General features: G+C 42.7%; 3 protein-coding genes, 1 non-coding gene and 3 pseudogenes across 5 annotated transcripts; 4 read left to right on the top strand and 3 right to left on the bottom strand.

Moving 5' to 3' along the window:
- Positions 1-7,831: 7,831 nt before the first annotated feature.
- Positions 7,832-7,996, bottom strand: LOC126163311 (U2 spliceosomal RNA; annotated as a pseudogene).
- A 24,947-nt stretch (positions 7,997-32,943) lies between these two features.
- On the top strand, positions 32,944-33,026 carry Trnaa-cgc (transfer RNA alanine (anticodon CGC)). Its single transcript has one exon. It is a non-coding gene; the product is annotated as a tRNA-Ala (tRNA).
- A 133,949-nt stretch (positions 33,027-166,975) lies between these two features.
- Positions 166,976-190,320, top strand: LOC126161689 (uncharacterized). The gene is made up of 4 exons (XM_049917705.1): positions 166,976-167,199; positions 170,998-171,177; positions 171,259-171,412; positions 188,203-190,320. The coding sequence occupies exons 1-4, from the start codon at positions 167,128-167,130 to the stop codon at positions 189,426-189,428; spliced, it is 1,632 nt and encodes a 543-aa protein (XP_049773662.1). The 5' UTR covers positions 166,976-167,127; the 3' UTR covers positions 189,429-190,320.
- Positions 190,321-339,747: 149,427 nt separating this feature from the next.
- On the top strand, positions 339,748-815,604 carry LOC126161688 (uncharacterized). 2 transcript variants are annotated; one of them, XM_049917704.1, is made up of 15 exons: positions 339,748-339,836; positions 573,034-573,110; positions 685,685-685,822; positions 727,820-728,016; positions 748,384-748,525; positions 753,105-753,201; positions 765,616-765,792; positions 774,022-774,186; positions 774,276-774,491; positions 779,097-779,337; positions 794,927-795,110; positions 799,108-799,295; positions 801,347-801,450; positions 806,850-807,044; positions 813,642-815,604. In XM_049917704.1, exons 3-15 carry the CDS (start codon positions 685,692-685,694, stop codon positions 813,822-813,824), a joined length of 2,220 nt encoding a protein of 739 aa, XP_049773661.1. In that variant the 5' UTR covers positions 339,748-339,836; positions 573,034-573,110; positions 685,685-685,691; the 3' UTR covers positions 813,825-815,604. The 2 variants fall into 2 exon arrangements, with proteins under 2 accessions (XP_049773661.1, XP_049773660.1); XM_049917703.1 differs by having other exon boundaries at positions 801,347-801,627.
- On the top strand, positions 346,347-346,464 carry LOC126163453 (5S ribosomal RNA; annotated as a pseudogene).
- A 126,483-nt stretch (positions 815,605-942,087) lies between the features above and the next one.
- On the bottom strand, positions 942,088-1,118,006 carry LOC126153601 (uncharacterized). Its single transcript, XM_049916082.1, has 5 exons — positions 1,117,992-1,118,006; positions 1,103,973-1,104,127; positions 967,733-967,931; positions 960,346-960,577; positions 942,088-945,678 (listed from the first exon to the last, which is right to left on the bottom strand). Exons 1-5 carry the CDS (start codon positions 1,118,004-1,118,006, stop codon positions 945,350-945,352), a joined length of 930 nt encoding a protein of 309 aa, XP_049772039.1. The 3' UTR covers positions 942,088-945,349.
- LOC126164319 (5S ribosomal RNA) lies at positions 1,027,221-1,027,338 on the bottom strand (annotated as a pseudogene).
- Positions 1,118,007-1,153,433: the final 35,427 nt, after the last annotated feature.

Below are 1,153,433 nucleotides of genomic sequence, written 5' to 3'. Positions count from 1 at the left end.
CAGTACCGCCACTGGACAGCGGATGACGGGAACAGAGTGATTTGGAGTGATGATTCACGCCATCCCGTGTGGCAGTCCGATGGAAGAACTTGGGTTTTGCGAATGCCGGAAGAATGTCAGCTGCCGACATGTGTATTGCTACCACTGAAGTAGTGAGGAGGTAGAGTGTGGGGCTGTTTTTCGTAGTTAGGGTGTGGTCTCTTTCTTGCGCTTAATAAAAAGCCAAATGCGCAAAGATATGAACAAAATTTACATTATAGTGTACCGCGTACAATAGAGCAATATTCGGAGACATTGAATATTGTAGCACAGTGACAATACATCATGTCATAAAGCAGACAATGGTTTGTGGACAATAACATTCCTGAAATGAATTTGCCTGGCCACAGTCCCTACCTGAACGCAGTGGAATAACTTTGAGATGAGTTATAACGTCAGTTGCGCTCCATATCCCAGTGTCCAGTATCACTAACTTCTCCAGTTTCGGCTCTTGAAGAATGCGCTGCCATTCCCCACATGCATTGAGACACCAATTGAAGGTATCCCCAGCACATTCCAAACCGTGATAAAGGCGAAGGATGGACACACGCCCTAGTATGTCCTCTAATAGGTGGCTGTACACTTTTGATGAAATAGCGTATTTGAGTACGCTAGTGTCGGCAATTTTTCCATCAAATAGGACCGTTCCACATTGTCATTTCAAGGTGTTTAGAAATAGTGGAACGAAGTTCGTTCTGCGCCACTTTTGATATCAAACTGATATCAAATTAATTGTCTAATTAATTAAACTGATCAATTGACTAACCCCCCTCCCCCTCTGGGAAATCCCGAGCGCACCCCTCTGGGAGATTAAACCTGTGTGCCGGACCAGGACACGAACCTAGGATACGTGACCAGAAGTGACATCATGATCATGACGCCATGATAACGTAAGCAGAAGCGTCAGCATCATGGACCTTTGGAGTAGGCAATATATAACGGGAGCTTTCAAAGCAGGTCGCTCTACAATATACTGGATGTCTGAGGGTATTGTGGAGGTGTATCGATGGGTCGAGCCATTCTATACTTGTAACCTGTGCAGAATGCAGATACCCTCACATTCATCTCCTGAATCATCATCGTTATGCAGTTCAACATTTGCTCAACGTTAGCGCACCCTAAATATAGAATACACGATGGGAGGCTGGCATCTTTCAAAGGTTGGTCTTTATCTATTAAGCAACGTCCTGACATCCTATGTGAAGCTGTATTCTTTTACACCAGCGACGGAGATGGAACCATGCGTTTCCATTGTGGTGGAAGGCTCAAATATTGGGATGAATCCAATAACCCATGAGTTGAATATGCTGTGTGGTTTTCCAAGTGCTTGTTTGTGCTTTTTGCGAGAGGTAGGGATTTTGTGCATAATATTTGTCAGAAGAGAAATGCAAAAATTGCAACAAAGTTTGCACCCTAATATTAAACTTCCATCAAATCTTCTGAAAGCAGCAACAAAACCCTATGTGACTGTGAGAGTTTCTGACAATGCCCACCTATATAAAATCTACTTCCAGGTAGAAGTGGGAGGACTATTCTTTCCCTGCAAGCATACTGCTGCTTGCCTAAATTATGGACCTATCCTTTACTCGTGTGCTGTGTGTCAAAGACCTATTTCAGCTACAGTAAGAGTATTTTTGACGAATGCAACGATTTTGTAAGAAGTACTATTATTTAATGATGTACCTTTTATACTTTGTTAATATATATTGTGAAGATCGTAGCTTTATCTTTAAAATGCTCTCATTTCTTGTTTTTTCCCTACATCAATCATACTTAGGTCTGCTCTTGATATAATAGCTATGATTACACTGTGATATTAACACCTCCTGACCTCTGTTGATTTTTTAGTGTCGAAGCATGGAATCGACTTCAGTGCCACCGTTCCGTCAACATATGCAGTCTTCCACAGCGTTTAAAGAAAATAATTTCATCCCCCAGCAGGGCACTACCGTTAAGATCTGTTCTATGATGTTCCATATGATCCGGTAACAAATGCTTTGCGATACGTACAGCCCACTAAGCTAGTAGCGACTAGATTCTGTCCTGCGGTGGATTGTAGGGAGAAAAAGAAAATGTGAGTGCTACCTACGGCCATGCGTCATATTAGTTTAGTATAAAACGTTATACAGTTTTCTCCTCTTATTGCGAAAACATTCTGTTGGCACCCACCTACATAGGGAGAAATGATCATCACGATAAAATAAGAGAAATCAGGGCTCGCACGGAAAAATTTAAGTGCTCGTTAATCCCGCGTGCCGTTCGAGAGTGGAACGGTAGAGAGACAGCATGAAGGTGTTTCATTGAACCCTCTGCCAGGCACTTTTTTTTGAATAGCAGAGTAATCACGTAGATGTAGATGTAGATAGCAGATGTAATCAGTATTGGGGATTGAAGGTGCTTGGTTTCTTAATTACGCATTATATGCTGGATGGAAGGATGATATCATACATCAATATTTTAATAGCAGGAAGTCTATGCACACTTGAGACATCATACCATAGTCCACAGTCAGGAGCTTGGTGTATATTAGGAGAAATTGCTATGGATGCAGCAGGAATGTACAACATCAATCTAAGGAGGAACTGGTTGACGTTGAAATGGACCATCAGCCTGTACCTTGACAATGACCTTCTATAGATGCCTACTAGCTTATGGATTCGGATAATCAGAATGGATAAGTGTGACTCCATAACGTTTGGGATAATCATTTACATCTTCCTTCGCTAAAAAGAACCTGGCTTTTAAGCCTTGATTTACAAGAATGAAAATGGACTGTTCGAGTTTGATCCTGTCTAAGTGATAGCGATACGGAAGTACATTTAAAAAACCAGTATGAGATATATATGGCGTAGAAGACTGTTGTTTTAATGGAACATCTGTTAATTATAGAAGTGAGTACCACACTCAGCAACACTGTGCTTAAATAGTCATAAAGTCGTTTGGGACCTACGTTACACGGATCTCACTCTATTGTATTGTTGGATTACTGGGTATTTGTTTCTTACTAAGTAAATTACATTTCGAAATCAGGAGGGGTTCTGTGTGGGTGTATATGGTACAGAAGACTGTAGTTGTAATGGAACATTTGTTAATAGTGGGAGGGAGTACCACACACAGCATCGCTGCACTTAAATAGCACTGACCAACGTTTGGAGACTATGCGACAGTATTTTGTAAATAATTGTTTTTGTATGTTTTGAATTCCACATTTATTGCCTCCAAAACCCGTTGGGGAAGGTATGCCACCGTGCATTGAACTTCCGTTGATCTTAGAATGATTGATTGACCGAAATCACGAACAGCACAGCTCCATCTCAGCGTTGCCGCTATCGTAAGCAAGACAAAACCACATATCTACTCTCGCCCCACTGTAGCACATACCGCTTCCTGCAGACCACGTAAGTGCATGACACTTTGATGCCTTAGGAATACGTCCTGTGATGACTATCGAGCTGTTAATTTTAACGTAGCAACGCCAAACGCAATGAGTAATGACTCACTAACACTGCTGATGTCGAAGACGGGGAATGCTGAGAAAGCATGCGTCGTACTTAGCAGTCATCTGCCCCTTGGTACACACGAATGTCTGTTTGCCGCACAGCTTCTCCCATTCTATCTGAATGAGCTTCACCTTCGTACCTTATGATATATTCTCAGCTATAACTTTTATGTCATTGTCCGCTGCTATCCCGACAGTAACAGGCATACACCAATTGTGGTTACATGATATGTACTGGTGAACAGTAACATCGATTCGACAGCTCAATACTACATTGTCGATGTCGATGTGAGCTCACATCAATTAGTGTTACATGGCTGATCCGCAAAGCAAAAGCATCGTGTGGATGCTGCTAGGATCGTATAGTCTGGCAGGCTCCATTCGCCTATGTAAGGGAAATAAAACTCTAGGAAAGACGACCTATTTCTCCCGGAAGGTTTAGGGTGGATTAGGGATGTTTGGAAGTATATGGACAATCATTTTTTTTTACTTGATCAGTGTGTGAGATTGGGATGGAAGGGTAGTTGATAATTCTGGTACGATGTATCCACCATCATGCACTATATAGCGGCTTGCGCCGTATTTGTTTTACATATAGGATGTTCACAGATGATGGAGTTGTCTGCAAGTAGGCGGGAAGACCTACGGTGTGGCTGGAAGTTGACCTAAACGTAACTAAATCTATCGCGCATTAACAGGACTAGAAATCTCGTACGCTGTCATCGGAAGCGTTAACCGCAGTAAGATGTCTAGCAGTAAGCATCTGGAGCGAGCTGAAGAAGAATGCATATGTCGGGGTAAGATTCATTTGCTGGAATCTTAAGGGAAACAACCCAAACACTGAGGACTGAAGATTGGTGAGCTAAAGAAGAAAACGTTAGGCTGAAATTCATTTGCATCGATTTTTAAGGGGATGCAATTCACCCACAAAGAAGTGACAGCGTAGGAGGTGAGTGCCCGAAATTTCCGTCGGCATATCACCTGGGTACTGTGGTACTACAATTTGAATCGAGTTGTAAAACGCACTAAGATGACTGATGTTGCTGGACGAAACATCGACATTGATTTGGTCTGCCTTGTACGTGTTGGTTAACTGGCTCTCGATGTACGATAGTCGGATGAAGTTGTAAAGTTACTGGGTTTGCTTCTAAATAAATAACTACACTGCACATTCGCATTCTACCATGAGGATATACTTCGCTCTACAATGGATACGGTATCAAGGTCGGTCCTCTTCCAAAGAGCGCGTGGAGGAAAAATGAACAATGCTATGATAGCAGTAGCTCTGAATTGTGCGTTGAGGTGTTGCACCAACGTAAATGACTGAGTGGGTAGTGTGCGTGTTGGAATCTCTGTGATACTGTTACAATTGTAGTGTGGAAGTATATCCCAATTGAAAAACTTGTGCCGGCCGGAGTGGCCGAGCGGTTCTAGGCGCTACAGTCTGGAACCGCGCGACCGCTACGGTCGCAGGTTCGAATCCTGCCTCGGGCATGGATGTGTGTGATGTCCTTAGGTTAATTAGGTTTAAGTAGTTCTAAGTTCTAGAGGACTGATGACCTCAGAAGTTAAGTCCCATAGTGCTCAGAGCCATTTGAACCATTTTGAAAAAATTGTGATGTATTTCCCATGAAACACTAAGCTGTCAATGGTCGCAAATCTAGTGTAATGACCACTTGAACACGATAAAGGACATTAGGACACGTACAGGGATATATTTGTAGACAATTATTCGATATCGATGAATTGCAATATATCAGATCGATGAATTGAAATATATCAGATTTTCTTTGTGCTGTCCTCGTATAGTAAAGATGCAGTAGAAAGGCTTCCTTGGCCATTAAAAGACCTATATCTAGCGTAGCCATCATAGAGGAGATTAGGGTGTATACAGAGGCATACTGGGATTCATTTTTACCCGATCATTACGCATGTGACTCGAAGAAGACAGAGAAATCGATAATACTGCTACGACATAGTCTACACCGTCTAGTGGTTTGCGGAACACGTATTTAGATGTAGGCTCTTGTCTATAGCAGCGTTGTGACATCGGTAAGCTATAACGATTTGCAGGGGATTGAAGACTGGTAGGAGCTGGAGCTTAATGTAGATAAATGTAACTGTTGAACTTAAAGTAGCTGAGAAGACTTGCTACTGTTCCGTTTCGTCACTGACTACAAGTCACTAGAAGCAGTACCAATCGTAAAAAATATCTGTACGCGAGCATCTGCAGGGTGCTGAATTTCTCCCTGAACGTTAGTGTGCTACTTTTTCTCGTTGTGATACTTCTCTACATAGCCAGTGACAGGTAGAGGGCTAGAGAGCTTCAAACTAATGGAACAGTGCTTTCGCAACGTGATGGGATTTCGGGAGAATTAGTGGGAGTCGGTGACTTGACTGGGCATACATATGACAATATATCGAAGACTGGAAGATTCGTGCAAATATGGAGGGAAGCGATACTCTAAGAAATGGGAGGCTGCGATGTGTCTCTTTAGCACTTCTTCTAATTGTTGTGAGTAAATATGTTACTCCCCCCCCACACACGTCTCGTGAAGTGACTGCAATGAGAAAATTAGTGCTATATGTCAATTGATCGAGGAAGTATAGAAATGTTCACGGAAAGGCGGCAATACGGCTATATAAATACATAAATGGGAAGTACAGTGCAGTCTTGGCGGTATAGCTTCAGAAAAAAACATGTGATGTGCTATTTTTCTCGTTGTTATAGCTCTCTTCATAGTCTGCGATGGATGGGGACTAGACAACCTTCTAATTACTGGAACAGTGCTGTCGGAACGTAATGGGATTTCTAGAGAATTAGCAGAGGGTCTGTGACTTGGCGGGGGACATCTTACTCGTCAAAATCAGGTGGATTCAAATGCTATGTTTCCAAAAAAGAAGATTCGTGAGAATATGTCGGATAAGCTATAATCTGACAAAAGGGAAAGTGAGAGGTGACCTCTATACCACTTCTTAAACTGGTTATGAGCAAACATATCACAGCCGCTCACGTACGTCTCGTGAAGTGAGTACAGTGAGAGAATTAGAGACTTATACAAAAGTTTTTACTGTAAGAAAATCGGCAGCATATGTTCCATCTTTTTTTTTTTCTTGGTACATAAGATACAACGTTTCTTCCGTGAGTTTAGCGTGCCTATAAATGGATAGACTGACATCTTAATAGGTAGACTAAATTGACATCTACTTCTATATGTATACTTAGCAAACCATCGTGCGGTGGTGGCGGAGGGTATCTTGTACCATTACTAGTCATTTCCTTTCCTATTCCACACGGAAATAGAGAGAGAGAAAAAAAAAGACGGAAATAGAGAGAGAGAAAAAAAGGCTATCTATGTGCCTCCGAATAAGCATTTATTTCTCGTACCTTATTTTCATGATGTATACGCGAAATTTTTGTTGGTAGCTGTAGAATCCTTCTGCAGTCAACTTCAAATGTCGGTTCTGTAAATTTTCTGAGTAGTGTTCAAAAATGGCTCTGAGCACTATGGGACTTAACATCTATGGTCATCAGTCCCCTAGAACTTAGACCTACTTAAACCTAACTAACCTAAGGACGTCACACAACACCCAGTCATCACGAGGCAGAGAAAATCCCTGACCCCACCGGGAATCGAACCCGGGAACCGGGGCGTGGGAAGCGAGAACGCTACCGCACGACCACGAGCTGCGGACACTGAGTAGTGCTCCTCCCTCCCGGGATTCCCATAGTGCAGTCCAACTGCAGGAGAAAAATTATTCACCATTTGAAGGGACTTTCATGATAAATTTAACTAATTAGTCAGTCAATGACGTGCTGCCAGGCTGGTGGAATCGAGGGCGAGAGTACCAAGGATATGATTCGTAAGTTGGAACGGTAATCAGGCATTTTTTCGTTGCAGCGAGATCTTTTAACTAAATCTCTATCTCCTACGTTCACAGGGAGAGATGGCCATCATAATAAAACTACCTACGTTACTGGATTTATGAAGTGTTACATGGTATTAACCTGATTTATACAACTCCTTTGTGCTGCTATTTAACTACCTCAAGAGAATATGTAAGTGATGAGGCATTTGACTACCTTAAGAGAGCTCGAAAGTGAGGAGCCATCACGTTCAAAAATGCCTCTGAGCACTATGGGACTTAACATCTGAGGTCATCAGTCCCCTAGAACTTAGAACTACTGAAACCTAACTAACCTAAGGAATTCCCACACATCCATGCCCGAGGCAGGATTGGAACCTGCGACCGTAGCGGTCGCGCGGTTCCAGACTGAAGCGCCTAAAACCGCTCGGACACAACGGACGGCGAGGCATCGTGTGACAGAGGTTGAGCACACTATTACCACTCTGTCATGATCCAAAAATGAGTTTAATATTCTAGTTATGTGATGCAAGACGTAACAGATATTAATCTGATAAGAACAGATTTCACACTAAGAATCTGTGATGTGAAAACGCGTGGATCCTGCGATTTCTTCTGTCTTCGACAAGAACGCACGTAAAAGGAAGGAATCTGTATTTCACATGAGAAATTTGCGGTGTGTGGACAATAACATCCCCGTCTTGGACTGTGCAAAGTAGATTTTTTAAACTGAGAAGTCTATGTTGGGGGTTGAATTGCAGTTAGAACTCTATGTCCAAGCCGTGCCTGCTTGTTTCGCAGTGTGCTAGGAGTCAGTGATGCTGGTCCATGGCCAGCGGCGTGCATTGTCACAAGGGTTCGGCCGACCAGAAGCTGCAGCTTAGCTTGTCGCAACTTGTAGGAACAAAGAAAGGCTCCAACCTGTCGGCTCTTCAGGCGTACAAACTCAGTGGATGGCGCTGGACTAGACTAGAGGTGACTGGCAAGTTTTTTCATCTTGAGATGCCGAAAACAAGTACCAAGCATTGCACTCATAAAAAAATATCATACGTTGTATTATCCATGATTCTGTTCGCTAGGATGCGACTTGAGACTAGTAAATAGATGCTGTTGCTACATGATTCCTGTATATGGGGAGCATGGATTTATAGCAGTTCTAGGACAGTGGTCCTAATATTATTACTCCTCCTTAAATCCTTCCCAGCAGCTATTTCCCTGCACTTCAGTGATAGTTTACCATTCTGTTATTATTACCAATCCTTCCAACGTAGATTGGCTGGAGCAACCCACTAGTGCTTGACTAATAATGGACTGGCTACAGCTACTTTCCAGTGCACAGTCAATGGCAGCTACCTCTCCCCAACTTCTATGCTTCACAGCCACAGGAAGAAATTTGAATTTTACCTCTAATTTTTTAATTTCTTGCCGATAGGAGGAAGGGAATCAGACTGCACCTATAGTCTGGGTCGGTCATCTTAGATTGTGGCGTCATAGACTGCACCAGTATTCCAAAGATGATGAAATAAAGACAGTACCTTAATCTTTCCACACCAGCGATAAGAAAATTGGATTTTCAAAAAAAAAATGAATGTGATATTAATATTAATTATTATTATTGTTTTTATTATATCCACTGCAATGCAATTTAATTAGCATTTGAATTCACTCGGAAAATCCGAATTTCCGAGAAAATTTGGATGTCCTGATGGTTTTGAATTTCCCAGTGGGTGATGGAGGGAGTAATTAACTGTTCAATTTAATTAATTTGATGTCAAAATTTGACCAGAACTTCTTCTTCTACCTTCCAATCTTCAAAGGCAAAGATCCCAAGTTTGAAACCTGGTCTAACAAACAGCTTTGATCTCCCAGAGAAGGGGGCTGAAAATATCCCAAAGGGAGAAGGGGCAGGGGCTCCCCCATGGGCGGGGGATTTGCCACAGGAGTCAATTAATGTTTTATCAATTCGATATCAAAAATGGCACGGAATGAACTTTGTTCTGCTACTCCAGAAAGAGATGTATACACTGAACAGATGTACTCACAATAGATTGAAATTGTAGTATAAAGCCACAGATAGTCAGATGTTAACTGAAACGCACTCAGCTACAAGAAGGAAATGTGTGAAGCTCTCAGTAACTACCATAACATACTACTACTTTGGATATACACTACAGGCCATTAAAATTGCTACAGCATGAAGATGACGTGCTACAGACGCGAAATTTAACCGACAGGAAGAAGATGCCGTGATATGCAAATCATTAGCTTTTCAGAGAATTCACACAAGGTTGGCACTGGTGGCGACACCTACAACGTGCTGACATGAGGAACAGATCTCATACACAAACAGCAGTTGACCGGCGTTGCCTCGTGAAACGTTGTTGTGATGCCTCGTGTAACAAGGAGAAATGCGTATCATCACGTTTCCGAGTTTGATGAAGGTCGGATTGTAGCCTATCGCGATTGCGGTTTTTCTTATCACGATATTGCTGCTCGCGTTGGTCGAGATCCAATGACCGTTAGCAGAATATGGAATCGGTGGGTTCAGGAGGGTAATACGGAACACCGTGCTGGATCCCAACAGCCTCGTATCACTAGCAGTCGAGATGACAGGCATCTTATCCGCGTGGCTGTAACGCATCGTGCAGCCACGTCTCGATCCCTGAGTCAACAGATGCGGACGTTTGCAAGACAACAACCATCTGCACGAACAGTTCGACGAAGTTTGCAGAATCATGGACTATCAGCTCGGAGACCGTGGCTGCGGTTACCCTTGACGCTGCATCAGTGACAGGAGTGCCTGCGATGGTGTACTCAACGACGAACCTGGGTGCACGAATGGAAAAACGTCATTTTTTCGGATGAATCGAGGTTCTGTTTACAGCATCATGATGGTCGCATCCGTGTTTGGCGACATCGCAGTAAACGGACATTGGATGCGTGTATTCGTCATCGCCATACTGGCGTATCACCCAGCCTGATGATATGGGGCGCCATTGGTTACACGTCTCGGTCACCTCTTGTTCTCATTGATGCCACTTTGAACAGTGGACGTTACATTTCAGATGTCTTACGACCCGTGGCTCTACCCTTCATTCGATCTCTGCAAAACCCTACATTTCAGCAGGATAATGCGTGACCGCATGTTGCAGGTCCTGTACCGGCCTTTCTGGATACATAAAATGTTCGACTACTGCCCTGGCCAGCACATTCTCTAGATCTCTCACCAATTGAAAACGTATGGTCAATGGTGGCCGAGCAACGCTCGTCACAATACACCAGTCACTACTCTTGATGAACTGTGGTATCGTATTGAAGCTGCATGGGCAGATGTACCTGTACATGCCATCCAAGCTCTGTTTGACTCAATACCCAGGCTGTTATTACGGCCAGAGGTAGTTGTTCAGGGTACAGATTTCTCGGGACCTATGCATCCAAATTGCGTGAAAATGTAATCACATGTCAGTTCTAGTATAATATATTTGTCCAATGAATACCCGTTTATCATCTGCATTTCTTCTTGGTGTAGCAATTTTAATGGCCAGTAGTGTATTACTCCTCCTTAAATCCTTCCCAGTAGCTATTTCCCTGCACTTCAGTGATAGTTTACCATCCTGTTATTATTACCAATCCTTCCAACATAGATTGGCTGGAGCAACCCACTAGTGCTTGACTAATAATGGACTGGCTAGAGATACTCTGCAGTGCACAGTCAATGACAGCTACATCTCCCTAACTCATATGCTACAGAGCCACAGGAAGAAATTTGAATTTTACCTCTAATTTTTTAATTTCTTGCCAATAGGAGGAAGGGAATCAGACTGCACCTATAGTCTGGGTCGGTCATCTTAGATTGTGGCGTCATAGACTGCACCAGTATTCCAAAGATGATGAAATAAAGACAGTACCTTAATCTTTCCATGCCAGCGATAAGAAAATTGGATTTTCATAAAAAATGAATGTGATATTAATATTAATATTAATTATTATTATTGTTATTATTATATCCACTCCAATGCAATTTAATCAGCATTTGAATTCACTGGGAAAATTCGAATTTACCACGAAAATTAGGATGTCCTGACTGTTTTGAACCTCCCAGTGGGGATGGAGGGGGTAATTAATTGTTCAATTTAATTAATTTGGTGTCAAAATTTTGCCAGAACCTTCTCTTTTACTTTCTAAACTTCAAAGGCAAAGATCCCAAGTTTGAATCCTGGTCTAACAAACAGCTTTGATCCCCCACAGAGGGGGCTGGAAATATCCCAGAGGGAGAAAGGGCAGGGGCTGCCACATGGGCGGGGGATTTCCCACAGGAGTCAATTAATGTTTTATCAATTCGATATCAAAAATGGCACGGAACGAACTTTGTTCTGCTACTCCAGAAGGAGATGTACACACTGAACAGATGTACTCAAAATAGATTGAAATTGTAGTATAAATCCACAGATAGTCAGCAGATGTTAACTGAAACGCACTCAGCTACCAGAATGGAATTGTATGTAACTCTCAGCAACTACCATAACATACTACTATTTTGGATGTATGTCAGTTGCACAAAAATCGGTGTCTGAATACAAGAATGTAAACAGAACATAGTTATGGTACCTATAACGCTGTGGTGTTGTAATAGATAGCATACCTGTCTAGTAAACAAGTTGGCCTGGGCTCAATTTCTGGCCACAGCACAATTTTTAATTAATTTCTTCAGCTTCCCTCATTGTCGTAAAAATCAAAATATTGCATTCAGTCTTCAAATGTCCACTCACAAAGGAAATTTAGAATTTTTTTCCTCACTGAATTGTGCTCCTGTGGAAAGATGAATGACGCAGTAGTAAGTATTAGTGGCGCAACTAAAATCACTAAAGGTCAATAATGGTATAAAACCTGACAAAGTCTCCTTCAGATTTGATGCAGAATTTCCTAGTTAATTAATTATATTTTTGACCATAATTTGCAACTGTTTCTGGAACAGAGGTATGTTCTCAGGGTTTTAAAGAGTACGAGTCACAGCTATCGTCACAAGTACTAACCTACGTCATTCACAACTACTTATAACAGAATCCTGTAACATCTGAGTTCAAATATAATAACGTTATTAGAAAAATATAACCTTCTCCGAGGAAATCATCAAGGGTTTCGAAAATATCGATCGTGTGGCAGGAAATATCAGCTGCTCCCGCATCATTTCATCAGTGGATGGGTAGAGGAAACCGGCTTGACCCGATGTTTCAAGACTTTCGGTAAGCTTTTGATTCAGTAATATACCGACGCCCTCAAAAGCATATTTGATCCTGTGCAGTATCCAACAGCGTTTACGACTGAATTGAAAATGTCGAGAATAAACGCAGTACGTTATCCTGGATGGATAGTCGTGCATAAACCTTGTTGTACTACGTGATGTGCACCTAGGGCGTGAATAATATGACCGTCAGTGACAATGTTATACATTAACGACCTGTATTACTTGCAAACTCAAAGTTGCAGTTGGCTATGAGGAAGCTGTATCCGGTGTAAATTGTACTAATATTCAAATTAATCCCGACAAATTATTAGTCTGGGAACTAGCTTTCAATGTTGAGAAATGTTTATTTGAGGATTTGCCAGGACGTAAAATTACGGCATCCTTCGATTAAAGATTAATGGGGTACATCTAGAGTAAGTTACAGCGTGGGGAGAAATGAAGGGAGATGACCCTATAGGTACCGTTGTAGATAAAGAAATCAACAGTCTTCGACTCGTTGGTGCCGTATCGGTAAACTGCAGTTTGGAAACATAAGAGGATGCATTCGGAATACGTGTACGGCCCTACTTGAACGCTACCCGAGAGTATGGGACCAATATCGGGTCGGGCTAAGGATGATCTTCGTCGTATATAAAGAAAGGCGGAGCGAATGACCACATGTTTGAGTAGAGAAAGAGAGTACAACAGGAACGTTGAAAAAAGGTTCACCGGCAGACACTCTGAGAATGACGTCATACTGAGAGGGAACGCCTATTAGGTCAGTTAATTGGTTACATTGAAGTGGGGATGTGGTAGACGACGAGAAGATGCGGCGAGGATAATTCGCTAGTGGCAGGTAGTGGCAAGAAGGCTACGAGTGTCCAAATCACTTATTAATTGCACGGCGTGAATAAGAGTCCACACTGCTATATAAAAGGGTGCAAAATTTCAACACTTCAGACTAAGTTGTCTGTTCATACGGCACTTTAATTTTTTCCCATTACACACACACCAAAAAAAGGTTTGCATCACCCCAGTTCCCAGAACTCCTGAAGATAGACGTTGACTGTGGATATTGTATCACAGACACAGTCCCTTTGACTGCTCAGAGATGTCACTAAACCCGCCCAAAGATGTAAACAAGCACGCATGAGCAGCGCCTATTAGACGGAGGGGGTCCGACAACCGATCACTACTAGTCATTCCACCAGGTAGGAGGTACACGGCTCGTGTTGTCTGTAGTTCAACCATGCCTAGACGGTCAGTACCACGGTTCGATCGCTTCCGCATTGTTACTTTGTGCCAGAAAGGTCTTTTGGCAAGGGAAGTGTCCAGGCGTCTCGGTGTGAACCACAGCGATGTTGTTCGGACATGGAGGAGACACAAAGAGACAGGAACAGTCGATGACATGCCTCGCTCAGGCCGCCCAAGGGCTACTACTGCAGTGGATGACCGCTACCTACGGATTATGGTTCGGAGGAACCCTGACAGCAAAGCCACCATGTTGAATAACGCTTTTAGTGCAGCCACAGGACGTCGTTTTACGATTCAAACTGTGCGCAGTAGGCTGCATGATGCGCAAATTCACTCCCGAAGTCCATGGCGAGGTCCATCTCTGCAATCACGACACCATGCGGCACGGTACAGATGTGCAAAACATGCCGACTGGACCACTTAGCGATGAGTGTCGCATATGCCTTCAACCAGACAATCGTCGGAGACGTGTTTGGAGGCAACCCGGTCAGGCTGAACGCCTTAGACACACTGTCCAGCGAGTGCAGCAAGGTGGAGGTTCCCTGCTGTTTTGGGGTGGCAATATGTGGGACCGACGTAAGCCGCTGGTGGTCATGTAAGTCGCCGTAATGGCTGTACGATACGTGAATGACATCCTCCAACCGATAGTGCAACCATATCAGTAGCATATTGGCGAGGCATTCATCTTCATGGACGACAGTTTGAGCCCCCATCGTGCAAATCTTGTGAATGACTTCCTTCAGGATAACGACATCGCTTGACTAGAGTGGCCAGCATGTTCTCCAGTTATGAACTCTATCGAACGTGTCTGGAATAGATTGAAAAGGACTGTTTATTGACGACGTGACCCACCAACCACTCTGAAGGATCTACTCCGAATCGCCGTTGAGCAGTGGTTCAATGTGGACTAACAGTGCCTTGATGAACTTGTGAATAGTATGCCACGACGAATACAGTCACGCATCAATGCAAGAGGACGTGCTACTGGGTATTAGGGGTACCGGTGTGTACAGCAAAATGGACCACCACCTCTGAAGGTCTCGCTGTATGGTGGTACAACATGCTATGTGTGATTTCATGAGCAATAAAAAGGGCGGAAATGATGTTTATGTTGATCTCTATTCCAGTTTTCTACCCAGGTTCCGGAACTCGCGAAACCGAGGTGATGCAAATTTTTTTTTGATACGCTTATTTCATTCGTAGTATATCACATTTATTTTAGAATACTTCACGCGAGTCTGCTATAATCGGTTTCGATTAATTGCTCGGCCACAGAAGCAGTTTTTTGTCTCTTGAGAGCAGATTGTTTTCGACCAATAAGAAGCTCAGACCATGAGGTCCTGCATGCTCGAAAAAGAATTCGCCTTTGCATTACGACTGGAGTCTAGTCTGTGTGCTGCTTCCGGTTCAGTTGAATGTTTGTTGGTGCAGCTATGTTTAGAGGGAAGACTGTTTTGTCTGGTGGAGGTCCACGCTGTTTCTGAAGATTCTACAATGAATGAAGAATTGGGTGACACCATTTCACTTTACTTGCTGTGGTGACGCTTAGCTATTTTGACGAGGTTACATTCGATTCGCATTGCTTGGTTGTGAGCTGGAATTGGGCAGTGTGCTTGCGGATAGTAAAATAGGCGCTCATAGATGTTTATACTTGGTTGAATGGAAACTGATTATAGCATTATAACATAATATTGTTACTCTGACGTGATACAGATTCAATTATGTTACCCTCTCCTGAAGTATAACACAGTTTTTACTTGTTCGAAAACTGTCATAAGAGATTAAGATTTTCCTCTTGCTTGTCATGAATTTGAATCTCGTAGGTTTGAGTACGCATGTAGGGTTGTAAAATCGTTTCCTTGAGTTCAGTTATAATGTAACCACTCGTAAGTCCATTTCTTTGGGCTTTATTTCAACACATACCCAATCATTCTCTGTATTAAAGCAGAAGAGTGTGTCACGTTGTATGGGCGCAATCTTGTGGAACCTTGTGGCATCGCTTTACTACCACAACCACTCTGCGTACTGGAAATCGATCACTGAATTCCGATCTAACAAGACATTAATGATAAGCGACTTTTCGTATTTCTAGCACGCTGGGATGTTGAAAGGTGAGCAACTTGTAATACACTATTGGCCATTAAAATTGCTACACCAAGAAGAAATGCAGATGATAAACGGATATTCATTGGAAAAAAATATCATACTAGAATTGACATATGATTACATTTTCAAGCAATTTGGATGCATAGCTCCTGAGAAATCAGTATCCAGAGCAACCACCTCTGGCCGTAATAACGGCCTTGATACACCTGGGCATTGACTGAAACAGAGCTTGGATGGCGTGTACAGGTACAGCTGTCCATGCAGCTTCAACACGATACCACAATTCGTCAAGAGTAGTGACGCGTATTGTGATCAGCGAGTTGCTCGGCCACTATTGACCAGACGTTGTCAGTTGGTAAGAGATCTGGAGAATGTGCTGACCAGACAGCAGTCGAACATTTTCTGTATTCAGAAAGGCCCGCACAGGACCTGCAACATGCGGTCGTGCATTATCCTGCTGAAATGTAGGGTTTCGCAGGGATCGAATGAAGCGTAGAGCCACGGGTCGTAACACATCTGAAATGTAACGTCCACTGTTCAAATTGCCGTCAATGAGAGCAAGAGGTGAGCGAGATGTGTAACCAATGGCACCCCACCCATCATGCAGAGTGATACGCCAGTATGGCGATGACGAATACACGCTTCCAATGTGCATTCACCGCGATGTCGCCAAACACGGATGCGACCATCATGATGCTGCAACCAGTACCTGGATTCATCCGAAAAAATGACGTTTTGCCATTCGTGCACCCAGGTTCGTCGTTGAGTACACCTTCGCAGGCGCTCCTGTCTGTAATGCAGCGTCAAGGGTAACCGCAGCCATGGTCTCCGAGCAGATAGTCCATGCTGCTGCAAACGTCATCGAGTTGTTCGTGCAGATGGTTGTTGTCTTGCAAACGTCCCCATCTGTTGACTCAGGGATCGAGACGTATCTGCACGATCCGTTACATCCATGCGGATAAGATGCCTGTCATCTCGACTGCTAGTGATACGAGGCCGTTGGGATCCAGCACGGCGTTCCGTATTACCCTCCTGAACCCACCGATTCCATATTCTGCTAACAGTCATCAGATCTCGACCAATGCGAGCAGCAGTGTCGCGATACGATAAACAGCAATCGCGATCGGCTACGATCCGACCTTTATCAAAGTCGGAAACGTGATGGTACGCATTTCTCCTCCTTACACGAGGCATCGCAACAAAGTTTCACCAGACAACGCCGGTCAACTGCTGTTTGTGTATGAGAAATTGGTTGGAAACTTTCCTCGTATCAGTACGTCGTAGGTTTCACCACCGGCGTCAGCTATGTGTGAATGCTCTGAAAAGCTAATAATTTGCATATCATAGCATCTTCTTCCTGTCGGTCAAATTTCGCGTCTGTAGCACGTCATCTGCGTGGTGTAGCAATTTTAATGGCCAGTAGTGTACTATTTCAACATGACAAAAAGTCAGAGTTTGCAAAACAGCTTACGTACTTGCATTGTATTCATTTTTACAACGACTGTCATGGTTTTTTGCTAGGTAGAGTAATATTTACTGTGGTTGGACGGATTATTTGAGAGTGCGTTATGAATAAAGACACCAAACTAGACATCTTCAAGCAATAAAATAAGCTATTTTGCAACCTTGGCCGTTTGTCGTATAGAAGCAGTGTCTTTTCTTTCCATGCTGTTACATTCTTGCCCGCGCCCAAGTAAACGAACGGCCGCTGTTTCGTCCGTTCCTGTTGGTTATATATCGTGCAGATAAATATCGCCCATTATTATTTGCTATGTTATACAGGGTGTCCCATTTATCTTGGCCACTCTAAATAACTCTTTGTCCAGATGCAAATTACAAAATGTTTCAAGCAAGTGTTCTTTCGCCGTCAGGGGGCGTCAATCAGCGTGATTGCCTTCGTTGTAACTTTGTTTTTTACAAAGGTATGAACAGCGATATGACTTTTTTAAATGGCACCCTGTATTTTTTATTCGGTAATTCATTTCCTCACCTGAAGATCTAGTCAAAAATGTATCATAGTGTACCATTCACTGAAACACAACATTATTAATCACATAACACAACATTGACGTTGAGGCTCCCAGCGCTTAGTACAGGCAAACGGGGTAAAGGAACACATCCACATGCTGATGTTGACAGAGGACAAATGTAAACATAAGCAGAATGCATACCTGTCATTCCGTCAACCATCATCCATTGAGGAGTTGTGTGAGTAGAATGTACACCAACGAAGAGAAGGTAAAAGTACTACTCATCTATGGGGAATGTATGTTAGCAGAACAGTAACTGTGATACTACTTTCTTATGTACGAGTACATTTAGTACAGTAGTTTAGTCCTTTTAAATACCGTTCTGTAGAGTAGGCCTACAATAAAGGCTGTCCTTCCTACAAACTGCAAAGACATAACGTTTCTTTTATTATTGTTGAAGGTAGGCGGAATGCTATGCAGGCAGCGAAACTGTACAGAGAGCAATATCCTGACAAGAACCCATCTTCCCGACGGATGTTTTCTCGTCTTCTTGCGACGCTTCAGGAAGCGGGAAGTTTCAGCCAACGACAACGCAATCGACGTAGTACTCGCACAGATGAAGCTGCCGAAGTCACTGTTCTCGCTTCTGTTGCTATGAATCCACATGTGAGCACACGACAGCTTGAGCACGAGATTGGAATTCCTAAAACCAGTGTACATCGTATTCTTACACGTCACCGGTTCCATCCTTATCATGTACACTTACATCAAAAATTGCATGGGAATGATTTCCAGAATCGTGTACAGCTCTGCCAGTTGGCACAGCAGCAAATTCTCGCCAGCCCGAACTTCTTCTCCAAAAAAATGGTTCAAATGGCTCTCAGCACTATGCGACTTAACTTCTGAGGTCATCAGTCGCCTAGAACTTAGAACTAATTAAACCTAACTAACCTAAGGACATCACACACATCCATGCAGGCAGGATTCGAACCTGCGACCGTAGCGGTCACGCGGTTCCAGACTGAAGCGCCTTTAACCGCACGGCCACACCGGCCGGCCTTCTTCTCCAACGTTCTATTTACGGATGAATTTTCCTTCTCAGACAAAGGACAGGTAAATACAAGGAACATGCATTATTGGTCCAGCGAGGGAAAAAAAAAGGTTCAAATGGCTCTGAGCACTATGGGACTTAACATCTGAGGTCATCAGTCCCCTAGAACTTAGAACTACTTAAACCTAACTAACCTAAGGACATCACACACATCCATGCCCGAGGCAGAATTCGAACCTGCGACCGTAGTACAGAGAGAACCCACGATGCCTTAGACAGGTGGAACATCAGCGTCGATGGGAAGTTAGCGTCTGGTGTGGAATGCTTGGTACTACAGTTATTGTCTCTTATTTCATCAATGGTAGTCTAAACGGCACGGCGTATGCCAGCTTCCTCAGACGAATTCTTCCTCCTCTTCTGGATGAAGTGCCGCTAAGGACCAGAATGCTTATGTGGTATCAGCACTATGGGTGTCCAGCACATAATGCCTTCCGTGCACGTCGTTTTCTGAACCGAAGGTATCCTGCCAGATGGATTGGTCGAAGAGGAACGGTTACTTTGCCTGCTAGGTCTCCTCATTTAAATCCTCTGGGCTTTTTTGTTTGGGGGCGCATTAAAGACGTTGTCTATCGCGGTATTCCAACAAATCCAGAGGACATGCAGGAACGTATCGTGCTTGCTTATAATTCTCTTCAGCAGGCAACACTGGAAGCACTTAATAATTCTTTCATTCCACGAGTGCACCAGTGTATCGGCGTCCAGGTTCACCACTTTGAGCATCTTTGAATGTTCTACTCCTGGGCAATGGTACAGGAGAGTCAAAGATAATTTTTTGTTATGTTTTTACTTGGTTTTCATTTTTTTTCCTGATAACTCCAGCAAGTGGAAGAGTTTGTGATCCTGGGCTCAAAGTCAGTGTTGTGTTATGTAGTTAATAACGTTGTGTTTCAGTGTATGGTATACTGTGATACATTTTTGAATAGGTCTTTAGGAGAGGGAATGAATTACCGAATAAAAAATACAGAGTTCCATTTAAAAAAGTCATACCGCTGTTCATATCCTTGTAAAAAAACAAAGCTACAACGAAGGCAATCATGCTGATTGATGTCCCCCTGACGGCTAAAGAACATTTGCTTGAAACCTTTTGTAATTTGCGTCTGGGCAAACAATTATTTAGGGTGGTCAAGATAAGTGGGACACCCCGTATACCGTGCAGATAGATCTTGCTAGATTTCGCACATTATTATTTGCTGTGTAAAAGTGCCATTCATGACTTACATTGTGAGTCAGATGGTGTACAGATTCTTTATGTATTCAAGCAGCAACAGCAAGATTGAGGATACAGCCTCGTCGCACTGCTGGATGGTATAGGCAGAAAGCTAACCCATGTTCAGTTTAATTCACTATCTTTACGAATCAGCACTCTGCAACATTCAAGCATTTATTGTGCAAGCCCTTTTCCGTTGCGCTGAATAATGAAAGTGCGCACATGTGTGCATCTGTAAGTGCGAGTGTGTGTATGTATGTATGTGTGCGTGTGCGTGTGCGTGTGTGTGTGTGTGTGTGTGTGTGTGTGTGTGTGTGTGTGCGTGTGTGTGTTCGTGTCGATTTCTGTTCAACTTTACGTGTCAGATAGCGTTTCCAAATTGTTTTTCTGGGGCATGCGAATTTTACATCTTGCATTGCTTTAAGGTTTCAGGGCTTGATTGCCACTACTTACGGGAGCAGTCTGTGATTTTTAGCACAGCGCACGTCTCTCAACATGCTTTCTGGATGCGGCCACGAAAAGTATGGCTTCCCTGACGTCCCCTCCCGTGTACCATCCAGACAAGGCAGTTAGCGGCGTAACGGGACATACAACCTATTGTGAAATCTAACGATCCAATAGCGCGAATTAAGGGGGATTTCGGTCTCGTGGTTTCAAGAAATCGTTTTCTGTACATTTTGACTCCTTGTAATTTTATCAATAAGTAATGAAAAGAATTTTGTCGGTAAATTACTCTTTGAACAAAAAAAATAACGTGTCAATGGAAACGCGCATACGCCCGCTCTGGCCGCTCTCGGCATTTGGGCGGTTTGCGACTCCAATCAATATCCCTTTCTCTTTAAAGCTACTGTATTATTCTAGGTCTTTCAATTTAAACTCTATCTTTAATTTTTCGTACTTATCCCTCAAAATAAACCATTCTGTTTTTTCACAAAAAACTGAATTATACCAATCACTATCATATAATACTGCACAATTATAAGGCAGATTGAATTATTTTTCAGTCAGCGTAGCAACCCTTTTATTCAATAAACTCAAACTATTACAGATTTTCGTAGATTTTAAAGCGCTAGTGCTGTGATCAAAGTTAAACACCTTTTTCCACAATACGGTAAGAGGAAAACAACAAAAAAAAAAAATCCTAAATGCCACCGCCACTTTGGACAATAATCTTACGTTAACACTTATTCAAAATTTACAAAACCAAACCTCTTCAGGGATTGGCGATACGCGTCCCTTTATAATCCTCAGTGAAACTTTTAAAGACGATATCGTTTTTTATTAACTTTTAACTCTCAGTATAACTACGTGCTTCATACTGATGGTCCCTTGAGTTCTGTCAACTTTCAAACAACCGAATCTGGGAAAGGTACGATTTCAATTGCTTTCGGGCAACAACTTGAACGCAAGCCAAGCAAAATCTGTGAATATTTCTGTTAGTGCCACATCCCAATCACAACCGCTGTCGAGACATCACTTCGCTTCATGCATCAATACACCACACTATCCAATAACATAAACTTCCAACCTGCCAATAACCTCTGGAAAGGCGAAAAGGCGAACAAACAGTTCATCACAGAAGCTCGGACGATTCTGATATCCTACCTTAAAATACCACTCCAATAGCAAACACTAACTCTTGATCTTCCTAGCCTGAACACGTGACCCTTCGTCACCCCAAAAATTAATGTACCCACTCAGCAACTCAAAATCTAACGCATCGCCCTTGCCACGATTAAGTTATCTCGTAGGAGCTGAACTCAATTTTTGGTACTTAGCCAAACAAAAATTAATCGTCGGTCTTCACGAGAAATCATTCAGTGTGACTAAAATCGGCGGTTGTCATCTGGACCTTCCATCACCACACAGTAAATCTGTACTATAACTCGTCTGGCCCTACCAGATGTCAACTCCAGATCTCTGTTGACCTCACGCCTATCATTAACGATGCATGCAATACTCCTACGACGCCAGGCTCCTCTCTCGTGCAGCTCTAGCGGCCAATTTCCTAGCGTCCATGTAAAATTCATGAGTGAACCATCAAAACTGACAATGCGTAGCGCAAGTTCGACTTCTGACAGTCCATTAATTGCAGTACTCAGCCGTCGGTGATCTCGTGTAGTGGCCAGCTGCTCCGCAGTGTCGTATCATCTCTGGAGTCTGCGCTGTCCAGTGGCTGAGTTCTGCTACGTCTTGCGTTCTTACAGTGGAAAAAATACAATGCACAAGGGTGGTGGATCTAGAACACTTCCACATACATATATACATTAACAATTACACATACCATAATATTCATAGCACAGCGGTTTTTCGCACGCAAGTGACAGCGAATCTTACGTGGTCAGATTCCAGTCCGTTATTTAACTTAATAAAACGCTAAATGTGGACGAATATGAGCACATTTTATTGCAGTGTGTACTGCGTACAGTAGGAACAGCTTCGAGACTAGTGTTGTTTCCATCAGAACGACACTGCACTCTTTGATAAAGCAGCATCTGTAAGGAAGTAGTCTATGGACAATAGCGTCCCTGAAATGGATTGGTTTGCCCATAATCCCGACCTGAACCCAATGGAACACCAGTTGGGTCAATTAGTACGTTAACTTCGCTCCAGACTCCAGCTTTCTTGTTTCGGCTCATGAGGAAGAATGGACTGCCACTTCTTCACAGACATTAAGAAAGTTTACCGGAAGAATCCCTAGTAGAGTTACGGCCGTCGTAAAGGAGAAGGGTGGACGCACCCCATATCAATGTCCAGAATTAGGTTGTCAGGATGATCAGATAATGTACTAAACACTGACGTAAAGAAATGTTTTAAAACAATAACAACATATTATTATTATTGTTGTTGTGGTCTTCAGCCCTGAGACTGGTTTCATGAAGCTCTCCATGCTACTCTATCCAGTACCTACAGCAACCTACATCCTTCTGAATCTGCTTACTGTATTCATCTCTTGGTCTCCCTCTACGATTTTTACCCTCCACGTTGCCCTCCAGTACTAAATTGGTGATCCCTTGAAGCCTCAGAACATGTCCTACCAACCAATCCCTTCTTCTAGTCAAGTTGTGCCACAAACTCCTCTTCTCCCCAATTCTATTCAATAGCTCCTCATTAGTTATGTGATATACCCATCTAATCTTCAGCATTCTTCTGTAGCACCATATTTCGAAAGCTTCTGTTCTCTTCTTGTCAAAACTATTTATCGTCCATGTTTCATTTCCATACATGGCCAAACTCCATAAAAATACTTTCAGAAACTACTTCTTGACACTTAAATCTACAGGGTGTTTCAAAAATGACCGGTATATTTGAAAAGGCAATAAAAACTAAACGAGCAGCGATAGAAATACACCGTTTGTTGCAATATGCTTGGGACAACAGTACATTTTCAGGCGGGCAAACTTTCGAAATGACAGTAGTTACAATTTTCAACAACAGATGGCGCTGCAAGTGATGTGAAAGATATAGAAGACAACGCAGTCTGTGGGTGCGCCATTCTGTACGTCGTCTTTCTGCTGTAAGCGTGTGCTGTTCACAACGTGCAAGTGTGCTGTGGACAACATGGTTTATTCCTTAGAACAGAGGATTTTTCTGGTGTTGGAATTCCACCGCCTAGAACACAGTGTTGTTGCAACAAGACGAAGTTTTCAACGGAGGTTTAATGTAACCAAAGGACCGAAAAGCGATACAATAAAGGATCTGTTTGAAAAATTTCAACGGACTGGGAACGTGACGGATGAACGTGCTGGAAAGTTAGGGCGACCGCGAACGGCAACCACAGAGGGCAACGCGCAGCTAGTGCAGCAGGTGATCCAACAGCGGCCTCGGGTTTCCGTTCGCCGTGTTGCAGCTGCGGTCCAAATGACGCCAACGTCCACGTATCGTCTCATGCGCCAGAGTTTACACCTCTATCCATACAAAATTCAAACGCGGCAACCCCTCAGCGCCGCTACCATTGCTGCACAAGAGACATTCGCTAACGATATAGTGCACAGGAGTGATGACGGCGATATGCATGTGGGCAGCATTTGGTTTACTGACGAAGCTTATTTTTACCTGGACGGCTTCGTCAATAAACAGAACTGGCGCATATGGGGAACCAAAAAGCCCCATGTTGCAGTCCCATCGTCCCTGCATCCTCAAAACGTACTGGTCTGGGCCGCCATTTCTTCCAAAGGAATCATTGGCCCATTTTTCAGATCCGAAAGGATTACTGCATCACACTATCTGGACATTCTTCGTGAATTTGTGGCGGTACAAACTGCCTTAGACGACACTGCGAACACCTCGTGGTTTATGCAAGATGGCGCCCGGCCACATCGCACGGCCGACGTCTTTAATTTCCTGAATGAATATTTCGACGATCGTGTGATTGCTTTGGGCTATCCGAAACATACAGGAGGCGGCGTGGATTGGCCTTCCTATTCGCCAGACATGAACCCCTGTGACTTCTTTATTTTTTTTTTTTCTTTATTGTAATTTTTATCACCTTACACAAGGCGGGCTGTCAGCAGCTGAGTACGCCGCTCTTCAGCCTCGAGAGTTACAATAAGTAAGAAATACAGGGGACACAGAGAATACAATCAAAAATGGTGGGCAAAACAATGTAGACACCAAAAAACAAAAACACGGAGCCGTTCACGCCTGACGAGAAAACAGCACTGACACTAGGGGACACAGCGCACAAAACAGGGATGATGGCGATGGTACACGTGAACAGTGGCGGCGTTTCGGCGAACAAACACTAAACACAAACGAAGGCACACACACGAGACACTAATGGCGACGATCTCCGGCGCGCGAATGTTCACAGAGCATGTGCGAGTCCGGGGACCTGCCAAGAGAGGAGGAGGAGGAGTGGGAGTGGGAGAGGGAGAGGGGAGAGCAGAGATGCCATGGGCAGGGGAGAGTGGGGGAGGGGGGAGGGGAAGCCCGGGGGAAGAGGGGTGGAGGACAGGGGAAAAAGGAAAGAGAAGGGAGGGAGGGTGCCTAAAGGAAAGGAAACAGGGAGTGGGGGGGAGGATCAAAGTTGATAGGAGGGGTAAATGGAAGGGAGGAGGACATCATCAGGGAGGGGGTGCTGGCGGAAGCCACCTCGGGAGAGGGTAAGGAGGGTGGAGAAATGGAGACCGGGTGGGACGTGGGAATACAGGCGCGGCAGCGGGCGGGGGTGGGAGAGGAGCGGGGAGACGAGCGGCTGAGGAGGATCGAGTCCTGTGACTTCTTTCTGTGGGGACACTTGAAAGACCAGGTGTACTGCCAGAATCCAGAAACAATTGAACAGCTGAAGCAGTACATCTCATCTGCATGTGATGCCATTCCGCCAGATACGTTGTCAAAGGTTTCGGGTAATTTCATTCAGAGACTACGCCATATTATTGCTACGCATGGTGGATATGTGGAAAATATCGTACTATAGAGTTTCCCAGACCGCAGCGCCATCTGTTGTTGACAATTGTAACTACTGTAATTTCGAAAGTTTGTCTGCCTGAAAATGTACTTTTGTCCCAAGCATATTGCAACAAACGGTGTATTTCTATCGCTGCTCGTTTAGTTTTTATTACCGTTTCAAATATACCGGTCATTTTTGAAACACCCTGTACACTCGATGTTAACAAATTTCTCTTCTTCAGTAACGCTTTCCTTGCCATTGCCAGTCTACATTTTAGATCCCCTCTACTTCAACCATCATCAGTTATTTTGCTCCCCAAATAGCAAAACTCCTTTACTAGCTTAAGTGTCTCATTTCCTAATCTAATTCCCTCAGCATCACCCGACTTAATTCGACTACATTCCATTATCCTCGTTTTGCTTTTGTTGATGTTCATCTTATATCCTCCTTTTAAGACACTGTCCATTCCGTTCAACTGCTCTTCCAAGTCCTTTGCTGTTTCTGACAGAATTAGAATGTCATCGACGAACCTCAAAGTTTTTATTTCTTCTCCATGGATTTTAATACCTACTCCGAATTTTCCTTTTGTTTCCTTTACTGCTTGCTCAATATACAGGTTGAATAACATCGGGGAGACGCTACAATCCTGTCTCATTCCCTTCCCAACCACTGCTTCCATTTCATGCCCCTCGACTCTTGTAACTGCCATCTGGTTTCTGTACAAATTGTAAATAGCCTTTCGCTCCCTGTATTTTACCCCTGCCACCTCTACAATTTGAAAGAGATTATTCCAGTCAACATCGTCAAAAGCTTTCTCTAAGTCTACAAATGCTAGAAACGTAGGTTCGCCTTTCCTTAATCTATTTTCTAAGATAAGTCGTAGTGTCAGTATTGCCTCACGCGTTCCAATATTTCTACGGAATCCAAACTTATCTTCCCCGAGGTCGGCTTCTACCAGTTTTTCCATTCATCTGTAAAGAATTCGCGTTAGTATTTTGCAACCATGACTTATTAAACTGATAGTTCGGTAATTTTCACATCTGTCAACACCTGCTTTCTTTGGGATTGGAATTATTATATTCTTCTTGAAGTTTGAGGGTATTTCGCCAGTCTCATATATCTTGCTCATCAGATGGTAGGATTTTGTCAGGACTGGCTCTCCCAAGGCTGTCAGTAGTTCTAATGGAATGTTGTCTACTCCCGGGGCCTTGTTTCGATTTAGGCCTTTCAGTGCTCTGTCAAACTCTTCACGCAGTATCGTATCTCCCATTTCATCTTCATCTACATCCTCTTCCATTTCCATAATATTGTCCTCAAGTACATCGCCCTTGTATAGACGCTCTATATACTTCTCCCACCTTTTTGCTTTCCGTCCTTTGCTTAGAACTTATTATTATTATCATTATTAAAATTTCAGGCATCCGTGGCTTTCTAAGATAAGAGTGAGGGTGACCAGTTATATTGGAGGGTGGGGGAGGGGGGGATGCGTATCACACTGTGACCGCCCCAGAACCGAAACCTAGGCAGACACCCTAACCCTGGCAGCGCTGCCTTGAGAGTGGACAGGAGCTGAGACTTCTAGAGAGTGGGGCGGTCCAGCTCGCTGCGTCGGTACCTGGCGAGATGGCTCCATCCGAGGCAGCGCGCCGGGTCGGCAAGGCCGTGCAGCGCGAGATTACACGGGCTGCGCCATTAGGACCGCCCCTCTCTGATTAACTGCCTGCGTCGCCCCTGCCGGTTTTTCTGCGACCGTCCCTTCTTGTGCCGTGCTATATGCCGACCGGGGGACACCTGCCAGGTCAGCGCGCCCTGGTCCAATGTGACGCCGCCGAAGGTGACTTGCAACGCTCGCGGAACCGTACATGCCACCTGACAGTGAGGGGGCCGGTATCCTACAGGACGCACCTGACGTGTACAACTCAGGTGTACACTAGAGCTGTTGACAAAGTATCGATGCATCGATATTCCTCCACAAAATATCGATATAAATCGACTACACTTCCTTCGCCGATATATTGCTACTGAAATTACAAATTCCCGTACTGAAACATATATTTTTTTCGAAATTTACGGTAAATATTTGAAACTGTTCTTTTGAATTTGTTGTAGAACATAATCTTTTCTCACTGTGTGAAGGAGTCTTACTACTTTTTGAGCTTTCATCACGTCCAGTCTTTCTCTTTGTTTCAGTGAAGCAAGTATAGGTGGCACAAAGATGAAATCAAGATTTCTGATGTGAATAAACAGCACACTGGTTGCGTTAAGGAACAGTTTTAACGTAACTAGTGTGCTGTTTCTTCACATCGGCGTTTGTCAAAAACAGTTGCTGAAACTGATGAGCTAAAATCTATATGACAAGACTGGCCTTTGCGGTGGGCGGAGAGATGTAAGGGGAAATGCTGAAGTGATCGGCGCTCGGCGCTACCAACGGAAACTGCAACGTTTTAACTGCACGACGAAATTTTGACACAGTAACTGCTACTACTCTGGTGTTTGGAGAAATGAAGAACAGGGAAGTCGACGTGAAGTGTTGCACACAAATGCGATATGTGACGAACCTGAACGACGGACCTATCGGTCACCTTTTGTTGTACCACTTACATGTAGTAACCATTGTTAGCAAAGTGGTTATCGCCAACCTTGAAAGTGCATCGTTTCCCTTTCATTCTTGCTCTAAGAGACATAAACAGGCTGCTAGTTTGTTGATGTACACGATGTCTAATAACAAATCAGTACTTAAGTATACAGCCCTAAAATATGCATTATATTTACAATGTGCAGCCAGTGTTTCTAAAGGCCAGTATATCGATATTTTTTGCCGTCATTCATCGACATATCGATAATCTTTTCGGTAAATCGATCTCCGGTAATTATATTTTCTTTAAATGTCGTGGTATTGGTTCACGTTATGTTTAATGTATCAACAGTCCTAGTGCACACGGCTTACCATGTATCAGCAGAACGTTTGAAGCTGCAGTTTGAGAGACGGTTCATCCGCCGGGCCGCTCTGTTCTGTGGATCCGCGCATGCGCAATAGAAATGTATAAACGCAAGCGCAGAACGCAGCATTTCGAGCGGGCTTATGCTTGTTATTGTTTTCACTTGTGGGCAACAGACGTGACATATGTCAGCTCCTGTTGGCTACTGGGCGGGATATTCTGCACATTTTACAGAGAGCAATTTTTTTTATAAATACAAGAAAAAGCAAATGGAAACCCTCGTTTTTGTATTGCCATTGAGAAAAGCTATATAATGAAAGCTTCTTATTGTAGATATGGAATGAGACAAAGAAAATATAAGCGTGCTAATTTAGGTATTTAGCAAGGAAAGGTGACTATATGATGCACTAGATACGCTCCACCAGAATGAGGTAAGTCTACAAATGTTTAACTCAGAGTTCATATGTTTTACGTAAATGGCCATGTAATTTTACTTTCCATATGAGTACTTACACCTTAACTGGTGAACGCACGGCGCGTATTTGATGTAATTGCATCTTTTGTATTATTTCAGCAAGCCAGAAAGGATAGTGTTGAGAGAACAGTCACGAGAGTCAGAGCAGTTGTACCAGCCGGGACCGGTGAGGATTGTGAAAGCCGTCTTGCATCTTTTCTGTCGCACTATCGTGAAACAGCTTCCCTCATTACTGTGTAATTCTAGGGGGTCCCGTCGTATTAAAACAAAGCACATCCATTCTAACGAAGTTCCTAAATTCCTTTGGGTCTTCGGGCCTGAGCTCCTTCATTTTCAGGAAGTATTATGTCCCTGTCTTCACCTTTTCTTCCGAGCCAGGGTCGAACCCGATTTCTACTCCTGGCATTACGTTGTCGTTCTGGCCTTCTGCTGTTCCTACGCCTGGCGTTACGTCGCCCTTCTGGCCTTCTCGTAACAACTACGACGGATTCCGTCAGGAAATATGCTGAAAAATAATTCCGTCGTCCATGTCTAAAATGCTTTGAAACGTAAACATAGTCATCTGCCAGTACCAACGTGACATACAACGAACACTTTAGTCCATAGTTCTGCATAATCATAAAGCAATTTCATTCTAACTGCAGAAGATAACCATAACTGCTGAATAAACACGAACCTAGAATTCTCAGAAGTTTCAGTATGAGTAAATAGTAATCTTACAAAAATATCAGCTTTAGCGACGTAAACAAGCCTGGAGTTACGAATATCACCCTTGGTGTGCTGGTGAGAACTTACATGTTAGGTGTATCACGTAATAGGAATAGTTGGTAGTGCCAGACTTGTACGCTTTGGGCGCTGGTGAAGACTTTCAGCTTGGCTACCCTGCAGTCATATTTATTTCGTTCCTAAGGGATCTACACTGCTGTATTCCTGTCTTTCCCTCGACATTTTACTTCCTTCTTTCGTAGATCAGTTGAAATATTTCTTCTGTTACCTAACGTTTCTTCGCAGTTACTTTCCTGGGACATGTCTGTCCGACATTTTTGGTTGTCATTTTTAGAGCTGGTCTACTTCTCTGCAACTGAATTGCCTACTGTGGTATACGTTATTGCAATATGCACGACCTTAGCGAACTTCATATAAGTCTTATCATTCCTCAGTACTTCAGTAACTCACTTCCTTCCACACTGATCTCGGGACGATTCTTTCAAATTTCAGTCTACTCTTCATCGATACTAAATTATGGTCTGAATCTGTCTGCTCCTGGGTGCGCCTTACAATCCAATGTCTGATTTCGGAATATCTGTGCGACCATGATGTAATCCAGCCGGAATCTTCCCGTGTCTCCAGGTCTTTTCCAAGTATACCTCCGTCTCTTGGGACTCTTGAACAGAATAGTCGATCTTACATCTGAACTTTATTGTATAACTCAATTAGTCCTTCTTCCTTCTCATTCCTACTGCACAGGTCATATTCTCCCACAACCCTTTCTTCTATTGCGTCCTCTACAACAGCGTTCAAATCCCCCATGATTAATAGATTATCATCTCCCTTTATATCCTGAACTACCCATTCAATATCCTTATGTACTTTAGCTAGCTCTTCATCTTCTGCTTTCGTCGTCGACATGTAAACCTAAAATATCGTTGTCGGCGTTGGTTTACTCTCGAGTCTGATGAAAACAATCCTGTCACTGAATTTGTCCCAGCAGCTCTCTCCCTGTCCTGCGTTGCTATTCATAACGGAACCTACTCCCATTATACCATTTTCTGGTGCTGTCGACATTACTCTTCATTCGTATGACCATATATCCATATTTTTTACCCCATTTCACTTCACTGACACCCACTACAACTAGACTTAGCCTTTGTATTTCCATTTTCAGATTTTCTAGCTTTCCTACCGACTTCAAACTCCTGATATTTCATGCTCCGAGTTGTAGAATGTGATCCCATCCTTGGTTATTCCATATTTTCTCATGTTCACCTGCCCCTTGGCAGTCACCTCCCACAGATCCGAAATGGTGGACTAGTCCAGTATCTTTTGCCAATGGAAACACCACCATGACACTTCTTCATTTATAGGCTACATGTCCTACGGATGCACATTATGTGTCTTTAAAGCAGTGGCTTCCATTGCCTTCTGAATAGTCATGCTGTTGATCATTGCTGTTTCTTCCGTCTGCTAGCGGCAGTTTCTCACCCTAAGGGCAAGAGAGTGCCTTGGATCTCTGTCCCCTCCACCGCCCCCTTTGACAAGGCCTTTGGCAGAATGAGTGTGACTTCTTATGCCGCAAGTCTTTGGCCGCCATTTCTGATGATTTTTATTCAAAATTTTTAGCCCTGGCTAGGTTCGAACCCGAGACGCAGTAGTTTTGATAGCTAGATAAAGATGTTACCCCTAGACGACGGTTTCATCCTCGTAAATAGTAAATAGTTAAAAAAAAGATTTCTCAAGTAATTAGAAGACCCATCTATCTTTTCCTGCTGCGAGTGTTAATAACGGAACACAAGTAATACGCAGTTTTAGCGAACTTCAGCTGGTCAAAATGAAGCAACGAGAGAGATAACAGAGTTTGCTCTACGTTGGGTGGTGTTTTTGTCTTCGGGCACGAGCAACAGCGATTACTGGTAGTTGACCCACATGCTTGTCATTCATTCATGCTTGTTTGTGTCTGATGTCACGTTTGTTCGTCTTTCCGACTGCTGCGTGACCTATGTGTGGTCTCTTCGTTCAGGTGCGACTCATATACTAAGCGCAAATGTTTTCCGATTACGGAGGCACTCCTTGCATCATTTCCGTAGTAACTCTATGCAGATTTGAAACACAACAGGGAATAGAAATGAATTAGAATTCCTTTCTTGCGAGCGGAGTGGAGGAAGTGACACATTCTACCGCTAGATGCCTCTGCTACACAGTGTTTCGCATCAGTTGACCACCGCCGTCCTTGCGGAAGTGTCCTCTTTGTTGGAGTGCTTGCTTCCACTAGCGCTGCTTCACATTGTGGGATTCTTTCTCCGATTCACGCAGTGTTTTTTTATTTTTAAAATAGAAAGAAATTTTGATGATAATTTAAAAACTCTGACGTCGGTGATAGAAGAGTTGTGATACAATACTCCAAGTTCTGCAACTGGCGAAATTCGTTGGTTGTATCCGTCGCTGGCAGAGGCCACAATTTGCTAAGATCCAATTACCCTCTGCACTCTAAATATAGCGAGTCCACCCTGCCAATGCAGCGTTTATGTTGTTTAAAGTGTCCATCTCTGAATTCTAGGCGTGCACTATGACATAAAATCTTCGTGGTACAGCTAATTTAATAAACCAGGGGACTGCAGATATATACAGGATGGTCAGAAATAGTCTGAAAAGTTTTTTAAGGTTGTTGGATAGTAAGTTGCCCTGAGAAGTAACTAATAAGAAAAAAAATTCGATATGTTAAGCCGTTTCCAAATTATTTAGCATAGAAGTTAGCCAATCAGGTCGCCGCGAGCACAAATTCAAGCAGCTTGTCAGAGACAGTGTCGCCAAACCTGCTCTTCGTTTGAGTTCCTGAAACCTAACAATCGTTGTTTTTCCTCACGCAACTTAAATTTAACACTTCCGAAAAAGGTTCATTTTAACTGGTAATGAGTATTTGAACAAATGGTAACTCACGGACACGGATGTCTGCATATTACCGCATATCACCGCTTGCACGTGCTTGAACCAGCATACTTGAGTATGTAAAAATAAGATGCACAAAACCGTACAGCCAGGTCACTAGTTCCTTTAATAGCACTGAATAATCATTAACTGTCCGAATGTTATAAGTATTGAGAATTCTCGAAGTAACAGGATATGAAATCCGTCGCCATGCCAGAGGCTGGACCGAGCGAGGTGGCGCAGTGGTTAGCACACTGGACTCGCATTCGGGAGGACGACGGTTCAATCCCGTCTCCGGCCATCCTGATTTAGGTTTTCAGTGATTTCCCTAAATCGCTTCAGGCAAATGCCGGGATGGTTCCTTTGAAAGGGCATGGCCGATTTCCTTCCCCATCCTTCCCCCTCCCGAGCTTGTGCTCCGTCTCTAATGACCTCGTTGTCGACGGGACGTTAAACACTAATCTCCTCCTCCTCCCTCCAGAGGCTGGACTCCAAACCATGGCCTAGCGACAATATACCTACACCAAAACTAATGCCCATCGTGTCAGACTTTTTCCACGACTCTAGGAGTCAAACTACGATTCGATAAAAGAGACTTCAGTTCACGGAAATTGGATGAATGTGGGAAGAGAGTAAAGGGTAATCAGCCTCTCGTCGGTGTGTTATGCGAAAACACAGTAACGAGCCAAAACGTGACCACTGCCCACCGCAAGTTTGAATGCTGCCTGCAGGCGTGGCGTGGCGTGCACGTGACGCCGTAAGGGAAGTACACAGGGTATTCGGAATTTCCCCTAACAAACTTCAAGGACTTCTACATCTACATCTATACTCCGCGAGCCACCTTACGGTGTGTGGCGGAGGGTACTTATTGTACCACTATCTGATCCCCCCTTCCCTGTTCCATTCACGAATTGTGCGTGGGAAGAACGACTGCTTGTAAGTCTCCGTATTTGCTCTAATTTCTCGGATCTTTTCGTTGTGATCATTACGCGAGATATATGTGGGCGGTAGTAATATGTTGCCCATCTCTTCCCGGAATGTGCTCTCTCGTAATTTCGATAATAAACCTCTCCGTATTGCGTAACGCCTTTCTTGAAGTGTCCGCCACTGGAGCTTGTTCAGCATCTCCGTAACGCTCTCGCGCTGACTAAATGTCCCCATGACGAATCGCGCTGCTTTTCGCTGGATCATGTCTATCTCTTCTATTAATCCAACCTGGTAAGGGTCCCATACTGATGAGCAATACTCAAGAATCGGACGAACAAGCGTTTTGTAAGCTACTTCTTTCGTCGATGAGTCACATTTTCTTAGAATTCTTCCTATGAATCTCAACCTGGCGCCTGCTTTTCCCACTATTTGTTTTATGTGATCATTCCACTTCAGATCGCTCCGGATAGTAACTCCTAAGTATTTTACGGTCGTTACCGCTTCCAATGATTTACCACCTATGGCATAATCGTACTGGAATGGATTTCTGCCCCTATGTATGCGCATTATATTACATTTATCTACGTTTAGGGAAAGCTGCCAGCTGTCGCACCAAGCATTAATCCTCTGCAGGTCTTTCTGGAGTACGTACGAGTCTTCTGATGTTGCTACTTTCTTGTAGACAACCGTGTCATCTGCAAATAGCCTTACGGAGCTACCGATGTTGTCAACTAAGTCATTTATGTATATTGTAAACAATAAAGGTCCTATCACGCTTCCTTGCGGTACTCCCGAAATTACCTCTACATCTGCAGATTTTGAACCGTTAAGAATGACATGTTGTGTTCTTTCTTCTAGGAAATCCTGAATCCAATCACAAACCTGGTCCGATATTCCGTAAGCTCGTATTTTTTTCACTAAACGTAAGTGCGGAACCGTATCAAATGCCTTCCTGAAGTCCAGGAATACGGCATCAATCTGCTCGCCAGTGTCTACGGCACTGTGAATTTCTTGGGCAAATAGGGCGAGCTGAGTTTCACATGATCTCTGTTTGCGGAATCCATGTTGGTTATGATGAAGGAGATTTGTATTATCTAAGAACGTCATAATACGAGAACACAAAACATGTTCCATTATTCTACAACAGATTGACGTAAGCGAAATAGGCCTATAATTATTCGCATCTGATTTATGACCCTTCTTGAAAATGGGAACGACCTGCGCTTTCTTCCAGTCGCTAGGTACTTTACGTTCTTCCAGCGATCTACGATAAATTGCTGATAGAAAGGGGGCAAGTTCTTTAGCATAATCACTGTAGAATCTTAAGGGTATCTCGTCTGGTCCGGATGCTTTTCCGCTACTAAGTGATAGCAGTTGTTTTTCAATTCCGATATCGTTTATTTCAATATTTTCCATTTTGGAGTCCGTGCGACGGCTGAAGTCAGGGACCGTGTTACGATTTTCCGCAGTGAAACAGTTTCGGAACACTGAATTCAGTATTTCTGCCTTTCTTCGGTCGTCCTCTGTTTCGGTGCCATCGTGGTCAACGAGTGACTGAATAGGGGATTTAGATCCGCTTACCGATTTTACATATGACCAAAACTTGTGCAGACTTGTAGAGGGGGGTGAGTACGTAATATTTTGAATAGGAAGAAATGTCCAGAAACGTCATCCAAAGACGCTACAGAGCGTTTACATATATAGGATGACACACATCCTTTTATTTCGTGCCGGCCGCTGGTGGCCGAGCGGTTCTGCCGGCACGGTAGCTCAGCGTGTTCGGTCAGAGGGTTTAGCTATCCTCTGTAATAAAAAAAGCTGAGTGAACCAATCAATGAACAACTAGAGCAAGTGTCATAGGACGTCAGCCACGAACAAAGTCAACGCTTCAGTCTGGAACCGCGCGACCGCTACGGTCGCAGGTTCGAATCCTGCCTCGGGCATGGATGTGTGTGGTGCCCCTAGGTTAGTTAGGTTTAAGTAGTTCTAAGTTCTAGGGGAATGATGGCCTGAGATGTTAAGTCCCATAGTGCTCAGAGCCATTTGAGTCATTTTTTATTTGTTTATTTCGTGAACGGTTGCACATATTGAAATGCGGATTTCGGAAAACCTTAAGAGAGCATCGTGAGGCACATAAGTTTATGTCAGGTTAATGTTTTTAGCGGAGACATTAAAGCAAGTATGTTTTTTAAATGGAAGAGCAAACTTTTTGTAACTGCGTTCGATAGTTCTTGAGAACACAGTTACAGTGATCAAGAGAAGTCAAATCGGGAGGCCCTGCAGGCCATTTGACAACAGAATTTCGTCCTATCCAACGTTCAGTGAAGTTTTCATTCAATATTTGCGTTGCAACTTGGGACGAGAGTGAAGTGAACAATCGTCGTATTGCAGCCCCATACACTGTAGAATATCCAGTGGTACCTCTTCTAAAAGAACCGGCGGAATGTTCGTCGGGATATGTCAGTACGAAAGTCCATTTAGAACGCCTGAAATGAAGTAAGGTCCCACAATGTAATTTCCTCTGTTGCCGCGCCGTATGTTTACGCACCACGGCTGTTGGTGTTGCACTTAACGAAGCCAGTGTGGTTTTTTGGCTGCCCAGTAGTGCATGTTATGCAAATTTACACTAGCGTGCTTAGTAAACAGTGCTTCATCGGTAAAGAGCACACGTTGAAAAAAGGTAGGGTCGTCTAAATGGTTCAAATGGCTCTGAGCACTATGGGACTTAACATCTGTGGTCATCAGTCCCCTAGAACTTAGAACTACTTAAACCTAACTAACCTAATGACATCGCACACATCCATGCCCGAGGCAGGATTCGAACCTGCGACCGTAGCGCTCACGCGGTTCCAGACTGAAGCGCCTAGAACCGCACGGCCACACCGGCCGGCTAGGGTCGTCTCTCCGTTGCTAAAGGGCAAACCGACAAAATTCTGTACGACGTTCGAAATCACGGTCGTCGAGTACCTGATGTAGTGGCAGGTGATAGGGATGGAAATTCCGTCGCCACAGGATGCTAATGACACTCGTCTGGCTGATACCACGTTCTTTGGTAATATGTCTCGTACCACTGAGCGGATTAATTAGCGACGTTGCCAGAACAAATTCTTTGCGTTCTCTGTCAGTTGCAGTCCTCTCTTTAACGTTCAAGCGGCCTGTCTGCACTAGCGTCTTAATAATTCGAGCAGCTTGCGGGCTTCAAAAAATGATAAAAAGAAATGAAATGACGTGGCCCCCAACTACGTACCCTCCGACTCAACGTTCAAATATTAAAAGTTTTGGCTGGTTTCGTTGTCTATGGGCTGGGATACGTAGTTGCCACGTTACAGACCAAATACTGCTGAGTCTACAGTATACGATACGAATATACACATTAACCGAATAGTCGAAGGTTTCTATCACTCGGCAGTCGCGAATTATGAATGTAATATATAAATTTATAAATGAAAGATTGCAATTAAATAAAATCTGCAGATACTATCTTAACGACTTTAAATGATGAGTACGATAGTAGAAGTACTTTTGAGACTGTGGTATATTTCTGCAAAACACTTATTGGTGTCGATGGCCCAGCAATTAAATAAAATATAAGTTGAGTAACAGGGAAACAATAGATTCCTACCGCATGTAATTAGTTATGAACAACATAGCTCGCGAGATATTCACTTGTAAACGCGCACTACGTCTTCACTGTAGAAGCCACGGAATCTCACAAGTGTGCAAGTCAGCACTATGAAATATTTCTATCTGCCGTGACCACGCGCAAACCGCTCCAAACTCTCCAAGTCCCTCTCGCGACTGTACGTCCGTTGCGCCGTACTGTCCAAGACTCCCGTGTCCTGTGCCATACTGTCCAGAACTACCCACTGCTCAGAGCTACCTCGTGTCCTCTCCGGAAACCATGCTCCTCTCCCCCTTCCATCCAGTCTCCCCTTCACGAGCGCTGTCATTGGCTAGAACGCTCCCAAAATGTCTTCAAGCCAACGCACATTCACAAACGTAATGAAACAGTTTCGGAATACTGGATTTACTTTTAAATAACTTGAAATTAAATTCCTACGGCTGGACCATAAAAACGCTCTAACATACATTATTAAATACATAAACAAATTGAATAAACATATATCAAAGGAATAGCAAGCAAAAGTAAGCCAGTAGCCTAATGTCCCTGTGCTTTCTAAAACACGGTAAATATTTGACCAATTTCTTCGTGAATAGTATATATCGGATATAAACAAAGACATAGACGAATAAATATATTTATAAACATGCTGCTACCGTTTTTTGTGTAACTGTGGAGTACTTACGGCCCGATGCGATCAACAGTAATTGGCCACTTTGACCTCCAATAACTCATGTACTATTCAAGTTACATGCCTGTAATTTATACCAATTTAGGTTTACACTAATAGCTTTCTAAAGACACGCTGATCGACGAAATCGGATGAAGCGTTGGGATTTTGGTAATTCGTTGCTGGGTGTTGCTTGTATAATTTACCGTCAGATACTAAACTTTAAACTAATAAAGATGTTGAAAATCTGATTACACCATCAGAATCGCCGTGCAAATAATAGTAATGTACAGGTTTCTTTTTGAGGTATCATGATTCATCTGGCTACTATTAATTTCTACACTACCGGCCATTAAAATTGCTACACCATGAAGATGACGTGCTACAGATGCGAAATTTAACCGACAGGAAGACAGGAAGAAGATGCTGTGATGTGCAAATGATTAGCTTTTCAGACCATTCACACGAAGTTCGCGCCGGTGGCGACACCTACAACGTGCTGATACGAGGAAAGTTTCCGACCGATTTCTCATACACAAACAGCAGTTGTCCGGCGTTGCCTGGTGAAACGTTGTTGTGATGCCTCAAGTAAGGAGGAGAAATGCATACCATCACGTTTCCAACTTTGATAAAGGTCGGATTGTAGCGTATCGCGATTGCGGTTTATCGTATCGCGACATTGCTGCTCGCGTTGGTCGAGATCCAATGACTGTTAGCAGAATATGGAATCGGTGGGTTCAGGAGCGTAATACGGAACGCCGTGCTGGATCCCAAAGGCCTCGTATCACTAGCAGTCGAGATGACAGGCATCTTATCCGTATGGCTGTAACGGATAGTGCAGCCACGTCTCGATCACTCAGTCAACAGATGAGGACGTTTGCAAGACAACAACCATCTGCACGAACAGTTCGACGACGTTTGCAGCAGAATGGACTATCAGTTCGGAGACCATGGCTGCGCTTACCCTTGATGCTGCATCGCAGACAGGAGCGCATGCGATGGTGTACTCAACGACGAAACTGGGTGCACGAATGGCAGAACGTCATTTTTCGGATGAATCCAGGTTTTGTTTACAGCATCATGATGGTCGCATCCGTATTTGGCGACAACGCGGTGAACGCACATTGGTAGCCTGTATTCGTCATCGCCATACTGGCGTATCACCCGGCGTGATGGTATGGGGTGCCTTTGGTTACACGTCTCGGTCACCTCTTGTTCGCATTGACGGCACTTTTAATAGTGGACGTTACATTTCAGATATGTTACGACCCATGGCTCTACCCTTCATTCGATCCCTGCGAAACCCTACATTTCAGGAGGATAATGCACGACCGCATGTTGCAGGTCCTGTACGGGCCTATCTGGATACAGAAAATGTTCGACTGCTCCCCTGGCCAGCACATTCTCCAGATCTCTCACCAACTGAAAACGTCTGGTCAATGGTGGCCGAGCAACTGGCTCGTCACAATACACCAGTCACTACTCTTGATGAACTGTGGTATCGTGTTGAAGCTGCATAGGCAGCTGTACCTGTACACGCCATCCAAGCTCTGTTTGACTCAATGCCCAGGCGTGTCAGCGCCGTTATTACGGCCAGAGGTGGTTGTTCTGGGTACTGATTTCTCAGGATCTATGCAGCCAAATTGTGTGAAAATGTAATCACATGTCAGTTCTAGTATAATATATTTGTCCAATGAATATCATACCATCATTTGAATTTCTTCTTGGTGTAGCAATTTTAATGGCCAGTAGTGTATATGAACTGTGAAATGTCTGCCATTAAGGTTTCACAAAGTCCGCCATCTTTGGCCCTCCCGGCGCACAGCGTCACCAAGGAATTCCCTCGATGGACCGCGTGTTCCGGCCATTGTGAGACGACGCGGATGCTAACGAGCTCGGCCCTGCCGCACGGCCCGAGCGGTGGCCGCCAACACTGAACTAAGAATATCCAGGTCGCCGCAACTCGCCCTTTACCTCACAAGCTGCCTGGTGCGTCGGATATTGGCGACAGGGATAGATAGTCCTATATCGCTGTAGCCTACCGTTCTTACGGAATTTCTTTTACATTCACCATATAAAAGTAGAATATCCAACTTCTCGTCATTGGTGAACATGCCTGCACGCAACGAATGTTGAAGCAGAAATGAGCGGTCTGCAGTGCAAGTAAACAGGCAACTGTGTCGACATTCTGACACAGCGTAGTACGAAAGCTCTGCTTGGCGATGTCTGCACCGCTAATGCCGATTCCGGCCACCGTACCCTCAAATGCTAGGACATTTCTCGAATTTTCCGGCCACCGTACCCTCAAATTCTAGGACATTTCTCGAATTTTTGTACAGCAGGTTTCAACGTCAACGTTAACAAACGCTTTATCGTTGTAATTTTCTTATCAAGAGCTATCGAATGCAACTATAGAAATAGTACGATTTATAAAAATACGTATTTGCTTCAACATCTCCGTTGATACCAATGCCAAAAACATTAACGAAACAAAAAATAAGCGCCCCTCGACGCTCTAACATATGCCAAAAACCGCGTTTCGATATGTGTAACCGTACACGAAATAAAAAGGGTGTTACATCTTACGTGACTCACCACGTATACATGGTGATTCCTTGATGATGTTACAAACGTTCAAAGACGATGGAGACGAATAAATGTATCGATTGCAGGTAAGGGTCGCTACTTCGGAAGCGAACGAGTCGAAAGCTACAAGCGAAAATCATTCTGATACCTCTGAAAGTGGAATATATAGATCGGTACTGTTGTTGCGAAGAAGGTAGGGTATGCAGCTTTCAGAGGTGCTATTATGGAACAAAACAAGAAAAAACGTCTAGTAAACATGGGCTCTAAAATGCATACCTGAGGAGCTATGAGCAGTTGTTCATCTTCGTTAGTGTGAAACATCTTCTCTATTGAACAAGTGGTCATAGCTTTTAAAGTGTGCAGTTTAGAGACCACGTTTACTGGGCAGTTTTTCTTGTTTTGGTCCATACTACCTCTTCGGAAAGTTGCATACCCTATGTTCTTAGCAACAACGGTACCGGTACATGTATTCCACTATCAGAGGCATCAGAACAGTTTTTGCTTATAATTTTCGACTCCTTCGTTTCCGGTACAGGAACCCTCATCTGAAATTGATAAATTTATCTTTCTCCATCATCCTCGAAAGTTCCCTGCCTCAAATTGATAAATTTATCCTTCATCCTCCTCGAATGTTTGTAACACCATCACCGAATCGCCTGTAACTTTGACGCCCTGTAGCGGCGTTGTATGACGTTTCCGGACATAGGTTCCTATTCAAAATATTATTTACTCACTTACTCCACTAGTCCTAAAACTCTGTAACGAGAATTTCCTAACATCCCGTATGAGCGGAACGAGATGAATGGAGAATCGTTCTAGCGACAGTACGAGCCGGAAATGGGAAAACCACTGGAAAATAGACTGACTGGCCCGAGCCGGCCAGTGTGGCTGAGCGGTTCTAGGCGTTTCAGTCTGGAACCGCGCGACCGCCACTGTCGCAGGTTCGAATCTTGCCTCGGGCATGGATGTGCGTGATGTCCCTAGGTTAGTTAGGTTTAAGTAGTTCTAAATTCTAGGGGACTGATGACCTCAGATGTTAAGTCCCATAGTGCTCAGAGCCATTTGAACCATTAACTTGGTCATTCCAGCCTCTGTCGTCTCATTTAAGAACGGATTCGGTGAATTGTGGATAGTTAACTGTCGCCGAGAACCGCAGATCCATCCAAGAGGCTTGTCCGTAGCAAAAGCTGAACCGTTAGTTGCCGAACCGCAGAGCGTCATAGAAACTTCCCATGCCGAGTCTGTGGGCAAAATTAGAGCTACCACTACGGGACAAGATCTTCTAGCTGGACTATCGCCAGATCTCACTAAGGAACAACAGAAGAAGCTACTTGCCATTCTTCAAGTGTTCTCTGAATGCTTCATTTCACAGGTGAAGAGCAAATTAGACAAAGCAATGGTGAAGCACCGGATTAGCACTGGAGACCATCACTCAATAAGGCAGGAGAGGGTACCGTGTGCCAGCAACGGAACGTCGAATAATTCGCAACGAGGTAGCGAAATAATGAAGAATGACATCATTCAGCCTTCGCAAAGCCCATGGTCGTCACCAGTGGTTCTCGTCAGGAAGAAGGATGGCAGTTGGCGCTTTTGTGTTGATTACAGGATTACAGCGCTAGAAAGGTAACTGTCATGTGTCACGCTATGCATCAACCCATGGATCTTGAAATGGGATGTAAGAGAAGCATACCATTGAAGAATAACTTGGTCATCGCCGGCCGCAGTGGCCGAGCGGTTCTAGGCGGTTCAGTCTGGAACCGCGCGACCGCTACGGTCGCAGGTTCGAATCCTGCCTCGGGCATGGATGTGTGTGATGTCCTTAGGTTAGTTAGGTTTAAGTAGTTGTAAGTCTAGGGGAGTAATGACCTCAGATGTTAAGTACCATAGTGCTCAGAGCCACTTGAACCATTTTTGTTATGGCCCGGCTCCTGGGAAAGAAGATGTCGGAAACGGCGAAACCATGTCGTCTGTTCGTCACGGGCATCTATGAAAAGTGGTTAAGGGATGGTGAGAGCACAAGCAAGTGGCGAGGTGCTGGACGCACACGACTCACCATGCGACTTGGAGCTCGCGATTTGTTCGTCCTGTAAAGTAGGATAGGCGGTGTCCGTGTCACTGTGGCACAGGCACAAGTGTTTCGGAACACGCCATTCAGCGTGCATTATTTAACGACTCTGCTATTAATTAAAGAAAATTTTACACCAGACGCGTTTCGTTTCTATTTACATAGCATCATCTGTGTTATTCTGCAAACATTGTACATTTTGATCGTTATTGATTAAAACAATATTTCTTCATGGAGTTGACGTGCAATTTACTTACGGCGCTTCTGCCTATTGTTCACATATTCTGCAAATCACTGTTTTTTCCGTTTTTGATAGCGGAGGTTGAGGTCGAAAGAAACTTCGTTGTACATATACACTTCGCAGTTTTTTCGCCTTTTTTCACTTTGTCGTACGCTGCATTGCCATTATTTGCGTATCACCTCACTTTTGGAAACAGAATTGCTATACCATGTCTTCAAACGAAACACTGTATGATATGTTCATTTTTTGTCGTGTAGGTTATGGGCTTTGCCAACCTGTGAAGTATTTTTAAATAATGTTATTTCATTCTCGTGTGTATGTGTGTGTGTGTGTGTGTGTGTGTGTGTGTGTGTATGTGTGCGTGTGTGTGTAGGGGGAGGTCTGAACTCTCAAAAGTAAGCACAGGCTCGATAGACTCATTACAGTACCGTTAAACACACAAAACTACCAAAAGGAAATTCCATAGTACAAATAGCGACAAACAACGGATAAACAAAAAACTTACTAACAGAGCTGAACAATAAAATCAAGAAACATAAAAGAGCAAAAACACCCAATTATCGCCGACACGAGTACAGAATAGAAAACAAACAAACAAACACACAAAACACAAGAATAGGAACAACACAAAGCGAGAAACAAGTAGAAGACAAAAGATGGTACGCAACGACATACAACCATACACACACAGAATATCCAATATTTAAAAAAAAATAAAGGTGTAAAAATAACTCACTAAACCAACAATTCCATTCAAAAATACTTTCCAAAAAATGACAGGAAAAACTGACCTATACTAGAAATTAGGAATACATCAACTAAAATGTAATACATGTCATAGAAGATACATAGGTCAAACTAGGACTATTGTCACCAGCTACAGAGAACATGTAAGAGTTTGGAAGCATATCATAAATCACTCAATTTTACAAGAGCGCTTATACCGACATAAACATAAAATTACAATCAGAGACACAAACATGCTAAGCACCTATAATAAATGGGATTGATGTTGCTGGAACAACATGAGAACACGTGTGGGTTGTCTGCTGCGGAGCACCGCTTTAAACAATGTACACTGAAAAGACAAGTGGCTTGGTCTTACCTTGTGGCGACTTGCAAGTGGTGTGAAGAAATGCATTTTGTAATGGCCATTATTTTTTAGAAAACGAGCAACTTTTAATAATTTTGGCTACATAGTACCGTTCTTCAGTTACCAATTCCTCTCACATGCTTTATATTGTGCCCAGATATGTGCTAGCTCATCCATTCACAATACCTTGTCACGCTTAAAACACCATTTCGAGAACACTCTCTATGAAGTCTCTGGGCGCCGCCACTTTGCGTCCATACTTCACTGCAAAAGATTAGCAACTCTCCCGCTCTGCTACTGACTCTGCCCGAGCTCGCGTCCAACGATATTATTGTCAATTCCGAAACAGATTCTTCGAATTCTACGAACTTCCCTGACTTTTCCAGCGTTTCTACTGCACACTTTTTACAATACTATTTTTCATAATTACATTACAGTTTTTAAATAAAGAATTGCTACATTATAGGATGACACCGAGGCGCAGTGGTGGTTATAATTAAACTTTCTCCCCAAGAAAAAACGAGTGATGGTAGGACAGTGAAACATTGTGGAAACATTTGTAAAAGTATGCGGGAGAGGAATTACGAATAAACCATTGAAATAAGCACATTTGTTACCTACGTACCATGTTTACGTTCCAGGTTACAGACGTTGCTCAGTGTGACGACCATCTGCAACCACGACGCCTGGAACCGCGCTAGAGGTACCATTTCACAATTCCTCGCAGCACTTTTCGAACGGTGGAGCATGGAATGTTCTGGTGTCGTGACAGCTCGTGCATTGCTTGAAGATAAAGCATTGCGTCCAGTATTTTGAGCAATGCCAACAGTAGCTCTTTCAACAATTTTTTGGCAAAGTTGGCCGTCGGTCTCTCCCAGAAGCAATACCCAAGAGCAATTCCCAAATCGGCATTTAATTCGAACTTCCTAGTCATGTTCTTCAACCCCAGTGCGGAAAGAGGGCCTCTTGTAATCTTTTAATGTGGCGATACTCGCGAAGAGTGGCAGCGCTATTGTTGTTGCTTCGATAAAATAACTTTATGAGTAAAGCAATGCTCACCTCGTCCAGACTCATGTTCACTGTTGCTGCTGAAATGCACACAGGTGTTTTCGTTTCAACCATGCCAGTACCTGCGCCTAAAGGGGCGTCATGACACTGACAATGCATATCCTGCAGCACACAGTCTGAATATCAGGCGTATCAAGTTTGGCATCCATACGGCAAATACTTCTCTGCAATACCTATACGTCCTGGCGCCACGTTAACCGAGTACCGAAAACGCTCACTGTTGTTCCATTGCAATAGAGTTTCGTGGGGGTGGACGGGTAGCAGGTTGGTCAGGAGGCTCCACCGTCTGATGAAGTTGGCTAACGTCTACACTGTAAAGCCGTCGGCACACGGACCGTGCTGTCGAACGTTGACGTTGAGCGTGAAAAGTTCAACGTGCTGCTGAACGCTCAGGAACGATGCGACTTGTGCATACGGTACGTGGGCCCGAACGTGGTATAAGCGATCGCAAAGCACTCCACCGGCAGTTGAGGGATGTTTCTAGTTCGTAAATCACACTGTTTACTCAACGGGCGCGCGTAAATTTCTCACCTTAGGTCTATTAAAACGCACATTTCCTCCATCGTCCACGAAAGGGAAAGTACCACGTCCAATTAATAAGGACACAGGCTTATAAAAGTTCCTTTACAAATAGTGCGATACAAATTTGGAAACTTCTCCGCACAAGATAGACATTATTTCATCATTCCCACATTTTAGTAAAGCCCCAAGGTCAGTCTTACTTGATCACTGTTCCCACCCAGTATCAGAATCCTTGCAACATGTGAATTACGAAGCGTAAAAGAAAAAGGAGCAAAATATATGTATACAAGTAGCGCAAGCTGTCCTGTAGATTAAGCCAATTGAACAAAGTCACCCCTCAAAAAAGGGGAACTTCAATTTACATAACAGCAAATATTATAGTCTATACTTATATTAAACTAATAATAAAGTATCAGAACCTAATAAAAACGCGAATGTTAGGGAAAAAAAATTGGTTGTGTCAGGACGCGAACCACCGCCCCAACAAAAAAACTCATTAATATACAGTGACGCTATTCATTGCGCTTTTTTTTCTCTCTTTTTTTTTTAATCTTTTGGAACAAAAAAAGTTTCGCAAAGTCAAAATCAAAGTTCTTTTTCCTTTAAGAACAAACTATGAGGAAGAAATAAGGAAAAGCTTTTTAAGTCGTCATGCGACTTGTAGTTAAAGTCCAGTTCTTACAGGAGCTCCTGAAGTGTATCCGCCTACAGCATGCCAGCTCGTCCAAACGTGTCTTCTCATGGCGTAGGCGTGAGTTCTGGTTGGCAGATCTATTCAGTTCGGTTCGTTTTATACAGTTTTCAGCTTCTCAGGGCTTGGACGTTCCAGCTACTAGGTGGGTCATCGAAAGTGCTCCGTAAGAAATTAGAAAAATATTGTTTATAGCGTGGGTTGCGTATCAGGACGCAGTGTCGTTCGTTGAGATAAGTCCAATATCCTAGCGTAGACTTGTCGCCTGAAGTAAAAAGATAGCGGATCGTGTGGCCACAGATCCAATTCACAGAGTTAGTTTTGGCGGAGGGGTAGAAAGTCTTATCGGGGTACAAAAGCATGTGGACGTCGATCTGAGCCGGTGTCTGGCGAGTAAGAAACGCCAAAATTCGCCGCGCAAGTGTCCAGACGTCTAGCGCTGTGCCACAGTGGAACCGGTGGACATCCGTGTCATCCACGCCACAGTGGGTGCAGAGGGATGAATCGGCGAGATGGATGCGGTGCAGACGATCTCGGTTAACTTGTTTGCCATTCACGGTGATGTACCACGCTGATAGAACGTCTGATTCGAGAAAACGCGCATGGATCGCCTTCCATATGTGGCGCCACACGTACTGTGGATACTTACGTTCGATGGGGTTGGACGGGCGGCACTGTTGTAACAATTCGGAGACTGTTTTCGTGAGGTACAAACGTGTAAGTGGTAAGGACCGGTAGATATAACTGAACTCCAGGAAAAATCGGTGGATGTAATAAAAGGGGGTTGGAATGGTCGATATCAGTACTGGGGCGGACAAGGAGGCCGGTGCAAAGTTGTGAAGCAGGAGGCTAGTAAGGCTCTGCGGGCAACGATGCCAAAGTTTGAGTTGGGAGCTGACGTATAGTGCCTTGACACGAGTCGGCACGTGGATGAGTCCCACCCCGCCACGATCTCGTGGCAGTGCAAGGGATTCATACTGCACCTTGAATAACATCCCCGAGCTGACGAAGGAGCCGAAAGCCATCAACAGTCGTCGCGCAAGGAGATTTGGGACTGGTAGTACTTGAGCCACGTGTGGTATACGGGAAGCATGATACATGTTCACGTATTGCGCGCGTTGGATAACGTCGAGAGCTCGTAGTCGGTGATCGGCGAGATTTGCCCTGATTGTCTGTAGCAAGCGTCTACCATTGATAGCCGCTGAGCGGCGCAGGTCTGCTGTGAAATCAAGTCCAAGACACCGTATGGTGGCGGCGACACTAAGGGGGGCAGCGCATCTCTCCGGCAAGCCCTCACCAATGAGCAGAACCTTGGATTTTGACACGTTGAGGCAGCTCCCCGACGCTTCGCCGTAAGTCGCCACCCATGTCAGTGCTGCTCGTACTTCATCTTCACTGCGCAGATATAGTACTATGTTGTCTGCGTAGGCTGTACAACAAAAACGGTGGCCTTGCACAGCCATGCCTTCCAAACGTTGGCGCATGCCCTGGAGCAGGGGTTCCAAGGCGAAAGCATACAAAATCGTGGAAAGAGGGCATCCTTGCCGTACAGATCGTGCGATGACCAGGGACGGTGTAAGACGACCATTGTACATGATTTTAGAGGTTGCACTACTCAACAGACGCATAACCACTGTTACAAAACCGCCAGGAAAACCCATATGCTGAAGAACTGTCCGTAAATAGAAGTGGTCAACACGGTCGAAAGCCTGGCTAAAGTCCAGTGAAGCCAAGGCACCAGGGAGACGCTGATGATGCGCTAATGCCATCATGTCTCTGTAACGGCAAAGGGCCGTACGGATGTTGTTGTCGCCTCCTAGGGAAGTCTGGTCGCAGGATGTGACATAACGTGCGACCTTCTTGAGTCGCGATGCCAGTAGCCGTGTGAATATTTTCATGTCGCTGTTGAGCAAAGTAATTGGTCGATAGTCCTGGACCCTCGATAACCCGCGCGGTTTATGTACGGGGATAATAATTCCTTCTAGAAAGGCGCTCGGGACCACTGTCCTCGGTGACATCAGCTCTTGTGCGATTGCCGTCCACGTGGAAGCCAACAAATAGTGAAAACTTTTATAAAATTCGATGGGTATACCGTCAGGTCCAGGAGACCTGTTATCAGAACCCACCTTGATAGCATCTACCACTTCATCTGTGGTTACGTCGTCTCGGAGGTCATGCACTGGATCCTCCGGAAGAGTGTTCGTAGTGAGCTGAGCGACTTCTGTGATCAGTGCTGCAGAATGCAGTACGGCTGCGTATAGCCCGGCAAAATGAGCATGGAGAGCACGACCGATGCTTTGTTGGGTGTCGTGCCGGCGCCCTTCCACATCAGTGAGGACTTGGATCAGAGCTCGTCGTCGTCGTTGTCTTTCCTGAAGGAGGTGGTACATCGACGGACGTTCTTGAGGGATTCGATTAGAAGCTCGAGAACGGACTACAGTGCCTTCCAAGTTACGCCGCATGATCAAGGAGATCTGTGCCTTCGTGCGATGGACCATCGACTGCCGGGCTGGCGAGAAAGGCATCGTCGCACAGTCACGTAGAATGGTGTAGTAGAAGTGCAGGGTATTAGTTTGCCACGCCTTTAATTCCTTCCCAAAACTCATCAGAGTCTTCCTGAGGGTCGGCTTTGCACAGGAGAGTCACCATGATAAGGTGGAGTCATAGGCTTCTCGACGATGGTGGCAGCGTGCCCACGCTTCTTCGACCATACGGTGACAGTCTGAGGAGGTCAGGTGAGCGACATTGAGTTTCCACAGACCACGACTATGCCACACTTGCTGTCGGGCGAGAGTGACGTCACAGAGGTATGCATCATGGTCTGAAAAGGCCAAGGGCCAGACTTCCGCATGACGTGTGCCATCAGCAAGGGAGCGGGTAACTTAGATGCGATCTATGCGGCTGGACGAGTGAGAGGTGTAGAATGTATAGCCTGGTTGAATTCCGTGGAGCTTCTTCCATGTGTCAACAAGTCGGAGACGGTCGATGACCACTGAGAGAGATGCACAAGGGGAATGTCGCGGGAGTTGGTCCGCGGGCTCTTGTGTCGAGTTAAAATCCCCACCGAGTACCAAATCGTCCTGCGGACCGGTGAAGAGGGGTGTGACGCTTTCGGCAAAAAAAGTTTGTCGGTCATGACGGCGGCCAGTGCCGGACGGAGCGTAAATATTAATAATACGCACGCCGAACAGTGTGAGGGCCATACCTCGCGCAGTGGGGAGGTAGATGACGTCCTCTGCAGGGAGTCCGTCGCGTAGCAGGATGGCGACGCCGCTACCGGTATCGGATGCGGGGGAAACATGGGCGTTGTATCCGGTGGGAACTAGGAAGTCAGCCACAAACACCTCTTGTAAGAGTGCTATATCCACATCCGCCGAGTAAATAGTGTCTCTGAACGTGGCCAGTTTATGGGGGGCACGAATGGTGGCAAGATTCATCGTGGCGATATGATAGTGCTGTGTGCGGCCATCCTCAGTATTTGCAGAACGTGCGGTAGAAGTAGCCGGCAGGTGGAGACCTGCCGGTGGTCCCGCAGTGGTGATAATTACTGGCGGGGCGCCAGCCCCAGTGTCGCCGAGGTGGACTCCTGTGCAGACACGCTGGCAGTCTGTTCCGCTTCTTCTTCAACGTCATCGGCCCAGGAAGCTGACGACGTGGACATGTGACGGTCACGTACTTCCGGGACGGGTGTTGTGGATTCCGCAACATGAGTGGCAGGGGGACCGCCGTCATCATTCGTTGACAACGGCGAGGACACGTCCCTGGCTGGGAGAGTAGGCGTCACAGGAGGGGCTCCTGTTGCTGCCACATCGCGTGACTGGACGCAATGTGGGAGATCACCGTCAGACCTCATGTCGACTTCTCGTGGGGCCGTCTGAGAAAGGGCGTCATCGGAAGGCGTTCGTCGTCGTTTCCTGTGTTTGCGAGGCGACCGCTGTTTTCTGATGTGGCCTTCTGAATCAGAATGTGGTCGCCCGTCGTCTGACGCCGAACCCGTCTGGACAAAGGCAGACGTCGGCACGACACCGAGGTCGACGTCCATGGTTCCAACAGGAACATCGGTTTCGGTCTGCAAACCGGACGGTCCTGAAGCGAGCACTGGAGGTGACGCCGTGCGTGTGTCCTCGGCGCGTTGTGCTGCGGCGGGTGGCGTTGACGATGCTGCTGGCGCAATCGAGATTGGTACGACGGGGTCCTGTGCAACCTTGGCGTAGGTGATGTGTAAGGACGTGACCGTCGAAGCCTGGGTCTCTTCACGTAACGGCGTCTGTATTAAACGGCGGTGTAAGCATTCGGAACGTACATGTCCCTCCTGGCCACATCCTGCGCACGTTCGTGGCTGTCCATCATACATGACGATGGCCCTCACACCGCCAATCAGCAAGTACGATGGGACATGTTTCGTCAGCTCAATTTTTATTTGCCTGACGCCATTTAATACGGGGTAGGTCGTAAATGTTTGCCACTTCTCCGCGACGTGACCCAAGACGGTGCCATATGGTTGGAAAGCGGCAATGACCACATCCTGAGGCACCTCGAACGGGAGTTCAAACACCCGCAATGTCCGGAGACCGAAACCAGCATGGGTGACTGTCACAGCACCCATATGTCCATCAGAGTGTTTAAATTTCAGTCCGGTGGCATGACGGTGAATTATGTCATTGCAAATTTCCTCCGTCGACATCTTGATGTAGACAACACTTCCTGTGATGGAAAAATGTATGCCGATTACGTCCTGGGGGTTCAAACGTAGATCCTCACGTATGAACTGTTCGACTTCGAAAGCTCGGGGTCGTGGATGTTCGGCCTGAAACGTTACTTTGATCGTTGCACGGCGGTACGAGTGCGCCATGGTGTACGTTAGTACTGGACTCGATAGACACAAACACCGCGACGCGGAAGTAAACACCGCCAAGAGCGGAGCGTCACACGGCGCGCGGAGCAGCTCCGCACGCTAGCACGGCTGCGAGCCGACTAAAGCGCTAAACCAACATCAGAGCTTTATTACTTTTGATAGAATCTTACCTTTTGTTAAAAACCTTAATCGTAGTTATGTTACTAATTGAAATTTAATTATAACACATTGTACCAAGAACAATGCGTTTTGGGTGGATCTTCAGTGTGTCGCTGCCTTCAAATAGCCTACTCTCATAATACGCAAGTTACAACTAATACGCTAGTTACAACTATTCTTTTGTTACAAATACGATGTTTCTCATTATTTTATTGCAACGAATCACAAAGTTAACAACGGGTTTTCCAGTGATTCTCAGTTTGGTGGTGCTCAGAAACGGCGTATATACATATAGGCTTGAAATGAATGGCAATATGACGCCTCACAACTCTGTACTGAAGGAGACGGCGAGCGTGTGACGTGGGTGGCGTTGTGCCATCTCATTGGCCAACGCTCAGACGCACGCCCAGAATATCTGACATGCCAGATATTGCTCTGCACGTTCGGAAAGACTCCCGAACGTGCTATTCCACGCTATGACGTCAGAAACTCGGCAGCTCAACGCTCAACGTTCGGATGCACGGTCCTTGTGCCGACGGCTTAAGGCAGCGACACTTCATAGTCCAATATGTAGTTATGCACTGAGATGGCAAATGTCATGCACGTATACAGATGGCGGCAGATCGCATACAGAAGGTGTAAAAGGACAGTGCATTGCCGGAGCTGTCATTTGTATTCATGAGACTCATGTGACGGCCGTACGATGGGAATTAACGGACTTTGAACGTGGAATGGTAGCTGGAGCCAGACGCACGGGACTTTCCACTTCGGAACTCGTTAGAGAATTCAACACTCCGAGATGCACAGTGTCAAGAGGGTGCGGAGAATACCAAACCACGGACAACGCATGGGCCGACGGCCTTCACTTGACGACCGAGAGCAGCGCCGTATGCGTAGAGTTGTCATCGATAACAGACCAGCAACACTAAATGAAATAATCGCAGAAATCAATGTGGGACGTACGACGAACGTATCCGTTAGGACAGTGTGTGGCGAAATTTGGCGTTATTGGCTATGGCAGCAGACTACCGACGTGAGTGCCTTTGCTAACAGCACGACAATGCCTGCAGCACCTCTCCTGGGCTCGTCACCATTTCAGTTGGCTTCGTCAGATGAGTCTCGAATTCAGTTGGTAAGAGCTGATAGCAAAGTTCGAGTGTGGCGCAGACACAGTGCGAATTTGTGCTGGCAGTTTTTACCTATCGACAGAAGCTCTTCTGCAAACCCTTTGCTTGATCAATGTGACAAAGTCTTTCACGAATCAGTTTGCTCTCGGCCAGTCGTATTCGCTCGCGGGCGTGGGACGTGTGGTCCTTCTCGATTGAAAGTAGTGTGCCATTGCTCTCGATCTCTTCTTATTCGGCATTGGCATGGCAAAGTCGCAGTGACACTTTGTGCTGTGCTATTATGTTGAGAAGGAAAGCACTGCCTTTGTCTGACAGAGGTCCATGCCGATGAGCAGACACTGCAACGCTTAAGGAATAGAGGGAAAACAGTTCAGTTTATTTACTATGAGGGTTAGTTTCTCGGGGCAAGTTCAGTTTGGAAATGTTTGCTTGTATTAGACCGCTCTTAGGTATCCGAACTCGTGTTTCCGCGCAGTGTAATAGGTGCTGTTTACGCTTAATCTACATCTATACTCCACTAACTGTCTTCTGATCCCTCCTTCCCTGTTCTACTCGCGAAAGCCGCGTGGGAAAAAGTCGGAAAGCCTTTGTATTAGCTCCAATTTCTCGAATTTCTCGTAGTGATCATATCGCGGGACGTGTGTGGGAGGAATTATTATGTTGTCCTATTCGCGTATCATATCTGCCACACTCTCTCCCCTTCTACGTGATAACACAAAACGAGCTGCCCTTTTTTGCACCCTTTCGATGTCCTCCGTCAATCCCACCTGGTAAGGATCCCACACCGCGCAGCAATATTCTAACAGATGATGGTTCAAATGGCTCTGAGCACTATGGGACTTAACTTCTAAGGTCATCAGTCCCCTAGAACTTAGAACTACTTGAACCTAACTAACCTAAGGACATCACATACATCCATGCCCGAGGCAGGATTCGAACCTGCGACCGTAGCGGTCTCGCGGTTCCAGACTGTAGCGCCTTTAACCGCACACCAAATTTTAGGTTCCAATCTCTGTTTTTTAACATTTTAGATGTGCATCATGGTTTCACTGTCGTTTATACTGATGGCTCCAAACAGGAGACTTTCCTTGGCTGTTCTGTGGTGTTCCCTGATCATGTTACCCGGATTCGCCTCCCTGCTGAATATACCGTTTTCGCAGCGGAGCTCCACGCGATCCTGACGGCACTGGAGCAGTTGCATCGTATTCGGGGCGATCGATTTCTTCTCTGCTCCGATTCTCTTAGTGCCTTACAGTCGCTGCAGAACCTGTACCCGACTGAAGAGATGGTCCAGCTGATACATGACCAACTGTACTTGCTCCAACGGCGGGGTAAAGAGGTATCCTTCTGCTGGGTGCCTGGTCATGTCGGCATATGGGGCAATGAACAGGCTGATCGGGCTGCCAAGGAGGCCTGCAGAGAGCAGGATGTGGTCCAGTGTCCCATCCCCTTGCAGTCAGTCATCGCTGCACTCCACAGGAAGTGCATGGAGTTGTGGGAGGACGAATGACTGGCGGTGACGGCCAATAAACTGCGGTTGGTAAAGTCAACCACTCGGCCGTGGCGTTCCTCCTGCCGGCTGCTCAGGCGGGAAGAGGTGGCGCTCACACGTCTTCGGATCGGGCACTGTCCTCTGACACATAGCTATTTATTACGGCGGGAGGATCCTCCGTTTTGTGATGCTTGTGGTGTGCACATCTCTGTCCGGCACATTTTAACAGACTGCATTTTATACCGTGATGCAAGGGCAGAAGCACAAGTTGATGGGGATCTGCCCTATGTTTTAGCTAACGATGAGACGTGTGTGTCTAGGGTTTTTAAGTTTTGTGATGCGTCTGGACTCTGGCCTAAACTTTTAGGCTGGAGGTTTTAGTGTATTGCAGAGTGGCTGACTCCTCCCTTTTTTCCTTGCGGTCAGCCAGCCACTTCCATCTGCTACATTGTTTTAGCACCCTCTACCTTTTTCTTCCCGTGTTGTTCATGTTTTACTGTTGACGCCCTGCTTCATCCCACGCTTCGGTGTGGGTGAGCACATGTTTTTCAATGATTGTTCCCCGTGTTTTCTGTTCCGTTATATGTAAATGTTCTGAGTTTTTTTCTTGACACCCGTCTCACTATGATACTGAACGGGCGCTGAAGACCTTGCTGTCGTGCGCCCACACAACCCTTCTACTACTACTACTACTATTTAACCGCTTGGCCACTCCGGCCGGCCGCTAACAGAGGACGAACGAGTGTAGTGTAAGCTGTCTCTTTAGTGGACTTCTTGCATCTTCTAAGTGTCCTGCCAATGAAACGCAACCTTTGGCTCGCCTTCCCCACAATATTATCTATGCGGTCTTTCCAACTGAAGTTGTTCGTAATTTTAACACCCAGGTACTTAGTTGAATTGACAGCCTTGAGAATTGTACTATTAATCAAGTAATCGAATTCCAACGGATTTCTTTTGGAACTCATGTGGATCACCTCACACTTTTCGTTATTTAGCGTCAACTGCCACCTGCCACACCATACTGCAATCTTTTCTAAATCGCTTTGCAACTGATACTGGTCTTCGGATGACCTTACTAGACGGTAAATTACAGCATCATCTGCGAACAACCTAAGAGAACTGCTCAGATTGTCACCCAGGTCATTTATATAGATCAGGAACAGCAGAGGTCCCAGGACGCTTCCCTGGGGAACACCTGATATCACTTCAGTTTTACTCGATGATTTGCCGTCTATTACTACGAACTGCGACCTTCCTGACAGGAAATCACGAATCCAGTCGCACAACTGAGACGATACCTCATAGGCCCGCAGCTTGATTAGAAGTCGCTTGTGAGGAACGGTGTCAAAAGCTTTCCGGAAATCTAGAAATACGGAATGAACTTGAGATCCCCTGTCGATAGCGGCCATTACTTCGTGCGAATAAAGAGCTAGCTGCGTTGCACAAGAACGATGTTTTCTGAAACCATGCTGATTACATATCAATAGATCGTTCCCTTCGAGGTGATTCATAATGTTTGAATACAGTATATGCTCAAAAACCCTACTGCAAACCGTCAATGATATAGGTCTGTAGTTAGATGGATTACTCCTACTACCCTTCTTAAACACTGGTGCGATGTGCGCAATTTTCCAATCTGTAGGTACAGATCTATCGGTGAGCGAGCGGTTGTATATGAGTGCTAAGTAGGGAGCTATTGTATCAGCGTAATCTGAAAGGAACCTAATCGGTATACAATCTGGACCTGAAGACTTGCCCGTATCAAGAGATTTGAGTTGCTTCGCAACCCCTAAGGTATCTACTTCTAAGAAACTCATGCTAGCAGCTGTTCGTGTTTCAAATTCTGGAATATTCCATTCATCTTCCCTGGTGAAGGAATTTCGGAAAACTGCGTTCAATAACTCCGCTTTAGCGGCACAGTCGTCGGTAACAGTACCATCGGCACTGCGCAGCGAAGGTATTGACTGCGTCTTGCTGCTTGTGTACTTTACATACGACAAGAATTTCTTCGGATTTTCTACCAAATTTCGAGACAATGTTTCGTTGTGGAACCTATTAAAGGCATCTCGCATTGAAGTCCGTGCCAAATTTCGCGCGTCTGTAAATTTTAGTCAATCTTCGGGATTTCGCGTTCTTCTGAACTTCGCATGCTTTTTCCGTTGCCTCTGCAACAGCGTTCGGACCTGTTTTGTGTACCACGGGGGATCAGTTCCATCTCTTACCAGTTTATGAGGTATGCGTCTCTCAATTGCTGTTGCTACTATATCTTTGAATTTGAGCCACATCTCGTCTAAATTTGCATAGTCAGTTCGGAAGGAATGGAGATTGTCTCTTAGGAAGGCTTCTAGTGACACTTTATCCGCTTTTTTAAATAAAATTATTTTGCGTTTGTTTCTGGTGGATTTGGAAGAAACGGTATTGAGCCTAGCTACAACGACCTTGTGATCACTAATCCCTGTATCAGTCATGATGCTCTCTATCAGCTCTGGATTGTTTGTGGCTAAGAGGTCAAGTGTGTTTTCGCAACCATTTACAATTCGCGTGGGTTCGTAGACTAACTGCTCGAAATAATTTTCGGAGAAAGCATTTAGAACAATCTCGGAAGATGTTTTCTGCCTACCACCGGTTTTGAATAAGTATTTTTTCCAACATATCGAGGGAAGGTTGAAGTCCCCACCAACTATAACCGTATGAGTGGGGTATTTATTTGTTACGAGACTCAAATTTTCTGTGAACTGTTCCGCAACTGTATCATCTGAGTATGGGGGTCGGTAGAAGGAGCCAATTATTAATTTAGTTCGGCTGTTAAGTATAACCTCCACCCATACCAATTCGCACGGAGTATCTACTTCGACTTCACTACAAGATAAACCACTACTGACAGACACAAACACTCCACCACCAATTCTGCCTAATCTATCTTTCCTGAACACCGTCTGAGACTTCGTAAAAATTTCTGCAGAACTTATTTCAGGCTTTAGCCAGCTTTCTGTACCTATAACGATTTCAGCTTCTGTGCTTTCTATTAGCGCTTGAAGCTCAGGGACTTTCCCAGCACAACTACAACAATTTACAACTACAATTACGACTGTTCCTTGATCCAAGCACGTCCTGTATTTGCCATGCACCCTTTGAGATTGCAGCCCACCCCGTACTTTCCCGAGGCCTTCTAACCTATAAAACCGCCTAGTCGACGCCACACAGCCTCCGCTACCCGCGTAGCCGCCAGCTGAGTGTAGTGAACTCCTGACCTATTCAGCGGAACCCGAAACCCCACCGCCCTTGCCTAAAGTGCTCTCGCGAAATTTCAATAGTAAACCTCTTGTAGTGCCTGCCACTCGAGTTTGTTGAGCATATCTACAATGCTCTCGCGCTCACTAAACGATCTTTTGACGAAACACGCCGTTCTTCGCTGGAACTTCTGCGTCTCTTCTAGCAATCCAAGCTGGTAAGAATCCCAGATGGATGAATAATACTCAAGAATCGGACGAACAAGCGCCTTATAAACGACTTGGCTTGTGGATGAGCCACATTTCCTCAAGATTCTTACCACGAATCTCTGTTCGGCATTGCTTTCCTACTATTTGTTTCATGTGGCAGTTACACTTAAGGTCCCTATGGATAGTTGTTCCTAGATATCTTACGGTAGATACTGTTTCCAACAACTTGTCATCAATGGTGTAGTTGTACAGTATTGGTTTCTTTTCCTGTGTGTGCGCGTTTGTTACATTTATTTACGTTCAGGGTCAACTGCCAGGGCTTGCACCAGTAATCAATCCTTGGGGTACTCCGGAAATTACCCTCACATCGGTCGATTTTGTTCGTTAAGAACGACATGCTGAGTTATGCCTGTAATGAATTCCGATATGTGGTAAGCTCGTATTTTTTTCATCAAATTGTTGTGAGGGACGGTGTTAAATGTCGTCCTGAAAAGTCAAGGAACACGTCATAAACCCGAGTGCCGTTGTTTATAAAGCGTCATGGAGGACCAGAGTGAGCCGAGTTTCGCAAGAACTCTGTCTGAGGGCTCCATGCTGATTTTTATAGCAGGGATTTTCGTTCTCCAAACACTTCATAATACGTGGGCACAAAACAGGTTCCTTAATTCCACACCAGACTGACGTCAGCGATATAGGCCTGAAATTATGTGCTTTCGTCCTACGATTATCCTGAAAAACGAGAATGACCTGCGTTTTTTCCAGTCGCTAGGTACCTTTCGTTGCTCCGGTGATATACGATAAACTGATGCTGGAAGGGCAGGAAGTTCTTTGGCATAATTTTTGTAGAATCTTATAGGTATATCATTTCATCCTGATGCCTTTCCACTACTACGCGACTGCAGTTGCTTTTCTATTCTGCGATGTGTTGTCTCAGGATGGTTGTCACTACCTGTCTTGAAACAGAGGTGCCCTGCGTTTCTTTCCAGTCGGTACGTACCCTTCCAGTCGCTAGATTCCCTTATTCCATCACATATTGCTCTACTTCACTCCGTGCTGCTATGAATTAAAACATGTCAACCTCTTCTGAAGTGTGAAGGTTAATTTTTCAGGGAATCAGAATCGCATTCTGCAGCCGATGTTGCTTTAGTTTGTATAACTGAACCTTGAATCTGCAGGTTGAAATATCCCTATGGGGCTGTAAAGTGTTCCTCTTGTGTTTAAGGACAGTGCATCGCCTTTAAAACTCCAGTCTTACGAATTCATTAGCCAAAACCATATCATTGTTTGAATGTGCCACGCTAGCTGGCTGCCACTTTGTTGTCTTACGTAAGTTAACTACGCGACTCTCAGTCACTCTGATGAACAGCCACTCAACTACAGAGCTGGCACTGAGAATTACAAATAATGAAAAGTAGAATTTCTCTGCGCGGTTATTAGGTTCCATGTGCTGATGCAAGGTAGATCAGCATGTGCTGGACGGCTGACTGCTGCTATGAGTCACCGTGTTGCGTCACCTCACTTATCTACTACAGTATATTGCTTCAAGGGAATTAAGATTTTGAATCATCACTCCGATGTTAACTATTTATCTGTGTGCTCACAAAAGGGGAGACAGCCCCACTGCGCAGCTGGACGCTACAAGAAGAAGGCTAACAGGCTTTCAACGTAATTTATTGCCTTAATCAAATGAAACTAAATAGTTCCAGAGACCTTTATAAGTCTCACACATATATGATGTGATATATGCAGACTGAAGCGACGAATGAATATTTGTACCATGACTGGGATTCGAACCTGGGTCTCTGTAGACTAGGCAGATGCGTTAACCACTTCGCCCTCTGCTCCGGTCGCAGGTTCGAATCCTCCCTCGGGCATGGATGTGTGTGATGTCCTTAGGTTATGAAACGTCCCCTTAGAACAATTATACATGACTGGGCTTAAACTGACACACAATATTTTTTTAGCGCAACGCAATCTGACTTTCAATAATCCCTACAAAACAATGGCCCTGACTAACATTAACCTATACCTTTCACAAATCACTTACCTCACAAAAATCTTCGTTACTCGAACTACTGCAATACAGCGAGCGCCACTACTGCCAGCTAAATAACAGATTCACACTACGGAAGGCACTAACTACTGATAGGCATAAATAGCAAATGAAAGATTTTTAATATAGAACAAACAATGTATTTACCTTAATATTCATAATTGACATCCAGTCTTACAAATTTCAAAACTCCGCCATCTGTCTCCCCACATCCACCACTGCTGGCGGCTCACCTCCAACTGCGCAACGCTACGCGCTGTTCACATCCAGCTGCCCAACACTACAATGGCTGACAACAATGCAAACTGGACACAGACTGCACACAGCACAGCCAGTGATTTTCATACAGAGCGCTACGTAACGTTGCCAATAAGAAAACATAAACAGCCTACTTACATAGCCCCCATGCTCCCCACAAAAAATTTTACAAATTGTTTTGGGCAGTGGCCAATAATGATTTGATAAAATTTTTCATAATTACAATAACAAAGATATCAAATGCACACACTTATGAATACAATGTTGGTCAAAAGCTAAAATTTTCTCACAGTCCATAAAGACAGTCCTGATCATTCATCACAGTAAAACTGCCGTTTCTTTTCTCAACGTCTGAGCAGTAAAAGACAATGCTCACGGAAGTAGTGGATTTCCATGCAGTCGTGAAGCAGTAGTGTTGTCCTTCCAACGGAAAGACTGTGCTGACTCTTGACATGCTGACAGGTAAAGGGCCACAACAGAGCAAACCCACAACAGAGTCATTCGACGTTTTGAAGAATATTGGTAGGTAGGTCATCACAGAGCAGACCCACTGTAGTCCTGGTAGAGATTACGGTATTGGTGGGCCACCAGAGGTGCAGACCCACTGCAGTCCTTGTAGAGATAATGGTATTGGTGAGTCATCAAAGCTGTAGACCCACTGTATTCCTTGTAGAGACGGCCAGCAGCCATCTGTTGCGACTGTGCAGGTGCATAATCACCATCGAAGAGTCTTGCAGAGAAGATAGCAAGTCCATGAACCAACACTTGTGCACTCACTAAGTTTTTGGAATTGTCCTTAGAACCAGCAATGCTGTTATCCAGTCCCTTGCTGAATTATTAACACATGTGCAAACACTATCAGTCCCTACTTCTCACATATTGTCCATTACTATGACCAACAGAAATGTGTGCAGTGAAATGAATGCTTACAAGTTACTTAATTTGATGAACTGGTGTCAATTACAATTTTATAACATAAGAATACAATAACAAAAGTACAAAATACATCATTAAAGAACATAACAATACAGATAACATTTGTGGTACAGGCTTTACAAAAGAATCAAACTAACATATACATCAGTGTTACAGGAATTATGACATAAGTAAATACATAAAAGATCTGAATAACTTTTGAAACATCAACTTTATACATGAGCATGAAAACAAAACAGAATAAATAATGTCTAAGCATATTTACAAGGCAAATAACATATTATTAATGCCAATTATATTTGAGGATAACAGTATTCCTCATCATAGTGAATGTAGCTTAGTATTAGAAGAAGAAAAAATTCTATGAAACTGCACAGAGACAGGAAGAAAACAAATACACAAGGGTACACAAACACATAGTGGGATAACACAAAAGGAAAGGACAGGGTTCGTTTTCAGTGTAACATTTGGTACTGCAGTCCAACCCAAAACTTCATTCCATAGATCTTTCATCTTATTTCGATATTTGCTCCAGCCAAAAAAAATCCTATCCAAGCATGCTTACTGTATTTTTCTCGTATAACCTCTCAGTGCGTTTCTTCAAATTCATCGCAACTCATTCTCTTATATAGTCTACCCCTTCTTAAGCTAACTTAAATACTTAAATCTACTGAGCTCAGATGCTAAACTAAGGGACGAGGCAATGCAGCAGCACAAAACAATTACCACAAACATCAATGACAAAAAATTTAAATAGGCAAAGCAATTGCAATATTACAACTAATATAAGGCACTGTGCAGCAAACAAGAAAAATAAATCAGTAGTAAAACTAGATTAACAGAGTAATACAAAGTGAAATTCAGTAGCACTATGCCTGGCAAACAGCAGCAGAAAATGTAATAAGTTATATCTAAACATGACATAGCTCAAGCAAAAAAAAAAAAAAAAAAAAAAAAAACATTACACTAAAGACAATAATGCAGACAAGGGAAATGTATATTCACATCTTAATGTCTATGTAATTAAAGTGGTGCACCACAAATTATTCTACAAAAGAAATTACCAAGTACTTGAAAAGAAAATGCTGTATGCAATTCCTGTGAAGGGAAATGTGTTTTTGTGCTCCTTCGTTTTTTTTTTAAGTACATCAAAGTTATTCTTTTTTTCTGGATCTGTAGACATAAAATATTTATATTAGTACATCTATAAAATTTTATTTTAACCAATGCTGCAGTGCAGCTAGGAACTAGATATTAAAGAAAATGAACAAATATGTACAAAGGAAGGCATGAAACATCATTCATTAGCCATATGGCATTTCATAAGGTAGTAAAAAAAATCTCTCAATTCTCGTACAAAGATACTTGTCATAATCAGGTGTGCAGATGTAAGAATGTTTCCAAGTAATGAGCGTGTCGTATTTGCGGTGCTTTCTATAAAGGAATGTCAATAGCAAGATTAATGGCCTCCCCTTTTTTTTCTACCTGTGCCTCTCAAAAGGACACACTAATGGCTTTTTCTCCAGCCGTCTGACACAGCTGGGTGCCCACGACACGTTACGTGCAGGTGGTCACTTAACTTTCTTACGGAAATATAGTTTCCGCTACAGTGACAGTCTCATATAAAAATATTTCACAGGTCAAGAATTTGCGTTGCAAATGTGTAGAAACAAAATCTTATGAATATAACAGTGTCCAAAAATTTTTGCCGGCATTGTGATACATTCACGCATATGCACACACATTTCATAACTCTTAAAGTACGATTCTTGGTTTCCAACATCCTTTATCACAAGTCAGAGTCCCTAACCACTACTCATTACTCCTTACATTGTTACACACATAGACATATTCGTTGACACTTCTTCAATATTTCATCATAAGAAATACGTAGCATAATCAAATTCCTCATATACGGTAGCATCATCTTATTGATCATAAACATACCTCAACAGCATAATACACATCGTCGTTGTAAAAATATCATAACAGCTCAGTCAATTCTCAAAATCGTCGTAGCTTCCTCCAATAATTTCAAAACCTAAAAAAAAATTCTCTGCTGATTTCAATAGCGTCATCTACCTTAAACGTACTTTAAAATCATGCTCTCTTACCAAATACTTCATTCAAAGCTCTCATAGTATCAAAATGGTTCCGAAAAATATGAAGGGTTCACTCAGTACAGACAAAATACAATTTCATAAGTGTGAAGTTATCCAGCTGTGTAATTGCATAAATATCTGTCACTGACATAGTAAAAAAAATGTTTGTCTCTCTCAGTTAAATGATCGGATAGCTGGGTAATTTATGTGTTAGAGAAATATGGTACCGACGTGTAAAGTTGTATAAGCAAATACCATATTAGCTAGGGCTCCTTGTGCTTGCCAAACACATGATACACAAAGTAAGCGTGTACCCCCCCCTGAGGATTAATGTAATTATACCCTCAGGTGTTATAGATTATAGCAATAGAATGAAATGTATCACGGAAAACTTTCTTTGTAATTCAAAAATCTTGAAACATAAATGGTTTAAGTACAAAATTAAGCACTCAAATGCATGTCGTGTAGCGCTAAATGTGCGTCTTGCTGTAAGATAATTCTGTGCAAGTGTCGTAGTTATCGTCCTCTGTAAGCAAAGTTCTGCTGAAGTCAATGTACTTACCTCATCATAAACGAAAGTGAAATGCTTTGCGTATAGATATCATAGTTATTACGTACCTTACCGTGATCAAGAAAGTACTATAATGTAACGTATTGTTGTGCTATGAAAGAGGCTGTCTCATTGTAGCTATACCACAAAAATTACTACTAAAACATGTTTTACTTTCCAGAAGAATTCAGAAAACCTGTGCAGATATGAAACAGAAACACCGCAAAAGCAACATTGTAAATTGTCACTCATTAGTAGCGTCGTGATAAAATCGTGTAGCTGTCACATAAACCAACCACTGTCTCATCTGGTATCTCACAGAAAGTACTTTAAATCCAGAATGTATTTTCAAGTAAACCAAAATGTTGCATTAAAATCTCATTAGCAGTACCAGTATATGTTCTAAGTATGTGAGCCTTATAGTCGTTACATAATCGTGCAACTAACAAGCAAGAATGTACACATACAATAACACTGTGTCATCTGTTCACTATAACAATGCATTTGTAATTACTGTTTAAATAAGTTCTCTTGGTTCTTGACTGGATATTTAACTTCAAACATTGTTGCATGGTAACAGTTTCTAAGTGTGACAAAGAGTACTAGTAACGTGAAGTGAAAAATTTTATAGCAAAGACTAAATTAAAAAAGTTTATCTCTCAATAAACGGTTTTACATGTGAGATGTGGTGTAACTCTTTGCTCTTCTCAGTACGCAGAGTTTCAACTTGAATGCAATTATCATGTGGTATTCGTCCGTAAAGAATACTGGAATTTTGCTCAAGGTTAGCGTCAATGTTATTTTTCCCTGAGCCAGCAGGCGCAAGTGGCTGCCTGCGGTGCGAGTCATTGTCTGTTTCTTTGTTGGCGCGCGTCGTTATTGGGATTAGGAGACCTAACTTCTACAATTTCACCGTGACAAGAGGGCCCTGCCCTGTTTAAATCCCGCCAGTTCTGATGCAGTTCAGGTCTGTCGTTACGATCATATCGTCTGTCGTCATGTCGGTAGATTCGATAGTTTCTTTCTTGTCGGTCACCGGGTGGAGAATTTCTCCCTGAGTCATAACTGCGCACTGGACCGTTGCGTCTAAAGTTATTCTGTCTCCCTTGATAATAATTGTTCTGTTTCTATGATTGTCTCTGTCATATTCATTACTACGAAAATGCAATCTTTCTCTGTAACTATTACTCTGCCAGTGGTTGTCATACGGGTGGTGTCTCTTTTGGTCACTATTTTCGTTGTAAGAATAGAATTGTCGTGTCCAGTTATTGTTTCTGTCGTCATGGAATTGTGACGGATGTGACCTGTAGTCATTGTTTTCCTGTTTTTGCATCCTGCGACTGTCTGTGTCAATTTCTAATTCTTGTAAGAGTCCCGGAAAAGCTTCAATGTCGTCTTTGCAACGTCCTGCCAAAATAATATGTCGTAAATGTTCAGGTAATTTGATTAAGCAAATGCGGATGAGTTCTGAGGGGCTGTATGGGTTTGACAGGTACTGATTCTTGTGCAACATCTCTTCAAAATATTTCACAAGACTGGAAAATTCAGATTGTTCGAAATGTTTCATCATTATGATGCTATGTTTTACTCGGTCTTGTGCAGTTTGAGACCAATATGCTGAGAAGAACGCATGGTAAAATTCTCCTTCACTGTGGCAATCGTGAATGACCGATCGCATTCTTACAGCTGGTTCATTCTCTAAATAGCCACACATGAATTCTAACCTGTGCTCCAATGACCAGTTGGGAGGAAAACAATGAGAGAATTGATGGAGCCACGCTTGTGGATGAATGTCGTTGCCAGAATTCTTAAATGTTTTAAATTTACGTGTAGTAATGAACAGCTTATAGTCAAAATCATCATGTCGGCGAGTCGCATATCGGTCATTGTTACGTCGTTTCGGCGGTTCCATTTCAAAATTCGGTGCACCTTGCCAATTTCTTTCATAATCTCCGAAATGCCCTGTGTTATTATTTTATGGTTGTTCCGTATTTCTATGTCCCTCTTCCATTACTGGAGCGCGAGTGTCCTCTGAAATATGTAATTCTTGTATTACCTGCGTCAACTGATCTTGTACTTCCCGGATTTCTCTTTTGTACTGTGTATTGATTTGATTTTGATTTTGTTTGAATTTTCTAATTTGTTCATACTCTTCTGTGTCAGTGAAGGCTACAGGTCTTGTGTCATTCAGATCATCATCTACCTTTGTAGATAAGATAGTGACCTGATCCGAAAGTTCGGCTACTTCCTCCGATAGTGAACACATTTCCTCAGTGTGTTTTTCTGAACCAAGTTTCAGAGTGTCCATTTGTGTTGAAATCGAATCTACTGTGTCCTTTAAGTTTTCCTGAGTTTTTGCAAGTTGCGTAACCGAATCGGTAGATGCAACTGAGCCAATTTTAGCCCACAAGGTCTCATGATTTTCATGAACAATGGTTTGCAGTTCTTTTATGGCTGCTTCGTGATTCTGTAATGCATTTTCATGCCGCGAAAAAATAGGTTGAAAATGCTCACAAATTTGTGTTTTTACGTCATTACAGACTTTTTGACATTTCGATTCAATGTTATGTAACTCAGTAGTTAAATCTTCACGTGTTTGTTCAAGTGTGGTGTCTAACTTTTGAAGCCTTTGCTGTGTTTGTCTCTGATTTTGTTCCATTGTGTCTAACTTTTGAAGATTTTGTTCCATTGTGTCTAACTTTTGAAGCTTTTGCTGTGTTTGTCCCATTTGTTGTATTAATTGTAATAACAATGCATTAGTGTCTGGAATCTGTTCCTCTACTCTTTTCGGCAGTGCATTTGCACCGGCAACATTCACATTTTGACAAGCAGAAAATGTGTCTTGACTTATTTGAGAAAAGGGTGAGGACGCAAAACCTGAATCTACAGTATTTGCAAGATTGTGTCCTGTCATTTCGTTTTCCTGAGGCAAGCTGTTGCCGACCGATCGATCGATAATGCTTCCCTGTTCACTAATTGTTTCACTGCCTACGCCATTGTTTGCTGCCCGCTCCATTTCCTTATGCAGAATTACCAAATTACTATGTTGAACATTAGTTAATTCATTACACGGTGGCGCTAACACACTACTTTCGTCTTCACTGTCATTTCTCAGTTTACTTTGGAGCCTAGTATTACGTTTTTCACACGCCATTATTGTCACAATATTTCACACGACAACACAGAAAAACACAATTTGAAGAGGAAAAATAGGGGAACACATTAACATAGCATTGAAAATAATATCTAGTTAATTGCAAGCACAGCTGCGAAATACTTGGTGCAAATCTACATGCATGCCACACCCCCAAAATCATACGTTTTTCATATTAGTTGCATTGTGCTGCCACCTACTGCCAGGTGCTCCATATCAGCGACCTCACTAGTCATTAGGCATCGTGAGAGAGTGGAATGGGGCGCTCCGCGGAACTCACGGACTTCGAACGTGGTCAGGTGATTAGGGGGCCAATTGTGTCATATGTCGGTACTCGAGATTTCCACAATCCTAAACATCGCTACGTCCACAGTCTCCGATATGGTAGTGAAGTGGAAACGTGAAGGAACAAATACAGCACAAAAACCTACAGGCCGACCTCGTCAGTTGACTCACAGAGACTGCCGACACTTGAAGAGGGTCGTAATGTGTGATAGGTAGACATCTATCCAGACCATCACAAAGGAATTCCAAAGTGCATCAGGAGCCACTGCAAGTACTATGACAGTTAGGCGGGAGGTGAGAAAACTTGGATTTCATGGTCAAGCGACTGCTCATAAGCCACACATCACGCCGGTAAATGCCAGACGACGCCTCACTGGTGTTAGGAGCGTAAACACTGGCCGATTGAACAGTGGAAAAACGTTGTGTGGAGCGAAGAATCACGGTACCCAATGTGGCGATCCGATGGCATGGTGTGGGTATGGCGAATGTCCGGTGAACGTGATCTGCCCACGTGTGTAGTGCCAGGAGTAAACTTCGGAGGCGGTGAGTGCTATGGTGTGGTCGTATTTTTCATGGAAGGGGCTTGCACCCCTTGTTGTTTTGCGTGTCACTATCACACCACAGGCCTACATTAATGTTTTACGTACCTTCTTTCTTCCCACTGTTGAAGAGCAATCCGGGGATGGCGACTGCATCTTTCAGCACGATCGAGCACCTGTTTATAATGCACGGCCTGTGGCGGAGTGGTTACACGACAATAACATCCCTGTAATGGACTGGCCTGCACAGAGTCCTGACCTGAATCCCATAGAACACCTTAGGGGTGTTTTGAAACGCCGACGTCGTGCCAGGCCTCACCGACTGACATCGATACCTCTCCTCAGTGCAGCACTCCTGATTGAACGTATGCCTGCGAGAGTGGAAGCTGCCATCAAGGGTAAGGGTGGGCCAACACCATACTGAATTCCAGCATTACCGATGGAGGGCGCCACGAACTTGTAAGTCATTTTCAGCCAGGTGTCCGCATACTTTTGATGACAAAGTGTATATATGCAGACTAAACTGAGGACTGAAAGTTTATACGAGGTGCATTCAAGTTCTAAGACCTCCGATTTTTTTTCTCCGGACTGGAAAGAGATAGAAACATGCGCATTGTTTTAAAATGAGGCCACGTTCATTGTCAATACGTCCCAGAGATGGCAGCACCGTACGGCAGATGGAATTTTACCGCCAGCGGCGAGAATGAGAACTGTTTTAAATACTTAAAATGTCAACGTTTTCCTTACTTGAGCAGAGTGCAACCATTAGTTTTCTGAATTTGCGTGGTGTGAAACCAATTGAAATTCATCGACAGTTGAAGGAGACATGTGGTGATGGAGTTATGGATGTGTCTAAAGTGCGTTCGTAGGTGCGACAGTTTAATGAAGGCAGAACATCGTGTGACGACAAACCGGAACAACCTCGGGCTCGCACAAGCCGGTCTGACGACATGATCGAGAAAGTGGAGAGAATTGTTTTGGGGGATCGCCGAATGACTGTTGAACAGATCGCCTCCAGAGTTGGCATTTCTGTGGGTTCTGTGCACACAATCCTGCATGACGACCTGAAAATGCGAAAAGTGTCATCCAGGTGGGTGCCACGAATGCTGACAGACGACCACATGGCTGGCCGTGTGGCATGTTGCCAAGCAATGTTGACGCGCAACGACAGCATGAAAGGGACTTTCTTTTCGTCGGTTGTGACAATGGATGAGACGTGGATGCCATTTTTCAATCCAGAAACAAAGCGCCAGTCAGCTCAATGGAAGCACACAGATTCACCGCCACCAAAAAAATTTGGGGTAACCGCCAGTGCTGAAAAAATGATGGTGTCCATGTTCTGGGACAGCGAGGGCGTAATCCTTACCCATTGCGTTCCAAAGGACACTATGGTAACAGGCGCATCCTACGAAAATGTTTTGAAGAACAAATTCCTTTCTGCACTGCAATAAAAACGTCCGGGAAGGGCTGCGCGTGTGCTGTTTCACCAAGACAACGCACCCGCACATCGAGCTAACGTTACACAACAGTTTCTTCGTGATAACTTTGAAGTGATTCCTCATGCTCCCTACTCACCTGACCTGGCTCCTTGTGACTTTTGGCTTTTTCCAACAATGAAAGACACTCTCCGTGGCCGCACATTCACCAGCGGTGCTGCTATTGCCTCTGCGATTTTCCAGTGGTCAAAACAGACTCCTAAAGAAGCCTTCGCCGCTGCCATGGAATCATGGCGTCAGCGTTGTGAAAAATCTGTACGTCTGCAGGGCGATTACGTCGAGAAGTAACGCCAGTTTCATCGATTTCGAGTGAGTAGTTAATTAGAAAAACAAAAACGGAGGCCTTAGAACTTGAATGCACCTCGTACCAACGCCTTAGAACAAATTTTGATTTGTCGCTTCAGTTTGCATATATACATTGTAATTTTTCTGCATTTACTTACACATACAGGATTATTCAAAGTGATGCAGACACTTTCAAGTGATTGTAGAAAATGTTTGTATTAATGTTAGATCCTATATGGTTATATGTGTCGAAGGTTCAACTCAAGAAGTTTTATGTGCCATGAGAACAAACGTTCAGTGTGTGAACCGTTAGTCACACGGCACACATCCAGTCTACAGTACAATTCGGCCTACAATCGGCCTAAATGTTCACATCGACGTTGGTCACAGGTGCCCTCGTAAGTCAGCGATGTTGTGGGGAAGTGGATGTTGACTGATTCATTGTTTTCTTTTAGGTCGCAAAAACAACTGTCATGCACGCCCATGTGAGAATCGTAGAATACTAACGACGGGAGGCCACGACGTTGGGATCACGGATTTACTTCAAACTTTGTACACCTTTAGTAGGTCATTAAAAGAACATAACGTTCAAGAAGTAAGGCGCACTACTTTGGCAATTCCGAGAAAATCACAAGGGAAGATTTACACGTCTACTACGTAACTAATGTATCTATGCGTAGGTACCAGAAGTAAGGAATCATTTTGGCCAAGTGGTTAGCCTACGCAGTTAGCAACAGAGTCGTTGACAAGGTAGTGGTTCGAATCCAGCGAATACTCACTTTCTAACATAAATTTTTTTCGTCACTGGTCATATTATTTAATTTTTATGACATTTGATACGTAATATACGCCATTTATATTTTTATGAAGTTGTAGTGAATTTCATATGTTATTTGACTATTTACTGTTTGTAATTAAGTTTTCAAGGATGAAGGACAGGCTTGGAAAGCACAAGTCAAACCTCGACAAACAATGACGCGAATGACATTATTCACAATCAGTAATAAGACCTAGATAAATAATGATGCGAATGACGTTATTCACAATCGATAATATACAGGGTGGAGAAAACTTGTGTTCCAAATTTTAACCCTGGATAGCTGATTCCACCATTTTTTAACTACGAAAACTTGGCGCCACGTGCTCCGATTGGCCGCGGGATTGCCCTGTTGCCGGATGCTCTGGACAACGCACGACCGCGAATGCTTTGCCTACCGGAGATCGTGATGTGCAGGGTGTACATAAAGTCAGGTAGTTATTGCACAAGAACTAAACATTGTACAGATATCATACATATGTCATTTTGAAGAGAAACTCTGGAAGTTTTTTTTCATATATACCGCCACAGCGTAGTTTGGTAATTTGCCGATAGTCAGCACTAGTCGCAAAAATGTCGAGTTTAGGTGCGGGGCGGCGAGCTTTCTGTATATTGGAGTTCGACAAAAACGAATGTGCTACAGCTGTTCAACGGATGTTTAGAACCAAGTACGGTAAGAAGCCACCAACAAGGAAGGCCATTTACCACTGACACAACAAGTTCGTTACGACGGGCTGCTTGTACCTGGCAAAGAGAAGCGGACATCCCAGTGTGAGTGAAGTGAATTTGGAGCGCGCACGAGAGACATTCATAAGGAGTCCAAAGAAACCGGTGCGTCGTGCATATCGTGATCTCGAAATGGCTCAGATGACAGTGTGGGAAGTCCTGCTACAAAAGCTGTCTATGAAACCAAATTGGAGCTAATGCAGAAGCTCAATGAAGATGTTAAAGACAAGGCTTTTGAGTTTTGTTCGCAGTTACAAAAACTGAATGAGGATGGGGATGGCATTGTTGATCACTTAATTTTTAGCGCAGAAGTCACTTTTCACACTAATGGGAGAGTGAACAGGCATAATTATCGAATCTGGGGTACAAAGAATCCACACGAATGGATTGAATTTGGGCGTGATTCCCCAAAGGTAAATGTTTTTTGTGCCTTGTCACGTCGAAAACCGTACGGGCCATTCTTCTTGCCGGCCATTGTGGTCGAGCGGTTCTAGGCGCTTCAGTCCGGAACCGCGCTGCTGCTACGCTCGCAGATTCGAATCCTGCCTCGGGCATGGATGTGTGTGTTGTCCTTAAGTTAGTTAGGTTTAAGTAGTTTTAAGTCTAGGGGACTGATGACCTCAGATGTTAAGTCCCATAGTGCTCAGAGCTATTTCAACCATTTTGAACCATTCTTCTTCGCCAAGTGCACCGTCACTGGATATTCCTACTTGTACATGTTGCAGCAATGGCTGATGCCTCAAATTCAATCGGACTCTCCGTTCACCTTTCGGCAGGATGGGGCTCCACCCCCTTTTTCATCGTGAAGTTCGTTGGTACCTGAACACGAAGCTGCCGCATCGATGGATCGGCCATGCTACAGAAGGGGACAGCTGTTTCATGAAATGGCCTCCCCAATCACCAGATCTCACTCCGTGTGATTTTTTTCTGTGGGGACACATTAAAAATGTGTACCGCCTCTACCACGTGATGTAGCAGAGCTCCGGGAGAGAACACGGGAAGCGACTGCCACGGTCGACGATGCCATGCTGGGACGGGTATGGCAAGTATTCGATTACTGTATTAACGTCTGCCGGGTCAGTCACGGCTCGCATATCGAATTCTTGTAAAAAAAAAAAAAAAAAAAAAAAAAAAAAAACTTTCAGAGTTTCTCTTCAAAATGCAATATGTATGACATGTGTACTATGTTTAGTTCTTGTGGAATAAATAATTGAAAGTGTTCCCGGAATTTATGTACACCCTTTATGTGTGAACCGACAACCATAGCGCTGCCCGTCAACCGCCGAACGGCAACAGGGCAACCCCACGGCCAATCGGAGCGCGTGGACCCAAGTCTCTGCAATTTAAAAATGGTATGTTGTCGATCTACTGGCATCAGCTTTCCAGGGTTAAAATTTCGTGACACAATTTTTCTCCACCCTGCATTAAGTTACAATGTGTCAGACCACAAGAGTAATATACAATTACTCGTCGGGTGCGCTCTCGACATCACAAGTAGCAGGACGATATTTGTCATACAGACTTGGAAAACATAAATTGAAACTTCTTTCAATTACGTGTCTTTCTTCACTATATTATCTCTCAACTGTTATATAAATTAGATAATATGACCAGTGATAAAAAAGTTAATAATTAATTACGTCTGAGAGGGAGTCAAACCGTCGTCTCACATACGTTCCTCTTCCGAAGCTGGAACGCTAATCACTTGCCCACCAAAAACTCTAACGTCCAGCACCTACGCACAGACACATAAGGCACATAATAGGCGCGCAAATCTTCTCTCGCAATTTTCTCAGAATTGCCACGGTAGTGCACCTTACTACTTGCACGTTATTTGCCTTAATGGCCTACAAAAGATGTACAAACTTTGAAGTAAATCTGTGATCACAACGTCGTGGCCTCCCCATGTAAGACGAAAAAGGAGTTAAAAGCGACTGCACGTTAAGCCCAATCGACGGAAGGAAAGACAGTTAAAAACAGGGACTTGCTTTTGGAGAAAGGTCCATAAAATACGCCGTAGAGACAGCGGAGGTCCTGAAGTATAGATAAATGTCCTTCGCCATACTGCTAAGACGGATAGAAAGTAAAACACGGTCAAAAGCCCGCGCACCGTTAGCTAAAACGGCCGATAGCTCAGACGGCAAACATAAATTAGAACATAAGTGGTTAAAAGAATGGCATTCGGTCAGGAATTGACGAACCGTCAAATGTTGATGACAATCAGCACAAAGTGGTGGGGAATCATCACTTAACAAATGACGACGGATAAAACGAGAGTACCCAATACGCAACGTATCTAAAATGACCACCTCGCGGCGGAGGACCGAGAGGAGATCGACAATGCCGCTAGGAGAGATTAAATTCCCCGGAGCTTGTTCCCATGAAGGGAAGACCAGTGGTGTTGCCAAAGTGATACCACCTGTTGACAGTCGGCAACACAAGAGACCATCGCAAGGAATGGGAAGAATCAGCGGGCCGAGGTAGGAGAACTACAGCCTTGGCAGCAGCGACAGCAGCCTCGTTTCACGTCAGGTGTGAAAGCAGTGTCTCTGATGTAACCACACTGGTAAAAGGCACGCAGTGTCAGTCCACGGAACGTGGAGGCCATACCAGCAACTAAAGAGTGCCAGCTGACGCTCGAGCGATCCATCGTCGTAGTAGCAACTCAGCAGTATCCGAGAAGCCACAAACATCGCTGTGGATGTGCAGTGGAGCACCATCACATTGAAAGTATTATCACTCTCCTCTAGTTTTTGCGCCATGGACTACACGAAGTGCCTTTTTTATTTTGTTTTAGGGCTTAAAAACAAGTGAGGTCATAAGCGCTCATGCCGTAACCTTAGAACGCTAATACGAAAAAGTTAAAAGCGACTACACGTTAAGCCCAATTCACGGAAGGAAAGAGAGCTAAGAACGAGGTCTAGCAGAGTTATTCAACCTACATCTACATCTACATTTATACTCCGCAAGCCACACAACGGTGTGTGGCGGAGGGCACTTTACGTGCCACTGTCATTACCTCCCTTTCCTGTTCCAGTCGCGTATGGTTCGCGGGGTCTACCTGATGTAGACACTTTCAAGTGATTGCTAAAATTGTTTGCATTGTGCATGGTGTGGGTTTCTGTAGTCATGTCCTAGTTTATGAACCACGGGCAACGTATGAGTGGCCAAGTGGTCCCGACAGTCGGGATACCAGTTACTTTGGAATAAGGCTGGGCATCTCGGACATATTCTGAGTCGTGGTCACCTTTGTGCTCATACGGCAAAGACTACCAAATCCACCGGTTAGTCCCTCAGCCGTTAGGGGTAAAACCCAATGGGACTCGGGGCAAGTAAGGCTAGCAACCTGCTTCCCTGGTACGTTAAATATGATGCTGGCAACAATCAGAGCAAAATGCCTCGGACCTTTGGAGGTGACGGAGTCCCACCTCTAACTGACAAACCAGGGACTCCTAAGATACGACTTGGCAAACAAATGGTAATGAGATGGGGAGCTATTAATATCAATGGGGGCTACTCTGGGAAGAAGGCAGAGCTGGCAGAGGCTGCAAGTAAGATGGGGCTGGACGTTTTAGCTGTTAGTGACATTCGGGTAAGGGGTGAGAAAGAAGAGGAAGTGGGAGAATACAAGGTCTACCTGTCAGGAGTCAAAGCAGGAATAGCACAATGGGGTGTAGGGCTTTACATCAGGAAAGAAATGGAACCCAGCGTAGTTGCAATAAGGTATGTAAACGAACGACTGATGTGGATAGATTTGACAGTGTCTACAAGAAAATTAGGATTGTGTCAGTATATTCGCATTGTGAAGGGACAGATCAAGAAAAGATGGATAGTTTTTATGAGGCACTCAGTGATGTAGTTGTTAGAGTAAAGGACAAGGATAGTGTTCTGCTCATGGGTGATTTTAACGCCAGGATTGGAAATCGAACAGAAGGGTATGAAAAGGTTATGGGTAAATTTGGAGAGGATATGGAGGCCAACAGGAACGGGAAACAACTCTTGGATTTCTGTGCCAGTATGGGCTTAGCAATCACAAACTCCTTTTTTAAACATAAGGACATTCACCGGTATACTTCGGAAGGCAGGGAACCAGATCTGTCATCGACTATATAATAATAGATCAGGAATTCAGGAAGGCTGTGAGAGACACACGTGTATTCAGGGGATTCTATGATGACACTGATCATTATTTAATCTGCAGTGAAATTGGGATTGTGAGGCCGAAAGTGCAGGAGGTCAGGTCCATATGTAGGAGGATAAGAGTGGAGAAACTTCAGGATAAGGAAATCAGGCACAAGTACATAACAGCGATCTCAGAAAGGTACCAGTTAGTTGAATGTAGTCAATTACAGTCATTGGAAAAGGAATGGACAAGGTACAGGGACACAGTACTAGAAGTGGCTAAAGAATGTCTTGGAACAGTAGTGTGTAAAAGTAGGATGAAGCACACAGCTTGGTGGAATGACACAGTCAAGGCAGCCTGTAAAAGGAAAAAGAAGGCGTATCAAAAATGGCTACATACTAGAACTCAGGTAGACAGAGAAAGTTATGTTGAAGAAAGAAACAAAGCCAAACACATAATTGCAGCATCCAAGAAGAAATCTTGGGAAGACTTTGGAAACAGGTTGGAGACTATGGGTCAAGCTGCTGGAAAACCATTCTGGAGTGTAATTAGCAGTCTTCGAAAGGGAGGTAAGAAGGAAATGACAAGTATTTTGGACAGGTCAGGAAAACTGCTGGTGAATCCTGTGGATGCCTTGGACAGATGGAGGAAATATTTTGAAGAGCTGCTCAATGTAGGTGAAAATACGATCAGTAATGTTTTAGATTTCGAGGTAGAATGGGATAGGAATGATGATGGAAATAGGATCACATTTGAGGAAGTGGAGAAAATGGTCAATAGATTGAAGTGCAATAAAGCAGCTGGGGTGGATGAAATTAAGTCGGAACTCATCAAATAGAGTGGGATGTCAGGTCTTAAATGGCTACACAGGATAATTGAAATGGCCTGGGAGTCGGGACAGGTCATACTGGACAAAAGCAGGAGTCGGGACAGGTTCCATCATACTGGACAAAAGCAGTAATCACACCAATCTTTAAACATGGAAACAGAAAAGATTGTAATAACTACAGAGGTATCTCTTTAATCAGCGTTGTGGGTAAAATCTTCTCAGGTATTGTTGAAAGGAAAGTGCGAGTATTAGTTGAGGACCAACTGGATGAAAATCAGTGTGAGTTTAGGCCTCTTACAGGTTGTCAGGATCAGATCTTTAGCTTACGGCAAATAATGGAGAAGTGTTATGAGTAGAACAGGGAATTGTATCTATGCTTTATAGATCTAGAAAAGGCATATGACCGGGTTCCTAGGAGGAAGTTAATGTCTGTTCTACGAGAATATGGAATAGGAGGCAAACTTTTGCAAGCAATTAAAGGTCTTTACATGGATAGTCAGGCAGCAGTTAGTTTTTTTTTTGGTTGTGGTTTTAGGGCGCAAAACTTCATTGGTCATTAGCGCCCAGACTACGTTAGGAATGCACCGCCAGGCACAAGTTTAAAACATCAACTAAAAGGGAAAACACGATAAAAGACAGACTGACAGGCATAAGATTAAAAAAAAACAGCATAATCAAAGGTCCTGAGAGAGGTTGGTCAAGTTGATAAAATGAAGAACGCGAGCAGCTGCTCGTGGGTCATCCGCTAAAATGGCATCTAGACTACAGGGCAGGCCAAGATCAAGACGCAGTGTGTTAAAATCCGGGCAGGACGTTAAAATCTGGCGGACCGTCAGCAATTGCCCACATGGGCAGAACGGCGCCGGCGCAGCCGTCAGCAGATGGCGATTGCTGAACCGGCAGTGTCCAATTCGTAACCGGGCCAAAACGACCTCCTCACGCCTAGAAGGGCGGGAGGAGGACGTCCAAGCCACGGGAAGAGGTTTCAAGGCCCGAAGCTTGTTGTCTGTAAGTGCAGCCCAATCGGCGTGCCACAGCGATAAAATGCGCCGACAAATGACCCTGCTACAATCTGACGAAGGGACGCAACAAGAAGCTATCCGAGGCTGGAGGACCGCAGCCTTGGCCGCTGCATCTGCAGCTTCGTTCCCAGGGATACCGACATGGCCAGGAACCCACATAAAGCTAACCGGAGAACCGACGTCCACCAGCTGCTGAAGAGAGCGTTGGATCCGGTGCACGAAAGGGTGAACCGGATACGGATCACTGAGGCTCTGGATGGCGCTCAGGGAATCTGAGCAGATGACATAAGCAGAATGTCGGTGGCGGCAGATGTAAAGAACAGCCTGGTAGAGGGCAAAGAGCTCAGCTGTGAAGACCGAACAATGGCCATGGAGCCGGTATTTGAAACTTTGTGCCCCGACAATAAAAGAACACCCGACCCCGTCATTGGTCTTAGAGCCATCTGTATAAATGAAGGTCATATTAATGAACTTCGTTCGAAGTTCGACAAAACGGGAGTGGTAGACCGAACCGGGGGTAACCTCCTTTGAGAGCGAGCTGAGGTCAAGGTGAACGCGAACCTGAACCTGGAGCCAAGGTGGCGTGTGGCTCTCGCCCACTCGAAAGGTTGCAGGGAGTGAAAAATTAAGGTGTTGAAGGAGGCGACGAAAGCGAACTCCAGGGGGTAGCAGGGCAGAGACATCCAACCCGTACTGACGGTCGAGCGAGTCGTCAAAAAAGGAACGATAAGACGGGTGGTCGGGCATGGACAGTAGCCGACAGGCATACCGACAAAGCAGTATATCGCGCCGGTAGGTGAGTGGCAATTCGCCAGCGTCAGCATGAAGACTCTCGACGGGACTAGTATAAAACGCTCCGATCGCAAGACGTAAACCCCGATGTTGTATGGAGTTGAGGCAGCGTAAGATGGATGGCCGTGCAGAGGAGTATACGAAGCTCCCATAATCCAGCTTGGAGCGGACGATCGACCGATATAGACGAAGTAGGACGGTTCGATCCGCTCCCCACGACATACCACTGAGAACACGGAGGACAGTTCATGGTTCAGAGTAGTTACAGGGGTAAGACAAGGCTGCAACCTGTCTCCACTGTTGTTCATATTATTTATGGATCATATGTTGAAAACAATAGACTGGCTGGGTGAGATTAAGATATGTGAACACAAAATAAGCAGTCTTGTATATGCGGATGACTTAGTTTGACTTAGTTGTGATGGCAGATTCGATTGAAAGTTTGCAAAGTAATATTTCAGAGCTAGATCAGAAATGTAAGGACTATGGTATGAAGATTAGCATCTCCAAAACGAAAGTAATGTCAGTGGGAAAGAAATATAAACGGATTGAGTGACAAATAGGAGGAACAAAGTTAGAACAGGTGGACGGTTTCAAGTACTTAGGATGCATATTCTCACAGGATGGCAACATAGTGAAAGAACTGGAAGCGAGGTGTAGCAAAGCTAATGCATTGAGCGCTCAGCTACGATCTACTCTCTTCTGCAAGAAGGAAGTCAGTACCGTTCAATCTTTCGACCAACTTTTTTGTATGGGAGCGAAAGCTGGGTGGATTCAGATTACCTTATCAACAAGGTTGAGGTTACGGATATGAAAGTAGCTAGGATGATTGCAGGTACTAGTAGATGGGAACAATGGCAAAAGGGTGTCCACAATGAGGAAATCAAAGAAAAACTGCGAATGAACTCTATAGATGTAGCAGTCAGGGGGAACAGGCTTAGATGGTGGGGTCATGTTACACGCATGGGAGCAGAAAGGTTACCCAAGAGACTCATGGGTTCAGCAGTAGAGGGTAGGAGGAGTCGGGGCAGACCAAGGAGAAGGTACCTGGATTCGGCACCAATGTTAGCACTGAATAGGGGATCATGTAGGAATTTTATAAGGGGGCTATGCTCCAGACTGAACGCTGAAAGGCATAATCAGTCTTAAATGATGATGATGAGGCCAGGTATTAATGTATTGTACAGGGTGTAAATTTTAAGTTGACAAACCAGAATAACTTCACACAAAAAAAATGTGTAGAATCCAAAGTTGATTATTTTCGAGGGGGACATATGCTGGTTCTAAAATTAGCCCACCATCTCGGCCCCTAGTGGTGGAGTAGGAGGCAACTTTAAAATTTCAAACGGGAACCCCCATTTTTTATTGCAGAATCAGATTCTACATAAAAAACTACGTACATTTTGTCTTAAATATTTGTTTTTATTCTTGGTAGTTGGCGCTGTAACTCAAGAAAAACCATGTTCTCATTTTTGCGTGGGAAATGGTTACAGATAAATAGAAAATACTTATTTACTTCGTAAATTTTGATTCTCTAAAACTAAAACTCTCCCTCTCACCGTAGAGTGGGGTTTGAGAGAGAGGAATTAGTGTTTTACAAATGTTGACCCAAATATTAATTTTTTCCGCAGTTTCGGATAAGTTGCCTCCCGCTCCACTCCCAGGGGACTGGGGTGGCGGGCTAATTGTAGCAGCAGCAGATGTCCCTCTCGAAAATAATCAACTTTGGATTCTACACATTTTTTCGAGTGAAGCTTATTTTTCGAGTTATTCTGGTTTGTCAACTTAAAATTTACACCAAGTGTAATACATTAATACCTGGCTTCAATGCAAACAATTTTAGTAGGCTTCAATGCAAAAAATTAGTAATCACTTGAAAGTGTCTACATCATGTTGAATAACTCTGTGTTAGGTACACAGGCCACTATTTCTTTTTGTTGTGCTGAGTTTATGAAAGTACGTGTTGTGTGATTATTTTCTATTTATTTCTAGTCAGAAAGCGTTAGCAAATAGTTCTCTTGGGCATTAGAAATATACAAGGGGCAATAAAAAAGTTTTCGTTTGAGAACGTTGCTGCAGCGTATAAGCAACGTAGTGCGACTCCCGTATTGGTACATAAGCACAGGCGTGTAAGCAAGGGATTAGGGTGGCATTCGTGTCATTCCACGTACGTGAGGTAAATGCGAACACGTGAACTATGGCGACTTTATTACCAAATGTTTCCAAGCAGGACCAACGTCCTGTTGTTCTTTTCTCTGCCACCGAAGGACAAACACCGGTAGACGTCTATCGAAGTCTCAAGAAGTTCGAGAGCCAGCCGTCTGCAGAAAAGTAATGCTCACCCCGTTTTATGATCAACGGGGCCCATCGCTTATTGATTTCAAGGTACCTGGTGTTACCATCACTGGGGAACGGTACCCATGCGATTATCGCGCTTTCGGTCTCTTATAAAGGCCTTGAAGGGAAGACGATTCCTGTCGGCCGAGGATGTGCAGCATGGAGTTACGGAGTTCTTCGCGCAGCAGAATAGGGTATTTTATCAAACTTGTATCTTTCGCGCAGCAGAATAGGGTATTTTATCAAACTTGTATCTTCAACCTGGTGCGTGGGTAGGATAATTACTCTGTGATTTTTCCTGATTCGTGAACCGATTCTGCATTGAAAGGCCTTCTAACGGGATCTTTTTGATCGTCCCTTATACGAGCGTTCTGCATATCTACAAGTATCAGAGCTTATTTGTCACTACCTATGAGAATGATCTTCACTAGACACGCACAACTTTCAGGCTGAACAATCGGAAATGGCTGTGGATGAAGCAATATCAATCACGGTCCTGATGTCATTTTGTAAAAGTCCAGAGCGCAGTACTCCAACACCAGTAAACCTTGCACACATCAGGGAGCAGAGTTTTGACCTTGCACTCGCATTCCACTGTGTATGTCGGTTAGAGGGACTGGATGAAGCGGATAACGACCTCACGGCATACTGGAAAGGCACACCGAGCACATCGTGCAGCCTTTGAGTGTCATCACTACTATCTGATTTGTTCTGTAGAGAACGTGACATAACTCTGAGAATGAACAAAGGCTATACCCAAATGAGAGGCACCATTCTTTTTCTTGTCTACCAGTAATCCTCCATCTGTTTTGTTTGTCACTTGACACCTTTTACATCTGAAAAGTATGAGTTGCAACAAACATGGTGGCTTCCAAAATAGCCACTATGTTGGTAACGTAGCCTCACAGGCTTTCCACACTTTAATTTCATACTGACTGACTTTAGATTCATGTTTAGCAATCTGTTTTCGTTTTAGAAGATTGGTTTCACGTCTGTGGCTCACCATGCATTTATCAAGGATAATGCTTCAGTATGAAGGTCTTCTTGCTGTGCAAGAGAAGCGTCTTCAAGAGAAAGATTCTGGAGAACAGATTATTTGCAGTGGAGAGGTGCCGACCACTAACGCAGCTTTTTGTGTGACTGGAACGGGTTGCATTGACTTTCCATGAATGCTTCCATTTTCTGTACTCCATAGTGGGATCTCCTGCCGTCTACGTCTATACTCCGAGAGCCATTTTACGGTGCGTGGTGGAGGGTACTTTGTACCACTATAGCCATCTCCTTTCCTGTTCCACTAGTGGATAGAGGGGGGAAAACGACTTTCTATATGCCTCCGTATGAGCCCTAACTTCTCATATCTTGTATTAGTGCTCCTTAAGCGAAATGTATGTTGGCGGCAGCAGGATCGTTCTGCAGTCAGCTTCAAATTGATGATTCTCTAAATCTTCTCAATAGTGTTCCTGTAAAACAACGTCGACTTTCTTCCAAGGAATCCCATTTGAGTTCCAGAATCAGCTCTCCAACACTTGCGTGTTGTTCGTATCAACTGGTAGCAAATGCAGGAGCCCGCCTCTGAACTGCTTCGGTGTCTTCCTGTAGTCCTGATCCAAAACACTCGATCAGTACTCAAGATTGGGTCGCACCAGCGTTCTATATGAGATCTCCAACGATCTCCAACACAGATGAACCATACTTTCCTAAAATTCTTCCAATAAATCGAAGTCGACCATTTGCCTTCTTTGCCGCATTCCTCACATAGATGAACCATACTTTCCTAAAATTCTCCCAATAAATCGAAGTCGACCATTTGCCTTCTTTGCCGCAATCCTCACATAGATGAACCATACTTTCCTAAAATTCTCCCAATAAATCGAAGACGACCATTTGCCTTCTTTGCCGCATTCCTCACATGCTCGTTCCATTTCATATCGGTTTGCAACGTTACGCCTAGATTTTTAAACGAGGTGACTGTACCAAGCAGGACACTACTAATGATGTATTTCAACATTATGGGTATACTTTTCCTTCTCATCAGCATTAACTTCTATTATCCTACATTTGGAGTCAGATGCCATTTATGACACCAACTAGAAAATTTGTGGAAGTCAAGTTGCGTCAGCCTACAGTCACTCATCTTCGACACCTTCCTGTACATCATAGCATCATCAGCAAGCAACCGCTGCCCACCGTGGCTCCAGATCATTTACGTATAACAGAAAACAGTAGCGGTCCTATCACACTTCCACGGGGCGCTCTTAAAGACACCCATCTCCAATGAACACTCGCTGTGAGGACAACATACTAGATTCTGTTCCTTCAAAAGTCTTCGAGTCATTCAAATATCTGGCAACATATTCCGCAGGCTCGTCCCTTCGTTAACAGTCTGCACTACTGAGATGGAAGACCATTGTGTTTGGCGCAAGGTTCTGGGGCATAGTACTGATTCTACAGCAGCAATATGAGCAGCAGTTGGCACCACAGTGACAGCTGTTACAATTCGGTTACCTCCAAGGACAGCTCCGAGCCAACCGGCCTGTAGTGTGCATGCCCTGACCCCAAACCACCGAAATTTGCTACTTCAGTGGTGTAAAGCGAACTCTCATTGGAGAGCAAGGCGAAGGCTGTTGTATTTTCTGATGAAAGCTGATTCTGCCTCGGTGCCAGTGATGGTCGTGTCTTGTTTAGGAGTGCCCGCAACCACCCTTTTTTGTTTGTTATGGTTTTAGGGCGAAAACCGATACAGTCATTAGCGCCCGGTCTGTGACTTAGGAAAAGGTAAAAACGAATCTGGAAACCAGCAGCAATGGGAGCGAAACTCAAAAAATTGGGGAAACTAAAAACAGAAGGAGAGCTTAAAAAACCACTATAGAAGGGGGTTGCTTGTCCCCCAAAAAGAGCTTCAAATGACTGACGTCATCTCACTGGCAACTCGAGAACGCGATCGGCTGAGCGCGTGTCATCTGCTAAAATGGAAGATATATCAGGCGACAGCTGTAGACGGGCGCGTAACGGAGTAAAATAGGGGCACTCAAGTAAAAGGTGTCTCACCGTCCACAGCTGAGAGCAGTGGGGACAGAGTGGGGGAGGATCGCCACTTAAATTCATGTCTGCGTGCTAGGCACACTGGACCTACACCTGGTGTTATGGTGTAGGGTGCGAATTCGTATGACAGCAGTAACACTCTCGTGGTGAATCGACCTGTTATGCTGCCATTTAAGAACAGCATTCCAAGGTGTTATTTTCCAAAAGGATAGCGCTCCCCAACAAACCGATGTTGTAACCCAATATGCTACACAGTGAAGACATGTTGCCCTAGCCTGAGCACATATAGCTTCATCCACATAAGTCTTTAATCGAGCACATATAGCTTCATCCACAACCAGTATTAACCGTCCCCATATTGACCGCCGTGTCTTTAATCGAGCACATATAGCTTCATCCACAACCAGTATTAACCGTCCCCATATTGACCGCCGTCTCCATATTGACCGATCAAACGCAAGAGGTATGAAACTGTAGTACGTCAGCAAGCTTGTATTCATCATTCTGGCGGTTACACCGGTTATTAATGTATCATCCTTTCACATTTGCAACGATTTACCTCACGCTTAAATTAATCTGTGATCTTACCTAGACAAATGTGTTGCGATTATTCTTCTAGATTAGACTTGTCGTGTCTGCCGTAAGAGCTGATTGTCCTAGATATCACAGAGTAACGTACACGTAGTTAAATAGTTCACATTTTTATTGAGGCGACACACAAATTTGGTACAGGGTATTTTGATGGTGAGTGATGGCCCCCAGGCGGCCGGCTACTCTTGATGGGACTGCTCCTCCACGCCGGTTGCCCTCTGCGCGCCACCGGTTCCACCTCCGGCCGCGACGCCCACCCCCACCGGGACGGCGACGCCGCCCCCGCTGGGGGCGCGGCTGGCCTCCCGGCTCTGGCCGCGGTTGTCAACCCTGCTCTCCAGCGACGCCGCGTCGGACATGTCGTCGTCGTTGCTGCAGCGGCGGCGCCGCCTCCTCCTGCACGAGCGCCTCCTGCGGCGGCAGCTGCGCCGGCGCCGCCTGCACGACCTGCGCCGCCTCCGCCTGCAGCTGCGACGCCGCCTCCGCCTGCAGCTGCGGCGCCTCCTGCGCCTACAGCTGCGGCGCCTCCTGCGTCTGCAGCTGCGGCGGCGGCGCCTCCTACAGCTGCGGCGGCGGCGCCTCCTACAGCTGCGGCGGCGCCGCCTCCGACAGCACAGCTCGCGGTCGTTGGCGGCGGTCGTGGTCGTGGCCACCTGGTAGCGCCCGCTGCGGACAGTCAGTGCGCCGGCCTCCACTCCTTTCTTGAGGGTCAGCGCCAGACGAATCTTGTCGAACTGTCGAGAAATAAAACGGCTCGTGTTATCGACCCATCGACTCGCGTTATCGACCTCTCAACTCGACTCGCTGACTCACCTCTTTCCCCGCGGGCGCTTCGTCGTTGAGCCGGCCGAGGATCTGCTTGGGAGAGCTGCCGCGCACGTCTCCCATGTCGCGGACGGCCTTGAGCACGCGGGTCAGCGGCACCCTCCGGCGGCCGGCAGCGGCGCCTGCTGCTCGCTGGACGTCAGCAGGCATCGTTCACGGGTAGGATGTGCGCCTGGGTGACGTCACGTCTCGAGATCTAACTTCTCTCGTCCTGGATGATCGAGTCTAGACTGCCGCCGGTCACTGCCTCTGCTCTTTCATTTATAGACTCCCGACAATGAACTGGGTGATTTCCGTAGAAACGTAAGCTGACGTCACGGAAAGTCTTCTGTTGAGCATCATTGTTTCACATATCCTTTACGTAAAATTGCCACACACTAAATAACAAATTAGGAGCATCCCTAACACCTCTGACAGTAAAATGTAAACTGTCACCGCCTGAAATGCCACACTTAATGAAATATTCCAGGCTATTATGCCGGGGTCGATAGGATTTCACGTAAAAACCCGAAGTCTCGTCCGTGTCTGCGGAGGACTTTTCAAGGGGGATCGTAGCTACTCTGAGTGTCCGATTCACACCATTGCTCGCAACTGACTGCAGCAAAATTCCGTTTATGTGTGCTCTACATTCACATACGTTGAATACCCTAACGCGATTGGCCGTTGTCGATTGCCGCTGTCCGCTTATGCTATCGCTCTGTGATGGAAGACTTGCACACGTCTTCTTCGGCACCGGAATCCAGATGTCATTCAATTTCACGCACTCTTGCTTCTTACTGAAATTCCTGGGGTGTTTAACAGTCTGCATGGCCTAGCTCTATAGCCTTCCATGGTATCATCTTGTGGCCACCGGCAGTTCAGTCTTATCAAAATGAATGTGATAGTCTCCTGGCTGCAAAGCATGTTCGGGAACAGCTGATCTGTCAGTCTCTGACTTCTACAGTTGCCCTTCTGCTCTTCTAGTCGTTTTCTGACCTTTCTTTTTGTAGTACCGACGTACACCTGCCCACAGCAACACGGAATCCTATAAATTCCTGCTTTTTCCAGCGGTTAGCGAGTATCCTTGACCAATTTTTGGTGTTCTGTATCCTCGGGGTGGGTTTGTAGATTACCGCGATGTTTTGTTTTGTGAATATTTTTTCCTACGCGGTCTGTAACGTGCTTAATGAACGGCAGGAAAACTGCTGCAGTTAGCAGCGAGTCAGTGTGTGTATCGGATACTCAAAGAAGCTACTAGACCCCTTCTAAATATCCGCTGCAGATGGGGACGAATAGAGCACTCTACGCCATTCTTAACGAAGTGAAAATTTTCAGACGTAAAAGTAACTATATCCCTTCCCCAACAGAGTGCTGAAGGACCATTACTATCCGCTATCTATAGGAATGACCTGGTGAGGCTCTTTATGGGCGATGCTCTTGCAGGCAAGTCCCAATGCTAGAAGATTGAAATTAAATTTAGGAAGGCCTGCAGAGAATCGACGCTTGGTGCAGGGATTGCCAGTTGACCCTCAGCACGAATAAATATAACGTATTGCGCGTAAATAGACGAAAAGTCCTGTTACTAGGTGACTGTGTTATTCACAAGTGTTGTCTTCTTTGAAGGCTGGACTTCTTGTTGCCACGTCACGCGATCAATTTAACATTCTTTGACAGTAAAAGGACACAAGGCTATAGCCCTATTGCCTGCTGTGGTTCTGGTTCTTTTATATGTCCATGTAGGGTTTCTATCAAGGCTTTTGGTTGACCAATGCGGTGCCACCGTCCAGAGTTCACTGTTCTCATGTGCCGTAGATGTCGGAAGTCGGGTCTGTTCGACCTTTTCGAGCAGCTTCCTGGCGTGTTCCTATAATGACAACACTGAGTTCGTTATCTAGGTCTCTCGCTCTTGTCCAACGAGGTACTTTTAAGATAAGTCTTAAACAATGGTTTTTGATAACTTGGAGGGATTTAATTTTTTTAGGCATGATTTGCCCCAGGATGAAATGCCATAAGCCGTGCTTGGTATCATGAGAGCAGTATATAGTTTTGGTGTTCCTGTTGTCACATCCTAGTAACGGATACAAAGAATGAAGGAGTCTGATCAGTTTATCTCTATTCGTCTGTATGTGTAGCATGAATATGACTTTTTTGTCCAATATAACACCTAAGCGTCTGACTTGGTCAGTTCACTGACTCTCCATATTGTTAATTAGCAATCTATCCCACAGATCAGGTCTTCTTCTTGTGAACATGACTGCACGGGTCTCGTCTGCGTTGAGTCGAACCACTTACACTCTGTTGTTTCTGAAGTCGGATGATCGCTGCGTTCTAGTGAGCAGAGCTGTATCGTCCGCGAGCTGTGTCATCAAAACTTGCGGCAGTGAGGGCAGATCATTAACGTAAACGATAAATGGTGTGGGATATAAAACAGATCCGTGCGGAATTCCTTAGTCTTGGTACTTCGTGCTTGATCTTGATACGAAACTGTCTATTAATTTCAGTAGACAGTCAGGGACGATGGCCACAATTTTCGTTTTTGGCGTATCTTAGTCTGCCGCACTTTATGATAGGCCTTTTCTATGTCAAGGAATACGCCTGCTGTGTAGCAGACGCGATTCACATTATATCCAACATACTCTGTCACTCTTAACGACTGTAACTTTGAAGACAAATGTGTCTGGAATGCGAACTGTTCCGGTCTGATTACTTCGCTCTCCACAAGAGGCTGCCTAATCTGTGGAGAATAATCCTTTCAAATATCTTTGACATTATTAACAGGAGGCTTGTAGGTCTGTCATCTACGGGCTGCGTTAGGTTCTTAACAGACTTATGGATTGGTACAACTCGTGAGATCTTCCACGCAGTAGACAAGTAGTCATTTGTAAAACAGTTATTAAATACGAGGTTGGAACTTAAATAGTGACAACTATTTATTCACAACCGATACAAAAGAGTTACATGTTTGCACCTGTTACTGTCCTTCAAAGTAGTCACCAGTGTTGTGTAGGACCCGTTGTCAGCGATCTGGAAGGCGTAGTATACCGTTAGCAGAGCACGTTCTGTTGAAGGTGCGAATGGAGCGGTCTACTGCCTATTGAATCTCTGGAACAGTTCTGAAGAGAATGCCACGAAGTGGTTCCTTCATCTTCGGAATCAAATCAAAGACACAAGGACTTCAGTATTACTGTTCGTTTCTGGAGCATCTCCTGCGACCAGCTTTGCGAAAGAAGCGGTGACACTTTCTGCACAACCCACCCATTATTTTGCACGACAATGCGCGGGCGCTTACAGCGCAAGCTGTGGCTGCTGTGTTCGGTCGATGGGACTGGGAAGTACTGTACCATCCACCATACTCTCCGGACTTAAGTTCTTGCGACTTTGATTTGATTACGAAGATGAAGGAACCACTTCGTGGCATTCCCACCAGAACTGTTCCAGAGATTCGACAGCACTAGACCGCTCCGTTCGCACCATCAAAATGGTTCAAATGGCTCTGAGCACTATGGGACTTAACATCTGAGGTCATCAGTCCCCTAGAGCTTAGCACTACTTAAACCTAACTAACCTAAGGACATCACACACATCCATGCCTGAGGCAGGATTCGAACCTGCGACCGTAGCAGCAGCGCTGTTCCGGACTGAAGCGGTTAGAACCACTCGGCCACAGCGGCCGGCTTCGAACCATCAACAGAACAGGCTCTGATAACGGTATACTATGCCTTCCACATCGCTGGCAACGGGTTATACACGACGCTGTTGACTACTTTGAAGGACGAGAACAGGTGCAAACATGTAACTCTTTTGTATCGGTTGTGAATAAGTAGTTCCACTATTTAAGTTCCAATCCTCGTTTTCTCGTTAACAGTATAAGGGACCATCATGTCTATTGAATATCTCGGTACATGTACGAACCATTTTAAAGTAAAACAACCCCATAAAACTATTGGCAAAAAGGGGCCAGACGGATCCATTGGAAGAACACTTAGGAAATTTGGTCCACCCATAAATCACGTTCGAGTGTACCTCGCCATTCTGGAACCTTTGCGAGACTTGACTGACTACCTAAACAGAGAAATACAAAGAAGACAGCAGGTTCGTTAATTAAATACGAAATCATCACGAAATGCTCATGCAGCTCCAGGAACATACGTTACAAGAGAGAAGTGGTGCATCACAGCGTGGTTTACTGCGTACTCTGATCAGCCAGAAGATGATGACCACCGACCTTCTATCGATATAAACCGGTCCAGGCGACAGCAGCGACACCTGGCGAGGAGTGACACACGCGCGGGGCATGTAGTGTCGGTGAGCGTGCTGTCCGAGTGCAGAGTGGGGAAGGCGTGCGACCTACCTGAGTTTAACCGAGGGCTGACTGTGACCAACTGGAGGCTCGGCACCAGCATTTCGGAAACTATACGATTTGTCGGGTGTTCGAGGAGTGCTGTGGTGAGTGTCTTCAACACGTGGCGAAACCAACGTGAAATCACGCCCAGGAGTCGTGGGGTTGCGCGCAAACATGCAGTACAGATGTCAGATGTCGTAGGTTGGGCAGTCTGCTAAAATGGAACAGGTGGTGAAGTGTGGCGGAACTAACATCAGATTTTAATGCTGGGCAGACCAGGAATGTGTCTGAACACACATTGCACCGAACATTCCTAACGATGGGCCTCCGCAGGTGACGGCCCAACCTTGTGCCAACGTTGACACTACGACATCGGAAACCACGACTGAAATGAGCGCGTGACCATCGGCACTGGACGTTGGCGTAGTGGCAGAGTGTTGCATTGTCTCAGGCCTACGGGGGAGCGCGAATCTGTCGTCTTCCAGTGGAACAGCTCCTTGACACCAGCACTGCGGGACAGAGACAAGCTGGCAGCAACTCCATTATGCTCTCAGGAACATTAACGATGGCATCCATGGATCCAGTGGAGCTATGCAAAGCACCATCAAGGCAAAGGAGTATCTTACACTGGCTGCAGACCATGTACACGTCTTCATGACGATCATGTTTCCCGACGGCAGTGACATTGGCTCAAATGGCTCTGAACACTATGGTACTTAACATCTGAGGTCATCAGTCCCCTAGAACTTATAAGTACTTAAACCTAACTAACCTAAGGACATCACACACATCCATGCCCGAGGCAGGATTCGAACCTGAGACCGTAGAGGTCGTGCGGTTCCAGACTGTAGCGCCTAGAACCGCTCGGCCACACCGGCCGCCGGCAGTGACATTTTTCATCAACATAATGCACCAGGTCACAAGGCCAGGAATGTGGTGGAGTGGACATGGTGGCGAGTTCCAAATGGTCTGATGCCCCCCTCCCCCCCCCCCCATCCCACTCGCCAGATCTGAACCCGATCGAACACGTCTGGGATGTGATTGAATGTGGCGTCAGTGCTCATCGCCCCCCTCCCCGGAATTCACGAGAATTAGGTGGCTTATGAGTACAGATGTATTGCCAACTCCCTCCGTCGACCTGCTAAGGTCTCGCTGCTTCAATGCCACGAGGCTTCGCCGCTGCTATCCGTGTCAAAGGCGGACATACTGGCTGTTATGTAGGTGATCATAAAGTTCTGGCTGGTCAACGTAATTCCGTAAGTGTACTTTCCTAGAAGAATCAATAATTATGTTGGGTTGTCGGGTGTTCTGCCGGATATCAGCGTCGTACTTGCACGATATTTCGGTCACGTAGCTCGTGACCTCCATCAGGTGCGATCTGAGACTGCTCCTCGAGTGGACCTGGTCCAGTATTTATGCCTATGGCCTTCCCCCTCCTGCAGGCGCTTCCTCTGTGGTCCGCGCCCATTCCCTGCGACCTGCTGGAGCGTTGTTGCTCCGTTTTCCGTCCGCTGCGGTTCTAGGTGTTCCCTCTGCGGTCCGCGCCCACCAAAGCCGCTCCTGGGGGTTTCATCTACGGTAGATGAAACCCCCAGGAGCCGTTGGTGGAGGGGGAAGGCCATAGGCATAAATACTGGACCAGGTCCACTTTCTAAAAACTCGAGGAGCAGTCTCAGGTCGCACCTGATGAAGGTCACTAGCTACGTGACCGAAATATCGTGCAAGTACGACGCTGATATCCGGCAGAACACCCGACAACCCAAGATGTCATTAGATCGCCGGGAAAGCCTGAAGAGTTACAATAATTATGTTGATGTCTCCTGCGTATATCTTACGAAAAGACCACGAAAGTAAAATCAGAGTGATTCGGAGTTTCGCAGAGACTTACCATCATTCTTTATTGGGACAGGAAAGTGGGGAAGTCACAGTGGTACACAAAGTACCCTCCGCGATACACAATAAGGTGGCTTGCAAAGTCTAAGATTAGATATAGTATATGTTGCTCTAGATGTAGAACATATAGCTGGGGAGAAATTCTGAAACCCTATCCTTACACACGACTCGCAGGAGTACTATTCCACCTAACACACTGACAGCTACAATGGCTCCGATGGCCACAGCAGAGCCTCACACCTACGGCGTGATATGGCCTGGAGTGCGCAGATAAGGTGTTAATCATGTACCGCACGTGAATCACAGTGAATAAAAAATATGTCGCAGAGTGAAAAATTCTTCTTGGGAGGGAAGCGCGCTAGACTGAATTTTAGAGGAACATTTGTTTCAGTCGGCGTACTTAGATCTTGGTCTCACTCCAAGAGACACTGCAGAGAGATTTGGAATTTATTGTCAAGTGTAGTAATAAAAATTGTACCCCACCACTACCTAATTTTATCGGCCAGATAATGACGACGAAAACTTTTTCACTTCCAGACTCGCAGAATCGGAACCGGTTGGTTGGTTGTTTTGAGGAAGGAGACCAGACAGCGAGGTCATCGGTCTAATCGGATTAGAGAAGGATGGGGAAGGAAGTCGGCCGTGCCCTTTCAAAGGAACCATCCCGGCATTTGCCTGGAGCGATTTAGGGAAATCACGGAAAACCTAAATCAGGATGGCCGGACGCGGGATTGAACCGTCGTCCTCCCGAATGCGAGTCCAGTGTCTAACCACTGCGCCACCTCGCTCAATCTGAACCGGTCGAGCGCGAAGGCACAAGTTTGCATTAGAGTGACGTCAGTTGCTGGGCCTGTGAAATCGTGTTAATGTTGCATTTCTTCGGGAATGGTCGGCTGCACACCTTCCGACAAATCCATAGCACTTCCCACTTGAAATTTACGGGCAAGAACGTATAGTCCAATCGTACCACCATCTGTGAAACTCGCCAGACATTGATGCTGAAGGTATGTTCAAAGTGACGGAATAGCAGTCAGGGTTTACTACCTGCGAAAGAAAATGATCTCACAGGAGGATCCTACGAACGTTCCTTCACCGATTTGATTCTTATTGACAGAGTATATAGTGCACGACTAGCACTTCAACATACATGAACAGGAAGGCGGCGCAACTCTCAGCCATTTCCGAAAAAAAAATATAATTGCTTATGTACTTTGTATGATCACTCGTATTCACGGAGTCCGTAATATAGCGACTAACCGCTTCGTTTCGTACGCGGGAAGTCTGTGAATCGAAGCTCGCATCCGGTACCTTTTTCTCATTTTCATGTAATTCTAAAAATACAATTATTATTTGTGCATATTATCATCATTTAACAATTCATTTATTATTTCCATAATCTTTATCTTGATAAGCTGAAGTCAGTCGATGATGACCGAGAGAGCCACACAAGGGGAATATTATAAGGATTGAGCAGTAGGCCCTTATGTGGAGTTGAAGTCCCCACTGAGTACCAGATCTTCCAGGGGACCCTCGAAAAGCGGCGTTACCTCGTCAGTAAAGAAGGTGTGTAGTTTGTGATGTTGACTGGAGTCGAACTATGCGTATACATTGAGGAAGCAGAAGCCAAACAGCATTAGGAAGGTATACTACATCTTCAGCAGGGTGCCCTGTGTGGAGGAGGATGGCCACTCTGCTACCAGTGCCAGAGGTATGGGAGATGTGGGCCGTGTAGCCAGTGAGAGCATAGAAATCAGTGAAAATCACTTCTTGGAGAAGGACAATGTCGATATCAGCAGTGTAAATGCTGCTTCTGAACATTGTCAGCTTATGTGGAGCCCAAATGGTGGCCAGGTTCACAATTATGACGTATGGGGCTGTTGACGTGCTCCCCCTGTTGGCACATTTGCCCATGCAGAGATGTCCAGCTGGCGTGAAACATGCGGTGCAGCCACCATGGCTGTAATTAGTGAGTAAAAGCTGGGTCACCATGGGGCTCTCTCTGATATGTGGGCCAATCGTCAACATCATCAGCCCAGGAAACTGAAACCACTGGCAGGTGACCGTCGTCCCCATCACAGACTAGATGTGGTGAAGCTGCCACTGTGGGATCAAGGGAACCTCCCTCCTTGGGATCTGTCATTATTGGGGGGGATTGAAGGTGGTGGAATGGACACTCCCCAGATGGGACATTGGGAATGGTCACTCCTTTCGCTGGGGCGCTAGAAAGGAGTCATTGTATGATATCTGGCCCACTACCTATGGCGCCATATGGAGGAATATATCATCAGAGGACGTTTGACTACACTTCTTCCAGTTTCAGAGTGACCACTGCTTTTGGAGGTGGAGTTACATGTCAGAATGTGGCCGTTCACTGTCTGAAGTTGTGCCCATCTGAAAGAAAGCAGAGGTAGGCACCACACTTGGTTTGATGTCCATTGCAGAAGGCAGGCTGTTCGTTGAGCTCTGGAAAGTTGTTGCTCTCATCGGCATCAAATGAAATTGTACTGGTGAGGTCTCGTCCACTCTGTCATTCCCGAGGGGGAGTGCTGGCAGGAGAACAGGCGCTTTCAAACGCATCCAAGTCGCTCACTGCTGAGGCGTAGGTGGCTGGTAAAGAAGCTTTGGGAGCTGAACCACTAGTTGGAATCTGTAGCAAATGGAGACAGAGATAATCGGACCTAACCTGGCCCTCTTTTCCTCATCCTGCACATGTCCATGGCTGGCCGTCATACATGACAATGGCTCGCACACCACCTATCAGCAGATAGGATGGTTTTGGACAGTTCGATCTTGATCTATCAGACACCATTTGACATGTGGTATGTTGTTAACATGTGCTATTTTACCGCGTTGTGGCCCGCAACGTTGCCATAGGCTCAGAAGGCTTCAACGACCTTGTCTTGTGACACTTCGAAGGAGAGCTCAAACATCTGAATTGTTCAAAGACTGAAACCAGCATGGTCTACTGCCACCTCCCCAATGTGCCAGTCGGAATGTTTAAACTTAATTCCGTGTGCATGTTGTCAAACTAAGTCAGCGTGTGCTCCCTCCATCATCATTTTTATGTGGACGACGACGTTTACGGTGATAGAGAAGTGAATACATATCACTTCTTATGGATCGAGGCGTAGCTCTTCGTAAATGAATTGTTCGATTTCAAAAGTGTGTGGTCATGCATGTTTGACTTGGAATGTAGCTTTAAGTGTCAGTCGGCTGTAAGAGTTCACCCTGGGCTGCGATATTGATGGATGCTATACAAAACAAATACCACAACGCGGAAGTATAGAACTTCAATAGTGGACCATTGACCAATGCATGAAGCCGATGCACGACTGAAAGCCGACTGCTGACCATGCAGCTATCGAGGTGGACCCTTTTTGGTTACCCCATGATAGCACCGTTTCCCCATCTAGGGGTATTTTGCTATCCCCAGAATACATCAGTCTCGTGGGTTACAGCAATTTAAGGAACCAAGTACACTTTTTATATCCTGGGATGTGACTCATTAGATGCGAACACTGTCACAAGAATTCTATGCTGAACTTTTTAATACCTTGTCGAACAATGGGATAAGTGTTTAAATTTCCAAGGGGGTATGTCGAAAAGGATAATAAATTGCAAGCTGGTGCACGTGGCTCTGATTTCTCTATGCCAGTTTGCAATTTATTTATTGACTAACCCCCTGCATATTATCAACATCTAATGATTCTATGAATGTGTGGTGTCTGTTCTTTCGGACCTTCTGTGGGAATCAAAGTAACGAGCATGGAGGAAATGGACGGGGACTGCAGACAGGTGCTGCTGATGGGAATGTGGGTCAGCTGAGAGGCATACCAAGATAGTCCGCGCATTTGCGATAAACACCGTGTCTGAGTGGCACAGTGGTTAACGCATCTGTCTAGTAGGCAGGAAATCTCAGGTTCGAATCCAGGTCCAGCACACTTTTCCACTCGTCACTGCTGATTCCGCTTGTAAAGTCCCAATGCGGCTGACATCAATAGTCCTTCCCTTTCCTTTCTCCCCCCCCCCCCCCCCTCACCATCAATTTACATAATATGTAATGATTCAATTATTCAACTTGAGGTCGAAGCTGTTCTGTCCGTGTTTGCTTACAAATTGATTTGCTTTTTCCAAAAACAACTGAATTCATTTATTATTTCTGTAATCTTTTTTTTAAAAAAAGGAGAGAATTTATTTTTCATATGGAGTTTAGCAATAAGAAAAGATACAAATAACTTTCAGTTGCATCAGTTTAGTCATTTTATTCGTATTGTTGTATCTACATTTGTGACAAGTATGATGTGTAACCTATGGAGCACTGCACGAATCAGGATTTTATAGATCACAGTAACATTGAAAACAATAATTATAGCGACATATAGCACACATGACTGAACGCTGTATTTCTGCATGTGCGTGCTCTTTTTCATTAAGTCTGTTGCAAAACAAACTTCGTTTACATTCGTAAACAGTTCTCAGCCATCTCACGATTTTTATGTAATTCTTCTCTGGAAGTTATCTCTCTAATATGTTCATACGTGTAAAAAAAAAATAAAAAAATAAAAAAAATGATTAAGGCGGGAAATCTACGTTCGAGTCCCGACCCGGCACAAATTTTCATATATTTCCAGTACATTGTATAGCTGTTGTGGTACCGCATTCACAATCTGTGAACACATTTCATGACTCCATGAACTGCTGGAATATATCGACTGAGCCTTTAATTGTTTTGATGACCATATAAAGTTCTTACAGGGGTAGTGCCTCAGCTCGAAAGATTGAAACAAAGTAGTAAGTACGAGGGTAATTCAAGTGAAGTCTTAAAACTGCTATGACGTTTTTCATTGTAGCAGTGAACAAAATCCTTACGTATTAATTTTTGACGTAGCCTCCCTGACAAAGAATGCATTTGCTCCACAGCTTCGGAACTGCATAGTATAAAAAATAAAAAGAATTATTTTGATCCTGTGTGTAACCAGTGGTGTACTGACACCGGTTTTCATCTCTTTGCTTCTGAAATGTTGTTGTTGTTGTGGTCTTCAGTCCTGAGACTGGTTTGATGCAGCTCTCCATGCTACTCTATCCTGTGCAAGCTTCTTCATCTCCCAGTACCTACTGCAACCTACATCCTTCTGAATCTGCTTAGTGTATTCATCTCTTGGTCTCCCTCTACGATTTTTACCCTCCACGCTGCCCTCCAATGCTAAATTTGTGATACCTTGATGCCTCAGAACATGTCCTACCAACCGGTCCCTTCTTCTAGTCAAGTTGTGCCACAAACTCCTCTTCTCCCAAATCCTATTCAATACTTCCTCATTAGTTATGTGATCTACCCATCAAATCTTCAGCATTCTTCTGTAGCACCACATTTCGAAAGCTTCTATTCTCTTCTTGTCCAAACTATTTATCGTCCATGTTTCACTTCCATACATGGCTACACTCCATACAAATACTTTCAGAAACGACTTCCTGACACTTAAATCTATACTCGATGTTAACAAGTTTCTCTTCTTCAGAAACGCTTTCCTTGCCATTGCCAGTCTACATTTTATATCTTCTCTACTTCGACCACCATCAGTTATTTTGCTCCCCAAATAGCAAAACTCCCCTACTACTTTAAGTGTCTCATTTCGTAATCTAATTCCCTCAGCATCACCCGACTTGATTCGACTACATTCCATTATCCTCGTTTTGCTTTTGTTGATGTTCATCTTATATCCTCCTTTCAAGACATTGTCCATTCCGTTCAACTGCTTTTCCAAGTCCTTTGCTATCTCTGACAGAATTACAATGTCATCGGCGAACCTCAAAGTTTTTATCTCTTCTCCATGGATTTTAATACCTACTCCGAATTTTTGTTTCCTTTACTGCTTGCTCAATATACAGATAGAATAACACTGGGGAGAGGCTACAACCCTGTCTCACTCCCTTCCCAATCACTGCTTCCCTTTCATGCCCCTCGACTCTTATAACTGCCATCTGATTTCTGTACAAATTGTAAATGGCCTTTCGCTCCCTGTTTTTTACTCCTGCCACCTTCAGAATTTGAAAGTGAGTATTCCAGTCAACATTGTCAAATGCTTTCTCTAAGTCTACAAATGCTAGAAACGTAGGTTTGCCTTTCCTTAATCTTTCTTCTAAGATAAGTCGTAAGGTCAGTATTGCCTCACGTGTTCCAACATTTCTACGGAATCCAAACATCTTCCCCGAGGTCGGCTTCTACCAGTTCTTCCGCTCGTCTGTAAAGAATTCGTGTTAGTATTTTGCAGCCGTGGCTTATTAAACTGATAGTTCGGTAATTTTCACATCTGTCAACACCTTCTTTCTTTGGGATTGGAATTATTATATTCTTCTTGAAGTCTGAGGGTATTTCGCCTGTGTCATACATCTTGCTCACCAGATGGTAGAGTTTTGTCAGGACTGGCTCTCCCAAGACCGTCAGTAGTTCTAATGGAATGTTGTCTACTCCTGGGGCCTTGTTTCGACTCAGGTCTTTCAGTGCTCTGTCAAACTCTTCACGCAGTATCGTTATCTCCCATTTCATCTTCATCTATATCCTCTTCCATTTCCATAATATTGTCCTCAAGTACATCGCCCTTGTATAGACCCTCTATATACTCCTTCCACCTTTCTGCTTTCCCTTCTTTGCTTAGAACTGGGTTTCCATCTGATATCTGGATGTTCATACAAGTGGTTCTCTTTTCTCCAAGGGTCTCTTTAATTTTCCTGTAGGCAGTATCTATCTTACCCCTAGTGAGATAAGCCTCTACATCCTTACATTTGTCCTCTAGCCATCCCTTCTTAGCCATTTTGCACTTCCTGCCGATCTCATTTTTGAGACGTTTGTATTCCTTTTTGCCTGCTTCATTTACTGCATTTTTATATTTTCTCCTTTCATTAATTAAATTCAATATTTCTTCTGTTACCCAAGGATTTCTACTAGCCCTCGTCTTTTTACCCACTTGATCCTCTGCTGCCTTCACTACTTCATCCCTCAGAGCTACCCATTCTTCTTCTACTGTATTTCTTTCCCCCATTTGTGACAGTTGTTCCCTTATGCTCTCCCTGAAACTCTGTACAACCTCTAGTTTAGTCAGTTTATCAAGGTCCCATCTCCTTAAATTACCACCTTTTTGCAGTTTCTTCAGTTTTAATCTACAGTTCATAACCAATAGATTGTGGTCAGAGTCCCCATCTGCCCCTGGAAATGTCTTACAGTTTAAAACCTCCTTCCTAAATCTCTGTCTTACCGTTATATAATCTATCTGATACCTTCTAGTATCTCCAGGATTCTTCCATGTATACAACCTTCTTTTATGATTCTTGAACCAAGCGTTAGCTATGATTAAGTTATGCTCTGTGCAGAATTCTACCAGACGGCTTCCTCTTTCATTTCTTACCCCCAATCCATATTCACCTACTATGTTTCCTTCTCTCCCTTTTCCTACTTTCGAATTCCAGTCGTCCATGACTATTAAATTTTCGTCTCCCTTCACTACCTGAATAATTTCTTTTATCTCATCATACATTTCATCAATTTCTTCATCATCTGCAGAGCTAGTTGGCATATAAACTTGTACTACTGTAGTAGGCGTGGGCTTCGTGTCTCTCTTGGTCACAATAATGCGTTCACTATGCTGTTTGTAGTAGCTTACCCGCACTCCTATTTTTTTATACCTGCCTACAATTGTTTCTTTGAGCGCAGGAAACAGATGAAAGTCGCTAGGAGCTATGTCTAGTGAATAAGAAGGATGGATCTGACATTCAAATTTAATTTCCTGAATAGTCTCAACTGTCTTACCGGCTGTGTGTGTTTGGGCGTTGTCATGCTGTAGCAATACTCCTTAAGTCAGAAGACCTCGTTGTTTACTTGTGATTGCAGGGTAAAGTTGATTTTTCAGCATGGGTGAGAATTACTGCTTACGGCCACTCCCCTATCCATTCAATGCTCTGAAATCACTCCATTTGGAACCCAGAAGAGTATGAGCATGACTTCTCAAGTATTAATTACAATCACCCTACATACCCATTCCCCTTGTACGCTCTGGACGCCGTCCGCACCCAAGAGCGCGCTTTGCGGCTGAAAAAGAGACTGCATCGCCGTTTGTGACCTGTGATCCCTGCGAGGCCCCCCTGCTGCTGCAGCGTCGATACAGGCACTCCGTCCGCCCTGGTCGCCAGCTTACTGTGTTTCCTGAGTGACTTCTTCATTACACCCAGTACTGGTTCACAGGCTTTGCTAAGACTACAACCGCAGTACCAGCTGATGAAATAGTCTGTGGTGCATATCTTGATAACCTCTCTTATGTTTCTATTCCAGTATTTGGACGTTTGTTCTAAAATCCTGCCTCTTGATCTTTCATGGTGCGCACTATTCATTCAATACACACTGAAGAGCCAAAGAAACTGGTACACCTCCCTAATATCGTGTAGGGCCTCCGCGAGCACGCAGAAGTGCCGCAACACGACGTGGCATGGACTCGACTAATGTCTGAATTACTGCTGGAGGGAATTGACACCAGGAATCCTGCAGTCTGGCTATAAATTCGCAAGAGTACGATGCGGTCGAGATCTCTTCTGAACAGCACGTTGCAAGGCATCCCAGATATGCTCAACAATGTTCATGTCTTGGGAGTCTCGTGGCCATCGGAAGCGTTTAAACACAGAAGAGTGTTCCTGGAGCCACTCTGTAGCAATTCTGGACGTTTGGGGTGTCGCATTGTCCTGCTGGATTTGCACAAGTCCGTCGGAATGCACAATGGACATGAATGGATGCAGGTGATCAGACAGGGTGCTTACGTACGTGTCACCTGTCAGCGTCGTATCTAGACATGTCAGGCGTCTCACACCGTTACAGATCGTCCATCAGCTTGAACAGTCCCTTGCTGACATGTAGGGTCAGTGGATGCATGAGGTTGTCTCCATACCCGTACGCGTCCATCCACTCATTACAGTTTAAAACGAGACTCGTCCGATTAGGGAACATGTTTCCAGTCATCAACAGTCCAATGTCGGTGTTGACGGGCCCAGACGAGGCGTAAAGCTTTGTGTAGCTCAGTCATCAAGGGTACACGAGTGGGCCTTCGGCTCCGAAAGCCCATATGGATGATGTTTCGTTGAATGGTTCGCGCGCTGACACTTGTTGATGGCGTAGCATTGAAATCTTCAGAAATTTGCAGAAGGACGATACACTCGTGAAATGGTAGTACGGGAAAATCCACACTTCATCGCTACCTCGGAGATGCTGTGTCCCCGACTATAACACCACGTTCAAACTCATTTAAATCTTGATAACCTGCCATCTTAGCTGCAGTAACCGATCTAACTACTGCACCAGACGCTTGTTGTCTTCTATAGGCGTTGCGACGGCAGTGCCGTTTTCTTCCTGTTTACATATCTCTGTATTTGAATACGCATGACTATACCAGTTTTTTTGGCGCTTCAGTGTGTGTGGTTCCACAATGGCGCAGAATCTGGTATATCCCTGCATTCGGTAAACCAAAACCATCTTTGACACTCCCCAATAATGCTCTTCTTTTATTGTGCTGGAAGAAGACAGTCTTTGGTAAAAAAGCACTGAGTAAGAACTTCTTTTTGCTGGTTCTGTAACAAATTTAACACTTAGACCTTTACCTATTTTCTTAAAAATTTGTTGGAGGGCTAGTCTGAAAGTAAGGAACGAACAGTCATGAAACGGGAACCACAGTGAAAACCCAATGAAACATTGCACAGATTTATTTTTCAGTGTCTCTAGTACACTCGTAGATAGCATCACGCCGCTCTTCTTAGTTCTGAGCGCACAGTGAGCTAGTAAAGATGTCTATAAAATAGTACCTCCAGCCAAATATGGGTGCCTGCCGGGAGATTTCGCCTGATGTCACGCAACATCACGTAACTTACCTGTCATTGAGTTCCTTCTTCACGACAGTTTAGGGCCACACATTGCAGGGTCAATGAGGATCCTCCTTTAGCGTTTTCGATGGGAAGTGTTTGATCACTCATCGTACAGACGGGCCCTGGCTCCCTCTGATTTTCATCTCTACTCAAATGAACTGATGGATATGAACAGAACATTTTGGCACAGAGGATAAACTGTAGTCCAGCGTGGAAAATTGTCGAAAAACGCAGGAGGCTGCCTATTATGACGAGGTTATTGAAAAGTTGGTACAACGGTACGACAGTTGTCTAAGTCGGAGGGGCAGTAATAGCTAACTGTTGAAAATAAAACAGTTTTGATTTTTACTGTAGTTTCCATTTCGCGATCGCTCGTTCCTTACTTCCCGAATAGCCATCGTATTTTATTTTAAACGACTGTTATTTATCTTCTCAAAGACGCTGGAAAAAGCGACTGGAAAAGTACTTTAATCCAAGTATATCAGAGCAGTAATAAAAATGCCGAATATAATGTTTGTACGCAATTGGCTAAATATTGTGTCTATTTGGCCACTATGAACCGGTGGAAGTCCCGTGGACTGTTTCGTCAACTAACACGCCGGGAGAAATTAAAGGAACACAAACAAACGAAAAACTACGTGACAGTATTTTTTCAGTGTAATAATCGGAACTTCATGACTACCTTTCGTAATGTTCCATTCCGCTCTCCACACAGCGGCTGACTGCAGCAGCTCCGCAGCCGAAAACTGAATGAAAATAATAGTGCTCTTGGCCCCTGATCTTACGTACTGTATGCTGTTACAAACTACTCAGGTCTGAAAACTATAACTGCAGGATCACGTATATTTTACAACCTGTTAACAAAATTCGTGTATGTCATTCTTAAATAAACTGTCTTATGATTGGAAGCATCACACAAACTGTGAGTTGCTGTCGTGTGACATTCGATGTATTTAAAATCCCATTTGAGGAAAATGCACTAATGTGAAATGAATGGAGTCAATGGGAAGTCATTAATGAAATGGAGTCGTATTAGTTATATCAGTGAAATCCACTTTGAAATGTAGAATCTGCAATGTAAAGAATATTGTCACAATGAGTTAAAATTTGCTCTCGATCAATATTACACTGAAGTGTCTGTGGTCTTACAATATTTTCGTGGCCGAACGCGAACTCTTCCGATTGCGCATCTGTTATTTCCGTTGCTTTTTTGATGAGGTTACTGATAGGAATACAGTTTTATCGGTGTCATTTTCAGAAAAGGCTTCTGTCCCCTGTTTCTCGACAGTGAGAGTCGTATTCAATAACACATGTCACTGCTGTTCCTTATTTATAGTGCAGAGTATTCTATTTCACAGACGAAATCCGTGCCTGACACCATAGTTTATTAGTTCCCAACTCTATCCAGCGTCAGTAGATTTAAGATAGCAGTACTGCTGTACGGGTCTTCGATGGGTTATGTCTAAGGCTTTTGCTGTTTTTTTTTCCATTTCACATTCAAAGATAGATTACTTTATCAAAGGCTTTGGTGTATGCTACTGAAAGTGTATGTCTGTCTAGGGTAAGGTGCTTTTACACAGGTCATATTTGGCGGCAATATTTGGCCGCAATGAAGTTCTTCACGTCAGTTTTGGGCCGCACACTGCAGGGTCAATGAGGATCCTGCTTTAGCGTTTTCGATGGGAAGTGTTTGATCAACATAACTCCAATCTGGCTTCAGTAGACGGCAATTTTGTGGTGTGGCTGGGCAATATTGCTGATGTTCCAGGGCCGGCCGGGGTGGCCGAGCGGTTCTAGGCGCTACGGTCTGGAGCCGCGTGACCGCAACGGTCGCAGGTTCGAATCCTGCCTCGGGCATGGATGTGTGTGATGTCCTTAGGTTAGTTAGATTTAAGTAGTTCTAGGTTCTAGGGGACTGATGACCTCAGAAGTTAAGTCCCATAGTGCTCAGAGCCATTTTCTTTTTATTTTATTTTTTTATGTTCCAGGTAGTTGCCGACTTATTGCCGAGGGGTAGCCAGTGTTTAGCATCAAGGGTGAAGAATGTTTCGTATCGCAGGGCAACATCTATTTCTTTCCTTGCTGTAAGTGCTTCCCTATCGCCCTCACCTTTGTTCCATACTTCCCTCACTCTAAACCATGGTTCAAGCGAAAATGCCGGCAATATCGTTTCATTTTTGTTGGAAAGTTTGGGCTTATAAATACAGTATAAGCCATGTGTCCGCCGCTCGTGGTCTCGCGGTAGCGTTCTCGCTTCCCGAGCACGGGGTCCCGGGTTCGATTCCCGGCGGGGTCAGGGATTTTCACCTGCCTCGAGATGACTGGGTGTTTGTGTTGTCCTCATCATTTCATCATCATCCCGGAAAGTGGCGAAATTGGACTGAGCAAAGATTGGGTAATTGTACGGGCGCTGATAACCACGCAGTTGAGCGCCCCACAAACCAAACATCATCATACAGTATAAGCCATGTGTTTTGTAGTTGTTGGCTGTCGTGATTTTGTTGTGTATAGCAATCGAAAAGCGGAGAAACGAGGAAACTCTGAATTCTATAAATGCGATTCACCTACAGACAGAGCTATGGTACAGCGAAAGTTATGTATATAAACATCGTAACCTGAAAAAAAAAAAAAACAGTTAGCAAGCTGTTGCCCATGAGCTCGGAATTACGCTTGATGAAGCACACAACAAATTCCAAAGTTTGCTAACCTGAGCCAAATGCGAGGCAAAAATATTACATAGGAAGAGCGGAAGTGCAAGTGCCTCGTTATCCAGAAGGTTTGCATAAGGTTCCCATAATGTGTGCATACTATCTGAAGACGTACCTGAAGCAAGGATTGATTGCATAAACAGTGGTGTGTGCCGGTGGACAAAAATAAAATAAAAATTATATTCTTATTTAAAACTTCATTTAATGAAACGTTTCAGTCCTAGCAAAGCATTGCGTACTTGTGATACCACGAGGCTGTGAATAGTGAACTTTAATGAGGTGCATTTAACTTCTGTGCAAATCACCAGTAGCTAAAAACCATTGATTGATCGTCAGTCGGGCTGTAACTGGTGCCCACTGTCTTATACTTGTATCGGTTTTAGCAATTATCGGACCACTTGCTTGTACGAGATATTCGATTTAGTATTCCGACATTGTGCTAAAATTCTGGAACTTCAATGTATCCAGCAAATGCTCACTACCTAAATTTTCCGAAGCATTCCGCTTACTTAAAAAAGAACACAATCACAAAGCCCGATTACTCTTGTTCTTCCTAGCTTGATTCCTTGTGAATTATAAAAATTGTAGACCCGCAGGCACTTCCACTGGCTCGCTTTCGTCCATTTTGTACCAATAGCGTGGCCCCTCATAAACAAACACTTCAGAAACGTATTGCTGCAGACATTGCCGAGTAATCGCTGTCGGTTATGTTGTAGTACAAGTGACTGCAATTCTGTGTGGCTGCAGTGTTGCCCGACAACATTGTAGGACAATACTGCAGGCAGTATGCAGTTTGTATGTCCCATGTAAACGTACCTTTACAAATCTGTAGCTTTGTTTGACTAATAGTAGAGTAGCTGCAGCAAAACACAAATTAGATTATTGAAGCCATCGAGCCAGATGGCACTGCGATAAGACGCTGGACTCATATTCGGCAATCCAGATTTAGGTTTTTCGTGCTTCGCCTAACTCGCTGAAGAGGGTGTTGGGTTGGCTCCTTGGAAAGGACATGACCGATTTCCTTCCCCATTATTCACCGAGTTGGTGCGCAGTCACTAATGACCTCGCTATCGGCGGGACGTTTGTCCTAACCTTCTTTCTTTTTTGCGAAAGTCATGTTGCTCCTCAAATAGTGATCGCCGAGCACATCACGCCCTGCACACTCCGCATTGTGAGGTAACAAGGAAGGAACTAGATAAACCACGACGCGGAAGGTCTGCGGTAGCCAACACTTCTCTCTAGAATGATCGCTTCCCTGTATCCAAAAAAAAATGTATGTGAAATCTTATGGGACTTAACTGCTAAGGTCATCAGTCCCTAAGCTTACACACTACTTAACCTAAATTATTCTAAGAACAAACACACACACCCATGCCCGAGGGAGAACTCGAACCTCCGCCGGGACCAGACGCACAGTCCACGACTGCAGCGCCTGAGACCGCTCGGCTAATCCCGCGCGGCCCCTGTATCCAGAACGGCCGCGGACACCTGCGTTGTTTCCTGAAGGCCTCTGTGTATTTAGCACATGTGGATATTACAGATAATGAAATTTGTTAATTTTTTTAGTTGCATTGTGTAAAACTTGAAACCCTCCTATCAGTTACAAACCGCGCTGTACGTTTCGAGCCGCCGTTCACCTCGATGACAGCGTTTGCGGAGAAGACCACCGACCTAGAATAGCAAAAATGTGATTCACCTGAAGAGCCGGCACGTTACCATTGATCGACGGTGGAATCCCGATGGTCGCGTGCCCATTGAAATCGTAATTGAAGATTCCATCGGGCCAACATGTGAACACGTAGGGGTGGTCTGCAGCGGAGCTCCACGTTCAACAATGTGCGATGAACCTCGTGATCCGAAACACTTGTGCGAGCACCAGCATTGTGCTCTTTCGGCAGAGATGGCACTGATCATCATCTATCCTACTATACAGAGCAGAGAAGTCTCCTCTCCGAACCCCACGTTCTGTGTAGAGTCGTGGACGTCCAACCATTTAGCGCCTAATGATGGTTTCACTTTCCTTCCACCTCTTTCCATAGATGCAAACGACGAATGTAAGTGAGTATTCGACCAGCTTCACCGTTCACGAGATGCTCGTTCACGGGCTCTGCGTAATAATAATCTTCCCTTTGTCAAAGTCGCTTATTTGAATGGATATCCCTATCCGCAGCTTATATCTTGGCTAGGGAGATCACCTGTCCATGTCCGCACACACTTTTGCTATCGCATCATGTGCCCCTAACGCTGCGGTGGGCAGCCATCATAACGTTTCGGCTGATTAGTGTATGTACGTATGTACATATGTATGTTCCACATCTCCTCCTAAAGCACTGGATCGATTTCAACCAAACTTGGTACACATATCCCATACTGTCGGACAACAATTATTGTGGGAGCAAGAACGAAATACCTGTCATAGTTCAGGAGATATGACGTCATGAACATTGAGCTGCGTGAAAATTGCCACATTGTGCATGACGTTTAAATTTATTTATTTTCAACTAATTCCATTCGCAATACATTTTTCAAACAATATCCACATATTCTCCTGAGTATATCTACAAAATTATATCATTATATGCCACATAGATCAGGAAGTATGAAGTCATGAACACGGAGATTCCTGAAAACTGCTGCATCGTGCACAATGTTTAAATTTATTACTTTTACGCTACTAACTCTGTCCACTACATATACGTATACACAAAGTATCCACATAAGCCGGTGAATATACCTACACAAATATATCATTGTAAGACACGTAGTACAAAAAATACTACGTTATAAACAATGAGATACGTGAAAAAATGCCATATCTTTTATTCTTTACTACGAAGACACTCCTATAGTCGAGTCAACTTGCAGACAAGTGGCAGCGCTTTTCATAGCTTTCATCTGCGAAGGACAAGCAGTTGCAGGTGCAAATGATAGCCGTCTATAAAGCTTTGGAAATGCCTTGGCATAGAGACGTTTGCAAAATCGTATTGTAGACACGCGAAACAGCTGCGCCCAGTGTACAGAACTTGTCCGAGATCGTGATTCTTTATTTGGATACTGTACTTGTGCGTTTGTACATTAAGCATATTTCTTTGTACGACTGTTTCATAATTTTAAAGTGTTTTCACGAATACGTGAAAATGAAATTTTCTCGATACTTCACTTCAAACACAGTTAATTTTTTTGCTTTCGTTTCTAATAGAAAACTGGCAAAGTGAATACCTGAGCAATGCCGATTTGTCAGTTAGAACAAAATAAATGAATTTTGAATTATGAAATATATGAGACAAGCGAAACAACTTCGGACTTCAAAAGTAGAAGTTTCAATTCCAAACAAAGCAGGTGCTGACAGGTATTATAGAACTACCAGTTTGATAAGTCATTATTGCAAAATGCTAACAGGAATTCTTTACAGAACAATGGAGAAACTAGTAGAAGCTGATCTCAGTGAAGACCAATTTCAATTCCGGAGGAAAGTAAGGGCACAAGAGGCAATACTGACCCTACGACTTCTCTTAGAAGATAGGTTGAGGAAAGGCAACTCTACGTTTATAGCGTTTGTATACTTAAAAAAGGGTTTTGATAATGTTGAATGGAATACTATCTTTCAAATTCTGAAGGTAACAGGGGTAAAATGCAGGGAGGGAAAAACTGTTTACAATATGTACAGAAACCAGACGGCAGTTGTAAGTGCCGAGAGGTATGAAAGTGAAAAATGGTTGAAAAGGGAGTGAGATAAGGTTGTAGCTTATCCCCGTTGTTATTCAATCTGTACAGTGAGCAAGCAGTAAAGGAAAAGAAAAAAAAATTGGAGTAGGAATTAAAATTCATGCAGAAGAAGTAAAAACTTTGAGTTTTGCCGATGAGATTGAAATTCTGCCACAAAACTTGGAAGAGCAGTTGAATGAAATGGTCAGGTGTCTTGAAAAGAGGATATAACAAAAGCAAAAAAAGAATAATGAAATCAAGTAGAATTACATCAGGTGATGGTGAGGGAATTAGATTAGGAAACGGGATACTTAAAGCAGTATATAGCCCGCCCGGCTAGCCTTGCTGTCTAACGCAGTGCTTCCCGAGCGGGAAGGCGTGACGGTACCCAGCACGAATCCGGCAGGCGGATTAATGTCGAGGTCCGGTGTGCCGGCCAACCTGTTGTTGGTTTTTAAGGCGGTTTTCCATCTGTCTCGGCGAATGCGGGCTGGTTCCCCTTATTTCACCTCAGTTACACTATGTCGGCGATTGCTCCGCAAATACTGTCTCCACGTGCGCGTACACCATCATTGCTCTACCACGCAAACATTGGGGTTACACTCGGCTGGAATGAGACGTTTCTGGGGGATCCACTGCGGGCCAAACCGCACAATAACCCTGGGTTCGGTGTGGGGTGGCGGTGGGTTGAGTGCACTGCTGTAGCCTGTTGTGGGGTTGTGTACCACTGAGGGCTACGGCGGTGACGAAGCCTCTTCGTCGTTTCTAGGTCCCCAGTTCAAGACATACATACATAAAGTAGTAGGTGACTTTTGGTATCTGGCCAGCAAAATAACTGATGATGGCCGAAGTAGAAAAGAGATGAAATGTAGATTGGCATTGGAAAGGAAAAGCGTTTCTGAAAAACATAAATTTCTTAATATTGAATATAGATTTAATTGTTAGGAAGTCTTTCCTGAAACTATTTGTATGGACTGTCTCCGTGAATGGAAGTGAAACATGAACGGTAAACAGTTTAGACAAGAACAGAACAGAAGCTTTTGAAATGTGGTGCCACAGAAGAATGCTGAAGATTCGATAGGTAGACCGCTTAACTAATGAGAAGGTAATATATACCAATGGGGAGACAAGAAGTTTGTGGCGCAACTTGACGGAAAGAAGGATTCGGTTGATAGGACATATTCTGAGACGTCAAGGGACGTAGAGAGAGACCAAAAGTAAGCAGATGGAGAAAGATGTAGGTACCAGCTCTTATTCAGAAATAATCATAGAGTAGAATAGTTTGGAGAGCTGCATCAAATCAATCTTTTTAAGACAACAACAACAACAACAACAACAACGATGAATGTATGGTATTACAGTAATATCAGTCATGTCAACACTGAGTTAAGTAATTTTCTCATAACATAAAATTAACTTTGCGTATAAGCCTTCCGTCTGAATTCTTCATTTAACCTGAAATAGATACTTTAACTCACCCCAGTAGCCAGCTGGAAAGACGAGAAGATATTAAAGTGTATTTTCAAGGCGCATACCGTGTATTGCAGAATTTTCGCTGGTATGTAAGAATTCTCAGCGAAAAGATAAGGAAGGCGACAAACAGAACGAAATGCGATGTAGAAAATGATTACAGACCAAGAGTTCCCTACCAACATAGCCAGAAGATAGCGCTGATCAAATACTGAAATTCTGTTGCTGGCATTCGGACCTTCCAATGCCTATAAGGGAAGGGGGGATGGAAGAATCATTAGGGCTTAACGTGTCGTCGACGTCGAGATTATTAGAGACTCAGCACTAGCTCGGATTGGGAGAGAGCCGGAAGGAAAATCGGCAGTGTACATTTCACAGAAATCGTCCTGGCTTTTGCCTTAAGAGATTTAAGTAAATTACGAAAAACCTAAAACTGGGTGGTGGCCGATGGGAATTTGAACTGCCCTTTTCGCGGAGGCGAGTCCAGTGCTTATCACCGCACCACCCCTCTCGGTATGTGTACGAGAAGTCCATTCCTGGAAGTTTGCTTATGTTCAGATCATACACCTTGTGTGTGTATGTGTGTGTGTGTGTGTGTGTGTGTGTGTGTGTGTGTGCGTGCGTGTGTGCGTGTGTGCTTGCGTGTGAGCGCCGTTTTATTTCAGACAATTAGACTTAGTTTACGGGGTTTATGCCGGATAAGTTCGAATTCCCCCGACAAAATTTCGAAGGTTCTTCAAATGGCACTGTGCACTATGGGACTTAACATCTGAGGTCATCAGTCCCCTAGAACTTAGCACTACTTAAACCTAACTAACCTAAGGACATCACACACATCCATGCCCGAGGCAGGATTCGAACCTGCGACCGTAGCGGTCGCGCGGTTCCAGACTGAAGCGCCTAGAACCACTCGGTCACAGCGGCCGGCTCGGAAGTTGTTCAGACAGATTTTACGAGGAACGCTGAATAAGTAATGCAACACATTTTGTTCTGAAAGCAGGTTGGTTTTATTCAGGATTCCAATACATCATATTATTACCCACTCTTTTGGTTACAAAACCCTATTTTTTGATATCGACTCCGTTCAATGCGATGGCCTTACGCTACTGGTCGACGTCGTAGCCAACGTTTTACCGCATCAATAAATTCCCCGTAATCCATGTACGGTTTCCCGCGGAGTGTATCGTTGGTTGGGCCAACCAGATGAAGGTCGGAAGGTGGGAGATCCGGGCTGTAGGATGGATGGGGAAGGACGGTCCAGTGTAGTCCTGTGTGCTCCCCTCGCTTGCGCAGACGTGTGCGAAGCGTTGTCATGGAGAAGGAGAAGTTCGTTTGCATGTTTGTGGCGATGAACACCTTGAAGTTCCGATTTTCGGCATGATTGTGTTCCGGCCGCGAGTGTTAAGGTCGATATTGGCCTCGCCACAGATACTGGGGCGCCGAGTTGGTGGCGAGTGGCCCTCTGGCGACGAGGAGAGGAGGATGCTAAGTTCACCCAACCTGGATATGATATGACGTCATTATGACGTATATACGCTTTACTCGATTAACACACCTATCGACTTTTACGAACGTTCGAGATTCTAAACTGTCGTCAGCTAGTGGTTTGTTTTGACACGTGCGATTCTGAAAACAGCTGTGTGGCAGCGTATATGTATTCCGCCAAAATAAAAGTAAAAGAGCTGGATATTAATAGAAATATTCCTGACCGTGGCCTTGAAAACACCACGGACAACACGTTTCGTAAAAAAGTGAAGTCTTCTTATGTCCCGACCAGATTAGATTGTGTGATTGTTGTATTGAATGCTTAAGCCGAAAATAATATTTATTTATTATCAACATTTTAGTATGGTTTCATACAATTGGTCTTGTCAGTACATATTAGATTGTAGCAGCATACTCTTGCTGACTTCTTTTTCTTAATTTATATAGCTGAAAGAGAACTCGTTCAAGTTTCTTAGCTAAGTAATTTACATGTCCATCCGAAGATGGTCTTTTATCAACCATAATTCCAAGTAATTTTACACTCGGACCGCAGAGACAGGTACCTTAGTGTCCAGTAATGACTGGTGTGTAGAATGATTGAATTTCGAACTTAAAAAGAAAAATATGAGGCATTGTTGAAGAAAAATCGTCGACCGGAGATAAAATACGAGGGGAAGTGGATTTCTCAATGTAATCTTAACCAAAGGTTAGTGTCTAGTACTGATTGACGTATGAAATGATTGAATGCAGCGTCAAAGCATTCCATGGTGGTATGATAAACCAGACGTACCGTATATTATGTCATGTATACAACTACAATAGTTTTAGCATGTACCTGGCCATGTCAATGTGCTTTATGTCAGCAGTATAATTTGCTAAGACAAGATTATGCAAAATACGAATTGCTTCAAAACATGAGCGGATAGCCACAATAATTAGAGACGTTCAAACGAAAAACAACGCACAGGATACAAACACAGTGCAATACACGATTTAAACGCAAGGAACGCAAAACGCATTGAAACGAATGGCGCAGAGCACAGCGCTACCCTGTCACAACCTCTCGAAAGTTCACAAAAGTCGAATAGTCGATATACGGTTTCTATCGTTTTCGATGTAGCGTGTATACGTCATAATGACGTCACATCGTTTCCAAGTCCGGTGAACTTAGCATCCTCCACGAGGAGAGGAGGGTTGGAGAGTACCGAGCGAGAAGGACAGAACGGCAGAGTGTTGGGGTCCGGATCGCCCGAACTGTGCATTAATAATTTTGGCACTCTGTGGTAGTGAACTGATGGTGAAACCGAGACGCTTTGGAATTCAGGGCTGCTGTGGAACGATAAGCCGTGGGCTCTGCATTTGTATGGACGCAATTTACGGCGAGCTGTGGCCGATGTCGTTTGTGGGTGTTTTTCCACGGCAGATAAACAAGGCAGCGTGGGCCCAACATGAACACGCTGTGCTGTAGCATGTTCGCCCACAATAAGGATGTCATGATATTGGAGAAGAAAGCAGTGGAATACGGTATGTGTATTAACCTTCAGTGACTTCTGCAGTTTACTTAACTGTGTGTAGATTGAGCAGTAACTGTCACTTTTCAACGAAATTTACGATTGTGTAAAAGTGTGGCCAATGCCGGATGGGCGTTGTCATAAAGTTATTACATTTCTCATTTGTGAACATAGTTTTCTGTTATCAGGATTACTCATTGGACAGATCTGAAATTGTCAGTTCTGCGCTGTAGTTCAGCGGGTTATAAATACTGGAATGTGACAAATATGATAACTGTGAGTTTTGGATATGTTTTTATATCTCTGTGTTAAATGAAAGTGAATTTTGCAGTTTGTAAGGTACCTTTCTACCATTACGATACTGTAAGTTTTTATTTGGAAGTGATGTTTGCTACTGTTATTGGTTCAGAATTTATTACCCTATTAACCAAAGGAACAGTTATTTAACCAGCCTTTCTATGAAGTGTTTTAAGACTTGCTTTTCAGTGAACTATTATTAATAAATTACGTAAATCGCTAATGTTGTGTAAGCACTTATTGAAGATACCCATCTCCATTAGCCAATAAACCATGACTATTTGTAAACGGGCATTGATGTAACATTAGGGGACTAGAGGCTATTTGTTAAGTTGTGGCAACGCCAATCAAAAATGGCTCTGAGCACTGCGGGACTTAACTTCTGAGGTCATCAGTCCCCTAGAACTTAGAACTACTTAAACCTAACTAATCTAAGGACATCACACACATCCATGCCCGAGGCAGGATTCGAACCTGCGACCGTAGCGGTCGCGCGGTTCCAGACTGTAGCGCCTAGAACCGATCGGCCACTCCGGCTGGCGCAACGCCAATCCTGTTGTTTGTTGTTCTTGTTGAAGTGTCTAGTCCCCCCTAAATTAAATACTAATTCCGTACAGAATAACACAGTACGATTCAGAGTTGATTGTTACACCACGAGGAAGGACATCGAACAGAATAAGCTCTTCGCAGTCTCATAAGACCGTCGCCATGGCTTTACCGTCTGAGCGTATGAAGATGGTATTTGTTCTTCGGACATGTCCGAAAGAACAGATACCATCTTCATATAGTTAAAGCTAACCGGCCATTGACCTTCTTCTTCTGTGCTGGATGCACACGCATTGCCCGAACTCTTACGGGGATCGGTAAGATTGTCTGCCGCGAATAATGAGTGTAATGGGCAGGGGCACTACGAATGTAGTGTGTGTACATTAAGTTGGGAATGTGAGTCTCACGGGGAGCGTGGAAGGGATAAATCACTGCGCTCGCACTATCTTCTGTGCCCTCAGTGGCTCAGATGGATAGAGCGTCTGCCATGTAAGCAGGAGGTCCTGGGTTCGAGTCCCGATCGGGGCAGACATTTTCAACTGTCCCCGTTGATGTATATCAGCGCCTGGCGACAGCTTAGAGTCTTGATTTAAGTATCTTTCATTCTAAGAGAGCTGCATGGTCACCGATGGCACCTGTTCTTTCGCGCATGTCCGAAAGAACATATACGATGTTCATATAGCTAAGACTAACCGGTCATTGACCTTCTTCTGTGCAGGACGCACATGCATTGCCCGAACTCTTACGGGATTCGGTAAGATTGTCTGCCGCGATTAATGAGTGTAATGGGCAGGGGCACTATGAGTGCAGTGTGTGGTCATAAAGTTGGGAATGTGGGTCTCACGGGGAGCGTGCAAGGGATAAATCCCTGCAGCCGGCACGGTAGCTTAGTGTGTTCGGTCAGAGAGTTAGCTGCTCTCTGTAATAAAAAAACTGGGTCAACGGCTCAACACTGAATATGAACGGGTGTCATGGGACATCCGCACCGAATAAATGCAACAAACAAAATCGAACAAAATGAGAATAATTAAAAAAAAATGAGCGTCTGCCATATAAGCAGGAGGTTCCGGGTTCGAGTTCCGGTCGGGGCACACATTTTCAACTATCTCCGTTGATGTTTATCAACGCCTCTCGACAGATTAGGGTCTTGATTTAATCATCATTTCATTGTGAGGGTCCAGCGTTGAATTTTTCGTCGTAGGAGAGGCAGTGTGGCCTCTTCACGGATGGCGTTGCGTTTTCGGTTCGAAGTGGTGAACTGATGTTTAATCGCCAGTGACAATATTCGACAAAAAATTGCTCATTGTCAGACTCTTGAAGCGCAAATAATTCCGTACAGCTGATCCTTCGTTGCTTTTTATGGTCTTCGATTAGGCGGCGAGGAACTCGTCGGGCACACGCCTTTGTGTACCCCAAGTAGTGGACGAGGCTGTCAACATTACCGACAAAAACGTCGCATACCTCTAATTAGAGTGTTCGCACCCTCTAACACTGCAAGAGCCATTACTGTGTGCGGCCGGCCGGCATGAGGGAGATCGGACAGATTTGCGCCATCTTGCTACGATGGTGACAGGCGCCTCGCTCAACGACTCACCGTGCTTTTGTTCACTACCACGTCTCTGTAGACGTTCTGCGAGCGCCTTTGAATATCTGCGATGGTCTGGTTTTCAACCAAAAGGTATTCAGTGACAGATTTCTGCCTGGAACGCTCCTCCATTACCGACGCCATTTTGAAAGCTAGTTGCCGGCCGCTGTAGTCGAGCGGTTCTAGGCGCTTCAGTCCGGAACCACGTGGCTGCTACGGTCGCAGGTTCGAATCCTGTCTCGGGTATGGGTGTGTGTGATGTCCTTAGGTTAGTTAGGTTTAAGTAGTTCTAAGTCTAGCGGACTGAAGACCTCAAATGTTAAGTCCCATAGAGCTTAGAGCCATTTGAACCATTTTTTGAAAGCTAGTTATAGAGCCACCGGCCGTAGGAACTTCGTGGAAGTATACGGGCTGAAGCGAGAATATTTCACGATGTCCCACAACAAATTCCGCGTCGTGCAACCGAAACTGGTCGAGAAAAAATCTGTCGCATTTCTTACTGAACGCTCCTCCTATGAGTAAGAGTGATTTGGAGTATGCGAACCGCGGTCTCAGGTAGCTTATTACAGAGTAATAATGCAATTCTGATTTATTCCCTTGGTTAACGCTGTTACCTTTGTTCCTCCGAAAATACACTGAATCGGCAGCGAAACTGGAATATGCATGCATATTCAAATACAAAGATAGGTAAAAAGGCAGAATACGGCGCTGCGGTCGGCAACGCCTATGTAAGAAAAAAAGTGTCTGGCGCAGTTGTTAGATCGGTTACTGCTGCTACAATGCCAGGTCATCAAGATTTAAGTGACTTTGAACGTGGTGTTGAAGAAGTGTGATAGGAGCGTTGTTTCTTTTTTTCTATATACATAAATGATCTGGCAGACAGGGTAAGCACTATTATGCGGCTAATGATGCTGTGGTGTATGGGAAGGTGTCGTCGTTGAGTGATTATAGGAGGGTACGAAATGACTTAGAGAAAATTTCTGGCTAATGTGACGAGTGGCAGCTATCTCTAAATGTAGAAAAAATGTAAGTTAATGCATATGAGTAGGAAAAAGTGACCCATAATGTTCGAGTACAGCATCAGCTTAACACGGTCACGTCCTAGACGTAACGTTGCAAAGCGATATGCAGTCGAATGAGCATGTAGGGATAGTAGTAGGGAAGGTGAATGGTCGACCTCGGTTTATTGGGAGAATTTTAGGAAAGCGTTGCTCATCTGTGAAGGAGAACGCACATAGGATACTAGTACGAACCATTGTTGAGTGCCGTTCGCGTGTTTGGGATTCGCATCAGGTCGGATTAAAGGAAGACATCGAAGCACTTCAGACGCGGGCTGCTAGATTTTGTTACCGGTAGCTTCTAACAACACGTAAATATTATGGTGATGCTTCGGAAACTCAAACGGGAATCACTGAAGGGGAGACGACGCTCTTTTCGAGAATCACTCTTCAGAAAATTTAGAGATCCGGCATTTGAGGCTGACTGCAGAACGATTCCACTGCCACCAACGTACATTTCGCGTAAGGACCATGAACATAAGAATAGAGGGATTAGAGTTCGTATGAAGGAATACAGACAGACGTTTCCCACTTTCTTTTTGCGAGTGGAACAAGAAAGTAAATGAATAGTAGCTGTACAGGGTACCCTCCGCTACGCATCATAAGGTGTCTTGCAAAGTATGTATGTACGAGGGCTGTTCAGAAAGTAAGCTCCGATTGATCGCGAAATGGGAACCACAGTGAAAATTAGAAATGTTTTATTTTTAACAGTTAGCTACACCATCCAGCTACTTCTCTACGTAGTTGCCGTTCTGACTAAGACATTTGTCGTAGCGTTGTACCAACTTTCCAACACCCTCATCATAAAAGACAGCCGCCAGTGCTTTCCGCCAATTCTCTACGCTGGCCTACAGCTCGTTTTCTGTGCCAAAATATTGTATTCATAGCCAGCGGTTCATGTGAGCAGAAATGAAACGCTGGGGGAGTCAATTACGGGCTGTATTGTGGGTAGTCAAACATTTCCAATTGAAAACGATGCAGGAGCATCTTCATTGCCCCTTCAGAATGCGGCTGAGAATATTGCCTTGTAGAAGAAACTGCACGACAGTTATGTAATGTTGGCTGTATAGCTTCAGGCGAAATTTCTCACCAGGTCCTCGTACTTGGCGGGAGACACTATTCTCTAGACAACTTTACGCGATCACTGTGAGCTCAGAAATGAGAGGAGTGACGTGATGCTATCTAGGGTCATACTAGAGACACTGCCCAACACATCTGTGCAAAGCTTTATCGCATTATCATAGTCGTTTCCATTTCGCGATCAATCGGAGCTTACTTTCTGAACAGCCCTCGTAAATGTAGGTATTGATCCTGTATAAATCACTTTTGTAAACGGGTATCATGTACAGCTCACAAAAAATGAGAATTTCCGGATAAGAACATATAAATAGTTAACTAATTGGAAAAGTATGTAACTGACTATCACTGGTGCCCTGTACCGTCGTATGTATAATATACTGCAAAGATGATTAAAATTTATCCTAGCTTCCTTTTTACACAGTTAAGTCACCAATTATTGTTTACCGCCTCCTGTAGCGGCTAGATAACGACAATTATCCTGTTCACCATTAGGATTGGAAAAAGCAACCACAGCTTGTCAGTCACCATGCTTCAGTATCCTTTGCAATGTGTGCGGTTTTTATCTAAGATACACCCTCTTTAGCAATCTACAGTGGTTTGATAATACTTAGTCTGACCAGAAAAAACTTTTCCGCTACCTAGTAACGGTTAATAACAAAATCTTTCTTTCTTTGGCTCATCTCTTGACAGAGTGAAGAAATACTGTCGTCAGCGAATATTAGCCACTGCTTATTTCCTCACCAAGATCTACGTTTTCCTGATGTCTGTTCATGCTTGTCGATTGCAATGCACTTCTCATTCGCTGCTCTGTAATGCAACGAAGGAAGTATAACGCGATAGATTTGACCTAGGAAGGGAAAAATTAAGGTTTTCGTCAGCAACGTTTGCCGTTCATAAGCGTAGAATCAGCAGCACGCTACGAGAAATTTACTAACCTCAGGATGATGCAATCAGTCGTGCCGCCATTTACTCCCGCGTCTCCTTGAGTAACCAGCTGGTCCGCTTCCTTTCTCTAGTTGCGTATAACGGTAGTCTGTTATTGCTGATCTGTTGCATCACTAATCGGTTTAGTGTTCTCTTCCAGCATTATTTACACATCGCGTTACAAGTGCTTGTTCTGAACTCCACGCATGTTTAGTCTACAAAAATTTTACTACCTCTCAAACCCAGACCCGGTCATACCGATTTAGGTTTCAATATGTGATTTAACAGAATGTCCGTATAGTTCCACGGCAAAATTTCATTCAGATTCTTCTCTATTCCAATGCCATGGCTCCACTCCAGTGATAAGATTTTAAAGCCTAATCATCTTCTCCTCTTCACTTTAAGGATTATTCCCCTCTCCTGCTCCAATCTCAGTCTGACGATCTCTTTCGTGGTCTCCAGAAATTTTGTTTTTCCTGTGGTTTATAATACGATACTTGTTTCCATAGTCTTACTTTTGACATCCTGTCGCTATGTTGTAGCCATTTAACTCTCTTTTGTTTTGTTAATTCCTTAACTGAATAAATTCCCAACACAGCTCCTATGTCTTCATTCCTTATTCACTAGGATATCACTTCCTTAAGCATTGCACAAACAAGTGTGCACTGTTCAGCAGGTGCCGTTTTCAATAGGTTTCTAGAAGAGGTGAAAAATTTTAATGATAAACCCCAAATACTGTAATCCAAGTTGAAAGGTTTCCTTGCGGCACAATCCATCTATTCCGTGTGGTTGTACCTCACAGTAGTTTGGAACTTTCCTCTGTAGCGTATTATTCATTCATATATTTCCTACCAGGTTCTTCATGTTGTATCAATTCCTTAATCATTTTGTTTATGTATTATATAATCAGTATTCTATAAACCATGTACTGGGTCGTTCCATGACAAAGTAACTTTGTATCGCCTTGTCCCACGGAACCTGACAAACAACCAAGTAAATATAATCGGATTCCTACTACTGCAACCCTTCGTGCATCTCAGATTTCATTTCAGTTGCTACACACGTGTTAGGTCTTCGTTTTGTAATGTCCACGACTGTAAGTCGTATGTCAAAAGCTGGTATAGCACTCTGCATGTACAAGGATTAGAAAAAATATACACGTGACGCGATAAATGCATGCTAGCCAAACGTGCGATGATGTATTTCATCAGGATCGGCACCTGTGCATTGTTGTCAATACGTTTTAAGTGTCAGTCGTGGCAAGAACAGTGTTCTGTGTAGCTGTGAGTGCGTTATTGGAGATAAGTGAATTCGAACTGGCCTGTTGGTGCCTCCGTTACCAAGGGAGCCGAAGTGTTTGGTGTTTCAAGAGTCACTGTATAGGAGATTTATATCGCATACAGGGAAAGCGGGAAAACATCATCCTCTAAGTCACAAAGCGCATGAAATGGTGTGTTGGCTGATCGTGACAGACGGCCATTGAAGAGGATTCTGACGAAAAATAAGAGGAACATATCTACAAAAGTCATTGCAGAAATGAATGTCGCAAATACGAACCTTGTTATAACCAAAACAATACGAAGGGAGCTCCCTAAGCAAGGAACTGCATTGCCAGCTGGAATTCCAAATCAAAACACCAGTGATGCAAATGCACACAAATGAAAAACGTGGCGCCGAAGCGATAAAATCGGCACTGCGGGGCAATGGAAGAGTGTGATTTGGTGGGCCGAATCTTGTTTCGCACTTTACATCACGAGAGTGGCACATGGTGGGGGTTCGATGATGTAGCCATATCGTCGTATTCCATGGGTCCCATGGTTACTCTGCGAGGTCGCATTACTCACAAGGATTATGTGACTGTTTTGGCTCTTCAGGTCCGTCCCGTGGTACAGTGTTTGTTTCCTAACGGAGATGTTGTGTTCCAAGACAAATGGTTAAAATGGCTCTAAGCACTATGGGACTTAACATCTGAGGTCATCAGTTCTCCAGAACTTAGAACTACTTAAACCTAACTTAACCTAAGGACATCACACACATCCATGCCCGAGGCAGAATTCGAACCAGCGCCCGGACTGAAGCGCCTAGAAGCGCTCGGCCAGAGCTGTTCGAAGGCGACAAGTACCCTGGTGACACGGTTCGCATCGTCCAGGATTGGTTTCGCGGGCACGGGGACGAACTGTGACATCTCCCCTGGCCGGCACAGTCACCAGATCTCAGTATTACTGACACTTTGGTGTTACTTTGGAGAGGAGGATGTGTGGTCGTTATTCACCCCCATCGTCATTACCTACTTTGCCACTACAATGGTATGAGATTCCCTTGAAAACCGTGCAAGACGCATATTTATCAGTTCCGATACGACTGGAAGTCGTTTTTAATGCTAACTGGTTTCCTACCCTGCATTATACATGTTTTGTGCTTTATTTTTGGTACTTCCTTTTTTTTTTTTAGAACACCTGTAATTTTTAGGCTTGTAGCGTAAGTAACAACCTTAGAAGTTAAAAATCCAAATGTATTCTAATACATGACCATTTATCACTAGCTTGGAACGTATAGGGTCTTTTCCTGCAAAAGCCATAATCTTAGTAATTGCTTGAGAAATATTAAAATCTTCTTCCTTGCATATCTGTGTTAGGCGAAGTAATGCCCTCTACAGATCGCCCACGCTCTCTTGCACTATTATTTATCTTGTTAATGGTGTCAATCCATTTATATGTTTCAGTTTTAATGCCTTGGCTCACTTTCGTTTTCTATTGTGTAACAATGTCGTCAGTATAGATTTTAAAAATTGTGGAGGACAGGCTACACCTTTGATTAACACGTCTATCAGTTGTCACAGTCACAGTTTTATTCCTAAGTGAGATTTTTCTCAAATATTCCCTCCCTTTTCCTTCCTCTGAGCTGCCCTCTTCTCCTGGCATTGCTAAAGCATTGCATAGCGATGATGCTCAGAATTAAGGTAACTGGTTCAAACCTTGGTGTAGAAATACACTAAAAATTATAAACTTTTTATGTTTACAGAAGACAATATCATCATCATCAAGGACTCGGTATCCGCTACTGGATAAAGGTCTCATTACTGTCCTCAGCTGCTCCCAATCATGTGCTCTTGCATGTTTTCTAACAGCGACGCACAGCCTTCTGAAAGGCCTTGGCAAGCTGTGAGAGTAGTGCTGCGTCAGTCAACTGCTGGAAGAAAAGCAATGTTAACTGTACCATACATCGATGCTACTCTCTTCTAAACTTTCCCGGAACCGGCGGAAGATGCTAACGGCGATTGCATGTCCTCCTACTTAAAACTAGCCGCAGGAGATGGTACAAAGGGGCGATAATGTCATGGAAGCTCATGTACTAAGTGAACATTCATTTATTTGAGATCATTAAGTACACACATCAAAAAATGTTTTGCATCACCCCAGCTCCCAGATCTCCTGAAGACAGACGTTGACTGTGGGTGTTATATCACAGACACAGTCTCTTTGACTGTTCAGAGATGTAACTAAACCCGCCCAAAGATGTAAACAACGGTGCATGTGCAGCGTCTATTACACGGAGGGAGTCCGACAGCCGATCAGTTCCAGTCATTTCACCAGGAAGGAGGTACACGGCTCGTGTTGTCTGTAGTTCAACCATGCCTAGGCGGTCAATACAGCGGCTCGATCGCGTTCGCATTATTACTTTGTGCCAGGAAGGGCTTTCAACAAGGGAAGTATCCAGGCATCTCGGAGTGAACCAAAGCGATGTTGTCCGGCCGTGGAGGAGATACAAAGAGACAGGAAATGTCGATGACATGCCTTGCTCAGGCCGCCCAAGGGCTACTACTGCAGTGGATGACCGCTACCTACGGATTATGGCTCGGAGGAACCCTGACAGCAACGCCACCATGTTGAATAATGCCTTTCGTGCAGCCACAGGACGTCGTGTTCCGACTCAAACTCTGAGCAATAGGCCGCTTGATGCGCAACTTCACTCCCGACGTCCATGGTGAGGTCCTTATTTGCAACCACGATACCATGCTGGGCGGTGCAGATGGGCCCAACAACATACCTAATGGACCGCTCAGGACTGGCATCACGTTCTCTTCACCGATGAGTGTCGCATATTCCTTCAACCAGGCAATCGTGTTAGACGTGTTTGGAGGCAACCCGGTCAGGCTGAACGCCTTAGATACGCTGTCCAGCGAATGCAGAAAGGTGGAGGTTTCCTGCTGTTTTGGGCTGGCATTATGTGGGGGCGACGTACGCCGCTGGTGGTCATGGAAGGCGCCGTAACGGCTGTACGATACGTGAATGCCATTCACCGACCGATAGTACAACCATATGGGCAGCATATTGGCGAAGCATTCGTCTTCATGGAGGACAATTTGCACCCCTATCGTGCACATCTTGTGAATGACTTCCTTCAGGATAACGACATCGATCGACTAGAATGGCCAGCACGTTCTCCAGACATGAACCCTATCGGACATGAGTGAGATGGACTGAAAAGGCCTGTTTATGGACGATTTGACCCACCAACCACACTGAGGGATCTACGCCGAATCGCCGTTGAGGAGTGGGACAGTCTGGACCAACAATGCCTTGATGAACTTGTGGATAGTATTCCAGGACGAATACAGGTATGCATCAATGCAAGAGGACGTGCTACTGGGTATTAGAGGTACCGGTATGTACAGAAATCTGGACCACCACCTCTGAAGGACACGCTGTATGGCGGTACAGCATACAATGTGTGGTTTTCATGAGCAATAAAAAGGGCGGAAATGATGTTTATGTTGATCTCTATTACAATTTTCTGTTCCGGAACTCTCAGAACCGAGGTGATGCAAAACTTTTTTAGATGTGAGTATATACCCCCTTAATGTAAACCTGCAGTATCCTTTGGCCCTAGCGGAGACAATCGCAGTGAGCTGTAGGCTGTCGAGCATTGCTACAAAGATTTCCGAATCGAGAACTCACTCCACTATGGTAAGAAACGAGAGAATTTCTCTTATTTAGTTGCTGTCACACAGATTTAATTAATTTAATCAGAAAACAGAACACGTTGGAACTGTATAGAGTGAAAGCACACAATTTTTGTACTATTTGTGGTATCACTTATCGATTCTACCCCACAGCGTATCAAGATTTGTAAGAGAATAGTAAGTTTGCGTGTGATGCCAATAGCAGTCACACAAGACCTGCTGGACCCAACAGTGCATGTCTACTGTGCCACACCTCCAGCAGCTCTGCACTATGAGCGTCCTCTGCTGTCACAATATAGGATGGCTGGCGGCAGCCACTCAGCCCACATGCACTTGGAACCACTATGCCATGGCACCTTCGTTCATGCTTCTTCCAAGTGATATCGATAGCTGGACTTTATTTCTTGTTGCATCACTTATAAGGAGTCTTCGTACATTTGGAGGTATACAATTGAAGTAAATCTCCAGTTTCTTGTGTTACTTGTTCATTAATCATTTCCGCTCCTGTCCAGCTTTCCTACGACTACAGTTCCCACACCATGCTGTAACCCACCAAATGGCTCTGAGCACTATGGAACTTAACAGCTGTGGTAATCAGTCCCCTAGAACTTAGAACTACTTAAACCTAACTAACATAAGGACAACACACACATCCATGCCCGACGCAGGATTCGAACCTGCGACCGCAGCAGTCGTGCGGCTCCGGACTGACCGCCTAGAACCGCTAGACCACCGCGGCCGGCTGTAGCCCACCTTTCTTTATCTTTGTGTACAATGTCATGCACAACGTTGTTAATGGTGAACGTTACCGTAATAAGGAGCGCAAAAGCTGTTTATCACGATTTATTGTTGAAGTCTGAACGGGTGCTCCAGTTGTTTGCTGTATACGTCCCAACTGTGGTTGGAGGACCTGTGGAGGCAGATAGCAGAGACGTAAAACGGATGACTCCTTTCCCTGACCGTGAGGTTCGTTCTCCCCTCTGTTCGTAAGGGTGGGGGCCTATACAACCTTCCTTGCACTTTGACAGCTGTCACATTCACATCCATGTGTAGTAGTCACATCTGAACATTTGATAAAGTAATATACTCTTGTGAGGCAACTATTACTAAAAAAATTTATAATGAGTAAATCCACTCCAGTTGAATTTGACAAATCCTTTATTTGGATAAAACCTTACACAAAACCCATGTTTCAAGATGTAAATCCCATATTCAGGCACTTGAATGCTTACGAGAAAATCGCACCAGTCATGTAAGAAATCCATCCAGCATGCTACTTGATAAATTTGCCGGATTTTTACGTGACTGGTAGGATTTTCTCGTATGCATTCATGCGCCTGAATATAGGATTTACATCCTGAAACTCGTGTCATGAATACAATTTTATCCAATTAAAGGATTCGACAAGTACAACTGGAACGGATTTATTCGTCATGAAAAAATTAATAGTGTGATCTAGGTCTTCTACAATAGTCCAATTCAATTATATGTTGATTGACGGCTGTCACCTTCCGCCACGGCTTTGCCACATCGACTGCCGGCTGCCACTCGTTTATAGGCGATAGCATTACTCCAAAAGAGGACGGACAAGCGTAGTGCAGGCAGTCTCTTTAGCAGAACTATCGTATCTTCTGAGTGTTATACCACTAAAACGCAGTTTTGGTTCGCCTTCCTTACAACATTTTCTGTGCGTGCTTTCCACTTTAAGTTGTTTGTAATTTTAATTTCTATGTCTTTAGCTGAATCTGCGGCCTTTAGATTTGACTGATTTATCGTGTCACCGAAAATTTAACGAATTCCTTTTAGCACTAATAAGGACGACCTCACACTTTCATTATTCAGGGTCAATTGCCAATTTATGCACCGTACAGATATCTTTTCTAAATCGTTTTGATCTTCTGATGATTTTGCTAGAGGTAAACGATAGCATCATCTGCAAACAACCTAAGATGGCTGCTCAGTCGTGAAGGGTAGCCGCTCGGTCTGAGGCGCCTCGTCGCGGTCCGCACGTCTTCCCACGTCGGAGGTTCGAGTCTTCCCTCGGTCATGGGTGTGTGTGTCGTCCTTAGCGTAAGTTAGTTTAAGTTAGATTAAGTAGTGTGTAAGCCTAAGGACGATGACCTCAGCAGTTTGGTCCCATAGGATCTTACCACAAATTTCCAAAAATTTCCAAAACGGCTGCTCAGATTGTCTCCTAAAAAGTTTATATAAATAAGAAACAACACTCAACACTTCGTGTGAGGAAAGAGCTAGTTGTGTTTCACAAGAATGATGTTTTCTAAATCCGTGTTGACTACGTTTCAAATGGTTCAAATGGCTCTGAGCACTATGGGACTTAACATCTATGGTCATCAGTCCCCTAGAACTTAGAACTACTTAAACCTAACTAACCTAAGGACATCACACAACACCCAGTTATCACGAGGCAGAGAAAATCCCTGACCCCGCCGGGAAGACTACGTTTCAATAGATCGTTGTCTTCTATGTAATTCATAATGTTCGAACACAATATATGTTCCAAAATCCTGCTACATATCGACGTTAATAATGTGAGCCTATAATTTAGTGGATTACTCCTATTGCATTTCTTGAATATCGATGTGACCTGTGCAACTTTCCAGTCTTCGGGTACGAATCTTTCGTCGAGCGAACGGTTGTACATGAATGTTAAGTGTGGAATTATTGCGTCAGCATACTCTGAAACAAAGGTAATTGGTGTACAATCTGGGCCAGAAGACTTGTTTTTATTAAATGATTTAAGTTGCTTTCCTGCTCCGAGGATATCTACTTCTAAGTTACTCATGTTGGCATCTGTTCTTGATAAGAATTCTGTAATATTTACTTCGTTTTCTTTTGTGAAGGAATTTCGGAAGGCTGTGTTTAGTACCTGCTTAAGCAGCACTGTCATCGATAGTATTTTCATTGCTGTCGCACAGGGAAAGCATTGATTGTGTCTTACCGCTAGCATAATACACATACGACAAGAAACTCTTTGGATTTTCTGGCAGGTTTTAAGACAAAATTGGTGTGGAAACTATTATAGGCCTCTCACATTGAAGACTGCACTTAATTTCGAGATTGTGTAAAATATTGCCAATATTGAGGATTTTGCGTTCCTTTAAATTTGGCACGCTTTTTTCGTTGTTTCTGCAACAGTTTTCTGACATGTTTTGTATACCAAGCAGGGTCAGCTCCGTAGTTCGTTAATTTATTTGGTGTAAATATCTCAATTGCTCTCGATAATATTTCTTTGTATTCAAACCACATGTGATCTACACTTGCATTGTTAATTTGGAAGGAACTGAGATTCTCTTCAAAGGAACCTTTGTCTGCTTTTTTGAATAGATATATTTTTCGTCTCTTTTTGATGGATTCGGGAGTTACGGTATTCAGCCACCTTGTGTTCTCTAGTCCCTGTATTCGTTTTAGATGTAGACATTTAAAGATATTTGCATTGGCCTGTAGCATAACATATTTTAATGCTTATATTCCTTTTGGCACCGTCAAAAGCAAAACTCCATCAGCAAACATGGGTTGTCAAAAATAAAAGTCTTCCTAGAACATTACGTGTTGAAGTACAGTTGTAAACTACAGGCAGCAGCTTTCACCTACCAAAGATAGTACCTTCTGGCAACGCATACGTCACAGTTCACAGCGTTGTTACTATCACAAAATCTGTGAACGTTGTATGTCAAGTGCAGATAAATTCTAAAAACCAATACTACATCTATACTACAATGTGTGCGTACATAAGAATGACAAACCGAACACCTAACGTCGGTGATTCGAATAAGTTGGTAGAAATGGAAATGCCGTGTGGCTAGGGCCTCCCGTTCGGTAGATAGTTCGCCTGGTGCAAGTCTTTCGAGTTGACGCCACTTCGGCGACTTGCGTGTCGATGTGGATGAAATGATGATAATAAGAACAACACAACACCCAGTCCCTGAGCGGAGAAAATCTCCGACCCAGACGGAAATCGAACCGGGGCCGTTAGGTATAACATTCCGTCGCGCTGACCACTCAGCTACCAGGGGTGGATAATAATTTCGAAGCTACTTCCCAAAGACGACATGCCTAAAGTGGACCCAGAAATGCACATTGGACACTTCTGTCTTCTCTATTTCCACTGAATTTGACGATAACCACTCTTTATTCTCAAAGTGCATGTTGTCTGCAATGTTTCCTAAACAATGCTGCTCATTGTCGCTACCACTGAGACCACTCTCTTCATTATTATGCTCTTCAAACCGTACTTGAAAGTTTCTTCGCGTTTGCCTGACGTATTCATTTTAAAGTGAAGCCGATCTTTAGCAGCCCAACAAATATGTCGTTCACCTTGACCATCAAGTCATAATAAGGAGACACAGATGGAACTATTTCGGGACACAGGGTGGCCTCATCCTGCCTAAGAGATATCCTAGAAGAGAAACTACGCAGTACGGTTCCCAGTTGTATGCCTTCTCCCGGATTCTTCAGAAAAGTCACCTGGTCCCTTTATCTCCCCACGGTCTGCCGTGCCACCATGGATAATGAAAACTGGTGAATAAATGAAGCCGCCGGAGTGGCCGAGCGGTTCTAGGCGCTTCAGTCTGGAACCGCGCGACCGCTACGGTCGCAGGTTCGAATCCTGCCTCGTGCATGGATGTGTGTGATTTCCTTAGGTTAGTTAGGTGACCTCAGATGACCTCATGACCTCAGATGTTAAGTCCCAAAGTGCTCAGAGCCATTTGAACCATTTGACTAAATAAATGCCTTACAGTTTCCAGTTTGACCACCTGAACAGTTTTATTCACTATGACGCCAATTTAAAATTCCAATGCGTCTCTATCTACTTGTAAACTGGATATATTAAAAGTCGATTAGAAAAAATGTCGTCCCACGGCTCACGGCTTGATTCCAGTCTTTCAATTGGACCCCACCTGGGCGATTTGCGGGTCCTTAAAACTAATGGGACCCCACTTTTCTCGGACATTCACCCATCCAGCTACTACCCAGCTGCTTATATTTGGTGATCGACTGGGAACCACTGTCACTTTGATAAGAAAAATAGCTATTTGGTTGCATAGGGATTCGATATGCAAGTGTGGGACATATTGTCGCCCACACAGCTTGAGTCGTCTTCTTGATCTTTCCTGATCACTTGGAACCCAGGAGACTGCTTTCTTTGTCCACATCAAATGAATTCACAATTGCGAATAAGGACTATCATCAACTGTAGAATGTAATGACGACAATGAAACGAATCCGCATTTCCCTCTTATCGCGGGCGGTCGTCTTACCATTTGGTAATCCGTGCACAATCCACGGCCAGACCCAAACTTCCATATGTCGTCAACCATGCGCCTACTTATGGTAGAAGCATGGTTGACGACATATGGAAGACGTAATCAGTATAACACAGGCACTGCAATATCGCTTTCTTTGTCCGTCAACCATCCATTCGTTTAGATGCATGTCGCGTCCACCACCAAAGTCAGTTATCGTTCCAGATTTCTCTCTACACGCGTCACGAATTTCTTTTGATACTCCATATTACCTGTGAATTACGTGCCCTTACTCCTTTTCTATACGGGTAGTACAGTTCCGGTTGTAAGTATATTATAGCAATTGCTCACTATTATCATACCAATCTCATTTTCCGTGCATTCTTGACGTTTTGACACTAGAGTGCAAAATCTGTCTAAAATGCTGTTTGTTTCATTTACCCAGCGCGTTGTAGCAAGATTATAGTTTCTCAAAGATTTTCGTCCGCTATCTCTCGGGTCTCCATAGCCGACAAAATGAAACGGATTCGCTCTACGTTCTTTCGATTTCTTCTTTTAAATCCGTTAACTGTATTTCATGAAAGCCTCAAACACTCAAGCCCTCCTTTAAAAAAATGAGTAGCCAAAATGCACTGCATAGCGAATGGTTCATTAATAGAAGTTAGTGGTAACAGCAGCATAATATAACCCTTTCTTGACTGATACACAGGAGATGAAGAGCAAGAGGAAATATGTGTTGCTCTTCTTGTGACCAGATTATTAATTCAATACATGAGTATCCACAAGCAATTAGTAAGATTTCTCTGCGTTCAGAATCTTATAATAATGTGCTAAAAAGAGCAGGTACAGTGTCACAAAATATTCTCGAATGTCCTTAAAACCTCTCTTAAATGTTGCTGTTATCCAACGAGCACTGCCTAGCATGTTGCCAGCCTCTTATCTGTTAAACAAAGACTTTAAGAGAAAGAGATAAGCAGGATTAAACTCCACGCTGGGGCATTCTGACTCTTGATTTCTCACTTCCTTTCTTAAGAGAAACCAGAAGTGAAATTACGATCGCTGTCAAACACATTTTATGTACAATGCAAGTTGGAAACGTTACTAAATTGGCTTTTTATACAAAGTTCTGCGCTCAGATTTCACATCCGGTGAACAATCGATCCTCGATTGTAATTTGGCATACGGCAAGTAGTATTAAATGGGAACCTAAAGTGCCAAAACATATTGTCGAATATTGATGGCATGATAAAATGGTGTGCCCAACGGTGAATCGAACTAGAGCCCTGTCTGCAGTGATCACCGAATTTATCAGTTGAGCCATCCGAAAACGTCTGATAGTGTGTGTAAAGCTTACGTATGACTCTGTCTTTCATTCCCAAGTTTACAGTGAAGTGACAGAATTAGCCCCATCCTCAGCGATGTTACAGAAGGCAGGCTTGGAGACCGTTGCCCTGAACTGTCGTGAGTGTTCAACGAAGTAAATATTATGCCATGAGTAAGAAATATTCAGGTCATACTCTTATTATTGGGTTGGTGCATAAGTTCACAGCATTTTTTCTTACGTTTATTAAACGCAGCAGATAAAGATAACAGAGACTTTAGTAATCAGTAATATATTCTCCTTCAGTATTTACAACAATCTGCCAGCGCTGCGTAACTTTCCCATTTCGCGATTGTAGAAATCACGTGGTTTTGAGCGAAGATCTCGTCGAGCCATGTTCATAGTGCGTTTTTGTCCGTAAAGGAAAGTCCTTGAAGGTTGTTCGGTAGAGAGCGGAACAGGTGAAAATCTGAGGGAGCGAGTTCTAATGAATAAGGTAGGCGCGGAATAACTTTCCAAAGCAACTCATTATAGTGTTTTGTGTCACTCTGGTAGTATGTGGGCGTGACTTATCATGTATTAGCATCACTTCACGCAGTCTGCCTGGCCGTTGTTCTTCGATTGAGTCTGCAAGACATCTCAGTTCTTGATAATAAATGTCAGCAGCGATGGTTACACGTCGGAAAAGCAATTCGTAGTACTCCAAACCGTCGCTGTTCCACCAGATGCATAACGATATCTTTTGTGGATGCACACAGGCTTTTGTAAATGGAGTTGCTACTTCGTTTGGGCTCAGCCATATCTTTTTCTTCATTGTGTCAGTATAAAGCCAACATATCTCGTCACCAGTAACGATACAGGATACGAATGGTCGGTGTTGTTCACGAACCAATTGATGACGAGCAAGCAGGGACGCACATACGGACACTCGCTGATTTTTGTGATTTTGGCTTAGACATGCGATACCCACACACCTGATGTTTGAACCTTCCCCATTGCATGCAAATGTCGCACGATGGTGGAATTGCCAGTTCTAGAGCACATTAACTTGGATCAATGTGGATTAATGCGTTTAAACGATCTTTCATCAAACCTCGCAGGTCTTCCTGAATGTGGATAGTCACTGGTGGCAAAAGGATCGTCCTCAAAACGAGAAAACCATTTTTTGCCGTGCTCTGTCCAATAGTATTACCCCACACACGGCGCAAATGTTTCTGGCTGTCTCCGCTGCTGTCACCCCTATACTGAACTCAAACAGAAGAATACACTATGTGATCAAAAGTATCCGGACACCCCAAAAAACATATGCTTTTCATATTAGGTGCATTGTGCTGACACCTACTGCCACGTATTGCATATCAGCGACCTCAGTAGGCATTAGACATCGTAAGAGAGCAGAATGCGACCCCCCGCGGAACTGACGGATTTCGAACGTGGTCAGGTGATTGGATGTCACTTTTGTCATACGTCTGTACGCGAGATTTCCACACTCCTAAACGTCCCTAGGTCCACTGTTTCCGATGTGATAGTCAAGTGGAAACGTGAAGGGACATGTACAGCACAAATGTTTACAGGCCGACCTCGTCTGTTGACTGACAGAGACCGCTGACAGTTAAGAGGATCGTACTGTGAAATGGGCAGACTTGTTTCTAGACCGTCAAACAGGAATTCCAAACTGAATCAGGATCCACTATAAGTACTATGACCGTTGGGCAGGAAGTGAGAAAACTTGGATTTCATGGTCGAGCGACTGCTCATAAGCCACACATCACGCCGGTAAATGCCAAACCACGCCTCGCTCGGTGTAAGGAGCGTAAACATTGAACGATTGAACAGCGGAAAAACGTTGCGTGGAGTGACGAATCACGGTACGCAATGTGGCGATCCGATGGCAGGGTGTGGGTCATATGGCGAATGCTCGGTAAACGTCATCTGCCAGCGTGTGTATAGCCAACAGTAAAATTCGGAAGCAGTGGTGTTATGGTGTGGTCGTGTTTTACATGGAGGGGGCTTGCACCCCTTATTGTTTTGGATGGAACTATCACAGCACAGGCCTACATTGACGTTTTAAACACCTTCTTGCTTCCCACGGTTGAAGAGCGATCCGGGGATGGCGACGGCATCTTTAAACACAATAGAGCACCTGTTCATAATGCACGGCCTATGGCGGAGTGGTTACACAACAATAACATCCCTGTAATGGACTGGCCTGCGCAGAGTCCTGACCTGTGTCCTATAGAACACCTCTGGGATTTTTTGGAACTACGACTTCGTGCCAGGCCTCACCGACCGACATCAATAGCTCTCCTCAGTGCAGGACTCCGTGAAGAATGGGCTGCCATTCCCCAAGAAACCTTCCAGCACCTGGTTGATCGTATCCCTGCGAGAGTGGATGTTGTCATCAAAACTAAGGTTGGAGCAACACCATATTTGATTCCAAAATTACCGATGGAGTGCGCCACGAACTTGTAAGTCATTTTCAGCCAGGTGTCCGGATTCTTTAGAGCACATAGTGTATGTCGGCAATGTTCCGATTTCCATTCTCTACTTCAGAGTGACATAATCATTACATGTAAACTCAGATAGTAATTGCCGAAACCAAGGAAACTCATCAACTTTTAAGATGTTCCTCCAAAGTGTGCCACAATTAGCCAGAGTACTGTATCACAACAATATATTCGTTGTTCTGAAAGAGATAATCTCCTCAATCTCTAAAGACGTAGTTGCTTGGTTTATTCATGTTCGTCTGCTCTTTTCTCTCTGTGCTAGACAACGTGATCAATAGCAAATACAGAAACGATTTGTTTCACAATGTTCCTATCTGCATTCGACGCATACCTGTGACACAGTGATCATCTTGACCTCTCCTGTTATAAGTTGTACTCGCGAAAATCTGTAACCTAAAGTCAGAACATAGCGCCTCAACCTGATGTATTGACCAAAGTATTCACCGCAGAAATTTCTTCCGTCCTGTTTCTACACTGAATAATTTTTATCACTATTCTGACTGATTTGATGCCACATGAGACGATTTCCTCTCCCGCTCCAAGCTGTCTTCTTGATTATCTATTGGACATATTTCACTCTTTACTTTATCTTTCGATGTTACCCTCCACAGTTTCCTCTAGTACCTTGGACTCTATTCACGTAAGTCTTGGCATCCTAATCCTTCTTTTAGTTCTTTTCCTTGTTGATTCTGCAGAGAATGACGTCATTTTCTGCGTAGTCAGTCATCTCAAACGCATAGATTCTTTTCTGGCTTTCCTTCAGTCCCCGATTAACTTCCACAGACGTACTAGATTCTCAGAAATTTCTTTTTCAAATTAGGCCCATGTTTGATGCTAGTAGCCTTTTTTTGGCGAGGAACCCCGTCTTTGCCTGCACTAGTTTACTACTTACGCCCCCCCTTTCTTCTTCCTTCATACATCACTATGCTTCCAAGGTAGCAGATTTCTTCACTTCGTCTGCTACGTGGCCCCCAATTTCGATGCTACGTTTATCGCTAATTTCATTTCTGCTTCTCCCCATTAGTTTCATCTTTCTTCGGTTTACTCTCAATCGATAATCGGTGATCAGTTGACTGTTCATTCTATTCAACAGGTAGTGTAATTCTTCCTCACTCTCACTAAGGATTGTAAAGTAATCAGCGAACCTTATCAATGATGTGCTTTCGTTATGAATTTTAACTGAACTTCTGAATTACTATTCTATTCATTGCTTCTTCGCTAAACAAATTGTTAGTAACTTGTATGCATGAGCTGTCAAGTTGATAGAGAAACATTTCTTGCCTTTATCTACTGTTGATGTCTACCGGATTATATGGAAGATATTTTTCCTAAGGTATTCCGATGTCTTGTTACTGGTACTTTCTGCCTTGTTTGACTGAAAATCTTCCGAAGCGCTACGAAACATTGACTCTAATGCTGGATCCCCTTTGTCTTCTATGGCGTCAGCAGGTAGTTCCTGCCGGTTGTAGAGGCTCTACATGTACTCTGTTCAACTGTCTGTTCGACCCTCTACGTTTAGCCGTGGGGTTCCTTATGAATTCTTAATCTATTTCTATATCTGCATCCACAGACTGCAAAACGCTGTGAAACTATAAACGTTATAGAACAACAGTTAAAATGCAAGAAATTCCCAGACATACAAATAAATGAAATCTCATCCATTCTTAGGCTAATCGCAGAACAAAACTACTTCACTTTCAACAACAACTTCTATTTGCAACAAGAGAGGCAACCCATGGGTTCCCCCATCAGTGGAACCATAGCCAACATTTTCTTGCACCATATAGAGAACATGGTATTCAATAACATTGTAAAACAAGGAAGGTACAAAATAATCTACTGGTACCGATATGTGGATGACATAATCTGTCTTGTAGATGAAACACATAACAGGGTAGAAGAGAGCTACACAGTAACATCAGCACAGTACACCCACAAATCCACTTCACAATGGAAATAGAAAAAAAAAACAAGAAACTAAATTTCTTGGATCTTACAATCATAAGAAACAACCACCAACATGAATTCCCCATCTAAAGAATACCCACATCCACAAGCACTGTTATCCACAGCTCATCCAACCACCCGACAGTGCACAAATATGCCAGTTTCACACACATGCTCCACGGGATAAACAGAACACCTCTTAAACCAGAAAACTAGACACAGGAACTAAATATAATCAAACAAATTGCTGTTGAAAACGACTACAAATCAGACGTCATAAACAAACTCAACAACAAGATAAAACTGAAACATGCAGTACACACAGACAACACAGCAGACCACACCACCTCAGGAAAAAGAGATGGTACACACTAACATACAATAACAAAATATCACATAGAATAGGAAACATCTTGAAAAAGCAAGGGATCCCAATAACATTCAGGACAAACAATATAGTTCAGAAAAGACTAAGACCAGTCAGAAAAACCTCAGACAAATTCTGCAACGCTGGAATATATCAATTCACTTGCAACTCCTGTCATGCCCAATACATAAGACAAACAAGCAGAAACTTCCGACTGAGGTACACAGAGCATATGAGAGCTCTAAAGAGTGACAGCACACATTCAACTTTTGCAGAACATCTAATGAACAAAAACCATAACCCCACTAATACCGAAAACGATCTACACATTCTGACAAACAGCAACAGTCTATACCGACAACTAACAATAGAAGAAAATTACTACATGCAAAAGGCTATAGCCGAAGGGAAAAATGTAATAAACGAAAACACAACACTTTGCAACAACACACTCTTTACCGCTCTGAGAGAACCGACCAAGGACACAGAACAGAAAGCACACACACACGCAATAAGAACCACTTCCCCATCACACACAGAGACATAAATAAAGAACAGAAGTCGTCGTAATTCGCGCTACAGTTTTCATAGCCTTCCTCGCTACATGCAATACACCTCTCGCGACACACGCGAACAGCAAGATGGCGTAATATTCTTGATCATAAACAAAGTACGGAAGTTTTGTTTTTATGTGTATAGAATCAGATACTTACCATCCAACGAACGTGAGTACACGAATAGCTAAGTAAAAGCTCAGCACACACCAAATAACTGGATTCCACAACACTACCGCAACCCCAAGTGTGTATTGCTGACATACGAAGTTCACCTTTAGTATTTTGTTTACTAACAGCCGCTCACACAGTTGCAGATGACATGATGTTCTCTGAGTAAAAATGGCGACAACAAAAAAAGCGCACAGAAAATGTGCCGCAAACAGCGACAATAATTCTCAAAAAACATGCTGCAACATACAATATATAAGGTAGTATGAAAGTATCCATAGAAAACTATATTTCAAAAAACGAATAGTAAAAATGTAATAATGTGCCACTCTGTATAACGATGCTATTTTCTGCATGTTTTAGATTAAAGAACACACTGATGATGGTGATATTTGTAGCCGAAACTAGATTGAGAAAATAAAGAAATAAATGCATAATAAGGTGTTTTGCATCAAGATGGACTCAATTTCTGATATTGTTGCTGTGAAAGGTACTTCCCAATGTGTTTCGGGACACATTGTTCAGTGTATATTGTTCAACATGGGGTTCCGCAGTAGACGACGCCTACGTATTCCCATGTTACCACAAAGACGTCGTCAATTACATTTGCACTGTGCATGGCCCCATAGATGTTGGACAGTGGATCAACAGAAACGTGTGGTCTGGTAGGAAGAATCATGTTTCCTTTAAGTCAATTGTCGTGTTCGGATACGCCGCCATTCAGGCGAACGGCAGGGCCAACGGCGTGTACGGGCCCTGCAACCAACCAGTGACGTCACACTAGTCGGCATGTACACCACACTTCGTGAACGCCGTCTCCGCACAGGGCCAACGGGAAATCAATATTTAATCAAAGAGATACGCACAAATGGTCTTAATTTGTTGTGTGGTATCGAGAACCTCAATGCATTTAAACACGCATTCAAAAATTATTAAACTCATCTGAAACTGTTACATACACCCCGCAGGAAACTGCTGCTGTCCGCTAAGACCTGCGGGGTCACGTGCTGTGGCATACCCGCCTCGGCCTGTTTTTCTCGTGGGCCTCGGGCGAAGGGCTGGTCAAAACACGCACCGGACGCAGTCCGGTGAGGCAGTATTATGCTATGGAGGACATTCACATGGGCTTCCATAGGGTAACAGATAGTAATTGAAGGCACCCTGACAGTTGGGGACTGTGTGAACATTATTCCGCACGAAGTGCTTCCGTTCAAGCTCGATGTCTTCCCCGTCGGTAATGGCATCTTCCAGCAGGATAATTGCCTGTATTACAAGGCCAGAATCGTGCTATAGTATTTTTAAGAGGACTATAGCGATGACTCCGCCACCAAATTCGCCTGCTCTGAACTCGATGAATCTCATATGGGACGGTATCAGGCGCAGCTTTACGTCTGCAGAGCATAGACCTATAATTCAACGGAATTGCGTGACCTGTGGTCAGAACTATGGTGCCACATTCCTCTGAAAATCTACCATCGACTTTTCGAATTCATGCCACGTAGACTCGCTGCTGTTTGCGTCCAAGGCGGACTTACAAGCTATTAAGCAGACGGTCATAATATCAGTGTATATTTCCGTATTCCAACATTTTCTTGGAAACTGCCATATATTTCCTTCTTTAGTCGATCAGTCGAAATATTCGTCTCTTAAACAAGACTTCTTCACAATTACCTTCCTTATATCTATGCTTGCCTGTCCAAATTTTCTGGTTGCCCATTTCTCAACTGAATTGTCTACTGCAGTATTCGTTACCTTTATATCTGCAGCCTCAGGAACTAGACCATAACTACTTAATTGGTTGTTCAGTCTATATCTGCTTTTGTGGACGTTTTTCAATCTTATATTTAATTGCATTGCGTTATCCAACTGATATCTGGGTTGGGGATTTTCTCTGCCCGGGGACTGGTTGTTTGTGTTGTCCTCATCATGCCATCATCATTCGTGAAAGTGGCTACATTGGACTGCGTTCTGACCGGGAATTTCTACGGGCGCTGATGACCACGAAGATGAGCGCCCCATAGACCAGACATCCAACTGATATCTTCCCGTGTCTCCTGACCTTTTCGCAAATGTACCTCCTCCTTTTGTGAGTTTTTAACAGTATATTTGCTATTAATAGCTAAAACTGCAGAAATTAAAGAATCTTTCTCGTCTCTATTCCTATGCAGAGCCCAAAATTTTGCGGAGAGTTAGATTTTCGAGAGCTACTCTTACACGTCTGAAGAAACAATAAATGACTGAAATATTTGCTTGCTGTTTTCAATGACAAATAACTGGTGTTTAGTGGTTTCCCAGTATCGATCAAGGTGCTGCTATTGTTAAAACTTTCCGGGTTCCCGGGTTCGATTCCCGGCGGGGTCAGGGATTTTCTCTGCCTCGTGATGACTGGGTGTTGTGTGATGTCCTTAGGTTAGTTAGGTTTAAGTAGTTCTAAGTTCTAGGAGACTGATGACCATAGATGTTAAGTCCCATAGTGCTCAGAGCCATTTGTTAAAACTTTGGACCCGTATACGTGAAGCTGTGGGTCCAAAACGCCGTCCAACCACACTGATTTATAGTTACCCGACATTGTCAATCTAGGGACCCAATCAATTATTTCAATGAAAATTGATTTACTAACCATAATCGCATTTAGAAACTTTGATAACAAGTGTCAACAGTTACCGATCACCTTCAGATCTGGAAGGTATTGAAATAGATGTTGCAGCACAGGAATTACATTCTACATCAACAGTACTAACAAAAAAATAGATAAAATATATGTATCAGCTGTCAAACAAATGACGCTAAGACTAACATCGAAACATCGTAACGTAGGTCTACAACTGCCACGAATGATAAGAAGTAGCGTGAAAGATACATGGAAAACATACACTAAAAGCTTAGCTTCAAACTCGTAACAAGAATAAATCGTAAGTACAGACAAGCACTCTCCTGTAATTCAAAGTGACAAATACAATTCCCATCCTGCCTGGCGACAGCCGAAGTTTCCATGACTGGTCTTCCACAGGCTCCGATGTTCACTGCCCAGGCTGAAAGGTGAAAAGCCGCCAGGTGGTGCCAGCACAGTATACTACAATTTCAGTTAGTATAGTATGTATTATTCAGTTAAGTATACAATGGAAAAAAGTTAGATCAAAACTGTTGTAATGAAATTAACAGAGTAAAATAGACAAGCTGCGTGAATGTAAATATGAGGCTGCATGGACAGAAGCTCTTGCAGATGGCGTAATGTTACAAGACATTTTATTAAAATAGCAGGACTAATGATACACTAACCTGTACACATCTATATACAAAACATTTTTCGAATGTACAGATATGCACGTTTTATGTGGTTTTCGTACATCAATTGACGAGGATATCCTAAGATTTTCCTACTAATTTGCCTTCTTTCGTATTGTCTGTACTTTACGTTTCACTTTTTAGAAAATGAATGGTTAATAATGGTTGATGACATGTATGTTGTGCAGATCTGACTGTTGGATACGTATCGCTGCGGCGTTTCGTTTCAGTCACGCGTTTTTCATAATTTTTTTTTCGCTTCATCAAATCAACGTTTTTCAGTCGTACGTGGCTTGGACGCAAATATGGAAACATCACCGTGTCTAATACTGTGTAGGAAAACCGTTAGTTAAAGACAGCTTCCAGTCTCTCGCAATGGATATACACACAGTTCGTGTATGGTTTCCAAAGGATTCTTACACCATTTTTCATGCAAAATAGTAGCAAGTTCAGATAAAGATAATGGAGGTGAAAAACGATCACGCACCGTTATCTCGAAAGTAGATCGCAAAGACTCCGTAACATAGAGGTCTGGTGACTGTGGTGACCAGAGAAGACACGACAATCCATCCTCGTACTCACAAACCAGTCGTGGACGATGCGAGGTGTGTGAAGAAGGATCCCAGAGTCTTGGAACACAGCTTCGCCTTGGGGAAAAAAGCATTGTGCCATGGGATTGACCCGATCAGACAAAATGGTCACATAATCCTTGGCAGTAACCCGACCTTGTAGACTAACAATGCGGCCCATGGAATACCACGAATGGCTGCCCCAACCATCACTAAATCTCCGCCAAGTTTCGCTCTTGGGACGTAAACTCGGCCAGAAATCGGAAGCATCTGAAACAAAACTTATCCGACGAAATGACAGTCTTCCATTCTCCATAGGCCATGTTTTATGGCTTCTACTCCACCTTTTTCGGTTATGGGCATTTGTATCACTGATAGTGGTTTTGGAGCTCTAACACGCCCTGCCGTTCCCTGCTTCTAGAGCTCTCTTCATGTTGTTTCGGTGCTGACAGGCTTCGCGAGTGTGACATTCATTTGTGCAGTGACTTTTTCAGCTATCGGCCTCTTATTTTTCGTGCAGTCCTCGTCAATGAGCGTCCGTCACGATCACTCAATACGCTTTCGATACAATATTGCAATGCCTATGTTATTCTGATTACAATGCAAAGGCATTGCGGCGACTACAGCCGTTATGAAATACGTCAAATGTAGTCGCAATTGCGAATAAGGACAACCATCTGCTGTAGAATGGAATGACGACTCGAAACCGGATTTCCTGTTTATCGCGAGCAGTCACCTTATCATTTAGCTGTCCGTGTACGACTTACGGCCAGACGCACGCTTCCATATAAGGAACTTTGCATCGTAATCAGAATAACACAGGCACTGCAATATCGTATTTATCTGCCAATACAGGACAAGCGACTTTCAAGTACGTCTGACATGTACGGGAATATACATAATGGATATACGAGGACAGGTCGTAGACGCATGGTTGACGACATGCGGAAGTTTGGTTCTCGCCGTGAGTCGTGCACGGATAGCCAAATGGTACGCCGGCACCGTAGCTCAGCGTGTTCGGTCAGAAGGCTGCGTGCTCTCTGTAATTAAAAAAAAAACCTTTGTCAAGGCATCAATGATCAACTTGAACGGATGTCTTGTGACGTCCGCCCAGACCAAACGCAACGAACTATATCGAAGAAAATGAAAAAAAGGAAAAAAATGGCAAGGCGACAGCCGGCGATAAGCAGGAATTCCGGGTTCGAGTCCCGGTCCAGCACAAATTTTCATTGTCGTCATTCCATTCTACAGCTGACGGTTATCCTTATTCGCAATTGCAAATAAATTTAATGTACAAGACACTATCGTCCGCGTTGTGACGTAGCGCTTTCCCTGTAGGCGGCGTAAATCTTCGGTATGGTGTCTTCTGAAATACCGAACACTTTTGCTATCTTGTTATGGAAAGTACACACCATTCGAGCGCCAAGAATTTGCCCACGTTCGGATTCATTTAGCTCTGACCCAATGCTCTCACAAAAACATTGAATACTGCTCTGCTCACGACTAATACTTGCAACTACGGAAAACATTGCACATATGTAAGTCATGGTCAAATACAACAGTGCAACCTGCAGGCATGTCTAGTGTATGCATTTATGTCCAAACATGCATTTCTCGCTCCGTTTCCATGTTTTTTCCCAGGCCCCTGTAGCTCATCTGCTACTTGAAGAGAGACGAAAATGAGAATTCAAATTGGGCAAATGTATTTTGGACTGTCCTCAGTTTCGAATACAAAGCCAGTCTGTTTAAAACGGTGCTAATTCATTCGATTAATTCCTAGCGTACGATACTGCTTTGAAAAGAAGTTATTTAATTACGTAAAAGGCTAATTCTACATTGTTCATTCATTTTGCAGCTTCGGAAGTAATTTTTTTTCTAAAGAAGAAAAAAAGGAAGGAAAAATCATAGAGAAAGTATTAATGTGTTATATGGAATGAACATTGGCGGCCGAAGACTTCCGGCATAATAAGTCATCCTCATTCTGCCAACGGCCTTGCCAAAAAAGGGCAGAGGAGCGGACAGAGGTTGAGTGCACTCTCTTGTCCTTGTGGTGGGAAACTGCCCCTAAAGGAGGAAAAATCAGCAGTGATCAACGGCTTGAGGATGCAGAAGGCAATAGAACCCACTGCATTAAAGACACATAACGTGTATCCACAGGACACGTGGCCTGTAATTGAAAAAAAGTGTCATGATGATCTGTCCATTGGCAAAAGATTACGGAATAGTCCCACATTCGGATCTCCGGCGGGGGACTGCCAAACGGAGGCGACCATGAGAAAAAGACTGAATAATCAACGAAAAGACAACGTTCTACGAGTTGGGGCGCGGAATGTCAGAAGTTAGAATGTAGTAGTGAAACTAGTAATTCTGAAAAGGACAATGCAAAAAGGATTTCTGGTCAGATGAGTATAGGGTAATATCAACAGCAGCAGAAAATGGTGTAGCGGGAGTAGGATTCGTTATGAACAGGAAGGTAGGGCAGAGTGTATGTTACTGTGAACAGTTTAGTGATAGGGTTATTCTTAGCAGAATCGATTGCAAACCGATACCGAAGACGATAGTTCAGGTATACATGTCGACGTCGCAAGCTAAATATGGAGAGCTAGAGAAAGTATATGAGGATACTGAAAGGGTAATACAATGTGCAAAGGGAGACGAAAATCTAATACGTCATGCGGGACTGGAAAGAAGTTGTAGGGGAAGGGATAGAAGTAAAAGACTCATTGAGTTCTGTAATAAATTTCCGCTAGTAATACTCTGTTCAAGAAACACAAGAGAAGGAGGTATGCTTGGAAAAGGCCGGGCGATATGGGAAGATTTCAGTTATGTTACATCATTGTCAGACAGAGATTCCGAAATCAGATTCTATATTGTCAGGCGTATCCAGGAGCAGATATAGACTCAGATCACAATGTAGTTGTGATGAAGAGCAGGCTGAAGTTTAAGAGATTAGTCAGGAAGAATCAATACGCAAAGAAGTGGGATACGCAAGTAATAAGGAACGGCGAGATAGTTTGAAGTTCTCTAAGGACAGAAAAACATAGGTTACAAAGAAGGTAACCGTAAAGAAACCAAGGATAACAGAAAAAATACTTCAGCTGATCGATGAAAGAAGGAAGTACAAAAGAGTTCAGGGAAATTCATGACTACAGAAATACAAGTCGCTGAGGAGTTGCAGGGAAGCTAAGACTAAATGGCTGCATGAGAAATGTGAAGAAATAGAAAAATAAATGATAGTCGGAACGACTGACTCAGCATATAGCAAATTCAAAACAACTTTCGGTGAAATTAAAAGCAGGGGTGGTAACGCTAGAGTGTAACAGAAATTCCACTGTTAAATGCAGATGAGAGAGAGGATAGGTGAAAGAGGACATTGAAAGCCTCTATGAGGTGGAGAGGGGGGAGAGTTGTCTGATGTGATAGAAGAAGAAAACACGAGTCGAGTTAGAACAGATAGCGGATTAGAACCAGAATTTAAAAGAGCTTTGGAAGACTTAAGCTCAAAAAAGTGGAAGGGATAGATAGCATTCCATTAGAACTTCTAAAATCATTGGGGGAAGTGGCAATAAAAAGACTTTCACTATGGTGTGTAGAACGTATGAATCTGCGACATACCATCTGACTTTCGGAAAAGCATCATCCACACAATTCCGAAGACTGTAAGAGCTGTCAAGCGCGGGTGGTATCACACAATCAGCTTAACAGCCCATGCAGCCAAATTCAGCTTCAGGAGTGGAATTAAAATTCAAGGTGAAAGGGTATCAATGAGATGTTCGCTGATGACATTGCTGTCAGTGAAAGCGAAGAAGAATTACATGATCTGCTGAATGGAATGAATAGTCTAATGAGCACAGAACATGGATTGAAAGTAAATCTAAAAGAGACTAACGTAATGAGAAATAGCGGAAATGAGAACAGCGAGAAACTTAACTTTAGGATTTGTGGTCACGAAGTAGATGAAGTTAAGGAATTCTCCCACCTAGGCAGCAAAGTAATCAATGACGAATGGAGCAAGGAGGACATCAAAAGCAGACTAGCACTGGCAGAAAGGGCATTGCTGGCCAAGAAGTCTACTAACATCAACAATAGGCCTCAATTTGAGGAAGAAATTTCTGAGAATATACCTTTGGAGGACAGGATAGTATGGTCGTGAAACATGGACTGTGGGAAAATCAGAGCAGAACAGAATTGAAGAATTTGAGATGTGGTGCTGCAGACGAATATTGAAAATTAGGTGAACTGATAAGGTAAGGAATGAGGAGGTTCTGCGCAGAATCGGAGAGGAAAGGAATATGTGAGAAACACTGTCAAGTAGGAGGGTCAAGATGATAGGACATCTGTTGAGACATCAGGGACTGTAGAATCTAGCACTTCGTTCTTGGTCTCGTACATACTGTTTATAACCCATCTTGCCCTGTAGCTTACACCAATTTTTCGAATGTCTTGCATCATTTTACACTGTCGAACGCTTTTCTAGGTCAACAAATCCTATGAAGGTGTTCTGATGCTTCTTAACTCTTGCTTCCATTATCAAGTGCAGCGGTGAGAACTGCCTTTAACTTTCCGAAAGTCAAACTGATCATCATGTAACACTTCCTCAATTTTCTTTTTCGCTGTTCTTTAAATCGTTGTTGTCACCAACTTGGATGCATGAGCTGTTAAGCTTGCACTTATCTGTCCGTGGTGTTTTAGGAATTACCTAGATGATCTAGATGATATTTTCCGAAAGTCTGATGGCATGTCTCGTGTCTCATAGATTCTACACAACAGCTTGGTTTGGTTGTCACTTCCCCCAATGACTTCAGAAATTCTGAAGGAGTTTTATCTATCACTCTTGCCTTATTTGTTTGCAAATCTTTCAGTGCCCGTGGTTTCTACGTTGTTACCGTCTTTGCACCCATGTTTGTTTGTGTAACATCAGTGATTATCTTTTCTAAAGATATCCGTTCCTCTTCAACTGAACTCCCTGCTGTGATATTACTATCGCAGTGTCCAGAGCCTTAGAGAAATTCAAACACATGTCATCGTCCTCAGTATTTCAGTATCCGACTTCTTTCCACATGATGTAACCGAGTTGTAATCTTCCCGCACCCCTGGGCGTCCTCCAAGTATACGTTCTCCTCCCGTGATTTTTTTTACTATGTATTCGCTATTACTATTTGAATTTTATTGCAGAGCTCAGTTACTTTTTCTCCTCTCTCATTCCTAGTACCAAGCTCTTATCCACCAGTAAATATTTCTTCAGGGCCTTTCCTTGACTAGCGTGTGGAAATCCCCGGTGATTACTAGGTTACCACCGCCCTTTATATTCGGAATTACCGATCAGTAGCCTCATATACTTTCTCAATATCTTCATTTTCTGCTTGCGATGTCACCATGTAAACCTCAACTACTGTTGATGGAGGTTTGCTGTTGATTCTGACGAGAAAAAACCCATCACCGAACAGTTCACAGTAATTCACTCTCTGTCATACCTCCCTCTTCATTACGAATGCTACTCCCGTTATTCCACTTCCTGCTGCTGTTGATTTCATTCTATATTCATTTGAACGAAAATCTTTATCTTCCTTCCATTTCACTACACTGATCCATTAGATTAAGTTTTCCATTTCCTTTCCAGATTTTATAGTTTCCCTACGGCTTTCAAACTTCCGACGTTCCACTCTCCGAGTCGTAGAATGTTACAATTTCTTCGGTTATTCAGTCTTTTTTTCGTGATTTACTCCCTCTTGCCCCCCCCCCCCCCCCCCAGAAACACGAGTAGGGGAGAAATCCCGAATCTTTTGCCAGTGGAGAAACCATAATGACACTTTTACAGTTACATGCCTCTTGTCCTGTGGATACACATTATGCATCTTTAATGACGTGGGTTCCATTGCCTTCTGAATCACTCTGCAGTTGATCATTGCTGTTTCTTCCACAACGCGAGTGATCGATTACCACTGCTGATGAGTTTTTGTTCAAAATTTAAGCTGCGGCTGATCTCAGAACCCAGGATGACTTGGTTACTAGTCAAAGACTTCAGTTCTTCTTCTTCTTCTTTTTTGTTTAACTTTATTCGCGTTTGAAACAGAAAAAAGGGGAAAGCCTTAGGACTTCTGGATTAGGATATTCATTCTGGTCGACTGCAGACCCTTAGCTCTCCAAGAGCGTCGTTGGTCCTCGTCAGATTCTAACATGTACTCCTCATGATAACAGTATTCAGCCAACCATAGTTACAGGACCTTAATGACCAAATATGAATGTAACTAACGCCTGAAGTGACGCAAATATTCTTGAAAACTGAATTATTTTAGTACAAATCCTTTTGTCGGTTTGTGACACTTTCATCGCTATCCATATAGCATGTCGGAATGGTGCAAGTCTACAGTTCATTACCCAACGTAGAGTGACATACCGTAAATCTAAGCGTAGACTTCCGCGGCCATTGTCACAGCCAATAAATTTTTTCTGGGTTTGTGACCGCATTGTCAATAAGTAAAACTACCGACGTTTCGGTCACTGTTGTTTACTAAACAAAAACACCCTGAAGAAGGTCACTTGTTTACTAAACAAAAACACCCTGAGCAAGGTCACTTGCAACAGTGACCGAAACGTCGGTAGTTTTACATATTGACAATGCGGTCACAAACCCAGAAAAGTTTTATTGATTGAAACCGTAATTCGTTCGAGAAGGGTGTTTTCCAGAGTTCGGTGTACGAACGAAATTCTTGATCGCCTCTCCGGCACGGTATAATACACGACGTCTTTTTCTTTCAGTAAATCCAGAGAATTTGCGAAGAAGCACGCAGGCTCTGAAAATCAACTTTCTAGCTTCCGTTTACTACTTACTCATACCTAAAACAACGTATTTCTCTCGAGCTACCTTAGCAGCGAAACTTTTCTCTCCTTCGGCCTATAATGAGCGTCCGTTTAACTGAAACTCGCTAACTTGCTCAGTTAGTTCAGTCCGGAACTAAGTTACTCGTCCAGTAGGAAAATTCAAGGTTCCGGAGCAACAAATTATTGACGCTGATCGTTATATGAACAATATGACTTACAAATTTCTTTTCTTTTGTTCTTACTTTTATCTTTAGCACTTTGCTACCTAATTGGAAATCCAAAATCCTACCAGTAGAACATGGAATATTACAATTGGTCTCTCTCGTAAATTACAGAAATTTTAAGGAAATGCATGTTTTCAGGTGCATTTATAATTTCAGAATGAATCTTTCACTCTGCAGCGGATTGTGTGCTCTTCTGAAATTTCTTAGTGGAGTAAAACCGTGTACCAGAATGAAATCCGAATTAGGATACTTATCTTTCGTAGGCAATGCTCTTACCATCTATGCTAGCCAGGTACGACTCAGGACCCGCCCTCACAGATTCTATCCTACCACTATCATTTTTCCCAGCTTGACAGAAGATCTCATGCACACTTCACTGAACGAGCACTCCTCGAATGAAAGGATATTTTAAAGAAACGGCTTAGCCACTGTGTAGATGTTGTTCCCAGAAACAAATGCTCAACAAGTAGACTACAGTGGAGTAAGCGCTGTTTTGGAACTTCCTGATAGATTATAACAGTGTGCCGGAACATTACATTCGTGATATACTAGTTTGTTTCCGGCACATTCCTTGCAGATGGACATCGATTTAGCTTCGTGTGTTATTTCCAATAATGTTAGAAACTTGATATTTGTTTTGTCTGAGTCATCACTTGCAAGTCTATGCGATATTCTGGGTCATTCCGTGGCCCGTATCCGGCCGATCTGTCGACACCTACTGCAGTCTAAAGGAAAAAAAATATAGACTATCTGAAATAAAAAAGGAAGCGATTCGAGAAAGAGTACAAAAAAGCAGCCTGCAAAGTTGCAGCCGTAAGAAGCAATTGTGACATTTAGCAAGGCGTCTCCAAAGCAGTTAACCAAAATACGAACGTTTTTACCGTAATCGTTGTGAGAGTTCTCACTGTATCACAAATGTCAACGACTCTATTCATACTTTTATATGCAATAAAAAAAAGAAAGAAAGGAAGATTGGTGTTCACCGTCCCCTCAACAAGCTCGCATTAAGGGAGGATGGGGAAAAACACCAGCCGTGACTTTCAAATGAACCAGCCCGGAATTGGCTCCAAGCGATTTAGGGAAATCACAGAAAATTTAAAGCTAGATGGTCAGACGGGGATTAGACCCATCGTCCTCCCGAATGTGAGTCCAGTGTGCTAACCATTGCACCATGGTTCAAATGGCTCTGAGCACTATGGGACTCAACATCTTAGGTCATAAGTCCCCTAGAACTTAGAACTACTTAAACCTAACTAACCTAAGGACATCACACACACCCATGCCCGAGGCAGGATTATAATCTGCGACCGTAGCAGTCCCGCGGTTCCGGACTGCAGCGCCAGAACCGCACGGCCACCGCGGCCGGCCATTGCACCATCTCGGTCGAGTTAAGTAATAAGGTAAGTCCTGTGGATAAGGTGGGATGCCATTCCGTCATGTTGCTGTGATCTTGTATCCGAAGACTGGTTTGATACACCTCTCCAATTTCGCGTATCTTGTGCAAGCCTTTCCATCTCAGCATAACTACTGTAATTTACATCCGTAAGAATTTGCTTGCTGCAGCCAAGACTTGCTCTCCCTCTATAACTAATTTTTGCCCTCTACACTTCCCTCCACGAGCAAATTAACTATTCCTTAATGCTTCGGAATGTGGAACTTCTAGTGTTTCCAATTCGATTCAGCACCTCCTCATTAGTTACGCGATCTGCGCATCTAATCTTTAGCGTTCATGTATAGCGCCAGACTCTAAAAACTTTTATTCTCTTTTTCTTTGAACTGTTTATCGTCCATCATTCACTACCCTCCGAGGCTACACTCTAAACAAGTACCTTCAGAAAAGACGTCCTAACACTTAACTTTATATATTAACAAATTCCTCTTTTTCAGACATTCTTCTTTTTCTATTGGCAGTTTGCATTTTATAACCCCTTAACTTTGGCCGTAGTCAATTATTTTGTCACCCAAATACACAAAACAACAAAAGTTCTCCGTCACACCTTTATTTCGAAATTAATGACACAGAAAACGAAAATTAGTTCTGAGGCATCGGTATATATTTATTTGCAAAGTGTCCAGATCACAGAATAAAAAAATCGTATGTTTAAGGTCAAAATCGTATGTTTCCCAGGGGGAATTTTTCAAAGCACTGCTGAGCAACATCAGTATATGGTAGAATGTGCATTTTCTCGAATGCAGGCTTGAATCCACCGTGACATACCAGTGAGATCATCAAGACAGCCTTGGTCCAAACTATCCCACTCTTCGATGGCGATTCTGTGTAAGTCGCGCAGGCTACGCTCGTTTCAGTCGTTTTCCATTGGATTTATATCCCTCGAACTGGCAAGCCACTCCATCCTGTGATTCTAGTATGTTCAAGAAACGTGAGCACACGAGTTATTCTCATTCAGTATGAAATTGTCACAAAAATATTGGCGATATGGTCCCACTACTGGTAGTACAATCTCGTCCTTGAATCGTAGAGCAGTGTGATTCCCTCAACAACCACGAGAGGTATACGATGGCCCCATGTAATGTCACCCCGGAGCATCACTCAACCATCACTTTGTTGCACATGTTGGACACAGCATTGGAGGCGTTAGATATTGGCTGCTTGTCACCAGACACGTTGTCTGCGATTATCAGGCCACAAAGAGTTTCGTCTGTAAACAACACCAGACCCCAATCCCGAGGGATCCATTCTGCATGCCGGCATTAGCCTTAAGCGATGTAGGGAAATCGCTCTGTACAGCAGTCCATGATGTTGTTGTGAACGAGGTGGTGCTCACCTGGTCGTTGGGAATGGAGATTCGCATTATGCAATCGTCTCCTGACACTTCGATGCGATGCACGCTGACATGCAGCCTCTTAGAACATCAAATTCAGTTCTGGAGCACTCAGTCCACGATTCCTTTGACTTAGAAGTCGTAGATATCGATCATCCAGTGCACCACTCGAACGTGGACAGCCTGTGCGGTGTAAGTCGTCAACACTACCTGTCAATTGGAACCGATTCCATGTCCGCACCACATCAGTTTGATTCTGGTGCACAGGTCGATCAACTTTCCTCGTTTACAAGCCCTTCAGCAGGTTACGTGATAAGCGGAGCCAATCATCGGCAGCGATTGTTCGAGGCATGATGAACGTTCATTCTACTGTTCCACAGACTCTAGTGCGTCCCTGCTAGTGCTTTACTTTCAACTGAAATACTGCAATTCATTCAAGAGTGCGGCGTTCTATTCGTAAATAGCGCTCATGGTATCTGGGTGTACTCGTATGTTTACAAACAACATCAGGAGTTGCCTTCCGGTCGGCACAGAAACAGTCACAACAGCAACTCACCCGCACGACATACTGCAGTTATCCAACATTTTTGTTGATCCATGCAGCAAAACTCATCTACTAATTTTAGCATCTGATTTCCTAATCTAATTCCCTTCAGCATCGCTTGACTTTGTGGTAATTTCCTATGGGACCAAACTGCTGAGGTCATCAGTCCCTAGGCTTGTAAACTACTTAATCTAACTTAAACTAATTTACGCTAAGAGCAACACACAACCATGCCCGAGGGAGGACTCGAGGCGCGCGAACCGTGGCAAGACGCCTCAAACCGCGCGGTTACCGCGCGCGGCCACCGCCTGAGCTGATTCTACTACATTCCATTACTCTTCCAAGACGGAGAGATGTGGCATAATGGTTAACAGAGTGGATTATATTCAGAAGCCCAGCGGTTCACATTCCCGTCCGGTAATCCATATTCAGGTTTTCCGTGGTGTTCCTAAGAAAAACAGGAGAATTACCCTTTGAAAAGAAGCAGCCGATTTCGCTCCCATCCTGCCCATTCTGAATTGGTGATCTTCTCAATGGCCTAACCGGCGACGGGACATTAATCCCTCGCCTTCCTTCCTTTCCCATCTGGACTTTCCGAGCTCTTCTCCGCCTCTAACTTAATTACAATATCAGTTTACCGTGTTCTTGTAAAACATTTACTGTTCATTAGCTATATCTAAAAATTCACAGATAACTGAGTTAAAGTAGAACCAAATGATAGTGCGTATTAGCGAAGTATACAAAAATAAAACGCATTGTTAATAGTGGTTTTCTATATATTGATGATGTATCAACTGCGAAAGTATATCTTATAGACGACAGCAAGTCGGCTGTTGTGCTTGTGCTGTTGTGGAATGAAAGGAAAGGAAAGAGCACCTGGTATGACTTTGAAGACAGTTTTTTTTTTTTTTTTTTTTCCTCAGCCTAGTTTCGAGACGCCAGTTTCCTCCTCACACGTTACGCAGTACTTTCGCAACTTCGCCCACTGAGGCAAGACGATGTAACACCACCTGTGTTATCGGTTCAGATTTCCGCTTTAAGACGACCGATTCGCTTCGTTCCAGTATTCACTCGATTAGATGCAGCAGAGAGCGCACTCAGACAAGACTACATTGTCCATTCTACGCTGTGAGAATCCTTGCGTTCGGCAGACGGCCGTGTACACTCTTCGTTCGCGGCCTTCGCTCGGGCGCACTGGCTCTTCCGCTAGCAACGGGATGTGACATCACAACATCCTCTTAAAGAAGCGCAGATTGCTGCGGCTGTGTTGTATCCGGATTCTCTACTTCAGTGGCGGGTCGTTAAACGCTACTTGGGAAGGCGTTTACTGACGGTTACTATCACATGGCAGCCGCAAACTAAACTTAATGTCGTTCCTTACCTCCACCATCACAAATAAAACTAATTCATCCGTGCAAGGAGTTGTAAGCTATCCATACGTCGTTTCATGTCTTTCTTTAACTTCTGTCGAGCTTTAAGTATCTAACTATAAGAATTACTTGAACCATACCAGAAATAATACCTTGCATTCACAATTTTCATTATCCATAAACTTTTGACTATTCTTTTTCATGTAATATTCACCTTGACAAAGATATTTGTAATTACTGTTGAAATATAAAGCCTATTTATATACTATTCCATTCAAAGCTGAAGTATATCATTGATGTTACGCTGTATTTATCTTTCTCTTAGCCGGACATTTCGAAATGAGTTTGAAATCAGAGATTTTGACTCAAATCGGCTTCCTAATAGAATGGTGAGAGAAGAAACATGCCTACAAAAATTAAGAGCATAAATATCGCGTTACTAAATACAGGGTGCGGCAGCTTTCATAGTACGATATTAGAAACACACCATCAGGCAGTAACTGCAATTTATTTATTACCTCTTATGTCACTTAATAGTTTAAGGTATGCCATTTACTAATGTGTAAGGCATTGTCTATTTCATGTATTGCTTTTTGAATATGACTCCTGTCAAATGATGCCCCTCTGCACAACACATTCATCTAGGCGGCGTTGGAAGCTTTCCATAAGTCGGCGTAACGTATTCCCTGGGACATTGCGGATGGCAGTTCTCGTGTCAGTGTGGTGTGGCGTTGCTTCCTTTGGGATTATTGGCCCTTACTTCTTTGAGGATATCAGCGGTGTGGCTGTAACTGTCACCAGTGAACGCTACCTAAAGATGTTGCAAGCCTTCGTTCTTCCCCAATTAGGTATGGTCGATGTGTATGTGGAACAATTATGGTTTCAACAAGACGGAGCGACCTCGCATACACTCAGAATTTGCACGGATTTCTTGCGACAGACACTTCCCGGTAGAGTAATTTCCCTGTTTGGTGACATTTCCTGGCCGCCTCGCTCACCTGACCATTCATGTGCAGACTTTTTCCTTTGAGGCTATCTGAAGCAAGAAGTGTTCCGAACACGTTGTGCCACCATTCCTGAGTTGAAGGATCGCATCAGAACTGCCGTCGGCAATGTCCCAGGGAATACGTTACACCGAGTTACGGAAGGCTTCCAACGCCGCCTCGATGAATGTGTTGTGCAGAGGGACATCATTTGATAGGAGTCATATTCAAAAAGTAATCCACGAAATGGACGATGACTTCCACATTAGCAAATGGCATACCTTTAAATATTAATTGAATTAAGAGGTAATAAGTAAATTACAGTTACTTCCTGATGGTGTGTTTTTAATGTCCGTCCTACTGTGAACGCTGCCGCACCCTGTAGAATGTTTTTAGGTCGAAGCCAGGGAAGAAAATTTGATTCAAAGTGTGATAGGACAAAGGAATTTGAGGAGAGGAAATTTTGAGAACAATGCGTGTGAAGTCTATAGATGACCTGGGCTCTGAGTTTTATGGTGATGTTTGGGATTCTTGAATGAGGTTTGCAAGGACATGAGTTGGTCTGTGGTTTCGGACTTCAAGTGACACGTATCACCTTGTACATGGTTAGTCTGAGATGAAGCTAGTGTGATAGAGACTGCTGATGGTCAAGTTGATGAGAATAAAAAAATGTGCAATAGTGGCTGTTGCTGCTGGTCCCGATAGTGAGTCTCCGTGGTCTTGATGGCAGTTGTGTGATGTAAGATGGTGAAGTAGTGGCTGAAAAACTAAAAACTGGCACAGTTATTGATTGCGGGATGGGAGGAGGTAGGCAGGTAGGGGATAACCAAGTGGTGGACAAAGCTGATTAGGTCAGTTTCGAATTAATCATTTTTTTCATTTTTGACGTTTTGTTCCCGTGTCAATTCGAAGAGTCAATGTTTCAACACATATCGATACATGTGCTGAAACACACATTTTGCGATAAGTCTGTTCTTAAAAAATATGTTCCATTAAGTTTCAGCAGGTGCTCTTCCAACTGTCTTCTTGTTGAAGGCTAAGGTTTCTCGCTGATAAATTTGTGCACACTTCATTTATTTACCTATTTTTTTAACCTGATATGATGAGGACCGTCAGGCCCTCCCTTAGATCAGATCAAGGTTTCACACATACGCTATCTATTTCATAATAATTACGTAAGAAATAACAGTTTGAATATGACAACTAGTAATAAAACGAGTTTAGTGTCTGAGTAAATTATACTATGAACTAATAAAGTTGATACTGCCAGTACTTGTACTACTGCAACTGTGATACTAATAGTGATAATAGTAGTAGTAGTAGTTGTTGTTGTTGTTGTAATGACATTAATAACAATAGTGATATTGGCAGATATAAAAAAATTAGGTATACAAAATAGATGTTTTCTGATATAGCATCGGCTAAGAATAATGGGAAACGAGGAAGACCAGGTTGGAAATGTCCAAGGCTAAAGAGTGCGTACAGGGACAATGGTAATCCTCATTCTCGCTGAAGCTGGAAACGTTATTCGCTCCTCCAATATAATGAGAAAGGTTCTTCCAGAGTCGGGTTCCTGCTACTGGGAAGGACTTCGAGAAGGTCCTTTATTGTATGATTATATGATAGCGGAACAAACACTGGTAGCAGTTACTTCTGTAAAATATCTGGGAGTATGCGTGCGGAACGATTTGAAGTGGAATGATCATATAAAATTAATTGTTGGTAAGGCGGGTACCAGGTTGAGATTCATTGGGAGAGTCCTTAGAAAATGTAGTCCATCAACAAAGGAGGTGGCTTACAAAACACTCGTTCGACCTATACTTGAGTATTGCTCATCAGTGTGGGATCCGCACCAGATCGGTTTGACGGAGGAGATAGAGAAGATCCAAAGAAGAGCGGCGCGTTTCGTCACAGGGTTATTTGGTAACCGTGATAGCGTTACGGAGATGTTTAACAAACTCAAGTGGCAGACTCTGCAAGAGAGGCGCTCTGCATCGCGGTGTAGCTTGCTCGCCAGGTTTCGAGAGGGTGCGTTTCTGGATGAGGTATCGAATATATTGCTTCCCCCTACTTATACCTCCCGAGGAGATCACGAATGTAAAATTAGAGAGATTAGAGCGCGCACAGAGACTTTCAGACAGTCGTTCTTCCCGCGAACCATACGCGACTGGAACAGGAAAGGGAGGTAATGACAGTGGCACGTAAAGTGCCCTCCGCCACACACCGTTGGGTGGCTTGCGGAGTATAAATGTAGATGTAGATGTAGATGTAGGCTGAACGATGGAGTGGGACAAAAAGGTTTCACCCAAATACTGCCTCCCGCACGGTCGCAGGTTCGAATTCTGCCTCGGGCATGGATGTGTGTGATGTCCTTAGGTTAGTTAGGTTTAAATATTTCTAAGTTCTATGGGACTGATGACCTCAGATGTTAAGTCCCATACTGCTCAGAGCCATTTGAACCATTTTGAAATGCCTCCCGCGGAGTGCATCTATCATTGGGTCAAACAGATTGAAGTCGGAAGGTGCGAGATCCGGGCGGTAGGGTGGTTGGGGAAGAACGGTCCAATGAAGTTTTGTGAGCTCCGCTTGGGTGCGATGATTTGTGTGAGGCCTTGCGTTGTCACGGAGAAGACGTTCGTTTGCATGTCTATGGCGACGAACACGCTGAAGTCGTTTCTTTCAGCGACTTACCTTTCAGAGTTGATCGTTGCACCAGGAGGGTGGACACCAAACAGAATGAGACCTTCACAGTTTCAGAAGACCTGGGCGGCTGTGAACTTTTCCTTCAGAGGATAGGTGGTGTGGCGCCACTCTATGGATTGGCGTTGCGTTTCCGGTTCGATGTGATGAGCTGATGTTTCATGGCCTGTAATGATGTTCGACAAAAAATGGTCACGATCAGCCTCGTAACGCGCAAGCAATCCCGCACAGATGGTCCTTCGTTGCTCTCTATGGTCTTCTGTTAGGCGGCAGGGAACTTAGCGGGCACGCATCTTTGAGTACACCAACTGGTGGACGAGTCCGTCAGCATTACCAACAAAGACGTCCAGTTGCACAGCGAGGTGTCTGATTGTGATCCGTCGATCACCTTGAATGAGAGTGTTCGCACCTTCCAACAGTGCACGAGTCACAGATGTGTGCAGCCAGCCGGCAATCGAGAGATCGAACAAGGTTGTGCGACCTTGCTGCGATGATGACAGACGCCTCGCTCAACGTGTCACTGTGCTTTTGTATATGCCAGGTCTCCCTAGCTAGCCTACAAGCGCCTCTGAATGTCTGTCATGCTCTGGTTTCCCGCCAAAAGAAACACAATGACAGCACTCTGCTTAGAACACACTTGTATTACAATAGCCATTTTGAAGGCTACATATAGGGCCACCACCTATCGGAACTTCGTAAAAGGATAGGGGCTGAGGCGGGAATATTCCACGATGTCCCATAACAAACTCCGCATTCTTCCACCGAAACTGGCCGAGAAAAAAAAGTGTGCAACATTACTTCTTGAACGCCCCTTGTATAAATGTTGTACAAGAGAGAAGAGATTTTTATCTTTTTGTAGGACATGGGGAGATACTGATGCTTCCTTGCACACTGCAGTTACGTGCTCAGTTCAGTTTACATTTTCATCTATTTTTACCCCTAGACTTTGATGTTTGTCCCTCTTAGGTTTGAAGACGGTAGTAATTCTCGTATTTCGGGCCAATAAGCCTAGAATGACCAACCAGTACCGCTTGGGTTTTGGTTGGGTTGACGTTTAGCCCTATACCCTGTGCCCATTTTGATAGTCTACACTGCTCGATACTGATATTCCCTATAGCTGTCTTCAACTTTATTGGTTTTACATTTGGATACACCCAGAGGTCATCGGCGTACGTGTGGCATTTGCAGTGGGACAGAATTCATGACACATCATTTACATACAATTAAAAAAGTGTAGGACCTAATACTGAATCTAGGGAGACTCCTGATACTGACTGACTCCATTGTGACTTTATGGTGCCAGACATGACTGTTTCGTCATGTTTAAGGTATTATATAAACTGAGTGGCAAATGTGACAGGAAGGATTGGCCCATTTGAATGTGTGCCACGTATGATGCTCGAATGTTGTGGCTAGATGCGGCTCATTGTGCGATGTGGACACGATAGCAGCACGTCGCGAGTTGGGTTACTTTGAACTTGGTATGAAAATCGCTGTAGAACACATTGTATTTCTTTTTTTATTTACATGTCAAGTCCAAGGACCAAATTGAGGAGCAAATCTCCAAGGTCATGCGACGTGTCAGTACATGAAATTACAACATAAAAGTAATAACAGATAAAAAATAAAATGTTTATGAACCCGAAAAAAGTCAAGCCATAAGTTTAAGCAAATGAAATCGACAATACAACAAGAATCAGGTTAATTTTTCAAGGTCATAGGACATCAGAGAACAATGAGGATCCGATTTTCGTGTACTATAATGTCTACCATGGATCTTCACTATCAGAGAAACAAAGTTTCTACATGTGTAAACTGCTGCGAGGATAGCCACAAGCGTTTGAGGAATAGGTGTCACGTCGCTTCTGCAGAGCCATAAGAGCCAACTGACGGTCTACTCTCATTCGAATCGCCACCGATTTGAAAATAGGGCGTCATGAATCCATGTCTGGAAGGGTAAATGCACTGCATAGGCTCTGCAGCTGACGACCAATATCGCATCCAGTGCTTTCTCATGGCAGTTGGCCATTCTGACGTATAACTGATCTTAACAACTATTCGTTAGTGTTCAACATGCTCGATCAGCCACATGCTCAGATGTCCCTCTTCCTCCATAACTTTGTTGGTTTCCTGTCGTCACTTGCTACAGTCACATATAACTAGGATCGAGCTTAAGAATACAATTTCTGTCATTCGAACACTTTTACATTAAAACTGTATTATCATCAAACGCTTCAGAAACCTATTTTTTTCGCTGAATATATGTTTTATATTTAATTTGAGAATGAATTTAAAATTGTGTGCCTCTCGACTCTTGGGTTCACCATGGTTTCGGCGTGACTGTTCAAGATTAGCTTGCACAAAAACTCTATAACTCCTGAACTTAAATGGAGAACCAAGATAAATGCACGATGCTGTCATCAAGGAAAGCTGTAATCCAGTATCAAAAACCTCCCACAAGTTTCAAGCCCAGATGGCGTGCAGTTTCGATATCTAATTGCCATACCTATACATCAACTGAAGCTGATCCACTGGTTCCCGTCAGATCACCAGAGGTAGGCACCATTGGGAGTAGCATGTACTTGTATGGGTGATCGTCCGGGTAGTCCATGCTCTGTTGACTGTTTTTCCTTTGCCTTTACGACAGAGGAGACAGGAAGGGTGATGCCTAAAGCACCAGATCACCAGTCTTTATGGCAATGTCGTGGATTAAATTCCAAACCTCTCCACGGTGTTTCATGGAGTGAGGTCATGAGACACTATTGGTGGTGATCTGTCTGTCAGATGGTGACTTTAAGCTCAATGGCCTCCTTGGTGCTCTTTGAGAGGAGTAGGCTATGTGCCAGCACTGGGTTTCATTCACTGCCTTCTATACTCATCTGTAACACAATCATGACGCTACACTACGAACGTATCAATTACAATCACCTACACTTAACAGATACATTTACATACACAGCTCTCATACTTTGGGGAAGAATGGTGCCTGCGGGTGCGAAGGATAGGGAAAGCCTTCCCAACTAGTCGGTGCTCCTGTCCTTCTGGGTCTCGCAGCTATTCATGCCATATAACTTTGATTGTAAGTGATGTAGCGGAAATAGACAAAGTTTTGCGCCGAAGCACAAATTCTGCATTTAGGTCGTTATCGTAGATCGTTCATGGGACGTCGAGAAACCGATTTACATTACAAAATACCACATAAACCTTCTAGGACTTCAATTAAAAATTTCTTAGAGCAAAGCGCATGTATTGACATCTAGCGACAGATGCAATTACACCACTTTTGAAAGCCATTGTCTGTTGCTGTATCTGGAATATTTTGACTTCAACTGTCAGTACAAAGGAAGCAAGGAAGGTTAAGGTCCAACGTCTCATAATCAGAGCATTGATTCATTTGGACAAAAATGTAGCAGCAATCTGTTCAAATGAACCATCCCTTAAGTTGGACTGAAATGATTTAGGGAAACCACAGAGAACAGAAACCTGACTTATGAGCGCAGATATGAATTAGAGAGATTATTAGGGTCTGACATCCTTTTAATGGCGAGGGCAGTCGAGAATGGTACAACCTCGAATTAATGAAGGATGGCAATGGAAACTGGCCATGTCCTCATCCGTTGAATCATCCCAGAGTTGATCTTGATCCGTTTAGGGAATTTGTAGAAGTTAAATTTGGGAGGTCAGATGATGATTTGAACTGTAATTTTCACAAATGTCAGTCCAGTGTCTTATGATTTTGTCACATCTCTATATAAGAGTTTGGCTCAGATCCCATGATGAGTTTCAAAACTTGTTCCTAGGCCACATCTTCCCTGTGAATGATATCACTATCTTAAGGTGAGCAGTCATTGTCATTTAAAGATCTCAGAAATGGATACTAATAGCTGCCTTATCACAGATGAACAAGATACATTCGCAGTAATAAGGAAGAGACGAAGTAATGAAGATACGGTGTGCAGTTACATACACAAACTTCAGAGAAATTTCGAATTTTAAATTGAAAATACCAGACATATTTAATTAATAGTCAATTATGCAATGTAGTATGGATATTTTATTGGTACTTTTAGCTGATTACCGTTTCCTCAAATATTAACGATTCTAGGGCAGTGCATATAAAAAGTTACAAATGTGCATACCTTTATTCTCAAACATTAAAAATGCAGAAAATAATTAAAAATGTATAGCGATACACCTATATGTAGCATTAGTACCTATTAAATAAGGCCCGAATAAATAAATAATCTCAGGTTGATGTTATCGATTTAAAGATGTTACATTTGGATAAAATACAGTTACAATTCATTAAAGTTGTAGAGGAATTTCAGGATTCAATGATTAAGCCTTGATGTATGCTCCATTTGATAATAAATAGAACAGTGCGAGCTCCTGTTACAGTTGGAAAACCATAACTAATAAAACTATTGTGCAATCAAGACCATCACCTTGTTCAAAGATCCTGTTAACTGTGACAGAGCCAAAATGTCCTGACAAAGATTTGTTGTTCCTGAATGTCAATGAAGTTATATGACTTTAGTACTTTATTTAGATTAAATCAGTTTTTTGCAAAATATGCAACAACATAATTAGTGTTTTTCCATTAAGAATAGACTGATAGTTTGCACCTGAAAACTTCTACATTGAACTATCACAATAGATATGCAGTAATGGTGCCTGTTTTTATCAATGCAATATGTATAATATGCTATTTTGATTGGATTTCTCTTAATGATTTGCACAAAAGGTATTCCTCATCAGAAGTGTGGCCTACTACATATTGTCATAATTGTTAATAAGGTTTAGTCTGATATTCAGACAAAAGATTTTTTAATTCAAGAAGTAGTGCATCTTCTTGATTTTATATGTTCATGCTATATACAACAGACTGAACTTTTGATTTGTAATTCTCTGTACTTGAATGGAATGATGCAGTTAACATTTCAATTAAACTGAGAATGCAGTGACTGTGGAACTGGAAACAACACACAGTACATATAAATAATAGCATTATTCATCACTTAGATTTTTTGTGTTCAGGCCAAAATCATTTGTATCTCTTTTTAGGCTGATGAAATGATTATATTACCAAACCAGGTAACTTAAAGGGTCCCATCCATGAGTGACTGATCATAGCAATCCATTGCTATATCATGTGATCTGTCTGTAGATTGCAATTGTGTAGCAAATTGCAGAGAGATTTGTTGATTGCATCGATTTCTCATGCAGTCTGATGAATCACATCCTATGTGTGCCAACATGGCTGCCTGCTCGCAACTTGTCTACCTTTTTGTTAAGCAATGTTGTGTAGTTATGTTTTGTTTCATTTTCTCCATGTTGAGTAAGAACTTTGCTTTAGAATTTAGAGTTATTCTGTGATCAGGGACCACTCTGAGTAGTGATGCTGAGGCTAGAGTTACCATTTATATTAAGAAGTCATGCAAATGTATGAACAATGACACTGTATTAGGTACTGTAATATTAAGTGGCTATTTTAGTTGAAATGTTTAAAACAAATCCGTTATACAGCTAAACCAAGTACCCTGTCATTTCATGTAATTTAACTCTCCCTCATACACTTTATAACAAGACTTATGGTAATCAGCAGAGGGGCTACTGACAACATTTCGTAGGTATGTCGAGACTGCAGAACAAATTACATAAATGCTTGCAGCTAAACTACGAAATTAATGAATGAGAAAGGAACTGTGGACTAATAAAAGAAAAATGAATTGTATTGGCAGACTGAAATGATGTACACATCACACATGGTATAAGTGAAAAATGTAATATATTTTATAAAAGAACCTGCAGTTACCACGAAATCAGTTTCAAAATAAGTATAATACACTATACTTGCCAGTTTTTTAAATTTATATTTCTGCAAACATTCGTGGAGATACAGAGATAAAGTGCCACTGCTGCTAAACTTAGCAGTTCATAATAGACTGTCTCAACACAATGGTGTTTGCAATACTGGTTTAAATGGCTTGGCAAATCACTTTTGTGCGGTGAGGCCAAGGTCAGTGAATGATTGCAGTGACATCGATTGTGATGGATAGCTGAATTCCAACACTCATGTGCATGATCCTCAAAAGTACTACATTACTAATTGTGCCACCATAAGCTGTTTGTCATTGGTTAGTTGGTTTTGGAGAGGGGACCAGACAGCGAGGTTATTCAGTCCTTTTGGGTTAGGGAAGGAAGTCAGCCATGCCCTTTCAAAGGAACCATCCAGGTATTTGCCTGAAGTGGTTTAGGGAAATCACAGTAAACTTAAATCAGGATGGCTGGACGTGGGTTTGAACTGTCATCCTCTCGAATGCTAGTTCAGTGCGCTAACCACTGCAACACCTAGCCCAGTGTCTGCCATTCTTGACAGAAAATGTTACACACTTAGGCAGACTGATAATTTGGTGGAGTTTAAGACTGAATTAAAGAAAATTTTGTTGGGCAACTCATTCTGCACCACTTTGTTCAGAAACTCTTAAATGTAATGTTTTATGTTATTTTATAATTATAATTAGCACTGTAATACCATAATTTTTTAGTATTTAGTTATTTCATTGTCTTGCACTTAAATTAATGTACTGCTTTGATCTATTCCCATATCACAGAGACCACTATCCATAGATGTGTGGAATATAATTAATTTATTATTATACTAAAAGTACTGCTACTATACTGCATTTGAAATGTAAAACGAGTTGCATCCAGAGTTGATGGAATTATCTCGAACTTGGCAGCTGGACTACATTTTCAAAAACATTGCAATGATTAGACAGATGTGACAAAATGATGTGATTGTGTGATTGGCTGTGTCTCATTGTACACTGCTACTTCCCATTGCATATCGTTCCACTATCCGCCTTCTCATGTACACATCACTATAACGGAATTTCAAGGAAGCTCATGATCTGCAGTATTACCCTAAAACTGAATGTGGTCCGTTCGGACTGAGACAAGTGAAACGACTGAACCAGAGGCTTTAAAGCTAGACCTGGCCTTATGTCATAGGTTTGAGAACTGTGTCACCGCCCCCCCCCTCTCCCAAATGGCTCAGCGAAGCACTACACATCAGAGGCTGCTACCTAGACAGCACACTATGTGTGGAGTGTAGACAAGGTTTTTTTTAGATTATGCGACTATCCATCCACTCCAGATAATGAGAGCTGTACGAGACCTGAAAGCATTAGTGTGAGACCCAAGGAAGTAACCCTCACTGATGAGACCTAAAATCCCAGTTACCAAGTGCTGAATCATTCATAACAAAGTATCCGAGTTCGAAGCACTACTGAAAAGTTATGTAGAAGCTCTTGTAATGTTTCAGACAGACAGGCAGCAGTGAGATTTTTGGAGGAAATTTAAGCATATGTCCAAGATTAGGATGGTGGGAAATGGAGGCAGTGTATCTGACAAAAACTTAAATCAAAGAAGAGTTGAAGCTGCATGTGACCGTGAGACAGTCGCATCAGAAAACTCACTAAAGTTCGAAAGACAATTAAAACAAGTAGAAATATTTACATGTTCAATAAGTTACGTGAGCCGGCCGGTGTGGCCGTGAGGTTCTAGGTGCTTCAGTCTGGAACCACGTGACCGCTACGGTCGCAGGTTCGAATCCTGCCTTGGGCATGGATGTGTGTGATGTCCTTAGATTAGTTAGGTTTAAGTAGTTCTAAGTTCTAGGGGACTGATGACCACAGATGTTAAGTCCCATAGTGCTCAGAGCCATTTGAACCATTTTAAGTTACGTGAAGAGACTGTTGTGCTACATCCCAAAGAGGAACTACAAAATTAAGATCTGGGCAGGATCCTGTAGATGAAGTATGGCTTACATTTAAAAGAACAATTGATCAAGCACTGGACAGATACAGTATCTAGTAATCAGAACACTTCACGATGCGAGTGTCCCTCTACAGTATACAGTAACTGCAAAGAAACTTCTAAAGAAACAGAAACTAACTGCTCTACATATGCAAAACAAAGCATAGAGCTATTGTCAGAGAAACACTGAATGAAACGGCTTTTGATGTCGAAGGGGCAGTTAATTAGTGATCCCATAATGACTGTCGTAGTAGGCTCTCATCGAAACTCTCTCTGTCAAATCAGAAACATTGTGATTAAATTCAAACGCTGGCAATAGCTCCAAATTTAGTCTCCAGACGCAGTTGAGATAACCACCCTCGTCACCTTAATAACTGTAGGACAGTGCCTTTAAGAATATGTGCATCTTTTTTACAAGAATGTTAGCAGAAGTGATCCACAAAACTATCTTTCAATACCATTAACATCCATTTGTTGTAGAATCTTAAAATATTTTCTGAAGTCAAATGTGATCACAGTTACGATGGGTTCTGAAAACTCAACTCGTGCTTCTCACATGACGCCCTGTGGAAATCCATATTATATTTTAAGGTGATACAAGAAGTGGAAATTCGTAAACTTCATAAAATGTACACATTCAAGCCACAGCTGATTCGATTAAATCATACAAATACCGTGGTATAACAATTTGTGGAGATATCAGACTGAATGATCACACTGACTCAATCTTAAGGAAAGCAGGTGGCACATTTTCACTCATTGGGAGCATAGGCACAAGGAAAATGCTGTTAGTCTTAAAAGGAGATTGCTGCAGTCAGGCGACTAGCACTAGTTTTGGTATTCTCGTAAATATAAGTAATTTTAGATTATAATAACATTTCGTTTAGAACTGATTACGTGGTAAATTGGTGTATTAGAGTGCTTTTAGGCGTACCATTAAAGATTTCACTTTTCTTTACGTAATATAGCAGAAAACGCGAAAAGATTGTACAGTCGGGTTACAGTCGTATTTTCTGTTTATGTTTTGCCGCAGCAAATTTATAGAGTTTCGTTTAATTGTTCTTTGCTCTCTCCAGCAATTTAACTGCAGCGTACTTCTTCATTATTTAACTCACATTTCCGGGAAGTAGCGTAAAGTTTAAGTTGTTGTTTCAGAAACTTTGCGCTGTTGTTTTTGTTTATGTTCAGTTGCGTATAGGCCAAATTTGTGGAATCATATTTTCGCGTTTATCTGTAATTTAACTGACTTATTCTTAATAAACTCTTACGTTTATCATGAGTGAAAAGTGCTTGACTTGCTGTAGAATTGTTAGGTCGGGGCTTTGGTTTGCCAGGTGCTGTAATTTTTTCCACGTGGGTGATTGTAGTGGCGTGGGAATAGAGGAGGTAAATGAGACTCATCAGTGGTTTTGTAGGATATGTAGTAGAGATAGGAAGATACTAGAACAGGAGGGGAAAACTGCCGCCATTCAGGCTGAGTTAGACAAGGCCAGGGGAGATCTTGAGGGGTTAAGGAGGGAGAAGGGTAAAGAGAGGTGGTAAGTGGCAACAGGCAATAGGAGGAACAGGCCTAGCACTTTGTCTGACAGCTTCGTGGTGAATGTGGAAAATAGATTTGATCTGTTGCTTCAGTTAGAAGCTGGTGATCCTCAAGCAGTTGCAGGTGTAGACAGGGCACAACAAACTTTCAGCAGCAAATTGAAAAGTAAGAAAGCAGGGAAATCAGTAAAGAGAAAGAAAGTGTTGTTGTGAAGTAGTTCCCATCGAAGAGGTGTTGACCAACTTTTGAGGGATGAGCTAGGATCAGAATACCAGGTCACGAATTATTTTAAGCCTAGTGTTGGTCTGGAGAAGGTGACAGAGGATTTAGGATCACTTTGCAAAGATTTCACTAAAGAAGACACCACAGTTATAGTGGGTGGGCCAGGTAATAGTATTGGCAGAGATCCTGGGTACAGTATAGAGTGTGACCTGGCAAAGATAGCACCAGCATTGAAGCACACTAGTGTTGAGTTTGTATCTGTTCTTGGGCGCCATGACCGACCTCATTTGAACTCTTCTGTCAAGAGAGTTAATTTGGAGTTGGAATGACTGCTTATGTCAGGTGCAGGGTCACACATTCGTGTGGTTCCTGTTGATTCTCTCAATCGGTAGGATTATACAAGCATGGCCTTCACATCAACAGTAAAACAGGGTAAACTGCCTAGGAAAATAGCAGGAAAGTTAAAGGGGGAGACACTGTTTCAAGTGATAAAATACCAGTGGTTGTAGGGTTCAAAAAACAACCATTTTTAGGGTAGGGAGGACAGAAAGGAACCAAGTTTTAAGAGGTTAGGATTGAGACAAACCTCCAGTTTGAGAGAGAAACCAAAAAACATAATCATAGCTTATTACATTAGCATAAACAGTTGTTGGTTAAGAACTTTCAACAATCAGCAGAAATTTCAACTATACCCAATTTTAACTCAGTCAGTGCGAAATGTCAGCTATCTTTATTGCATCAAAATATTTGAGGATTGAGAAATAAAATTAATGAATTAATTATCTGCATAGCTGACATAGTCTGCCTCTCTGAACATCAGGTGATCACTGGTATAGAACTTTTAAGTGGTACAGGATTTAGGTTAGCATCTCATTTTTGTAGAGCAGTAATGGAGAAAGGGGGAGCTGCCACACTCATCAGGAACTGTTACAAATTTAAGAACATAGGCATTCATAAATTTTGCCTAGAACAGCATATGGAAGCATGTGCAACAGAAGTAGAATTTCAGAAAAAGTCCTTCATAAAATTAAGTGTATATCAACCACCTGCAGGTAACTTTAATCTGTTCATAAACCACCTTGAAGCTGCACTGGCCCATTTAACAACCAAAAACAAAGAAATCGTGGTTGCTGTTGATTTCAATGTAGATTTCCTTAAAGACTCTCCCAATAAGAACTTATTTGAGTTGGTAAAGCTATCATTCAACTTAATTCCCACTGTAAAGTTCCCCACTAGGGTAGCCAATTGCTCACAAAGAGCCATTGATAATATCTTTATAGAATAGTCCAACGAACAAAATTATATTACAAAACCAATTGTCAATGGCCTCTCAGACCATGACATGCAGCTCCTTCTGCTAAATGTTAATACTGAACAGGGTATAAAATCTGTTATTCCTGAACGCAAGAGGGTAATCAATAAGCCAAAAATTGATTATTTTAGGACACTCCTCAGATACATTCACTGAACTGATATTTACAGGGCTCATGGCATGAAAGAAAAATATAACACTTTTGCTAATAAAGTGCTTACCTTATTTGAACACTGTTTTCTGTCAAAACTAACCAAGGCTAGAGCAAAGTCTACAAAGAATCCATGGATTACTCAAGGAACAGAGGTATCTTGAAAAACAAAAAGAAAACTGTATCTGTCAATCTGAAACAGTTCTGATGTTGATGCTATAGCACATTACAAGAAATACTGCAAAATATTAAATATTCTAAACAGACATCAAATGGTTCAAATGGCTCTGAGCACTATGGGACTTAACATCTGTGGTCATCAGTCCCCTAGAACTTAGAACTACTTAAACCTAAGTAACCTAATGACATCACACACAACCATGCCCGAGGCAGGATTCGAACCTGCGACCGTAGCAGTCGCGCGGTTCCGGACTGAGCGCCTAGAACCGCTAGACCACTGCGGCCAGCTAAACGGACATCAAAGCAAATATATTACAAGGAAAAGATAGTCATATCAAATAACAAAAGAAAGACAATATGGGATATAGGGAAGTAGGAGACCAGTAGAACCAGACATGAAGAGGGGCAAAAGCATTAACAGTAAATGACAAATTGGTGAAAAAATGTGGTGTTGCAGAACTCTATAACAAACATTTTTAACTGTTACTGAAAAGATGGTCTTGTTGGGTTCTCTAGATGCTGCTATGGAATACCTCAGACCAGACATTTCAAGTAACTTCCATAACATGAATTAGACCCTCACTACCACAGCACAAGTAATGTCCATCATAAAATCTTTAAAATCAAAAACATCTAGTGGGTATGATGAAATATCAACAAAGTTAATGCAAGAATATGATTCTGAGTTAATTAACACATTAAGCTATCTGTGTAACCAGTCGTTTATCAGTGGAATGGTTGAAGTATGCTGAAGTTATGCCACTGTTTAAAAAGGGACGTAAAGAAATAGCTTCAAATTTCTGTCCAATTTCACTGTAGCCAGCATTCTGAAAAATTTTAGAAAAGGTAATGTACAATCGGCTATATAACCGTCTTATCACAAATAACATACTGTCAAAGTCACAGCTCGGATTTCTAAAGGATTCTGGTATTGAGAATGCTATCTACATTTACAGTGACAATGTACTTAATTCATTAGACAAAAAATTGCAGGCAACTGGTATATTTTGTGATCTGTCAAAGACATTGGACTGTGTAAATCACAATATCCTTTTAAGTAAATTAGAATATTATTGTAACAGGAAATGCTGCAAAATGGCTCAAATCTTATATCTCTGGCCGGAAACAAAGGTTGTTATCAGGAAAGAGACATGTATTAAGCTATCAGGCATCATCCATCTCGGAACTAATTACATGTGGGGTCCCACAAGGTTCCATCTTAGGGTCCTTACTTTTTCTTATGTATGTCAATGACCTTTCACCAGTAACATTACCAGATGCCAAGTTTTTTTGTTTGCAGATGATACAAACATTGCAATAAATAGCAAATCAAGTGTAGTCTTAGAAAGTTCGGCTAATAAAATAGTTTTGGACATTAATCACTGGTTCCTAGCCAATTCTTTGTCACTAAACTTCGAAAAAACACACAAATCTCTATTTGCAATGCAAATGAAAAAGCTGGCATACTATGTTTACTTTCATTCCATGATGTCATATGGGATTATTTTTTTGGGTAATTTATCAAGCCAAGCTAAAATATTCTAGGCACAAAAACGTGCAATAAGAGTTATAAAAATGTGGTGTGAACTCAAGAACATCCTGCTGAAGCCTGTTTAGGAAACTAGGGATACTAACTGCTGCTTCCCAATATATTTATTCCTGAATGAAATTTGTCATTTAAAATATATCACTTTTTCTAACCAACAGCTAAAATCACGGAATCAACACTAGAAATAAGAATAATATTTACAAGGATTTAAAGTCACATACTCTTGTACAAAAAGGTGTGCATTATTCAGGAACACACATTTTCAATAACTTGCCAGCAGCCATAAAAAGCTTAACAACCAATGAAATTCAGTTTAAGGGAATCCAAAAGGATTTATTGGTGGTCAACTCCTTCTACTCCAACTGATGAATTTCTCAGTAGAACCAACTGATTTGTGTGTGTATATAACTACAATCTAACTTCTGCACCACCTCAGTGCAGTAATATGTTCATTGTAAATAAGTTTTGTAGTAGTTCTATTATATTTTTATTACCTTATAAAAAAACATTTTTTAAATTTTAAATTCGGTGTACTAATGCGATCTTAAAAAATGAGTATTTGTAAAATGATTCTTTCATATAGTGTGGATGGCACATCAGCTTATTTGTTTCAGTTGTAAATATTTGTCATATATTATTGTTTTTCTGGCATGTTCTACATCCTGGAGGACCTCCTTACTACGGATTAGTTTGAATGAAAGTAAATCTAATCTAGTCTAAGCACTCACACGAACCATCCTGGAGTAGTGCTTAAGTGTGTGCGAGACATGCTAAATAAGAGTAACCTAGGAAATTGAACATATACAAAAAAGGCATCAAGAATGATCATATATGTGTATGATTTACTGGAGGCTGTCATGGAAAAGCTGAATAATCTGTACTGACAGTCTCTTGAAGAGAGATGCCAGCTCTTCCGTGAAAGACTACTTAAAAAGTTTCAAGAACCAATATTAAGTGAAGAATTTTGCAATACATTTTAACCATCTACATATTGCTCCCGAAGGGACCGTGAACACAAGAGTATACTAATTACAGTGCCGTATAAACACCGGGTTTTAAGTAGTAGTTCTGCCCTTGCTCCATGGCGAATGGAACGAGACAAATTCTTAATACTTGGTATGATAAACTACCCCCTGCCATGCACTTCACTGTGGTTTGCAGATAAGCATGTAGATGTAGATTGTAATATATCAACACACACTAAACAGCCCGCCAAACTGTGTTTTGCCTGAGATCGTAAATGTATGATCTTTGGCTGTAGAGCAGTATGTCTTTGGAGTTACATGTGCGATTAAAGTAATTGTGTAAGCAGTTGTGGTGCGGTGTAGGAAGATATTTGTTTTGATAAGATACAGGTGACAGATGGATTTGTCAGTGTTATGTGTTCAAGCAGTGACTGTGCAATGAAGTAAGAGAGACTGCCTGCAAATGACATGCTTTCAAATAAGAGTTTCCTATGGATGTTGAAAAGCCGTACAAGGAGGGATTTTTGTTGTTCCCTCCTCAAGGAGTGTTGGGACAGCTCAAGGTAACAGAAATGTTGACGTAATTTGAATGGCATATTTACGTTAGTTATGACTATTTATTTGTCTGTCTTCCGTACTGGGAGGTTACGTTTCGTATGTAAATAATGCGACTGAACATCATCCTTTGTTTGCATCCAGTGTGTCACACTCGCCTAGAATTTAGATGAGTTATTGAGGAAGATATTTAATTTAAATGACAGTACCTTGTTATTGTTGACTTAAATGCAACAGAATTACTGATATTTTGTCGCGGCGATAGATCTGAAAATACTGGCGTTACTACAAATAATTATATGAAATGTTTACGATAGTAGAATAAAAATACGAAGTTAGGTTGGAAATTTGAGAGAGACCTGTCAGTTTCTGCGGCGGAATTTAGTTCAACGTCGCATGAAAGTTTATACTTCTTGTTGAGAGAGTAGTGCCGCATGTAAACTATTAAATATTGGGTACCAACATTTACTTTCTATTCATGTTTCCTTATTGTATTAGGTGTTCTGTATGTAAGTAGCAGTTTCTTTCAATCATCATAGATACTACGAACATTTTACACCATTCTGCATTAAATGTGCGTGTTTTGTAACAATTATTGACATACCATGCACTATACATATGAGATTTTTGTGTAGGAGCACATAGGTAAATTTGGAGACCTTGTATATTATACTAGTTTGTTCTGCATTAAACATTATTGTAACTATTATCACTAATATATTATTAAAGAGACCATTTTGCCCTCTAACATTACATTCCCAGTTTGATAGCCATTGTTTTATGTCACATTGAGCCCATTAGAGACAGAATATTAGCAGAGCTGCTGATGATTTTTTAAAATGAAGACAATGTCCGAATGAATACTTGGGCTAATTGATTGTACACCAATTGCTCAAATGTGAATGAATGTACATTTTTAAACTGGTTTATTATATTCAAAAACTTTTTTTCATTTGTTTCTTTGTATAACAGTACTATGAATATTGTTCATAAAACTCATAAAAATACTGTGCAAAGTAATTGGGTCTGCCTGACGTGGATTAATGCATGCTATCTTTGAACACCTGCACTGAGATGAGCTGACACCTAACAACCTGTGAAATGAAATGTAGGGAAAACATTAAAATGGAGAAATGCTGTGGATTATTCATTGCACTGGAGGTGTTGGTTATTTTTCTGTCTTTTGTATCTTCCCACATATTTTACTGATCGATTATTCTAGGTGGAGAGGAGTAGGACCAACTTGTAATTGAGATAAATTACATTTTACTCCCAGTGCCTATATCTTGATATGACATTATGTTATTTCCCAAGATAAGTCTGATAAAATTAAAAGTTGAGTGAATTAGAAGGAGCTCTGACATTTTGTGGTAATACCAGAAAGTGTAATTTCTAAATGTTGAGTTTGTTTGACTATTTAGTGCTCTTTGCTTGTGTAAGTTGTTCCTCATCTGAGGAAATAGGTAAGTGTGGATAAATAGCAAATTATAGTGAGTCTAAAAACTACTTAATTACTGATAATAGCATGCTTATTTATATTGACTGTATTGCCATAGTTGGACTTCAGATATCATTGAGCCTTGTGTTTTATATGTAAGTATATATCATATTGCTCCCACTCTGAAGAAAACAATTTTATTTGTCATCACTTGTGCTGCCTGCTTCTCAAGTTCACTGATTATTTACTCTAACAGAACTTCATTTGATGTTTGCACCAGTGCTAATTTAAATTGAACATTTTACAGAATGAAGAAAGAAAAGAGTATCTTGATTTGTAAACTTGTGTGTAAGATTGACTCTGATTCTGCAACTAGATTTTTGTTAGTTGAATAGTTCAGTGGCATAAAATTAAAAGACCCATATAACCAGAGCCAATTTGTGGAACAGAAAGAAGGTGGATATGTTCAAAAACTCTGCAAAATGTGATTAAATTACATTCAAAATGTGCTAACATCATTAACATAAGAAGTCATTTTAGAAAGTGAATGTAATATGTCAAAGGAGAATCATTGTTGTCAAAGCTATGAAATTCCCTGCTGTTGAGTGAGAGCGGAAAAGAATTTATTGCCAGCCATGAATAATTTTCAGATGTACAGTTTGCAGTTCTTTGAATGAAAATGTTGATGAAACATAGTTTTGGAGAACAGGGCCCAAGCAAATACAGGCTCATAGAGCTATAACACTGCTTCCAAGAATTGCCTTGCACTGGTCATTAAATGATGTCCAGAAAGAGTTTCATGGATCACCATTTTAGTCATGGTTTATTTGTGTCAAATAGTCAAACATGTGTATGAGTTGTTACCAAGTAACTAAATGCACACAAAATAATACTATGCCATAGGTGTCTTGTTAATTTCCAACTTCTATTGAACATTACTATGGGAGATTCAGATCTTAAAATCGCCATCCTGGAGATCACAGTCAACCGATTTTATAAGCCCTCATTCCATCAGAAGTTCCAGTAAGATTTAACCTAATATGATATCCCTCAATGTGACTCTAGGAATTTCTTTCAGCAGTATGACTCAGATAGGGTACTTCCATGTCAAGCATTACCTCTCTAATATTTGTCAGATATTTCGAAAATGAAGGACAGAAACATTGTGTTCCATTATTAAGAGTAATCTGCTATGGAAGATACTGGTAAACAAGACTGCAGTAACTGCAGCTGAACTCGTTGGTACATCATCACATTTGTTGGCTTTGCCATCTCACAACAGAATTGTTACCTTGAAACCTAACTTAAACCTTGGGTTTCACCACAGTGTGCATTAAAAGCTAAATAAAAATGTATTGCAGTTTAGGGCAACTTTTCATGAACTGGCACAACCATGAATATTTTGCAAAAATTGTTAAATGGTTCATTTTTGCTACTCACCATATTTCTTGCATTTACCCAGCGAGGTGGTGCAGTGGCTAGCGCACTGGACTCGCATTCAGTAGGACAACAGTTCAAACCTGCATCTGGCCATCCAGAATTAGATTTTGTGTGATTTCTCTAAATCATGTAAGGCAAATTCCGGGATGGTTCCTGTGAAAGGGCATGGCAGATTTCCTTATCCGTCCTTCCCCAATCCGAGCTTGTGCTCAATCTGTAATGACCTTCTGGTTATGGGACATTAAACACTAATCTCCCCCCCCCTCCCTCCCTCCCTCCCTCTCTCCACATCCCACCCACCTCTCACCTCTTGCTTTTTCTCGCTTTCATTGGTTACCTCAAACTATCTTTTCATTGATTACACAAAACAGTGGTGTTGTCAACTGTACATGAAAAGTTCTGTGATTGATAGAGCTTCTGTTGTAGACTTTAGCCACTTACCCCTATTGAACACAAAAAAACATTGTGGCTGTAGTGTTAATAGGTGATTTGTGAAATGTAACATATGATTGATGTACCGTATGTAGTATGGGAATTCGGAACTTCACTCTCTTATCAGGTCAGTACTTTACTCTGTTGTCAGGTCAGTCTTCAGCTTATCTTGTAAGCTATGTGCATTCTCTCTCAGTGTTTGTCGTGAAGTTCTCAAAGATAGATTAATTAAAAAAGAAAAGGCTGTTGTCTGCTGTTATGCAGTTTTTTTGTTTCAGTGACTGAAAAGACCTCCCCTGCCCCACATAGTGTTAATTACTGTGACTGTTAACAGCCTACGGAGACTAGATGTAGTGAAGTAAGAAGATTAGAGATCTACCACTGATTTGCTGTCATAAGAGCAATTTATTTCTATTGTCTTGCTTTATTTGTTCGTTTTAATGTCTTTACAATGATTGCGTCTCATGTATTGTAACAACACATTTTATCTTTTCAGAAAACTTGGCACAAGAAGTATTGCCAGCTATTCAGGGCTAGCAAACATGGGATAGAAAGACTTGAAGTATTTGACAGTGAGGAAGATGTTACGAAGAATTTGTCTGATAGAATTATTACTCTTGAAAATTGTGTGAAAATTACACAAGATGTACAGAAGCACCACCCCAATAGTTTCATTGTAAGTATAAATTGTAAGTCCACGTTTTATATTGACTGATGAGTTCACAAATTCTTTCTTTAAAACAATGTTTATTTACAGGTTGTTACGAAGACTGTTACATACCATTTTGCAGCTGTCAATGAAAGTGAAATGATGCTGTGGTTGTCTGCATTCCAGTCGGTTGCATTCAAGGATGATTGCTCGAAACAAACAATTGAAGAACATAATGATCTTTATGATTCATCTGGAGAAGGTACATAACAGACTTTAAAATATATTAAAAATTTGATCACCTGGTATAGGTATTTCTGAGGAACACCCAAAATGGGGCTTTTTAGTCCTCTTAATCTCATAGAGATCACTATCATTTGTTGCTACCAGGTGGTTGCACATGCACACATGTACTGTTTTTTGGCGACAGATTTGAGCAAGGTGGGGCGGTGGTTAGCGCACTAGACTCAAATTTGGGAGGGTGACAGCTCAAATAAATCCACATCGAACCATTCTCATGTAGGTTTACTGCGGTTTCCTGTAATCGTTCCAGGCAAATGCTGGCCAGGGCACAGCTGATTTCCTTCCCCAAACTTGAAACAGTCTGAGCTTGTTGTCGATGGGATATGAAACCCTAATCGTCCTTCCTTTTGATGCCGGGAAGTGTGCAGCACTGTTTAGTGCTCCCGCAAATAAAATGAATAAGGATCTTCCTCAAGGCTCTGTCTTAGTCCCTATTCTCTTCAGCTTGTATATTGCTGACATGCCTGCAACAACATCTCTAAAATTCAGATGTTCTGATGATTGAATAATAGCTAATCAACACAAGAAAATTAAAAAAAAAAGTTGTTTTAATAAATGGTTTTGTTACAGCTCGTAACAATTTCCATAAACGAAGACCTCAGCCCAGCTCACAAAAGACAGAGGTTTCATGCTGTCACCTGAACAGTAAACTTGTAAACATTTATGATGACACCTACATAAACGCTCTGCAAGCCACCATGTTGTGCATGGTGGAAGGTATTTTGTACCACTACTAGTCATTTCCTTTCCTGTTCCCCTCACAGATAGAGGAAGGGAGAAATGATGTCTGTATTCCTCCAAGTGAGCCCTAATTTCTTATGTGTTATCTTCGTGATCCATACATGAAATACATGTTGGTGGCAGTAGAATCGTTCTGCAGTCAGCTTCAGTGCTGGTTCTATAAGTTTTCTCAACATTGTTCCTCAAAAAGAATGTTGCCTACCCACTGAACATAACTTCCTATCTCATCTTTGCAAAACATGCACAGTAATGACATGCCCAAAAAACCTTTGACTGGGTTACCAATTATTTTCATGTGCAGGTGTACTTGCACAATAAAATTTTCAACGAATATCACACTCTCTCTCAGTATATATTAGTTATTAATGTTGCAATTAAAAAATAAATAAACCATTCTGAATCTAAGGTTTCCTTAGTCTCCTGAGATTTCTTTACTATGCACCAAGTAGCATGTGTGAGGAAAAAATTATCAAAATATTGAGAAATGCACTATCATTACACACTTCTCTTTAGTTTGATAATAGCAAAAATCATATTGTTCGTTCTCTTCCAGGCTTCTGCTTTATTCCTTCCTGTTTGAGGGTGTTCTGTGATTATGTTGTATCGTAATTGTTTTGAGGTTACGACTGTAACAGCTGAAGGTAATGTGGTATGGCAATACTTTGCAGCTTATGGAACTTTAGATCCTCATGCATGGTTGTCGGGTTCTGAAAATTTTGGAAAAAATTTAAATTTTATATAGTTGGTATGGCAGCAGCATTTATTAGTGGGGATTTATGCAAAGAGTTTTCAGTTAGACACGTGCAAAATTACCAGCATGTACTGCTGAAATATTTCAAAGTTATTATTGTTTCATCCTTTTATAAGTTTTCTTATGAAGTATGAAAACTCTTCAAAAATATTGAAATTGCTTCATATTAAAGGACATGAAACCATACCTTATGCCCTAAATTCTGGTTTACAGTTTTACATGATACTCTGGCTGATTAAATTGCATTTTTTTTTTCCGATACTTCTGATCTGTTTCAAATGTTGAAATATGTCATCGTCTTGATATTCGTGCTGTGTGCAAGTCAAGTGAGGTAGTGTGGACTCACTTTTGCAATAAGCTTCTCAAATCCCTATCTACCCATCCTTATTTAAGTTTCCCATGACTGAAATAAATCACTAATGCCAGAATGGTTCCTGGAACAAAGAGTAACCAATTTAACTGGTCACATCTATCTCAGATAGTTTCCTGCCTCTGAAGATTCCACTGCCCTGTGTTGTCAGTACGTGCTGTTATCTTTTGCACCTACCAATTGAGTGGCTCTACCTCATGGTCCATCGTAGTCGGGTTGTCATGTACCCTCTTGATGTCAACCCCCTGACAATACAGGAATTGCACTGCCTATGCCTGAGCTGTAACATCCCCATTTCAGCCAAGGTGTAGGCGCCTATCACCTTTGGAGTGCCGGGACTTGGTAATAGCTACTATGGCAGGTGGCCTTTGCCTTGCCTTGGTGGCTCCCATGTTGAGAGCCTCTGATGAGTGTGGCATCAATGAAGATGATCTGCAATGAAATAGATCAAACTTAATAGTGGCCATACAACACAGCAATTTCAAGAATCAGGAACAGTGATTTTAATGCAGAGGTTTGTAATCCTATGGCATTTTTGCCTTTGAACATGCTTAAAGGTGAGAGCCAGGTAAGGAGAGATGGAAGTAGACAGTTTGCTGAGTTCTTGGTGGGAGAGCTTTCACTACAATGAGACCACTGTTTCTCATTGAAAATCGGTTTGGGGAGGTTGCAGCACTAGAAAAGTTGAGAAATGGATCTTTGCTGATCAAAACATAGCATGCCAACCATTCATGGGCACTTCAGGCCTGTGTAAACATAGGAGATATACCAGCCACCATTGCTCATGATAAAGAGCTCAATAGAATTCAAAGTGTTTCTTCCATTGGGGCCTAATGCTACAAACTGATGAAGAGCTGTGTATTTATCTGCTGCATTGTGGAGTCCATTTTGTTTGCCACATACAGGAAGGTCCCGAAGATAATAGAACGGACAGAGCATATTTTCCTTGTCCGATGAGATTTTGTAGGTCCTAGAGGTTTGGGCACGTCCTCCTGCTGTTCCAGTGAGGCATGTGGACGGGCATCCCACGATCTTTTGCTCAACCCCCTCAATGTGTTGACTGTCTCGAACCGCATCATCCTCATTCATCGCAGTGCTCAGTGCTTAAGAGGGAGAAGAAAATTCAAGAAAATAAAACACTTGACTGCCTGTCTTATCAAGATGCTAAGAAAAAGTTGAAAGACTTCATCTGACTGGTATGGTCTGAAACTTTGCGACTGTTGTCACCAGTCTGTACCTCGTATGTTGACGAAGTCTCGCACACCCCTCCTGGCCATGGTATTCTAGGGCTTACCCCACAGTTGGGGGAAGGAATGTCAGCTCCCATGCCCCCTATAGCACTGGTGGTTCACACACTGTCAGTGCAGCCAGAGATGCCCAGTCATCCTCTGACGTCATCACCTGTCAAGATGCCCCTCCCCTCAAGATTATGCGTGAGCTGTTGACTGTTTTACTTTTTATCCGCCAAAGCAATATGACGAAGGCCATTTAACTTTGTTTCCGACTTCCATTTCTGTATAGTGTCTTTTTTAGCCCTTTTCCATGTGCCGTTTTTCAGCTGTCTTCTATTATGTCAATTGGGACTGACGTATAGTCATTTTTTAACTCCTCTCTGTCTTTGTGTTCTGTAGTTTTGACTTGGGTGTGTATGACCTGAGCTGTTCTTGTGCCCTAAAGTATAACAAAATCAAACCTCCCCTCAAGACAACGACCAGCAGCCACCGGCTGCAGGTCGAAGAAAAGTACGGTCCTCTTCAATTCTAGAAGATAAAATGGGAAATTTTCACAGAAATTGAAGTTTCACAAGGATAAGAAGGATAAATGGAAAGATAAATTACTTTCTGAGGCTTCGGATGTTCAGCTCCTCACCCCTGCAAAGGTTAAGCATATGCACCTTGGTGATGTACCACACAATCAGGTGGACTGTGACCTGGTAGTGAAGTAATCATACACGTCTTCGCTGTTCACCACATTCTCAGGCCTGACGCCAATGCTTCAATGGAACTGTAATGGCTACTATCACCATCTGATCGAACTCCATTTTTACTTGCTACTTATTACGTAATTGGCATAGCACTTCAGAAAACACAGCTTACGGCAACACATCTCCCTGCACTGAATAACTACAATCCTTTCTGTACCAATCATGTTAATTTGAAAAATGTGTCCATTGGGATTTGTACCCTCATACAGTCTGATATTTTCAGTGCGCATGTGACCCTAATCACTGAACTGGAGGCCAGGGCCGCTAGTGTCTACAAGTTTTTATGACAATATGTAATGTTTATCTACCTTCAGACAGACCTTTCCATTATCATGAGCTGTGAGAGTTAGTGGAACGGCTACCTCCCTCCTCCCCCCCCCCCTTTCTTCTTCTTACTAGGGTGACTTAAATGCCCATAATCGCCTGTGGGACAGTGACGATATGTTTCATAAAGGCTGGGTACTAGAACACCTCCTTTCAGAATTGGACATCTGCCTACTCAACACCGGGATTTGCAACACATTTCAGTCTGGCACACGTAACATACTCAACTATTGATCCCAAAGTTTGCGAACAGACTATATTACTCCTGATTCAATGATGCATCCATGGCAATCTTTGTGACAACGCCCATTTTCCTATCAGTCTCTCCCATTGCATGCACAGACATCTGGTACATGCTCCACGTTGGTTGCTTCGGAAAACTGACTGGCAGGCTTTCTCCTCTGCAGCTGCTTTTGCAGCCAGTCATGCGATGGAAATCGACAAAGTAGTACAGGATACTATAGATATTATTATTCGTGGTGCCGCAGCAACAATACACTGCTCCTCCAGCTCATTCTGACGACCACCAGTGCCATAGTGGTCGGAAGATACAACCAGAGCTACCAGGGAACAGTGCAGGGCACTTCAATGACACAAGTGCCACCCCTCTATCGATAATTTAATGCATTCAAGAGACTCCGGGCGATTGCACAGTGTTTATTAAAGCAAAGGAAGCAGGAGTGTTGGAAGCAATATGTATAATCTATTGTGATCCCACACCTCATCGTCCCAAGTATGGACTAAACTCCACCGTATTTGCAGCCAACCATCGCCTACAGCCCTTTCTGGCATCATTGTCATTGGTAACATCTGCACTGATCCTGTTGTGGTACCCGTTAAATGTTTTACGACACACTTCACTGAAGTGTCTCCTTGTTAATTACCATCCTCATTATCTGATTCGAGCCCGCCTTCGGGTATCGGTGTGTGTGTTGTATTTAGCATAAGTTACTTTAAGTTAGATAAAGTAGTGCGTAAGCCTAGGGACCGATGACCTCAGCAGTTTGGTCCCATAGGTACTTAACACATATTTTCCATTTCCAGACCCAGAAATATCACACCGTGCACCACCCACTATCCTTCTATCAAGATGGTTCTCTGCCATAGAATGTCCCTTTTGGCGAATGGGAGTGTCGCGGTGCTTTGGTAGTGTGTCAGGATATGGCCCCTGGGTCTAATAAAATCCACAACCAAATGCTGAAACATCTTTGTGATAACAGCATGAAACATACCCTCGGGCTTTTTAATGGTATTTGGCAGGAAGGAGAATTTCCGTCTCAGTGGTGGGAAACTGTCCTGAAACTAGGAAAGGACCCACATATTTTAACTAACTATCGATCAATCTCTCTGATAAATGGGCTGTGTAAGCTATTGGAATGTATAGCCAACCACCATCTTTGTAGATACCTTGAAGCCAGAGGGCATATATCACGATTCCAGAGTGACTTTCGGCCTTTCCGGTCCACCACATGTCATCTGGTTCATCTGGAATCTGCATTGTGCAATGCTTTCGTGGATCACCAAAATCTGATTGCTGTGTTCTTTGATCTGTAAAAGGAATATGATACCACCTGACGACATCACATACTACCTACACTGCATGAGTGGGGTTTCTAGGGCAGTTTACCCATTTTTATCCAGAATTTCCTATCTCTCAGACCTTTTCTGGTCCAGACAAGTTCGACTCTCAGCATTCAATATGTACAGCATACTGGAGTCCCTCAGGGAGCAGTTCTGAGTGTAATGCTGTTCACTATTGCCATCAGTGGTATTGTAAATGCAGTGGCCCCACAGTCTGTGTTGCTGTATGTGGATGATCTTTGCCTTTACTGTACCTCTTCATCACTGCGAAAACTTCAGGGGACTGCCTGGAGAGCACATGGATGAGCCCTGAATCACGGCTATCAATTTTCTCCTGCAAAGTCACGAGTTGTGCCGATTTTGGATTGTGCACCTGCGCCCAGAAATTTACTTTGGTAACCATTTACTTGAAGTAATTGAAACTTTTCAATTCTTGGGTATTTTATTTGACAGCAAGCTAACTTAGCTGCCACATGTCCTCTGGTTCAAGGCAACTTGTACGAAAAAGCTAAATGCTCGCCTTTTCTGTAGTAGCTCCTCACAGGGCACAGACTGCATAGTTTTTCTAAGATTTTACAAAGCACTGATGTTATCCCACTTTGACTGTGGATGTGTTGCTTATGGGTTGGCAGCACTGTCCATATTGAGCTTGCTGGACCCTGTTAACCACATTGGTGTGTGGTTCGCAACTGGGGCATTGCGGAAGCTGATGCCCAAGAGCTGTGGGTTAGACGACAGCAGCTTCTGGGTAATTATGTAGTCATAGTCTGTCAAATACCTCACCCATGTCACTCAACTCCATAACCAAGAGTTCAGATTGTTTGCACGTTGCCCAAAAGTGGTAGATCAGCTGGAGTCTAACTTGGTACTCTACTGAAGGACCTCCAACAGCCTCCTGTAGTCTTTGTTCCGAGGTGTCCCTCTTAGCACCTCCTATGGCCTGTACCTGTTCCTGTGGTATGGATGGACCTCTTTTGTGGCCCCAAGAATGACACTGATCCTGCCCTTCTCTTACTCCTTTTCGTTCAGTCCTCAGTATGCATCTACACAGATGGATCAAAAGTCAGTATTAGGATTGGTTACGCTTTTGCACATGCAAGGGAACATGAGAAGCACCCGCTGCCGAGTGCCTGCATTGTACACACTGCAGAGTCAGTTGCCATATCTCTGGCTTTGCAGTACGTCAAATCCCAGGCCATGACAAACTTCCTGATCTGTAGCGGTTCCACGAGTTGCTTAAAAGGCATAACCTTAGAGTGACCTTCCTCTGGACACAGAGCTACATAAGCATTCCAGGAAATGAACTTGCCGACCATCCAGCCAAAACCGCAACTACAGATCATTTCTACGTCGGAATACTGGGCACAGGCTTAAGATTGCAACTTTGATGCAATATTGTGAGGCTCTGGGAATTTGAATGGCAGGCTACAACAACCCAAAACAAGTTAAGAATGATTAAGGGGTCCACTGAGCTGTGGCATACATCGTTCCTGGCACCTCAGAAAGATGCTGTTGTGTTTTGTCGACTATGTGTTGCCCACACAAGATTCGCCCCGAGTTCCTTCTGCATCAGGAGGATCCTCCTCACTGCAGCTTAGGTAGTCTGCTGACGATCGTGCATGTTCTTGTTGTTTGTGCCCTGCTGGCCAAGCTGCTGCGGCATGCTCTCAGGTTACCTATTTCACTACCTCAGATGCTTGCAGATGATGAGACAGCCACTACCAGCGTGTCACATTTTCCGAGAGAGAGAGAAGAGAGAGGGGGATTTTCAACTTCTTGTGCCTTTATAGACCCTCTTGTGCATGATGCTGCCTGGGTTACCTTAATTTTCTTTTTTCTGTTGTGTTACAACTACCATCATGCCTTTTGACTTGCTTATATAGTTGGAGCAGCCAAGTCCCCACTTTTTCGCTTTTTACTTTTTCGTGTGTTTCTCTCGTGGAATGGAGGGACTGATGACACAGTAGTTTTGTCCCTTTAAACACATAATAATAATAATAATAATAATAATCGTTGTCATCTAAAGGTTCCACTTATAATGAAAGCATAAACTTGAACATTCTAATCTACTGTGTGCATGGAAGTAAAGACCGTATGAAAAAATAAATAAATAAATAAATAAAATAAAACCCACTAGGAAATAAATCCCAACTGGGACCAAAATCATATCCACTTTTTTGTTGTTGTTTTGAGTCGAAAGAAGGGTATGATACAGCTTGTCACATTACTCTATCCTGTGCAGCCTCTTTGTCTTGGAACAACTACTGCCAATTACATCCTTCTGAGTCTGCTTATTGTAATCATTTCTTAGTCTCCTCCTGCAGTTTATCTCCTCCTCCCCCTACCATACACACTTCCCTCCAGTATTAAATTGGTGTTCCCTTGATGTCTCAGATTGTGTCCTATCAACCGATCCCATCTTGTAGTGAGGTTGTATCTCGAATTTCATTTCTCCTCAGTTCTGTTTAAGTACCTCTTCAGTAGTTACGTGACATCTAATCTTCAGCAGTCTTCTGTGGCACCACATTTCAAAAGCTTCTATTCTATTTTTGTCTAAATTGTTTATCGTCCATGTTATCACTTCCATACAGGGTTACACTCCATACAAGTAAAATGTCTTTTGGGAAAAATAATTTTTATTCTAATGACAGAAAACTGAAACATACATTATTTCTCTATATAACCTTCCTGCGTTTCAACACACTTTATGCAACATTTCACATGTTTCTTGATTCTGTCAGAAACACGTTTTTTGGTTGTACATGTAACCAATTTTGCACCACATAAATTACTTCTGAATCTGCTGAAAATCTTCCCCTGAGCACTTCCTTCAGTGGTCCAAGTGTATGGAAATCAGTTGTAGGCAAGTTTGGACTGTCTGACAGGTGTTCCAGCAATTTGAATCCCAACTTCTTTATTGTTTTGGCCATCCCTTTGAAAGAATGTGGCTGAGCTTTATCTAGCTGTAGGATGACACCTTTTCACAGTTTTCCACGACATTTTTTACAGTTTTGCCTCTTGGGGTGAAATGAACGGCCACCACAATTTCCATCTCTCAGAATAGTGTTAGCATAATCCTACCAGCTGATGGTTGGCGTTTAAATTTCTTAACTTATGGTGGTGATGGATTTTTCCAAACCAAGCTCGCAGCCTTACCTTCCAGTTTGTGATGGTGCACCCAAGTTATGGCTACAGTAACAATTTGCTATAAAAATAAATCTCCCTTGCAATGATAACGGGTCAAATGTTTACGAGAGATGTCCATCCTTTGTGCCTTAAGCTGCACTGACAATTCATTTGGTACCCACCTCGCACAAACTCCGAAAATGTAGCATGTCATGTAAGATGGAATATGCCGAACCATGACCGATTTGTAAAATTTAGGCAGTTTCGTCCATTGTTATTCATCTATTTTACATCACCATACCCTCAGTGTTTCCAAATTGTCTTCAATTGTTGATGTCGATGGCCTGCCCAATCTTTCTTCGTCACACAGAGAAGTTCTTCCCTGTTTGAAACATTCTATCCGTAGATCTTGCTTAGAGATAAACAGCTGTCATCATAAAGCTCTTGCATTCGACAAACAATTTCTGCAGGTTTAACACCTTCTGTAAATAAAAGGCTAATCACTGCCCTCATTTCCTCCTTTGTGCAGATTGACAATGGAGCTGTCATGTTTCACAGTCTGCTACAATATGACTACTAACACGGGAATAAGAGTGACACATTACATAGAATTGTTGTGGATGACAATTCTTCAGCCCTGGATACTAGCAGTGTTGCCAAGGGCACAGTGAGAATTTGCAAAAGTTTCTTTACTTTTTGACTTCCCCTTGTACTTTCAGAAAAGACTTCGTGATACTTAAATCTATATTTCATTTTAACAAACTTCTGTTTTTCAGAAACAAGATTTTATATCCTCTTCATGTTATTCATCATCAGTTATTTTGCTACCCAAATATCAAAACTTGTCTACTACTTTAAGTTTCTCATTTCCTAATCTAATTATCTCAGCATCGGCTAATTGAATTCAACTACATTCCATTATCCTTGTTTTGCTTTTGTTGATGTTCATCTTATATCTTCCTTTCATCAGGGACAAGGAGTGTCCCAGGGAAGTGTGATAGGATTGCTGTTATTTTCTGTATACATAAATGATTTTATGAATAGGGCAAGAGAGCAGTCTGTGGCTCTCTGCTGATGATGCTGTGGTGTGTGGGAAGGTGTCGTCATTGAGTGACTATAGGAGGATACAAGATGACGTGGACAAAATTTCTAGTTGGCGAGCTGGATGGCTACTTGTTTTAAATGTAGAAAAATGCGAATTATGCACCTGAGTATGAAAAACAAACCTGTAATGTTGGAGCACAGCATTTAGTAGTGTGCTGCTGGACACAGTCACATTGATTAAATATTTAGGCATAACATTGCAAAGGAATTTCAAGTGGAATGAGTACGTAAGGGTCGTAGTAAGGAAGGCAAACGACGGACATCATTTGATTGGGAGAACTTTAGGGAACTGTGGTTCATCTGGAAAGGAGACTGTATAATATACTGGCTCAACCCATTCTTGAATACTGTTCAAATGTTTGGGATCTTCACCAGGTCAGATTAAAGGAAGACATCAAAGTAATCCAGAGGCAGGCTGCTAGATTTGTTGTTAGTAGGTTCAAACAACATGCAGATGTTACGGAGATGCTTTGGGAACTTAAATAGTTGTCAATGGAGGGAAGGCAGTGTTCTTTACAAGGAGCACTATTGAGAAAATGTAGAGAACCAGCATTTGAGGCTGACTGCAGGAAGATTCTACTGCCACCAAAGTACATTCAGATAAGAAGGATTAGGTTCTATATGGAGGCGTCTAGCCAGTCGTTTTTCCAATGCTCTACTTGCGAGTGGAAGAGGGAAGGAAATAACTAGTAGTGGTACAAGGTACCCTCAGCCACGCACCATACTGTGGCTTGCGAAGTGTGTGGGGTATACATAGCTGTGCTGTCAATTCTGTTTAATTGCTCATCCAAGTCCTTTCCTGTCTGATAGAATTACAGTGTCATCATCAAACCTCAAAGTTTTTATTTCTTTTCCCTGGAATGTAATTCGTACTCCAAATTTTTCTTTTGTTTCCTTTACTGCTTGCTCACTGTACAGATTGAATAACATTGGGGATAGGTGGCAACTTTCCATCACTCCCTTCTCAACCACCACTTCTATTTCATGCTCCTAACTTGTGTGTTGTTTCTGTACAAGTTGTAAATAGCATATTACTCCCTGTATGTTATACCTGCTGGGTTCAGAATTTCAAAGAGTGTGCTCCAATCAACATTGCCAAAACCTTTGTCTAAGCCTACAAATGCTTTCTTAATATATCTTCTGAGATAGGTCGTAGGGTCAGTACTGCCTCGCGTGTTCCTGCATTTGTCCAGAATCCAAACTGATCGTCTGAGAGGTCAGCTTCCACCCATTTTTACATTCTTTTAAAGAATTTGTTTTAGTATTTTGCAACATTGACTTGTTAAATTGATAGTTTAGTAATATTCATGCCTGTCTGTACCTGCTTTCTTTGGAAATGGAATTCTGAGGGATTTTTGTGCATCTCGTATATATTTTGCGCACCAGATGGAATAGTTTTGTCATGGCTGGCTCTCCCAAAGCTATCAATATTTTTGACAGAACGTTGTCTACTTCAGGGACCTTGTTTTGACTTTGGGTCTTTCAGTGCTCTGTCAAATTCTTCTCTCAGTACCATATCTCCCTTCTCATCTTCATCTACACCTACAGCCTCTTCCCTTTCTGTAATATTGCCTTCAAGTTCATTTCCCTTGTATAGCCCCTCCATATACTCCTTCCATCTTTATCAACCAAGGTGGCGCAGTCGTTAGCACACTGGACTCGCATTTGGGAGGACGCCGGTTCAATCCCGTGTCCAGCTGTCCTGCTTTAGGTTCTCTGTGATTTCCCCAAATCACTTCAGGCAAATGCCGAGATGGTTCCTTTGAAGAGGCATGGCCGATTTCCTTCCCTAATTCGTGCTTGTACTCCGTCTCTAATGACTTCATTGTCGACGGGACGTTAAACACTAATCTCCTTCTCTTCTTTCCATCTTTGAGCTTCCCCTTCTTTGCTTAGGACTGGTTTTCAATCTGAGTTCTTGATAGTCCTATGGCTGCTTGTTTTTTCTCCAAAAGCCTGTTTAATTTTCCTGTAAGTCGTATCTTTCACCTAATGACATATGCTATCCTTAAATTTGTTCTCTAGCCATTCCTGTTCAGCTATTTTGCACTTCCTATCAGTCTCATTATTTGAACTTTTGATTTCTCTTTCGTCTTTGTAGTTTGCTGCATTTTTATATTTTCTCATTTCCTCAATTAAATTTAATATATCCTTTGTTATCCAAGGATTTCTCCTAAGCCTTGTCTTTTTACCTACTTGATCCTGTGCTGCCTTCATTATGTCATCCCTCAGAGTTACCTGCTGATCTTCTCCTGTTTTCACTGTTTTTGTCAGTCATTACCCAATGCTTCCTCTGAAACTCTCAACAATGTCTGTTTCTTTCAGCTTATCCAGATTCCATCTCCTTAACTTCCTACCTTTTTACAATTTCTTCAGTTTTAATCTACAGTTCAAAACTAATACATATATGGTCAGAGTCCATGTCTGGCTGTGGAAGAGTTGTACAATTTAAAATCTGGTTATGATATATGTCTTACCATCATATAATCAGCCTGAAACCTTCCAGGTATCTTCTGTGTATACAGCCTTCTTCCATGATTCTTAAAGGAAGTGTTAGTAATGATTAAATTATGATCTGTGCAGAATTCTATAATGTGGCTTCGTATTTCATTCTTTTCTCTCATTCCATATTCACCTTCTATTTTTCCTTCTCTTTCTTTTTCTGCTATCGATTTCCAATCCCCCATCACTGTTAAATTTTCATCTCACTTAACTATCTGAATTATTTCTTTTATCCCATCATATATTTCTTCAGTTTCTTCATATGTGTAGCTAGTTGGCATATAAACTTTTACTACTGTGGTGAGTGTGGGCTTCATATAATCTTGACTGTGATAATGCTTTCACTATGCCATTCATAGTACCTTATACTTGTTCCTGTTGTGTTATTCATTATTGAACCTACTACTGCATTATCAGTATTTGATTTTGTATTTGTAATCCTGTATTCTCCTGACCAGACGTCCTGTTCCTCCTGCCACTGAACTTCATTAATTCCCACTATACTGAGCGAGGTGGCGCAGTGGTTAGCACTCTGGACTCGTATTCGGGAGGACAACGGTTCAATCCCGCGTCTGGTCATCCTGGTTTAGGTTTTCCATGATTGCCCTAAATCTCTTCAGGCAAATGCCAGGATGGTTCCTTTTAGAAAGGGCACGGCCGACTTCCTTCCCCATCCTTCCCTAACCTGATAAGATCGATGACCTCACTGTTTGGTCTCCTCCCCCAAAACAACCCAACCCATTCCCACTATATCCAACAGTAACCTGGCCGTTTCCCTCTTTAAATTTTCTAAACTACCTACCCAATTAACAGACCTAACATTCCAAGCCCCAACCTGTAGGCCACCGGCTTTGCTTTTCCTGATGACAATAACCCCTTGCCCAGAGATCCAAATGGGGTCTGTTTTACATAAAAGGATGCCATTTTTATTTAACCATATATTAGAGATGCATGCCCCCCGGAAAAATTATGGTTGTAGCTTCCTCTTGCTTTCAGCCATTTACAGTACCAGCACAGCAAGGCCATCTTGGTTGATGCTAGAAGGCGAGATGAGTCAATTCTACAGACTGTTTCCCCTGCAACTATTGAAAAGGCTGCTGTGCCGCTTTTTGGAAACCACTTGTTTGGCTGGCCACTCAACACATACCTCTCTGTTGTGGTTGCAGCTATAGGATGGCTACCTGTATTGCTGAGGCATGCAAGCCACCCCACCAACGGCAAATTTCATGGTTAGGGTGAGGGGATATTCACTTCAAATTTGACAAAATAATTTTTGTTGATTGTGTTTCACAGTTTTTATAAGTTGTAGAAATGACATTGTGTAACATCTGAAGCTGCTATTCAGTTTATTGTTTGATGTTAAACTGGTTTCAGTGAGACCATTTTCCAGCATGTTCTCAACACACATCATGGGCAAGGAAAATTAATTGAGCAGGTAGCTTAGAGAAATTAAAGAGAAAGAAGAGTTGATTTTTTTATATAGTGGGAATCAGTGAAGTGCAATGGCTTGAAGAGCAGGATTTCTGGTCAGGAGAATATGGGGTTATCAACACAAAATCAGATATGGGTAATACTGAAGTGGTTCTAATAAAGAATAAGAAAATAGAAATGTAGCTAGGCTACTGTGAAATGAAGACCTTATCATGGTCAAGATGGAGACGTTTAGTGCACACTGCTTCACTCACAGTCTGTGTGGTCTCCATAGATTTTTTTCCTTTCATCAAATTTTTATGTTATTCACAAATTGCAACACCTTCTAAACTTCTCATGCTAATTAAGGCCATAGAAGCATGGTCTTTGCAAATGTACTTCTGACCAAAAAGCAATTTTGAAATGCATAGTTTTTGTTAATCGTGCCTTTTGCGTTCTTATGATGTTATTTACTGGGAACTTCCATCCTCTAACACACATTTCTTTAGGTCTAACTGAGAAGTGAAATGCCAATTTTCATAGATCTACCTTTTTTTTTTTTTAATATAACAAAATATATTCCAGAAATTTTTTACTCCCTATATCCTTCCCTAAGGAATTGAACTTCCAAAAATTGTGAAACATGTGTTTTTGAATGTGTAACAAACAAGCCAAACACAAATTTTCATAGATTTAGCTGTGAAAATGTTTTCATAATGAAATGATTTCATTAAACTTTTCATTCCCTATTTCACTCTCTTAGGGGGCTGCATTGCCAAAACCACTTGCCAAAAACCACTGAAAACACGTATTTTTCTTATTTCTAAGTGAGAAGTCAAATACCAGTTTTCATAGATGTAGCTTTAAAAATTCTTAGCAGTTCTTTAATAATGAGTTATTTCCAAAAAATCTTTAACCCACTGCGTTACTCCCTCAGTGGTTGAATTTCCAAAAATGCTGAAACATGTATTTTTTTGTTCCTAGCTGAGAAACCAAATACCATTTCATAATTCTGTCTTCAAAATTTCCTTTACAGTGACATATTTTCAAAAAAGCATTTCACCTCTATTTCACCCCTTTTAGGAGTGGAATTTTGGACAGTCCCTCCTTAAACTGTATCTACAGTACTAAGATCTTCATCCTCTCCAAATTTCAAGTGTGTATCCCTGGTGATTTGGGTTGGGCAATGATGAATTGGTGAGTCAGTCAGGACATTGTCTTTTAGATATAGAGATCAGCTTCGCGTATCTTGACGATATTGTCGGAGTATATGATATAAAAGAAATTATTCAGTTTGTTAAGGAAATGAAAATTTAATTTTGATGGGGGACTGTAATTCTGTACTAAGCAAAGAAAGAGAAGAAAAATAATAGAACACAAAAAAAGGGGGGGGGGGGTGAAAGCCGCCTGGTAGAATTTTGCACGGAGAATAGTTTTATTGTTGCTGACACTGAGTTTGAGTGTTACTGTTCAAGCTGCACTATATGTTTCCATTAGTGGGTAGTCCGTGTTTTACGGAAGTCAAGGAACCCGGCTCATTACACGTTTGTTACAAGGGTGTTCATGTTGATATTTGATAAACTCTTGCAGATATGGAGTATGGCAATAAAACTGAAGGAGGGAAACAATCTGTTGTTCACTCCTTAAGTTTATCAATTGGTCTAATTCAAAATTAAAGTATCAGAATTTATTGGAGATGCTGAGTCGCAGATAGGCACAACAAAAAGACTGTCACAGATATAGCTTTCGGCCAGTAAGACCTTCATCAAAAATAGACAACAGACACACTTACATACTCACACAGATGCAACTCACACACACGACTGCAGTCTGATGCAACTGAGGCCGCACCCCTTTCATAATATGTTACATTCCACCCTGGATTTTCCATTGTTTGAAAGTATCAGAATTGTTAGTTCATCTGATGTTTTATGTGTGGGTGAGGGGGAGAATCAATCTTGACAGTGTTACAGGATCACTTGGGTACTGGCGTTGGTAACAGCTCATGTGATGAATGATTGGAATGGAATATGGGAGATTTGTCTCTTATTGGTAGTGAGTCATAATGTTCGTTGATAATTTCGTATGGTTTATAACTAAAGTTAGCTGGTATTTTGTTCTTTTGGGTTAGAATTTAACCACATCATCAGAATCTTTAGGAAAATCTGGAATAAGAATACAAGTAGGTTATTGCAGTGATGAAAGTATATCATGAGCTCTGCTACACATGAATCTATTACAGCAATTGTAATTTCTTGTTGGGACCTATTTTCTTTGCCAGCTTACAGGCTAATTATCACATTCCACTCTAATGTATACCTATGTTACAGGTTAGTCTGTCAGCACATCTTTTTCCTTTCATATTGAAAGCAAATGTAATCAGTTTGTATATTCTGTTGAAAGAAGTCATTAGATTCAGTGCTTTTCATTGCCTACCGTATAATGTTACTCAGTTGGCTATTAACATCATCATCGAATTCTCAAAATCAGCACATTATGCAAGAGCTGCAGACTCTATAAATGCACTTTAGCCACAAAAATTATCTGTTTTGGAATGGTTCACTAATGAACTGCTATAATGGTTCGATGTATCTGACTTGATGAAGACTGTACTAAAATAATTTTTCATTCAAAGATTTAAAAGCAGTCATGTGTTCTGATAAAGCTTGTTTATTCTTATAATTCAATATGTTTCTTATGCATTGTTATATTTGTCTGTTTATCTACTTGCACCTTGCTTTCTGATTCTCATTTTTTTTAATGGTTAAATTCTTATCTCAGGTAAACAGAAATTCAAGGAAATGTTTACCCTTTGTTTATCTAATTTTAATTTATTTTAATCTTTTTTTGTTGTAGGTGTTTTTACTGTGTGGCTAGTTCCATCTGAAGCCAGTGAAAGGTGTGGTTTGGAACCAGGTGTATATACACTTGTAGTTGCCTCCGCTGTGATCCAGCTTCGGAGTAGCACAGACAACAGTATTCTCTTCACGTGGCCCTACCGTTACATTAGGCGGTATGGCTATCGTGAAGGGAAGTTCATATTTGAGGCTGGCAGAAAATGTGATTCTGGAGAAGGCACATTCACATTGCAGCATTCTAATCAGCAAGAGATATTTCGTTGCCTTTCCTCCAAAATGAAAAGTATGCGGAAATTGCTATCTGGTGAAACACCTGTAAGCCCTGTGATAATGTGTGGCGACAATCAATTCCAAGCAGCCCTGAGTATGGAGGCACGTTCTCGTAGCCCCCTTCCCCCATCTCCAACAAGTGCGACTCTTTTTGATACAGATTTTAGCACAATTTCACAGCCTTCGAGCAAATTTCTTGGTACTGTTGTTGCAGAAAATGAACATTTTGTTGTAAATAGTTTTTCACATACCAGCAGACCAAAACCAAAGCCTGTAAAACCTCCCCGCAAACAAATTCAGTCTGTAGAAAATATTTCAACAGAAAATGAATCCATCTCTACTGAATCTTTAAGCTCTGGTCGTTTCAAAGCTTCTAAAGGAAGCAGCCTGTCGCCAACAACCCCAGTGCTTGTGACTCCTACAGATAGTGCACAAGATTATGATGATGTGGAGGTTCGAAAAGATGCTTGGAGGACCCTAGGTGTTGATGACGTACGACATACAGAAAACCAGTGCAGTGATGAAGAAGACAGGCCTGCTCAGTTTTCCACTGCTTCGACTGTTCAGGTTGCTGAACAAAGTCCAATGCCACAGTGTTCAAAAATTCTAGCCACACAGATTTCCATGAAGTCTGACAGCAGTGAAGACTATGATAAATTGCAGCACTTCCGCCCACCACCTAAGCCAACTGCTGGAGGCTACAGCCATGTGCCTGTGCCTTCTGTTACTTCTCAAATACAACTTCCTCCTGCTCCAGAGGAATCTCCAACCAGCTTTAATGACTATGAATTATGTGAAAAAATACAAGCTTGTAGGTTAGCAGATGATTCTCATTATGGCTATGGTATGATCCGTAAAAAATCAGTACCAACTGATAACTCTTTATCTGGACCTGAACATCAATTTTACAATGACCAGGAATATGCTGTTGTGCAAAAACCAAAAAAAGTCTAGTCCCTTTTGCATGTGATATTAATTATAAACATTGAATTGTGATCATTTCATCTCCATAGATAGCAATCTATCTTCCAAACTGAACATAAAATCTTTTTACTCATTTATAGTATTCATTAAATTCATTCATTTTTAGATAAACTTTGTAAAATGAAAGTTGTTCACTGGTTACCAGGTGATTCATCATATTTACATGTTTTTGAGGAACTTTCGTAAATGTGATGCATACTGATGGATAAGTAATTGTTGCTGATTGAGGGTGTTAGCCTTTCATGTATAATCCTCAATCATAGCAAATTAGAGAATTTTTAAGCATCTTTTAAGAAAGTGGACTATTCTAAATACAGATGTTCTACTCCTTGAGTGACATGCCATGTTTGAAATGCAAATCTTGTTGTCCAATCTTAGAGACATAGATTAATTTTGCACAACAGTTGATGTAAACATTCCCATTTTCTGTAAGAAATAACATAAAGACTTGTAAGCTACTTGTTGAAGATTTTATTTACATTTCAAGTTCAGTATATTGAGTCTGCTCATAACTATCACTCTATAAAAGTAATTACCATTATGGTCTACCATTACATAACTGAATTTTGTATCTGGTAGGCTTTTGATATTAATATTGATTGTAATATAAATGTTGAATATATTTTAAGAGAATATTTATTCAACTGCCGTTTACTGGGTACCATTTGCCCATATGAATAGACTGCAAACTTGACTCATGAGCTATGTTTACCTGTAAGTAATTATAAGCATTTATGGGCATACTAAAAAGCTGTTGCAACTTTATTTTTTTCTAAATTTTATATATGTTCTATGGATTTTACCTGCAGATCCATAAATAATATGTTTATGTTGTAACTGAAAGTGTTGTCAGTAGGTTTATTTTATGTCCTTTGTTAAATTTAAATGTGTGTGATACATTAAAAACTATTATTTGTTGAAAATTGTAATTTATGAATGGATTGATGCAAGAGAGTAATTTGTTCTAGTTAAATATGTAGTGTTAGTATTTTGTGGAATACATGGCCAGTTTCCAAAATTACTAAAAGCTATTTGTATGCAAAACACAGTGAGATACTCACACTGGACCAGTGCTTCTTAATTTAGTTCTTGAGTACCATTTCACAAATCTCTCTTCTTAGCCATGCATTGTGTTTTAAAATGACTTTTATGCATTGAGTGACATTGTCTTGGTGACCAAATTGGCAGACTCTTTTCATTTGTGTAGTGACTTCAGTGCTCACTGGGTTAGCATTATTTTTATGGAGAGTCACACAAATGATTAGCAGGAGGTAACTGGAATACTTAATGTAGAGTACCTACTTAGTAGAGCATTGTACAATATTTTGACAACAAATTGTCCTTATCTGGCTCCATTGGAATATTGTTTGTGAAGTAATCCAAGTCAGATTTTCTCAAGATTTGTATAAAGCACTTGTTACAGTTAGGAAATTTCCATTCATTACAGTGTCAGCTGACGTATTCAAGACAATGTATGGATGAATCTGAGAGGAATGTTTGCTGATGAAGGTTTAGTAATTTCTGCCTCTTTTTTGTGTCAGGAAGCTTGAAGTGGCTGCTTATCATCCCATTGATCATTTACCACCAGTTTATATACTGATTCTTCTTCATATCCTTTGATGGTTGTTTGTAATCACTTTTTACTTAGCTTTCAGCTTGAGAATGCTATTATGGTATTGTAGTGATAGCTATCACTTAACGTGTTATAACTTCTGCTTTGTCTTGGCTCATATGAGAATTGATTTTCCTGGGCATTCTAAATGGACAACTTTCAATCATCTTAGCAGTTAACTTCAAGAAGAGAAAACACACTAATTTGTACTTTGACCAGTTATTTTATTTTATGTGTATACAAGGTGTACTGATAGAATCAAATTAGAGTTTAATTACCCACTCACTGTAAATGCCTTCTATATTATCACTTCCTGGTCCGAAGTGCTCACATGTTTCATAAAATGCTTTTGAAAGTATATTATGTGGGAGTTGGTTTCCAAAAATAATTTCAGATTAATAGATCAACAAAAATAATCAATTTTTGAAAATATAATGTAATTGTATAGATAAAAAATCTGCTCAAGTGGCAGCATGAGACCACACATATAAAGATACTTAAATTTCGTAGCTGTAGGAGGCAGTGGTGCCTCCTCCTAGTAGAATGGGTGAAGGAAAAGGACTGGTGAGGCTTAGCAAATTGAGACAGTTCAGAAAAGTCACCCAGAAGCCCTGGTCAGGGGAGACATACAGGATGGGATGAGAAGGAAAGACAGATTGTCTATTCTTCTCATCCCATCCCGGGGTTGTAGGTAATGTTTATGAACCTGACCAGTCCTTCAGTTTCCCCTCTCTTCCTCCTCCTTCAGGCTTCTGCCAGGAGGAGGAGCCACTGGCTCCAAAAGCTAGCCGATTTAGAAACCTTTATATGCATGTTCTTTTGCTGCCACTTTGTAAGATTTTTTTCCATCCAGTTATTTCAAATCAACTGTAAGATCAATTTCTCATGACAATGACTGGAATTGCAATAGAGCAAATTAATAACTTTTAATGTCGAAGGTAGTGTGCCTTAGAAAATAATAGTAAGAGGATTCATCCAGTAGGGCTATTACTGGTTCCTGGCTCCATTATAGTGAAACTAAGATAGTGTTTCTTCTCTTGTGATCTTGACAAGTGATGGCGCACTTGATACTGTGTGGGGGTTATATTCTACCACTTATTTGCAGATCAGTAGAATGGTTAAACATTTTGCATCTTGTAAATACATTGCATTATCTTTTTCAACAGCACTCTATGCATTACAGTCTTCAGTTAACTTAATAACATAAATGGTGATAGGTCACACCTGTTATGCCATGTACTGTGATAGTTTTCTGCAGCTGTAATACAATATAAACACACATAACTGGGAAGTGAACACTGCTGTATCTTTTCACATGATCAAGGACAGTTTGTGCAGCAGATAGGTCTACATTTGACTTTGTCAATCATTGTTATTCTGAAATCATTAAAACTGTAGCAGGATCTTAATTTAAGGTGGCCTTACGAACTTAATTTTTTTAAAAACAGAATCATCTTAATATGTTTTGTAATGACCTTACTAAACTGCATGAACTTTCTCATCTGTGTGTATATGTGGTATTAATGACCCCTAAACCATAATGCAATAATTTTACAAATTATAATTAACTGTTTTGATTTAATACTCAACTGTCATCAATAAAATTGTTGTTGGGTAATGAAAACTAAATATAAATTAATATTACTTCAGAAACCACACAGATACTGAACAAAGTGACTCATAGTAAACTGTTTGCTTCTCTTAACTACACATTTTTTTGTAGTGCTATTGTGCTATTGGTAAAATGGTAATACATAAGCCACTCAGGGCATATTACTGGCAGATTATTCTCTCACTCCATTAGTATTCGAAATAATTTGTATTTTAACAAAATTTTAATTGATCGGCACTATGTTCCTGTAGGATGTCAGTTGTTAATGATGCCGTAGCATTTTTCATATCTGACTGCACTTCCTTTTATATTGTTTGTTCTGGAATGTTGCATACTCGTAAGTATGCAAGGTACCTGTAGTGAACACTTATTTTGGTAGAGTGTACTGGGCTGCAGGCCTTAATTGTTGACTGACACACACCCATAACTCTTAAGGCTTTAGTAAAGTTAATAGTTACCAGAAGTATTTATGTAGATATACTGACTAGTGGGTTTTTTCTAATTATTCCCAACTGTTGTGCTTAACTGTAGCTGCCAAATTTTTTAAACGGTCAGCTAAATAAGTTTAAAAACTGCAGTTCGGGGTTATTGTGGATATTCAGAATATGTTGGCTTCTTTTGATTATGTTTCCACGGAGAAATACTAAGAACTGTGGTTTTATTTCTTAATCACAAGTTTGCATAGTGCCTTGGTTGTGTGACACGTACTTACCATCATGAGCAACATATTCTTGTTGTCTGCCTGTAATGGTATTACCTTTGATGCAGCCATTTCACTAAACTAAGATGGTCACATGGTGATTATATAACGAAGAGTTTCTTTACATACAGGCAGATGTACTCTGATACTGTAGACAGGTTGATTGTTAATTGCAGTCCTCGGATGTGATCTAGTATGAACTGTGTTGACTTGTTGGTTATAACAACACTGTTCAGTTTGATGTGATTGATTGTTAATTTAGCTGTTCTCCCCACCATTTATCTGCAGATAAGTGGTCGTCGTTTTATTTTCTGTGTACTTCTGTCTCAGAATTTACATTGTTGCAACAATACTCTTTTATTGTATTGTACAATCTTATCACCCCTTTCTGGTATAATTTGCATCAATTATCCAAATACTTTAATTTTTACGTGTGGTCACTATGGCTTTTTCATATATATGAGGATTGAAGTGAGTAGATGCCGTAAATCATTTTCCTGTCTGTACGCTTATTCTTCAGAAGATAATGGAAGGAGTAAGTGTAGGCTCACTGTGTAGTTGATGTGTTGAACAGTTGACAGATGTATGAGCAAGATGGATTTTATTTTGTTTGCGTGCTTATTGACCACTCAGTGCCTCAGCTATATTATCCACCATTACATCTGATCTTCCAGGACTTTTCAGTATGGCATTCTCCAGAAGTGTGTTCTTTCATATGCAGTTTCACTTTTTGAATTAACTTTCACCTCCTGATTGTCTGCAATTTGAATTCTTTTGTTCCATATAGTTTTGACATTCTGCTTACTTACAGTGTTCTATTCAATTAAGTTGGTTAAATACTAATTGAAGTCACCAGAGCCTATTGGTATTTTATTATTTGCATGAATCACATTCTTGTGATGCTATCATGAGTGATTATGCACTTATTTTGCTAACTAGCATTCTCATTAAAGAACTAACATAGCTCTCTGTTATTAAACGGTTTTGTTTTATTTCACTTTTCCAGATTTTGAAAAAGGATAGACTCTAGTGTAATATCAGAATAATGAGCCATGTCAAGTTAATGTTCATCCTAGTGCTTTATCTTATTACATACATTTATTCTCTGGTTACTAGCTGCCTGATAGTTATTCATTTACAGTTCTTACGTTCTTTGTTGAACAAAACATTAGAGTATCTGAACAGCACAGTCTTTACTTTTTGTCCTGTGCAAAAAAAATAATCATTTAGCTCAGTATTTAGAGTTATGATTTTTGATATTCTGCAGAATATTTTATTGTGCACAGTTAATATTTTATTGTGCACAGTTATCACCTTAAATCTATAGCAGAATAAGAATATTCATTGATATCTCTGATTGTTATGTACCAGTTCTTAAGTGCTTCAGACTTAATGATATCTACAGTAGAAAGGGAACATACTTTTTTTACAAAACAAGTGGTTTTCCACCATACTACACAACTGAATGTAACCCACATAATACAACTACTAAGCACTCTTATTTTATTAATCCAGTTACATTGTAATTTCAACAAGACTTTTTTTGTCTAATTTATCTGGTTATGTTATACCACATGAGGAGGAGGCGAAACTCCAAAGAAATTACTGTTTCTGTAGAAGATATTAAAAACAAGAAACATGTTCCTGTTATGAAATTTTGATAAACAGTTTTAAGTCCTAGTCGCTTTCTTCTTTCCTCTCCCTGTCATTTGCAGTATGAATATAACTTTGTTGAGTCTTTTAGTGGTTGTTTTTAATGCCGAACAGACTTAAAAACTGTGGAACATTATATAAATTTAAAACTTCTGTTTTTAAAGATGGAGAGATAAAACTAGAATATGCTTGAAAGAAAAGTCTGATAAAATAATACTTTGAAATGACTATTCAGATTGTAATACAGGTCCCGATGATTATCATTTTCTTGCAGTTACATTGTGAATAAAATATTATTATTTTTATACTAATATTGAGCTCATAAATTAACATTTTTTATGTGAAATAAATAGTTACCACTATGTTTTCAAAAATTGTCGAAGACTTTTCACAGCTTCTAGCAATGTGAGATGTGTTTCTTGCACACAAAAGTATAGACACCTAGAAACTCTCGCTCCTTTTCATATAACGGCTACAAAAATGTGTTCTTTCAAATAATTTGAAGAAACTTACTCATTAAACATTACTTTATTCGGGAAAAATACAGATGTTAGTTCACATCATCTTGCAAACTTAGGTATGTAATCATAAACATGCATCCATATTTTAAAATAAACTAAAGTATTCTTACACAGATTGAAACCTTATTCAGTACTGTGATGAGTGCATCTAAGCACTGAACTTGAGAGATTACATTTTCAGTTTTAAAAACTACAAATTTATGTATGTACACAAAGAAATTTTATATTTATCTGATGTCTGTCATATGTCCTGAGAACTGTATTAAGCTTCATGATTCTGTGCCCACTGCCTGCCTGCCTGCATACCCGCCTTAGTCCGCAGCCCTTTTTCGTTTACTTTACATAATTGTCTAATTTTGCTGGTCATCTGTGGATTGTGTATTCTTTCAAGCAACTTAAAATTTCAAAATCTTTTTGCCAAATTTAAGAATACTTTATCGTACTTGTAAAGACACAAACACCATTTTAAAAAGTTCACCGTTAGTCACAGTTTCATTTTTATTTTTTGTTGTATGTATGGAGTATTGTCAGTTGGCATTTCCTTGTGATTGCTTGTGTGAAAGATGACAGGCCTTTAACCTTTACACAACTGCTCCCATAAAAATTTACTGTTTGTCCTACTCTAAGGTTTTTACAGGTAATGAAATCAAATATTAACTGACTGATAAACTGACTGATAATTATTGCTGAGAATTAAAGTAAGAAGTTTATAAAATATACAAATTATATGAAACAGTGATTAAAATACAGATATAATCAAAAATTGAATATGTCATTAGTAAGTTTCTAGTACTGACTGAAGCATATTCATAATGGTGTCATAAGTTTTGTGCTGCATTTATAATAGAAATAGTGTGTCTATCTTCAGATTTGAGAGTTATCAGTTCAATGCCTTTGTTGCCCCCTCCATTTGGTACTTCTGTTTGATATTTAATTTAATTTTGCAATAACATATATATTTCACAGTCCTCTATTACATATTAGCAAGTTTCTTCATTCAGTTATCTCTTGGCCCCTTCTCCCATTGTTCCTCCATTTTGTGTTCACTGTCTATGGGTAATATAACTTTTGGCTCTTCTTTGTGTCCTTGCCTCTATTGTGGCTAACTTGCAGGTATGAGACTTTCACATTAATCTTACTTTTGAAGATCTCATTTTCTGTCTTCTGTGCTCCCTTTCCCATGATGTGGCTTTTGCAGTACTATTATCCTGCCTTCATTTTGTTTGTTTTATGAATATCATTCAGAGGAACCTTTCTGTACTGCAAGTGATAAGTTTTTTCCATAGTTGTCATTGGTGCATTGTTATTAGTGTTTTTATAATTTCAATATTGAGCATCTTTTATTATAATCTGTCTCTCTGTCTCAGTGAGTGTGTGTGTGTGGGGGGGGAGGTTAGATTAAAAAAAAATTCTTTTTGCTAAATTGGAATGACCCCCAATGCTGTTTCAAGATTTTATGTTTAAAACTGTGCCTTTTAGTATTGCTTTTTAACCACAAATGTAAGTGTGTTCATCTTTCCACAAAAATCTGCTTTAGGAGACAGTACTTTCTTTAATAATTGTCGTAAAGCCCATGTCAGCTCTTTAGCTGCTATTATCAGAATTGTTGCAAACAAGTAAAAAGAGATCTAATTTGAGACTGGAAATTGGTGAGCACATCTGCCTGGCTATCCATCTGTGTGTATGTAATATAACTAGAATGTGGTTGTTACTTAATAAATTTCTTACTGTTATTGAACATAATTATTTTTATAAGCTGATATTTTTGAGATGTGATGTATAGTCTATTACCCAGGAATCATAAATAAAACAGATATTTAAATTATGGAACTGTTGTGTGAAGTTTTTTGTTCCTCATGTGCACATATTGATGAGAAATATATGTCAATCAATTTTATATATTGCACTTTGGTAAGAACAGTGACACGACTCGAAAATGCAATACTTGAGAAAAATCAGTGTAAAGAGTTCTATGAAACTTACACAGACATTGTACAAACACTAACACTGTAGTAATGAGTGATATTAAAAATTGCATTCAACTTACCTTATGCAAGAAAAGTGTCACAACTCAGAATATACTTGTTCTACTTGAATGGCTATGGACACCTGCCAGTAACAATGCTGAAGTGACACTGTTCTCATTAAGTAGCCTACAGCAAAACTGAAACAACTGCCCTGAAATGGATAAGTTGCGAGATACAGATGTGACGTTTCTCATGGATGTTAGGCCACTTAATACATGTTTTTCGGCGACAACTAAAAATTGACGTCATTTTTCTTGCCTGGATGAGATGGTGGAATGCTCTTGTGCAAGTATTTCACCTTTAGAAGGAACTATATAATGAAAGATTATTATCTTTTTAAGGAAAAGTCATCAAGCTGTTTACTTGTGTTGTTAAGCTTTAGATCTTCAGCATCATGAAGTATTATGTTGTATGGTAGACGCATGTGCAGCATGTTGACGAATATACGAGAGTAAGTACATAGACCTGTTTATTTCTACAATGGTTTACATCAGTTTAAAGCTTGAACATTTAGCTATTTTTTGACATAATCACCATTTATGTCGATGCATTTTTGTAGACGCTGTGGCTGTTTTTGTATGCCCACGTCATACCAGCTTGCTGCCATGCTGTTGTTCTTTCACCTCGCTGTCGGAGCTGAATTGCTTTCCGGCCAAATGTTCTTTTAACCTAGGGAACAGGTGATTGTCACTGGGCACCAGGTCAGGACTATAGGATGGGTGGGTGATTATGTTCCACTGAAACTGTTGCAGGAGAGCAACGGTTTGCTGAGCGATGTGTGGGTGAGTGTTGTCATGGAGAATGTGTACCCCATTGCTCAACATTCCTCTTCTCCGGTTCTGAATTGCCCGTTTGAGTTTTCTCAGAGTCTCACAGTACCTGTCAGTGGTCCCAGTGATTCAGCTCCGACAATGAGGTGAAAGAAGAGGTTCATAACTTTCTGAACAGCATGGCGGCAAACTGGTATGACATGGGCATACAAAAACTGCCACAGCCTCTACAAAAATGCATCAACAGAAATGGTGATTATGTCGAAAAATAGCTAAATGTTCAAACTGTAAACTGATGTAAACCATTGTAGAAATAAACAGGTCTATGCACTAACAAAAAAAAATAGGAGACCTTACTTTTGGGATTACCCTCGTAGATGGAAGTTTACAACAGCCACCTACATCTACATCTACATTTATACTCCGCAAGCCACCCAACGGTGTGTGGCGGAGGGCACTTTACATGCCACTGTCATTACCTCCCTTTCCTGTTCCAGTCGTGTGTGGTTCGCGGGAAAAACGACTGTCTGAAAGCCTCCATGCGCGCTCTAATCTCTCTAATTTTACATTCGTGATCTCCTCGGGAAGTATAAGTAGGGGGAAGCAATATCTTCGATACCTGATCCAGAAACGCACCCTCTCGAAACCTGGCGAGCAAGCTACACCGCGATGCAGAGCGCCTCTCTTGCAGAGTCTGCCACTTGAGTTTGTTAAACATCTCCGTAACGCTATCACGGTTACCAAATAACCCTGTGACGAAATGCGCCGCTCTTCTTTGGATCTTCTCTATCTCCTCCGTCAACCCGATCTGGTATGGATCCCACACTGATGAGCAATACTCAAGTATAGGTCGAACGAGTGTTTTGTGAGCCACCTCCTTTGCTGATGGACTACATTTTCTAAGGACTCTCCCAATGAATCTCAACCTGGTACCCGCCTTAGCAACAATTAATTTTATATGATCATTCCACTTCAAATTGTTCCGCACGCATACTCCCAGATATTTTGCAGATGTAACTGCTACCAGTGTTTGTTCCGCTATCATATAATCATACAATAAAGGATCCTTCTTTCTATGTATTCGCAATACATTACATTTGTCTATGTTAAGGGTCAGTTGCCACTCCCTGCACCAAGTGCCTATCCGCTGCAGATCTTCCTGCATTTCGCTACAATTTTCTAATGCTGAAACTTCTCTGTATATTACAGCATCATCCGCGAAAAGCCGCATGGAACTTCTGACACTATCTACTAGGTCATTTATATATATTGTGAAAAGCAATGGTCCCATAACACTCCCCTGTGGCACGCCAGAGGTTACTTTAACATCTGTAGACGTCTCTCCATTGATAACAACATGCTGTGTTCTGTTTGCTAAGAACTCTTCAATCCAGCCACACAGCTGATCTGATATTCCGTAGGCTCTTACTTTGTTCATCAAGCGACAGTGCGGTACTGTATCGAACGCCTTCCGGAAGTCAAGAAAAATAGCCTCTACCTCGGAGCCTGTATCTAATATTTTCTGGGTCTCATGAACAAATAAAGCGAGTTGGGTCTCACATGATCGCTGTTTCCGGAATCCATGTTGATTCCTACATAGTAGATTCTGGGTTTCCAAAAACGACATGATACTCAAGCAAAAAACATGTTCTAAAATTCTTCAACAGATCGACGTCAGAGATATAGGTCTATAGTTTTGCGCATCTGCTCGACGACCCTTCTTGAAGACTGGGACTACCTGTGCTCTTTTCCAATCATTTGGAACCTTCCGTTCCTCTAGAGACTTGCGGTACACGGCTGTTAGAAGGGGGGCAAGTTCTTTCGCGTACTCTGTGTAGAATCGAATTGGTATCCCGTCAGGTCCAGTGGACTTTCCTCTGTTGAGTGATTCCAGTTGCTTTTCTATTCCTTGGACACTTATTTCGATGTCTGCCATTTTTTCGTTGGTGCGAGGATTTAGAGAAGGAACTGCAGTGCGGTCTTCCTCTGTGAAACAGCTTTGGAAAAAGGTGTTTAGTATTTCAGCTTTACGCTTGTCATCCTCTGTTTCAATGCCTTCATCATCCCGGAGTGTCTGGATATGCTGTTTCGAGCCACTTACTGATTTAACGTAAGACCAGAACTTCCTAGGATTTTCTGTCCAGTCGGTACATAGAATTTTACTTTCGAATTCACTGAACGCTTTACGCATAGCCCTCCTTACGCTAACTTTGACATCGTTTAGCTTCTGTTTGTCTGAGCGGTTTTGGCTGCGTTTAAACTTGGAGTGAAGCTCTCTTTGCTTTCGCAGTAGTTTCCTAACTTTGTTGTTGTACCACGGTGGGTTTTTCCCGTCCCTCACAGTTTTACTCGGCACGTACCTGTGTAAAACGCATTTTACGATTGCCTTGAACTTTTTCCAGAAACACTCAACATTGTCAGTGTCGGAACAGAAATTTTCATTTTGATCTGCTAGGTAGTCTGAAATCTGCCTTCTATTACTCTTGCTAAACAGATAAACCTTCCTCCCTTTTTTTTATATTCCTATTAACTTCCATATTCAGGGATGCTGCAACGGCCTTATGATCACTGATTCTCTGTTCTGCACATACAGAGTCGAAAAGTTCGGGTCTGTTTGTTATCAGTAGGTCCAAGATGTTATCTCCACGAGTCGGTTTGATTGCTCGAGGTAATTTTCGGATAGTGCACTCAGTATAACGTCACTCGATGCTCTGTCCCTACCACCCGTCCTAAACATCTGAGTGTCCCAGATGACATTGAAAGATTATCCGAGCAAAAAATTGTGTGATGGTGATGTGGTGGAGTTCAAGTTACAACTGTTCATAACACAGCATTATGACCGGGTGGGGTTGGAGTCATCCATATACACATAATTAGTGAGATTTTACTTGTTTATTTCCAAAAGTAGCTTTGAGATTGGGACTTCATCGACCCAGTTATACACGTGGATCTGTACTTGGCAAGTCACTTACAGTGTGTGGTACAGAGTATTTCATGTAGTACTATCATTTCCACTACAATCAAAAAAGTTGCACAGAAACGATAATTTCCGAGTGACCTCCAATTCCTCTGACCTTGCTATGAATCTTGTTCGTGGAATGTGCATTATGGTATAAAAGTATGCTGTGCAGTCAAATCTAAATGTGATAAAATGGTACTGGAATTGGCCAAAGAAATGTAATAAAACTGTTAACTATACCAGTATGACGTAAAAACAAAATATAGCCAAATACCACCAATTTAGTATTACACAAAAATGTCCTTTGCATGCTATTCATAACTTTTCTAACAAATTGTTCAGTTCAGGTACAATTGTTCCACAGCAAAATTTGATCTAAAACCTCCCTTATTCAGTGGAAACCAAAATATTAACTTATGCTGAATTAATAAGTTTGGACAGGTAGCTGTTTAGACAAATAACTCTCATAAAGACCGACAACAGTGACCATGTGCTTCTGTGTAAATGGTATAAACTGCATTTGTAATACCAGACTACAACATTATTAGATAAAGAACAAAGATTAATACTACAGCATTTTTTACAGTGTTTGTGTGAGAACTTGGTGTAGAATAAAGGTATCACAATGATATAACCTGATGTGACACTAACACGTCTGGCTAATGTCCAGGAGCAAGTAACGGTGTCCAGTGTAGGCCCATAAAGATCAGATTAATATGTTGTCTGCTGCCTACTGTTTGTGTTTTTAGTGTTGCTCATGGCAGCATTGTTAGATCATTACCAGTAACCATTCTACAGTATCATGCTTCACCATCTCCCAGTGGAATAATTTCTTAATGCTAAGAGTTGTCTTCACCTTTTTCTTCGTGTGATTGCCTTAGTGAAATATCTGCTTTTCCCCCTCTTCTGTTTGTTTCCTGTTCTAAAGACAACACATTGTGTTTGACTGCCGTTGCCATATCATCAGTGTGTGCATTTACAACCTCTTTGTTATAAGGAGGGTCACTGATCAAAGAATTACATTAGAGAAATTTTGCTTGTATGCTGCAATTAGATATTGACCGAAATGTTAATCTTGGGATATCCTACTGGCTGCTACTGCCACCACCACTCCACACCCATTCTGTTAACAACCTTGACAAAGAGGACAGAGGTTCACAGCACCTACTTGCCCTTAGGGTGGGAAACAGCCCATATAAGGCAGAAGAATTAGCAATGATCAACGACGTTTGGAATGCAGAAGGTACTGGAAACCAGTGCATTGATGATATAAAGTACGAGGGTCACTCCAAAAGAAATGCACACTATTTTTGTAAAAGTACAGTTTTCATTCTGCATGTGTGAAAGTTTTAAAGTGTGTAGATACATCCTTCCCACCTGTTTTCAAACTTAGTTCAACCTGTTCCCATGAGTGGCGCCATCACAGCATGTCTTCAAGATGGCTCCTACACTTGACGTTCGTCAGAAGCAATGTGCTGTCATTGAATTCCTTTGCTGTGAAAACGAGACAGTGGGAAACATTCACAACAGGTTGAAAAAGGCGTATGGAGATGTTGCTGTCGATCGCAGTACAGTTAATTGGTGGGCAAGCAGGTTACGTGATGAAAGTGGGCACGGCAATATTGAGGATTGTCCTCGCAGTGGCAGGCCTCGTACTGCTCGCACTCCAGACAATGTGCAGAGAGTTAACGAATTGGTGGCTGCTGACAGACACATAACAGTGAACGAATTGTCACATGTCTTTGGGACAGGGGAAGAAAGTGTTTGCAGAATACTGAAAGCGTTGGCGTTAAAAAAGGTTTGTGCCAGGTGGGTTCCCAGGATGTTGACAGTCAGTCACAAAGAAACAAGAAAAACGGTATGCAGCGAACTTTTGGAACAGTACGAGAATGGTGGAGATGAATTTCTTGGAAGAATTGTGACAGGTGATGAAACATGACTCCATCATTTTTCACCAGAGACGATGAGGCAATCATTGTAGTGGCATCATGCAAATTCACCTAAGAAAAAAAAAATTCTAAACCACACCTTCTGCTGGAAAAGTTACGGCTACGGTGTTTTTCAATTCTGTAGGACTCTTTGTTATGGACATCATGCCAAGTGGAACCACCATAAATTCTGATGCATATGTGATGACACTGAAGCAAGCTCGACTGAGTCGTGTTCGGCCACATCAGCAAAAGCAGGATGTTTTGCTGTTGCACGACAATGCACTGCCACATGTCAGTCAAAAAACCATGGAAGCAATCATAAAACTTGGATGGACAACACTGAAACACCCGCCTCATAGTCCTGACCTGGCTCCATATGACCATCATCTCTTTGGGAAACTGACTCTATTCGTGGTACAAGGTTTGAAGATGATGACCCTTGTGCACACTGCCAAACAGTGGCGCCAACAGGTTGGTCCAGAATTTTACTGTGTGGGTATACAGGCGCTGGTTCTAAGATGGCGTAAGGCAGTTGAGAGGGATGGAAATTATGTGGAGAAATGAAAATATTGTTCCTAAAGGATGTATCTACACACTGTAAAACTTTCAAACTTGTAGAATAAAAGATGGATTTAAAAATAAAATAGTATGCATTTCTTTTGGAGTGACCCTCATATATCCACAGTACAGGTGGCCTGATGATTTCTGCATTGGCAAAAGGTTCTGGATTAGTCACAAATTGGATGTCCAGGTGGGGACTCCCAAGGAGAAGGTGATAGCGAGAAAAAGATTGAATAACCAAAGAAAAGGTAACATTCTACAAACGAGTTCGAAACATCAAACATTTTAGAAGAAACATGACGCTGCCTAATAACCCAGAAGATTTTAAATTTATTCAACATTCAACAAGTTGGAATGTGGAATGTCAAAAGCCTCAATTTTGTAGGAAATCGAAAAAATTGGGAAAGGAAAATGCAAAGGCTCAGTGTAAATATAGTCGAGTCAGCGAAGAGAAATGAAAGGACATATAACGATTTCTGTCAAACAAATATAGGGTAATATTAACAGGAGCTTAAAATGGTGTATCAGGACTAAGATTTGTCACCAATATGGAGATAGGTCAGATAAACAGTTACTGTGAACATTTCAATGAAGGGATTATTCTCATCACAATAGACAACAAACTAGTGGCAACAGCAATAGTTAACGTATACAAGTAAACATCAGAAGCTGAAGATGAAGAAATAGACACATCGTATGAGGATATCGAACATGTTATTCAATATGTAATGGGGAATAAAATTCTAATAGTCTTGGGTACTTGTAATGCTGTAGTAGAGAATGAATAGTAGGCATAGTCACAGGAGAACATAGGCATCGTTTTAGGAATGAGAGAGGAGGAAGAAGGCTAGTAGAGTTCTGCAGAAAATTTCAGCTTGTAATAGTGACCACACTGCTCAAAAATCTAGAGAATGAGATATCCTTGGAAAAAGATCTGGAGATTGGAGATGGGAAGATTCAACTTGGATCACGTCATTGTAAGACAGATTTAGAAATTAGATACTGAAATGTAAGGTGTACCCAGGAGCAGATATAGATTTGGACCACAGTTTACTAATATGAAGAGAAGGCTGAATTTTAGTGACTCATCCAGAAGAACCAGTGTGGTAAGAAGTGAGATACTGAAGTGCTAGGGAATGATGACGTGCATTTGAAGTTCTCTGAGGCTATAGATGATGTGATAATGAATACCACTGTAGGCAGCACAGTGATGAAAGAAGGAAGTAAAAAGATGTTTATGAATACAGTAACATATGTCACTTTGGGAACAAAACAAATAGGAAGCACGGGGAACCCAAGGTGAAATGGCCACAGGAAAATGTAAAGAAATCATAAAAGAAATTGTGGGTCAAATGGACTGATTCAGCATATAGGAAAGTCAAAACAGTCTTTGCTGAAATTAAAAGTAAAGATGATAACATTAAGAGTGCTAGAGTAACTGCACTTTCAAATGCAATGGAGAGTGTGGATAGGTGGAAAGAGTACTTTGATGGCTCAAAAAGAAGAAGAAACTGATGATGTGGTGGAAGAAGGGATGAGAGTCGATATGTGAAGGCGTAAGATCATTATAATGTTTTAATTGATTCAACTGTGGGTTCTTGGTGGGTAATTGCATTAACTAAATGGAAATATGTTGTTAGCCTTGTTTCGTAAACTTTATCATTACTGTACAACCTAGGTTTTGGTTTTTGAGCCCATTTTCTGGTACATAACTGAACCCAAAGATGAGAACTGAGCAAAGTTTCCAAAATTCATTAGCACAGCATTTACAATATGTATGACTAAACATTCATTGCAGTGGAGCTGTGCACAGGAGCAGAACGTTTTTGTCATGAGAATTAAGGCATCAAGATTTTTCTTCTATGTAGCAGCTGCAATATTGTCTAAAAGAGGTAATAATTGAAAGGAGTTTGTTCATTCATTAATAAGTGTTGGGATACACACATCAGTTTCTTAATTTCTAATCGGGTGAACTTAGCCCACTTTCCCGCTATGTGTAGCACTTTTGTATCTATTATGTATTTGTGGTTTTCGTTTATGCATTGTTTGGCCAAGGATGAAACTGATTTCTGTAATCTCCAATATCTGTGGTGTTCTCAGAATCCAGTGCAGATTGGAAATTTATTTATTTATTTGTCATTAGCTAACATAAGTTGAAATAGACAATTACATACTTAATAGTTGATCACATTTGATAGTTTACATGTTTAGCTTTACTATATACATTCAAATTCCTTAATGCTATACACACACTTATCAACTAACAATTTGTGATGTGCTTACGGAAGGTATCACACGGTAAGTCTCTCACTGGTGGTGGTAGCTTGTTATATAATTTTATCCCTATTTGTTTAAAGCTACTTTGGACCTTACACAGTCTTGTAAAATCTACATCTACATTATTTCTGTGTCTAGTTTCATGTGAATGGATGTCTGTTCTGCAAGGTAGTGCATGTATTCATTTTTTTGTAGAGAGAAGACATGTTTTAATGTAAAGGGAAGGTACAATCAAGATGGCGAGGTCTTTAAAATGCTTTCTACATGATTCTTGGTTTGTAATGCATGTAATTGCTCTTAAGGCTTTCTTCTGCCACAAGAACACTGTCTGAGCACCATGAGAGTTGCCCCATACATTTATTGCATACTGCAGGGGACACTGAAAGAAGACAAAGTAAGAAGTTAAAGTTGTTTTTTGCTGACTAATGTTTTTAATTTCTTTAACAAGAAGACTACTCTTGATAGTTTGGTACATAACTGTTCGGTATGGCAGTTCCAATTCAGTTTATGATCCAGACCTCCCAGTCTGCCCAATGCAGCGATGCTGACACTTTTGACAGATGATCTTCTAAGCCCCACTTTTCATGATGTCTGGATGTTTATATTTTGAATTGAAGGGACAGCTGCCTATCATTTGTGGGATAAAGAAAGTCACAAAGAAACCTTTCGCTTTTAAAATGTTGCGTATCCAACTTGAAGTCATACCTATAAAAGGCTGTATGTCCTTTTTGGTCTATCTAGAGGAAATGGTGCAGTTTGCCTTTTCTACGGAAAATTTCAGATAGGATAAGCAATATTTTAAAAGATGTTCTCAGTGTTTTTCTATGTTCCTCAGACAATAGGTAGAGGTCTCTTCAGCTCAAAAGATAAATAGCCAAACATTGTGAAAAGTGAGGTTCAGAAGTTCATCTGCTGAGAGTGTCATTGTTGCTCCACTGGACAGATTGGGAGATTTATCTGCAGTGAGTTCAGGGAACACCATGGAAGTTAGAGATTAAAGAAGCTAAATTCATCCTTCGCCAAACATTGCATAAATGAAAACCACAAATTCATAATAGTTGTAGAAGTCCTACACATAGTGAGAAAGTGTGCAAAACTCACTCACATAGAAATTTTATAAATTAAGGAACAGGCATGTGCATCCCTCCATTTATTACTGAATGAAGGAACACATTTCAGTTGTTCACTGCTTTTAGTCAATATTGTGTACATAGAAGAAAAACTTTGGTGCCTTCATTCCTTTGACAAAAAATTCTATTCCTGTGTATAGCTCCACTCCAATGTATGTTTAGCCATAGGTACTGTGAATGCTGCCCTAATTAATTTTGTAAATCCGTATGTAACTTTGACAAAATTGTCAACAGAAATAATTTTAACAGCTTAAGTCAAGAACTGATAGACAAAAAAGTTGACATGTTTATATTGGCATAGTTTTCATCTTTGCACTCAGTTGTATACCCGAAACCTAGAGTGTACAGTAATAATAAAGTTCTTGAGATGGGGCTAAAAAAAAGTGTTTTGTTTAGTTAATACTATATTAGAGCTAACAGAGCTTTAGTTGACTTGTGATCAAATGAGGCTGAAAGTATAAATCACATTTCTTGGGAATTTCTAGACTCAGTAAAAGAAATAACGATCAAACAACTGTTCAGTTTCATTTGTACTGTCTATAAATCTGGAGACATGCCATTAGACTTTGAGAAAAATATCATCTACACAACTCTGAAGATAGCAATGGTAGGTACAAGTGACAAGTATCACACAATAAGCTTACATTTCGTGCACCGGAAGAGTAGAAAAGAAAATTTAAGATCTGTTAGATAATGATCAACTTGGCTTTGGAAAGGTAAAGACACCAAAGAGGCTGTTCTGACTTTGCATTTGATAATGGAAGAATCACTTTTTTGACATAGAAAAGTGGTTTGGCAAATGAAAGTGCTGCAAGATGTTCAAAATTCTCAGGAAAATAGGTGTAAACTGTAGGGAAATATTGGTAGCATATAGTATGTATAAGAAACAAGAGAGAAAAATGTGAATGGAAGACATAGAATGAAGTGCTCCAATTAGAAAAGTTGTAAGACAGGGATGTAGTCTTGTGCTCCTATTGTTTAATCTATACACTGGAAAGCAATGTTGGACATGAACGAAATGTTCAAGATTGGGATTAAAATTCAGGGTGAAAGAATATCAAGGATAAGATTTGTGATAACATTGCTGTTGTCAGTGATACCAAGGAAGAATTACAGGACCTGTTAATGAAAAGAACACTTAAATGAGCATATGGTAGGGACAGATAGTAAACTGAAGAAAGGCAAAAAGTAATGAAGAGTAACATAAATGAGATTTACTATCAACTGCACATCAAAATTGGTGACCACCAAAGTGAAAGAATTCTGCTATCTTGGAAGCAAAAATGATACAAGGCAAATGAAGGAAGGAAGACATAAAAGCAGCTTAGAACAGGCAAAGAAGGAACTTGGTACAGCAGAAACAAACACAATTTATGGAACATAGTGCTTTACAGAGCAAAATGTAAGACACAATGAAGTACTGGTTGTGCATAGCACTGAACACATTGACTGGACAACAGTAGTACAAGTCACAAAATAGGCTTAGCATTCATTTGTGATCGCTTAAATAAAACTGTTTGTTTGGTGGCTCACCAGAGCGCGCCAGGGGGGCTGACCCAGTTGGCCTCTATAAGTCGGCCTATGAACTGTATGGATGCGTGATCTCTCAAATTGCACGCGTCATGAGAGAAGCTATATGACTCATCCCTTTTTGGGGGTGGAAAACCACATACATACATAAAAATGTGTGGTACAGAAAAAATGTATAGTACAGAAAAAAGCACTGGTACTGAAAAAGCACTGGTACCGAAGAAGCACCGGCACCATGTAGGGGGGGAAAAAAAAAAAAAAGCACTGATTTCACAAGGCACTGAGATTACGAGTCATAGAAAATACCGAATAACAGCACTGACATCCATTTCGTTGCCCAACGATGGCAGCTGCTGCAGAATGTGGTGGCTGGCAGTCACTGGCGAGTAGGGGCAGAAATGATGAGGAGGTGGATTTGCACACTGTCCCCCCCCCCTTCCCCCTTCACCCTTGTCAGACGCCTTAGGGCAGGACCCAGGACCGGCATCACCATAGTGACATCCTGGTTGTGGTCAGTAGTTGGCACCAGGGTGTCAGCAGGTTTGTGGGAGATGATGGCTGCACAGGAGCCAGCAATGGAGGTGGCAACCATTGTGTCGTAAGGTGTAGTGGGTGCTGCATCAGCGACAGCAGTCAAAGAGTGGCGGTTGAGGCAGAAACTCCAGACAGTTATCTGCCAGGCAGCGACATCTGCTGTGGTGCAAACTGGACATTCTGTGACACAGGAACATGCATTGGCCGGCATCGGATGCAGCAGGTGAAGGAGTGTACGTGGTGATGTCCACACGTAGCAGGCTCTTGTCCACACGTAGCAGGCTCTTGTCCCTCACTGGAATGAAATGGTCAAACTCAAAAATTACTCTGAAGTAGCTCCAGGGGACTGCGCAATACATAATTCTGCATCTATGCTTCAACTGTCTGAACCATGCATTTGATCTCACCATTAGTTTGAGGATGAAATGGGGGAGCTGTGAGATGGCGAACACTACTAGCCTGCCAAAAAAAAAAAAAAAAATAGAAATGCAAATTCTCAGGAAACAAACTGGGTGCCATTATTGGTAACCATGGAAGTCCCTCAATTGCAAAAATCTTAGACAGGGCCAAAATAGTGGCCACTGTGGACGTGGACAGACAATGCACCATGTAAGGAAACTTGGAATAGGCATCCACTACAACGACCCAATACTGTCTTAGGGATGGCCTAGCTAAGCAAAATCATCGTCTAGATGCTCCTGCGGGTGCTGCAATGTCAGCCACAGGAAAAAGGATGTCCGCAGGACCACCTGTTGCTAAACACAGTGAGTGCAAGCTGTGATAAGGTGCTGCATAATGCCCCCATCTATGCCCAGCTAATACACGTGCTCACAGGCCAAAGCTTTATTGTGGGAGGTCCCCCAATAACCAACAAGTGGAAGCCTCAGTACATTATGGAATAAGGAAGTGGGATTCACAACCCAGGGAGTATTGGCCTCCATAGCTAACAAAAGAACCTCATCAAACACACAAAGGTGATGCTGGAGGAAGAAGTAATTATGCAAGAGATCTGTGGCACGGCCTGGGGCTTTTCTGGCCAACAGTGCTGTATAAAAGAGAGGACATGACTAAGTACAGGATCCGTGGCGACAGCCGATGCTACTGTGGCACTAGTGATGGGAAAATCATTGACGATGATCTGCTTCTCAGTATCTAGAAAGAAACAACACCATTTGTCCTGATCGAACATTGGGTCCAGCCCAATTGGAAGGCAAGATAAAGCATTGATGATGGCATATTGCAATGTCAGTCACTAAAGATTCTGAAAATGATAATGGGAGATGAGAGAGCCCACCAGTGTAAACAGTGTACTGCTTTGTGGCACGGAAGCCGAAGGGTTAAAAAGAGTAACCAGCAGCTTGTGATTTGTGATTAAATGGAACTTAGAACCATACAAGAAGACGCGAAATTTCTTAGGGCGAACACAACCGCTAAAGCCTCCTTTTCGGTCTGGGAATATCACTGCTGAGTAGGAGTTAAAGTCTTAAAAGTGTAAGCAAGGGGTCATTCAAACCTGTCCATGTATTTGTGCTCCAACACCAAGCCAGGACCATACTGAGAGGCACTTGTAGCCAACAGAAGATGCTGACTCAGATGAAAAGTGGTCAGACATGGAGCAAATTGAGGCTTAGATTTAAACAAAGTGAATGCTCAGTCACAGGCTGTGGACCAGAAAAAAATGGCACATTTTTATGCAAAAGTGTGTGCAGGGGCTGAACAACAGTGGATGTGTCCAGTAAAAACTTATGGTAGTAAGTAATTCTACCTAGAAATTCCTGCAGTTCTTTAATGGGGGTCAGTCGTGTCAAAGCCACAATTGCGTCAACATGGTGACGTAATGGCTTGACCCCTGTGTGAGAAACCTCAAAACCTAGGTACTTAACTGACGGCTGAAAAAAATTGAGGTTTCACAAGATGGCACTTTAGATTCGTGGACCGCAAAACAGAAAATAACGATGAGAGATTTCTAAGGTGGTCTTTGATGGAAGAACCTGAAATAACAATATCACTTAGGTAACTGATGCAGCCGGGCACATAGGCTGTCAGCTGTTCTAAAAAATACTGAAAAATTGCAGGCATGTAAGCGACACCAAAAGGAAAGCATTGATATTGGTATAGGCCAAAAGGTGTATTGACAACAAGAAGGCACCTAGTGCCCTCATCCAAGGGGAGCTGGAAGTATGCTTCTGACAAATCAACCTTGGAGAAGTAGTGGCTGCCTGATAATGTTATGAGCAACTCGTCAGGATGGGGCAAAGGGTATGTAACTATCATGGACTGTGCATTAATCATGACACTGAAGTCACCCCAGAGGCAAAGCTTACCTATCAGCTTCTTGACAACGACGAGAGGTGTAACCCGTTCACTGGGAGAAATAGGCAGAATGACATCGAGTGAAGTCAAATGATTTAAATTGGCCATGACAGAGTTGCGCAGCGTGACATGTACCAGGCCTGAGAACTGGTAGCACAACCGAGCCCAGGAGAAAACAGACGAAAAAGCTGAGCGAGAGACTCCAGTTGTTTGTACAAAACTTGATCCGACACTAAATTTAACTCATCAGCAATGGAGGAACCGAAAGCATTAAACACATCTAACCTGAACAGGTTGTCGGTATGGGAATGATACACAGCAAATTAGGTGAGAGAGCTAACAACAGATTTGTAAGAGATACGAGCAGAGAACTGACCTAGGATCGGAATCTGCTGTTTATTGTAGCTAACCAACTCCCATGAAACCTGTGTGAGGGGAGAGAAGCCAAAGTCCACATACTTTTGTGCATCTACTGAAGCCGCACCAGCTCCTGTGTCCAATTGCATTTTGAGTAGTTTATTAAACTCATGCAAGTTAATAAACAATTTGTTTGGGGGAGACAGTCACTGTAGAGATACAGTTTATGTCCATCAGTATTACTGTGTCTGCCATGTTTGAAGAGGAGTTACCCACTGATCCAATGTGGCCTGTCTTTTGACTCTTGGTACAAACAGCCCAACACTTAGGACATGCAGCACTCTCATGTTTGATGAAGCATTATGGGCAAAGCGGAAGGAGGGCAACCAGCAACTGTTGCGACACAGCCTGTTGCTGTGTGGCCATAACCAATACTGCCCCATGTGATGCTCGAGTCAAAGCTTGCTCTGCTGCAGTGGCTTCTCTGTCATCCTGAATGCTTGCAGTGTACCTAACAGGGGTTGACTGAGCAACTTCTGATACCTCCCCTCATACAGCAATCTGATTGCCTGCAGTCCATGACACTTCAAAGGGCTGTGCTATATTGAACACATCTGTAAGTGTCAGATTCTCACATTGAAGTGCTTTTCCACAGCTTTCCCTATCCAGGGCCAACAAATAATAACAATACACACCATGTGATCAATGTAGGATTTGTGATGGGTAGTAGTAATAAATGTACGATGACAGCTCAACCTGTGTAATTCGTAATTTGGCTGCCCAGGCTTTGTAAGATTGTTTTGGACATTTCTGATAATGGTGGAATTCTACATTCATTCCAATGACATGCGTTCTGTCACAGTAATAGATTGCAGAAGCTTGCACGTTCCATCAAATGATAAGCTGGCCAGTTCTATCAAAGGCAAACGTTGGCACAACTGGTAAATGCACATTAAAAGCCAGGAAAGGAAGAAAGAAGATCTACTCATGTTTACTTCACCCGCATGAAAAACCTGGAGTTGTTGGCGTAACGGTGTCACATAGGAGCCCCAATCTTCAGTCCATCGACCATATGCCAGCAAGGGCAACAGTTGCACTGACAGGAGAGTAAGCTGCAGTGAATACGCAGATGCCACTTTATCGAGAGGGGTGTCAAGAGCCTGTTGTTGTTCTGTGAAAGCTTGCTGCTGTACAGTGATATATTGAAGTATTTCTTCCATCGAGATGTTTGCTGGGTGACTTAACTCAGAGAAAACATTGCCAAGTTTTCTCTAGTAAGAACAAACATGATTTATGGAACACAGTCATTTATAGAGCAACATGCGAGATATGATGAAGTACAAGTTGTGCTGAACGCAGTGACTGGGCAACAGTAATACATCTTATAGAATAGGCCAAGCACTCGTTTGCGATCACTTAAATAATGCTGTTTCTTTGGTGGCTCACTGGAGCGCACCAGATATCTGACCCAAGTGGCCTCTTTAAGCAGGCCTGTGAACTGTGTGGACGCACAATCTTTGAAATCATGTGCGTCAAGAGTGTATGTACATCAGGCCTGATGGCTAGAAGTAGTTTACTAATATCAAACATCAGCCTTAGTTTGAGGAAGAAATTTCTGAGAATTTATCTTTGGAGCACAGCATTGTATGGAAATGACTCGTGAACTGTAAGAGAACCAGAATAGAAGGGACCCAAAGAATTTGAGATGTGGTTCTGTAGAAGAATGTTGAAAATTAAGTGGTGTGATAAAAAACGATGACTTTTTCCATGGAATCAGCAACAAGAGGAATATGTGAAAATTACTGAAAAGGATGATATGACATATGCTGAAAGACATCAGGAAATTACTTCCAAGGCACTTGAGTGAGATGTAGGGGGTGAAAACATTAGGGAAAGGCAGAGATCGAAATATATGCAACAAATAATTTAGTGTTGCTCTGAAAAGAAGAGACAGATATGAGAGAGAAATTCGCAGTGGGTGCATCAAGCCTCTCAGAATGATGATGAGAGAGAGAGAGGAAAAAAATACTCCAGCCTCTGTTAAGAAATTTACCAAGTGTGGTTCTTTCAAATGGTTGGTCACAATATATGCAGGCAAATGGAGACTCTCACACATATTAATGCATCGGTATGAGGGGCAGTCAAGGTTTCAACTGTCACCTTGCAAAAATAAAGCTAAGTAATTAATTTTTTGACATATTGCCTGTTGGTTTCTGTCTTGTGGTCTTCAGCTGCCAATTTGTGCATGGAAGTTCTGGAGATGATAAATCATGTCATAGGAAACAACTATTGTTGGAAACAAAATGTTTTCCAATGCTTTCCAGTGATACAAGGAGACTTTTGTTATCGGTCATGTACCTGTGAGGTGGTGGGTTATATGCACTGTGGTTTGTGTACACAGTGTGTGTTGCCTTTAATCCAGTGAAAGGTCAAAATTAGAATTCCCGAGTTGTTTCTGAAATATCTTTCTTAATTTAGACACACTCACTCTTCAGATATTCTTGTTAAAAGTTACTCTGTCAGTTTACTGGGGTAGGCAGTATGCAGATGCAGCACACCTGGTAAGTAGAGGCTGCTGGTTTGGTGAAATCTTGTCTTCCCAGGGGTGGTAAATTTAGAACAAACATGCATAGCGCCACCAGGAAGAGTTGGTGATCTGTCAGATGTTTGATGCAAAGACTTTGAAAGAGTGTGTGTGTGTGTGTGAGAGAGAGAGAGAGAGAGAGAGAGAGAGAGAGAGAGAGACTGTTGTGAGGTCCCACAAATGAGACTAATCCTTTCAACCTCTTCAGCAGTCTCCACAAAGGGCCAGGAATTGTCTCAGATCTCAGACAATGAATGTGATTGGTGATGCAGTGAGAAACAATCCAATGATCTGCGGCTAACTGCAACATAAGTTTTTGATTTCTCTTTGTGTGACCTATTCCACTTGGTGGTCAATTCCTCCTGGGATGCATGCCATGTGTGCACTGGTTTCTTTCCTCTCTTGTGTTACTGTTTCCTCAAAGCAGGCCACCATGTGTCTAGTGTGGGAACCACAGGTGGAAATGCCCACTCGTTCCCCCTCTGTGACCTCACACACTTGATGAAGGTGAGGCTACTTCAGGCTCTGTCTCATTATCAGCAGAAGGCATGCTTGCAAACTGTTTGTTAGAGGTATTTGGGCTACCCTTTTGGCCTTTTCTTACCTAAAACTTTTTCTTAAGAATAGCTTCAGGTGTAGGCACAACTCACCAGCCATCTTCAGGTGACTCATGAGTGTTAGATCAGGGATGTTTGTGAACCTCATAAACACAAGGAGAGATTAGCAAGTTTTGTGACCCGTTCATAACAGCAGTAGTTGGCCTATGGTTCAGTCAACAATCCACCACACAGTAATCATATTTCGTTGTTTGACAGTTGACAGAGTTTGTGGACAACAATCAACTTGTGCTCAAATGTCGCAATGCCTAGTGTGACGTCTCTTCCCTCCTTCTGCACTCGTCGGGAGGAGACGCGACTTGTAATGATGTTCGTCCCCATCAGTATTACTTGGAACAGCAGCTGTAACTCTTGTAAAACACAGCTCCTCGCATAGTTAAGAAATATTCTATTGTTCGTCCATAACAGTCTTATCAGTTTGTCTTAACTGATCAATTGTTTATCTTTTATCTTATGCCCAGTTAGTTTCGTTGAGCAGTGAAATCTTGGTTCTTAATCCTATCATTAAGGTTATTTTTCACATCATCCTAAGTAAGGATTAATAATTGCTGTTCGTAATTCCATTGCTATGCCGTTGCTACATCAAATTATTAACAACGGTCCAACGTAACTCCAGAGATCACTTATGTTGAAGTAATGTCCTTGTAACATGCCATAATGCTGATTTTTATATTATTTACCTTTCACTGTCTGTTATTCCTGTCTTCACGCAGTCACTTAAAATGTTTAAATGACTCAATCACTATCATGAACATATGTAATATTATTCCTTGAATCATGTAGGCAACACATCTGATTTATCTCTTGACTAATAGTTTATTAATCTTTTTGTAATTAATTGTTTGTTCCTACCATGCACACACACCATTATGTAATTCAAGATTAACTTCTCATCAGTCCAGTAATCGTGATATTGACAACAACTTTTGATTGAACGGCATATTGATTTTTCTTCATGACTTTGTATTATTGTGTCTTACTCAAGACTACAAATAGTTTTTGAGTCACTGATCCATTACTATCAAGTTCACAACTGTGCTTCAGTCTGAAGGTTAAGTCCAGTAAATCAGTATCACTCAGTTAAAATCACCGTCGGGTTGATAATGGTAAAGATTACTTTATTCAGTCGAATGACTGAGTATGGCTTTAGTCTCTCTCTCCCGAACTATTGAACGTTCACAACTGAAACAATATAATAGTGTTTGCTTCCAGAAGATTATCGCAAAAGTACTCTAGAGTGACTCAAGAGCAACTAACTAAACATTTCCATATCCGAGTTGCATTGTAGGCACATTGAATTTCCTTTTCAATGCGGCTACAACTCTCTTCCATGGTAAATGTTATCTTTGACCAAATTACCTCCTTGGATTTAACCTTCATTCATATGAATTTAAATTTATTCTATAGGTGTTTAAAAGATAAAGCATGAAAACCTTTCCTTTTTATCTCCTCTTTTGTATGTTACTCTCAGTATTTAAGTGTTATAGTTGTTAATCAAAACATTATCAGTGTAATTAATTTTTTTTATTTTTTATCATCAATAGTTGTTGTCACTCTCAAGATGACTCACTTCCCTACTTTAAGTTTCCACAAAGTTTGTTAACTGGGGTTTTCTGTCCTTGGGGCATTACACGTGCCCCCCCAGATGATGATTTGGGTACGTGACCTCCCGCTTCATCATCCCTAGCCAGTTCAGGTCCTTTTTCTTATTTTTTCACACACATTCACACACACACACACACACATACACAAAATTGAATTGTTACATAATGTGGTACAATCATCTGAACGTAAGTTTCACAACTTCTAAAATTTCATTATCATTGTTCAGTTTCTTTCCGACACATCCCCACACTGACACTGCGTCTGCACCAAGCCATGCGAGCTGCAAACATGGCCCAGTTAGAAGCCAGTTTCTTCCTCTCAGGCACCATGGTGAGGCTGCTACAGCATCATATCATATAAGGTAGCGAGTACAATCCAATAACCCGTGCTCATCTGGTGACCTGCGTTGTCCAGTGGCTGCTCTCCTGGTAGACTGCACTAATAACTCAGTACAATCTACTGTAAGATGGTCCACATCACCACTGTTACTTGGCCTGCAACAATTAATTCACTCTTGTCTTATGCACATACATGACATTACATGTTCATTGTTTTTATCATGGTATATTGTTTCCACACCTAAGTGATCACATTTGTATTTAGTCTGATTAAGCTTTTGTCACTTCACACGTGTCTTATCAGTCTATTAACCAGTACAGTTTTTAAACACTGTCACTACTGTATTATTAATGTTTTCATTGCAATGACTTTCTCCCTTTCTAAATCTATTAGTTGATCAGTTTATATTTATTTCCCTTTCCTCATTATTTCTTTCACTTTTCTCAAAATAAGTGATCTTTTCCCTTTTTTAATCAATTTCCTTATCCCGGAATGATCATGACAAGATGTTTCAGTGTGCTTGCATATTTGATGCCTCATTTATTGTATAACATGATGAGGCATGTTAGCAAAGAATAACCAACAAACATTAATATTTAACTTAAAATAGGCACATACATAACTATTTAATAACTTCTAATAAAAGCTGTCATCTTTCTCAATGGCTTATTAAGCAAAGCTCAATGAACATGTTGCTATTACTCATTAAACTCCTAATGGAACTCATTATCTTCTTTGATGGCTTAACATTTACTTAAGTGTTATAAAACTACTACTATTGATTAATTGTATCCAAATACTACATAGAAAATTTCACAAACATTGTTCATGTCTTCTTGCTTCCTATCTTATTCTACTTTATACATACAAAAAATTAAATTCTTGATCAATGAAAATATTTCTTCAATTCTGTATGAGGATATACTCCTTTTATCTTCTTATCATCTTCATCTTCCAGAAGGTAACATCCTGCGTGTGGGATTTTAATAATCCTGTATGGTCCTTTACATAAGCTACACCATTTTCTATTTAATTATTTTTTTCTTTGAAGATTTGGGGTGATTCTTTAATAATACACAATCCCCAACTTTATAGCTAACTCCTAACCCTAGCTTCTTATCCAAGAATTTAATCTGATTTCTTCCAAATTTGGATTTCACTAAATTAACCATAACTCCATACTCAAGGAATTTTTCGAATACATGACTCATCAATTCAATATGTTCTTTCCGTGTCTCTGCGGCGATCAATAAGTCGTCAACATATACCGTGACCCACTCTAGTAGCTCCGGACCAAGCACTGTATCTAAAGCAGTTATAAAAACACCACCATTAATATTCAGCCCAAACGGCATTACTTTAAATTGGTAACTACATCCTAGATAAATGAACGCTGTATACTTCCTCGATTCTTTAGATATCTTAGTTTTCCAATATGAGCTTCAGAGTTCAAGGGAGGTCAAGAACTTCACCCCATGAAATTACTGTAACAGTTCTTCTAAATTCTCCGGATGAGTCCTTACAGGCTTAATAATATTAATATCATGAGTGTCTAAGGCTAACCGAATGTCACCATTAGGCTTAGTCACTGTCAATAATGGGCTTGAATATTCAGACGTGTAAGTCTCAATAATTCCCCAGTCTCTCATCTTTTTTATCTCATTAGTTATGCCTTCTCTCTTTGACCAAGGGACTGAATATGTAGTTTTACAAAAAGCAGAATGAGGATGTGTTTTGATACTATATTGAAAGTCTTTAATTACACCTGGCTTTTTATTAAATACCGGCAAAAATAATTGCAAGACTTCTCTCAATTCAGTTTGTTGTTGTGGTGATAAATATTCTGATTCTCATACCATTTCAGTGATACTCGATACATTGATCTCATTATCAGTTTGCCTAACACAATCATTATTCTTAAAATGCAAAGCATTAACAGGAAGACAATTAATGGTTAGGTTCTGGCAATATTTTCCTAAAATAATTTTCTTCTTCAATAAAGTTACCTTGAGTGGTTTGCCTTCAACTACAAAAGTACACACACCTTCCTTCATATAAATCACTGCACCATAATCATATAAAACATCCATAACCCAAATACACAGCATGGACATTCTAGACACTATCAAGAAAGTGCACTCTAAGGCTACTCCTTGTAGTTCCATTTCCACCCATATCTGCTTAATTACTCGTTGCGCTTTCGCGCTAAATGCCCCTGATACGGTGCAGTCTTTTACTGGTAAGGTGAGTAATTTCTGTTGCTGACTAACCTTATTCAAGCAACTCGTTAACATCACAATAACTGTCGCCCCTATATCTATTAGTACATTAACTGGTACATTATTTATCTTTGCTACTACAACCGCTTGCAAAGTATACCCTTCTTCCTTCATCTCATTCCCTGGTTCTTTCATGAGATCTAGCCACCTGAGGAAGGCCTAAAATGACTGGTACTAGTTTGACTGTCTGTCACTCAGGTTCCTTGGCAGTTCATGTACCTCTACCAAATGAAATTCAGTTCCTGTTTGGGGTTATGTATTACCCACAACTACATTTCTCCCATCTGTCAGTGGTATGGGTCTGGTAGCTCCAGAAGACGTACCTGTCGTATTAGTATTTGTCCAATCTGCGTTATTCGTTTGATACGTTCCGCAATTTGCTTTATTCGGTGGCTCCATAGGAGCGCAATTATTTCTGCGACCATTGTCGCAACATGTATTGTTTGATAATTGCCGCCCCCCAAACTTTCTTTTCCTATTCGTAGTCACAACGTTCACCCGTTGAAAACCTCCTGCTCCTGGTACTTGACTATGATTTCCTATGAAATTCCCTTTAGTGTATTTGTAATTCGTATTCCAGTTTTGATTATTGTTTTGTGAGCAATCCACCTGTCCACTATTGTTCTTAAAATTATTGTTACCTTGATTAAAGCCTGGAGAATGGCCATTACTTCAATTACTATTATTCCATTGATTGCTACCCATGTTATTCCTAGAATAATAATTACTATTATTATTCTGCCATTGTCTCACATCTTCCATCAGCATATCAGTCAAATCTATTGCTGATAGAAATCGTTCTACATCACTGTCAGGTACATGAATAAGCTTCTCTCTAATCTCAAAAGGTAATCAGCCCTTTAATATTCTAATAACCTCCCTACTCAAAATCGGTTCAGTCCAATAACGTGTCTTGTTAAAATAATGTTCAAAATATTGTCTCAACTTTTCTGTTTTGAATTGTAAAATTCAGGCTGATAAACCTCTTTACATAATCTCTCTTGTCTACTTATTGACCAATATTTTTCAAATTCGGAACATGTATTGCAGGTTTCACTTATCTCAGTGGCCCACAATGCTGCTTCTCCTACAATTTTTGATACTATGTATTGTAATTTGTCATACTCTGTCCAAGTACTTGGAAACATCCTTTTAAAAGAATTAATAAATACCTTAGAATTAATGTCATTCTTTTCACTCGAAAAAATAGGAAATTGTCTACTTTTGAAAATACTATGTTCTACCTTTAATGATGAAATACAACTTCTTTGAAAATATGGGTCATCCTCTCCATCCAATTGGCTGTTTACTTCCCATGGTTCACCTGTATACGCGCTCTGTTTTACTCACAGACATTTTCTCTCGCAGTTAGATTTCATATCACTACATATTTGTTCATTTTCTGGCTTGGCATTACTACTTGATTGTTGCTTAGAAAACCAGGCCTTAGCCAATGCATTAACAATTTCAGTCATAACCCCAAATTGTTCTGAAAAATTACTAACACATTTTTGTATCTTGTTTACATGGTGAGTAATTTTAACTTCTCCCTTTTCTCAACTAACTTATCTGGATTCTATATTACTAATTTTATGATCCACATCAACTTGCTGTTGACTAAAATTGTCCTCCCAAGCAGTGATCATTTTAGGCTGTTGTTCTGCAAATTTATTTTTTGAAGCCTGTTGTTGATCCCTAAATTTTGCATCGATGGATGCTTGGTGCTCCATTATCCTAGCACCGATGGCAGATAATCTAATTTCTAACATCTCCCACTGTCCAGAGAATTTAGTATTTAAAGTTTCTTGTTGTTCACAGGATTTAGTATTTAAAGTTGCTTGTTGTTCAACTAAAGTTGCTTGTTGTTCAGCTAACTTAGTATTTAAATCACCCAACATATTTCAATTTGATAATATAGCACTAAGTACATCTATATGTCCTGAACTGGTTTGTGCAACATTCATCATGCATTCGTTGCCTGCTTTCTCGTTGGAATCAGAGTTATTATCATCTAGTTCCATAACTTTACTTTCAGAGTCTTGCTAAACAACAGTTGTCAATGAAGAAGAAAGACAAGAATGAAGTGTAAAAGTTTTGTAAAAAGTATGAATTAAGACTCCACTCAAATCCAATGCCTGTGGTTTGGTGTAAAATAAATGTTCATCCTTATCTAAATAGCATAGTACACTGATTGCATCTGGTAATAAAGACACGAATTTGGCAGTGAATTGCAGCAGCACCAGCCCCAGGAAAGTGTACGTTACAAAGTGTAATACAGTCTCCTCATTGTTGTGAGCCAACCTGTCCTGGCAGGGTGTAAAAACAGTTGACAAAGTAGTACCCAAACTGTAGTTGCCATAGTCCTTTTGACACTAGCAACCACAGAAATGTTTAGAGTATGTGCTGCAAGATTAGCAAAGCACAAACAAGAGCAGCTCAAAATCATATAAATACGTAACCATTTACACTAAAATCACTTCTGTTAGTATCACAACTCCATTGCTGTAGGACTGTGATGTTTGATAGTTGTCTGGAATTCTGCTGGTAGACCACAGTTTGACTTGCATCGGGGCAGTCCACCCTGAGACTGCATGATCTGGAGCTGAAGCCACAATGGGCTAGCAACAGCCCTCAGAAGCAGCTTGATGGCTATTGACTCTGGGGCAGTGAGTTACAGCCATTATATTGCTGGCCTGCTACCTTCTGCACAGTGCAGGGTGCACAAACTGTACCATAACCCATGCGATCACGGCTAGCCGAGGCTGCCCAGAGCTGGAGTCACTGCTGACAGAAGCAGTTGCATCAGGGGCCATTGCCCAACCGATGCTGTGCTCTGTCAGCATTGAGGGGCAACAACTAGCAGGAGGCCACTGAATGCTGATACCAAGCTGCTGCTTCTTCTACTGAAGTACAGCAGGGTGCCGTAATAAAGCATTTGAAATTATAGGCTGTGTAATTGGTGCTGCATGGTACTCCCCCCCCCCCCCCCCCTCCCCAGCCCATCTCCACCTGTCATTTACAACTTGTGTGAGAGTTCTGGCATGTCCTTTACAGTGCAATGTTTGAACCTATGACTATATTATGGAGACTCAAGAAATTTGTTTTTGCCAGAGTGTCTTTGTCATGGGAAAGAAGCTTGACTACCATGGTTTTTGTAGGGTGAATTTTGTGAAAGGTAAGGAACCAGTGGATTTGTCAGACTTTAGAGATAAAGTGCAATTTGACTGGCTAGTATCTGTCAGATGACTGAAGTGTAACTTCGAAGGTCATTCAGCACCATGTACAGAATCAGTAGCAGTAGTGCATATCACATGTAAGCATTACAGGCACATAGCTAGACAGTGCTGAGCATCAAAATGGCTTATGAGTAAATTTAAAGATTAAATTGATTTATTTTGAGTGTTTTGTAATTGTTGGTGTTCCAAAATGAGTACTGAGCAGGGCAAGGCTTTGGCAGCACCATGGACACAAGCAGTATCAGAATCAGAGATAATGTGTATATGACTGGGAAGGGTAACACAATTGACAGCAGACATATTGAGTTAGGTGCTCAATTGGGAGTGCTGCAATATACAGATTTTTCAGTTGTGAGTTTAGATGCTCCATTCTTTGGTAAATCAGATTGACTCTCCACTTCTGCCTTCTGCTTCATCATGTTGAACGGAAATGGCATTTTCCCATACACAATCTCGAATGGTGCCAATCCTGTGCTAGTGCGTGCTTCGGAGTTGTGCGCGCTGAATAAAAAGGACAAATACATGTCCCAGTTCAAATAATGTGCATTTACATAGCAACTCTTGAATTATTCCAATCAGCTGATGAATTCAGACCAATCTTACATTAGTCTGGTGGACATATCCTTAACATTTTAACTCTCAGTAATAGACACAACTCCTTCATTAGATCTGACATGAAGTTTGTGTCTTGCTCCATGTCTATTGTTTCCTATACTCCAAACTTAAACATTCGCATATTAACTAATGCTTGTGCAAACGTAATTGGTTGCTGGTCCGACATGGCCATCATCTGGTGTAACAACATAAATGACCTATTATGGTTAGTACATAACAGTTACCTGCCGGTATTTGGTTGAACAATCCTAACATGTCTACCTCAGCAAAACTAAATAGCTCTGATGCTTCTGGCAGTCTTTCCAGCAACACCAGTTTTCAGTTCAAATCTGCATGCTATGCACACTGAATACAATTTCTCGTGTACTGATTGACATTATTTTTCCTTCCTCCCCACCAGTATTTTTCCACCAATCTGCAATTAATCACTCTAGAACCTCCATGGCCACACAACACATGATCTTGCTTCTCATGTACCACTTCCTTCTTTAACTTTGCTTGGGCTACCAGTACTGGCCCCAATTTCATCTCTCTACACAACAAACCATTATGCATGCTGTGCCATTGCTATCTGTCAAACTGGTTACATTCTTTTTGGAACTCTGTGCTGGCTGCCATTCCTCAAGGTCGTAACATAGTGTCTGCATTACTGCTACTTTTCTGCTCAATCTTTCTGCATTTCCCTGGTTTGCAGTTTACTTCATAATCAAATTCACTGAGTTTCAATGCCCATCTCATAAATCTACTGGATGGGTCCTTCAAACTTAGTAATGATTTCAAAACAGCATGGTCTGTAACCACATTCAGTTTCCTCCCATTTAGGTAACACTGAAAATATGTTATTCCATACACCACACTCAGCATTTCCCTCTCCACTGTGGATTCTTTCCATCCCATTTACCTGTCTTGACGCAAGAGCTACTGGATGTTCCTAACCATCCATTTCCTGAGTTAAGACACACCCTAGAGCATGATTCAATGGATTTAACGATTATCTAAAATTGTTTTGAAAATCTGGAAAAACCAACACCATATTTGATGTTAATACCATTTTCAGCTCTTCCAGTGTTACCTGGCATTCTTCTAACCACACAAACTCTATGCCATTTCTTAATGTCTGTGTAAGCAGTCACGCCACATCTGCAAATCTCTTCACAAACTTCCTATAATAATTTGTGTGACCAAGAAAAGAAGATTGCAACTTCTTAGTTGTTTCAGGCACTGGAAAATCCTGTACTGCACATACTAATCTCAGATCAGTCCACACACCATTCTTACTGATAACATGGCCTAAGTATTTCATCTGTTCCAATTCAAAATGACATTTTTCTGTACTCATTGTTAAATGAGCTGCCTGTAAGCTGTTAAACACTTCACTTAATCACTGCTGTTATTCCTGCAAATCCCTTGAAATGACAATTATGTCGATACAACAAACATTGACATGATTTTAATCCTTTCAATACCTCGTGTAATAACCGTTGGAATGTTGCCTGTGCATATCTTAATCCAAAAGACATTCCTTTGTATTGGTAGTGTCCCCATGGTGCTGAAAATTCAGTCTTTGGTGTATCCTCTGGAGCAACTTCTAATTAGTGGTACCCACTTCACAAGTCCATCTTAGAGAAGTACAGGCATTGTTCAAGAGTATCTATTGCTTCAGTGTTGTTCAGGTGAGCATCTATTATGGTTTTGCTATTTAAATGTCAATAATCACAACAGAAGCAATACGTCTTCAAACCATCTGTAGACTTCTTGGACATGATTACAGTTCTCCTTGGGTATTTCATCTCTGATACATGTTAAGGCTGTATATTACGTTTTATAATTTTGGGGGTATTCTGTTTTTATTGTGTGTGGTATAGGGTTTTGTTTTGTCTGTGTTGCATTGTTTCAGATAAGACTGTTTGTTTCTGTAGGGTGGAATTTAGTTGTATTGTGGTGAGTTGTGCTGTTCAGAGACAGCAGGCTTCCAAGGGTAGGGGAGGTAATAATAGTCCCTGTCCTCAGGTTGTCTTATGGAGAAGTCAAGAAAAAGAAGAATTCTTGTTGTGGCAATGCTGTACCTCTTCACTGGCTGTGGAGCAGGAACACTGGAGAGCCATCATGTTGACAGAGGAGTTCTATTTTCCAGGCAACAGGATGTAGTATTATCAAGTCAAACATGGTCTTCGAGTCTGGTATTTCATGTGTGAGAGTTGCAGAATTAGGTTAAGAGGATTGCAGAAGGTGCAAAGGAAACTGTCACTGGAATTACAATTGGTAGCAGATCTGAATAGGCAGAACCTGCCATTCTACTCTCATAGAGCAATGACAGATGTGTCGATGGATAAAATATGTAGCAATAAAGATACCAGTAGCAGGCAAGCATGTGATACTCACATGTTACATGGTGCACATCTATCCGGTGAATCTGGTAGTGATTAGGAAATCTGTACAAGTAAGGGAAGAAGAAGTGTTAATGGAAGAAGATGGGGATCAACACATGGTAATGTCCAATGACAAGCTTCATAAATGCTCGAGTGGAAGGCTCACCATATGTGCAACACATGAAGTTACAACAGGGGAGGGGGGTTGTGGGATGTACACGCATTATGCACTTGTTCAGAAATAAAGATGAGGGGCGTCCTTGTCAAAAGGAGATAACTGAGCCTAAACTATATTGTTGGGGGGCATGACTACATTGGTTGTACTCAGTATATGACAATTAAGTGCTAGGTGCTAGTTTCTACATGTGGCATAAACTCATGGGAGCAGTAAGTTTAGAATTGCAAGGTTGTTAATTAACAGGACTAAGTGTGACATAAAACGACACGAATTTCATTTACCACCTATCATGAAAGGAGTTACTGTATTGAATGTGACAAAGTGACAGCTATTATGGTCAGATGAACTCTTGGAAATGTTATCCAAGCAGAACCTTGCATTTCCTTAATGACACCTGGGAACAGAGCCTGGACCATTCTTTAAGACAGGTGAAAGGCACACAGGAGGGGAAACTCAGTAATTGTTGCAGCATGTAAAACAGTATCAAGATGAGAGACCTTGAGTGACAGTGTCCTTGACTGTTGTAATTGCAAGCACCTTAGTGATTCTGATAGTCTGATCATACTTTGCCTAGCCTTCGTGTATCTGAGGTGATAAGCCAGACACAGAGGAAATCCAGGGATGATTGGAGTTCCTGTGAATTGGGTTTCTCTAGCTAAGGATGGAGAGTAAATTTTTAGATTCAGTTTTAACATAATAAGCGCATAGTATTTACGAAGAAATTACTCTGTAGTAATACTACTAGTTTATATGCTGAAAAGCCAAAGAAACTAGTACATCTGCCTAATCTCGTGTAGGGCCTCTACAAGCACACGGAAGTGCTGCAACACGATGTGGCATGGATGCGACTAATGTCTGAAGTAGTGCAGAAGGGAATTGACACCATGAATCCTGCAGAGCTGTCCATAAATCCATAAGAGTAGGGGTAGAGATCTCTTCTGCATAGTGTGTTGCAAGGCATCCCACATGTGCTCAATAATGTTCATGGGTGGGGAGTTTGGTGGCTAGCGGAAGTGTTTAAACTCAGAAGAGTGTTTCTGGAGCCACGCTGTAGCAATTCTGGATGTGTGGGGTGTCACATCATCCTGCTGGAATTGTCCAGGTTCGTCAGAATGTGTAATGGACATGAATGGATGCAAGCGACCAGACAGGATGCTTATGTATGCGTCACCTGTCAGAGTCATATCTAAATGTATCAGGGGTCCCATATCACTCGAACTGCACATGCCCCACACCATTACAGGGCCTCTACCAACTGGAACAGTCCCCTGCTGACAAGCAGCGTACATGGATTCATGAAGTTGTCACCATACTTGTACACATCCATTCCCTCAATACAATTTGAAATGTGACTGATCCGACGAGGCAACATGTTTCCTGCCATCAGCAGTCCAATGTCAGTGTTGACAGACCCAGGTGAGGCGAAAGCTTTGTGTCATGCAGTCATCAAGGGTACACGAGTGGGCCTTCGGCTCCAAAAGCCTATATTGGTGATGTTACATTGAATGGGTTGCACTCTTGACACTTGTTCATGGCCCAGCATTGAAACCTGCAGCAATTTGCAGAAAGATTGCACTTCTGTCATCTTGAATGATTCTCTTCAGTCACCATTCATCTTGTTCTTGCAGGATCTTTTTCCAGCTGCAGCAATTTGAGAGATTTGATGTTTTACTGGATTTCTGACATTCATGGTACACTTGTGAAATGGTCATACGAGAAAATCACCACTTCATCGCTACCTCAGAGATGCTGTGCCCATCACTTATGTGCCGACTATAACACCATGTTCAAACTCACTTAAATCTTGATCACCTGCCATTGTAGCAGCAGTAGCCAATCGAACAACTGCACCAGACACTTCTTGTCTTATCTAGGCGTTTATAACCACAGCACCATATTCTGCCTGTTTACACATCTCTGTATTTGAATAAGCATGCCTATACCAGTTTCTTTGGGGCTTCAGTGTAGATTGGGAGATTTCAGTGGAGAACCAGGTAAAAGTAAGATACGAGAAGCTGGGTCTTTTCTGTGGAGGAGGAAAATGTAATACTACAGTTATAAGGAATGGTAAGTTAGCCACAAGAAGGATTCCAGTAGCCATAATGGGATGGAAGCCGCCTGAGTGGTGACATGAAAGACAGTTTAAGCAGACAGGCAAGCGTGTTGTGTAAATAGTGAAGGCAGCTGCCCACAACAGAAAACAACATAATGCAGCAATAGCTGCCACAAAGGTTGAGGCAGTGCCATGACATCAGGGTTGGTGTGCATTACAAATGGCATGACTAGCTGTAAGATTTAGGGAAACAAATGTGCTAGACAGTGGTAAATATAGTGCTTCATTTTTAGGCAGGGCAGATTCATCTTTGACTCATTATGCAGTCAACTTTTCCATATTGGTGCTGAGTTCTGCAGCACCACCATGATGCTGGGCCTCACCAAGTCACTGGAGATGGAGCATCAACAGCAGCAGTCATGGGATCGAATCCAGGCTGCACCTGCTGCCTTCAGCACAAATTTACTGGTGGGACTTAGTGTCTCAGTGCCACCAGACTGTCGCCATTGCCTACTGCTGCCTGCACTTAGTTAAAAGGGGCGCTCAGTACCATAGTGCCAGCTGCTGTCTTACTCCTGGCCAGGAGCAGTGGCTCAAGTTCTGAGCAGAGCAATTTCCATGCCCCACCACAGTGAATGCTCATGGGCCAGAGCAGGCCGGCTAGATGGTCTTCCATCGTCACAGAGAAGCAATGCACTGCTGACATCATAACTGTGGCCTAGTAGGCTGCTGGCTGATCATGGGCCTTCCATCAGCATCACCATGTGCCAACACAGTATTCTGGGTGGATGTTGCAGCCCATACATCATCAGCAGCCAGGGTCAATGAGAAGAGGTGTGTCTGCCTAAATGAGCCACAAAGCAATACATACCAAAACTAATAAAGACATGGGTTGTTGTAAAGTCTTTGTACTGGGTCGGTTTGACCCCATCACTCACCAACACACCCTTCAAGGATAAGTATTTTATCGAAGTAGGCCTAAGGTAGGATAAGCAAAACAATACCTCACGTGTAACTTTAATTTACTCAATAGATCCACCGGATTCTAAATTTGAAAGAACTACTGAACTCGGTACATTGCAAGCAGTTGCTTCTGTAACAACAGAGATTTTCCTTTAACAGTCAAACAGAAGAGATGGTTTTAGAAAAAGACACCTCAGCCACATCCCTTCAGCATTGAAACATTCATTTTGGATGAGCCAGAAGGTATTCGTGGGTCTCAGGTTCATATCTCTAAATTCTCAAAGTGTCAAAGCAAGCTCATCTCAAGAAGGCCTTATAGGTGTTTGAAGGGAATCTGGGAGGGTATAACTTTTTAGACAGGTTAATGGTCAGTTCAGTAAGAAGTGTGGAAGGGTATCAGTCACTGTGTTAACTGTGCTGTGTATCAAGCTCTTCATTGACATTTTCCATGTTCAGCTGGTGGATTATAAAATTTGTAATTTAATTAACAAGCATTAAGATAGAATCTTTGAAATCTATACTTGTACAATATCGTAATGTCTGACTTATATTCTTACAGTTAGCAAAGAAAAGAAATGTTTTTAGCAAACCATAATTATGACCACCCTTGCCATACACAAATGTTCAAAACTAATAGATTACAGAGAAATTTAAATATGAATAGTACTCAATATACAGTGTTTTGGTAATGCAACAACTTCTGAATAAGATCAAAAAAGACATCTTAGCTATTACTGTTTGTTAATGAAACATAATTTAACAAAATAAATAACTTGTGGATTTGCTTATTTCTTAAGAGTAGTAACCTTTTTAAAATCTGTAGTTCATTAGAAAGTTTAGGAAATGGTGTATCCAGACTGCATTTTATTTCTTGCCCAACATACTAAATAGAATGGTTATCAAAACTTGAAATATTTAAATTGCACTGTAATTCAGAATTTCAAAGCACACCTGATGTGTTACAGTATTACACCAGAATTCTGTTGGATTTTTACATTGTTAATGTGCTCAGGAAAATTAACTATGAAATGTATATTTGTCGAGCAAGTTTCAAACCAACTACTATGTTCAAATTACCTGTACTATTAAATCCGGATACTGAAGAACTATATTTTCATAAATAATAGTCACTACATAGCTACCACATATATGCAAAAAATCTGTGTCACTGAGTAACCCCTGCACCCTAATTTTAAAGGGGGAACAAAGAAGAAATATTAGCTATAATTTGTGTTTTACTTACAAAAAAATTACTCTAACGCAATGATTCTATTAATCATCACTTTCACCATCACCACTGGCAGGAGAATTCATGTTGCATTTACAGAAAATTATTCTAACACAATGATTCTGTTCATCATCAACTTTATTGTCATCACTAGTGGAAGAATCATTGTTGTAGCTAACATTTTCCCAAAGAGCATCATCCTTGGTTCCATCCATTGAATTTGTGATCCGCATTTCTTGATGGATTTTTCTATGAGTGGTAGTGGAATGGAGTTCCATTCACATTTCTCCCACTCACAAATCTGCAACAAATATGGCTGCTTTATTTTTCCACTCAGTATGTACTTACAGTTTTCATCAGCCATCCATCGAGTATATTTTTGTTGAAGTGCAGATTTGAATGCTAATTTGTACACACATCTAGTGGTTGGAGGATGGATGTCAGATCTGCAGGTATAATGACCAAATCTGTTTTCCCTTTTTGTCTCTCACTTCCTCAGTTGTATGTCCACAGAAACTGTTCAGGACCAACATATTACAAAATTCAGTGATGCACCAGGGTGAAATTGCCAAATGTGGGTCACCCAGTCAACCACAAGGTCATTGTCCATCCACCCTTTCAGATTCGTCCTCACCTATATGCCTTTCACCAATATTTTTGGAATGGTTTTCATTTTAAATATCACATAAGGTAACAGTTTCCATCTGTCAACAGATGTCAACTTCTGCCACTGTACTCCTTTGTTTCTCTTTGCCACCAGTTCATATTATGATGCTGGATTCTCCTTTTCTGTTCATGGTGTTGTTGAGTGGCACCTCAAAATAGACTGGTATTTGATCCACATTACTGATTTGCGGTATTATATAGGAATGTTCATGGTGCAAATTTATCACTTAGAGATGAAAAGTCACTATTTTTTCCTTGTAATTACCTGGAAGCCTTTGAGCAATGGTAGCTTTCCTCTGGCAGCCTAATCCATTTCAATTGAAAAACTCGATAGCCAACCGCAGGTAACTTTAAAACTGGTGAAGCCTAGTTCTTTGACAAAAGCTAGTGCTTTGAGTTGGCACATCTCACTAACCACTATGCATCCTTATTGTTGCTCCTCATCTATATAATCACAGAGCCTTTTTTCAACATCCAGATGCTTCACTTTTTGCCCGCAAAATGCCTAGCTATTACCATTTGTTTCCTGAGAACTTGTACCATAATTAACAAATTAACTCATGGTTACTACTTCATTTCTAACATGCTACATCCATCATAGACAGGCTGAAACAATGCTAGAGTATTATAGGATATATTGTTGGAGATGGAGCAGTGCCAACCTTTTGCAGTCAATCTGCACACCCCAGTTTTTTATCCTTAAATATAGGAAAAAATATGTACAGATTATTTGCAAATATATAGCATATAATTTGTTGGTGAAAATCATTAACATCTAATCTGTTATTATTGCAGATATTGTTTTCTATTTATGGTTGACATAAGTAGGGCAAAATGTAATATGTCCTATGGTCTCAGGAGTAAGTCAACCATTTTGGAAGCTGGGACATGAAAGGCGAGTTGGTTTTCTGGTGTAATGCTGAGCAGATGTATTTGTGACATACTCTTTGTGCCAAATGCATTATGGTTGAAATAGTGAAATGTTTAGTTTCTGTGAACTGGTATTAGTCAACTAACAGAATAAATGCAATTCATTAACTGAAAAATATGACCAGTTTAATTTGAAATTCCACAAGAACTTATTAGACAATAACTGCACAAAACATAATTGGATCCTGGAGCAATGAATAACACTTTTTAATGCCTATGAGATTCTTTGAACTTACATCACTTTTCTCACAAATTAGGAGTTTGTTGCGCTAATATCACACAATGTGTGATAGCACTTACGGATTCAAACTGAGAACTGCAAGTGACATTTCAAAGTACCATCTTCATTCCCCAATAATTGATGATGAAAAAGAAAAAAAAAATTAAGCAGAAATAAACTTCCTTATGCAGTTACTTCAGAAAAATGGAAAGGATATTTTGAAGCTTTAAGAACAATCATAGATAATAAACAACAAAAATTAAAAAGGAAGACAATGGAAAAAAAACCTTGAAACAAAAGCAAAACTGATGTATCCCTGGAAAAGCACATTCTCAGAAAAGTGAGGAAAGTTGAGAAAGATACTTCAGCTGATTAGATTAGATTAAGTATTCATTCCGTAGACCCATAAAAGAGCGAATCCTCCTGGGTGTGGAACATGTCAGATAAACACATGAAGTTATAACACCCTTACACAATTCAGATGAGATTTTAGGAGATATGTTTCACACAATCACATGATATGATGATTTGTTCTCCAATTACAATGACAGAGATGTAAAAGTAAATAAAATCTATGTAATTGTAGTTTGTGAAGGCAGATATTTTCTAGGCACTGTTACTGATCTATGACAATATGTGGACCAACACATTGGAAATGGTCTAAGAAAGAGAACCATATTTGGTATCAGAGAGAGGAGATAATAGAGATTATTTCATATCCTATGGTAGTCTGTTGAATGTATTTATGCATATCTCAGATTAACTTTGTTGAGAAAATGAAATATAGAAGCCATAAATAAAATATGCTGTATAAGGTTTATCAACTTTATGTTTTATCTGTGAAGCTAAATAGCCTTAAATGTTGGGAGGCTCCCAGTACCATGCTATCAACTGCAAAACTTATTCCCAAGTTATAACCCAGCGTACGTCAAAAATTGCAGCACAAATCATCTCAGAAGGGAGGAAACATTTATAGCTAAATTAAATGGATGCAGCGGTGTTTTGATTCTTGGAGATGTGTATAAAGAGCAATGAGTTTAACTAAGAAAAAAAGTCATCAAAAGTTGACTTTTGATAACTCTGAGAAAGGGTTTTTGAAAAAGCTGGTCTGAAGTGGAGCAGACTAGAATTAAGAGCGAATTTCTAAATGGACCGCATCACAGAGAGCAGAAGTAAGGCATGAAGGAGGTTTGCAAAGCTCAGTTAAAGAAGCCATTTCATTTGAGTAAGACTTTCGATGATTTAACACACATAGATGCAATAAAGATGATGATGATTGAAAGAATGTGATGGAGTTTGGTGAATGGACCTTTATAACTCCATTGTCCAGTTCTTGAAATACACTCCTGGAAATGGAAAAAAGAACACATTGACACCGGTGTGTCAGACCCACCATACTTGCTCCGGACACTGCGAGAGGGCTGTACAAGCAATGATCACACGCACGGCACAGCGGACACAACAGGAACCGCGGTGTTGGCCGTCGAATGGCGCTAGCTGCGCAGCATTTGTGCACTGCCGCCGTCAGTGTCAGCCAGTTTGCCATGGCATACGGAGCTCCATCGCAGTCTTTAACACTGGTAGCATGCCGCGACAGTGTGGACGTGAACCGTATGTGCAGTTGACGGACTTTGAGCGAGGGCGTATAGTGGGCATGCGGGAGGCCGGGTGGACGTACCGCCAAATTGCTCAACACATGGGGCGTGAGGTCTCTACAGTACATCGATGTTGTCGCCAGTGGTCGGCGGAAGGTGCACGTGCCAGTCGACCTGGAACCGGGCCGCAGCGACGCACGGATGCACGCCAAGACCGTAGGATCCTACGCAGTGCCGTAGGGGACCGCACCGCCACTTCCCAGCAAATTAGGGACACTGTTGCTCCTGTGGTATCGGTGAGGACCATTCGCAACCATCTCCATGAAGCTGGGCTACGGTCCCTCACACCGTTAGGCCGTCTTCCGCTCATGCCCCAACATCGTGCAGCCCGCCTCCAGTGGTGTCGCGACAGGCGTGAATGGAGGGACGAATGGAGACGTGTCATCTTCAGCGATGAGAGTCTCTTCTGCCTTGGTGCCAATGATGGTCGTATGCGTGTTTGGCGCCGTGCAGGTGAGCGCCACAATCAGGACTGCATACGACCGAGGCACACAGGGCCAACACCCGGCATCATGGTGTGGGGAGCGATCTCCTACACTGGCCGTACACCACTGGTGATCGTCGAGGGGACACTGAATAGTGCACGGTACATCCAAACCGTCATCGAACCCATCGTTCTACCATTCCTAGACCGGCAAGGGAACTTGCTGTTCCAACAGGACAATGCACGTCCGCATGTATCCCGTGCCACCCAACGTGCTCTAGAAGGTGTAAGTCAACTACCCTGGCCAGCAAGATCTCCGGATCTGTCCCCCATTGAGCATGTTTGGGACTGGATGAAGCGTCGTCTCACACGGTCTGCATGTCCAGCACGAACGCTGGTCCAACTGAGGCGCCAGGTGGAAATGGCATGGCAAGCCGTTCCACAGGACTACATCCAGCATCTCTACGATTGTCTCCATGGGAGAATAGCAGCCTGCATTGCTGCGAAAGGTGGATATACACTGTACTAGTGCTGACATTGTGCATGCTCTGTTGCCTGTGTCTATGTGCCTGTGGTTCTGTCAGTGTGATCATGTGATGTATCTGACCCCAGGAATGTGTCAATAAAGTTTCCCCTTCCTGGGACAATGAATTCACGGTGTTCTTATTTCAATTTCCAGGAGTGTACGTAGACCAGCCAAAAAGGGCATTTGAGAGAACTGCTGGACAAAATTTTTACTATGGGAGGCAAAATTGGGGAAATAATAATAATAAGGAAGTTGGCATATGCAAGGAAACCAGAATATTAATGTAATGGCAGTAGACTGTTTGAAGATAGAGGCAGACCATGTCAAGGGCACTGTCAACTACAACAACCCTTTAGACATAATGGGAGAAGGACTGATTAATTAAACTGAGAATCTCTCCGTAGCAAGCCACAATATGAGAGCTTATGATGATTTTGTGAGGACCACTGATAAAGATGAATGTTTAATTTGCAATTGTGATGAGAATGATAACAGAGTGACAGAAGTATTTCACATAAATTTTGAAAGATAACTGAGAAAATCAAACTAATAAAGAGACAATTGGCAATGAGTTTCATTTGGAGGAAGGGGATTTACAAAGGTTGTTCGGTCAAGATTTGGGGAGAGTAAGGTGAATCGGGAGAAAATGGGAATGAAAGACTTAGAAAAATAGAGGTACATGAGCAGAAGTATGAATGTGTAACAGGCAATAAGGTAACTGGTGTTTTCCTGAGGGATAATAAGATAAATAAATATGTTGCAAAGTTGAGAGAGGAAGAAGAAGAAGTAGTGGGTTATTAAGTTAGTTTAAATGGTGTTTCTCTGGGAGAGGAAGAGAGTGAAGTCTTAGATATAGTGGAGCTTGTAGGTGCTCTAATGGGCAAGGGGGGATGGGGTAGGGGTGTATTAAGATGATGTGGTAAGTCTGTTCATCTGTTGTGTTGAAATTGACAAATTCTGCTTATTGCTCCAATAGTAATTGAGCTGAAGATCATTTAAATACGGAACAAAACTGTTGTTGTTGTTGTGGTTTTCAGTCCTGAGACTGGTTTGATGCAGCTCTCCATGCTACTCTATCCTGTGCAAGCTTCTTCATCTCCCAGTACCAACCGCAGCCTACATCCTTCTGAATCTGCTTAGCGTATTCATCTCTTGGTCTCCCTCTACGATTTTTACCCTCCACACCGCCCTCCAATACTAAATTGGTGATCCCTCAATGTCTCAGAACGTGTCCTACCAACCAATCCCTTCTTCTAGTCAAGTTGTGCCTCAAGCTCCTCATCTCCCCAGCTCCATTCAATACCTCCTCATTAGTTATGTGGTCTACCCATCAAATCTTCAGCATTCTTCTGTAGCACCACATTTCAAAATCTTCTGTTCTCTTCTTGTCTAAACTATTTATCATCCACGTTTCACTTCCATACATGGCTACACACCATACACATACTTTCAGAAACGACTTCCTGACATTTAAATCTATATTCGATGTTAACAAATTTTTCTTCTTCAGAAACGCTTTCCTTGCCAGTGCCAGTCTACATTTTATATCCTCTCTACTTTGACCATCATCAGTTATTTTGCTCCCCAAATAGCAAAACTCATTTACTTCTTTAAGTGTCTCATTTCCTAATCTAATTCCATCAGCATCACCCAACTTAATTCGACTACATTCCATTATCCTCGTTTTGCTTTTGTTGATGTTCATCTTATACCCTCCTTTCAAGGCACTGTCCATTCCGTTCAACTGCTCTTCCAAGTCCTTTGCTGTCTCTGACATAATTACAATGTCGTCGGCGAACCTTAAAGTTTTTATTTCTTCTCCATGGATTTTAATACCTACTCCGAACTTTTCTTTTGTTTCCTTTATTGCTTGCTCAATATACAGATTGAATAGCATCGGGGATAGGCTACAACCCTGTCTCACTCCCTTCCCAACCATTGCTTCCCTTTCATACGTAGGTTTGCCTTTCCTTAATCTTTCTTCTAAGATAAGTCGTAGGGTCAGTATTGCCTCACGTGTTCCAACATTTATACAGAATCCAAATTGATCTTCCCCAAGGTCGGCTTCTATCAGTTTTTCCATTCATCTGTAAAGAATTCGTGTTAGTATTTTGCAGCTGTGACTTATTAAACTGATAGTTCAGTAATTTTCACATCTGTCAACACCTGCTTTCTTTGGGATTGGAATTGTTATATTCTTCTTGAAGTGTGAGGGTATTTCGTCTGTCTCATACGTCTTGCTCACCAGTTTTGTCAGGACTGGCTCTCCCAAGGCTGTCAATAGTTCTAATGGAATGTTGTCTACTCTGGGGGCCATGTTTCGGCTTAGGTCTTTCAGTGCTCTGTCAAACTCTTCACGCAGTATCATATCTCCCATTTCATCTTCATCTACATCCTCTTCCATTTCCATAATATTGTCCTCAAGAACATCGCCATTGTATAGACCCTCTATACACTCCTTCCACCTTTCTGCCCTCCCTTCTTTGCCCAGAACTGGGTTTCCATCAAAACTCTTGATATTCATGCAAGTGGTTCTCCTTTCTCCAAAGGTTTCTTTAATTTTCCTGTAGGCAGTATCTATCTTACCCCTAGTGAGATAAGCCTCTACATCCTTACATTTGTCCTCTAGCCATCCCTGCTTAGTCATTTTGCACTTCCTGTCGATACCATTTTTGAGACGTTTGTATTCCTTTTTGCCTGCTTCATTTACTGCATTTTTATATTTTCTCCTTTCATCAATTAAATTCAATATTTCTTCTGTTACCCAAGGGTTTCTACTAGCCCTCGTCTTTTTACCTATTTGATCCTCTGCTGCCTTCACTATTTCATCCCTCAAAGCTACCCATTCTTCTTCTACTGTATTTCTTTCCCCCATTCCTGTCAATTGTTCCCTTATGCTCTCCCTGAAACTCTGTACAACCTCTGGTTCTTTTAGTTTATCCAGGTCCCATCTCCTTAAATTCCCACCTTTTTGCAGTTTCTTCAGTTTTAATCTACAGTTCATAACCAATAGATTGTGGTCAGAGTCCACATCTGCACCTGGAAATGTCTTACAATTTAAAACCTGGTTCCTAAATCTCTGTCTTACCATTATATAATCTATCTGATACCTTTTAGTATCTCTAGGGTTCTTCTAAAACTACAGTGTGTAAAATCAGATGCTGCTATAGGGAAGAAATAAAAGCTTCCTTATAAAATTTGGATGAGTTTAGGAAATGTCACTTGTAACTGTTTCTGTTGGGAAAGCTGGCAGTAATAAGTAAACAACTGCAGACCGAATGGTGGAAAAGTATCAGAGTGTGTTTTATAAATAGTTTACAGAAACATTAAGTTATCCTCTCCAAAATTCATTAAAGACAGATGCACTGTTAAAATGGTAGTGATGAGGTGAGAGAGCGCATTTCTGAAGTGAGCATTAAACTATATGAAAGAGTAACTGATGTTAACAATAGTAAATGGCTTGAATTTGATAACTTAGAATGGAACTTGTCAGAAGAGCCTGTTGATAATACACCCTGTGAGTCAACGGGAAGCCCTTCTGTCAATACAATGGTTGGAGCATGGGAAGGAAGATGCCTAATAGACTGAGGGAGTCAGATCTGTGGGATTTCAGAAGTACTTAGCAAAGAACTTAGAGAAGAGTCAAATCAAGGGGAGGGGGAGGGGGAAAGGAAGTCACCAGAGGCTGCAGCTTCACATGACCAACAATGCCATGGCTGGTTGCTATGCGGGGCGTGTTTGGAACATTTCTCACTGAAAGGGAGGATAAAGAACATGGTGTTGTGATTCCCACCTTGTTTCAATACAGGTGGTATTGGCTGAGGTAGGGTGGAGTTCGAAAGGAGTAGCTGTAGTGGAAGTGTTGGTCTGTGTTGATTTGTGACAGTCACTCAGTAATTGTGAATGTTACTCAAGTATAATGCATGTTGAAGGTGCTTATGAATTGGTGTCCTCAGAAACCATGTGTGTGTCATATACAGATTTTCAGCTGTTTCATGTGTTCCTCATCTTAAATATGGGGTAAGATGAAAGTGTTGGAGGAAATCCACCCATAAAATTGGTTCATGAACATTCATGACCAAATATTACCATGTAACTTTTTCATGGAGGCCAAAGTCTATGGTGTATGTTTCAGTTCCATAGAAGAATTGTCGTAGCATGCAGTTGGATGGCTGGTGTTGAGAGGTCCTTCCTGGGGATGGTACAGGCTTCTGAGCCAGTGTCAATCAGAAAGTATTGATTTGTTAAGAGAACCAGCACATATAGTCTACCAATGTCACTTATGATCTGAGCAAAACTGGTTTGGACCATATGTTTGAGATATGGGCACTGTCGTGTGCTGCAATCTACGTGTATCACCTCTTGCATTTGGGAGTTTGCACATGTACAGCAATTATGGACTTTGTTGCTGAAGCAAGTGTGGACCAACACAATCAAGATTGAGTTGACGTACCTGTTGACTGAATGTGGTCGCTAGGCAGAGGTGTGTTTGTTGTGGTTGGCAAAAGGTCAATGTCCTCATTATTGGAACTAGTGGTGACACTCTTATACGTGTACAGAATCAATTGGATTGCATCAGCTCCTAGCCTGGTGCAATCAAAATGATTCTGTACACTCATGGGGGCAGCTTATTGTGCTAGTGACGTCCCTGCCATGCAAATCCAGAACCACTTAGGTCTTAGCCGCACACGGGTGCTGCTGGAATAGTACTTCAGCAATTTACTGGTGGTGACTATTTTTGTTCAGTATATTTGCATACTGTTTTTGTTGCAGAATCACAAAAAGTTTATCAGCCAGAACTAATCTGTGTTTCACATTATATTTTCATGCAAAATCATTCCCATCTGGATGTGTGGTGGTATAGTCTGGGAAATGACTTTTTGGTTCTGTCAGCTCAGTAGCATCATTCCATTGTCTAGCAACTGCAGGTAGCCAGTCAATGATGGACTGCACTTGATCGGTAGCAGGAACCACATTGCCACTCTGCAAACCTGATGCGTGTGTGTCAGAAATGTACCAGTGAGTGTCTCATGTGCAACCAGTGCTGTAGTTTCGTCATTTGTGTTAATAATTTAGTTCATAGTTTATTTCATTGTTGTTATTGTTAGTGTTTACTTTCTTTTGTTTCCTTTTAAACAATGCCCACTGCAACAAGTAGTGCTAGCCAAACACATGAAGGGAAATGGAGGAAAAAAAGTGTGCTACAAAGCCAGGCATGCGAATTCATGTGTTCATTGAGGGACTGATTTGAAAAAAGAAAAGGAAAAAGTTGAGCCTTTATTTCCTGTTGCCCAGGTTGTTAAGAGCACTCAGCAACATCGAGAATAAGCAAGAATACTGTTGTAACAATAGGGGCGTGAGAGTGGCACAACAAGGCTGCACGCACTAGGAAGGAAGCGGCTGAGGAAGAAACAAGTGACAGCTTTGGACAATTTCCAGAAGGATGCTGTTTGTTGTCATATATATGGCCATTGTAAGAGAAGGAGACACCCCACTCTATCTAAATTACTTGTATCACTTCAGAAATATGATCTGTTTAAAGGAAGCAGATTTTGATTACATGTAGTGCTGAAAGACAGAGCTTCAACTATTCAGTGTTTAACAGACCCAAAATATTGATGGAAAGAACAGACATAGTTGCATGGTGGTGCAGATTTCTAAGCAGAATCATGGGTCTGAGATTCAAAAATATAGTATGGCTAGCTGAAGCTAGGGTTAATGCTAGCCATTCATTACACAGAGGTTGGAGTGACAGAATGCCTAAGGGGACCGTGGCAGTGCCTGTTGGAAAAGGGTGGTGAATTATTGTTTTCCATGCAGGTACATTGGACGGTTCTGTGCCAAACTACTTGTTAATGTTTCGTTCAAAAAAGACAAGTGATTACCACAAAGAGATGAACAGTCTGGTTTTTCAAAAGTGGTTTAAAACATTACTTATGATGAATCTGACAAGTGCATCAGTGATCATCACAGACAATGCCCCTTATCATTCAATTGCTCACAGTAGGACAGCAACTTTGGCATTGAAAAAATATCTTATTCAGTGGATGAAATGACAGAAAGTGGATTTCAGAGAAGATACAAAGATGTCAGAATTACTCAAAATTGTGGCACAAAAGAAACCACAATTTCTGACATATGTAATTGACGAGATTGTCAAAAGGCACGAACAAGAAATTGTTTAGCTTCCTCCATACCATTATCTCTTCAATGCAATTGAAGGGGTACAGTTTCAAATAAAAAATTACATTGCTGCAAACAATAAAAAGTTCACAATCTCTGAAGTTGAAAATCTTCTTGTAGCAGCTGTCAGTCAAGTGACAAGCAAGACGTGAACAAAACTTGTGAACAGTACTGCAAGTGTCATTAGATAAGCAGACAAAAATGAAGACATTGCAGAAGAATGCATAGAAAATTTAATTGTACAACTGGGAGAGAGCAGTGGTAGCTTGAGCAGTGCTGAAGAAGACTATTTTAACTCAGATTCTGACATTAATGATAGTGGCGTTTTTCCATTAGCCCAACTACAGCACACTCAAGAATGTAAGGAGTGAACAAGCCATAGATTTATCATCATATTGTGAGTACCATCTTCAGATTATAATTGTTAATATACTGATAAATTATTCAGTCACTCATTGTAGAACTAATTAATATCACTAATATTCAACAATGGAAGCAAAAACTGCATTATGTTCAACAATTTGAGAAACTAGTTTTCATTTATATTGTGAAATTTGACAAATTACTTTATGATATTTCAGCATATTAGATAGCTCTTTTCAGTTTTTTGAGATTATATATAACAAATAGCAGCTCTAAATAAATGCGCATGTTCAAATACAACCAGCATGTTATCGACACTTTTGTTTCTGCTGCTAGATAATGTGTACAATTAGAAACCAGGTGTGGAATGCTATAAGCCACATTTGGCGACATTGCCTTCTGCCTGCCTGAACAGTCAAAACCAATCACTTCTCTCATAGACTATAGATTGATGAGCAATAATATCCAAAGTATAATATCTGGTATAAGTGATGAGGAGATATATGTATGGATTTGCCTTCAAAGCTGAGACAGCATACTGTTGCCCAGTGTGCCCTTGTAAATCACCTGTCACATGTGTTAACAGGGAAATAAAAAGTGCCAACAATCAGTTTGCAAAAATCTGCAGACATTTTAAAAACGTGAAATGCGTTGATATAAGCAGATTCCACACGCAACACGGACTTCACCTGAATGGCTTGGGGAAAGAATATCTGGCAAACCTGATAACCAAGATAATAAAAAACCACCAAAATAAATTCAAAACCAAAATGTTAATTGCATTGCCATCGCCTGATTCCATAATGAAAACACTTCAAAAAAAGCTAAAAGTGTTAGAAACATCATCAGCACCAGCAAAACATGTAAAAAATGATGAAATTTTAACAGAAAGAACAGTGGACATCGATTTCAACGACAAAAGAGCTACAGTTCCTCATCATCCAAATATTATTTTAGACGACAATAAGAAAAATGAGAAGACTCCAAGTTCACAAGGAAACACAGCAGTAGTGGCGGAATCAACATTTGAAGTGTCAGAAACAGCATCACCATCGACAACAAAAAATAGAAGGCTGTTGAGCAGAAGAAATGCTGAGCCTCCTCCTCATCTCAACGATTTTTTATGTGTGAGCCTGAAGAAAAAGAAGGGACAACAGTAGGTGGTGTCAAGTGTCTCCCCTCTCCTGTCTCAAGGCAGACTCCAATGGATTCTCAGTCAGGTAACAGCACTAACAGAATGAAAAAGCAAGAGGAAGGCATCTCTTTCTTTCATCAAAATATAAGGGGCCTCTTAAACAAAACAGATCAACTTCTTACTAACATTAGTGAAAAGAACAGTATAAATAATGCTCAGATTTTGTGCTTAACTGAGCACCATGTTACTGATAAATGTGCCTTGCCGTCTATAGTAAGTTATAGTTTAGTAACATACTACTTAGGGAAAGTAAAGACAAATGTGGAGTAGCAATTTATGTTAAGGATAGTGTAGCATACAAAGCTATAGATATTAATAAATATTGTGTGGAACTACAATTTGAGGCATATGACACAGAAATAATAACTAAATTCTACCCAATAATAGTGTTGGCTGTCTACAGGGGTCCTTCGGGTGACATAAAAACTTTTCTGCATTCAATGGAACTCCTTCTGTCAGGGTTACTTTCAAAAGCAAAGGATATTTTAGTTTTAGGTGATTTCAATATAAACTTTATGACAGAAAATAAAAATAAAATTGACTTTGAGATTGTGATGACCTTACATAATCTGACATCAGCAATAAACTTCCCAACAAGAATTACATACGAGTGCCAAACTATGATAGACAACATTTTTTTTAGATGTAAGTAGACCTCAGAATTATACTGTCTGGCAGGTTATAAGTGGGCTTTCAGATCATGATGGACAAATTCTCACTCTTTATGACGTTAATCTGTTCAAAAAAGAATTTCCTCAATGGAAATTCATAAGAGTAATGAATGAAGGGGCAAAAGGAAGTTTCAACCACAGGTTGCAGCAAATGGATTGGTCTTTAGTATATATCCATGATGATATTGATACTAAATTTAACTGTTTTATAAATGAATTCTGTGCTCTTTTTGAAGAAATATTTCCCAAGAAATGGGTCAGAAACAGTGCTTCCAATTCTGTAAGTAAGCCGTGGATTACAAAAGGTATAAAACAGTCATGTAAAACCAAAAGGGAAACTTATGCTGCAATAAGATTCTGTAAAGATGTACAACAATGGGAACACTATAGATTGTACTGTAAAATTTTGAAGAAATTAATACGGAAATCAAAAGCCCTTTATTATGAGAAGGAAATAAATAATTCTAATAATAAAATAAAAACAATTTGGAGTATTGTAAAAAAAAAAAGAAACAGGAAGAGATACAACAAGTAAAGAAGATGTTAATAAAATCAGATATGAAGGTACCCTAGTAGATAACCCCAAAACGGTGGCTGAGATTTTCAATAAACACTTCCTATCAGTAACTCAACAGATTGGTTGCAAGCCCAATGTTGATGAAGCTGTAACTCTTTGTCAAGCAGTATATTCAAACACAATTTCAGAAATACACCTTAATCCTATCACTGTAGAAGAAATTCTAAAAATCATCATGTCTCTAAAAAGGGGTTGATAATATATCAAGTAATTTATTTAAATATTCTTGTGTGTGGATAAGGGACATTCTCTATCATATTTTCAATGCTTCCCTTCAGAAAGGTGTTTCTCCCAGTAGACTTAAGTATGCCATTGTGAAGCCCCTGTACAAAAAGGGCGATAAAGCTGAACTAACTATCGACCTGTCTCTTTGCTAACAACTTTCTCCAAAATTCTAGAAAAGCTAATACATGTAAGAATTACTGATCATTTCACGAAGAATGGAGTTCTCAGCAAGAGCCAATTTGGCTTTCAAAAGGGCCGTTCAACAGAAGAAGCAGTCTATGCACTTGAAAATTAAGTCCTAGAAACCCTTAATGAAAAAATGCTAGCACTTGGTGTCTTCTGTGATTTATCCAAAGCGTTTAACTGTGTTGATCACCAGATTCTCTTGCAAAAAGCAAAATTAGTAGGAATAAGTGGTGTTGCAGGCAATTGGCTACAGTCGTACCTCCAGGACAGAAAACAAAAAGTTGTCTTGAATAGCTCAGGTGGAGTATGTGATGCTTCCTCAGATTCTTAATGGAGTTCCATTACATGCGGAGTGCCTCAGGTCTCAATTCTTGGGCCACTATTATTCCTGATTTTTATTAATGATCTACCATCATGTACAAGCCTCTCGTGTAAGTTTACATTATTTGCTGATGATACCACAATTTTTATGAGCAGTAGAACAGACAACAATCTTGAGGAATTCATTAATCACATACTCTCAGATGTGGTTAATTGGTTCAAGGTGAATGGTCTCTCATTAAATTCCAGTAAGACCAGCTTTATTCAATTCTGTACAAAAACAGAAAAAGAGAGAGAGATAAGTGTGACATGTGGTAATTAACCAATAGAAAGAATGGAAACAACAAAATTTCTTGAAGTGCACATTGACAAGAAAATGAACTGGTCTTCACATATTATTGATCTCTGTAAGAGGCTTAGCTCTGCTACCTATGCTTTATGGGTTGTCACTACATGTACTGAACCTAACACTGCAAAAGTAGCTTACTATGGCTATTTTCATTCTCTCATTGAGTACAGAATTATTTTTTGGGGCAACCAGCCATTAGCAAGGAAAGTGTTCATTGCACAGAAACGAGCTTTAAGAATTATGGATTGCACCCAAGAGACTCGCGTAGAAATAGTTTTCGTAAACTTAAAATATACACAACTACTTGCCAATATATTTTTTCTCTCATGTGTTTTGTTTGTAAAAATATAGAGATATTTCAACCAAACAGTAATTATCATGAGCATAACACACGGAGGAAGAATGACATACACAGCGAGCTCAGAAATTTGAGCTTGGCGCAAAAGTGTGTCCACTACACTGGAGCAAAACTCTTCAATGCTCTTCCTCCTGAAATAAAGACAGAGATTCATAACAAGAATAAGTTTAAGAAAGCACTAAAAATATTTCTGCTAGAAAAAGCTTTTTACAGTCTTGATGAATTTTTAACTAAATAAATTGTAATATTTTAATATTATATAATACAAGTTGACATGATGCCACTAAGAATGTTATTTAACCTGAGCTCTGTATCTGTGTGCGCTCTGTATCTGTTTTCTGTAGTGTTTTAATGATTCTAAGAAAATATGTATTTTCTTTTTCTGTATTGCTGCCCAAAGAATTTACTGTATAAATTTGTATATAATTATGTACTCAAATTTCTGTATATGCTATAAGATTATCAGATTGTATTTGAAAAAAACTGACTCGTTCCACGTCCTTGTGTATCCAACACAGTTGGACCTATGGAACACGAAATAAATCAAATCAAATCAAATCATTGCTCATCTCAAACCAGCACTTTCCAAATCATTGCTCTGGCATTTTTATGAGATGGTGGAGCAGCACCTGTTTCGTGGTGGCGAATTTGCTATTAGCTAGGGGTGCTGTAATGACATCACTCATAATGTGTGTTTTCTCTCCTCTTTTTCTCTGTTGAGTGACAAACTTGAAAGTGTTATTGAAGATGCTGTCTCTGTAGAAGAAAGTCAATGGTTGTGAACCATATTGCTAGGTGATCCGGCTGGAATGGTGGTAGCTTGGGATAAAATCTTTCTCACACATACATCCAGCACAAATTTTGTTGTTGATGTGCTGGTTCGTGTGGCAGATGGAATCACTATGACCATGTGTGGAACAGATGGTAAACTGAGAATTTTGTTACATGGACCATCTGGCTTGGCTGTGCACGGATGGGGCCAGAAAGTGCCCAATGCAGGTGGACTCATAAAATCTGATGATTCAAAGTTGCACAAGTGGGAAATAGTCTGTAGAACATTGTCTTGTTGTTGGGAAGCTTGATTAAACTCATCACTGAAATCACCATGGAGATCAAAGGTCATCTGCTAATTGCTCACACACATAGGTCACTGTTACAGTCAACAATATAGTATGTCAGTTTCGCATTTCTCATGCGAGTTGGTTGATCCGTGTGGTGAAAAACATCATACAAAGTACCATGAGAGTGATTTCCTTGTACTATTTCTTCACACAACCAGCAACTTGTAATCTCTCCACGGAAATTTACCCTCTACCATGCAATAATTAATAATGGTCAATCAAATCATCCACATTTATTCACTTTTAGAAAGTATCTGATCGGATTTCTAGTAATATATGCGCCGACAGCCCGTCGACGCCAAGGTATTTTTCTAGTAAGATTATTCTTTGGAATAACAGAGATACATAGATGTATTCTCCATGGTTATTATAGACAGAGAGAGAGAGGGAGTACAGCTTCGGAAGTATCTGTCGGAAGATTGTCGAGTTGCTAAAAGAGATATTTGCTCTTCTTCTCGCTAAAACGAGCTAGTAAAGTTTGTGCCACTAGCGTGTTATTGGTGGATAGAGAAAAACGGTAAACGAAAATTACGTAAGACTTGGAATCAACAGAAAACGGAACATGTAATGGAGATGGATTGAATATACTATTTTCCTCAGAAATAAGGTTTGTGACCCTTTTATTCTAGAGTGAATGACGAATGAGTTCTCTGTCTGAATCATTGATGATTGTCTTGGCCCTGTAATTAGTGGGGAAGTTTCAGCTGTGACGAAGAGAGCCTGCTGTCTCCGAGTTTTGATAAAATCGTCCAAAAAGGCTTCGTCCACATCTGAAATTCTAAATCTGTCGTAAAATGAACGAATTGTTCAAACGATCGATTTTTCCCAACTGAATGCAGCGCTTAACAATAATAACAAATGTAAAGATCTTTTCCAGCAAACCAGCCGCTGAATATTAAGACGAAGGGCTCCACCAGAGATTCTATTGGGCTGATTCCATGTAAATAAAGTAATATATTTAAAACTGTACACAGATAAAGGACAGAGAGAGAGAGAGAGAGAGAGAGAGAGAGAGAGAGAGAGAGAGAGAGAGCGAATGAAACTCGAGAAAATACTCAGAATCCTCAATTAGCATAATTGTTTGCCTGTCTTATCACAGATAAGCCCAAAAGATAAAACAGGAGGCCCTAACTGTATTGTACCGATTTATGTGTGAGAGTGAAGGGGTAATAAAGGCGACAGATACACCTCTGTACAGACAAAACATTACACCAAGTTAGCGGCAAGCTGCATTCACATACTTTCATCAATTACAGTAGAATTCATTATAAACTGTGACACAGCTCCAATGTCATACTAAGACAGTCAGATGAAATACACTGTGGTTGTTCATTGCATGGTCACCACTGTTAGATTTCCTGGGGGAAAACCTTGCAGTGAAACACAGAATGTAGATTTAGGCTGTTGTAATATATTTTATTGCAACATAGAGATACAACTTGAATATGTGTGCACTGCACAATTGTTCATAGGGAATTCCAAATACCAAAGGCAAACCCTTCATAGGAGCTCAGCCACTGACCAAAGAGTCTTAACTCAACACTGTAGTGTATAGGAAGAACTCAAATGTTTATGTACTCAGAAAACGTTTTAGTATCTGCACTGGTGTGACAACACTGCTACACTACACTGTTGGCATGGGCACTTCATGGGCTGACAGTGGCTTTATAGTGGCCCGGCAACATAAACCCATGAGAGGAAATGAATACTCGCCACGTAAGTCAATCTATGGGAAGCAGGAAGTCCATACCACCTTAAGGACAGGCACAAGGATAACTCAGCATACATCTGGCACAGTGGCTGTTGACTGAGCACTAGGCAATAATACTCAACATGATGTGCAAGGTGAGGCCAACGGTAGTTGCTTCAGTGTAAGCATTGGATTGCTCAGCTAATGGTTGACCCCAGGGAAACATCTCAGTCAGTGGGTCTGCTCGTACTACACACACTTGCACCCTCCATGGTAGGTTTTCACACTATTCAGCAGTGCTACCCAGGCCAGCTCATTTTCTCCATTGCAATGTCCACTAGTAGGGATACTAACTCCCTCCACCCTGAGCAGGACAGGTATGGTCCAAAATGTCCATACTTGGGCTGCGACCTCTGATGCGGAACTGGAGAGGTAACCAGACCAACAAGTAGTGGGGACGTGTGGAGGAAGGGTTCCACTGGCAGCAGTGGAAGTGAGACAACCTCCTTTAGTGGTGGGAGGGTGGGGGTAAGGAAGGGGGGGGGGAGAGCAGGAGGAGAAGGAGGAGGAGGAGGAGGAGGAGGAGGAGGATGGTGAACCAAAATCCATGGGCTCTTCCTTGGCAGGTGCAGGTGCAAGTCTCACTCAAGCCTGTGGCTGCAGGTGACAGGAGGACAACAGAAGGCACGGAGGAGGCAGCAATGGAGAATAATACCACTCCAAGTGGGAGCCCACACCCAGAACAATTTGTGACCATCCTTGTCATCTGGATGATCAGAAGGCTGCATCAGTGATGTTTCAGCAAGGTACAGGCACAACTGGGTCCTTACCAACATCCACCACAAGCAACTGCCCACCTTGTGGCCCACCATGACACCCAGCAGCCACCTCTGCTACCGGCTGAAGGACTGGGCCTAAATGGCAGCCCTAGGAGGAAAACACAGCAGGTCACAGTGGTCTGTGGTCTGCACAAATAGAGGTAGACACTGACTTATTCATTTGGGTCTTGAATGTATGCATAAAGCACTGCATCTCTGAGTTAGAAGCCATGTGAAACTGTCCAGTGGTCAGATGCTGAACACCCTCACAAATACAGAAGTCTTCAGACTCCCGCAACACAAATTGCCTACCATTTTTCGATACAAGGGTCCTGAGGGATATTTCAGTGGCAAAAATAACCGACAATGCATGGGCAGTGGCAGTTAATTAGGGGGAGGGCAGCTTGGCTACACAAGCGAAACTGAACAATGTGTCGACCACCAACAACTACATGCTACCCAAAAATGGGCCTGCAAAATCTACATGCACCCTTTCCCAAGGGTGCTCCAGGACCATCCAAAGAGAAAACTGGTGCAGCCTGGTTCTGTGCACAAGTTCCACACCAGGCATTTGATGTCAAAATCAATCGCTGGCCCGTAGACATGACATCAGGCCAATGCCTTCATAAGAGTCATACCCCAGAGTCATGCATGTAGCGACTGGAATATGTGAGGGCACAATGTTGGAGAGGTGACCACTCACCAGCATTCCTCATCTGTGTTAAGCTTTCAGATCCCCTGGGCAATGCTGAGTTGATCATGTAGGAGAAAGAACGTAGACCAGCTGGATCCACACCGGAATACAAGAGCCTCCTCGCTATTGATCTCTGGATTATGCCCCTTGAAGCTGTTTCCAAATTGGCATGCTGGATGGTGGAGTGGAAACACATGTTGTAACAATAGTTACTGAGAAAGAGGGCCAACCTCTACAATTGCTGGGCAGTTCTACCAGACAGCTTGCCTCAAATGGGGACCAAATAAGGAAACCAGCAGCAGCTTGTGGTCAGTGATAACGAGGAACCCAGACCCATATAAGAAAATGTGCAACTCTTTAACTCCAAAAATAACAGCTAACAGCTCCTTTTCCACTTATGAATAGTTATGCTGCATGCAGAAAGTGTCTTCAGTGCAAAGGTGATGGACTGTTTGGTGCCATCGGGGTTCCAATGGGACAGGACTGCACTAATGCCATTCTAGGACACATCACAAGCCAGCGTTAAAGATTTACCCAGTGTAAAAGAAGCCAGACTGGGACTGAGCACAAACACTGCCTGAGGGAGTGAAAAGCCCACTGATAATCTGCAAACCTAACAAACTTAATGTATTTCTGGCAAAGCCAGTTAAGAGGATGGTAGATGTGCATGGCCCAAGGGGATAAACTGCTGATGATACAAAGTCCTACTAAAAAAAGGCAGGAGTTCCTTCATGTTCTTGAGCACTGTGAGATTGGTAGCTTTGATGTGGTTGTTCATCAGGACAAGGCCATCTTTGTTAAGCACAGGTCCCAAAAATTTACCTTTGGAGAGAAGAAAACTGTACTTTTCCAGCTTGCAATGAAGGCCATTCCCCAGAAGGCATTGGAAAACCGACTGAAATTTCTGTAAATGCACCTCTCTGGTAGGACCCATTACCCAGACATCATCAAGGTAATTGCTGCAATAGGCAATGTCCTGAATCAACTGCTGCAAATACCATTGATAAATTCCTGGCATGCTCAACGAGCATAAGCATTACAACAGAAGGACCCAAAAACCACTGCAGTTGGGAATTGCGTTGCTGTGACTGACGTAAACCAGCCAAGCTCAGCAAAGTTAAAGTCATGCAGTGTCCTGCTGCCACTGTAGCAGACTTGTCAATGGCATCAATACATGGCATCTCAGTGGGAGATGAGGCATCTGGCAAGGGGGCGGGGGGAGGGGGCAGGGGGGGGGGCAATACAGGCTGTCTACTATGGACATGTAATTCAGCCAACTGCCAATTGTCGGAAAGAACGTATCATGCCACCCCTGTAATTTTATGTGAGTCCACAGTATGGGCAACGTCAGCTAAAGAAGAGTCGGACAATTCCAACACCCTAGTCTCAATCTCAGGATCAGTCTCTAATGTGACAGTCATGTCCCGAATTATTGAGTCTGCTTAAGATGCAATATGTTTGGGACACTCAAAATGACACTTGCATGAGAGACCCTGCAAATCAGAAATCCAGGCTGCATATGACCAACCATGGCTCTTGTGCTGGCTAACTGCTACTGTGCCTCCACCACATGGGTTTGATGTCTGAAATACTGCATAAGAAACTGACAAAGCTTGTCAAAGGGGACTTTTTTGCAATCAGTGGATGGCTTCAAATTTTGGGCAACTTATATAAACCTGCAGTGCAGGACATCATCACGGTAGCCTTATCAACGTGATCGACAATATGCTTTACCAATCAGTGCAGCAAACACTGACACAGGTGATTCTTCCACCTTTCCATAGGCTCATCAAAACTAGTAAATGACATCAAGGGCAGAGAAAAAAACTGCACAACAAGCATCTGGCCTGCTGCCATTAGAGCAAGGGTGTTAAGCAGCTCAGCACTTTGGTTCATCAGCACCTACATCTGTTCGTCTGGCTGCTACTGTTGTTCGTTTTGTAGTATCAACTGTTCCTACAGCATTACACAAATGTTGAGTCCATGGTGGCCCAAAATTAACACTAGGAAACACTTTTAGAACAGACAGTAAAAAATCATTCTCCACGGTACTGAGAATGGCTATGATGTGGGTCCGAGTGAGACATTGTTAAATGGGGCACACCCTAGGTTATGTTGTCTAGTATTACAGGTGGTTCTAAAATATTTCTGTTTGCTGATAACACTAGCTTTGTAATAAAGGATGTTGTGTGCCACACTGCCACTGTTTCAAATAGTGCAGATCAAGACTTAAGTTTAGGGCTTGCAGAACTGCCACTGTTTCAAATAGTGCAGATCAAGACATAAGTTTATGGCTTGCAGAATCACAGTAAGACTCAGTTGTACAGTTTCTAATATACTATTTGACAAAACCTGACGTTTTAATTACACAAATTGGACACATGATTAGCAAGACTGAACAGTTCAAATTTTTAAGTGTTCTGGTAGATAGTAAAGTGTCATAAAAAGCACATGTTCAGGAACTTGTTCAAAGACTTAATGCTTCCAATTTTACTATTACAACTGTATCTGAAGTACATGATAATTTGACTTTTCTTACATTCATTCACTTATGATGCATGGTATTATATTTTTGGATAACTCTTCCCATTCTCAAAGGGTATTTGTAGTACAGAAATAGGTGGTTTGGGAAGTAAGTTCGCAAACCATTTGTCAACCTGTATTCATTAGTCTGGATATTTTGACACTGGCCTCTCAATATGTTTATTCTTAAATGCCATTTCTTGGTAACATTATCAGCTTATTCCCAAGAATTAGCAGCTTTCACTCAGTTAATACTAGGCAGAAATCCAATGTGCATTTGAATCACGACTCCTTGAGTCTTAGCAGAAATGTCTGCATCCATTTTCAATAAGCTACACAAAATTCAAAAATCATAACAGTAATCCACACAGTTTCAAATCTAAACTGAAGAGTTTCCTCATGGATTATTCCTTCTATTCTGTGGAGGAGTTCCTGAAAAAATTAAGCTGATACCTGTGTTATATTGCTAATTGCATTTGTATAAACTTATAGTTTGTTGCTTTTTAGGTTTCATAAACATTTTACTTTATTTATTATTACTTTTCTGTTGTAATTTCATGCACTGACACATTCCATGACCACAGGGATTTGCTCCTCAATTTTGTCAAATATAAAAAAAGAAAGAAATGGCCAGGGAGGGGAGGGGGGAGGGGAGGCTGGCGTCACTCAAGAAAGAACACTTTTTTCCACCACTTTAGAATTTGCCATGGTGTGACAATGCCACTAGACTAAACTGTTGTTGCGGGCACTTTATGGGCCAATGGTGGCTCAATAATGACCGGAGAACAGAAGCTATCAAAGGAAATAAATACTCACCATGTGAGTCAATCTATGGGAAGCAGGAAGTCCAAACACTCATAGAGATGTGCAGTGGGATACCTCAGAATGTAGCTGGTAGGGATGGCTGTCGACTGAGCCCTGGCAACAAGACATGGCACTATGCAAAACCTGAGGCTCGTGGTAGCTTCATTCACCATAAGCACTGGCCTGCTTGGCTTTTGGCCCTGCTGGTATACCTCTCTATCACAGAGTCTGCCTTTCCAAGACAGCTTTCCACACTATTCTGCGGTGCTACCCAGGCCTCCATCGTGATGTCTGCAGATGGGTATACTAAATATCTTAATCTATAATATTAAATAATTTTGCAAATATGTTTGAAAAAAAATTGATTGAAGAACGGTAGTACCTAGTTTGTGATGTTACAAATAAGCTTCAGAACAACATTTAATACATTTTACCATTGCATTTTATTTCATATGCTTAAATAATTCTTACATGCACTAATTAGTCAGGTTTGCAAGGACAAAACTTAAGTGCTTTCCTAAATTTTAACTTTACTCATTTTTGAATATATATTCAAAAATGAGTAAAGTTAAAATTATATATATATATATATATATATATATATATATATATATATATATATATATATATATATATATATATAAAAAGAAAGATGATGAGACTTACCAAACAAAAGCGCTGGCAGGTCGATAGACACACAAACAAACACAAACATACACACAAAATTCTAGCTTTCGCAACCAAAGGTTGCCTCGTCAGGAAAGAGGGAAGGAGAGGGAAAGACGAAAGGATTTGGGTTTTAAGGGAGAGGGTAAGGAGTCATTCCAATCCCGGGAGCGGAAAGACTTACCTTAGGGGGAAAAAAGGACAGGTATACACTCGCACACACACACATATCCATCCGCATATACACAGACACAAGCAGACATTTGTAAAGGCAAAGAGTTTGTGCCTCGGGACGGAAGTACAGAGGCAAAGATGATGTTGAAAGACAGGTGAGGTATGAGCGGCGGCAAATTGAAATTAGAAATTAGCGGAGATTGAGGCCTGGCGGATAGCGAGAAGAGAGGATATGCTGAAGGGCAAGTTCCCATCTCCGGAGTTCTGACAGGTTGGTGTTAGTGGGAAGTATCCAGATAACCCGGACGGTGTAACACTGTGCCAAGATGTGCTGGCCGTGCACCAAGGCATGTTTAGCCACAGGGTAATCCTCATTACCAACAAACACTGTCTGCCTGTGTCCATTCATGCGAATGGACAGTTTGTTGCTGGTCATTCCCACATAGAACGCTTCACAGTGTAGGCAGGTCAGTTGGTAAATCACGTGGGTGCTTTCACACGTGGCTCTGCCTTTGATCGTGTACACCTTCCGGGTTACAGGACTGGAATAGGTGGTGGTGGGAGGGTGCATGGGACAGGTTTTACACCGGGGGCGGTTACAGGCGTAGGAGCCAGAGGGTAGGGAAGGTGGTTTGGGGATTTCATAGGGATGAACTAAGAGGTTACGAAGGTTAGGTGGACAGTGGAAAGACACTCTTGGTGGAGTGGGGAGGATTTCATGAAGGATGGATCTCATTTCAGGGCAGGATTTGAGGAAGTCGTATCCCTTTAACCGCACGGCCACTTCGGCCGGCTGTGTCTATCAACCTGCCAGTGCTTTCGTTTGGTAAGTCACATCATCTTTGTTTATATATATATAAGATGTTGTTTATGAAAGATTGCTAATTTTTTTTATTTCAATACTTCTTTACATTTAATATTCTTATGTAATATCTGTGGTTCTTATGAAAAGGGGGGTGAGGTTGATCTGCCCCAAGTAAAGAACTGTGTTCATTATCTGAGGAGGACTTTCATCTCAGCATTTCTTTTTACTTTTAGACATGTTCCTAGGCTTTCAGTCACTTTCAGAAAGTGGGAAATTTTAATTTTACATTTGTAGCTAGGGTATTCTGGGTTCTGTTGTTGATAAAGCATTCCATTATTGTAGAAAAAATTATGTCTGGAAAAATCAAGCTGAAGACAGGATGCTTGCTGAAACCTTGAATGCAAGAATGAAGAGCATGAAGTAAGACATGCAGAATCAGAATTGATCAAGAGTCCAAGGACTGGATGAACAAATGATGCTGAAGGAAGGTCATATTATTAGAAAGCAAAAACATCTCAAGTGGATTACTTTGTAAATTTCTTATATTCTTCAAAGTTCATTGAAAACTTTTTTATTCATATTCACAACTTTTATACGTACCTAATTTTTTTAAATATCACTTTAATACTTGGTATTTTCAGTATACTTTTGTGGCATTGTCATATGTAAATACACTGACAAAAAAACTGCAGTGTCAAGAAAGAGACATACAACAAAAACAAATGTTGGTAGGTGCGTTTTACATCTGGAAGGCAATGCCTGTTCCAGTTTCATGCCAGCCACATAAGAGTCATGCTAGTAGTGCCACTATGAGAATGCAAACTAGATTTGCTCTAAATACATGCTACAATGGTCATGAGCATTAGTTACTTTTGAGATTGGACCTCACGAGTGGGTGTTAGTCAAGAATGCATTTAAGATGACAAAGACATCATTATCAGCACCTCACTGAGTTTGAAAGAGGCTGTGTGATAGGGCTAAGAGAAGCTGTATGTCCCTTCTGCAATATTGCAGAAAGACTTCGCAGGAATCTAGCCGCTGCACACAATTGCTGGCAGCGGTGGTCATGAGAATGTATAGTCACAAGAAGACTGGCTCTGGATGTCCACATGGTACTACAGAGAGGTAAGACCATCATGTTCTATGCACGGCTCTGGTGCATCACACTGCATCTAAAGCAGCAATTTGAACATCAGTTGGCACCACAGTGCTACAACAGACTGTTACAAATCGGTTACTTCAAGGACAGCTCCAAGCCAGTTACCCTGTAGTTGACATTCAACTGACCCATAACCGCTGCTATTTGTGACTTCAGTGCTGCCAAGCAAGAGCTCATTGGAGGTGGAGGTCTGTTGCATTTTCTGATGAAAGCTGGTTGTGCCTTGTTGCCAGTTATGGCCACATTTTGGCGAGGAGGAGGCCAGTTGAGGGCCTGCAACCAACCTGTCTGCTTTTTAGATACACTGGATCAACACCTGCAGCTATGGTCTCAGGTGCAATTTCATATGACAGCAGGAGCACCTCGTTGTTATCCCACGCACCTTGACTGCAAATTTATACATCAGTCTGGTGATTTGACCTGTTGTGCTGCCATTCATGAATAGCATTCCAGGGGGTGCTTTCCAAAAGGGTAACTCTCACCAATATAATGCTGTTGTAACCAACATCCTCTACACAGTGTCGACATGTTTGCCTTGGAATGCTTGATCCCCAGATCTGTTTCATCAAGTGCATATGGTACATCATCGAATGATAACTCCAACATCATTCAAAAACAGCATTAATGTCCCTAAATTGATGGGCCAAATGTAACACACATGGAACTCCATCACACAAACTAACATCTGGCACCTATACAACACAATGCATTCATGTCTGCATTCAACATTCTGGTGATTACACTGGTTATTAATATACCAGCATTTCACTTCTGCAATGACTTACCTTGCACTTACATTAACCTGTGATTTTGCAATGCTAATCACTCAAATATGTTACCTAGGTAAATGTACTACCAAAATTTCATTGCTCTACCTGAATTATTTTTTGACATTGTGATTTTTTTCCATCGGAGTATTTACACATACTCTAAAACAAGGAAAAAATTAAAAAAATTCTTTTTAATATTCTTGATGTAACAAACATGGTTCTATTCTTAATTAAGAAAATTTCTAATTTATACTTGGGCAAAATTTGTGGAATTCCATCCATAAGTACAGATTTCTATGGGAGTGTTATAGCACTTTAGACAGGGTATCAGTCAATTCTAAAAGGGGTCTGGAAAGGTATTGATCACTGTGTTAACTGTTTTGGATATCAAGCTCTTAGCTAACCATTACATTTTCCTCATTCAGTAGATGACGTACAAAGTTCGTATTTTAATTAACAAATATAGGATATTATCTTTGAAGGCTATACTTGTACAGTATGATAATATCTACATCTACATGGATACTCTGCAAATCAAACTGTGTTCTTAGAGCTAGCTAAGAAAAGAAATGTTTTTTTAGCAAACAGTAGCTACAACCATGCTTAGAAGATGAGTACCCAGAATGCATTTTATTTCTTGTCACATGAAATTTAGAATTTCAAAACATACTTGGTTTTTACTCCTGTTAATACCAGAATCCTGTTTGGATCTTGGCACTTTTAAATCATTACACAACACTTAAATTCTCGTACTCTGAGAAGAAATAACTTCGAAATGTACATTTATTAAGCAAGTTGAAGCTTTGCACAGATGTGTTGCACACTCCTTAGTATGCCTGTCAATCAAGACACATCACACTTTTAGATTCTGAGAACACAGGGAGCATGTAGAGATGACTAAACAATGGTGTCTCTGGCCATGTGTGAGGCGCATGCTGAGCGTTCTGCCTGATTTCATGAAGCCCACATAACATACCTGTCAGATGCAAAAAAAGATGTTTCTACAGCATTTTTGACTTGGTGTGTTTGATCACCCTCCACAGACTTGGTTCCCACTGATTTTCATACCCTTGCTCACATGAACTGCCGACTATGACAGCATTTTAGCACAGACCATGAGCTGCAGCTCAGCATATGGAATTGGTAAAAAGCACAGGATTCTGAGATGAGAGTATTTGAAAGTTGGACCACACTTTGACAAATATCTAAGTTGGAGCAGTGACTATGTAGAGTAGTAACTGGAAGGTGTAGTTAAATGTTACAACAAAACATTTTTTACTTTAATTGCAGTTTCCTTTTGGCCACTGATAGGAGCTTTAAAAGAGAAATAGCACTCATACGTTCAAATCACCTGCACTGCTAAAAAAAGAAACTAAAAAAGTGTATTACCATAAATAATGGTCACTACACAACTGTATAATTTATTCATGGATGTGTTTTATGGCAAACATTGTTTTCTATTTGTCACCTGTGTAAAGCAGGGCAAAAAGTTATCACTTCTGTGGTGTCAGGAGCATGACAGCCAATTTGGATGCTGACACATCAAAGGGGAGCTGGTTTTCTGCTGTGATGCAGTGTACACTTATTTGTGATATATTCTCCTATGTCAAGTACTATGTAATTATGGCAGCCATTGTTAAATGATTTGTTACTATTAACTAGTGTTTATTGACCAGCAATCACCTGAATAATATGGTCAATTTTATTTGAAACTTCACAAGAACCTATTATACAGTAACAGGACAACATATAATTGTACTCTGGAGCAATCAACACATTTTCATCACCTAGAACCTCCATATGACAAAAGGGAAGTACATTCTACTTTGAAATTACCTCACTTTTCTCGTTACATAGATGATAATTGTGCTAACTTCATGCAGCGTGTGACAGCACTTACGGATTCAAGCTGGAAATTGTGAGTGACATTTTGAAGCACCATCTTCATTGGAAAATAACTAATATTTGATATTTATTGATCATCCATTTTATCATACACAATGATACAGAACTTGTCATACGTTCATACAAAAAAACTTAGTAAAAGTGTCTATATACAAATCATACGGATAATAAATACATAAAGAAAAACAGGGTGTCTACATGGACAAGGAAAAATAATTCCCGGATTTTTCCCGGATGAAAATACACTTTTTCCGTGTTAAGTGACAGTATACTTTTTCTCGGCACTTATCAATCCTTTTATGGTTTTATACACCTGTGTAGAATTTCCCGGCACTTTAGAAAATGAAACTCAGGGGGAAAAACACGTTTTGGAAAGGTCTTTGATGTGCAGCAACATATGCACTGCATATTTCCGTGTTACGAAGGTATAAATTCGAATTCCATCAAACACCGTATGTTGCTTTCCAACGCATTAAAATCGAGATCGCGACGCGTTTTTGTAAGCGAGTCACAGCTCATGTCACCTGATCTCGCCAGCTGATGACAGCATTTGACACGTGATGCAGTCAGATCACTCTTAAGTAGCGCGAACACACAAATAAGAAAAATTAATGGATTAAATTAATGTACAATTGTTGCTACACGAAAAGCAAAGCTATCACATATAATATTGGTCTCTAAGATTAATAAGCTGCAAGAGAAGCTAAGCTTCCACATGTATTGTTGATCTTTTTTGCGCGTCATACATCACATAAATGTGACAGTAAATTTTTTTAATAACGACGTAAATGTCTGATCTTCTGGGCTCGAAATTCTTCATACGGTCGTCCCCAAACAGTTGATTTTTAAATGAGAGTCAAACGCTCTGCGATTTAAGAAATTCGTCGTACACTCTCTCACATAGTTTATCTTACATAAAAGGAAATTTACTTTGAAAGTAACGCTTTTCAAAGCAATATTCGCAATATTTTTCCGTGACCTGTTAGAAAGGTACGTTTCAGCAGTTGCCAGAGAGCGCCAGATAACAGGCGTCACCGCGCTTGCGCAGCTACGATGACGCAGGAAGCCCACATGTTCGTGCGTGTGAAACATAAAAGATCTTGCATTAAAACGAATCTAATGTAAGAAACTGTCACGTCACGCTCATTGGAGGCAATTTGTTGTTAAGAAGCACTGCACAGTCTTCCTAAAGCCTTTGACACACTTTGCTGTTGGCAGACGCTTGTAAGAGCACTGTCTTTTGTTGTTGTATATGGCGCATTTTCTTTGCGACTTAAGTTTTATTTTCGTTTTTTTCTCTCGTTTATGTTTTGTTGTTGCAGTATTATTCTGCAGAAGCGGGATACGGTAAATTTTTTTGTTAGAGTATTGGTTCTTACCAGTCAAAATCACAAATATATAACTGAAAACTAAAACAATGAAAAATTCCTGGAACTCAAAAAGATTCCCGGGTTTTTCCCGGTTTTATCCCGGATGAAAAAATTCCCGGGTTTTTCCCGGATCTCCTGGTTGTCCCGGGTCGTAGACACCCTGAAAAACAAATCATACAGATACAGATCATACAGATAACCAAACACATAAACCAAACAAATTGTAAGTTTACATTATATTCAGTATATCAATGACACATGGCTATGTTTATGTATGTTCTCAAATTCATAAAATTTATGTACTCATCAATACTGTAAAAGCTTTCACTTATAAGCATTTTCTTATGCTCATTTTTAAAAGTGTGCAGCATGGGTACCTTTTTTAGTTTTTAAGGGAAGATGAGAGGAAAAGAAAAGAAATATAAGTAAACTTTCTTATGCAATTACTTCAGAAAAATGGAAAGAATATGAAAAAGACTTAAGAAAAATCAGTTATTTCTATCATTAAGAACTGTTCAATACGAAGCTCGCGCCAGAGTTGCCAGCACTGACCAAGATAATGGAAAGTCCTCACTACGCGCCTCTACCGTCAACGTATACTTTCGACATCCGCTCTCGTTAAGGCTCAAAGGCTAAGAAAACGTAACACCTGAAACGTGACAGCTAGCGACTACATTCCCATGAACATTGGAGTTACGTCTGGATCCTGGTAGGGAAGTCTGAAAAACATGTGACAAAAGTGGCACATAAAACAAACAAACTCACAGAGAACTAAATGAAAAAGTTACAGTTACTGACACCTACTAAAAACGGGACTATTAGCGTCCCTTTAAATGTTTTTTTTTCGGGACAACGGGACGTTTGGTCCACTGTACTAATAACCACTATATGTTGTTGTAAAGTTTCGTATTGAAAAATAGTATGCAGGATTTCGTCTGAGTTATGATGCATTATTTACTTGCAGGTATACCTAGTGACGTCGCTAGGTAGTTTGGCATCCAGCTTTTAACTTTCATCCGCGACCCCCACCTCCACCAACCCCCAAAAATGTCAATTTTTTTTTTAATTTTTGTAAAGGGCGAAGCAATTTTCTGATACAAGTCGTTAATAAGAAAAGTACAATGTCAGCTACTGTGTAAAGAATTTTTATGAGTGGAAAAGAAATGAATGAGACGCAGTTTTATAAATAACAGTTTAGGTATTCATGAAGCATTACAAATAACCTAAGATATTCTTAGAGAAAAATGATTTCTGCATGTAGCATAAATCGGGGTATCAAAATCGATGTATTTAGCTACAGTATTTTAGACTGACAAACGAGGGAGTTGTGCTGCACTCAAAGTGGACCTACGGCAAGTCCTAATTATTCTGTATTTTGAAAAATTCCTCCCACATGACACTACCGAAACACACAAATTAAGAAAAATCTTAACGACCAAATGAGTTTGGCAACAGCTTCGGAAAATTCATTTTCAACCACGAACTGCAAGAATCTTATAGTCGTCCATACTTGTTCAATCAAGAGACTCTCTTTTTGAAACTTTGGCAGCTTGCAGAAATCCTATTAGGCATGGATTTCTGCAAGAATACCATCTTCAGAAATCCCATTATGATTATCAGCTAAACCTTTTTGCAATCGTGAGAAATTCCATTACTAATTGACCTTACAAGTTCATTGTACAAAATCAGCGTCACGTCTGCAGTCTTCTCTCCAAGCCTCATTTTCTTCTATCCGATAATTATACTTCTTTTCACAGGAATGCCCATCTCGTCCATTTGCCCTTCGCAATTCAAAGTGCTTCGTCAACAATGTAATTTTTCTTGTCTTTCAAAAAGAACTTTAGACTCTTCATCTTAGTAACAAGCTTTTCGAAGCTGACTCCAAGAATCTGTAAATACTTTTGAGCATGGTTGTCTTCAAGACAGTAATCTACGAACACAAAAGCGAGAAATCGCACGAACTAGGAAACAAAGTTTCAGCAGCTCCTCTGGTTTCCATAGTTTCCGAACACTCAGACAGTTCCTCAGTGGCATCGATAATCTTCTTAAAGTGCACTACTGGCCATTAAAATTGCTACACCACGAAGATGACGTCCTACGGGCGCGGAATTTAACCGACAGGAAGAAGATGCTGTGATATGCAAATGATTAGCTTTTCAGAGCATTCACACAAGGTTGGCGCCAGTGGCGACACCTACAACGCGCTGACATCAGGAGTTTCCAACCGATTTCTCATACACAAACAGCAGTCGACCGGCGTTGCCTGGTGAAACGGTGTTGTGATGCCTCGTGTAAGGAGGAGAACTGCGTACCATCACGTTTCCGACTTTGATAAAGGTCGGATTGTAGCCTATCACGATTGCGGTTTATCGTATCGCGACCTTGCTGCACGCGTTGGTCGAGATCCAATGACTGTTAGCAGAATATGGAATCGGTGGGTTCAGGAGGGTAATACGGAACGCCGTGCTGGATCCCCACGGCCTCGTATCACTAGCAGTCGAGATGACAGGCATCTTATCCACATGGCTGTAATGGATCGTGCAGCCACGTCTCGATCCCTGAGTCAACAGATGGGGACGTTTGCAAGACAACAACCACCTGCACGAACAGTTCGGCAACGTTTGCAGCAGCATGGACTATCAGCTCGGAGACCATGGCTGCAGTTACCCTTGCTGCTGCATCACAGACAGGAGCACCTGCGATGGTGTACTCAACGACGAACCTGGGTCACGAATGGCAAAATGTCATTTTTTTCGGATGAATCCAGGTACTGTTTACAGCATCATGATGGTCGCATCCGTGTTTGGCGACATCGCGGTGAACGCACATTGGAAGCGTGTATTCGTCATCGCCATACTGGCGTATCACCCGGCGTGATGGTATGGGGTGCCATTGGTTACACGCCTCGGTCACCTCTTATTCGCATTGACGGCACTTTGAACTGTAGACATTACATTTCAAATGTGTTACGACCCGTGGCGTTACCCTTCATTCGATCCCTGCGAAACCCTACATTTCAGCAGTATAACGCACGACCGCATGTTGCAGGTCCTGTACGGGCCTTTCTGGATACAGAAAATGTTCTGGCCAGCACATTCTCTAGATCTCTCACCAACTGAAAACGTCTGGTCAACGGAGGCCGAGCAACTGCCTCGTCACAATACGTCAGTCACTACTCTTGATGAACTGTACACGCCATCCAAGCTCTGTTTGACTCAATGCCCAGGCGTATCAAGGCTGTTATTACGGCCAGAGGTGGTTGTTCTGAGTACTGATTTCTCAGGATCTATGCACCCAAATTGCGTGAAAATGTAATCACATGTCAGTTCTAGTATAATATATTTGTCCAATGAATACCCGTTTATCATCTGCATTTCTTCTTGGTGTAGCAATTTTAATGGCCAGTAGTGTATTGAAAAACAGACTTAACAGTTTCGTAGTGAGAACCCCATCTCGCCTCTGAAGGATCGTAACTGTAACTCCAACGTTATTCAGAAGGATCGTTCATCTCTTTGCAGAAGCTGAGGAAAACACACACAAAACTGCTAAAGTTCCAGAACAGGTCACACATTATGGAATTGTTGCACAAGCGTATAATCTGCACAGATTGAGTGAGTGGTTTGCACAGGGTACAAACAGTGCCTTAGGATGAAGCTCACAAATTTTTACTTGAACTCTTGAATGCACTCCAGCCACTGTAGAAGCATTGTTCAACCGTGTCTACGGCATATTGTTGTATCCAGATCATTCTTTTTGATAACCTGTAAAAATCTTGCGTTTGTTAATGGCTTTCTTCTCAGTTTGCTGAAATACTTTTGAAAGTGCCCCTTTATTTCTGCTTCTTTATTCCACAAATGATTTCACTCACGCAATAATTTTTGTGCGAAATGCCCGGCGTGCTGTCGAAGATGATAAAAAGATACTTCGAATTTTTTATATTTTTTGGAACATTTTCCTTAATGGTTTTCTCCAGAACCGAGATAAAAACGTTTGATAATCACTGAAGTATTGTCAAGAGAGATTCCGCAACTGTTTACATTCTTTAAGATACTTTCTATAACAGTTGCTAATGGTCGCGCTTGATAACTAGTTTAGATCACATTTGATGATCATCTTCAAATCTGATTAATCAAGATTTGTGAGAAGTCAAAATTCTTAAAAAAAAGATCGTAGTCGTAAGCAGTAACATAAAGGGAACAGCACTACAGTACATAACGACAACATTCTGTGTAACAGATTACGACTACGTCCTTTTTTAAAGAATTCTGACTTTTTACAACTCGTGGCAAATCAGATCTAAAGACGAAACTTCATGTCTTTCTCACAGAGTAAAACTGTGTGCTGGACCGAGATTCTACCTCGGGACCGTTGCCTTTCGCTGGCAACTGCTCTACCGACTTTTTTCTGATCTTCACCATAAAGAAACTGACTCCATTTCCCCGAAATTACCACTTTCTTCACTAATAAAATGACATGTCCCATTCACTCGTCATTACATTACCGAGTCCCAGCATCGACTGACTCATTCATTTCTCATTTCCTCCTGAACAACTTAGCACAGATAAAACTTTTCCTAACGAACCAGAGCGTTTTCTTTACACATAAATTGCATTCAGTCAAAATTAGATAAAACGTTACATTGTATTTATAGAACACATTAAATCTAATTAACACTTTAATACAAAGGAACTAAACGCATCTGTCGCTGGGGTCACCGTTGTTCACTCTACAGTCTTCTGCATTGTAGTATGTTCATTGTCTCCCACCATGGATGATTCGGCTGCGTGGCAAGTTGTGTAGTGCAATCCAAAGGTAGTTCGAAAAATGTTGTCTGTTTTTGGAATTCCTATCGCACAATGCCATTTAGTTCCAAAAATCAAGTACATCCTTTGGGCCATTACTGAATAAGTAATGGACCACATAGCCTTGGATACATGTGATGGCGTTGGTCTTATCTCTGGATAATATGTCTCATCCAGAAGAAGAAAAGTTTAAGCGCTGATATGTGTCGGTGCTACCCGCAAACCATCGCGGCCTCTCCGCAGCTAAGGCGGAGTTCAGCCACGTCAATCACATTACATTGCATTCAGCTCAACTCCACCATGTGTTTTTTATGTAGACGTTCTTGTGTAGTTTGCTATTGACTGTCACACATCAAGTAGATTGGACACCAGAGTAGAGCATTGCTCCGTGGACTGTCTCCCACACGAAAGGTCATTGTTTGCTGCGGTATCAGTTTCTACCACATTTGGTTATCGTCTCTGTTGCAGGGCACAATAGATCTCCCTCGCCGTTGCCAAGGGTGGAGCCAGGAAAGTGCCTGTGTAAGCAAGTTCCAAATAGAAATGACCAAGGTAGAAGAACGGTGCTGGGATGTTTTGTAACGACGCTGGGGACTCGAGGGAGACCAGCACTAGTGTTTCCAACTGCAAGCTCATATGTCTCAACTGTAAATGTGAATGTAAATAACTATAAATGTGAGCTAACAAACAGCACCCCAACTCTACTGTAAACGTTTACTAGCTCTAGTCCTCTCCTGTCCTCAGGCAGGGCGAGGGATTCATATTGCCTCTGTGACGTGTGGGATGCGAGACGCTAGGTAGAAATTCGCATACTCTATCCTCTGGAGGATGTTCGAAGTCTGCGGTTAGTGATCTGCTGTCCTTGTTCTAATTTGATGCAGGAGTCGCCTGTAATTACGGGACGACATACGGCATATATCGTGCATAAAGTCTAAACCCATGCATCTCATCTGGTTGCTGACCTGTCATGTGGCAGTCTCGTCCCGATACGCGTTAACAACTGACTTTTCGACGTTAATGCAACTACGTGAGGCTACCCCATACGTCGTGATCCATTCCACGGCAATTTTCATATCTTCGCTGCCACAGAGGAACAGCATCAAGTTGTCCGTGAACACACTGCATTGGAAGACGGTGGTACTGAGTGTCATCTCAGTCAATCTATGGCGTAGACCACATAACAAAGCTTCTAAGGCCAACGTGTATAAGACGAGGGTAGTCCCAAAAGTACGGTCTCCTACTTTTTTATAAGTACATATACCTGTTTATTTCTACAATGGTTTACATCAGTTTACAGCTTGAACATTTAGCTATTTTTCGACGTAATCACCATTTATGTCGATGCATTTTTGTAGACGCTGTGACAGTTTTTGTATGCCCATGTCGTACTAGCTCGCCGCCATGCTGAAGAAGGATGCCGCCACTATCGTGATTGTTGCTTGTTCTCAGGTGTAATGTGGTACGCCCAGGTTTCGTCACCCGTGACATTTGAGTCCAAAAATTTGTCCTGTTCGGCTGCAAGGCGGTGAAGAAATGCGCGGGAAGCATCAACTCGTTACCGCATGTGGTCCTCAGTCAGCATGTGTGGCACCAAGCTTGCGCACTCCCTTCCGGTAGTTCAATGTTTCCGTTAAAACTCTGTGAGCAGTGCTTCGGGAAACGTCAGGAACCAACGTGCAGAGATCATCCAGGGTGATCCGCCGGTCTTCACGCATACTTTGCTCAACCTTCAACACTGTCTCCTCAGAAACTGATCATCTCCCGCTCCTTTGTTCGTCGTGAATTTCGGTCCGACCACTTACGAACATTTTTGACATCCATGCACGATTCGCCACACACTTCTGTCAATTGGCGATGGATTTCAATCGGCGCAGCGCTCTTTGCTTTCAAAAACCGAATAACTGAGCGCAATTCGCACTTGGCGGTAACATCCAACGGGAGCTCCATTCTCAACGGCTGCCAAGCCAAGACTGAGCGCCTCAGCGCGGCGTGCGCATGTTTACACACAGGGCGTGAAGCACTTTTCATAACAGTGTGACCAACTGCCACACAAACAGAGTTCTGTACTTATAAAGAAATAGGAAACCTTACTTTTGGGATTACTTTCGTATCATTGATAATGGGCAGCCTTGGCACACTGAACGGAGAAACTGGACGGAAGTCGGTAAATGACCGTTAACGAGCACTCTCAACCATGCATATGAAGTAGGCACATCATCACTTCGATAAAGTGGTTCGAGTATCGCACGCTCCAGAGAACTGCAATCAAGAATGAGTGGTCAATTCGATCAAACGCTTGATTAAAGGCGATGGTTGCTAGCACACCTGGTGTGCATCGAACTTTCACCAGGATTATCATGTCATGGCTACACTTGCACAGAGCTGCAAATATGTTGTGGTGACCGCCCAACGATGCTTTATCCTGTGAAAAAATTACATTCTGTATGTACTCCTGAAACGTGTGGCCATAAATCTGGTGAAAATGTTCATGTCACTGTTCAGCAATGTCAGGGCTCTGTAATCAGGAATATGAGACCCACCATTCGATTTATGAAGAGGCACTATCAGTCCTTCTAAGAAGGTTAAGGGAGTGGTACACCCAAAGTTCTTGGCATATCTCTGTCAAACATGGCATCGACAGCTGGTTGAAGCCTGACAAAATTCCAAAGGAAGCCCTCTGGTCCCAGGGTCTTGTTGGCTGCTTCTCTATCAATGACATCAGGCACCTACTCTTCTGCCATGTTCCCTATCAAGCCCTCCACCAAAAACTGTGGTATGAGGCCGTGTATCAGCCCTGAGACCTCTGTAAAGAATGCCAGAACTGGAATTGTGCTGAATACAGCCGAGCATAATGATCATGAAAACCCTTGCCTATAACATGTAGCTCATTGAGACATTTACCTCCTCCATATCGATAACGCGGACCAGCGCCCATTATCGCCTTTCGCGCTCCGTGAGTATGTGATACTTTAAAGGTCGTTCCATGGACAGACTGTGTTGTGTGCATGCATGTACTACAGCTCCTACTACCAATTGGAGGTGTAAGAAACGATCTTTGCTTTGGCACAGCTAACTGAGGCCTGTCTGTCTGGCGAGGATGTCTGATTGGAATGACTGGAATGATGGAGTGCCTGTACCACATAGCTGCTTCTCCACCAAACGCCATGAAGGTTCGCCTAAGGACCAGTTTTGCACAGTTAGTCTTCATAGGGTCGAGGGGTAAGGACCGCAATGACAGACACAGTTATCCCATGTATCTTCTATGGCTACTCGACGGACTGGGAAGGTGAAGTGGGCAGTGTTGAGCTTCCATGGGCTGATGCTTAACCATACCTTGAGGGGATTGAGAGATATGGCACAGATGTAGGCTGACTGAACCGAAAAATCTGTTGGCCATAGTTCTGCATCACATATTGTCATCTGGAGTGAGCAAATGACATAAGTACGTTCGAGTCAGCTGGATAAATGACTGGTAAGGTGAGTATAACCGTCTGTCACCATGGATGTGGTGCCATGTGCCCACCAGTTGAAGATTGCAGATTATGTCAAGCTCAGTGCACAGGAAATGATGCCGGAGCTAATCCAAAGGTGCTTGTGTGCAATTGAAGCGCCCACCAATCACCAGATCGATTAGTCGACCGTGACAGAGCAGCGCAGTGTGCTCTGTCAAGAAGCTGGAGTGTTTCAGCCATCAATCTGTATCAGAAATGTTACAGACATTGATGAATTGGACACCATTCACTGTGGCGCCATGCTCCGTTCATTGGGGAGATATTGAACATCTTCGGCTACTTACCTCTCTCTTAGTAGGGCGATGACACCGGGTAAAATATGGGAGACATTATCTGTGAAAATGAAAAGGTCGGGGAAGCTGGCTATATGGACCTCGTGCAGGAGTGCGATGTCGATGTATGCAGCATTAAGCAATTATTGCAGCATGGAGAATTAAGGGCGTCTTCTAATAGTGTTGAGGCTGATTTTTGCCAGCCAAAATGTTTGTTGTTTTGTCTCCGCTTATGATCGTGTCATCATGGATAACAATGGAACGGGATATCGTCACCTAAACGCCACTAGCTCACTGTCATTTACTTGGTCACCACAGTGGTAAGGGTACACTGGGTGTCACCCATATTTTCCTCCCTATCTTCTGTTGACACATCACACTCAACATCTTCTGCCTGTGGGCCGTAAGCTGCCAGCTGCTGTTGTGTAGAAGTTCTGAAGGTCGGGTCCAGTATCTTTTTCCAACAGGCAGCTGATGGAGGGTTAGCTTCCCTTCATGTCATGAGAGGAGATGAGGAGACCGCGCCTTGAGCATGAAAGGTGTCAAGTCAACCGCCCCCACTGTTGGTGTGTCCTCTATGCCATCTGCAACACATTCACTTTCCTGTTCCACCGTGCAAAGGAGGCAATTGGCAGAAGGTGTGCACTGTCCTTTTTTATGCTTGTAAGGTGATTGTAGGTTACAGACATGAGTTCCCATGTCAGAGTGTGCATGTTGATCGGTCACTGTCATGCCCTCAGTAAGGAAGGCTGAGGTCTGCACAGCCCTGCTGTTGATGTCCATCTTTTCTTGAGATTCGCCCAGTAATGGCAGTTGGGGGTGTCACAGGGTCGTAGTGGCATGACCTGGGTTGTGTCTACACTGGATTCACAGGGCGTCAGCACCTGCAGATGATCAATGGTTTCTTCGTCCATGGAGGATGTTATCTCCGCTTTGACGAAGGTAAGGGGGAGGATCGTCGCCACCGCTGTTGTTTCAGGATAAGCAAAAAAAATTCTCTCGGGTAATTTTGATCCGAAACGAGTATTTATTTATTTTCATTACATAATTAAAATGTAAAACAGATCAGGAAAGAGTGCCGCATCCAAGAAGCGCATGGGAGGTACATGACTTAACAAACATAACATCCGTGTCTTAGTCGTAAACACAAACGACTGATTAGAGAACCTGATCTTAAAGGAAGATATAATTTTAATGTAGTTACATCGGTTCATTACATCCAGCTACACGTTTCGCTGAAAATACTTTTTTAATCAAGGAAACCCTAAAGTGAATATCTCCTCAATACACAACCTCATTTTTTTTACGATCACAGGCACTTTTGCTAATAAAATATCAGTTTTCTTATTTTACAATCTCAAATCTCTACTTACCACAAAATAACAGCAGCACGAAATCCTTCAGAGGATAACCAAATCGTAAAAACAGTTTAGTGACTGACCAGCTATGTTAATAGCGTCCCTGTGCAAAAAGGTGGATAGGCTATATACCAAACTAAGATTATTGACATCACTCTTTTCCAAATCTGTATTGGCCACTGCCCAAAACAATTTGTAAAATTTTTTGTGGGGAGCTTGGGGGCTATGTAAGAAGGCTGTTTAGGTTTTTATGTTGGTAACGCCATGTAGCGCTCTATATGAAAATCACCGACTGTACTGTGTGTAGTCTGTGGCTGGTTTGCATTGTTGGAATTTGCTATTGTAGTCAGAATGAGATTTTCACTCTGCAGCGGAGTGTGCGCTGATATGAAACTTCCTGGCAGATTAAAACTGTGTGCTCGATCGAGACTCGAACTCGGGACCTTTGCCTTTCGCGGGCAAGTGCTCTACCAACTGAGCTACCGAAGCACGACTCACGCCTGGTACCCACAGCTTTACTTCTGCCAGTAGCTCGTCTCCAACCTTCCAAACTATACAGAAGCTCTGCTGCGAACCTTGCAGAACTAGCACTTCTGAAAGAAAGGATACTGTGGAGACATGGCTTAACCACAGCCTGGAGGATGTTTCCAGAATGAGATTTTCAATCTGCAGGGGAGTGTGCGCTGATATGAAACTTCCTGGCAGATTAAAACTGTGTGCTCGATCGAGACTCGAACTCGGGACCTTTGCCTTTCGCGGGCAAGTGCTCTACCAACTGAGCTACCGAAGCACGACTCACGCCTGGTACCCACAGCTTTACTTCTGCCAGTAGCTCGTCTCCTACCTTCCAAACTTTACAGAAGCTCTGCTGCGAACCTTGCAGAACTAGCACTTCTGAAAGAAAGGATACTGTGGAGACATGGCTTAACCACAGCTTGGGGGATGTTTCCAGAATGAGATTTTCACTCTGCAGCGGAGTGTGCGCTGATATGAAACTTCCTGACAGATTAAAACTGTGTGCTCGATCGAGACTCGAACTCGGGACCTTTGCCTTTCGCGGGCAAGTGCTCTAGCAACTGAGCTACCGTTGGTAAGGCAAAGGTCCCGAGTTCGAGTCTCGGTCGAGCACACAGTTTTAATCTGCCAGGAAGTTTCATTGCTATAGTAGTGTTGGGCAGTTGGCTGTTAACAGCGCGTAGCGTTGCGCAGTTGGAGGTAAATGGAAATGGAAATGCCGTGTGGCTAGGGCCTCTCGTCGGGTAGACCGCAGTTGGAGGTGACCGCCAGCAGTGGTGGTTGTGGGGAGGGAGATGGCGGAGTTTTGAGAGCGGATGATCCGGACGTGTGTCCATCAGAGACAGTAAATTTGTAAGACTGGATGTCATGAACTGATATATATATATATATACACTCCTGGAAATGGAAAAAAGAACACATTGACACCGGTGTGTCAGACCCACCATACTTGCTCCGGACACTGCGAGAGGGCTGTACAAGCAATGATCACACGCACGGCACAGCGGACACACCAGGAACCGCGGTGTTGGGCGTCGAATGGCGCTAGCTGCGCAGCATTTGTGCACCGCCGCCGTCAGTGTCAGCTAGTTTGCCGTGGCATACGGAGCTCCATCGCAGTCTTTAACACTGGTAGCATGCCGCGACAGCGTGGACGTGAACCGTATGTGCAGTTGACGGACTTTGAGCGAGGGCGTATAGTGGGCATGCGGGAGGCCGGGTGGACGTACCGCCGAACTGCTCAACACGTGGGGCGTGAGGTCTCCACAGTACATCGATGTTGTCGCCAGTGGTCGGCGGAAGGTGCACGTGCCCGTCGACCTGGGACCGGACCGCAGCGACGCACGGATGCACGCCAAGACCGTAGGATCCTACGCAGTGCCGTAGGGGACCGCACCGCCACTTCCCAGCAAATTAGGGGCACTGTTGCTCCTGGGGTATCGGCGAGGACCATTCGCAACCGTCTCCATGAAGCTAGGCTACGGTCCCGCACACCGTTAGGCCGTCTTCCGCTCACGCCCCAACATCGTGCAGCCCGCCTCCAGTGGTGTCGCGACAGGCGTGAATGGAGGGACGAATGGAGACGTGTCGTCTTCAGCGATGAGAGTCGCTTCTGCCTTGGTGCCAATGATGGTCGTATACGTGTTTGGCGCCGTGCAGGTGAGCGCCACAATCAGGACTGCATACGACCGAGGCACACAGGGCCAACACCCGGCATCATGGTGTGGGGAGCGATCTCCTACACTGGCCGTACACCACTGGTGATCGTCGAGGGGACACTGAATAGTGCACGGTACATCCAAACCGTCATCGAACCCATCGTTCTACCATTCCTAGACCGGCAAGGGAACTTGCTGTTCCAACAGGACAATGCACGTCCGCATGTATCCCGTGCCACCCAACGTGCTCTAGAAGGTGTAAGTCAACTACCCTGGCCAGCAAGATCTCCGGATCTGTCCCCCATTGAGCATGTTTGGGACTGGATTAAGCGTCGTCTCACGCGGCCTGCACGTCCAGCACGAACGCTGGTCCAACTGAGGCGCCAGGTGGAAATGGCATGGCAAGCCGTTCCACAGGACTACATCCAGCATCTCTACGATCGTCTCCATGGGAGAATAGCAGCCTGCATTGCTGCGAAAGGTGGATATACACTGTACTAGTGCCGACATTGTGCATGCTCTGTTGCCTGTGTCTATGTTCCTGTGGTTCTGTCAGTGTGATCATGTGATGTATCTGACCCCAGGAATGTGTCAATAAAGTTTCCCCTTCCTGGGACAATGAATTCACGGTGTTCTTATTTCAATTTCCAGGAGTGTATATATATATATATATATATATATATATATATATATATATATATATATATATAATGACTTTTGAACACTATTAAGGTAAATACATTGTTTGTTCTTTATCAAAATTTTTCATTTGCTAACTATGCCTATCAGTAGTTAGTCCCTTCAGTAGTTAGAATCTTTTATTTAGCTGGCAGTAGTGGCGCTTGCTGTGTTGCAGTAGTTCGAGTAACGAAGATTTTTGTGAGGTAAGTGATTCATGAAAGGTATAGGTTATTGTTAATCAGGGCCATTCTTTTGTAGGGATTGTTGAAAGTCAGATTGCGTTGCGCTAAAAATATTGTGTATCAGTTTAGTGTTGATCAGAATAAGTAAAGAGCGAAATGTCTGAGTACGTTCAATTCCGCTCAGCTGTTTGAAAATCAAATAATATGAGGGGTTTACCAGCACAGTAATTCAATAATTTTTTCAAGGCGACGTTTCAACTCTCTTAATTACTGTGTGAGCACGCTATCTTAGCGGTAAAAAGTGCGTACTTATGCAAAAGAATTAGACTCAGTCCATAAGCTTCAGTTTACCGCTTGCTCCATAACTGTCAAAAATGAAAAGACAAAAAAATTACAACTTGTGCCGTTCGTGCCATCCCTACGGAGCTGCCCGCAATCCCTTAAGGCCTGGCCAGACTGAAAGCGGTCTAGCGGTGCGGTTCATGCCACAACGGTTGGCGTCTTTCAGCGGCGACGGACGCCACACAAGAAGCGGTTCCCATAGAGCAACCGATGGCCGTACACAAGAAAAATGAGCTTTCCGAATTTCTTGCTGTAAAAAATACTGTGTGTAAATGAAGCAAAACTACTTCAACTCCTGTAGTTATTTTTTCGCTAGAGATTCCTGTCTTCTTTTAAAAATTTAAAAACCACTTCTTTCGGATTTGTGCGTTTTCGTCATTATAAAATACTCCTAATTGGTACAAAAAGTTTATATTTGCATATCTTATAGTTTCACATTACAGCTTGATGATGAAGTTCTGTTACGGTTGTGGCTACTGTGATAACTACTTTCCAAGCACTATGTAGCATAAATTTCGAAGGGTTTGCAGTGAAAGACGTAATCACTGGCTACTTTACGTTTAGTTCGTTTTAGGTGATATGTTGCTGCGAAACTAACTGTAGCTAACATATCGAAATTGTTTTTGAAGTTGGAACGAAAGCCATATCTCGTGTACAGTACGGAGAAAATAGAAGTCAAACTACTTTATTTGTGCGCGCTGGCACCGAGTGCGCGGCCTGAACGCCATACTGCCAAGTACCTTAGCATTCAACTCAGTCGTGACCATTTCGTCGAAATGCACTCTCCTTTTTCAGATTAATGATAGCGAATTATTGTTGTACTTACTACTGGAAGAAAATGATGAAGAAGAAGACATTCTGCTTCAACAGTTACACAATGGAAAAATTAAAACACGTCCTGTCTTTAAGACAAGGATTGACAAAAATTTCGTTTACGACACTTATCAGTCATCATTTATTAAACCAAGACAAAGTTCCTTGAGTTATTCAGGTTAAAAATTTCCCAGTTCAACTATTTCCTAGATCTGGTCAAAGAAGCTTTCGGAAAGAATTCAACAGATAGATATTTGTATCCACTGACACCTGACGCGAAGTTAACCGTAAGACCAAATAAAGAAAAGTGAAAATACTTTGAAAACGACAGTAGTTTACTTATTATATAGTCTGTTGTGAATGGCGCTTTTCCACGTACCTGGCAAATACGAACCAAAGCAGAACAGCATCAGTTTCACTTCAGGTAGAACGTTCTACTGTTTCCAAGGCAGTAAAGCACGTTTGCATTGAAATACGGCACGTTTGCACAACTACATAACACATTATCTGAATTGGGTCAACACTTACCACGCTGAGCCTGTCGTAGCCAGAGAGACGTTCTCTCTAGTATCTCATACCACAATTATCTGCACACCTAGCTATTATGTTGTATTTTTAATAATGGGTAGTTTCGTAGACTACTACAGTGTACATTTGAATAAATGAATACCTTTAAAGGAAAGAGCACCAAGCGACACATCTGCAAAACTAATTTCTTTTTTGTGCATCCAAACATAAGTCTACGACTATGCTATGCAGACCGCTGTCAAGTGCATGGCAGTGGGTATTTCCTATTGTTCCAGTTGTAACGGCTATATTGCGTTCCATTCAAGTATGGAGCACGGGAAAAAGACTTTAAATGCCTCTGTGCATGCTGTAATTAGTCTAACCTTGTCCACACGGCCCACATGGGAGCGATACGTAGGGGGTTTTAATATATTCCTAGAGTCATACTAGAAGGTATCAGATAGATTATATAATGCTAAGACAGAGATTTGGGAACCAGGTTTTAAATTGTAAGACATTTCCAGGGGCAGATGTGGACTCTGACCACAATCTATTGGTTATGAACTGTAGATTAAAACTGAAGAAACTGCAAAAAAGTGGGAATTTCAGGAGAAGGGACCTGGATACACTGACTAAATCAGAGGTTGTACAGAGTTTCAGGGAGAGCATAAGGGAACAATTGGCAGGAATGGGGGAAAGAAACACAGTAGAAGAAGAATGGGTAGCTCTGAGGGATGAAGCAGTGAATGCAGCAGAGGATCAAATAGGTAAAAAGACGAGGGCTAGTAGAAATCCTTGGGTAACAGAAGAAATATTGACTTTAACTGATGAAAGGAGAAAATATAAAAATGCAGTAAATGAAGAAGGCAAAAAGGAATACAAACGTCTCAAAAATGAGATCGACAGGAAGTGAAAAATGGGTAAGCAGGCATGACTAGAGGACAAATGTAAGGATGTAGAGGCTTATCTCACTAGCGGTATACAAGGGCGATGTACTTGAGGGCAATATTATGGAAATGGAAGAGGATGTAGATGAAGATGAAATGGGAGATACGATACTGCGTGAAGAGTTTGACAGAGCACTGAAAGACCTAAGTCGAAACAAGGCCCCGGGAATAGACAACATTCCATTAGAACTACTGACGTCCTTGGGAGAGCCAGTCCTGACAAAACTCTACCATCTGGTGAGCAAGATGTATGAGACAGGCGAAATACCCTGAGACTTCATGAAGAATATAATAATTCCAATCCCAAAGAAAGCAGGTGTTGACAGATGTGAAAATTACCGAACTATCAGTTTAATAAGTCACAGCTACAAAATACTAACACGAATTCTTTACAGACGAATGGAAAAGCTGGTAGAAGCCGCCCTCGGGGAAGATCAGTTTGGATTCCGCAGAAATGTTGGAACACGTGAGGCAATTCTGACCTTAGGACTTATCTTAGAAGAAAGATTAAGGAAAGGCAGACCTACGTTTCTAGCATTTGTAGACTTAGAGAAAGCTTTTGACAATGTTGACTGGAATACTCTCTTTGAAATTCTAAAGGTGGCAGGGGTAAAATACAGGGAGCGAAAGGCTATTTACAATTTGTACAGAAACCAGATGGCAGTTATATGAGTCGAGTGGCATGAAAGGGAAGCAGTGGCTGGGAAGGCAGTGAGACAGGGTTGTAGCCTCTCCCCGATGTTATTCAATCTGTATATTGAGCAAGCAGTAAAGGAAACAAAAGAAAAGTTCGGAGTAGGTATTAAAATCCATGGAGAAGAAATAAAAACTTTGAGGTTCACCGACGACATTGTAATTCTGTCAGAGACAGCAAAGGACTTGGAAGAGCAGTTGAACGGAATGGACAATGTCTTGAAAGGAGAATATAAGATGAAGATCAACAAAAGCAAAACGAGGATAATGGAATGTAATCGAATTAAGTCGGGTGATGCTGAGGGAATTAGATTAGGAAATGAGACACTTAAAGTAGTAAAGGAGTTTTGCTATTTGGGGAACACAATAACTGATGATGGTGGAAGTAGAGAGGATATAAAATGTAGACTAGCAATGGGAAGCAAAGCGTTTCTGAAGAAGAGAAATTTGTTAACATCGAGTATAGATTTAAGTGTCAGGAAGTCGTTTCTGAAAGTATTTGTATGGAGTGTAGCCATGTATGGAAGTGAAACACGGACGATAAGTAGTTTGGACAAGAAGAGAATGGAAGCTTTTGAAATGTGGTGCTAAAGAAGAATGCTGAAGATTAGATGGGTATATCACATAACTAATGAGGAGGTATTGAATAGAATTGGGGACAAGAGGAGTTTGTGGCGCAACTTGACTAGAAGGAGGGATCGGTTGGTAGGACATGTTCTGAGACATTAAGGGATCACCAATTTAGTACTGGAGGGCAGCGTGGAGGGTAAAAATCGTAGAGGGAGACCAAGAGATGAATACACTAAGCAGATTCAGAAGGATGTAGGCTGCAGTAGGTACTGGGAGATGAAGAGGCTTACACAGGATAGAGTAGCATGGAGAGCTGCATCAAACCAGTCTCAGGACTGAAGACCACAACAACAACAACATCATTTAAAACCGGTTGCTGAAAGTTTGTAAGTAGGCTTTCTCGGACTAGTTTATGAGTATCTTCAAGTGTCTACCTGTTCAGTTCTTTCAACATCTCAGTGACACTCTCCCGCAGGTCAAAAAAATCTGTGACCATTCGTGATTCCCTTCTCTGTATACGTTCAATATTCCCGGTAATTCCTCTTTCGCATGGGTTCCACACACTTGAGCAATATTCTAGGATATGTCAGATGAGTGCTTTGTAAGCAATTGGCGTTGCAGACTGATTGCATTTCTCCAATATTTTACCAATAAAACCAAGTCTGATATCTGCTCTGCCCTAACCATGACTGGACCTATGTTATCGTTCCATTTCATATCGCAACAAAGTATTTGTACGACTTGGGTGACTCTAACTGTGACTCGTTGATATTGCAGTCGTAGGATACTTTGTTTTATCGTTTTGCGAAGGGCACAATTTTACATTTCTGAACACTTAAAGCAAGTTACTAATGTGTACACCATATTGAAATTTTAGGGACTCCTCAGTGAATATTTACGCAGCTCCTTTCAGACAGTACTTCATAACAGATAATTACATGATTTGTAAACATCTGAGGCTACTATGAATATTGTTCGCAAGGCCAAACATACACAACACGAACAGCGAGGGTCTGAACACACTTCGTCGGGTACATCTGAATTTACGTCAATATCTCTTAATGACTCTCCATCCACGACAGCTTGTTGCATCTTCGCTAACAAAAACTCCTCAATCCAGTCACAAATTTCACTTGTTACCTCATACGATCGTACTTTTAATAATAAGAGCAGGTGTGGTACTGAGCCAAATGCTTTTCGGAAATAGAGAAATACTACGCGTACCTCACTGCCTTTATTTATGACTTTCAGTATGTCATGTGAGAAAAGTGCTAGTTAAGTTTCACATGATCGTAGCTTTCGAAATCCATGATGGTTGGCATGGAGGAGGTCACTCACTTCGAGATACTTTTCTATGTTTGAGCTGAGAATGTGTTCCAAGATACAACAAATTTACGTGAAAAATATTGGACGGTAGTTCTGTGGATCACTTCTACTACCCTGCTTGTAGATGATGTGACCTATGCTTCCTTCCAATTAGTGGGAACAGTTCTTTGTTACAGGGATCTATGACAGATTATAGTTAACAGGGGGCCTAAATCAGCCGCAGCATAAAATTTGATAGGGATTCCATCGGGCCCTGGCTATTTGTTCAGTTTTAACGAGTGAGTAAACTTTTTACTGATTTAAAATGTTAAGCATACAATTTCTCGTAAGATATGAGGTATTGCTTTAAATTGTATTATAAAACAAGTGTATGGAATAACGTGTCCGATTCTTGGCGTCAGAAACAAGAATGGAAATAATTCTTTTTGACATCAGAAATACCATGTGAAGCTGTACAATTTTCGTTTAAATGCGACACGTAATTATCTTATATAAGTTCGATTTTCTACGTGTTGCTTTCCGTTTTGATCACAGGGTGCTTACATACTTGCTGTGATATCTTTCAGGTGCTTTAAGATGTAATATATGTTCACTGATTTCCAGTGCTGAACACTATACTGTATTTCATTTTATGTAACTTTTTGCCTGTGTGAAAATTAAAATCTTTGCAAAAATATTTCCCATTTTGAACCATTTCAGCAGCTATATCCCTCTATGCTTCGGCCTTCCAAAATGTTCTTGTAACCTGCATCGCCTGTCTCGTACAAGAAGTTGTACTTCCTCACCTGTTCGATAAGGTTTTTCTGTTTGCATGATTTCCACTGAGTACGCTGCACGGCCACCGATAGGACAGATCTGCCTGCGACTGCTGCTGGCTCAGCCGTCGGCGTGAGAAGAAGGCAAAAAATGCGACTGCAGGCGCTCACAGCCGCCGTCCGCGGCGGCGAATCTGCATTTTGAGACAGAGTGGCGCTCGCCGCGGCGGCCGGCCGGTCGCCGCAGTGGCAAGACCGCACTCTGTGTGACCGACAGACACGATGCAACAACACGCTTGTCAACGACGCGGGCTGTCCGCCGCTGCTCGAGGTCGCAGACCGCGCGGCCACGCGGCGTTCTGTGTGGCCAGGCCTTGAAGCTATGTCTCTGATATAAAGGGTGATCAAAAAGTCGTTCGAAGGGCGCACAGTCCATAATCGGTATGGCAATCAGGCAAAATCGCCATGAGCATTAAGGCAACTCAGCCGTAGTAAAATTTGCTGTTTTGAAGAGCGCGCCACAGCGCGTAGTGTAAAGCAGTCGCCCTCCGTTTCTGGCAGGGGCGCCGCTGTGGCGATCGCAGATTTGGTGTCTCCCTCTGGTGGAGAGGGGGGAAAGTTGCCTGTTCACGTGCATTTAAGGGGCGCTATGAGCTCGCCAGTCGGGCAGTCTGCGAGTCACTTGATTAACCGGTTCAGTGTCGGGCAGTCAGTGTCTGTCTGTCGGTCGGTCTGCCGTACGTTAAGAGAGCCAGTCGGAGTGAGGCTAGGCGTCTCGCGGCACCAGGTGCTGGTCTGTGTCTCGTTTGCATTTGTGCGGCAGTTAGTGTCTGTCTGTCGTTGGAGTGCTAGTATGTCTGTCGTTTGGATCAGACCATAAAGCCAGAAAATGAGAGTCTTGCCTCTCCGCCAGTGACAGAACTCAGCTAGTGGTCGCCCAGTCGGGGCTAAGTTCCTGCATCTGAGTCTGCGCGTTAGGCCGCCAGTCTGCTCGACTTGCTCGGGCAACGGTCATTGGCGGTTGGATTGGTCGATTGGTTGGTCACGCACTGAGACACGAGATGACTGGTCCGCCTTGAGTGTCGGCGCATGTGAGGTCCCCACGTGAGTCCAGTGGGCAGCGTCTTATAGAAAAGGGTAGTGGCTTCGCGGTTGGCAAGAGAGCAACAGGAGCGAAACCACGACATCGGGCTGGCCGGGGCGAGCTGCGACGCCGTGCGACGGGAGATCGGCTCGCCTTCCTGCGTCCGTTGAAGCGGTTGGCAGCGGGCGGTTCGGGAGAGTGTTGGGGGTGCTGCGCCAAATCTTCGCCAGAAATCGCAGTTTATTAGAAGTTAAGTGATTGGAGATATGTTGTCTCATTTACTTGTTAAATTCTACTTGTTTTCTTGGTGAGGTCACCAGCCGCTTTGTTTTGGGGTCGTCCCACCATTCTTCTCGGTTTGCCCACCCGCGGGAAGATGGTTATTGTGAATTGGGTGGTCCGTTTTTCCCTTCTGGAATTGGGAAGGTTTAGAGCAATCTGCGGTTCGGGTTGTTTAGTAACCCCCCCCTGTCAATCTGACATACATCAATAGTTACCTCTGTCATGTTTGTTCGATTCGGTGTTGACGAATTTATTGCTTAAAGTCCGAATTCTTGAAATATGTTTCTATCTTGATTAACATCTTGCGAGGTGGTCTGTGTGTAATGTTGAGCATGTTGTACATTTTATTTAAGTCTGCATTTTATGGGTTTTATTTAAATGGTCATTTTAGGTTATAAGCTTGCCACCCTTCCACCGCAAGAATCCTTAAAAAAATTGCACTTTCGGTTGTAAGTAGGCTGTTTAGATTTTTATATGGGTAATCCCACGTAGCGCTCTATATGAAAATCACTGGCTGTGCTGTGTGCAGTATGTGGCTAGTTTGCATTGTTGTCTGCCATTGTTGTCATGAACTGCTATAGCTGGATGCGAACAGCGCGTAGCGCTGGGCAGTTGGAGGTGAGCCGCCAGCAGTGGTGGACGTGGGGAGAGAGATGGCGGAGTTTTGATAATCTGTAAGACTGAATGTCAATTATGAATATTAAGGTAAATACATTGTTTGTTCTCTATTAATATCTTTCATTTGCTAACTATCCCTATCAGTAGTTAGTACCTTCAGTGGTTTGAATCTTTTATTTAGCTGGCAGTAGTGGCGCTCGCTGTTTTGCAGTAGCTTGAGTAGCGAAGATTTTTGTGAGGTAAGTGTTTTGTAAAAGGTATAGGTTAAAGTTAGTCAGGGCCATTGTTTTGTAGGGGTTATTGAAAGTCAGATTGCGTTGCGCTAAATAATATTGTGTGTCAGGTTAAGCACAGGCTTGTATAATTGTTCTAAGTGGACGTTTCACATGTAAAATTGTTCAAAGGGGACATTTCATATGTCGACCCTTAGCCTAGGATACCTCACTGGAATCTTCTGATTTTTTTCTTGTAGTTTGTGTATTTAGTGTAGCTTTTGTTTATTGCTAGCGCGTAATTGTAGAGAGAATCTCCTTTGTAGTTGCAGTCTTTCATTGTTGTACAGTAAAACAGTTGTGGCATGCATGTAGCTTTGCGCCAAGTATTTCGCTGCTGCAATTAACTAGATATTATTTTCAGTGCTATGTTAATGTGTTCTCTTGTTTTTGCTATTCAAGTTGTGCTTTTCTGTGTTGTCGTGTGAAATATTGTGACAATAATGGCGTGTGAAAAACGTAACACTAGGCTCCAAACTAAATTGAGAAATAATAGTGACGACGAGCGTAGCTTATCAGCACCACTGGGTAGTGAATTAACTAATATTCAAAGTAGTAATTTGGTAACTGTGCATAGGGAAATGGAGCGGGCGTCAGACAATGGCGTAGGCAGTGAAACAGGTAGTGAACAGGGAAGCATTGTCGATCGATCGGTCGGCAACAGCTCGCCTCAGGAATCCGAAATGATAGGACACAATTTTGCAAATACTGTAGATTCAGGTTTTGCGTCCTCACCGTTTTCTCAAATGAGTCAAGACACATTTTCCGCTTGTCAAAATGTGAATGTTGCCGGTGCAAATTCACTGCCGAAAAGCACTGAGGAACATGTTTCAGACACCAGTGCATTGTTATTACAGTTAATGCAACAAATGGGACAAAGGCTACAAAAGTTAGACACAACGCTTGAACAAAATCAGAAACAAATGGGACAGAATCTTCAAAAGTTAGACACAATGGAACAAAATCAGAGACAAACACAGCAAAAGCTTCAAAAGTTAGACACAATGGAACAAAATCAGAGACAAACACAGCAAAAGCTTCAAAAGTTAGACACAATGGAACAAAAGCTTCAAAAGTTAGACTCAGTGGAACATATGCTTGAACAAACACGTGAAGATTTAACTACTGAGTTACATAAAATAGAATCGAAATGTCAGAAAGTCTGTAATGACGTAAAAACACAAATTTGTGAGCATTTCCAACCTATTTTTTCGCGTCATGAGAATGTATTACAGAATCACGAAGCAGCCATAAAAGAACTGCAAACCATTGTTCATGTAAATCATGAGACCTTGTGGGCTAAAATTGACTCAGTTGCATCTACCGATTCGGTTACGCAACTGGCAAAAACTCAGGAAAACTTAAAGAACACAGTAGATTCGATTTCAACACAAATGGACACTCTGAAACTTGGTTCAGAAAAACACACTGAGGAAATGTGTTCACTATCGGAGAAAGTAGCTGAACTTTCGGATCAGGTCACTAACTTATCTACAAAGGTAGATGATGATCTGAATGACACAAGACCCGTAGCCTTCACTGACACAGAAGACTATGAACAAATAAGAAAATTCAAACAAAATCAAAATCAAATTAATACACAGTATAAAAGAGAAATCCGGGAAGGACAACACTACTTCTTCAAGACTGCATGGAAATCCACTACTTCTGTGTGCAATTTTTTTTACTAATGAGACAATGTGAAAAAAACTGTAATTACTATTGTGATGAATGATCAGGACTGTCTTTATGGACTGTGAGAAAATTTTAGCTTTTGACCAACATTGTATCAATAAGTGTGTGCATTTGATATCTTTGTGATTGAAATTATGAAAAATTTTTTCAAATCTGTATTGGCCAGTGCCCAACACCATTTGTAAAAATTTTTTTGTGGGGAGCATGGGGGCTATGTAAGTAGGCTGTTTAGATTTTTATATGGGTAATCCCACGTAGCGCTCTATATGAAAATCACTGGCTGTGCTGTGTGCAGTATGTGGCTAGTTTGCATTGTTGTCTGCCATTGTTGTCATGAACTGCTATAGCTGGATGCGAACAGCGCGTAGCGCTGGGCAGTTGGAGGTGAGCCGCCAGCAGTGGTGGACGTGGGGAGAGAGATGGCGGAGTTTTGATAATCTGTAAGACTGAATGTCAATTATGAATATTAAGGTAAATACATTGTTTGTTCTCTATTAATATCTTTCATTTGCTAACTATCCCTATCAGTAGTTAGTACCTTCAGTGGTTTGAATCTTTTATTTAGCTGGCAGTAGTGGCGCTCGCTGTTTTGCAGTAGCTTGAGTAGCGAAGATTTTTGTGAGGTAAGTGTTTTGTAAAAGGTATAGGTTAAAGTTAGTCAGGGCCATTGTTTTGTAGGGGTTATTGAAAGTCAGATTGCGTTGCGCTAAATAATATTGTGTGTCAAGTTAAGCACAGGCTTGTATAATTGTTCTAAGTGGACGTTTCACATGTAAAATTGTTCAATGGGGACGTTTTACGGTGGCAAATAATTTGAGGGTTGTACCATTTCGATTCCTCTTACGGGATGCATAGTTTACATGTTTGTGTGAGTTGTTAAAAATTTTTGTTTAAAGTAATCTGATGTGTTGCAGATTTGCACCAGTGTACTCTTTCAGAGGTTGTCGTGAGCGGTCATGACCACGGCCGTATTGAAAGGGAGCAGGCAAGCTTCTCAGCGGAAGGCTCCTACTGTTAATATTGTTCTTTGCCTCTAAATAAAACTGTAACTTGATATTTCGAGGGTGCTTTTCTGCTTATAATTTTAAATCTGTTTTGAAAAGACTTTTACGAATAAAATTCACATTTGTTAAATTGTGACTTGATATTTCGAGTGTGCTTTTCTCCTTATAATTTTAAATCTGTTTTGAAAAAGCTTTTAGGAATAAATTCACAGTTGTTAAAAGTAATTTTCCATCAGTTACTTCCTGGCAACTACTTCCCCGCTCACCTAGTGTGATTAAATGTGTCAATGTTCTTGATGCATCGCTAATGAATAAAAATTTTGAAAGTAAATTCACGGTTCAGCAACCATCACACCGACGCGCCAAGTTGAAGATACCCATTTGAACATCGTCACTTGCTGCGTGGAGAAGTCCGCAGCTGCCTTCGTTTGACAGGAATCGTCCACCCTTCAAGACCTTTTTTTGAGGGACCGAAGGTGCGATAATCGCATAGCGGGAGATCAGAACTGTAGGGCGGGTGCTCGGGTGCCTCTTACTTGCGTTGGCGAAACTTCTGCATTACGATATTTGCGATGTAGGGACATGAGTTATCACGAAGCAGCGACATATTTGTTGCAGTTTCCCCGAACGTTTCGCCTAAAATGTACGCTGTGATACAGGTTCTTCATTCTCCGATGGATATCTACTGGTGATTGTCTTTCGCTAACGGAAAAAACAGCATGTTGATCCCGTTTGGGCGCATTTGGTAATAACGGCGCCGTAGTTCACGTTTCCGCATTTATCGCGCGCGCGTCGGAAAGAAAAGAAAGCAACACTAATCCCTTGCCTACATGTCGTTGCTTATGTACGCGCATCGGAGTCACACTACGTCGCACATAAGCTGCAGTACACCCTCAAACGGAAACTTTTTATATCATGTTCTTCTTCTCTTGGAAACTGTGGGCGACACCGTTGTACACCAGAGTCCCACATTCACACAGGCGCAGCCCTGTTTGGGTTTCCAAGATTTCGCCGCTCAGTGATACGATACGCTACGTGCTCGATTGCTTACCTTCCTGCTCACAATAGCATACCTATGTGATGTATTTTACGAACTGGTAAGGTTATTTATGACGTCGAGATAACATGAAAAACGTGTGTAATTTTCCCTGCCTTTACATGAGTATCTTTTCCGTAGAACCTGCTAGAAATTAACAACTTTCCGTTGATATAATCTTGCTCCAAGTTCCGCACTCACTTTTTACTGCGGAACCTGGTGGCGGTGATTGGAAGTTAGCCGTGCTTCCCGGCGCTCCAGTCGCTACGTGTATAGCCCGTTCAGATAACATCAGTCCTTTCCTGAAGCGTAAAGTGCAGTGAGCGGGAACTTCCGAATTTTGGTGATAATGATGAACAATCGTAACGTTAATCCATTAATATTGTATAATATAGCATTTATCAACTCATATAAGGACTGGTTTTGAACTTAAATGATTCCATTAATTTTGCTGCTGCTTCCAGTTTATACTGGGTAAGCAGCACGTACCTTTCACCCGTTAAATTCGCACCAGTGTCTTCACGGCTGCACTTTGATCATCAGTCTGGACCGTCTCTGTAGTGGTGTGCACGTAAAAGGGCGGGTGATGTGGCGACGCACAACAGCGTGAGACAGTGTACAACATGACGCAGCAGCCAGTACCATCATTCTGTCATGCCTGTTTGCAGGGTGCGTTTCTAGGTAATCTAGGATGAATAAGAAGCAGAAATGATGGCCCAACGTGGTGTAGGGAAGCAGCCTACTCACGCCGTATAAAATTCACATCAGTCTTTCCATTGTGTGCCAGCCTAGCTCTGACGTCATAAATATTGCGCAATACTTTAAAAATCAAGTAAATAACCTGAAACGGTTCTACCATGTCAGGAGTAATACTAAATTACTATGTGTTGATTGTCAGTTCGATAACTTTAACCATTTTCGAAATATGGACGTTTTTCTGTAAAAATCATTGGCGCAACAGAAAAGAGCTAGAGACTTAAAAATTTATATTTAGATTCCTTTTTCATAATAATTTAGTAGGGACAGTACTTTGGATCTCACAAGTTAAAATTTTAGTGGAAATTCATAATTTTCTGGTTTTTGTATTGAAAAATAAAGGAAGGAAGATAGATTAAGTAGGCTAATAAATAAGGCTAGGATGTTTATATTTAAGTAGAATGGAGATCCGCTATAATCATAAAGATGTGAGAAGTTTTAATTGAATAACTATAAAACTATAGCGATAGCGTATCTCCAAAAGGCAAGTTCAGAGCTCGTTTACTGCGTGTAGTGTAATTAAATTAATTCTCTCGCCCAAAATAGTTTACTTAGCCACGTCAGACTTTTATTATGATTACTTACCTGTGTGCTGAATGCACATTTAAATTGAGAGCTTCATCGGCCATCAACAAAGGAAGCGATGATTTATTCAATAACTTAAAGTGGTGCATTACTAGCCCAGCGGCTAGTTGGGAGAGCCGATTTGATCAGGCGTTCCCTTAGCCGTCCGCACCGCGGCTTTATACTGTATATAAGAACGCTGCACGAAGAAGGAAGGCCCCAGTTCTCTCCAGACGCTGAACAGCACACCACCTGTGTCGGAAGTCGCGTCGCGTCGGTATCATTGCTATAAACAGCCTCGGATGCCGTATGAAGTTACTCGGGATACGCGTAACCATGAAATAGTTTTCGAGTGAAGTGTAAATTCTGGGATGACTCTAATGATATATCTCCAGTTTGCGAATGTCGTATTTTCACGTGCCGCCGCGGGACAGACATTCTACCATTATATAGCGTGGCGTTTGATGAACATTATCATAAAATTATGGCGAGGATTCACTTAGACATTTAATTTGAACAGTTATAGTTCTATCAGCGCATTAGACTCTGAACTGCTCTGTTAGTTGGATTGTGTGGATTCTTTTTTTTTCATCTGTGACTTTCAGAATATATCGAACGTTTTTTCCACGATCGTTTTTGATTATGAATCCCAGACAATCTCCTAATTCCTCAGAGCTATAAGCTGTAGCTATAAGTGTATTTCTCAGATGAAGTGGGCACTAGGAATTCTAATTACAGGCTTCACGTTTTGCTAATCACTTTCTGGTTGCCAATATTGTAGTTAGAGAGCCAGTGTTGAGAATGGCAAAAGACAGCATAATTAATAGGACCATTTATATAACAATTAATTCTACCTGCCGCCCCACATATGGTTAAACGGCTGGGAAATGCATTTCTTTTCTACATTACAATTCTACAGTTATATAATAAACAATAATTTCCACACAGCCGCCCCACAGTGGGGCTCACCAAAGTGTTGCTGTTTACCAGGTTTGGCAGTAGCTGGAGAGGGCGATGTGTGACATTGCAGGAACCACCCTGACGATTCCGCAATTTCCCCAGCTCTGTGCAGAACGCATCACGCAGATGCCTTCCTATGAGTGCACCACTGTAGGGTTAATAGAAGACATAGGAAAGATTAACAGCTGAGTTGTACGTTTCTACATGAGTTCGTTTAGTGAGTGTGAGAACGTCGCGGAAACGCCCATACAACTCCAATGGAAGACACTTAAATTTCCGAGAACGCACAGTCCAAGAAGATTCAGGTAGCATATTACTTCCTCCTACATATATCTATCAAAAGACTGTAAAAATCAAAGAAATTCATGTTCATGTAGAGTATTACAGACAGTTGTTCTGTCTGTTCTATCACTCCGGTATGAAAGATGGGGAGGGGGGGAGAAAATAATAGTATACACTGTACCAACTGCCGTACGCCATTGTGAATTTTAGAGTTGGCCTATAATCAGCAGTAGACTGAGACAGGCTAAAATAGAAGAAGAAGAGGACGAAGAAGAAGGAGAAGAAGATACAAAACAGGGATGATGGAGAATGACAAACGTGTGAATTTGAGATATGGAACACTAACCCGGAAATGGCTGAGCCGGAAATTATAGGCGGAAAACGAGAAAATTTCGTATTTACCGTTGATCTACTGATGACGATAAAAATTCAAGTAGACACATTTCTTTTAGAAGCCTTATTTATCGGCAACACTTGAACAACGTGTTATATTCACAATATGTGTACAATGTGGTATCCCACATGACATCGTCACACGAAGTTTTAAAGTTTCTCTTCGAATAAGCCTGGCGTTGTTCGGAAAATCTCAAAGGCAGAGAAAATTGCAGAAGGTCCTCTTCAGGCTCTACGTGTGTGTCATACAGAAGACCTTCCACATGAGCCCACGAGAAGATACCAAGTGCATTGAGATAGTTGAACTAATTACTCACGAAACAAAATCTGTATTTGTCACCCACCAGTAAGAGAAATTCTGACTAGTGTTCACGAGTAAGATGTGCAAAGAGATTTGGGGCTTCACCAACTTGGAACCACGTACGTGTTCGAAGACAAGCGCGATGTCTTTCAACAACATGGGGAGTATGCCTCACAAACACGGTTTACATTTATGTTGTTTAGCAGGGAGGAAACAGATATGAGCTTATTAACCGATGGTCGAAAGCCGCGCGGGATTAGCCGAGCGGTCTGAGGCGCTGCAGTCATGGACTGTGTGGCTGGTCCCGGCGGAGGTTCGAGTCCTCCCTCGGGCCTGGATGTGTGTGTTTGTCCTTAGGATAATTTAAGTTAAGTAATGTAAAAGCTTAGGAACTGATGACCTTAGCAGTTAAGTCCCATAAGGTTTACACACATTTGAACATTTTTTTGATGGTCGAAAGTCCGCAATCCCAAACTAACGGTGTGGATGTCTCTTCTCAACTTCAGCGTGAAGATTTTCAGCGTCCTTTATACGACTGTTGCCACTGTTGAGTATTCCGTGTCTGGTAAAAAAGAATTCATCCAGTAAAACATCAACAGTGCCGAAGGATGATCATAAAGCACTACTGTTCCTGTTGACTCAACAAGTGATCCAAAGCCAGCAGGATTTAAAGACTGGGCTGTTGAGGTTACAGGTGCTATTCCCGTATTAATTTTCACACGGAACTGTGCGACAGTAATTAATTTCACTTGCAACAGATCGAATGCTGATTGAAAACACCTGAGTTAAAGCAAGCAAGCACTGCTTCTTTCAAGTGATAATCTGCACATTTCGTTCTTCTCCTCAGTCGTACTGTAGTAGCATATACTCTGATTCCCTTAATCGCTAGAACTGTCCTGGAAACATGATCTGAGTAAGATGTCTCCTATCAGGGTATGTGGCATGATACAACGATTCAGCTTCTCTACAGTTTTAGTTTGATTGTTCATACCTGAAACTCACGTCTACTAATTCCGTAACCGGTTACAACTAGGGCTGATTGATTATTTACTTCTATTTGCAGAAACACAGTGCAATTTCACCGATATTTCCATCGTACCTGGCCGGCAGGAGTGGCCGTGCGGTTCTAGGCGCTACAGTCTGGAATCGAGCGACCGCTACGGTCGCAGGTTCGAATCCTGCCTCGGGCATGGATGTGTGTGATTTCCTTAGGTTAGTTAGGTTTAATTAGTTCTAAGTTCTAGGCGACTGATGACCTCAGAAGTTAAGTCGCATAGTGCTCAGAGCCATTTGAACCATTTGAACCATCGTGCCTGACTGTTGGCACTGTACACATGATGCCCTCTGTATCGAATCGGCATAGTTTCCTGTCCCTACCACTCATGGTATAAGCGTGCATGTTGGTCGGCTCTGTTAACTCCCACTATTTTAGGGAACATCTGCATAATCAAATGTTCAAATGTTTGTGAATTCCTAAGGGACCAAACTGCTTAGGTCATCGGTTCCTAGACTTACACACTACTTAAACTAACTTATTCTAAGAACAACATGTAACGCCGGAAATGCATATCCTCCTATTTCCATCTATTGTATAAGAATTTTTTTCCTTGTTTTGTTACCTCAAGATATGACATTTCTGTGTCTTTATATATTGTAATTGTTTTACTATTTGTGTATATATATTTATGCATTTATGTTGATGTATAATTTGTTGTTTTGTAAATATTATTTGTATTTTTACGCTGGGTCTTGCCTAGGGAAAACTATGCTATCGAACGAATACATCAATAGGTCGTGTGGAGAACGAAAGTGTTTAGGATCTTTGGTAATGTTAACTCTGCCGCGTGGAGCGAGAGAAGACAGGGAGTCTGGCTGGGGTGGTGCAGTGGAGCAGGTGTGTTGTGTGACGCTCCCGCGAGTTGCCGCGCTTTCAGGGTTGGGCAGCATGTAATTGCGCTCGACTTGCTATGATAGTTTCTGACACGGTGTCGCGGACGGGAAGCATTAGCTGGCCCACATCAAGAGCCCGTTTCGCCTGGTAACCGTGTCGAGAAGAAGGCGAGCCAACATCCAGCTTCTGCAACAGCGACAGCCGACAATGAGTGACTGTCGCCACCTCCTCGATCGACAGCTTCAAACCTTCAATCAACCAACAAGGAAGACTGGAAGCACGTAAAGTTTTAGAACTGTATGGCAGACCTCAGCTTTTCAAACTGTTCAATTTGTCTCACAAAATTACAACAATGTAGCATGAACCTTTGTTGCTCATTGTCCCAAATGCATTACCAAGCAGGGTCCCTTCCTTTTCCGGAATGAACCCGAGTGTCGTTGAAATTCAAACGCCAGCATCATTCGATTTCACTGCTTTAATTTCAAAGTTCGGTTAAGGTATTCATAGCTGGCTACAATATTTAGATTACACAAGCACAAATTAAGAGTGCGTGTTTTATTACCGTATTTTAGCTTACGTGTGACTGCAACTCAGCTTGGTACGTACTAAATGTTACTATTGTTAATTGTTCAGAATCCTTTAATTCAAGTTCAAAGTTAAATCTCTTATTTCTAAATTGCATAGATTCAAGTAGCTTTTGAAATGATTGTTGATGTAGTCCAAGACTAACCGTATTTTACTGAATTTCGATGTGCTTCAGAAAGAAAGCTCACTATTAACTTCAGTCACTAAATTAACTTTCGATTTTCCGGTTTTATTAATTCTTTTGCTAAATTAAGTCAGAGTGTAGCGAAATTTATTACTTCTGACAAACTTTCAGTTTTCACACTACACGTGTCAACCTTCAGTTGCCACGCTTCTAGTGCTAATTGTATGTGCAATAGCCTTTCTTTTTCAGTTACTATAGTAATTGTCCTTAGCACTGGCGACCGTAATTTTCCCAAAGTCTCAAATATCTAATTACCGCTAGTTAATTGTTAACGTAACGGCCGCACATTTACTTTTTTTTTTAACTTTGCCCCTTTTCAAAATTAATTTCCACCAGTTTCATTTGCATTTTTCCTTTCATTTAGATGTAACCTTTTCCTCCCTCTTTACCGACAGATTAACTTCGGTGACGATTGCTTTTCCCAAATTTCCATTAGGTACATGCGGTTTAATTTTTCACTGTCATCAAGGTCGATAAGTGAGGGGGAGGTTACAAACACACACATCCAACCCGAGGGAGGACTCGAACCTGCGGCTGGAGGAGCCGCGCAATCCGTGACGTGAGGCCTCAAACCGCACGACCACTCCCCACGGCTCTACATAATCAATCAGCTTTTTAAACTGGTTGATAAAGTGCAAAACCTGCAGTACAGCGTTTAGCAACAATGCTCGCATGAAGTCCGAGTCTCGTATACTGTCTTCCACTATCCATAATACACACTGAAGCGCCAAAGAAACTTGTAAGGCTTGCGTATTCAAATAGAGAGATAAGTAAACAGGCAGAATACGGAGATGCGGTCGGCAACGCCTATATAAGACAAAAAGTGTCTGGCGCAGTTGTTAGATCGATTACTGCTGCTACAATGGCAGGTTATCAAGAGTTAAGTGAGTTGAACATGATGTTGTAGCCAGCACACGAGCGATGGCACACAGCATCTCCGAGATAGCGATGAAGTGAGGATTTTCCCGTATGACCACTTCATGTGTCTACCGTGAATATCAGGAATCCGGTAAAACATCAGATCTCCGACGTCCCTGCGGCCAGAAAAAGACCTGCAGGAACGGGACCAACGACGACTGAAGAGAATCGTTCAACGTGACAGAAGTGCAACCCTTCCGCAGATCGCTGCGGAATTCAATGCTGGACCATCAACGTGTCAGCGTGCAAACCATTCAACGAAACATCATCGATATGGGCTTTCGGAGCCGAAGGCCCACTCGTGTACCTTTAATGACTACACAACACAAAGCTTTACGCTTCGCCTGGAGGCGCCAACATCGACATTGGACTGTTGCTGGCTGGAAACACGCTACCTGGTCGGACGAGTCTCCTTTCAAATTGTATCGAGCGAATGGAAGTGTACGCGTATGGAGACAACCTCACAAATCCGTGGACTCTGCGTGTCAGCAGGGGATTGTTCAATCTGGTGGAGACCCTGTAATGGTGTGAGGCGTTTACAGTTGGAGTGATGTGGGACCCCTGATACGTCTAAATACGACTCTGACAGTTGACACGTACGTAAGCATCCTGTCTGATCACCTGCATCCATTCACGTCCATTGTGCATTCCGACGGACTTGGGCAATTCCAGCAGGACAACGCGACATCCCACACTTCACGAATTGCTAGAGAGTGGGTCCAGGAACACTCTTCTGAGTTTAATATTCAGAAGAGATCTCCAGCCCCCTCGTACTGATACGGATGGACAGCCCTGCAGGGACACAGGTAATATAGAACGTGTACAGGAGCCAAAAGGAAATAATAAGAATGGAAGACCAAGCACGAAGTGCTCGGTTTAAAAACGGTGTAAGACAAAGCTTTAGTCTCTTGCCCCTGCTGTTCATTCTATACATCAAAAAAGCAATGATGGAAATAAAAGATGGGTTCAGGAGTGGAATTAAAATTCAAGTTGAAAGGATAGATATTGCTATCCACAGTGAAAGTTCTAACACATAGGGTTTTAGCTGAAAATGTTCGATTAACATCCTCGTAGATTACTAGTCTGTGTTAAGTTCAATGAAATGCTTCGAGTGTGTACTTATCTCGTCGGTTTCGACAACTTTTCTCCACCCGTTCAGTGTTAATTGGGATGTGTAATATTAATTGCTTCACTGCAGAAATATCAGGAGTCAATGTGAAAGGCCGATGATATTAAATAATTTACACCAACACACAGTTTACATTTTATGTTAATATTTATATTGTTCCAGAACGTTCGTACAATCCACAGCTCAAAGAAACTGACTTCACAGATCATATATCCGAACTAACTAAAAACAACTGCCACTCTGCTGCCACACTACTGCCACTCCCGAGCTCTTAGCTCATTGCTTATACAGTTTCTTAGCAATACAAGGTCTTTGAAGGTATTGATCAACAAAGTCACATTAGCTGAGTTACACTAAAAATCAGTTGTTTCATGAGAAACTACAGTTACACTTTTGAAGATAATAAATGACTGATTATAACAAATGTGATTTCTAAAATTGCTTTTCAGATTTAGTGTCTAACAATACTTGGTATTAAATAATTAATATCTGGTTAATTACAACAGAAATTTTGATGCTAATATACTTTGGAGTATTTTACATAATGCTGAAATAGATTTGGAGGTTCAAATTTTATATAATAATATCGTTTTGACCAAATGATCAAAATAATAGTTTGTTTATGACATAAAGTGCTAGAACTCGTAATAACAGAATTAGTTACAATGAGTCTGATTTGAGTTTCTAATTACAATTAATCTGATTTGAGTTACTGTAAAGACATAATCTCTTAAGAGTGAACGTAGCTCTCAGGGCATCAGTTAGCCAGAGATCTAAGCAGAACGTTAATTTTCACATTTTATGAAATAATCATATTTTGACAATTATTTCCCGTTTAATGACTGTGCTGATTTTAACGCTAATATTTCTACGTGATAATTTTCTGATAGTTGCACAAATGAAATAATTAGTTTTTCTGTAAATTCTGTAAAATTTATGATTACAAAGAGACACTTTTTAACTAATTAAAGGTTCCTGTTAGCTGTATTTTAATGAACTGTAGTTGACTAACTGGGTGTGCTACGTTTCAAATATCTCTTGTACAATGCTACTTGATACTACACAGAACACCAAAAGTTATATTTTAACATTTACTGTACTGTGAAATGTGTGTCATATAATACGTAAAAGTACGGTACCGAATACTTCATATAACGGTCCCCAAAGTATGTCCTATTACAAAGTGAAGAAGAATTACATGATCTACTGAATGGAACGAACCGTCAAATGAGTAGAGAATATGGATTGAGAGTAAATCGAAAAAAAAGTAATGAAAGTAGCAGAAATGAGAACAGCGAGAAACTTAAGATCAGGGTTGATGCTCACAAAGTAAATAAAGTTAAGGAATTCTACTTGTTAAGCAGCAAAATAACTGATGACAAACGGAGCAGGGTTTCATTCTATACGGTTCCTAAGAACCATGATACATATGTAACAGCACATTACAGGAACATTTAATTAAAATTTTCTTGTAGGGTACAGAAATTTACTGAATAACCTTTCTTTTCAAGGACAAAAATGGATAGTAAACAGCAGAAGAGATGATCTACTGCAGAAAGGTGTAGTATATCAAAACAGTAATTGGAAGTTTTGTTGACTACACTACGAACCGAAACAGTTATGAATGCGTAAAAAAAAGAAACAGGTATGGAATCCAGTACCTACATTATTTAACGTACCATATAAGCCAACACAGCTGTATCTGAAGAGGAAAGTACGAAGCAAGCGAGTTAACAAAACAACAAAAACAATAAAACAGTTTCCCAACTCAAAAGAAATCTGTTTTCATTCGTTGTTTCATCAGGGCCACAGACGTCAGAAAGTGTCAAAACATCCGTATTAAGGATAACTAACTACTTAAAAACATTCGTGAGCTGGAAAGCGAGTGCAAGAATGTGTAAATCTGTAGACTCGGTGCAAAACAGTTGCTGGTCAAGAAAGTGCCTATCATTATCAGAAAACTCACCATCAGGAATATATCCTTCCTATACATATAAGGAGCATTCAGTTGAAAACAAGTCCGAAGGGAGAAAAGTAAGTAAACCGTTCATTATTTCAAAAGTGATCGCCAACTGTTAATATACACTCTTCGAAATGGAAAAAAGAACACATTGACACCGGTGTGTCAGACCCACCATACTTGCTCCGGACACTGCGAGAGGGCTGTACAAGCAATGATCACACGCACGGCACAGCGGACACACCAGGAACCACGGTGTTGGCCGTCGAATGGCGCTAGCTGCGCAGCATTTGTGCACCGCCGCCGTCAGTGTCAGCCAGTTTGCCGTGGCATACGGAGCTCCATCGCAGTCTTTAACACTGGTAGCATGCCGCGACAGCGTGGACGTGAACCGTATGTGCAGTTGACGGACTTTGAGCGAGGGCGTATAGTGGGCATGCGGGAGGCCGGGTGGACGTACCGCCGAATTGCTCAACACGTGGGGCGTGAGGTCTCCACAGTACATCGATGTTGTCGCCAGTGGTCGGCGGAAGGTGCACGTGCCCGTCGACCTGGGACCGGACCGCAGCGACGCACGGATGCACGCCAAGACCGTAGGATCCTACGCAGTGCCGTAGGGGACCGCACCGCCACTTCCCAGCAAATTAGGGACACTGTTGCTCCTGAGGTATCGGCGAGGACCATTCGCAACCGTCTCCATGAAGCTGGGCTACGCTCCCGCACACCGTTAGGCCGTCTTCCGCTCACGCCCCAACATCGTGCAGCCCGCCTCCAGTGGTGTCGCGACAGGCGTGAATGGAGGGACGAATGGAGACGTGTCGTCTTCAGCGATGAGAGTCACTTCTGCCTTGGTGCCAATGATGGTCGTATGCGTGTTTGGCGCCGTGCAGGTGAGCGCCACAATCAGGACTGCATACAACCGAGGCACACAGGGCCAACACCCGGCATCATGGCGTGGGAAGCGATCTCCTACACTGGCCGTACACCACTGGTGATCGTCGAGGGGACACTGAATAGTGCACGGTACATCCAAACCGTCATCGAACCCATCGTTCTACCATTCCTAGACCGGCAAGGGAACTTGCTGTTCCAACAGGACAATGCACGTCCGCATGAAGCCCGTGCCACCCAACGTGCTCTAGAAGGTGTAAGTCAGCTACCCTGGCCAGCAAGATCTCCGGATCTGTCCCCCATTGAGCATGTTTGGGACTGGATGAAGCGTCGTCTCACGCGGTCTGCACGTCCAGCACGAACGCTGGTCTAACTGAGGCGCCAGGTGGAAATGGCATGGCAAGCCGTTCCACAGGACTACATCCAGCATCTCTACGATCGTCTCCATGGGAGAATAGCAGCCTGCATTGCTGCGAAAGGTGGATATACACTGTACTAGTGCCGGCATTGTGCATGCTCTGTTGCCTGTGTCTATGTGCCTGTGGTTCTGTCAGTGTGATCATGTGATGTATCTGACCCCAGGAATGTGTCAATAAAGTTTCCCCTTCCTGGGACAATGAATTCACGGTGTTCTTATTTCAATTTCCAGGAGTGTATTTATCCCTCTATGGGACCGAACGACAACCAAGGTCGTCCCCACTCAAATCATGTGTGTCGGCAACGGTCGGGCGAGTCATGGCTGTCCAGACCTCACTGTTGCTCTGTCCCGACTGAACTCACGACACACGACGTCCCGGAAATACTAGCGGTCGCTCCAGAGATACACTATTGGCCATTAAAATTGCTACACCACGAAGATGACGTGCTACAGACGCGAAATTTAACCGACAGGAAGAGGATGCCGTGATATGCAAATGATTAGCTTTTCAGAGCATTCACACAAGGTTGGCGCCGGTGGCGACACCTACAACGTGCTGACATGAGAAAAGTTTGCAACCGATTTCTCATACACCAACAGCAGGTGACCGGCGTTGCCTGGTGAAACGTTGTTGTGATGTCTCGTGTAAGGAGGGGAAATGCGTACCATCACGTTTCCGACTTTCATAAAGGTCGGATTGTAGCCTATCGCGATTGCGGTTTATCGTATCGCAACATTGCTGCTCGCGTTGGTCGAGATCTAATGACTGTTAGCAGGATATGGAATCGGTGGGTTCAGGAGGGTAATATGGAACGCCGTGCAGGATCCCAATGGCCTCGTATCAACTAGCAGTCGAGATGACAGGCATCTTATCCCCATGGCTGTAACGGATCGTGCAGCCACGTCTCGATCCCTGCGTCAACTGATGGGGACGTTTGCAAGTCAACAACCATCTGCACGAACAGTTCGACGACGTTTGCAGCAGCATGGACAACCAGCTCGGAGACCATGTCTGTGGTTACCCTTGACGCTGCATCACGGACAGGAGCGCCTGCGATGATGTACTCAACGACTAACCTGGGTGCACGAATGGCAAAACAGTATTTTTTTCGGATGAATCCAGGTTCTGTTCACAGCATGATGATGGTCGCATCCGTGTTGGGCGACATCGCGGTGAACGCACATTGGAAGCGTGTATTCGTCATCGGCATACTGGCGTATCACCCGGCGTGATGGTATGGGGTGCCATTGGTTACACGTCTCGGTCACCTCTTGTTCGCATTGACGGAACTTTGAACAGTGGACGTTACATTTCAGGTGTGTTACGACCTGTGGCTCTACCCTTCATTCGATCCCTGTGAAACCCTACATTTCAGGAGGAAAATACCTGACCGCATGTTGCAGGTCCTGTACGGGCCTTTTTCTACCCAGAAAATGTTCGACTGCTGCCCTGGCCAGCACACTCTCCAGATCTCTCACCAACTGAAAACGTCTGGTCAATGGTGGCCGAGCAACTGGCTCGTCACAATACGCCAGTCACTACTCTTGATGAACTGTGGTATCGTGTTGAAGCTGCATGGGCAGCTGTACCTCTACACGCCATCCAAGCGCTGTTTGATTCAGTGCCGAGGCGTATCAAGGCCGTTATTACAGCCAGAGGTGGTTGTTCTGGGTACTGATTTCTCAGGATCTATGCACCCAAATTGCGTGAAAATGTAATCACATGTCAGTTCTAGTATAATATATTTGTCCAATGAATACCCGTTTATCATCTGCATTTCTTCTTGGTGTAGCAATTTTAATGGCCAGTAGTGTAGTAGGACAGTGCTCTTATCGGTAAGCGCTGCTGCTGCCACTCATGGACAGGCAAGCAAGCAACTTAGTGACGCCAGTAAATCGAATAAGAAACGGGACGGCAGTACTGCAAAGACAAGATGCCAAGCAATAAACGGCACTAACACGAGCCGCACACGGCTCACTGGGTTACAGTGCTCGAACCTCTCTTCGTAAGCCGCAGTTTTCTGTGGCCAGTCGTATGCGACACTTGATGTGGTGTAAAGAGTGCCGCCACTGCACACTGCTTGACTAGAAACGAGTGATCTGAAGTGACGAATCACGCAATACCCTGTGGTAATCCCATGGAAGGGTTTCGGTTTGATGAGTCTCTGGAGAACGTTAGGACTACCTGCCATCACGCTTAGTGCCAACAGTGAAGTGCGAAGGAGGTGCTGTTACGGTATCAAGGTGGTTTTCGTTGTTACTGTGCTTAAGGAAATGAAAGAATATGATCACATTTACACCATCGTTGCTGCGTACACTATAGGAACAGTTAGTAGACGATCACTGTATCAGCACAACAGTGCATCCCGTCATAAATTAGCTGCCACACACACACACACACACACACATGGACAAACGCAGAGAGAGAGAGAGAGAGAGAGAGTTAGAGAAACACAGAAAAGTAAACAAAATCCAAATTCGGTGTCAAACTCACTTGAGAACAAGTGAATGCCGACTGAGAAGGTCACACAATAACAAGAATTACTCAACGTGTTGGCGAAGTGAAAAGTGTTTGTTACAAACTAAATTCGACTGAAAATGCGTAACATGTTTGCGCGTTTTTGCTTCTCAATAACTGATTTGAACATGAAAGACAACGGATCTACCAAAGGAAAATGTTAGTAACTGTAAGTATGTGCGCGAAATATCTTGGCACAACAAAATTAGGTTTAAACATAAACTAAATGCACATTAACATCGTTTGCTTGCTGATAACACGCAACCAGTACATCACAATGAGCGTATGGTCCTGTTGAAGAGTATAATGTAAAATTTACATAATGACAAAAACAATCAAAAACCGTTGCTTACACATAATTTTCATAGATTTGGTATCACTCAAAATAAGTTCACATTTCAGAGATTTTTAATAAAGAAAACCCACCGATGATGGAACGGAAATGCGAAACGTGTTCGAATCATACGAAAAAACTGTGTTATGCATGATAGGCGGGCCATGTATCATATAATTTTTCCTACGTGAAAGGTCAAGAATCTGTAGGACATAAAACTTCATCTTTCGCCCTGTTGGCAACTACAGAAGACGGTAGTATTAATCACTTGCAGAAAATTACCGTTAAAAATTGGCAAACATGATTGTTTTGTAACAATGCGAGCTATTTAAACCGTTATTATATCTATACCATTCCAAAAATAGTCAAGGGAGAAATAATACTAACATTGCCATGTAAGGTTATCGTGTGAGAATACAGCATACTTAATCCCATGAATTTCGTTTCTGTCTCTACTTCAGGAGAAGTAACTGTACAGAAAATCAGAGGATTAAGTTTTGCTTAAAGTACACAGAACGTACTCCAAGATTATTTAAGAAGCAGTATTCTCACGACGAGGAGCACCATTTCAGGAAAAAAAGCAAGGAAAGGTATCGTCCTCGATTGGGATTTAACACGCGAACATGAAACTGAGAGGCCGATACGCTGATTGCGCTGCCACTGGCCTCAAAATAAGAATATTATTACTGAAGTTACCATATTTTAGCAGAGATATAAGTAACGATGGCCGAAGTAGAGAGAATATAAGGTGCAGAATGGCAAGCAAGAAAATCGTTTCGGTAAAAGAGAAACATTTTTACATCTAATATAAATTTAACTGTTAGGAAGTCCTTCCGAAAATGTTCGTGTAGTGTGTAGACTGACAGCCAAATGAAACGTGGACGATAAACTGTACAGACAAGAAGAGACTAGAAGTTTCGGAAATGTGGTGTGGCAGGAGAACTCTGAACATAAGACTGATCAAATGACTCCATAAAAATTATAAAAATGGATATATGTAGACCTATGGATGTATGTATGTATCTATGTTGCACATCTCATTCTAAACCACGTGACCGATTTAAACCAAACTTGGTACACGTATCGTTTACTGTGGGGTCAAGAACCACCCACCTCTCAAAGGGGTGGGAATTAAAAAGTAGTGTAGCCCACAACGCGAGAATACCCATATTTTAGCTATCCATTATTTGAGAATGAGAGTACTTAGAAACTTGGAACAAACTTTAAACATAATTTCAAACATTTATGAAACATTTTGTCGCTGACAACCCGTACAAAATGAATGAAGGGAAAAAGTTTACGGTTTACTAAATTTTCGCTGTTCATGCAGTAAAACTGCCATATGAAGCATGCCGTTTTAATTTATTACTTGCTTACAAACAGTTGTGTCCTTGACAAAGTTTGCAGACATTATTCACTTATACCACTGAATGCACTAGAAAAATTACGTCCTTGTACGATGCTTAGTTCTGGAGATATGATGTTATGAACAGTGAGATGCTTGAAAAACTACCGTATCATGCAAGACGTATAAATTTATTACTTCTTTTCTACTAACTTCATTCGAAACACATTTTGCAGACTGGATGTACCTGCAAAGTTATATGATCGTACAGCACTGGTTCAGAAGATACGATGTCATAAAGATTGAGCTGCGTGAAAATGAAACTGCAGGGCGAAGCCCGCTGGTCGTATAGGTGAGATATGTGTATAAATACACACAAAATGTATTAAATAAGTGTGAAATATATTTGACATGTGTGCATGCGGGCAAAGCCGCAGGTTAGATGCTCAACCTAAATCCGTTGAAAGATTTCAATGAAATTTGGCACACATACACTGATGAGCCAAAACATTAGCACCGCCTACTTAATAGCTTGTTTGTCGGTTTTTGGAAAGATATATATGTAACTGATTCGGCGTATCGGGGATCCGACAGTTTGTTTGTAGTTTTGTGGAGGTATGTCGCGTTAATGTCTAAGCACAGGTCACGTGATTCGCGTAAATAACGTGCCTCGGATTTGTGTACGCGGCAATGCCGCCCGATAGAGACCCAGATTGGTCCCAAAGGATTTAGATCAGGCGAATTTTGTCGCCGAGACTTCAACACGAGTTCACTATACTGCCCCTCAAACCACTGTAGCACGGTTCTGGCTCCGAGACACGGACAATTATGCTGCTGGAAGAGAGACATCGCCGTCGGGGAAGACATCTAACATGAAAGGATGCAGGTGGTTCGCAGCTGTCAGGTCCCATGCAAGCGCAGGAGAATGGCTCCCATAGTATAATATTGCTCCCAACAGCCTGTGTCCGTGCACGCTGCACGTTTCGAGCTGATGTTCACCTCGATGAGGGCGTTTGAGGAGACGACTGTCGACCTACTGTAGCAAAAATGTGATTCACCCGAAGAACAGACACGTTTTCATTCACAGACCGTTGAATCCCGATGGTCCTTCCCGATGGTCCTTCGCCCACTGTAATCGTAATTGACGGTGTTGTTGGGTCAACATTTGAACACGAAGGGGTGGTCTGCTGCGAAGTTCGATGTTCAACAATGTACGATGAACGGTGTGCTCCGAAACACTTTTGCGTGCACCAGCGTAGTGCTCTTTCGGCAGAGATGCCACGGGCCACTATCTATCCTACTTGACAGAGCACACAAGCCTCCGAAACCCACGTTCTGTGAAGAGTCGTGGACGTCCAACAATTTAGCGCCACTGTCCTTCTACCTCTTTCAGTAGAAGCTCACGACAGTAGCACGTGACCATTCGACCAGCTTCGCCGCTTCCGAGACACTCGTTCACATGCTCTACGTAATAGTACACTCCTGGAAATGGAAAAAAGAACACATTGACACCGGTGTGTCAGACCCACCATACTTGCTCCGGACACTGCGAGAGGGCTGTACAAGCAATGATCACACGCACGGCACAGCGGACACACCAGGAACCGCGGTGTTGGCCGTCGAATGGCGCTAGCTGCGCAGCATTTGTGCACCGCCGCCGTCAGTGTCAGCCAGTTTGCCGTGGCATACGGAGCTCCATCGCAGTCTTTAACACTGGTAGCATGCCGCGACAGCGTGGACGTGAACCGTATGTGCAGTTGACGGACTTTGAGCGAGGGCGTATAGTGGGCATGCGGGAGGCCGGGTGGACGTACCGCCGAATTGCTCAACACGTGGGGCGTGAGGTCTCCACAGTACATCGATGTTGTCGCCAGTGGTCGGCGGAAGGTGCACGTGCCCGTCGACCTGGGACCGGACCGCAGCGACGCACGGATGCACGCCAAGACCGTAGGATCCTACGCAGTGCCGTAGGGGACCGCACCGCCATTTCCCAGCAAATTAGGGACACTGTTGCTCCTGGGGTATCGGCGAGGACCATTCGCAACCGTCTCCATGAAGCTGGGCTACGCTCCCGCACACCGTTAGGCCGTCTTCCGCTCACGCCCCAACATCGTGCAGCCCGCCTCCAGTGGTGTCGCGACAGGCGTGAATGGAGGGACGAATGGAGACGTGTCGTCTTCAGCGATGAGAGTCACTTCTGCCTTGGTGCCAATGATGGTCGTATGCGTGTTTGGCGCCGTGCAGGTGAGCGCCACAATCAGGACTGCATACAACCGAGGCACACAGGGCCAACACCCGGCATCATGGCGTGGGAAGCGATCTCCTACACTGGCCGTACACCACTGGTGATCGTCGAGGGGACACTGAATAGTGCACGGTACATCCAAACCGTCATCGAACCCATCGTTCTACCATTCCTAGACCGGCAAGGGAACTTGCTGTTCCAACAGGACAATGCACGTCCGCATGAAGCCCGTGCCACCCAACGTGCTCTAGAAGGTGTAAGTCAGCTACCCTGGCCAGCAAGATCTCCGGATCTGTCCCCCATTGAGCATGTTTGGGACTGGATGAAGCGTCGTCTCACGCGGTCTGCACGTCCAGCACGAACGCTGGTCTAACTGAGGCGCCAGGTGGAAATGGCATGGCAAGCCGTTCCACAGGACTACATCCAGCATCTCTACGATCGTCTCCATGGGAGAATAGCAGCCTGCATTGCTGCGAAAGGTGGATATACACTGTACTAGTGCCGGCATTGTGCATGCTCTGTTGCCTGTGTCTATGTGCCTGTGGTTCTGTCAGTGTGATCATGTGATGTATCTGACCCCAGGAATGTGTCAATAAAGTTTCCCCTTCCTGGGACAATGAATTCACGGTGTTCTTATTTCAATTTCCAGGAGTGTATTTATCCCTCTATGGGACCGAACGACAACCAAGGTCGTCCCCACTCAAATCATGTGTGTCGGCAACGGTCGGGCGAGTCATGGCTGTCCAGACCTCACTGTTGCTCTGTCCCGACTGAACTCACGACACACGACGTCCCGGAAATACTAGCGGTCGCTCCAGAGATACACTATTGGCCATTAAAATTGCTACACCACGAAGATGACGTGCTACAGACGCGAAATTTAACCGACAGGAAGAGGATGCCGTGATATGCAAATGATTAGCTTTTCAGAGCATTCACACAAGGTTGGCGCCGGTGGCGACACCTACAACGTGCTGACATGAGAAAAGTTTGCAACCGATTTCTCATACACCAACAGCAGGTGACCGGCGTTGCCTGGTGAAACGTTGTTGTGATGTCTCGTGTAAGGAGGGGAAATGCGTACCATCACGTTTCCGACTTTCATAAAGGTCGGATTGTAGCCTATCGCGATTGCGGTTTATCGTATCGCAACATTGCTGCTCGCGTTGGTCGAGATCTAATGACTGTTAGCAGGATATGGAATCGGTGGGTTCAGGAGGGTAATATGGAACGCCGTGCAGGATCCCAATGGCCTCGTATCACTAGCAGTCGAGATGACAGGCATCTTATCCCCATGGCTGTAACGGATCGTGCAGCCACGTCTCGATCCCTGCGTCAACTGATGGGGACGTTTGCAAGTCAACAACCATCTGCACGAACAGTTCGACGACGTTTGCAGCAGCATGGACAACCAGCTCGGAGACCATGTCTGTGGTTACCCTTGACGCTGCATCACGGACAGGAGCGCCTGCGATGATGTACTCAACGACTAACCTGGGTGCACGAATGGCAAAACAGTATTTTTTTCGGATGAATCCAGGTTCTGTTCACAGCATGATGATGGTCGCATCCGTGTTGGGCGACATCGCGGTGAACGCACATTGGAAGCGTGTATTCGTCATCGGCATACTGGCGTATCACCCGGCGTGATGGTATGGGGTGCCATTGGTTACACGTCTCGGTCACCTCTTGTTCGCATTGACGGAACTTTGAACAGTGGACGTTACATTTCAGGTGTGTTACGACCTGTGGCTCTACCCTTCATTCGATCCCTGTGAAACCCTACATTTCAGGAGGAAAATACCTGACCGCATGTTGCAGGTCCTGTACGGGCCTTTTTCTACCCAGAAAATGTTCGACTGCTGCCCTGGCCAGCACACTCTCCAGATCTCTCACCAACTGAAAACGTCTGGTCAATGGTGGCCGAGCAACTGGCTCGTCACAATACGCCAGTCACTACTCTTGATGAACTGTGGTATCGTGTTGAAGCTGCATGGGCAGCTGTACCTCTACACGCCATCCAAGCGCTGTTTGATTCAGTGCCGAGGCGTATCAAGGCCGTTATTACAGCCAGAGGTGGTTGTTCTGGGTACTGATTTCTCAGGATCTATGCACCCAAATTGCGTGAAAATGTAATCACATGTCAGTTCTAGTATAATATATTTGTCCAATGAATACCCGTTTATCATCTGCATTTCTTCTTGGTGTAGCAATTTTAATGGCCAGTAGTGTAGTAGGACAGTGCTCTTATCGGTAAGCGCTGCTGCTGCCACTCATGGACAGGCAAGCAAGCAACTTAGTGACGCCAGTAAATCGAATAAGAAACGGGACGGCAGTACTGCAAAGACAAGATGCCAAGCAATAAACGGCACTAACACGAGCCGCACACGGCTCACTGGGTTACAGTGCTCGAACCTCTCTTCGTAAGCCGCAGTTTTCTGTGGCCAGTCGTATGCGACACTTGATGTGGTGTAAAGAGTGCCGCCACTGCACACTGCTTGACTAGAAACGAGTGATCTGAAGTGACGAATCACGCAATACCCTGTGGTAATCCCATGGAAGGGTTTCGGTTTGATGAGTCTCTGGAGAACGTTAGGACTACCTGCCATCACGCTTAGTGCCAACAGTGAAGTGCGAAGGAGGTGCTGTTACGGTATCAAGGTGGTTTTCGTTGTTACTGTGCTTAAGGAAATGAAAGAATATGATCACATTTACACCATCGTTGCTGCGTACACTATAGGAACAGTTAGTAGACGATCACTGTATCAGCACAACAGTGCATCCCGTCATAAATTAGCTGCCACACACACACACACACACACACATGGACAAACGCAGAGAGAGAGAGAGAGTTAGAGAAACACAGAAAAGTAAACAAAATCCAAATTCGGTGTCAAACTCACTTGAGAACAAGTGAATGCCGACTGAGAAGGTCACACAATAACAAGAATTACTCAACGTGTTGGCGAAGTGAAAAGTGTTTGTTACAAACTAAATTCGACTGAAAATGCGTAACATGTTTGCGCGTTTTTGCTTCTCAATAACTGATTTGAACATGAAAGACAACGGATCTACCAAAGGAAAATGTTAGTAACTGTAAGTATGTGCGCGAAATATCTTGGCACAACAAAATTAGGTTTAAACATAAACTAAATGCACATTAACATCGTTTGCTTGCTGATAACACGCAACCAGTACATCACAATGAGCGTATGGTCCTGTTGAAGAGTATAATGTAAAATTTACATAATGACAAAAACAATCAAAAACCGTTGCTTACACATAATTTTCATAGATTTGGTATCACTCAAAATAAGTTCACATTTCAGAGATTTTTAATAAAGAAAACCCACCGATGATGGAACGGAAATGCGAAACGTGTTCGAATCATACGAAAAAACTGTGTTATGCATGATAGGCGGGCCATGTATCATATAATTTTTCCTACGTGAAAGGTCAAGAATCTGTAGGACATAAAACTTCATCTTTCGCCCTGTTGGCAACTACAGAAGACGGTAGTATTAATCACTTGCAGAAAATTACCGTTAAAAATTGGCAAACATGATTGTTTTGTAACAATGCGAGCTATTTAAACCGTTATTATATCTATACCATTCCAAAAATAGTCAAGGGAGAAATAATACTAACATTGCCATGTAAGGTTATCGTGTGAGAATACAGCATACTTAATCCCATGAATTTCGTTTCTGTCTCTACTTCAGGAGAAGTAACTGTACAGAAAATCAGAGGATTAAGTTTTGCTTAAAGTACACAGAACGTACTCCAAGATTATTTAAGAAGCAGTATTCTCACGACGAGGAGCACCATTTCAGGAAAAAAAGCAAGGAAAGGTATCGTCCTCGATTGGGATTTAACACGCGAACATGAAACTGAGAGGCCGATACGCTGATTGCGCTGCCACTGGCCTCAAAATAAGAATATTATTACTGAAGTTACCATATTTTAGCAGAGATATAAGTAACGATGGCCGAAGTAGAGAGAATATAAGGTGCAGAATGGCAAGCAAGAAAATCGTTTCGGTAAAAGAGAAACATTTTTACATCTAATATAAATTTAACTGTTAGGAAGTCCTTCCGAAAATGTTCGTGTAGTGTGTAGACTGACAGCCAAATGAAACGTGAACGATAAACTGTACAGACAAGAAGAGACTAGAAGTTTCGGAAATGTGGTGTGGCAGGAGAACTCTGAACATAAGACTGATCAAATGACTCCATAAAAATTATAAAAATGGATATATGTAGACCTATGGATGTATGTATGTATCTATGTTGCACATCTCATTCTAAACCACGTGACCGATTTAAACCAAACTTGGTACACGTATCGTTTACTGTGGGGTCAAGAACCACCCACCTCTCAAAGGGGTGGGAATTAAAAAGTAGTGTAGCCCACAACGCGAGAATACCCATATTTTAGCTATCCATTATTTGAGAATGAGAGTACTTAGAAACTTGGAACAAACTTTAAACATAATTTCAAACATTTATGAAACATTTTGTCGTGACAACCCGTACAAAATGAATGAAGGGAAAAAGTTTACGGTTTACTAAATTTTCGCTGTTCATGCAGTAAAACTGCCACATGAAGCATGCCGTTTTAATTTATTACTTGCTTACAAACAGTTGTGTCCTTGACAAAGTTTGCAGACATTATTCACTTATACCACTGAATGCACTAGAAAAATTACGTCCTTGTACGATGCTTAGTTCTGGAGATATGATGTTATGAACAGTGAGATGCTTGAAAAACTACCGTATCATGCAAGACGTATAAATTTATTACTTCTTTTCTACTAACTTCATTCGAAACACATTTTGCAGACTGGATGTACCTGCAAAGTTATATGATCGTACAGCACTGGTTCAGAAGATACGATGTCATAAAGATTGAGCTGCGTGAAAATGAAACTGCAGGGCGAAGCCCGCTGGTCGTATAGGTGAGATATGTGTATAAATACACACAAAATGTATTAAATAAGTGTGAAATATATTTGACATGTGTGCATGCGGGCAAAGCCGCAGGTTAGATGCTCAACCTAAATCCGTTGAAAGATTTCAATGAAATTTGGCACACATACACTGATGAGCCAAAACATTAGCACCGCCTACTTAATAGCTTGTTTGTCGGTTTTTGGAAAGATATATATGTAACTGATTCGGCGTATCGGGGATCCGACAGTTTGTTTGTAGTTTTGTGGAGGTATGTCGCGTTAATGTCTAAGCACAGGTCACGTGATTCGCGTAAATAACGTGCCTCGGATTTGTGTACGCGGCAATGCCGCCCGATAGAGACCCAGATTGGTCCCAAAGGATTTAGATCAGGCGAATTTTGTCGCCGAGACTTCAACACGAGTTCACTATACTGCCCCTCAAACCACTGTAGCACGGTTCTGGCTCCGAGACACGGACAATTATGCTGCTGGAAGAGAGACATCGCCGTCGGGGAAGACATCTAACATGAAAGGATGCAGGTGGTTCGCAGCTGTCAGGTCCCATGCAAGCGCAGGAGAATGGCTCCCATAGTATAATATTGCTCCCAACAGCCTGTGTCCGTGCACGCTGCACGTTTCGAGCTGATGTTCACCTCGATGAGGGCGTTTGAGGAGACGACTGTCGACCTACTGTAGCAAAAATGTGATTCACCCGAAGAACAGACACGTTTTCATTCACAGACCGTTGAATCCCGATGGTCCTTCCCGATGGTCCTTCGCCCACTGTAATCGTAATTGACGGTGTTGTTGGGTCAACATTTGAACACGAAGGGGTGGTCTGCTGCGAAGTTCGATGTTCAACAATGTACGATGAACGGTGTGCTCCGAAACACTTTTGCGTGCACCAGCGTAGTGCTCTTTCGGCAGAGATGCCACGGGCCACTATCTATCCTACTTGACAGAGCACACAAGCCTCCGAAACCCACGTTCTGTGAAGAGTCGTGGACGTCCAACAATTTAGCGCCACTGTCCTTCTACCTCTTTCAGTAGAAGCTCACGACAGTAGCACGTGACCATTCGACCAGCTTCGCCGCTTCCGAGACACTCGTTCACATGCTCTACGTAATAGTACACTCCTGGAAATGGAAAAAAGAACACATTGACACCGGTGTGTCAGACCCACCATACTTGCTCCGGACACTGCGAGAGGGCTGTACAAGCAATGATCACACGCACGGCACAGCGGACACACCAGGAACCGCGGTGTTGGCCGTCGAATGGCGCTAGCTGCGCAGCATTTGTGCACCGCCGCCGTCAGTGTCAGCCAGTTTGCCGTGGCATACGGAGCTCCATCGCAGTCTTTAACACTGGTAGCATGCCGCGACAGCGTGGACGTGAACCGTATGTGCAGTTGACGGACTTTGAGCGAGGGCGTATAGTGGGCATGCGGGAGGCCGGGTGGACGTACCGCCGAATTGCTCAACACGTGGGGCGTGAGGTCTCCACAGTACATCGATGTTGTCGCCAGTGGTCGGCGGAAGGTGCACGTGCCCGTCGACCTGGGACCGGACCGCAGCGACGCACGGATGCACGCCAAGACCGTAGGATCCTACGCAGTGCCGTAGGGGACCGCACCGCCATTTCCCAGCAAATTAGGGACACTGTTGCTCCTGGGGTATCGGCGAGGACCATTCGCAACCGTCTCCATGAAGCTGGGCTACGGTCCCGCACACCGTTAGGTCGTCTTCCGCTCACGCCCCAACATCGTGCAGCCCGCCTCCAGTGGTGTCGCGACAGGCGTGAATGGAGGGACGAATGGAGACGTGTCGTCTTCAGCGATGAGAGTCGCTTCTGCCTTGGTGCCAATGATGGTCGTATGCGTGTTTGGCGCCGTGCAGGTGAGCGCCACAATCAGGACTGCATACGACCGAGGCACACAGGGCCAACACCCGGCATCATGGTGTGGGGAGCGATCTCCTACACTGGCCGTACACCACTGGTGATCGTCGAGGGGACACTGAATAGTGCATGGTACATCCAAACCGTCATCGAACCCATCGTTCTACCATTACTAGACCGGCAAGGGAACTTGCTGTTCCAACAGGACAATGCACGTCCGCATGTATCCCGTGCCACCCAACGTGCTCTAGAAGGTGTAAGTCAACTACCCTGGCCAGCAAGATCTCCGGATCTGTCCCCCATTGAGCATGTTTGGGACTGGATGAAGCGTCGTCTCACGCGGTCTGCACGTCCAGCACGAACGCTGGTCCAACTGAGGCGCCAGGTGGAAATGGCATGGCAAGCCGCTCCACAGGACTACATCCAGCATCTCTACGATCGTCTCCATGGGAGAATAGCAGCCTGCATTGCTGCGAAAGGTGGATATACACTGTACTAGTGCCGACATTGTGCATGCTCTGTTGCCTGTGTCTATGTGCCTGTGGTTCTGTCAGTGTGATCATGTGATGTATCTGACCCCAGGAATGTGTCAATAAAGTTTCCCCTTCCTGGGACAGTGAATTCACGGTGTTCTTATTTCAATTTCCAGGAGTGTATATCTGCCCTTTGTCAGACTCGCTTATCTCAATGAATTTCCCCATTTGCAGCCCATATCTACGCTAGGGTGATACCCGTCCGTGTCTACTCAGCTTGCACACTTTTATAATTTTGTTAGCACATCACAAGCCCGCAACGCCACCAGACGGCATCCAACGTCATGTTGGGCAGTGATCATAATGTTTTGGCATATCAGTGTATTAGTTAGAATCTGGAAAGAAATACTGTAGGGGTAAGAACCACCAACCTACTATTGAGGTGAGTGTGATAATGTGGAAAAAGGAGGGAGAACGAGGAGATGAACACAAAGCGAAGGGAAAGAAGGAAAAATACACAGACAGGAGGAAGAAGAAATGGACAAATATAGGAGAGAGGCAAATGGACAGAGAGAGAAGGGACAGGAGGAAATGGACACAGGAAAGAAAGGGTAGGAGACGAAGAGAGAGAGAGGGAGAAAGAGATCGAGAAGGAGAGGATGTACCAGACGATGGAATTAGAGGAGGAGGAGAAGATGAAAAAAAAAATGGTTCAAATGGCTCTGAGCACTATGGGACTCAACTGCTGAGGTCATTAGTCCCCTAGAACTTAGAACTAGTTAAACCTAACTAACCTAAGGACATCACAAACATCCATGCCCGAGGCAGGATTCGAACCTGCGACCATAGCGGTCTGGCGGTTCCAGACTGCAGCGCCTTTAACCGCACGGCCACTTCGGCCGGCGAGGAGAAGATGAACAGAGGAGGAAGGAGCAGATGGACAGAGAGGATGGACCAGACTGACAGAGTGAGGGGGGCGGGGGAGATGGACACTGAAAGGAGAGGCCGGAGGTGAACATAGAGTAGGGGGTGTAGGAGGTGGGCAGGGAGAGCAGTTGGTGGAGATGGACATAGGAGGCGGAACGAGGAGATAGACTAAGAGAAGACTGGATTAAATACAAACCTGGGCAATGCTGTGTACTCAGCTACTAATTAATGAAAAAGTACTGAATAGAATTGGGAGAAAAGTAGGAAACTTAAAGAAGGGGTCGGTTTATAGGACACACGCTGAAGCATCAAGTAAATGTCAACTTGATTACGGAGGAAGTGAATGTATGTGGGGGAAGGGGAAGGGGCGGGAATTGTAGAGGGAGATCAAGGTTTGAGTACAGTAAGCAGGTTCAAATGCTGCAATAGTTGTGCACAGAAGAAGACTCTTGTGTAGGATAGACCAGTCTTCAGACTGAAGACCACCACTACAGCATATTATCTACTCACCCCTGCACCGCACAGGTAGCACTAAGTATCTGAGGCCGGACGACTTGCGTAGCGGTAATAAATTATACACGTAATCTTCCTCGCGAGAAAGTCTATTAATGGAAACCGTATCACTACGGTAGTTTCTGTGACTGACCTTCGCACACAGACAGAAAAACGCGGCACGACATTTTATTTTATAATACGTGTCGATTAACAGTGTTAAATAATTAAGCGTTTCAGAAACACCACTACTTCGCGATAAACGATATTCCAAACACATAGTGGAGACACTGAAACTTCTATTATTAATTGGATACTAATAATTAATTACAGAATAGATGGATGACGTAAAAAAAGATCGTTCTGTCAGTCGGTTGATGGATGATAGGCGGCGGGAAAATGGAGCGTAGTCTTGTGTGAACTCAATGGTCCGTTCGTCGCTTTAATTGGGGAGCAGGAATCAACGTACGATATATCGGTTGTATCGAGGTCACTAGAGACAGCACTAACTGTATTGACAGGAATGTGACAAGAATTCGACTGTAGTTTTGCTGAAGGAACCAAGCCAGTGTTCTTCTAAAACTACTAAGGAAATATTGATATTCTAAAATCGGAACATCTGTATGGTCATATAAGAAAAATAGGGAGGAAGGGTTTGTCATCTCGTCAACGACATTAGAGGTGGATCTGCGAGTCCAATTAAACTCCTCTATTAATCAATGAGCCGCTCTCCCAGTGACTTGGCAAGACTTTCATAGGCGATTAATAAAGGCACAGTCAATTAATACAGTAAACTTGAATCTAAATTTCAATCTTCTCACTGTTCACACTTTACGTCCATCTTCGGAATTCTCTGCCATATGAAGAAATAAACTGAATATCAGACATTAGGTAGGCTCTATACTTTTTATTTGAATGTGTACCGTTTTATTCGCTCTAAAGTGGATCGATGAAGAATCATTTGTTACAGTGTGAGAGTTCGACTCGCTTTTTCCAAGGTTTAATCAGATTTTTCAGTTTTCAGTTACTCTAAAACTTGTACCGATTTCCTAATTATTACAACTGCGATGTTATGATAACTTTGGGCGACTAATCTCGTAACTTTCTTCTATCTGTCCGAAATTTTTCGCGAGATTTAAATTTCGTTTTAGAACACAAGACACGAGACCCTACGAATAAACTAATAGCAATTTTCTTTCGTTTTTGTGTTCTGATAGTCTTTTGAGAGTGTGATGTTGCAATATAGCTCGAATAGTGTCTTATACAGAATGTTCAAGAGAAGGCTTTCCAATGAGGACTTGGAGTTGTTCGAAGTTATGCGACCCGCAACACAGACGCGTGTCTCGATGCCTACCCAGCAGGCGTCGATGAGTGTCGAAAGAGAAGGAAGAAGTAGGTGCAGGTTTAATGATCGGTAGACGACTAGGTCATTAGAGGCGGAGCACAAGTTCGAAGAGACCATACTGGCATTCGACTTAAGCCATTTAGGGAAATCACAGGAAAACTACATGTAGAGAGCCGGTCTGGGATTTGGGCCGTAGAATAGCTGTCCTCCCGAATGTAAGACCAGTCCAGCCGTACAAGTTTTGATAAATAGCAGTATTTAATTTGATGTTTTAACTGGGAAAAGGATAGACAATTACCACTGAAGTATAACCATTAGGATCGCTGTAGTGTGGATAGACCCTATTAGACTGATTTTACACAGGCGAATCGCCTACAAGTTACACCGCAAATATTGCGGAAATGAAAAGTGCCATTGATGTGTGCTGTTTTCACAGAATGGATTGGTTGGCAAGGGCTCCATTATTAGCAAATAATCCGATATAATACATCGAAAGCGTGTTTTTTGTGCAAGAACTCTTTGAAACGGAACAAAGCCTATTGACATTAATAAACTAACAGTAGGGTAAATTAGAATTTTAGTGGTTTTTGTTGCAGGATTTTAGTGCGAGTCTTTATGAGGTACCGAATTTTGAGAAGTTTCCAGACCGACACTTGTTTGTACCATTCAACCTGCGTTTATGCTAGGTACTATGTTGCTATATCTGCTTACAATGTGCTTCTGTGTTCCTTGAGTACATTGCGACTCGCTAGTCATTCAGTGTGCAGCAGTCCAACACGTGGGTCGTGAGTGGACGATGGGATTTACCAACGCAGAAAAAGCCGACACGATCATGGAGATTGTAGAAAGTATGCAGTTCGTTCTCGTATGGTGTATGCTGCAAGATATCCCAATAGACGTCAACCATTTCGGCAATTATTTACCAACCTCTTCAATCACTTACATGAAAGTGATAGTGTAACACCCAGACAACATAACAGTTACTGTTGCAGTTGATCCGCACGTTAGCTCCCTCACAATTACTCGAGGAAGTGATTGAGCCAGGAAAGTGTCCTAGGTATTCTCCATCGAAATGGGTTCCATACCTGTCCGGCTCTCTCCATCAAGAGCTGCATGGAAACCATTATGAGAATCGTGTTAACTTACATACGTGGGCGTTAGGACAGGATATTCCAGATGTATCATGTATTTTGTTTCGTGTTGAAGCCACATTTACCAATCATAGGCAGATAAACCGCCGGAACATTCACTACTGGTCTGTTAACAATCCCCGTTGACTTCTTCATGTGGAATGTCAGCGTCCATGGAGTGTAAATGCGTGGTGTGGGAAAATGAACCATCAGCTCATAGGCTCGTTTTTCGTAGACGGAACACTGAACGTGCACAAGTACTGCAGTCTCCTAAAAGACCATATTCCACGGGTGCTAGAAGATATTCCTCTGCAGACTAGGAGGAATCTATGGTACCAAGATGATGGCTGTCCAGCCTATAGTGCACGAAGTACTACAGCACGTCTTGACGAATTGTTTCCAAATCGTCAGATTGGACGCAGAGGACCCGTACCGTGGCCTGCCCGTTCCCCGGAATTGACCCTGTAGAGTTTTTTCGGCGAGGAAAGCTGAAAGACGCTGCCTACAAGAACATACCAGCTACACCCGATGATATGCAATGAAATATTGTAAGTAGGCTGTTTAGGTTTTTATGTTGGTAACGCCACGTAGTGCTCTGTATGCAAATCGCTGACTGCGCTGTGTGCAGTCTGTGGCTAGTTGGACTCATTGTTGGAATATTCGCTATTGTAGTGTTGGGCAGTTGGATATGAACAGCTCGTAGCGTTGCGCAGTTGGAGGTGAGCCGCCAGCAGTAGTGGATGTGGAGAGAGAGATGCCAGAGTTTTGAGAGGTTACTATAAGCAGACGACCTGGACGTGTGTCCGCCAGAAAAAGGAAAGTTGTAAAGATGGATGTCATGAATTGATACATATATGATTACTTTTGAACATTATTAAGGTAAATACATTGCTTGTTCTCTATCAAAATCTTTCATTTACTAACAGTGCCTATCAGTAGTTAGTGCCTTCAGTAGTTAGAATCTTTTATTTAGCTGGCAGTATTGGCGCTCGCTGTATTGCAGTAGTTCGAGTAACGAAGATTTTTGTGAGGTAAGTGATTCATGAAAGGTATAGGTTATTGTTAGTCAGGGCCAATCTTTTGTAGGGATTATTGGAAGTCAGATTGCGTTGCGCTAAAAATATTGTGTGTCAGTTTAGTGATGATCAGGATAAGTAAAGAGAGAAATGTCTGAGTACGTTCAGTTTCGCTCAGGTGTTTGAAAATCAAATAACGTAGAATTTTACCAGAAGAGTCATTCTTAATCTTTCTAAGGACACGTTTCAACAATACTGTATCCTGTTTGGAAGTCTTCGCTGAAATGCTAGCACGTGTGCAGGAGTCAGTTTCATACTAGACTGGAAGCTTGTGTTGCGCTGCCGGTCGGTCATTTTGAACAAAAACTGTGACTCAGTTGTTTGATTACTGGTAAGAATCCACATAACTGGCATATGCACTTGTGTTGTTCTTTAGTATGTGCTATCACAGGTATTGTACAAATGTCGGTGTGGGGACTTTTCAATCTACCTTATCTCGTGGACGACTCGCACTATAATCCTTCAACGAACACCACTGACATTCTAATGTATCCTACATTTAGTTTGTTAATGTCAATAGTCATTGATTCATTTAAGAAACTGTAGTTTTCACAAAAAATGCGCTTTGTAAGTGTTATTGCAATCTGTTGATTGGCTAACAGTACCAACACCTCACTACCAATCCATTCTGTGAAAACCGCACATTAATAGCACTTTCCATTTGAGCAATATTTGCGGTGCAATTTTTCTGTGATTCACCCCCAGTTTTCGGAACTCTACCTCTTGGCCGTATTGCTGTCATCTTGTTTGTTTGTTCGATAAGTCTTTTCATAATCCAGTATAGCTTAAGGCCCCTAAGTGGAACCTCCAGTCTCTAACCTCTTCGTCATTGAATCAAATTAGGACCTGAATTTGTTTCTGTGAGTTCCTAGGTAGTTTTTGTGCAAGTCCACGAAGCATGAACAGTAGTTACTGGAGACCGTGACTTACAAGCCACCGACCAACTACATCACAAACTGTTTTGACGGGACACATTTCAGGCGAATAACCAAACAGGTGAAGTAATGGAATAGGCTGTTTTTGATGAAGGGTAGCACTTCTCTGGCCTGAGCATTGTCCTGGTGAAATTTGGCACGTTTCGTTGCCAGGGGAAAGTGCAGTACTTCAGATGCTAAAAATTTCCCGCTATAATGATTATCATTTAGATTGCTATTCGACATGTACTAGTAATCTAGATCGCATGTAGCACTACAAACCGTGACATATGACGTTTGTCTATTATGACGCCCAACAATGCAGGCAGCCTCACTGTAATCAGTAAGGAAGAGTCTAACACATATCTGACACCTCTAAACAGAAACTGTCACTGGACACCGCATCTCGCCGTTTGGCACTATTACAGCTCTGTGTACGTGGACATTTATACAGTCAATTGTGGATTTTAAAAAATGAAACTTAAGCAATACCACACGTGTTATCAGTTCAAGCGGCAGATTAATACGTCGAATGATCGACGTGGACTGGCCAACACCCACTGCAGTGCACCACTGTCGCATGAAAACTGTATGACGTCACATGGTCTGATGCAGTCGTGGGTCAAGATGTCGGCGGCATTGTCGTATTGTATAATTGAGTGGCCACTCCAGGTTATGCACAATACTTCTTTGGTTCCGCAGACGGATCACAAATCAGGGACAAGTGTGCGACCTGAACCGCTGCGGCATAAGAAGACTGTTTCCAGGAGACCGATCATTCCCCGTCTAAATTCCCATACAAGCTGATATTGAATCCTGTGTGGTATACGAAGTGCGTGTATTCGCGCTAGCACACTACTCTTTCCGCAGAGCCGTTGACTCAAAAGGACACGAATTGGTTTCCCTTTCACCTCCCTTCCCCAAACACTGCGTGTTAATATTTCGGATGCAATATTGAAGTATTCCTGTCAGTACAAAATTTATTAGGTAACTACTGATACTCAGCTTAAAAATTCTCACTGATGAAATGGACACATTCATTATGCTTTATAATTTGACGATGGTTTCATACACACGCTAGTGTCTCAGACTCATCACCGTCCGTAACATCTATCACGCCGTGTATTTGGACGTGTTCAACGACGGAAACAACGTAATATGTATCGGAATGCAAGGTCAAAATGTACAAATAAATGTAACAATGTAACTAAAGTCGAGAAATATTTGTGTCCAACTGAGAGTTGTGGCGAATAAATATAATAAACGACATAATAACGGTATACGATTTCCAGTAGTTGAAGCTTTTGTAAATGATCAAACAAGCAACAAGTTAATAGTTTCTGCAAAGATTTGGCGAGAAATGCATTGAGTTTGGCACTCAACAAAATAACGTTGGCACAGACAGACAAGGGATGGGTTTCACAGCAGTTATATTTTCTCCAGCATTTTTCACTGATGGAAAATGCTTTGCTTCAGAGGAATAGTATGCATAAACGTTGACTACATTTCAGAACTCAAGAAAATTTAATTGTAGCCACTGCTGCCAACGTTGCGCGACTGTATTTCTTACGTAAAATAGAAAAATAGTCACCTTCAGTCACAAATCATGATTTTTATTTCAATGCACGGTGTGTTTCGAGCCATGCGGGCTCATCTTCGGGTGATCGATCAGTTTACACCATTTCTCGAATTTGGGTTAATACAGATCCTGTTGAGAGTACATAGGTATATTACAAGATGGAGCACTGTGACGACAATTTTTACAAAACAAAGACGAAACTAAAAATTTGCAGTAATGGTTGCAAAGGTTTTAGCACAGTACGAGTAGACACATTTATATACATACGAGGGCTATTCGGAAAGTTATATCAAACCGGTCTCGAAATGGAAACTACAGTGAAAATCAAAAATGTTTTATTTTCAACAGTTTGCTACACCTTCCAGCTACTTCTCTACATAGTCGCGTCTCCGACACAGGAATCTGTCGTAGCGTTGTACCAACTTTCCAACACGCTCGTCATAGAAGTCAGCCGCCTGTGCTTTCCGCCATTTCTCTACGCTGGTCTGCAGTTCATTGTCCGTGCCAAAATGTTGTCTTCATTGGCAGCGGTTCATGTGATCACAGGAGAACATCAGAGGGAGCCAAATCTTGGCTGTAAGGGGGTGATCAAAGACTTACCGATGAAAACGCTTCAGGAGCGTTCTCATTGCCCATGCATTGTGTAGGCGAGATTTGTCATGCAGAAGGAAAGGCATGAATGGTATGTACTGTGGGGTTGCGTGAAATCAGGCGAAATCTGTCAGTTAGCACCCATATTTGGCGGGAGACAGTGTTGTTCTAGGCATCCTTTTGTGCTCACTGCGTGCTCAGAACTGAAAACAGCGACATCATGCGATCGACAGGCATACTATAGTCACTACCTAACATATCTGTGCAAAACTTCAGCGAATTTTCACTATCGTATAGTATCCATCTCATGAGCTATCGGACCTCACTTTCCGAAAGTCCTCGTATACACAGTTTCCGTCCCACAGCACATTCGTAAACAAAATTCATACAAGTCAAAGAATTTCCAAATGTAAGGATGTTACATATACTCAAGTGTTGTTATTTATAAAATGATGCAAAGCTGTTACATTATTACTTATTCATAGATATAACTTTTAAAGCAGTTATGTGAGATGTGACCTCATGTTATGAAATTTACTACTGTAACTATAAGATAACTGCGTCTATAGAGAAAAAGAAAGCTTTTGAAATTTCTCGTAAAACTGGACTGTTAAAGTCTGCTTGTTCATTTAAAATGTTTTCGGAAAATCTATGTAACAGTATTCCTGACTTCAGAGACGGCGTTTAAACTGCCTTGTAATGGATATTGTTATAGAGATGTTGCGACAATGTCGTCCGTTTGCATCAGTGCGCAACTGCCATCCACGAGCTACTGATTGTCTACTACACAGGTGTTTCACGAATAGTGCCTGCAGCTTCAGCCAAACGGTCCGCCAACTCTTCTGGAGTGTCTGTCGATGTCTCGTACACCAAACGCTTCATCTTTCCCCAAGAAAAAAGAAAAAAATGGAATGCCACTGGAACTGGCTCACCGAATCCCAGTCCAATGACTGGGGAAAACATTGTCTACAGGTTCTCTGACATCAACGGCAAAATGAGGTGAGGCCACGTCACACTCGAACCATAATCGTTCCCTGACTGACAGTGGGGTGTTTTCAAATAATGCTTTTAGTTCTTCAAGGAGAAAGGCACACTAATTTCCACCACGAGAATGTTACATAGAAGACATCGGCCCGTGAAATGCTCGCGAGCAATACCAGTTCATACATTTATGGTAAATCTCTGTTGCTTTAAGATTTTCCAAATTTCAGACGTGGCTATTGTATGTGCTGAATATTTCTTCTCTTGTGAAGACAGCCTCATCAGTAAACAAAATACACGTTTAGAACTGAGACATGTTTACAATGGAATGTAGTTACCATTGGCAGAATTTCACACGCTGGGAAAAGTGATCAGCTGATAGGTCTCATACCATCTTACGTTAAATGGGATACAAGTCCGTTTCGAGCAGGACATTCCACACGCTGGCACTGGAGATATTTAGTTCCTTTCCGATGGATCGTGCTGTGGCTGTCCGCAATAATTCTCTGGAACCGAGCTTCCTCCAACTGAACAGTTCACACACTGCGAGGTCTACAAGTTTCCCGTCGGTCTGGTTTAAGGCATCCTGCCTCACGAAGACGGCTATCAATACTTCGAAAGTGACATTATTTGGCAACCCCCTCCCCGAAAATCTTTCTGCATACAGGGACCTCGCTGCTCGACTACTGCATCGTGCTTCCCCATAAATGAGACACTTGTCAGCTAATTCGGTTATAGCGTAATCAGCTATTTATTTTGTTACCTGAAGATACAACATTTCTGTGCCTTTATGTATTGTAATTGTGTTACTATTTTATTTACTATGCATTTATGTCGATGTATAATTGGTTTGTGTTGTAAATATTATTTGTATTTTTACGCTGGGTCTTGCCTAGGGATAACTATGCTATCGAACGAATATATCGATAGGTCGTGTGGAGAACCAAAATGTTTAGGATCTTTGGTAGCGCGGGCAGAGGGGAGTCTGGCTGGAGTAGTGCGGTAGAGCAGGTGTGTTGTGTGACGCTCCCGCGAGTTGCTGCGCTTTCGGGGTTTGGGAGCATGTAATTGCGCTCGACTTGCTATGTTAGTTTCTGACACGGTGTCGCGGACGGGAAGCATTAGCTGGCGCACATCAAGAGCCCGTTTCGCCTGGTTCCGTGTCGAGAAAAAGGCGCGCCAACGTCCAGCTTCTGCAACAGCGACGGCCGACAATGAGTGACTGTCACCACCTCCTCGATCGACGACTACAAACCTTCAATCAACCAACAAGGAAGACTGGTAGCACGTAAAGTTTTAGAACTGTATGGCAGACCTCAGCTTTTCAAACTGTTAAATTTTTCTCACTAAATTACAGTAACGTAGCATGAACCTTTGTTGCTCATTGTCCCAATTGCATTAGCAAGCAGGGTCCCTTCCTTTTCCGGAATGAACCCGAGTGTCGTTGAAATTCAAACGCCAGCATTAAAGTAATATCATTCGATTTCATTGCTTTAATTTCAAAGTTCAGTTAAGGTATTCATAGCTGGCTACAAAATTTAGATTACACAAGCACAAATTAAGAGTGCGAGTTTGGTTACCGTATTTTAGCTTACCTGTGACTGCAGCTCAGCTTGGCACGTACTAAATTTTACTATTGTTAATTGTTCAGAATCCTTTAATTCAAGTTCAAAGTTAAATCTCTTATTTCTAAATTGCGTAGATTCAAGTAGATTTTGAAATGATTGTTGAGGTAGCCCAAGACTAACCGTATTTTACTGAATTTCGATGTGCTTCAGAAACAAAGCTCACTATTAATTTCAGTCACTAAATTAACTTTCAATTTTCCGGTTTTGTTAATTCTTTTGTTAAATTAAGTCAGAGTGTAGCGAAATTTATTACTTCTGACAAACTTTCAGTTTTCACACCGCACGTGTCAACCTTCAGTTTCCACGCTTGTAGTGCTAATTATATGTGTAATAACCTTTCTTTTTCAGTTACTATAGTAATTGTCCATAGGACTGGCGACCGTAATTTCCCCCAAATGTCAAATATCTAATTACCGCTAGTTAATTGTTAATGTAACGGCTGCACATTTACTTTCTTTATTAACTTTACCCCTTTTCAAAATTAATTTCCACCAGTTTCATTTGCATGTTTCCTTTCATTTAGATGTAACCCTTTCCTCCCTCTTTACCGACAGATTAACTTCGGTGACGGTTGCTTTTCCCAAATTTCCATTTCACGCTGGTTTAATTTTTCACTGTCATTAAGGACGATAAGTGAGGGGGAGGTTACACGTGGCGACCTGGTGACAGGACAATCTTCAGATTTGAGGTTGTTCTGGACACGAATTTTGTATGGTGCAAATCTCGTAACAAAGTATTGGTTACGAACAGGTCGTTACGTCAGCGTGATTAAGTAGTGGGAGGAATCCTAATTAGATTTGAGATTTGTCATTCATATTGAAAATTAGTAAAATGAGTGAAGGGAACAATTAGCAAAATTTGGTAGACTTGGATACGGAACAATCGGTCGAACAGTGGGAAACGCGCACCGCGGTACCCATTGTTCAGGGGCAGGCGGCTAGCATGAAAGACGCGACCGCCGAAACGCAACAAAGAGCAGAAATGGAATTCCAAACTTTAGAAAATGTTTCGGAATCGGAAGTGAAAATCAAATCTGAACCCCTTGATGACGAATACGGGGGGACAATTCAAGAGGAAGCCGCTACGGAAGTAAAACCGGTAGTTTCCGGGAATTTAACTGATTTATTGAATGTTTTGATTAACGAAATCAAGAGTCAGTCGGCAGAAATTAAAGCTCAGGCTGCCAAGCAAGAAGCTCAGTCTGCCAAGCAAGAAGCTCAGTCTGAAAAAATTGAACGGAAGCTAGACAATCAGAACAAAGCTATTAATGTTGTTAACAACAATGTTGGAGTTGTTAACACAAAAGTTGATAAAATCAAAGAAGATATTGTTGTAATTAATACCGAAATCGGTAATCTTAAACAGGAAATGATAGGCGTTCATGCGGAAATTGCGAGCATAAATACTAGTTTTAATTCCGAAATCAGCAGAATCGAGAAAAGTATAGGAGAAGCAGTTGCTCCGATCATCGATAATAAGGTGACGGAACAAATTCAATTAGTGAAAAAAGAGGATCAACAGAAGGTGGAAACTTTAAAGGTTTTAGTATCCGAAGTAGATACCAAAGTGAGGAAGCAGGCTAATACCTGCGAAGAGAAAAAGAGGGAAGCGGAAACGCTTGCGACAACCACTTGCCAAGTAATTACGAGAGTTTCGGAATTAGAAAAGAAACTTGACGAAAAACAGAGCTATGTGCCAATCTGTGCACCCAGTTCAGAATTGTTGACGAAAGAGGAGCGGTTCGACCCCTTGAAAAAAGGCGGTATACACGCGACGGATTTCATTAAAAATTGTGAAAGAGTTTTACCCAGATCATGGAGTAATGAGAGAAAAATTAATGCGGTTATTGACGTGTTGGCTGGTGATGCCAAGCGTTGGGGCTTAAACCTCAACATTACGAACCTGACTTTTGACGAGTTTAAAAATTTGTTTCTGGCTGAATACTGGTCAGAGCAAAAACAACAAAGTGTCTGGCGCGAATTTGTCGTATCGAGGCCTTTCGATGCGAATTCGCGCGGCTCGATGAAGGAGTTTTGTGAGGGCTGGATCCGCAAGTTGGAATATTTGCGTGATCGCCGCACGGAATCCGAAATAGTCTGGGAACTCTACAAGAAACTTCCAGATGATACAAAACGCTATGTAGGAAGCAATTACAGGACAATCAATGATTTCCTGGAAAGAGTTGAGGACGAGGACAATTGGCGCAATAATCGCGACAGTGGTAGACGCCGTGGTAACAACAACGGGTACCACAGCAACCACAACAATGATAACTATGGGAATAATGCATACCGCAATCTTGGCAGCAATAACAATAGTGGTTCGGGCCGTAATGACAATCGGTACAATGCAAATAATAACAGGAATGACGGAAACCAGTATCATACTAGCGTGATACGGGCATCGCAGAATAGAAATAACGCCAGAGGGTGTGATCAGCCGCCTCAGCAGCATCCGGGGAGCGTATCTGCTGGGACGAGACAAGGAAACCATTAGCCGCGCCGGTGAGGGGCCGACCGAGCGTGGAGAAATTTTGGCGGCCCAATAACAGTAGAAAACCAAGGTGTCGTCGTTATGAAAATTCCGTATGGAATAATCAACGGAGGGAGAGTGTGCCAGTGTAAAGAGAAAGGAGTGCGCCCACAAGTAGTAGATCAGCTGTAGACACGGCAGCAGAAAATACATTCACTGTCAGTGAGAACAATTTAAGCAGTGTTCCGGAAAACGATTATAAAGTGGCAGCTGTAACACCCACAGCGGAACTGGAGATTGAGTTTAAGAATGATTCGCAAGCGTTGAGAGAAGATCAGATGTCGGATAAAACGTCCGTCATAGAGCGAGGGGATACAGAGAGGGATGAGGTCTGGTTAAGGCAGTTCGGTCGCTTATACGACGAACTAAGAGATTATAGGGGCCTGTATGGGGGAAGTGTTTATGGGGAGCGCGTGCAGGATTTTCCGCGTCTCGTCCCGCAGGAAGATAGTGTTTGTGAAATGATAGAAAGTTCTGGCCGTAACCGGCAGGCTTTACCAGAAATAGTTGATGTTAATGGGGAGCACGAGCAAGATTCGTCGTGTTTCATACCGCAAGAGTTGGATGTTGAACTGGTCACGTAAAGTTCTGGCCCTGACCGGCAGACTTTACCGAAAGTTATAGTGTTAGAAGTGGCCGACCCATCCGACGCAAAACTCCAGTTTAAACATTGCGAAAGTACTAAGGAGAAAGATTACGAGAATTTTAGTGATAGCCGGACACGATTGGTAGAAAAGCACGTAGATTGCAGCGTATATGAGGTTAGAGCTGACGTTATACGGTCAGACGGTAGCAGTGTGGGTTGCGCAGATCCAGAGGAAGTAATTGCAGATACTACTGGTCATATTCCTCCAGGTAGATTGGCAGATGAGATCAATCTGGCCAAAGAGGAATCAACGAAGGTGACAATTAGTGAATTGATAGCAGAGCAACACTCACTAGTTGACGAGTTACAGGAAAAGGTTTCGGTATTGGAGGCGGAGCTACAAACTAAGCCTCAGGACAAACGTGTTGAAATTAAAACTGTATGTGAACAGAGGCTGAAAAAGCCGCCAGATAAGCCGGATTTAGGATCAAAGCCGGATGGTTTTTTTCTGGAATGACCTGGATATAGACGAGGATTTACTGTGGGAAAATAATGAAACAGTCGAGGACAAGTGTAGACAGATAGTAGTGTCTGTTAATATGCACGACCTACAACTAAACGTGTTGATTGACACCGGTGCAGAACTGAGTGCTGTGTCTGGGAAAATATTTGAGTTACTGAAAGACAGACCTGGGATCGAAGTTATGCCAGCAACAGGAGTGAAAATTATCGGTGCTACTGGGAAGGCCAGTAAACCGGTCACAAAACAGATTTTTGTCAACTTCGAGATATGTGGGGCACGATTTGAACAAGAGTTTGTCGTCGTGCCAGACTTAACTACAGAAGCAATTATCGGGTTAGATTGGCTATTAAAGTACCGTGCAGTGATTAATTGCGAAAGCAAAACTTTGGCATGTACGTCACAAGATAAAACAATAGTAGTTAGTTTTGACGAGGCAGGAGACGGTGTGCATAGGCAATACCAGCCTACACACATTGTTAACTGGCCGGATGCTATTGACGTAGGTATGAATTTGAACTACTGCAACGTAAGGAATCTCGGCATTGACAATAGTGTAGAAAGTAAATTGCGAAGTATTGTAGACGGTGTGTCAAACGTAACACACGAACAAAGACGATGCCTGTATGAACTAATAATGAGGAATAAGAGAGTGTGTTCAGACAAACTGGGACTTGTGGAGGAGATAAGCAAATTCCCTCCACGGATTGACATTAGTATTGGTGTGAAAAAAGATCGTTTGCGAGAAGTAATGAAGCTAAAAGCCGAAACTCGCTTACGTCGTCATGACGCTAAAGCGCGTTTTGCAAGTTTGCAATCTGAGAGTTAGTACTTGTAAAAGCTCATGAGAAATCGAGCGAGATAGGCAATGAAATCTCTTAATTTAAGTTTGTTTATAATGGACCATATAAAGTCATTGGTATACCCCACACAAATGCTTATTGCTTAGAGTATCCAAGCTCTGGAAAACTATTAGGTATACGGAACATTGTAGACTTGAAATTGTACCAACCTGGGATTGATTAATACCACAAAATGGGTAATTTGTACAGTATGTAAATATAGAGTGTAAGATTTAAGGATTTGCTAGGTCGCAGGTTCGAATCCTGCCTCGGGCGTGGATGTGTGTGATGTCCTTAGGTTAGTTAGATTTAAGTAGTTCTAAGTTCTAGGGGACTGATGACCTCAGAAGTTAAGTCCCATAGTGTTCAGAGCCATTTGAACCAGCCATTTGCTAGGTTGCCATGCTTTTGCCTGACCAAGAGGTCATTAAAGAAGTCGTAATTAATAATTAATTTTGATTAAATGATTTAAGATTAACTGATTATTAATCAATTGAAAAATACAAGCTGCTAGTTTAAGTTTTCAGCTGAGTCACAGTAGATTAAGATGTAAATATGATTTTGTAACCAGCTGTAAGATTTCATAAATATGTGATTTACTAGTCATTGCCGATGTATTTAGACGCTGTTTTAAGTTTCAGGCTAGTACGTGTGTGTGATGATGGACATTGTTGAGTTATCCACTGTGATAGTATTAATGGACTCCTTGAGATTACTCCGGAGTGAGTTTTTCCGAAAGAATTCAGTGAAATGCACGTTCTGGAAGTGCCGTTACAAGGGCGAGTGAGATCAAGCGTGCCGCACAGGCGGACGCAACAATACTGGCGAGGCGGAGTCGCTGTCGGCTCTTGTGCCGCTGCTCGGCTCTTGTGCCGCCGTCGGCATTATTTGTACTTGCGGGTACGGAAGGCGGAGTAGTTTTTCTTCCCGGACAGCTGATGTGAAAGAATTCTGCTGTCAACAATTCTGTTTTTACCGATCTGCTGTATATTATTTTCTTGTTTAGCGTAAGTGGACTCTCATGGCGAGAGTATTAATTATGAAAAGGTTATATAAAATGTGTATTCTATGTAATTAATTATTAATTTGCGTATTTTGATATACCTGTTGTAATATTGTAACTTTAATTTGGTATGCTGATGTGTAAGGTTGTAACTTTAATTTTGGTATACTGAAATCGGTGCTAATTGACAATGAAAGTGGGTTAAAAGCCGTGATCTGTCTGGGGACGTTAACCGTGGATTACTGGGCAACTGTTTCATCAGATATTTAGTCTAGGTTTACCGAGCAGACTAACATTAATGATAATCTTTTAATAGTCATACAAAACCGGTAAAATATATATATAAAAAGGAGAATTTAAATAAAAAGAAAGAAATCAGTTTATATTTGGAAATTTATTTTAAGATTGTTCATTGAAATTTCAGCATATTATACGTGAGTTATAACTGAGCTGGTGCCTTATTTACGATTGAAAAGAATGTGAGATTGTAATCTTACGTAACACATAAAATATGGAGCCAAGATTTGGAAAACTGCATACAACACTCCATTCATAAAATAACACACGAAGAACATTGAAACATAAGCAAGAAGAAATTAACCACAACCAACAGATTCAGTTTTTACCCAAAGAAATTACGTTCATACCACAATCCTGTCCGTCATGTAATTACCACACACTGGTATACTAAATTCATATTAACTCTTTGTGAAGTCTTCGCAAAAAGAATAGCTGAGGGCTACTTTGATGATTACACCACATGCTCCACGTGGTCAACTTGGTTTACACAAAGCGTACAACTCCACAATAATTTTGATAATTAAAATACATTAGATCGAAAAGCAATTGACAAAAGAAAAACCTTGAACTGGTTACTAACGTCTTACTATTAACTGATGGGTCAAACAGTTATATAAGCACGTGGTACTGGTCTCGCAAAGTACACCCCACGTGGGTTGAACATAAAGAAAAGTATAAAGAAAAGTTGCTATATTAAAAAAATATTCTCAAGACGAGACGTTATAATCACACAAACATTCGCATTTAAGATTGATGAACTTAGTTAGAGTTACTGATCAACACGTGGTTCCACTTTACTCACAAAGTAGTAACAAAGCAACTACCGCAAAATAATCTGAATTTAACACGAGAATTACACTCCGCTGCACTTTAAGATAGCATTAGATATTTTAGAGCTAAACCTGAAATCAAGGTGATTAAATTTTCAGTTAGGCTGAACTTAAGAAATCCATTGTCCTACGGACTTAACAGACACGCGCTTAGCCGGAGATCTTACCACTTCAGACGCTCGCCACGGCCACACAGCAACTGCCTACTGCCGAGCGTGCTTCCTGAGGGGTGGCTCACAAAGACCAACGGAAGTGGCCAGAGGGGCAGCTTCCTATACCAACATGACAACGGACGGACAGGACCATACTAAGAATAGAAACCTCTTTGCTTTTAGGAAGCGTAGCTACCTGTTCCGACGTTGGTCCTACTGTTCTCTAGCAGACAGCCTTGTCTGCTACCCTCAAGCATGCAACTAGAAATACAAATGCTCATTCATCCTCTCACACAAAAGGGAAGGGGGATGACAGTATCTTATCATATACAGTATATAAAAGAAAGCGGATGTAGGTTCCGTATGAGACTGTGTGACATGAATTACATATAAGAATTACATATAAACTGTGCTTTAAAGTGTAGTAGTGTGACAGATCGTTCTTGTTTATGTGTAAAAGTAACACGTTCCACTGCTCAGTCTCCTCCCAGATAGTCAGAAACGCCACAGTACATTTAGAAGAGGAATTTATTCCATAAATGGCAACAGATTTAAGAAATTAAACATGAAAGGAATCCAACAGAGACCTTTCATAACCCCAACGCTCCGGGAAAAGACTGTGCAGGGAATTTTCTAGCCATGCTAGGACATTCCCAAGCAGGCTTCTCACACCCTACTTAAACCAAAAGTGTAAAAGAAAAGGCAAAAGGACACCAGCTACTTGCTAAAACACAATAATTTCAACACATCTTTAGAATCTACCAATTTCAAACAGAAAAAAAAGAACACAATCTGTGACACCTATTTAAAAGGTAGTGTAGACCTAATTCGGTCAGCAAGTAAAAACAATGGTTCCTGTGTCATTAATATGAAAACAATTTCTGGTTGTTACCCTTATGGAGTTCACCAGTATTTGCTCATTGCAAGAGCCAACTGATCACAGGAAAATTTATGACTGTTTATTAACAAGCAAAATTTATGAAAATAGCAAAGGTGCCACAGCAATTAAAAAAAGAACATCAAATAACATCGGTATTAAAAAGCAGAACATAACAATGCACAATCTGCAAAAGCAACAAAATGATAAGAGAAAAAACATGTTTTACAAAGTGGTTATCGCAAAAAAATTCTATATCGTATAAAACTAATAATTTGTAGAATTAAAATAACTATGTGGCACTCATTTAATCACTCTACTATATTTCAATTAGCTAGCAAACAATGAGCACTGTGTCATTATACTGAAACTACAATAATTATGTGATTGTTACCCTTAAGGGGTTCCTCACAGTAAATATGCCCCATGCAAAGGCTAATCGATCACAGTTCAATGAGAATAAAAAGCTATCTGACTGATAAACGAAGCAATGCCACAGCAATGAATTTACGAAACAAAATATCACAAATCTAATACATCACACAAAAACAAACATTGATAAATAAAACAGTACAATAGTCAACATCTAAAACAAAAAAAAAAACACCTATAAATAAAACACCTGCAAAAAACAAGAGTCAAAGACTAAAAAAAAAGATAAATAGAACACCTGCAAAATACAAGAGTCAGTCTAATAAACACCAATAAATCGAACTCCTGCAAAACACACGAGTCAGAGTTTCTCTGACAGAAACACACGTATATGCACTGGACTAAGAACCGTATAATCACTGTTCACTGACACACTCAGTAGTTCCACTGCTCCGAGGCACAATATAAGGGAAAGGGGGGGGGGGTTCGTCGCCGCAGCTGTCAGTAGGGATTTTTGTCCATCTGTTGCGTGCGATCCCGCCGTCTCTGCCCTCTCATGAAGTTTCTCTCGTGTCACGTATATCTCGATTTGTTTCCATGTTTGTATTGTCAAATTCGTGCGGTATCCTCGTTTGACACGCCAGGTTGATATTCTCGGGCAAGGATGACACTTAATGGCTCTTCTTTTGTGCCACCCTTAGCGACCTGAGAACATCGAACCATGATTTACTGTCGCTTGACAGTGGGCATCCGTCAGGAGATGTTGATAGGCGTCGTTGACGTCTGCAAGTTTCTCTGGGCAGTACCTGTCAAAAGGCTCCACGCCCCTTGTGTTGTTTCACCGCGGCCGTCTCGTCACGGTCGCGTGTGTGTGGTGCGTTGCCAGCAGATGGATTTCCGCGCGGTGGACCGCTCGCCCATCTCAGGTCATCGCCTCGAGGAAGGGTCGCCCGGGGCGGCCGCCCATTAGCTCCAGGTACAAGGGAAAGTGTTTGCCGCTTACTCTCCTTTTGTTGTCGGCCGCGCTCCCAAAGTGGCCCGGATGACAGCGGGGCCCCGCCGGGAAACCCGCCAGTTTACAACTAGTCCGGCTGCTCCCGCTGTCTCTTAAGAGTTTTGCCGGTTCGCTTTCATGTTCTCAACTGCATTCACAGAAAATTTTTTTATCATCCTTATGTGATTACAAAATGTCATACATAATACCACTTAGTATTGTCTTTCACAATTTTTAAGAACAAAGTGAGACTTAATATTTTGTTTTAAATAAAAAAATTAGATCGAAAAGCAATTGACAAAAGAAAAACCTTGAACTGGTTACTAACGTCTTACTATTAACTGATGGGTCAAACAGTTATATAAGCACGTGGTACTGGTCTCGCAAAGTACACCCCACGTGGGTTGAACATAAAGAAAAGTATAAAGAAAAGTTGCTATATTAAAAAAATATTCTCAAGACGAGACGTTATAATCACACAAACATTCGCATTTAAGATTGATGAACTTAGTTAGAGTTACTGATCAACACGTGGTTCCACTTTACTCACAAAGTAGTAACAAAGCAACTACCGCAAAATAATCTGAATTTAACACGAGAATTACACTCCGCTGCACTTTAAGATAGCATTAGATATTTTAGAGCTAAACCTGAAATCAAGGTGATTAAATTTTCAGTTAGGCTGAACTTAAGAAATCCATTGTCCTACGGACTTAACAGACACGCGCTTAGCCGGAGATCTTACCACTTCAGACGCTCGCCACGGCCACACAGCAACTGCCTACTGCCGAGCGTGCTTCCTGAGGGGTGGCTCACAAAGACCAACGGAAGTGGCCAGAGGGGCAGCTTCCTATACCAACATGACAACGGACGGACAGGACCATACTAAGAATAGAAACCTCTTTGCTTTTAGGAAGCGTAGCTACCTGTTCCGACGTTGGTCCTACTGTTCTCTAGCAGACAGCCTTGTCTGCTACCCTCAAGCATGCAACTAGAAATACAAATGCTCATTCATCCTCTCACACAAAAGGGAAGGGGGATGACAGTATCTTATCATATACAGTATATAAAAGAAAGCGGATGTAGGTTCCGTATGAGACTGTGTGACATGAATTACATATAAGAATTACATATAAACTGTGCTTTAAAGTGTAGTAGTGTGACAGATCGTTCTTGTTTATGTGTAAAAGTAACACGTTCCACTGCTCAGTCTCCTCCCAGATAGTCAGAAACGCCACAGTACATTTAGAAGAGGAATTTATTCCATAAATGGCAACAGATTTAAGAAATTAAACATGAAAGGAATCCAACAGAGACCTTTCACTGTTTTTTATGACCATGTACTCTGATTAATTTTGTAAATAGTATTCCATTTCTTGATACTGTTAGGAATTTTGATTTTTTGAATAGCTAAACCATTTTCTATGTTTTCTTGAATTTTAATATGTTGTCAACCTGTTTTCCTTTGTGTAAGATGACAGAGTGGAATAAGATTAGGAGTGTCTCCACTCAATTATTATGGTCTAAAAATTGGTTTATGGTTAATTTGCCTAATGCTAAATTTTCTTGATGTTTTGAGCATATGTATTTCCTTTTTGGGACATTTTCTGAGTCTGTTTAGGTTACACGAACATCCTCAGACAATGTGGGGTACGTGTAACGCCGGAAATGCATATCCTCCTATTTCCATCTGTTGCACTGCAAATTTTTTTCCTTATTTCGTTACCTGAAGATATAACATTTCTGTGCCTTTATGTATTGTAATTGTTTTACTATTTTATTTACTATGCATTTATGTCGATGTATAATTGGTTTGTGTTGTAAATATTATTTGTATTTTTACGCTGGGTCTTGCCTAGGGATAACTATGCTATCGAACGAATACATCGATAGGTCGTGTGGAGAACCAAAATGTTTAGGATCTTTGGTAGTGTTAACTCTGTCACGTGGAGTGCGGGCAGAGGGGCGTCTGGCTGGAGTAGTGCGGTAGAGCAGGTGTGTTGCGTGACGCTCCCGCGAGTTGCTGCGCTTTCGGGATTTGGCAGCATGTAATTGCGCTCGACTTGCTATGTTAGTTTCTGACACGGTGTCGCGGACGGGAAGCATTAGCTGGCGCACATCAAGAGCCCGTTTCGCCTGGTGCCGTGTCGAGAAGAAGGCGCGCCAACATCCAGCTTCTGCAACAGCGACGGCCGACAATGAGTGAGTGTCGCCACCTCCTCGATCGACGATTTCAAACCTTCAATCAACCAACAAGGAAGACTGGTAGCACGTAAAGTTCTAGAACTGTATGGCAGACCTCAGCTTTTCAAACTGTTAAATTTTGTCTCAACTAATTACAGCAACGTAGCATGAACCTTTGTTGCTCGTTGTCCCAATTGCATTACCGAGCGGGGTCCCTTCCTTTTCCAGAATGGACCCGAGTGTCGTTGAAATTCAAACGCCAGCATTAAAGTAATATCATTCGATTTCATTGCTTTAATTTCAAAGTTCAGTTAAGGTATTCATAGCTGGCTACAAAATTTAGATTACACAAGCACAAATTAAGAGTGCGAGCTTTGTTACCGTATTTTAGCTTACCTGTGACTGCAGCTCAGCTTGGCACGTACTAAATTTTACTATTGTTAATTGTTCAGAATCCTTTAATTCAAGTTCAAAGTTAAATCTCTTATTTCTAAATTGCATAGATTCAAGTAGCTTTTGAAATGATTGTTGAGGTAGCCCAAGACTAACCGTATTTTACTGAATTTCGATGTGCTTCAGAAACAAAGCTCACTACTAATTTCAGTCACTAAATTAACTTTCAATTTTCCGGTTTTATTAATTCTTTTGCTAAATTAAGTCAGAGTGTAGAGAAATTTATTACTTCTGACAAACTTTCAGTTTTCACACTACACGTGTCAACTTTCAGTTGCCACACTTGTAGTGCTAATTGTATGTGCAATAACCTTTCTTTTTCAGTTACTATAGTAATTGTCCATAGGACTGGCGACCGTAATTTTCCCCAAATCTCAAATATCTAACTGAAAAAAAAAAATGGAAATGAAGTCCCATGCTTCTTTACAGAGCGTAGGGGAATGATGCGGGTGACCCACACCGCCTTACTAGGCAAGGTCCTAATGGAGGTGGTTTGCCGTTGCCTTCCTCCGACCGTAATAGGGATGCATGATGATGATGAAGACGACACAACAACACCCAGCCATCTCGAGGCAGGAAAAATCCCTGACGCCATCGGGAATCGAACCCGGGACCCCGTGCCCGGGAAGCGAGAACGCTACCGCGAGACCACGAGGGGCGGACCAAATATCTAATTACCGCTAGTTAATTGTTAACGTAACGGCCGCACATTTACTTTCTTTATTAACTTTACCCCTTTTCAAAATTAATTTCCACCAGTTTCATTTGCATTTTTCCTTTCATTTAGATGTAACTCTTTCCTCCCTCTTTACTGACAGATTAACTTCGGTGACGATTGCTTTTCCCATATTTCCATTAGGTACACGCGGTTTAATTTTTCACTGTCATTAACGTCGATAAGTGAGGGGGACGTTACAATGTGTTGTAAGTCAGATTCTAACGTCAACATGTTGCATACGAAGCGGTCGAAACAACTTGGCGTCAAACTCTTGGAGGACTGTTAGTGCAGAAACAGTTCATCTTTACATGTGTGTCACATAACGTAAGTGTTTCTCTGTCTCCTCTAATAATTCTACAAATTTGTGTACGTAATTTTTTACGGCCTGTATAATTCTTGAAAGGTAATCAACAAGTATCCAAAATAAACAGATGATTGCCTACACTTATCCATGGCCATCGAAATCTAAGCACTGCTTTGAACGTAGTTTCGTTTTCGCTGTGAAGTGAGGGCACTCGTCCTATTCACGGCGCGGCGAATATCGACTCTTTAAGATAACCCTAAAGTCACTGAAGAATTCACTTTCACCGCTGCTTTTGGTTACAATTCTGTTAATGTAGAGCCTATCTTACACTATGTTTTCTAGCAGTTTATTGCTCATGTAAAATATACCGTACCCTTTTCTTCTAAAATGCCATTGGCGTCGGAAGTTTCAGACACTTTTTTCCAATTAGTCAGTGCCATACTGTGCATTTCCTAGGTGTTTTGATTTGTGGCTAAACTTCTATCACGTCGTCCACGTGCACATCTGAAAGATGAACTTTTGTTGGTTATTAACTGTCAAAACTGATTCTACGAAGCCACAGTATTCCAGTTAATCCACTAGGACGAAACATTCGTAGAAGACCTCTTCAAAAAGCCATAATATCCAAAATAGTCCGTAGGTCGAATTTATTTATGTTCAGTTTGCGCTAATTCGCAGCGAATACCAGATGTTGTAGTCTTCAACCTGAAGATGGCTTTGATGCAGCATTCACGCTAACAATCCGATCCACACATCTAATGTTCGGCATTCTTCTGTAGCATCGCATTTCAAAAGCATCTATTCTTTTCTTGTGTCTACTGTTTATCATTCACGTTTCATTTCCACAGAAGGCTGCACTTCACACATTTCGGACAAAGCCTTTCGTAAGATACTACCTAAAACACTTACGTTGTATACAGATAAATTTCTGTTTATCAAGAAAGCTTTCTTCACTATAGCCAGTCTGCATTTTATATGAAACTTACTGGCGAATTAAAAGTACATGCCGGACCAAGACTTGAATTCAGGACTTTTTCTGTGAAAGGCAAAGGTCCCGGTTTCGAGTCTGATCCAGGACACAGTTTTAATCTGCCAGAAAGTTTCATATCAGCGCACACTCCGCTACAGAGTGAAAAATTCGTATTATTTTATGTATCTTTAGTTCTATGGTTGTCAGTAATTTTGCTGCTCAAATGCCAAAAATCGTTCATTATTTTTAGTGCCTCATTTCCTAATCCAGTTTCTCGACGTCTCTTGTCTTGATTTGGATACACTCCGTTACCCATGTTTCACTTTCACGGAGCTCCCTGTTACAGTCTCTATTCAATACACTTCCCAATCCGTTCAAGTGATCTTCCAAGCCCTTTGCCGTTTTCGACAGCCGGCCGGGGTGGCCGAGCGGTTCTAGGCGCTACAGTCTGGAACCGCGCGACCGCTACGGTCGCAGGTTCGAATCCTGCCTCGGGCATGGATGTGCGTGATGTCCTTAGGTTAGTTAGGTTTAAGTGGTTCTAAGTTCTAGGGGACTGATGACCTCAGAAGTTGAGTCTCATAGCGCTCAGAGCCATTTGAACCAACCGTTTTCGACAGAATCACTGTCAAACATTAACACTTTTATTGACTCTCGATGGGGCTTAATTACTTTGCAAATGTTCCATTGGTTTGATCTACAGCGTGCTGCTCGTAAACATTGATTAACGATGTGTTTAGGCTACAACCCCGTCCCACTCGCTGCCTCCCGTTCTTCACTCTCTTCCAGCTGAAGCTAAGCGATGTGGCACAGTGTGTAACAAACTGGATTCTTAATCCGAAGAGCGGCGGTCTCATCGGCACGTTGAATCCTAACATTCTTCGCTTTTTTCATTTTATGGCTGCATATAAATCATAGATACGGTTTCACGCCCTATATTTTATTCTTTATAACTTCAGAATCCTAAATAGTATAAAACAGTTAACAATGTCAAAAGCTTTTTCTAAATATACTAGAATAAAGAAAGTAATACTTCGGAGATACCAACACCACGTTCTGGGCAGGAGGAGAGATTTTCACCGATAGTAATACTGGAAAAACATACAACTGTAAAAGTTTTAGATAATTTCTTCATTTAAGTTGTGTTCGACAACTTTTATAAATGACATTATATACACGTACAGCGAAGCGGTTAAAATCTTCCTTGTTCAGAAACTAGTTGTGACAGAACCACCTTCATTTAAAATTCTAGAGTCTACGAGACGGTGACGTATTTTCATTGCGATAGTACGTCATCGTTTAAAATTCTGGAGTTTGATAGACGGATCTGTGCCTCGTGACGACTGGGTGTTGTGTGCTGTCCTTAGGTTAGTTAGGTTTAAGTAGTTCTAAGTTCTAGGGGACTGATGACCATAGATGTTAAGTCCCATAGTGCTCAGAGCCATTTGAACCATTTTTTGATAGACGGAGATGTATTGTCGGAACTACCTGAACAACGAAGATGTAAGCAGCTTTGTGGGGTTTATACATAAAAATGCTGCCAAGTCAACTACTGCTTTATGAGATGTTGCATGAAAACGCTTTTGGTACCTTGGAGCATTTATATACACTCCTGCAAATTGAAATAAGAACACCATGAATTCATTGTCCCAGGAAGGGGAAACTTTATTGACACATTCCTGGGGTCAGATACATCACATGATCACACTGACAGAACCACAGGCACATAGACACAGGCAACAGAGCATGCACAATGTCGGCACTAGTACAGTGTATATCCACCTTTCGCAGCAATGCAGGCTGCTATTCTCCCATGGAGACGATCGTAGAGATGCTGGATGTAGTCCTGTGGAACGGCTTGCCATGCCATTTCCACCTGGCGCCTCAGTTGGACCAGCGTTCGTGCTGGACGTGCAGACCGCGTGAGACGACGCTTCATCCAGTCCCAAACATGCTCAATGGGGGACAGATCCGGAGATCTTGCTGGCCAGGGTAGTTGACTTACACCTTCTAGAGCACGTTGGGTGGCACGGGATACATGCGGACGTGCATTGTCCTGTTGGAACAGCAAGTTCCCTTGCCGGTCTAGGAATGGTAGAACGATGGGTTCGATGACGGTTTGGATGTACCGTGCACTATTCAGTGTCCCCTCGACGATCACCAGTGGTGTACGGCCAGTGTAGGAGATCGCTCCCCACACCATGATGCCGGGTGTTGGCCCTGTGTGCCTCGGTCGTATGCAGTCCTGATTGTGGCGCTCACCTGCACGGCGCCAAACACGCATACGACCATCATTGGCACCAAGGCAGAAGCGACTCTCATCGCTGAAGACGACACGTCTCCATTCGTCCCTCCATTCACGCCTGTCGCGACACCACTGGAGGCGGGCTGCACGATGTTGGGGCGTGAGCGGAAGACGGCCTAACGGTGTGCGGGACCGTAGCCCAGCTTCATGGAGACGGTTGCGAATGGTCCTCGCCGATACCCCAGGAGCAACAGTGTCCCTAATTTGCTGGGAAGTGGCGGTGCGGTCCCCTACGGCACTGCGTAGGATCCTACGGTCTTGGCGTGCATTCGTGCGTCGCTGCGGTCCGGTCCCAGGTCGACGGGCACGTGCACCTTCCGCCGACCACTGGCGACAACATCGATGTACTGTGGAGACCTCACGCCCCACGTGTTGAGCAATTCGGCGGTACGTCCACCCGGCCTCCCGCATGCCCACTATACGCCCTCGCTCAAAGTCCGTCAACTGCACATACGGTTCACGTCCACGCTGTCACGGCATGCTACCAGTGTTAAAGACTGCGATGGAGCTCCGTATGCCACGGCAAACTGGCTGACACTAGACTTGGCCACTGTTTCTATGTTTCGATACAGTGTATCGATACCTGGAACTGTTTCAGTATTTCTGAACGGCTATGGTTCACTGTTTCGAAACAGTGGTGTTTCATTCCGCCCTTGTCTCGGATCTCGAGCCAGACACAGAAACTGTATCGTTGTTTCAAAATAAGACTGTTTCAGTCCACCTGCGCCAGGAACGGACTAATTGTATCGAAACAGTGATGTTTCATTCCGCGCTGTGTCGGACGAGATTCGGGCTCGGCACAGGTACTGAAACACAACATACCACTTCATGAAACACTTTCAAGAGTGTCGAAATCTTTTGACAAGAAATAGCATGAAGCTCAAGGTATCCGAAAATAAAGCTTCGTATCTAGCTGACTGTCCTATTCCGAAATGGCGTAACATCTGCTTTATAAACACTAACCAAACAATAAAACAACACATACTATTCGCATTCAAAATAATAAATATGTGAAAATCATTCAGTTAAATTACACTTTTTTTTATAACATACGCTTCTCTGTTCATGTACAGTAATCATATTAAGAAACGCAAGTAAGACTACAACATTTTAAATAAAAAAAGGCGTAGAGTGACAGTTATTAGACATGTATATAAATTTGATGCAGGTATAATTGCAAACAATCTGTTTGACATATCACTGATAGTGTAATGGTGAACGGGAAGCATCGTAAATTCATAGTAACGGTTCGAAACACCTTGAAACACAAAATTTTTTTTCTGTTATATTTTGTTATTTATTCGAATTATTTGGCGTTATTTGTGAGTCTATAGTCACTGTGTCTATTATCCACAATGATTCCCTTTGTGTGCATGGAAATCATCAGGATGGGTATATTAGCCATACTAATGGAATGTGGGAATCCCAGTAGCTTATCTGTTGTTTCTGCAGTTTGCTCCTACCTCCAGTTCCGTTCATGGTGGTTCTTCTGTCTTCAGCTAAGGCTTTCCTCAGCCAATTGAAAAGTATGAAAGTCACATGACACAAAAGCAGCGCATTTGCTGCAGGAAATACGAAACTGCCAAGACGCCTAAGTGATAGTTTCATACTTCCTGCGATATGATTAGCGTTCTCGCACCTCATTTGTGTTTGTCCATATAAACAGTAGACATTCAAGATGATATTCTCCGCCTCCCCTCTCTTTGCCCCCTTCTCTCCCCCGCGTCCTTTTACATTTCCCTCCTCTGCCTCCTCTCATTCACTCTCGCGTCGGCCCTTCTCCCCCTTTATTAGTCCTCTCCCTCCTTGGTTCCCCCCCCCTTTTCGTTTTTTCCTCTCCTCCCTCCTTGTTTTTCCCCCTACTCCAGGTCCCCCCCCCCCCCATCTGCCTTGGGTCGGGAGTGCCATCTTTGTGCCGCCTTTTTCATGCAGTGTTTTACAGTGTGTTTTTCCAGTGCGTGCTCCGTGTTGTGTCTTTTGGGAAGTGTAGCGAACAGCCATCATACTGTCGCTGGGTGTGCTTTTTATTACTTGCGAACAGAAACCAGACTGTCGCCATGTTTTTTAATTGTGTGTCTACTGTGTTACTTGTCTGATTCCTGTGTCTTTTATCTACTTTGCCAACCCCTTTTGCTTTCTGTTTTAACTTTCCGCAATTTTACGCCATTTTTCACTTTAAATCGCCATTTTATCGCCTGTTTTTCTTGTTTCTTTCTTCTTCCTTTATTTACAAAAAGTCTGTAGGCTGTAGAGCAGCGTAGTAAGCTGCTGCCTGCCCGCCCCTTACGGGGGGGAATTGAAAATCAATAAAGAAAAAAAAAAGATGATAAAATGTGTAGGTTTATTAGATTGCAAAACAAACTGTTTCACTGTTTCGAAACACTGTATCGAAACATTACATTGTACTGTTTCATTTGTTTCGAAACACATTTACGTGTTTCAGTTTGCCCATCTCTAGCTGACACTGACGGCGGCGGTGCACAAATGCTGCGCACCTAGCGCCATTCGACGGCCAACACCGCGGTTCCTGGTGTGTCCGCTGTGCCGTGCGTGTGATCATTGCTTGTACAGCCCTCTCGCAGTGTCCGGAGCAAGTATGGTGGGTCTGACACACCGGTGTCAATGTGTTCTTTTTTCCATTTCCAGGAGTGTAGAACGTTTCCTGAGAAGAAAAAAGAAATCTGCTATATGACAAAAAAAAGGGTTCAAATGGCTCTGAGCACTATGGGAATTAACATCTGAGGTCATCAGTCCCCTAGAACTTATAACTACTTAAACCGAAGGACAGCACACACATCCATGCCCGAGGCAGGATTCGAACCTGCGACCGTAGCGGTCGCGCGGTTCCAGACTGAAGCGCCTAGAACCGCTCGGCCACACGGGCCGGCTCGGCTATATGACATCTGTGGCGCCACGCCTTAATAGATGTCCACATTTTTAATGCAGCTCTTATTGGATTGGAGTGCATTGTCTATGGAACTGTTGGTAAACTGTAATAGTAGCGATAAACCCTCATGCCCCCGATTTTTTAAAGAAACAAATTCCCATGTGTAAAGCGCCTTATCTCCCGAACTACACGTTGTAAAAAGCTGGTACATTCCGTGGTCTGTGTGAATACTGTCTTCAAACTGTGTTGCGAATAGAGTTAGTAGTAAGTAAGTAGTAAGCTGAAACGTCTGGTCTGATGCTGTAGTTTACTGCATGAACAGGGTAAATGTAAGAAGCGATAAATATATTTCCTTTCTTCATTTTGTATGTGTGTGTGTGTGTGTGTGTGTGTGTGTGTGTGTGTGTGAGGGGGTGTCAGAGAGAAAACTTTCGTAAAGGTTTGAAATTATGTTCTAACTTCGTTGAAGATCGCTAAATGCTCTTTTTTGCAAATACTGAGTGAATATAGTCTGGGTAATATGAGCACCATGCACAGTTTGGAACTGTAATACCAGAGTTAGTTTAAGGCTCTTAATGAGTAGATTATGATGGCATTTTAAATTTTTTTAAATTCGGTCAATAACTGTATGAAATATTAAGAATTATTTTCTTTTGTCCCTTGAAACCGTCAGATACGCAACCTGCAACTGAATCCACGTCGCGGATCAGCCATTTAGCAACATAGATCTGAAAATAAATAGACGGATATTGCGACAAGTCGCCAACCGTAATAACACAATATGACACCTCTGATAGAGATAACATGCACGCTAAGTGGCAGAGTCGAGCACAATAGCACTGCGTGATGCGGACGGACACAAAGAACGGTGGAGGGCGGCCGTCGGTATTTTGGAGGCGGCGGGTTGGCAGCGCCGGCGTGCGCGCGCAGCCCGCTATTCCTGTCGGCTGCTGCTACTGCTGCTGTTGCGCTATCTTGGGACTGCGCTCAGTTTGCCTGTCGCCGGCAGCGCGTCGCGACGTCTGCGGGAGAGTCGGAGAGCCGCGGTCCGGGATACGAACAGGTAGGAGCCGCTCCGCGAGCCTAATACCACGTAAACAGGCCACAGTCCCATACGGCCTATTATGATACCCGGTCTCTATCGTTACAATAAAATTTGCGCGTATTTTAGCGTTTTTTACTGTCGTCGAATACATCAACAATTCAGATATAATACCCACGGATAAGAAAGCGGTCATATATTGCCGCTGTCCAAATGTTGGAAAAAGGCAGTTATTTGTGTACAGGTTGGCAACTGTCTGTCGGCCTGTGCTGGCGTGGAAGGTGAGAAATAACCGTTTGGGACTTCGTCCTGTCTCTAAATAATAGTAAAGAACAAAGGATTTGAATGCGTCGGTCACTAACTGCAGCACGGGACTTCTTAGGGCGCCGGCGTCAACTCTGAGGGTTCCGTAAACACTCGAAGGTTATGTGTCATACTTCTGTTTGATCCGCTCATTTCAAATATTAGTAATGATTCTCGCGGGCCATCTGTTGCTGAAAGGGGATGTGGACAAGTTCAGCGTGTGGGGTTCGTTCGTCAACTGCATCTGTGTAGAAGACCATCGGTGAACCACTGAATAAATTGTGACTGTTACTTAGTCATAAATTATTAATTTTCAACGCATGTGAAGTGAGAACAAAATAATTTTTTGTTTGATATGGCAGTACCCCCTGTCGGAGGTTCGAGTCCTCTTTCGGGAATGGGTGTGTGTGTTGTCCTTAGCGTAAGTTAAAGTTAGATTAAGTAGTGTGTAAGCCTAGGGACCGATGACCTCAGCAGTTTGGTCCCACAGTCCTTACCACAAATTTCCAAATTTTTTACAGCAGTAAGCTTCTTCCATCTAGATTGCTTTGTTCCTAAATAAATTAGCCTATTACTTCATCCATCGATGAATCTTCTCCTATAAAAAGTTTTAATTGCATCACAGCACTTCCTCTCTTTTCAGCTATTTGTATATGTGTATATAATCATGTTTCTGCCGCTAGCTAGTTTCGGACTCGGGGGAATTTTCATGTGATACAGAAGTCGCGTACCAGCGCCACTTTTGTAACAGTCTGAACCATTTCGCACACATATGCGACAAAAACTCTGTTAGAATAAACAGACAGGTCCGTCAAGCAGACGAAGGAACTCAAAGCGAGTAACGTGAGCAGACCGCTTACGCGTGTCGGAAGAAATGGGTTTTTATCCTTGCCATATTTTTGTTGGCTGAGGAACCCAGCAGAAGAAACTAGGTGAACCCTATGTTGGCGCGCAAGCGAAATTTGGGACCGAAGCCAGGTACCGCAGACTTATTGCCAAGGACGCTTCGCTACAAAGAGCCCCCGCATCCCGGGTAGCTTCTCTGGTTCAAAGCTATTAAAAAAAAAAGGTCCGCATAGACCACACTTCCACTAAAGCAATTTTCTTCCATTCGGTTCTTCTCTGTCGGCCTCAACAAATAATTCTGTGGACCGAAAATTGGCCTCTCGTGTGATTTTTCTTTTGTTTCATAATTTTTGTATTGTCTTTTAATCGGTTTTCATTGTTTTCAGTGTGTACACATGGGCTGGCTGAGGGTATCTTTGCAGTGCATATACGCGTAAAGTACTAAACCGTCCGGTACTTCAATAAACCGAACTAAGATATTCCACAAGTGATCGGACCTACAAGGGAGAGAATTTACCTATAACTTTCTTCTGTCCACTAAGATATTGAAGCAAGTATGTCTCTATTATTCTTCGTATTTATGGAACGATGTTCTTCGTAAGGATATTCCAGAGTTCTGGAAAAGCTTAATGCACTCATATACAACCTTTCATTGTTTGCAGTGAAATTCTTCGCTAACAACATTATGTAAGATTTAGGCCAAGATTTTAACATCAAACTGTTTTCATCTATTGTCCTGTAAACATAGCGTCGTACAACTCTGACGGAGGCATAGGCCATTACATTTAGGACACTTGTCGGTACACTTCCTTTTTTCTCTCTCTCTTTCTTTTAACAAGCGCTACTGAGATCAACAAATGTAGTATCTGTTACTAAATTTCCTGAAGGAGAACAGCTTCAAAAATATCACTGCTTGAATATCTGCTAAATTAAGTTGAGATCATATTTGCCCCTTCACGTGAAATAACAAGTCGAATCTCCCTTTCTGATTTGGTGTTATACAAGGTGTCCCAGGAGGAACGGCCAATATTAAAGGCTATGGCAGGAACGATTATTTGAGCAAGAAACTTCATATGGACATATGCCCTATTCCGAATTGTTTCCGACACTGTCATGAAGTCGTTATTTATTTTCTGTATTATTCAATACATTGCCAGGTTTGCGCGTATACAACAATAAACATTACAAATGAGTTTTACACAGTCTTTGTTTTTCTAACACATCTACGTCTAAGCGTTATCATACACGTCACACTACAGCTGTTGAACAGCTTACAATAAATGTTCGAATATCCCATAGTCAACTTCACTACATTTGTGCATTCTTGATAGAACATGTGTTGCTTGTATGAGTGCCTCTGCACTTGCCGTAATGAGAGAAGCAGTGCCCATGATGTGACCGAGCAGTTCATTTCTCGCATTAACCTTCCTTTTTACGCTCAGAGTTCATCCAACATCATGAACAAAGATCGTCTGGCATAAGATCTGGCGATCTTGGTGGCCCATTAACTGTACTACCAAGACCAATCTAGTAATAAAGGTAAGTGTAGTTGAGGTGTTCCCTCACACATTTGGTAGTACATTGAAGGAAGAATGTTGCTAAAAGTACACTCCTGGTAGTACACTGCAGTCCACGTTGCCAAAGGAACTTCCTCAAGCTGTTCGAAAAACGAAATTCTCAAAAAATGTAAGTAATTCTATCCCGAGATTCGCTCCTTTAAAATGACCGGATCTATGAACATGTTGCCGATCATATCGCACCAAACATTAATCCGAAAACAAACCGCACCTAACACCGGTGGGAAAACAAAATTGGAAATTGGTTTCCACAATAGCGTGTGGATTTTTCGACAACCATCGATGATTATTAAGTGTGTTGTTGATTCCATTCCGTGTAAACAGGCTTAATTAGTGAATAGTACAAATCAAATGACGACTGTGATTTAAGCTGAGACAAAATTCAAGTTGTGTAACATTGTCAGCAATGTAGAGATTGTGAACACGCTATATGTGAAATGGGTAAAAGTTTTCCGGATGTACACTACTGGCCATTAAAATTGCTACACCACGAAGATGACGCGCTACAGACGCGAAATTTAACAGACAGGAAGAAGATGCTGTGATACGCAAATGATTGGCTTTTCAGAGCATTCACACAAGGTTGGCGCCGGTGGCGACACCTACAACGTGCTGACATGAGGAAAGTTTTTTCGCGTCGTTCGTGTCACTCTTTTCTATTATTATTATTTGCGTAACAACGCATATATGAAAAGAGCCGCGAAATATCTTTTAGTAATGCTGTGCTATGAATTTCTTTACCATCATTACTTTTTAACAAAACAGAATATATTGAGTTCTTATTGTTCTGTATCTGGCCTTCTATTCAAGGAACATTTTTCGTGACTGTAACTCATTCTAAAAATCAACATATCTTCCCTATTTTATAGTTATTGAAAATGAAATTTACTTTGTTATGAATACTGATGTTCCAGTTCGTATGATTGTTCAACAACAAGATTTTGCAGTGGATTTTGTTTCTCGGTAAAACACCATTCAATACCACGACTAGCACAAGAACATGAGACTCTTATTGAAAAAATACGTTTTCACTATAAAGTTTGCCAGATCAGAACCGAGCACAGCAAGATTCCTATTAGATTTTGAAGGTACATATTATCTTTTTTGTACTGTTAGCTATATATTATCAGCAGCCCGCGTCAACCTGCAACACATCATAAAATCTGCTGCTCTGCACTGCAAGTCCGGAAGCTAAAAGAAATAATATTATTTCACTATTACTTTCCCGCTTCCTTGCGGTATGATAGATTCTATTTGAAGTAGTTTGAATGCTCCGCGGCAGCGGCTCTTTCGTTCGCCGCGCAGCTCGGCACCACAGATAATATTTAAATAACTGAAAAATGTCTCAACAGGATGGGATAATATGCAAGTAAGCTATAACAATTAATAATGCAAGTTTTCATTTAAATAACTCTATTCAAACATTTAAATACTTTAACTGTTACACACCTTTAAAATGCGCACGTAATGGCGTACATTTTTCAGTCTTGACAAAAGAATGCTACGCTAGCGTACAACACAACGTCACAGGATATCCTACTCGCTTAACTCCAAGAAGAAGAAGACAGATAAATTAATGTTCGTCATGTATTATATACTAGTTACATCTTCTAATCTTTGTTTGATATTTATCGTCTGTGGCGGTTTATTACTCGCCGACGCAGATATTCTCTAAAATAAATAATAATAAAAAAATACATAATTTTATACAATAACACAATATTATACATATAATTTTCTTGTTACTAAATAATATGTTTTTTATCTACTAGACGTTACAGTTTCCAACCGATTTCTCATACACAGACAGCAGTTGACCGGCGTTGCTTGGTGAAACGGTGTTGTGATGCCTCGTGTAAGGAGGAGAATTGCGTACCATCGCGTTTCCGACTTTGATACAGGTCGGATTGTAGCCTATCGGGATTGCGGTTTATCGTATCGAGACATTGCTGCTCGCGTTGGTCGAGATTCAATGACTGTAAGCAGAATATGGAACCGGTGGGTTCAGGAGGGTAATACGGAACGCCGTGCTGGATCCCAACGGCCTCGTATCACTAGCAGTCGAGATGACAGGCATCTTATCCGCATTGTTGTAACGGATCGTGCAGCCACGTCTCGATCCCTGATTCAACATATGGGGACGTTTGCAAGACAGCAACCACCTGCACGAACAGTTCGACGACGTTAGCAGCAGCATGGACTACCAGCTCGGAGACCATGGCTGCGGTTACCCTTGACGCTGCATCACAGACAGGAGCGCCTGCGATGGTGTACTCGACGACGAACCTGGGTGCACGAATGGCAAAACGTCATTTTTTTCAGATGAATCCAGGTACTGTTTACAGCATCATGATGGTCGCGTCTCTGTTTGGCGACATCGCGGTGAACGCACATTGGAAGCGTGTATTCGTCATCGCCGTAATGGCGTATCACCCGGCGTGATGGTATGGGGTGCCATTGGTTACACGTCTCGGTCACCTCTTGCTCGCATTGGCGGCACTTTGAACAGTGGACGTTATATTTCAGATGTGTTACGACCCGTGGCTCTACCCTTCATTCGATCCCTGCGAAACCCTGCATTTCAGCAGGATAATGCACGACTGCATGTTGCAGGTCCTGTACGGGCCTTTCTGGATACAGAAAATGTTCGACTGTTGCCCTGGCCAGCACATTCTCCAGATCTCTCACCATTTGAAAAGTCTGGTCAATGGTGGCCGAGCAACTGGCTCGTCACAATACGCCAGTCACTACTCTTGATGAACTGTGGTATCGTGTTGAAGCTGCATGGGCAGCTATACCTTACACGCCATCCAAGCTCTGTTTGACTCAATGCCTAGTCGTATCAAGGCCGTTATTACGGCCAGAGATGGTTGTTCTGGGTACGGATTTCTCAGGATCTATGCACCCAAATTGCGTGAAAATGTAATCACATGTCAGTTCTAGTATAATATATTTGTTTATTGAATACCCGTTTATCAACTGCATTTTTTCTTGGTGTAGCACTTTTAATGACCAGTAGTGTAGTTCGTCACACACGCGTTCGTTGAAGATTGATAAGTGCAGAAGTCGCCTTGCCGTGGTAGTAGAACTACGCTGCACCATTTCAACAAGATGTTACTGTTCCTGCGCGGGTTGTTGAACTACATGATGAGAATAAACATGGGGAATTGGAAGAATGCCAGTTTCACGCAATGTGCTGAAAACTCTGGTAAACACTCTACGATCAGGAATTCGGTGTGTTGGAAAGCGCCGACGGTATTCTTCGACAGTGTCACAGAGCAACCATCGCAGAAGCCGTAAACATTCACCATTTACGCATATTCTCCATTAGTGTAGATGTGCAGCATGTTAGCCAACGCGTGTACAAACACAGTTAAACGGTGGTTCCCTCTGATATCCTCTCAATGTCTCGTACTACTTCACTTATAACAGACTGTGGACAATGTGCGCTCAACGGGCAAGTTTAATGACAGAAAGGCATCCCGGGCAATGAAGTTGAAAACAACGAAGTAGGTTGGGCTAAAATAAAACTTCAAAGAGGTTGGGTGGGTAAGTCGCATTCGTGTGAGTCACTGGCCCAAAATCTATCTCAGAGACCATTCGGAATAGGGCTATATGAAGTTTTTTGCTTCAGATCGCTGAAATTGATCATTCCTCCTTTGACACCCTGTCGGTGACCGTTACGTGGCACAACGATGATACAACCTACTGAGTGTGTCTTCCGGGATATATTCAGGGAACTTTCCTGTGAATTTTTCGTAGATATTTTTAATTTATTTTATGTACTGCCTGTGCGTGTTTGCGTGGCAACGGCCTTGCCTCAGTGAATACACCGGTTCCCGAAAGATCACCGAAGTTAAGCGCTGTCGGGCGTGGTCGGCACTTGGGTGGGTGACCATCCAGGCCACCACGCACTGTTGCCATTTTTCCGGGTGGACTCAGCCCCGTGATGCCAAATGAGGAGCTACTCGACCGATTAGTAGTGGCTTCGGTCAAGAATACCATCATAAGACCGGGAGAGCGGTGTGCTGACCCCACGCCCCTCCTATCCGCAATCTCCACTGAGGATGACACGGCGGTCGGATGGTCCCGGTAGGCCACTCGTGGCCTGAAGACGGAGTGCTTTTTTTTCTGTGCGTGTTTGTGTGGAGTTCCTCTTAACAAAGTTTTCCCGTAGATATACACCAGCTTCGTTCTTGTTAGAATAAACTTTTTAAAGTGTAATTGTAGATACCTAGCGATATTCATTTATATATCTACATCTATACTCTGCAAAACACCTGCCGGTGTTTGGCGGAGGGTACTTTGTGTACCATTGTCACTTCCTCATTTCCTGTTCCAGTCCGAATGGTGCGCTGGAAGAACCGTTGTTGATGAGCCTCTGACTGAGTCATAGTCTCTCTAATTTTACCTTTATGTCCTTTTATCGAGAATATTCATAGAAGGAAGCAATCTGTTGGTTGAATCTTCCAGAAACGTTCGCTTTCGGAACTGTGACAGTAAACCACACCTGACGCAGGACGCCTGTCTTGCAAAACTTTTGCTAGAGTTAACTGAACATCTCCGTGACGCTATAGTGCCTACGAAATGTGCTTGTAACGAAATAGTTACTCTTCTTTCAATCTTCCGTATTTCCCCCATCAATCCTAACTGGTAATGTTTTGGAGCCACGAGCAATATCAGTCGAACGAGGTTCGTTCGTTGGTGGACTACTTTTGTGAGGATTCTTCCCATTAATCTGTCTGGCATCTGCCTTTCCTACCGTAAGTAAGTATTACGTGATTATTGTACTTTAAATCGCCAGTTATGCATACTACAAAATATTTGAGTGTCACTTTCTCTGGCGACTGTTCGACAGTTGGATAATCATAAAATAACTGGTCTTTCAACCTATTAAGTGCAAGGTGTTGTATTTATGTTGAGGGCCGACTGCCAATCCCTGCACCGATGGTCGATCCTCTACAGATCTTCCTGCATTTCACCACAATTTTCTAACGTCACGACTGCTCCAAATACCATAGTATCATCCGTGAACAGCAGTATGGAGCTTCCAACGTTATTTACTATGCGGTATATATACAATAAGGGGTGTAGAAGTGGTTATCTCCTCTCGGGTGCTGGAGCAGCTGCAAGGCGTCTCTCAGCTGAATTGATGTCGAAGTCTCTGACAGTACATTTTTGACGTGTTCAGCAGAAGTGTGTAGGTTGCACCAAAGACATTGCCGAACTGGCGGGTCTTATATGGATCCTTTGATGATCTACTAACGCACTTGTCAATGTTGCATCCGTACATGATCGCGCCACGGAAGGGAGCGAAAGAGTAGGGCCGAAAAAGCGTAAACACCCATTGTTGATTCGGATCACGGTCAAATTTCATAGAATGGTTTTGAATGGTCCCTAGTGGTTCCACCCTCTGTACCATGAAACGTCCCCCTAGAAAAATTAAGAACGACTGTGCTGGTAAACTTCTACCTTATTTGATTTCCAAACAGCTGAGCAAAACTCAACGTATTCAAACAGTTTTCTCTTTAGTTCTCCTGATCATCACTAAACTGATACACAATATTTTAGCGCAACGCAGTCTGACTTTCAATAATCCCTACAAAAGATTGGCCCTGACTAACAATAACCTATTCCTTTCATGAATCACTTACCTCCCAAAAATCTTCGTTACTCGAACTACTGCAATACAGCGAGCGCCAATACTGTCAGCTAAATAAAAGATTCTTACTACTGAAGGCACTAACTCCTGATAGGCATAGTTACCAAATGAAAGATTTAGATAGAGAACAAACAATGGATTTACCCTAATAATGTTCAGAAGTCATCATAATATATCAATTCATGACATCCATCTTTACAAATTTCCTTTTTCTGGCGGACACACGTCCAGATCGTCCGCTTATTGTAACCTCTCAAAACTCTGGCATCTCTCTCTCCACATCCACCACTGCTGGCGGCTCATCTACAACTGCCCAACGCTACGCGCTGTTCACATTCAACAGCCCAACACTACACAAGAAAATATTCCAACAATGAGTCCAGCCAGCCACAGACTGCTCACAGCGCAGTCAGTGATTTTCATACAGAGCACTACGTGGCGTTACCAACATAAAAACCTAAACAGCCTACTTACAACCACAGCAAACAACTGAGGTCGCACTACACGACAAAGGAATCAGATCGCTTTCAGTTGGGCTGCAGCCACAAGATGTCCTTAGAGTAGGACTAAATCATCCGGGGGAGTATCAGCAGTGTCGATCATTGTCAAGTACATCGTACTGTCGCTGATAGCACAGTAAACTGTCGTTTTCGACTGCTAAGTGTGCGGGAATCGAGCTCCAAGGGAAGCGGTGGTTTCATTGACGCCCATTATACCACATCTTGAGGGCTTCTCGTGTAGATTCTGATCGACGGAGTGTCTGAAATGTTTTCCTCGTCCACTCATAAGAAAACTGAGTGACTTCGACCCTGGGCGTTGCAGTTCTTATCTCCATCGCAGAGACGTTAGAGGAAGGGGTGATATGTGGGTAAGATGCGGTATGATAACCATCCCATCGTGTGACACATCCACAGAATGTGGCAGAAGTTTGGTGAAATTTGGTACTAATGTGACATCACTAACCACCTCATATCTCACATGAAGCTTCCGTGTGTTGACACCTTGCTGTTTAAAGTGTCGCCGAACCCGAGTGTGACGTCGCAGGGCGCTACGCCTTTGCACCTTTATAGAGGAAGGTTGTAGACATCTTTAAGCCAAATTTTAAACTCATGCTTCACAATGGGAGACAATAACGGGGTTTCGGAAAGTGACTACTCTTTGGCCCTACAATACTTCCTTGGGGTAGGCACGAGATTAACTTTACGTTTGAAGATTTCTTCCCATTAATAGTTACATGCTATTTTTATTTGCTTATTCAGCTAAAGGACATTTGGTGACGGTGACAATAAAAGACGATGAATATCTGCATTTTCAGCAGTGACTAACGCTAGTGACACGAAGCATGTGGTGTGATGCGTTCTGCTTTCTCAGTCACTGCAAAATGTTTCCACTAAAATTAGGGCATAGCACGAAAACAGCCGTCTTTGTTTGAACTGACTCCATGTGCGCATATAAATGCCGAAACTATCTTCCGAAACATCACTGAAAAGACACCTGACGCCCTGTTTGACAGACAACTTCTTTTGAAGACGAGGTCCTTAGATACGAACAGGAATCCACTATTGAGATGACTGAGAAGAAAAATCCCGGCGAACTTAAATCTAAATTTTCACTTCCGTAGTTGACGCCAAGTCCTAGCAATTCCTTCAGTTACATGTCCGTATTAGAGGACTTACAAATCCACGCTAGAAACATATATATTACACAATTCGCTCTTGGAAGCTGCAATATACATTTCATAGGGGTGAGCTCAGTGAGATTCACAGTTTAGGGACCTACTTATAACTCCATATCACCTTCGATTCAGAATGCACTTCTTCTACCTCGTTCTTCAGTAATTGTTATGGCATTTTCAATTCCCAGCAGGAGAAAGTGTTAATTTGTACATCCTTGAGGTTGGAAATCATCACGTGAACAATATCAACGTCACACAAAGGAATCAAAAAACAATGGTTCGCACCTTACAGTGTGTTTTTTCTTTGTTATAATTTACCACATATCCAAAATAAATGGGTAACGGGAAGCTATTTTCAGACCCCGCGACGTATCTCGTGGCTCTTTCAGAAGACAAGTAGACTAGTTGTTAACGTATTAAACTTTTATGTGAATGTCGTCCCCAATTTCATACAAACGATGTTTATATGTAATAAAATAATCTAGTGATCTTCGACTCTTCTCTGAATAGCTCGTTACACAACAATTCCGAATTTATGGCTAGCAGAATGAATATTAAAATATTGCTGTAACAAATGTGTGCCGTAGCGAGAAGGTCAAAGGCAATCCCGCCTGGCGAAAATGTCACTGGGTAATGCTCTAAGCGGGATATATATATATATTTAATTTAACGTTTTCGTTTGTTTAATTGGAGTTTAAACGGATTACCGTGCAAAAAAGGGATCGAGGAGGGAAAAAAGACGCAGTTTAGCAAAACTGCGTCAACATTAAAAACTGGAAGAAAATTATTGCATGAGATCTGTGAAAAAGTTGTCCTAAAATGTTTTAGACTTCAGTTGCCAGTTCCAGAGAAATAAACTTAGAAGAAGATTAGCAGACCGCAGTGCAAATTTATGAACACACGACGCTCCTGTCTGTCTGCCCGTCCACGTTGTTGCTAAAGGGCTCCGCACAGTGTACTTTGTCCTTTTGCATTTCCTATGAAGGATGCGGTGCAGTGTATGTGAGATACTACAGGCGACCGAATCGGACTGTTTGAGCAACGGTTAAATACAGCAGTGGAAATCATTATAAAGGCAAGGTTCCTAGTAAAGTAATAGTATAATATCTGAATCATCGGTGAGTTTAATTTGTTATGACAGTAGTAAACACAAAGACAAACAATGATGACGGAATTACATAGTTTCTTTCATAACCCAGTAGCAAAATAAGATGTTTGCATACCCGGGATGGAAACTGGTATAAAGGCACTCACTGTGTTGTTGCATTGTTAGTGCTTTGTCCAACCTCCGTTCTGTCCGCCCCAGTAGCTGAGTGGTCAGCGTGACGGATTGCCGTCCTCCGGGCCCGGGTTCGATTCCCGGCTGGGTCGGAGATTTTCTCCGCTCAGGGACTGGGTGTTGTGTTGTGTTCATCATCATTTCATCCCCATCCGGCGTGCAGGTCGCCCAATGTGGCGCCGAATGTAATAAGACCTGCGCCAAGGCGGCCGGACCTGCCCCGCGAGGGGCCTCCCGGCCAATGACGCCAAACGCTCATTTCCATTTCCACCTCCGTTCTTCCTAATCACTTCAAAATTTTTCTTCGGCATTGATTTTGTTAGGGTTTGTAGTTCGTGCAGTGAAATTGTCGCCTACTCTTCTCGTATCACATATGGCCTCAAATTGCTTTCCATTACGATGAACTCTCATTAAAAATATTCTGCAAGATTTTCCACGGGTTCAGATCCAGGCTACGTGCAGGCCTGGGCAAGACATCGATATCTTTATCTTCAAACCACGTTTTCGTTGTAGCAGAAACACGCAAAGATGTATTATTTTGTTGAAACATTAGATTTTCGTCCCCTAGGTCCTCATGCATTCTAATCAATTCCGTTTCTAGCATCTCAATGTACATGTTAGAGTTCTTGCTAGAGTTCAGCCAAGTAATGCGCACTTAACTTTAGTGCAGAAGTCTGCCCAAATCATAACACTTCCTCCACCAAAATTTCTGCTCTTTCTTATCCGATGCTCTGTTCTCAGATCATGCCACTAATACTGAAATCCATCGCACACCGAAATTAAACTTCTTCTCTTCAAAGGAGGTCACTTTGTCCCATTCTGAAGTCTATGTCACATGTTTTTCAGCAGACTTCAATCTAGCATGTTTATGTTTGGGTGTCAGAGCTGGTTTCTGTAGTCGTTTCTTGAATCCAGGCCGGCCGGAGTGGCCGTGCGGTTCTGGGCGCTACAGTCTGGAGCCGAGCGACCGCTACGGTCGCAGGTTCGAATCCTGCCTCGGGCATGGATGTGTGTGAAGTCCTTAGGTTAGTTAAGTTTAGTTAGTTCTAAGTTCTAGGCGACTGATGACCTCAGACGTTAAGTCGCATAGTGCTCAGAGCGATTTTAACCATTTTCTTGAATCCAGAATGTTTTTCATGTGACAAAATTTGTCGTGCATCTCTGGCAGTTAATGGTAACTGTAAATCGACAGGCCGGCCAGAGTGGCCGAGCGGTTCTAGGCGCTACAGTCTGGAACCGCGCGACCGCTACGGTCGCAGGTTCGAATCCTGCCTCGGGCATGGATGTGTGTGATGTCCTTAGGTTAGTTAGGTTTAAGTAGTTCTAAGTTCTAGGGGACTGATGACCTCAGCAGTTGAGTCCCATAGCGCTCAGAGCCATTTGAACCATTTTGTAAATCAGCAACAAACTGAGAAAAATAATGGTCTGTGGCCTTTGCTTTGCGCAGAAGTAACCGTTTCGATGCCTCAGATAACCTTCTACGAGTACTTTGCCCATATTTTCTGTTCTCTCCATATCGTACGGGCAGTCTAACGAAATTATCAATCACTGTACTTGAGCGGTCAGCTTCTTGCCAATTTGACGATCAGATAGTCCCATTTCCTTGTAAGCATCGATTTTTGCTTTTGCATCACATAACTGTTCTCCGCGTGCCACTGTCATAATCGTGGTTTATGTACACAACACGCACTGTCGCTAATGGTGTCTGTTTCCTATCTGTAGTAAAGGCACGTATGCACACAATAACACTACACAGAGCCGACTGCCCATATACCGAGTTCCACCCTCCACCACCTGAATGTGTGATGTCTCGTCGTATACTGTACTACTGACACCAGATGCGATACCATTTGGCTTGATTTGTCGGTGCACTGGACCTCATACTATTGCATACAAACTATGCACAACAATTCCAACCTTCACTGTTAATTTTCCTACAAATATCAGTGCCTTTACACTGATTTCCACAACAGTACCTGCGGCAGTCGTTTAGCGGCGAATGATGGACAGACAGACCCGCGATTCCATACGTCAGAAACAGCAGAAGAAGCAAGGGAACAGCTTCGTCGCCTTCTTTCTTGAGACAACGTCTGAAGCAAGAGGTGGATGATGTGAGGGAAGAGAAGCTTGTTTTGATGATGTGGCATATTCTAAGCATGAAGAGCATGTAGTGAAAGATGAATGATTGGAAATAAATAGTGACGAAGTAATAAGAAAGCAATAGATCATTGTTCAAGAGATTGGCAGCTGACTCTGAACGTAAGTAAATGTAATGTAATGCGTGTAAATAGACAAAATACCCGATATCGTTTGACTACGCGATCGATGATCACTAACTGGCTTTCAGTGATTACTTTGAAGTGTCTGGGAGTATCTGTTTGGAACAATTTAAAGTGGAATGGCCACATAACCACATAAATCTAGGCATGAAGCAGGAAGCAGGCAGACGCTGGACGCGGATTTACTAACAAGACAGAAAAGATTAAAACAGGACGAACCTGTACGAATTACCATTTGCTACAGCTTGTTTCAGAAACTTTTGCTACTTGAGAGTTCCCCCCCCCCCTCCCCTCATGAAAATTAGTAATCTAGTGCAATGAAACTTTGCGGAAACATTTGTGAGGACGTGCGGAACAGGAAACACGAATATACTCTTCATGGAAACAAGCTTTAATTTCCACATGAGAGGCAACATTGTTGATTGCGTATCATTTTTACGTTACAAACGTTGCTCAATGTGACAACCATCTGCATCCCAGCCTGGTAGATTGTACAAATACCATTTCACAGTTCGCAGCACTTACCGAACGTTGGACCTCACAATGATCAGCTGTCGGGACACAGCTCGTGCACTGCCTGAAGATCGCACATGGCCGTGCAACGGTAACTTCCTACTAGCGGTTCTAGGCGCTCAGTCCGGAACCGCGCGACTGCTAAGGTCGCAGGTTCGAATCCTGCCTCGGGCATGGATGTGTGTGATGTCCTTAGGTTAGTTAGGTTTAAGTAGTTCTAAGTTCTAGGGGACTGATGACCACAGATGTTAAGTCCCATAGTGCTCAGAGCCATTTGAACCATTTGGTAACTTCTTCAACAATCTGTGGCGCAGCTGGTCGTCGGTCTCTCCCAGGGCCAATTCTCAAATCTCCGGTTAATTCGAAAATCCGAATGATGTTCAATGCCGGTGCGAAAGGAGGACCTCTCGGTATTCCTTTAACACGCCGATACCCGCAGAGAGCAGCGGCACTATTACTGTTGATTACATTAAACAGCTGTACGAATAGAGCCCTGCTCACCCTGTCCAGAAATGGTTCAAATGGCTCTGAGCACTATGCGACTTAACTTCTGAGGTCATCAGTCGCCTAGAACTTAGAACTAATTAAACCTAACTATCCTAAGGTCATCACACACATTCATGCCCGAGGCAGGATTCAAACCTGCGACTATCTACAGCTGTAATGCACACTGATGCTTGGTTTCGCCGTACCAATGCCGGCGCCTAAAGGCAAATAAGTAATGACGCTAACACCACCAACAACGCAAATCCGGCAGCGCACAGTCTGAACATCATTCCTACAAAGTAGGGTACCCATCCGGTAAATAGTTTTCCGTCTACGTTTGCTCAAGCAGCGGAAGTTTAATTATAACCACCCTGCAAATCGATAATTTTTATGGCATGTAAAGGATCACACATTAAACTAATGAGTATCATCCAGTTTCGTGGTTCAATGAACGTCGTAGTGTAACGCTCACCTACATGCCACAAGTACACATATGACAACTCTCCCATATCCACAAAGGAACGGGCCAACGTGAGCGGAGGAAGAACATCTCTTTCCGCTCGACGGCTGAGCCCAACTCGTGGAATACCCCAGCCAACAATGCCCTACGACATGTAACACGAATCCAGAAGACATTGCAATTGAACATCAAAAGAGGACAGACTATCATCAGATAATAATGTGCAGAAAGTTTTGAGCTAATACTCTGTCGTTTGAAGCAGATGTTTCACCTGAATGATGAGAAACAGATTCAGGTGAAACATCTGCTTCAAACGGCATAGCATCGGTTTCCCGGGTTCGATTCCCGACGGGGTCAGGAATTTTCACCTGCCCCGAGATGACTGGATGTTGTTGTGTCGTCTTCATCATCATTCATTCCCATTACGGTCGGAGGAAGGCAATGGCAAACCACCTCCATTAGGACCTTGCCTAGTGCGGCGGTGCGGGTCTCCCGCATCGTTCCCCTACGCTTCTGTCAAGAAGCATGGGGCTTCATTTCCACGCATTTCCACTAGATTTCATGTACGTTTTAAATTTTTCAGTCAAACTTTACCCAAAAATTTAAGTTTGTTTAGTAGTAGATATAATTTTTCCCAGTCAATGTAAGGGCCCCACTTATACGTCAGAATCTTTTAAAAGGTATATTGAGAGTAAAAGTTCATAACAATGAATGAAATATGCATTTCTTAATTTCCTCTGGTAGTCATAAAGTAACCCTCCCTCAGTAGTACAAGTTATTGAAAGTACGTTGATATTGTTAAGTGTGCTAACAGATATTTTCAGTTTCTGGTCCATACTTACACATCAGTACCTATTTAAAAAGTGTATTGTTAATATAATACAACAACAAACGAATTTCGTTCTTTTGAATTTGTTTTCCCCTTAGTAATGCGCCTTACGGAAAATGCATTGGTACTGCTGGGTTAAGGTTCCTTGGAAGACATCGTAGCATTAGTTCAAGTTTCGACGGATAGGGTATTTGTCAGTTATTATGATATCGTTTCATTTATTTCACGGAATGTACTGGAGTGCTTGTTTCGTTTCGTTGAGTTGTTTCCGTTGTTCATACGGGAAGTGACCACGTGCAATCAGCCTTGGTCTCTCTTTGCTTGAATATCTATTGTGTTCTGCTTAATAATAATACATCTTTTCAATTCTCGAGAATAACGATGCTGATTTAAATCATTTTTGTGTTTTAACCAAATATAGATTTCAGTATGACGAACCGTGTGTGAAGAGTAGTATTTAGCTTATACCTGTTTATCGGAGTTTTTGCCTTCAGCAGTCTCTAGTATTATTGCCATGTAATGACACGAATCAGATCATGGAATTGTATTTCCTAGGGTTGCTAGATGTCCTGGTTTTCCGGGACGGTCCCGGTTTCAGATTAAAGAAATCGGTGTCCCGAAAAATACTTTCGGATTTCAGAGAAATATTCTCTTACTATCTGTTTTTTCTCCAAGTTCTTGCGCGGATCTATATTTCAGCTCCATCTGTTAAGCTAAATACCGAAAGTTTTTATTATCGCTGATGACTGAGTCTCTTGAGGCGTATTATTGCGGGGAAACGCTGAAGAGTTTCCATCATTAGCCCTTATCTCTGTCCAGTTTAAACTCTGCGCCGAAGTGGTTCTCTGTTTCTCTGTCTCAAATGTATCGCGGTTAATTTGTTATTAAAGTGTTTGATTGTTTCAAGTTAACTCAAAATACCAAATAGGAAGCGTTCGTTCCAAGAAAAATACTCAGAAAACTAGTTCTTCATAAAACGAGGGAGATGTGGTTATGAAGTAGACTGTGTAATTTGTGTTACGTTTCACTTGCACGTGAGGGAAGAGCAGATATTAAGTATCATTTAGGTAGCGTAAAGCATAAATCAAACGTGTACTCTCGCAGCATTTAAATAATGAGCAGCTATTTTGTTTCAAATTCATTTAAAGGCGGAAAATTAGGAATAGAAGCGGAATAAGTAACAAAATCAACGGAAATTGTGAAATCAACGCGCGGCGCTGTCAGACAAATATGCGATGATCTTTCAAACGTCCGTTATTTTAGAGTAGCTACAGGCGGTAGTAATCACAAACCGAAAAGTATTTCCATTTATTAATTTACTTTTTTAAGATTAAGAGAAGTGTTTTACGTTTCTGTTTCTCAAATTGCGTCCATTTTTAGTCAGCTTAAGAGAAATGTCCCGGTTTGTCACACAGAAATTATGGCAACCGGTTTTCCATTTCTGAGGTATGACCATTGGTGTGGCTTCACCGCTGTGTGTTAACGAAATAACGGTATTGCAAGCGTAGGCCATCCGAATGCGTAGCTTACTTATTTCTACGCGGATCGATCTCCAATTTGAATAAAGTGTTCGAACTGAATGAGGGTTAAAGTATTTATCACTTTTAGTGGTAAGGCTTTGACTTTAACAGCCCTGTCTCCCCTGTGTAGTTTCAGTTGTGGTGGAATAAACCTCATGAATAAACTGTTTCCTTAACTTGTTAAGTTACTGTGGTTATTTTTGAACATCTATGTAGGATTGCTCTTCTTTTGTGTAGTTTCCAGTTTTTCTTGTCTCCGTCTTTGAATTCACTATACTGGTTTCCCTAGCAATCTTTTTTCCAAACTTAATCATTGTACAAGTAAGGGACTGAAACTTCACTGCTAATTCGTGGTCAGTTAATATATTTGATGTGGAATGTGAACCGCGCTAATAAATTTCTAGGATCAGTGGTAGCTGCTTTATAAACATTTCACCTCATCTCATGCTCCCCTTTCCTGTAATTGTTACCCTCAAAAGATAAAGAGAAGGCACATTAGATTCAGTGTGCTAAGCATTGGAATTTCTTGTGTATGTGTTGCACACCACGTCTCTGTTTAGTCGGACCATATCACGGAGAGCGTACCGTTACGCTATTTAAAATCAAGGTTCCTTACAAATTGTGCTGATCAGCTGGCACTGCACGCATGGTAGACGAGGGTGAGGCGTAACTCATGTGAACTACTGGGAAGTAATAAAGTCCATGATATACGGGAGCTTGTCAAGTCCACTAATAAACCGTTTACCGATTTCTAAACATATTCTGCCGGCAAGAAAAAGAAACGACTGGTAAATTGCACTTGAAAATGCGTAATATCATTTTGACTGAAGATCGACAGAGCAGCAGTCTTGCAACTGGTATACCATTTATCTCCACCACACAACGTATTGTGCCTTGCGGCGGAGGAGGGGGGGGGGGGGGGGCAGTCAGCTGCATCTCTAGATGTTTAATAGCTGTGAACGACACGTTCCTCTCGTTTTTATGTGTTTTCTCAAATTGAAAAATGTGAAATTAATCATCTCATTTGTCCATTGTCTAATTCAAACCATATTTGGTCTTTTGCTTTCTGATACAAAGACGAATAAATTTTATGGTTTTCCGAACCGCGAATACGCTGTGTATCGTTGTCCGTGTGAGAAACGCTATTCTGTTAAATTCACTCAGGAACATTGAAGTGTTTGCCACTGTGTCTTGTTAAGTCATACACTACGCTAATATTGCCTGCAATAGGAGTCTTTTAAAGCTGGATGACAAGTTAGTTGAAATGAATAGATTTCGCGGAGTAAATACTGACTTGCCTTTTTCTTTCCCGGTTAATAATTCAGCTTCTATAATGTTGTTTGGTCTCGTTTGTGACGAGAGCACCTTCATCGGCATACATACTCCGCATGCCACCGTACAATGTCCCAACCACGAATAGACATTTCTTTTCCTATACTACTCGTAGATGAAGGAAAACGAATGTCTACATCCCTCTGCACGAGCTCTAATTTCAGTTATCTTGTCCTTGCGCAGTATGTACGTTAGCGGCAATTGAATCGTTCTGCAGTCAGCTGCAAATTGCCATTCTTTAAATTTTCTCAATGGTATTTTTCGAAGGAACGCTGTCTTCCCTGTAGGGAGTCCCATTTGAGTTCAAGAAGCATCTCCGTAACACTCGCGTGTTGACGGGATCTGCTTGTAACCGAATCGGACTGCATACTGGAAACAATGAGTGAATTTAGGAATTCTTTTGGAAAGTTTACGCTTTCTTCTTGGTTCATCATTTTATTTAAATATCTTTTCTTCCCTTGCTGTCATATTCTGTAATTGCTTACTTGTATACTGCATTTTTGTTGTTAAAATTGTTCGCTGACACAAGAATTCTTCATTTACGTAGTTTCTCTCTATAAGCGGTTACACTTTTTCGATAACTTGTTGTTCCTTTGCCTTTACTTCACTGCATCTCATAAGTCAAAACGAGTTTGCTTGATTCCGGACCCATTCGATTTGTATTACTTCCAAGATGATTTGTTGAAAGTTCGAGAATATTCTAAAACAGTGATCGACAAACATTTTTCCTCAAAAGCCAATACTGACATTGTGGTGCGCATATGTATCGGTTTTAGGAAAATTTGGAAATTTATGGTAAGGTCTTATGGGACCAAACTGCTGAGGTCATCGGTCCCTCAGCTTACACACTACTTAATCTAACTTAAACTAACTTACGCTAAGGATGACACACTCACCCATGCCCGAGGGAGGACTGGAACCTCAAACGGGGGAAGCCGAGCGGACTGTGACAAGACGCCCCAGACCGCTCGGCTACTCCGCGTGGCTATCGGATTTAGTATTAAATGGTAAGCTAAATAAATTAGTATGTTACGAGCCTCCTGTGGCTTGGTCCCAACCACTGACCGTTAAGTTGGCGCCATTCGGAACACTTCATATCGACTGTCGTTTGTTTTACATTGCTGCCACTGTCAGCGACCCCAGAGTAGTGGCATGGTTACTGCGTGACGAAGTGCCGAGGTCTCTGTGAGCGGACGATTGATTGACAACCAGCAGTAATTGCACTTTAATTTAAATGCATTATGCAGTATGAGACACAATCAGTTTACTAACTATTGTGAATGTCTTTTTTCGCCTACTCATTGGGTTGTTTTACAACAGCCTTAGTTAATTTTATATGTACAAATATGTACCGCATTTGAAGATGACCGTCTCTATAACAGACTTTCACGAATCCTTGTTATTTCACTTCTATGTCATAATCTATACCATAACATCTGATTGGCACGAAGTGGCCACACCCTTGAGTTTCAGTACTGGAACACAAACAATAAAGCATTTCCCGCTCTTACATTCTTTAACACCGCTGTATGCACGCTACATACCCGTCTCCGCTGAGGTAAGCGGCCAGCTTAACTCATGACCGAATTCAGAGACGTCTTCCAAATTAATCGTTTCTTAAAATTTTATTGTTTCTGTAAATATTTTTGTTTGTTACTGAGCAGGAAAACTAAGCTCTTAAGAAGCTCTCAATGTATCTTGGATTGGGCTAAATGCATACTACTATAAAACACGGGTGAGAATCGCGGACCACACGAATACTTGATTCGGACTGCAGTTCTAAAACTTTCGAAAACATTCGCTGACATTCGAGAATGTCAGAAAAAGCTCGAAATCATTATAGCATTAGCTCGATTTTTTCCTCTTAAAAATACATAGGTGCCAAACAGGCAGAAAACATCCTGGTAACCACCACGATGTGGTGGTGACCGCCGGCTGCTGTGGCCGAGCGGTTCAGTCCGGAACCGCGCTGCTGCTACGGTTGCAGGTTCGAATGAATCCTCCATCGAGTATGGATGTGTGTGATGTCCTTAGGTTAGTTAGGTTTAAGTTGTTCTAAGTTCTAGGGGACCGACGATCTCAGATGTTAAGTCCCATAGTGCTCAGAGCCATTTGAACTATTTGAATTTTGATGGTGACCTCTTCACTCATATCTCGTCAACCACAACAGCTCCCATCGCAGAAGCACTCTAGTGTACAATGAACAACTAAGGGTAGCACCAGAGACAGAAACCAGTCACTGGCAGTGAATGGATTTGCAAGTATCGCAAACTCCACCCACAAACGCAACGGTTAGTATTGCACCACGTACTATCAACTGCAAAATGCACACCGCCTGACCAGGCCGGAGGCGATCTCACAACCAGCACATCGATCGAGATGTTCATGTAGCTTCAGGTCTGGAGAAACTGGTGCGAGGTGATGACTTCGACGTTTTTGATGTGATGATGCTCTAGCCGTTGGATAAGGTGCATGTTCTTCCGAAAGTCCCCATCCTTCTCATGAAAAACAATAGCTGCGTGTCAGTGGACGTGAGACCTTGTCAAGAATGCCTGTATGGATTCATAGTCTTAGAGCACACCACGGAAAGTTTGATCTTAAAGCTTTCCCCGTCGTTTAGCGTTTCCTCTTGTATCTAGATTCTTTCACAGCTGTTTGATCGAAAAACTCCTTATTTAAAATGGAAACACAAATGTGGAAGTCATACGGTATGCAACTTATTGCGCAGAAATAGGTTAAAAATACACTGTTGGACGATTTCACTATTAGCAACAAATCAAAGAAAATGGTAACTAACGTACAACACTTAGGATTGAAAATGCAGATCGAATTAAAGTGGAATGACTGCAAAAAATAATCTGTAGGAAAAGCGGATGCAAGCCAGAGATTCATTGGAAGAATGTTATGGAAATTCACATCATCCACGAAAGAAGCGACGTACGAAACACTTGTTCGATCGATTGTTCATCAGTCTAGGAATAGTGTGGCAAAGAGAGTGCAATACAACTTTTGATGTAAAATTGATATGCCTCCTGGGGACAATCCGCCCTTCTATAATCCCCCCCCCTCCTCCACTCTGGGGAATCCCAAACCCTCCCCTCCACGCCTCCTATTGGCGGGAAAATCAAAAATCGGCAGGAAATTAATTCCAGTTTTCATGGTAAACTCGAATTTTCTCTGTAAATTCAAATGCTAATTTGCAAAGGACAATAATAATAATAATAATAATAATAATAATAATAATAATAATAATAATAGTAATAGTAATAAAATTGTACTGTAGAGGACATAATGATTATTATTATTGTGTTGCAGAGGACATAATAATAATAATAATAATAATAATAATAATAATAATAATAATAATAATTATTATTATTATTATTATTATTATTATTATGTCCTCTGCAATGATAATGTTGACAATTATTATTATTATTATTATTATTATTATGTCCTCTGCAATGCCATGTAATTAATATTTGAATTTTCGGTGAAAATGCGAGTTTACCACGAAAGTTCGACTTTCCCACCAATAGCAAGTGGGTTGGAAAGGGCTAGGTATTACCCAGGGGGGAGGGATGGGGAGTTTCTCAGGAGGACGGATTATTCCCATGGGTCACAAATCAATTAACAACACAGTAGGTTAAGGGAGTACATCATCAATTAGTTAATTAGTATATCCGTTTGATATGAAATTAATTAATTAGCATATCAATTTTATATCAAAAGTGGCGTCGTTCTCTTTTTGCCCCACTACTTATGTCCCTTACCAGGCTGAATTAATACAAACAGACAAGGTCCGAGGAAGTGCGGTGCATTCTGTCGTTGGATTATTTAGTCGGCACGAGAGCATTATGAAGAGGCTCAACAAACTGAGGTGGGAAACGCTTAACTTTATACACATGTGTCAATAAATGGGAAGTGGAATAAAGACATCCGAGAGAAATGTAGGTGGGAGAAAGAGACGGAAGCAAAGGTAGAGTAGAGAGGGAGGGCAAACCTATTCGCTGCATGCAGACTTGTCAGCTAAAATTTAAAATAAATGATCTTGCCTCAGTCGACCTTTTGGATGCCTGATTATATAGCAGCTTAGACTGTAACGTGACTAAGCAATCCGGACCACTCATTTTCGTAGCTTTCATTATTTGCATAAAAGAGGAAACATTTCGATTGACCTTTCTGTTAAAATGAGAGTGCCGTTAGTTATAACTGTATGACCTTTCGGGGTGCTGGGAGATAGGCGGAGGCCGAATTCAGGGTCGTAAAAGGGCGCCACTTGGGGGTAATAGCCACAGAGCGACACGGCTGTACTGAATCGAACTTTAAGCCTTCCAGTCGTTCCGTTCACAACGTCTAAATACCAGAGTGTATTCAAATTAAGGGTGCTTTCCGGAAAGTAAAGTCCGATCGGTCGCGAAATGGAAACCATAGTGAAAATCAAAACTGTTTTATTTGCCAGAGCTTGCTACAACTACCAGCTCTTCCTCTTCATAGTTACCGCTCCGACTCAGACACTTGTCGTAGCGTTGTACCAACTTTCCCATACCCTCGTCATAGAAGGCAACCGCCTGTGTTTCCGCCACTTCTCTACACTGGTCTGCAGTTCGTTGTCTGTCCCAGAATGTTGTCTTCATAGCCAGCGGTTCATGTGAGCAGAGACGAACATCAGAGGGATACAGGTCTGTGCTGCATGGTGGGTGATCAGACACATCCCATCGAAAACGTTGTAGGGGCGTTCTCATTGCCCTGCAATGTGTGGTCGAGAATTTTCATGAAGAAATAAGAGCTTGGCTGGGTGGTTGTGTGGGGTTAGATGAAATCAGGCGAAATCTAGCAATGCGCACACTAGTTGATGGAAGACATTGTTGTAGGCATCTTTACGTGCTCACTGTGTGTTCAGAACTGAAAAGAGATACGTGGCGCAATCGACAGGCATTTTAAAGACACTGCCCAACACATTTGTGCAAAGCTTAATTGGATTTTCACTGTCGTTTCCATTTCGCGACCTATCGAACCTTACTTTCCGAATAGCCCTCGTATCTTCACAGACTGTATAATTCGTCATGCCGACGCTTATAATTCATCTGACCCAGTCCCCTTAAGCACGGTGGAGGAAAGTAATTCAAGAAGGACTGAAGACGCTTTCATCGAATGTATTCAGAGGCATGCTAGTGGAAAAAATATTCACTTTCATAATCTGATCACCAGGAGGACGAAAAATGCTGCTCTCAATTCCCCATTACGAGAACACTTTTCAGTCTTCATCAGTTATTTGAAATCCACTGCTAGGCCGTTTTCGAAACGGTCTCGAACGAGGTGCAGCTGTACCACTCCTGCACGTTTCTAGCGCAGCCACTTCCATGACTACACTTTCCACCCAGATACATACAGAGCAATTCAGCTGCCCCTACCGATATCGTTTCATGCAACCCGCAGTGTTACATCTGCCCTTCTGGCGAGATGTTCGCCGGCCGAAGTGGCCGTGCGGTTCTAGGCGCTGCAGTCTGGAACCGCGAGACCGCTACGGTCGCAGGTTCGAATCCTGCCTCGAGCATAGATGTGTGTGCTGTCCTTAGGTTAGTTAGGTTTAACTAGTTCTAAGTTCTAGGGGACTAATTACCTCAGAAGTTGAGTCCCATAGTGTTCAGAGCCATTTGAACCATTTGGTGAGATGTTCATATTCTAAATGGTTCAAATGGCTCGAGCACTATGGGACTTAACATCTGAGGTCATCAGTCCCCTAGAACTTAGAACTACTTAAACCTAACTAACCTAAGGACATCACACACATCCATGCCGTAGCGATCGCGCGGTTCCAGACTGAAGCTCCTAGAGCCGCTCGGTCACAATGGCCGGTTGTTCATATTCTCTCGCTCGCTAGGCGCAAATTATTAATCCTACAGAAAAATGAACAGGACCTTATTTATAGGAAATTTGAAGTAGTTAAAATTGTACTGGGATACGTTTTCGACAGAGGACGTGGTTTTAGAGTTACTCAAGAAAAACGTTCAGAAGTGACCTTACAGTGCACCCCCTTCCCCACTCCCACACAAGCCCCCACCGGCTAGGATTCTAGAAAGTTGTTCATCGCAATCCCCCCTATCACTGTAGAAATATTTGCGACTGCACGAATTATGAATTATTTCCCACATGCGACGTTTTTTTGTCTTTATTCACTGGCCTTATTACTCCACCGGTTTAGCTGAGGACTTACATATTGTAAATTTCATCCAATAATTTTGTTAATTTTAACAGCATATAATATACAAATAAATTTTTACATTCGTCAGTGGTTCTGACTGCGAAGTTATTGTGCATGTAAGGGTTAAGTTTGTGTCAATGTAATTAGTTTTAGCGTAACGATTACAAAATTCGTTTTTCTTTCATTAACCTCTTGGCCATGTTTAAATTAATAACGTTAACGAAAGGGTCGAGTATGCTAGTACTAAAATAGCCCAATTAATAGAGACCAAGAAAGATCGAATAATAGTTCGCGTAGTCGAAAATTTTTGTACAGAGGTAGGAGGAAGTGCCTCGGACAACATACTAGAAATCCTGATTGATGAGTTATGAGTGTGGGGGTGGAGATTCATTTGAAGGTTTTGTACGTTTTTCTTGGGTAATTCGATAACCGTGGCCATTCCAGTACAAAATTTAAGTACATTAAATTTCCTACAAAACGTCCTATTCATTTTTTCTGTAGGTCTGAGTTTGCGCGCAGCGAGCGAGAGTGAAAATCTCAGGCATGATTTTTGAAGGCGAGATGCAACACTGCAGGTTGCATAAAACGAGGTCGATAGGAGCAGCTGAATCCTCCTGTGTAATTTTCGTTGCAGTTGTAATCGAGTCTTCTATCGTAGTCTTCTTCTGATACATTGGTTTTGTTCTATGCGTAATTTCCAACATAACATGTGTCCCACCATTCCTCCATTGTAGACAGTCTTTACGAAAACTCAAAATTTTTTTTTAAACATCGTGTCTAACAAACATCCAATTATTATCTTGAAAGAAGGCCGCTGCAGCGCGGGGTAGCCGCTCGGTCTAAAGGGCCTTGCCACAGTTCGCGCGGCTTCCCCTGTCGGATGTTCGAGTCCTCCCTCGGGCTGTCGTTAGCGTAAGTTAGTTTAAGTAGTGTGTAAGCATAGGGACCGATAACCCCAGCAGTTTGGTCCCATAGGAACTTACCACAAATTTCCAAAACGGCCGCTGTAACGCGAGCGTGTTCTACAGTCATGCTTCGCGCGTTATGTGTAAGTCACTTATCAACTCAAAGACGATCCGACCCAAGCCGGTTGTGTCTGTTGCAGCGGTACATCTTTGCTATAGGAATCGGCAGGTATCTCTTAGGGAGACGCAAACACTTTGACTATTTCCGTCCAACCAGTGCGCTAGGTGGGTATTTTTCAGTTGGACGCATCTTCACTTTAAGCACAAATCAGTCCCTTATGGCAGCACATCACGCAGACGTGATTTGGATCCTTGTCGTTACCAGACAGGCGCGTTTCACCAGGAAGTTTCAGCACTGTGTCGAGTTTTCAGCAAGAGTCAAGCATTCGGGTTATATTCTCGTTACCGGAATTAACGCTTGCGTTGGTGTTATATAAAATTGTGTCCTTTCCGTGTTGCATTTTTCATTCCAACATGTCGTGAAGAATGTTACTCCTGCGTTCTCGGTTTGAATCTCATCAGTAGGCTGGTCGGGTTGGCCGAGCGGTTCTAGGCGCTACAGTCCGGAACCACGCGACCACTACGGTCGCAGGTTCGAATCCTGTCTCGGGCATGGATGTGTGTCATGTCCTTAGGTTAGTTAGGTTTAAGTAGTTCTAAGTTCTGGGGGACTGATGACCTCAGAAGTTAAGTCCCATAGTGCTCAGAGCCATTTGAACCATTTTTTTCACATCAGTACACTTGGTAAACGCAATCAGTTTCATAGTTGACCATCTGCAAATTCGAGTGACTTACAAACAGCTACTCCCACTTGCAATATTAGAAGTATGTGATTTTGTTTTTGAATATTCTCGTGCTATGATATTCGGACGGCATGTTGGACGGTTTATTCCGATCCAAAATTAGTAAGTAATCTTTTATATATCGCTTACTCAAACATTATAGTTGATCGTCGCGTACTTATCTTGCACCTCTTACTCTTTTCACAAATTTCACCATGTATCGCATTTCTCCGTATGTGAATACTTAACAGCTGCTTCATAAAGCATGCTTCATTCACTTACATTACAATCTGTTGGTTGGTTGGTTGTTTCGGGGAAGGAGACCAGACAGCGAGGTCATCGGTCTCATCGGATTAGGGAAGGACTGTTAAATATTGGGGTATTCCAGGAGGAATGGTCAATATTCGTCTTATGTTCGGCTAATTAGAGACCATTTGGAGCCATCCATTGACTTCATATTCCAAAACAACGATACGCCGTGTCACTAGACCGCAATTGTTCGTGCTTGTTTTGAAGAATATTGTGGATAATGATTTGGCCAGCCAGATCGCCCGATATGAGTTCCATCGAATATTTATGAGACACAGTAGAGATTAGAATGAAATGAATACCCCTAGCTGAATACGGGCGTTGATATAAGTCAACGGGAACTGCTGAAAATGTGTGGCCCAATCGGAACTCGAACCCGGGATCTCCTGCTTCATGGCAGACGCTCTATCCATTTTTTTAAATCTCATTTTGTTCGTTTTCGTTCGTTGTATCTGCTCGGGGCGGACCTCGCAAGACACACGTTTCAGTTCGTCGTTGATCCATTGACTCAGTTTTTATATTACAGAGGGCAGCTAAACCCCCTGACCGAACACGTTGAGTAACCGTGCCGGCATCCATCTGAGCCACCGAGGATACAGAGGATAGTGCGACTGCAGGGGCTTATCTCTGGCACGCCTCCCGTGAGACCCACATTCCCAATTTATTGTCCCGCACTATATTCATAGTGCCCCTGCCTTTTATACTCATTACTCGCGGCTTTTTGCTGATTCCCGTAAGAGTTCAGGCATTTTGCACATCCGCACAGAAGATGGTCAAATGGCCGGTGAGCCTTATATATATATATGAAGATGGTATCTATTCTTTCGCACATGTCCGAAAGAGCAGATACCATCGTCATATGTATACACAGTCGAGAAGACAAATCGTGCGCAAAATCCTGCACCGGCAAGACTTTCGCAGTTATGACCGGCTGTAAAGGCAGTTTGGCTCAGTATTTCTGCAGGGGACTTCCCATGACGTGTTGAGTCTATGCATCGTCGAGGTGCTACACTACGCCGGGCAAAAGGTGGTCCGGCACCATACTGGGAGGGACCCCATGACTTTTGTCACCTCACTGTACTGTGTCTAGTGAGTAACATGACCCATAGCACCCTCGACGAACTCGTTTACCCGTCTGGTACTGGATCCACACTGCACTTGGAACGTAACTGTTTACTGCCGAGTGCGGAGCGACTGCGCTTCCGCGTCGTCGTAGTGTGTGAACACTCTCAGAAAACTCACCGCGCCCGTAGTAAACAGCCGGCTAGGAGGGCGCTATATGTCGGCCTATTAATAGCGAGCAGGCGGTGCGTCGTTTGTACTCGTCGTGCTGTCTCTGTCACAAGGCGAACGCCCTGTTGTCCCACGCGGTAAACAGCGGGAAGTCGGAGCTACTGGTCTTTCTCAAGTCCTTGCCAGGGACGTCTGCCAAGAACTCCTTTGATATTACGTCCCAGGCGACCCATACGGCGCTCAGATGCCAGGTTACAAGATGCCGCTCCCATCCTCGTCTCGCGGTCGTGATTCAGTTTCGGGACAAAATTTCCAGTTGGTAGATTTCTTTAAATGTGAGTAACGTAAGATAATATCTGTAACAAAGAGAATCAGTTCGATGTCATACATAGCGGCGAACACACACAGAACGCCCTAGTCATTAGGGTTGAATTCCCAAAAACGACTTAAGTATCTAGCTTCTATAATTGCTGCACAGAAATCTCTAATAGCCTGAGCAAAACGTGGCTCAAATGGCGTTCTGTGACTGATGTACTCTGTGACCGAAAGATTTCAAACAGGGTCAGGCCGAAAGTACACCGATCTGCAATCCGTCAATTTGCTCTGTATGAGGCTGAATGCTGACCTTCAACAAAGGAAACGGGACTACGACTTGCTGTCATTGAAATAAAGGTGCTCAGTTGGATGTCTGAATCAACAGTGTACGATCATGTCACAAATGATGAACTTCATAAGTTACGAGGGGAGTTCATTAAGTAATGCAACACATTTTTTCGCGGTCAATTTCGAATGAAAAAATGCGGAATTTGTTGTAGTATTCTCGCTTTAGTCTCTATGGTTTAATGAAGCATCCATAGGTGGCGGCACTAAAAATAGCTTTTAAAATGACACCTGTAACGAAGGTGCGTAGCCGGTAAAGTCATAGGGGACAGTCTTCTGGGACTCTGAAGGGCTATTCCGTTTGACGCGTCCCTTCATGGTGCGACGATTAACTCTGAAGTGTGTTGTGGTACCATCAGTAAACTGAAGAAACGATACCAGTGTGTTCGTCGCCACGAAAATGCAAATGAACTTCTCCTTCTCCATGACAACGCAAGGCCTGGCACAAGTCTGCGCAGCGAACACAAATCTTCATTAGACTGTTCTTCTTCATCCGTCCTACAGCCCTGATCTCGCACCTCCCGACTTCCAATGAAGGAAGCGCACCGCGGGAAGCATTACGTGGATGATGGGGACATTACTGATGCAGCGAGACGTTGACTCACCGGTAGAGCAGTATACAAATAGGCCTTTCCAGTAAGGTGCCGTAAGACCGGCACGTTGAACGAAGATTGTGTTGAAAAACACTGTCTTGTAGCCAAAGGAATGGGGAATAGTGTGGTGTAGTGGAATCCTGAATAAAACCAGCCTGGTTTCAGAAAAAAAAAAATGTTGCATTACTTACGAATGTCCCCGGTATTTAATACGCTTTTTGCAGTTTTTCTCACAAAAATCATTATCTTATGAAAATAATTTACAACATACAACATATTACAACATTTTCAGTAGGAAATAACCGGTAAAAGTGCTTTCTGCAGTGGCAGAAGTCAACTACGCTGTCGTATCATTTGAGGAATAAGCAATCGCTGGCTTCTCCATTACAACTGAAATGTCGTTTCTTCCATAATTATCTTCACCGGCTAAAAGCGCTCGGTTTCAGTTGCAGGTTGCCTATCTAAAGGCTTCAAGGGGCAAAAAAGTTGGTTTTCAGTATTTCATATAATTACTGAACGAATTTAAAAATTTAAAATGCTGTCATTATCTACTCATTAACAGTTATAACCTGACGCTATAGGTTTAACACAGTAAGACACTTATTACAAATAGAAATTATATGTATGTATCTTGAAGCAGCGTAACTCGCGGTGAACAAATTACCTAGAAAATATGCATCCAGTGTTTGAGAAAGGGCGAACCAAGCGACTTCAAACAAACTTAATACATAATTTTAAACTTTTCGGAAAGTTTTCTCGCTGACACCCTCACAAAATAATAAAAGGAAAAAAGTTCATCGCTTACACCAATTTCAGTGTCCATACATAAAAATTTTACTTGCGTAACGTCAAATATTTAATATGTTGGCTCAGTTTTAAAGTAAATAGCCATTTGAGCCTGTTTTGTACATGAGAGTCCGATTCTGTAAAGAATCGGGTGGAGGGGGGAGGAAGAGGGGGCTGTTACTGGTTTGAGCAGTTCATTGATGGGAAGAAGAAAACGTACAGAGTTATTTTGCAACATATCGGTGCGTGTCTGGTTTAAGAATTGTTGGTCATGGATTAGCGTAAGAAAAGGTGAAGAATTGTAGTAGTAAGGACCGAAACGTTTTTTTTCCTCGCTGCACATTTATTTTTGAATTTAGATGCGTTTCGTCTTTTTAAAAAGGCATTCTTAAGGGGTGTCCTGGAATATTACATGATTTTTCGTTTTCACATAAGTATTAGTTCTTAGACTGTGAAATGTTCACCCAAATATTTTATATCAAAATGAAAACGTATTTACTGTATAACGTCCAGTTAATTACTTGAACATAATGCTTTTTTGCTTATATGTAAAACCGGTTTAAAGTCGCACTTTTTCGCGTGGAATCACTGTAATTTCGTAATGTAACATTTCAACTGTCATTTTCGATGCCTAGTGTGTCGTTTCTTTTTGTAGAAGATGACAACTTTCCCGATCTATTTTTGTTTTTACTTGTTTTCTGCCTGCCTGTGTGTGCGTCTGTTTATGCAAGTGTGTGTGTGTGTGTGTGTGTGTGTGTGTGTGTGTGTGTGTGTGAACAAATGTAAGAGTTCTTTTTTTAATTAAGGAGAAGAGTAGGATTTGTGATCACATGTTTGGCTCTTTATCCACTATGTGATCAATTACAATTAGTGGAAAAAGTGATTTGCTTGTCACGTTCATTTGGTCTTTTCACAGTAATTTCTTTTCTACCTTTGTTTTGTATGACTTATAATGTTCTTATAAAATTATATGTCTTTCATTATTAATTAAGATATGAATACAAATCCATATCTGGACACACATGTTTTGTACATCAGCAATCAATATTTCAGTGTCGGTTCTTTTCAGTGCAAAGCAGTACTTTGCCCACACTCTCACAATGAAGAGCGTTAAAACACGAAGCGTCGCTCAATGACACGGCGTGGCACGGAATGGTGATAGTCAGCGGTAACGAACAAATTTCCAGGAGCGGCAAGGGATCATAACTTATAGAAGTCTTGTTAAAACTATACATGCTATCTGAACTTGGAATAATCACTAATAAGTAACATGATAGCCGAAAATTTCTTTTGCTAATACAGGTTCATGGAAATCCAAAATTCAGCGTGGAACAAGCTAGAATTCCCAGGAAATCTTTAGACGAAACTATGTCGTCACCTACTTATTACAATCGTGTTTTCCCTGTTTATTCTGGCAATCATGTCATCTTGCTAATATTTACCATTAGCCATATCCGATAATGTGTGTATATGTTAGTTGAACACATTTCTGCGTGTCTAACAAGTCTCTGCTGGTGTCTTTTATGGCGCAGAGAGATTAAATTGTCTCTCCATTATTAACTTTTGTAGCCTTAGTAGCAGCTAATGGAGTGGGATTATTGAACGAAACTATAGCATCGGCGCCCAGAGTCGGTGTAAGAGCAGATCGAATAACATGTATACCAACAAAATTGCGTTTTCGTGCTATTGTCGGACTCAACGCCTATGACGTCACGCACCCTTTATTGTGTAGCGCAGGCAGTCTTTGTGCTTTCGCCTCTGTGTGATCCCGGATATCGCACGTAGTAAACATCTTGCGACACTCTTTTAGCGAGGTCGTTACTATTCTGACGCACATGAGTACTTCTGTACCAGTTGCAGTCCTATCTTATTTCCGACGCTATGTAGGAACGCGCTTCAACTGCCTCTCCTCGTACTGGTATTTTACAGAGCGATAAGAATGGTCTACTTAACCGAAACTACTGTCGTAAATCCGCAACGGAAGCCTTCCGATGACGAAGTGCTTACTGGACGTGCGCAACATGTATCCACTTTCCGTTCCCTCTCTAAGCGAATTTGATTTAGGGGCATCCGGTCGTCCACGGAGAGCAAGATAACATTCAGATCTCGGAGCTTTCCAAACATGGGTACTGCCACAATGTGAATTGCTTTGATGAACTTCGCATATTGCTGATATGACAAAACGCCTGCAAAGTCAAATGCTATATAGAGGTCAAAACAGATGTCTCATGGACCGCATTGGAACTCTGGATGTGCCTTACGTCATTACGAATTGGTTGTTATGACGAACTTCATGAAATTACTTGTTTTGACGGTGGTATGCAATCACTTCCCTACTTTCAAAGTCGTTGAGCAAAACAGAACGGCCAATTCAGATTCTCGTCTATCCTCGCTCCTCTAGACATGTTTCCGCGTGCGGTGGATGAAGGCGACATGTTCACAACACTATTCACAGAATGTATATGATCTCAACTCGCACGACCGCGACAAAAGATAACTTCACAATTAAGAAGAAGAATACCAGCCCTTCTGCCGTCTGTGGCAACTGCACTTGAACCATCCCTTAACTAGTCTACTGCCCTATATTTAACCACTTTGATCATTTTTTTTTCACGTACTGCGAAATCTTAAATGAAACTGTATCAGAATTATGTTCCTAGAGGAACCTCAACCCGAATACTGAATTACAGACTTGGCATCGCACCTTAAGCATCTTCAAAAGAGGTATTAGCGGAACAATATGTCGTTGTTTTCCTCTTACCGACAGATTAAATTTACCACTTGTATCATTTTCTCTTTACTGTAATTTCATTCCGTTGAACCTTACGGGCTGGAATGGGCTGGCAGTGGAATAATTTCCCACCTTCAGACAAACTAGCTTGGACATCACACATTATTTAAATATATAAAGAGATAAAATAGTCAAATAGTCTTGCATGATACATGAGGTAAGCACATTGATGATACTTAAAAAGAACTGTAGTACTTTAAAACAATGCTGGAGAGGATGCCGATCAATGCAATAAAACGGATAGCATCAGCACTGAGAAAGAGTAAGTAGCGACAGGGAACATTGAGTAGTTATGTGGTGAACAAAGGATGGGTTAGTAATAGAAGTGCTGGGATCGTGTGGGGTGGAGAGGCAGGGAGTAATATTACAGCAACTTTGAATTTGTGGTAGACATAATTAGAAAGTGTATGCAGACGAAGAAAGAGGAATTGGTGGGAATGATGCAGGGAAGCTCTCACCAGGAAAGAAGAGCTGAGTGGTTTGGTTGTGACACCAGGAAGAAATGTCACGGCGGATTCATTTCTTGTGGAGTGGGGACGGGAGATGGTTTCAATTGCGAGAGGATACGGAGAATGTGGAAATATAGTACTGCAGGAATGTGTTTCGACATAGTGGGACAGAAAGTCACGTATGAAATACTGTGATGATTGGAGTAAATTTTGCAGAATTTATAGGATATTCGTAGGTGGTGATTCAGATAAGCTAGCAAGGTATTAGCGTACTTGAGGGTAATCAGGGGGAGTGCGTACCCTCCAAGAATGTGGAAGGAATGATAAAAATTCCAAGGGACGCTCGTTAGGGATTTTCAGATCAGGAGTGTGATCAAGGAGAGCAATCCACATAGCCAGCTGGTAATTAATTTTTGCACTTCCTGCTTGTTGTGGTTTTTATATTCGATGGTGGAGTTTCCTTGCTGGTTCATGCCAGAGGGTCGCGTGTAACACTGCGCTTATCTTTCGTGGGTTTATGTGGAATGAAAGTCGGAGAAATGGAAATTAAATGTTGATGCATAGCCCACTCCTCCCGAAAAGAAACTCATTGGCCGCTGAAATAAACGTTCGTATCCGAGATGACGATCTTGCGTGGCGGTGGGCTTTGCACAACTGAAGTCACGGTCAGCGGCTCGGTTATGGAAGGAAGCAGGCATCAACCACACCGTAATCAGTGTTCGTCCATGTTTGTAGTATGTTCTTTACGTTTTTCTTTGGGGCTAATTTTTTTGTAGTTTTCATACTTTATCCACATTTGCCTCGTGCAGTTTTAGTACCGATGGGAAAGACGTTCGTGTCGAGTACTCACATCACCATATCATCATCATCATCATCGTCATCATCACGGCAATCACCTTCTGATCATTGCCAAGAACTACTTGACCAAAACCTCGAGAAAATCAACCACTTGATCTGCCTTGAACTCTTAGAAATATTATTATATCGCCACGAGACTAGGCATTTGTACACTACCTTTCCAAAGAGCCTTCTGGAATGGTCTATATATCACTTTCGCACTACATCAATGGCTGCTTTTATGAATGTATAGATGTAACTAATAGTAAACAGAGGTTCTGCCAGACAGCAGCACCGTGTGGGGCTGTTCAGTTGAATGCAGAGAGAGAGCAGACGCATGGGGAGTGCCTAGCTTGAGACAAAGGTCAGAGTGTTACCGGCAGAGGCGATTGATTAAAAGCCGTAGTCTTAAAAAGTTTTCTGGAGCTTTTCCACACTAGAAATTTCAAACAGTTGGGCGTGGATCCTCGTAAATGGTAAAACGGAGATTTTGGTGTCCCGTAAGACACGCAAAACGGCAGCTATTTTGACATTATTCTGTTTCCTTAGATGATCGCTGTCATCCAGTGTCCGCAGTAAACTCATGCTCATTAAACATTGGACGGTCATACGGTTTGATCCCACGTTCCGTCAACTGCGTTAGAGACTATAGTTGTTTTGAAATAAGCGGTACTCAATAGATGACGAGGTCCTCAATTTGCATCAGTCGGCTCTATTAAGTGCTGCCGGCCGATGTGGCCGTGCGGTTCTAGGCGCTTCAGTCTGGAACCGCGTTACCGCTACGGTCGCAGGTTCGAATCCTGCCTCGGGCATGGATGTGTGTGATGTCCTTAGGTTAGTTAGGTTTAGGTAGTTCTAAGTGACTGATGACCACAGATCTTAAGTCCCATAGTGCGCAAAGCCAGCCATATTAAGTGCTAAGGTATGAATAAATAGCGACTGTGAAGCACTTATTGTCTGCTTAGTCATTTGCACCAAAGAATAACCAAATATCTTTCCAGTTATGCCACAAGAGCTTACGCTAATGTCATGAGATAACGATATGGACATATACAGATGGCAGTAGTATCGTGTAAACAAGATATAAAAGGGCAGTGCATTAGTTCGAATGGTTCAAATGGCTCTGAGCACTATGGGACTTAACATCTGATATCATCAGTCCCCTAGAACGTAGAACTACGTAAACCTAACTAACCCAAGGACACCACACACATCCATGCCCAAGGCAGGATTCGAACCAGCGACCGTAGCAGTCGCGCGTTTCCGGACTGAAGCGCCTAGAACCGCTCGGCCACTCCGGCCGGGTGTGCTCAGATGATTCCTGTGAAAAGCTATCCGACGTGGTTATTTATGGCCGCACGACAGTTAACACTCTTTGAACGCGGAATGGTTATTGGAGCTAGACGAATGGGATATTCCATTTTGAAAATCGTTAGGAAATTCAGTAGTCCGAGATCCTCTGTCAAAAGTGTGCCGAGAATGCCAGATCTCAGGCATTACCCATCAACATGGACAACGCAGTGGCCGACGACCTTCAATTAACGACCGAGAGTACGGGCGTTTGCGTAGAGTTGCCAGTGCTAACAGACAAGCAAACAATACTGCGTGAAATAACAGCAGAAATCTATGCAGAAATCAATGCGTAACATACGACGAATGTATCCGCTAGGACAGAGCGGCGAAATTTGTTAACGGGTAATGGCAGCAGCGGACCGACGCGAGTGCCGTTGCTAATAGACCGCATCTCCTGTAGTGCAACTCATGGGCTTATGACCATATCAGTTGGCCCCTAGGTGTCTGAAAAATCGTGGGCTGCTCAGATAATTTCCGATTTTAGGTGGAAAGAGCTGATGATTAGTGTTAGTGTGGCACAGATCCCACGAATCCATGGACCCAAGTTGTCAGTTAGGCACTTTGGAAACCGGTGGTGGCTCTATAATGGAGTGGACTGTATTTACGTGGAATAGACTGGGTCTACTGATGAACTGATCCGATGGTTCACTGGAAACGGTTATGTTTGGCTACCTGGATACCATTTTTTTTTTTTTAAAAAAAATTCTTTATTTCCAATACATATTAATCATACAATGTAGCCCACTACCTTATGTGATTAGTGGGCCGTAATATGTACATTTATTCATCTTATTGCAGCTATTTTACGTATAACTTAGTAACTAGTTAGTTTAAGCGCTATGTGAGAACTACAATGGGCATAGTAATATGTTCTTAAGTACTAAGTGGTATCTTACTAATTATGGACTAGTCACTAAAGCCTGCAACGTTACAGTTGTGTCAGCTGAAATATAAACCTACTATAAGGCCTTGCTCATTGAGCTAACCCCAATGAGCGTGCCCCTGACACTGGGCAGGCCATGGTGTTAGTCGCTGCAGGTTCCTATAACTAAAGTCTATAAACTAGGTTCTACAACTAAACTTATCCTAGGGTCAAGTTTGGGTGCGTTGTCTAATCCAGTTTATAAGTATACCCCACTCCCCCAATCCCGAGCGCGGCGGATTCTCGACTGAAGAAGTCGGCCTTTCCTCGCTCAGGCGGTTCGGGAATAGAGCGCTGACTTCATCGGTATTTAAGGTGTCCTAGTAGGGTGCTAGTTCGGTTCTCGCAGATAGTCCCTTAAGACTTTCTGTGATACCGCGTTTGCCAGGTCGTTGATAGTCTGAAAAGTGTCGCGTTGTCTCAACAGTCTGAATGTGTCATTATGGGGTAGTTGGTCGCGTAACTCAGAGGCTACATCATTGAAAAGGGGGCACTCGTAGACTACATGGTCAGGAGTACCCTCCGGAACACCACATTCACACGCGGGTGTCGCCTTTCTTCCAAATCGACATAAGTATGTCGGATAAGGTCCATGGCCAGTGAGAAGATGAATCAGTCCCCTAGTTGGTTCGAAATACTTCATTTCCATTCTTTCTCTGACGTCTGGTAAGAAGTTGAAGGTTCTTCGCCCTGTTTCTTCGTTTTCCCATGAATGTTGCCACAGCTGATCCCCTCTTAGCCTGATCTCAACTTTATTTTCAGTCCTACTTCCTAAAATTTCTTCTATTTTATCCGCGTTCCCCTTTTTTGCCCAGTACCAGGCAGCCTGCTCCCGAATTTTGATATCTAAGGGGCAGAGTCCCATTATAACTAGTAGGGCCCCTCCTGGTGTGGTCCTGTAAGCCCCCGTTGATCTCATAATCATGTTTCTTTGTATTCTTCTCACTGTCATGGCGGGCACCACCCTCGTGAGCCTGTGTGCCCAGACTCCAGAACCGTAACCCACTATGGAGGTGAGTATGCTGTTATGATATAGTTTGATAAGGTGTGGTGGGAGGTGGAAACGTTTATGTCCAATGGAGATGAGGTTGTTAAGTACTTGTAAGGCTCTTTGTGTTACGGTTTCAATGTGTCTGCCAAATGACCACCTTTCATCAATGATGATGCCCAGGTATCGAGTCTCACGTCGCCTGAGAACTGGCGAGCCCTCTATCCTAACTGTTGGGTTCCTGACTAGCTGTCCCTTTAGAAGGAGATATGTTGACTTAGTTGGTGAAATTGTCATTTTAGTTTTTCGGCACCAAAGTTGAAGTGTTCCTATTGCACGTTCTATTTTGGGTTCTATGTCTTCTCGGCTTCGGCCGCCAACCAGTAGGAGGAGGTCATCGGCGTAGGCTATCACCTCCAGCACGTCATCACTTTGCTGTAGTGTGTCTAATAGAGGTTCCATGTGGATGTCCCAAAACAGGGGACCTAATACGGAGCCCTGGGGACATCCCTTGGTAATTATTTTTGTTACCCTTGTGCTGGGGGATGATAGCCAGACCTCCCGATCCTCACAATAGCTCCTCAGACACCCATATAGCAGCCCTGGACACTCCTTCTCGCGTAAACAGGAGAAGAGCGAAGGCCACCACAGGTTGTCGAAGGCGCCACTTATGTCCACCATGATGCCGACAACGTACTTGTACGGGGTAGAGCCACAGTCCTCAGCCGCCAGGGCGATTGCATCAGATGCTGATCGCCCAGGCCTGAAGCCGAATTGTCTGCTGCTCATCCCGCACAGCACTCGGTGCGCAGCCAGTCTGTCAGCCAGCAGTCTCTCTAGAACCTTCCCAAGCAGATCGAGCAGGCAGATTGGTCGGTATGATTTCGTTTCTGCTGGGTCCTTATCAGCTCCTTTCTTGATAATTACTACATTTGCCCTCTTCCAAATTCGAGGGAATTTTTGTTGCCTAAGACACTCGTTATAGAGATGAGTTAGAGGGGCGACAATCTGGGGAGCCAGAAACTGCACCACCTCCGCCACAATGCCATCTGGCCCGGGAGCTTTCCCTATCTTCAGGGATTTTATATGGGCAGCTACCTCCTCTTCAGAGAAGGGGTAGACTGCCGTGTTGTTTCCATAGTCATTGCTATTATAGTTCTCCCGCAGCTGCTGTTGTTCGTCTGTTTCTCCATCCGCTGTATCATCAGGCAGCAGGGACTGGAGAAGGACCTCAGCAGTTTCCTGCCAAGACTCCGTCATCCCATCCCCGCGCCTGACGGTTGAAAGCTCCATCGGAGAGCGGATTTTTTCCCGGACAAGCTTATAGGGAACTCCCCAAGGGTCTAAAGCAAGTTGATTTAGAACAAAGTGTTCCCAGCTTTCAGATCTGACCTCACGTAGGCGTCTTTGGAAATTTTCTTTCGCTTCCCGGTATTGTTGCAGCCGTCTTTGTCTTTCTAGCCAGACGACACTGCGCTGGTAGTGCCTCCTGAGCCGTCTGACAGACCGGCGCATCTCTTCCAGTTCAGCTGACCATGGTGACGGAGAAGCCGCCATGGCCTTCCTCCTAGTTGGAACGGCAGCCTTCACCGCTCGAGTTATTATCGTCACCAGTTCCTCAGCTCTGTTGTCTATGTCATAGTCCAGGTGTCCGTCACCTTCTGGTAGTGCAGGAATGTCGCACTCCCTAGCCAGCTTCTCCCAATCGGCTCTTGTGTAATTGTATTGCACCTCCCACCCCATGGTCCAGCAGCTCTCCCTGTTTCCCACACTGAAAGTAATGAGATTGTGGTCACTAGTGGTGGCGTTTTCTACCACTTTCCATTGTTGAATTAGGTGTGCCGCGTTAGGTGTAGTTAAGGTCACATCTATGTTTGTGCCTTGGCCACCTCCCGCCACGTATGTCGGAGGGTTTCCAGGCTTATTTGCCACCACTAGCTGCAAGGCCATGATGGCCTCTTCTGCCTTCTCACCATTAGGGTCTCTTGTGCCACTGTACCATAGGGGGGATTTGGCATTTATGTCGGCAGTTATAATCACTTTTCGCCCCCGCAACGCCGTGATAACTGTGGTAAAGTGTGTCAGGTGTATTTCAATGTCGTCCCCATACTGGAAGTACATATTTATTAGAATAATGTTACCAGATGGGGCTTGCAGCTCCACGACGTTGCAGTGGCTTGTAGTGAATTGCGTCAGAACTATGGCTCTTAAGATTTTATTAGTGATAATTATTGCCGATCTTGGGTCTTCTCCTCTACTTATTACTTGCCATGTCGCGGCTGTAAAAACTAATTTTCCATTTAGGGAGTACGGCTCTTGCAGGCAGATCAGATCCAGTCTCCTCTCCTCCACTTCCTTTCGTAGCTCCTGCATCACAAGTCTGCTGTTATGGGCGTTAAGTTGTCCGATGTTGATTTTTGTCATTAGATTTTACGGAAAGTATGTATGGATTCTGTCATTTGGCCAGGTCTTGTTCCAGTCAAATGTGATACGTCCATTTGCTAAAACTGCTTGTTCATATATGTCGTTCAAGTCAAACTTTTCGCCACGTCTTTCAAAAACCTTTTTGAGTAAGTCTCGCAGGGCTCCGAAGTCAGTGGGGAGATTCACTGACTTAAGTTGGATTCTGTCTACAGCCTCCATTACCGAGAAGGTGACTCTCCTACCGTATTCATGTCCCACCCGGACCACGTGTCTTAAGGCAGTGGTCAGGGTAGTCGGCTGCTCCAATCTTGCTAACTGCGTAGTGAATTCTAGGTTTGGGTAGACTCTGACTGGGTCAATGGGTGGCAATCTCACAACAGGATCTTTCATGTTTAGTTCGCAAGAGCTGGATACCATTTGCAACCATTCATGGCTTCATGTTCCCAAGCAACGATGTAATTTATATTGATGACAGTGCGTCTTTTCACCGGGCCACAGTTGTTCGCGATTGGTTTGAAGAAGATTCTGGACAATCCGAGAGAATGATTGGCCACCGCCGGGCGCTATGGCCGAGTGGTTCTAGGTGCTTCAGTCAGGAACCGCGCGACCGCTACTGTCGCAGGTTCGAATCCTGCCTCGGGCATGGATGTGTGTGATGTCCTTGGGTTAGTTAGGTTTAAGTAGTTCTAAATTCTATGGGACTGATGACCTCAGATGTTAAGTCTCATAGTGCTCAGAGCCATTTGAACAATTTTTTTTTGTTTGGCCACCTAGCTGTGAATCCCATTAGACATGCATGGGACATAATCGAGAGGTCAGTTCGTACACAAAATACTGCACAGCCAACAATTTTTCAATTATGGAGCTCGTGACACGATATTAGGAGGTGTCCCACTGTTGCTGTCACCTAAGTGTATAATGAATGTCTTGAAAATTATAGCACGTCAAGCGGTGTACACAACAGTTTTCCAACGCACACTGAACTGACGATAGCGATTTCACCGTAGAAGTTTTTGGTGTCTCTGCTTTTGAAGCACTAGTAGCGTTCGTTTGATTATGCCACCAAGAAGTCTATCTATATCCGAATCAAGCTCCAGCTACTGCCGCGTCTGGGTGCTGACGAGTCCTCTCCATTTGGCCCGGTCCTCCCACCACTTTTCTTCCTTCACTTGCTGCCGGGTCACACCTCTCCTTTCTACAGATATTCTCACTCCAATTTTCCACCGTGTACTTGGTTGCCGTCTAGGTCTTTTCCCATCCGTCTTTAGTTCTTCCATAATTTTGGGGAGTCTCTGCCCATGCATCCTCTTAACATACCATCTTAATCTCTTTTTTCAATTTCTTCTCTCATACTTTATTGTTCAAGGTCCTTTCTAATCTCTACATTCCTTAGTCTGTCCATTCTTGGTTTTCCCTTAACTGCTCTGAGAAATTTCATTTCCCCTGCTTGCAGTCTGCTCCAATCCTTTTGTCATTGGCCATGTTTCTCCACCATAGGTCACAATAGAGAAGTAATAATTCTTATACATAAGGAGTTTTGCTTTTTCTGAAACTTCCTTATTCCATTATTATAGTTATTCTTCCATCCCTAGATATTTCACTCCCTAAATAAGTGAAACTTTCTACCACTTTGAGGGGTTCTCCATTCAAGGTAATATTTCCGTTGATCCCTTTCTCTCTTCCAAATACCATTACTTCACTCTGATCTTTATTTATTTTTAACCCATACCTTTATTTCTTTCCACACATCAAGCTGTAACTGTACATCTATCTCTTTATCACCCCATATTAGCATATCATCTGCAAAAATCATCTTTTTGTTTTTTTCTTTTACTGTATCTTTAACTGCCCTATTCATTCTCTCCATCACAACATTAAAAAGTGCAAGAGATAGAATACTTTCTTGCTTAAGTCGTTGTCTCATTTAGAAGTATTCAGAGTTCCCCAGTGGTGTTCTAATTCTAAAATTATCTCATCTGTACATTGTTTTTATTACATTAATGTATCCATCTTCTATATCTATCTTCTTCATTTCTTCCCAGAGTCTTTCACTGTTAACTGAGTAATATGCCTTTTCTATGTCTATAAAAACCACTATCACCCTTTTGTTATACTCACAACTTTTTACCATCAGTTGACGGATAGAAAATATGAGGTCGATCGTGCTTCTTCCTTTCCTAAACCCATGCTGTTCTTCACTCAGCTTCTTTTCTATCTTTTCACTTATTCGATTTAGTAAAATTCTTTCAAAAATCTTGGCTGTATGACTCATAAGGGTTACACCTCTGTAGTTTTTACAAAGTCTTTTATTGCCTTTCTTGAAGATGGGAACAATGTCCCTTGTCCTCCAATCGTCAGGTATTGTACTATTTCTCCACACGCTTGATAGTACTCTATACAGCCACTGCATTCCCACTGGACCTGCTGCTCTTATCATGTCCACTGATACTTCATCAGGTTGTGGGGCTTTCCCCTCATTCATCTTCATCAAAGCTTTTTCCATTTCTTCCCGTGTAATTTGTGTAAGTAGGCTGTTTAGGTTTTTATATTGGTAACGCCACGTAGCACTCTGTATGAAAATCACTGGCTGTGCTGTGTGCAGTCTGTGGCTGGTTGGCATTGTTGTAATATGCGCTATTGTAGTGTTGGGCAGTTGGATGTGAACAGCGCGTAGCGTTGTGCATTTGGAGGTGAGCCGCCAACAGCGGTGGATGTGGGGAGTAAGATGGCGGAGTTTTGACAGCGGATGATCTGGACGTGTGTCCATCAGAGAGAGTAAATTTGTAAGACTGGATGTTATGAACTGAATATATATATATATATATATATATATATATATATATATATATATATATATATATATATATATATATATTATGACGTTTGAACACTATTAAGGTAAATACTTTGTTTGTTCTCTATCAAAATCTTTCATTTGCTGACTATGCCTATCAGTAGTTAGTGCCTTCAGTAGTTAGAATCTTTTATTTAGCTGGCAGTATTGGAGCTCGCTGTATTGCAGTAGTTCGAGTAACGAAGATTTTTGTGAGGTAAGTGATTCATGAAAGGTATAGGTTGTTGTTAGTCAGGGCCATTCTTTTGTAGAGATTATTGAAAGTCAGATTGCGTTGCGCTAAAAATATTGTGTGTCAGTTTAAGCACAGTCATTTATAATTTTTCTAAGGGGACGTTTCATTTGTCCTAATTCTGTTTCCCAACTTCTCTCAATTTCTCCATTATTTGTTGTTTCCTCATGTACCTAATCCTAAGCGTTTAACAGCTTCTTAAAATGTTCTTTCCAGAGATCTTTTATATTCCCTGGATCTTCAACCACGGTATCGTCCTCTGTTTCCATCTTTACTGGTACTTCAGAAGCCAAGAAGTATGGATTTAAATTAGGTGATTAGTCACCTTACCCCGCCGTCAACTTGCCTCGGTCTCTCCTACACACAAAAGTTTCAAAATTACTAAATCTGTTTGGAACGAGTCCAATCATAGGGCAGTGTTAAGTTACCAAACTTAAGATGACTGAGACACGGCACTGAGTCTCCTAATAGTGTCTGCAAACGAAACGGACTGCCAGCCATCCAGTGACCTAGTTTCCAAGAGATAATGAGGCAGTAGTACGGCTGCCGTTGGAAAATCACGGAGACTCGCTGCTTATCTTCTACGCTGCAAGAGGCTGGCGCGCCATGCCTTATGCAGAGGCAGACGGCGGCGATTTTCCGCGAATCCCACGTGCGAAGCGCAACGGATACGTATCTGTTGCATGCGCGCGGCCGCAGTCCGTCCCTGGAGATAGAATTACCCCAGCCGACAGCTCAGTCGGCGTGGTGTCACGTTACGTCACATTACGGCCGCCGACAGCTCGCATTACACTCTGTTCAGCCCAGTTCGGTAACATGGCATAAATTTGACCCAATTAATCCAACTGGTTGCAAGCGTTCATGTTCATCTCTTCCTCTAGTCGAGGAATTTCGTTTTACATACGATTCTGCAAAACTAGAATTCTTTTTCACGGGAAGCGATATCATTTTAGTATTTAATCGGTTTTCCGAAATCACTTAGCCCTTAGAATAACAGATACCTCAGTCCAAAATATCTCTCACAGGTGAATAATTACTCTCCTGTTCAGAGAATCTCTTCCACCAGTAATCCTGAGCAGCAGAGATACCACCTTTCATTCTTCTGGAAAGAATCTGGGGATAATTCTGGACCATCGCCTAGACTGGACTGTACACACAACTGCAGTTTGTAACGAGGTAGCAGAATCACTTCATTCGCTACAGAAACTTGAAAATTATATCCGCTCGAACTTAAAAAGAAAGGGTCACTAATACTTCCAATCCTTCATTATGATGATCCTGTTTTCGAAGAACTTTCGTATGAGTGCTCACGTCTCGTGGAACTGGCGATGAATACTTCCGTGTGGCACATTTTTTATGTACGCTATTTCGACAATATCACTCCTGCCTATGAATAATTATCATAGCTACGTGCCCATAACTGTATGGATTATCATACCATCTGTTTGCTGTATCGTCTTCTCAATCATTGGACTCCTTCCTATTTATCTCGGACCCTTACACTACTAACTGAATAACACGGCAGAAATACTGGTTCTCAACAAATTAACATCCTTTCTGTACCACTACACAGTACTTCCATGTTCTCTAAATCATTTCTCTATTACGAACCCGACTTGGAACAAACTTCCTCGAAATATTAGAGATTTAATAAGCCTTGCAAACTTCAAAAGACAGCTAATGGCCCTCCTTCCACCGCAATAGCTATCTCTTCTTGTAGCTCACTCGCCTCAACCCACCCTCCCCCATCACTTTTCTCTCCCCATGTCTACAGAGTTGTCTATTGAAATTCTCTTGTTTCCAAGCAATCATTGTCACTTTAATTTCAGTTCTAAAAAAATGGCTCTGAGCACTATGCGACTTAACTTCTGAGGTCATCAGTCGCCTAGAACTTAGAACTAATTAAACCTAACTAACCTAAGGACATCACACACATCCATGCCCGAGGCAGGATTCGAACCTGCGACCGTAGCGGTCACGCGGTTCCAGACTGAAGCGCCTTTAAACGCACGGCCACACCGGCCGGCAATTTCAGTTCTCTCCTATTTCATTATCCCTTCCACTTCTTCTATTACCAAACAAGAATGCTAGATTAATCAATATCATTCTGTTACGGAGTTTATTGTGTAATAACTAATTAATATATTTTATATATTTTATCATTATTAAAAGTGTTACTATTATTATTATTATTGCCAATAACTTTTATTGATAATGCAAATTATCATTATTGTGGTTATTATGTAATTGTTTTTGTATACGTTGTTCCTGGTCAGATGTAAGAGATGGCCTTAAGGCCCTAATCTGGTCCGGTTAAATCTAAACATATTATAAAAAAGAATGTATGTATGCGTGTGTGTATGTTCCTCAACTCCTCCTAAACCACGGGTCCTATTTCAGCCAAACATGGTGCACATGTACCTTACTGTCAGGTAACAATCACTGTGGCGGTCATCTACCTATCAAGGGGCGGGGGGGGGGGGGGGGGGTTCGAAAAAGTGCATAGCCAGCGACGAATAATGAATTCCCAGACTTTATTCATTCAGTATTTGAGTATGAGGGCACTCAGCGACTTGCAACAAACCTAACATGTAATTTCAAATCTTTACGAAATTTTTTTCTCGCTTACAACCTCAACAAAATTACGAAAAAAAAGTTTAGCGCTTAGTACTTTCCGCTGTTCGTGCAGCAAAATTACCAAATGACGCACGACGTTATAATTTCTTATTTCTTTACTATTAACTTTAACCGCGACCCATTTTTCAGACAGTTTGCTCATGCACCACTGAATGTAACTGAATAATTATGTCATTGTATGACATAGTTCAGAAGATATGACGTCACAAACAGAGATGCGTGAAAAACTGTCACATCATGCATGGCGTTTAAATTTATTACTTCTGTGCTACTAACTCTATTCGCAATACATTTCACACATATGACGCTGAATGTATCCCCAAAATTATATCATTATGTGACACTTACACGAGATATGACGTGCTAAACATTCAGCACAAGGCCAGACGCTGCGTGCATGCATAATTAAATAACTCATCAACGCCGGGTTCCTCTGCTGCTAAGCAATAAATAAATAAATGAAATCATTTTACTAGCGGAGGTGTTCCACATCCCGAGTCGTAGAACTACTGATACCAGAACCTACAAGAGGCATTTTCTCGTACACTTGTCCTCATAAATTAGTATCCAATCACAGAAAGAAATAAAAATTGTAGCACCGCCGTCAGGCTCAGAGAACCACGCAATCCCGATCGACCATCGAAGTATCCTCCACCATACGGCCTCACTCAGATGCGGTATGGAGGGACATCGGGTCAAAACGTCATTGTTCTGGCAGTTGTCATCTTTCCAAACGTTGGAACCGCTACTTCTCATCCAAGTAATTCCCCTGCTGACCGCACCAAACTAAGTATACATACCAGAGGCTGAAAAATCCGCTTCAGTTGTAAGGTTCTTTTATTTAGAACACAACCAGTTTCGGACTCTTATACGCCCATCTTCAGTTGTCGTAACTTGGTGCTGTGACTCCGAGCGCCGCGATGGACGAGTACAAGACACGGTGTTCTACCAGCGAGCGCTCTCTAATCCGACAGGATTGTTTGAATCTACACAGTTGCAGCCCTTCCGCCAAGGCAAGGCCGAAGGAGTACCGGGAATTGAAACCGGGTTCTCCCCGTGATGGTTAGACACGCTACTTGTTCAGCTACAGAGGAAAAAAAAATGTAATTGAAGACGGAATACGTTGTCAACACAGTAATGATGCTCAAATCTGTGTATGCAATGGCGTCATTTGGATGTGGTATGGAGGGCCGTGTGGTCAACACAGCGCTCTCATGTTCTTTGTCGGGTTAGTAGACCTGGTGTCGCTACTTGCTATTCAGACGGCTGTTCAACTGGCATCACCACGCTGAATGTACCACGATCCACTCCTCCCATCAAGGAAAATTCTCTTGACAGTACCCGGAATCGATCCAAGGTCCCCCACATGACAATCAGCCGCGTTGACCACTCATCTATGGAGACGTGAAGTTCAGTTACTTTGTCAGCGTGGCCATTATACAAGTTGTCAGCTGAAAAAAAATGTGTTATCGAGGAAATATGTTTACTGGAATCATTAACGACAGTGGGTGCGTAGCGTCTATGCTGTAGCGTCCAGTCTCTTAACAGCTGCGCCAGTTCGCCCATTCTTTTGGACTGGAGAGGAACCAGTGGTGCTTTGATTTTATCCACGATGGATGCGAAGTTGTGAAATTCAGTGTTAAAATGAACGCTCAAGCATCGTACAGAAAGTAAAAGCACTGGAACTGACTCATTTCCTGTAAAAATCTTATAAAAACAATGAAATGTAAATACTAAAAATTTATAGTCACCAACCCTCTAACAATGTCTTCCAAACTGTGCTTCAACATCATTTGTCCAGTACGTAAAAAATATAAGTCGGCATATTCAGTTCGTGAACGTAGGCAGTGAGGTGGCAACAGCTATTTGCGAAGACGATCCGTATTCCTCCAGGAACGACACACCCCTATACAACCAGCATGCAGCGCGACTGAGCACATCGCTTGCATTATCAAGAATTCAAATGTTTTCGCCAATAATCAAAGACAAGAAACCCAAACTGTGATGCCAGGGACATCGAAACTCGTCACACACTGAATGTCAACGGCATAATTAAAGTAGCTGACCACAGACGTTGATAAGATAACCGACCTACAAAAATTTTTCAATGTTTGTGTCTTCTGTAGTCTGTTCATTTAATGTATTTTCGTTTTCCCGCCCTGTATTGTAGTCTCTGACTGTTTCAGTAGATCCATTTCTTACCCTCATGTTCTACGTGCAAAATTGTGAGAACTTCATTTGTTCCCAACAAAGGGTGACCAGTTTCATGGATGCGCATTGCTACGGCCGACTTTTTGAAATTATTAAGACGAAAAGCTTCACTGTGTTCCTTGTACCTCAACCTGAAGCATCCATGTGTTCCTTGTACCTCAACTTGGATGACCTACCACTCTGACTGAAGTACTTCACATTAAAGCTATTCCGCTGAATTTTTGTAAATATAAGATTTATCGTGCTTATTTTATTTATTTAATATTGTTTTAATTATTCCTCTACATTGTAACGTCTTGTTATTTTTAAATGCGTCTACAACCAAAAACAACTTGCAAATGTTAGCTACCTTCTGCGATAAATTACCGAAATACAGGATCGTGGCATTCCCATTTAGCCTCGGGTCTTTAAACGATTTGTATACTAGGCAGCAAAGGGTGGATAGTTTTTGACCATTTGGATGACAAGAGTCATGCATCAACCTCCTTTGTACTTTGAAGGCATGCCTAATATTTTTTTCTTGATATTTAGATTAAAGAGTGTAGTTTACCAATACGCTGTTGTTCCACGGTGAATTCAAGTGTATAGCGCAAATCATAAAATTTACTTACTATTTCCGTAACCCCCCTTGCTCCTCTATCACCAGTAACGTACCGTCCACGCAGATCTTATAGTACGTGATTTTATCGACCGGGTGCTATGGATGAGTGAAATTTTGTTTCCCAGGTAATCTGTGAGACAGTTCATTATAGTCCCGGATGTGCTGGAGACCATAGCCAGTCCGTCATTTAGTATATTTTGTATATTTGTATAAGGGGCCGCAAATGAAAACGAGGCAGATGGAAAAAGGTAAGTAAACTGTTTATTATTTCAAAAGTAATCGGCATAACTGGTCATACGAGGGTAAGTCAATTATTATCCGCAAAGTAGTTATAAAATTTTATTGTAATTGCATAGGAAACTTACAAGAACATCATTTTTCCACATAGTCTCCTTGCGTTTCAACGCACTTAGTCCATCGTCCTGATGCCCTCATAAAAGAAGATTCTCGGTTGAGCTACGAGCCAGAAATGCACCGCTTCTTTCACTGTTTCGTCCGAGGCAAATCTACTGCCCCTTAATGCCTATTTGAGTGGACCAAATAACTGATAGTCAGAAGGGGCAAGATCGGGACTATATGGAGGATGATCCAGTGCTTCAAATTTGTGTACCTGGTGCGTTTCAGCAGTGTGGGCAGCAGTATGCCGACGGGCATTGTCTTGTAACAACACAACACCTTTTGACAGCGTTTGCTTCGAACTGCAGGCTTTAGCCTGGCAGTAAGCATCTCACTCTAATGTACACTGTTTATTGTTGTGCCCCTTTCCCCATAATGTTCCAGTACTGGAACTTGTGCGTCCCAAAAGACCGTAAGCATCACTTTTCTGCGGACGGTTGGGTCTTGAATTTTTTCTTGCACGGCGAATTCGGATGCTTCCATTCCATACTCTGCCGTTTACTCTCCGGCTCATAATGATGGTGGGTCCATGTTTCGTCACCAGTAATGATCCTGTCTAAGAAGTTACCATAGCGATACAAATGTTTTTTGCAGATGTCCAAGCGCGTTTGCTTATGCAAATGTGTGAGTTGTTTTGGGACCCATCTTGCACAAACTTCATGAAACCCAAGTCTGTTGTGGATGATTTCGTAGGCAGAACCGTGACTAATTTGCAGACGATGTACCACTTCGTCAATAGTTAATAGTCTAAGAGAATCATTCCACGTGAACGCTCAATGGTTTCTTCATTTGTGGTGGTAAACGGTTGTCCGGCTCCTTCACCGCGCGTAACACTTGTGTGACCATTTCCGAACTTTTCAATCCATTCGTAGAACTCCGTTATGGCAAAACTCTGTTCCCGTACTGTACCGAAAGTCTTCGATGAATTTCTGTCCTTGATACGCCTTCCGACCACAAAAAACGGATCACTGAATGTTGCTCTTCTTTGGTGCAAATAGACAGTGGGGTAGCCTTGATTAACAGCACGGCATCGATAACGAAACTAACCTAGCAGCTTGAAAATTGCAAAGAAATAACAATAAAAAAAGCATGCGTCGTCAACGTAAAACGACAATACTACCAAAATAAACAAAAATGTAACTAAATTGGGGATAATAATTGATTACCGTCGTACATGTACCCCACTGTGAGACATGGTCAGTGCCTCAGTGCTGGAACCGCGCGACCGCTACGGTCGCAGGTTCGAATCCTGCCTCGGGCATGGATGTGTGTGATGTCCTTAGGTTAGTTAGGTTTGAGTAGTTCTATGTTCTAGGGGACTGATGACCTCAGCAGTTGAGTCCCATAGTGCTCAGAGCCATTTGAACCATTTTAGTGCCTCAGTGGAAAAATATTTGCAGCTGCCGACGAACCATGAGTGCACCCAGGAGTGTACCTCTTCGTCCGAAGCAAATCAACAGCTACGAATGTCAGGGCTCTAAACATATGGAAATCGCATGGGAAGAGGTCGGGACGGTGTGGAGGATGTGTAAGGGCGAAACTTCTGGATGGGCCCACACGCTGCCACGGTTGTTGTGACTACAATGTGCAAGTTCCGCTGTGAAGCCCTTACACATCCTCCACACAGTTTTGATCTCTCCCTAATCAGTTCCCATACGTTTGAAGCCCTGAATAAAGACATTCATGGCCGTAGATTTGCTTCGGACTAAGACGTATACGCTTGGGTACAATCGTGGTTCCGCAGGAAGCCGCATTCTTCAATGAGGGCACTGACCGTCTTGTCTCAGAGTGTGATAAATATTGTAACAGTTACAGCGATTACTTTCGAAAGAGTAAAGTTTACTTAGTTTTTCCCTCTTTCATTTTCATTTGGCTATCCCTTATATTTGTATCCGCCCGGGAAGCATCTTCCTTGGAGAAATACGGATCGTGCAATCGAATAGTTGTTGCCGCGACTCTGCCTGCGTGCACGAACAGCATAAACTGATTCATTTTATTTTATTTTACTGACTGAAGCACAGTTCAGGAAGACACAAATTTTAATATTTACATTTATATATTCATTAAGGCTTATGAGCAAAGCTTACTCTTTCGAAACGCTTCAGTTCTAATGCTTCATCTCCCAGTACTTACTGCAACCTACATCCTTCTGAATCTGCTTAGTGTATTCATCTCTTGGTCTCCCTCTACGATTTTTACCCTCCACGCTGCCCTCCAACGCTAAATTTGTGATCCCTTGATGCCTCAGAACATGTCCTACCAACTGATTCCTTCTTCTAGTCAAGTTATGCCACAAACTCCTCTTCTCCCCAATCCTATTCAATACCTCCTCATTAGTTATGTGATCTACCCATCTAATCTTCAGCATTCTTCTGTAGCACTACATTTCGAAAACTTATATTCTCTTCTTGTCCAAACTATTTATGTTTCACTTCCATACATGGCTACACTCCATACAAATACTTTCAGAAACGACTTCCTGACACTTAAATCTATACTCTATGTTAACAAATTTCTCTTCTTCAGAAACGCTTTACTTGCCATTGCCGGTCTACATTTTATATCTTCTCTACTTCGACCATCATCAGTTATTTTGTTCCCCCAACAGCAAAACTCATTTACTACTTTAAGTGTCTCATTTCCTAATTTAATTCCCTCAGTATCACCCGACTTAATTCGACTACAATCCATTATCCTCGTTTTGCTTTTGTTGATGTTCATCTTATATCCTCCTTTCAAGAACACTGACCATTCCGTTCAACTGCTCTTCCAAGTCCTTTGCTGTCACTGATAGAATTACAATGTCATCGGCGAACCTCGAAGTTTTTATTTTTCCTCCATAGATTTTAATACCTACTCCGAATTTTTCTTTTGTTTCCTTTACTGCTTGCTCAATATACAGATTGGATAACATCGGGGAGAGGCTACAACACTGTCTCACTCCCTTCCCAACCACTGCTTCCCTTTCATGCCCCTCGACTCTTAGAACTGCCATCTGGTTTCTGTACAAATTGTAAATAGCCTTTCGCTCCCTGTATTTTATGCCTGACTCCTTCAGAATTTGAAAGAGAATATTCCAGTCAACATTGTCAAAAGCTTTCTCTAAGTCTACAAATGCTAGAAACGTAGGTTTGCCTTTCCTTAATCTAGCCTCTAAGATAAGTCGTAGGGTCAGTATTGCCTCGCGTGTTCCAATATTTCTACGGAATCCAAACTGATCTTCCCCGAGGTCGGCTTCTACCAGTTTTTCCATTCGTCTGTAAAGAATTCGTGTTAGTATTTTGCAGCTGTGACTTATTAGCATACATCTTAACATTAACCAATGATACGTTGAAAGTCAGTCGGTCTGGGAGCAGTGTTCGGGTAGCTCAGCTAGACGCACAATTTCAGCGAAAGACTGATGTGCAGCTTAAGAGTCCTCGTCCAAGACAAAGTATTGTGCAAAACTCATGATGTGTACTGAGTTTGTCACTAACAATGGCAGCTCCTTTATCTGCAAAACTGCGATAGCAAGGTGAAATGTAACCCGCTGGCAGCTGCACGTTGTTTATGTAAAATGCACGTATCATTTGATGTTAACTTCTTTTCGATTAGGTCACTTTGTCCAGCGCTTTTACAGCCATTGATTCCATCCCTGTTGTGTAATTACATTATGGAAGATCTGTAGAATCTTGATCTGTGTCTTCAATGACCTCCATATTTAAATCATATCATGTTCCAGATACGTATTTCCTTGTAGGACTAAGTGGAGATCATTTGCTAAACAAAAGCGGATGCTACAACAGTTCGCAGTTCAAATCTCACAGTTTTCCTATCGCCACAGTACCATCGTGTTATCCTCCATTGTACTTACGTAAGATAACGCTCATACAGTCCCTGTCTCTTGAGTGATGAATCAACTAGTCAAGCAAGATGATTTGAGTTTTATCCGTCAACTATTGTTTTACCCTTTACAATTAAAACTATTAGCAGAAATCCTTCTTCATTTAAAAAATTACCTCCCATTACCTTTCCCGTATATGAAATTAACTTCGCTTCTTTACAAATATCCTTCTGCGATTTGTTTGCTTTTCGTCTGCATTCAACAAATGCAGCGCCTACACTGCACAAAACTATCTCATAGTGCATGCTTCATGTAAAATAGGCCACTTTATGTCCTGCGATATCCTTATATTTCACACGTCTTTAAACGCCTGACATCGAGGATCTGGAACGTCCTGTAAATGGATTACGTTCAAAAAAATCCCAGCCACGTCTGATTTCACCCATCTGTTGACAGTGCAGGAATCTCTTCTTTACATAGCACCTTAAGATGAATATCCGCTCGCAAGAAAGGAATTTTTTGACGGCTCGACATTTCATTGTACACATTTAAATGAGACATGTACAACCAGAATAATTTAAAATGTCTTAATAAACAACATTATTCCGCCGATCAAGTGATACACATACGACATACAGTATTTTGGAACATGGGGCAAAGCCAACAAAGTATCATTTGATGTTGTCGCCATCCGTGCCAGACCCAGCACTTTTTTTCTTTTGTTCCTTCCAGATTGGGGAATATGACGTACAATACATTTACTAATCTCTTTGAATAAGGAGATAAAAAGTGTAGTGATATGTCCGCTTTGTTGTTTAAAGACTTCAGAGAAGAGGTTGCAGGTAACCGGAAAGAATAACCGGAAAGAACGGAGAGCACGAAAATATTGAACCTACAGAAACCATCTTTCAGCAATGAGATCACCTAAGTGGTCGACAAGAACCGTTCACCAAAACAAACATGCATAAAATACACGCCACACAATATTTTTAATTATTCTCGTGATATTACGTACCATGGCTTTGCCACCTTGCTACCAAACTCTTACCTCTCAGCTTTAGCTTACTCTCAGGTGCAATACAAATGCCGCCACAACTAAGATTTCATACTAAAATTCATTGTCCTCGCCAACTCACAATCGAGCTGTCACCTTACCTAGATTTCGGGCTACGACGTAGATCGTCGTGTCGCAACAAATTATTAAGATTTCATATTGCAGTTCGCTGACTTCGCCAAATCAAAACAAGACGGCCACCTATAGGGTCTACTAAAAGAAATCTCGTACAAGAAAAGTAATATTGTAGTCTCTTGTTCTATCTCTGTTAGCGCACGTTGACGTCACACACCACAGCATCATTAAGTCACGCTAACTCACACGGCAGCAACTCTTAACACACTTACCTGATAGAACTAGTTGTTTCTAGCACGCCCACTTCGTAAGACGGTGCCGACAACTTCTGGAGTTTAATACCGGTCGACGGCGCGCAGTCTCGTAATTACGAACTTACGCTGCCCCCGTTAGTTCTCACCTGCGGCCCGAATGCTGATGATGGAAGTTCTTCCACCAAGGGGATTCAAATCAAATTACGCTGCCTCGAAAAGTGACACGCCCTTCAGTCTAGTGATTTGCGTTATGTAGGTTGACGTCACACTGCCTCATTCACTGGCTTCGGGCGACGAATATTAGACATCTACATGAAATGGGAACTGTTTATTCGTAGGTTATTTAGATGAACTATGCTGTGCAGCAAAATTTAATGCTGCGCAATGGAATGTATGGGAAAGCAATGAGTGATGCTTCTTTATAATATTACCATTTCGAGCCAGAGGCTGAACCAAAGTTTCATTTGCAACTTGCAATTATTTTCGAATACCATTCATCATCTGGCCCATTGTCTTTTTACATCAGCAGTAATTTTCGCAGAAAAAAATTGACGGTTTAAAAGCAGCAAATAATGAAAATATGGTTCGAGGATGCTGTCAATTCCTGCTTGTAGAAGCAAAGATTTTCTTGGGAGCCACGAGTAGTTTAAGATAAATCTTTAATTTTAGTATACCTTGAAGACCTTTTAACTCTTCTGCGTTTTACCTCTACCGACTATAATTTCCTGATCTTACGGTACTAGAACAAATTGGGAACAAATTACAGGTGATTTTCGACATACCAGTACAAATGTGCCACTATGAACTATAACATAATACCAAAGTACCGCTCACTGTTTTAGTATACCTGAGCGAATCCTGATCAGTTGAATGGAACCCCTGACTGTTAATAATGTTGAAACGACACAGTTTCCCATCGCGTAAGAATTAATTACTATGGGCCAGAGAACGGATGAACGCAACTGTTCCTATAGTTTGCAGCTCTAGTAAAGGCTACTCAGCCGCATCATATCGAATGGGACAATTATTATTGTTTTTGACTCTAGGATGCAGTCGTTTAAGTAAAATGGAGCACAAATCGGGAAATAACATTTTGAATTTTTCACATTTTAGAGCAAATATACGTTTTTCGATAAGTTAAAGAGATTCAAAGAAGTTCATGCAGACGCCCAATCGAACTATCGTGGACTGTAGTTAACGACGACCGGCTGCAAGCCCAAAACAGAATATTCAGTTCGCCGCGGAAATTTTGAAATTCACCAGTTAAAGAACTCTCTCTTTACATTTTGAACAAGTTGTATTACTTACATGCCGACTGTGTGCGTCTACTGTCGTACACGAGAATAGTTTCGTATAGAAAAATTAAAGGTGTGTCTCATAACCTCACAGCAAATAGTACGGACAGGAAACGAACATTAGTTGAGATATGGACCGTTATGTTCTTTGGAAGTCGTCTGTTTGTTGATACTGTGGGAGGTACTCGGTGGGTTACCTCTCACTCTCACACAGACTCCAGTCATCCTCTCATAATCACGAACTCGTGCTGACACACCTGTCTGCACTTTGATGTGACTACGCGCATGCTACGCTCGATCCTGCATCGTGTGATCGTGTGTACGTTGCCCATGAGTGTGGAATATATCAATACCTTCAAATATCCGCATAGCATGTCAGGAGAATTGAGAGGCCATGCTATGGGACCTTGTCAACCAATCCATCGATCATTAAAGTTTTGTGTTTTGTTCTGCTGTAGGAGGTGTAGGAAATGGGGTGGTGCAACCTCGTACGTACATCACATCCATTTTGTTTCTCCAAGGGTAACAGTCTGCAGTAAATCAGGCAAATTGCCTTTCAGTAACGGCTGATAACACAATTGTTAAATTGTACAGTGTCCTATGAGTTTATCACCAGAAGTTCCTGTTCAAATATTAATACTAAAACAAACTTGATTCGTTGCTTTCATGATCACTCGATCTGCATACACGCGGTTATAGTGGTAATGTATTATGTCACTCTGCGTGCATCCGCTTCATTCGTAAATATAAGGAGCGATCAAAGAGCTTCGGTTGGAGGGCGTTGCTGCAACGTTTATGCAGCGTAGCGCAACTCCGATGACATATTAGCACCGATGTTTTGGGCGAGGGATTCGTGTCACAGTGCGCGCAGTAAATGCGGGAACGTGAACTATGACGGCGTTATTACCAAATGCGTCCAATCAAGACCAACGTGCATCTTTCCTTTGCTGCCGAAGGATAAACATCGGTAGACATCCTTTGGATGTATGGGGCAGCATATGTGTCGAAAACCGTCGTTGTGGAATGGTGCGGCAAGTTCCTTGCTGGCTCTGCTCCTTCGTAATAATGCACGTCCCCATATCGTAAGTGTCGCAACGCCGCAGTTACGGGAGCTAAAGTGGGAGGCCCTCGAGCACCCGTCCTCATCTCTCCCATGCTATTACCACACCTCCAGGTCTTGAAGTGTCGACGAACCCTGTCGAATGAAGATGTGCAGCAGACAGTTACGACTTATTTAAGTCGCAGAACTCCATGTTTTACTGAATGGGTATCTTCAACCTCGCAGTTACGGACTTCTTCACGCAGCAACACCCAGATTTTTACCATATGGGTATCTGCAACCTGCTGCGACGGTGGGATGTTTTTGTCACTGCTCACAACGATTTTGTCTGATTGTCATACCGATTCCAGACTGTATGGCTTTCGAACGGAAACTTTTTGATCGCCCCTTATAAAATACAAATTGTGAATTCCGTATCCTGGACGCTCCGTCTTCGAATCCAAGTACAATTTCGAGCGGCGATTGTGTGACTTGGAGGCTCGCACACTCTGTGATGTGGATCAAGTAATTGCTTGTGTAGAAGTGCCACTAAGAGCATGGTTTATGCCTTCAGTTTCTCCAATTCTTCGTATACCTGTTTCAGGATCGTTTACTACTCGTCGCGGCACTTGCTTCACCGTATACGACATGCGAGCTGTGCATATTCTGCCACAATTCCTAGACTTTCGTGAGAATGGTCCTCGTCTGCAAGTCTCTGTTACAAACTGCGGAACATTTGTTTTTACAGATGGACTGCGGTGTTCAGAATGTCTCCGTCGTACATGTAAACGTGATTGTTGATCAACAATGTAGGCTAAAACGAGGCAAAATAACTGTGTCCCATTTCTTGCATGGAACAGTAGGCTGCTTATCATTGCACCGTTCACACTTCACGGATTCACTGATCTTATTCCGATACCAACGGGACCTGATAACGGTACGTACGGAATGACAACAGCACCGCAATCAGAACACTGAGTACAGAAGCAACCAATAGCAAATGATCAATGAATATCTACAGGAAAACAACCATCTACATCATTCTGTACTGACCGTTCTCGACACGTGTAAAATGGCCCGTGCTTCAACTAATACACTGCCCGATAAAACGAGTGAGGCATCCCTAAGTGGAGGAGGAGGAAACGAAATGAAACTTCACTGGTTGCGAGGGATTTTGATATTATTTCCAAGGCTACGAAATCGAATAATATTTACAAAGAAACATTGCAGTACGAGCCCACTTATCAGCATGGCGTTGCACCCCCTTGGCCTGGATACAGTGATTCGGTTGGAGAGGAAGTCATAAAGCTATTGCATTCTCACCTGAGGCAGGCTGGCCCACGACTGTTGTAACTGGTCCTTGATATCCTGGATATTGGAACTGGAACGGACACGGGAGTACCTCAACATCATACAGACAGTCCACACAGGCAGGTACAGTTGAAAATGGTAACGTGATAATATCGCACGAGAGGTAACACATGAGGACGCTGGATGTACGTGATATATCGTTGTACTGTCGGCATTTCTTCAGTCACTATCAGCTGCGAGCTGAAGTCATATCTAATGGCTACCCGTACACCATGGTACCAGGTTAACTCCGCCGTGCCTCTCTTAAACACTGGAACAATGGGACCTCTTCCCAGCCCACCGCCGTACTCGTTCGCGCTGGTTGCAGAACCGTGAATGGATGCAGAACCGTGAAATGGCTCTGAGCACTATGCGACTTAACTGCTGAGGTCATCAGTCGCCTAGAACTTAGAACTAATTAAACCTAACTAACCTAAGGACATCACACACATCCATGCCCGAGGCAGGATTCGAACCTGTGACCGTAGCGGTCACGCGGTTCCAAACTGAAGCGCTAGAACCGCAAGGCCACACCGGCCGGCCCGTGAACTATTACTGAACACACTATGACGCCTTTCGTCAGCAGTCCATATTTCCTAGTCATGTCACCACTCCAGACGCAGCCGTTTGTGTTGCGATTTTAATACCAGCCTACGTTTGGGACGGTAATAATGTAGTCCAGCTGCTGCTTGTCTCCTATCAGTGGTGCAGTATCTACATCTACATCATACTCCGCAAGCCACCTAATGGTCCGACTCCTCCTGAAAAGTGCTGTCCCGAAATTTCAATAGTAAATCTCTCCGTGGTGCACAACGCCTCTCTTGTAACGTCTGACAGTGGAATTTGTTTAGCATCTCCGTAACGCTCTCCCGGCAGCTAAACGATCCAGTCACGAAAAGTGCCGCTCTTCGTTGGAGCCGGCCGCGGTGGTCTAGCGGTTCAGGCGCTCAGTCCGGAACCGCGCGACTGCTACGGTCGCAGGTTCGAATCCTGCCTCGGGCATGGATGTGTGTGGTGTCCTTAGGTTAGTTAGGTTTAAGTAGTTCTAAGTTCTAGGGGACTGATGACCACAGATGTTAAGTCCCATAGTGCTCAGAGCCATTTGAACCATTTGAATCTTCGTTGGATCTTCTCTATCAGTCCTACCTGACAGGGATCGCAGATAGATGAACAATACTCAAGAATCGGGTAAACTAGCGTCGTATAAGCCACTTCTTTCGTGAATGAGTTACATTTTCTTAAGGTTCTTCCGATGTATCTGAGTCTGGTGTCTTTCCCCACTATCTGTTTTATGTGGTCATTCCACTTAAGGTCGCTCGGGATAGTTACGCCTGGATATTTTACGGCTGACGCTGTCTCCAGCTGTTTGTCATCAATAGTGTAGCTGTACAGTAGTGGGTTTCTTTCCCTATGTATGCGCAATATGTTACATTTATTTACGTTCAGGGTCAACTGCCAGAGTCTGCACCATTCATCAATTCTCTGCAGGTCGTTCTGCAAATTCTTACTATTTTCTGGCGTTGCTACTTTGGTACAATCAACTGCATCATCTGCGAATAGCCTTAAAGAGCATCCGACGCTTTCTACTAGATCATTTATATATATTGTGAACAGCAACGGTCCTATCACACTTCCCTATGGTACTCCGGATATTACCTTAACATCTGTCGATTTAGTTCCGTTAAGAGCGACGTGCTGAGTTCTATCTGCAAGAAAGTTTTGAATCCAGTCGCAGGTCTGCTCCTATACTCCGTAAGCTCGTATTTTTTTTTCATTTAACGGCAATGGGGGACGGTGTCAAATGCCTTACTGAAATTAAGGAACACGGCATCAACCTGATCTCCGTTGTCCACTGCGCTGTGGATCTCACGTAGGAACAGAGCGAGCTGAGTTTCGCAGGATCTCTGTTTGCGGAATCCATGTTGATTTTTATGGAGGAGATGTTCATTTTCCAAGAACGTCATAATTCTTGAGCATAAAATATATTCCATAATTCCATAATTCTGGCCTGTCTTTACGGCCTTTCTTAGAAACGGGAATGACGTGCGCTTTTTTGCAGTCGTTAGGTACCTTTCGTTGCTCAAACGATCTACGATAAATTACTGCTACAAGGGGAGCAACTTCTTTTGCATAATCTTTGTAGAATCTTATAGGTAGGATGATACAGACAGTTTCAGGTAGTCCGTTACTTGTTTTTGGATGGAAGGTGGAGATGTCCTTGGTGCACAATGCGGCAATCCCACCTCGTGTCAGCTAGACGCAGTCGACCGGAACCTTCACGACTAGTATGACTACCCTCACGTTCCCATGCAGTCCAAAATCAGGCCACTGTCACATCCGAATGGCTCACAAATCTGATTGTTACACGTTTAAACCAACCGGCCAAACGGAGACCCACAATGAAACCTATTTCAAACTATTAGGTATTGATAAAGCTGTATCACTTGAACGCGACATCTCCGTGTCCTTCACAGCGGTCACGCTGCATCTGACGCCGTTTATGTCGCGCACATACCCTATCAGACCTGGTAACAACACTAACGCATTCTGGTGGCCGTCCTACATGTCTCTGCAGATTGCAGCTCTTATCACTTATTTAGTGTGTACACATACGAAGCTACATTGAGAAACGGCCATACACTATGTGATCAAAAAGTATCCGGATACCCCCAAAAACATCCTTTTGTGTATTAGGTGCATTGTGCTGCCACCTACTGCCAGGTACTCCCTATCAGCAACCTCAGTAGTCATTAGACATCGTGAGAGAGCAGAATGGGGCGCTCCGCGGAACTCACAGACTTCGAACGTGGTCAGGCGATTGGGTGTCACTTGTGTCATGCGCCTGTACGCGAGATTTCCGCACTTCTAAACATCCCTAAGTCCACTGTCTCCGACTTGATAGTGAAGTGGATACGTGAAGGGACATGTACATCACAAAAGCGTACTGGCCGACCTCGTCTGTTGACTGACAGAGCCCGCCGACAGTTGAAGAGGGTCGTAATGTGTAATAGGCAGACATCTATCCAGAACATCACACAGGAATTCCAAACTGCATCAGAATCCACTGCAAGTACTATGACAGGCGGGAGGTGAGAAAATTTGGGTTTCATGGTCAAGCAGCTGTCCGTAAGCCACAGATCACGCCGGTAAATGCCAAACGACGCCTCGCTTGGTGTAAGGAGCGTAAACATTGGACGATTGAACAGTGGAAAAACGTGTGTGGAGTGATGAATCACGGTACACAATGTGGCGATCCGATGGCAGGGTGTGGGTATGGCGAATGCCGGGTGAACGTGATTTGCCAGCGTGTGTAGTGCCAACAGTAAAATTCGGAGGCGCTGGTGTTATGGTGTGGTCGTGTTTTTCATGGAGGGGGCTTGAACCTCTTGTTGTTTAGCGTGGCACTATCACAGCAAAGGCCTACATTGATGTTTTAAGCACCTTCTTGCTTCCCTCTGTTGAAGAGCAATTCGGGGATGGCGACTGCATCTTTCAACACGATTTATCACCTGTTCATAATACACGGCCTGTGGCGGAGTGGTTTTCACGACAATAACATCCCTGTAATGGACTGGCCTGAACAGAGTCCTAACCTGAATCCTATAGAACTCCTTTGGTACGCCTGCGAGAGCGGCAGCTGTCATTAAGGCTAAGAGTGGGCCAACGCCATATTGAATTCCAGCATTACCGATGGAGGACGCCACGAAGCTAGGTGTCCGGATATTTTTGATCACATAGTGTATCTCCTGGGTGCTACAGATTTTTGTTAGGCAGTGTACTTGTTCTGGGCATTTCCTTACAGGCATATTGGCAAGAAGAATATCAGACGCTTTGTGCTCATTTGCCGTGTTTTTTCTCTGTGAGCTTCGGCGAGAGCATTACTCTTCACTAAAAGGTTTATTTCAGTCGATGCTCACATAAATTATTTTGTGGTCGTATCGGTTTCGCCGGCCGCTGTGGCCGAGTGGTTCTAGGCGCTTCAGTCCGGAACCGCGCTGCTGCTACTGTCGCAAGTTCGAATCCTGTCACGGGCATGGATGTGTGTGATGTCCTTAGGTTAGTTAGGTTTAAGTAGTTCTAAGTCTAGGGGACTGATGACCTCAGATGTTAAGTCCCACAGGACTTAGAGCCATTTGAACCATTTTATATCGGTTTCAACAGATTAGTTACAAATTTATGGACTATTGCTAACGAATTACAAATATTGTATGAGAAAACGGAATATATTAAACATTAACGCAACAGACAAAAACGTATACAAACACACCACGAACATCAAAGACTTGATAAGTTTGGAAGAATGGATGTAATGAAATGGGGTAGATAACTCAACTAAAGAAATATCGAAGAAAATGGAATTAAAATACAAACTTACCAATAATCGATGTAATAAAAGATCAGTATCGTTTCAAGTAAAAATTAAACAATACGCAACAGTAATTAAACAGGAAGCACTACACGGATCTTAATGTGTAACACTGAATGAAAGAGGTGAACAAGAAGAACTGGAAAAGAAAGAAAAAGTAAAAATTCAGTAAAATTTTAGGACCACAAAACAACAAACGTAACTGGACGAAAACAAGAAATGAAGGTCTATGTAGAAACAACCACAGACACCACGAGGAAGAGGAGATTAAAGTTTTGTGGTCATGTTTAAAGAAAGAATGAGAATAGGCTAACGAAGAAAATGATTGACTTAATTTCCAAATTAGAAAAAAGAAAACAACACGGGATGGGTGGAAGGGACAAGATGGGATTTGAGAAAACTTAACGTCTAGAAGACGCCATAAAGGGCAGGGAAAATTTCAGGTCACTATCCAATAACAAAAACCACAACCTAGGAGGGTGATATTAAATAAACGCCGGGAGACAATGAGCCAACGCATGAAGAAGTTCCAGGCAGATAAGAAGAAACCAGCTGTGCTAAACGATCTTTAACAGGCCAAGTTCTGTAGTAAAAAATAATGAATAATCTGTTGCAACAGGTATAACAATCAAACAATCGATTTGAATACTGAAATAAACTTTGTGTGATGGGAAATGTTTCTTGAACACCCCGGATAGCGTTATTTGAGGTGTTATTGTTAACACTGACATAAGTTAGACAGTAAGACAAGAATGTCTGTCATTAGAGAGAGAGAGAGAGAGAGAGAGAGAGAGAGAGACAGACAGACAGAGAGCGAGAGAGAGGTGAGAATTTAATTTTCCACAAGCAGCAACATATTTACACTTTACGCATAATTAGCAGCGGCCAGTTTGCCCCGAGATAAGCTCAACACAAAAGTAGTCACACCCTGGTAGGCGGTTCTCACAGAGAAAATTAAGTCCATTGCTGTTAGAGCTGTTGTCGTTAGGCGCTTAGCAAATTGGTTTTCTTACTTGGCAGCCTACAGTAGCGCAGAGTCATCGCTTACGTCCTCACGGAGACGCAAATTAAGCAGATATATGGCGTGCTCCCTTATCGGACAGGAGGCTCTTACGAAGCGAGATAAGTGTTCTTCCTGTCTCTGGGTGCTCGTCTCCCCGTTGCACAGAGGCCTCAAACAGGCAGTTAAAAATAGCGAGTTCCACTAACTGTGGTAATTAATAACTACCGACGTAGTGCTAGTTACTATCGGCACAGCCATGTGCTAATAAATTAAGCAAACTGAGACTGTTTTTTAATTAATATTTTATCGTCTTTGTGTAGCAAAAAATGCAGCCATTACAGTTGCTTTGGTTAGTGACGTAAGTTAAATTTTAAATACGCATCTACTTTATAGATATATAAAATTACAAAATTACAGTTAAAATTCAGTATTTTTTATGTCAGAGCTATATCTCCGCCTCTTGTAGGTAACGTACTGTTAAACTATTGATTTTCAGGTTGTTCTCAATATTTAATATTTTTTATTTGTTGGTAAGGGAATATTCATTTTTGCAAGGTTTTTTCACAGTTTAGTTTGATGTGAAGCATATTTGGAACATCTCAAAATGATGTGGTAGAGATCTCCGTTGTCTCCCGGATGTTCACTGCATGCGAGAGGGTCTGTCAGTCCAATCCTGTAGAGGCGTACAGGTAAACATGAATGTCCCAACCTTGAATGTTGGGCTCCATAAGGTTCCCTTTCTGTGCAGTGAACGTGGAATACAAAATTACAAAAAATGTAGCAACCAGTCGCGGAAACATAAATTATTTATCTTGTTGCAAATCGATTTCGACTGATATCAGTCATCATCGGTGCATTTTTCTAACCGATACATGGCATAAGTAGAAGTACTGTCCTTGGCAGATTTCTATCATGCCTTCGTGATAGAATTCTGCCAAGGACAGTACTTCTACTTTCGCCATGTATCGGTTAGAAAAATGCACCTATGATGACTGATATCAGTCGAAATCGATTTGCAACAAGATAAATAAATTATGTTTCCGCGACTGAGTGCTACATTTGTTTATAATTTCTTGTCCCAACCTTGTTCTAATAACTTATGTTACGTATCTCCTTGGGGAATCTGTTTGACTGTACCAGTGTTTTACTGGTGTATTGCAATAGATTGAAGCGAACGAAAAGCCCTTTTTTTGCTGCAGTGTTTGTCACAGCTGTTCCCATTGAGTGTATGCCTCTTGTTTTCAAACGTGGAGAAAGAATATGGCAGGTTGAAACTAACTCTTTAATTGAAACTTCCTGGCAGATTAAAACTGTGTGCCGGGGCGAGACTCGAACTCGGGACCTTTGCCTTTCGCGGGTAAGTGCTCTACCACCTGAGCCACCCAAGCACGACTCACGCCCCGTCCTCACAGCTTTACTTCTGCCAGTACCTCGTCTCCTACCTTCCAAACTTTACAGAAGCTCTCCTGCGAACCTTGCAGAACTAGCACTCCTGAAAGAAAGGATATTGCGGAGACATGGCTTAGCCACAGACTGGGGGATGTTTCCAGCAGAAGCGCAAGGTACGCAGGAGAGCTTCTGTAAAGTTTGGAAAGTAGGAGACGACGTACTGGCAGAAGTAAAGCTGTGAGGACAGGGCGTGAGTCGTGCTTCGGTAGCTCAGGTGGTAGAGTACTTGCCCGCGAAAGGCAAACGTCCCGAGTTCGAGTCTCGGCCCGGCACACAGTTTTAATCTGCCAGGAAGTTTCATATCAGCGCACACTCCGCTGCAGAGTGAAAACCTCATTCTGGTAACTCTTTAATTATTTTTATTAAACAGTGACATACAGAATTTTCCCTGTCAAAGACAACTCAGACTTAACCTATTCATTTATTATCCACTATATACAAGCCCATCGAAATCTGACTGCTATACCTTGACAACATGACTTCCAATAATCAACACAAAAGAATGGCCCTGAATTGCAAGAAATCATAAGAATAATACAAATGAAAAATGAAATTAAAGAAATATGAAACTACCTCCAACTGTGTTAAATGCCTAAACTAATTTCAGTCACGAATCCCAGAGCAAACCCCATTATTTTTCATAAGTCACTTACCTCACAGAAAATCTTAATAACACGAACTACAACAATTACAGCAAGTAGCAACTACAGCCAGCTAAATAAAAAGGTTCTACTACTATAGACTAACTACTAGTAGGCAATATGGTTAGCGAAAGAAAAATTTTGTTGAAGAGCAAACAATGTATTTAGAAAATTTTTCCTTATTCATGTGACATCCAGTACCAAAAATTATATAGTTGTCAATAATTCCACTGCCAAACATTATCAACGAAACATCCGTCATCATATATTTCCGTGCGTATTTTCTTATAAACTTCATTTCATCTCACTTTACAATGCTTGTTCTGCCAACACAGAGTCTCCACTAAGAATATCATGTCAATACACTTCCCTATCCACTCGCTAACTGCTAGTCCGTCCAACCACAGAATCTCTTGCCGAGGGTGCAGGGTGCTGTCAGCGATATTAACACAATCTATAGCGCTGCCAACTTACAAACAGTCTACTTACAAAGTGTGTAAAAATAGGGTCCCCTTCTTTGATGCCATCTTTTGCAAGACTATGTACTACTTCGTTATGCCGAATACCGGAGAGTCCCTTTACCCACATGAGATGTATAGATTTATTTTCGTTGTTGGCTTTCATTATTAGTTGCCCGCATCTCGTGGTCGTGCGGTAGCGTTCTCGCTTCCCACGCCCGGGTTCCCGGGTTCGATTCCCGGCGGGGTCAGGGATTTTCTCTGCCTCGTGATGGCTGGGTGTTGTGTGCTGTCTTAGGTTAGTTAGGTTTAAGTAGTTCTCAGTTCTAGGGGACTGATGGCCATAGATGTTAAGTCCCATAGTGCTCAGAGCCATTTGAACCATTTTTTTCATTCGTAGTTCCACCACGTTGTAGACACAAGGGACTAAGGGAAGCCGGTTTTACGAATGAAGCCTTAGGCTGTCTAAGGAGATTATGATTTTCTCCAATTAGCAAACATCTAAAATATCTGTCAGCCCAGTTACATGTAGGTCCTTATGATAGCTCCAAATCGGCAACTCTTGTTTAGCGTTTCCCAGCAGTGGTTCCAATAGCATGAAAGATTGCGACTGTTAAACTCAATTATTTTGTTCATCGTAAAATAAAACTTGCTGTTATAAGTTACGCTAACGTATTTTATGTCATCGTAGACTGAAGGTGTGAGGTCATCCATATGAGTACCAAAAGGTAGCAGTTAAATTTTGGTTACACAATAATTCACGCAAATTTAACGGTTATCGATTCAGCTAAGTACTTAGGAATTAAAATTAAGAGCAACTTAAGTTGGAACCACTATACAGAAAAAGCTGTTGTGAAGGCGAATCAGTGACCACACGTTGCCGGCAGAACATCTACAGTGTCTAATAAAGAGACTGACTACACAACGCTTGTCCACCCTCTTCTGGAGTATTGCCGAGTGATAAGGGATCCTTACCAGTTACGTTTGAAGGAGGTCATCGAAAAAGTTCAAGAATGGCAGCTCGTTTTGTATTATCTCGAAACTGCGGAGAGTGTGTCATGGGTATGGTACGCGGGTTGGGGTGGCAATCATTAAAAGAAAGGTTTTCGTTGCGGCGAGAACTTTCATGGACTTTCTGTCACTAATTTTCTTCTACGAATGCGATAACATTTTATCAATTCACACCTACTTAGGGAGAAATAACTATCGTAATAAAATGAAATAAATCAGAGCTATACGGAATTCATTTTTCCTACGTGCTATTCGAGAGTGGAACGTTCGAGAAGTAGAATGTGATTTTCACTCTGCAGCGGAGTGTGCGCTGATATGAAACCTCCTAGCAGAGTAAACTGTGTGCCGGATCGAGACTCGAACTCGGGACCTTTGCCTTCCGCGGCCAAGTGCTCTACCAACTGAGCTACCCAAGCACGACGCACGTCCGTCCTCACCGCTTTACTTCCACCAGTACCTCGTCTTCTACCTTCCAAACTTTGCATAATCTCTCCTGCGAACCTTGCAGAACTAGCACTCCTGAAAGAAAGGATATTGCGGAGACATGGCTTAGCTTCTGGAAACATCCCCCAGGCTTTGGCTAAGCCATCTCTCCGTAATATGCTTTCTTTCAGGAGTGCTAGTTCTGCAAGGTTCGCAGGAGAGCTTCTGTAAAGTTTGAAAGGTAGGAGACGAGGTACGGGCGGAAGTAAAGCTGTGAGGACGGGGCGTGAGTCGTGCTTGGGTAGCTCAGTTGGTAGAGCACTTGGCCGCGAAAGGCAATGGTCCCGAGTTCGAGTCTCGATCCGGCACACAGTTTTAATCTGCGAGGAAGTTTCGTTCGAGAAGTAGTCTGAAAGTGTTTATATGAATCTTCTGTCAAACACTTAAGTGTGAGATGCGAGTAGATGTAGATGTATAAGTAGACTTCGTATGTTGACACAGAGACGAAACCAGCATAAGTGTTACTCTTTGGTTACGGAGAAAGTGAGTGGGGAATAAAAATTGTATAGAGAACCCAAGGCTTGACTGCCGTAAACTAGTTGTAATGGATTTAGGTTGCAGTAGTTACGTAGAAATGAAGGGACTTGCACAGGGTAGACTATTATAGGGAGATGCATCAAAAATGGTTCAAATGGCTCTGAGCAGTATGGGACTTAACATCTGAGGTCATCAGTCCCCTAGACTTAGAACTACTTAAACCTAACTAACCTAAGGACATCACACACATCCTTGCCCTAGGCAGGATTCGAACGTGCGACCGTAGCGGTCGCGCGGGGTTCCAGACTGAAGCGCCTAGGACCGCTCGGCCACACCGGCCGGCGGAGATGCATCAAATGAGTCTTTGAACTGAAGGTAACAAAATCAACAACATCAGAAATGATAGCTGATCACTTCCAGTCCTCCTGAGTGGGAGGATATAAACTACTGTTTTTGAAAATTAAAACACCAAGATGGAGACATATGATTATAATGAAATTTATTTCATATATTGGGAAGATGACAACTCACGAATCATTAGAATTACATAACTGTACATGTATCCTGACCGTCAGTATTCAGTAGGGTGTGATGCCGCTCGTTCTGTTCAAATGGTTCAAATGGCTCTGAGCACTATGGGACTTAACAGCTGAGGTTATCAGTCCCCTAGAACTTAGAACTACTTAAACCTAACTACCCTAAGGACATCACACACATCCATGCCCGAGGCAGGATTTGAACCTGCGACCGTAGCAGTCGCGCGGTTCCGAACTGAAGCGCCTATAACCGCTCGGCCACCGCGGCCGGCCCGCACGTTCTGTAATCAGAACCTCTAGACGTCGTGGCATGAACACAAAGGGTCTGTGGATATGCTGCTGAGGAACATACTGCCACATTACTTGAAGGCGCGTCAACAAAGCATTGATGCTGACTGCTGTAGGGCCAGAATGAACAAGTTGCCTATCGACCAAATCTCAGATATGTGCAACTGGTGACTCGTTCCACATCATTAGGAAATATCGTATTCATGATCCATGGAACTAGTATTAATCTAATCTAATCTAATGTAACCTAATGGCAGTTGAACGAGACGGCTAGGGAAACAATAGTGCCTGCTGTTCTTCGAAGATTGCTTGCACATTCCTCCCCAAATGGGGCTGACCATTATCCTGCCCCTTTGAAAGATGGCAAGTGAAGCTGTCTGTACGAAGGGCAGTGCCTCTGGGTCTGAAACCACCCTGATGTCGCGGCTGTTTTTCAGATACTCCCGCCACCTGCTTATGTGCATATCGCTATCCCATATCTTTTGTCACTATAGTGTAAAGCGGATTTAGTTACACTTTATAGAGAGGTCCGTGCTGGCCTGCTACCCGGCGTGCCCTCCCGTGCCGATGAAGTGGTAGGCGCTGCAGATGAGGTATTAATTACGGCTACCACGCGTCGGCGCCAGGCCGCGACGGCCGCGATTTATGGCGTTACGCAACGTGGTGGCTGGGCCGGCACCTGCTGGCGACAGGCGACATGCGTCGCACGGACAAGACAGAGCCTCTCTCTCCGCCCCCTGCTCCCGGCTCCACACGCAGACTCGCCGCTACCAGCAGCGAACCACGCGCGACTAAATTGAGAGTGGTATTTGAATGACTATTTCCGTCGCAGCTGCCCCGTCGCTATTAGCTCGCCGAGGATTTTTGAGCCCGGAATAGCCCGTCTGCATCTTTCGGACCCGATGTGAGCTGGCTTTACCGAAGATCGTAGCCGGAGTTTTGAAGTAGTATTTTGCGAAGATTCGGGGAGAGAATACAAGGTCACTTGTATTCAACACCTGCGCGATAACAACGGTGAAGTTACTGATGGCAGTGCCACTAAAACAGAGTTACTAAACACGATATTCCGAAACTCCTTCACCAAAGAAGACGAAGTAAATATTCCTGAATTCCAATCAAGAACAACTGCTAAGATGAGAAAAATAGAAGTAGATATCCTCGGAGTAACGAAGCAGCTTAAATCACTTAATAAAGGCAAGGCCTCCGGTCCAGATTCTATACCAGTCAGGTTCTTCTCAGAGTATGCTGATAAAATAGCTCCATATTTAGCAATTATATAAAATTTTCCTGGCATATTAAAACTGTGTGCCGGACCGAGATTCGAACTCGGGAACTTTGCCTTTCGCGGGCAAGTGCTCTACCAACTGAGCTACCCAAGCACGACCCACGCCGCGTCCTCACAGCTTTACTTCTGCCAGTATCACGTCTCCTACACTCCAAACTTAACAGAAGCTCTCCTGCGAACCGTGCAGAACTAGCACTCCTGAAAGAAAGTTCTGCAAGGTTCGCAGGAGAGCTTCTGTTAAGTTTGGAGGGTAGGAGACGAGGTACTGGCAGAAGTAAAGCTGTGAGGACGCGGCGTGGGTCGTGCTTGGGTAGCTCAGTTGGTAGAGCACTTGCCCGCGAAAGGCAAAGGTCCCGAGTTGGAGTCTCGATCCGGCACACAGTTTTAATCTGCCAGGAAGTTTCATATCAGCGCACAGTCCGCTGCAGAGTGAAAATCTCATTCTGGAAATTATATAAAATCACTCGCTCACAGGAAGATCCGTACCTAAAGACTGGAAAATTGCTTAAGTGACACCAATACCCAAACTGGGAAATAGGACTAATCTGCTGAATTACAGGCCTGTATCACTAACGTCGATTTGCAGTAGGGTTTTGGAACATGTACTGTATTCGAACATTATGAAGCACCTCGAAGAAAACGATTTATTGACACATAGTCAGTACGGTTTCAGAAAATATAGTTCTTGTGAAACACAATTAGCTCTTTATACTCATGAAGTAATAAGTGCTATCGACAGGGGATGTCAAATTGGTTCCATATTTTTAGATTTCCAGAAGGCTTTCGACACTGTTCCTCATAAGCGTCTTCTAACCAAACTGCGCGCCTACGGAGTATCGCCTCAGTTGTGCGACTGGATTCGTGATTTCCTGTCAGAAAGGTCACAGTTCGTAGTAATAGACGGAAAGTCATCGAGTAAAACAGAAGTAATATCCGGCGTTCCCCAAGGAAGTGTTACAGGCCCTCTATTGTTCCTGATCTATATTAACGACATAGGACACAATCTGAGTAGCCGCCTTAGATTGTTTGCAGATGATGCTGTCATTTACCGTTTTGTAAAGCCATCAGATGATCAAAACGACTTGCAAAATGATTTAGATAAGATACCTGTATGATGTGAAAAGTGGCAATTGTCCCTGAATAAGGAAAAGTGTGAAGTTGTTCACATGAGTACTAAAAGAAATCAGCTAAATTTCGATTACGCGATAAGTCACACAAGTCTGAAGGCTGTAAATCCAACTAAATATTTAGGGATTACAATTACAAATAACCTAAATTGGAACGATCACACAGATGATAATGTAGGTAGAGCAAACCAAAGACTGCGATTCATTGGCAGAACACTTAGAAGGTCTACTAAAGAGGCTGCTTACACCAGGCTTGTCCTCCCTATTCTTGAGTATTGCTGTGCGGTGTGGGATCCGCATTAGGTGGGACTGACGGATGACATTGAAAAAGTACAAAGAAGGGCAGCACGTTTTGTATTATCGCGAAATAGGGGAGATAGTGCTACAGACATGATGCGTGAATTGGAGTGGCAATCATTAAAACAAAGGCGTTTTCGTTGCGACGGGATCTTGTCATGAAATTTCAATCACCAGTTTTCTCCTCCGATTGCAAAAACATTCTGTCGGCACCCACCTACATAGCGAGAAATGATCACGATAAAATAAAAGAAATCAGAGCTCGGACAGAAAAATTTAAGTGCTCGTTTTTCCCGCGTGCCTTTCGAGCGTGGAACGGTAGAGAGACAGCTTGAAGGTCGTTCATTGAACCCTCTGCCAGGCACTTTATTGTGAATAGTAGAGTAATCACGTAGATGTAGATGTTTTCACTTGCAGTAAGTAATGGCTTGTTACAATTAAAGTGCAGCTGCTCACGGAGGTCCAGTGTGGGTCTTAACTATCGTATGGGCGTGAAACTTGATAGATACGCTAATGCGTTAATGCGGACCCGATTTACGCTGGAAAAAGTTAGTTTCTAGTTTGGCAGCATGTGCAAATCTGACGCTGTACAGCATTTCCTCGACGTCTCTGGTACTCATATTGAACGAATCGTGTAAGCGGTGATTAGTAATGGCTTTTTCACTTCTTTTACTTTTTCTGTCCATGTTCCTCTCCTGATCGATTATATATGGAAACATTTCTACACGTCTTTCTTGCATTCACAGAGCCAGATCTGTACCTTGTGGCTAAAATTTGAACTAATCTGTTTCCAGCGTAAATCGGGTACGCATTAGCGGATTAGAATATCTATCAAGTTTCGCTGTCATACGACAGTTACAACACACACTGGACATCTCTGGGTAGCTGCACTTTAGTTATAGCTACCTGGTATTGTGCATCGGTACTGTTCCTCAGAAGTATCCCAATAATGTTGTTAAACAGACAAATGTCGATGACGGAATCTTTATCAGCGCCCTTAAATATATTCCTTTAGCCAGGCGAATAAAGTCTTTTCTCGTAAGCAATATTAGTGGAACAGTGCCCCATGGTGACCTGTTAGAGACTTGAAAGACTGTCTGCAAATGTAAACACAGTCTACAATTGACTATCAGTGTATGAAAATTGATAAAATTCTCGCATGGATGCCTGCCTACCTACAAGCATATTCGTCCCCTCTCCTCACACTTTCATATCGCTGTAACGCAGTCACGACAAAAAATACTAAATAAAACCGGAATTATATGTGAATGTATGCTTTCCCGGCGTGTAATGCTGCTGAAATATTCTCGGGCTTCCACCCGCCTGGCTGCATTCAAATTCCGCGACGTTTCGGTGACTGTCATTCTCATCATTTTGTGGAAAGAATATGACGAGAATGACACTCATCGAAATGTCGCGAAATTTGAACATAGACACCCGGATGGAAGCCCGAGAAGATTTCATCGGCTAAAACCTGAATTATCTGAGAAATGTGCTAAAGCATTTCACCAGGTACATGCCGCTGACTGACCGCTGTTGGGCAAGAGAGAAGAATAAGTTAAAGTTTGAAACTTCCCGGCAGATTAAAACTGTGTGCCCGACCGAGACTCGAACTCGGGACCTTTGCCTTTCGCGGGCAAGTGCTCTACCATCTGAGCTACCGAAGCACGACTCACGCCCGGTCCTCACAGCTTTACTTCTGCCAGTATCACGTCTCCTACCTTCCAAACTTTACAGAAGCTCTCCTGCGAACCTTGCAGAACTAGCACTCCTGAAAGAATGGATACTGCGGAGACATGGCTTAGCCACAGCCTGGGGGATGTTTCCAGAATGTGCCCGACCGAAGCATGACTCAAAGGTCCCGAGTTCGAGTCTCGGTCGGGCACACAGTTTTAATCTGCCAGGAAGTTTCATATCAGCGCACACTCCGCTGCAGAGTGAAAATCTCATTCTGGAAACATCCCCCAGGCTGTGGCTAAACCATGTCTCCGCAGTATCCTTTCTTTCATGAGTGCTAGTTCTGCAAGTTTCGCAGGAGAGCTTCTGTAAAGTTTGGAAGGTAGGAGACGAGATACTGGCAGAAGTAAAGCTGTGAGGACCTGGCGTGAGTCCTGCTTCGGTAGCTCAGATGGTAGAGCACTTGCCCGCGAAAGGCAAAGGTCCCGAGTTCGAGTCTCGGTCGGGCACACAGTTTTAATCTGCCAGGAAGTTTCATATCAGCGCACTCTCCGCTGCAGAGTGAAAATCTCATTCAAGTAAAAGTTTGTCAATACACATCTCCATGGGCGCTAGAATTACTTAATACCTCAACAAACACACACACACACACACACACACACACACACACACACACACACACACACACACACACACACACAGAGAGAGAGAGAGAGAGAGAGAGAGAGAGAGAGAGAGAGAGAGAGACTATATTCTCTCCTAAAAGTCGTCAGGCGAATTCAGCAGATATTTACGATCTGGTTTTTGCATTGTGGAGCTGGAATCAACCGAAATAATTACTGCTCGTAGTATGTTTCATGCGACGCCCAGCGTCAAAAGAAAGAGTCGGTTTGTTTCCCGTTATAAAAGAAATTATTTTTATCGAAATTTGATTTCCCTCTTCGATAAGGAGCTACTAAATTAGTCTAGTCTGGTATTCGTTTTATCGATTTGTATTGACAGGAAAGGTGGAAGGAGTATATAGAGGGTCTATACAAGGGCGATGTACTTGAGGACAATATTATGGAAATGGAAGAGGATGTAGATGAAGATGAAATGGGAGATACGATACTGCGAGAAGAGTTTGACAGAGCACTGAAAGACCTGAGTCGAAACAAGGCCCCCGGAGTAGACAACATTCCATTGGAACTACTGATGGCCTTGGGAGAGCCAGTCCTGACAAAACTACCATATGGTGAGCAAGATGTATGAAACAGGCGAAATACCCTCAGACTTCAAGAAGAATATAATAATTCCAATCCCAAAGAAAGCAGGTGTTGACAGATGTGAAAATTACGAACAATCAGTTTAATAAGCCACAGCTGCAAACTACTAACACGAATTATTTACAGACGAATGGAAAAACTAGTAGAAGCCGACCTCGGGGAAGATCAGTTTGGATTCCGTAGAAATACTGGAACACGTGAGGCAATACTGACCTTACGACTTATCTTAGAAGAAAGATTAAGGAAAGGCAAACCTACGTTTCTAGCATTTGTAGACTTAGGGAAAGCTTTTGGCAATGTTGACTGGAATACTCTCTTTCAAATTATAAAGGTGGCAGGGGTAAAATACAGGGAGCGAAAGGCTATTTACAATTTGTACAGAAACCAGATGGCAGTTATAAGAGTCGAGGGGCATGAAAGGGAAACAGTGGTTGGGAAGGGAGTAAGACAGGGTTGTAGCCTCTCCCCGATGTTATTCAATCTGTATATTGAGCAAGCAGTAAAGGAAACAAAAGAAAAATTTGGAGTAGGTATTAAAATCCATGGAGAAGAAATAAAAACTTTGAGGTTCGCCGATGACATTGTAATTCTGTCAGAGACAGCAAAGGACTTGGAAGAGCAGTTGAACGGAATGGATGGTGTCTTGAAGGGAGGATACAAGATGAACATCAACAAAAGCAAAACGAGAATAATGGAATGTAGTCGAATTAAGTCGGGTGATGTTGAGGGTATTAGATTAGGAAATGAGACACTTAAAGTAGTAAAGGAGTTTTGCTATTTGGGGAGCAAAATAACTGATGATGGTCGAAGTAGAGAGGATATAAAATGTAGACTGGCAATGGCAAGGAAAGCGTTTCTGAAGAAGAGAAATTTGTTAACATCGTGTATAGATTTAAGTGTCAGGAAGTCAGTTCTGAAAGTATTTGTATGGAGTGTAGCCATGTATGGAAGTGAAACATGGACGGTAGATAGTTTGGGCAAGAAGAGAATAGAAGCTTTCGAAATGTGGTGCTACAGAAGAATGCTGAAGATTAGATGGGTAGATCACATAACTAATGAGGAAGTATTGAATAGGATTGGGGAGAAGAGAGGTTTGTGGCACAACTTGACGAGAAGAAGGGATCGGTTGGTAGGACATGTTCTGAGGCATCAAGGGATCACCAATTTAGTATTGGAGGGCAGCGTGGAGGGTAAAAATCGTAGGGGGAGACCAAGAGATGAATACACTAAGCAGGTTCAGAAGGATGTAGGTTGCAGTAGGTACTGGGAGATGAAGAAGCTTGCACAGGATAGAGTAGCATGGAGAGCTGCATCAAACCAGTCTCAGGACTGAAGACCACAACAACAACAACATTGACAGGAACAGTAGAACACGAAGAAAATACTGCAATCCAGCAGCAACACAGCGTTGCACGTTTGACGGTAGCAGTCAGCTCGGACCAGGGTGCTGTCACTGCTAGATTGCTAGTTATTCCTCTAGTTTTACTATCGCTGTTAATACGTATCGATAAAAGAAATCTCGCACTGGACTAATTTAGCAGAGCTCTGTTGAAAGCGTTGGGAAAATTCCACATTAAAAACATTTGATTTGCAACGGGAAAGACACCGACGCCTTCCGTCGACACTAGTAATCGCATGAAAGTGTTAATGAGCACTATTTGCTTGGGCAGACTCCAGCTGTACAACGCAAAAGCGAAATCGCAAATATCTGCTGAAGCACCAGATAAAACGACTCTTAGGAGGGACTTACGATACTACAGTGCATGTGTCATTCTAAATTACATGCAAAATTCCTTCAGACATGCATGCATGTTCAAACGAACTGGCACTCCGGCGACTACAGAAATTATGAAATACATTAAATGTATTCGCAATTGCTAATATGCACAACGATCGGTTGTAGAATGAAATAAGGACAGTGAAAATTTGTGCTTGATCGGGACTCGAACCCGGATTCCTCTTGGTGCGAGCGGTCGCCGTAACTGCTTTTTACCTTTTTTCTTTTCTGTACTTGATTTTTTATTATTATTAGGGCCTCCCTTCGCCCCTCATAGCCCAGCCATTCTCTCATCTGTTTAGCATTCATCGGCTACTTTCTAAGCTTTATTTGCAAGTAAATCATTAAAAGGCAGAAGTTCATTTATGAAGAAGGGAAAAAAATGAAGATTTTCTCCATATCTGTGATGGAAGAAGATTAACGGAAATATGTATTACTTGTAATCTTCTGTTAACCAATTTATTTGTTCTTTTCAAAGTAGTAACAGCAAAACGAAATGGTACACAAATAATTATCATTTAATTGTTGAAGAAAAATTGGCTTCCCGTCCCTGGATGGAAATGAAGTGTAAGAACACAAAATGGGAAATAAAACTGCCTTCTGAATCGTTGAACGTCTGCAATAATTCCTTAAAGATTCAAATATAAGGAAAGTCTCCGAAAGTAATTAAGGTTCGTACGTACATTGGCTATTCTTGTACGACTCACGGACAAACCCAAACCCCCATATGCCGTCGTTCCTGCGTCACAACATGTGCTTGTACACACAATGAAAGTGCTAATTTGTTTTTGTTGTATGGTAACGTATAGTTATATTTACCTTTTATTTTGTCTATTACGTAATGTGAAGCTAAACTCCTGATTAGAAGTACAGTTAGGCAACACCAAGAAGGACCTGTGCGACGTATCGCAACTACTGTGCATATTGGTGTACAATTACTGCCATCATCAAACAGCTACTAAAACAAGTTACAATCGAAATACCTACGGTAGGCGTGTTTCTACACCTGAAAGACCCTGTCTGTTCAAATTTCGCACCAGTAGCTAGTAGCGCCACTATTAGGACGCAGATCAGGTTTTCTTTGAATACACACTGCAACGGTGGTGAGTGATAGTTACCTTCGAGAGCGGACGTTGTAAGTTGATGTTAGTCAAAATGGTCTTTACGGCGAGACAGATCTCATTATCAACATCTCACTGACAAGGGGAGGCCGCCAATTGTGAAATTCAGATTCGATTCATACTGTGCATAATAAAAGCATATGGCCAGAGGTGTAATGTGGCAAAGCACCAAGATGCACTTCTCAGTCGTTGTCGAGAAAATCGACAGTTAAAAGAAACCGTTGCGGTGAAATACTCTCTAAGCTTAACAGTTTTCTACAGCGTCGTGGCGCAGCGGTAAGCGGTCGGCTTCGTAATCTGAAGGTCGCCGTATCGAATCTCTCGCCGTGCAACTTTTTTTTATTATTTGTTTTTTTGTAATTCAAATGTACACACACACACACACACACACACACACACACACACACACACACACACACACACACACATATATATATATATATATATAATCCATCGTCCACCACCAATTGTCTTCTCCGATTTTTGCCGATATGATACGATACGCGTGGTATACATCAAACCTGACGAACGATAGAACAATTTTTCAGAATGTCAATCAGGTGTGTTTCCCAATAGATAATTTAAAAAACAATTGTTCTTGTAAAAATGCATCGTTTATCAGATGTGCTCGATGTCGTGCTGTTTTCTGCTTTCCATGTTTCTATGATAACTATCACTCTGGTTCGTGCGATACTTCAGCTACTTCTGGTCACTAATTGTTAATTATGTGCGAGTGTATACCGAACTTTTCAGTAAATTCTATCCACTTGAATATTATTTGTGATATTGTGTTTTATTTCAAGTTTTATTTTTCCACGACAAACCACTTTCAACAACTTATTAGATGTGTAATTGTTGCAACTGATTGCCGGGAATTATATATATATATATATTTGAATTACAAAAAAAAACAAATAATAAAAAAAAGTTGCACGGCGAGAGATTCGATACGGTGACCTTCGGATTACGAACCCGAGCGCTTACCGCTGCGCCACAACGCTGTAGAAAACTATTAATCATAGAAAGTATTTCACCGCAACGGTTTCTATTAACTATCGATTTTCTCGACAACGACTGAGAAGTGTATCTTGGTGCTTTGCCACATTACACCTCTGGACATGAGCTTTTATTATGCGCAGTATGAATCGAATCTGAATTTCACAATTGGCGGCCTCCCCTTGTGAGTTTGAACGAGGTCGTGTAATAGGGCTATGATAAGCTGGATGTTCCTTCTGCGATACTGTATTTAAAGACTTAGCAGGAATGTAGCCACTGTAGACGAATGCTGCCAGCGGTGGCCACGAGAATGTACGCTCACAAGAAGACCAGGCTCCGAACGGCCATGTGGCAGTACCGGAGGGAACACCATAGTGTTCGGTGTGTGGCTCTGGCTCATAGTACTGCATCTGCAGCAGCAGTTGGCACCACTGTGGCACAAAGAACTGTTACAAATTGGTTACTTGGAGGACAACTCCCAGCCAGACGCCTTGCAGCGTGCATTCCACTGACCCGAGACCACCACCATTTGCGACTTCAGTGGTGTCGAGCTAACTGTAAGGCAGGGTGTGGGACTGTTGTGTTTTCTGATTAAAGCTGGTGCTGCCTCGGTGCTGGTGATATCCGTGTGTCGATCAGGAGGAGGCCAGCTGCAACCAACCTGTCTGCTTGCTAGACACACAGGACTTACACCTGGAGTTCTGGTCTGGGGTGCGGTTTCGTATGACAGCAGGAGCACTCTCGTTGCTATCCCACGCGCTCTGACTGCAAAATTGTACGTCATTCTGATGATTTGACCTTTTGTGCTGCCATTCATGAACAACATAGCAGGGGGTGTTTATAAAGAAAGACAAAGTTTGTCAGTATGTTCACCTTACAGAGTCCTTCTATAAGGCTGTGAAAACTGAACACTTGACAACGGACAACGGGTTCTTTAGAGGCAGTGAAGATGACTATGCGATGAAGATTACCGAGAAGATTATCTGTACGAGTAACAAATTCAGTGACGAAGTTTTAAAGAAACTGTAGGAGAGTAAAAGTCTTGTGACTGCTATTCAGATGAGGAATGCAGGCCGCGCGGGATTAGCCTAGCGGTCTAAGGAGCGCTGCAGTCATGAACTGTGCGGCAGGTCCCGGCGGAGGTTCGAGTGCTCCCTCGGGTATGGGTGTAGGTGTGTTTGTCCTTAGGATAATTTAGGTTAAGTAGTGTGTAAGCTTACGGACTGATGACCTTAGTAGTTAAGTCCCATAAGATTTCACACACATTTGAACATTTTGAGGAATGTAGAAAACTGTGATCGTATATTTACACTGAACAGCTCTTAAAAAATTTTAAGGCAAATCTAGGGGGGGGGGGGGGGGAAAGGCATGGTGAGATCACCGAAAATGTCACTCAGGATGTAACAGTAAAAAAAAAAAAATTGGAAATTTGTGGTAAGTTTCTATAGGAACAAACTGCCAAGGTCATCGGTCCCTAGGCTTACACACTACTTAATCTAACTTAAACTAATTTAGGCTGAGGACAACACACACACACACACACACACACACACACACACACACACACACCCATACTCAAGGGACGTCTCGAACCTCAGAGGGGGGGGTAGCCGCGGGAGCCGTGGCAAGGCTCCATAGACCTCACAGCTAACCCGCGTGGCTATAACAGTAAAAATGAAAAGCATACTATAGACAAGACATGGCTTTTAGAAGATTGGGAGGAGCGGTCCAAATCTCTAAATACTTACCAAAAAATAGTTGCTTTCTACCAGCAATTCAAGTAGCAATAGCTGCAACTGTTGTGCGGTAAGTGTGGAAAACGTAATCCCACCGTAATAAATGACAAATACTATATCTGAATGTATTAATATACGCCGAAAAGTATGTTTATTACAAGTTTAGCACAAAACCGTCTACTGGGGTGGCGAAAGAATGAGATTAAAATGGAATCAAAGAGGGAGGCTGTGCTCGAGTATGCGCTCCAGTCGCCACGGCGAATGGAATAGTCTGGCTTATCACGTGAGTGGGACGTCGTCAGACCATGTACTGGTCGACGGTATACCACTCGATAAAAGGATGGACAACACACTCGATAGCAGCACATTACATGAGAGTCCTACCGTCGGTGCGTGACACAGGGAATCATCCATTCCAGAAGTTGTGCAAGCACTGGGCGTTCCACGAGCTTTCGTGTCCACAGCGTACTGTAACACCTCGATACCGAGAAAAAATCTACCAGCTGAGTCTTCAGGTGTGTATAACGTATTGATGAAACCGGTTGCTGTTGAAACTGCAGTTTCTAGCAGCGAACAGATAAACCATACAGAACAAAATCTCCTGCTAATTCAGGACATCAAGAATTCAGATTCATACGATCTTCCTATTATGCGGTACAGAAGCTACCGACCGTAGCGGTCACAACATGCACAGGGTACGGATGGAGATGGGCGTAGGATCACTGCCTTTTTATGCTCGATGCGTGTAAAAAAGGTCTCGCGATATTTATTAATGGCTGAATAACTGTGTATTAAACTACGCGAGTTGACGCATACGTGCGAAGAGGCCACCATTCAAGAAGACGGTCGAGATATTCGTGTATGAGGGATGCTTATATTCCATGTTACTTGACGCATCAACCAAAGTTTCTCATCAGCGACAGATTGAGTCTACTGACCGATTAGTGCTTCCGGTTCATTACCTGTGGCACCTCAGAGGGTACATACACCTTCCCACTGAACGCGAATCTTGTCAGAATTTTATGAAACTTCCACCAGCATAAGGGCGTTAGTGTGAAGCCTCTGTCATATGAGCGCAAACACACTAAGCGCCTCTGAAAAGCTACAGATAGCGACGTGCACGTATTAGACGCAAGGCCGACCGATCTGTCAGTTGTGGTAGGTGATTGATCGGTCATGAATTAGAATCACAGTCCAACACATTCGGTGTCTCGCGGAGCGTTTTTGTTTTGCCTCTTTTTTTTAGGGTGCAAAGGTTCCTACTAGAGATTAGCCGGTTGTATGACGTCATTTCCGAAAACGTCGTCTCCGTACTCTCGGAGGCTCGATTCGTAAGGCTCTGCTACTGCCGCCCATTTAACTGAAAACTCTTCGCCTGAGTCTTGTGTCGGGTACAAGAGGACCAGACCAGCGTAGATAGGAGAGCAAGTACACGAGTTCGAAAGCAGAATCGAGAACTCGTGGCATTACAGCTACGTCCGCATGGGTATTACGGTTATTTTATACCAGTCCAGTTCCTTCTGGAACTAACGCAAGCTGTGACTGGACCATTCTCTTCCACACCTGTCTCCAAACGATGGGCGAGCAAAGTATAGAAGAAAGTAACTCGCAGTGATTTCTAGTCAGTTGTCGATACATACTCGCCTTGCTCTGTTGATGGAGCAAGATGCCAAGAATCGTGTTGAAGTTGTAAGCGAACTGCCCTTTCTGGCTCTGCTGAGTATGTGAAGTATCTATTCAAAAATATGCTTTGAAGACACGCTCTTTTCTACATAAAATTTACATCCAAGAAATGATTTTTAACAAAATCTCTATGAAAAATGTATTTAGGAGTACTGAAATGATCGAATGGCAATGTTGGCCGGGAGGCCCCATGCGGGGGAGTTCGGCCGCCGTATTGCAACTCCTTTTTAGTTGTCGAATGATGAAAATGATGGACACACATCACCCAGTGCCCTGCCGGTAACTGAACCCGGGCCCCTTGCGTGGTAGGCGGAAACGCTACCGCTACGCTACGGAGGTGGACCGAGAGTAGTGACTGCTTACTTTGTGCAGTGGAAAGATAAGAGGGCATAACTGAATATTTAAACGAATATTATGCTCACACTTACTTCCTGCAAGCTCATAATCTGATTTCAAGAACATGTAGACGACCCAGCCAAAGGGCGAGTTATATACGATGAGCATACACAGCTCAGTCTGAAAACCTCTCAGTTTTCTACCGAGAAACCTGTAACATATATACCCGAAACAAACAGTTCGAACACGATCTGATAAGCATCCGGCACTCTCGGAATCTCCACCCTGTCACCTTCAATCCGTAAGACATGCAAGGAATGGAAAAGCATTCCGCCGATTTAATTTCTTAAAATGTGTACACTGACTGCAATAGTGGCCCACTTTGACCAGAATTCCTGCTGAAGGCCGAGTACATATAATGGTACATATTGTAGTTAAAGTGGGGGTGCAACGTGCACACAATACCACGAAAGTCATAGAATCCTTAAACATGAATTTATCATTGGCGCGGGAATATGAATAGCTTTCAGAAGCTTCAATTCAGTGAATAATTATTTCGTCTCAAAACGTAGCCACTGATACAGGAGAGAGTAAGATTGCCCATACATGAAACAAGAGCCATCCTAAGGCACCACAAACGAAAGAACTAAACAAGATATTCTATATCCACTGGAAAAAGCTAAAAACATTTAGCTAAACGAGAGTGTGACTAATTTCAGCACGCCTATTATTCGGACGAATTCTGTACCAAGAGCCTTAAAACTAACCCTTTCACTAAACAACAAACGTTCACTCTGGGCGTAAGCAAATGCTGTAGTGTTATACCAAGCAGCGCGATGCTAAATGGTATCTCACCATAATTTTGTAATTCGTTGCACTAGAACGGCTATCAGAAACCAACTTCAAAGGAAGTTAATACGTTACTCGTCTATACAAGGGCTGCAGCAGATGACAATCCGGAAACGGTGGCAGGAAAATAACCAGACCAGACTCGACTAGATTCGACTAGACTAGGCCGCTTTGTACGACTCAGACGAGCATGCACGCAGAGAACTCTTGGCCGCACTAGTTCCAACTGGCTACCGCTTCAGCTCGCCAAAGCATATCACTTTAAGTTCGACTGAGCCCGCAGCATAGTACACGTCATAGTATGCCATTTTGAATGCGAAGGATCCAGGCTAACTGCAGTAAATTTAATATTCTTTATGCAGTTGTTTCGGCTTTATTTCCATTCTCAAGTAATCTTCAAATGCAACATAGGTGAGACCATCTACATATATGGTGGTTATCCATGTGAATAACTATACATTGTAATTTCACGTTGTTACTCATGTCTAGTTTGATTTGACATCCATATTGCATCTCCACAGTCTAGTTCGTAGTGATTATGTGATATATGGTAATTACAAACCTACGGAATGCGTTTCGACACGTGTCCGATAGTTCATTTACTACAAAGTACGATTTGACATATATATGAAAGTTAGTTTACTAGTAAGATGCTCTATGTTAACAAAGTATAATGAGCTAAGCAACGAAACATTATATTTCGCCCGCATCGCGAGGTCGTGCGGTAGCGTTACACGCTTCCCACGCCCGGGTTCCCGGGTTCGATTCCCGGCGGGGTCAGGGATTTTCTCTGCCTCGTGATGGCTGGGTGTTGTGTGCTGTCCTTAGGTTAGTTAGGTTTAAGTAGTTCTAAGTTCTAGGGGACTGATGACCATAGATGTTAAGTCCCATAGTGCTCAGAGCCATTTGAACCATTTTATTATATTTCACTGACTGGATTTTACTGTAAGTTAAATCTTTGGTCTGAGTATTTGTTGTCAAATGTACTATCGTCTGTCGTATTCCAGAAAATCAATGAAGTTTTCCAGATGTGTATTTATGTTTGCCGGCCGGAGTGGCCGTGCGGTTCAGGGCGCTACAGTCTGGAGCCGAGAGACCGCTACGGTCGCAGGTTCGAATCCTGCCTCGGGCATGGATATGTGTGATGTCCTTGGGTTAGTTAGGTTTAATTAGTTCTAAGTTCTAGGTGACTGATGACCTCAGAAGTTAAGTCGCATAGTGGTCAGAGTCATTTTTGAACCATTTATGTTTAAACTCTCTGAGTTCGTTTAATATATTTATATATATCTCCAATTCTTCAGTTATGTTCATAGTAAGTTCTTTTGGTATTCTGTGTAATATTGTAATGTAGTTTCAATTTTCCCGATTGTGTGGTACTGGTTTTTTTTAGAATCAGATTCAGTGAATACACCAGAAACATAGACAGTAATCAATCTAGCTTCTTCTTACATCTAAAAAGACCAATACCATACAGCCGAGAAACCCTGTCGTCCAAATTTAGATACTTTCATTATGCTGCCATCATCTTACATCATGCGTAGGGATGGTAAACGAAAATAAGAGTGATCATGGCACGTAGAGACTCTTATAGACAATCTTTCGAATGGAATAGGGCAAAAATATTTGTACGATGTTTCCTTCGCCAAGCACAGTTTAATGAATTTCTGAGTATATACAGGGTATTTCAGAGTCTTCACATCAAACGTCAAAAGGTAATAGAACATGTCATAATGTCAGGGAAATATTTTCTTAGAAATAAAATATTCACCGATGCTTTGTGGCGACGCTAGGCGTCTTTTAGTATTCACCGGCGCTGGTACGACGAGATTTAACCAGATAAGCAGAATCTACTAGCCAGGTATGCTGCATTCTAGCTGCCCCAGTAAACTGATTGATTTTTAATAAGAAAAGCTTAAGAATGAGTGTCTCTGTGGAGAAAGATACTTTAGAAGCGAATCAGGAACTTTAATTGGCTCAGTCCTACCCCCCCCCCCACCCACCCACCCACCCCCGCACCTTTCACACGGAGCAGATGACTGCATTATAGGCAACACACGTTTGTATACGCACATCACAGGCTGCCCGTGCCCTGCCGCTTCTCAGAGGAATAACCAATAAAAATGGGCGCCTCATGACGCGATCTATCATCCATAGATGACTCATGCAAAGACTGGAACACCCTGTCTACAGATGCAGACTCGTCTGGAAGGTGCTCTTCATCTGCTGTCTTCTTAGTGAACATAGTACACTGATGGAAAAAAGTAGTACACCTGGAAATAGACGTCATTTTTGGTCCAGTGGCGGCATATGCCACCTGAGGACATATGTACTGATAATGGTTTCAACGTCGTCCGCACCCAGACAGCTTAGCGGTATAGCTACCAGAGGACCATCTGCCGCCGGCCGGGGTTGCCGAGCGGTTCTAGGCGCTACAGTCTGGAACCGCGCGACCGCTACGGTCGCAGTTTCGAATCCTGCCTCGGGTATGGATGTGTGTGATGTCCTTAGGTTAATTAGGTTTAATTAGTTCCAAGTTCTAAGGGACTGATGACCTTAGAAGTGAAGTCCTATAGTGCTCAGAGCCATTTGAACCATTTTTGAGGACCATCTGTGTTTACTTTTTAATACAGAATGCTCACATCCAGAACACTCAGTGTAATGCAAACGTGTGAAGAAAGCAGAAACCATGCCACGGAGAAGCACTCGTGGTTCTTACAGCCAATTAAGAGAGATTGGAAAGGGTCAAATTGTGGCCTTCAGAGTGGCTGAATTGTGCTTACGGAGAACTGCCGCACGTTGAACGTGCTGCGTCAATTGGTCACGAGAACATTCTCACACGCGCAGACGGGTTTCTGGACGTCCACGCACCACAGATGCCCGCCGAGCCCGTCGTATTGTAAGGGCAGCAGTGACAGATAGTACAACTGCCACAGCACAGATAAGAGGGCTTGTGAGTCCAAATGTGTCAACACGAATTGTTGCGAACCGGTTTTTAGCAGTGTGTCTACGGCCACACCTCTAGCCCGTCTTCCACTCACGGCACAGCATCGACGTACACATCAGAGTATCACTTGGAAAATAGAACTGCGCACCGTGGTCTTCAGCGATGCAAGCAGATTCTGTCTGCACGCTAGTGGGTCGTTTATGCGAATGACGTAGACCTGGCGAGCGCTGTCCCATAGAGTACATTCGTCCAATACACACTGGTCCCATCCCAGGCCTTACTGACTGGGGTGCGATAAGCTAAAACTCTAGTTCACTTTTGGTTCAAAAATGGTTCAAATGGCTCTGAGCACTATAGGACTCAACTGCTGTGGTCATCAGTCCCCTAGAACTTAGAACTAATTAAACCTAACTAACCTAAGGACATCACACACATCCATGCCCGAGGCAGGATTCGAACCTGCGACCGTAGCAGCAGCGCGGCTCCGGACTGGAGCGCCTAGAACCGCACGACCACCCCGGCCGGCTCACTTTTGGTGTTTCTGGAGGCGACGCTAACAGCGCTCACAACGTGAAGAATGTTGTTAGGCTTGTTCATTTGCTGTTCTTGCAGCAGGAAGGTAATGTGTTGTTCCAACAGGATAACTGTCGCCCACGCACTGCCCTTGAAATTTAACGTATCCTGCAAGACGTGCAACAGCGCCCCTGGGCAGGACGATCTCTGGACCTGGCTCCAATCGAGGAAGTGCGGGATATGATGGGACGAGAAGTGACTCGGGCGACTTGTCAACCAACTCCTACCGAACTAGTTGAACAGGTCGAGCAGGACTGGCATGAAGTATTCCAGGACAGTATTCGCCCTCTGTGCAGTCACTTTGATGCCTCGGTCAGCGCCTGCATTGCCGCCCGTGGAGGATACACAACGTATTAGCACGGGTGTTTCAGGATGGGTCGCTACCTCGTACTTCAGAACCGATTGTGCTATTGGTCGTGCTCCATACGCACTACTGCAACAATAAACCTTGAGTGAATTGGAAACCTCTAGAAGGGTGTATTAATTTTTTCCGGCAGTGTAATTTAGTTCCAGGCAACGGCCTTGCCGCAGTGGATACACCGGTTCCCGTGAGATCATCGAAATTAAGCGCTGTCGGGCGTAGTCGGCACTTGGATGGGTGACCATCCAGTCGCCATGCGCTGTTGCTATTTTTCGGGGTGCACTCAGCCTCGTGATGCCAATTGAGGAGCTACTCGACCGAATAGTAGCGGCTCCGGTCAAAGAAAACCATCATAACATAACGACCGGGAAAGCGGTGTGCTGACCACACGCCCCTCCTATCCGCATCCTCAACCGAGGATGACACAGCGGTCGAATGGTCCCGATGGACCACTTGCGGCCTGAAGACGGAGTGGTGGTAATTTAGTTCCACACTGCCTTTACTATATCTGCTTGTCCTGGATATTTGTATCTCAAATTCTCATTCGACCCCGTAATTCTGCGCTAATTTCTAGTTTGTTTGGATTTTTTTTATCATCCTGTATTTAACTGTAAGAAGAATCCGATTTTCCCGCTGGAAAAGCTCCCCAGTTTGAGATAAACCTACATGACTTGAAGGGGGGGGGGGTGGAAGGTAGAGAGTTCACTTTTTTAGCTCCGATCAAAGAATCGGAATGAAAGCTTGGCTGTAGGTGCACTTGTCGTGAGCGTTCTTGCTGCTAGTGCGTGGGTGAAGTTGGCACGTGCTGCGTCCCGCGTGATCTCTGGCACGCTGTACGTCACCTGAGAATCAGACGCAAGTGACGTCGCGTGTGACGTACGGAGCGTCACACAGGTATTTTTAACAGGCTGAGTCCTAGGTCCCATTATTCAAAATACCAGGTACGAGTGCACCAGATGCGCACTAGCAAAGGGAGAAAGGGACCGGAAGACGCGCAGCTTAGCATCGCCCTCGAGAAAAGAGCTGTTGTAATTTGTTGTACACTCAGAGAGAAGACATGACGAGCCAATCTTCTGCACTTATCAGCAATCAAACAAAATAAGTGAACGAGTTAGCGCAGAGGTTAATGAACGGACGTTCATGAAAAACACTAAATCCAGAATTTTGAAAATACGCAATGTAATTTTATGCCGTGCATTACATGAGGTTAACACCTTTACTGCTAGGTTCCTCAAATTTTACGTTTTTTATGGAATTTAGAAATTTTATTTTCAAAAAATGGTGTATGTACCTATTTCCCAGAAGCTGTTAAAAAGATTTCTACAAAATTTTCTCTCTTTAATGTCTTTGCATATACTAAACTTCTCGCATGAGGCTTTACGAATATAACGAATAGGAGAATTTCAATAATTTTTTAATTATAATTCTGCAAGTACAACAGGAAAGTCAAGCAAAATTTCAAATACACTCCTGGAAATGGAAAAAAGAACACATTGACACCGGTGTGTCAGACCACCATACTTGCTCCGGACACTGCGAGAGGGCTGTACAAGCAATGATCACACGCACGGCACAGCGGACACACCAGGAACCGCGGTGTTGGCCGTCGAATGGCGCTAGCTGCGCAGCATTTGTGCACCGCCGCCGTCAGTGTCAGCCAGTTTGCCGTGGCATACGGAGCTCCATCGCAGTCTTTAACACTGGTAGCATGCCGCGACAGCGTGGACGTAAACCGTATGTGCAGTTGACGGACTTTGAGCGAGGGCGTATAGTGGGCATGCGGGAGGCCGGGTGGACGTACCGCCGAATTGCTCAACACGTGGGGCGTGAGGTCTCCACAGTACATCGATGTTGTCGCCAGTGGTCGGCGGAAGGTGCACGTGCCCGTCGACCTGGGACCGGACCGCAGCGACGCACGGATGCACGCCAAGACCGTAGGATCCTACGCAGTGCCGTAGGGGACCGCACCGCCACTTCCCAGCAAATTAGGGACACTGTTGCTCCTGGGGTATCGGCGAGGACCATTCGCAACCGTCTCCATGAAGCTGGGCTACGGTCTCGCACACCGTTAGGCCGTCTTCCGCTCACGCCCCAACATCGTGCAGCCCGCCTCCAGTGGTGTCGCGACAGGCGTGAATGGAGGGACGAATGGAGACGTGTCGTCTTCAGCGATGAGAGTCGCTTCTGCCTTGGTGCCAATGATGGTCGTATGCGTGTTTGGCGCCGTGCAGGTGAGCGCCACAATCAGGACTGCATACGACCGAGGCACACAGGGCCAACACCCGGCATCATGGTGTGGGGAGCGATCTCCTACACTGGCCGTACACCACTGGTGATCGTCGAGGGGACACTGAATAGTGCACGGTACATCCAAACCGTCATCGAACCCATCGTTCTACCATTCCTAGACCGGCAAGGGAACTTGCTGTTCCAACAGGACAATGCACGTCCGCATGTATCCCGTGCCACCCAACGTGCTCTAGAACGTGTAAGTCAACTACCCTGGCCAGCAAGATCTCCGGATCTGTCCCCCATTGAGCATGTTTGGGACTGGATGAAGCGTCGTCTCACGCGGTCTGCACGTCCAGCACGAACGCTGGTCCAACTGAGGCGCCAGGTGAAAATGGCATGGCAAGCCGTTCCACAGGACTACATCCAGCATCTCTACGATCGTCTCCATGGGAGAATAGCAGCCTTCATTGCTGCGAAAGGTGGATATACACTGTACTAGTGCCGACATTGTGCATGCTCTGTTGCCTGTGTCTATGTGCCTGTGGTTCTGTCAATGTGATCATGTGATGTATCTGACCCCAGGAATGTGTCAATAAAGTTTCCCCTTCCTGGGACAATGAATTCACGGTGTTCTTATTTCAATTTCCAGGAGTGTATTTTGGCTCATATCTCAGCTTAGACTCAGAATTTCGTAATTTACTCTTGACACAACATTTATTGGGTTTATAGCAATAAGTGTGCAAATTTCATAGCTCTAGCCTTCATAGATTCTGAGGAAATGCTACATAAACTTAAAAATTTCTTACGTCACCTCGTCGAAAGGCCCCAGATTTGTTCTCAGGCTATCTTTCCCTTCAAAGTCTCTCTTTCGGTTTCTTGTTTTTTGCCTCCTTCCCTTTACCAGATTTTCAACTTGAGTTTTTAGCTGCAGAGAGGCGCTGTAAATCTATTTTTCTCAAGATATCTTGAGTGAAATTTACTATATTAAATACGATTTTCCCTAATAGCTTCATTCTCTCCACGTTCCCATCATTAAATTCAAGAACTGCATCATAAGTCGCAATTCTGACAACTGTATCAGATGAAAATGTTGTTTTTGGGCATCATTTACATATAAGCAAATTTAGAGACTTTTTTGGGTGTTGCGTTGTGCCATGAACAAACTTTTTTAGAAGTTCAGGATGTACCAGAAACCGGTTAGCGGGCTTCATAACATTCAGGGTACAATTTGGAAACCTCGCCTTGAGAATGGAGTCGTTGTTCGCCGAGCTAGTATTGAAGTGTTCAAGAAGTGGATATAGCAAGAAAGTCACCTCACACATTTATTTTTCGGACACTTCGAACGCGACTTCATCTTTTCCACGAGCTCTATTGATAAATGGTTCAAATGGCTCTGAGCACTATGGGACTTAACTACTTAAACCTGAGCACTATGGGACTTAACTACTTAAACCTAACTAACCTAATGATATCGAACACATCCATGCCCGAGACAGGATTCGAACCAGCGACCGTAGCGGTCGCGCGGTTCCAGACTGTAGCGCCTAGAACCGCTCGTCTACCCCGGCAAGCCTACTGATAAATGAAAAACTAATTGAAAATTGACATTTTCGGTTAATTTCATGAACGTCTTCCCCTTAACGGGTGAACTTCCGATCAGAAGGACCAGAGATTAGACCCCCATCGGACTATCCAGGTTTAGGTTTCCCTGTTTTCCCTAAATGTCTCCAGGCAGGAACTGTGATGGTCCCTTTGGAAAGATCAAGACAGATCTTCTTCTTCTTCACCCTTCTGCAACTGATTTGTTGAAATGAATAAAATAAACAGTGACACATAATGAGTGTGTTTGACTATGGTACTAGATAAATTCTAGTAAAAAACGTAAGCATCGTTGACCAAATGTAAGCTCATCCATCTTTCACGAAACAAAAACACTAGAACTGTGAAAGGTGTTTGAACCTTTATTTTAACACTGCTTTTAATAAACGCGACCACGCTTCTACTACAGATAAAATCAAAACAAGGTCATATTAATCGCCAATGTTCGGAATAATGTGTACCTTTCAAATCTAGGAATGTGTCGCCACGTTTTCCTATGAATGTTGATCGGTCTGCTGATTGGTGTTGATGAGGCAGCAATGGTGTTCTCTCTTGTTGTGATCTCATCGTGTCTGAGCAACACCTACACCAAAAGCTCTCAATTACACTGACGGAAAAATACGCAACAACAAAAACAAGTGAACTTAGGATAAAGAAATTCCGGAAATACGTTTGTCTAGATAAAGAATATAAGTGATTAACATTGCAAGACCACACGTTCTGTAAGCACGAGATAAGTCATTGCAAATGTGCAATGCTGGTACATTAATAACCGTTGCAACCGCCAGAATGTTGAATGCAAACATACAAACGTCACATGTTTTGTATTGTGAAGGTGCCGGATGTCAGTTTGTGGGATGAACTTCCATGCCTATGGCACTTGCTCGCCTATGGCTTAGCCATGTCTCCGCAATATCCTTTCTTTCAGGAGTGCTAGTTCTGCAAGGTTCGCAGGAGAGCTTCTGTAAAGTTTGGAAGGTAGGAGACGAGATACTGGCAGAAGTAAAGCTGTGAGGAGGGGGCCTGAATCGTGCTTGGGTAGCTCAGATGGTAGAGCACTTGCTCGCGAAAGGCAAAGGTCCTGAGTTCGAGTCTCGGTCTGGCACACAGTTTTAATCTGCCAGGAAAGTTTCACAAGAGCGTACACTCCGCTGCAGAGTGAAAATCTCATTCTGGAAACAACCCCCAGGTTGTAGCTAAGCCATGCCATTGTATTTTTTGTAAAAAGCTGTATCTTCTCTTATAGTTTTTGCCTGATTTAGTGTCGCGGTAGGTATTCCCTGATGTTCAATACGTGTCCTATCATCTAGTCCGTTCTTCCAGTCGGTGTTTTCAATTAGTTCCTTCGCTTTACGATTCTGCAGAGAAATTCATATTTTATTACTTTATCTGAGAATTTAATTCTTCTCTGACATGACAAACGATTCGATTATCTTCGTTCATGCTCTCCTACAATGATTCGCTTTTGTGCAGTCTTTTGCTCGAGACCCACATATTATCAGTAATTCCTAACTTTCACAGAGGATAGCCATTTCATCAGCAAACTTATTATTGACACACACACACACACACACGAGCGAGCATGCTCCCACGAACTACTCAAATACACACAAACATTAAATATGGGATAACAAAACTGAAACTGTATTTGTAATGAAAAAGTATTAACAGCAATCAGGTCTGCTCTGCTTCCGTGAAACTTCTGGGTTGTATAGAGTGCATCATACCCTAAAATTTTGAACCAATGTTTCGGTTACTATCATAAGTGGCCTTCATTAGGATATGTAATAAGGAATCTGATTCTGGTGACGACAGCTTAAGAAAGTTTTTTTTTTTTTTTTTTTTTTTTTGTCATCAGTCTACTGACTGGTTTGTCTACTGACTGGCTTGATGCGGCCCGCCACGAATTCCTTTCCTGTGCTAACCCCTTCATCTCAGAGTAGCACTTGCAACCTACGTCCTCAATTATTTGCTTGACGTATTCCAATCTCTGTCTTCCTCTATAGTTTTTGCCCTCTACAGCTCCCTCTAGTACCATGGAAGTCATTCCCTCATGTCTTAGCAGATGTCCTACATCCTGTCCCTTCTCCTATCAATCAGTGTTTTCCACATATTGCTTTCCTCGCCGATTCTGCGTAGAACCTCTTCATTCCTTACCTTATCAGTCCACCTAATTTTCAACATTCGTCTATAGCACCACATCTCAAATGCTTCGATTCTCTTCTGTTCCGGTTTTCGCACAGTCCATGTTTCACTACCATACAATGCTGTACTCCAGACGTACATCCTCAGAAATTTCTTCCTCAAATTAAGGCTGGTATTTGATATTAGTAGACTTCTCTTGGCCAGAAATGTCTTTTTTGTCATAGCGAGTCTGCTTTTGATGTCCTTGCTCCGTCCGTCATTGGTTATTTTACTGCCTAGGTAGCAGAATTCCTTAACTTCATTGACTTCGTGACCATCAATCCTGATGTTAAGTTTCTCGCTGTTCTCATTTCTACTACTTCTCATTACCTTCGTCTTTCTCCGATTTACTCTCAAACCATACTGTGTACTCATTAGACTGTTCATTCCGTTCAGCAGATCATTTAATTCTTCTTCACTTTCACTCAGGATAGCAATGTCATCAGCGAAGCGTATCATTGATATCCTTTCACCTTGTATTTTAATTCCACTCCTGAACCTTTCTTTTATTTCCATCATTGCTTCCTCGATGTACAGATTGAAGAGTAGGGGCGAAAGGCCACAGCCTTGTCTTACACCCTTCTTAATACGAGCACTTCGTTCTTGATCGTCCACTCTTATTATTCCCTCTTGGTTGTTATACATATTGTATATGACCCGTCTCTCCCTATAGCTTACCCCTACTTTTTTCAGAATCTCGAACAGCTTGCACCATTTTATATTGTCGAACGCTTTTTCCAGGTCGACAAATCCTATGAAAGTGTCTTGATTTTTCTTTAGCCTTGCTTCCATTATAAGCCATAACGTCAGAATTGCCTCTCTCGTCCCTTTACTTCTAAATCCAAACTGATCGTCACCTAGCGCATTCTCAATTTTCTTTTCCATTCTTCTGTATATTATTCTTGTAAGCAGCTTCGATGCATGAGCTGTTAAGCTGATTGTGCGATAATTCTCGCACTTGTCAGCTCTTGCCGTCTTCAGAATTGTGTGGATGATGCTTTTCCGAAAATCAGATGGTATATCGCCAGACTCATATATTCTACACACCAACGTGAATAGTCGTTTTGTTGCCACTTCCCCCAATGATTTTAGAAATTCTGATGGAATGTTATCTATCCCTTCTGCCTTATTTGACCGCAAGTCCTCCAAAGCTCTTTTAAATTCCGATTCTAATACTGGATCCCCTATCTCTTCTAAATCGACTCCTGTTTCTTCTTCTATCACATCAGACAAATCTCCACCCTCATAAAGGCTTTCAATGTATTCTTTCCACATATCTGCTCTCTCCTCTGCATTTAACAGTGGAATTCCCGTTGCACTCTTAATGTTACCACCGTTGCTTTTAATGTCACCAAAGGTTGTTTTGACTTTCCTGTATGCTGAGTCTGTCCTTCCAACAATCATATCTTTTTCGATGTCTTCACATTTTTCCTGCAGCCATTTCGTCTTAGCTTCCCTGCACTTCCTCTTTATTTCATTCCTCAGCGACTTGTATTTCTGTATTCCTGATTTTCCCGAAACATGTTTGTACTTCCTCCTTTCATCAATCAACTGAAGTATTTCTTCTGTTACCCATGGTTTCTTCGCAGCTACCTTCTTTGTACCTATGTTTTCCTTCCCAACTTCTGTGATGGCCCTTTTTAGAGATGTCCATTCCTCTTCAAGTGTACTGCCTACTGCGCTATTCCTTATTGCTGTATCTATAGCGTCAGAGAACTTCAAACGTATCTCGTCATTCCTTAGTGCTTCCGTATCCCACTTCTTTGCGTATTGATTCTTCCTGACTAATGTCTTGAACTTCAGCCTACTCTTCATCACTACTATATTGTAATTTGAGTCTATATCTGCTCCTGGGTACGCCTTACGAACGTACGTTGCTCAAATGACGATTCCGACAAAACTGCAACGATCACCAACTATGAAGGAGGGAATTAAAGATCCTCACGTCAGAATACTATAAAAGAGGGCCTATGTTTTTATCCTTAAAATTTCTGTTGTACATGAGGTTAATATCTTTCTGATGAACCCGTACATAATGAATTTTGGACAGTGAATTGTGAGTGGTGTCGGGACATCTGAAACAGTAGTTTTTTTTCATTTCTTCAGATGGGGCTTAGTTCAACCTGTCTATTTACGTGAACTCACAGGACACGTTCGACTATACGTAAGAAAATGCTTGTCATTATTCCAGACAGTTGTTACAAAATGTTAGAATTAATGTTTGGCTTTCAATTTTCGTGCCATTTTCAGTTTGGTCACATAGGCTCAGAGGACAAAAAATTACTCACCCCGGTGCGCGCGCATAGATGAATCGTTAAAGTGTTTACAGCAAACGAGTCAAGCGCTCAACCGCCGGTGCACCGCTTCTACGTGAACATAAGGCAGTACCGATCAATGAGGCATTAATGTTGCAAGCGGACGTTGTACGTAAACACGGGTAAATGTAACGACGTGACAGAGTGGCAAATAGTTGCGGACATGTTTGGCCGTGACCAAACGTGACTACAAGAGGTGGTGAAACACACGTGGCCACGAAACACGACGTCAGAATTATTGCCGGAAAAAAGATACTAACTGAGAGGGACCGGAGACGCTTTTCACGGCTTGTGGCTCGAAATCGCTTCCAAACCAGGCAGGAATTTCTGCTGGCAGTAAACGAAGGCTCATCCCAGCCTTTTATCGGGAGAAAACTGCGAAGGTAACTGCTTGTAACGAACACTTGGAGTCGCTTCCCTCGCAAGAGGCCACTGCTCACACAACTACGGAAAGCTGCGCGCCTTCAATGGGCTAGCAGTCATCAAACGTGGACAGTAGCTGACTTGTGGAACATAATGTGGTCTGACGAATCGCGTTATTGACTACTGTATATTGAAATGACGCACGTCGCCGAGAGCAACGAAGGCAAAATGAAGCACTTCTTCCTGAATGTGTGCAAAGTCATGTTCTGGCCGGAGGTAGGTCTGTGATATTTTTCTTATACTCAATTGGCCCGCTCACTGAGCGCTAACATGAACCAGCATTTTTGTTTAATCATGATCAGGTGTTGCTTTTTGTCAGCATCTGCATTATGAGTATGCTGTTGATACTCCAACTTTTCAAGACTGTAACAGAAATATTCATCAGACTGCAAAAAATGTGACTGGTTTTCTGAACACGCTCCCATTCAATTACATCTCGATTGGCCTGCAAAATCACCTGACTTGAACCCCATAGACAATTTGTAGGACATTTTGGAATAGTGAGTAAAACGCCGACACTGACGTCCCCGCAACTGCGCGATCAGATCCTCGGCTAGTGGCTTAAACTGGATTCGACGAGTCTGCACAACTTTGTGGACTCATTTCGTAACCGAATTCATGCGGTTATCAAGACCAGGGACGGAATTACACAGTATTAAATGATGGTTGTAATGATTTCTCTAGGGGTGACTAGTTTTTTGTCCGGTGTGCTTATACACTGACGGAAAAAAATAGCAACACTAAGTAGAAGCTATGCAACATAAACGGAAGTTGGAAGGCGTGTTTCTACACCTGAAGGATGACACCTGTTCAAATTTCGCGCCAGTCGCATAAGAGAGGCGCTAGTAGCGCCACTATGAAGATGGAAATCAGGTTTGCTTTAAATACACGCTCTAACGGTCACGAGAGACTGGACATTGGGAGTTGATGTTAGTGAAATATGCCTTCAAGGCGATAAAGACGGCATTACCAACACCTTACTCAGTTTGAACGAGGTCGTGTAATAGGGCTACGAGAAGCAGGATGTTCCTTCTGCAATAATGCTGAAAGAATTGCCAGGAACGTAGCCACCGTACATGGCTGCTGACATCGGTGGTTACGAGAACATACGGTCGCAAGAGGACCGGGCCCCGGACGGTCTACGTCTACATCTACATCTACATACATACTCCGTAATTCACCATACAGTGCGTGGCGGAGGGTACTTCGTACCACAACTAGCATCTTCTCTCCCTGTTCGACTCCCAAACAAAACGAGGGAAAAATGACTGCCTATATGCCTCTGTACGACCCCTAATCTCTCGTATCTTATCTTTGTGGTCTTTCCGCGAAATGTAAGTTGGCAGCAATAAAATTGTACTGCAGTCAGCCTCAAATGGTGGTTCTCTGAATTTCCTCAGTAGCGATTCACGAAAAGAACGTCTCCGTTCCTCTAGAGACTCCCACCCGAGTTCCTGAAGCATTTCCGTAACACTCGCGTAATGATCAAACCTACCAGTAACAAATCTAGCAGCCCGCCTCTGAATTGCTTCTATGTCCTCCCTCAATCCGACCTGATAGGGATCCCAAACGCTCGAGCAGTACTCAAGAATGGGTCGTATTAGTGTTTTATAAGCGGTCTCCTTTACAGATGAACCACATCTTCCCAAAATTCTACCAATGAACCGAAGACGACTATCCGCCTTCCCCACAACTGCCATTACATGCTTGTCCCACTTCATATCGCTACGTCACGTCACGTCGCATTACCGAGAGGGAAGACCATCGTGTTCGGTGTATGGATCTGGCGTATCGTACTGCATTGGCACTGGCAATTTCAGCGGCAGCTGGCATCACAGTGACACAGCGAACTACTGCAAATCGGTTACTTCAAGTATATCTCCAAGCCAGACGTCATGTAGCATCATTCCATTGACACCAAGCACCGCCATTTGCGACTTGGGTGTTGTCAAGCGAGAGATCAGTGGAGGACAGGGTGGAGGTCTTTTTTTTTTTTTTTTTTTTTTGCTAAAACCTCGTTCTGCCTCGGTGCCAGTGATGGCCGTGTGTTGGTTAGAAGAAGACCAGTTGAGGGCCTGCAACCAACCTGTCTGAGTGCTAGACTCACTGGATTGGCCCTTGGAGTTAAGGTCCGGAATGCGATTTCGTTTGACTGCAGGAGCACTCTAGTGGTTATTCCACGCACCCTGACTGCAAATCCGTATGTAAATCTGGTGATTTGACTGTTGTACTGCCATTCATGAACAGCATTCCAGGGGTGTGTTCCAACAGGATAACGCTCGCCCACATGGCGCTATTGTAGCCCAGTATGCTCTACAGGTTGTCTACATGTTGCCTTGGCCTGCTCGGTCACCAGATCTGTCTCCAATCGAGCACATATAAGACATCACCGGGCGACTCCGCCAGCGTCATCCACAAACAGCGTTAACCATTCCTGTATTGATCGACCAAGTGCAACAGGCATGGATCTCCATCCCACAAACTGACATCCGGCAGCTATACAACACAATGCACACACGTTTGCCTGCTTGTATTCACCATTCTGGCGGCTATTTTTGGAAATTTGTGGTAAGGTCTTACGGGACCAAACTGCTGAGGTCATCGGTTCCTAAGCTTACACACTACTTAATCTAACTTAAACCAACTTACGCTAAGGACGACACACACACACACACCCATGCCCGACGGAGGACTGGAACCTCCGACGGGGAGAGCAGCGCGGACCGTGACAAGATCTGGCGGTTACACGGGTTAGTTATGCACCAACATTTCACATTTGCAGTGGCTTATCTAACCCGTACATTAACCTATGATCTTGGAATGTTATTCATTTACTTATGTTACATAGGCAAATGTTTTCTCGAAATGAAATTTCATTACTTTACTCGAACCGCTTTTGGTTTTGCGATTTTTTTTTTCCGTCGGGTTATATATGCGTCAGCACTACCCACGTTTCTGTTACAATGAAACAAAAATATCTCAAACATTTTACCTGGTAAGTCCAACAAAGTACAGTGCTGCAGCTGTCGGCATCGTCAGTCTGCAGAAAGATAAAAGTAAAGACTGAAGTAATATTAAAAGCCGGCGCAAGGGGGTTTGCTTTATATACGCTTCTCAAAGCGAGAGTTTTGAGATGTATGATCATGTAAAGCCAAGAGAGGATTTGGAAGGAATTCGACCGTGTTAAAGTGAACTGCATTTGCGTTAACTAATCTGGTGAAAGCGAATCCAACTTCTGTGCAACGTACTAATGTATGTCCTCTGTACTACTTGTCTGTATGGGAAGAGAAATTTTCTGCTCTAGTCAGATAGCTTAGAAAGCCACTAGCAATCTACGATCGTAGGGAAAGGGCGCTTACGCAAAACGGGTTAAGTAGATTATTGATGAATTTCCAAGAAACAGTTCAGCCATATGCGTACCATGCAAATCACAATCTTTCAGCTAGTTTCAAGATAACGGGAAACGCTAGCAACGTATTCTAATTAAAGTTTCTTCTCGTAACACTTCATCCACCTGTTCAGTTCTGTAAGACAAATAATGAAAAAACCGTGAATACCATAAGCAGACGACACAACATAAGGCCGGAAGAATCTACCGATCTGTTGTCCGCACGAGACAACGCCCCTTTAGCCTTTCTATTACATAACAATTCCTGGTAGAACGAGGTTCGTGAACAAGTTTCCCCGCCGAAGATCTACTGACCACCAGGTCATCTTGCTTTATATTTTATTTCCCACATTACAATCATAGGTCTTTCGACTGGCTTTGTGCTAACCTTAATTTTTACGTATATCATGCCAATATCATCCGAGTGCGCCTGCTGCAGCCAATTTTCTCGACAATCTGTACACCGCACTTCAGCATTTGTCGTCATTCGCGCTTAAAAGAGTGTTAGATTGCCAAATTAATTACCCGTGTCTGATACTGGCCGTGAAAAGGAAGCGAGTCTAGTTCGTGCTAAAGAAGTCTCTTGACATTTTTCTGAAATTACTCAGTGGAGAACGAAGAACGCTACTGCTTATGCGAGATTGTGATCAGCCCTCTTTCAGTTACTGCTAGCACGACTCCATCTGCCTTAGTAATCAGTTGCCACAATGATTTCAAATTCAGCATGATTTGATGAGTGTCGGCTGTAGAACGCACTGGGGAAATTACCGAAAGACACTGGGGAAATTACCGAATGACGTCATTTGCGGAACGAAGAATTTTGGCACGTGGTGAGGGTGCGACTCAGCCGTAGCAGTATTAGAAGGTTATGAGTCGTGCAGACAAGAATTCCAATGAGCTCCGTAAGTTTGTTCTCAGGCTGCCGGCTCAGCACGTGTTGACATCCGTGTTAAATTCATCGCCAGCAACACCTCAAATCTAGAAATGATCTGGCAGCAAATTTTGATTTCAATCTTCTTCCTACTGAACTATTCTTGGATATACACATGCTAAGTGAAACGGTATTTCAAATAACGCGGCCTGCCATTCGAAGCTAAAACTGCATGTGTAATGACAGCAATAAATACACTTTCTCAACTACTGCGTTTATGGAGTTCTTGTCTTCTTTTTGATTCTTTATGCTTAAACAGGAAATTACTTTCCTGTTCTTACCGCTCATGAGTTTCACGTCCAGTTTGCTCGAAGCTCCAGCTTGCTCGAAGCCGTTTTATGTAGTAAAATTAAGCACTGGTCGGGACTGAAGGAAATTTATCAACGCTCACACTGGATTGTAGTAGCACTTCTTGTGGATTATGCACAAACCAACTTAGCAACACCTCTTTCGGTAAGTGTGGATGTCGCGACGGACTGATCTTTAGCGTAGCGCGAAGTCTAAGGTTGGAATGTAGCAGTTTCGTCGCAGCAGTCACATTTACAATGATTGTTTCAAAATGTTGCTGGGATGTGTTCAGAATCTACGTTTTCGGCGGTGTGGTTTTACGTCGAACGAAATAACAATGTGACTGACCGCCAAGCTTGCCGGTTCACGTCTGTCTGTGAACTGTGTTCACAGCTCCTGTAGCAACAGCTAGGCGTTTCCGTTCTGGATGCATTGACACGCTGCCCGTTAACGTGTAATAGTGGTTTGCTTTACAGAGTGGTAATAGTTTTATAACTTTTCTTTACACTTTGGCAACTCGTTGAAGTTTCTCAGCCGGCCGTTGTGACATAGCGGTTCTAGGCGCTTCTGTCCGGAACCGCGCTGCCGCTACGTTCGCAGGTTCGAATCCTGCCTCGGGCATGGATGTGTGTGACGTACTTAGGTTAATTAGGTTTAAGTAGTTCTAAGTCTAGGGGACTCATGACCTCAGATGTTAAGTCCCATAGTGCCTAGAGCCATTTGAACCATTTTTTTGTTCTGCAATGTTCGATGTTGTGTACATATATAACAGCGCTGTCTCTGAAGTGTGAGTTCGTTCGATTTTTATGACTTTAGTCTTATTCGAAAATGAAACATTAAACTATATATTCTTCTTTGTCACAAATAGGTATTTTTCCGTATATGCCGCGATTTCCAAGGATCCACTAACACATCTTATTTCCGTAAAACTCGATGCGATCTCGATACTAGGCAGCAGTTGACAAATTGTTGCACAAGTACACGTCATTTTGACGTGACTTCCCAGTAACATTGAGATGAAGCTATCTTCTCCCAGGTAGCAGACAGAACAGAGGCCGTGACCAATCACATTCTCAGATTGGCAGTTGCTATGATAGTTATCCTGTAAACACATAGCTGTCAATTACCAGAATGAATTTTCGCTCTGCAGTGGAGTGTGCGCTGATATGGTTTTTTTTTTTTTTTCCTTTATTGTAATTTTAAACACCTATACAGGTGGGCTGGCAGCAGCATGGTTCGCCGCTCTTCAGCCTTAAGGGGAACAAACAACATGATAAAGAGGTGAGAGATACAATACAAAAAAACGGCGGGCAAAAAAACGGAGATACAAAAAATACAAGAAAACAAGAAGCCGTTCACGTTGGACGAAAAAAACACGAACACTTGGAAACATGGCGCACAAAGCACGGAGAACGGCAACGGCACATGTGAACAGTTGAGTCGGAACTGCACGAAACACAAAACGATGCACACACACTGAACACTGGTGGCGATGGTCTCCGGCGCGCGAATGTTCACTGAGCGTGTACGAGTCCGGGGACCTGCCAAGAGGGGGGTGGAGGAGGAGGAAGGGGAGATGGGAGAGGGGAGAGCAGAGATGCCACGGGCAAAGGAAAGAGGGGGAGGGAGGAAGGGGGAGGGGAAGCCCGGAGGAGAGGGTAGGAGGGAGGGGGAAAGGAAAGAGAAGGGAAGGGAAAGGGGGGGAGGGAGGGAGGGTGCCTAAAGGAAAGGACACAGGAGGGGGGGGGAAGGATCAAAGTTGATAGGAGGGGTAGATGCAGGGGAGGAGGACATCATCAGGGATGGGGAGCTGGCGGAAGCCACCTTGGGAGAGGGTATGGAGGGTGGAGAGATGGAGACCAGGTGGGACATGGGAGTACAGGCGCGGCAGCGGGCGGGGGTGGGAGAGGATCGGGGAGACGAGCGGGTGAGGAGGATCGAGTTTACGGGAGGTGTATAGGATTCGTATCCTTTCGAGGAAGAGGAGGAGGTGGGGGAAGGGGATAAGGTCATACAGGATCCGCGTGGGGGAAGGGAGACGGATGCGATAGGCAAGGCGGAGAGCATGGCGTTCAAGGATTTGGAGGGATTTATAAAGGGAAGGGGGGGCGGAGATCCAGGCGGGATGGGCGTAACATAGGGCGGATGAGGGACTTATAGGTGTGGAGGATGGTGGAGGGGTCCAGACCCCACGTTCGGCCGGAAAGGAGCTTGAGGAGACGGAGTCGGGAACGTGCCTTGGCTTGGATTGTCTGGAGATGGGGAGTCCAGGAGAGGCGACGGTCGAGGGTGACGCCAAGGTACTTAAGGGTGGGGGTGAGAGCGATGGGACGGCCATAAACGGTGAGATAGAAATCAAGGAGGCGGAAGGAGGGAGTGGTTTTGCCTACAATGATCGCCTGGGTTTTGGAAGGATTGACCTTGAGCAACCACTGGTTGCACCAAGCGGTGAACCGGTCAAGATGGGATTGGAGAAGGTGTTGGGAGCGTCGCAGGGTGGGGGCAAGGGCAAGGAAGGCGGTGTCATCGGCAAACTGGAGAAGGTGGACGGGGGGTGACGGCGGCGGCATGTCCGCCGTGTACAACAAGTACAGAAGGGGGGAGAGGACGGAGCCTTGGGGCACACCGGCGGAGGGGAAAAAGGTGTAGGAATCGGTGTTATGGATGGTGACATGGGAAGGACGGCGGGAGAGAAAGGAACCGATCAGACGAACGTAGTTAATGGGAAGGGCGAAGGTTTGGAGCTTGAAGAGGAGACCGGAATGCCATACTCGGTCATATGCGCGTTCGAGGTCAAGAGAGAGGAAGATTGCGGAGCGACGGGAATTGAGCTGTTCGGAAAGGAGATGAGTGAGGTGAAGGAGAAGATCGTCGGAAGAGAAGGACGGCCGAAAGCCACACTGGGTAACGGGGAGGAGGCGGTGCTGGCGGAGATGCTGGTGGATGCGGCGGGTGAGGATAGAGTCCAGGACCTTGCTGAAGACCGAGGTAAGGCTGATGGGACGGTAGGAGGAGACGGCGGACGGCGGTTTGCCAGGTTTGAGGAACATGAGGATACGGGAGGTTTTCCACAGGTCGGGGTAGTAACCAGTGGACAGGACTACGCTGATATGGAACTTGCTGGCAGATTAAAATAGCGCTCCAAACTTGGAGTCCCTTTCCGGTACACAGTTTTAATCTGCCAGAAAGTTTCAGCTGTCAATTACTTTGTTATTCTGATCTAGGTATACACAGGTGCCTATACATTTTACGCAACATTCGTTTTATATGACAGCATTCTGCACAACTACATTCTGTTCTTCCGACAAGTATTTTCATACACTTGACATCATGACGACGTTGGTCGAACGGTGTACTGATTCCGCCATCTGCTGTCCTGTATTTCGCATATTTTCTTGAAATATAATTTTCAACGCACTGTATGGCAATTTTTACAATTTATTTTACTAGATGTATTATTTAACTACATCCGACAGATGATTCTAATACATGCCGATCTCTTTCAGTTGGCTCCTTTGTTTTAACGATTTATGTGAGCTTCATGAACTACTGGTTTTAAAGGAATGTTTTATTGAATATCACATTTTTATCATTTAGAGACAATCACGATTGCCATAGTTCTTAAATGAATTTTTATTTCCAGCAGAATTACATTAAAGTCTTACATTATCCATTTCGACCGTCTAAAGGTGTCATTTTCACATCACTTGCGTTGTCAATTCAAGTATGGTCAACCTGTGCCGCACATTGATCTGAATATGGCTGTTTTAGACGATCGAAACCCATTATCTAGAAGCTGAGATGTGATAAACATTATTTTAAAAAGGTATGTTTGACATATTTCGCAATTTAGTCCAAATAACAATAATAATAAAAACTTACTTTCATTTTTCGTTCGAATAGTAAAGCCACAGTGGCGCTATTTGCGTTTTCTACATCTACATCTACACTCCGCGAGCCACCTTACGGTGTGTGGCGGAGGGTACTTATTGTACCACTATCTGATCCCCCCTTCCCTGTTCCATTCACGAATTGTACGTGGGAAGAACGACTGCTTGTAAGTCTCCGTATTTGCTCTAATTTCTCGGATCTTTTCGTTGTGATCATTACGCGAGATATATGTGGGCGGTAGTAATATGTTGCCCATCTCTTCCCGGAATGTGCTCTCTCGTAATTTCGATAATAAACCTCTCCGTATTGCGTAACGCCTTTCTTGAAGTGTCCGCCACTGGAGCTTGTTCAGCATCTCCGTAACGCTCTCGCGCTGACTAAATGTCCCCATGACGAATCGCGCTGCTTTTCGCTGGATCATGTCTATCTCTTCTATTAATCCAACCTGGTAAGGGTCCCATACTGATGAGCAATACTCAAGAATCGGACGAACAAGCGTTTTGTAAGCTACTTCTTTCGTCGATGAGTCACATTTTCTTAGAATTCTTCCTATGAATCTCAACCTGGCGCCTGCTTTTCCCACTATTTGTTTTATGTGATCATTCCACTTCAGATCGCTCCGGATAGTAACTCCTAAGTATTTTACGGTCGTTACCGCTTCCAATGATTTACCACCTATGGCATAATCGTACTGGAATGGATTTCTGCCCCTATGTATGCGCATTATATTACATTTATCTACGTTTAGGGAAAGCTGCCAGCTGTCGCACCATGCATTAATCCTCTGCAGGTCTTCCTGGAGTACGTACGAGTCTTCTGATGTTGCTACTTTCTTGTAGACAACCGTGTCATCTGCAAATAGCCTCACGGAGCTACCGATGTTGTCAACTAAGTCATTTATGTATATTGTAAACAATAAAGGTCCTATCACGCTTCCTTGCGGTACTCCCGAAATTACCTCTACATCTGCAGATTTTGAACCGTTAAGAATGACATGTTGTGAGGAAATAAGCATTTGCTTATATCCCATGTTTAATGTCTCTAATTTTATGGTAACAAAAGGTTCGGGAGGATGAAGGAATGGGTCATGCGGCATGTGATATGTGGATATGTTTAAGTATGTCTCAAGTGTTATAAAGCTGGTGGGAGAGCAATGAGTGTGTCATTTCCGATTTAATCGAATTCAAAGTCTAGTAGACAAACAAAAGCCGAATGAAGCAAAAACAGCTTGAGCGGAGCAATACGAGAAGCATTCAGTTAATTCGAAAGTAAAATTTTGCCAGACGATCTGACTAAAAAGCAAAGAGATAGTAAGAGGAGCTAAATCATCTGTTCAGCTACTCAGTGATCATAGGGCACCGAAACAGGTGCTTGAGAAAAGGCCGAAATACTGATTTCGGTCTCCCAGAAGCTCGTAAAATATATTATTCTTTGAATTATCACCCGAATGTCAAAATGGCATATATTAAGAGATCGCAAAACTCAAAGTCAACTAAAATAAAACTCTTCAACTACCGAAAGGCAACTGGATCGGGTGAGATAAATGTAAGGTTCTGTAGGCATTATCCGAAAATCTTGCTCGTCTTGTAGTAGTTTGTTGGACAAAGAAGGGTGCCTGGTGACTGGAAAAGTGCATGTCTTTCGCGTTATCAAGAAAGGTCGTCGAACGCATGGTCATAATTATAGGTCTACATCACCAACAATCTGTCGTATAATTATGGGACATGTTCTATGCTGCCGGCCGCGGTGGTCTCGCGGTTCTAGGCGCGCAGTCCGGAACCGCGCGACTGCTACGGTCGCAGGTTCGAATCCTGCCTCGGGCATGGATGTGTGTGATGTCCTTAGGTTAGTTAGGTTTAAGTAGTTCTAAGTTCTAGGGGACTGATGACCACAGCTGGTAAGTCCCATAGTGCTCAGAGCCATTTGAACCATGTTCTATGCTGCCTATTATGACTTTTCGGAGGGAAGATCTCGTCTATAAAAATCGCCATAAACAGTAACCAGAAATCTCGCGAAACACAGTTCGCTCTTTTGCGATTCCACGGCCGGTATCATCTTTGATAAAATAATATTAGCTATTGGGGCGCGTCACTGCAAACTACTATAAATACATTGTCAACGTTTCAGGTGACCGCAAGATTCGAGGTTTGTTGACTGCAGGTGTCTACGAACTGCGGTGTGAATGTGGCGAAATCTATGTTGGTGAAACTGGAACACCGATTAACATTCGAGTTTCGGAGCATGAACGTTGCGTGAAACTGGGATCGAATAACAAGACGACTGTAGCAGAACAATGCTAGAAATGTGGCCGTCCTACTAGTTTTTCGAAAACCGCGTGTGCTCGCTCGGTAGTCGTGGATACAACAACGAAAAATAAGAGAGGCTATTGAAATAATTAAACGCCCTAACAATATGAACAGCGAGGATGACCAGTTGCCGGCAGCCTGGCTGGCAGCGATCCCAGAACGGTGGACCGCGCGTGTTCGCCAGCGGGCAGCATCACCTGACCCGGGTTTAACAGTATAAACAGCGGCCGCGAGAGAACTGCCGTGCGGCCTTAACGGCTCGCTGCAGGAGAACACTATCCACTTGATACAAGCTGCCGATTTCAAGCGAGAGATTGAATACCAACCACTTACCAGAGTGGCGCAAGCTGCAGCCGGTGTGCTACCTCCTATCAATCAGCTGCTAGAGTTGCTTGGAATCAGGCAATAGCGTACCGTACAGCCATCTCTTCCATAACAACGTCTTCAAATTGTCCCATGACATCTCAGATATGCGACGTCGGCAGCCACTAGATAAAAGAAAATGACAGTATATAAAGGAAGACTGAAAGCTGGTAGTGAAGGAAGGCAGGATTCGGTTACAGTTGTGGACGGGACCGTAATCAGTTACTATTGGTTGGCTTTTCTTTCAATCACACAACATTTATTTAAAATCAACAACAAATGAAAATAATGTCAATAATTCAAGAATTTTTTCACGGCTGAAGGCCTTAAACGCCAAGAATGGCAATTATTAAAAAAATTTAACAAACATACATAAAATACAGACACAGCAAATAATGTTTTGAAAACAAGCCAATGTGGTCGCAGTTAGAATTTTAAGCCAAGTAATCAGTCACGGCTGCAGGCCTTTAACGCCAAGAATGGCAGTTATTAAAAAAATTAACAACATACAATAAAACAGCAAATATAATAACAAAGGTTAATTCAAAAGGACAAGCAACTGCTCACCAAACGGGTGAGACCAATGATAACTTGGTAATACAATAATAAAATAATAACACAATAAAAAAACACAAGGGCCAGTCACAGACAGTGCTCCAGGAATCGGCCTCTGAGTTGCTCAGGCCAAAAACACCTTCGCAGCAAGAGAAAGGAAGTCAAGAGTTGCATTCACACCACAAGATTGTAACGCAGCCTAGTGGCAGTCTAGCGAGTGACTAATGATAATCTTGGTGAGGCTACCTGACATCCAATAAACCAAATGCAAGGATGTAAAAATACGCCAAAGCTGAAACCGGCGGTCTGTACTCCGCCCGCAAAATACTGTGCTTAGAACGCCCGGAACAAGAAAGGAATCACTACCACCAAGGTAGAAGAATCGCCAACCAACCTACAACCGAGAAAGCTGTCAAACTCACACGCCTCGCCGGACAACGGCGGCAAGGTGAGGAAACGTACACTGCCGTTACGTACGCTAACCCCCAGGTAACTGGGACGTTAGCGGCCACCAGGCAGGAAAATAACGCTGGTCGAACTTAACAATTGTAACAAGCTGAAGGTAGTAAATAGTAATTAGAAGCCCAGGAAAGCTAATCAGATCCGCCTTCCCCAAGCACTCCACTCACTGCTCCCTGCCTCGGCGACACTACGAGCAGCAACACGAACCCAAGTCACTGGAGAATCGCGAGATTTAACAATGGTGGAGGTTTGTCAAATGCACTCGACTTAAAACTTGCAGGATCCGTTGTCGACGAGGTCGTGCACACTGTTGACCACAGCCCTTCGACCTGGCAGTCCATGCGCGCCGCCAGCGGTCCCGGCGTGTTCTCGCTCTGCGCGGACCTGGCTCCTCCTGAGTCCCCTACCGAACTGCTCACTCACACGAAACGGAAGATCAATCTCACCCCAAAGATAGGGCCACAGTTACCACATATCGATAACGCTGCTGCTGCCACTAGCGGACAGGCAATGCTTGCAAAACCAAGTGGCGCCATTCAACACAAGAAGAAGACAAACAACCGCAACCATGTCAACTAAACGATACAGTCTGGCCTCCAACAGAGGACGGAAATCTACAACAGCACCAACGCGAGCCGGAGCACGGCTCTGACATTCACCAATATACAGCAGTGAACCACTCTGAGAGGACTGCAGCTAGTCGATTGACACGTCAGCAGTTTATTTATTTTAGTCGTTTGCAATGAAGTGGCCCAATACCCAAAATTAGTTTATCCAAAACAGTTCACTCTGTTCGTCCGTGGAATCCAAGACACCATAGACGAAGTCGTCAACATTAGAGCCGTGGTTCTTGCTTTCAGAAACGCATTTATACAGTTACACACTGTCAAAATACGAACATACCTAATATCGATCCAGATACTTGACTGGATTCAGTACTTCCTTTCAAACAGAACTCAACCATCGTTCTTAGTGTAACAGAATCGACAGATGTAGATCTAAGGCTAATTTCAGGAGTACCACAAGGGGATGTTTCCCTTTGCGAATTACATTAATAATATATATCAGCATACTGAAGCGACGAATGCAAATTTGTACCAAGGACGGGATTCGAACAAGGGTCTGTTGCTCACTAGGCACATGAGCTGACCACTATGCCATCCTGGCACAGTGGCTTTGCACAACTGTACGGACTACCCTAGTACACCTCCGTCCTCAATCGAAATTCCTTTTTCACGCCCCAGTCCATTTGGTATTCCGTTTAAAGTCGAGCATCGTTGCACATGCTCTCCAACTTTATTGGAATAGCACATTAGCATCGAACGAAACGGGGGACTCTGTGTGAAGCCCTGGCACAGATGCTTTTCATCAAATGAAACTATATGATTCCAGAGATCCAAGAAGAAATGCAGATGATAAACGGGTATTCATTGGACAAATGTATTATACTGGAAGTGACATGTGATGACATTTTCAAGCAGTTTGGGTACATAGATCCTGAGAAATCAGTACCCAGAACAACCACCTGGGCATTGAGCCTAACAGAGCTTGGATGGCGTGTACAGGTATAGCTACCCATGCAGCTTCAAAACGATACCACAGTTCGTCAAGAGCGTATTGTGACGAGCCAGTTGCTCCTCAACCATTGACTAGACGTTTTGAATTGGTGAGAGATCTAGAGAATGCGCTGGCCACAGCAGCAGTCGAATATTTTCTGTATCCAGAAAGGCCCGTACAAGACCTGCAACATGCGGTCGTGCATTATCCTGCTGAAATGTAGGGTTTCGCAGGGATCGAATGTAGGGTAGCGCCACGGGTCGTAACACATCTCAAACATAACGTCCACTGTTCAAAGTGCCGCCAATGCGAACAAGAGGTGACCGAGACGTGTAACCAATTGCAGCCCATACCATCACGCCGGGTGATACGCCAGTACGGCGATGACGAATACACGCTTCCAATGTGCGTTCACCGCGATGTCGCCAAACACGGATGCGACCATCATGATGCTTTAAACATAACCTGGATTCATACGAAAAAATGACGTTTTGCCATTCGTGCACACAGGTTCGTCATTGAGTACACCACCGCAGGCGCTCCTGTCTGTGATGCAGCGTCAAGGGTAACCGCAGCCATGGTCTCCGACCTGATAGTTCATGCTGCTGCAAACGTTGTCGAACTATTCGTGCAGATGGTTGTTGTCTTGCAAACGTCCCCATCTGTTGACTCAGTGATCGAGACGTGGCTGCATGGTCCGTTACAGCCATCCGGATAAGATTCCTATCATCTCGATTGCTAATGATACGAGGCCGTTGGGATCCAGCGTTCCGTATTACCCTCCTGAACCCACCGATTGGTTCAAAAATGGCTCTGAGCATTATGGGACTTAACACCTATGGTCATCAATCCCCTAGAACTTAGAACTACTTAAACCTAACTAACCTAAGGACATCACACAACACCCAGTCATCACGAGGCAGAGAATATCCCTGACCCTGCCGGGAATCGAACGCGGGAACCCACCGCTTCCATATTCTGCTAACAGTCATTGGATCTCGACTAATGCGAGCAGCAATGTCGCGATACGATAAACCGAAATCGCGATAGGCTACAATCCGACCTTTATCAAAGTCTGAAACGTGATGGTACGCATCTCTCCTCCTTACATGAGGCATCACAAAAACGTTTCACCAGGCAACGCCGGTCAACTGCGGTTTGTGTATGAGAAATCGGTTGGAAACTTTCCTCATGTCAGCACATTAAAGGTGTCGCCACCGGCACCAGCCTTGTGTGAATGCTCTGAAAAGCTAATCGTTTGCATATCACAGCATCTTCTTCCTGTCGGTTAAATTTCGCGTCTGTAGCACGTCATCTTCGTGGTGTAGCAATTTTAATGGCCAGTAGCGTATATGTAGACAATCGATGAATAGTTGGATTTCACCTATGCTTTGGTTTCAGGCAGGTTCCCCCACTTCGTTCGATGCTGAGGTGGTATCCAAATATTGTTGGAGAGCCTCTGCAATACTGCTCGAGTTTAGATGAAATACCAAGTGGGCTGAGGCGTGAAGGGAAGCTAGAATAGTTCATACAGTTGTGCACTGGGTGGCGTAGTTGTTATTGCATCTTCCTAGTGAGCAGGAGACCTGGGTTCGAATTCCAGTGGTGCAAAAAATTTTCATTCGTCGCTTCAGTCTGCATATATACATTACAGATGGGTAAGGCTTGAAAAGGTGTACGGACCTATATAGTTTCATTTGTTTGTGTTAATAATTTAATGGATAACATCGGATGCGCCCTGAGGTGGTTTTTACAGATGATGTTGTTATCTGTAGTGTAGCTGCAACACCAGAAGACTCCAGCGCTCGTAAGAGGAACTGCAGGGGATCGACGAATAGTACAGGAACTGGCAGTTGGCCCTGAACGGAAATAAATGTGTCTTACTGCGCACAAATAGGCAAAGAGAACCACTACTGGTAGATTCCACAACTGTTCAGAAATCACTGAAAACATTAAGTACTAAGAAGTACTAGACAGAGTGACGACATGAAACGGAAACAAGACACTTGGCTGAGATAAACTGGAAGAATCTGAAGGGAATCTGCTTCAGTTAATGAAAAGCCTGAAAAATTGCCAATAATAACTTTATTATGTCCGCAATCGTCAAATGACGTTGCTTGACTACTGCACATCCCTGTAAAATTGTCAGTTCTAAACGCGGGAACCATTCCTGGACTTAATAGAGTTCTCATTAGAAAATTGAGTGGCTTTTTACCGATTGAACGTAGAATTTCGAAACTAGAACCCTCCGAATTTGGAGAAACTAATAAATGTAATTCATCCACAAGAGAAGTGGCTTACAATACACTCGTTCGACCAATTCTCCAATACTGTTCACTAGTGTGGGAACCTTATCAAGTAGTTGCAGGAGTTAGAGAATACGTGCTTGGAAATATTCGAAAAAAAAAAACCAGGAGATACGGCAAGTTTCTAGCTTGATTATGTCAAGGTCTGGCTGGGATTCCGAAATCAGATAATGGACTGTAGGGCTTACGCTGGAACAGATGTAGGCTCTGATCTCAATTCAGTAACGTTGAAGAGAAGACTAAAGATGAAGAGGCTCTTCTGGAACGATCACTCTGGATAGAAGTGGGATACGGAAGTAGTGTCACTGATAAATCGGAAAGAAGTTCAATATGCAACAAATATGTTCGATCATTTGCCCAATAACACAAAATGTCTGACAGGTAGCAAAGTAAATTTTAAATGTATCCTAATATCATTTCTCCTAGACAACTGCTTCTGTTCTACGAATGAACTTTCATTCCATAGTAAATTTGTGTCCCATGGTAAATTTGTGTCCATATTTGAAAATAGCTTTCTTAAAAGTTATCGAGAAAGTTCATTAAAAAAAAATAATCCATGGCTAACTTAAGGGACTAAAATCTTATGTAAGAGAAAAAGGAAAATTTATATAAAAACCACAGTAAGTTAAACTCCGATACTACTTGCATTGTACAAAAAAATTACTATGTCCATAAATGTGCACGTCCTGAAAGAAATTAATAATGCACATAATAGTATTAAAACTATACGGTATATTTTAAAACAGGAGACAGACGCAGACGCAGCACCGACGTCCATCACGGAAAATGTTAGAATTACAAAAATTCTAAAACGCCAAAGCTCATATGGTTTTCTTTGAATTTCAAACAGAATTCGAAAAAACTGTTCTAACTTAATAAAGAAACGTGACGTGAAAGACTTAAATAATAATCGTCCAATATCTTTACTGACGTCTTTTTCCAAAATGTTCGCAAAACTAATGTACTTAAGACTAATCTCACTTTAAAGTAGAAACAATTTACTTAGGAAATCACAGTTTGGATTCCAGAAATGCTTCTCATTTGAGAATGCTATTTATAAATTCACCCTCCAAATATTATGAGCCTTAAATAATAAAATAAGACCAAATGTACCTTTTGTGATATTTGCAAGGTATTTGATTGAGTAGCACATGTTACTCTCTCACCAAAATTTTAATTGTATGGAAGTAATGGCTTTACAAAACAACTCATTTCAATCATACTTAACAAACAAAATGCAAGAAGTTGTGCTGGATAATTCAAATAATATTGGAAAGGTAGAAAATTTTAGCGACAGAGGACAATGCACAAAGGGTGTCCCACAGGATCCAGTTATGGATCCATTCCTATACCTTACATATGTGAATGACCTCGCACTTAACATTTAACAAGCAGAACTGGTACTTTTTGCAAACGATACTTGTGCTATAATAAATCCCACCATTAGAGAGAAAACAACAGATGAGACAGTCAACAAAACTGTCCTGAGGTCTGTGACCGCTATGTCAATGTGTAAAACTTCCGACATAAGCTAATTAGTCAAAAAAGCGAAAGCGGATGTTCAGAAGGGAAGAGATTGTTAATGATATTTTTCAAAGCGTTATGAAGTGTTTCTCTGCGAATGGACTATCCATAAAGTCATAACATCAATTGATATAGCACATGAATAAGAGTCAATAAACAGGGTAGACTGCTCCAAATGTTTTGGTGTACACACTGGTGAAGACCTGAATCAGGAAAAGCTTATTACTGAGCTTCTCAAACAGTGACTTTCAGCTACCTTAGCTCTTCGTATAATTACTACTCTTGGAAACAAACGAATCAATCTTCTGACGTATTTTGCATATTTGCACTCGATAATGTCTTGTAGAGTAATTTTCTGGAGTAACTCATCACTTAGAAAGAAGTACTGATTACAATGTGATGTTCACCTACGGTCATCAAGTAGGTACCTCTTCAAGAAATTAGGCAATTTACTATACCATCACAATACATATATTCGCTAGAGAAATTCTTCCAAATCAGGGGTTCCCTACCTATCTTACATCATTACCCGTAAGGTTCCTTACCCATCCTTCCCTAATCCGATGAGGCCGATGACCTCGCTGTTTGGTCTCTTCCCCCAAACAACCCAACCCCCCCCCCCCCCATTTAAAATCAACCAAGTTAAAATGTGTTCACTTGATTGCTGCACTCCTTACTTTTGAACTAGTAGAAATTGGAAGACTTCAAGCTATTAATGTTATTGTCCGACCACTGCCACCAGTATTATTAGTAATAACAATAGTAATAATAAGGCGACGAAGAGAACAAATCACTAATAGGGCCAAGCCCCCTTTTATTGTGATTAGTTGGTTCAGGACAGAACTAATGAAGCCTCGGACAAGCGCTGTCGTGGTCGGGGACGACACTTGAACCCTGTGCCCGTCCACAATGGTAACGACACTGCTAGCCACATAGAAAATGATTTGAATCCAAATAGAGGTGTTTTGCAGGATATGCTTCCTGCAACCACTCTAGAAGGAAAACAAAGACAGAGGATGAGATTGTCAGATGAAGTTAACCGACACCTCATGTTCTGTTAATACCAAGCAACAAACTTAGGAACCAAAACAACTGGATACAGATCACAAGTATACACAACATTTATTACCAGATACCCAGAATTAAAGTTTTCTACAGAACAACGACTAGCTGATCAGATCCGTCTAATAATCAAAAATAACAGGATACCCCAGTCTGAATTAGAAAACATCAAACAACAAGTACAACAAATACTGGAACAAATTAATGTGCAATCAGAAAAAGAAGAAAATACAGTAATGGACTTAAATATCCCAGAGCAAACAAAGAACAACACGCATCAATTAAACAATAAGAGGAAAACGAAATCTTAAGACAGCCACCAGAACAAGCACAAATAGAACACGAAGTGACACACATGTTAGATATAGAAGAAAAATTTCAGCTTACATATATAGAATACAAGGACACAAATACAGACATTAGACCATTCTTGCATAGACCACCAAATAACACACAAGTCGAAACAACAATAACAACTATCAACACAATCATACACAACAAAATAAATGAAAATACAACTATGGAAGAGTTACAACTACTGGTTTATATCGGAGCACTCACTACACTAAATATACACACTAAGCAGAGATCACAACCAACCAACACACAGAAGAAACCCACAAAACCAGCACGGCAACACAGGCTACAGATCAGAATAGAAAAACTGAGAAAAGACATTCGACAGTTAACACCACTTATAAGAAATGAAATATCACACAAAAAACGAAAAAGGTTAGGTAAAATCTCACAACAAGAAGCGATAGAGCAATCAGATGAAAAGAAGCAGAAATTACAAGCACTGGCCAAACGACTTAGAAGATACAAAAAAAGTGAAAATAGAAGGAAAAAAAACAAACATTCAACACAAACCAAAATAAATTTTATCAGACAATAGATAACACACACATTAAAATAGACAACCCACCAAACATAACAGACATGGAACACTTCTGGAGCAACATATGGTCAAACCTGGTACAACATAACAGACATGCACGGTGGATACAAGCAGAAACAGACACATACAAGATGATACCACAAATGCCTGAAGTAATAATTTTGCAACATGAAGTCACCCGAGGAATTAATTCTACGCACAGTTGGAAAGCCCTTGGAAAAGATAAAATAGCAAATTTCTGTCTAAAGAAGTTCCCCTCAACACATTCACATCTAACTAAATTATTTAACTGTTACATTGCAGACCCATACACAGCCCCCGACACATGTACACAAGGAATAACTTATCTGAAACCTGAAGATCAAGCAGACACAGCAAACCCAGCTAAATATCGCCCCATAACATGCCTACCAACAATATACAAAATATTAACTTCAGTCATTACACAGAAATTAATGGCACATACAACAGAGAACAAAATTATAAATGAAGAACAAAAAGGCTGCTGCAAAGGAGCACGTGGATGTAAAGAGAAACTGATAATAGATGCAGAGGTGACATATCAAGCTGAAACTAAACAAAGGTCGCTACACTACGTGTACATTGATTACCAAAAAGCTTTTGATAGTGTACCCCATTCATGGTTACTACAAATATTGGAAATATGCAAAATATATCCTAAATTGATACAGTTCCTAAACATAGTAATGAAAAATTGGAAAACCACACGTAATATCCAAAGAAATTCAAATAATATCACATCACAGCCAATACAGATTAAGCGTGGAATATACCAAGGAGACTCATTAAGTCCTTTCTGGTTCTGCCTTGCTCTGAACCCACTATTCAACATGCTAAATAACACAAATTATGGATATAATATTACTGGAACATACCAACAGAAAATCACACATTTGCTGTACATGGATGAACTAAAACTACTGGCAGCAACAGATCAACAACTCAACCAATTACTAAAGATAACAGAAGTATTCAGCAATGATATAAATATGGCTTTTGGAACAGACAAATATAAGAAAAATAACATAGTCAAGGGAAAACACACTAAACAAGAAGATTACATATTGGATAACCACATCGACTGCATAGAAGCGATGGAAAAAACAGATGCCTATAAACATCTAGGATACAGACAAAAATAGGAATAGATAATACAAATATTAAAGAACTAAAAGAAAAATATAGACAAAGACTAACAAAAATACTGAAAAGAGAATTGACAGTAAGAAGCAGGCTATAAATACTTATGCTATACCACTATTGACCTACTCATTTGGAATAGTGAAATGGAGTAACACAGACCTAGAAGCACTCAATACACTTACACAATCGCAATGCCACAAATATAGAATACATCACATACATTCAACAACAGAAAGATTCACATTAAGCAGAAAGGAAGGACGAAGGGGATTTATCGACATAAAAAACCTACATTATGGACAGGTAGACAATTTAAGAAAATTCTTTCTAGAACGAGCAGAAACTAGCAAAATACACAAAGCAATCACTCATATAAATACATCGGCTACACCATTGCAATTTCATAACCACTTTACAACCCTTTAGATCACATAACATCAACAGATACGAAGATAGTAAATTGGAAAAAGAAAACACTACATGGCAAGCACCCGTATCATCTAACACAGCCACACATCGATCAAGACGCATCCAACACATGGCTAAGAAAAGGTAATATATACAGTGAGACGGAAGGATTCATGGTTACAATACAGGATCAAACAATAAACACCAGATATTACAGCAAGCATATTATTAAAGATCCGAATACTGCAACAGATAAATGCAGACTTTGCAAACATCAAATAGAAACAGTAGATCACAAGCGGATGTACAATACTAGCAAACACAGAATACCCCAGAAGACATGACAATGTAGCAAAAATAATACATCAACAACTTGCCATACAACATAAACTAATAGAACAACACGTTCCCACATACAAGTATGCACCACAAAATGTACCGGAGATTGATGAATACAAATTATACTGGAACAGAACCATTATAACAGAAAAACAGCACCACATAACAAACCTGACATGAACAGAACCATGATAACAGATAAAACAACACCACATAACAAACCTGACATCATACTCACCAATAAAAAGAAGAAATTAACACATCTAATCGAAATATCCATACTTAATACAACAAATACACAGAAGATAACAGGAGAAAAAATTGAAAAATACATCCAACTGGCTGAGGAAGTCAGACATGTGGCATCAGGATAAAGTTGACATTATACCAATTATACTATTAACTACAGGAGTCATACCACACAATATTCACCAGTACATCAATGCAATACAGCTACATCCAAACGTATATATATACAACTACAGAAATCCGTAACTATAGATACATGTTCATTACCTGAAAGTTCCTAAATGCAATGTAACATATACCATATAGTTAAAAGGAAGTCACGCTTGATCAAGGTCCGCGTCACTTTCCATTTTTAACAAGACATAATGTCTGAGAAAGGAAAGAGAAATAATAATAATAATAATAATAATAATGTGTACAGTACTATAGTACCATTATGTAGTCATTAATGTATCGTGCTGTCAATTAATTCATTTATCTATTTCGAAGCGAGTAATGTAGCAGTTTCTGGACTATCTGCAAGTACTATCGAAAACTTGGATAAGACATTTTCCTTAAGCATTTCTTACATATATGTTTCATTTTTATCATCAGCGATGTACGGGACAAAGCACTATATATGTGTGTAGTGGATGGAGTATGTGAGGAACCTGTAGCCTCCATCGCATTAATGCTGCTAACTGAGAAAAAGTAATTATTGATAACTTATATAATCAGTATTAGGGTCTTAGAAAATTGTAATAATAGTAATGACCGTTTGCAAATAATGAAGTTTCGTGACTGAAACAGAATCGAATCGTTTAGTTTTTACCGCTCAGAAAATTTCATTTTACCCCTCAGGGGGTAATTACCCCTTGTTGGGAACCACTGTTCTAAATAATCCATTGCAATTCGTGAAGAACAGTGTTCATAACTACAACACTAGAGGTAAAATGACCTTTATTACACATTATTAAAGCTAACAGTGGCTCAGAAAGGTGTTAAAAATGCAGCAATAAAATTTTTTGATCATTTGTCCAATACCATAAACTTTCTGACAGGTAGCAAAGTAAGTTATTTTAACTAACCTAAAATCATTTCTCCTGGATCAACTCCTTCTATTCCATGGACGAACTTTTATTTAAAGGCAGGTAACATGAACAAGGAAAATAACCCTTGTTTTTAAGTGTATTTGAATGAGTAAGACTAAAAAGTAACATGTTGATTAATGTTAACACTAACGATACATACGTATCCCGTAAAATGTGAACAGGAACAATGAGGTTCGAGGGCTTTAGGTACTGTGGTAATGAATATCACAGTATGCAATTCTGGTGAAAGGACTTCCCTCAGTTAATCGACGAACGAAGAAAATACTAAAATGTTCAAGACAAGACAGAAGTGCAATAATACAAGTCGCTTAGGAATGAAGTAAGTAGAAAGTATAAGGAAGACACGGTGAAACGGCTGCAGGATAAAAGTGAAGTAATCGAAAAAGAAATGAACGTCGGAAGGACTGATTCAGCATATAGAAAGTCAAAACAAACTTCGGTGTAATTAAAAGCAAAGACAAAGTCCACTGCTAAACGCAGAGCAGAGAACGAACAGGTGGAAAGTGTACAGTGAAGGCCTGTACGAGGTGGTGGATGAAGGAGCGGTACTTTGTGGGACACTTCTGAATTTCCTTGCGTCGCTGCCGCACTGTGGAGTTTGAGAGGACACGTAGTTGTGTAGGATCACTAGCCTTGTTCAATGAAAAAACGGTTCCCCTTGCACACCTCTTTGCTGTCACTGAGCTGAGTTACAGTGTCTCACTTCTGTATAGGGCATAGACCTTTCGCGCAAGTACGCATTTGTTTGCCGTGTTTGTGACATTACCACTCCACCACATTTTTATTAGGTTGCTTTTATATTCCATACTTTTATACTGGAGATTTTATTGTATTAGGGTGAGGCAGATCCGTCTATTACTCAGTTTTTAACCAGCAACGTTGTCTTTTAAGGTATTTTAGATGTCCTGATTTTCTCATTTCTATTTCTGTGGTGTACTTCACTAACAGAAACTTTTCGAAGCTTCACTACTTGTTTATGACTCTTGTTTAATTGGTATTTTTAAATGTATATTAATAACCCGCCACGTAATATTTTAGGCAGTGAACTAGAGATCAGGCAGTCTTACACCTAGAAGGTCCCCATCATTTATGGGAAGTCTGCCATGAATGTCGTGTCGCTTTGTCTCTGTTTTTTCTCTTTATCGTAATCACTTCCTAGAGAGAGTTCTTGTGGAGTCATTTATGATCTCAACTAATTAAAGAAAAATTTTGTTACTTAATTAGTTGTAAGAATCAGGATGTATCAATGGCCTTTCAAAAGAACTATCTTGGCTTTTATGTTGAGCGAAGAAATGCGTTTTTTATTGCGAAGTGCAGACACCTAAATACTTCCTCATATTCATTAGAAACGCAGCTAATATTTCTCTTTGACTGCCGACTGTATTATGCAGTGTTCTAGGCAAGCAATCTTTGGTCTCTGCCTTCTGTTTCTTTGCTGCATCTGTCTCTAAATAGTCTGAATAAGATCCTCTTTTATTTAATAGTTTCGAAATATTAATAATATTTAAGCATTCTTTGATGTCTCTCTAGCGCCTTCTGCTTACTGAAACTACCTCTAACTAGAATGTGTAGCCTCCTTTGATATTTTGTACTTATAAGCTTTATTTAATTAAATTTCAGCGCCAGTGCTATTAAAGACGAACACATACTGCTAGTGCAGTTTCATATTAATGTCATCGTCGCATGAACATTTTATTTCCTGCAAGAGAAACCTTATGCTGCTCTGCTTTGCATCTTATATCGTTAAAGAGTTGTTACTTACGACATGACATCGCAGTCTGTCGTTTAACAGTTCTGGCGGCACAAGAAGCGCAGACAGTACAGAAATCCTTGAAGACATTTCAGAAAGTGTGCAAATGCACGCTGATACTATTTACGAAATTTTACACGTTGCACTTGAAAGACAGGATATACAAAATTTAAGGAACGATATAATTTATTTCTTGAAAGTTTTTAAAGCAGGATTTGCTTTGATATCCATGGCATTCATTGAATAAGTTCTTTACCTTAATTTGGTACTAGATTGTTTCGCTGATTAATAGCAAAATTAGTGGTTTTTTGAGTTGATCTACTCTGCTGCAACCTTGTACCTTTACAGGAACTTCATTTCAGATTCATCCGTTTGCGTAATCGTTTTCTGACAAATGTTATCACCTGTAGAATTTTCTTACTCTTTCAATGTTCTTGCGATATTTCGCCATTTCCTCTGGAAAGTTTTATTAGTTGTATCTCTGAGCTGAAGGTACTGTCAATGTGACATTTCTTCCAGTGTTAACTTGTCGATGACTATTGTTTGACATAACTGGATAGTTTCCCTAGAAAGCTGTTAGTTTAGTCTTAATGGTTCAAATTTTTAAAGTTTGCAAAAACTTAGCTGATGCTACTTGGACACTGCCTTTTGCAGTTAGATACTTTCTTGGCTTAGGACTAGATCAGCCAAATAGAAGAGATTTAAATTTGGCTCTTTTCCTGACTGCCTCCATTGAGAGATTAGTTATGCATCACAGTGATAATACACTGTTCTGTAAGAAAATGATATCTCTTTATGGAATGTGATTTCGAGCATGAACATCTGAGGTCATCATTCCCCTAGAACTTAGAACTACTTAAACCTAACTAACCTAAGGGGATCACACACATACATGCCCGAGGCAGGATTCGAACCTGCGACTTTAGCAGTCGCTCGGTTCCAGACTGAAGCGCCTAGAACCGTTCGGCCACACCGGCCGGCCTGTCACTTACCATGCCCACGATTAGGCTCATGTCAACATTCCGTTCCACAGCCATACAAATTATTAGACCCAGGTAATTGTATGAACTGACTGATCCCAATTGTGATACTAGTTTTTTATTTACGTAGGATACTACTTGTCTGCTTTTTGTAAAGTGCACAAATCTGTATTTCTGATCATTTAAAGAAGTTGAAGCTTTTTTTAACACTTTGAGACGTTATCAAGGTTTGACTGGATATTTGTGTAATGTTTTTCAGATGCTGCTTTATCTAGATATTGGGTAGTTGGAATAAACAGAGGACTGACGTCTTTTACTGTGGGACTATGAATATGTGCTAAGGCACACCATCCATGCAGGTGGACGGTGAATCACAAACGACGTAATGGTAACGTGGTTAGATTATTGGAAAACTATTCTCTTTTTTCTCGCAGCATCAGATTGTCACAATAGCGCAGCGTAACAAGGACGTAGCGTCGCTAGGTGTATAAAGGTCCAGAACACAAACAAAATGCCCAATGTTTCCACAGCTAGACTGAAAGGAAAAGTAGGAACCACCGCCTCGTGACATCACCAAGATCCACAACATTAGCGCCATGGTGAGTACGCTGCCACGTCACAGACTGATCAGCATGCAGCACGCCGACGAAAGTAAACGATACTTAACATTGAACATTGATACATGATCGTCTCCCCCCCCCCCCCCCCCCCCGCCCCATTCTCTCCCTGACACACCACCACGGATTTTACGTGGCTGAACCAGACTGTGCCTCATCTCTTCCTTATCATATATGAGAAAGAGCACTGTATTATGAGACAGGACCAGCGTCCAGCCAGCTGTAATCACAACGTCGACCGAGAGCGACTTCTGCGCCGGACTTGGGCAGTAGAGGCAGTAGGCGACCAGGGTTCGTGGCCAGCATCCGGTGATCCCGACACCGCACCAGTACTCTAATTGTCGATGAGTGCGACCGGCAGGGGCGAAGCTATACGTGGCAACGAACGAGGCGCGATGTAGCGGCGACTCTCGTTCTGCAGGTATTAGATGGTTCAGATGGCTCTGAGCACTATCGGACTTAACATCTGTGGTCATCAGTCCCCTAGAACTTAGAACTACTTAAACCTAACTAACGTAAGGGCATCACACACATCCATGCCCGAGGCAGGATTCGAACCTGCGACCGTAGCGGTCGCTCGGTTCCAGACTGAAGCGCCTAGAACCGCTCGGCCACACCGGCCGGCTTGCAGGTATTGCCAGAAGATGGTAGCGAGGTGTGAACTGATGAAATACCGTGTTTCGTCAACGACTGTACTCGGATGGACGACCGAGAGCAATACAAAAACAATTATTATTTGCTATTGATTCTATAAAACACCCCTGTTGGTCATGCAAGATTTATATGCATCGACGCCCTGTAGTATAAGATGTCTGATATTACGGGCTGTGTTTTCGCATTACAGGATAATTCATAGGTACCTCCGGGCTTTCAGAAGACGAGTGGGCGAAAACTGGAAGATGTCTTAACCACAAGATAGTCTTTATTTAATGGTGGTCTTTTCCTTTTGAGTCTTATCTCCCTAATGTCTCCTGCCGTTGTGTCTTCCTGCGTTTTCCCTCCTAAATTTTTCCTTAAAATATTTTTTTATGAAGTCGGTACGTATCAATCTACACAGTTTTCTATATTCCTCTTCCAAATTGTAGCCAGCTAATCTTTGTGATAATCTTCTCTACAAGAACTTTTTCATCGCCTCACAAGAACCCCTTGTTCGTTGCCAAGTGTTCAGTTTTCACAGTCATACACAAGTACTCCATCATCAGTCTTCTGACTGGTTTGATACGGCCCGCCACGAATTCCTCTCCTGTGCCAACCTTTTCATCTCAGAGTAGCAATTCCATCCAACGTCCTGAATTATTTGTTGGATGTAATCCAATCTCAGTCTTCTTCTACAGTTCTTACTCTCCATAGCTCCCTACCATGGAAGTTATCCCCCTATGCCTTAAAAGGTGTCCTGTCATTTTGTCTCTTCTTCTTGTTCGTGTTTTCCATGTTTTCCTTTCCTCGCCGACCCTGCGGAGAACGTCTTTCCTCATTTCTTACCTTTATCAATCCACCTAATTTTCGACTTTCTTCTGTGACATCACATCTCAAAGGCTTCGATTATCTTCTCGTTTTCCCAGGGTCCCTATCTCACTCCAGCGTGAATGTATTACGAAACTGTATCTTCCTTTATATACTGACTAGCCTTTTGACCGCGGCTTCGCCCGCGTATGCGTGGTACATATACGCTATACACCTCCTACCCCTCCCAGTGTCCACCTCTTCTCCTTCTGTCTGTCCATCTCATCCTCCCAACTCTATCTCCTCCTCCTCCTCCTCCTCACTCTCTCTCTCTTCATATCCTCCTCCCCCTCTATTTGTCTACTTCCAGAACCCCCTCACTTTGACCATATCATACTCATTGTCTCTTCCCATTTCCACCTCCCCCTCTTCCTTCTCGAAGTGCCCACTACTCGTATACACTTTCGCCTGCGTGATTCCTCTCTCCCTCCTCCCCTTTCTCTATCCATTTTTCCCCCCTTTACTGTGCCCATCGCCTCCTCTAACCATTCAGTTGTTACCAACCATGCTCATCGGCTCGTGTAGCTCAATGTTCAATGTAACTGGTCGTTACCACTCCCACAAAACAACTGTCATTGAGAGCAGGCTACAAGAACACGGGCTAAGTCGATAAAGCAGGCCGATACTACAACAACACAACACGCCTGTCATTCGGGGCAGCATACATGTCGGTCGCAGAAAAAGGTTTCTTGTTCCTGACTAAGCAGATCGATCTGGGAGGCCGATAGTGTTCCCAAACAACATGCTTGTCGTGCCGGAGCGACCTTAAGCGGAATGACCACGTCAGGCAAATAGTAGAAAAAGCAGGTACGAGATGAGATTGATAGGGAGAATGTTAAGGCAATGTAATTCATCCACTACAGAAGTGACTTGCCAGGCACTTGTTCGACCGATTTTCGAATATTATCTGTCAATATGGGACCCTTATCAAGTAGGACTGATAGAAGAGAGAGAGAAGAACCAACTAAGAGCGGCGCGTTTCGTCACACATGGTTTAGCCGGCGCGAGAGCATTACAGACATTCTCAACAAAGACCAGTGTCAGACGCTAATAGAGAGGCATTATTCGCCAAGATGTTTACTATTCAAATTTTGAGAGCGTACTTTCCGGGATGAGTCGGACAACATACACTACTGGCCATTAAGATTACTACACCACGATGATGACGTGCTACAGACGCGAAATTTGACAGCAGGAACAAGATGCTGTGATATGCAAATCATTAGCTTTTCAGAGCATTCACACAAGGTTGGCGCCGGTGGCGACACCTACAACTTGCTGACATGAGGAAAGTTTCCAACCGATTTCTCATACACAAACAGCAGTTGACCGGCGTTGCCTGGTGAAACGTTGTTGTGATGCCTCGTGTAGCGAGAAGAAATGCGCACCATCACGTTTCCGACTTTGATAAAGGTCGGATTGCAGCCTATCGCGATTGCGGTTTATCGTATCGCGACATTGCTGCTCGCGTTGGTCGAGATCCAATGACTGTTAGCAGAATATGGAATCGGTGGGTTCAGGAGGGTAATGCGGAACGCCATGATGGATCCCAACGGCCTCGTATCACTAGCAGTCGGGATGACAGGCGTCTTATCCGCATGGCTGTAGCGGATCGTGCAACCACGTCTCGATCACTGAGTCAACAGATGGGGACGTTTGCAAGACGACAACCATCTGCACGAACAGTTCGACAACTTTTGCAGAAGCATGGACTATCAGCTCGGTGACCAAGGCTGCGGTTACCCTTGACGCTGCATCACAGACAGGAGCGCCTGCGATGGTGTACTCAACGACGAACCTGGGTGCACGAATGGCAATACATCATTTTTTCAGATGAATCCAGGTTCTGTTTACAGCATCATAATGGTCGCATCCGTGTTTGGCGACATCGCGGTGAAAGCACATTAGCAGCGTGTATTCGTCGTCGCCATACTGGCGTATCACCCGGCGTGATGGTATGGGGTGCCATTGGTTACACGTCTCGGTCCCCTCTTGTTCGCATTGACGGCACTTTGAACAGTGGACGTTACATTTCTGATGTGTTACGACCCGTGGCTCTACCCTTCATTCGATCCCTGCGTAACCCTACATTTCAGCAGGATAATGCACGACCGCATGTTGCAGGTCCAGTAAGGGCCTTTGTGGATACAGAAAATGTTCGCCTGCTGCCCTGGCCAGCACATTCTCCAGATCTCTCTCCAGTTGAAAACGTCTGGTCAATGGTGGCCGAGCAACTGGCTCGTCACAATACGCCAGTCACTACTCTTGATGAACTGTGGTATCGTGTTGAAGCTGCGTGGGCACTGTACCTATACACGCCATCCAAGTTCTGTTTGACTCAATGCCCAGGCGTATCAAGGCCGTTATTACGGCCAGAGGTGGGTGTTTTGGGTACTGATTTCTCAGGGTCTATGCACCCAAATTGCGTGAAAATGTAATCACATGTAATCACATATATTTGTCCAATGAATACCCGTTTATCATCTGCATTTCTTCTTGGTGTAGCAATTTTAATGGCCAGTAGTGTATTACTTCCTCCTACACATGACTCGCGAAATTACCACAACAAGAAAACTGGTGAAGCTAGAGCCAATACAAACACTTACCGACAACCATTCTTCTCCACGCGTCATTCGGGATTGGAATAGGGAAGGGGTGAAATGTTAAAGGTACCACGAGTAGCCACCACCACACACAGTTCGGTCGCTCGCTTGAGCAGTATTGATGTAGGTATTTTCCATATGATTTGTAGTCATCGCGCAGTCGTCTCCTGAAACGCCGGAGGTATTTATGAACAGCCCCTTATTTAGTAAGGTCGGTGTAGTGGGCGGCTCGCGTGCCACCCTCGGGCTGCGGGAGCCCGCGCCCGGCCTCGGGACCCGGAGGATGCAGGGGGCGACGCCGGAGCGCCCGGGGGCGGCAGCGGCGGAGGCGGAGGCGGGCGGCGTCGCACGTGCAGCGCGGGTCGATAGCGGCGTGAGTCGCGGCTCGGGATCACGGCGCACGTGGCCGCTCGATACGTTTGCAGCCGCGCCGCTTCCTCCTGGCGGCCAGCACCCATCGGAGGAGGAAGAGGAGCCAGGCAGGGGTTCCCAGACACTACAACGACGGCGGCCATTGTTGAATAGCTACAGCGCAGCGTTCTGCATTCACAGCTTCATAGAATGAAGTGACAGAAGTCATGGGATACCTCTTAATATTGTGTCAAACCTCCTTTTGCTGGGTGTAGTGCAACAAACCGACGTGGCACGGGCAAGTCGCTGAAAGTCCCCTGCAGAAAGCTTTGCCATACTTCCTCTATAGCCGTCCATAACTGCGAAAGTGTTGCTGGTGAAGGATTTTGTGCTGGAACTGACCTCTTGATTATGTCCCACGAATATTCGACGTGTGGCCAAATTATTCGCTGGAACTGTCGAAAAGGTTCTTCAAACCAGTCGCGAACAATTGCGGTCTGGTGATATGGAAGATTGTCAGTCCTAAAAATTTCATAATTTTTTGTTCTCCAAGCAGAAGCACTGAACCATTTCCAGTCAATGATCAGTTCAGTTGGGCAAGAGGACCCAGTCCATTTCACGTGAATACAGCCCACACCAATACCGAGCCACCACCACCTTGTAGAGTGTCTTGTTGACGGTTCTATGGCTTCGCCGAGTCTGTGCCGCACTTAACCCTACCACCAGCTGTTACCAACTGAAATCGGAGCTCGCCTGACCGGGATCGAATCGATATGGTCACGAACCCAGGAGAGAAGCTGTAGACGATGTTGTGCTGTTAACAAAGGCACTCGCGTCAGTCGTCGCTGCACTGCCCTAACGGATACGTTCGTCGTGCGTCCCACATTGATTTCTGCGGTTATTTCACACAGCGTTTCTTGTCTGTTAGTACTGACAACTCTATGCAAACGCCGCTGCTCTCGGTCGTTAAGTGAAGGCCATAGACCACCACATTGTCTGTGGTGAAAGGTAATGTCTGAAATTTGGTAGTCTCGGCGGACTATTGACACTGCGGATCTCGGAATGTTGATTCCCTAACGATTCCCGAAATGGAGTGTCCTGTGCGTCTAACTCCAACTACCATTCGGTTTTCACTTGACTGCCCTTGTAGTTTAATATTGTCTTCACGATCCCTAGGGTAGCGGTACAAAGGGGACTGAAGAACTCATGTTTCTTAATATAGGGCCGCCCGGTGTGGCCGTGCGGTTCTGAGCGCTTCATTCTGGAACCGCGTGACTGCTACGGTCGCAGGTTCGAATCCTGCCTCGGGCATGGGTATGTGTGATGTCCCTAGTTAGTTAGGTTTAAGTAGTTCTAAGTTCTATGGGACTGATGACCACAGATGTTAAGTCCTATAGTGCTCAGAGCCATTTGAGCCATTTCTTAATATAGGTTCTTGAAGTTTTGTAAGTAGTCTTTGGCGAGATAATTTGTCTCTGTCTTCAAGAGATCGCCAAATCAAGTTTTTTGACATTTCCGTGTCTCTCTCCTTTGAGTCACACAAATCTGTGAACGTTCGTGCTATCCTTCTTTGTATACCTTCAGTAATACTTCACAGTCCTAGTTCTGATGGATCCCACAAATTTGCTTGTTGTAAGATGGAACGCTCAAGTCATTTGTAAGTAGACCGTATGTAGACTGCATATTCGCAGTATCCTCCCACTGAACCGAAGGCTACCACCTAGTTTGCAGTTTTAATAATCAAAATTTAAGATGGTTAAACAAGTGATATCTATTAAATGGCTAGAGCGGTGTGATGTATATTCTTTTCATTATGGGGGCGTTATGCTCAGGAGTCGGGGTACATTCTGAACACAAGAAACGGCGCACCGCGAAGGAGTTATGAAAATTGGTCACAGATTGACATTCGTACAGGTATTGACGGAAAATACTAAACTGTAAACTTTGGCGGCTGACGGATAATTGCGTGACGCTGCGGCGCAGTTTCACTGCGCAGCTGGCAACGATGGTAAACAGATGACACGTTGATACTAGGGCATAAAGTCTTTGCGACTTGCATTCCATGTTCTCAGTTGGATAGTAACTATGCCTCGCAGACAGGGGCGTAAACAATGTACGCAGATGGTAGCATTTGAGAAAGGACGTATAGGAGGTCCTGAGGAAGCCGACTGGAGTAATCGGCGAATCGCTCGATATTTGAACAGAAGCGATGCCGCTATTCAACGACGTTGACACGAATGGGTGAGCCATGGTCAAACAAAGCGTCAAGAAGGAAGCGGTCGACCTAGAGAGGCGACAGAACGTGAGCACTGAGCGATCGTCATAGAGGCACTCAGAACTCCGGATTCTTCATTGTCATAGTTCCAACGTGCAACTGGTGCTTCAGTGACCACAACAGCCATTAATAGGCGACTCGCAGAAAGAGTACTGAGCATATAGCGTACCTTGCGCCGACTGCCATTGGCCCCTGTACACAAACAAGCCTGTCCGCAGTGGTGTCGGCCGGCCTGTGTGGCCGTGCGGTTCTAGGCGCTTCAGTCTGGAACAGCGTGACCGCTACGGTCGCAGGTTCGAATCCTGCCTCGGGCATGGATGTGTGTGATATCCTTAGGTTAGTTAGGTTTAAGTAGTTCTAAGTTCTAGGGGACTGATGACCTCAGATGTTAATTCCATAGTGCTCAGAGCCATTTTGCAGTGGTGTCCGGCACATTCGGCCTGAAATCTCATAGACTGAAGTAGAATTGTCTTTAGTGACCATTCCCGCTTCGAAGTGTGCCCTGATGACAAACGAAGACGTGTCTGGAGATGCCCCGGATTGGGGTGGAATACCAACCTGTTTGTCGCCCACCATACGGCCCGACAGCCACGAGTGATGGTCTGGGGTTGCATTTCGTTTCAGAGCTGGACCACTTTGGTTGTCATCCGCGTCTTTTTTACAGAACAGTGGTAGTCGACGATATTCTACGCCCCGTTTTGTTTCCCTTCATGGCAAGCTATCCTCGTCTTAAATTTCAGCAAAAGAATGCCAGCTCGCAGGAGGTGAGAGTTTCTATACTTGTCTTTGTATGTGTCAAAACCTACTTTGGCACGAAAGGTTGTCATAACCATCCCCTGGTCAAAAAGTTTGGAGTATTGTGGGCAAGACCCTCCAACTAGTTCGTAATTTTGACGATCTAACACGCTAGTAGGGCAGAATTCGGTACGATGATCCTGAGGAAGACATCCGACAAGTCTGTCAATCAATGCCAAGCCGAATAACTGCTTGCTTGAGAGCCAGATGTGGATCGACGCGTTACTGACTTGCTCAATTTGTGAAGCTCTTTTCCTCGAATAAGTCATCCAATGTTTCTGAAACTATAATCATTTGTTTGTGTGTACATGTACATCACATCTACCAATTTCCGTCCCACTCAGTTAATTCCTTCGTGGTGCGTTTTTTCTTTCTGTTTTGTTTCAGTGTGTACCTGTGAAGGGAAGAATATTATATGGAAAACGGTGTATTTCTATGGTGGAAGGAACCAATGTGATATGGGTGTTAAGAGATGAGTAGGATTCCAGCTGTTCAAGAGTAGGTTGTATTGAAACTTTTATTTATACATAATAAAATATGGCGTTTCAGTCTTCGATCGCTATTCTTTTATTTTCAATTACCGGTTTCGGGCTAGCTGCCCATCTTCAGATCATGTGTTGTAGTTACAGAGTAACTTGTCCGTGTTCTGTACGGACAAGTTACTCTGTAACTACAACACATGATCTGAAGATGGGCAGCTAGCCCGAAACCGGTAATTGAAAATAAAAGAATAGCGATCGAAGACTGAAACGCCATATTTTATTTCATGAACGATCGCGGAATTCCCAGTGAGACAACCATGTCCAGTTTTGATAAACTTTTATTTATGATCGTGGCCGGCTTGTGTGGCCGAGCGGTTCTAGGCGCTTCGGTCTGGAACCGCGTGACCGCTACGGTCGCAGGTTCGAATCCTGCCTCGGGCATGAGTGTGTGTGATGTCCTTAGGTTAGTTACTTTTAAGTAGTTCTAAGTATAGGGAACTGATGACCTCAGATGTTAAGTCCCGTAGTGCTCAGAACCATTTATGATCGTTTCGGAGAGGTAGGGTAGTTTGTGGTTGGAAAGAGGGGATAAATTTCAGGGATGAAATCATTGTTTGGGATAGGAAGGCGATTGAAATTTCTTTGGCGAAGGAGAGTTTCGAGACTACGGTAATGGAGACTTCTGGGCAACTTTACGGGAGATGTAGGGGAAGCGAAGGTGTTCTAGTTGTTTAAGAAGGTATGGGAGTTCAATGAGCTAGTACAGGATACGTGTGGGACAGGGTAGTCGAATACGTAAAGTGAGACGGAGTACATATCGATCTAGAGTTGGAGGGTATGGTAAAACTGGGGGAGGGGTGGGGAGGGGGGGCAGCGGAAGTTCATGTTACGTACACTGGAACAGCTAAGAATGGGACGCATGTAGTTCCTTACTTATTGCGATGGTCGTGAGATTTAATCCCATCATCGGCCGATTAACAGTTAATAAGGAAGGACAGGAAGACAACAATCAGTCGCAGTAACATTGGTTTTTTATTATTCTTGTATATCAAGATCTCAGCTGTAAATAGCCATCTTCAGTGGATTTGAGTGAGTTATAATCCAGCAAACTCCCATCAGTATGTGTTACCATACGACTTTATTGGTGTACGGGCAGAAGGAGACTGTGTTCCTATCCTTCCTTAAAATAACATACAGCCCCTGAGCACATCGGTTCCGTATGGAGTCAAAGTTGGTTAATAGTTTGTTTGATGTGGGCTTTCTTTTAGATATTGAGCTGAGGGTTCATAAATACAGACGATATTACAAACTTCAAGTGAGTGTCAACGGTAGTTAAGTTACATAATAAAGACATATACCAAAAAACCATATCAAAACTACTACAGGAACGCCTTTACATTCTAAAGTTCGTGTTGTTCAGCATGAGAACTGGATTTTAAAAAATCTCAATGTCTGTGTCTTTGCCCTTATCAATTCTTTATTCTCATTGATGAAATATTTGGCGCTGTCATCCTTTAGGATACTGTCCTGCCGATCGAGTGCTTCGTCTTCCGCCTAAAACATTAGATGTGTATATGATTGTCACGTGGTTCTTCCAACCATAACAACTCACTTCCCAGTCCAGAGTTGTTTGTTTCATTCAAGCAAGTGTCTCCTCAGTTGTCTTCAGGAATCCTTGCACCACTGTAAATCTCCGGCGGTATAGTGTATCGAACCTAGTCTTCAGACGAGCAGAAGATTCATTAACGAATGTTAGTACAGCGATCACTCAGTATCCGATGCAGTTCACACCCCTTGTGTAATTTATCGGGCCTGTTAGCAACAATAAATACGAACCAACAGTGTACTCTGGTGGTCATTCTGTCAACGGTAGTTAAGTTACATAATAAAGACATATACCAAAAAACCATATCAAAACTACTACAGGAACGCCTTTACATTCTAAAGTTCGTGTTGTTCAGCATGAGAACTGGATTTTAAAAAATCTCAATGTCTGTGTCTTTGCCCTTATCAATTCTTTATTCTCATTGATGAAATATTTGGCGCTGTCATCCTTTAGGATACTGTCCTGCCGATCGAGTGCTTCGTCTTCCGCCTAAAACATTAGATGTGTATATGATTGTCACGTGGTTCTTCCAACCATAACAACTCACTTCCCAGTCCAGAGTTGTTTGTTTCATTCAAGCAAGTGTCTCCTCAGTTGTCTTCAGGAATCCTTGCACCACTGTAAATCTCCGGCGGTATAGTGTATCGAACCTAGTCTTCAGACGAGCAGAAGATTCATTAACGAATGTTAGTACAGCGATCACTCAGTATCCGATGCAGTTCACACCCCTTGTGTAATTTATCGGGCCTGTTAGCAACAATAAATACGAACCAACAGTGCACTCTGGTGGTCATTCTGTCAACGGTAGTTAAGTTACATAATAAAGACATATACCAAAAAACCATATCAAAACTACTACAGGAACGCCTTTACATTCTAAAGTTCGTATTGTTCAGCATGAGAACTGTAATCATTTACATACACGGCAATGGTATGTAACGTACGACGTTACATTGATATACGGCCATGTCTTCTTGTAACTTCACTTTTTTGTCAGGCAGTGTATTTCTGATCAAACTGCGGTCGTAGTGCTAATTAGGACCATTGTTGCGTCCAGAGCCTTAGGAAGTAGCCTTTCAATTGATTCAGTTTCCTAGGAGCGCTGTTGGTGCTACATAGGCTTCTGCTAACTGTAATGTCCCCTTCCATAGCGTAGGGATGAAAGGTACAAAACTGTTATTTAGTAACTCGTCGTGAACCAGCAGCGAGGTAACTACCGGAAGATTGCATGTACCGACATACAATCTCATGTTCGCTCGTCATGGTGAGCGTAGTCCTAGAACAGACTGGTCATGTTCTTAGAAAGAACACCGATAATTGCAGGATTCACTCAGGCCATCATCACAAACAATCTGCTGTCGTCCTTAAAAAAATGGTTCAAATGGCTCTGAGCACTATGGGACTTAACATCTATGGTCATCAGTCCCGTAGAACTTAGAACTACTTAAACCTAACTAACCTAAGGACATCACACAACACCCAGTCGTCACGAGGCAGAGAAAATCCCTGACCCCGCCGGGAATCGAACCCAGGAACCCGGGCGCGGGAAGCGAGAACGCTACCGCACGACCACTAGCTGCAGATTGTCGTTCTTACAGCCTGGGTTGTAACGAGGCTCACCACTTGAGGACGGTAGTGGGAAACGTCTTTCTGTATTTTAGTTGCCGGCCACTGTGGCCGAGCGTTTCTAGGCGCTTCAGTCCGGAACTACGCTTCTGCTACGGTCGCAGGTTCGAATCCTACATCGGGCATGGATGTGTGTGATTTCTTTAGGTTTAAGTAGCTCTAAGTCTAGGGGGCTGATGACCTCAGATGTTAAGTCCCATACTTCTTAGAGCCATTTGAACCATTTTGTATTTTAGTTCAGCATGGTCTAATTCGATCGAAATTGGTAACTACAATTCCATGCACACTATGGCCTTTAACCTCTGCTTACTCCACCACCAAGCAAAACTTACACCCCTTTCCTTGCTCCCTTGCCACCAAATCTCCCCCTCCCCCCTTCCCTCTCTCAGAAAATCCTTGCATGGAGCGTGTTTAGTTGCAATTACTGCCATTGCTAATGATCCTGATAGGCCAGACTAATTTTAATAGATTACCCGGAACACTAAATCTACATCTGTTACCTGCAGACCACACTGAAGTTCGTGGCAGAATACTTCCCACTGTAACACATATTAAGATTTCTTCTCGTTCTATTACGTATGGAGCGCCGGAAGGATGAGTGCTTTAAAAGCTCTAGGCGATCTGAAAGTGACAGTATGTAGGGGATTCAGCACCTCAGTGGCATCTCCTGGGGGACAAACAAACCTGTGACCATTCTACTGCCCTTCTTTCTATACACACAATATCCCGTTACTCCTGCTGTGTATGAATTCCACTCATTTCTACAATATTACAGGCTGGGGCCTATGAGTGGTTTCAAAACAGCCTAATTTGCAGACTCGTCACATTTTCCTAAAATCCTACCAATGAACCGAAGACATCTGATCGCCCCATTTCATATGCGTACAAATTATTGCAATTTTCAAGCAGAGAGCCGGATAAGAAGAAATCTAGGAGGAAGACTCTGATGCTAAAATTGTAGAATACTCGGATATCAGACCGCGGTACGTTCTCCAGTATTCTTCGGCAAACAGACTTGCTTCAAGATTCTGTTTACTTTTCTCGAGGTTTGTCTGTAGTACTTCCAGAAAAGCGAGCAGTCTTGATGCTATCTGTACGGAAAACTGGAATACGGATCAACGTAAACATCATTTCCGCCCTTTTTATTCCTCATAAAAACCACACATTGCACGTTGTGCCACCATACAGCGAGACCTTCAGAAGTGGTGGTCCAGACTGTTGTACACACCGGTATCTCTAATACCCATTAGCACGTCGTCTTGCGTTGATTCATGCCTGTATTCGTCGTGGCATACTATCCACAAGTTCATCAAGACACTGTTGGTCCAGATTGTTCCACTCCTCAACGGCGATTCGGCGTAGATCCTTCAGTGGTTGATGGGTCACGTCGTCCATCAACAAGCCTTTTCACTCTACCCCAGGTATGTTCAATAGGGTTCATGTCTGAAGAACATGTTGGCCACTCTAGTCGAGCCATGTCGTTACCCTGAAAGAAGTCATTCACAAGATGTGCATAATGAGGGCACGAATTGTCGTCCATGAAGACGAATGCCTCGCCAACGTGCTGGCAATATCGTTGCACTATCGATCGGAGGATGGCATTCATGTGTCGTACAGTCGTTACGGCGACCTCCATGACCACCAGCGGCGTACGTCGGCCCCACACAATGCCACCCCTAAACAGCAGGGAACCTCCACCTTGCTGCACTCGCTGGACAGTTTGTCTAAGGCGTTCAGCCTGACCGGGTTGTCTCCAAACACGTCTCCGACGATTGTCTGGTTGAAGACACTCATCGGTGAAGAGAACGTGATGTCAGTCTTGAACGGTCCATTCGGCATGTTGTTGGGCCCATCTCTACGGCGCTGCATGGTATCGTGGTTACAAAGATGGACCTCTCCATGGACGTCGGCAGTGAAGGTGCGCATCATGCAGCCTATTGCGCACAGTCTGAGTCGTAACACGATGTCCTGTGGCTGCACGAAATGCATTATTCAACATGGTGGCCTTGCTGTCAGGGTTCCTCCCATTCATAATCCATAGGTAGCGGTTATCCACTGCAGTAGTAGCCCTTGGGCGGCCTAAGTGAGGCATGTCACCGACAGTTCCTGTCTCTCTGTATCTCTTCCATGTTTGAACAACATCGCTTTCGTTCACGCCGAGACGCCTGGATACTTCCCTTGTTGAGAGCCCTTCCTGGCACAAAGTAACAATGCGGACGCGATCGAACCGCGCTATTGACTGTCTAGCCGTGGTTGAACTACAGACAACGCGAGTCGTGTACCTCCTTCCTGATGGAATGACTGGAACTGAGCGGCTGTCAGACCCCCTCCGTCTAATAGGCGCTGCTCATGCATGGTTGTTTACACTTTTGGTGGGTTTAGTAACATCTCTGAAGAGTCAAATGGACTGTGTCTGTGATACAGTATCCACAGGCAAATGTCTATCTTCAGGAGCTCTGGGAACCGGGGTGATGGAAAACTTTTTTGATGTGTGTAGAAACTACAATGAATTACGCCAGATTTCCAAATCAGCCGTGGCTCACTGTAGCACAAAAAATTGGCCACACTATACGCTACGACAAAACCAAGATAGGTAAACATCCTCTTTCTGGGACTGTGTGGTCAAGGAGGACATGAAGCTAGGATTGAAGAGCATATATACTTAAAAACAGTCAGGTATGGAACCGTGTAAAGAGTAGAGAAAAGGCAAAACGTTCCCCTTACGCTGAGGTCCGCAACTGAAGACAATGCCGCTGACATTGGAGGCTGGAGTTCGCAGCCAGGCGCTTCTACCCCGACCACTGCCGCCATCCACCAGATAGTGGCAGGAGCGGAGTGGTGGAAGAGGTAACCGCCGACGTATATAAACCGACACGGATAGAGAAGCAGTCATCAGGAACCACCCGAAGATGGCAGCAAATCTGTCTGCTGAAATATCGTGGATAACTTACGACATGACCGGGTCAGACACCCCAGAATTCGACAAGTTAAAAATACGCCGGGAAAACATCAAATTCCTGAAAGTTATCGTCACCTGCATGCACCACAAGGCGACACCATTTTTCCTGTCTTCCAAGGACATTTTACTTGGTGATACGGGATTTGGACATATCTGGAAACACTGAGAGAAACGCGTGCTTCAACATTAATGCAGATGCTAGTCAAGCCCGCAGGTTGCGCTGCTATATTCGACCACGAACGGCACCTGTGCAGTATAATCAGCGAGTTACAAATGTCAGTCGTGGTCAGAACAGTGTTCTGCGTAGTTGTGAGTTCATTACCTCTGTGATAAGTGAATTCTAGTGTAGGCAAATTGTTGATGCTCGTGCGGTGTGTGCTTCCTTAACCAAGGCAACCGAAGTTTTCGGTGTTTCAAATGCCACCGTTTCGGAGATTTATACCGCATACAGGTTGGTTCAAATGGCTCTGAGCACTATGGGACTTAACTTCTGAGGTCATCAGTCGCCTAGAACTTAGAACTAATTAAACGTAACTAACTTAAGTACGTCACACACATCCATGCCCGGGGTAGGATTCGAACCTGCGACCGTAGCGGTCGCGCGGATCAAGACAGTAGCGCCTAGAACCGCTCGGCCACTATGGCCGGCCCGCATACAGGTAAAGCGGAAAAATATCATCCGCAGGTCACAACGGCGTCAAAAGTGTGTGTTGATTGGTCGTAGCAGAGAGAATGTGACGAAAAATAACAATGTTAGCTGCAAAAGTCACTACAGAACTGAGAGTTGAATATCGTACTCGCGAATCCTGCCAGCACCAAAAAAATACGAAAGGAGGTCCACAGGCAGGGCGAGCTGGAATTCAAAGAACAGTCATGACTGATTAAAATGCCCGTAACAAGAAAACATGGTGCGGAAGTCTTAAAACCAGGTCTGTGGGAGCAAAGGGGAACAAAGTCATTTGCTCATGTGAGTCTTGTTTCAAACTGGTTCCAACTTCTGGCCGAGTTTACGTCCCAAGAGTGAATCATGGCGGCGGTTCTATGATCATTTGGGCAGCCATATTGTGGTTGCGGTTGATAATGGAAGCAAGACTGAAGAAAATCAAAACACGTTCCTAGGATTCGTCGACCTGTAAAATGGTGCAAAACGATGGAAATTGTGAGAGAAATAGGAATAAGCTATTGGGAAAGATGGCTAAAAGACAATATGCACAAGAACCAATCGGGAAAAATAATAGTGGAAGACTAAGAACGAGGTGCTTGGATTAAAAAGGGTGTAAGACGGGGGTGTAGTCTTTCGCCTGTATTGTTCAATGCATACATCGAAGAAGCAATGACGGGAGCAAAAGAAAGGTTCAAGAGGGGATTAAAATTAAAGATAAAAGGATAACAATCATAAGATCTGCTGATAACACTGTTATCCTCAGTCGAAGTGAGGTATGTCTACAGGATCTACAGAATGCAGTGAACAGTCTGATGAGTACAGAATATGGACTGAGACTGAGTCGAAGAAGAATGCAATGAAAAATAAAAAAGTAATGAGAAGTAACAGAAATGAGAAACTTAGCATCGCAATTGATGATCACAAAGTAGACGAGGTTAAGGAATTCGGCTACCTAGACAGAAGAATAGCACATGACGGACGGAGCGAGGAGGACATAAAAAGCCGACTAGCACTGACGAAAACAGCATTCCTGCCCAAGAGAAGTCTGTTAGTATCTCACATAAGTCTTAATTTATGGCAGAAATTTCTGAGCACAGCTTTTTATGATAGTGAATCACAGACTGTGGGTAAATCGGAAAAGAAGATAATAGAAGTAAATTTTTTTACATGTGGCGCTACAGTGGAATGTTGATAATTATATGGACTGATAAGGTAAGGAATGAGGAGGTTCTCCAAGGAATCGTCGAGAATAGGACTAAGTGGAAAACACTGACAAGAAGATGGTACAGATTTTAGGACATCTGTTAAGACATCAGGGAATAACTTCCGTGGTACTAGCGGGAGCTATAGAGGTTACAAACAGTAGAGTAAGACAGAAATTGCAATACATCGAGCAAATAATTAGGACGCAGGTTGGTAGGTTGGAACAGCTACTCTGAGATTAAAAAGTTGGACAGGGGAGAAATTCGTGGCGGACCGCGTTAAACTAGTCAGAAGACTGGTGTCATAAAAAAAAGAAAAAAAGTTGTATTCCATGGTCCTATGGTTACTCTGCAAATTTACAATACAGCCAAGAATTTAGTGACAGGTCTGACTGATCAGGTCCCTTCTATGGCACAACGTATGTTTCCCAGCGATGATTCAGCGTCCCAGGCCGACAGGGCCTCTGTTCGCACAGCTCTCACCTTCCAGTATTGAACGAGAATCTCCCGTGGCCACCAGTGACAAGTTTCAGTGATTTTGAGCCTTTGTGGTCTACTTTGGGGAGAGGGTTGCGTGGTCGATATCTACCTGCATCATTGTTAGCTGAACTTGCCATTATTTTTGGGGAGAGCATGGTATAAGACTCCGTTGTAAACCATAGAGGAGCTATGAATGAGATTTTCACTCTGCAGCGGAGTGTGCGCTGATATGAAACTTCCTGGCAGATTAAAACTGTGTGCCCGATCGAGACTCGAACTCGGGACCTTTGCCTTTCGCGGGCAAGTGCTCTACCATCTGAGCTACCGAAGCACGACTCACGCCCGGTACTCACAGCTTCACTTCTGCCAGTATCCTGTCTCCTACCTTCCAAACCTTACAGAAGCTCTTCTGCGAACCATGCAGAACTCCTTTCAGGAGTGCTAGTTCTGCATGGTTCGCAGAAGAGCTTCTGTAAGGTTTGGAAGGTAGGAGACAGGATACTGGCAGAAGTGAAGCTGTGAGTACCGGGCGTGAGTCGTGCTTCGGTAGCTCAGATGGTAGAGCACTTGCCCGCGAAAGGCAAAGGTCCCGAGTTCGAGTCTCGGTCGGGCACACAGTTTTAATCTGCCAGGAAGTTCCATAGAGGAGCTATATTTATCCATCCCGAAACGACTGATGGCTGTTTTGAATGCCAGTGGTTTTCCTACACGGTAGTGGGCATGGTAATGTGTTGTTTCATTTCTTTTGACAAATAGTATGTCATTGGATCTGTGTTTTTGGTGTTTCCATATTCTTGTCCAGCCCCAGTAAGTTAAAGAGTAAACGTAAAAAATGATAGGTCTCCGTTTGACAAGGAGTGCGCTGCCGGTCGGTTGCGGCGTCCTACAGCGGAGCCACTTCTCCCGCTATCCACGATGCTGGAGGGCCGTGTCAGCCGGTGCATTCCCGCGGCACGCCTCTCCCTGTCAGAGGCACTTGGCACTTTCTCTGCTCCTGAAATAACTTCCTGCCCTGTGGCACATATCCAGGTTACTTCTCGACAGTAATAAATGGTTGGGGAGTGCAGCAGTCGACGCGCTCTCGACATGTCTCCAGGTTCCTGACAGTTACTTTTTCTTCCACAGATCCTAGAGAAGAATTTGTTTAGTTCCGCCTGCCTTTAGCTTTTATCCTGCATTAGTATCTAGGTGAGATTCGAATTGTCCCGAATGCTGACAACAGAAGAAAAGAATGAGTGAGGCTGTGAACGTAGCCGCCGGCCGCTGTGACCGAGCGGTTCTAGGCGCTTCAGTCCGAAACCGCGCTGCTACTACGGTCGCAGGTTCGAATCCTGCCTCGGGCATGGATGTGTGTGATGTCCTTCGGGTAGTTAGGTTTACGTAGTTCTGAGGCTAGGGGACTGATTACCTCAGATGTTAAGTCCCATAGTGCTTAGAGCCATTTCAACCATTTCATTTTTGTGAACGTAGCCAAAGTGTTTCCATCCTTGTGGTCATCCGTGTGTTATGGAGAAGACCAAAAATGCAATGTATTTCTTTTGGATGCAAATATGCATCCGGACATGAATTTTATCACATTCTGTAGCCTACTAGTTAACTTACCCGGGTTTTTTAAATTACGGGTTTGAAAATCAGATAGCAAAAGTATCTAGTGATTTAATGACACGAGAATCTATGCAATTGAAAGATTAGCTTTATATACTGCAGCAGATACACGTACATACTCTGAAAACTAGTATAAAGTGCGTGGAGATGTCCTCCCTCCGGCATGGGTGTATTTGTTGTCCTTAGCATAAGTTAGTTTAAGTTAGATTAAGTAGTGTGTAAGCCTAGGAGCCGATGACTTCACCAGTTTGGTCCCATAAGAACTTATCACAAATTTCCAAGCGATCGTACTGAGCAAGGGCAGAATGTTTACACTACACGAACAAAAGTGTCCGGACATCCCTATGTAATGCGGAATTGTCCAATATACGTCACGAGACGCAGACCCGCCAGTATAAAAGGAGGCGAGGAGTATTCTGTTCATCGTAGAAAAGCAATAATTGCAGAATGGGTCGGCCGAGAGATGATATAAGTGTCAATACAACCCTGCTAAAGCTGCCCAAGCCGACTGTTGGTGACGCGACGTGGTGTGGAGTAGAAACGCGAAGACATAACTTCAGCTAAACCAAGACCAAGCAGATAGGGGTTTCTTCCGTTGTTAGGATGTGATCCTTCATTGCACTTGAGAAAACTCCAAATCCAGAAGAGTATGAATACGTTTTACAGCATTGTGTAATGGGTATGCCGGCCGCTGTGGCCGAGCGGTTCTAGGCGCTTCAGTCCGGAACCGCGCTGCTGCTACGGTCGCAGGTTCAATTCCTGCCTCGGGCATGGATGTGTGTGATGTCCCTAGGTAGTTATGTTTAAGCAGTTGTAAGCCTAGGGGACCGATGACCTCAGATGTTAAGTCCCATAGCGCTTAGAGCCATTTGAACCACTTTATACTGCGTATTGTAGATGAACAGTTCGGGGACAATGGCTGTATCAGCGTCAGACTGCACCGTGTAATAAAACAGCATCTGTAAGCCAATGGTTCGTGGATAATAGCACTCCTGAAATGTCCGCAGCTCGTGGCCTAGTGACTAGCGTTGCTGCCTCTGGATCACGCGGTCCCCAGTTCGATTACCGGCTGGGTTGGGGATTTTTCTCGCCTCGGGGACTGGGTGTTTGTGTTGTCCTAATAATTTCATCATCCTCACCATCATTCATGACAGTGGCTAGATTGGACTGTGTAAACATTGGGACTTCGTACGGGTGCTGATGACCGCGCTGTTGAACGTCCCACAAACTAAACATCAAACTCCTCAAATGGAATGGCCTGCCAAGAGGCCAGACCTGAACCCAATGGAACACTTTTGGCATGAATTAGAACGTCAACCTCGCTCCAAATCGAAGATTACTACTTTTCCTCGTTTCGTCTCTTACGGAAGAATGGGCTGGCGTTCCCACACAAATATTCGAGCGTCCACAGCAGAGGTGAAGCCGCTATAAAGACGAAGAGTGGACGCACCCCTTATTAATGTCCACTAACAACGTCCGGATACGTTTGATCAGACAATGCATATGCCCATATATAGCCCATAATCTCTTTTGTGGCAATCTGATGGTGTTCTATGCGAGACCTGCCATGATAGCAGCAGAATCGCCTTACACGTTAAGTTCACCAAGCACCTCTGATAGACTTTTATAGGAGTTATTCCGACCTTTACGATCATGCCAGCGCGTCGTCGAATTCGGCCGTCACTGCATTTATGTTCTATTGATAAGGACTGCAGTCACTAGAAAATACTAGAACTAGTCGGTGTAAAGGCTTCTGTGCAATTCCCTTGACAGATGCACCCTAAAACATACTTTCCGTTCGCACTCTCTAATACTGATTTTGCATGGTCGTCTTATTCACATAGCTTACGAGTATTCTTCGTTTCTCTTTGTAATGGGCACTATCTTACATTTATGCACATGCAAAGAAAACTCTGATTTACTATACCGAGTGTACACTTTGAGCAAGCCTTTCTGTGCCTCATTACGACGGTAGTTCTCTCCACACATCAGCATCTTCAGCGAACAATCTTATAGTGCTGTTGATCCTATCTGCTAAATTGTCAATGTATACTGAGAACATTAGAGGTCCTATTTCGCTTCCTTGGGGCTACAATCGATGAGTACTTTCGTTTCTGTTGTTTAGTGTAGAAACCTTCTCGTCTACTAAAATACGGTTGAAATCTTTACATCAATTGTTACGTTACAATAAATACATACGACCAGATTTAATCGAGGTAATGCAATTGAAATTAATCAGTGTCTTTGAGTGTTCAACACTTATATTCGTGGGCTCAAAATTGTAATTCTTGTACCCCAGGTGCAAACAGAAACTCACATAAAAAATCTAGAATGGGCTAACTGATGGATCAGAAGAAGTTACAGTTACCATAAGGTTACGTAGAAAGTACAGATAACTTGAAGCAAGTAGCGAAGTGAAGCAAGATAATAGCATTCAAAACAATAACATATATGTTGCAAAAAGAATTAAACATAACTCTAGTTTAGAGACACAAACGTCATAAGCTCTAAGCACAGATCAAATAACACAGAGCTAGGTGAAATATGACTCTGTATTTCCGAAAAAATGCTTAGTACCTTGACACTAAGAACTTGATATGTACATCAACCAGTGATTCATATAAAATGTCATATCTCAGAAGGTTTTGAGGCAGATGTCCTGATAATGAACCCGAAGAAGTACGACGTAGCCTGTTCTCAAAATCGAACGACTTGAGCAGTATAATTCGTGCCCTCGAAACATTAACTGGAAAAATACAGATGCATGGAGAATGAAACTGAAGCTAATTTATCTGAAGAGTTCGGATTAATTTAAAGAAATAAATAGCTTTCACAGTACTCGGGAAATCATTCAGCACTATCACTTGGAAGAAACTAATGGAATTTATGAAAATGACTGCAGTGTAGCGTATAGATAGAACTACAAAGAATTAACTATACAAAGAACGAACAGCAATAATGAAAATAGACAATACAGAAAATTTACCTGTTGCTACTAAAAGCAGTGTAAAATTATGTAATCTATCCACATTGGTATTCATCTGCTTAGAACAAGCGGTACACTGTAAACGTATCAAAATCAACATAGAAAGGATAAAGACGTTGATGGGTCTGCCTTTTTTCAAGTAAATAAATTATTGTTTTATCACCCAAAAATGTTTCACCACAGTCGTGACCTCCTCAGTGTGCTTTTTTCTTTAATTTTCTTTTATTTTACATATTAAATGAAAATAAGACAAAAACCCATTGAGGATGCCACAACTGTGGTAAAACTTGTTTGGGTGCCTAAACAATAATTTATGTACTTGCAAAAGAAGATAATGCTGGCCCACATCCTCGCTGTAGGACGCGAGCTGCGTCGCATGCATGTTGAGGTGTGTACACTGTTACAGACGCGGTGTTTGAAGCGCTTGCATGAGACCAACACGAACAACCGTAAGAAACTAGACGACGGTTCATGGAAAAAAAGGTCAAAGAGAATTGTAAACGAACCGTAGTCACAGACAATGCAAATTGTAAGTTAGTTTGAAAGAATAATTTCCGCAGCAGAAAGTATTTCATCTGTATGTCTACGATGTGGAGCAAGGAAACATTCATCTTAAGCTGAGTGCCGAACATCTATGCTTTCCGGAAAGATAATAACATTTGTCGTTCACTGATATCATTAAAAGCAAAACGCGCTCAGCTTCGTTAAAAGTGTCACCTGATTCTTTCCATACTATCTGCAACGAAGCGAACCCGGCTGAAACTTCCCTTCCTTTTTTTTTTGTTATCACTCTAAAATATTTACTACGCATTTTTTGTTGATACATATGAATGACTTAGCAATTACAGCACGCCAAATAGAATTTGTACGGACGTTTCCACGTTCACGGAGTGGGTACATTTCAGAAAGAGGCCATGGTATGCTAATAGGGCGGCCACTAGTGATATTGGTAAACTGTTATACGTTTGGGTTTCATTAATTCCCAATGAAATTTGAAATGCGCGATTTCCACCGAACAAATAGGATAAATATTCCTGACATGCAAATTTACTGGTAAACGTTTGGCATTGCGTTCACAAATACCGGAATGCGATGTTCCATAAAGCCGCCCCATTCGCTGTCACTAGCGTAACAAATGCTGTTGTTATTTCGTATTAATTGGGCGCTTTAGCGAAATGCTCTCGCATTCCGAAAGAGAAGAATTTAATTCTGCTCCGCAGACCATTGGTAACCATACAAATGTACGATTCCTACAAATTAGGGGACTGTGGGATACGTATAAAATTGGGTGAGCGAAAATATTTGGATATCTGTTTTTCAGAGGCAGATACCGTGTGATTTTGTATTTCACAGTTGAGCGATTGCTCGTAATTAGATTATCTCCAACGGTAAGCGAAGTCATGGAACGTCAAGGAAGTGTCAGTAACTAGAAGCGTGTTAGCATAGCCGGGTTATTGCCCAATCGGCAGATTCCGTTAAACAGCCTGTGTTTTCTTAAGAGCTGCAAAAAACTTCTTAGTTACTGTTTCAAAGTAAATGTGTAGTTAAACCTAACTTCAAAGAGTAAAGGAAAGGATGTACAACGTGTATTACAAAAGTAACGAGACTTGTTTTTTGTACGGTTGAATTTATTATCTTTACACGTCAAGCTTGCTCCCTTCAGCGTAATTCCCTTCGGTAGTTACTCAACGACAGAGGCTTATTTTCAGTGTTTGTGGCAGGTCTGGAAAGCTCTTGCTAAAGCCTTTCAATTTACTTTCTTATGGATATTGTCGAAAGTACCCAAGTGATTCCCTTTCAAGTGCCTTCCGAGCCGCGTGAGTAAAAAGAGATCATAATAATTGAGGTACAGCGAGTAGAAGAGATGATGGTTGAAGTGATCGCTATAGCAAAGATCTACTAATACCAGCATTACTGGCCCTAGTTTTCATCAGAACCGAGGTAGCATCTTCCTACACGTCGGTCAGGGGCCTGAAGATGGCGTAGTAAAACTCTGAAACTAGTAGCCAAATAAAACAAGTTTGGAAACTAGACGGCTGAAAGGTGTTTAATTTGACGTCCTCCTACAGGAATACTATTTGTTGCCAAAAACTCATTGATAGGTTTCGTCGTGTGTGTCAACGTGCATTGTCGTGGAGTAGCCTGCAAGTGCTTGCAATGTTTAGAAGCATTCGTGCCACTTCTTTCTTGAGGTTTTCAGTGGCTTCCCGATAAAATGTTTGATGGCATCCATTTTATGTGAACAATCCCCTGGCTGTCACAAGACAAATGAATATCACGTTCCTCGGAGGGGAAATGTTTGCAGTATTCTGCTCCCGACACTGGCGTTTTGTCCTGGGAGCCTTACTTGTGGCGAAACCGTGGATCCATCTGAAGACGGTCCAGAAGATGAAGACACATCCTTCCGATCGTACTTCTGCTCAGCTGTGCGGTTTCTTTTGATCCATTTTTGCGCAAAGTTTTCGCATGTCCAAATCCTGTGGACGTTAAACATATTCAGATTGATTCCCTACTACTCGCTCTCCCCGTTAATCAATAATATGATCTCTCGCAAGACACTTCCATCCTTCCGCTTAGTCATCCATTATTGACGTCGAAGGACTCCTCCAGACGAGACTCATCTTGCCTTTTTTCTCGGCCTGCTAAAAAGAACTTGTGCTATCAGAACACTTGCTTATGTTCTCCATAAGCCCTTTGCAAAACAACACCGACTTGATAGTTCAGGTATACACGTCCAGGTCGCAAACTAAAGATGAAGAGGTAGGGAAAGTACGAATATGAGGATACTGAACGGGTAATTCAGTACATAAAGGGAGATGAAAATCTAGTAATCACGAGGGACTTAAGTGCTGTTGTAGTGGTAGGACTAGAAGAAAGGGTTACGAGACAGGATTACGAGACACTATGAACTTGACATTAGGAATGAGAGAAGAGAAAGGCTTATGAGTTCTACAATAAATTTGAGCTAGTAACAGCGAATACTCTGTTCAAGCATCACAAGAGGAGGTGGTATACTTGGGAAATACCGGCAGATATGGAAGATTTCAGTTAGGTTGCATTATGGTTAGCATGAGATACGGGATTTTAAGGTGTACCCAGGAGCAGATATAGACTCCTATCACAATTTAGTAGTGACGAAGAGTAGGATGAAGTGTAAGAGACTAACCAGGAAGAATCAATGTGCGATGAAGTGGGATACGGAACTGCTAAGGAACGAAGAGATCCATCTGAAGTTCTCCAATGCTGTAGATATTGCGATAATGGATAACTCAGTAGGCAGTTCAATTGAAAAGGAGTGAACATTTCTAAAAAGGGCAGTCACAGAAGCTGGAAAGAAAAACATAGGTACGAAGAAGGTGACTGCGAAGAAACCATGGTTATTGAAGAAATACTTCAGTTAATCTTTGAAAGTAGACAGTAAAACAATGATAAGGGAAATTTAGAAGCACAAACATACACGTTACATGAGAATGAAATAAATAGAAAAAGTGAGGAAGCTAAGACGAAATGGCTGCGTGAAAAATGTGAAGAAATCGAAAAATAAATGATTGCCCGAAGGACTGACTCAGCATTTAGAAAAGTCAAAACAGTCTGCGGTGGAATTAAATGCAAGGATAGTGGAATGGAACTCCCATTCCACTATCCTTGCTTTTAATTTCAGCCCAGACTGTTTTTCCACTGTTACATGCAGAGGAGAGTGGCGATGGATGGAAGAGTACATTGAAAGACTCTGTGAGGAGGAGGAATTGTCTGGCGACGTGATAGAAGAAGAAACAGGAGTCGATATAGATGAGACTGGGAGTCCAGTATTAGAATCACATTTTCTTTGGAAAACTTAAGAACAAATGGTTCAAATGGCTCTGAGCACTATGCGACTTAACTTCTGAGGTCATCAGTCGCCTAGAACTTAGAACTAATTAAACCTAACTAACCCAAGGACATCACACACATCCATGCCCGAGGCAGGATTCGAACCTGCGACCGTAGCGGTCGCTCGGCTCCAGACTGTAGCGCCCAGAACCGCACGGCCACTCCGGCCGGCACTGAAGAACAAATAAGGCAGAAGGTATAGATATTCCATCAGTATTTCTGAAATCATTGGGGGAATGGGCAATAAAACCACTTGCGGGCTTTCAAATAACTACGCACCCTCCGACTCAACGCTGCGATATTAAAAGTTTTGGCTGGTTTCGTTGTCTAGGGGCTGGGATATGTAGTTGCCGCATTACAGGCCAAATATTGCTGAGTCTACAGTATACAATATGAATATACACATGAATCGAATGCTCGAAGGTTTCTATCACTCGTCAATTGCGAATTATGAATGTAACATAGACACTTTTAAGTGAAAGATTGCAATTAAATAAAACCTGCAGGTTCGATGTTAACGACTTTAAATGATGAGTACAATAGTAGAAGCACTTTTGAGAATGCCGTATATTTCTGCCAAACACTTATTGGTGTCGATGGTCTAGCAATTAAATAAAATATAAATTGAATAATAGGGAAACAATAGATTCCTACCGCACTTAGTTATGAACGACAACACAGCTAGCGAGATATTCACTTCAAAACCCACACTACGTCTTCACTGTAGAAGCCACGGAAATCTCACAAGTCGGCACTCCGAAGTATTTCTATCTCTCGCGACCACGCGCAAACCGCTCCACACTCTCCAAGTCTTTCCGTGCGTTCGACGCGCCTTCGCGTCCAGCACTCTCCATGTCCTGTCCCGTACTGTCCTTCGCGCCGCACTCTCCTGAACCACCTGGTGTCCTCTCCGGAAACGATGCTCCTCCCCAATGAGCGCTGTGATTGGTTAGAGCTCTCCCGCCATGTCTTCCTGCCAATGCACACTCACAAACATAAAACACTTTCGAAATACTGGATTTACGTTTAAATAACTTGAAATTAAATAAATATTCCTACGGCTGGACCATAAACACGCTGTAACACACATTATTAAATACATAAACAAATTAAATAAACATATATCAAAGGAATAGCAACAAAAGTAGGCCAGTAGCCTAATAATGTCTCTGTGCTTTCTAAACACAGTAAATATTTAAGCAATTTCTTCATGAATAGTATATATCGGATATAAACAAAGACGTAGACGAATAAATGTATTTATAAGCATGCTGCTACCGTTTTTTCGTGTAACTGTGGAGTACTTATGGCCTGACGCGATCGATAGTAATCGGCCACTTTGACCTCCAATGACTCATGTACTATTCAAGTTACATGCCTCTAATTCGTACCAATTTAGGTTTACACTAATAGCTTTCTAAAGACACGTCGATCGACGAAATCGAATTAAGCGTCTAAATTTTGAAAAGTCTTTGCTGGGTGCTACTTGTATAATTTGTCAGATACTAAACTTTAAACTAATAAAGATATTGAAAATCTGATTACACCACCAGAATCGTCGTGCAATTAATAGTAATGTACATGTTTCTTTTTGAGGTATCATGATTCATGTGGCTATTATTAATATCTATACGAACTATGAAATATCTGCCATGATGATTTCACAAAGTCCGCCACCTTTGGCGCTCTCGGCATACAAGTCTCTTTCATTGACACAGCGTCACTAAGGAATTGCCAGCCACGTGCTCGGCCTGGACCATGCGCTAGAGCTACTCCTCTTGTCCGACTAACGTTCGCTGCCGTGTCCCGGCTTGCCGAGCGACCCGTGCGGCCTCACCAACTCCGAACTTAGAATCTTTCCAGGGCACCACAACTCACCCGTTACCTCACACACTGTTCACGTTCGTATGTAGGATATATGAGTCTGACGATATACCATCTGACTTTCAGAAAAATATCATCCACACAGTCCCGAAGATAGCAAGAGCCGTCTAGTGCGAGAATTATGGCGCAATCAACTTAACAGCTCATGCATCCAAGTTACTGACAAGAAGAATACACAGAAGAATAGAAAATAAAATTAAGGATGTTTTAGATGACGATCATTTTGGCTTTAGGAAAAGTAAAGGCACCAGAGCGGAGGTTCTGATGTTGTAGTTGATAATGAAAGAAAGACTAAAGAAAAATAAAGCCACATTATAGGACTTTTCGATTTGCAAAAAGCATTCGACAGTGTCAAATGGGCGAGGTATTCTAAACTGTGAGGAAAATAGGGGTAAGCTATATGAAGAAACTGATAATATGTAATATGTAAAAGAGCCAAGGGGGAAAAAAGAGGAGTGGAAGATCAAGAACGAAGTGCTCGTATTAAAAGTGGTGTAAGACAGGGCTGTATTCTTTCGCCCCCACTGTTCAATCTATAAATGGAAGACGCAATAACGGATATAAAAGAAAGGTTTGTAAGTGAAATTAAAATTCACAGCGAATGGATATCAATGATAATATTCGCTGATGACATTGCTATCGTCATTAACAGTGAAGAAGAATTATGGGATCTGCTGAATGGAATGAACAGAATAATGAGTACAGAGTATGGATTGTGAGTAAATCAAAGAGAGTCGAAAGTAATGAGAAGTAGCAGAAATGAGAACAACGAGAAACTTAACATCAGGGTTGATGATCACTAAGCATATGAAGTTAAGGAATTCCGCTACCTAGGCAGCAAAATAAGCCATGACGGACGGGGCAAGGAGGACATCAAAAGCAGACTCGCACTGGCAAAAAGGGCATTCCTGGTCAAGAGAAGTGTACTAATATCAAACATAGGCCTTAACTTGAGGAAGAATCTGAGAATGTACGTTTGGAGCACAGCATTGTATGGTAGTGAAACATGGAGTGTGGCAAAGCCGAAACAGAAGAGAATCGATGCATTTGAGATGTGGTACTACAGAAGAATGTTGAAAGGAAGGAATGAGAAGTTTCTGTGCAGAATAGGAGAGGAAAGCAATATATGGAAAACACAGACAAGACAAAAAGAAGGGACAAGATGATAGCACATCTGTTAAGACATCAGGGAATAACTTCCGTGGTATAAGAGGGAGCTGTGGAGAGTAAGAACTCTAGAGGAAGACAGAGATTTGAGTACATCCAGCAAATAATTGAGCACCTAGGTTGCAATTGCTACTCTGAGATGAAAACGTTGGCACAGGAGAGGAATTCGTGCGGGGAAAAAAAAAGCCCATTGCTGCTTTTCATACGTCGCCATAGCAGTTGACGACATCTGACGAATACAAAACACCCTCAAGAGTCGTTTAGCGAGTACAAACTGAAGCTGTCAAAGCACTACTGCACAAAAGAGCAAGCAACAGCGCAAGAATGCTTCCAGGTCATGCACAGTATTGCTTGTCTTATTACCTTTCTAACATGCCTAATAAATAGATTGTTGAAGAAGTCGGCAGAATACTTTGGTTCTTATGAATCTTCATTTCGTCTCTCTGCGTGAAGTAAATAATCTCATTTGTTATAGGAACATTTTACTTGTTGCACCTTTTAGATCCAGAAAAAAACATTTTTCTATGTATGTTGATCTACGGCTTCTGTCACGTACTGGTGCAACGTATTGAATAATTGCTACGTAAATTTATGAACCATGATTTATTTCTCTATTCTACAATAACCCTGACATATCCATGTCCGTAGCCGAGGTCATTAACGTACTCCTGTGAGGTAGCGCTCGACCCGGAGGTAAGTCGGTTCGAAACCTGAGTGAGCAAAATTTAAGCTACTAATCCAGAATGAGATTTTCACTCTGCAGCGGAGTGTGCGCTGATACGAAATTTCCTGGCAGATTGAAACTGTGTGCAGGGGCGAGACTCTAACTCGGGACCTATGCCTTTCGCGGGCAAGTGCTCTACCAACTGAGCTACCCAAGCACTTGCCCGCGAAAGGCATAGGTCCCGAGTTCGAGTCTCCGCCCGGCACACAGTTTTTAAGCTACTAATGTTTGGCCGGCGAGGGGAGAGGTGATGGCGCAAAGTTCCTTTCACCAGTCTTTCCAACATTGTCCTGTATTATGATTCCAAAACTGTCGCCAGTGTCTCACGAAGAGAGAGCATGTGAAGATAACCGTTGATGATGATCCGTCTGTCTGATGGGGATGTTAAGCTTGGTGACCACCTTGGTGCTATTCGAGAGGAGCAGGCTATGCGCCGGAGCCAGTTTTCAGCTTCCATCTTCCCTTCAGCCATGACAACAGAAACCAACACTACGCTGCACAAGCGCTCAACACACAGTCATCCATACGACGTAGATACACACTTGACACTTCATAACAGCTCAGAGGAAGGCAACAGCAAACCAGTTCCAATATGACGTGGCCTAGAACGGCGAAGTCGGATTCGTCCAACTGCTCCCTAGCGGTGTCCGCAGCTTGTGGTCTAGTGGCTAGCCAGCACGATAGCTCAGCGTATTCGGTCAGAGGGTTATCTGTCCTCTGTAATAAGAAAAACTGAGTCAACGACTCAACACTGAACTTGAACGGGTGTCATGGGATATCCGCACCGAACAAATGCAACGAACAATATCGAACAAAAAAAAGTGGCTAGCGTTACTCTTCTGGATCACGCGGTCCCGGGTTCAATTCCCGGACAAGTTGGAGATTTTCTTTGCCCGGGGACTGGGTGTTTGTGTTAAAATCATCATTAGTGACAGTGGCTTGAGTGGACTGTGTAAAAATTGGGACTTTGTATGGGCGCTGATGACCGCGCAGTTGAGCATCCCCCAAACTAAATATCATCATCATCCCCTGAAGATGAGACTACTTTGATTTTTGGTAACCATGAGATACTGTGCTTATTACATGCGATGAACAAAATTATATGAAAATCCTGATCCAAACGCCTCATTCCAGGTTTTTGTTTTACGACTTACCTGAAACGCACCGACATTACATTTTACTCTCTCTTTATTGTATAAAATTTCTGGGAACCGTCGAAGCATTTAACACGTCTGTGCTTGTTGTGGTATGATGTTGGAATAACTTCAAGCCGGAACTTGCGGACTTCCAGTGAGGGCGAATTGTCTGTATTCTATTTCCCTGAGACGTGATCGATTCGGACTAGATATTTATCTTTAGAAGCGAAGTGGCGCAATTGTTAAGACATTGGCCATACTGATTTAGAGTTCCCGTGGTTTTACTAAATCGCTTCAGGCTAAGATCGGTTCCATCAACGTTCTTGTCTGCTGTGTCGCTAACGACCTCGATGTCGACAGAAAATTGAACTTTTTTTCCTGATTTTCCAGCTGCTGAGAGACCCTCAGTTTGGGGCATAAATCTTATGAAACAATTCTTCTGCACGCGTTTTGTTTTCTGAGCGGATATGTGAAACAGAGTTGAAGGCGTTTCACTTATCAATCCACCACGGTACCGCTGTAATTACACTAACCTACAATTCTTATGGCTGTTATACGTGAAGAATACGAGTTGGGTTCAAACTGCAGGCGTTTGTGATGCTATAATTTTAAAGTTGAGACACGGAGTGTTTTCATTTTCATACAACGGAAGTAGCAGCTTTATCAAGAAAAATCCTGTCAATACGACCACGACGTCTTTCACGATGCTCTCATTCAATAAAAAGTTCATTTGCAACATGATCAAATTTCAGACCCTCTAAATCATTTGGAAATAACAGCCAACCAACTGCAAAATACTGCTTTGTTAAACGCTGTACATGGTTTCGAAAGTTATAAAACTGTCTTCTTCAGAAGGTAGGGTACGTAGAATCATATTACCTGTATCCAATGTGGGAGTCGTCTTCGTCTAGAACATGTGTGTGTCATCCACTTAATCACGAACATGTACTAGACAGAGTCAATGACCCCCAAATCGTGTAAAGTTAATATGTAATTCCGTATACAACATCTTCTGAAGAAGACAGTTTTAAAACTGACAAAACAATGGTCAAGATTTAAGAAACCTTTATTTTGCAACTGATTCTGTTATTTCCAATCCATTAAAGCTCTTGTACACACAATTGCTGTAACGTAGCCATGTTTAAAACCTTTCTAAAATTCCCTCATCGTCGTTAGGGAAAGCAGCTGATTGCATGGATACAGCTTAGAGCTCCTTGATTAACCCGCAAGTTCGCTAGTTATTAGTCGGTGTGATTTACGCGAGTCACTAATATGGATGGGTGGGGGATATATGGATATGATTCCGTAATGACGCTTATTGCGACTAGAGATTAAACTCGTACCGAAGATATATCTCTGTCATTTACATGTAAACTGTGGGTCGTTAGTCTACGCAGTGACATCACTAATGGATTCCTGATAGTATAGCTCGAATCTCCACTAACGCTGTTACTGTAAATTCTTCTGATTTATACAGATTCCTTGATGATAGATTCCAATAATTACAGCTGTTCCTTGAATCCTCTCCTGATCAAAAGTGCCGCTAAATGATGACTACAGAAATGTTTGATTTATTGATTTGAGAGGAGATGCTCGACCACTATACCAACTTTGGCTTTGACTTTAACTCCCGACACACAGTCAACGTGGTAGCTGGACTGCTGGTAGCACTCTGGAATCCACCAGTGTCTCCTTCCACTGATTTCATGATATTTTTTATAGCCTGTAGTATCGGAGCTTATCGATACTGTCAGAACTGGTGCCACAATGACGATTCTTGCGGACGCCACCAGCGACGCTTGGGACATCGGCACCAATAGAATGACCTGAGCAATGAATAACCTCCTTGCCGCCGATCAATGAAGGCCGCCAGGTCGGTGCTATCAGTGAAGGGCACTGGGCACCAGTCTTCTAGTTGAAGATTAGTCAGGTGTTGATAGTTTTTGCTATACACGGTACTTCGAGCCGTTGAGAGCTAGTTCTACCGGCGTAAACATTCAGTGTACATGGATGCACGCCGTGTCGGGCCTTTGCTTGTAGCTTGCCACGGCTACCACAAGTTGACATGAGTGTAGCAGTTCTTCAGCAACAAAGTGAGTAAAATATATTTATTTAATGTGCACTTTTGTCAACTAATCTTTAGCTTGCCTGTTCAGATTCCTGCAGTAACAGATTCCTCTGGCCGCCTCCACCCATTTATCATTAGCAACCAGGACATATCATTTGGCTCCTCGGAGCGTAACCGTTGCCAACTCGCATCATAATGTAACCAGCCTCTGCAATGTTTGACGGTCCGTTCGGTCAGTACATAAGGCCTGCCTGGTCTTGGTTAAGTTGTGGTTGTTTCTTCGGTTCTCCACCTCAAAATTACATCACCAGCTGTCATCTTGGGTAGCTTTAGAAGGAATGAAATTTCCCCGATGGGTTTGTTACTCAGGTGATATCCAATGACTTGTGTATGTTCTAAGTCACTGAGCTCTCCTGTCCGACCCATTCTGCTATTATTGCTTCTCTACTGACGACACAATACTCACTACCTCCTTTTATACGGGCGGCCCTGCGTCTCGTGACATCTAGCGGACAATTCATTACATAGGGATTTACGGATACTTTGATGAGATAGTGTTGAGCCGTGCCATCACATTTCTGCCAACTGATACCTCAGAACCTTTCCGCGAGTGCACTGCGACGCACGTTAACTCTGCCCGCGGCAGAAGGGAAGCAGTATTGGCCGGTGCGCGCCCTGTCACGAGTCTACCTACAAACGAGGAAGGGAGCACATGGCCTGCTGCAGTGCCTTGGGTAGAGCCCAGCGTGTGTATTGAAGCTGTGGCTGCGACAGCTGAAGACTGAGGGCAGACCTGAGCTGTGCCCGTCGATTGCAGGGTGTTCGTGTGCCACTTCTCGGTGTCATTTGTGGTGGACGAGCCCTGCATGGATGCACAGGAGTGACAGGCGTCACCTGCAGGTAGTCGGCCGGTCATTACCGCAGGTTTTTGTATGTCCGTCCTTGTGAGTGAAGGTATGGTAGGATTTCGGCCATACACGTATGTAAGAAAATGAAACACCTGCAGCCGTCCTTACAATATCATTTATTGTACGGCTACCAGTTTCGCTGCTTCAGTGCACCATCTTCAGGCCTAAGCTGATGCTGAGAGGGATAACACCACCCACGCATATTATGCAACAGTGGTCAACATCTATAACTGGTTTACCATCAACTGAAACTCTGTTGCTGGCCGAAGTGGCCGTGCGGTTAAAGGCGCTGCAGTCTGGAACCGCAAGACCGCTACGGTCGCAGGTTCGAATCCTGCCTCGGGCATGGATGTTTGTGATGTCCTTAGGTTAGTTAGGTTTACCTAGTTCTAAGTTCTAGGGGACTAATGACCTCAGAAGTTGAGTCCCATAGTGCTCAGAGCCATTTGAAACATTTTTGAAACTCTGTTGAAGTTGATAGTTGGAAACATAACATCGTGGTTACAGGAAGTCTGCTTAAACCAGTTATAGATGTTGGCCATTGATGTATCGTCTATACACATGGTGCTATGCCCTCAACATCACCTTAAGATTGAAGACGGTGCAGTGAAGCACCGAAAGTGATAGCCATACAATAAATGACATCATAAGGACGGCTGTAGGTGTTTGGTTCAAATGGCTCTGAGCACTATGGGACTCAACTGCTGTGGTCATAAGTCCCATAGAACTTAGAACTACTTAAACCCAACTAACCCAAGGACACCACACACACCCACGCCCGAGGCAGGACTCGAACCTGCGACCGTAGCGGTCGTGCGGTTCCAGACTGTAGCGCCTTTAACCGCTCGGCCACTCCGGCCGGCTGTAGGTGTTTCATGTTTTTTACATGTCATTACCGCGGTGCCGTGTTCCAAATGCGGCGCACAGATGCACAGTGTAGAGTCACCAGCAACGAGCGTAAGCTGCCGTTCTGCCATTTTCTCGCTTGCTGTGTGTGGTGTATGGCAGCCGGGGACATTAGCGTTGTTCTAAACTGAGGTTGCTAGAGATTGATGACGCTCCGAAAAAGGTTGGAGATATTAGAGTGTACCATGAGAAATATAAAGTGCGCATGGAAAATCAGTGTCCGAAACCGTCATACACTTAGACAACAGAGCATCGCATTCAAAGGAGACAAGGCCTGTTTACGTTGCAGCTAGTTGAATCTTCTCCCCTGGCAATCGTGACGATCACTCGCGATCACTGAAATTGCGAAGCGTACAAAAACACGTTTACTGCCGAAGGGGTGGCCTAGTGGGAGGTAACTTCGACGCTCCCTAGCGTCGGCGGATGACGTTTCCGGACATGGGTTCCTATCCTCGATTTGTTCCTCAAGACACTCTCTATAACTCCTCGTAGTTTCCTGTAACATTTGCAGGACATACTGTATAATGTGCACAAGAGATTACAACCATATATCTTGCTACTACATTCATGCTCATAAATTAAGGATATGCTGATACATGGTGAAACAACGCTCTGGTAGGCGGTTGGCAGGTTTAATTCACCTCGGGGTATGACCATGCGGTGCATTTAACCTGCGGTCGTCGCACGGTGGAGCTGGCAGCAGTCCACATACGCAGAGGTGTTCTGGTGCATGTCAGAGTACTGTGCAGCGAATAAGTGTACAGACGTTTTCAGACGTGCTAATGGTGACTGTGTGTTGAAAATGGCTTACAGAACACATATTGATGACGTTATGAGGCGTAGAATACTAGGGCGACTGGAGGCTGGTCAAACACAGCAGGTCGTAGTACGGGCCCTCCGTGTGTCACAAAGTGTGATGTCAAGATTATGGCAACGATTTCAGCAGACAGGAAACGTGTCCAGGTGCTACAGTACGGGACGTCCACAGTGTACAACACCACAAGAAGGCCGATATCTCACCATCAGTGGCTGCAGACGGCCACGGAGTACTGCAGGTAGCCTTGCTCAGGACCTTACCGCAGCCACGGGAACAGTTGTCTCCAGACACACAGTCTACAGACGACTGAACAGACATGGTTTATTCGCCCGGAGACCTGCAAGGTGCATTCCACTGACCCCTGGTCACAGGAGAGCCCGTAAAACCTGGTGTCAAGAACACAGTACTTGGTCACTGGAACAGTGGCCCAGGTTATGTTCACGGACGAGTGCAGGTATAGCCTGAACAGTGATTCTCGCCGGGTTTTCATCTGGCGTGAACCAGGAACCAGATACCAACCCCTTAATATCCTTGAAACGGACCTTTATGAAGGTCGTGGTTTGATAGTGTGGGGTGGGATTATGATTGGTGCACGTACACCCCTGCATGTCTTTGACGGAGGAACTGTAACAGGTCAGGTGTATCGGGACGTCATTTTGCACCAGTATGTCCACCTTTTCAAGGGTGCAGTGGGTCCCATCTTTCACCTGATGGATGAAAACGCGCATCCCCACCGAGCTGCTATCGTGAACGAGTACCATGAAACAGAAGATATCAGGCGAATGGAGTGGCCTGCCTGTTCTCCAGACCTAAACCCCATCGAACACGTCTGGGACGCTCTCGATCGACTTATCGCTGCACGTCTTCAAACCCTTAGGACACTTCGGGAGCTCCGACAGGCGCTGGTGCAAGAATGGGAGGCTATATCCCAGCAGCCACTCGACCACCTGATCCAGAGTGTACCAACCCGTTGTGTGGCCTGTGTACGTGTGCATTGTGATCATATCCCAAATAGATGTCAGGGTACATGCGCAGGAAACAGTGGCGTTTTGTAGCACATGTGTTTCGGGACGGTTTTCTCAACTCGTCACCAATACCGTGGACTTACAGATCTGTGTTGTCTGTGTTCCCTATGTGCCTATGCTATCAGCGCCAGTTTTGTGTAGTACCACGATGTGTGGCACCGCATTCTGCAATTATCCTTAATTTATGAGCATGAATGTATTTATAATATCAAAGATTAGTAGTCTTACAGCCAAATGCGCTGAAATGTATTTTGAGCTCAAACTATTGTGATCAGCCAGGATGAAATCGCTCAATCGCTGATGTGTGAAGATCAGATTTGGCTTTTATTAACATATGCTAGTTTGAAATGTGTCCAGTAAAACAGTCAGCATCCTCCACCTCCCGCTCTCCAGTCTATCTCCCCACCGTTTCAGGTGTATTTCCGGGGGAATATTGCCAACGCGAGGAGGAGAACATTCCTGGTTAATGGCAGGGCGGAAGCTCTTACGGTAGGAGTAACCGCGTGCCCCTCGTCCGGTGGCAGCGACAGCGTCTCTTTAAGGCGGGCCAGCGGCGGGCCGTGCGAATATTCGATACGCCCACGCACGGCGCGGCGGCCGCCGCCCCCGCAAGCGACGCCGCCCAGGCCCATAAATCGCGCCGTAGCCGCAGCCGGCGCTCGTAATCCCTCAGCGGCGGTGTCCATATTTCAGGCTTCCCGTCTGACCGACAAGGGGGCCGCTTCACTTTCGTCAGCAGCAAGCGAGCTGTCATTGGCAGAAGGCGTCACTGTCTGCTGCAGTGTACCGGGTGTCGCGCGGGCAACCACATCTTCTCGTATAAATCGCCTGACAAGTCTCTACCACCGGGAACGGGGGACGCGAGTGTTTGTCGACACAAATGTTGCGAACGCGTAGGTCGTGAAATAGCAGGTATAACAGCTTCGAACCTTTACGGTCAAAAGTATCCAGATTGTGGACTATCGCCAACTATGTAGAGGTAATGAACCAGTGTTCCGGAATAAGTGTTTTGTAACGAAAGTATGTTGAGCATTCCATTTTATCGGTTTGCAGCTTACAATCTGCCATAAGTGAGACGTCCTGCTAAAACTGCAGGACAGGACAGGTAGTTTAAGTTGTGGAAAGGGGCTAAAATAAGCGGTTGTTAGTTACACTCGAACATAAAACCTTTTATTTGGCCGGCCGAAGTGGCCGTGCGGTTAAAGGCGCTGCAGTCTGGAACCGCTAGACCGCTACGGTCGCAGGTTCGAATCCTGCCTCGGGCATGGATGTTTGTGATGTCCTTAGGTTAGTTAGGTTTAACTAGTTCTAAGTTCTAGGGGACTAATGACCTCAGCAGTTGAGTCCCATAGTGCTAAGAGCCATTTTTGAACCTTTTATTTGATCAAACATTACAAGAGCCAAGAAAAACTAAAAAAAAAACCACAGCTTGAGTTGGAACTTCATTAGCGGCTGAATGCGCCGTACAATCTCATGCCTTAAGGGCAAGACCACTTTACTTTAAAAATGGCTGAAAGCCAATAACTTAAAGCTCAACCACAATCAGAAATTTAAAAGGCAAAGCCTTATCTTAAAACAGTTCCTTAATTAGGCTCAAGGCCCAAATAATCTGACACTTTAAGAGCAAATAACTTTAATTCAAAATCGGCTGAAGGTCCAACACTTAAGTCTCAATAACATTAACTTCAAAAATGCCAAAGGCTTTAAGTAAAACAGTTCTTAAATTAGGCTGAAGGCCCAAACCATCTGATGCCTTAAGGGCAAAACAGCCTTAGTCTAAAAAAAATCGGCTAGAAGCCATACAAGTACAAACAACAAGAACAAACAAGAAAAGGCAGTACACCCAAGGGCGCTCAGAAGTTCCAAGGGTCGGCCTGGCTTTCCAATACTAACGCTCGCTTAGGTGACACAGGCAGTCGGCCCAACCACTGTCGATCTGACGACAACCCAAGCGACAGACAGTCAACGGACCCACCGACAACGTAACCTCTGCTTCACCCGACAAGCACACAACAGGGGGTTCAATGGAACAATGTAGAAGGTATTGGCGCCCACAACCAATTATACATTGAGCTGTCAAACTACACACCGTGCTGTACAGCGACAACACGATGAGGAAAATACACTGCCTGAATTTACGTCAACGGCCAGGGCAGGTAACCAGAACGTTAATGACCACACGGCAGAAGATTCCACTGGTGCACTTCAGTTCAAATAAACAAGTACAGTTAAACTCCACCGGAGGGTGGTTAAAATTTGTAAACTTTAAAACACACGTTATTGCTCGCAGGAATATCCCAAAAGCCGACAATTAACTCCAGACGAAACAATGTGAACAGTCGTGACTTGCTGGTAGATTAAGTCAAAACTCAACTTTCATGTCCAGGATCGGTGAACCACGTACCTCATAGCAATGGGAACAGCACTACACACTCTGACACCACCTAGAGGCTTCCAGCGGGCCCGGCTAAACAACGCGCTGCGGAGATTTTCTCGCTGCTCCACACCAATCGAACAAACGCCCAGGCCCGGAAATGGTGGAAGGACCAAGTATACGTCGGCCGATGGGACGACCAACCGAACGACTAACCAACGGTCGTTCCGTTCCAATCTCCCTCCGTCGGACAACTCATGTGTGTTGCCAGCAGTCGGCGAGCACTGGCTGTCGTAGCCTCAATAGTGCTCCATCCCCGACTTCACTGCTGCTGCGTCCAGACTGCACTGCTGGTCCGTCCCGAACTAACTAGCCAGACACACGACTATCGGTCGCTCCAGAGATGGTATGATAGTGCACTTATCGATACGCGCTGCTGCTGCCGCTCACGGGCAAGTAAGGCAGGAGGTTGGTGACGCCAGTAAATGGAATAAGAAAACGAGGCGGCAGTACCGTAATAGAAGACGACAAACAATAGATGGGAGAAACGCGAGCCGTGCACGACTCAATGAGGTCAGTACAATGCCATCATACAGCCAGTAATTACACGATCCAGACACTTTAATGTGAGCACCGCCTATGTTCTGCGTCAAGGTGCAATAACCACTCACAAACCGCAGGTGGCTGCACTAGCAGTGGTGGGTATATAAAGCGTCTCAGAAAGGGCATCGTCATTGGCTTTCGGGCGAAGGATGGAAGAAGTTCCGAAACGACTAAGTTTGTAAATCGTGGTTAGACTGCTGCATGTCAAAATGGCACTATCCAGAACCGGCGCCAAGGCAACAGCGATGCACCATGGGCCAGATGGTTGAGGAGATGTGTACAAGCGAATAGATATACAACTTTTGAGCGAATGACCACACAGCTGAACCAAGGGGCAACCAGCAGCGTTTTCTCAACAGCCATTCAGCAAACGCTGATGCGTGTGGGCCACCGCAGCAGGTGCCTGATTCACGCACTCATGCTGGCTGCTGTTCAAAGTCGCCGAAGGCTCCAGTTTCCACGCCAGTATCGTAACTGGACATGTGATTGGCTGGACGCTTTATACTCCATCGGACAGATGACCATCGGCGTGAATGGTGTGTATGCATATATGTTTGGGGACCATGTCAGTATTTATATGAAGTTTGTTTTTCCTTAACAGGATAGAATCTACCAGCAGGACACTGCAACATGTCACACAGCTCGGATTTAAACCCAATTGAGAATCTGTGGGACTGCCTCCATAGGGCTGTTCGCCTCGTCAATCATCAACCGAGAAACGTAGCGCAGCTGCCCACAGCACTGGAGTCTGTATCGCTCTGCATCCCTATATTACCTTCCGGAATCTTATTGAATCTTTCCCTGCACGTCTCGGAGCAGCCCCCGCTGCAGAAGGTGGTTATTCAGACTTCTGGCAGGTGGTCACAGTAATGTGACTGCCTGTTGTGTACATAGTTCCGCGTAGTCAGCGCGTACACAACTTTCCCACTACAGCTCGCCCCGCTAAGCACAACAGCGCAGGCGCAGCGCTCGTCCGTCTCCGCACTACGAGATGGCGCTGTCTTAGAGACGGACCAAATTCTGCTTCCGCCGATCCGCATATTAATATGTAACGCAACCAATGAGATTGCTTCTAACGTAGAACCTTTTCTCCTCGCGGATCACACTCGCGCAGTGATACCTGAACGCTCGAGGTATTATAACGAGTGTACAGACCTCCGATTAGTCAGTCTGCATTAGTCTGCATTTGTCTATAGTCAAGTTTCAGTCTGCGCCTAATAAGGTTATCATATTCCTGTACATAGCCATGAAGATAAATGAATAGACACTTTGTCAAGTATCAGAGATATGTGAGAATAAGATTAACGTACCAAGACCAAAGGAATTTCAGATTGTCAATTGTAAACAGCATCCAGAATCAAGTTATGTAATGTCTATATTTTTTATTATTTTAATAAATGTGTGTGAAAATTAATCAAGTTCTGTTTAAAGTTGGTCACCGTCAATCTGCTACTCTAAGCATGAAAGTGGCATTTCTATCGTCTGACCTAATGGCAGAAGATAAACACGCCACGATAAGACCACGAGACTTATTGGTGGCACTCGCCTGCTTCGTTAGAGCGAGAAGTCAAATAATCTGATGGTGTGTGTACCGAAGGTCTTACAGTACGCACACCACACTGCCCAGTGTAGAAGCTAGTTTCGAAAATCTCAGGGGAGAAGAGAGCTGAAATCTATATTTGTACTGAGTTGCACCAATCATGATTTAAACTCTTTCCAGGAAACAAATGGTTCAAATGTCTCTGAGCACTATGGGACTTAACTTCTGAGGTCATCAGTCCCCTAGAACTTAGAACTACTTAAACCTAACTAACCTAAGGACATGACACACATCCATGCCCGAGGCAGGATTCGAAACTGCGACCGTAGTGGTCGCGCGGTTCCAGACTGTAGCGCCTAGAACCGCTCGGCCACTCCGGCCGGCTCAACGGAAGCAGCCATGCTTAGTGAAAACAGTTTTATCTGTGAGTATGCTGCATAAGCACTTCTTGTCAAGCCAGTGACAGCTTACCATGTACTGCAAAGTAAGGAAGTCATCATGAGTGGGACTTTTCGTGATATACTGGCGTACTGAGTACTTCAAGAACAAGTACGTCTGTATGGCGTTAGTTGCAAAACGTTAACTTTCACGGGCTTGAATAACAATAAATCTTACACAAGTTCGTTACATGATAGCAAGTGAGGTTCTGGGAGCCAATAAAGCGGTTACTGAGGTTGGTAATGATGACAAAGTACTATGTAAAGAACAAATTCCTAGGAAGCAATTGGCAGCATAGGTGTAGTATTAATTGAGTGAGCAACTGAAATTTTTTTTTTAACCTCTGAAATGATTATACAGTCAGACTTCGCTTAGATTACAAAAGCAAAAGGTCCAAATCATATTCTTGAGCTCGGCAGTAATTTTGTGACTTTTTTTTGTTGTTGGAAAATGATAACTTTTCCAAATGGTAAAATTCAGTTACAATTTCCTAATAACCGTTGCCAGTACCCGAAAGGAAGTGCTCTGGAAGGAGTTCTACGAGTGCTACTAGTCAAAAAATCATTAACAAGCAAGAAAGCAGTGTAATTTCAAAACACTGAACGCGTTGTGCACATTTTTTCCCTCGATTATGGTGTCTGAGGTGCTTTCTACTCTGCTCTTCAAACAGTTCGTCAGTTGGGTTATGTCCTCAATGAAGTTCAATAATATAAGTATGGGCTTGTAATTTTAAAACTAAACACTCACAGATAAAGTCAATAGCTCAGGCATATACGATCACACATACAACTCTTGTCAGTATACATATGTGCAGTAACTTTAAAATAAGATATTCAGAACATCTCAGAGTTCTAGAAGTAATAGATCCATTAGCACATATGTTGACCATTTTATAGCCCAAACCCATCACCTAAAATAGTAACAAATTTAAATATCCTAAAATCCAGCCACATCCTATACTATAAACTTAGAAAGGAAAAAAGGGTACATAAACAGGAGCCATCGGCTAAAGGAAACAGATCGTTAAGGTAATTAACTGACATTGTCAGAAGGAGAACGATCTCTATACCAGTGTAAAAAACTTCCAAAATAGAACTTTTACTGTCCATACTGCGTTTGATATATATCGTGATTACTACTTTCAGCAAAGTTATATTGCCATCTTCACATCTGAACTTTACTGAAACTAGTAATAAGGATACATATCAACTGCGATATGGGCAATTAAATTTATATTTTGGAAGCTTTTTTATACAGGTTATAAAGGAGTACACTACACTACACTATGCAATGACACATTATTTAGCACATTAAAAGAGCTATACAGATACACAGACAGATAAAAAGAACGTCACCCACCTGTGTTTTGTGCAGTGATACACTGTAACCTGGCAGTGAAATTACTTAGTGTATGGGTTTCCACAACAGATGAGACTGCAGATGCGAAATTAACTGTAAGTAATCGCAAAATATAGATGCGAAATATTTTCTCACAGCCTCTGTCACAGTAACATTTGTTAATTGCAGATGACAAATTCCCGGTATCCATTAATGCAAAGAGGGTTCTGCAGAACGCCAAAATGTAGAAAAATTTTGGTAATAACCACAACAGACAATTTGTATTTATCCCAGTTTTGTTAGAATAATTTGTGCTTTAAACATGTTCTCATTTTACGGAACTGAATAAAAGTACCCGCGGTTGACGGCACAGACAGCTGAAACACGTTTGAGCATTTATAAAGTAAAGCTATTGGCATAATAGACTGATATGAAATCCTGTATATTTGTCTGGAAACCGACTACTAGTAACGCTTAGAACCCAAATAATGAGTGAAGTTAATATTGCTTCCAAGTCGCGTAAAACCGACAAAACATTTAGATTTTCTCTTTTTAAATGCACTGTTTGCTGACAGAAATTTCACGTTTCAGGTCGGTGTGAGCGACTACCCAGAGTTTCCTGCTTTTTCATCGAAGAACAGTAAGTTGCAGCGCCTGTGTAGTGAAAATCTATTGCTTAATGTAAAGGTGAATTTGCTTATATTAATTCAGTTTATAGTCATATAATGACGCACAGAATTTTTCTAGCCAACCGAATATTTTATGAGTATCTTCAAATACCTGAGTGCAGAGAAGCAATTTTGAATGATAAAACGGAGTACATTGTACTAAATCAATGGTTCCCAAGCTGGAGGTAATTATGCCGTGAGGGGTAAAATTTTCTGATGGATGAAAATGAAAGTGTTCAGTTGTGTTTCGGTCACGAAACTAAATTCGTTTCAAAATATCGTTACTATTATTACTATTTCTTAAGACTCTGGTTACAAGAGTTACTAACAATATTTTTTTTTTCAAATACAAACATTAATGCGTGACACAATGTGGTGGAGCTTATGGCTTGTGTAGCAGATGTGTAAAAAACACCTTTTTCAAGTTGTCTGCCCACTACACACAAACTTAGTACTTTGTACCATATATCAGTAACAGTAAATTTGAGACATGAACATCACATATGATTAAACATCTAATGAAACTGACTTTTCCAAGTTGTAAGTGGTTCTCGCAACAGATTCAAAATTGATTCATTATTCACTCCGCAACAGTAAATAAAGTAACTGACAGCACAATACAAGAGTAACTATGTAATGACTACTACATCGCTGCAGGGCCTGCACAGTGTTATTATTATTATTATTATTATTATTATTTGTGGAAGCGATCAGCAACAAAGGAACAGCAGCGTGAAGTCTTCAGATTTCTGCCAGTTCTTAAGTCAGCCCTCCAGCAATCAAGTGCTCTCATTGTAACTTTGTTGCACTTTCATTTTAAATAGGCGTGAAAGGTATGGGTGAAGCAAGTGTCGCTAACGAGAAGGGTGGATCAAGGGAAACATGTTTTGTAACAAGTGTCTAACCTCAATATGAACAGTTAGCTTTCTTTCTGAGAAGGAGTTGTAAGCAGCACTCGCGATGCACTGAATTAGAATTGCTTCAGAATTATTTTATCAGTCTATAAAAAAAGTCTTAGAAATAAGGAGAACCAGTTGTGTCACTGGGTCATTATTTCGTGTTTTAATACACTGTCTAATCACGTTAATGTGACCACCTGTTAAAAGCCTGAATAATCACGTTTTGCTGCGCGGACTGCTGCGAGAGGCGAAGGAAAATAGTGGTTGAGGTTCTGGGAAGTAATTCAAAATGTCTCAAATGGTCTGAGCACTATGGGACTTAACTTCTGAGATCATCAGTCCCCTAGAACTTAGAAGTACTTAAACCTAACTAACCTAAGGACATCACACACATCCATGCCCGAGGCAGGATTCGAACCTGCGACCGTAGCGGTCGCTCGGCTCCAGACTGTAGCGCCTAGAACCGCACGGCCACTCCGGCCGGCCGGCAGGGAAGTACGGTGAGCTCATCGTGGTGTTCTTCGCACCACGCACGTACACTGCGAGCTATGTGACACGTTGCATTGTACTGCTGGTGGATGCCATGGAGTCGAGGAAAAACAAACTGCATGTAGGAATGGACATGGTCCATAAAGACCTCGATGGTGAGTGTTCATCGGAGGTGAGCGTATCATCTGGAGTGCCCCAGGGAAGTGTGGTAGGTCCACTGTTGTTTTCTATCTACATAAATGATCTTTTGGATAGCGTGGATAGCAATGTGCGGATGTTTGCTGATGATGCTGCGGTGTACGGGAAGGTGTCGTCGTTGAGTGACTGTAGGAGGATACAAGATGACTGGGACAGGATTTGTGATTGGTGTAAAGAATGGCAGCTAACTCTAAATATAGATAAATGTAAATTCATGCAGATGAATAGGAAAAAGAATCCTGTAATGTTTGAATACTCCATTAGTAGTGTAGCGCTTGACACAATCACGTCGATTAAATATTTGGGCGTAACATTGCAGAGCGATATGAAGTGGGACAAGCATGTAATGGCAGTTGTGGGGAAGGCGGATAGTCGTCTTCGGTTCATTGGTAGAATTTTGGGAAGATATTGTTCATCTGTAAAGGAGACCGCTTTTAAAACACTAATACAACCTATTCTTGAGTACTGATCGAGCGTTTGGGATCCCTATCTGGTCGGATTGAGGGAGGACATAGAAGCAATTCAGGGGCGGGCTGCTAGATTTGTTACTGGTAGTTTTGATCATCACGCGAGTGTTACGGAAATGCTTCAGGAACTCGGGTGGGAGTCTCTAGAGGAAAGGAGGCGTTCTTTTCGTGAATCGCTAGTGAGGAAATTTAGAGAACCAGCATTTGAGGCTGAGTGCAGTACAGTTTTACTGCCGCCAACTTACATTTCACGGAAAGACCACAAAGATAAGATAAGAGAGATTAGGGCTCGTACAGAGGCATATAGGCACTCATTTTTCCCTAGTTCTGTTTGGGAGTGGAACAGGGAGAGAAGATGCTAGTTGTGGTACGAGGTACCCTCCGCCACGCACCGTATGGTGGATTGCGAAGTATGTATGTAGATGTAGATATGTAGATGTAGATAGATGCTTACTTGAGTTGGTCCAGTGTTCCTTCCAGAATAACGAGATCACCCATGGAATGCTGCGGAAACGCTCCTGAGATCGTAACTCGCCCTTCTCCAGCCTGAACCTCTCCGACGATTGTTGCATTGTGTTTGCTTTTAAACGTTTCACGCCGTATACGCCAACGGCCATCTGTCCAATGGTGCATAAAAAGTAAAAAATTTGAAAAGGCCGCCTGTCGCGAATCAGTGGACGTCCAATTGTGGCACTGGTGTCGAAATTGCAGCCGTCGTCACCGATGGACACCAGTCGGCACGGGTGCACGTATAGGCGCCCGCTGCAGAGGCCCTTGCAAAGTACCGTTCGCTGCACGTTCGTTGAGGACACGATTTTCGTAGCCCTTTAGTTCATTTGGGCGGTCAGCTGCTCAACAGTTGCAAGTCTGTTCGCCAACACACATTTCCACAGCCGTCGTTCAGTCCTGTCATCTGTGGCCCTTGGTGCACCGCAGTTGTCTCGGAACCGGTTTCGGATAACGCCATTTTACCATGCTCGTTCCGGAAACATTTCCACCCTTGGACCAAATGCCAGTGAACATGCCCTTTTGTACGTCAGGTAAATCGCTCTGTTTTCTTATTACAAGAACTACTGCACTGTTTTCCGCGTCCCCCGACCCTCAAATACTAGCACTGCCGCTTGAAGCGCGCGCGCGTGCGCGTTTGTGTGTGTGTGTGTGTGTGTGTGTGTGTGTGTGTGTGTTTGCGTGTTTGTGTGTGCGTCCATTTCACTTTGACCTCAAACATAGGCATTGGTCACATTAATTTGACTTGACTGTGTAAAACACATACAAAACCTAAATTACTTGCCTATCGTCAGTTAAAAATAAGTCTTCAAAGAATATTGTCGCAGAAGAAGCTGAGTAGTAGCGCCGTGTAGTGGTTATGATACTAAACTGTTGAATGGAGGATCGTGAGTTCAAAACTCACTTGGACTGTACCATTTTAATTTCTATATTCAGTTCGAGTACCTTCTAGAAGTGCCCACAAATGTCAACAATCATTGTACTGGAATGTTCTGTAGCTGTGTATATACTGTATGTGTTCTGGCCGCAGGCAGTTCGCTCCGCGCTCTTGTATGTGAAAGTGCTGAGTAAATGAATGGAAAAACTGGTAGAAGCCGGCCTTGGGGAAGATCAGTTTGGATTTCGTAGAAATGTTGGAACACGTGAGGCAATACTGACCTTACGACTTATCTTAGAAGAAACATTGAAGAAAGGCAAACCTACGTTTCTAGCATTTGTAGACTTAGAGAAAGCTTTTGACAATGTTGACTGGCATACTCTCTGTGGTGTGCGTACTGTAAGACCTTCGCTACACATACCATCAGATTATTTGACTTGTCGCTCTAACGAAGTAGGCGAGTGTCAGCAATATGTCTCGTGGTCTTATCGTGGTGCGTTCATCTTCAGCCGTTAGGTCAGACGATAGAAATGCCACTTGCACGCTTAGAGTAGCAGATTGACGGTGACCAACTTTAAACAGAACTTGATTAATGTTCACACACATTTATTAAAATAATAAAAAGCATATACATTACGTAACTTGATTCTGGATGCTATTTACAATTCACAATCTGATGTTCCTTTGGTTTGGGTACGTTAATCTTGTTCTCACATATCTCTGATACTTGACGAAGTGTCTATTCATTTATCTTCATGGCTATGAACAGGAATATGATAATCTTATTAGGCGCAGACTGAATCTTGACTATAGACTGGTACAGACTAATGTAGACTGGTACAGACAGGTGCAGATAAATGCAGACTCGTACAGACTAATGCAGACTGACTAATCGGAGGTCTGTACACTCGTTATAATACCTCGAGCGATCAGGTATCACTGCGCGAGTGTGACCCACGAGGAGAAAAGGTTCTAAGTTAGCAGCGATCTCATTGGCAGCGTTACATATTAATACGTGGATCGGCGGAAGCAGAATTTGGTCCGTCTCTAAGGCAGCGCCATCTCGTAGTGAGGAGACGGACGAGCGCTGCGCCTGCGCTGTTGTGCTTAGTGGGGCGCGCTCTAGTGGGAAAGTTGTGTACGCGCTGACTACACGGAACTATGTACACAACACTATCTTTTAAATTCTAAAGGTGCCAAGCGTAAAATACAGGGAGCGAAAGGCTATTTACAATTTGACAGAAACCAGATGGCAGTTATAAGAGTCGAGGGGCACGAAAGGGAAGCAGTGGTTGGGAAGGGAGTGAGACCGGGTTGTAGCCTCTCCCCAATGTTATTCAATCTCTATATTGAGCAAGCAGTAAAGGAAACGAAAGTAAAATTCGGAGTAGGTATTAAAATCCATGGGGAAGAAATAAAAACTTTGAGGTTCGCCGATGACATTGTAATTCTGTCAGAGACAGCAAAGGACTTGGAAGAGCAGTTGAACGGAATGGACAGTGTCTTGAAAGGAGGATATAAGATGAACTTCAACAAAAGCAAAATGAGTCAGGTGATGCTGAGGGAATTAGATTAGGAAATGAGACACTTAAAGTAGTAAAGGAGTTTTGCTATTTGGGGAGAAAAATAACTGATGATGGTCGAAGCAGAGAGGATATAAAATGTAGACTGGCAATGGCAAGGAAAGCGTTTCTGAAGAAGAGAAATTTGTTAACATCGAGTATAGATTTAAGTGTCAGGAAGTCGTTTCTGAAAGTATTTGTATGGAGTGTAACCATATATGGAAGTGAAACATGGACGATAAATAGTTTGGACAAGAAGAGAATAGAAGCTTTCGAAATGTGGTGCTACAGAATAATGCTGAAGATTAGATGGGTAGATCACATAACTAATGAGGAGGTATTGAACAGAATCGGGGAGAAGAGGAGTTTGTGGCACAACTTGACAAGAAGAAGGGACCAGTTGGTAGGACATGTTCTGAGGCATCAGGGGATCACAAATTTAGCATTAGAGGGCAGCGTGGAGGGTAAAAATCGTAGAGGGAGACCAAGAGATGAATACACTAAGCATATTCAGAAGGATGTAGGTTGCAGTAAGTACTGGGAGATGAAGAAGCTTGCACAGGACAGAGTAGCAAGGAGAGCTGCATCAAACCAGTCTCAGGACTGAAGACCACAACAAAAAACAATGCAATACTGTAAAAAGCTTTGTCACATTCCCATGTTCTTCAGCTGTGTTAATGAAATGATCTTGCATTATCATCACTAATCCGAGTGGTAACGTAGTCTCATATGATCAACAGTTCAAAAAGTTTCGAGACTGGATCAGTAAAAATTTATAGAAAATTTAAGATGGCGGTTTTAATACTTCAGATGTTCGTCGTAGTCTCCTCCCCCCCCCCCCCCAATTTTAGAACTTGTTTACAAAGCGCAAATCTTTCATACAACGATGTGAAACTGTCATTTCTTCTTTGGTATGTGGTCCAACTCGTGCCTCACATTGGCTTGAATATCGGTCATTTAAGCGTTCACCTTTCGTGTGACTTTCTGCACTTTCTCGATTTGTGGTAGGTTCGTGTCGATAACACGCAGTATCGTCACCCGTGATGATTTTTTCCAGAAAAGAACTATCCGTGTTTTTCATTACAACCAAGTCGCGGCAGGCAACCACAGAGCGTTTGATTTAGACATGTTGCTCCACAGCGATTTGTGATACAACAACATTCTATGCACGTCCACTTCTTAACGCTGCCTGCTCATAACACACACACACACACACACACACACACACACACACACACACACACACACACACACAATTATTCACAGGCATTAACTGTGACTAGGTATCCTGAGATAAAATATATGATCGTCCGCCTCAGTTGCTAGTAATTCCTTCCTTACTGCACGACCGGTTTCACTGCCTAAAGCTTCATCTTCAGCTGCCACCATACAGTTATGGAAACATGGGAGGTAGGACCAGCAACCGTGGCGCCCGCCTCGATAGCGCGACACGATTACTGGCAACTGAAGCGGATTTATTTATTCTACACTCCTGGAAATGGAAAAAAGAACACATTGACACCGGTGTGTCAGACCCACCATACTTGCTCCGGACACTGCGAGACGGCTGTACAAGCAATGATCACACGCACGGCACAGCGGACACACCAGGAACCGCGGTGTTGGCCGTCGAATGGCGCTAGCTGCGCAGCATTTGTGCACCGCCGCCGTCAGTGTCAGCCAGTTTGTCGTGGCATACGGAGCTCCATCGCAGTCTTTAACACTGGTAGCATGCCGCGACAGCGTGGACGTGAACCGTATGTGCAGTTGACGGACTTTGAGCGAGGGCGTATAGTGGGCATGCGGGAGGCCGGGTGGACGTACCGCCGAATTGCTCAACACGTGGGGCGTGAGGTCTCCACAGTACATCGATGTTGTCGCCAGTGGTCGGCGGAAGGTGCACGTGCCCGTCGACCTGGGACCGGACCGCAGCGACGCACGGATGCACGCCAAGACCGTAGGATCCTACGCAGTGCCGTAGGGGACCGCACCGCCACTTCCCAGCAAATTAGGGACACTGTTGCTCCTGGGGTATCGGCGAGGACCATTCGCAACCGTCTCCATGAAGCTGGGCTACGGTCCCGCACACCGTTAGGCCGTCTTCCGCTCACGCCCCAACATCGTGCAGCCCGCCTCCAGTGGTGTCGCGACAGGCGTGAATGGAGGGACGAATGGAGACGTCTCGTCTTCAGCGATGAGAGTCGCTTCTGCCTTGGTGCCAATGATGGTCGTATGCGTGTTTGGCGCCGTGCAGGTGAGCGCCACAATCAGGACTGCATACGACCGAGGCACACAGGGCCAACACCCGGCATCATGGTGTGGGGAGCGGTCTCCTACACTGGCCGTACACCACTGGTGATCGTCGAGGGGACACTGAATAGTGCACGGTACATCCAAACCGTCATCGAACCCATCGTTCTACCATTCCTAGACCGGCAAGGGAACTTGCTGTTCCAACAGGACAATGCACGTCCGCATGTATCCCGTGCCACCCAACGTGCTCTAGAAGGTGTAAGTCAACTACCCTGGCCAGCAAGATCTCCGGATCTGTCCCCCATTGAGCATGTTTGGGACTGGATGAAGCGTCGTCTCACGCGGTCTGCACGTCCAGCACGAACGCTGGTCCAACTGAGGCGCCAGGTGGAAATGGCATGGCAAGCCGTTCCACAGGACTACATCCAGCATCTCTACGATCGTCTCCATGGGAGAATAGCAGCCTGCATTGCTGCGAAAGGTGGATATACACTGTACTAGTGCCGACATTGTGCATGCTCTGTTGCCTGTGTCTATGTGCCTGTGGTTCTGTCAGTGTGATCATGTGATGTATCTGACCCCAGGAATGTGTCAATAAAGTTTCCCCTTCCTGGGACAATGAATTCACGGTGTTCTTATTTCAATTTCCAGGAGTGTATTAGTTCAAAAAATGGTTCAAATGGCTCTAAGCATTATGGGACTTAATATCTGTGGTCATCAGTCCCCTGGAACTTAGAACTACTTAAACCTAACTAACCTAAGGACATCACACACATCCATGCCCGAGGCAGGATTCGAACCTGTGACCGTAGCAGTCGAGCGGTTCCGGACTGAGCGTCTAGAACCGCTAGACCACCGCGGCCGTCAATTCTATTAGTATACTGAGATTACACTGAAGTAGCTGGAATTAGTTTTGCTGACTTTTTACTCGCAATGGGTCAGATGCTGCACGGACAAACTAGAGTAGATGGCTGATAGCTCGTAGCTGAAAAATCGCTGTTTAAAGATGAGAAAGAGAGAGAGAGAGGGGGGGGGGGGGATGGAGGGACGGAGGGAGAGGGTGAGGGAGAGAAGTAATTGCCATACTTCCACTGCACGCTAGTGACACACAAAAACTTTTAATTGCTACTCGCAATCGGTGCTATGCAGCGAGCAGCGACGAAAGGACCATTCGAATCTTTTTCCGGACGCTAAACTCTAGTTCACAGGTAAAAAAGAGACGCTAGGAACTTTTTCACGGTGATGGAGTTTCGTAATCACGCTGACCTGTCGGCGAGCGTTCTAACGGGTTCAACTGTGACCTTTGGCTCGCTTGATAATGTCACACAGTTCAGCCCTGCGGCTCTCCGCGTACGCGCTCGGGAGGGGGGGGGGGGGGGGAGGAGAGTGAATGTGAGAGTGATAACAAAAGGGCGCGAAAAGTTGTGCGAGTACGCGGTGCCGAGTGAAAAAGAAAGGCGCGAAGCTGCGGGCTCGCGGAAGTCGTTAGCGGGCGCTGGAAAGCGATTGTCGCGTGTCTGGCGTAGCGCGAGCGAACTCCTGTCGCGTGCTGCTAATCTCGCTCTGTATCTGCCGCGCTACAAGCGTGCCTCGAGAACTCCGCGGCCAAGTGAATACGTGATCACGCGCCGTGTAATTGTTATCAGATAACTATTAACGCCATTCTGAGAGAAACTTCTGGCAACTTCATACAGATTTTTTATGTGACGTTAATGTATCAGAAAATTGCTATTCATCTCTGTACACTCTTCTGATACCCACTACAATTACGGAGAGTTCCAGCTTAGAAGCTGATTGCGGCAACTAAAACAGGTGTAGTTCTATGAAATTGACCAGACCCACAGTCCCATGTACATTGACAAGTCATTGGATAGCGATATCGGACGAGCAAGCGCGACCTTCCGATGTTGGCAGACGTCTCGCCCAACGACTCTCCGTGCTTTTGTTCACTGCCACGTCTCCGTAGGTATTCTGCATGCGCCTATGAATATCTGCGATGCTCTGGTTTTCTACCAAAAGAAACTCCGTGACAGCTCTCTGCTCGGAATGCACCTCCTTTGCAGGCACCATTTCAAAGGCTACGATAGCGCCGCCACGATTCGGTACTTGATGAAACTATAGAGGCTGAGGCGAGAATATTCCACGACGTCCCACAAAAAAAGTTTCGCGTTTTTTTCAACCTAAATTGGCTGAGAAAATGTGTTGCATTACTTATAGAATGCCCCTCGTATAAATAAATATCTCATACATTTAGCACAGAAGTAACTGCTTCGAGAAAAGAAATTACTGTTTTCGTAGTTATACTACTGAACAGCGTGCGTGTCCAGTAGTCCTTTCTTCCGATTTTCACTACACTGATAACAGAGCTACACATACTAGCAGAAGCTATTTTTATTGAGGTTATGTGTATCGTGTTGCTATTTCCTACTCTGTACACGGCGCTGACATGCCGCTTCCCGGACACATACCGGCAGCCTGACCCGGATCGAATCCGGTTCGAGGGCGGGTGTGAAGAGCAACTAAGAAATGGTTTTTAGATGTTTTCCCACATACCAATAGCTGAATACAGGGTTGGTACCCACGTATCGCCTCCGATAAACGTTAAGCAAGCATTTAGAAAATGTTCACACAGTTGCACGTAGGATTAACTCTACATGCATACAGATGGGATACACAGCTTCCATCCTGGGAGGGGATGAGGGAATGAATAACAGATTGATAACCAGTGGTTATCAGCTAATCAGCAGCAGCAGCAACAAGGATTGTTGAATAAAATATTGTTTCAATTTATATCAAGATCTGAGGGTATTGTCACTTTCTTGCCTTAAATACACAGTAGAATATAGCGAGCAGTGCATCATTGTAGAGAAAAAGAAAGGAACGTTAGAATTCATACTGGCAACGTGAAGGGCATTAGAGAGGCTGTAATAGCTAGTCTGGACGAGGATGGTAAAGAAACGTGACCAAGGGTCTGTGGAGGAAATAATCGTACTATTCACTTAAAACGATTGTGGGCAAAACGCAAACCTCAGTCGAGAATATGAATGTAGATCACCACCACAGATGACAATTTGTGAACAATGCAATAACATGCTTTGGAGTGCCGATGTCTTTGCACTAACAGACTGTCATACAAACTACTGATGGTGAAATAAATTTTAAGCGTGATTACTAATTATATGGACACTTCCTCGAACCTCTAGTCATACGCACATGCTCCTTGAATAAACTTGAAAGTTGTATATGGTGTGTCCCAGATCTGACTCTAGGAGCGTAAGAGCAGTGATCGTTATAAAAGAAGTCTTTCGTAGTGAAAGACGAGCGAATGCACTCCTCGTTCTTTCTCTGAACTTTTGATATAACTGACCACTGAGTTTGGCAGCTGTATACAAGGAAACCACCGTCACAGATACAGCAATAAATTGGGTGTGCAATACGTCATTTTCGTTATTTTTGGGTCATATAACCACGAAAAGTCGCAGGGCAGTGAGGGGTCTTGTTATCTGAGACAAGACTGAGATTAACAGTTATTAATTGCTCTAATAACTGACATAAATCATAACAAAATTAACAGAGAGCTAAGTTCTTTGAAACTCAAACCACTTTACAAAATGACTAACACGGTGGCGAGGTACCAAAAAGTGAGTAAGACTGTGCGGACAAAGCGCAACATCTGCTCATTTGGCCAGCTCACGAAATGAAAGTTAACAGAGAGACTTCGCCAGATTTAACAAAATTAAGCTACACAAATTGAGTAGCGAAGTAAAAAGTAATTAGTTGCTGAGAATGTAGATCATATTGCCCCAAATTGCGATACTCGTATTTCTCCAAATCAGCTAACTTTTGCTAGTCAGCACCAGCTAGAGATGACACCCTGCACCCTGTCAATGATGCCCAGCTGCGAAAGCCCCCAATCTAAGTTCACAGCCCTCCAGGCTCTATTTTTCTTTTAACAACGACTTTAGATGGACGGGACGACTCAAAGCTGTTGCCAGTGTGACAGGTAACAATACCGCTAATTTCACGAAAAGAAAAGAACAGGCGAACATAGCAGAAACTTCTCACTCATGTAGTACAAAACGCACATGAACAAACTCTAGCCTGGAGCAGTGTTTCCTCGATTGTTCAGGCCCTTGACGTCAAGCATGGTAGTAGGACGACTCAATTCGATTGGATAACCAAAATTTTGGAGCAAAAGCAACTGCCATGTGGCGTTTTGGCCTTTGATGTCCATACAGAAAAGGCAAAAATGCCAACTAAATTATTGTGGTGGCATAGTGGTCCTCTGCCCGCAGCTAGGCCAGGGTACCGGCTCTGCCCATAGTAACAAAAAGCAGGTAGCAGCCACACTTCACCGAAAACTGTTTGGCTCCTTGCATCTCTCCTACAGCACCGTCACAGCGCGAAAAACGCAAAGCTTTTCTCCCTAGCAGACAAGTCCTGTACTAACAAAGTAATAACACGGAATAACGGCGGAGAATGTTACAATTCTGTGTAGCGATATGTGACAGTAATGTCACAATCTGATTGATTAATCTGTCAGATAGCTTACGTCTAAAAAGTGGGAAAAAGTTAATTAGTTCTGCATCTACATACATACTCGACAAGCCATCATAGCACGGAAGGCGGAGGGTACCTTACACCATAATGAATCATCCCCTTTCCTGTTCCACTCATAAATGGAGTGAGGGAAGAGCTACTGTCTATATTATTCCACACATGTCCTGGTTTCTCCTGTCTTGGGGGCTCTGACACAAGAAATACGTTGATGACACAAATGCCGGCTCTTTTAACCTGGTCAGTATTGTTTCGCGAAAAGAATGTCTTCTTCCCTCCAATGAATCACATTTGAATTTACAGAGCGCTGGCGAAATATTCGCGTGCTGATCGAAGATAAATAAATCTAGCAGCACAGCTTTGAAGCCGCGCGGAGTAGCCCGCGGTCTGCGGCGCCTTGCACGGTTCGCGCGGCTTCCCCCGTCGGAGGCTAGAGTCCTCCCTCGGGCATGGGGGTGTGTGATGTCCTCGGCGTATGTTAAAGTTACCTTAAGTAGTGTGTAAGCCTAGGGACCAGTGATTTCAGCAGTTTGGTCCCATACGAATTTACCACCATCTAATACCACACCTTTGAATTGCTTTGACTTTCTTTCCTGGTGTTAATTATTGAATATGTTAGTGGTAGAGGGTGGCAGGATGCCCTTCTTGTCACCACCCCTTTCCCCCTAGCACGGAATTTGTGTAACCCCCAAATGTCTGCATTTAGCGTTATCCCATATGACTGTGCACAAAATTTTCTAAATGTATGCGAATCGTACTGAGACAGGTACCATCCCGGTATTCGCCTAGCTGGACGTGAGAAATCGCCCAAAAGCTACATCCAGGCTGGCCCACACATCAGCCTTCGTCGTCAATCCGCCAGGTGGATTCGACTCGGGTCCGGAGCAACTCCCTGAATCCCGAAATCAGCGTACTAACGTGCACGGCTATACGGTTGGGTTCTTAATTGATTAGATGTCTTCTTTTAATTCGACCTGGTCGGATTCCAAACACTCGAACAGTACTCAAGAAAGGGTCGCACAAGAGTTCTGTTCATGGTCTCCATTATAAACGAGGCTCACTTTCCTAGAATTCTCGAACATTCACCTTCCCTACAACAAACCCTACGTGCTCGTTGCACTTCATGTCACTATCAACATCATGCCTAGATATTTAATCAAGATCACTTTGTCAAACAACACACCACTAATACCATATTCGAATCTGCCATGATTTTTCTTTTTTTTTTTTACTGATCTGCATTTACGTACAGTTGTGCACATTTGGAGCAATCTGCCTTCCATCACACCAAACAGAAAATTCTGTCCAAGTCATCCTGTATCCTCCTACAGTTAATCAAATACTGCACTTTCCCGTACACTACAACGTTATCAGCAAGCAGTTTCAAATTGGTGCTCACCCTATTCGTCACATCATTTATGAGTATAGAGATCAACAGCGGTCGTATCACACTCCCCTCGGGCACTTCTGGCGATGCCCTTAACTCTCATGAACACCCGCCGTCGAGGATATGTACTGGTTCTTTTCGGAAATCTGGTAATATGAACTGTGCTGTTGTCCTTTCAGCGATAGTTCGTATGATAAATATGGTACGGGAAAATGACAAGCCAATTACAGCACGAACGATACATTATGAATCTGTGCTGACTTGTGGAGAGAAGCTTTTCTCTGCCGAAGAAATTTATTGTGTTCTTAAACTTGGAATATGCTCAAGAATTCTGCAGTAAGCAGCTGTTAAGGATGATGGTCTGCAGTTTTTGGGTCCGTTACTTTAGCCATCTTATGTACGGCAGTCGCCTGCGCTTTTATTCAGTAGCTTGGAACTTTGTGCTGGGCGAGAGATATGCGATAGTGGAACTAAGTGAGGTGCCAATACTGAAGAGAACTCTCTAAAACCGAGGACCTAGCTGAGTTAATGCTGTAAGCCACCGATCGACTAACAACGTCAGTTGAAATCTAACGAATTAAAAGGGCATTTAAGTATTCCGATAACGTAATCTATGAACAGGTACAACCGGGAAACGCACATTATAATAATGACGCAAACAAAACACGTAAAATACGAAATCTGTAGTGCCGAACTTGGGACTACTGCTGCTACTGACAGGGAAACTCCCCATCGCACCCCCGTTAGATTTAGTCGTAAGATGGTTCAGAGGATAGCCCACGAAAAACTGAACACAGATCAAGCATTAAAACAGGAAGAAGGTGTATTGTTGTTGTTGTTGTGGTCTTCAGTCCTGAGACTGGTTTGATGCAGTTCTCCATGCTACTCTATCCTGTGAAAGCTTCTTCACCTCCCAGTACCTACTGCAACCTACATCCTTCTGAATCTGCTTAGTGTATTCATCTCTTGCTCTCCCTCTACATTTTTACCCTCCACGCTGCCCTCCAATACTAAATTGGTGATCCCTTATGCTCTCTCACGATGTCTAATGACTACTGAGGTCGCTGATATGGAGTAACTGGCAGTAGGTGGCAGCACATTGCACCTAATATGAAGAATGTATGTTTTTGGGGGTGTCCGGATACTTTTGACCACACTGTGTATTTGTTCTAGCCGGCCGCGGTGGCCGTGCGCTTCTAGGCGCTGCAGTCCGTAACCGCGGGACTGCTACGGTCGCAGGTTCGAATCCTGCCTCGGGCATGGATGTATGTGATGTCCTTAGGTTAGTTAGGTTTAAGTAGTTCTAAGTACTAGGGGACTGATGACCTAAGATGTTAAGCCCCATACTGCTCAGAGCCATTTGAACCATTTATTTGTTCTACACAAGTACCATGTGTTATGACGCTTACGTACTGCTTTGGAAGTTCTGGCTCTTGAATTCCTTTGTTGTAACATAGTTCACACTCGATTATTTGTTGTTTTCATTTCTGTGAAAGGTTTATGCGGCATCTCGCCTGCTCTCACTATTCATCACATTTTCTTGCGACGGCAATATATTCTTACCACGTGACTCATATTCTGTAACAAACGTGTAGTATGACAATTGCCAAGACTATAGGAGGATGACTGACACGTCAATGACCGGACGAACGGTTCATAATTTTTTGAAACCGAAGAAAAAAATTGGGGACGAGGGAGTTTTAAACACGGATGTGGCGGTTTGCATCCCAGTACAGCGATCATACAACGACAACGCTGTTTCTTCCAGCGCGTTCTATATTGCACTTCTTGAGCTTCGAGCGTTCACTGTTTCTGTTTTGCCTCTTTCTTCACAGTTCAGTACACCTCCTTCCTATATTCTGAGGAGGATGCGATGGGGATTTTCCCTTGTGAGGAATAATTATTCAATGACACGCGAAATACCGTTTCGTTACTGCCTGTAAGTTTCCTTTACTCGCATGTTTTCTTCTCCGCATGCAGTCCGTACCCGAATCGATAGTTTCGTATTCCTCCAATTTTTCATTCTCAGCGGAGCAAGCCGCTGGTGGCACATAGTAACGAATACATTTTGTCGGTCGCTACGTTTTCTCTCCCGCATACAATTCGTCTCTGACTCAGGTACAATTGGCAGCATTCGCAATTCCCCAATTCCATACTCAGAAAAACGTTCCACGCGTACAACACATGGCGTGAATAACTTGTGCGGGAATTTGTATAGTTTGTTCCACTGACCTACGTTTTTTGCTAAGTGTTCATTTCGATCATAAAATTATAATTGTCTTCTGAGGCGAGTGGAGAGATTAGAGGAATTTGATGAAATGGACAGGATCGTTCCTATCGATATTGTTGATAGGAAGAGAAGTTTCGTAGCTTTGTTGGTCATTAAAAAGGAGAAGATTTATTCCTCTATAAATGGGGTATGAACCCATTAGCTTTTTTAGCTTACCTTTTTACATTAAGGTGTATGATGCACATTGGTTTTTGATACTAAGGGAGGTAGTTTGTTTCTGTCTTATGTAATTGGTTTAATGAAGGTAATTTTATTTACTTGATTTTTCCTACCAAGGTAACCCTTTATTCAGGCACTTTATTTGTATTTAATATATAAATTTAAAGTTTTTTAGATTAGTTTATGTGTGATTTTATTTATGTCAAATTAATTTGTTTGAATTGGTCATAAATTTGCCAAAACTCGTTACACTTGTCGCGCGAATCCACATTAACATAATGTAGTGTATAATTTAGTTCTGTAGTCCGGATATCTGTGAACAGAAAGAAATAAACTGTGAGCTTTTTTTTTTTTTTTTTTTTTTTTTTGGAGGAGAGCCAGGAAACAAAGCTAAATCTGATTTATTCCAACAGTCATACTCAGTTAGAGGGGAATCTACAACAAATTTTAAAAAAATACATCGACCAGCTTGTGATGGTTTATTTCCGTCTACCTCAGAGTACCACACTTTCACTACCACTAGAAACAGAATATATATTTCATCACACCCAAACTCTAACACGAAAACCATCCCATACTGCACTTTACTTTCACAGTTGCGAAATCAAATCTGACTCCGACAAATAATTTTCCCCACGATGTCCGATATCCCAAAAAAATCATTTGGCCCATATCTGTCGGCAGGTACCGCTACGTCCACTGTTACACCATTCATTTGTGAACAAACAGCGGCGCGCTCATTGCTCAGTTGTAACGGCATGTTACAGATGCGCTATACATAATGAATCCACTAACGAGTATCGAATACTTCGTAACAGGTATGTTTCTTGACAATACCAAATACAGTAAAAGCTTAATCGTTACTTTTACACTCCTGCTTGTGAGCGTCTCCGCAGAGATTTAGGCCCGTGCACTTGAAAGTGGATACGCTAATGTGAAATGGGTTCGTTTGCAACGCTTGGTGTTGCGGAAGGCATGCTTCTCTTCTCGCCAGTCGTTAAGTGCCTGACGTGGCAGCCGCTGGCGTTGCTCGGTGCGTGGACAAACGCATCATACGCCTGCCGAGGCACGCACAATAGCCGTAGCCGAGCTGTGCGTCACTTAACGGTGACGGCTGATCGACGTGGCGCAGTCGTACGACACTAGACTTCTAACGATTCTCTTGAATTTCATCCTTCTGTAACGTCATTAATAAACTACGATCTGGGTCCAAATGAGGTGTGTTAAAAAAATAACAGTAATTTCCCTTGTTGTATTAGCGCGATTGGTGCCATTTTTCATCGTGTTGATAAACATGTCTGGAAAGTATATGTACACTGTTAGCCATATCAGATATTTGTTGTCAGCAGTGAAAAAGGTTACATGTGCTTCGATAGTATCGGCGTTTATTTATTTCGTTAGAAATGGATAGAAAAAATCTGTATTAAATTTTGCTATAAGAACGCAATTAAGTGCAGAAAAGTTTTAGAAACGCTAAATATTGCTTTCGATGAGAATGTTACGAATAAAACAAGAGTTTATAGGTGATTTGAGCGTGTCTGATTAGTAATCAAAACGTTCTCGATCCTGGGTTCTAATCCCATCACCGCTTAAATTTTCAGTAAAAATTATCAGTCATGGCGGCCGAAGATTCCGGCATAAGAAGTCACCCTCGTTCAGCCAACGGCCTTGTCAAAGAGGGCTCAAGAGCGGACGGAGGTTAAGGGCACTATCTTGCCCTTGCGGTGGGAAACTGCCCCTAAGGGTGGAAGAATCAGCAATGATCAACGGCATGACGACGCAGGAGGCAATAGAAACCAGTGCATTAAAGGCATATAATGTGTATCCACAGAAAATGTGTCCTGTTAATGAAAAAGTGTCATGATGATCTCTCCATTTGCAAAAGATTCCGAACCAGTCCCCCATTCGGATCTCCGGGAAGGGACTGCCAAGGGGAAGGTGACCATGAGAAAAAGATTGAATAACGAACGAAAGGATAACATTCTACAAATCAGGGTGTGGAATGTCAGAAGTTTTAACGTGGCAGGGTAGCTAGAAAATCTGAAGAGGGAAATACTAAGGCTGACTCTAGTCAGTGAAGCGAAATGGAAATAAGACAGGGATTTCTGGTCATATGAATACAGGGTGATGTTAAGAGCAGCAGAAAAATGGTATAACGGGAGTAGGATTCGTCAGGCACAGGAAGGTAGGACAGGAAGTGAGTTACTGTGAGCAGTTCAGTGATAGGGTTTTTCTAATCACATTCAATAGCAAACCAACACCGACAACGATAGTTCAGGTATACATGTTGACGTCGCTAGCTGAAGATGAAGTAGAGAAAGTATGTGAGGACATGGAACGGGTAATTTAGTAACTAAAAGGAAATGAAAATCCAATAGGCAAGAGAGCCGGGAATGAGTAGAGAAAAGCATTACAGGAAAATATGAATTTGGTACAAAGAATGAGAGAGGAGAGAGACTATTTGAATCCTGCAATAAATTTCAGCTAGCAATACCGAATGCTTTATTCAAGATTCACAAGAGGAGGAGGTATGCTTGGAAAAGGCCAGGGGATACGGGAAGATTCCAGTTAGAGTACGTGATGGTTCGGCAGAGATACCGAAATCAGTTACTGGGTTGAAAGGCGTGCCTAGGAGCAGATGCAGACTCAGGTCACATAGTAGTAGTGATGAAGAGTAGTCTGAAGTTTAAGAGGCTAGTCAGGAAGAATCAATGCGCAAAGAAGTGGGACACGGAAGTAATAAGGAAAGAAGAGATACACCTGAAGTTCTCTACGGTGACAAATTACTGCGATAGGGAATATGTCAGTAGGTAGTTCAGTTGACGAGGAATGGAGATCTATAAAAACGGCAATCACAGAAGCTGGAAGGAAAAACATACTCAGCATATAGAAAAATCAAGACACCCTGCGGTAAAATTAAAAAAAAAAAACAAGGGTGGTAAACTAAGAGTGCAAAGGGAATTCCACTATTAAATGCAGCGGAGTGAGCTGATAACTGGAAAGAGTGCACTGAAGGCCTCTGAAAGGGGGAAGCCTTGTATGATGACGTAATAGAAGAAGAAACAGAAGTCGACATATAAGAGATAGGGTATCCAGTATTAGAATCAGAATTTAAAAGAATTCTGGAAGACTGAAGGTCGAATAAGGAAGAAGGGATAGATAACATTCCATCAAAATTTCTAAAATTATTGGTGGAAAGGACAACAAAAGTACTGTTCACGATGGTGTGTAGACTGTATGAGTCTGGCGATACACCATATGACTTTCGGAGAAAACATTATCCAGACAATTCCGAAGCCGACAAGTACGAGAATTATCGGATCATCGGCTTATTTGAAGAAAACTCAAGACACGTTCATAGGATTCGCCGTCCAGAAAAAAACGTTCGACAAAGTCAAATGCTGTAAGACGTTCGAAACTCTGAGAAAAATAGGGATGAGCTGCAGGGAAAGACGGTAGTATATAATATGTACAGGACCAAGAGGGGAAAAATAAGAGTGGGAGACCAAGAATGAAATGCTCGGAATGAAAAGGGTGTAGTCTTTCGTCCCTACTGTTCAATCTGCACATAGAAAAAGTAATGTGGGACATAAAAGAAAGGTTCAAGAATGCAACTAAAAAGCCGGCCGGTGTGGCCAAGCGGTTAAAGGCGCTACAGTCTGGAACCGCGTGACCGCTACGGTCGCAGGTTCGAATCCTGCCTCGGGCATGGATGTGTGTGATGTCCTTAGGTTAGTTAGGTTTAAGTAGTTCTAAGTTCTAGGGGACTGATGACCTAAGATGTTAAGTCCCATAGTGCTCAGAGCCATTTGAACCATTTCAACATTTCAACCCAAGAGAAGCCTACTAGTATCAAACATAGGCCTTAATTTGAGGAAGAAATTTCTCGGAATGTACGTTTGGAGCACAGCATTGAAACATGGACTGTGGGAAAATCGGAAAAGAAAAGAATCGAAGCAGTTGAGATGTGGTACTACAGAAGATCGTTGAAAATTAGGTGCACTGATAAGATAAAAAATGAGGTTCTCCGCAGAATGAAATAAATGACTGTCAACGATCACCCATTCACAATCACAGAAGTCGCTGACAATATTGTCATCGCAATTAGCTCATTCCACGAAATTTTTTCAGATGTTTTGGGTATGAAACGTGGGACAGGATTCGAAGCTGCGAACTCATTCCAACCGAAACCCATAGACAGTGCAGTAGTAGTACACTACGATCCTGCATTTTGTGAAATGCACAGTTTCATATTTCTGGACATTTGACGCAAGTAGCCAATCTTTGTACAAGTTTGAAATCCTATGATCTGACTGAAATGTAAGGGTCTCAGCACACTTCCCTGGGGAACGCCGGCAATCAATTCTACATCTGTTGATGATTCTCTATGCATCGTAACATGATGTGTCCTCTGTGGTGTCACCGCCAGACACCACACTTGCTAGGTGGTAGCCTTTAAATCGGCCGCGGTCCGTTAGTATACGTCGGACCCGCGTGTCGCCACTATCAGTAATTGCAGACCGAGCGCCGCCACACGGCAGGTCTAGAGAGACTTCCTAGCACTCGCCCCAGTTGTACAACCGACTTTGCTAGCGATGGTTCACTGACAAAATACGCTCTCATTTGCCGAGACGATAGTTAGCATAGCCTTCAGCTACGTCATTTGCTACGGCGCCAGTACCAGTTACTATTGATACTGTAATCATGTACCGTCAAGAGCGATGCTCATCATTTATGGATTAAAGTTAAGTAGTCCAGCTACGTCCGTTTTTTGCTAAAGTCTAATTTCCTTGACCTGTTCCAGACCTCACGCCAGCCTGCGTGAGCTAAAACGCGTGCCTTTCGGCTTCCTCTAATATCACGGTGTTGGTTCTCCTGCCAACCCACAACATCCTCACTATCAAGAAATTTTCAGTCCACTCACATCATTGGAACAGTTTATAAGAGATCTCCCACTTCAAGTCGCTTACATCAGATGTACATTCCACTGAATGAGAGACTGTCCTGCGTAGCCCTACAAATCGTATGACGCTCAGAGCAGACGAAAGAGATTATTATTATTATTGTTTAATGCTGCTAAACTAATCCTGCAGTTGGTTGCCTAATGTAGGTTATATAGTACAAATTGTAATTCCACAAATATTAAAGCATGCGTTCATATTATCAGTAAACAGTCGTGAATAAATCTGCTGCAGCTAAAATAATCTATTCTAAGAAGCGACCACCTAACCCTTAAAACTAAACATCACAATTTTGTCATTTTGAACATATGTGACATTTTATATGGGGGATTATGGCTTGGTATTCCTTGAGGAACTGGTGCTCTGGCACTCAGAATCTATACGTAACTATTCAAGAAATACGAAATACAAGGGCTGATCAAGAAAGATTGAGACTGATTTTTTCTCACCAATGTTTACTACATCATTTCAATATTTACAAAATCTTTCACAAAGTACTCCCCTCCTACTTGAATGTCTCTGCCCGTGCTCGTACACATGGTGCAAGTCCCCCTTTGTCAGGTACTTGAGAATCTCTTCACTTTTCTTGACCACTGCTTCACAATTCTCAGATCGAATACCCCAATGGTTTGCCTTTAGTGATAGGTATAAAACAAATCAGAGGGGCCAAGATCAAGGCTATAAGGTGGGTTCGGTGTACAGACAATGTCGAATTGAGCCAGAAAGTTCACGATTGATTTACTACGTAAGGCCGCGCATTGTTATGATGAAGTCGCTAGCTAGCCGAGATAGCTTTGGTCGTTTACTTGGAATGTGCTTCTTCAGTTTATCCAATGCTAACGTGTAGTATGCTGCTCTTACAGTAGTGTGAGGGGAACTGCGTGCTGGTAATAGCAGCACCATCGCTTTCCTGCACATTAAACAACTTTCGCCTTTTTGGGGTGTTGGAGAACCTGGCGACTTTCACATTGTGCTGGCTCGATTTTCTTAAAGATAATAATGATGCAGCCATGACTTATCACAGGTGATAATCGATTCCAAAAATGCATCCCCTCCACCAGTAGAGAGACGCAGCACCTCACAGCTTGTCTTCATTCGGTATTCAACTGACGTGGCACCCAACGGGCACAAACAGTAGTGTATCACGGGTCATATGCAGATGGTCATACATAATCGCAAAGACATTGTATGAAATTCTCAACACTTCACTGAGGTAATGAAATGTTATTAGCCGATCCTCACAGAAAATCACAGCACCAGGTGCACCTTACTTAACACAGACAAATCGGCCTTCTTTGAAGTCCTCGAACCACCTAAACACTGTTGCGTGAGGTAGTGCATCTTGCCCGTACACTTGCTGCAGCTTTCCGAAGTTTCAGTGGCTGTGTAACGAACATGGCCAACGGCCTTGCCGCAATGGTAACACCGGTTCCCGTCAGATCACCGAAGTTAAGGGCTGTCGGGCTGGACTAACACTTCGATGGGTGACCATCCGGTCTGCCGAGCGCTGTTGGCAAGCGGGGTGCACTCAGCCCTTGTGACGCAAACTGAGGAGCTACTTAACTGAGAAGTAGCGCCTCCGGCCGGGACAGCAGTGTGCTGACCACATGCCCCTCCCTATCCGCATCCGGTGACGCCTGTAGTCTGAGGATGACACGGCGGCCGGTCGGTTACCATTGGGCCTTCCGAGGTCTGTTCGGACGGAGTTTAGTTTAGGTTTAGTGTAACGAACATGGAAGCTTATTTCCCCGTCCCGCTTCTCTTGCGTCACCTCCATTGGTTCAAATGGCTCTGAGCACTATGGGACTTAACATCTATGGTCATCAGTCCCCTAGAACTTAGAACTACTTAAACCTAACTAACCTAAGGACAGCACACAACACCCAGCCATCACGAGGCAGAGAAAATCCCTGACCCCGCCGGGAATCGAACCCGGGAACCCGGGCGTGGGAAGCGAGAACGCTACCGCACGACCACGAGATGCGGGCTCACCTCCATTGTTCGATGTGCGAAATGCAAAGAGCACCTACTGCCAACCTACTGATACGAGTGCGGCCGCCTATGGACATTAGACATAAAAACCCGCTCTTTTCGAATATTCATGGTACAAATATGAAGCCACAGGAAAACATCGGGTTTAGTTTTCGTTGATCAGCCGTTGTCTAGCTACTCACTACAATAATACAGAACAATGAGAGTAGCCTACTGATGACTTACTTCCGGTCGCAGGTTCGAATCCTGCCTCGGGCATGGGTGTGTGTGATGTCCTTAAGTTAGTTAGGTTTAAGTAGTTCTAAGTTCTAGGGGACTTATGACCTAAGATGTTGAGTCCCATAGTGCTCAGAGCCATTTGAACCAATTGATGACTTACTCTATCCTATTTTGCTTCATCGCGTCCACTGGAAATTTTTCATAGAAAAGTAATTTTTTTTTTCTCTGTGAATGTCAGATGACACACACACACACACACACACACACACACACACACACACATAGAGAGAGAGAGAGAGAGAGAGAGAGAGAGAGAGGGAGGGAGGGAGGTTGGAAGGGAAGGGCTCACAGCTTTGCTCTGGCCGCTGCGAGCGGTGTCGGCCGTTTGGCGGAGCGATAAGCATTCTGTCATCGACCGACGCGAGCTTCCTGCCCGCCTTGTGCGGCGCGCCGTATTGTCCCTGCCTTCGCTACACCAAGGTCGGCGCCGCCGCCGCGACGCCACTCTCCCGCCGCGAGGTGGCTGACGTCATCACCGCCGCTGCGCCAATGGGACGCCAAGGCGAGGGGACGCGCGCCGCCGGCCGTTGATTGCGGCTGACCACGCCGTCCCTAGCGGTCCTTCCGCTCCTCGCTTGGACGACGAGAGCCGGGCCGTAGTAATTGTCCGCAACAGTTATCTCAAGCAACGCCACAATCTGTTACCGTGTCAAGCGAAATACCTGTTCTGGATGGGCACCACAGCCCCGTACATGGTGGTTCAAAAACAAACAACAGATTTAAATTGTTTACTACAGGTAGTCTGCGAAAGACAGAAACATGTTTGGCTGCCAAACACTATACCATACACTCAACATGAGCACCAGACGTTTCTCGAGAAAATCGAAACAATTACTCATTCCATTTCACACACGAATCAACAGGTCCTTGTTTACTGAATCGACAGTTCCAATAATTCGATTTCGCAGCTCTAGAAGAGTGGCTGCCGTAGGTGGGACAAACACTATGTCTTTTATGTACTCCCGCAGAAACAAAATTCCAAGGTTTCAGGTCTGGTGACCTGGCAAGCCAAAAGCAAGGAAAAGGTCCTATTGTCCATTTCTCCCAATTCACCATTGTGGGATGGTGTTATTAACATAACGCCGCTCCTCAATGTGAAAGTTAGGTGGGACGCCGTCATGCGTAAAAATGAAATCATTAGAATCTTCGTGGAGTTGACGGGAAACCAAGTTCTCAGCATGTCCTGGTATGCCATTCCTATCACAGTTTCCTACACGGGAAAGACGTGTCCATAAACTTTGTGAACAGAAACTGCACGAAACACATTGAGTTTCAGTGAGTCTCTTTCTTGTTCGACGACAACGCCAGGATTTTGTGACCCCCAAATTCCACCTTGTAGCTTTTTACTTTACCCGATAGATGGAACATTGATTCGTCCGAAAAGATGAGTCCCGCAGAACTGAAATGTAAAATTCGTACCTTCTGCAATGGTCGCCGGGATGCAATTTCTGCATTAACTGTAACTTTTAAAGTTTCGTATGAATGCATCGTTTCAGAACACGCCACACTGTCGTTTGACGAAGTTGAAGTTTCTAAAGTTGAAGTTCCTGGTCTTGTGGACTTCTAAGGGCTGCTTGTAAGCGCATCTCGGATACGCTCGAAACTTTCAGCAGAAGTGCGTGGTCGACCAGAACTCTTCCCTTTGCATATGCCACCAGCTACCAAGGATTTTGTACGCCAGTCATACACTGAAACTGAAAAAGGTCATCTGATACCTCATAATATCGTGTTGGACCTCCTTTAGACTGCGTAGTGCAGCAAATCTACGTGGCGTGAACTCAGTCATTGGAGACCTCCTGCATAAATATGCCATACTGCCTTCGTAGCCGTCCATAATTAAGAAAGTGTTGCCGGTGCTGGGTTTTGTGCATGAATCGACATCTCGACTATGTCCCATAAATTTTCGATGGGATTCATGCTGGGCAATCTGGGTGGCCAAAACATTCGCTAGAATTGTCCAGGATGTCCTCCAAACCAATAGCGAACAATTGTGGCCCGGTGGCATCGCACATAAAAATTACATCATTGTTTGGGAGCAAGAAGTCGATGAGTGGCTGCAAATGGTCTCCAGGTACTCGAGCATTACCGTTTCCAGTCAACGATCGGTCCACTTGGACCAGAGGACCCAGTCCATTCTGTATAAGGGCACCCCACAGCATTGTGGAGCCACCAATAGCTTGCAAAGTGCGTTGTTGACAACTTCGTGGGGTCTGCGTCACACTCGAACCCTACCATCAGCTCTTACCAACTGAAGTCGGGAGTCATCTGATCAGGCCACGATTTTTCAGTCGTATAGGGTCCAACCGATATGGCCACGAGCCCAGTAGAGGCCCTGCGTTCGATGTCGTGCTGTTAGCAATGGCACCCACGTCGGTCGTCGGCTGCCATAGCCCATTAATGCCAAATTTCAACCCACTGTTGTAACAGATTGATTTCTGCGATTGTTTCAAGCAGAGGTCCTTGTCGGTTGGCACTGACAATACCACGCAAACGCCGCTGCTTTCGGTCCTTAAGTGAAGGCTATCGGCCACTGTGTTGTCCGTGCTGAGAGATAATGCCTGAAATTTGGTATTCTATGCACATTCTTGACACTGTGAATCTCGAAATATTGAGGTCTCTTTGATTTTCGAAATGGAATGTCTCATGCGTCTAGCTTCAACTACCATTCCGCGTTCAGGGTCTGTTAATCCCCGTTGTGGTGCCATATCACATCGGACGACTTTTCACATGAATCACCTGAATACAAATGACAGCTCCGCTTTCTTTTTTTTTTCTTTATTGTTATTTTAAAACCTGTACAACAGGCAGGCTGTCAGCAGCATTCTACGCTGCTCTTCAGCCATAGAATAGACAATGAGAAAAGGACAGAAAGAATACACATAAGTTACACAGCGGCTGGTAATAAAACAGTAGACACATAAAGACAAACACGGAGCCGTTCACACTCGACGATAATCCACACTACAAACTGTTGTCACGACGCACTAACACTGAAGATGGCGATGGCACAGGTGAACGATGGAGTGTGACGGTGAACACTGAACACTAAACACGACGGCACACACGAGACACTGATGGCAATGATCTCCGGCGCGCGAATGTCCACTTAGCGTGTGCGAGTCCGGGGACCTGCCAAGAGGGAAAGAAGGGGGAGGTGGGGGAGAGGGGAGAACAAACATGCCAATGGCTGAGGAGACGGGGGGAAGAGGAGAGGGACAGGGGAGGGGAAGCCCGGGGGAGGAGTGGGGAGAAATGGAGGAGGGAGGGAAGAGGGAGAGAAGGGTGGGAGGGTGCCCAAAGGAGCAAAAGCAGGAAGAGGGAGGGAGGATCAAAGTCGGTAGGAGGGGTTGATGGAGGGGAGGAGGGTATCATCAGGGTGAGGGAGCTGGCGGAAGCCACCTTGGGAGAGGGTAAGGAGGGTGGAGAGATGGAGACCGGGTGAGACGTGGGAATACAGGCGCGGCAGCGGGCGGGGGTGGGAGAGGATCGGGGAGACTAGTGGGTGAGGAGGATCGAGTTTACGGGAGGTATACAGGATCCGTATCCTTTCAAGGAAAAGGAGGAGGTGGGGGAAGGGGATGAGATCGTACAGGATCCGCGTGGGGGAGGGGAGACGGATGCGATAGGCGAGGCGGAGAGCATGGCGTTCAAGGATTTGGAGGGATTGATAAAAGGTAGGGGGGGCGGAGATCCAAGCCGGATGGGCATAACAAAGGATAGGGCGGATGAGGGATTTATAGGTGTGGAGGATGGTGGAGGGGTCCAGACCCCACGTACGGCCGCAGACGAGCTTGAGGAGACTGAGTCGGGAGCGTGCCTTGGCTTGGATTGTCCGGAGGTGGGGAGTCCAGGAGAGGCGACAGTCGAGGGTGACGCCAAGGTACTTAAGGGTGGGAGTTAGGGCAATAGGACGGCCATAGATGGTGAGATAGAAATCAAGGAGGCGGAAGGAAGGGGTGGTTTTGCCTACAATGATCGCCTGGGTTTTGGGCAGCTCCGCCAGTGCTCTACCCTTTTATATCTTGTATACGCGATACTATCGCCATCTGTATACGTGCATATCGCTGTCCCATGACTTCTGTCACCTCAGAGCAAATCTTTTTGTGCAGATGCTGCTTCTTGCTGAATCGACGACGGAATGCACGTTGCACTTGAACAAGGAGTGACTTCGCGCAAATTACAAATAAAAAATAATTTCTTTTGTGATGTAGTTGCCGTATTGCTACAAACAGGCAAAAGCGTAGCTGCGTCAAAATTATGAACCTTCCTCTATCCAGTGACATGCACAATGCGCTTCTGTCTTTTACAGTTTGTCTGTAATAAACAACTGAAATCATACAGTTAATAAAATTTTGCGGTCTATTATGCCGTGGTCGAATGGATTCTACTTGAAAACCCGACGTTTCGTCCCCATCTGCGGAGAATATTCTCGAGGGGAATTGTAGCTGTGTTGAATGTCCAGTTGACAGCCTGGCTCGCTACTCGCTCAGTATCTTCATCGTGGTGCGTCGGAGGGATGATTGCCTCAATTCTCATGGCGATTTCACCTCATTGGCATACCATTCTGGACTGTACAGCCTTCGAACGGAAACTTTTTGATCGCCCGTTATACTAATAACAAAAAATAATCCAATCTGATTACAAATTCAGGACGCTCTGGTGATTAACAACCCACTAAATTTTTTATATCGATTTCATTTTGAGTTCCTTTTATTTTCAATCGCTTTGTAACCCAATAGCAAAATTTCCAATAGAAAAGGGAGATTATTACAATTATTCCTCACGTACTGAGTAACCGAAATCCGCGGATGGATTCCGGCTGTGGTCATGTTGAGAGAAATTATTACTTGACTCAAAATAGCGGCGATTGTTGAAAACACCAAGTTTTTACAGTGAAGCTTAAAAACACAGTGAGTAACGCTGTCGGGACGATTGAAACTGAACCAGAATGTGAAACTTCAATCTGCGAAAGACGTGATCAGTGTCATAGCAAGCAAGTTCTTGGCCCTACCTCTCCACGAAAGTTTGCAACGGTCCTATTCTTTTAGGTTCAGTGGCTTAGTGGAGGGTGGCGTCTATAAAGCCATGAAAGATCTGAACGGCGCCACCTCAGCTTCTGTCCAGTTTCCTTCAGTATGGACCAACAAATGTAGATTCGTTTGCGTTGCGCATGGTTTCCTCTGCAGGCACTTGTCGCAGCCGGCCGATATCGCCGAGCGGTTCTAGGCGCTTCAGTCCGGAACCGCGTTGCTGCTACGGTTGCAGGTTCGAATCCTGCCTCGGGCATGGATGTGTGTGATGTCCTTAGGTTAGTTACGTTAAGTAGTTCTAAGTCTAGGGGACTGATGACCTCAGATGTTAAGTGCCATAGTGTTTAGAGCCACTTAAACGATTTTGAACTTGTCGTACTACATTTAATAAATCTACCTGTTCAACAACTCACACAGAACTCGACAATGTCGCTCACGTACGCACGCCGTCTCGTTCACACGGAGGGAGCGACCATTTTGCTGCTAAGACTACAAATTGACGGCGTCATGCTGTAAGATTATTCCATGACCTCCCCATTTTGTAACATGGGGTGGTATCTTGTGGTTCAGTACGTACTCATTCATTCACACACACCCTCCTTCCCTCCCTCCTCCCTCCCTGTCAGCGCGCGCTCTCTCTCTCTCTCTCTCTCGCTCGCTCCTCTCCTCTCTCCCTTCCTCACCCCCCCACCCTCACCCCGCCACCCAATCTCTTTCTCTGTCTGGCTTAAACAAATTCATTTCAGCATTCTCCATCTAGTACAGTGCTGCGGTTTGTATAGTGCAAGTAAATTACCACCGAGTTGTGCAGTTTCTAGATAAGTTTTCTGTTCGCATACTCTTCTTTAGTAAAGCATTAATGTAGGCTGTCCTCAGCTGAATATTGTGAACCTATCATCTTTGAATCCGTGTGCCCGACCGAGACTCGAACTCGGGACCTTTGCCTTTCGCGGGCAAGTGCTCTACAAACTGAGCTACCGAAGCACGACTCACGCCCGGTACTCACAGCTTTACTCCTGCCAGTACCTCGTCTCCTACCTTCCAAACTTTACAGAAGCTCTCCGGCGAAACTTGCAGAACTAGCACTCCTGAAAGAAAGGATGTTGCGGAGACATGGCTTAGCCACAGCCTGGGGGATGTTTCCAGAATGAGATTTTCACTCTGCAGCGGAGTGTGCGCTGATATGAAACTTCCTGGCAGATTACAACTGTGTGCCCGACCGAGACTCGAACTCGGGACCTTTGCCTTTCGCGGGCAAGTGCTCTACCAACTGAGCTACCGAAGCACGACTCACGCCCGGTACTCTGCAAGTTTCGCAGGAGAGCTTCTGTAAAGTTTGGAAGGTGGGAGACGAGGTACTGGCAGGAGTAAAGCTGTGAGAACGGGGCGTGAGTCGTGCTTGGGTAGCTCAGTTGGTAGAGCACTTGCCAGCGAAAGGCAAAGGTCCCGAGTTCGAGTCTCGGTCGGGCACACAGTTTTAATCTGCCAGGAAGTTTCGTATCAGCGCACACTCCGCTGCAGAGTGAAAATCTCATTCTGTATTACTTTTTGTTGCTAAAATTGCTCGCCCACTCCATTCCTTGTTTGTATAGTTTTGATGAGTTGTTCCTCTGTCTTTACTTTGTTGTGTAACTCATCGGGTAATAAGACTTTAGAGTGGATCAATGAAATCTGTACTGTTTGCAAGTTTTATGCTCGAACTTTCGAAAACATTCGTTAAGTTCGAGAATATTCGTTAAAGCTCCAGAACATTACAGAACAATTTCGAAATTTGTCCTTTGGAAATTATATTGTGAAAGACAAGGTATTCTTGTAACCTTATATCTATATATATGTGTGTGTGTGTGTGTGTTTGTTTCTTTAGAGGTCACAATACATGTGAATACATCATCCTTGTAATCCCGTCGCTCGCGCGATCTGAAGCGCCTTGCCACGGTTCGCGCAGCTTCCCCCCGTAGGCGGTTGGAATCCTCCCTCGGGCATGGGTGTGTGTGTGTCGCCCTAGCGTAAGTTAGTTTCAGTCAGATTAAATAGGGTGTAAGCCTGGGGACCGATGGCCTCAGCAGTTTGGTCCCTTAGGAACTTACTACAAATTTTCAAAATTAATCGCCGCTCACGCTTCTACACATGTGGCGGAATTGCAAAAGCTGAGGATATGTACAAATTTGTAGATGTCTGTTCTGACGTGTCACGTTGACGACCGCACCATGCGTCACTGTCATGGCACGTGGTTTTGGCAGAAGAACCAACACTGTGTTGCTATAGTAGGCCGAAATGCACGCGTTTAATTACACGTTGACTGACGTGATGTCTGGAACAGTTAACGGAATTAATAGTAGCAAATAAAGTACGTAGTTGATATAATACTTAACTTTAATCCACAGTTGGTGTACATCGCTCTTGACGGTACAGGCTTTAATATCTCAATATAAACTGGTAATGGCGCCTTGCTAGGTCGTAGCAAATGACGTAGCTGAAGGCTATGCTAACTATCGTCTCGGCAAATGAGAGCGCTATTTGTCAGTTCCATCTCTAGCAAAGTCGGATGTACAACTGGGGCGAGTGCTAGTACGTCTCACTAGACCTGCCGTGTGGCGGCGCTCGGTCTGCCATCACTGACAGTGGCGACACGCGGGTCCGTCGTATACTAGCGGACCGCGGCCGATTTAAAAGCTACCACCTAGCAAGTGTGTTGTCTGGCGGTGACACCACACTTACTTTGGTAACACTGGTTACAGCAGTTGTAGAAAGCAGGTTTAACCTGTCTGTCCCGTGTCCCGAGTTGGCTGAAGTAACGCAAACTAAACAATGTTCTCTGAACTAAAGCTGGAAGAAAATTAATCTTCAGTTTTCATGAAGTATTTGAAAAACAGATCCAAACAAAGAGTACTCAGTTCTAGGCAGGCAGTCTCTGTCCATACACGATACTTCTATTCACTGTTCTGTTTCTAGTAAGGACTAACCACTGCCTGTTTATTGGTTACTGTTTCTATCTCACTCGACGACTTGAAGGCTTGAAGATACGACGAACGTTGTGCAGGAAATCCCTAGCAAGACTCGGACTGACATACAAATTGCAACTGACAATTTCTGCTCGTATACAGTTACTTACGCGCGTCTGTCCTCCTGGTGGCGCTGCTGCTCCAGGGGGGGGGGGGGGGGGGGCGTCAATCTCGAGGCAGCGCGATTGGTCTTCGCGCAGCGACGTTCCTGCTGCGGACGGACGTCCACAGTATTTCTGGTACCAACTGTCACAAACTCTCCTTGTTCTGCATCTCAGTACACCGCAAATAGCGTTTTGAAGAACGATGTCATTCTTTAAATTAAACTAAATTAAATTAAACTGTGAATCTGCAATCTTGCCAGTAGAGACAGCGTGATTTGCCTACATGCTCTGATGTGCTTGATCCCTAGTGAAACTACACCACATGGCATGTTGCAGGTCGAAACTTAGAAACATACTCTGTCCACTGATGTAAAGGTGCACAGAAAATAGTGTCTCCCGCCAAGTATGAGTACCGGCTGAGAGCTTACGCCTGATTCCATGCAACCTGTATAACGTAACTGTCATGCATTTCCTTCTTCATGATAGTTCTCGGTCGCACACTGCAGGGGCAATGAAGAAATTCATCCAGCGTTTTCGACATGAAGAGTTTTATCACCCACCTTGCAGCCTGGCCTTGGCTCCCTTTGAGTTTCATCTCTGCTCACATGAAGCGCCGACTATGAAGACAGTATTCTTGCACAGACAACGAGTTGCGGACCAGCGCAGAGAATTGGCAGAAAGCACAGACGGCTGCCTTCTACGACAAGGCTAGTGGAAAGCTAGTATAACGCTATGACGAATGTCTAAGGCGAAGCGGTGAGTGTGTAGAGAAGTAGCTGGAACGTGTAGCTAACTGTTGCAAATAAAACATTTTTACATTTTTGATTCTCATTGTGGTTTCCATTTCGCAATACATCGGAAGTTAATAAATGAGTAGACTTGGTGTTACACACGGCCCCGTCGCATAAATCTGACCATCACAGTGGTTGATGTCAGCAATAACGAGGTGCAGACGGCAGGTATCAGCACCAGCAGTGGAGGGTGTATAAATCGTGTCCGTGGGGGGAGGGGGGGGGGGGCGGAAAACAGTGGATTCGTTGTCGGAATGCAGGATCGAAGCGATTTATTTGACGTCCCAAAGCACGTGATGATTGGCTTTCGGGGCATGGATGGAAGCATTTCCGAAACGGCTAAGTTTGTAAACTGCTCATGTGCCGCCGTGGCTATGGTATACCGTGCATGGCAAAATGGAGCTATCGAAAACCGCGGCCGAGGCAACTGTTTCGCACCACGGGCAATAGGCGACTGGGCTGAATGACGGCTACGGAGATTTTTACAGGCGAATTGACGTTCGACTGACCGCCCAGATGAACCAGCTGGCTACCAGCAGTTTTTCATCGACGACCGTCTAAGGCGCTGCAGACATGGACTGTGCGGCTGGTCCCGGCGGAGGTTCGAATCCTCCCTCGGGCATGGGTGTGTCTGTTTGTCCTTAGGACAATTTAGGTTAAGTAGTGTGTAAGCTTAGGGACTGATGACCTTAGCAGTTAAGTCCCATAATATTTCACATACATTTGAAAACCATCGACGACCGTTCAGCGAACATTGCTGCGTATGAACCCTCCGCAGCAGCTGCCTGTTTCATTCACCCATGCTGATTGCTGTTCATCGGCGATGAAGGCTGGAATTTTCATGCCAATACCGGAACTGGACGTTCATTAAGTGGTGACGGATCGCCTTTTCAGATGAATCTCGTTTATGCTCCGTCGGACAGATGATCATTGACGTCCGCAGCCCTGTAATAAACGTCGGAAGGGTCCAGACCGGAGGAGGGAGTGGCATGGTCAAGGGAACGTTTTCATGGCATTCCCTAGACGACACATTCTGGATGGCACGATGGATCAACACAAGTATGCATCTATCCTTGGGGACCACGTCCGCACCTACGTGCTGTTTGTCTTTTCCTCAGCACGATGGCATCTACCAGCACGACAATGCAACGAGTCACACCACTTGCAGTATACGTTCGAGATTCGAAGAGCACTAAGATGCAGTGAAGACAGCTAACCAGTCTATTGAAATATCGGAAGTCTAGATCTGCAGAAAAAATACTGACTGGATTTACAATTGATTGCTGATATCCTTTTCCTTTTTTGAAATGTACTACAGCCACACTGTGCGCAACTGTTCCGATGCAATAAAACTTGGGTACATTCGCTGATGAGCCAAAACATTATGACCACTTGTTTAATAGCTTGTTTGTCCGTCTTTGGAACGAAGTACATACTGGTTAAGCGTATCAGCGATTTTACAGTTTGTTGGTAGGTTTGTGGAGATATGTGGCATGAGATGTTTATGCACAGGTCATGTACTTCGCGTAAGGAACGGGCCGCTGAATTACGTAAGCGGTTATGGCGCCCGATAGCGACCGAGATGGGCTACATCAGGTGAATTTGATCACCGAGACATGAACGTGAGATCACTATAATGTTCCTCAAACCACTGCAGCACGGTTCTGGCTTCAAGACAGGCAATTATACTGCTGAAATCTGACATAGCCGCCAGGGAAGATATCAAGCGTGGAGGGATACAGGTAGTTCGCAACTGTCAGCGTTTGTTCGATTACTACCAAATGTCCCATGAAAGCGCAGGAAGATTTCTCCCATAGGATGATACTGCTGCCACCAGCCTGCGTCCGTGGTGCGCTGAAGGTTTCGAGCCGCCGTTCACTTCGATGACGGTGTTTGTGGAGACGACCATCGACCTAGTGTAGAAAAAATGATGCACCCGAATAACTGACACGTTTCCATTGATCGACGGTCGAATCCCAATGGTCCCGTTCCCACTACAATCACAACTGACTACATCTTTCGGTCAACATGTGGACACGTAGGAGTGTTCTGCTGCGGAAATCCATGTTCAACGATGTGTGATACACGGTGTGCTCCGATCGCTTTTGCGTGCACCAGCAATGTGCTCTTTCGGCAGAGATGCCACAGATCACCATCTATCGTACTCTACAGAGCAGACAAGCCTCCAAACCCTACGTTCTGTGAAGAGTCGTGGACGTCCAACTCTTTAATGAGTAGTGGTGCTTTGACTGTCCTTCTCCCTCTTTCAGTAGATGATCACGACAGTAGCACGTGAACATTCTACCACCTTGGCCGTTTTAGAGATACACTTTCAGAGGTTCTACGTAATAACAATCTGCTCTTTGTCAAAGACGCTTATCTCAGTGGATTTCTCCATCTGAAGCCGATATCTTCGTTATAGTGATACCCCATCCGTGTCTGCTCCTCTTACATATTTTTGTTACTGCGTCACGTGCCAGCAACGACACCAGGCGACAGCCGACGTCGCGATGGGCAGCGGTCGTAATGGTTTAGCTTATCAGTCCGTATGTGCGTGATATTGGCGGTTTAGGAATTCTTCCCGCGTACGACAAAGTGTTCTCCAACAAGATTGACGGCAGAAGTATACCCCACATCTCTCCTCTTCCCTTTCGTCAACGTCTGGCAAATACTAGGGCTTTGGTTGTAACTCCTATGTACAGTACTTGGCGATCTGGCAGTACGCGGCTGCGGAGGAGCGTGTAACGTCTCCTTAGAAAAATTAATGAATTACTGTGCTGATAAACCCTTTTATGTTATTTGATTTTCAAACAGCTGAGCAAAACTGAACGTACTCAGACATTCACTAAGCTGACACACCATATTTTTAGCACAATGCAATCTGACTTTCAATAATCCCTATAAAAGAATGGCCCTGACTAACAACAACCTATACCTTTCATGAATCACTTACCTCACAAAAATCTTCGTTACTCAAACTGCTGCAATACAGCGAGCGCCAATACTGCCAGCTAAATAAAAGATTCTAACTGCTGAAGGCACTAACTACTGATCGGCATAGTTAGCAAATGAAAGATTTTGATAGAGAACAAACAATGTATTTACCTTAATAGTGTTCAAAAGTCATAATATATATATCAGTCCATGATTCCAATATTACAAATTTACTCTTTCTGATGGACACACGTCCAGATCGTCCGTTTTCAAAATTCTGCCATCTCTCCTCCCACATGCACCACTGCTAGCGGCTCACCTCCAACTGCGCAACGCTACGCGCTGTTCACATCCAACTGCCCAACACTACAAATATTCCAACAATGCAAACCATCCACAGACTGCAGACAGCACAGTCAGTGATTTTCATACATAGCGCTGCGTGGCGTTACCAACGTAAAAATCTAAACAGCGGAGCGGGTGACTAACAACCGGTACGCGCGAAGTTTAAAAGCTGTACATTTAGAAGGTCATAGCTGCATACTGTCACACATAGGCCGAAATTTTCGCTTGGGATCGATCGCTGGGGCTGATGTCGATTTGGTGATGTTTCCTTGTGAGATGCGTTAACACAGACTCTTTTACTCAAAAAATATACGGCTTTTTACTGTATATAAAATTTAAGTCTCTTCGCAATCTCATGTTCTCCATAGTTGATATTATTATAGCAGTGTACCGTACGCGTAGGATGTGAAACCTTGCTGGAATAACTGTTCATGGAATTCAGCCTCGTTGTAGGAACTACCATTATGCTGCGCCGGAAGAATACCTGCCGTAACTTCGGTGAGACCTTGTCCCCGGAGTCGTTACTTCTTTTAAAACTTTTGCTCGGAGTCATGTCTACTGAGTTAAGGAACTAAGTTTCCAGCATAGACTATCTGTTCGAAGAGCGTGCGTCCCATTTAAGACACTACTACTGCAATTTCGTGAGTCCACCTCCGTTCCTCTACCGCAGAAGAGGAGTTCATCGCCGACGCGCACCTGAGACCTGGGTCTCTATATCTCGATGGTGTCAAGATCATACGTTGATAAACTGCTGCGCTTGAAACGAGTATTAGTGGATCTTCAACTTTTATGTGTTCTCCGTCTCTACCTCAAGTACCCGTTATTTCTTTTCTCAGTGGCTAGACAGTGCTAAGAGAAATATCATTTTTAATCTTTTCTGTACTGTTTCAGAAAAGCCACGGTAATACGTTTCAGACCTTAAAATACATTACAAAGTGATAGCAGCTGTCTGCCATACACGTCCCCATTTGTAATAATGTCAAAATGATGGGCTCTTGGTGGCTCACTGCGTTGACCTTGAAGACAAAGTAATTAATACTCACTACACCCCAGACCCAAAGACGTAAATAAGATAGCCGGCCGAAGTGGCCTTGCGGTTAAAGGCGCTGCAGTCTGGAACCGCAAGACCGCTACGGTCGCAGGTTCGAATCCTGCCTCGGGCATGGATGTTTGTGATGTCCTTAGGTTAGTTGGGTTTAACTAGTTCTAAGTTCTAGGGGACTAATGACCTCAGCAGTTGAGTCCCATAGTGCTCAGAGCCATTTTTTTGAACGTAAATAAGATAGAATGCGTTCTTCGATTCTACCTTTATGAATTAAAAAAATTACATTCATTGCTGCTTTTTTTCGAAATTAAAAGAAGGCCAAGGGTTCCCATAAAGAATTTGTTGTTGTAAAACAATATCGCAAATGAAAAGTGTCAGTTTCATAACAAAATCAACCAGGTTTTCGTTTTAATCATCTTTTTCTAAGTTTCTCCGTTTTAGCGTAGACGAGAGGTAAAAAGTGTTGCACCGGTTCCCGCGCAGCATGCGAAATATACGATTATGGCGGTGTAACCTGGCAATCCTGGAAATGTGACACAAAAAAGTTAAGGAAAACTAAGGACGTCAAAATTGATGCAAATGACAAACATTACTAACCAACAATAGTTTGTTTTGAGTAGTTAAAATACGCTGATGGGACAAAATATTATTATTGCTGCGAACTGTGAGATCGAACGTAGCGTAAGTGACGCCGCATGAAAGCTGACCAGTCACGGATTGAGAATCGTTGTAACGAAGATACGTCCGCAAGTGGGAAATTTCATTGGCATTAGCCACTTCAGCAAAGGACAGATACATTACGTGATCAAAAGTATCCGGACACCTGGCTGAAAATGACTTAAAAGTTCGTAGCGCCCTCCATCGGCAATGCTGGAATGCAATATGGTGTTGGCCCACCCTTAGCCTTGATGACAGCTTCCACTCTCGCAGTTATATGTTCAATCAGGTGCTGGAAGGTTTCTTGGGAAATGGCAGCCCATTCTTCACGGAGTCCTGCACTGAGGAGAGGTATCGATGTCGGTCGGTGAGGCCTGGCACGAAGTCAGCGTTCCAAAACATCCCGAAGGTGTTCTATAGGATTCAGGTCATCACTCTGTGCAGGCCAGTCCATTACAGGGATGCTATTGTCGTGTAACCACTCCGCCACAGGCCGTTCATTATGAACGGGTGCTCGATCGTGTAGAAAGATGCAATCGCCATCCCAGAATTGCTCTTAAACAGTGGGAAGGAAGAAGGTGCTTAAAACATCAAAGCACGCCTGTGCTGTGATAGTGACACGCAAAACAACAAGGGGTGCAAGCACCCTCCATGAAAAACACGACCACACCATAACACCACCGCCTCCGAATTTTACTGTTGGCACTACACACGATGGCAGATGACGTTCACTGGGCATTCGCGGTACGCACATCCTGACATCGGATCTCCACATTGTGTACCGTGATTTGTCACTCCACACAACGTTTGTCCACTGCTCAATCGTCCAATGTTTACGCTCCTTACACCAAGCGAGGCGTCGTTTGGTATTTACCGACGTGATGTGTGGGTTATAAGCAGCCTCTCGACCATGAAATCCACGTTTTCTCACCTGCCGCCCAATTATCATAGTACTCGTAGTGGATCCTGATGCAGTTTGGAATTCCTGTGTGATGGCCTGGATAGATGTCTGCCTATTACACATTACGACTCTCTTCAACTGTCGGCGGTCTCTATCAGTCAACGCTGTACGCTTTTGTGCTGTACGTGTCCCGTCACGTTTCCACTTGACTATCACATCGGAGACAGTAGACCTAGGGATGTTTAGGAGTGTGGAAATCTCGAGTACAGACGTATGACACAAGTGACACCCATTTACCTGACCACGTTCGAAGCCCGTGAGTTCCGCGGAGCGCCCCATTCTGCTCTCTCACAAAGTCTAATGAATACTGAGGTCGCTGATATGGAGCACTTGGCAGTAGGTGGCAGTACAACGCACCTAATATGAAAAACGTATGTTTTTGGTGATGTCGGGATACTTTTGATCACATAGTGTAGTTATGGTACGCCTACTCGAAATGAGCATCTCGGAAACGGCGAAGACGTTCCGCTTATTCAGTGCTATTGTCGTGAGCATCTGTGGAGTAGCATCACGAATAGGCGACAGGGTGCTCTAGACTTCCAAGCGCCATTATAATAGGCGTAGATCGAGACTTTTCCCCTCTCTAAAGCAGGGTAGGCGGCGATCTGTGGAACGTCTGAGAAGAGAACAATGCTGGAGCAAGTCTTTCAACGCACATTTATTGAACATGAGTTTCTTTAGCAGACGAGCCCTATGTGCATCCATGTTGACACAATGACATTGTCAATTGGGGCTGCATTGGGCACGGGATCATGGAGATTGGAACTTGTAATGGATACTTCTCACCTGATCGAATGAATCACGTTTCTTGTCCTGATACGCCGCCATCCAGACAATCGGCTGCTAGAAGCATGCACCACGCAATAGACATAGACTCGTCAGGTTAGTAGTACGCCCTGGGAGCAATGAACTGGATTCCATGGAACCTGCCCTAATAATCGAAGGACTATCGCAGGCTTGGAGTACGTGAACGTTATGGCGGGCCACCTCCGTCCCTTCATGCCTGATGTCTTCCACGACGGCTATGGCACCTTCCAGCAGCTTAACTGTCCATGTCGCAAGGCCAGTTTGCAGAATAGTGAACTGCGACGTCTTGACCACCAGATTCCCATGATCTGGACCCGATGGAACACATTTGGACACTTTCGGGTGCCTTTTCTGGGCCGACAAGCCATTGGCCCGTAAATTACGGTAACTGCCTGGCATAAACGTAGTACGTACTGGCACATACTTTCGCAGTCCTACCAAGGAGCTATCGAATTCATAATCTGCAGACTCTCTTCTGCATTGCGTTTCAAAAGCTTACCAACACGCTAGTAAGCAAATGGTGATAATGTTATGGCCCATCAGAATATCTGCAGTTTAACAGGTCCAAATGCGAAAATTTGCGTGATATGTGCGTGTGGTAACGGAAAGACTGTCAAATAAAGGCATAGAATAGTTTGGAAATACGTAAATGTCTAGAACTATTCGGCAAGGTGTTTAGTTTAATATTTTTGCTAGGTAATGTATATAATGTATAAAATGCCTAAATATTTTATAAAATGCGAAATGGGCTCACACAAAGCATAAAATTACGATGAAATAATATGTTCAGACTAAAAATTTATATATTTAATGTAAGTTAAATTAAAACATGAAAATTATCGCAATTTTCATAGCTGTATTCACATCCGTTGTATTTCCTTGAAGCAATCGTCTGTTATAGAAACACTCTTTCTTGAAGAATTACGCCTTATTATCTGTACCTCTCTATAAAATCTTCGTTTTATTGTATTTGCACATCAACCACAGAATTTTGACAGTCATCACATGAAGTCTTCATTTTAGCGCCATGTCTGCATGAAGATTTACTGCCTCCAGGTCGTTGTGCAGAGCGTCGGCCCATCGCTGTCTTGGTCGTCTCTTCGGTCTCTTTCTCGTGACTTCTACTGCGTTTGCTGCCTTTGAAGCGGTATCGTCCTCTGCGCGCAGCGCTTGTCCAAACAATCGCAGACAGCTTTCTCTCGTTTTCTTCCGGATCGGTGCGACCTAAGGACTTTCCCTGATAGTCTCGTTCGAAATGTGATCCAGTCGAAAGATACCATCTGTCCATCTAAGCATCTTATTCTCCACGGCTCCCAATCGTCGTTCTGCCACTTCGGCGCTGTAGAGAGCAACGTGAGGGATGACTGCCGGGTAGATCTTTGACTTTAGATGATCCTTAATCCGACGATCGTGGTGACGACCGTTGTCGTTCGCCACTTCATCTGGGCTACCTGCGTCCTTGCGTTGACCTCGTCCGTAAGCTGGCAATCGCTAAAGATTGTAGAACCGAGATACTTAAATTTTCATACTCTCGGTAGATCTTCTCCCTCAATTTTGGTGGTTCCAACTTCTAGTGGATCTGATGCCATCTATTCAGTTTTCTTTTGTTGCGCCGCAGGCCATATGGCGCAAGTCGGTCGCTCCACTCTTGTTTGTGAGGCTGGAGATCAAACTTGGTCTCTGCAGCCAATACGATATCATCAGCTCAGATAACTGTCCGTGGTAGTGGCATGTACAGGGCTATTACAAATGATTGAAGCGATTTCATAAATTCACTGTAGCTCCATTCATTGACATATGGTCACGACACACTACAGATACGTAGAAAAACTCATAAAGTTTTGTTCGGCTGAAGTCGCACTTCAGGTTTCTGCCGCCAGAGCGCTCGAGAGCGCAGTGAGACAAAATGGCGACAGGAGCCGAGAAAGCGTATGTCGTGCTTGAAATGCACTCACGTCAGTCAGTCATAACAGTGCAACGACACTTCAGGACGAAGTTCAACAAAGATCCACCAACTGCTAACTCCATTCGGCGATGGTATGCGCAGTTTAAAGCTTCTGGATGCCTCTTTAAGGGGAAATGTACGGGTCGGCCTGCAGTGAGCGAAGAAACGGTTTAACGCGTCCGGGCAAGTTTCACGCGTAGCCCGCGGAAGTCGACGAATAAAGCAAGCAGGGAGCTAAACGTACCACCGCCGACGGTTTGGAAAATCTTACGGAAAAGGCTAAAGCAGAAGCCTTACCGTTCACAATTGCTACAAGCCCTGACACCCGATGACAAAGTCAAACGCTTTGAATTTTCGGCGCGGTTGCAACAGCTCATGGAAGAGGATGCGTTCAGTGCGAAACTTGTTTTCAGTGATGAAGCAACATTTTTTCTTAATGGTGAAGTGAACAGACACAATGTGCGAATCTGGGCGGTAGAGAATTCTCACGCATTCGTGCAGCAAATTCGCAGTTCACCAAAAGTTAACGTGTTTTGTGCAATCTCAGGGTTTAAAGTTTACGGCCCCTTTTTCTTCTGCGAAAAAAACGTTACAGGACACCTGTATCTGGACATGCTGGAAAATTGGCTCATGCCACAACTGGAGACCGACAGCGCCGACTTCATCTTTCAACAGGATGGTGCTCCACCGCACTTCCATCATGATGTTCGGCATTTCTTAAATAGGAGATTGGAAAACCGATGGATCGGTCGTGGTGGAGATCATGATCAGCAATTCATGTCATGGCCTCCACGCTCTCCCGACTTAAGCACATGCGATTTCTTTCTGTGGGATTATGTGAAAGATTCAGTGTTTAAATCTCCTCTACCAAGAAACGTGCCAGAACTGCGAGCTCGCATCAACGATGCTTTCGAACTCATTGATGGGGACATGCTGCGCCGAGTGTGGGAGGAACTTGATTATCGGCTTGATGTCTGCCGAATCACTAAAGGGGCACATATCGAACATTTGTGAATGCCTAAAAAAACTTTTTGAGTTTTGTATGTGTGTGCAAAGCATTGTGAAAATATCTCAAATAATAAAGTTATTGTAGAGCTGTGAAATCGCTTCAATCATTTGTAATAACCCTGTACATATCTGATGTGACAGCCTCCTTCACTAGAATAAACAGCACTGATGATAGGGCCGAGACCTGGTAGACCCCTACTGTGTTGCGAAAATGGAGTGCTCCTGCAAGCGCTTGGACATGGCTCCCCGGCTCTAGATACAAAAGCAGTATCCATTTAACAAGGTGCTCTGGAATACCATGTTCTCGAAGCGCAAAAGAGATTAAACGATGCGGTACCCGATAAAAATCCTTCTCGAGGTCTAGAAAAGCGAGGTTCGGTGGCTTGCTCTCTTCGCGGTATTTTTCAATCAGTAGCCGCACAGCACGGATTGCGTCAGTTGTGCCACAATTTTTCACAAACTCTGCTTGGTTCCTTGTGATTTGAGCTATCTAATGAATCATTTTGTCGAGAATACGTTCAAGGATCTTCATCACGTGCCTCAGTAATCTGATGGGGCGGTAATTAGAGCACTCAGCAGGGCTCCTTTTCTTTTTGAAGTTTGTTGGTATTCTACCTTCTCTGATGATCTGGCTGAAAAGATCTGTTATCCAAGGCGCCGTACTCCACTTTTGAGAACACCATAATTCTGCTGGAAGATCACGGTGCTAATGGCTTTCCTTCTCTTCATCTCCTTCAGAGCAGCCTCAGCTTCGTCAGTGTTAATTTCCTTGACTGGTCCTTCAACAGTTAATATGGTTGGTATTGTTAGATGGGGGGGGGGGGGGGGGAGGGGATGAAATGGTCGTGTGGCATTGATGGCCGGAAGGTCCCATCCGGGGAAGTTCAACCGCTGAGTGCAAGTCTTATTTCAGGTGGCGCCGTATTGGTGTCGGTGATGATGAAATAATGGTGACAGCACAACCACCAGTTCACGAGCGGAGAAAATCTCCAACACGACCGGGAATTGAATCCTGGCCCGCAGCATGGTAGCCAAACACGTTACCATCCAGCTAAGCAGGCGGACGTAGATGGGGAAATTCTCTCAAAGTAGATCCGCCAGCAGCTCACCTGCTTCATCACTGATGCTGTAAAAGTGATAGGTGCGTTCCGTTTTCCGCTGTTCTGATTCGTCTACTTGATAAATGTCAAGTTCTTTTTCGCGCGTGTTAAGTATCATTTACACATCTGTTTACTTGTCTGCTTTTGTGACTGCAATGACCTTCGCCTCTCTACAGGCGTGTTTGTAGGCATCCCGACAGAATGCTGTTTTATCTGCAAGAAACATCCGCCACAATTTCTTCTTGTTGTGTACGCCATCCTTAACATCGTCATTCCAAAGCTGTGTGTCTTTGTTGACACTTCGGCGTCTTGGTTTCATTGTTCCGAGAACAGAGTATGAGACTTCATGAGCAGAGATCTTAAGTTTAGTCCAGCTGTCTTGAACTGTCGTATTAGGTGGCACTATAATTTCTGTCATACTGTCAGCCTCCTCCTCCTTGAAGCACCACCATTTTATTCTTCATCGTACGTTTCTGGCAGAGTACTCAGACCTTGGTGGGTTTATTCTAAGCTTACAGATGACCGGTGTTGCGTTGCGACATTTTCATTTGTGTCTAACACATCTTTGAGATTCCGACATCTTCATCTACATCTGCATCTACATTTATACTCCGCAAACCACCCAAAGGTGTGTGGCGGAGAGCACTTTACGTGCCACTGTCATTACCTCCCTTTCCTGTTCCAGTCGCGTATGGTTCGCGGGAAGAACGACTGCCGGAAAGTCTCCGTGTGCACTCGAATCTCTCTAATTTTACATTCGTGATCTCCTCGGGAGGTATAAGAAGGGGGAAGCAATATATTCGATACCTCATCCAGAAACGCACCCTCTCGAAACCTGGAAAGCGAGCTACACCGCGATGCAGAGCGCCTCTCTTGCAGAGTCTGGCACTTGAGTTTGCTAAACACCTCGGTAACGCTATCACACTTACCAGATAACCCTGTGACGAAACGTGCCGCTCTTCTTTGGATCTTCTCTATCTCCTTTGTCAACCCGACCTGGTACGGATCCCACACTGATGAGCGATACTCAAGTATAGGTCGAACGGGTGTTTTGTAAGCCACAATGGACTACATTTTCTAAGGACTCTCCCAGTGAATCTCAACCTGGTACCCGCCTTACCAACAATTAAATTTTATATGAGCATTCCACTTCAAATCATTCCACACGCATACTCCCAGATATTTTACAGAAGTAACTGCTACCAGTGTTTGTTCCGCTATCATATAATCATACAATAAAGGATCCTTCTTTCTATGTATTCGCAATACATTACATTTGTCTATGTTAAGGGTCCGTTGCCACTCCCTGCACCAAGTGCCTATCCGCTGCAGATCTTCCTGCATTTCGCTGCAATTTTCTAATGCTCCAACTTCTCTGTATACTACAGCATCATCCGCGAAAAGCCGCATGGAACTTCCGACACTATCTATTAGGTCATTTGTATATGTTGTGAAAAGCAATGGTCCCATAACACTCCCCTGTGGCACGCCAGAAGTTACTTTAACGTCTGTAGACCTTCAACTTGACGATGGAACACAGAAATTTCATCGGGATTGAATGAAACATGCACCATGACGACTTATGTCCAGTGAAGTAACGCTACAGTCGGGGTGTGGTTGGAAACTTTCCTGGAAGTCCCCCCTCTCCATTGAGAACAACATGCTGTGTTCTGTTTGCTAAAAACTCTTCAATCAAGCCACACAGCTGGTCTGATATTCCGTAGGCTCTTACTTTATCAGACGACAGTGCAGAACTGTATCGAACGCCTTCCGGAAGTCGAGGAAAATGGCATCTACCTCGGTGCCTGTATCTAATATTTTCTGGTTCTCATGAACAAATAAAGCGAGTTGGGCCTCACACGATCGCTGTTTCCGTAATCCATGTTGATTCCTACAGAGTAGATTCTGGGTTTCCAGAAATGACATGATACACGAGCAAAAAACATGTTCTAAAATTCTACAACAGATCGATGTCAGAGATATAGATCTATAGTCTTGCGCATCTGCTCGACGACCCTTTTTGAAGACTGGGACTACCTGTGCTCTTTTCCAATCATTTGGAACCTTCCGTTCATCTAGAGATTTGCGGACTTTCCTCTGTTGAGTGATTTCAGTTGCTTTTCTCTTCCTTGGACACTTATTTCGATGTCAGCCATTTTTTCGTTTGTGCGAGGATTTAGAGAAGGAACTGCAGTGCGGTCTTCCTCTGTGAAACAGCTTTGGAAAAAGGTGTTTAGTATTTCAGCTCTACGCGTGTCATCCTCTGTTTCAATGCCATCATCATCATCATCATCCCAGAGTGTCTTACAAGGACTCACTCAGTCTCAGTTGAGTTTGAGCCACTAAAGGCGTGATTAGGTGAGTTTCACGTTTTTTTGAATTAAGTGTTCCTGATCAATAGATTGTGGGTTTCCACATAGACAACGATTCGCTGGCCGCCATCGTTATTCTCTCCACATCCATGTCCACCATGGGCGTCATGATCTTTTCCTTGTCCGACATGTCCATTCATGTCACCAGAGACGACGAAGTAGTCTTCTGCTGGACTTAAAGTAGTCTGCTCGTCAAGCAGTGGCCAGAAGGCATCTTTGGTTTCAGCTCACAGGCCGGTTTGTGTGGCACAGATACAGAAGAAGTGAACTTTTCGTCTGTCTGCGGAGTAGATAACTTTTATAAGACGATCGTCGTAATGTTGTACCTCTGAGACAGAACCATCTAATTTCATTGAAATGACAATGCCGACGACGTTAATTGTTCTGAAACTGTTAAAACAATGTAATCCGTGTATCGTGTAAATGTCAAAGTATTTAAATTAATGTCAAAGTATTTAAATTACCTATCTCTAACACACTGCCTTAACCGTAATCGGCGTTCTTCAGATGTCGCATACTGGCGGCAGGGGCTAGTGTCGTGAGTGTTGCCTTCAACCGACGGGTGGGAATCAGTGGATGTATGTGCCTGCACTGAGAAATTATTGTAAGGCACTCAGCAAAAGTGTACAATTGGCATTCGGGGTATTGCCGAACGGGCTGTTCTTAGAGGGCCCCTTGCCGGTTTTATTCATGTGCTTTTCAATGTCACATCTCCCCCCGCCCCCTCCCCCCACCGCCCCGTACAAAAACATAAACGCCCTTTCCTGCCTTGAATCACTTTCAAGTTTCATCGAATGATTTTGAATGGTCCATAATAGTTCCAGAGCAAACCTTCCAAAGGGGTGAGATGCAACACCGTGATGTCCGTCGAGGAGGGTTGAACCGCACGGCGGAGTGACTTCAATGTCAAAAGTTGTCAAGAACGTCGTTCTGTTGCATATCGCATTGCAAACCGTCGTTTCCGGCCGAAAAGTGTGTGACAGTGAACATTCGAAGTGAAAAGGTGGTTACATTCACGACAGTGTGATTTTAACGCTGGGCGTCACGGTCCTGAGCACCTTCGCAGGCGCATCGAGAGGAGGGGCCAGATGAAGGTAAAGAGGGGGGGCTGCGACGGTATTCCCACCGTGTGAAACCATGCTAGCGTCGGACAGAATTGTGGTGAAATCTTGTGCCAATGTAACATCATTAGCTCGCCTTACACCTCACATTAATTGTGTTCTGGCCTTTATATGCACATGCCGACGCCACACTTTTACACCGTTACAGAGGATGGTTTTACGCGACTTCGTGTCAGATTTCAAACTTCTGCGTCGCAATGGGACGAAATGGCAGGATTTCAAAAAAGCGACCCTTCAGTTTTGTTGAGCAAGTTGAGTGTATTTATCCAGCAGATACTGACATAACGCAAAGCTAATGAAGTTGACCATTATTATTCCGGAAGTACCATCATGCTGATTTGATGGGATAATATATTTGATTTGATAATAGATTTACGTTGCTTGAATGTAAAAAAGTTAGTCACACAGTGTTGACGCAACGATAATGTATTTAAAACGATAACCACCCCCCTCGCCCACCCCCAGTGGTGATCCAGAGGATATCACAATGCACACTCGAAAGACTGCCTCATTTCTCTGGCGCACGTTCTTCTCAGCTGTGCACAGTGTGGCAGCTGGGATGCTTGCCTTTTTAGTATCCGTGATGGCGCAGTTTTGTGATGGACGAAAAGTTGTCAGAAAGCGGAATGGAAAAGAAGAAGCGAGATTGCGATGTAGGAGGAGGAAAAATATGTAGGAGGAAAGAAGAAATAGAAGGAAAGCGAGGAGGAGGAGGGAAAGGAGGGGAAGAGACAGAGATTAATGTTAGGGATTGACGAGGAGATGTGGATTCTACAGTGTCGAGCAACATTTTGATAAGACCTACCTCGTATGTAGATGCTTGTCACTTCCGGATAGTATGTGGCGGTATTCTCATTATGCTTAGTGAGACATCGCAACGAATGTGTAAAGAATATGTTTTATGTTTGTTGTTATACTCTTTACGACACTAGATTGTTTGGCAATGAAACAAAGAAAAAGGAATAGCGTTATTGTTACCAACAAAGCGATCTTCGGATATGTGGTTTCGATGTTTTATAATCGTATGACACAAAAATGTCGAAACGTACACATTTTACTTCTTTGTAAATTCGTGTAGATCTCAATAAAGGAATAAACAGGCTAAGTAGCGGCGGGGATTCAACAAAAAAAGGGTAGATATCGACAAGAGTTCAAATGTTCGAATGTCTGGTAGAAAGCACTATCAGTAACTGCATGATATCGGACTATTTTACTATTGTTTACGCTCTCGTCATTTCAGTACTGCCTCTCATCTACAAAATGTAGTTCCTTACTTGAGTCAGTGGTACTGTAACATTGAGGATTTTTAATATTTCTTAGATGCTATACCCGATGGATGGAACGTATCACCTGAAAAGTATCAGAACTTTTCAAATGTGAAGTAATTAAAGAAGGATTTCTATTGCATATTTGTAAAAGTAGGTGTAGAAACATACTTTGTTCAATTTGTTAAAATTTATAAAAGAATTGATTTGGTGTTTATTTTAGATTGATCAGAGATAAATATAAATTGTTTAAAGGCAGCAGAGGATCTGCTTTCACAGTGCTGAAGTAACAGCTATCCTCATTTTTCTCTTACTTGTCCCTTTAGGTCACTAGGTTATAAATGAAGATCTGAGCTAAGAAATCTGCTTTGTCAGATGTATATCTTATTTATTATGTACAATGAAGCCATAAGCAAATTGGTAAAATTACTCGCATATGTTTGTGAAAGAAAAGCTGGATAGATCAGAATCTCATAACATGAAATGTAACTATATTACGCATTCCTATCAATGGTGAATGATACATTTGGCAGAAATTTTAGGTGAAAGGTTCTTCCACTAATTTGCAAATATATATGTTATCAAATCAAATAACATACTGCTTACAAATGAAAACTATAGCACTTTTACAGACATAATATGGATTACGTTAAACGTTTGTCACAAGTTAAAACTTCATGTCAAACTGTTGCATGAGTCCGAGTCTGTGCCTCTCGTGCACAGAGATGCGGGTGATGTTTGCCATGGTGGCGTCGGCTAAGAGGTGACATTTAGAAATGTAACACATTGTCTTACTCCAGGTCATTGTCCCATTCTGGCACGCAGTTTTAATTTGTCATAAATGTTCATAGAAGTGTATACCCGCTAAAGAGAAAAGGAAAAGATTAGAAAAAGGTCATCTCATTACATTTATAACACTAACTGAATTTTCCGTCGATGCTTGGCAAAACATGATGATAATGTTAAATAAGGAAACACTTCCTAATGTTTTGCAACATTAGCTCTCTTTATTTGGTCACCAGCCGACTTTCGGCTTGCTAGGCCATCTTCAGATGACAACTTAATGTTGCAAAATTTCTGTTCTGTGCACATAATTTTATCTGTGTTGCGACATTCAGTTGTCACCTGAAGACGACCTTAGAAGCCGAAAACCGGTTCGTAACACTGCACAACATTGGGAAATGTTTTCTATTTAATATTTTTATACTAAAATTATATTGTTTTCCGATAGTTGTAAAACTTAACGGTGAGTGTAATATAATCACATTTCGTCACTAGCTGTCTCTAATGCGATAAAGTGAGCTAATCAACTTGTTCTCTCGCAAAAGGGCAATAATTATTTTAATTATTGTTGTCTGCTAATGAATCAGATTGTGAATGATGGAGTGAGTGGAGTCAGAGTTGTTATCAGGAAATAACTAAGGTATCGTTTCTTTCCTCCTTTGTGACATTCTCATTAATTTATTTGTTGTTCTCTACTGCAAGGGATATAGAAGGCAGTTGCAGACTCGGTTGGCTGAAGAGGTCCAGTTCTTTTCAAGCAAATAGCAGGAAATCTGGTAGAAAGGCAGAGGGAGTCCCACTGGGGATAAATGGGAGGGAATTACTAGTTAAACTCCCTAAAACTTTGGTTGGAGCTGGGGAACAGGAACTATTTTAATTCATTTGTCTGAAAATGTTCGCCATTCTCTCAATCAACAGTTACAATTTTGTGTTTGTTTATTGTCCGTTGCGTGTTGTGTTTGTGCATTTGCCACTGTAAGGAGTTTTTCTTCTTCTTTTGCATCTTTCGTTCTTAATCCTGAAGGAAGAGAGCGGCCTGATGATGGCGTTTACGTTCTTTTCAGCCATATGTTTCGTTTTTCCTATTTTGGCAACGTTTTCGTTTGGATGGGGAAGAAGGAGCATTTTCATTTACTTGTCTCTTTTTTGTTTTTCTTTTCTTGATTTTGTTTTGGTTTGAGGGGGTAAATCATAATCCCAGTGTTTACTTTACAGGTGCGGGAAACTCCCCTAAAACATCACCTGGGATTATTTCGTAAACGGTGGATTTGATAAGCATTTCGTAGTTTGTCTTCCTTGCTGGTTGGTCCTGTTTGCAGTCTCTGTTTCGTTGTGTTCTTCGTCGGTTTCGTTATGCATTGGGCTAATTTATGTGGCAGGTAGTTGTGCTCTAATCTCTGAAAATTGAAAATAATGATTGTATCCTTAAGTAATTCCGTCGTCAGTGCACTGATACAACGAACACGTTACTACAAAGTATTTTAAAGGCATGTGTTGGCTATTTCGTACATTACTATGTGTGCTAGATATTGTAGTTATTCCTAAAATTCCTTACCTGTGCTGATAATTTTTTTTGTTTTGGTTAGTTATCCACACACAGGCATATCATTTTCGAAAACTGGTCTCATACAGGGTGGTCCATTGATAGTGACCGGGCCAAATATCTCACGAAATAAGCATCAAACCAAAAAACTACAAAGAACGAAACTCGTCTAGCTTGGAGGGGGAAACCAGATGGCGCAATGGTTGGCCCGCTAGATGGCACTACCATAGGTCAAACGGATATCAACTGCGTTTTTTTAAATAGGAACCCTCGTTTTTTTATTAAATATTCGTGTAGTACGTAAAGAAATATGAATGTTTTAGTAGGACCACTTTTTTCGCTTTGTGATAGATGGCGCTGTAATAGTCACAAACGTAAAAGTACGTGGTATCACGTAACATTCCACCAGTGTGGACGGTATTTGCTTCGTGATACTTTACCCGTGTTAAAATGGACCGTTTACCAATTGCGGAAAAGGTCGATATCGTGTTGATATATGGCTATTGTGATCAAAATGCCCAACGGGCGTGTGCTATGTATGCTGCTCGATATCCTGGACGACATCATCCAAGTGTCCGGACCGTTCGCCGGACAGTTACGTTATTTAAGGAAACAGGAAGTGTTCAGCCACATGTGAAACGTCAACCACGCCCTGCAACAAATGATGATGCCCAAGTAGGTCTTTTAGCTGCTGTCGCGGTTAATCCGTACATCAGTAGCAACAAATTGCGCGAGAGTGAGGAATCTCAAAAACGTAGGTGTTGAGAATGCTACATCAACATCGATTGCACCCATACCATATTTCTATGCACCAGGAATTGCATGGCGACGACTTTGAACGTCGTGTACAGTTCTCCCACTGGGCACAAGAGAAATTACGGGACGATGACAGATTTCACCAACAGCGGTAATGTAAACCGGCGTAATATGCACTATTGGGTAACGGAAAATCCACGATGGCTGCGACAAGTGGAACATCAGCGACCTTGGTGGGTTAATGTATGGTGCGGCATTATGGAGGAAGGTTAATTGGCCCCCATTTTATCGATGGCAATCTAAATGGTGCAATGTATGCCGATTTCCTACGTAATGTACTACCGATGTTACTACAAGATGGGCCGGCCGAAGTGGCCGCGCGGTTCTGGCGCTGCAGTCTGGAACCGCGAGACCGCTACGTTCGCAGGTTCGAATCCTGCCTCGGGCATGGATGTGTGTGATGTCCTTAGGTTAGTTAGGTTTAACTAGTTCTAAGTTCTAGGGGACTAATGACCTCGGCAGTTGAGTCCCATAGTGCTCAGAGCCACTACAAGATGTTTCACTGCATGACAGAATGGCGATGTACTTGCAACATGATGGATGTCCGGCACATAGCTCGCATGCGGTTGAAGCGGTATTGAATAGCATATTTCATGACAGGTGGATTGGTCGTCGAAGCACGTTCACCGGATCTGACGTCCTCGGATTTCTTTCTGTGGGGAAAGTTGAAGGATATTTGCTATCGTGATCCATTGTCAATGAATGTGTGAACATTACAGAAGGCAAACTACTCGCTGTTGAGAGGAATGTCGTTACACGTATTGCCAAATGCATTGAGGTTGACGGACATCATTTTGAGCATTTATTGCATTGATGTGGTATTTACGGTAATCACGCTGTAACAGCATGCGTTCTCAGAAATAAAAAGTTCACAAAGGTACATGTATCACATTGGAACAACCGAAATATAATGTTCAAACGTACCTACGTTCTGTATTTTAATTTAAAAAAAACCTACCTGTTAATAACTGTTCGTTTAAAATTGTGGGCGATACGTTTGTGACTATTACAGCGCCATCTGTCACAAAGCGAAAAAAGTGATCCAACTAAAACAATCATATTTCTTTACGTACTACACGAATATGTAATAAAAAAATGGGGATTGCTATTTAAAAAACGCAGTTGATATCCATTTGACTTATGGCAGCGCCATCTAGTGGGCCAACCATAGTGCCATCTGGTTTCCCTCGTCAAGCTAGACGAGTTTCGTTCTTTGTAGTTTTTTCGTTTGATGCTTATCTCGTGAGACATTTGGCCCGGTCGCGATCAATGGACCACCTTGTATATTTGAACTAATGATTCGTTTGAAGCGCCGTTTATGTACCCTATAATTAGTTTTAAGAATCCTACTCATTGTCGTGCTGTTGCTCTGATTGAGTCTATGTGAGAGTTCCATGATAATGAAGTATACATAGTCACTCCGAGATATTACACGAATTCGCATTCATATAACAGATCCGCCTCGATGGGCAATGAATCCACCACTTCAGTGTGGATACAAAATTACGTCAGACCTCCTCCAGGGGTCTCGAGGTAGCTAGCATGGAGCACATGGACTGCGCTGGCGCTAGGTGGAAGTGTGGGTCAGCCGGGGGGGGGGGGGGGCGGAAGGAGGGCGGGGTGCTGAGATGGACCGCGCAACGGCGATAAACGGGTGGCACTGTGGTTAACGCAACTGCTTAGCACGCAGGACATTCCGGGTTCGATTTCCGGTCTGGCATACATTTTCACTCTCGCGGCTGATTCCACTTAAAAAACCCGATGAAACTGACATCAGCAGCCTCTTCTCTATCCTTTCCTTTCTCCGTCACCATCTTCACTTTACATACCAGTCCGCGATAATTAGCTCTCGTTTTTGGTGTTATTTATTGTCCGTATAATATTAACTTCTGGCGTTTAGTTTTGAGAGAAGTGGTGTCAAATAGAGTTCACATCATTCCATATGAGACATTGAACGCCGAATCAGCTGGGTGTGTGAGGGTCTGAAGCTGCGTGACCTGCCCTACCTCCCGAAACATCACCTGAGTGACGTAAGATGCGTGGCTGCCCGGACTAGCAGCCGGCTGTGGATTTCCGAGGCTTAGCGGCCTAGGTTGAGAGCTAAGTGGTTAGGCTGCCGGGAAGCCGTGGCGTGCAGCGGCCAGCTGATCCGTGCAGGCGCAGAGCGATAAAGCAGCTCGCTGCAACGCCGACGCGGAAGCGCTGTCGTTCGGGCTGGGGTAAGCCCTGCCTCGCCATCAGCAATCGGATTACACCGGGCGCCGCGACGAGCCGCGTAGCCCTTCAAGGGCGCACCCGCGCCCGCTCCGTATCGTACCAGCTCTGCCTCACGCTGCCCGCTACAGTTCCGCATTTCCGCGCGCTCTGCAGTAACCAGTCCAGTCATTGCCCCTCCACCGTGGTCATTATACACTACTGGCCATTAAAATTGCTACACCACGAAGATGACGCGCTACAGACGCGAAATTTAACCGACAGGAAGAAGATGCTGTGATATGCAAATGATTAGCTTTTCAGAGCATTCACACAAGGTTGGCGCCGGTGGCGACACCTACAACGTGCTGACATGAGAAACGTTTCCAACCGATTTATCATACACAAACAGCAGTTAACCGGCGTTTCCTGGTGAAACGTTGTTGTGATGCCTCGTGTAAGGAGGAGAAATGCGTACCATCACGTTTCCGACTTTGATAAAGGTCGGATTGTAGCCTATCGCGATTGCGGTTTATCTTATCGCGACATTGCTGCTGGCGTTGGTCGAGATCCAATGACTGTTAACAGAATATGGAATCGGTGGGTTCAGGAGGGTAATACGGATCGCCGTGCTGGATGCCAACGGCCTCGTATCACTAGCAGTCGAGATGAGAGGCATCTTATCCGCATGGCTGTAACGGATCGTGCAGCCACGTCTCGATCCTTGAGTCAACAGATGCGAACGTTTACAAGACAACAACCATCTGCACGAACAGTTAGACGACGTTTGCAGCAGCATGGACTATCAGCTCGGAGACCACGGCTGCGGTTACCCTTCACGCTGCATCACAGACAGGATCGCCTGCGATGGTCTACTCGGCCGACCGGTGTCGCCGTGCGGTTAAAGGCGCTTCAGTCTGGAACCGCGTGACCGCTACGGTCGCAGGTTCGAATCCTGCCTCGGGCATGGATGTGTGTGATGTCCTTAGGTTAGTAAGGTTTAATTAGTTCTACGTTCTAGGCGACTGATGACCTCAGAAGTTGAGTCGCATAGTGCTCAGAGCCATTTGAACCATTTGATGGTCTACTCAACGATGAACCTGGGTGCACGAATGGCAAAATGTCATTTTTTCGGATGAATCCAGTTTCTGTTTACAACATCATGATGGTAGCATCCGTGTTTGGGGACATCGAGATGAACGCACATTGGAAGCGTGTATACGTCATCGCCGTACTGGCGTATCACCCGGCGTGATGGTATGGGGTGCCATTGGTTACACGTCTCGGTCACCTCTTGTTCGCACTGAACAGTGGACGTTACATTTCAGATGTGTTATGACTCGTGGCTCTACCCTTCATTCGATCCCTGCGAAACCCTACATTTCACCAGGATAATGCACTACCGCATGTTGCAGGTCCTGTGCGGGCCTTTCTGGATACAGAAAATGTTAGACTGCTGCCCTGGCCAGCACATTCTCCAGATCTCTCACCAATTGGGAACGTGTGGTCAATAGTGGCCAAGCAACTGGCTCGTCACAATACGCCAGTCACTACTCTTGATGAACTGTGGTATCGTGTTGAAGCTGCATGGGCAGCTGAACCTGTACACGCTATCCAAGCTCTGTTTGACCCAATGCCCAGGCGTATCAAGGCCGTTATTACGGCCAGAGGTGTTTGTTCTGGGTACTGATTTCTCAGGATCTATGCACCAAAATTGCGTGAAAATGTAATCACATGTCAGTTCTAGTATAATATATTTGTTCAATGAATACCAGTTTATCATCTGCATTTCTTCTTGGTGTAGCAATTTTAATGGCCAGTAGCGAATGTGACTGTTTTGACTGATCAGGTAATACTGTTCTCAGAGACGACCCGCATTGTCCAGGATATGTTTTGTGAGCACGTGGATGAATTGTCGCATCTCCCCTGGCCACCAGCGTCAATATTACTGAGCCTTAGTGGTCAACTTTTCACAGAAGGATGGTTAAGGTTCATCCACTTCCACTATCTTTGTCTGAACTTACCACTGTTTCGCAGGAAGAATGGTGTAAGACTCCTTGAAAATCATGCAGGACATGTATGTATCGATTATGAGACAACTGGAAGCTGTTTTGATTGTCAACGGGTTTCCTGCACCGTATTAGGCACGGTAATTTGCTGTGTTCCCAATTTTTGTCCAAACTCTGTACACACTGACTAGGTGAATTAATACTGTTGGAACTTAAATTCGTGTGATATGCTTTGAAGAGTTGCTTTGTGTGTACAGTTGCATGAATTTTTGTTTCGATATGTTAAGTGTTATATGTTGTCCGTCATTATTTACTTGCTCCACAACTGTATTAGCGAGTTAAGATAAATAGGTGTTAAACTGTTGAATTCTCCAACAGTTTATTGAACGTAACTTCTTCTACAATACAATAGCTGGCTGTACAAAAGATGTAGACGTCCGTCGATCTAGCCGGAGATGTGGTTCCTCTCGGTCGGTTGGTACTTCGATCGGCGGTGCAGTACAGCGGCTTCGGTGATATCTTCTCGGAGACTCTGCTATAGTGGTTGCCATTAGCAGCGGACGAAGACTAGTCTGCTTTCGACCGGCCGGGCCTATATAGTAAGCTGGAGCCAATAGAAACCCAGCGTAGGAATCCGTGGCCGGATATGTCGCGGCGACTTCTGCAAGGAAAGGTTCCTATTAATTGACTGGAATCTTTGGCGTGTTTACCTGATGTCTTCGCCTGTTTGTCTGTTGGTTTGTTTCCCTCATAGCGTGGCTGTTATGCGATGCTGCCTGCCATGTAGGGGAACCCGATGGCAGACAGTACATAAACAGTTGATAGGCTTCTCTTGAATCCACAATGCAATTCTCCTGTAGGATGTTTAGCAGACAATATCTGCTTCAACAGACATAAAGCTACAATTTTATACATGATCTCCAAAAGGCGGTTGAGTCACGAGGGTCAAACAGAACAGAACAGTTATTGAACGTCATTTTTGAGCCTTTCAAGTTTGAGATGTTTTAAAGGTGACACCACCATATCTTATTAGTCTAGCTGTAATTTGATCTTATCTATAATTCTGATTTTTTATTATTTGTCTACGTGTCAAGGTTTTGGGATTCGTCTTCTTCTTCTTCTTCTTCTTCTTCTTCTTCTTCTTGCGTTACGGCCTCTGTAGGACCACGGGTAGCCCCTTCCTGGACTGCATTTCCCTCTTCTTCTCCAAGAACCTCTTCACTCTTCTTCTTCTTCTTCTTCCCTCCCGCTCTTCTTCGAGATCTTCAGTTTCCTTTTCTCCTGTCGGCTCCACTGGTGACACTCTAATCTTTTCCTGTATTGTTCTTCGTCATTGATCTCCGGCATATTGGTCGGTGTATATTTGTTCCTCCACAAATTTTCCTTTCCTTCGACCTCGATCCTCAGTTCCAACCTGTCCTTCCGAAGTTCAACAACCCACTTGGTTCCTGTCTTTCCCCTTGTCCTCCCTGTTGTTTCCCACAATCTCTTCGTCATTCTGTCCATACTCATCCTAACTACGCGTCCAGCAAACCTCCTTTTGAGTCTGATTTCTCCGGATTTTGGGATTAAAAATACTATTGGATTTTTTACACCCGATACTTGTTATTCCAATCATTTCACAATCAGTGTATAATCATTCGTGTGTATATTTATTTGTATTCTCCAGTTTCATGAAACGTTTATCATCGAATCTGTCAGCAGTTGCAGTACATATGTTTGGCGACTAGTTTCGAACCTTGCAGGTTCATCTTCAAGCCTAGCCCACTGCGTTTCCAAAAAGCAGTACCTGATTGTCATTGAACAGTGAATACAAAATCGTAATTACGATGAACAGTTCAAAAGTGACAGAAATTAATTATTTGGATTCATACATACTTCCACTGAAAGTACCTGGTCTTAATAATAAACATCAAAGTGGCAAGTTTGCAGAATGAATGTCACAATCCACACGTGCATCTTACCAAGTCAAAATCAGACTGGTGGTCAACATAGCAAACAGCACCAGGAAACTATCGATGACACTAACGTCGCTTCTCATGTGAAAGCGCACGTCCGCAGCCAATAGCGTGTCGCTTTTTAAATGTGGACGCGTCTAAGCACCTTTATTAATCTTGACTTCAATGTAGCAAATGACAATAACAAATGTACAGGTATTACACAAATACTAATGTAGTGCGTACATGTTACATATTTGAACATAAGCCAAGTGTTTCATGTCCAGATGCGATGGGCTCACCGAATTAAAAGGAGGACCATTGCAGGGTCTTTATTATCCAGTCACAATTAACATTAAGTATAATAAAATTACTAAATAAAAAGTCACATTTCTTGCTCCGTTACAGAATTTGCGTCACACTTGCTTATGGTTGTCTTCCAAAAGCATACAAACATAAATGGTTTGCATGCATAAAGCATTTAAAGAGCAATATATATTGTTGGTTTAGATAGTAACTTTCGTAAAAAACAGTAATGTAGTCGTACTAAAACAGCGTCTCATAGCACAAAATTATTACATTTCGTCATACGCGACCACTTTGAAATTGTCTCGCCCAGTATTCATAGTGTTTATCCGTTCGTGCGAGTCCTGTTGTTCTAAATTACAAAGGAAAGATATTAAAATACGGATACTCAAGCACATTACGTAATTTTAAATAATTTTGCGTTCCTGGTCATACATTCCGCGTGAACAGCCTTTTTCATCTAGCCGCTATGAATTACGGTACCTGTCAGATACAAAACATCGTGATCTGACATAATTTACAAACTGGACATGCTAATCCAATTACAGACGCACGTTAGCGCTCTCCTACGAAAAACTGTTTCACATTCAGATATCATGATTTGACATGGCTTGACATGCATATGTAATTACATATTATATTCAGCTGATATGATGTCTACTACAAAGCGCTCTCATACGTAACACTGTGCTAGATGCCATGCAGCCCGTAGAATTTCCTATTTATTTGCTGTGAGATCATATACACTATTTTGGGGGTATAATGCAGTAATTAAAAATTGGGAAAAGACCATTACATGTGAAAACCTACATATCGTCAACTAAAAAAATAAAAAACGTAAGTAAAATTAAAAAATTAAGAAATAGAATTTAAAAAGTCAAGAAATAAAATTCAGAAGTCAGATAGTTGAGTCTGGCCAACGTGTCAGAGCCTACTGCAGGTCATCTACATACTTTATTTAAAAACCATTTAATCCTAGAGATCGTGCCATACACACCTTAGCCCCTACTGATGTCCTTACATTGTTGGTTCCGTGTCGACAAAATACTTAAACTGAAAAATTTCTCTGGGTTGGTGAAATCGCGCTAGGCATGTATGCAAGAAAAAAAAACTGTAGGCTTCTGTACTTGTTCATCTGGTTGGTACATGAAATTAAAGAGCCATTCTCATTCTCCCAGAATTATACTCCTTACTGCCCAATTGTCCGAATAATGCTTTTTCTCGCTACTGATCTTGATTTATTTCATGTTGACATAATACTGTTGACAATATTCCATGACATATTTGTCCAACATTAATAACAAGGCAGTGTGCACAAAAAAAAATTCCTTTAAGTTCTTTTGTCCTGTCATCCACATTTACGAGAAATATTGCATTCATGATATGCACGTTACGTCCATTTACCTGCAACAATAAAACTTATTTTATGAAGTCATACATGTTCGCCTTCACTTTTTGAAAGTCATCATCGGTGGCGAGGTTGTTAGACGCTGCTCTACATGTGTACTTGCGTTGCTGGTGTTAAAATAGTTCCTTTTCCTTTTTTTTTTTTACCAGAACACGAAGAAAACGTGTGCCCATATTTACAGTGCTGTGCTAGTGAAAATTCGAGACTGTAAACAAAACAGGTTTAAAACCAGCAAAACAAGCACAGTTGTAGAGCAGCACCTACTAACCTTACCACTCATGGTACCTTCCAAAAAGTAAAGACTAAACATGTACGGCATGATAAAATTGAGATCATTCAGTTGCATGTAGACTGACCTAATGTGAAAATTAGCGATTCAGTTACAGAGTCTTTCCATTTCATAATCACTTAATGTAATGTGGAAAAATTATTACTTAAGTTTAACTCATGTTGTACCATTTCAACGCTTAGGGCCATTGCTCTTCATGTCTGTCTTCTTCTGTTCCGTTTCTCTGTCGTTATGAGAGCACTTTGTTGTCCGTCTGTCTGTCCGTTTGTTAAAACCTGTTTTCTTCCGGAAATGGAAAACGTATCAAGTTGAAATTTATATAAAATACTGAGGTCTGTGGTCCCCTGCCGATGTAAAAAAATTAAGTTTCTAATCTAAAGATACGGCCATTTATGTTACACACATTTATACAGCAGTCTCATTCATCAAAATCTGTTGGTGAATAATATATGTATGTTACGGCGTAAAGTCAAGGGCCGGTACGCCAGTTGGGAACGATAGAGGAGAGATGGCTGTGAGAAGACGTCAGCCAATCGCACGCTGACTGAACCCTCTCCAGGATGACAACGCCACAGCAGCGGCGTCTATGTGAAGAGGACATAAGCGCCGCATCCGACTGGCGACGCCCAGCTTCAAGACTAGCGACTTGGATATAAGCGTCAACGTTCGTTATTTCGCTTCTACACTCTATGTAGCAACGACTCCTGATTGTTTATTCTGAAGAATAATGCTTATTTCGTATGTCAGCCCTTTGCTTGCGACACTTCTGTGTAATCGTCAATGTTAAGTACTGCCTTTTTCCTTTTTGTAATACGATGTGTTTGATTTCATTGTCTATCGAACCGAGTACGAAGGATTCCTAGGCACCCCATATTTGACGAGAAGACTGTACGTAATAATATACATAGTTGAGTTTGTACGGAATCCTCAGACCGCGAACCCTGCTCACACTGGTCCGATTTTTCATAAAGAAATCATATTGGTGGCAGTCCCAATAAAAGGACAAAATACCACAAGTCTCTCAAGAGATACAGTTTGAAAAATAATAGTATGATGGTTCTACGTTAAGCAAAGCACCATGAGAGCTTTCATCGACAACTGAGCAAATAGGATAAGGTTCACGTTGCTCATATATTTTTTCCAACAAATCCAACAGAGCTTGTGTTCTGTGATGTTTATTCATCACAGTGAACACTGAAGAATGTCTAATATTACGCGTCATGGGTTTGGAACAGTCGTTTCACGACTATAAAAGACAGGGTTTACTGCTCAAGAGATTCGACCGGTGCCACAACAAACAAAACACCGTGGTCAACGTGAGTACAACACTGCGTCATCTAGTCCTTCGAAAGGAAACAGCTGAGGATATTCGTGCCTTCAGAGCAAAAGTAATATGAATAAACACTTCTTACATCACGTTTTAGTTTCTTCTATGGAGCAGGGATTTGAAAGAATAGCGAATAAACTTGCCTTGAGCACATAGTCTCTCAAGTCACGTAGTTTAAATTTCTGGGCATAACGTTGCAAAGCGATATGAAATGGAACGAACATTGTGGAAGGGAAGGCGAACGATCGATTTCGGTTTATTGGGAGAATTCTAGGAACTTGGGACTCATCTGTTAAGGACGGCCGGCCGGTGTGGCCGAGCGGTTCTAGGCGCTTCAGTCTAGAACCGCGCGACCGCTACGGTCGCAGGTTCGAACCCTGCTTCGGGCATGGATGTTTGTGATGTCCTTAGGTTAGTTAGGTTTAAGTAGTTCTAAGTTCTAGGGGACTGATGACCTCAAATGTTAAGTCCTATAGTGCTCAGAGCCATTTGAACCATTTTTTTTTTTTTTTTTTTGTTAAGGACGCCTCATATAGGACATTAGTGCGACCTGATCTTGAGTATTGTTGGAGTGTCTGGGGTAGCTACGATGTCGAATTAAAGGAAGACATCGAAGCAATTCAGAAGCGGACTGCTATATTTGTTACTGATGGGTTTTAACACCAAGCACGTGTTACGGACATGCTTCAGGAACTCCTGGAATCCCTGGAGGAAAGACGACACTCTTTTCGAGGAGCCCTATTGCGAAAATTTAGAGAACCGGCATTTCAAGCTGACTGTTGAACGATGCTACTGCCTCCAGCACACATCGCGCTTAGGACCACGAAAATTAGCGCACACACGGAGGCATGTAGATTGTATTGTATGTTAACCGGAGGCCTAAAAACGACGGAGAGGCTCCGTCCCCGCCGCAGCCGCAGTGGTCAACCACCCCAAGACGACTACCGCAGTCCACTTCACCCCTCTGCTGCCCCACACCGAACCAATCTTTCAGGGCTACTGTGCGGTTCGCCCCCCCACCCCCCCTACCCCAGGGAACGTCTCACACCAGACGAGTGAAACCCCTATGTTTGTGTGGTAGAGTAATGGTGGTGTACGCTTACGTAGATAACTTGTTCGCGCAGCAATCGCCGACATAGTGTAGCTGAGGCGGAATAAGGGGAACCAGCCCACATTCGCCGAGGCAGATGGAAAACCGCCTAAAAACCATCCACAGACTGGCCGGCTCACCGGACCTCGACACAAGTCCGCCGGGCGGATTCGTGCAGGGGACTAGGCGCTCCTTCCCAATCCGGAAAGCCGTGCGTTGGAAGGCACGGCTAACCGGGCGGGCCAGGCATATAGATAGCCGTTTTTCCCTCGCTCTATTTGCGAGTGGAACAGGAAAGGAAATGACTAGAGTGGTACGGGATACCCTCCGTCACGTGGCTTGCTGTGGACTGCGGACTATCTATGTAGATGTAGAAGTATTTCTAGAATGTGCCATTGTCTTCCGGGAGCACAGTTCGTTTGGGTTGGTGATTATTCACTACTTTATTATTTGATTGCAACTCTTCAAAACTTTGAGGCAAGTACGCTTTTCTCACGAATTATCCAAATTTAAACCGAAAATAAACAGAAAGACAATTTCTTCCTACTTTATACTGGAAAGAAAATTCTTCTTCTAAGGTATGAAAGAAATGCTACGACGTTCTCGACAACTTGGGGATAAGCTTCTGATCGCAAATATTGGAGTGGTGTTCTCATTTAATTTATCGTAGTTTTCAGCATACATTTTTTTTCCAAGATGTAATCTTGTGGGAGTTCTGTGGCTGCCTCAAAAGAAATAAAGGAGATGGGTGAGAAGTAAAAAGGAAAGGAACGCGAGAAAACGTACAAATTAGCTTTCGTGCCCAGTGAATCATATTTCCTTATTTCAGCTCTGATTTACGGTCGCTCTGCATAATGCAGCAGACATTGCCCACTTGTTGCTGTGCTCGTCGCAGAGCAGCATTACAGACTCCGCTGGCAGACTTCATTACAATATTTCGCATGCCGCTCATGTGGCCGCCGAGGAGAGGGAAAAGAATGGCGAAGAGGCAAGAAAGAGCGTGCTTCCGCTGTGTTTTTTTCGTGAAACTTACATATTACATTTGATGAAGGTGATTTGAAATTTCAAGCTACTGTACACTCAAACATAAACTAAAACACATAAACAAGTTTGTTTGTGAGGCCATCCTCCGAGGCCATCCTCCGCAGTAAGCATATAAATACTTGTTTTGTAAATGAAACTGCCTTTTCCTGCTGCTGGTTACTTTATTTATCCCATACGCATTTCGCCTTCTCCTGTTCTAAGGCATCATCAGTGGGATCTATAACGACACAGTTTTGGTAGTTTTAGATTATTAAACAGTTCACTTTTCGATTTTTTTGTAAAAAACTAATTACTTACGATTTGCTTATCTGCATTTCCTCACATCTGGTCTGGAGATCGCACTACCACTTTTATCACTGCCATATAATCACATCTTTGTGTTCTCGCCTTCCACACACTGTTCACCATCTTTATCACTCTTTTTGGTGGCGGACTATTGTTCTTTTGCCACTCGATACAACTATTTGGTCGTACACTGTTTTTCACAACGTAAGTATTGCACAGTATGTGGAAGGCGAGAACACAAAGATGTGATTATATGGCACTGACAAAAGTGATAGTGGGACGTCCAGACCAGATGTGAGGAAATGCAGATCAGCAAGTCGTAAGTAACTGCTTTTTACAAAAAAAAAAAACCTCGAAGTGAACTGTTTAATAACCTAAAACTAACAAAACTGTATCGTTATAGATTCCACTGATGATGCCTTAGAACAGGAGAAGGCGAAACGTGTTTGGGATAAATTAAGTAACTAGCAGCAGGGAAAGGCAGTTTTATTTACAAAACAAGTATTTAAAACACATTAACTTTCTGTATGATTCAGAAGGAGCATACAACGAAAAAAAGTGTATTATGTTTTTCTTTGATAGAATAATTTTAAGTTGTGTTTAGTGGGAGAATTTTTTTGCAGTTGTGTATTTTTAGACGTTTGTTTTTTTTTCTGAATTGTGCACGATTTTAACGACAAATTTTATGAGTCAGTAAATATATTTTGATATTATTGTTCATGTTCCTAATTTCTTCAGCATTTGTCTACCTTATTCAAGAGTAAGTGCTCTACATGTACGATTTTAACTAAATATTTTATTTGGATTTGCCTCAAAATATCATTACAAATGAAAAACGCAGATTACACTAACTCACATTTTAATCAACACAATCATCAAACACACGCATAATTTAACTTGCTGAAAGTTGTGGTGCTAGGTGATTTATGTGAGAAGCATGCTCGGGATGATCTCACTATACAGTTTGAATACGTGTGCTGATATCTCGAGGAATTTCTCAGAACTATCAAAATGGTTCAAATGGCTCTGAGCACTATGCGACTTAATTTCTGAGGTCATCATTCGCCTAGAACTTAGAACTAATTAAACCTAACTAGCCTAAGGACATCACACACATCCATGTCCGAGGCAGGATTCGAACCTGCGACCGTAGCGGTCGCTCGGCTCCAGACTGTAGCGCCTAGAACCGCACGGCCACTCCGGCCGGCCTGAGAACTATCGGCACACTACTAACGACTGCAAATGATTTTTACATTTTCCCTTTTTGAATGTGCAAATAACGGAATTTTGGTGTGACTGTTTTAGACTAAGAGACGCCAAATCTTGGTACAAATTTCATTCTTACTGGTCAATGTTTTCACGGCGGTGCAATGCATACTATACACGCACTCCACAGCGCACCCATATGTTCATATTCTTAGGTTCCTTTTTGTTATACGCAACGAATTGGTAGCACAGCATAATTATTACTTGAAATCCGATACTGTTTAGCTTTCACAGAGCTTTGCCGTCTCAGTCTGCGCGCTATAAAGAGATTCGACAGTAATGCAGTCGTATGCATTTTCATACCCAACTCCTGGTGTCACATGCTGTTTAAGTGACTCGTCACACAAAAGCTTGAGATGATAGAACAAGTGAACTCACTATTCCGCCGTGGTTTACCCAAGTGACTATTATCTTGTGATGTTGGATTATTTCAGTGTAATCTAGCATTTCATTGCCCATTGAGTAAAAAAAAAATAATCATAATTGCGGGGTTGTATTAATCGCTGCGCTGTAGGATTATACGAGGTGCATTCAAGTTCTAAGGCCTCCGATTTTTTTTCTCCTCCGGACTGGAAAGAGATAGAAACATGCGCATTGTTTTAAAATGAGGCCGCGTTCATTGTCAATACGTCCTAGAGATGGCAGCACTGTATGGCAGATGGAATTTTACTGCCAGCGGCGAGAATGAGAACTGTTTTAAATACTTAAAATGGCGACGTTTTCCTTACTTGAACAGCGTGCAATCATTCATTTTCTGAATTTGCGTGGTGTGAAACCAGTTGAAATTCATCGACAGTTGAAGGAGACATGTGGTGATGGAATTATGGATGTGTTGAAAGTGCGTTCATGGGTGCGACAGTTTAATGAAGGCAGAACATCGTGTGACAACAAACCGAAACAACCTCGGGCTCCCACAAGCCGGTCTGACAACATGATCGAGAAAGTGGAGAGAATTGTTTTGGGGGATCGCCGAATGACTGTTGAACAGATCGCCTCCAGAGTTGGCATTTCTGTGGGTTCTGTGCACACAATCCTGCATGACGACCTGAAAATGCGAAAAGTGTCATCCAAGTGGGTGCCACGAATGCTGACGGACGACCACACGGCTGCTCGTGTGGCATGTTGCCAAGCAATGTTGACGCGCAACGACAGCATGAATGGGACTTTCTTTTCGTTGGTTGTGACAATGGATGAGACGCGGATGCCATTTTTCAATCCAGAAACAAAGCGCCAGTCAGCTCAATGGAAGCACGCAGATTCACCGCCACCAAAAAAATTTCGAGTAACCGCCAGTGCTGAAAAAATGATGGTGTCCATGTTCTGGGACAGCGAGGGCATAATCCTTACCCATTGCCTTCCAGAGGGCGCTACGGTAACAGGTGCATTCTACGAAAATGTTTTGAAGAACAAATTCTTCCTGCACTGCAACAAAAGCGTCCGGGAAGGGCTGCGCGTGTGCTGTTTCACCAAGACAACGCACCCGCACATCGAGCTAACGTTACGCAACAGTTTCTTCGTGATAACAACTTTGAAGTGATTCCTCATGCTCCCTACTCACCTGACCTGGCTCCTAGTGACTTTTGGCTTTTTCCAACAATGAAAGACACTCTCCGTGGCCGCACATTCACCAGCCGTGCTGCTATTACCTCAGCGATTTTCCAGTGGTCACAACAGACTCCTAAAGAAGCCTTCGCCGCTGCCATGGAATCATGGCGTCAGCGTTGTGAAAAATGTGTACGTCTGCAGGGCGATTACGTCGAGAAGTAACGCCAGTTTCATCGATTTCGGGTGAGTAGTTAATTAGAAAAAAAATCGGAGGCCTTAGAACTTGAATGCACCTCGTATGACTGCCATGGCAACAGTATTTCGTACAGACTGATTTGTGAACATTCTTTTTGTTATAATGTACATCTGTACTACTACACGATCCACTCACATTAATGTCGTCACACACTACGTCCGATGTCAGCGTGCAATGACCAGTCTGTTGGCAGGTGGCAGCACTAGCAATGGAGGGTATGGGGAGCGGGGGGTGGAGTGGCGCAGAACATTGCAGTCATTGTCGTAATCTGCAAACGGAGCGATTTACCTGAGGTCCAAAAGGGCGTGACCATTGGCTTTCGGGCCAAGGGTAGAAAAATTCCAAAACCGCTAAGTTTGTAAAGCGTTCGCCTGCCGCCACGGTTAAAGTATACCGTGCACTTCAAAATGGCGCTATCCATAACCGGCGCCATGGTGGACCACGGGCTATAGATGACGGCGATGGACGACGGTTGCGGAGATGTATACGGGCGAGTGGACATCCAACAGTTGAGTAACTGACCGCCCAGATGAACCAAGGGGCTGTTAAAAGTGCCTCCTCAACGACCGACGAGCAAACATTTCTGCGTATGGGTATCCGCAACAGGCGCCTGATTCGTGTACCCATGCTGTTTATCATCGATGAAGAATAGAATTTGTGCACCAATACCGTAACTCGGTGTCCACTAAGTGGTGACAGGTGGCCTTTACAGATGAATCACGTTTTACGCTCCATCGGCGTGAAAGTCTGCAAGCAAACGTCCTGCAATAATAGTCGAAATATTCCAGGCCGGAGAACGGAGCATTATGGTCTGAGGAATGTTTTTACGGCGTTCCCTGGATGATCTTGTCTTTCTGGAAGGCACCGTTTAGTTCCTACATTCGTGCGAAACATGTTTGCTAGGTAATTTTGCAACGGGGTAGCCACAGGGGGATGCTTGCGTCGGACTTGCTACTGCATTTGACGTCTATCCTACGTCTATCTCACCTGCTTCGGGCCCCATTCACGTTTTTGTGAATGTTGGATATGGCGTGGAGTGTTGTAGGTGGTATGGATGTAGTTGTTGGTCGTCCATAACATACCAGACGGTGCTGAGAGCAATATCCTTTGCGCGCTCGGTTGCTCGTGTACTCGTTGACGGATTATCTTCAACATGATGCAGTACGGCCTCTTCCAATTCGGGTGTGCAGTGTCACCTTGCAGCACCATTGTCACGCTTACTGACTGTGAAGGTAGCCCTTTCTCGAAGCCGTTGCGTAATTGTGGCAAAAAGGGTATGCGATGGAGTTAGACGTTGTGCGTACCGATCTTGATAAAGCTTCGCAATACAGAAAGATCAGGTGAACTCTCCAAGCGTGCCCTCAACCATGTTTCTCTAACACTCAGAAGCAGGTGAATGAGGCTCGGCCAAGGTTAGAGAGGTAGGATACATGTCAAATGCCATCATCCAATTCAACGTAAGCAACCCCCCCCCCCCCCACCACCACCACCATGACTACCCTGTTGAAAATCTGTCTAGCAAACATGTTCCTAACTCCTGTAGCAGGGAAACGGAAATGGATTCCCATTCAAAAAATTATGTACTCACTCCCCTCTATAAGTTCTAGAAGTTTATAACGGGAGTTTCCAAACACCCTGTATAATTATACACAAAAATTGTATACACAACAATGTGCCTTTTTATTTTTAGGGCTAACTTGCAAACCAACCTTTTCGCAAATTAAAACTATGCGAGATATTGTCACTGAAGCTACCATCCTTACATATCCAGCAGTTGAAGAGATCTCCTTCATACGCCGCATACCAGTGGTCTCAACCGATTCAACCATTCATTTTAAGCGACTTAAATTTCCAACGAGGTTTCATTTGCAATAACAATAAACAAATCTCGAAAAACTCAAGTTCAGAAAGGGGGACGAGGGGGAAGAAGATGGAGAGAGAGTGGGGAGAAGGAGATGAACAGGGAGAACCGGGGAGGAGGTGATGAACAGAGATAAGAGAAGGAGGAGATGAGGATTTACAGCACATCCACTTCTGATACACACGTATTTAACAGTTGAGAAGCATTGTCGGATTCGGTAGTAGAGTACATTTTAAATTATACTTCTTTAATTGTAGATCGCTCTCAGTTAGATGTATGTGAAAGCACGTAGGGTGTAAAGAGATTCACATAGCACGCAGCCTGAGTAAATCTTGTGTACCCCCTACAAGTAAGGCAGCTAGGTTCAGTTCATCATATAGCAGTTCAAGAATTGATAGAGGAACGGGCGCCGAAACAAGAACTTCTACATTTGACAGCCACTGTCTGCAATGTATTCTTCACTTCCATTTGTTAATAAATGGCCGTGTGACCAGCTCGATGTTTATAAGTCATAGGGTCTTAAAAACGTGTAATACAAGCTTAATAAAGGGAGTATTGTAGTAGTTTACCTTACGAAAAATTCGAATTTACAGTCTCTTTGAAATACTGGGTTCAAATTGTATGTCAAACATCCAGTTTTGGGTTTCTGCAGTTGCTCTAAATCGCTTGAGGTAAATTCCGTTGACTTTGAAAAGAAAACAGCCTGCAGCCTTCCTCAGTCTCGACCAACCTAACATTCTGCTCAGCCTCAGTGTTCTCATCATAGACAAGACTGTAACTCCTATTCTTCCTTCCTGAATTTATTGAAGCGGAATCAGTTCTTTAGCGTATGGTGTGCTTTCGTGTCCCTCGTAATCTAACGTAGACAAGTAAATATTTCGGCAATGTTTCAGGTTGTCTAAAAACCGTTTTTACCCTAGCCTTAGGATGCTCAGGGCGTGTATTTTCTGTGTGAACTACGCAAGGAGAGGATGGATTCTTTCTTCTTAAATGGATCTATATGCTTACCTGATGGCATCCGCGGGCTCGTAGATACAGTGATGTGACATTTGTTGACGTTCACAGTGAAAAATCTTTAAAACCAGTCTGGAAAATCGCTGAGTAGTAAGCACTAGGCCAGAAGACTTGATATTTGATTAGCATCCTTGTCTTGAAAAACGCCGGTCTGAAAATCAATTCACCTTATTCATAAGTGTGGAATTCAAAAGTTACGACGGTGTGGAAGTGTCATCCTCATTCATTGAAAACAAAGTTACTGAACTGCTAATGTATGTGTATGAGTGCGAGAGCGAGTGTGTGTGTGTGTGTGTGTGTGTGTGTGTGTGTGTGTGTAAGTGTGCGTGTGTGTGTGTAAGTGTGTGTGTGCGTGTGACAGGAGGGGAGTGGCAATAAAAATAAGCCACGTAAATGCAATATGAATAACCTGTATTCCGCTAATGTGAGATGAGAAGCCGGCCGGGGTGGCCGAGCGGTTCTAGGCGCTACAGTCTGGAACCGCGCGATCACTACGGTCGCAGGTTCGAATCCTGCCACGGGCATGGATGCTTGTGATGTCTTGAGGTTAGATAGGCTTAAGTAGTTCTAAGTTCTAGGGGACTGATGACCGCAGAAGTTAAGTCCCATAGTGCTCAGAGCCATTTGAACCATTTGTGATGAGAACGAACAAAGATGGCTAAGACTTCAGAACTAACAGTGAGGTTAGATTTCCTAGTACACAAGATGGAGAGGGAGGGAGGGAGGGAAAAAAAATAAAGTGAGCCAAATGAAACAAATGACGTAATTTTTTGTTACAGGTTGACTGCCACCGTCGATCTTCGCAGTGCCAGAAGTGCGTCACCCGTTCAGTCAGCTGCAGCCGCTAACAGGACTGGTGAGTTCCTCTCCAGGCAAAATAGAATCTGTTGCCGTTCTATCCACGGACATGTCAATGACGCACCGCTCCGTGATCACGTCATTGCCGTTTTATACACGCACGTGTCAATGACGCACCGCTCCGTGATCACACCACGGGAGGGCGCGAATGAGGGAGTCTGAAAAAGCGTAAACAGTCTTTGCTGCTTCGGATGACGCTGATTTCGTCGAATGATTTTGAACGGTTCCTAGTGGTACCACCCTGTGTACGGGAGTAAAAATTGCGGTCGCGCTATACTGCGAAAAGATCAGATGGCGTTCAACTGGATTGCAGTCCCGCGATGTGCTTATAGCAGGGTTGAATCGTCTGGAGGGTGTCAGCAATAGCACAGGTGATCAAGAACGTCGTTCTGCTGCACATTGCACTGCAGTCTATTGTTTCGACTGCGGAAGGTGTGTAAATGAATACCCTTTATGACACTTCAAGAGGCCTTTTCGTGTCGAGTGTGAGCGACGGTGTGTCCGAAATGTTTTCGTCCGGCCATCCAAAAGAAAACCTTGTGATTTCAACGCTAGCCATCTCGTTTCCGTCTCCGAAATGTCAAGAGAAGGGGTGAAATGTGGGTAAGAAGATGGAGGGAGGGCGGTAACGAATTTCCCAGCTTGTGACCCGTCCACAGTGGCGTAGGGCATACTTATGGTGCAATTTAGTGCCAATTTGACATCATTAACCCACCTTACACCTCACACGAACTTCTGAACTCTGCATTTTTTTTTCATGTGTCGGCAGCTTGCTGTCTGAAGCGTTGCCGAACTATAAGGTGACGTCTCAAGAACCCACGCTATTGCATCATTACTGGTTAAAGTCGTAGGTACCTTTGAGCAAATTTTCAAACTTCTGCGTTGCAATGGGGAAAATTACGGGGTTCAGAAAAAGTGATCCTTTAAGTCTTCCACAAAATGTCGTATATTACCAAAAGCAATAGTCTTATAACATTCGCTTGGGCTACAACTGACGTTACATGTATGTCTGAAGATTTCTCTCCGTTGAGAATGACAGTGTGTTATCGTATGCTAACTGTTTGTGCATCATATTTTCTGAGGCAGAGATAGGGAATAGATTCAGATTCGTCTAAATGAGCGTGGAAAATCGCCTAAAAGCCACCCTCACGTTGGCTGGTGTAAAAGATAATGCGGATTTGATACATGCCTGCCCGTTCTTCCTCTTTCCGAAGCTAGCACACTGGTCGTTAAACTGTAGGAACATGACAAAACTCTTAGGCTAGCACCTAGCTTAAACGGTCACTCACTCCCAGTTGCAGGTTGCCTATCAAATGGCTACCAGAGACAACGAAACTTTGATTTTCAATACTTCATAGAGTTATCGACCGAATATAGGAATTTAAAATACTGTCATAAACTACTCACTGAGAGGTAACCTCATTAAGAGGTCTGAACAGATTATGTCAAGTATTAAAGATAGAAACTGTGTATATTTCTTCAGCCGGCGTATCTCGCAGCGTGCAGATTACCCAGACTATACTAAACGGACAAACTGCAAGGACGAATTCGTCACCGGAAATGGAGAAAAAAGGTGCTATCAACATGTATTCGGAAAAGCATCGTTGCCACGGTGGATGACGCCGACGAATGACAGTTCCTCTGACTACGTGTCAAGTGTTCCTTGTGTGTTGCAGGCTGAGCGAGTGACGCCAAGTACTGTAAGCAGGAGAATGGTCCGGTACTCGTGTTGGAAGTAAGCCGAGATGGTGTTTGTGTACGGCCGGCCAAGCAGATAGAAACGGTCGAGAGGCAGCGCTGTTATACCAAAACAGTTACCTTCCCAAACACCGACCATATCACACAACATTTCAAGCCCCTTTTTGGCGTTTGTGTGATCATGGGTCCTTTCAGACCGATGAACGTGCAGAGAGGCAGCGGACTGTGCGTACACCAGATGTGGAGGACCGGGTTCTACAGGACATTGAGACGAACCCTAATACAAGCTTCAGGCAAGCGGCCCGCCAACATGATGTAAGCCAGAGTACGATTATCTGACCCTGCATGATAACCGCTACTACCCCTATCACATGCACGAGTGCAGGAATTATCAGCAGCGGATTTCCCTCTACGCGAAGGATTTTGTAAATGGTTTTTGCTCCAAACCATCACAATTACGAGGTTTCTGTCACCTGTCCTCTTTACCGACGAAGCAGTTCATGATGCGAGGTCTGAAAGCGTGCATTGCATCCCACGGAGGCTACTCTGAACATCTGTTGTGGATGCGAAGCAGTTCTTTACTGTGCCCTGGTTCGATTTGTTGTCGTTGCACGCAAACCGTCAATTTTCGGACACATGTTCTCAGGACCTTTTTTCCTCCATTTTAAGTCAGGAATCCGGCCCTCCAGTTTTTCGGTTTCATTATGTTCACCCTGTATACAACCAGTATTACATGCTTAACGTCAAATATTCAACAAATTAAGTTACTTACGAAGTAATCAGGCGTTGGAAGGTGTTTTATGAAGGGGAGTTAGATTCTTTGAAGAATCGTGATTGGGTGGTAGAACTACTGGTTCTTCTTTAACGCTTAACGAGTTACCAGAGTTACCACTCATCGTTGTCACCAACTCTTTATGCATCTGTACAGCGATATTACCCGTAGACAGAGAAGATAGACAAGCTCAAAATTAGAACCGGGTTTATGTTTACCGTAGCAATTGGAAACCACTTTTGCTGAAGTCTCTGTTGATCAATTGTGGACGTGGAACTGTGGCTCATCAGATATTTAACAAAGAAATTCGCAAAACAGCTGTGCAAATGAGAAGTTATTTTAACTTATTTTCGCTACCAGTTTCGGCAATTCAATACGCCATCTTTAGGTTCCAAATTCTCGATATTGGCATACTGGGGCCATGTGTTTCTGAACGTTGTGAATTCTCAGGTGCTTCCTTCGAAGACCTGATTGCAGTCACCAGCCGACAAGAATCGATATCATAAAAAAATACGCGTCATACTAAAAAAACGAAAAATTCACGGAGAATATAATACACTCTTTCCTTTGGGGAACGGAAGAAAACATTCTTTTCTGTTATTAAGTTTAATTTGAATTTGTTGATAGAGTAATGTGGTGAATCTGTTAGGTATGATAGGGATTGAAAACCCATGAATTCAACATCGCAGATGAAACCTTTTTTTATGTGGCTGGATTACTAGTTTCGGCTAAGAATCTAGCCATTTTCACGTCATAAGACATTCTTCACAACGTCAACGAACTTGGTATTTTGATTAAGTATGTATTCCGTAAAAAAGCACGAAAAAGAAATCAAATAGAAATTAAATCTGCGCCAGCACTTGTAGAGGCAAACTACAGGAGGAGTCAAGCAGTATTTTCTGTGACGCCATATAAGAGATAAAAGGCACACTGCGTAAATTCAAAGCTACAAATGTGAGAGGCACAAACAACCTCTCAATTGACTCCATTCCAGCTATTAATATCGCCGCCGTTGTTCCATCGGTGAATATTTTTATGTCGTCCTACAAAAGGCAAAACTCGGTGCTTTTAACTTTGTCGTTCTACACTCCTGGAAATGGAAAAAAGAACACATTGACACCGGTGTGTCAGACCCACCATACTTGCTCCGGACACTGCGAGAGGGCTGTACAAGCAACGATCACACGCACGGCACAGCGGACACACCAGGAACCGCGGTGTTGGCCGTCGAATGGCGCTAGCTGCGCAGCATTTGTGCACCGCCGCCGTCAGTGTCAGCCAGTTTGCCGTGGCATACGGAGCTCCATCGCAGTCTTTAACACTGGTAGCATGCCGCGACAGCGTGGACGTGAACCGTATGTGCAGTTGACGGACTTTGAGCGAGGGCGTATAGTGGGCATGCGGGAGGCCGGGTGGACGTACCGCCGAATTGCTCAACACGTGGGGCGTGAGGTCTCCACAGTACATCGATGTTGTCGCCAGTGGTCGGCGGAAGGTGCACGTGCCCGTCGACCTGGGACCGGACCGCAGCGACGCACGGATGCACGCCAAGACCGTAGGATCCTACGCAGTGCCGTAGGGGACCGCACCGCCACTTCCCAGCAAATTAGGGACACTGTTGCTCCTGGGGTATCGGCGAGGACCATTCGCAACCGTCTCCATGAAGCTGGGCTACGGTCCCGCACACCGTTAGGCCGTCTTCCGCTCACGCCCCAACATCGTGCAGCCCGCCTCCAGTGGTGTCGCGACAGGCGTGAATGGAGGGACGAATGGAGACGTGTCGTCTTCAGCGATGAGAGTCGCTTCTGCCTTGGTGCCAATGATGGTCGTATGCGTGTTTGGCGCCGTGCAGGTGAGCGCCACAATCAGGACTGCATACGACCGAGGCACACAGGGCCAACACCCGGCATCATGGTGTGGGGAGCGATCTCCTACACTGGCCGTCCACCACTGGTGATCGTCGAGGGGACACTGAACAGTGCACGGTACATCCAAACCGTCATCGAACCCATCGTTCTACCATTCCTAGACCGACAAGGGAACTTGCTGTTCCAACAGGACAATGCACGTCCGCATGTATCCCGTGCCATCCAACGTGCTCTAGAAGGTGTAAGTCAACTACCCTGGCCAGCAAGATCTCCGGATCTGTCCCCCATTGAGCATATTTGAGACTGGATGAAGCGTCGTCTCACGCGGTCTGCACGTCCAGCACGAACGCTGGTCCAACTGAGGCGCCAGGTGGAAATGGCATGGCAAGCCGTTCCACAGGACTACATCCAGCATCTCTACGATCGTCTCCATGGGAGAATAGCAGCCTGCATTGCTGAGAAAGGTGGATATACACTGTACTAGTGCCGACATTGTGCATGCTCTGTTGCCTGTGTCTATGTGCCTGTGGTTCTGTCAGTGTGATCATGTGATGTATCCGACCCCAGGAATGTGTCAATAAAGTTTCCCCTTCCTGGGACAATGAATTCACGGTGTTCTTATTTCAATTTCCAGGAGTGTATTTCACACTATGTTCTTCTTTCTGGAACACATGCCATAGATGCAATTTCTGTAGTAAACATGGAGTGGAATTTCTGTTTGTATGTTGTTGGTGGTTTTCTGCCAAACGTTATATCTCTATGTCGTAAAAGATGGACCAAGCTAGTCTACTACATGCAGCAGAAAAAAAGACTGTCTTTATGTTCTTTACTTAACTATTTGTCTCCTGATATGGAATATTTCTATAGTGCATATTACAATCAGTGTAACGCTGGGGGCGTAATTCCAAGTCATGTTTCAGTACTTTTAACTTCAATCCGTGTGCTGTCCACAAGTTTGAGATGAGGGAACCATCATCATCAGACATTTTTCTACTGCTGGAGAAAGACCTCCTCCGGGGTTCCCTACCCGCTACGATCTTCACCTTCATAAATACAAATGCGCCATGCAGCACGTTCCGTGATGATGTTTACGCATCTTCCATAATGTCATCCTCTATGTCTTGCGTTATCACAAGGTACTCAGAAGAATAACACCCCAGTTCCATTATATCGTCTGCATACGTTACAAATCTATGTCAATTTCAGTCACTGTTACATCATTTCTTGTCTTTTTCTCTTAACCTCATATTTCTTGACTAGTAGGTTTTGTTGTCAATATGGTTCTTTTAATTCCTACGTGATAACTCCCAGTCTTTTCATGGCTTGTGCACATCACCACCGTATTCTAGATTTGGCACGAGGACAGGACAAAAGTAACGTCAGTTATTTTTTTTTAACAAGAAATCTTTTATGGATAAACAATGTTGCTAGTTACATCATTTCTCCGCACCTTCTCCCTTAAACTCTTTGCACTTGGTCCATCTCTTGACAAGTCCCCTAATTTCGCCCTAGAAGAAACTTTGTGGCATCATTGACACTCGCTCTTCCACAAGTCCACAACGACATCGTGGAAAGGTAGAAATCTCTTGAAGCCAGATCAGCATTGTGCGGAGTGTTACAGCAACTCAAAACCTAGATGCACTCGATTGTTTTCGCAGCTTTATGAGTGCGGACATCATCCTAAACCAAAATCACATATTTTCAAAGCTTTCCTCTTCTGTTTGTTTAGATTTCGTGTTTCCGATCTTCCAGTAGATGTCAGTATTTACTATTTGACCGTTAGGAGCGTGACGAATCAGCGACAAACCTTTCACATTCAAAATTGCTGTCAAATCAACTTTCTTGCGGAAGCTTCACTTTGGCACATGTTTGCTCTTGGCGGAGATGGGTGTTTCCAATTCTGCTCTGCCGCTTATTCTTTGATTCGTAGTGGTGGACTCACTTCTCATCAACTGTTTTTACGCAACTGAGAGTCTTCTTGTTCCTCTTCAGAATGTTTTAAATGTGATATTGAAATTTGAAACCGTTCCTTTTTATCTCTATCAGTTGAGACTGCACGCAACGATCACAAGCTTTGCGATGGTTTAGAAATTCACGGACGATTTCAAATGACGAGTTCAAATGGTTCAAATGGCTCTGAGCACTATGGGACTTAACATCTGAGGTCATCACTCCCCTAGAACTTAGAATTACTTAAACCTAACTAACCTAAGGACGACACACACGTCCATGCCCGAGGCAGGATTCGAACCTGCGACCGCAGCGGTCGCGCGGTTCCATGCTGTAGCGCCTAGAACCGCTCGGCCACCCTGGCCGGCTCAAATGAAGAGTAACTAATCTTCAATTCATATGAAATATCGTCAATTCTGGTGCGACGATTATCACGAATTATTCGTTCAGCTATCTCTATGTTCCTGTTCTTTTTCAAAATGCATAGCCTACTTCGTCGCAGACAGATACACGTCCTCTTTTAAAGCGATTTATTGTAAATGTTGCCTAGACTAAGATAGCTTTCAACATACTGAAGCTACATTCTGGTAATAATCTCTACAACACTAGTCACTTCATAATACAGACAACGAATGGCTGGGACTTAATTTTTCTTTGGTGCATATGCATCATGGATGCACGTAATAAAATATTTTGAAATCAGTATAGATGGAGCTATTCACTGAATCAATACAGCTAGTGCACAAGAGTAAATTAAGGCATGTCTTTTTATGATCAGTGTTGTCAACTTATGGAGCAGAAAAAAATTCTCTTCACTTATTAAAGTGGCCTTGTATTACACAGGGTGTTATGGGTATAAGTGCAGGTATTGTGATCATTCGCACCTAAATACACCATGTGATCAAAAGTATCCGGACACCCCCAAAAACGTACGTTTTTCTTATGAAGTGTATTGTGCTGCCACCTACTGCCAGGTACTCCGTAACAGCGACCTCAGAAGCCATTAGACATCGTGAGAGAGTAGAATGGGGCTCTCCGCGGAACTCACGGACTACGTACGTGGTCAAGTGATCGGCTGTCACTTGTGTCATACGTCTGTACCCGAAATTTCCGCACTCCTAAACATCCCTAGGTCGACTGTTTACGATGTGATAGAGAAGTGGAAACGTGAAGGGACACGTACATCACAAAAGCGTACAGGCCGACCTCGTCTGTTGACTGACTGAGACCGTCGACAATTGAAGAGAGTCGTAATGTGGAATAGGCAGACATCTGTCCAGATACTCACACAGAAATTCCAAGCTGCATCACGATCCACTGCAAGTTCTATGACAGTTAGGCGGGAGGCGGGAGGCGAGAAAACTTGGATTTCATGATCGAGCGACTGCTCACAAGCCACACATGACGCCGGTAAATGCCAAACGACGCCTCGCTTGGTGTAAAGAGCGCAAACACTGGACGATTGAACAGTGGAAAAATGCTCTGTGGATTGAGGAATGTGGCGATCCGATGGCAGGGTGTAGGTATGGCGAATGCCCAATGAACGTCATCTGCTGGCGTGTGTAGTGACAACATTAAAATTCGAAGACGGTGATGTTATGGTGTGGTCGTGTTTTCCGTGGAGGGGGCTTGCACCCTTTGTGGTTTTGCGTGGTGCTATCACAGCACAGGCCTACATTGATGTTTTAAGCACCTTCTTGCTTCCCACTCTTGAAGAGCAATTCGGGGATGGCGATTACAGCTTTCAACACGATAATGCACACATAATGCACGCCTGTGGCGGAGTGGTTACACGACAATAATATCGCTGTAATGGACTGGCCTGCACAGAGACCTGACCTGAATCCTAAAGAACACCTTTGAAATGTTTTGGAAAGCCGACTTCGTGCCAGGTCTCGCCGACCTCAGTGCAGCACTGCGTTAAGAATGGGCTGCCATTCCCCAAGAAACCTTCCAGCACCTGGTTGAACGTATGCCTGCGCCAGTGGAAGCTGTCGTCAAGGCTAAGGGTGGGGCAATACCGTATTAAATTCCAGCATTACGCATGGAGGACGCCACGGAATTGTAAGCCATTTTCAGCCAGGTGTCCGGATACTTTTGATCACTTAGTGTATGTACCCCCTTCAGTGTGTTTCTCTGCGTCTAAACGTCTTCCCACAAACAACTCACATAATTTACTACCTGATGTTTTCTGCACGATAGCAACTGCACCAGTAAGTGGACTATAATTGTCGGTACAGACTAACAGTTTTGTGTCCACGCGTCCACACCTGTCCACCTGCCGAGAGGAAAATAAGCATTAGTGGCTCGCTCTTGCTACATTTCCCAAAAGCACACTATTCCCGATAGCGGATATTATTAGTCTGCAAATGAAGTAATTTAGCAATGTTATGTTGTTCGGTATAGTGTTCTCAGTCGCCAGTACAAATGTACACCCCGTATACTGTTCATAGATTTGCATCAATCTGCATAAGGAAGTGCAGCCAGCCCATAATTTTTCCCATAAAACAAGCTTCCTTAATGGGAAGTAGCTCAGAGAAGTGTTACAAGACAGTCACTGTACACAATAAATTGGAATTGTCCTGTGAATAACTTCGGGAGTTCAATCAGGATGTTCGCAGACAATTCTGTTGTCTACAGAAATGTTGTAACGCCAATAGAGTGAAACTAAATGCATCAAGCCCTGCAGATGATTGATGATTAGTGCAGAGACTTGGAGTTGACTCTGAACGTAAATAACTATAGCGTGCTGCACATAAATCGTCAAAGAGATCAATTACCATCCGATAGTGCTATTGGCGATGAAGCACTTTAAACACAGATAGTTGTAGGATATCTAATAGTAAACTTCCACAGTGACGTGAAGTAGAGTGACTACATAAATTGTAGGAAAAGCAAACGCCAGGCTGAGATTCGTTGGGGGAATCATAAGGAAATGCATTATGTCCAATACAGTTGTGGCTTGCAAAACACTTATAAGACAGATCCTCGTTACGAAGATGCTTCACGAACTACAGTGACAGTCGCTATTGTAGAGTCGTTGTGCGTCAGGGAAAGGGTGACCGCTGAACTTCCGAAAGCTTACTTTCGGACACGTGTCGGGCACCACATTACTTGTTCCCATATAAGTTTTACGAACTGACCACGAGGATAAAATCAAATAAATTAGAGCGCGTATGCGGGCTTGTGGGCAGACGTTCTCCCACGCGCTATTCGTGAGAGGAACAGAAAAGGGAGAAATGATACCACCACTGGCCATGAGGAGGTTTTCAGAGTATTGTTGTATACGCTGAGGTGACATAAATCACGCGATAGCGATATGCACATATACAGATGGCGGCAGTGTCGAGTACACAAGGTATAAGAGGGCAGTGCTCTAACGAAGCTGTCGTTTGTACTCGGGCGATCCATGTGAAAAGGCATCCGACGTGATTATGGCCACACGATGGGAATTAACACAGTTTGAACGCAGAGTGGATGCTGGACATTCCATTTCGGAAATCGTTATGAAATTCAGTATTCCGAGATCCACAGTGTGAAGAGTGTGCCGAGAATACCAAATTATAAGCATTACCTCTCACCACGGACGACGCAGTAGCCGATGCCATTCACTTAACCACCGGGAGCAGCAGCGTTTGCGTTTGCTGTCAGTGCTAATAGACAAGCAATACCACGTGAAATAATCCGCAGAAATCAATGTTGGACGTACTACTATCGACAGCGAGGCGAAACTTGACGTTAATCGACTACGGCAGCAGATGATCACCCGAGTGCCTTTGTTAATAGCACGACATCACCTGCAGCGTCTCTCCTAGGCTGTTGGCCGTACATGTTGGACCCTAGACAACTGGAAAAGCGTGGCCTGGTCAGGTGACTCCGGACTTCAGCTGGTAGGGTTCGAGTATGGCGCAGACCCCTCCGAAGCCCTGGACCCAAGTTGGCACTGTGCAATCTGATGGTGGCTACATAATGGTGTGGGCTGTGCTTACAGAGAATGGGCTTGGGTCACTAGTCGAACTGAACTGATCACTGCCTGAAAATGGTTAAGTTGGGCTACTTGTTAACCATCTGCAGCCATTCACGGACTTCATGTTCCCAAACAACGACGGGAATTTTATGGATGACGATGCTCCATGTCACTGGGCCACAGTTATTTGCAATTGGTTTGAAGAACATTCTGGACAATTTGAGCAAATGGCCACCCAGATCGCCCGACATGGGACATAATTGAAAAGTCAGTTCGCGCACAAATTCCTGCATCGTCAACACTTTCGAAATTGTGGACGGTTATAGAGGCAGCATGGTTCAATATGTTTTCAGAGGACTTCCTACGACCTGAAGAGTCCATGCCACTACGCCGGTCAGGAGGACACGATATTTGGAGGTATCCCATGGCTTTTGTCACCTCGGTGGATACAGAATGAGGTGTTTATACCACGTCATCCATGTTATTTGAACCAGCGCCTGTACTATGCGACTGGGACTGCCGCTTCCTGGCGTATAAAACCGCAGGTCACGTGACGACGGCGTCACAACGCCGCGCTGCGTGGGTGCCGTCCTCGATGCACCGTGTCCGCCCTTATCTGACGCCATTACTTGATTAGTCGCTTATCTGTCTGGCCAGCCCGACCGTGATCTGCGGGGACGAAGGACGCAGCCCCGTGGGAAGTTACACCTGTACGACCGCCTCACCTGTTGCGGAAAAATGAGCACAACTAAGACTAGGCAAACCTCATGGACAAGGGACCGTCGAGTATTGCTTCCATAAAAACCGCCATGAAATCAGTGAAACGTATCGCTCGTGAGTTCTAAGTTCTAACAGTAGTTCAGGTAGCACAATGATAGTGTGTAGGGATGGGTTACAATGGTCGAGCACTCCTCATACACCACACATTTCTTTACTTACTGCTAGGTGACGATTGAGGTGGTCTAAATAGCAACGCCGCTGGTTGGTGTATAACTGTAAACGACTGATTAGAACTGATGAATCACGCTACAACCTGTGACAATCCAATGGATAGGTTTTAGTTTGATGAATGTCTAAAGATCATTACCTGCCATGATGTGTGGTGCTAACACTGAAGTACGGAGAGGTGGTGTGAAGGTATTTTGCGATTAGAGTGTGATTCCGTTACTGTGCTCAGAGAAACGTTAAATAATGGAGGGTATGGACATATTACCGGGTTGTATATTGCGTACAGTAGAGAAACGGTTCGGAGACGGTGCTCGTATCAGCATGACATAAAGCACCATCTGTGGAGCAATAGTTCGTGGACAGTAACATACCTGAAATGTACTACATGGGTCGGACAAAAATATGGAAACACCGCGACAAATTTGCTTGGACATAAATGGAGATGCTAGCTAAGCCTGCTGTATTTGACCACGAACGGCTCCTGTGCCAATGTCCTCGACATATTGCAGCTGACATTGTTGATCAGAACAGCGTACTGTATAGTTGTGAGTGCATTATGTCGGAAGTAAGTCAATTCGGAAGTGAGCAAATTGCTGGTGCTCGTAAGGTGGGTGTTTCCGTAACCAAGTGGGCCAAACTGCTTGACGTTTCACGGGGAACCGTATCGAAGATACCGCGTACAGAGAAAGCGGAAAAACATCATCCGATAAGTCACAACGCGGACGGAAGAGTGTACTCAGAGATCGTGATGGACGGTGATTGAAGAGAATTACGACGAAAAATAAGAAGACGACAGCTGCAAAGTCAATTCAGTACTGAATGTCGAAATCGCAAACTGTCACCACCAAAACAATACGAAAGGAGCTCCATAAACTGGGAATGCAAGGTGAGCTGGAATTCCAAAACCCTCATCAGTGATGCAAACTCCTGTAACAGGAAAGCGTGGTGCGAAGCTATAAGACTTTTACTGTAGAGCACTGGACGAATCTCATTCAGTCGGATGAGTCTTGTTTCACACAGTTTCTGGCCGAGTTTACGTCCAAGGAATGAAATTATGCATGAGGTTCCGTCAATAATGTAGGCAGCCATATCGTGGTATTCCAAGGGCGCCATGGTAACTCTGTAGTCACATTACTACCAAGCATTATGTGACCATTTTGGCTGATCAGGTCCATTCCATGGTACAATGTTCTTTCTCCAATGGTGCAACTGTGTTCCAAGAAAACAGGGGCCCTGTTCACACAGCTCGCATTGTCCAGGACTGGTTTTGTGAGCTCGAGGATGAACTGTCGCATCTCCCGTAGCCACCACACGGTCATCAAATCTTAATATCGTTGGGCCTTTATGGTCCGCTTTGGAGAGAAGGTTGCTTAATTGCTATCCAACATTGTTAGCTGAACTTGTCACTAATTTACAAATGAATGGTATAAGATTCCCTTGAAGAGCACACGGCACCTTTATTTATCCATTTCGAAATGGCTAGAAGCTGTAAGAAAGCTAACCGTTTACTACACCGCGTTAGGTATGGTAATGTATTGTCTTTTTCTTATTTTGACACCTATATTCCACTGCCTTAGATTCTCCAGTTCTTCCCGAACCCCTTAACTCCAGACCTGTGATCACTGGCTGACAGCTATATGGTGAATAAAGTGACAAATTTCGTGGAACTGTTCGTGGATGATGCTGTTGCATACAAGAAAGTCAGAGAGCTAACAAAACGCAAGAAGACCTGCAGGGAATCGAAGGCTGGTGCAGGGACTGGCAGGTGACCCTCAATACAAATAAATAAATAAATGGATTGGTCCGTTATTCTTTGTTACACTGTTGGCTGTCATCCATTGGAAATTTTAGTATGGACTATGCAACTGGAGATGCCTAAAATGCAAAGACCACATAGAAAACGTCGTAAGAAAAACAGATGTCAGGTACTTTCATCGGAAGTGAGGAAATTCAATCCAAATGCGAAATAAGTAGATCGCAAAACCGTAGTTCGACGATTTCCTGATTCTTGCTCGTTAGTGTGGCGCGTAAAAGCAAAAGAGTAATAGAAGACAGAAACAAGATCGGCAGAAGAGCGGCGATTTCATCACGCGTTCGCTTAGTGCGACGTAATTCATTGACATAAGACGCCAGGGACATACAAGAGCAAGACAAACGTTGTGCATTAAGGCGACAATTACTCAAAAATTTTTTGAAAAGGGTCGTTTCCAGACGAACAAGGCTACGTGTTAAAAGTAGACGATAAAGTTGTCACTTATGTTAAGGTTTTATTCACAATCAATTTCTACTCAATCACGATACGTTTTCAAGTATATAAATTTCCTTGTAGAAGACAGAGTTGGCACATAAAAAGCAAGTTAGCTATTATCTCCTTCTCTCTCTCTCTCTCTCTCTCTCTCTCTCTCTCTCTCTCTCTTTCTCTCTCTCTCTCTCAAGCGTTCATTCACTTCAGCCTCTACTTTTTCACTTCTTTCCTCCACCTCATTACCCAACACACTCTACCTTGCATATTTTACATTCACTGTTTACTACTTTATTCGTCTTAGCCTCGCCCCTCAGTTTACTCCCACACTATCCCTACATTTATGACGACCCACAGATGAAAAGAATATTTTCGTATCAAGCGAAAACCAAAACTAGCAGTTCGATTGACGACACTACATACACATTAAACACACAGAGACATGTTAGCGGTGCTGCATTGTGTCGTATTTCATCAGATGATACTTTCTGATGTAAGCAAAAATCGGACATACAATATCTCTAGTAAAGAAGAAAAAAGCCACACCTCAACCTCGTTTATAACGAAGTGTTTTTATTCAGAAAACAAATACTGTAAATATGTTTCATTGTAGGCCAGTGATGAGTTTTATGCAAACAAGAGGACTCGGTTTTGGTTTATATTGTCAAGTCTTAACCACAATCAAGTTCAAATTCGAAATCGGAACTATCAGAAAAGTACAACACTTGGTACTGAAACCACTTCTTTTTGCACCAAAGTACACACAGAACAGAACTGTTTCCTGGGCGGAGAGCGCTGCTATTTATAGAAACATCGAATAACTGCAGAATATGAAAACATGCGAAATTTCGAAGCAATGGCAGAAATAAAAGAAAGGTTCAACAGTGGGACTAAAATTGAAGGTGAAGGGATATCAGTGATAAGATACGCAAATGACACTGCTTATCTTCAGTGTAAGTGAGGAAGAACTACAGGATGAGTTGAATTGAATGAACAGTCTAGTGAGTACAGAACATGGACTGAGAGTAAATCGAAGAAAGACGAAAGTAATGAGAAGTTGCTGACATGAGAAGAGTAAGAAACTTAAGATCAAAATTGGATCACGAAACAGATGACGTTAAGGAATTCTGCTACCTAGGCAACAAAATAAGTCAACATGGACGGAGCAAAGAGCATAAAAACATAGGTCTTAATGTGAGGAAGAAATTTCTGAGAATGTACGTTTAGAGCACAACATTGCACGGTAATGTAACATGGCCTGTGGGAAAACATGAACGCAAGAGAATCGAAGCATTTGAGATGTGGTGCTACAGAAGAATGTTGAAAACCAGGTGGATTGGTAAGGTAAGAAATGAGGATAGGAAAGGAATACGTGGAAAACACTGACAAGAAGAAGGGAGAGGATAATTTAAAATGTGTGAAGACATCAGGGAAAATCTTCCAAGGTACTAGAGGGAGGTGTAGAGGGTAAAAACTGTAGAGGAATACATGCAGCAAATAATTGAGGACGTAAATGGCAAGTGCTGCTCTTACAGATGACTAAAAAAAGTTTAGAGAATCTTCTAGAGATGATAAATACTAAATTACAAATATTAACTGTTCATCAGAAGATCAAAACAAACTGCAAAGCGATTTATAAAAGATATCTGAATGGTGCGAGAAATGGCAGTTGACCCTAAATAACGAAAAGTGTGAGGTCATCCACATGAGTGCTAAAAGGAACTCGTTAAACTTCGGTTACACGATACATCAGTCTAATCTAAAAGCCGTAAATTCAACTAAATACTTAGGTATTACAATTACTAACAAATTAAATTGGAAGGAACACATAGAAAATGATGTGGGGAAAGCTAACCAAAGACTGTGTTTTATTGGCAGGACACTTAGAAAATGTAGCAGACCTACTAAGGAGACTGTCTATAGTACACTTGTCCGTCCTCTTTTAGAATACTGCTGCGCGGTGTGGGATCCTTATCAGATAGGACTAACGTACATCGAAAAAGTTCAAAGAAAGGCAGCACGTTTTGTTTTATCACGAAATATGAGAGAGATTGCCACAGAAATGATACAGTATTTGGCTGGACATCATTAAAAAAAGGCGTTTTTCCAACTTTCTCCTCCGAATGAGAAAATATTTTGTTGACATCGACCTACATAGGGAGGAACGATCACCACGATAAAATAAGGGAAATCAGAGCTCGTACAGAAAGATGTAGGTGTTTATTCTTTCCGCGCGCTATACGAGATTGGAATAATAGAGATTTGTGGTGGTTCGATGAACCCCCTGCCAGGCGCTTACGCGTGATTTGCAGAGTATCCATGTAGAAGTAGATCATATTTGAACTGACGATCAGCAGAACGCCAGTCAGCGATGTTAACCGCTATTCCACGATTGTATGCAACACAAATCGATTGACCATAATTTTTCTGGAAGTCGCGGAAAAAGAACGTAAATGCTTTTAATTATAGCGTGGATGTTTGTACGAAGACGTATATCGCGGTCAGCTCCCTTGGAAATAAGCTTTTTTCATTACTATGGTGTTCAGCATTTCATTCCACTACGTTTTCATATTCTGTGCTTGTCCTGCCGTGGGTACTACACTTCAGCCAACTGTCACATTAGACACGTCTCTTATTACGTCACTGGTGCACTGTAAAAGACAATAATTAAAGTATCACTTTGCTGAAACCCCGTAATTGTCTCCCATTGCTACTCATAAATTTGAAATTTTCAGTGCTCCTGTTTCACTGCTTTCTGTGGCATGACCACAGTTGGGCACTACATTGACACATGCGTGGCTAGAACGGCAAAGGATCGTTCTAAAGTCCCCAGTTCGCCAATAACCTCGTCGTCAAGCCCAAGGGTGACGTCACAGGGCGCCATTCTTTCGCACCGTTACAGAGAATGGTTGTAGGCACTTTTGAACCAAATTTCAAACTTACGCGTCGCAATGGGAGTCAATTACGGGACTTAGAAAAATTGATCCTTTAATTCTGTTCGTTGTGTAGTCTATGATTTCTTTTCTGCGCTGTGGAAATCGGTGTATACAGAGAAACGTCGCTGAATGCATCTTTCATCATGTCGGTCTGTGTCTCCTTACGAAGATCCGGTACGCAGCTAACATTATAAAGAAATTCCAGGCTGTCGCCTTTACGACTCTGTTGAAGGATGACTGCCCCAGGCTGTCGGATCGCCGGGAGACCAATATCGACAGCCATGTGAAGCGAGGAAGCGCGCTGCCGGCCGCTGCCTGCTGCAAAGGCACAGAGCAGTTTTTGCGCTTTTGTTGCGCTCACAGCGTCAGCCTTTGTTCGCCAGAAACTGAAATAGCTCAAAGGATCTAGGTGCTCGAGAAACTGCTCCATTCATATTAATATTGAGAAATAGCTGGGGAACTTTACAAAAGCGTGTGAGCTAACATCGGCGATGACGTAGTCTCGTTTTCATAGTTCTCTGAAAAGCTGCCCTGTCACCGTGGAACCCGAATTCGTAATGTACATTTCTGGACATTGTCAATAACACTTCAGACATTTAAAAGAATACAAGAATTTATTCGCAAAAACTCCGCACGAAAGGTGGATTATTGTTTTAGCAGGCAAATAGCTAGTCTGCACAAAAATAATTCTAGACAATGCATCTACTGAATAAATGTCATAACTCTAATACCTTGACTGCCATATAGCATACGAAGCAGATCTTGATATCGAACAATAACTGAATAACTGCTAGGGCGTAGGTGGAAGACTCCCAAAACAGTATATACTTAACGAGGGAAGGGACAAGAACGAAATTTTATGAAGTGACTGCTGCCCAGATTCACTGTACGACGGTGACGATTGCAACATAGTTTAATAATTCGAATACAGACATCACTCAGATAAGCGAAATGTCAATATATACAGAAAAACATCGATAGCCCTGCTGACAACTTCCCCTATGATTAACACAGACTACTCGTCTTTCCCCTGAAAATACACCGAAGCGTCAAAGAAACTGGTATAGGCATGCATATTCAAATACAGAGTATGTAAACAAAATACGGCGCTGCGGTCGGCAACGCCTATATAAGACAAGTGTCTGGCGCAGTTGTTAGAGCGGTTGCAGCCGTTACAATGGCAGGTTATGATTTAAGTGAGTTTGGCGTGGTGTTATAGTCGGCGCACGAGCGATGGGACACAGGATCTCCGAGATAGCGATGAAGTGTGGATTTTCGAGTACGGCCATTTCACGAGTGTACGGTGAATATCAGGGATCCAGTAAAACATTAAATCCCTCCTACCGGAAAAACATCCTTCAAGAACGGGATCAACGACGACTTAAGAGAATCGTTCAGCGTGACAGAAGTGCTACCCTTTCACAAATTGCTCAGATTTCAATGCTGCGCCATCAAAAACGGTCAGCGTGCGAACCATTCAACGAAACATCATCGACATGAACTTTCTGAGCCGAACGCCCACTCGTCTACCCTTGATAACTGCAGGACACAAAACTTTACGACTAGCCTGGGCCCGTCAACACCGACATTGGACTGTTGATAACTGGAAACATGTTGGCTGGTCGGAAGAGTCTCGTCTCAAATTGCATAGAGCGGATGGACATGTACGGGTATGGAGACAACCTCATGAATCCATGGGCGCCGCATGTCAGCTGTGGACTGTTAAATCTGGTGGAGGCTCCGTAATGGAGTGCAGTTGGAGTGATACGGGAGCCCTGATACGTCTGGATACGACTCTGACAGGTGACACGTAAGCTAGCATCCTGTCTGATCACCTGCATCCATTCACGTCCATTGTGCATTCCGACGGAGTTGGGCAATTCCAACAGGCCAGTGCGACACCCCACACGTCCAGAATTGCTACAGAGTGGCTCCAGGAACACCCTTCTAAGTTACACACTCCCGCTGGCCACCAAACTCCCAGACATGAACATTATTGAGCATGTCTGGTATGCCTTGCAACATGTTGTTCAGAAGAGATTTCCGCCCGCTCGTACTCTTACGGTTTTATGTACAGCCTTGCAGGATTCATGATGTCAGTACCCTCCAACACTACTTCAGACATTAGTCGAGTGCATGGCACGTCGTATTGCGGCACTTCTGCGTGCTCGCGGGGGCCCTACACGATATTAGGCAGGTGTACCAATTTCTTTGGCTCTTCAGTGTAGAAGAAACATAAGAAAGTTAATATCCCGCTGCTCGTATTTATTTACATTACTTGCTGCGCGGCTACGAGCTACATTGTTCTCAAAAGAATACACGAATATATCAACACGAAGTATTAAATAACAGATTACAGTATAAGAAAATGGTCGTGTTCCAAGCTAAAGATAGGGAAACAGTGAAATACAAAATACGTCGCAACGAAGCACAGTATCAGGGGAGAATGGGGGAATTTGGCGCAGCGGGTAAAATGACGCACATCAATATGTGTTCAACTGTGAGAGCTAGTATTATCTGATCGGTGTTGCTATCTGATGATCAGTTATACAAACAAGCGTACAGAACACAGAAATCATTACATGCCAAATGTTGGTGCAAGAAGTGAGAGTGCCTTTTGTCTTTGTTTCATCTAATAGTTGATATCTAGTTCTATTGTTTTAAAATAAATGTCTTTGTTGTTATACGTATATTTCCATATTAACGCTCACAGTTATATAAGTGTTATTTCTCTAAAGCAAAGCACGAGTGTGGAGCTGTAGTTTTACATAAGCCATGCTTGTTGGCACAATTTGACCCACAGAGGCCGAGTGCGTCATTTTACCCCACTTCAGTTTCACACTAATGAAAGTAGGTAGCTGAATGAGAAAAGTTAATGTATATTTAACGGAAGTCAAAATGACAGAGTGCATCATATTTATAAAAATGGATTCCTCTATCCAGATGCCGAGGGCCTGTACCTGTTAAACAGAGCTTCTAGAATTAAGAATTGCTGTTAGTCCTGTTAGATAGAGCACCATCAAGTGCAACATACCAAATGCAAAGATCTGTGTGTAGTGTGTGGTGAATTCGGCAAAAATGGCAGTGAATGGTCCCGATGGATCTCGTGTGCTTTTTGGTGTCATTCTCATTACAGTGAGTGGGACAGTCCTGGAAACTATAACTGTGATTTCTGTCTGAAGAAGCGTTAGTTATTTTACAGATACGTAAGAGACCAATTACTGAATTCACTTATACTCAAGTCTTCGCTCCATTTTTGTCACTATTTTATAAGAAAACTATTATTACTGTTTTTGTATCTATTCCATAGATGATTAAACTGATATTTTCGCTACTTTCTTTTTGTCAACTATGTTGTTCAATGTTTGGTTTAATAAACATAATGTTCAATACCTATCTTTTGTATTGTGAGATGTGTGGAATTAAACACATTGTACCATTACTTGCGCCAATTTACCCCACTTACAGCGTCATTTTACCCGAACATCGCTCTCCCGGCCGTTGTCAGTTTTCGTGACCGAAGCCGTTGTTTATCAATCAACTCCTTAATTTGCCTCACAAAAACTGAGTGCACCCCGCTTGAAGACAGCACTCAGCCGACCGGATGGTCACCCATTCAAATGCTAACCAAGCTCGACAGCGCTTATCTTCGGTGATCTGATGGAATCTGTTCTTACCACTGTGGCAAGGCCGTTGGCTAAGTATTTAATGGCTTACGAAAATCGTCCAGGCGAATTCTGCAATATTCCATCAACAGTCAATTCCCTCTACAATCTCCAAGTGAATTGATCATCCATCTCTTCTTCCTCGTTGCGAATGAAACCGTACCTTTGAAGCGCTTTCTTTCCTCTATAAATGTGAATTGGGAAAGGAGGAAGGCTTTCATGGCCAGCGTCAATTTGAATAAAATCATTTTGGACATTAGACCGCGTCCTAATGAAACACTAAATCAATTAAAATGCCGACGTTTCGACAGACTTTGCAATAGTCCTCCTCAGAACAACTACTAGGGCCGCTGCAAAGTTAGTGGAAACGTTGGCATTGTTTCATTGTTTCATAATGACGCGGCCTGATACCCAAAATGATCTTCAAATTCGAGTAACCAGATAGTTTGTGCTGGGAGATTTAACTGTTGCTTAATGTTTTACGGATTATAACGCTGCTGTTGCTGGGTAATTTAAAAAAAAAGTTTTCATATCATTTTACTAACATAGAACATGAGAATAACTGATCGATAATAGTAATCAAATAAAATGTAAAACAAAAAAATTTGCTGATAAGGCGTGATACGACGTCTGCCACTTGAAACACTGAGTCGCTATACCCTTAACTGTGCCCACATCACACTTCAAGAGCAGTTTTCCTTGTGATGAAGTTACTACAATTGTATCACAGTTCACAAAAAAGTATTACCTTTTTATGTAAACTGTATAAATAAAAATGTAAATATTCAAAATCGTGTATCTCCGAAAGTTTTTCACCGATTGCTTTGACATTTTGACACAAAGCTGCATTGTAATATAGGCGTGTTTTTAGGTACCTATTTCTTTAATATTGATAAATAATATGTATACATATGTAACTTTTTGAGATTTTTAACAACTTTTACCTACTATTAAATTTATAAAAATGTGTATTTACTTGTATTAAGAAATAAATAAATTATAACACGCGAGTATTCGAATACAACTTTGGGTCAAAATTTCAAAGCATTCGGTCAAAAACTTTCGGAGATTTACGATTAGGAACATTTACAATTTTTTTATAAGTATTCTATAAAAGTACAAACGTAGATATTGGCTTCTTTAAAAGCTCAAAGTTCTTCACGGATTGCTTTGAAATTTTGACCCACTGTATTGGAATACTCACGTGTTATTATATACCTGCTGGAACCCATCTGGTTTATATGTAATATATATGAAATGCCAAAAGAGGAAACGTAATAAAAATGTAATTGTTGGTTTTTTCAAAATCGTAAATCTCCGAAGGTTCTTGATCCGTTGCTTTAAAACTTTGACACAACGTTGAATTCTAATACTAGGGTGTTCTTAGGTATCCATTTCTTTAATATATGCATATTTTAATACATGTAATATATGAATATGTCTGTGTAATATAAAAAGGGAAAACATGGTTACTAAAAATCTCAAAATGTAACTTTACACTTAACTTCAAATTTTCATAGGTCAACTGTAGTAAACGTTTAGGTACCTATAGACTATATTCAAAACGTTGTTAGCAAACAAGAAAGTTGTATTAATGGCTTATTGGCTTACGATTAGACCACTACTACAGAATCTCAGTTTGCAATAACAATAAACAGGGCTCAAGGTCAGAGTTGGGAAAGAGATGTACACAGGGATGGGAAGAAATGGACGTAGAAAACGGGAAGGAGGAGATGGACAGTGAGAGGGGGAAGGAGGAAATGGAGGAGAGGGGGAGGAGAAGATGGATAGAAAGAGGGGCGGAGGAGGTGATGGACTGAGAGATAGGGAGAGAGAGAGGAGCAGGAGGAGATGGAAAGAGGGCGAATAGAAGATGGACAGAGAGAGGGGCAGAAGGTGACTGACACAGAGAGAGAGGGAAGGGGAGGAGATAACGAAAGGGGGGGGGGAGAGGGAGACAGGGCAGAGAAGAAGACTAGGACGTGTATCCAGTTCCCATTCATGTAAGAAACGTGTGCTTTCTCTTCCCTTTCTTTTCCATTTAAGCAAACTCAGCCACAGCAAAGTGTGGCCGGCTACAGCTAGTCATCTCATAAAAAGGAATAATTCCTGTGGTCAAATATTCACAATGCTTTTTATGTAAAACTAGCATGCCGCTCGCGGCTCCACCCTGCTAGCCCGATGTCGATGATGTCGATGATAATCTGTTTCATTTCTTCGCAATAAGTTAGCTTTTTTCCCTTCCATTGAATCTGACCGAAGGACTTCCGTTTCGTTTGAGCCATATTAATAGCACTTAGTTCGTTTCGAGAAAATGGCCTATCATTGACAAGTGATTCTCTTGTTTTACACTATGCGACTCCAGAGACGACGATAAATATATCTGTGTTAAGAGTCACGTCGAATGATATTTGTTCCTGAAACACGCTGACAAAATTATTGGCTCGCTGCAGTGTTCAGCCTCGCGACCTGGCTGACGCACTGAACAATACAAATGAAAAACTTTTCATATCAGCGCAGACTCCGCTGAAATGTGAAAAATCACTCTCGAAAACATTCCTAGTCAATGGCTAAACAATGTCTCCGCAGTATCCTTTCTTCCAGGGCTGCTAGTCCAGCAATTTTCGCAGGAGCACTTTTGTGAAGTTTGGATGGTAGGAGATGAGGTATTTGCGGAAGTATAGCTCTGAGTGCAGATCATGAGAGAAGCTTGGGTAGCGCAGCTGGTAGAGCACTTGCCTTCAAAAGGCAAAGGTCCAAGGTCCGAGTCCTGGTCCGGCATAAAGATTCTGTGAATCATCTATAATCAAATTTGGTTGAAATGTTTCCAGGCGTTCCTGAGTATGCTTCTATGTCACCTCTTTTCACCCTCACCACAGTCATACGCGTACTAGGAGAGTCTTACTGTCACAGATAAGAAGTGATACGAAGAACTGACCTAGCACGTAGAAAGGTCAAAACAACCCTCTATGAAATTAAAAGCAAGAGTGGTAGCATTAAGATTGCAGATTGGATTTGCACTGTTAGATGAAGAGGAGAGAGCGGATAGATTGAAAGAGTACACTGAAAGCCTATGAGGGGGTGAACTAGTCTGGTGACGTGACAGAAGATAGGGAAGAGGTAGGACCTCCAGTACTGGGGACAGAAGTTATAAAAGAGCTTTGGAAGACGTAAGGCAAAATAAGGCAGAAAGGATAGATAACATTCCATCGGAATTTCTAAAATTATTGCGGCAAGTGCTAATACAACGACTATTCACGATGGTGCGTAAAATGTATGAGACTGGCGGTATACCTTCATGCTTACGGAATTTCGAAGATTGAAAGAATCAACAAGTGCGAGAATTACCGCACAATCAGCTTAACAGTTCATGCATCCATGTTACTGAGAAGGATAATATACAAAGGAATGGAAAAGAATACTGAAGATCTCTTAGATGACGATCAGTTCTGGCTTGAGGAAAGGTAAAGGCACAAGGGAGGCAGTTCTGAAGTTCCAAACGAAGTGCTCGGATTGAAAAGGTTGTAAGACAAGGATGTGGTCTCTCGCCCCTGCTGTTCAATCTATACACTTCTGAGGTCATCAGTCGCCTAGAACTTAGAACTAATTAAGCCTAACTAACCTAAGGACATCACACACATCCATGCCCGAGGCAGGGTTCGAACCTGCGACCGGAGCGGTCGCTCGGCTCCAGACTGTAGCGCCTAGAACCGCACGGCCACTCCGACCGGCCAATTTGGAGCACGGGATTCTATGGTATAGAGCAGTGGATTGTAGGGAAACTGGAACGAAAGAGAATCAAAGCATTTGAGGTGTGGTGCCACTAAAGAATGTTGAAAATTAGATAGACTGATAAGGTAAGGAATAAGGAGGTTCTCCGGAAAATCGGCGAGGAAGTCTATGGAAAACACTGTCTAGAAGAAGACAGCTGTTAAGACATCAGGGAATAACATCCGTGATACTATAGGGAGCTGTAGAGGATAAAAACTGTAGAGGAAGATAGAGATTGGTAACAATCAGTAAAAAACTGATGACCTAGGTTGCAAGTGCTGCACCGAGGTGAAAAGGTTGGTACGGAGGAGGGCTTCGTGGTGGGCCACATCAAAGTAGTTACAAGATTGATGACCCATTAAAGAAAAAAGAAAAAAGAAATCAACGTGTGCTCAGTTGGGTTTAAATTGATTTAGGCGTTACAGAGATATATCCCTCTGTCTTCGCAACCCCACTCCCTCTACTTTCGTTATTCCACGATCAACTCAAAGAGCCTGTCACACAAGAAAACACAAACTCTCTAAACAGCTGCTAGCCATGAATCGCATAGCATTGTACCTTTGCGTTGTACATCGTCTTCCCGTAAAAGAAATGAGCGTTCCTAAGAAAACTTCAGTGGAGACGTATTAACGCAAGACTGTTTTTCGGTCTTATCCTGTGTGCTTACGCCGTGACAAACTCCGTAAAAATTGATCATCTCAGTGACAATCGATGAGCATTGTTCCTCCACCGCAAAAATGTGTGTACATGATCATTAAAACACGGAAGTTTAATGTGTGTACGACTGTTGCATTTTTTTTTTTTTATCATGTAGCAAGCAATTTCAATCTGTATTGGGAAATTCCGAGGCTGCCTGTAGTCACGAATAGAGGCGAAATAGGAACGATTCCAATGTAATTTTATCATTTTTAATTCGACGGTCTGATAACATCGTGATTATGCCGTACAACGTACGACATTCAACATGTGAAATCTGTGAAGTCTTATACAATGAGATGATGAAAGTCATGGGATCTCTCCTAATATCGTGTCGGACCTCCTTCACCCCGGCGTAGTGAAGGAACTAGACGTGGCATGGACCCAACAAGTAGTTGGAAGTCCCTTGCAGAAATATTGAGCCATGCTGCCTCTATAGCCGTCCATAATAGCTAAAATGTTGCCGGTGCATCATTATTTGCACGAACTGATCTCTCTGTTATGTCCCATAAATGTTCGATGGGATTCGTGACGGGTATTCTGAGTGACCAAAACATTCTCTCAAATTGTCCAGAATGCTCTTCAAACCAAATAGCAACAAATGTGGCCCGGTGAAATGGAGCATGTCATCCACAAAAATTCCATCGTTGTTTGGGTTCAAATGGTTCAAATGGCTCTGAGCACTATGGGACTTAACTACTTTGGTCATCAGTCTCCCTAGAACTTAGAACTACTTAAACCTAACTAACCTAAGGACATCACACACATCCATGCCCGAGGCAGGATTCGAACCTGCGACCGCAGCGGTCGCGCGGTTCCAGACTGTAGCGCCTAGAACCGCTCGGCCACTCCGGCCGGCCCGTTGTTTGGGAACATGAAGCCCATGAATGAATGAAAATGGTCTCCAAGTAGCCGAACATAACCATTTCCAGTAAATGATGGGTTCAGTTGGACCAGAGGACAGCACACACCATTTTATGGAGGCATCACCAGCTTCCGCAGTGCCCCGTTGACAACTTTGGTCCATGGCTTCATGGGGTATGCGCCACACTCGAACCTTACCATGAGATCTTACCAACTGAAATCGGGAATCATCTGACCAGTTCAGTTTTCCGGTCGTCATAGCTAACTGACGCCAAATTTCGCCTCACTTTCCTAACGGATAAGTTCATCGTACGTCCCACATTGATTATTGCAGTTCTTTCAGGCAGAGTTGCTTGCCTGTTAGCACTGACAACTACGCAAACTCCGCTGCTATCGGTCATTGGATGGCCTTAGGCCACTGCGTTGTCCGTGGTGAGAGGTAATGCCTGAACTTTGGTTCTCTCAGCACACTGTGGACCTTGAGATATTGAATTCTCTAACGATTTACGAAATGGAATGTCTCATGCGTCTAGTTCTATCTACCATTCCGCGTTCAAAGTCTGTTAATTCCCGTCGTTCAGCAATAATCACGTCGGAAACCTTTTCATATGAATCACCAGTGTACAAATGACAGCTCCGCTAATGCACTAGCCTTTTACACCATGTGAACGTGATACTTCAGCCATGCGCATAAGTGCATATCGCTATTAAATGACTTTGTCACGTGAGTGTTTACCATGGAGTGGTCTTATTGTAACGATACGTCTTGTATAATGCTCAGCTGATCATGTTTTGTGTGGAATGAAGACGGTCCGATATAGATAGAAGTCGGCTGCTGAATAATAAATAATAAATAAAATGAAATTCATTAGGTATCTTACAGCTGTCAACTATCAGTTACACAGAATATTAAAAAATAAGGAAAGAAATGAGGCACGCTGCAAATTTTTTAACTTACCAAACATATCCGGCTAGTGGCGGTTAACCTTAAAGGAGGAGCCAATAGAACGCACATGTGGTGCATTGGTTCCTTATACTGTTCATAACATTTCCATTTGTTTTCCACGATGTTGCGTAGCAGTGCATGAATACGTGTGGAATAAATTAGTCTACCGCCACCACTGAGTTGATGGGGCGGTGTATAGTGTGTGACGGCGCAAGGCTACGGTTCAGCATCGAAAATAGACGCGCACGTACCGGGTGATCAAAAAGTCAGTATAAATTTGAAAACTGAATAAATCACGGAATAATGTAGATAGAGAGGTACAAATTGACACACATGCTTGGAATGACGTGGGGTTTTATTAGAACCAAAAAAATACAAACGTTCAAAAAATGTCCAACAGATGGCGCTTCATCTGATCAGTATAGCAATTATTAGAACAAAGTAAGACAAAGCAAATATGATGTTCTTTACAGGAAATGCTCAATATGTCCACCATCGTTCCTCAACAATAGCTGTAGTCGAAGAATAATGTTGTGAACAGCACTGTAAAGCGTGTCCGGAGTTATGGTGAGGCATTGGCGTCGGATGTTGTCTTTCAGTATCCCTAGAGATGTCGGTCGATCACGATACACTTGCGACTTCAGGTAATCCCAAAGCCAATAATCGCACGGACTGAGGTCTGGGGACTTGGGAGGCCAAGCATGACAAAAGTGGCAGCTGAGCACACGACCATCACCAAACGACGCGCGCAAGAGATCTTTCACGCGTCTAGCAATATGGGGTGGAGCGCCATCCTACATAAACATCGTACGTTCCAGAAGGTGTTTATCAGCCAGGCTGGGGATGATGCGATTCTGTAACATATCGGCGTACCTCTCATCCGTCACAGTAGCAGCTACAAAACCAGAATCACGCATTTCCTCGAAGAAAAAAGGTCCGATAACGGTAGATGTGGTAAATCCAACCCATACCGTGACTTTCTCGTCGTGCAATGGAGTTTTCACGACAGTTCTAGGATTTTCGGTAGCCCAAATTCTGCAGTTGTAGGCGTTGACAGACCCTCGGAGCGTGAAATGAGCTTCGTCGGTCCACAACACGCTACTCAACCAATCGTCATCTTCCGCCATGCCCTCCGCAAATGCCCTCCGCTTCACTAAATCGCCAGGTAACAGTTCATGATGTCGATGGATTTTGTACGGATAGCATCGGAGCTTACGTCTCAGTGCCAACCGAACAGTAGTGTATGGAATTCCGGTGCGACGTGCGACTGCACGAGCGCTCACTTCCCCGTGCATAGACGAACCCGCTACAGTCTTCATTTCTTCCTGAACTGTCTCAGCAGCATTACGCCTTGTGCTCGGTCGGCCAATACCGGGTCTATCGTCTAAACAACCCGTGGCTTCAGACTTCGAAATCATTCTCGCCACAGTTGCATTTATCAACGGACCTTTACCCGTTCGAATCCCCTTCCTATGGCGATAGGATCGTAACGCTGAACTAGCACATTCCCCATTCTGATAATACAGCTTGACTAAAAGAGCCTTTTCAGGTAACGTCAACATGCTGCGACTGCTGGTGTATCTGATTCTCTCTCTCACATTACACCTCCTTTTGCCGACCGCGGTGGTCTAGCGGTTCTGGCGCTGCAGTCCGGAACCGCGGAACTGCTACGGTCGCAGGTTCGAATCCTGCCTCGGGCATGGGTGTGTGTGATGTCCTTAGGTTAGTTAGGTTTAAGTAGTTATAAGTTCTAGGGGACTTATGACCTAAGATGTTGAGTCCCATTGTGCTCAGAGCCATTTGAACCATTTTTGAACACCTCCTTTTATACACTATTGTCATGCGCACTCACTGACTTTTTGCTGACCAGCGCCCATGTCATTCCAAGCATGTGTGTCAATTTTTACCTCTCTATCTACATTATTCTGTGGTTCATTAATTTTTCAAATTTATACTGACTTTTTGATCACCCGGTATATGCCACGAATACTTCGCAGTTCCTTATTAAAGGTGTACAATGTCAGACGAGGATAGAGTTGTATGAGACAGCCAGAAGACGAAACAGGTGTATCGTGCACGGGATAAGAAAATGATACTTGGAACCGGAGGGAACAACAAAAGGAAAAAGCAGTAGTCACAGAAAGAGATTAGAGTTTATTGAACAATTATCGAAGATTTAGTGATAAGAGGTATGGATTAATAAATAAAGTAGAACAAGATAGGAAAATGTGGAGTACGAAAGACAGATAAGTGGAAACAAGAAGCCTGAGTTCATAGGTATAACACCCACTATGTCAGACGTGAATGAGAAGGGAATGAACGTACGTTTAGTGCGTATATTATCGATGTATTTCCTACAAGTGAACAAATGGTGTCATCTGGGAATGTGAGCGTAATTCCGAAAGGGGACGGACTGACTGTCTGTGTTCAGCCGTACCGCTGGGCGAGCAGGAGAGCCCTCGGTGTAGTCCACCGACCACTTAGCTAGCCAGACCCCAGCCGGCGGCGGCGGCGGATCCACTCAATCTGCCGGATTACGAGCCCGCCAGGGCACGATTCACTCGTCGCCCCCACTCGTCTCCCCTGTCCCACTGTCATTTGTTCGCCTTGACACGCACGGATATAAAAAAAGAGGCGAAAGAAGAACTGCCAGTCCTCCGCCCTTTTAATTAAATAGAGGGGAATTGACGGACACGCTTTCATTACATCAGTCGGGCAGGGTAATGACCAGTGCGAGGCGAAGGGTGGGGAGTAGACAGAGAGAGAGAGAAGATGAAGGAGAGGGAGAGAGAGAGGGAGGAGGAGGAGGAATAGCAGAGGACGAGCTCTGCGGGAGATCGATGTGGACGGAATCCGTTTTCCAGGGCGCTCGCTATGCTTGCTCAATTAAAACTGAAGGGGGCAGGAAGCACGAATCAGCGTGCAGTGGAAATTATTATGGTGTACTCCCGGGGACATAAAAACGAGCTCCTAAAATTTGTTTGAGTCCTTTAGAGGAAGACTTCTCAAAGGTTTCGTCGGCGAGCTCTTTTCTACATGCACATTTCTTTGCACCCTCACTCGCTGTTATAAACGTAATTAGTACTAACAGCGTATACAAACAACGTACATTCTATCTTCTACGCGTATTTTTCTGTCTCAGTTCTTCCAATGACCTTCATTGGCCAAAGCCGGAAATAAGTTTAGCCGAAATTTTTTCAAACTATCTAACAGTGTTAAGAAAGGATTGATTAAATACAGTTGGTGCTGGAGTATTTATTGCTATCAGAGGTAGTTTGCCTTGTAGAGAAATTGAAGTAGACAGTTCGTGTGAAATAGTATGGGTAGAGGTTATACCTGACAATCGGACTAAACTATTAATTAGATCGTTTTACCGACTCCCCGACTCAGTAGAAATAGTTGCTGAACAGTTCAAAGAAAACTTGAGTCTCATTTCAAATAAGTACCCCGCTGATACAATTATAGTCGGTGGTGACTTTAATCTACCGTCTATATGCTGGAAAAATTATACGTTTAAAGCCGGCGGCAGGCATAAAACGTCATCCGAAATTGTACTGAATGCTTTCTCAGAAAATTATTTTGAACAATTAGTTCATGAGCCCACTCGAAGCCTAAATGTTTGCGAAAGCATACTTGACCTTTTAGCAACAAATAATCCTGGCCAAATAGTGAATATTGTGACGAATACAGGGGTTAGCAACCACAAGACAGTTGCTGCTAGGCTAAATATCGTAACACCTACAACCATCAAAAAGAAACGCTAATAAAAGCTAATACAAATGCTCTTTACGCCTTTTTAAGAGACTGTCTTCACTCCTTCCGATCTGATAATGGAAGTGTAAAAAAGTGGTGGAATGTTTTCAAAGAGATAGTATCGACAAGGATTGAAAGATATATACCACATACATTAATGAGTGATGGTACCGATCCCCCATGGTACACAAAACGGGTCACATCGTTGTTGCAGAAGCAACGAATAGATCATGCCAAATTTAAAAGAACGCAAAATCCCCAAGATTGGCAAAGTTTTATAATAGTTCGAAATATGGCACTTACTTCAGTGCGAGATGCTTTTAATAATTTCCACAACGAAATTCTGTCTCGAAATCTGGCAGAAAAGCCAAAGAGATTCTGGTCATACATAAAGCACACTGGTGGCAACACGCAATTAATACCTTCACTGGGGCGATAACAACGGTGAAGTCACTCATGACAGTGCCACTAAAGCAGAGTTATTAAACACGGTTTTTCGAAACCCTTTCACCAAAGAAGACGAAGTAAACATCCCTGAATTCCAATCAAGAACAACTGCCAAGATGAGAAACATAGAAGTAGACATCCTCGGAGTAACGAAGCAGCTTAAATCACTTAGTAAAGGCAAGGCCTCATGTCCAGATGGTATACCAGTCAGGTTCCTCTCAGAGTATGCTGATAAAATAGCTCCATATTTAGCAATTATATACAACCACTCTTTCACAGAAAGATCCGTACCTAAGGACTGGAAAATTGCTAAAGTCACACCAATACCCAAAAAGGGAAGTAGGAGTAATCCGCTGAATTAAAGGCCTATATCACTAACGACGATTTGCAGTAGGGTTTTGGAACATATACTGTATTCGAGCATTATGAAGCACCTCGAAGAAAACGATTTAGTGACACATAGTCAGCACGGTTTCAGAAAATATCGTTCTTGTGAAACACAACTAGCTGTTTATACTCATGAAGTAATAAGTGCTATCGACAGGGGATGTCAAATTGGTTCCATATTTTTAGATTTCCAGAAGGCTTTCGACACCGTTCCTCACAAGCGTCTTCTAACCAAACTGCGTGCCTACGGAATATCGCCTCAGTTGTGCGACTGGATTCATGATTTCCTGTCAGAAAGGTCACAGCTCGTAGTAATAGACGGAAAGTCATCGAGTAAAACAGAAGTAATACCCGGCGTTCCCCAAGGAAGTGTTATAGGCTCTCTATTGTTCCTGATCTATATTAACGACAAAGGAGACAATCTGAGTAGCCGTCTTACATTGTTTGCAAATGATGCTGTCATTTACCGTCTTGTAAAGTCATCAGATGATCAGACCGACTTGCAAAATGATTTAGATAAGATACCTGTATGGTGTGAAAAGTGACAATTGACCCTGAATAAGAAAAAGTGTGAAGTTATTCACATGAGTACTAAAAGAAATCAGCTAAATTTCAATCACGCGATAAGTCACACAAATCTGAAGGCTGTAAATTCAACTAAATACTTAGGGAGTACAATTACAAATAACCTAAATTGGAACGATCACATAGATAATATTGTGGGTAGAGCAAACCAAAGACTGCGATTTATTGGCAGAACATTAGAAGGTGCAACAGGTCTACTAAAGAGACTGCTTACACCACGCTTGTACGCCCTATTCTGGAGTATTGCTGTGCGGCGTGGGATCCGCATCAGGTGGGACTGACGGATGACATCGAAAATTACAAAGAAGAGCAGCTCGTTTTGTACTATCGCTAAATAGGGGAGATAGTGGCACAGATATGATACGTGAATTGGAGCGGCAATCATTAAAACAAAGGCGTTTTTCGTCGCGACGGAATCTTCTCATGAAATCTCAGTTTTCTCCTCCGATTGCGAAAACATTCTGTTGGCACCCACCTACGTAGGGAGAAATGATCATTACGATAAAATAAGAAAAATCAGGGCTCGCACAGAAAAAATTAAGTGCTCGTTTTTCCGACGTGCCGTTCGAGATTGGAACGGTAGAGAGACAGCTTGAAGGTGGTTCATTGAACCCTGTGCCAGGCACTTTATTGTGAATAGCAGAGTAATCGGGTAGATGTAGATATAGATGATGATCATTGCTGAAATGCTCATCGAGAGCTCTTAGGCGCGTACATTTCAGACAAAATACTTGAACTATATAAAAATATCTTTATGGATATGTATCTTTAAAGAACTATTGCTGAAATAATGAATCGATGCCCCAACAACGTAAATGAATTAAAATAAGTACATAATGAATTTAAGAACTTCATGAATAATTATCACGTACAATTTGAATATAACAAATAATATTTTACTGACGGCTGGAGAAAGAGAACTCCTCGCTTAATTCTATAGGTGTGATACATCAGCTCAATGTCGGTCACTGCTCCATAGCACTGGAGATCTTCTGAAGGCCCGAGCTATATTTTGATTTAAAGCCCATCGTTCTTGAAAATGACGATTCACACACATAAATTGGTAGCTAGTGACAGAAGACCTGTCCTTCCCAAATCCAACAGTTTCCGAAATTTTGCCTTAACGTCAAGCCAAATAGTATTCAAGATTTTTTATTTTTTATTTTTATTTTTTATTTTTATTTTTTAACATCGTTTGTGGTTCGAACCGCAGGGCAGTTCTGCAAATTATTCCTGAGAAGAGTGCGAGATGATTCAAATGTTCCATTTCTATGACACAAGAATTTTGAGTCCAGTGTGACTGATTAGTATTTATCTAATTATTATGTCATGAGTATCGTCTAGTTTTGGTAGAAAACACTTCTGAAAACTGACAGGAGCTCACCAACAGTTAAACTTTGGCTTAGCTAGAAGTAACAGACGGGCCAACCACCACAATAAAACGTATATGAATGTTTATCATTACTAATTGTGACTGTTTGCTATAAAACTCGTAACCAATGCCTGTAACAGCGAGTGGTTACAGTTCTTCATATTTTACTGTACAACAACTATATTAAGTCTGTTGCCAAAACCGAAGGACAAGATTTAAAATGAAGAAAAACGGTTTTTTATAGCGTTACACCACCGCCAAAAATGTTCATTGGCGTCTGTCTATAATAACAGAAATAATTTATACAACGCCAACACAAGGCACAAAAATAATTTCATATAGTATTTGCATCGTTGTTCCGGACTGAGAGTTGGGTTCCACAGTGTGGTTTGATGGTCATCAATCACCCCTTACAACACAAAAAACAGTAAGTTGAGAGTCCCTATATATTCAAAACGAAACTAAACATTCCTTACTTACCATTCATTCACAAACTATTATCTGAGAATCTCATGCAATGACAGATATTTCTGTTAGCTACAGGGCAAGTAGCAATGCTCATTGCGAGCAAGTTCTATTCCTCAGACACGTAGATAGCTTACACAGTCATGGAAATATCGTTCTGCCTTGAGCAAAAACACAAATGGCTTTCGTTTAGTACCCAATATGTTGCTTATAGTGTGAACCTCGTTGAAAGGAATTCCGGTGTCTCTTTTTCAGCACCAGGAACAGCCGGAATGATTGGCACAAAAGCCACAAAATGTTTCATGCAACGCAAGCTTCTAAAGCGTAGTTACATCTGTGCAGTGAATATAAGACGGAGAAACGATCTGAATTTTGGCAGAATGTCCGTATCTATTGACTGAAGTGTACGTTATTCTGTGTCATAGGTTGTCAATAGTCTTTCCGCAAGAACTCGTTAATGACAAACCAAAAATTTTCAAACCTGAAGTTGAAGACTTTCCTCTCTGCACAGGATCATTTAATTTTATTGGCTACTAAAATGTAAGTAATTCTAAATATTCAGTCATGGTAACGAGGTCTCACGATTAACAACTCTTGCGATTATTAACAACTGAATGTTCCGTGACCTTCTCCAGTTACCCTGGGGGGAAGCCGGAGTAATGTCTAACATCTGGCCACGGCTGCCACCTTTCTCAATCCCTGTTCCTTATAATTTTAAATTTTATTATTAATATCATAAATTATTCTGCGTAATTCTGGTTCATTTCATGTAACAGAGGGTACCTTCAGCAGTGCTCCGGGGAAATTATTCTCTACTAGCGTAGCTTCGCTCGCGTAGACTGTATGGCCTCCAGAGATTTTTTTGTTTTCATTTAATCGTATTTTTAGGTTGTTTACAAATTGCCACACCTTCTGAGCTATCCACGATAATTAAGGCCATGTAAACATGATCTTTTCCTAATGTGCTTCTGAACAAAAAGCGATTCTGGCAATTGGAGTCCAAAATTTTGGTTAACCATGCTTTTTGCGTTCTTGTGGAGATATTTCCAAAACAACTTTCATTCCCTAACAAATATTTCTTTATATCTAACCGAGAAGTGAAATACTAATTTTAATAAATTTAACTTTGAAGTTTTTTTTATGTAACGGAATATTTTCTTAAACTTCATCCGCTATTCCTCTCCTTTAGGGGTTGAATTTCCAGAAACACTGAAACACATGTTTATTTATTTGTAACCGAAAAGTCAAATACCAGTTGTCATAGATGTAGTCTCAAAAATCCTTTAGTAGTTCCTTAGTAATTATTTATTTTCAAAAAACTTTCACCCACTTGTTTACCCCCTTAGAGACTGAATTTTCATAAATGCTGAAACACGTATTTCTTATTTCCTGACTGAGAAACCAAACGCCAGTTTCAATTGTTATAGCTTCAAAATCCCCTTAATAGCGGCGTACTTTTAAAAAGCTTTCATTCCCGATTTCACCTCCTTAGGAGTGGAATTTCTGATAGTCCCTTCGTAAACGATGACTACAGTGCAAGATCTACACCCTCTCCTAACTTCAAGTTTGTATCCTTAGCGGTTTGGGCTAGGCGATGATGAGTCATTGCATCATTCTGACTGTGTTTCTGCCCCTTAGGCGGCGAAGTTCCAAAAACATTGAAACACGTATTTTTTTCAGCTCTAACCGAGAAGCCAAATACCGATTTTCAAAGATTTAGCCTTAAAAATACTTTCACAATGAAATATTTTCATAGAACGTTTCATGCCCTATTTCATCCTATTAGGGGTTGAATTTCCAAAAACAGTGACGTGCATATGTTTTATATCTAACAGAGAAGCCAAATACAAATGTTCCTAGATTTAGATTCAAAAATGTTTTCACGATGCAATATTTCCATAAAAACTTTCATCCGCCCTTTCACTCCCATAGGGATTGAATTTCCAAAAAAGGTGAAACACTTATTGTTTATTTCTAACTGAGAAACCAAATTTAAATTTTCATAGATCTAGCTTTAAAAGGGCTTTGATAATAAAATACTTTCATAAAAATTCTCATCCCCTATTTCACCCTCTCAGGGGTTCAATTTCCAAAACATTGAAACACGTATTTTTTTATTTGTAGCCGAGAAGTCAAATACGTGTTGATAGATGTTGTTTTAAAAATACTTTAGTAGTTCTTTAATAATGATACGTTTCTTTCAGCCACTATTTCACCCCCATAAGGTTAACTTCGCAAAAATGCTGAAACGCGTATTTATGTATTTCTGACAGAGAAACGAAATACTAATATTCGTAGGTTTAGCTGCAAAATTGCCTTAATAGCGACATTTTGCAAAAAATCCTTCAGCCCGTATTTCACCCCCTTAGGGTCGGAATTTCGAAAAATCCCTTCTGCAACGTCGCCTACATTATAAGAAACACATCTTCTGCAAATTTTTATCCTTAGCGGTGTGGGCCGGGCGATGAAGAATCAGTCAATCAGCCAGTCAGTTGGGATATTGCCTTTCATATATGGAGATGATATAAATGGCCTGACGGGCAGTGCGAGCAGCAATGTGCGGTTGTGGTGTACGGCAAGGTCGTTGAGTGACTGTAGGAGGATACAAGATGGCTTACACCATATTTATGGTTGGTCTAATGAATGGCAGCTTACTCAGTGTAGAAAAAAGTGAGTTAATGCAGATGAGTAGGAAAACAATCCCATAATGTTAGAATACAGCATTAGCAGTGTGCTGTTTAACACAGTCACGCCGATTAACTATCAAGGCGTGACGTTGCAGAGCGATCTGAAATGGAACGAGCCCATAAGGGCAGCAGTAGGGTATGCTAATGGTCGATTTCGGTTTATTGGGAGAGTTTTAAGATAGTGTGGTTCATCTATAAAGAAGACATCGTGTAGAAGACTAGTGTGACCCATTCTTGATTAATGCTCGAGTGTTTGGGATCCCCACCAGCTCGGATTAAAGGAAGATATCAACGCAATTCAGAGGCGGGCTGCAAGATTTGTTACCGGTACGTTCAATCAACATATGAATATTAGAGATGCTTAGTAAACTCAAACGGGAATCCATGGAGGGAAGACGACTTTCTTTTCACGAACACTACTAAAAAAAATTCTAGAACCGGAATTTGAAGTTGACTGCAGAACGATTCTACTGACAGCAACGTGCATTTCTCGCCAGGACCAGGAAGATAAGAGAAATTAGGGCTCGCACGTAGGCATATAGACAATCGATCTTCCTTCGCTCTATTTGAGAGTAGAACAGGAAAGGAAATGAGTGGAAGTGGTGCATTCGCCGATAAACACTCTGGTTAACGAAGCGATGGCCCATTTTTCAATCTTTTTGGTATTCTAAATTGAAGGAAGGTGGGTTACAGTTTCCTGCATCATTTACTACGCGTTGTCTTCTGCTTGTATTTAGTGACTCATCAGCATGATGTGTGTTTCATCGTGTACGTCATAACTCTTTTTTTTTTTTTTTTGTTTTTGGGACAGAAAAAGCAGTGCCTCTTCAGCGGTAGCCGGAAAAGGCATGACTATTACGAATCTGGTAGAATCCCGGACGATAAACGGAAACGTACAAATGAATCTCTGGGTTTTGGATCTTAACTGTTTCTCTGTCAGAAGGGCCAACAATATGAAAAAGTGAGACGTAAAAATGACGGAAGAAAGAGGGAGTTATACCTCGCGCCCTGAATTGCGAAAGATGCAAGCTACAGGAATCGATTCCGGAGTAATAAGTGGAACTAGAGTAAAATATTACCAATGTCTCTGTTCTACCACAGTCTGAATTGTCACGACGTTCTCCCGTCCATAGCTCATGACGGCTTGTAATGCGTGCGTTAGTAGTGACACGACAATTCTGCCCTTAATCGACCATCGCTTACTTGCAGTTTTATACAATTCCAGGCCTTTCCCAGTAGTCTGTTACTATTTGTGTATTGTTTTGTACTGTGACTGACATGTCAAGACCAATACTCTGCAATAACCTTGGATCATCAGAACAGTTATATTACATGTAAGCCGAAATCAGTATACCTAACCTTTTCCGAAGTGCCCCATTATCCAAATCAGAACTTCATATTTCGGCGGTCCCTGTATCTCTTGAGGCTCCTAGTCAACAATTTCATCTCGTAGTTCAATTTAACTCGTATAGCTTGCTTAGGCAATACTAGCATAAAACGAAGCTTAACTCTGGCTCACTAATCAATCTCTACTAAACTGAACGTTTCAAATAAAAGTAATCCATACGGAGAACTGCTGATGCCAGGGCGAACAATTTATACGGAAAGGAAGGTCTAATTTCATTCATGTTTCATATAACCTGTAGGCAGATACTGGTGCCATGCATTATTTATAAGTTAATTACTTCCAGGAAACTTCATAAAGTCGATTGAACTGTCTTAAGTGAGTAATGTAATTTTCATAGCTCCCAAGAGAGTAAAGACTGCCCGAGATTAAGCGATGCTCATAATATTTTCATCGAAGCGTAAAAAGCTTTAAGAAGCTCATGTTCCAGCAAAACCTGGAAATAATTATTCTAAAGGAAATTAATCTTAACATGAACTTATAAGCAATTTCCTGAAATCCCCAGATTTTCTACGGTTATCACAATCGACTTAATGAATTCTAAATGTTAACTCATGTATCACATTCACTTCCTCGATTTCGTTTCCACTACGACGGGAAAAGTTTCGAAGATTCGAACTCAATCAGATTCTTACCGAAAATAGCTCTTTCCGTGTACCTGTTGCGAATAACACACAAAAGGAGTTAAACGGTAGTTGTGGACGAAGTACTTTCTACCACACACCGTAAACTAGCTTTTGAAATACAAATGTAAATATGGATCAAGCAGAATTCACCACATGCACTGAAAGATATCGCCAAAGTAGCTTTTGCAGGACTGCACGGTAAAGAGGAAACATTACTAGAACAAATATGTGGATATGGGAGGTGAGACGAAGATCAAACATCTGTAAGTGGAAAAAAAATCTTTTTTAAAGTTATTTTGTAAACACACCACGTACAGTGCAGTAATGATATATAATTGTTTAAAACAAACTGATGTGACGAAGCTTCAGACTGTAATGATTACATAGTCAATGGGATGCAGCGATCTCAGATCCGTTACCTATATAAAGACCAGCGGAATGCGAATATGTCGCTGTTTATTTAAAAGACTGAATGAAAAGTGGAATACGAGCTGCCTCATCCTACCTCCCTCAGCATCTTTAAAAGTGTTCCCAAAAATTTTGGCATGCGAACTAATTCGCGCCTCTTTTGACACGCAACTCATCTCAAACTCCCACAACGTCTCCCTATCGTAACTCCCTCACAGTCACTAGTCGCACATACCCATCCACTCTCAGTCGCCCTTTCTCACTCACTCATTCAGCCCAACTCATTGACATTATCTCTTTGTGTTTTTCTGTCATTGTCTCCTGTGTCACAGCCACAGTCCCCTTCTTTCCGTCTTCTCTCGCGCTTGCTCTCTCTTACTGCTAATATCTCATTCCTTCTTTCCTACTGCTGCTGTCTCTTCTCAGTGTCACTCCCTCCCTCTTCCTCGTTGTCATATATTTTATCTCTTATTAGTAATGGCTCTCCCCACTTCCATACTTTTTTTCCTTTGCCCTCTCACCTCCATCCCCACCTCTCTGGCATTGCCTCCTTCACTTTTTACTAACACTGTTCTGTCACCGTCAACTATGTTCCACTTCCACTGACCCCATTCTCTCTCTCATACTACCATTGTCTCCTTCGCTGTTTCTAAAAAATGTGTGTGAAATCTTATGAGACTTAACTGCTAAGGTCATCAGTCCCTAAGCTTACACACTACTTAACCTAAATTATCCTGAGGACAAACACACACACACACCCATGCCCGAGGGAAGACTCTAACCTCCGCCGGGACCAGCCGCACAGTCCATGACTGCAGCGCCCATAGACCGCTCGGCTAATCCCGCGCGGCCGCTGTTTCTGTAATACAACTTATTCTATACTATATTTATCACTTTTCCGTCTCTTTGCCACTGCCACTTTCTTCTCTCTTAGCATAAAAAAGCCCGAATATGTTTTCATGGCAAAAAATTTGGCAACATTTTTTTAAAGATGCTGATGAAGATAGAATGAGGTAGCTAGTATCCCACTTTCCAATCTAAACAGAAACTTATACGAATTTTTTGTGCTCCGATAGCAGCATTTTTTTGCTGGTTCCCTTCTTTCTCTGCTGCAGGGCATGTAACTCATATGAAGAGAAATGTATTCGTCAGTAAAATTTATATAGATTATTTATGTGAAATTGAAATAACGCAAAACTAGTTTTACACCTCAGACCGGATTTTACACTCAAAAAATTTTTGCGTGTGCTTCAGTAGTACAACGCGATGTTCCCCGGTGATATTGGAAACACATTGCAGCTTATTTCTCCGGGCTACCTCACTTTATAAACTACGTTTTCACCTCACACCGGGGTGTACGTGTACAAGTAGGGTAACTTTGAACCTCAGTATCTTGGAAACAGGTAAAGATATGTAGAAAATTTTCGAGTTTGTTTGAGATCGGGATCTTCGCAATACTTTGTAAAAATTACAGGCATTTTCTGTGCAGATCCGTCTTGGAATCCGCTGATGGGTTTCGGCACCCAAGAAAGAAAAAAAAGGTTTTCGGGTGTTTCTCAATAACTACTTAAGATATTTGGAAACGGGGAGATGGCTATTCAAATATATGCCTAGAGAACATACCGCTAAAATCTGAGCAAGTTACTGCAGTTAATTATTGTTTTGATTTCGTCTCATACCGGATTTTACGTGTAGAAGTAGGGTAACTTTGAACCTCTGTATCGTAGAAACGGATAAAAATTAAAAAATTGAGGTTTTTTGGAGATCAGGATCTTTACATGGTAAAAATTTAAGCCATTTGCTGAGTGTAGCCGTCTTGGAATCGTCGGCTGAGTTTTTTCCGCTAGTGAAGGAGAAAATAGAGTAAAAAAATTGTGGGGTTTCTGAGGTACCGCCCATTAACTAATGGTGCCTCCATAAGTCTCACCAAGCCCACCGTACACCACATCAAATGCAAAAAGACCCAACACATTTGCTCCATTTGTCTAAGCAGGCGAAAGTGCGTAATGCTCACATTCTGACTCTGCACTGTAGGATAGTGACACTAGGACGATCTTTCTGTCGGGCATACAAATGGTCTCTAAACCAAGGGATATCTAAAAGACTTGGCCCTAACTTTTTATCACGAATAGAAGCCGAGGTAGGAACACCAGAAAATTCCGTTTTATGCACGGCATGAAGTCGTATCATACCAATTTTCTGCCTCTATCGCAGAATCTGCTGTTAATGATACTACAGTGCATAATTTCATAGTGATGTGCTATTCGTAACCAAGCAATATGTATCTGATGATGGTGTATAAGGTGTTTCACTCGTGGTGAGTGGTAATCAAAACGTCCTTGGTTCCGGATTAGAACCTAGCCATTGCTTGACTTCTCAGTAAAAATCATCATCAGTAGCGTTCGAAAACTTCCGGCGTAAGAAATCACTTTTGTCTGCCAACTGCCTTGTCAAAGAGGGTGTAGGAACAGACAGAGATTCAGGTCATTCTCTTACCTTTGGGGTGGGAAACTGTCCCTAAAATGTGGAAGAATCAGCATGAGGATGCAGGACGAAATGGACACCGCAGAGTTAAAGACAAATAATGTGCATCCACAGAACACGTGGCCTGTAATTGAAAAAGTGTCATGATCTCTCCATTGGCAAACGTTTCTGGACTAGTCCAGCATTTGGATTTCCTGGAGGGGACTGCCAATGAGGAAGCGACCACGAGAAAAAGATTGAATAACCAATGAAAGGGCAACATTCTACGAGTCGGGGTGTGGGATGTCAGAAGTTTAAACGTGGTAGTGAAGCTAAAATATCTGAAAAGGGAAATGGTAAGGCTCATTCTCTGGACATTAGAGTCCAATATCTGCTTTGTACCTGTGTAACACTTTTTACTGTTTCCGTGGAGGACTTTATTCCACAGTTTCTGCCGTTTGACTTGAGATTCTTAGTCCATCACAAACGTTTACAAATTTAACGTCATGTAATTTATGTGCTTTTCATTCTGAAGAAGATACCCTTAGTGGTATTGTACCTGGTCAATCTTTTTACAATAAAGTTATGCAACCAGTTAGCTATATATATTTTGAACAATAATTCAGGTATACATGTCGATGTCGCAAGCAGATGACTAAGAGAAAATATATCGCGATATTAAACGGATAATTCTGTATGTAAAGTGAAATGAAAGTCTAATAGCCATTGGGGATTGGAAAACGGTCATAAGGGAGGAAGTAGGAGAAAGGGCTGCAGGAGAATATAGGGAATGAAAGAAGAGAAAGACTAACTGAGTTCTGTATTAAAATCTCAGCTAGTAATAGCGAATACTGTGTTCAAGAATCACAAGAGGAGGACATATACTTGGAAAAAGCCGAAAGATATGAGAGACTCCAATTAGACTACATCACGGTCAGCTTCCGAATCAGATGAAGCGTACCGAGGAGCAGATGTGGACTTCTATCACAATTTAGTAGTAATGGAAAGTTCTTTACTTTTTTATTTTTACGGTTTTCTTTATTTTTTATTTTTTTGAGTAATCAGTCTTCCGATTTAATTGATGCCGCCCGCCAAGAATACCTCCCCTGTGCCAAACTTTTCACCTCACAGCAGCAATTGAAGCCTACTTTCTCAATTAATTGCCGAATTCTCTATTTTCCCCTACAGTTTTTACCCTCTACAGTTCCCTTAGTAACATGGAGGTCGTTCCCTGACGTTTTGATACACGTCCTATCATCCTGTCCCTGAAGAGCAGATTGAAATTTGAGAGACTCGTCAGGAAGACTCAGTGCGCGAAAAGGAGGGGTTCTGAAGTAGCATACTAAGGAATGAACAGATACTTGAAGTTCTCTGAGGCTATATATACTGTGACAATGAATAGCTCTGTAGGAAGTTCACTTGAAGAGGAATGGAGGTCTATAAGGCGGACACTCACAGAAGTTGAGGAGAAAAACATAGGAACATCGAAGGCAACTGTAAGAAACGACGAGGAAGAGAAGAAATACTTCAGTTGGTCAACGAATGAAGTACAAGAATGTTCAGGGAAGTTGAGGAATACAGAAATACAAGGCACTTCGATATGAAACAAACAAGGAATGACAATATTAATGTGGTGATAGTAAACTGCAGGAGCGTCTATAGAAAGGTCCCAGAACTGCTCTCATTAATAAACTATCACAATGCCCACATAGTACTAGGGACGGAAAGTTGGCTGAAACCAGATGTAAACAGTTATGAAATTCTAAACTCAGATTGGAATGTATACCGCAGAGACAGGCTGGACAGTGAAGGGAGAGGCTTGTTTATAGCGATAAAAAGTGCAATAGTATCAAAGGAAATTGACGGAGATCCGAAATGTGAAATAATTCGGGTGAAGGTCACGGGTAAAGCAGGCTCAAACATGGTAATTGGATGTCTCTATAGGCGCCCTGGCTCAGTAGCTGTTGTGGCAGGGAACCTGAAGGAAAATTTGGAATATTTCGAGTAGATTTCCCGACCATGTTATAGTTCAGGATGGAGATTTTAATTTACCAGATATAGACTGGGAGACTGAAACGTTTGTAACGGGTGGCAGGGACAAAGAATCCAGTGAAATTTTTTTAAGTGCATTATCTGAATACTACCTTGAGCAGTTAAACAGAGAACCGACTATATATACGAAAACAGTAACTTGTTCTCGAAAGAACAGTTACTGTTGATGACCGTGCAGCTTTTCCCTCGAATAAATGATGACTAACTGAAAACCTCAGCTGCCGACAGGTGTTGCTGATATACCTCGATATGGACAGCTGAAAATGTGTGCCCCGACCGGGACTCTAACCCGGGATCTCCTGCTTACATGACAGACGCTCTATCCATCTGAGCCACCGCGGACACAGATGAATAGCGCGACTGCAGGGACTTATCCCATCACCCGTCGGCAGTTGAGGTTTTCAGTTAGTCATCATTTATTCCAGAGAACCGAATCGTGGCGATAACAAATTAGATCTTCAAAAAAATGTTCAAATGTGTGTGAAATCTTATAGGACATAACTACTAAGGTCATCAGTCCCTAAGATTACACACTACTTAACCTAAATTATCCTAAGGACAAACACATGCACCCATGCCCGAAGGAGGACTTGAAACTCCGCCGGGACCAGCCGCACAGTCCATGACTGCAGCGCCTTAGACAAATTAGATCTTCCTCTTGACAAACAGACCCGAATTATTTGAAACAGTTAACTCAGAACAGGAATCTGCAATCATAAAGCAGTTACTGCATCGATGATTTCAGCCCTAAATAGAAACACTAAAAAAGGTAGGAAGATTTTTCTGTTTAGCAAAAGTGACAAAACACAGATTTCAGAGTACTTGACAGCTCATCACAAAAGTTTTATCTCAAGGACAGATAATGTTGAGGATCAGTGGACAAAGTTCAAAACCATTGTACAGTATGCATTAGATGAGTATGTGCCAAGCAAGATCGTAAGAGATGGAAAAGAGCCACCGTGGTACAACAATCGAGTTAGAAAACTGCTACGGAAGCAAAGGAAACTTCACAGCAAACATGAACATAGCCAAAGCCTTGCAGACAAACAAAAATTACACGAAGTGAAATGTAGTGTGAGGAGAGCTATGCGAGAGGCGTTCAATGAATTCGAAAGTAAAGTTCTATGTACTGACTTGGCAGAAAATCCTAAGAAATTTTGGCCTTATGTCAAAGCGGTAGGTGGATCAAAACAAAATGTACAGACACTCTGTGACCAAAATGGTAATGAAACAGAGGATGACAGACTAAAGGCCGAAATACTAAATGTCTTTTTCCAAAGCTGTTTCACAGAGAAAGACTGCACTGTACTCGTAGTTCCTTCTCTAGGTTGTCGCACAGATGACAAAATGGTAGATATCATAATAGATGATAGAGGGATAGAAAAACAATTAAAATCGCTCAAAAGAGGAAAGGCTGCTGGACCTGATGGGATACCAGTTCGATTTTACACAGAGTACGCGAAGGAACTTGGCCCCCATCTTGCAGCGGTGTACCGTAGGTCTCTAGAAGAGCGTAGCGTTCCAAAAGATTGGAAAAGGGCACAGGTCATCCCCGTTTTCAAGAAAGGATGTCGAACAGATGTGCAGAACTGTAGACCTATATACCTAACGTCGATCAGTTGTAGAATTTTGGAACACGTATTATGTTCGAGTATAATGACTTTTCTGGAGACTGGAAATCTACTCTGTAGGAATCAGCATGGGTTTCGAAAAAGACGATCGTGTGAAACCCAGCTCGCGCTATTCATCCACGGGAGGGCCATAGACACGGGTTCCCAGGTAGATGCCGCGTTTCTTGACTTCCGCAAGGCGTTTGATAGAGTTCCCCACAGTCGTTTAATGAGCAAAGTAAGAGCATATGGGCTATCAGACGAATTGTGTGATTGGATTGAAGATTTCCTAGATAACAGAACGCAGCATGTCATTCTCAAAGGAGAGAAGTCTTCCGAAGTAAGAGTGATTTCAGGTGTACCGCAGGGGAGTGTCGTAGGACCGTTGCTATTCACAATATATATAAATGACCTTGTGGATAACATCGGAAGTTCACTTAGGCTTTTTACGGATGTTGCTGTAATATATCGAGAGGTTGTAACGATGGAAAATTGTACTGAAATGCAGGAGGATCTGCAACGAATTGACCCATGGTGCAGGGAATGGCAACTGAATCTCAATGTAGACAAGTGTAATGTGCTGTGAATACCTAGAAAGAAAGATCCTTTATCATTTAGCTACAATATAGCAGGTCAGCAACTGGAAGCATTCAATTCCATAAATTATCTGGGAGTAGGGATTAGGAGTGATTTAAAATGGAATGACCAGATAAAATTAATCGTCGGTAAAGCAGATGCCAGACTGGGATTCACTGGAAGAATCCTAATGAAATGCAGTCCGAAAACAAAGGAAGTAGGTTACAGTACACTTTTCGCCCACTGCTTGAATACTGCTCACCAGTGTGGGATCCGTACCAGATAGGGTTGATAGAAGAGATAGAGAAGATCCAACGGAGAGCAGCGCACTTCGTTACAGGATCATTTAGTAATCGCGAAAGCGTTACGAAGATGATAAATAAACTCCAGTGGAAGACTCTGCAAGAGAGACGCTCATTAACTCGGTACGGGCTTTTGTTGAAGTTTGGAGAGCACACCTTCACCGAGGAGTCAAGCAGTATATTGCTCCCTCCTACGTGTATCTCGCGAAGAGGCCATGAGGATAAAACCACAGAGATTAGAGCCCACACAGAGGCATACCGACAATCTTTCTTTCCACGAACAATACGAGACTGGAATAGAAGGGAGGACCGCTAGAGGTACTCATGGTACCCTCCACCACAACCGTCAGGTGGCTTGCGGAATACGGATGTAGATGTAGAAAGTGCTGGAAAACTAAGGCGAAATGGCTGCCGGAGAAAAGTGAAGAAATCGAAAAAGAAATGGGTGTCGAAAGGACTGACTCGGCATTTAGAAGAAGTGCAACTGGAATTCCACTGTTAAACACAGAGAACAGAGCGGACAGATGGAAAGAGTACACTGAGGGCCTCTATGAGGGACACGGCTTACCTTTTGGATCGATAGGTAAGAGATAGGGATCCAGTATTAGAATCATAATTTAGAAGATTTTTAGAAGACTTAAAACTAAATAAGGTATAGGGGATAGATAACATTCCATCGGAAGTTTTAAAATTATTGGAGAAGTGGCAACAAAGTGACTATACACGTTGGTGTGTAGAATGTATGAGTCTGGCAGTATACCACCAGACTATCGGAAAAAATCACCCACACAATTGAGAAGATTACAAGAGCCGATAAGTGCTAGAATTATCACACAATACGTTTAACAGATGACTATGTTGTTTTTTGTATGTGTGTTGTTTTCTGTTCTGTACGGCAAGTTGTGTGCTTTAATTGTGTGAATATATGTAGATCATTAAAATGTATGTTTCGTAGGCACGTGTACATATAGTTACACATCAAATGACTCCACACACACACTAAAGTGACACCACAACTTACCGTCGGCAAAGTACACAGTCTTTTTTATTAAAATATTATTTGAAGTTTTAATGCCCGCAATATGAAACACAAAAAGAGCGGTGTGAAGCACCATACTTGCTCGTATGTTAACAAAATATCTCAGGTTCTTTCCGAGTTTCAGTTTGATTGAAATTAATACTGCTTTAATGTCATGGGTTCGCGTACAGAAATGTTAATGTGTGGCACATTTATCGCTGATCCTTTCGGAGTGAGTTAATTTCTGTGAATTTACATGGCTGCGACAAAAGATAACCATTACGCAGAAAGCACGAGAATTTCATGATAATTGCTATCAATCTTTGCAAATAAATTAAAATGACACTGAAGTTAAATAATATAATTAAAATTCAAATTTTGTAAGTTATTTCCACGGCTCTGTGCCCGTTAGTATTGCCAATATTCAAATAAAACTTTGCGGCCATGCAAATAACGGACAGCAATCAATCATAGACTCGCGCTGTATTGTGCCTTATGATATACTGTCAAAATAAGTTACTGGTTTCCTAACATGTATGGATGCTAAAGATACAGAAATAAAGGTTTCGAGAGCAAATAAACACATATATTTAACTAAAATGCAAAATAAGCACACTTACGATGTGTCTCACGTCTATCTTCATCCAAGATCAAGACCAGACTAAGTAATTTCGTAAAATCATTCGACTGTATCACAATTATTAATATTTTTAACATATAACAAAGAATAATATACATAATAAATCGATATTGGTTTTAAATACAATTACTCGGAATGGTACATGTTTTTTCTGTACATTTTACGTACGTCTGTCAATAATCGTGAAAGTCTTAATTCATTACACTGTTCGTAATTCCATATGAATAAATATTGTTCTCCAGAGAAACCAGTGCACTACGCATCCAAGTTGCTGACAAAAAGAAGGGGAAAAAATTGAGGATTGTTAGATGACGATTAGTTTGGGTTTAGGAAAGGTAAAGGCACCAGAGAGGCAATTCTGATATTGCGGTTGATAATGGAAGCAAGATTGAAGAAAAATTAAGACACATTCATAGGTTTTGTCGGCCTGGAAAAATTGTTCGACAGAGTGCAATGGTGCAAGATGTTCGGAACTCAGTGAAAAATAGCGGTAAGCTATAAGGAAAGACGGGTAACATACAATATTTACAACAACCAACAAGGAAAGGCCGATAATGAAGAGTTCGGATTAAAAAGAGTGTATGAGAGGGATATAGTTTTTGGCCCCTACTGTTCAATGTATACATCGAAGACACAATGACAGAATTTAAAGAAAGGTTCAAGAGTGGGGTATCAGTGGTAAGATTGCTAACATTAGTGAACTTGAAGAAGAATTACAGGACCTTTTGCATGGAACGAACAGTCTAATGAGCATAGGATATGAACAGAGAGAAAACTGAAAAAAGTAATGAGAAGTTGCAAAAAGGGGAACAGCGAGAAATTTAACATAAGAATTGGGTATCACGAGGTAGACGAAGTTACGGAGTTCTGCTACCTAGGCAGCAAAATAACGCATGACGGAAGGAGGAAATAAAAAGCAGACTATCACTGACAAAAAGGCATTCCTTGCCGAGAGAAGCCTACTAGCATCAAACATGGGCTTTAGTTTGAGGAAGAAATTTCTGTGAATGTGCGTTTGGTGCACAGAACTGTACGACAGAGAAATGTGGACTGTGGGAAAAACTGAACACAAGCCCGTCCCTGATTACCACTAGGACAGCCCCTTCGCCTACGGCACAATTCAGGCACAACAGTTGTTCAACATATGTCTAAGGACAAAGAAGGTCGCCAAGGCTTGCTCAGACTACATTGAAGAAGACTGACGAAAGCGGTCTTGCTATACTGCTGTATGTGCTTCTTTACTTCATCTATGGACATAAATGTGTTGCGCCCTTCACAATCTGTTTGTCGTGCAAGATAGCGCGGTATGCAGCCATACAGATACAATTTTTGCGGTCCTGTTGACAAGGCTGGTCAGTAACCTGTAAACGTGGAAAGACGAGACCACCTTCAGTCCCAGTCGATTCTACCGGCAAATTTGATGGTTGTTTTCGAAACTACTAAACGTTTAACTCATCGAATCCTGGGCGTAGGTCACTCTTATGATGTGTCTTTCAAAAAATGTTTTCTTCAAATGTTATAATGCCTGTCAGCATTATGAAATGAAGACCTGAAGATCCATTAAAATGGTCAGATATAAAGTTATATAAGCAATAAAAGTGCTATAAACAGCATCAAAGTTAAATAATGGCTTATTTGAGTTTATTTGCTGTTTCTCCAATTTGAGGAATATTTATTACTATCATTAGTTGCTAGTTATTTTTGTTGATATTGAACAGGATTTTCTTAATCAATGTGATTTTTTGTCCATTACAGATTTTTAATTTCCAAAGTCAACGAGGATATTGCTATGTGAACGGAAATATAACCCCCTCTTGAATAAATATCTACTGATCCCTATGCCCAGTTTAGTTTCCATTGTATTGATTGACTTTGAAAACTTAGATAACGTTTAATTTTAAATTTTTCGCAGTAAACTAAATATTCAAAGACGATTTTGGTTTGCTGTTGATCGTCGTGAACGGCAGTCCGCAATATTTCAATTCTGTGCCTGCCAGTCACCATGAAGATGATTGGCAGGACCCGGTCGAAATATCGTGGAATGCAGTTAACGATAACCGGCAGCCACCCCAAAATTTCTTGTGTGATGTATTCAAGTAGGTGTTGGCTGTATAGAGAAGTTGGTTTGAGTTCTTAATTTGGTTCTTTTCAAGAAGATAATTTGATGATGACTTTCTAAGAAGTCGAAACCGGCCATTGCTCCATTTGTGTGACGCTAAGATGGAAAAAGACACTACAAATTTTTTGAATTCATTGCACTTTTAAAATTTCTATTTTAATTATTTACCAACACCTTTAACCCAAAGGAGAAGTTGTCTAACATTTTTGTTACTGCTTACTTGTCTCCTATCCGTGCGAGAGTAAGATCAAGTTGTGGATAGCGAGGCCTTCCTAACGCGTTTTCAATGGGTCCTTTTCTCGTCGGTCTGTCTGTACCGTGCAGATTTTGCAGTTGGTTGTAGACTGTCTCCACGTAACCATTGCAACAGGGGATGGATGAAAGTGAAAATGGGGTAACAAGGAACGCTGTCGAATTAGAGTTCCTGCAACATGGTTGTGCCTATCAGATTGCGTAACAGCCCCTACAGGCGCAATGTGCGTAAGTTATCTGCAGCAGAAAGAGTCTGTGATAACTCAATCGAATTTTGGGTGCACCTTTGTAACGTCTGAGGCAATTTCTAACGAGCTGGAGTCTTGTAATAATTTGTCTAGACAATATACCATTTCGGTTTTGTAATACTCTGACCAAACGGGATCGCTTGATATACATCACGATTAGTCTGTTTGATTTTTATTTTGTTAGTTTAGCAGTGATTTTTGCTTTGCGTGTTTTTGGACCTTCCATTCACTCGCAACCTGGTTTTACTGATACAATACAAACAGAATTCGCATGAGAATAGAACCTGCAGTTGCGATGGACTCCGCCGGCCCGTGTGGCCGTGCGGTTCTAGGCGCTTCAGTCTGGAACCGCGTGACCGCTACGGTCGCAGGTTCGAATCCTGCCTCGGGCATGGATGTGTGTGATGTCCTTAGGTTAGTTAGGTTTAAGCAGTTCTAAGTTCTAGGGGACTGATGACCACAGATGTTAAGTCCCATATTGCTCAGAGTCATTTGAACCATTTTTTGTGTTGGACTCCAATATCATTTAGATGCACCAAATTATAACATCAGTATCAAGCCATCAGTATAATTTAAAATTACGTAAAACTTAATTCGCAAGAGACGTAGGGCTTATCTACCGCCATGGGAATGATGTCACAAGCGACTAGAATAAAAGCTGCAGTTTCAGCTGAAAGGGAGGGAGAGAGGAGGGAGAGGGGGGGGAGGGGCTACTTGGGCAGTAATAGCAGTTGTGGGGACAGCCACGCACGCTATCGACGTGTGTGTCATGCGGAAGCTTTCACAGCTAAGATGTGCGCGTGTTTTCAAGATGGCACTGTTTTGTTTTTGAAGGTTACAACACTGATGCATAGAGATAACTGAATACATCCTGACTAGCGTTGTTGTTTTTATTTTGGAAGCCAAATAAACAAACATTACGCGTGGTATTCATTCGTTATTTCTACAGTTGAAAAACGTCTCAGTCGATATATGGAGAATGTAAATGGGAAAGTTTCCAAAGTCACATCTCACATTTGTCGGAAGAATCGAAAAAGCCTCTCGTTTTGTACATAACTTATCTGTATCCGAAACCTGAGAAGGTAGTCTGATACCGCAGAATTATGCTGCCCACTTCAGTACTACAGAACATGAGACAAATTAGAAAATAAATGATTTATTAAGAATGTTCGAAGTGCCATAGCTGGAAACTGAGTGGTCCTGAGTGTCAGTAGAAAGGTTTTTGTTCCAAGTATCTTTCTACAGAGGCGCTACGTTTTATGATAATTCAGGTACAGAAATACGGCACTATTATTTTAACTAGCAGAACTGTAGTAAAAAATTCATTTCACATTTCTTTTAAATTTTTTACAAATCTCAGAACTGACTTCTGTTTGCTACACAACTCCATTCCTGGGATGAGGTGTTGAAAAGTTTACTGTAAAATTACGCTTGGTGTTGAGGAAGAATGAAATAACGTCAACACGTCTGTTCTGTAACTGATAAATTTGGCTGGTCTTCCAGGTAAAGAGCGGCACGATATAAATCTGCCTTGGTCATCCTCCTTTGAATACAATGAAATTTTTCCATTATCCTGTTTCAGAGTAAAAAGTTCTAATAGCTATTTGTAATGGACGAGTATGAGACACTTTGATCATATTGCATTTGGCGATCTTTGACGCCAGCGTTGACAACAGTGTTTCAACAGCTTCTTTAAAATAAAAAAAGTGCTTGTGTGCGTTGGAATTTCATGGTATGGTTCTACAGATCGACCACGGCAACTTAGCCCGGAAGATTTTACTGATAAAGACGCCGGCCGTGAAAGCCTACATGGAATGATTCATGGTATGGGTTCATAGCTTCTACTGATTCAAAAGTATTGTGTAAATCTTGTGGAACAAAGGCCTTGCTAACATCTCTTCGTTTCTCCATAATTGCAAAATCTCTGTCACAGCTAAAAAAGCTGTGTCCAGTCACCAATAACCAGTATCTCTCTCTTCGAACCATCCCGGGCTAAATACTCGTAGAGGGGACCGTGGCGTATGACACTTGGAACTCCATTTGGAGGCACAGCTTGGCGCAACGACCGTGCACTATCTACACTACTGGCCATTAAAATTGCTACACCACGAAGATGACGTGCTACAGACTCGAAATTTAACCGACAGAAAGAAGATGCTGTGATATGCAAAAGATTAGCTTTTCAAAGCATTCACACAAGGTTGGCTCCGGTGGCGACACCTACAACGTGCTGACTTGAGGAAAGTTTCTAACCCAGTTGACCGGCGTTGCCTGGTGAAACGTTGTGATGCGCCGGCCGGAGTGGCCGAGCGGTCCTAGGCGCTACAGTCTGGAACCGCGCGACCGCTACGTTCGCAGGTTCGAATCCTGCCTCGGGCATGGATGTGTGTGATGTCCTTAGGTTAGTTACGTTTAAGTAGTTCCAAGTTCTAGGGGACTGATGACCTTAGAAGTTAAGTCCCATAGTGCTCAGAGCCATTTGAACCATTTTTGTTGTGATGCCTCGTGTAAGGAGGAGAAATGCGTAACCATCACGTTTCCGACTTTGATAAAGGTGGGATTGTAGCCTATCGCGATTGCGATTTATCGTATCGCGACATTGCTGCTAGCGTCAGAATATGGAATCGGTGGGTTCAGGAGGGTAATACGGAACGCCGTGCTGGATCCCAACGACCTCGTATCACTAGCAGTCGAGATGACAGGCATCTTATCCGCATGGCTGTAACGGATCGTGCAGCCACGTCTCGATCCCTGAGTCAACAGACAACTTGACGCTGCATCACAGACAGATGGTGTACTCAACAACGAACCTGGGTGCACGAATGGCAGTACATCATTTTTTCGGATGAATCCAGCATCATGATGGCCGCATCCGTGTTTGGCGACATCGCGGTGAACGCAGATTGGAAGCATGTATTCGTCATCGCCATACTGGCGTATCACCCGGCGTGATGGTATGGGGTGTCATTAGTTACACGTCTCGATCACCTCTTGTTCGCATTGACAGTACTTTGAACAGTGGACGTTACATTTCAGATGTGTCACAACCCGTGGCTCTACGCTTCATTCGATCCCTGCGAAACCCTACATTTCAGCAGGATAATACACTACCGCATGTTGCAGGTCCTGTACGGGCCTTCCTGGATACAGAACGCCGGCCGCGGTGGCCGTGCGGTTCTGGCGCTGCAGTCCGGAACCGCGGGACTGCTACGGTCGCAGGTTCGAATCCTGCCTCGGGCATGAGTGTGTGTGTGATGTCCTTAGGTTAGTTAGGTTTAAGTAGTTCTAAGTTCTAGGGGACTTATGACCTAAGATGTTGAGTCCCATAGTGCTCAGAGCCATTTGAACCATTTTTGATACAGAAAATGTTCGACTGCTGCCCTGGCCAGCACATTCTCCAGATCTCTCACCAACTGAAAACGTCTGGTCAATAGTGACCGAGCAACTGGCTCGTCAGAATACGCCAGTCACTACTCTTGATGAACTGTGGTATCGTGTTGAAGCTGCATGGGCAGCTGTACCTGTACACGCCATTGGCTCTGTTTGAGTCACTGCCCAGGCGTATCAAGGCCGTTATTACGGCCAGAGGTGGTTGTTCTGGGTACTGATTTCTCAGGATCTATGCACCCAAATTGCGTGTAAAATGTATACATGTCAGTTCTAGTATAATACATTTGTCCAATGAATACCCGTTTATCATCTACGTTTCTTCTCTGTGGCGCAATTTTAATTGTCAGCTGTGTATTAGGTCTCTTTATTCTAACTTGAACAAGATGAAATTCTTTGAAACAATCAATGCCCACAGAACTGTCTATGTATATTTGTTACTGTCACTGAACACTAACATATCACTTGATGCAGTACAGAGTAACAGTATCTTCTTTCAACGTACAACATATAACTCTCGCGCTGCTAGATCTGTAGATCGGCGATGACTGCAGACTGGGCCGTGCAACACTCCGCTCTAACATAAGACAGCATGCTGCTGCGGTGGCGTATAGAAACTCTTGAGGGCGTATCTGCGCCGACGTCTCTCAAAATGGTTCAAATGGCTCTGAGCACTATGAGACTTAACATCTGAGGTCATCAGTCCCCTAGATTTAGAACCACATAAACCTAACTACCCGAAGGACATCACACACATCCATGCCCGAGGCAGGATTCGAACCTGCGAACGTAGCAGCAGTGCGGTTGCGGACTGAAGCGCCTAGAACCTCTCGGCCACAACGTCTCTCACTCGTTGCTATGCTTAGTTGTGTTTCCGTCGTGAGGTACCAACTTCTTCTTGTGCCTCGTTCTTCGGACGACACCAGAGAGGAAAAAAAAGGACTGAGAACTTTTTTCATTTCCACTCTTGATATGAAACCGTGGACCTGCAATCCTGGACCGCTAGACACCATATATCCACAAGAGTTCGGATTCTGAATTACACTCCTGGAAATGGAAAAAAGAACACATTGACACCGGTGTGTCAGACCCACCATACTTGCTCCGGACACTGCGAGAGGGCTGTACAAGCAATGATCACACGCACGGCACAGCGGACACACCAGGAACCGCGGTGTTGGCCGTCGAATGGCGCTAGCTGCGCAGCATTTGTGCACCGCCGCCGTCAGTTTCAGCCAGTTTGCCGTGGCATACGGAGCTCCATCGCAGTCTTTAACACTGGTAGCATGCCGCGACAGCGTGGACGTGAACCGTATGTGCAGTTGACGGACTTTGAGCGAGGGCATATAGTGGGCATGCGGGAGGCCGGGTGGACGTACCGCCGAATTGCTCAACACGTGGGGCGTGAGGTCTCCACAGTACATCGATGTTGTCGCCAGTGGTCGGCGGAAGGTGCACGTGCCCGTCGACCTGGGGCCGGACCGCAGCGACGCACGGATGCACGCCAAGACCGTAGGATCCTACGCAGTGCCGTAGGGGACCGCACCGCCACTTCCCAGCAAATTAGGGACACTGTTGCTCCTGGGGTATCGGCGAGGACCATTCGCAACCGTCTCCATGAAGCTGGGCTACGGTCCCGCACACCGTTAGGCCGTCTTCCGCTCACGCCCCAACATCGTGCAGCCCGCCTCCAGTGGTGTCGCGACAGGCGTGAATGGAGGGACGAATGGAGACGTGTCGTCTTCAGCGATGAGAGTCGCTTCTGCCTTGGTGCCAATGATGGTCGTATGCGTGTTTGGCGCCGTGCAGGTGAGCGCCACAATCAGGACTGCATACGACCGAGGCACACAGGGCCAACACCCGGCATCATGGTGTGGGGAGCGATCTCCTACACTGGCCGTACACCACTGGTGATCGTCGAGGGGACACTGAATAGTGCACGGTACATCCAAACCGTCATCGAACCCATCGTTCTACCATTCCTAGACCGGCAAGGGAACTTGCTGTTCCAACAGGACAATGCACGTCCGCATGTATCCCGTGCCACCCAACGTGCTCTAGAAGGTGTAAGTCAACTACCCTGGCCAGCAAGATCTCCGGATCTGTCCCCCATTGAGCATGTTTGGGACTGGATGAAGCGTCGTCTCACGCGGTCTGCACGTCCAGCACGAACGCTGGTCCAACTGAGGCGCCAGGTGGAAATGGCATGGCAAGCCGTTCCACAGGACTTCATCCAGCATCTCTACGATCGTCTCCATGGGAGAATAGCAGCCTGCATTGCTGCGAAAGGTGGATATACACTGTACTAGTGCCGACATTGTGCATGCTCTGTTGCCTATGTCTATGTGCCTGTGGTTCTGTCAGTGTTATCATGTGATGTATCTGACCCCAGGAATGTGTCAATAAAGTTTCCCCTTCACGGTGTTCTTATTTCAATTTCCAGGAGTGTATTAGTGAGGGCTCGTATTTATTCCACGCAGAGTAAACTGTAAGTACATCTCAACACATCAGACATTTCATTTGATTCAGGGACACATGTTTCTCCTCTGTTCCCTCGCTTTTTGAGTGCCTTCCTTTAGGCGTAAACAGTTCGTGTCTTAGCTACAGGCCCTTGTTTGCGTACTGGGACGACAAGTAAAGCTCGGGAAGTGCGGCTGGTGGCGAATCGATGGTAAGCGTGTCGCTCGTCAAATATTCATGGGCAGCCGAGCCGTAGCGGACAAATACTCCTATGGCGAGAGGTCGGGGGCGGCGGTGGCGGTGGCGGTGGTCGTTAGCGGCAGCGGCCTTGGCCCACCGCCGCTGTGTTGCGCGGCCTTGCCACTTGTGGACTGCCACCGGCTGCCACGAGCCCTCGCTACGCGAGAGGGCCGCGGCAGTCGTAAGAGGCGGCCAGGTCAGAGCAAAGCGGTCGCCACGCGGGACGAGCTAGCTGATGCTGACGCGGCACTCTGTGAGTTAGTGACGTCACTTACTGCGATTCGATGCCTGTGAGAAAGACAGGCCGCGGCGCGTACGTCACTAAGGTAGGCCTGCGCTCGCTCACTCGCTCACGTCAGCAGATAAACTACGTTTCTACACCTGTTAACTCGTAGCTAGGCACGTACGTACAACCGCAAACTGAAACTACTTCTGGGATCCGCTATTATGTAACCTTACTGTTATTAGTCCTATAATGATCGGATGTCATAGGCCTACTTTTAGTTTGTTAACGCTGTACTGGCGTACAATGAAATAAAATCATTCTACAATGATTATCAGTTGCATAAGGCATCACTTCTTGTATGTAATGAGTACTCCAGAATGAGATTTTCACTCTGCAACGCAGTGTGCGCTGATATGAAACTTCCTGGCAGATTAAAACTGTGTGCCGGACCGAAACTCGAACTCGCGACAGCTGCCTTTCGCGGGCAAGTGCTCTACCAACTGAGCTACCCAAGCACGACTCATGACCCGTCCTCACAGTTTTACTTCAGTCAGTATCTCGTCTCCTATCTTCGAAACTTTACAGAAGCTCTCCTGCGAATCTTGTAGAACTAGCACTCCTGAAAGAAAGGATAATTGCGGAGACATGGCTTAGCCACAGCCTAGGGACTGTTTCCAGAATGAGATTTTCACTCTGCAGCGGAGTGTGCGCTGATACGAAACTTCCATGCAGATTAAAACTGTTTGCCGGACCGAAAGGCAATGGTTCCGAGTTCGAGTCTCGCTCCGGCACACAGTTTTAATCTGCCAGGAAGTTTTGTAATGAGTACTGTTCAGCAGAAGAGACTAAATGCTACAAACAAGCCGTTATACCATTTACATCCAGTATTGATGGCTTGGCTGGTTCAAATGGCTCTGAGCACTATGCGACTTAACTTCTAAGGTCATCAGTCCCCTAGAACTTAGAATTAATTAAACCTAACTAATCTAAGGACATCACACACATCCATGTCCGAGGCAGGATTCGAACCTGCGACCGTAGCGGTCGCTCGGCCCCAGACTGTAGCGCCTAGAACCGCACGGCCACACCGGCCGGCGAGTATTGATCTTAAATTAATTTTTGTTGTAGTACTGCTAATCCGTAATACTTCATAATAGCAGATTCCAGTTTGTTGTTTGTTGTGGTCTTCAGTCCTGAGACTGGTTTGATGCAGCTCTCCATGCTACTCTATCCTGTGCAAGCTGCTTCATCTCCCAGTACCTACTGCAACCTACATCCTTCTGAATCTGCTTAGTGTATTCATCTCTTGGTCTCCCTCTACGATTTTTACCCTCCACGCTGCCCTCCAATACTAAATTGGTGATCCCTTGATTCCTCCGAACATGTCCTACCAACCGATCCCTTCTTCTGGTCAAGTTGTGCCACAAACTTCTCTTCTCCCCAATCCTATTCAATACTTCCTCATTAGTTATGTGATCTACCCATCTAATCTTCAGCATTCTTCTGTAGCACCACATTTCGAGAGCTTCTATTCTCTTCTTGTCCAAACTATTTATCGTCCATGTTTCACTTCCATACATGGCTACACTCGATACAAATACTTTCAGAAACGACTTCCTGACATTTAAATCTATACTCGATGTTAACAAATTTCTCTTCTTCAGAAACGCTTTCCTTGCCTTTGCCAGTCTACATTTTATATCCTCTCTACTTCGACCATCGTCAGTTATTTTGCTCCCCAAATAGCAAAACTCCTTTACTACTTTAAGTGTCTCATTTCCTAATCTAATTCCCTCAGCATCACCCGACTTAATTCGACTACATTCCACTATCCTCGTTTTGGTCTTGTTGATGTTCATCTTATATCCTCCTTTCAAGACACTGTCCATTCCATTCAACTGCTCTTCCAAGTCCTGTGCTGTCTCTGACAGAATTACAATGTCATCGGCGAACCTCAAAGTTTTTATTTCTTCTCCATGGATTTTAATACCTACTCCGAATATTTCTTTAGTTTCCTTTACTGCTTGCTCAATATACAGATTGAATAACATCGGGGAGAGGCTACAACCCTGTCTTACTCCCTTCCCAACCACTGCTTCCCTTTCATGTCCCTCGACTCTTATAACTGCCATCTGGTTTCTGTACAAATTGTAAATACCTTTCGCTTCCTGTATTTTACCCCTGCCACCTTTAGAATTTGAAAGAGAGTATTCCAGTCAACATTGTCAAAAGCTTTCCAGTGGAAGATGCAATTCTCGTTAGTACTTACACGCCCAACATTTTGTCTGCTGAGCTGAGCGAGCGAGCGAGTTCAGGACTACCTTCGTGACGTACGCGCCGCGGCCTGTATTTCTCGTTGGCCTCGCTGCGATTTCACGCTGAGCAGCCATTTCGTAACGTGAAACACGAAGTAAGTTCTGTTATATTTCTGCAACGTGCCATGTAAAGTAGAACCAATAAGAGGCAAGAAGGCTTTCCAAGCCACAAGCAGAACTTACGAGACGCTATGCTGTATTTGTCGCGTTCAACTGATACCCATGTTTGGGTGGAGTTTTATGTTATAGCTTATAGCCTCTGAATACATGCTCACCAGCACAGTGACGCCGGCCGAGGTGGCCGAGCGGTTCTAGGCGCTACAGTCTGGAACCGCGCGACCACTACGGTCGCAGGTTCGAATCCTGCCTCGGGCGTGGATGTGTGTGATGTCCTTAGGTTAGTTAGGTTTAAGTAGTTCTAAGTTCTAGGGGACTGATGACCTCAGATGTTAAGTCCCATAGTGCACAGAGCCATTTGAACCACAGTGAATTTCTCGAGAAGGCGTCGGTACAGGCAGGATTTGTTGAAACAAAATGAAGGGAAACGTCATACTGGTGGTCAAGGAATTTTCGTATTTAGTTATTTTCGTATTATAGCTCCCGTGTTAATGAAAGTACGCCGTTTTAGGACAAAGGTACAGGGAAAATTCATCAAATATGTGTCGTTTTTACTTTTATAGGAGTTGGAAAACGTAACTAAATTTATAATATCCTGTACAAACGTTATGCATCGGAACTACTTGTAATAATTACTCAGAAACGTTGAAATGCGTGCCACAAGCATGAAAAACATAAATAATTGAGGTACGCCTCCAATGTCTGCTCTCTCATCACAGCCAATGGAAAAAGCTACGAAATCAAATGATTTCGCTTTGATCTAAATACTTGTCGGCCATATCAATAACGCTTTCCGTCACTGTATTTTCAGACAAAGTAATCGCTTGAAAAGCCTGATTATTTCCTGGACAAACAATTTCTACAATTTTTATTAAACAGTCTTTTATGAAAGCATCTTCAGTAAAAGGTTTCGAGTGTTTAACTATCTCCGAGAAGACTAATTTGTGTGGACCGCCACTTCACTCTACTGTGGTATTGGTTTAAGAATTAACCGTTGTTTCTTCAATCACAACGAGCTCTTTCAACTTTTCGTATCTTATGAAGCCCTCGCATAGCGACGACTAATGTTGTTTAGTTTTGGTACACTAATAACAGGATTGCCTATCAAGCAGGTTATTTTATTATTTACTTTTCAGCGAAAGAACTACCATTCCCAGTTTTCTTGGAAGTTTCAGTGATCATTTGCAATTGCAATTTGCAAATTGTTAAAACAACAGAACATTACAATAAAAGTCAATATAATTGTTGAAAAAAAACTTACCGAATACTGCACAATTGCACACATTGATAACCGTTTTCCAAAGAGAAATATAAGCTCATTGTACAAACCCAACAAGTAAATTCGTACAAGACTAACGTCTATCGACGTAGTTCAAAAATGGTTCAAATGGCTCTGAGCACTATGGGACTTAACATCTCAGGTCATCTTAAACCTAACTAACCTAAGGACATCACACACATCCATGCCCGAGGCAGGATTCGAACCTGCGACCGTAGCGGTCGCGCGGTTCCAGACTGAAGCGCCTAGAACCGCTCGACCACCAGGGGCCGGCTCGACGTAGTTGTGTGATTGGGCGAGGAACAAATAAAATTCGACCTCTGCGGGGTCTAACAGGATGAGAGGGGGGGGGAGTGTTTATCTTTTTATCCTGCAGTGCTACCAATTCAGGCGCCACAAACCATCAGCAGCTATGGTAGAAGTGGCACAGGGATGCAACAATGTTCCGTGAAAGCGTATTACAGGGACATTCATGTTGAAATATGTTACTGATTTTTGGTGACATATATGACCCCGATGGACCAGGAATAGCTACATCGCTAATTGCTGCATTAATATTGGACATCCGTCTCCCGAGCAGCTACAATACCACATGTGTTTGAACGCTGCTTTTGGCAGCATTGGAAAACGCCGTAATCACGAAGGCTGCTGACTTGTACTTATATGTCGAGCAGACCTAGGGAGCAAAGTGACACGGCTACAGCCACAAACAGTATCGACAAATACTACGGTCGAGATCAACCTATTGTTTGTGCTTGAATGCGCAGCAGTGCACTCTTCTGTTTTTCAAAGCAAACACTGTTGCTCCACGGACCCGACTAGAGCAAATGCCGAAGGAGGAGCCTGCAAAACACCAGACTGGAATTTCCTTTTATACTCTGTGGGTCTGTTAAGTGGTGGTCGCCTACCAAAATATTCACTTCTAGTCGAGTTTGGTGCGAGTGCTCGTAAGGTGACACGTTATTTACCTACCGTTATATTGGCGGAGAGGGGCGCGAGTTCGGCACTCTTGACATAGACAATAGTTTATTCATTGGCGACTCCATGGAGTGCTATGTGCACAACGACCATATACGTGAAATTAGAAGGAAGGTCAGCGCTGACCGTAATATTGATGGTTTATTGATAGCAAAATCGATTTTCAGTCACATAGTGAACATCTTGAGTGCTGTGGTGTACAAATTAAACTCTGATACGGAATAATAATATTGTGATCGTTTCTTAGCTTTGATTACTGATAGTAACTTGATACCAGTGCCTACGAGTTTAATTTGTACACCACGGCACTGAAGATGATCACTATGTGATTGAAAATCGATTTTGCTATCAATAAACCATCAATATTACGGCCAACGCTGACCTCCCTTCTAATAGACAATAGTATTTATCTCGTTCTGTTTTCGAGTCTCATGGGAAAGGGAATGACCAGCAGTGGTCCAAGTTACCCTCCACTGTATTGTGGCTTTCAGAGTAATATGTAGATGTAGTTTTAGAGGCAGACCCGATAACTTGGTCGACCTCGTACTAAACATGCAGAGAAGCTAGGTACATTCCAATATTAGTTAAGTGTGTGTGCCCATCTCGGACAACAGGTAAGAGAAATGAAGTGAATACGGCACTTAATTGTATCTTTAGAATCAACTACGCACGTCGTCGTAATAGAAGTATTTATCAGTTGTAGCATAAGTTTTAATAGTGACGAGTAAATAGCTCACTAGGGTCTCCGAGAGGAGTAAGTTGTTTGGCGGCATGGTGTCATGGAGAAAAAGCTACAATCAACATAAGCTCGCTCCGTATGACACCATCAAGCGACCTGGAATACAATCCAGCACACTGAAGCATAGTTCGGTGCTCTTCTTTCCGGCAAAATTGCGATGGAGGAAAATTTATTCAACTAGCAGGATTTCAGTCCGTTACTACCGGGTCGAAAGCCATCAGAATAGTCTGCGTTAAAGACTTCCTTTTTATTGAGATGTATAATAGCTTTATAAAGGAAGTATGGTATGAAGAAATCGTGTGGTGTATTAAAAGGAAGAAATTCAGTACCAGCTGAAAAGGCTTACTAGTTTTAATAAAGGAAGTAATGCATTGCTCGTTACGAGCAACTACATTGCTCTTCTGATTACTCATAACGGAAGCGTCAGAAAACTTTTTAGAGAGCGTTCTTCTGGCAGACTATCTACTTGGAGTTTAATTTCAGGAACTACTCTCTAAGCCACAGATGCATATTAAGTTACTTAATGGACTTTTCATTTGGAGAGTCAGGGACTAGCGGCGACATTAAAGCAGTGAATGATGACTTCATAGAATGGATTTATTATTACATTTAAAACAAGGAGACTGCTCTATGTCATTTCTCTGTAATGCTCAAAATTTACCTCACAGTCAAATTTTAACTGCCACTTGATTGTTTATCTGTTTGAATTCAGAACGTGCATACACTGTTCGTGATTAAATAGTTCTATCGACGCGAAGATATTGTATTTTGAATGTAATTTATGATGAATTTTTTTAAATTTTTTTCTCGATTATTGTTGCGGTTACTTAACCTTTTCAGTCACGGAAATACAATTAAACACGACAAAATTTAACTATTAAGTATGGAAGAAAGGTCGATGGTACATAAAAGTTAAATTTTTTTTGGTGTTTATTTTATTATTGCTGCTTCTGACGAGATGTAGTGCAACTTTGCTGACCATGCACTGTTGACGGTGTTGATGATCAAGATAGTGGTGGTGTTCCATTACTGCTGGTGCTGACGAGATCGCTTTGGAGAGAGAAAAACGAAGCTGATGATGTTTGGTTTGTGGGGCGCTCAACTGCGCGGTTATCAGCGCCCGTACAATTTCCCAACCTTTGCTCAGTCCAATTTCGCCACTTTCCTGGATGATGATGATGAAATGAGGAGGACAACACAAACACCCAGTCATCTCGAGGCAGGTGAAAATCCCTGACCCCGCCGGGAATCGAACCCGGGACCCCGTGCTCGGGAAGCGAGAACGCTACCGCGAGACCACGAGCGGCGGACAAAACGAAGCTGATCAGTGCTAGGAAATCAGATCCCTACATCAAGCGTTGCTCCTGCATTTCGTTGCAAAGTTTGGCATCGGGTCGCCCCTTCACACGACAGCATCACCGCCGAATAGTCTCATATAGCTTCCAACTGTAACCGCTACATACACTCTAAGACAAAAGAAAAGGACACACGACGAAGGAATTATCCAAATGGGAAGGAAATCGGTAGGTGTGATGTTGATGTACAGGAGCAGACAAACAAATGATTACAATTTCAGAAAAATATTGGACAAGTTTTTCAAGAGATAGACATATTTTAGCAAAATAATCCCCGCCCACACATGGTTATGACTTACTTAGTTTGCGGAACTTGTTCCTTTGAATAAATCATCGAATTTTTCAGTAATTGTAATCATTTGTTTGTCCGTAAATGTACATAAAGTCTACCGATTTCCGTCCAATTTCGATAATTTCTTCGTGGTGCATCGTTTGCTTTGGCTTAGAGTGTATATAACGTCCGTACAAGATGGACTAGAGGTGTGCGCGCACGTAGTCCCTTTATGCTTTGTGATGTGTTTCCAAAAATTTTCAAAGTCTGTTTTACATGAGATTGTTACAAACCCCTTAAATTTTCGCAAATTGTTTTCCCGTTATGTTCCAAAAATGCTTACGCATGTCCGCAAAACGAAGTGACTTTGTAGCGATTTGACATTTCAATCCAATACAGTGATCAGGGAGGTGTATTGTTAAACATATTTGTGACAGTTGAAGCCTGAGTTTTTCATATCGCTCCAGAATCAAAACTCCAGTCGATGCAGTGAAGCAACTCACTACCCCACAAAAAAAAAAAAAAAAAAAAATCAAATCAACGTTGACAGCACGAAAAAACCATGTTCACTGTGTTCTGGGACAGACTGGGTACACAGTTTTTTGAGTTCCATCCCAGAAGCGAAACCGTCAATGCGGCACAATACTGTGAAACGTTGAGAAAAATTGGGGCTGCATTTCAAAGCAAAAGGCCTGGAACGCTTAGTCAAGACATTCTGCTGCTTCATGACAACGCACAATTCGGTTGGGAGCAGTTCGATCATCCTACTACTATTTGTTCTTGAACTTGAAGCTTCGGTTTGGAGGAAGACGTTTTGACTACGCAAAAAACGGTGTTCAGCGTTGCCTGTCTTCACTGGCAGCGTCTTTCTGTAAAGGGGGCACAGAACATTTGGTTCCCACTAAGACCAATGTCTGACCAATACCGGCAACTATACAAGAAAATAAATTTTGGTTTAAAAAATAACTTTCTTATGAGCTTTTTCTTAAACGGTACTTACTTTCCGGACATGCTTCGTACAATCAGTGTGACCATTCAGTCCAATAAATAACTGCCATTGACGAATGACAACACGGGTGAGCTTTTGACAAAACTTCTTAACATCTTTCATCAGATCGATCCAAATGTTTTGAAGCCGGCTGCTGTGACCGAGTGGGTCTAGGCGCTTCAGTCCGGAACCGCGCGACTGCTACGCTGTCAGGTTCGAATCCTGCCTCGGGCATGGATGTGTGTGATGTCCTTAGGTTAGCTAGGTTTAAGTAGTTCTACGTCCAGGGGACTGATGACCTCAGATGTTAAGTCCCATAGTGCCTAGAGCTGTTCGAATTTGTTGAAAGATTCTCGTATCGCTCTGTTCTTTTTCGATTCGTTCAGCGTTTCTCGTCTACAAGGCTCTGAATTCAGATCGGTGATGAAACTTTCGAACACAGCGTATCTTTTCCATGTGTCGCAATCTTCCTCGGACAAAGTATCTCAAAATTTTAAGGCCTTTATTAGATTTTGGTACAAAGCTCGTGTGCTGCCGAGTGCAAGTGTAGGAAAACGCTGTTCAGAAACCCTGGGAGTCCGTGTCTCCTATCGGCTGGTAGCGAGTGCGGGTGAACAGCGAGGGCTACGCCCAGCCTCATTCACATGAGCGGAGCTCGGCCGTAACTCCAGCTGTTGCAACTGTGGCTGACGTACCGAGTGCCCGGGAGTACGAGCTTATCGATCACCACGCGGACGCCCCGCTGGCCGCTTCCCACATTATCACAACCGGCTGCAGCTCCATAGTGCCCATCTCAGCCTGCGCTCTACTGGAAGCCGCAGCAGGCGGTCGAAGAGGCAACTGTGCCGACATTTTATGTGTCGGAAATACACTACCCAAAAAAAATTAGTACACCTCGCCAGACGACGTCGATTTTGATCCTATGACAGCGTATGCCACCTGGAGAATAGTACAATCACGCTCATAAATTAAGGATAATACTGATACATAGTGAAACAACTCTCTGGTGGGAGGTTTGCGGGTTTAAATTACCTGGGGCTATGATCATGCGGTGCATTTGACCTGCGGTCGTCGCACTGTTACGCCGGCTGCAGTCCACATACGCAGAGATTTGTTGGTGTCTGTCAGAGTACGGTGCAGCGAGTCAGTGTGCAGACGTTTTCAGACGTGCTAATGGTGACTGGGTGTTGAAAATGGCTCAAAGAACACATATTGATAACGTTATGAAGGGTAGAATACTAGGGCGACTGGAGGCTGATCAAACACAGCAGGTCGTAGCACGGGCCCTCCGTGTGCCACAAAGTGTGATCTCAAGATTATGGCAACGATTCCAGCAGACAGCAAACGTGTCCAGGCGTTACAGTACGGGAAGTCCACAATTTACAACACCACGAGAAGACCGATATCTCACCATCATTTCCCGCAGACAGCCACGGAGTACTGCAGGTAGCCTTGCTCGGGACTTTATTGCAGCCACTGGAACAGTTATCTCCAGACACACATACAGAGGACAGAACAGACATGGTTTATTCGCCCGGAGACCTGCAAGGTACATTCCACTGACCCCTGGTCACAGAAGAGCCCGCTAAGCCTGGTGTCAAGAACACAGTACATGGGCATTGGAACAGTGGTCCCAGGTTATGTTCGCGCACGAGTCCAGGTATAGCCTGAACAGTGATTCTCGCCGGGTTTTCATCTGGCGTGAACCATGAACCAGATACCAACCCTGTAATGTCCTTGAAAGGGACCTGTACGGAGGTCGTGATTTGATGGTGTGGTGTGTGGGATTATGACTGGTGCACGTACACCTCTGCATGTCTTTGACAGAGGAACTGTAACAGGTCAGGTGTATCGGGACGTCATTTTGCACCAGTCTGTCCACCTTTTCAGAGGTGCAGTGGTTCCCACCTTCCTCCTGATGGATGATAACGCGCGGACTCACCGAGCTACCATCGTGGAGGAGTACCTTGAAGCAGAAGATATCAGGCGAATGGAATGGCCTGCCAGTTCTCCAGACCTAAAACCCATCGAGCACGTCTGGGATGCTCTCGGTCGACGCATCGCTGCACGTCTTCAAACCTCTACGACACTTCAGGAGCTCCTTCAGGCACTGGTGCAAGAATGGGAGGCTGTACCCCAGCAGCTACTCGACCACCTGATCCAGAGTATGCCAACCCGTTGTGTGGCCTGTGTACGTGTGCATGGTGATCATATCCCATATTGTTGTCAGGGTACCTGCGCAGGAAACAGTGGCGTTTTGTAGCACATGTGTTTCGGGACGGTTTTCTCAATTTATCACCAATACCGTGGACTTACAGATCTGTGTCGTGAGTGTTTCCTATGTGCCTATGCTATTAGCGCCAGTTTTATGAAGTGCCACGTCGTGAGGCACCACGTTCTGCAATTATCCTTACTTTATGAGCATGAGTGTAGGTGTACTGGTAATGGTTTCAGTGTGGTCGCCGGCCGGGGTGGCCGAGCGGTTCTAGGCGCTACAGTCCGGAACCGCGCGACTGATACGGTCGTAGGTTCGAATCCTGCCTCGGGCATGGATGTGTGTGGTGTCCTTAGGTTAGTTAAGTTTAAGTAGTTCTAAGTTCTAGGGGACTGATGACCTCAGAAGTTGTCCCATAGTGCTCAGAGCCATTTGAACCATTTTTTTCAGTGTGGTCAACCACCAGACGGCATAGTGGCGTAGCTACCAGGGCGCCATCTGAGTCTACCATTTAATAGAGAATGCTCACAGCCAGAAAGCTCATTGTGGTGCAGATGTGTGAAACTAGCAGGCAACTATACCACTGAAATGTATTCATGTTTTCTACAGCCAACTGAGTGAGTCTGAAATGGGTGAAATTGTGGCCTTGCGAATAGCGGGATGGTCCTTTCGGAGGATTGCCACACAAGTTGGACATGCTGGGTAAGTTGTGCAACGATGCTGGTTTCAGTGGTCATGTGATGCGATGATAGCAGGTTCTGTCTGTACACAAGGGATTGTCGTTTGCGCGTACGACATAGACCTGATGAGTGCTGTCTCGTGGAGTGCATCTGTCCCAGACAAACTGGTCCCAAGAAAGGCCTTATGGTCTGAATTGTGGTAAGCTACCAATTCAACTTTGCTTTCTGGAGGTAACGCTAACCACCGGTCGGGTCGTGTAGAATGTTGTTAGACTCGCCCTTTTGTCGTTCTTGCAACAGGAAGGTGATGTATTGTCCCAACAAGATAATGCTCGCCCAAAGATTACATATGAAACTCAGTGCGCTCTGCAAGACGTCCAGCGACTTCGTGGCCAGCAGGATCTCCGAACTTGTCTCCGATCGAGCATGTGTGGGATATGATAGGACAAGAGGTGGCTCTTGGGACTCATCAGCCAACAGCTGCCACAGAACTAAGTGAAAAGGTCGATTAGGCGTAGAATTACGTATTCCGGGGCAGGATTGGCCACCAGTACGATCGACTGGATGCCAGAGTAAGCGCCTGAATTGCTGCCCGTGAAGGCTACACAACGTACTCAATGGGTGTTTCAGCATGGGTCGATACCTGGTACCTCAGAGCCGCTCTTGCTAGTGACCTCTAAATGTCATCATTTCATGTACTCCACATGCGCTGCTGCAAACATTAACTCTTGAGGGAATTGGAAGTCTCTAAAAGTTGTACTAATATTTTTTCCCGTACTGTATCTGTAACCTTCCCACTATCCGACTATACAGGAAATATTACATTTAGAGTATTTCACCTGCATCTACAAAGACAGTACCAGTACATTCCAACGCGTTGAAGCTGCAACAGACTAAGTTTCTGCAGTATGATTATTTGAAAAATTTTGTAATGCAATGCTTACTGTTCGAATATAGTATTATTCATGTGCCGCGTCGTACACACACATCTATTAAACATACTGAAGAGCCAAAGAAACTTGTACACCTGCCTAAGAGGGTATCATGTACAGCACCCGCGAGCACGCAGAAGTGCCGCAACACGACGTGGCATGGACACGAATAACGTCTGAAGTAGTGCTGTGAATCCTGCAGGACTGTCTATAAATCCGTAAGAGTATGAGGCAGTGGAGACCTCTTCTGAACTGCACGTTGCAAGGCATCCCAGATATGCTCAATAATGTTCATATCTGGGGAGTTTGGTGGCCAGCAGAAGTGTTTAAACTCAGAAGAGTGTTCCTCGAGCCACTCTATAGCATATCTGGACATGTGGGATGTCGCATTGTCCTGCTGGAATTGCCCAAGTCCGTCGGAATGCACAGTGGACATGAATGGATGCAGGTGATCAGACAGCATGCTTACGTACGTGTCACCTCACAGAGTCGTATCTAGACGTACCAGGGGTCCCAAAACACTCCAACTGCACACGTCCCACACCATTACAGAGCCTCCAGCAACATGAACAATCCCCTGCTGACATGCACCGTTCATAGATTTATCTACATCTACATCTATACTCCGCGAGCCACCTTACGGTGTGTGGCGGAGGGTACTTATTGTACCACTATCTGATCCCCCCTTCCCTGTTCCATTCACGAATTGTGCGTGGGAAGAACGATTGCTTGTAAGTCTCCGTATTTGCTCTAATTTCTCGGATCTTTTCGTTGTGATCATTACGCGAGATATATGTGGGCGGTAGTAATATGTTGCCCATCTCTTCCCGGAATGTGCTCTCTCGTAATTTCGATAATAAACCTCTCCGTATTGCGTAACGCCTTTCTTGAAGTGTCCGCCACTGGAGCTTGTTCAGCATCTCCGTAACGCTCTCGCGCTGACTAAATGTCCCCATGACGAATCGCGCTGCTTTTCGCTGGATCATGTCTATCTCTTCTATTAATCCAACCTGGTAAGGGTCCCATACTGATGAGCAATACTCAAGAATCGGACGAACAAGCGTTTTGTAAGCTACTTCTTTCGTCGATGAGTCACATTTTCTTAGAATTCTTCCTATGAATCTCAACCTGGCGCCTGCTTTTCACACTATTTGTTTTATGTGATCATTCCACTTCAGATCGCTCCGGATAGTAACTCCTAAGTATTTTACGGTCGTTACCGCTTCCAATGATTTACCACCTATGGCATAATCGTACTGGAATGGATTTCTGCCCCTATGTATGCGCATTATATTACATTTATCTACGTTTAGGGAAAGCTGCCAGCTGTCGCACCATGCATTAATCCTCTGCAGGTCTTCCTGGAGTACGTACGAGTCTTCTGATGTTGCTACTTTCTTGTAGACAACCGTGTCATCTGCAAATAGCCTCACGGAGCTACCGATGTTGTCAACTAAGTCATTTATGTATATTGTAAACAATAAAGGTCCTATCACGCTTCCTTGCGGTACTCCCGAAATTACCTCTACATCTGCAGATTTTGAACCGTTAAGAATGACATGTTGTGTTCTTTCTTCTAGGAAATCCTGAATCCAATCACAAACCTGGTCCGATATTCCGTAAGCTCGTATTTTTTTCACTAAACGTAAGTGCGGAACCGTATCAAATGCCTTCCTGAAGTCCAGGAATACGGCATCAATCTGCTCGCCAGTGTCTACGGCACTGTGAATTTCTTGGGCAAATAGGGCGAGCTGAGTTTCACATGATCTCTGTTTGCGGAATCCATGTTGGTTATGATGAAGGAGATTCGTATTATCTAAGAACGTCATAATACGAGAACACAAAACATGTTCCATTATTCTACAACAGATTGACGTAAGCGAAATAGGCCTATAATTATTCGCATCTGATTTATGACCCTTCTTGAAAATGGGAACGACCTGCGCTTTCTTCCAGTCGCTAGGTACTTTACGTTCTTCCAGCGATCTACGATAAATTGCTGATAGAAAGGGGGCAAGTTCTTTAGCATAATCACTGTAGAATCTTAAGGGTATCTCGTCTGGTCCGGATGCTTTTCCGCTACTAAGTGATAGCAGTTGTTTTTCAATTCCGATATCGTTTATTTCAATATTTTCCATTTTGGCGTCCGTGCGACGGCTGAAGTCAGGGACCGTGTTACGATTTTCCGCAGTGAAACAGTTTCGGAACACTGAATTCAGTATTTCTGCCTTTCTTCGGTCGTCCTCTGTTTCGGTGCCATCGTGGTCAACGAGTGACTGAATAGGGGATTTAGATCCGCTTACCGATTTTACATATGACCAAAACTTTTTAGGGTTCTTGTTTAGATTGTTTGCCAATGTTTTATGTTCGAATTCGTTGAATGCTTCTCTCATTGCTCTCTTTACGCTCTTTTTCGCTTCGTTCAGCTTTTCCTTATCAGCTATGATTCGACTACTCTTAAACCTATGATGAAGCTTTCTTTGTTTCCGTAGTACCTTTCGTACATGATTGTTATACCACGGTGGATCTTTCCCCTCGCTTTGGACCTTAGTCGGTACGAACTTATCTAAGGCGTACTGGACGATGTTTCTGAATTTTTTCCATTTTTGTTCCACATCCTCTTCCTCAGAAATGAACGTTTGATGGTGGTCACTCAGATATTCTGCGATTTGTGCCCTATCACTCTTGTTAAGCAAATATATTTTCCTTCCTTTCTTGGCATTTCTTATTACACTTGTAGTCATTGATGCAACCACTGACTTATGATCACTGATACCCTCTTCTACATTCACGGAGTCGAAAAGTTCCGTACTATTTGTTGCTATGAGGTCTAAAACGTTAGCTTCACGAGTTGGTTCTCTAACTATCTGCTCGAAGTAATTCTCGGACAAGGCAGTCAGGATAATGTCACAAGAGTCTCTGTCCCTGGCTCCAGTTCTGATTGTGTGACTGTCCCATTCTATACCTGGTAGATTGAAGTCTCCCCCTATTACAATAGTATGATCACGAAACTTCTTCACGACGTTCTGCAGGTTCTCTCTGAGGCGCTCAACTACTACGGTTGCTGATGCAGGTGGTCTATAGAAGCATCCGACTATCATATCTGACCCACCTTTGATACTTAGCTTAACCCAGATTATTTCACATTCGCATTCGCTAATAACTTCACTGGATATTATTGAATTCTTTACTGCTATAAATACTCCTCCACCATTGGCGTTTATCCTATCCTTGCGGTATATATTCCATTCTGTGTCTAGGATTTCGTTACTGTTCACTTCCGGTTTTAACCAACTTTCCGTTCCTAATACTATATGCGCACTATTTCCTTCAATAAGAGATACTAATTCAGGAACCTTGCCCTGGATACTCCTGCAGTTTACCAATATTACGTTAACTTTTCCTGTTTTTGGTCTCTGAGGACGGACGTTCTTTATCAACGATGATAATGTCCTCTCTGGTAAGCCGTCAGGTATTTTATCGTTTCGCCCAAGGGGGGTCCCTCTAACCTAAAAAACCCCCGTGTGCACGCCACACGTACTCTGCTACCCTAGTAGCTGCTTCCGGTGTGTAGTGCACGCCTGACCTGTCTAGGGGGGCCCTACAGTTCTCCACCCAATAACGGAGGTCGATGAATTTGCAACCATTATAGTCGCAGAGTCGTCTGAGCCTCTGGTTTAGACCCTCCACACGGCTCCAAACCAGAGGACCGCGATCGACTCTGGGCACTATGCTGCAGATATTAAGCTCAGCTTGCACTCCGCGTGCGATGCTGGTTGTCTTCACCAAATCAGCCAGCCACCGGAAGGAACCAAGGATGGCCTCAGAACCCAAGCGGCAGGCGTCATTCGTTCCGACATGTGCTACTATCTGCAGCCGGTCACACCCAGTGCGTTCAATAGCTGCCGGAAGGGCCTCCTCCACATTACGGACGAGACCCCCCGGCAGGCACACCGAGTGCACACTGGCATTCTTCCCCGACCTACCCGCTATTTTCCTGAGGGGCTCCATAACCCGCCTAACGTTGGAGCTCCCTATAACTAATAGGCCCGCCCTCTGTGACTGTCGGGACCTTGCCGGAGAATCGGCCACTGGCCCAACAGGCGAGGCATCCTGTGGTGGCTCGGAAACGATGTCATCACCACTAGGAAGCACCCCGTACCTGTTGGAAAGGGGTAAGGCAACTGCCACGCGGCCAGATCCCACCTTCGCCTTTCGGCCAGGCACGCGCGAGCCCACCACTGTCCGCCATTCACCCTGGAGTGATGGCTAACCGGTAAGATGCTCACTGCCGGAAGACGCAGCGACATCAGGGGTTCCATGTGATTACAAGGCCACCGAAGTAGGCATAGGTCTCACCACAGTTGCCCCAACGCCACTACGAGCCGACGCCTGCGCCTCGAGCTCGATGAGCCTAACAGACAAAGCCTCCACCTGCCCCCGAGAGTGGCCAATTCTCCTTGCGTCCGCTCACAACAACCACAGTCCCTACACATGACTATGTTTACCCTACCCTATACGGTGACAAATTCCCAAGATAATCTTCTGATGAGCTACTCTGATAATCAAGAAACACTCACTGAAATACGAGACGCGAAAACTACGCTAGGTTTTCCCAGAAAAACTATTTAAAAGCTAAGCGCAGCAAATAAGTACAAAAACGCTTTATACAAACGGTACTCGCTGCTGCTGGTGCTCTCGCTCTGGCTGTCACAAGACAACTGCTGATTCAAGTGAATAGTGGCTAACGGCCGCGAAACAAACAAAGACGGTTTTAGGGCGCTTTCTGTTCTAAACGATCAAAAAAACACTAAGAAATCTAACACGAAAACTACGTAAAGTTTTATCAAGAACTGTTAGTTACTATGCAGAGCAGATAAACACAAATAGAGTCCCTTCCTTAGTGGAAGGTCGTAAACAAAATGCAAAATAAACGCTTTATACAAACAGTACTCGCTGCTGCTGGTGCTCTCGCTCTGGCTGTCTCCATACCCCTACACGTTCATCCTCTCGATACAATTTGAAACGAGACACGTCCGACCATCAACAGTCTAATGTCGGTGTTGACGGGCCCAGGCGAGGCGTAAAGCTTTGTGCCATGCAGTCATCAAGAGTAGACGAGTGGGCCTGCGGCTCCGTAAGCCCATATCGATGACGTTCATTCATTCATTTATTTATTGGTCCATTTGATTCATTACATACTTAAACAGTACATTGAATATAGGACAAGTCAAAATTGCGAAAGGAGCAGAAACACACACACACAGGGAGAGAGAGAGAGAGAGAGAGAGAGAGAGAGAGAGAGAGAGAGCGCATGACAAAATTAATTGCAGATAACAATCATAAGTTACAAGTGACAAATATAGCAATTTGAATTTAACCATTATTACATAATCATTGTTTACAAGGCTATTTTTTGTAATTTAAAAATTCTTTTACAGAGTAAATACATTTTTCCACTAGAAATGACTTAATATTATGTTTAAAAAAATTTTATGTTGCTGCGATTTTAAATCACTGGGTAGGCTGTTATTAGCTGAACTGTTATCTGCGATACACGTTTTTGGTACAGTTCTGTTCTACACTGTGACATGTGGATATTACTTGTGTTTCTTGTGTTGTGACTGTGTATATGCTTATTTTGTTGAAGATGTCCAGTTTGGTTTAAAAGATACTCATTTGCGAACGGGATACGCTCATACATGTAAAGACTCGGTAGGCTCATTCTCACACTTGTTGATGGCCCAGCATTGAAATCTGCAGCAATTTGCTGAAGGTTTGCACTTCTGTCTCTTTGGACGATTCTTTTCAATCGTCTTTGGTCCCGTTCTTGCAGGATCTTTTTCGGCCGCAGCGATGTCGAAGATTTGATGTTTTATCGGTTTATGATATTCACGGTACACTCGTGAAATGGTCGTATGAAAATCCCCACTTCTTCGCTACCTCGGAGATGTTGTGTCCCATCGCTCGTGCGCCAACTGCAACACCACGTTCAAACTAACTTAAATCTTGCTAACCTGCAGTTAGTTTGGATCAGTTTGGATTCCGTAGAAATATCGGAACACGTGAGGCAATACTGACCTTACGACTTATCTTAGAAGAAAGATTAAGGAAAGGCAAACCTACGTTTCTAGCATTTGTAGACTTAGAGAAAGCTTTTGACAATGTTGACTGGAATACTCTCTTTCAAATTATAAAGGTGGCAGGGGTAAAATACAGGGAGCGAAAGGCTATTTACAATTTGTACAGAAACCAGATGGCAGTTATAAAAGTCGAGGGACATGAAAGGGAAGGGAGTAAGACAGGGTTGTAGCCTCTCCCCGATGTTATTCAATCTGTATATTGAGCAAGCAGTAAAGGAAACAAAAGAAAAATTCGGAGTAGGTATTAAAATCCATGGAGAAGAAATAAAAACTTTGAGGTTCGCCGATGACATTGTAATTCTGTCAGAGACAGCAAAGGACTTGGAAGAGCAGTTGAACGGAATGGATAGTGTCTTGAAGGGAGGATATAAGATGAACATCAACAAAAGCAAAACGAGGATAATGGAATGTAGTCGAATTAAGTCGGATGATGCTGAGGGAATTAGATTAGGAAATGAGACACTTAAAGTAGTAAAGGAGTTTTGCTATTTGGGGAGCAATATAACTGACGATGGTCGAAGTAGAGAGGATATAAAATGTAGACTGGCAATGGCAAGGAAAGCGTTTCTGAAGAAGAGAAATTTGTTAACATCGAGTATAGATTTAAATGTCAGGAAGTCGTTTCTGAAAGTATTTGTATGGAGTGTAGCCATGTATGGAAGTGAAACATGGACGGTAAATAGTTTGGACAAGAAGAGAATAGAAGCTTTCGAAATGTGGTGCTACAGAAGAATGCTGAAGATTAGATGGGTAGATCACATAACTAATGAGGAAGTATTGAATAGGATTGGGGAGAAGAGAAGTTTGTGGCACAACTTGACCAGAAGAAGGGATTGTTTGGTAGGACATGTTCTGAGGCATCAAGGGATCACCAATTTAGTATTGGAGGGCAGCGTGGAGGGTAAAAATCGTAGGGGGAGACCAAGAGATGAATACACTAAGCAGATTCAGAAGGATGTAGGTTGCAGTAGGTACTGGGGGATGAAGAAGCTTGCACAGGATAGAGTAGCATGGAGAGCTGCATCAAACCAGTCTCAGGACTGAAGACCACAACAACAACAACAACAACCTGCAGTTGTAGCAGCAGTAACCGATCTAACAACTCCGCCAGATACTTGTTGCGTTATATAGGTGTTGCCGAACGCAGCGCCATCTTCTGCCTGTTTACATGTCTGTTATTATTACTATTATTTATTATTATTTATTTTATGGCCTTCATTGGACCACTGTAGTTAAAAATACAAAGTTGTAAACAAGTTGTTACACAGGGATACAATTTGGCTCAACAATAACTAAATATGATATTTAAGTAATATAATTATTCTTATATGAAAGGTGTTTTGCTCTTCTGTCTGCCCAATATTTCTTCATTCTTTCAGATTTTTCTTTCTTTCTTCATTTGAGACCACTCTTCCTGTACTCCTTTTATTGATTTTCATTTGTAGTCTGGTTTGCGGGTCATGCAGTACTCTGGTTTTCTCTGTCCTGTTTTTTAGGTCATCTACTGTAATTTGGAGTTCTTTTATATCTTCCTTAATTTCTGTGATCCATTTAATGTCGCTTCTGTTATTCCACAATTTCTGTATTATTTTTTTGCTAATTCTGTTTTCTGGAGTTCTCATCAGATGTCCAAAGAATGAGATGCGTTTCTTCCTGATCGTGCTCATGACTGGTTTTATTTTCTTATATACTGTTTCATTTGATGCTATTCTCCAATGTCCATTTATTTTATACTGTTTATTTATACATGTCCTAATTATTCTTCTTTCTATTTTTAGTATTCTGTCAATTTCTGTTGTATTAGTTGTTTTGAAGATAGTTTCAGCTGCATACGTTATTTCTGGTTGTGTAACTGTTTTATAGTGTTTTAATTTTGCATCTATAGATAGGCTTTTTTTGTTGTATGTAGTTTTGGTAATGTAATTTGCGTAGTTCAGTTTTTTTATTCTATTCTGCCATGATGGCTTCTCATTTAGATTGTGTGTTATTATTTCGCCTAAATATTTAAATTTATCGACAATTTTGATTTCCTATTCTCCTATTGTAAATTTGTTTGCAAGTGGTGGATCCGTTAGCATAATCTCCGTTTTTTCAAATGATATTCTAAGGCCTACTTTCTCTGCTATTTCTTGTAGTGATTTCACTTGTTGCTTGGCTTCTTGAACGGTGTTGGCTAGGAGAGCAAGATCATCAGCGAATCATGTCTCTGTATTTGAAAACGCATACCTGTATGAGCTTCTTTGGCGCTTCAGTGTAGAATATGTGTGATGTTTATCATTTACAACAATGCAGCGCGCACACAGAAGGAATTATGGAAAACAGCTGCCATGTAAACACAGTGTTCTGCGTTGGTATCGACAGTTAAGGAACACTGGATTTTTCTGTAAACAAAAAAGTACCGGTCGACCAAGTGTGCCAGATGTAACCGTGGAGAGGGTGAGGGAAAGTTTCTTAAGTAGTCCCGAAGAGTCAACCGTCCTCGAAAACTATGAACTTAGAATACAACAGCAAACTGCGTGCAAGATTTTGAGACGGCGATTACATTTCAAGTCGTACGGTCTGCGCCTTACACAACAATTAAAACCGCAAGCTTGTAGCCCGCGGTTGTTGCATCAGATTGCTGGAAGCACTTGAGGATGAACATTTCGATTCGAGGGAGATTCAGTGACGAAGCAACCTTCCATTTATCTGAAAAGGCTAATCCCCATAATGGGAGAGTGTGGGGAACTGAACAACGCCATGAAACTGTAGCGCATGAACGAGTTTCGCCGAAGGTTAACGTCTGCTGTGCAATGTACGGGCCGTCGTTCTGATATGAGAAGACTATGACCGGTACCTCTTACTTGATATGTTACAATTGTGGTCTTTTCCACAACTGACTGCTTATTCCGAAAATTTCCCTTCCAACAAGACAGGCCACCGCCTCATTGGAGTATCGATGTTCATCACTACCTAAACGAAGAACTTCCACGTCGCTGGATTGGGCGTAATGATGAAGAAAATGTGGCTGTGTTCCCTTAGAACCCCCCCCCCCCCCCCATGTCGCCTGACCTAACTCCTAATGACTTTTTCTTTGGAGCTGCAATTAAGATCATATTTACCTGCCCCACTGCCAAGAGCACTTGAAAGCTCAGAAGACACATCATTGCTGCTATGATGACCATTGACAGATGATGCTACGTAAGGTATGGAACGAACTTGACTACCGCTTGAACGTGTGTCGTATGACCAGAGGGGCACTCACATGTCAACAAACATTTGTAGAGTGCAAAATGCGAATTTCCTGAGTTTACGGTTCTGTTCATGAATCGATCATATTTGTACACGTAATACCCCGGAAAATATAGAGTTTTGAAAACAAATGAATCATTCATAGTAGCCCTGTATTTATTGGCAGCAACATCTGTATTGATTAGTCGACTGACTACCGTTACTTTGCAAGGTTTCAGCGGTAGTATTGCACGTGACACACCCTGTATTTGAGGGACGGAGTGGTTCCCAAAAACATATGAGTGCATCCGCTTAAACAGACTTGTCGAGAAAGCCGTGTAACGTTGAACTCAGATGAAGTAGATTTGTGTGCTGCGGCCATTCAAAAGTTGTGGGAGTAGAGACCTGTACCATAGCGCCACGGAGCAACTCACAAACATCAAGCTCTGTTGTAATATTTTAAAAAAAAAAATTGACCGAGTCGCAAGAGACGCATGCAGTGTTGGTGCAAGTGTACAAAATAGAAGCAAGCGTGATCTTTTAACAGCGGCAGCGATGTCGGAGATTTGATGTTTTACCGGATTTTTTATATTCACGGTACACTCGTGAAATGGTCGTACGGGAAAATCCCCACTTCATCGCTACCTCAGAGATGCTGTGTCCCATCAATCGTACGCTGACTATAACACCAAGTCCAAATTCACTTTAATCTTGACAACCAGTCATTGTAGCAGCAGTAATTGATCTAACAACTGCGCCACACACTTGTTGTCTTATATAGGCGTTGCGGACTGCAGCGCCGTATTCTGCCCGTGTACATATATCTGTATTTGAATACGCATGCCTATACCAGTTTCTTTGGCGCCTCAGTGTAATTATCATGTACAACCGTTCGCTCGACGAAAGATGTGTACCTAAAGACTGGAAAGTTGCACAGGCCACACCAACACTTAAGAAAGAAAATAGGAGTAATCCGATAAATTATAGACCCATACCACTAAACTCGATTTGGAATGGGATTTTAGCATATATGCTGTGTTCGAACATTATGAATTACCTCGAGGAAAACGGTCTGTTGACACAGAGTCAGCACGGAATCGACAAATATCATTCTAATGAAACATAACTAGCATTTTATTCTCACGAAGTACGGAGTGCTGTCCACAGGGGATCTCACGTTAAATCCATTTTTCTATATTTCCAAAAGGGTTTTGATACCCTTCCACACAACCGGCTTCTAACCAGATTGTGAGCCATTGGACTATCTTCTCAGTTCTGCGACTGGATTTGTTATTTTCTGTCAAGTGTCGTAGTAAGTGACAGAAAGTCATCGACTCAAACAGAAGTGATACCTGGCGTTCCCCAAGAAAGTGTTACAGGAACTCTGCTGTTCTTAATATATATAAATGATTTAGGAGACAATCTGAGCAGCCCTCTTCGCTTGTTTGCAGATGATGCTATTATTTACCGTCTAGTGAAGTCATCAGATATCAAAATCAGTAATTGCAAAATGATGTGCCCAAGATGTCCGTTTGATGTGAAAGTGGGACTGGACGCTAAATAATGAAAATTGCGAGGTCATCCACATGAGTACTGAAAGGAATCCGTTAAATTTCGATTACACAATAAATCACAAATATATTAAGGCTGTCAATTCACTAATTGCCTAGACATTACGATTACGAGCGAATTAAACTGGCACCAAGTATTTTATATTCTGAGCGTCTCCAGCTGTTGAAGGGCATGATGTTAAGACGAGTTCCGCTGACAGCTGGTAAAACTGATGTTTTATTGATATACATCCGGTATCGAGGCCTAAAGCCGCATCATCAAGTGCAAGAACGTCAAAAGGTCGTAGTAGTACCCATCGCTCCCAGTCAGGATATATTATTTTGTGAATATTGTCTACATTTCGTCACATTTTTGTCTCCCTTCACTCGACATTGTAATGTAGACAATATTCACTGAATAATATATCTCGATTAGGAGCGATGGGTACACCTATGACCTTTTAACATTGTTGCATCTGAAGATGTGGCTTTAGGCCGTGAAACCGGTCGTGTATTAATGACAAGTCAGTTTTATCAGCTGTCACTGGAATTCTTCTTAATATCAAGCAACTTAAATTGGACCGATGACATATGTAGTGTTGGGGGGAAGGTAAACGAAAGACTGCATTTTATTGACGCAACACATAAAAGATGACAGGTCTACTAAAGACACTGGCTGCCTACACTTCCCTTGCCCATCTTCTGCTAGAATATTGCCGTGCGGTATGGGATCCTTACCAGAAAGGATTGACGGAGGACACTGAAACATTTAAAAGAGGAGAAGCTCGATTTTTGTTATCACGAAGTAGCGAAGAGAGTGGCACGGACATGATAAGTGAGTTGGGGTACCAATCATTAAAACAAAAGTGCTTTTCGTTGCAGGAGATCTTTTCGCGAAATTTCAGTCTCCATCGTTCTCCTCCGAATGCGAAAATACTTTGTTGACACCCACCTAAATAGGGAGCAATGATCATTGCAATAAAATAAGAGAAATCAGTGCTCACAGAGAAATGTTAAAGTGTTTGTTTATACCAAGCACTGTTGGAGAGTGGAAGATATAGTGTGCAAGTCATTCTGCCAGGCACGTAAGTGTGAATTACGTAGTAATGATGTAGATGTAGGTTGCTGAGAGTAGTTTTAGTGATCTGCTATCTCCTTTTTGAGGCTGCTCTTCGGTTATGAATTTCTCACCATCCTGGTGAAGAGTACTAGGAGTGGGTAGGATTGTTCGCAGGGTGTATTGTAAGTAAAAGCGAAAACTGACACGGGTGACTATGTACGATAACAGAAGCAAAAGCTTTCCAGTCGGTCCTCATAAGCGTTTACGAGATATTTAGAAATGTGTGCTCACGAGTCATTATAATAAAAACGTGCTCTAAACGCAAACTTTTCAACCAAATCTTCTTGTAGTTCCGATCAAATAACGCCCCATAGCCCATGGTTGTGGAATTTGGTAGCTGCATCTTGGGGTACCGACACATTATGCTCTGATGTAAGACGTCATCGAAAGCGTGAATACACGAGGGGTGTTCGATAAGTACTACCCTATATTTTTTTCGCGCCCAATTTCGGGTGAACAAATGCGGAATCTGTTGCGGGACATCGTGGACTATTCCCGCTCCAGCCCCTATCGTTTCAGGAAATTCCGATGGGCGGCAGCGCTATACGTAGTCTTCTAAATGTGTGTGACGGAGATGCGCTCCGAGCACAGAAACGTCATTGAGTTTCTTTTGACGGAAAAAAGAGTATCCCAGATATTCAAAGGTGCTTTCAGGATGTCTACGGAGACCTGACAGTGAACAAAAGCACGGTGAGTCGTTGGACAAGAAGTCTGTAACCTTCGCAACACGCTCGCGCAAACCTGTCCGACCTCTGGGTGCCGCCGAGCCGCACACAGCTGTGACACCTGCAGTGCGGGAACGAGCGGACACTTTCAGTCGAGGTGATCGACGCAGCACAATCAAACACCTAGCTGCTCAACTGGACGTCTCTGATGACAGTGATGACACACTCGTCCACCAGTTACGGTACTCAAGGGTGTATGCTCGACGGGTTCCTCGCCCCCTAACACAAGATCATAAAGAGCAATGAATTGCTTGCATGTTACGAGGATGATCGTGACAGATATTTGTCGAACATCGTCACAGGCCATGAAGCATGAAGTCATCACTTCGAATAGGAAACAAAATGGCTATGTATGTGAGCCGTGCTGCGGCTCGCGTTGGTTGGTTCGAATGGTTCAAATGGCTCTGAGCACTATGGGACTTAACATCTATGGTCATGTCCCCTAGAACATAGAACTACTTAAACCTAACTAACCTAAGGACAGCACACAACACCCAGCCATCACGAGGCAGAGAAAATCCCTGACCCCGCCGGGAATCGAACCCGGGAAATCGGGCGTGGGAAACGAGAACGCTACCGCACGACCACGAGCTGCGCTCTGGTTTCTGCCAGACTGTATCGTTTAGTTGGCATGGTTGCGTTGTCGTCTTCTTCTCGCGTTCACTGGCGCCACTCGGTTTCGTAAGCGTTGCCTGTCCGCTAGTGGCAGCAGCGGCGCTTATCGATATGTAGTTCTGCTGCCCTATCTTTGGGGCGACCTCGTGTTTCTTCCGTGTGGTGTGAGTGTGGAGTTCGGTTGGGGACGCAGGAGCAGCGAGGTTCGTGCAGAGTGACAACACGCCGGGACCGCTGGCGGCGTGCAGCGTGTATGGACTGCCGGATCGAAGGGCAGTGGTCACGAGGGTGCACGATCTCGTCGAAACCTAATCCTGCATGTTTAAGTTGAGTGCATTGCAATTCGCATAGAGAAACCTCCACCATTCTGAAATCTTGCGATTCTCCAGTGACTTGGGTTCGTGTTGCTGCTCGTAGTGTTGCTGAGGCGAAAAGCAGCGAGTGGAGTACCTGGGGGAGGCAGATCTGATTAGCCTTCCTAAGCTTCTAATTACTGTTTACTGTTTTCACCTTCTTATATTGTTAAGTTCAACCAGCGGTATTTGTCTGTCTTGTGGCCTCTAACGCCCCAGTTACCTGCCCTGGGGGTTAGTGTAGGTAACGGCTGTGTACATTTCCTCGCCTTGCCACTGCTGTCCGGTGAAGCGTGTAAGTTTGACAGCTTCTTGATTGTAGGTTGTTTGGCGTTCTTTTACCTTAGTAGGAGTCATTCCTTCTTGTTCCATGCGCTCTGAGCACAGTACTCTGCAGGCGGAGCCCAGACCGCCGGTTCCAGCTTTGACATAATTTTACATCTTGCATTTGTTTTGTTGAATGTCAGGTAGCCTCACCAAGATTATCATTAGTCACTCGTTAGACTGCCACTAGTCCCAGTTAGCCACTAGTCCCAGTTACCATCTTGTAATCTGAATGCAACTCCTGGCTGTCTTTGTCTTCGCTCGCGAAAGTGTTTTTGGTGTGACCTACTCAGAGGTCGATTCCTGGAGCACCGTCTGTCACTGGCCCTTGTGTTTTATATATTATTAAGTTACCATCATTTGTCTCACCTGTTTGGTGATCTGTTGTTTTTTTTTTTAATTAACTTTTGCTATGCCATTCGCCGTTTGACAGTATATGTGTTAAATTTTTTGTAATTGACATTTTGGCGTTAGAGGCCTTCAGCCGTGATTGTGGTTACTTGCTTTAAAATTCTGATTGCGACCACACTGGCTTGTTTTCAAAAATTATTGGCTGTCTGTATTTTATGTATGTTTGTTTGATTTTTTTATAATAGCCATTCTGGAATTAAAAGCCTTCGGCCGTGATTACGGTTACTTGCTTTAAAATTCTGCTTGCGACCACATTGGGTTCTTTTTCAAAATTATTGGCTGTCTGTATTTTATGTATTTGTTAAACTTCAAACAGTTGCCATTTTTCGCGTTTAAGGCCTTCAGCCGTGATTGTGGTTACGTTCCTTAAAAGTCTGATTCCGACCTCACTGGCTTGTTTTCAAAAATTATTTAGTAAAATAAATGAATGAAATTGCAAAGCAATCTAATAGTAATTGATTCGGGCCCCGTCCACAATCGTAACTCAATCCTGCCTTCCTTAATTACCAGGTTTCAGTAGGTAGTGGCACCACGCCACATTTCCTCCGAAGAAAAAGTTCCCAGCTTCACCCTCAGCCGTGCATGGCGACTATCTTCTGGCACTGTGAAGGGGTTATTCTGTTCAGTGTTCTCCCTCATTGTGCAATGATCAACTCTGAAGTGTATTGGGCTACCCTCTGGAAACAGAAGAAACTTCAGCGTGTTTGTCGCCACAAAAAATGCAAACGAACCTCTCCTTCTCCATGACAACGCAAGGCCTCTCATAGCTCTACGCACCTGAGAGGAGCTCACAGAATTTCATTGGAATGTTGTTTTTCATCCACCCTACAGCCCGGATCCGGCATCTTCCGACTTCCATCTGGTTGGCCCAATGAAGGATACACGCTGCAGGATGCAGAACGTGGATGCTGGGGAGGTTATTCAGGCAGCAAGACGTTAGCTCCGTCGTCGGCCAGTAGAGTGGTACCATAGAGGCCCTCCCAGTAAGACTGCGTAAGGTCGTTTTGTTGAACAGAGATTATGTTGAAACATACGATTTCGTAGCCTAAAGAGTGGGGAATAATGTGGTGTAATGGAATCCTGAATAAAACGAGCCTGCTTTCATAAAAATAAGTGTTTCATAATTTATTGAGCGCCCTTCGTAGTCCAACATGGATAGAGCGAGTGCGGCAGGTGCGTAGATCACCTGACCTCAGTTCTTTCAGTCTGGGGTCATTTCAGAAGTGAAGTGACAGGTTGATAAAAATATTTTATATTCCGGGCAACGCAGCTGTTGAAAGGCATGATGTTGGGAAGAACTTCGCTAACAGCTTGTAATATTGTTGTTTATTAAAACACAACCGGTTTCGCGTCCTAAAACCACATAATCAAGTGTAACAACGTTAATAGATCGTAGACATAATATCCATCGCTCCTAGTCAAACCAACGAAGACGTGCTCCATTCTTTAACATTTGCCTGCATCGGCGACGGCAGGGCCGGACAAAGTAAAAGCGGCCCTCACGAACGACAAAGAGAGACTGCCATCACACCAATACAGGCAAATTTTAAAGAATGGAGCACGTCTTCGATTCTTTTCGCTCGCCACAGTATTGATGACATTCACTGAACAGTAAATTTTGTGTTTATCTTTTGACGATGCCGCTATGGCTCCATTATATTATGACATGTTTTTAATATAGATATGAAGCTGGTCATTGCTGACAGAAACTGGTAGTCTAAGGACCTAACATTTTGTGATCATAGACGGAAATAAAGACGTTTATTCCAATTGGAATTTGTTGAATTTTATAACTATGTATCAGTGTCCCTCTGGCAAAGGGAAGCCTACTAATGATTAGCAGAATTCCTATAATTACAGATTGTATCTGTAGGCTGTGCTGTTCTCAAGTTTCATTGTTAACTCTCGTCACCACAGTGTCATATAGAACTAATTCGCACCTGCAAATAGGCAACACAATTACTAGATTCGTAAAGCGACTGGCTTTGCGCCTTTCCGGACACATTGCGTCAACGACTTGCACCTATGAATTGGCGCTCGCCATATCACAAACGAAGCCCATATTGAGTACCTGTAGTGTGAGTTACAAACTTGGAGAGATGCTCTGTCCAGTGACGTGTGTCTGTTTTCAATATGTCTTGTAGGTATTGTATAATCGTCTTCTGAAATCCTGGACGTCCTTATGAATAATCCTCTACGTCCATCCCCCCCCCCCCCCCCTCAACCCCCATGGAAAACAGAAACGGCGGGATACATTCTTTTCATATTGTTACTTCTAAGACATTACTTAAAATTACTATACATTAATGTTTTTGAAATAAAATTGGTATTCAAGGGGTCAAGATGGGCAACAAAACTTTTTTCACCCGGCCTGGGTGTGGATGATGTAAGTTGTGATGCGTATTTTATATTAATGGAGCATACGCATACAGTTGAAAGTACACGATACTAGAAGCAAAAAAGTTTCAGTAAACACAGGGTAAAAAATGCATCTTCGATACTGTGAAGCAAATCTCTTCTACTGCAAGCTCTTTGATTTCTACATTTTGAGAGGTAGTAGTATGGACCAAAACAAGAAAAAAATATCCAGTAAACATGCGTTCTAAAATTCATACCTTAAGAGCCATGAGGACGTGCTGACCTTCGCTACTTGGAACACAACTCTTCTAATGAACAATTGCTCATAACTTTTAAGGTATGAGTTTTAGAGCAAATGTTTACTGGACATTTGTTCTTGTTTTGATCCATGCTACTACTTCCCAAAATGTGGAAAGGAAAGAGTTTGCAGTAGAAGCGTTTGCTTCACAGTATCGAAGATGAAAAATTGCTACTAGCTCTTAAATTACCCATTTTCGACCCTATGTTTACTAAGACTTGTCTGCTTCTAGTATCGTCTACTTTCAACTGTATGGTTTACGCCACTATTTACACTCTGATTATATATAATTTTTTTGTTTTGTTTTTGGTTATCAGTCTTCTGACTGGTTTGATGCGGCCCGTCACGAATTCCTCTCCTGTGCCAACCTCTTCATCTTTTAGTAGCACTTGCAACCTAGGTCCTCAATTATTTGCTGTATGTATTCCAATCTCTGTCTTCCTCTACAGTTTTTGCCCTCTAAGCTCTCTCCAGTACAATGGAAGTGATTCCATGATGTCTTTACAGATGTCCTATCATCCTCTCCCTTCTTCTTGTCAGTCTTTTCCACATATCCTTTTCCTTCCGATTCTGCGAAGAACCTCCTCATTCCTTACCTTATCAGTCCACCTAATTTTCAACATTCGTCTATAGCACCACATCTCAAATGTTTCGATTCTCTTCTGTTCCGGTTTTCCCACAGCCCGTGTTTCACTACCATACAATGCTATGCTCAAAACGTACCTTCTCAGAAATTTCTTCCTCAAATTAAGGCCTGTTTTTGATACTAGTTGACATCTCTTGGCCAGTGCTAGTCAGCGTTTGATGTCCAAATGTTCAAATGTGTGTGAAATCTTATGGGACTTAAATGCTAAGGTCATCAGTCCCTCAGCTTACACACTGCTTAACCTAAATTATCCTAAGGACAAACACCCACACCCATGCCCGAGGGAGGACTCGAACCTCCGCCGGGACGTTTGATCTCCTCCTTGCTCCGTCCGTCCTGGGTTATTTTGCTGACTAAGTAGCAGAATTCGTTAACTTCTTCTACTTCGTGATTATCAGTGCTGATGTTAAGTTACTCGCTTTTTCATTTCTGCTATTTCTCATTACTTTCATCTTTCTTCGATTTACTATAAATCCATATTCTATACTCATTAGACCGTTCATTCCACTCAGGAGATCCTACAATTCCTCTTCACTTTCACTCAGGATAGCAATGTCATCAGCGATCGTATCATTGATATCTTTTCTCCTTGAATTTTAATTCCACTCCTCAACCTTTTATTTTCATCATTGCTTTTTCGATGTATAGATTGAACAGTAGGGGCCAAAGACTACATACCTGTATTACAACCTTTTAAATCCGAGCATTTCATTCTTGGTCGTCCATTCCTGATATTCCCTCCTGACTGAACCGTGAATTTACTTTCAAAACCTTTTCTAAGAATTTACTTTATTTACTAGCGATTCATCACCCTGATTATACATAATTTTTTGTTTTGCTTTTGGTTATCAGTCTTCTGACTGGTTTGATGCGGCCCGTCACGAATTCCTCTCCTGTGCCAACCTCTTCATCTTATAGTACCTCTTGCAACCTAGGTCCTCAATTATTTGCTGGATGTATTCCAATCTCTGTCTTCCTCTACAGTCTTTACCCTCTAAGCTTCCTTTAGTACAATGGAAGTGATTCCATGATGTCTTTACAGATGTCCTATCATCTTCTCCCTTCTTCTTGTCAGTCTTTTCCACATGTCCCTTTCCTCCCGATTCTGCGAAGAACCTCCTCATTCCTTACCTTATCAGTCACCTAATTTTCAACATTCGTCTATAGCACCACATCTCAAATGTTTCGATTCTCTTCTGTTCCGGTTTTCCCACAGCCCGTGTTTCACATTTAATCACACTATGTGAGCGTGGAAGTAGTCGCCAGTGGGTAACTGATGAAAACAAATCAAATTTCTTTCAACAAATGGATATTTTATTCCTAAAAGACTTTTTTTTAAACATTTAAAATTATAATCAGAAAACACCCTCTAAATATCAAGTTACAATTTATTCAGAGGCAGAAAGAACAATTTTTGACTGTATGAGCTTTCGGGCTGAAAACCTTGCCGCTCCCTTTTGACATGGCCGTAGTCACGACGGCTCAAAACAACCTCTGAAAGACTACACTGGTGCAAATCTGCAACACACCAGATTACTTTCAACTAAAAATTTTAACCACTCATACTAGCACATAAACTATGCACCGCTTAGGAGGGATGGAAATGGTACAAAACATTAACATTAAAGGGTTAACTTGCTACCGAAGGTGCAACTTGTTTTTTAAAAAGAAATCTTACGGTGGAAGGGTGGCAACTTTATATACTAAAATAACCATTTAAATAAAAACCCATGGAATGCAGTCTTACATAAAATATACAAGGTTGGCCGCACATGCTCTACATCACACATATATCGCCTCTCAAGATGATAGGCAAGATATCAAACATATTTCGGGAATTCGGCCGTTACACTTCAAGCAATAAATTCGTTAACACCTAATCCGACGAACATGACAGAGGCAGCTATTAACGTATGGCATACCGACAGACACTAACTGCCTAACAAATGCGCACGAGAGACAGACGAACAAGCTGGGGACGAGAGACTGACCAAGAAAACAAGTAGAATTTATCAAGTAAATGAAACAATATACCATAAATCGGTTAACTTCTAATAAACTGCGATGTCTGGCGAAGACCTGGTGCAGCACCCCCAAAAACGCTCTTCCGAACCGTCCGCTGCCAGCCGCTTCAACGGACGCAGGAAGGCGCGCCGATCTCCCGTCTCACGGCATCGCAGCTCTCACCGGCCAGACTGATGTCGTGGGTTGACTCCTGTTGCTCCCGTGTCGGCCGCGAAGCCACTACCCCTCGCTATACGGCGCGGCCCACTGGACTGACGTGGCGATCTCACATACGCCGACGCTCAAGACGAACCAGTCATCTTGTGTCCCAGTGCATGACCGACCAACCGATCGATCCAACCGCCAATGACCATTACCTGAACAAACTCGAGCAGACTGGCGGCCTAACACATACTAGCACTCCGTTCGACAGACAGACCGTGACTGCCTCACACTGACCCGGCTGACCAACTCACCATACTCGCCACCTAGCGAGCTCATAGCGCCCCGTAAATGCACGTGAACAGGCTACCTTTCCCCCTTTCACACCAGAGGGAGACATCAAAGCTGCGATTGCCACAGCGGCGCCACCGCCAGAAACGGAGGGCGACTGCTTTACACTACGCGCTGCGGCGCGCCCTTCAAAACAGCAAATTTTACCACGGCTCACTGGCTTTTGTACATATTGTATATTACTCGTCTCTCCCTGTAGCTTACCCTTATATTTCTCATAATTTCGAACATCTTCCACCATTTTACACTGTCTAACGCTTTTTCCAGGTCGAAAAACCGCGATGTTAGAATTGCCTCTCTGGTACCTTTCCTAAAGTCAAACTGATCGTCATCTAACACATCCTCGATTCTTTTCCATTCTTCTGTATATTATTCTTGTGATAACTCTGATGCATGAGCTGTTAAGCAGATTGTGCAATAATTCTCGCACTTGTCAGAGCTTGCAGTCTTCGGAATTGTGTGGATTATATTTTTGCAAAAGTCAGATGGTATGTAGCCAGGCTCATACGTTCTACACACCAACGTGAACAGTCGTTTTGTTGCCATTTCCCCCAATGATTTTAGAAATTCTGATGGAATTTTATCTATCCCGTCTGCCTTATTTGATCTTAAGCCCTTCAAAGCTCTCTTAATTTCGATTCTAGTACTGCCTGTCTTAAGGTGCACGAAACATTTTCCAGGCCAGTTTTATTTTCCCATCCTGTATTTCCTTGCCATAAAATTAATTTCCCCAGATTATTCGAGGTGAATATCGGGACAGGTACCAACAGAAAACAAAAAGCTCTTTCTGTACACAGTTTCTCTCTAGTCAAAACGAGAAAACAAGCAAAAGAGTACTCATAAGGAAGGTTCCACAATGTTTGGAGCGCCGAGTCCACCGGCCTCCTGGGGACGGCAGCTGTACGACTGCTTTCTGGACAGCCCACCCCTCTCGTGGGCACGGTGGGCTGTCGCGTGCGGCGCTCGCGTGTCGAGGCCTCCCCCCGTGGGCCGGCGCCCCTGACCGCCCGTGCCCGTGCGGCGGGCGCCCATTGTCTCCGAATGAAAAGAGCCCTTGGCCAGCTTCCAGGCGTCCTCCTCGGAACCCGAATGCACCTCGCCGGCTGAAACCATTTCCCTGATGATCCTCAGAATGGCAGAGCTTAGCTCTCGTTCCAGATAACTGCTCGCTCGACAGGATTCCAAAAGGCGTTCCGCACCGTACAGCGTCGCCCACCATTAACATCGTCGCAAATATGCGATTGGCTCCAGCTATCTCTGACTATTAGAATCCGTTTGAGAAGCGTGACAGGACCTTTATGTATTCAGTATACCTAAACTATATATCACACACGATCAGTACCACTGTAACATATTGTGCTGACATGCTATTGCGTACAGGAAGGAGTCGGTTCCCGCAGAGAGACTTGCATAAAATTCCACAATATGAATGACAGCTCTCTATAAACGTAGATAAATATACAGTAATGGCTACAACAAACAGAAAGAATATTATCTCGCAAGTTGCGATATAATCGCAGTAAGGTTCTCCAGCGATCCATAAATTTATTTATTTTATTACGAATCCAGTTGTGGACCACAAATGTTTATTATTCATGTTATTAATTTCGCTAAACAGTGACCATCTTTATATCTGAGCAAATGCAGTGCAGTATACTACACAAACAACTAATTATGGGCACCATGGAATCAAAAATTATAATTACTTTAAAGAAGTTTGTGTGGCTGATTATCGTGACTGTTCAATTAAAATACGCAGTGACACAAATTGTGTAGTATACACCAATTATTCAGGTCGGCAAATGGTCATCGTTGATGGAAATTACGCAAATTTGTATTGCGAAATTGTCTTGTAATAATTTCTAAAAGCCATCCTTTATAACACTTGGACATGTACACGATTTTTTTGTCTTCCTGTTCTTATTTAAAATATTGACCGCAGCTGCAAAACACTGGCAAGACAGTTTGCTGAGGCAGCTACTTAGGTAAATTCTACATTTAAGTACAATTCTTGTCTTTTCTACTTATTGTAAAATATTAGATGGTACATATTTAGTTTTACTTTGTTTTGGATCTGAAGATTATGCAGAGTGATCGAAACATGTAATCTAATTAAAAATGTACAACTGGGACGGAACAATAAACGAGAATTATATTGAATATCAATACAGTCGCCGAATCTCTCAAGACAATTATGTCGACTACAGTAGAAATAGTACATTTAATTGCAGCAATTTACAATTAGGCAATTTAATGCTCTTGAGTGTAGCATGTGCAGTCAGTCAAATAAAGGGTTACGGTACCAGGATCGTAGCATCTACAGTCATTCAGCTCTGATATAATGCCATGAAACCTTTTCGACGCTAGGAGAAAGCAATAGGGTGGACATGCTGTGCGTCGCTGGTCACTCAGGAACCAGTGGTAGCTGATAGGCTCCCTAGAGCAGGAGCGAGGGCTCCACTTATTGTACAGGAACCTGCGCTAACGATCATTAAGGCGATTGTAAAGTCTGAAATACGTAGCTGGTCAGCAAGCAACACGTCGGACATTAGACTAAATCCCAAAAACAAAAACATTGCAAGCTAACGATGCCGAAATATTATTTAAAGAGAAGTTCAGTAATTCTGAGCGTGAACAGGAGGAAAATTCAATTCATGGTAGGTCCAATGACTGGCAACGGAAACTTTACGAAACACTTGAACGTGATGGTCATGGACAAAGAATTTGCTAAGTGCAGACCATTTTGCACGGGGAGGAGGGGCGAAACCGCACCCCATTTAATCTTACACTGCGAAGTATTGGAGGCCAAAAGACGCAAAATATTTTGATCACTAATTTGTGAAGAAATTGTGGCTATCAGGGTCCTATTCAAGGGACTCATTTTATTGTTTAAGAATACTGGTTGGTTTTAGTAGTACGGCAGGGAGGGATACCACACAATGAATTTAATTTTGGTGTGGACAGCATAGAGTTAAAATCACTGTTATTTTATATCCCTGGTCAAATCAAAGCCAATCAAAATCTAAAGGTTAGAAGCATCAAATATAGGAACACAATTAAAGCACAGTACAGCTAAATTAATAGTAGCCACCCACAAAATTATTCAATACATTACCCTGAAGTATTTCAACCAAAGCTATTAACATTTACGTAAACTGAGATTTTGAAAGAGCAGTATGCCTGTTCTGTTAATAATTACCGTGGGTCAGTTCGCTGGGTGCTGGTACTAATTACTTTGGTACAAATGGAACACTAACAGACGAACAATTACTGGAATGCTTTAGTATGCAAAATTTCTACGCAGTTGTATCTGTGTTGGTTAGTGCGCCATAATGTGGCTTTCATGCTGTGTGCGTGACATGGCGGCCTGTTGGCATGGGCAATGTTTCCATGAGCGTTGTGGTAGGACTGGCTTGGATGAAGCGTTTAACAGCAATGACTCGGGTTCTGAGTCCTGTCAATCGAATTATTTGTTAGAAACTTCCATTGCTCTTGAATAAAGCCGTCTTTCCCCTCGTAGACTACATAAAAAAATACTTGCCAAAAAATATCCTTCTAAAAGCACTCCAGAGTAATGCGCAGTTTGCTGATATCTCTTCTACAATCTGATAAATCGTTAGAGGGGATGTCGAGATAGTTGTTTGGAATGGGTCACAGTCCATTTTTCCCCACTTTGTTCCGACTCTGCCTGTTCAAATGGTTCAAATGGCTCTAAGCACTACGGGACTTCAACATCTGAGGTCATCAGTCCCCTAGACTTAGAACTACTTAAACCTAACTAACCTAAGAACATAACGCACATCCATGACCGAGGCAGGATTCGAACGTACGACCGTAGCAGCAACGTGGTGCCGGACTGAAGCGCCTAGATCCGCTCGACCACAGTCGTTAAGTGAAGGCCGTCGGCCGCTGCGTTGTCCGTGGTGAGAGGTAATGCCCGAAATTTGGTATTCTCGACACACTCTTGACACTGTGGATCCCCAAATATTGAACTGCCTACGATTTCCGAAACATAAAGCTCCAACTACCAATCCGCGTTCAGATCTGTTAATTTCCGTCGTGCGATCATAATCACGTTGGAAAACTTGTCACATGAATCGTATGATCAAAAGTGACGGCTCCGCCAGTGCACTGTCCTATTATACCTTATGCACGCGATACCTCCGCCATGTGTAGAGGCTGACAGTTATTGAACTGTATGAAATAAAATCGTCATCATGTCTGAACAGTTTGAGTTAGGACGTTCAAACTGCACGGTCGGCCGCGGGGCATGATGGGAATTAGTATACACATGACGGTTTGGTTTAGCGATGAAGCCCACTTTCATTTGGATGGGTTCGTCAATAAGCAAAACTGGCGCATTTTGGGGACTGAGAATCCCCATTTCGCGATCGAGAAGTCACTTTACCCTCAACGGATGACTGTGTGGTGTGCAATGTCCAGTCACTGAGTAATCGGTGTGGTATTCCTTGATGGCACGGTGACTACCGAAACGGTACGTGAAGGTTTTGGAAGATGATTTCATCCCCATTATCCAAAGTGTTATATCCTAGCCAGTAATGCCAACCGAGCCCGCTGCCAAAAGGTTGGCAGCATCAAAGTCCGGACGCCGTCCGCATAAGCAGCGCCAGCGATACAGGAAATCGCCGCAAGTCTGCGCGCGCCACCGCTGGCTTCTGGCTTCTTAAGCGCTGGAGTCGCGAGCGCTAGGACAGTTCTGTATTCGCCGCTCAGTTGTATACTCGCCACCGATTTGTGTACTTGCTAGTCAGTTGTGTGTTCATCGCAGCAGAGTTGTTGTTTGTCGTCAGCCGACGCTGACCTAGCCGCTCCGACTCGAACTAGACAGATTTCTGTAGACACGGAGTTCACTACTGTGTTTCTGTATCTTCGTTAATAAAGATAAGTACCGACTTTTATTTAATCAGAGTGTTTGGGTTTTCATCTTTCTGTTCACTGTTCCAGCGGACCGGTCGGCCCGCTATTAAAAGTGTGGCGGTGACTTCGTAAGCCGTTTCTACAGCGAAGTGTTTGTCGCTACGAACGCCGCCACAAAACAAAGTGACCCTGATTTCGACAAGATGTGGTTCATGCAAGTCGGAGCTCGACCCCATTGAAGCAGGAGAATGTTTGATGTCCTGGAGGAGCACTTTGGGGACGTCATTCTGGCTCTGTGGCCACTGCCATGGGCCTCAATTGGCAGCCATATTCTCCAAGTCCTAACACATGCGACTCCTTTCTGTGGGACTATAGTAAAGACAAGGTGTACAGCAATAACTTCAAAACCATTGCTCAGCTGAAAACAGCCATTTAGGAGGTCATCGACAGCACCGATGTTCCGACACTTCAGCGGGTCGTGCAGAATTTCGGGCCTGGTCTGCGCCACATCATCGCCAATGACGGCAGGCATGCCGAACAAGTAATAACCTAAATCCCAATATCTGTAACGACTTTTACATATTTAGTTACGTGTGTGCACGCTGTAGTCTATAACTAATTTACGTTTTTTTCATATAGTCCAATAATTATCGCCTTGTATATGTTCATATTATTACCCCATGACTTTCATCACTTCATTGTACTTGTTCATGTTAAGTCTCGCACATTACTTACCGTTGCCATGTTTAACTGTTTAGAATACACCCGAGTAATTGTAAATACGTAATAATCATTTTAATAAAATTATTTCTTATATTTCCAGAATGAGATTTTCACTCTGCAGCGGAGAGTGCGCTGATATGAAACTTCCTGGCAGATTAAAACGGTGTGCCGGACCGAGACTCGAACTCGGGACGTTTGCCTTTCGCGGGCAAGTGCTCTACCAACTGAGCTACCCAAGCACGACTCACGCCCCGTACTCACAGCTTTACTTCTGCCAGTACCTCGTCTCCTACCTTCCAAACTTTACAGAAGCTCTTCTGCGAACCTTGCAGAACTAGCACTCCTGAAAGAAAGGATATTGCGGAGACATGGCTTAGCCACAGCCTGGGGGAGGTTTCCAGAATGAGATTTTCACTCTGCAGCGGAGTGTGCGCTGATATTTCTTATATTTGTTTGTACCGACGCAACTTGCAATATTAGGCAACACGGTTTATGAACCTTTTTATTTGGAATATGACCATATCCTTATAGCCATCCATTCAAATGGTTCAAATGGCCCTGAGCACTATGGGACTTAACATCCGAGGTCATAAGTCCACTAGAACTTAGAACTACTTAAACCTAACCAACCTAAGGACGTCACACACATCCATGCGCGAGTCAGGATTCGAACCTGCGACCGTAGCGGTCGCGCGGTTCCAGACTGAAGTTCCTAGAACCTCTCGGCCACTCCGGCCGGCATTGAACATCCATAGAATGTCAGTAATTATGTGACTGTACCTTCTATTAATTACAACAATTCAGCTGGACAAGGACGGAGATGAAATTAGGTCGTGGCTTAGGCGAAGGAACCATCACGTCGTTTGGCTGAACTGATTTAGGGAAACATCTAAAAACCTGTAACAATATAACGGACAATGATTTGTAATTCAGTCCTCCCGATTGCAATATTACTGAGCTAAACACAGCGTCACTTAGTTCCATTTTCATGGGGCCATTCATTTATTTCGATGTGTTAGTATTTCATGAAGATCATTCGCTCGTATATCTTAGTGTGTAAAGCGCTATCCTATGCAATATTATCCATTTAGTGTAATTACTACATAGTTAGGTCCTCAGAGCATATTAGCGTTAATTCATTTCGAAAGGAAACGTGTTACTATATTACACATTGAGCGAAGAGGCTCCGTCGAGGCTAAACTCTTATTACGGAGCTGCTGGGTTCTGCCGTGCTGGGATGGTTCCTTTGATGAGGCCTTCCTCGATTCCTTCCACCATCCCCTTCGACGTGAAGCAGTGTTCCATCTAAGTTATATCGTCAACGAGGTGTTAGCTGCTAACCTTCCTTCCTTTTTACGTTAATATATCAGAAATATTTTTCTAGTGCCTCTACTACTGCATGCTAAACATTTGCATGGTTGTCCTCTTGAACGCTTATCGAAAGTTTTACTCAATTTTGAGTTTATCGTCACAGGAAAAAGCATGCATCTTTGTATGGAACACATCTCTTCATGTGAAAGTAAGGCCTCGAAAATAAAAGTATAAACAGTTAAGACAACTACATGTATTTAGACGATTGGGTACGCGCTGTTACTCGAGGAAGAGTTGAGAAGAAACGTTAGAATTTGGCTCCTGCTAGATGTCGAGTTCACTAGAGAAGAACATTAACTTCCGGTGGATAAGTATGAGGGGAAGAAGCGGGGTTCGTTTTATTTAAGAAACCACCCATCAAGACGCCTGAACTAATTGATGGAAATCAAGTAATCTAAAATTGGATAGATGGATAAGAGGCCGTTAGGCCGTGCTTCCTGCCACAGAAATAGGTACCAGATGAGCGATAAGCAGAACTCATCAGACAGTGATCCTGTAAAATAACATAACGGCAGAAAAAAGACAGCAGCTTTTCCTGGTGACCAGAATTTGCCACTTGGAACTTTCAGGAAATGCCACAAAAGATTACGTTCTTGTGTTATTGTTTGCAGGACTATACGAGGTGTGTTAGAAAAATAACGAGAGAGATTTTTTGTAGCAAAAATTTTATTCTTTATACGGGTCAACGTATCTGCTTCAAAACAGATGTCTTCGGCAGTTACACAGTAACGGTGGCCTTGTCTTCAGCTTTCGTAGCAACTCTGGAAGGCTTTCAGTTCGTTGTAGTTTTTTGAACTCTATCCAAAGTACCAAAATGATGCCCTTTCAAGCGATTTTTGATCCGGGAGAGTAAAACGAAGTCACAGATGACAGGATATGGTGAATTGGGAGGCGAAGAAACCACAATAGTAATATTTCTTATCACATTTTCATTGATAGAGGTTGCCGTTCGACAGGGCGCATTGCCACGGTGCAGCATCCAAGTGTGCAATGCCTTGTCGCACACGTTGCACTCTTTTCGTTAGTCTCAAGCGACATATCTGTGAAGAATTGGCCTGTGTGTTGGATACTACAATACTGTTTAGGTCGAGTGTCGAAAGTTACAATACTGTATGCTGTGTATCGGTTACTATAAAACTGTTCTGCGCGCTCAAACCTCGGCAACTGAAACCTATACGTGAAGAAAAACATATCAAACTACTATCTTTGACATTTGCGCTTACAGAATTTTATAATGTCCAATTTCTATTCTGACGTATTGTCATTACAACAACGTTTATACCATCTACATTTCGAAAGATGAGTCTTGAGCTCTTGAAAAGGAATTAGTGACTAATGCTTGATTCGCTTCGACAACGTCCTCATCTTGCTTAAAACACTGAAGAAATTTTGAAAAATTTATTACCTTTCATTAATTTAAACCTCAGTTAAAAGCCTCCAAGAGAAAGTAAACACAGCACATTTTCGATTATGTCAAAACTATTGCGCTGAGATAAAATTCAAGTATTAATTACGTAAACTGCATTCAGATCGAAATCCTGACACTCGTTTACTTCATATAAATAAACAACGTTTGAAACTTAGAAAATCATGGTCATAAAAAGGATAACATTAAATTCTAATTTTGGCTTTATGAGTATCCACAACAACCACCGTGATCAAGTTTCTTGTTGCAAATAGGACAGCTAAACGGTATTTATATAGAATGTGACCATTATGAAGAAGTGGATATATTACTTTAAAGTTACCATCTGTTTAAATTGATTTGAACAATCATCATTTGTCTGTTATCATTGACCTGCATAAGAAAGTCTATATGTAAAAGTTGTGTTGGCTTTGAAGAGATGCACCATTTTTGGCACGGAGAAACGGAGAAAATGGTCACCTTTCAGGTGTGTTATGAAAACAACGTGTTTTTTAATTCCTACGTATGTTAAAAAGGTGCACAATGTTAGCGTCCATACTGAAACTTTAATGTGTTTCGCACATAAAGGGAGCAAGAAGTAAACGAATAAACCATGAAGATTACTGAAACTAACGGTCTTAATTTGTTGCAGTTAACGTCACAAAACCCATTATGCAAATTTCTGTAAAGCTGCCAGTAAGAACCTGGAGATACTAACTACGTAGTTTCGAGCTCTATGAGATCATAAAAATCCAACTAACAATAGCTGTGCTGAGCACCCTCATTTTCTCGAGCAGGAACAGAGTTTTAAGTGCTGAGCTCACATCAGGCATGACGGCAAGTGCTAATTCGAGTCGAGAGCTCGAACAAGCGGTCACAACTGGAGTCATAAATTATTCTGTGTCCGATATCCTGACTCTAAAAGACGGACAACGAATGAACATCGAATTTATCTGGGACTGCTCATTCTCGCTTTCTTCATACAGGAAGAGTGCAGTGTGCCACTTCCGCCTCCGTGGTACGTCATGTGTGACATAATAACGTGGTTGAACGATTGTGGCTCTTCCCTGAAGATCAATAGTGAGGTTCTTTGGAACCCTCTATGCTAAATTTGTGTCTCTGGAGCCATTCACTTTAGTGCAAGGATACATCAGTCGAAAAGAGTTTTAGCTATTAAGCAGAACTGAATCTACCAAGCTGAAGCTCTTCAGCTTTGCTTCCTGCCCGCGTCCAAACTGGGGCCTATTTTTCTGGCAATTCTTCACAGTGATGACCACAGATGGATACAACAACTTACTTCTTCAAGCGAAAGAAAAAACTGGATGGACGCTCCTTTTTTCAGAAAATGATATAGAATATACTAGTACGAAGAGTGAATATCATGGATCCTGATCGAAAAACCTGCACCAAGTAACAACAGACAGATAGACAAAGGAAGTATCCCAAATCGAATGGCTAAACCGAAAAAAATTTCTCTAAAAAGGGGAGTTATGTCTGTCCTACAATCACTGACATCTTTTGCTTGTAAAAATCTAAATTTTTAGAGCCTATAGTACCACAAGTCACTGAAAAAAAGAAACAATGGTATATGACTAACAAATACGACCAGGAGATTCACAATGCTCGTAATTGAGGTGCCGTTTTACAAAAGGCTAAACATCTGCTTGAAACAATATGTATTAACATATGCAGCACTTCAGAGTAGTAATTGGATGTGTTACCACAAGATTGGGTTAACTGTGATAGCGAGCGAAGCTCTGAAGATCTAACGTGTTCCCAAAAGGTGTGGAAGCTAGCGATGAGCGAAATTAATAACAATCCAGTGCCGGCCGCGGTGGTCTAGCGGTTCTGGCGCTGCAGCCCGGAACCGCGGGACTGCTACGGTCGCAGGTTCGAATCCTGCCTCGGGCATGGGTGTGTGTGATGTCCTTAGGTTAGTTAGGTTCTAAGTTCTAGGGGACTTATGACCTAAGATGTTGAGTCCCATAGTGCTCAGAGCCAACAATCCAGTGACCCTCTCACCCACAATTCTTTAGTCGATCTCTCATGTATAAAATAGTTTCAAAGTCAGATGCTTTACAAATGATTTAACTTGTTAAATATTTGCGGCTAAACATGTCAAACCTTTGTTTGAATAGGTAAAACCAAAATTATGTTGCTTTTTTTCGTTTTGTTCCTCCATAGACCTCTGAAAAAGTTTGAAAAAGATTTGATATTACGTTTAAAGTTCATTGGAAGTTACTAAGTGTTCTCTCTATCGAACACTGGATAGGTACAGCTGGGATAATTAAGGCTCCGTTTTAAGAAAAGCATCTCAGTTCTTATGACGTCATTTCACCTAAACTGTTTGTCGTACAATGACATAATTTTGCAGTTACTGTCAGAAAAATGTTTTGCAAATAGAGTAGCGAAGAAATTATAAATTAAAACGTCGTGTCTGATGCTGAAGTTTTAATATGCAGGAACAGCGTGGTATGTCAGCGAAAAAAATTATAGAAACGTTTGAAATTCAATGCAAAGTTTGTTGGATATCGCTAAGTGCTCTCATTCCGAAATGCTGAATGAATATAGTCTGGGTCAATTGTGCGCCGTGAGCTACCCTGCCTCTACATGCACATAGTTTCTTATTTTAATACATTTGTGTCAAAGCTTAACGTAAGATTCTACCTCTGAATAAGTAGATTATGATCATTTTAAATTTTTAAATCCCGTCAGTAACGATGTGAAATGCTGGAAATCAAATTTTTATTACACCCGGAAGCCGTTAAATAGGAACCTGTAATAGGGTCTTTGCACTGATTTAGACGTTTAATAGCGTAGATCAAATAACAGGCGCCTGTAGCGGTTTAGGTGTACATTTTTATTCGGCTTTAGCAGTGCGAGCTGCAGTACTCCCCTTGTGAAAGGAGGGGCTGCTTCCTTCTAAAGAGCCTGGATGTAGAGTACCAATTTCTTGGCGGAGTTAGCAACCCTTTCTAGACATTATCTTGTGAGGACGCAGCACGACTACCGGCTTTTATGAAAGAGCAGTTGGGAAAACTACCCAACAGAGGACGCAGTGGAAAGCCCAGCTGTAGTGCATCTAAGCGCACACACAAAAGATGCTCAAAAAGTACTTCTGTAGAACGAGCGTGGAGACGGCCGCATCTTAGATTTAAGAAATTATTTAGAAAATAGAGTATGCTGACTCAGATAGCAAAACAGTTGGCTGCGGCGAAAGAAGGCGCTACTGATGCCGAAGGATTAGGGCGAGCAGCAGAAAGCTGACCACGTTCCTGTCAAGACATGTGCTAAATGAAACGTTTCTCGTTAATTGTTTGTTTAAAGGAGAAACTGCCGCTATGGAAAGCGTTTTATACGGAATCGAACATATTCTCAGTTCGAATATAATGAATTTCCTTGCGACAGGGAGGTTGCTGTCCATGCATCAGCATGGCTTTAGAAAGCATCGCTCCTGCGAAACGCAATTTGCCCTTTTTTTCACATGATATCTTGCGAACCATGGATGAAGGGTATCAGACGGATGCCATATTCCTTGACTTCCGGAAAGCGTTTGACTCGGTGCCCCACGGCAGACTCCTAACTAAGGTACGAGCATATGGGATTGGTTCCCAAGTATGTGAGTGGCTCGAAGACTTCTTAAGTAATAGAACCCAGTACGTTGTCCTCAATGGTGAGTGTTCATCGGAGGTGAGGGTATCATCTGGAGTGCCCCAGGGAAGTGTGGTAGGTCCGCTGTTGTTTTCTATCTGCATAAATGATCTTTTGGATAGGGTGGATAGCAATGTGCGGCTGTTTGATGATGATGCTTTGGTATACGGGAAGGTGTCGTCGTTGAGTGACTGCAGGAGGATACAAGATAACTTGGACAGGATTTGTGATTGGTGTAAAGAATGGCAGCTAACTCTAAATATAGCTAAATGTAAATTAATGCAGATGAATAGGAAAAAGAATCCTGTAATGTTTGAATACTACATTAGTAGTGTAGCGCTTGACACAGTCACGTCGATTAAATATTTGGGCGTAACATTGCAGAGTGATATGAAGTGAGACAAGCATGTAATGGCAGTTGTGGGGAAGGCGGATAGTCGTCATCGGTTTATTGGCAGAATTTTGGGAAGATGTGGTTCATCTGTAAAGGAGGCACTTATAAAACACTAATACGACCTATTCTTGAGTACTGCTCGAGCGTTTGGGATCCCCATCAGGTCGGATTGAGGGAGGACATAGAAGCAATTCAGCGGCGGGCTGCTAGATTTGTTACTGGTAGGTTTGATCATCACTCGAGTGTTACGGAAATGCTTCAGGAACTCGGGTGGGAGTGTCTAGAGGAAAGGAGGCGTTCTTTTCGCGAATCGGTACTGAGGAAATTTAGAGAACCAGCATTTGAGGCTGAGTACAGTACAATTTTACTGCCGCCAACTTACATTTCGCGGAAAGGCCACAGAGATAAGATAAGAGAGATTAGGGCTCGTACAGAGGCATATAGGCAGTCATTTTTCCCTCGTTCTGTTAGGGAGTGGAACAGGGAGAGAAGATGCTAATTGTGGTACGAGGTACTCTCCGCCACGCACCGTAGGGTGGATTGCGGAGTATGTATGTAGATGTAGATGTAGAACTATAACGACGAATTTCAGTATATCACCTGAAGAAAAATTTACCTAAGGGGAGATGGTACGCCCTATGCTGTCAATATGAAATAATTTGTAAACCGTTATCTCAGAAAATTTCTAAGACACCATTTCCCAATTTCTCACAATCAATGAATGTACTTTTGTAGATATACTGCAGTAGAACCATCGGAAAGATTGTGTTATGATACGTGTTACGATATTTTTCGCAAACTCTTAATTTTCCTGGCAGAATTTTGTAATTAAATCAACATAAAAACTTAAGAACAAGAGATATTTTTATTTTTCTGGTTTCCTGGTGTTGAATCTTATTTCCTTCGCATTCTGTAAAAGTTTTACGATTCTACCTTCAGTACATTTTGAGATAATGGATCATTTATAACAAAAAAGTAATTTCGATCTATTGAGGTTCAAAGCTTTTTGGTTATAAACTTTTATACAGACTTACCGTTCTAACTCTTTCATGAACTACAATTGTCCTGGCCCATTATGTGTATCCTCTTCAGTGTCATAATCGCCCCGTTCTTGCCTTCTTCCCTTCTTTGTCGCTTCTTTTGTCATTTAGTAATCAGTAGACTCTGATTGGCCTACACAAAGCACATCAAGTTATCGTAGACCTCTAGCTATGTTCTCTCCTAACCTCACCCCTATCTTCCCCAAAACCTTCACACTCTTATAGTTCCCACTATCAAGAGTCATGATGCCAAAGCACGCGCCACCACACAACATTATTGAAGGATTCATTCACATTCTGCGTCTTAATGTCACTGGATTTGCCAGCTCGTTCAATATATGTTTGATTGCAATTATTACTGCCAAAGGTAACCAGAAAATCTAGCTTCCTTTTTACATACGCTAGTGGCCGTGGTTACTTCAGACCTATTATTGTGGTTATTTTTCACTTCCTTCACTGATCACATGTTTTCAACAAATTTAGACACAACTTTTCACCTGAAATATCTGTTATCTCAAAATTTGCGTTACTTTAAGTAATTCTACACTTATCCATATTATATACGTATAAATTAGAAATATATGCGAGTACACTACAGATATGTCTGTCAAGCACACTACTTTCGTGTAAACTACTGCCAGAAACAGAAGAATTGTTTATTTGTAATGCAAATGCAGACCTTTGAGTCGTAGAAGTGGCATGAAAACAAGACAATTCACAGCCCAAGATATGACTGTTCACTATGGAAATATACACAAGGTGCTAAAAACCGTCAAATTTAAAATTATTGTTTGAAAGTCTTAAAATGGTCTGTTTTTAATGTTGAGCAGACTCTAAAGTACATTATGAATAGAAAACAAAGATAGTCAAATTTCATCTAATTCACATATACACGATGCCATATTCAGAAACGTATTACACAGGGTGAACCCGAACTCCACTGACAAAATCTGGTTGTTCAGGGATATTTTCTGAGCATTCTGGGATATGGTACCTTTGGCCTCCAATGCTTCATTACAGGGTGCTAATGTAATTATGATTTATTCGGTTTGTTTCCCCAATTACATTGGTTTCTCTGAAAATACCTTTCCAACAGTGAATAAACACTGTAACATGCAATCATCAAAACGTATAACACAGAAAACAGAGAAACCATCAACACTGAGGTGCCACAGTTCTGAGGTTGGTTGCCGTAGCTGCGGGAGCAGCTCACCATAGTGTCGTTGTGCCGCTCTTCCCTTGCATTCAGCGAACCCATGAACGACATTCATGTCTTCCAGCTCTCCATCACCTTAAACCTGATCACTCTGTTGTGTATCACAACATGCAACTAACTGTACCGGAAAAACAAACCCGAGCAGAACCAAACAGTAACAAATGCAAACTTGAGAGAGAAGAATACACACCATCGATGAATGGAATAAGTTAGTTTCCAACCAAGACACACAGAACTTACCGTTGACATTTACTTTGTACTCAGTTCAGTTATTTTTCGTGTAATTTAGATAGAAAGATGAATAGGGATAAGAAATGATATTAAATACAATTGCTCAGTAAAATGCTGAGAAAATGCCCCTGAACGAGCTTTAAAAACTTTCCTGTGAACTTTCTAGCTCGTCCTGTGTACCGTGTAACTTTTTCCGTTTGATAAGGGTGTTTGATGTAATGTATGGCGCATTGTTCTTGCGGCATGTTACGCGAGTATGTTCGTACTCTAAGCCTTTAAATTTGTTTGCTGATACCTGAGTATCATATCAGCTCGTTTCCTATATTGGTTCTGGATGATTAACTAGCTACGCATTCTTTATCTATACTTTGTAAACCACTGCGAACTTCACGGCAGAGGGTACGCCCCAGTTACCAGGTATTAAGGCTTTATCCCGTTCCATTCACATATGGAGCGCGGCAAGAATGTTTGGTTAAACGACTCTCTGCGCGCTGTAGTTATTTTACTCCTGTCTTCGCCACCCACACTGGAGCGATACGCGGGTGGTTGTACTGTATTCCTAGATTCATCGCTTCAAGCTATCTCTTTGTAAGAAGACGCTCAAGGTCTAACTTGCGTCGATCTTCATGCGTTTTCCAGTTCAGTTCTTTCACCATCTTCCTGACGCTCTACCAAGGGTCAACCAAACAACTTCTGACTATATGTGCTGCTGTTCTTTGTACCTGTTCAATATCCCCTGCTAGTGCTAGTTGGTGCGGGTCCCACACTCTCGAGCAGTATTAGGGTAGGTCGCACGACTACTTTGTATGCAGTCTGCTTCGTAGACTGACCACATTACTCTAATATTCTACCACTGAACCGCTGCCTGCCACGTGCCTTACCTGTACAGATTATGTGACAGCTCCATTCCGTATCCTTACAAATTGTTACACCTAGGTTATTTGTATGAACTGACCGATTCCTATTGTGACTCGCTGATACTGTTGTCATACGATCTACTTTTTTCCCCTTGTGAAGCGCAAAATTTTATACTTCTGAACATTTAAATCTTGTTGGCAATCTTCGCACCACTTTGAAATCTTATAAAGATCTCACTGGATATATACGCAGCTTCTTTCATACAGTACTTCATTATAGATAAAGGTTTCAACTGCGAAAAGTCTGAGGTTATTACTGATATTGCCTTCAAAGTCATTAATATCCAACAACCACAAGGGTCCCAACACACTTCTACACCTGTCCTTGGCACTCCATCCAAGATAACATGCTGCGTCCTACAGTGTAAGCTTTCACGGCTGGTACTGTCATCATTTAAAACTTCCGGGCTGTTAGGCCGTGATCGATGTACAAAACTTTCTCCTAACTTTCCTTTCCGACTGAGGGAGATATCTTCAGAGGTAAAATGGCAGTTCGCCCTTTTTTCCTCTGAAGATATCTCCGCAGTCGGAGAGGAAACGTCAGGAGAAAGTTTTGTACGTCGATCACATCCTAACAGTTCGGAAGTTTTAAATGATGATGCTGCATTCTGTCCACAAAGTAATCCTCAATCCGGTCACAGATGTCGCTTGATACACATTAAGATTCTACTGTCGATAATTAGTGTGTATGTGGCACTGAGTTAAATGCCTTTCCGAAGATACATCGCATCTTTGTGACTGCCTTAATTAGTGGCTTTGAAGATACCATGTGCGGAAAGTGCGAGTTGTGTTTCATATGGTCGATGTTGTCAGAGTCATGCTGGTTGGCATGGAGGGAGTCGCTCTTTTCGAGTTAACTCATGACATTGGAGCTTACAATCTGTTCTATGATTCTACGACAGATAGATAGCAAGGATGTTGAACAGTAGATATGTGGATCACTACGCTGCGCTCTATGTAGATAAGGTGTGATCTGTCTTTCCTTCGAACCACTGGAGTATTTTGTTCGAGGGATCTTCGGTATATTAGGGCTACAAGAAAGGATGATTCAGCTGCAGATTTGGTACAGAGTCTGACGGGGATCCCATCAGCCCGTAGAACTATATTCACTGAAAAAAATAATGTACAACAAGAAAAGTCTGCGGGTGAGACGTGAACGGCATTGCTTATCGGCAGCAACGTATAGTTTTAGAGGTAACTTACTACTTCTATTTTTTCAACTCTTTGTCGACCGTGGTGTTCATAGAGCTACCTGAGGTTTGACGAGGACCAGAACTCAAATGTTTCTGGCTCTTACATAGAAAGTCCTCTAGAATTATTCTCTTAGCGTGGTGCTAGTGAAGCTCTGGAAAACCTAACCAATATGGCAAGGCTAGAATTACAACTACGTTGCTCCAGACAATTTCACTAGCACCTTGCTGTATGGTCAGCATCTACATCTACATTTACATCCATACTCCGCAAGCCACCTGACGGTGTGTGGCGGAGGGTACCTTGAGTATATCGGTTCTCCCTTCTATTCCAGTCTCGTATTGTTCGTGGAAAGAAGGATTGTCGGTATGCCTCTGTGTGGGCTCTGATTTTATCCTCATGGTCTCTTCGCGAGATATACATAGGAGGGAGCAATATACTGCTTGACTCTTCGGTGAAGGTATGTTCTCGAAACTTCAACAAAAGCTCGTACCGAGCTACTGAGCGTCTCTCCTGCAGAGTCTTCCACTGGAGTTTATCTATCATCTCCGTAACGCTTTCGCGATTACTAAATGATCCTATAACGAAGCGCGCTGCTCTCCGTTGGATCTTCTCTATATCTTCTATCAACCCTATCTGGTACGGATCCCACACTGCTGAGCAGTATTCAAGCAGTGGGTGAATAAGCGTACTGTAACCTACTTCCTTTGTTTCGGATTGCGTTTCCTTAGGATTCTTCCAATGAATCTCAGTCAGGCATCTGCTTTACCGACGATCAACACTATATGCTCAATCCATTTTAAATCACTCCTAATGCGTACTCCCAGATAATTTATGGTATTAACTGCTTCCAGTTGCTGACCTGCTATTTTGTAGCTAAATGGTAAAGGATCTATCTTTCTGTGTATTCGCAGCACATTACACTTGTCTACATTGAGATTCAATTGCCATTCCCTGCATCAGAACGAATGTTAAAAGCTGATTTTTTCTTTTTTTTTACAGTTTTAACTTTGTAATTGGAAAATGAGCTTAAAAATTTTGTTCCTGTGTCCAAAGCCGGCATGCTGCATAACAAACATGGAAATGTGATTCTTGTGAATAGTCATACCAACAGCGAGATTACGCCAGGTACGCTCATGTGTAATGGATGGTTGGTAGCTTTTGGACATACAGAAGCCTCCTTACGTTTGGCACATTGAAATGACACGCAGACTTGACAGTTTTACAGTGTGCTGTAGCCTATACTTGATATAAGAATACCGCTATTATCTGTCAGTAACCGCAGTAACGATAACAAACAGGGTGTTTCAAAAAGTATATACGTATTACAAAGTATTATTTGTCCTAATTTTCGATCGCTGCGCCTCGGCTCGGCTATTGAAGAAACGATTACATGGTCTAGTTTATATTAAGAGCCGCTATATGCCAGTTGTCTCCTGTTTTGCGTGGTAACCTTCATATGTTTAAAATGGCTACTCCGCAGCAGAAATCATTTTGTGTTCTCGAGTTTGCGAAGTACAATTCCGTGATTACATAAAGAAGTTTCAGGCTGAGGTACCAAATCGATCCTCCGAATGGGCGGAACATACGCAGATGGTATCGACAGTTTCTAGGTACAGGATGTGTATGTAAAGGAAAGAGTCCAGGTCGCCTTCGTGATCCTGAAGAAAATGTTGTACGAATTCAAACTGCTTTCCAACGTAGTCCTTAAAAATCAACTCGTCGTGCCAGTCGGGAGTTAAAACTGCGTACAACAACAATTTGGCGTGTTTTGAGACGTCGGCTGGTTACGAAGCCGTACAAGTTACAGCTGTTACAAGCTCTGCTTCCTGATGACAAACGCAAACGTGTGGCACTTTGTAACGAGTTTCTTGACGCTATTGGCAATCATAACACTTTCGCACAGCGCATCGTGTTCAGTAATGAAGCGACTTTCCATGTTAGTGGTCAGGTAAAAAAACACAATGTTCGAATCTGGGGCCTACATGCAGCCATTGAACATGTACGAGATTCGCCCAAAGTCAAGGTGTTTTGTGCGATGTACCGATCATCTGTTTACAGCCCATTCTTCTTTGATGGAAACACGGTTAACGGTCAGCAGTATCTAGCTATGTTTCAAAACTGGTTGTTTCCGAGGCTGCACGAAGAGAACTTCATTTTTCAACAAAACGGGGCATCAACTCAATGGAGTCGCCAAGTGCGTGAATATCTGAATGAAATTCTACCGAACCGTTGGATTGGTCATCAAGGAGCTAACGACTTAGCATGTCTCAGCTGGGCTCCACGGTCACCGGATTTGACACCCCCTGACTTCTTACTGTGGGGTTTCGTTAAAGATAACGTTTATGTACCACCACTCCCACAGAACCTGGAAGAGTTGAAGAACCAGAACCATACGGCCTTAACATCAGTGACGAAGGACATGCTTGCGTGAGTATGGGAGGTGTTTGAGTATCTATATAATATTGTTCGTGTCACTAATGGAGCACATGTTGAACATCTGTAATCTGAACTTAAGAGGTTTCATATTCGTAGCTCTTAAAATTTAATAAATATACGCATTCGAAATACGTATATTCTTTTTGAAACACCCTGTATATCACACAACTCTCTTTTTCCGTTGGATGCTGCGATATGATCGCTGTTCTCGTTGTTTCTTGGTTTCATTTTATAATTCTTTACCATTATGTAATAATTTATTTTTACCCGATAATTAAATATCTACAAACTCAAAGCTGTCGCTATTCTTCAGTGATAAGTCCTGATTCGAACTGAGACACGATAAACGGCGGACAGGTGTCTGGAGAAGCTGCGGACACTGCTGGGATAGCAACTTCACAGTCCCCGCCATATAGCCCGACATCCGGGGAGTGAGTGTGTTGGTAGACATTTCATTTCATAGCAGGACCCCTCTGGTCGTCATCCGTGGCACCTTCACATCATAATAGTACATCAACGATATTCTAGGCTGCGTTTTGTCGTCCTTTATGGCAGGCCGTCCTGACTGCATTTCAGCAAGATAATGCCCGCCCGCGAGAGCTCCTACTGCTTGTCTTCGTGCTTGACAGGTCTAACTTGGCCAGAAAGGTCACTGGATCTCTCACCAATTGAGAACGTTCGTAGCATTATTGGCAGGGCCCTCCAACCAGTTCGGGATTTCGACGATCCGACGCGCCAATAGGACAAAATCTGGCACGATATCTCCCAAAAGGACATCCAACAACTCTGTTCCAACAACTGCTTGTATGAGGGCCAGAGATCGATCAACGCATTATTGACTGGCTCAGTTTAAGAAGCTCTTTCTCTTGAATAAATCGTGAAGTTTTTTTTTCTGAAATGTAATCATTTGTTTCTTTTTACATGTACGAGTACATCAGCTCTACCGATTTCCTTCCCATTCTGACAATTCCGTAGCGATGCGTCGTTTTTTTGTCTTAGAGAGTACTTTAACATCTATCTAAGTGAAGCATCTCATCGTTGAGAGACGCATAAACTTCAAGGCGGTAAAACAGCCAATCCACTGCAAAAATAGAAAATCTGAACTTTCATTGTATTTCTACTTGTAATCTGTTGTCAGAACTATGCAATACTTGTGTGATCGAATTGTCTTCCGACAAAAACATCTGTCTCTCGCTGTTTGTGAATTCATTATTACAGACTCAACTGGTTGTATAATTTATTTTAATGTAATACATTTAATATCTGCTACATAAGAGAGAATGTAAGAGATAAATCTGGAATATTTGTCGATAGATATAGGTTCTCGAAACAAGCGAAATATTCCGTTTGATTTTTGCGAGTAGTCCTGGATATATTAGTGTAATTATCATTTTTTATCACAACGTTCCCCAAAACACAGCTCCATGATTCATGTAGTTACATGATTCATGTAAATCTAACAAAAAATTTTAATTAAATTCATATTTTGTTTTTATGAATCAGCTATAAGTTAATACTTAATTTCAGTCATCGTTTTTGTTCTTTTTTGTATTTTATCTATAACAGTGTCTAATACAACAGAAGTTTGATGTATTTTGCATATTATAAAACATGGAACTAGTTGATTGTATAATTGTGAAGCAGAATACATTTCAGTACTTTATTATTTTTGAATTTCAGCATTTTGTACATTTAAAGCCAGGAAGGAGTTACTGACTCTTCCTAACCCTCCCCCTCCCTCCCCAACCCTAAAAGTAATCCTTTTTTTAAAATGTTGTATTGGACACACTAACCAACACCATTAATCGTAATTAATAGAAGCATAAAACTCAATGTCGTAAGAACATATCTTCGTTGCTTTATTATAAATTTTCCAAGCTTTTGGTTATTTAAATTTTCGAGGGTTGCATTGAACATGAAAGTGTAACATGTAAGAAGTCATAAAATCATTTTTGTCACAAAAAGGCTTTTGCGTGGACCATAAATAAGCATTACAGTAACGAAAATTTAGGCTACACATCTTTATACTGAGTTTCCATGTCAGGAGAGAGGTGAATAAGCAAAATTTTGAAATCATTAAGTTTTTAACAGAAGAAGCCTAAATAAAAATACTAGTTTAACCTTTAGCGAAAAATTTGTAACTTTTATTTATCATATTGTTTTTTGACACACAGAATAACAATACATAGAATGCAGAGCATAATATACATAAAATAAAATCTTATAAACAGACATCTAGAGCATTCTGTCTGTATGGACACAATGTTCATGGGCCCAAACCCTCACAGATGTGACACTGAATACATTATTCTTTGAAGGTTTCGTTCATCGTACAATATCATTCTTATGTGTCAGTCAATGTCCTTGCAAAAAACTTATTTTCTAAAAAGGTTTCACCTCTTTGTTTACCCCTAAAGACAAATGGTGCAAGTGGCTCTAAGCAGTATGGGACTTAACATCTGAGGTCATCAGTTCCCTAGACTTAGAACTACTTAAACCTTACTAACCTAAGGACATCACACACATCCATGTAGGAGGCAGGATTCGAACCTGCAACCGCAGGAGCATCGTGTTTCCGGACTGAAGCGCCAAGAACCGCTCAGCCACCCCCTAAAGACAGCCTAATGTACTTCTTAGAACTGACAATTTCTCATTCGATTTACTGGTTATCATTGAAAAAGTTGATTTTTTATGGCTTCCTTCATGTTATTTTCATTCCGTTTATGTTGTAGCTTCTCAGTATTTGCCTGTTGAAGAAATATTTAAAAATTTAAGATTGTCCAGTACAACATAAAATTACTTTACCCAGTACAACCAAAACATACAGCTGTGGTAATTTAACATTCCCATCGTTACTACTGGGGCTAAACTCTGTCACAGCCTGTAACACAGAACAATGTCAGTTATATCTATAACACAATAGAAATACACTCCTGGAAATGGAAAAAAGAACACATTGACACCGGTGTGCCAGACCCACCATACTTGCTCCGGACACTGCGAGAGGGCTGTACAAGCAATGATCACACGCGGTGTTGGCCGTCGAATGGCGCTAGCTGCGCAGCATTTGTGCACCGCCGCCGTCAGTGTCAGCCAGTTTGCCGTGGCATACGGAGCTCCATCGCAGTCTTTAACACTGGTAGCATGCCGCGACAGCGTGGACGTGAACCGTATGTGCAGTTGACGGACTTTGAGCGAGGGCGTATAGTGGGCATGCGGGAGGCCGGGTGGACGTACCGCCGAATTGCTCAACACGTGGGGCGTGAGGTCTCCACAGTACACCGATGTTGTCGCCAGTGGTCGGCGGAAGGTGCACGTGCCCGTCGACCTGGGACCGGACCGCAGCGACGCACGGATGCACGCCAAGACCGTAGGATCCTACGCAGTGCCGTAGGGGACCGCACCGCCACTTCCCAGCAAATTAGGGACACTGTTGCTCCTGGGGTATCGGCGAGGACCATTCGCAACCGTCTCCATGAAGCTGGGCTACGGTCCCGCACACCGTTAGGCCGTCTTCCGCTCACGCCCCAACATCGTGCAGCCCGCCTCCAGTGGTGTCGCGACAGGCGTGAATGGAGGGACGAATGGAGACGTGTCGTCTTCAGCGATGAGAGTCGCTTCTGCCTTGGTGCCAATGATGGTCGTATGCGTGTTTGGCGCCGTGCAGGTGAGCGCCACAATCAGGACTGCATACGACCGAGGCACACAGGGCCAACACCCGGCATCATGGTGTGGGGAGCGATCTCCTACACTGGCCGTACGCCACTGGTGATCGTCGAGGGGACACTGAATAGTGTACGGTACATCCAAACCGTCATCGAACCCATCGTTCTACCATTCCTAGACCGGCAAGGGAACTTGCTGTTCCAACAGGACAACGCACGTCCGCATGTATCCCGTGCCACCCAACGTGCTCTAGAAGGTGTAAGTCAACTAACTACCCTGGCCAGCAAGATCTCCGGATCTGTCTCCCATTGAGCATGTTTGGGACTGGATGAAGCGTCGTCTCACGCGGTCTGCACGTCCAGCACGAACGCTGGTCCAACTGAGGCGCCAGGTGGAAATGGCATGGCAAGCCGTTCCACAGGACTACATCCAGCATCTCTACGATCGTCTCCATGGGAGAATAGCAGCCTGCATTGCTGCGAAAGGTGGATATACACCGTACTAGTGCCGACATTGTGCATGCTCTGTTGCCTGTGTCTAAGTGCCTGTGGTTCTGTCAGTGTGATCATGTGATGTATCTGACCCCAGGAATGTGTCAATAAAGTTTCCCCTTCCTGGGACAATGAATTCACGGTGTTCTTATTTCAATTTCCAGGAGTGTACTTTACCCAGTACAACCAAAACATACAGCTGTGGTAATTTAACGTTCCCATCGTTACTACTGGGGCCAAACTCTGTCACAGCCTGTAACACAGAACAATGTCAGTTATATCTATAACACAATAGAAATATAATACTGTTTATTTCCATATAAAACAAAACACTCGAAAATCAAGTTCATGCACCGAAAAATATAACTTGCGGCCACTCAAAAACATACTGATCTTTTGATTCAAAATCGACTGAACAGTCTTATTCTTCCATGCACTGCAGTGGCACTGGTGCTAGAGTTTACAAACAGCTCTTGTTCAATACAGTGCGCTGCCCAGTATTGCCCAACCTTCCGTTAAGAGATGTTTTACAATTTCTGAGACACCACTGTACTTTGGTTTGCAAATCTTTCACCCATTCCTATACTGACAGTACCATAGCTGCCATAATGGAACGAATAGTTGACTGGCTTCGTGCCCACAGCAGTGTCAGTGCTCTGGTGATGCTGTTAGGCGCACTGTGGCGGCTTCCTCCTTTTCCTTAATGTCCGTGTCCGCTCACTTCCAGCACGGCGACTTGACTCGCTCAGCCACCATTTTGTGCCCGCAGCAATGACATGGCGCTGGTCATGCTGCCGTGCGACCTGCCGTGGTGGCCGACGGTGCAGCGCCACCTGACGCAGCTCGCCCTCGCCCGCACGCCGCAGGAGCTGGTGGATGGCATGCAGAAGATACACACCATGTGCAAGTGAGTATCGCTCCGCTAGCAGCTTTAGTCTCTTTGTTCAGTACCGCCCTTTGTGCAAGAACATTGCTGAACCATGTGGAAATTGTAAGTACATCAGATTGAAAAGTCAGCTGCTGGAATTTTGGTGGAAACTATGTGGAGAAGTAATGTCAACATGTAAGTACAGATTGTACAGTGTGTAAAAAAGACCTATTATTTCCTTGTTTAGCCAGTTGAGGTTAACTTATGAATAGGCCTCGTAAATATACTGATTCGGGTTGGTTCAAATGGCTCTGAGCACTATGGGACTTAACATCGATGGTCATCAGTCCCCTAGAACTTAGAACTACTTAAACCTAACCAACCTAAGGACAGCACACAACACCCAGCCATCACGAGGTAGAGAAAATCCCTGACCCCGCCGGGAATCGAACCCGGGAACCCGGGCGTGGGAAGCGAGAACGCTACCGCACGACCACGAGATGCGGGCAATTCGGGTTGATCATAACCTGGAGGAATGTACACAAGTTATACTATGAAAAGCATCTCCAAAACATCACAGAGAATCCTCCACACACCACATTTTAAACGCCTCATTGGACTGTCGGTGCACCAGATGACTCACATCTTTTGAAAAGAGGCAAAATCGCAACTCGTCGGTCCATAAATCACGTCTCTAGTCATCTGACATCCAATTGCTGTGTTGTGCAGCCCACACTTCGGGCAGTGGCCTTCCACAAGGTACCTGACACCAAATGTCCATTGCATGCATTTCACTTCAGTGTTCGGTCAGAAACAGTTTGAGATGAACCTGCCTTCACTGACAGATGCATTTCCTCTTGGGTTTGAAACCGATTGTCGATGACAAGGCATGATACCCATCTGCAGTCACAGTTGGTTTAGTTCTTCTTACAAACATTGTTCTTAGGCCGTGGTATGTGGCTGCAACAGGTAAACCATTTCTTGTAGACATGTTGGACAGTCCACATTGATACACAAACAAAGTGGGCAGCTTCAATCAGTGTGGACATGGGCATGTCCAAATATGATAACTCCATTCTGTCATGTATCCACATTGAACCATCTTCCTGCGGTGACTCCATAAAATTGACTGGTAAATACAGACCGCGGCCACCACGACAGGTCGCACGGCAGCATGACCGGCGCCATGTCACTGCTGTGGGCACAAAATGGCGGGTGAGCGAACCGAGGTGATGGAGGGTCAGGTGACCGCCTGTTACCTGTTCGAACCAATCTGCAGCACTCCAAACTGACCATTTTGGGACACTTTACTTCTTTTTATAGTGCGGAAAGGTGATACGAAACTGCAACTTTAATAATAAAAAGATTTAGAAGTAATAAAAACAGATATATATTCTTAAATCTGAATGGAACAGCATACATTGTAGCCAAAGGCTGTCTTCACCGACATTACGCAAGCAGGAATCGACAATGAAAACAATTATTGAACCATATCTATACATACGCAACTAAGAACATATCGAAGAGAGACTGCTGAACCATGAGAAGCGGATCCTGGTGACAAAAGAAGAGGGGGGGGCGAGAAGGGGGGGGGGGAATGGCAGACTTCGATGCATCTTACCGTATGGATGGCGCCGCCGCTCTGCCGTTACATTGCAATATACTGGCGATCACGAAACGACCTAAACGGCGAAACCGAGCAACACTGTTCAGCTCTGTTCAGTGCAATAGACAGTTAAGTGTGCCACAGCATGTCGTTGAATGCGTGTAACAAGACCTGGATGCTTATTCTTTATCTTTCCGCTATTGTGCCGATCGTTTCGGTACTCAAGAGCACCGAATGGTCTAGTACCCGAATTAAGAGCCCCAGCATTATTCTGTATGCATCTCGGAAGCGATACCGTTCGGGTCTAGAGAACCGAAGCGCTGTTGTCGGTTCGCGTCGCGTAAGCCAATCAAAAGCAAGGTGCCGCAGATCCGTGCATGCGCACTGCAGAGCGCACAGCGTCACGAACACAAAGCGGCTAGCACACGACACAGGCGCGCTATTCATCCAAGTACTGAAAAGATAGCGTATTTGACTGTATTCTGCAGATTGTCGTAAATGCCGCACTATGTCGTCTTATTCTCATTCAAACTGACATCGTGTTTTGGATTTTACGTTTCGGAAAATGAGTTACGAATAGTGTATAGTACCACATTGCACTAATACATTTATAAAAACACCCGAAAAATGGATTCTGAGAGTTTCAAAGAATAAGAAGATAAACAGAATGTGGTTATAACTCGCTCCTAGATATCCAAATGATTAAGTAGCCCACTTCCCTATATGATACGTCAACGATTTGGGTCTTAAAAACAAAATTGAAAAAAACGCGTTTTCGACAGCTCCTGCAGTTCGTCGAAGTTTATAACATGCGTTTCATGAGTGAAAATGTTTCGTATATGGTGCTACAGTCTACTGTTGTTGAGTATTCGATCGCAGATAAATACTTGTGACAAGCAAGATTATGAAGATTGCCGGCCGCGGTGGCCGAGCGGTTCTAGGCGCTTCAGTACGGAACCGCGCGACTGCTACGGTCGCAGGTTCGAATCCTGCCTCGGGCATGGATGTGTGTGATGTCCTTAGGTTAGTTAGATTTAAGTAGCTCTAAGTTCTAGGGGACTGATGACCTCAGCAGTTAAGTCCCATAGTGCTCAGAGCCATTTGAACCATTATGAAGATTACTGCTGCTAGTTACATTCCCAGTAAATTAAGTTGTGCTCTTAGATTCCTGTCTAACCGCATACCCGGAAATCGCTACATACTCGGAAAAAATGGTGAATTATTTCTGACAAGAAAAAATATAAAGGTCACTGTCGGTTGCTTCACTCACAGCAATTTCATCTCGAGCATTTTCATATTTCGTTTTTTAAACAACAGGAATCACGAAATCATTATTGAGGAAGCACGCTCTTAGATGTAAGTAATAACGAATATTGCCGAAAAATCTTAACTTACACGAATAACAATGTCTCAGAACGCGTTGCATATATTAAGAGGAAAAAAAAAAAAAAATGCATCCATCCGTGCGCGAACCCTTGTCCATATGTATAACACTTTAGCGCGCTAACTACTTTTTTAAAAAAAAAAAATCTCATTTTGTTCGCTTTCGTTCGTTGCACCTGCTCGGGGTGTCGTAAGACACCCATTTTAGTTGGTCGTTGAAGGATTAACTCAGTTATTTATTACAGAGGGCAGCTAACCCTCTGACCGAACACGCTGAGCTACCGTACCGGCACTACTTGGCCACGCTAAACAACAGCTACGTATTGCTCAATTCTTATACTATTGCTGAGAGGAACGTAGGCTGAGTTCGTTGCCAGACGATATTGCGTAAGTCAGAAATGCGTAATAGTTTGGAAGGTTTCCAATATCAGGCTTCACATAATTGCTTTCCATTGTTACTTGAAAGTTGTAAACATGTTTCGATAATTACTTACTGAAGCATTTGTGGGAAAAGTACACAAAGTCACTAGTAACGTCAGTTCACACTCATGTAATATACGTAAGCAGAGCCGATGTCTTGATATTTAATGATCTTTAAACTCTTATTTGCATTAAAATAACACGTATTTTGAGAGAATATTGACCGAAAACGTTTTCTTTTTGAATGTAATCATTCACAGTAACAACCTAACCATATTTCTTACAAAGGAAAATAGTCTACTATTAACTCACTTTCCAACCAGATGCGTCCTCTGGTGATTCTTTAGTAACACAGTCACTAAATCCAAAGCTAAAACCGATAAATATGTTTAAAATAACAAATTTTAACAGCTCACCAATCGACAGGGCCACACCGAAATCCAAAACCTCTCGGTACAATTGTAAAAATCGGTGGGAGGACCATTCGGTAACAGGTCTCAGAAGCTTACTGAATGGGATATTTCGGTACAGAACCGAAAATGACGTCACTACCGAGACAAACCTACTACACCGATCGGTATGAACGATACAGAATAGGGTCCCTGGTCGCGAACGATAACGAGGCCGCAGATGCGAGTCATTCTCAGCAGACTGGACAGTCTGGGTAGATGTAGCTGTAATCACACCTTTTAAAGGCGGACGTGTGCCACATTCTGATAAGCTGACGATTTCAAAAATTAGCACCTGTGCCAACCTAATGGACGGGTGGTTGACTAGCCCTCACCTCCTGGAACATTGAAACTGTTCACCTCCTTTTCTCCCATAGGTTCCCTACCTTTGCACAGTCTCAGCCGTCGGAACGGCATGCTTTGCTGTATTCCTACGCGTCTCATAAACGGTTCTTTAATTCTTAAATCGTTTTTACTAGTTGCCACCTTCTTGAGAAATTATTTGCACCTGTCAAGATGACAGCAACCGAAATCTCTTTCCAAATATCCATCCCATAGTATGTCAAGAATTATTACTAGCGATTAAAATTTTCAGTACTTCGAAATAAAATTGACACTTAAATTATGAAGCCAACAGAGGGTTGTTCACCATCGAGGGGTCCCTAGTCTGTCACTTGATTTATTACTAATCGATTTCCGTTGGACTCGTCCTTTGTTTTCGGCCTTGTGCGGCAGGCTGCAGAGCGTATCACGCCACGTGGTGGCCTTGAGAGGGTTCGTAACACGTGGTGCTGAAATGTGTTCTACTGTTATCTTGTTGGAAGATAACGCCAAAGAGATCTCGCGGATAGGACATAGCCATCTGGTGCCGGTTTTGTGTCCAGCATTGTGTTTGGGCGCCCTATTGCCTGTGGGCCTCTTTCTGCTGCTGTGTCAAGGCAACATCACCTCGATTAGAAGCCCAGTGCGCTGAGCAGTCCACCTGCCAAGAGTAGCCTTAAAAGTCTTGTCCACATAACAGCAATTTCTACTGGTAGGAGCTTCTAGAAACGCCTTTTTCTGGCTACATATTGTACTGCTAGTGACTGCATGACTATTTTAATAAAACAAGTCATATACCAATTACACACTGAAAGTTATCTGTTTAAATTTGTTTTAAAGTAAGTTGATGTGGAATGTTGACTGTCTTTTTAAGTTAAATTATCTGTTATATGCTAAACGATGTGGAATGTTGACTGTCTTTTTAAGTTAAATTATTTGTTATATGCTAAACTTTGGGCTTCCTCTGGTGCACAGACCAGACCTAGCAGATTCTTCTGTAACGACTGTTGGTAACAAACTTCAACTGCGAGAATGCGTAGAGAAATCTAACTGCGAGAATTCTAAGAAAATCTTCCCCTGTCTTAAACTTATTGTTATCACAAAATGTGACAATGAAATTTGATGACGTACAAGCTGCTCTCGTAGCTACAGCGCGTCTCGGTAACAAAGCTGCAAAATCTAACTAATGAGATACGAAAAGGTGCAATACGTTCTCTAAAAGATATTGCTATCACTCGTGGTTCATAATTTTTAATAACGGTTTTCAATAAATTGAAAATTAATTGATTCTTGGGGTGTGGACAATGACTCTGGGTTAAATGAACTCAGTATCAATCTCATACCATTTGACTTAATAACACTTGATGGAACTTCAATAACAGTTAAGCGTCTTCCGAAATCACGTAACTACAATCCAAGAAGTTCAGAAATTAAAAACTTCACACGTATAATCTTTCCTTAAATAAAATTCCAAAATCTAATTCTTAAATACATTTCTCTCACAATGGTAGATAAATTCTAACAAAAAAGCATAAAGCAAGAAGGTCCCTGATCAGTATGTCCGACAAATCAAGAATGGTGCATTATCAAATCGCTACTGCAAATACACTGAAGAGCCAAAGAAACTGGTATAAGCTTGCTTATTCAAATACAGAGTACGTAAACAGAAAGAATACGGCGCTGCGGTCGGCAACACCTGTATAAGACCTCAAGCGTCTGGCGCAGTTGTTACAGCGGTCACTGCTGCTACAATGGCAGGTTATCAAGATTTAAGAGTTTGAACGTGGTGTTGTAGTCGACGCACGAGCGATGGGACACAGCGATGAAGTGGGGATTTTCCCAGACGACCATCGTTCAACGTGACGGAAGTGCAACCCTTCCGAAAAGTGCTGCAGATTTCAATGCTGGGCCATCAACATGAGTAAGGGTGCGAGCCATCCAACAGAACATCATCGACGTGGGCTTTCGGAGCCGAAGGTCCACTCGTGTACCCTTGATCACTGCACGACACAAAGCTTGACGCCTCGCTTGATCCCGTCAACACCGAAATTGGACTGTTGACTGGAAACATGTTGCCTGGTCTGACTAGTCTCGTTTCAAACGGACGGACGTGTACGGATATGGAGACAACCTCATGAATCTGTGGACCTTGCGTGTCAGCAGGCGACTGTTCAACCTGGTGGTGGCTCTGTAATGGTGTGGGGCGTGTGCAGTTGGAGTGATATGGGACCCCTGATACGTCTAGATACGACTCTTGATAGGTGACACGTACGTAAGCGTCTGGTCACCTGCATCCATTCATGTCCACTGAGCACTCCGACGGACTTCGGATATTCCAGCCGGATAACACGACACCACACACATCCAGAACTGTTTCAGAATGGCTCCAGGAACACTCTTCTGAGTTTAAACACTTCCGCTGGCCACAAACTCCCCAGGATGAAAGTCATTGAGCATATCTGGGATGCTTGCAACGTGCTACTCAGAAGAGATCTCCACCCCCTCATACTCTTACGGATCTATGGACAGCCATGCAGGATTAATGGTGTCAGTTCCCTCCAACACTTCTTAGTGCTCGCGAGGGCCCTACACGATGTTAGGCAGGTGTACCAGTTTCTTTGGCTCCTCAGTGTAAAACAGACTTAATCATTACCTGTAATCCATTCTTCAGAAAGAGTATAGTCGTACCAATATAAAAATCAATTCTTTTTCCGTCCGCAGTAAATCTTCCATTAATCCAAAATCTAATTCCTTAAAATATCTATTGTTTGATACTTACTGCTACTAAAACGAAACTCAACTGTTCACGTCTAACACCAAAGCTCATCTGTGTCTCCTCTCCTCTCGTCGCGATCAACAGATAAATGTGGCACGCATCTCCGCAGAGCAAAGATCACCTCACATCTCTGTGCAGCGATCTTCTCTGTTGAGGCTGCGCGCGCGTGTCTAAGCAATTCAGACCATACGAGCGCGAAAAAATGTTCAAATGTGTGTGTAATCTTATGGAACTTAACTGCTAAGGTCATCAGTCCCTAAGCTTACACGCTACTTAATCTAAATTATCCTAAAGACAAACACACACACCCATGCCCGAGAGAGGACTCGAACCTTCGTCGGGACCATACGAGCGCGATTCCCGACATACAAAACAAGAAAATTCCTACGAAAATTTACACACGCACACACACACACACACACACACTCATGTGCAAGTGCTCTTAATCAATAACAAAACAGGCAGAGCACAGAGTGATACTTTCATGTTCTGTATCAGACTTCAATTTCACGGTAAGCAAACAATTAAAATTGAATAGGAAAGAACAATGCGTTGTAAGCAAAACTTCGCCGGCCAATGTTACACGCATAACCTAACAAGAAATTGGCATTTAGTGTCCTGCAACTTCTGTGAATTCAACGACAATGTATTGAAACATTGGTGGAAAATCAAATTTGCGAACTGACATGGATTAAATCCTTACAAATAGTTTATCTAGAGCACTGGACGCTCTTCACGCACGGTGTTAGAGTTGTATTTCCCATTACAAAATTCAAGATACACGGGAACATTTCCACAATCCAATAAAACTAGAAGTGATGAAGGAAAGAAATTACATTCATAGTAATTGAAACCTTACTACTTTGCCATTTACTAAACATTGATGGTATTTATCATTTTTTAAAAAAATTACTTCCTTTAATAGCGTCCTCCTGTACGAATACATTCTTGAAATCTGTTGTTGAGATTCGTCATTGACCGCTGCAACATCTCAGCTGGGATACTGTGAATTGCATCCCGAATTCTCTGTTTTCACTCATCCAGGGTTCTTGGTCGAATCGTGTAGACTTTGCTCTTCTGGTAGCCCCACAAGTAAAAATCACAAACGGATAAATGTGGCAATCTAGGGGGGCAGGGAATGTTACCGAATCTTGAGCTCACACGGTTGCCAAACAATTCTCGCGTATATGCCATTGATTGCCGTGCAGTGTGTGGCGTCGCTCCATCTTACAGAAGACTTTTTCCACGTTTAGAAAGTTGTTCAGTGCAGTTGAAACGAAAGTTCGTAGCATCTCCACGTAACGATCGGCATTGACAGTTATTGTGTTTCCATGTTCATTTGCGAAAAAATTCTGTCAGATAATCACATGTGTAACGTCCCGTTTGAAAAATTATATATGACTGTGCTTAAACTGACACACAATATTTTTAGCGCAACGCTATCTGACTTTCAAAAATCCCTACAAAAGAATGGCCCTGACTAACATTAACCTATACCTTTCACAAATCACTTACCTCACAAAAATCTTCATTACTCGAACTACTGCAATACAGCGAGCGCCACTACTGCCAGCTAAATAAAAGATTCAAACTACGAAAAGCACTAACTACTGATAGGGATAGTTAGCAAATGAAAGATTTTAATAGAGAACAAACAATGTATTTACCTTAATAGTGTTCAAAAGTCATATATAGCAGTTCATGACATTCAGTCTTACAAATTTCAAAACTCCGCCATCTCTCTCCCCACATCCACCACTGCTGGTGGCTCACCTCCAACTGCGCAACGCTACGCGCTGTTAACATCCAGCTGCCCAATACTACAATGACAGACAACAATGCAAACTAGCCACAGACTGCACACAGCACAGCCAGTGATTTTCATACAGAGCGCTACGTAACGTTGCCAATAAGAAAACCTAAACAGCCTACTTACACATGTAATGAAACACTACACCATACTGTAACTTTACTAGCGTGTAAAGGGTCTCGTGAACGTCATTAGGATTTGTGTTTGTCCAGAAACGGTATTTCTGTTTATTCACATATCCTGTGAGATGAAAATGTGCCTCATCTGACATCCACAACTTGTTTAGAAATTCATCGTCATTGTTTATTTTTGTTATCATTTGTTGACAGAATCCTAATCTTAACTGGTAATCGTTGTCCCTCAATTGTTGCACCACCTGTAGTTTGTACGGATGAAATTTTAAATCAAGGCGAAGAATTCTGCGAACACTCTCCCGGGACATTCCAACCACTGCTGCTTGCTTACAAATTGAATGCCGTGGGCTCCGTAAGACACACTCGCGTACAACATCAATGCTTGCTGGAGAGCGCACACTTCTTGGTCGTCCTATTGGTTTCTTATTGAGGGCAGATTCAGTCTTTTCAAAGTTATTAATCCAACATTTTATCGCGTGTTTCGACGGAACGGCATCATGACGTCCTAAATTATAAAGCGTCGAAACTTCCTCTGCGCCGCTATCAAACTATCATTGTTTTTATAAAACTTTTTATGGCCAACGCACGCTGTTGCTCGTTCCACTGATCCATGATTACTTAAATGGGAGACTGTTTACTCGTTAAGTGTCACGAACCCGCTGTGCTGACACCTGTCCCTGGCTACCACTACTCATTTCAAACATTCCCGTTATTCTGTGTCACCCTGCATTAATGACAATAATTTGAGGGTGGTCCAATAAGCAAGTTTCCATATTTTATGTAACTTCATATAGACTGTAACTACGACATATGAGGGCTGGCGAGTTCGGCTGATATGGGGCTGACAACGCTCCCACCAGCTTACTACGCAACCGCAGCAGCATCTCGTCAGTATGCTCCCAGATAACTTGGAGTTAACCACTAGAAAGTGCGTCCGCACATGAGCTGCGCTCTGTCATTCGCCTTTTAGCAACAGAACAACTATCCGCTGTCGACAGCCATCAGGAGTTAACCTCTGTTTATGGGGAAGGCAGTACGAGCATTCAAATGGTCCGACTTTGGGGTGTACAGTTTGTAAAAGGGCGCGGAGCGACACATTTTATGAGTAACGTCCGCGAGCAACAACAGAAAATTACTGTCGGAATGTTTCTAGAAATCCATCAGAGAGAGGGAGATTTGCTCTTCAAACGGCTTCTGTCTGAGGATGAGACCTGGATCCATCACCCGACTTCTGAGACAAAACGTCAGAGCTTGGTGTGGCGAAAGTGCCCTAAAAAGGCAAAGGTCACGCATTCAGCAGGGGAAAGTTAAGAAAACTTTCTTTTGGAACTGTCAGGAGGTTTTTCTCGTTCTCTACAAGCCTCGCAACACCATAATGAATGCAGAGAGGTCTGTAATATCTTGAGGAATCTGCGAGCTGCTATCAAAAGAAATGTCCTGGTCTTTTGTCTCCTAAGGTTCTCTTTCTTCATGACAACAATCAGCCTCATGCAGCACTAATGACTCAAGCGGACCTTGGAAGATCCAACTGCGAAGTGTTTTCGCAATCTTCATATTCACCAGATCTTTCTCAAAGTGATTTTCACATGTCCCCCCCCCCCACTCCCCCACTCGAAGGTTATTTTGGAGGTAAGCACTTCAACACCTATGATAAAGTCACATGAACAGTGAACAGCAGGTTACAAAACTAGTTTTCGAAAACTTGTCTCACGTTACCAAAAATTCCTGCAAAACCATGGCGGCTATGTAGGAAAGTAACAGAAGCATTGTACAATGTCAAATTACTTGAGCATGATAAATTGTGTGTAATATTTTTTATAAAATAGGGAAACTTACTTGTTGGAGGCCCCTCGTAATAATATAATATATAACGCAGTAAGTGCTAAATTACGTCTAAATTTAAGGTTATACTTCATATTATTTACTTCCTGCAACATTATAACCATAAAGGAACTTAAATGTCTTATCTTTGCCGTAATGCTGATAGCTAAATTTTCCCTTTCCGTTTCCATTTTTCTAATAACTGTTCTTGGTCCAAAATTGAAAAAAAACCGCATATTCGAGCATGTCAGATAATTACATCCGGACACACAACATCCATAAGGGATTTTGTCTGTTACCAACACAAGTTTGAACTGTGCATCACATAAACAACACTAAAAATATTCTAAAGCAGTCACACTGTGCAACATTTACACATTCCCAATCTCAGCACAACGTTACACAACAATAGTCGTTTGCTGTCGTTATGTGTACCTCTTGGTATACCTATCATACTGTTCGCAGACAGCGCGCAGGCCTTCTTAATCTAGGTAGCGTTGGTCAAGAATGGTATGCAATTTTTTTTAAGGAATTGTTGCAGAAGTGCTAGGCGAATAATTGTTATTGTGAGACTGGATTTATCAAACAGTCAACTATACGAATCAAAAATTTTATAAGTGACCAAAACTGTGTACCGGACATGAAGTCTTGCATTTAGTAGCAGTGCCTTTGCTGACCGAGCTATCCCAGCACGCCCCACCATCACGGCTTCCATTACGCCTGCCCCTCCTCTACTTTCACAAATGCTATTCTGCATACGTTGTTGGATTAGCGCTCCTGGAATAACGAAAATAGTGAAGTGTGCGCTGTTTTCAGACTTTCTCACAGGCTAAAATTCTGTGCTGGTTTGATACTCAAACGCGGAAATTAGCCTTTCTCAGGTAATTTTCCTGCCGACCGAAATCTTCTGGCACGCAGTTTTCACTCAGTACAGTGAAATACGAAAAACACAGGCAGTAAAGGCAAGATCGCTTTTTGTCAGTCAGTTTATGCTTCATTCGTGTTACATAAGTGTACAAACGAACAGCTAACTTCAGAAAGGGAACAAGTCCACTTTTACATGGAGAGACAAAAAACTTCTTTATACAAAATCCCTCAAGCAAAGCTTTTCTATATTTTTTCTAAAATTCGTTGTTGTACAGTGCTTTAGATTACGTAATTTTTATCTAACTTCGTGTTACAGGTAGCTTTCTTTTCCAATTCGTGGTCAAATGCTCTCTATCCGAAACCTTGGCTTACTTGACCTCATTTATCTTGTATTTGTCAGCATTAATGATTCCCTTCTTCCTTTTTCTGACGTCAGTACCTTCTTCTTCCGTTGAACCCATTTGAACAGTAATAACTTACTGACGAAACTAACAATTCAGAAAACAAATTAATGAAATACGCTACTCAGTATTATGAGGTTATGTTATGGCTGCAAAAAGATCAGCTGTTTCAAATACTGCGTAATCAGATGTTTCCAGAACCTACCGGTCAGCGGTGTTAACAAACTTGCCCTCGCTATAGGAAATACTGTTTATTGCAGAACTGGAACACGTCTAGGACATGTTCCCTTTGTGCCGTAAGCGGTGAATTATACTTGCTGCTGGAGGTGCTTTACTGACTGTGGGCGGATCCCAGATGTGCAGTAAATCATGGGCCTAGCCAGTTGCTCTTCTGTCTTACGATAAAACAACTTTGTAATTTTTTATATGTTTCCTTTCTCCAGTTAGCGATTCAAATACTTTACAGATGATAGACGTAAAAAAAAATGGTCAAATGTGTGTGAAATCTTATGGAACTTAACTGCTAGGGTTATCAGTCGCTAAGCTTACACAATACTTAACCTAAATTATCCTAAGAACAAACACACACACACACACACACACACACACACACACACACACACACACACATGCTCGAGGGAGGACCCGAACTTCGCCGGGATCAGCCGCACAGTCCGTGACTGCAGCGCCGAGACCGCTCGGCTAATCCCGCGCGCCGATGGACGTCAGTTACAGAAATATTGACAATTGCAATACACATGTACAGGGGTAAAAGCAGGTAAGTTTAGCGCATATTGGAGAAAACTAGGCACATCTGGAAATGTCGCACTGTTGTTGCTGTCGTTGTTGTTGCCTTCATCCGAAGTCTGGTTTGATGCATCTCTCGGTGCTTCTATCATGTGCAAGGCTCTTTATCTCGAAACAACAACTAAAATCTACATCCCTCTGAATCTGCTTGCCGTATTCATATCTTGGTGTCCCTCTACGATTTTTACCCCCCACACTTCACTCCAATATGAAATTGGTGATGCCTTAATGTCTTAGAATATGTCCTATCAATCGATCCTCTCTTCTAATCGAAGTTGTGCCACAAATTTCTTTTCTATCCAGTTCTGTTCAGTACTTTCTCATTAGTTAAGTGATCTACCCCTCTAATATTCAGCATTCTTCAATAGCACTACTTTCCAAAAGCTTCTATTCCCTTCTTGTCTAAACTGTATGTTTCACTTTCATACGTGGCTACGCTGCAGACAAATATCTTCAGAAAAGACTTCCTAACACTTGAGTCTATCCATACTCGATGTTAAAAACTTTCTCTTCTTCAGAAAAGCATTAACTATTTTTAAGTGTCTCGTTTCTCAATCTGATTCCCTCAGCGTCAAGTGATTTAATTCGACTACATTCCATTATCTTTGTTTTGCTTTTGTTGACGTTCGTCTTCCTCTACTGCTTGTTCAATGTACATACTGAATAACAACGGGGATAGGCTACAACCCTTTCTCACTCCCTCCGCAACCAGTTTTCCTTTCATGCCCTTGAACTCTTATAACTGCCGTCTGGTTTCCGTACAAGTTGTAGATAGACTTTCGCTTCCTGTACTTTAAATCTACTAACTTCAGAATTTCAAAGAGTGCATTGCTGTCAACATTGTCAAAAGCTATCTGTAAGTCTACAAAAGCTATAAACGTAAATTTGTCTTTTCCCTAACATATCTTCCAAGGTAAGTCGTAGCGTCAATACAGGGCTATTACAAATGATTGAAGCGATTTCATAAATTCACTGTAGCTCCATTCATTGACATATGGTCACGACACACTACAGATACGTAGAAAAACTCATAAAGTTTTGTTCGGCTGAAGTCGCACTTCAGGTTTCTGCCGTCAGAGCGCTCGAGAGCGCAGTGAGACAAAATGGCGACAGGAGCCGAGAAACCGTATGTCGTGCTTGAAATGCACTCACATCAGTCAGTCATAACAGTGCAACGACACTTCAGGACGAAGTTCAACAAAGATCCACCAACTGCTAACTCCATTCGGCGATGGTATGCGCAGTTTAAAGCTTCTGGATGTCTCTGTAAGGGGAAATCAACGGGTCGGCCTGCAGTGAGCGAAGAAACGGTTGAACGCGTGCGGGCAAGTTTCACGCGTAGCCCGCGGAAAATTGGCTCATGCCACAACTGGATACCGACAGCGCCGACTTCATCTTTCAACAGGATGGTGCTCCACCGCACTTCCATCATGATGTTCAGCATTTCTTAAACAGGAGATTGGAAAACCAATGGATCGGTCGTGGTGGAGATCATGATCAGCAATTCATGTCATGGCCTCCACGCTCTCCCGACTTAACCCGATGCGATTTCTTTCTGTGGGGTTATGTGAAAGATTCAGTGTTTAAACCTCCTCTACCAAGAAACGTGCCAGAACTGCGAGCTCGCATCAACGATGCTTTCGAACTCATTGATGGGGACATGCTGCGCCGAGTGTGGGAGGAACTTGATTATCGGCTTGATGTCTGCTGAATCACTAAAGGGGCACATATCGAGCATTTGTGAATGCCTAAAAAAACTTTTTGAGTTTTTGTATGTGTGTGCAAAGCATTTTGAAAATATCTCAAATAATAAAGTTATTGTAGAGCTGTGAAATCGCTTCAATCATTTGTAATAACCCTGTATTGCCTCGGGTATTTCTATGATTCTCCGGAATCCAAACTGATCTTCCTCGAGGTCAGCTTCTACCACTTTGTCCATTCTTCTACGTCTATATCTACATGTATACTCCACAAGCCAACGTAAGGAGCGTGGCGGAGGGTACCCTGTGCCACTATTTGTCATTTCCTCTCCTGTTCCACTTGCAAACAGAGCGAAAGAAAAACGACTGTCTGTACGCCTCCCTATGAGCTCTACTTCCTCGTATTTATCTTCGTGGTCCGCATGGGCGATGTATGTTGGCGGCAGCAGAATTGTTCTGCAGTCAGCTTCAAATGCCGGTTCTCTAAATTTTCTCACTCGTGTTTCCCGAAAAGAACGCCGCCTTCCCTCCAGGGATTCCCATTTGAGTTTCCGAAGGATCTCCGTAACACTTAAGTTTTGTTCGAACCTCCCGGTAACAAATCTAGCAGCCCCACTCTGAATTGCTTCGATGTCTTCCTTAATCTGACCTGGTACGAATCCCAAATACTCGTGCAGTACTCAAGAAGATGGTTGCACCAGCGTGAACCACTGTTTCCTAAAATTCTCCCAAAAAACTGAAGTCGACCATTTGCCTTCCCTACCACAGTTTTCACATACTCGTTCCACCTCATATCGCTTTGCGACGTTGTGCCCAAATATTTAAACGACTTGAATGTGTCAAGTTGGATACTAGCAATTCTGTATCCGAGCATTACAGGTTTGTGCTTCCTACTCATCCGCATTAACTTACATGTTACCACATTTAGAGCTAGCTTCCATTCATCTTACCAACTGGAAATTTGTCTGAGTCGTCTTGTATCTTCCTATAGTCACCCTACTTCGACACCTCACCGTAAACCACGGCATCATCAGCAAACAACCGCAGACTGCTGCTCACCCTGTCCGCCAAAACATTTATTTATATAGAGAACAATTTCTTCTGTGAAGAATTCGTGTTCGTGGTTTACAATCATGACTTATAGCGTTAAACTAATAGTTCGATAATTTTCACACCTGTTAGCGACTGCTTTCTTTGGTATAGCAATTATTACATTCTTTTTGAAGTCTGATGGTATTTCGCCTGTCTCATAAATCTTGCACACCAGAATCAAGAGTTTTCTTATGGCTGGCTCTCCGAAGGCTATCAGTAGTTCTGTCGTCTATTCCCCGGGCCTTGTATCTGCTTAGATCTTTCAGAGCTCTGTCAAATTCTTCCCGCAGAATCATATATCACATCTCGTCTTCATTTACGTCCTCTTCAATTTATAAACTACTGCTTTCAGTTCATCTCCCTTGTATGGACCCTCCATATACTCTTCCTCTTTTCAGGTTTCCCTTCTTTGCTTATGACTGGTTTTCCATCTGAGTTCTTGACAGTCATACAGCTGCTTCTCTTTCCTCCAAAGGCTCTTTGATTTTCCTGCAGGCAGTATCTGTCTTTCCCCTAGTGAAATATGCTTCTAAATCCTTATATTTGTTCTTCAGCCAGTCCTGCTCAGCCAATTTGAACTTCTTGTCAGTCTCATTTTTTAAACCTCTGTATTCCCTTTCGTCTGCTTCATTTGCTGCATTTTTATATTTTCTCCTGTCATCAATTAAATTCAATTCGTCTTGTGTTATTGAAACATTTCTACTAGGCCTTGTCTTTTTACCTATTTCATCCTCTGCTGCCTTCACTATTTCATGGCACAAAGCTATTTATTCGTATTCAAGTATATACCTTTCCCCTGTTCTAGTCAACGGTTGCCTAATGCTCCCTTTGAAACTCTCCACAAACTCTGGTTCTTTCAACTTATCCATGTCCCATCTCTTTAATTTCCAGGCCCCATCTCGTTAATTTCCTGCCTTTTTGTGATTTCTTCGGTTTTGGTCTGTAGTTCAAGAGTCCACAATTGCCATAGAAAATTTCTTGCAACTTAAAATCTGATTCCGAAATTTCTTACTATTATATAATCAGTCTGAAACCTTTCATTGCCCACAGATCTCTTCCACTTATCGACCGATCAAATATCTATAATTAGTGACAGAAGAATGATAGTGCATCACAACAATAAGGACAAACAAGATTAAAAGCTGAAACAAAAAAGGTCGGAACAGAAAAACTTGCTTATTTTTTGTAAATAGAGCTGTAGTGCTACCAAATGAGAAGAAACGCAGATGCCAACTAAAAACGCGAAGAACAATCCCACTGGTGATGCCTTAAAATGAAAAATGGCGAAATGTGCCAGGGAGAAATAAAATACAGTGCAGCGAGAGAAGGCCTTCTTTTATTTACAAAACAAATATTTCGGTGAAACTTTCGGGCAGATTAAAACTGTGTGCCGGACCGAGACTCGAACTCGAGTTCGAGTTCGAACTCGAGTTCGAGTATCGGTCCGGCACACAGTTTTAATCTGCCAGAAAGTTTCATATCAGCGCACACTCCGCTGCAGAGTGAAAATCTCATTCTGGAAATATTTCGATGTTTGCTGCGGAGGATGGCCACGCAAAGAAATTCAAATGTATTAATATTCAGTTGTTGTTGTTGTTGTTGTTGTTGCTGTGGTCGTGGTCTTCAGTCCGAAGACTGGTTTGATGCAGCTCTCCAAACTACTCTATCCTGTGCAAGCCTTTACATCTCCGAGTAGCTACTGTAACCTAAATCCCTCTGAATCTGCTTACTGTATTTATCTTTTGGTCTCTCTCTACGATTTTTACCCCCTCCACCACGTTTCCTTACAGTACGAAACTGGTGATCCCTTGATGCCTCAGAATGTATCCTAACCCAACCGATCCCTTCTTCTAGTCAACTTGTGCCACAAATTCCTTCTCTCATCAGTTCTATTCAGTGCCTCCTCATTAGTTATGAGATCTAATCATCTAATCTTCAGCACTCTTAGTTTCTCAATATTAGTCCCTCCCCCCCACCATCACCCTCCTAAATGAACCATGGGCAGTACTGTACCGTAGATGCAACACAATGAAGGGGTATCTGTCGAGAGACCAGACAAACGTATGGTTCCTGAAGAGGGGCAGCAGGCTTTTCAGCAGGTGCAGGGGCAACAGTCTGGGTGATTGACTGATTGGTCTTGTAACATCAACAAAAACGGTCTTGCTGTGCTGGTACTGCGAACGGCTGAAAGCAATGGGAAAGTACAGCCGTAATCTCTCCCGAGGGCATGCAGCTCTAATGTATGGTTTAATGATGATACCGTCCTCTTGATTAAAATATTCCGGAGGTAAAATAGTCCCCTATTCGGATTTCCGAGCGGGTACTACTCAGGAGGATGTCGTTAGCAGGAGAAACAAAACTGGCGTTCTACGAATCGGAGCGCGGAATGTCAGATCCCTTAATCGGGCAGATCAGAAAATTTTAAAATAGAAATGGTTGGGTTAAAGTTAGATATAGTTGGAGTTAGTGACGTTCGGTGGAGGGAGGAACAGGACTTCTGATCAGCTGAATACAGGGTTACAATTACAAAATCAAATAGGGGTAATGCAGGAGTAGGTTTAATAATAAATGAAAAACAGGAACGCGGGTAAGCTACTATGAACAGCATAGTGAATGTATTATTGTAGTCAAGATAGACACGAAGCCCACACCCATCACAGTAGTGCAAGTTTATATGTCAAATAGCTCCGCAGATGATGAAGAGATTGAAGGAATTTATGATGAGATAAAAGAAATTATTCAGATAGCTAAGGGAGTGAAAATTTGATACACATGGGGGACTGGAATGCGATAGCAGGAAAAAGAAGAGAAGGAAAAGTAGTAGGTGAATATGGACTGGGGGAAAGGAATGAAAGAGGATGCTGCCTGGTAGAATCTTGCACAGAACACAATTTAGTCATAGCTAGAATCATGAAAGAAGGTTGTATACGTGGAAGAGAGCTGGAGACAACGGTAGGTTTCAGACTGATTGTATAATGGTAAGACAGATTTAGAAACCAGGTTTAACATTGTAAGACATTTCCAGGGGCAGGTGTGGACTCTGATCACAATTTATTGATTATAAACTGTAGAGTGAAACTGAAGAAACTACAAAAAGGTAGGAATTTAAGAAGATGGGATCTGGATAAAGTGAAAGAACCAGTGATCGTAGAGAGTTTGAGCGCGAGTATAAGGGAACGATTGACAAGAGCGGGGGAAAGGAATACAGAAAAAGAAGAGTCGGTAGCTTTGAGAGACGAAATAGTCAAGTCAGCAGAAGGTGAAGTAGGTAAAAACAAGAGATATTAAAGTGATATTAAATTGATGAAAAGAGAGCGTATAAAAATGCAGCAAATGAAGCAGACGAAAAGGAATACAAACGTCTAAAACATGATACTGACAAGAAGTGCAAAATGGCTGAGCAGGGGTGGTTGAAGAACAAATATAAGGATTTAGAAGCATATTTCACTAGGGGAAAGACAGATACCGCCTGCAGGAAAATCAAAGAGGCCTTTGGAGAAAAGAGAAGCAGTTGTATGACTATCAATAACTCATATGAAAAACCAGTCGTAAGCAAAAAGGGAAAGCTGAAAAGTGGAAGGAGTATATGTAGGGCCATACAAAGGAGATGAATTGAAGGCGGTATTATATAAACTGAAGAGTGTGTAAATGAAGATGAGATGGGAGATAAGATTCTGCGAGAATAATTTGACAGAGCTCTGAAAGACCTGAGCAGAAGCAAGGCCCCGGGAATGGACGACAGTCCTTCAAACCTACTGGTAGGCTTGGGAGAGCCGGCCATATGAAAACTCTTCATTCTGTTGTGCAAGATTTATGAGACAGGCGAAATACCCTCAGACTTCAAGAAGAATGTTATAATTGCTATTCCAAAGAAAGCAGTCGCTGACAGGTGTGAAAATTATCGAACTATTAGTTTAACGCTATAAGTCAGGGTTGTAAACCGCTACCACGAATTCTTTACAGAGGAATAGAAAAATTGGTAGGAGCTAACTTCGAGTAAAATCAGTTTGGATTCCAGAGAATCGTAGGAACACGCGAAGCAATATTGGCGCTACGACTTATCTTAGAAGAAAAGGCCAACTTACGGTTATAGCTTTTGTAGATCTAGAGAAAGCTTTTGACAATGTTGACTGGAATGCACTCTTTGAAATTCTGAAGGTAGCAGGTTTAAAAAACAGGAAGCGAAAGGCTATCTAGAACTTGTACGAAAACAAGACGGCAGTTATAAGAGTCGAGGGGCATAAAAGGGAAGCAGTGGTTGAGAAGGGAGTGAAACCAGTTTGTAACATGTCCCCGATGTTATTCAATATGTACACTGAACAAGCAGTAAAGGAAAGCAAAGAAAAATTTGGAGTAGGAATTAAAGTCCGAGGAAAAAAAAATAAAAAGTTTGAGGTTTGCTGATTACATTATAATTCTGTCAGAGACAGCAAAAACTTGGAAGGGCAGTTGAACGAAGTGGACAGTGTCACGAAGAAGAATATAAGCTGAATGTCAACAAATGCAAAACGAGGAGAATGGAACGTGGTCGAATTAAATCATGTGTTGCTGAGGGAATTAGATTAGGAAATGAGACACTTAAAGTAGTCTATGAGTTTCATTATTTGGCCAGAAAAAATAAGGTACGATTATCGAAATAGAGAAGATGTAAAATATAGAAATATAGACCGGCAATGGCAAAGAAATCGTTCCTGAAGAAGAGAAATTTGTTGACATCGAGTACAGTTTTAGGCGTCAGGAATTTTTTTTCTGAAAGCATTTGTATGGAGTGTAGCCATGTACGGAAGTGAAACATGGACGATAAACAGTTTAGACAAGAAGACAATAGAAAGTTTTGAAATATGGTACTACAGAAGAATAGTGAGGAACTTACAAAAAGTACTGTGGCTAACAGCGGCTGCATCTGCACACAGTGAAGGTGCAAGGTTCCATTGGGATGGCATTCAGTGTTCGTCAGCCTCATAAAGCTGTTATTATTTAGCGTTATCTACCAAGTCCACCATCTGTCGTGTTAGCCAGCTATCTGACCGCGCCATTATCGGTAGTAGTAGGTTTATGAGAAACAGTTGTACAAAGTACATGAATTTCTGAATTGTGAGTTCAGATACTTAGCACTCCTTATTCTTGGAAAATGTAGTAAATGAGCTATTGTGAGGATTTAAAACTGTCCGTTTTAAGGGATTAAGATACTGAGTACAACATAAGTATTTCGTTGATTGGCGACTCCATGGAGTGCTGTGTGCACCGCGACCACATATGTTATGCACTCCTGGAAATTGAAATAAGAACACCGTGAATTCATTGTCCCAGGAAGGGGAACCTTTATTGACACATTCCTGGGGTCAGATACATCACATGATCACACTGACAGAACCACAGGCACACAGACACAGGCAACAGAGCATGCACAATGTCGGCACTAGTACAGTGTATATCCACCTTTCGCAGCAATGCAGGCTGCTATTCTCCCATGGAGACGATCGTAGAGATGCTGGATGTAGTCCTGTGGAACGGCTTGCCATGCCATTTCCACCTGGCGCCTCAGTTGGACCAGCGTTCGTGCTGGACGTGCAGACCGCGTGAGACGACGCTTCATCCAGTCCCAAACATGCTCAATGGGGGACAGATCCGGAGATCTTGCTGGCCAGGGTAGTTGACTTACACCTTCTAGAGCACGTTGGGTGGCACGGGATACATGCGGACGTGCATTGTCCTGTTGGAACAGCAAGTTCCCTTGCCGGTCTAGGAATGGTAGAACGATGGGTTCGATGACGGTTTGGATGTACCGTGCACTATTCAGTGTCCCCTCGACGATCACCAGTGGTGTACGGCCAGTGTAGGAGATCGCTCCCCACACCATGATGCCGGGTGTTGGCCCTGTGTGCCTCGGTCGTATGCAGTCCTGATTGTGGCGCTCACCTGCACGGCGCCAAACACGCATACGACCATCATTGGCACCAAGGCAGAAGCGACTCTCATCGCTGAAGACGACACGTCTCCATTCGTCCCTCCATTCACGCCTGTCGCGACACCACTGGAGGCGGGCTGCACGATGTTGGGGCGTGAGCGGAAGACGGCCTAACGGTGTGCAGGACCGTAGCCCAGCTTCATGGAGACAGTTGCGAATGGTCCTCGCCGATACCCCAGGAGCAACAGTGTCCCTAATTTGCTGGGAAGTGGCGGTGCGGTCCCCTACGGCACTGCGTAGGATCCTACGGTCTTGGCGTGCATCCGTGCGTCGCTGCGGTCCGGTCCCAGGTCGACGGGCACGTGCACCTTCCGCCGACCACTGGCGACAACATCGATGTATTGTGGAGACCTCACGCCCCACGTGTTGAGCAATTCGGCGGTACGTCCACCCGGCCTCCCGCATGCCCACTATACGCCCTCGCTCAAAGTCCGTCAACTGCACATACGGTTCACGTCCACGCTGTCGCGGCATGCTACCAGTGTTAAAGACTGCGATGGAGCTCCGTATGCCACGGCAAACTGGCTGACACTGACGGCGGCGGTGCACAAATGCTGCGCAGCTAGCGCCATTCGACGGCCAACACCGCGGTTCCTGGTGTGTCCGCTGTGCCGTGCGTGTGATCATTGCTTGTACAGCCCTCTTGCAGTGTCCGGAGCAAGTATGGTGGGTCTGACACACCGGTGTCAATGTGTTCTTTTTTCCATTTCCAGGAGTGTATTAAAAGGAAGGTCAGCGTTGGTCGTAATATTGATGTTATTGTGATCGCTTCTCAGTTTTGGTTATTGACAACTTGATACCAGTGTCTGAGTTTAATGTGTACAGCACCGAAGATGATCACTATGTGATAGAAAATCGATTCTGCTATCAATAAAACATCAATATTACGGCCAAAGCTGACCTTCCTTTTAATATAAGTATTTCGGGTATACATTTTACGCTGTATAGTCGAAACTACATGATTAAGAGCAGAATTATCTGAAGTTACCATTGAAATAAGCATCAGCGGCGATGAACCAGTGTTGTCATCCTTCAGTATTGGGCGCGAAACTGCGGGCGCAGGCGTAAATTTTTCGGGCAGTCATATCCCCTCTAAACATTCTGCGTGGTGTCTGTTCGTTCTATATCGTGTCTCCCTACCACTTTCGCGCAACGACGCTCTGAGGGTGTTTTTTAGGGAATTGAATAGTTTGAACCTGGGACCTGTTGCTGGTAAGGAGACGCCAGATCACACATGACATGTAGAATTCAGAAGTGTTCAGTGAGACAAGCGATGATATAACCAAATACTTAATGATTTCAGCGTCAGCTCCACTGCACTCCCTGTAAAAGAATCTTAATACTAACTAAATTTAGTGGAAGGGGTTCAAGGCTTTCCTATTCTTAATTAGCTGGTAAAATAACGTCGAAAAAGCAGTTAAGTTTACCATTGGAAATTTTATTCTACTCACAAAACATCGTTTATAAATTGCACTATTGATAAAAGGAAATGTTTTAATACAGGATGGTAAAAACCAACTGCGTTCAATAAAAATGTGAAAGAATATTCCCTGAATGGGTTTCCAAGTTCTACAATGGATCGAAGGATGACCTATGCCATATCACATCTATAATCTAGGTTTAAATTAAGTTTCACAAAAAAGAAAACTATCAAAATGGTCTACAGTGACCCTCAATTATCTTTAATTACTTATCTAACTTGTCGTAAATTACAGTGGCTGATGTGGCTTATCAATAACTATATAACAGAAAAATCATCGCGTTTCAGATTTTTACTTCAAGTGGCAAATGTGAACACCATGAGCTTTAATTGACGATCGACACTAGTATTACGTAAAGGGGATGTACCAGATGAGACTGCTGTAGTTCTGAGTGAAGCCTTATGCGCTCAAAAATGCGGCATCGCGTGTGTTCATTACCTTGTTGGTGTTCGTCAGGGGGCAGCGGACAGCACAGCTCCGTCCAGCTCGCCCTCTCGGAAGCAACTCTTCTTAACTTCTCCTTACTACAATTTATCGAAGTTGGTTTAAAAAAAACTATCTGGCTGTGTTTTCATCTGACCAATCAGGGTCTCAATGTTAACCTTAAGCTCCGCCTACAAAAATTCTGTCTATCCAATGAGAAACGTTATACTTTATGTGGTGGGGCAATGTTTTTAAAGTTTGCAACGTAACAGAGACGTGAAAAAGTCTCACGCTAAAACTTGCAGCTGGTGTGGTCCTTTTAGCGTTATCGTAAGATCTATACCGTTCTTCTGGAGGGCTCTATCTTTTAACATGGGCTGGGGGGTGGTCCTAACGTAACAGAGATGCGAAAAAGTCTCACGCTAGAACTTGCGGGTGGTGTGGTCCTAGCAGTTAGCTGGCGACGTGGGTGTTCGTCCGTCCCTTATCGTAGGGCCTTCCAGCTTAACACGGTTCTGCTCCCGGCTTCTCTTCTCGTTCCTCCCCTCGGAACTGCGTCTGTCTCACGGTGGGAAGCTATGACATGCATTTAGGCATTCTTGTGTTAGTCTATGGTATTCCATTTGCTCACTCGTTACTCGTATTACTTTGGTTAATTTAACGTCACGATTTATTCGGAACTATGTGACATACTACTGGATTTGCTTATCATGTCAGGGTTTTCATGGAAGGTGTTGGATTTGCCTGACACCTTACACCCCATCTGATGCGCATCGCTACCTGGCCATCTCTTTCAGAAATCTGCATTAGGTGGGATTACTACGCTTCTTATGTAAATGACCCTTCACGCAGCAAATAAAAGTTTGCCATGACGATGCTTCAAATTCTACTGCAAATAAATTTGAGGACCTCCAGCCGCAAAATTCTAATGCCATCCACTTTAGAGTAGTAGTTTTATGCAGAGATGACGGAAGTCGCCGGACAGCAATATGCACATATACCTATGGAACAGTATACTCGTAGCAAACGCGACGTATAAAAGGGCAGTGCATTAGTGGAGCTGTCTTTCGTATGCAGGTGATTCATGTGAAAAGGTTTCCGATGTATTAAGGCCGCACGACGGCAATTAGGATTTTTAACGAGGAATGGTACTTGGAACTAGACGCATAGGATATTACATTTCGGAAATTATTCAGTATTTCAAGATCCACAGTGTTGAGAGTATGCCGACAAAACCACATTTGAGGCATTACCTCTCACCACGGACAACGCAGTATCTTATGGCCTTCACTTCACGACGAGAGTAGTGAAATTTGCGTAGTGCTACCATACAAGCAACACTACGAGAAATAACAGCAGAAATCAATGTGGGATGTACGACGAACGTATCTGCTTGGACAGTGCGGCGAAATTTGGCGTTAATGGGCTATGGCAGCAGACGACCGACGCGAGTGGCTTTGCTAACAGCACGACATCGCCTGCAGCGTTTCTCCTAGGCTCATGACCATATCGACTGGATCCTAGACGACTGGAAAATCGTGGCCTGGTCAGATGAGTCCAAATTTCAGTTGGTAAAAGCTGATGGTAGGATTGGAGCGTGACACAGTCCCCACGAAACCATGGGCCCAGGTTGACAACAAGAGACAGTGCAAGTTGGTGGTGACTCCATAATGGTATGGGCTGCGTTTACATGGAATGAATTGGGTCCTCTAGTCCAACTGAACCGATCACTGACTGTAAATGGCTATGTTCGGGTACTTGGAGTCCATTTGCAGACATTCTTAGTCTTCATATTCCTAAACAACCATGGAATTTTTATGGATGACAATGCACTATGTCAATGGACCACAGCTGTCTGCGACTGGTTTGAAGAACAATCTGGACAATTCGAGGGAATGTTTTGGCCACCCAGCTCGCCCAATACGAATCCCATCGAACATTTATTGGACATAATCGAGATATGGCTATAGTACCAATCGATTACTGCTAGTGTAGCGCTCTTCCTAAACAGTATCCTCGCATTCGGGAAGACGACGGTTCAATCCTGTCTCCGGCCATCCTAATTTAGGTTTTCCGTGATTTCCCTAAATCGCTTCAGGCAAATGCCGGGATGGTTCCTTTGAAAGGGCACGGCCGTTTTCCTTCCCCATCCTTCCCTTACCCGAGCTTGCGCTCAGTCTCTAATGACCTCGTTGTCGACGGGACGTTAAACACTAATCTCCTCCTCCTCCTAAACAGTATCCCATACGAGCGAACCAGTTGAGTCTTTACTTGAGGTTACTTGTACTTTAGCTACTGGGGCTATGCAAAGGTGTGTTTAAGAAGAACAGCTCGATGTAGTCATAGTGTCGAGCCGCGCACATCTGCTTTCATGCCCTGCAGATAACTCGGTGCAAATAATAATCTGTAGCTGTGATCCTGCAGTCAAATAGTCTATGCGTTGATTGGATTTGGGAGTTAATAAATTACACAGAAATACAAAATAAAAATTAAATGATTAATTGAATAACAATGGTTCTATTCTAACACCTGTAAGTGATATAGACTACAGAGCATTGTATTGAGTAATGACTATTCAAGAAAGGACATCTCAAATAAACGGGAAGGAGTCCTACAATATTCAGTTAAAATACAGACAGCAAATACCCTTATCAAATGCAGTAAAGTTATGTTGAGAGTGTTACGAGAATGTTTAAAGAAAAAAAAAGCTAAATTGTCATTGAAGACATGCAAAAACTAAGTCTATTTTGTAATCACTGTACACGAAATTTCACCAGCTCAGGACAGTTCAGAGTTCAAAATGATGGTTCACAAATTAACACACACGATTCAAAGAATAATAACTCATACTCTGTCTGTTCTCACTTCCATAAATCAAGCGGCTAATGTTAGAGTCCTACTCTGGAACACATTCAAACCTTTCGAAATCTAAGTCCCTTCAGAAGTTAGCAGCCGTTCACCACCTAGAATCAACTAGACGATCGAATCACTCACGTTACTGCAAACAGGTCTGCCTTCTTCCAGAAGTGGCATAAATGTCCCGAATCGCTCCATTGATCTCTTCACTCGAAAATTCCCAGTCTGCACTTGACTCCCGTGGTGGTCCGCTACTATCTGCTTTTCCATTGGCTGAAGGCCATCCTCACCAAAAACACATCGTTCTAGACATGATTTGACTCATCTTGACCACTTTCCCTCAATAAATATATAACAATAATATTTAAATAAAATAAATTTCCAACAGTCAATCGCAGACAATGCACAATGAATATAAGTGAAGGTTTCTTCATTAATAAGTAAGCAAGAATTATTGAGCAGTGTGCTCATGATAAATTACAACAGACTGTCATTAAATATATTTTAAACAACTATTTATGCCTTCTTGGCAGGAACGTCTTTTGGTTCTCTTTTCAATTGTGGAGTTCACTAACATATGCAGTTGACCAATTTTAAATTATCACTGTTTTTTAATATCACTTACAATCAACATTTAAAGTACTAAACTGCTCATTAAATAAATCCACAACTATGACAAAGTATGAGGTACTGATGCTGTGTTCATTTGCTGTGTAAATGTGAATACTACGTTCTGACAAACGTTTGCATAGTTAAAAACATCTAAAAGGCGTCGTATATCAATAAATAAAATAGTTACAGATACGTAACATTCAGGGATGATAACCATAGTGCAGTGCTATAATTTGAGATATCGTTTGTTGAGCTCGCAGGAAGCTATTAAATCTTACTGATTCAAAGGTTCATTGTGTAAATGTTATTCGCTGTGAAATATTAACTTCTGTGGTTTTAAAGATATTGAAATATCGACTTGCAGCTGTATGTGCCTCGTTGTTCTGAGATCACAGATGCATTCAGATTCGCATTAATATCTGATTTTGAGTTATTATAGACTCTCCAAGCGCTTTAAGACGTCATCTTTCAGCTCATCTCAGAGTCCACCTTTGCTAGTCATTCCACATTCTGCCAGCAAGAGACCGTTGTCCAGCTCTCTTGTTCTGGGCTCTATCCACATCTGTTCTTCGTCCTGGGCCGACCTGGAGCGGCTGCTGCGGTCCGCCCTCAGCTGTAGAGGCAGGCAGCATCGCTCATTATTTTTGCAGGGTACTTCCAACGACTTGTTGAGTTGATGCCACGGCGAGTGGCTGCACCGCCCTGAGCAAAAGGTGGTCCGACACGAGATTAGGAGGTATTCTATGACTTTTGTCACCTTGGAGTAATGTGGGAAATTAGAATTTTGCTAAAGAATTGGTGATAGGGGAAGGAATGGCTGAAAATCGAAGCAACGTCACAAGTTAATATAGGCCTACATCCAAATCAACAATAAACACGTCACATTAATTAAATCATTCATTCTGTAGATCCTGTCTAAAAAGAGAACCTTCAGCGGTGTGGAACAAGTCTATGTAACACCAATATTTATTTTCAGGCCCGCTTTATAACGTGGTCTGAATAAATTACTTTACTTTGGCTGTTTATCTTGATTATTATCCATAGGTTCACCACAGTGGCTTACATCGTCAAGAGTTAGCATGACAATAAAACACAACCTTGCAAGCTATTCAGGATTTTAATTATTAGAATCACAGGCCTTTCTCACATTTAACTTGATTTCTCAAAGTAAAAACACTGGTTTAACCCACCTAGTACTAGCTGTAAAAGCAAGTAAAGGCCCTGTGTGCATCCTTCCACCTTAGTCCCTGACATTGTCTAGTATGATCTGTACGATCACGAAAAGTAACGAATTGCAGTAGGTTTCTGTTGGTTAGCAAGGTACCTCGGTATCATGAAAACGACATTAGAAGTTCGTGCGGCGATGGTGTTCTGTAATCACGGTCCCATCACCAGAGAGTAGTATAAGCCATCATGTAGACAGTCCAGTACAAATTAACAACCATTCATGTCAAAACCTGGATTGGTTCAAATGGCTGTAAGCACTATGGGACTTAACATCTGAGGTCATCGGTCCCCTAGACGTAGAACTACTTAAATCTAACTAACCTTAGGACATCACACACATTCATGCCCGAGGCAAGATTCATACCTGCGGCCGTAGCAGCAGCGCGGTCCAGACAGAAGCGCCTAGAACCGCTCTGCCACAACGGCCGGCTAAAACCTGGATTCAAAACCAGAAACCATATACAGAAGCTCGGAAATTCCCGTTACAAACTTGCAGAAATTATAAAGCGTATTAAGTAAATATTTTGTTTAGGAACCCATGCTCAGAAACGGAACGGAAACGTCCGTTCTACGACAGTCTCAGCTCGAGGGTTTAACTCATCCACTTCTGCTTGAGGAACTGAATGAGGCGTGACAATTATTAGATAACAATTCGATTGGAAACATTCATTTATCACTTAAGTAGATTTGTTTGTATTAACAGCTAAACTTTGCGTATTGAGGCTATTCCAAAACAAAAAAGAACCCAGCCTACTCTACCCACAGAACAGTACTGATCCATTACAACAGCAGCTCGAGGTAGAGATCGCCAAAGTTGTTACAGACATTGTACTTATGAAGCATGTTTTGGTACACATTCTCCATCCCACCTGGTGTCTTCAGCTTCTAGTGCAACGGACAGAACTCAATCTTCCTCTGTCTCTACAGGAGTCTAGTAAATTAAATTTGCAAACGAGCCAGCAAACAGTAGTACAGGTCATCCTGTCTACCCTACTGCATACCAGGACAAGCAACTCTGACACTTTTCTCTTTCCTTCAGCAGACGTAGACGTGATGAAACCATCGTAAAACGTAAGCGGTACGTTTCGGGATATGGATTCCTATTCAAAATGTGACGTACTCACTCCGCTCTACAAGTCTTAGAGCTGCTATTGTAATGCATCAGGACTGTTCTGTGGGTACAGTAGGCTGGGTTCTTTTTTGTTTTGGAATAGCCTCAATACGCAAAGTTTAGCTGTTAATACAAACAAATCTACTTAAGTGATAAATGAGTGTTTCCAATCGAATTGTTATCTAATAATTGTCACGCCTCATTCAGTTCCTCAAGCAGAAGTGGATGAGTTAAACACTCGAACTGAGACCGCCGTAAAACGGAAACGATATGTTTCTGGGCATGGATTCCTATACAAAATATTTACTTATTACGCTTCATAATTTCAGCAAGTTTGTAAACGGGAATTTCCGAACACCATGTATTATTACACCCTGTATTAATGAACAAGCTTAACGTACTCGGCAGGTAAGGAACTGCGTGCACTCGCCGATACAGAACAAGAAGCAAGTTTCTTAATCTGCCTCACAGATGATGTAGATTGTTAATTTTTTCTTCTTTGGCCATCAGACTAGCGTTTGCAGCACAACGCAACACACTTTCCTGTGGCAAACTTTTCATCTTACAAAACTTCCTTTGTTATTTGGCGGATATACACACATCAAAAATGTTTTGCATCACCCCGGTTCCGAGAACTCCTGAAGATAGACATTGACTGTGGATATTGTATCACAGACACAGTCCCTTTGACTGTTCAGAGATGTCACTAAACCCACCCAAAGATGTAAATAACCAGGCATCAACAGCGCCTATTAGACGGAGGGGGTCCGACAGTCGATCGGTTCCAGTCATTCCACCAGGAAGGGGGTACACGGCTCGTGTTTTCTGTAGATCAACCATGGCTAGACGGTCATTACCGCGGTTAAATCGCGTCCGCATTGTTACTTTGTGCCAGGAAGGGCTCTCACCAAGGGAAGTGTCCAGGCGTCTCGGAGTGAACCAAAGCAATGTTGTTCGGACATGAAGGAGATACTGAGAGACAGGAACTGTCGATGACTTGCCTCGCTCAGGCCGCCCAAGGGCTACTACTGCAGTGGATTACCGCTACCTATGGGTTATGGCTCGGAGGAATCCTGACAGCAACGCCACCATCTTCAATATGTTTTTCGTGCAGTCACAGGATGTCGCGTTACGACTCAAACGGTTCGCAGCAGGCTGCTTAATGCGCAACTTCACTCCCAACGTCCATGGCGAGGTTCATCTTTGCAACCACGACACCTTTCAGCGCGATACAGTTGGGCCCAACAACATGCCGAATGGACCGCTCAGGATTGGCTTCACGTTCTCTTCTCCGATGAGGGTGGCATATGTCTTCAACCAGACAATCGTCGGAGACATGTTTGGAGGCAACCCGATCATGTTGAACGCCTTAGACACACAGTCCAGGAAGTGCAGCTAGGTGGAGGTTCCCTGCTGTTTTGGGGTGGCATTATGTGGGGCCGACGTATGCCGCTGGAGGTCGTGGAAGGCACCGTAACGGCTGTACGACACGTGAATGCCATCCTCCACCCAATAGTGCAACCATATCGGCAGCATATTGGCGAGGCATTCGTCTTCATGGTCGACAATTCGTGCCCCCATTGTGCACATCTTGTAATGACTTCCTTCAAGATAACGACATCGCTCGACTAGAGTGGCCAGCATGTTCTCTAGGCATGAACTCGATCGAACATGTCTGGGATATATTGAGAAGGGCTGTTTATGGACGAGTTGACCCAGCAACCGCTGTGAGGGATCTACGTCGAATCGCCGTTGAGCAGTGGGACAATCTGGACCAACAGTGCCTTGATGAATTTGTAGATAGTATGCCACGACGAATACAGGCATGCAGCAATGCAAGAGGACGTGCTATTGGGTATTATAGGCACCGGTGTGTACAGCAATCTGGACCACCACCTCTGAAGGTATCGCTGTGTGGTGGTGCAACATGCAATGTGTGGTTTTCATGAGTAATAAAAAGGGCGGGATTGATGTTTATGTTGGTCTCTATTCCAGTTTTCTATAAAGGCTCCGGAGCTCTGGGAACCGATGTGATGCAAAACTATTTTTGATGTGTATATAATAGTCTCCGTGTCTCCCTCTTGTTTTTACTCTCTACAGCTTCCTCTAGTACCATGAAGTTAGACCCTGATGTAACACGTCCTATCATCTTCTCCCTTCTTCTAGTAGAATTTTTTCCACACATTTCTTTCCTCCCCGATTCGACAGAGAACCTATCCATTTATTATTTTTCAAATCACTTAATATTCACCGTCCTTCTGTAACATTGAAACGGGTCAGTTCACCACTTTTCCGGTTTTCTTACAGTCAATTACTTATTTGCATACAACGCTCTCTCCAGATGTACATTATCAGATATTTCTTGTTTAAATTAAGGCCTATATTTGATACTTTGGAACGCTTTTGATCAAGCACTGCAGAGAAGGGTAGTCAGTACGATCGTAATTTGAGGAATATCAGCCACACAGTCCCGAAAACAGTCAAGTGGACAGATTGTGATAGGTTCAAAAATGGCTCTGAGCACTATGGGACTTAACTTCTAAAGTCATCGGTCCCCTAGAACTTAGAACTACTTAAACCTAACTAACCTAAGGACATCACACACACCCATGCCCGAGGCAGGATTCGAACCTGCGACCGTAGCGGTCGCGCGGTTCCAGACTGTAGCGCCTAGAACCGCTCGGCCACTCCGGCCGTCGATTGTGATAGGTGTTAAACTTCTTTTTATCGGAGGTGTCTTTGATATTAGAGATGATGGTATTTTAAGTATCTTTGATATCTTTGGTAAATGTCTCAACATCTCTCCCAAAATACCCACTACAAGTAGCTTCCAAACATCTGACAGCAGTCAAAGCGATTTTAAGTACTCACGATCAGTAGCTAACCATCTTGTGCCTGAGAACAGCAGTCACAATTGGACTGCGTCCTGACTGGTGTAGTGTTAACCAAACAATTAACTGTAAAATTGTTATAGTTTCAGTATTTACCACGCTACAAGGATAACAAGTTCCATTTCTGATCTGAAGCTGCAGCACCCAGTCATCTATTAGCTGTGGTGTGTAATAGTGCCTCATTGCAAAGTAAAAGTTTGCAGTATTTATTTGGATTAAATCAAGCGCTGAATGCGACACCCGATAACAGTACTGAAGACGACTCAACTTCAGGGAAGAAAATGAACCAATAGACATCAGAATAAAATATATAAGCTGCATTCACAAAGAAACGAACCAGAGGTTATAAAATGAAAACTGCAGAAGGGATCGTAATGCCATTTCCTATGGAAGAAGAGGTGGTCGCTATAAGAAATCTCAGGTCCCAAACCCACCGCTAGAAGCTCATGGACGTACAGCCACGTGACGAAAGAGCGAGCAAGTGCATGCGTCGACCGTCCACTGCGCTTAGTCGCGCTGAAAACGGTGATATGGAGGCTTCAAAAGAAGATAAAAGCGGTGTAGTGCTTTTCCTAACAGCAAAAGGAGAGCAGGGGACAGAAATCATCAAAAAATGGCGCTCAGAATAACGTGGCCGGTAGATGCGCATTAGGCAAGGAAAATGTGGGGAGAGCATTAGTGGTGGGGGTTGCGGGCAGACACTGTAGGAGAAATGCCAACTGCTGGAGGGGAAGTGCTGTTCTAAACTGAAGCCTATGCTCACATTTTTTGTAAGTATTAAGTGGAGCCCCTCCACGCCCACACTTGCATGGTGACCATTCAAAAAGGTCTATCATCTCTGCTTTGGTTAATATATGAAAAGAATTCCATTGAAAATGCAGCGATTTATTTTCACCTGGCATTCTAACCATTTGCAACTTTCAGAGAAACGTCATGAGCGGCGAATTTTGAGTAAAACCTACATTTCTCTTCTTGCCATGCTATAATTTGCTTCTTTTGCCAAAAAAAAAAACAGCGGAGCTTGCATGGTGTCACCTTACTAACACGTTGTGTAGGCGTAATTGCTAGTGAATTCTGAAACAGCGGTTTATTATATTTTTTAGGTGAGGAACTCAGGAAAAGAAAGGTTAGCAGATTGTGAAGAAGCATATCCTTGGTACAAAATAGACATGTAATGTTTTAACTTATGTTGTTCCAAAACTCAAAACATTTCTCGTTTCGCTAGCCTTCGACGGCTCTTAAAACTTGCATTCTTTCATAGAAAAAGTGTGTAGTTTGTGGAATAACACGGTAGATAATAAAGTTTTGCATAATAACCACGTGGAAAAATACTCTTCTCTTTGCATGCCATTAATTGCCAACATCTCATTTCGATATATCAAACCATTTAAGAAATATGAAGAATGTTGTTGATATTTCAAAAAATGGTTCAAATGGCTCTGAGCACTATGGGATTTAACATCTGAGGACATCAGTCCCCTAGAACTTAGACCTACTTAAACCTAACTAACCTACGGACGTCACACACATCCATGCCCGAGGCAGGATTCGAACCTGCGACCGTAGCGGTCGCGCGGTTCCAGAATGAAGCGCCTAGAACCACTCGGCCACACAAGCCGGCTGTTGGCGCGATCGCAAATGAGTTTACTACATCAAATCAATTATTTTGAGATTGGTGACAGAGACCTCCGCCGAAGTCTAAAGGAAAATGAAATATCTTAGATTAATTTCATATGCAGCAACATACTATGTTTTTGTATGTTGTATGTTAACCGGGGACCTAGAAACGACGGAGAGGCTCCGTCCCAGCCGCAGCCGCAGTGGTCCACAACCCCACGACGACTACCGCAGTCCACTTCACCCCTCCGCCGCCCCACACCGAACCCAGGGTTATTGTGCGGTTCGGCCCCCGGTGGACTCCACAGGGAACGTCTCACACCAGACGACTGTAACCCCCTATGTTTGCGTGATAGAGTAATGGTGGTGTACGCGTACGTGGAGAACTTGTTTGCGCAGCAATCGCCGACATAGTGTAACTGAGGCGGAATAAGGGGAACCAGCCCGCATTCGCCGAGGCAGATGGAAAACCGCCTAAAAACCATCCACAGACTAGCCGGGTCACTGGACCTCGACTCAAATCCGCCGGGCGGATTCGTCCCGGGGACCAGGCGCTCCTTCCCGCCCGGAAAGCCGTGCGTTAGACCGCACGACCAACTGGGCGGGCTAACATATTATGTAGTATGCACGAAATGTAAAATCATAACGACAACGACCTCTATTTTTCATTGCAAACTTTTCCGAATTTCGCGCAGTGTCTTACTTCCATGGAAATATGGTTCAAATGGCTCTGAGCACTATGGGACTTAACATCTATGGTCATCAGTCCCCTAGAACTACTTAAACCTAACTAACCTAAGGACAGCACACAACACCCAGCCATCACGAGGCAGAGAAAATCCCTGACCCCGCCGGGAATCCATGGAAATATCACAATAACTAAGATCCTTAACGAAATGATGTGCACATCATGATAAATCTGGCACACAAAGCTATAAGTAACGCAAAATGATAAGTTTTTTACCCAATAATTTCTGTAAAATCGTTTGAGAAAGACTGCAGGGCGTGTGCCTCAGTTCTCTCATTGCCGACTGTCGATAAGGTGGCAAACACTGCCAGCCTCCCATTCCAAACAAAAGAATTAACTCGCCCAGCGCTCTAGACGAAAACTGGTCACTGCCCATAGGGCACCGTATCCGGCACGGACTCCAAAAGGAGCATTGCATGTCAGTTGCAAAGGTCAAAATGTGGCACATACGAGGGTCACTCCAAAAGAAATGCACACTATTTTTGTAAAAATACAGTTCTCATTCTGCATGTGTGAAAGTTTTACAGTGTGTAGATACATCCTTCCCGCTTGTTTTCAAACTTAGTTCAACCTGTTCCCGTGAGTGGCGCCATCACAGCATGTCTTCAAGATGGCTGCTACACTTGACGTTCGTCAGAAGCAACGTGCTGTCATAGAATTCCTGTGCTGTGAAAACAAGACAGTGGGAAACATCCACAAGAGGTTGAAAAAGGTGTTTGGAGATGCTGCTGTCGATCGCTGTACAGTTAGTTGGTGGGAAAGCAGGCTACATGATGAAAGCGGGCACGGCAATATTGAGGATTGTCCTCGCAGCGGCAGGCCTCGTACTGCACATACTCCAGACAATGTGCAGAGAGTTAATGAATTGATGACTGCTGACAGACGTATCACTGAAGAAACTTCAAGCCCGACTGAGTAGTGTTCGACCACATCGGCAAAAGCAGGATGTTTTGCTGTTGCACGACAATGCACGGCCACATGTCACTCAAAAAACCATGGAAGCGATCACAAAACTCGGATGGACAACACTGAAACACCCGCCTTACAGTCCTGACCTGGCTCCATGTGACTATCATCTCTTTGGGAAACTGAAAGACTCTCTTCATGGAACAAGGTTTGAAAATGATGACTCCCTTGTGCACGCTGCCAAACAGTGGCTCCAACAGGTTGGTCCAGAATTTTACTGTGCGGGTATACGGGCACTGGTTCCAAGATGGCGTTAAGGCAGTAGGGAGGGATGGCAATTATGTGGAGAAATGAAAATATTTTTCCTAAAGGATGTATCTACACACTGTAAAACTTTCAAACATGTAGAATAAAAGATGGAGTTTAAAAAAAAATTGTGTGCATTTCTTTTGGAGTGACCCTCGTATGACACAAGGAAGGACGGGTGTCATTGGCCGATGACGCATGACCTGGCGTTCTGTTTCTGATCTGAAGCTACAGCACTCAAGAAAATGGAGATGCAACCGCCCCAGGCGTCGCTTTAGATGTGGCGTGTAGCAATGGCCCATTGCAAATTAACTTGCAGTACTCCACACCGCATTACCGCTGCCATTGTCCAGCGTATGGATGTCTCCATAATTGGAGACCGGAAAGTTACGGCGGCAGTCATTGCCCCAGGGATCAGATTGAGCGTAGGCATTACAACAGACATTCAGTGCTCTCCGTACACTTGTGCCATTCACCTACATCTACATCCGTATAGATACTCTGCAAATCACATTTAAGTGCCTGTCAGAGGGTTCATCGAACCACCTTGACTGTAATTTTCCATTAATCCAATGTCGAACACCGCGCGGATAAAACGAATATTGTATCTTTCCGTCGGAGCTCTGATTTCCCTTATTTTATTATTATGATTGTTTCTCCATATGTAGGTCGGAGTCGACAAAATATTTTGGCATTCGGAGGAGAAAGCTCGTGACTGATATTTCGTGAGAAGATTTCGGTGCAACGAAAAACGGCTTTGTTTTAGTGATGTCCATCCCAAATCCTGTATCGTTTCAGTGACACTCTCTCCCCTGTTTCGCTATAATACGAAACGTGGTGCCCTTATTTGAACTTTCTCGATGAACTCCGTTAATCCTATTTGGTAAGGATCCCACACTGCGGTACGTTACTTCTTTATCAAAATAAATCGTTGTAGTCTTATCTGTTTACAACTACAATAGTTTAAATCAGCATAAATGAAAATGCAAATGTTCGTTTGTTCAAAATCGTATGTTTCCGAAAGTTCTTGACCGACTCATTTGAAGTTTTGATACAACGTTGCATTCTAATACAGGCTTGTTTTTAGGTAATGTAAGACGTAACACCCCTTTTATTTCGTAAATGGTTAGACATATCGTAACGTGGTTTTTGGCAAACGTTATAGTGTCGAGGGCGACATATGGTTTTGTTTGGTTAATGCTTTTAGCGCTGGGATCAAGTAAGATATTGAAGTAAGTACTTTTTTAAAATGAAACCATGTAATTTTTATAGCGTCATTTGATAGCTCTTAAGAAGACAATGCCACGCGGGATTTTCCGAGCGGTCTGAGGCGCTGCAGTCATGGGCTGTGCGGCTGGTCCCGGCGGAGGTTCGAGTCCTCCCTCGGGCATGGGTGTGTGTGTTTCTCTTTAGGATAATTTAGATTAAGTAGCGTGTAAGCTTAGGGACTGATGACCTTAGCAGTTAAGTCCCATAAGATTTCACACACATTTTTGAAGAAGACAATTACAGCGATATTCCGTTTGTTAATGTTGACTATGAAATCTGTCATCATCATCATCATCATCATCATTTAAGACTGATTATGCCTTTCAGCGTTCAGTCTGGAGCATAGCCCCACTTATACAGTTCCTCCATGATCCCCTATTCAGTGCTAACATTGATGCCTCTTCTGATGTTAAACCTATTACTTCAAAATCATTCTTAACCGAATCCAGGTACCTTCTCCTCGGTCTGCCCCGACTCCTCCTACCCTCTACTGCTGAATCCATGAGTCTCTTGGGTAACCTTGTTTCTCCCATGCGTGTAACATGACCCCACCATTTAAGCCTGTTCGCCCTGACTGCTACATCTATAGAGTTCATTCCCAGTTTTTCTTTGATTTCCTCATTGTGGACACCCTCCTGCCATTGTTCCCATCTGCTAGTACCTGCAATCATCCTAGCTACTTTCATATCCGTAACCTCAACCTTGTTGATAAGGTAACCTGAATCCAACCAGCTTTCGCTCCCATACAACAAAGTTGGTCGAAAGATTGAACGGTGCACAGATAACTTAATCTTGGTACTGACTTCCTTCTTGCAGAAGAGAGTAGATCGTAGCTGAGCGCTCACTACATTAGCTTTGCTACACCTCGCTTCCAGTTCTTTCACTATGTCGCCATCCTGTGAGAATATGCATCCTAAGTACTTGAAACCGTCCACCTGTTCTAACTTTGATTCTCCTATTTGGCACTCAATCCGTTTATATTTCTTTCCCACTGACATTACTTTCGTTTTGGAGATGCTAGTCTTCATACCATAGTCCTTACATTTCTGATCTAGCTCTGAAATATTACTTTGCAAACTTTCAATCGAATCTGCCATCACAACTAAGTCATCCGCATATGCAAGACTGCTTATTTTGTGTTCACATATCTTAATCTCACCCAGCCAGTCTATTGTTTTCAACATCTGTCATTACAAAAATTCGAGGAATGTCCTGGGATATGAGAGCACATTGGCTGGAAACGGCTTTGCGCTGCAAACACAGCTAAACAGGCGTCTTGGATCAGACTGCATAGCTGCATACCGTTAGGTAGGCCTGTGCTACCAGAATAAAGCTTTATTTCCTCTAGAACCCACGTGCAACGTAGATCCAGATTCACCTATGAATATTGGATATGGAAATACGACATAGCCTGGAATCTAGCCTATTACAAAGAGCTTAGAAAAACTATTCAACATCTGTCTATCCTTCCATATTTACATGAGCTGAAATAGATAAAACAACAGTCCATTCTTTAAAAATAAACAGGTCTTATACGCTGCAAAAAGCAACTACTGCATTCAATATTTAAACATTAGAAGGAAGCTTTGACCTATCTTTTCCTGTACGTGGCTGTGTGCTTCTTAAAGGTAAAATACATGTTGTTGGACACCTGTCTCTACCTACACTGCTCTCAATTATACGGGGTGGTCCATTGATAGTGACCGGGCCAAATATCTCACGAAATAAGCATCAAACGAAAAAACTACAAAGAACGAAGCTCGTCTAGCTTGAAGGGGGAAACCAGATGGCGCTATGGTTGGCCCACTAGATGGCGCTGCCACAGGTCAAACGGATATCAACTGCGTTTTTTTAAATAGGAACCCCCATTTTTTATTACATATTCGAGTAATACGTAAAGAAATATGAATGTTTTAGCTGGACCACTTTTTTGCTTTGTGACAGATGGCGCTGTAATAGTCACAAACGTATAAGTACGTGGTATCACGTAACATTCCGTCAGTACGGACGGTATTTGCTTCGTGATACATTAGCCGTGTTAAAATTGACAGATTACCAATTGCGGAAAAGGTCGATATCGTGTTGATGTATGGCTATTGTGATCAAAATGCCCAACGGGCATGTGCTATGCATGCTGCTCGGTATCCTGAACGACATCATCCAAGTGTGCAGACCGTTCGCCGGATAGTTACGTTATTTAAGGAAACAGGAAGTGTTTAGCCACATCTGAAACGTCAACCACGACCTGCAACAAATGATGATGCCCAAGTAGGTGCTTTTGCTACTGTCGCGGCTAATCCGCACATCAGTAGCAGACAAACTGCGCGAGAATCAGGAATCTCAAAAACGTTGGTGTTAAGAATGCTACATCAACATCGATTGCACCCCTACCATATTTCTATACACCAGGAATTGCATGGCGACGACTTTGAACGTACAGTTCTGCCACCGAGCACAAGAGAAATTACGGGACGATGACAAATTTTTTGCACGCGTTCTATTTAGCGACGAAGCGTCATTCACCAACAGCGGTAACGTAAACCGGCATAATATGCACTATTGGGCAACGGAAAATCCACGATGGCTGCGACAAGTGGAACATCAGCGACCTTGGCGGATTAATGTATGGTGCGGCATTATGGGAGGAAGGATAATTGGCCCCATTTTATCGATGGCAATCTAAATGGTGCAATGTATGCTGATTCCCTACGTAATGTTCTACCGATGTTACTACAAGATGTTTCATTGCATGACAGAATGGCGATGTACTTCCAACATGATGGATGTCTGGCACATAGCTCGCGTGCGGTTGAAGCGGTACTGAATAGCATATTTCATGACAGGTGGATTATCGTCGAAGCACCATATCATGGCCCGCACGTTCACCGGACCTGACGTCCCCGGATTTCTTTCTGTGGGGAAAGTTGAAGGATATTTGCTCTCGTGATCCACCGACAACACCTGACAACATGCGTCAGCGCATTGTCAATGCATATGCGAACATTGGGGAAGGCGAACTACTCGCTGTTGAGAGGAATGTCGTTACACGTATTGCCAAATACATTGAGGTTGACGGACATCATTTTGAGCATTTATTGCATTAATGTGGTATTTACAGGTAATCACGCTGTAACAGCATGCGTTCGCAGAAATTATAAGTTCACAAAGGTACATGTATCACATTGGAACAACCTAAATAAAATGTTCAAACGTACCTACGTTCTGTATTTCAATTTAAAAAACCTACCTGTTACCAACTGTTCGTCTAAAAATTGTGAGCCATATGTTTGTGGCTATTACAGCGCCATCTATCACAAAGTGAAAAAAGTGGTTCAACTAAAACATTCATATTTCTTTACGTACTACACGAATATGTAATAAAAATTGGGCTTCCTATTTAAAAAAACGTAGTTGATATCCGATTGACCTATGGTAGCGTCATCTAGCGGACCAACCATAGCGCCATCTGGTTTCCCCCTTGAAGCTAGACAAGTTTCGTTCTTTGTAGTTTTTTCGTTTAACACTTATTTCGTGAGATATTTGGCCCAGTCACGATCAATGGACCACCGTGTATATAAGTAAGGCGTTAGTTTCTTCAAAATCTCAAATCTCCAAAAGTTCTTCACGAATCACTGAGATTTTGACACAACATTGGATTCGAATATTCAAGTATTTTTATGCATCTACTGGGGCGACAACTGGTACATTGTAATAAAAGGGCAAAAGTTATAAAAATTTAGATGTTGGGTTGTTCAAACTTTTTAATCCCCGAAAGTTCTTGACCGACAGCTTTGAAATTATGACACAACGTTGAATTTCAATATGGGCGTGTTTTTAGGTATAAAGGAAAACATGGTTGCCCAAAATCTCGAAATGTATCGTTCTGATTTACTTCAAATTTTTATAGGTTGCTGTAATAAACGTTTAGACGCATTATTTATACAATAATGAACCGCTGTTAAGAAACAGGAAAGTTTCATTTATAGCTTATTGATTTTTGATTAGAAGATTAGAATACTACTACAGACTCTGGATTTGCTACAACAATAAATAAGACTCAAGGTCAGAGATAGGAAGGAAGAGGGGTAATTGACAGAGGTGTGGGAGGAAATGAACATAGAAAATGGGAAGCAGGGAATGGACTGAGAGGGTGCAAGAGGAGATGGAGAGAGAGGGGGGGAGACAAGACGGGCAGATAAAGGGGGAGAAGGTGGTGGACAGAGAGGAGGACAGAGGGGCGGGGGGCAGGAGGAAAATGGGGAGATGGAGAGAGAAAGGGGGGGAGGAGAAATGGGCAGAGAGAGGGGGAGGAGGTGATAGACAGGGGAAAGGAGGAGATGGACAAAGAAAGGGGGAGGGGAAAATGGACAGAGACAGGGGAGAGGAGGAAATTAGAAACGTGCGGTTTCTCTTTTCTTTTCCATTGAATTAGACTGAGCCACAGTGAAGCATTGGCGGTACAGCTAGTGTTTAATATGAGAAATACAAGCTCGCAGTTTTACCTTCTAGCGTTTCCACCACTGGCATTTTTCTTGTTGGTTTGAACGCAGCTCACACCACTGTTTCTGCGTAAGTTGTGAAAAAATCACTAACGTGTTCATTTTTGTATCCCTTAGCAATGTAGAGTAAAGTGACAAAAAATTTGGAAAGAATTTAGTGTCCCTTCACAACAGAACTATTACAGAGTGGCACTTTTGAAAGAGGCACGGCCGATTCTTTTCCCCCATCTTAGCTGAAGTCAAGTTTCTGCTCTGCCTCGAATGACTTCATAGTCGACGGGACTTTAAATACTAATTATTCTTTCCTTTCTTTCGTTCCTCTCAACAAGGGAATATCCTTGGCATCAAAGCTGGATTATCTGTGTGTCACTCGATCTCATAAGTTGATAGAATCTGTAATTAGAACTGTGTGCATATTCCACGTTGCAGGATGCATCATCAATGTGTATTCATTTATGATTAACAGTATATTGTAACTTGTTATGTAATTTAGCTTACGAATGAGTTAACTAACAACATTATTTGTCTTACACAGCATCAGTCTAGATCCAGACGAAGAGGGCACGGATGATGGCCTGTTTGAAGGGCTGAAAAAGTTTCTGGAGGAGGACTTGAGTATCGAAGAGCAAAATCATTTTCTTGGAACAACGGCGCCGGCAATGGTACAACGAGCTCTTCAACTGAAACAGCTCAAGCCTCCTAGCGGACTACACTTCAGTCTCCAACAGCAAGGTAGCCGATTACCTAATTCCTCTTAAGCACAACTATCTCCTGAATTCTCTTAAACGCATTTTTTTCCATCTCTACGTTTCTGAAATGACTGCAGCTCATACCTTAAGCTTTAATTCAACATTTCACAAAAATCAGGTTAATTTCTACACAGTATATTAAAGCTCCCATCAACTGCCACACTTAAACTTTGAGGAGATCGGCAACACTTTCGGTGTTGAAAGAAACTGAAATTTCAGAGTTGTATTAACAAGTGCAAAAAACAACTTGAACACGTAGTTAACACTTGGAAGCTGACGTGTGTGATTCAGGGGCATCCTTAAGGAAAATAAAGAATGAAAAGCTGTTTCTTTTAGAACTTACGACAGATAACGAATGGAATAAAAGTATTAGTATTCTGCGTGATTACTTTCACGCGAACAGATTCCTCAACTCACCGGTTTGCTCTGTCTCATTTACAACGATTAGGGTAACTTCAAGAGCCATTATCGTTAACCTCTGGCGGTGTTCGGAAAACCGGAATCGTGTAACTTCTTTGAGGTGGAGAACGGCTTGGCGGTATTACGTAACTGTTCTCCGGTGGTATCTGGCCATTGTCAGAAGGTTAATGCAGAGCTTCTTTCTTCTTCTTCTTCGGCTTACCCACTTCATCATTCATTGCAAGGTTTACGTATTGCATGCCCTCGTTCATCCATTCTTTTTCATCGTGTCGTGTTGTACCTATAATGTCACTTCAGTTCAACAAGAGAAAAATATGTGTGTTGTCTGCTTGAGTAATATGTACACGACTTGTATATTTTCATATTTAAATCGTTATGAGCACATGTCTGAAGAGGGAAGTGGCACCAACCAGGCATTTGGCTGTTTTGAGTATAAAATAAGAACTTTCTGCTACACACTGGGATCGTTGTTTTAACTCTGGGCCTATCAATAAATAACTGACGACACTCAAAGAATATAGTCCTTTTTTAAGCAAAACTTCGAAGTGGAAGAGTAAAATGTGTTAAAAACCAAAAGCTTTTTCCTGTGCAGGGTCAAAAGTGCTCAGTCTCATAATTTGAAATGTTGTGTGCACCCTCTGTCGTCATTTACACTTAGGTGACAAAAGTCGTAGGATACCTACTAAATCGCGACGGAACTTCTTTTGGCTGGCGTAGTCCAGTACCCCGACGAGACATTGACTCAACAACTCGTTGGAAGTACCTTGCAAAATTATTGACCCATGCTCCCTCTATAGCCGTCCCTAATTGCGAAGGTATTGACGGTGCAGGAATTTTTGAACGAACTGACCTCTCGATTATGTTCCATAAATGTTCCATGTGATTCATATCGGGCGATCTAGGTGGGAAATCAAACGCTCGAATTGTCCAGAATGTCTTCCAAAGCAATCGCGAACAATTATGGCCTGGTGACAAATCGTGCATTGTCTTCCATAAACATTCCACCGTTGTTTGGGGGCATGAAGTCCATGAATGATTGCAGATTGTCTCAGTTGGTTCAGCTGGACCGGAGAACCCAGTCCATTCCACGTAAACAAGTGCTTGTTGACAACTTGGGTCTATTACTTCGTGGGGTCCGCGCCACGCTCGAACCCTACCACCAGCTCTTACCAACTCACATCGGGACTCATCTGACCAGGCCACGGTTTTTCCGTCGTCTGTTATCCAACCGATACTGTCTCACGAGTCCAGGAGAGGCGCTGCTGACGATGTTGTACTGTTAGCAAAGGCACGCGCGTCGCTCGTCTGCTGCCATAGCCCATTAACGCCAAATTTCGCCGCATTGTCCCAACAGATACGTTCTGTGGTTATTTCACGCAGCGTCGCTTGTGTGCTAGCATTAACAGCTCTACGCAGACGCCGCTGCTATCGGTCGTTAAGTGAAGGCCATCGGCCACTGCGTTGCCCGTGATGAGAGGTAATGCCTGAAACATGGTACTGTCAGCGCACTCTTGGATCTTGGCATACTGAATTCCCAAATGATTTCCCAAATGGAATATGCCATTACCATTGCTCGTTCAGGGTCTATTAGCCGACCGGTGTGGCCGTGCGGTTCTAGGCGCTTCAGTCTGGAACCACGTGACCGCTACGGTCGCAGGTTCGAATCCTGCCTCGGGCATGGATGTGTGTGATGTCCTTAGATTAGTTAGGTTTAATTAGTTCTAAGTTCTAGGCGAATGATGACCTCAGAAGTTAAGTCGCGTAGTGCTCAGAGCCATTTTTTTTTCAGGGTCTATTAATTCCTGTCGTGCGGCCATAATCACGACGGAAATCTTTTCACATGAATCACCTGAGTGCAAGTGACAGCTCTGCCAATGCCCTACCCATTTATACCTGTGTAAGCGGGAGAAATACGTACATATATGTACATCGCTGTCCCATGACGTTTGCCACTTCAGTGTATTGTACGCAATAACGAAGCGTAGAATAACAATCAGAAACAGAAGCAATGCAGTTTTCGGCAGCGAAAATCTACCTCTTCCCTCCAAGATTGATTGTCGACCATCAAGGCCGCAGTCCCCTTCAACAAACAGTCTATCAATAACCAGACTAAGATGTAAGTCATCGTAAACAACCTACTGGGACAAAATGCTGGTTCAAAATGGCTCTAAGCACTATGGGACTTTACATCTGAGGTCATCAGTCCTCTAGACTTAGAACTACTTAAGGCTAACTAACATAAGGACATTACACACATCCATGCCCGAGGCAAGATTCGAACCTGCGACCGTAGCAGCAACGCGGTTCCGGACTGAAGCGCCTAGAACAGCGACCGGCAAAATACTGGTCGCCCGCAGTAGACGGTAAAGAACTGGTACGAGGCAGTCATATGACCCAGGGAAAGTCTTATTATTAACTGGTAATCTGCATAAATTAAATTATCTTGTGAGCCTTCTATAGACTTAGGGAATGGTAAGCTGTAAGCTGGCTGCAAACCCCCCCCCACCCCCCCCCCCCCCCCCGTCCCTCTCGCCGTACACACACGCTACTGTAATGTTTGTTCAAAGTCAGAAGTATTTGGAACACATCGTGTCGACTGTTCTCTTTTTTCTGTGGGTGGATGAATAACTGATGAATAACAGTAATTGTCCCTATATTTGCGCTGAGGTGACAAAAGCCATGGGATAGCGATTTCCACATATAGAGACGGCGGTAGAATCACATATAAAAGATCAGTGCATTGGAGGAGCTGCCATTTGCACTCGGAAGATTTGTGTTAAATAGGTGTACAACGTTATTGTGGTCACACGACGGAAATTAACAGAGTTTGAAGGCGAACGGTAGTTGGAGCTAGACGATTGGGACACAGTGTGAAGAAAGTGCCAAGAATATCAAATTTCAGGCATTGCCTCTCATAATGGACAATGCAGCGGCTGACGGCCTTCATCTAACGACCGAGAGCAGCGGCGTTTGCATAGAGTAGTCAGTGCTAGCAGACGAGCAGTACTGCATGAAGTAGTTGCAGAAATCATTGTAGGGCGCACGATGAATGTATCCGTTAGAACAGTACGGCGAAGTATGGAGTTAATTGGCTATGGCAGCAGATGACCGACGTGAGTGCCTTTGCTAACAGCACGACATCGCCTCTCCTGGGCTCGCTATAAATTCAGTTGGACGCTAGACGACTGGAAAACCGTGTCCAGGTCAGATAAGCCCCGATATTAGTTCGTAAGAGCTGATGGTGGGGGTCGAGTGTATCTCAGGCCCCGTACAGCCATGGACCCAAATTGTCAACAAGGCACTGTGCAAGCTGGTGGGGGCTCCATAATGTTATGAACTGTGTTTACATGGAATGAACTGTGTCCTCTGGACCAATTCACCGGTCATTGATTGGAATTGGTTATGTTCGGATACCTGGAGACTATTTGCAGCCATTCATAGATTTCTTGTTCCCAAACAACGATGGAATTTTTATGGATGACAATGCGGCGTCTCACTGTCCACAGCTGTTCGTAATTGGTTTGAAGAACATTCCGGACAATTTGAGCGAGTGATTTGGCCACCCAGATCGCCCGACATGAACCCCATTGAACATTTATAGTACATAATCAAGAGATCAATCCATATACAAAATCGTGCATCATGAACACTTTCGCAAACATGGACAGCCGTGCATAGAGGCAGCACGGCTCAATATTTCTGCAGGACGCTTCCAACGACTTGTTGAATCCATGCCACGTCGCGCTGAATCAAATTATTTTGTCATCAGTCTTTCGGTTGGTTTTGATACGGCCCGCCACGGATTCCTCTCCTGTGACAACCTCTTCATCTCAAAGCAGCACTTGCAAACTACGTCCTCATTTATTTGGTGGTTGGTGAATGTATTCCTGTTTCTGTTTTCCTCTACAGCTTTATCCTCTACAGCTCCCTCTAGTACCATGTAAGTTGTTCCATGGTGTCTTAACAGATATCCTACCATCCTGTCCCTTCTTCTTGTCAGTGTTTTCTACACCTTCCTTTCCTTGCCGATTCTCTTGAGAACCCCTTAATTCCTCGTCTTATCAGTCCACCTGACTTTCAACATTTTTCTATAACACCACATCTCAAATACTTCGATTCGCTTCTTCTCTGATTTTCCCACAGTCCATGCCTCACTACCACACAATGCCGCGCTCCAAAAATATCTCAGGAATTTCTTTCTCAAATAAAAGCTTACGGTTGATACTAGTAGACTTCTCTTGGCCAGGAATGACCTTTTTGCCATTGCTAGTCTGCTCTTGATGTCCTCCTTTCTCCGACTGTCATGGGTTATTTTGGTGCCTATTTTGCAGAATTTCTTAGCTTCATCTGCTACGTGATCACCCACCCTGATGTTAAGTTTCTCGCTGTTCTCATTTCTCCTACTTCTCACTACTTTCGTCTTTCTTCGATTTACTATCAATCCATATTCTGTACTCATTAGTGTTCTGTATTCATTAGACTGTTCATTCCACTCATCAGATCCTGTAATTCTTCTTCACTTTCACTCAGGATAGCACTGTCAGCAGCGAATCTTGTCACTGATAGCCTTTCACCTTGAATTTTAATTTTACTTTCAAACCTTTATTTCCATCATAGCTTCATCGGTGTGTAGATTGAACAGTGGAGGACGAAAGACTACATACCTATCTTACACACTTTTTAGTCAGAGACTGCGTTCTTCGTCTCCCAGCGTTATTGCTCCCTCTTGGTTCACATTGCATTTCCCTAAAGCGTACCACTATTTTTCTCAGAGAATCGAACATCTTGCACCATTCATCATTGTCGAACACTTTTTCCAGGTCGAAGTATCTTATGATGGTGTCTTGATTTTTCTTCAGTCTTGCTTGCATTATCAACTGCAAAGTCAGAATTGCCTCTCTGGTGCCTTTATCCGTGCTAAACGCAAATTGATCCTCATTTAGCACTTCCTCAAGTTTCTTTTTCATTCTTTTGTGTATTATTCTTGCCAGCAACTTGGATGCACGAGCTGTTAAGGTGGTCGAGAATTCTCGCATTTGCCACCTCTTGTAATCTTGCGAATTGTGTGGATGACGTTTATCTGAAAATCAGATTTTATATCACCAAACTCATACATTCTACACAACAACATCAACAGTCGGTTTTTTTTTTTTTGCCACTTCCTCGAATGATATTAGAAATTCTGATGGAATGTTATCGATCCCTACTGCCCTATTCGATATTAAGTCTTCCAACGCTCTCTTAAATTTTAATTCTAGAACTGAATCCCCTAACTCTTCTACATCGTCTCCTGTTTCATCTCCTATCACGTTATAAGGTAAGTCTTCCTCCTCATAGAGGGCTTCAATGTACTCTTTCCACCTATCCGCTCTCTCCTTTGCATTTAACAGTGGAATTGCCATTGCATCCTTAATGTTAACGCCCTTCGTTTTTAATTTCACCAAAGATTGTTTTGACTTTTCTATTGCTGAGTCAGTCCCTCCGACAATCATTTCTTTTTCAATTTCTTCAATAGTCTTGCAGCCATTTCTCCTTAGGTTCTCTGTACTTCCTATTTATTTCATTCCTAAGTGACTTGTATTTCTATATTGTTGAATTTCCCTGAACATTTTTGTGTTTCCTTGTTTCATCGATCAACTTAAGTATTTCTTGTGTTACCAACGGTTTCTTTGCAGTTATCGTCTTTGTACTTACGTTTTTCTTTCCAACTTCTGTTATTGCCCTCTTTAGAGATGTCTATTCCTCTTAAACTGAACTGCCTACTGAGCTATTCCTTATCACAATATCTATAGTCTCAGAGAACTTCAAGCGTATCTCCTCACTTCTTAGTATTTCCGTATCCCACTTCTTTGTGCATTGATTCTCCCTGACTCGTCTTTTAAAATTCAATCTACTCTCCATCACTACTAAATTATGATCTGTGTCTCCTGGGTACTCCTTACAATCCAGTATCTCCGCCTGTCCGTGATGTAATCTAACTGGTATCTTCCCGTATCTCCCGGCCTGTACACCTAAACTATTGCTGTCGGTGTTGGTTTACTGTCGATTATGATGAGAACAACCCTATCACTGAACTCCTCACAGTAACTCACTCTCTGCCCTATTCAACTGATAACGAATCGTTCTCTCGTTATACCATTTTCTGCTGCTGTTGATATTACCCTATACTCATCTGACCATAAATCCTCTTCTTTCCCTTTCACTTCACTGACCACCTCACTATATCTTCACTTTTCAGATTGTCTTGCTTACCTATCACGTGCAAAATTCTGACATTCCGTGGTCCGTCTCGTAGAACGTTATCCTTTCGTTAGATATTCAATCTTTTTCTCGTGGTCACCTTCCACTTTCCTGGTGGCTACACCTGTTATTAAAGAAGAGATTGCTGTATGGTGTGGCAAGTGGCAGTTGACGCTAAATAAGGAAAAGTGTGAAGTGATCCACATGAGTTCCAAAAGAAATACGTTTGAATTCGATTACTCGATAAATAGTACAATTCTCAAGGCTGTCAATTCAACTAAGTACCTGGGTGTTAAAATTACGAACAACTTCAGTTGGAAAGACCACATAGATAATATTGTGAGGAAGGCGAGCCAAAGGTTGCGTTTCATTGGCAGGACACTTACAAGATGCAACAAGTCCACTAAAGAGACAGCTTACACTACACTCGTTCGTCCTCTGTTAGAATATTGCTGCGCGGTGTGGGATCCTTACCAGGTGGGATTGACGGAGGACATCGAAAGGGTGCAAAAAAGGGCAGCTCGTTTTCTATTATCACGTAATAGGGGAGAGAGTGTGGCAGATATGATACGCGAGTTGGGATGGAAGTCATTAAAGCAAAGACGTTTTTCGTCGCGGCGAGATCTATTTACGAAATTTCAGTCACCAACTTTCTCTTCCGAATGCGAAAATATTTTGTTGAGCCCAACCTACATAGGTAGGAATGATCATCAAAATAAAATAAGAAAAATCAGAGCTTGAACAGAAAGGTTTAGGTGTTCGTTTTTCCCGCGCGCTGTTCGGGAGTGGAATGGTAGAGAGATAGTATGATTGTGGTTCGATGAACCCTCTGCCAAGCACTTAAATGTGAATTGCAGAGTAATCATGTAGATTTAGATGTAGATGTAGACCAGCATTTCATTTTGCAACGGCTTATCTCGCGCTTACATAAACATGTGATCTTGCAATGTTAATCACATAAATGTGTTACCTAAACAAATGTATTTCTAAAATTTCATCACTCTGCATTAATTATTATTTGCTGTTTTGCAATTTTTTTCCGTCAGTGTATTTTGAATGTCATGTTTCTTTTGTTGACTGGATTTTATTACAACAGCGCTAATTAATTTAATGTCCCTTGCTACAAATAAGTACGGCATTTCAATCCGCATTCATGAGTGCTTGTTACTTCAATGTCAAAAATTATACAATAGCAGCTGATCGGTGCGAGTCGCACATACCAGTGTGTTGTCTGTATAGAGAGACAAACAATAAAACATTCCCTCTCACATCCTCCAATCCTGAAATGGCAGCTCTACTTACCTACCTGCCCCTGGGGTAAGTGGCGAACTTTACTTGTATTGTATTGTATTGTATGGAATTGGGGACCTAGAAACGACGGAGAGGCTTCGTCCCCCCCGTAGCCCTCAGTGGTTCACAACCGCCCAACAGGCTACAGCAGTCCACTCACCCCACCACCGCCCCACACCGAACCCAGGGTTATTGTGCAGTTCGGCCCCCATTGGACACCCCCACCCCCTCCCCCCCGGGAACGTCTCATACCAGACGAGTGTACCTCAAATGTTTGCGTGGTAGATTATGGTGTACACGTACGTGTAGAAAGTGTTCACGCAGCAATAGCCGACGTAGTGTAGCTGAGGCAGAATAAGGGGAACCAGCCCGCATTCGTCGAGGCAGATGGAAAACCTCCTTAAAAACCATCCACAGGCTTGCCGGCACACCGGACCTCGACTCTAATCCGCCGGGCGGATTCGTGCCGGGGACCGGCACGCCTTCCCGCCCGGAAAGCAGTGCGTTGGACCGCACGGCTAACCGGGCGGGCGAAATTTACTTAGGTCACGACCGAAATCACCGACATTAATTAAAATTAGGCGCATCATGAATTACCCCTTACTGTCTCTCTAAGTATGTTTGTTTGCTATTGAGCAGAACAATGCTCTCTTTAAGAAGCTCTTAATGTCAGTTGACTTTTCGATTCGGCTGTTAGTTGTTGAACGCATATTATTACAAAATGGGTGATATCCAGGGACCGAACGAATACTTGATACGGATCGCTGTTTGACGACCACTGTTCTGCATCATCATAATCAGTATGCTTGTACAATTCTGTCTTTAAAGACAACAGCCGTGTTCACAGAGCTGCACGGATATGTTTCTACTGTGACAAACACTCGGTCTGCCGGCCGGTGTGGCCGAGCGGTTCTAGGCGCTTCAGTCTGAAACCACGCGACCGCTACGGTCGCAGGTTCGAATCCTGTCTCGGGCATGGATGTGTGTAATGTCCTTAGGTTAGTTAGGTTTTAGTAGTTCTCAGTTACAGAGGACTGATGACCTCAGATGTTAAGTCCCATAGTGCTCAGAGCCATTTGAACCAAATGACGACAGAAGAGGGGGAAATTAATGTTCTTGCTCCGTTGCAGTTGATCGGCATGTTAGCTGCCGCGCAATCGCACGAGGGAATAGTTGATCAGGCAAGTGCCCTACGCATTCTTGGTCGTCATAGGTTCCGTACGTATCACGTCTCTCTCTATCACGTGGAAACGATTATGAGAATCGTGGTAACTTGCGTACATGGACGTTAAGATAGGATACTGTACGTGTAACGGGTGTCTTGTTTAGTGCTGAAGCCACGTTTACCAATCATGGCCAGGTAAATAAACCGCCGAAACATGCGCTACTGATTTGTTTACAGTTGCCATTAGATTCGTCAGGTGGAACATCAGCGTCCATGGAGTGTAAAAGTGTGGTACGGGATAGTGAACCATTAGGTTATTTATAGATGGAACACCGAACACACACAAGGATCGCAGTCTCGTAACAGACCACCTTCCATGGATGCCAGAAGACGTTCTGCAGATTATGAGGAACCTGTGATACCGACTCGATGTCTGTCCAGCCAATAGTGCACGAAGTACTACAGAATGTCTTCACTAATTGTTTCCAAATCCAGTGGCGACTCATGAGTAGTTAACAAATTTTCAGATTCAGATAAATATGAGGGACTGAAATTAATAGCATCTGCTGTATAACCGTTTTGCTTATCAGCGTATTTATACAACTATATCCACTGCCAATAATAGTAATAATAATAATAATAATAATAATAATAATAATAATAATAATAATAATAATAATCCCCGTGGAGGCCCGGGAAAAGAAAAAGATAGACAAAGACTAACAAGAATACTGAAAACAGAATTGACAGCAAGAAACAAGAGAAAAGCTATAAATACTTATTCTATACCAATATTGACCTACTCATTTGGAGTAGTGAAATGGAGTAACACAGACCTAGAAGCACTCAATACACTTACACGATCACAATGCCACAAATATAGAATACATCACATACATTCAGCAACAGAAAGATTCACATTAAGCAGAAAGGAAGGAGGAAGGGGATTTATCGACATAAAAAACCTACGTTATGGACAGGTAGACAATTTAAGAAAATTCTTTCTAGAACGAGCAGAAACTAGCAAAATACACAAAGCAATCACTCATATAAATACATCGGCTACACCACTGCAATTTCATAACCACTTCTACAACCCTCTAGATCACATAACATCAACAGATACGAAGAAAGTAAATTGGAAAAAGAAAATACTACATGGCAAGCACGCGTATCATCTAACACATCGATCAAGACGCATCCAACACATGGCTAAGAAAAGGCAATATATACAGTGAGACGGAAGGATTCATGATTGCAATACAGGATCAAACAATAAACACCAGATATTACAGCAAGCATATTATTAAAGATCCCAATACCACAACAGATAAATGCAGACTTTGCAAACAACAAATAGAAACAGTAGATCACATCACAAGCGGATGTACAATACTAGCAAATACAGAATACCCCAGAAGACATGACAATGTAGCAAAAATAATACATCACCAGCTTGCCATAAAACATAAACTAATAAAACAACACGTTCCCACATACAAGTATGCACCACAAAATGTACTGGAGAATGGTGAATACAAATTATACTGGAACAGAACCATTATAACAGATAAAACAACACCACATAACAAACCTGACATCATACTCACCAATAAAAAGAAGAAATTAACACAACTAATCGAAACATCCATACACAATACAACAAATATACAAAAGAAAACAGGATGAAAAATTGAAAAATACATCCAACTGGCTGAGGAAGTCAAGGACATGTGGTATCAGGATAAAGTTGACATTATACCAATTATACTATCAACTACAGGAGTCATACTACACAATATCCACCAGTACATCAATGAAATACAGCTACATCCAAACTTATATATACAACTACAGAAATCCGCAATTATTGATACATGTTCAATCACCCGAAAGTTCCTAAATGCAATATAACATATTCTGTACAGTTAAAAGGAAGTCACACTTGATCAAGGTCTGCGTCACTTTTATTTTTGACCAGGCATAACGTCTGAGAAAAGAAAGAATAATAATGATAATAATAACAATATGCATAACTTCTCTGAGAAAAGAAAGTACTGTTTTTGTGGAATTTTCTTGTTTTGTACGTAATAAAGTATAGTTTCGTTATTCTCCTTTTCGCATTTTTGAGTAAGTGGGAGTTTTTTTGTTTCTTTATTTTTTTTTCAGAGAATTGTACAAGATCCCTAACACAGTCATTTGTTAACGAATTAGCTTCTGGGCTGAAAATGAGACATTCTTACATGTCTCATTTACAGTCAACACCTTACACTCATTTTACACTTCTTTGTTAAATGTTCGCTTGTAGACATGCTTATTTGATTCCATCACTTTTTCTGGGAGGCCTTAGTTCCTTTGCGATTAAATTTTCCTGGTAATTTTCTTTTCTGTTAGCACTTAAAACAGTTTCAACGGAACAACCAACTCCAAACAAAAACTGTCATTCATGGAAATGATTAAATTCAAGTAGTACTGTCTACCAACATGGGCACTTGGCTAGAATGCAGATGAAGTTCTGAGAATCACAATGACCAAAAGCACACCACCTTCGATCCCACATTTAGGTTAACATCAGAGAAATCAGTGAGACAGCTTTTCATGGAAGTTTATGTGTACAATATGGGCCTACTGCACAGATAAACCAAACCCACGACATCATCAACAGATGCCAGATGCATGAATATATCGACGTTGATTTGCTTTGTGTTTCTCACCACCTCAAGAGGATTACTGTGTGATAAAATCAAAAAACTTAATATAATTTATCTCTCTCGTAATGTCAAAAAATACCGATGTCCAATCTAATTTTACTATGCAGTGAGTGAATTGGCATATGAGATGAGTGTGCTACCATCTAGCGCGATTTACGTTAAGCAAACGTCTGTTGCAGTGTGCTACTGCCTGGTGGCACTGACATAAATTTGTAGCTGAGTGCCTGGGGCTAGCTGTGCACGCCGTGAACCGTGCAAGTTGTTTATCAAATGCGTTTGTATTTGGCCCGTAAGGCAATTACGTCACGCCAGTTGTGCATGCGCAAAAGCTCCTTAAAACGTGCACAACTTAAGGTGTGCTCGCGACACTGTTGCCAAATTTCATAGGTTTAGAGAAATGGCAATGTAGCAAAACAATATAGCATACATAGCCGTGTATTTCAGATTCATCTATGTTGTGTTTAACAGCATTCATAGTAAAATAACCAATAAATCCGCAAGGTGTCAAAAGGTAGGGTGTTCACGTGCTCTTACACAACAGCCGCCACTGTCCAAATTGTTGGATTGGACGCAGGGGACATGCGCCTTGGCCGGCCAGTTCCCCGGATTTGACGCCTGCAGGCTTCTTTCTTTGGGGAAATGAAAGACACTGTCTACAATGTTACACTAATTACACCCGATTATATGCAACGACGTATTACTGCACGCTGTGCGGACGTCTCCACTGAAATGCTGCCACATGTGCAAGTCTTTCATACCAGGCTCGGGGCGTGTATTGCCGCTGCCGGTGGTCATTTGAACTCAACTTGTAACGGTCAGTTGCTCGTTACTGGTCAGAATCCACATAACTAGCGTACTCACTTATGTTGTTCTTTAGTGTACGCTACCACAGGTATTGTGCAAGTGTCGATGTCGGAACTCTTCAAAATACAATATACCGTAAACGACTCGTACTAGAACCCTCCAACAAACACCACTGACATTCTAATTTACCCTCATTTTAGTTTGTTAATGTCAATGAGCATTGCTCCATTTAAAAAAGTTTGTTTACGCAAAAAATAAACTGTGTACGTATTATTAAAAACTGTTTGTTGGCTAACAATGCGCGCCCCTGCCTACCAGTCCAGTCTGAAAACCGCCCATCGTTAGCACTTTCCATTCCAGCATCAGTAGAAAGTTTTAGGTGATTCAACCTTTGTATAGCAACAACTTGGTGGGTACAAAATATGAAATACATGAATCTGTTACTTTAGACGCTCCAGGTTTATGGAAAAGAACAAACATAATTGTTTTCAAAACTACAGTATCTTAAAAAATTGTGATAGCTCAGCTGTTGTTGTTTCAAAACATGAGTATTCTATGGCAGATCAGGAAATTGGTTCTGCTTTGTTCTCACTTATGCTTTCGTCGTTCATTCCATTTTCATGCAAAATAATACTGTGAGGTGCAGTGAAAATTGATAAATTAGATGATATACGAGGTGTGTTTTTTAAGTAAGTACCGTTTTGAAATTAAAAAAAGATGTGCTAAGATATCTCAATAATTTTATTTTTACATGAAAGCCTGTACCTTAATCTACTTTTCTACATAATTTCCGTCAATATTGAGGCACTTATGATAACGTTGTACCAGTTCTTGAATACCCTCCTCATCGAAGTCTGCCGCCTGACTTGATAACCACTGCACCAGCACTGTTTTGACTTCGTCATCGTCTTGAAGACGCTGACCACCCAGGTGTTTCTTCAAGCGCAGGAACAGATGATAGTCACTGGGAGCAAGATCGGGGCTGTACGGAGGATGATCTAGAGTTTCCCATCGAAAAGATGTGATGAGATCTTTGGTCTGATTCTCCACATGCGGATAGGCATTGTCCAGCAAAATGATGCCCTTGCTCAGTTTCCATGGACTGTTTCTTTGATTCTGGTGTGACGTAGGCTACCCATGTTTCATCGCCCGTAACACTGCTCAAGGAAAGTCAATGCACTGTCTAATTGTTTGGTTTTGTGCACATCCGTCAACATTTTCGGTACCCAACGTGCGCACAATTTTCGGTAATTCAAGTGCTCGGTTATAATTCCATACAAAACACTATGAGAAACATTAGGAAAGTCATCCCGCAAGGAGGAAATCGTAAAGCGTGTGTTTTCTCTCACCTTATTGTCCACTTCCTGCACCAAACTTTCATTAACGACCGAAGGACGCCCACTCCGTTGTTGACATGCACATTTGTGCGGCCATCTTTAAATACTCTCACCCACTTTCTCACCATTCCATCACTCATAATGTTTTCTACGTAAACTGCACGGATCTCACAATGAATATCGATCGCATTTAGGCCTTTAGCACTAAGAAATAACAGCCCATACTTCACAGTCGGCGGGACTCACGATTATCGGAGGCACTTTAAAACACTCAGTACACAGCGTAAACAAGGAAGAATCAGACTGTAATGGCGTCAGTGCGTAGATTAAGGTACAGGCTTTCATGTAAACATAAAATTACTGACATATCTTAGCACGTCTCTTTTTAATTTTAAAACGGTACTTACATAAAAAAAACACGCCTCGTATTAGCCAAAGTACATATAATTTGTAAAATCAGGCGTCTCTAACAATATCAGTGCCCACCGAAAATACCGACACCTTGTGCTCAGACATGCCTCAACTGACGTTAAACATTGCAAATGAAGTAAAAAAAAAATAACTTCTCATTAACTAAAAATTTATATTAAACTTTTCATAGGCATCTTCTCAGTCTAAAGCGAAATACATTTTTACATTCTTAGCAACATATCTGGAGTGATGCATTGCCTGCAACTTTTACGTTGATACTCAGTATAACACCGTAAAAACATTATAAGTGCAACAATGTGTTTCTCTCAAGAGAACATAAAATATCGAGTTTTCAGGAAAATTATTTGCATTTCTTGGTACAATATATGTGTACATACAATATATACGTGCAGACCTACAAGGTGATAGATTATGAATTCCCGGAATAATGTTACAAATAGCTGTCAATTTTCTGCAGGGTCTGCACAGTAGAGATATTGCACACAACATATTCCTGGAGCTCTAAATTTTCTGTTACCATTTGCAGGAACACTGCCACAAGAGATATTGTAAAATTTATAGCTTGTGTGAAGAAGTGTAGATTATTTTCTCATAGAAGAAGGATACTAACAGCCGTAATTTGTCCTACAATTTTTTTTTTTTTTGTTATTTAAACCTGAAGATGACACAAATGAAGCATTGAAACCAGTTGCTTAAATAATAATAATTAAAAATGAAAAATAGGAAGAATTACGGCTGTTGGCAACTTTTTCCTACAAGTCATTGATCAGCCACAGTCCTGCATCCACATTTATGTGATGGAGCTACAAAAAGTATATATTATTTTTTGTTTATGTGAGCACATCCAAATGAAGTAAGCCCAAACAGCAGAAATCGTTAAAACTGAACAAAGCTCCAGGCCCTGATAGAACTCCTGTCAGATTCTATACTGAATTTGCAGCTGAGTTAGCCATCTTCTAACTGTAATCTATTGTAGATCCCTCGAACAAAAAACTGCTTGGAAAATGAAAGGTAGTATAAGTGATCCACAAAACAACCATCCAGTATCCTTGACATTGATTTGTTGTAGAATCTTGAAAAATATTCTGAGCTCAAAAATAATGAGGTATCTTGAATAGAATGATCTTCTCAGTGCAAACCAGCATGAATTTTGAAAGCATAGATCATGTGCAACCCAACTTGCATTTTTCTCATATGACGTACTAAAAGCTTTGGATCAAGGCAACCAAGTAGATGCAGTATTTCTTGATTTCCAAAAAGCATTTGACTTAATGCAGCACCTATGCTTATTGCCAAAAGAACCATCGTATGTGGTATCAAGTGAAATTTGTAACTGAATTGAGGACTTTTTGGTGATAGGGTGGACACAGCATGTTAGCTCAGATGGAGAGTCATCAACAGATGTAGAAGTAACTTCAGGTGTTCTCCAGGGAAATGTGTTGGAACCCTTGCTGTTCATATTGTATATGAATGACACGGAGACAATATTAATAGTAAAATCAGGCTTTTTGCAGATGATGCAGTTGTCTGTAATGAAGTACTATCCGAGTGAAGTTGCATAAATATTCAGTCAGGTCTTGATAAGATTTCAACATGGTGCAGAGATTGAGAACTTGCTCTAAATGCTCAGAAATGTAAAATTTTGCACTTCACAAAACCAAAAATGTACTATTCTGTGACTATAATATCAATGAGTCACGGTTGTAATTGGCCAACTCATACAAATACCTGGATTTAACACTATGTGGGGATATAAAATGGAATGATCACATAGATTCAGCCTTGGGTAAAGACTTTGGTTTGTTGGTAGAATACTGGGGAAGTGCAATCAACCTACAAAGGAGATTGCTTGTAAATCACTTGTGTGACCAGTTCTAGAATATTGCTCAAGTGTGTGGAGCCCTTACCAACTATGACTTAACATATACCTACATAGAAGGGCAACGCGAATGGTCACAGGTTGTTTAATCTGTGGGAGAGTGTCACAGAGATACTGAAGGAACGGAACTGGAAGGCTCTTGAAGATAGATGTAAATTATCCCAAGAAAGACTATTAACAAAGTTTCAAGAATCAGCTTTAAATGATTACTTTAGGAATATACTACAACCTCCTATGTATTGCTCAAATAGGGATTATGAAGATAAGATTAGAATAATTACTGCACCCATGGAAGTATTCAAACAATCATTTTTCCCACACTCCATTTGTGAATGGAACTGTAAGAAACCCTATAACTAGTACAATGCGATGTACCCTCTGCCATGCAGCTCATGGTTGTTTGCAGACTACGGATGTATGTGTAGAACTGTAATATTGTTCACAGCTGACTGGTCCCTGTTTCAGATGTTGTTCCAGCTGATGACATAGAAGTTTATAACCAGTATTGATAATAAGAAAATAATTCCTAATCACCCAAAGACCAATCACAATTTTATGGCTAACTACAGTATGGCAGGTTTGCAGCTGACAAGAATCTGCAGGTATGCTGAACTTTTATGGTCACAGACCAGAATCCTGCATCTAGGTAATATGGAGATCAGTGGTCACAAGGTTCTGCTTTCAGTTGCTTGTACTTTCAGGTACCATTACCCCAGAGGCTGTAGCACACATCACACCAGGATAACTCTTCAAGAGATAAATTTTCAAATCTGTAAGTGGATTAGCAGATCACATATCTTTACTGAAGTCTCTGTACACTGGTTAGCAAGTACAACTGTTACCTTGCTCTCTGGACCTGGACTTGGATCTCTGCACTGTTTAAGACAGTTCTGGTTTTACTCATTGGTATTGATTTGAGCTCATGTTATTTGCAAACGTAACATTCACTTTCAGATTTTGACCATGAGCTTAGCTTTGATCTTGGGCTCCATATGCTACAAGGCTCATGCCAATGACCTTCTTTAGTAGTTTATGTCAGGCTACAGCACAAAAGAGATAATTGCTGATAAGCTGTGAGGAGTTACAAAACTTGATATGGAACAGCAGCCTCCACCTCTGTTGGAATTAAGATTACTTCTGACCAATGACACAAAACTGACAAACATTGATTTATGAGAAGGCACAGAAGAGGGGAGACAAAGCAATTAAAAGGATTTCACTTAGAAGAAGGACTCTTGTTTTCACTTACTCACTGATTTTCCTTGTCTTAGACTGTCTCGTTTCCTGTATCTTGAGCCTCCATCATCATTCACTGACAGTATTTTGTGGATGATTAACTTCTGTGATTTGCTAGTTGACTTTGTTATTGTCCATGTAAGTGTAACTGAGCTGATGAGAGCCTCAGTCGGAGGGGCTATTATTGCCATTGTTTGATGGTACAACCCCAAATGACTACCTGCCTCTGTGGCTGACGTCTCTTAACACATACTTCTGTGGTATCACTCAACCCAAGGTTAGATGGTTCAAATCCTGATGGTTGAAAAAATTTTCAGTGCCAGTCTTTTGCGGACAAGGGGAGGAGAGGTGGTGGCATAAAGTTCCTGATCACTAGACTTTGCACCAATGTGTTGGTTTAAATACCAAACCTCTCTGCAATGTCTCAAGAAGTGAGGACATGTGACACTGTTGATGATGATCCATCCATCAGATGGGGATGTTAAGCTTGTGCAGCTTCCTTGGTGCTATTTGTGAGGAGCAGGCTATGTGCTGGCACCAGGTTTCACTCTCTTCTTGTCTCATCATCATCATCGTCCTCATCTTACAATACAAACTGTTACACTATGCCCCCACCACCCCTGACACACACCTACACACACACACACACACACACACACAAACACACACACACACACACACACACACACACACACACACACACACACACACACACACACACACACAATACATACAATACATATTACATACAAGTATTGTAATGGAGCATGTTGTAAATAAACAAGAAAATCCCAAATGACTTCAAGTTGCCTGACATGCACTGTATCAAGATTCCAAAATCATACAGCTCTTGTCAGGGCATGACCCTGTAGCCTGACCAGAGACAACAGAGGCCATCAGCATCTGACTGACATGTTTACGATGTGTTGAGCATCTGTCTTCACCCCAGTCAACCCCGCCTGCCCCAAAGTGGATAACTTTTATCTGACTAGAGGACATGTGGTTCCTCACTGAAAGGATTAGGAACATACAGAATGTTTCAAAGTCTTCACATCAGACATCTATGGGTGGTAGATCACAGCATGGGGAACAACTTTTGTTAGACACAAAATGCTCTCTGACACTTCCCAGTAACACTAGCCATCATTTATTATTAATTATTCCGCTGAGAGCTGGCAGACCACATGTACTCTGTGACATTCATAAGGAATGTGTATTGCCTATGATCCAGTTTAGACACATTCATTTCTGAGGTTTTCTAGCTGAGAATCATTCTGTCAGTTTACTGTGGTAAGGTAGTGTGCAGATGCAGCATACCTGGTTAATAGAACCAGCTACTTTGCTGAAATCTCATCATCCCTGGGGTAATGAATACAATAAAATGAAGTCAAGCACCAGTAATCATCAGCAAAACTTGTTCCCCATAATGTGATCAATCACCACTATATGAATGATGCAAAGGCTTTGAAACGCCCTGTATATGTGTACAAAGTGTATGGCATTCATCTGCTTGCTTGAAACAACCAATATGCAACCAGTCTTCAACTCAGGGCACATGCTCTGACATGTACTGAGAAATGTTTTAATCTCCTCATTTGATTAAAAATGGAGAGTAATAATTAACATATATGTTTTAATGTATGTGCTTCTCTGATAGCAATTTTTCAGTTATACAACCTGTTTTCAATTCTCCAAATGTTATCATTTGTGACTTATGCAAGGCAGTCTGTCACCCAGTCATTAAAAAATGGGTTATAGGAGATGAGTGTTACTACACACTAAATGATGGAAATACTGGAGTGCTAGATGCAGCTCCGAGTACACTGGAGGTTGCTGGTATGTGGCCAAGTTTGTTGTTACTGTTGAGTAACCATTTCTGAGTGTCACTTATGCTTAGGCACAAAATGAAGCTCTTAGATACATCTCCAATGTTTTTCTAGACAAAGAAAGAAAAATTGAAGAAACTTCTTGTCCTCCTTATCCCATGTTGTGCCTGTGTATATGTAGCACTGAATTTCATTCACTTTACACTACTTCCTGTCTTCCTTATCCCACATTGTGCTTGTGAATGTGCAGCACTGAATTTCATGCTGACATATATGACTAGGAATCAGTTCATACATGTGAAAGTAATTGTTGTAATGGCTGAATTAATAGACTGTGACTGGCTGTAAGATAATATCTGCATAGAATATGAAGTAAAGATAAAATACTCACATAATGGAAACTACATGTAGGAATATCATCAATGTAGGAAAAAATAGATTGCTACTTACCATAGAGATGACACATTAAGTTCAGACAGGCACAACTGAAAGACACTTACACACAAACTTTCAGCCACAGCCTTTGTCAGTAAAAGAGTAACACGCATCATTCATTTACACAAGCAAGCACACCTCACGCATCCATGACCGCCATCTCCAGCAGCTTGGGCCAGAATGTCTGTGTCTTTTAATTGTACCTGTCTACAACTTAATGTGTCTTCTTTATGGTAAGTAGCAATCCATCTTTTCCTACATTAAAGATAAATTAATCATTCATCATCTTTCAACTGAGCTGTTTACAGTGAATTTATTATATGCTTACAAAATTTAAGAGATTTATTAATATTAGTGATTTGTAAATGTAGCATTTCTGACAATGAACTCGAACTATCTCAAGAAAACTAAGAGAATAAATGAAATAAAAGCAAAAAGTTCCTGTAGAGGTTGTTTCTGTAACTACCAGCTGTGACTGAATGAATATATATTTTGTATATTTGTGAAAGTAAGTTAGACTTAGCACCCTATGTAATGCTGTTGTTTAAAGTCCCCTTTATTGCTTTCTGTTCTAGCGGACAGAGTGGAACTGGACCGTAACTTTGTGGCATCACTACTTGCACATGCATTCTTCTCAACATTTCCAAAGAGGACTAGCAAAACCCATCCCACTCTGCAAGATTCTAATTTCACTCACTTTTTCAAGCACTTAAACAAGTAAGTATCATATTATATTTTAATAATATTTTAGAAAAAATATCTGAAAATAGAGCTTGCTATGAGCAAACAAAATTTCCATGTGTTATTTCATTTGTAATTCTGCCATCCTCAAGGATGACAGAATTCTCCTTAACAATAACTGAAAGAGAGAAACAGAAATGAGATGCTGAAATCAGACCCAACAGATCTACAGAGAGGTTTTCCATACTTCACCCCAAACATCAATATTGAAGAATCAATTTTTAAAGAGCCCACAAAAAATCATTGAGTCACTGAAAAGCAATAGGCATATCTGTACTAGTTTAGAGAACACTTCAACCAAAGTACTAAAGTCAGAGGCTGACTTTGTAGTATCATCGTTGAGTTAACTTTAGAATCAGTCAGTGAGCCAAGGAGTATTTTCTACAACAGTGAAGTAGTAACACCTATTAACAACACAACCGACTATATAACACTTTTGCTGTAAGTAAACTGAAAGTTTTTAAATAAAAATTCTTCTGTGGAATAGAGATGCCTGGAAGGAACTTCTACAGCTTACTTTCATTTACATGGATACTTTTCCTGGAAGATCAAAGAAAGCTTCAAAAACTGTAATGGTTGCTGATGACACAAGTACACTGATAAAGGGCTCAAACACATCCACACTAAACACAGCCTAGAGAGGAATGATACAAGTTTATACAGGGTGTTTCAAAAATGACCGGTATATTTGAAACGGCAATAAAAACTAAACGAGCAGCGATAGAAATACACTGTTTGTTGCAATATGCTTGGGACAACAGTACATTTGCAGGCAGACAAACTTTCGAAATTACAGTAGTTACAATTTTCAACAACTGATGGCGCTGCGGTCTGGGAAACTCCATAGTACGGTATTTTCCACATGTCCACCATGCGTAGCAATAATATGGCATAGTCTCTGAATGAAATTACCCGAAACCTATGACAACGTATCTGGCGGAATGGCTTCACATGCAGATGAGATGTACTGCTTCAGCTGTTCAATTGTTTCTGGATTCTGGCGGTACACCTGGTCTTTCACGTGTCCCCACAGAAAGAAGTCACAGGGGCTCATGTCTGGTGAATAGGGAGGCCAATCCACGCCGCCTCCTGTATGTTTCGGATAGCCCAAAGCAATCACACGATCATCGAAATATTCATTCAGGAAATTAAAGACGTCAGCCGTGCAGTGTGGCCGAGCACCATCTTGCATAAACCACGAGGTGTTCGCAGTGTTGTCTAAGGCAGTTTGTACCGCCACAAATTCACGAAGAATGTCCAGATAGCATGATGCAGTAATCGTTTCGGATCTGAAAAATGGGCCAATGATTCCTTTGGAAGAAATGGCGGCCCAGACCAGTACTTTTTGAGGATGCAGGGACGATGGGACTGCAACATGGGGATTTTCGGTTCCCCATATGCGCCAGTTCTGTTTATTGACGAAGCTGTCCAGGTAAAAATAAGCTTCATCAGTAAACCAAATGCTGCCCACATGCATATCGCCGTCATCAATCCTGTGCACTATATCGTTAGCGAATGTCTCTCGTGCAGCAATGGTAGCGGCGCTGAGGGGTTGCCGCGTTTGAATTTTGTATGGATAGAGGTGTAAACTCTGGCGCATGAGACGATACGTGGACATTGGCATCATTTGGACCGCAGCTGCAACTCGCCGAACGGAAACCTGAGGCCGCTGTTGGATCACCTGCTGCACTAGCTGCGCGTTGCCCTCTGTGGTTGCCGTACGCGGTCGCCCTACCTTTCCAGCACGTTCATCCGTCACGTTCCCAGTCCGTTGAAGTTTTTCAAACAGATCCTTTATTGTATCGCTTTTCGGTCCTTTGGTTACATTAAACCTCCGTTGAAAACTTCATCTTGTTGCAACAACACTGTGTTCTAGGCGGTGGAATTCCAACACCAGAAAAATCCTCTGTTCTAAGGAATAAACCATGTTGTCTACAGCACACTTGCACGTTGTGAACAGCACACGCTTACAGCAGAAAGACGACGTAAGAATGGCGCACCCACAGACTGTGTTGTCTTCTATATCTTTCACATAACTTGCAGCGCCATCTGTTGTTGAACATTGTAACTACCGTAATTTCGAAAGTTTGTCCGCCTGAAAATGTACTGTTGTCCCAAGCATATTGCAACAAACGGTGTATTTCTATCGCTGCTCGTTTAGTTTTTATTGCCGTTTCAAATATACCGGCCATTTTTGAAACACCCTGTAGCAATCAGCTTAACCTTTAATCTTACAGAAATTCGTCCTAAGTAATTCTAGTTAAAAATCTTACAGCTACAAGAAGCAAACATCAATGGGCACACTCTGAATGAAGCTCTATGTATGAGGTTCCTAAGCATCTAGATTCATAATAATCTGAGGAGGCAACAGTGTGTAGATAAGCTGTCCAAAAAATTCATTTCTGCCTGATTTGTGTGTATAAAACTCTCTCATTCTTTTGACCTGCTGATGGGATTGCTAGTAGAGTTTGAGCAAATTCACCGAAGACTGCCCTATAGCATAATCTTATGGGATAATATAGCTAAGATCAAAAAGGAACTTGTCCTACACAAGTATGCAGTAAGGATAGTGTGTAAGGTTAATAACTGAACCATCTTGCAGTTAAGCCTCTTCAGGAACTTGAGGATTCTTTACACTTATGTGTTCTTATATTTACACCCTAATGGTATTAGTGTTTAATAACATTAGTGAACTTGGGATGAAATGAGCAATCACAAAACTATCAGTAAAAATAATTTCCTTATTGGTCATTATGTAGGGTTTGTAATGAAGTTTTGGATTCTGATGGAATCTAAATTGTTTTGCTTGTTTAAAAAATAACAGAAAGCTGTACACCAAAACAAATATATGGCTATTTTGAAAATAATGGGTTACTGAATGCAAACCAATTTGGCTTTAGAATAAATCTGTCAGTAATAAAAGCAACATAAAATCAATTTATTTATTTATTTATTGTTTATTTTATTTATCCATCTGTTGACAATAAATATTGCATGGATGTTGTCAAGGGTACATGTAAGCCATTTCAAAGAAATGGGGCACAAAGGCATTGAAAAGAGACAAATCACTATGCTTATAGACTTGACTCCATGTCATAAGAGACTATAATAAAAAGTTAGCTCACTGTAGCATAAGAGGTAAGTAAGAGGTAAGTCATTAAATTTATTTTGAACCTATTTCTCTGACAGGCTACAACAAGCATATGCAAATAATCAGACCTCATAGTTGTTGAAAATAAAATATGGAATCTCACATGGGCTGATTTTTTGACCCTTTCTCTTAATTGTTTGTACAAATTATTCCTCAAGTCATACACCATATGAGAATGTCATTGAAATCATGCTGATAACAACAGTTGAAAATTTGCAAATTGCTCAAAATGACAACAAAGAAATAAATGAGATGACTGATCACTGATAACCAGCCAACCAACTGTTCATTAAGAAAACAAAAACTGAAGAATTGTATTTTAATCTCAGAGCAACTAATGCCAAGTCTGAAATTAAGAATGTGAAGTTACTTTGACTTGAGAATGATAAAATGCTGTCATGGGTCAGACAAATAAACTACTTAAGCAGCAAACTAGCAAAAGTACTATTTTTGTTACATAAATAAGCATGAATTGTCCACATGCTTAGCTGGGTGGTAACATGCTCGCCTCCCATGTAAGTGGGCCCGGGCTCAATTCCCGGCTGGGTGGGAGCTTTTCTCCGCTCAGGGACCAGTTGTAGTGCTGTCCTCATCATCATTTCATCCTCATCACCAGTGCGCAAGTTGCCCAATGTGGTGTCGACTGAAATAAGACTTCCACTTGGCGGCCGAACTTTCCCGTATGGAGCATCCCGGCCAACGATGCCATATACTCATTTCATTTTCCAGCACGAAATGTCAGTAAGAACCTTTTACCCTGCTCTGTGGGGAAATGCATCGTTTTCTAATGCCAGAAAAACCCATTAGATGTATTCTAAGTTTATCTCTGAGAGAGAATTGCAGAAGTCAGTTCAGATTACTTTACATAATGATGGTCCCCAGCCTTTGCATAAATAATTGATTAATTTATAACAAAGGAAATTTATGCAAACTCTTACACAAGTTTTAAAAAGTCTTTGAAACTTGGCTACAAAAGCATGAATTTTACTTGATGAATGAATTAATGGAGAATGATGTTAAAGAAATGTTCTTTAAGTACAGTAGAAGGAGGATGTGAATTGGAGAGGACTCCAACCAGAGGAAATGCTGAATGTTAAACTGTGGAAGAAAATGGAAGATTTTAAGAGACTTTGCCAATGCCCTAATAAGCAGAAACATTTCAGGAAGAAGAAGAAGAAGACTAATGTCCTACATTGCTTCATGTAGCCATAAGTATTTGTAAATGTGTATTTGCATTTTTGTACCAAAGTCTATAGCTGTCATCTATAGCTTGTCTCGTTGGAATTTTTATATGGAACTTAAAACACATAAGAACTTGTCAGTGTTATGTATGATAATTATGTTTAACTCAGTTTGAAAAGATATTATTACGAATGATATAATGTTTAACTGATGATTTTTCAGAACCAGTCAGAAGGCAAAACTCAAGAGCATTCTGCATTATTTTGACTCATTGGAAGGCAATGGTGTTCCAGAAAGCAATATGATATTTTCAAGAATGGTAATGATAATAGTAATAGTAATAATAATAATAATGATAATGATAATATGTCCTACTTTTCCAGTTTAATAGCTGTCACTTAAATAAGCAGTTTATTAATATCTGAAAGAAGTATTCTTCCTAATTCAAAGCAAATTTAAGAACATTTCTCATTAGCCACCACTTCTATACTATCTGGTTATAAAGATCCAAGGACTGTAAATTCCTCTTAGTTTCATGACTGGTACTAATGTTTACAAAAACACAACATGACAAGTAGTAGTGCTTTGTAAATTAGTACCTGTCTTACAGACATAGGTAGGTTACTATTTTGTGAGAAAATACCAATGTAATCACATAAACATTAAACTAGCAGTAGGTGATGAACCCTAGCTACCCTATGTGATTAAAGGTATCCTAACACCCCCAAAAACATATGTTTTTCACATTAGGTGCATTGTACTGCCACATTCTGCCAGGTACCCCATGTCAGTGACCTCAGTAGTCATTAAACATCGTGAGAGAGCAGAATGGGGCACTCCACAGAACTCACGGACTTTGAACAGGTGATTGAGTGTCACTTCTGTCATACCTCTGTACATGATAATTTCTGCACTCCTAAACATCCCTAGGTCGATTGTTTCCAATGTGATAGTGAAGTAGAAACATGAAGGGACACATACAGCACAAAAGCATACAGGCCGACCTCGTCTGTTGACTGACAAGAGACTGCCTAAAATTGAAGAGGGTGGTAATGTGTAATAGGCAGACATCTATCCAGACCATCACACAGGAATTCCAAACTGCATCAGGATCCACTGCAAATACTATGACAGTTAGGCAGGAGGTGAGAAAAATTGGATTTCATGGTAGTGCGGCTGCTCATAAGACCACATCATGCCAGTAAATGCCAAACACTGTCTCACTTGGTGTATGGAGCATAAACATTGGACGATTGAACAGTGAAAAAACATTGTTTGGAGTGATGAATCATGGTACACAATGTGGCGATCTGATGGCAGGCTGTGGGTATGGAGAATGTTCAGTGAATGTCATCTGCAGCTTGTGTGGTGCCAACAGTAAAATTTGGAGGTGTTGGTGTTATGGTGTGGTCGTGTTTTTCATGAGGGGGTTTGCACCCCTTGTTTTGTGTGGCACTATCACAGCACAGGCCTACATTGATGTTTTAAGCACCTTCTTGCTTCCCACTGTTGAAGAGCAATTCGGGGATGGTGATTGCATCTTTCAACACGATAGAGCACCTGCTCATAATGCATGGCCTGTGGCAGTGTGGTTACACAACAATAACATCCCTGTAATGGACTGGCCTGAACAGAGCCCTGACCTGAATCCTATGGAACACCATGGGATGTTTTGGAACACTGACTTCATGCCAAGCCTCACTGACTGACATTGATACCTCTCCTCAGTGCAGCACTCCATGAAGAATGGGCTGCCGTTCCCCAAGAAACCTTATAGCACCTGATTGAAATTATGCCTGCAAGAGTGGTATCTGTCACCAAGGCTAAGGGTGGGCCAGCACCATACTGAATTCGAGCATTACAGATGGAGGACATCACGAACTTCTAAGTCATTTTCAGCCAGGTGTTCGGATACTTTTGATCACATAGTGTCTTTTATATAACTGTGGAGGCAATATCAAACAATGGAAAGTCCAGAATTGAATAACAACAGTATTGTGAAAAGGGTAGATTGCCACTCACCATATATGGGAGACGTTCAGTTGCAGACAGGCATTACAGAACGACTTCTGTACATTTTAACTTTCTGTCAAAAGGCTCTCTTCTGAAGTAGAAAGCACACACACACACATTTACACAGGCACAACTCACACACACATGACCACTGTCCCTGGCCACTTTGACGAGTTCTAACTGTACTTGATGGGAGCAACAATCCATTGGGGGGCGGGGGCGGGGGGGGGGGGGGGGAGGGGTAAGAAGGAAGCATATGGCAGGGAGAGGAAGGGGCTGGAGGCTGTGTAGTGTAGCTTGTTGGAGTGTACAGGTAGTTGGGGGGGGAGAGGGAGTGGGAAGGAGACGGTGTTGGAGATACCTGTGACAAGACTGGAGGATTCATTGCAGTTGACAAAAATATTGTCTCTATTGAGGTCAATATTGAATATGACAGTGAAGTTTGCATGTAACAGGTCTATGGGAAACTAAGTTAAATGTTGAATTGGATAGATAAGAAAATCTGCTTGCCAAGCAGTGGCAGAACACGCGTGTGAAAGACGGTTGTAATTGGTAAGCTTTTGGAGACAGTGGCTCTTTCTTCAGGCAGAAGTCTAGAAGGGAAAGGAAGAGGGGTGGAGAGAAAAGACTGGAGAGATTCCAGAATTCTTTCAAAAAGAAGATGGTGTAAATATTCCAGAATTCAAATCAAGAACAGCTGCCAACCTGAGTAACTTAGAAGTAGATATCCTTGAAGTAGTGAAGCAACTTAAATCACATAATAAAAGCAAGTCTTCTAGTCCAAAATATCTACCAATTAGGTTCCTTTTGGAGTATGCTGATACAATAGCTCCATACTTAACAATAATATACAAACACTCACTTGATAAAAGATCTGTACTCAAAGACTGGAAAGCTGCACAGGTCACACCAATATTCAAGAAAGGTAGTAGGAGTAATCCACTAAATTATAGGCCCATATCATCAAGGTCAATATGCAGCAGGATTTTTGAACATATATTGTGTACAAACATTATGAGTTACCTCAAAGAGAATAGTCTATTGACATACAGCCAACACGGATTTAGAAAACATGTTTCTTGTGAAACACAGTTAGCTCTTTACTCACACAAAGTGAGGAGTGCTGTTGACAAGGATTTCAAATTGATTCTGTATTTCTAGATTTCCAGAAGGCTTTTGACACTATACCATGCAAGCCACTTGTAGTGAAATTGCGTGCTTAGGGAATATTGTCTCAGTTATGTGACTGGATTCGTGACTTCCAGTCAGAGAAGTCACAGTTCATAGTAATTGATGGAAGGTCATAAAATAAAACAGAAGTGATTTCTGGCATTCCCCAAGATAGTGTCATAAGCCTTCTGTTGGTTCATATCTGTATAAGTGATTTAGGAGACAATTTGAGCAGCCGTCTTAGGATTTTTGCAGATGAAACTGTCATTTATCATCCAGTAAAGTCATCAGAAGATCAAAACAAATTGCAAAATGATTTAGAAAATATATCTGTATGGTGCTCAGTGACTTTAGGAGGATATAAGATGACTTAGAAAAAATTTCTAGTTGGAGTGATGAATGGCAGCTAGCTCTAAATGTAAAAAGAGGTACACGAGTTAATGTGGATGAGTAGGAAAAACAAACCCATTGTGTTCAGATACAGCATTAATAGTGTCCTGCTTGATGCAGTCACATTGTTTAAATGTCTGAATGTATTACGAAGTGATATGAAATGAATCAAGCATGTGAGGATTTTGGTATGGAAGGTAAATGATTGACTTAGGTTTATTGGCAGAATGTTAGGGCAATGTGGTTCATCTGTAAAGGAGATCACATATAGGGCTCTGGTGTGACATATTCTTGAGTACTGCTTGAGTGTTTGGGATCTGCACCAGGTCAAATTAAAAGAAGGCATCAAAGCAATTCAGAGCTGGGCAGCTAGATTTGTTACCAGTGCGTTCAAACAACACACAAATATTATGGAGATGCTTCAGGAACTCAAATTGGAATCCCTGGAGAAAAGGCAACATTCTTTTCAAGGAATAGTGTTGAGAAAATTTGGAGAACTGGAATTTGAAGCTGACTGCAGAAGGATTCTATTACCATGAACATACATTCTGCATAAAGACCACAAAGATGAGATACAATAAATTAGCTCATATGGAGGCATATATACAGTCATTTTTTCCTCACTCTGTTTGCAAGCGTAACAGGAAAGGAAATAACTAGTGATGGTACAGGATACCCTCCACCATGCACCCTACGGTGGCTCACAGTGTATGTAGGTAGAACAGGTGGTGGTGGGAGGATGTATGGCACAGGTCTTGCATCTTGGTTTATTGCAGGGATATGAGTCATGAGGCAAGGGGTAGGGGGCAGGGATCGAGTAAGTATGGATAAGTGTATTGTGTTGGTTTGGTGGTTGGCAGTTTATCACTATGGGAGGGGTACAGCAAAAGGTAGCCAAAACCCTATCAGGAAATGTGATTCAATTGGCGAGCCCCAGGTGCTTTTGAGTTACAAGGGAAGTGCTCCTTTATGGTCAGTGAAGTCCTCAGTGAGACCCTTGGTATATTTGGAGAGGGTCTGCTCATTACTGCAGCTGCAATAATGACAGGTGTCTAGGCTGTATGGAAGAGATTTCTTGCTGTGGAACAGGTGGAAGCTGTTGAATTTGAGTTATTGTTGGTGGGTAGTAGGTTTAAAATGGGTGGAGATACTGATGTAGCCATCCTTAAGGCAAAAATCCTCATTGAGGAAGATGGATTGTTGGGTTGAAGAGGACCAGGTGAAGCAAATGGGGGAGAAAGTGTTGGTGGTTGGAAGAATGTGGACAGGGTGTCTTCATGTCAGCAGTGAAGCTGAACCAAATGAGGGGTTTGGGATTCTGCATTGTTATGAAGGATTCATCTAGATGGCCTATGAGTAGTTTAGCATCAAATGGTACCATGTGGGTGCCCATTGCTGTACCATGGAATTTTTGCAAAGGATGCCTTTAAAGGAGAAGTAACTGTGGGTGAGGATAAAATTGGTCATGGTGAGCAGCAAGGAGTTGTAGGTATGGAGCCAGTCAGGCATTGAGAAAGGTAGTGTTCAGTAGTGGCAAGGCCATGGGCATTGGGGATGTCAGTGTAGAGGGCATCAACATTGACAGGCTGAGTGCTGTGTGATTAAGGAACAGGAAATATGGAGAGTTCGTGAAGACAGTAATTGGTGTCTTTTATGTAGGAGCGTAGGTTATGGGTAATAGGCTGAAGATGTTGGTCCACAAGAACAGACATTCTCTGAGTGGGGGCACAGTAACTGACTATAACATGGTGTCCTTGGTGGTTGGATTTATGGATTTTAGAAAGCATATAGAAGGTAGGAGTGTGGGGAGTGGTAGGGTTGAGGAGAGAGATTGACTTAGACAGAATGTTCTGGGATGGGCCTAAGGATTTGAGGAGAGACTGGAGATTCTGTTGGATTTCTGGAATGGTTCACTATGGCAGGGTTTCTAGATAGAAGAATTTGACAGCTGGTGGAGTCCCTCCATGAAGCAATCCCTGTGGTTCAGGATGACAGAGATGGAGGCCTTGTTAGCAGGTAGGACTATAAGTTTAGGATCAGTTTCGGTGGATTGCAGTTCTGTCCGTGGATGTAGATTAGTTTACATGTTGAAGGATTTGGGGAATGATGGTGGGGCAAGATTTGAGGTTAAGATATTCTGGAATGTTAACAGGGAGAGATTTGGGGGGAGGGGGACAGTTGGGGAGATCATGGTTGGATGTTGCCACCCATTCCTTACCTAGCCACCTGTGGTCATCGCACCTGCAGTGATGAGTGGTCCCTCTCACTGAGGCCTTCAGACCAAAACTACCCGCCCAGCCTTGTACAGAAATATATCTCCCGTGCTTTGTCTCACCAGCCTCTTACCACCCCCCACACATCCACTGTCTGGCCACAAAGGAGCACTCCACTTGTGACTCAGTACCATCCAGGACTGGAGCAACTGAATCACTTACTCCGACTAGGCTTTCGACTACCTCTCCTTGTATCCTGAATTAAGGAATATCGTACCCACTATTCTTCATCCCTGCCACTGTGGTATTTCATCACTTACCAAACCTACACAGTGCCCTTGTGCAACATTGCTCCAGCCCTGTCCCCAGCCACTTGCCTTATGGCTCATATTCCTGCAGTAGATAAAGATGTAAGACTTGTCCCGTGCATCCATCCTCCATCACCTAATCCAGTCCAGTCACAGGCATCTATTATCCCATCAAAGGCAGGTCTGCCTGTGAGGGCAGTCATGTGATCTACAAAAAGAACAGCAATCACAGTGCTGCTTTCTACGTGGCTATGATGACTAACAAGCTGTCTTTCCGCATGGGTGGCCACCAACAAACTGTGGTGGCCGAGAGACAGATGGACTACCCAATTGATGAAGATGCTGCCCAAAACAATGTCCATCACTTCAACAGTTACTTCACAGCCTGTACCGTCTGGATCCTTCCTACCGCCAAAAACTTTTCTGAACAGTGCAGGTGGGAGGTCTCTCTGCAATGCATCCTTTGTTCCCATAGCCCCCCTGACCTCAACCTTCACTAGTCCCTGTCCTCCAATTTCCTAACCCTTCCTGCTCCCACTCCAGTACAACACAGCCTTCCATTCCACCAACGTACCCACTAGTCCTCTAGTCCTCTTCCCCCCACCCCCCACCCCTCCCATCCAATCTATGCCTCCTCCTTACCCCCACCACCCGACTGCTGCTCCCGCTATGTGCAGCTACAACTCAGTCTGGCCACAGCAGCTAAAGACAGTGGTCATGTGTGTGTGTGTGTGTGTGTGTGTGTGTGTGTGTGTGTGTGTGTGTGTGTAAAAATATATGCGTGCGTGCATGGAGCATGTGTGTGCATGCACTTTCTATGTGCTTTCTACCACAGAAGAAGGCATTTTGACCAAAAACTTATGTGTATAACAGTTTTCTTGTTGTGTCTGTCTGCAACTGCAACTCATATCCTCTATAAGGTGAGCAGCAATCTATAATTTTCATAATATTGTTGTGGAAGTAGCGTTTTTTCATATAAGTTAGCAAGTCTCCTTCTGTTAACTGATACAGGCACAAATAGTATTAAGCTATATAGTGATATTTTACTGTTAATACAGTGCAGTAGTTAATTTCTTATGAGTTACTTATCTTTGGTTTATGTATACATAGACTCATTCCTCATCCCTAATGGTTTTTATTACTGATGGAATATATAGAATATGAAGAATGAATTAATTTTATTTATTTATTTAGCCATTTTATATATTATTAACTAATTAACTTGAAATTAAATAGAATTAATGCTGATTTGATTGCTGAAAGCTATATTACAATCTGTTAAATATGTAATAGAAGACAATCACAAACAAAAAAAGTTTAAGATAACAACTACAAATTTAAAAAAAAGTCAGGGTGAATGTGCAATGTGACAGAAATTTGTTATTGAGGTTATTGAAGTTTCAAGTTTTTGGTGTTTTTGTGATCTTCAGTCGATTGTGATCTTCAGTCTGATGACTGGTTTCTTGCAGCTTTTCACATTAGTCTGTCCTGTGTAAGTTTCATTCCCTGCGCAACTACAACTTTCCTTTCCTACCCTTTTACTTTTATAATTGCAGTCTGGTTTCTGCACCTGTTATAATTAACCATTTACTCCCTGTATTTTATACCTGTTACTTTCAAAATTGTAGTCCATTCAACACTTTCAAAAGTTTTCTCTAAATCTACAAATGCATGTTTATCTTTCTTCATCCTATCTTATAAGATGAGCCATAAGGCCAGTATTGCCTGACATGTTCCTGCATTTCTCTGGAACCTGAACTGATCCTTCCTGCAGTTGGTTTCTACAAGTTCTTCCTTTCATCTGTAAATAAGTCGTGCCAATATTTTGCAACCATGACTTATTAAACTAATGCTTTGGTACTGTTCATGCCTATCTGCATTTGTCATCTTTGGAGTTGGAATTCTTACATTTTTCTTGAACTCTGAGGTTATGTTGCACACAAGATGGAATATTTTTGTTGTGGCTGGCCCTCCTAAGGGTCTAAATAATTCTGAGGGAATTTTGTCTGCTCCAGGGGTCTTGTTTCAGCTTAGGTCTTTCAGTGCTGTGTCCAGTTCTTTGCACTGTGCAATACCTCCCATCTCATCTTCACCTCCTTCCTCTCCCCTTGCATAATTCTGTCCTCAAGTGTGTTGCCTTATATTGACAATTTATATTTTCCTTCAAAAATCCCTTTAATTTTCCTGTAGGTGTCATATATCTTCCCCTCACCATGCATATTTCTACAGCCTTGCATTTGAGGTTTGTATTAAGACTAAAAGTATGAGTGTGTAAGTAAATGAACAGCTGCCTTGAATGTCTGGCATTCAAGAAAGCATTTCACCAATGTTTATTTACAACAAAAGCCTGATGGACAATTCAAGAACTGAACAGAATTTTTCACGATTTTAGGGTACCCTACTAAATGCACCTGTAATTGCACAGTATTTTTCTGGTGCCTATAGCAAGTGTTATCTAAGATTATGGATCTATTGCTGCTGTCACCTTATGTAGCAAGTTTGTTTTAATCTGACCAAGTACAGGGTGTGGCACATAAAACCAGCCTGTAAAGTTAACTCATGAACGTAACACAACTGACTCTTCTATTCTACCAAGTTTGAATAAAGTTCTTCCAGAACTGGCAAATATGTCACTGTTCACTGTTGTCTCATAGAATATGGGCTTATAACTTGTGTGGTGGAAATGGTACACCAAATACCAATTTTCTTATCATACAAGGGCACCTGGTGGATCTTGTGTGGATTTTCTGTCCACCAATACCAGTTATTTTAGGAATTTAAGTATCCAGACAGGTGGAACCATCCCTCATCATTCATGATAAACCTTAGTGGGTCCCAGACACCACTGGCAACATTTCTCAACAGCCATAAACAGAAATACACTCTCTTCTGCAGGTCAAGCTCCTTCAGCTCTTGCACAACACTTATCGGGTGCAGTTTTAATGTCAGTCCACTTAAAACACATCTGCAGCTTCTCTTACTCACATAAACCTGTTGGCTCAGTCCTCTGGTTGACTTATGAGGACTTCTTGTCATTATCTCCTGCACTTGCATCTTTAATTCAGGTGTGCAGAAAAGTGGCTGTCCCTTCCTGGGAGCCTTTTGCACTGATCATGCATGCTGCCATTTTTCAATCAATTCCTGTATGGTGCTTTTTCTGGCACAGAAGCCCTGGATATTTCTCTTGAAACACTTTGTTTTCACGAAAGATCCAGTTTGAATGAACGATTCAACAATGACAACATGCTCAGGTAGTGAATACAGCATTATCACACACTCACACCAACCTGGCTTCACACAACGATGCCTTTTTCTCAACTGGTTTTGACAAGTTTCACTGGCTGTGGCTGCAGCTGCTTTACATGACAACAAAGTTCCACACAGTGTCAGTACATCAGGGGAAATGGTTAATTCATGTGCGTCTGTTTGGATAGTGTTTCTCATTTTCCATTAGTATTGATTTGTGTGCACGCACTGGAATATCATCATTCCATATGTTGGGCCAGTTTTAGGTGCCACATTCTGTACATAGACATTACAGACACACACTAAATGAAACATTGTGGTTATAGGTAATAATCTAAAATAGTGTCACTGTATAGATTGTATAACCCAGAAGCTTAGTTTTATATGTTTTGCACATCAGAAGTATCTCTCATTGTATGCACTTGCTGTTTTTGCATGCTTTCATTTCCTGTAGTCATATGGTATTTCTGGGTTAATGTAGCCTTAAAGGTTAGTTTGAGCAAGTGATAACCCATTTTAACCACTTGTCAAGAAAGAATGCTCTTTGAAAAATGGCTGCTAGTTTTTGAAAATGAATGTTGTTCTTTGACAGTAATTCAGTTCCCAGATATTCAAGAACAAAGTAAAAGAAAGTCTTATTAGCCCATTCTCCTATAATTTATCAGAATATTTCAATTCTAGGATGTAAATTATCGCTCCCACTAATATTCATAGTATACACATTGTTAACTTTTTTAGTATCTCTACAGTTGCTAGTGTTTTCTAAAATCAGCAAAGTTATATAAATGGTTAGTATGAACTAGTAGATAAAAGCAGAGATTGATAAGTAAAGGAACAATGTTTCCTTTTTCACCTTTCTTTGACTTGGTTTCACATCCATCAAAGCTATTTTAATTATTGGATTTATAGAACATGATGTGTGAATGAATGGATGCATGAATGAACGAATGAATGAATGATTGAACAACTCATACAAATATGAAACAAGAGTCATTAGATCAACAACAGATACATGTGACTACAAAGTGGAAAATTTCAGCTTTATTAAAAAAAAATAGTAGTAATTCTATTATCTGCATCATCTACCAGTACTCATTCATTTCTTCGTAAATACAAATTATTCAGCAGATTAGTGGTATTTAATTGTTAATGCAGTCTGTTGATTTGCTGATAACTACTCTTCTTTGCTAAACTGCAGTTCAGCTTATTTCACAGTCCTGTAAGCTATATTTCATAATTGAATTACTAGAAGAACTAATATGTTGGCTTGTGGTACTTCAGTTTACATGAAGAGGAATGTACATTGAGATTACAAAGGTCATGAGACAGCAATATGCACATTTACAGATGGTGGCAGTATTATTGGAAGAAATAATATGTTGGCTTGTGGTACTTCAGTTTACACGAAGAGGAATGTGCATTGAGATTACAAAGGTCATGAGACAGCAATATGCACATTTAAAGATGGTGGCAGTATTGTGAGTATTGTGTACATGAGGTCTAAAACAGCAGTGTATTGGTGGAGCTGTCATTTGTACTCAGATGATTCATGTTTAAAAGTTTCTGATGTGATTATGGACGGACACTGGGGATTAACAGATTTTGAATGAGGAATGGTAGTTGGAGCTAGAGCATGGGACATTCCATTTCAGAAATCGTTAGGTAATTCTACAACCTGGGTTCTGCAGTGTCAAATTGTCAAATTTCTGGCATTACCTCTCACCATGGACAATGCAGTGGCTGATGGCCTTCACTTAAAGCAGCATTTGCTTAGAGTTGTCAGTGCTGACAGACAAGAAACATTGCATGAAATAACTACAGAAATCAATGTGGGACATGCGACAAACGTATCTGTCAGGACAGTATAGCAAAGTATGACATTAATGGCCTTTGGCAGGGGACTTCCGATGACTTTTTGACTCCATGCTGTGTGAAGTTGCTGCACTAAGTTGGGGAAAAGGAGGTCTACCATGATATTAGAAGGTATCCCATGGCTTCTGTCATCTCAGTGTATTTTAAACATTTGTAGAAGCGGTAGATATTTTCAGATAAGAGTGCCTTTGCTAACAGCATGACATCACCTGCAGCACCTCTCCTGCATTTGTGACCATATTGATTAAACCCTAGATAACTGGAAAACAACGGCCTGGCCATAGTGTCCCAATTTCAGTTGGAAAGTGCTAACGGTAGGGTTCGAATGTGGCACAGACTCCATGAAGCCATGAACACAAGCTGTCAACAAGGCACTGTGCAAGCTGTTGGTGGCTCCATAATGGTTTGAGCTGTGTTTACATGGAATGTCCTGGGTCCTCTGGTCCATCTGACCACTGGAAATTGTTATATTCATCTACTTAGAGACAGATTCAGCCATTCATGGATGTCATATTCCCAAATAATGGTGGAATTTTTATGGATGACATTGTGCCATGTCATTGGGCCACACTTCTTTGCAATTGGTTTGATGAACATTCTAGGCAATTTGTGTGAATTATCTGGGCACCTGGATTGCCCGAGATAAATCCCATCGATCACTTTTGGGACGTCACTTCATGCAAAAAAACCTGCACTGGCCACACCCACATTTATGGATGGCTCTAGAGGCAGCAGGATTCCTTATTTCTGCAGGGGACTTCCAGTGACTTGTTGAGTCCATACTGTGTTGCTTCACTAAGCTGGGCAAAAGGAGTTTCAGTGTGATACTGGGAGGTATCCCATGACGCTTGTCACCTCATTGTATTTTAAATGTTTGTAGAAGCAATATACATTTTCAGATCTATGTTAAAAATTTCTGCTTACTTTTAGTTTGTTTAAAAGTAGTTATTTCTGCTTAATGTAAATGCCATAATTCTATGGAATATGAAGAATTAATTAATTAACTCAAAATGTCTAAGAAACATATAGATAGGTGGCCCCAAGTTATAATATAATATACTTACTACATAATAGAAGACAATTAGTGAAAATAATTGTTTAATTCTGATATAACACAATTTTGTAATGAATTTGAATTAAGGCACCATTTTCTTAATATAATTTTTGTCTTAATCTGTGACTGAGGTGTGTTTGAATTTAAAAGTATGAAGTTGAAATGGAAGAAAATGTGGACAAAAAAATTAACTGATCTCGTGTAAAAAAAGGTCTGAAGGCCCTAATCTGTTTAGGTTTGATAAACAGTGTAAGACACTGTCATCCTGACTGATGTATATTCCATCATTTTTCTGTTTCTTCATTATCCTTATAACACTGTAATGTTTTACTACTGATATATTTCATTATTCATTGGCATCAGTAACTTTTCTTAATGAAGAAAATCATTGTGAAAACTTAATTGAAATTAATGTTTTTATTTTAGTATTCAGTTATGATAACTTGATTACTGTGTTTGTCATTTAGGTTATGACAAGCAAAGAGTGGCTAACAATAGAGGACTGGCTGGAATGTGGAGTTCCACTTATTCCTGTGGTAACAAAACATGAAGGAAGATTGGAAAGGTCGGAGCCTGAGACACTACAAGTGTGCTTCTCAAGCAGTCATTTAGGAGGTGATGTTCTACATGCAGGCTCTTCACAGGTGTCTCTCATCATGATTAATTTCACCTACACAAAATTTGGTTTTGATATCCTTATAGGTAGAATTTGTGCATTGCTGTTTGTAGTAATGGGAAAAATTAAATGTTTGCAAGTGATTCGTAAAGATTATCTCTCTGTCTAATTTACTTGTAAGGATTATGACGATCATTCTGTCTCACTTGTGAAACATATACTGCCTGTATTATTTGATACATGCTGTATTAAATAGCCAACATGAGGGTACATAACATTTGTTCTGTGGTTCACTGCAATTTAGCAACATGTTAGGCAAATATAATGGTTTTTCATTGAATAATTCTGTCTAATTACACCTACCCAAAAAAGGCCATTGCTGGCTAAACTTAAGTATTAGTCTAAGCAGGAGGAAGATTCTTGACTCTTAACTAGGTGTAGCGGCAGACCTCTTACAGAAATGATATGAGACAGTACAAATACAAGCTTGTGATACACTTATGTCTCATTACAAGTGGTTATTTATGTATGAAAAGAGAGAGAATACTGATGCTGAGAAATGTAACCACTTTACTAACATAAATAATTACACAACTCAAAACACATGTGTGAGCATAGGATGTACATAGTGCACAAAGACAAGACAGAAGACAGACATAACACAAGTATAGTTTTCTTAGTATTTAGTTTAACTCATTCATATTGACCTTTGTGGTCAATGTTGCCATAGACCCAGTGCCCTTTGTTGGTCCACAATGTTCACTGTTCAACAGGATGGTAGCATTGTGTATTTACTAAATCTTTAGAAATTATATGGTTGTCTTGATCACCAGATTGGTTTTATCTGTGACTGTGTGGAGGCATAATAAAGTGTTTATACTGATACCACAAAATGTAACCACTTTATTAACATAAATAATTACACAATCCCAAATACACTACTGGCCATTAAAATTGCTACACCATGAAGATGACGTGCTACAGACGTGAAATTTAGGCGAGAGGAAGAAGATGCTGTGATATGCAAATGATTAGCTTTTCATAGCATTCACACAAGGTTGGCACCATACCCAAACAGCAGTTGACTGGCGTTGCCTGGTGAAACGTTGTTGTGATGCCTCGTGTAAGGAAGAGAAATGCGTATCATCATGTTTCCGACTTTGATAAAGGTCGGATTGTAGCCTATCACGATTGTGGTGTATCGTATCGTAACACTGCTGCTCGCATTGGTCGAGATCCAATGACTGTTAGCAGAATATGGAATCAGTGGGTTCAGGAGGGTAATACGGAATTCCATGCTGGATCCCAACGGCCTCATATCACTAGCAGTCAAGATGACAGGCATCTTATCCGCATAGCTGTAACGGATCATGCAGCCATGTCTCAATCCCTGAGTCAACAGATGGGGACGTTTGCAAGACAACAACCATCTGCATGAACAGTTCGACGATATTTGCAGCAGCATTGTCTATCAGCTCGAAGACCATACATGCAGTTACCCTTGACACTGCATCACAGATAGGAGCGCCTGCGATGGTGTACTTGACGACGAACCTGGGTGCACGAATGGCAAAACGTCATTTTTTCAGATGAATCCAGGTTCTGTTTACAGCGTCAAGATGGTCGCATCCGTGTTTGGCGACATCACGGTGAACACACATTGTAAGCGTGTATTTGTCATTGCCATACTGGCGTATCACCTGGCATGATGGTATAGGGTTCCATTGGTTACACATCTCGATCACCTCTTGTTCACATTGACAGCACTTTGAACAGTGGATGCTACATTTCAATGTGTTACGACCCATGGCTCTACCCTTCATTCGATCCCTGCGAAACCTTACATTTCAGCAGGATACTGCGTGACCACATGTTGCAGGTTCTGTACGGGCCTTTCTGGGTACAGAAAATGTTTGATTGCTGCCCTGGTCAGCATATTCTCCAGATCTCTCACCAGTTGAATTTGTCTGGTCAATGGTGGCCGAGCAACTGGCTCGTCACAATACGCCAGTCACTACTCTTGATGAACTGTGGTATAACGTTGAAGCTGCATGGGCAGCTGTACCTGTACACACCATCCAAGCTCTGTTTGACTCAATGCCCAGGCGTATCAAGGCCATTATTACGGCCAGAGGTGGTTGTTCTGGGTACTGATTTCTCAGGATCTGTGCACCCAAATTGTGTTACAATGTAATCACATGTCAGTTCTAGTATAATGAATACCCGTTTATCATCTGCATTTCTTCTTGGTGTAGCAATTTTAATGGCCAGTAGTGTACCTTCACGGTCACAGTGAGAACACAGTGCACTAAATGAAGACAAGATAGAAGACAAAGACATTACACCTGTATAGTATTCTCAGTATTGAGTTTAATTTGTTCATATCTACCTCAAAGGGCAATGTCACCACAGGTGAGAACTTGAGTGTGAGTTGACAGATTTGATGACCATGACATCTTTACAAGCTCAGATAGTTATTAAATATTCAAGTATTCATTCATAAAATAAAGTGAGATCAGAGATTATGTACAGTTCACATGAATTTGAATTGTACCTTCAGTTCTATATGTACTACAGAATTACATTTCTTGTTGTAGTGCATGTCTTTAGAATTTTTCTCATTATGGACACATTTTTGTTTTGTGTCATGATGCTGGTAATATCACAATGACATATATTAGTGAATATTCTGTCATTAAAACTTCCATCATACTTATTCATACATCAAGTGTAGACTTTTCTGTCATATGCTGCTGGTAAAAGCTTCTCAGGCTTCCTTCCAGGTGGCTGCATTGAAATTCCGTGACATTTTGGCGAGTGTCACTCTTGTCATTTTCTTGAATAGTGCAAGTTTGTGTGGATCTCAGTATATATTGAGTGGTGGCTACCACTCCCAACACCTTCACCCTGGCATGAGAATCACAACCCATGTGGGCTGGCAGGAACTCAGATGAAGCCCCAGGGTGTCAGTGATAACAAGAACAGTTGTCAACCTGGTGTACAGTTAACTAGATGCTGCTACAACCTCACCCCTCTCCAAAGACCTGAACTTCACTCCTGTTCCAAATGCGTTACCAAAACATAACATTATCATCACTGTTGAAGAAGCTATCCATGGCCAACCTGTGAAAAAGGCAGAGGAAATCATGTGTGAAACCTGCAGGATTGTCCCAAATCCAACTTCCAGAACCAAATATGAAAACAGCAGAATGAAAAGCACTATGTGCTGACAAACGAAATGTGAAAGTTCTGCTGTGCATTGACAACTACCACCTTACGACAGGATACAGCCAACATAAAGCTAAAGAAAGACCCAACAGTAGAGATGGCAAGAAAAACAATAGCTCTGCTTCATGAGTCAGCTCTTAATGAAAGAAGATACAGTGATCTATCAAAAGGCATCAGCATCGCCATGCCTATATGGACTGCCTAAAATTCACAAATAAGGTGTACCACTATGGCTAATAGACAACACCATTAATACATTCACTTATGGAATGCTCAAGGGTCTAGCCTCACTTATAAAACCCATACTGGAACACTTCAGTCAGCATGTGAAGAAGTAGGCCAAATTCATGATCATGCTGAGAAAGGGATGTGGCTGCAGATGAATGACCCGATGTGAGCCATGACATAAAATCTCTTTTTACATGAGTACCATTTCAAGATGCTTTGGTAGTCTTAGCAGATCATTTTGAGTCCCAGTCAGTGAAGGTATTTGAAGATGTCCTCATTGCAACCTACTTCAGATGTGGTGGGGACTTTAGTGAAGAAGCTGATGGGTTAGACATGGGCTTTCAACTTGCCCCTTGGATTGCCAATCTCTATATGCAGCCCTTGCAGGAGGCACTAAAAACTGCATGGCATGAACCTAAAACTTCTTCTGTTATGTTGATGACACCTTCGTTGTGCAGCAACATGGTGGGGAGACCCTGCATGAGTTTCTGGACCCCTGGACCAGCAGCCATCACAAAATACAGTTCACAGTGGAGCCAGAACAGGATGGATGTCTTCTATTTTTAGACATTTTAATAAAAAGAAATGCAAATTGTACCCTAGAACACACCATCTGGAGAAAGCATATACACACAAATGAATATCATCAGCCGGCACAATGGTACCCTGTTCTGACAACTCTTGTTCACAGGGCACATGCTGTTTGTAACAGAGGCAGCCTCCCAGTTGAGATGCAACACCTAAAGGAGTGTTTTGCCAAAATAGGGACAGAGAAGCATCGTAGGATGAGGAAATCAGTCATTCAGCATTGGAAAAAGAAGAGGTAAAGAAATAGAAAGAGAAATTAGCCTTTATCCCCCAATTTTGGGCCTCCTCAGCCAAAAATTGCAAGAATCATTGGGAGGGGGGAGGAGGGGGGGGGGGGTCCAGAGCTGTCTGTCAACCTCTAAAAAAACAAAAGATATGCTGGGCTTGGCAAAGGACAAATTAAAACTTCAAATACCTGGTACATACATCATCGCTTGTGATTGTGGCCTCCAGTACATTGGCCAAACATAGTGCTGCTGCTTCCAATTCTGCATGGAACACACTAGATGTGTGTGTGTCTGGAGCAGTGCAAAATACAACCTCAGTGAAGGACACGTTTTAATTTGAGAAAAATGAGTCCTGGACTAGTGGCTTATTGGGAGCATTATTCAAGACTCAATTGAGAAAGGCTCCATGACAGTATCATCAACAGGAATCAAGGCTACTGGCTAAGTTTGATTTGGAATCCTATACTTGCAGTCAACACTTCACAAGTCTGGGCAAGACTGAATGCACCAAGAGTTGAGCAGCTGTCTTCCCTTTACTATGGGTTGCCAAACCCCACATCATTGGGAAGGGGTTGAGAGAGTTGAGCACCACTCAGGTATATTATGGGATGCCAGCATAATCTCAACACTTAGCCAGAAGATGATGAGTAACACTCATCAAAATGTTGCAGAATTTCAAAACAGCTGCCTGGATGGAAGCTCAAAAATATTTTATCATATTACCTGTGTTAGACTACATAATTTTCATCTTCTGTGTTGATGAAAAACTGTCACATTTGTACTTACATTTTTAACAATGTAGCATGTTTATGACAGTGTTATATGAATCAAATGACATATTTTTAACCTATATTTCAGTGATGTGAAAGAGTATTGACTTTCACATCATTTCCATTTACAAAGATTGCTGAAATAAAATAAGAAATTACTTAGTGGTGTGGGAGCTAAGAATTTTTGTTTTACATTCTTGCATATTAAACAAAGGATTTGACATGTTTATTAACATACAGAGCAACTCAAAACACTTGTTACAATTTACTGATTCTATTGCTAAGTGGGTATTTTATACTGTTGAGACTGTAACGTGGTAATAACACCATGTTATTTAAATTTGTGCATCCAAATGAAATGAAACAACCTACTGCAGAGTGACAGTGACAGGGTGGCTATTCAAACTTAAAAAAAAATGTTCCCTGAGAAGTGCAGATGTGAGGAGGAAGATAGTGTCAAGAAGCTCTTGGTAAATATTAATGGTGAGCAGGGGAGGGGGTTGGCTCTCAGCTTAGCTATATACCAGCCATAAGCAGTACTTTCACCACAGTTTTTAAACATCAGTAATTTATGTGGAATAATATTCATATAATTAACACACTTTGAAATGTTAAATATTTTAAAATTTGTGATTTATAAAACTCAGTAAAATTCAATTTCAGTGCAAGGCAAAAAATACAAAATTCCCTGAGAATTCCAGGTTTTCCTGAATTTACCCCCAGTGTGAGTACAATATGAGAGTTGGCTAGTGAGGGGGAGGGGGGGTTCAGGGAAAGCAGAGAGAGAGAGAGGGGGGGGGGGGGGGAGAGTAAGGGGAATAAGTTGATGTATTTGTATTTGAGACAAGGGTAAGGGCCTTGTGTTAATTACTGCTTCTGAGGCTGTTTTATTAAGAGACAGTCATTACTGAACACAGAAAGTAATCTGTTGTATTTGCTGTCTGCCTGTTCATTCAGCATGTAAGTGGGCCGGAAAATATGTTGCCTGTGTAATTCTAGACCCTCTAGTTTGATGAGTTTTGTGCTTGATAGTTGTCTGTGGCAAATACAAGTTATTACTTTCTATACTCAGTAATGACTGTCTCTTCATACAATGGCCTCAGAAGTAATGAACACAATTCCCTTATCCCTATCTGAGGTATAAATATATCAACTCATTCCATTTACCCAGGTCTCTCTCTCTCTCCCTCTCTCTCTCCCACCCACTCACTCACTCACTCACTCTTTGCCTTGCCTTTTGCCCCCCCCCCCCCCCCCCCCCTATAAACCAACCCTCATATTGGGCTCACTGTCAGTAGGTTTTTTCATTTCATTTGTATGCATAAACATAAATAACATCACATTATTACTAGGTTACATTCCCAGTAGTATAAATTACCCACTTGGAAAAGAAGCAGTAAAGTGTAATGAGTATTTTGAGTATGTTAATATGCATGTAAAATCTCATTTTGAATATAGAATGATGTTAAACAAAAATTGAACACTGGAAAATCCAGGGTGGAATGTAACATCATGAAAAGGATAGTTGCTACTCATCATGTAGCGGAGATGCTGAGTCACGGAAAGGCAAAACAAAAAGACTGTCAGAAAATTAGCCAGAAGGGTTATGGTAAAGTAGGATGTATTGCAGGAAGCTGGAAGAGCTCCCACCTGTGGAATTCAGAAAAGCTGGTGTTGGTGGGAAGGAAGTAACCCCAATGGCCTCAACTTTCATTACTCATAGTCCTTATTCATCTAGCCCCTTCCCTGATCCCATCCCAGCACTACACAGCCCTCTTTTCCACCAACACACCAAGTCCTTTTACTTCTTTCCTGCTACGCCCCTATTCTCGCCTCCTCCTCTCCCCCCCCCCCCCCCCCCCCCTTCATCGAAACACCCGACTGTATCTAGTTGGCCTGTTCTCCACCTCATCCCTGCACACTTCCAGCACCACTTTACTGTCCACCCCTGCCCTGATATCCTTCCCCCTTCCTGCTTCAGTTGCCTCTCCCATAATGCCCTGTTTCTTGCATTCTGACTACAGCTGGCAGAGACGGTGGACGGTGGTTGTGTGTGTGTCTGTTTTTGACAAAGGCCTTGTTGGTTGAAAGCTAACTTTCCAACAGTCTTTTTATTGTGCCTTTCTGCGACTCAGCATCTCCACTACATGGTGAGTAGCACCTATCCTTTTCATAATATTGTTAAACAGAAATTGTTAGTTGTCAGTCCACTAACTAATTTTTTACTTTATTTCAACAGCCTGTGTAAACAACATAACACCAAATTGCGTATTCCATCACACCACTGTAACATAGTTTAAGTAAAAATCATTTGAGTCATGTAGTAATAACATAAACATGCTCAGTTTTTTAAAAATTTAATTGCAAATGTGGAAGTTTTTCAGTAATACAGAAGATGAATATCATGTCATCAAACACAGGACGGACGGTATAATACTGTATCTTCTGTTATTAACCCCATCTGAGATAGTTTTCCCATAAAACTAACAACTGTATCTTCCTGTTACTGAGAAACTGAAGCAGATGTAAAGCCCATTAAGACTATGCAGTCTTTGAAAATGGAGTTGCTGCTCTGAAACACAGTGGAAAATCATTAGAAAATAAAAAATTGTGACTAAAGATGGAATGTTATTAATAAAATATATCCCTAACACAGAAGTTATAGTCATGGACAGCCCACAACTTATTCTCTATTATTAACATATTTATCAGCAGTATTTAGCATTTTGTCTTCTAAGGATAAGTAGTAGCCCCTCATTCTGCCCCTGCATAACTCCAAATAGTTTGGTATTTACAGTTCTGTATCATGTAAGTACTACATATTGTGATGAATTACTTACAATTTACCAGGTCAATGATTTTTTTTTTTATGGAATTCACAAATTTTATTTTCTATAAAATAGAAATTTCTCTTTATTCTGCAGCCTTTTACTTAATATCATCATACTAACTTAATGCCATTGAATATTAGTTTGTAGGAAGTTCCTAATTCAATAATACAAGCAGTGGGCGTACATCTATTACCCAGCATGTATATTTGGAAAAGAATGAGTTTCTGTCAAATAAATAAACTTGTCACTAATGACGGCAGCTTGAATCTGTTGCTAAAATGTTATGTCCTTAAATGTAATGATCTAGTCATTTGTCAGAAACCTTTTACATCATTTTCTGTCATTAATAAATGAAAACTCACAGTTTATTTTCCATGCTTTTTAGGAGAGCATCCAGTTCTGCACCCAACCTGAGCTCTTGGCACTCCTGTCATTTGTTGAAGCTCTGGAGGACAATGAGGTTGTAACAATTGATGGTGTTCAACAAGTGTCTCGCATACATGATCCTAAACATAGGTCTACTTTTGAGACTGCTTCTCAGCCTAGGATGGTGAGCATACACCCATTATAGGATACTGAAAATATATTATAGATGTGATTTTCATGCTTCTTTAACAGCAGTTATTTCTTCTTGAAAAGGCACATGTGTGCTGCATGGATGCTGAAAACTACAAGTTGTTACCAGTGGGTCAATTTGAGGAAGACAATGTCCTCAGAGAGCTGAACAAAGCTCTTCTTGCCTTCAGGCAGTTACCATATAAAGATGCTCAGCAATCCACAAGAAGACTGTCACCTATTGGTGAATCATGTAGCTCTACACCTCCTGAGACTACTTCAGAAAAGCTTCAGAAGCAGGTACCATTTGCTTACAACATACTGTGAACATATAAAATAATCAGCATTATGTTATAGCCATTCAATTTTAATTTAAAATAAGCTTAGTGGTTTAATTTAGCTGCTTGCACTCATTTAAAACAGAGCCATTATTGCATGAAGTGCCTGCAGACATCTTCTTGCATACACAATGTTCAATCTACAATTTTAGAATATCCTTGTTACAATAGCTGAGTGAAACAGAAATTATTCTTATACTTTAAGAATAGACATATTTTTGAATGGAAGTGTATGGTCAATATTATATGATGATTTATTACATCTAGATCATCTAATTACCACAATATTCTCATTATCAGTTTCACCAATGTATTGCCATCTTTAGATATGATTAATGATCCACAAACAGTTTTCTCATAATATATAAAAACGTAAGTTATATGCTTTCTGAACACAATAAACTGTTATAACACATTTCACTTGAGTATACATCATATTGTCACATGGTAAAAAGAGGCTATATGATATACATAATGACAAACATGTTTGTGGATCAATTGTAACAACCAAGGATTAATTTTTGAGAGCACTAATCTGAATATTGTAGTAATTAGGTGAACTCAACACAATAAATTATTATATTATAATTAGAATGAGATTTTCACTCTGCAGTGGAGTGTGCGCTGATATGAAACTTCCTGGCAGATTAAAACTGTGTGCTGGACTGAGACACGAACTCAGGACCTTTGCCTTTCGCAGGCAAGTGCACTACCAACTGAGCTACCCAAGCACGACTCACGCCCATCCTAGTGCTTGGGTAGCTCAGTTGGTAGAGCACTTGCCTGCGAAAGTCAAAGGTCCCGAGTTCGAGTCTTGGTCCGGCACACAGTTTTTATCTGCCAGGAAGTATTATATTATAATCGTTCTACAAAAGCAAGCTGAATGAAATTTGAATCTGATGCATGGAAATAGGGAAGTTGGGCATCCCAACTAGCGGTATGTGGTTTCAACAAGGTTACTCTGCTTCTTCACTTTAATCTAAGGGGAAGGATGTTCTTCACAAAGTTGTTTTGAAAATCACATAAGCTCTGTTTTTTGTGTCACAACAAGTGTTTGTTTGCTGTATTTATGAAACAAAGATTGGAAAGTAGTCTTCTGTTCATATAATAACAGGCATGAAAAATCACGTATGATCCACACCAGTAATGCTCTTATTAGGCTTAAGGGCATTACTACTACTACTACTACTACTAGTACTACTTGGACATGTGATCTAGTGCTTACACACCAAGCTGTCTTGCAAGTCATAAAATGATAATCTATATTATACTAGTGAACCTGGAAATGCTTCACAATTTCTAAATATGCATGGGAATCGGATATATGTCCTGTTCTCCTTTTTCCTCCCTCTCTATGTCCATTTCCACCTCAGCATTCATAAACCATAAGTACAACTTTCCTGTTTCCTGTTAAAATTGACTGTGAGGAAGTATACAATTTTTGGTTAAAATTATATACAAGGAGCAGGACTGTAGGGGGATAAGTAATTTATATAATGGTCTAAATGAGCTGTTATCGTAGTTAAACCTGACTGCGAGAAACAAAACAAAACCGGAGATTTTCACACCACAGCGTTTTCTCCCTCACCTGGACATTGTTGTTTAAAAAATGTGTAGCCTATATCCATCTGTCCATCTGTGTGTTTATTAGGGTACTGTGTAAAAATTTGAAGTAAATAGGTCAAGTATTTTTCAAGATTTTTGTTAACAACTTTGCCATATTGTGTGTGTGTGTGTGTGTGTGTGTGTGTGTGTGTGTGTGTATCTATTGATATGTACTTGGAGAATTCCAGCAATGTACAGATAGCTTGTGGTGTAGACAGGGATTTGAAACCTGCTTTTCAAGTGTACAGTATATGAATTGCTTAACTTAGCACCACTTTGGTTGTCATATGTACTGACCTTATGAAATACTTATCAGTATTATAAAAAGAATAGTTGCTACTCACCATATAGCAGAGATGCTGAGTCGCAGATAGGCACAACAAAGAGTCTGTCACAATATAAGCTATTGGCCAACAAAGCCTTTGTCAAAAATAGATGAAAAACACACACACAACTCATTTTCATGAGTGTGTTTGTGTGTGTGTGTGTGTGTGTGTGTGTGTGTGTGTGTGTGTGAGAGAGAGAGAGAGAGAGAGAGAGATCTATTTTTGACAAAGGCCTTGTTGGCCCAAAGCTTATTTTGTGACAGTCTTTTTGTTGTGCCTATGTGCGACTCAGCATCTCCGCTATATGGTGAGCAGCGACCATCCTCTTCATAAACATGTTACATTCCAGCCTGGATTTTCCAATGTTCGAAATATGTATCAGTGATAGACATAAAGTAAAAAGCCAATATTTTCTGGTTGTCAGAATAGAACATTCAGATATGTCTCTGCATTTATACTACTATATAAAGACAAGTTGTCATTTAACATTATTACCAAAAATCTCAAGAAGTTCTTGACCAATTCACTTCAAATATATTCAGTGACAAGCATTTCATAGGATCAGTACCAATGTGGTACTAAGTTAAGCAATTCATATATTGTACAATTGAAAAGCAAGTTTCAAATTCCTGTCTGTGCTTCCTAATTTACATTGTTATCAAACTGAGCTTGTACTCCATCTCCAATAACTTTTTTTTTAAATTATTCTCACTAGTAACTCTTCTCATATGTACTGTTACCTGCCCTAGCACAATGTCAACTTTGTATTCCAAGACAACAGCTTGCCAGATTTGTAAAGAACAAACTGGAACTCTGGAAATCCAGAGTATACCACAATCTATGCAAGTGTAGAAATGGTCACCAGTGAAACACCATATGGACAAGCTAGTATTAAACTGTCAGTGTCAAGTGCCACATGTACCTAAAACAGCCACAATGCCTTATCTCACCAGGATATTTCAACAAGGCAACACATTCTGAAACTGCATTGGAAAAGAATCTATGTCAGTTTGAATACAAAACATACTTCAGGATAAAGACACCAGTTAAATGGAGTTCTGAATCTCGCTGTAAGCTTACTACAAAAGAAAAAAACACAAACTAGAGACATTAAGGTGAAAATTGCCTCCCCACTCAAGGCAAACTTTGAATGCAAGGATAGCAATGTTGTATCTAACTGGGATTCATGACCCAGCAGTCCTCTTTTCTGCCACCTCACAAAAGGAACCATAACTGGGTTTCGCAGGGACATGATTGTCAACAGGAATTATGTATGAATAAACAGCTACTCAGAGAGAGACAGTCAGTCATCAGAACTGCCTGAAAATGGTACCATACCATGTTATCAAAATATCACAGAATATAGACAATACCAAATGGTTGAATTCACAATGATAGGTCAAAAGCCAATATCTGTTAGAGTTTGTTCGTTCTTCTTGCAAGTAGCTAAAATGTTTTATTTATAAATTTTATGACTTTATTGTACTAGGAGTTTGAATTAATGCTCACTGTTCATGAAGAGAGACAGTAGTTGTACTAGCATAGCATGGCATAGTGGCACAAACGTATTGAAGAATAGAAGCATTGTGCTTTCAGATCTGTGTGTGACTTCTGAGTGGAGTGAAAAGAACATACCTATTTAATGCCTCAAACATGTTGACCTTTGTACCTCTCCAAAACAACATCACAGAAAATATTACTTTTCTGTTTTCATCTCAAGAAATCTGATGCACAAAGTCATTGTTTGCTGTGGAAGCATATGGAGAACAAGCTCTGTTGGAAACAATGTGCAGAGATTGGCTTTGATGATTCCAGGACAATGGTTTTGAGATGCATGACAAAATGTATCCTGGTTGGTGTTGAGTACCATGAGCTGCTGTAACTGGATCAAACAAGGAATACTTAATGCTACAAAGCACAGTTACTCAATTTGAATTGCACACTTTGAGAAAAATGTCTGCAGTATGGTCAGCCACATGACAAATTTGTTCTGCTTCATGACTATACCAAACCAGATGTTGCAGACCAAATTAAGCAAGCTTGAAGGGACTTTGATGGGATGTCTTATCCCTTCCCTCCACCATGTTCACCAGATGTCAGTCTTGCTAACTACCATTTTGGTCCATGCAGCTTAGCTTTTCTGGACAACACTTCATGTCTTTTAATTGGCTCCATGAGTTGATCACCTCAAATTTACCAGATTTTTTTAAATCAAAAAATCAGTTTGTTACCCAAAAAATGGGAAAGGGTTGTAGCTGCTGAAGGACTACTTTCAGTAAATTATCGTATGTCATTGCATTAAAATAAATATGTGTTTTCTGTCCAACAAACAGTGAGAATTAATTCAAGTACCCAATAATCAGCAGGTCACTGCACTTCCTGAATGAAAATTTCTTATTGTTTTCTCAGTGATCCTTTCTCAAAGGACAATAATAGACCTGCTGTTTCATGCATGCAAGGCATTCAAAGCAATTTTCATTAATAACTAATATCTAAGATGCTACTCATGTGAATTAGTTAGATGAAATGGTTTTATTATTACTACCTACTGAAACTGCTGCTATTTTTTATGATGTAGATGTGATATTATGCTTATCATGCAAGTTGTACAGATAATATATTATATACAATTTCAGGAGACTGCTGTGCCTCAGCCACCGCCAACAGCTCCTTCTGCAGCATCAAAAGATTTGTTGCGACCGCCAAGCCCAGGATCACGTCGTGGGCGTTTTATAGTGCTGGGATCCTCAGGAGAATGTTTGCCAATCACACGGAATGTTCCACTAACATTTGGTAGTCACTATTCCAGCTGTCAGTCTGAGACAGAGTCAGAAGAATTTCATAGTGCATGCACATCTCTTGACACAGATGATACAGGTATGTCTCAAAAATCTTTTCTTTAACAGTCTACAAAGTCTTTTTGTTGTGTTTCAAGACTAATGTAGAAACTTATTTTTCATATGACCTGTAGTATTTCCTCAAAATGACTGTTTGACATCTTCAGATGGTGGTAGTTGCTGATGTTACTGCTTCCAGATGAAACTGGTGAGAATCACATGGTAGCATCAAATTTTATTGGGTCACAAGCAGGAATTACTCATACACAGAGAAGAGTTCGTCATTGAATGAAAGTTAGGCTCATAGTGTCCTGTACTGGGAGCTGAAGAGAGGCCTTCCATGTGTGTGCAGTGAGCAATGACTGAACTGCCAGACACTCCTGTGGTTAAAAACTGAATTAACTCTCTGCAACACATTAAATCCAGTCACAAACTGGAGATTCTTGTTGCTTCTGTTTTAACTTAATATGAGCCAGCACTGAATTTCAGGCAGTGCTTAGCTGAAATAAAATACCCTGTTGACACAACATTCTTGTATGGTGCTACATGTCTGCCCAATATAATATTTCCCACACTGGCATGGGATCATATGTGTATCACACTTGCTAAGGCCATGTCTGTCTTTAACCAAACACAACAAATTCCTCAATTTTGCTGGTGGACAAAAGTGAACTTAATGTTATATCTCCTGAGGACTCTTTCTATTCTTGAAGACATGTCATGAATATATGGAAAGAGGCCATTGCATTCTATGCTTCTGCATCTTCATTTACATCCTTACACTGTACTAACTTTGATCAGAATGTATTACATATCTGTTTATTAGAATAACCATTCTATTGGAACACCAGAATGACCATTCTATTGGAACACCATCCTTAGATATTGCAGCTCACTTGGTAGGCTGTCAGGATCTGAAACCACATGTGCTCTATGTAACCAGGTAGCATAAGACACTATCGTATTGTGCGCATTGATGATAGTTTTTGGTCTGCAAATATAATTGGATTGTGTTTTTTAGGAAGCCCTACATATCCATACAGCAGACAATCTTATGAGTATGGATGCATGTTTTCAGCCAAGCACTGCCTTGATTCCAGCAATGGGTGCCATTAAATTAAAACAGGAACAACAAGCACATCCAATTTATGACCTAATACAGTCCCTCCCCCCCATGAACCATGGACCTTGCCGTTGGTGGGGAGGCTTGCGTGCCTCAGCGATACAGATAGCCGTACCGTAGGTACAACCACAACGGAGGGGTATCTGTTGAGAGGCCAGACAAACGTGTGGTTCCTGAAGAGGGGCAGCAGCCTTTTCAGTAGTTGCAAGGGCAACAGTCTGGATGATTGACTGATCTGGCCTTGTAACAATAACCAAAACGGCCTTGCTGTGCTGGTACTGCGAACGGCTGAAAGCAAGGGGAAACTACGGCCGTAATTTTTCCTGAGGGCATGCAGCTTTACTGTATGATTAAATGATGATGGCATCCTCATGGGTAAAATATTCTGGAGGTAAAATAGTCCCCCATTTGGATCTCCGGGCGGGGACTACTCAAGAGGAAGTCGTTATCAGGAGAAAGAAAACTGGCGTTCTACGGATCGGAGCGTGGAATGTCAGATCCCTTAATCGGGCAGGTAGGTTAGAAAATTTAAAAAGGGAAATGGATAGGTTAAAGTTAGATATAGTGGGAATTAGTGAAGTTCGCTGGCAGGAGGAACAAGACTTCTGGTCAGGTGACTACAGGGTTATAAACACAAAGTCAAATAGGAGTAATGCAGGAGTAGGTTTAATAATGAATAGGAAAATAGGAGTGCGGGTAAGCTACTACAAACAGCATAGTGAACGCATTATTGTGGCCAAGATAGATACGAAGCCCACACCTACTACAGTAGTACAAGTTTATATGCCAACTAGCTCTGCAGATGACGAAGAAATTGAAGAAATGTATGATGAAATAAAAGAAATTATTCAGATAGTGAAGGGAGATGAAAATTTAATAGTCATGGGTGACTGGAATTCGAGTGTAGGAAAAGGGAGAGAAGGAAACGTAGTAGGTGAATATGGATTGGGGCTAAGAAATGAAAGAGGGAGCCGCCTGGTAGAATTTTGCACAGAGCACAACTTAATCATAGCTAACACTTGGTTTAATAATCATGATAGAAGGTTGTATACATGGAAGAACCCTGGAGATACTAAAAGGTATCAGATAGATTATATAATGGTAAGACAGAGATTTAGGAACCAGGTTTTAAATTGTAAGACATTTCCAGGGGCAGATGTGGACTCTGACCACAATCTATTGGTTATGACCTGTAGATTAAAACTGAAGAAACTGCAAAAAGGTGGGAATTTAAGGAGATGGGACCTGGATAAACTGAAAGAACCAGAGGTTGTACAGAGTTTCAGGGAGAGCATAAGGGAGAAATTGGCAGGAATGGGGGAAAGAAATACAGTAGAAGAAGAATGGGTAGCTTTGAGGGATGAAGTAGTGAAGGCAGCAGAGGATCAAGTAGGTAAAAAGACGAGGGCTAGTAGAAATCCTTGGGTAACAGAAGAAATATTGAATTTAATTGATGAAAGGAGAAAATATAAAAATGCAGTAAGTGAAGCAGGCAAAAAGGAATACAAACGTCTCAAAAATGAGATCGACAGGAAGTGCAAAATGGCTAAGCAGGGATGGCTAGAGGACAAATGTAAGGATGTAGAGGCTTATCTCACTAGGGGTAAGATAGATACTGCCTACAGGAAAATTAAAGAGACCTTTGGAGATAAGAGAACCACTTGTATGAACATCAAGAGCTCAGATGGAAACCCAGTTCTAAGCAAAGAAGGGAAAGCAGAAAGGTGGAAGGAGTATATAGAGGGTCTATACAAGGGCGATGAACTTGAGGACAATATTATGGAAATGGAAGAGGATGTAGATGAAGACGAAATGGGAGATACGATACTGCGTGAAGAGTTTGACAGAGCACTGAAAGACCTGAGTCGAAACAAGGCCCCCAGAGTAGACAACATTCCATTGGAACTACTGACGGCCTTGGGAGAGCCAGTCCTGACAAAACTCTACCATCTGGTGAGCAAGATGTATGAAACAGGCGAAATACCCTCAGACTTCAAGAAGAATATAATAATTCCAATCCCAAAGAAAGCAGGTGTTGACAGATGTGAAAATTACCGAACAATCAGTTTAATAAGCCACAGCTGCAAAATACTAACACGAATTCTTTACAGACGAATGGAAAAACTGGTAGAAGCCGACCTCGGGGAAGATCAGTTTGGATTCCGTAGAAATGTTGGAACACGTGAGGCAATACTGACCTTACGACTTATCTTAGAAGAAAGATTAAGGAAAGGCAAACCTACGTTTCTAGCATTTGTAGACTTAGAGAAAGCTTTTGACAATGTTGACTGGAATACTCTCTTTCAAATTCTAAAGGTGGCAGGGGTAAAATACAGGGAGCGAAAGGCTATTTACAATTTGTACAGAAACCAGATGGCAGTTATAAGAGTCGAGGGACATGAAAGGGAAGCAGTGGTTAAGAAGGGAGTAAGACAGGGTTGTAGCCTCTCCCCGATGTTATTCAATCTGTATATTGAGCAAGCAGTAAAGGAAACAAAAGAAAAATTCGGAGTAGGTATTAAAATTCATGGAGAAGAAATAAAAACGTTGAGGTTCGCCGATGACATTGTAATTCTGTCAGAGACAGCAAAGGACTTGGAAGAGCAGTTGAATGGAATGGATGGTGTCTTGAAGGGAGGATATAAGATGAACATCAACAAAAGCAAAACGAGGATAATGGAATGTAGTCGAATTAAGTCGGGTGATGTTGAGAGTATTAGATTAGGAAATGAGACACTTAAAGTAGTAAAGGAGTTTTGCTATTTGGGGAGCAAAATAACTGATGATGGTCGAAGTAGAGAGGATATAAAATGTAGACTGGCAATGGCAAGGAAAGCGTTTCTGAAGAAGAGAAATTTGTTAACATCGAGTATAGATTTAAGTGTCAGGAAGTCATTTATGAAAGTACACTCCTGGAAATGGAAAAAAGAACACATTGACACCGGTGTGTTAGACCCACCATACTTGCTCCGGACACTGCGAGAGGGCTGTACAAGCAATGATCACACGCACGGCACAGCGGACACACCAGGAACCGCGGTGTTGGCCGTCGAATGGCGCTAGCTGCGCAGCATTTGTGCACCGCCGCCGTCAGTGTCAGCCAGTTTTCCGTGGCATACGGAGCTTCATCGCAGTCTTTAACACTGGTAGCATGCCGCGACAGCGTGGACGTGAACCGTATGTGCAGTTGACGGACTTTGAGCGAGGGCGTATAGTGGGCATGCGGGAGGCCGGGTGGATGTACCGCCGAATTGCTCAACACGTGGGGCGTGAGGTCTCCACAGTACATCGATGTTGTCGCCAGTGGTCAGCGGAAGGTGCACATGCCCGTCGACCTGGGACCGGACCGCAGCGGCGCACGGATGATCGCCAAGACCGTAGGATCCTACGCAGTGCCATAGGGGACCGCACCGCCACTTCCCAGCAAATTAGGGACACTGTTGCTCCTGGGGTATCGGCGAGGACCATTCGCAACCGTCTCCATGAAGCTGGGCTACGGTCCAGCACACCGTTAGGCCGTCTTCCGCTCACGCCCCAACATCGTGCAGCCCGCCTCCAGTGGTGTCGCGACAGGCGTGAATGGAGGGACGAATGGAGACGTGTCGTCTTCAGCGATGAGAGTCGCTTCTGCCTTGGTGCCAATGATGGTCGTATGCGTGTTTGGCGCCGTGCAGGTGAGCGCCACAATCAGGACTGCATACGACCGAGGCACGCAGGGCCAACACCCGGCATCATGGTGTGGGGAGCGATCTCCTACACTGGCCGTACACCACTGGTGATCGTCGAGGGGACACTGAATAGTGCACGGTACATCCAAACCGTCATCGAACCCATCGTTCTACCATTCCTAGACCGGCAAGGGAACTTGCTGTTCCAACAGGACAATGCACGTCCGCATGTATCCCGTGCCACCCAACGTGCTCTAGAAGGTGTAAGTCAACTACCCTGGCCACCATATCTCCGGATCTGCCCCCCATTGAGCATGTTTGGGACTGGATGAAGCGTCGTCTCACGCAGTCTGCACGTCCAGCACGAACGCTGGTCCAACTGAGGCGCCAGGTGGAAATGGCATGGCAAGCCGTTCCACAGGACTACATCCAGCATCTCTACGATCGTCTCCATGGGCGAATAGCAGCCTGCATTGCTGCGAAAGGTGGATATACACTGTACTACTGGCGACATTGTGCATGCTCTGTTGCCTGTGCCTATGTGCCTGTGGTTCTGTCAGTGTGATCATGTGATGTATCTGACCCCAGGAATGTGTCAATAAAGTTTCCCCTTCCTGGGACAATGAATTCACGGTGTTCTTATTTCAATTTCCAGGAGTGTATTTGTATGGAGTGTAGCCATGTATGGAAGTGAAACATGGACGGTACATAGTTTGGACAAGAAGAGAATAGAAGCTTTCGAAATGTGGTGCTACAGAAGAATGCTGAAGATTAGATGGGTAGATCACATAACTAATGAGGAATTATTGAATAGGATTGGAGAGAAGAGAAGTTTGTGGCACAACTTGACCAGAAGAAGGGATCGGTTGGTAGGACATGTTCTGAGGCATCAAGGGATCACCAATTTAGTATTGGAGGGCAGCGTGGAGGGTAAAAATCATAGGGGGAGACCAAGAGATGAATACACTAAGCAGATTCAGAAGGATGTTGGTTGCAGTAGGTACTGGGAGATGAAAAAGCTTGCACAGGATAGAGTAGCATGGAGAGCTGCATCAAACCAGTCTCTGGACTGAAGACCATAACAACAACAAGAAAACAGTACATTGCAGAGAGTTAACTCAACCTTTAACCACAGGAGTGTCTGGCAGCACAATCAGTCACTGCTTACTGCACATGTATGGAAGACCTCTCTTTTGCTCCTGTTAGAAGGCACTGTGGGTGCCACTTTCTTCCAAGCCTCTATGTGCACACATAATTTCTGCTCCTGCACCAATAAATTTAGATTCCACCACACAGTTATCACCAGTACTGTCCTGCAGCACTAACAACAGCAACTACCACCAACTGAAGAGACTGAATAATTGTTTTGATGAAATACTGACAGACTTGCACAATTTTATTTGGTATAAAACTTAAGAAATGTATTTTCAACAGATCCACCAGGAAAGCTTGAAAAGCTGCATCTGATGCAGAGATGATTGAATCCTTTCTACTAAGGGGCAATGATGTTAATTAGTATAAATCCATTAGAAATATATTCACACTTCACCAATAACATATTAATCATACAAGAGTTTTTTTTAATAAATTCTGTAAGTTCTCTGAAGAACTTTTGCTGCACTGGGAGTACAATAAGTCTGCTGTTGTTCAAATATGCAAGAAAATTGCTTCATGGAGTGGAAAATGAATATTTGTGTAAGAAAGTGAAACTGTTTACCAGAGCTGGACTTAAAAATGGGTCTTTGCTTTTATGGCAAATGCTATTTCAGACAAGCTATCAATGCATTACTCATGATTTGATACAGTTTCAGTCCTCCAAGATATTTCTCTTACTTTCCAATGTCTACACAAGCTCTATGGTATAATTCAGTGAACTAACATGCCAGAAATCAGTCACGTATACATTTCTCTAAGGGGTGATAGTGCAAAATATGCAAGAGACCTGCTGCTGATTTTATTTGTAGAGAACTGCCTGCAAAGGGCAAAGATGTGAGTTCCAGTTTTGGTCTGGGTCACAGTTCTTATGTATCGGGAAAGTTCATTTCAGCACACAATCCTCTGCAGAGTGAAAGATAATTCCAGGTGCAACATGAGTTTTGGAATGGAGAACTTTTCCCTTTGAGTGTTAGCATTTTTGCAGAAAAAATGGACAAAAGGAAGTCTATAAAAAAAATCAGTATTTACTGACTTTACAAAGATTTCTCTAAATCTACCATAATAGCTGTTGGAGTGTGTTAATAAGAAGAAGATTTAAAAAATCATGTGATTAGTGTGTTAATAAAGAGAAGATTAAAAAATCATGTGGTAAGAGCTGCAATAGCAACCAAAAATAATAATGGGAAAAAGACGGAAACTGAAAGAGAAAAGGCGAACAAACGCCAAAATTACCATTACAACTTACCTACGAATCAAGACTGTGGTATCTCCTTTTAATAGGAACTTGATCCAAAGAATATGAGTCAGTACAAAGCTGGCAAAGTAGCTACCCCATAACAGAGCTTCTTTATAAACTGTGAAGTGAAAACTCATAGCATTTGGCTTGTATGCCAGATGACTGTCAGTATCTCCTACATATTCATGGATTGTAGACCTGTACCCACACACTGCAGATGTAGCAACATCAAATTTGTACTGTGAGTTAATCAATGAATGAGATCTTCACACAGGAATACTGCTTCAATTTCCTGAATAAGTTCCCCAAATTTTCATCTGGAGAGAAAATGTCTGTCAGCACAATCACAAGAACTTCTGTTTGTTGTTGGTGTGGGTCTTGTGTAGAGTGGTATCATGTTGGGTGGATGTATGGAGCTTCACATCTTCACTTAGTACCTGAAGAAAGTTGTTAGTGCCCATATGTTACTTACAAAAATTAAGTATTCCAAGTACTGTTGATTCAGGCGTACTCCTCGCAGATGATAATGTTCAGTTTCACTGACATCTTTTTGTGGGTTAATTTGTCATAGTGGAGATAACTACAGCATGCTATGGACTAGTCAGTCAGGTGGCATATGTATCACATCTCCATCTATATCTACATATATACTCCACAAGCCACCATACGGTGCAGGGTAGAGGGTACCTTGTACCACTACTAGTCATTTCCTTTCCTGTTCTTCTCACAGATAGAGCAAGGCAAATATGAAGATCTATATGCCTCCATATGAGTCCTAATTTACAGAATCGTATCTTCATGGTCCTTACACACAATGTCTGTTGGTGGCAGTAGAACTGTTTGGCAGTCAGTGCCCCTTTAGAATAACATTGGCTTCCCTCCAGGGATTCCCATTTCTATAACACTTCCGCATTGTTTGAATCTAGTGGTAACAAATCTAGCACCCCACCTCTGAATTGGTTTGATGTCTTCCTTTAATCTGATCTGGTGTGGACACTACAGATATTATGGGTTTGTTTTCCCTATTCATCCACATTAACTCACATTTCCAAACGATGGAAAATCGAGGAAGTGTGGCTACAGTTGCCTTCGACTGCAATTGTGTGTGTGTTGTGTTGTGTTGTGTTGTGTTGTGTGTGTGTCTGTGTTGTGTTGTATGTGTGTCTGTGTCTGTCATCTATTTTTGACGAAGGCCTTACAGGCCGAGAAAGCTTTATTTGTAGCAATCTTTTTTGTTCCTATCTGTGACTCAGTATCTCCGCTATATAGTTAGTAGCAACTTTCCTTTTCTTAATATTGTTAACTCACATTTTTCTACATTTAGAGCCACACCAACTATAAATGTTGTCTAAGTCATCTTGCATCATCCTTTAATCACTCAACTTCAACACATTCCCATATTTCACAGCACCATCAGCAAATAACCACAGTTTGGTGCCCACCCTATCTGCCAGATCATTTATGTATACAGCAAACAATAGCAGTCCTACCACACATCCCTGCAGTACTCCTGATGATACCCTTGTCTCTGATGAACACTCACCATCAAGGACAACATGCTGGGTTCTATCATTTAAAAAGTCTTCAAGCCACTCACGTAGCTGGGAACCTATTCCATGAGCACACACATTTAACAGTCTGCAATGGGGTACCACATCAAATGCTTTTCAGAAATCTAGAAATACGGAATATGCCTGTTGCCCTTCATCCATAGTTTGCAGTATACTGCATCAGAAAACAGCAAGCTGAGTTTCACACTATCAATGTTTTCTAAACTTAAGGTAATGTGTACTTCTGAAGGGAATCATCACTTTATGAATTAGATACAGTCCTACAGAGCATCTGTGCGATATATGTGCCCCTTTACCCCACTAGGTGCTGTTTTTGTAGGGATGGTTTTGTTGTTGGACTTGAAAAACTAATTTATATCAATTACATTTATTTATAAAAATTAACAGCACTTGAGTGCAGTGTTTGTAATTAATAATAAACAATTGGGTTTGGTGAACCAATTAAAATAAGAGTGCCTTACAATTGTTTAATTTTGACAGTAGCTAGCTCAATTACTAACATTTTTCCATCGCAAAAACAGAAAAAGAGATGATGAGTGCTAAATTATGTAAAGTAATTTCTGTTTATTTCACTATTGGTATTTACTGAATCATGATAAGAAGATAAAACAGTTTTTTCACTAATTAGGCACTTTTGTGACATAGATTTTGGTATACTATAAATTGAGTTATCTATGATCTTGTACATAAAGTATTCTGATTTTTGTGATGATCATAAATTCTTGCCTGTAGGAAAGTTCTGGTGGAATGTAATATTTTAGGAGTAAAGTAGACCACTCACTGAAAAGCAGATGCATTTAGTTGTTCGCTGGCACACACACACAAAAAAGAGAAAATATGGCAGCTTTCCTTTCTTGACCTAGACGTGGACTGGGTGGGGTGGGTGTGGGTGTGGGTAGAGGAAGAGAGAGATGGGAAACAAAAAAGGGATTGGGTGTGGGTAGCTAATGGTGCAGAGGGAGGCAGCTGGTTTGCTGGCTAGGAAGGCAGCAGGAAGGGGGTGGAAAGTCCACAGGCCAGGTATATAACGCAGAGCACCAAAAATGAAGACGATGTAGAGACATGAATTTGATCAGGGTGGGGAAACCGTTGGGTGAAGGGTGTGGAAACAGTGAGGTAATGAAGACTGAAGCCAGGAGGTTTAGTCGAATGAAGGATGTGTTGTAAGGATAACTCCCATCTGCATAGTTCAGAAAACTGGTGGTGGATGGGAGGATCCATGTGACCCAGGTTGTAAAGCAGCCACTGAAATCAAGGATGTTGTACTAAGTTGCATGTTGTGCCACCAGGTGGTCAACTTTGTTCTTGGCCACAGTGTAGCAGTGGCCGTTCATTCTGGTGGCCAGCTGGTTGGATGTCATACTGACATCAAAAGCTGTGCAGTGATACACCAACATCATGTGACCTTGCCCCTATTGAACACTACCTCTCCCAGTGTCCTCCAGACTCCAAACCCACTACCTCATTTCTCATGCACCTTATTAAATTTTCCTAACACATAACTGTTTCACATAATTATTTCACCAGATCCTCATAAAACCAACTTGCCACCTTCCTGAATGTTAACCACCAATAGTACCTGCATTTTGACAGCTGCCATCCCTTACACAACAAAAAAAACCTCCCTTACAGCCTGGACACCCAAGGACATTGTATCTGCAGTGATGAAAACTCCCATGGCCAGTATGTTGAATGTCTTGAGAGGGCTTTCACAGACAGGCACTACTACCAAAACTAGTCTGCAAACGGATTTCCAGCCATAAACTCAAATGCCCCCAATCCTTCCACTACCCAAGAATCATCTGCAAAGGATTGGCCCCCTTGTCACCTAATTCATAGCATTGAAAACATCTGTACCCTATCCTTCACTGGGGCTTTGATTATCCAGCATCACGTCATGAAACGAGGAACATTCTATCCAAGATTTTTCCGAGTCCTCCTAAAGTAATGTTCCATTCCTGACCCAACCCACACAACATTCTAGTCCATCCTTATGTTCCTCCAACTCCAATCCCCTTGTCACAGGAATCATATCCCTGTAGAAGATCCAGGTGCAAGACCTGCCCAGACCACTTACCCAGAACTTCCTATTCCACTCCTGCCACATGCTTATTGTTCCTCATCAGAGTCAGGGCCACCTGTTAAAGCATCTGTTTCATATGCCAATGCTGCTGTAATCACTGCGCAGCTTTTTATGTCAGTATGACAACCAACACACTGTCCACCAGAATGATTAGCCTGCGTCACACTGTGAGAACAAAGTTGAGCAGACAATGGCACAGCATGCTAGATTATAGTGGCCAACAGGCCATCTGGATCCTTTCCTCCATCAGCAGCTTTTTTAAACTACTTGAGTGGGAGCTATCCTTACAACAAATCCTTCATGCCCATAACCCTCCTCATTTCATTCTCCATTAGCCTACTGTTCCTGCATTTTGCACTGAACAGTTTCCCATTCCTTTGTCTTATCTGCTGCCCCCTCCCCCCCCCCCCACCCCCGCCCCCTCAAATTCATGTCTCCACATCACCTAGCAAACCGGCTACCTCCTTCTGAGCCACTGTCTATCCCCCCCCCCCCTCTCGCCCAGAGACCCTCTTCCCTTCTCTCTCTCCATTCACGACATAGCCTCCAGCACACAATAACCCATATGCTGAACTGCATTTGTGCCATTGTTCATCCAGCTGGCACTATGTAGGGGCACAGAGTGTGTGTGTGTGTGTGTGTGTGTGTGTGTGTGTGTGTGTGTGTGTACACAACATCTTTGTCAGTTATGCTAGATAATGGGCTAATAACCTGAAACTTAATGGTGCCAAAATAAATAATTAGTAAAACAAGTGGCAAAAAATGTATCTTCCATACAACTGTCTCAGTGTCACTTTACCAAGTTTTGCTTATTACTTCAAGGCAAACAGAATGTTGTCAGGTGACTTTTCATTGGATGTTGTTATACATTTCATACTTTACAGTTTATACAGTTTGCTCTGTATCCTCCTAATAGGAACATTTTCCTGCAAGGAGCATTATGTCTATGGCCACCATGTTGGAGGCTGAAAGGGAAAAAAGCCACCATCTACCAGCTGTGATTCTACCTAATAGCAACTGTATTCAAGATCAGAGAATTGAGTGACCTCCGATCAGTGGTCGAAGCATCTCACATCAGGTCTAGAAAGACTTGGCCCACTCTAGGAGTACCTCTCCCCTAACATTCTTGGAAATTTCCCATCCATGAAAATTTGCTATATATATCTGTCCATACATTGAAAAGGCCAGGTCAAATTCTTTGTCTTACCAGCTTAATTATTTGCTACCAATTTTTGTTGCTGTTTCTTAAGAGGACACAGTTGTGAAGGAACTCCAATAAGGAATCAATGTTAAAATGAGCAAACATTTTCTAACGAAACTAGTAGAGATAAAAACCCAAAACTCTTGCAGAATACAGATGAAACACCATGCTAAAATCATATAAAATTGATTACTGTATTTTATATATATTTTAAGTAATCCTTATTATGTCCCAAAAGGAAAGATTAAAACTCTTTTGAACAGCATGCAGTTTGTAAATTTGTTCTTGGTGTCAACACAGGTCCCTTTTTATCTGGTTAATCATTATTTTATTAACAAGAGATAATGAAAGTTTTATGTCTTTATCAGTGTTAGTTTTCTATGAAAGTGTACCACAATATAAAAAAATGTAGTTTTGAGAAAAACTGTAATGCACATTACCATACAGAAACATTGCAAGACTAGACTTTGGGTCAGCTTCATCACATCTGTCTTCTTTTCTTTGATCTCCTGACTATCTTGGTTTCCTTGGTAGCATTTCCTGTAGAAATTTCAGCATAGCGGACACAGTCCATGTTTGTGCTTTTCAGTCCTCCCTCAGGATTGATACCATCATCTGTTCCCAAGAGTCTTAACACAACAGTCTTCTTTGGTGCACCAACATTGAAGCACATCACTTTAATACTTCGACATGTCCTATATTACACGTACATTTACTCTACACAATGTAATCTTACAGGATCAAATAAAATTCAATTCAATTCAATTCAGTTCATCATGAACACCAAACTTTAGTGTTTCCTTTCCTGGTTTTGGTAGCCTTGTCACAATAACAGAATTCAAACTTTCATTTGCATTCTGAGTTTACCATGGAGACACTTTTTCAAGAGCTCTTTCTGAGCAACTAGAAAAGTTCCTCGAAAAGTTTATGCTTATGATTGGAATCTACAGCTGAGTTGAATTTACACCATTGATGGGTCCGTGTGGGCAAAGGTTATATGGTTTCTCATCCATTGAAATTTTATGAAATAAAACAGTCCAGGCAGCTTTTCTCGTTGCTTATGGGTCCTGTCTACTTCAACTTAACTTTCTTTTCCTTACACATCTGTAGAATTCATGATCCCAGTCTTTTCTTTACATGCTCTATGCACTCTAATTACCTAATTCTGACTGTAGGCCCATATTATTTCTCTCCTACCACTTTCTGGCAAGCTATACTATTACTACCCCCAAGACAGTCTTTACAAAGGACACCTCTTGACTGCTTAGCCCATCTGAAAATGTTAAGAACACCAGCCACTTCCATGCCTCCACTAGCACAATTGCAGTGACTACAGATGTCACAGAACTTAGTAATTATTTCAATATCCAGGACCATTCTAGTATAAAAAGGAGTTTCTGACACAATGCCATTTAGGGATGTATGTTCACATTCTGCCAACTGCCACCAACACCAGCAGCAGTATGCCTATGATTAGAGTTTGGATCATTCAACAGAACATCTAATTTTGCTGCTGTGGAACACAAATGTCTGCTGTACTGTAGTAAATGCTCAGCAAGACACAAGAAATGTGGGTGTGGCATCATGAAAGATATAATATCTCAGGATCTAATCATCAAATCTGAATGAAAGAAATGGTATATTATAGCCAGATAATTGGGACATTAATCAAGACTAAAAAAAATTATTTTTTTAAGCCAGTTTGTGACTTGTCCCCTTAATACTCTTTTTTCATTTACTTAAAGAAATGTGCTCTCATCAAGAAAGTTGCTTTCTAAAAGCATTTCCACATAGTCTCAGGTAATGTTTTATTTGGCAGTATTGGGAAGATTTTGTGTTTTGTTTAGTCATCCATTTGTCAGTCACCTCTATTGCAATTTTATTTCTGATTCTTCAGACAAAAGACACTTGCTGGGCTTCCAGCTGAACATACAACAGTTAGGTGGGTGCCTGTCTGGGATGATACTGTCCAATAACTTCTCTGTCTTTTTGGCCGAGCACAGGAGTTCACCCAGACTCAAAAAACATCATATGCATAAACTTTATCAGATATGGTCAGCAGTACTCTCATATTTAAAGTTATGTTTGTTGATGATGCTGTTGTCTGCAAGAAAGTCTTGGCACTGGATAATAATATGGAAATGCAGAATGACTTAGATAATTTTCTCATTTGTGTACCAAGTGTAACTCTAGATATCATTTCCACTTAGTTTATTGAATGGGAGAGTTTTTTAAATGTGGATAAATGCTAGGAGTGTGTATAATAAACAGGAAAATCTGATAATATCTTACTAAAAATCCAGTGATATGTTTGTGGTATGTAACAAATCACTTAAATATCTTACGGGTAGAAATGAGGTGTGATACAATATGAAATGAACACATGAAATTAGTAGTGGGTAATGGAAATGGAAGACTTAGAGTTGAAGGAAGGGTATTGAGAATAAAGAAAATCCCATACAGGAAACTAATTTTGCTAATTGTAGAGCATCATTCCATTCCTCTCCTACAAGCTATAATAGTAGATATCAAATGAATTTAGAAATTCTCTGCTGAAACACTGATTTAAATACATGAGGTGGTTCTCCATGGAATCAGTACAGAAAGGAATATGTGAAGAATGCTAATTAGAAAACAGAACAGGGTGACAGGACACATGTCTAGACATCGTGGAACCAAGAGGGCCCATACAATAATTTCAGTAATTTGTAGGGATGGGGGGGGGGGGGGGGTGTCAAGATTTGGGTGCATGGAGTATTTTTAATATTTTGGAAGATGAATGATGACATTTAAGTAGCCATAAACAATTTACATTTGCAACCCTGTTAAGAACCTATCTAATATTAACTTTAAAATCATTTCTAGAGGGAGCCATAAAGGGCAAACATTTGAGGCTAAAACAGGGATCAGAATATATACAAAAAGTAAGTGAGGAAATTGGGTGTAACTGCTACTTTGAGAGCAAGACATTAGCATGAGAGAGGAAATTCTGACTGGCTGCGTAATATCTAATCAGAACACTTAGAGGACGGAAGGGGGGGGGGGGGGGGGGGGAGGAGAACCACCTTTTATATCATAAAATATGTCATCTGTATTGTTCACTAGGATTACCTATTCTTGCTTTCAAGCAGATAAAACTTAAAACTACTGTTTATTTTTGCAGATACCATACCAATGCAAATCACATCATGCTGTCCATATCAGATCCCTGGTATATAGATGAGTGTTTATATAATACCACTTACATAGTAATAACTGTTTTTGAAACAAGACTTTATTTTGTTTTTTTGTCAGATAAAATGTCAGATAAAGTTTAATGAATGTGGAGGAGGAAAAGTCTTTCTTTATGCTCTTTGAGTTTACAGAACAGCTAGTATTTCTAAGATACATGGCGATAATAATCAAGACAATAAATAGTTTTTATTCTTTTATACAAAAAGGAGAATGACCTTTTTCTTTAACTTTACGTTAATCTAGAACTTAAATTCAGTTTAATTCAACATAATTATATAAAAACTTATGTACATAAATTATAAATGTTCACAGCAGTCTGATGCTAAACTAAGTGTTCAAAATCACTATGTTTGACAGAAAGTGAAGGATGTGCACGCCGCTACAGCTCACATCTTGATACTCCTGAAAGACGCCACACATTTGCTGCACGGCTGCGTGATGCTCTGTGCCGTGAAGCAGCAAGCAGTACATGCAGCACAGATTCAAGTTATGCAGTTGGAATCAGTGTCACAGGGTCCAGCGTTGGTGACAAAGACATAAGGTCTGCAATAGACAGTCGCAGTGTTAAGTAATTTACAGGTTTGCAGCTAAATTATTTATAATTTTATAAGAGTCTTAGTATTTTACAAATCCTAAAGCTGCAAGGACAAAATCTCATTTATGCATGCTTCTCAATTTACTTATATGAAATGAAATTTATGCTATGTGACAATTACACAAAGAAATAAGTTGACAGTATTTCTAATATCCAGAACCACAGGTTTCTTCTTCAGGACAGAGAAGAGGGAATTGTTGAAGGAGGATGCAGAGTGGGTGGTTGCACATATTTTAGAAGATGGGTACATAGGGACCTATCTTGTCAAAGGAAGAAAGGAGGCAAATATGAAGGAGAGTATGTGAGAGAGAATCAGTGCATGAGCTTTGCTAAAAGATGGTAGAAGGGAGTAATAGAAAGAAATGTGAAGACTGATACTGGAGAAAAGAAGGCAGCAAGAATAAGAATAAAGTACAATAAATAGAATAAAGTGTCAAACCATGAAGGAATAAAAATAATATGTAAAGATAATAAACATAAATAAAATGCCAACAAACAACAGTGGTGAAAGGGAGGGGGAGAAGGATGACTACATAATATGCTGAGTCTTGGAAGATGGCAGAAAAGTAAGAGTAGAAGTTCCTAGAATTTGGGGAAACTGCCACTTGGTGGGAGAAGACAAGTGTGTATTTTATACCGTACCATAGATCCATGCAGGGATAATCTCACCCTGGATGTGAAATTTATCAATATTATTGTTACAACATTGCCTGTAAGTTTCTTTCCAGACTATCATTGAATATACTATTGTATTACAAACACAGTAGCATGTGGCTCTGCCTTTGATTTCATTTGATTTCATAGATTGTACTTTGATGAGTGATGTATTCAAATCCTCTGATTGCAACTTGTTAAGAAATTGATAAAGCATCATTTGTGAACCTGAGTCTGAATGTTTTCAGGATGGTCACTGTCTTCCGGTAAGGCAGTCTTCTCGTATATGTAAGTTTGTACATTTTGTTTTTGGCAGAGCTGGAGTAGGTGGCAGTGAGACATTGCCAAGGATAGGCTTTACAACAGAAGAGGTTGAAGGATAGGGACTTGCAGTAGGTATGGAGTGGACTGTAGTATTATTTGTTTATTTTATACCCCCTATGTCCCCTTTCATTCTGCTTGATAAACTCTGTTTCATTCTGATTTTATTTTATCTTGTGCCCATATCTTGATTTGTCACTTTCTTTCATCATCCTTCAAATGAAGCAGGTAGAGTGGTTGATTTTTCCCCTCCCCCTCCCCCCTTCAACCTCACACTCTGTACAATGCCTTTCATTTTGTACCTGCCCCTTTTCCTTCTCAGGCAAGGTACAAAGTAGGTCGTTCTTAATCTGGACTCTGAGTGATCTAACTGCTCCCACCTTCGCCTGGCTGACTCAACTATTGATTCCTTTATGCCTTGAATAAACAGATATAATCATCACACACTGAAAGCTGTTAAGATCCTACACATATCTGAAGCCAGCACTTAAGTGAAAATGTGGAAGAACATTGAAAATTAATGCATTGTTTTAATATTTGATACTGGCCAAAGGTAATGTTACTAATAAGTAATGACCTGCTCACAATACCATGGGCTGTTAATCAGAGTGAACATATTAGCTGTCCGAAGCTATCTTAAGTGCTAATTCTGATTTCATTAATATTGAAAACCAGTAAAAGCCATGTTTATACTCACACATTATCACAAGTTAAAGAGCACAGTACGTACAAGAGACTAATGCATGGTACTCAGTTTCAGACTCACTCAGGTGTTAATCAGTTGAGGAAAGTAGGGAGAAGGTAAAAACTGGGAAGAGAAAGGTAAAAAGTGGGAAGAGAAAGTTATAGTTATGTTCTTAACAATGGACACTGGTAAAAAAGGAGCAGCCCATACAATTTGTGATATGGTGATAGTGATAAATGACAGATAAATTAGCATAAAATTATAATTAAGATAACATTATTTGGTCAAATTATTAAGTGGCTCTGAAGTATAATGGTGATTGAAGAAATTGAGAAAAAAGGCAAAGAGATACAGTAAAGACAAAAATGGTTCAAATAAAGAAAGCATGATTAGGGAGTCAGAATATTCACAGAAAACAGTCCATTTAGAATACTGACTTGGCAAAGAAATAGTCATGGGACAGGAAACAAATGGAACAAAAAGAGAAGGACACATAGAGAAGTGACCTATTGCTATTCATCTTCTCACACAATCAGCCATCAGCAACATGAGTTGCAAATCCAGAGATAAAAAAGAAAGCTTAATATTCTGTATTTAGTTCACATCAAACAAAATTCAAATTTTTTCTGCCGGTATTCATTCTATTGATAATGATATGTGCCATAAGTCTCTCATGAACACAAAACTTGTTTTTGTGGAAATTTTACTTGTACTTAACACAAAGGTGAGTTTTAATGTGCCTTCTTGCAACTGAAATTAGGCTAGTGTGAACTTTTATGGTATAAATTGATTGTTATTTTCTTCTTCTTCACTTTGCCACAATAACCACAGTGAATTGTCACCAAATTTTAAATGGTAAATGCAGTAAGCAGGCATTTGCTTGTCGGTCAGAAATACTTCTATAAGATCCATGGAAGGTAACATAGAATGGTGACGTGTGGGACCCACACATTCTTGTACACAAATGGAGGAGGGTTGGGTTTCTTTATCTTGCAGTGTTAGCTGTACATTAACAGTGATTCACAACAGTATGAATAGGTTTACTGATGAAGAGTTGACTGATATGCAACTCGGGTATGGGTTCACTGAATTCTGTGGAAGAAGAGCACAATGCAAAACCAGAATACACAATGTAGAGTAATGAACAGATGCAAAGGGCACTGGGACCTTTCGCCTGTCATGACTGTGCTTCTATGGATTATGTGCAATGGAACAATATGGAAAAATACAAGAATGACAAAACAAGTGAAACTGATTCCAGAATGGCTGTGATGTGGTTGCCATTGCTGTGGGAACAGTTTAGCGTAGTGCCATTGTGCTCTTCTTCCACTGAATTCAGTGAACCCATACCCGAGTTGCATATCAGTCAACTCTTCATCAGTAAACCTATTCATACTGCTGTGAATCAATGTTATTGTACAGCTAACACGGCAAGAAAAAGAAACCCAAGACAGAACTAAGCAGTACTGAATGCAAGCTTTGGGGTTAAGAATAAAGAGGGTGTTACTGTTATCAACAGGAAATACCTTGAGTGAATGGAACAGTCCTGATTCACTCCGTAGATAACATTATTAATGCACAGAATTTGAAAATACAGCAAACCTTGATGCTAAAGAAATTTAGTGTAAGATGCATGCATACAGACCACTTTATTTTTTTATTTTCTAGGAAGAACAGCGTGAGACATTTTGAATATAAGCTGTCACTCAAAAATGTTCCAGTTTTATCAAATGTATTTTAACATCATGCAGAAGAGTTCGCAAATTTCAGTAACTGCAGTAATTACAAAAAGGAAGGATTATTACAAGAATGAACAAATCAGAAAGTTGGTTCGAAATTTTTTGAAATAACAATTTTTTCTGCAGGAGTGCAAAAAATTGTCAGATCAGAGTTGTTTGTCTAAACCAGCACAACAAAAATGTTTTGGAGATATGATGATGTGCTTATGTAGTCATAAAAATGGAATACACCTTCATTAAAGTAGTAAAAGGTGGAGAACACATCAGGGTATAAATTAAAAGATTGTGCAATCTGCAATCTATGTGAATACTAACATCACTTGTTTTCATTTGTGAAATAATTTAAATTTTAAAATCGAAGCACTTAGTGTACTTCTAATTTCTACTTGAATCAAAAGGAGACAACATTCAGAGCCTACTAGTATTAGTCAGAACCGACAGGTACACATGGAAACATTGGTCACTGTCAAATCATTTTAATATTAAAAATGAAAATACTTAAGCTATTCCTCATATGAATTTTATAGTGATATTATAATTTTAGGGTAAGAAGAGGTGGATCAAGAGGATTCATGCTACAGGAGGATTCAATGGATGATAAATTTTTGAAAGAGTCATTGCAACAGGAGAAAGAATGGATAGACAAATTTCGAGCAAAGCGAGCTGGTCTTCTTGCTCGGAAAGACACAGGAGATTCCTCTAAATACAGCTTCAGTACTGATTGCAGTTCCGGTAGGTTGTGAGTTAGAACTCACACACACCTATTTATACAGGATACTTACTTTAGTTTCATTTCTGGAAAAATTTGAGAAAGAGGCATATTCATGTAATGAGCTATGCAACTTTATCCTCAGAATATTGAAGGCTTTATGCTAATAACCCAGTGATTACATTAATTTTTAACTGAGACTAATATTTTAAAATTTGAATGATTTGCAGCAGCCAACTCAATCAACAGGACTATATGGTATGTAAATGTACCAAATTGAGTATCTGTGTGATTATTACTTCATACTAAATAATTGTATATGTAGGGTACCTGGAAAATTTATTTATGTCGTGATAAACTGATGCTTATCTACTTAACTGCTCCTATATGTTTTCAAATATTTAGTTGATTTCTCTGTTGTCACATAGCCATTAGTGCCTGCCAAGATAGAACCCTAGTGTCATTCGGACACTAGCTGTAGCTTTGGGAGGAGATTGTTTGGAGTGGGAGAGAGAAAAGTAAAGTATTTATAAAAAATGTCTGTCAATGCAGAGCAGAACAGATGGTGTATGTTTCTTCCACCTTTTTTTTAGTTGTGAACAATAAAAATGGGATCCATATTTTGTTTTATGCAGATCTTTACCATTAGGAATGTTGCACATAGCTCATGGGAAGTTAATTGTTTCAAATAATAGAAGCTTAACTCATATATGCCCAGTGGGTCAAAAATGATCATGCTGCAACCTGACAAGTTCGCCCTCACTTAGGATGACCACACATGTGGTGGTGGGGTAGCTCTGCGCATTCAGCAGGTCTCCAGGAATATGGCAATTCTAGAACTCGGCATGGACCATGACAGCAGATAAGAATGGCTGTACATGTTTCTGTAAGAAAAAAATTAGCTCACTATATTATTTTCACTGGTCAGGTCACAAGAAGATGTGTGCTTTGTAAAAGTAACACTGTCAAATTGTGCCCCAAATGTAATGTAATTAGCATGAAGAATATCTGCTGAGTTTCATACACAATTATATTAATAGCCCATAATTTGTAATAATAAAGTCTCATTATGAAAATTCAATTAATAAATGCTGATAAGCATAAAATGTTTTATTTTGATTATTCCTGTTCCATAGTAGTGTACTATGGTGTCATTGTTGGCCCACTGTAAAAAACCTTCTTCCAGAACTGACAGCTACAAAACACTGTTACAGTTGCTATATGTAGTCATTAATAAATGATATATGTGAAAATCATACAACTCTGTGACAAAAAAGGTTCTGTAAGGGTTAAACTGCCTTATGAGTTGACAGATGTGCATAGTCTCTATAAAATAAAAAATGAAAAGTATAGACATTCAAAACATGTGTTATGATTGCTAAACTTCTAAGCAATTGCCAGATCACAGAGACTAGCAGTTTCTGAAGTACAATCTTATGTTAGCTGTGAACTAGGGAGTTTATGGCAAATAGCAAGTGTGCAGATCTACATTTCCAACAATAATGAACCAAAACAAACAAATTATAGTGCACCTTCTATCACAAATTTCAGAAATCAAAGATTCTGAATTTATTTTGTATATATTGTTACTCAGTTTTTTTTATCCAGTATGTTATTTCTAGTGGACTGTATGTCCTTATTATATAGGACAACTTGAAAAGGTAATATCAATTGATAAAGTTACTGCTGCAAAAAATTAGAATGATTATGCTTCATTGATTTTATGAAACAGTCAAATTCATTCAGGCAGTGGAGTAGTACTACCTACTACATGACCTGGAAAAAAAATATTTAAAAAATTATGAGAAGCTAAAAACAATTCAATCTCATGTACATTCTTCTTTAAATCATTCGAAAATCATAGTGTATGTGATGATTTGCGAAGTCGCTTCTTAGCTGGTCCACTGAATCCACTAAGTGATATGCTGTTTTATTTTGAACATTGAGACATTTTCTAACAAATGCAAGTAGTACTACAGAATATCTGTTACACAACAATTTCCTATTTATTATGTTCTATACTAATATTTTGTACTCTTGCATAAGTAATATGTCATTTATTAATAATCCACAGAAATTGAAGAGCTATATGAGCAGTACAGTCGCTGGCTGGAGGATGCAGGTGTGCCTGAAAACATCGATGAGATTCGGGAGCTGGATGCCCGAGACATAGCAGTGGTGCGATTTGCTGGCAGCCTACTTAAGCGCACACTGAGTGACTCATTTGCTGGAGTTTCACTGACTGAAGGTGCACAGGGCATTCCCCTGGAAGGGAGTCGTGCTAAATTGGCCATTGTTGCACGATCTCTCAGCTTGGAACTAGCCAGGCACAAACATAAGCTTGCTGCTCAGCTTGTGAGTCAATCAGTATCACTAACACATTCCACATACATTTTAATAAATATGGTACAGCTGTGTGTGTGTGTGTGTGTGTGTGTGTGTGTGTGTGTGTGTGTGTGTGTGTGGGCGTGCGCAAGTGCATGTGCAGTGTCCACAAATTATCCTTAAGACATGGGACTTTCCATGTGGTTTGTAATGTTACCGACCTGTTAATGTGCCTTCTAAGTCTCATAGATGTTAATCTTCATGATTCTTCTTCCAATGATTGTTGGTTGCTTAATCTCTTAAAATCAACTCTGAAGTTTACCTTTCACTTCATTTATCTTTATTGTTAGATACTAAGATCAGCTTGCTAGCAATATAAATTTTGCAACACAGATCTGTAAGCTATGATTGATCCCAATTAATTTCACAAGTGGAAGACACTGACATAGTAAGTATACAACTTGGCTACTCAGCTGTGACTAACTGAGTCACGTGATGTGTAATGAGTGACAGATCACAACAACTTACATAGCATTTGCACTAGTTGACTGCTTGAACCCAACTGGCCGCTAGTTTGTGCATGAAGCTTATATAAAGATGCACATAGTACAGAAAATGACAAAATGCTAAAATACAAGACTATTACATTTTAGGTACTAATATAAAAGATAACAAAAATAAAAAAAACAATCGTTGAAGCTACCTTGATTTACTGTCAGCTGTACAATGAAAAAACAAATGGCAAACTAATATGTACTTTTGTATGAAATGGAAGCTTTAATATGCACTGTGATTTTCAAGTTGTACCAAGAAATTTCTGACAATTTAAATTTTCTAATTGAATTATTTTACAAATTAACATATTATTTTAGGAAATATCTGCATTTTTAATCAGAAAAATCAGTGCTACAAATGTATAACAGTGGATTTTTGAAAGTATTACATTGTAAGATCCAGATATTCTGGAATATGGAAATTTTGATTGGTGATAACTTCTGGAGCACACAGTTTCCAGAAAAGTAAGATGTTTATTGCAAAGTAGAGAATGAGAGATTTCATTTTTTGTAAGTTAATCTCTAAACAATTAATTATTCACACAGTAAAATTTTGAGGAACAAGGGTTTTTGTTAATTGTAAATTAAGATTATTTAACCACAGAAAAAGTTTCCTCAAATGTTAATAATACAGTTATCTACAGTGATTATAAAACTATACATTGAATAATAAAATTAGTGACATATATCAGCAATAATTTAGCAATTCATTGTGTTCAAGGTACATGCATTATTTGTGTAAGGGACAATCATATGAAAATGAGAAAGATGGAAAAGAAGTAAATAAACTGTTTCAGTGGGAAGTCAGGGTTGTAATGTCACAATATTGTAAAAAGTATAGATTGCTACTTACCATAAAGATCATACGCTGAGTTGCAGATAGGCAGAACAAAAAGACTGTTACACATTGAGCTTTAGCCAAAGCATTCTTCAGAAGAGAAAACACATACACATTCACGCAATCAGGCACATCCCAAGCACACATGACTGCTCTCTCTGGCCACTCTGACACAGTGTGCCCCAATGAAAGAATTTCAGCCCTCACTGACCAACACTTCCAACCAATTGCCCATAATCAAGCCTCCCACTTCAAAGAAACCAATCACTTCCTTCATTGACTCTCCTCCATTCCCACTCTTTTATCTCCTGGATCCCTACTCATCACTTTGATGCCACTTCCCCATATACCATTTTGCCTCAGCCTCATGATTTTGTTGCTATTGAATACTACCTCTTCCAATGGCCTTCAGACTCCAAACCCACTACCTCATTCCTTATACACTTTACTGATTTTATCCTAACTCACAACTGGATATCCTTTGAAGGGGGGATACACAAACAAATCTTTGGCACAGTCATGGGCACCCACATTGCACCATCCTATGACAATCTGTTTGTAGGTCATCTGCAGGAAACTTTCCTAGCCTCCTGAAACCCCAAACTCCAAAGCCTAGGTCTGGTTCAGGTTTGTTGATGATATCTTCATGATCTTGACTCAGGATCAAGACAGCTTATCCTTTTTCCTTCACAACTTTCTCTCCCATCTGCATCATCTAGTCCTCCTCAACCCAGTGTGTGCTACCTTCCTGGATGCTGATCTCCTCCACTCTGATGGCTCCATCTGCACCTCTGCCCAAATTAAACCCACCAGCCACCTGCATTTCAACAGCTGCAATACCTTCCACATCAAAAAATTCCTCCCACACAGCCCGGCTACCAGGGGACATCATGTCTGCAGTGAAAATAACTCCTTTGGCCAGTTCACTGAAGGTCTCACAAACGCTTTCCAGTCAGGCAGTACCCCCAGACCTGGTCTGCTAGCAGATTTCCCACACTGTATTCCCACTCACCCCCCAGTCCTCCCACCATCCTAAGAACCAGCTACAAAGAAGTGTTCCCTTTGTCATCCAATACCATCCTGGACTGGAACAGCTGAATCACATCCTTCATCAGGGCTTTCATTATCTACCATCATGCCCTGAAATGAGAGACATCCTATACAAGATCCTCCCCTCCTCTATTAAAGTGATGAACTGGTACCCACCCAACCTCCTCAACATCCTAGTGCATCCCTGTACCAATTCCAATTCCAACAGTACCGTCACAGAGTTATCCTACCCTATCAGAGGCAGGGGCCCCTGTGAAAGCAGGCTAGTCATGTACCATCTCCGCTGCAATCATTGCACAGCTTTTTATATTCATTTGACTACCAGCCAGCTGTTAATCAGGTGGAATTGCCACTGTTAAACTATGGCTGAGAGCAAAGTGGACCAACCTGTGGTACAACATGCAGCTGAACATAACATGCTCAATCTCAACAGCTGCTTCACAACCCAGGCCATCAGGATCATCCCCTTCTCCACCATCTTTTCTTAACTGTGCAGATGGGAGTTATCCTTAAAACACATTCTCTGCTCCCATAATATCTAGGCCTCCACCCACTGTGTCTTATCACTTCCTCACAATTCACGTCCTCTCAACCTCATTGTTTGTCGCTCTCTTACAATGCAGCCGCTGGTTGTTTCCCCTTCTCTGCTCCTCTCCTTTTCTGCTCCCTGTTCCCCCCCCCCCACCCCCCACCCCTCTCTGTCACCCTCCCCCCCCCCCTTCCAACGCTGCATTTGGAAGGCTTGTGTAGCCCCCCATCTAGTCTCTGCACACTCTCCCTCAATGACTCTTCACCCACCAATCATACTGTGCTATCCCTCCTGTTTCCCCAGCCCACTCTGGATTGCTGCTTTTGTTCTATGCAACACTTGCATTCCGGCTGGAGCTAGCAGTCATGTGTGCATGAGGTGTGCTTGCCCTTGTTGCTTGTGTGAATGTGTGTGTAGTTTGTTTTTCTGAAGAAGGCTTTGGCCAAAAGCTCTATGTGTAACAGTCTTTTCATTGTGCCTGTTTGTAACTCAATGTGTCCTCTTCATGGCAAGCAGTAGTCTGTACTTTTCACAGTTTTGTTATGTAAACTGTTTATTACTTCAGAAGAATCACCATATCTGTTAATACTTTTGTACCACTGTGAGACAAGATGGTCAATGCCTTCATGGAAAAATATTTGTGGTTGCCTGAGGAACCATGAGTTTACTCAGGCGTGTTTCTCTCCTATGGAACCATGATTTTACCCAGATGTGCTCCTCTTCATCCAAAGAAAATCAACAGCCACAAAACGTCTTTCTTGAGGGCTCCAAAAGTATGGAAATCACATGGGAAGAGATTGCGACTGTATGGAGGATATGTAAGGATGTGTGGGCCTGCTCACATGTTGCTAATGTTGATACGAGTACACTGTAGAAATTTCACTGGGAAATTATGTTGTCCCAATCTCTCCTCATGTAATTTCCATTTTTTGGAATCATGAAGAAAGACATTTGTGGCTGTCAAATTGCCTCAGACCTAGAGGTGCACACCTACGTACAATTCTGCTTCTGTAGGCAACCACAAACAGCTTTTCATGTTGACCATCTTATCTAGTTATGGAAATTACTTTTGAAGTAATGAAAAGTTTATTCACTTTTTTCCATCTGTCTTATTTTCATTTGACTGGCCCTTATGAAACAGAAAACGAAATATAATATGTGAAACTGTACCGGGTGAGGCTATTTCACCTTGATGTGACTCAGGTTGCCCAGATCATGGTACAGCCTTAGAAAGTTAAGTACTCTATTCAATCTCCCATACAATAATAATTCTAAAAATATCATCCCATATTGTTTCACAATATATTCTGGAAATAATTTATTGAGACACTTCAACAAAATGGAGTGGAAGCTGCTTGTAAATTATTTTCAAAAACTTATGAGTAATTTGAAAGTTTTGTTGTAACATTGTCAAAAAATAGCTTCTGTTAATCACATCCAGACTGACAAGACTGCATATCAGTTAAATGTGACACAGGTTCCATTTCCAGAATAAGTGTTATTAGGGACAAAAAAATATTTTTTGTTAATTACCTTGCAGTTGAAAAATACTTTTATAAGTTAAAAATATTAATTTCTGGTAGACTGCACACACAGAGAGGAGGCCAGACATAGTTTTTTAAACACTAGTTGCATACAAAACTTAAGTTTTTATCAAAGTCATGCTGGGGAGCATGTCAATAGCTACTGAATGAATTGCTTTATTTCATTATTGGTTCCAATTTGTTGGGTAATTGCTAGGCACAAAATCTTACCTTAGCATATTATCTCAGCAAATTTGAACTTAAATGTTTTACACTAGAAATGTGATGGTAATTATCAAAATAATGATGGGCTATGCATACATATGTTTAGGTGATGTTCTGTAAATTGATGATCCTGTAAACTGAAATCCACAATGTAATAAAGAAATTCACTTAACAGCCACCAGTTTGTTTTCCAGAATGACTTTCGTAAAATATGTCACAGCTCTGGAGTATCACCTGTTAAAAATGTTACACTGTGTTTCTGGTTTATTGGCTTCAAAATGATATTTTTCAACATTTGAAAATAAAATTTTTACAGCTTTGCTTCTCACCACATAGAAGAGGTGTTGAGTTATGGGCAGGCCTGTAACTCAACATCTTCTGTATGTGGTTAGTAGCAATCTATCCTTTCCACTGTTGTTAGTCCATCTTGGACTTTCCATTTTTAGATTTTCACAAATTTTATGTAAAGGCTATAATTTATTATTCTTATCATCACCTGTAAATGAATTATAAAGTGGACACACTCTTTTCAGGTGTCAGTGCTTGGAAAAGTTGCAGCTAGCAATAGTGCTTCTGGAATACGTGCTGTTTCAACAGGGAACTGGGGTTGTGGTAGCTCCAAATGTGGAGATCCTCAGTTGAAACTTGTGATACAGTGGCTTGCTGCCAGTATGGCTGGTGTTCCATGTCTCCATTATTATACTTGTGCCAATGATAATTTGCTTAAGGTGAGCACACAGCAGCAGATGGAAAATCTGCAAATTATGCATTTATTTTAAATAAAGCATTAATCCTCATTTAAAACTGAAGACTTCCATTTTGCATGCATGTATGTTGTAACAGTGGATACTAAGTATAACTTATTGTATCCATAATACATATTAATTATTAGGGTCATTAAGTTTCAGTGAGTCACATTTGTTTAATCTTTTTCCTATACTACCAACAGCACAATGTCTCTTAATATGCACTTGTAAACTTGTTTCATTGTGTTCCAAAGATAAAGAAGGAGAATCATGATAGATGTAGACTGGAGCAAGATGTATACTAACAAAATGAAGCAGATGAAACAACATAATAACTAACTAATAGTAAACTAATATAAGTGTTTGCGCTTACTCTACCTAAATTTAAAACAGCAATATCTTAAGAAGAGTTGCTTTTTTGAAGAAAAGAAGAAAATCTGCTTCTTCATCTGTCATATCAAGTAGTTAAATGATTAATAGAAAATCTCATATAAAGATGTGAAACAAATACTAACAAAGAGATAGAGGGGCTGGCCAGTACTTACCTCAGCTCAGTACAGTCGATAGATGGCACAAAACAGAACAGAAAATTTACATTCCTAGCTTTTGGAACTTTGTTCCTTCATCAGGGAGGAGAGAGGGGGGAAAAAAGGGGAAGAAGGGAAAGTGGATTTAGTTACTCACAACCCAGGTTATGATGCAACAGGGAAAGGTAAACAGGGAGGGTAGCAAGGATGGAAGCCAAAGGATGGAAGCCAAAGATATTCTACTGTTAAGTACTGTGCCAGCTTCAAACCAAAGAGGGTGCATACAGAAGTAAAGAGGTATATAGTATAAAGATAAGCACAACTATGTAGGATGAAAAGATGCGTAAATGGCTAAAGAGGAGAGGTAAAAAGAAGAAGGCTGACATGCTTGCACTGCACAGCCTTTTACATTGGTATGATGACAACTAAACTGGCTGAGTGCATGAATGGGCACAGACAAACTGTCTGCCTAGGAGATGTCCAATACCCAGTAACAGAGCATGCCATCCAGCAAATTTCTAGGGACCTAGGAACCTGCTACAACATACGTGCCATTTGGATTCTCCCACCCAACACCAGTCCCTCAGAACTGCGGAGATGGGAACTTGCACTCCAACACATCCTTTCATCCCACCATCCCCCTTTACTGAAACTACGTTAACCAACCTCACTACTTCTGTATGCATCCTCTTTGGTTTGAAGCTGGCACAGTCCTTAACAGTAGAATATCTTTGGCTTCCCTCTGACAACCATGCCTCCATCCTTGATACCCTCCCTGTTTACCTTTCCCTGTTGCTTCATAACCTGGGTTGTGAGTAACTAAATCCGCTTTCCCTTCTTCCCCTTTTTTTCCCCTCTCTCCTCCCTGATGAAGGAACAAAGTTCCAAAAGCTAGGAATGTAAATTTTCTGTTCTGTTCTGTGTTATCTATCAGCTGTACTGAGTTGAGGTAAGTACTGGCCAGCCCCTCTATCTCTTTGTTAGTATTTGTTTCATATCAGGTAGTTAATGCTTTTCTTTCTATTTATAGCTTAACATCTACATCAACAAATTTAAATTAATTCCAGAGCAGTAGTTATCTGTGTACCACAAGAGTAAAGGTCTGTTTGCATGGTAAAAAGACTGCAGCTACAATCTTTGTTGCACAAAACCAAAATTATCACAAAACAGCATTAAAACCAATAAAAAGAAAGTATGTAATCAGTCTTAACTTTGCTTCTCTGTTCGGATTTATGGGATTGAATACCACCATCCCTTTTGTAGTAACCAAGTAATACACAAAACCAATCCATGTAACAACAATATGGCCTTATTCATAAACCTGTGAACAACAATGGAAATAAGACTCTCATGACATCACATGTAACAAGACAAAGAATCATACAGAATGTGCAATATAAGTGATATACAGAACAAGTGATGTGAGCAGTACGAACTAAAAGAACATAGTGAGGGTGAGTCAGCACAGTTCGATGTGTACATAGGTATCAGTCATCTGTAGATGGCATGGCAGAGACCGTATTGTTTGCAGGCTTCCTACAGGCAGACTCAAGTGGCTGGCATATACTGATACAGTTAGTGGTTGATTTAAGTATACATGCACAGTGACACTACAATTGGCACACTCACATGCACTAGTATCAGGATGCAGAATATATCCCCCTCAGGTGAAGAGGGTGCCCAGTGGCGCAACAAGAGACACATGTATCAGATCCGAAATGGTGGCAGCTAGTGCCGACGGCGGGCATGGGACGATGTGCCAGGCAGGCACTGGAGCATAGGGCCAAGATGCACAGAGACATGTGCGTGCCTGAGGGCAATGGCCACGCATGGCTCCTGACAACAGCACTGGGGTTCAAATGGTTCAAATGGCTCTGAGCACTATGGGGCTTAACATATGTGGTCATCAGTCCCCTAGAACTTAGAACTACTTAAACCTAACTAACCTAAGGACATCACACACATCCATGCCCGAGGCAGGATTCGAACCTGCGACCGTAGCAGTCGCGCGGTTCCGGATTGAGCGCCTAGAACCGCTAGACCACCGTGGCCAGCACAGCACTGGGGAGGAAGGTGCCATCACCATCTCTGCATCATTATCAGCAGGCAGGTCGCACTACAGAGGAGATGGGGCTGGTTCCACTGGAGATGGTGGCTGAAGTGATGATGGCTGATATGAATATGGCTAGGTGTCTGGTGGAGATAGCCCAACTGGAACAGCAAGCTGTGACAATGGTCCCGAAGCTGGCGACAGACCAGCATCCAGCAGTGGGAAGTGGGAGCCTCAGGGCACTGCATATGGAGGAGGCAGCCAGTGGAACAGGGTGCCTCACAGCAGGGGATGATTGGCGCAAGCAAGCCAGTAGCTTCCAGCAGCGAGCAGGGTGTAACTGATCAAAGTGGCAAGCCACCAGCCCATTGGCCTTATGGACATCACAAAGATGGCACGCCAAGTGGTGGACAACTGTGGCTAGTGTCCAGTTGGACTGGTGACAAAGCCCTCACACCCACACTGGCAATCCTGTTGCAGGGCACCAGGATGACTCTGACCAAGACAGGCGTGGCATAGGCTGCAGAAGTTGGAGGAGCGTGCGTGGCTGCCAACCGTGAAGCAACCCAGCCAGGCTCCACTCCCCCATAGACGTGAAATGGTAGGTGCTCAGAAAACAGAGAAGGGCATCATCTGGCGAAGAATCCACAACAAGCTTTTTCATTTGGGACTTGTATGTACACACTAGTCACTCAGCATTGCCATTTGTTTGAGGGTGGAATGACAGAGCCATAACAAGATTAATGCTGAGACAGGAAAAAAACAACTGAAAGATATGTGAAATGAACTGTGGCTATTATCTGACACTATGGTAAAAGGCAACACTCAGTAGGAAAAAAAAGAAGAGAAAAAAAAAGAAAAAAAAACATATATGAATTGTGACCTTAGCCTATGGCCTATGCTGATACACACCGGAGAATGTAAGGAAACCAGGAAAATGAATCCACAACCAAGGGCCAATAGGAATTCAAGAAGATACCCACAAAGTCTACAAGAATTCATCACCATGACTGATGTGGAACAGGCCAGGAGGACAGAGACGTCCTGGGAGCTGCCTGTTGTTGGATACACTCCTCACAAGCTGTGACAAAACTGAAAATTTTGCTATCAATCCCTGCCCAAACCAGCTAACAGTTTAGCGGGTGAAACTCCACAGTGCCCCTGGTGGAGAAGGTACAGAACCTCATGCCATAATGCAGCAGGAATGTCTACTCTTGGAGAGTTGGAGAGACATCTTCTGTGGACAACAGCAAAACACCATCAAAAACAGAGAGATGATACCATAAGGAAACATAGTTGCAAAGTGGGTCTGAAACCCAACTTATTGGTTTATCTGGCCAGCTCTGTAGAACTAACCCAACCACCTGGCAGAGAACCAGGTCAGCAGCAACAGTAGCTGCTTTGCATGAGCTCGTAGTAGGAAAATATTCAACTGCAGCCTGCATTTCATTATCAAGATGGAAGCAAATCAATTCTTCGTGATCAAGGTGAGGATCAGGACCCACAGGAAGTTGGGACAAGGCATCCACATTAGACACAGGTCAAAAATGGTTTTTGTAATTGTAGCAAGATTAGAACAGCACCCAGTGTTGTAGACAATATGCTATCTTATCAGGCAGTGAGGTGTGGGAATTAAACAAGGAAACCAATGGTTTATGGTCTGTAATATGGTGAGACTTGGAGCAATACAAAAAAAAAAAAAAAGAAAAGAAAAGAAATTTCTGGAGAGCAAAGACTATGGCAAGAACCTCTTTCTGCACCCGAGAGTAACACTGCTGTGTTGGAATGAGACATTTAGAGGCAGAAGCAACTGTTCATTCAGAGCTGCTAGCAGATTAGCATGCTATGACCGTGCTGAGGCCACACTGTGAGGTGTCAGTCACCGAAACTATGTGCTGGTCCAGAGGGAATGTAGCTGAACAAAGGACTGAGAGTAGTTTGGATTTCGACATTTGGAAAGCATGGTCACAATCTGGGCTCCAGCAAAAAGGTATATTCTTGCTTAACAAGGCATGCAATGGGTGAGCCAATGTGTCTGAAGCTGCTTTGTTGATAAAGGGTGAGGAATAGACATAATGGCAGAGATGTGGTCTTGCAGACAGTGAACCCTATCCCACGAGACCTCTAACCCCAAATAAACAATAGAAGATTGAAAAAAACTGAAATTTCTATAAGTTATGCTGTAAGCCTGCAGACTGTAAGACAGAAAAGAAAGTGCGCAAAGCCCTTGATAACAATATCATCCAGATAATTAATGCAATGCAGAACAGGAATAGCCAACTGCTCTAAAAATCATTGGAAAATAAGAGGGGTGCTAGCCACACCAAAATGAAGAAGCAAATAATAATAGAGACCAAAAAGAGTATTCAAAACCAGAACCCACTGAGACTCTTTGCCCACATGAATCTGCAGAAACACTTTGGACAAATCAATTTTAGAAAAGTACTGGCCACCTGATATTTTTGCCAACAGCTCCTCCTGGCATGAGAGAGGATATTTGTCCATGATCGGCTGTGCATTGTCGGTAGTACTGGAGTTGCCACAGAGGTGAAATTCACCCAACAACTACCGAACTACAAATAGCAGAGACGACTATTCACTACCCATAACAAGTAGGACATGACAAGAACAAGGCTAAGCCATGGGGCCAGGGGGGGGGGGGGGGGGGGAGGGAGAGAAGAAGAGGAAGAAGAAGAAGAAGAAGAAGAAGACTGTGCAATTATAAGTTGTAATTATTGTTGCAATTATAGCAATTATTGTTGCAATTATAGCAGAAATGGGAAAAAAGGAGAAATTGTAGAAATTCTGAAAGATTTGTCATTTTCTACTTCACCAGATGCTAGTAACAAAAAATGATACTAATATCATGTAGTTTTTACAGTTTATAATATCATGCAAAAAAACTGAAAGAAACTTCTTATTTCTCCCTAATTTAAAATGGGATTCCACTGGTATCAACATTGAAACACTTCTTCTTGACACTTTGGTGCCGTGTAATATTCCACTTAGTAACTATTTAGCCATATCTGTGATAATGCACCTGCAGTGAATGGAATGAAGAATGGTGTTGCAGGTTGTTGAAAAACATTCTGACCTAGTACCAAGCACCTGGACTATGCTACAGATAAGGGGTATGGAATCAACATCTTAGCTGGTTCTAGTGTTTTTATTTGTGTTTTTATAGCCGTTATATAACTTTGACATCAAAGGGAAAGACTCACATCAGTTGTCTCAGGGTTATACTGAAAATGACCCAAGTTTTTGATCATTTGTACTATCCAATTCTTAAAACTGGATCTCTTGATCTGTGGCTTTTGAAGGCTGTCAGGTATGCACCTGTGACCCTACATTATGCCAGCTTGACACAATTGCTGTTAAGACTGCATTTCATTAGGTTGATTGGGTGGCATTGGGGTTGTGTCAGTTAGGGTGGGTAGAGAGAGATGGCGGAAGAGGAGTTCAAATGGGTAGCTAGTAGCTTGGAGCAAGGCTGTAGATTGCTAGCTAGGAATTCTTGAGCGACTGGTGGCAGGTGCATGGGCTGGGTATGTGATATATGGTTACCATAGCCAGTGATGTGCTGTCTGTGGTGCATAATGAAGGTGAAATGAAGGTGTGGATTGGGAGAGGGTGACAGGAGAGAGGAAAGGGAAACTCTCTCTAATTTGATGGTTAAATTTAGCTGAAATCAGCAAGAATAACATTACTCAGTAGAGTGAAAATTTATGGTGAATAAAGTGAACAAATTTAGTTTCTTTGATATGCTTGTTTGTTGTCAATTTATGCATTGACTAATTCTTCATCCATGAGTATTGTTCTTCTTGATGGATGAATCAATGAATACACAGTATTTAATACAAAATTGTTCTGTTCTTGCATTTTGTGTAATAAACTTTTTTTCCTGCCATATACTGTTAACCAATCACATAAAAATGTTACAATCAAAGATTTGTTTTGTTAATACATGTATTACTTCCCTCTTAAGACATTTTCTGTTTGCAGCTGGACACTGTTGTAAGGGTCCTGTTAGACCGCCACTGGACAGTAGGTGAACTTGCTGCTGCCACTCTTCAGTATGCAGAGGCACTGTTGGACAAACATCATGCAGTGCATCCCACGAGTAGCCTATTTGATGAACTGATTGGTGTAGATAAACCACACACCAGTCAAGAGACAAATCTGTGATACTTGAATGTGCCATTCCAGATGCAAGAGTAGATATACTTAACAACCAAAGGAATATTTATTTGTTGTATTTATTCTGGACTTGGTGAATGAATTTTGATGAAAATGTATTTAGTGTATGTGATTTGGCTCTAATTGTTAAAATACCAACTTTTGAGAAAGGTGACTGGTTTTTTATACTTATATCAGTGGAAAAGTTTGCTATAAAAATGTATAAAATATATCCATTGTTAGTGTGCTTAAATAGCAAAATGAAACACTACATGAAACTGCCATACAGACAAACATCACCTTTTCAGAGATGAGTATGTTTTGTAAATTACTGAACAATAGCAAATACCAGGGAAATTTTCTTTCAGTGATGCTGTTATTCCAGAATGTGATAGTTAATGAGCAACATAATCTCCACATGAAATATTTCTGGGTACTATGTTACAGATTTTTTTCTGGCATATCTTTCTTAATTTTTACTTTTATTTGGCAAAACAAACATTTTATACTTGTGAAACAATTAACAGATTTTTTAAAGTATGTGAAACCATAGTTTTTGGACCAGTTGTACTTATTCAAAATATATGGCTGTTACTTTTGCTATAGAGGTGGTGTGTGAATCAATCTCCTAAATTACCATTCTACCATTTAAATAACAAGGGGAAACATCTGTACACAAAAGGCAGGGTGTTTAGTAGGCGTTATTACTATGTCCACTAATTTCATTTCACTGGATTTATGTCATTGTTCCAAAATTTACTTTGCACTTGACTATTGTCCACTAATATAACACTTTGTTGATTTTTTTTAAATTTTTGTTATATGTGTCATAAATGTTTACAATACTGAACTTCCATTGTAGGAGGATTTTAAAGGTAGTAGCTTTTGTATTTTACTGTTGTTCTACCATGATGACTTTTCCCAAATCAATTTTGCACACACAGTGCAAAAGATGTTGTACTGTTGACATAATTATTAGTGTTATATTCTCCTCTTAAATATACTCTGAAGTCACCTCTCCACTGCTGTGTGCTACGAAGAAATCTTTCAGATTCTTCATGAACTGAAAGTTTCTTTGGGACTCCAATGTTTCACTCATAGTGTTAACCTACCAGTTAGGGCCTATGTTCTTCAATTTTTGGAATCAGTATTTCATATTTGCTTTCTCCTGCCACAATCATTGAGCTACCTGAGACAGAATTCATATAGAATTCACCCTGTCTCTTTTTTTGGTGTCACTGGTTTGGAGGAAAGAGGAGGGAACAGTGAAGAGCTTAATTAAATTTTAGACTTGTACATTTTTTTCTGGTCTGTCTCTCCCGTTTTCTTGAAAGTAACTGGCCTTTGCCCTTCACCCACTTGTTAGCTTAATTCACTTTAGATTTAGTCAGGATGTTGATGACATATTCTTCCAGCCTTTCAAAGTTTGGAGGTTCTGAAGGCATTGCACCATACTTACCCAACTGTAAAAATAAATTTTCCCTAACTCATATTTAATGACGAATAGGGTCCTGTTATGGTTTCAGGTGAAGTTGTCATTGATGTTTTTGCATTGTATAATAGCTCTTACTGGCTGCTAAAATTAGTAATCAATTTTATGTTGTTTTCAAATTTAGTGCCGTTTCCAACTTTACTGCATTAGAATTTGTCAACCATAACAACCTTAAATATAATCAAAGCATTCAGTTTGTTGTAGTTGCCAAATTTATAATGATGGCACACTGTAGACATCAGTAATGTATTAAAGTAATGGAAATCACTTTAATGAGAGGTATGGATCTTCAGATTTGCAGTTCTTGAATTTTGATAAGCAGAATCTTGTGACAAGTACAGTTTTTTTTTTTTTTTCTTAGAGTGTCCTCCAGTTAAAATTTTTCACTATTTGTACTACACTCTCCTGCCAGTCACACAGTTCTGTCACAGTTCCCACCACCATTCTTTGCATATATTGTCCCTTTTTAATTTGGCCTGGTAAGGATTGTCACACACTTGAGTAATATAACTACTATTTGTAAGGAATCTGTTTCACAGGTAATCCGTAATTTACCAGCATCAAAAATCATAGCCTACCATTTGTTTTACGTTCAGTGGGTCAACTTGCGATTGAGATACAACTTTTTGGGTTTGACGAATGACATTATGTTTTAGTGACAGATATTAGTTTGTTTAGTTTCGAGGCAGAGATAATAAGGGGTTATCTTCTGTGGCAAAGTGTAATAATCATAAAAAAATAAATGAATGTATCATTAAGATATAGATATTGTGTACTCTTTTTGTCACTTATGGTAATTTTAAGTCATTTGTGTACACAATGTGCATCATACCTTTGTCTGATAATAAGTCATTTCAATTGCTGCTTCCTCTGCAATTGATTTGTATCCTGTGCTATGTAGGTCAACTGAAGGATGGGATACTAGTACTAGCAAAAATAATAATAATAATAATAATAACAATAATGAAATATGTAACACTGGCATCTTGCACCTCACTTGAACTACAAAGGTCAACTGAATTGCAGGATACAAATGTTATCCTTTTTATCCTTTTCACTTTTTACTCTTCACTAATACCAGAATCCTATTCTTCAGTTTACCTAAATAGATCAACTGAAATACAGGATACAAATTTCACATATGTCACATTTTTCACCTTTGCTAGTATTAGTATCCTATTTTTCAGTTGATTTATATCAGATGGCTGAAGTATGGGACACAAATTTTATATTTGTTGCTTTTTCTGCCTTTGCTAGTACTAGTATCCTATTCTTCAGTAGTCCTATATATGTCAACTGACGTACAGGATACAATCTGTATGTGTCAGCTGAGGTATTTCTGTCACTAGCACTAGAATCCTATCTTTCAGTTGACCTATGTAGATCAACTGAAGAATAGGATACTAGATTTTCTACTGCAAAAAAGCAATGTATGTAACATTATGTTCAAAATATGGATATATGTGGTATATATATCCACAATCTGCTTTCTGTGTACTACATTCCTTTGTTTCTCAACTTCCATCTCTGTCTTTGCAATGTATCATCTGTGGTAACTTGTGATGTTGTTTTTCAAAGCCGACAAGTTGTATGTCATTCTTGAATATTCCCCCTACAACTGATATTTTGGAACCATTTTGCTTCATAATATGTTATTCTTGGGTACTTGTATAATATGTCTTGATCTGACAGTGAATAATTAATCGTGTACCCACTCAAAGATGACTACATTTTTACATTTGTGAAATGCAGTACTTTACATTTACAACATCCTGAGTTATTTCTCATTGATTACATAAAATTGATAGTTTTTCGAGGTCTAACTGGATGTTACCATAATTTGTATTGCCCAGAATTTCTTTAGATACACCTGAAAAATGTGGGAGAAGGCTGAGATTTTAACAACTACTACTACTACTACTACTACCCTAAAGTCAGTAATGTGTAATAATAATTAATGTAGCACAAAAAGTGGTGGTTCTACTAAAATTTCCTTGTCCGTAAATGACTCTCCATCCAAAACGATGTTCTGCATTCTAAATGTCAAGAAATTTGCAATCCATATATGGATAGATACCGCATATAAATGCATTTTGATTAGTAAATATCATTGTGGCATTGACCCAAAACCTTTCTGGTATATGAGATGCACTAAATTCACCAAGTTATCTCTGTTCATGGCACCTAGGGCATCATATATAAGCTGCATTCTACATGAGCAGTGTTTTCAGGATCCATACTGGTTTCCATAGAGGTCATTTTGTTCCTCGTAGGCTGTATTTTTTAAACCAATTTGTTCCAGAATTCTATGGATCGGTTCTACTGGTATCCTCCTCCTAACCCCCCCCCCCCCCCCCCCCCGCCCTCATTCAAATAGAGAGATCCTGAATGACATGTCTAGAGACTAATTTTTGTGCCATTTATGATCATTACACATGGCAGTAACATAATAAGATGTTGAGAGGTATGCTGTGATAATATGTTACTGCTGTAACTACAGGCATCACACATAGTCCTTGCGGGAATCAAATATGTACTGAATAACATCTGCCTTTTGGATACATAGTAGATACAGTTTCTTAACAAGATCATTAAGGTTTCTGTTGCCTTTAGTCATTCTATTAGTAACATTTTTTCTAGAGCATGAGTGATTATGTGCTTGAACTTGAGCCACAGTATTTCTACATGTTCATTACTGAAATTAAATGATTCTATTTCCTGTCTGTCAAATTAGGTGAATTTTATTCCAATGTTTAAAATTCAAGCACTCAGTGGTTACCATTGGTTTTATAAGTTCCACAGAATTTTGGTGCAATACATGAAATGCCTTCCAGAGAACAAAATATCTGTGAATTTTGTTTCTTGTACATGATTTGTTGAAGTATCTGTAAAAGATGTAATCTTCTTATCCCTTTTGCAAAACTTAAGGGAGGGGAATTGGACATCTATTATCCAATGGTGGCTTAGTGCCAACTTCTTCACTTTTTTCTAGCATTTCATGACTTTGGAAATTCCTGGATGGAGCAATATGTAAACTAAGGGAAAGACAACCACTCACTTATAGCAGACTGATGTAAGCTGCATAGACATATGTAACACATCACATTATTCACTAGTTTTTGAGGTTTCATTCAGAAATTATGAACATTCACACACACAAGCACACAGACATCCAAACACACACCACCATGGTCACAGCAACACTAATGATTGATAACTGATTATTCAGAGCAGTTGGCTTTGTCTCCCCCCTTTCCCCCACTCTCCCCTTCTCTCTCCCTTTCCTGTCTCCCGCTCTGTCTCCTGCTCTGTCTCCATCTTCCTCTGTTTTTCCTGTCTCCCATCTGTCTCTGTCTATATCTCTTATGTGCTCTATCCCTTCAGAATTACTTTTGTCTTCTTGCGTCATCACTCTTTTCCACTCCTGCCTCGCACTATTCAATTGCCCTCTCCTTGCCTCATGCATCATTCTCTACCACAGCCCCACATCTGTCAGCCCAAGTAACTGCTCTCAACAATCAATTATCAGTAATAAGTGTAGCTGCAACCACAGTAATGTGTGTTTGGATGTGCCAGAGCTCAAAAATTAGTGAATGCTGTGGTCTATTATGTGTGTCTACGCACTGTAAATGATTGGTTTCCTTTCCATTTTTTACTTTTATGTAAGTGTACCTTTCTGGAAGATAAGAAGCACTAAATCCCCTGATATAAACCTTCATCGAATAACAGATGGATACCATTTACCATTTAAAATTTGGTTATTGTGGCAAAGTGCAGAAGAAGAAAATAACAATCCATTTATAACATAAAAGTCCACACTAGCCTAATTTCAGTTGCAAAAAGACACATTAAAACTCACCTTTGTGTTAAGTACAAGTAAAATTTCCATAAAAACAAGTTTTGTGTTCATGAGACACTTATGGCACATATCATTATCAGTAGAATGAATACCAGCAGAAAAAATGTGAATTTTGTTTGATGTGAACTAAATTCTGAATATTAAGCTTTCTTTTTTATTTCTGGATTTGGAAAAACCTTAACAACACAAAAATAGTTCATTCTTGCAACTCATATGGTCTTAATACAGGGGAAATTTTAAAGTACCTATAATTAAACATTTATAACTGACTAAGCATGTCTCATGTTTTGTTTGGTAGTTTCCTTTACAGTGGGGAGCATTAATTCCCAACCAGAAGCATATACTGTAATACTAGGGAGCACAGATTTAAAATCTAAACAAGATCAATAGTTTATTCCCACATGTTACAAACTTCTTGTGGCCAATTTGTGATCCCACATATTGTGTTAGTTTTCTTCGATCTATTATACATTTATTCTCATCACTTCCACATTGTCCAAGAATACTCCCTGACACTAACAACAAAAACATAGTGTCTGCATACTTTAAGGATCTTAGAATATAGCTTCCTGATTAATCATAAAGACTCACAAATAATGGATCAAACTTTTCAACTAAAAGCATAAAATGCTCAAAGGATAAAGACAAGTATAAAAGGATGTTCTCCACAGTGAGTTTACAAAATATCATTACAAAAGTGTGCAGTGGTATGTTTTGGTGGATTTGCAGGAAGTTTTACATCCTTAAGGTAAGCAAAGACCAGAATTTGGAATGCTTACTATGCACCTTATTTGTGCCACAATTTTCTGCAAAACTGCCAAAAACTACTTCTCATTGCATGTCTTCCAAACTTTGTGACAATATAAGTAAAATCTATAATTTCATTAGATAAGCATTCATATATTTTGTTTTATTGTAAACTGATGATTTTGTATTTATTAAAATATTCTTTTTTACATGAGAATCTAGTGCTGATACCTGAACAGTTACATCTGTTCCTCATCACAACTTTAACAAACACTAAAAAACTCAATACCCTAATATTACCCTGTTCTTTTTTTCTTATTGTGTTGCACCTCAGCTGTCTGAAATAGTACACTTTCTCAGCAAAATTTTTACACACATTTTGCTGTAAAGAGCAAAAATTTTAATCATGTGATGGTAGGAAATCTACAAAGCTTAGCAGCATAGTTCATCTTTCAGTTATGGCTGGACTGTATTTTTGAAGTTGATAAAACCTCATTAAATAAAGTCAAAAGTTACCAGTAAGGAAAATTTAAAATACCGGATAGTTATAATTAAAATGCAGCAGACGTCCAGTGTGGGCTGTAATTATTGTATGGCAGTGAAACCTAGTAAATATTCTAATGTATTAATGCAGAACTGATTTATGCTGTAAAAGAATTAGTTCCAGTTTTGGCCACCAGGTGCAAATCTGGCACTGTGAATGCAAGAAAGAAATATAGAAATGTTGCTATATGTAATGAATTGGGACCAGGACATGGGCAGAAAAGGTCAAACAAGTCAGAAAGGTATAATTTTGATTTTATTATTAATCACTGATTACACAGTTTGTTCAAAATGAGCACAAGAAACATCAAGGAGACCCCGTACAGCGCCAGATTTGCACCTGGTGCCCAAAGTTGAAACTAATTTTTTCCAGCATAAATCAGTTTTTCTACTTAGTTTTGCTGCTGTATAATTGCAGCTCACACTGGACCTCCAAGTGTAGCTGCACTTTAATTATAATGAACCAGTATTCACTGGAAATGGAAATGAGTGTTTGGCGTCATTGACTGGGAGGCCCCTTGCGGGGCAGGTCCGGCCGCCTTGGTGCATGACTTTCGACGCCACATTGGGCAACCTGCACGCCAGATGGGGATGAAATGATGATGAAGACAACACAACACCCAGTCCCTGAGGGGAGAAAATCTCCAACCCAGCCGGGAATTGAACCCAGGCCCATAGGACGGCAATCCGTCATGCTAAACACTCAGCTATCGGGGTGGATCAGTAATCACTGATCAAACACAACACTATGACCACCTACCTAATAGCCATTATGTCCTCTTTCAGAACAGATAAAAGGGGTGATGAGTCATGGCATCACTGGAGGGAGTGGGCACCACATCTGCACACATAAATCACCTAGTTCCCATAAATTCCAGAGAGAAGGGGATGATAAGCTCTGACACTGCTTTCAATCACATCCCAGGTGTGTTTATTGGGTTCAGAGCTGGTAATTTGGTGAGCCAGTACATTGATTAAAGCTCACCACACTGTGTTCCTTGAAGCACTCCATCACATTCCTGGCCTTGTGAAATGGTACATTATCTTGTTGAAAAATGCCACTGCAGTAGGGAAACATGATTGTCATGAAGGGGTGTATATGGTCTGAAACCAGCATATAATACTCCTTGGCCATCACAGGGCCTTGCACAAGTTCCACTGGACCCGTGGATGCCCACATCAATGTTGCCCGGATCATAACAGAGCCACTGCCAGCTGGTCTCTGTCCTGCAGTACAGATATCAAGGAGCTGTTCTGCTGGAAGACAACAGATAGACATCCTCCCATTGATATGATGAAGAAGGGATCAGGATCTATCAGACCATGCAATGCTCTGCTGCTATGCCAATGTCCAGTGCTGATGGTCACATGCTCATTTCAGTCATTATTGTCAATGTCATGGCATGAACATTGGCACATGCATGTGGTGTCGGCTGCAGAGGCCCGTTGCTAGGACTGTTCGGTACACTGTATTCAGACACACTTGTACTCTGTCCAGCATTAAAGTCTGCCATAGTTTGCCAGCTTTCTATTTTACTGGTCTGCCCAGCCTACAACATCTGACATTGTAATGAAGGGTGGCCACCCAACTCCACAACATCTTGATGTGAATTCACCTTGTTTTTGGCACGTGTTGTAGATGCTCACCACAGCATTCCCCAAACACCTGACAAGTCATGCATTTTCCGAAATGCTCGTGCCAAGTCTCCAGGCCATGGAAATCTTCTCTCTGTCTTACTCTGATAGATTGTGTTCCTTCCCCATTCTACATATGGAGAGCAAACTCACTGATACTACGTGCACCATTCATTTGTCGACTAGCAGTCTTTCCTTACCCAGTGAACTTGCTATTGCCTTAATGGATTTATAACGATAGTTAGTCAGTGGCCATTACATTCTGGCTATCAGTGTATAGGCTCTAAGTGAGCTCACAAGCCTTGTTCACGATATTCTGGAACAAGGCAACATAAAAATTTAAAAGAGATACAAAAGCTTAAATCATATTTAAGTAGCACTATAGAGACTTACTGCTTGCAACTGAATTTTAACAATAACTGGTAACAATATAAAAAACTTAAGCTGAAGCTCAGTTTCTGTAGCATAATGATTTGACTCCAAAACCAAAAAAGGCAGTTAGTGACTGATACAAAAGTAAAAATTTATTAAAGACAATTCAGATGATTACAAATTTCTAAGGATGTAGCTCACTTAAGACCCAGAGAGCCCAGATACACAAACATGCACATGCACATGAAGCTGAATTTCAGTAGCAGCTAGCGGGAAAAAAAGAGAGGAGGCAGTTGATTCAGTTACTCAAGGAAATAAAGTTTGACAAAAGTTAGGATTAGTTTTTTCTTGTTCCAAATTTTTCTGTTAGTGCTAACAGGAATTTTGCGTTGTGAAGGTAAGTACTGGTCAGGCATGCTGTCTCATTATAACTTAATTTCCTCAACTGAATTTTCCTTTTGATGTGTAAAGAAGTTATATCTGCCTCAAAACTTTAGACACAAGGCAATCCATAAATTTCAAGGTGTCAAAAAAGGTGTCCACTCTAAACCATTTGTGTTTTTCTTATGGTAGCAAAAATTTTACCCACTCTGTTTATCAACATTTTCACTATATTGTGACTATGCAAGCCATATCACACTTTTGTGATCTCATGTAAAAGGCAAATATCGTTTTTGTTTGTTAGCTCCAATTTTTCTCAGATTTTTCTTAAAATTGTTAAGATTGTCTCAAGATGTCCTTTTACTGTTTTAGTTGTTATTTAAGATTTATAGTTACGATGGTACATACCAGTACTGTCACATGAACATCTTGTACTTTCTTATAAAGGCTATGTCAATATTTTCATTAATGTAATGATGTTGTCATAGTGCATTACTAAAAGATAATCAAGAAGTTCTGAAGTTTTAAAAGATCATTTGCATTAAACAGAGAATATTTAAAAGCACACTTGCTATGAAAGGTGACAATCACATGTAGTTAGAAATCCTTTCTTTTTCATATATTCTTTTTTGCTTCTACTTATATCTTCATCCTGTTTTCATTCCTGCAAAACAGGGGCAAGTTCAGGTAATGATGGAGGAGGTGGGTAGTGATCATATACCCTGATCTCCAAAGCAGACCACAAAGGCTCAATAATGTTGAGATATGATGACTGTGGTAGCCAGGGGAGATGCAACAATTCATTCTCATGTCCACAAAACCATTGTTTGATTTTCTGCAAATGGTCTCGCTCTCAATTTTAAGTAGACACTACGTAATTAGTTCTGCACATCTACAGACACTATGCTAGTGATAAATGTAACACATATTGAGGAAAGACTAAATAGGTTGGAAACTTCAAAATTCTTGTGTGTCCATTAAATATAATTCACTTTTACTATCTTTGGCATATCAGGGATAAAATTTAATCACACACATGCGCACACACACCTATGCACCAACACTGTGTCAGCTGGACATCTGTGCCCAACAGTGACTAACGCTTCTCTTTTGTGGTTTGTCACTTTTTCTCCTAAATTATTTACATTCAGTGAGCTACAATTTATTCAGAAGTGTAAAGGAGCTATTGCATGTGGTAGCATGCAACTTGAAAACCATGCCACAGGTTACTTATTTTTCTTGTTGTATTTTACATTAAATGCCATAATCCTTACTTACAACTTTTACTCTAATTTCCTTTGTAAATGAACACAAAATATGTAAGATAATTTCTTTCCCACATTTGAGAAGTGAGAAGTAATAATCTGTGACAGTTGAAATGTTTTCACTTTTCAACCTGCATTCATTCTAAAAAAAAAAAAAAAGGCCTTTTGTTGATCATGCTGCACACTGTATAAATTTAAAGAAGTCATGCAAATACTGCCATGAGCTGCTGTCCATAAGGCAATTAGTTTCAATGTACCAACCATCTTCAGGACACCATCTATTTAACTACATATCTTAAATTGCTTACAGTGATAAAACAATTATGGCAAGCAGAAATCTGCTCAGTATTCTAACATATTCATCATTTATTTAAGTAACATTTAATCCAACATGTCTAATGGAAGTTGAATACAAGGTGTGTCCGATGTTTTGTTTATAGTCTATTGCCAGTTGCCCGATAAAGTGTTTGCAACAGTTCATTTCTTCAATCTAATTAAATTTTACAATTTTCATCACGTTTCACTGACATTGTTTTCGTATTTTAAACTACTGGGAGCCAGGAGTAGCAAGTGTCCTCCACATATGTCCAAAGCAACTCAGTTACAAACTTTCTAGATATTTAGTATAATTATGCATACGTAGAAAGATGAGTCAAACCTTGCACATCAGATCAGACACAATGAAAGGCTGCATTGTGTCAGGAGGTATAATTGGCTGTTGCCACTTTTGATCCTGCCATTCACACCTTGCCATAAGTATAAAGCAAAAGTTTTTGTTTTTGTGTTAGTGTCTGAAGCCCACCCCAAGCCTATTAAATGTGTGCCCATGATTCAGTAACTTCAACTGGTGGACATGGTGCCAGAAACAGCTTTCAAAGCTTGGAGGATATAATTTAAAAATTGATGCAACTTGAAAACTGAAAACATTTCATTTAGTCATTTTTTCATGAAAGACTCAGAGGACATAATCTGCTGTAGTTTTTACTTTTACTGATTATTTCATTGAACTGTTACTTTATTACATAACCATTCCTTATGTTTTGGGCCTCATGGGTAGGAGTACCTGATGCGGTTATTGTGCAGAGGCTGCTTTCTACACTGAAAAATGCTATGCCATTTACACTTTACAGATAAAAGACATTACTTTGTCTAAATATTTTTGTTACACTAATTACTTAAAATTCACAAGTATTTACTATGCAGATCACCAAATTCTGATCAGCTCACTGAACTGCTAACATTAGTGACATCATTCCTGTATAGATGGAGTCTACCATCATAACAGTGAGTAGGGAATCTCTTTGATTCACTCACAGATAGGAAACTAACCTCAGAATGTGGGAACCTAACAAACAACATCTCAAGGGCTACTCTTGTTCTTACCTACATCAATTATTTTCCGATGATTTTAGGAAAAGTTAATGCTTGCTTATGACACAAGCATACTAGTCAAGAATACAAACTCAACCTTTCAAAATACATTTCAGGCCTTTAAGTGCTTCACAGCTAGCAATTTAAGTGGCGGTTGTTCAAAGACTCATATTGTGTGATTTTAAACAGCAATTTAAGTGGCTGTTGTTCAAAGACTCATATGGTGTGATTTTAAACCAAGTAAAATGAGATCATTTACTGCCAGAAGTTGCCCTTAATGGTTGTACACTAAATGAAACACTCTGTGTAAAATTTCTTGGGTGCAGTTGGATTGCAACTTCAAATGGAGTCTACATATGGGTAGACAAATCAATAAACTAAGTGAAGCATGTTTCGCATTTTGAAGTATCTCTTATTGTGCTGACGTAAAGACAAGAGTGCTGGCTCACTTGGCTTCTCATCGTCTTATCAGACCATCTTGTGTAATAAAAATTCCATGTAGCTCAATGGACTAGTGCAAGTTTTTTAGTTGGACACTATTTCAGCAACTATCATGTTCCTAACCTACCCCAGCAATACTATCAGAGAACTATGACCACATATCTTTCCTGGCAGATCTTCACACCACTAAGAAATAAAGACTTGGTTAAAGGCAGACCAAAATATTATGTGGTCCAACCGAGATTTGATTTCATGACCTTTCATTTTCCAGGAATGCAGTTTGCTACTAGACCACCAGGTCTGACTAGTTTTCTTCTGGAGCAGTGCAACTAAAGCAAATAAAGTTTTCATTCAATAGAACTGATTGATAAAAATATTGTACAATTTAGACAAGCCTTGCAGAAGTTTTTTAAGCTTTTTTAACACATGTTCCCAAGGTTGTTTTGAGTACACTGCAGTAGTTTTTCTGGAAAGCCTTTTCACATTGTCCATACAGTCCCAATCTCTCGCCACCCAGTTTCCATAATTTTTGAATCCTGAAGGAATTGTGATTGTCAATTTGCCTCAGACGAAGAGGTGCACGCTTGGATACAATCATGGTTCTGTAGACAACTGCAAGTCACTGATCACCTTGTCTGACTCTGAGGTAAATGTGTTAACAGTTATGGCAATTATTTGTGAAATGATAAACAGTTTACTTACTTTTTTTCCATACTTTGCACTTTCATCTGACTACCCCTTATATAAATGACACCTGTACTTCTACTTTTTTGTTTTCTATGTGTGTGTGTAATGAATAAGTTTACTGATTTGAACTATGTGCAGCATGTCTGGTGCACTCTCAAAGATGACACAAAAAACTTCCAATTTTTGACATCAATAAAAAATTTTTCCTCAACAGCTCCATCCACAAATGAAATTCATTTTTTTAGTGTGGGGATAAATAAACTTGCCCAAATGTGACTGAGTGGACTGCTTTATCTTTATCAAGAACACTCTTAATATAGCATCATATTTAGATAATCTGATCAAAAGTATCTGGGCACTGTGACATAATGTGGAACTGACCACTAGATGTAACAAGATTTGAGCCCACCATTATAAAATGAGGTGCAAAGTATTGTGTTGTCAACAGAGAAGCAGTAACAACAGAGTAGGTCAGTCAGCGGAGTTCAGTGACTTCAAATGTGGTCTAGTCATTGGATGTTACCTGCAAAACAGATCCGTGTAGGACATATAAATCCTAAAGCTGCCCAAGCTGACTGTTGATGGTATGATTCTGAAGTGGAAACATGAAGGAACAACCACTGTAAAATAATACCAGGCAAACTTCATGTACTGTTGGAGAGGGACTGTTGACCATTGCAGATGCTGGCTGTAAAAAAAAAAAATCGCATGAAATCAGTAGGTGAAATCACTTGTGTGTTCCAGACTGCTACCAGTAGTCCAGCTAGCTCACTGGCTGTGCTTAGGGAATTAAATGAATGGATTATAGTGGTTGAGCAGCTCCCCATATGCCACCTATTTTTGTACTCAGTGCTATGCCACACTTGATGTGGTAAAAAGAGTGACAGCACTGGATAACAGATGACTGGAAACAAGTGATTTGGAATGATGACTCGTGCTATACTCTGGAGCAATCCAATGGAACTGTCTGGGTTTGATGAATGTATGGAGAACTTTACTTGCTATAATGTGTAGTGCCAGTAATGAAGTACAGAGGAGGTAGTGTTTAGTATGGGTTCTTTTTCTGTGGTTAGGATGTGGTCCCCTTATTGCACTTAAGAAAACGCTGTTTGTAGGAGGTTCAGTATGACAATGCACCCTGTCAGTTAGCAGTATATGTGAGACAATGGTTTGTAGACAATAATATTCCTGAAATGGACTGGCCTGATCAGAGTGATTTATCATGATGACGTAGTGCTATGTGTGAGTGTCACCCTTATCTCTGTTTTGAGAAGATTGATGACTGAAGCAGAAACATTCCTCTAAAAGAAAAAGGTAAGTGCTATCTTAAAAATTTGGAAAAAAGGTAAATAGTAGTGTAGACTATAAAGTCTAACTTTGTACCAAACTGAAGGAACACGACACAATTTGTAAAGTTTCAACTTCGGATGAAGTTTATGGATCCCAAGGAGCTGAAACAAAACTCATCTGTTCCAAATGTCATTCACAACGAGAATAGTTAGTTTTCCGGTGTGTGTGTAGTGGTCGCTAATGATTGAAATGATCGTTCCGGTAATTCTATCACAATCTGTTTATGGGTTGCTAAACAACATATCAACTAGCTGACTATTCCGTGATTAATTATCTGTCGTATTCAAACAGTAAATTAACTCACACCTGCTTTAAGCATCAAGAACACTTACTATCCCTTCCGATAATTCTTTGATAATTATTATTAAGTTAATGTCAATAAATCACGATCAGTGTCACCTAATCCTTCACGCAACTATAACGCGCAATATCCTACCGCGTATCTCAAACTTCGCGCCGATATTTCAAAGTCCGCGCGCGATTTGTTTGTAACGAAGTTTGGCCGTGGTTCCCTTGAATATTTTCTAAACCAACTCCGGGTTGTGAATTATCAGTTCTATGTCCTTTCATAAAAATTACAGAGGACCCGCACTCGAGCAACTCAGAAGGTATCATCCTTCTCAAAGAGAAAAAACATCACGCATAACGCAGCATTGCGATCTGCTATGTCAAAACACATTTATATCAATCTCATAAAGACTCATTACCATTTGTTCCTAAAACATATTGTACTTAATTAAATTCTTTGCTCCATAAATAACTAATAAAATTTAGATATGATTTACATTTATACTGTGTCCATCACTCAGCAACAATTTCACAACAACAAAAAATCTCGACTTGAGATGACGTCATGGGTGACACAAGGTATATCCGACTGTAATGGACATCCCCATAAGATTATTTCTAAAAGATTTCGAGGGCTACACGGACGATTCAATGTTTCATGATTTTTTTTCACAGACAGGAGACAAGTGAAGACATATTGACTGAAAACTATCACATCTACACATGAGAAGGTGGGTTTGCAGTGGTCCAGGTTCCTGCTTGATGTTATGATCTTTATTGCTTTTTGTGGTGGTAGAATTTTCTTTCAGCCTGTAGAGTGACCCCTTCGTAACAGGCTATAGCTGAGATGGCTGTGTAACAGTGAATAATATACCATCAGTAGATGTTAATTAGTTATTACATGCTTCAGTTTCCTCAGGAGGTATATGGTCAAGACAGTTTGTCACATACACGTGCAGTGTGTTCTTTCTAAGTGAGTTTATTATCCATCATAAACCCCAGAAGCTTCACAGTTCCTGCACTTTTTAGACATCCTTTGTGACTGAGGCTACGAACCAATTTTTGCATTTCATTTAGTTTATAAGAAACCATTTCTTTGTAGCATTAAAGAAAGCACATACTTCTTCTTGAGCCTTGCTGGTATCAGTGCCTTTCGAGTACAGAGTTGTGTCATCTGCGAATCGCCAGTACTGTCCATGAGAGTTTAAATCATTTACAAATACTAGGTATAGGAGGGGGCCCATTACTGATCCCTGTGGCACAACGTATTCCAACTTTCATTCACATGACAGTGCTCCGTGGACTGATACAATGTGTCTTCTGTTTTCCAAATAAGTTTTGAGGATTGCCAGGCAGTAGGCCTACCTCCAACTCCGTATTTAGTGAGCTTGTTTAGGAGTCTCTTATGAGGAATGCAGTCAAATGCATTACTAAGGTTTCAAAGTATCAGTGCTACAGATTCTTTGTTCTTAAAACTGTGCTTTACCCTAGTAGCTAGATCTAGTTCTGCTGTTGTCGTAGATTTATTTGCATATCCGCAAACCATGCTGTTTGTCTGTGAAGCGTTCATTAAGTTCAAAGTACTTTGATTTACGGTGTCAGTGACTTTAGCGAAGACTGGAATGATTGAGATTGGTCTGAAGCTTGTTACCACGGCTAGGTCTCCCTTTTTATGAACTGGTACTGTCTGTGCAAGTTACAGAAAGTGTGGAAATACACCAACAGTAAAACACTTATTAATACCATATTAATGGTTCAGCAATTTCATAGATAATTTTCTTGTGGACATTAGTACACATCCTGTATATATCCTGATGATCGGAGGGTTTATAATATTTTACAATCTTTATTATATCATTTTTTTAATTCCCTCCAGTTCATTGTGGTGCATTTCTTGTCATTTATTACAGCAGCTTCAGGGTCTATATTGCCCGGGATTATACTTATAATGTTTTACATAGTGTCAATTAAATGACTGTTAAAGTCATCTGGACTACACAAGCTTAAGGGAGAGGTGGTTTTCTTCCTATATTCATTGAACAGGTCCCAAGCTGCCTTGCACGACTTGTGGGCTCCTTCGGTGAAACTATCATTGCTATTCTTTTTGCCTTCTTCTACATCATTTTTATAATGTCTTTTTGCTTGTAAATATTTGCTGTAGAACACTTTCTTCGCAGTGGGATCTGTTGCTGTTTTCTAGCGACCGTGTAATAGTAGTTCGACAGATTTTAATTTTTTCAATAGCTTACAAAATATTTGTACAACCCATCCCAGAAAATTGCTTAACTGTGTTAGAGCCATACCAAGTAGGACCAACAGGGTATACTGAACACATAGCGTGACGGGGCAGCACGGAGGTCATAGGTTTGTTTGACAGCTGGGAGGGATGTGAACTGGCAGACAGTGCAAACTATCACAACGTGCAAACTATTACGAGAAAATGTTCTTAGTATGTTTGAAGCGATGGAGCTAGCAATACGCTACAATCACTGTGTATCACTCCTGAGGGATTCTGAGGACAAGGTCAAACTAATTTCAGAGCACACAGAAGTGTTTACGCAATGGTTCTTCCCAAGTTCCATAAACGAAAGGATCAGGAAGAACCTCTAATAACTGCTACAAAGGAAAGTATCCTCTGCCATGCACTTCAGAATAGTTTGTAGAATACGGACGTAGATGTAATTAATGTGTGAGGTTTTTCTTTGATGAATAAGCAAATGAAACTATAGTAGGAAACTTTCACCTTGGTCGATCCGAAGAACAGCTTCAACAACTGAATTGCGCAACATGAAGATACTGGAAGTATCTCAGATCAACTTTTACAGAGACACCATGCCTGGAAACGTCATCCAACAACGCTACAGAGCGTCAAAATTATAGGTTCTGGTGCCTGTAAATTAATGTACATACAGGGCAATTCCGTGATGATATTAAAATCTTTCTAGGAAGATGGAGAAGGGTGAACGTATCAATTTGACGTAAGGGTCCCTGTACTGGATACGAACGAGTCAAAAGTTATAAGTGAAAACTTCTCTGATACCTCTGACAGTAGAATAAATGTACCGGTACTGCTGTTGCTAAGATTACAGGGTAGGAAACTTTCAGAAGTGGTTGTATGGACCAAAGCAAGGAAAAAATATCCAGTAAACGTGGGCTCTAAAATTCATACCTGAGGAGCTATGAATACTTGTTCGTCTTCGCTACTGTGAAACATGTCTATCGTATTTAACAAATGCTCTTAGCTCTTAAGATATGCATTTTAGAGCCCATGTTTACTAGCCATTTTTTCTTGTTTTGGTCCATACTACCACCTCTGAAAGTTGCCTACCCTACAATCTTAGCAACAGTACCTGTACATGTGTTCCACTATCAGAGGTGTCAAAACGGTTTTCACTTATAACTTTCGACTCGTTTGCTTCCAATACAGGGGCCCTTACCTAAAATTGATACATTTATCCTTTTCCATCATCCTTGAAAGACTGTAACATCATCGCAGAATCACCCTACATATACATACATTTACGGCGCCGGTGCCTATAACTTTGATGCTTTGTAGCGTCGTTGGATGACGTTTTTGAACGTGGGTTCCTACGTAAAACTTAAACTACTAAGTACCTCTGCAACCTCTAGAAGTGTGGAACATGAATTGTGAGACACTCTGTTCATTCAGGTCAATAATTATAGGAACTACGCCTAGGTTAATTATAAGTAGCAAAACATCTTTACTATTAAAAAAAAAAGGGCACTGCTCTTCTGCTTACACCATTCATCTGGTGTTTCTATACACTCGCAACTCTTGAAGCAAAAGAACAGAGTCAGATGTTTGTATACTGGTGGGTTTTAATTCAACTTTAGTGATACGATCTTCAAACTTATTTTACATCCAAATGTTCTATTTCCGGACATGAGTTTCTTATCAACAACCCCTAGAGGCCTGTAGTAGGAATTGTGAAACGCCGTGTATAAACCTATACATACGTTAACCAGTAATGCTGCAGTGTAGACTGTCAGATGCCTGTAACTATTTCGTCGACGATGGAGTGGCCTAATCTTCTTTCTTTTGAAGCTTTATGGCAAAATGATACGTTTCGATAGTATCATCCTCTTGCGTTACTGCATGTGGTATGGCGAGGCTTGCGGTCATCCCACTGCTATCCCTACGCCCTCCATACCGAGTACAGTGACGCCATTGGTAGAGGACGTCACGGCGGCAGGTACGTACCGATGGGCTCGCCAAGGGCGCGTGGACGGAGTTAACGTTTGGCTAGTGCACTATTTTACTCGAGCAGTTTCCAAACCTTCGCTGGTGGAATCCCTCAAACCTCGCGCAACGATAGCTTAAGTTCACACTTAGGATGAACATAGCAACGCCACAAACGTTTGTGCATATAGCTGTACCATTTTTGTAATCACGCCAGAAATGGTTTTTTAGTGCAGATAAATCACTATCATATCACTGTATTTCCTTCAGCGAAATGATGCGTTTCCAAATTTCGTCAGCACGTAATTAAGATATTTCGGAAAAGAGGTAAGCAATGCGGGTAACTTCTACCATATACACTCCTGGAAATGGAAAAAAGAACACATTGACACCGGTGTGTCAGACCCACCATACTTGCTCCGGACACTGCGAGAGGGCTGTACAAGCAATGATCACACGCACGGCACAGCGGACACACCAGGAACCGCGGCGTTGGCCGTCGAATGGCGCTAGCTGCGCAGCATTTGCGCACCGCCGCCGTCAGTGTCAGCCAGTTTGCCGTGGCATACGGAGCTCCATCGCAGTCTTTAACACTGGTAGCATGCCGCGACAGCGTGGACGTGAACCGTATGTGCAGCTGACGGACTTTGAGCGAGGGCGTATAGTGGGCATGCGGGAGGCCGGGTGGACGTACCGCCGAATTGCTCAACACGTGGGGCGTGAGGTCTCCACAGTACATCGATGTTGTCGCCAGTGGTCGGCGGAAGGTGCACGTGCCCGTCGACCTGGGACCGGACCGCAGCGACGCACGGATGCACGCCAAGACCGTAGGATCCTACGCAGTGCCGTAGGGGACCGCACCGTCACTTCCCAGCAAATTAGGGACACTGTTGCTCCTGGGGTATCGGCGAGGACCATTCGCAACCGTCTCCATGAAGCTGGGCTACGGTCCCGCACACCGTTAGGCCGTCTTCCGCTCACGCCCCAACATCGTGCAGCCCGCCTCCAGTGGTGTCGCGACAGGCGTGAATAGTGGGACGAATGGAGACGTGTCGTCTTCAGCGATGAGAGTCGCTTCTGCCTTGGTGCGAATGATGGTCGTATGCGTGTTTGGCGCCGTGCAGGTGAGCGCCACATTCAGGACTGCATACGACCGAGGCACACAGGGTCAACACCCGGCATCATGGTGTGGGGAGCGATCTCCTACACTGGCCGTACACCACTGGTGATCGTCGAGGGGACACTGAATAGTGCACGGTACATCCAAACCGTCATCGAACCCATCGTTCTACCATTCCTAGACCGGCAAGGCAACTTGCTGTTCCAACAGGACAATGCACGTCCGCATGTATCCCGTGCCACCCAACGTGCTCTAGAAGGTGTAAGTCAACTACCCTGGCCAGCAAGATCTCCGGATCTGTCCCCCATTGAGCATGTTTGGGACTGGATGAAGCGTCGTCTCACGCGGTCTGCACGTCCAGCACGAACGCTGGTCCAACTGAGGCGCCAGGTGGAAATGGCATGGCAAGCCGTTCCACAGGACTACATCCAGCATCTCTACGATCGTCTCCATGGGAGAATAGCAGCCTGCATTGCTGCGAAAGATGGATATACACTGTACTAGTGCCGACATTGTGCATGCTCTGTTGCCTGTGTCTATGTGCCTGTGGTTCTGTAAGTGTGATCATGTGATGTATCTGACCCCAGGAATGTGTCAATAAAGTTTCCCCTTCCTGGGACAATGAATTCACGGTGTTCTTATTTCAATTTCCAGGAGTGTATACAACTAGGGCATGGTTTGAGCGTTCTCGTCGCTCAGCTCCAATTCCATGAGCGTACCCAAGATCAGAGTTACTACAGCGCGGGGGGATTGGAAAATGGGGTAGGGCATGAAACTCATGATAGTTTCTTGTTGAGTGATGAATTAGCTGCTGCCCGTCCCTGGCCGTCGCTGGATACGTACTTGGCCTTTTAGATGCTTTACCGTGCCCTTGCGTGTAGCGAAGCACTCACATGAATAACCCCTATAAATTCTGGATAACCGAGAAATGTGCAAGCACACACACACACACACACACTATGATCTTCTTCCACCTCTCCCTCTCTCCCTCTCCCTCTCCCTCTCTCTCTCTCTCTCTCTCTCTCTCTCTCTCTGTCTGTCTCTCCACCCCCCCTCCCCCAACACACACACACACTCACACACACACACACACACACACACACACACACACACACACACTTTCCCTCCTGTCGTCAGGCGCGTTTTCACTGGTGTTTACAATTTCGTTTTTCTATTGGTCTCTCGTTGCAAGCGGCGTTTATTATAGAGGAGTTTTATGCACCCGTTCGATATAAAAGCCTCTAGTTAAGTACGATGTTGTGCTTAATTATATGTTAAGGTGACCATTATTTCTGGGAGTCGAGGCTGGGGCCAGTTTTATAATTGTTCGCTGCTCGGAATGAAACAAAGCCCCGTAATTGTTATACATTATATAAGTTTACAACAACTGAATATTTCTTTTTTTGGTAAACATTTTTTGGAATACAGTGATCAATAGATTATTATATTTTGACTAAAGTTCAGTCTTGATCACACCATTTATGTTTCAATGACATAGGTAACCGGTTTCGGTTATTTTTACATAACCATCATCAGACCCATGGCTCCCTTAGGATGGTATGCGGAGCTCTCCTCAGCTGCTACGAAGTCAACTGTTGACTTCGTAGCAGCTGAGGAGAGATCCTCATACCATCCTAAGGGAGCCATGGGTCTGATGATGGTTATGTAAAAATAACCGAAACCGGTTACCTATGTCATTGAAACATAAATGGTGTGATCAAGACTGAACTTTAGTCAAAATATAAATGAATATTAGGTACCAAATGATAATACAGTAAACATAATCTGAAACAAAGGCACATTCATAGTTACTGTGTAACTACGATGCACTTAAATCTTCCTTAAGTAACTACACACAGCTTTTAACACTCAGCTGCTCATGCCCCAGTACTTCCGTGATATAAGAAGTTACATGTTGAAACTTCACATGACCGAGAATCTGATTTGATTTCTAAAAACCGGAACATTTAGGCGTCCCGGTAGAACCCAATGGGGCGAAGGGGACAAGACTCCAAAAATCGGAACTTTTCCGGTCAAATCGGGACGGAAATGGAAATTTGTGGTAAGATTCTATGGGAGCAAACTGCTGAAGTCATCGGAGGAGGAGGAGGAGATTAGCGTTTAACGTCCCGTCGACAACGAGGTCATTAGAGACGGAGCACAAGCTCGGATTAGGGAAGGATGGGGAAGGAAATCGGCCGTGCCCTTTCGAAGGAACCATCCCGGCATTTGCCTGAAGTGATCTAGGGAAATCACGGAAAACCTAAATCAGGATGGCCGGACGCGGGATTGAAAGGTCGTCCTCCCGAATGCGAGTCCAGTGTGCTAACCACTGCGCCACCTCGCTCGGTGCTGAAGTCATCGGCCCCTAAGCTTACGCACTACTTAATCTAACGTAAACTAACTTACGCTAAGGACAGCACACACACCCATGCCCGAGGGAGGATTCGAATCTCCGACGGAGGAAAAAGCGCGAACCATGACAAGGCCCCTGAGACCGCGCGGCTACCACGTGCGGTAAATCGGGACGTCTAGTCACTTTCATATGTGTTAATAGGAACAGCAAAACCGGAAGAATAACCAGTCTTCCAGCAGCAAATGAGTAGCGTATCACACGAGACGAGGAGGAGCAAGACGGCCAAGGGAGTCGGGGCAAATAAATGGTTTCAGGTATGACAAGAGCTGCTGGAAATATGATTAAACCAAGTACCGCGCTAGAGCAACTGTGTGTCGCACTATCGCACGGGCTCATAAAATTCCATTTTACATATCGTATTATTTGTTACGAGAAACAAATAGACGGGCCATTGACACTAGAATCAAATGATAATTAAATCAAGACTCTAAGCTGTCGACAGGCGTTGGTATACATCAGCGGAGACAGTTGAAAATGTGTACCCCGACCAGGACTCGAACCCGGGATCTCCTGCTTACATGGCAGACGCTCTATCTATCGTTTTTTTACTTTTTTCGTTGCATTTGTTCGGTGCGGATGCCCCATGACACCCGTTGAAGTTCAGTGTTGAGCCGTTGACTCAGTTTTTTTATTGCAGAGGGCAGTTAACCCTCTGACCGAACACGCTGAGCTACCGTGCAGGCATCCATCTGAGCCACCGAGGGCACAGCGGATAGTGCGACTGCAGGGATTTATCCCTTGCACACTCCCCTTGAGACGGACATTCGCAACTTAATGTCCACACACTACATTCGTAGTGCCCCTGCCCATTACACTCATTACTCGCGGCAGACAATCTTACCGAGTCCCGTAAGAGTTCGGGCAATGCGTGTGCATCCAGTACAGAAGAAGAAGGTCAATGGCCTGTTAGCCTTAACTATATGAAGATGGTGTCTCTTCTTTCGGAAATGTCCGAAAGAACAGATACCATCTTCATACACTCCTGGAAATTGAAATAAGAACACCGTGAATTCATTGTCCCAGGAAGGGGAAACTTTATTGATACATTCCTGGGGTCAGATACATCACATGATCACACTGACAGAACCACAGGCACATAGACACAGGCAACAGAGCATGCACAATGTCGGCACTAGTACAGTGTATATCCACCTTTCGCAGCAATGCAGGCTGCTATTCTCCCATGGAGACGATCGTAGAGATGCTGGATGTAGTCCTGTGGAACGGCTTGCCATGCCATTTCCACCTGGCGCCTCAGTTGGACCAGCGTTCGTGCTGCACGTGCAGACCGCGTGAGACGACGCTTCATCCAGTCCCAAACATGCTCAATGGGGGACAGATCCGGAGATCTTGCTGGCCAGGGTAGTTGACTTACACCTTCTAGAGCACGTTGGGTGGCACGGGATACATGCGGACGTGCATTGTCCTGTTGGAACAGCAAGTTCCCTTGCCGGTCTAGGAATGGTAGAACGATGGGTTCGATGACGGTTTGGATGTACCGTGCACTATTCAGTGTCCCCTCGACGATCACCAGTGGTGTACGGCCAGTGTAGGAGATCGCTCCCCACACTATGATGCCGGGTGTTGGCCCTGTGTGCCTCGGTCGTATGCAGTCCTGATTGTGGCGCTCACCTGCACGGCGCCAAACACGCATACGACCATCATTGGCACCAAGGCAGAAGCGACTCTCATCGCTGAAGACGACACGTCTCCATTCGTCCCTCCATTCACGCCTGTCGCGACACCACTGGAGGCGGGCTGCACGATGTTGGGGCGTGAGCGGAAGACGGCCTAACGGTGTGCGGGACGGTAGCCCAGCTTCATGGAGACGGTTGCGAATGGTCCTCGCCGATACCCCAGGAGCAACAGTGTCCCTAATTTGCTGGGAAGTGGCGGTGCGGTCCCCTACGGCACTGCGTAGGATCCTACGGTCTTGGCGTGCATCCGTGCGTCGCTGCGGTCCGGTCCCAGGTCGACGGGCACGTGCACCTTCCGCCGACCACTGGCGACAACATCGATGTACTGTGGAGACCTCACGCCCCACGTGTTGAGCAATTCGGCGGTACGTCCACCCGGCCTCCCGCATGCCCACTATACGCCCTCGCTCAAAGTCCGTCAACTGCACATACGGTTCACGTCCACGCTGTCGCGGCATGCTACCAGTGTTAAGGACTGCGATGGAGCTCCGTATGCCACGGCAAACTGGCTGACACTGACGGCGGCGGTGCACAAATGCTGCGCAGCAAGCGCCATTCGACGGCCAACACCGCGGTTCCTGGTGCGTCCGCTGTGCCGTGCGTGTGATCATTGCTTGTACAGCCCTCTCGCAGTGTCCGGAGCAAGTATGGTGGGTCTGACACACCGGTGTCAATGTGTTCTTTTTTCCATTTCCAGGAGTGTATATTGACACTAGATGTCACATGATAGACTTGTGGTGAGTAGTATATGTTTGGGCTGACTTTATCTACATACTGCAAAACTATATATTTAGACATTTGCCGAAACAGCAGAGAAGACAAGTCTGAGATGTCCGATGGATAATCTTCTTAGGATTTTTTTTAGAAGTTTCCGCAACTTAGCACAGAGCGTAGCTTAGATATTGCTAGTCTACTTCATTTACACGTCCAAAGTGCGTACAGGTTACCTGCAAGGCGAGGAATATCCTAGTGCAAGCCTTGGGGAGACCGACAAACGTCCAGCAAATCAGGCACTTGCAAGTAGTCCCAGTCGAGCTCCTGTTCTGGTTCCATCTCCTTGTAGGAACGAGGCGTGAAGCAGGCCTTGAAGTTGTCGAAGGCTCGGCGGACGCTCTGGCCGAGGTGGCACAGTTTGTCCAGTATCCAGGTACGTGCCCGCGCCCGCTGGATATCCATATCCACTTCTCCGTCCACTTATCTCACTCCCACTGGTAAAACTGGAACTCACAGAAGAGCCGTTCTTCCCAATCGAGTTGTAGAGCACATTTAACACCGTTACATCACTGGCAAGTTTTCAGACTTGTTCGCGTCATGCTTTCAAAGCACTCTCCATTGCCACTGACATCGGAGCCAACATTACATTATCTGCCTCGCGCAGATAGTTACGTGACTCTTTGCTCCTCCTATCTGAGAATGAGGATTCTTGTTAGGATTCAGTCTGTCGTTTTAGAACGCAATGAAGAATGAAATACTTGCCGTGGTCGAATACAAGACTGTTGTACATCAGTTTCTACTGCCGTGTCGCAATATCCGAACTAGTTACTGCGTAAACTTTGGCAGAGTTCTTACACGTAACCGTTTCACACTCGAAATTGTAGAGCCGAACTGATGCCTCAGAGCTATGTACGTGTTACACCGATACGGGATCTCCATTTGCAGAGCTTCCCCCCCGGCAGCTGTGTGTGTGGCAAGACGTCCGGCGGCCACAGACACACTGGCGATGGTGTTCAACTTTCGAGCGAACGAGCTAGTTGGTTAGACGGCGAACGCTAATTTCATTTTACCTTGTGCGACGAGGACAGGGGTCAAATCTGTCCTAAGTGGTGAATGGCAGCTGTTGCAGCAACACTTCGGGTCTACCGCTGTTGGCTACCACCAAAGAAACATCAAATGATCTCAGTGCGACTTCTTCCAGTGCGATATTGTTTTCTGTGTTTTTGGAGATATCATTAATACTTTTTGTCAATTAATTAATTCATTACACGTCATCGACCATTTGTTCGATAAACTGCTGACACGTTAAAAGCAGTAAGGTATGACAAGTGTCGACCGTAATCACTCGTTTTTTAAAGAAAACTTTGATTTGATTATAAAAAATAAAAGACTGAAAACTAAAAGCCATCTACCCTCGGAGCTGCATCCTCGATAAGCACCCATGGTCAAGCGTTTTGCGCCAGTTTGCTAAAGCGGATATGGAACAAATTCGCGCAAGCGTCACGACCCTACAAGCTGCTTAATTCTTGATCGCAATTCAGTTATGCAAGATTGCTCGAGTGTGCTAATGTGCATATGGTTGACCGTGTGTACTAACAATATGGAGCCTTGCACAAGCACACGTTGCTTGTGACATAGTTTTCATAGGGGTAATATCGAGCGACCTGAAGCATAAGAAGCTCGTACTACTGGAGGATAGTATTCGCTTTTATGGTAGTGAGCCTTTCCTGTGGAATATCTATACAAAAGCGTATTGTGATTAAGAAAAAAGAAACGCTGCGTGTGATCTCGTTCTTGTTAAATATGAAGCAATTTATGCTGCAGCAGAGAGAGGTCTAGCAATGAAAAAGATAAATCCACAGAGATCAAATTGCCGCAGGGAAAAGGAAAAAAAAAAAATCCGGATAAGTGCGACTAGCAGTCATGGCCCGAGGATTTTACGAAAACTTAAATATTTATGTACATAGTTTATCCATCCGGGGAACGAGAATTTCGACTATTTTTGCTTGCTATCGATATCAGTACTGACAAGATATCAAAATAATTGACATAATTGGGCGTATCTTTTGATTGCATTGCCTTAGAAGTTTCAGTGTCTCATACCGCAAATAGATCGTAGACCATAGTACTTGACATAAGTACACGTCTACCTTTTCCTGAAAAAAATGGTTCTTAACAAAAAAACGTACAGACAAACGGACAACAAATAAAAATTCTCTGTGTTGCAAATCCAGAATGGATAAAAGTTTTAAATAGAAATATATTTTTTTCTTGTGATAAAATTTCAAATTATCAATTTTCGAGTTTTTTGCTTTACTTGTATTACAAAATGCTTGTTGCCAAATTTCATGCTTCTAGGTCAACGGGAAGTACCTTATTAGTTGTAATGAGTGAATTTCTGAGTATCAAAAAATGTGACATAAATGGCCGGGTATTTTTTTTACTTAGAAGCTTCAATTTTTTTACACCACCAAAGGACCGTAGACTTTAGTTGTTGTAGTTGTGGTCTACAGTCCTGAGACTGGTTTGATGCAGCTCTCCATGCTACTCTATCCTGTGCAAGCCTCTTCATCTCCCAGTATCTACTGCAACCTACATCCTTCTGAATCTGCTTAGTGTATTCATCTCTTCGTCTCCCCCTAGGATTTTTACCCTCCACACTGCCGTCCAATACTACACTGGTGATCCCTTGATGCCTCAGAACATGTCCTACCAACCGATCCCTTCGTCTAGTCAAGCTGTGCCACAAACTTCTCTTCTCCCCAATGCTATTCAACACTTCCTCATTAGTTATGTGATCTACCCATCTAATCTTCAGCACTCTTCTGTAGCACCACATTTCGAAAGATTCTATTCTCTTCTTGTCCAAAATATTTATCGTCCATGTTTCACATCCATACATGGCTACACTCCATACAAATACTTTCAGAAACGACTTCCTGATACTTAAATCTATACTCGATCTTAACAAATTTCTCTTCTTCAGAAATGCTTTCCTTGCCATTGCCAGTCTACATTTTATACCCTCTCTACTTCGACCATCATCAGTTATTTTGCTCTCCAAATAGCAAAACTCCTTTACTACTTTAAGTGTCTCATTTCCTAATCTAATTCCCTCAGCATCACCTGAGTTAATCCGACTACATTCCATTATCCTCGTTTTGCTTTTGTTGATGTTCATCTTATATCCTCCTTTCAAGACACTATCCATTGCGTTCAGCTGCTCTTCCAAGTCCTTTGCTGTCTCTGACAGAATGACAATGTCATCGGCGAACCTCAAAGTTTTTATTTCTTCTCCATGGATTTTAATACCTACACCGAATTTTTATTTTGTTTACTTCACTGCTTGCTCAATATACAGATTGAATAACATCGGGGAGAGGCTACAACCCTGTCTCACTCCCTTCCCAACCACTGCCTTCCTTTCATGTCCCTCGACTCTTATAACTGCCATCTGGTTTCTGTACAAATTGTAAATAGCTTTTCGCTCCCTGTATTTTACCCCTGCCACCTTCAGAATTTGAAAGAGAGTATTCCAGTCAACATTGTCAAAAGCTTTCTCTAAGTCCACAAATGCTAGAAACGTAGGTTTGCCTTTCCTTAATATAACTTCTAAGATAAGTCGTAGGGTCAGTATTGCCTCACGTGTTCCGATATTTCTACGGAATCCAAACTGATCTTCCCCGAGGTCGGCTTCTACCAGTTTTTCCATTCGTCTGTAAAGAATTCGCGTTAGTATTTTGCAGCTGTGACTTATTAAACTGATAGTTCGGTAATTTTCACATCTTTCAACACCTGCTTTCTTTGGGATTGGAATTATTATATTCTTCTTGAAGTCTGAGAGTATTTCGCCTGTCTCATACATCTTGCTTAACAAGATGGTAGAGTTTTGTCAGGACTGGCTCTCCCAAGGCTGTCAGTAGTTCTAATGGAATGTTGTCTACTCCCGGGGCTTTGTTTCGACTCAGGTCTTTCAGTGCTCTGTCGAACTCTTCACGCAGTATCATATCTCCCATTTCATCTTCATCTACATCCTCTTCCATTTCCAAAATATTGTCCTCAAGTACATCGCCCTTGTATAGACTCACTATATAATCCTTCCACCTTTCTGCTTTCCCTTCTTTGCTTAGAACTGGGTTTCCATCTGAGCTCTTGGTATTCATACAAGTGGTTCCCTTTTCTCCAAAGGTCTCTTTAATTTTCCTGTAGGCGGTATCTATCCGACCCCTAGTCAGATAAGCCTCTAAATCCTTACATTTGTCCTCTAGCCATCCCTGCTTAGCCATTTTGCACTTCCTGTCGATCTCATTTTTGAGACATTTGTATTCCTTTTTGTCTGCTTCATTTAGTGAATTTTTATATTTTCTCCTTTCATCAATTAAATTCAATATTTCTTCTGTTACCCAAGGATTTCTACTAGCCCTCGTCTTTTTACCTACTTGATCCTCTGCTGCCTTCACTACTTCATCCCTCAAAGCTACCCATTATTCTTCTACTGTATGTCTTTCCCCCATTCTTGTCATTTGTTCCCTTATGCTGTCCCTGAAACGCTCTACAACCTCTGGTTCTTTCAATTTATCCAGGTTCCATCTCCTTAAATTCCCACCTTTTTGCAGTTTCTTCAGTTTTAATCTACAGTTCATAACCAATGGATTGTTGTCAGAGTCCACATTTGCCCCTGGAAATGTCTTACAATTTAAAACCTGGTTCCTAAATCTCTGTCTTACCATTATATGATCTATCTGATACCTTTAGACTTTAGTATGTGACATAAATTTCGAACCGTTACGTGTAATCGTTCCTGAGGAAAAGGGTTTTTACTTTTGAACAGTCGGTCAGACAGAGAGACGGACAAACGGGCAACAAATTGATCTTATAAGGCTTCCGTCTTTATCGACTGGGATATGGAACCGTAAAATGCAAAGCAGCTATAAATTCGGGTCTGCTACATATCAGGTATACAAACCAGTGAAGTCGTATTTTCATTTATTTATTTTTTTATTTGAGCGGGAGACACCCAGAAGGTTTGTAACTGATTTGAAAGAAACATAAGTAAGCTGTACAGGTTTTCAAGAATACCGGGAGTTATTTACAATTACGCTGTTGAAGAGATTTGCCTCTATTTATTTATTTCGTACGTAGTTTCATTTCACTTATTCTGATTTTACTTTCTTAATTTACAGAGCTTTCTGACCAAGGGACTCGCCCTTCATTTACGAAGTAGTTCATGAACTCTTCAACATGTACAGCATTAAGTGGAACGTTTCTTCGATAGACCTACATAATGGTAATATGTTCGAATTATGTGATGTTACATCACGCCAGTATGAGTTACATCATATTCTCTGTCATCACAGTCTAGAGAATCACAGGGAGCATAGGTTTGACCTATAGTGGTCATATATAATTGCGTAAAGCAACAGTTATTTTTATCACTTTATCAATACGACCTACTTCCAAGTTTATAGCGGTATGAAAAATCCTAAATAGTGCTGTAAAAATCTCAGAAACGCGCTCAATAATGCGTACCTCTTGCATAACCGGTAGTTATAATTTTTTCCTGCGCAGTTCAAGTGACTTTCCTTGAATAGATTTAACGTGTCACTCTTCAAGGTATAAGCATCGTCTCCGGCGGATACATATGGTTAGTTTTTAAACTCTTTTAAACGTCCAGTGATTTGGAAAAGTCTCCTCAAAAATTATTTATTGCGAAGAACACCACACTCGATATTCTGCAATTTGTGCCGAGATCGGACACAATACATCTATAGTTTACATCTGCTGTGGTAAGTAGAAACATTTTGAGTGTACTTTTGTAATTAAAATGAAATGAGCCAGGCGGCCGGTGTGGCCGTGCGGTTCTAGGCGCTTCAGTCTGGAACCGCGAGACCGCTACGGTCGCAGGTTCGAATCCTGCCTCGGGCATGGATGTGTGTGATGTCCTTAGGTTGGTTAGGTTTAAGTAGTTCTAAGTTCTAGGACGTTTCTGAAAGTATTTGTATGGAGTGTAGCCATATATGGAAGTGAAACATGGACAATAAATAGTTTGGACAAGAAGAGAACAGAAGCTTTCGAAATGTGGTGCTACAGAAGAATGTTGAAGATTAGGTGGGTAGATCACGTAACTAATGAGGAAGTATTGAATAGGATTGGGGAGAAGAGAAGTTTGTGGCACAACTTGACTAGAAGAAGGGATCGGTTGGTAGGACATGTCCTGATGCATCAAGGGATCACCAATTTAGCATTGGAGGGCAGCGTGGAGGGTAAAAATCGTAGAGGGAGACCAAGAGATGAATACACTAAGCAGATTCAGAAGGATGTAGGTTGCAGTAGGTACTGGGAGATGAAGAAGCTTGTACAGGGTAGAGGGTAGATTAGCATGGAGAGCTGCATCAAACCAGTCTCAGGACTGATGACCACAACAACAACACAAGTTCTAGGAGACTGATGACCACAGATGTTAAGTCCCATAGTGCTCAGAGCCATTTGAACTTTTTTTTTTTTTTAATGAGCCACTCGTAGCTGGAGAAACTATCTCTGCAACTATCTCAGGAATTTGTACATGCTTGTGCAAAACGCTTGATCATGCGTTCTTGTCTAGTACGCGATCTGTTCAAAAAATTGAACCTTGTTCACAAAATTTTTCTACGCCTACCCTTTACTTATTGTGCATGGTGTTCTTCAAAATGCTTTCCTCCAATATTGATACACCGCACCCATCGCCGTTTCCACTTCCGGAAGCAGTCTTGGTACGTCTCTCGCTAGATCACGCGAAGCGCCTCCCGCGAATGTTCTTTTTATCTGGTCTATCATTGCAAATCTTCGCCCTTTCAGCGGGGTTTTCAAGTTTGGAAATAAAAAAAGTCCGCAGGGCCCAGGTTTGCAGAGCACGGAGGATGAGGCAGCACAGTGATTTCGTTTTTTTGTGCAATAGTCACATGCCAACAAGGATGAATGTGCGGGTGTATTATCGTGATGCAAGAGCCTTGAATCGTCTCGCCATATTTCAGGCCCTTGTCGTCTCACATTTTCTCGCAGGCGTCGCTACATGTCCCGATAGTAACACCGGTTAACAGTTTGTCCCTGTGGCACGAATTCGTGATGAACTAATTCTTCAAAGTCAAAGAAAACTATCAGCCCGGTTCTGACTATTTGACCTGACCCGACGAGCTTATTTTGGTCTTCTAGAACTATATTGACCCACTGTGAAGACTGAACCTTAGTCTCGACATCATAATCGTAGAACCACGTCTCATCAACAGTTATGATTCTCTTAACGAACATCTCGTTCTCATTTGCACGATCCAAAAGCTCTTCACACATTGCGAGGCGAAGGACTTTCTGGTCTTGACTCACGAGCCGTGGGACGAACTTGGCGGCAATACGATCCATTCCAAGATGCTGAGTCAGGATTTCATGACATGATCCGGCTGAGACAGTACGTTCTTAAGCAATCTCTCGGACGGTCGTCTTCGATTGGTACGCACAGTTTCATTGACTTTCCTGACATGAGCGTCGTCGGTAGACGTCGTAGGGCGTCCTGAACGAGGGTCATCTTTAACTTCCGTCCAGCCGTTTTTAAACCGTATGAACCATTCGTAACACCGACTACGGCTTAAGCATTCATCACCGTAGGTTTCCTGCATCATTTGGTGTGTCTCCGTATAGGTTTTCTCGAGTTTCACACAAAATTTAATGCAGACGCGTTGCTCCTCTAACTCTGCCATCTTGAAATACACAACCTGTGCGAAACAACATTCTACTCAATACCGCGCTGAACAATAACTAACTGGCATAAAACAGTGAAATTTCCGACAGTTAACACATTAAACGCAGGAGTGTGCAAGCATGCCAACCGCATTTCGCTCCAAAATACCATTGGCTCGAAATTACGAATGATCCGGTTTTTTGAACGAACTTCGTAGGTAGTTACATGTGTGAACACTTCCGCTCGTGTGCTAATAGTTTCATCTCTGCATAGCTATATTTACTTTTTTTTCTCACTTTCCACGTCCTACGCTGGTCGGCATAATATCCTGTTTTAAAACTCGAGTATTTTCAGGTACGTCCACGAGATCTGAGAGTGGCACACGGGGTTCCTCAATTGCGAATGAATTTGAGAAGATAACTATAGCGTGTTTAAAATTAGTTGCGACTTTTGACAGTTCTGTGCTGGACGGATGGAAGGAAGCGTACTTGCCAACGTGCGCTGGACGCGTCAGCAAATGACTGCATGAACAGCAGGCCGCGCAAGCTGGCCGATCTGCAATCTTTCTCAAACGATTTTAAAGAAGCTATCAGCTAAAAACATCTGATAGGTTAATTCGTCAGCTTCATGATGAACTGCGTAGCATTTCGTTAATGCTCGTAGTTATGATATTAGTTTGCAGTGAAAAATGAGGGCCGCTATGCATCTGGGTTACGTGCATGTTACTTCATATGCTGCTTCGTATGAAATGTAGAAAACATACTGAATTATTCATTAAACTTGAAGGGATCTGCCAGCAGTCTCGAGAAAATGGAATGTATGTAAATCACTCCATCATGAAAGCACGCGCCAGCGAAAAAGCCAGAAAGAAATAGTCCTAAATCCCACGTATCTCATAAACCGTTCGAGGTATCGAAACAAGATTTTGGCAAATGATAGCACACGAAGAGCAAAGTATTTTGCCATATGTTTAATATGCTGAACTTTCATATCCGCCGTGATAATCAAGCAACTACAGATTTCTTTCAATGCAATAATGTAATTCTTAAGGACCATCGATAGCTGGTGAAACGAGAATTGCTGTGGGATTTGTGACGGTATAAATGAAGACGTTACGTTTTTATTTTATTCTGAGAATGGGATGACCTTCCCCCCCAGTTACTGGTTTAATAACGCACTAATTAATTCATGACTCTGTCGCAATTTCAACTGCATTAGAATGTTAGTGAGATGATATTCGTAAACTATGCTACTATGCTGTGTTCTGACAAAAGAAACAGATTTTAACATGGCAACAAGAGAAGTTACGTACTACTCAAAACTCGTCCTAGTCCTTTGTGAATCCATCTCTCCCCAACTGCTTCTTGGTATGGCTGACAACTCCAGACCTGTCCTGTGGTGTAACATTTCCAATGGCTTCTTCTTTCAGCATTGTAGCTTCAATGAGCGCTTCTCAGTCGGGTTTAAATTCGCGTGATACGGACGAAGGCTGATTAAACTATGCTCTTTAGCTTCATCTAGTTTGTCGACTTGGTACCGTGGGGTTTTTGGCTTGTACAGCATTTCAAGTTCCATTAACTTCGCATTATACGTGCTACGTTCAACTTTATCCAGTGGAACATTTCTTTGTACCTAGAAACAAATTTCTGCTTTCATCTACTTCATCGTTGTAGCTTTATCCATCACAACAGAGTGGTATGGCGCAATGTCCAGTATTGTCGAATTCGGATTAATATTTTGCAGCAGAACATTATTTTCACAGCCAGTGAATGCGTTCCTGGACGTCCACTGTTATTGTGAATCTTGTGTTTCCAGACATACTGCGCTGTTAGTATTAATGCAGCGCCAACATGAGACACTCGTTCACAATACCTGACGACTGTAGAACGCTTCAACGACAGAAAATATCACTTTACAACGAGAGCTAATGAACGGAGGTACCTCTGATGTGCGACACCATGTCGTATTGTTTCCCCACGGCGTGGAAACAGAGGAGCCTTACCAACCAAACTGTTGGCGGCGTGGTAGGGAAAGCCGGCTCTCCATTGGTGTTACCTGGGCAACAGCATCACGCCCCCCACGCTGAGCCAAAGTCAAAAGTCGCAACTAATTTTAAAGGCAGTATAGTTCCAGTAACTGGTTTGCTACCAAGGAGAATCTGTGAAGAGGTATAAAAATTTGGGAATGAAAGCGAAAATGCAATGTGGTCGTTGAAACGAAACAATAAGTTGCTACTGGTTTTTATGTGTTCTACATCTACATCTACATCTACATACGTACTCCGCACTCCACCATACGGTGCGTGGCGGAGGGTACCTCGTACCACAACTAGCATCTCCTCTCCCTGTTCCACTCCCAAACAGAGCGAGGGAAAAATGACTGCCTATATGCCTCTGTACGAGCCCCAATTTCTCTTATCTTTGGGGTCTTTCCGCGAAATATAAGTTGGCGGCAGCCTGAAATGCTGGTTCTCTAAACTTCCTCACTAGCGATTCACGAAAAGAACGCCTCCTATCCTCTAGAGACTCCCACCCGAGTTCCTGAAGCATTTCCGTAACACTCGCGTGATGATCAAACCTACCAGTAACAAATCTAGCAGCCCGCCTCTGAATTGCTTCTATGTCCTCCCTCAATCCGACCCGATAGGGATCCCAAATGCTCGAGCAGTACTCAATAGGTCGTATTAGTGTTTTATAAGCGGTCTCCTTTACAGATGAACCACATATTCCCAAAATTCTGCCAATGTACCGAAGACGATTGTCCGCCTTCCCCACAACTGCCATTACATGCTTGTCCCACTTCATATCGCTATTTAATCGACGTGATTGTGTCAAGCGCTACACTACTAATGGACTAACTCCTGCAAATGATGGTTGACACCATGAATGTGATCTTGGCCTTAATTTGCATAACTTGTGGCATCTTTACAATTTTTAAGAAGTTATGATGATGATAAATTTTTGATAATGAGGCTCTAGACTCCAAACTTAGAAAAAATAAATAGAAAAGTCAAATGTAGCTGTCGAATATTTATTTCCTGAAATATTATTACTAGCTACAGATTGAAAATAATTATTTCTACAAAAATGGTAAATATGAAGAAAGTTATGTTAGTCTTCTGCGCTACTACTGACAAAAAATAGAAGTAAACATGTTACTCTGACATTTTATATTCACTGTTAGATTGAAAACAACTACTACAGAATAGGAGTTGTTCAAAGGAAGCTTTATTAATTCACGTTTAAAGCTTGATTCGCTTACTGTCAGACGGTTGTGTGAATAATAATAGATTTTTATGGTGACTTGTTGCACCATTATGAGCTACGAACAGCTTCAATGATAAGCACTGTAGTGCATTTTTCTTCTAGTCTTGTCGTTGTCTACATCAGCATTTTTGTTTAAATTTCTAAGTATTATTTATGAAGAATTTTATTTGCAAAGATACTGTATTCTAAAGGTGCTACGCAATCCTAGCTCCTTCAACACAAAACGCTATAATAGTTGAGGAGGAGGATATTGTTGTTTAACGTCCCGTCGACAACGAGGTCATTAGAGACGGAGCGCAAGCTCGGATTAGGGAAGGATGGGGAAGGAATTCGGCCGTGCCCTTTCAAAGGAACCATCCCGGCATTTGCCTGGAGTGATCTAGGGAAATCACGGAAAACCTAAATCAGGATGGCCGGACGCGGGATTGAACCGTCGTCCTCCCGAACGCGAGTCCAGTGTGCTATAATAGTGGATTCTGCCTTAGCTACATCACAGAATTTAATTCCACTTCTCTTTTTGCGCCGGCATGACATTGTAGTGATACGTTAACGCTTAACACAGGATGTATCAAAAAGAATCATTCGATTAAAAAAAATCACAACTATTACGTTATTTGAGATATGTGCGTGAACAACATACTGTTGGAAAGGGCAAACTCTGGAGTTTTACATGGTTCTCGCTAGGTAGCAGCAGTGTGGGCCCACATCAGTTCTGGTAAAAATGATGTTGGGACAACGGAAAGCGTTGCGTGTTTTGCGTTTTGCGTAGCGCTGGTCAGTAGCAGCTGTTCAGGGAAACTTTCCTGCTAGGTATGGTGTGGATCCTCCTACAGCACAGAGCATTAGACGAAGGCAAGAACAATTCCGAGAAATAGGTTGTTTGTGTATTAAAATGGTTCAAATGGCTCTGAGCACTATGGAACTTAACATCTGAGGTCATCAGTCCCCTAGAACTTAGAACTACTTCAACCTAACTAAGGACATCACACACACCCATGCCCGAGGCAGGATTCGAACCTGCGACCGTAGCGTTCGCGCGGTTCCAGACTGAAGCGCCTAGAACCGCTCGGTCACACCGGCCAGCGTTGTTTGTGTAAAGGTAAATCGCCGGGTCGTCCCAGAGTGTCGGACACAGACGCCGAACGCATCCGCCATAGTTTCACAAGGAGTCCGCAGAAATCCGTTCGCCGTGCAACGCGACATCTCAACATTCCCCCGATGCCCGTCTGGCGTGTGCTGCGACGACGTTTACGCATGAAGCCACACAAAATTCAGCTACTGCAATCTCTTCGTGAAGGTGACAAACAACAACGTGTGGAGTTCTGTGATGTCGTTCTTGGCAAGATGGAGGATGACAGGTTTCTTCTACGCCTGGTGTCTGGACAAAGCAACATTCCACTTAAATGGAAAGGTAAAACCGTCATAATGTGAGAATGTGGGGTACAGAACAACCACATGAAGTTGTACAACAAAAGAGGGACTTTCCAAAATTTAATGTGTTTTGTGTAGTTTCACGGGAAATGGTGTATGGCCCACTTTTCTTTGCCGAGAACACTGTTACAGGAAGCATGTATTTCGATATCCTTGAGAACTTTCTTTTACCACAGTTGGAGACAGATTCGAACGACTTCATTTACCAACAGGATGGGACACCGCCACACTGGCATCTGGAAGTGCGAGAATTTTTAAATCAAAGGATCACTGAACGATGGATCGGTCGCACTGGACCAAATGATTCAGCTTTACATTACTGGCCTCCAAGGTCACAGGAACTTACTGTATGTGATTATTTCTTGTGGGTGTTTATAAAAGGCTCTGTTTATGTGCCTCCATTACCAACAACAATGAATGAACTGAGACATCGCGTAACAGTAGCTGTGAAGCTGTAACTCAAGACAGGCTCCCTGCAGTGTGGGCACAATTTGAACGCCGCACAGACATATGCCGTGCGTCTCGAGGGGGGCATATTGAACATCTATGACAAGGTATAAAAAAAAAAAAAAACTTGTTGAGTTTCTCGTTCATCAAAAACAAATTCATTGTATATGTTTATTAGTTTCAGAAATATAGACGTGCCAAATCGGAAGATTCTTTTTTGATACGTCCTGTACTATAGTGCTTTAAGGTACTAGTTAGTACAAATATGTAAAAGATACCAAGATATTGTTTGTTTGACCCTGAGCCTATGAACTATGTAAAATAAATTTGCGACTAATTTACTTTTAGATTCGTATAAAAGATAGAGAGAAGGGAAAACAGGCATGGGGACAATGGAAGTCAGGTATGTTCTGAAAGATGGTTGTGGTGCAGCGGGTGTGTCTTCAGTTGTGGCCACAGAACGAAGTATTTGTCTGAGTGGAAGCCTCTGTTTTGGTTAGATGAAGAGGAGGGAGGTCGATTTGAATTTTTGGTAAAATAACGGGCTGTTGTTGGTATCATGTTTGAAGAGAGGAAGTGGAGGGGATAGTGATTGAAGTACGAGCGTTGCTCGCGGACGTGGCGTTCTTTGCCCTCGACATTAGTTAAGCTTTCGACAACAACATATGCAGCTGACAGAACCGAGCTACCTGTGCAACGCTGCCGCATCAGCAGCGGCTGCAGTTGACATCCCGCTGATGGATGGACGCCTGTGTGTGACACGCGAGGCTGCGTCCGCCACGCGCCCAACTCGAGAGAGCAGTACGTGCGCTCGTGTGGCCGCCGGCCGCGTTGAGGGGGCCCTCTCTCGCTTATGACACTCCAAGTGCCCAGCTGTTACCAAACCTTTCGCACTCTGCCGCTCACTATTCCTCTCCAGTCCAACCGGCTCTTCTAAAACACTCCTGCTCGAGAGTGTACCCTGAAAGTGTAAGTGTGAGGGGGAGGGGGGGGGGATGTACAGAAGGGCCCAATATTTTCATAGTGACTCTAGCGACGAGAAATTTTCCGTCCTGCATGAAATTCTAGCTCTCGCCCCTCCCCCTTCCCCCTCTCCATTGAGCCTTGAATGTCACGCACTCTACCCTGATACCAAAATCTGCTTTTTTCAGTTTTTTTGAGTCGTCAGTCTTCTGACTGGTTTGATGCGGCCCGCCACGAATTCCTCATCTCAACCCATCTCTTCATCTCAGAGTAGCTACGTTCTCAATTATTTGTTCACTGTATTCAAATTCTGTGACCCCCCCTACATTTTTACCCTCTATGCTCCCTCTAGTACCATGGATATTACTCTCTCATGTCTTAAAAATGTCCTATCATCCTGTTCCTTCTTATTGGCAGTGTTTTCCATCTATTCCTTTCCTCGCCGATTCTACGGATACCTCCTAATTCTTTACTTTATCTGTCCACCTAATTTTCAACATTTTTCTGTAGCACTACATCTCAAATGCTTCGATCCTCTTCCGTTCCGGTTTTCCCACTGTCCACGATTCACTACCATACAATGCTGTGCTCCAAACGCACGTTCTCAGAAATTTCTTCCTCAAATTAATACATATATTTGATACTAGCGGACTTCTCTTGGCAAGGGATGGCCTTTTTGCCAGCGCTAGTCTGCTTTTGATGTTCTCCTTATTCCGTTCGTCATGCATTACTTTGCTGTCTACGTGGCAAAATTCATTAACTTCATCTACTTCGTGATCACGAATACTGATGTTAAGTTTCTCGCTGTTCTCATTTTTACTACTTCTCATTACTTTCCTCTTCCTTCGATTTACTCTAAATCTCATTAGACTGTCCATTCCGTTCAACAGATCCTGTAATTCGTCTTAGCTTTCACTGAGGAGAGCAATATCATCAGCGAATCTTATCATTGATATCCCACACCTTGATTTTTAATCCCTGTCTTATATTTTCATCATTGGTTCTTCGATGAACACAGTGAATAGTAACGGAAAAAGACTACATCCCTATCTTACACCCTTTTTAATTCGCACACTGCGTTTCGTTCCTTTTCTTTCAATCTTATTGTTCCCTCTTGCTTTCTGCGCACATTGTACGTTACTCGTCTTTCCCTATAGCTTACTCCTACGTTTGTCCGCTCCCGGTAGCTGACTGAAAAAAAAGTGCTCAGCGTGACAGAATATCAATCCTAAGGTACCGGGTTCGATTCCCTGCTGGGTCAGAGATTTTCTCCGCTCAGGGACTGGGTATTGTGTTGCCCTAATCATCAGCATTTCATCCCCATCGACGCGCAAGTCCCCGAAGTGGCGTCAAATCGAAAGACTTGCACCCGGCGAACGGTTTACCCTGTGGGAGGCCCTAGTCACACCACGACCCCTCCAAGAATTCCGATCATCTTACGGCAAACGCTTTTTCTAGATTGACAAATCCTAAGAGAGTTTCGATTTTTCTTCAGTATAGCTTCTATTATCAAGCGCAACCTTAGAACTGCCTTTGGTGACTTTACCTTAACTAAAGCGAAACTGATCGTCATGTGACACTTCCTCAATTTTCTTTTCCATTCTTCTGTATATTACTCTTGCCAGAAACTTGGATGCTTGTGCTGTTAACCTGATTCTGTTAAACTGAAATTTTTATCATCCTGTCAAAGGTCCCCATACGCCATTTCTCATACTGAACACCAGTGGATTTCCTATACTTCACGAAAACGTGGCAATTACTACCCTATCGTTTGCCCTCTGCCCCACTCCCCCCCCTCCCCCCCCCCCCCCCCCGAGCTCTGCTGACCTTACACAGTCAGATGCCGCCAACCACGCACCTACACACTCAATGTACCTCTCGTAAAAGCAGCCTTGAACAATCTGGGAACTCTAAATTGGACACATGGCTTCAAGTGCGTGTCCTGACCGTTACCCAGCAATCGGCTTTCTCTCGTAACTAACCGAGGCCTTTCGCTTGATCACTGTGTTTATAATCAGGTTAGCAATATAAATAACTGAGAGCTTACAGTGCTATATAAAAAGGGATCGCGTGAGGCCTCGAATAAACATACTGAATAAAGCCCTAGTTTACAAGTACAAGAAGCTAAATCAGTAAAGGAGATACGGCGCAGGAAAGATTGAGGACGGTAACTGGCTGTGAATTGTGGGTACACAGATACTTATAGACCTTATTATAATGTATTAACGCTTTCGTGGTTGATGGGATATATATGTCCCATTAAAGTAAAATGAAGTTTTGAGCGTTGGGACATCTACATCTCATACCTGTTTTGTGCTAGCATGAAGTGAGATGCTTTCGGAACTTGGAGAAAAATACTACGAACAATTGGGTTGATTTGTAGAAGGCTGTGAGCGATCAAATGGAACGGCATGTGTGTATAGGTGGCACAATGTGTTTATTTCCCGAAAATCATATCGCATCACCATCGCTCCATTCCAAGAACGTCTGCAGAAACTGTGTTTTCTTATACATCATAGTCATTGTTTTGAAACATTACTACACATCTCAGTAATTCTACTGATTTAAAAGTAATTTGTGTGTAGTGGGACGTATATGCTCCAGAAAACTTCACAGAATATAGAAAACATTCGTATGGTATGTCACAGCACTCTTGAAATCAAAAAATTCTCTCGAGCTTCCAACCGCGTCAAGTGGTTCAAAATCTACGGGCTTTCGGCCGAGGACTCCTCGGTCATTGTCAAGTGGTAAATGTCGTTTGGTTGCTGCTACAGTTCTTATATAGTTACGCTGCCTTCTGTGACGTCATTGGTGCTCGCTCAAGCGCCATATAAGGTAAAGTTTTCGTTACGCGCCCGCCGCGCGAGCTTCAACACTCCGGTGGCCGTGCCCCAATCGGGCCTTAGCTGCAGGCCGCTGTCTTCCTACTGAGGGTGTTGTCATAAATTTTTATCTCGATAACTTCTTTTATTACTTTATTCCAGAAATTATTAGTGAGTATAATAACGGATGCCTCGTCCAGTGCAATACGATGTCCATTTTCTAGAGCACGCTCTGCAACCGCTGATTTCTCAGGTGCGAAAGAGAATACATCTCTCATGTTCTACAGAGCGCTGTTCAATAATACCCACAGTGTAACAGACATAAAACTGTCCACGTCCATACGGTGTTTTATGTACTCCTGGAGTTCTGAGGCCTACATCGACTTTCACAGACCTCGTGAGGTCGACTTTTGTTAGAGTCCTGAAGACGAAATCTATTTTATCCCCATTTACGAGCCCGCATCTCGTGGTCGTGCGGTAGTGTTCTCGCTTCCCACGCCCGGGTTCCCGGGTTCGATTCCCGGCGGGGTCAGGGATTTTCTCTGCCTCGTGATGGCTGGGTGTTGTGTGTTCTCCTTAGGTTAGTTAGGTTTAAGTAGTTCTAAGTTCTAGGGGACTGATGACCATAGATGTTAAGTCCCATAGTGCTCAGAGCCATTTGAACCATTTTTGCCCATTTACGAGCCGGCTTATCTTTCCTATTACTGAGCCAGAGAACGGTAAAAACGGAAGCTTCTTCGAGTCCTCCTCGGGGCCCTTCCGCTTACATGTTTTCGGAAAGATGGCTTGCGAAATCTCGTGATTGTTGCAGTTGTTTTCCTTGAATAATTTCCGCAAGTTGTTCACTTCCTTCAGCACGTTTTCAGCGCCTGAAACGGCTTCCGCTCGATACACCAAGGCCCTCAGGAGATAACGTTCCTGCGATGGATAGCGATAGCTGTTAGCGTGCAGATATCTGTCGGTGTGGACGGGTTTCCGGTAAACACTGCGGTAGAGACACACATTTACTTTACGGGGGACGAGGACGTCAAGGAGGGGCAAGGCACTCTCTGTCTCTATCTCCATCGTGAACTTGATGTTGTCATGGATATTATTGATATGGACCAAGAATTCTCCAGCTTCTCACGTCCATGAGTCCAGACGGTGAGTCTGTCGTCGATGTAACAGTAAAAGCTACTAGGTTCTGCAGGAGCCGTGTCCAGGGCGATGTCCTCGAAGTACTCCATAAACACGTTGGCTAGGTTTGAAGCTAATGGGTTCCCCATCGCGACACCGTCTGTCTGATTAAAATACAAAAAAAAAATACGATGACGTCAGAGTATGCTTATATAAATCTACAACAGTGTCGTCAAAGAACTGGCAGAGCAGATCTATAGAACCGTTGATGGGAACGCGAGTGAATAATGTCACCACATCAGAGCTGGCCATAATATCTCATTCTCCAAGATGCAGGCACTTAGTTCGACTGATGAAGTCGGTCGTATTCTAGATGTGGTGCGAGCAGTGACCAACATGTGGAGTAAGAAGGCTGGTCAGATGTTCTGCGAGTCTGTAAGTCGGCAATCCAATGGTGATCACGATGAGGCGTAGAGGTGTGTTCTTCCTATGAACCTTTGGAAGGCCATACAATATAATATACAGAAGAATGGAAAAGAAAATAGAGAATGCGCTAGGTGACGATCAGTTTGGCTTTAGGAAAAGTAAAGGGACGAGAGAGGCAATTCTGACGTTACGGCTAATAATGGAAGCAAGGCTAAAGAAAAATCAAGACACTTTCATAGGATTTGTCGACCTGGAAAAAGCGTTCGACAATATAAAATGGTGCAAGCTGTTCGAGATTCTGAAAAAAGTAGGGGTAAGCTATAGGGAGAGACGGGTCATATACAATATGTACGACAACCAAGAGGGAATAATAAGAGTGGACGATCAAGAACGAAGTGCTCGTATTAAGAAGGGTGTAAGACAAGGCTGTAGCCTTTCGCCCCTACTCTTCAATCTGTACATCGAGGAAGCAATGATGGAAATAAAAGAAAGATTCAGGAGTGGAATTAAAATACAATGTGAAAGGATATCAATGATACGATTCGCTGATGACATTGCTATCCTGAGTGAAAGTGAAGAAGAATTAAATGATCTGCTGAACGGAATGAACAGTCTAATGAGTACGCAGTATGGTTTGAGAGTAAATCGGAGAAAGACGAAGGTAATGAGAAGTAGTAGAAATGAGAATAGCGAGAAACTTAACATCAGGATTGATGATCACGAAGTCATTGAAGTTAAGGAATTCTGCTACCTAGGCAACAAAATAACCAATGACGGACGGAGCAAGGAGGACATCAAAAGCAGACACGCTATGGCAAAAAAGGCATTTCTGGCCAAGAGAAGTCTACTAATATCAAATATCGGCCTTTATTTGAGGAAGAAATTTCTGAGGATGTACGTCTGGAGTACAGCATTGTATGGTAGTGAAACATGGACTGTGGGAAAACCGGAACAGAAGAGAATCGAAGCATTTGAGATGTGGTGCTATAGACGAATGTTGAAAATTAGGTGGACTGATAAGGTAAGGAATGAGGAGGTTCTACGCAGAATCGGAGAGGAAAGGAATATGTGGAAAACACTGATAAGGAGAAGGGACAGGATGATAGGACATCTGCTAATACATGAGGGAATGACTTCCATGGTACTAGAGGGAGTTGTAGAGGGCAAAAACTGTAGAGGAAGACAGAGATTGGAATACGTCAAGCAAATAATTGAGGACGTAGGTTTCAAGTGCTACTCTGAGATGAAGAGGTTAGCACAGGAAAGGAATTCGTGGCGGGCCGCATCAAACCAGTCAGCAGACTGATGACCAAAAAAAAAAAAAAAACAATGTAGGTGGTCTGGTCGATATGCCCGAGGGAGGAGATTTTTAATGACATGAACACGGCTCCTGCGAAGCCTGGTTGTTGCTTACATCGTGCGTCGACGACACATTCGTTGTGTGGTCTCAGGGGCGTGATAAGATGGGAGAATTCTTAGGTCATATCAACAATATCCGTGACAACATCAAGTTCACGACGGAGTTAGACACAGATGTTGCCTTGGCCTTCTTAGAGGCCTTTTTCCACCGTAAAGCAAATGGGTGACTCGGCCACAGTGTTTACCGGAAATCCACTCACTCGGACCGATAGCTCAGAGGTTACCAAACTTTGTTTTCTCGTAGACCACGTTCAAAGTTTTACTGTTTTCGGTAGACCCCCTGCTGCTACATTTCTACTATATTACCAAAACTCCTAAAAATTGTCACGGTCGAGTGCCAACCCTAAATTCGAAGTGGTAAAAATAAAAATAAAAATAGCACATTTTCTTGTGTCCTATTTATTAAAATAATACTTATGATTATATACTTAATATAATTAAAAATAAACATTGATAACGTACTAATCAACAATCGACAAAACATAAACAATCAACTATAAAATGCAAATAAACAATTTAAAAAATAGTCATAATTTTAATGATGACTTGATGAACTGACAGAAAACTATCAATATTTGGCTTTAGTTTTGTAAGGAATAACTTCAAATCTCTCCGTTCTGTGATGTTCAATCTGCTCTTTTTTTTGTTTTGCTAATAGGTTGGTAACGACCCTAAAACTATTTTCGACAAGATATGACAAGGGGAACGCTATAAAAAATTTTCCCGCAATTTCCCACAGTCCAGGATATTTTTTGGCTATTTCTGCCTGCAGCCAAAATGTTTGATAGCCTTTTTTAAATTTCACCTTCAGCTCCTCATTGGTGCTAAGCTCAAGTAGCTCCTCTTGTAATACCACATTCGCCACATTCCGTTTCATCAAATGGATTTATGACCCATGTTGGTATTTCCATCTTCAAATCTATTTTAGAAGTCATCATGCAGCGTAATTAAATTTTGAGCATACGTCTGAATATCCTCATCAAGACATTCTGCCTGTGACTAGTTTGGAAACTGGGAGAATTTGCGCCGACTAATATTTTGCTTCATAAATTTCAGTTTACCAAGAAAAGCCGAAATTACACCGTTTTTATTAAATTTAGGCTGTCCCTTTGTACCTGTAAGTTAACGTCATTAAATTTGTTGAACAAATCTGTCAAGTACGCAATGTCTGCTTTAAATTTGACCAGATTTTCTTTTAAATCTGGATCTTTAGTTTCCAGAAACTCTATAAAAGGGTATGCAAAACATTGCTTATTATTTTGTTAACTGCGTTAGTCACAAATTGAAGCGATTGGTGCAATTTATCATTCAAATTTTTCGCTACAAGGTGTTGTCGGTGGATGACACAGTGAACTGCAGTTAGTCCTGGTATCATTCTTTTAAGATGGCTTATAAACCCACGATATCGCCCGTACATGGCAGGAGCTCCATATGTTGCCATCGAAATAATTTTTGCAAATGGAATCGATTTTTCCTTAAAAAAATCACTCAAAACGTTAAATATTGATTCGCCTTCAGTGTCCGTTTGCAAAGTTTTGGCGAATAGCAGCTCTTCATGGATTTCTTCGTCCATAACAAATCGAACATATGCCAATAATAATGCTTCATTCTCAGGTAAAGTCGACTCGTCGTGTTGAATAGAAAAACGAGTGGTTTGCAGATAATTATACAAGAAGCATTCAATATCAGAGCTCATTTCATCAATATATCTTTGTACAGTGTTGTTACTTAATTCTTTTGAGTACGTCAAATGGAGGTTTGTGCAGAAAATTTTTTAAAACCTCTTCGATAGCGAGTAAAATTAACTGTTCTCCGATGGTGTGCAGTTTTCCAGATTTCGCTATAAGCAAAGAGATATTGTAAGATACCCGCAAGCCATCAGCGTTACATTGAGATGTTGAAGCGAACATACTGTCCACGATGGGTCTCTTTTCATATTTTTCCTTCAGTGTTTGAAGTATTTCAAATCTTTACCTATTTCATCAGGATGACACCTTCTTAGATGATCTTCGAGCTTCGATGGTTTCATAGTGTCACTGCGTACAAACATGCAGGTCAATCATACATCTCTCTTTTAATGAATCACCACTGTCGCCTAAATAAATATTTTTATAATAAAAAGTACTAAAAGTTCAATTTTTCTTGGCTTTTTGTTCTTTTGCAAAAGTATCGATTAATCGCTCCTCTCAGTATTTAATTTTTGTTACGTAATTACTACAAGCAAATATAACAAATATAATATGATTACAATATAAAATAAAAATATGAATAACAAATGGACAGGTACTTACTTTTTTCGGCACTGCAAACACTGACATCGATTCACTCACACTTTTATTCTAAAAATTCCGGGAACAAATGAGTAACGTTTTGACCTTGGCATTCGTATTTATTTTAGTGAAGCTTGAAAGCACAGCACAAGTCGTATTTCGTCCCTCTGCACGTCTAAGCAAGCATTCCGGGCGAGCGGGCGCGCGGGCGCACTTTGAAAGTCTCTACATGCGTTGTACTGAATATCGAATATGCTTGTCTTTACATGCAGCAGTCGCTGAGCTTCTTAAAATACACTAGGTACTCAAAAAATTAAGATGGTTAAAAATTTTCATGGACCCCCACTTACAAGTTGTGAACCCTCATTTTTTTTTCACGTCAACGTGGACCTCCGTCTGGTCTCCCATGCGCCCCTGTGGGTCCACATGGACCACTTTAGGAACCACGGCGATATCTGCACTCTAACGCTTATCACAGCCAGTCGCAGAAACGTTCAGTTCTGAGCACCTTGGTGCATCGAGCGAAAGCAGTCTCGAACGCCGAAAACTTGCCGAAGGAACTGAGGCACTTACGGTAAGTATTAAAGGAAAACGGATACAACAATCGTCAGATTTCGCAAGCCATCGAGGAGGATTTGATGAAGCTTGCGTTTCTGTCGTTCTGTGGCAAGATTAGGGAAAAAATCACTGTCGGACCTTCCAGAATTAGGTCTTCATTGCCTCTGGTAAATGCCAGGTTGTAGCAGAGCTCTTTCCCCTCGCGCAACTGAGCTTTTTACTGATTTTTTAATGACTATGATGTAGACGAAACGTTAATATTCGATGCTCCCTTAGTATTTTAGAGAAAACTCGTTCATTTTTTTCACATACTTCGGTTGCACACAGACAGTAGGACGGAAGTACAACGCATTTAGTTCTTTTACTCAGTTAAAGAAAGGAGCTGAAACCCAGCCGAGCTAGGGTTATATTCACTGAAACGTCATTGTTGTCAAGAGTTAAACTTTTTTCCCCTCGTATCAGAAGTCTGTTAAATATATACAGTTAAACATATACATGATTTCCTTACAATCATAGTTATATGTACATGTATAGCAAAAATATAATTAACAAGAGAAAGGAATTGACCAAACCTACGTTCATATACCGTAACATTTTTCCAAAATAGAATCGCACCTAGGGCACTGTCAACAGCAAGCCATAAATCTTGTTCAGAGTATGAAAATGGACAGAGAGAGTTGTCTGGCTGCCTGTTTGGTCTTGGCCACAGCCGGCCGCGCTGGTCTAGCGGTTCTGGCGCTGCAGTCCGGAACCGCGGGACTGCTACGGTCGCAGGTTCGAATCCTGCCTCGGGCATGGGTGTGTGTGATGTCCTTAGGTTGGTTAGGTTTAAGTAGTTCTAAGTTCTAGGGGACTTATGACCTAAGATGTTGAGTACCATAGTGCTCAGAGCCATTTGAACCATTTTTTTTCTTGGCCACATTCGCACTTGCTATCCTCTGGTATGAAGACCTATGACTTAAGGAGTGACTTAGCCCTGCCGACACCAGATGTTATTCGGTTCAGGGACTTACAAACACCCTAAACCTTCTTGAAACCAGTCGGAAGATGTCACGTGGCACCATTCAGTCTTAGTGCTTATATATTCACAGTGAAAGTGTTAACCTTAACTGGAAGTGCTTCCGCGGGCTTTTATGTCTGGAGGAAACTTTTCCTTGGCTCTGGACTCGGTTGATGGCCAAACAGTGGTCGAGCTCCAGTGTTCTCAACCTTCAGTCGTTCTCGATCAGCAGCTACTTTCGAGCGAATATTTGGAGGTACAGTGTCTGCAAGACAGTATATCTTGCCAACAGTGGTGGGCATTAAGCATCCTGTGATAAACCTGCAAGCTTCGTTTAAGGTGCGTCCAAAATCTTGGCATGGGTTGACCTATACTATACAGGGAGTGCATACGCTACCATGACAAAAGTCATGGGATACATGCTAATATCGTGCCCGACCTTTTGACCGGCGAAGTGCAGCAACTCGGCGTGGTATGAACTCAAGTCTTGGAAGTCCCATGCAGAAATGTTGAGACAAGCTACTTCTACAGCCGTCCGTAATTGCGAAAGTATTGTCGGTGCAGGATTTTGTGCCCGAATTGACCTTTAGATAATGTCTCATAAATCTTCTACGGGATTCATGTCGGGCGATCTGGGTGTTCGTTCGAACTGTCCAGAGCATTTTTCAAACCAGTGACGTACAACTGTGACATGACGACATGGCGCATTGTCATCCATAAAAATTTCATCTTTGTTTGGTAACCATGAATGGCTACAGATGGTCTCCAAGTAGCCTGACATAACATTTCCATTCAATGATCGTTTCAGTTAGAGCAGAGGACCTAGTCTATCACCTACATCTACATCTACATCTACAGATACATACTCCGCTAGCCACCAATCGGCGTGTGACGGAGGGCACAATTCGCGCCAAAGTCATATTTGCCCCCCCCCCCCCCCCCCCCTCCTCTGTTCCACTCGCGGACCGCGCGAGGGAAAAACGACTGTCTGAACGCCTCAGTACGAGCTCTAATTTCCACTATCTTTGAATGGTGATAATTGCGCGATTTAAAAGTTGGTGGTAATAATATATGCTCTACATCCGCGGTGAAGATCGGATTTCGGAATTTAGTGAGCAGCCCGTTCCGCTTAGCGCGCCGTCTATCTGCAAGTGTGTCCCACTTCAAACTTCGCCATGGCTAAATGTACCAGTCACGAATCTTGCCGCTCTTCTCTGGACCTTCTCAATCTCTTGAGTCAGACCCAACTGGTAAGGGTCCCATACAGACGAAGACTGGACGAACAAACGTATTGTAAGCTATTTCCTTTGTTGAAGGACTGCATCGCTTCAGGATTCTACCAATAAACCGCAATCTAGAGTTCGCCTTACCCGTTACTTGTGTAATCTGATCATTCCATTTGAGATCATTTCGAATAGTCACACCCAGATACTTGACGGTTGTTACCGATTCCAAAGACTGGGCATTTATTTTATACTCATACATTAATGGGGATTTTCGCCTTGTTACACGCAGTAGGTTACATTACTAATATCACTTGTAAACAGAGTCCAGACCATTACGGAGCCACTACCAGCCCGAACAGTGCCTTGTTGACAACTTGGGACCACGATTTCGTGATGTCTGCCCCACACTCGGATCCCATCATCAGTTGTTACGAACTGAAATCGGGACTCATCTGACCAGGGCAAGTTTTTCCAGTCGTCTAGGTCACGGGCCAAGAGGAGACCCTACAAGCGAAGTCGTGCTGTTAGCAAAGGCACTCGCCTCGGTCGCCTCCTGCCATAGCCCATTAACGCTAAATTTCGCCGCACTATCCTAACGGATACGTTCGTCTTACGTCCTACACTGATTTCTGCTGTTATTTCACGCAGTGTAGCTTGTTTGTTAGCACTGACATCCCTACGGAAACGCCGCTGCTCTCGTCGTTAACGGAAGGCCGTTGGACAGTGCGTCATCTGTGGTGAGAGGTAATGCCTGAAATTTGGTATTCTCTGCGCACTCTCCACACTGTGGATCTCAGAACATTAAATTCCCTAACGATTTCTGAAATGTAATGTACCATGCATCTAGCTCCAACTACCGCTTCTCATTCAAAGTCTGTTAATTGCCTTCGTGCGGCCATAATTACGCCGGAAACCCTTTCACATAATCACATGAGTACAAATGATAACTCCATCAGTGCACTGGAGTTTTAAATCTTGTGTACGCGATACTTCCTCCATGTAAATGTGCTGATTGCTGTCCAACGAATTTTGTCAGCGCAGTGTATTGTCCATTGTTGTGGTTCCAGGAACTTCGGGTTTTGCTCCGTAGTTTGTAACTCTCAACTTCCTAAGGATATTATTTCTGGTACTGACTTTATGCTTGAACTTGGAACAGCGTGTTCTAAAAATGTGGGACTGATCTACCGTTAGCTCATGCACTCTTTAGCTAAAAGAATGTTCCAAGTGGTTTCCATTCCTGGACACTTGCAATTTCCTTGAAGAGTGGAAGAAAGGTCCTAGTGCGCAACCACATTATCTCATCGGTGCAACTAAATCGGTATGAACAGACTATGACTGACGGACTCCCCGAACAACGTTAGAGAGTGCACAGATTTACCGGATGGTTCTTCCAGTCCAGAAGCATATTTTGAAACAAGCTTCTAGTACGCGTAAGGCAAAAATATTGCGACTCCCTTGATTACAGAACATGTTTTTTTATAGTAGAGTTGAAATTGTTTTAATTGAAACTGTGTTATGTTGTACCAATGAAATCTGAGTTCCATTTAAATCTCATATCTGTTATGTGAATCCTGTAGCCACGCCATGTTGAACATGTAATGATCAACTCGTCTTTTATTACATCATCGTCATCATCATAATCACCAGCACTCAATGTCTTGTTGATTTAGAGATAGTTCTCTTTATCTTGACCATTTGCTTGGAGTTACCGTACTTCGTTTCACTATTTAATACGAATGTTCTGAATCTGCCTCTTGGTTTTTTCCCAGATTAATCCCTTTTAAGATGTTTCTTATGAAGCTGTTTTGTCAAATTAAATGTCCAATAAATTAGTTTTTCTCCTGTGCGTCATATTAATCTTTGTCGTTTCCTCTTTTAACTCTTTTAGTATTTCAAATAAATGGTTGTAGCTCCGTCATAAGTTGCGTTTTTATTTCTTGATGGTGACATTTTCAAACCACCCGTACCATAAAGTGTGACAAATACAGCCGGTAGCCCATATACAAAAACTGATTAAAGCGGCACTATGAACGACTAAACAACACTAAAATATACCACATAGGACGGAAATTAGAGAACATAGGATGTGTTCATTGCACTTGCTTTCAGTGCTGGCTTTTCTCCATATCCACATCCCTATTGCTTCTGTATATACACTCCTGGAAATGGAAATAAGAACACCGTGAATTCATTGTCCCAGGAAGGGGAAACTTTATTGACACATTCCTGGGGTCAGATACATCACATGATCACACTGACAGAACCACAGGCACATAGACACAGGCAACAGAGCATGCACAATGTCGGCACTAGTACAGTGTATATCCACCTTTCGCAGCAATGCAGGCTGCTATTCTCCCATGGAGACGATCGTAGAGATGCTGGATGTAGTCCTGTGGAACGGCTTGCCATGCCATTTCCACCTGGCGCCTCAGTTGGACCAGCGTTCGTGCTGGACGTGCAGACCGCGTGAGACGACGCTTCATCCAGTCCCAAACATGCTCAATGGGGGACAGATCCGGAGATCTTGCTGGCCAGAGTGGTTGACTTACACCTTCTAGAGCACGTTGGGTGGCACGGGATACATGCGGACGTGCATTGTCCTGTTGGAACAGCAAGTTCCCTTGCCGGTCTAGGAATGGTAGAACGATGGGTTCGATGACGGTTTGGATGTACCGTGCACTATTCAGTGTCCCCTCGACGATCACCAGTGGTGTACGGCCAGTGTAGGAGATCGCTCCCCACACCATGATGCCGGGTGTTGGCCCTGTGTGCCACGGTCGTATGCAGTCCTGATTGTGGCGCTTACCTGCATGGCGCCAAACACGCATACGACCATCATTGGCACCAAGGCAGAAGCGACTCTCATCGCTGAAGACGACACGTCTCCATTCGTCCCTCCATTCACGCCTGTCGCGACACCACTGGAGGCGGGCTGCACGATGTTGGGGCGTAAGCGGAAGACGGCCTAACGGTGTGCGGGACCGTAGCCCAGCTTCATGGAGACGGTTGCGAATGGTCCTCGCCGATACCCCAGGAGCCACAGTGTCCCTAATTTGCTGGGAAGTGGCGGTGCGGTCCCCTACGGCACTGCGTAGGATCCTACGGTCTTGGCGTGCATCCGTGCGTCGCTGCGGTCCGGTCCCAGGTCGACGGGCACGTGCACCTTCCGCCGACCACTGGCGACAACATCGATGTACTGTGGAGACCTCACGCCCCACGTGTTGAGCAATTCGGCGGTACGTCCACCCGGCCTCCCGCATGCCCACTATACGCCCTCGCTCAAAGTCCGTCAACTGCACATACGGTTCACGTGCACGCTGTCGCGGCATGCTACCAGTGTTAAAGACTGCGATGGAGCTCCGTATGCCACGGCAAACTGGCTGACACTGACGGCGGCGGTGCACAAATGCTGCGCAGCTAGCGCCATTCGACGGCCAACACCGCGGTTCCTGGTGTGTCCGCTGTGCCGTGCGTGTGATAATTGCTTGTACAGCCCTCTCGCAGTGTCCGGAGCAAGTATGGTGGGTCTGACACACCGGTGTCAATGTGTTCTTTTTTCCATTTCCAGGAGTGTATATATTTTTGTAAATAATAGACTTCTGCTATCAGTCGTCCTTTTTAAATTTTATTGGCAGATCTAGATTTCAGCTAGAAACTAGCCATTCCGAAAGCACTATCATTCTTGATTATGCATGTAATGCCTGTTAGTCGGGCTTCATCCACAGTTCATTGAATACTCAATGAACAAATGCATTGATCAAAAATGTCAGTGCATTGAGAATAGCTAGTTTCTAGCTGAAATCTAGATCTGCCAATAAAATTTAAAAAGGATAACTGATAGCTGAAATCTATTATTTACAAGTTAACATAACAGTCGCTGTGTGCAGCAGCCTTCTGAATGGAAGGTAACCTGATTTTTTTTGTTTTTTTTTTTTTTTTTTTGTTTTTCTTCTTTGCCATAGTCCACTCTTTACAAGCATAGCTTAAAATGTTGGATATAAGTGCGTAGCTGAATTTCTTTCTTTCTTTCTTCTTCTTCTTCTTCTTCTTCTTATTATTATTATTATACTTATTCTTCTGCCTTTTACACGTTAGACCTTTCGACGTGTTCTGGCCTCAGTTCCTTTTAACTGTCGGTCCTGTATCCCTCATTCCTTTGGGTTTGTATTGTAAGGCCAACTTTGGAATCCTTGTTACCTCCATACGTTCCAGATCTTCCTCCCAGTTTTATTTATGTTCCACTATTTTGTGATTTACTGCAGAAATATTCAGCTTATGCCTGATATTGCTATTGGGAATCTTACCCAAGTTAGTGTATCCTTTGACTGAACGTAAAATTTCGTTTCTGCCGCCTGAACACGGCTAAAATCTTTCCTCTTCAATACCCAGGATGCACTGCCAGACAGAACAATAGGTACAGCCATCACATTATACAATTTAATTTTTGTGTCTCGTCGTGTATTTTTTAATGTTCAACTTATAGTGCCTCGTTTAGTCTGATATCTCTGTAATTTGATACCTATAACCTTATCTTCGTTAAAAGTAAATACACTACTGGCTATTAAAATTGCTACACCACGGAGATGACGTGCTACAGACGCGAAATTTAACCGACAGGAAGAAGATGTTGTGATATGTAAATGATTAGCTTTTCAGAGCATTCACACAAGGTTGGCGCCGGTGGCGACACCTACAACGTGCTGATATGAGGAAAGTTTCCAACCGATTTCTCATACACAAACAGCAGTTGACCGGCGTTACCTGGTGTAACGTTGTTGTGATGCCTCTTGTAAGGAGGAGAAATGCGTACCATCACATTTACGACTTTGATAAAGGTCGGATTGTAGCCTACCGCGATTGCGGTTTATCGTATCGCGACCATGCTGCTCGCGTTGGTCGAAATCCAACGACTGTTAGCAGAATATGGAATCGGTGCGTTCAGGAGAGCAATATGGAGCGCCGTGCTGGATCCCAATGGCCTCGTATCAGTAGCAGTCGAGATCACAGGCATCTTATTCGCATGGCTGCAACGGATCGTGCAGCCACGTCTCGATCCCTGAGTCAACAGACGGGGACGTTTGCAAAACAACAACCATCTGCACGAACAGTTCGACGACGTTTGCAGCAGCATGGACTATCATCTCGGAGACCATGGCTGCGGTTACCCTTGACGCTGCATCACAGACAGGAGCGCCTACGATGGTGTACTCAACGACGAACCTGGGTGCATGAATGGCGTCATTTTTTCGGATGAATCCAGGTTCTGTTTACAGCATCATGATGGTCGCATCCGTGTTTGGTGACATCGCGGTGAACGCACATTGGAAGCGTGTATTCGCCATCGCCATACTGGCGTATCACCCGACATGATGGTATGGGGTGCCATTGGTTCAAAATGGTTCAAATGGCTCTGAGCACTATGGGACTTAACATCTATGGTCATCAGTCCCCTAGAACTTAGAACTACTTAAACCTAACTAACCTAAGGACATCACACAACACCCAGTCATCACGAGGCAGAGAAAATCCCTAACCCCGCCGGGAATCGAACCCGGGAACCCGGGCGCGGGAAGCGAGAACGCTACCGCACGAGCCATTGGTTACACGTCTCGGTCACCTCTTGTTCGCACTGACGGCACTGTGAACAGTGTACGTTACATTTCAGATGTGTTACGACCCGTGGCTCTACCCTTCATTCGATCCCTGCGAAACCCTACATTTCAGCAGGATAATGCACGACCACATGTTGCAGTTCCTGTACGGGCCTTTCTGGATACAGAAAATGTTCGACTGCTGCCCTGGCCAGCACATCCTCCAGATCTCTCACCAATTGCAAACGTATGGTCAATGGTGGCCGAGCAACTGGCTCGTCACAATACGCCAGTCACTACTCTTGATGAAGTGTGGTAACGTGTTGAAGCTGCATGGGCAGCCGTACCTGTACACGCCATCCAAGCTCTGTTTGACTCAATGCCCAGGCGTATCAAGGCCGTTATTAAGGCCAGAGGTGGTTGTTCTGGGTAGTGATTTCTCAGGATGTATGCACCCAAATTGCGTGAAAATGTAATCACATGTCATTTCTAGTGTAATTTATTTGTCCAATGAATACCCGTTTATCATCTGCATTTCTTCTTGGTGTAGCAATTTTAATGTCCAGTAATGTATTTCTATGGAGTGTAGCCATGTATGGAAGTGAAACATGGACGATAAATAGATTAGACAAGAAGAGAATAGAAGCTTTCGAAATGTGGTGCTACAGAAGAATGCTGAAGATTAGATGGGTAGATCACATAACTAATGAGGAGGTATTGAATAGAATTGGGGAGAAGAGAAATTATGGCACAACTTGACTAGAAGGAGGGATCGGTTGGTATGACATATTCTGAGGCATCAAGGGATCACCAGTTTAGTATTGGAGGGTAGCGTGGAGGGTAAAAATCGTAGAGGGAGACCAAGTGATGAATACACTAAACACATTCAGAAGGATGTAGATTGCAGTAGGTACTCGAAGATGAAGAAGCTTGCACAGGATAGAGTAGCATGGAGAGCTGCATCAAATCAGTCTCTGGACTGAAGGGCACAGCAACAACAACAAGATTAAAATTACAGTCCTTTCCAGTTAAGTTTAGGAGGTGGATTGATTTTTGTAGTTCATCTTCAGAATTTTTCGTTAGACCATGTCCTCAGCTTATAACAGAGTGTTAATGTACGTATGTGGCTCCCTTCTGGCTCTCGTTCTTTCCATTTCTGAAGGGCATCAACTATATAAATATTAAAAAGAGTATGCGATACAGTACACCCTTGCCTTTCATCCTAATTTATTAAAATCTTTTGTCCTGTGTAACTGGGGACGTCGAGTATAATATAAGTTTATTAAGTGATTTGTGTGTCCACATCTGGCCATAATTTCCCACAGGCTCTCTCTGTCCACCCTAAAACGTCTTTTTTAAAATCTATGAAATCCAGATAGAGTGGTAAATTAAATTCTCTTCTTTTCTGTATTATTTGTCGCACGGTAAATACATTATCACTGTGTCACCTTTCTTTTACGGAGCTGCTTTGTTCTTCTAGAAGTAACACTTCCGTAACAATCTTTAACTTGTTATTCAACATATCTGAACATATTTTGCGGGCAGTGTTTAGCTTACTGACACTTTCATAATTTGAAGTTTTGCTGCGAGTCCCTCTTTTAAACAGTGCTGACAAATTTGTTGTAAGCCAATATTGTGGAATTATAGTGTTTAGCCAACAGGTATTGATCAGATGTAAGATTCTCAACTTAAGCAATAATCCACCATGTTTAATGTGAATCTTATTGATCCCGTCAGGTCCTCGACGTTCTTGGATTTTCATTTCTTTTTACGTCTTCCATTTGTTGTAAGGTAATTAAATCTGTGTTAGCATAATCAGTTGTATTTTCACAATGACCATATACGTTTGGATTATGACATAGACTCTTATTCGCATAATGTTCTGCGATTGTTCTTGGCTTGTTACAGTTATTTGAGCTACATCTTTCTCAGATCTGTTGAAGTGTCTTAACATTATGAAAGCGAAGTCTTACACGCCATATACATCACGTTCTGTCTCTGCTAAAAATATGGCTCAACTATCTCAATGAACCTGTCGTATCAATGATTTTGCTTTATTTCTCATCAGCCTGTAGTATCCTCTTGTTTGGTCATTGGAAGACTGCAGAAAACTTCATTCCAAACATTTAAGCCCTTTATTCCTTTGTCGTTTACGTTGTTTTCCCATGTCTTCACCTGTTGCTTTATTTATATAGTATTTCATGTTTTTCCATTCTAAGTTCAAATCATTTTGTGTAGGTGTGTTTCTTAAATAAAAACTCAGTCTCTCTTGGTAGATATCTGAAGTTGAAGGATCTGTTATATTCTTGCTTTGAAATTGGTTGGTTTTCCTTTGTCTGTAGAGGATGAGCTCTTGAGTCTCTTCCACCTGGTTAGTAGTATCGTTTTGCCCATAACCAAAAAATGATCGCTGAAAATATCACACCCTCGGAAAATTTTAATGTCTTGCACCAACGAAGCCGACTTCTTATTCGGTACAATATAATCTGTAATACCTCTGTTGGCCCACGGATATTTCTCAATATCTTTCTTTAGGAATAATTGACTAGTTATTTTGAGGTTATTGTAACTGCAGAAACTTTACTCATCTGATTTTATCATTTCCATTTGCGGTATTTCTCCGTATCTTCTCACCACGTCTTTAATAGGACTATTACCTACTCTAGCATTCCTGTCTCCAAAAAATATAACTGAGGTCCGTTTTATTTATTCCATCACATATAGACTGGAACTTTTCGTAATAATCTTCTGTCTCCTGTAATCGTTCTTCTTCAGGACGGTAAACTCCAGTCACATTTAGGTGCCCTTGGTCTACTTTGAACCTTACTGTCATTAACCTTTTTACGAGTAGGATTGGATGTAATTCTTTCCTTCATTTTGAATCTACCATCACAGTTATGCGTGCATTCGCACTGATCTGTCCCTCAACACCGCTCTTTAACAATTCTTTCTTGTTTCTGTAGTAAGGTAGCTGTTCGTTAATAATTTACTGTTATTTCTGATACTTTGTTTGGTCATTGGACTCTTCTTTTAATATTCGTTATACTTTTATTGCCACAGTTATTGCATCAAAATTCTTTACATGTATTCTCTATTTTGATGTTTACCCTAGCATTGAATAGAATTTAAGGAGAAGGAACCTGGATAAACTGAAAGAACCAGAGGTTGTAAAGAGTTTCAGAGAGAGCATTAGGGAACGATTGACAGGAAAAGGAAAAAGAAATACAGTAGAAGAAGAATGGATAGCTTTGAGAGATGAAATAGTGAAGGCAGCAGAGGATAAAGTAGGTAAAAATACGAGGGCTAGTAGAAATCCTTGGCTAACAGGAGAGATACTGAATTTAATTATTGAAAGAAGAAAATATAAAAAAGCAGTAAATGAAGCAGGCAAAAAGGAATATAAAAGTCTCAAAAATGAGATCGACAGGAAGTGCAAAATGGCTAAGCAGGGATGGCTAAAGGACAAATGTAAGAATGTAGAGGCATGTATCACTAGGAGTAAGATAGATACTGCCTACAGGAAAATTGAAGAGACCTTTGGAGATAAGAGAAACACTTGTATGAATATCAAGAGCTCAGATGGAAAACCAGTTCTAAGCAAAGAAGGGAAAACAGAAAGGTGGAAGGAGTATATACACGGTCTATACAAGGGCGATGCACTTGAGGGCAGTATTATGAAAATGGAAGAGGACGTAGATGAAATGGGAGATAAGATATTGCGTGAAGAATTTGACAGAGCACTGAAAGACCTAGGTCGAATTAAGGCCCCGGGAGTAGACAACATTCCTTTAGAACTTCTGATAGCCTTGGGAGAGCCAGATTTGACAAAACTCTACCATCTGGTGAGCAAGATGTATGAGTCAGGGGAAATACCCTCAGACTTCAAGAAGAATATAATAATTCAAATCCCAAACAAAGCATGTGTTGACAGGTGTGAAAATTACCGAACTATTAGCTTAATAAGTGATGGCTACAAAATACTGCCACGAATCCTTTACAGACAAATGGAATTAATTCCAGTTTCATTCAGTTATCCGGTTCACCCCCAATTTTTCTTTCTAAATTATTAGCATACCATTATAGTTCCCCTGTTTCCTTTTCCTTTCCTAAATACATACTGGTCTTATCCTAGATGTTGGTTAATCTTTGTTTTTAAATGGGCCGGTTAAAATACATGTTTTTTTGGAAGCTAGAACCTGTGTGCACAAATATATAGTTGGAATTTCAAAAGTTTTGAGGTTTATTGGACTTTCTACTTTAAATACATATATTCTGACATTGTTAGTGATAAATCTGAATCCACAGATAATAATTACCAGAAAAAAATTCAAAAGGATTTATCGTATTCAAATCACTGTGGTAAGGAAACAAGTGATCTTTCTGTTTAAATTTCTCTTACAGCCCATTTAAATCTAAAAAAAAACACGCAAAACACAAGAACAAAGCAAAACGTAGCGTCCATGGTGGAGTACAGTGTGATACAAATTGAAATATCGATAGATACATAGCCCAACATTAGACTGGGTTCAAATGGTTTAAATGGCTCTGAGCACTATGGGACTTAACATCTAAGGTCATCAGTCCCCTAGAACTTAGAACTACTTAAACCGAACTAACCTAAGGACATCACACACATCCATGCCCGAGGCAGGATTCGAACCTGCGACCGTAGCGATCTCGCGGTTCCATACTGAAGCGCCTTGAACCGCTCGGCCCATGCGGCCGGCTCAACATTAGACTCACTGGAATCGTATGCTCGGGTTGATTTCATGACTTACCTACAGAAAAAGCCTCCATAACAACGCAGTCTACGAAAATAAAACGGTAAACATGTTATCTCAGTCATCATCAAATATCCCGTTGTCACCCTCTCATCTGCAGACTTTATAAATCATCTGCTGCAGACGTTTCTCCTCTTTACGACACATCAACACAAAATCGCGAAAACGCACTAAAGAGAGAGAACCTGAGTGACAGCTAACTCTTACGAAACAAAAGAGGTTAAGCAAGGTTTGACATGCGACGAATTTTTCCAGTGGTACCGCTACTACCAACCCGCAAAAACTGTGAAGCCTGAGGACCTGGCAGACATTTGCGGAGCCGTAAAAATACGTTTGACACCACGGCCATCTCGTGACGTAATATTCCGTCCACCACACATTCCCATTTACCCGAAGTGCCGATACTAGTTTGGGAAAATAAAGAAATAAACGAATGACAATGTGTTTTGCAACAAGGCGGACTCAATTTCTGATATTGTTCGTTTTCTATGGAAACACGAGAGTTCCAAGATATAATTATTATTATTAAGTCAGCTGCATGCTAAGTGCTAATGTTAGCTTGTAATCTTTCTTGAGAAATATTGACTAGAATCTTTGTAGCGTCGTATAGTAATGCCAAGTTCTGTAATTTGAACGGTCTTTAGCTTTTCCTTTCTCGTTGCAAACACGAAGCCGCATAATGAGCAGCGACTTCTGCCGGCTGCCTAGCGGTCAGGGGCCCCCACTTATCCCCGGCACGCGCCAGCGCTGACGTGTAAATAAGATTTCGCGCCTCGCCCACCCGCCTGATGCTGCAAACAAGCCGGTTCCGCTGTGACGCAGCGTCGCCCGTGACGTCACATACCACTCTCATTCTGTTCCGTCACATGGCCGGGGAAGAGATGCCGTGGGGGTACGCTGGCTCACTATAGTACTTAAGCACCAGTATGAGGTAACTTCTTTTTTTTCCAAGAATACTCATTAATAGAAAAAAGAAGCAGTATAATTCTTACGAAACTCTTATATTTCTTTCACACATGCGAATCACAACGAGAAATTATATATTCCAAGATATCGATGAGCCCACTCACAGCAATGAAAATGTAAAAGTTTGGTTTGATAATAAGGATCATGTAAGGAGACATCTTTCTTTGCATTGACGTTCACCGAGCTTAAAGAACTGACTATGTTTCCACATCTATCAAGAAACTGGATCAGTTTCCGTCCGAAGCATTTTATAAATCCCATTGGTCACCATTCAGAAGAAGCATCGATCTTTAGAAGGATTTGGGCTACTTTGGGTACCACATGTGGGCCTGCATTATAGCAAGTGGGTATAAATACCGTTGTGCTCATCCCTTATAAACACACAAACACCGCACACACGGTACGCATTAGTCTCTGGTTACGGATTTGGAAATTATTACATCTGTTAAACAAAAGTTAGGTGGATAGGAACATTCATTGCACAAAAAGAAGACTATTCAACCGTCAAGGGACGAGTTCAGTTTCCCTGTAACATTCATAATTCTTTCATTTCATCTTCTCATTCACACAACGTTACCGTTATTTATCCTCACCGCAATAACTTCAGCTCAGCAACCTTTATTCGAGATCCTATGGAGCTGTGGTTCGCCCCTGCATAAGAAGTAGCAATCATAATGTAATTGTAATATACTTGTGACACACTTATGTGTCTTTGATGTAATAATTACAGTTGACATCAACTTAAATATTAAGTTGATGATTTCTGGTTCCTTCTGGTTTTCTCAGTTTTTGTGAGTTGACAGAAGGATTATGGATGGTATTAGCGCATATACGAGTAAAGCACGTAGAAGCCTGGAAAGAAACGTGCTAGAAGCTAGATATATGTAACATTGTTTACGCCGCAATACTACATTAGAGCATAGGGATTAAACTACTGCGATAAAGTCCTACAAAAAACAAAAGAATTGTGCCAAAAGAAACCCGTTCAAAAACCAAAGTATTTTTATAACATTTCATACTCTCCAATAAAAGAAAGCAACAATACAATTATTAGGAAACACATATTTTCTTCTCGAAATACCTGTCAGAAATGATAATTATAAAATAAAAAAATTCAAATCGGCCGTGTTCCTAACATGAATCAACGTGAGTTTGCCTCTGAGTTAGGGAAACCGTGGGAAACCTAAATCTGTCCGGATGAACGTCGTTTCGGATGGGATTCTGGTGTGCCATCTCAGTTGCAACAGTAAGGTAGCCGTTTCCTTTTTTCTTTTTTTTTCAGATCTGATCATCGATTGGCTCTAGTTTTTCGGCATTCGGGTGTAAACAACTCTTTAAAAATACACAGCCGGAAAAAGTTAACACCCTCAAGGATTGTGTTCAGTTGCTCGAGGGGTATAATATATGAGGGCTTATAGAGTTGGTGATCCATTTGTCAGGAGGCTTGTCTGTGCATCCTCTGTGTTGAGTATGCAGGCAGTAACTGTGCTGAGTTTAGAGGTGAACAGTGTGCGTAACATTCATTGTGGGGTACAACCATGCCTACCGAGGAATACGTACTCCTGTTGACCAGTTTCAGCCTTCTGAACTGGGTCGCTGTGTAGGCCTGCTGGAAGCTGGATGGACGTATCGACGGATTGTTGCACATGTTGCGTACATTGTGTCGGTGGTGTATCGCTCCTTTCAACAGTGGTTTTTGGAACATTCCCACGCCTGTAAACCAGATTTTGGGCGTCCGCGGCGTACAGATACATATCAAGATTGATGCATTGTGCGGGCAATGGTGGCCGAACGGACACTGTCCACGAACGAAATCGGGGTACGTGTTGCACCTTATGGGTCATCAGGGATGTTTGGGAACCATCTGCTTGAAGCAGGAATAAGCTCACGTGCGTCTCTGGCAAGGGTGCAATTGACTCCCCAACAACACCAAGCGTGACAACTTTTTTGTCGTGAAAGAACTGACTGGTGAGTAGGATGGTGACCTGTTGTCTTTCAGCGATGAGAGTACGTCCTGTTTGTATGTGAGTGATGAATGTATATGCGTATGGAGCAGACGTGTTGAGTCGCCTCTTCAAGAGAGCTGCCTATTTCGGGGTGAATTCATCAACGACATACACTATGTGATCAAAAGTATCCGAACACCCCAAAAAACATACGTTTTCCATATTAGGTGCATTTTGCTGCCACCTACTGCCAGTTACTCCATATCAGCAACCTCAGTAGTCATTAGACATAGTGAGAGAACAGGATGGGGCGCTCCACGGAACTCGGACTTCGATCGTGGTCAGGTGATCGGGTGTCACTTGTGTCATACGTCTGTACGCAAGATTTCCACACTCCTAAACATCCCTAGTAGGTCCACTGTTACCGATGTGACAGTGAAGTGGAAACGTGGAGGGACACGTACAGCACAAAAGCGGACAAGCCGACCTCGTCTGTTGAGTGACAGAGACTGTCGACAGTTGAAGAGGGTCGTAGTGTGTAATAGGCAGACATCTATGCAGACCATCACACAGGAATTCCAAACTGCATCACGATTCACTGAAAGTACTATGACAGTTAGGCGGGAGGTGAGAAAACTTGGATTTCATGGTCGAGCGGCTGCTCATAACCCCACATCACGCCGGTAAATGCCAAACGACGCCTCGCTTGGTGTAAAGAGCGTAAATATTGGACGATTGAACAGTGGAAAAACGTTGTGTGGAGTGACGAATCACGGTACACAATGTAGCGATCCGAAGGTAGGGTGTGAGTATGGCGAATGCTCGGTGAACGTCATCTTCCAGCGTGTGTAGTGCCAACAGTAAAATTCAGAGGCGGTAGTGTTATGGTGTGGTCGTGTTTTTCATGGAGGGGACTTGCACCCCTTGTTCTTCTGCATGGCACTATCACAGCACAGACCTGCATTGGGGTTTTAAGTACCTTCCTGCTTCTCACTGTTGAAGAGCTATTTGGGGATGGGATTGCATCTTTCAACACGATCGAGCACCTGTTCATAATGCATGGCCTGTGGCGGAGTGGTTACACGCCAATAACATGCCTGTAATGGACTGGCTTGCACAGAGTCCTGACTTGGATCCTACAGAACACCTTTGGGATGTTTTGGAACCCCGACTTCGTGCCAGGCCTCACCGACCGACATCGATACCTCTCCTCAGTGCAATACTCCGTGAAGAATGTGTGATGTCACCGCCAGACACCACACTTGCTAGGTGGTAGCTTTTAAATCGGCCGCGGTCCGCTAGTATACGACGGACCCGCGTGTCGCCACTGTCAGTAATTGCAGACCGAGCGCCACCACACGGCAGGTCTAGTGAGACGTACTAGCACTCGTCCCAGTTGTACAGCCGACTTTGCAAGGAACGGTTCACTGACAACTACGCTCTTATTTGCCGAGGCGATAGTTAGCATAGCCTTCAGCTACATTTGCTACGACCTAGCAAGGCGCCGTATTCAATTGATATTGAGATTCTATTAATGTATCATCAAGAGCGATGTTCTACAAATGTGGATTAAAGTTAAGTATTCCAGAAGCTACGTACTTTTCTTTATAGCATTCATTACGTATCCTGTTTCAGACCTCACGCCAGCCTGCGTGAGTTTAAGCGCGTGCCTTTCGGCTTCCTCTCATTGTGTCTAGGCTGTCTTGTCTAGACACAACAGAATGGGCTACCAATCGCCAAGAAACCTTCCAGCACTTGCGAGATTGGAAGCTGACATCAAGGCTAAAGGTGGGTCAATATCATATCGAATTTCAGCATTACCGATGGAGGGCACCACAAATTTGTAAGTCATTTTCAGCCAGGTGTCCGGATACTTTTGAACACACAGTGTACATCCCAGGCTTCATGGTGTGGGTGTCATCAGTTACGACCCATGGTCGCGATGTTTCTGCAGGATGAAGTAACCAGTGCCATTACATTGCAGAGGCTGTCAACCCCTTACCAGTGCCATTTCTTCGTCAGCAAGATGATGTGCTTTTTCAGCAGGACAATGCATGTCCGCATACTACTGCCACGACGCAACGTGCTCTTCGTGGTATATAATGACTGCCCTGGCTCGCAAGATCATTAGATCACTCGCCAATTGAAGATGTAAGGATCATGGTGAAGTAGGAACCTACTGGTTCTTCAGAGTCTGCAAGAATCTTTGCCCAGTTGCTGAAAAAGGCACACGATAGTTGGGATAATCTATTGCAGGAAGCCATTTGTCACCTTTCTTTGTTCCTTTCTTTTTCCGTGTGGATCATCTAACGACTTCGCGCCAATGTCAGTGGTTTCTCCTACGTTCTTCTTTCTGCATCCTCCAGTATTCTTTCATCTTCTCACTTGGTATCCTTTTTCTCTCCTCAGACCTTTTTGACTCTGTCTTCTCCTGCCTCCTGCCTTGGAATCTTTCCATTTTTAATCCTTTCTTCCCCAAAACCCCTCTTTCTGTTGCATCTTTTTTACTTGTGTTGTTTCTTTCCAAATTTTCCTTAGCTTCGTGAATCCAGTCTATTGTCGACTTCTTGTCCCAAAGATATTTAAAAATCTGTTTGGTTAACCTGTTGCCATTCATTCTGATTGAACATCCAAAAAATAACAGCCGCCTTTTCCATAGCGTTTTAATTATGTTTTCTATGTTGCGATATACTTCTTCGTTACTTCTTAATTTCCATACCTCTGTATTTCTTTGCGGACCGTATAATTTTTCGGATGATTCTTCTTTCTACGACTTCAAGTTTGTGTATTTTGTAATTCAATACTAAACATTCATTTGCATAAAGCCATTCTGGTATTGCTGTTGTGTTTTTGTGCTGCATTTTCAAATTTTTAGACAGAGACCTTTTGTTGGGAATTTTCCTGGTTAAACCATATGGTCTCTCCATTTTACGTACTTTTTCTTCAACAGGGAACTTTTCTAAGCCTTTTCTTGATTCGCTTCTCCCTAGTATTTAAATTTATGAACCCTCTATATCTGTCCAGTATCAGTTACTAGGATTTCTGGAGCATTTCTTGTTTGTCATAATTTTTTTTCCTACAGAAATTCTTAAAACTGCTTTGGGCTATTTCTTCTAAAAGATTGACTTGTATTTTGATAGCTTTACAGAAAGAACGGCAAAATCATCCGCAAGTGCTAGACAGTGCATTTCAACACGTTTGCCCTTAGTCCCTAGTCTTTTTGGTTACAGCTTATGTTCTAGTTTTTATTTCCATTCTCTTGCTATTTTCTCTGGGATGCAGTTGAAGAGGAATGGAGACAGGCCATCACTATGCCTTACACCTGTTTTTATTTTTGATTTGATGTCTGTAAGCGTTTGACGCATAAGGTTTGCTGGTTTAGATTTAATGCCCAATTATCGGATCATTTTATCTCGTGTTAATCGAATCAAATCCTTTTTGTAATCTATAAATGTTACAACCGTTTCTTTAGAGTTTGTACGTCTGTGACAGATTATGGACTTAACATTGAAAATGTTTTGAGCAATATCTGCCTTTTTTAAATCCACTCTGATATTCTCCCAAAAAGCTATCAAGTGTTGATTCTACCTTGTTTAGTAATGTTGTTGAAAATATTTTATAACCCACTGGCAACAGAGATATACCTCTGTACTTATTTACTTCATGATTATATATAAAGTCTTCACGGGTTGTCAGCCGAGTAGCGAAGATGATGGAGACGCATTCCATCGAAACGTTGCTACGAGATTACGACGCTACTCGGCTGACAACCCTTGCAGACTTCATACATGAAATTCGCCGAGAAAGCCTGCACTAACATATACTTCACGATTATCTCCTTCCTTGTGTAAATTATGGAAAAGAGTCGCTTTCCAGTCTTCTGGAATCTTTTCAGTTTCCCATATTTCTTCAAACATAATCTGAAGGTTAATTATAATTTTTGATTGAGAGCATTTTATACGTTCAGCTGTAATACAGTCTTCTCCACTGGCTTTGTTGTTTTTCAGGGTATTTATTGCTTGTTTTAATCTCTTCAGCTGTATGTGGTGGATTAGTTTCTGCGTTTTCATGAAGATGTGGAAATTCTAGCTTATATTTCGGTTCTTCACGGTTTAAGACCGAGAGAGGTGACGCAGTGGTTAGCACACTGGACTCGCATTCGGGGGAACGGCGGTTCAATCTCGCGTCCGGCCATCCTGATTTACGATTTGCCTAAATCGCTTTAGGCAAATGCCGGGATGATTCCTTTGACAGGGCGCGGACGATTTCCTTCCCCATCCTTCCCTAATCCAATGAGACCGATGACATCGCTGTTTAGTCTCTTCCCTCAGATCAATCCAATACAATCCACGGTTCAAGAGTAACTCAGTGTACTTTCTTGGTATTTCACAATTCTGGGTACTGCTTAGGCATATTTCCCCATTTCCAACTCTGAAGCAAATACTTGGAGCTTGATAGCCCATAAGATGATTTTTAAACATCTGTTGGAATTTATGAAAGTTATTTTTAACAAAGCTGTTTTGTATGTCAAGAAGTTGTAAATTCTCTAAATAGCATTCTTTATTATTTTTGTTATTTCTTTCCTTTGCATTTTAAATTCAAGGTTCTCAGTCTTCTCAAAATATTCCCATTTTTTCTACTGTTTTGGTCTTTCTGCAACTGTTTTTTACAGATTTCATTCCACCAGACTTTCTTCTTAATTTTTGTTGATCCAAATACATTCTTGGCTGCCCTGTTAATTTCTTTGGATAGTTCTTCGCATTTCCCTGATTTAGCTATTTTAATTTTTTCTTGAAAATGTTTTATCGCCTCTTTTGTAATAAAGAGACTGTCTGCGTTATATTTAATCAATTTTTGCTGTCTCTTTTGGTTTTCATTAGAAGTTTCAGTTTAATTTTAGTCAGATATAGATCAGAGTCGATTTCCCTGTTTCTTGTTACGTTTACATTCATGATTTCTTTACTATTGCTTTGTGAAACTGCCACATGATCTAACTGGATACACATGCTTTTGCTTTTCTTGGTAATTTTTTGAAGGAAATTGACGTTAACTTCAACTGAAATGTTTTACAAAGACTAATTAGTCTTGTGCCATTTTTGTTCGTTCTTTTATGAGCTGGATATTCTGCTACTGTGCTTCGAAAAGTTTTTCCCTCTCCCTATTTCTGCGTTAAAATCCCCAAGTAGTATCACAACATTTGATTTAGGATTTTTTGACATTACATCTTCCAAGAATTTCCAGATTGCTTCTACTTTACTCGGATTTTTCTTGGTTCAAATGGCTCTGAGCACTATGGGACTTAACATCTGTGGTCATCAGTCCCCTAGAACTTAGAACTACTTAAACCTAACTAACCTAAGGACACCACACACATCCATGCCCGAGGCAGGATTCGAGCCTGCGACCGTAGCGGTCACGCGGTTCCAGTCTGAAGCGCCTAGAACCGTACGGCCACACCGGCCGGCGAATTTTTCTTATTGTCATCATTAATTGGATCATGGCAGTTAACAAAGGCATACTGTTTATTTTTGCATTTCACTATGAGAAGAGAGAGTATTTCTGAACTGGGTTTTAATTCCGTAACATTATCTACTAAATTTTTAATGAATGTGGAAGTGGCGCCAAGGGGGGTACACTGTGAATTGATGCGACTCTTTGGGGCACCTTTACTGTGATATGTGTGTTTAATGTGGTCTGAAGTTGTTGTCATATACTCCTAGTTAAAAAAAAAAAGGTCTACTGCTTGAAGGTATTGCCTTTTTTTCGGTAGTGTAATTAAGTATCTGCCAATGATAGTTCAAATTATAGAACCTTGGTATTACTAAGCCATGCTTCGAAGATCCTGCTCGTAATTGTTAAAGAAAGCTTAAAGGCTAAGATTAACCGAGACATTGAAGATCAGTTGACATTTAGCAAAAAGGACAGAGCCAGGGAAGGTATAATGGCGCTACGAATGATTCAGAAACAGGCAATGAGATGAACAGGAAAATGTATACCGCACTTGTTGACCTAAAGAAGACTTTAATGGAGTGGAGTGCAAGATACCGATTGTAGAAGGATTGTAGAAATAGAAAAACAAGAGATAGTCAGTCTATATAATGGAGAAAGAGGAGAACATCAGCACAGAGACAGTAAGCGGAGTGCCGCATATGCAAGATCGTTAGGAATTCTGTATTACAGATATCAACAGGATGAAAAGATTGTAACGTGAAAAATTCTAGGTCCGAAATTACCTGGAGTGGTGGAAGATGTAACTGGGGTAGAAAATAAAATAAATGTCTACAGACCAGATGATAGAATGAACTAAAGGAAGACTATTGAAAGAAATTGTTCAGACCACAGCCTAGAAATTTCGGATAGTGCAGGGGAACGCGAGTGGGTGGGCGTTGTCACTAAATGAAATGAATTCACTTTTATTGAAGATGATATTTTACGATAGATCATCACCACAGACAGTAAAGGCAAATCCTTGTTGATGTAGGCTACTCCTCTGTCTCTGTACTGTAGTTAATTCAATTGGTAATACGGATGTTCTGGGCCTGTTTATTGATTTTTTTTTCCACTTTTGCATTTTAAGGTGTCTGAAGCTATTATATCAAATGAAGTATCCAGTTAGTTTAGTTTCTCTTCTCTGTAACATCTTAATATTTGCCCCTTTTTCTTTAATTTCCTATAGCATATGTTCACTGGTTTTTTTCCAGTCCCGGCTTTTCTGTGTGTTCACATCTCAGTTGCTTCCAATTTTTTCTTTTCTGATTTGTCAGCCTTCCACGTTCACAGCCCTAGCTTAAACTGCTCCAAATAACTGACATGCTGAATTTCTTTCTTGTTTCTATATTAAATCATTTGCTTGCTAATAAATTACTGTTAATTTTGGAGCATTGTTTGGGAGTTGCACTTCTTCCTTTACAGTTCGTCATACTTCTGTTGTAATCTGTTACAAAAATTCATTTATTTGCATTAGTATTGTATTTCCTATGTTACTTGTCTACTCGCTTTATCTATCAGCATTATTATAGTCTTGTCTGTGTTTATTTTGAGTTTGTGGTTGTCAAAGGGTCAGTTTCTCCTTTTCTGTTAAAATTGTTTTCATGAAATTTTCCGAAACAATTTTTTTTTCTACAATGATGAACTGTTGTCGATAGCTATATAGAGAAGCCATCAGAAAAGTATAAGTATGGAGAAAATTTTAACAGAAAGAAGAAGCAAAGAAACTCAGTGATATACGGGCTGTAGCTCTATAAGGTTGACAGATATTTCTATCTTTGACAAGCAACGATTCGATAGTTAAGTTTTATTTTCATCTTGAGATTGAATCTCACTCTTTTTATCCGTTTTTGCTTACAAATAAATTTGAACTGAAATATATCCCACCTTGAGCAAACACAGTCTTTTTCCTCTTTTTAGCCAGACATTTTCGCCAAAATATTTTTTCTCTATTAAATAAGAGGAAAATCATTCTCCACTACCTGTACATACATAATTACAGTTTAAGGAGAAGTATTCACAAACCTGAAAGCAGGAGAAATATTTTATATACACCTTGTTAGCGCTTGCTGTGGTTCTTGTGGCTTTCTGTATTTTGCGTTATAGCTCTTTTTCTCTCCTAGTTTGACATCTGCAAACACAAGAACTTTAATGTAGAAGAGTTATTTACATTTAAAAATTACTGCTGGAAATGTTAGATTATGATGTTTAATATTGATTTACTCTATGTGGTAGATTGTGTGTGTGTGTGTGTGTGTGTGTGTGTGTGTGTGTGTGTGTGTGCGCGCGTTTGTGTATGTGTGTGTGTGTGTGTGTGTGTGTGTGTGTGTATGCAATGTCTTTGTAATTACTTTTTCAGGTTTCCCCGTTATCTTCGCTGTGATACAGTGCTTTTAAACTTTCACTTTGGCACTGTTTACAAATAACGAAAAAAGATAGTTAGCAGTTGAATGTGTTCTGGGTGGGAGTTTTACATCTTGTTTAGCCATTAGGCTTTGGGAGGTGTATCAGGCACTGTGTGTGTGTGTGTGTGTTTATAAGTACAGTAGTCTTATAGTTCATTGATATCAGAGAACAGAGCTCCACTGCCGAGAGCTGTGTGTTTGTTTATTATTTCTTTTCCATCTAGTATGGATTTCTATATCTGGTAGTGTTCCTCAGTTATTACTTTTTGGGGGGGGGGGGCTGTAGCTGAATTTGAGAATTTTTAGGTCGTTATTGACGCCTGTTGCACTCTGGTCCATGTCCCCTGCGAATGTAGGCTACTTTCAGTCCGTGTTTTCTGAATGTGTCGCCTGACCTGTGAACTGCTTTGTTAAGTGAGAATGTACCATTTGCTTGTTGTTATGGTTGCTTCTAGTAAATATGTGTCTGTGTTCTCTACATTTATTCTCCATGTGCCCATGTTTGAATGTTGATGATGATAATTTTCTTTTTATGTGCTATGTGTCCCTTTTAATTTGGTTTGGCTTTGTGTTTAAGTTCCTCTATAACGTTTGTTATTAGTTCTCTATAGTTTTATGTTTGATTTCCTGTGATTCATTTTTGTAATTGTTTTCAGTGAGTGGAGTTTTATTCGTTCTGTGAAGCATGTGTTGCAAACTCTATGGGTAATAGGTTGGTCTGAGTATTTGTGTAGGCTGTACTAGCGGTGGTATGTCCTGAATACGGAAAATGCATGTTGGTTGTTATGAGGTCAAGGAAATTTAACTTTCTGTCATTTTTAGTTTCTATGGTGAATTTTATTTTTGGATATACTGCATTTACGTCCCCGTGTAGTTGTTGGACGCGGTGCTGTTTTATCTAGAAGGCATATGATGTCATCTACATAGTGATTCCAATATACTAGCCTGTATCATTTTGGTCTCGCTATGGGTTCGACTATTTTTTCTCATTGTGATTAGAGAAGACATCAGCCAAATGTCCACTACGTGGTGGCCCCATGGGAAACCTATCTTCTTGTGAGTGCAACTGGTTGTCATACGAGAAACCATTTCACTTGTAATTAATTCTGGAATGTTCTTTATTTCTTCAATGTGGGGTTTGTCTTCCTATTGTTGTAATTTCTGTTTGGTGATGTTGACGTTCTCTGTGGTGGGGATATTGATATACTTTGATTTGATGTTGATGATGTCAATGTAGTTGTTGTGGATATGTTGATTCTAATCCAGTGTATCAGCTTTTCAATGTTACGCACACGTTCGTTGTTTGCGTAAACACAAATGTATGTATATTTATCTCGCTAAGTGACATACAGGTGCACTTCAAAATTTTCAGACAGGTCATGTTGATTTCTCTTGCTTGTAAATTTTTGGTAGGCTGTTTAATTTGAGTGCTTTTAGGTTATCTTGACTGTGTCATTTTCTTTTTTTATAAATATGTGTTAGATGGTTTTCAGAACTATCTATGTTCCTTTCTGGTACCTTTGTGTTGGATCACTGGTTAGCATTATCATGTCGTTGCTTCCGAGAAATTTCATGGTTTTATTTTTGTATTCCTCCTGTTTCGTTAATACTTTGGTGTTTCCTTTGTCTGCTTTTCTGATGAGAGCCCTGTTGTTTTTAAGTTTATTTATTATCCTTTTGGACGTTTACTCTTCTTCACTCTTTTTTCCGACAAAGTGTTACTTTGTTTTCCTTTATTATGCATCTAATTCCTTCTACAGTTAATTCTCCTGTCAGACCTGCATTAAAGTTTGAGTTACTGTTATTTTCTTGTTGCTTTATTATGTATTCACTTTCTGTGACAAGATTCTTCACTGTATTCAATGTAATATACATGATGATTATAATTAAAGTTAAACTTTCAAAACGCCGTAAAAATAAAACCACTGGTCAGAATGACGTCAAAGTGCAACGGAATATTATCGGAGAATGGGGAAAACGTAAGGCTGAAGAAAAAAATACTGTGAAAATTGATCAATAGATAGCACTGTAAGTGTCAGAATACGTAAATGAAAACTCCTGTCATATGTACGACGCATTGAAGTTGGTATAAACACGTTGGGTACACGGATTTTCCTCCTTTCGCAGTTTGAAAGTTTAACTTTAATTATAATCATCCTGTATATGTTGACATTGTATTTAGGTCGTTTTCTAGCAGATTTACTTCTTGGTTGGTGAATCGTATGTACACTCCTGGAAACGTGTCGTCTTCAGCGATGAGAGTCGCTTCTGCCTTGGTGCCAATGATGGTCGTATGCGTGTTTGGCGCCGTGCAGGTGAGCGCCACAATCAGGACTGCATACGACCGAGGCACACAGGGCCAACACCCGGCATCATGGTGTGGGGAGCGATCTCCTACACTGGCTAGCAGCGCATGTCGGGTGTTTCAAGCGTCAGCTTCGCGTCTCAATATCTCGGGATGTAATGGGAATATTGCGATGCAATCTACGCCATTATGTATGTGCTTTGTCATGCTACGGATTGCTGAAGGAAAAATATAGGAGGTCCATATAAAAAAAACATAAGTTTATGTTAAAAAACACATATGCTTTCGTTTTAGAATGTTTCCAAATATGTACATTCATGGGCCCCAGCCCTACATTGATACCGGTGAAAGTCGTTTTCCAATAGCTGTTATTGTTCCAGAGATATTTTGGGTGGACAAGATAGCTGTGACACCCTGTATATATTGTTTCTTTGCAGATTTGTGAATTATTTTCTTAAAAACTGAAATCATGTGTATGTAGACAGTAAAGGGCAAATTTCCTGTTATTTAATAGAAAGAAATTGAAAAAAAGCAGTGATCAAGCTATAAATAAATGTCTGGGTAGAAAGAAGAAAAAATATTTTTCCCCAAGGTGAAACTATTCTAAAGGTAAGTTTTATCTTTGAGGAGGGATCTTTCTGCAATCACCTGTAAACCTTTTCCATGGCCCGTTTTTACTGTATTTAGGTCGCCCTCCGACATCCGATATGTCTTGGAGAAGCCAGAAATATCTCCAAGGTTTTCCAACGCAGCTCTTGAAGAAACGTCAGGGACAAAAAAGTTTGATAGACCACGACCATAAAAGCTCGGAAAGTTCACCAGCAACACAGCCCTCATTGTATGAAAAGAAGAAATGTACATGCCAGAAAAAGTGGCTCAGAAAATCACAATAAACAGAATAAGTTTTATGTCTTATCTGTTAACTAATTTAACTAGTACAACGTATTTCGGCAGCTGGTTGTCGTCCTCCGATGCCCTACTACGATTTTACAATAACCATTGATGACGGTGGCTGCTAATAGAAAAGGTGGTAATATTAATAGAGAACTGACTGGGCTTAGACGAGAATGTAATAAGGGAATTATAACAGCGAAAAGTGAACTAACTTCACAGATAAAGTTGCTGAGGATAATGTTCAGCTAGAAGAAAGAGTGAATTCGGAACTGGACAAAGTTCATGAACAGGTTCAAAATATAGAAAAATTCTGTGAAGATCGTCATCTTACCTTGGAAAGTGTCAAATGGTGCAAGATTTTCGAAATTCTGAGATAAATAGGAATAAGCTATAGGGAAAGACGCATAATTTACAATATGTACAAGAGCCAACACGAAATAATAGGACTGGAAGACCAAGAAGAAAGTGCTCGGGAAAGAAGGATATAAGAGAGAAGTGCAGTCTGCCGCCCCTCCTTTTGAATCTGTATATTGAAGAAGCAATGACAGAAATAAAAGAAAGAGTAAAGAGCGGGATTAAAATTTAAGAGGAAAGCATATCAGTGATAAGATTTGCTGATGACATTGCTGTCCTCAGTCAAGGTGAAGAAGAATTACAGGAATTCTTGAATGGAATGAACAGAGTAATGAGTACAAAATATGGATTGAAAGTAATCTGAAGAAAGGAGAAAGTAATGAGAAGTAGCAGGAATGAGAACAGCGAGAAATTTAACAAAAGAACTGATGACTGCAAAGAGGAGCAAGTAAAGGAATTTCACTACTTTGGAAGCAAAATGACATATGGCGGACGAAGCCAGAAAAAAGGCATGAAGAGCAGAGTAGCACAAGCAAAGAAGGCATTAGTGGAAAAGATATCTCCTAACATGGGCCTTGATCTGAGAAAGAAATTTCTGAGTAGGTACGCTTGGAGCACAACATTTTATGGAAGTGAAACATAGACGCCGGCCGGAGTGGCCGTGCGGGTCTAGGCGCTACAGTCTGGAACCGAGCGACCGCTACGGTCGCAGGTTCGAATCCTGCCTCGGGCATGGATGTGTGTGATGTCCTTAGGTTAGTTAGGTTTAATTCGTTCTAAGTTCTAGGCGATTGATGACCCAAGACGTTAAGTCGCATAGTGCTCAGAGCCATTTGAACCATTTTTGAAACATAGACTGTGTGAAAATCTGGAAAGGAGAGAATCGAAGCCTTTGAGATGTAGTGCTATACAAAATTGTTGAAAATTAGGTGAACTGATAAGATAAGGATCGGATACGGTAGGGACAGAGGAGGTTCTTCGCAGGAATCGGCGAATAAAGGAACATATGGAACACACTGACAAGAAGAAACAACAGGATGATAGAGCATGTATTAATATGGTGGTGGTAAGGGGGGGGGGAGGGGAAGAGCTGTAGAGAGTAAATAAAATCTATGGGGAAAGACAGAGATTGGAATATATCCATAAATAATTGAGCAATGTGGCATGAAAATTAACTTTACAGAGATTGAATACTTGGTTGCTGGAGGTATAGGAAGGGATCTTGTTATGGGTAATGGATCTAAAGTAAAGTGTAGCAGTTCATATAAATGTTTAGGGACAATCATTTAGGATAAAGATGGAAGCGACGAGGAAATAAAGAACAGAACAGGAGAGGGAGAGGTGGCAATTACGCGTTTACCCTCCATTATTTGGACTAAAACGACGCCAAAAAATTGAAATACGAAACTATATTTGAGAGCATTGCTCTGTATGGTGCAGAACTGTGGGTAATCTCCAGAGTCAATGAGAAGAAATTAATGACAATGGAAATAGAGTTCTGGAGACGAAGTTGGTAAATAACAAGAAGAGACAAAATAAAAATGAAGTGTTACGAGAACAAATGGTAGTTACAAAGGATATTGTAGACACAACTGAAAATAAACGACTAACACGGTATGGATATCTTCAAAGAATGTCAGAAGAAAGATGGCCCTCTAAAATATGGCACTGGAGACCCCACGACACATAAAAAGAGGAAGATCCAAGCTACACTGAACAGATGGAATAAGGAGTGCTACGCAGGACAGGACCGTGCATCAAGACGCTGGCATGATAGAAGGAGATGGAAACTTGGATGCGAGAAACGTCGCGTGGTGTAGAAAACTCGCAGAAAGAAGAGAAGAAATAATTTAGGACGTAAGGTGTAAGAGATACTCGGAGATGGAGAGGTTGGCACGATTGAGGAATTCCTGGCGGACCAAATAACTCAGAAGAAAAAGGTATAAAAGGGTCTATGGCACCGACTTCTGTCTTTCTATCAAACATGCAGCTGTCTACTAACTGCTGATGACAGCAGACTGTAGCACCGCTATAAGCTGCAAGCTGTTCTTTCGTACACTGCTACTATTTAAGCAACAGAATTTCCCTGTTTTCTGGCCGTTTCTAGAATTTCTTGTGTTCTAGATTTTAGCCGAAAGTGTGTAGACTGACTCAAAAATTTTCCTCGTCGCTGACATGGGAACGGTAAGAAGTCAAAAGAAATCATTTTTCAGTAAGACACGTCGCCAGTGGCATAGAAGTAGCAGAAAGTCAGAGTTGTGAGCGGTTACGTTTTTACAAACGTCGCATGGTGGCACTTGTAGTAACATCACGTCAGCTGACGGGATATGGGAGTGCCAGCTTTTACTCAGCGACCAAATGTCTATTACTGTGTTATTGATTCTGTATTAACATCACTAGGAGTTGTCAGAATGACAAAATGGCTCCGAAACCTGTTCCACACAAACTGGTGTGTCATATTTTTCGCCTGCAATAAAATTTAGTTGATTACATTCAGTGGCAACGCGTAGTTTTGTGTTTTACTGTAATCTAACCGATTTGTACACTTCCTCTTTGCAGGCTGTTTGTAAATGCAAATACAACTGCCGTAGTTTTCAAGGGTGTGACATACAGAAGCTGCATCACAGTTTTGGAACCAAAATTGGATAAATGAAGGGAATTTTCATTTTGGTTTAATCTGCATAGTGCAGATAAAACAAAGAAAGCTACATAATATCGACGATCCTGCTTTGAGCAGAAGACAAATATCTGTCACTACCTCTGACTCTGCCTATGTGGTTTGACAATTGCACCACCCAAAACAAAAATCGGATGTTTTCAAAGGCTTAAATCTATGAAGTCTTAATCAGTGTAGTTGATAATATCACTTTGCACTTTGAAATTTCTAGTGTTAGAGCATTCATACAGGGTGACAGTTATCGAAATATATAAAATAAAAAACTTCTGAACGGTTTGCGATAATACGTTCAAACTGCATGGTTGGCGGCGGGGCACGATGGGAATTAGTATACACATGCGCACAAGCCTCGTTGTTGTCGGCCATTTGCACGTGAAAATAAGCAAAACTGGCGCTTTTGGGGGACTGAGAACCCGCATTTCGCGATCGAGAAGTCTCTTCATTCTCTACGGGGGACCGTGTGATGTGCAGTGTCTAATCACGGAAAAATCGGTGCGATATTCCTTGATGGCACGGTCACTAACGAAGGTTGGTGAAGGTTTTGGAAGATGATTTCATCACGATTGTCCAAAGTGACGCTGATTTCGACAAGATGTGGTTCATGCAAGACGGAGCTCGACCCCATCGAAGCAGGAGAGTGTTTAATGTCCTGGAGGAGCACACTGGGGAGCGCATTTTGGCTCTGGGGTACCCAGAGGCTACTAGCATGGGCGTCGATTGGCCACCATATCAAATGGCTCTCAGCACTATGGGACTTAACTTCTGAGGTCATCAGTCCCCTAGAACTTAGAACTACTTAAACCTAACTAACCTAAGGACATCACACACATCCATCCCCGAGGCAGGATTCGAACCTGCGACCGTAGCGGTCGCGTGGTTCCAGACCGTAGCGCCTAGAACCGCTCGGCCACCCCGGCCGGCCGCCACCATATCCTTCGGATCCGAACACACATGACTCCTTTTTATGGGGATATATTAAAGACAACGTGTACAGCAATGACCCCAAAACCATTATTGAGCTGAAAACAGCCATTCAGAAGGTCATCGACAGCATCGATGTTTCGACACTTCAGTGGTTCATGCAGAATTTCGCTATTCGTCTGCACCACATCATCGCCATGATTGAAGGCATATCGAACATGTCTTAACCTAAATACGAATATCTGTAGTGACGTTTACATGTCGAATATAGTGTGTGCATGCCGTGGTTTGTAGATAATTTATATTTTTCTTATAGTTCAATAATAGTTACCCTGTACATGCCTTGTGACCGAGAGTTCGGCATAATAGAGAAGAGAAAGAAGATTTCACAACCAGTGACACATGAGGAAATAGCTAATATGATTAGAGAAGCAAAGAATGTACAAATATTCAATGTTGTTAAGATGACGGAAGAAGATTTCTATGATTTTGCCTTGGTATGCAATACGTTAGTGCGTACAACACCAGTGAAGATCATTTCTGCTTCTGAGGTTAGAATTGTGAGGGATAAGATGCTCATCATAGAAGTAAAAGTTACGTTCAATGAAATGGAACCGTGGTGGGAGCACAATTTTGAAAAAGAGTAAATATTTTAAGAACATCTCTGCAGTTCATTCTCTATCACCAGTTGCTCGAACGCCAATCATTACTGATGCTAAAAAATAAAAGACCTCCTGGCGATGTTGGATTACAGAAACGACAAATATTGTACAATTTACCGCACTCTTCCTACACCATGTTTCCATTTTCTACACAAATGTGACAGCTAGGTGTAAATATATTTGTAAAGTTAATTTGGAGTTTCTGTAACAATTTTGTAAATACAGCTCCGCATTTGGTAGTGCCAAAACTGATTATAGCTTCTCCTGGCTAATTCGCTTTTCATGACTTACTGGCGTCGCCATGTTAACGCCTCAATTAGTGCAGCCGCGTCTTTCGAAACCCATCTGGCGGCGCAACAAGCGGGCAAAGTGGGCCGCAGCCGGCCTAATTGCCTCTCTGCCACGAACTCGCGTAAACCTCGTTACTGCGCATGCTAAGTGGCGGACAGCTGTGGGCGTGGCGTGACACCGGCGAAACAGGAGCTGCTTCCTGTTTGTCCCAATCCCGCGCGGGACTCGAGTATCTCCGTCCAGGAGCGTCGTTCCGCAGAAAGAACAGAGCAGCGTGCAGCTCACACGACTCCTCGCCACACCACAGGAACATACGAGTGTCACTCCCACACTCTAATGTGTGCGCATTTGCGGCGAGTTTATCCGTAGGAGTCAAATCTGTTTACTACAGACAACGTCGGCATCCCGGTTGGACACTGAGCCAAGAGTATTAGAGCAGCCTCCTCTTGGTACTGACGTCCTTATCTTTTTTACCATTTTTTCTTTATCTCAGTCATCGCATAGGACACAATGACGTATAGTTTCTATGCTAACTAGAAAAGACAGTAGCTCCATGAAAATGACAGTCATGGCAAGATACTTTCAAGTCTTAGAAGGCAATGTCGTGATTGGATAGGAGAGATAAAAACTTGAAATTTGGAGAACGTGTTGATCTTGTACCGTAGACGTCATTTAAGAAGGATTTTTCTCGAAATTCTACTCATAAGGGGGTGAAATAGGGGCCGAAATATTTTTTGAAAATATGTCGCTATTATGGCAATTTTGAAGTTAACCTACGAAAATTGGTGTTTTGTTTATCAGTCAGATATAAAAAAATATGTGTCTCAGCAGTTTTGGAGAGTCATCTACTAAGGGGGTAAAATAGTGGATGAATTTTTTTAAAATAGAGCATTACTGAAGAACAACTAAACCATTTTTAAAGCTACATTTATGAAAATTGGTGTTTGACTTCTGGATCTGATATAAAAAAAATACATGTTTCAGTGTTTTTGGAAACTCAGTCCCCTAAGAGAGTGAATTATGGGCTGAAACGCTTTATGAAATTATTTCATTATGAAACTATTTTTAAAGTTAAATCCATGTATTGTATTTGGATTCTCTGTTAGAAGTAAAAAAAATACGTGTTTCACTGCTTTTAGAAATTGAACTCCTAAGGGAGCGAAATAGGAGATGAAAATTTTTAAGGAAATATTTCGTTACATTAGAAAAATTTAAAGCCAAATCTGTGAAAATTGGTGTTGCACTTCTCAGTCAGTTATAAAGAAATATGTTTTCGTATATCACCATAAGAACGTAAAAGGCTCGATTAACTACAACCTTAGTCCGCCTCTGGTAGCTGAGTGGTCGGCGCGACGGAATGTCACACCTAACGGCCCGCATTCGATTCCCGGCTGGGTCGGAGATTTTCTCCGCTCAGGGACTGGGTGTTGTGTTGTACTTATCATCATTATTTCATCCCCATCGACACGCAAGTCGCCGAAGTGGCGTCGACTCGAAAGACTTGCGCCAGGCGAACGGTCTACCCAACGGGAGGACCTAGCCACACGGCATTTCCAACTACAACCTTGATTCCAGCTACCAGAATCGCAATTTGGCCAGAAATACATTCGGAAAAGAGCATTCTTCTATGGCCTTACTTAGCGTGAAAAGTTTAAATGTGTTGCGATTTGAGAACAACATAAATATTCGATTACAGAAAAACAAGAAAGGTCTGTATAGATCATAGAATTTACGCGAGTGTAGAAGCGGGCGCTAAGCTAGTGTATGATAAAAGCTGAGAGATAAAGCAAATGGTGTTAACTAATTGCCACCGTGCGAGGTGACGCACTGGTTAGCACACTGGACTCACATTCGGGAGGACAACGGTTCAAACCCGTGTCCGGCCATCCAGATTTAAGATTTCCGTGATTTCCCTAAATCACTCCAGGGAAATGCCGCGATGGTTCCCTTGAAAGGGCACGATCGATTTCATTCACCATACCCTTTACCAACTGCCAACTTGTACATGCTTCTCAAAGAGATAGGTCTCACAAGCGTACCATTCAAAACAAATATCAAAGCAGTATTCGTCTCAGAAATAGATACAGAACACAACCGCAAAATATTTTCATTTACTCAATAACACAGAAAGACCTTACAGGAAGCAAAACTATTTTTAAATCCAAACTGAAATTGTTTCCTTCTGGGCGTTTACTCATTCTACAGACAAACTCTTAGTTAAATTCAAATGTCGAGTGTAGTATAACAGACAAAATGTTCACTCTTGTTGCTAAATTTTGTGTTGTGGTCTTCAGTCCGAAGACCGGGTTGGTGAAGCTCTCCATGTTACGCTAGCCCGTGCAAGCCTCTCAGTTTCTGATAAACTACTACAAACTACGTCCTTTTGAATCAGCTTACTATATTCCTCTCTCGGTCTTCCTCTTCGGTTTTTTTCCTCCTACACTTCCCTCCAGTACTAAACTGGTGATCCCTTGACGTCTCAGAAAGTGTCCTATCAACCGATCCCATCTTTTAGTCAAGCCGTGACACAAATGTATTTACCTCCCATTTTATACAGTCCCCTCCTTATTACTTACAAGATCTACCCATCTAAACTTTAGCGTTCTACTGTAGCACAAAATTTCAAAATTTCCTATTATCTTCTTGTCTATCGATCATGTTTCACTTCCACAAACGGCTACACTTTAAACAAATACCACCAGAAAAGACTACGTAACACTTAAATGTACTTTCGATGTTAACAAATCTCTCCTCTTCACAAACACGTTTCTTGCCATTGCCAGTCTACATTTCATATCCTCTCTACTTCGCTCATCATCAGTTATTTTACTGCCAAAATAGCAAAACTCATCTACTACTTTATGTGTCCCGTATTGTTACCTAATTCCCTCAGCATCATCTGATTTAATTCGATTACATTCCATATCCTTGTTTTTCTTTTGTTGACGTTCATATTATACCTTACGTTCAAGAAAATGTTCCAAGTCCTTTGCTGTCTCCGACAGAATTGCATATCATTTGCAGACCTCAAAGTTTTTGTTTCTTCTCTTTGAACTTTAATTTCTTCTCCAACTTTTTCTTTGGTTACCTTTACCGTTTGCTCATGTTCAGACTGAATAATATCGGGAATAGGCTACAACTCTGTCTCACTCCCTTCTCAACTATTGTGCTTCCTTTTCATGCCTCTCGACTCTTATAACTGCCGTCTGGTTTCTGTACGAGTTGTAAATAGCCTTTGGCTCCCTGTGTTTTACCCCTGTTACCTTCAGAGTTTCAAAGAGAGTATTCCCGCCAACTTTGTCCAAAAATGTTTGTAAGTCTGCAAACGCTAAAACCGTAGGTTATTTTTCCTTAACCTATGTTCTAAGAGAAGCCTTAGGGTCAGTATTGCCTCGCTTGCTCCTTCAGTTCTCCATAATCCAAACTAATCTTCCTAGGTGTCGGCTTCTACCAGTTATTCCATCCTTCTGTAAAGAATTCGTGTTAGTATTTTGCAATCATGACTTACTAATAGTTCTGTAATATTCACACCTGTCAGCAACTGCTTTATTTGGTTTTGGAATTGTTACATTCTTATTGAAGTCTGAAGGTACACTCCTGGAAATTGAAATAAGAACACCGTGAATTCATTGTCCCAGGAAGGGGAAACTTTATTGACACATTCCTGGGGTCAGATACATCACATGATCACACTGACAGAACCACAGGCACATAGACACAGGCAACAGAGCATGCACAATGTCGGCACTAGTACAGTGTATATCCGCCTTTCGCAGCAATGCAGGCTGCTATTCTCCCATGGAGACGATTGTAGAGATGCTGGATGTAGTCCTGTGGAACGGCTTGCCATGCCATTTTCACCTGGCGCCTCAGTTGGACCAGCGTTCGTGCTGGACGTGCAGACCGCGTGACACGACGCTTCATCCAGTCCCAAACATGCTCAATGGGGGACAGATCCGGAGATCTTGCTGGCCAGGGTAGTTGACTTACACCTTCTAGAGCACGTTGGGTGGCATGGGATACACACGGACGTGCATTGTCCTGTTGGAACAGCAAGTTCCCTTGCCGGTCTAGGAATGGTAGAACGATGGGTTCGATGACGGTTTGGATGTACCGTGCACTATTCAGTGTCCCCTCGACGATCACCAGTGGTGTACGGCCAGTGTAGGAGATCGCTCTCCACACCATGATGCCGGGTGTTGGCCCTGTGTGTCTCGGTCGTATGCAGTCCTGATTGTGGCGCTCACCTGCACGGCGCCAAACACGCATACGACCATCATTGGCACCAAGGCAGAAGCGACTCTCATCGCTGAAGACGACACGTCTCCATTCGTCCCTCCATTCACGCCTGTCGCGACACCACTGGAGGCGGGCTGCACGATGTTGGGGCGTGAGCGGAAGACGGCCTAACGGTGTGCGGGACCGTAGCCCAGCTTCATGGAGACGGTTGCGAATGGTCCTCGCCGATACCCCAGGAGCAACAGTGTCCCTAATTTGCTGGGAAGTGGCGGTGCGGTCCCCTACGGCACTGCGTAGGATCCTACGGTCTTGGCGTGCATCCGTGCGTCGCTGCGGTCCGGTCCCATGTCGACGGGCATGTGCACCTTCCGCCGACCACTGGCAACAACATCGATGTACTGTGGAGACCTAACGCCCCACGTGTTGAGCAATTCGGCGGTACGTCCACCCGGCCTCCCGCATGTCCACTATACGCCCTCGCTCAAAGTCCGTCAACTGCACATACGGTTCACGTCCACGCTGTCGCGGCATGCTACCAGTGTTAAACACTGCGATGGAGCTCCGTATGCCACGGCAAACTGGCTGACACTGACGGCGGCGGTGCACAAATGCTGCGCAGCTAGCGCCATTCGACGGCCAACACCGCGGTTCCTGGTGTGTCCGCTGTGCCGTGCGTGTGATCATTGCTTGTACAGCCCTCTCGCAGTGTCCGGAGCAAGTATGGTGGGTCTGACACACCGGTGTCAATGTGTTCTTTTTTCCATTTCCAGGAGTGTATTTTGCCTGTCTCGTACATCTTACTCACGAAATTAAAGACTTTTTTCATGACTGGCTCCCCCCAATGTTATCAGTAGTCCTGGCGGAGTGTAGTCTACTCTAACGACCTTATTTTGATTTGGGTCTTTCAGTGATCTGTCAAATTCTTCTCGTAGTATCATATTTCCCATACCATCTTCAGCTACGTACTCTTCCGTTTCTATAACACCGCCCTTGTCTGCCTTGTAAACCCCTTCTATATATTCCTTCCATCTTTCAGCTTTCTCTTCTTTGCTTAGTACTGGTTTTCCATTTGTGCTCTTGATACTCATATAGCTGTTTCTGTTTTCTCCAAAGGCCTCTTTAATTTTTCTATAAGCAGCAAGTACGTTTTTTTCTGGTTATATATGCTTCTATATCCTCCCATTTGTCCTCCAGCCATCCCTGCTTAGCTATTTTGCACTTCCTGCCAATATAATTTTTAGTCGTTGATATCCACTTTCGCTTGCCTCATTTGCTGCATTTTTTAATTTTTTTTCTATTATCAGTTAAATTCTCCCAGTATCTTGACATGTACAGCCTTCTTTCATGATAAACAAAGTATTAGCATAGATTAAATTACCCTTTGTCTATAATTCTACCAGGCAGCTTCCTCTTCCATTCTCTCTTCCAGTCCATATTCACCTACTATTTTTCATTCTTTTCCTTTTCGTACTATCGAATACCAGTCCACCATCGCAATGAAATTTTCTTCTCTCTTAAGTATCTGAGTGATATCTTTTATCTCATCGTGCATTTCGTCAATCTCTTCATCATCCGCGGAGCTAATTGGCATGTAAACCTGCGCTTCTATGGTGGATGTCTGGTTTGTGTTTATCTTGGCTACGATAATGCGTTCAGTATGCTGTTCGTAGGAGCTTACACGCAATCCTATTTTCTTATTCATTATTATACGTACTCGTACATTATCCGTATAGTACAGCATGTAGTATAAATAAAGTGACATCTTTTTTGGTTAATTTAAACATATGTTCACTGATAATATGAGTATTTTTTTTAAACTAATGTGTTCATTTACATTATTGTGCCTAACAACGCTGCTGTTTAGTTATTTATAAAAGACCAGCAGGTAGTCTTACAGATAAAAAAAAGTCTTGTGTTTATAGGGTCTGAATTTACTCACTCCAAATTCTTACAACAGAAATTTTACAAGTGAACTGTGGATAATGAAATAATTAAGGTAACATAAGTACGCATAAAAGAACACAGGTGATGTAAAGAAAAGTAGAACGATAATATCAATCTCAGCAACATAAGCCAAGTGCAAACGTGACACACAGGGTATTCCACGTAATGGGGACATCCACAATATTTTTGTAAATATTTCACAACGTTGAATTAAGATTTTAGAATAATGGTACTGCAGAATGGACTGTTGCTTTCTGTGATGAACATAACGTACTGAAAAGTAGCATAGTCCAATTAAGTCAGGTGACGCCGACGGAATTAGATTAGGAAATGAAACACTGAAAGTGGTAGACTAGTTTTGGGCACCGAAATAACTGATGACGGCAGGGCATATAAAATGTAGATTGCCAATAGCAGTAAGTTTTTATCTGAAATTATCTGATTGCATTATGGCTTTATGCGCAAGTGGGACATGGACAATAAATGGCAGAGACAGGAAGAAAGTAGAATCATTTGAAATATTGTGCCACAGAAAATTTCTGAAGATTCTCTTGAGAAGAAGGCATTCAATCATCATATATTCGCAAAGTGAACAATATATACGTATTCGTACAGTTTCCATTAAATATCGCAACAATGTGAAATTCCGAATTGGTTAAGTAGTCAGGCAAGGTTTAAAGTGACAACATTATTTTCAGTAACCCTTGAGGAAATTTTCAGATCCTTACAATGGAAAAACGAGAAGGAATACGTGTTAATGGAACAAGTGTGAACCATATTTATGTGTTGCCAATGAAATTAGCCTATTTGTCTCAGCGCAACGATGGTTGTGAAATCTATGAATCCTTGCGTGGACTTGGCTTTCCGAGCGCATGTATCGCAGTCACACTTGATGATAAGCCAGCTCCATTGAAGCCATTACATCAGGAACAGAACTGCGGGAGTTGAGTGCAGTGAGTCGATTTCGGAAGCATATAATATACCACCTCAAACAATATAATAGAATTGGATCAAACGTTTGTATGAAACAGGATGGCAGGAAAAGGAAGGGGATGGTGCTGATGTAGTTAAAACTTCACAAGACCACTCTTATTCTACTTCTTACGAGATCGGACCCGTCTACTTCTTCTTCTTCTTCTTCTTCTTAAGGCAGCCGACTGGTCATCGCGATGAGTTCTATTTTGAGTTTCTGAACTGCTTCTTAAGGCAGCCGACTGGCCATCGCGATGAGTTCTATTTTGAGTTTCTGAACTGAGCAGGGTGCAGTCGAGCTTCCCTACTTGCCTGAATCGAAAAGAGCATGAAATGAAGTTTCTCACGGGGAAAGATTGCCATGTGATCCCGCAACATCCGCCGCTGCAATACATTCGCCGGCGAGCGACTGCCGACACCAAAACCACAGAAAGACCAAAGCCTGGTAACCTTTTCGGCATCTACATCTACATCTGCAACTCTCACTTGAGTGCCTCACAGAGTTATCGCACCACATCACTCTATTTCTCTACCGTTCTACTCTCGAACAGTGTGCGGGAATAATGAACACTTAAATCCTCCCGTGCGAGTCTGATTGCACTTATTTTGTTACCATGACCATTTCTCCAAACGTTGGTGGATCTCACCAAAATATTTTCGCAGTCGGAGGAGAACGTTGCAGATTGAAATTTCGTGCGAAGATCTCACCATAATGATAAACGCCTTTGTTTTAATGATTGCCACCCCAAGTTGTATATCATATTTGTGACATTCTCTCCCCTGTTCCGTAATAATACAAAAAGAGCTGCCCTTCTTTGAACTTTTTGGATGTTCTCCGTCATTCCCATATGGTAAGGATCCCATATCACACAGCAAACTCTAACAGAGGGCTTACAAGCTTAATGCAGGCAGTCTCTTTACTACAACTGTACCGACAGACTTGAGTGATGTGGCCCGCCGTGTTTCGAACGTATATCACAAATACTGATTTAAGAAAAAAATTGTAGCAGTACTTTATAATTTAGCGAAAGGCTATACTTTAAAGAATTTCTGTAAAGGATAAAATGCATATGCTACCAGATAGCATTTCAAAGAATATCTGAAACTCCGGTGTTTCTCACTACCGGTATTAATTTTCAGTTCTGACGGAAGTCTGTTAAAAATAAGTTCAAACGGCTCTAAGCACTATGGGACTTAACATATGAGGTCATTAGCCCCCTAGACTTAGAACTACTTAAACCTAACTAACCTAAGGACATCACACACATCCATGCCCGAGGCAGGATTCGAACCTGCGACCGGAGCAGCAGCGCGGTTCCGGACTGAAGCGCCTAGAACCGCTCGACCACAGCAAAGTCTGTTGAAGATAGATTTTGCGTTATACTGAAAACCTCTGTGTACAGCGATGAAGCAAGCTTTATTTAAGTGTAAATCAGTTATTGTGCAGTGTTCATCGACTCAAAATCGGGGCTGCTTTCAAATGGTTCAAATGGCTCTGAGCACTATGGGATTTGGCATCTGAGGTCATCAGTCCCCTAGAACTTAGAACTACGTAAACCTAACTAACCTAAGAACATTATACACATCCATGCCGAGGCAGGATTCGAACCTGCGAACGTAGCGGTCGCGCGGTTCCAGACTGAAGCGCCTAGAACTGCTCGGCCTCACCGGCCGGCGGAGCTGCTTTCAAGGTAGTTCTTGTTATTGACCACGAATCTCACGCACACGGATGGCAGGTTCAAATTTCGAGACATTCCAACAACAGCATACGCGAAGTTCACGAACTGACTCCGTAGACTGTTACCATCGCCCTTTTCCGGATTAAGTATTTTTTGTGAACAGTAAGTTACTGCAGAAAATAATCCCGTGGTCCTTAAAAGAGTCCATTGTCAGTGTCAGTGGAGATTATTTTTGTAACGATATAAGTGGCACTTAGTTCCTATACAAAATCTTCAGTTTGATACTTTCAATAATTCTATCTTCATTCACTTCAATAATGCTCGATGGTAATAGGCAGCAACTTACTATGATTCAATGAAATTACGAAACCGTCAAAATTGCACAGAAGTTTGTTTTTATTTAAATGGCAGTCAGTTTCGAACCTTAGTCTATTATCAAGCCATCCTGCAGAACAGAGCGTATCGTGTTGCAATTAACATACACAATGGTCAATCAGAGTACAAGTACGTTTGAAAAGATGAGTATGTACAAGTGCCACCATAACGTGTGTACGCTGACCACATTGCTTGTGTGGGTGGCTAATGTACGATCTATCTACAGTCTAAAGACTTAAGTATGTTTCTCTTTGTTGATTACGTTTTCACTTTGGGTCAGTAAAATGTCACGTTTAGCCCTGCTGTTTGCCCTAAAGTGTATGCACTCTCTTACGTTGCAGTTAAGGGATGATCTGTTCAGTGAATGTAAAACCTCCCGTTGCAGACTTAAATTGGGCTCTTGTCGTTTGGAGATTGAAGAAGAACTATCTGATTTCCGTTTGTTGGAGTGTAAACGAACCGTTGACGTGACCCTCCCCCCCCCCGCCCCCCCCCCCCCCCGACACTCACACACCAATTCTATACTGCTGTAGCGTATCCAAGCAAAATCAAATTCTTTTCTTAGATCAAAAAAACTTTCTCCTGGTCTCAAATTAACATTTAATGTAGAAGTATTTCACACATTATAAAAAAAAAATATGCATCTTCTGTTGATGCCGTTTATTAACTGAAAATAGCAATCCCGACAACAGATTATTTTTCTGAGGTGTGTTAACATTTCTTTACACTAGCACATCTCCAACACCTACGAAAAGACAATGTGTAGGAAAATCGGTCTGCAGATGCTTTACATTACCTCTTCCTCCCATTTAATTGAGTGCTTTTACTAATTAGTATCTTAAAATGTTTGAAAACCACCTCACCTGAGAACTGCTAACTATTGTAAATGTATTCTGTAATTGGACGTGTACAGAAACCGTTAATGACTGTAAACAGGTTCTGTGACTGTGTATAAATGAAATAAAAAGAAGTGTACTGTTCTTGCTTACCTCCTGTAGCTGCAAATGAAATATCTGTTTTGAATTGAACAGTGACATACTCTTTAGTTAATAATTTTAGAGAAAACAATAGTATTTGCTAATGATCAGACCATCACAATGAAGAATGAATATGTGATCCACACAGTAGCACATTTATTAAATGGTTCAAATGGCTCTGAGCACTATGGGACTAAACATCGGTCATCAGTCCCCTAGAACCTAAGGACATCACACACAACCATGCCCGAGGCAGGATTCGAACCAGCGACCGTAGCGGTCGCGCGGTTCCAGACTGAAGCGCATGGAGCCGCTCGGCCACTCCGGCCGGCCGCACATTTATTAAGCCAACAAATAAAACGCAGATGCTGGAATTGTATGATGCTGGAATTGTGTGAACTGTACCCTGAAAGAGAAAATATTTGAAAACGAACGGATTATTGAACAAAAAGTCTCTCAGATGTCGTTTTAAACATTCAAAGCAGGTAATGGAGATCAGCGTAGCATGTATCAGTTCTATAGTCATCTCTGCTATATTTCCTTCAGGATATGGAAATGAAACTCAGTCAGTAGTTCGGAGAAAGGCACCATGTCCATATTAAGGCATTGTGTTTTAAAATAACCTTCAGGTTGAAGACAAGTTTATGCGTTTTTAAATATTGAATATTGCTGCGTGACAAATTATGTGCTGGTTCATTGAGTACAGTGCACTGATGTTTTGTAACCGTGCTCGCAGACTCACTGCTAAAATATTTCTCATTGAAATACTGAAGGTCACAGCAGGAGAAAATATTTAAAGGTGCGGTTATAGCGTGAGCAGTAAACAGCTCTCACAAAGACGTTAACTAGGCGTCACGTTCCAAATATGACGAGGTGCATTGACACAGGAAACAGAATAAACAGCCCAGCACGTGCAGAAAGAGCGTCATTACTTTGAAGATCTGAAGCAGTTTGTTATCTGTTGTTTGTTACATATATCGCATTACTCACAGCGCCACAAACGCTTCCTGTCGCTAGGAAGTAATTACAGAACTAAAAGCAAATGTGTTAAACGTTGGCATACATTGTAATTTCTGTTAGCCGGCCGCAGTGGCCGTGCGGTTAAAGGCGCTGTAGTCTGGAACCGCAAGGCCGCAAGGCCGCTACGGTCGCAGGTTCGAATCCTCCCTCGGGCATGGATGTTTGTGATGTCCTTAGGTTAATTAGGTTTAACTAGTTCTAAGTTCTAGGGGACTAATGACCTCAGCAGTTGAGTCCCATAGGGCTCAGAGCCTTTTTTTTTTAATTTCTGTTCGAGAAGGCGACAAGAATAGTGACTAAATCTTTGTTTTTGGAAGGTTTCCTTTTGGCACAATTATTTTATTTTCTATAGGAATTACCTGAAGTAGTTTAATCAACGCACTGAAATATAGTAATTCGGTCTACGTAACGTCACAACAATCTACTTTCTGTTGCATTACTTTCCAGTTTTCTACGTGCTACATGTGCACTAATATCTTCCATAATCCCTCAGTTGGTCCCAGAGAAAAAGACGGAAACAGGTGGAATCTGGGGCGATCAACTTAATGTTTATGGTGATGTCATCCGTAAGTATTACATTAAAGACACAAAAGTGCATCGCCCGGCTATTGAAATTATGCGAGTATTGTTGCTGTTTATGCAGGACCAAACCGCTACTCCGTCGAAAATCCAATGAAGTTGGAGTTATTGAGGCGAAGGAAGGGAAGAATGAAGATTAAGGTCTAACGTACTGTCGACATGAAGTTCATTTGAGACAGAGTACATGCTTCAAGCATGGGGAAGGAAATCGGGCGTGCCCCTTCAAAGGACCCGTTTTGGCATTTGCCTGGAGTGATTTAGGGGAATCAAGGAACACCTAAATATGGATGGCCAGACGCGGATTTGAACCGTCGTCCTCCCGAATACAAGTCCAGCGTGTTAACCACTGCGCCACTTCGCTCAGTTTATTGAGACGAGGATGAAAATGTCGTGTGAATCAGGCGGCGAAATGAAAGAATTACGATTGTTACAGAGGACTCATGACTTGTTAGTAGAGCAGTATTGTCGAATAGTGTTCGTTTCGAGGAACGAATGTTACTATCCATCTAGCTTTAGTTTAAGAGATGTGTAAGTCTCAAATCCGATATTTATACGATACAGGCTAGTACATAGCGCTCAAGTGTGAGTGTTTGTTTATGAACGTAGGGGCAGAACAAAAGAATATTAATATAAAGCAAGGCCTCAGTTGGTATTCAAAATAGCACTGTCGTTCGGAAGTTCGATGCTTATTCCGAGTGGCAGTTCAAAGAGATTTACAAAATGAGAATGAAAACATGGTCCTAGTAAGCTTTAATCTGTTTATCATCCGTGCAATTGCCCGCTCTCAACCGTGGATTTTTTCAAACATATATTTTAAGCTTCACGCTTTATTTTACACTACGATCCGTCTCTGGTGCCTGGTGTTTGTGTGGCTGTTTGTGTTGTGTTGTCACCACCCATCAGTTGGCCAATAAGGTCTGTTCCTAAAGACTGGGAAGTAGCACAGGTCACACGAATATTTAAGAAAGGAAATAGGAGTAACCCATTGAATTACAGACCCATATCACTGACCTCAATCTGCAGTAGGATTTTGGAGCATATACTGTACTCGAATCTTGTGGATCACCTTGAAGAAAATGACTTATTGATACATAACCAACACAGATTCAGAAAATATCGTTCTTGTGCAACACAGCTAGCTCTTTATTCCCATGAAGTAATGAGTGCTGTCGACAAGGGATCTCAGATCGATTCCCTATTCCTAGATTTCCAGGAGGCTTTTGATACCGTTCCTCACAAGCGACTATTAATCAAATTGCGTGCATATGGAGTATAGTCTCAGTTGTGTGACTGGATTCGTGATTTCCTCTCAGAGAGGTCACAGTTCGTAGTGATAGACGGTAAATCATCGAGTAGAACAGAAGGGATATCTGGCGTTCCGCAAGGTAGTGACATAGGCCCTCTGCTACTCCTGATTTATATAAATGACCTCGGTGATAATCTGAGCAGTCCCCTTAGATTGTTTGCAGATGATGCTGTAATTTACCGTATAGTAAAATCATCAGACGGTCAATTCCAATTACAAAATTATCTAGAGAGAATTTCTGTATGGTGCGAAAAGTGGCAATTAGCACTAAACAAAGAAAAGTGCGAGGTCATCCACATGGGTACTAAAAGAAATCCGATAAATCGCACGAATATAAGGGCTGTCAATTCGACTAAATACCTAGAAATTACAATTACGAGCAACTTAAATTGGAAAAACTACATAGATAATACTGTGGGGAAGGCGAGACAAAGACTGCGCTTTGTTGGCAGAACACTTAGAAGATGCGACAAACCCACTAAAGAGACAGCCTACATTACCCTTGTCCGTCCTCTGCTGGAATATCGCTGCGCGGTGTGCGATCCTTACCAGGTAGGATTGACAGAGGACATCGAAAAAGTGCAAGGAAAGGCAGCTCGTTTCGTGTTATCGCGCAATAGGGGTGAGAGTGTCACAGATATGATACTCGAGTTGGGGTGGCAGTCACTGAAACAAAGGCGGTTTTCTTTGCGGCGATATATATTTACGAAATTCCAATCACCAACTTTCTCTTCCGAAAGCGAAAATATTTTGTTGACATCCACCTACGTAGGGAGAAATGATCATCATAACAAAATAAGAGAAATCAGAGCTAGAACGGAAAGATTTAGGTGTTCCTTTTTCCCACGCGCCTTTAGAGAGTGGAATGGTAGAGAAGTAGTATGAAAATGGTTCGATGAACCCTCTGCCAGGCACTTAAGTGTGATTGCAGAGTAACTATGTAGAGGTAGATGTAGAAGCTCCTGCTCCCTCCTGATTGGAGGCAGTGAGAATCCTTTCCAGCTGTTCTGCTACTACCTGATGGGTGTCGAGCGGGACAGAGATGTCGACGGGAACAGCCAACATCTCCACCTCTCGTGCTGCAAGTGTCATGCTGCGGGTCGTGTGATGGGATCAGCTGAGGTGATCTGCATCTCTCCAGAGTAAGGGTGCTTCATTAGGATACGAGACAATTTTGATTTTATCTGAGGGAGATAATTTTGCTTTTGTGTGAAAGAGAAGTTAGTGTTCCGACACAAAAGGAGTCCCTACTACCTCAATGCATGAAGAGCAATGCGTGGCACAAAAAAAGCGCGAGTAGAAGATACAAGCCTGCAGTGTGCGGGGTGATCCGACGTGAACGGAACCCTGACACTGAAATACGCTACCAAAGAAGCGGGGAGTTCCGCTAGGGTGGCTGGAACCGCAGTTGCAGCGGCTGTGAGCCGAAGCTCTTGGCCGCTTGAAGCTGTGAAGCGAAAGCGGCATTCTCGTATTCATGACACTCCGATGAGCGTACTCTGGCAGCTAAGCCGGTTTCAGCTTTTGAGCGACACAAGTGTCCTCTGGTCGCTACGCCGGTTTCAGATTGTTCGCGACACTAGTGTCCTCTGGCAGCTATGCTGAGTGCAGAGAGCAGACGCGTCCGCTGTGGTCGGCTGCCCAGCTGCGACTGTTCTTATCATCAAACCTTTTCTTTTTTTTACGTTTCCATTCCCGTGAGTGGGGTAATTGTCACATTGGAGTACATAGTTCCCTGAGGTGGGTAATAACTGATCCACTGAGTAGAGTTTGCAACCTAAATCGATTCATGAGCTTTACCAGCTACCTACGGTTGTGTGTGAGTTCTTAAGGGACCAAACTGCAGAGGTCATCGATCCCTAGACTTACACGCTACTTAAACTAACTTAAACTAACCTATGCTAAAAACAACACACACACACACACACACACACACACACACACACACACACACCCATACCCGAGGGAGGACTCGAACTTCCGGCAGGAGGGACCTATCGTTTCAGAATGAGCATATAGCACACTTTTAGAACTACACGGTGCGTTCAATAAGTAATGCGACCAAATTCATTAAAAATCATTTATTGAATATTTTCGTCAAATTATCAAAAATTTTCAAAATAGCACTCTCTTGCGTCGATACACTTCTGGAGGCGGTGTTTCCATGCCTGGAAGGCATCCTGGAATGCCTTTTCCGGAATGTCCTTTAGAGCTGACGTAACATGCGCCTGGATGCTTTCAATCGTGTCCCAATGGTTTCCTTTCATGACTCCTTTTAATAGAAGAAATAGTCACGGGAGCCAGGTCAGGACTGTAGGGAGGCTGGCCAGGAAGTCGTTGACAATGTAGGCGCTGTGACTCAGCGCATTGTCGTGGTGAACTTTCCACGTGTCCTTGATGTCGCTTCGGCAGCGCGAGACCCTCGTTTTCAGTCTTTTGAGCACTTCCAAGTAGAAAGCTGAGTTCACTGTAGTCCCAGCAGGTACGAATTCGTGGTGGACAATGCCTCTGACGTCAAAGAAGACAATGAGCATGGTTTTGATCCTGGACTTGCTCATGCGTGCCTTCTTGGGACGGGGCGACGATGGGGTGTGCCACTCTTAACTGTGCCTTTTTGTCTCAGGGTCGTACTCAAAAATCCACGACTCATCACCAGTGATAACTAAGTTTAAAAAATGAGAATCATTTTCACACATTTCTCGGCACTGAAGCACTCGCATGTGCTTGTGTTCGTCGGTCAACACTTTTGGGACGAGTTTGGCACGCACCTTTCTCACATTTAAATCTTCGGTTACAATGCGGAAAACTGTTGTTTTTGACGTGTTTAGAGTTTGTGCTATCAATTGAAGGCTCAGTCGTCTGTCTGGGTTCAAACAATCGCTCGCACGCGTCACATTTTCGTCGACTCGTGCGGTTGATGGCCGTCCACTGCGAGGTAGGTTGGTGATCTCCTCTCGGCCCTCCATGAACGACTTGTGCCATCGGAAAACTTGTGATTCGAACGAGCAGTCATTCCCAAAGACATGCTGAAGTAATGGAAACGTTTTGGTGGTGTACCGTTGCCCTACAGAATGATCCATTGTGCCGTGTTACATAAACTCAAAACGGGGTTGACGGAAACGCACGTCCTGACTCTCCGGCAGCTCGCAGCCGACTGAGACAAAGAGCGGTTTGAAGCTAACACCCCCTCCACTTAGCCCAGCCGGTTACAACACGCTGTGGTGTACCGCTGCATCAGAGAAAAATCGGTCGCATTACTTATGGAACGCATTCCGTATGCGTAGCGTTTGACCGCCGAACCGTGCAACCGTCGTCTCGGATGCTCCCGCTAAGTAACTAATTGTCACTGTTATTATGGAGCAAGAGAAAACTAAATATAGAATCAGCCCACTGCAGGTAAGTCAGAAAACAAATTCGAAAAATAAGATGTTTATACCGAAGATTGCGTGTGATTGCATTTCAATAATCTTATTATTAACAGTCAACTCTAAAACGGATATATTTGTATGTCATCTAATTCAACTCCTCTCATTGCTTTTCTACCAGATCCACTTCAATAGTCTTCCGTGCAACTGAAACCAGCAGCAGAAACAGAATTATAAAGACACCGGATATTAAGCAGTCACCTCCAGGAGATATCACGCTAATACCGTGTCTTGCTAGTGGCTTCCATTCGACGAAGAAGAGAGTCCACAAGATTCTTGAGGTATGTTACAACTGAAGTCACAACTGAGGTCTTCCTTCGTAGTTGAAGGGAAGATTAGGCAGATTTTATATTCATTCTTTGAAAACAATAAAATAAAATAAAATGCAGACCATATTATATGTTTTCGGATTCCAATTTCAGTAGCCAAAGGTTTGTGCTCCTCACACTACTGAAGCTTTCTGTACGTACTCGTGTTTGGCAAAACACCAGCTCTAGCACAGATGTTTTGTTTATGTAGCTTACTTCACACTGTTTCCAATGGTGCAACCTGGGTTCAAGCAATAGGTTTCGTGGAAGTATTAACTTTATTAGAGGTCACAGTCGGTTTTAGTGTCCATATAGCCGTTCCTCCTCTATTGTATGAAGAAAATCACGTTCTGCATGAACTCTGCCTTCTGTCACTGTACATTAACTTTAGGTAGTTCAAATGGTTCAAATGACTCCGAGCACTATGGGACTTAACATCTTAGGTCATCAGTCCCCTAAGTTCAACTACTTAAACCTAACTAACCTAAGGACATCACACACATCCATGCCCGAGGCAGGATTCGAACCTGCGACCGTAACGGTCGCGTGGCTCCAGACTGTAGCGCCTAGAACCGCTCGGCCACTCCGGCCGGCCTTTAGGTAGTAACAGCATTTTTGCAACCGTTGTCTCGGATGCCTCCGCTAGGTTACTGCTTGTCCTTGTTGTTATGGAGCAAGAGAAAAACTAAATATAGAGTCAGCCCGTTACAGGTAAGTCAGAAAACAAACAGGAGAAATAAGATGTTTTGACCAAAAAATTAGTGTGATTTCGTTCCAATAATCTTATTATTAGCTGTGAACACGAAAACGGATATATTTGTGTGTATCTAATTCAACTTCACTCATTGCTTTTTCTACTAGACCCACTTCAGTAGTCTTCTGTGCAACTGAAACTAACTAAAAGAGAAAACCAGCAGCAGAAACACTATGACAAACATACTGGATAAAAAGTAGTCACCTCCAGTAGACATTACGCTAGTACCGTGTCTTGCTAATGGCTTCCATTCGACGAAGAAGAGTGTTAACAAGATTCTTCCGGTGTGGCACAACTGAAGCCACTCATCGATGACTGTATCCCGTAGCGCTACCGAATTGTGGGGATAATCGCTACGTTTCGTGTGCTGTTCCAAATAGTCCCAGACATTGCCTATGGGATTAAGATCAGGTGACCATCGAGCCAGTCGAGGACAGACCACGAACTTGTGGCAGCCTCCTAGCACGGCCGTTTCCATATTGTAGAATGTACTTGTCCACAGCATCATTATGAAGATGTTGGGCAATACCGACAATGTTCAAATAAATATCCTGGTTCACGTTCATGGTAACGTGATGAATGTGTGGGCCCAATGTCGGATTACAAGAGTGGTGATGAACATCTCGAGCAAGTAGAATCGTACAAATATTAATGGCTACTCCCGGAAAGAAATATGAAATGGAAAAATCATTTAGATTTGTTAGACGTTTTTGCAGAATGCAACAGATGTGTAAAGAAAATGGCACACAAGGCGCTAGTGCGACTAACTCTACAGTGACGTTCCATTGTTTGGAGCGATTGTGATATAGTCATGAGAACAGAAACTGAGCCATCCCAAGGACAGGCTGCTAGGATCGTAATAACTCAGTAAAACTCATACTAAAGCGTAGCAGTTGATGTAATTGATCATGAGAGTAAGAAACAGAGATTAAGACACGTACGGAACCATGCAGACACTTATTTTTCTCTCGCTCAATGTATGGATGGAGTAGGAAATAAAACCGATACTCTGTAGTATCTACCCTCCTCCATACGCTGTGCAGTGACTTACGCCGTATGTACATGTAGCTGTCGAGACACGACACAACTCGCCCTCACTGTTTCAGTTCTGTGAGTACCTCTGTCCTGCTTTCTAACTCCATATTCATTTCCTTAAATTTATCTCTTGAGGACGAGTTTGAAGCGCATTTGATGGCCTAGTTCTGTAGATTAACTAATACACTACTGGCCATTAAAACTGCTACACCAAGAAGAAATGCAGATGATAAACGGGTATTCATTGGACAAATAATTTATACTAGAACTGACAAGTGATTACATTTTCACGTAGTTTGGGTACATAGATCCTGAGAAATCAGTACCCAGAACAACCACCTCTGACCGCAATAACGGCCTTGATACGCCTGGGCATTGAGTCAAACTGAGCTTGGATGGCGTGTACAGGTACAGCTGCCCATGCAGCTTCAACACGATACCACAGTTCATCAAGAGTAGTGACTGGCGTATTGTGACGAGCCAGTTGCTCGGCCACCTTGACCAGACGTTTTCAATTGGTGAGACATCTGGAGAACGTGCTGGCCAGGGCAGCAGTCGAACATTTTCTGTATCCAGAAAGGCCCGTACAGGACTTGCAACATGCGGTCGTGCATTATCCTGCTGAAATGTAGGGTTTCGCAGGGATCGAATGAAGGGTAGAGCAACGGGTCGTAACACATCTGAAATGTAACGTCCACTGTTCAAAGTGCCATCAATGCGTATAAGAGGAGACCCAGACATGTAACCAATGGCACCCCATACCATCACGCCGGGTGATACGCCAGTATGGTGATGACGAATACACGCTTCCACTGTGCGTTCACCGCGATGTCGCCAAACACGGATGCGACCATCATGATGCTGTAAACAGAACCTCGATTCATCCGAAAAAATGACGTTTTACCATTCGTGCACCCAGGTTCGTCGTTGAGTACACCATCGTAGGCGCTCCTGTCTGTGATGCAGCGTCAAGGGTAACTGCAGCCATGGTCTCCGAGCTGATAGTCCATGCTGATGCAAACGTCGCCGAACTGTTCGTGCAGATGGTTGTTGTTTTGCAAACGTCCCCATCTGTTGACTCAAGGATCGAGACGTGGCTGCACGATCCGTTACAGCCATGCAGATAAGATGCCTCTCATCCCGACTGCTAGTGATACGATGCTGTTGGCATCCAGCACGGCGTTCCGTATTACCCTCCTGAACCCACCGATTCCATATTCCGCTAACAGTCATTGGATCTCGACCAACGCGAGCAGCAATGTCGCGATACGATAAATCGCATTCGCGATAGGCTAAAATCCGACGTTTATCAAAGTCTGAAACACGATGGTACGCATTTCTCCTCCTTACACGAGGCATCACAACAACGTTTCACCAGACAACGCCGGTCAGCTGCTGTTTGTGTATGAGGAATCGGTTGGAAACTTTGCTTATGTCAGCACGTTGTAGGTGTCACCACCGGCGCCAATCTTGTGTGAATGCCCTGAAAAGCTAATCATTTGCATGTCACTGCATCTTCTTCCTGTCGGTTAAATTTCGCATCTGTAGCACGTCATCTTCGTGGTGTAGCAATTTTAATGGCCAGAGTATTTCTGCTGATGACAGGTCAATGAACAATGGGAATACGGGGGCTCGCAAGCGGGCTGGGTTGCTCTGGTTCGGTTGAGAACGTGGAGGTGTGTTTTCGCTTGCGGTAGGGTCGCCCTGGACGCAGAGTCCAGCGACCCCTTTGAGTGCGCCCAGTGCGCTGACCTGGAAGCGGCCGACGCGGGGGCAGAAATAACACGGCTCGGCACAGCACAGGGCAGGGGCCACCGGCCGGACGTAATACCCTCTCTGGCCGCGTCGCGTGCTGTCCGTCTTTTGTCCTGCACTCTGCTCTGCTGTGCCGTTTCGTATCGGAAATCCCCGGCGCCCGCCACGTACCCACTCTGCTGTTGCCACGGAGCATGGGGTTTTGTAAATCACCAAGGCGCAGCAACTGGACTAATTCTCTCTGATGTTCATAGTTGGGGGTTCCATTTACTGTTACGCTAATGGGAATGACGTCTTCATTGAAAGGAGGATTCTAATGGTTGACAGCAAGAAGTGATGTACACTGCTCACATAGAAGAAAACGATCTGTTGACAAATAACCAGTATGGATTCAGAAAACATCGTTCTTGTGAAACACAACTGGCTCTTTACTCTTATGAAGTAATGTACTATCGGCAGGGGACTCAAGTTGGTTTCATATTTCTAGATTTCCAGAATGCTTTTTCATACTGCTCCTCACAAGAAACAAGATATCTACTAGGTGCTAAAAGTTGCAACCAACTCTAAACAATTAAAAAATCTGACTTACTCCTCATGAGTACTAAAACAACTCTGATAAATTTCGGTTACACGATAGTAACAAATCTAAAGACAGTCGATTCAATCAAACACATAGTTATTACAATTACGAACAACTCAAATTGGAACCATCTCATAGAAAATGTTGTGGGTAAGGTAAACAAAGACTGTATCATTATCAGAATAATTAGAAGACACAACAAAGCAAATGAAGAGACTGCCTACACCACGCTTGTCCTTCCTCTTCTGGAATATTGCTGTGCGGCATGGGGTCGTTCCCAGACAGGACTGGTGGAGGCCGTCAAAAGGAAGTCGAAAAAGCTCGTTTTGTATTACTGTGAAATGAGGGAGAGATTGTCATTGATATTTATGCGAGTTCAGATAACAGTCATTAAAACAAAAGGCGTCTTTTGCTATGGATATTGTTGTGACTGGCAATTCGCAATTTTACACAAACACAACTTTTATTGATGTAAGTACACAAGGTTGATGACTGAACATACAAACGAAAGGTAACAATAACGAAAAAAGCCTCCTAATTGAGGCAAACAAAAGTTCACTTCTAATTTTCCACAAACGTTCATAGTAACACACTCACACACTAGTAACAGTCCAATTCCGAGACGAAGACGTAATCTACAACTGTTGCAGTACACGAGATCGGCATCCGGCGTGAACTGAACTTCGGGCCTGGTTCTAGACCCTAAATAGCTGTCTCCAGCCACTCAGGTTGTGGCGTAGTGATACTCTCTGCAGGCCTTGGCTTGAGCTCCCGCTGCAGGAAGTAGAGTTCGGAATGTCTGTTTCCATTATCTTGTATGTAAATAGCCGGTTTTTACCTTGGTGCTTTTGGGTAGGCCTTGGGCATAGACAACCTCGTCCTCTGTGGTTCTATATGGGTTGCCGGCCTTCAGAGGCTACCTTGGCTCCGGTATAAGAGATGTTTTCACGATATTTCAATCACCAACTTTCTCCTCCGAATGTTAACATATTATGTTTACTGCCACATACATAAGAAGAAAATTGAATTGAGCGTATGGTATTGGTGGCCAGGAGGCCCCATCAGGGGAAGTTCCGCCGCCAAGTTTTATTTCAGTCTACGACACATTGGGTGCCTTGCGCGCCGTTGATGAGGATGCAGTGATGATGAGGACAACACTACAACCAGTCCACGAGCAGAGAATATCCCCAACCCGGCCGGGAATAGAACCCGGGTCCGCTGCAATAGAGGCATTCATGTTACCACCCAGCTAAGCAGGCGGGTATACAAAAAGAAATAGGCGCCGTAATACAAAAAAGAGAAATAATAGTTCGTACGGAAGGATTTAGGTATTAATATTTGCAGCGTGCTATTCAAGAGTCCCCCCCCCCCCCCCCCCATGAACCATGGACCTTGCCGTTGGTGGGGAGGCTTGCGTGCCTCAGCGATACAGATGGTCGTACCGTAGGTGCAACCACAACGGAGGGGTATCTGTTGAGAGGCCAGACAAACGTGTGGTTCCTGAAGAGGGGCAGCAGCCTTTTCAGTAGCTGAAGGGGCGCGACTGGATTAAAACATCCTTGCAAACAGAACTCAACAGGTCGCTCTTCACGAAACAAAAGCGAAAGATTTAAAGGTAATCTCCGCAGTACCACAAAGAAGAGTGATGGAACCGTTACTGTTTACAATGTACACGACTGGCCATTAAAATTGCTACACCAAGAAGAAATGCAGATGGTAAACGGGTATTCGTTGGACAAATATATTATACTAGAACTGACATGTTATTATATTTTCACGCAATTTGGGTGCACAGACCCTGAGAAATCAGTACCCAGAAAAAACACCTCTGGCCTTAATAAAGGCCTTGATACGCCTGGGCATTGAGTCAAACAGTGCTTGGATGGCGTGTACAGGTACAGCTGCCCATGTAGCTTCAACACGATACCACAGTTCATCAAGAGTAGTGACTGGCGTATTGTGACGAGCCAGTTGCTCGGCCACCATTGACCAGACGTTTTCAGTTGGTGAGAGATCTGGAGAATGTGCTGGCCAGGGCAGCAGCCGAACATTTTCTCTATCCAGAAAGGCCCGTACAGGACCTGCAACATGCGGTCGTGCATTATCCTGCTGAAAGGTAGGGTTTCGCAGGGATCGAATGAAGGGTAGAGCCACGGGTCGTAACACATCTGAAATGTAACGTCCACTGTTCAAAGTGCCATCAATGCGTATAAGAGGTGACCGAGACGTGTAACCAATGGCACCCCATACCATCACGCCGGGTGATACGCCAGTATGGCGATGACGAATACACGCTTCCAATGTGCGTTCACCGCGATGTCGCCAAACACGGATGCGACCATCATGATGTTGTAAACAGAACCTCGATTCATCCGAAAAAATGACGTTTTGCCATTCGTGCACGCAGGTTCGTCGTTGAGTACACCATCGCAGGCGCTCCTGTGTGTGGTGCAGCGTCAAGGGTAACCGCAGCCATGGTCTCCGAGCTGATAGTCCATGCTGCTGCAAAAGTCGTCGAACTGTTCGTGCAGAGTTGTTGTCTTGCAAACGTCCCCATCTGTTGACTCAGGGATCGAGACGTGGCTGCACGATCCGTTACAGCCATGCGGAGAAGATGCCTGTCATCTCGATTGCTAGTGATACGAGGCCGTTGGGATCCAGCACGGCGTTCCGTATTACCCTCCTGAACTAAAAATGGTTCAAATGGCTCTGAGCACTATGGGACTTAACTTCTGAGGTCATCAGTCCCCTAAACTTAGAACTACTTAAACCTAACTAACCTAAGGACATCACACACATCCATGCTCGAGGCAGGATTCGAACCTGCGACCGTAGCAGTCGCCCGGTTCCAGACTGTAGCGCCTAGAACCGCGCGGCCACACCGGCCGGCCCTCCTGAACTCACCGATTCCATAATTTGCTAACAGTCATTGGATCTCGACTAAGGCGAGCAGCAATGTCGCTATACGATAAACCGCAATCGCGATAGGCTACAATCCGACCTTTATCAAAGTCGGAAACGTGATGGTACGCATTTCTCCCCCTTACACGAGGAATCACAACAACATTTCACCAGGCAACGCCTTTCAACTGCTGTTTGTCCATGAGAAATCGGCTGGAAACTTTCCTCATGTCAGCACGTTGTAGGTGTCACCACCGGCGCCATCCTTGTGTGAATGCTCTGAACAGCTAATCATTTGCATATCACAGCATCTTCTTCCTGTCGGTTTAATGTCGCGTCTGTAGCACGTCATCTTCATGGTGTAGCAATTTTAATGGCCAGTAGTGTATTTCACAAACTGTGCTAATGTTAGCACCTGTAATGTAAGTTACAAGCTTGAAGAGATCGTCTATCTACTGATATGTGTCTATTTTCTGCCGAAAGGTACTTATGAATAACCCTGTAAAGACGCAGTAGGAAAGCCACTTGACACTCTAAACATAGAAAACGATTGCGAGGACTGCTAAATAGCAAATAGCAGTACACGTTCGTATATATCGAAGGCAGCGCCCTAAATCTGGGGAAACCACAGAGCTTGCGAAGAAGGCATCGTTCAGGCAATAATAATAATGTGTGCAAAATCTTATGGGACTTAACTGCTTAAGTCATCAGTCCCTAAGCTTACACACTACTTAACCTAAATTATCCTAAGGATAAGCGATGTGGAAGGCTTAGTATACCATTAGCAAAGCCTGTTCTGCTGATGGTGCAAATGGAACAGTTGTGAAGCGAATGCCACGAAGTGGTTCCTTAATCTTCGGAATCCAATCAAAATCACAAGGACTTAACTCTGGGGAGTACTGTGGATGGTACAGTACTTCCCAGTCCCATGGACCGAACAGAGCAGCCACAGCTTGAGCTGTATGCGCCCGCGCATTGTCGTGCAAAATGATGGGTGGGTTGCGCAGAAAGTGTCGAAGCTTCTTTCGCAAAGCTGGTCGTCGGTGATGCTCCAAAAGGGAACAGTAATACTGTACATTAACGGTCTGTCGTGGAGGAACGTAATGCGTTAGGATAACACTATCACAGTCGTACACGAGAACCACCATAACTGTTCCAGAGATTCGACAGGCAGTAGACGGCTCCATTCGCACCATCAACAGAACAGGTTTTCTAACGGTATACTATGCCATCCACATCGCTGGCAACGGGTTCTATACAACGCTGGTGACTACTTTGAAGCACAGTAACATGTGCAAACATGTAACTCTTTTGTATCGCTTGTGAATAGATAGCTACCACTATTTAAGTTCCAACCCTCATATATGAGACTGGAGACATACCAACAGACTTCCGGAAAAATATTATCCACACATTCCTAAGATAACAAGGGCAGGTAAGTATGCGCACTACCGCACAGTCAGCTTAACACCTCATGTATCCCAGTTGCTAATTTGAATAATATACAGAAGAATAGAAAAGAAAATAGAGAATCTGTTAGATAACGATCAGTTTGGCTTTAGGAAATGTAAAGGCACCAGAGAAGCAGTTCGAATGTTACACTTGGTAACGGTAGCAAGACTTAAGAAAAATCAGTACACGTTCATTGGATTTATCGACATGGAAAAAGTGTTTGACAATATAAAATTGTGTCAGATGTTCGAATTTTGAGAAAAATATTAGTGACCTGTAGGGCAAAAACGGTAATGTACAACACGTACAAGATGCAAGAGCAACAGTAAGAATGGAAGACCAAGAAAGAAGCGTTTATGTTAGAAAGAATGTAAGACAAAGATGCAACCTTTCGTCACTACTGATGATACAATGTAGGCTTTCACGGCCGGTGCTGATTTCACTCAAAACTTCCGGGCAGATAAGCCGTGGTCGATGTTTAACGCTTTCTCCTAAAGATCCATCTCCGACTGCGGGAGACATCTTCAGAGGTAAAGCGGTGAAATGTTCGCCGCTTTACCTCTGATGATGTCTGCCGCAGTCAGAGATGACACACCAGGGAAAAATTTTATGCATCGACCACAGCCTATCGGCTCGGAAGTTTTAAATGAAGTTCCACCACTAATGTTCAATCTGTACATCGAAGAAGTGAATCACGGGAATAAAAGAAAGATTTACAAGTGAGATTATAATTCAGGGTGAAAGGATGCCACTGATAATATTCGCCGATGACAGTACTATACTCACTGAAAATTAAGAGGAATTACAACTTAAGTTGAATGGAATAAACAATTTAATGAGTAGGGAGTATGGATTGAGTGTAAACCGAGTGTAGATGAAAATAATGAAGAGTAGCAGAAATGAGATTAGAGATGAACTAAACATCAAAATTGGTAATCACCTTCCCCCAAGTAGAGGAAGTGAAGGAAGCAAGATAACACGTGATGCACGATGCAAGTAGTAGATAAAAAAGAGACTAGAACGGTAAAAGAGGGCCTTCCTATTGAAAAGAAATCTGCTAGTGTCAAACAGCGGCCTTAATTTGAGAAAGAATTTTCTGGGAATTATGTTTGGAGCACAGCACTGTGAACCAAATGGCTCTGAGCACTATGGGACTTAACAGCTGTGGTCATCAGTCCCCTAGAACTTAGAACTACTTAAACCTAACTAACCTAAGGACATCACACACATCCATGCCCGAGGCAGGAGTCGAACCTGCGACCGTAGCAATCGCGCGGTTCCGGACTGCGCGCCTAGAACCGCGAGACCACCGCGGCCGGCACTGTGAACCACAGACCGTAGGAAACGCGGAGAAGACGATGGGAGGAAGCTGTTGAGATATGGTGCTACTGAAGGACGTCGAAAATTAGGACTGATAAGGTAAGGAATCAGGAGGTTCTCCGTAGAACTGACAAGGAAAGAAATCTGTGGAAAACACTGGCAAGAAGAAGGGACAGGATGATAGGATATCTGCTAATACATCAGGAAATAACTTCCACGGTACTAGAGGGAGCTCTAGAAAGTAAAAACTGTGGAGAGACATTGGAATACATCAAGCAATTGCTACTCTAAGATGAAAAGGTTGGCACAGGAGAGGAATTCTTGGCGAGTCATATCAAACCAGTTAAAAGTTAAAATGAAGACATTGTTTTCTCAGATATGCTATTATTAATGACTAAAACTACGAAAAAAGTGCAACATATTCCTTAACTATAATTTGAGATCAACATATGCAAAGGCACGTACTTCTACATTGAAAGTGAAATGTTTCTTTTCAGAATACTGCCAACCAAAATGACGCATTACGTAGCAGCATTCACGTTGGCACAGAGTGTCTTAGCTGGTCATTGGGACTGAGATCGAAGAGGGACAGATCTACTCCAGTCAGTGAGAGTCCAGGTCGAATAAGCGTCAAAGACACCCCAGACAGCACTGGGATATCAAACTGACTGTTGCCCGCCATCGGCCCGATAACCAGGAGGAAACTGATAGCTAAACAATAAATGACATCATAAGGATGGCTGCAGGTGTTTCATTTCCTTACAATAATTAACGGCGGTCGTAACCTAGACCTCCAGTCAAAGGGATGGACATACAAAAACCAGAAGTGATGGTCTGTAGTGTCATTACATTTTATAGTAGGACTCCTTTGGTTGTCATCCGCGGCACATTTATAGCGCAGGGGTACGTCGATGATATTCAACACCCCACTTTGTTGCCCTTCATGTCTAGCCATCCTGGGATTACATTTCGGCAAGATAATGGCCGCCCACACACGGCAAGAGTTTCTGGTGCTGTTTTAGTTCTTGCCAAACCCTAGCTTGGTCAGCAAGGTCGCCGGATCTCTCCCCAATTGAGAACATCAGGAGTATAATTGGCAGGGCCCTTCAACAAGCTCGGGACTTTAACGATCTAATGCGCCAATTGGACCGAATTTGGCACAATACCCCTCAGGAGGACATCCAATAACTGTTAATCAATGCCGAGCCGAATAACTGCTTGCACAGAAGTGGAACAACGCGTTATTGACTGGCTAAATTTGTGATGTGCTGTGTGTTTTTTTTTCTTATCTCTGATTGTATAACAATATATTTCTCTCTACAAATGACGAATTTTAAGGAATACAGTGTTGACCTTTGGGTGCTACATGTTTCTATGCTGACAGCGCAGGAACGAGCACAACGAGGCGAACAACAGGGCTGACGAATTTTATTGCAATTGATCGTCCTTTTCCTGTGGGATATACATAGTAAATGAGGATTCACAATTTTAATATAATAAATTATTTATAGTTTTTTGTATCTATTTGCAGGATCAAAATCTCAAAAGAAATTGTAGATTTGTTAGCTTCATGAAGGAAACAATTGTCCTGGTTAAGTGTGCATCATATATTGACAGATCAATGTCATTGTTTATCCACTGCTCTCACATTTTCAACAACAAAATAGTCCTCATCGCTTTGCAGTCTTTGTAGGCACCATTCGGAGAACTGTCACTATGAGCATCCTGCATCCTCCCAAGCCTACATTTTCTGCAGCACCAAAAAATAATTAATGTAGGGTAATGAATTTTCGGGAGTACATTTGTATAGATAATATGTTTAAGTCATTAACACTGCAAGATCATAGGTTAATGTAAGCGGGCGATAATCCACTGCAAATGTGAAATGCGAGTACATTAACAACCGGTGTAATCGCCATAATTCGAATGCAAGAATGCAAACGTGGGTGCATCGTGTTGCACAGGTGCCGGATGTCAGCTTGTTGGCTAGAGTTCCATCCTTGAGGCACTTGGCCAATTTAGGGACGGTTAATACTGTTTGTGGATGACGCTGGAGTTACTCGACCGATGATGTCCCATATGTGCTCGATTGGAAACAGATCTAGTGATCGTGCAGGCCAAGGCAAAATGTCGACATTCTGTAGAGCATGTTGGGTTCCAACAGCGATATGTGGACGAACGTTATCCTGTTGGGAAACACCTTCTGGAATGCAGCACAGCAGGTCGAATCACCAGACTGACGTTCAAATTTGCAGTCAGGGTGCGTGGGATAACCACGAATGTTCCTGCTGTCATACAGCAGACCATACCTCCAGGTACAGATCCACCGTGTCTAGCATATTCACAGGTTAGTTGCAGGCATCCAACTGGCCTCCTTGTAACCAACACTCGGCCATCACTGGCACCGAGACATAACCAGCTTTGAGCAGGAAACACAATAGACCTCCACCTTGCCCTGCACTGAGCTCTCGCTTGACACCACTGAAGTCGCAAATGGCGGTGGTTTGGGTCAATGGAATGAGCGATACACGGCTTCTGGCTCGGAGCTGTCGAAGTAACCAGTTTGTAACGGTCCATTGTGTCACTGTGATGCCAACTGCTACTCACATTGCTGCTGTAGAAGCAGTACAACCCACTAGAACAGTACGCCGAACACGATGGTGTTCCCTCTCGGTACTGCCACATGGCCGTCCGGAACCTGGTCTTCGGCGACCGTACTTTCCCGTGACCACTGCTGCCAACAATCATTTACAGTGGCCACACCCTTGCCAAGTGTTTCTGCAATATCGCTGTAGGAACATCCAACTCCTCGTAGCCCTATTACAAGTTCTCGTTCAAATTCAGTGAGATGTTGACGATGGTGTCTTTGTCACCTGACAGGCATTCTTGACTAATATCAACACCGACTCAAAGGAAGGCCTCGGCGCTTGTTCGTGACCCCACGCCAGATAGGCACGGCGAACGCCAGGTCTGTTGCAGGCATACTCATAGTGGTAGTGTCTCCCTCTCTGACACAGGAAAATGTGAAACTGTTGGCGGTAGTTGACCAACACACATTGTTCTGAGAGATTTCTGCAATCAATTAATTGTGCAATTCATTACACTTCTTAACAAATAGTGTATCCCTGAACTTAAATTTCCACCTGTTTTAAGGATTGACATACAAGAACAACTTCATGGTCCAGCAGCAACAGAATTCGTGCTTCTCTACCTTATTTGTAAATCTGAGGAAGTTAAGTTTGTAATGGATTGCTTTTATAAGAAACTGTGAACATATTGGTGCTCTTCTTTAGGTATCTTGGTTGACTTTGGGGTCAGGAGCACTGAATGTTAAGGAGATATATTGCGATTGTACACGTTGGGGGAGGGGGTGGGAGACAGAAGAAGAGGCAAAAGAGAGATACTTGTTTTATCAAATAAAATTTTTTTTATCTTATAAAGTTTCTCCTTTCAGTTGCAAGAGGGGAATATTTATCTTTTCTAATGTGCATGTTTAAAAAAGTTTAAGCTCAGCAGTATTTTCGATGTATGAAGCTATTTTGTCTCCTGTTTAGAATTCCTTCCGTTGAAAACGACTGTAATCTAATGACTGGCAACAGTTGGACATTTACACATGTAAATTAGTTCACATTTCCAGTGACGATGTCAAACGGAAATAAATAAATAAATAAAAGAAACGAGTTCATTGTAAGGGGGTTGGGGTAAAATCGGTAGCAAAATAGATCAAGGAAATAAAGTTTCTTGAATGTAAAATTTTCGAAATTTGCAATGGGGCGAAGAATCTTCTCATATTGATCTACGTTTGTTTCGACAGGATTCAGTAATACAGAACTATGATCTTCATTTGTAGCTTTACGATAGTAAGAAAACCTTTCATCTAAATAAAACTGCAGAATCCAAAACAATACCAAACAGTTTGTCCAAAAATAAGAGATTTATAGTGATAAGCACGCCCAGGCGTTTCTGCCTGCAACAGACCTGGTGTTCGCCGTGCCTAGCTGACGTGACGTCACGAATAAGCGCCGAGGCCTTCCTTTGAGTCGGTGTTGCTAATATCAACTCACCACGTCCAGTTTCAAACGTAACTAACGCTTACGACTGTTATATCATACATTTGGAGCAAACGTGATTTGCATTCTCATAGTGGTGCTACTAGTGCCACTGTAAAGCTACTGGCGCGAAATTTGAATATCTTTGAGATGTAGAAACACGCCTACCAACTTACGTTTATGTTGCACCAATCTTTTCTGGTGCAGCGATTTTTTTCCTCAGTGTATTTGTGACATACGTCGTAAGCTTATCGATTAGCTTCATTGCAGATTATGTACTGTGTTATGCAGCTGTTGATGGTTTAGCGGAGTCCAGCATTTCAGAGTAATCTTTTCCCGTTGACAATGCGTTCTGATACTGTAATTATTGGTGCTTCGTGGGCACGGTTGGCGTCCCACAGTAGTAATGTCTATGAGCCGGCACTGGTCGGGCGTGCTCGCCAAATGCACTCACGTGAGATATGTGTTGTGGGAGTAATGGGTTCAGTCTAATTATTTGTACCCCATTCTGCGCGCTGCTTTCTCACGTTATTTAGCACACTAGTTACAGCATAGTGTTGGTTAGCGTCCGTCATTGTTCGAGGGCGCTCGCTAATGTGTTTTCAGGCTAAATATTTGCGTCGCGTTCTGTCGGTCGTATAGTTTCAATGTGAAGCGATTAATGTTGCAGTGTGGCATATGCGAAGTTATTAAAACTGGATGCAGTTAAATTGTTTGTAATGGAAATGATTTCGGGAATAAACAATATGGTTTGTTAATTACTGTTCTCAGTTGAACCCGTTGTTGTCCACTTCCTAAAATTACCAGTCAACATTCGATCATTGAATATGAGAGGAATAATGTAAATCAGCAATGAGACGTCGATAATTTGAAAATCATTGCCATTAAGCTGTTGACGGAGCGAAATGTGGAAAGGGAGAAATGCGTTGGAATGCAGTTTTTGCAGAACAGCCCATTAAGTGATTCCAATACCAGTCAAGATGTAACATGTGAATTGTGCGTTATCCTTACTAAAATGTTAGTTGGTGTGGATGTCCTTAGGCAACATAGTAGTTGAGGCTCTTAATGATTTTTTAAATATTTTAAATAATTTTTTACCTCGAGTGTTTCAATAATTTATTGCGAGAAAAAACAATAAAATTACGAAACATGGAAACAGCTGAGAGACAGATTAATGAGCTTAACGTACAAGCACAGAAGATTGGCCTCCAAATTTCATTTGAGAAAACCGAGTTTATAATGAACATAAATTCATCGCCAAGGGAGCTTGTAGTTGGTCAAGGCAAAATTAAGCGATTAGAAAAGTTTAAATATCACGGAAAATGGATAACAGCCACCCTACCAGAGAAAGAACCCTTCATATCACGTATGAACAAAATGGAAATGGCATTCCATTTAACCAAAAACATCTACAATAAAAGATCAGTATCTTTCAATGCAAAGTTAAGGCATTACTGCAGTGTTATTCGTCCGAAGGTCTTGTACGCTTCTGAATGCCTAGTAATGAACAAAAAAGTCCTAATCGAAAACTGAAGACTAAGGAAAGGAAGATTTTGAGGAAGATCTTAAGTCCCTTCAAAGAGAATGTGGAATCTAGAAGACGTCATAACCATGAACTGTATTCTCACATAGAGAAGATAACCGATACCATCCGGAAAAGAAGGATTATGTTTTATGGACATATGACCCGAATGAGCCCTGGAAGACTTACCAATCGTATTATCACCTACTTTCAGGAGAAAAAAAAAACAAAATGAGCCTGGTTCACAGAGGTGGAGAAGGATCTTAAAGAAGTGGGGATCAACCATGACGACATCTTGGAGTGCGTCCCACTCAAGGAGAAACATATGGCGTGGCAGGATTTCCAAGAAAAGCCAAAACTAAAAACAGGAAAAGCTTGGACCCAGGAAAGGAAGGAGCAACACCTAGAACGAATGCGGGAGTACTGGGCAAACATCAGAACACGTAAAGCAAGACAGTTGAAATAACGTGGTCCAAAGATGGCCTATACGAAATGAATGAATGAATGAAAATTACAAAACAAAACAAAATAAAATAGAAGAAATGAACCAAATTAAAATATGACATTAAAAAATACAACCTTGCGAGCTTTTTTCGACAAAACATCGTTAATGGTTTCGCTGAAATCCAGCTCCCACAGTTAATAACTCAATGATAGGTAGAGATAACTTTGATAGGTGGTTTTACTTCATAGTATCTGTCAGTCTATTTTTTATCATTTTCATTTTTGAAAATGACCGCTCTCCAGTGCAGTTCGAGACCATCAGAACCAAGTACATCCTCAGTACTATTTCAATATCTGGGAATGTAGCTCGGAAATTTTGATTGTCAAGAATTTGATGGTGGAACAGTTCTTTGAACTGGTCTTTTTGATACTCCTTTTTGTATAATCAACTCATTACCAAGACTAAGTTCTAATTCGCCTTTGTAAACATACTAATTCTTACACAGCGTCAAACGAATTTACAGCGTCCATCTCCTCTAAGTGATTCAGAAATCCAAATGACATTCTCGCATGCAAGCAGTCTTTCAGTAAAAGAAACACGTAGCAAATCGATCACTAGGTTGAATCCTGGCACTTTAATTATCTCTTTTGGTGACACGTTAGAGTTAGCCTCTTGGGCTTAATAATCGAGCGAATTCAACCTGTCATTTCTTGTTCTGCTACGTGATTGTACGTACTGGTCAGTATTTGATGATCCTTTAACTGTCATATTTATCAAACTCGTCTCTTTTGGAGTCAGCAAATGACTTCAGTGATTACGTTGGCACGCAGGGCAGATTTAAGAAGTATTTTCGGTTCTTGCAACATCTTGTCTGTAGCACTGAATCGTTCCAACTTGTCGTTCCAAAAAATGGCAAACAGAGCGGTTCCGAGACCACTCATCTTTTCCAAAAGATTATTTGCTCCATATCAGAAGATATTCTGGTTAGAGCTTCTTTGATTTCGAAATAATCGTCGGCAATGACTTTTGTAGCTTCAGTTCGACTAGACTAGCGAGTATCACAAAGCTTTTTCGACAACGTGAAACTGTGTTTTTTTTCTGCGATAGTTTTTCAGTTACAATTCGGTATCGTTCTGAACTTGCCGTGAAAAATGTTTAAACATTCCGAACGAAATCGAAGAATTGAACAGCTTATAGGCAATAGCTAGTACCTGCTATTCCATCTAAATTAAGAATGTTTAAATTATCTCGCGACTGATCTTGTAGGAATGATTTCTGTGAAGATATTTCATCACAATTTAATAATTTTTTCTGTAATACCGTCAGACCAAAGACCAATATCATTTCTGAAACCACAAAATTTTGCTTGCTCTTGATGTTGATTACAAGTTTTGGACGATTGTGTGGTGTCGTCCGATGACCAACAGCTACATTATCTTCATCTACCGTCAAATCTCCTCTTGTAATTTTGGGATCTTGCGGAACTTCTTGTTTTGTTGACATGATAAACGTAATTGGTCAACAGTTTTCTTTTCACGTTATGGTTGCAATTTATTCTTATGTAAACCACTAGCAAATATTCGAAATGATCGTGATGATCACCCATATTTTCAGTATAAAGGAATGGATGAGTCTGGACCGTTGCGAAAACATGCAACTGCAAAAGAAAAGCCCTTAACCAATAAGGAAATAGTAGTGGAAAATCTATAATAGAGGAGAAACCAAAAATTATCAAAGTAAGGTAAACGAGGTGGTATATGGGACCGTGAGAACACAAATAGGAGTTATGAGTGGGCATGGAAAATGAGAAGAGTATGTGCTAAAATATGTTCAGCTATAGACTTACATTAGACATCAAAATATGAATATAAAAATAGTTACGTGTGTCCGTACAAATTCAGAAGGACGTGAATTAGAAGGATTTACACTTGTTGCTCAATGTTTGCAGACTCTTAGACTCACTTGAAGCAATGTAACGTGAACATCTCAGATTTTGGTGATTCTGCGCTACAAACACACCACGAGAGGGATAGAGGATTAGTTCAGAATCTTTTGCCAGTGGAGAGCTCATCATGATATTTTTTCAGTTACAGGCCCCACGTCTTGTAGATAAACATTACTTGTCTTTAATGCAGTGGTTTCCTTTGCCTTCTGTATCCTCATGCCGTTGATCATTATTGTTTCTTCAAGCGGTTTTCCACCCTAAGGGCAATAGAGTATCCTCTTTGGAAGGCCATTGGCAGAATAACGGTGACTTCTTATGCCGGGAGTGTTCGGCCGTTATTGCTGATGATTTTTATTCAAAATCTAAGCGGTGGCGGGGCTCGAACCCCGGGCCGAGGACTTTTTGATTAGGCTACTAATCAAATACGCTACCCTTTTTCTTTTTGTTCGTTGCGCTTGGTTTGGGCGGACGTCACAAGACATCCGTTCAAGTTGATCGTTGATTCCTTTACCCAGTTTTTTTTTATTACAGAGGGCGAGCAGCCCTCTGACCGAACACGCTGGGCTACCGTGCAGGCATGCCCTATACGACCCAGGGTATCTGCTCGACAGACTTTCACCAGGCGGTCGGGAGAATGTTTATGAGCACTGTTTTGGAGTTGGTCTTTAACATCACATACGACAACCAGACCACTTATGTCATGACTTTTCCACAACTACGCAACCTGAAGATCTTCAAAGAACACAGACTGTAACACGTCTAATAAGTAATTGAAGACATTAGGTGTAAGAGATACATTGAGATGAAGAGATTGGTACAGGGCAGAAAATCGTTGTGGGGCGCATCACACTAGTCAGAAGAATGATACCTCCTCCCATTCACAATGAAATAAATAAATAAAACCTGAAAGATACGCTAACAAGCTGCCTGAACGATGCCTTCTTCGCAATCTCTGTGGTTTCCCCAGATTTAGGGCGCTGCCTTGGTTGTATACCAACGTGCACTGCTATTTGCTATTTAGCAGTCCTGGCAACCGTTTGCTATGATTAGAGCGTCCAGTGGCTTTCCTTCTGCCTCTTTACAGGGTTATTAATAAGTACCTTTCGGCAAAAAATAGACACATATCAATAAATAGAGGATCTCTTCAAGTTTATAACTTGCATTATAGGTGCTAAGATAAGCACACTTTGTGAAATGTGTACAAGTGTGCAGTTCATTGAAGTCACTGGCTTGAGTTACTCGGGAAGCAGCAACGGTAGTCGGTTTTGCATATCTGTACAATGGGTTGCCTATTTGTGGGCACGAACTGATTCAGTGAGGCTATATGGGTGCTGAAGGCAAGTATCTGTGTGGAATGGTGGAGTCTGTACAGCGCAGTGCGAATGTGGTTGGTATGACTCGTCATCGATTGTTGTGATTCACCACTAAACTGGCTTTGATTTTATGTACTTCATTTTTTACAATCTAGTAGTATGTTTAGAATTGTACCCATTGTAATTGCGTGAAGGGTGCATACTGTTCTAAGCTATGTCACTGTACCGATGCGCTAAGCGTGCTGTGTAACTGAACTTTCGGGACACGATTCTATTCCAAACCGCACTGCTAGTGGCGCCACCGTGGGACAAGCATGCAAGTCTCGTGTGGCACAGAGTTCACAGAAGCAGTGCCTTGACGAGCCTTGACCTGACCGTGAATCCCAGAGGCTGGCAGTTTGCAGGACCGCGAGGAAGCAGCAACATGGACTTGAGCCAGTGCCGAAGGCCACAGTGGGTGGTGGTTGACAAGATGTGCGGCAGCGCCAGGGCCTTGTGTGGTGCGCTGGCAACACTTGTTTTGTGCTGGTGTGTTGGGACCCAGGAGTCGCTAGGGAAAACAGTCTCCAGTAAAAGCGGGAATCAGCAGTAAGGAGAGGACGTGAACTCGTCGTCTTATGCCAGCGCCAGAGGTTGCTATGGGCAGTGGCAGACAAGTTATATGGTGGCACTGGGACTTTGTTGCCACATAAGCCTGTGGTGTGAAGTATCGATATCACACCACGGGCGTCTCAAGGTTGGCAAGAGCAAAGCAAGTTTCTGTCAGACACCAACAGCAGTTTTGCAGGATCCGGCAGACTCAATGGTGCACACCCACTGAGCCACACCTCCAGCGGGTCCGTACTACGAGCGCCCTCTGCTGCTGCAATACAGGACGGCCGGCGGCAGCCACACTTTCCCTGGCACTCGGAGCCACTTCGCTATGTGATGCTACTCAGTCGCCACCTTGTCACAGCTCTGACACATTGTTCGAGCTTTAGTTCAGAAAGCCTCATCCTTGTTGCTGTTGTATTAGCTGGACTCTATTTCTTTTTGCATAATTTGTAATGAGTGTTCATACACTTGGAGAAAGCAACCACTTAACTAAAGCTGTATTTGATTGTTCACTCATCATTTCTGCCCCTTTCTGCTCCTGACCAGCTTCCCTACAATGACAATTGCTGCATATCTCTGCAGCCCACCTCTCCTTACCATCGAGTACGAAGCAGTACACAACACAGCCAGCTTGTCTTTATATCAGTGTGGCTGGCTTAGGAGCTGAATACCCTCATCCTACGACGGTGCACAATGGATGGAGCTCGTGAATGGCCACTAAGCAAGACAAACCCTGGAGAGGAGAGTGCCTCGGAACCGTGAGCAGGGTGAAGACAGCAGCTGTGCACTGTAGCACAGAGCGTGGACAGGTGTAGTACGTACACTGTGGAACTGCGGTAGTGGACAGTGTTCTTGTCAGTGTTCAGGAAAAGACGGCAGTCCATAGTCGACAAGGAGGACTGGTTAAAATGTTGGTTACAGCAAGACAATGCAGGGCACAGAGTGATGCATGCTTTTGTGGGCCATATTTGCTATTGGAAAGCAGTGGTAGTTGTCAATGTTTGGCTCACTAGATCACAGTGTGACGATGTGCACTGGGATAGGTGACGTCAGCTTGCTTCAGTTTATTTATGTATAAAAGTTCGCCGAGATCGTGAGGAATCTGATTGTGTCACAGCTATTGTCAAGTGTTTTGCACGGCGTGGCCTTGGTGGCACAGAGTGTAACGTTTTTGAGTGTGAAATTGTAATACATCTAGTTCAGATTAGATTAGATTAGATTTACTTTCATTCCAATTGATCCGTAGTGAGGAGGTCCTCCAGGATGTGGAACATGTCAGAAAAACAACAATACATGACAAATATTTACAACTAAAACAAATAAGCTAATGTACTATTCCACAGGTCCCAAGTGGAATGATCGTCATTTTTTAATGAACACTAAGAGTCATTTTACAAATACTAATGCACTGAATTTAAAATAAAAAAGTTTTTTATTTATTTATAAGGTAATAAACATGTAATAAAACTACTGTAATACTTATTTACAATGAACACATTACTGCACTGAAATGGTGCAGAAGTTAGATTATACTTACACACACACACACACACAGACACACAAATTTTCAGTGAACACATTACTGTACTGAAATTATGCAGAAGTTATGTTGTACTTATATACAAATCAGTTGGTTTTACTAAGAAATTCATCAATGGAGTAGAAGGAGTTGGCCACCAATAAATCCTTTAGGCTTCTCTTAAACTGAATTTCATTGGTTGTTAAGCTTTATATGGCTGCTGGAAAGTTATTGAAAATGTGTGTTCCTGAATAATGCACACCTTTTTGTACAAGGCTAAGTGACTTTAAATCCTTGTGAAGATTATTCTTATTTCTAGTATTGATTCCATGAACTGAGCTGTTGGTTTGAAAAAGTGATATATTTTTAATGACAAATTTCATTAAGGAATAAATATATTGGGAAGCTGTAGTTAGTATCCCTAGTTCCCTAAACAGGCTTCTGCAGGATGTTCTTGAGTTCACACCACATATAATTCTTACTGCACGTTTTTGTGCCCGGAAAACTTTAGCTTGGCTTGATGAATTGCCCCAAAAAATAATCCCATATGACATTATGGAATGAAAGTAAGCATAGTATGCCAGCTTTTTCATTTTTATATCCCCTATGTCTGACAAAATTCGCATTGCAAACAGAGATTTGTTAAGACGCTTCAGCAGTTCTGCGGTGTGCTCCTCCCAGTTGAATTTATTATCAAGCTGTAATCCCAGAATTTAACACTGTCCACTTCTTCTATCTTCTTGTCATCGTATGTTAGACATATACTCTTGGGACACTCCTTACAAGTTCTGAACTGCATGTAGTGTGTTTTTTCAAAGTTTAGTGACAAAGAATTGGCTAGGAACCAGTGATTCAGTATAATACTACTGCTAGGAACGGAACTTACACACTTTCAAATAACAATTCTATAAGGGTTATACTGGTATTAATATGTCACTAAACGTTACAAAAATCTGTTGGGTTGTTTACAAAACTGAGGAAGATAGAAACTATTTATTAATTGGCATAATAGTGGATATAATTTATTAGAACACATTTGGCAGCATCGTACAGAATATTATACTAATCGTCGTTCAATCGAAATTCCAGTCTTGAGTACATTACAGATTTTTAGGTGCAAGCAGATGTACTTAAAGGCGCATTGGCATTTATGACTTACAAATTGACAAATTTTCCTTATGTACATGGAATGAACTACAATGATGACTTTATGTGAAGCAACAGTACTCACTGTTAGTAATAAAGCACAGTGGTACCACTATGACTTTTAATAAGTCATTGTACCTTTTGCTTACCTGCATTTTCTATTATTGTCTCTTTTGCTTATCTGCATTTTCTTGTGGTCGATATGGTAACTGTAATTCTATGTGGTTGTACTGTCTGTAGGGGCCAGGTATTGGTAGTAGCATATTATAGAAAATTACAGTGAGCCAGAGGCTTGTTTTAATGTGATAAATAAAAAGTGCTTATTTGCTTTTATTCTACAGCATTAATTTACTGTGTTAACCGATTTTCGGCTTACAAGGCCATTATCAAGCATTTACTGACAATTTTCGCCATTTATTTAATGCAAACTATTATATAAACACAGATTTTGAGTAAAGAGTTAATGCTTTTCCTGTTTATTCCATTTATATTTATTTATTCTTCAGCTTTTTACATTGCATTACCGCCACATTGTTAAAGGTGTCATTTACAGTGCGTTTGTGCTTCAATCTAGATGTGTAACTTCTTTTCCAATGTCGTTTACAAACATTGTAACTTCTTTGGTGAAAAATAACTAGGGCTTTTCAAATGGTTCAAATGGCTCTGAGCACTATGGGACTTAACTTTTGAGGTCATCAGTCCCCTAGAACTTAGAACTACTTAAACCTAACTAACCTAAGGACATCACACACATCCATGCCAGAGGCAGGATTCGAACCTGCGACCATAACTGTAGAGCCTAGAACCGCTCGGCCACCCCGGCCGGCTAGGGCTTTTCATTTTTTACAATATTGTTCTACCAAGAACCGACGAAAGATGCAGTTAACATGTTAATTTGTTCTTTGCCTGCTTCTAAAATTAATCAGGGGCAGGAAAGCTCTCAGTCGCACAACCCCAGCCCAAATCCACTCCTACCAATCTTGCACCGTATACGCTAAATAAGAAATTTTTATAATAACAATGAAAAAATGATATAGTGTTCTTCGAGTCAGCCACCCACAACCCGGTTGTGGTCTTATACGAGTTCGCTGATTTTGTGTAGACTGCATACGGTGCCCGGAGATTATGACGACCGCCAGGTCTGGACGTGAAGACATCTCAACAACGTGAGACTCCGAACTTTTACATTCACCGAGACGATGGCAGGGTTCTCTAAACAGTAGCTTCCATTAATCCGGTGGCTCTTAAGTTTGTATGGTAGGGACAAGTGACATCATGTATTTATACAACTTCATTTAATAGATGTACACGAAGTGCCAAAAGTCATTGAAAAGGCACTGGATGTGATGTTTGGTCATCCGCTCCTGAAGCCTATGCGATGCATTAGTCTCTCTACAGTCCTGGCAGAAAATGCGTCTTGACGCCTCGCATTCAAAACGCCGATGATGTGACTTACAGTCGACCGGCTCTGCAGAGTCTAAGTTAGGTCCGTTAGTCAAACATTTTTTGTCGTCCTGTGTGGCGGTTTACACATGTGGAGACATTGTCTCTGCTATATCGAAGCCGGCCGGTGTGACCGTGCGGTTCTAAGCGCTTCCGTTTGGAACCGCGTGTCCGCTACGGTCGCAGGTTCGAATCCTGCCTCGGGCATGGATGTGTGTGATGTCCTTAGGTTAATTAGGTTTAAGTAGTTTTAAGTTCTAGGGGACTGATGACCTCAGAAGTTAAGTCCCATAGTGCTCAGAGCCATTTGCTATATCGAAGACCTGCCCTAGACACTGTTCCTCGTATATAATTTCTGGTAAGCTGTGTGCCAAGCCTCTTACACCAGTTGCCATCCTATGTTCAAAGTCGGTTAACTCTTTCACTACACAGCGAGTCTGTAACAATACGTTTATATGGGGCTCACAAAACCGGATTTCGTAAACCGATTTCCCAATACCGCTTCTGGTTGGTCAAGTAAACATTCCAATATCGAGGTTGGAATTGTGATTCTATCTGCCGCATTTCCACTTCCACAATCGATTTTCGCTCCCACAAGTGCCTGGGTTGCCACGTTACGTCTTGTTGTTTAAAAAAAAAATTGTCTCATCTGGACGGAATGGGTTTTTATACAGTGAAGTAGAAGCAGAAATATTATATTGAGTATGGAGTTGTCTAGGGAAGAACAGCCGTTGTGCTGACTCAACCAGTAACCGCGACAGCTGATCTCCAGACGTCACTGTGTAAAACAACTCAAGGTCGGAGTAACCGATAGTTGACCGGTCTCGCGAACCCGCTTCAGGCCTGACGTGTAAACATGACAACGAAAAACAATTCCCGAAATTCGGTTTTCGTCTTCCGGAAGTTGTGTCGCATGTGAACGTAGTGTAACACATTGTCCAGATACTGTATCGCCACTATCGCCATACGCGCCGTCTAGTTACAATATTCACGCACGGCACGTGCCCAAATGGGGAGACCTTTCTCTAGACTTTTGGCCACTCAATTTAAAAACCTGGGAAATTGTCATATTTTATTTAGCCTGTTGCAGCGTTCCAATACCTAAATACCCACTCATTATTGAAAGAAGTGATGAATTGACAAATTTTACAGAGAGTAACCATCTTTTCTGTTGGTGCCATATAAGTGACGTTACATAAAGTTATATATATGAGATTTGAGGAGCGTTACTTGTCACAAATGTCCGAATATTACTTGATTATACAGGGTGGTCAGAAACAGTATGAAACTCTTGTAAGGGAATAGCTGGGCAGATTATTCTGAGAAATAATACTTAAGAAAAAATGCGATGCATCGTGCCGTTTCCGATTTAATTAGCACTGAAGTTAGCCAGTGAAGTCGCTGGGCGCGCGAATTCAAACAACCTGCAAGAAACAGTGTCGCCAAACTTGTTCTTCTTTTGGTTGTCCAACTTAAATTTATCACTTCCGGAAGGGCACAGTTTAACTGGTAAAGAGTATTTGAGCAAGAGGTCAGTCACGGAGCCACAGATATCTGTGCATTACCGCAACATATATAATTATTTTCTCAACAATTCTTTCGCACCATAACCTACCGTGGAATACTCTTATAAGCTTTTCAGATTGATTCTGAATAGCCTATATAAGTCAAAAATTGTGTTTATTCAAAAGCAGTGCCATTTGAACAGAATTTTGCAATGAAATGCCATTACATGTTACTGATTGCTTTTTTGGACGAAATATTGATGTACAAATATTGTTATGAAATTATGTGTTATTTAATAAACACAAGGTGTGGTAACTATTTTATGGATGTAACTTTCGAAGGAAAGAAAATGGTAGCCGACATTACAGAGAAATATTTCGTTTTCAAAGATTTTTCTGTTCTTATGGAACACAATTGGATATTGCCTTTCTCACCCCTTCCTTCACTACGGTAATATAGTCACAGCATATGAACGATCTGTGATACAAACTTACAAAGAGTCTTTGTTGCATAACATACTTGATTCCAGCATTATGATAATCAACTTTATGACTCTTTTCTCTTTCTTTCCTCCTGGTGTGGATGACATGCTTCTCTGATTTCCTAATAGATACAGTTCAGTATAATACTATTACTAGGAACGGAACTTACACACTTTAAAATAACATTTCTGTAAGGATCATACTGGTATTAATATGTCACTAAATGTTAGAAAAATCTGTTGCGTTGTTTACAAAACTGAGGAAGATAGAAACTATTTATTAATTGGTATAATAGTGGATATAATTTATTAGAACACATTTGGCAGCACCGTACATAATATTATACTAATCGTCATTCAATCGAAATTCCATTCTTGAGTACATTACAGATTTTTAGGCGCAAGCAGATGTACTTAAAGGCGCATTGACATTTATGTCTTACAAATTGACAAATTTTCTTTATGTACATGGAATGAAGTACAATGATGTCTTTATGTAAAGCAACAGTACTCACTGATTGTGACCTATCTACAATGGAATAAAGCACAGTGGTATCATTATGAACAAACAATGTGTGACTCCATGATTAACATACTCATTCTATTTCATTAGGGTCAATGATCTCTACGGCGTAAGTAATGATTTTTGTGTGTAACCTTAACCTAACCTTATCGGCAGGTAGTTACATTGGACAGCGGTAATAAGTTATGATGCTACTTTCTGCAGACAATATAATGAATAACTAGTACAAGTAACATTATTCATAGTTGCATAAAATTATTATACCATTTTAAATACGTGAAATGTTAATATGTACAAATCATGACACTTTTAAGAGCATGTTATTTATACTTTATAATACATAATTACAATGGAAGATGATTATTGCACTGTATGCTGAAAAATTCATTTTGGCTGTACAAAAACCTAGTATACAACTACCGATCTCTACAAGGACATTTATAAGAACAGAAAGACAGAAGGAAGGTTAGCATTTCACGCCCCGTCGACAAAGCTCGACAAGCTCGACCGTGAACGTTTCAAAGGAACTATTGAGGTTATCGCCTTTTGAAATTTAAGAAAAGTAAGGAATGCCTATACCTGGGCGGTTGGACGGGAATTTGAAACATTTTATCATTTGAAGCATCATTTTACCATCACTCTGTCTGAAGTGCTTAAAAGTAACCTTAATAAGATACTTCGTGGACTTAAGATATTGATAATGGTGAACAGAAATAATCTGTCGAGTTATGGAACCTCAAAGGTACGTTTCTCACCAAGCCTATGGTTTCCTGATGCTTCAGACATTTCTTCTGAAAGACTATAAATGTATGCACAGTGGTTCGGTCGAAAGATGACACTTGACGGTTGCTAGGGGCGCGCAGGTAGCGAATTCTGTGTGTAAGTAATACGTTCCGAAACATTATACGCTGGGAGAGAACAAACGCACCGTGAACCTTCTGCTGTGAGCGACGGATTCCTGAGGCAGGAACAACGTATCACACGCGCATGCGCACACATGCACATACACACACACGCACATACACACACACACACACACACACACACACACACACACACACACACTTACGTAGATAGATAGATACAGATGCACATCCGTAGAGAGAGAGAGGGAGGCGATGGAGGGATTTTGTGGAATGAAACATATAATGGCTAAGTACTATTCATTACTAAAAAAACTGTATCTTCCCTACATAATCAACTTGGAAACAAATATTCTCCCATTTTTACTGATTTTCCCGAAGATTTCTGACTTACTCCTATCTCCTCCCTTTTCCTCAACCATTCCTCATATTTCTTTCCTATTCCTGTCAATAACCTGTAGACTGGAAAAATGTTTCCACGCATGTTCTCTGTCATACTTGCTATCTGTGTATCTACTCCGTCTTAAAAACACTGTCGCTAAATTTTCCGCAAGAAATCACGATTATTGTAAGTTCCTAGGCTTTCGCAGGCGAAATCAATTTCTATAAAATTCTTTTATCTCGTAGTGTGTGCCATGTTGTATATTGATGTACAAACGTTTCGCTGTATTGCCAGTGTTACAAACTGTACCATATTCCTGTTAGTATTACACACCCTGATGAAGACCATTTGCAAAAGCCTCCTCAACGCTGCTATATAATTTGACAACATGTCGAGACCTACAAACCGAAAATCTTTTATGCAAATTACTGGAAATTAGATTTATTTTTTCTTTCTTGGTATACTACAAGCTTTCCGTTCACAATAGCTCTGTTGCTGTATCTGCTGAATGCCATATTTCAGGTAACAAACCGTTGAGAAAGTGATCTCACTCACCAGAAAGTTTCGTTATTCGATACGGTGTGTTCCATCCAAACATACTTCTCTGTTGCCACATGTAGTAGTGCCTCTCCATTCTATCCGTCGTTTTATCTATCTTTCTCGAAATTGTTCTCAGGCGTTGAGAGTTCATTTCTTCAAGTCAGGAGAATCAAGGAGTGATCCTTTAAGGTGTACCGACTCGTAACTTAGTGCTACTGTTCTTCATTTCATCCCTTTCGTTTTTTTTTTCTGTATATCGAGTCATAGACAAGGGCAATGGGTACGTCCAGTGTTCCAGTGAAAGACTTTAGTTCAGTACCTGATGAGTTTTCATTCTTCACAATCTGTTATGCATCCTAAAGGAATGGAGCGTTGTATGTCCTCACTTTATTTGGGAATGTGACTAGAAAGGAAGTATTACTATTTTTATCAAAAAATGTCGACGAGTTAACCTCAACTTCTTTTTCAATCTATTTCATCATACGAATATGTATAATTATTACTGGAGTTCTTCCAGCAGTTATAGACACACATAAAGTGCACGTTTAAAACAACCTTCCCCCCCCCCCCCCCTTCCCCGCCCCCCTACAATCACACACGGCCAAAGGGGGACTTGAACACGATACCTGCACTGTCTGTGGCAGAGTCTATAACTCTGAACCACGGAGGTCATCTTGTAAGAATTACATAAGGTAACTACGAGCTACAACATCTACGACACTGTACGACAGATGTGAGAACTGAGTCTCTCCTCAAAAGAAGAAGTAGGTACACAAGTACCTGAATCGAGATTCCTGGTGAAGTGGAAGGTTGCACTCCATTAGACAGAATATTGTATAAGAGCTATATATCCATACTGTATATGATAAATGAAATAGCGAAGACAGAAACGGGAAAATAATCAGATGGAAAGAATACATCGCAATCAAATTACGAAATATACCATCCAACACGTAGGAAGAATATAGAGAGGCCACGTGTAAGATGGACTGAACAGAATCTTCCATAACACACCGCAAAAAGGCAGGGGCTCAGTCTTCGCTTGCTGTCGGACTATCTAGCGACAAGAATCTATTTCTGTTTGTCTTAAAGAACAAATTTAAAACAATAAAATTCTACCCACCATCAGGATTCGAACCTGCCTATCTCGGGAACGGCATATAACGTCACAAAATTTCAGCGACCTGAAAGTTGTGAGGGGGCAGGCTATGGCGTTCTTTGTTCTCTCTTCCAACAAGTAAATACATTATTAAGTAATGGTAATGACTGATAGTAAGGTGTTAAGACAAGTTTTGGCGCCGCCGTCGGCGGCGTGGCTGTATACGCGTGGCAGCGACAGATATTGGCGTTCGTGTCCAGCCCTGGGCGAGCGCTTAACCGCCTCTAATTGTGGGCAACGAGGCAACCGCAATCCTGGCCCGCGGGCCTAGCGCCGCCTCCAGTTACACTCCGGGGATTGTTCTGCTCTCCGCCCAGGGGTGTCCCATCCAGCTGGGCTCGTGGGTCTACTGGTCACGTGAACCGCCAGGTGACACAAGGGACATACCTTATGGAGGACAACGACAGATTTTTATTATTACTAGGAGGTTCGGAAGGGTTGTACACTTGACAACACATAGTTATCGCTATACATTTCCTTTGATTCGTCATCAAATGAATTCGCAATTGCGAGTAAGGACTACCATCAGCTGTAGAATGGAATTACGACAGTGAAATTATGTGCCGGACCGGGACACGATCCCGGATTTCCCGCTTATCGCGAGCGGTCGCTTTACCACTGAGCTATCCGCGCACGACTCCCGGCCAGACCCAAACTTCCGTATGTTGTCCACTATGTGTCTTCGACCTGAACTCGTACATCCATTATGTATATTCCTGTACAGGTCAGACGTACTTGAATGTCGCTGGCCTGGTATCGGCAGATGTCCAAAGGAACTTTGCATCGTAATCAGAATAACAGAGGCACTGCAACATCGTATACTTCGCTTCAGACACAGGAGCTTTAAACATAAACTGTTTTACTCCACTGCCAGTAAAAAAGTCAACGTTATGGTAAAGAGTGCATAAGCTCAGGATACGACACACCTGAACAAATAAAATATTCAGATACTTGGACACTTTAACAAAGGAGATCCAAGTAATTAAAACCAGAATTATAGTGGGTAAGTAAGCTTCAACAGGAAGAAGCAGCTACAATGTGGAAAACTGAACTAACAATTGAGAAGCAGACTGGATAAATGTTTTGTGTGGAGCGTGGCTTTGTATGGCGCAGAAACGTGCACCTGAAGGAAGTAAGATGAAAAAAGATTGGTGGCCTTAGACATGTGGATTTGTGACGGTAAACATAATTTGGACAGAAACAACTAAGAATTAATAAGTATTATAAGGGTAGAAGGGAAGAAATACGAGCAAGATTTTAAAAAGTAAAAGAACAGGTTAGGAAACTATCTAAGTGGTCAGCGTGCACTGACAGAAGCTTTAGAATTGACAGAGAAAGGAAAAAGAAAAACCAAGGAGAAGATAGCAGTTGGTGGATAAGGTGAAAGGGGAAAATTATTGTATGATGACAAACAGAATGGTAGAAAAGAGAGAAATATGGAGAGCCAATATTATGTAAAGACTTGTCTATCGACCAGAAATCTAAAAGAATCCAGTCACCTTAGGATTTTATGTAACTGTTTTAACCGAACTCTTTGGAAAGACACAATAGTCAGCAGTCAGTCTTGTCCTTGATCTTTTACTAAATTAAGTACTAAATATGAGGGTTTCTACAAATTCTTGGTTGTTGACTCCAGGAATACGTTAATCTATACTGAAAATAAATTTTAACCCTAATCAGTAAGGCTGTAGTGACCACGCTGATCAAGCAAAAGACCATAAAAATCTCCAATAAGCTGTTGAATTATATGAGTCTAAATAACTGATTAGTATCATTTTGACCTTACTGAAATCTGAAACCTCAAATATCGCAACCAGCATGATGTCCTCATCAAATACTTTTTGAGTGTTAATTTTGCTGTCTGTAAATTTTTAGCGTAGACCCGGCGCAGCAGCAGGTGGTGGCCGTTATGATTGGTGGACCGAAGCGGAGTGCCTGTTTGCTGACAGGTCAGCCTTTTCACCCTGGAATATGTAAGTTAAGAGACGAATAGACTGTACAATAAAACTATGAACTCCTTGCCCTTCACAAAAAAACTTAACTTTCTGGAAAGTTGTGACACAGCTAAGGAAACATTTTTTTCTACTTGCATATGAAATTTTGGAGAGTCGTTGACGCCGAAATAGAGAATGATTTTTATCGTCCACGTATGAACTGCACAAAGATGAAATTTGAGTAATTTCATCGTTGTGTTTTTCTTCAAAAGTGGAAAATCTACTGCAGTGCTATTGGAGTCGGTGGTAGAACATAAAGTTACACTTCTTACATTCTGACTCGAAAGTTTCCGCCAAAAAGCCCTGCGGCAAGCTATAATCAAAGGAAGCGTTCCCATGGAGAAATCTCAGAGGCAGAAGAAAGGAATCGGTGCATGTGGAACGAATCGAATATTATCTGTAAGAATTCTAAAAATTTGGTATTGCGATAGGACTCGTCAGATTTGTAGACCCCCAAAAACAAAATTATCATTGGAACCCCTTGTTTTTCGACATGTATTCTGAAGTGCAACGCAGACTTATTCTTGCTAACATGTAACATCTATTGATACAAAAATGTGAAGAGTAAGGAAATAAAATTAGTGTAAAAAGTTAGCTAGTAGATTACAATACGAGACTGACATAGAGATCAGTGAGAGAACTACAGCAACTGGAAGCAATTTCACACCACGATGAATGAAAGTAGGATCCAGTTTAGGGTATTGAAGGGTGTTAGGATTAATAAAACCAGGAAGATATGTAAGATATGTTACCGTGAGGTAAGATTCTTTAGTAATGATGCAACTCTTTACGAGTAACAATTTGTGCCATGACAGTTATGTTTGTTACTGCCACAGACTTCCACTTTAATGCTTCTTCATTAATATGCTTCATATTGTACTCGATATGCGCACATGTATATCTCGCGTAGGTAGAAGTATAAAATTGTGTTCTCGTATCGCTTGTCAAATTTAGTTCGTTAAATGTTTAACGTAGATAGCGGTAACTTTATTGAATGTCATACCATCTACAAGTTAACTACACCTTTTAAGTGTCGATACTTCCATTCCTTCCCCATTTCACGCAAGAAAGAGGGTATACACTGTTGCACTAGATCGAATTTACATATGCTCTTTATTCCAGAGAATTTTTATAACACTCACGAAGGAAATTTTCTCTGGCAAGATGAGCAGAATACAAGCAGCAACTGAACCATACGACATGCGAAGTGAAGGAGTCACTAAAATGTTGATGAGTCACAATAATACTGCTGATTTAAAGTGCAGGTCTGAAATTCAAACAAGATTCTGTCTATGAGTAAGAACGCAATATATAGCTCTACGCATGGAACACTTGCTATGTGTCAATTTGTACAGTTGTATTGCAGCTAACATTGGCAAAAACGCTATGCCCTTGGGAGTGTGCAGTTTTTCTTTCTTGTAAAGTTCTCACGACTTTGGCTCTCAAAAGATTAAGGATTCAAATACGTAAAGTGCTTCATGCGGCGTCTGGAACGCTGTAACATGATCGTTTGGGTAAATGAGAAGAGGAAATGCCTGATCAAGGGAGCTACGTTGTTGTAGGGGTCAGTAAGTAGGTTACAGGAGGAAGCGCTTGGAGAGTTAGTTGGCGCAGGATTTTAGGGAGGGGAGAACTTTATGTCTCTCTCTTCTCTCTCTCTCTCTCTCTCTCTCTCTCTCTCTCTCTCTGTGTGTGTGTGTGTGTGTGTGTGTGTGTGTGTGTGTGTGTGTGTGTGTGTGTGTGTGCAGAGGGAAAGGCTTACAGTGTGTGTCCTCACAGCCATCTGACGCTGAGTTGTAGTGGGAGAGGCGGGGAGGTCGAAACGGCTACATAGATAGACAAGAGACAGAAAAAAGAGAGAGAACCTAACAGCAGAAACAACCCTCCTCGCCTTCGCAGAAGACGACTGTTGTCCTTGTTCTATATGACTGTGCCCTTTATGAGCACCAATGAAACTACGTCTGTGCGATATAGCGAGTCAGGGAACTTGTAACGTACTTGGTGTTTGTCCTTTGACATCCGCGCGGTCTCCTGCAACCACGACGGACTATTACGAAACTGTTTCGTAAATAAATAACACGAAAAACAAAGACTATCGATATCGTGTCCTAACCTAAGCAGAATCGAAACTTACAGACTATACAAGAAGCAAGCTCCATGTACGACCCTACAACAAACCACACGTAAGTACAGACACAAATAACAGCGAATATTACTGACTGCCGGAAAAAAAAATTACACCGCAAGTAGAAAGTGTATATATTTCATATAGACAGCTAGAAAAGTGAGAGAAAATGCGAGTTAGTTTTTGTAATATATGACCCTAATATTTGACTCTCTAGACCTAAAACTTAAGTTAGTTCTCACTAATAAATAGTAGACCAGAAATTCTTTTTTACAACACGAAGCTCTGATATGTATTAACTTTAAGAAATACCGCATTTTATGACATGATTCATACATAAATATACAAATGAGCTAAATAACAAGGAGAATGTTACATATTTACATATTTAAAATATTTTTTTAAAATTGATGTATTCGTATCTATTTTTCGCCATACACAAAAATACGCTATAGATATTGGTAAGCTCCTTCATTTGTAGAGTTCTAAGACGCGGGATGTACAAAATAATGCGCACGACCTCGAAATTCGTTAAGGCACCTTAATCCGGCTGCCCTCGTCCAGTTATTTCGCTCTTAAGCTTCAGCATCCATCGGTAGCGAATGAGGCAATGGTCTTTGTTATGCAAGAGCTATGTTCCTAGAAAGAGGTTGCGAATGGTAAAATAAAGACCGAAATCGTGTGACTCGTACGAGGCGCCGAAGCTGACGAGTAGTGTCTTTGTCATTGCGAACTTCGTTGCGGAAGAGATATCAATCGCCTGGGCCGATGAGCTCGTTGCAAATATCGAACGGTTCAAATTTAGTATTCCCCTGTTTTTAAGTAGGCCTTCATAGTCATGCCCTTCCGTCGACGTACGAGCGCAATAACCAGTTACTTCAGTCACACATAAAAAAATCTACGTGTATGTATAGGTGTAAGATAAGAATGTAAATTTTTCACGTCGGCGGTACTATTTCCAGATAAGTACAATACTGAACGTCACTCTTCCACTGTTCCTAAGTTATTTGAATGCTCGACATTGTCTCTGAGATTATATGACAATCATACAGGAAATTTAAGTCATGTGAAAGCCGATAACTAAAGGTGGGATTAGTTCAGTTATGTTCATTTAATGATATGGTATCTATTTCATCTGAGAATTTTTAAAAAAATCGCTGGTACAATCAGTACCAGTGTCAGCATTAACTACTGAGACTGAAAACGCCTGAAGATGTTTACAGAGCACTGTTGCGAATTGTTTGCTGTTGTTTTGTTCTCGGAATGGGCGACTTGCCTACCTACTGGTGCACAGTAACATATGGTACCTCTGTGCTTTGCGTGAAATTGCTACAGGGAGGAAATGACCAAGGAGTTACTTGTAAACACTGTACTACTTGATGTTTTTTCCGGCGAAGCGAAGTGTGTACCTAAAAGAACAGCACTGCTGTCCGGTATCACATAACGTAAAATATGTCCAGCACGTCTGTTTTTAGTATCCTATGCAGTATCTTATCCAGAAACGGAAAAGTAAGTAAAAAAGGAAAAAAAAGCTTAGGTGACTGTTCGGTGCCGACCAGCTGCACAACTGCTGCTTCATTCTCTACCCTAGAGCTACACTGGGCGTCGCAATCGATAGATATGTGGGTAGCAAATTGCTTTGTTTACACTTAAGGGTGGCTTTAGAAATCGAAGAAGGTATTTATTTTACGAGTAGCCTATTATTCTTCCTAAAGGGGCAACGTGATATCTGTATCGTTACCCGTGAAAAAATATTTGGTGGTACAGTGAAATCGAATCCGATTGTATATATGAAAGTCCTCGGGTTCATCGCTCACCAGGAATTTCGTTTAGAGTATAATAATACGGGATGTGAAGAATTGTACTTTCATTTCTTTATTTTGTAGGATCGATATAGTTGCTCCCATTAAGCTACGAAATACAAGACGGAACAGTAGAATCCAAATGGCAGAAATGAAATTTCTAAGAGGAGTTGACGGCAGTGCAAGATAATATAACTAAGAAACGAAGACGTAAAAGCAGGGAGCTTGGTATATGTGCTACAAATGAGAAGATCAAGTCTAATCGACAAAGCTGGCTAGAACATCTACAAAGAGTGCCACATTCAAGAGTACCAAAACAAGCCTTATATTTCAGACCATTAGGTGCAAGATCCGTAGGGAGACCAAGAAAAGGATGGGTGTATACTTAGAAGAAGGAAAAGCCATTGGCCTAGACTATGATGAAAGACAATACAAGAAGGATGCAGCCTGTGTTTTAGGTATCGTTCTCCTCTTTTTAATCTTTACCTAGACAACTGCTTGGCATATTTTGTAGGTTCTAGATGCTTTGTCTTCTATTTTAGTTTATTAACAGTGTCAAGACGACCACTGACTGTTCGAAACAGTAAATAAAAGAGCACTGTGAAATGCATTGGTTACCGTAACGTAAAAAAAAAAAAAGAATATATACGTGTAGAAGACGGTACAGTGCTGCCTTCGTCGTCAGGCACACACTCTACCTAGCCAATGGTTAATACCTGAACATTGGAAATATATTCGAAATGTAGCGTCTGGAAACGAGCTATTTACAGAAGGCACAAAACTACGTCATCATACGTTCTCTCTAGGTGCTCGATGGAATGAACCTTATGACTTTCCCGGAAGGGTGACGTGTTTTTCTTAAGGACCAGGAGCTCGACAGTTTCACATTTCGGTGAAATTAACAGCACTCGTTTGTTTCCGCTTCGCCGCTCAGAGCAGTTCCTGAAGTACACGTAATGCCACACGTTCGGGTAGCATCTGCGGTGGCGGCTACTGGGACGTCGCCGCTGGCAGTAGCAGACCCGCGCCCTCAGAGTTGGTCGGCGTCCTAGGACGGACCCGCACGGCCGAGCAACAGGCGGACGACGGCGGCGAGCGCCCCGACGGCGAGGAGCGCGGGCGAGTGAGCGACGGCGGCGGCGGCGCCCGGGCAGGTGCTCTTCACCAGGCCCATGTACAGCTCGCGGAAGCGCATCATGTTGTTGATGCTGTCGATGTCGTCGCCGGGCATGCGCTGCGCCCGTGACAGCACCAGCGTGTAGGGCGAGCGCTCCGGGTTGCGGTCGCAGAACGTCAGCACCATGTGGTCCTCCACGGCCTTCAGCACCAGCACCACGCCGTCGAAGTGCTGGTAGTTCTCCCGCCGCGTCATCGACCCTGCCGAATGGAAACCATCAGGCATTATTACTAGACCGAATTTCCACTCTGGAGCGGATTTGAAGCTTCTTACAGGTTAAAACAATGTTCCGGTCTAGGACTCGAACCTGGGACCTTTGCCTATCGCTGTCAACTGCTCTAACGATTGAGCTACCCAGGAAGTTATGAACTGGCGGAAGGAAAGCTGTTTGGATGGGTCGTGAGTCGTTCGGTAGTTTTGGAATTTTTTGGAAATGGGACGAAACTGCTGAGGTCATCGGTCCCTAGGCTTAGCCATTACTTAATCTGACTTAAACTAACTTACGCTAAGGGCAGGATTCGAACCTACGACCGTAGCGGTCGCGTGGTTCCATTCGAACCGACGACTTTTATTTGTTTATTTATTTATTGGTACATAATTAGAACAGCCATCATTCAGCGTTAGTCTATTATGCATTTAGATCCTTGCAGAATATAAACTGCATTTTAAAGTAATAAAAATTAGCTGATTGCGTAACTTCAGCGATTTAATGTAACGAGAGGAATGTGAACACAAAATAAGCAGTCTTGCATATGCGGATGACTTAGTTGTGATGGCAGATTCGATTGAAAGTTTGCAAAGTAATATTTCAGAGCTAGATCAGAAATGTAAGGACTATGGTATGAAGATTAGCATCTCCAGAACGAAAGTAATGTCAGTGGGAAAGAAATATAAACGGATTGAGTGCCAAATAGGAGCAACAAAGTTAGAACAGGTGGACGGTTTCAAGTACTTAGGATGCATATTCTCACAGGATGGCAACATAGTGAAAGAACTGGAAGCGAGGTGTAGCAAAGCTAATGCAGTGAGCGCTCAGCTACGATCTACTCTCTTCTGCAAGAAGGAAGTCAATACAAAGACTAAGTTACCTGTGCACCGTTCAATCTTTCGACCAACTTTGTTGTATGGGAGCGAAAGCTGGGTGGATTCAGGTTACCTTATCAACAAGGTTGAAGTTACGGATATGAAAGTAGCTAGGATGATTGCAGGTACTAGTAGATGGGAACAATGGCAGGAGGGTGTCCACAATGAGGAAATCAAAGAAAAACTGGGAATGAACTCTATAGATGTAGCAGTCAGGGCGAACAGGCTTAGATGATGGGGTCATGTTACACGCATGGGAGAAGCAAGATTACCCAAGAGACTCATGGATTCAGCAGTAGAGGGTAGGAGGAGTCGGGGCAGACCGAGGAGAAGGTAACTGGATTCGGTTAAGAATGATTTTGAAGTAATAGGTTTAACATCAGAAGAGGCACCAATGTTAGCACTGAATAGGGGATCATGGAGGAACTGTATAAGGGGGGCTATGCTCCAGACTGAACGCTGAAAGGCATAATCAGTCTTAAATGATGATGATGATGATGATGATGAGAGGAATTACTTTTCATGCAAGCAGAGTGTACAAGCACAAACGTAAAAAAATCCATATAACTTCTGTTGCTACTCTGCGCTCAATAGAATCTTCATCATGATCCAAGGCAATAATTTCCTGTTATTAGTGTTATGTGTGAAAGTTGTTTATGAATAAGAGACAGATGTGCTGCAGAAGGTCGAAGAAGTATTGGAACAATATTTGAAAAATTATTGCTTTGCAGTTTTTTTAAATTTTGCCTTTTTATGAAGAATCGCATTTTCTAGCGCTATATGATAAATCTGTATTGTAGTTGTTGTTGTTGTGGTCTTCACTCCAGAGGCTGGTTTGATGCAGCTCTCCATGCTACTTTATCCTCTGCAAGTTTCTTCATCTCCCAGTACCTACTGCAACCTACATCCTTCTGAATCTGCTTAGTGTATTCATCTCTTGGTCTCCCCCTACGATTTTTAGCCTCTACGCTGCCATCCAATATTAAATTGGCGCTCCCTAGATGCCTCAGAACATGTCCTATCAACCGATTCCTTCTTCAGGTCAAGGTGTGCCACAAACTCCTCTTTTCCCCAATTCTATTCAATACCTCCTCATTACTTATGTGATCTACCCATCTAATCTTCTGTAGCACCACATTTTGAAAGCTTCTATTCTCCTTTTGTCCAAACTATTTATCGTCCACGTTTCACTTCCATACATGAGCACACTCCTCACAAATACTTTCATAAACGACTTCCTGACACTTAAATTTAAATTCGATGTTAACAAATTTCTCTTCTTCAGAAACGCTTCCCTTGTCATTGCCAGTCTACATTTTATATCCTCTCTACTTTGACCATCATCAGGTATTTTGCTCCCCAAATAGTAAATCTCATTTACTACTTCAAGCGTCTCATTTCCTAATCTAATACCCGCAGCATCACCCGATTTAATTCGACTACATTACATTATCCTCGTTTTGCTTTTGTTGATGTTCATCTTATATCCTTCTTTCAAGGCGCTGTCCATTCCGTTCAGTTGCTCTTCCAGGTCCTTTGCTGTCTCTGACAGAATTACAATGTCATCGGCGAACCTCAAAGTTTTTATTTCTTCTTCATGGATTTTAATACCTACTCCGAATTTTTCTTTTGTTTCCTTTACTGTTTGCTCAGTATACAAATTGAATAGCATCGGGGAGAGGCTACAACCCTGTCTCACTCCCTTCCCAACCACTGCTTACCTTTCATGTCCCTCGACACTTATAATTGCCATCAGGTTTCTGTACAAATTGTAAATACCCTTTCGATCCCTGTGTTTTACCCCTGCCACCTTCAGAATTTGAAAGAGAGTATTCCAGTCAACATTGTCAAAAGCTTTTTCTAAGTTTACAAATGCTAGAAACGTAGGTTTGCCTTTCCTTCATCTATTTTCTAAGATAAGTCGTAGGGTCAGTATTGCCTCACGTGTTCCAACATTTCTACGGAATCCAAACTGATCTTCCCCGAGGTCGGCTTCTACCAATTTTTCCATTTCTCTGTAAAGAATTCGTGTTAGTATTTTGCAGCCATGGCTTATTAAACTGATAGTTCGGAAATTTTCACATCTGTCAACACCTGCTTTCATTGGAATTGGAATTATTATATTCTTCTTGAAGTTTTAGAGTGTTTAGCCTGTCTCATACATCTTGCTTACCAGATGGTAGAGTTTTGTCAGGGCTGGCTCCCCCAAGGCTATCAGTAGTTCTGATGGAATGTTGTCTACTCCCAGGGTGTTGTTTCGGCTTAGGTCTTTCAGTGTTCTGTCAAACTCTTCATGCAGTATCGTATCTCCCATTTCATCTTCATCTACATCCTCTTCTGTTTCCTCTATGTCCTCAAATACATCACCGTTGTACAGACCCTCTATATACTCCTTCCACCTTTCTGTTCTCTCTTCTTAGAACTGGGTTTCCATCTGAGCTCTTGATATTCATACATATGGTTCTCTTTTCTCCAAAAGTCTCTTTAATTTTCCTGTAGGCAGTATCTATCTTACCCCTAGTGATGCATGCCTCTACATCCTTACATTTGTCCTCTAGCCATTCCTGCTTAGCCATTTTGAACTTCCTGTCGATCTCATTTTTGAGACATTTGTATTCCTTTTTGCTTGCTTCATTTATTGCATTTTTATAATTTCTCCTTTCATCAGCTAAATTTAATATATCTTCTGTTACCCAAGGATTTCTACTAGCCCTCGTCTTTTTACCTACTTGATCCTCTGCTGCCTTGACTATTTCATCTCTCAAAGCCCATTCTTCTTCTACTGTATTTCTTGCCCCCATTCTTGTCAATCGTTCCCTAATGCTCTCGCTGAAACTCTCTACAACCTCTGGTTCTTTCAGTTTATCCAGGTCCCATCTCCTTAAATTCCCACATTTTGCAGTTTCTTCAGTTTTTATCTACAGTTGATAACTAATAGATTGTGATCAGAGTCCACATCTGGCCCTGGAAATGTCTTACAATTTAAAACCTGGTTCCTAAATCTCTGTCTTACCATTATATAATCTATCTGAAACTTTCGAGTATCTCCAGGCCTCTTCCATGTATACAAACTTCTTTTATGATTCTTGAACCAAGTGTTAGCTATGATTAAGTTATGCTCTGTGCAAAATTCTACCAGGCGGCTTCCTCTTTCATTTCTTAGCCCCAATTCATATTCACCTACTACGTTTCCTTCTCTTCCTTTTCCTACTATCGAATTCCCGTCACCCACGACTGTTCAATTTTCGATCCCTTCACTTTCTGAATAATTTCTTTTATCTCATCATACATTTCATCAATTTCTTCGTCATCTGCAGAGCTAGTTGGCATATAAACTTGTACTACTGTGGTAGGCGTGGGCTTCGTGTCTAACTTGGCCACAATAATGCGTTGACTATGCTGTTTGTAGTAACTTACCCGCACTGCTATTTTTTTATTCATTATTATACTCCTGCATTACCCCTATTTGATTTTGTATTTATTCACTTGACCAGAAGTCTTGTTCCTCCTGCCACCGAACTTCACTAATTCCCACTATATCTAACTTTAACCTATCCATTTCTCTTTTTAAATTTTCTAACCTATCTGCCCGATTAAGTGATCTGACATTCCACGCTCCGATCCGTAGGACGCCAGTTTTCTTTCTTCTGATACCGACGTCCTCTTGAGTAGTCCCCGACCGGAGATCCGAATGGGGGACTATTTTACCTCCGGAATATTTTACCCAAGAAGAAGCCATCATCATTTAACCATACAGTAAAGCTGCATGCCCTCGGGAAAAATTACGGCTGTTGTTTCCCCTTGCTTTCAGCCGTTCGCAGTACCAGCACAGCTAGGCCGTTTTGGTTAGTGTTACAAGGCCAGATCAGTCAATCATCCAGACTGTTGCCCCTGCAACTACTGAAAAGGCTGCTGCCCCTCTTCGGGAACCACACGTTTGTCTGGCCTCTCAACGGATACCCCTCCGTTGTGTTTGCACCTACGGTACAGCTATTGTATCGCTGAGGCACACAAGCTTCCCCACCAACGGCAAGGTCCATGGTTCATTGGGTGGGGGGGGATTTTTTTGGCTTTAATATTTTTATTACAAGATCCCTCTGTTTCAATTTACATATCAACAATTTTCAAATAAAACCTGAATTAAACATTGACATTTTCAATTTTGCTACAAACACTGTTTATTTTTAAGTAACAGATTGGAGGATAAGTATGTTGAACAAAATAGTTCCGTAGGTTACCCGGCCCTTTATACACTGTGTGATCAAAAGGATCCGGACACCTGAAATGACTTACAAATTCATCGCACCCTCCATCGGTAATGCTGGAATTCCATACGGTGTTGGCCCACCCTTAACCTTGATGACAGCTTCCACTCTCGCAGGCATACGTTCAGTCGGGTGCTGGAAGGTTTCTTGGGGAATGGCAGCCCATTCTTCACGGAGTGCTGTACTCAGGAGCTGTATCGATGTCGGTCGATGGTACCTGACACGAAGTCGGCGTTCCGAAGCATCCCAAAGGCGTTCTATAGGATTCAGGTCAGGGGTCTGTGCAGGCCAGTCCATTACAGGGATGTTATTGTCATGTAGCCACTACGCCACAGCCCGTGCATCATGAACAAGTGCTCGATCGTGTTGAAAGATGCAGTCGACATCCCCTAATTGCTCTTCAACAGTGGGAAGCAAGAAGGTGCTTAAAACATCAATGTAGGCCTGTGCTGTGAGAGTGCCACGCAAAACAAACAAGGAGTGCAAGTCCCCTATATGAAAAACACGACCACAACATAACACCACCGCCTCCGAATTTTACTGTTGGCACTACACCCGTTGGCAGATGACGTTCACCGGGCATTCCCCAAACAATGTGTGGTTTATGAGCAGCCGCTCGACCGTGAAATCGAAGTTTTCTCACCTCCCGCCTGTCGTAGTACTTGCAGTGGATCCTGATGCACTTTGGCATCACTCTGTGATGGTCCGAATAGATGTCTGTCTATTAGATATTATGACCCTCTTCAACTGTCGGAGGTCTCTGTAGACGATCCCGGCGGAGGTTCAAGTCCTCCCTCGGGCATGGGTGTATGTGTTTGTCGTTAGGATAATTTAGGTTAAGTAGTGTGTAAGCTTAGGGACTGATGACCTTAGCAGTTAAGTCCCATAAGATTTCACACACATTTGAACATTTCTCTGTAGACGAGGTAGGCCTGTACGCTTTGGTGCTGTACGTGACCCTTCAAGTTTCCACTTCATTATCACATCGGAAACAGTGGACCTAGCGATGTTTAGGAGTGTGGTAATCTCGCGTACAGACGTATGACACAAGTGATACCCCATCACTTGACCACGTTCGAAGTCCGTGAATTCCGCGGAGCGCCCCATTTTGCTCTCTCACGATGTCTAATGACTACTGAGGTCGCTGATATGGAGTACCTGGCAGTAGGTGGCAGCACAATGCACCTAACATGAAACACGTATATTTTTGGGGGGTGTCCGGATACTTTTGATCACATAGTCTATATCCTCATTCACTTTCTAGGCGGTTCACCACTTCCGGTTTCTATGGAGAATGTAGTAAGACACTGATTGCTTACGCAACCAAAGCGATCGATTTGAGGCAAAGCCCTATAGGTATGCAACGGGTACATGTAAACTGATCGAGGCTACTAGGGAAACTACCGTAATCAACGTTTACTTCTTACAGTCTACTGTAGACTAAGGACGTTCTACAACTCTAGTTATAAGTAAGTTAGAAATAAAATATATGCTAAATCAACGCTTCCTCACAATTGAAGTGGAGCACCCGCAAGGGGAGCAGGAAACGAAATGAAACTTCACCCTGTTATCACACTATGGAATCATGTTTCAAAGAACTTGGTAGTGTGAGCAAACTAATAAAAATGACGCTGTGCCCCTTATGAACTGTATGAAATCACTGATTGGAATTGTGTCATAAGGTTGTTGTATACTCTCCTGAGGAAAGCTACTCCACAACTCTCGTAACGGATCGTTGACAACTCGGACACGGGGAAGGGGACAGAGTTGACGTACGAGGTGGTTTCAGATGTTGCCTGCAGGGGACAGTGCTAAGGGGGAGGGGGATCTTACTGGCCACAAAAGTACCTCGACATCACTCAGGCGGTTCACAGACACAAGTACCGAGTGTGGACGAGAACTGTCCTGTCGCAAAATGGTACCACGATACTGTTTCATCAGTTGTGTACAGTTGTGCCGCCCAAGTTCCCTCAATCACTACCAGCCACGGCATGAACTCATTCGCGAAGACTCCCGACACGTTGACGCTAGTAGTAATAGGACTCCTCCTCCAGGTAACCGCCATACTCGCCGGCGATGGTCGTCAAGGGTAGTGCAATACCGTGGTTCAGTGCTCAATACAATGCGACGACGTGTTTCAGCAGTCCATGCTTCCCAGTCACGGCACCACGGTCGTTCGTATTGTGTCGTTAACAGGAACCTACGCAGGGGGTTGTAGTTGCCAAGTCAGGCTGCTGTTAGTCTCTAAACAATGATGGAGGGTGACACAGGATCCAGGATGCCAATTCCGACTCGCTTAGTGCCCTACAAGCACTTCACCAAATGTACCCAGTGGACTAGTTGATTCAGCTCATCCATGACTCCTTACAGCGGCTCCAACACCGTTGCAAGGAGTTGATCTTTTGCTGGGTACCTGGCCATATCGGGATACAGGGAAATGACATGGCCCGCAAAGCGGTCAATGAAGCATGTCGAAATGGCGTTTGTCCCATCCCGTTGCATTCCATCATCTCATTTTCCGACAGACGCATAATGCGTCAGTGGGAGACTGAATGGTTGTAGGTGACAGAAAAAATTTGCGGTCCCTCAAATCGGCGACACAGGCAATATGGACTTTACGTCAGCCTCACCGCTGGAAGGAGGTTCTGTTTAACAGGCCCTGCTTACCGGACATAGCCCTTTGACACGTGGCTTCCTCCTCCGGCGGGAGGATCCACCACTCTGTGAGGTTTGTGGTGTGCCAGTTTCAGTTCCGCATATAGTGGCAACGTGTGTACTATATACCGATATTAGGGCATTCCTCAGTCTCGATGGAGATCTGCCCACCATCCTGCCGATACTGATTCCGGTGTTACAAACAGTGGTGAAGTTTTATGAAGTGTCAGACCCAATCCATAAACTGGCGGGGAAGGCAGGAGACTTCAGTGCATTATCAATTGCTCCGCATGTGGGGACAGCCTTCGTTCCCACCTGTGAGATTGACATGCTGACTTTTCGATAGCGCGCTCATGACCATGATGTCGAGCCCCCCCCCCCCCTCCCCCATCTCAAATCATGATCATCGTCATGATGACACTGACTGTTGCAGGGAGACCGTTCTTGTTCTCAGATGGCATGCGCAGATGTGAAATGGTTACGACGTGTTTGGTGCACAATACGGACATTATCCCTTGTGCTGGCCAGATTTGGGTCGTCCAGCATCTTGACGATGGGTATGCCTGCCATTCCCGTGCAGTTTAACATCGGACATCCGAATGCTCCACAAATCTAGATATTGCACGAGTTGACCAGTTAGTCAAATGCACTCCCATAATAAGAATGGTCACCCATAATAAGACTCTCTTCAAACTATGTCAGGTGCAGATAACGCTATTTCGCAATAGTACATGGTATCTCCGTGTCTTTCACAATGACAACTCAACATCTAACGCTGTTCATGTAACTTGTATGTCATACTAGGCCTGGTAGCAACACTAAACATGAACACAGCTAACGTACTACGGTGGCCGTTCTGCTCTAATCATTTACATGCCCGCCGATGGTGCGTACATGTACGACGTTGCGTCGACAGCGGACTATCTTCTCTGTGCGTCACTTTCTGGTCAAGCAGTGTAAACATAACTAAATTGTCTACGTTCAGTTATGTATGTTTATGAAATTAGATAATTTCTTTAGCATGTATTTTCTAGCATCATTATTCTACATTTCTATGTTTCTGCGGCAACGTCGTCCTCAAGCGAGGGGCGTGAGAAGGCATGCAGATGTTTCTACTTCTCTCACTCAGTTCCAGTCCCTACCCTGGTGGCATTCTCTCGATCTCTCACAGGATCAGTATACGTTGTGCTGTTGCACTGAACTGTGTGAGGAGGTCAGATGAGGATGATTACTGCACATTTGCTACAGAGCCAGGAATCACCATCCACAACCTCTCATCTCGCAGCGTAATCCTTCATTACCAGTTCGCCCTTCATTACCAGTTCTCCCCAAGCTACAACCTATCCAGCCATGATCTCCTCTTCGCGAACACAATTCCCAAACTTACCTTTCGCCACCATCACGAGTCTCTTTATGTTTTATATCTACGTTTAAGAGATCTGCATAGTAGCTATCATCGTTGGCTGTGTCGCATCCTTAGGTTAGCAAGCATTTTAATTTCTTGCGCCGTCGGATATCGCTGTACACGAAGTATCAATTTGCTTAGGTTTCAGTTCCTTTTGCGAGTTAATACCTTCAAGATGCGTCAAAGATTCACACGCCTCTTTGGAGCGTTGCTTCGTACGTCGACATGGTCGGACAACACACATGTAGCGTTCAGTATCATCATGTGTGCTCCTGCAATGAAGATTGGCGTACTCCAGAGTTCCAAAGACGCCATACAAACAGCTGTCATCTTCGTTACACCTAAACCTGTGTAAATGTGAGGGGTAGGGGCCATGCGCAGTTGAAGTAGATGAGGACTCTGTGGGAATTGTTTCACTCTACTCCACTTTGGCGGAGATGAATGAACCGTTTTGCCAATAATTGTATTTGTCCAGATACGTTCATATTCTTTGTTTAATCATCTGCAATTGTATCTCTCCGTTATTGCTCACACTTTGTTCACGTTTCCCCATCGTAGCCAGTAAATGGCTCCCTTCCTTCGAAGCTACAAATCTATGGGGTATATTCCCACAGTCACTATTAGGGGTTCTATTGGCACTCTGAGTCGTGAAATTATTCCCCTCTGCATTTTCCTCGTGATACTAGCCCTCCCTGCCTCAATTTAAGCGCCTAAACACTGGCTCCGAATGAAACTTCAGCTCTCAAGACAGCTTCATGATACCTTCTCACTGAGTCGGTTGGTATTCTGTACTGAATTACGACTATATCAACAGTCTTGTGCGTAGTTTTTGGTGTTCGTTCTGCTACCGCTTTCACGTGATCTCTAAAAGTCAATCTTTCGTCTAGATGAAGACAGAGATAACGACAAACATACAACATTTGGAGTGACATGTCGTTTTTGTTCGTCGGATTTTGTCCAAACAACCTACCCCTCAGGCGTATGTACCTTGTTTTATTTACTCCCAATTGTAATATCGTTCGCGAACACCAGGTCCGAAGCAGGACTAAACCGTCATTACATTCCTTTTCTATCTGTATTCTAAAATCCCCTGAAACAATAAGCAGCTGGTTGTCTGCGTATGCCACAACTGCAGTAACTTCTTGACTTGCTTCCAAAAAATTGGCCCACAGCTGGGTCCCTGTGGACATCTCTTAGCGATATCTCTTCATACTACTGGCTGCGTCGACCACTCCAACCCTCGACTTTTGCACTATTCTAACATGCCCAAGTAGAGATATCTCGGTACTCACAATTTCGTGAGCCTGGGGAAAAGAGAGAGCCACTGCAAATGATCGAAAGCTCCCTGAACATCTATCGTCACCATAATCGCGAGCCGGTCTAATGCTCTATTTATTCTATCATCGACAGATCTTCCCTTTCTGAAGCTATATTGATTCGATTTAGTCCAGTGAGTTCTCACTGTGTAAACAGCCGTTCACAGAGAGTCTTTCTTTGACTTTTCCCAAAGTATTCAAATAACGTACCCGTCGATAAAATTTCACCGAATTGGGTCTCGGTCCTCGCATTTTTTTTCCGAGTATTACAGTACCATCTGTCAGGCGCGCATTCCTGCACCAGACACCCATTTAAAAATGTTGTCATGTATGGGACGAAGGTAATAATACTCGTAATACTTTCTGTATACGTCATTTACAAGTTCAGCAGCACTATAAGAATAATAGTGTGGTTCTGGATCTTCAAACGAGCTGTTGTTTCCAAGTTGTGCAGAATATTTCGACAAACGACTCATCTTCTTCAGGAGCTGCGAGTTGTGCTATTCGGGTACTCGCTATCACTGGGCATTTCTTAGAATACAATCATGAAATGAAATACGATAACACTAGTATCGTGGTGTAAATGCCAACTTTCAAGGTGGTATAATTAAGGAGTCTATCTACAGTGCTGTGATATAAGTCATAAGATAGCGATACGCACATATACAAATGGCAGTAGTATCGCGTGCACAAAGTATAAAAGAGCAGGTGAGTAATATGAGAAAGTTTTCGACGTGATTATGGTCGCACGACGGGAATTAACAGACTTCGACAACGGAATGGTAATAGGTGCTAGACGCACTGCGTATTCCATTACGGAAATCGTTAGGGAATTCAATATTCAGTGGTCCACAATGTCAAGAGTGTGTCGAGAATGCCAAATTTCAGGCATTACCTCTTACCATGGCCAATGCAACAACCGAGAGCAACGGCGTTTGCGTTAAGAGTTATCAGCGCAACACTGCGAGAAATAACCGCAGAAATCAACGTGGGACGTAAGACGATCGTATCCGTTACGACAGCGCGGCTCAATTTGGCGTTAGTGGACTATGGAAACAGACGGCCGACGCGAGTGCCTTTGCTAACTGCATGACGTCGCCTGCAGCGCCTCTCTGGGGCTCGTAACCATATCAGCTGGACCCTAGACGCGACTGGAAAACCGTGGCCTGGTCAGGTGATTCCCGATTTCAGTTATTCAGAGCTGATGGTAGGGTTCGAGTGTGGCGCAGACCACACGAAGCCATGGGCCCCAGCTGTCAACGAGGCACCGTGCAAGCTGGTGATGGCTCCAGAATGGTGTGGGCTGTGTTTCTATGGAACTGAGTGGGTTGTCTAGGCAAACTGAACCGATCATAGGCTGAAAATGGTTATGTTGGAGACCATTAGCAGCCATTCACGGGAGTTCGTGTTGTGGATGACAATGAGTAGGGTCACTGGGCCACAGCTGTTCGCAATTGGTTTGAAGGACAATGTGGACAGTTCGAGCGAATGATTTGGCCACCCAGATTGTCCGACATGAGTTCCATTGAACATTTATGGGACATAATCGAGAGATAGTTCGTGCACAAAATCTGCAACAGTAACACTTTCGCAGGCAGCATGGCTAAACATTTCTCCAAGGGACCTCCAACGACTGGGCTACCTGAGACCACGCCACGTCGAGTTGTTGCACTACGCCGAGCAAAAGGAAGTCCGACACGATATTAGGAGGTATCTCACGACTTTTGAAGCTTCAGTATAAAAAAATAAATAAATAGGAAAATTTAATGAACTGGGACGGAGGTTTCAATTTAAACAATGCTTGGGGTCAAGCACTCAGTTTATTAACATATCGCCGGCCGTCACATCCACGAGAGCTGAGAAAATCTGAGACAATGTGCGTTCTACATTGTGCCTCTGAAAAACAAAGAATATCGAAGGGCGCAGTGGGATTCGGGAGTCAAACTACACTGTAACTAGCGGGGAGACAAATTGTTCAGACAGGAGTCCAGGTAGCGAGTACACGTCGGAGCACAACTTGCGGCATGGCATCTGAAGAAGTATGTGTGGAACGTCGTAATTCTGTGCATAAAGCAGAAACAACGAATCGACTGGACACTCAGAAGCTCAACACTAATAAACAATGCCGGGAAAATTTGAGGGATCACAGCACTATAAGTGTGGTGTCACCGCCAGACACCACACTTGCTAGGTGGTAGCCTTTAAATCGGCCGCGGTCCGCTAGTATACGACGGACCCGCGTGTCGCCACTGTCAGTGATTGCAGACCGAGCGCCGCCACACGGCAGGTCTAGAGACACTTCCTAGCACTCGCCCCAGTTGTACAGACGACTTTGCTAGCGATGCTACACTGACAAATACGCTCTCATTTGCCGAGACGATAGTTAGCATAGCCTTCAGCTACGTCATTTGCTACGACCTAGCAAGGCGCCATAGCATTTGATATTTATCTTGTGAAGCATGTACAGTCAAGAGAGATGTTCACCAATTGTGGATTAAAGTTAAGTATTCTACCAGTTACCTCCTTTCTTTACCAGACTCAACTCCTATAACTGTTCCAGACCTCACGCCAGCCTGCGTGAGCTTAAACGCGTGCCTTTCGGCTTCCTCCAAACCCCGTGAATTGGCTCCTGCCAATTCACAACAATAAGGATGTTCGCTGTCTATGCTGTTGTGTACAGGAAAACATTATCGCTGAATGATCGTAAGAAATTACAGAAAGACTTGGAAAAAATGGCAGCTCTCTTTCAAAGTGCTTAAATATAAGATAAAGTCTATAACAAGAAGAAAGAACCCGATAGTATGCTGTTACAAGATTAGTGGCTAACGTGTAGAACACTTCAAATCCAGTAAATTGGAAACCGTTCATTAGAAAGCGCCTACAGTATCGTTATCTTTGCGTGAGCTACAGTTCGCCGAATTTTCGTCAGTAAAGGGACATGTAAAAACGCTACTCACAGGGGGCATAGAGGCGTCATTCCCGCTTGTAATGAAATTTAATTCGACCTATTTCAGTGAGTCGCTCTGTCGTAGCACTTCATCAAGATGGCTGGAGCAATTGATGTCCGTCTGGAGCAACGTGCCGTAATAGAGTTCCTGGGCTGTGAGGACGAGACAGTGACATACATTGCAAGCGACTGTAAAGGGTGTATGGGGGTGACGCTATTGATCGCAGTACAGTTAGTCGTTGAACAAGTTGATTATATGGCTGAAGTCAGCACGCCAATACTAGGGACCTCCAACGCAGTGGCAAAGCGAGCGCTGCACAGACTCCTGGCAATGTACAGCGTATTGGGAATCTTATTTTGGTTGACCAACTTACAACAGTGAACGACTGCCAATCCGAGTGAGAGAAACAAAAGAAAGAGTGTGTAGGATACTGAGATGTGAAAAAGTTTACTCCAGTTGGGTTACAAGTGCTGATGAAATGCCCACAGAGAAAAACAGGAGTCAGTGTGTAGCGAACTTTTGGTAAAGTACGAGAATTAAAGAGATGACTTCCTCGCAAGAATTATGACAAGAGGTGAAATATCTGCAGATGAAAGGGCAATCGACGTAATGGCTTAATGCAATCCTTATGAAGAAGAAGAAATTCAAAATCACACCTTCAGCAGGAGAAGTGATGGCTACTGCGTTTTTCGATTCAGGAGGATTTTGTGGATATCACGCCAAAAGGAACCACTATCAGTTCTGACACGTATGTGGCAACTCATAAAAAACTCATAAAAAACATGTCACGTTCGGCAATGAGGGCCAAAATACAATGTTCTGCTGTTGCACCATAACACCCGGCCACATATCAGTGAGGAAACTACCATCGAGATCATAAAGCCTTGGAGGACAACCCGAAACACTCAGTCTACGGCCCTACAGGCCTCAGTTCCAGGGTGGCGCGAGGCAGTTGAAAGGATCGGCCATTATGGGAAAAAGCGACATTTTCCCTTTCAAGAATGTATCAATGTGATACCAAACAAACGGGAAATAAACTGGATGTCGAAAACGAGATTGTACATTTGTTATCGAGTGAAACTCGTAATATTATTGTAGGTCTGCAGTTGTGTGTTAGGTTCGGTTGTTTATTGGACAGAAAATCTGTAGGTAAAACCGAGACAACTGATGTGAAGGTCGCTTGCCGCATGCTCACCCTCCTGTTTGCCGACGGACTGCCAGCGGCCGAGAGCCCTGCGCATGTCGGTGACGTTGAGGTTGTAGACGACAACGTCCCGGCCCTCGGTCCACTTGAGCGTGAGCCAGCTGCCGGTGGAGTTCTGGCGGTGCAGGACCACGATGGGGCACTTGCGCTGCTCGATCATCGACATCTCCAGCACCTTAGGGTCGTGCTCCACGATCTCCACCACATACCACTGACCAGTCACCTGCGAGGCAGAAACCAGCAAACAGATTGTAAACGCTAGCACCTCTTTGGCATTACTCAGTTCGAGTACAGTTATGTAAACTGACGGATGGAGTTCGATACAGTTACCCACGAGCTGCGGAATACACTACTGGCCATTAAAATTACTACACCAAGAAGAAATGCAGATGATAAACGGGTATTCATTGGACAAATATATTATACTAGAACTGACATGTGATTACATTTTCACGCAATTTGGCTGCATAGATCCTGAGAAATCAGTACCCAGAACAACCAACTCTGGCCGTAATAACGGCCTTGATACGCCTGGGCATTGAGTCAAACAGAGCTTGGATGGCGTGTACAAGTACAGCTGCCCATGCAGCTTCAACACGATACCATAGTTCATCAACAGTAGTGACTGGCGTATTGTGACGAGCCAGTTGCTCGGCCACCATTGACCATTGGTGAGAGATCTGGAGAATGTGCTGGTCAGGGTAGCAGTCGAACATTTTCTGTATCCAGAAAGGTCCTTACAGGACCTGCAACATGCGGTAGCGCATTATCCTGCTGAAATGTAGGGTTTCGCAGGGATCGAATGAAGGGTAGAGTGACGGGTCGTAACACATCTGAAATGTAACGTCCACTGTTCAAAGTGCCGACAATGCGAACAAGAGGTGACCGAGACGTGTAACCAATGGCACCCCATACCATCACGCCGGGTGATACGCCAGTATGGCGATGACGAATACACGCTTCCAATGTGCGTTCACCTCGATGTCGCCAAACACGGATGCGACCATCATGATGCTGTAAACAGAACCTGGATTCATCCGAAAAAATTACGTTTTGCCATTCGTGCACCCAGGTTCGTCGTTGAGTACACCATCGCAGGCGCTCCTGTCTGTGATGAAGCGTCAAGGGTAACCGCAGCGTTGGTCTCCGAGCTGATACAGTAGTCCATGCTGCTGCAAACGTCATCGAACTGTTCGTGCAGATGGTTGTTGTCTTGCAAACGTCCCCATCTGTTGACTCAGGGATCGAGATGCGGCTACATGATCCGTTACATCCATGCGGAGAAGATGCCTGTCATCTCGACTGCTAGTGATACGAAGCCGTTGGGATCCAGCACGGCATTCAGTATAACCCTCCTGAACCCACCGATTCCACATTCTGCTAACAGTCATTGGATCTCGACCAACGCGAGCAGCAATGTCGCGATACGATAAACCGCAATCGCGATAGGCTACAATCCGACCTTTATCAAAGTCGGAAACGTGATGGTACGCATTTCTCCTCCTTACAGGAGGCATCACAACAACGTTTCACGGGGCAACGCCGGTCAACTGCTGTTTGTGTATGAGAAATCGGTTGGAAACTTTCCTCATGTCAGCACGTTGTAGGTGTCGCCACCGACGCAAACCTTGTGGGATTGCTCTGAAAACCTAATCATTTGCATATCACAGCATCTTCTTCCTGTCGGTTAAATTTTGCATCTGTAGCACGTCATCTTCATGGTGTAGCAGTTTTAATGGCCTGTAGTGTATATCAGGAAGTCTTAGGAAACGGGTAGCGTGAGTTGGTACCAAGAATCCTGAAGAAGGACTGTTGCTCTTGCGTACGGGAATATCAGACTAGCTTTGTCTTCGAAATGAGGTGTTCCTAGAAAGCAGAACGAAGTATGTCATTCTGTACAGAGAAAAAATCTTCAGAGGAAAAAGTATCTTTGGGCACACCCCAATGAAGTATTATAAGAGCATTATTTTTCACTGTAAACACAGGTGTCCAAACTTATGGACGAAAGCAACTTTCGCATAATGTGTCACTAGCAAATAACGTAACTTGGACCACACATAGAAAGATCCGCTGAAGCAGAGCACAGAAAGTAACAAACAGAAATGACACTTGTAGACACATACCCGAACGGAGTGCTATAGGACGATTACTTTTCACAGTACGTTAAAATGATGAAGTAGATAAAGTCGAAAGCTCAATGAGGCTCTTCGCAAATGATACTGTTCTACACAGATAAGTCGCAACGCTACAAAACTATAGCGAAATGCAGGAAAACCTATAGACAGCCGGCGCTTAGTGCAGTAATTGGCAGTTGACCCTCAACATCTTTTATGCAAAAAATTTAGCCTGCGTATATTTGTGCCTGCAAAATTAAAAAAAAATAGTCCATCGATTTCTTTGAAATTTCGACTCTACGCCGCATGGGAGTCCGCTCGCTTCTTATGTATTTATTATTGAAACGTAAGTAACATATACATAATTGTGTAGTGTTCATAGAGGAAATCTTACTTCCAAAAATTTTGAAATGTTCATGACCGATTTACCCCAAACTTTAAACGAAGCTCTATCAAACTGTCAAATGAACATAGACTATATAGTTTTAAACAAAAATATATAGATTTTCTGTTAAAACGGACTGCGAGAAAGAAAATGTTCTTCCATAAATATGGGCGGTTTTGCTTCCTTTGTCGCAGGTGGTTTTAACTATGATGGCAGGGCGTTTAAACCGTTAGATAAACTGTTTCTCCCATTATATTCTCATATATATATATATATATATATATATATATATATATATATATATATATATATATAAATTCAGGCGCTTCTAAAACTGTTTGTGAGGTATAAATACATATAAAGGGTGTTTCAAAGAGAATATTCGTATTTCGAGTGCATATATTTATTAAACTTTAAGACATACGAATATGAAACTTTACACACATATTTATGAACCTCTCAAGTTCGGATTACAGATGTTCAATATGTCCTCCATCAGCGATAGGAACAATATCATATCGATACTCAAATTCCTCCCATACTCGGGCAAGCATGTCCTTCGTCACAGTTGTTATGTCAGTACAGATCCGGTTCTTTAACTCTTCCAGGTTATGTGGGAGTGGTGGTACATAAACGCTGTCTTTAACGAAACCCCACAGGAACAAGTCAGAGGGTGTCAAATCCAGTGACTGTGGAGCCCAGCTGAAACATGATAAGTCGCCAGCTCATTGACGACCAATCCAACGGTTCGGTAGGGTTTCATTCACATATTCTGCGCACTTGGCGACTCCAACGAGAGGGCGCCCCGTCTTGTTGAAAAATGAAGTTGTCTTCGTGCAGCCTCGGAAACAATCATTTTTGTAACGCAGCGAGATACGGCTGACCGTTAACCGTGTTTCCATCAAACAAGAATGGGCCGTAAACAGATGATCGGGATATCGCACAAAACACATTGACTTTGGGCGAATCTCGTACATGTTCGATAGCTGCATGTGGGTTCTGTAGGCCCCAAATTCGAACATAGTGTTTGTTTATCTGACCACTAACATGGAAGCTTCATCACTGAATACGATGCGTTGTGCGAAAGTGTCATCATTGTCAATAGCATCAAGAATCTCGTTACAAAATGCCACGCGTTTGTGTTTGTCATCAGGACGCAGAGCTTGTAACAAATGTTCATATGTGGGTGAAAACTTATGGGACTGAACTGCTAAGGTCATCACTCCCTAAGCTTCCACACTAGTTAACCTGAATTGTCCTAAGGACAAACACACACACCCATGCCCGAGGGAGGACTCGAACCTCCGCCGGGACCAGCCGCACAGTTCATGACTGCAGCCCCTGCGGCTAATCCCGCGCGGCGAGCTTGTAACAGCTGTAATTTGCACGGCTTCATAACTAACCGACGTCTCAAAACACGCCAAATTGTTGTTTTAGGTTGGTGTAACTCCCGTCTGGCACGACGAGATAATTTTGAAGTACTACGTTGGAAAGCAGTTTGATTTCGTCTAACATTTTCTTCAGGAACACGATGGCGACCAGAACTCTTTCCTTTACATATACATCCTGTATCTAGAAACCTTCCATACCATCTGCGAATGTTACGCCCATTCGGAGGATTAATTTGGTACTTCAACCTGAAACGTCTTTGCACTGTAATCACGGAATTGTACTTCGCAAACTCGAGAACACGAAATGATTTCTGCTGCGGAGTTGCCATTTTAAACATATGACGCTTACCAAGCAAAACAGAAGACCACTGACATCTAGCGGCCATTAATATAAACTAGACTATGTATTCGTTTCTCCAATAGCCGAGCCGAGGCACAGCGATCGATAGTTTGGACAAAATAATACTTTGTAATACATATATTCTTTTTGAAACACACTGTACATATTCTTCCTCACAGACGGTTTTCACAGAAAACGGGAAAGTTGTACTTACGGCTTTTCAGCTTATGATTAGAAGCATCTGAATTTGCAATAACGATAAACAAGGCTCTAAGTGAGAGAAGGGCGGAGGAGAGGAGATGGAGAGAGGGGTCGGAGGAAATGGCGATAGAGAGCGGAACAGGGACAGGAGGAGATGGAGAGAGAGGGGGGAGGAGTAGACGGAAAGAGGGACGGGGAAGAGGTGACGTACAGAGAAAGGGTTAAAAAGGAGGAGAAGGACAAAGACAGGGGAAGGAGGAGCAGACAGAATTGATAGAGGAATTAGAGAATATTCAAAGAAGAGCAGTGCGTTTCGATATAGGTTCATTTAGTAAGAGCGAAAGCGTCACGGAGATGCCCCGCCGGCTCCAGCAGCAGAAGCTAGTAAGAGAGGCGCTGTGCATCACAGTGTGGGACTCTGTTAAGTGGCTCCCCAGTTGTCGTCATGAGACTGCGTGCTTCGTTCCAGTCCTCCAAACAAGGAAAAATCCCCGCCAGTACTGGTAATCGAACTCGAGTCGCGGTAGCTTTCTCGCTTCCCGCGCCCGGGTTCCCGGGTTCGATTCCCGGCGGGGTCAGGTGTTTTCTCTCAGGATTATGGCAAAGATTCCAGCAGACAAGAAACGTGTCCAGGAGGTCCACAGTGTATAACACCACAAGAAGAGCGATATATCACCATTAGTGCCCGCAGACAGCCACGGAGTACTGGAGGTGGCCTTGCTCGGGACCTTACCGCAGCCAGTGGAACAGTTGTCTCCAGACACACAGTCTACAGACGACTGAACAGACAAGGTTTATTCGCCCGGAGACCTGCAAGGTGCATTCCACTGACCCCTGGTCACAGGAGAGCCCGTAAAGCCTGGTGTCAAGAACACAGTACATGGTCATTGGAACAATGGTCCCAGCTTATGTTCACGGACGAGTCCAGGTATAGTCTGAACAGTGATTCTCGCCGGGTTTTCATCTGGCGCGAACCAGGAACCAGATAGCAACCCCTTAATGTCAAGGGACCTGTATGGAGGTCGTGGTTTGATGGTGTGGGGTGGGATTATGAATGGTGCACGTACACCCCTGCATATCTTTGACAGAGGAACTGTAACAGGTCAGGTGTATCGGCACGTCATTTTGCACCAGTATGTGCGCCTTTTTAGGGGTGCAGTGGCTCCCACCTTCCTCCTGATGGATGATAACGCACGGGCCCACCGAGCTGCCAGCGCGGAGGAGTACGTTGAAACAGAAGGTATCCGGCGAATGGAGTGGCCTGCCTGTTCTCCAGACCTAAACCCCATCGAGCACGTCTGGGATGCTCTCGGTCGACTTATCGCTGCACAGTTTCAAACCCCTACGACACTTCAGGAGCTCCGACAGGCACTGGTGTAAGAATGGGAGGCTAAACCCCAACAGCTGCTCGACCACCATACCATACTCGCCAACCCGTTGTGCGGCCTGTGTACGTGTGCATGGTGATCACATACCACATTGATGTCGGGGTACATGCGCAGGAAACAGTGGCGTTTTGTAGCACATGTGTTTCGGGACGGTTTTCTCAACTTACCACCAATACCGAGGACTTACAGATCTGTGTCGTGAGTGTTCCCTATGTGCCTATGCTATTAGCGCCAGTTCTGTGTAGTGTCACGTTGTGTGGCACGACATTCTGCAATTATCCTTAATTTATGAGCATGAGTGTAGTTCGACGCAATTCCAAAAAGTTCTCAAGGAAACAGACTTTGAAATTTTCCGACCGTCTATAATATCCTACAGCGAGGTCGATTTTTCTCCACAGACTGTGGTCCTGTGGGGTAGAATGCTCGCCTGTCACTTAGGGGTTTTAGGTTTGACTCTCGGCTGATGCAAATTTTTAAAAAGAGGTCCCTGCCCTACTAGCATTTATGTGAATTTTAAAAGTCGTTAAGGCGGAAAAAAAAAACGTTAGCGCTCGATAGTGGTAATTGCTGGTTCGAATGTCGTTTCGGTCATTTTTTCGTATTTTTAAATTCCGTATCTCAGTTGGTAAAAATGTAACCGTTATAGGATCATTTCGTTTGTCTGTCTCTTCGACTGTTAAGACCCCTTTTTTTCAAGAACTGTTGGATATATCTAATTGAAATTTATATCACATTGGTTGACGGCCTCTTGGTGGTGTAAAAATTTTAAGCTCTAAGACACTACAATAATCTTATAACATACCTCTTGTGTGACAGTCTTGTGGCGCCATTTTTCAACAGGACGTTACTCATCCACACATTTCAGTTGTCTTTATCAACTGCTTGCAAGCTGTTGATCTACTCTCGTGTCCAGCGAGGTTCCCAGATCTGACACCAATAAAATGTGTGGTACCAGATAGGATGTCAACTCCATACCAGTGCCAGTACGAAGGTATCGAGGACTAGTTACAACAGCTGCGGGCCAGCTTGCCTCAGGACAGGAGACAACGGATTTATGACACCCTGCCCAACTGAGGCACTGTATACGTCCAGGCTAGAGAGAGTGGTACGTCATCTGACAAGTGGGTTCATTCTGCCAAATTCTTTGTAAATTTGACTCGAAATTGTAATCACCGAAATAACATCTCATACCCTCTCAAGTTTCGTTTCGTTTCCTCCTCCCCTTCTTGGTGCTTTACATTTTTTTGGCAGAATATGGTGCCAGATAGGTTTGAGGACTACGTCTTGTCCCCCTACTGCTTAATACCGACCTATCTCCGCGAGTTGGGGGCAGCATTTCAGCGACTATGAATCTGGATGGCTCCCTAACGTATTCAGTGTTGAAGTCCATGCTGCTGACCTCCTCCACTACTGTCTGAGCAGAACGTGCAAGTAAGGAGACGCTCGTAATTCAGGTGGTACTGAGTAGATTTCAAACAACTTTAAGCTGGAAAGGTATGGCAGAGATGAGGTAGTGTGAGAGAGAGAGAGAGCAAGCACCAGCTGTGCCGCGTGTTCACCTTGTTGAGGTCGAGCTGGCTCTGGGCGTGCGTGTCCTGGCACCTGTGCGCCGCGTAGACGCCGCAACCGGCGGTGAGCAGCACCAGCAGCAGAAGCAGCAGCGGGGGCCTCGCCATGGCCTTCGGGGAAGGCGGCGCCTCTGGGGGTCTCTCTGGATACCAACTGGATGTACCAGCTGCTGAAGTCCTCTGTACACAACTGCAACAGCACGTGCACACATGGTTTTCAGACCTTTCTACATCTGTCAGTCAGTAAGAGGGCTGTCAACGGAATGTGTTCGAAGAATTATTGGGCTATACCCCTATCTATAGGTAGAATTCTTCAATGTATTACAACTACAAACATAATTAATAATGAAACTTACTGGCAGAATAAAAGCGTCTACCAGACTGGGACACGAACTCGGGGCTTTTGCGTTTCGCGGGCAAATGTTCTACCATATGAGCTACTCAAGCACGACTCGCGACCCGTCCTCGCAGCTTTAATTCCGCCAGTACCTCGTCTCCTACCTTCCAAACTTCACAGAAGCTCTCCTGAAGACCTTGCAGAACTAGCACTCCTGGGAGAAAGGATATGGCGGAGACATTGCTTAGCCACAGCGTGGGGGATAGCTGCCAGTAAACCTTTCGCGATGTGAAGTCGTAGTCCAAGAAACACTTCTGTTCCTGACGTTTCGCCCAGGACTGCGCTGGACAACCTTCAGAGGCGTTCCTCCACTGAGCCTTGCTGACTAACTGGTAGGACATCCGAGAGCGACATAAATACTGTAGGAAAGGGGGTATGGTCAAAGTAACAGGTGATGAGCAGAGACAATCATTGTCAGAGATAATATTTAACTATCGATTATCGTCTTGTCAAATATAAAACTGTCTAGTGACTCTGCAGAGCTACGGTCCATATGTCGATAAGTTTCATTGCCTGCTCTTTCCTATTAAAATTATCCTGATGCTTATATATTTCAATGGCTTCTGTACATATTCGTGGATAACGTCAAATTATTATCCACGTCTATGTAGAGAAGCCACTGAAATTTTTATAAAACAGGGTAATTTTAATAGGAAAGAGTAGGAAATGAAACTTAGCAACATATGGACAGTAGCTCTGCAGAGTCGATAGACAGTTTCCTATTAAAATTATCCTGACGCTTTTATATTTCAATGGCTTCTGTACATATTTGTGGATAACGTCAAATTATTATCCACGTGTATGTAGAGAAATCACTGAAATTTTTATAAAATCAGGATAATTTTAATAGGAAAGAGGCGGCAATGAAACTTAGAGACGTATGGACAGTAGCTCTGCAGAGTCGCTAGACAGTTTTATCTTTGACAAGACGACAATCGATAGTTAAATTTTATCTCTGACAAGGAGCATCTCTGCTCATCACGTGTTACTTTGACCACGCCCCCTTTCCTACAGTACATATGTCGCTGTCGGACGTCCGACTGGTTAGTCGACAAGACTCAGAGGCTGTACAGCGCAGTCCTGGACGAAACGTCAGGAACAGAAGAGTTTCTTGGATCACGACCTCACATTTCGAAAGGTTTACCATCAGCTATGTCAGCCGGTCATGAAAGCCTTCATTCTATGATCAGTCTGGGGGATGTTTCCAGAATGAGATTTTCGCTCTGCAGTGGAGTGTGCGCTGGTATGAAACTGGCGGATTAAAACTGTGGGCCGGACCGAGATTCGAACTCGGGGTCCTCAATTCAGAGAGTACAGAGAATAACGAGCTTCTCGATTGTCAAAGTGCAGGAGAAAAATCACGCGCTCTGCACTGACGGTCGATGCGGGAGTACAATTAATGAACCTCACAGTCAGGGAGTCAGTGTTAGAAGGGGAATGAGAGTTTGTGAGGAAGTCAGTGACAGTTTTAGTAGCTACTATAAAAGAGGTGGTGTCTCTCTGCAGAAAAGTTTTCTACGGTTATGACGTGTCAGACTTCCTACGCACAGTTGCATATGTGAGTGTCCGTCGCATATAGGACATACAGTCGTAGACGTTTAAGTACTGAATGCACTGTCGCAGTCATTTATTTTTCGAGCAGTTTATTTGTGTTGCATTCTCAATTCTGTGAAAACGGAAAGACATTTACGCCCATCGAGAGTAATCGACTGCTGGACAGACTCACTTCGTCTAACGATTGGTTACTCCTTTTGGCAAGTAATTATTTTGCGAACTGTGAGAAATTTTATGTCAGTTGTTACAGTAATTACAATCAACACAACTGTGTGATACACTTATTGTCTATTCGTTAAAGACACAGTTAAAGAACTTTGTGTTCAGGTCTTGAACTTCACAATGGACTTTCTGAACTCGAATAATAACCAAAATAATACTATACTTCGGCGATAAACAGTTCAGACAAGAACAGAAAGGAAACATTTTAAATGTGGTGTGACACAGGAATGCTGAAGATTAGACGGGTAGATCATATAATCAATATGGAGGTACTGAATAGAATGGATGTACTGAATAGAACTGGAGATAAGAGAAATTTGTGGCGTCATCTGACTAAAATAAAGGACCATGGATAGAGTAGCATGGAGACATGCATCAAATCAATCTTAGGACTGAAGACTGCAAAAAATAACAGCAACAACAACACTATTTACCAACATTTATAATTTCACAGATATAAGCCAAATAACCATAATCTTTTCGTACAGGTGGAGGTCTAACCACGCTACGATTTTTCGCAGGAAGCAGCTGCTGAATATCAGGGTAGCAGGTAGATGCAGAACAGTAGCTCTGTCCAACTTTTTACGACAAATTGGGTAAACTGTGCAGCCTAATGGGGAGCATATTCGGTGAAGCAGGTCCCCCCCCCCCCTGCACCGCCCATGCCTCACACAAACACACACACATCCCAACCGCTCTTCTCCCAAGCCTTCTAGTTAAGTGCGCGCAGCGATGCAGAGATTTTCGTCTCTCGGGGACTCGGTGTTTGTGTAGTCCTAATCAGTTCATCTCATCATCACAAAGACACGCAAGTCGGGGAAGTGTCATCAGACCCCGGAGCGGCGCGGGAAGTTCCTTTTTGAAAGGCGCGCTGCACAGCTACAGTTACTCATTGTTGTGTGGGGTTGAGCGCATTCACCTTTTTTTTTTAAGGTTAGTGTAGTAGCGATCATGCAGTAGACGAGCGCGCTTTCGCCGTCGAGATTACTTTTCCAATGGCTGTTCGGTTATCTCAGCCCCGTGTATATTCAGGAAACAGTTTAATACCGAGCCTGCAGGTCGTGTTCTGATCGAAAATCGATTGTTATGTAAGTGTACATTTTTATGGATGGTGTGCGGGAAAAGAATCCAGGAGCTTCAAGAGCTACCAGGACATCACACAACGCCGAGAAAGTAAAGCTGGCGATTTTGAATTCTCCCAAGCGATCTGCACGCAAACATGTAACTGCTATTGCAATTTCTGATCGCACAGTGAGACGAATTCTTCTTGAAGACCTGAAATTTCACCCGCATAAACTGGCACTGGTGAACACAATCCACGCGATTTTGTTTCACGAAAAAAAGCGTTTGAAACCTTACTCGACAAGTTGCCTCATGAAGCCCTTGTGTTCTTCAGCGACGAGTAACATTTTCATTTGTATGGATGTATGAACAAACAAAACAAGCTATATATCGAAATAACCAGCAGTCAGCTGCATAAAAGGAATTTAATTTCTTAATTGGTTTCGGTCACTTAGTGCTCTTCTTCAGAAGGTTGTAACCATCGCATTATTTGCGAATGTCAGTAATAAGATGCATGCAGCATATTGCTGTGTTCATGTGGTTCATAGTGCCTTTACAAAAATAGACTGTGAACCACGTAACCACAGCAATATGCTGCATGCATCTTATTACTGACATTCGCAAATAATGCGATGGTTACAACCTTCTGAAGAAGAGCACCAAGTGCCTGAAATCGGTTAAGAAATTAAATTTCCTTAATGCAGCTGGTTCCTCTGTTTCGATATGTACAACTATAGTTGCTGAAGGGGATAACACACTAAAACAGAACCGAAACAGAAAATGTGATTATTTGGTGAGTGTTGTCCTAAATTGGCATTATTGTCCTATGGTTTTTCGAAGAGAACGACAGAGTAGTCACGGTCACTTCGGAGCGTTATTTCCAGATGATGAGGGAGTTCTTTCTTCTCAAATTTGAAGAAATATATGTGTGGGATGTCTGGTTCTAAGAAGACGGCGCTGAGGCTCTCACGGCATCAATCTCAAAGGCTCTCTAGGGCGAACACTTCCTACTAGGTCGTCTCACCTTTTTGAGCAGCGATTTTCTGTGGCTAGCAAGCTCGTCTCTCTCCGCGACTTTTTCTTGTGGGTTTATCTTAAAACCTTGGTGTATACTAATCGTTTACAGACCCTGGGTGAGCTATGGAACAGTATTCGCTCTGATTTTGCCAACGTAGATGGACAAAGTGGACCGAAACTTCTGATTTCGAGTCTCCACATGCATTGAGTAGAACGGAACAACCTTCAAGGTATCATTTTCAAAACCTCAACAACTTTTTTTTGAGCCATCAGTCTACATCTACATCTACATCTACATCTACATTTATACTCCGCAAGCCACCCAACGGTGTGTGGCGGAGGGCACTTTACGTACCACTGTCATTACCTCCCGTTCCTGTTCCAGTCGCGTATGGTTCGCGGGAAGAACGACTGTCTGAAAGCCTCCGTGCGCGCTCTAATCTCTCTAATTTTACATTCGTGATCTCCTCGGGAGGTATAAGTAGGGGGAAGCAATATATTCGATACCTCATCCAGAAACACACCCTCTCGAAACCTGGCGAGCAAGCTACACCGCGATGCAGAGCGCCTCTCTTGCAGAGTCTGCCACTTGAGTTTGTTAAACATCTCCGTAACGCTATCACGGTTACCAAATAACCCTGTGACGAAACGTACCGCTCTTCTTTGGATCTTCTCTATCTCCTCCGTCAACCCAATCTGGTACGGATCCCACACTGATGAGCAATACTCAAGTATAGGTCGAACGAGTGCTTTGTAAGCCACCTCCTTTGTTGATGCACATTCTTAGATGCATTTTCTAAGGACTCTCCCAATGAATCTCAACCTGGTACCCACCTTACCAACAATTAATTTTATATGATCATTCCACTTCAAATCGTTCCGCACGCATACTCCCAGATATTTTACAGAAGTAACTGCTACCAGTGTTTGTTCCGCTATCATATAATCATACAATAAAGGATCCTTCTTTCTATGTATTCGCAATACATTACATTTGTCTATGTTAAGGGTCAGTTGCCACTCCCTGCACCAAGTGCCTATCCGCTGCAGATCTTCCTGCATTTCGCTACAATTTTCTAATGCTGCAACTTCTCTGTATACTACAGCATCATCCGCGAAAAGCCGCATGGAACTTCCGACACTATCTACTAGGTCATTTATATATATTGTGAAAAGCAATGGTCCCATAACACTCCCCTGTGGCACGCCTGAGGTTACTTTAACGTCTGTAGACGTCTCTCCGTTGATAACAACATGCTGTGTTCTGTTTGCTAAAAACTCTTCAATCCAGCCACACAGCTGGTCTGATATTCCGTAGGCTCTTACTTTGTTTATCAGGCGACAGTGCGGAACCGTATCGAACGCCTTCCGGAAGTCAAGAAAAATAGCATCTACCTGGGAGCCTGTATCTAATATTTTCTGGGTCTCATGAACAAATAAAGCGAGTTCGGTCTCACACGTTCGCTGTTTCCGGAATCCATGTTGATTCCTACATAGTAGATTCTGGGTTTCCAAAAACGACATGATACTCGAGCAAAAAACATGGTCTTCTGACTAGTTTGACGCGGTCCCCCACGAATTCCTCTGCTGTGCCTACCTTTTCATCCCAGAGATGCACTTGCAACCTACGTCCTCAATTATTTTCTGGATTTATCCCAATTTCTGTCTTCCTCTACAGATTCTACTCTCTACAGATCCTTCTAGCACCATGGAAGTTATACGCTGATGTCTTAACAGGTGTCCTATCATCCTGTCCCTTCTTCTTCTCAGTGTTTTCCATATGTTTCTTTCCTCGCCGATTCCGCGGAAAGCTTCCTCATTCCTTACCTTATCAGTCCACCTAATTTTAACCGTTCTTCTGTAGCACCACATCTCAAAAGCTTCGATTCTCTTCTGTTCCGGTTTCCCCACAGTTCATGTGTCACTGCCACACAGTGCTGTGATTCAAACCTACGTTGTCAGAAATTTCTTCCTCAAATTAAGACCCGTATTTGATACTAGTAGACTTTTCTTGGCCAGAAATGCCCTTTTTGGCAATGCTAGTCTGTTTTTTATATCCTCCTTGCTCCGTCCGTCACGCTTTATTTCGCTGCCTTTGTAGCAGAATTCCTTAACTTCAGGTACATCGCAGTCCCCAATTACGATGTTAAGTTCAAAAAATGGTCCAAGTGGCTCTGAGCACTATGGGACTTAACATCTGAGGTCATCAGTCCCCTAGAACTTAGAATTACTTAAAACTAAATAACCTAAGGACATCACACACATCCATGCCCGCCGCAGGATTCGAACCTGCGACCGTAGCGGTCGCGCGGTTCCAGACTGAAGTGCCTAGAACCGCTCGGCCACCCCGGCCGGCACGATGTTAAGTGTCTAGCTGTTCTCGTTTCTGCTGCTTCTCATTACTTTCGTCTTTCTTCGATTTACTCTCAATCCATACTCTGTACTGTTCATTCCATTCAACAGATTCCTTAATTTTACTTCACTTTCACTGCGGATATCAATGTCATCAGCGAATCATAAAATTGATATCTTTTCGCCTTGAATATTAATCCCACTCTCGAACCTTTCTTTTATTTCTGTCTGGGTGTTGTGTGATGTCCTTAGGTTAGTTAGGTTTAAGTAGTTCTAAGTTCTAGAGGACTGATGACCACAGATGTTAAGTCCCATAGTGCTCAGAGCCATTTTTTTTTATTTCTGTCACTGCTCCTTCAACGTACGGATTGAACAGCAGGGTCGAAACACTACATCCTTATCTTACACCGTTTTTAATCCGTGCACTTCGTTCTTGGTCTTCCACTCTAATTGTTCCCTCTTCATTCTTGTACATATTGTATATTACACGTCTTTCCCTATATCTTATTACCATTTTTCTTGGGATTTCGCACATCTCGCACCATTTTTCACTGTCGAACTTGGTTGCATGAACTGTAGAGCTGATTGAGCGTTAGTTCTCGCACTTTTCGGCTCTTGTAGTCTTGGAAATTGTGTGAATGATGTTTTCCGAAAATCTGATGGTATATCACGAGTCTCATATATTCTCCACATTAACGTGAGCGGGTTCCCGGGTTCGATTGCCGGCGGGGTCAGGGATTTTCTCTGCCTCGTGATGACTGGGTGTTGTTGTAAGTAGGCTGTTTATGTTTTCTTATTGGCAACGTTACGTAGCGCTCTGTGTACTAGTTTGCATTGTTGTCTGCCATTGTAGTGTTAGGCAGCGGCAGCTGGATGTGAACAGCGCGTAGCGTTGCGCAGTTGGAGGTGAGCCGCCAGCAGTGGTGGATGTGGTGAGAGAGATGGCGAAGTTTTGTAATTTGTCATGAGCTGCTATATATATATATATTATGACTATTAAGGTAAATACATTGTTTGTTCTCTATTAATATCTTTCATTTGCTAACTATCCCTATCAGTAGTTAGTGCCTTCAGTAGTTTGAATCTTTTATTTAGCTGGCAGTGGTGGCGCTCGCTGTATTGCAGTAGTTCGAGTAATGAAGATTTTTGTGAGGTAAGTGATTTCTGAAAGGTATAGTTTAATGTTACTCAGGGCCACTCTTTTGCAGGGATCTTTGATAGTCAGATTGCGTTGCACTAAAAATATTGTGTGTCACTTTAGTGAATGTTTGAGTACGTTCAGTTTTGCTCAGCTGTTTGAAAAGCAAATAGTGTAAGAGGTTTATCAGCACAGTCGTGTATAATTGTTCTAAGGGGACGTTTCATATGGCGACCCTGCCAGGATACCACACTGGAATCTTCTGATTTTTTCTTGTAGTTTGTGTATTTAGTGTAGCTTTTGTTTATTGCTAGCATGTAATTGTAGAGAGAATCTCCTTTGTAGTTGCAGTCTTTCATTGTTGTACTGCAAAACAGTTGTGGCATGCATGTAGATTTGCACCAAGTATTTCGCAGCTACGCTTGCAGTTAACTAGATATTATGTTCAGTGCTATGTTAATGTGTTCTCTTATTTTTGCACTTCAAATTGTGCTTTTCTGTGTTATCGTGTGAAATATTATCACAATAATGGCGTGTGAAAAACGTAACACTAGGCTCCAAAGTAAACTGAGAAATAATAGTGACGACGAGCGTAGCTTATCAGCACCACTGTGTAGTGAATTAACAGACATTCGAAGTAGTAATTTGGTAACTGTGCATAGGGAAATGGAGCGGGCGGCAAACAATGGCGTAGGCAGTGAAACAATTAGTGAACAGGGAAGCATTATCGATCGATCGGTCGGCAACAGCTCGCCTCAGGAATCCGAAATGACAGAACACAATACTGCAAATACTGTAGATTTCGGTTTTGGGTCCTCACCGTTTTCTCAAATGAGTCAAGACACATTTTCAGCTTGTCAAAATGTGAATGTTGCCGGTGCAAATGCACTGCCGAAAAGCGTAGAGGAACAGATTCCAGACACTAATGCATTGTTATTACAACTAATGCAACAAATGGAACAAAATCAGAGACAAACACAGCAGCAGTTAGACACAATGGGACAAAATCTTCAAAAGTTAGACACAGTGGAACAAAATCTTAAAAAGTTAGACACCACACTTGAACAAACAAGTGAAGATTTAACTACTGAGTTACATAACATCGAATCGAAATGTCAAAAAGTCTGTAATGACGTAAAAACACAAATTTGTGAGTATTTTCAACCTATTTTTTCTCGGCATGAAAATGCATTACAGAATCACGAAGCAGCCATAAAAGAACTGCAAACTATTGTTCATGAAAATCATGAGACCTTGCAAGCTAAAATTGACTCAGTTGCATCTACCAATTTGGTTACGCAACTTTCAAAAACTCAAAAAAACTTAAAGGACACAGTAGATTCGATTTCAACACAAATGGACACTCTGAAACTTGGTTCAGAAAAACTCACTGAGGAAATGTGTTCACTATCGGAGAAAGTAGCTGAACTTTCGGATCAGGTCACTAACTTATCTACAAAGGTAGATGATGATCTGAATGACACAAGACCCGTAGCCTTCACTGACACAGAAGAGTATGAACAAATAAGAAAATTCAAACAAAATCAAAATCAAATCAATACACAGTACAAAAGAGAAATCCGGGAAGTACAAGATCAGTTGACGCAGGTGATATAAGAATTACATATTTCAGAGGACAGTCGCGCTCCAACACGGAAAGAGGAACTTAGAAATACGGAAAAGCCACAAAATAATAACACAGGGCATTTCGGTAATTATGAAAGGAATTGGCAAGATGGACCGAATTTTGAGATGGAACCGCCGACACGACGTAACAATGACCGATATGCTACTCGCCGACATGATGACTTTGACTATAAGCTGTTCATTACTACACGTAAATTCAAAACATTTAAGAATTCTGCCAACGACATTCATCCACAAGCGTGGCTCCAGCAATTCTCTCATTGTTTTCCTCCCAACTGCTCATTAGAACACAGATTAGAATATATGTGTGGCTACTTGGAGAATGAACCAGCTGTAAGAATGCGATCGGTCATTCACGATTGTCACAGTGAAGGAGAATTTTACCATGCGTTCCTCTCAGCATATTGGTCTCAAGCTACACAAGACTGAGTAAAACATAGCATCATGATGATGAAACACTTTGAACAATCTGAATTTTCCAGCCTTGTCAAATATTTTGAAGACATGTTGCACAAGAATCAGTACCTGTCAAACCCATACAGCCCCTCAGAACTCATCCGCATTTGTTTAATCAAATTACCTGAACATTTACGGCATATTATTTTAGCAGGACGTTGCAAAGACGACATTGAAGCTTTTCAGGGACTCTTACAAGAATTAGAAATTGACACAGACAGTCGCGGGATGCAAAAACAGGAAAACAATCACTACAGGTCACATTCGTCACAATTCCGTGACGACAGAAACAATAAATGGCCACGACAAACCTATTCTTACAACGTAAATCGTGACCAAAACAGACACCACCCATATGACAACCACTGGCAGAGTAATAGTTACAAGGAAAGATCACCTTTCCACGGTAATGACTATCACAGAGACAATCAGAGAAACAGACAATATGGGAACCAAAATAATTATTATCAAGGGAGACAGAATAACTTTAGACGCAATGGTCCAGCTCGCAGTTACGACTCAGGGAGAAATTCTCCACCACGTGACAGACAAGAAAGAAACTATGTAAACTACCGACAAAACGACAGACATGAATTTCATCAGAACTGGCGGGTTTCTAACAGAGCTGGGCCCTCTGGACAACGTGAATTTGTAGAAGTTAGGTCTCCAAATCCCAATAACGACGCGCGCCAACAAAGAGACAATAGGCAATGACTCACACCGCTGGCAGCCACAAGACGTACTTATGAAACTGACGACGCAGCTGCAGTAGCTAGTAATTACGTAAAAATGGAAGACATTAGGGACATCTTACTCCAGGAACACGACGTAAAACATAACAACATTGCATATCCTGTGATTCACATTACTGTAAATGACGTAAAATTTACGGCAGTACTTGACTCTGGCAGTCCCATTTCAGTAATTAGTGAAACAGCTTTTAGCAAGTGCAACAAATCGAACGATTGCCCCACACTTCCGTTACGTAAGATTAAATTACAAGGTGCAATCTTTGGAAAAAGTGTAGATGTACGCCAACAAACCAACTTAGAATTCTTTTGCCAAAGCCACAGCTTCTCTATGAACTTTCTTATTGTTCCATTATTGTCGACGGAAATTATACTGGGAGTAGACTTTTTGAATGAATATAATAAAGCAATCTTAAGCTTTCACGATGCTGAAATAAGTTTAGAGAAAGAAGGTAAGTCAATAGCTTTGAAATTTGAAGACTGGCTCTCAAACCATGATGAGGAAATTAATCGGCTTTACGTTCTGTTAAACAACAGTTCGAAATTTTCTATGGAACTAGACACTAACAATCACTCTGCAAGTACTGACAGGGATGATATCGACGGCATATTTGAAATTAATGAGTTAATTCAGAATAAAATTCAAACAATTGAGAATTGTAATGACACTGATAGGCAGGACCTTTTTGAGATTTTACAAGCACATTCCACAGTTTTTACTCACAAAACAGGAACAATCAAGGGATTTCAATACCAATTTCGTGTTCGTGAGCATACTAAATTTTGTGTTAGACCATACGAAATTCCAGCACATTATAGGGACCGTGTTAGAACAGAAATACAGGGTGGCGCAGATGGATCGGGTGGTTTTAAAATACTTGTCAAACTGTCAATTGTAGAGGTATTGGATTGAAATAAAGTGCAAAACGTGTAGTTACAATGGAAGTTTATTAACAAAAAAATAGTAATGTTAGTTTTTAAAAATTACATCCATCAAATGCCCTCCTTCTCGAGCGACGCATTCTTGGAGTCGGTCCTTAACGTTCCGCATTGCCCGCTCAAGCACATCACCAGGAATTGATGTGATTTCGGTGTGAATTGCTGCCTTCAACTCCTGAATGGTCCGGGGTTTGTTCATGTAGACCCTTGCTTTTAAATAGCCCCATAAGAAAAAGTCACATACCGTGAGGTCCGGTGAGCGAGGGGGCCAATGGACATCTCCATTACGGGAAATCAAACGGCCAGGGAACAGAGCGCGTACAGCTTGCATTGATATCCTAGCGGTATGTGCAGTTGCCCCGTCTTGTTGGAACCACATATTGCCCATGTCGTAATTGTTCTCTTCAAGTTGTGGGAGAAGAAAATCTTCAATCATGTTCACATAACGCTGCGAATTAACAGTAACCGCCTGCTCCCTTTCATTTTCAAAAAAGTAAGGACCAATTATCCCTACCTTAGAAACCCCACACCAAACCGTCACTTTGTCACTATGGAGAGGCCGTTGGTGTAGATCTCTTGGGTTAGTGTCGGCCCAGTAACGGCAATTTTGCTTGTTTACGTATCCGTTAATGTGAAAGTGAGCCTCGTCAGACATCATGATAATCAGGTTTACATCTTCCAATAACTCCAACATCTGTTGGCTAAACTGAAGCCTTTGAAGATGGTCTGTTGGGAGAATCTTCTGTACCAACAGGATTTTATAGGGGTGGAATTTCAGTTCTTCGTTAAGAATCCTTTGAAGGCTCCGACGTGACATTCCAAGAGCTTGAGCACGACGTCTCGTTGATTGACGTGGGCTCGCAGTGACATCGCGTCTCACACGCTCCACGTTCTCAGGCGTTGTTATTGTTGGCGGTCTAGGCGTCCATTTTGGAGCACATGAACCAGTAGTGCGGAAATTATGCACCCAACTCAATATCGTATCTCGCTTAGGAACACTACCGCGAGGTGGGATGTTGAAACGCCGGCGAAAGGCACGCGTCACAGCAACAATTGACTCGTTATTGCGTATGAACTCTTCCACTGCGAAAACACGATGCTCAACGGACCACGTAGCCATCGCGACTGACTGCCAGCCTGCAACTGAACCTTCCCGTCCCCCCCCACCACAGGACGAAGTCGCCGAACACCTGGCTCCCCCCCTCCAGACGTACAGTCCACTTCAAAACCACCCGATCCATCTGCGCCACCCTGTACAATCTATGCTTGACGAGGGCATTATTGAGCCTGCAGTAAGCTCATACAACAATCCGTTACATGTTGTTGAGAAGAAAAATGGATCGATCAGGCTTGTCTTAGATTCGAGACAAATCAATACTATCATTATTCCTGAAACAGACAGGCCGCAGACGATGGAAGAACTTCTTCAAAATTTTAATGGTGTAAAAGTGTTGTCTTCCATTGATCTCAGATCCAGCTTTTATCAGATCGAACTTCATCCAGAATGTAGAAAATACACAGCTTTTCTTTGTTTCGGCGTTTGTTATCAGTTTCGGAAACTTCCTTTTGGTTTGAACATTTCTTCGGCAGCATTCATTCGCGGGCTAAATTCTATATTACCTGAGTTCTTAAAACGTCACATCACCTTATATGTGGACGATATTCTGATAGCAGAAGCCTCATGGGAACAACACAATCGCATCCTCAACAGCGTGTTACGTACTTTTGCAGAATCTGGAATTACAGTTAACTTGGAAAAGTCTGAATTCGGTAGGTCAAAGGTGAAGTTTTTGGGACATATTATTTCTTCTGAAGGCATTCAGCCGGATCCAGAAAAGTTAGAAGCAATCAGAGCCATTCCAGTTCCATCCACAAAAAAACAAGTCCGCAGTTTTCTAGGTCTCGTAAATTTTTACCGTCGTTTTCTGAATATGCAAATTCTAGTTACACCAAAACTTTGTTCTCTCACTGGAAAAAATACTATTTGGAACTGGGACGAACAAGCACAGTTGGAATTCAATTCTTTGAAAGAAGCGTTACTCCATGCGCCAATACTAGCTCATCCAGATCTGTCACAAGATTTCTGCCTTAGCACGGATTCTTCTAAAGTCGGTCTTGGTGCCCACTTATTTCAAGAAGCCATAGAAAATGACACTACTGTTCAGAAAACCATTGCTTTTGCTAGCCGAGTGCTAACAAAATCTGAAAAAAATTATTCCGTTACTGAATTAGAAGCTTTAGCTATCGTTTGGGCATTTAACAAATTCCGTTTCTTTCTTTCTGGTAAGCACGTAAAAGTATACAGTGATCATCGTGCATTACAATTTCTTATGTCTTCAAAATTAAATCATGACAGGTTAAAACGTTGGTCATTGTTTCTGCAAGAATTCCGCTTCACAATAGTCTACATTCCCGGCAAGGAGAACATTGTTGCGGACGCACTGTCACGCGCACCGGCTGGGCTTGAGAAAAGTAACACAGAAGGCAACCTCGAGAAAAATTTCAGTATTCTTTACATTCAGAAAGTCGCCTTTGAAAACTTCATCACCACATCTTTAAAGGACATTGCTCATGAACAAGATAAAGATCCGATTTGGAAAGACATCAAAAGTAAATGGCATGAAAAGACACACACTCAGATTCGGTATTATTACCTGGTTAGAAACAACATACTCTTCAAACGCTGCACTGTTGATGACAAGCTATGGGTACTTTGCATTCCAGACGATTTTGTTAATAAGCTCATTTGGTACATTCATCTCAGCTACGCACATTTTGGTCCACGAAAATGTTATCATATACTTCGAACGACTTGTTATTTTAACAATATGGAAAAGCGAATTCGAAGAGTCTTGTCTATTTGTAAACTTTGTCAAAAGGCGAAACCATCTACTATCTCACATCGTGCTCCGTTGTTTCCTATTATTCCTTCTATATTAAAAGAATTTGCTGCTGTTGATCTCTTGGGACCCCTTGTCAGAACATCGAATGGATTTTCGTACGTTCTAGTCGCTGTTGAACTTACTTCAAAATTTGTTTCTTTCACTCCGTTACGTAAAGCCACTGGACGGTCTGTATCCAACGCCTTTGTTAAAAATTTCTTACGTGAAGTTGGACACGTTAGTAAAGTCATTTCAGATAACGGACCGCAATTCAGATCTGCTGTTTGGTTCCGCATGCTTCGGAATCATAAAATCAAACCTGTTTTTATTTCATTGTATTCACCACATTGTAACCCCTCCGAACGGATTATGAAAGAAATCAATAAGCTTTGCAGACTTTATTGTCACAGAAAGCATCAGCATTGGGACAGATATTTACACGTATTTCAAAATGTGCTGAATGAAATGCCTCATAACTCCACTGCTTTACCACCTTCTCTTGTACTGAAGAATGAAGAACCACCGAACAGAATCAGAGAGCTTGTACCTTTCCCGAATACACGTAAACTTCGACACAAAGACATAATTGATTTGGCTCTTAAAAATATAAAATCTGCAGCAGACAAAAGGAGAAAACCACATGGTAAAGCAAATGCAAAGAAATTATATATTGGTCAGAAAGTTCTCATTAAAGCTCATTCATTGTCACATAAGAAGAAACACTTGAGTCACAAATTCTTTCTAGTTTACAATGGACCTTACAGAATCCGACGTATACCACATGATAATTGCGTTGAAGTTGAAACTCTGCGTACTAGGAAGAGTAAAGGTTTACACCACATTTCACATGTAAAACCATTTATTGACAGATAATCTGCTTTTTAACTTAGTGTTTGCAATTTTCACTTCACGCTACTTGTACAATTTGTCACACTGAGAAACTGTTACCATGCAACAATGTTTAAAGTTAAATATCCAGTCAAGAACCAAGAGAACTTATTCAAACAGAAATTACGAATGCATTGTTATTGCGAACGGACGACACAGTGTTATTGTGTGTGTACATTCTTGCTTGTTAGTTGCACGATTACGTAACGACTATAAGGCTCACATACTTAGAATATTTACCTGTACTGCTAATGGGATTCTATTGCAACATATTTGGTTTACTTGAAAATACATTCTGGATTTAAAGTACTTTCTGTGAAATGCCAGATGACACAGTGGTTGGTTTGTGTGACAGCTACACGATTTTATCACGACGCTACTAATGAGTGACAATTTACAATGCTGCTTTTGCGGTGTTTCTGTTTTATATCTGCACAGTTTTTCTGTATTATTCTGGAAAGTAAAACATGTTTTAGTAGTAACTTTTGTGGTATAGCTACAATGACACAGCCTCTTTCGTAGCACAACAATACGTTACAGCACAGTACGTTCTTCACCACGACAATAAGCGTAATAACTAAGATATCTATACGCAAAGCATTTCACTTTTATTTATCATGAGGTAAGTACATTGTCTTCTGCAGAACTTAGCTTTCGGAGGACGATAACTACGACACTTCCACAGAGATTATCTTACAGCAAGACGCATATTTAGCGCTACAGGACACGTATCTGAGTGATTAATTTTGTACTTAAAACATTTATTTTTTAAGATTTTTGAATTATAAAGAAAGTTTTCCGTGATACATTTCATTCCATTGCTGTAATCTGTAATACCTGAGGGTACAATTACATTAAACCTCAGGGGGGTACACGCTTACTTTGTGTACCATGTGTTTGGCAAGCACAAGGAACCCTAGCTAATATGGTATTTGCTTATACAACTTTACACATTGGTACCATATTTCTCTAAAACATAAATTACACAGCTATCTGATCATTTAACTGAGAGAGACAATTTTTTTTACTATGTCTGTGACACATGTTTACGCAATTACACAGCTGGATGATTTCACACTTACGAAATTGTATTTTGTCTGTACTGTGTGAAATCTTCATATTTTTTTGGAACCATTGTGATACTATGAGAGCTTTGAATGATGTATTTGGTATGAGATCATGATTTTTAAAGTACGTTTGAGGCAGATGACACTATTGAAATGAGCAGAGAATATTTTTTATGGTTTGAAATTATTGCAGAAAGCTACAACTTTTTTGAGATTTGACTGAGGTGTTATGATGTTATTTTTACGATGACTATGTGTATTATGCTGTTGAGGTATGTTTATGTCAATAAGATGATGCTACCATATATGAGGAATGTGATTACGTGTTTATATGTATATGAACAATGAATAGAAGTTAGGGACTCTTGACTTGTGAAAAAGGATGTTGGAAACCAAGAATCGTACTTTAAGAGTTATGGAATGTGTGTAAATGCGTGAATGTATCACAATGCCGGCGAAAATTTTTTTGGACACTGTTATATTCATAAGATTTTGTTTCTACACATTTGCAACGCAAATTCTTGACCTGTGAAATATTTTTATATGAGACTGTCACTGTAGCGGAAACTGCTGTCGTAAATATTTCCGTAAGGAAGTTAAGTGACCACCTGCACGTAATGCGTCGTGTGCACCCAGCTGCGCGACAGACGCCTGGAAAAAAGCCATTAGTGCCTTTCAGAGGCAGAGGTGGAGAAAAAAAAGAGACATTAACCTCGCTGTTGACATTGCTTTAGAGAAAACATTGCAAATGCGACACCCTCATTACTTGGAAAGATACTTACATCTGCACACCTGATTATGACAAGCGTCTTTCTCTAGAATTGAGGGAATTTTTACTGCATTATGAAATGCCATATGGCTAATGAATGATGTTTCATGCCGTCCTTTGTACATATTTGCTCATTTCCTTTAATATCTAGTTCCTAGCTGCACTGCAGCATTGGTTAAAATAAAATTTAATATATGTACTAATATAGTTATTTTATGCCTACAGATCCAGTCAATAAGAAATTTATGATCTACTTACAAGAAAACGAGGGCACATAAATAGACATTTCCCTTCACAGGAATTGCATAAATAATTTCTTTACGATTTGGTAACTAATCTGCTAGTGTAAGTTCTCGGGATGCATCACTCTAGTGTTAAGATGTGACATAGGTATTAGACATGGCCATTTTAGTGTAATATTTTTTCTGCTTGAGCTTTGTCATGTATAGATATAAGTTTTATATTTTTTATATTTGCTGCTGCTGTTTGCCAGGCCTAATGTTACAGAATTTGACTTTGTATTACGCTGTTAAGCCAGTTTTACTTCGGATTTAGTTTTCTTGTTGCTGCACATTGGCTCATATTAGTTGTAATGTTGCATTGCTTGGTAATTTAGATTTACTGTAGCTCGCTTTGCAATTTTCCATTTTTTTTGCATTGCTGTTTGTGTTAATTTTTTATGTGCTGCTGCATTGCCTCGTCCCTTAGTTTAGCATCTGAGCTCAGTAGATTTAAGTTAGCTTAAGAGGGGGTAGACTGTATAAGAAACTAACTATGATGAATTGGACGAAATGCATTAAGAAGCTATAAGAAAATGGTTTGGCCAAAAAAAAAGTAGTGTACAGTGGAGAAAAACTATTTTGAAAGAGGATGTGAACAGAATACAGAAAGCAGGCTTAGATAGTACTTTTGGGAATAATGATGAACAAAGGGAGATCTCCATGCAAAATACTGCAGTAAAACAAACCCTGTCCTTTCCTTTTGTGTTATTCCGCTATATGTTTGTGTACCCTTGTATATTTACGTTTTTCCTGTCTTTATGTGTTTAGCTGATGAGAGCTATGTTGTAGACTTTTTCTAATACTCTGTTATTTACCTTGTAAAGATGCTTAGACATTATTTATTCTTTTTTGTTTTAATGCTCATGTGTAAAGTTGATGTTTCAATAGTTATTATGATCTTTTATGTATGTACTCATGTCATAATTCCTGTAACACTGATGTATATGTTATTTCGATTCTTTTGTAAAGCCCATATTACTACAAATGTTATCTGTATTGTTATGTTTTTAATTATGTATTTTGTACCTTTGTCATTGTATTCTTATGTTATAAAATTGTAATTGACAGCAGTTCATCAAATTAAGTAACTTGTAAGTTCCATTTCACTGCACACATTTCTGTTGGTCATAGTATATGGACAATATGTGAGAAGTAGGGACTGTTAGTGTTTGCACGTGTGTTAATAATTCAGCAAGGGACTGGATAACAGCATTGCTGGTTCTAAGGACACTTCCAAAAAACTTTGTGAGTGCACAAGTGGTGGTTATGGACTTGCTCTATTATCCGCAAGACTCTTCAATGGTGATTGTGCACCTGCACAGTCGCAGCAGATGGCTGCTGCCCATCTCTACCAGGGCTATAGTGGGCCTGTCCACAATTTCTACAAGGACTACAGTGGGTCTGCACCTCTGGTGGCCCACCAATACCATACTCTCTACCAGGACTCCAGTGGGTCTGCTCTGTGATGACCTACCTACCAATATTCTTCAAAACTTCGAGACTGGGTGTTGTGTGCTGTCCTTTGGTTAGTTAGGTTTAAGTAGTTCTAAGTTCTAGGGGACTGATGACCATAGATGTTAAGTCCCATAGTACTCAGAGCCATTTGAACCATTTGACCATTAACGTGAGTAATCATTTTATTGCCACTTGCCTCAATGATTTTAGAAATTCCGATCGAATGTTATTTATCTTTCTTTCTTATTCCATACTCTCACAAAGCTCTTCTAAATTCTGATTCTAATACTCGATCCCTAAGCGCACTCTTTCCACCTGTCCGCTCTCTGCTCTGTATTTAACAGTAAAATTCCCGTTGCACTCTTAACGTCACAGCCCTTGTTTTGACTTTTCTATATACTGGGTCAATACTTCCAACAATCATTTGTTTTTCGTTTTCTTCACTTTTTCATTTAGCCACTTTGGCTTAGCTTCTCTGCAATTCCTGTTTGTTTCGTTTCTAAGTGACTTGTATTTCTGTATCCCTGAATTTCCCTGAACGCAAAACTTTAAATGTACCTGTGTGTAAAGAAAAGATGATTAAATTGATATCTCGAAGATTTTCTGTTGTATGACTTTTTTTTTTTTAATGGTGAAGTTCCCGCTCCGCACATTGTAGAAAGACTTAGACCAGGTGGCCAAACAACCGCAGACGGGGTCTCAATGTCAATAACGTCATTGATAGGGCGACGAGGAAGCGTTTTCCGACTGTGAGCCCCGCTGCCACCGGCCACGGAGCGGAGCGCCGCCTCTGTCGGCGTACGGACCTGGCGGCGGCGCCTGCCGTCAGCGGGAGGACGCGGGGGCGCCGTCGACGTCTGCGTCGGCGCGCGCCCGCTGCGCTCCGCTTGTTGCTCCGCTAACTGCCTGCAAGTGGAAGAAATTGCCAAATTGCGCGAGACGCTGGCCTGGTCTGGGGGCTAATTGTGGCCGCCCGTCCCACGCGGCTCATCAGACGCGTGCGCGCTGCTCCGCTGCCTGCCGTTGCTCCACATTACCAGCTCCGTCCACTGCCCATGCGGAGGTCTCCTCATCCCAACGCACACTTTTTCCCCTCCTGCGAGACTCATTCCGAAACTAGTGCCCCTCTTTCTGATTTCATCGATATTAAATTTCTAAAATTTGTGTTGGAAGAACAGTTCTGTACCAGAAGGATGGAAAACAGCTAAAGAATAATTTCTATATATGAAAAAGGCAGTAGGAAAGACACAGGAAATTGTAGAGGAACATGTTTACTAAAGTCAGGATAAAAAATATGTGGGGAATTTTTTAACCAAATGCCAAAGAAACTGATATAGGCACAATACGGCGCTGCTGTCAGCAACGCCTATTTAAGACAACAAGTGTTCAGCATAGTTGTTAGGTCACTTACTGCTACAACAATGGCAGGTTATCAAGATTTAAGTGGAATTTGTGGGCAGTTTAAAACAATGTGCCTGACTGAGACTCGAACTCGGGACCTTCGCCTTTCGCAGGCAAGTGCTCTATCAACTGAGCTAACCAAGCACAACTCACGACCCGGCCTCACAATTTTACGTCTGCCAGTACCTCGTCTCCTTCCTTCCAAAATTCACAGAAGTTCTCCTGTGAAACTTGCAGGACTAGCACTACTGGAAGAAAGGATATTGCGGAGACATGGCTCGGCCACAGCCCAGGGGATATTTCCAGAATGAAATTTTCACTCTGCAGAGGAGCGTGCGCTGTTTTTGAAACTTCCTGGCAGCTTAAAACTTGTGCCGGACCGAGACTCGAACTCGGAACCTTTTGCCTTTCGCAGGCAAGTGCTCAATGTTTCATTCTGGAAACATCCCCCAGGCTGTGGCTAAGCCATGTCTCCACAGTATCCTTTCTTCCAGTAGTGCTAGTCCTGCAACATTCGCAGGAGAACTTCTGTGAAGTTTACAAGGTAGGAGACGAGGTATTGGCAGACGTACAAATTGTGAGGACGAGTCGTGAGTCGTGCTTGGGTAGCTCAATTGGTAGAGCATTTTCTCTCAAAAGGCAAAGGTCCCGAGTTCGAGTGTCGGTCCGGCACACAGTTTTAAACTGCCAGGAAGTATCAAAATCAGCGCACACTCCCCTGCAGAGTGAATATTTCATTCAAGATTTAAGTCGGTGGTTTTATAGTCGGCGCACGAGGGATGGAACACAGCATCTCCGAGGAAGCGATGAACGGGGGATTTCCCCGTACGACCATTTCACGAGTTTACCGTGAATATCAGGAATCGGATAAAACATCAAATCTTTGACATCGTTGCGGCCGGCAAATGATCCTGCAAGAATGGAACCAACGACGACTGAAGAAAATTGTTCAACGTGACAGAAGTGCAGCCCTTTCTCAAATTGCTGCAGATTTCATTGCTGGGTCATCAACAAGTGTGCGAACCATTCAACAAAACATCATTGATATGGGCTTTCGGAAACGAAGGCTCATTCCTGTACCCTTGATGACTGCACGACACAAGACTTCAAGCCTCGCCTGGGCCCGTCAGTACTGTCAGTGGACTGTTGATGACTGGAAACAAGTTGCCTGGTCGGACGAATCTCGTTTCAGATTGTATCGAGTGGATTGATATGTACGGGTATGGGTAAAACCTCATGAATCCATGGACCCTGCATGTCAGCAGGGGACTGTTCGAGCTGGTGGAGGCTCTGTAATTGTGTGGGGCGTGTGCAGTTGAAGTAACAGGGTGACACGTACGTAAGCATTCTGTCTGATCACCTGCATCCATTCATGTCCATTGTACATTCCGACAGACTTGGGCAATCCAGCAGGACACCCCACACGTCCAGTATTACTACAGAATGGCTCCACGAAGACTCTTCTGAGTTTAGACACTTGCACTGGCCACCAAACTCTCCAGACATGAACTTTCTTGAACATATCTGGGATGCTTTGCAACGTGGTGGTCAGAAGAGATCTCCACCCCTCGTACTCTTACGGATTTACGGACAACCCTGCGAAAGTCATGGTGTCATTTCCCTCCAGCACTACTTAAGGCATTAGTCGAGTCCATGCCATGTCTTGTTGCAGCACTTCTGCGTTCTCGCGGGGGCCCTACACGATATTAGCCAGGTGTACCAGTTTCTTAAACTCTTCAGGGTATATTTATAATAAGACAGATTATTAAAAACGTCGGGAATTTAGTTTAGAAACCCATTTAGCATTCATTGATTTTAAAAAAGCCTCTAATGAGAGGGAAACGAAAGATTTTCCAAAACATCTTTTTAATACCATAAACAGTCCAAGTGTAAACACAAAAATGATTATATGTTCAGGTTCGAAAACGCCACGTGAATTTTTTTTTAAAAAAAGCAAGCCGTTGGAAAAGGTTGTGTTCTCTCAGCCATTATATATAATTCATATATTGACTAGCTAGTAATGAAGTGGAAAAATGAAATATACTTCGGAATTAAAATACAATCTAGAATATCATTAAATACTCTGTTATAAACTGATGACGAGATAATTACCCGCGAAACAGAAGATAATTTACAAAGTGTGTGGACTGAGCCAAGAGGCAGTACATTACAACTTAATACGCAACTATTCACGTTGGTGTGTAGAATATATGAGTCTGGCGATATACCATCTGACTTTCGGAAAAGCATCGTCCACACAATTCCGAAGACGGTAAGAGCTGACAAGTGCGAGAATTATTGCACAATCAGCTTAACAGCTCATGCATCGAAGCTGATTACAAGAATAATATACAGAAGAATGGAAAAGAAAACTGAGAATGCGCTAGGTGACGATCAGTTTGGCTTTAGGAAAAGTAAAGGGACGAGAGAGGCAATTCTGACGTTACGGCTAATAATGGAAGCAAGGCTAAAGAAAAATTAAGACACTTTCATAGGATTTGTCGACCTGGAAAAAGCGTTCGACAATATAAAATGGTGCAAGCTGTTCGAGATTCTGAAAAAAGTAGGGGTAAGCTATAGGGAGAGACGGGTCATATACAATATGTACAACAACCAAGAGGGAATAATAAGAGTGGACGATCAAGAACGAAGTGCTCGTATTAAGAAGGGTGTAAGACAAGGCTGTAGCCTTTCGCCCCTACTCTTCAATCTGTACATCGAGGAAGCAATGATGGAAATAAAAGAAAGGTTCAGGAGTGGAATTAAAATACAAGGTGAAAGGATATCAATGATACGATTCGCTGATGACATTGCTATCCTGAGTGAAAGTGAAGAAGAATTAAATGATCTGCTGAACGGAATGAACAGTCTAATGAGTACACAGTATGGTTTGCGAGTAAATCGGAGAAAGACGAAGGTAATGAGAAGTAGTAGAAATGAGAACAGCGAGAAACTTAACATCAGGATTGATGGTCAGGAAGTCAATGAAGTTAAGGAATTTTGCTACCTAGGCAGTAAAATAACCAATGACGGACGGAGCAAGGAGGACATCAAAAGCAGACTCGCTATGGCAAAAAAGGCATTTCTGGCCAAGAGACGTCTACTAATATCAAATACCGGCCTTAATTTGAGGAAGAAATTTCTGAGGATGTACGTCTGGAGTACAGCAGTGTATGGTAGTGAAACATGGACTGTGGGAAAACCGGAACAGAAGAGAATCGAAGCATTTGAGATGTGGTGCTATAGGCGAGTGTTGAAAATTAGGTGGACTGATAAGGTAAGGAATGAGGAGGTTCTACGCAGAATCTGAGAGGAAAGGAATGTGTGGAAAACACTGATAAGGAGAAGGGACAGGATGATAGGACATCTGCTAAGACATGAGGGAATGACTTCCATGGTACTAGAGGGAGCTGTAGAGGGCAAAAACTGTAGAGGAAGACAGAGATTGGAATACGTCAAGCAAATAATTGAGGACGTAGGTTGCAAGTGCTACTCTGAAATGAAGAGGTTAGCACAGGAAAGGAATTCGTGGCGGGCCGCATCAAATCAGTCAGTAGACTGATGACAAAAAAAAAAAAAAAAAAAAAAAAAAAAAAAAAAAAAAAAAAAAAACCGTCCCACGATAAATTTTTGCCGAACATTAATACGTTGTATTCCAGTTATTAATTGACATGAGATAATTTTAGAACAACAGTTCCACTTCAATTATCTAGGATGTGATTTAGTTTTAACTATGACAAAGACACTGAGAAGAAGCTTAATAAATATCAAGCTGTCTGCTGAACAATTGGATGAACTTTGGGAAGGAAAACAAAGAAAGAGAAGCAAATGAAATTCTATAAAGTTATAGCTGTGCCTACAGTTGTATATGGTTCCGAATAATGGACAGTAAGAAATAAAAGAAAAATCACGTATACAAGCAGCAGACATGATGCTCATGAGGTATGTAAGAGACCATAATAAAATGGAAAAAATTAGAAACGAAACAATAAGATCAGATTTAAAAATCTTTTCAATTAATGACAAGATAGAGGAGAATAAAATGAAATGGAAGGATCATGTTGACAGAATAACAGGAATCCGATTGTCAAGAAAAATAATGAATTATCGGCTGACTGGAAAGAGAGAAGTACGTAGACATCGTAAGAGAGGGATGGATGGATGATAGGGATTGGAACAGGTGATTACAACACCTAATCCTTGGAAGATGATGATGACCGAAATTAGGACTGCAAGGAAAAGAAGACAAGTTGCGATGTGTTCCGCATCACTTGAATTACTTTTGCATACAATACGTTGTTGAGATTCTAAAGCAAGGACTAAAGACTAAAGTTCTTTCAGGGCAAAGACCAGGTTCGATAAAAAGAAAAAAAAATCGGTAGGGATAATATGATTGTTGAACAAGTGTCATCCTTCATTTATTTGGGTTGTCAAATTGGTCTAGACTGTTATAAAGCTCTAGCTGTAAAACTGACGAGATTTTTGAAATGTTTGTGGCACCATTCATAATGTATTTAAAAATAAGACCAGACAAGAAACGAGATTAATTTTTTATAATGCTATCGCTCTTCCATTATTTATTCACTGGAACAAATGTTGGGTACCTACAAACAGAACATGGACGTCTACATCTACACCCATATTCCGCAAGCCACCTTACGGTGTGTGGCGGAGGGTGCTTTGTGTACTAGTTTCACTTCATCCATCTTCATGTTCCAGTCGCGTATGGTTCGCGAGAAGAACGATTACTGGTAAGCCTCCGTATGGGCTCAGATCCTCTAATTTTATTTCAACGGTTTTTTCGAGAGACATTCGTAGGCGGAAGCAATAATGTATTGGTTGACTGTTCTTGGCACGTACAGTATACCGTGATGCAGAATGCCTCTCTTGCAGTATTTGTCGCTGGAGTTAGCTTAACATCTCCGTGATGCTCTCTCGCTTACAAAATGAACCTGTAACGAAACGTTCTGCTCTTCTTATCTACCTGGACAAACGAGTATTTTGTAAGCTCCTTCCTCTGTGATAGACTAAATTTCCTGAGGATTCTTCCAATGAATCTCAGCCGGGCATCTGCTTACTCGTGATTAATTTTATGTGGTCGTTCCGATGCAAATCACACCGTACGCAAACTCCTAGGCATGTTGCGGAAGTACGAGTAACTTCTTCCAGCGATTGTCCTGTAATTGGGTTGTCATACAATAAAGGGTCTTCCAGTCCATGTATTCGGAATACGTTACATTTGTTTATGTTGAGGGTCACTTGCAAATCCCTGCGAGCGTCGATCATTTGCATGTCTTCCCGCAAATCGCTACAATTTCCTAGCGTCGTCACTTCTCTGTACACAACAACATCATCTGTGAAAGACCTCGTGGGACTTCCGACGTTATCTATTAGGTCGTCCATACATAATGTGAAAAGTAATGGTCCCGTAACACTCCACTGGAGCATGTTCGAAGTTAATTTGGCGTCTGAAGACATCACTCGGTTCAGGATGACATGCTGTGTTACATAAGATACAAAATGCTCACATGAAGTTTCTGATATGGAGGCTACTCAAGAACAGATATAGAAAACGAAACAGTGCGACAAGAACTAAAAGTGTAGTCAACTGAAAGTAGAATAACCAAATGCTTCGACACTTGGTTCGAACACGAATGTCTAGGGGAACATCTTCCAGCAGGCTGGGTAGAGTTTCCTGCAAAAACAGATGGTAATTTGCCCCGGTAACTCGAGGAGGTAGACAGACCGGCCCAGTCAGATGGTGTCCATGGACAAACGTGAAGTGAGGATTTCCCCTTGTCCAGTAATGAACGTTCCGAGTGTTGGAAAGGTCATCCCGATGGAAGTTGCACTCATTGGTAAACAGCAAAATGGCGGGGAAGTCGGGATCTCGTACAACATGTCACAGAAACCACCGGCAGAAACCTAGCCTGTGTTCATAGTCTGCCACAGGATTAAGGTCTTGGACAGGGTGATAACTAAATGGATGCTTGCTGTCATCCCTCAAAACCTCCCAGACTAACCAATGAGTGACACCCACATCGTGTCCAACCACTCGAGTAATTGTCGTAGCTGCTGAGAAATTGCAGGGCACTCTCACTTCTGATTTGCGATTTGACTTCATACATTGTGATGAAATGGTGAGCAGCAGTTTATGGTCTTGTTTGCCTGGTCTAGGGAAAGAAATACGGTAAGCTTTAACTGCGTTCAAAGGAACAGGGTGCCGACTTAAACGACTGCAGTAAAAGCACGGCGTTGGTGGGGCGACAAAGGGCGTTTTTTCTGGAGAACGATGAAGAGACATTTCCAGAGGGTCCCGTGCCACAGTGATATTGTCCAGAAACACATTAGCTTGGCTCCACAGACAGGGCCAGACATCCAGGTATACGGCCTAGCGCCGAAAAGTCGCCGACAGCGCATTGTAGGCCTTGTTAGCAAGCAAGCCGCCAAAACGTTCTGCAAATATCCGTGGAACAGGAAAACTGGCGCCCAGACGTGTAGACTGTGTTTCAAAACATGTTTTGTCAGTGCTAGTTTATGGTCGTTTTTTGCAAACTTTGAAATGGACGCAACAGGGGAGATAACAAGCTGTATTGTGTTAGCAAAAGACATGGCAAATGTGTGGGAAAGAGGCCGCAAAGCTGAATTCTTTTCCGTTTTCTGCCAATTAACTTTAAGTCTCTGATTGGTCAAATCAGTTTGCAGTGCAAAAACAATTCACCGAGCTTAGAATGCCGGACTCCAGCTCGTGATTGGCTTGTGAGAAATTGGGGGAAGTCAAAAAAGAGAAATGTGCTTTTGGAACCGAGCTGAGGAGGCAACACAGAGAAAGGGAGATCAGGACTCTTGTACAAGTCTCTTGTACTGGCGCTTTGCTAGTAAAGAACTGCAGGTCTCTACCTAAACAGTGAGACTTGTGTCCTTTGCTAGGGCGCGACTTAGAGCCTTCGCCAGACACCTTCTGAACCGTCAGAGGTACTGCTTATATCATCTCGGTCACAACGAGTGACATGTGGGTGTACTTATTTGTCTTGAGTCGGCCGTCTAAACACTTGACATATTCCGACATGCACAGTTGTGGCACAGAGTCAAATTGGTTTGGCAGACTAACAAACGGGTCCACCTGCACACTGGAATCCGTCGGGATTTCAGAGGCTCTTAGGGAAGTACCTGCATTCTTAATTAGCCGAACGTGAGACCACGTACTTGCATTTTTCGGGAACGCGCATTTAATAACAGATTTCCGGCGTCCATGACTTCAGTCGCCGAACGCATCGTAGTGCGGCGCCTTGACCAGTAGGATGGTAAAGTATTCGCTGCGGCGAAGTAGGGCTATAATATCTATTTCTCAGCACCCTGTTCTTTCGAATCATATTCTTTCTTTTTTTTGTATGGTAGAATAAAGATGCTTGGTGGTGGCGTAGTTTGATGCCATAACCTGGATTCACGTGTATGAAGTGAGATAGAGCGAGTAGTGTTCTGGTTAGTGTCGTGTGTCGATCCCCAGCAGATCATTTTGTCCACCATAGATCCCATTTTAGTAAGGCTTTTGTTAAATAAATATTTTTTGTATGGTGTTCCTTTAATAATTTTGCTGTCTTGTTTAAGATCAATAAATCGATTGTGAATTAGACTACAACTTCTCCCTGAGTTCTGATTAACAGTTCCTTCGCATTTTTATGGCAGTCTAGATCAGAGACATAAGGAGTAGCTTTTTCATTTGGTGTCCACTGCGTGGATCTTTTACTTCATTAACAGTAATCAACTTTCATCCCACTAACCAGCCTGTTTCACCAAGTCGCCAGTGAATAGCTGTAAACGTATGCAGGTGTGGGTGGTGTCATGCAGTGTACCATTCCTAGTACGACCGTGGAGCTTCATGCGCATTATCGTCGGCTACTCTATAACAAAAACCATATCTCGTGGTTCTTCAAACGAACACCGTGCCGCCATGCTCATTGTATGACTAAATCGCAGGTGACGTGTGTGTGGTCCGATGCGAAGCTGACGTGAGGTTGAGATAAACAGCAAGGCCTATTCGACACGAGTGCTTATCACGTTGGGGCAGTGACGGAGTGAGGGACGTTTGTATGCGTGAACCGACAACCATAGCACTGCCCGTCAACCGACGAATGGCAGCAGGGCAATCCCATGGCAAATCGGAGCGCGTGGCGCCAAGTTTCCATAGTTTCAAAATTGTGCGTTGTCGACCCACACAACATTAGTAATTTTCGTTCCTACTGGCATCAGCTATCCAGGGTTAAAATTTACCGACGCAATTTTTCTCCACCCTGTACACACAAAAAGAGCACGTATTACTTGCCACTGAAGATGCATCATAAATTAACAGACGCGAAATGCGTATAACACACAACGAACAGCCTTTCATCTAGTTGCATAGAAGGGCCACATTTCTAAGAATAAATTTTTAGGTAAAGTTTTTTCTCAACGTGGAAAAAGTGAAACGAAACATAACTTTACAATCACGGCTAATAACTAGATAAACAAGGCGCGGTCAGACAGCCGTGTTGACACACATTGCATGCGATTCATCAGACTGCATGAGATTTACAAGCAATACCCCCCCCCCACACACACACACACACACATACACACACACTTGCTATATAACATATCGCACGACCTGGCGACGAATCGGTGCCATCCGTACCTCGTGATGCTTCTGCTCGTGATGTGGGGGCCCTTTACATGCATTCCAATCTGCAGCTATACACACCTCTGCTGCCCTTGCATGTTTCCTAGTGTCATCAGCTCACTCTCCATGGGACGCCGTCTCGGTCTTTTCTTAATCACTTGGAGCCAAACACGTATCTTCTTCAGTTCGTCTGGCAACAAGTCCTGTCTACCTGCAATCGCTCCCATTACGGTCCTAATTACATGCTTCTATCCAGTCTGTTTCTTGGTCCGTTTCTTTGTTTCTTGTATGTCCTAGAAAACAACGGTTATATGAAAAACAGAACTCGCGCTAATCCCACATGTCACCCTGAAGAACATGGATCAGTGCAATCAGGCTGCTGAGGTATTTCTTGACTTCCGAGAAGCATGTGACGCAGTACCACACCAGTGTGTGTCAACGAAAGTACGATGGTATGGAACATACACTACTGGCCATTAAATTGCTACATCACGAAGATGACGTGCTACTGGCGGGAAATTTAACCGACAGGAAGAAGATGCTATGATATGCAAATGATTAGCTTTTCAGAGTATTCACACAAGGTTGGCGCCGGTGGCGACACCTACAACGTGCTGACATGAGGAAAGTTTCCAACCGATTTCTCATACACAAACAGAAGTTGACCGGCGTTGCCTGGTGAAACGTTGTTGTGATGCCTCGTGTGAGGAGGAGAAATGCGTACCATCACGTTTCCGACTTTGATACAGGTCGGATTGTAGCCTATCGCGATTGCGGTTTATCGTATCGCGACACTGCTGCTCGCGTTGGTCGAGATCCAATGACTGCAAGCAGAATATGGTATCTGTGGGTTCAGGAGGGTAATACGGAACGCCGTGCTGGATCCCAGCGGCCTCGTATCACTAGCAGTCGAGATGACAGGCATCTTATCCCCATGGCTGTAACAGATCGTGCAGCCACGTCTCAATCCCTGAGTCAACAGATGAGGACGTTTGCAAGAAAACAACCATGTGCACAAACAGTTCGACGACGTTTGCACCAGCATAGACTATCAGCTCGGAGACCATGGCTGCGGTTACCCTTGACGCTGCATCACAGACAGGAGCGCCTTCGATGGTGTACTCAACGACGAACCTGGGTGCACGAATGGTAAAACGTCATTTTTTCGGATGAATCCAGTTTCTGTTTACAGCATCATGATGGTCGCATCCGTGTTTGGCGACATCGCGGTAAACGCACGTTGGAAGCGTGTATTCGTCATCGCCATACTGGCGTATCACCTGGCGTGATGCTATGGGGTGCCATTTGTTACACGTCTCGGTCACCTTTTGTTCGCATTGACGGCACTTTGAACAGAGGACGTTACATTTCAGATATGTTACGACCCGTGGCTCTACCCTTCATTCGATCCCTGCGAAACCCTACCTTTCAGCAGGATAATGCACGACCGCATGTTGCAATTCCTGTACGGGCCTTTATGGATACAGAAAATGTTCGACTGTTGCCCTGGCCAGCACATTCTGCAGATCTCTTACCAATTGAAAACGTCTGGTCTATGGTGGCCGATCAACTGGCTCGTCACTATACGCCAGTCACTACTCTTGATGAACTGTGGTATCGTGTTGAAGCTGCATGGGCAGCTGTACCTGTACACGCAATCCAAGCTCTGTTTGACTCAATGCCCAGGCGTATCAAGGCCGTTATTACGGCCAGAGATGGTTGTTCTGGGTACTGATTTCTCAGGATCTATGCACCCAAATTGCGTGAAAATGTAATCACATGTCAGTTCTAGTATAATATATTTGTCCAATGAATACCCGTTTATCATCTGCATTTCTTATTGGTTTAGCAATTTTAATGGCCAGTAGTGCAAATCAAAGTTTTCACTGGGATGAGGTTACTCTTTGGTATAGAAGATGCATAACGTTATCTTGGATCGAGAGTCATCGAGAGATGTACAGGGTTATTACAAATGATTGAAGCGATTTCACAGCTCTACAATAACTTTATTATTTGAGATATTTTCACAAGGCTTTGCACACACATACAAAAACTCAAAAAGTTTTTTTAGGCATTCACAAATGTTCGATATGTGCCCCTTTAGTGATTCGGCAGACATCAAGCCGATAATCAAGTTCCTCCCACACTCGGCGCAGCATGTCCCCATCAATGAGTTCGAAAGCATCGTTGATGCAAGCTCGCAGTTCTGGCACGTTTCTTGGTAGAGGAGGTTTAAACAATGAATCTTTCACATAACCCCACAGAAAGAAATCGCATGGGGTTAAGTCGGGAGAGCGTGGAGGCCATGACATGAATTGCTGATCATGATCTCCACCACGACCGATCCATCGGTTTTCCAATCTCCTGTTTAAGAAATGCCGAACATCATGATGGAAGTGCGGTGGAGCACCATCCTGTTGAAAGATGAAGTCGGCGCTGTCGGTCTCCAGTTGTGGCATGAGCCAATTTTCCGCGGGCTACGCGTGAAACTTGCCCGCACGCGTTCAACCGTTTCTTCGCTCACTGCAGGCCGACCCGTTGATTTCCCCTTACAGAGGCATCCAGAAGCTTTAAACTGCTCATACCATATCAGTTGGTGGAGCTTTGTTGAGCTTCGTCCTGAAGTATCGTTGCACTGTTATGACTGATGTGAGTGCATTTCAAGCACGACATACGCTTTCTCGGCTCCTGTCGCCATTTTGTCTCACTGCGCTCTCGAGCGCTATGACGGCAGAAACCTGAAGTGCGGCTTCAGCCGAATAAAACTTAATGAGTTTTTCTACGTATCTGTAGTGTGTCGCGACCATATGTCAATGAATGGAGCTACAGTGAATTTATGAAATCGCTTCAATCATTTGTAATAGCCCTGTAGAATTAGCTTAAGACCCGCCCCAGGGAAGTGTGCAGAGAACCTCGCTTTTCGTGCTGTATATTAATGAGTGTTCCAGGAGGAATGGTCAATATATAGGGATATGACAGAAATGATCATTCGAAGCAGAAAAGTCTAGTAAACATGGACTCTAAAATGCGTACCTAAGGAGCTATCAGCATTTCTTCATCCTCTTCTTGCAAGCTCTGACCTTTCTATGTCCTGTGATGTTGTAGTATGGGCCAAAACAAGCATAAAATGTCCGATAAATAGGGGAATTAAATTCCATACGTTAAGAGCTGTGAACACTTGTTCATCTTGGTTACTGTGAACCACATCTCTTCTACCGAAGACGTGCTCATAGCTTTTGAGCTATGCAGTTTCGAACCCATGTTTAACGGACCTTTTTTCCTTGTTTTGGCCCATATTACCTTAATCTAAAATATGAAAAAAAAAGAGCTCGCAGTAGAAGAGGTTTGTTTCACGGTATCGAAGATGATGACGCGCTCATAGCTGTTAAGGTATGCATCTTACAGCCCATGTTTACTAGAGGGGCGGCCGAAGTGGCCGTGCGGTTCTAGGCGCTACAGTCTGGAGCCGAGCGACCGCTACGGTCGCAGGTTCGAATCCTGCCTCGGACGTGGATGTGTGTGATGTCCTTGGGTTAGTTAAGTTTAATTAGTTCTAGGTTCTAGGCGACTGATGACCTCAGAAGTTAAGTCGCATAGTGCTCAGAGCCATTTACTAGAGGTTTTTTTTTTTTTTTTTTTTTTTTTGTTCCTGTCGTATCCCTTGATATTGATCGTTTCTCCTGGGACACAATGCACATAACGAAGTACTGTTTGAAAGAAACTGCACAGATATCTAGTCAGATCTTGATAAGACTTCAAAGTAGTGTAAAGATTGGTAACATGTTTAAAATTATGGGAAGTATAAAATTTTGCACCTAAAAAAATGCAAAACCGTAGTACCGTATGACAACAGTATCGATGAGTTCCAAGTGGAATCGGTCAACTCATCCAAATACCTCAGTGTGAAAATTTGGAGGGATGCGAAATGATCAAATAGGCTCAGCCGCAAGTTAAGTGGGAATAAAATTCAGGTCGAAAGAATATCAGTAATCTCTGTTGAAAGTGCTAATGGTGACGATGAATTATCAGGTTTATTGAACGGTATGAACAGCCCAAAAAAGTGAAAGCATTAAGAAATAGCTTAAAAGAGATTATCAACAAACTTATCATCAAAACTGGGGAACATATAGCAGACGAAATGAAGAAATTTTGTTTCTTTGGAAGCAAAATAACGTATCACAGACGAAGCTAGCATAGCGTAGTGAGTTGGGCATTCCTTGCCAACTCTACTGTGTCACTGGCCTTAATCTGAGGATGAAATTTCTGAGAATGTGCGTCTGGAACAAGTCGTTGTTTTGAAATGACTCATGGATTGTGGGAGAACAAGAAAAGAAGAGAATCGAAGCGTTAGAGACGCGGTGTAATATGAGGCGTGTTTTTTAAGTAAGTACTGTTTCGAAATTAAAAAACGACGTGCTAAGATATCTCAATAATTTTATTTTTACATGAAAGCCTGACCTTACTCTACGCACTGACGCCATTTCAGTCTGATTCTTCCTTGTTTACGTTGTGTACTGTGTGTTTAAGATGCCTCCGATAATCGTGATTCCCGTACGGGCTGTTATAAGATTTCTTGGTGCTAAATGCCTAAAAGCGATCGATATTCATCGTGAGATCTGTGCAGTTTACGGAGAAAACATTATGAGTGATGGAATGGTAAGAAAGTGGGTGAGAACATTTAAATATGGCCGCAAAAATGTGCGTGATGAACAACGGAGTGAGCGTCCTTCGGTCGTTAATGAAAGTGTGGTGCAGGAAGTGGACAATAAGGTGAGAGAAAACAGACGCTTTACGGTTTCCTCCTTGCCGGGTGACTTTCCTAATGTTTCTCGTAGTGTTTTGTATGGCGTGAGCGAGCACTTGAATTACCGAAAATTGTGCGCACGTTGGGTACCGAAAATGTTGACGGATGTGCACAAAACCAAACGTTTAGACAGTGCACTGACTTTACTTGAGCGGTACCACAACGACGGTGATGATTTGTTAAGCCAAACTGTTACGGGCGATGAAACATAGGTGGCCTACGTCACACAAGAATCAAAGCAACAGTCCATGGAAGTTGGGCAAGGGCATCATTTTGCTGCAAGACAATGCCCGTCCGCATGTGGCGAATCAGACCAAAGATCTCATCACATCTTTTCGATGGGAAACTCTAGATCATCCTCCGTACATCCCCGATCTTGCGCCCAGTGACTACCATTTGTTACTGCACTTTAAGAAACACCTGGGCGGTCAGCGTCTTCAAGACGACGATGACGAAATCAAAACAGTGGTGATGCAGTGGTTAACAAGTCAGGCGGCAGACTTCTATGAGGAGGGTATTCAAAAACTGGTACAACGTTATTATAAGTGCCTCAATATTGACGGAAATTATGTAGAAAGGTAGATTAAGGTACAAGCTTTCATGTAAAAACAAAATTATTGCGATATCTTAGTACGTCTTTTTTTTAAATTTCAAAACGGTACTTACTTTAAAAACACGTTTCGTAGAAGGATGCTGTAAATTAAGAGAATGATAAGACATGAGGTTATCCGCATAATCAGTATGGAAAAGAATGCGTGGAAGGTATTCAGCAGAAGAAGGAACAGGATGACAGAACTTTTGTCTAGACATCAGGGAATGACTTTCATGGTATCAACCTTAGACACGTACTTTTTGGGGAAAATACTGCATATACTAACCAGTAACATTAATGTGACCACCTTTCGAAAAACTGGATCACCACCTTTGGCAGCGCGGACTGCTGCAAGACGTGGAGGAAGAGAGTCGATGAGGTTCTGGGCGGTACCGATAGGGATATGGAGGTATGACGACTCCAGTGTTGTGACTAGCTGCGCTAAGTTTCTCGATTACGAATCAATGGTGCGAATAGCCCGATCAAGGTAGTCCCACAGATTCTCGACTGAGTTGAAACCAGGGAAGTTTGATGCTGGTGCTCCTCGATCTATGCACGTACACTGCGAACTGTGTGACGCGTTGTCGTTGTTGAATGTCTGGCGGTTATTGTTCAGTGCTGTATTGAGTAGAACGTTGTGTCTCACATTTTGCGAATTTCGAGATGGCAGAGTTAGCATTAAATTTTGCATGAAACTGAAGAAAACCTGTCCAGAGACACACCACATGATACCGGAAGCCTGCAGTGATCAGTGCTTAAACCGTACTCATGTTAAGAATGGTTCACACGGTTTAAAAATGGCCGGGCGAAGTTAAAGGTGACCCTCGTTCAGGTCGTCCTTCGGCGTCCAACGACGACGCTCATGTCTGGAATGTCAACGAAACAGTACATGCCAATCGAAGACTGAATGTTCGAGAGATTTGCAGCATCTTGGAATGCATCGTGCTGCCGCCAAGTTCATCCCGAGGCTCATGAGTCAAGACTAGAATGACCTTCGCCTCGCAATCTGTGAAGAGCTTTTGACTCGCGCAAATCAGAACGAGACGTTTCTTGAGAGAACCATAACTCGTAATGAGACATTGGTCTATAGTCATAATGTTGAGACCAAGGTTCAGTCTTCACAATGGATCTGGAAAGGTTCTCTAAGACCAAAAAAAGCTTGTCAGGTCAGGTTAAACATCGAAGCCATGCTGATAGTTTTCTTTGACTCTGAAGGATTAGTTCACAATGAATTCGTGCCACAGGGACAAACTGTTAATCGTTGGTACTATTGGGACGTGTTGCGACGCCTGCGAGAAAACGTGAGATGTTGACTTCCCGAAATGTGGCGAGACAATTCATGGGTCTTGCATCACGATAACGCTGTAACGCCGGAAATGCATATCCTCCTATTTCCATCTATTGTACTATTTTTTTTCCTTGTTTTGTTACCTCAAGATATGACATTTCTGTCTCTTTATATATTGTAATTGTTTTACTGTTTGTATATATATATTTATGCATTTATGTTGGTTTGTTTCGTAAATATTATTTGTATTTTTACGCTGGGTCTTGCCTAGGGAAAACTGCTATCGAACGATTACGTCGATAGGTCGTGTGAAGAATCAAAGTGTGTAGGATCTTTGGTAGTGTTAACTCTGCCGCGTGGAGCGCGGGCTGAGGGAAGGGGTCTGGCGGGAGTAGCGAGTGGAGCAGGTGTGTTGTGTGACGCTCCCGCGAGTTGCCGCGCTTTCGGGGTTTGGCAGCATGTAATTGCGCTCGACTTGCGATGATAGTTTCTGACATGGTGTCGCGGACGGGAAACATTAACTAGCGCACATCAAGAGCCCGTTTCGTCTGGTGACCGTGTCGAGAAGAAGGCGCGCCAACATCCAGCTTCTGCAACAGCGACGGCCGACAATGAGTGACTGTCGCCACCTCCTCGATCGACGGCTTCAAACCTTCAATCAACCATCAAGGAAGACTGGAAGCAAGTAAAGTTTTAGAACTGTATGGCAGACCTCAGCTTTTCAAACTGTACCATTTTCGTAACTATAATAACAGCAACTTAGCATGAACCTTTGTTGCTCATTGTCCCAATTGCATTACCAAGCAGGGTCCCTTCCTTTTCCGAAATGAACCCGAGTGTCGTTGAAATTTAAACGCCAGCACTAAAGTAATATAGCTAATTCTATTTCACTGCTTTAATTTCAAAGTTCAGTTAGCTGGCTACAATATTCAGATTACACAAGCACAAATTAAGAGTGCGAGTTTTGTTATCGTATTTTAGCTTACCTGTGACTGCAGCTCAGCTTGGTACGTACTAAATTTTACTATTGTTAATTGTTCAGAATCATTTAATTCAAGTTCAAAGTTAAATCTCTTATTTCCAAATTGCGTAGATTCAAGTAGTTTTTTGAAATGATTGTTGAGGTAGTCCAAGACTAACCGTATTTTACTGAATTTCGATGTGCTTCAGAAAGAAAGCTCACTATTAACTTCAGTCACTAAATTAACTTTCGATTTTCCGGTTTTATTAATTCTTTGCTAAATTAAGTCAGGGTGTAGCGAAATTTATTACTTCTGACAAACTTTCAGTTTTCACACTACACGTGTCAACCTTCAGTTGCCACGCTTCTAGTGCTAATTATATGTGTAATAACCTTTCTTTTTCAGTTACTATAGTAATTGTCCTTAGGACTGGCGACCGTGATTTCCCCCAAATCTCAAATACCTAATTACCGCTAGTTAATTGTTAACGTAACGGCTGCACATTTACTTTCTTTATTAACTTTACCCCTTTTCAAAATTAATTTCCACCAGTTTCATTAGCACATTTCCGTTCATCTAGATGTAACCCTTTCCTCCCTCTTTACCGACAGGTTAACTTCGGTGACGATTGCTTTTCCAAAACTCCCATTAGGTACACGCGGTTTCATCTTTCACTGTCATTAAGGTCGGTAAGTGAGGGGGAGGTTACACGTGGCGACCTGGTGACAGGATAATCTTCGGATTTGAGATTGTTCTGGACACGAATTTTGCATTGTGCAAATCTCGTAACAAAGTACTGGTTACGTACAGGCCGTTACGTCAGCGAGAATAAGTAGTGGGAGTAATCCTAATTATATTTGAGGTTTGGCATTTATATTGAAAATTATTAAAATGAGTGAAGGCAACAATTGCCAAAATTTGGTAGACTTGGATACGGAACAATCGGTCGAACAGTGGGAAACGCGCACCGCGGTACCAATTGTTCAGGGGCAGGCGGCTAGCATGAAAGACGCGACCGCCGAAACGCAACAAAGAGCAGAAATGGAATTCCACACTTTAGAAAATGTTTCGGAATCGGGAGTGAAAATGAAATGTGAATCCCTTGATGACGAATACGGGGGGACAATTAAAGAGGAAGCCGCTACGGAAGTAAAACCGGTAGTTTCCGGGAATTTAACTGATTTATTGAATGTTTTGATTAACGAAATCAAGAGTCAATCGGCAGAAATTAAAGCTCTGTCTGCCAAGCTGGAAGATCAGGCTGCCAAGCAAGAAGCTCAGGCTGCCAAGCAAGAAGCTCAGGCTGTCAAGCAAGAGGCTCGGGCTGCCAAGCAAGAAGCTCAGGCTGCCAAGCAAGAAGCTCAGTCTGAAAAAATTGAACGGATGCTAGACAATCAGAACAAAGCTATTAACGTTGTTAACAACAATGTTGGAGTTGTTAATACAAAAGTTGATAAAATCAAAGAAGATATTGTTGTAATTAATACCGAAATCGGTAATCTTAAACAGGAAATGATAGGTGTTCAGGCGGAAATTGCGAGCATAAATACTCGTTTTGATTCCGAAATTAGCAGAATCGAGAAAAGTGTAGGAGAAGCAGTTGCTCCGATCATCGAGAATAAGGTGACGGAACAAATTCAATTAGTGAAAAAAGAGGATCAACAGAAGGTGGAAACTTTAAAGGCTTTAGTGTCCGAAGTAGACACTAAAGTGAGGGAGCAGGCTAATACCTGCGAAGAGAAAAAGAGGGAAGTGGAAACGCTTGCGACAACCACTTGCCAAGTAATTACGAGAGTGTCGGAATTAGAAAAGAAACTTGACGAAAAACAGAGCTATGTGCCAATCTGTGCACACAGTACGGAATTGTTGACGAAAGAGGAGCGGTTCGACCCCTTGAAAAAAGGCGGTATACACGCGACGGATTTCATTAAAAATTGTGAAAGAGTTTTACCCAGATCATGGACTAATGAGAGAAAAATTAATGCGGTAATTGATGTGCTGGCTGGTGATGCCAAGCGTTGGGGCTTAAACCTCAACATTACGAACCTGACTTTTGACGAGTTTAAGAATTTGTTTCTGGCTGAATACTGGTCAGAGCAAAAACAGCAAAGTGTCTGGCGCGAATTTGTCGTATCGAGGCCTTTCGATGCGAATTCGCGCGGTTCGATGAAGGAGTTTTGTGAGGGCTGGATCCGCAAGTTGGAATATTTGCGTGATCGCCGCACGGAATCCGAAATAGTCTGGGAACTCTACAAGAAGCTTCCAGATGATACAAAACGCTACGTAGGAAGCAATTATAGGACAGTCAAGGATTTCCTGGAAAGAGTTGAGGACGAGGACAATTGGCGCAATAATCGCGACAGTGGTAGGGGCCGTGGTAACAACAACGAGTACCACAGCAACCACAACAATGATAACTATGGGAATAATGCATACCGCAATCTTGGCAGCAATAACAATAGTGGTTGGGGCCGTAATGAGAATCGGTACAATGCAAATAATAACAGGAATGACGGAAACCAGTATCACACTAGCGTGATACGGGCTTCGCAGAATAGTAATAACGCCAGAGGGTGTGATCAGCCGCCTCAGCAGCATCCGGGGAGCGTATCTGCTGGGACGAGACAGGGAAACCATTAGCCGCGCCGGTGAGGGGCCGACCGGGCGTGGAGAAATTTTGCAGGCCCAATAACAAGAGAAAACCCAGGTGTCGTCGTTACGAAAATTCCGTATGGAATAATCAACGGCGGGAGAGTGTGCCAGTGTTAAGAGAAAAGAGTGCGCCCACAAGTAGTAGATCAGCTGTATACACGGCAGTAGAAAATACATTCACTGTCAGTGAGAACAATTTAAGTAGTGTTCCGGAAATCGATTATAAAGTGGCAGCTGTAACACCCACAGCGGAACTGGAGATTGAGTTTAAGAATGATTCGCAAGTGTTGACAGGAGATCAGATGTCGGATAAAACGTCCGTCATCGAGCGAAGGGATGCAGAGAGGGATGAGGTCTGGTTAAGGCAGTTCGGTCGCTTATACGACGAACTAAGAGATTATAGGGGTCTGTATGGGAGAAGTGTTTATGGGGAGCGCGTGCAGGATTTTCCGCGTCTCGTCCCGCAGGAAGATAGTGTTTGTGAAATGATAGAAAGTTCTGGCCCTAATCGGCAGACTTTACTAGGAATAGTTGATGTTAAGGGGGAGCACGAGCAAGATTCTTCGTGTTTCGTCCCGCAGGAGTTAGATGTTGAAGTAGTAACGGAAAGTTCTGGCCCTAACCGGCAGACCTTACCGAAAGTTTCAGTGGTAGAAGTAACCGACCCATCCGACGCAAACCTCCAGTTTAAACATTGCGAGAGTATTAAGGAGAAAGATTGCGAAAATTTTAGTGATAGCCGGACACGATTGGTAGAAAAGCACATAGATTACAACGTGTATGAGGTTAGAGCTGACATTATACGGTCAGACGATAGCAGTGTGGGTTGCGCAGATCTAGCGGAAGTAATTGCAGAAACTACTGGACACATCCCTCCAGGTAGATTGGCGGATGAGATTAATCTGACCAAAGTGGAATCAACGAAGGTGACGATTAATGAATTGATAGCAAAGCAACACTCAATAGTTGACGAGTTACAGGAAAAGGTTTCGGTATTGGAGGCGAAGCTACAGACTAAGCCTCAGGACAAACGTGTTGAAATTAAAACTGTATTTGAACAGAGGCTGAAAAAGTCGCCAGATAAACAGTATTTAGGATCAAAGCCGGATGGTTTTTTCTGGAATGACCTGGATATAGACAAGGATTTACTGTGGGAAAATAAAGATACAGTCGAGGACAAGTGTAGACAGATAGTAGTGTCTGTTAATATGCACGACCTACAACTAAACGTGTTGATTGACACCGGTGCAGAATTGAGTGCTGTACCTGGGAAAATATTTGAGTTACTGAAAGACAGACCTGGCATCGTAGTTATGCCAGTAACAGGAGTGAAAATTATCGGTGCTACTGGGAAGGCCAGTAAACCGGTCACAAAACAGATTTTTGTCAACTTCGAGATATGTGGGGCACGATTTGAACAAGAGTTTGTCGTCGTGCCAGACTTGACTACGGAAGTAATTATCGGGTTAGATTGGCTATTAAAGTACCGTGCAGTGATTAATTGCGAAAGTAAAACTTTGACATGTACGTCACAAAATAAAACAATAGTAGTTAGTTTTGACGAGGCAGGAGACGGTGTGCATAGGCAATACCAGCCTATACACATTGTTAACTGGCCGGATGCTATTGACGTAGGTATGAATTTGAACTACTGTAATGTGAGAAATTTCGGCGTTGACAAATGTGTAGAAAGTGAATTGGAAGAGATAATCAAATTCCCTCCACGGATTGACATTAGTATTGGTGTGAAAAAAGATCGTTTGCGAGAAGTAATGAAGCTAAAAGCCGATGCTCGCATACGTCGTCATGACGCTAAAACGCGTTTTGCTAAGTTTGCAATCGGAGACTTAGTACTTGTAAAAGCTCATGAAAAATCGAGCGAGATAGACAATGAAATCTCTAAATTTAAGTTTGTTTATAATGGACCATATAAAGTCATTGGTATACCTCACACAAATGCTTATTGCCTAGAGTATCCAAGCTCTGGAAAACGATTAGGTATACGGAATATTGTAGACTTGAAATTGTACCAACCTAGGATCGATTAATACCACACAATGGGTAATTTGTACTGTATGGAAATATAGAGTGTAAGATTTAAGGATGTGCCATGTTACGATGCTTTTGCCTGACCTAGAGGTCATTAAAGAAGTTGTAATTAATAAGTAATTAATTTTGACTAAATGATTTAAGAGTAACTGATTAATAATCATCTGAAAAATCCAAGCTGCTAGTTTAAGTTTTCAGCTGAGTCACAGTAGATTAAGCAATGTAAATATGATTTTGTAACTTTCTGTAATATTTCATGAATGTGTGTTTTTATTAGTCATTGCCGATGTACTTAGACGCTGTTTTAAGTTTCAGGCTAGTACATGCGTGTGATGATGGACAGTGTTGAGTTATCCACTGTGATAGTATTAAGGGACTCCTTGAGATTACTCGGGAGTGAGTTTTTCCTAAAGAATTCAGTGAAACGGGCGTTCTGGAAATGCCGTCACACAGGCAGGTGAGATCAAGGGTGCCGCACAGGCGGGCGCAACAATACTTGCGAGGCGAAGCCGCTGTCGGCTCTGTGCCGCTGTCGGCTCTTGTGCCGCTGTCGGCATTCTTTGTACTTGCGGGTACGGAAGGCGGAACTGTTTTTCTTCCTGGACAGCTGAAAGAATTCTACTGTCAATATTTATGTTTTATTTTATCTGCTGTATATTATTTTCTTGTTTAGCGTTAATTGGACATGACGAGAATATTAATTATGAAAAGGTTACATAAAATTGTGTATTCTATGTAATTAATTATTAGTTTGCGTATTTTGATATACCTGTTTTTTATGACCATGTACTCCGATCAATTTTGCAAATAGTATTCCATTTCTTATAGTGTTACGAATTTTAATGATTTTGGAATAGCTAAACCATTTTCTATGTTTTCTATGAATTTTGATATGTTGTCAACCTGTTTTATTTTGTGCAAGATGACAGAGTGGAATAAGATTAGGAGTGTCTCCACTCAATTATTATTGTCTAAAAAATTGGGTTATGGTTAATTAGACGAATGCTAAATTTTTTTGATGTTTTGAGCATGTGCATTTCCGCTGTTTCTTTTTTGGGACATTTTCTGAGTCTGTTTACGTTACACGAACATCCTCAGACAATGTGGGGCACGTGTAACACCGGAAATGCATATCCTCCTATTTCCATCTATTGTACTATTTTTTTTCCTTGTTTTGTTACCTCAAGATATGACATTTCTGTCTCTTTATATATTGTAATTGTTTTACTGTTTGTATATATATATTTATGCATTTATGTTGGTTTGTTTCGTAAATATTATTTGTATTTTTACGCTGGGTCTTGCCTAGGGAAAACTGCTATCGAACGATTACGTCGATAGGTCGTGTGAAGAATCAAAGTGTGTAGGATCTTTGGTAGTGTTAACTCTGCCGCGTGGAGCGCGGGCTGAGGGAAGGGGTCTGGCGGGAGTAGCGAGTGGAGCAGGTGTGTTGTGTGACGCTCCCGCGAGTTGCCGCGCTTTCGGGGTTTGGCAGCATGTAATTGCGCTCGACTTGCGATGAAAGTTTCTGACATGGTGTCGCGGACGGGAAACATTAACTAGCGCACATCAAGAGCCCGTTTCGTCTGGTGACCGTGTCGAGAAGAAGGCGCGCCAACATCCAGCTTCTGCAACAGCGACGGCCGACAATGAGTGACTGTCGCCACCTCCTCGATCGACGGCTTCAAACCTTCAATCAACCATCAAGGAAGACTGGAAGCAAGTAAAGTTTTAGAACTGTATGGCAGACCTCAGCTTTTCAAACTGTACCATTTTCGTAACTATAATAACAGCAACTTAGCATGAACCTTTGTTGCTCATTGTCCCAATTGCATTACCAAGCAGGGTCCCTTCCTTTTCCGAAATGAACCCGAGTGTCGTTGAAATTTAAACGCCAGCACTAAAGTAATATAGCTAATTCTATTTCACTGCTTTAATTTCAAAGTTCAGTTAGCTGGCTACAATATTCAGATTACACAAGCACAAATTAAGAGTGCGAGTTTTGTTATCGTATTTTAGCTTACCTGTGACTGCAGCTCAGCTTGGTACGTACTAAATTTTACTATTGTTAATTGTTCAGAATCATTTAATTCAAGTTCAAAGTTAAATCTCTTATTTCCAAATTGCGTAGATTCAAGTAGTTTTTTGAAATGATTGTTGAGGTAGTCCAAGACTAACCGTATTTTACTGAATTTCGATGTGCTTCAGAAAGAAAGCTCACTATTAACTTCAGTCACTAAATTAACTTTCGATTTTCCGGTTTTATTAATTCTTTGCTAAATTAAGTCAGGGTGTAGCGAAATTTATTACTTCTGACAAACTTTCAGTTTTCACACTACACGTGTCAACCTTCAGTTGCCACGCTTCTAGTGCTAATTATATGTGTAATAACCTTTCTTTTTCAGTTACTATAGTAATTGTCCTTAGGACTGGCGACCGTGATTTCCCCCAAATCTCAAATACCTAATTACCGCTAGTTAATTGTTAACGTAACGGCTGCACATTTACTTTCTTTATTAACTTTACCCCTTTTCAAAATTAATTTCCACCAGTTTCATTAGCACATTTCCGTTCATCTAGATGTAACCCTTTCCTCCCTCTTTACCGACAGGTTAACTTCGGTGACGATTGCTTTTCCAAAACTCCCATTAGGTACACGCGGTTTCATCTTTCACTGTCATTAAGGTCGGTAAGTGAGGGGGAGGTTACAACGCACCCGCATATTCATCCCTGTTGGTGCAAAACTATAGCGCAAAAAACGAAATCACTGTGCTGCCTTATCCTCCGGACTCTCCAGAGTTGAAAACCCGTTGAAAGGACGAAGATTAGTAACGATAGATGAGATCAAAGAAAATTCGCAGACGGAGCTTCGCGCGGTCTAGCAGGAGGAAGACTACTTCCGGAAATAGAAGTGGCGTTGAGAGCGGTGTATCAATTGTGGAGGGGAGTATTTCGAGGGAGACCATGGACAATAAGTAAAGAGGTAGTCGTAGACAAAGTTCGTGGACAAAGTTCCGGAATTTTTTGAAGAGACCTCGTATGGATACGCTGATTGGAACAATAGGGACGAACGATCATTTAAAAGATCAGGAACAAAATATGAAGAAGATCAGGGACCCGTAGTTTACGTACAAGATATCACATTAGTCAAATCACCCAGCTGGAGTCGTGTATTTCTGAACATTCGTTCTTTAGACCTGGTTGTTAACATCTTCTCTCTAAAGTCGCCTTCTGCAGTTTATCCTCATTGTTCAAGATCGTCCTGTACAACATGTAGTTGTTACATCGATTACTGCTGCTACAATGGCATTATCAAGTTTAACGGGATGTTATAGTCAGCGCACGAGCGATGGGACACAGCGTCTCCAACGTAGCGATAGTGGAGATTTTCCCGTACGATCATTTCACGAGTGTACCGTGAATAGCAGGAATCCAGTAAAACATCATATCTCTGACATCCTGTAAGTACGGGACCAACGAAGACTGAAGAGAATCGTTCAACGTGACAGAAGTGCAACCCTTATACAAATTGCTGCAGATTCCAATGCTGGGCCATTAACAAGTCTCAGCGTGCGACCCATTCAACGGAACATCATCGATATGGGCCTTCCGAGCCGGAGGTCAACTGGTGTACCCTTGATGACTGCACGACACAAAGCTTTACACCTCCCCTGGGAGCGTCAGCATCGGCCTTGAAATGTTGATTACAGGAAACGTGTTGCCTGGTCGGACGAGTCTCGATTCAAATTGTATTGAGTAGATGGACGTGTATGGATATGGAGACAACCTCATGGACCCTACATGTCAACAGGGTACTGTTTAAGCTACTGGAGGCTCTGTAATGACGTGGGGCGTGTGCAATTGGAGCGATGTGGGACCCCTGGTACGTCTAGATACGACTCTGACAGGTGACACGTACGTAAGCATCCTGTCTGATCACGTGCATCCATTCATGTCCATTGTGCATTCCGACGGAGGATAATGCGACACCCCCCACGAGCAGTATCACTACAGAGTGGCTCCAGAAACACTCTTCTGAGTTTAAACATTTCCGCTAGCCACCAAACTCCCCAGATACTAACATTACTGAGCATATCTGGAATGCCTTGCAACGTGCTGGTCACAAGAGATCTTAACCCCCTCGTCCTTTTACGGATTTATGGACAGCCCCGCAGGATTCATGGTGTCAGTTCCCTCCAGGACTACTTGAGACAGTAGTCGAGTCCGTACCACGCCGTGTTGCGGCATTTCTGCATGCTCGCGGGAGCCCTACACGTTGTTAGACAGATGTACCAGTTTCCTTGGCTCTTCAGTGTATATCAGAGAATGATGAGATACGAGAGGTATTAATGGTATGAAAGTCTTCACCAGTGAGCTAAAGTGCTGTAAAAAAAGTCCTACGGCTGGGTATAAGTGCAAGTAAGAGATTCGCTTAAGATAATGTCTGGACAAATGTTTTAATTCCTATCTGAGAGCCGGCCGTTGTGGCAGAGCGGTTCTAGGCGCTTCAGTCTGGAACCACGCGACCGCTACGGTCGTAGGTTCGAATCCTGCCTCGGGCATGGATGTGTGTGCTGTCCTTAGGTTAGTTAGGTTTAAGTAGTTCTAAGTTCTAGGAGCCTGATGACCTCAGATGTTAAGTCCCACAGTGCTATCTGAGAATATATTGCGCAGCACAATTAAACAAATACTTTTTTGAAACTCCGTAATTCATTCCCATTGTGACCCAGAAATTTGAAATCTGCCTCAAAGATGCCTACAACCTTCCTCTGTAACGATGCAAAACCATGACGCCCTGCGACATCACTCTCGGGCTTGTGAATAAAAGGCCAGAGCTCAGGAGCTCATGTGAGGAATAAGGTGGATTAATGTTGTCTCATTGGCATCTAATTCCAGTACAATTCTGCCCAGCCCCACCATGAAAGTGTCATACGATGGGGAGGTGTCGTATTACGTCTTACCCACATTTCCCCGGTTATTTTGACGCCTCCGCGATGGAGGTTACAACCGCGACACCAAGTATTATAATTACATAGTTTGTTTATGGTTGGGTGAGGAAAACATTTCAGACACACTGCCGCTCAGAATCGACAGAAAAGCGTCACACGGTGTGATAGGAAGGGCGTCAACAAAACCACCTCTTTCCTAGAGGCGTTAATTCCTACATATTTAGCAATCATAAACGACAGTTCGCACCGCGGTGAGCAACGCGACAACGTTCTTGACTACCTTTGACACTGCTGACACCCCACGAAGGCTTCAACCTTCTCTGAGGACCAGCAGCTTCCAAAGAACGTGACCGCACCCCTTTGGAGTGCACTGCAACAGCAATTTTTGCTCTGGTATGGAACCATTAGCGGCCATTTGAAACTGTTCAACAAAATTTGATTGTACGAGGGTTATTCGGAAGGTAAGGAACGATTGGTCGCGAAATGGAAACCACAGTGAAAATCTGATGACGTTTCGTTTTGCACAGGTGTGTTGGGCAGTGTTTCTAGTATGCCGGTCGATCGCATTACGTGATTCTTTTTAGTCCTGAGCACACAGGGAGCACATACAGATACCTAGAATAATATTGTCTCCCGCCAAGTACGAGGGCCTGGTGAGAAATTTCGCCTGAAGTTATGCAGACGACGTTACATAACTGTCGTGCGTTTTCTTCTTCAAGACAATTCTCAGTCGCATTTTGCAGGGGCAATGGATATGCTCCTGCATTGTTTCCAATTAGATATGTTTCGTTACCCACAATACAGACCGTAATTGTCTCCCTATGAGTTTCATCTCTGTTCACATGTACTGCTGGCTATGAAGACAACATTTTGGCGCAGACAGCGAGCGCAGGCCAGTGTAGAGAATTGGCAGAAAGCACTGGCGGTTGCCTTCTACAACGAGGGTATTGGAAAGTTGGTACAACAGTACGACAAGCGTCTAAGTCGGATCGGCGATTATGGAGATAAGTAGCTGGAAGTTGTAGCTAACTGTTACAAATAAAACAGTTTTGATTTTCACTGTGGTTTCCATTTCGCGACCTATCGTTCCTTACTTTCCGAATAGCCCTATGCATGAGTTGGGCGGCAGAGCGGCGGTGTAGGGGCGCCAATTCAGCCGAGGCCCTCAGTGCCACCCGCTATCGTTTTCCCCCTTGCCCCCTCCCCCGTCCACATTTGTTGAGCACTTTATAAACGTACCTTTACAGAGAAAACCTGTGAGAGAGTCCTGACTGCCTGCTACCAGGCGTGCAAGATCGAAGGGGTGTCAAAGGGTTGCCTGCTTGCAGGCGCCTAGAACTCTCTTCACAGTTTTTCTCTGCACTGGTGTATCTTAAAGAGCCCAACAAACGTGGGTGGGTGGCAATGAGGTTGTTGCTGAACCAGGGGATCTTAGAGGGACACACAAGTGTCAGTGTCGCATCCCTCTGTGATCACACCATAGGAGGGTGAGAAACAGGAGGGCTGAAAAATCATAAGCGCTCTTTCCTGCTCCAGGTCGCTTTCAGACTTTGTCTAATGGTTTTGAACGGCCTCTACCGGCTTCACACTATACAACAGAGGAAAACTTGTAGTCGCACTGCACTCCAAAGGAGTGCAATCATGTTTAATCTGGTTGCTGTTCCACGATGTCCTTAGAGAACCGTTGTCAACTGCACACTGTCAGCAGTGTCAGAGATTGTCAAGAACGTAGTCCTTGCTCTTCGCATTGCGAACTGACGTATCTGACTGCGAAATGTGTGGGAATCAACGCCTCAAGGGAAGGGGTGGCTTTAATCCACCACCACTCCAGAACCAGAACCTTTTCCTGTCGATTCTGGTGTGTCTGAAGTGTTTTGCTCAGCCATCCATAAGAAAATTAAGTCGTTTCAACGCCGGGAAACGCGGTTCTATCCTCCATCGCGGAGGCGTGAGATGAAGGGGTGAAATGTGGGTAAGCGCCAACTGAATTACCCTGAGACGAAACGTGCAGCCCGTCGCTGGATCTCGTCGCTATCTTGTTTAATCCAACTGGGCAAGGATCCCAGACTGACGAACAGTACTCAAGAATCGGTCTTAGAGTTGTTTTGTAAGCCACTGCTTCAAAAAATGGTTCAAATGGCTCTGAGCACTATGGGACTTAACTTCTGAGGTCATCAGTCCCCTAGAACATAGAACTACTTAAACCTAACTAACCTAAGGACATCACACACATCCATGCCCGAGGTAGGATTCGAACCTGCGACCGTAGCAGTCATACGGTTCCAGACTGTAGCGCCTAGAACCGCTCGGCCACCCACTGCTTCCGTTGATGAATTAAATCTCCATATCATCCTTGCAATGAATCTCGTCGTGTAATCCGCAAATCCTACGGTTTTTTGTATGGCATAATTTCTGTTTTAGGTCGCTCCAGATGGATGAGCGCCTTAGCAGTATATATGTTTTTCTTTATAACTGATTATAATTAAGAGACAGAGACTGATTCGCATTCACAAGGTAGTTTTAGACATAAGCGAGACGCTTGCATTTCGTGTATGCGGGTACAGAAATTGGAGCCACGCAGGTATACGACGTCTCAGACAAGAAGCAAATGTGCTCTTATGTTTTTTACGTCACAGATACTCCCCAACGATGATGAAGACATAAATCTCTCCAAACGCGTTAGGAAGTTATTATTGACGCGACTGTTAAGCGCCTTTATAGTAAAGTAGAACACAATGGAACGTTGCTTTTTGTTGTACTAAAATGCGTCCGTAAACAGTACACTGAGGCATCAGGCGTAACACTTTACCTTCCATTTAAGTCGTCGCCTTTCCGTTTAATAGCGTACGGAAGAGTGCCAGTGCCGGGGCGTTGGCGTCGTCTGCCGGCTTTGGCGGTCACTTCGGCGTCCGCTTCCTGCGCACCACCTGCGCGGTATATTGGTGTTGCGTCAGCGCGGAGGACTACCGTGGTCAGCCGTGAGCTGACTCGCGCGCAGGATGCACCTAACTGTCCTGCCCCACGCGCTCGTGCCACAGGAGAAACCTGACCTACTCCTTGTTGAGCGCTCACCTTATCGTATTAGCGAGCAGGTCACTGCTTATGTTAGATGCTTTTGTTATCATGCTACCATTTTCCGTGACCATTAAGATACACGATACGAATGTTCGGTGTTCACGAGAAAATTGATGAGCAAACGGATGCACATATGGCGACTCGTTTATTTTGGCTTAGAGTATGCAGTACCTATACACCCCATTTTTTAATCTTCCTCCTTGCATGTTTATGTCGCACGATGGTGGAAAGATCATAGTTCATCACATTTGCCAGTCCTCCAGTACACTGACAATCATTTGTGGTGAAACGTCCCCTTTGAAAAATTTATACATGACTGTGCTTAAACTGACACAATATTTTTAGCGCAACGCAATCTGACTTTCAAAAATCCCTACAAAAGAATGGCCCTGACTAACATTAACCTATACCTTTCACAAATCACTTACCTCACAAAAATCTTCATTACTCGAACTACTGCAATACAGCGAGCGCCACTACTGCCAGCTAAATAAAAAATTCAAACTACGGAAGGCACTAACTACTAGTAGCAAATGAAAGATTTTAATAGAGAACAAACAATGTATTTACCTTAATAGTCATCAAAAGTCATAATATATACAGCAGTTTGTGGTGTCACCGCCAGACACCACACTTGCTAGGTGGTAGCTTAAATCGGCCGCGGTCCATTAGTACATGTTGGACCCGCGTGTCGCCACTGTCAGTACTTGCAGACCTAGCGCCACCACATGGCAGGTCTAGAAAGACGGACTAGCACTCGCCCCAGTTGTACAACGACTTTGCTAGCGACTACACTGACGAAGCCTTACTCTCAGTTGCCGAGAGACAGTTAGAATAGCCTTCAGCTACGTTCATGACTACGACCTAGCAAGGCGCCATTAGCCTTACAGTGCTTGTATAACCAATAGTGATGTACCACAAGGATAAAGTAAAAGTTGAGTATTAATTTATATACGTCCTTTTCTTTAGTGCATTCATACTTACCCTGTTCCAGACTTCACGCCAGTCGGTGTGAGTTCACGCGTGCCCTGTCGGTAACCTCACCCTGTGTCTAGACTGTCTTGTCTAGACACAACACAGTTCATGACATCCATCTTTACAAATTTCAAAACTCCGCCATTTCTCTCCCCACTGCTGGCGGCTCACCTCCAACTGCGCAACGCTACGCGCTGTTAAACAGCCAACTGCCCAACGCTACAATGGCAGACAACAATGCTAACTAGCCACAGACTGCACACAGCACAGCCAGTGATTTTCATACAGAGCGCTACGTAACGTTGCCAATAAAAAAAAAAAAAAACATAAACAGCCTACTTACAGTGGATAAATGCGTTTGGACGATCTACAGCTCATGTTTCTGGCTGCCTCAGCTTCTGTCACTCTACTACTGAACTCAAACAGAAGAATATGTACGAAATGCCTATTTGTCCATATGACACTCCATTATCTAACTCCACAGCTCCACTTCGTCCACAAGACGAAACAATAGAATGAAAACTCAAGCGGTCAACTCAGATAAAAATGGATCTACCAACCCCCAGCAACTTTAATACCAACATACAAAACAAAAACGCTATTAGCTTGTGCATCAACCTAATATAACCGTAAGATTGAACCAAAAAAAGATGATTGGAACGCTTTCCTTGATAAATACCGGGACTGGATTCCTCCGTCTGCTGGTATCTGCAACACTTGTGTACGAGCAGTTATCACACCGATGAACGAGCCTGTGACTATAGGAAAAGATCCACCAAGCCATCCTTCAGCGCCTTGGAAATCACTGCATCGACGATGACATTATTCCCAGATGAGATTAATAACATTTTAACACGCCAACAATGGTAACAACATTGCCACACGGGACCACTTTGTCACATTTCGAAACTGATTGTATTTGGCACCCTGCTAAGTACTTGAAGTAACTAATAGAGGCACTTCTCTAAGCGTCACATCCGGAAGATATTTAACAACGGGTATTTTCTCCATTTTTAGCTTTCTCATATGTTTACTGGTCTCTATCAACTTTTTTTGTTTCGTCTGGGATGAGACGATTTTCTTTCCTAATTGTTAAAGTATCACGCCCTACTCATTCATTTGCATCAGAGCAAAACGAATTTTCTTTTGCTTCATAGAGCATGTAATTATCTAATCACTTGTAGACATAAATAATATAGGGTGTGTATTAGTGCAGATATTTTTACATTTGTTAACGTAATGTGTGCTGTGTCGTCCGAACAAGACACAGCCAGGGCAAAAGCACCACAGGCGCAAGACCGCGAGCTGATGCCAGTCCCATAGAGACTCGTACTTGCCTACTACCCTACTGGCCATTAAAATTGCTACACCACGAAGATGACGTGCTACAGACGCGAAATTTAACCGACAGGAAAAAGATGCTGTGATATGCAAATGATCAGCTTTTCAGTGCATTCACACAAGGTTGGTGCCGGTGGCGACACCTACAACGTGGTGACATGAGGAGAGTTTCCAACCGATTTCTCATACACAAACAGCAGTTGACCGGCGTTACCTGGTGAAACGTTGTTGTGATGCCTCGTGTAAGGAGGAGAAATGCGTACCATCACGTTTCCGACTTTGATAAAGGTCGGATTGTAGCCTATCGCGATTGCGGTTTATCGTATCGCGACATTGCTGCTCGCGTTGGTCCAGATCCAGTGACTATTAGCGGAATATATAATTGGTGGGTTCAGGAGGGTAATACGGAACGCCGTGCTGGAAGCAAATGAAGCAGGCAAAAAGGAATACAAACGTCTCAGAAATGAGATCAACAGTAAGTGCAAAATGGCTAAGCAGGGATGGCTAAAGGACAAATGTAAGGATGTAGAGGCTTATCTCACTAGGGGTAAGATAGATACTGCCTACAGGAAAATTAAAGAGACCTTTGGAGAATAGAGAACCACTTGTATGAACATCAAGAGCTCAGATGGAAACCCACTTCTAAGCAAAGAAGGGAAATAAGAAAGGTGGAAGGAGTATATAGAGGGTCTATACAAGGCCGATGTACCTAAGGACAATATTATGGAAATGGAAGAGGATGTAGATGAAGATGAAATGGGAGATACGATACTGCGTGAAGAGTTTGACAAAGCACTGAAAGACCTGAGTCGAAACAAGGCCCCCGGAGTAGACAACATTCCACTGGAACTACTGACGGCCTTGGGAGAGCCAGTCCTGACAAAACTCTACCATCTGGTGAGCAAGATGTATGAAAAAGGCGAAATACCCTCAGACTTCAAGAAGAATATAATAATTCCAATCCCAAAGAAAGCAGGTGTTGACAGATGTGAAAATTACCGAACAATCAGTATAATAAGCAACAGCTGCAAAATACTAACACGAATTCTTTACAGACGAATGGAAAAACTAGTAGAAGCCGACCTCGGGGAAGATCAGTTTGGATTCCGTAGAAATACTGGAACACGTGAGGCAATACTGACCTTACGACTTATCTTAGAAGAAAGATTAAGGAAGGCAAACCTACGTTTCTAGCATTTGTAGACTTAGAGAAAGCTTTTGACAATGTTGACTGGAATACTGTCTTTCAGATTCTAAAGGTGGCAGGGGTAAAATACAGGGAGCGAAAGGCTATTTACAATTTGTACAGAAACCAGATGGCAGTTATAAGAGTCGAGGGACATGAAAGGGAAGCAGTGGTTGGGAAGGGGGTAAGACAGGGTTGTAGCCTCTCCCCGATGTTATTCAATCTGTATATTGAGCAAGCAGCAAAGGAAACAAAAGAAAAATTCGGTGTAGGTATTAAAATCCATGGAGAAGAAATAAAAACGTTGAGGTTCGCCGATGACATTGTAATTCTGTCAGAGACAGCAAAGGACTTGGAAGAGCAGTTGAACGGAATGGATGGTGTCTTGAAGGGAGGATATAAGATGAACATCAACAAAAGCAAAACGAGGATAATGGAATGTAGTCGAATTAAGTCGGGTGATGTTGAGGGTATTAGATTAGGAAATGAGACACTTAAAGTAGTAAAGGAGTTTTGCTATTTGGGGAGCGAAATAACTGATGATGGTCGAAGTAGAGAGGATATAAAATGTAGACTGGCAATGGCAAGGAAAGCGTTTCTGAAGAAGAGTAATTTGTTAACATCGAGTATAGATTTAAGTGTCAGGAAGTCATTTCTGAAAGTATTTGTATGGAGTGTAGCCATGTATGGAAGTGAAACATGGACGGTAAATAGTTTGGACAAGAAGAGAATAGAAGCTTTCGAAATGTGGTGCTACAGAAGAATGCTGAAGATTAGATGGGTAGATCACATAACTAATGAGGAAGTATTGAATAGGATTGAGGAGAAGAGAAGTTTGTGGCACAATTTGACCAGAAGAAGGGATCGGTTGGTAGGACATGTTCTGAGGCATCAAGGGATCACCAATTTAGTATTGGAGGGCAGCGTGGAGGGTAAAAATCGTAGGTGGAGTCCAAGAGATGAATATACTAAGCAGATTCAGAAGGATGTAGGTTGCAGTAGGTACTGGGAGATGAAGAAGCTTGCACAGTATAGAGTAGCATGGAGAGCTGCATCAAACCCGTCTTGGGACTGAAGACCACAACAACAACAACAGTGCTGGATCCCAACGGCATCGTATCACTAGCAGTCGAGATGATAGGCATCTTATCCGCATGGCTGTAACGGATCGTGCAGCCACATCTCGATCCCTGAGTCAACAGATGGGGACGTTTGCAAGACAACAACCATCTGCACGAACAGTTCGACGACGTTTGCGGCAGCATGGACTATCACCTCGGAGACCATGGCTGCGGTTACCCTTGACGCTGCATCACAGACAGGAGCGCCTGCGATGGTGTACTCAATGACGAACCAGCGTGTTCGAAGGGCTTGGACGTTACATTTCAGATGTGTTACGACCCGTGGCTCTACCCTTCATTCGATCCCTGCGAAACCCTGCATTTCAGCAGGATAATGCACGACCGCATGTTTCTGGATACAGAAAGTGTTCGACTGCTGCCCTGGCCAGCACATTGTCCAGGATTGGATTGGATTGTTTGGGGGAACAGACCAAACGGCGAGGTCATCGGTCTCATAGGATTAGGGAAGGAAGTCGGCCGTGCCCTTTCAGAGGAACCATCCCGGCATTTGCCTGGAGCGATTTAGGGAAATCACGGTAAACCTAAATCAGGATGGTCGGACGCGGGATTGAACCGTCGTGCACATTCTCCAGATCTCTCACCAATTGAAAACGTCTGGTCAATGGTGGCCGAGCAACTGGCTCGTCACAATACGCCAGCCACTACTCTTGATGAACTGTGGTATCGTGTTGAAGCTGCATGGGCAGCTGTATCTGTACATGCCATCCAAGTTCTATTTCACTCAATGCCCAGGCGTATCAAGGCCGTTATTACGGCCAGAGGTGGTTGTTCTGGGTACTGATGTCTCAGGATCTATGCACCCAAATTGCGTGAAAAAGTAATCACATGTCAGTTCTAGTATAATATATTTGTCCAATGAATACCCGTTTATCATCTGCATTTCTTCTTGGTGTAGCAATTTTAATGGCCTGTAGTGTATTATTTGCACGTAAGCACTGAGGGCATTTTTTGTGTTATATTAGAAGCAGTGTTGCAGACTTCATAATTCAACTAGTAGCAAAGATAAGTAAACCTTTAAACAGATTTGTGTGACTTAGTTACTGATTTATTGGAGTCTTGTAGAACCTTCGTTCTCCTATCGTGTTACCTGACCCACGAATTCACAAACTCGGCCTACACGTTTTCTTATTTGTCAAGTTGCCACAAACTGTGAAACTCGAAATTAAGACTAATGATTTACAATCTTTTTGAAGCAATTTCGTAGAAATCAGTTAATACAGCAGTTGAAAGATAGAAAAAATAGCGAAGTTGTCCGTGGTGACGACAAAAGTGGGAACTCAGCCTCCACAGCAGCAGCGACGAGGCCTTTACAAAACTGGCGACGAGGGTTTACAAAAATAGGTACACCCATCAGAGTGTTGGTTCTTCCTTCTCTGTGTAGAAAAATCTTTCCACAAAAAAGTCACAGACTGTACGACATTATGTTTTCTGTACAGTCGTACTAAGCCTGTCTGTATAGACTAATCGTTTTGGGCTCATACGTCCACAATTCAACACGTGACCTGCCGCCCAGGGGAAAAGGGCTTGCTCTTGCCATATGTACTTGGGGGTATTAACGGAAATTTAAAAAAAATACGACTTGTAATGGCTATAAATATTGATCTGGAAATGACGTAAATACTGATGTCATGTTATTCAGTACACCGTCCTATCACCAACGGAAATATCGGCATTTATACCCGTAACACTCTGTATGTTGGATTTGGTGTTTACCTATACAATTTTTAAGTGTTGCACGATGAATACTACAAAGGTACAATTTCGAGACTTTCTCAATCTTTTTCGTACTTGTTTTCATATCGCATGTTTTTCATTTTGTACTACCTGTAGTTAAAATGTCAAAATTAATTAAGGGTTAATAAGGAAATGAGCAGTGAAAGAGCAGGTGAACGGTACAATATTCTGCTCAGAACCAACGAAAATAAAATAAAGTGCCTCCATTTAAAGACAAAAAAGAGCCTGAGTATACTGAGCAATAATGAGAAAGAAGAAAGCCCCAAAAAATTCTTGTTGGTTCTATGGAAACGGAAAGGTCGACCACAGTGAATAGTATTTACTTCTCAAACATGCTTGATGACCCTTTTCTGTGTCACGATCTTATGTATATGTTTGATCGCCTCTAAAAAGACATTTGGGGAAATGTTCGTTTTCTGATGAAAATTCAGAATTTCCTCTGAAATCTGATGTCTGGTAATTTAAAGTTGCCTGCTTTCGTCCTCTGAATATTTATACATTAATGTCTTTCCAATAATGTCTTTCCTTTGTTTAAATTATCTTTTCTCTCGTATTTTTTCGACAATTTTCGCTTGCTTTAACACAGTTGTCAACGTTCCTCCGTTTCTGAGATAAAATATGCCATCGCTGCCTGCGATTACTTTTACGTATACACATTTTTTTGTTTGTCAATTGCCACAAACTGTGAAACTTGAGATTAACACTGATGGTTTACAACGGTTTTAAAGCAGTTTCGTAAAAATCGGTAAATACAGCAGTTGAAAGCTAGAACAAAGTGGCAAAGTTGTCCATAGTGATGACACATTAAATGTTGATAAAACGAGAAGCTAACAAAAGAAAGAACCGCTAAACTATAAACGCCATACAATTCGTTTCCAACAAGTACCTTAAAAAAGTCATTCACGGTAGCCAAAACTAAATTACATCACATTTTTAAAAAAAAGTACAGTATCCATCTGAAACTACGATAATTGGTTAGAGAACTCAAATCACGAACATGGAAAAACATGGCAGAAATGTTGTAAGAAAAATCCTGCGACCGAAATTCGAAAATGGAATTTGAATGAAGAATAAAGCAAGGAAATCTATCAAGTTACAGAAATAATCATGAAACGACGATTAGCATTTTATGATCACTCACAACGACGAAGAATCAAAACAGATGGCAAACATAATTTCTTGATTTAAACAAAAAAAAGCCTGCATGAAGAAATCTTTGAAGATTAAAAACATTCACCCAACTATGATTATCAATCATAAATTTGTTGAGGAACCCACTCGACAAACTACAGGATGGACTGAAGTACGGAAAGAGAAACACAGCTAACGGATGAAGAGATAATGGAAGGAGAAAGTAGTACTACAAAAGTCGAAACACGTTCTGGAGCTGGGAACAACGAATAAAACTACATGTTACTACACTTAGCGTACAACCAGACAAGAATATCTAAAACAGTCGTCAGTGTACAACAAGTAGTGCCGTTACACAAGCTGCTCATTCACAAATCTTAGGTATTCTTCTTTAGGAAGTCATTACTGCATTCATATTTTAGCAGCGCGCGTGTTTATAGCTTTTGGGGTCTAATGTAAATCTGCTCATCGCAATTGGTATCTCATAAAGTTTGCTCGTCTGCCATTTTGTTGAGACTCCCACAACGCAGAGACGTTTGCAGAATAGTTTCGGATTATAAAATCTTCCCTTGAGTGGTGATTGGAACTTGATCTCCAAACAGTATAGCTTCTTACCTCGGTGGCTATGCCTTTCTCTCCTGCCAGATCCCAATGCTGTTGGTTTTCCTTAGCAATAATAGTTGAATTTTAGCTGGTATAACCGATGTATAAAGAAGCTCTTTGTTGAGACGGAGGTATTGTACGAGCTTCCAACGTATTTCCCTACAATCATTTCCTCTAGTTAAGGCTGATATTTTTCGCTCTTTATTCAAACATGTGTATTCTGTCTTTTCAATCATGCGAATAGTTAGGAATGTGCTATCTGAACATGGTCAAAGCCAATTTCAGCGGAACCATAAAGGGTGCAGGATATCCTTGTTGACAAGACTTAAAAACATTTCCACTTTAAAAACTGAACCATGGCGGTAAATTTGGCAACTGTACCACAATTAACTTGGAGAGGTTGAAAAAAAATAAAAAATAAAATAAAACAAGCCAAACAGTTGCAAATAAACATTTATTGGAACCCTTGACTCACGTATCGACAATTTTAAAATTGTCTTCTTCAGAAGGTGTAATGGACCTCATTATATTACACCTTGATAAAGTACATTGAATAAAGCAAACGGCTTTTGTCGTATGAGACATCATCTTGAAAAAGCAGATAGTGACAGGCCATGAGTTAAGGCTGCAGCAACATAGTATTTCAGGTGTGAAGATTAAATGCCAAGTGTAGTGGCTTACTAGTATAAGGCTTTTGTCGACGTCAGTATCGACGAAGATGAACTCTAACCTACCACACACAGTACAACAAAATGGTTCAAATGGCTCTGAGTACTATGGGACTCAACTTATGAGGCCATAAGTCCCCTAGAACTTAGACCTACTTAAACCTAACTAACCTAAGGACATCACACACATCCATGCCCGAGGCAGAATTCGAACCTGCGAGCGTAGCGGTCTCGCGGTTCCAGACTGTAGCGCCTAGAACCGCACGGCCACACGGCCGGCCACACAGTACACAATGCCGTAAAACGTTCCCCAGTTAGTTAGTCAGTTCTGAAGCGCAATCAGGGGACCACAGCCTAACCATGAAAAACACCTCCACACCGCAACACGACCGCCTGTGTACTTCACTGTTGGCAGTACACATGATGGCAGATAAAGTTCTCGACACAGTCGCCAAACTCAGACACTTCCATCGAATTTCCATAGGGTATAGCGTGATTCATAATTCCAAAGCACTCGTTTGCAGTACCTACTGCCCAGTAGCATCGCTGTTTACGCCACCCCAGGCATCGGTCAGCACTGGCAACAGAAATGAGGGGTTTATAAGGAGATGCTCGACAATAATACCCCATTCTTTTCAACTCCCTACGCACGTGTGCATAGCTAGACTGCTGGTAATATTTAGGAACTCACGAGTGACTGCTTCCGCTAATTTCATGTGATTTTTTACAATCGCCCTCCGCAATGCCCACAGTCCCTGTCCGCCATTAATTGAATTGTGCCTGGTCTTGCTTTAGGTGTGACTGTTCCTTCGCGTTTCCACTTCACAATCACATCACCAAGAGTCGACGTAGGCAGCTTTAGAATGGTTAAAATATCCCTGATGGATTTGTTACTGAGGTGACACCCAGTGACACTGAAATCTCCTGACCTATCCCTTCCGCTCTTAACCTCTTCTCTAAAACTAAACTCTTCCCCAACAGGCCATGAAGGCCCAACGGGACCGACCGGCCGCCGTGTCATCCTCAGTCCACAGGCGTCACTGGATGTGGATATGGAGGGGCATGTGGTGGCCGGCCGAAGTGGCCGAGCGGTTCTAGGCGCTACAGTCTGGAACCGCGCGACCGCTACGGTCGCAGGTTGGAATCCTGCCTCGGGCATGGATGTGTGTGATGTCCTTAGGCTAGTTAGGTTTAAGTAGTTCTAAGTTCTAGGGGACTGATGAATTCAGAAGTTAAGTCCCATATAGCTCAGGGCCATTTGAACCATTTTGAACCATTTGGGCATGTGGTCAGCACACTGCTCTCCCGGCCCTAAGTCAGTTTCCGACACCAGAGCCGCTACTTCTCAATCAAGTAGCTCCTCAGTTTTCCTCACAAGGGCCGAGTGCACCCCGCTTGGCAACAGCACTCGGCAGACCGGATGGTCACCCATCCAAGTGCTAGCCCAGCCCGACAGCGCTTAACTTCGGTGATCTGTCGGGAACCGGTGTTAACACTGCGGCAAGGCCGTTGGCAAACTCCTCTACTGACAACGTAATATGAGTACTCCCCACCTACTTTTATACTGTTGAGTCCATATCTTGTGACACCTAGTAGTCAGTTCCGCATTACTTAGGGGTGTCCGGATACTTTTGATTAGACAGCGTATTTTAATCAAAAAGAGGTGTAAGAATAAGACATTTTGCTGCTTTTTCTCTTGGTAAACATGTAATTTCGAGGACACCAAGTTACATCTTACAGGACAGTACATTGTGTCTCATCCAAAACCGCTTATTTAGGAATTTATTTTGAGATATTTTACATTAACCAGTCTCGGTTAATAGAATCTTCTTATAAATATAAGAAAACTTTCTATAATAACGTTAGTTTTGTGGATGACCGTGTTGCAACTTACTTTTTTACAATGACAATTCCCATGAATTATCTACCAGCGCTTTCTTAATATTACGTTGCTGAGTAAAGAGACATGACGATCTAAGAATAAACTGAGTAGCATCATACGACGACATCTGCATGTTCAACAGCTGAATTATTTGCTCAGTAACACGAAAAGCGATGAAACTGGACTTCTGCCTTACAAGTTCTCTTCAGCGAGTCTTTCCTTTAAATGTTTTGTGAAGCAGAATATGAACAACCAGACTTTGGTATTTGATTGTTATGTACCAATCAACTCAAACATCGTGTAGGATAACAGACTTTTTAACCTTGCGCAGTCTGAAATAGCAGAGAGATCAATTGAGAAGCTGACGTCACAGACCACTGGAAGTGATGTCAATTGACAGACTATGTAGCAGATCGGAGACCTTGATACAGCAGCACGCATTGACGACAAGCTATGGAAAGAGATATTCTTGTGGAAGTTTCGTTGCACTGAACATTACTAACAGTACGAAACTGGGCCTCAAATTAAGTTGATGTTATACAGATAAACTGATACGTTATAGGAAACTTGGCCACAAAAGCGCGTTTCTCCATTGCAGTGTGAGTTGTCGCTGTCACTGAGGGTCTTACGTGTAACAGATCTACAGAAAAATGATCGATACGATGAAATGCTGTTGACCGCTCTGTATCCAAATTCGGATAATATAAGTATTATCTACAAACAAGTCTGCTACAGTCAGTGAAACTAGAAAGAACTGAAATTTGTTTATGACTTATGTAGTCAATCACAGTAATTAAGAAAAACTTAATTAGTGATTTGAGGGAAAATTGAAATACTTCACGAGCAGCTGCTGCTAGCTACGTAAATGAAGTATCAAAAAGTTCATCTCTTCAAGGCCTAGCTATTTTATACATAAAAAGTTACATTGGTGTTGTATTTAACCGTCGAAAAGGCTTCCTTCGAGTGAAGCACCAAAGTTAGGTTATTCCGAAAAGACGCCAATAAGAACATGCTTTCTGAACAAAACTTGAAAATAAAATAAATTAAGTCAAAATCGACCAAATATTTTGTGAAATGACTTGTGCAGAAGAAAGAAACAAAACAGATTAGAGGAACATTTGATGCGCATTTCAATGATGCCCGAAACCATGTACAGCAAATGAGGTGCGTCAAATGTTTCTCTAATCTTTTTTGTTTCTTACTTCTAGACAAATCATTTCACAAATTATTTGAACGGTTATTTTTTTCTTTAGAACTTTTATTTTTACTTTTCTTTCTCTGTAACGCAAATTCTTTTCAGTTTTTTTTTTTTGTCATACTGATCTTTCTATCAGCACTAGCTCGCTGTTTAAGAGGTGTTGCTTTTGCTGTTCGCTAGTTATCATCGCTATTATGATATTCGATTGGATTCTTAGTTACTGTTGTCAAAGGCTTAGAATGTCCAGAAATAATGTAACAGAGAACAGTAAGAAATAAACAGTGAAGGGCTATAGAAACTGAAACGTTTGTGTAAATAATCTTCAGTTCAAAAATGTTCATGCATGGTCACTCACAAGAGAAACTCCCCATCGCATTTAGTGGTAAAATGGTTCAGTGGATATCCCGTCGAAAACTGAACATAAATCAAGCATGATAACAGGAACAAGGTGTACCACTGTGAAAAAAGAAGGAAAATAGATACAGTGAACGTTCCAAACGTAACATATGCAACATCGAGCAAATGACATCCCCACAGCGTCGTCGTTTTGTAATCGAAGTATTGGACTACAAATTGGGAGATCCATGTTCAAGTCTCCCTCCTGTCCCATTTTTTTTCCTTCACAAAATTATGAACTTTCCGTCCGGTCATTGACGTGTCCGTTCTCCTTCTGTAGTCTTTGGAATTGTCATACTATACATTGCTTATAGAATATGAGGCATGCGGTAAGAATATATTACCGTCACAAGTTCATGTGAAGCATGGTGAGAGCAGGCGAGATGCCGCATAGAGCTCTCACAGAAATGAAAACAAAAAATAAACGGGTGTGAACTATGTAACAACAAAGGAATTAAAGAGTCAAAACTTCCAAAACGGAAGGCAAGAGTCACAACATGTGGTACTTGTGTAGAACAAATAGGAGGTACGTACGTCTGGAGGTTCCTTCCTCACACCTCGCTGTTGCAAACGAACTTTAAACCACGACACCTACATAAATTTCAATATAGGGAGCAGACACAGACACGTCAATGAGCGGATGGACAGTTCATAATTTTGTAATATATATATATAAATGGGGAACAAGAGAGACTGGAACACGGATCTCCCACTTTGCAGTCAAATGACTGTTCACAATATGGCCATCTTGAGCTTGGACCGTTCACTGTTTGTGTTTTGCTTCTTTTTTTCACAGTTCATTACTTCTTCCTGTTTTCATGCTTCATCTGTGTTCACTTTTTCACGGACTGTCCACTGCGCCATCTTACTGCTAAATCTGAGGGGACCCGATGGGGAGTTTCCCTCGACAGTGGCATTAGCACATTTAAACTGTTTAACAAAGTGTAGACACAACTGTCGCCTGCAGCTACCACCTAAAGCATACCGTCACCTCCGTTCAAATGACTCAATTACTGCAGTGTGCAGCGGAACAATACAATCCCTGCAGTGGCAAGAGCTGCTTGTACTCACCTTCACATACGTCCAGCGTACGACTTCCTCCTACACTGAATACTGATGAGCTACTACTACGTCATTAGCTTATTTGAAATTCAACGCATACATTGAACTGCCATTACCAAGTTCGCTGATTAGCATCAGAGGTTCTCGCTCAAATCGGCTGCAGTGTCTGTAACCACAGTAGATATTTATTCAGCTATGCGTACGTCTTTGTCGCTCTTTTGGGTAAAAAGTCATTGCTGTCGTTGACTTTTTACAAAATGATATTTCTTCTTCTTCCTCAGCCATAAGGTTAACAGGTAGCTCGATTCTCACTCACACGCTCCTATTCCATTATTAGCCTCTTAATGGAACGATGTGAGTAGTCCACGAACAACAGACTTGATACACCATTTTTCCAATTACTTTCTATGTTTCGGAGCATTAAACAAATGCATATTAAGGAATGGTTTTAATAAATGATCTACCGTACAATTGTTCCTTTGCTTGCTTTTCTAACACGGGTATTTTGTTCGCTGGAGGTTTTTAAGGGCACACATCTCCAACAAATTTCAAAGGATCTATTTTGTTTCTTCACACGATCTTAGTGAAAGTTTGCCTATCATAGCTTTCGAGCTTTGACACAGAGCTTTAACTGAGGCAATTATTGTGCGGGAAGTAATGGTCTTAGATATTATTAGACATTCATTTACTCAGGAACTCTTAATTAGACAATTAAAACTAAAAAACGGATTCTTCCTGTGGAGCTATGAACGTAGTTTCTTTAGTTACTTTCCAGAGACTTACAACAATAAGTTATAACTCTTTAAATAGAACATTTTTTGTCATGTAGCTGATGCATTTAAACCAACTGTGTACAAAACAACTTAATCAAATTTCTACTAGTAGTTGAGGATGTAGAAACTTTCGAAATGGGACAGCTGCAACATGCTGTATATACATTATGTGATCAAAAGTACCCAGACACTTAGCTGAAAATGTCTTACAAGTTCGTGGCGCCCTCCATCGGTAATGCTGGAATTCTATATGATGTTGGCCTACCCTTAGCCTTGATGACAAAAAATGGTTCAAATGGCTTTGAGTACTATGGGACTTAACAGCTGTGGTCATCAGTCCCCTAGAACTTAGAACTACTTAAACCTAACTAACCTAAGGACATCACACACATCCATGCCCGAGGCAGGATTCGAACCTGCGACCGTAGCAGTCGCGCGGTTCCGGACTGCGCGCCTAGAACCGCGAGACCACAGCGGCCGGCAGCCTTGATGACAGCTTCCACTCTCGCAGGCATACGTTCAATCAGGTGCTGAAGGTTTTCTTGGGGAATGGCATGGAGTGCTGCACTGAGGAGAGGTGTAGATGTCGGTCGGTGAGGCCTGGCACGAATTCGGCGTCGTAAAACATCCCAAAGGTGATCTGTAGGATTCAGGTCAGGACTCTGTGCAGGCCAGTCCATTACAGGCATGTTATTGTCGTGTAAACACTCCACCACAGGCCGTGCATTATGAACAGGTGCAGATCGTGTTGAAAGATGCAATCACCATCCCCGAATTGGTCTTCAGCAGTGGGAAGCAAGAAGGTACTTAAAACATCAATGTAGGCCCGTGCTGTGATAATGCAATGCAAAACAACATGGGGGCCAAGCCCCTCCAAGAAAAACACGACCACACCATAACACCACCACATCCAAATTTTATTGTTGACACTACACACGTTGGCGGATGACATTCACCGGGCATTCCCCATACCCACACCCTGCCATAGGAGCGCCACATTCTGTAACGTGATTCGTCACTCCACACAACATTTTACCACTGTTCAATCCTCCAATGTTTACACTCCTTACACCAAGCGAGGCGTCGTTTGGCATTTACTGACGTGATGTAAGGCTTATTAGTAGCCGCTCGACCATGAAATCCAAGTTTTCTCTCCTCCCTCCTAACTGTCATAGTACTAGGAGTGGATCCTGATACATTTTGGAATTCCTGTGTGATGGTCTGGAAAGATGTCTGTTTATTACACACTACGACCCTCTTCAACTGTCGGCGGTCTGTGTCAGTCAACAGACAAGGTCGGCCTGTGCGCTTTTGTGCTGTACGTGTCCCTTCACGTTTCCACTTCACTATCACATCGGAAACAGTGGACCTAGATAGATTTAGGAATGTGGAAGCCTCGCGTACAGACGTGTGACACAAGTGCTACCCAATCACTTGACCACGTTCCAAGTCAGTGAGTTACGCGGAGCGCCCCATTCTCCTCTCACGGTGTCTAATGACTACTGAGGTCGCTGTTATGGAGTACCTGGCAGTAGGTGGCAGTACAATGCACGTATAATTAAAAATAGTATGTTTTTGTGGGTGTCCTGATACTTTTGATCACATAGTGTAACTGGATGGCTTCAGATGGGTGTTTTGCCGGCGGACTCTTCTTTCAAGTGAGGTATTCAGACAACTGTTCGTTTTTCTGAATTGTACCTTCGAAACGACCTACGGACGAGCTGTAAAGCTGATAGAGTCACGGAGCCCCAACCATTCTCGAAGCGCTTCTTTAAGTCATCTGGGATAGTTTATTCCACGTTAGTATTCATGGCAGACCGAATCTCGTTTCTTTGTGCATTCCGACTTGCCTTGTTTATGGCAGTGTACGGATACATTCATCAGTCTAACCGAACATGACTTCAAACAGCAGATCGAGGAAGCCCACCGTTCTGTGACACCAACAACTTTCCATCTCGTCCATAACTCGTTCAGGAGGCACATTGGGTTGGACATTCAAGAAAATGCCCTCTCGTTTGAAAATCGCTCTTAAATGTAGTTTCCGCCGCCAGAACATCCGTCTGAACAATAAGACGAATGTGATTAGGTTATTAGACAATAGCTTAAAATTGGACAAGGCGAAAGATTAAGACCCTTACTGAAGTCTGAGAGAGGTTCCCCTTGGTACTTGGGCAAATCGCAGTGTTAAGATCACACCGTCCCAAACACAACTAGAAACACAAATATAAACATACATGCAGGTAACACATTAGTAATTAACATGTAAGGACCAAGAAATTGCGTTCGAATAGCAAGAGATTGAAGAGCACTAGGCTCTGCATATGTCCGCCATTTCCCAGCCAAAGATGGAAAAGAATAAATAAATAAATAAAACATTCTTCTCCGAGTCTGCGAAGCGTCTCCCCATTCGTCGCCTTATCAGTCCATCTAATTTTCAACATCCTTGTGGAGCAATATACACTATGTGACCAAAAGTATCCGGACACATCCAAACACATACGTTTTTCATATTAGGTGTATTATGCTGCCACCTACTATCAGGTACATATCAGCGACCTCAGTAGTCGTCAGACACACGTGAGAGAGCAGAATGGGGCGCACCGCGGAACTCATGGACTTCGAAGTTGGTCTGATGATTAGGAGTCACTTGTGTCACACGTCCGCACGTGAGAGTTACACGCTCCTAAACATCACTAGGTATACTCTTTCCGATGTGAAAGTGAAGTGGAAACGTGAAGGGACACGTACAGCACAAAAGCGTACAGGCCGACCTCGTCTGTTGACTGACACAGACCGCCGACAGTTGAAGAGGGTCGTATTGTGTTACAGGCAGACATCTTTCCAGACCATCACACAAGAATTCCAAAATGTATCAGGATCCACTTCTAGTACTATGACAGTTAGGAGGGAGAAGATAAAACTTGGATTTCATGGTCGAGTGGCTGCTAGTAAGCCTTACATCACATCAGTAAATGCCAAACGACGCCTCGCTTGGTGTAAGGGGTGTAAACATTGGAGGATTGAACAGTGGTAAAATGTTGTGTGGAGTGACGAATCACGGCACAGAATGTGGCGATCCGATAGCAGGGTGTGGGTATGGGGAATGCCCGGTGAATGTCATCTGCCAACGTGTGTAGTGTCAACAATAAAATTCGGGTGTTGTGGTGTTATGGTGTGGTCGTGTTTTTCATGCAGGGGGCTTGCCCCCTTGTTATTTTGCGTGGCATTATCACAGCGCAGGCCTACATTGATGTTTTAAGCGCCTTCTTGTTGCCGGCCGGTGTGGCCGAGCGGTTCTAGGCGCTTCAGTCTGGAACCGCACGACCGCTACGGTCTCAGGTTCCAATCCTGTCTCGGGCATGGATGTGTGTATGTCCTTAGGTTAGTTAGGTTTAAGTAGTTCTAAGTTCTAGGGGACTGATGACCTCAGATGTTAAATCCCATAGTGCTCAGAACCATTTTTGAACCTTCTTGCTTCCCACTGTTGAAGAGCAATTCGGGGATGGTGATTGCATCTTTCAACACGATCGAACACCTGTTCATTATGCACGGCCTGTGGCGGAGTAGTTCCACGACAATAACATCCCTGTACTGGACTGGCGTGCACAGAGTTCTGACCCGAATCCTACAGACCACTTTTGGGATGTTTTGGAACGCCGACTTCGTGCCAGTCCTCACCGATCGACATCGATACCTCTGCTCAGTGTAGCACTTCGTGAGAAATGGGCTGCCATTCCCCAAGAAACGTTCCAACAGCTGTTTGAACGTATACTTGAGAGAGTGGAAGCTGTCATCTATGCTAAGGGTGGGCCAACACCGTATTGAATTCCAGCATTACCGATTAGGGTCGCCACGAACTTGTAAGTCATTTTCAGCTTGGTGTCCGGATACTTTTGTGCTCAGTCGTCCTTGCCTCGTCCTCATCTGTTTCATCTCTCTTAGGTTCACTCTCAAATCATATTCTGTACTCATTAGACATTAGATTGTTTCTTCCATCCAAAAAGTCCTGTAATTTTTCTTCACGTTCACTGAGGATAGGAATGTCATCAGCGAATCTTATCACTGATATCCTGTCACTGATAATTTCAATCCCATTCTTGAACCTTTATTTTATTTTATGATTGTTTCTTCGATTTAGACTGTACATGGGGGGCGAAAGGCTACACCCTGTCTTATGACGCTTTCTAATCTGAGAACTTCGTTCTTGGTCTTCCAGTCTTACTGCTCTTTCTTCGTTCTTGTGCACATTGTGCATTATCCGTCTTTCACTATCGTTTACTGCGATTTTTCTTTGAATTTTGAACACCTTACACAGTTTTTTTACCTCCATTAGTAACGAAAATCTTAAAAATATTCTTCATTGCTCAGGATCACAAGTACAAATACGCCTTTTTGGTCAGGACCATAAGTACCGGGTGGTTATAATTACAGTGCAGCTTCTCAAAGAGGTGCAAAGTGAGCTGTAATTATCCTATGGCACGGAAAATTTGTAGATATTCTAATGTGTTAAAGAGAAACCAATTTACACTGGAAAAAAATTAATTCCAGCTTTGGCCATCGGGTGCAAATCTGGCGCTGTGAGTGCAAGAAAGGTGTATAGAAGTATTTCCATATGTAATATATTAGGAACTGGATGTGGGCAGAAAAGATCAAAGAAGTGAGAAAGCATAACGTTGATGTTACACCGCTGCTTACATAATTTGTTCAATATGAGCACCGGAAACGTCGAAGAGATGCTGTACAGCACAAGATTTGCACCTGGTGGCAAAAATTGAAACAAAGTTGTTTCCAGCGTAAACTGGTTCCCCATTAGCGAATCATAATTGCTTCCAAGGTTCACTGCCCTACGGTGACTACAGCCCACACTGGACCTCTGTGAGTAGCTGTACTGTAATTGCAAGCTCCAGGTACAAATGTTTTTAGTGTGATAAATATGTAGTGTAAAAAACAGTGATCGCGGTGTTTCGTTAATTACAATGTTGTTTTCCGTAAATCTGTAAAATCGGTAAATGTTTCTGAGTTTCTCGCATGGCGAGAGAAGCAAAGTTTTTGCACACTTCTCGTGACGGCGGCGGAAGAGTGACGTCAACTTCATCATCTCCGGGAGCCGCTAAGCAAGTCAATTGGATTAATTATTTGAGGCGCTCGCCTGGCCTAAGGCAACCGTCCAATAAAGTGGCTGGCTGAGGAGGCAAGCCGGCGGGCTCGCGCTGGTCGCCGCCCGCGGCTGCTTAAAGACGATGCGCCGGAACGCCAGAGGTACGACAGCGCTCGCAGTAGGCGTAGCGGAGCGGTGTGTCAAAATCTAACACGTAGCAGCGCGGCGAAGTGGACTTTGCTGGAAGATGCAGTTGTCTGACTTACGCAGGCATCCGCAGAAGTTTAGACAAGAGGAGACATTGTTAATTTACAATGAAATGAATACCTCTGGCTGCATACAGGCGTTGATATAAGTCAACGGGGAGAGTTGAAAATGTGTGCTCCGACCGGGACTCGAACCCGGAATCTCCTACTCTATCCATCTGAGCCAACGAGGACACAAAGGATAGTGCGACTACAGAGACTTATCTCCGGCACGCCTCCCGTGAGACCCACATTCCCAACTTATTGCCCCGCACTATATTCATAGTGCCCCTGCCCATTACACTTATTACTCGCGACGTTTTTCCGATTCCCGTAAGAGTTCGGGCACTGCTTGTGCATCCGTCCGCCGCTCGTGGTCTCGCGGTAGCGTTCTCGCTTCCCGAGCACGGGGTCCCGGGTTCGATTCCCGGCGGGGTCAGGGATTTTCACCTGCCTCGAGATGACTGGGTGTTTGTGTTGTCCTCATCATTTCATCATCATCCAGGAAAGTGGCGAAATTGGACTGAGCAAAGATTGGGTAATTGTATGGGCGCTGATAACCACGCAGTTGAGCGCCCCACAAACCAAACATCATCATCATCACACTGCTTGTGCATCCGCAGAGAAGAATATGGTCAAATGGCCGGTGAGCCTTAACTATATATGTATATATGAAGATGGTATCTGTTCTTTCGGACATGTTCGAAAGAACAGATACCATTTTCATATATATATATATATATATTGTTAATTTAATTGATTCGATGAGTTTTAGAATATATAGCTTCCTAAGAACTAAATTTGACAGCAATTATGCTAAACTTAATTTGCGTCACGCTTCTGATACTGAATATGAAATGTCAATACTGTATGGTAAGTACAGGGTTATTACAAATGATTGAAGCGATTTCACAGCTCTACAATAACTTTATTATTTTAGATATTTTCACAATGCTTAGCACGCACGTACAAAAATTCAAAAAGTTTTTTAGGCATTCACAAATGTTCGATATGTGCCCCTTTAGTGATTCGGCAGACATCAAGCCGATAAACAAGTTCCTCCCACACTCGGCGCAGCATGTCCCCATCAATGAGTTCGAAAGCATCGTTGATGCGAGCTCGCAGTTCTGGCACGTTTCTTGGTAGAGGAGGTTTAAACACTGAATCTTTCACTTAACCCCATCACTTCATCACTGAAAACAAGTTTCGCACTGAACGCATCCTCTTCCATGAGCTGTTGCAACCGCGCCGAAAATTCAAAGCGTTTGACTTTGTCATCGGGTGTCAGGGCTTGTAGCAATTGTAAACGGTAAGGCTTCTGCTTTACCCTCTTCCGTAAGATTTTCCAAACCGTCGGCTGTGGTACGTTTAGCTCCCTGCTTGCTGCTGTGGTACGTTTAGCTCCCTGCTTGCTTTATTCGTCGACTTCCGCGGGCTACGCGTGAAACTTGCCCGCACGCGTTCAACCGTTTCTTCGCTCACTGCAGGCCGACCCGTTGATTTCCCGTTACAGAGGCATCCAGAAGCTTTAAACTGCGCATACCATCACCGAATGGAGTTAGCAGTTGGTGGATCTTTGTTGAACTTCGTCCTGAAGTGTCGTTGCACTGTTATGACTGACTGATGTGAGTGCATTTCAAGCACGACATACGCTTTCTCGGCTCCTGTCGCCATTTTGTCTCACTGTGCTCTCGAGCGCTCTGGCGGCAGAAACCTGAAGTGCGGCTTCAGCCGAACAAAACTTTATGAGTTTTTCTACGTACCTGTAGTGTGTCGTGACCATATGTCAATGAATAGAGCTACAGTGAATTTATGAAATCGCTTCAATCATTTGTAATAGACCTGTACATATATTTATGTTACTAAGAACACCATGTATGCTACCATTTTACAGTCTGAAAATATGAGAGGCAGTCAAATGAAAATTCAACCACTCATCACGACGAGAGCATGCAATGGTTCCATTCAAAAGTAATCACCACATGCTTTAACTGGGAGACGAGACGATAAATTGCTGATTCTTGGAACGCGGTCGGCCACTGACGGATCCTCAACCGCACCCACCCTTGCGCCGGTCTCGGTGGCCGAGCGGTTCTAGGCGCTTCAGTCCGGAACCGCGCGACTGCTACGGTCGCAGGTACGAATCCTACCTCGGGCATGGATGTGTGTGATGTCCTTAGGTTAGTTAGGTTTAAGTAGTTCTAACTTCTAGGGGACCGATGATATCAGAAGTAAGTCCCATAGTGCTCAGAGCCATTTGAACCATTTTTACACTCCTGGAAATTGAAATAAGAACACCGTGAATTCATTGTCCCAGGAAGGGGAAACTTTATTGACACATTCCTCGGGTCAGATACATCACATGATCACACTGACAGAACCACAGGCACATAGACACAGGCAACAGAGCATGCACAATGTCGGCACTAGTACAGTGTATATCCACCTTTCGCAGCAATGCAGGCTGCTGTTCTCCCATGGAGACGATCGTAGAGATGCTGGATGTAGTCCTGTGGAACGGCTTGCCATGCCATTTCCACCTGGCGCCTCAGTTGGACCAGCGTTCGTGCTGGACGTGCAGACCGCGTGAGACGACGCTTCATCCAGTCCCAAACATGCTCAATGGGGGACAGATCCGGAGATCTTGCTGGCCAGGGTAGTTGACTTACACCTTCTAGAGCACGTTGGGTGGCACGGGATACATGCGGACGTGCATTGTCCTGTTGGAACAGCAAGTTCCCTTGCCGGTCTAGGAATGGTAGAACGATGGGTTCGATGACGGTTTGGATGTACCGTGCACTATTCAGTGTCCCCTCGACGATCACCAGTGGTGTACGGCCAGTGTAGGAGATCGATCCCCACACCATGAAGCCGGGTGTTGGCCCTGTGTGCCTCGGTCGTATGCAGTCCTGATTGTGGCGCTCACCTGCACGGCGCCAAACACGCATACGACCATCATTGGCACCAAGGCAGAAGCGACTCTCATCGCTGAAGACGACACGTCTCCATTCGTCCCTCCATTCACGCCTGTCGCGACACCACTGGAGGCGGGCTGCACGATGTTGGGGCGTGAGCGGAAGACGGCCTAACGGTGTGCGGGACCGTAGCCCAGCTTCATGGAGACGGTTGCGAATGGTCCTCGCCGATACCCCAGGAGCAACAGTGTCCCTAATTTGCTGGGAAGTGGCGGTGCGGTCCCCTACGGCACTGCGTAGGATCCTACGGTCTTGGCGTGCATCCGTGCGTCGTTGCGGTCCGGTCCCAGGTCGACGGGCACGTGCACCTTCCGCCGACCACTGGCGACAACATCGATGTACTGTGGAGACCTCACGCCCCACGTGTTGAGCAATTCGGCGGTACGTCCACCCGGCCTCCCGCATGCCCACTATACGCCCTCGCTCAAAGTCCGTCAACTGCACATACGGTTCACGTCCACGCTGTCGCGGCATGCTACCAGTGTTAAAGACTGCGATGGAGCTCCGTATGCCACGGCAAACTGGCTGACACTGACGGCGGCGGTGCACAAATGCTGCGCAGCTAGCGCCATTCGACGGCCAACACCGCGGTTCCTGGTGTGTCCGCTGTGCCGTGCGTGTGATCATTGCTTGTACAGCCCTCTCGCAGTGTCCGGAGCAAGTATGGTGGGTCTGACACACCGGTGTCAATGTGTTGTTTTTTCCATTTCCAGGAGTGTAGTTCATCCACAGTGTTTGTTGGTAATTTAAACATGTAAGCCTTTGTATCCATGTCACCAGTACTTATATCAAGGTCCTGAAATTAGGTGCTACAGAAGGAAGCCTGTGCAAGTTTTTGTTCTAATGTAAATACCTCTCAAGTACTTGCTAGTTACTAGTGGACACATGTGTTTAGGTTGTTAGTAAAAAATTAAGAAATCAGAATGAGAAGAAAAATCAGAACTACAGCGAAAATCCTGTTGGTCAGTAAAAGAAGTAATCAAGGAAAAATACCAAATTAATATCCCTCAAAGAGGGAACAAAAAAACAAACTTTAAAAAAGAACGTATTTCCCATCTCTGTCGGCAGTGCGATTTAGTGGTGTCACAGAAAGTGACTGCTAGAACTGCGCGATAACTTTGCAATAAATCAAGGAAGCAGCAAGTTCTTTCCTTCCAAACCTCCCCTCTTCCCCTCCGCCCGGTTGGGGATGTATGTGTCCACCTACATCTCCGTTGAACTGGTCGAGGAAGATAACGGGGTTACCAGAAAATACACTAGTAAAAAAATAACTTGGCCTATGTCAAGAGTAGTGTTTCATGGTCAGACATTTAAGCATCTACGACGTTATATGTAAATTTATTTATTTTTCCAGGTTGAGAATCGGTTCTGCCGCACCAACGCACGTGTCTATGGCAGGCACTTTTTGATTATCAATGAAGTCGGATTCGACGCGGCTGGTAGGCGCACTCCCATTTTCAGGTACACATACGTGTACCTCACATACCGCTAGGTATAGAGAGGGCACACATTCTGTTTTTAATTAAAATGTGCTTACAAACTGTGGCACCGAGTGATATGTAACAGTGGTTAGCACACTGGATTTGCATTCGGGAGGAAGACCGTTCAACCTGCGTCTGGCCATCCTGATTTAGGTTTTCCGTGATTTCCCTAAACAGCTTCAGGCAAATGCCGGGATGGTTCCTTTGAAACGGCACGGCTGACTTCCTTCCCCATCCTTCCCTCATCCGATGGGACGGATGACCTTGCTGTTTGGGCCCCTCCCTCATATCAACCAACCGACTAACAGACGGTGGCAAACTGTTTTCGCACAAGCTCTTACATGGCGCTGTTGGAATTTCTCTACTGCGGGCGATCTGATTATAAAACGTTAATTAATTTGATTTTTGCTTGAATTTACGCTGACATCTAATTATACTATAACTAATAGCAATGTGTCGTATCCGTACGTTCTCTACTGTCATTCTTCACTGCATTCTGACAGAGTGTGCCTCGCTATTCATATGGCTGTAATTAATTATTGTAATTTAGCAGTTTCCAGCTTTCATTCAAACAGTGTTCTCAATTACCGTCCACACGAGGGTCTGATCTGATGTCTCTTTTGTCGAACTGTCGAATGATTGTATTAATTGGCATGTATCGTTCTGAAGTTCACTTTAATTTTACAGCTGACTGTTTAATTGTGTGCTGCGTCTATTTATCTATCTGCCACTCACACAAAGCAGATCTCGTCACATAAATGTGGTAAGCTATATCACCAACGGATCATCTTTTAATTACTCTTCAGTTTCTCCAAATAGTATTTATTACAAACGTAATGCTATTATGATTACTCTAACATTTTAAAATCAGCTAAAATTTAAAGAAGTCTTTACTGCCATTCTACTTCCCCCTCTGGCAAAACAAAGTAATCGGTAAATTGATTTCGCACTTCCTTGAATGACGGAGGCCAATTATATATGTTAAGGATTGGAGTCGTACGTTTGTTCCGTCCCACCTGTCTTTGCACCACTCTACTTTTCTACACTACCATTTCCGTACCAATATTGAGCACACTAAATTTCCGCAAGTTTGAGAAAAACTCTTCGGCAAGTACTAACTGCAAGAGGTAAGACATTGATTCCATTAACTTGCGGAAGCTAAATCTGGATGTTGAGGAAATTTGCTGAGGTTGGCTTGCTAGGAGTGTTTCCACATCAAATGACTTGCAGAGGAATCTTCTGCAGGCCGGCCGGAGTGGCCGTGCAGTTCTAGGAGCTACAGTCTGGAACCGGGCGATCGCTACGGTCGCAGGTTTGAATCCTACCTCGGGCACGGATGTGTGTGATGTCCTTAGGGTAGTTAGGTTTAATTAGTTCTAAGTTCTAGGCGACTGATGACCTCAGAAGTTAAGTCGCATAGTGCTCAGAGCCATTTGAACCAAGCTTCTGCGAGCGAGTTGCGGAAGTTTGCTTACTGGTGGACACACTTCTTAAGATCAATGCTACATCAATAAAAACATTTCTTATGAATAACTCGTTGAATACCCAGAATATAATCATTAGAAGGATGTATAAGGGGCAGTCAAATGAAAATCCCTCAGATTTGTGACATACATGGATAATAAAACATTTTTTACCCTCAGAGTCGAATGTGCTTGAAAAGTAGGGTGTATCTTATAAAATTTACAAAATAATCTTCCATATACTCTCAGAATCCTTAGCTCAGTAAACAGTAGCAACATGGCGCTCTACCACAGCCTGTGAGCACAATGAGTGGCTTGTACAGTGAGTGGCTCATCATTGACACCGCTTATCCAACCCAGCAGCTTTAACATATTGCGACCAATTTTTTATTTTTATTTTCACGTAATGGATTTACAGAGAAATTTTCATAGCAGTGATACTCTACGTCCACAACTATGTTCCTACACAGTAGTTACCCACATAGTCTCTCTGGATGACCTAAGGTATTGTAAAGAGTATTTAGAAAGCTGAATATAAATCGTGTCGTCGATCTACATAATCTAAACCCATTCGAAAAAAGCCAATGTTGTTTTTCTGTGTGACTGGCCAGCAGACAGTTAGCGTGGCTAATCTGCTTCCTTTTTTATAAGAATTTTCTGATTCTGTCGCTGCGACAAAAGTGTGTCCGCAAGTGCCGTTGGTATATACGGTGACTTGAACTGTATACGTAACCATCTTTGCTGCTTCTGACAGTAAATTTAGATTTCGTTAATTTCATCTATTGCTGGGGTCAATTGCGACAAGAGCGCCAGTAGCCAGAGGTCAGAGAGTAGGCGGATGGTGTCCACTTGAGTGGCACATGACACATCCACAGAGAAAACAGGTATTGAGAACAACTCACAAGGAAAGTGTGTGCGTTCCAACGAACACATCTCTATGAAATTTTGCTTACAGGACCATCACGTACCTCTCAGTTTGCTGGTGAGTGCCGTTTCCCTGCAAGACTGTGCAAATGTGCTCCAAATGTCACTGCATATGTCATTGTAGCCAAACGAAATGTAAATATCTTAACTATAAATACAAGTGTGGACTTCCAATAAAATACTCAGACAAATATGAATGACTACGAAACGCACAGTGAAGAACGGCAAGTGGATCACATGTCATAACAGTATATCCTATTGGGTTGGTGCGTAAGTTCGTAGTGTTATTCCTTCAGTTTAATAAAGACAACAGATACACGTAACACGAATAACATTCTCCTTCACTGTTTGTAACAGTATGCCAACGTCGGGGTAACTTTTCGATTCCGCTACTGTAGAAATCATGTTCGGAGTGCATTTTCATCCGGAGAGGAAATTCCTTGGAGGTTGTTCGACAGAGAGCAGGAAAGGTGAAAACATGAGGGCGCAAGATCAGGTGAATAAAGTGGGAGCGGAATGACTTCCCAATCCAACTTCGGTATAGCGGTTTTTGTCGATCTAGCAGAATGCGAGTGGGCGCTATAGGGGAGTACCATCACTTCACGCAGTCTTTGGGGTTGTTCTTGGACTGCGTCTGCAAGGCGTCTCAGTTGTTGACAGAAAACGTCGGCAGTGATGGCTGCATCCTGCATCTCGGGAAAGCAGTTCGTAGTACACCACACCGTCGCTGTTTCACCAGATCCATGACATTATCTTTGGCCGATGGCCGCAGGTCTTTTGCGGAGAGCTGTCACTTTGTTTCAGCTCAACTATTCATTTCTTTTCTTTATGTTATACTAAAGACATCAATTCTCGTCACCAGTAACGATGCAGGATAAGAATAACTAATGTTGTTCACGAGCCAATTGATGACGAGCAGTAAGAGATCCACAAATGGCTGATTTTCGTGATTATGGCATAGAGCATGCGGTACCCATATACTCGATTTTTGAACTTTCCATATTGCATGCAAATGTCGCACGACGGTGGAATGATCACAATTCATCACATTTGGTAGTTCTCGAGTACACTGACGTGGATCATTGTGGATTAATGCGTTTAAACGAATTTCATCAAACCCTGAAGGTCTTCCTGAACCTCGAGAGTAATGTCAAAACGAACCTCTTTGAAACGATAAACCCATTGTCTTGCCGTGCTCTGTCCAGTGGCATTACCCTATATACGGCGCAAATGTTTCTGTCCGCCCCCGCTTCTGTCACCCCTCTTTTGAACTCAAACAGAAGAGTAAGTTCGAAATTTCCCCATTTCTCCACTTGGCACTCCATTTCCTAGCATCCACAGATCCACTCATTATCTCCAAATGACAAATGACAATATGTAAACTCAAATAGAAACGGTGAACTACGAGTAAAAAATGAAAGTCGATAAATAAATCCGTAGCAACAGGAATACCAACATGCAAAACAAAAGCTCTACAGACTTATGCACCAACCTAACAAAACACCAGTCTTGAATGCCACGTCAGTAGCACTTTTGAAGTTGTTCAAAGATTCACAAATATCGTAGCCAGCTCTCTTCCACGAGTAATGAAGCATTGGTCTATGTTCTCCGCATATAACTGATTGTAAATAACAGGATGCTTTTTCATGATAAAGAATCTGTTATTCAGTTTTGGGTGCATGTTCCTGGAACGTAATTTAAGAAAATCTGCTATTCTCTTGGTACATATCTTATATTACCTGAAGAAATACACGTCCAGAGGTTAGGCACATTTTTTTTAGTTTTAGGTGGAATAATTTTTAAAAACTACATCTTTTCCTACATAGGCTCCCAGTAGCACTTGTTCATTCTTATGTCCAGACCAGGAATCACAAAGTACTAGTGACTCTGTCGACAAGTGTGGAATCAAAACTGACATCAAAAACGTCTTCAGATGTTCTTTCGCCATCTTCCCGCTCAATCCTGCACCTCCGAAAACATTTGGAGGGCGCCGTTTTTCTATTTCCCTTGACACAAGGGGTCCAAACTTTCCATTTGGTTCTTGGAAGCATGTATAGAGTTTGTCTGCCAATAGTCCGTCCATTGATACAGCAACATCGATGGTGTAGCTGCGTGTTTCACTGTTAACTGATTGCAACGTCGAGACAGTGTTTCTTTCCCCTTTCATGGATAGCGTCCTTTCGGAAGAAACCTCATAGTTGAACTGATTGATACACAGTTCCACACGAAACCTATTTAGTTATTGTCAGCGCGGTATGCACATTAACTTCAGAAGCAGATGTTTCGCCTCTTTAAATCGTCTCTTCCTCGTCGCTCTTATTTTTTCGTGCTTGGAGCATAATTATACAACGTGATATTATCCTAGACTTCTTTTCAAATTATTAATAAATCCATGTGATGCTGTAACTTTGTGCATCCAAGATTTCCGGCTAAGTCCAATACCTAATGTTGTAAATGTTAATAATGAATTAAGACCCTCATTCTCGCCCTTGATCGCGTCATTACACGTTGCTTGAAGATATGTAACTGCAGCGCACAACTTCCTTTGAATACTACACTGTCTCGTCCTTCCTTCACCATACAGTCCACTATGCTTTAAATATTGCTTTTAAATTTCAATTTATGGTATCTTTTGCGGAACTTGTCATAGGTGTTGAAACCTCTGGTATGATAATTATCGCATATGTTCTCTACTGTCTTGTCATCAAACAGTGATTGCACTTCTGGCTTTAAATTTCTCATCAGGAGAAATTTGGAAATCGCTTTCACTGGTCCCATTGGCTGTTCTCATATTTGCCGTATCAAAACCGCTTGAAATGAGGCGTTCGTCATTACCGATACCAGCATCATAATTATTTGTTAGTGTTAATATTTTTGCAACAAAATAGATACCAGAAAACATACGAATGTTTCATCTTCTACACCAATAACATTTTCACGAAGTGTTCGTCGTAACGTCATCTCAACCAATCACAGTACATAAGCAGGGTTGATTACCAACCGTGGACCCATCTGACGCTTAACTACACAAATAACTTCACATACACACTGCACCGTCAATACTGGTCTTGGTTGGCAGGCAGAAGTCAGCTCGGCATGGCACACTCAGTGGCCTCTAATGGACGATTGCAGAGCTTTGCAGACAAACGAATATCACTAATATCAACGGACCGTTAAATGACCCCTCATGAGATTGTTGAGTAAATGTGTTTGTTCGAGCCGAAATAAATTCATTGTCAGATTTTGAAACATATCCTCAGTTAAGCCAAAAATTATCTGCAAGCGGTGAAAGTTTACAAATTTATGACAACCGGCCGCTGGCTAGGTGTCGGGTCAGCGACGGCTCAAATATCCGCTTGTTACAAGAAATTTGAATTTTTATTGCCAACGAGCAATGAATACATGTATGTCGCGAATTACTAAAAGAAACCAGAAGGTAAATAAATGGATCGCGGTACTGTTCGGCGTGAAAGAGATCATGACAATAAGGAATATGAGGTGATTCCTTCGTGGATTCAGGAGAATGGATAGTAGACTGCACAAGGATGTTGTTGACTGATTTGTCACTTTTATTATCACTATTAATTTTAAGGCTTATTTGCTTGTGCAAGGTAAGATGCAGTCATCTACAAGCATACCTTACTTCCGTGCCATCTGCCATGCGACTAATCATGCTCTTGATCTTTGACTTAGTTAGCTTCATCTGAGATTATACGCCAGTCACGTTAATTCCACCCATCAATAGGATTGTGGAAGAAGGCAGAAGTTGGAAAATAACTGTGAGTCACTAGTGCGCTCAACTCTTCTGTTTCAATAACGAGATGTCCCTGTTTCCTGATAAATATCGTTAACCCTATTCCAAGAAGGCACACTTTAATTAAGAAGACGGTACGCCTGGCTTTTATTTGCCGTCATAATTACAAGATGGTTTATACGGTGTAAGGAAAAGGCTGAAAACTTATTGTCTATAGCTACCTTAAGCCACTTGGCTTTTATATTGGAAAAGTATTGATAACGGCGTGTGTAAGATTCTGTGCCTGGGAAAGCAGTAAATAAAATTAATTTGAAATGTCCAAACAAGTTAGTATTCCAGCCACGGACTCAGAACCGAACTCTTGTTTTTGCAGGGTCCATCCGTGAGCTTCAGTCAGCTAATACCTATCTAAAACTTCTAAAAATTCCGCAAATACTCTTCTGCATAATTCGGATAAGGTGAAAAATGTCGTTCATCAACAAACGAGCTGAAGGAGCCTAAAATTTAATTGGGTGGATAAAGTGTGACATGTAGAAGAATAGGCGAGCAAAGAAACGGATGGTTTAGACTCCGTCACCCACGAGTAATTAATTTGGTACTGCAAGAACCATCAGAGGCAGTAGGGGAAGAGGGAAGGATCGTACTACAAAAAGGTTTACAGATTTAATTGACTACTGAGGATTCTATCTGGTGAGGATGAAAAGAGATGTTACCACAAAAAATAAAGACTAAAGAATTACCTCAAACAAATCGAGAGGACAAGCTTGAAAAAATACATATGGCGGTTAAACTGGCAGTCATGGAAAACGGCACCGCCTGATCATCTTTCGTATGCAACAGTTGACAGCTAGTAATGTCACCTGAGGGTTGCTTTTGTTACAGGGATATACTATGACGCAGTGGCTTGGCGTGACTCAAGATTTCCACGATTCTGATTACAGCTGACGGCTGCTGGTTGCCTTAGTTCTATTTTCCGCCGTTAGAGAAGATTCTGACGACCAGACCCGCTCAAGGTGTTCCATGTGCGCTCTCCTTGACCAGGCCCCAGTGAACCTAAATTTAATCAGACAGAGCATTTTTAGCGAAGCGCTGTCTGTTTGGAATAGTTAGTTTGTAGCAAGCATCTTTTTCAGAGCGAAACTTGGCATTCACCCAAGTATTCAAGTCTTTGAAGGTGTAAGGTTTCCGGAATCTTATTCGCGCTAGCATTCGGAAAGGGAAGACAGTGCTAGCATTAAATGTAGACGATACACTACACTCCAGAGGTGTTTATAAAACATTTACGGCAATGTACTCCCGACACATGTATTTCTGATGTTTATAGAACTTTTCCACCAATGTATTCCCGACACGTTTGTGTTTTTCCATGGCGGCAATGGTCGTATCTCAGCCTGGCCTAACAGTGTTTCAGCAAGCTATCAACTCCAGAGTAAAGAATTGTACTGTATACTATTAATGGCGATCATCAAAGTGAATGCTGCTTCTATCAGAGTTTCTTTGCTTATCGATCAGGTATTTGTAGTATTACCAGCATGCTATTCAAGTTATTGGCCTTACATTTAATTGCTGGCCTTACGTTTAACACTAACATTATCTACTTTGACATCAGCTGGTGCCAAGTCGAAGTTTCAGTCTTTGCATAATGCATACAAAATCATACAATTACGTTAGGCCTGAACTACAGTTCACGAATGCGTACGTATGAGTACTCATGTTCATCCTAAATAGCACAATAATATACCTGAAAGCATTTGTGCTTTATTTCTGGTGCAACCACGAAGTAAACATTAGAATAAAAGTTTCATGACGCCTGCATTTGACAACTTGCCCTGATTTAGTCGACCATTTCTGCAGGCTATGTTTCATTTAAGCGATGTTTACCGACCTTATGCATCGTATGTTACAGATTCCTGATGATCTTTTTGTTATTTACATAACGGTCTCATGAAATGCAGATAACAATTTTCGGGACAGACTCATTTGGCCGCCTTGTATGTATCATCGTCAATAATCGATGTACAATTTTCCATAATTTGCGATCGTCTACAAATTTCCCTTCTGCTGCCTTCTCCGACCCCATTTTAGATACTTGGTTATGAGTACATCAATCTTCCGATAGATCTTCAGGCGACAGATGTTACTATATCTTTATGTAGTATCAATATGAAGTAGGAATGACAAATTCAGCTGCATTTATAGGTCTTATTTTATTTACAATTGCTTTCGCTGTTAAATTACTCTGTCTTCAGGTCCTTCTGTGATACCAAGTGCACATGTGCATACCAGGTAGTCACCAGTAGACATCTCACAGTGTCCACTATTCACACTATAAGCAAGAAAGAAGGTTCAGCACAGCGGGCATCGTTTCTTAGTACCATCTACGGCATGTATAACTAAGGTCACCCGATCCCCACATGATCACGTGGTATTATAGAGGGGTTACAGATTAAATAAGACATATGAACAGAGCTGAAACAGTCGTCCCTAGTACGTAAAGACTTAGCAGATGTGCCGCCAATGTCCATTACCTTGATAGCCTGACTGAGAACTCGTCGTTTCGTAACTCACCACTATGCACTGAAGTGCAAAAAATCATGGGATACGGAAGTACCTTGCAGAAATATTGAGCCATGCTGCCTCTATAACCGTCCATCATTGCGAAAGTGTTGTGGGGGCAGGATTTTGTGCATGAAGTGACCTCTCGGTTATGTCCAATAAATATTCAATGGGATTCATGTTGGGCCATCTGCGTGACCAAATCATTCGCTCGAATTGTTCAGAATGTTCTTCAGTCAAACCACGAAAAATTGTGGCCCAGTGACATGACATAGTTGTTTGGGAATCTGAAGTCCATAAATGGCTGTAAATTATCTTCAGGTAGCCGAACATAACAATTTACAGTCAATTATCGGTTCAGTTGGACCAGAGGACCCAGTTCTTTGCATGCCAAACACAGCCCACACTATTACAGAGCCACCGCCAGCTTATCTTGTTGACAACTTGGGTCCATGGCTTCGTGGGGTCCGAGACACACTCGAACCTTACCGTCAGCTCTTGCGAACTGAAATCGAGGCTCGATTGAACAGGCAATTGTTTTCCAGCTGCCTAGGGTGCAACTGATATGATCACGAGCCCAGGAGAGGCGCTGCAGGCGATGTTGTGCTGTTAGCAAAGGTATTCATGTCGGCCGTCTGCTACCATAGTCAGTTAACGCCAAATTTCGACGCACTCTCCTAACGCATACGTTCGTCGTACGTCCCACATTGATTTCTGCGGTTATTTCAAGCAGTGTTGCTTGTCTGTTAGCACTAACAACTCTACGAAAACGCTGCGTTGCCTGTGGTGAGAGGGAATGCCAGAAATTTGGTATTTTCGGCATACTTTTGACACTGAGGATCCCGGAAAATTAAATTCCTTAACAGCTCCCGAAACAGAATGTCGCATGCGTCTAGCTCCAACTGTTATTCCGCGTTCAAAGTCTGTTAATTCCTGTTGTGAGGCCATAATCCCGTCGGAAACTTTTTCACGTGAGTCACTTGAATACAAATGACAGCTGCACCAACGTACTGCCCTTTTATAACTTTTGTACGCGATACTACCGCCCTCTGTGTGTGTGCATATCGCTGTCCCATGACTTTTGTCACTTCAGTGTATTTGATCTTAAGCACTGATACTGTTCGTGCAAACTAAGCTGTGGTCGAGCTACCGTAAAGGCTTTACAACTTAGTTTGAGCAAATTGTACTTCCGGATGTGTTTTTTCGTGGTTTCTCCTCCTTTACACTTCAAATTCATAAACTTATTACACAAAAGTCCAATTCCAGAAACTTGCTCTACAGTAACCAAATAATGTTTGATCGCTGCTGAACTCTGTCGCTGAAGAAACGTTTCTTTACCTTCGGTAGACTGCTTCGTATATCGTCGTTTCGACCATCTTGTGTGATTTAGCTCCCTGGTCAACAGGATTCTTTCATTTCTTCTTAAATATGCCTTCCTCGGTTTCGATGATTGGCTGGTATTGTCGACACTACTACTCCTCAACACTCTTGAAAACTGTTCTGTGTTTTTCATTGTTTTCTGTAAGAATGGTTATGTTTATGATATAGCAGACATTATCACATTTGTTGTTTCGCTGAAACTTTTTTCTGTCAACTTAATTTTCACAAACGGTATAAGTGCAAGGTGAGAAGTGAGATGATAATTTCAGCTCTTTCTCTCCTCCTTGCAACCTAGGCTTGTCCTTTACTTTATGCTTTTACCCACATTTTTTTTCTTGTTTTGGCATATATTGTAAATACAATGATAAATTATTTATGTAGAGAAAGAGCTCGCCTCTTTTCAATGCAGTTTGGACCCTAATAATTTTTCTGTTGAGTGTAAAAACAGATCACCAATCCGTTGCAGTAAACCCACCGTTGAAGAAGTCCATTACGAGATATTTTTCGATTCTTTTTTCTCTACCCATGTTGACAGGGGATTCGGTTCATTGGAGAATTCGATTCCTTACAGCTCGACACCGATAAGCTGTCAGTGGAAGAGTCCCTATTTAAAATGATATTTCCGGTCTTAATTTCCCTACAGTCAAAAGAAAACATGTTGGTAATAGAAAGGGGTGGAGGCAGTAGTTAGCATTAATTTATTGCTGGAACAATGTCGCCACAGTGAAAACTCGCTCAGGCACAACAACATCCAGTCTTATTTATTAACTTACTGAAAGTTGTTGTGACTCAAAAATGGTGCTGTGCACATGCTGATGACACATGGTTTCATTTTTCGATGATTTCAGTTGGCTTAAGCCAGTATTATGGCGTGAAGTATCTTTTTGTGATGCTTGGACGTCAGCTATGGCCTCTTTTCTGGTTAAATAGCATGTATGACATATGAACTTGTCTCAATATTTTCCACATGTTGTGCATAAATATTTGGTAAGACAGTACAGTATTTACCACTCATTTCTCCAAGTATATCGATTCTGTTATCAGTCGCCGGAAATTTTTTTTTGACAACTCTCGTAACAACTCTCGTGTGATGTCTACAGAGGACACGGTTGTCATAGACGGCACATACTGCCCCTAACGATAGAAACGTGGACTGTTTCAGCTTTAATTACAATACAAACAAACCAATGTACTGCCATCATAACGTATTTCTGAGTCACAATGTTCAATATTAAAGTTGCGGCAATAAGCGACTTTTATTTTTGACCACTGTTACTGAGAACAAGTAGCTCCGTTGTTGTTGTTGTTGTTGTTGTTGTTGTGGTCTTCAGTCCTGAGACTGGTTTGATGCAGCTCTCCATGCTACTCTATCCTGTGCAAGCTTCTTCATCTCCCAGTATCTACTGCAACCTACATCCTTCTGAATCTGCTTGGTGTATTCATCTCTTGGTCTCCCTCTACGATTTTTACCCTCCACACTGCCCTCCAATGCTAAATTTGTGATCCCTTGATGCCTCAAGACATGTCCTACCAACCTCCGTTACTGGTTTCAAACCGCCAGGTTCACCATCATACGTCTGTTCAAGTATAAAAAAATGCTCAACATAGTCCGTCTCCGTAGCTGAGTGGTTAGCGCAGATGAGTGTCCTACAGAGGACCCGGGTTCAGTTCCCGGTACTACCATGGATTTTCCCTTGGTGGAAGCCTCGCGATGTTGAGGAACTACTGGAATGAGAAGTTGCTGTTCCAAGGTCTGCAAAGCCGTCAACGGGCACGAGAGCTGTGTGCTGACCCCAGTCCCTCCACACTGTTCCTGAATGACTCCGTTGGCGGGGGACGACACGGCGCTCCGTCGGTACAGATTGGTCCGTCTCTGACGAAAACGGTGGAGCTTTTATAAACTTATATCTAACTGAATTTTCTCATTATGAGAGTACTGAACAGCGATCTAAATTAATTGTTAAAAACCATTCTTAAGCCAAGATCGCACAAAATATTTTATTTTTATTCAAGAGAACCGCTTTCAACAGACTTAGCTGTCATCTTCATGTCTTAAAAAGCTTTTTGTAGAAAAAACATGTTCATTATTCGCTGAAACTCATGCGCAAGTTGACAAAATTCAGCACATTATAAAAGTTTATTATAGCTAAAATATTTAAAAACACACAGCACCTTCTCCAAAATGCCATGCCCTTATACATATTGCTCACAGATGCTTGTTTCATGATACTAAAACGGCACACAATAGCACATCTGTTTACATGTGCTGGACACATACTAAACAGTGCGAATGCACTGGAGCAGTATGTATATGGGCATGGCCTTTGGAGAAGGTGGTGTGTTTTTTTTAATATTTTAGCAATGACAAACGTTTATAACGTGTGATTTTTATCTACTTGACGTCTTGTGAGTGAGGTTCAGCGTAAACTGAACGATTTTTTCTACAAAAAATGTTTAAAGACCTGAAGATGGCAGCTAAGACCGTAGAAACCGGTTGTCTTGAATAAAAAATGTTTTGTACGATCTTGGCTTTTGAATGGTTTTAAAATGATATCTAAGGCTGCCCCTGATACCATTTCCTTCTTTGTGCTCTACATGAGATACTACCTGACTTTCACTGTGCCGAAAGTTTCTTGGGGTGGTGGTGCCCTAGAGCAATATACAATATAAAAAAGGACTGCTTTACTGTAATTTGACCTGACAATGAGTTAAACAATTTCCTAAGATAAGGGCTCAGGTAGTTTCATGTTGATTGCATCGAAAATCTTGTGTATTTCTATAGCACTGCCGACTACTTTTGAAGAGGCTCATTTTTGCCGAATAGCAAGCAAAACTCAAGATTTTATTGAACTTTGAAGATGCACTGTAGCGCTAGGGTAGTCAACATTTTTAAACTTTCGCCTACTTTTGTATGTCTGTTAGTAGTAAAATTTTCTAAGCGCCCGCCGGTTCCAGAGTAATGGTGATTTATAAATCAGGGAAGTAACTTTGCTTTATAAAAATAATAAATGACAGTTACAACAAGTTAAAGCATATAATAATAATTACTTACCAAATACTTTGTCAACATTTTATGGAAACTCAACGAAATTGTTTTAAAAATCCCTAGCATCCACCACCCATCGTGATATCTGGTTCAAATGGCTCTGAGCATTGTGGGACTTAACATCTATGGTCATCAGTCCCATAGAACTTAGAACTACTTAAACCTAACTAACCTAAGGACATCACACAACACCCAGTCATCACGAGGCAGAGAAAATCCCTGACCCCGCCGGGAATCGAACCCGGGAACCCGGGCGCGCGTGATATCTGGAACATCCACTAGGGACCAGGTTGACTACCACTTGAGTAAAGCAACACACACGCTCACCGAAATATGTCGATCACTCTCACTTTCACCACAACAGAAATAAGCCAACAGCGCCTGTACAGGATAAGCTTTATCTAATTTTACATATGAACAGTTGTCCTGATACCGAATCTTCCGGTCAGAAACTCGTAACGGCGTTATTAATTGTTAAGAAAAAGAGCATTTAAAAATGGCTGGTTGCTGTTATTTTTTTCCTTTATTGGAAAAATCAGCCTTTATTTGTGCACAGTCACGGCCTCAGTTTTCGATAAAACAGCATGATAGGTGAACATCTGGGCTAAATTTCGCAGGTTGCAGCAGCCTCGGGGTCTCTTCGCACAGTGCCGGGCCTAGCCGCCGCTGGGGCGTGGCCGTGCCTCATTGCGTGTCAGTGCGTGCACTCACGCGGCGCACGCATCGCCGGCCGCCTTCCTGCACGCGCGGCGGTCACGCGTTCACAACCCGGAGGGCGCGCTCTGGCTTTGAAGTCGCTGCGGCCCGCCTTCCTTTCGACGTACGCAACCCAGTCTTCAGTTACACTGCTAGCCATTGAAATCGTAACACCAAGAAGGTGGGCAACGTGCGTGTAGCAGAAAGAACACATGATTAAACAGTACGTGATTTGGGAGTATACATGGTGTAGAGCTGACAGCTACCATCTCTGGCAACAATATATCTCTAACACAGGTTCATGCCAGCCGGTGTCGCCGAGCGGTTCTAGGCGCTGCAGTCTGGAACCGCGGGACCGCTACGGTCGCAGGTTCGAATCCCGCCTCGGGCATGGATGTGTGTGATGTCCTTAGGTTAGTTGGGATTAAGTAGTTCTAAGTTCTAGGGACTGATAACCTAAGAAGTTGAGTCCCATAGTGCTCAGAGCCATTTGAGCCATAGGTTGGTATCGAGGCGAACTGATCTTGCATGACAGGTACGGGTACGTCATTCCAGTTTGCTTCGGTTTTATTCCAGTTGTAGTGGATGACGAATGCGGGCAAGACAGTCTCTTGACAATCCACAACAAGATATTCCATGAAATTTCGGGATTGCAGCCTGATGACGTCGACTTTTTGCCGCTATATCTGTTCAGCCATCTACTGGTATGCATTTAGCACTGGAGATTGCTAGCTTAATACCAAAAATTGGCGTGAAGACCCATACGCAAAGGCAGCCGCTACATGAGCGACTTCCGTCGAGATTCATGCCCCCTTCTATTATTGCGCTCCATCGATGGAGCCCAGGCGCACGGTTAATGGTGATAATACACGTGTGCTCTCCATCGGAATGTGGCCTCGCAGAGCAGAAATCTAGACATAACACGTATTCGCAGTTGCGAATATGGACAACCATCAGTTGTATGATGGAAATCTCGACAAGGAAAATTTGTGCCGGACCAGGAATCGACCCTGGATTCCCCGCTTATCGCGAGCGGTCGCCTTACCATTTTATTATCTCATTTTGTTCGTTATTCTTCGTTGAATTTTTTCGGGGCGGATGTCCCCTGCCACCCGTTCAAGTTCATCGTTGATCCATTCACTCGGTTCTTTTTATCACATAGGACAGCTAACCCTCTGACCTAACACGCTGAGCTACCGTGCCGGCATACCACTAGGCTAATCGAATACAACTCACGGCCAGACCAAAACTTCCATAATATGTCGTCAACCACGTGTCTAGAGCCTGCACTCGTACATCCAATAAGCATATTCCCGTTCAGGGAAGACATTTTAATTGAATATATGAAGATGTCCGAAAGAACAGATACCATTGGTGACCATGCAGCGCTCTAGAATGAAATGATAATTAAATCAAGACCCCAGGCGTTGATATACAACAACGGGGATAGTTGAAAATGTGTGTCCCTACCAGGATTCGAATCCGGGATCTCCTGCTTACATGGCAGATGCTGTATCCATCTCAGCCGCCGAGGGCACAGAGGATAGTGTGACTGCAGGGACTTAAACCTTGCACGCTCCTAGTGAGACCCACATTCCCAACGTAATGTCCACACACTACATCCGTAGCGCCCCTGCCCATTACACTCATTACTTGCGGCAGACAATCTTACCGAGTCCCGTAAGAGTTCGAGCAATACTTGTGCATCCGCACAGAAGAAGGAGGTCAATGGCCGGTTAGCCTTAACTACATGAAGATGGTATCTGTTCTTTTGTAGTGTGTGTACATTACGTTGGGAATGTAGGTCTCATGGGGAGGGGGGGGGGGGGTGCAAGGGATAAGTCCCTGCGGTCGCTCTATCCTCTGTGCCCTCGGTGGCTCAGACGTCGCCGACACGATAGCTAAGCGTGTTCGGTCAGACGCTTAGCTACGCTGTGTACTAAAAAACTGAGTGAACGGATCAAAGAACAATCTGAACGGATGTCATCGGACGCCCACCCCGAACAAATTCAACGAACAAAATAGGACAAAATGAGATCAAAAATGCCGGCACGGTATATCAGAGTGTTCGCTCAGAGGATTAGTTATCCTCTGTAATAAAAAAAAACTGAGTGAACGAATCAACGAAGAACCTGGACAGGTGTCATGGGACGTCTGCCCAGAACGAATACAACGAACAATTTAGAACAAAATGAGATCAACGAAGATTAAAAAAAGCTGGACGTAAAAAAAGAAAAAAAAAGATGGATAGAGCTTCTGTCATATAAACAAGAGATCCCGAGTTCGAGTACCGGTCGGGGCACACATTTTCAACCGTCCCCGTTGATGTATATCAACGCCTGTCGACAGCGTAGGGTCTTGCTTTAATTATGATTTCATTTTAATTGAAAGTCGCTTGCTCGGTGTCGATGGAGAAAGGCGACGTTGCAGTGCCTGTGTTGTTCAAAAGTACGATGCGATGTTGCATCAGAGATGCGTGCATTCTGAACATCACAAACATTACTGCAATAGACACTGGGCAAGCGACTTTCAATTAAAATGTCTCCCCTGTACGGGAATATACAAAATGGATGTACGAGTGCAGGTTCTAGACACGTGATTAACGACATACGGTAGCTTGGGTCTGGTCGTAAGTCGTGCTCCGATAGCCTAATGGTAAGGCTGCGGCTTGCGATAAACGGGAAATCCAGGTTCGAGACCCAGTCCGGTAAAAATGTTCATAGTCATCATTCCGTTATACAACTGATGGTTGCCCACATTCGCAGTTGCGAGTACATTTCATGTATTTCATAACGGCTACAGTCGCGACAGTGCCCTTTTCCTTCGGACGTGCAAGCATGTCCGAAGGAACATTGCAACCGTACTTCTGAACACCGTCACTGCAATATCGCACTAAAATCCATATTTGAAATCAGTAAAATTAACTGTTGTTACATGTGCCGTTAGTCATAGAATGTTTTCTTTCTGAAGATATTAAACAAATCACCGGGTCGCACGCCTTATCCAGTTGAAAGCCGTCATCATGATTAATTAAATCTTCCGCTAAACGTATTTCCACCGACTCCTTAATTACTGAATCACAGAAGTATTTCATCGAGGCCAAGATTTCCGTGGCAGAATAATGCATGGAATTCTCTATGGAGGCACATTTTAACTTCGTAACCAGACTTCTTTAATACCTTCAGAAATAAAACATTTTATAACTAATGACAAATCTAACTGGCGTCATAGATGGAGCAATATTCGAACAGGGTGGGAAATTCGATAAAGGTTGCTCATGAAGCAACTGCCTCTGCGCGTGCGTGTCGGCGCCAATCTTTGGTTTACAGTCAGTCTCCAGTGCTTAACACTCACAATTGCTGGACAGTTGTCAGCCGAAATATCGCGGCAAGACGACGACGTCATCCGGCTGCAGTCCAAAAACTTGATGGAACATCTTACTCTGATCGCTGGAAAAATTTCAAGAATCACAACCCATGATAAGATGTTATCAGAGGGTCCGAGATTTGGAGAAAGGTGCTGGCCAAGGCCACAGTCGAACATTCTCTGTATCGATATAGACAGGAAAGCACGGTCAACATGCGCTTTAGCGTTATTTTGTTGAAAGATGACGCATGGATACCTCGAAGATAAGCCACGTTCACTGACCTTAATATGTGAGGATTTTTTTTTTTTTTATCATCAGTCTACTGACTGGTTTGATGCGGCCCGCCACGAATTCCTTTCCTGTGCTAACCTCTTCATCTCAGAGTAGCACTTGCAACCTACGTCTTCAATTATTTGCTTGACGTATTCCAATCTCTGTCTTCCTCTACAGTTTTTACCTTCTACAGCTCCCTCTAGTACCATGGAAGTCATTCCCTCATGTCTTAGCAGATGTCCTATCATCCTGTCCCTTCTCCTTATCAGTGTTTTCCACATATTCCTTACCTCTCCGATTCTGCGTAGAACCTCCTCATTCCTTACCTTATCAGTCCACCTAATTTTCAACATTCGTCTATAGCACCACATGTCAAATGCTTCGATTCTCTTCTGTTCCGGTTTTCCCACAGTCCATGTTTCACTACCATATAATGCTGTACTCCAGACGTACATCCTCAGAAATTTCTTCCTCAAACTAAGGCCGGTATTTGATATTAGTAGACTTCTCTTGGCCAGAAATGCCTTTGTTGCCATAGCGAGTCTGCTTTTGATGTCCTCCTTCCTCCGTCCGTCATTGGTTATTTTACTGCCTAGGTAGCAGAATTCCTTAACTTCATTGACTTCGTGACCATCAATCCTGATGTTAAGTTTCTCGCTGTTCTCATTTCTACTACTTCTCATTACCTTCGTCTTTCTCCGATTTACTCTCAAACCATACTGTGTACTCATTAGACTGTTCATTCCGTTCAGCAGATCATTTAATTCTTCTTCACTTTCACTCAGCATAGCTATGTCATCAGCGAATCGTATCATTGATATCCTTTCATCTTGTATTTTAATTCCACTACTGAACCTTTCTTTTATTTCCATCATTGCTTCCTCGATATACAGATTGAAGAGTAGGGGCGAAAGGCTACAGCCTTGTCTTACACCCTTCTTAATACGAGCACTTCGTTCTTGATCGTCCACTCTTATTATTCCCTCTTGGTTGTTGTACATATTGTATATGACCCGTCTCTCCCTATAGCTTACCCCTACTTTTTTCAGAATCTCGAACAGCTTGTACCATTTTATATTGTCGAACGCTTTTTCCAGGTCGACAAATTCTACGAAAGTGTCTTGATTTTTCTTTAACCTTGCTTCCATTATTAGCCGTAACGCCAGAATTGCCTCTCTCGTCCCTTTACTTTTCCTAAAGCCGAACTGATCGTCACCTAGCGCATTCTCAATTTTCTTTTCCATCCTTCTGTATATTATTCTTGTAAGCAGCTTCTATGCATGAGCTGTTAAGCTGATTGTGCGATAATGTGAGGAATACAACGCCTTTTGTCTAAACAAGAGGCTATGGGAACCAGATATGATCCAGTTCTGCATATTATGGTACCCAGTAGCAACTTGAGAAGCGCTCGTATAACGAATACAAATGCGACCTAGCTACAGTCGTTGTTCTCGGAGGTTCCATCAACAAATATGTCCATCGTGCTGCTGCACTCACAACCGGGACGTCTGAAGAGACGACGTGTTGCTACTCCTGCGTCCAGTGTTGCCACTGGACACACAACCAGTGGCTCTCCTATCTGTTCTGGCGCGTCATGGGAAACCACAACAATGATCAACGTCCTGAGAGTCCGTGATTCTTCAGACGTCGACGCACTTTCCTTGTGGATATCTGTGTCTTGCTGAAAGCAAGCCCATTTCCTGATTCGAGGTACGTGACGTGGCTTTACGATCCTGCAGAACTGAACGAGCTTATCCCTGACCGCTATGGCGTTAAGTCACTAGGGGGCCGTTATCGTGTATGACGTTAATACGGATCTCCTGAACGTATCGATTCCATGTGCGCATAACAGCCATGGGATCTCTAACAATGCGAGGAGCAACAAATTTAAGTCTCTATAGGCCGTTTTCCAACCAATGTCTAATGATTTCAAAGAGGTACTATCGACGGCAATTGAGAGATATATACCACATAAATTAATAAGTGATGGTACTGATCCCCCATGGTGCACAAAACGGGTCAGATCGCTGTTGCAGAAGCAACAAAAAAAGCATGCCAATTTTAAAAGAACGCAAAATCGCGAAGATTGGCAAAGTTTTGCAGAAGTTCGAAATATTGCGTGTGCTTCAGTGCGAGATGCTTTTAATAATTTCCACAACGAAATTCTGTCTCGAAATCTGGCAGAAAACCCAAAGAGATTCTGGTGATATATACAACACACCATTGGCAGGACGCAATCAATACCTTCACTGCGCGATAACAACGGTGAAATCACTGGTGACAGTGCCACTAAAGCAGAGTTATTAAACTCGGTTTTCCGAAACTTCTTCACCAAAGAAGACGAAGTAAATATTCCCGAATTCCAATCAAGAACAACTGCGATGATGAGAAACATAGAAGAAGATATCCTCGGAGTAACGAAGCAGCTTAAATCACTTAATAAAGGCAAGGCCTCCGGTCCAGATGGTATACCAGTCAGGTTCCTTTCACAGTATGCAGATGCAATAGCTCCATAATTATATACAACCGCTCGCTCACAGAAAGTTCCGTACCTAAAGACTGGAAAGTTGCTCAAGTCACACCAATACCCAATAAGGGAAATAGCAGTAATCCGCTGAATACAGGCCCATATCACTAACGTCGATTTGCAGTATGGTTTTGGAACATATACTGTATTCGAACATTATGAAGTACCTCGAAGAAAACGATTTACTGACACATGGTCAAAACGTATTCAGAAAATACCGTTCTTGCGGGGTCACAACTAGCACTTTATACTCACAAGCGTCTTCTAACCAAACTGGGTGTCTATGGAACATCGCCTCAGTTGTGCGACTGGATTCGTGATTTCCTGTCAAAGGTCAGAGTTCGTAGTAATAGACGGAAAGTCATCGAGTAAAACAGCAGTAATATCCAGCGTTCCCCAAGGAAGTGCATCGACTGCGACAAGGCCGTTGTCCTGAATAAAGAAAAGTGTGAAGTTATTCACATGAGTACTAAAAGAAATCCGCTAAATTTTGATTACTCGGTAAGTCACACAACACTGAAGGCTGTAAATTCAACTAAATACTTAGGGATAACAATTACAAATAACCTAAATTGGAACGATCACATAGATAACGTTGTGGGTAGAGCAAACCAAACACTGCGATTCGTTGGCAGAAGACTTAGAAGGTGCAACGGATCTACTAAAGAGACTGCTTTCACTACACTTGTCCGTCCTATTCTGGAATATTGCTGTGCGGTGTGCGATGCGTATCAGGTGGAACAGACGGATGATATTGAAGAAGTTCAAAGAAGGGCGGCTCGTTTTGTATTATCGCGAAATAGGGGAGATAGTGCCACAGACATGATATGTGAATTGGAGTGGCAAACATTAAAACAAAGGCGTTTTTCGTTGCGACAGGATCTTCTCATGAAATTTCAATCACCAGTTTTCTCCTCCGATTGCGTAAACATTCTGTTGGCACCAACGTACATAGGGAGGAACGATCATCGCGATAAAATAAGAGAAATCAGGGCTCGCACAGAAAAATTTAAGTGCTCGTTTTTCCCGAGCGCCTTTCGAGACGGGAACGATAGAGACAGTTGAAGGTGGTTCATTGAACGCTCTGCCAGGCACTTTATTGTGAATCGCAGAGTAAGCACGTAGATGTAGATGTAGGATTCCGACGTGCCGGCAGAAGTTTCTTTCACGATGCATAACACGATTTTCTCACAAGTAAACAACATTGAAATGTTATTTTTAACTCAGAAATCCTCTGCATATTCTGTCATACACAGAATGTATACGGCGTTACATCTGCCTCCTTTGTGCGATCACCCTGAAAATCATTTGCATATTCAAGCATCTAGTACACTCTCACCTTCGTCCTCTTGCAATTTCAGTGGCCATAAGTGTAAATGGGACCTACACAATTCCCGACAGAGAGCCAGATGGCACACTCATAAAACCAATGGGCTCACGATTATGGGAAAACGAGATTCTAAACCATGTGATTCTCCCAGGTCGTTTCACTCGATTTCTGGAAATGTTCATCCAAAAAAGGCGCTGGTCAAGTCCTCTTGGCATTTGACTACAACTGAGCATGATCATACGTGGGGTATTCGGGAAGCGAAACGGAAACGATAGGGAGAGGTCTATGAAGCTTTGCAGAGATGTATTGGGTAGTGCCTCTAGTATACCTCTCGATCTCGTCACGTCGCTCTTTTTAGTTCTGAACAGTTTAAACATGCTTAGAACAATAGTGTCTCCCGCAAAGTATGGGTGACCACTGCAAGGTTTCGCGTCATTTCATGCAACCCTACATAACGCATCAGGCATGCATTTCCTTCTTCGTGACAGTTCTTCGCCACACACTGCAGGGGCAAAAAGACGCCCCTGCAGCTTCTTCCATGAAAAGTATTCGATCACCCAGCATACAACCCGCACTTAGCCTCCTCTGATGTTCATCTTGAAAGGTATGAACACAGGGTAAACTAAGTCTTGTTTTGTTAGAAAATATTATATTGAACCAGAGATTATCAAATGTAGTATCTATTGTGTAGTAGCGTCACTGCACAGCAGCAGTCGCTAATCCTAGGTGTTATGCGTAATGTAACTTCAGATCGGGTGATGTATGGAGGACTCTGAAGTTAAAGATGTGTTGTATCTGATGTGTGCTGGATATATACTTACTCGCTACGGGCAGTAATGATCTTTTATTTGCAAGATACTATGATGTTCGATAACTGTAAAAGGAATGATTAAGGTAAAGAAAGTCGTTTTCTTACTAATGCAATACGCCTATTTATAAGTCATGATTGAGACAATGTATAGCACATACAATGATTTTGTAAAGCTAAATGTTAACGTGTAAACAGCTTATTGAGTGTGTTAACTGTGAACATTATTAATTTTCAAAGAGTCAAAAGTTTTAAAGTTAATGCCATATTGTTACTAACACCAAGTCAAAATTTGTTTCCAGATCCATGTCATTTTTGATTAATCATTTTTCTCAAGAAGTTATTATCTCACTCATATTCGATTTGATTAAAATGTATGCTAAGCAACAGCCTTGCATAATAGCTGTTTGCTAACAATACAATTTAAAGTACTGACAGAGAGCAGTGTGAAGAGCGTTACCATTGCGCAGATACAGGTAAGAAATTTTATTATTTCAGTGACAGCATTCATTAAGCACAGGGACGGTGATCAAGTTTTGGTTTATTACCAGGGCCAATTTGAAATCAATAGTGTTGCATTAGATTCAGTTTTTGTGTTACGTAAATTCGTCCAGTTTTGGTTTGGTTTAAAGTTATTGACAGTTTACATTCTCGCAGCTAAATTCAATTTAAATTCTCGCAGTCAGAGAAGTTCAGTGCAGGGCAAAGCGCGGAAATGACGGAATAAAATACACGTTCACATGCCATTCCCTTTCTAATAGTTGTGTTTCAGACTAGTCTTTTCAGTCATATTTCAAACGTACATGTTTCAGTCTCTGCTCACAGAACCGCTGGCACGGAGACAACATTCTGGTATGGACAACGAAATGCAAATCAGCATAGAGAAGTGGCGGAAAGCACAGGCGGCTGCCTTGCATGACGAGGGTATTGCAAAGTTGATGCAACGCTACGACAAATGCGTAAGTCGGAGCGGCGACAATGTAGATTAAGTTGTTACAAGGGAACAGTTGCAAACAAAGCCTTTTTGACTTTCATGTGGTATCCATTTCGCGACCAATCGGGAGTTACTTTCCGAATAGCCCTTATATTACAGGTAAGAAAGAAAAAAAGAGAGAGAGAAGCTACGATATTGCCCTGGATCACTGGTCGAAGGAATTCTCGAATAAATTTTGCATCTGCAGCGGAGAGTAATTTATTTTGAAATATCCTAGTACTTTAAACTTGTGTGCCGAGTAATGTCTAGAGTCAGGAACGTTGCTTCTGCAGATAATGCGTGTATCAACTGGGCCATGCAGGCCCAATTCAAGATCGGCCTTCGCAGCTTTAATTCTGTCACTTCCTCTCTCCTGCTTTACAAACTTTCGTCTCTCCTGCTTTAGAAACTTTGCGGAGGCTCTTCTGCTTACCTTGCTGGACTGCCGCTTTCGGATGAAAGGTGACCACACCCTAGAGGCTGTTTCCAGAAAGAATCATCCTCTCTGTGTCGCTCTGAAAAGGCAAGGTTCCGACTTCGATTTCCGGGTCGCTCAAAGTTTTAATGTGCCAAGAAGTTTGTCTTTGCCATATCTAAACGAACTTCTGTAGACATTCTATGCTCTGATTCCTTTCTTCTCGAAGTCCATATACAGGGCTATTATAAATGATTGAAGCGATTTCATAAATTCACTGTAGCTCCATTCATTGACATATGGTCACGACACGCTACAGATACGTAGAAAAACTCATAAAGTTTTGTTCGGCTGAAGCCGCACTTCAGGTTTCTGCCGTCAGAGCGCTCGAGAGCGCAGTGAGACAAAATGGCGACAGGAGCCGAGGAAGCGTATGTCGTGCTTGAAATGCACTCACATCAGTCAGTCATAACAGTGCAACGACACTTCAGGACAAAGTTCAGCAAAGATCCACCAACTGCTAACTCCGTTCGGCGATGGTATGCGCAGTTTAAAGCTTCTGGATGCCTCTGTAAGGGGAAATCAACGGGTCGGCCTGCAGTGACTGAAGAAACGGTTGAACGCGTGCGGGCAAGTTTCACGCGTAGCCCGCAGAAAATTGGCTCATGCCACAACTGGAGACCGACAGCGCGGACTTCATCTTTCAACAGGATGGTGCTCCACCGCACTTCCATCATGATGTTCGGCATTTCTTAAACAGGAGATTGGAAAACCGATGGATCGGTCGTGGTGGAGATCATGATCAGCAATTCATGTCATGGCCTCCACGCTCTCCCGACTTAATCCCATGCGATTTCTTTCTGTGGGGTTATGTGAAAGATTCAGTGTTTAAACCTCCTCTACCAAGAAACGTGCCAGAACTGCGAGCTCGCATCAACGATGCTTTCGAACTCATTGATGGGGACATGCTGCGTCGAGTGTGGGAGGAACTAGATTATCAGCTTGATGTCTGCCGAATCACTAAAGGGGCACATATCGAACATTTGTGAATGCCTAAAAAAACTTTCTGAGTTTTTGTATGTGTGTGCAAAGCATTGTGAAAATATCTCAAATAATGAAGTTATTGTAGAGCTGTGAAATCGCTTCAATCATTTGTAATAACCCTGTATTTATGGTAAGTCCGTCTTCCTTATCCCACGTTAATGCTACATTTCAATGCCGCTCAATCATCGCGTTTTCAAACATGTTTATGTATGTTAAGAGTCCCTAACTTTTCTCACAGAACTACTCTGCCTTAAACGTATCCGACTACGAAACAGATTTTAAATCTACACAGTTGTGAGAACAATAACTTTACAGAAAGGCAGGAGATGAGAGTGGCCTTCTACAGGGTGAAAAGTATTTACACCGACAAACTCTGTGAGGTTGTAGGGGACGTCAAAACAAATTTTTTTTTGCCTAATGTCATTTTTTCCTACGAGGATTATTTAAACCTTTGGAAGCCGTATTACGCTCTTCAGTTGATGGAGGCCGTATTACGATCTTCAGTAGTTACAGGGCGTATTACGCTCTTCAGTTGTAGGCAACTGCTGTTCACCAGCGTAGCAGCGCATTGTCTGTGTTTACTAATGGAGCGATAAACCTGGATTGAGTACACTGATATGGTTGGTGCGTACTACATAGCGCGCACCACAACGAACGAGCTGCACAGCCGGTTTATCAACAACAATATCCTAATCGCCGTATCCCGCATCACACGACCTTTGATGCTGTGTACCAACGTCTGCGTGAGACCAGGTCATTTAGCAGACAGGGATGCCGTCGCACGGTAAGAACGCTGCAATTTGAGGAAGCTGTCTTTCAGCATGTGGAGCGGGATCCTTCAATCAGCACTCGTGCAATTGCACGTCACATGGGGACGAATGTAAGAACAGTCCTTCGAGAGCAATTGTTACGTCCATTTCACTTACAGCGTGTCCACAACCTGGAACCAGTTGATTATCCACCCAGAGCACAGTTTTCGCAGTGGTACCTGGAACAGTGTGAAATGCATTCTACATTTCCATCCTCTGTGTTGTTTACCGATGAAGCAACGTTCGGGCGAGATGGAGTCTTCAGCATGCACAATTCGCATGTTTGGAGTAAGGGTAACTCACATGCCACAGTGCGGTTCCTCGTTAATGTGTGGGCCGGTGTTGTTGGAGACTGTTTAACTGGGCCGTATCTGCTACCTAGTTGTTGTCTCTTGGTCATAAAAAAATGGAAAAGTTTGGAAGGTAGGAGACGAGATACTGGCAGAAGTAAAGCTGTGAGTACCGGGCGTGAGTCGTGCTTCGGTAGCTCAGATGGTAGAGCACTTGCCCCGAAAGGCAAAGGTCCCGAATCCGAGTCTCGGTCGGGCACATAGTTTTAATCTGCCAGGAAGTTTCAAATGGAAAAGTGTTTGTTGGTTTAATTAATTTGCCGCCAAAGAAATCTTCCTCTACCGGTTTAAATACTCCTCATAGGAAAAAAATGACATTAGGGAAAAATATTTGTTTTGATGTCCCCTACAACCTCCCAGAGTTTGTCGGTTTAAATAATTTTCACCCTAAGTACGCATTATAAATTACACTCCCCCACTGGGTTTTTCTGTCTGTTTGTTACGGCTTATCTCAGCAGTACCCATCAAATTGTCTGGCTGTAGATGCTTAGTGCTATCCGTGCAAAGCCAAGGCTGGTCGCTAATGTTTTATAAAAATGTAGACTAATTGGTCTAGACCAGGTTTTTTATTTAACCACTATAACCGGTTCAGACCTAAATCACTGGTGGAAGATGGCTACCACCAGCGTCAGCTGGTGCGCGTCGTTACAACTGAACAAATCGTTTATTATCGTGTTTAAGTAAACAACTGGTCAAGACTGTTTCGTATAGCTCTTTTTGTTCACATAATAATAGCTTTATCACTCTGTTGGCATGGTACGTTGATATGTTATCCACTTTTCTATTCATAACCTTCAGCTGAGATCCTGACAATCATCCTTAGTCAGCTGAGGAGTTGCGGCTTTTCTCTTCCGCTTCATTTCAGTTATTCATAGTAATGTGTGTTCTGGAGAAGCTAACCAATCAAAAAATTTACGAAATTGCAAATTTAAAATATACACTCTAAAGGATGATTTCTTTTATAAAATATCGAATAAATAAGCCTGATCAAAAGCATCCGGACAGGTCTACGTAGTGTGTATTTGCCTACTAGATGTCACGAGAGGCGGAGCCGCCAGTATAAAATGAGGTGGAGAGTGTTGCCTGTAGAGAAACTGTTAAGGCGTAAAGTAAAGCGCAGGCACGCCAGTCGGGAACGACAGGGAAGAGAAGGCTGTGAGAAGAGATCAGCCAATCGCGCGCTGACTGGACCTCCCTCCGGGACGACAAAGCGGCAGCAGCCGCCCCTATATGAAGAGGACTTGAGCGCCGCGATCGACTAGTGACGGCCCAGTTCAATAGCAGCTTCAGTATTACCGACTTGGATAGCACCGTCAACGTTAGCAGTCCGGGAAAGGTTTTTGTCAGTTAGAGATCAGCAGTCACTACAAAGACTGACTATTTCGTATGTCGCCCTTTGCTTGCGACACAACTATGTAAATTTCTTATTGTAATGAAACTCATTAATACGACTTGTTTGATTGTCTAGCGAACCGAGTATGCAGGCTTCAAAATGGTTCAAATGGGTCTGAGCACTATGCGACTCAACTTCTGAGGTCATCAGTCCCCTAGAACTTAGAACTAATTAAACCTAACTAACCTAAGGACATCACACACATCCATGCCCGAGGCAGGATTCGAACCTGCGAACGTAGCAGTCGCGCGGTTCCAGACTAGAACCGCTTGGCCACTCCTGCCAGCTATGCAGGCTTCCTAGACACTACAGAAACAATAACCGCAGAATGAGTCGGTTAGGAGAGCTTACTGACTTTGAACGAGGACTGGCTACTAGACGTCACCAGAGTAACAAATCCATCAGGGACGTTTCAGTCCTTCTAAAGCAGCCCGAGCCGACTGTTAGTGTTGGGATTTTGAAGTATAACCATCGTTAAATCAAGACCAGGCAGACTTGATTTATTGACGAACAGAGACCCTCGAGCATTGAGGAGTTGTGGTAGTAGAAAATCGTATGAAATCAGCGAAAGCAATCAGTCGCGAGTTCAAAAGTGCTGCCAGCAGTCCAGCCAGCGCTATGACTGTGTGTAGGAAGTTAAAAAGGATGGAGTACAATGGTCGAGTAGCTCGTCAGAAACTACACATTTCTGTAACCAATCCGATTTGAAATGGTGTAAAGAGTGGACTATTTGAAACGAGAGATTGAAAGTGATGAATCACGTTATAACCTGTAATAACGGAACACCTTTGGCATGTCTTACAACACTGATTTCGCTCCAGATCCCAGAGACCAACAGCACTACGTTCTCTGGTTTCGTCTCTTGGGAAAGAATCAAAAGCCATTCCTCCAAAGACATATGGACACATCACCGAAAGAGTTCCCAGCAAAGTTGTCACAAAGGCGAATGTTGGACACACCACGTAATAGTTTTCCGGATACTTTTGATCAGATTGTGTATACTGACAGACAAGCCGTACTATATTATTTACATGTAGGGAGCTGAATTGACTCAGCAATTTGTGTTCTGATGAAGCTCATTTCATGGCTGTGTGCACTGACTCTTCTAATTATGAGAAGTGCACTTTTCTGTCTACATAGTGTCTAAAAGTCAGTCCGCACTGTTTACATCCAGAAATGATGAGTCCTACATCTCCACATATTTAAATAATAAAAATGCAAGTAGCCACTTTTGTGATTTCCAGACACTTTATAGCCTCTCGGAAGTAAACATAACTCGTTTCATAAGCTTCCAGTAAACGGAACTCTGAAACTAAAGAAGTTAGCACAGAAGGAAATCTCGAACAGTCTGATGTATAACACTAGAAGATCCCCACTGAATATGAGCATGTCATTCTTCGAACGCGCCTAAAACTAAGTAATAAAAGTGACTGCTAGAGTGTTAATTCTAAAACCACACGTATTGGAATGTTTAATCTCAGCAGTACCTAGTTGATCTCAACATCCCTCTTGAGGGACGTAAGGTAGTCAGAAGCTAGCTTTTACGTCTATAACGTCCCCGTACTTTTCTGCTGTTTCTGCTTTTTGCTGTTTCGACGGATCAGGTAGCTCTAATGAGTTTTATTTGTACAGCTGGTATCAGAGATCGTATTTTCTGTAGAAAAAAAAGTAGAGTGTCAAGAAACGACTGCGTGCACGCTAAGGATCCTTTATTGGCTCTGAGCACTATGGGACTTAACATCTGTGGTCATCAGTCCCCTAGAACTTAGAACTACTTAAACCTAACTAACCTAAGGACATCACACACATCGATGCCCGAGGCAGGATTCGAACCTGCGACCGTAGCAGTCGCGCGGTTCCGGACTGAGCGCCTTAACCGCGAGACCACCGGGGCCGGCGATCCTTTATTGTATGATTATATGATAGCGGAACAAACACTGGTAGCAGTTACTTCTGTAAAATATCTGGGAGTATGCGTGCGGAACGATTTGAAGTGGAATGATCATATAAAATTAATTGTTTGTTAAGGCGGGTACCGGGTTGAGATTCATTAGGAGAGTCCTTATAAAATGTAGTCCATCAACAAAGGAGGTGGCTTACAAAACACTCGTTCGAGCTATACTTGAGTATTGCTCATCAGTGTGGGATCCGTACCAGATCGGGTTGACGGAGGAGATAGAGAAGATCCAAAGAAGAGCGGCGCGTTTCGTCACAGGGTTATTTGGTAACCGTGATAGCGTTACGGAGATGTTTAACAAACTCAAGTGGCAGACTCTGCAAGAGAGGCGCTCTGCATTGCGGTGTAGCTTGCTCGCCAGGTTTCGAGAGGGTGCGTTTCTGGATGAGGTATCGAATACATTGCTTCCCCCTACTTATACCTCCCGAGGAGATCACGAATGTAAAATTAGAGAGATTAGAGCGCGCACGGAGGCTTTCAGACAGTCGTTCTTCCCGCGAACCATAAGCGACTGGAACAGGAAAGGGAGGTAATGACAGTGGCACGTAAAGTGCCCTCCACCACACACAATTGGGTGGCTTGCGGAGTATAAATGTAGATGTAGATGTAGAAGGAATGGAGAGCGCTCTATTTCTGTTTAGATTAAATTACCGCCAGTATTTAGGAGGAACTGCAGTTGCCACCGGTTTCTGGAAAACGTTTAACATCCCGCCCCTATTATGTGACGATAAACAGTTTTTATATTGGTTTTGAGTGGCGTGCTGTAATGCTCAGCTGGGATGGAAAAAGAAACCATGAGACAAGACAATGACATCAATGTGCTACGTCCCTACAGTGACGATGCAGGGAAGTAGTCCGCCAAGCCTCGGCTGGTGAGCGCAACGGCTAGCGCGAGACGTACAATGCGGCCGCAGTTGGGGCAGGCGCCGGCGCTTCCGCTGCACCCAGTACAGTAAGCTGTACGCAGCCGCAGACGACAGCACCCGCGTCCCCAGGCTGAACCCACACTCGCGGGCGTGAGTAGACGTGCTCCCAACAGCCGCATAGTTCTGACTTTGTCCGTCTGCTTTGGTGAGTGGTAAGCCGACAAAGTAGCTCAACGTAATCGGTCAGAGGGTTAGCTACCGTCTGTAATAATAATAAAAAAAAAGAAACTGAGTGAACGGTTCAACGAACAACCTAAACGGGTGTCACCGGACGTCCGCCCCGAAAAAATTCAACGAACAATGTAAAACAAAATGAGATTAAAAAAAAGTGGTAACGTGCTTGCCTTCCATGCATCTGGCTCGGTTTCGATTCCCGGCCAGGAACACTCGTGGAACTGAATGTTGTGTTGTCGTCATCATCATTTCATCCTCATCACCGGCACGCAAGACGCCCAACGTGGCGTCGACTGAAATAAGACTTTGACTCGGCGGCCGAACTTCCCGGATGGGTCCTCCCGGTCAACAATGCCATATGATCATTTCATTTTTACCTTGGGATGACAAAAGTCATGGCATAGCGACAAGCACATATAAGGTGGCGGAGGTATCGCGTACACAAGGTATAAGAAGTCAGTACATTGACGGAGCTGTCATTTGTACACACGTGACTGACTTGAAAACGTTTCCAACGTTATTATAGCCACACCACGGGAATTACCAGACAATGAACGCAGAATGGTTAAAGCTAGACGCAGAGGACATAACATTTCGGAAACCGTTAGGGAATTCAATATTCCGAGTGCCAGAATGTTATGACTGTGCCGAGAACACCAAATTTCAGGCATTATCCCTCACCACGGCAACGCTGTGGCCCACTGCCTTCACTTAACGACAGCGGCGTTTGCGTAGAATTGTCAGCGCTAACAGACAAGCAGCACTGCCTAAATAACAGCAGAAATCGATGTGGGACGTACGACGAACGTATCCGTTAGGACAGAGCGGCGAAATTTGGCGTTTATGGGCTATGGCAGCAGACAATGACGCGAGTGCATTTGCTAACAGCACGGCATTGCCTGCAGTCCCTTTTCTGGGCGGTTGGACGCTGACCGCGGGCCGGTCAGATCAGTGCCGATTTCAGTTGGTAAGAGCTGATGGTAGGGTTCGAGTGCAGCGCAGACCCCACGAAACCATGGACCCAAGTTGTCAACAAGACACTGTGCAAGCTGGCAGTGGCTCCATCATGTTCTGGACTGTGTTCCTTTGCAACTGACTGGGTCCTCTGGTCCAACTGAACCCTTTCGTAGGCTGAAAATTGTTATGTTCGGCTACCTGGAGACCATTTGCAGACATTCATGGACTTCACTTTTACGCATCACAACGTGCCTTGCCACCGGCCGCAACTGTTCATGATTGATTTGAAGAATATTCTGGACGATTCGAGCGAATGATATGGCCATCCAGATCTCCCGGCATGCGACAGAATCGAGAGATGAGTTCGTGCATAAAATCCTGCACCGGCAACACTTTCGCAGGTTGCATGGCTCAATATTTCTACAGGGGACTTCAAACGTTTCGACTTGTTGAGTGCCGGCCACGCCGGGCAAGATGGTCCGGCAAGATGGTGGGAAGTGTCCCATGACTTTTGTCACCTGGATCTATGTTTGTAAATGTTTCTGATATCGGGGATCACACTGGAAGGCAAATTTTATGTAAATAATATTCCTTTTCAAACTGGAAGTAATTTTTAGAAGTGACTACTGTGACGGTTTTGGTTATTTCCCTGATAATATCTGTTGTTTGTTGTATGTAAGTTGGTTCTCCAGTACTATAACAAAACTAATTGAAATAGATGGTCTTCCAATGGGATCTCAAATATCAGGATCATTGGCAAATACATTCATCAGTCATATAGGAAACGGAATCTTTGCTACAATAATGAAAGAAAGCATACAAAATTGTTTATTGGTACAGACTTCTGAATGATACAATCTGCACACTCAACGAACCAACAGGGAAAATAAACACATATCATGAAGACAAACAGTATAGATGAAAATACAAAATTCACCATGGAAAAACAAACCAAAACAAATACACTTTTCGGATACAACAACAAAACGATACAGCAGTAAGCGCATATTTCACATTTGCAGAAAGCAAACAGCAACAGACACAATTATACATACCACATCAAAGCACCCCACAGAACCGCAAAATAAGAGCTCTCCAATAAATGAAAGGCTGAAAATCCGGCATCTGGTGTACATAGGCCAACTAAGTAGATTTCCGGGAGGGCACAAATGGAATAAGATTATCTCAGAATCGTAAGTTGAACCAAATAGTAATTTAACCTGTCGAAACTTGCTCTCCAAAATGCGGTTCCTTACTTAAAATTGCAGAACAGCAAAAAGTGTAATATAATAACATATCTGTAATCATTATATAATGCACTTAACGCTATTTTGTCGAAAGTCGACATGTAAAGAAACGTGGCTGTTGTACTTAAGGTTTATAATTTATATAAAAAACAGCTACCAGCCACATGTATGGTTTAAAAAGGTTTATTATCTTCAGACCATGACCGGTTTCGGATTTATCTTTACAAATCCATCTTCAGATGGCAGATTACAAGCGTTCTTAGTTGGACCTAGTTTTGTTTATGTTATTCATTTGCTGCACTGGGAAAGAAAAGAAATATTTTTGTTGTCATATCGGTAATGGTATTTTTACGAAAGATTTACTTCTTTTACAAGATCTAATTACTCAGAGATGGTTTTTATAAACATTAGTAAACTTGCAGGTTAGTGTACTTACGAGCTGTGTAGTTCTGCCTGACGAAATATTCGTGCGTTTATGTTTTCGAACGCAAGCTTGATACACTTTTCAATATGCACTATGTGAGTGCTATTCCAGTTTATGGATGTCACTTTTAACCTCATCATCTTAATTACACACGCAGCACACACGAATAACGTTTACAAAACGTGGCCCAGCTTCACATTACAAACGAGAACAATATTTCCAAAGAGCTTACAGTCATAACGGTGTTAACTTACAGATGCTGTATAGTCGATATGGGTACAGTAAAATATCTCTTTGCTATTGTATGTAATCTTATTTGTATGTAATTTTATCTATTCCGTTTTAGATTAATTTCATACACTCACGTGGGGGCACTCACGTGGTTATCCACGCTCCCTGAGTGTAAATTCGTACGTTAGTCTGGCGCTTCGACCGGTCTTGCTGCCATTCATGAACAACATTCCAGTGGGTATTTTTCACAGGATAACGCTCGCATATATACAGCTGTTGTAACCCAACATGCTCTACAGAGTGTCGACTTGTTGCCTTGGCCTGCTCGATCACCAAATCTCTCTCCAATTGAGCACATATGGGACGTCATCGGACGACAACTCCAGCGTCAACCACAAACAGCATTAACTGTCCCTGTATTGACCGACCAAGAGGCATGGAACTCTAACCCACAGACTGACATCCGGCACTTTAAAACACAATTCATGCACATTTGCATGCGTGGATACATCGTCCTGGCGGTTACACTGGTTATTAATGTACCAGAATTTCACCTTTGCAATGACATATGTCGCACTGACATTAAACTGTAATCTTGCAATGTTAACCACTTAAATATGTTACCTATACAAATGTATTCCCGAATCCAAGCATGCAAACGTGCATGCATTGGGTTGTACAGGAGCCGGACGTCTGTTTGAGGGATGGAGTTCCGTGTCTGTTGCATTTGGTCGGTCAGTACAGAGACGTTTAACGTTGGTTGGAGATGACGCTGGAGTTGTCATCATTGGTGTCCCTTAAGTGTTCGATTGGAGACACACCTGGTGATCGAGCAGGCCAAGGCAACACTTCAACACTCTGTGGGCATGTTATGCTCGAAAACCGGTATGTGGACGAGAGTTATTCTGCTGGAAACCACGCCTGGAATTATGTTCATGAATGACAGCACAACAGGTCGAATCAGCAGACTGACGTACAAATTTGTAGTCAGGGTGCGTGAGATAACCACAACAGTGTTCCTGCTGTCATACGAAATCGCACTCTAGACCATCACTCACCGAGCGAGGTGACGCAGTGGTTAGCACACTGGACTCGCATTCGGGACGACGACGGTTCAATCCCGTCTCCAGCCATCGTTTCAGGCAAATGCTGGGATGGTTCCTTTGAAAGGGCACGGCCGATTTCCTTCCCAATCCTTCCCTAACCCGAGCTTGCGCTCCGTCTCTAATGACCTCGTTGTCGACGGGACGTTAAACACTAACCGCCACCACCGCCACCATCAGTCAGCTGTAGGTACAGTGTGTCTAGCATGCCGACAGGTTGGTTGCAGGCCTTCAACAGGTCTCCTTATAACCAACACACGACCATCCCTAGCACCGAGGCAGAACCTGCTTTCATCAGAAAACGCAACAGACCTTCACCCTGCGCTCCAATGACTTCTCGCTCGACACCACTGAAGTCGCAAATGGGGGTGCTTTGCGGTCCGTGGGAAGCATGCTACAGGGCGCCTGGTTCGGAGCTGTCGTTGAAGTAACCGTTCTGTAACAGTTCGTTGCGTCACTGTAGTGCCAACTGCTGCGATGTACCACAGCCATATGTATCACAGCCATACGCAGTACACGATGCTGTTACCTCTCGTTGGGTGCCACGTGACCGCCCGAAGTTCAAATGGTTCAAATGGCTCTAAGCACTATGGGACTTATCATCTGAGATCATCAGTCCCTTAGAACCACTTAAACCTAACTAACCCAAGGACATCACAAACATCCATGCCCGAGGCAGGATTCGAACCTGCGACCGTAGCAGCAGCGCGGTTCCGGACTGAAGCGCCTAGAACCGCTCGGTCACAGGGGCCGGCCGCCCGAAGGCCAATCTCCACGCGACCGTACTTTCTCGTGACCACCGCTGCCAGCAATCATGTACAGTGGCTACATTCCTGCCAAGTCTTTCTGCAGTGTCGCAGAAGGAACATCCAGCTTCTCGTAGCCCTCTTACACAACGACGCTCAAAATCAATGAGGTGCTGTTACTGGCATCTTCGTCGCATTAAAATCAGTCTTGACTAACATCAGCTCACCGTGTCCAGTCTCGAACACCTCACAACCGCTACAGCTTGTATTTAAAGCAAATCTGATTTGCTTCCTCATAATGGCATTACTAGCGTCACTCTTATGCGACTGGCGCGAAATTTGAACAGACATAATGTTGTAGAGCTAGAGAAGGCCGAAATGCACGCGTTAAACTCAAGCAGGCCGGCGTGAGGTCTGAAACAGGATACGGAATGAATGCTATAAAGAAAAGTACGTAGCTTCTGGAATACTTAACTTTAATCCACATTTGTAGAACATCTCTCTTGATGATACAATAATAGACTCGCAATATAAATGGAATACGGCGCCTTGCTAGGTCGTAGCAATTGTAGCTGAAGGCTATGCTAACTATCGTCTCGGCAAATGTGAGCGTAATTCTCAGTGAACCATGACTAGCAACGTCGGCTGTACAAGTGGGGGCGAGTGCTAGTACGTCTCTCTAGACCTGCCGTGTGGTGGCGCTCGGTCTGCAATTACTGACAGTGGCGACACGCGGGTCCGTCGTATACTAGCGGACCGCGGCCGATTTAAAAGCTACCACCTAGCAAGTGTGGTGTCTGGCGGTGACACCACACATCATCTTTCAGCTGTAGAAACACTTTTGTTTACGCCGCACAGCTCCTTTTTAGAATTGCGATTTTTTTCTTTCAGTGTACCTTGCAGCAGACCTCAAAGACAGATTATGGGTTAGCAGAGAAATTGTGATTAGGTACTTGCAAATCCAGGGTTCTCGAAAGGGTAAAATAGAATTTTTTCCTATTATGTCTGAGCAATGGTAAAAATTGCTGTTTTGAAGAGCGCGCCGCAGCGCGTAGTGTGAAGCAGTCGCCCTCCGTTTCTGGCGGTGGCGCCGCTGTGGCTGTCGCAGCTTTGGTGTCTCCCTCTGGTGGGAAAGGGGAAAGGTAGCCGGCTCACGTGCATTTAAGGGGCGCTATGAGCTCGACAGAGTGGTTGGAGTCAGTCTGGGAGTCGGTGCCATGAGTCGGCAGACTCAGTCGGAAGGCAGACACTCGCATGTTAGTCGGTGGGCTCTAAGTCTCAGTCGCTGTTGGGTTGTGGACTGAGTCGGGTTCGTCGTCACTCCGCTGTTGGACGAGTTGGCAGTCAGTAGCAGGCAGGTCCGCACGGTGCAAGTACGCGCCGGGACCGTGGTCGACGCAGACGGAAGGCCGTTGGTCGATCGGTCGGCTGGTCGTCGGATGGCGACATGTGGTCTGCTGACACCAGTACCAGTCGGGAAGAGTTGGCAGCCAGCAACAGTCGGGTCCGTATGGTGTTAGTATTCGCCGGGACCGCTGTCGGCGAAAGCGGGCTGCCGTTCGTCGTTTGCTCGGACGGTCGTCTTAGTCGACGACGTCTTGGATCCTCAGGATGAACACCATTTTCCGAGTCGGGATGTGGTTGGACCTTGTTGGTTCGTTGGAACTGAGCAGCAACGTAGTCTCCACAGTGCGAAGCCAGGCCGGGGCTTTTGGCGGCGGGCCCGTGCTGTTGCATTTGGAGGCGCTAGCTCCGAGAGCGACCTTTCGCTTTCCTCCGAAGCAGGATCCTCAAGTTGAGTAATTAGTTACTTCTTTTAAATCTCGACTGTTACGATTTGTTCGTTATTTGTGGATTGTTGTTTCCTAAGCCATTCACGCGTGTGATAACAAGTGGTGCGCGTTGTTGTCTAGAACCCGCAGCCTTCTTCCGTAGTTATTTGACAGTTGAGACTTGTGTTTTCTGTATTCTTTTAAACTTGTCTTGAGTGGTGTTTGATGCCTTGATCTGGGTGAGGCCGAGTTAGAAAGTGTAGGTATCTTGGTTTACTCGACATCGGCCGATATTCTCTGTTGTTTGTGCACTTGGATCTGACGGTTGGAAATCGGTCAGATTGTCGGTCGGAGTGCTAGTATGTCTGTCGTTCGGAGCTGCCTCTGTCATGTTTGTCGGATTCGGTGTGTTAACGATTTCATTGCTTGGAGTGTAACGGCCAAATTCCTGAAATATGTTTTTTTATCTTGCCTATCATCTTGAGAGGCGGTATATGCGCACTGTAGAGCATGTTAACTCGTTTGGTCAACCTTGTATAATTTTATATAAGATTGTATTTCATGGGCTTTTATTTAAATGGTCATTTTAGTATATGAAGTTGCCACCCTTCCACCGCAAGACTTTTCTTAGAAGTTAAAATCAAGTTGCACCTTCGGTTGCAAGTTAATCTTTTAACTTTAGTGTTTTGTACCATTTCCATCCCTCCTACCGGTTGCATATTTTGTGTGCTTGTGTGAATTGTTAAAACTTTTAGTTTAAGGTAATCTGGTGTGTTGCAGATTTGCACCAGTGTAGTCTTTCAGAGGTTGTTGAGAGCGGTCGTGACTACGGCCGTGTGAAAAGGGAGCGGCAAGGTTCTCAGCCCGAAAGCTCATACACTCAAAAATTTGTTTCTTTCTGCCTCTGAATAAATTGTAACTTGATATTTAGAGGGTGCTTTCTGGTTATAATTTTAAATCTGTTTCTTAAAAAGAACGCTTTTAGGAATAAAATTTCCATTTGTTAAAAGCAATTTGATTATGATTTCATCAGTTACTCCCTGGCAACTACTTCCACGCTCACACAGTGTGATTAAATGTGTTAATGTTCTTGATGCATCGCTAGTAAATAAAGTAAATTCTTACGAATATTATTCTTTGAATATAAATTCACGGTTCAATGTCGTTCTCAACTATGATTAGGTAAGCACTCAGAAGTAAATCCACTTATACATATTTTTGAACAGAGTTGACGAAGTAGGACACAGGAACCGATTTTTACTTCGTTTAGAGTACTGAAAAATTTCGGTGAATACATGTAGCGGCTTTGAACATGTGAAGTTTCCTAATTAGGTCCAACGGAGGATTGGTGGGGTGAACATGTCCTTTGCGGTTTGCAAGACAGAAGGCATTGCATGAAATCAGATCAGTGGACCAAAATCATTGACATAAAATATTTGCTGCGGGCGTATTCGGAAGAGCTGTCTGCCCAAAGAGATTCAAACTTGCCACTATTCATTTAAATCAGTAGTTCGACTGGATATACTCGTTCTCCCACTATCATTTAGAGAACGAGGATACCCCGGGCTTCTATTGAATGTTACGAGGATAAAAAAGGTCAAATTTACGTGCAGCAATGTAAATAGAACTTTTAGAAGCCTGTGCCTGTCGCCACTCGGTGGAAGTCCAACTACGGTACTGGCGTGCAAATTGCAGCATTCATCACCGATGAATAGTAGTCAGCGAGGGAGCAAGAACAAGGCGCCTGCTGCAGAGGCCCATACGCAGCAGCGTTCGCCGAATGGCCATTGAGGAGACATTGTTGGTCAGCCATTGGCTCATCTGGGCGGTCATTGCTCCACATTTGAATACCTATTCGCCCACACACATCTCCGCGGACGTTGTTCACCCCTGCCATCGACGGCTTTTTGTGCACCACAGTTGTCCGGTTCTGGAAAGTACTGGTTTGTCATTCACAGAATACTTAAACCATGGCGGCATGCGAACAGTTCAGTCACTTAGCTGTTCGGAAATGCTTCCACTCTCGGCCTGAAAGTCAATGTTCATGCCCTTTTGAACGACAGGTAAATCACTCCGTTTCCTCATTGCGACTACGACTGCACTGTTTCAGCGTTCCCCCGACGCGCTTTATACATTCACCACTGCTAGTGCTGCTACGTGCCGTCAGTGAGTGGTTATTGCACGTTCAGGTCACACAGGGCGGTGGCCACATTAATGTGACTGGACCGTGTAGAAAACGGTTAAAAGTTAAGCCAATAAGCCATACATTAGATGAATTTGGAGATAAAAAGACCATACAAAAGGACTGTCAGAGCGACGAATTCCACTACAAGCGATTTGCTATAGGAAAAAAGGGGAAAAAGACGTCTTGGAAGACCAAGAAGAGGTGGCACGAATGAGGCTGACCCACGAGGACGAAATAGGCTTCAGGCCTACACCCTGAAAGTGAAGATGATAATCATGGTTCAAATCGGTTGTTACTTGCATAATACGCATGTTGTAGTCATGAAAGAAGGTTGTATACGTGGAAAAGGTCTGGAGACACTTAAAGGTTTCAGGTAGATTATATAATGATTAGGCAGAGATTTAGGAACCCGTGGACTCTGACCACAATCTAGTGGTTATCAACTGTAGATTGAAACTGAAGAAACTGCGAAAAGATGGGAATTTAAGGAGACGGGATCTGGATAAACTGAAAGAACCAGAGGTTGTAGAGAGTTTAAGAGAGAGCATTAGGGATCGATTGACAAGAATGGGGGAAAGAAATACAGTAGAAGAAGAAAGGGTAGCTATGAGAGATAAAATAGTAAAGGCAGCAGAGGATCAAGTAGGTAAAAAGACGAGGGCTAGTAGTAATCCTTGGGTAGTACAACAGATATTGAACTGATGAAAGGAGAAAATATAAAAATGCAGTAAATGAAGCAGGCAAAGAGGAATGTAAACGTCTCAAAAATGAGATCGATAGGAAGTGTAAAATGGCTCAGCAGGGATGGCTAGAGGACAAATGTAAGGATGCAGAGGCATGTATCACTAGGGGTAAGACAGATACTGGCTACAGGAAAATTGAAGAGACTTTTGGAGATAAGAGAACCAGTTATATGAATATCAATAGCTCAGACGGAAAACCAGTTGTAAGCAAAGAACGGAAGGCAGAAGGTGGAAGGAATATATAGAGGGTCCATACAAGGGTGACGTACTTGAGGGCGATATTATGGACGTGGAGGAGAATGTAGATGAAGATAATATGGGAGATACGATACTGCGTGAAGAATTTGACAGAGCACTGAAAGACCTAAGTCGAAATAAGGCCAAGGGAGCATGCAACATTCCACTGTAACTACTGATAGACTTGGGGGAGCCAGCCCTGACAAAACTCTACCATCTGGTGAGCAAGATGTATGAGACAGACGGAATACTCTCAGACTTCAAGAAGAATGTAATAATTCCAATCACTAAGAAAGAAGATGTTGACAGGTGTGAAAATTACCGAACTATCAGTTTAATAAGTCACGGCTCCAAAATACTAACGCGAATTCTTTACAGACGAATGGAAGAACTAGGGGAAGCCGACCTCGGGGAGGATCAGTTTCGATTCTGTAGAAATGTTGGAACACGCAAGGCATTACTGACACTACGACGTATAGATAGATTAAGGAGAAGCCAACCTACATTTCTAGCATTTGTAGACTTAGAGAAGGCTTTTGACAATGTTGACTGCAATACTCTCTTTCAAATTCTGAAGGTCAAATACAGGGAGCGAAAGGCTATTTACAATGTGTACAGAAACCAGACGCCAGTTATGAGAGTCGAGGGGCATGGACGATAAATAGTTTAGACAAGAAGAGAATAGAAGCTTTCGAAATGTGGTGCTACAGAAGAATGCTGAAGATTAGATGGGTAGATGACGTAACTAATGAGGAGGTACTGAATATAATTGGGAAGAAGAGGAATCTGTGGCACAACTTGATTGGGAGAAGGGATTGGTTGGTAGGACATGTTCTGTGGCATCAAGGGATCATCAATTTAGTATTGGAGGGCAGCGTGGGGGGAAAAAATCGTATAGGGAAACCAAGAGATGAATACACTAAGCAAATTCAGAAGGATGTACGTTTCAGTAGTTACTTGGAGATGAAGAAGCTTGAGCAGGAAAGAGTAGCATGGAGGGCTGCATCAGACCAATTTCTGGACTGAAGATCACAACAACAGCACCCATGTTGTCTTGTTCTTTTCAAAGTAGGACGTTTAATTGACTTTTATTGACTGTAGTAAAACTTCCTGTGTACAACCTTTACGCCGTTAGACACCAAGAAGTCTGTCCCGAATGCACAGTTGCTTTTAACAATCCGTCCACTCTTAACTAGCTTGGAAAATGTGCCACTATTGGACTCGTTTCGGTTACTAAAGCTATCAGACCCTTGACGGAAGTATAAGTTCCATAAAGAAGGAACAGTCCTAACTTATCGTTCCCGATAGGAGAGAGGACGGAGAACTGGGGGAGGCAGTCGTCCCGCAGATAGACCAGTGCCCCGCTTATCTCGAGGGCCCCGGGAATGGGGAGGAATGTGGCGTTGCGCGGGCGGCGGGCCGTGTCGCTGCAACAGCAACGTGTCCGTCAGTCTCCAGCCTTTGTTGTTGCTGTTCAGACACTGCCTGTTTTGGATCAGTGTTTACAATTTTAGGCAGCAGTCCATAAAAATTAAAGCAGCAGCCTTCAGAAATAGTACACAGCTAACACACAATCTGATCAGAGGTATCCGGACACCTCTGCGTAATGCGGAATTGCCCACTAGATGTCACCAGAGGCGGACGCGGCACTATGAAACGAGGCGGGGAATATTGAGTTGTCAGCAGAGAATCAGTAATGGCAAAACAGGTAAGTCAGGAGAACTTACTGGCTTCGAACGTGGACCAGCAACTGGATGTCACCTGAGTAACAAATCCGTCAGACACATTTCAGCCCTTCTAAACCTGCTCAGGTCGTCTGTTGGTGATGTGATTGTCAAGTGACAACGTGGAGGAACAAACAGCAGCTAAACTAACAAGGGGAGGGTGTGACCTGCGGGTCACCGATTTTGGTCAAGTTTTGTTGGGACGTTCTATACTGAAAATAAAGAAATACGTTTTTCGGGTTTTTGCTAGACACTCCCTCGGTTTTGAAAAAATCAAGGCCAAAGTTGACGACGGCAAATCGTATTTTCAGTGCTACACGTCGAAAAATGCTCTCAAAACAAACATTTTTATTAATATAGTATGGAGTGCAAAGTTAATAATGTTATAGTTGTAAACATTTTGTGTTTCCATGCTATAGCTAAGGTACCCGTCACTCTACGCGTCTAGTAGAGCGAGATTGGTGGTTGAGCGATCGAGGCGTTAGATCACGAATGTGGTGGTCCGTGTTCGATTCTTGGCCGTAGCTTTTTTTCTTCATTCTATATTTTTGTCGGTGTATATGACAATATTCTCATAACGGAAAAACCTATATTTGCGGGATGTGTGATTAACAACCAAAAAAGTATAAATACTGTATTGACAGTTTTTTCCATCGTGACAGATGACGTGCTCCGATAGGACTTTTCTAGAAGATGATGCTCAACCAACCTACCCCATGAAAGTGATACCACCTAAATGTAGCTCTCTTTGTCAACCGTATGACGTTTACTTTTTCCGACAGATAAAGAACTTCATGGCAATATCTTAAAAATCACGAGAAATCACAGCAGAGCAGAGAATTTCAAAATATGGAGGATGCTATTAAAATTCATGCGTTGGTCCATAACCTGTTGTCAGCACCTGTCTTTCAAGATGTACTTTCGTACGCTTGGCACGCATACTAATTGATGTCTGGTAGATCTGTTTCTAGTAACGTGACTCAGATATGTTTTTCATAAATGGTGTACCGGAAAACCAGTCAATGAGCCGAGTTTTCGTTCGTGTGATCCGCCTGGTGCGAGAAATATTTATGTTTTGCCTGTTTCTGTGATAAGTCTCACCCCACGACTTGCGAGAACGCTCACGAATAGACGGTGTTAGGATTACGAGATAATATACTTTAGGTACAATGGAAAATTGTACGGAAATGCAGGAGGATCTACAACGAATTGACGCATGGTGCAGGGAATGGCAATTAAATCTCAATGTAGACAAGTGTAATGTGCTGCGAACACACAGAAAGAAAGATCCTTTATCATTTAGCTACAATATACCAGGTCAGCAACTGGAAGCAGTTAATTCTGTGAATTATCTGGGAGTAGGTTATTAGGAGTGATTTAAAATAGAATGATCATTTAAAGTTGATCGTCGGTAAAGCAGATGCCACACTGAGACTCATTGGAGGAATCCTAAGGAAATGCAATCCGAAAACAAAGGAAGTAGGTTACAGTACACTTATTCGTCCACTGCATGAATATTGCTCACGAGTGTGGGATCCGTACCAGATTGGGTTGATAGAAGAGATAGAGAAGATACAGCGGAGAGCAGCGGAGAGCAGCGCGCATCGTTACAGGATCATTTAGTAATCGCGAAAGCGTTACGGAGATGATAGATAAACTCCAGTGGAAGACTCTGCAGGAGAGACGCTCAGTAGCTCCGTACGGGCTTTTGTTGAAGTTTCGAGAACATACTTTCACCGAGGAGTCAAGCGGTATATTGCTCCCTCCTACGTATATCTCGTGAAGAGACCATGAGGATAAAATCAGAGAGATTAGAGCCCACACAGAGGCATACCGACAATCTTTCTTTCCACGAACAATACGAGACTGGAATAGAAGGGAGAACCGATAGAGGTACTCAAAGTACCCTCCGCCACACACCGTCAGGTGGCTTGCGGAGTATGGATGTAGATATAGATAGATGTAGAGGTATATATATTGTACAATATATCACGATCAAAATAAATATCAATAGGTTATATATACTTATTCCCATATTAATCACGCCTCCCGGCTGTTTTACTTTAAAAAAGGAAAAGATAGGTATTTCCATTATCAGAATATTATCAGATATACCGAAAACTATCGAATAAAAAAAAGGTCACGACCAAGAATCGAACACGGAGCAACAATTCGGTAATCTAACACCTCGATCGCTCGACCATGCAATACCTGGACTTATACAAGCGTCTCGTATGTCGATCGTTTGCAGCGCAGTAGCCTATGACGCTGTCCGCTAAGACACTAAGGCACAGCTTTATGATTATAAATTGCATCCCTCTTGTGGTCAAAATTCGGGAGGTGAAGATTCTTACTGTCGTCTGATATTCAATCTACGATGCTGCCGAGAACCCTCCCGTGTTGTATGGCCGTGGTCCTTGGAACTCTTCTATCTCTGACGTTTCGTCCAAAGCTACGTTGGACACCTTCGGAGGTACTCCTGGTTGTGCAGAGTCTTGCCGACTGACCTCTCGGCAAGACTCAGCACAGCCAGGAGTACCTCCGAATATGTCCAACGTAGCTTTGGACGAAATGTCAGGGATAGAAGAGTTACATGTATATTCGGCAGCTGAAACATCCGGTCGTGAAATCCTTCATTGTATGAATCTACTACGTCTTTGCTGGGCGCCATTATGTGAACTCAACTTTGTGATTTGATTGATTTGGGGGAAGTGACCGAACAGCGATGTCACCGGGCCTATCGGATTAGGGAAGGATGGGGAAGGAAGTCGGCCGTGCCCCTTCAAATGAACCATCCCGGCATTTGCGTGAAGCGATTTAGGGAAATCACAGAAAACCCAAATCAAGATGGCCGGACGTGGGTTTGAATCGTCGTCCTCCCGAGTGCGAGTCCAGTGTGCTAATCACCCAACCACCTCTCTCGGTTTGGCGACTTGGTTACGAAGGCAGGTTGCATTTGACATAATAATAGTAACTGTCTAACTAAAAATATTTGTTAAAGGGATTCCCGCCGGAGGTTCGAGTCCTCCCTCGGGTAAGGGTGTGTGTGTTGTTCTTAGTATAGGTGGTGGTGGTTAGTGTTTAACGTCCCGTCGACAACGAAGTCATTAGAGACGGAGCGCAAGCTCGGGTTAGGGAAGGATTGGGAAGGAAATCGGCCGTGCCCTTTCAAAGGAACCATCCCGGCATTTGCCTGAAACGATTTAGGGAAATCACGGAAAACCTAAATCAGGATGGCTGGAGACGGGATTGAACCGTCGTCCTCCCGAATGCGAGTCCAGTGTGCTAACCACTGCGCCACCTCGCTCGGTTGTTCTTAGTATAAGTTAGCTTAAGTTAGTTTAGGTAATGTGTGTGTAAGTCTAGGGACCGATGACTTCGGTAGTTTGATCCCTTAGGAATTCGCACACATTTCAACCATTTTATTAAAGGAATTAATATCTGTAACTGTTACTATCGAAAATAATATGAGACTTTGCTTTCTTTCTCCATGCCAGGTAACAAGTGTTTGAAGCTACTGAATACAGCAACTAATGCATTTAGCCAACGATCTTATTTCATCATTAAAAAAAATCCTTCAGTTTACAGCTATATCCTGCCTAAGAGGTCAGAAAACAAAGAAAACGCATGAGCGTAAATCTGAGCACGGTTTGATATCAAGAATATTTTCTCGGGGCTACTGAGTTTAAGCGGGGTGATGCAATTTCTGGGGCAAGAGGTTGAGCGTGAAGGATACAGATAAAATACATTCATAATTTCTCGAGCAGCGTTTTGGTCTAAAATTTCATTCTGCAGGGTGTGATTCTTATGACCGCTGCAGCTTTGATTATTTGAAGTTCATCGTTCCTGCAGTGTGTTATTTGGTCTGTTGCTCATTGGAAAATATTTGCGCTTTTGTCGTCAGCGTGACTAAGAACGCGAATTCCTCTCATAGAGAGAAAATGATCAGGGACTTCGAGTGCTAGTCAGCGATGGCTGCTACTCATGTCATTAATAGTGGTATTTCCAAGCGGTTTTCGTAATGAGGGGTATTGTCAAGCACCTATGTTAAGTATGGTGGTAGCAGTGCATCAGTTTGTCGGCCAAAGATATTGTGTACTTCGTTTCTCACCTAATTACAAGTCAAGAACTGTCACGCAAAATAAAATACATTCCTATTCTGTGCCCACACGAACCTGTTAGATCGTATGGTCCAGGTATCTGGAGAACAGCACTAAGTGCTTCAAAACTACTGCAAAGAGTGGTGACAGTTATTTTACATCATTTCAGATTCTTGTGAGAGGCTTCTCTATTTCATTTATGATTTACTCATACTTTTTTCCGTCATCAGAATTAACCTCATGAGTTGCAGCAGAAATCGATAAAATAGGTACTACTACTGATCCAGCTCAGCTTCGCGCGGGTAGCACTGAGCGTCTAGCATAGCACTTCTGTAATGTAGCGGTAATAAACTGTCTGCACAGACATTCCTCGTGAACCAGTCTACCTATTCTATTAGTGAAAACTGAATAAAAATACACTCCTGGAAATTGAAATAAGAACACCGTGAATTCATTGTCCCAGGAAGGGGAAACTTTATTGACACATTCCTGGGGTCAGATACATCACATGATCACACTGACAGAACCACAGGCACATAGACACAGGCAACAGAGCATGCACAATGTCGGCACTAGTACAGTGTATATCCACCTTTCGCAGCAATGCAGGCTGCTATTCTCCCATGGAGACGATCGTAGAGATGCTGGATGTAGTCCTGTGGAACGGCTTGCCATGCCATTTCCACCTGGCGCCTCAGTTGGACCAGCGTTCGTGCTGGACGTGCAGACCGCGTGAGACTACGCTTCATTCAGTCCCAAACATGGTCAATGGGGGACAGATCCGGAGATCTTGCTGGCCAGGGTAGTTGACTTACACCTTCTAGAGCACGTTGGGTGGCACGGGATACATGCGGACGTGCATTGTCCTGTTGGAACAGCAAGTTCCCTTGCCGGTCTAGGAATGGTAGAACGATGGGTTCGATGACGGTTTGGATGTACTGTGCACTATTCAGTGTCCCCTCGACGATCACCAGTGGTGTACGGCCAGTGTAGGAGATCGCTTCCCACATCATGATGCCGGGTGTTGGCCCTGTGTGCCTCGGTCGTATGCAGTCCTGATTGTGGCGCTCACCTGCACGGCGCCAAACACGCATACGACCATCATTGGCACCAAGGCAGAAGCGACTCTCATCGCTGAAGACGACACGTCTCCATTCGTCCCTCCATTCACGCCTGTCGCGACACCACTGGAGGCGGGCTGCACGATGTTGGGGCGTGAGCGGAAGACGGCCTAACGGTGTGCGGGACCGTAGTCCAGCTTCATGGAGACGGTTGCGAATGGTCCTCGCTGATACCCCAGGAGCAACAGTGTCCCTAATTTGCTGGGAAGTGGCGGTGCGGTCCCCTACGGCACTGCGTAGGATCTTACGGTCTTGGCGTGCATCCGTGCGTCGCTGCGGTCCGGTCCCAGGTCGACGGGCACGTGCACCTTCCGCCGACCACTGGCGACAACATCGATGTACTGTGGAGACCTCACGCCCCACGTGTTGAGCAATTCGGCGGTACGTCCACCCGGCCTCCTGCATGCCCACTATACGCCCTCGCTCAAAGTCCGTCAACTGCACATACGGTTCACGTCCACGCTGTCGCGGCATGCTACCAGTGTTAAAGACTGCGATGGAGCTCCGTATGCCACGGCAAACTGGCTGACACTGACGGCGGCGGTGCACAAATGCTGCGCAGCTAGCGCCATTCGACGGCCAATACCGCGGTTCCTGGTGTGTCCGCTGTGCCGTGCGTGTGATCATTGCTTGTACAGCCCTCTCGCAGTGTCCGGAGCAAGTATGGTTGGTCTGACACACCGGTGTCAATGTGTTCTTTTTTCCATTTCCAGGAGTGTATCTACAGTAGTTCCTAAAATTAGCCTTCGCATACGAACAGGGAAACGCGGCGGAGTACCTTAATTCACCGCATTTCAGCCACTTTGTTTGAAATATTTATATATTATCTACACTAACCTTCCTAGCGAATCAGTCTTTATTTGCGAATTCTTTATCAAACCCCCTACAGTAGTTCCTGCATTTAACCTCCAGATACAGACAGAAAAATGGAGCAAGGGACTTCAATTTGTAATATGTATAGACTCATGCGAGTCATTCGCATCCTACCCTGATCTGTTACCGACAGTTGACATGATAATGGAGAAATGTTTAAATGCAAGTATTTATTAATAAAAAGTATTACATTCTGAATAGCTCCAACAAATGTTGGTCTCATTGTAAAGAAATCGATATCGTTATATACAATATGGTTAATTGTAAAACTTATAAGAAACAGGTATTTGTCAGACTAATTTTATTTTTAAAACTGATTTATTTTACAAAATTTATTTGAAATCACTGTTAGCAGTTACAATGTGATCATCGTTTAATTTTTGGTAGTATATATCATTATCACAAATATAAATATCACTTTATGTGCGTACTCATGAAAAAGCAAAGTATAAATACGCAGGGGAAAAGAAACAGGTTCTGGTAAATACGGTTTTGCCCTTTGAAGTGTCTGAACTACTGCTTTATTAATAGTCTTGGTGAGCGCTGTTCTTATTGCGAACTGTTTTCTTATCATTTGGGAAGGCATGGTGCATCAGAAGCTATGACGTTAATGCAGGGAATGAGTACAGTATTCTCGGAACTTAGTAGTGATGATGTACTGATGTAAGCGAGTTATCACTAATCTTCCACCATTAATTAATCCCTGATTGGCGTTACGATCTCTAATTAACATAATTATCTCGTCTGTATTAAAAAGCGATTGATGAAGTGGTAAACCAGCCGGATTAAAAAAGTTCAAAAATTCTACTGCGTACAATTGAGCGTTGTTTATTTCAGTCTTGACGTAATGAGTATTGAGATAAACTTCTGCCTCTCCAGGTAACAAATTGTAAATGACATGTTCATTAATTGTTGTACAATCATTTTTGGACATCGAATCGCCGTTGAGTCTTATTTTCTATGGCATGCTAGACTTCCTCAGTTATTGTCTTTCGTTCTTCGTTTACCATTTCGTATGCAGTCTTGCCGTTCGTACGTTCTTCTCGTACGTTGTGGGCTATTGTAGCGCATTGTGCGACGAACACAACAGGGGTCGGCTGCACGTCGAATTGTTGGCAGGATTTGCCATGATGTTTAAAAATATGTTTCAGTCCTAGCAGTGAGGGTGACGGTGCACGTTTCAGGTGGTGTGTACTGTCTCTGAACATCTTCTGAAAGTGCATCCTCAAATATTGTCCACAACTCAGATATACTGGCAGGAGAGCAGAATATGTAGATGATGGCGAATAGCCGTATCAGTTGATGTCTGGCGGCCTACAGCAAGCATTCTTTTCGTTCGGTGTCATTAAAGACTAAACGTAATTTTTCTGCAGATTCGAGGAACGAGTTCCACAGTATTCTATCAACCGTGCGTAGATCGTCAAACGACTTCGGCGCGCAGAAGTAGTATTCGAAGGTAATATCTTTCGATGTCGGCTGGATCGACAGTGTAGATGCATTTTCCAGCAAATAATCCATTGTTCTTTTGACCACATAAAATATTCTGGAATTTCGTGGTGAAGGTACTTGCGGGAGGTAATATTATCATTGCACAATTTAAAAAATCCCATGAGTCTGGAGTCCTATGAAGGTTAGCAACAGCTTCGTATTCCGCCTAAAAGTACAGCGTGTGTTCTTCGGGAAAGTGGACAGGCAGTCTCTAGATCGTATGAGTGCGGTGGAAAACTCGGCCTTCGTGTAGTCGCCATTTAGCCCCTGGTGGACTCACATAACGACAGCTCAAATAAATGTCCACCTTGTCAGCAATGAGTTATTGTTGACCTTCAGTCTAAATGCAATAGTAAGGCCGCACGGTTATGCTTTATACACACGCATTTACACAAATATTTAACAAATTTGATTGAAGGACAATGCTCGATATTGCTATGACAGCGGTATTTTCTACTGTGAAATCTCCAGTATGGTACAGTCTACCTCTTATCAGTGGTAAATAAACGAAATGTCATTGTAACGACGTCTATAAATAGTGTAGCCATAGCCATGTAAATCAGTTTCTTGCTGAAAATCTTTTCATAAATTTTGGTACAGTGTTGTTTTTGCATGCATGAACTGTTTGGACTGATAGTACCGCAGTTCACTCGAGCAGTGGGATGGCAGTAATTAAAACAAAGGAGTTTTTTGTAGCGGCAGGATCTTCTTATGAAGTGTCAATAAACGACTTTCTCCTCCGAATGCGAAAATATTTTGTTGGCTCCCATCTACATCGGTAGAAATGATCATCATAATAAAATAACTCGCAGGGCAAGATTTAAGTGTTCGTGTTTCCCGCACGCCGTTAGAGAGTGGAACGGAGAGAAAAACCTTTAAGGTGGTTCGATGAACTCACTGCCAGGCACTTAACTGTGAACTGCAGAGTTATGATGTAGATGCAGACGCAGTCCATAACGCTTGCTTGAAGAAAGTAAACAACTCCAGTCGCTGTTGTGAATGACAGTAAAATTAGATTGTCAACAGATACCACTTTCTATATTGTTTTTATAAAAATTGTTCAAAAACGAAGTTTTTTAACGAAAATAATAACTTAAAACCATTTTTGTATATTTCGTCATTAGTGGTGAACAAAGTCTTGGAAATGGTGTCTCAATCATTAATTTTGATTAAGTAATACTGGAGATATGGCGTACCGAAAAAAAACTCCGTCGAGATATAATATATATGAGTATGATATGATGGTTTTTATCCAAACTGTTCAGTACGTATAATCTATAAAAGTGTGTGTCGTAAAAAAGGTGGTTTGCTCAGATACTATCAAACATTTTGTTAAATTGTTTGTCTAAAAGTTAGAAATAAAACAGATTAGAGGAACATTTCACGCACCTTTGAATGATATCAAGGCCACACAAAACCAGATTGCACAATCTACATAATTCAGTAGACAGGTATACTATAGTACTCTTTAAAATTTAACGTTAAACATTTGGGGGCGGAGGCATGTGTCAAATGTTTCTCCAAATATTTGATTTATTACTTTAAGAAAAATCATTTCACAAAGCATTTGTTAGTTCTTTTCAAATTTTTGTTTCAAGATTTCTTCAGAAAGCGCGATCTTTTTGACACTTTATTTTTTTGACACTTTATTTGCTTTCAGAAAGTCTTTTGTTCTTGGAATGTCCTGAAGAATTTACGACTTCATTGGGAGGACGCCATTTTGACAGTTACGTATCAGACCAATGCCACTTTTATGCATGGAACAGTTTGACCTTGAAGAGAAGAACCTTTGACATATCATTAAATTATGAAACATTTCATTTTCCCTATGATCACTAACTAAAATTTTTAAGCAATTTCTAGCAATTAAATACGTTTTTGCAAAACTAGACAGCACACTGATCATTTTTATGTCCAATTTGTCCATTTCCCACTCTCCATGTAGCCATTTGTTCGTTTCCCAATCTTACTTTGGCTTTAAAAAAAATCTGTCAAAAATCCATTGTGTAATTATCCCTCAATCGGCAATTAATTTTTCTTAATTACTATGATTATTTTAAAGCAATGAAATAGCTGTTTGCAAAAATAGATCGCACTTTGGTGAGTTTGATACTGCTCTTGTCCATTTCCACTCTTCTTCTAGCAATGAAAATTCGGACAAAGCCCATTGTGTAATTCATAGGGAGCCTTGTTTTCGTACCGCTCGTACATTTGAGCTCTAAACTGATGTTAAAACAGAATGGTGGCATTGTGATGCAGGTAATGTCAGTGATCTTGGATAATTATTTTACGAAAATAACAGTCTGGGTCAAGCGTTTTCGGCAGAATCAGGTCGCTACCTATCAGCTGGTTGTAACGAAGCGCACCATCAGACAACGGTGGTAGCTACAATCCTCCTGTGCTTCAGTTTTAAATCAGGATACGACTTGGTTGTGCTGAAGCAGGTAATAACAGTTAAGTGAACCAGAATGTTTTGTTCGTAAAGTGATATTAAAATGCACAAGAGCAGCTACTTCTCTAAAAGGAAATACATGGTTACATACTTGGTATCTGAAGTGGTCCATTGCCTACCAGCATTTATGTTGTCACTTAAAAATACACGAATTGGAAATGTGGCAGTGAATTTCATCAACAAGACCTTAAATATCCAGTTTGCAGGAAGATTTTCTGCACATGCGGATACTATATTCTGTCTAATTTGACAAGAATGATACATGTAGAAGAAGACTGACAATGTATTTCGGGAACAGTATTGCTATTATTTATTGTCTATTTTCTGCAGGATACACGCAGCAAAGTATCAAACCACATGATATATTTCTGGAATTCGAAATTTTCTGTTACCTTTCGCAGGATTAAAGCCACAAGGGAAATGATAAAATTCATAGCTTTTGAGAAGGAAAGAATTATGTTGGTGCTCATCCTATAGTTCCCTGCTTCAGACAGTGTTTCAGCCAATGACTTAAGGTTTATGGTCAAGAATAAGTGAGAAACTTGAGACAGACTATCGACACTAAACAACCAACAAAATCAGCTGTCGCTGTCGCTGAACACTGCCTCGAGTATAATAATGAAATGAAATACGATGAGACAAACATCGTAGTCCAAACGCCAAGTTTCTTGGTCAGCGCTATTGTGGAGTTATCGAATAAAGATAGAAAACCTACTAAACAGAAACGGAGGTATCAAGTTAAACATGGTTTGCGGTCAGGCAATCAGTTTATAAGATCTCGCCAGCAATCACATCTGCCAGAGCAGCAAAATGCTGAGAGAATTTACGTTTTACGGAATACCAGTGCAGACTCTCAAACACAATAGAGCATCAAAGGGGGCAGTGGAAGTTGGGAATCGAACCCAGCTGTAAATAGCGACGCGAGACTAATAGAAGTTCAGTGTCTGGTTACAGTCCAGGTGACTACACATGGCAGCAAAATTCGCTGCACAAGAGAAAACACTGGATCAGTTGCCAAAATATTGTGCAAAATACGAAAACAACAACTCTGCAGAACACCCAGAAGCTCACCATTAATCAGTCACGAGAGAAAAACTGAGAGAAAACATTAAATAATTCTTGATCACGTACAAACCGATCGGAACTTTTTGACTGACTTATCTATGCCGAACACTAAATTCAACAGGAACATGCAGGCTCATTTGTATGCTACAATACCTGAGTCCTGACTGAGTCTGTTAGTAAAGAGATCAGGAAAATACAGGGGTACTGAGACCTGATAACTCTCAGAGAGATCGTGCTGTTTTATTGTTAAAATTCAGCAAGTTTGTTACACGAAAACCTTCACTCTGTAAACAGTGATCAGACTCCGTACCTTTTAGCTTAGCCAACAGAATTTCCTCCCTGTCACCCCAATTTTATCCTATCGCAATAGCTTTAAAAATCTATACTACAAGAACGGTATACAAAGAATGGTTTATTTATTCGTAAAATATGTAGGGGCGATGGCAAAGAACTCAACCATTCTCTGCATCAGTTGTGGAACTATTCTACAATTTTCTGAACTGAAAGACACTCAGTCGATCGTGAATCGTACAGCGAGTACGGATATTATTTTAGAGTACTATTCGTATCATCTCGATGGGAATAAGCGAAACACTAGCTTTGTGATTCAATGTGTCCAAAAAGCATCGTTCTACTGATGCACTACAGCACAGACACCACACCAAATATACCTGCACAAATTTCAGCCAATCTCTCTGTACAACCATAGATTCGTCACATTACGTGCAACCTGGAGAAAGGCAATTGTAGCGGTCGTTCGGTTGCAATCTCTTCGTAGCGGTAACTTGTGGTTTCCGTGTTGTTTCTAAATGTCCAAAGCTGCAGAGCATAGTATTTGTGTGATCTGAGAGGAGCTATAACACAGGAAATTTTATGACATTTGTTACCAAACTTGAAATCAGCTTATGATAACGAAATCTGTTAACCTAGGCTCGAAAAACCAATCTAATATAAGTAAAATTTATATTCTGAGTCATGAGATGGAAACTGGCTCAATAGTGTGTCAAACCTGTCACAAATATTGTCTGTTTATAAGATCTGCGTAATTAGGTAGTTCACCATCAAAACTGACCAAGTATTTGTTTTCGTAACGTGCAGACGCTGCACGCAGTGTACGATGTGATGATTCGTGAACGAGAAGAATGTTACAAAGTCTCATTCCGGCTATCCTAACATCTTTTTCGTTAGGTTCCTCCATCACTCCATAAGAAGGGAGGAATGATTCCTTCAAATAAGCCACAACCTATATTGTCCAACAGCACTGATTAATTAGAGCAGTCTTCGTTTCCCATGATGTCGACTGAACGTAAAAACTTTCTTCCTTTCGAGTGAGCAAAGTGGGTTGAAGTTAGAGGAAAAAGAATAATGAAGCACAAAGAATTAAAGTAACTGTTCCACACCCACATTCCAGAGACGACCTTCTTTCCCTCCCTTTGTTCGTCCTGTTCGTCACATTCACCAGTTTGTCCTTATGACATGGTAGCCTGTGCCATTACTCACTCGTAGAACATTCCTGTTTTACACACTCACATAGTTTTAAAATTTGAATATACTGTAATGTAAGATTTATTTCTTTGGTGTTTCTTTGGGTATTACATCAGGCTTGTGTTTTGTATCGATATAGTCATAAAATGTCACATACCTTTGTACAATGTTCTTTGTACAGCTATGAATTCTCACTAAAGTTGTGTGGACTATCTGTTCAGCATTAAGTTATCTGACGATGGCCTAAGAAGCCGAAATCCGGTTCATAACGAACTAATAAATATTATTGTGTAACATTAATGCGTTGTGCTCATAAGTTTTTAATAAAATAGAAGTCCTAACAAAATAAATGGACTAAAGTCAGTATTCGTGTAAATAGCGCCAGAAAAAAATAGAACATATCAAGTAATTGTGGAAAAGAAGAAGGGCTAGCGGTGGAAAACTGACTAGTGGATTTTGTTGTGCCAGCAGTTTGCATTGATTAAGGATACCGAATTCTCTAAGACATGGACGTCCTTATTATGCAGTGCAGAATGGCTAATGTAACTGATTAAGTTTTTCAGGCATAATCTTCTCAATTTTCCTATAGATGCCCTTCTGACATGACAGAATCTCACTACAAGTCATGAATGTATGAAAAGCTTTCGTTCCCAAAATTATCTCTCTATGCTCTACTATTTCTAGCAAACGAGTGACACGTGCAATAATAAATCGCGGATTTCACATTCTTGGTCACATTTTGCTTTATCTAAACAGTTTACCGGTTTCAGTTAAAGGTATCGCAGAATTTTCGAAATGTGAACATGAACCTGTTACGTACAGACGGAAAAAACGAGTAATTTTACTGCCTTATAAGAAAGTGTCGCAGAGGACACACAGCCGTTAACTGAATTGATTAGCAATGTACGTGATACTTAATGAGTAACAGAGACAAATCTTGTTGCTAGTGGCACTGGTAGAATGGACGAAGACGGATCTTTAACAAGCAAACAGTTACTAAGAATAATTTATCGTCAGGAAGCATGGTCAAAAGTGAGGCTCACACACTTCCCATTTACAGGTGTATGCTTTTGGTAAAGCTTACTTCGACCTTTTTAAGGAGCTCCTGTAACAACTACAGGGTGACCAGAAAGCCCCTTTACACTTGTAGTTATTTCATTGAAACTTTACTAGCACAATTATTTGTGGAAAACGACCGAATGTGCTTCATCGCTATACCTGCACATCACGATACTCCTCCATATTCTCCTGCACATTCACTTTAAGAACTAAGTTCATTTTCATATGGAGTTGCTTTGTGCTCCTTTTATCGAAAAAAATGGCTCTGAGCACTATGCGACTTAACTTCTGAGCTCATCAGTCGCCAAGAACTTAGAACTAATTAAACCTAACTAACCTAAGGACATCACACACACCCATGCCCGAGGCAGGATTCGAACCTGCGACCGGAGCGGTCGCTAGGTTCCAGACTGTAGCGCCTAGAACCGCACGGCCACTCCGACCGGCCCTTTTATCGAGTCCTGCAACATACTTTCTAGTCGACTTGCAGCGTGAACGCGTCACCGACGCACTAGCTTCAGCATATGGGTCTCTTGACGGACGACCATAGCGAGGACAGCCAAAACACTTCCCAGGAGAAAAGCTTTCTCCTCTCATCTGACGACTTGTTGGTTCCTTACCGAAACGTTCGCAAAACTTGTTCATCATCTGTGCCATTTTTTCATTGTTTTTTGCGTACATGGACGCACTTGCCTTCCACTAAGCGCTCCTCCAAAGTGAAGTTGCTGGTACCTGTCATTGTTCTTCATTAAACACGGAGAGGCGAACAATGAACTGTTGAACGCATATGCTGTATTTCCCTACGCGGGCAGTCACGTGACAGTTACGTGAGCATCACTGTGGCCGTGACAGTCATCAGGCCGACAGGTTAAGATCTTAAATTCCTCACCATCTCACTCCGTTAACACGCAGTAGAGGTGTAAAGGAAATTTCTAGCCCCACAGTACATTGTGCTGGTATTTCGCCACTGTTTGGTTCCTGTCACGAGCCTGCTTGCTGGCGGTAACCACGACGTTGGGAGAGCCCACCGATGTCAACACGAGCGGGTGTCTTCGAGTACACCGCCTGCCTACTCCACTGCACATTCTACGGCTACTGCATGCCAATGGGCTGCTCGCGCTGCGAGACTACTGCTGACGTCACGTCGGACAGCCAATTCTCATCCCGCCTACCAGTAAACTCCCGATGCTTCAAAGAATCGAACTTCCCTGTAAAGAACAGCTTCAAACGTCTGACTACTTTACAAATGTGTTAAAGCGTTACGTATTTTACATTAAGCGTGTCTTGGGTATGTACTCCTATGTGATTCAAAAATATGTCTTTTACATATGTCCACGGCAGGGGGGGAACTTTATGCTAACGAAAAGACTCAAGAACCCCTAATTTTCTCAGACTTGTGCACCAAGACAAATAAAACATTAACCTTTATCCAGCATGTCGGTATTGCCTTTTTTTAAAAGTATTTTTGTTTCAGCCATTACTCCTAAGGCTGGCTTTAGGCAACTGTCGTGCGTCATCTGTCCTCTTCATTTCAGCATTTGTTTTCATCTGAGATATATTGCAGCATGCTAAAGCCGTCAAAACTCCTACAATAACGCACTCTGCCTAAATAGCGCGTAAACATCAAGCCGAAACCAGGGCTTTTCCGGCTGCTTTCACCTTATTTAGTACGTTTTTTGTCTTTTTCAAACTACGCTAATACATTTATTGTTGTCAGAAGCTCTCTGAATAGAGTTTCAGAATTAAATGGTTCTATTTATAAATACCTGAATCGTACAGCAATCTTACGGCAGTCTCAGTCAACTGCTCAAGTACCACAATTTACTGCGGAGGTACAAACTTCAGATGAAGAGGACACTGAACCAACCAGTGACACTATATGTATGTAAACCTGCTGTATTCAGAGGAAGGAAGGCTCTTGTTTTGTAAGAGGAAAAGTCCTCCGTCCAGTACAGCATGAGGTCACTGGAAAATGATGGGTCCTGGTGGAAGGGGGAAAAGAAACTGTAGTGTTGGACACAGTGAGGTATTTCCGGAGGACGGCGAGCGACTGACGTTGGCAACGAGGAAACAAGTCCCTCTGGAGAAAGAGCCTTTCATCTCTGAGCTGTTGAACTGTCCTCTCGGCTGATCGTGATGTGATGATGACATAGTTCCATTTAAGAAACCACACTTACTTTAATCACTGAGTAGGTAAAAATGTGGCAACTAGGAAGCACAAAGCAAAATAGATCCTATCCTACATCAAAACTTATTCTGATTCTTTGGGCATCCAGAAATCTACGAGGGTTGGAACTTAAATAGAGGTAACTATTTATTCACAGCCAATACAAAAGAGTTACATGTTGCACCTGTTCCTGTCCTTCAAAGTAGTCACCAGCGTTGTGTAGAACCCATTGCCAGTGATGTGGAAGGCGTACTATACCGTTAGCACAGCCTGTTCTGTTGATGGTGCGAATGAGGAACGGTCTAAAGTTACGGTGATTCCCGTGTACGACTGTCATGGTGTTATCCTAACACATTACGTTCCTCCACGGCAGACCGTCAATGCACACAGTTTTACTGTTCGTTTTTGGAGAATCATCTGCGACCAGCTTTTCGAAAGAAGCGGAAACACTTTCTGCGCAACCCACCCATCATTTTGCACAATAATTCGCGGGCGCATACAGCGCAAGCTGTGGCTGTTCTGTTCAGTCGATGGGACTGGGAAGTACTATACCATCCACCATACTCCCCGGAGTTAAGTCCTTGTGACTTTGATTGGATTCCGAAGATGAAGGAACCACTTCGCGGCATTCGCTTCAGAACTGTTCCAGAGATTCGACAGGCAGTAGCCGCTCCTCCATTCGCACCATCAGCAGAACAGGCTCTACTAACGGTATACTACGCCTTCCACATCGCTGGCAACGGGTTCTACACAACGCTGGTGCCTACTTTGAAGGACAGTAACAGGTGCAAACATGTAACTATTGTATCGATTGTGAACAAATAGTTGCCACTATTTAAGTTCCAACCCTCGTATATTTTAATTTTGCCATGATTTGGTATTATTTCACACGTTATATGTCAAGAAAGAGAAAAAATTGAATCGTTCACATTTTCACGTGTATTAATCAGATCGTCGTGTTTTGAACGGTGGGAAGGAAGTTTCTTGCAATATCCCGATATCCTAGGATAAAATATACTCCGTATTCTTGCTGTGAACTCGAGCTTTCTTACATATGACAGAAATAAATTATTTAAATGAATAAATTATTTAAATGAGTCTGGAATCATCAGTCATTGTGGATTTTTCATAATAAATCCATCTGGATCGCTTAATATCTTGAGAAACAGCCCCAGCATGCTGGAGATACACAGTAATACATTTTCATTTAATACCACTTACCGGTTACTGTTACCACGATATCAAAAGTTATATAACTGTTAACACAAAGTTATAATTGCTGGGTGGACCAGTACTCCACAGACAACGCTTTTGATGTTGTTCAGGGATGTTATCTGAATATTTTGGTATACGGGACTCATGAACTCCGATGGTTTGTTACAGACTAATAATCTAATTATAATTTATTCAATTTGTTACCGCAATTACGTTTCTTTCCGTGAAACATGTCCTCACAACAGTGAAAGAGCTTGTAATAGCAATCACTAAAATGTAAACGCTAAAGACAGGGTGATTCAACAACAGTGAAAAACCTTGTAACATCAATCACTAAAACGTAAACGCTAAAGACAGGGTGATTCAACAGCCCTCAGACGTTATACGCTCTCTTTGTCCCGGTGTGTTCAGTCTTATCTGTCAGTGTACAGCATTGTACATAACAAAAGTAGAACTGAAACTTCCTGGCAGATTGAAACTGTGTACCGGACCGAGACTCGAACTAGGGACCTTTGCCTTTCGCAGGCTTTGGCAAAGCTATGTCTCCGCAATATCCTTTCTTCCAGACCTGCTAGTTCTCTAAGTTTCGCAGGAGAGCGTCTGCGAAGTTTGGAAGGTAGGAGACGAGGTACTGGTGGAATAACAGCTCTGAGGACGCGGCGTGAGTCGTACATGGGTAGCTCAGTGGAACCAGGTGTGAGAAGAGACAGAGATTGCACATGATGGACTGATAAGAGACATCAAACAGTAGTTATAGGATGTTTCACCCTTTATGAACGAGAAGACGACCAGGACATCCCGCCGTCTGGCTGCTGTGCCTCCACCCCCCCCCCACCCCCCCCCCCTCCCAGAAAAAAAAGGGAACAAAAATTGGACAAAAAAAAAGAATTACAAATAAATACATAAGAACAAAATGAACAACAAATAAAATATAGTTAAGTTTTGTACCCTTTCCTTTATCCTTTACTTTTTTTTAATAAAATGTTCAGAGGCATACTTAATTTTTGTTCGTAGGCGGAACCTAGTTAGCTTTAGGGTGAAAGTGGCGGTGGCACTAGCTTTCATTTTGTTTTTAGGTTAGATAGGTTTTTGGGGGTAGTATGGGTGATAGGAGCCAACGCCTGAAGTGGAAGAGAGAATTTTCTTTCATTATTTATATGTAAATAAAAAATAGCAAAAAGAGGTAGCGACTTTCTTCAAAAAAAGAAGTTGGTAGAGAAAAAAAAGTGGTAGAGCACTTGCCCGTGAAAGGCGAAGGCCCCGATTTCGAGTCTCGGTCCGGCACACAGTTTTAATGTGCCAGAAAGTTTAATATCAGCGCACAATCCGCTGCAAAGTGAAAGTTTAATTCTGAAAATTAGAACCGTTTTCTTACAGGTATTTTTCAGATTGTCGATCACCACGACAAGCAGATAGTACAATAATGCCTTATCGACTGTCTTACACCCTAAAGAATAGGAGTTCGGTGCAAAAACCGAACGAAGTATAATAACATTACCACTCTGTAACGAGCCACCCGAGGGGGATCCCTTGTATCAAAATGCGGTACAAAATAATAATAATAATAATAATAATCCCTGCAGAACCACCGAAATACTGTCAATGGAGCTCGGAATCATCCCAATACAACTCTTATTCCAACAGACACTGTGTTTTACCGATGGTAAGATTTGATCTGATGGCAGTAGCCGGAATGTCGTAATAAATGAAGATACAGAGCGTTTTAATATTGTTGTTAAAACTAAAGTGGTGAACAGGGGCAATGAAACAAGCAAATAAACCTAATAAACTTAATCAGGGATACCAATCTTTTTCCCAATACGAAGTATTGCACGGATATCTTGTAACAGAGTTACCGAGATGCAAACTGCAGCTATGCACTCGACGACAAGTGTTCCACACGGCCACCGTTCAAATGAAGACAGATTTCAGAACGTCCCTCTCATCATCGATGCCCGTACACGTTCAAAAATCCCAGGCGAATTCCGAATGCATTGACAACCCTCCAAGAGTTCATTGACACTGTCAATACGCCTGGAACACATCAACGCTTTTAAATATATCATAAAAACAACTCAACGGGTAAAATTCGGGAAACCTGGGCGATAATGGCAGTTGGCGAGACACGACCGATACACATGTTGGTGCTACGTATTCCCGGACACCCGCATGAAAGTGCGCCTTTGCAGCATGACACATGCACCACACAAGCATCCTTTTTCGACGAAGAACATCATCCAACAGTGTTGTAACACTGGCACGACCGTGCTTGTGCATACATCGTATCGGGGAAACCACTGGTTTTCGGACGTATGTTTACTAGGGTTACCTGCTTGTTTCGTTGTGCTCCACTCGTTCCTTTCGTTTGTATTTATAACAGTCAAACAGCCTGTACCGTCTGTTCAGTTTCTAAAGAGCCACGGCGCGGCGGCTGTCGACAGTAGCTGTTCCTACATAACTCGAAAGACTGTATGTATTCCAAACGATGTTCACTTGTTTCCGGTCGCTATCAATCTTAGCAACATTGTTTCCAGCTTAATTTCACCGTGTTGTGATTCGCTGTTTGCCATACAATTTATTACTTCGAAATGAGTGATGCTGTTGCTTCATTGTTGCTGCTCGTGGAAAGAGAACAGTGATTGGCAGCCAAGTACAGGTATTTGAAATCCATATTTTGCAACTGCTAAGAAATGTACGGGCTACGACATCTCCAGATGTAAGCGGAATCAGACAAAAATGCTACCGTTTTCGCTGTTTAAGTGAGTGAAACGAGACGTGGAAGGTAAAATATACCATAAAAGTAAGCTTCCGCGGCCATTGTCACATTCAGTAATTTTTTTCTGGGTTTGTGACCGAATTGTCAGTCACTTGCAATAGAGGCCGAAACGTCGGTACTTTACGTATTGACAATGCGGTCACAATCCCAGAAAAAATTTATTGAATGTAACAATATCCTTTATTGTATGATTATATGATGGCGGAACAAACACTGGTAGCAGTTACTTCTGTAAAATATCTGGGAGTATGCGTGCGGAACGATTTGAAGTGGAATGATCATATAAAATTAATTCTTGGTAAGGCGGGTTCCAGGTTGACATTCATTGGGAGAGTCCTTAGAAAATGTAGTCCATCAAGAAAGGAGGTAGCTTACAAAACACTCGTTCGACCTATACTTGACTATTGCTCATCAGTGTGGGATCCGTACCAGATGGGGTTGACGGAGGAGATGGAGGAGATAGAAAAGATCCAAAGAAGAGCGGCGCGTTTCTTCACATGGTTATTTGGTAAGCGTGATAGCGTTACGGAGATGTTTAGCAAATTCAAGTGGCAGACTCTCCAAGAGAGGCGCTCTGCATCGCGGTGTAGCTTGCTGTCCAGGTTTCGAGAGGGTGCGTTTCTGGATGAGGTATCGAATACATTGCCTCCTCCTACTTATACCTCCCGAGGAGATCACGAATGTAAAATTAGAGAGATTCGAGCGCGCACGGAGACTTTCCGGCAGTTCTTCATCCCGCGAACCATACGCGACTGGAACAGAAAAGGGAGGTAATGACAGTGGCACGTAAAGTGCCCTCCGCCACACACCGTTGGGTGGCTTGCGGAGTATAAATGTAGATGTAGATGTAGAATATATGATTTCGTACTAGCAAATTGCTTTAAGTACTTTTAATAACAAATTTCATCTGTGCAGTAAGTGCTACGATTTTTTTAGCAAAGAGTATCTTCAGCGAGCTTATAAAATTGAACCAAGTTGAACAGCATATTTTGTGAAAACACCATATGTTAAAATACATCTGCTGTTGTTTACGATACGACACACTGTCGTCTGGTACATTAAGTGACTAGGCAGCTTTAGTTTTCAAAAAATGGAGCTTCGACGACTTCTTCAGTAACCGTCAAGAGGAATTGGCAGCTGAGACTCGTAATGAACGCCCTGAATAATGTCATGTATTTATTGATGTAGTAAATCCGTTGAATGGCGTGTGACGAGAGCCTCCCGTCGCCGCCTGGTGCAAGTCTTTCGATTTGACGCCACTTCGGCGTCTTGCGCGTCGATGGGGATGAAATGATGATGATTAGCACAACACAACACCCAGTCCCTGAGCGGAGAAAATCTCCGACCCAGCCGGGAATCGAACCCGTGCCCTTAGGATTGACAGTCCGTCGCGCTGACCACTCAGCTACCGGGGGCGGACTAGTAAACCCGTTTTCGGATGTTAACGGTGAATAAATAAAAAGAGAAGAACACCTAGTCAAGTGAAGAGGTAAATATTTTACTATTTACAGGCAGTTTATTTCTTTTTCTGAGGTGTACGTTATGAACCGTATGTGGCTCCAGAAAATGCAACAGGTGGAAGTGAAGCGGAAGACAGACACTTGTTGCACGCTCGCTGCCGATGGGAGGGCTGTAATGACCAACGGGAGGTTTTGCAAACTGCTGGATCCGGCGGTGCTGAGAGGGCAGGCATTGTCACGCACCTGTGGAACTGCCGAGCTGTCGAGGGCTGTGCGGAGCGAGGCGGCGTGGCGGGGCAGTGCGTGGCCCACGAGCGACTGAAGCCGCCGAGGCCCGCTGCCGCCGCCGCCGCCGCCGCCGCCAGTGGCTGCCGTGACGTCACCGTGGGGGCGGGACTCTACAATTGTCGCAGCTCAGCGCCGCGCCGGGGGCTCGTCTGTGCTTCAGTTGTACGCCGCTGTACCTACCAGGAGTCACGCCGGTTCCACCAACGTTGCTGTCTATTCCTTTCTAAAAACTAAGCCATAGCGCGTCTTACAACGAGAAGGTAAAAATTATCTGCACAGTATCTACATCTATATGACTACAATGCAATTCATACACAGTGCCTCGCAGAGGTTTCATAGAATGACTTGAACAGCACCTGCTCCGTCAGGGCCGGCTCTAGGGTGGTGCTGGTGTTGGGGAGGTGGGAGGGGGGGAGGCGGCGAAACGTGCCACTGCCCAGGGCAGTAGATTTCTGGGCGCGACAAAATCCTAAATTCTAACATGGTTCCGAAAGGACGAATTCAGAATAGTTCAAATCGTTCAAATGCCTCTGAGCACTATGGGACTTAACATCTGAGGTCATCATTCCCCTAGAACTTAGAACTATTTAAACCTAACTAACCTAAGGACATCAAACACATCCATGCCCGAGGCAGGATTCGAACCTGCGACCGTAGCAGTCGCGCGGCTCCGGACTGAGCGCCTAGAACCGCTAGACCACCGCGGCCGGCAGTTCAAATGGCTCTGAGCACTATGGGACTTAACATCTGAGGTCATCATTCCCCTAGAACTTAGAACTATTTAAACCTAACTAACCTAAGGACATCACACACATCCATGCCCGAGGCAGGATTCGAACCTGCGACCGTAGCAGTCGCGCGGTTCCGGAGTGAAGCGCCTAGAACCGCTCGGTCACAGCGGCCAGCTAAAAGGACGAATTAAACAAGACAATGAAACTTTTCTGTAAATGAAGAAGTTGTAGATACAAATCATTTGTATACGCTTCTGAAAAATTTGGAAATTTGTGGTAAGTTCCTATGGGACCAAACTGCGGAGGTCATCGGTCCCTAGTCTTACAGACTACTTAATCTAATATAAACTAACTTACGCTAAGGACAATACACACACCGATGCCCGAGGGAGGACTTGAACATCCGATGGGGGAAGCCGCGCGAACCGTGGCAAGGCGTCCAAGACCACGTGGCTTGCCCGCGCGGGACTTCTGATAACTTCAGCGTTGGGGCGATCTGTAATATTATATTCATCTGCATCGGTACTGTGCAAATCACATTTAAGTGCCTGGCAGAGGGTTCATCGAACCACCTTCACAATTCTCTATTATTCCAGCTCGTATAGCGCGCGGAAAGAACGAACACCTGCGTCTTTCCGTACGAGCTCTGATTTCCCTTATTTTATCGTGGTGGTCGTTTCTTCGTATGTAGGTCGGTGTCAATAAAATATTTTCGCATTCGGAGTAGAACGTTGATGATTGGAATTTCGTGAGAAGATTCCGTCGCAACGAAAAACGCCTTTCTTTTAACGATGTCCAGACCAGATCCTGTATCACTCCCGTGACACTCTCACTCCTGTTTCGCGATAATTCAAAACGTCCTGCCCTTCTTTCAACTTTTTCCATGTACTCCGTCAGTCCTAACAGGTAAGGACCCCACACCGCGCAGCAGTATTCTAAAAGAGGACGGACAAGCGTAGTGAACATCTAGATCTACGTGGATACTCTGCAAATCACATTTAAGTGCCGGGCAGAGGGTCATCTGACAAGGGCACCATTTTCCAGTCTTCTAGGATCCAACCGATGTTGTCACGAGGACAGGAGAGGCGCTGCAGGTGATGCCGCACTGTTAGCAAAAGGCACTCGTCGGTCGTCTGCTGCCACAGCCCATTGAACACCAGATTTCGCCGCACTGTCCTAACGAATACGTTCGTCGTTCGTCCGACATTGATTTCTGTGGCTATTTCACGCAGTGTTTCATGTCTATTAGCATCGACAACTCTAAGCAACCGTCGCTGCTCTCGATCGTTAAGTGAAGGCCGTCGGCTACAGCGTTGTTCGTGGTGAGAGATAATGCGTGAAATTTGGTATTATCGGCACACTCTTGACACTGTGGACCTCCGACTATTGAATTCACCAACGATTTCGAAAATGGAATGTCCCATGCGTATAGATTCATCTAGTATTCCGCGTTAAAGTCTGTTAATTCCCGTTGTGGGCCCATAATCACGTCGGAAACCCTTTCACGCGAATCACCTGAGTGACAGCTCCTCCGATGCACTGCCCTTTATACCTCGAGTCTAAAGTACTACCGCCATCTGTATATGTGCATATTGCTACCCCATGACTCTTGTCGAAGAGTATACATTTCTGTAACAGTGCGACAGCTCCTTGAAGTCTGTTTCAGTCCGGATGCACTAATATCATCCGAACGCCTACAGAAATAAAATAATTCGGGGGTAGGGAATTAACAGATGAGGGACCCTGTATTGCAGCGTGCGGTAAGTTGGGTATTTGAGTCGGTTGGGCAACCGCTCATGAGAAGCGGTAAATTCCGATTCCAATCTCGGTGCTGCACTTATTTTCAACTGAATTACCACAATGCCTGTGCGGCTGGAACTCACGAATTCCCACATGTCCCCTTCTTTCTTTCCTCATTCTGTAGTTCATACAAAAGTCGACAACGGCCGGGAGAGCGGTGTGCTGTGCCCACGGCCGTTCATACCGCATCCGACTGGCTGAAGATGACACGGTGATCAGTCGGCCCCGACCTGAGACAAGAGCGGTGGAGCTTTTATCTGTAAATTCATATCTAATGTTGTCCCTGCGATACTTCTCTTCCAGCTAATGGGATATCTTGCCGCATATACCGTACAAGAGCGAATTGCATTCTTCCTACACTCTCCATACACAATGAGCGTGTCAGCTTTTTCTGCATTGGTAAATACCATAGTCCACTCATGACCTATTGCTTGGACTGTCACACACTAACTGACTAGCTAGTTGCAGTGCATTCAAGGAATACACAAGCATACTGTAAGCAATCATAGCAACATAGTACTAGCAACTACGCAGGATGAATGGCGCAAGTAAATGTCGGTGTGGAAACTTCTCAAAATATGATATCTCGTAAACATCTCGCACTAGTATCCTGCAACAAACACCACTGACATTCTGATGTACTCTATTTTTAGTTTCTTAATGTCAATAGACATTGGTCCATTTAAAAAACAGTGTGTTTACACAAAAAATACACTTTCGAATTATTATTACGATCTGTTGACAGGCTAACAAATGGTTAAAATGGCTCTGAGCACTATGGGATTTAACTTTTGAGACCATCAGTCCCCTAGAACTACTTAAAACTATTTAACCTAAGGACATCATACACATCCATTCCCGAGGCAGGATTCTAACCTGCGACCGTAGCGGTCGCTCGGTTCCAGACTGAAGCGCCTAGAACCGCCCGGCCACACCGGCCGGCGATAGACTAACAATACGAGTCACTGACAACCAATCCGTTCTGTGAAAACCATAAATTAACAGCACTTTCTTTTCCCGCAATATATGCGTTGCAAGTTTCAGGTGATTCAACATGCATATGTCATACGGTTGGCTGTGTTAAGCCGCTCGGAGTGGCCGCGCGGTTAGAGGTGCCATGTCACGGATTGCGCGGGCCCTTCCACCGGAGGTTCAAGTCCTCTCTCGGGCATGTGTGTGTGTGTGTGTGTGTGTGTGTGTGTGTGTGTGTGTGTGTGTTGTTCTTAGCATAAGTTAGTTCAAGTTAGTTTAAGTAGTTTGTAAGTCTAGGAAGCAATGTCCTCAGTAGTTTGGTCCCTTAGGAATTCACACACATTTGAACATTTTTGATTGTGTTACACGCAGTTATGTTAAAATGGATAGCTGACAAGCAACAGAAATGAAAAAATGCATCAAATTAACCTTAGAGTCATGTCCGAAACATGAGGGTCACGGACACAATACATATATATTTCATTTTCTAGTAGATGTAGGAATATTAAAGTAGAGGACAAAGTTATAACGGCTAGTCTCAGCACAAATTGACGTAAAGAAATGGGAAAACAGACACAAACAAGGAAATCATGTTATCAAACGACGGGGTTATCAGCGCGTATTAACGTTTATGTCGTAGTTCCAGACGAGGAAAGTAACTGCACACCCAGTGACACTCTATGAAATAATCACCTTAAAATAATCCCCACGCAGCTGCAGCGTTAGCAGCTAGTTCCGAGCAAAGTGGTACCCGAAGCATACCCACTTTCACTTCTCCTGCTCTTCTTAGCGAAGCGTAGCAGCCAAAAATAACCAGATTTCCGCCGTCGTCTACCTAGTCTATTTCAGTTCTGTTTCAATTCTGATGCTGGCATGCGTCCAAGTGCAGTAATGTTCGCCTTTTACCTTCGTTGGTTATCTGGTAGTCGGACGTACCAAAAAAACTTCTTTGTTCCAACTTTTTGAAATTCTTCCTTTTCGTCCTGAAGTATTCCACCTTGCCAAAACTATTTCTGCTGACGCTTTGCTCAGCATGGATCTGACACTTCTTTTGAGGCCAGAGATCCTCCCTGACGCCACAGCTTCTCTTCAATTACAGATCAGGAACGTCATACACTCAACAATATACGAAACGTGGAAACTCTGTTCGCTGTGTTTCACATTTTGCTGATTGTAGGTTATGTTACTCTAAAGGAGAAGTGGAACCAATCGGGTACTGCTCTGAAAATTTGTAGTTAGTCGCCTATGAACCACAATTCCAACGACCATTATTCCAGCAAAAACTGACGTTAATCCAGCGATCAGATTCGATCGTTATCTGGCTCGCTTCCTTGTCTTACCCGTAGACGCTCTACATTCTGTGAGACTTACAACACAATTTTTTAGATAAGGGAACACTAGCTTGTAAATGAGCGACGTAAGTATCAATAAAACAAGAAAAAAATAACGTGTCACATATCAACCGCAGAGAAAATCGAAAGTCAAATGGAATAGCTACAATCAGCAGTTGTCGGTAGCTACACCACATGTCAGTAAAATTAGAATCCAAGCATTCGACGATCATTACCACAGTCTTCATCGTCGAACTATAAAATATTACTGCCAGTTACCGTCCTGTAGATCTGGTTATATCCACAGAAGTCACTGCTATCAGCCGTTTTTAAACATCGCCGAACTGCCACTGTTCAAACCCCCTTGTGTACATCTTTACACTGGCTGCTATACAATAACTCCTAAGTATAAATATACAGGTGTGCAAAACTTAAGGACGAAAGTAACTCTGGCATGTTACCTCTATGAAACATGGACCATACATGGAAAGAACTAGTACAGTATAGTACAGATGATAACTTGAAGAATTACGCAATCGTACGAAGAGAAATGACACTTTTTATCAAAGATGACAATTACACTGAAGTCGTCTCGAATTACGATGCTCTCCTGGACATTACAAAAGGCAAAGCACGGGTCTTAAGGGGGGTAGGACGTCAAACACTCCGACTTGGAGCAGGAGAGGCACCACAGGACATTTTAACTTCGGCTATCTATACTTTTAAAAATAAATTCATAAAACTATGTTAGCCTGACCAAGAAGGATTCACGATTCACACTCATAGCAGTGAAAGTTCAAAAACATAGCAAAATAAATTTTTTTACAAGTGAAATTTCATCATTTTTTTCACTTACTATTGTCTGCATTTGTTGCTATAGATACATTTTTATTCATAAATAAGAGAGATTCTTCGATGAATTTTGCACAGCATAGAAACCATACTTACAGGTGTGTGAAACTCTAGAAATTATTGAATTATTAAAAAACTGAATGAGCTGTTACAGTTTAAACTTCTTGTTTAGAAAAAATTCAAATTTAATAGTTAATTATCTCAATTTTTACAACAGTTTTAATAGATTTGAAAAATTCTAGAGTTTTGCATTAAGGAGTTTGTGTTTGATAATCATACCCAGTTTGAAAGCAATAGGATATTTATTTTGGATGTTACACGTAGCTAAGTGCAGAAATTTGTGTTTTGCGGAAAATGGCCGTTTAAGTTTCTGCTTGTATTTGGCATTCTTTTAGTATTGTCCAGCACCATAAGCAAGTTCTTTTTCATTCTCTAAATCGGTTTTCTTCCTTTTCACATTCCCATGATGCACTCTTCTTGATTTTATCACCTCCAAAAATGATTTATCTGCTTTTACTACACGCTCTTTGTCCATCGCATAGAAGGCTTTGATGCAGTTCACTCCGGGCTTAATTCCCATTTTCTCTAAAACACATTTCCTGCTTTGCGCATCATAATTAAAACATGAAACTAGCAAGTGCATTTCTTCCGACAAAAATGTTTTTTTTATTTTGCAATGTTTCCCATACACATTGGTTAAAACGTTCATTTGGGTTTTGGGTACCGCCATGAAGACCTTTCTTCAATAAGTTTTCATTTGCAAGGTACCTGAATATAGGTTTGATGGCTTCCACTACAGCAGTTGTTAGAGAATTCCTGTGATAATATTCTTCACTTACGTATCACAGGAGAATGTTGTTGAGGGAAGGGGTGTGGTGCTGCATCTTGGTACACTTAAGACCAAATAACGTACCTTATAATCCGTCAAATACATATGTTTTATACATCAAACTATTCAGGAAGACGTGCGCTACAAAACAGGCATATTTTTGAAAAATCGAATTCTTTCAAATTTTTGGCGTCCTACCCCCCCCCCCCCCCCCCCTTAATACGGAATGTGACCTCCACGGACGGTAGAGACTGCTCAGTAACGTGCTCCTATGCTGGCCACACGGTTGGTAAGGAGTTGAGTTCTTGTGACAGGGCGTACCATTCTTCCACCAGCAGAATGGTCTTCCGTTCGTGTGGACGAGCCGCAATACCTCTTCGTAACCCATCCCACACGTGCTGGATGTGATTTAAGTCGGGGAAATCGGCTGACCGATCCATTCGCCGTTAATCCGTTAGTTCCAACAGCCCCTCCACCTGCGGAGTTCGATGTGGTCGCTCACCGTCTTCCATGAAAAAAGAAGTCAGGGCGGAATGCATCCCTGAAAAGACACACTAGAGGAAAGAGTGCAGTATCACAGTAACGTTGACAAGTGAGTGTGCCGCGTTCAAAGATTTGGAGGTCAATACACTCAAGCATCATTACGCCCCTCGCAACATGACACCTGGACCACCAAAACGATCATGTTCGACAATGTTCCTGGGTTCATTACGTAACACGCTACGCACCCTGGAACGTTATCAAACATAGTCGTTTTGATGGACCAGCCGCTATAATTTGGGGAGGCATAATGCTGCATAGGCGTATTGACCTTCAAATCTTTGAACACGGTAAACTGTCAACGTTAGTGTGGCACACGTGCTTTCTTGCAGAGGTACATTCGGCCCCGACCTCATTCTTGTGGATGACAATGCGCGATGCTATCGAGCAGCACACGTGGAGAAGATTTTGGAATGAGAGGTTACTCGAGGAATCAACTGACCTGCCCGTTCACACGACTTAAATCTCATCTAGTACACGTGGGCTGCGTTGGGGAGGCGTATTGCGGCACGTCCACATGCACGAACGACCATAGAGCAGTTGTCAACTTCGCCTTACCACAAGAAGTCCTTACCAATCTTGTGGACAGCATGGGAGCACGTTGTAGAGCATGCATTGCTGTCCGTAGTCATCACACGCTCTATTAAGAATGATGTCCTGCTTTTGTAATGTCCAGGGGACGCTCACAATCGCGGTGACTTCAATGTAATTATTGTCATTCAATAAAAGTGTCATATATTCTCGTCTCATTGCGTATTTCTTTCAGCTACCTTCTCTATTATACTGTCTCAGTTCCAAATTTCGTCGAGCTATGTTATTTTGCGGTGACACATCGTGCTCTAGTTAATTTCGTCCTTCAGTTTTTCACACCAGTCTACAATCAGGGCTACAAGGTACAAATTAGCAGTCCTGCACTATTTCTTTACGTTCAAAACAGAGGTAATAACCAGCAAAATATCGAGTTGTAACAGTTAATTGAGGTAACAATAATTTGATATTATGGGTAAACGTCGTGAAAAAAATTCCGTATTCACAAATTTGGGCTGATGTGGATGCTTCGAATTATTATTTCCCAAGCTGTAGAGAAGCTAGGTCGTCGTTTCTAGTGACACTCAAAAGATCTCCTCATGATATAAAGAGTATAAATGCAAAAATTGGAATGCGTTTCAGTGCAGAACGTGTAGACAGCGTAAATCTTATCTTAGTGATAAGTACAGAACATACTCTGAGATGTAGAACCAGGCTAAGGTTTCTGAAGGTATCACAAATCTAAACTATTCACCAATCGGATAGCTGTATCTGGCAACACTACAGTTACCACATTCATTTTCCTTATATCTCCCTCTAGTCTCCGCATACACATGAATACCGATCAAATTATATTATACTGTCTAAGAGAAGACGGTTAAAAGGCAATATTCTGTTTTAAATTTTATTATGAAAAGCTCATCTCTGCCATTGTGTCACGTTTCCATCCACACCTACATTAGCACGATGATTCCATACTGAACAGTGTTTTAGTGCGTTTATCACACCATAGTTTTCTTCCAAATGAAGATCTTCAGATGATATCGAAATTTTATCGACAGTCTTCGTAATTAATTCTCACGAATTGGGAGAAATTTGCCGATGTGGTGACTCAGAAATGTCTAATTGCCAAACAGAACGTCCGAAGGTACAATATGTGACATGACGACTACAGGGAATCTCTTGGCTTACAGCCTGCCACAAGCGCAGTCAGCAGTACGTGCACGAACTAACGGGAACATAACATTAACAAAAATTCTATTTTGTACTACTAACAGTGCAATAGTGGAACAAGAGTTGAATTGCCTTTCATACTTAAAAATGCATTCACCTTTATTTTACGCATCAGGGTCCCACAGTTCGTAACTACGAGTATTTAAAAAACGTCATGTACACAAAGACAACCTGCTAATACAAAAAATTATTATGAGTTTATATCGCAAAAATAACCTCCAGGCATCGAGGTAATGCTAAGTCTTAAGTTTTTAAATACAGGCCGCATCATTTTATTCATAAGCGACACCACAGCTGTAATTTTTCGGAGGACGTTGTAGAAGTTCCACCTCAGTTGTTGCTTAAACTGATAATGATTTCGTTTCTCACCATTGTGCAGTTTCGGCCTTACAGTTATTGAGTGCTGTGGGTGCCATATGCCAACATGTATATATCCGCTGCTAAATAGTCGGCTATGTTAAGACATGTAACCACCCCACCATGTTTCTGTATGAAATTTAGCCGAAATTTACCTCCCACTCTATAAAAAAAATCTACTTATTACCGAAACTATGTTCCCACAAAATGTTATCCAACTTAAACTTGTGTACTAACCTTTGACTGAACAGGACCTAATTTGAACTGAACTATAATTGGTATCAATACAACTTGTCTTTATATTAAACACGCACCTGAAGTAATACAATTATCTGGCCCTAATGGAAAATACACGTACCTCGCGTCTTGACAACAATGTTATAGATTTCTCGAAAGCTTAACAGCAATCAGCAAGCAGGCAGTGGCTTAGCTTTTCTGTTTTGAAATAAAATTCAAACCGTTGCATACTACATAGTGCAATGTGGTAATGCGTAATGATATACCTTCTTTAAACAGTGGGGTTAGGAGAGTACTTATTGCTATGAAATGATATTCCGAGACAACGACTTTAGAATGGAGTACGTATACAGGAAGACAGAGTAAAATTTTGCTCTACGGTCGCAGGTTCGAATCCTGCCTCGGGCATGGATGTGTGTGATGTCCTTAGGTTAGTTAGGTTTAAGTAGTTCTAAGTTCTAGGGGACTTATGACCACAGCAGTTGAGTCCCATAGTGCTCAGAGCCATTTAAAATTTTGCTTGATCTTCACACATAACATTGGTTTGAACAATACTACGCTTAACAAAGTTAACAGTGATTTGAAAAGGGTACCATGTTAATAGAAAAATCCTATAAAAGTCAAACAGCTTAATCAGTTGGTATCTTAATGCATGATTCAGGAATGTGTGGTGGTCTCTCTCTCTCTCTCTCTCTCTCTCTCTCTCTCTCTCTCTCTCTCTCTCTCTCAGCTTTCAGCCAGTTAACTAGCTGACAATAATTATCCTACAAATTAGCTGCGCAATGCTGAAGTCTTAGCTCAAATTTCTTCTCTTAAAAAAAATAACATTAATCAAAACTTATATTCTTTTCGCTTTCTAATATATACATCTTATTCATCCTTTCTGTACTTTACAATAAATCTTTCTTCATCGAACAAATGTAATCACAAGTCAACACAGCAGTACTGAATACGTCCATCAACTACCACATTTCAACTAACATTGTATCAGACTGCGCAGAGGCAAAAACTGTCCCGTAAAGAGACCAAAGACTGTTTAACAGTAAGATAACGTGTACATCGATAACTTACAAAAATCAGAATGACATGCCCACCTAGCAGTTGGCAACTACAGCATTTAAGAAATACCTGTAAGGCCGAAACTGCCCAATGGTGCGAAACGAACGAAAGTTCATACATGTTTAAGCAACAGCCTTCAACATACACGGTGAGTTAGATGCCCCTAATGGTCGGTTTTATGCAAACCGCAACGCCTTAAAAAACCATGAGTGATTTCCTTACTCTCTCATTTGCTACATGCAAACTATTAGTCCTACATAAAAAATGAACAAGACCTTCTTGTTGGAAATTTAATGTAGTTAAAATTTGTGCTGGAATACGTTTTCAGTGGGGGGATGTAGTTTTCGAGTTATTCAAGAAAATCGCGTTTGAAAGTCACTTTTGCATATTTTTCTAGAATAATGCGAAAACTACGGCCTGTAACGAAATCCTGGTACAAATTTTAATTACATTAAATTTCCTACAAAAAGGTTCTGATCATATTTTCTATAAGACTAAAAGTTTGAGCATAACGAGCAAAAGGATATTAAAAACTTGCATGTTATATTCGAAGGCACTGAGTGTTGCATAAAACCCAGTAGTAGGTGCATCTGATTCACCCTGTATAATCTGCATGCTTCTATTATGAGTACAGAGTGTAAGAGAAAGGTATGGTCAAACTTGTGGGAAACATTCCTCACATCTAAAGGAATAAAATGTGTTATATGGACATGGGTCCAGATAAGCTTTATTTCCACGTTGGAGCTGATTTTCCACTTCTCTTCACAAACACCTTAATCATGGGAAACACACAGAAACAGAAGGTACCAACATTACATGAAACGTTTTCTTACATGATATGTTCGAAATATCCTCTTGGTTACGTTTGTTTAGCATATAGGCTAGAGTGAGTTGTAATTCTTAGGTTCCCTGACAGTGTTTCTCGTTCCAATTGAACGAATGTAATGTTAGCATGTGACTCACTTCATTGCTTGTGCTGACATCTGACTAACTTCATTGCTCTACTAGCATCAATCACTTAACGTCAGCTACTTAGTGTTCATAACGCTCTTTGTTTCCGGTGCAGCACAATAAAAGTGTACTCAAATGCGGAGCTGGCAGATGCCCATTTGCTGTACGGATTACCAGATTGTTCCTCTCAACGTTTGTATCGGAAGTGAATTCCAGAACGACGGTGCCCCGACAGAAGTATGTTTGAAGCAGTTTGTCGTCATCTTAGGGAGCACAGGACGTTTAAGCCTAGTACTCGCGGCTGCGAAAGGACTTGAAAGACGAGGATTCCGCAACTAGAGGAGGAACTTCTGCAATTGACGACAACTCTAGCGGGCGCTTAAGACCATTAGCTGCAACAAGTAGTGTTGACCACAAAGCTGTCTGTAGAGTGCTCTATGAGAAACTGCTCTATTCTCACCATGTGTATAATCTGAGTTCTAACCTAGAAACAAAGCATTTCTGGACCTATGTCCAAAGAACATATATTCTTCCCCCATGTGTCAGGAACGTGTCCTGAAAGTTTGAACATATCTTTTGTTACACTCTGTATAACCATAACCATTGATTCACGACCATACTGCATCACAACTGCGATAGCTGTACGACGCCGGTGATAAATCATGAACAGTGGGACTCATCACAAACCATGACCTTTAATGCTGTCAAAGATCAAATTTCGATCGTGTATCATATACAAACATGTCACATGTACAAGAACATCACTGAGTATGAGTCCTCTGCGTACTGACAAGATCGAAAGTTGATTTCTGTTTACTTCGTTAATACAAATACAAACACTGTGTGCAAAAGGCTTATACAGCATTATATCAGAAATATAGACCACAGGCAGGCGCGAATGATGGAAACGTGCCGAGATTTCCTCGCCACACCACATTTGATTTGCTACATCTCCTTGTAGCCATTATTTATCAGTCTCTTACACAGAACAGTCTTCTCAAATATCTCCCCGAACTACTAATAATACACTCCTGGAAATGGAAAAAAAGAACACATTGACACCGGTGTGTCAGACCCACCGTACTTGCTCCGGACACTGCGAGAGGGCTGTACAAGCAATGATCACACGCACGGCACAGCGGACACACCAGGAACCGCGGTGTTGGCCGTCGAATGGCGCTAGCTGCGCAGCATTTGTGCACCGCCGCCGTCAGTGTCAGCCAGTTTGCCGTGGCATACGGAGCTCCATCGCAGTCTTTAACACTGGTAGCATGCCGCGACAGCGTGGACGTGAACCGTATGTGCAGTTGACGGACTTTGAGCGAGGGCGTATAGTGGGCATGCGGGAGGCCGGGTGGACGTACCGCCGAATTGCTCAACACGTGGGGTGTGAGGTCTCCACAGTACATCGATGTTGTCGCCAGTGGTCGGCGGAAGGTGCACATGCCCGTCGACCTGGGACCGGACCGCAGCGACGCACGGATGCACGCCAAGACCGTAGGATCCGACGCAGTGCCGTAGGGGACCGCACCGCCACTTCCCAGCAAATTAGGGACACTGTTGCTCCTGGGGTATCGGCGAGGACCATTCGCAACCGTCTCCATGAAGCTGGGCTACGGTCCCGCACACCGTTAGGCCGTCTTCCGCTCACGCCCCAACATCGTGCAGCCCGCCTCCAGTGGTGTCGCGACAGGCGTGAATGGAGGGACGAATGGAGACGTGTCGTCTTCAGCGATGAGAGTCGCTTCTGCCTTGGTGCCAATGATGGTCGTATGCGTGTTTGGCGCCGTGCAGGTGAGCGCCACAATCAGGACTGCATACGACCGAGGCACACAGGGCCAACACCCGGCATCATGGTGTGGGGAGCGATCTCCTACACTGGCCGTACACCACTGGTGATCGTCGAGGGGACACTGAATAGTGCACGGTACATCCAAACCGTCATCGAACCCATCGTTCTACCATTCCTAGACCGGCAAGGGAACTTGCTGTTCCAACAGGACAATGCACGTCCACATGTATCCCGTGCCACCCAACGTGCTCTAGAAGGTGTAAGTCAACTAACCTGGCCAGCAAGATCTCCGGATCTGTCCCCCATTGAGCATGTTTGGGACTGGATGAAGCGTCGTCTCACGCGGTCTGCACGTCCAGCACGAACGCTGGTCCAACTGAGGCGCCAGGTGGAAATGGCATGGCAAGCCGTTCCACAGGACTACATCCAGCATCTCTACGATCGTCTCCATGGGAGAATAGCAGCCTGCATTGCTGCGAAAGGTGGATATACACTGTACTAGTGCCGACATTGTGCATGCTCTGTTGCCTGTGTCTATGTGCCTGTGGTTCTGTCAGTGTGATCATGTGGTGTATCTGACCCCAGGAATGTGTCAATAAAGTTTCCTCTTACAGGGACAATGAATTCACGGTGTTCTTATTTCAATTTCCAGGAGTGTATGTATCTATATCCTCCATGCAGAACCATTAACTCGAAGTCTGCAGAATAATAATTTAAAAAAATATTTACAATTACTATCGAGTTGACAGTTCCACAACTTACCAGTTTGAAAAACATAGCGGCAAGCATGGCATATAGGTCTAGCTTTTCTTTTAACGCATAACATACGAAACAAGAAAATGAACAAGGTAAGACACTAGGCGGTGACAGAGTCAAAGGACCCAAGCACTTCACAGTGATTGCACTAAATAACAAGAGAATGAGGTTTCTGTGGCAAATGTTTGTGGAAAGATTCACACCGACATGTGTAATCGTCGACCAGTCAGGTCAATAGTGAAAAAAGGAATGTCAGTGAATAAACTCTTACTGATACCGAGAACTTAAGAGAACGAACACTAGTTCAGTTGACAGTGCTGAGGAATGCAACAGGGCTTATAGGAGTACAGGATTCACTGCAATGATTTCTGTAATCCTACATCAGAATGAGCGAGAGGAAATTTTTGAGGCTAAGGAGAGCATAATTAAAGGATATCTTTGAGTAAACCCGCTATCAATCAGTGTTGTAACTTCACTGCCTGTCCCGCGGGGTCAGGGATTTTCTCTGCCTCATGATAACTGGGTGTTGTGTGATGTCCTTAGGCTAGTTAGGTTTAAGTAGTTCTAAGTTCAAGGGGACTGATGACCATAGATGTTAAGTCCCATAGTGCTCAGAGCCATTTGAACCATTTCACTGCCTGACAAAAAAAGTGAAGTCCCAGAAGGGGCGCAGGCAACTAAATAAAACTTCATGGGTCGAGACGGTATGCGATGTTATTTTCAGTGATTACGAACTCCAATTAAATTTACAAAGAACTTGGTCGTATATGCCCACTTATCAGCATGCCTTTGCACCTTCTCTGGATTGGGTGCGTGCATTAATTCGGTTGGGGACGGTGTCATCAAACGTACACGAAATATATTCGCAGTTGTGATTATGGACAACCGCCAGCTGTATAATGGAGTTACAGCAACGAAATTTATGGCGGACCGGCACCCGAACTAGAATTTCCCGCTTATCGTGAGTGATTTCCTTGGCATTAGGTTATCCATAGCCGACCCAAACGTCCATATGTCGTCAACCATGCTTTCACAAGCTATACTCGTACGTCCATCAGAACTCACTCCTGAGAGTAGCTAGCCTGGTGTCGGCGGATAAATACGATATTGCGGGTCCTCTGTTATTCCGAATTACGACGCAATGTTCGTTCAGACATGCAAGCATGCATGCGTCGTGAGGTAGTTGTATTCCCATCTGAGGCAAGCTGATCCATGCGTGTTTTAACTGGTCCTTAATAGCCTGGATACTGGCAGTGGTCTGGTCCCTTTCATACCACAAACCAACTCAAACCAACCAACTGGCAGTGGGAGGCAGTCGACGTACAAATTGTTCCCACACGTCTTCTATCGGGGATACACATTGTAGCGTGGCACTACGGTACCACTGCATGTGCTCGCCTTAAAACATTAGGAATGGCTAGACCGTGGGAGGGGGGGGGGATGAGCATTGTTCATTTAAAATATTTTTAAATTTATTGGGCCACAAAATTATTATCATTATTACAAATGCAAATTGAGCACCAGATAATTGTGAATTAAAGCACTTTTAATCACTATTTCATTAGAAATAACATAGAACTACTGAAAATTACAAAATAGGAAACGGGATTTGGGTACTCTTCCGAGACTCGTTTTAAGTTTCATCCAAATGTCCTAATAAACAGGTTTAAAGATTCTTTACTTAAGAAAACACACACACACACACAATAGTGAACATTACAAATGGTATAAAAATACCAACCATAAAGGGCAGAATACAGACATAAATGATGTCTGTAAGGCGGGATCACCAACAGCGTGTCCTAAGACTGGTTAACATCAACCAAAACAGGCACGCAGAAGCTCCACTCAGGTTGTGCAGGCACAGTTCAAGGCTTACATGAGGGGCCAGATTATAAGTGACATTTCTAACGAACGAAAACCCTCTATTTGAGAAAACGCGTATTGCAACCGCACTTTCTAAAATAATTTTTAAAAAAGCATACCTCGAGAGAGGTTGCAACTTCTAACAAATAGAGACATGAAATATCAAAAGGTTGGTCAAATACCCAAACTTGCTTCAAAAATATTTACAGCAGGTACACAACACTGAACATGGTAATAAATGGTTCAAATGGCTCTGAGCACTATGGGACTTAACATCTAAGGTCATCAGTCCCCTAGAAGTTAGAACTACTTAAACCTACCTAACCTAAGGACATCACACACATCCATGCCCGAGGCAGGATTCGAAGCTGCGACCGTAGCGGTCCTTTGCGAGTTATCTCGAGGAATTTCAGGCGTCGTTTTATCTGAGAGTAAATACGCAATGTCCCACAAGTTGATAAGTTGGGTGTTAACTGGGTGGGCTAAAAGCAAGGAAGTGGGGGTGGCCTGATGATACAAATGTCTTGCTGTGCTGAAAGAAAAATTCAGCCACGGCAAGGATCGATCCCATTTGGTTTGCACCACAACATGGAAGGTGATCTACAGTGCCTTTAAGTTTGCATTAAACCTTTCGCCAAAAGAAGGTTGGGGGTAACATGGCATATTTGTCACAGGAGTGACACCATACGCCAAAATTCGCGAGAAACAAGGAAGAAGGACCATTGTCATTGAGCAATACCTTTGGCGGACCAAATATCAAACACATTAACCTTATATGTTTGACACTGATACTGGCAGTCACCCCGCAACTCGAACACAGCCAAACAAATCTAATGAAAACGTCAACGGCCAAGAGAATGTATCTGTACCTGGCCTGAGTACGGGTTAACTGACCCATATAACCTATGAAAATTCTTTCCATGGCCTGTTCTACCCAGGATTGCTGCAGAAACCCCTTCTGGTTACCTGAACTGGGCTTAGCTAACTTACACACCTGGCACTGGCCAGCTAGCTGCCAAATATCTCTATACAGAGAAGGTCCAATTACGATTTGTCTGACCTTGTCTATGGTCTTGTATATGCCACGGTGTCTTCCCAAAAGGGACTCACGATAATATTTACAGACTACCGGCACTAACGCGTGGGGTGAACAAAGCTTCAACCAATCCCCTCCTCGAGGCCTAAAATACAAGGTCCCCTTTTTGATTTGATATCCCGACGTCTCCTCGCTCGACGCAGTTTGCCGCATAAGACAATACAACTCATGGTCTACATCTCCTTCCTCCTCTTGGTTGGTAAATAAAGCCGGCACCTCAGCAAGAACAGCTTCCACGATTTCCAGATCGTCAGAGGGTACAACGAAACATTAGGCCCCTTGCTCCTCTAACATGTGGCTAAGGGTATCAGCCACCACATTCTCACTGCCCGTATATGCCCCACCGAGAATTTGAAAGCAATGCGGCTGATCTGACGTGGGCGAGCCAGAACCGAGGTAAAGGCCTGATTGTCAGTTTCTAATTCAAATTCTCGGTGCTCGAGATAAAACCGAGAAATGCCGTCTATCTCTCCATTTTGCTTCTGGAGCAGCACTGCTGCTACTCCAGAACTGGAGACAACAATATGCACAATAATTCGGAGGTCAAATCAGGGACAGTCAGCAAGCCCTAAGACAAGGCGTTCAAGGCGTTCAAACGAGCGGCTAGGTGGGCAAATTATGGAATATACTTTCGAAAAAAAATTATCATACCCACGAACCGGACTAACACTTTCTTGATTTTCGAAGGTTGGAACCTACATATCGCCCAAGTTCGTGAGCGACCCACATGGACCCCACCAGCAGAAACCAGGCGTCCCAAGAAAGAATTTTCAGGGTGCTCGAAGTTGACTTTCGATAGCTTCACCGTTAATCCGCCTCGCCCGGCCTACCCAATACCTGGCAGAGGTGTTCCAAATGCTTGGGAGAGGTTTTACTATATACCATAACGACGTCCAGATAACCGTAGATAAACTGGAACTTTAGGTCACCCAAAACAGAATCCAGCAACCTAGATAGCACGGCTGCGCCGCTAGAGAGACCAAAGGGTACCTGGTTAAATTCATGCAAGTTCCAGTCCGTAGCGAACGCCGTTAACGGCCTTGGCTTGCTCCGCCAGTGGCATCTGGTAATACGCTTGATTTATAGCAAGTACCGTAACGTACTGGGCACCAGTGAACCAGCAATGAAGCAATGGTGAAGGTCAAGAAGAAGGACGGATTCAACAACCACCTTCCGATTCAAGGCGCGATAATCCAATACAGAACGGAAACCGCCCCCATTTGCCTCTCTGATCAAAAACATGGGCGATTCATAGGGGAAGTCGAAGGACGAAACACTCCGTCTGCTAACATTTTGTCACCTTCCTGTCTTGACGCTCTAATCTCAGACGGTAAAGTGCTTTTCACCGAATAGTGTCGGTAAAATCCTTTGAGAAAGATGGCAGGGGGTGCGCCTCGATTCTGTCGTCGCCATAAGCTGGCAAACACTAACAAAAGAATGAACTCGCCCAGCTCTTTGGACGAAAACTGGTCACTGCACATTGGTCACCGTACCCTATGCGGACTCTACCTAGCGCTTCGTAGCCAAAACATACTCTCAGCGACCTCTTTCAACGGCAACATCAGAAATCTCTCCCCGCGCGCTCCCTAGCCTCCTGTGTCTAAGCAAGCCAAAGAGAGCCTCACCACAGGCATACTCGCGAGTCGGGCGCGAGGTATCGACCTCGCAGCACAGCTCGTGTGTGACTAAGGGAGTACCTCAACATCACGCAGACAGGTCGTAGATAAACGTACCGTGTGTGGACGAAAATTGTCCTGCAGATGAATGGCACCATGGTACTGTCGCATAAGAGGTAACACTTGAGGACACAGCATGTCCAGCATGTCTGTGACATACCACTGTGTCGCCAGCGGTCCCTCGATCTCTCTCTACTGCTCGTGGTCTGGAATCATTCCCACTGGTTCCCCACACCATGACGCCATAAGTAACACTGCTGTGCCCCTCCAAAACACTGGAGCAATGGGAACTCTCTTTCTAGCTCGCCACCATGCTTGCCGACGATGATCATCCAGGCAGGTTCAGAACCGTGATTCATCGCTGAACACAAAGTGATGTTATTCATCAGCAGTCCGTGCTCCCCAGTCAGGGCACCATTCCAAACATAGCCTTCAGTGTTGTAGCGTAAACTGTAGCCTGCGCAGGGGACGTAATTCCCTACCTGGCTGCTGCTAGTCTCCGACCAGTGGTGTAAGATGACACAGATTGTCCCTGGGAGACCATTACTTGTTCTCAGATGCCAGGCACACACATGCAGGGATTAGATGTGATTGAGTCACTATAAGGTGGTCATCCCTTGTAATAGTCAGACGGTGTCGATCGGAATCTTGATGATGAGTATGTCAGCACTCACCAAATTAATATAGTCACCATGCAGTTCAAAACTTCGGAAGTTTGGTTTGGAAGTATTCTACACTAAGCAATGCTGTATCAGTTGTGTTGTTTCTGCAGCATTGTAGAATAGTAAATAAGCTTATATTGTTTGTTTGACAATAATTTATGCCAAATCATTAATGTATTCAAACTGTTACGTCAATATTTGCCGAGATGTTGAACAGTTGTGGTTATCAGAACTACCTTTGTGAAGTAAAATATAGCCTGCAGTGTATTATATCTAGAAGATCGGTGAGTTTTTCAATTATTATCGAACTTCCAGTGATTCATTACTTTTTTATGCAATTTATTCCATGTTTTAACCCTTAATGAGTTCCTTAATTCTGAATAAGTTTCATTGAGGATGTTTTCAGATATTGATAAAGATACTGCTCACTTCATGGGAAAAGGACAGAATATCGATTCTTTTGTCACACTGCCAATACAGTGAGCAAGATGTTTCTCGTATGGAAGGAATTTCACAGTCCACGGTTCTAAATATAGGCAATAAACTGAAAAATTATTGAAGTCTCGAAAGGCAGCGGAAAGATAATAGCGGTCGAAAAGGTACGTCTCCTAGAAAAGACAAAGAAATAATACGAACGGTAATCATCGTCATGTTCTTGCGGCCTTTGTCATGCTGCAACACGGAGTCGGCCGTATTGCTATTGATTTGGCGGTGTTAGTTGCAGAGGGTGGCCAGATACCCTTCCTGCTGCCACCCGAACACACTGGGATGGAATTAGTGTATCCCAGCTGTCTGCCTCTAGTGTAAGCCATGGAATAATGCAAACGTTTTTAAATGTCTGCGAGTTGTCTAATTGAGGCGGAACGTGGGGACTAGCCCAGTATTCACCTACTGGGATGTGGAAAACCGCCTAAAAACCAGATCCAGGCTGGCTGGCATACCGGCACTCGTCGTTATTCCGCCGGCGCGCCTACCTGAGTCCAGGAAGCAGCGCATTAGCGCTCTCGGCTATCCTGGCAGGTCAAGGCGAACGGTAATGTAAAACCGAAGAAAACAGAGATGGGTGATTAAGAACATGTTAGAGGATGATGCAGCGAAGGTTCATTGAAATAGGGCTGCGACGCCTTCATCCTGCCAAGATGCGGAATGAAGGAAAAAAGAAAAACAACTATATTGTCCCAAGAAGTATAAATACTGGCTGTGGATGACTGAAATAAGGTAAATAAGCTGTAATATCATCCTACTCCTTCTTTTTTGATAATCCAGACTTCCAAAAGTGACATGTGATATCATTTCAGGTTTGCTTTTCTGACGAAACAAGTATTCAAATTCTGCAAGACGAAATGGGATTTGTGAGACGCAGGAGCCACGAAAAATTCCTCGAAGGTTGCATAGTTCAACGAGTCAAGCATCCTCTTTCAGTAATGGTTTCGCCTGTAATAACCAGCAACGAAAATGGACGCCATTCTATTGTGTATGGGACAACGCGTCAAGATCAGTATAGGCTAGCAACAAAAACTCGACTGCTTCCTCAGGTGAAGGAACGGCTTCCCGACAATTACATCTTTATGCACGATTCTGCACCATGCTACAAAGCAAAATCTCTGACTAAATATTTGAATGAGACCGGAATTGGCGCTGATGACCTCGATGTTGAGCGCCCATAAACCCCAACACACACGAGACCGGAATTCTTGTTTTGGAGTGGTCTGGGAACTCCACAGACATGATCCGAATTGAAAACGTCTGGCAAGTGCTGAAGAGGGAAAATGCAAAGGGAAATATACCAACAAACAAGATCAGGCTGCTCGAAAAACTTGTCAGAGCACGTCGCAGGACACCCTAACTGGAGAATGTGTCGAAAAAATCATTATGAGTATGCCAAGGAGGATTTAAGATTTGATTCCTGGTAAAGGAGGATATACCAAATTTTCATTCATAAAGATATAACAGATACTTACCAAATACTGAACACTTTGTTCATCTTCGTGATTTTCAATAAAATTTTGTGTTCTAAATAATTCTACTTACTTTGAATTAGTTTATTAAGTTCACAGAAATGTAATATTTGTGATACATAAAACAAGTACTTAATTTATTTTCTTTATTGTACTTCAATTCCCCATGCGGGGCGGGCTTGCAGCAGCATACGCGCCGCTCTTTCAGCCAAAAGACAATAATGATACAACAGAAGACATTTAAAATTACAAAGGAGAAAATATGGCGGACAGAAATATAAAAATACATAAAAATGTCAGAATGAAGTTACCGAATGAAACCGTTGGCACCCCACTATATTTGGACATTGCACGACTCGACCAGCAGGAAAATAGATATCCACAATGAGCCCCCTGTCATACTGGGCCAGATACTGATAACGGTTTCTCGGATGAGTACATCGCATTTCCGAATCCCTCACAGCGATCACTCAACGTCTGACGCTGTTCACGACCATTATGTACCCTACCCGGCCTGGTAACAACACTAAAGACGAACAACACTAATGCCCTCTGGTGGCCGATCTACCTGTCACAGAGAATTGCAGCTCTAATCGTTTACATACCCTCTGACGGTGTGTACGTGTAGGAAGTTAACACTGACACACGATAATTTCTTCTGGGTGCTTTACTCTTTTGCCAGGCAGAGTATTTATTTCTGGACAAGTTCCAAGTACCAGTTCTTTCATTTTCAGTGTCTTCTATCACAGAATTTATACATGACGGAATACTATAAATTTTGGATTTGTTGTGCGCTGCTTTGAGCATAAATTCGTGAGAAGGGAAGATGAATTTAATAAGTTATAGAGCATGTGTATTTACAGCCTCTCTCAGTCAAGCAACTGCATTTCAATTCAGTCCATTGATAAAGGAAAGTACTTCCACAGAAATGCCACGTTCCAACAAATTCAAACCCCCACATTATCACTGCAGAAGAAAAACACTGCTCTTCAATACGCTTATTGAAAAAATAATTACAAAATTGACTGGTGTGTAGTAGAATATTAATTTGTTAACGATAATAGCCTTTGAAATAGCTACTGCAGAAATGAAGAACAAATTGAAAGGCTAACATATATTTCCCGTATATAAGCGACAGTCACTTTCTATTATTTCCGATAAATGGTAGAAACTACTGCTACTGCTAAGGGTGTAATTCTGAGGTTCTTATGCAGGAAAAACTACTAAATCATCCTGTACAACGTCAAGGTATGAAATATTCTCCATTTACAAGCATGTTGTTGTGTTTAAAGTATGGATTACATTTTGAAAGTATTACAGTTGTAAAGTAAGTTTACCGTAGCATTACAGTCACAACCAAACTTATAAACAGCTGAAATGTCTCTAGCGCTCTATATATGTGTTTGAGTTTGAAGGAAGGGAGCTAGAGTGGTGGGACGTTGTGTAAAATAAGAGAAACTATAAGTCATTGGCCGACCGGTTTGGCCGAGCGGTTCTAGGCGCTTCAGTCTGGAACCGCTCGACAGCTACGTCGCAGGTTCGAATCCTGCCTCGGGTATGGATGTGTATGATGTCCTTAGGTTAGTTAGGTTTAAGTAGTTCTAAGTTCTAGGGGACTGATGACCTCATATGTTAAGTCCCATAGTGCTCAGAGCCATTTGTAAGTCATTGTCAGTTCACCAGCGTGTCGTGAAATGCATAGACACTTACCAGAGCAGCTGGTTTTTGTGTGTGTGTTAAAAATTGCGTGGTGAAGCTGTATGACAAGGGGCCGGTGGCAGTAACGTCAAAGGTGTCCCATCCACTTGCGACACACGACGCTGTAGAGCTGTAGAGAACTTCCGCTTTAGTCTTATAATTACCTTATAAGCAATTCTTCTCAGTCTGAATGACTCTCAGACGAATATGCTAAAATTTTGACCTAAGGTGAGGCAGTATCCTGTGCAATGTGAAATATATCCGTTTTGACATAAGTACTCATTTTTATTGATGAACTGTAAATAATGGACTGTGACTGTAGGTCTGGCTTACAGTATGAACTTGCGTCTACATTTACAAGTATTATCATGTTGCACGGATGAAGCTCTAGTTCAGGGTTAGCGTCTTAGATGAGTAATCAAAACTTCATAGATCCGGGTTCGCATCCAGCCACTATTTAAATTTTGAGTAGTTGTCATTCGCGATGTCAACCGAAGACTTCCGGCATGAGAAGTCACCCTCGCTTTGCCAATATTCTTATCAAAAAGTGCGGAGGACTGCCCCAAAAAGGCGAAAGAATCAGTAATCCTCAACGCATAAGGACGCGGAAGGCAATGGAAACCACTGCATTGAAAACAGACAATGTGTAACGACAGGACATGTGGCCTTTAATCGAAAAATTGTAATGACGATCTCTCCTTCGGTACAAGTTTCAGATCTCGAGGAGGGACTGCCAAGAGTGAGGTGAGCATGAGAAGAAATATGGAATAACCAACAAAGGGGTCACAATCTATGAGTCGGAGCATGGAATGCCAGAAGTTTGAATGCAGTAGGAAAGCTAGAAAATTTGAAAAGGGAGGTGCAAAGACCCAATCTAGATATGGTGGGGATCGGTGAAGTGAAACAGAAAATGCCTTACTGTGTTGAAAGCAAGATTAAACCACGGCAAGGAACGATCCCTTTTGGTTTGCACCTCAGCATGGAAGAGATCTACACTGCCTTTAAATTTGGATGAAATCTTTCGACAAAAGAAGGTTGCCATTGGCGTATTTGTCACGCGGGTGACAACGTATTGAAAGTAACAACGCCGAAATTCCCGAGAAACAAAGGCAGAGGCATTGTCATTGACCAATATCTTTGGCGGACCAAAGATCAAACGTATTCCCCTTACATGTCTGGCAATGATACTGGCAGTGGCCCCCCCCTACTCGAACACTGCCAAACAAACCTAGTGAAAGTGTCAACGGCCAAGAAAATGTATCTGTACATGGCCTGAGTACGGGGTAACGGACCCACATAATCAATGAAAACAGAGGTCTTAATTTCTGGAAGAAATTTCTGTATATGGTAATGGATCATGGACAATGGGAAAGCCGGAACGGAAGAGAATCGAAGCGTTTGAGTTGTGATGCTACAGAAGAATGTTGAAAATCAGCTGAACTGATAAGGTAAGGAGTGGGGAGATTCTCTTCAGTATCGGCAAAGGAAGGAACATACGGACAACACTGACAAGAAGAAGGGACAGGATCATAGGACATGGGTTAAGGCATCAGGGGTTGTTACTAGAGGGAGCCGTGTAGTGTAAAAACTGTAGAAAAAGACAGAGGATGGATTACATCCAGCAAATATGAGGACTGTTCCGAAAATAAGGTCCGATAGGTCCTGAAATGGAAAACACGGTGAGAATAAAAACTGTTTTATTTGCTACAGTTATCTACACCTTCCAATTACTTCTCTACATAGTCGACCTCTGACTTACACATGTGTCCTAGCGATGTACCACCTTTCCAGTAGCCTCGTCATAGAAGGCAGCTGACTGTGCTTTCCACCAATTCTCTACGCCTGTCACAGCTCGTTGACTGTGCCAAAAAGTTGGTTTCAAAGCCAGAGGTTCATGTCAGAAAAGATGAAGCTCAGGGTCATAGGGGCATCCAACTACGGGCTGTATTGTGGGTGATCAGTAGGGCACGGATTTTAATGACAAGGCATATTTTTTTCTGAACTCTAGGGTGAATTTTAGAACAATTTATACACAAATCTAGGCATTTTAGAGTCGAAAAATGTATTTTCATTGTGCATATAAGCTCATATTTCAACAAATTTTAGTAATAGGTCATATTGCGGCTAGCTTTTAATATAATAGGTCATATTTCCGTCAACTTTTGCCAAAAATGCATATACCGATTTTCTCGTATCTTACGGGACACACGAATAAGAAAAAGAATATGTTGCTCACGATACAATATTTAACTGCTATTATGAAAGATAAACAGATAAATTAGTACACAGCTTTATTTCTCAGGACTGTAGCAGATAATCGGTGTACCACAACAGTCGTTTCGCGAACACAAAACACTGTTGCGCAGAGTCGACAATACGCTCTCAGAGCGAACAAAGGCGGCTTCTGCCGTAATAATCATCTCAGTCGCACAGGTGTTCCCAGTAACCAGTTTGAATACAACCTTTTCCTTGTTAAACATGCTTAAATAAAAGTGTTCCGACAGCGTGAATTTGCGAGAATATGTTCGAGAATTTGAGAAGTTCTTTAGTACTGATGGGAAAATATTATTTAGTAAACTGTATGAAGTTGAAGTTAGTGCAGAAAAGCGCTTTAATGTGCAACAACACTTGTAATACCGCTAAACACAGCAGCTGTGTGAAACGAAGTGCTGAAAATAACAGCAGGCAAACGCTGTTATTTGAACAGAAAGGTCAATCGTCAACCGTGCAGTCATTCTGCAAGGATTTGTGTGAGATGATGGTGTCCTGCAACATCCCTTTGGAAAAGTTGAAGAATCCACGCATCAGACAGTTCTTGGAGAAGTACACAACACATCCAGTTCCAGATGAATCTACACTGAGAAAGAACTATTTATCCTTATGCTACAATCATGTGCTCAACAAAATACGAATTACTATTGCTGAGCAAAAGGTCTGGCTGTCGATAGATGAAACTACGGATATTAGTGGGCGATATATTGCAAATGTTGTTGTTGGAGTTCAAAAAGTTGATGGCCCTGGAGATATGTCCCAGTTCCTATTCGGATTATTAACGATGCACAATCAACTGTCAGATACCGATTTTTCTCAGCAGTAGCGAGATGTTTGAAACTGAAATAACAAGATAAATGAATAATTTCTGACTTCCAGGGATTCTAGCCCACGAATTGACCTCGAATATAGGTTTTGTTTCAGCAGTAGCAAGATGTGAGCATGTTTCAACTAGAAATAATGTGAGGAAGAGTTCAGTGCTGACTGGGAATCGAGCGCCTCAAGGTCATCTATGACTACAGACGAAGATACTCATACGTCAGATACTGAATTCTTTTTCACTATTAGCAAGGAGAGGTACGTCTGAACTTCAAATGATGTGACGAAGAGTTCTGTGTCTCACTGGGAGTCGAAACCGTCACATACAGCTTTATTATTGTCAACGAATGAAGAGACATTCAAAAATAAAGTTATTTTCCACCAGCAGTTAGGTGTGCTAATGCTAGGGCTTGTAAAGATACGATGAAAACTTTGGTGCCGGACCAGGATTCGAACCCAGACATGCATCTTACGTGGAGGTCGTCAGGAGGTTGAAATCTTGAGCAAACAACGAACTGATGGTACTCACCAGGAAGGGATCCCGTGAATGGGAAGATCCGAGTTTGAATCCCACTCGAGAACCAGCATATTCGACACCTCGAGCTGAAATAAAAGATGAAACGTGCCTTGTGATGTTACATGGCGTTTGGTTCATTACTAAAGCAAAACTATTACTCTAGGAAAGGTTACATGCCGCCGCATCCGCCTTTGTTGCGGCCCAACCTAACCTCTTGCCGATAGCGACAAGACATCAGGATTAATGTGAATTTGAAACCATGGCGCAATCGTACGTTTTTCACTTGGCGCAACCAGAGGAGAATAGAATTTGTTGGTGCCTATTAAAAACCATTGCTTGATGTGGGAATCGAGCCCAGACCTTGTGGTACGTCAACCTAGCACGAATACACCAGAGCACCGCATATCTAATGTAACAGGATCACGATTTTGTCGTCATTCAGGTGCACCACACTGCATGAGAATTCTGACTCCCTGGTGTGGATTACAGCTTGTTCAGTACATTCATCTCCTTGCTAGATCGAATCGCCATTAACCAGCTTCTTTGGCTATTCAAAGCATACACCCGACTTGATTTTGTAAACACTGAAATAAAATCACATAACGGCCATCTGCACAAACTGCCAACGCTGTAGGATGTGTATGTATCTACAGTAAGTGTTTCTGCCATTGAGACACTGCTGGGTAACCTGTTCGTGGTAAACATTGCGCAGAGCAAAAGAAAATCTGATTAACTGAACCCGACTTTTCCGTAATTTAATAAATCACACCTCGCCTGTCTGCTAACAGCATCAATCTTTTAGGAGCTCAGAGATAATTTACTTAATTTTCTAACCTGCCAGTAATAGCAAAACCTTGAAGAGCACGCAGATGCCTGTCCTAATCAGAAAAATTTCTGCTCGACCGGTATATGGCTTCGTGACGCTATCCAGCGTCAGCCCAAGTAATAACGACGTATTGCGCCTTGAACGCCTACTACAGACGTTTTTGCACTCAGTGTCAAGCATAAGATTTTTAATATTGTAGTTTTGTTTTCTATGTGAAATGTTTTCAATAAACCGAGTATATGCCATGCAGTAACAAGAATTTTGTAACCAGCGCTCATGCAGCATATGACGTGGGAAGTACTAAATATGTAATCTACCATTGGAGAAAAAATTTACCAGAAAGATGAAAGTTGTTGAATAAATTCGTGGCAATTTTCTCTGTCATTTGGTACGCGGGTTGCTGTAAGTGTTATTATCAATTGTCATTTTTATTGGAGGTTCTAGCATTGAACTTGCGATGGCAGGGTTGAACAATGCATATCTGAAGATGAGAAAACGGAGCATTAAAGAGAAAAGAAGTTAAACATTTGTGACATTTTGTTCTCTTTGAATTTAATAGAGGGACGCAGAAAGTAGAGGAACTTCATATTTGTGCCGTGTATGGGGTGACTGCTATCGAAGAAATAACGTCAGAAAACGGTTTTCTCACTTCACATAGGATCGTTTCCACATGAATTATTCACCGCATCTAGAAACCCAACGGCTGTAGCTCTCTCATGTAAGAGGAAAAACGCTGGTACCCCACGAGACTGGAATGCAAAACCAACGCAGCCATGGTTTCACAGCACGATGACATTTCCACAGACTTAGTGAGCACCTGTGACATGCTGTGTTCCCTCATTATCCTAGTGATAGCTATGAGAGATGATTTGCAACTAAAAGACGAAATTAGTTGTAGTTTCTGCATGAAATGACCTTCCTTGACTAAAAACGGGTATTTGATAGATGTCACACCATAAGCAAAAACCGTTACAATGTTTATTTGGAACACCGAGGAAATATCGAGAGAATTTAGCAGGATAATTCTATGGCACTCCAGGAAGTAACCCAATTATCACAGGGTTGCCAAAGATATTGTACAATCTTGCCAAGTCCCAATCATCTTCGCAGCAGGAAGGAATACGTTCCCATGGCTGATGTGATTTTTGAGCGGGCTAGCAATACAGGAGTAAAGCTTGCACTTCAAAGACACAGCAAAAAAAGCTGAAATGCGGTATGTGCACACAAATGTGCACAAGCCAACCGAAACACCATAAATTAAGAGCACATGAAATTATTTAGACTACCCTCCTCGTCTTAGTTGTCATCATTTTAGTTTCAATTTTTTGGTTATCAGCATATTCATATGAGAATTGTCGAAGAGTAATTGTTAGAATAAACTGCTTCACTAAAAGTAGGTTAGAAAATAACATAGGGATGATTATAATGAAAGCCTCAATGTCAGTATGTCCTTAAATAAAAAGAACTTTAGAAATGTATCCTGTACTGACGTTTACGCACAGCGATCTGTAGCAACATCTGGGGATAGGAACACGAGGGTATAGATGTGAAGACAGTGCTGGAACGTGTGGAGAACATCCAGATGCTGCTGCTGATCGTTAACTCAAATTACCATGATGCTTTGAGACGTTGCAAAATGTCTGAAGTATTTGTTAATTGTTTTCAACTGACGACTAACACTTAAAGAAAACTGACAAAGATGTTCAATGCAAAAAGCTGCGCTTTTGGAATGATTTTTTTGCTCTATCAATACCAAAGCTGATATGTCATGTTTCTGTCAGTATGTCACAATGAGATTTCCAGTTCAAGATCTTTTTTGTCAAGTTTTCGGTTGTTCAAAAATATTTGTAAGTTAATATTAAGGCAAATACAAATAAAATAAATCTACTCATTAAGCATGCCATTTGATTCTTACAGGCGAGAGCGAGCAAAATTCATACTCCTCCAAGGGATCAAGGTTCTATCGCTTGACTCCTCTGTCTAGAATGCTGCGTTTATCTTTCATGTCACTTAGTGAAAGTGTCGCGCTGTGCATGTGCATGTTGATTCGTCGAAATGAATCAGATGAATGTAACATATTTTAGGTAAGTCTCTTTTTTTATTTCCCTTTTATCTTATTTAATGGTATCGATCAAGTAGTTGTTCACGTATAAAAAAATATTGAACTCAAATTTCCAGGAAAAATTCACATTTTCTTAGAGTGTTTTTAGCTTACGTAAATTGACATATGTCTTGACTATCTTTGCTTGTTTTGCTAGATTTGAGAATCTTCTAAATGTTTGTGCTTAGTGTATCAGTCAGTTTGATTGAATAACTATTTTTGCATTGAATTTGATGAAGTAACATATTTTTAATGTTTTCGTTTTGAATATTACGAACCACATTCAGCAGTTATGGAAAGACTACTAGAGCAAATAGCGTTTGATCAGGGCACCTTAAACGATGTTTCCTTGGTCAGAGCCCGGTGCTTTCTCAAGAAGGGAGATGCCTACCTATGAAAACTTCATTACAAGATTTAATGAATCTGATATAAAACACTTTACTGTTGTTTTCGGGCTGGACTACAAGGATTATACGGTTTTTACCTCTGGGGATCCATCCCGCTTGCCCAGTAGCACTTTACCCTAGTACTATGAGTGACTTTACTTCATTTTATCTGTTTCCTTTTTAGTTCAGTGGGCGGTGTAAAGTTGATAGTACATGAAGAGGTTTAACAGTTAATCTGGTATAAATAAATATGTAGCTCTTTCCCCGGAACTAGAAGAAAGCCACTGCTTATGAAATCACTGGAACACTGAAAATTGTATGAAAATAAAATACAGAAAAACGATGTCTTACCAGAACTTCTAGCTCCATTTAGCTGTCGGAAAGAAAATATAGTAATCTTCTATAATATAGTACGTTATCAAGAGTCTCCCAAACTGTGGACTGAAATCACGGTTTCGCTCAATACAGTCTTTCTGAATTCGACGAAGATCCTTATCGATAGACCGAAGGCCACAGACGGAAACAAAGTAGGATGCGCAAAATACAATCCTGCAGGAAATTATCGAACCCTATATTCTCTACTTAAGGAGGCAACAATTTGCTACGCGGAAATCATCGCAATTATGGAAGCAGTAAAGTACATCAGATCATGCACACGAAGCAGTAGAGTGAAACTAACCGATTCGCAAGGGCACTATAAAGATCCGCAAAACGCAAAATGAAACTAAAGTGTGTCGCCTATATTTGTAAACATTACTGAGGCAGTGGCTACAAATAAGCTAGCAAGATTAGTAACAAATTCCTTATGAATCGCAGGGCACAGTGACATCCTTCATAAAAAAATAGCAGACAGATCATCGAAGCGAGCAACTAACTTAGGCGAAATCCTAAATGATAGACTTTCTTACCAAGATATACTGAGCGGTGTAAAGCTGATAGTACATGATAGTACGAGAAACGGCTGGCAGACGGGCAATGGGATTCGACCAAGATTTCAGAAGGAGGACATTATGGCCAGCTACAACCTATATTACCAAATGGTATTGAAGCAGACGATTCATAACAACATGTGCTTAAATCATGGCAAATTTACAACCTGTCTGTTCCGAATAGATAGAATCTCCATTACGTGGTTTATGCTGTAAAGAAGGAGACGTGAACCACATACTATTTTCGAGTATATTTACAAGAGAAAAACTTTTTTTATCCTGACATTGGTTTACGCAAATGTTACGCTTCCAACATGGGCTGCAGTGTTGTTGTCGACGCAAAAGGATGAACTATTATTAAATGTTACGTTCAACCACTTTAATATGTGTTATTTAACTCTCTAAATACACTATGAATATGATGCGAGGATATTTTGTATGACGCTATGTCCTTATTTTATTATTACGGCACAATTACTTCATGAGTAGTTTCTAGTGATGTCGTTCATGTATAGTCGTTTATTCAGAGCCTAATTCTTTTGTAAACAGCAATTAACATAATACATAGTAGATTAACCATTAAGAATGTTACTAAGTAAACGTAATGGATGCCTGTACGGTGACGGCCAAATGCCAATAAAGAACAAAACTGTTATAAATTCCTTTAAAGTAAGTTTTTATACTTTCATATCATCGTTTTTTCCTCTGGACACAATGTTACAGGTTGCTAAAGTGCACTGTTATTCCTCTGGTCAGTTTATTGATTACTCTTGACAAGGATTTTAGGCTGTCCATCCGAGGTGTTCACTGAATATTGCTCTCTTTTTCTTCGTAGCTGTTGTGATGCTCTCTGTTTGCACCACTGTTCTTTGTTTTATCTAAGTCTGTACTGGTCTCTTTCCTGATGGACAGACTATTTTACTGTACGAAGCAATATTTATTTGGACCATGGCATGTCGAATATTCCGATTACCTTCAAGCACAGGCAACTGCGTCCTGACCTGCAGTTCTGCTGGGTATCAGTTTCACGCTGTACTACACACAGACTTTTCAGAGGAACGCTGTGATGGGTTCCATCGTCAGATGAAGACTGCTTGCCAGAGGGCAAACGAGGTGACGAAATTAGCCAAGAGGCGATCACCGCGCAATTACGCGCAGTGGCGCTGAAGAGGAAACGCCTCGAGGAAATTGGTCGCGTAACGAAGAAAATAAGATTGAATATGATCGTAACAGCAATTACAGGGACTTGCTTGGGGCAGTATAGGCCACAGATACATCCCCCCTTCCTCCTCTCTGGTTCTTCGAAAGTGTCGATCTTGAGGTATAACTTATAAAAATGAGAGCATCAGTTTGGATGGTTCTGAAAATTGCAGTGATAGCAATCGAAAATTAATTCATCATCTCCTCATTCATGGTTTGGTATAATCCTGATTTACGTGGGATACTTTACCTTTTTCCTAAACTACCCAAATATTTATTTACTTCTCTTTTAATTTTAATAGACTTCTCTGGTAGATTTAGTATCTCCTTAGGCATTTTTAATTACCTCTAGCTATTTACAGGTGTTGAACAACTCTTCGGTTAATTTTCAGTTTCTTCTTAGCAAATCTGAAGCAATCCTTAACAGTATTTTACTCACATGGAAGGCTACAATTCCTGTTTGGCTCATATCAGCCTTCTAGATTCACGTTTCCCTCCCATGGGAAGACAAAGGCGTGTTATACCAAATCGTCTAGGTCTGTTACTAAAGCACTTCTCCACTCTCTTACTAATAATATCATATATCTTTGTTCCCATTGTTTGTGGTCGCCTTATCTGAGTGCTTTGTGTACTGTTCTCTGCTGTATGCCAATTACCGCTGTGTAGTGTTATTTGTTTATGTTGCACCACTGACATATGAGAACAAAATAATTCACAGAATAGGAAACATTACGAAAAAACATGAAATACAAGTAGCATGTACAACAAACAATACACTACAGAAAACATTACAAAAACCCAACACAACAGGTAAGTTCAGCAAATAGTAGTAACAGTCTGAAAAGCTTTACGGTTGTTGCAGACGAGGTTTTGCTTACAAATAGATGTTACCCAAAAAAATTCAATATGCTGCACCGTTTCCGAGTTAATTAGCACTGAAGTTAGCTGATCAGACCGTTGCACAGGCAAGTTCAAGTGGCCCGCCAGATACAATTAGTGTCAGTTACTCTCAATGCATAGACGGTAGCGCACAAGACTCTTAAGCCTTCCGCTCGGATTCGATCCTTACTACCGTCCCATCTCCAATATTTGTATCGCTCTCTTGTTTTGGGAAACCAAACGAAGAACACTTTTGGCGACACTGCCTTTGGCGAGCCGCTTGAATTTGGCCGCGCAAAGGCCTGATTCTCTAACTTGGTTACTAATTAACTCGGAAACGGCTACGATTTATTAGCACTAGAAGGAAACTTCACCTACTAAATAGCTACGATTTATTAACACTAGAAGGAAACTTCACCTACTAAATAGCTACACACACATACACACTGTGATGTACCCACTACAAATATGTAACGTACCTACGACAAATATAGTCTATGTTCGTCAGCGAAAATGGACTCGATAAGCAATCTGAGCTATCAGAAATCGGAACCTAACCTCTGTAACAATGAATACCTAAGCTATCTGATTGCGTATTTGAATAAGAATTTACAAATGATACAGAATCTGGCTTGTGCAACGGAATTTACTGGATTAAAGTACCTGACATGTTGTGGTGTGTCAGCGTCTCTGTTTTAGCCCAAAGTATTGCACTCACCTCTTTAGACGACTGTCTTTTTCCAAGTGGTTTACAGCAGTTCGATGCGGCATGCAGCAGCAGTGGCTAAAGCTTATTGTTGCCAGGGAATGAATTTAATAAAAAGGAGTTTTCTTGGGTCCTGTTAACTACTAAATAACATGTAAGAAGGGATTTCATAAATTAAGCCTACTTAAAGACTTCAGATATCTTCATGACCAATAACAGTTTGACAAGCATTAATAACAGCGAAATGCCTGACAATGACCTTGTACGTATCAATAATGGCTGAGTGCCAGATTTACAAATTATTTCAATTTCAACGTTACATTAACATTTAATAACCACAGCATATTTATGAATTAGATGTGAAGAATAATTATTATTCTAAGGAGGCTTCTTTAACTGACAAGCTAAACATGGGATTATTGCAAACTCGGACTACGCTTCACGCTGTGCTTGCGGATTTTATCTCTAATTCCATCTTCAAGCGTAGTTGAGCCATCTAAATCTCTCCTGGCTATATAAATGACATGCCTTGCGTGTGGTAAGATCTGCCATCATCGACGTGAGGGCAGCGTGACACGTCTTGTTCCTCCGAGCTCTCGACCAACACTACTGGCTTGTCTCACAACAATGCTTCGAGTCGCGCTCCCATGTTTCGCCCTCAGATTGTTACTATCGATATCTGAGTGCTTATTTATTTCCAATCTTAGACAATGCAAAGAATAGCCTTAAGTTGGCTATATTGTTTTCGATACTCAATGACATTTAATCAATGTAATGGAGAGTTCTGACACACTACTTGCATAGCCTCCCTGTCGCTTCTTTAAGAATTTGAACGAAAAAAAAAAAAAATGGTTGGTTCAAATGGCTCTGGGCACTATGGGACTTAACATCTGTGGTCATCAGTCCCCTAGAACTTAGAACTACTTAAACCTAACTAATCTAAGGACACCACACACATCCATGCCCGAGGCAGGATTCGAACCTGCGACAGCAGCAGACGCGCTGTTCCGGACTGAGCGCCTAGAACCGCTCGGCCACCGTGGCCGGCTGAACTGGAAAAAAATAGGGCCAAAACAGAGACACTGACACACCACAACATGTCATGTACTCTCATCCAGTAAATTCCACTGCACAAGCCAGATTCTGTATCGCTTGTAAATTCTTATTCAAATATGTATTTGGATAGCTTAGGTATTCATTGTTACAGGTTCATTTGTTTCTGTAGTTTTTCATATTCAAATACTCAGTCAGAACACTTATCCAAAAGGTTTAAATTTTTCATGTAACGATCTGTTGAGAGCTTGAATGACAGTGAAACTGACACTCTTACAACACGTATACTGTGTTCAAAATGGTTCAAATGGCTCTGAGCACTATGGGACTCAACTTCTGAGGTCATTAGTCCCCTAGAACTTAGAACTAGTTAAACCTAACTAGCCTAAGGACATCACACACATACATGCCCGATGCAGGATTCGAACCTGCGACCGTAGCCGTCTCGCGGTTCCAGACTGCAGCGGCTAGAACCGCACGGCCACTTCGGCCGGCGCATACAGTTTTACGCAGGTTAGATTCCGATTACTGATAGCTCAAGTATATTTGTTGTAGGTACGTTACAACACACACACAAGCTGAGCTGAAAATACAAATCAACGATTTCAAAGCTGCGAAATAGAGAGTCCGTTATATAAATATGCATTAAAATAACGACCAGATTCCTCCAATGGGTACAAGAAAACGTAGAGTAAATGCTATTACAATCCCACAGCATAGTTTGTAAAGAACATCATACGAGCTAACGAAATTTTGCTGTCGTCCACAGGCCGCTTTAAACAAATTATTTGTACTAACGACAACTCTTTTAGCAGCCAGATGCTAAACAAGTATAGATGAGAACTGTATCTACATCTACATCTATACTCCGCAAGCCACCTTACGATGCGTGACAGAGGGTAGTTTGAGAACCACAGTCATAGCCCTCAATTCCTGTTGCAGTCGCAAATGTTTGGCACACTATGTAGAGTCGTATTCGTATCCTGTCAAGTTCAGTGCCCTTTGTGAGCTATTTCAGTTGCTTTCTATCTCATGGTCATTTATTTTGTCATATTTTTGACGCACGTGCGACGGTTTTAGGTAGGAACTACAGTGCTGTGTTCCTCAGTGAAATAGTTTTGAAAAAGACATTTAGTATTTCGGTCTTTGAAGTTCCAACATAGAGTTGCATAGGAGTCCTGCAACCATTATGTAAGTCGAGATCACTTCTTATATCACTGCCGAATGGGTTGCCTGAAATGAATAGATCACTTATTTTTCAACAAATTATATCTGACACGTTACGGGCGTAACCCGTTTTCAGAATGTCTGCCAACGAAATACAAAGTCATGAGAGCACAAGCATGCTGTACAATAATAAGTAAGAGTAAGTATATCAATAGTGTAACAGAAACTTTCAAAATGAAAAATTCACGCCAAACAAAATGTATTCATACAAAGTGGTTCAAATGGTTCTGAGCACTATGGGACTTAACTTCTGAGGTCATCAGTACCCTAGAACTTCGAACTACTTAAACCTAACTAACCTAAGGACATCACACACATCCATGCCCGAGGCAGGATTCGAATCTGCGACCGTAGCGCTGGCGCGGTTCCAGACTGCAGCGCCTAGAATCGCTCGGCCACCTCGGCCGGCATTCATACAAAGTGTACCATCGAAAATGTACATCCTGACTATGAATGCTCAACTGACGGTGAGTCGCCGTTACAAAACGTAAACACCGAAACATTCCATCAGGTGGAGTGGCTGTATGACTGTTGTGGCGTTAATAGCATTCACAAAGGTAAATGAGTAGAATGAAACAAAAATGGAATTTGAAAATTATAAGGAAAGTAGGGACGAAGACCTACATGCAAAACAATATGCAATTATTCAAATTGCATACGCAAAACACAAATAAAATCGAATAATTCATTTGAAGTGCGTTGGGGCAGAGGATGAAAGAACAGGATGGAGAATGTCAGGGAGGGGAGCAGCCCGCATACTGTGGTAGTAATGAACCAGTCATGATTCATGCGGATAAGGATCAATAATGCAAAGCTCAAAAGAGTTATGTACGAAACATACAAACACCCGAGTGGATATAGGGAGAAGAGGAGACATGAGGGACGGGAGAAGCATCTTCATTGGTGCCACTGCGCTAACAACATATTCAATAAAACTATGAAATATCTGCGAATTTAGGTCAATGGAATTACAAGTGTCATTAAATATAGTTGCAAGATTGAAGCAAAATACAGTATACAAACTTAAATATATTTACAAATGTGTTTAAAAATTATGAAGCAGTAACGAAAACACAAAGTATCAGAAAGCCTCATGCTAAAGAGTAGATGAATGCAGAGACACCGACGTTATATATTCGTGTAATTTAAAAAAGCTTGCCAATACTCGAAGCTGTAACAGGTTAAGCTGTTATACATGAACAAGAACATGACAACGTAACGGAATAACTAGGATGATCAAGTGAAGCTAACAAAGTTAAGAACTTCATATAAACTCGAAAGCATTTACACACTCGTTTACAAGAAACTAACCTTTAGGGGAGAGCCGCACAGTTCGGCCGGTTTACTGTACCGACCACTGATTTCCCTTTCTGCCTCCATGTCAGGACCTTGTCCGTGCCGAGACACGTCCGAGTATCGGCCGTCACCCGGACTACGAAATACAACATTAAAACAAATGTAGCGGGCCCCACTTGACCGGGCCGTGCACGGGGAACGTCAACGGGCCGGAACCGGGCCGGGCGGGATTCGCCGTGTTAAAATTTTCACGTGACGGACACGGCCTGACGGTGGAGTTGTCTTGTGAGCTGTGCAACTGCGCAAAACTGTTCTGTGTACAAAACATGGATGTGGAACGACTAATAGAGGAAGTTCGTAAGTTTCCTGTTCTTTACGATCAGGGAAGTGAAAACTACAGGAATATCGAGTACAAAGACAGAGTTTGGAAGACAATTGCAACAGATCTACAAGCCAAAGGTAAGATAAAAACTATATAAGTTTTAATACCCGAAAGATATTTATTTACTTTTTATTTTACAAACAGATGTTTGGTTTATGTCATCATTATATCGCCAAGGCGACATGTTCTTGCCATTCCACAGTCCCTTGTGGAGAGTTCAGGAATTTTTTGAGTTGTTCTCGTACAGCAAATGCAGCATATGTTGATCTCCCACGAATTCGAGGTAAGTTTCGAAGATTTAATGAACTTCCGGATCCCTCAGCAGTTTCCTTTTGATCCATCCTCTGTTCTGGCACCCTATAACCTTCCATTTTTCGAATAAAGTTGTACAGTACACACGCAGCCGTCACAATCATTGTAAGGTTATTAGGATCTCCCTCAAGGATTCTTCTAAATATTCGAAATTTCTGTTGCAATATACCGAATGCATTTTCGGATATTCTTCTTGCCTGACTCAAACGATAATTAAATATAGCCTTGTCATTTGTTAAGTTCCTGCCAGGATATGGTCGCATCAAGTATGTTTTGAGAGGGAAAGCTTCATCGCCTACAATTACCATTGGAAGTTCAACATCAGTTCCGGGTAAAGTTTTACTCTTTGGGACGCTAAGCGTATTGTTTTCCAATGACTTTCCAAGATTTGAATTTACTAGAATGCCTCCATCAGAGTTTTTTCCGTACGCTCCCACGTCTATTGCAATAAAATTATAACATGGGTCAACCAGAGCAAGAAGCACAATGGAGTATGTTTTTTTGTAATTCCAATAGAGACTTCCTGAGTTGTTTGGAGCCTGTATTGTTACGTGCTTTCCATCTAAAGATCCAATACAGTTTGGAAACTGCCATTTTGTCCAAAACTCCTCAGCTATAGCATTCCATTTTTCTTCATTCGGCACAGGCATCACCTCTTCTAACAATAAATCGATAACTGCTCTAGAGGTGTCATGGACGATAGCTCCAACTGTGGATTTTCCCAACCTGTAGCTGAAGGAAATAGTTTTAAAGGAATCTCCTGTAGCAAGGAACCTGAAAAAAATTGAACTGTATAAGATGAGAAATACTGTATAATCTATAAAATATTTGCAGCATTTTAAACATTGTAATATAAATACGCGATTTAAAATATTTTTGCTACACATGGAATAGAGGAATGCAAAAAAAAAATGGGCATCTGTTCGTGACCAACTAAGGAAGACCGTGCAGAAAAAGAAAACTGTTTCAGGACAAGCTGCTGTTCATCAACATAAATACAAGTATGAAGATCTCTTAACGTTCCTGCTACCTTACATGGTAGAACGAGAAACAGTTTCCAATGTTCCTTACACGCAAGACAATAATGAGCATAAACAAGAATCAAATACAGATTCCCAAGAGGAGCAGTCTATTGTTGAAAACGAAAAAGAGTCTACACAAGAAGACATTGCAGATGAAGAATGGATCATTAAAACCCAGGATAGTGAAACAGAGAATTTGATAGAGCGCACTCGGCATTCCCAGACGCCCTCAGCTCATTCGTCCGTCACTTCAAAGAAGAACACGTTTATGAAACCATCACTGAAACGAAAATTTCAGCGTGAGGTTAAACCACAAGAATCTGCATCAAGCCAGCTCATGGCTTACATTTTGGCAGAAAAAAAAGCTGAAAAACAGAGAGATATACAAAACCCAGTTGATGCTTTTCTGGCTGGTATAGCACCAGCCCTAAAATAGTTGCATCCACTACTTTTTCATCAAGCTAAAAGTAGGATTTTTTCAATTGTACAAGACTTTGAACTGAAGCAACTCATGAATGACGTATCAGTCCATCAATTCACTCCATCATCCTCCAACTCCTCAGCAAAATCTGTTTCAACACCATATCCTTCACCTGTGGAAAACGAGTCAGCAGAACCTACACAGCAGCTTTTGGATCTGCAAAGGGATTCGTACAATTCGTATATAAATAACCAAAGCCATCATCCTCCAAGTTCCCCTGCATCCTCATCAGCTTCAGAAACTAATTCACTGAATAGTCCTCATTTGTTTTTCTTAGGGTAGTAGAAATTTAACTGTATTATTTACTAACTTATGTATTTATCTTTCAATTACTAAAGTAATAAAATAAAAATGCTGTCCTTAAAACTTCTTATTTATTTGTGTTCTGTGTACTTTTCTTTAACCTACCGTAAAAAAACAGCCAGTCGTTCTTTGGGTGAAACTGATACTCTCCAAAACGTGTCGTTTTTTCTCAGCCTTGGTTCTAGTTGCTTTAAAAGTTCACAGAAGGTGTACTGCGTCATCCTAAAATATTCATAAAACTTAGTCTCATCATCTATGAGGTGAGAAAATAGTGTTCGAAACTCTCCCTGTACTGGTCTTGTTTTCCAGGCACTGTGGATCCATAATTTTCTTCTTCTTGTTTGCCTTCGTTCTTTTTCCTCTTCGTCTAAAGCAAGTGCTATAAGTCCTAATTCACTATTACGAAAATTAGTGAACATGTTTTACAGCTTTCACAAACAGAAACACAGCTCACCGCGTCCGAGTCACTACAAGGAACAACAGAGACACGGACGTACCCCGGTCATGTGTGGCCCCTGCAGGAACGGACCGGAGTACGGCCGTCACTCGTCCGACGCTCGGCCCTGACACGGCCCGGCCGTGTGTGTCTCGACCTTAACCGTTGGAGTCGGGTATCTTCTTCCTCTCTTCAGTGCTTTGTCTGTTCCGAGCGCTTTATGACGCTGCTGTAGCTCTTAGCGCACAGAAAATATTTTGAGGCATGTGGTGCCCGTTTTTAGGAAAGCGATTAATTTCGTTGCTAGTTTTCGATTATCTGTGTTATGTAAGGAATGACATCTAACAATCGCTTCATAATAATTTCTACAAAAGAACGTACAATATGACTACATCCTACTGCGTGTTTCTCGTATGGAACCGACCACCCGATTGTCTTTCAGTATCGGCTAAAAGTAATTTCAGTTTTTAAATTATTTCCTCTTCTTACTTCTTCTTACATTCAAATGGCGCAAAACGAGGAAAAAAGTGAGAGGAAAATAGAATGAAGATTGCATGAAAATGGCTGTGAACACGGTTATGTCTAATGAAATGACCGCAACGGAGGCAGCTGAAGCGTTTTCAACTATTTGGAAACAAAAAAAAAAATATCGCCACCAAAGAGAAGAGACTAAAAGCGAAAAAAATAAAAGCTGAAGGAGAGTTGAAGAAAGATGAACTTAAATCGGGTGTTCCAAAATAAAATCAACTCGCAAAGGGTGGCCACCCAAAGCCAATTACAAAGCGGTGAAGAAAACAGGAATTTACTGGAAATAATGGGTCAGTAGAAGAGATTGAGAAATACATTAAGTGTTTAGAGTCATTTGGAGAAGACTGGGCGCTGTGTACCGACTGTAGAGACTGGGCGCATGTTGGTTGTGTCTATCAGGAAAATATTTTGTATTTTGTTCGCCATTTCTGTAAACTGTGAGCTAAACATTGGTGAGCAGTGCAGTATCATTAACAACCGATATTATCACAGAAAAGAAAATGGTCGATACTGCAAGACACTTTTTACAAGCCTTGTAATTGCGGCTCTTTTACTTTCCATGTAGTAAAGTAGTATAAATAACAAATAAAATCATTACACTCCGCTATTCATAGAATATGTCTTCAGGTAAGGGGATTCGTGCTGCTGTAAAAAGAGCGATGCGCGAAGCATTCAACCACTACCATCGTCATACCTTAGCAAAAGATCTTGCTGAAAATCCAAGGAAATTCTGCTCATACGTAAAATCGGTAAGCGGGTCGAAGGCTTCCATCCAGTTACTCACTGATCTGTCTGGCCTCGCAACGGAAGACAGCAAAACGAAAGCTGAAATTTTAAATTTAACATTTGAGAAATCTTTCACGCAGGAGGATCGTACAAACATACTTCCGTTTGAGTCTCGTACAGATTCCCGTATGGAGGATATAGTGATAGACATCCCTGGGGTTGTGAAGCAGCTGAATGGGTTGAAAATAAATAAATCGCCAGGTCCTGATGGGATTCCAATTCGGTTTTACAGAGAGTGCTCTACTGCATTGGCTCCTTACTTAGCTTGCATTTATCGCGAATCTCTTGCCCAACGTAAAGTCCCGAGCGACTGGAAAAAAGCGCAGGTGACGCCTGTATATAAGAAGGGTAGAAGGACGGATCCTAAAAATTACAGACCAATATCCTTAACATCGGTTTGTTGCAGGATTCTCGAACATATTCTCAGTTCGAATGTAGTGAATTTCCTTGAGACAGAGAAGTTGCTGTCCATGCATCAGCACGGCTTTTGGAAGCATAGCTCCTGCGAAACGCAACTCGCCCTTTTTTCACATGGTATCTTGCGAACCATGGATGAAGGGTATCAGACGGATGCCATATTCCTTGACTTCCGGAAAGCGTTTGACTCGGTGCCCCACTGCAGGCTCCTAACTAAGGTACGAGCATATGGGATTGGTTCCCAAGTATGTGAGTGGCTCGAAGACTTCTTAAGTAATAGAACCCAGTACGTTGTCCTCGATGGTGAGTGTTCATCGGAGGTGAGGGTATCATCTGGAGTGCCTCAGGGAAGTGTGGTAGGTCCGCTGTTGTTTTCTACCTACATGAATGATCTTTTGGATAGGGTGGATAGCAATGTGCGGCTGTTTGCTGATGATGCTGTGGTGTACGGGAACGTGTCGTCGTTGAGTGGCTGTAGGAGGATACAAGTTGACTTGGACAGGATTTGTGATTGGTGTAAAGAATGGCAGCTAACTCTAAATATACACTCCTGGAAATGGAAAAAAGAACACATTGACACCGGTGTGTCAGACCCACCATACTTGCTCCGGACACTGCGAGAGGGCTGTACAAGCAATGATCACACGCACGGCACAGCGGACACACCAGGAACCGCGGTGTTGGCCGTCGAATGGCGCTAGCTGCGCAGCATTTGTGCACCGCCGCCGTCAGTGTCAGCCAGTTTGCCGTGGCATACGGAGCTCCATCGCAGTCTTTAACACTGGTAGCATGCCGCGACAGCGTGGACGTGAACCGTATGTGCAGTGGACGGACTTTGAGCGAGGGCGTATAGTGGGCATGCGGGAGGCCGGGTGGACGTACCGCCGAATTGCTCAACACGTGGGGCGTGAGGTCTCCACAGTACATCGATGTTGTCGCCAGTGGTCGGCGGAAGGTGCACGTGCCCGTCGACCTGGGACCGGACCGCAGCGACGCACGGATGCACGCCAAGACCGTAGGATCCTACGCAGTGCCGTAGGGGACCGCACCGCCACTTCCCAGCAAATTAGGGACACTGTTGCTCCTGGGGTATCGGCGAGGACCATTCGCAACCGTCTCCATGAAGCTGGGCTACGGTCCCGCACACCGTTAGGCCGTCTTCCGCTCACGCCCCAACATCGTGCAGCCCGCCTCCAGTGGTGTCGCGACAGGCGTGAATGGAGGGACGAATGGAGACGTGTCGTCTTCAGCGATGAGAGTCGCTTCTGCCTTGGTGCCAATGATGGTCGTATGCGTGTTTGGCGCCGTGCAGGTGAGCGCCACAATCAGGACTGCATACGACCGAGGCACACAGGGCCAACACCCGGCATCATGGTGTGGGGAGCGATCTCCTACAGTGGCCGTACACCACTGGTGATCGTCGAGGGGACACTGAATAGTGCACGGTACATCCAAACCGTCATCGAACCCATCGTTCTACCATTCCTAGACCGGCAAGGGAACTTGCTGTTCCAACAGGACCATGCACGTCCGCATGTCTCCCGTGCCACCCAACGTGCTCTAGAAGGTGTAAGTCAACTACCCTGGCCAGCAAGATCTCCGGATCTGTCCCCCATTGAGCATGTTTGGGACTGGATGAAGCGTCGTCTCACGCGGTCTGCACGTCCAGCACGAACGCTGGTCCAGCTGAGGCGCCAGGTGGAAATGGCATGGCAAGCCGTTCCACAGGACTACATCCAGCATCTCTACGATCGTCTCCATGGGAGAATAGCAGCCTGCATTGCTGCGAAAGGTGGATATACACTGTACTAGTGCCGACATGTGCATGCTCTGTTGCCTGTGTCTATGTGCCTGTGGTTCTGTCAGTGTGATCATGTGATGTATCTGACCCCAGGAATGTGTCAATAAAGTTTCCCCTTCCTGGGACAATGAATTCACGGTGTTCTTATTTCAATTTCCAGGAGTGTAGATAAGTGTAAATTAATGCAGATGAATAGGAAAAAGAATCCTGTAATGTCTGAATACTCCATTATTAGTGTAGCGCTTGACACAGTCACGTCGATTAAATATTTGGGCGTAACATTGCAGAGCGATATGAAGTGGGACAAGCATGTAATGGCAGTTGTGGGGAAGGCGGATAGTCGTCTTCGGTTGATTGGTAGAATTTTGGGAAGATGTGGTTCATCTGCAAAGGAGACCGCTTAAAAAACACTAATACAACCTATTCTTGAGTACTGCTCGAGCGTTTGGGATCCCTATCAGGTCGGATTGAGGGAGGACATAGAAGCAATTCAGAGGCGGGCTGCTAGATTTGTTACTGGTAGGTTTGATCGTCACGCGAGTGTTACGGAAATGCTCCAGGAACTCGGGTGGGAGTCTCTACAGGAAAGGAGGCGTTCTTTTCGCGAATCGCTGCTGAGGAAATTTAGAAAACCAGTATTTGAGGCTGACTGCAGTACAATTTTACTGCCGTCAACTTACATTTCGCGGAAAGACCAGAATATAAGATAAGAGACATTAGGGCTCGTACAGAGGCATATAGGCAGTAATTTTTCCCTCGTTCTGTTTGGGAGTGGAACAGGGAGAGAAGATGCTAGTTGTGGTACGAAGTACCTTACGCCACGCACCGTACGGTGGATTGCGGAGTATGTATGTAGATGTAGATGTAGAAGAGAATAGTGTATTAATATTCCGATTAACCACAATAGTTATACAGTAAACACGAAAAAAATTAAGCCGGCCGATACTGCACGACTCTCGCCTAATGGAGAGGATGATGTATACCTATCCTTTTGCTGTGAAATAAATATAGACAGAGAAGTCATAAGCGTTGAAGAAGTTTAATATCATGCTTAAATTAAAAACAATCCAGGTCCTACTGAGTGCACAACCGCATTTAACCAGTAATCTAAAAAGGCTGAGAGACGATAGATGCTTTGGTGTCAATATATTCGTTTTCATCTGTGAACTTTGTCAACGCCACTACTGTCATACAACCACGCCACCTGGTGACATATTTCGGTAGTTGTTTTCTGTAACGGAGAATCACCATTAGCTGAAATCTGATAGCGAGGGTGTACTTACGTGACTTTGTATTTTGTAAGAATAATTTTGTATGGTATGTGTATTTTATATTGAAAGTTTTTGTAACACTTTTATCTTGACTCATAATGGTTATTGTACGGTATGCTTGTGGTCTCATGACTTTGAATTTCGCTTCACAGATACTCCGCAAATGTGCTACGCCCGAAACGCGTCAAATGTACTTTGTTGAATAACAAGTGATCTGTTCCTTGCAAGCGGCTTAGCAACTGAAGGCATGGAGATATAAAACCGTATGCATTGTCTTATGGTATGCATTGTGGGCAAGCGAGATGTCGGGCCTACAGTGAACTAGAACGTCGAGAAAAGGAAGTTTGAAATCTTTCTCTATTTCCATGGTAATCTGGCGGTTTTCATCGACACCACCACGCCTCCAGCTGCCAGTGGGCTCAGTACTCTAATAACAGGACATACTCCATCTCAGACGAACAAAGTCTGACAGCAGAGCTGCGGCACCTGGAATCCGCCTTCCACGAGAATGGATATAGCAACCTACAGATTCGGACGGCCCTGAGACGCAAGGGCACCAAGAACGACAAGAATGACGAAAATATGGAATAAGACGATAAGCAGACCGCTTTCATACCGTTTTCAGACAATGTTTCCTAAAAATTGTCAAGCAACTGCGAAAACATCGCATAACGCCAGTTTCCGGCCCACCAACCAAAATACGAGGTTTATTAGGGGCACTGAAAGACGATTTAGGTCTCAAAAAAGTGTATATCAAGTTCCGTGTGAATGCGGGAAAACTTATACTGGACAAACGATCCACACAATCGTGACATATGTAACATGAGTGTCACGTCCGTTTACTGCGACCCAACGGGTCTGCACTAGCAGAACACATTGAGAAGGAGCGTAAAATGAATCACCGCCAAACGAAAGCTCTGGCTACAAGCGATAAACTTTGGGACTTCATTTTCAAAGAAGCGACTGAAATCCGTGGGACTGAATTTGATCAACGGGGATACGGGCTTCCAACTGGGCAAGGCATGGGAGCCAATACTAAGCTCCACCAAAGCAGAACACGACTTCTGGACGAGAATGCGCCCCCCCCCCCCCTCCTACCGCTGCCCTGCCCCCACCCCCTCCACCCAGCATCGTAAGGGCCGGCTAGGCTCGAATTCTGGACCAGCAGGCATAAATACCGCCAGCACATAGCAGACACATAATTCCATCAGCACTGCCTGATGATGGCGGAACTGTTACTCATAGAAATATCACGGACCTTCGCCGATTGGATCCGGCAGTACACCCGACAGTCTTGGAAGCACTACTATAATTATGTAAATTGTAGATGGTTTGGGGGGGGGGGGGGCGTTCTGGTCGAGGACGGGTGGTCAAAGAGAGTCAGAAGTTCGACGACTGTAGAATCCCTTTATTGCTACAGTTGTTCGGATGACTAGCTGAAGTTCACATCAGACGGTGCTAGAAGGTAGGCCTCAACCCACGGAACCAGGGCCGAAGTACTGTAGTAGATCACCAGCAGCTTATATGCTCAGCGCCGCCAGGGCATGATGCAATCTTGGTTAGTCAACATTTCCATCCGGTGGCCGAACTGCGCCACGACTGATGTTACAGGCTGAGAGGCCTGCCAAGTACGAGATCGCTTGCTGGCAGCGACCAACACTGGCAAGCGCCTCAGAGATTCGGTGGTTACGAGGGCCCTAGTTCGCCTCTCGGACCATCAGGCGGCAGCTTGGACCACCTCACACCGCCTTGTCAAGACGACGGTGAAGCAGGGTGACCTCAGGGGGGAATCCGACGCTGTGTCGGACACTGACTCATAGCTCGACGATCCCGTGACCTGCCTGGCCGAATGGGTGATATTTATATGCGTCAAAGTGTCCCTGGTTTCGGCAAGCCCATCAAGTGCCGTGGTGCAGTGCTGTGTCAGCTTACTGTGGCCCTCTTGCCTAGGCCTTTCTTCTTCTTCTTTCTTCATTATCGTCGCCTTGTCCCACGGCACGTAGGGTCGGCGTTGCTCTTCTGCATTCTTCTCCTCCATAGTACTCTATCCATTGCCTCTTCCTTCTTCCATCCTTTCTCCCTTAGGTCACCGGATATCTTATCCTTCCACCTCATCTTCGGTCTTCCTCTCCTTCAATCTTTATACCTCCAACTCTGTTTCCGATATACTCTGCCCCTTTTCTCTGTAAGTGTCCGTACCACCTTAGTCTGCTCTCTTTTATCTTTTTCCCCATGGGTCCCACTTTCACAGTTCCTCTAACAAATTCATTTCTAATCCTGTCCTTCCTTGTTACTCCACACATCCACCTCAGCATCCTCATTTCCGGCACTTCCATCTTCCTTTCCTGGGCTACTGCGATTGGTCTCTTGCCTAGGCCTTTGCCATTATAAAATTAATGAAATTGGTTTTTCCACTAAAGACTGAGTTCATGCCCTTTGCTACCTAAGCTCAGCGGCAAAATTCGCAGGGAAGGATCGACCCTTTTAAAGATGTGACATGTGTGTTGGCCGAATATTCAGTTAGATTCGATGTATGTGGCGAGTCGACATAATATACTTGAGCACTCTGCTACTGGCAGGTGTGTATAATGAACATCGAAGCATGTCATAAGTTTAACAACATCGAACGTGGGGTGATGATCAGCGCAACACGCAAGGACCATATCGTGTCAGAGATTACACAATAACGCGATTTTCACAGGTCTTTAGTATCTCAGAGACAATGCTTTGACACTCGTAAACCACCGCACAGAAAAGCGCCAGTGCTACGCAGAGCCTAAGGTGTGATCGGCGGCGTACTGTGTCAGGTCGCCGGCGGTTTGAATGTACGGCGTCAGGAATCCATTTGTGCCAGCATTGTGTGGTTGTACATGAATCGCATTTCAGCAGCAGACGACCCACACCATAACCGTTGCTTTCCCATGACTTTCAGCAACTCATTGTAATATGCAATTGTAATAAGAAACCAAGCGACACCAGGTCATCAGTCTGTAATGTAATATATGCGAAAAATTGATTGTACGTGTGGACAATAGACTGGAGGATTTCGTCCTCACGCTATAGATACTTCGAGTTACTCCCGAAAGCGATGAAAGTTTTTGTAGTTTAAAGATGATGGCATTCTCTTATAGACCTCTTATAGTCCACTCAACAGGAAGTCTTCGTCGGGGGAAAGAATCTACCTTTCTACGGTAAGGGGAACTGAATGTTAGATCCCTTAATCGGGAAGGTAGGCAATAAAATTTGAAAAGAGAAATGGGTAGCTTTAATTCAGATATAGTGGAATAAGTGAAAAACGGGAATAGGAAGAACATGGTTTGTGGCATGTAGGGACAGAGATATCAACACAAATTCAGAGGTCTAACAATGCATAAGAAAATAGGAATGCGAGTTAATTACCACGAACAGCATAGTGAATGTACGAGGGTTGTTTTTTAAGTAAGGGCCGTTTTTATTTTTAAAAAAAGATACAAATACTTTTGTAAAAAAACTTTTTTTCTGATTCTACACACTTTTACCTATTTTTCTACATAGTTGACTTGTTTATTTAAGCACTTGTCATACCGTACAACTAAGTTTTTAATTCCCTCTTCAAAGAATTCGGCCGCCTGCTCCGACAGCCAAGAGTTCACGGCAGCTTTCACTTCATCGTTGTCATCGAAGCGCTGTCCGCCAAGATGGTGTTTCAGGTACCGGAAAAGGTGAAAATCGCTAGGAGCAAGGTCGGGGCTGTATGGTGCATGGTCCAAAACTTCCCAGCCAAAAGAATCAATCAAATCCCGAGTCTTTTGAGAGGTGTGAACCCTACGTTATCGTGCAGGAGCAAAACTCCTTTTGTCAGCATGCCGCGCCTTTTGTTTTGAATTGCTCTGCAGAGCTTCTTTAGAGTTGCACAGCAGGCATCTGAGTTGATTGTCGTTCCTCGTGGCATAAAGTCCACTAGCAAAACACTGCGCCGGTCCCAGAACACAGTTGCCATAAACTTGCGCTTTGACTGCGTCTGTTTGGCTTTGATCTTGACGGGTGAGGTTGTGTGTCGCCATTCCATCGATTGTCGCTTGCTTTCGGGAGTGATATGGGATACCCATGTTTCATCTCCAGTGACAATTTGACTCAACATGTCATCCCCTTCTTCCTCGTAACGAATCAAAAAGTCCAATGAAGTGGCAAATCTCTTCCCTTTGTGGTCCTCTGTGAGGAGTCTGGGTACCCACCGAGAACACAGTTTCTTAAAGTTTAGGTTTTCAGACACAATTTTGTACAAAACCGATCTTGAAACTTGTGGAAATTCCAAAGAAAGAGTGGAAATTGTGAATCTTCTGTCCTCACGAATCTTTGTTTCGACTGCAGCCACCAAATCATCAGTGGTCACAGAGGGCCGGCCTGAGCGTTCTTCGTCATGGACGTTTTAACGGCCATTTTTAAACTCTCTAACCCATTGACCCACTTTATCTTCACTCATCGCATTCAAGCCATAAACTTCTGTTAACTGACGATGAATTTCTGCAGCTGATAGGCTTCTCGCGGTCAAAAAACGTATCAC

The sequence above is a fragment of the Schistocerca cancellata genome, chromosome 2 (genome assembly GCF_023864275.1).
Source record: "Schistocerca cancellata isolate TAMUIC-IGC-003103 chromosome 2, iqSchCanc2.1, whole genome shotgun sequence".
Lineage (NCBI taxonomy): Eukaryota > Metazoa > Arthropoda > Insecta > Orthoptera > Acrididae > Schistocerca > Schistocerca cancellata.
The sequence above is the reverse complement of the archived record's forward strand: the minus strand, read 5'-3'. Positions and strand labels throughout refer to the sequence as shown.

Excerpts from the sequence above, each read along its gene's own strand:
- LOC126161689 (XM_049917705.1), top strand. The coding sequence starts at position 167,128 with ATGGATGTTGAAAAGCCGTACAAGGAGGGATTTTTGTTGTTCCCTCCT. Across the intron at positions 167,200-170,997 it reads GAGTGTTGGGACAGCTCAAG|AAAACTTGGCACAAGAAGTA; the intron begins GTAACAGAAATG and ends TTATCTTTTCAG. Across the intron at positions 171,413-188,202 it reads TTATGATTCATCTGGAGAAG|GTGTTTTTACTGTGTGGCTA; the intron begins GTACATAACAGA and ends TTTTTGTTGTAG.
- LOC126161688 (XM_049917703.1), top strand. The coding sequence starts at position 685,692 with ATGGCGCTGGTCATGCTGCCGTGCGACCTGCCGTGGTGGCCGACGGTG. Across the intron at positions 685,823-727,819 it reads AAGATACACACCATGTGCAA|CATCAGTCTAGATCCAGACG; the intron begins GTGAGTATCGCT and ends TGTCTTACACAG. Across the intron at positions 779,338-794,926 it reads TCTTGACACAGATGATACAG|AAAGTGAAGGATGTGCACGC; the intron begins GTATGTCTCAAA and ends TATGTTTGACAG.
- LOC126153601 (XM_049916082.1), bottom strand. Across the intron at positions 960,578-967,732 it reads GCCAGCTCGACCTCAACAAG|GTGACTGGTCAGTGGTATGT; the intron begins GTGAACACGCGG and ends TCTGCCTCGCAG. Across the intron at positions 945,679-960,345 it reads GTCCGTCGGCAAACAGGAGG|GGTCGATGACGCGGCGGGAG; the intron begins GTGAGCATGCGG and ends TCCATTCGGCAG.